The 1,046,195-nt window shown below is 42.1% G+C and overlaps 1 protein-coding gene and 1 non-coding gene across 6 annotated transcripts; one reads left to right on the forward strand and one right to left on the reverse strand.

Moving 5' to 3' along the window:
- Positions 1-61,049: 61,049 nt before the first annotated feature.
- On the reverse strand, positions 61,050-61,240 carry LOC130275197 (U2 spliceosomal RNA). The gene has a single exon (XR_008844692.1). It is a non-coding gene; the product is annotated as a U2 spliceosomal RNA (small nuclear RNA).
- Positions 61,241-322,125: 260,885 nt separating this feature from the next.
- On the forward strand, positions 322,126-969,322 carry SNTG1 (syntrophin gamma 1). Of its 5 annotated transcripts, none has more exons than XM_056521890.1 (19): positions 322,126-322,621; positions 551,152-551,193; positions 685,116-685,170; positions 748,148-748,282; positions 777,542-777,598; positions 806,388-806,445; positions 811,461-811,504; positions 811,587-811,628; positions 834,667-834,769; positions 846,103-846,185; positions 874,810-874,940; positions 903,777-903,906; positions 932,884-932,922; positions 951,018-951,134; positions 951,263-951,334; positions 954,200-954,352; positions 958,509-958,601; positions 965,195-965,305; positions 967,259-969,320. In XM_056521890.1, exons 3-19 carry the CDS (start codon positions 685,144-685,146, stop codon positions 967,427-967,429), a joined length of 1,566 nt encoding a protein of 521 aa, XP_056377865.1. In that variant the 5' UTR covers positions 322,126-322,621; positions 551,152-551,193; positions 685,116-685,143; the 3' UTR covers positions 967,430-969,320. The 5 variants fall into 5 exon arrangements, with proteins under 5 accessions (XP_056377865.1, XP_056377866.1, XP_056377864.1 ...); XM_056521891.1 differs by lacking the exon at positions 322,126-322,621 and adding an exon at positions 422,942-422,998; XM_056521889.1 differs by lacking the exons at positions 322,126-322,621; positions 551,152-551,193 and adding an exon at positions 658,890-659,064 and having other exon boundaries at positions 951,263-951,304; positions 967,259-969,322.
- Positions 969,323-1,046,195: the final 76,873 nt, after the last annotated feature.

Below are 1,046,195 nucleotides of genomic sequence, written 5' to 3' on the forward strand. Positions count from 1 at the left end.
CCCCACCTGCATCTTCCACCGTCTGCCATTTTCTACGAGTCCTTGCTAGCACTCTTAGGTTTAGACTACTTTTCTTGCAAAAAAGCGCAATTGCGCGAAAAAAAAAACCATCTACTTTTTTTTTGCGCAATTGATAAATACCAGTCCACTGGAGTAGGTGGTGTACGGTAGACCAAACTGGTGACAACTTTAGAAAACTGTCCACCCAAAAAAAACGCAGCTCTATGCAAAAAAAGCGCAATTGCGCAAAATTTGTAGACGTGAAAAATGGTCTAAATGCAATGATACATGTCCCCCTGAGTTAGGACACAAACTCTGTTTCACAACCTATGTGTCTCCAGCTGTTGCAAAACTGCAACACTCAGCATGCATTGACAGTCGAAGGGCATGCTGGGAGTTGTAGTTATGCAACAGCTGGATGCACACTTTTTCATAGAAAAAATGTGCCTTCAGCTGTTGCAAAACTACAACCCCCATCATGCCCTTTGGCTCAGGACCCCCCCAGGGTTTTGCATGGAATGCCTGCTGATAGATATCAGCAGTCACCCCAGTCCGGTCCCTTCCCTGTGCACGGCGGGACTGAAATTCCGAAGGGCGTACACCCTGGGTCCTTAAGTGTCAGGGCGTACCTGTATGCCCTGGGTCCCTAATTGGTTAAAAAAAATGATAAAAAAAAAAAACTCCCCCACAAGCCCTTGTTAACCATTATACTAATATTAAACAATAAAATGCTGGTCACCGTAGTCCGAAGTAGTCCATTGCATACACGGAACTGAAATGAGAAAAAAAAAAATCTAAAAAATGGGTTAGTACATTTAGGGGAAAAAAGTGTTACAAAGTGGTGTTCTGAAGTAATTTCTTGGTTTTTGCTTATGTATGCCAAATTTATCAATCCCCCTGTGATAGTATGATAAATGTGTCACACGTAAGAAACACTTACACCAATTAAAACAGTGTACGTAAGTCGTATACGTAAGCACAGCTTGATGAATTCCCCCCAATATGTCATAAGTCACACTGTCTCCAGGGGGTGTGGCTATGCTTCAGTGTGTGTGTGTGTAGGGGGGGTGGATAGATAGCATTACTTTAGTAAATATCGTCCATCCTGCTATCCACCCACCTACTGCAGCATAGCCACGCCATCTGGAGACCATGTGACTTATGAAATATTGGGCCTCATTTTCTAAAATTAGAGTGTAGTTTTCTTTGTGGGTTTTTATTTCAGACAGGTATTTTTCCATTGTATTTACTATTGTATTTGGCGATTTTCCATATGTTCTGCCTTTTTTACACCTGCTCTGAGCCGTCAAATTTTCCGGAGCTGAAATCCCGACATTTTTTATGGAAACATTAGTGAATGTGTATTTTTTTCTTTTTTTTTTTGAAAATGTAGGTTTTTTGGAGGCACGCCCCTTTTCCCTAATGGCATGGAATGCTGGAAAAGATCAGAGGCAACAGTTAAATAAAGACTTGCACTACAGCATTCTGGGACCCGTGCACAAAAAAAAAAAAAAAAAGATAAAATGCGCACAGAGGTAATAGTGTATTACACAGTATAATAACTTGGCATCATGTGCTTAAATTCTGAATACAAAAAAAAACTGTAATACCTCTTTAACTGAGAAACATACAATGTATCATGTGCTATAATATAGTCTTTGACTATAAAATATCTCTAAAGTATCTTTTGGTTGGTGTTTATTAAAGGGGTTATCCACCATAAGGTGATTTTAGCACTTTATATGCCAGACAGTAATGGACTGTCCTCAGCCTCACGGATCTAAGATCGCTCCATGTCTGATGACTCAGGATACAGGGGCTCTGCCCCCTCGTGACATCATGCCCCCTCCCATAGGCTTACATTGAGGGGCTGGGGCGTGACCCCAGCGATCAGACAACTTAAGATGTCTAGGGCCGGAATACCCCTTTAAGGACAGGCCAATTTTCATTTTTGTGTTTTCCTCCTCTCCATAACTCTTATTTTGTTACCTACAGACTAATATGGGGGCTTGTTTTTTGCGTGACCAATTGTACTTTCAAATGACATCTTTCATTTTACCATAAGATGTACCATGAAACCAAAAAATTCGTATTTGCGTCTGGAAATATGTAAGAAAACTGCAATTTTGCAACTTTTTAGCAGTGCACTTTTTCGTAAACATGATGCTATGGCCGACATTTATCATTGTCTTTAGACTGTTTTTTTGTGTCTAGAAAAGGTGCAAAAAAGGCGCAAGCACGGTTTATTTGTGCCTTTTTTGTGCCTTTTGGTTTACACATTTCTGCTGATTTTGAGTTGCACTCCACTGATTATGGCAATACACATGATATGGAAGGGTTTTATGAACTAAGCCTTTTTATGAAAAGGCGCAAAAAAGGTGCAAAGCCACTCAAAAGTCTCTAAAACTACACCAGCCCAGACTTAGCTTAGCTTTTTGGTGTATGTGAAGAGAGAAATTTCAGAAAATGTGACCGGCACAAAATTTATCAAATTCTCTGTGACAATTTAATAAATTTGGTGCTCCTACACATTACCAGCACACAAAACAAAGGGGTAGAATATGCTTCACTTACACCTACAATGATAAATGTCGGCCATTATCTTTATTCTGTAGGTCAATGCAATTGAAACGATACCCAATAATTTTTCTATTATTTTACTACTTTAAAAAAATGCTAACTTTTTTTATTTCTCCATGTACAGGGGTGTATGAGGGCTCAGTTTTTTGTACATCCAGCTCAAGAAGAAGAAAAGCGGCACACCGGGATAACTTGAATGTAAAATACAGGACTTTATTTAGTGTAGATTAATGCAGAAGGCAAATAGGATGGGCAACAATTGTTTTGCACAGGCAATGGCAGGGGCCAGTAGAAACACATTGCCTGTGCGAAACAATTATTGCCTGTCCTTATTGCCTTCTGCGTTTTTTTCCTCCTCCCACCATGTGTTAATCTACACCAAATAAAGTTCTGGATTTTACCTGTATCCCGGTGTGCCGCTTTTCTTCTTCTGGTGCTAGATCTACATGGACTGTTTTTTACAAGCCGTGCACCCGTGGATGTGAAAGGAAATCACCATGCTTATGACCAAGAGCAACGCCAAGCTCCTACTACAGGAACATATAAGTCCATTTACTACATAGTTGCTGTTACGCCGAGCGCTCCGGGTCCCCGCTCCTCCCCGGAGCGCTCGCAACATCCTCGCTACTGCAGCGCCCCGGTCAGATCCACTGACCGGGTGCGCTGCGATACCGCCTCCAGCCGGGATGCGATTCGCGATGCGGGTGGCGCCCGCTCGTGATGCGCACCCCGGCTCCCGTACCTGACTCGCTCTCCGTCGGTCCTGTCCCGGCGCGCGCGGCCCCACTCCCTAGGGCGCGCGCGCGCCGGGTCTCTGCGATTTAAAGGGCCACTGCGCCACTGATTGGCGCAGTTGTTCTAATTAGTGTGTTCACCTGTGCACTCCCTATGTATACCTCACTTCCCCTGCACTCCCTCGCCGGATCTTGTTGCCATTGTGCCAGTGAAAGCGTTTCCTAGTGTGTTCCTAGCCTGTGTTCCAGACCTCCTGCCGTTGCCCCTGACTACGATCCTTGCTGCCTGCCCCGACCTTCTGCTACGTCCGACCTTGCTCTTGTCTACTCCCTTGTACCGCGCCTATCTTCAGCAGTCAGAGAGGTTGAGCCGTTGCTAGTGGATACGACCTGGTTACTACCGCCGCTGCAAGACCATCCCGCTTTGCGGCGGGCTCTGGTGAATACCAGTAGTAACTTAGAACCGGTCCACTAGCACGGTCCACGCCAATCCCTCTCTGGCACAGAGGATCCACCTCCTGCCAGCCAAATCATGACAGTAGATCCGGCCATGGATCCCGCTGAAGTTCCACTGCCAGTTGTCGCCGACCTCACCACGGTGGTCGCCCAGCAGTCGCAACCAGCTGTCTCAACTGACCGTGATGCTACAGCAGCTACTACCACAGCTTCAGCAGTCATCTCCTCCGCCAGCTCCTGCACCTCCTCCGCAGCGAGTGGCCGCTTCCGGCCTACGACTATCCTTGCCGGATAAATTTGATGTGGACTCTAAGTTTTGCCGTGGCTTTCTTTCACAATGTTCCCTGCACTTGGAGATGATGTCGGACCAGTTTCCTACTGAAAGGTCTAAGGTGGCTTTCGTAGTCAGCCTTCTGTCTGGGAAAGCTCTGTCATGGGCCACACCGCTCTGGGACCGCAATGACCCCGTCACTGCCTCTGTACACTCCTTCTTCTCGGAAATTCGAAGTGTCTTTGAGGAACCTGCCCGAGCCTCTTCTGCTGAGACTGCCCTGCTGAACCTGGTCCAGGGTAATTCTTCCGTTGGCGAGTACGCCATCCAATTCCGTACTCTTGCTTCCGAATTATCCTGGAATAATGAGGCCCTCTGCGCGACCTTTAAAAAAGGCCTATCCAGCAACATTAAAGATGTTCTGGCCGCACGAGAAATTCCTGCTAACCTGCATGAACTCATTCATCTAGCCACTCGCATTGACATGCGTTTTTCCGAAAGGCGTCAGGAGCTCCGCCAGGATATGGACTTTGTTCGCACGAGGCGTTTTTTCTCCACGGCTCCTCTCTCCTCTGGTCCTCTGCAATCCGTTCCTGTGCCTCCCGCCGTGGAGGCTATGCAAGTTGACCGGTCTCGCTTGACACCTCAAGAGAGGACACGACGCCGCATGGAGAATCTTTGCCTGTACTGTGCCGGTACCGAACACTTCCTGAAGGATTGTCCTATCCGTCCTCCCCGCCTGGAAAGACGTACGCTGACTCCGCACAAGGGTGAGACAGTTCTTGATGTCAACTCTGCTTCTCCCCGCCTTACTGTGCCTGTGCGGATATCTGCCTCTACCTTCTCCTTCTCTACTATGGCCTTCTTGGATTCCGGATCTGCAGGAAATTTTATTTTGGCCTCTCTCATCAACAGGTTCAACATCCCGGTGACCAGTCTCGCCAGACCCCTCTACATCAATTGTATTAACAATGAAAGATTGGACTGTACCGTGCGTTACCGCACGGAGCCCCTCCTAATGTGCATCGGACCTCATCACGAAAAAATTGAGTTTTTGGTCCTCTCCAATTGCACTTCCGAAATTCTCCTTGGACTACCGTGGCTTCAACGCCATTCCCCAACCCTTGATTGGTCCACAGGAGAGATCAAGAGCTGGGGTACTTCTTGTTTCAAGGACTGTCTTAAACTGGTTCCCAGTACTCTCTGCCGTGACCCTGTGGTTCCCCCTGTAACCGGTCTCCCTAAGGCTTATATGGACTATGCTGACGTATTTTGCAAAAAACAAGCTGAGACTTTACCTCCTCACAGGCCTTATGACTGTCCTATTGACCTCCTCCCGGGCACTACTCCACCCCGGGACAGAATTTATCCTCTGTCCGCCCCAGAAACTCTTGCTATGTCTGAATACATCCAGGAAAATTTAAAAAAGGGGTTTATCCGCAAATCCTCCTCTCCTGCCGGAGCTGGATTTTTCTTTGTGTCCAAAAAAGATGGCTCCCTACGTCCTTGCATTGATTACCGCGGACTTAATAAAATCACGGTAAAGAACCGCTACCCCCTACCTCTTATCTCAGAACTCTTTGATCGTCTTCAAGGTGCCCACATCTTTACCAAACTGGACTTAAGAGGTGCTTATAATCTCATCCGCATCAGGGAGGGGGACGAATGGAAAACTGCATTTAACACTAGAGATGGACACTTTGAGTATCTGGTCATGCCCTTTGGCCTGTGCAACGCCCCTGCCGTCTTCCAAGACTTTGTTAATGAAATTTTTCGTGATCTCTTATATTCCTGTGTTGTTGTGTATCTGGACGATATTCTGATTTTTTCTGCCAACTTAGAGGAACACCGCCAGCATGTCCGCATGGTTCTTCAGAGACTTCGAGACAATCAACTTTATGCCAAAATGGAGAAATGTCTGTTTGAATGTCAATCTCTTCCTTTCCTAGGATACTTGGTCTCTGGCCAGGGACTACAAATGGACCCAGATAAACTCTCTGCCGTCTTAGATTGGCCACGCCCCTCCGGACTCCGTGCTATCCAACGTTTTTTGGGGTTCGCCAATTATTACAGACAATTTATTCCTCATTTTTCCACTATTGTGGCTCCTATCGTGGCTTTAACCAAGAAGAATGCCAATCCTAAGTCCTGGTCTCCTCAAGCGGAAGACGCATTTAAACGGCTCAAGTCGGCCTTTTCTTCTGCTCCCGTGCTTTCCAGACCTGACCCATCTAAACCCTTCCTATTGGAGGTAGATGCCTCCTCAGTGGGAGCTGGAGCTGTCCTCCTACAAAAAAATTCTTCCGGGCATGCTGTGACTTGTGGTTTTTTTTCTAGGACCTTCTCTCCGGCGGAGAGGAACTACTCCATCGGGGATCGAGAACTACTGGCCATTAAATTGGCACTTGAGGAATGGAGGCACCTGCTGGAGGGATCAAAATTTCCAGTTATCATTTACACCGACCACAAGAATCTCTCCTATCTCCAGTCTGCCCAACGGCTGAATCCTCGCCAGGCCAGGTGGTCTTTGTTCTTTGCCCGTTTTAACTTTGAAATTCATTTTCGCCCTGCCGACAAGAACATTAGGGCCGATGCTCTCTCTCGTTCCTCGGACGCCTCGGAAGTAGAGGTCTCTCCGCAACACATCATTCCTCCTGACTGTCTGATCTCCACTTCTCCAGCCTCCTTCAGGCAAACTCCTCCAGGGAAAACCTTCGTTTCTCCACGCCAACGTCTCGGGATTCTCAAATGGGGTCACTCCTCCCACCTCGCTGGCCATGCGGGCATCAAAAAGTCCTTGCAACTCATCTCTCGCTTCTATTGGTGGCCGACTCTGGAGACGGATGTTGTTGATTTTGTGCGGGCCTGTACTGTCTGTGCCCGGGATAAGACTCCTCGCCAGAAGCCTGCTGGTCTCCTTCATCCTCTGCCTGTCCCCGAACAGCCTTGGTCTCTGATTGGTATGGATTTTATTACAGACTTACCCCCATCCCGTGGCAACACTGTTGTTTGGGTGGTCGTTGATCGATTTTCCAAGATGGCACATTTTATTCCTCTTCCTGGTCTTCCTTCAGCGCCTCAGTTGGCAAAAAATTTTTTGTACACATTTTTCGTCTTCACGGTTTGCCCACGCAGATCACCTCGGATAGAGGCGTCCAATTCGTGTCAAAATTCTGGAGGGCTCTCTGTAAACAACTCAAGATTAAATTAAACTTCTCTTCTGCTTATCATCCTCAATCCAATGGGCAAGTAGAAAGAATTAACCAGGTCCTGGGTAACTATTTACGGCATTTTGTTTCCTCCCGCCAGGATGACTGGGCAGATCTTCTACCATGGGCCGAATTCTCGTACAACTTCAGAGTCTCTGAATCTTCTTCTAAATCCCCATTTTTCGTGGTGTACGGCCGTCACCCTCTTCCCCCCCTCCCTACTCCCTTGCCCTCTGGTTTGCCCGCTGTGGATGAAGTGACTCGTGATCTTTCCACCATATGGAAGGAGACCCAAAATTCTCTTTTACAGGCTTCATCTCGCATGAAAAAGTTTGCCGATAAGAAAAGAAGAGCTCCCCCCATTTTTTCTCCCGGAGACAAGGTATGGCTCTCCGCTAAATATGTCTGCTTCCGTGTCCCCAGCTACAAACTGGGACCACGCTATCTTGGTCCTTTCAAAATCTTGTGCCAAATTAATCCTGTCTCTTACAATTTTCTTCTTCCTCCTTCTCTTCGTATTCCTAATGCCTTTCATGTCTCTCTTCTTAAACCACTCATCATCAACCGTTTCTCTCCCAAACTTGTTTCTCCCACTCCTGTTTCCGGTTCTTCTGACATCTTCTCCGTGAAGGAGATACTGGCCTCCAAGACGGTCAGAGGGAAAAAAATTTTTGGGGTTGATTGGGAGGGCTGTGGTCCTGAAGAGAGATCCTGGGAACCTGAGGACAACATCCTAGACAAAAGTCTGGTCCTCAGGTTCTCAGGCTCCAAGAAGAGGGGGAGACCCAAGGGGGGGTACTGTTACGCCGAGCGCTCCGGGTCCCCGCTCCTCCCCGGAGAGCTCGCAACATCCTCGCTACTGCAGCGCCCCGGTCAGATCCACTGACCGGGTGCGCTGCGATACCGCCTCCAGCCGGGATGCGATTCGCGATGCTGGTGGCGCCCGCTCGCGATGCGCACCCCAGCTCCCGTACCTGACTCGCTCTCCGTCGGTCCTGTCCCGGCGCGCGCGGCCCCGCTCCCTAGGGCGCGCGCGCGCCGGGTCTCTGCGATTTAAAGGGCCACTGCGCCACTGATTGGCGCAGTTGTTCTAATTAGTGTGTTCACCTGTGCACTCCCTATGTATACCTCACTTCCCCTGCACTCCCTCGCCGGATCTTGTTGCCATTGTGCCAGTGAAAGCGTTTCCTAGTGTGTTCCTAGCCTGTGTTCCAGACCTCCTGCCGTTGCCCCTGACTACGATCCTTGCTGCCTGCCCCGACCTTCTGCTACGTTCGACCTTGCTCTTGTCTACTCCCTTGTACCGTGCCTATCTTCAGCAGTCAGAGAGGTTGAGCCGTTGCTAGTGGATACGACCTGGTTACTACCGCCGCTGCAAGACCATCCCGCTTTGCGGCGGGCTCTGGTGAATACCAGTAGTAACTTAGAACCGGTCCACTAGCACGGTCCACGCCAATCCCTCTCTGGCACAGAGGATCCACCTCCTGCCAGACGAATCGTGACAGTTGCCTTGTATGCTGTGCTGCATTCTGCTTTTTCTACATTCCTTGTATCAATTTTTTGTACTGTGATCTGTAGTTTTTATTTGGAAAAATAAGGGTAATTAAATGTTTTATTAGGGGAGGGGCTTTTATATCATTTTAGAAACTTTCATTTCATTTATAATTTTTTTTTACACTTTTTAGGTCCCCATAGGGGACTTTGATATGCAATCATTAGATTGCATTTACTGTATAATGCTATGCCTATGGCATAGCATTATACAGTGTGATTGGCGATCTACTGATGAAGCCTGGCCAAGCCAGGCTACATTAGTGATTCGGTGATCAGTGTCAGTAGGCAGGTAAGGGGACCCTTCTTCGCCATTTGAGCTCACAGAACCACTGTGATCACATTGCGAGGGTTTAGTGAGCCTCTCTGAGTTACCACAGATTTTTAACTTCAGATGCCATGATCGGCATTGATCAAGGGGTCTAAAAGGTGAATAAATGGGGTCTAAAGCTCCTGTGCTCGCTTCAAAGCCACCTAAGAAGTCAGGATGTACAGGTATGCACTTGGTCCTTAAGTACCAGGACGCAAGGATGTACCTGTACGCCTTTTGTCCTTAACAGATTAAACTAAAAATCCCATCATTCCTTGTTTGTAAATATGAGGTTATTTTTCTACCTCCCACACATGAGCCACACCACCCATTGAAGCTCAGCTGTGATCTCTTCAATACAATAGACCAGTGTTTGTTTTCTGAAAGGAGGAAAAAGAAAAACAGTAACTAAGACTGTCCAGGGGGCCTCCAGCAAAAACAGAATTAGCTTCCTCCCACCCACCGGTCGCTCCACCCATAGAAGCAAAGACAGGCTCCCTCTGAACACCTGACTAGTGATGTAATGTCTCAAACAGCAATAAAACCTGGGAAAACCTGTATGCTGTTAAAAAATAAACCCTGGGGCAAAAAAAGAAGAATTGCAAGACCATCATGAAACACAGGTACAAACACTATATTATGAACTACACTAACTTTATAGCCCCTGTACCATAGTCCAATTAAAAAAAAATCCCGGAATACAGCTTTAAGTCATTCTTGATTGGAGATCTAGGACATTAATCTTGTATAAATACAATGTCATTGCTGGATTAAGTTAAGTCTTCTTTGGAACTCTTCTAGCCACCATTTTTCTCTACTGAAAATGATTTCCTAGTGGATATTTTTATGCTTAGTTCTGCCTCTGTTCAGAAACATTTAGAGTCCCCTGGTTTAGTTTGACATATTTGCTATAATCTCTATGACCTTCTGTGCAATGGATGAAGATTTGCTTCTTATTACTTGTCCTTAATGTGTCATTCGTTTTTGGATATACCTATGATCATCAGTCCCAAAGTATGACATAAATTTACTCTTTTCACAATTCTTCTGTTCACTGCAGCAAAATAAAATAAATAAATAAAGTTTTTAATCATTCTTAAATAAGTAAGATTTTTGTTTTTGCTAAACATTGCAGATTAACTTTTATTAAACAGCAGGTTTAGATGCTTTTAGATTTTTGCTTCCATATTGTAGATCCTATTTTACCATCAGACATTTTAGTATTGACGGGTAAACATAACAAATGTTCAACACTAGTAGGCAGGCCATCCCCCTTTTACGTTATAAACGGCTTCTTACTGTCTATTAATTAAAAAATATTAGTTACGTTAAAGGGGCACTCCACTGGCCAGCATTCAGAAGTAAATGTTCCAAACACTGTTTTCTCGCTGCAGGGTTGGCCATGCCCCTTGTGACATCAAGGCCATGCCCCCTCAATGCAAGTCTATGGAAGGGGTGTGACCTATATCTATGGAAGGGGCATGGCCAACCCCCACAGCGCAAAAACAGCGTTCAGGACATTTACTTCCGAACGCTGGCCAGTGGAGTACCCCTTTAATGCTGATAAATTGTTAACCTCTTCTTGCATTCTGACCTATGTTTACGTGATGAATGCAGTGGGGTGATATGTTCTAGGAACCAGCTGTATGTTACAGCCAACACTAGTGGTCAGCTATTGTTTTGATTCTGACAGCAGCTCTAGTCCCTTCTGTTTAGCTTCACCCTTCACCATGATGATGCCTCTGTCAATAGGAGGCATGGACAACTGGCCAATTATGTCCAGCTTAAGCGTCCACACCCACATGTGCTGGTCTATATACAGTTTACTGGTCTCAGATGTTCTTGAGTGCAATAAAGGATCAATTCCTGTGTATCTTTTTTATACTCTGGCCTGTTTTCCTGACTGCTCTATTGCATTCCAATTTTGTACTGCAACACTCTTTTTTATTTATTTTATTGTTTTTTAATTTGGCTTGTTTAAATCTAATTTTGTATGTTTGTTTGTGCCCTGACCTTTTCATTGCTCCCATACTGTGTTGTATTCCTGACCAAGGCAGCCAGGGTCCATCTGAAGGCCTCGATGTCTGTAATGGTAGATTTGCTATTACAGCCTGTCATACAAAGGTTGTACTAGTACTGACAGCTCAATGCAATATACTGTATATGCATTTTATTGTTCATGTGAACAAAGCCTAAAGGGGCTAAAAAATATTAAAAAAAATCATGGTTGTAATAATTTGCTAAAAAGAAGTGTTAGTGCACATATTGTATAAAAAGACGTACATGCATTAAAAATAATGAGCCCGTTCATTGTTTATGGCTGTAAGTAAGAAAAAAAATGGTTGGAATTACACAATCTGACTGTGAAAATATGAGATAATTTCCAGCAATAACAATCTTAAAATTATTTTCCAGCAATTTCAACAACTGTGCTTGTTTAGAAAAATAACCACAATTGTGTACGGCTACAAATATGACCGAAAATACACTGGAACATAGCCTACTATATATATATATATATATATATATATATATATATATATATATATATATATATATATATATACAAAAGTTTAGGCACCACTGACAATTTCCGTGATTTTTATTTATAAATACGGTAATTGGTTGTTTTGATCAGCAATTTATTTTTTTCTATCAAATATCTGAAAGACACAGTAATATTTTACTAGTGAAATTAGGTTTATTGGATAAACAGAAAATGTACAATCTGCATAAAAACAAAAGTAGACATGTGCATAAATTTGGCACCCGAACAGAAATATCACATCAATATTTAGTTTCTACTCCTTAAGTAGAAATAGCAGCCTCTTGATGCTTCCTATAGCCTGTAATGAGTGTCAGCCCGCTTCCCATCACACCACAGATTTTTAATGATTTTCAGGTCTGGGACTGGGATGGGCTCAATTGCACTAGTTGTTCTGCATAAATGCCAGAGTAAATTTTGAGCAGTGTTTGGGGTCGTTGTTAAAATATCCAGCCATGGAGTAATTTCAACTTTGTGACTTATTCTTCTACATCATTCTCAAGTATCTGCTGATATTGAGTGGAATCCATGAAACCCTCAACTTTAACATGAACCTCCACCAAATTTTACTGTGGGTAGCAAGTGTTTGTCTTGGAATGCTGTGTTCTTTTGATGCCATGCATAACACCCCTTGTTATGACAAAATAACTCCAACTATGTTTCATCAGCCCACAGCACCTTATATCAAAATAAAGCTTGCGTGCGCAAAACCTCAAACGACTCTGTGGCATGTGTGCAGAAAAGACTTATTCCACATTACTCTCCCATACAGCGTGGCCTTGTGCAAAGTGTGATGAATTGTTGAACTATGACAGTGACACCATCTGCAGCAAGGTGATGTTGTAGGTCTTTGGAGATTATCTTTGGACTGTGTTTGACCGTTCTTACCATCCTTTTCTTTTGCCACTCACTGTTTTCCTTACAGTGGACACTGACCGCTTAAATCTCTGCGATAGCTTTTTAAAGTCTGCCTCTAAACCATAATGTTGAACAATCTTGGTTTTTAGGTAATTTGAGAGTTGTTTTGAGGCCCCTATGTTGCCATTCTTCAGAGAAGAGTCAAAGAAAACCACAACTTGCAGTTGACCATCTGAAATATCTTTTCTCATAATTTGATGCACCTGTCTGGTTCAAGGTTTAATGGTCCACATTTATCATTGCAGTGTAAGTGAAGCATTTTTTTTACTCTTTTTTGTGTGTGCTGGTAATGTGTAGGAGCACCAAATGTATTAAGTGGTCAAAGAGCATATGATAAATTTTGTGCAGGTCACATTTTCTGAAAATTCTCTCTTCACATGCACCAAAAAGCTACACCATGGCCGACATTTATCATTGTCTTTAGACTGTTTTTTGTGTCTAAAAAAGGGGCAAAAAAGGAGCAAGCAGGTTTTTTTGCGCCTTTTTTTGCCTCTCTTTGTTTACACATTTCTGCTGATTTTGAGTTGCAATCCACTGATTTTGGCAAGAGACATGATATGGAAGGGTTTTACCAACTGCGCCTTTTTGTGAAAAAAGAGCAATAAAGGCACAAAGCCACTGAAAAGTTTCTAAAACTACACCAGCCCAGACATGGTGTAGCTTTTCGGTGTATGTGAAATGAGAGAAATTTCAGAAAGTGTGACCTGCACAAAATTTATCATATGCTCTTTGACCATTTAATAAATTTGGTGCTCCTGCACATTACCAGCACCCACAAAAGGTGTAAAAAAAAAATTATCATTGCTCATGCTTCATTTACACTACCATGATAAATGTGGGCCCATGTCTGGGCTGGTGTAGTTTTAGAGACTTTTCAGTGACTTTGCGCCTTTTTTGCTCCTTTTCACAAAAAGGTGCAGTTGATAAAACCCTTCCATATCATGTCTATTGCCAAAATCAGTGGATTGCAACTCAAAATCAGCAGAAATGTGTAAACAAAAAGGGGGGAAAAGGCGCAAAAAACCCTGCTTGCTTCTTTTTTGCCCCTTTTTTAGACACAAAAAACAGTCTAAACACAATGATAAATGTGGGCCAAGGATCTCACCAAACCAATTGTGTGTTTCAATCAATCAGTGCTGGTAGTTACAGGTATTCAAATCTAAAAAATTACAAGACGCGTCCAAATTTAAGCACCGATCTTCTTTTGTTTCTGTTCCAAAAAACTGCAATATCTATATATGGACATCTCTGTCCATTTTTGCAACCGTGGATATTAGATGTATGCTAAGGGTAGCATGGTGGCTCAGAGGTTAGCGCTGCTGCCTTGCAGGGCAGGGGCCTTGTGTTCAAATCCCACTATGTGCTGCCTAAAGGGGGAATCTAACTATGTGATGCCTAAATGGGGGATCTAACTCTGCTGACATCTCTGTCCATTTTTGCAACGGTGGATATTAGATGTATGCTAAGGGTAGCATGGTGGCTCAGAGGTTAGCACTGCTGCCTTGCCGCGCTGGGTCCTTGTGTTCAAATCCCACTATGTGCTGCCTAAAGGGGGAATCTAACTATGTGATGCCTAAATGGGGGATCTAACTATGTGCTGCCTAAAGGGAGGCTCTAACTATGTGCTGCCTAATATGGGGGAATCTAACTATGTGATGCCTAAAGGCTAAAGCACGTTATTCCAAACCATTTAGGAATAATAGGTGATTTATGCCCTTTATGGATTAAAACCAGACTCTGCAGCAACTCTGTAATTTTCCATGGGAATTTTGCCATGGATCCCTCTCCAGCACGCCACAGTCCAGGTGTTAGTCCCCTTGAAACAACTTTTAAATCACTATTGTGGCCAGAAAGAGTCCCTGTGGGTTTTAAAATTTGCCTGCTCATTGAAGTCAATGGCGGTTCGCCCGGATGGCGAACTTTTGCGGACGTACGCGTTCGCGGTTCGCGAACCGAAAATTGTTTGTTCGCGACATCACTACTCATACGCTCATGGCATCGTTGGTGGTTCTCATGCCTATAAGCATCATTACTGTTTATACACTTGTGGTATTCACACTTGTCATACGCTCTCCCTGTGCATTAATTCATAGCTTTATGGCATTCGTGCGGTGCAGGCGCTTGTGGCATGCAAAGGTTCGCGCGCCTGCAGAGTTTGTGCTGTACATGCACCCGTGGCATTTGTGCAGTGCATACGCCACAGTATTTGAAACACAGTATTCGACATCCATGCTGGGCACATATTCATGTCATTCATACGGTACACATATTTGTAGCATCTTATAGAACACATGCTCATAGTTCTACACCATTCATGTATTTTTAGTAGTGTCCGGTACATACAATCAGCTCATACGATAGTTGCTCGCATCCTTTACATGGTATACTTGCTAGATATATTTACAGCACTTTCTTTATCGACACGTGTGCTCATTACGTTGCAGGGTACTCATGGTCATAGCTAGAGATGAGCGAATCGAAGTTTATGACCTCGAATTCGTTACGAATTTCATTAAACTCCATTTTACAGCATTCCAGGCTAATGGAGACCTAAGATGGCGGATCCACATGTGAGTACATGGGGCAGGGGATTATGGGAGGGTGGGAAACAGCGGCGGGAATGAAGGTAGGGTGGCTGACCCTGTATCACATGTGAGATGCAGCCTATCAGTAGTTCACTGACCCCTGTGATGTCACAGCCCCTATATAATCGGCGGCCATCTTGCCTCTCTTCATTTCATCTATGCACTCAGATGGAGAGGACGGGACTGTGTGCGTGTGAATAGCTCATACCACAGCGTTACACTGCAACTGCTAGTCACATCAGCATTAGGGAAAGACAGGAGTTCAGAGTGCTTTGCTGTTATACTGAGAAGGATCATTGATAGCTAAACCTCCTATTCACGTTATTGAGCATTGCAGCAGAGAGAGGCAGATAGCTGTCAGCTGCCTCATACAGATCTCCAAGCTGCCTGAACTTTCTGAAGCATCTCCTCATTTTTCAGCCCAATTGAGTTTATTTTTTTTGCTCCACAAATCTTCTGCTGCTCAGAATTGTGTGACAGAGTGCAATTTATGGTTTAACCCCTTAAGGACGCATGACGTAAATGTACGTTCTGGTGCGGTGGTACTTAACGCACCAGGACGTACATTTACGTCCTGTGCATAAACGCGGGCATCGGAGCGATGCCTGTGTCATGCGCGGCTGATCCCGGCTGCTGATCGCAGCCAGGGACCCGCCGGAATGACCTACGCTCTCGCGGGCGTCCGCCATTAACCCCTCAGGTGCCGGGATCAATACAGATCCCGGCATCTGCGGCAGTGCGCAATTTCAATGAATGATCGGATTGCCCGCAGCGCTGCTGCGGGGATCCGATCATTCAGAACGCCGCACGGAGGTCCCCTCACCTTCCTCCTTCCGGCTCCCGGCGTCTTCTGCTCTGGTCTGAGATCGAGCAGACCAGAGCAGAAGATGACCGATAACACTGATCTGTTCTATGTCCTATACATAGAACAGATCAGTATTAGCAATCATGGTATTGCTATGCTATTCAAGTGTAAAAAAAAAAATGTAAAAGTAAAAGTTTTTTACTTTTACTTTTACATTTTTTAAAATCTCCTCCCCCAATAAAAAGTAAAACATCCATTTTTTCCTATTTTACCCCCAAAAAGCGTAAAAAATAAATTTAATAGACATATTTGGTATCGCTGCGTGCGTCAATGTCCGAACTATTAAAATAAAATGTTAATGATCCAGTACGGTGAACGGCGTGAAAGTAAAAATAAAAAAAAGTCCAAAATTGCTACTTTTTTAATACATTTTATGAAAAAAATATATAAAAAATTTATTAAAAGTTTTTTATATGCAAATGTGGTATCAAAAAAAAGTACAGATCATGGCACAAAAAATGAGCCCTCATACCGCCGCCTATACGGAAAAATAAAAAAGTTAGAGGTCATCAAAATAAAGGGATTATAAACGTACTAATTTGGTTAAAAAGTTTGTGATTTTTTTTAAGCGCAACAATTATAGAAAAGTATGTAATAATGGGTATCATTTTAATCATATTGACCCTCAGAATAAAGAACACATGTCATTTTTACCGTAAATTGTACGGCGTGAAAACGAAACCTTCCAAAATTAGCATTTTTCTTTTTAATTTCCCGATAAAAATAGTGTTTTTTGGTTGCGCCATACATTTTATGATATAATGAGTTATGTCATTACAAAGGACAACTGGTCGCGCAAAAAACAAGCCCTCATACTAGTCTGTGGATGAAAATATAAAAGAGTTATGATTTTTAGAAGGCGAGGAGGAAAAAATTGTCTGAGTCCTTAAGGCCAAAATGGGCTGAGTCCTTAAGGGGTTATTCCCTGGATTTTTTTTTTTTTTGTCGTGCTGCACTGTTGGGTCCCGCTGCTGTTCAGAAATACGTGATTGTTCAGTGGACTGTAGAGCATTTGTACCATTTTGTACCTGTTAATCTGTCAAGGGGCTACATACTGTGCAAGTCCAAACAATAGATTTCACTTGCTGTTTTTTTTTTATAGTTTTTTCTGCGTATAGTTGCGCATATATAACTGCCCTCATCAGTGCATACCGCATAGGTATATCCAAGTGTTGTACCATTTAGTACCTGTTAAGCTGTCAAGGTGCTCCATACCGTCAAAGTCCAAACAATAGTATCCACCGGCTGGTGTTTTACAAAAATACAGAGTTTTTTCTGCGTATAGTTAGGCATATTACTGCCCTCATCAGTGCATACCGCATAGGTACATCCAAGTATTGTACCATTTAGTACCTGTTAAGCTGTCAAGGTGCTCCATACCGTCAAAGTCCAAACAATAATATCCACCGGCTGGTGTTTTACAAAAATACAGATTTTTTTCTACGTATAGTTAGGCATATTACTGCCCTCATCAGTGCATTCCGCATAGGTACATCCAAGTATTGTACCATTTAATACCTGTTAAGCTGTCAAGGTGCTCCATACCGTCAAAGTCCAAACAAGAGTATCCACCTCCTGGTGTTTTACAAAAATACAGATTTTTTCTGCTAATAGTTAGGCATATTACTGCCCTCATCAGTGCATACTGCATAGGTACATCCAAGTATTGTACCATTTAGTACCTGTTAAGCTGTCAAGGTGCTCCATACCGTCAAAGTCCAAGCAATAGCATTCAGCGGCTGGTGTTTTACAAAAATACAGAGTTTTTCCTGAGTATAGTTACGCTTATTACTGCCCTCATCAGTGCAGACCTCATAGGTACATCCAAGTATTGTACCATCTAGTACCTTTTAGTCTGTCAAGGGCGTACATACTGTGAAAGGACAGCTGTAAGTAATCACCTGCTGCTGTTCTAGACAAATACTGTTTAAAGAGTAGTGTAGCATATTGTAATACCCTCATAAACGCACTAAGTATGTCAGGCAGAGAAGTGCCAGGATGTGCACAGAGGAGTGGCAGAGGCCTAAATACTTCAGGCAGAGTTGGCAGCAGACTTGGGGCGAGTGGCAGCAGGAGTCGCAGCGAGAGGCCTGAGCTCCCGTTATCAGCCAGCGGTCGTGTCTCCACCAGCAACCCATCTGCCGTCATGGATTGGTTAACACGCTCATCCCCATCATCACAAGTGACATCTGACACCCCCAGTCAACAGTTGGTGGGTTTCTCAGACACAAACCTCAGTTGGAATGGCCCGGGAGCAGTTTCTGTCCTCCCATTGCCTTTGTCCTATGCTGTTCCCTCTCCTAGAGAAGTATCTTATGCTGTGGGTTCAGCTCCACTATTTACTGAGGACGATCTAATAGAGGACAGTCAGCAGCTACTGGACAGCCAAGAAGGGGAGGAGACATGCGCCGCTTGCTCCGCTAGGCGGCCAAGTAGTGATGCGGAGAGTGACATGGGAGCCGGTGTTGCAAGTGTTCAGGGTCCTGAAGCAGACACTGTTGGGGAACCTGAGGAGGACATCAGTGACGTGCACACAACTGTTGATGATGATGAAGCCGATCGCAATTGGGAGCCGAGTGCAGAAGGGGCTTCATCATCATCAGGAGAAGAGAGTTGCAGGTTGCCCTTGAGGTAGCAAGACGGTAGCACGGTTGGCAGTCAGCGTGGTGGCAGGAGTGGAAATTCAGGAGCCAAACGTGCCCGAGGGAGACCACCTGCTTCGCGGCAGCCTACCTTTCCGGGAGGTAGTGGAACAGTGGTTCCTGAAGACGGCGCCAGTAGCTGTCAATTGGTGCGGACTGCGGGTGGGGAAATCAGCTACTGGGCGGTGTGGAAGTTTTTCATAAGGCATCCGGAGGAGGTTCACGTAGCCACATGCAAGATCTGTCGGCAGAAGGTGAAGCGTGGCCAGGGTCCCAATGTCGGCACCATGGCCCTGCATCAACATATGCTTCGCCACCATAAAGCGGCCTGGGAGAACCGTGGCTCCGATGTAGTGGTCCAGCCTGCTGCATCAACCAGTGGCCATCCGCTCCCTCCTTCATCCAGCCAAGGCTCCACCACCTCAGCCGAAGGGAGCTGTGTGTCAAACCCTCCTTTTGTCACTCCTGCTTCTCCCGCTTTTAGTCAGCCATTCCGCCAACAATCCATCGGCGAAGCCATGTCCAAGAGACAACAGTATGCTCCCACTCATCCAACGGCGCAGAAGTTGAATGTGCTCTGGTCCAAGTTGCTGGTGTTGCACTCCCTCCCTTTTCAAGTGGTGGACTCTGCACCTTTCAGAGAATTGATGGCTTGTGCCGAGCCGAGGTGGAGAGTCCCAAGCAGTCATTTCTTTGCGAAGAAGGCAGTACCAGCCCTGCATAAGTTTGTACAAGAGAAGGTGGGCCAGTCCTTGAGCCTGTCGGTGTGTTCAAAAGTGCATGGCAGCACCGACGTGTGGAGCTGTAACTACGGTCTGGGACAATGCTTGTCTTTTACGGCCCACTGGGTAAATGTGGTTCCTGCACAGCCACATCAGCAACTTGGACAGGTCACACCGCTTCCTCCTCCATGCTCTCGCTCCCAGGCAGTTGGTCCTGTTACAGCATGCAACGACGCCGCCTCATCCTCCACCGTGTCCTCAGCCTCCACTGCACGTCCAAATCTCGGTGGCCCTTCATCGTACCATGTGTGTAGGGCACGGCGGTGTAAAGCTGTTCTTTACATGGTTTGCCTTGGCGAACGGAGTCACACACGGGGAGGAACTGCTAAAGTTCATTCGTAAAGAAATCCGAGTATGGCTTACTCCACGAAATCTGGAAATGGGAACCATGGTGACCGACAACGGGAAGAACATTGTGTCCGTGCTGCGACAAGCAAGTGTGAAAGATGGGCCCTGCATGGCACACGTGTTGAATCTGGTTGTCAAGCACTTCCTCAAGTCTTCACCCCATTTGCAAAACATCCTGAAAATGGCAAGGAAACTGTGCATGCACTTCAGCCACTCGTACACCGCCAAGCACACCTTCCTTGAGCTGCAGCGTCAGAACGGTATCCCACAACATAGTCTTATTTGTGATGTTGCCACACGTTGGAATTCCACCCTCCATATGTTGGACAGACTATACAAACATAGAAAATCCATTACCGATTTCTTGATGATCCAAGCAGATAGGAGTACTCCCCTGTGTAACTTCAATGTGAACCAGTGGCAGCTCATACGTGACACCTTCCGTTTGCTGAGGCCCTTTGAGGAAGCCACATTATTTTTGAGTCGCCTGGATTACGCCATGAACGACATAATTCCACTCCTACATTTCCTACAACAAATGATTGAAACCATGGCTTGTCACGGCAATGGAGACATTGCGCCTACATCTCAAGGCTACATGAGCCCTGTGGGGGCTGAACTGGAGGATTAGGATGATGAGGGGCAGAGCGGAGCACAGTTTAGGTTGGATGAGATGGCCGGTGTTTTTAGTCTTCGGACAGGAGAGGAGGAGCAGGAGCAGCCAGAGGAGCTGGAGGGTTATGAGGAAGTTGAGACAGAGGACCCAAACACACCGTGGCAGTATGCAATGGAGATGGAGGCAGGTAGTCCCTCCGAGTCACTGGCGCAAATGGCACGATGCATGCTCAGTTGCTTGCGTAGTGACCCTCGAATTGTCAAAATTTGTCAGCGGGATGACTTCTGGATCTCCACCTTATTAGACCCTCGCTACCTTCCCAAAATGGGGGCCTTTTTTACACTCACTGAGAGGGAGGACAAACTGACCTACTACATAGAGATTCTACGTAGTCAGGCCACATGGTCCATCCACTTGCTGGTCTGACTCGGGGGGCCCTCTGCGCTCACCTTCCACTGCCATGGCTGCTGGGGAGGGGAGGGGTGGTAGGAGCAGCACCAGCTCAATCAGCAGCAGCCTGAGTCTACAGTCGCTGATGAGTAGCTTTCTTCACCCGCATAGTGAAGCAACTCATCAGCAGCAGGTCGACATGGAGCAGGACCTGAACCAGCAGTTGGTGGCATACCTTGACATGGCCATGCCAACAACCATTGAAGATCCGCTGGAATTCTGGGCAGCCAAACTTGATTTATGGCCACAACTAGCAAAGTTTGCCCTGGAAAAGCTGTCCTTCCCGGCCAGTAGTGTGCCGTCAGAGCGGGTGTTTAGTGTGGCCAGGGCCATAGTCACCCCAAGGCGAACTCGTCTGTCCACTAAAAATGTGGAGAGACTGACGTTTGTCAAGATGAATCAGGGATGGATCAGCCAGGATTTCCAGCCACCAATGCCAGATGCCTCAGAGTAGATTGACCATGCTGCTACACCAACATTTCCCAATTATGGTTGGTTATGAAACCCTCTTGGGTTATCAATTAGGGTTATGAAACCCTCTTTAGTACTGCGATTGCCTGCTCCTGGCTCATCCTGTGTCTTCCAGGAACTACTTGCCTCACTGATGCTTCTGGCCTTGGGCCTTTCATTTTTGGATGTTTAGCAGTAGCTAAATATATGCTTAATGCAAATGTCAACATTGATCTTTAAATGTAAGGGGTTATGAGACCCTCTTGGGTACTGCGAATGCCTGCTCCTGACTCTTTCTGTGTCTTTCAGGAACTACTTGCCTCCCTGCCCTCAGGCCTTGGGCCTTCAATTTTTGGATCTTTAGCAGTAGCTAAATATATGCTTAATGCAAATGTCAACATTGATCTTTAAATGTAAGGGGTTATGAAACCCTCTTGGGTACTGCGAATTCCTGCTCCATACTCATTCTGTGTCTTTCAGGAACTACTTGCCTCCCTGCCCTCAGGCCTTGGGCCTTCAATTTTTGGATGTTTAGCAGTAGCTAAATACATGCTTAATGCAAATTTCAACATTCATTTGTAAATGTAAGGGGATGGTTATGAAACCCTCTTGGGTACTGCGAATGACTGCTCCTGACTCATTCTGTGTCTTTCGGGAACTACTTGCCTCCCCGATATCTCAGGCCTTGGGCCTTCAATTTTTGGATGTTTTGCAGTAGCTAAATACATGCTTAATGCACATTTCAACGTGGATCTTTAAATGTAAGGGGTTGGTTATGAAACCCTCTTGGGTACTGCTCCTGATTGCTCCTGACTCATTCTGTGTCTTTCAGGAAATAATTGCCTCCCTGATGCCTCAGGCCTTGGACCTTAAATTTTTGGAAGTTTAGAAGTAGCTAATACATGCTTAATACAAATTTCAACTATGATCTTTAAATTCTCGGCGCTCTGCTAGGGCCTTCTCCTACCCCGCTGAGGCCGATCCGAGGATCTCACTAAACCATCCAATCGGTAGTAGAGACATGCGGTGTGTACAAAGGGCAGGGACTTAATGAACCCAAGCTTATGACCCGCGCTTAGTTGTGAATCGTCTTTCCTGGCAAATAGTTGCAATCCCTGATCCCTATCGCGAACGGGGTTCAGCGGGTTACCTGTTACCTGTCAGTGAAAGATAGACACACGCTGGTTTGTTCTGTGTAGCGTGCATGCAGCCCCGGACATCTGAGGGCATAACACACCTGTTATTGCTCAATCTCGCGAGTGATCGTGCAATGTAAGGGGTTATTAAAGCCTCTTGGGTACTGCTGATGCCTACTCCTGAGTGCTCCTGTGTCTTTCAGGAACTACTTGATTTCATGATGCTTCTGGGCTTGGGCCTTTAATTTTAGGATTTTTGAAATACATACATACATGCTTAATTTAAATTTCAACATTTATGGTGCAATGTATGGGGTTAATAAACACTCTTGGATAGTGTTTTTTTTTTCTTCAAATTTTCTGATAATTATCACAGTAATAAACTTGAAATTTCCACAATAACAACTATTACACCATTGAATGATTGTTTCAGAAAAAAAATACGCAGAGGGATGAACTCTGCTTCTTTATTTCATTAAAAATTATTTTATAGAAGAATGTCTTTTGGTGGTCCCCCGTCCTGCATTATAGAGTCTTCTGGACTCTTGGATATGCGCTTGTTCTTAAACAAAGGTACAAAAACCAAAAATGGCCGGTCAGGGCTATGGAGACGTTGCGCCTACATCTTACGGCCACATGAGCCCTGTGGGTGCTTGTGAGATTAGGTCCTTTGTACCCACACGGCGGGGTCCGAGACACAAATTTTGATTAAAATTTCAAATAAAAAAATCACACATTTCAATGGTCTCCTCATGATGCAGCCAACTCCAGGCTGCATCATTCTGGTAATATATAGAGAGCACTCGCTGTCCTAAATTTTCGTTAACATTTTTCATCAAAAATGTTTGTCTTTTTTATTAGAGATTGTGAAGCTTTGGTGCGTACTCATGCATCAGCCAACTCCAGCCTGTGTCATTCAGGCAATATATGGTTTACTGATGGCGCTGCTGGGCCTGGGTCTGGGAATTTCAAATTTTCTCATAGGTAGCACCCGCTATCCAATGGTCTTCTTCATAAATTTCTACAATTGTTGTATTTTTTTGGAGGGATTGTGAAGCCCTAATGTGTACTCATGCATCAGCCAACTCCAGGCTGTGTCATTCAGGCAATATATATATATATAGGTAGCACCCGCTGTCCTAAATATTCTTAAAATTATTTTAAAAATGTTTGTTTTTTCTTTGGGATTGTGAAGCCCTGGTGTGTACTCAATGCTGCTTCCTGCTACACTCTGTCAGCTTGTGGTCCTGCGACAGTGTGCTACTCCACCTCCACATCCTCCACTGTGTCTTAAGCCTCCACTGCCCGGACAAGTCTCAGTGGCCCTTCAGCATACCATGTGTGCAGGTCACGGCGGTGTCACGTTGTTCTTCACATGGCTTGCCATGGCAATAAGTCTTGGAAACAATGGCCGGTCAGGGCAATGGAGACGTTGCGCCTAAATCTCACGGCCACATGAGCCCTGTGGGGGCTTGTTGGATTTGGTCCTTCGTACCCACACGCTAGGGTCCGAGACACGCAAAGGTTGTTTTAAATTTCAAATCAAAAAATGATGGCGCTGCTGGGCCTGGGTCTGGGAATTTCAAATTTTCTCATGGGTAGCATGGGTAAAATTGTGGTGTTTTTTGGGGGGGATTGTGAAGCCCTGGTGTGTACTCGTGCATCAGCCAACTCCAGGCTGTGTCATTCAGGCAATGTATGGGTTACTGATGCCGCTGTGGGGCCTGGGTCTGGTAATTTCAAATTTTCTCATAGGTAGCCCTCGCTATCCAAAATCGTTTCCAAAAATTTCTAAAATTGTGGTGTTTTTTGGGGGGGATTGTGAAGCCCTGGTGTGTACTCGTGCATCAGCCAACTCCAGGCTGTGTCACTCAGGTGATATATGGGTTACTGATGCCGCTGTTGGGCCTGGGTCTGGGAATTTCAAATTTTCTCATAGGTAGCACCCGTTTTCCAAAATCTTCGGTTTAAATTTCTTAATTCATCTTTTAATCTTAGGGATTGTGAAGGCCTAGTGCCTACTCATGCTGCTGGCAACTCCGGGCTGTGCCATTCATCCACTGTATGGTCTCCTCATGCTGCCAACACCTCCATGCTGTGTCATTCAGCCACTATATGGTCTCCTCATGCTGACAACATGTCCATGCTGTGTCATTCAGCCACTATATGGTGTCCTTATGCTGCCAACACCTCCTCGCTGTGCAATTCAGCCACTATATGGTCTCCTCATGCTGCCAACACCTCCACGCTGTGTCATTCAACCACTATATAGTGTCCTCATGCTGCCAACACCTTCCCGCTGTGCCATTCAGCCACTATATGGTCTCCTCATGCTGCCAACGCCTCCACGCTGTGTCATTCAGTCACTATATGGTCTCCTGATACTGATGCCACCACCAGGCTCCGTAATTGTGCTTCTGTGCGGCAGTGATTCTAAAAGCGATGCCGGTAATCTGCATGTTATTCTGAATAACAGTATTATTTCACTAACCTAGCACACTCCATATGCGTTATAGAACACAGCAAAGTGTTCTATACCCCTGTAGAGGCTGTATATAGGCTAGAAATAGCCTTTTTTAATATAGATTCTCTGCAAGAAAATTCGGATCGCAACAAACTTTATCAGAAAATTCGGTGAATCGGCCGAATCGAATTTTTTAAAAGTTTGCTCATCTCTAGTCATAGCATCCATGCTGGTCATGGGCCCACAATGTTTACGTTACATAAGTCACATAGCATTGATAAAGGTTATACATTTACAGGGTTCATACTGCCTTATTGGGAGCATTGATATATTTGTGTTCTTTCATACCGGGCAGTCATACATAACACTTAACCACATCAGCCGAACATACAGGACCAATTACTGGCATTGAATTTATATGCTTACTTTTATTAAGTTCATAACATCTATAGATTAGATTAAACTTCAGCCGTCATTCCATGTATGTGATAGACATATTGTCAGCATATGGAGCAATTTCTCATGGGCACGATCAGTGCATTCACTGTTACTGAATAGTCATTACAATATCAACATCATGACACCCAAACAGTTTTATACCTGGTATACCTGCCACGTCTGCAGGGAGATGCTCTGCGTAATTGTTGCTCCCGACATGTCCACAGAGCAATAACATGACATGCGGGTAATTGTATACTCATTGCCTGCCACATCTGCAGGGGGACAATATCAAGACACATAGGTGGTTGTATACCCTTATAGCTGCCACGTCTGCAGGGGGATGCACTGTGCGATTGTTGTTACTGACACGTCTTCAGAGCAACAACATCTCGATTCTTAGGCGGTTGTATACTCGTTATACTTGCCACATCTGCAGGGGGATGCACCGCACAATTGTTGTTACTGACACATATTCAGAGTAACCACATCTGCAGGGGGACAATATCAAAACACATAGGTGGTTGTATACCCTTATAGCTGCCACGTCTGCAGGGTGATGCACTGTGCAATTGTTGTTTACTGACACGTCTTCAGAGCAACAACATCACAATACATAGAGGTTATATATCCATCATTCCCACCCGCTGAGTTGTACTTTCATGACACAGGGCGGGTGTATATCACTCCCCCTGCTCTCACCTACGGGGTGTATGTGACGTTTGCAGGTAGATTAAACATTTAGCTCACATCCACGAGTGGAAGCCCTGAGTACAAATATATATATATATATATATATATATATATATATGTGTGTGTGTATCAACTGGCTCCAGAAAATGGAACAGATTTGTAAATTACTTCTATTAAAAAATCTTCCATTAATTATCAGCTGCTGAAGTTTAGTTGTTTTTTTTCTGTCTGGCAACAGTGCTCTCTGTTGACATCTCTGCTTGTCTCGGAAACTGCAGAGAGTAGAAGAGGTTTGCTGTGGGGATTTGCTTCTACTCTGGACAGTTCCTGAGACAGGTGTAATCAGAGAGCACTTAGACAGAAAAGAACAACTCAACTTCAGCAGCTCATAAGTACTGAAAGCATTAATATTTTTTTAATAGAAGTAATTTGCAAATCTGTTTAACTTTTTGGTGCCAGTTGATATATATAAAAAAGTTTTTTCCTGGATAACCCCTTTAATATTTAGTTGCACATCCTTTGGAAAAAATAACTGAAATCAGTTGCTTCCTATAACCATCAATAGGCATCTTACACCTCTCAGCCGGAATATTGGACCATTCTTCCTTTGCATACTGCTCCAGGTCTCTCTTATTGGAAGGGCGTCTTTTTCCAACAGCAGTTTTAAGATCTCTCCACAAGTGTTCAATGGGATTTAGATCTGGAATAATTGCTGGCCACTTCAAAACTCTCCAGCGCTTTGTTTCCATCCATTTCTGAATGCTTTTTGACATGTGTTTGGGGTCATTGTCCTGCTGGTAGACCCAAGATCTCGGAAGCAAACCCAGCTTTCTGATACTGGGCTGTACAGTGGGACGCAAAATCCATTGGTAATCCTCAGATTTCATGATGCCTTGCACACATTCAAGGTACCCAGTGCCAAAGGCAGCACAACAACCCAAAACATCATTGAACCTCCACCATATTTCACTGTAGCTACTGTGTTCTTTTCTTTTTTAGGCCTCATTCCGTGTTCGGTAAACAATAGAAGGATGTTCTTTACCAAAAAGCTCTATCTTGGTCTCATCTGTCTACAAGACTTTTTCCCAGAAGTATTTTGCTTACTCAAGTCCATTTTAGCAAAATGTAGTCTTGCTCTTTTATGTCTCTGTGTCAGCAATGGGGTCCTCCTGGGTCTCCTGCCATAGCGTTTAATTTAATTTAAATGTCAACAGATAGTTCACACTAACACTGATGCTCCCTGAGTCTGCAGGACAGCTTGAATATATTTGGAACTTGTTTGGGACTGCTTATCCACCATCCGGACTATCCTGCGTTGACACCTATCATCAATTTTTCTCTTCCATCCATGCCCAGGGAGATAAGCTCCAGTGCCATGGGTTGCAAACTTCTTGATAATGTTGCGCACTGTGGACAAAGGCAAAACTAGATCTCTGGAGATGGACTTGTAACCTTGAGATTGTTGATATTTTTCCACAATTTTGGTTCTCAAGTCCTCAGACAGTTCTCTTCTACTCTTGCTGTTGTCCATGCTTAGTGTGGGGACACACAGATACACAATACAAAGACCAGCATCATATCGCGTCGGTCCCGGCGCTCATCAATGGCGGGGACCTGCGGCTAATACCACAAATCGCCGATCGCGGCGATGTGCGGTATTAACCCTTTAGAAGCGGCGGTCAAAGCTGACCGCCGCTTCTAAAGTGAAAGTGAAAGTGACCCGGCTGCTCAGTCGGGCTGTTCGGGACCGTCGCGATTAAATCGAGGCATCCCGAACAGCTTACAGGACACTGGGAGGGCCCTTACCTGCCTCCTCGGTGTCCGATCGGCGAATGACTGCTCAGTGCCTGAGATCCAGGCAGGAGCAGTCAAGCGCCGATAACACTGAACACAGGCGTGTTAATACACGCCTGTGATCAGGATGAGAGATCAGTGTGTGCAGTGTTATAGGTCCCTATGGGACCTATAACACTGCAAAAAAAAGTAAAAAAAAAAGTGTTAATAAAGGTCATTTAACCCCTTCCCTAATAAAAGTTTGAATCACCCATAAAAAAAATAAAACAGTGTAAAAAAAAAAATATATAAACATATGTGGTATCGCCGTATCGTGTAAATGTCCGAACTATAAAAATATATCATTAATTAAACCGCACGGTCAATGGCGTACGAGCAAAAAAATTCCAAAGTCAAAAAAAGCGCATTTTTGGTCACTTTTTATACCATTAAAAAATGAATAAAAAGTGATCAAAAAGCCCGATCAAAACAAAAATCACACCGATAAAAACTTTAGATCACGGCGGAAAAAAAAATGAGTGCTCATACCGCCCTGTACGTGGAAAAATAAAAAAGTTATAGGGGTCAGAAGATTACATTTTTAAACTTATAAATTTTCCTGCATGTCGTTATGATTTTTTCCAGAAGTGCGACAAAATCAAACCTATATAAGTAGGGTATAATTTTAACCGTATGGACCTACAGAGTAATGATAAGGTCTAATTTTTACCGAAATATGCACTGCATAGAAACGGAAGCCCCGAAAAGTTACAAAATGGCGTTTTTTCTTCAATTTTGTCGCACAATGATTTTTTTTTTCCGTTTCGCCGTGAATTTTTGGGTAAAATGACTAATGTCACTGCAAAGTAGAATTGGCGACGCAAAATATAAGCCATAATATGGATTTTTAGGTGGAAAATTTAAAGGGTTATGATTTTTAAAAGGTAAGGAGGAAAAAACGAAAGTGCAAAAACTGAAAAATCCTGAGTCCTTAACCCCTTAAGGACCAAGGACGTACCGGTACGTCCTTGGTCCTGCTCTCCTGATATAACGCGGGGTTACACAGTAACCCAGCGTCATATCACGGCGGGCCCGGCGTCATAGTGAAGCCGGGACCCGCCTCTAATAGCGCGCAGCACCGATCGCGGCGCTATTAACCCTTTAGCCGCGCGCTCAGAGCTGAGCCGCGTCGCTAAAAGTGAAAGTGAAAGTTGCCGGCTAGCTCAGTCGGGCTGTTCGGGATAGCCGCGGCTAATCGCAGCATCCCGAACAGCTGACAGGACAGCGGGAGGGCCCCTACCTGCCTCCTCGCTGTCCGATCGCCGAATGACTGCTCAGTGCCTGAGATCCAGGCATGAGCAGTCATGCGGCAGAATCGTTGATCACTGGTTTCTTATGAGAAACCAGTGATCAATGATGAAGATCAGTGTGTGCAGTGTTATAGGTCGCTATGGGACTTATAACACTGCAAAAAAAAAATGAAAAAAAAAAGTGAATAAAGATCATTTAACTCCTCCCCTATTAAAAGTTTGAATCCCGCCCCTTTTCCAATAAAAAAAACACAGTGTAAATAAAAATAAATATAAACATATATGGTATCACCGCATGCGGAAATGTCCGAATTATAAAAATATATCATTAATTAAACCGCTCGGTCAATGGTGTGCGCGCAAAAAAATTCCAAAGTCCAAAATAGTGCATTTTTGGTCACTTTTTATATCATTTAAAAATAAATAAAAAGCGATCAATAAGTCCTATCAATGCAAAAATGGTACCGTTAAAAACTTCAGATAATCACGCAAAAACGTAGCCCTCATATCGCCCCAAACACGGAAAAATAAAAAAGTTATAGGGGTCAGAAGATGACAATTTTAAACGTATTAATTTTCCTGCATGTAGTTATGATTTTTTCCAGAAGTCAGACAAAATCAAACCTATATAAGTAGGGTATCATTTTAATCGTATGGATCTACAGAATAAAGATAAGGTATCATTTTTACCGAAAAATGTACTACGTAGAAACGGAAGCCCCCAAAGGTTACAAAACTGCGTTTTTTTTTTCAATTTTGTTGCACATTGATTTTTTTTTCCGTTTCACCGTAGATTTTTTAGCAAAATGACTGACGTCATTACAAAGTAGAATTGGTGGCACAAAAAAAAGCCATCATATGGATTTTTAAGTGGAAAATTGAAAGAGTTTCGATTTTTTAAAGGCAAGCAGCAAAAAACGAAAATGCAAAAATGGAAAAAAACCCGCTCCTTAAGGGGTTAAGGGGTTAAAGGAGCATCACATGCTTGAAACAATCTTATTTTTCCACAATTTTCAAAGGGTGCCAATAATTTTGTCCAGCCTATTTTTGGAGTTTGGTGTGATATTATGTCCAATTAGCTTTTTTCTTCCCCCTTTTTTGGATTAGTTCCAATACACACAAAGGAAATAAACATGTGTATAGCAAAATATGTGTTATTGCAATCCTTTTTTGTGAGAAATACTTCATTTTCTTGAAAAATTTCAGGGGTGAAAACATTTATATCCATGACTGTATATAATTTGTATATATATATATATATATATATATATATATATATATATATACACACCCTTGACTTTTTTCGTATTTTGGTGCCTCACAACCTGGAATTAACATGGATTATTTGAGGATTTAGATCATTTAATTTACAGAACATACCCACAACTTCGAAGATGTTTTTTTTATTGTGAAGCAAACAACAAATAGGACAAAATAACAGAAAAAAATCTATGTACTCCCCTAAATTCAATACTTTGTAGATCCTCCTTTTGCAGCAATCACAGTTCAAAGTCGCTTTGGATAAGTCTCTATGAGCTTGCCACATCTTACCACTGGGCTTTTTGCCTATTCCTCCCTACAAAACTGCTCCAGCTCCTTCAATTTGGATGGTTTGCACTTGTGAACAGTAATCTTTAAGTCTGACCACACATTTTCGATTGGGATGAGATCTAGGCTTTGACTAGGCCATTCCAACACATTTACATGTTTCCCCTTAAACCAATCAAGTGTTTCTTTAGCAGTGTGTTTGGGGCCATTGTTCTGCTGGAAGGTGAACCTCCATCCTAGCCTCAAATCATCCACAGAGTAGTACAGGTTTTCCTCAAGAATATCCCTGTATTAAGCACCATCCCTCTTTCCCTCAACTCTGACCGATTTCCCAGTCCCGGCTGCTAGGGATGAGTGAATGGAATCTGACGAATCCGAATTCGTTATGAATTTCAGGAAAAATATGATTTGTGACGAATACAAATATTGTCACGATTCAATTAATTAAACTAGATACTGTGTCCTAAAGTGTTCCCCCCATCTTCTAGACATCCTAACAATGGGAAGAAAACTTTGCATGCACTTCAGTCACTCGTACACCGCAAAGCACACCCTCCTTGACCTGCATCGTCAGAACGGCATCCCCCAAAAGTGGAGCACAGTTTAGGTTTCATGAGATGGGCATTTTTTCTAGTCATCTGACAGGAGAGGAGGAGCAGGAGCAGCTAGAGGGTTATGAGGAATGCGAGACAGAGGACCCAGACACACCGTGGCAGTATGCAGTGGAGATGGAGGGAGGGAGTCCCTCTGAGTCACTTGCACAAATGGCACGATGCATGCTCATTTGATTGCTTAGTGACCACCGAATTGTCACCATTCAGCAGCGGGATGACTTCTGGCTCTCCACCTTATTGGACCCTCGCTACCTGCACAAAAGGGGGGCCCTTTTTACACCCACTGAGAGGGAGGACAAACTGACCTACTACAAAGACATCCTACGTAGTTAGTTGGCCGATGCCTATCTGCGCCATCGTCCATCCTCTCGCAGATCTCACTCAGGGGGCCCTCTGTGCTCACATTCCACTGCCATGGCTGCTGGGGAGGGGTGGAGTGGCAGGAGCAATACCAGCTCCATCAGCAGCAGCCTGAGTCTACAGTCGCTGATGAGTAGCTTTCTTCACCCGCATAGTGAAGCAACTCATCAGCAGCAGGTAGACCTGGAGCAGGACCTGAACCAGTAGGTGGTACTATACCTATTTCGTAAACAACACCCCTCACGGAATGTAATAAGGGGTGAAGTGAGTATTTACACCCCACTGGCGTTTTACAGACTTTTGGAACAGTGGACTGTACAAATGAAAAAGAAATGTTTTCATTTTCATGGATCACTGTTCATTAAATCTGTCAGAAACCAGTGGGGTATAAATACTCACTGCACTCCTTATTACATTACGGGAGGGGTGTAGTTTCCAAAATGTGTGGGGGGGGGGGCGGGGTCCTGTTCGGGCACCATGGGGGCTTTGCAAATTGTATTTATATACTTAGAAGAAATGTTGTTACAAATTATGTGGGGCTTTTTTCCTATTATTACTCCTTGTGAAAATGAAAAATTTAACACCAGCATTTTAGTGAAAAAAAAAAAATAATAATTTCAAGTTCAACTTTAACAAAAATTCTTCAAACACCTGTGGGGTGGTAAGGCTCCCTATACCTCTTGTTACATTCCTTTAGGGGTTTAGTTTCCAAAATGGGGTCACATGTGGGTGTTTTTTTTTCCATTAATGTCAGAACCGCTGTAACGATCAGCCACCCCTGTGCAAATCACCTCAAATGTACATGGTGCGCACTCACTTATGAGCCTTGTTGTGCACCAGCAGAGCATTTTACATCCACATATGGGGTATTTCCGTACTCAGGAGAAATTGCATTAGAAATTTTGGGGGTCTTTTTTTCCTTTTACCTCTTGTGAAAATGAAAAGTATGGGGCAACACCAGCATGTTAGTGTAAAAAATAAATCATTTAACAATAACATGCTGGAGTAGACCCCAACTTTACCTTTTTATAAGGGGTAAAAGGAGAAAAAGCCCACCAACATTTGTTAGGCAACTTCTCACAAGTACGGAAATACCCAATATGAGGACCTAAACTGTTGCCGGATACAAGAATGACACTCTAATCCGATACTTAAAATTACCCTACGGCAGTGTTTCCCAAACAGGGTGCCTCCAGCTGTTTCAAAACTCCCAGCATGCCTGGACAGTGAATGGCTCTCCGGCAATACTGGGAGTTGTTGTTTTATAACATCTGGAGGCTCCATTTTGAAAACAGTGCCATACCAGACGTTCAACATTAGATGGTAATGCGTTCCAAACGAGCCATCGTTTGTCGAATCCATCGTATGTTGAGGGATTCGTGCAATGTAAAGTATAGGAAGCTGTACTCACCTGTCCCCGCCGCTCGCGATGGTGTCCCCGCCGCTCCCGATGGTGACCCCAGGCCTCCGCTGGGCTCTACGCTGTCTTCTCCGGTCCTCCGCTGTCTTCTCCGGTCCTGTGCTGTCTTCTCCGGTCCTGTGCTGTGTTCCACAAGGCCTTACTGGGCCTGCGTAGCGACGTCATTATGCCGCTGCGTACGCCATTCCTATTGGATGACGTGCGCAGCAGCGTATTGACGTCATCGGAGAGGGCCGAGAAGACACCGGAAGACCATCGCTGGACCCGGAGGGCACCCCGGAGCATCGTGGAGGGGTAAGTAATACTTACCGCACCACACGGGGAACATTAAGCTGCTATCCGGCAGCAGCTTAAGCATCTTGCGCTGCCGGATAGCACTTAATGCGATGGCCCCGACATAAAAAAGCATCGTATGTCGATGCTGACATCGACATGCGATGGCCTCTGAGAGGCCATCGTATGTCGATTTGATCATATGTCAGGGCCATCGTAGGTCGGGGGGTCACTGTATAGTGTTTTACTTTTTATTTTGTGTAGTGTATTGTTTTTAGGGTCCATTCACGCAGGCGGGGGTTCACAGCTAATTTCCCGCTGGGAGTTAGAGCTACAGCGGAAAATTTGCTGCATCTCAAACTTGCAGCGAGAAACTCGCTATAATCCCCTGCCCATGTGAATGTTCCCTGTACATTCTCTGGGGGGGGGGGGGGGGCAAGCCTCCAGCTGTTGCAATGCTACAACTCCCAGCATGCCCTTTGGCTGTCCGTGCATGCTTGGGGTTGGAGTTATGCAACAGCTAGAGGCACACTGGTTGCAAAATACTGAGAGTTTGTTACTTAACTCACTGTTTCGCGACCAGTGTGCCTCTAGCTGTTGTAAAACTACAACTACCAGCACCAGCATGTACAGTCTGTAGTTTGCAACAGCTGGAGGCACACTGGTTGCGAAACATTGAGTTAGGTAACAAACTCTCAGTGTTTTGCAACCAGTTTGCCTTCAGCTGTTGCAAAAACTACAACTCTCAGCATGCAGTGACAGCCAAAGTGCATGCTGGAACTTGTAGTTATGCAACAGCTGGAGGAATACTACTGCAACTCCGATCATTCCCTTTGGATGTCAGTGCATGCTGGGGGTTGTAGTTATGCAACAGCTGGAGGCACACTTTTTCATTAAAAAAATGTGCCTCCAGCTGTTGCATAACTACAACCCCCAGCATGCACAAACTACCAAAGGGCATGCTGGGAGTTGTAGTTGTGCCTTCTGCTGTTGCATAACAACAACTCCCAGCATGCCCTTTTGTGCATGCCGGGAGTTGTTGCCAGTCAAGAGTAGGAGGCACGACTTTACATCCTGCTGCTGCTCTGCTGTATCCTGCCTGAAGCCGCTGCCGCCGTCTCTGCTCCTGGGGCCCCGATCCCAATGCCGATGCCTGGTCCCAGGTCCAGACCCTTTATAATGTTCCATTCTGAAAACCATTAAAATTGTCCGTTCAACAAAATCCCATACCGCCATTACAAAATCCCATTATAGTCTATGGGATTTTTACATTATCTGTTTTAACCCGTCATAGCCCGTTATTAATAATGGTCCTTATTTTGTGACGGGAGAAAGAACGGAAGAAATAATGCATGCCCTATTTCTTCCGTTCTTTCTCCTATCACAAAATAATGTCTGTTATTAATAACGGGCTATAACGGGTTAAAACGGATCGTGTAAAAATCCCATAGACTATAATGGGATTTTGTAACAGCCGTGTGGGTTTTTGAAATGGACATTTAACAGAACATTTTGAGGGTTTTCAGAAGTGAACATTAAAACGAGTCTTTAAAACAGATGAATTTATAGTGTGAAAGGAGCCTAAGATCAATGTCAGCCCTGACACACATTTGTATAGAATAATTAAAGGAGACTGCAAGAAAACTACAGTAAAGGCTTTTGGAAGAGTTTACTCAGTAGAACACTTAAGATTAAAAATTAAGATTGAAATCAAGCCAAGAGTAACTGAGCCATCTTGCAGATTTATAATGGCAAATCTTTCAGAACAATCAAAGTCTAATTTTACTGCAGATTTCAGACGCAATAGTCTAAGCAAAGCACCATTGATGCCTTGTGATTCTGTGAATGGATTTCATTTCTGTATAAGGCTAAGTTTCCACTTGGTTTTTTTTCTGACGGTTTTTGGAAAACTGCCACTGCAGTTTTTGAGCCAAAGCCAGAAGTTGGATCCATTTGGGAGGAGAAGTAGAAGTCCTTCCTTTATATTTCCCATTCCTTTCAAATTTCAAATACACTTCTGGCTTTGGCTCAAAAACTGCAATGGCAGTTTTCCAAACACTGCCAGAAAAAAAACCAAGTGGAAACTTAGCCTTATACAGAAATGAAATCCATTCACAGAATCACAAGGCATCAATGGTGCTTTGCTTAGACTATTGCGTCAGAAATCTGCAGTAAAATTAGACTCTGAGCAGGAACCCGGGAGGGGGGGGGGGGGGGTAATATCTGTACAGCGCCATGTGAACCTAGTTCTATAAATTGGTTATGGTCATGGTCTCCACTAAACACTTAGACATGTCAGGATTTTCTTGCAGGTATGTTGGGTGGGAAAGATTCTATTTGCTTCTGAACAATTTTGTAAGACTTGTTGTACAATATTCACCTCCCCACAAGGGCCCTGTGAGAGGAGGTGTAGCATAATTTTAATATATGTAAGAATTTTTAAAAATATCATTTTTTCATCTTATAATTGAAGCACGGTTTCTCATCTATATCATATATCAGTAAATCTGATATTTGTCTAGAGGTTTATGGTTATTCTTGCTTTTTCTACAAATTTACTCAACACCTAAGGTGTAGGTCTTTAACCATAGTATACCTCGGTTAATTAATTGTGAGCTGCACTGATCCATATTTTTCTATTTTCAAAATCCCATTATAATCTATGTGAATTTTACATTATCTGTTTTAACCCGTCATAGTCCGTTAAACCCGCACTATGTCTAATACACTTCTAAAATATTAAGGAGGGATGGCAATTTTTGTAAGAAAATTGAAAACAAAGTACTTTAAATTCTTTTTGCATTATAAAACTATGCTTTTTTATTGTTGTTGTTATAAGTTGAAAGTCCAAATTTAAAAAGCAGTTTATATTAGTTTGTGGCTTAAACTGTACTTAAAAAGGTCACAAAGAATGATGTAAGCTGAACAAAAATTTTGACTTTTGTTGTCACTAACCAAACTAACATAAGAAAAGTGGGCCTGGTCTCCAAAAAGGGGCAGTGTTACTTTAAATCATCACACTTTTTTTGTCGGCTGTAAGCCACACAGTCGTGCAGAATACACATTAATATATATTACTTGTGATAGTTAAGAATAGATTGACTTAATGAAAACTAATGTTTATTGAACATTAACCTCAGTAATCCTGTGTTAGCCAAAATGTCTTTGCCCTAACAAAAAAAAAAAAAAAAAATATATATATATATATATATATATATATATATATATATATATATATATATATATATATAAATGTTTAAAAGGACTTGGTCAGTGGATATTTCACCTTAGTAACTTTATTTTATGACCTATGCGCTTCTTTAGATATTAGATACGAGCAATAGCAGATTTAACCACATCTCTACAAAGCTTATTTAGTTTAATGTGTAATGTTTATTTAATTACTGACAGTTTCTATCTACAACAATGTATAGAGCTTCCATAAAACCGTACTTCAATTGATTACAAAAAAATCTTTGATCTGTTTTTAATGGATAGTGGGAGAGACAGTTCATGAGCCCGCGTTAAGCTGGGTAATTACATTAAGTTTAGCAATTCTAAAAGGTATGTCGATTGTTGTGACCCTTTTTACCTTTCATCCAATCAGTACAATTGTTTTATTCCACCCGCTGATATTCTACTTAGTACAAGCTATTCTCCCATTACAGAACACATTTACCGCTGTTTTCAATTTTACTTTAATTAATTCATTTAAAAAGGTGTTTTTTCCATTTTAGAAGTGTATTCATTTTATATTGGCGCACCTTTTCTAATTAAAGTGCAGCATCTGAGAAGTTACCAACTGTTTTCTAACCTGTATTTCAAATTTATGTATCTATAATATGTGGTAAAGCCTAAAAACATCTGAATATGTAACATGTAGATGGTTTTCAATAGTACTTACTTCATCATTGCATAGTTCATAAGGTAAAAAAAAACAGTCTATCACGTTAAACCTAAAGTCCTACTTTGCTGATCAAGAGAAAAGCATAAAAAATGCCAATTGCCCCATAACTGAGAAAAAAGTCCTTCCAATATATCAGAATAAATCCCTTGATCAATGTTCTATCCACAGAGTATCCATAACTTGTAATAGTACATTTTTCCAGAAAAACGTCTAGGCCCCCCTTGAACTTGTTTAGTGAGTCAGACATCACAACATCATGTGGCAGAGAGTTCCATAGTCTCACTGCTCTTACAGTAAAGAATCTCCGTCTGTGATGGTAAAACCTTCTTTCCTCAAGACATATAGGATGCCCCCTTGTCATGGTTACCGGCGTAGGTATAAAAAGTTCCATAGAAAGATCTCTGTACTGTCCATTCATATATTTGTCCATTGTGATCAAATTGCCCCTAAGACGTCTTTTCTTTATCATAAATAAAAAACCCAAGCTTGATAACCTGTCTTAGTACTGTAATCCTCCCATACCATCAATTATCTTTGTTGCTCTCCTCTGCACCCACTCCAGTCCTGCCATGTCCTTCTTATATACAGGGGCCCAAAATTGGACACAATATTCCATATGTGGTCTGACTAATGATTTATACAGAGGCAAAACTGTGTCCTTGTCACGTGCCATCCCATAACTTTGTAAGCCTTGAAAGCTGCTGCCTGGGCCTGGTCACTAAAGTTGAGCTTACTGTCCACAAGTATCTTTTTGTTAGTAGCTCAACCTTATGTTTTATTATTTAGCACATAATTGTGCATTTAGTTTTTACAGCACAAGTGCATAACCTTACATTTACCCACATTAACCTGTTCAGGACCTAGGGCGTAATTTTACGCCCCGGCGCCCTGGTACTTAAGGACCCAGGGCGTAAACTTACGGCCTGGCGGTTTCCGGTCCCTGCCACGCGCCGGGCGGGGATCGGAAGCGGATGCCTGCTGAAATGCTTCAGCAGGCATCCAGGGCAAACGCCGAGGGGGGCCATGTAGGCCCCCCATGTCGGCGATCGCCGCAAATCGCAAGGGAAATCGCCCTTGCGATCTGCGGCGATACCGGGCTGATCAGGTCTCTGGGACCCGACCGCCTGGTAATTTTGCATGATCCCGGCTGTCACAGACAGCCAGGACCATGCTAAAGCATAGGAGCGAGGTGGCAAGCCTGCCACCTCCTCCGATCCCCTGCGATTCTTCAGGTAGTTAACCGACCAATCGCAGGGGGGGGGGGCGGTTACTTTCTCCCGCCCGGCCCCTGGAAGTCCGGAGAGGACGGGAGGAAGACCGGAGGACGCAGCGGGGGACGGGGGAGTGCTGGGGCCCGGCCTCGGTACTTACCTCGTCCCTGAAGACCCGGATCCCGGCGATGAAGACGGCGGCGGCGGCGACAGGTGAGTTGATCTTCAGCCGCGGTCGGGCCCTTTACAGCAATGCACATCGCCGTAAAGCGACATGCATTGCTGTAATGGGACCCTGTATACTACAACTCCCAGCATGCCCAGACAGCCCTTGGCGTCTGGGCACGCTGGGAGTGGCAGTTTTGCAACATCGGGAGGTCCACAGTTTGGAGACCACTGTGCCCTTCCAGATGTTGCAAAACTACACATTCTCAGCATGCCCTTACTGTCCAGGCATGCTGGGAGTTGTAGTTTTGTAACATCTGGCCCTTCAGATCTGGAAGGGCACAGATTGGAAACCACTGTATTAGTGGTCTGCAAACTATAGTCCTCCAGATGTTGCAAAACTACAACTCCAAGCATGCTGGGAGTTGTAGTTCAGCAACATCTGGCTCTAAAGATGTTGCCGAACTACTACTCCCAGCATGCCTGAGAATGTTTGGGAGTAGTGGTTTTGCAACAACTGGAGGCACACTGGTTGGGAAACATTGTCTGTTTCCTAACTCAGTGTTTCCCAACCTGTGTGCCTCCAGCTGTTGCAAAACTATAACTACCAGCATGCACTAATAGACTGTGCATGCTTGGAGTTTTAGTTTTGCAACAGCTGGAGGTCCCCCCTGTGAATGTACAGGGTACATTCACATGGGCAGGGGCTTACAGTGAGTATCAGGCTGCAAGTTTGCGATGCAGCAAATTTTGCGCGGCAGCTCAAACTCGCTGTAACCCCCGGCCCATGTGACTGTACCCTAAAAACACTACACTTCACTAACACAAAATTAAAAAAAAGGAAAAAACACTACATATACACATACCCCTACACAGCCCCCCCTCCCCTCCCCAATAAAAATGAAAAACGTCTGGTACGCCACTGTTTCCAAAATGGAGCCTCCAGCTGTTGCAAAACAACAACTCCCAGTATTGTCGGACAGCTGTTGACTGTCCAAGCATGCTGGGAGTTTTGCAACAGCTGGAGGCACCCTGTTTGGGAATCACTGGCGTAGAATACCCCTATGTCCACCCCTTTGCAAATCCCTAATTCTGGCCTCAAATGCGCATGGCGCTCTCACTTTGGAGCCCTGTTGTATTTCAAGGCAACAGTTTAGGGTCACATATGGGGTATCGCCGTACTCGGGAGAAATTGCCTAACAAATTTTGGGGGGCTTTTTCTCCTTTCACCCCTTATGAAAAGGTGAAGTTGGGGTCTACACCAGCATGTTAGTGTAAAAAAATATTTTTTTTACACTAACATACTGGTGTTTCCCTATACTTTTCATTTTGACAAGAGGTCAAAGGGAAAAAAGCCCCCCAAAATTTGTAAAGCAATTTCTCCCGACTACGGAGATACTCCATATGTGGGCATAAAGTCCTCTGGGGGCGCACAACAAGGCCCAGAAGGGAGAGCGCACCATGTACATTTGAGGTGATTTGCACAGGGGTGGCTGATTGTTACAGCGGTTTTGAAAAACGCAAAAAAAAAAAAAAAACACGTGACCCCATTTCGGAAACTACACCCCTCACGGAATGTAATGAGGGGTGCAGTGAGAATGTACACCCCACTGGTGTCTGACAGAGCTTTGAAATAGTGGGCTGTGCAAATAAAACATTTTGTACAGCCCACTGTTTCAAAGATCTGACAGACACCAGTGGGGGGTAAATTCTCACTTTATGCCTTGTCACGTTCCTCAAGGGGTCTAGTTTCCAAAATAGTATGCCATGGGGGGTTATTTTGCTGTCCTGGCACCATAGGGGCTTCCTAAATGCGACATGCCCCCGAGCAAAATTTGCTCACAAAAAGCCAAATATGACTCCTTCTCTTCTGAGCATTGTAGTTCGCCCGTAGTGCACTTCAGGTAAACTTATGGGGTATCTCCATACTCAGAAGAGATGGGGTTACAAATTTTGGGGGGAATTTTCTGCTATTAACCCTTGCAAAAATGTGAAATTCGGGGGGAAACACACATTTTAGTGAAAAAAATTATATATTTTTTTACATATGCAAAAGTCGTGAAACACCTGTGGGGTATTAAGGCTCACTTTATTCCTTGTTACGTTCCTCAAGGGGTCTAGTTTCCAAAATGGTATGCCATGTGGGGGGGTTTTGCTGTTCTGGCACCATAGGGGCTTCCTAAATGCAACATGCCCCCTAAAAACCATTTCAGAAAAACGTACTCTCCAAAATCCCCTTGTCGCTCCTTCGCTTCTGAGCCCTCTACTGCGCCCGCCGAACACTTTACATAGACATATGAGGTATGTGCTTACTCGAGAGAAATTGAGCTACAAAAATAACAATACATTTTCTCCTTTTACCCCTTGTAAAAATTAAAAAATTTGGTCTACAAGAACATGCGAGTGTAAAAAATTAAGATTGTGAATTTTTTCCTTCACTTTGCTGCTATTCCTGTGAAACACCTAAAGGGTTAAAATGCTGACTGATTGTAATTTTGAATACTTTGGGGGGTGCAGTTTTTATAATGGGGTCATTTGTGGGGTATTTCTAACATAAAGACCCTTCAAATCCACTTCAAATCTGAACTGGTCCCTGAAAAATTGTGATTTTGGAAATTTTGTGAAAAATTGGAAAATTGCTGCTGAACTTTGAAGCCCTCTGGTGTCTTCCAAAAGTAAAAACTCATCAATTTTATGATACAGTGGTGACAGTGGTCAGATGTGCACAAAATGGCCAGGTCCAAAGGTGTAAAATGGCTGGGTCCTTAAGGGGTTAAAGAGGTATTCCAGGCCAAAACTTTTTTTTATATATCAACTGGCTCCGGAAAGTTAAACAGATTTGTAAATTATTTCTATAAAAAAATCTTAATCCTTCCAATAGTTATTAGCTTCTGAAGTTGAGTTGTTGTTTTCTGTCTCTACTCTCTGATGACTCACGTCCCGGGAGCTGTGCAGTTCCTATGGGGATATTCTCCCATCATGCACAGCTCCCGGGACGTGGCATCATCATTGAGCAGTTAGACAGAAAACTTCAGAAGATAATAACTATTGGAAGGATTAAGATTTTTTAATTGAAGTAATTTACAAATCTGTTTAAGTTTCTGCAGCCAGTTGATATATATATATATATATATATATATATATATATATATATATATATATATATAAAAAGGTTTTGCCTGGAATACCCCTTTAATATTCATTTGCCATGCCTGTGCCCAAGCCTTCAGCTTCCCCAGATCCCTCTGTAATATTATGTTATCCTCCTCTGTGGTGATCACCTTACCCAGTTTAGTGTCATCTGCAAATATTGAAATTTTACTATGTAATCCCTCTACAAGGTCATTAACCCCTTAACCCCTTAAGGACCAAGAACGTACCGGTACGTCCTTGGACCTGCTCTTCTGATATAACGCGGGGTTACACAGTAACCCCGCGTCATATCACGGCGGGCCCGGCGTCATAGTGAAGCCGGGACCCGCCTCTTATAGTGCGCAGCGCCGATCGCGGCATGAGCAGTCATGCGCCAGAATCGTTGATCACTGGTTTCTTATGAGAAACCAGTGATCAGCATAGAAGATCAGTGTGTGCAGTGTTATAGGTCCCTATAAAAAAAGTGAAAAAAAAAGTGAATAAAGATCATTTAACTCCTCCCCTATTAAAAGTTTGAATCACCCCCCCTTTTCCAATAAAAAAAAACACAGTGTAAATAAAAATAAAAATAAACATATATGGCATCACCGCGTGCGGAAATGTCCGAATTATAAAAATATATCATTAATTAAACCGCTCGGTCAATGGCGTGCCAAAGTCCAAAGTCCAAGATAGTGCATTTTTGGTCACTTTTTATATCATTTAAAATAAGTCCTATCAATGCAAAAATGGTACCGTTAAAAACTTCAGATCACGGCGCAAAAAATTAGCCCTCATACCGCTCCATACACGGAAAAATAAAAAAGTTATAGGGGTCAGAAGATGACAATTTTAAACGTATTAATTTTCCTGCATGTAGCTATGATTTTTTCCAGAAGTCCGACAAAATCAAACCTATATAAGTAGGGTATCATTTTAATCGTATGGACCTACAGAATAAATATCAGGTGTCATTTTTACCGAAAAATTTACTACGTAGAAACGGAAGCCCCCAAAAGTTACAAAACAGCGTTTTTTTTTTTCAATTTTGTCGCACAATGATTTTTTTTCCCGTTTCACCGTAGATTTTTGGGCAAAATGACTGACGTCATTACAAAGTAGAATTGGTGACGCAAAAAATAAGCCATCATATGGATATTTAGGTGCAAAATTGAAAGAGTTATGATTTTTTAAAAGCAAGGAGCAAAAAACGAAAATTCAAAAACGGAAAAAAACCCGGTCCTTAAGGGGTTAAGGACGCAGGATTTTTCAGTTTTTGCACTTTTGTTTTTTCCTCCTTACCTTTTAAAAATCATAACCCTTTCAATTTTCCACCTAAAAATCCATATTATGGCTTATTTTTTGTGTCACCAATTCTACTTTGCAGTGACATTAGTCATTTTACCCCAAAATACACGGCAAAACGGGAAAAAACATAATTGTGCGGCAAAATCGAAGAAAAAACACAATTTTGTAACTTTTGGGGGCTTCCGTTTCTACGCAGTGCCTATTTCTGTAAAAATGACACGTTATCATTATTCTGTAGGTCCATATGGTTAAAATGTTACCCTACTTATATAGGTTGGATATTGTCGTACTTCGGAAAAAAATCATAACTATATGCAGGAAAATTTATAAGTGTAATGGCCCGGACAGGGGACTGGAGGTGGATCCACTGGACCAGGGGAATGATGGCATGGGCCGTACCCAGGGAACGGAATCTAAGGAGCTACTGGTCTTCACCAGAGCCCACCGCAAAGCGGGATGGTCTTGCTGCTGCAGGTAGCCCCCAGGTCATTCCACCAGATAGTGACTCAACCCCTCTGGTTGCTGAGATAGTGCGGTACAGGAGGAACAGGCAGAAGCATAGTCAGACGTAGCAAAGGTCAGGGCAGGCGGCGCAGGATCAGAAGCGGTAGTCACAAGCAACAGGTCTAGGCAGGCAGCATGAGTTCAGAGGCGGTGGTCACGGGCAAGGGTTGGCAACTGGCAGGGAACACTTTAATAACAGGGAACGCTTTCTCTTGGCACTAGGCACAAAGATCCAGCAAGGGCAGGAACCATTTATAGGGCACTTTGGGCCAGGCACCTAGAGAACGGGGCCGCGCGCCCCGGGACACAGAGGGGAGACGAGGAGCAGCAGAAGGTAGGGGACAGTGTCGGGATGCGGCGCGTGAGTGGGAACCTCCCGCCACGCTAACCGCATCCCCGTCGGGGATCACTATGCGCTCCTGGTCAGCGTGTCTGACCGGGACGCGCAGGGACTTAGTGGACCGGGACAGGGGCAGTGAGCGCTCTGGTCCAGAAGCGGGGCCCGGAGAGCACACTGTAATTAAAAAATTTACTATTTTGACCCCTATAACTTTTTAATTTTTCCATGTACAGGGTGGTATGAGGACTCATTTTATGCGCCGTGATTTGAAGATTTTATCGGTACCATTTTTGTTTTGATCATACTTTTTGATCACTTTTTATTCATTTTTTAATGGTATAAAAAGTGACCAAAAATAAGATTTTTTGGACTTTGGCTGTCCGGGCATGCTGGGAGTTGTAGTTTTGCAACAGCTGGAGGCACCCTGGTTGGGAAACACTGCGCTAGTGGGCACATGGATCCTGTTAGCAGTGATGGTAGCGATGGGAGGCATTCTTGTGACATGGGAGGCATTCTGGTGGCCGCAGCCTATGAGTACATGTGGTGAGGGTGGAGAGGGCTGATGAGCTGGGAGGGGGAGGATGGGAGGAGATAAACACAAGGGAAGGAACTGTGGGCGTCACTTTATTATAATTTATTATAATTTCCTGGGGGGGAGAGGAGGGGGAGAGAGCAGCAGCTAACAGGAAGCTGGCTCAGGGAGTCATGGGAAATGTAGTCTTTATGACATGGCTGCTTACTGCTACAGCTGGCAATTACAAGAGAATGACTGGGCCAAATTTGACAAATGAGGTATCGTTGGAAAGGTCTTTGAAAGAGTTATCAGATTAGGTAAACTTTTTTTTAAGTACCAGCACTCCGGAGTACTCCTTTAAGTGTAGTGGAAGATATTGTACTCCCCTCATAAGTACGTACCACGTACGTACATCTACGTGGTGTATGAGTTTGTTCCTGTAAAAGTCTTAAGGACCTAGTTACTGTGAAAGGATATCCAAAAGTACACACCTGCTGGTGTTGTAGACAAATACTGTTTGAAGTGTGGTGGAGCATATTGTACTCCCCTCATAAGTGCATACCACGTATGTAAATTTATGTGGTGTACCATTTTGTTCCTGTTAAAGTCTTAAGGGCATAGTTACTAGTGTTGGGCGTGAATATTTGCATTTAAAATTTCTATTGCGAATATCGCAAATTCGCAAATTCACGAATATTGCGAATATATTCGCTATGTATTCGAAATTGCGAATATTCAAAATGTTTTCCGCATATTCTCATATGTAAATATTAGCATATTCCTTCTTTTCACTTGTGGGCCAATTAGAATGATGCAAATACACTTGTCAGAGGTTATCAACAATAACTTCCATAGCAACCAATAGTAAAGTTGCCCACCCCCTCACTGTTTTCTTCCTCCAATACAAAATATGCGAATATTCATATATGAGAATATTTGCATATGCGAATATTCGCATATGCGAATATAATGAATACGCGAAATTCGCGAATATAGGACGAATATTCGTCTATATATTTGCAAAATATCGTGAATTCGAATATGGGCAATGCCGCTCATCACTAATAGTTACTGTGAAAGGCCAGCCAAAAGTACACACCTGCTGCTTTTCTAGACAAATACTGTTTTAAGTGTAGTGGATAGGGATGAGCAAATCAAATTTGACAAATCCAAATTCCTTAAAAATTTCAGGAAAAATTTGAATTGCAACGAATGCGAATATGGCCGTAGTTCGATTGCGCAAATTGCTTCATTAAACTCCATTTAATGCGGTCCAGGCTCCAGGGCATCTAAAATGGTGGAACCACATGTGAGGAAATTGGGTGAGGAATCCAGTGAAGGCGGGAATATGTTCTCTTCATGCTGCCGCCACCTCCAGGCTGTGTCATTCAGCCACTATATGCTGCCGCCACCTCCACGCTGTGCCAATCAGCCACTATATGGTCTCCTCATGCTGCCGCCAACTCCACGCTGTGTCATTCAGCTACTATATGGTCTCCTCATGCTGCCGTCACCTCCAAGCTGTGTCATTCAGCCACTTTATGTTCTCCTCATGCTTTCACCACCTCCAGGCTCTGTCATCCAGCCACTACATGCTGCCGCCATCTCAAGGCTGTGTCATTCAGGCACTATGTGGTCTCCTCATGCTGCCGCAAACTCCAGGCTGTGTCATTCAGCCACTATATGCTGCTGCCACCTCCATGTTGTGCCAATCAGCCACTATATGTTCTCCTCATGCTGCCGCCACCTCCAGGCTGTGTCAGTCAGCCACTATATGTTCTCCTTGTGCTGCCGCCACCTCCACACTGTGTCATTCAGACACTGTATGGTCTCCTCATGCTGCCGGCACCTCCACGCTGTGTTATTCAGCCACTATATGGTCTCCTCATGCTGACACAAACTCCAGGCTGTGTCATTCAGCCACTATATGCTGCCGCCATCTCCAGGCTGTGTCATTCAGGCACTATATGGTCTCCTCATACTGCCGCCACCTCCATGCTGTGTCATTCAGCCACTTTATGGTCTCATCATGCTGCTGGGACATTACCTAAAAAAAAATTTGGTAGCACTAGCTACCAAAAATCTTGCATTGCAATTTGAAAATGTATCTTTTAAGCTTTGGAATTATGAGGCCCTATAGTCTCCTAATGCTGCTTCCACCTCCAGGCTGTTTAATTGTGCCACCATATGGTCTACTTATGCTGTTGGCATCTTAGATTAAACTTGAACATTTTTCCTGTATCTAAAATCTTCAATTAAAATTTTACACAATATATTTAATCTTTTCTATTGTGAGGCCCTATGGTCTCATCGGCTGCTGCCACCTCTGGGTTCTGTCATTGTGCCGCCGTGTGACTCCTTTTTAGATTGGGTTTTGTGGTTATACAGTATTAGTTCAAAGTAAACGCCTGGACATTAAGCCTGGTAATCTAAGATATATCTTACATTTAAAAAAATCGATTTAATCTTTTCCAGACTGAGGCCCTGTGGTTGTTGACATCATATTTTACTTTTGGGATTATCACAAGAATCCAGTGATATTCGCACTTTCACAGTCAGTGGGACGCTTAGAGGCAGGGGCTGGAACAGGTGGTATCTCGCTCGATCAGCTGGTCAGGTTGATGCTCACCAGAATGGGTACTCAAAAAATTTTAATACATTCAAATGAAATAAAATAAAAATTACATAAGAAATCTCTTTATTCTCTTCAATTTTGATGCCATATGGCCTCCCTGCTGCCACGTCCAGACCTTCTGCGGCAGTGATTCTAATAGCGATGGCTGTAATCTGCATGTCGTACTGAATAACAGTATTATTTCACTAACACAGCCCACTCCCTATAAGTGTAAGGACAAGGCAAAGTGTTCTACACCACTATTGAGGCTATATGGTCTCCTCATGCTTCTGCCACCCCTAGGATGTGTCATTCAGCCACTATATGTTCTCCTCATGCTTCCTCCACGCTGTGTCGTTCAGCCACTATATGTCTATATGCTCTCCTCATGCTGCGGCAAATTCCAGGCTGTGTCATTCAGTCACTATATGCTGCTGCCAAATTCACGCTTTGTAATTCAGCCACTATGTGGTCTGCTCATGCTGCCACCACCTCCACGCTTTATTACTCAGCTACTATATGGTCTCCTCATGCTTTTGCCACCTCCAGGCTGTGTCATTCAGCCACAATATGGTCTCCTCATACTGATGCCACCTTCAGGCTCTGTCATTGTGCCGCTCTGCGACAGTAATTCTAATAGTGATGCCTCTGATCTGCATGTCATTCTGAATAACAGTATTCTTTCACTAACCCAGCACACACCCTATGTGTGTTACAACAAGGCAAAGTGTTCTACACCCCTATTGAGGATCTCTTTTGGCCAGAAACAGCCATTTTTAATAGCGATTCGCCGCGAATAACTACGGACTGAAACACATTTTTCCAAGGAAATTGGTCGAATCGGCCAAATCGGATTTTAAAAAAATTCCCTCATCTCTAGTAGACTTGGGGCGAAGGGGAAGCAGGAGTTGCAGCGAGAGGTCTGAGCTCCCAGTATCAGCTAGTGGTCATGTCTCATCCAGCTACCTATCTGCCCACATCAATTGGTTAACTTGGTCATCCACTTCATCACAAGTGACATCTGACACCCACAGTCAACAGTCGGTGGGTTCATCAGACACAACCCTTAGTTGGCATGGCCAACAAGCAGTCCCTGTTCCATTGCCTCTGTCCTATGTTGTTCCATCCCCCACAGAAGTATAATTTGCTGTAGGTTCAGCTTCACTATTTAGTGACGACGATCTACTAGATGACAGTCCGCAGCTACTGCCCACCCAAGAAGTGGAGGAGACATCCGCTGCTTCCTCCGCTAGGCGGGCAAGTAGTGATGAAGAGAGTGGCGTGGGAGGTGGTGTGCAAGCGATCAGGCTCCTGAAGCAGAAATTGTTGAGGAACCTGAGGAGGACATCAGTGACGTGCAGACACAACTCGATGATGTTGAAGCCGATCGCACTTGGTAACTGGGTGCGGAAGGGGCTTCATCATCATCAGGAGAAGAGGGTTGCAGGTTGCCCGTGATGCAGCAGCTAAGCCAGCAAGGTGGTAGCATGGTTGGCAGTCAGCATGGTGGCAGAAGTGGGAAGTCTGGAGCCAAACGTGCCTGGGGTAGACCACCTGCTTCGTGGAAGCCTACCTTCCCAGGAGGTACTGGAACAGGGGTTCCTGGAGTCGGCGGCAGTAGCAGTCAATCAGTGCGGACTATTGGGGGGGGAAATCAGCTACTCGGCAGTGTGGCAGATTTTCATCAAGCATCTGGAGGATGTTAAACTGGCCACATGCAAGATGTGTCGGCAGAAGGTGAAGCGTCGCCAGGGTCCCAATGTTGCCAACACGACACTGCGTCAACATATGCAGCATCCCCATAAAGCGGTCTGGGAGAACTGTGGCTCTGATGCGATGGTCCAGTCTGCTGCATTACCCAGTGGCACGCCACTCCCTCTTTCAGCCAGCCTAGGCTCCACCACCTCAGCTGAAGGGAGCTGTCTGTCATACCAATCCTCTGTCGCTCCAGATGCTCCTGCTTCTCCTACTTCGAGTCAGTCATTCTGCAAGCAATCCATTGGCGAAGCCATGTTCAAGAGACAACATGTCCAAGGGGTTTACATTGTTTCGCAAAGATAGAATGAACAGAAAAGGTGGTGGAGTCTGTCTGTATGTAAGAAGTTGTATGAAAGTCAGTGTGAATGATGCCATAGTGTTTGATGATTCTGAGGATGTGGAATCACTGTGGGTAGAATTACAAAAGGAGGGAAATACTGAAAAAATTATATTTGGTGTAATCTACAGATCCCCTAATATCACTGAAGAGATAGAAGGTCGGCTGCATAAACAAATAGAGAGGGCCGCCCGGGCAGGTACAGTGGTAATAATGGGAGATTTTAACTATCCAGATATAGATTGGGGTCCGGGGTTGGCTAAAAGTACAAAGGGGCGACAATTCCTAAATTTATTGCAGGATAATTTTATGGGCCAGTTTGGGGAGGACCCAACAAGAAGTGATGCCTTGTTGGATCTGATCATTTCCAACAACGCAGAGCTGGTTGGTAATGTAACTGTGCGGGAAAACCTTGGTAATAGCGTCCACAAGATAGTTACTTTTGACTTAAAATGTAAAAAAACAAAGACAGGCGGGGAAAGCCAAAACATATAACTTTAAAAAGGCAAACTTCCCTGGGCTGAGAGCTGCAGTACAGGACATAGACTGGTGGGAGGTGTTGTCAAATACTGATACAGAAGGTAAATGGGACATCATTAAATCAACTCTAAATAACTATACAGCTAAATATATACCAAAGGGGAACAAATAAAAACAATTAAAACTAAATCCTACATGGCTGACAAATTATGTTAAAAGAGCAATAAACAACAAAAAAATAGCCTTCAAAAAATTCAAATCTGATGGGTCAGCTATAACATTTAAAAAGGAGCTTAATAAAATCTTTAAAAAATGTAATAAAAACAGCAACAATTCAAAATGAGAGACAGGTGGCCAAAGAAAGCAAAACTAATCCTAAATATTTTTTTTAGAGATATAAATGCAAAAAAGACAAGGGCAGAGCATGTAGGACCCCTTAATAATGATAATGGGGAGGTTGTCACAGGCGATAAAGAGAAATCAGAGCTACTGAATGGGTTCTTTAGTTCTGTATATACTAAGGAAGAAGGAGCTGACATTGGACAAGTCAGTGCTGGTAACACATCATGTAATGTACTGAACTGGCTTAATGTAGAGATGGTACAAGGTAAGTTAAGTAAAGTAAATGTAAGCAAATCTCCAGGACCGGATGGACTACACCCAAGAGTTCTTAGAGAGGTAAGTTCAGTAATATCTGTACCCTTGTTCATGATATTTAGAGATTCTCTGGTGTCTGGTATTGTGCTGAGGGACTGGCGCAAGGCGAATGTGGTGCCAATCTACAAGAAGGGCTCTAGGTCTTCCCCAGGAAACTATAGACCCGCAAGTTTAACGTGCATTGTGGGTAAATTGTTTGAAGGACTTATAAGGGATTACATACAGGAATACATAGGGGATAATTGTGTTATAAGTGATAGCCAGCATGGGTTTACTAAGGATAGAACTTGTCAAACCAATCTAATTTGCTTTTATGAAGAGGTGAGTAGAAGCCTTGACAGAGGAATGGCTGTGGATAAAGTGTTTCTGGATTTTGCTAAAGCGTTTGATACTGTCCCTCATAGACGTCTGACAGGTAATTTAAGGTCTTTGGGTTTGAAAACTTTAGTTTGTAACTGGATTGAACACTGGCTCATGGATCGTACCCAGAGAGTGGTGGTCAATGATTCGTACTGTGATTGGTCCCCGGTAATTAGTGGTGTACCCCAAGGTTCAGTACTGGGCCCGCTGTTGTTTAATTTATTTATCAATGATATAGAAGATGGCATTAACAGCTCTGTTTCTATCTTTGCAGATGACACCAAGCTTTGTAGCATGGTACAGTCTATAGAGGATGTGTATAGGTTACAAGATGACTTGGATAGACTAAGTGTCTGGGCATCCACTTGGCAAATGAGGTTCAAAGTGGATAAATGTAAAGTTATGCATCTGGGTACTAATAACATGCATGGGTCATATGTCTTAGGGGGGATTAAACTGGCAGAGTCACTGGTAGAGAAGGATCTGGGTGTACTTGTAGAGCAAAGACTTCAGAATAGCATGCAATGTCAGGCTGCTGCTTCCAAGGCCGGCGGGATATTGTCATGTATAAAAAGAAGCATGGACTCGAGGGACAGGGACATAATGCTCTCCCTTTATAAAGCGTTGTTACGGCCTCACCTGGAATATGCTGTTCAGTTTTGGGCACCAGTCCATAAAAGGGACACTGTGGAGCTGGAAAGGGTGCAGAGACGCGCGACTAAACTAATATGGGGCATGGAACATCTTAGCTATGAGGAGCGATTAAAGGAGTTACAATTGTTTAATCTTGAGAAGAGAAGTTTAAGGGGAGATATGATAAATGTTTATAAGTATCCCCCCTATTAGCCGCGATCAAAAGCTTTTCCTCTTGTAGAAATTATAAATTAAACATGTTGAAATGCGAAGCCTTGAATATCACGCTTCCTCCTAATGTTGTACAATCTCTCAAATCCTCATACCCATTCAAATGGCAATCTACATCCATAACCTATCTAGGTGTACAGGTCCCATCTAACTTGTCTCACGCCTTCCGACTTAACTACCCTCCGCTTCTCCAGACGATCCGTGCAGATCTTGCGAAGTGGGAGAGGAAAGACTTCTCCAGGTTGGGCAGAATTAACATATATAAAATGAACATTCTCCCCAGGCTTCTTTACCTCTTTTCCTGCCTACCAGTGATTCTTCCTTGTCACTTTTCCAAGGTCCTCGCAGCCACTCAATCCAGCTTCATTTGGGTGCACAAACATCCCAGGATAACCAGGCACACATTGTTCAAACGGAAACACGAGTGTGGACTAGCGCTACCTGACTTACACTCCTATTATCTGGCGACCATCCTAACAGGGATCCTAGATTGCTATCATCACCCCACTGATAAACAATGGATAACGCTTGAGTCTGAAACAATAGGGTGTGACTTGAAAGCGTTCCTGTGGAGTCCTCGCGTTCCCATCCTGCAGACTTCCTTCCACCAGTCCTATCTTCAATATACCTCACCAGATCCCTATACACTTCCAGGCGAGCCTTTTTCACTCGAGATGGCCCACTCATGCCCCTCTTTAACAACCCTGTCTTCCCCCCGGCCCAATCTTGTTCATCTTTCCTAGGGTTACACAGTAGAGACGTTCCAATCCCTCCTCTCAGACATGGAACAGTCTGCCTCAGAAACTGGTCACAGCAGGAAAAATGTACAGCTTTAAAACAGGGTTAGATACATTGCTGGAACAAAATAACATTAATGCTTATGAAGAAATATAAAATCCCATCCCTTCCCCAATATCGCGCCACACCCCTACCCTTCAATTCCCTGGTTGAACTTGATGGACGTATGTCTTTTTTCAACCGTACTAACTATGTAACTATGTAACAGTATGCGCCCACTCATCCAAAGATGCAGAAGCTGAATGTGCTCCTGTCCATGTTGCTGGTGATGCAGTCCCTCCCTTTTCAAGTGGTAAACCAAAGCCGTCATTTCTTTGCGAAAAAGCCAATACCAGCCCTGCAGAATTTTGATGAACATAAGGTGGGTCAGTCCTTAAGCCTGTCAGTGTGTACCAAAGTGCACAGCAGCGCCGACGTGTCGAGCTGTTACTACGGTCAAGGACAATACATGTCCATTATGGCCCACTGGGTGAATGTGATTCCTGCACAGCCATAACAGCAACTTGGACAGGTCATGCTGCTTCTTCCTCCACGCTCTCATGCCGTTGGTCCTGTGACAGTGTGCGACTCTGCCTCCTCACCCTCCACTGTGTCCTCAGCCTCCACTGCACGGAAATGTCTCAGTGCCCCTCCAGCATACCATGTGTGCAGGGCACGGTGGTGTCAGGCTGTTCTTCACATGGTTTGCCTTGGCGAACATAGTGGGAGGAATTGCTAAAAGTCATTCCTCAAGAAATGGAATCATGGCTTACTCCACGAAAACTGGAAATGGGAACCATGGTGACCGACAACTGGAAGAACATCTTGTCTGCACTTCGACAAGGAAGCTTGAGCCATGCGTCCTACATGGCGCACGTGTCAAGTGCTTGTCAAGTGGTTCCTGAAGTGTTCCCCCCATGTGCAAGACATCCTAACAATGGGAAGGAAACTTTGCATGCAATTCAGCCACTCATACACCGCGAAGCACAGCCTCCTTGAGCTGCAGCGTCAGAACGGTATCACCCAACATATTCTGATTTGCAACGTTTCCACACGTTGGAATTCCACCCTCCATATGTATGGCCAACAATACGAACAGAGAAAAGCTATCAGCGATTTCTTGATGATCTAAGTGGACAGGGGGACTCCCCTGTGTAACTTCAATGTCAGCCAGTGGCAGCTCATACGTGATACCTGCCGTTTGCTCAGGCCCTTTGAGGAAGCCACATTATTAGTCAGTCGCCAGGATTATGGGATGAACGATGTCATTCCACTGCTTCATTTACTTCAACACGTGTTGGAAATGATCGCTGGTCACTGCACTGGAGATGTGGTGCCTACATCTCACGGCCACATGTGCCCTGTGGGGGCTGAACTGGAAGAGGAGGGGGATAGTGGAGCAAAGTTTAGGTTTCGCAAAATGGGCGGCTTTTATAGTCATCTGACAGGAGAGGAGGAGCAGGAACAGCCAGAGGAGCTAAAATGTTAAGAAGATGACAAGACAGAGGGCCCAGAAACACCGTGGCAGTATGCAGTGGAGATGGAGGCAGGGAGTCCCTCCAAGTCACTTGCACAAATGGCATGATGCATGCACCCTGGCTTGTACAGTGACCGCAGATTTGTCACCTTTCGGCAGCGGGATGAATTCCTGCTCTCCACCTTATTGGACCCTCGCTACCGACACAAAACAAGTGCCTTTTTTACACCCACTGAGAGGGAGGACAAACTGACCTACTACAGAGACATCATACGTAGTCAGTTGGCCGATGCCTATCTGCGCCATCATCCATCCACTCGCAGGCCTGACTCGGCTCTGCGCTCACCTTCCACTGCCATGTCTGCTGGGAAGGGGTGGGGTGGCAGAAGCAGTACCAGCTCCATCAGCAGCAGCCTGAGTCTACAGTTGCTGATGAGTAGCTTTCTTAACCCGCATAGTATAGTAAACCAACTCATCAGAAGCAGGTAGACCTGGAGCAGGACCTGATCCAGCAGGTGATGGCATATCTTGACATGACCCTGCCAACACACCTTAAAGATCTGCTGGACTTCTGGGCAGCCAAACTTGATTTGTGACCTAAACTACCCTGGAAAAGCTGTCCTGCCCAGCCAGTAGTGTGCCATCAGAGCGGGTGTTTAGTGTGGCGGGGGCCATAGTCCCCCCAAGAAGAATTCTTCTGTCCACGAAAAATGTGAAGATTGCCAACATGAAGAATGTGAACATTGTGAAGATGAATCAGGCATGGATCAGATACGATTTTCACCCACCAAATCCTCATGCATCAGAGTAGATTGACCATGGTGCCACACCAACACTTCACAAATATGGATAGTGCAAAGCATATTTAAGGTGCTGCTCCCCAGTTACAGAAATTCCACCACATCAGACCACAAGTAAGTATTGAGGATATGCATTAGCTAAAACTTCACTTTTCTTAGGATAGAATATATGGACCCCAATGTTTTTTTTTATATCTAAGAAAAGGAAAGGTGTGCAAAAAACACCAAGTTACACCTACACAACCAAGTATTGATGTGATGTGAAGAACTCTAAAAGGTGGAAGGGAACAACTTATGGTCCATTTTAACTGGTCGGGGTAAAAACTTCCCCTGCATACCCTACTCTTGCATTAATTCCCTTCTTGGCAAGTGTTACTCGCCCTAAAGAGGGCTGCCCCACACAGGAACCTCTCCCTATTTCCACCTACAAACACTGCCATTTCCCAGGGTTTTTAGGTGGAAATAGGGAGAGTTTCCTGTGTGGGGCCACCCTTTTTAGGGTGAGTAACACCTTCCAAGAAGAGAATTAATAGGGCCTTACAGGGGGAAGTTTTTACCCTCACCTGCTACAATGGACAATACTTTGTTCCTTTCCACCTTTTCAAGGAAAGCGTAGCGATGAGCGGCATAGCCCATATTTGAATTCACAATATTTCACTAATTTATGCTCGAATATTCGTCATATATTCGCTAAATTCGCATATTCATTATATTCACAACTTTTTTTCACGTAGGCGAAAATTCGCATATGTGAGAATATTATTCACATATGAGAAAATAAATTATTAATCATATATGCGCAAATATATTCTATTTATAGTCTAAACATATATTTGCGCATGAGAAAAACTTGCAAAACTACAACTCTCAGCATGCCCAGACAGCAAACAGCTGTCTGGGCTTGCTAGGAGTTGTAGTTTTTCAACACCTGGAGGGCCACAGTTTAGAGACCACTGATCAGTGGTCTCTAAACTGTAGCCCTCCAGCTGTTGCACAACTGCAAATCCCAGCATGCCCAAACAGCTGTCTCGGCATGCTGGGAGTTGTAGTTGCGCACCTCCAGCTGTTGCATAACTACATCTCCCAGTACAACAGCTGGAGGCACACTGGTTGGAAAATACTGAGTTAGGTAACAGAATCTAACTGAAGGTTTTCCAAGCAGTGTGCCTCCAGCTGTTGAAAAACTACAACTCCCAGCATGCATGGTCTGTCAGTGCATGCTAGGAGTTGTAGTTTTGCAACAGCTGGAGGTTTGCCCCCCCCCCCCCCCCATGTGAACATACAGGTTTTACAGTGAGTTTCTCTTTCAAGTTTGAGCTGCAGCAAATCTTCCTCCACAGCGCAAACTCCTGGCTGGAAACTCATAGTAAACCCGCCTGTGCGTATATAGCCTAAAAACACTACACAACACATAATGAAGGGTAAAACACTACACATACACCCTTTACACTGCCCCCCCCCCCCCAATAAAAATGAAAAACATATCATACGGCAGTGTTTCCAAAACGGAGCCTCCAGCTGTTGCAAAACATCAACTCCCAGCATTTCCGGTCAGCCACTGACTGTTCAGGCATGCTGGGAGTTTAGCAACAGCTTGAAGCACCCTGTTTTTGAATCACTGGCATAGAAAACCCCTATGTCCACCCTTATGCAATCCCAAATTTAGTCCTCAAATGCGCATGGTGCTCTTTCACTTCGAAGCCCTGTTGTATTTCAAGGACACAGTTTAGCGCCACATATGGGGTATTTCTGTACTCAGGAGAAATTGCATTACAAATTTTGGGGGGCTTTTTTCCTTTTACCCCTTATGAAAAGGAAAGTTGGGGTCTACACCAGCCTGTTAGTGTAAAAAAAAGAGACATTTTTCACTAACATGCTGGTGTTGCACCATACTTTTTATTTTCACAAGTAGTAAAGGGAAATCCCCAAAATTTTGAACGCAATTTCTCCTGAGTATGGAAATACCCCATATGTGGGCGAAATACGCTCTACGGGCGCACAACACGGCTCAGGAGTGAGAGCGCACCATGAACATTTGAGGCCTAAATTTTTTATTTCTGACATAAACGTAAAAAAAAAAAAGAAATACCCACGTGTGACCCCATTTTGGAAACTATACCCCTCAAGGAGTGTAACAAGGGGTATAGTGCTCCTAAACACTCCACAGGTGTTTGACAATTTTTCATTAAAGTTGGATGGGAAAATGAGAACAAAAATGTTATAAAAATACCACATATGTGGATGTAAAGTGCTCTGTGGGTGCACTACAATGCTCAGAAGAGAAGGAGCGCCATTGGGATTTTGGAGAGAGAATGTGTCTGGAATTGAAGGCTTGTGTGTTTACAAAGCCCCCATAGTGCCAGAACAATGGACCCCTCCCACATGTGACCCCATTTTGGAAACTACACCCTTCACATAATGTAATAAGGGGTGCAGTGAGCATTTACACCCCACAGGTGTCTGACAGTTTTCGGAACAGTTGTCCGTAAAAATGAAAAATGTAATTTTTAATTTGCACAGCCCACTGTTCCAAAGATCTGTCAAACGCCAGTGGGGTATAAATGCTAACTGCACCCATTATTAAATTCTGTGAGGGGTGTAGTTTCCAATATGGGGTCACATGTGGGGGGGTCCACTGCTCTGCACCATGGGGGCTTTGTAAACACATGTGGCCTTCAATTTCAGACACATTCTCTCTCCAAAATCCCAATGTAAACGCACAAGGCTCCCGACTTCCATTCCAAACAAATTCTCTCTTGAAAAGCTCAATGGCGCTCCTCCTCTCATGAGCCCTGTAGTGTGCCAGCAGAGCTCTTTACATCCACATATGGGGTATTTCCATACTCAGAAAAAATGGGGTTACAAATTTTGGGAATCTTTTTCTCCTATTACCGCTTGTGAAAATGAAAAGTATGGGGCAATACCAGCATGTTAGTGTAAAAAAATTTTTTTTTTACACTAACATGCTTGTGCAGACCCCAACTTTTCCTTTTCATAAGGGGTAAAAGCAGAAAAATCCCTCTAAAATTTGCAACACAATTTTTCCTGAGTACGGAAATACCCCATATGTGGCCCTAAACTGTTGCCTTGAAATACAACAAGGCTCTGAAGTGAGAGAGCGCCATGTGGATTTGAGGCCTAAATTAGGAATTAACAATAGGGACGGACCCCGATACAAGGATGGCGCTTGTCTCCACCAAAACCATATGGCAGTCTTTCCCAAACAGAGTGCCTCCAGCTGTTGCAAAACTCCCAGCCTGCCAGGACAGTCAATGGCTGTCCAGCAATACTGGGAGTTATTGTTTAGCAAAAGCTGGAGGCTCCGTTTATGAAACACTGCCGTATGAGATGTTTTTCATTTTCATTGGGGGGGGGGGGGGGGGGTGTAAGGGTGTGTATGTAGTGTTTTACTTTTTATTTTGTTTTAGTGTAGTGTAGTGTTTTTAGGGTACATTCACACAGGCGAAGGTTCACAGTGAGTAGAAGGAAACCCACTGTAAACCCGCCTGTGTGAATGTACCCTGTACATTCACATGGGGGGGGGGGGGGGGCGGGGGCAAACCTTCAGCTGTTGCCAGACTACATGTCCAAGAATGCACTGACAGACCAAGCATGCTGGGAGTTGTAGTTTTTCAACAGCTGTAGGCACACTGATGGGGAACCACTGAGTTATGAAACAGACTCTTGCTCAGTGATTCCGACCAGTGTGCCTCCAGCTGTTGCAAAACTACAACTCCCAGCATGTACAGTCTGTCAGTGCATTCTAGGAGTTGTAGTTATGCAACAGCTGGAGGCACACGGGTTGGAATCACTGAGCTAGGAAACAGACTCTAGTTCAGTGTATCCCAACCAGTGTGCCTACTGCTGTTGCAAAACTACAAATCTCAGTATGCACTGAAAGCCGAAAGGCATGCTAGGAGTTGTAGTTATGCAACAACTGGGGAAGAACAGTTTGAAGACCGCTAAGTAGTGGTCTCCAAACTGTGGTCCTCCAGGTATTGCAAAACTACAACTTTCAGCATGCACTGACTGCCTGGGTATGCTGGGAATTGTAGTTTTGCAACATCTGGAGGGCTACAGTTTGGAGACCACTGTATAGTCGACCGCGGTTTTAGGTCCGGTTGGAAAAGCGCATACGGGGCAAAAATGAGCCGACTGGAGGGAACATTTCGGCTCATTGAAATGAATTACCATACGGGCGCATATGGCCGAGATATGGGAGCGCACGGTTTTTGCTCCCCCCAGCCGTATGCGCTCCCATATGGGTAAAAACGTGGTGTGAACCCACCCATAGTGAAGGGTGAGATGCTTTTCTATTGGTTGCTGGGTATGTTGCTAATCTCCAACAACTGTATTTGCATCATTCTCATTGGCCCACAAGCTAAAAGAAAGGAGGGATCAATATTCGTGAATATTCGCGCGCCAGTCTCACACAGTAGTATTAGAGCCTTCTTTACACCACACAAGCAGGTAGCAGAGAGGGATGATCACTGTGATGTGTACTGTGAAAAAAAAAGGTGAATATTCCTAATTTCGAATATATAGTGTTATAATCGCGAATATGCGATATTTGCGAATAAAATTAGCATTGTGAATATTCGCAAGCAACACTAGGAAAGTGTTACTCATCTTAAAAAGGATGGCCTCTCACGGGTATCAATCCCTATTTCCAGCTAAAACCCCTGGGAAATGGCAGTGTTTGTAGGTGGAAATAGGGAGAGGTTCATGTGTGGGGCTGCCTTTTTTAAAGCGAGTAACATTTGCCAAGAAGGGAATTAATAGTGTGAGAGTACCCCCACCGGTTACACTAGACCAGCGATGGCGAACCTTTTTGAGCCCGAGTGCCCGAACCGTAATGCACGCCAACTTTTTTCCTCTCAAAGTGCCAGCACAGCAATTAAAACCAATACACATTAGGGTTGGCAGTATAGTTGCCCCACATTAGGGTTGGCAGTATAGTCCCCCCACATTAGGTGCAGTATAGTTCTCCACATTAGGTGCAGTATAGTTCCCCACATTAGGTTGGCAGTATAGTTCCCCCACATTAGGTGCAGTATAGTTCTCCACATTAGGTGCAGTATAGTTCCCCACATTAGGTTGGCAGTATAGATCCCCCACTTTGGGGTTGGCAGTATAGTTCCCCCACATTAGGGTTGGCAGTATAGTTCCCCACATTAGGGTTGGCAGTATAGTTCCCCCACATTAGGTTTGGCAGTATAGTTCCCCCACATTAGGGTTGGCAGTGTAGTTCCCCCACATGAGGGTTGGCAGTATAGTTCCCCCCACAAGGTTGGCAGTATACTTCCTCCCACAAGGTTGGCAGTATAATTCCCCCCACAAGGTTGGCAGTATAATTTCCCCCTACAAGGTTGGCAGTATAATTTCCCCCCACAAGGTTGGCAGTATAGTTCCCCCCACAAGGTTAGCAGTATAATTCCCCCCACAAGGTTGACAGTATATTTCCCCCCACAAGGTTGGCAGTATAATTCCCCCCACAAGGTTGGCAGTATAATTCCCCCCCCAAGGTTGGCAGTATTGTTCCCCCCACAAGGTTGGCAATATAGTTCCCCCTACAAGGTTGGCAGTATAGTTCCCCCCACAAGGGTGGCAGTAAAGTTCCCCCCACAATAGGCAGGCAGTGTTCCCCCACATTAGGCAGGCAGTGTTCCCCCACATTAGGCAGGCAGTGTTCCCCCACATTAGACAGGCAATGTTCCCCCACATTAGGCAGGCAGTGTTCCCCCACATTAGACAGGCAGTGTTTCCCCACATTAGGCAGGCAGTGTTCCCCCACATTAGGAAGGCAGTGTTCCCCCACATAAGACAGGCAGTGTTCCCCCACAGACATACAGCCTCCAGCCATATACAGTGTATGGCTGGAGGTTGTATGTCTGTGTCGGAACACCGAAGATATCGTCCTGCTGGTCATTTACCATGCGAGCGTCATCCTCGGTCCTCCCCGTTGCTCCGCTCTGCTTTACGTGCGCACGCACGGGACGTCAGTGACGTGACGTCCCTGCATGCTCTACCTCCGGGCGGTCCCTGCATTTTTAAAGCTAACGCGGGACCGCAGAGAGGTAACTGGGACATCCTTGTGTCCCGAAATGACCTTTCGGGACACAGGGATTTCCGGAATTTGATGGGGGCCTGTGGCCGCGTGCCCACAGAGGGGGCTCGGCGTGCCACCTGTGGCACGCGTGCCATAGGTTCGCCATCACTGCACTAGACCATACGTTGTTCCCTTCCACCTTTTAGAGGTATTTACATCACATCAGTACTTGATGTTGTAGGAGGCACATGGTGTATTTTTTGCACATCTTTCCTTTTGTTCAAATAAAAATTTACATTTTGGGTACATATATTTTAGCCTAAGAATATTATTAAAAGTTGAGTTTTACGTAATGCATATCCTCAATACTTCCTATTTCACACTAACACTTTTACAAAAGAGAACGTTTTCTTCTGCTTACCTGCCTCAGATATTATAAATAATTTTTTTTTTTTTTTGGTGCACTGTACCCGAAGATACTGCCATATCGGGTCAATGCATAGGGCAACGGAAGCAAGCTTCGAAATCGGCCCCCGTTTTCAAAAATCCATTTAATATATTGTCCCCAGATAGGTGACGTATTAGATATTAAACTGATAGGAACAGATACTACACTTGATCTTAGCCAAAAGGCCCAGAAGCGATCTCAGCTACTATTCTGATCCTGCCACCCGCCTGATGCCACACATCTGATGCCAAGTTCTCCTTTTTTTACCCACCTTCATCAACCGGTACTGGTTTTGCCACCCACCACACCACTCTGTCACCGGGTCACTTTCAGCACTGATGCTGCTGATGCCAGCTCCAGGCTGTCTCATACTGCCACCATATGGTGTCCTCATGCTTATGCCAGCTCCAGGCTCTCTCATTCTGCAACTATATGGTCTCCTCATGCTTCCGCCACCTCCAGGCTGTGTCATCCAGCCACTATATGGTCTCCTCATTCTGCCGCCACCACCACGATGTGTCATTAAGGCACTATACAGTCTCCTCATGCTGATGCCACCTCCAGGCTGTCTCATACTGCCACCATATGTTCTCCTCATGCTGATGTTAGCTCCAGGCTGTCTCATACTGCCACCATATGTTCTCCTCATACTGATGCCACCTCCAGGCTCTGTCTTTATGCCATTCTGCGACAATGATTCTACTAGTGACGCCTCTAATCTGCATTTCATACTAAATAACACTATTATTTCACTAACACAGCACACTCCCTATGCGTGTTAAGGCAAGGCAACATGTTCTACACCCTTATTGAGGCTCTCTATAGGACAGATATAGCCATTTTTAATAGCGATTCGCCGTGAATAAATTCAAACCGAATCAAAGTTTTTCAAAAATGTGCTCATCTCTAAACAGAAACACACTGGACACTCCACTCCACAAAAGGAGTAGACCGCAATAATAATTCCAGATAGACTTCTATCCAGCGGGCACACTCCACCGTGGGAACAGAATACTGGCCTAGAAGGAAACAGAAATAGAATACACGGAACAATAGCATAAACAGATTAAGTTCAGATGACACAGATCAGTGAGTAAATACAGAGGACACTATAGACCAATGGTAAAGCACAAAGGAAACACTAAATCATGAAGTCTATGATCAGTGCATGTACTAAACACCTAAGATCAGCTAAAATGAACTCTATGAAAATGGATCAAATAAAACCAAACTTCACAACGTGAAGCGACACAGGTCAGGATACACGACAGGATATATTCTAGGATACCAGACAGCATATATTCAAAACCAACTTTCACATGGGAAGGGACACAGGTCAGGATTCTCACAGTGTGAACAGAGACTGAGAAACAAGGTACAAGCAGAACGGACATACAATCCTAAAAACCACTATAACGAAAACCAATAATAAACAGGACTATTAACCATGGCTAAAACTCAGATAATATCACAAAATAAATACAAGGTGCATGATAAAACAGACTTGGAAGTTCAATCACCAGCAACCAGAGTGCAGCAAAGCTAGGGTTTAAATAGCCACACCAGAGTTGCAATTGGTTAAGAGAATTAACTCTTCCAAGTACAGGAAGAATTAGAACAGAAACTGCTCAGACAAAAATACCATTGCCTGAACAGACCCCAAGACATAAAAACACAAAAATACAAAAACAGACATTACAATATCCTATTGTAATGTCATTGTAAATATGCTACAAGGAGAGCCAACACAGTTTGGTATGTTAACAAGCAATAATTGGATTTGTAGTTTAAAGGAACAAACTCCAACAGGAAATAGCCAGTTCACAAAAAGATACCCTCAGCATTATGGTAATCTCACAATATAGTAATTTAGCCCCAAGCACAGATCCTTCCTGAGCATGTCTATTACTGTTTGGCAGGTACGTACTAAAATCATCTTGGTGGATAACCCCTTTAAGGACATTAGATGTAACTACGTCCTGATGCATAGGGACTTAGCAGTGCCAACATCATACACAGGAGGTCCTGGCTGCTATCAGCAGCCAGGGACCCGCCGGTAATGGCGGACATGGTGATGTCCACCATTAACCCCTCAAATGCCATGATCAATTTTATGGTAAAATGAGTGACGTCATTACAAGTGCAACTGGTCATGCAAAAAACAAGCCTTATATGCATCTGTGGATGGAAATATAAAATAGTTATGGTTAGGAGGAATAAAACTAAAACACAAAAATTAAATTGGCTGTGTCCTTAAGGCCAAAATGGGATGTGTCTCTAAGGCATTAAAGCAAGATTTCTGATTAAAAAGCAGAGTAACTTTTTCTTGTGCAGCTGACAGCTATCTTTCCCAGGTTTCCTACAAACATTTTGATCTAGGTGCATGCTTGGATGGGCTAACAAGGGGATAGGTGAATCCTAGGGGCCCCTGAGGTAGAGTGGGCCTCCTCTTCTAGTTTTAACAGAGACAAAGTTGCACTGTGTCTCCGTGACTGACTGACTGTTCCCCATCTAAACTAACAAGGACCAAAGAAGCACTCCCCTAACAGCCTGCAGCCTCTTTCTGCAGTTCTCTTTACACAAGTTTACCACAATATCTTAGTTCTACAATACATTATATAGTAAAGTAAAATATGCCATTCAGAAGTACAACCAGACCCACAGGAAAATCAAGCCTCCTTGTGACTCTGTTAATGGGTACCTCTCATCAAATAAACTTTTGATATATTTTAGATTAATGAATGTTGAATAACTTTCCAATAGCATGCTAATGAAAAATATGCTTCTTTCTATTGTATTTTTCCCGATCAGTCCTGTCAGCAAGCATTTCTGACTCATGCTGGAGTCCTAAACACTCAGAGCTGCCAGCCTGCTTTGTTCACAGCCAAACAGGCTGTGAACAAAGCAGGCTGGCAGCTCTGAGTGTTCTCCTTTGTGAACAAAGCAGACTGGCAGCTTGTAGTGTTTAGGACTCCAGCATGAGTCTGAAATGCTTGCTGCCAGGACTGGTAGGGAGACCCCTAGTGGTAATTTCTTCAAAGTGGAAAATTAAATAGAAAGAAGCATATTTTTTAATAACATGCAATTGTAAAGTTATTCTGCATACATTAATCTATAATATATCAAAAGTTCTTTTTGATGAGAGGTACCCTTTAACATGCCAAAAAAAAGGTGGCAAAAAGTGACTGCAACATTAAGAGTTAAGCCCTTACCACATCTTGGCATTAGACCGTAATCACACCACAACTTATTATTACTTTATGACGACCGCATGGTCTATTTGATCAACAATAGTAAAAGCATGTATTTATGTGCATAAGACCTAAAACTGTTCAGGTAGTATATTAATGTACAGTAACTGTGAGGTAGGCCCTTTGATTCAAATCTACTGGTGCGTACTTGACAGGCCAGTCCGACACTATCTAGGTGACCCGTTCAAATACCGTATTTATCGGCGTATAACACGCACTTTTTAGGCTAACATTTTTAGCCTAAAGTCTATGTGCGTGTTATACGCCGATACACCCCCAGGAAAGGCAGGGGGAGAGAGGCCATCGCTGCCTGCCTTTCCTGGGGTCTAGAGCCCTGCTGCCGGCCCTTCTCTCCCCCTGGCTATCGGCGCCGCTGCCCGTTCTGTCCCCCTGACTATCGGTGCCGGCGGCCCATTGCCGGCGCCGACAGCCAGGGGGAGAGAAGGGGCAGCGGCACCCATTGCCGGCGCCGCTGCCCCGTTGCCTCCCCCCATCCCCGGTGGCATAATTACCTGTTGACAGGGTCGGGTCCGCGCTGCTTCAGGCCTCCGGCATGCGTCCCCTGCGTCGTTGCTATGCGCTGCACGGTGCGGCGCATGACGTCAGTGCGCCGTGCAGTGCATAGCAACGACGCAGGGGACGCACGCCGGAGGCCTGAAGCAGCGCGGACCCGACCCCGGCAACAGGTAATTATGCCACCGGGGATGGGGGGAGGCAACGGGGCAGCGGCGCCGGCAATGGGTGCCGCTGCCCCTTCTCTCCCCCTGGCTGTCGGTGCCGCTTCTCTCCCCCTGGCTATCGGCGCCGGCAGTGGGGCGCTGGCACCGATAGTCAGGGGGACAGAACGGGCAGCGGCGCCGATAGCCAGGGGGAGAGAAGGGCCGGCAGGGGGACAGAAGCGGGCAGCGACGGCCTCTCTCCCCCTGCCTTTCCTGGGGGTGTATCGGGGTATACACGGGCACACACGCACCCTCATTTTACCATGGATATTTGGGTAAAAAACTTTTTTTACCCAAATTTCCTTGGTAAAATGAGGGTGCGTGTTATAGGCCGGTGTGTGGTTACCCCGATATATACGGTAATTTAAGTGAAACTAAAAAATCTAGGTGAGACATTCCTTGTAATAAATGCTCTAGTACCATCCATGTGTAACTATTGCTTCACTGAACAGTTCTTTAACATGTCTTGGCTCTGTGGAAATGTAAAAAATTCAAGTTAAAATATAATATTACTGCTTATGGATACTAGACTTATGTGGATAGAATGTTGATGTATGGTTACATGGTGACATTGCAGAAACATGGTCTGGAATGGAGCCAATGGTTGTCAAAGGAAACCATGCATAGTATCCAAAAAGCAAGACAGGAACACAGTCAGTAGCTAGAAGTCAGGACCAGGACTAGTACTAAAAGTCTCATTTACACTGCTAAAAAAAAGGGAACACTAAGATAAGACATCCTAGATCTGAATGAATGAACTAATCCAATGAAATGCTTTTGTCTTTACATAGTTGAATGTGCTGGCCACAAAATCACACAAAAATTATCAATGGAAATCAAATTTATCAACCTATGGAGGTCTGGATATGGAGTCACTCAAATAGAAAGTGGAAACCCACACTACAGGCTGATACAACTTTGATGTAATATCCTTAAAACAAGTCAAAATGAGGCTCAGTAGTGTGTGTGGCCTCCACGTGCCTGTATGACCTTCCTACAACACCTGGGCATGCTCCTGATGAGGTAGCAGATGGTCTCCTGAGGGATGTTTTCTCAGACCTGGACTAAAGTATACACCAACTCCTGGACAGTCTGTGGTGTAATGTAGCATTGGTGGATGGAGCGAGATATGGTGTCCTAGATGTGCTCAATCGGATTCAGGTCTGGGGAAAGGGCAGGCCAGTCCATAGCATCAATGCCTTACTCTTGCAGGAACTGCTGACACATTCCAGCCACATGAGGTCTAGCATTGTCTTGCATTAGGAGGAACCCAGGGCCAACCGCACCAACATATAGTCTCACAAGGGATCTGAGGATCTCATCTCAGTACCTAATGGCAGTCAGGCTACTTTTGGTACTTTTGGCAAGGACATGGAGGGCGGTGCGCCCCCCCCCCCCCAAGGAAATGTCACCCCACACCATTACTGCCCCACCACCAAACCGGTCATGCTGGAGGATGTTGCGAGCAGCAGAACGTTCTTCACAGCATCTCCAGACTGTCACGTCTGTCACATCTGTCACATGTTCCCAGTGTGAACCTGCTTTCATCTGTGAAGAGCACAGGGCACCAGTGGTGAATTTGCCAATCTTGGTGTTCTCTGGCACATGCCAAATGTCCTGCACGGTGCTGAGCTGTAAGCACAACCCCCACCTGTGGATGTCGGGCCTTCATACCACCCACATGGAACCTGTTTCTGACCATTTGAGTGGACACATGCACATCTGTGGCCTGCTGGAGGTCATTATGCAGTGTTCCTCCTGTTCCTCCTTGCACAAAGTCGAAGGTAACGGTCCTGCTGCTGGGTTGTTGCCCTCCAACGGCTTCCTCCACGTCTCCTGATGTACTGGCCTGTCTCCTGGTAGCAACTCCATGCTATGGACACTACGCTGACAGACACAGCAAACCTTCTTGCCACAGCTCGAATTGATGTGCCATCCTAGATAAGCTGCACTACCTTAGTGACTTGCGTGGGTTGTAGACTCCGTATCATGCTACCAATAGAGTGAAAGCACCGTCAGCATTCAAAAGTGACCAAAACATCAGCCAGGAAGCATAGAAACTGAGAAGTGGTCTGTGGTCACCACCTGCATAACCACTCCTTTATTGGGGGTGTCTTGCTATTTGCTTATAATTTCCACCTGTTGTCTTTTCCATTTGCACAACAGCATGTGAAATTGATTGTCAATCAGTGTTGCTTCCTGAGTGGACAGTGTGATTTCACAGAAGTGTCATTGACTTGGAGTTACATTGTGTTGTTTAAACATTCCCTTTATTTTTTTTGAGCAGTGTATATTATCTGATGGACAAGGCAGTAGCACAGAAAGGGCCATGGGTAGTACTACAAGTTCCAGATGGAGTAGGCTGAATTAAAGTCAATCAGGAAATTAATGTGAGCTCTAATGTGACACTCAGGCATTGAGGAAAATCCCTGGCTCGGTTTAAATAGATACACTTCATACATTTATCTGAAACAGCGAGGTAAACATTGTGCTGCATAGCAACATAGCTCAGGAACATAGTTCACTGATTCAGTCAGCGCTGGCCACACTGGGAAGCTCCTGACAGTTTTCCATCTGGAGCTTCTCAAGTATGCATTTGGGCATCATCACATGTATGCAGCAATTCAGCTCAGTCTCCCTCCAGTGCTGTAGAAAAGCACCATAGGGGACACTGACCATCGAAGGGATCTCATTCATTTTAATGGAATTGTTTAAATTTATCCACCGCACTAATTGGGATGCTGGATTGTCAGGCAAGCCGGAAGAGGGAGCACATTTTGGAACTTTTTTATAGTCACCGGACCATAGACAATTTATGCACTTTGCCATCAGGATGCTAACGTATGCGGTTGCAGCACGGTTTTTAAACTGGAGACAAAAACGTGGTCAACTACGGTTTTGACTCCGGTTTAAAAACCGTACTGCAATCGCATACGTTTTTTTTTTAACATTGACGTCAATGGGAAACGCACATGTAAACGGTTCCATACGGGAAACCGTATACGGTTTATACTTTGCACATGCACATTTGCATCCTAAGATCCCCACCCAACACCCCTCCCATTAAAAATGGACAAAATTATTAAAAACATATGTTTTTTTATATAAAAACTGACGGAACTGTATGCACTTTTAAAAACAGTATACAGTTTAAAAACGCATAAATTAAATTTTTCCCATACTGTTCCATCCGTTTTTTTGCCATACGGTTTTCTTTAGAAAAATGGATTGAAAACAGTATGGCAAAAATGTGATGTGAGCCCAGCCTAAGGCTGAGTTCACACTGCGTTTTCTCCCATACGGGAGCGCATACGGCAGGGGGAGCTAAAACCTTGCGCTCCCGTATGCCTTCGTATGCGCTCCCGTGTGTCATCCATTTCAAGTGAAACGTTCGGTCCGGTCGGCTCATTTTTGCGCCGTATGCGCTTTTACGACCGGACCTCAAACCGTGGTTGACCACAGTTTTAGGTCCGGGGGAAAAGCACATACGGCGCAAAAATGAGCCGACCGGACCGAACGTTTCACTCCTGCTCATTGAAATGAATGACACACGGGAGCGCATACGAAGGCATACGGGAGCGCGAGGTTTTAGCTCCCCCCTCCCGTATGCGCTCCCGTATGGGAGAAAACGTAGTGTGAACCCAGCCTAAGCCAGATCACTTCATATATGTGATGGCACCCTTAAAGGAATAGTCAGGTACAGACTATTCTTATTGTATCCTGCCCGGGCTGCAAAAAAAAGTGAAAATTAACTTTCAATTACCTTCCTACGTTTCACTGAAGCTCTGCTACAGCTGATTGGTTTGCCAGGCTGTCTTCCTACTTCCCTTAGCCCGGAACTTCACACAGCACTTCAGCCCATCACCGGCCAAAGCGGAACATCGCTGCTGCTAGGCTGAAGCTACATGGCTAAAGGAAGTAAGAAGAAGAAAGCCCGACCAACTGATCAACTGTAGCCTAGCTCCGGGGGAACGTTGGAAAGTAAGTGAAAGTTTGTTTTCACTTTTTTTGCAGCCCGGGCAGGAAAGAATAAGAATAGTCTGTACCGGACTATTTCTTTAAAGAACTGATTTCCTATGCTGAAAAAGCTTTTCTCAGATTTTTTGGACACACTTGTGATATCACTTATAACATATATAGAATTTTCTTGGAATTTTCTGAAAAGTCATTATATGTTCTAAATATTCAAAGACTTGAGCTGCCAAATTTCCTGGCTTGCTTTACGTATATGAGGTCAAAGTTCTTATTGATAATTGTCAGTTAATTGACATCTGCTGTCAAGGAAATAAATAACTTCCAGCTTTAGATGTTCACCACTCACAGAACATAACCATGTCTCACAATTTAAACGTGCACACCGAGTTCAATTCATAATTACTTTAGTTTAATTTGTTTTACATTACACCTTAATTTTGTACTAACTTATGATTTTTTCTATCATATATATATAGCTTTTAAATAAATTGAGCCGTTAGCGATTTCACTTTTAATGTCAACACACATTCTTTATTATGCTAAGCACTTATTTAATTGACCAGAAGCACTCTTTTCTTGAAGAAAGTGTAAAATTAAGATTATCTTAACACTGGACTTCTAACACTGAGCTTGCTTCTACTCTTAGAATTATAATTACTATTTTGCCTATTTCATGCCACCAATTTAAATGAAAAAAAAAATGTAATCTACATATTTCTTTGTACTGTATAAAAGTCGCCTTAGATGCTAAGTAAATGGAATGCTTTAGCAGCACAGAAAAAGTGTCATTCTGGGATGTGTGTGACCACTTGTAAAAAACATATTTAAAGGGAGATTTTACCATAAGTAACATGTGACAATGCATTATATATGGTAACATTGTCTTACTGATTATCCCGAGACATTCCTGCCTGTAGGGATGGTGAGGATATGAAGTTAGAAAGTGTCCCCTCCTAGCCCCCTGTAATCATGCCTCCTCAGCGTGATTAATATCCCAGGCACAGCCCTCTGCTCCATCTCCTTAGAGAGCAGAACGGTGACACAGGTTGCCAATCACACTGAGGAGGCATGATTACAGCCAGAGAAGATGGGACTAGGTAAGTATAGCTCTCCACCCAGGGGAATTCTTACAGGGATGGCAAGGAACACTTTCTAATTTCACAACTTCACCATCCCTGTGGGCAGGAATGTCTCTCCAGGGTATGATGAGAAATAAGATTTTACCATGTATAACACATATGTCACGATGCCGGCTGGCAGGTAGTGGATCCTCTGTGCCAGAGAGGGATTGGCGTGGACCGTGCTAGAGGATCGGTTCTAAGTCACTACTGGTTTTCACCAGAGCCCGCCGCAAAGCGGGATGGTCTTGCTGCGGCGGTAGTGACCAGGTCGTATCCCCTAGCAACGGCTCAACCTCTCTGGCTGCTGAAGATAGGCGCGGTACAAGGGAGTAGACAGAAGCAAGGTCGGACGTAGCAGAAGGTCGGGGCAGGCAGCAAGGATCGTAGTCAGGGGCAACGGCAGAAGGTCTGGAATCACAGGCAAGGAACACACAAGGAACGCTTTCACTGGCACTAGGGCAACAAGATCCGGCGAGGGAGTGAAGGGGAAGTGAGGTGATATAGGGAAGTGCACAGGTGTAAACACTAATTGGAACCACTGCACCAATCAGCGGTGCAGTGGCCCTTTAAATCGCAAAGACCCGGCGCGCGCGCGCCCTAGGGAGCGGGGCCGCGCGCGCCGGGACAGAACTGACGGGGAGCGAGTAAGGTACGGGAGCCGGGGTGCGCATCGCGAGCGGGCGCTACCCGCATCGCGAATCGCATCCCGGCCGGAGGTGGTAACGCAGCGCCCCGGGTCCGTGGAACCGACCGGGGCGCTGCAGTGAGGGAAGTGTAGCGAGCGCTCCGGGGAGGAGCGGGGACCCGGAGCGCTCGGCGTAACAGTACCCCCCCCCTTGGGTCTCCCCCTCTTCTTGGGGCCTGAGAACCTGAGGATCAGACTTTTGTCCAGGATATTGTCCTCAGGTTCCCAGGACCTCTCTTCTGGACCACAACCCTCCCAATCCACTAAAAAAAAAGTTCTTCCCCTGACCTTTTTAGAGGCCAAAATCTCTTTGACAGAGAAGATGTCCGAGGAGCCGGAAACAGGAGTGGGAGGAACAGATTTAGGAGAAAAACGGTTGAGGATGAGAGGTTTAAGAAGAGAGACGTGAAAGGCATTAGGGATACGAAGAGAAGGAGGAAGAAGAAGTTTGTAAGAGACAGGATTAATTTGACACAAAACTTTAAAAGGACCAAGATAGCGTGGTCCCAACTTATAGCTCGGGACACGGAAACGGACATATTTAGCGGAGAGCCATACCTTGTCTCCAGGGGAAAAAATGGGAGGAGCTCTTCTCTTCTTATCTGCGAATCTCTTCATGCGAGAAGAAGCCTGTAAGAGAGAATTTTGGGTCTCTTTCCATATGGTGGAAAGATCACGAGAAATTTCATCCACAGCGGGCAGACCAGAGGGCAAGGGGGTAGGGAGGGGGGGAAGAGGGTGACGGCCGTACACCACGAAAAACGGAGATTTGGAGGAAGATTCAGAGATTCTGAAATTATACGAGAATTCGGCCCAAGGTAGAAGATCTGCCCAGTCATCCTGGCGGGAGGAAACAAAATGTCGTAAATAGTCACCCAAGATCTGGTTAATTCTCTCTACTTGTCCATTGGATTGAGGATGGTATGCAGAAGAAAAATTTAATTTAATCTTGAGTTGTTTACAGAGAGCCCTCCAGAATTTAGACACAAATTGGACGCCTCTATCCGAGACGATCTGTGTAGGCAACCCGTGAAGACGAAAAATGTGTACAAAAAATTGTTTAGCCAACTGAGGCGCTGAAGGAAGACCAGGAAGAGGGATGAAATGTGCCATTTTGGAGAATCGATCAACGACCACCCAAATAACAGTGTTGCCATGGGATGGGGGTAAGTCAGTAATAAAATCCATACCAATCAGAGACCAAGGTTGTTCGGGGACAGGTAGAGGATGAAGAAAACCAGCGGGCTTCTGGCGAGGAGTCTTATCCCGGGCACAGATAGTGCAGGCTCGCACAAAGTCCACCACATCAGTCTCTAGAGTCGGCCACCAATAGAAGCGAGAGATGAGTTGCACAGATTTCTTGATGCCCGCATGACCTGCGAGATGGGAGGAGTGACCCCATTTGAGGATCCCAAGGCGTTGGCGTGGAGAAACAAAGGTCTTTCCTGGAGGAGTTTGCCTGATGGAGGCTGGAGAAGTGGAAATCAGGCAGTCAGGAGGAATGATGTGTTGAGGAGAGAGTTCAATTTCAGAGGCATCTGAGGAACGAGAGAGAGCATCGGCCCTAATGTTTTTATCAGCAGGCCGAAAGTGAATTTCAAAATTAAATCGGGCAAAGAACAGAGACCACCTGGCCTGACGAGGATTCAGCCGTTGGGCAGACTGGAGGTAGGAGAGGTTCTTGTGATCGGTGTAAATAATAACTGGAAATCTTGATCCCTCCAGCAGATGCCTCCATTCCTCAAGTGCTAATTTAATGGCTAGAAGCTCTCGATCCCCGATGGAGTAGTTCCTCTCCGCCGGAGAGAAGGTCCTGGAAAAAAAACCACAAGTAACAGCATGCCCGGAAGAGTTTTTTTGTAGAAGGACAGCTCCAGCTCCCACTGAGGAGGCATCAACCTCCAATAGGAAGGGTTTAGATGGGTCAGGTCTGGAGAGCACGGGAGCCGAAGAAAAGGCAGACTTGAGTCGTTTAAAGGCGTCTTCCGCTTGAGGAGGCCAAGACTTGGGATCGGCATTTTTTTTTGTTAAAGCCACAATAGGAGCCACAATGGTAGAAAAATGTGGAATAAATTGCCTGTAATAATTGGCGAACCCCAAAAAACGTTGGATGGCACGGAGTCCGGAGGGGCGTGGCCAATCTAAGACGGCAGAGAGTTTATCTGGGTCCATTTGTAGTCCCTGGCCAGAGACCAAGTATCCTAGAAAAGGAAGAGATTGGCATTCAAACAGACATTTCTCTATTTTGGCATAGAGTTGATTATCACGAAGTCTCTGAAGAACCATACGGACATGCTGGCGGTGTTCTTCAAGATTGGCAGAAAAAATCAGGATATCGTCCAGATATACAACAACACAGGAGTATAGTAGATCACGAAAAATTTCATTAACAAAGTCTTGGAAGACGGCAGGGGCGTTGCATAGACCAAAGGGCATGACCAGATACTCAAAGTGTCCATCTCTGGTGTTAAATGCCGTTTTCCATTCATCCCCCTCTCTGATGCGGATGAGATTATAAGCACCTCTTAAGTCCAGTTTGGTAAAAATATGGGCACCTTGGAGACGATCAAAGAGTTCAGAGATGAGGGGTAGGGGGTAGCGGTTCTTAACCGTGATTTTATTAAGACCGCGGTAGTCAATGCAAGGACGTAGAGAGCCATCTTTTTTGGACACAAAGAAAAATCCGGCTCCGGCAGGAGAGGAGGATTTACGGATAAAGCCCTTTTTTAAATTTTCTTGGACGTATTCAGACATGGCAAGAGTCTCTGGGACGGACAGAGGATAGATTCTGCCCCGGGGTGGAGTAGTGCCCGGGAGGAGGTCAATGGGACAATCATAAGGCCTGTGAGGAGGTAGAGTCTCAGCTTGTTTTTTGCAAAAAACGTCCGCAAAGTCCATATAGGCCTTAGGGAGACCGGTTACATGAGGAAGCACAGGGACACGGCAAGGTTTACTGGGAACCGGTTTTAAGCAGTCCTTGGAACAAGAGGGCCCCCAACTCTTGATCTCCCCAGTGGACCAATCCAGGATTGGGGAATGGAGTTGAAGCCAGGGAAGTCCAAGAAGGATTTCAGAAGTGCAATTGGGGAGGACCAACAGTTCAATCCTCTCGTGATGAGATCCGATGCACATTAGAAGGGGCTCCGTGCGGAAACGTATAGTACAGTCCAATCTTTCATTGTTTACACAATTGATGTAGAGGGGTCTGGCGAGACTGGTCACCGGGATGTTGAACCTGTTGACGAGAGAGGCTAAGATGAAATTTCCTGCAGATCCAGAGTCCAAGAAGGCCACAGCAGAGAAGGAGAAGGCAGAGGCAGACATCCGCACAGGCACAGTAAGACGTGGAGAAGCAGAGTAGACATCAAGGACTGTCTCACCCTTGTGCGGAGTCAGCGGACGTCTTTCCAGGCGGGGAGGACGGATAGGACAATCCCTCAGGAAGTGTTCGGTACTAGCACAGTACAGGCAGAGATTCTCCATGCGGCGTCGTGTCCTCTCTTGGGGTGTCAGGCGAGACCGGTCGACCTGCATAGCCTCCACGGCGGGAGGCACAGGAACAGATTGCAGGGGACCAGAGGAGAGAGGAGCCGGGGAGAAGAAACGCCTCGTGCGAACAGAGTCCATATCCTGGCGGAGCTCCTGACGCCGTTCGGAAAAACGCATGTCAATGCGAGTGGCAAGATGGATGAGTTCATGTAGGTTAGCAGGGATTTCTCGTGCGGCCAGAACATCTTTAATGTTGCTGGATAGGCCTTTTTTAAAGGTCGCGCAGAGTGCCTCATTATTCCAGGACAATTCTGAAGCAAGGGTACGGAACTGTACGGCATACTCGCCAACGGAAGAATTACCCTGGACCAGGTTCAACAGGGCAGTCTCAGCAGAAGAGGCTCGGGCAGGTTCCTCAAAGACACTTCGAATCTCCGAGAAGAAGGAGTGTACAGAGGCAGTGACGGGGTCATTGCGGTCCCAGAGCGGTGTGGCCCAAGCCAGGGCTTTTCCAGACAGCAGGCTGACTACGAAAGCCACCTTAGACCTTTCAGTGGGGAACTGGTCCGACATCATCTCCAAGTGTAATGAACATTGGGAAAGAAAGCCACGGCAAAACTTAGAGTCCCCATCAAATTTATCCGGCAAGGATAGTCGTATTCCAGAAGCGGCCACTCGCTGCGGAGGAGGTACAGGAGCTGGCGGAGGAGATGATTGCTGGAGCTGTGGTAGTAACTGTTGTAGCATAACAGTCAGTTGAGACAGCTGTTGGCCTTGTTGCGCAATCTGTTGTGACTGCTGGGCGACCACCGTGGTGAGGTCAGCGACAACTGGCAGAGGAACTTCAGCGGGATCCATGGCCGGATCTACTGTCACGATGCCGGCTGGCAGGTAGTGGATCCTCTGTGCCAGAGAGGGATTGGCGTGGACCGTGCTAGAGGATCGGTTCTAAGTCACTACTGGTTTTCACCAGAGCCCGCCGCAAAGCGGGATGGTCTTGCTGCGGCGGTAGTGACCAGGTCGTATCCCCTAGCAACGGCTCAACCTCTCTGGCTGCTGAAGATAGGCGCGGTACAAGGGAGTAGACAGAAGCAAGGTCGGACGTAGCAGAAGGTCGGGGCAGGCAGCAAGGATCGTAGTCAGGGGCAACGGCAGAAGGTCTGGAATCACAGGCAAGGAACACACAAGGAACGCTTTCACTGGCACTAGGGCAACAAGATCCGGCGAGGGAGTGAAGGGGAAGTGAGGTGATATAGGGAAGTGCACAGGTGTAAACACTAATTGGAACCACTGCACCAATCAGCGGTGCAGTGGCCCTTTAAATCGCAAAGACCCGGCGCGCGCGCGCCCTAGGGAGCGGGGCCGCGCGCGCCGGGACAGAACTGACGGGGAGCGAGTAAGGTACGGGAGCCGGGGTGCGCATCGCGAGCGGGCGCTACCCGCATCGCGAATCGCATCCCGGCCGGAGGTGGTAACGCAGCGCCCCGGGTCCGTGGAACCGACCGGGGCGCTGCAGTGAGGGAAGTGTAGCGAGCGCTCCGGGGAGGAGCGGGGACCCGGAGCGCTCGGCGTAACAACATAGCCATGCATTATATATGGCAACATCTGATGTCAAGGTTCCTTTAAAAAAATGAAATATCTTGAATTCCTGTTGGGTATCAGTGGGCATCCTCCCTGTAGAAAGTGACTGATGGAACGTCTGTGTCCTCAGTGCTACTGCAGACTGGTGGGTAAGAACAATGGTTGTACAAGCTTCAGTGTCCTTCTTGACTGGGATCAGACAATGTTCAAAGTATTTTACTTTTTATTTTTTAATTAAGAAATGTGTTGAATTCTAAAATTCTACCTGGAATTTTTCTTCCCCGTAGGATCACAGTGACATCCTCTTTCAGTAAATGTTCTTTTGTGTTTTTATTCCTTCTCACTTTGAACATTCATGGCTTCCCCTATTGTCGAGGCAATAAAATGATAGGGTATTTCAGTATATAAAACTTTAATCTCATTGAAAGTATTTTATGCAAAGTTAAAAATCCTTAATATTTAGTAATTCAATGTTTTCAATAGGTTCACATGTAATTACTTGCCACTTACGAACCTAAAACGTGGTGTTTATAGACTGTTGCCTTAGGTAGTGACCTGTAGTTCAACTTCAGATAGCTGGTCAAGCATGCTCAGTTGCAGCAAAAGATGTTTTGTAGGGCTAAAGCATCACTGGCTTTTAAATGGGTGCTAGCATTTAAAAAGTTTTTATTTATATATTGTAGAGACAGTCTGATCTAGCAAGAATCATAGAGGCCACTGTGCTCTTTGGAACTTTCAGTACAGCAGAAATATTGGTATCCTTCTTTGGATCTGTGCCTCCACACAATCCTGTCTCAGAGCTTTACATGCAGTCCTTTTAGTCTCATGGCTTGGTTTTTGCTCTAATATGCATAGTCAGGTGTGAGCCTCTATATAGACAGGACTGTATCTTTCTAAATCCTGTCCAGTCAACTGAATTTACCACAGGTGACTCGAACCAAGGTGTAGAAACATATCAGAGAGAATCAATAAAATCAAAATCTCAAGTATCATAGGAAAGGGTCTGAATTCTTATGCCCATGCATAATTTTTGTTTTTCCTTTTTAATAAATTTGCAAGAAAATCTAAAATTATGTTTTTATATTTTTATAATGATATATTAAATCCAGATTGATATATTTTTTTAATTATTTTAGCACACGGCTTCAACATAAAAAAAAAGTGAAAAAAAGGGTCTGAAGAATTTCTGAATGCATTGTACGTGACTCACAGCTGTACAGGGTTAAAGGGCCGGATTTTTTTTCCTTCAAAATAGTTTAAAACTTAAAGTTTAGAGACTTGAAATATGAAGTTTTTAAATTCATATTGTACATTGCATGTGGATTTTTGAACAAACATTAGTGAAATGATGCTTGGTTGGTCTGTATTTGCCAATTCCCTAATGTGCAATAAGTTCCACTTGAATATATACAAAGCAAATGTTCTGTAATGTAATTAAACACAGCAAGTGATAATTAGAGGCCAGTCTTACAATACATACTGAAGAGCAAAGAATAAGAATAGCGAAATCTGAACACATTACGTTCTCCCAAGTCTATATGCTCTAGCTTGTACAACTGCCTGGTACCCGAGTAGAAAAACACTATCCACTTTTAACATGGCAGTATTTTCGTCTATATTTTTAATCAGTATGTGCAATAAGTCAAAACAAAGAATGGGTCCAAAACAGAGGATCTGCAAATCTTTCCATTATACTTTTTCTGTGCATTTGATCCGATCCTGGTTTTGGCTTCCAAATACTAATACATAATACTGTATTGTTAAGGTGGCTGTCAGAACATATAGGGTTAAAAGGTTCTGACAGGTTCTTTGTTTTTGGTTGCCGGGTTATGCTTAGCTGTCTGGCTGGTCAACTGACCTTTTGATGAGAGCACTTGCGGTTTGCCTATTTAACGTGGCAGTTTGCTCTCTGTGAAAGAGTCCAACTCCAGAAGCTAGCTATTTACCCTGTTTATTCCTGTTTACCTGGCATCTGTGTTTTTTGGCTTATCTTCTCAACTTCTATCTGGTATTAGCGATTTTGTACTTTGACAGCTCCTGGTTTTGACGCGGATAGTGGACATTGACTTATTGTGTGAGTGTGTTAGTTTTGCTTCTGTTAATCTGTCTACTCCCTACTGTTACTTGACATGTGACTAAATTATTGTATTTTATTATTATGATAGTTACACCCCTCACTTGTCTAGGGAGGTACTATCACCTTGGTTAGGGACCCGTCACCTAGGGCGGGTACGTAAGTAGGCAGGGATTGGGGAATGGGCGAGATTAGTGTGCACTCCTTCTCTGCCCATACGTGAAATTTTCACAGGCCCACATACCTGCATTTGCTAAGATGGAAGCAATGACGGTTTTGGTTGAGCAAATGCAGGGATTAACACATTTAGTACAGTTCCTTACTGAAAGGGTTCAGGTTAAGGAAACAGCTAATGCTCAGCCAGTGGTCAGTCCTCCAGCTGTTTCGAGTGAACCAAAAATTCCTGTCTGCTTTTCTGGTCACCGAAAGAGATTTGTTGTGTTCAGGGAGCGTTGTAAGCTGTATTTTCACCTAAGACCACAGTTTACTAGCACAGAGGTTTAGAGAGTAGGACTTGTAATATCATTGCTGCAAGGGGATCCCCAGGGGTGGGCATTCTCTTTACCTTCCTCAGCTCCGGAATTAAGTTTTGTGGATGTTTTATTTTCTGCTTTGGGCCTTCTTTATGATGAGCCTGACCGAGCAGCCTTTGCAGAGTCTCGGCGGGTTTATCTAAAGCAGGGGCGAAGAACGGCTGAGGAGTACTGTGCTGATTTTCGGAAATGGTGTACTGGGTCTGGTTGGAATGATCCGGCCCTTAGATGTCAGTTCAGACTAGCATTATCTGACCCTATTAACCCCTTAAGGACCAAGCCCATTTTAGCCTTAAGGACCAGAGCGTTTTTTGCACATCTGACCACTGTCACTTTAAACATTAATAACTCTGGGATGCTTTTAGTTATCATTCTGATTCCGAGATTGTTTTTTCGTGACATATTCTACTTTAACATAGTGGTAAATTTTTGTGGTAACTTGCATCCTTTCTTGGTAAAAAATCCCAAAATTTTATGAAAAATTTGAAAATTTAGCATTTTTCGAACTTTGAAGCTTTCTGCTTGTAGGTAAAATGTATATTACAAATACATTTTTTTTATTCACATATACAATATAGTTACATAGTTACATAGTTAGTACGGTCGAAAAAAGACATATGTCCATCAAGTTCAACCAGGGAATTAAGGGGTAGGGGTGTGGCGCGATATTGGAAGGGATGAGATTTTATATTTCTTCATAAGCATTAATCTTATGTCTACTCACTCATTATATATGTCTACTTTATGTTTGCATCATAAAATTGATGAGTTTTTACTTTTGGAAGACATCAGAGGGCTTCAAAGTTCAGCAGCAATTTTCCAATTTTTCACAAAATTTTCAAACTCGCTATTTTTCAGGGACCCCTTCAGGTTTGAAGTGGATTTGAAGGGTCTTCATATTAAAAATACCCCACAAATGAACCCATTATAAAAACTGCACCCCCCAAAGTATTCAAAATGCCATTCAGTCAGCATTTTAACCCTTTAGGTGTTTCACAGGAATAGCAGCAAAGTGAAGAAGAAAATTCACAATCTTCATTTTTTACACTCGCATTTTCTTGTAGACCCAATTTTTGAATTTTTACAAGGGGTAAAAGGAAAAAACTTATACTTATATTTGTAGCCCAATTTCTCTCGAGTAAGCACATACCTCATATGTCTATGTAAATTGTTCGGCGGACGCAGTAGAGGGCTCAGAAGCGAAGGAGCGATAAGGGGATTTTGGAGAGTACGTTTTTCTGAAATGTTTTTTTGGCGGCATATTGCATTTAAGAAACCCTTATGGTGCCAGAACAGCAACAACCCCCCACATGGCATACCATTTTGGAAACTAGACCCCTTGAGGAACGTAACAAGGAATAAAGTGAGCCTAAATACCCCCCAGGTGTTTCACGACTTTTGCATATGTAAAAAAAAAATATTTTTTTCACTAAAATGTGTGTTTCCCCCCAAATTTCCCATTTTTGCAAGGGCTAATAGCAGAAAATACCCCCCCAAAATTTGTAACTCTGTCTCTTCTGAGTATTGAGTGAACAGGTATCTCCAAAATTGTCTTCTAAACTTTTGTTGCCAGTTCAAATATTTTTTCGTGAAAAAAAAAGTATTTGCTAAAGTGTTTGTTGATTCTGGTTCTGCTGCTAATTTTGTTGATCTGAATTTTATTAAGTCTTTGAATTTACCCTTGAAATTGTTGGAAAGTCCCATCCCCATTGCTGGAGTGGATTATAAACCCTTGTCAGGGGGTTGTGTCTGTTCTTCCACTCCAGAGGTGGGATTACTGGTGGGTTCTCAGCATTTTGAAAAAATCAAATTTTTTGTTCTGGAAAATGTGTTGGTAAATGTGATTGTAACGCCGAGCACTCCGGGTCCCGCATCCATCCCGGAGCGCTCATGGCGTATGTCCTCCTGCAGCGCCCCGGTCTGTCCCTCTGACCGGGAGCGCTGCTAAAGTGCCGCCAGCGGGGATGCGATCCGCGTGGTGGCACAAGTCCGCCCGCGGGTCGCATCCCGATCCACTTACCTCCCTCTGCCTTCTGTGTCCTCCCGGCGTGCGCGGCCCCGCTCTCTAGGGCGCGCGCTTGCCGACTCTCTTACATTTAAACGGCCAGTGCACCATTAATTGGTGCTTGGCCCAATTACTGTTTTACACATAAAAATCCACTCCCTCTTCCTGTCCTTGCCGGATCTTGTTGCCTAGTGCCTTGAGAAAGTGTTTCCCTGTGTGTCCATTGCCTGTGTTTCCAGAACCTTTGCTGTTGCCCCTGACTACGAACCCTGCCGCCTGCCCTGACCTTCTGCTACGCCTAACCTTGCCTTGTCTTTTTGTACCGCGCAATCTCAGCCGCCAGAGAGGTTGAGTTGCTACCGGGTGGAACGACCTGGCGGTTACCTGCCGCAGCAAGTCCATCCCGCTCTGCGGCGGGCTCTGGTGAAATCCAGTAACCCCTTAGACTCCGTTCTCCTGGTGCGGCCCATGCCATCACCTCTCTGGCCCAGAGGGTCCACCTCCAGTGTCCTCACCATCCGCCAGCCCGGATCCTGACAGTGATTTTGGGATTACCTTGGTTAAGAGAACATAATCCTGTCTTTGATTGGTCCTCTGGGGAACTCATCAAGTGGGGGTCTGACTGTATTAATAAATGCATTCTTGCATGCATTGCATCTCTCGGTGTGGTCCAAAGTAATCTACCGAATTTATTTCTGTTTTTTTTTTCTGAGGAGGCCTCCTTTGCTTTGCCCACACACCGATATTATGACTGTGCTATTAAACTTGTACCTGATGCCAAGTATCCTAAGGGGCAAATTCCAAATTTGTCTGCTCCTGAAAGAGAAGCTATGAAGGATTATATTCAGTCAAGTTTGCAAAAGGGTCATATTCGTCCTTCTGTATTTCCTACGGGAGCAGGGTTTTTCTTTGTTGCAAAGAAGGACGGAGGGTTAAGTCCTTGTATTGATTACCTGGGTCTGAACAAGATTACAGTCAAAAATCCAGATTTGTGAAATCAAATACAGGGGGCATGTTCGTTCTCTAAACTGAACCATCGAGGGGCTTATAACTTAATCAGAATAAAAGAGGGGGATGAATGGAAAACTTTTAATACCCCTGAGGGTCATTTTGAGTATCTGGTAATGCCTTTTGGTCTCAGTAATGCCCCAGCAGTTTTTCAGCATTTCAGCACGATATTTTTTGTGAATTTAGTTTATCTAGATGATATTCTCATTTTCTCTCAAGATTGGTCATCTCATGTTTACCATGCACATACTGTTCTTTAGGTACTGCATCAAAACAAATTGTTTGTTAACCCCTTAAGGACCCAGCCAATTTTCACTGTAGGACACGGCCATTTTTTGCACATCTGACCACTGTCACTTTAAACATTAATAACTCTGGGATGCTTTTACCTTTCATTCTGATTCCGAGATTCTTTTTTTGTGACATATTCTTCTTTATGTTTGTGGTAAATTTTTGTCGATACTTGCATCATTTCTTGGTGAAAAAATCCAAAATTTGATGAAAAAATTTAAACTTTTGGATTTTATTAACTTTGAAGCTCTCTGCTTATAAGGTAAATTAATATTCCAAATAAATTATATATTGATTCACATATACAATATGTCTACTTTATGTTTCCATCATAAAGTTGACATGTTTTTACTTTTGAAAGACATCAGAGGGCTTCAAAGTATAGCAGCAATTTTCCAATTTTTCACAACATTTTCAAAAGCTAAATTTTTCAGGGACCAGTTCTGTTTTGAAGTGGATTTGAAGGGCTTTCTTATTAGAAATACCCCACAAATTACCCCAATATAAAAACTGCACCCCTCAAAGTATTCAAAATGATATTCAAAAGGTTTGTTAACCCTTTAGGTGTTTCACAGGAATAGCAGCAAATTGAAGGAGAGAATTCAAAATCTTCATTTTTTACACTCGCATGTTCTTGTAGACCCAGTTATTGAATTTTTACAAGGGGTAAAAGGAGAGAAATCTTCCGAAAATGTGTAACCCAATTTCTCTCGAGTAAGAAAATACCTCATATGTGTATGTCAAGTGTTCGGCGGGTGCAGTAGAGGGCTCAAAAGGGAAGGAGCGACAGTGGGATTTTGGAGAGTGTTTTTTTGGTGGCATGTCACATTTTGGTGGCATGGTTTTTGGGTGGCACGTCACATTTCGGATGCCTCTATGGTGCCAGAACAGCAAAACAAAAACCCACATGGCATACTATTTTGGAAACTACACCCCTCAAGGCACGTAACAAGGGGTCCAGTGAGCCTTAACACCCCACAGGTGTTTGACGACTTTTTGTTAAAGTTGGATGTGAAAATTATTTTTTTTTTCACTAAACTGCTAGTTTTCCCTCAAATTTTTAATTTTTACAAGGGGTAATAGGACAAAATGCCCCCCAAAATTTGAAACCCCATCTCTTCTGAGTATGGAAATACCCCATGTGTGGACGTCAAGTGCTCTGCTGGCGCACTACAATGCTCAGTAGAGGAGCGCCATTGAGCTTTTGGGAAAAAAAATTGTTTGGAATGGAAGTCAGGGACCATGTGCGTTTACAAAGCCCCCCGTGGTGCCAGAACAGTGGACCCCCCCCACATGTGACCCTATTTTGGAAACTACACCCCTCACAGAATTTAATAAGGGGTGCAGTGAGTATTTACACCCCACTGGCATTTGACAGATCTTTGGAACAGTGGGCTGTGCAAATAAAAATTACATTTTTTATTTTCACGGACCACTGTTCCGAAAATCTGCCAGACCCCTGTGGGGCGAAAAATGCTCACTGTACCCCTTATTACATTACGTGAGGGGTGTAGTTTCCAAAATGGGGTCACATGTGGGTATTTATTTTTTTGCGTTTATGTCAGAACCGCTGTAAAATCGGCCACCCCTGTGCAAATCACCAATTTAGGCCTCAAATGTACATGGTGCACTCTCACTCCTGAGCCTTGTTGTGTGCCCGCAGAGCATTTTATACCCACATATGGGGTATTTCTGTACTCAGGAGACATTGCGTTACAAATTTTGGGGGTCTTTTTTTCCTTTTAACGCTTGTGAAAATAAAAAGTATGGGGCAACACCAGCATGTTAGTGTAATTTTTTACATTTTTTTACACTAACAAGTTGGTGTAGACCCCAACTTTTCCTTTCCATTAGGGATAAAAGGAGAAAAAGCCCCCCAAAATTTGTAGTGCAATTTCTCCTGAGTACGGAGATACCCCATATGTGGCCCTAAACTGTTTCCTTGTAATACGACAGGGCTCCAAAGTGAGAGAGCTCCATGCGCATTTGAGAACTAAATTAGGGATTGCATAGGGTTGGACATAGGGGTATTCTACACCAGTGATTCCCAAACAGGGTGCCTCCAGCTGTTGCTAAATTCCCAGCATGAATGGACAGTCAGTGGCTGTCCGGAAATGCTGGGAGTTGTTGTTTTGCAACAGCTGGAGGCTCCGTTTTGGAAAGACTGCCATACAATGGGGGGGGGGCAGTGTAAGGGGGCGTATATGTAGTGTTTTACCCTTTATTTTGTGTTAGTGCAGTGTAGTATTTTTAGGGTACATTCGCACTGGCGTGTTACGGTGAGTTTCCCGCTAGGAGTTTGCGCTGCAGTGAAAAATTTGCTGCAGCTCAAACTTCAACCAGGATACTTACTTTAAACCTGCCCATGTGAATGTACCCTGTACGTTCACATAGGGGGGCACACCTCCAGCTGTTTCAAAACTACAACTCCCAGCATGTACTGACAGACCGTGCATGCTGGGAGTTGTACTTTAGCAACAGCTGGAGACACACTGGTTGGAAAACCTTCAGTTAGGTTCTGTTACCTATCTCAGTATTTTCCAACCAGTCTGCCTCCAACTGTTGCAAAACTACAACTCCCAGCATGTACTGATCGCCGAAGGGCATGCTGGGAGATGTAGTTATGCAATAGCTGGAGGTACGCAACTACAACTCCCAGCATGCTGAGACAGCTGATTGTTGTTTGGACATGCTGGGATTTGCAGTTTTGCAACATCTGGAGGGCTACAGTTTTAGAGAACACTGCAAGGTGATCTCCAAACTGTGGTCCTCCAGCTGTTGCAAAACTACAAATTCCAGCATGCCCTGAAAGCAAACAGTTGTTTGGACATGCTAGGAGTTGTAGTTTTGCAAGATCTGGAGGGCTACAGTTTAGGGACCACTATATAGTGGTCTCAAACTGTAGCCCTCCAGCTGTTGCAAAACTACAACTCCCAGCATGCCCAAACAGCTGTCTGGGCATGCTGGGAGTTGTAGTTTTGCAACATCTGGAGGGCTATAGTTAGAGACCACTGTATAATGGTCTCAATCTATACCGTCCAGATGTTGCTAGGCAACTCACCGGCTTCCGTCGGATCCAGCCGCACGTCATCGCCGTCCGCCGATCTCCGTCACCCGCAGCCTCCGTCGCCCACCCTGATCGGTAAGTGGATCTTCGGCGCCGGTCCCCGTCGTTTCCCCATCCTGCCCCGCCTATTGTGGGTGATCAGGATGGGGAAAACGAAAGTTAACCCCCCGGCCCCCGATCTGCTATTGGTGGTCGCATCTAGGCCACCAATAGCAGGGATAGGAGGAGTGGCACCCCTGCCACCTCACTCCTATGCCTTCAGGGGGATCGTGGGTGTCTTAGACAACCGCGATCCCCCTTATATTCCGGGTCATCGGGTCACTATAGACCCGTAATGACCCGTAACTGCGCAAATCGCAAGTGTGAATTCACTTGCGATTTGCCCCGATCGGCGACATGGGGGGGGGGGGTCCCTGGGCGTTTGCACGAGATGCCTGCTGAATGATTTCAGCAGGCATCCCGGTCCGATCCCCGCCCGGTGCGAGGCGGGGGCCGGAATTCTCCATGATGTACGCGTACGTCATGGGTCCTTAAGTACCAGGGTGTCATGACGTACGTGTACGTCAAGGGTCGTTAAGGGGTTAAACAGGAGAAGTGTGTCTTTGGTGTCATAGAAGTAAAATTTTTGGGGGTACATCTTAACTCCAGGATATTTTAAAATGGATCCTGAGAAGGTTAAGGATGTTTCTGACTGGGTGCGCTCTACTTCTTTAAAGGCATTAAAAAGGTTTTATGTGCTTTGCAAACTACTACAGAAAATGTATTAAAAATGTTTCTATTGTCGCAAAACCATTGACTGATTTGATTCGTAAAGGGGCAGATTTGGTTAACTGGTCTCTCGAGGCAGCTTTTGAACATCTTAAGGGATACTTCATCTCCGCTCCGATTTTAGTTCAACTAAATTAGACCAAACATTTTATTATTGAAGTTGATGCTTCTGAAGTTGGTGCTGGAGCGATTTCTCAGGGAACTGCTTCATTGACTAAGTTACATCCTTGTGTCTTTTTCTCTCCTAAATTTTCCGCAGCTAAACAAAACTATGACATAGGAAATCAAGAACTTTTGGCAATCAAGTGGGCTTTTGAGGAATGGAGAGATTTTCTTGAGGGAGCAGTTCATCGGGTTACAGTTATCACTGACCAAAATAATGTAATCTTCCTTGAATCTGCCAAAGTCTCAATCCTCATCAAGCCTGGTGGGCCTTGTTCTTTACTCGGTTTGATTTTGTTATTACTTACCGACCGGGTACTAAGAATGTCAAGGCTGATGCCTTATCTCAGAGTTTCAGTGCTTCTCAGCCTATAGATTGTAATCCAGAGACTATTCTTCCAGAAGGTGTGGTTATTTCTGTAGTGTCTGCTGATTTAACTTTTGAGATATTGAATAAGGCTTCGTCCTTCCAGAGACTCATAGTGGCAAGATCTTTGTACCTTGTCAATTTTGCCTCCGTAATATTGAGGAGTCTCATTGTTCTCCATTAGCAGGTCACCCTGGCATTTGGGGTACAAGGAAATTGCTTCAAATGAAGTTCTGGTGACCAACTCTCAACAGGGATGTGGAGGCTTTTGTTGCTTCTTGTGAAATTTGTGCAAGAGCAAAAAATCTTTGGACACATCCTGCAGGAGAGTTTTGTCCATTGTCCATTCCTAAAAGGCCCTGGACTCATATTTCCATGGAATTTATGACCGATCTACCTCCATCTGAGGGAAAAACTGTTCTATGGATGTGGTGGACAGGTTCAGTAAACAGTGCCATCTCCATTCCTTTGAAAAATCTCCCTTTGACCAAAGTTCTTGCTGATTTATTTTTAAGACATGTTGTTAGGTACCATGGGGTTCTGGAAAATATTGTATCTGATTTAGGGGTACAATTTATTTCAAAATTTTGGCAATCTTTTTGTAAACAGTTGGGTGTTGAGTTGTCTATTTCATCCGCTTTTCATCTTCAATCTAACGGTCAAACAGAAAGAATGAATCAAAATGTTGAACAGTAGCTTAGATGTTATGTAGAACATAGTCAGGATGAATGGGTATCTTATATCACTGTTCTTTGATGTTTATGGATTTAATCCGCAGTTTTCTTCCTGTTCCAATACTGATAGTGATAACCCTGAAGTCGAGACTACCATGAATAAACTGTGCACAGTTTGGGGCCAGGTTCAGAAGAAATTTGAGAAATGCCCAAGAACTACAGAGAAAATCTGCCAACAAGATATGTACTTATGGCATAAAATTTTAAGTTGGGGATAAAGTGTGGTTATCTGCAAAAAATCTTTGTCTCAAGGTTTTATCTAAAAAGTTGGCTTCCAAGTTCATTGAACCTTATGAGGTAATTGAAGTTATTAATTATGTCTGTTACATATTAAAATTATCTTCTTTGTTTAACCTCTTAAGGACGACGCCCAGTCCCGGTGTTTAAAATGGGGTCACGCCGTGACCCTGCATCACACCGGGTCGGTCCCGGCTGCTATTCATATCCGGGACCCTGAGCTAAGCGCAACAGCACTGCAAGGCAGCAGTGCTAACCTCTGAGCCACCATGCTACCCTTAGCATACATCTAATATCCACGGTTGCTAAAATGGACAGAGATGTCAGCAGAGAGTACCAGAAAAATTAGGCATGAACAAATGCCTGAAAAATTTGGTATTGTTGCAGCCGCTTCTGTAGCAGCGGGCAGAAAAATTGCAGCACCAGAAAAAGTGCAGCAGCAGAGGCCAGAAAAATTAGGCATGTACACCTGGCTGGAAAATTTGGTAATGTTGCAGCTGTAGCAGCGGCCATAAAAATTGCAGCACCATAACAAGTGCAGCAGCAGAGGCCAGAAAAATTAGGCATGTACACATGAATGAAAAATTGGGTATTGTCGCAGCCGCAGCTGTAGCAGCGGCCATAAAAATTGCAGCACCATAACAAGTGCAGCAGCTGAGGCCCGAAAAATTAGGCATGTACACCTGGCTGGAAAGTTTGGTATTGTCGCAGCCGCTGCTGTAGCAGCGGCCAGAAAAATTTCAGTTTGAACCCTAGTTGGTGGCGGATAAGTCACGCAAGTCATCCGGCATTCAGAGTTCAAATACAGTGGCGTGTGGACCATTTTTAGCCCAAGGCAGCTCATCTGATCAGGCCTTGTTCAGTCAAATGTATCGCCCAGTGTCAGTCCCTTCGGGATCCATCCCTCGTTAATCTTAAGAAAGGTGAGGTTATCCAGACTTTTTTGACCAAGGCGACTCTTCTTCTCAGTAACAATACCTCCTGCTGCACTGAAGGTCCTTTCTGACAGGACACTTGAAGCGGGACAGGCCAGAAGTTCGAGCGCAAATTGGGATAGCTCAGGCCAAAGGTCAAGCCGACACACCCAGTAGTCAAGAGGTTAATCGCTCCTCAGAGTGTCGATATCTGCGGTTAAGGCCAGGTAGTCTGCTACCTGTCGGTCAAGTCATTCTCTGATGGTGGACCCCGAAGGGCTGTGGCGATGCGTAGGACTTAAAAAGCTCTGCATGTCCTCCATCAACAGCATGTCTGTACAGCATCCTGTCCTTGCTGACGTGTTCGTAGGAGGAGGAGGAGGATTACTTTCCCCTCTTCCCCTGTTAGATCCCTGTTGTGCTGTGACATGACCCTTATACACTGTGTACAGCATACTTCTTAATTTATTTTGGACCTGCTGAATCCTCTCCACCTTGCTGTAGTGGTAAAATGTCAGGCACTTTATGTTTATACCGGGGATCTAGTAGCGTGGACACCCAGTACAAGTCGTTCTCCTTCATCCTTTTTATACGAGTGTCCCTCAACAGGCACGACAGCATAAAAGACCCCATTTGCACAAGGACGGACGGCGAGCTACTCATGTTCCATTCCTCGTCCTCAGTGATGTCAGAGAAGGTATCATCTTCTTCCCCCCAGCCACGTACAACACCACGGGAACCAGATAGGTGACAAGGAGCACCCTGGGATGCCTGCTGTGGTTGGTCTTCCTCCTCCTCTTCAAAGCCACATTCCTCCTCTGACTCCTCTTCCTCACAATCCTCTTCCAGCGTTGCCGCAGGTCCAGCAAGCGATGCTGATAAGGCTGTTTCTGGTGGTGATGGTGTCCACAACTCTTCCTCTTCACGCTCATCTACTGTCTGATCCACCACTCTTAGCAGGGCACGCTCCAGGAAGAAAACAAACGGTATGATGTCACTGATGGTGCCTTCGGTGCAACTAACTAGGTTTGTCACCTCCTCAAAAGGACGCATGAGCCTACAGGCATTGCGCATGAGCCTCCAGTAACGTGGCAAAAAAATTCCCAGCTCCGCAGATGATGTCCTAGCACCCCGGTCATACACATATTCATTGACGGCTTTTTCTTGTTGGAGCAGGCGGTCGAACATTAGGAGTGTTGAATTCCAATGTGTCGGGCTGTCGCAAATCAAGCGCCTCACTGGCATGTTGCTTTGCTGCTGGATATCTGACAAGTGCGCCATGGCCGTTTAGGAACACCTGAAATGGCCACACACCTTCCTGGACTGCTTCAGGACATCCTGTAAGCCTGGGTACTTGAGCACAAAGCGTTGTACAATCAGATTACACACATGTGCCATGCACGGCACATGTGTCAACTTGCCCAACCTCAATGCCGCCAACAAATTTGTTCCGTTGTCACAAACCACCTTGCCGATCTCCAGTTGGTGCGGAGTCAGCCACTGGTCCACCTGTGCGTTCAGGGCCGACAGGAGCTCTGGTGCGGTGTGACTCTCCGCTTTGAGGCAAGTCAAGCCCAAGATGGCGTGACACTGCCGTATCCGGGATGTGGAATAGCACCTGGGGAGCTGGGGGGGGGGGGGTGCCGGTGATGTGGAGCAGTATTATGTATTATGTTATGGAAGAGTATGGAGTAGGAGGAGTAGAGGAGATGGCAGCAGGCCTGCCTGCAAGTCGTGGCGGTGTCACCAACTCCTCTGAAGAGCCACGCATTCCATGCTTGGCAGCCGTCACCAGGTTTACCCAATGCGCAGTGTAGGTGATATACCTGCCCTGATCATGCTTTGCAGACCAGGTATCAGTGGTCAGATGGACCCTTGCCCCTACACTGTGTGCCAGACATGCCATAATTTCCTTTTGCACAATGGAGTACAGGTTGGGGATTGCCTTTTGTGCAAAAACATTTTGGCCGGGTACCTTCCACTGCAGTGACCCAATGGCTACAAATTTTTTAAAGGCCTCAGACTCCACCAGCTTGTATGGTAAAGCTGGCGGGCTAGCAGTTCCGACAAGCCAGCTGTCAGATGCCGGGCTAGAGGGTGACTTTGAGACATTTTCTTCTTGCGCTCAAACATCTCCTTGACAGACAGCTGACTGTGGGCGGATGAGCAGGAACTGCTCAAGGTGAGAGACAGATGTCACGATGCCGGCTGGCAGGAGATGGATCCTCTGTGCCAGAGAGGGATTGGCGTGGACCGTGCTAGTGGACCGGTTCTAAGTTACTACTGGTGTTCACCAGAGCCCGCCGCAAAGCGGGATGGTCTTGCTGCGGCGGTAGTAACCAGGTCGTATCCACTAGCAACGGCTCAACCTCTCTGACTGCTGAAGATAGGCGCGGTACAAGGGAGTAGACAAAAGCAAGGTCGGACGTAGCAGAAGGTCGGGGCAGGCAGCAAGGATCGTAGTCAGGGGCAACGGCAGGAGGTCTGGAACACAGGCTAGGAACACACAAGGGAACGCTTTCACTATACACAAGGGCAACAAGATCCGGCGAGGGAGTGCAGGGGAAGTGAGGTATACATAGGGAGTGCACAGGTGAACACACTAATTGGAACCACTGTGCCAATCAGTGGCGCAGTGGCCCTTTAAATCGCAGAGACCCGGCGCGCGCGCGCCCTAGGGAGCGGGGCCGCGCGCGCCGGGACAGGACCGAGGGAGAGCGAGTCAGGTACGGAAGCCGGGGTGCGCATCGCGAGCGGGCGCCACCCGCATCGCGAATCGCATCCCGGCTGGAGGCGGTATCGCAGCGCACCCGGCCAGTGGATCTGACCGGGGCGCTGCCGTAGCGAGGATGTTGCGAGCGCTCCGGGGAGGAGCGGGGACCCGGAGCGCTCGGCGTAACAGTACCCCCCCCCTTGGGTCTCCCCCTCTTCTTGGAGCCTGAGAACCTGAGGACCAGACTTTTATCTAGGATATTGTCCTCAGGTTCCCAGGATCTCTCTTCAGGGCCACAGCCCTCCCAGTCAACCAAAAAAAAGGTTTTTCCTCTGACCTTTTTGGAGGCCAGTATCTCCTTTACAGGAAAGATGTCCGAAGAACCGGAGACAGGAGTGGGAGAAATAAGTTTAGGAGAGAAACGGTTGATGATGAGTGGTTTAAGAAGAGAGACATGAAAGGCATTAGGAATACGAAGAGAAGGAGGAAGAAGAAGTTTGTAAGAGACAGGATTAATTTGGCACAAGATTTTGAAAGGACCAAGATAGCGTGGTCCCAATTTGTAACTGGGAACACGGAAGCGGACATATTTAGCGGAGAGCCATACCTTGTCTCCGGGAGAAAAAATGGGGGGAGCTCTTCTTTTCTTATCGGCAAACTTTTTCATGCGCGATGAAGCCTGTAAGAGAGAATTTTGGGTCTCTTTCCATATCGTGGAAAGATCACGAGTTATTTCATCCACAGCGGGCAAACCAGAGGGCAAGGGAGTAGGGAGGGGGGGAAGAGGGTGACAGCCGTACACCACGAAAAATGGGGATTTGGAAGAAGATTCAGAGACTCTGAAGTTGTACGAGAATTCGGCCCATGGTAGAAGATCTGCCCAGTCATCCTGGCGGGAGGAAACAAAATGCCGTAAATAATCACCCAGGACCTGGTTAATTCTTTCTACTTGCCCATTGGATTGAGGATGATAAGCAGAAGAAAAGTTTAATTTAATCTTGAGTTGTTTACAGAGAGACCTCCAGAATTTTGACACGAATTGGACGCCTCTATCCGAGACGATCTGCGTGGGCAACCCGTGAAGACGAAAAATGTGTACAAAAAATTGTTTTGCCAACTGAGGCGCTGAAGGAAGTCCAGGAAGAGGAATAAAATGTGCCATCTTAGAAAATCGATCAACGACCACCCAAACAACAGTGTTGCCACGGGATGGGGGTAAGTCTGTAATAAAGTCCATACCAATCAGAGACCAAGGCTGTTCGGGGACAGGCAGAGGATGAAGGAGACCAGCAGGCTTCTGGCGAGGAGTCTTATCCCGGGCACAGATAGTGCAGGCCCGCACAAAATCAACAACATCCGTCTCCAGAGTCGGCCACCAATAGAAACGAGAGATGAGTTGCAAGGATTTCTTGATGCCCGCATGGCCTGCGAGATGGGAGGAGTGACCCCATTTGAGGATTCCGAGGCGTTGGCGTGGAGAGACGAAGGTCTTCCCTGGAGGAGTTTGCCTGATGGAGGCTGGAGAGGTGGAGATCAGGCAGTCAGGAGGAATGATGTGTTGCGGAGAGAGCTCTACTTCCGAGGCATCCGAGGAACGAGAGAGAGCATCGGCCCTAATGTTCTTGTCGGCAGGGCGAAAGTGAATTTCAAAATTAAACCGGGCAAAGAACAGAGACCACCTGGCCTGGCGAGGGTTCAGCCGTTGGGCAGACTGGAGATAGGAGAGATTCTTGTGATCAGTGTAAATAATAACTGGAAATTTTGATCCCTCCAGCAGATGCCGTTTTCCATTCGTCTCCCTCCCTGATGCGGATGAGATTATAAGCACCTCTTAAGTCCAGTTTGGTAAAGATGTGGGCACCTTGGAGGCGATCAAAGAGTTCAGAGATAAGAGGTAGAGGGTAGCGGTTCTTTACCGTGATTTTATTAAGTCCGCGGTAGTCAATGCAAGGACGCAGGGAGCCATCTTTTTTGGACACAAAGAAAAATCCAGCTCCGGCAGGAGAGGAGGATTTGCGGATAAACCCCTTTTTTAAATTTTCCTGGATGTACTCAGACATAGCAAGAGTCTCTGGGGCGGACAGAGGATAAATTCTGCCCCGGGGTGGAGTAGTACCCGGGAGGAGGTCAATAGGACAGTCATAAGGCCTGTGAGGAGGTAGAGTCTCAGCTTGTTTTTTGCAAAATACGTCAGCATAGTCCATATAGGCCTTAGGGAGACCGGTTACAGGGGGAACCACAGGGTCACGGCAGGGAGTATTGGGAACCGGTTTAAGGCAGTCTTTGAAACAAGAGGTACCCCAGCTCTTGATCTCTCCTGTGGACCAATCAAGGGTTGGGGAATGGCGTTGAAGCCATGGTAGTCCAAGGAGAATTTCGGAAGTGCAATTGGAGAGGACCAAAAACTCAATTTTTTCGTGATGAGGTCCGATGCACATTAGGAGGGGTTCCGTGCGGTAACGCACGGCACAGTCCAATCTTTCATTGTTAACGCAATTGATGTAGAGGGGTCTGGCGAGACTGGTCACTGGGATGTTGAACCTGTTGATGAGAGAGGCCAAAATAAAGTTTCCTGCAGATCCGGAATCCAAGAAGGCCTTAGTGGAGAAGGAGAAGGTAGAGGCAGATATCCGCACAGGCACAGTAAGACGTGGAGAAGCAGAGTTGACATCAAGGACTGTTTCACCTTTGTGCGGAGTCAGCGTACGTCTTTCCAGGCGGGGAGGACGGATAGGACAATCCTTCAGGAAGTGTTCGGTACCGGCACAGTACAGGCAGATATTCTCCATGCGGCGTCGTGTCCTCTCTTGAGGTGTCAGGCGAGACCGGTCAACTTGCATAGCCTCCACGGCGGGAGGCACAGGAACGGATTGCAGAGGACCAGAGGAGAGAGGAGCCGGGGAGAAAAAACGCCTCGTGCGAACAAAGTCCATATCCTGGCGGAGCTCCTGACGCCTTTCGGAAAAACGCATGTCAATGCGAGTGGCTAGATGAATGAGTTCATGTAGGTTAGCAGGAATTTCTCGTGCGGCCAGAACATCTTTAATGTTGCTGGATAGGCCTTTTTTAAAGGTCGCGCAGAGGGCCTCATCATTCCAGGACAATTCGGAAGCAAGAGTACGGAATTGTATGGCGTACTCGCCAACGGAAGAATTACCCTGGACCAGGTTCAGCAGGGCAGTCTCAGCAGAAGAGGCTCGGGCAGGTTCCTCAAAGACACTTCGAATTTCCGAGAAGAAGGAGTGTACAGAGGCAGTGACGGGGTCATTGCGGTCCCAGAGCGGTGTGGCCCATGACAGAGCTTTTCCAGACAGAAGGCTGACTACGAAAGCCACCTTAGACCTTTCAGTAGGAAACTGGTCCGACATCATCTCCAAGTGCAGGGAACATTGTGAAAGAAAGCCACGGCAAAACTTAGAGTCCCCATCAAATTTATCCGGCAAGGATAGTCGTAGGCTGGAAGCGGCCACTCGCTGCGGAGGAGGTGCAGGAGCTGGCGGAGGAGATGATTGCTGAAGCTGTGGTAGTAGCTGCTGAAGCATCACGGTCAGTTGAGACAGCTGATGGCCTTGTTGCGCTATCTGTTGTGACTGCTGGGCGACCACCGTGGTGAGGTCGGCGACAACTGGCAGAGGAACTTCAGCGGGATCCATGGCCGGATCTACTGTCACGATGCCGGCTGGCAGGAGGTGGATCCTCTGTGCCAGAGAGGGATTGGCGTGGACCGTGCTAGTGGACCGGTTCTAAGTTACTACTGGTGTTCACCAGAGCCCGCCGCAAAGTGGGATGGTCTTGCTGCGGCGGTAGTAACCAGGTCGTATCCACTAGCAACGGCTCAACCTCTCTGACTGCTGAAGATAGGCGCGGTACAAGGGAGTAGACAAAAGCAAGGTCGGACGTAGCAGAAGGTCGGGGCAGGCAGCAAGGATCGTAGTCAGGGGCAACGGCAGGAGGTCTGGAACACAGGCTAGGAACACACAAGGGAACGCTTTCACTAGGCACAAGGGCAACAAGATCCGGCGAGGGAGTGCAGGGGAAGTGAGGTATACATAGGCAGTGCACAGGTGAACACACTAATTGGAACCACTGCGCCAATCAGTGGCGCAGTGGCCCTTTAAATCGCAGAGACCTGGCGCGAGCGCGCCCTAGGGAGCGGGGCCGCGCGCCGGGACAGGACCGAGGGAGAGCGAGTCAGGTACGGAAGCCGGGGTGTGCATCGCGAGCGGGCGCCACCCGCATCGCATCCCGGCTGGAGGCGGTATCGCAGCGCACCCGGCCAGTGGATCTGACCGGGGCGCTGCCGTAGCGAGGATGTTGCGAGCGCTCCGGGGAGGAGCGGGGACCCGGAGCGCTCGGCGTAACAACAGAGAGGCGGATGGTTGAGAGGGGGCAGGGAGGGCAGCAGTGGTTGACCTGCCTGAAGATGCTGGACCAGGAGGAGGATGGCGGCTTTGACTTTGTGTGCTGCTTGTACTGACGTGTTGATCCCATAGGCGTTTGTGATGTGACATCATGTGCCTTCGCAAAGCAGTTGTGCCTAGGTGGGTGTTAGACTTCCCACCACTCAATTTCTTCTGGCACAGGTTGCAAATGGCATCGCTGTTGTCAGAGGCAGACACACAAAAAAATGCGATGACGGCATTCTGGTGGTGGCAACAGCATGCGTTGATTGGTGTCCCGTCTGGCTGACCCCGGGTGCCGATGCATGCTGTCTGACTGTGCCACTAGCTCCTTGCACGAACCTCCCCCTGCTTCCAACTCGTCTCCTCCTCCTCTATATCTCCCCATCTGAACTTTCCCCCTCTTCTTCTCTTCTAGCGGGCACCCACGTGGCATCCACGGACACATCCTCATCATCAACACCTTCACCGCTATCTGACACCTCAAGAAAGGAAGCAGCAGCGGGTACAACATCATCATCACACCGTAGGTCCATGTGTGTAATGCTGACTGACTGAGACATATCCCTGTTAACTACATCCTCTGGCAATAATGGTTGCGCATCACTCATGGCTTCAAACTGATGTGTAAATAACTCCTCTGACGGATCAAGTAAAGCTGCTGTGGTGCTAGTGTTGGTGGTGATGGCAGGCGGGAAAGTGGTAGCATGAGAGGTGCCCGAAGCTAAGCTAGAGGAGGAGAAGGATGGTGCGTCAAGGTTCCGAGCAGAAGCTGTAGTAGATTGGGTGCCTTGTGATAGCCAGTCAACTAAGTCCTCAGAACTTTGGGGGTTCAGGGTACGTGGCCTCTGAACACTGGCCATTCTAGGGCCAAAGGGAATCCCAGCACCACAACGGCCCCTGCGGGGTAGCCTTCCTCTGCCTGTCATTTGGTTAAATTTGCACAAGTATCACACCAAATGTGATTTGCATTAGGGTGACACAATTTGCCCTGCAGGCAAAAAAACTGGTAACTTTGACGTGAACTGACAGTGACGACTGGTTTTATTTAACAGCCAAAAAAGGTTTTTTTTTTTAAATTTGCACAACTGTCACACCTAATGTGATTTGCACTAGGGTGACACAATTTGCCCTGCAGGCAAAAAAAACTAGTAACTTTAATGTGAACTGACAATGATGACTGGTTTTATTTAACGGCCAAAAAGGGTATTTTTTTTTTTATTTTATTTTTTTTAAGGGTATTAATTTTTTAATTTGCACAACTGTCACACAAAATGTGATTTGCACTAGTGTGAAAATGAGCAAAAAAGCTTGCCAGCGGAGTTCCCTTTTTTTTTTATTCTTTATTTAAGTTATACACACATAAACACACATTATCTGCTGCTGTAAACACCACAATTAAACAAAAAAATCACATCCTATCTCTCGCCTCATTTCTCTGTATTCCTCCCGCCTCCCGCTACATTGTACTTGTAACAACTTCTTACTTTCACAGCATTAATCTAGTCAAGTAGCGGGAGAGAAAGCGTAGGACAGCAAATATAGATCATAAGAAAGAAAATACAGAAACTTATCCCTCCATAAACTCCATCCCCTTACTCTTCCCCATCTTCCCCTCCCCCCCTCTCTCCCAGATGTCCCATTACTCCCTCTCAATCCCCCTGTCTTTCTCAGTTCCCTCTCATAATCCTCTGAGTCTAGAAACTGTGCCCAGTTTCTCCAAGTGTTATAAAAATCGCTATCCCTCCTGTGTCTAGATGCTCTTAAATTTTCCATTAGCCATCTATCATTAATCTTAGAAAACCACAGTTCAATGTTTGGTTCCTTCTCCTGTCTCCATGAAAGAGGAATACAATTCCTCGCTGTCATTACAAGGAACCCCGGCAGGGAATTCCTATATACTTTTAAGGATAGCGTACTCAATTGAAGTAAATAGAATTCTGGGGTAAACGGAGGCTCAAAGTTCATAATTTTAAGAATGATTTCATGTACCCTACTCCAGTACTCTCTCACTTTACAACATGACCGAAAAATATGCAAAAGGTCTCCCTCTGCCTCCCCGCATCTCCAGCATCTCATTTCCTGCTCGGTACTTCTCCTGTCAGAACGCCTATACAGAACTCTATACCATCTTGTCAGCAATTTAAAATTTGCTTCTTTTAAACGTAAACTCACAGAGGCTGAATGTGTTAATGCAAGGACTCTTTCCCATTGTTCCTCTGTCAGTTGTAAGCCTAGATCTCTTTCCCATTTACTAACATAAGAAGGCACCTGTTCCTCTGTAGTGTTGCTCACGAATATTCGCAATTCGAATATTATTCGCGAATATCGCATATTCGCGAATTCGCGAATTTCGCGAATATAGCGCTATATATTCGTAATTACGAATATTCGTTTTTTTTTTTTTTTTTTTTCACAGTACACATCACAGTGATCATCCCTCTCTGCTTCCAGCTTGTGTGGTGTAAAGAAGGCTGTAATACTACTGTGTGAGACTGGCGTGCGCGAAAATTCGCATATACGAAAATTAGCATATGCGAATTTTCACATATGCGAATTTTCACATATGCGAATTTTCGCGTGTGCTAATTTTGAATATATTCTAATATTCACATATGTTAATTTTCGCATACGCGAATGTTCGCATATGCGAAAATAAAGCGAGAATATAACGAATATGCGAATATTCGCGAATATATGACGAATATTCGTCCATATATTCGCGAATATTCGCGAATTCGAATATGGCCTATGCCGCTCAACACTATTCCTCTGTACACAATAGCCAGATTTTGTAAATCTTAGAGACCAAATGCTGTACGGGTTCCTTAGTGCTGCATAGCTCTTCTAACTTTGTCCAGTCTTTCCTATAGTAAGCAGGTTTTGGCAGAGATCTAAGAAAACTTTTCAACTGCAGTCTCTGCCAAAAGCTTAGTGCCTCTACCTCTGATGTTTCTATTTCTATTTCCCATTCGTCACTTCCCTCCCTATTTCTCAAATGCTCCACTTTGAATCTGTCCTCCTTAACCCATTGCCGAAATTTGGGGTCTTTTGTCCCAGGAGTAAACGCCGGGATCCATATTAACGATGTAATTCTAGAGTTGAACGGTAATAGTTCCCTCCGGACCGAGGGGCCTCCGCACACTGTCAGTGTTGCCCTAATAAGAGGATGTTTTTTTTAGCTCCCTTACTTCATTTACTTGCACCCAGGGGATTACTTTTAGTGGGAAATCCGTAGATGCTTGTTCCACTACTACCCATTGTTTTATCGTGCGGTGACAGCACCAATCCACCCCTCTCAAGTCCGGAAGTCCCACCCCTCCTCTATATTTTAAATGGCACATTGTGGCTTTATTTAGTCTGGGTTTAGCACCCCCCCCCCCCAGATAAACCTACTTTGTATGGCTCCCAGTGATTTGAAAAAGGCTTTTGGTACTATTATTGGAACACACTGAAAAATAAACAAAATTCTTGCCAGTATAGAAATTTTGAAAACTGCACATCTCCCAAACCAAGAAAGCCCGCTCAAAGACCACTTCATGCATTGCATTTGGGTCTTTATCAGTAAAGGGGCATAATTCAATTTATAAAGCAAACCCAGATCCGCGGGAATCCATATTCCCAATACCTTTGTTGAGCCAATTTAAACCTAAACCCTTCTTTGAGGCTTTTCACTGTTCCGCTATCTAATGAGACATTCAACACCTCAGATTTTCCCCAGTTAATTTTGAAGTTAGAGAGCCTAGCATAAGTTTCAAATTCCTTCATTAATATGGGCATGGTTACCTGTGGTTTGGAGATGTAAAGCGTCATATCATCCGCATAAGCTGCAACTTGATGTGGTGTTCCATGTACCTCGAGCCCCTTAATGTCTTCATTTTTTCGAATCCTGCATAATAGAGATTCCAAGATCAGTGTAAATATCAAAGGAGACAGGGGGCATTCTTGTCTGGTTCCATTCCTGATCTCCACCTCTTCTGATAGTGTGCCATTTATCCTAACTTTCGCAGAAGGTGCCTGGTAGAGGCCCATAATCCACCCCAGGAAGTTATTCTTTAATCCTATATGCCTCAATGTTTCCTCCATGTAAATCCACTTTACCCGGTCGAACGCCTTCTCGGCATCTGTTGCCAAGAGCATTATAGGGATGTTATTCGACCGGGCAAACTGGATTAAATTCAAGGTACGTATAGTGTTGTCTCTTGCCTCTCTTCTTTCAATAAAACCAACCTGGTCATGGTGTATAATTTTGTTCATCAGTTTCGAGAGTCTTTTTGCTAAAATTTTGGCAAACAGCTTAAGATCGACATTCAATAATGAGATTGGTCTGTAGCTTGCGCACTGAAGTGCATCTTTCCCCTCCTTTAAAATCACTGCTATATGGGCTCTTGAGGTATCTTTCAGCACAGAATGACCTTTGGCTACCGCATTGAAGAATTAAAAAAAATGTGGGTTCAAAATCTCTTTAAAATGCTTATAGTAGCCTGAAGTCAATCCGTCTGGACCTGGAGATTTCCCTTCCTTAATTTCGCTCAAGGCTATATTTAATTCCTCCTCTGAAATCTCCCTCTCCCGCTCCTCGATATCCATCCCTTCTAATTTTGGAAGCCCTGATCCTGCGATATAATTCTGGACCCTTGTTCTGAACCCTGTCCCTAATGTCAGTGGATTATTAGCATCTGTATGGTATAGCTCTTCATAAAACCTTCTAAAATTTTCCGCTATCTCTGACGTTCTGTATACCACCCCTTGAGACTTATTTTGTATTTTCGCAATGTACGAGTTTGACCTTTGTGTTTTGATTGCCGCCACCAGGGTTTTACTTATTTTATTTCCATATTCATAAGAAATACTCCTGCATTTTACCATATCTTTTTACCATAGCTCCTCTCTTTTTTTTCCACCTTAATTTTAAGCTGCTGATCTGTCTTGCCCTTATGTTCTACCTCAATACTTTTAACTCCTGTGTAATCTTGAATATTTTTGTTGTCTTTTCTTTTTTTAAACGTGAGCCGTGTTTCATGAATATCCTCTTGCTACACATTTGTGTGCTTCCCAAACTATCCCCGGCGGGGTTTCTCCGAGGTAATTGTTGATGAAGTTTTCTTTTATTGTTGTTTTCAAGTCCGACAATGCTACTTCATCTTGTAGCAGAGCAGGATTCAGTTTCCAATCCCATTGTTTCGGGGTTACTCCTGACCACTCAAGCTTCATTTTAATCATAGCATGGTCGGAGAAGAAGATATTATCAATTGATGTTGCCTGGAGCAATTCTAAATCCCTTTGTTTCAAAAGAAAAAAGTCAATTCTAGAAAAGGAGTCATGGACATTCGAATAACATGTATAATCCCTTTCTTTTGGGTGAAGAATGCGCCAGGCGTCTACCAATTGAAGATCATATAGCAATTTGTTATACTGCCGTAGCACCGTCTTACTCATGTTGGTCAAACCTCTAGATGTGTCTATCAATGGTTCCAGGACAAAATTAAAATCCCCTCCCAAAATCAGAATCCCTTCAGCAAACACTTCTAATTTTTCCAGGATCTTTCGCAGCATTTGCCCTTGTTTAACATTTGGAAGGTATACTGATGCCAAAGTCACTTTCTGGGAACCAATTGTCCCTTTGACAAAGACATACCTCCCTTCATCCCCACAGTTCTCCATCCAGTCCCATGGAACCTTTTGTGATATTAGTATGCTTGTCCCTTTACTTTTGGGGTTATCTGTATAGCTGTAGTACGCAGTAGGATATTTCCTATTAGTAATTACAAATCTATGAGTGTTCAATTAGTTTGTTTCTTGCAAAAATACTATATCTAGTCCCTTAGAATTTATTAAATTACTCAGTATAGATCGTTTGCCCGCATTTTGTAACCCCCTAACTTTAAGGGAGCCCACCGTTAATCTTCCTGATCTTTCTTTCCCCATTCTGTTACACACTTAAACACTTAGTAGTTGAAAATGAAAAAGAAAAGAAAAATGAAGTTGGGTCTAATGAAATGAGATCGGGAGGGACTGAGGACTCAGAGACTTGAGGGCGAAGAAACCCAGGGGACCCCAAAAGAGAAGAAAAAAAAAACCCCGGCACTAGCCTCCTTCCAGCTCCCAGGTATAAAACCGGGCAGAAGTTATTCTACTGCTCACAAGATTAAAAAAAAAAAAAAAAAGGGTTAAAGTAATAAAATTTTACCTGGAGAGCTGAAAAAAAGAAAGAAAAACTTTTAAATAGGAAGTGTAGAAAATCACGTGTGTGGGCCAGCGTTCCCTGCGCCCGATCCTTTATTACTCTCTTACAACTAGCATTATTATTATTATTGTTATTGTTGGGGGGGGACAGTACCATTATCCTTTGATAGCAGGCGAGGGAGATGCCCCTCTCTCAGCCTAATCAAAAACCACTCTAACAAATCAGTAAACGTGTATGAATATCTCATTTTTATTCCATTTTATATATAGTTTTTCTATTCAGCTCACACCTCCCTCTAGACCCACCCGCCACCTAGTTCTATCTTACCCCCCCTTCTACCTTGCCGACTCCCCATAACCCTCTGCAATTAATTCAAATCCTCATTAATTGATATCAAGCAATATAAAGAGATGTCAAAAAACAGCCAAAAAAACAGAAACAGGGAGAGAGCAAAAAAGGAGATAAAAAGAAAAAAAGAATACAAACAGAAAAACACAACAATGAATTCTGTAGGTAATCCATACCCCTCTATACAAAAGAAAAAAAGGACCTTTTTCTCTTAAAAATACTGCACATAGCCATCAGGTGGCGTAGCCCTTTAATAGAGGTCTGCTTATGTCCATTTTTAACACCCAGTCTTTGAAGACCATTATATTCCCATTGTATCCTTTTATTCGTATTAAAGCTAAGGCGGGAGACCTCCCTCCTGCTCTCTTAGACGTTTTGCTAGGGGCTCCCATTCCAACCAATTTAATACTACTACTGGCTCACATTTCAAAAAACAAAACAAATCCGGTAGTTCCTCATATTTTGACAGTATGAAAGTCTCTGAATTCCGCTTTACAATTAGATGGAAAGGGTGGCCCACCTATATATCGCTCCAGCCTCTCTAATATTCCCTAAAACCGGATGAAGAATACGTCTCATCTGTAGTGTGCGGACCGAAAGGTCTGCAAATAAGCGTATCTGGGCCCCCTCAAATTCAATTACATCCTTCTGTCTTGCTGCCTGCATAATCATTTCTTTATCAGTAAAGTGGTGAAAACGGCAGATAACATCCCGGTGTCGCTGACTCTCTTTATTTCCAAAACGTGTCACTCTGTGAATACGGTCAATCAAGAAGGTTGCCTCCGGGGGGCGGCCAGTAACACAGTTAAAAATTTCCATGATTCTACTAGCGAGATCGTCCTGTTGGTAAAGCTCCGGAACACCTTTCAGCCTTATATTACACCTTGTCCTTCTGTTCTCCTGATCATCCAAGTGTAATGATAATTGTTGGATCTGTAATGCTGTTTCCCTATGCTTTTCTTCTAGTGATGTAACTTTTACTTTTAATTCCACTGTGTCTTTCTCCGTCACCTTAATACGGGTAGTTAATTGTTCCAGATCTGCTCTAATTTCTCTAACCGCTTGCTGTTGTGATTTCTCTATTTTCTCTACTGCACTCTCCAGATAGTTTTTAGAGTGTAAGGCTTGTTTTAAAGCCAGTATGATGTCAAGTTCTGACTGTGACCCTCTCAAACTATCTCTGGGCAGCCTCTCTCCTTCAGGCGTCCTCTCTCCTGCTTCTGCCCCATCTCTTACTCTGGTGCTGGGTTCATCTCTCTCTGTCCTTACACCCCCGCTTGCTTCCTCCTGGGGGATGTCCCCTTGCATCCCTGCTTTTACCGACTGTGTATTTCTCTCATGTCTCTCAGCAGTCATATTAATCAAAATAGCCCCATCCGTTACTACTCCCACACAGTTACCTGCGCCTTGCTCTACCATAGCCTCCTCCTCTGGAGCTCTGGGGGCGCAATCCTCCTCTCTGGGTCTTTCAGCCTGTTGTCCGCACTCCACACTCCGGTTCTCCGCATCCATCGATGAGACTCTCCCCGTCACCGGCCGCAGAAACTGCTCCAGCCCGCCTTGTCGCAGTGCTTCGCGTGTGATGTGCGCTTGTAACTTCTCCGCCCTCCGGTCAGCTGAGTCACCTGATCTCTCCGCTTCCTGGATTCCTCTTCGCTTGGAGGTCTCAGCTTGCTTCGTGCGTTGTGTACGTTGGGAGGACCGGTAAGGGTATTTGACAGGCGATTTTTTCCATGTGGTCATCCCGGGCATCCCAGGTAGGGAGCTGGAGGGAGATGGGGGTGTTCTATAATCTTCAATCCCGGGTACGGGGCATCTTTCTCCGATAGTCAAAAAAGCTGTAGTCGGTAACTAGCGCAGGGAACGCGGCATGGATGATCACCTCACTCCTCCATGACTAAGCCACACCTCTCCCTATGGAGTTCCCCTTTTAAACAGTGGTCCCCAACCAAGGTGCCTCCAGCTGTTGCAAAACACACGGACTGATATATTTCAGCCCTTTGAATACTGTAGTAGTTAGTTGCTTTAAAGAAAAAAAGCTTGCCAGCGGAGTTCCCCTTTTAAGCAGCGGTCCCCAACCAGGGTGCCTCCAGCTGTTGCAAAACACACGGACTGATATCTTTCAACCCTTTGAATACTGTAGTAGTTAGTTGCTTGAAGGAACTTAAGTTTTATACTGGAGTACCCCTTTTAACCAGCGGTTCCCTCCCAACCAGGGTGCCTCCAGCTGTTGCAAGACACACGGACTGATATCTTTCAGCCCTTTGAATACTGTAGTAGTTAACAACAACCTACAGGTGTGGAGAACCACACGACAAAATTGTGAATATACCCCAGTTAGGAATAACTTGTAACAAGTTTTTTTTATATATGTATTCTTATTCTTATACTACCTTTTATGAATTGAGTATGTGGTTATATATATATATATATATATATATATATATATATATATATATATATATGTATTTTTTAAATATATATTTCAACAAAATTATTTTTATATATGATTAAACTTGTTACAAGTTATTTATAACTGGGGTATATTCACAATTTTGTCATGTGGTTCTCCACACCTGTAGGTTGTTGTTTTAGTTGCTCTTTTAGTGAATATTTAACCCCCCCCCCTATCTATGAATTATTTTATTTGAGCCCTTGAGGAAAGTTTTTTTCGGTTACATACTGTAGTAGTTAGTTGCTTGAAGGAACTTAAGTTTGATTCTGGAGTACCCCTTTTAACCAGCGGTTCCCTCCCAACCAGGGTGCCTCCAGCCGTTGCAAAACACATGGACTGATATCTTTCAGCCCTAAAAAGGGCTTTTTTGGGAGCTGTCCTTAAAGCAGATGTTACACTAGTGCTTTAGGAGTAAACTGGACCCTAAAAACACCACCTAGCAGCAACCTAGCTATCGCTTTCCCTATACAGCAGGAGCAGCTTCTCTGACCTTCCACTTCCTAAGCCTGCAGCATGCTGAATGAGGGTAAAATGGTGTCCGTGCAAGAGGTAGGAGGGTATGGAAGGGAGGGACTGCTGCTGATTGGCTGTAATGTGTCTGCTGACTCTGACTCACAAGGTCAAAGTTTACTCCACTGTTAAAGTATGGGGGGCGGATCGAACTTCACATATGCGAACACGAACATACTAAATTCGCCGGGAACTGTTCGCCGGCGAACAATTCGCAACATCTCTAGTAATTTAACCCCTTCCATAATAAAAGTTTGAATCACCCACCTTTTCCCATAAAAAAGAACTGTGTAAATAAAAATAAACATATGTGGTATCTCCGCTTGTGGAAATGTACGAACTATAAAAATATATCTTTAATTAAATTGCACGGTCAATGGTGTACGCGCAAAAAAGTTCCAAATTCCAATATAGCGTATTTTTGGTAACTTTTTATATCATGAAAAAATGAATAAAAGCGATCAAAAAGTCTGATCAATACAGAAATGGTACCGATAAAAACTTAAGATACAGGCGCAAAAAATTAGTCCTCATACCGGCCCGTACGTGGAAAAATAAAAAAGTTATAGGGGTTAGAAGATGAGAATTTTTAACATATACATTTTCCTGCATGTAGTTGTGATTTTTTTCCGAAGTACGGCAATATCCAACCTATATAAGTAGGGTATAATTTTACCCGTATGGACCTACAGATTAAAAATAAGGTGTTATTTATTACCGAAAAATGCACTGCGTAGAAACGGAAGCCCCCAAAAGTTACAAAATGAAATTTTTTCTTCAATTTTGTCGCACAATGAATTTTTTTTCCATTTTGCCGTGGATTTTTGGGTACAATGACTAATATCACTGCAAAGTAGAATTGGTGGCACAAAAAATAAGCCATCATATGGAATTTTAGGTGAAAAATTGAAAGCGTTATGATTTTGAGAAGGTGATGAGAAAAAAATTAAAATGAAAATGCAAAAACGGAAAAACCCTGCGTCCTTAAGCGGTTAATGTTGTTACTGTGTTCCACTGCTCTTTGTTAAAACTCAGTCTTCAGTCTCTGTGCCACCTGCTCCAGTTGAGATTGACGGAAAATTGGAGTATGAGGTCTCCAAAATACTGGACAGTTGAAGGGTACAAAATTCTTTCCAGTATTTGGATCACTGGAAAAGCCATGGTCCGGAGGTGAGCTTGTGGGTTCCAGCCTCTTCTATTCATGCTTCCACTTTGGTAAAAAGGTTCCATGATTCTCATCCAGACAAACCTAAACCCAAATTTAAGGGTCCAGTGGCCCCTCTTAAGAGTGGTACTGTCAGAACCTATAGGGTTAAAAGGTTCTGACAGGTTCTTTTTTTTTTTTGTTGCTGGGTTACGCTTAGCTGTCTGGCTGGTCAGCTGGACTTTTGATGAGAGCACCTGTGGGGTTGCTTATTTAACCTGGCAGTTTGCTCTCATTTAATGCCTGTGAAAGGGTCCAACTCCAGTAGCTATATGTTGTTTATCTTTTTTTTTTTTTTTTTTTGCAGGAAGCACACAGATTTCTGCAAATTCTATTTGCATGAATGAGACATTTGCAGAAATTTCTGTATCGACTTTAGTTTATCCCCACTTTTTACTACTGTTATTGTTGTCCAAAATTGTAGGTGATAATAGATGGCAGGTGATTACTGGTGATAATATGATGTCAGGTGATAACTGGTGACAATGGATGTCAGGTGATAACTGATAATGATAGATATCTGTTGATAACTGGTGATAAAGATGTCAGGTGATAACTGGTGATAATGGATGTCAGGTGATAACTGGTGATAATAGATGTCAGGTGATAACTGGTAATAATGGGTATTAGGTGATAACTGGTGATAATGGATGTCAGGTGATAACTGGTAATAGATATCAGGTGATAACTGGTGATAATGGATATCAGGTGAAAACTAGTGATTATCGATGTCAGGTGATAACTACTGTTGAGTGCGAATATTTGAAATGCTAATTTTTACCGTGAATATCGGCACTTCACGATTTTGCGAATATTTTGAATATAGTGATACATATTCGTAATGACGAATATTGTTTATTTTATTTTATCTTCAATGCGAATATTTATGCAAATGTTTATGCAAATATTTATGTGAATATCGTCACTTCCAAACTAGACACTGATCCCTCCCTTCTTTTAGGTGAAAGATATAATTGCGCATGTGCACTATGCGAATTTCATTATGAATGTTCGCACGGGAAAAAAGAGAACAAACATAGCGAATATGTGAATTTCGCAAACTTAGGATGAATATTCGTTCATATATTCGCAAAATATCATGGGTTCGAATATGGCCCCTGCCGCTCATCACTAGTGAAAACTGGTGATAATAGATGTCAAGTGATAACTGGTGATAATGGATATCAGGTGATAACTGGTGATTATCGATGTCAGGTGATAACTGGTGATACTAGATGTCAGTTGATAACTGGAGATAAAAGATGTCAGGTGATAACTGGTGATAATGGATATCAGGTGATTACTGGTTATAATGAATATCAGGTGATAACTGGTGATTATCGATGTCAGTTGATAACTGGAGATAATAGATGTCAGGTGATAACTGGTGATAATGGATATCAGGTGATTACTGGTAATAATGAATATCAGGTGATAACTGGTGATTATCGATGTCAGTTGATAACTGGAGATAATAGATGTCAGGTGATAACTGGTGATAATAGATGTCAGGTGATACCTGGAGATTATTGATGTTAGGTGATAACTGGTGATAATAGATGTCAGGTGATAACTGGAGATAATAGATGTCAGTTGATACCTGGAGATTATCGATGTCAGGTGATAACTGGTGATAATAGATATCAGGATTCTATTTTTATCTGGGCCTTCACATTTTCTGGAAGAAGAAAAGCTGAGGACATTTGTCTTTAATGAAATCAATAGGACTATTAGCAAAGCAGAATGGAAGAGATTATTCAAAACCTGTGCAAAGGAAAAGTTCTCCAGTTGCCCATAGCAACCAGATTTCTTCTTTTTTTGTTTAGAGGTCTTTTAAAAAAATTAAATAAGCTATTTGATTGGTTGCTATGGGTAACTGGGAAACTTTCCTCTGCACGTGTTCCCCAATGTTTGCATGAGTCTTAAAAAAAAAAAAAAAAAAAAATAAAAAACATGAAATTGGGGGCCATGTATCAAGGCCAAAATCGGCCCATATTTATACTTAATGCCAGCATTATTGGCTATTTTCAACAGTGATTACAGCATGTGGATAGAGGGCAGGAAGTGTATGTGTTCATCCTGGTGTAATATTTACATCTGGATGTATTATGTATGATTTTTAAAAATGCTATAAAATTGCACATGAAGTCCAACATCCCATGCCAACTAGGACCTGGTATAAGTGTGCTGTATACAACAGTGCATAAGCACACAGCTGTATACTGCACCGGAGCCCTGTCACTCTAATTATGTAGGTCTGCCACTATGCAGTCAAGGGAACAGCTAGGCTGAGCAGAAGGTATACATTGTAGACCTCCTACTCAGTTCAGTCAAAAAAATAATAATTGAGGCGTGATGATCACTCCTTATCTCCTTAAGGACCATGGACGTACACGTACGTCTAAGCTCCCTGATAGCGTAAGGACCTGGTAGCATATGGTGACCTGGTGACCTGGAAAATAAGGGGGGTCTGGATTGTCCAAGACACCAATGATACCCCTGAAGGGATAGGAGTGAAGTGGCAGAGGTGCCACCCCTCCCATTCCTGCTATTGGTCGTCTATAAGCGATGACCAATAGCAAATCGGGGATGGGGGGATTAACTTTCGCTTTACCCGTTCTGTTCACCCACAATAGGCGGGGCAGAATGGGGAAACCGAAGGGGACCGGCGCCGAAGTCCACTTACCGCGGCGGAGGCGACGATCAGCGACGGGGATCCGTGGCAGCAGAGGACGGCGATGCGGCTCCATGGATCCTACAGAAGCCGGTGAGTTGCCTAGCAACATCTGGAGGGCTAAAGTTTGAGACCACTATACAGCGGTCTGTAAACTGTAGCCTTCCAGATGTTGCAAAACTACAACTCCCAGCATGACCAAACAGCAGTTTGCTTTCTGGGCATGCTGAGATTTGTAGTTTTGCAACATCTGGAGGGCCACAGTTTCGAGATCACTGTGCAGTGGTCTCTAAACTGTATCCCTCCAGATGTTGCAAAACTGCAAATCCCAGCATGCCCCAACAGCAAACAGCTGTCTCGGCATGCTGGGAGTTGTAGTTGCGTACCTCCATCTGTTGCATAACTACATCTCCCAGCATGCACGGTCTGTCAGTACATGCTGGGAGTTGTAGTTTTGAAACAGCTGGAGGTTTGCCACAGGGTACATTCACTCGGGCAAGTTCACAGTGAGTTTTCTGCTTCAAGTTTGAGCTGCGGCAAATTTTTTGCCGCAGCACAAACTCCTAGCGCGAAACTCACCGTAAACACCCGCCAGTGTGAATGCTCCCTAAAAACACTACACTAACACATAATAAAGGGTAAAGCACTACATGTACACCCCCTTAAACTGTTCCCCCCCCCAATAAAAATGAAAAACGTATTGTACGGCAGTGTTTCCAAAACGGAGCCTCCTGCTGTTGCAAAACAACAATTCCCAGCATTTCCAGACAGCCACTGACTGTCCAGGCATGCTGGGAGTTTAGCAACAGCTAGATGCATGCTGTTTGGGAATCACTGGTGTAGAATACCCCTATGTCCACCCCTATGCAATCCCTAATTTAGTCCTCAAATGCGCATGGCGCTCTCTCACTTTGGAGCCCTGTCGTATTTCAAGGAAACAGTTTAGGGCCACAAATGGGGTATTTCCGTACTCGGGAGCAATTGCACTACAAATTTTGCGGGGCTTTTTCTCCTTTTACCCCTTATAAAAAACAAAAGTTGGGGGCTACACCAGCCTGTTAGTGTAAAAAAAAAAAAAAAACACACTAACATGCTGGTGCTGCCCCATACTTTTTATTTTCACAAGCGGTAAAAGGAAAAAAAGACCCCCAAAATTTGTAACGCAATTTCTCCTGAGTATGGAAATATCCCATATGTGGTCGTAAAATGCTCTGCGGGTGCACAACAAGGCTCAGGAGGAAGAGCACCTTTGAGGCCTAAATTGGTGATTTGCACAGGGGTGGCTGATTTTACAGTGGTTCTGACATAAAAGCAAAAAAATAAATATCCACATGTGACCCCATTTTGAAAACTACACCCCACATGGAAAGTAACAAGGGGTATAGTGCACCTTAACACCCCACAGGTGTTTGACAAATTTTCGTTAAATTTGGATGGGAAAATGAAAAGAAAAACATTTTTCACTACAATGCTGGTGTTACCCTAAATTTTTCATTTTCACAAGGGAAAATAGGTAAAAAGCCCCCCAAAATTTGTAACCCCATTTCTTCTGAGTAAGGACATACCCTATATGTGGATGTAAAGTGCTCTGCAGGTGCACTACAATGCTCAGAAGAAAAGGAGCGCCATTGGGCTTTTGAAGAGAAAATTTGTCCGGAATTGAAGGCTTATGTGTTTACAAAGCCCCCATAGTGCCAGAACAATGGACCCCCCCCCCCCACATGTGACCCCATTTTGGAAACTACACCTCTCACGGAATGTAATAAGGGGTACAGTGAGCATTTACGCCCCATAGGTGTCTGACAGATTTTTGGAACAGTGGTCTGTGAAAATGAAAAAGAGGGGTCACAAATTTTGGGGGGCATTTTTTTCCATTACCCTTTGTAAAAATGGTAAATCTGGGAAAAAACAGCTTTTTCATTTACACATCTCCAAAATTCCATTGTCGCTCCTTCCCTTCTGAGCCCTCTACTGCGCTCGCCAAACACTTGACATGAGGTAGTTCCTTTTTCGAGAGAAATTGGGTAACAATTTTTTAGAGGATTTTTCTCCTTTTACCCCTTCAAACTGGGTCTACAAGAACATGTGAGTGTAAAAAATGAAGATTTAGAATTTTCTCCTAGGGTTAACACACATACTGAATGTCATTTTGAATACTTTGAGGGGTGCAGTTTTTATAACGGGGTCATTTGTGGGGTATTTATAATATGAAGGCCCTTCAAATCAACTTCAAAACTGAACTGGTCAATGAAAAATTCCATTTTTGAAAATGTTGTGAAAAATTGGAAAATTGCTGCTGAACTTTCAAGCCCTCTGATGTCTTCCAAAAGTAAAAACATGGCAACTTTATGATGCCAACATAAAGTGGACATATTGTATATGTGAATCAATATATAATTTATTTGGAATGTCTATTTTCCATATAAGCAGAAAGCTTCAAAGTTCGGAAAATGCAAAATTTAAAATTTTTTCATGAAATTTTGGAATTTTTCACCAAGAAATGATGCAAGTATCGACAAAATTTTACCACTAACATAAAGTAGAGTATGTCCCTGAAAAAAACAGTCTCGGAATCAGAATGAAAGGTAAAAGCATCCCATAGTTATTATTGCTTAAAGTGACAGTGGTCAGATGTGCAAAAAACGCTCTGGTCCAACAGTGAAAATTGAACAATCACTGAAATATGGACCACAAATCCAATTTAGCTCATTACTATCAAAAGACCAACCAAGAATAAGCTAAAATGTAACAACTTTTATTGAAAACAATTAAAACCTTTATTAATAATCACTATAAAATGAATACAGAGTCATGGGTCTGAATATAAGGAGACTCTACTCAGGGACAATCCCCTATAATTCACCCTTTTTACACCCGACGCGTTTCCCCGTAGATTAAATATGTCTACGGTTCATAAGGGGTTACAATTTTAGCCCAGGTAGTACGGTGGAGGAATCTGTATAATAACTTATTCCATTCTATATATGATGAACAATGAACAGACATATATCACATAGCAAGCAAAGTTGCTGTGAGCCCTGGATGCCGGACTAGAGTACACCAAAGATTGTCCATGCAAGATAACGTGGGCTAATGTATACAAAGATTTTCCTTCTCAACAATGGCCCCTATTTAGCTCCGTGTGCATGTCCAGATGATAATTATGAAAATGATGATACTATAACTACCACAGAAACCACACCTGAATATTAACATTCAATGTATGGGGGACTATATAACCACTAGTAATTCATAATACTCGTAAAAGCCAGGGGGAAAGTTGTTTGTTCCTTAACAATTCCCTGACCGCAATAAGTCCACAAAGATGAGTTTCCCTTGCTGCTATGTGCCTATCCTATCTCCACCGTAGTCCGGGCACGGATGATGACCATACCAGACTCCAATTCAGGCTGGCGGACTGCCTGTGCTCCGTGAATTCTCTAGGTACTCCCATAGAGAATGCATAAAAGAGATACTCCAATGAAAAACAGTTTTTTTTAATCAACTGGTGCCAGAAAGTTAAAGCAGATTTGTATATTACATATAAAAAAAAAAAAAAACAGACTAACCATTTTACTGAGAAAACCCGAAAAAGGGGCGTGGTGTCAGGAAAAGTTTGCACGGTCACCGAAAAGGGGGCGTGTCCCTGACTTTTCACAAAAGCCCAACATATTTACTAAGGTTTCCACAGAAAATGTGGTGGAATTTAGCTTAGGAAAACCCAACACCTCAGAGCATGTGTAAAAAAAAGCAAAATGTAGGGAAAAGTGCAAAATGTAGGGAAACCTTAGTAAATACAGTGGATAAAAAAAATGTAGGGAATTAAAACCCACAAACAAAACTACACAACACTCTTAGTAAATCAGGGACAATATGTTCTGACCTGTAATGAATGAATATAATTAGGTGACATCCATTGAGATATAAAAATAAGCAGAGAATGGAAACATATGAGGAGACGGAGACTGACAATTAGAATTTATTGATCTGTTTGAATGCAGTTTTACATTCTAGCCCCGCAGTAAATGAACTCGCACTAGAAGCTGCACATCTATTATTAAACAAAAGCTATACAATGGAGCCATAATTTCCTGATAGCATCTGTTTAAAAAAAAAAAAAAGCCTCTCGAGCCATCCCGTAGATCCTGATTGGAGACATCATCCCTTTATAACATGATTATTTGATTGTAGAAATAGTGATAAAGATAATGAACAAGCTACAGCAGCAGCGATACTTCACATCTCTGGCACAACGTATCTGCACCAGTATGCTGACACACTCTGGAATCGAAAAATGGGATAAACAACTTTTACCCAGATATCTTTACACAAGAAAGGCAAGTATTGTCTAGGGATAAAATACACATGGAAAAATGTTCTGCTATGACATAATAGAAATAGAGATGAGTGAATTTTTGAAAAATTTGAATCAGCCGATTCACAGAATTTTCCCAATTTACATAGACATATGAGGTATGTCCTTACTCGAGAGAAATTGGGCTACAAATAAGTATACATTTTCTCCTTTTACCCCTTATAAAAATTGGGTTTACAAGAACATGGAGTGTAAAAAATGAAGATTGTGAATTTTCTCCTTCACTTTGCTGCTATTCCTGTGAAACACCTAAAGGGTTAAAACACTTACTAAATGTCATTTTGAATACTTTGGGGGTGCAGTTTTTATAATGGGGTCATTTGTGGGGTATTTCTAATATGAAGACCCTTCAAATCCACTTCAAACCTGAACTGGTCCCTGAAAAATAGTGAGTTTGAAAATTTGGTGAAAAATTGGAAAATTGCTGCTGAACTTTTAAGCCCTCTGATGTCTTCCAAAAGTAAAAACACATCAATTTTATGATTCAAACATAAAGTAGACATATTGGAAATGTGAATAAAAAAAATCTTTTGAATATCCCTTTTCCTTACAAGCAGAGAGCTTCAAAGTTAGAAAAATGCTAAATTTTCAAATTTTTCATCAAATTTGGAGATTTTTCACCAAGAAAGGATGAAAATTACCACAAAATTTTACCACTATGTTAAAGTAGAATATGTCACGAAAAAACAATCTCGGAATCAGAATGATGACTAAAAGCATTCCAGAAATATTAATGTTTAAAGTAACAGTGGTCAGATGTGCAAAAAACGCTCTGGTCCAAAGGTGTAAAATGGCCTGGTCCTTAAGGGGTTAAAGGGGTATTCCAGGCAAAAACTTTTTTTTATATATCAACTGATATTAAACAGATTTGTAAATTACTTCTATTAAAAAATCTTAATCCTTCCAATAGTTATTAGCTTCTGAAGTTGAGTTGCTGTTTTCTGTCTAACTGCTTTCTGATGACTCACGTCCAGGGAGCTGTCCAGCTCCTATGGGGATATTTTCCCATCATGCAAGGGATATTCTCCCATCATGCACAGCTCCCGGGACGTGACATCATCATTAAGCAGTTAGACAGAAAACTTCAGAAGCTAATAACTATTGGAAGGATTAAGATTTTTTAATAGAAGTAATTTACAAATCTGTTTAACTTTCCGGAGCCAGTTGATATATAAAAAAACGTTTTTGCCTGGAATACTCCTTTAACTTATAGATGCAGGAAAACTAAATAGATTATAAATGTTATACTGACCACATAAAATGAACATGCTACTAATAGTAATCATAATAATAATGATAGATAATGCATCTACTACTATCTATCTACTAAGAATATAACATACAATGGTTTATATAAACACAGACAAAGGGATGTTTCACACTTGCAGACACCATGTGAAATTCTGGAATTTAACACTGAGAATCATCTTTACAAAACATGGAGTTTTTGGCTTGAACAATTAAAATGGACGCCACACAGTACGATTGTTTGAAATAATTCTGGCCCATATAGTCTGACAGTTATAAAATTGTTCAATAAAAATATTGGAGAAAAAAAACAGTAATTGTCTACAACACCAGCAGGTGTGTACTTTTGCTTGGCCTTTCACAGTATCTAGGCCCTTAAGACTTTAACAGGAACAAAATTGTACACCACTTAGATGTACGCACAGGTTACACTTAATAGAGGACAATATGCTTTTAGTGATGTGAATGGCTGCAAGATGGCTGCCGATTATATAGGGCTATGACATGACAGGGGTGGCTGACCGCCGACAGGCTGCATGCTGCATGTGATTCACAGTCAACCAGCCAACCCTTGTTCCCACGTTCCCAGGATTCCTTGCCCCATGTCCTCACATGTGGATCCACAATTTTAGATGCCTTGCCCCTGGACCGCACTAAATGGAGTTTAATAAAGCGATTTGTGTGATTGAATTGCGGCAAAATTCACATTTTTCACAAATCAAATTTTTCCTGAAATTCGTAACAAATTTGGATTCATCAGATTCAACTCACTCATCCCTAAAAGATAGATAGATATGAAAAAGATAGATTGGTCATAGATACAATAGATAGATAGATAGATAGATATGCTGCAGCATTCAGGTAGTAGTAGAAAAATGAATTAGCTTTATTCCATTCCAAACAATGCAATGTTTCTGCTGCCTATGCAGCCTTTCTCAAGCACAAATGCAAAGTGACCAAAGTGGGGAGATATATATCACACCAATTAGTAGAACAACATGTAAAAAATTGACATAGGTGACATAAAAATGTAGTACAATATAAATAGGCATAGTGTTCTCATAATAGTGTATAGTGACAGTTTCATTCATATATATATATATATATATATATATATATATATATATATATATATATATATATATAGACAGCTCATAAAACTGTACCTAGGTGCAACAGTGCATAATAATTGCAGGTGCGAATAATATAGGCATAGTAGGAAAGGGGAAGGCGAGGCGCCAATACACTCAATTGGCCAATACGCCAATACAGATCATAATAGTATACATGAGAATTGAGTGTGTTACTGCATATATATATATATATATATATATATATATCTATATATATATATATATACACACACACACACACACACACACACACACACACACACACACACACATATATATATATATATATATATATATATATACACAGTGGGTATCAAAAGTTTGGGCACCCCAGGTAAAAACTTGTATTAATGTGCATAAAGAAGCCAAGGAAAGATGGAAAAATCTCCAAAATGCATCAAATTACAGATTATACATTCTTATAATATGTCAACAAAAGTTAGATTTTATTTCCATCATTTACATTTTCTAAATAACAAAAAACTAAAAAGTGACGTCTGAAAAAGTTTGTGCACCATGCAGAGTTAATATCTTGTACTGCCCCCTTTGGCAAGTATCACAGCTTGTAAACACTTTTTGTAGCCAGCCAAGAGTCTTTCAATTCTTGTTTGAGGTATCTTTGCCCATTCTTCCTTACAAAAGTCTTCCAGTTCTTTGAGATTTCTGGGCTGTCTGTCACGCACTGCTCTTTTAAGATTTATCTATAGATTTTCAATTATGTTGAGGTCAGGAGATTGTGAAGGCCATGGCAAAACCTTCAGTTTACGCCTCTTGATTAGTGTTGCTCGCGAATATCGCATATTCGCGAATTCGCGAATATTCGCGAATATAGCGCTATATATTCGTAATTACGAATATTCGTTTTTTTTTTTTCACAGTACACATCACAGTGATCATCCCTCTCTGCTTCCAGCTTGTGTGGTGTAAAGAAGGCTCTAATACTACTGTGTGAGACTGGCGTGCGAATTTTCGTATATGCGAAAATTATCATATGCAAATTTTCGCATATGCGAATTTTCGCTTATGCTAATTTTGTATATGCTAATTTTCGTATATGTTAATTTTCGCATACGCGAATTTTCGCATATGCGAAAATAAAACGAGAATATTACGACTATGCGAATATTCGCGAATATATGACGAATATTCGTCCATATATTCGCGAATATTCGCGAATTCGAATATGGCCTATGCCGCTCAACACTACTCTTGATGTAATCCCCCGTGGATTTCGAGGTGTGTTTAGGATAATTATCCATTTGTAGAAGCCATCCACTCTTTAACTTCAGCTTTTTCACAGATGGCATCAAGTTAGCATCCAAAATTTGCTGAAATGTTATTGAATCAATTTTTCCTTCTACTCGTCAGATGTTCTCTGTGCCACTGGCTGCAATACAACCCCAAAGCATGATTGATCCACCCCCATGCTTAACAGTTGGACAGAGGTTCTTTTCATTAAATTCTGTTCCCCTTCTTTTCCAAACGTTCCTTTGCTCATTCCGGCCAAAAAGTTCAATTTTAACCTCATCGGTCCACAGAACTTGTTTCCAAAATGCATCAGGCTTGTCTATATGTTTAGTTGCAAAGTTCAAACACTGATTTTTGTGGTGAGAACCTAGAAGATTTTTTCTTCTGATGACTCTCCCATGAAGACCATATTTGTACAAGTATCTCTTTAAAGTGGAATAGTGTACCACAACTCCAGTGTCTGCCAGATCTTTCTGGAGGGATTGTGTAGTCAAACGTGGGTTTTGAATGGTTTTTCCCACAATCCTGTGAGCTGTCCTGTCTGATATTTTTCTTGGTCTTCCAGATCTTGCTTTAACTTCCACTGTTATTGATACATTCCGAACAGAGGATATTGACATCTGAAAACGTTTTGCTATCTTCTTATAGCCTTCTCCAGCTTTGTGAGCATCAACTATTTTCAGTTTCAGATTTCTAGACTACTGCTTAGAAGAACCCATGGTGCTGATTATTGGGGCAAGGTCAGATGAGTCTGGGCATTTAAAACCGTTGAGATTGACATCACCTGGTCTTCCCACATGATGATTGAGAACAATCCATGACACTGGCAGGTCTCACCTTTGCAAAGGGGGCAGTGCATGCTATAAATTCTGCAGGGGGCCCAAACTTTTGCATACGCCATTTTTTTTGTTTTCTGTTATTTTGAAAGTGTAAAAGATGTAAATAAAATCTAACTTTTGTTGACATATTATAAGAATGTCTCATCTGTAAATTCATGCCTTTTGGAGACTTCTTTATGCACATTCATGCCAATTTTTTCCTGGGGTGCCCAAACTTTTGATCCCCACTGTATATATTTCACTACTTTGGCCACTTTGCATTTGTGCTTGAGAAAAGCTGCATGGGCAGCATAAACGTTGCACTGTTTGAAATGGAATAAAGCTACTTCATTTTTCTACTACCACCTAAATGCTGCAGCATACATTGTTTGTATGGATCTTCACTGGCTCCAGACCAGAGCTCTACGGTCTCTGCACCAACCTGTTTATTGCCTGGCTGTGCTGCTCTCCTCCTGTGTTTTGTAGAGAGATAGATGAGAGAGAGCGAGAGAGAGAGAGAGAGAGAGAGAGAGAGAGAGAGAGAGAGAGAGAGAGAGAGAGAGAGAGAGAGAGAGAGAGAGACTGATGAGCAGAGACCAGTAATCCCATACTTGCACCATGCTGACCCAATGTTGCATTATGAAGTATCCTTCACTAGTTTTCTCATTTCCTTGGTGGATCACTTTTTAAAGAGTACCTGTCACCAAACTAAGCTTTTAATATATTGTTCCTTATGTAATTATAAGACACTTTGCTTTTTACTTGCTGTTAAAATTCTCAACCTTTATATGTTTTTAATGTGGTTGAAAAAAATGGCCCCTAGGTGGCTCTGTTCTGCTCCCTGCCACAAGTCAAACAGTTAGCTTGGTCTCCTCCCAGCCTGGCAAGAGACCAAATTTAGAAGTGCGTACAGCTCTCGCAGATTTCAGTGATGTGCTCCTGCTGGGGAACACCCACTTTCTCCTGACGGGAGCTCACTCAATGTGAGCACTTTAGAGCTCGGAAAGTTTTTTTTTTTTTAGGGCAGAAAGGGTGTTAGGAGTAGTATAAGAATATAATCTGAGTTAGTTTTGAAAATATGGTTTGATGACAGGCACTCTTTAACTATGGGAATACGTTACACATTGTGGGGGACTGATGGCTGGATCTTCCACAATTTAGGTTAGAGGTGCTGCAGCCTCTTTATATTGTTTGTCTGCAAATCTCTTTTCTTTCTTAGTTCTGGAATGACACAGCTGGTGTTCAGGATTTTTGATAGATCTTGGGCATCTGTAGTTGACAATACAATAAAGTCTTCAACAAAGCCAGACTCTTTATCCATTAAGCCCCACCCCTTTGTCTTGTGGGGACACAAAAATGTCTAAAAAGTGTTTGATACACATAATAAATGTGAAGGTGTCCTGCACCATTCTAAATGATTTGTATTTTGTGTTTATTAAAGGTAGTTTTATTGTTTTGGGCATGAATATACAATAAATAAAATAAACAATAAGAATATCTTTCCCTCCCACTCCAAAGTCAGTGTGTGTTATTTCTGGCATAACAATATTCCACCTACTCATTTACTGAAATATTTCGAAAAATAGTGCAATGAGAATTTAGAAACACCATGTACTATAGGAAGAGGTCTTCAAACTTATAGGAAGACATTACAGAGAGCCATTCATTAACATATTCCAGACAGTCTAACACAGGACTGAGAATAAAAACTTGGAAGAATCCAGTCCTGTATGAGGGTCAGGGGAGTCAGACCTGAGGAGTCCATCAATGGTGCCCACATGATCATTTTTCTTTGAGTTTTTTGTTTCCTATAAACAAATTTCTCAGGGTGAAGTTGTATATTCCATGCCTACATATTCCTGAAGTGTGGATGGGTTAAGGTCTTTCCAATGATATTCAGGTGAAACTCGAAAAATTAAAATATTGTGCAAAAGTTCACTTATTTCAGTAATGCAACTCGTCTGTGGAAGGAATCATGAAGTGCTCCAAACTCTCCTGGTAGATGGATGTGTTGACCCTGGACTTAATGAAGCACAGTGACCAACACCAGCAGATGACATGGCTCCCCAAATCATATTATATATTGGAGATTTGGGGTTTTCATGAGCTGTAAGCCATAATCATCACAATTATGACAAATCACAGCTTGTACTATATTGCTTTGCATGTAATGAGTCTGTCTCCTAAATTAGTTTCTCTTTTTAAGTTGCATTACTGAAAGAAATTAACTTTTGCTCGATATTCTAATTTATCGAGTTTCACCAGTAGAACTGCAGGCACTAATAGGTGGACAGCTGTCTATGTCCGGACCCAGCCACTTTGCAATATGCAGTGGTACAACCAGTATATCATTATAGGACTTATTGATATATTGCACTACAGCCCTAACTTGTTTCCACTTAGCTCCTCCAAAACATGTCTTTCGAAACATGTCTTCCAATAAAGGAGCATGTGAGATTCAGGTCAATCTGCTCCCTCCATAGCTAAAGAGAGCAGGAGGAAGCAGAGTGACGTGTGTGTCACATGCTCCTCCATAGGAACACATGTTACAGATGGGGGAGTGGAGCGGTAACAGAACGGCTGTAGTAAATCAGTAAATGTCAGGGGGTATGTTACAACCGATAGGGGACTATTAATATCTAAAGGGAGCTAATACTATCTACGGGAGGCTGTTACTAATTACAGGGGGGGCTATCACCACCTACAAGGATGGGCTGGTTACTGCTGCTATCTATAGATGATGCTGTTACTACTTACAGGGTGGGTTACTACTATCTACAGGGGGCTGATATATCTATGTGGGGGCTTATTCTATCTAGAAGGGAGCTGTTACCTTCAGTGGGGGCTGCTACTACCTACTGCTATGGGGGGCTATTGCTATTAATTAGAGTTGAGCAAACTTACAGTAAACTGGATCGTAGCGAACCTCGCGGCCATTGATTACTTTAGTCTGCATAAATTAGTTCAGCTTTCCAAGGGCTCTGGTTGCCTGGAAAAGTCTGGGATAACATTCTTATGTCTCCTAGGACTGAATTCTCCTTTTCCAGGCAACCCGAGCACTTGGATGCTGAACTAATTTATGCAGACTAAAGTAATCAACGGCCAAGCCACGAGTTTCGCTATCAGCCAATTTACTGTAAGTTCGCTCCACTCTACTATTTACTATCAACGAAGCGCTGCTACTATGAACAGGAGGGGCTGCTACAATCAACCAGGGTGGGCTGCTACTACCTACAGGTGGCTAAAACTATCCGCAGGGGGCTGCTACTACTTACAGGGGGCTGTAACTACCTAGAGGGAGAGCTGCTACCACCAAGTGCAGTGCATGCACTTCAGTAATGTAGATGTTTTACCAGTGAAATGCTCATTGTGATTGGTTGGGTGTTCCAGCCATTGACATGTTTTGCAGATCCTTTTCATTGTATGTGGAGTACGGTTTCAAATTACAATGGTCTGAAAAAGACGATTGCATGTTGAAAATATTGTAACCTGAGGCTATTGTTAATTGAGAAACCACTGTATAGTCATTGGGCTAACTGATATGTTAGGGGCATTCTCCATGTTATCCTGTTATTGCTTCTCTTTGATAGATTCCACATCTTTCTCACATTTAAATCTTAAATTGAGGGGATATTTATGGTAGGCCCATAAGAGACATATACAGTTCAGAGAAAAAAAAAAAAAAAAAAAAAAATATATATATATATATATATATATATATATATAAATATATATATATATATATATATATATATATATATAAATTTTTTTTTTTTTATTTTTTTTTTATTTTTTATTAATTTTTTATTTATTTTTTATTATTTTTTTTTTAAGATTGATATACTAATGAATGATAGCTGCCTTGATTGGTGTCTGTTGGTTTTGTGAGTTAACAACATGGTGGATTTTTGCAAATATTAAAAACTGGTCTGTGGTAGCCCAACTTCTTCTTTGATTTGTGAAAAGTTTTTAAATGTGTTTATTATTTAACATGCCCTCTGGCATTCCATATGCTGATTTGAAGCTTGTTAGCTATGCTACGAAAAAGAGATTTTTAACCTCTATATAGCAATTTAGCATTTCCTTTCCTATAAGTAATCTCCTTGAAATTCTTGAATGCCTAATTATATAAGAGCCGTAAAGACTTGGACTTAACTACATTTCCCAAAGCCTAAACAGTTCTAATCTTAAGTGCAATGAAAAGAGGTCAGACCCAAATTTGGAAGAATGCACCTACATGAACTGTTTAAATGCACTGTAAAACCACAGGCTGCATGATACTAGAACACTATGCATTATTCTGATACACTCAATTAGTTAATGTGCAAGAAAAGGAATAAACCATGGCACTCACTAACTGTAAATTTTTCCGATACTTTATTCCACAAAAATCAACACTGGCAACGGCAGAGTCAATGGGACAACGACCGTTTTGCAGCATCTTCTGCTTCGACTGGTCCCTACGTCACTCTGCAACTATCCACCCATAAGTACACTTACCAACAAAATATACGTCCACACACAAAATAACCCATTGTTGAAAAGGGAAGTCCAGGTATGTACAAGCAACACCCTGTTCACACTTGTGCATGGTTTACAAACGGAAATATGTGAACGTAGTAAATATCATAGACAAAACAAATTAAAAACCAAATACAAACCTACCTTGGGGTTTAGTATCTTGGGCACATATATAGTTTCCAACTACCTATATAGCATGCACATTATCACAGTAAATAGGGCCTAGTTAAACACTTTTACATCACTGTATTCTTTTAAACCTAAGGCTCTTTTTGAAAAAAGTGCATTTTTATCCTCACCTCCTCGAACTCCCTCAATTTGTAATACACCCATAAAGGACATATGTTTTGTATTGCCCTCTTTTATCTAACACATATGTTTTATCAGTTTGGGGGATCCTTTTCCAGTAGTTCGATCTCACATGTTCAGAGAAGTGGACATTCAGGGGTATAATGCTTTTTCCAACATAAAACATGCTGCATACAGTCAGTTAGTCACGGGGTAGTGTTCTGGCGGCTTCTCTCTGCCCCGCCAGTACTGAGTGACGCATCTCTATACACAGATGTGGAGAGGACTGAGGACGAAAAGCTGGATGGACTCACCCCCATGACTAGTTCCCAGAGTCCCGGCAACATTTATAAACTATGATTACTCTGAAACACTCAGGGGTCTCAGCATAGCACTACCTGCAACAGTTTTATGCTGCCTGAGGTTTGGACAGCATAAAATTGATGACAGTTTCCTTTTAAGTGTAATATGAATATTGGAACTCAAAAATCACATGGATACCTGGGTAAATTATGTGAAATCAAAAATTATTTATTAATGATAATAAATAAATAAAATACAAAAATAAAATAAAGGTGATATAATGATAGTGTTACAAGGTAAACCACAGGGCCCTTGTGTCAACCTCACACATATAGTCAATAGGAAGGTTTAACCACCTCAGATTAAATACTACCCTTGTAACCAGTATATAAAGAGTAGCAAATTCTTAAAATATCTAGACAAGAAAAATGTTCGCTTTGCATAAAAATATCATAGTCTATCCAATCCTTCATCGGCTTTTTGCTTATAGTTTATAATTGTTTCCATAAGCCAGGGAATATCCAACTGAAAAAAAAAGGTTACTGTCACATTGGGCAAGGATATGTGCAGCCCCGAGCTTACCTACAGCCACTTTCCCTGCCTACTTGTGTATCATGTATTGTGTTTCTTCGGTTCTTCCAGAGACTGTACATGGAGGGGGGTTGTTGAGCAACCCAAGAGCATTCTGTGCATGAGGAGAGCCAATGTTCTGAGTACAAATTGTTAGAACACTGGGGCGCTGAGCAGGAGATCATGCGGGTCCCAGCCCCAGACACTTATCCCCTATACGGTGAAAAGGGAATAAGAAGAAAAATATCAGTTTCCCTTTAAAGGGGAACTCCGGTGGAAACAAGTGGAAAACATTTTTTTTTTAAATCAAATGGGGCCAGAAAGTTAAACAGATTTGTAAATTACTTCCATTAAAAAATCATAACCCTTCCAGTACTTATCAGCCACTGTATACTACAGAGGAAATTGTGCACTTCTTTCCAGTCTGACAACAGTGCTCTCTGCTGACACCTCTGTCCGTGTTAGGAATTGTCCAGATCAGAAGCAAATCCCCATAGCAAACCTCTCCTGCTCTGGACAGTTCTTGACATGGACAGATATGTCAGCAGAGAGAACTGTGGTCAGACTGGAAAGAACTTCACAAATTTCTCGGTAGTATATCTGTATTATATAGCAGCTGATAAGTACTGGAAGGATTAAGATTTTTAAATAAAAGTAATTTACAAATTTGTTTACCTTTCTGGCACCAATTGATTTGAATTTTTTTCCCCCACCAGAGTACACCTTTAAGGCTGAAAAACAACCTAAATCTGTAACATGTATGATACAAAAAATATAAAATGCTACCTCCAAAAATGTGCAAGATGTGTTACTATGACAGAAGCACTTCTATCAGTTAGAAATGATCATGTTCTATAGAAATGGCTCATGTGGTATATATGTATAAAATATGTGGCATTTGAGTGAAGGAACAAAGGATATCCTGCCTGGATAGGTTTTCTTCCAAAAAAGGTTAATGTATGTGATGCCCTCATTCAACTGCAAAGTGCATTTTCCATTTTCATGAACATGTATATTCATCTCACATTTCTTATGTAACTCCAGCTATTATGGCCTGGGGCCAGTTTTGCATAAACCATTGTAAAATTATCATTCTCATCACCCTAAAATAAAAATATGGCATGAAAGGATTAAAAGAAACAATTTTCTTTTAAGCAGAGATCAATTATTCAGAAAACTCTTTCAGCATGAACTATAATTGTTTTAAAACTGTTCTAATTGCATCGATATAGCAGTATATACTGACAACTCACAGGCCACATGAAGACTGAATGACAATCATTCAGGAGGGGGTCTGTTATTCCATGTTGTAATATACTAAACCTCTGGGTTCTATTAAAACTATTCTATCTATAATTGAAAATATATTGTAGCACTTGTAGTATGCGGCTGTAACTTTTGTGTTTGACCTAGCTTAAGTGTCAGGAGATCAAGTTGTTGTGAAAGACATTTATTCTCATACCATGCATCACTGAATTAAAGGGGTACTCTGGTGGTAACCTTTTTTTTTTTTTTAATCAACTGGTGCCAGAAAGTTAAACAGATTTATAAATGACTTCTATTAAAAAATCTTAATCCTTCCAGTACTTATTAGCTGCTGAATACTACAGAGGAAATGTATTACTTTTTGGAACACAGAGCTCCCTGCTGACATCATGACCACAGTGTTCTCTGCTGACATCTCTGTCCATTTAAAGAACTGATCAGAGTAGTAAAATCCCCATAGTAAACATATGCTGCTCTCGGCAGTTCCTAAAATGGACAGAGATGTCAGCAGAGAGCACTGTGGTCATGATGTCAGCAGAGAGCTCTGTGTTCCAAAAAGTAAAGAATTTCCTCTGTAGTATTCAGCAGCTGATAAGTACTAAAAGGATTAAGATTTTTTAATAGAAGTCATTTACAAATCTGTTTAACTTTCTGGCACCAGTTTATAAAAATAAAAATAAAAAAAAGTTTTTCACCGGAGTACCCCTTTAAGTCTAGAGGGAGGTTAAGCATGGACACATATGTATACTGCTTTGGAGATTAAGGCTAATCATTTATTTGACCATTATATCATTATAATAAGTTCTACTTAATGCAGAAGTTTCAACTACATTATAAAAATTTGCCAAATGTTGCTCACAACAAATTCTCTAAATCCTGTTGTTCTTATTTTTTATTTTATTTTTAGTCGGCACAGTGTATTTACTAACAGTTAATTGTTATATTACCAATTATTAGCACAGCATCTGATCAAATAGTGTGTACTATCCCACAATGGTAAAGTGATGGTATTGGGATGGAGCCTGCACTATAGAGTCTGCCTCTCTTGTACTAGCAATGAGCCTACAATTTCTGGGCACGTAGGATCCAACTATTCTCTGCATTAAGGATTACTATCATGCAGGAAAATGTATCCCCTATCCAAAGGAAGAATATGGGAAGAACATGTGAACCTGGGAAACAGGAAAGGTGCCTGCTATAGATAGAGCCCAGTTCTGCTGTTAAGTGATTAGCTGGCATTGCTACATTTGACTTTTTAAAGGTTATTATTATGTAGCAACTTGGACTTCTAGACCCCTCCGACCTGCTTGAGGCTGCTGGTGGTGGTCACAAAGCTCTAAACAGCCAAGCACTTTCTTTACACAAATCATTTAACTCCCATTGATTTTAATAGGAATTGCATAAACATCATTGCTCACAGTGCTATGGGGTTTATTCATGTCCTATTAAAGTCAATGGGTATTACACCACTACTGACAGCTGCAAATAGACTGGAGGTGTCATGGAAAGCCCAAGTTGGGAATACCACTTTAATTAATGTATAAACACGAAAAGTGAGGACCGTATGGATAAGTTGAATAAATGGAGGAAGGAAAAATTGGCCCCTTGCCAGAGGGTGTTACGCTAAGATCACAACACCTTTGAAAGCGTATGGGTATGTTGCAATGGTCAGCAGCCTCGTGGCCCATCCGATTCTTCAGGTAGGAACATTGATGCAAACATAGAAACCACAGTAGGACTCCAACAGAAGGAAATTGGGACTTCAATTGCTGAGGCACTTCTCCAAGGAATGGATGGAACGGAGTGTTATCAAGTATACAGCTTTTATTTGGATAAAAGTGCAATGCATAAAAGAGTGTTTCAAGCCCGGACCGTGGTCGTTAGGTCGTATGTCTAACATAAAAAAAACGAAGTCAGACTGCCTTTTTATGTTAAACCTACTGCCTGACAAAGAGCATTATACTTGATAATACTTTGTTCCATTCATTCCTTGGAGAAGTGCCTTGGCAATTGAAGTCCCAATTTCCTCTTGTTGTATTTCTATGTTGTTTCCAGATTTAAAATGGAAATGCTATTTAAATGGGAAGGCCTTGGTCTGCTTTACCTCTTGTAAAGGTTTGGCAATCTACAATGGTTTTCTATACCCTTATTTTACATACCAGGGTAATGAAATGTTATCTTTCCTCTAGGATCTTAGTAGGAGTATTCATATTATCTTTACTGGAAACCATATGAAGCCTCCTGTTATTTGAATAGTGTCTAAGCTGAATTTCATCACCTGACGTCATGATAAGCACAAGGACATTATGCATGTGACTCATTCTACCAATGTTTTATTAGGATTTTAGAAAAGCTTAATATAAAAAAGACTCTGCAAATAGCTTGTCTGGAATCTTAGAATGAACAAATAATTATGGATGGAATTCTAATGTATTGCATGAATGATGGAAAGGATGTGAATTCAATTATAGCTGACATTTATCAGAATGAATTTGAGATGAGATCTTTATTAAAGGAGACCTGTCTGTAAGGTTATTTCTTATATTGTAAAAATGATAATAATAATAATAATAATAATAATATTTAATTGATATAAACTCTGAAATGTTTTAATTATACAATTTTATTAGGTGGCTTCCTAGGAAAAAGCATATATATATATATATATATATATATATATATATATATATATATGTGTGTGTGTGTGTGTGTGTGTGTGTGTACAAAAATAAACTGACCAATCGGGAACCTCTAAAATATAACTTTTATTTAGCAAAAAATAGATAAAAAATGAAAAAAATATATAAATGAAAAAATATCAATTTTTTTTATAAAAATAGCGCCAGCAGTTCACACATTCGTGTTGAAGCCGTACTAATAAAGTCCATTAAGCCACAGTTTCCTCTGCATTGGATACATTGATTTTATCATAGTTCTCATCTATATATATATATTTTTTTTATGCAAATCAGCTCATCATCACACCACCTTCACAGGTAGTGTGTCCTGCAAACAGCTCAGGCTCCAGTTAAGAAGTCTTGGAACTGATTGGTATTTATGCCGAGCCAGAACTCTCTCCAGAAGGAAAGAGGACCCATCTGCAATCTGCAGATGGGCCCTCTTTCCTTCTGGAGAGAGTTCTGGCTTGGCATACATCCCAATCAGTTCTGATACTTCTTAACTGGAGCCTAAGCTGTTTGCAGGACACACTATCTGTGAAGGTGGTGTGATGAGCTGATTTGCATATTTTTGTACCCAGGAGCCTACGGAGTGCTATATGGCCTATTTGAATCTCCGTTTTTCAGCAGAAGTGGTGTCCTCTCCCTGAGGAAAGTACTGACCTCATTTATATATTTTTTATATATTTATAAAAATGTGTTTACTTTTGGGTGAAAACTTATTGTCTTGTCCCTGTAGTTATTGCCTGTGTGTCTCTGTGTAGAGACAAAATACAGGAAGTGTGGGTTGTACAAGTAGGGCTCTGTGAAGGCTTCTGGCTTGTCAATCAGTCTGTAGTGTTAGCTGGGGGCATGTCACAGATATATATATATATATATATATATATATATATCATAAAATGTTGCAGTATCTTGTAATACCTTTTTTATTGGACTGACAGAATTTTGTAGAGACAAGCTTTCGGGATTCCTCCCTTTATCAAGTCCAAAGCAAATCTAAGCTCACAAGTAGAAGACACAGGTGACATCTCACAAATATGAAGGGGTTAAGACAATAGATGTGGAGAATTCACACTAAGATGGGCCATAAATTGTCCTGTTATGGGAACACAGACTAAATAGATAAGAATGAGAAAAAGGGGGAGGGAGGGGGGAGCAGGGGAGAGAATGTAATTAAGCAGGACAAAGTGAGATGCAAAAGAGAATCCAGTAAAGTACAGGTTATAAGAAATTTTGATAATGACATAAGAAGCTCAAATCCACATTGAGTCCCCTGTTTTTCAAGTAAAAAAACAGTATCATTTTGGCTTCGAATGTCTTTCTCTCTTGTGTGTTTTTGAAATTCCCTCTCAGTATCTTGATTGTAAGGTCATGTTTGGAGTGGCCTGTTTGGGTAAAATGGTGTCCAACTGGGGTGCAGTAGTCTTTTTCTTTATGGCGGTTGATGGAATGTCTGTGTAGATTCATCCTTTCGTTGAGTTTCCGGCTGGTTTCACCAATGTAGCATCCCATGTCACACTTGGTGCATTGTATCATGTAGACCACATTTGGGGATGTGCAGGAGTAGAGTCCCCTAATGTTATATGTCTTGTTGTTGTGAGTGGCTTCCATCTTGGTGCAGATATGTTGGCAGAGTTTACAGCGAGGTTTGGTGCAGGGTTTGGTCCCATTGTCTGTGTCTGTTATTTCTGTAGGTAATTTTCGGCTGACCAGCTTTTGTTTTAAATTGTGTGGTTGTCTGAAGGCCAAGATAGGAGGTTCAGGGAAGATTTCTTTTAGCATCTCATCTTCCGCCAATATCGGCTGTAGGTCCTTGATAATTTAGCATATTTCTTCAAGGGCCGGATTGTATGTGGCTACCAGTGGTACGGTTGTATCTCTCTGTATTGTAGAAGGTGTTCCAGTGGTGTTTGAAGGGCGGAGTGTATTTTCCTATTGATTGTCCTAGGTTTGTATCCTTTTTGTTTGAATTTCTCAGACAGTGTTTGTAGGTGCAGGTCTCTGTCATCAGGGTTGGAGCAGATGCAATGGTACCTGGTAGCTTGGCTGTAAATGATGCCTTTCTTTGTGTGTGATGGATGGAAACTGGATTTATGTAGATAGCTGGATCGGTCTGTGGGTTTTCATACGTTTGTAGTGTGTTCCTGTTTATTGTGACAGTAGTGTCCAGGAAGTTCACACTTTCTGTAGAGAAGTCCATTTTGAGTTTGATAGATGGATTGAATGTGTTAAAGGAATCATGAAACTTTCTGAGTTTTTCTTTTCCTTCTGTCCAAATGATGAAAATATCATCAATGTAACGGTAGTATCTGTAGGGTTTGTTGTTCGAAAGCTTGTCTCTACAAAATTATGTTAGTCCAATAAAAAAAGGTATTATAAGATACTGCAACATTTTATGATTTGCATCACTGGACTAATACGGCTACTCAAATTTACTATATATATATATATATATATATATATATATATATATATATCACTGTCAATTCACCTAGGACTTTTGAAATGGCTATGGGTAAAAGGATGGTACTTATTAATGTATTAATACATGTATGCCCTGGATGACTGGTACTTGGCGAACAAGGATGTACATGTTTGTCCTGAGTCTGCACTCGCTTTATAGATCAGCCCCTAATAGTAGACATAAGTGATCATGATCATGCCTGCCATTAACCCATCATATGATGTGATTAATTCTGACTTATCGTTCCACCCGCAATGTGATCGTGGGTGTGAGATGATTTAAGATGGCCATCGTAGTTCCCCTCACATGCTTCAGAGCCACTTCAGGGATCCTTTTTGGCTTCTGGTGGGCCACACAAGTAGATCGCTGATATCACTCATAATTGCTGTGCCTATGCAAAGCACTAAACAGTAAAAGCAATCAAAAGATTGTTACAAATAGTACCCTCTGGAGAATTAAAGAACATAAAAGTTCAAAATTGTAGATTTTTGGTCATAGCACATCAATAAAAAAAAAATATTGGGTGTCAGAATAGGGCAATTTTAAACATACTTATTTTGCTTAAAAAGTTTGGCTTTTTAAAAAATAAAAAGCTGTAGAATTATAGAAATGCATGCAAACATGGGTATCATTTAAGTTGTATTGACCAACAGAATAGAGAAAATATGTCAGTTTTACCAAGTGCACTATGTTAAAAGGAAACAACTCAAAAAATAGCAAAATTTTTTTTTTTTTTTTTAGTAGGTTAAGCCAAAACAAACTTCCTAAAGTTGGAGCTCATGTCAAACCAAACTTTTAGCAAAATTCAGGGTTTAGCCGGTTCAGTTCACTCATCTCTACTTGTGACAATCACCTATTCACTAGTGATAGGGTTGGCATAGGACAGTCTTTACTTTCACAAAAAGGACAAGTTCCCACTCTGCTCATATTCAATCTAGACAGGAACAGGATCAGGTCAAGCAGTTCTTCTGTATATCAGACAGCAAAAAGCATACCCGTTCCAAATGTGACAAGGCTATTTCATATTCTGACTACAAATACACCTGAAATTCAAGGCTTAAAGTAGAAACAGTCTTTGAATACATTTTCTCTGAACTGTTGACACTGATATCCAGTTTAATGATATGGAGAAGTTAGATAACTGGATATCAGTGTGAGCTTTGGTAAATTGAATTTACAGCGAGGTCCTGCTTCAGCTCAAATGAGCAAATGGAGGTTCTTTTGTATTTAATGAGGGGACAAATATGACATGGTCAACTTAATAGTGTCCTCTCTTTAGTCAGAAGCACATAGCAAGTGTAACAAATTGCTCCAAAATTCTGCACGGTCTCCAGCGCTGTGAACTCATAACTTCTAAGTCACTCTAGTTTTTAATTATAAAATTTCTCTCTTTTTTATCACATTTCAGTTACTGCTGTCTTTAGGCTTTTAGGCTCAACTGTTTCTCACTCATTTAAATGCACGCTGGAAGCGGTTTTAATGAGGGAATGTTTCAAAGACTTTAAAAGTAAATTACAGTACTACTGTATAAAATGAATTATACATTTTCATCTTTGGCAAATTACTGAAAAATGCTATCTCAACCACAAAATGAAAAGGTTTTCAAAGTAATTATGCATTATTTCTCTTGAAGATTTCACTATGATGATTCCACTTGATTATTTTGCTTGTGTGCTGTTCGCCCAAAACTGTCTAAATCTTTATCTTATCATTAAGGTGAATGTACTGTAAATGTTATCACTTTAAAACATATTTAGTTCGTGAAGAAATCACCAGTGAATATAAGTCCTTGAACTGGCTTACTTTGCCAAGTGGTTGTAAATTCTTCTGAGCCCTGAATTTGGTGTATATTAAAAAAAAAAAAATAATGAAATTACTGGAAAAGCTTGGGTGGCGAATCTGCCTTGTTATGGAGTAATAGAGAATATGTAACATTGGAAGATCTGACTTGCAGTAATCTAGGATAACTGTGGGAGCTGTAAGTATACAATATTAATTGTCTTCCAAGCTTTTTCTGAATTACAAACACAAATCCCTGATTTTACACAGAAAAAAGGGACATAAATCATAAAAAAAAAATCACTGAAAAAAGGCCACACTTACTGGTTAAAAATTACTAACACAAGGGCAGGCTAGGCTCCTATTCCCATTATGAAATAGATCAGCCAAGGTGCTATATAAGGGGAGGTCGAACAGGTGCAAAATACTAATGAACAACCACACATGCCTTCTATTCATGAGGGGGGTTGTTGCCAAGATTAAAAAATTGCACACAGTTAAAGGGGTACTCTGGTGAAAACCTTTTTTCTTTTAAATCAACTGGTGGCAGAAAGTTAAACATATTTGTAAATTACTTCTATTAAAAAATCTTAATTCTTCCAGTACTTATTAGCTGCAGAGGAAATTCCTTTCTTTTTGGAACACTGATGACATCACGAACACAGTGGCTCTGCTGACATCTCTGTCCATTTTAGCAACCATGCATAGCAGATATATGCTAAGGGCAGCATGGTGGCTCAGTGGTTAGCACTGCTGCCTTGCAGTGCTGGGGACTTGGGTTCAAATCCCACTAAGGACAACAATAAATAAAGCATTATTATTATTATAATAATGTCAGCAGAGAGAACTGTGGTCGTGATGTCAGCAGAGAGCATTCCAAAAAGAAAAGAATTTCCTCTGTAGTATTCAGTAGCTAATAAGTACAGGAAGTATTAAGATTTTTTGATAGAAATAATTTACAAATATGTTTAACTTTCTGCCCCTAGTTGATTTAAAAGAAAAAAAGTTTTCACCGGAGTACCCCTTTAACCCCTTAACCCCTTAAGGACCCGGGCTTTTTCCGTTTTTTCATTTTCAATTTTTCCTCCTTTCCTTTCCTCCTTAACTTTAAAAAATCATAACTCTTAAAAATTTTCACCTAAAATTATATATAATGGCTTAATTTTTGCGTCACTAATTCTACTTTGTAATGACATTAGTCATTTTACCCAAAAATCTACGGTGAAACGGGAAAAAAAATCAATGTGCGACAAAATTGATAAAAAAACTCTATTTTGTAAGTTTTGGGGGCTTCTATTTTTACACAGTGCATTTTTTGTCAAAAATGATACCTTATCTTTATTCTGTAGGTCCATACGGTTAAAATGATACCCTACTTGTATAGGTTTGAATTTGTATCACTTCCAAAAAAAATCATGAATACATGCAGGAAAATGTATACGTTTAAAATGGTCATCTTTTGACCCCTATAACTTTTTTATTTTTCTGCGTTCAGGGCGCTTTGAGGACTCATTTTTTGCGCCGTCATCTGAAGTTTTTAGCGGTACCATTTTTGTTCTGATCAGACTTTTTGATCACTTTTTATTCACTTTTTTGTGGTATAAAAAGTGATCAAAAATGGGCTATTTTGGAGTTTGTAATTTTTTTGCACGTACGCCATTGAACGAGCGGTTTAAAAAGCGGTATATTTTTATAAATCGGACATTTCCGCACGCGGCGATACCACATATGTTTATTTTTATTATTATTTACATAATGTTTTTTTATTTTTGGAAATGCCGGGTGATTTAAACTTTTATTAGGGGAAGGGATAATTGAAAGGGTTAATGATTTTTTTACACTTTTCTTATGCAACATTATAGCTCCCATAAGGGGCTATAACATTGCATGTACTGATCTTTTACACTGATTGATCCATCTCCATAGGAATGGATCAATCAGTGTTTTCGGCGATTGAATGCTCAAGCCTGGATCTCAGGCTTGAAGCATTCATTCGGCGATCGGACAGCACAGGAGAAGGTAAGAAGACCTCCTCCTGTGCTACAGCTGTTCGGGATGCCGCGATTATACCGCGGCGATCCCGAACAGCTCCCTGAGCTAGCCGGGCACTTTTACTTTCGTTTTTAGCCTCGTTTCGGCTCAGCTTTGAGCGCGTGGCTAAAGGGTTAATAGCGCGCGGCACAGCGATCAGTGCCGCGCGCTATTAGAGGCGGGTCCCGGCTTCACTATGACGCCGGGCCCGCCGCGATATGATGCGGGGTCACTGTGTGACCCCGCGTTATATCGCAGGACCGGGACCCATGACGTATGCATACGTCATGGGTCCTTAAGAGGTTAAGGACCGGGGGGGTTTCCGTTTTTGCATTTTCGTTTTTTGCTCCTTGCCTTTAAAAAATCATAACTCTTTCAATTTTGCACCTAAAAATCCATATGATGGGTTATTTTTTGCGCCACCAATTCTACTTTGTAATGATGTCAGTCATTTTGCCCAATAATCTATGGTGAAACGGAAAAAAAATCATTGTGCGACAAAATTGAAAAAAAAAACGCCGTTTTGGAACTTTTGGGGGCTTCCGTTTCTATGTAGTACATTTTTCGGTAAAAATGACACCTTATCTTTATTCTGTAGGTCCATACGATTAAAATGATACCCTACTTATATAGGTTTGATTTTGTCGGACTTCTGGAAAAAATCATAACTACATGCAGGAAAATTAATACGTTTAAAATTGTCATGTTCTGACCCCTATAACTTTTTTATTTTTCCGTGTATGGGGCGGAATGAGGGCTCATTTTTTGCGCCGTGATCTGAAGTTTTTAACAGTATAATTTTGCATTGATAGAACTTATTGATCACTTTTTATTCATTTTTAAATGATATAAAAAGTGACCAAAAATGCACAATTTTGGACTTTGGAATTTTTTTGCGCGCACGCCATTGACCGAGCGGTTTAATTAATGATATATTTTTATAATTCGGACATTTCCGCACGCGGTGATACTATATATGTTTATTTTTATTTTTATTTACACTGTGTTTTTTTTTTTTATTGGAAAAGGGGGGTGATTCAAACTTTTAATGGGGGAGGAGTTAAATGATCTTTATTCACTTTTTTTGTCCCTTTTTTTTTGCAGTGTTATAGGTCCCATAGGGACCTATAACACTGCACACACTGATCTTCTATGCTGATCACTGGTTTCTCATAAGAAATCAGTGATCAACGATTCTGCCGCAGGACTGCTCCGGCCTGGATCTCAGGCACTGAGCAGTCATTCGGCGATCGAACAGCGAGGAGGCAGGAAGGGGCCCTCCCGCTGTCCTGTCAGCTGTTCGGGATGCCGCGATTAGCCGCGGCTATCCCAAACAGCCCGACTGAGCTAGCCGGCCACTTTCGGTTTCACTTTTAGCCGCCCGGCTCAGCTCTGAGCGCGCGGCTAAAGGGTTAATAGCGCGCGGCGCCGCGATCGGTGCTGCCCGCTATTAGAGGCGGGTCCCGGCTTCACTATGACTCCGGGCCCGCCGTGATATGACACGGGGTTACTGTGTAACCCCGCGTTATATCAGGAGAGCAGGACCAAGGGCGTACCTGTACGCCCTTGGTCCTTAAGGGGTTAAGGCTTATTAAAGGGTGGCAGTGACATGACAGCGTGTACTGCACCATCCTGGCTTATAACCTATTAGTGACGTCCATACTATTCCATCAGTCGGGTTGCCCAGCATCTTTTATGTGCACCTCACAACGCACTGACACCCCGGGCTCCCCCAGCGTCACAAAGCCAGATCACCATACAAAAAATATATACTCCATATGATAAACATGAGGTATTAGTTGATATTTTCGCCAAAATACGCAGTCTCACAACCCACGTTAAGGATCCTCAGTCTCTTGTGAGTCCCTACACTAACATTATAGACAAAAAACAAAAAAAGGACCAAAATCCCTAAAAAAAAAATCACAGAAAAAAGGCCTTTACTGTTTAATTAGACAATTACTGGTTAAAAGTTACTGATACAAGGCAGGCTAGGCTCCTATTCCCAATATGATGCAGATCAGTCACAATGCTATATAAGGGGACGTTGCAAAGGTGCAAAATTCTGATGAATAACCACACACACACCTTTTATTCATGAGGGGGATAGTTGCCTAATATAAAAAAGAAATACTGTCCTTCCCAGTAAAATATACCCCTGTCCCCGTTTGTTCATTGTCAAGCAAGGAACTGGCTGGATTTCAGTGATTCAGCAGGTTCTAAGTCCCCTTCATTGCTTACACTGAACAATTACATTCCCAGTGGCCATGCATGGTATTACAGCTTCATCCCATTCATGTGAATAAGAATAATACCATGCAAAGCCACAATGTATGTGATGGGATTTTGCAGTATAAAGTAGAGGGAGCAATGAAGAGAACATTGTGTCCACCAGAGCACTATGGCCTCCTCAAACAGCCGATCGGCACAGAAGCCAAAAGTCTATTGATAGATTTCAATTTTAAATTACTGAAAACTCCTTTAATATTGATAAAATAAGAATGGATATATATATATATATATATATATATATATATATATATTAACATTTAAAGATTAATACATTTGTTAACTTTTTTGTCTTCTCTAATATGTTTCACATTTAGTGATAGCTTTTTGATGATGAAGGGATTTTATAGATAGGGGTCTGCTGCTTTCATAAAACAACCATGGTCTTTTCCCGGTATTCCTGCCTGATATACTTGCCTCGGACAGTATAGTAATGCCAGACACAGCCTATGGATAACAGTTGTTCTGTTTCTGAGGTCAAGAATATAGAATGAACCTGACAAACCTAATATAGTCATAAAACAGAAATACAAACATAGTGTTTTGCTTGAGTACAGTCTATTTGCTAAACCTAAATGCAGATTTAAATGTAAACTGATTTTTGAAGTGGCATAATGTATCCTTTTATCTTTAGGTAAAAAGCTTTCCACATAAGGACTTTTCATTTCAAGCAGTTCTCCTTGATGTCATTTTTCAAGTGTGAAAGCATGATTAAATAAGAATTGCTGTTATTGTAATATGACAAATGGTAGAATTTTTTCAGTGTTACAGTAAATGACATGTGCATAAATAATGCTTTATGGTGAGATCTATGTGACCAGAAAACACAAATGGTAGAATTATCCATTAAAACGTGATCTTGGCAATAATTACAGTCAATTGTCAAGTATAATTTATTGCAAGTAGAGATGAACAAATTTTCGAAAAATTTGATTTGGCCGATTCAATGAATTTACCCATAAAATTAGCTTTGTTCTGAATTTATTCTCGGTGAATCGCTATTAAAAACAGCTATTTCTGGTCTACAGAGAGCCTCAATACGGGTGTAGAACATTTTGCCTTGTCCTAACAAGCATAGGGAGTATGCTGTGTTAGTGAAATAACACTGTAATTCAGTATGACATGCAGATTACAGGCATTCTATTAGAATCACTGCCGCAGAGTGTCTGGATGTAGCAGCAGGGATACCATATGGCGTCAAAATGTAAGAGAATAAATAGATTAGTTTTTTTATTTTATTTGAATTCATTTACATTTTTTGAGTACCCATTCTGGTGAGCATCGAGCTGATGGTCGGCCACGAGGCGAGGTACCACCTGCTCCAGCCTGTGCCTCTCAGCGCATGTGCCCCCCCCCCCACTGTCTTACTCTTTGTGGAACTGCAAATATTTCATCTAATCAGTTATGGTGCATTGTTGTCGCTCCAACCTGTTTCATTGGATTCTTGTGGTAATTCCACAGCTAATATATGATGTCGACGATCATAGGGCCTCAGTCATGAAAAGATTACATCACAATTTGAAATTTAAATGTAAGATTTAGAATTTTCAATTTAATATAACACTCCCAAGTTTAATGTCCCGGGCCCCGGCGTTTACTTTAAATAAATAGTGTGGTTACAAAAGACCAAATCTAATGTCACATGGCGGCACAATGACAGAGCCTGGAGGTGGCATCAGTATGTGGAGACCATATAGTGGCTGAATGACAGAGCCTGGAGTTAGCGGCAGCATGAGGAGAACATATAGTGGCTGATTGACACAGCGCGGAGGTGGCAGCAGCATGAGGAGACCATGTAGTGGCTTAATGACACAGCTTGGAGGTGGCATTAGCATTAGGAGACCATATAGTGGCTGAATGACACAGCGTGGATGTGGCAGAAGCATGAGGAGACCATAGAGTAGCTAAATGACACAGCCTGGAGGTGGCAAAAGCATGAGGAGACCATATAGTTGCAGAATGAGACAGCCTGGAGATGGCATCAGCATGAGGAGAACATATGGTGGCAGAATGAGACAGCCTGGAGGTGGCAGCAGCAGCATCAGAAGTCCTGAAAGTGACTAGGTGACAGAATGGTGCGGTGGGTGGCAATATCAGTACACAGTGACGAAGGTGGCTGAAAAAAGGAGAACTCGGCATCAGATGTGTGGTACAGGCGGGTGGCAGGATCAGAATAGTAGCTGAGGCAGGTAGGTAGAAGAAAAGGGTCTCTTTTCCAAAAGTGTTAGTGTGCACAAGTGTGCAAAGTGGTGTGCACACGTAAAACGTAACTTTTAATAATTTGCTTAGGATAAAATACATGGCCCCAATTTTTTTTTTAAATCAAACAAAAGGAAAGGTTTTCAAAAACCACCATTTGCCACCTACACCACCAAGTATTGATGTGATGCAAAGACCTCTCAAAGGTGGAAGGGAACAACTTATGGTCCATTGTAACTGGTGGGGGTAAACACTTCCCCTGTAAGGTCCTACTCTCGCATTATTAATTCCCTTCTTGGCAAGTGTTACTCGCCCTAAAAAGGGTGGCCCCACTCAAGAACCTGTCCCTATTTCCACCTACAAACACTGCCATTTCCCGGGGTTTTTAGGTGAAAATAGGGATTGGTTCCTGTGTGGGGCCATCCTTTTTAAGAAGAGTAACACTTTCCTCGAAAAGGTGGAAGGGAACAATGTATTGTCCATTTTAGCAGGTGGGGGAAAAGTTCCTGTAAGGCCCTACTCTCGTCCTATTAATTCCCTTCTTGGCAAGTGGCCCCACACAGGAAACTCTCTCTATTTCCACCTAAAACTGTGGGAAATGGCAGTGTCTGTAAGGGGAAATAGGGAGAGGTTCCTGTGTGGGGCCACCCTTTTTAGGGCGAGTAACACTTGTGAGGAAGGGAATTGATAATGCGAGAGTAGGGCCTTACAGGGGAATTTTTTACCCCCACCGGTTACAATAGACTATTCCTGTTCCCTTCTGCATTTTAGAGTTCTTTGCATCACATCAATACTTGGTGGTGTAGGTGGTACATGGTGTTTTTTTGCATACCTTTCATTTTGTTTGATTTAAAAAAAAAAATGTTGTACTTACATATTTAATCCTAAGAAAATTTTAGTTTTAGCTAATGCATATCCTCAATACTTACTTGTGGTCTGATGGCGAGGAATGTCTATAACTGGGGAGCAGAACCTCAAACATGTTTCGCACTATCCATATTTGTGAAGTGTTGGTGTGGCACCATGGTCAATCTACTTTGATGCATCAGGCATTGGTCGGTGGAAATCCTGGCTGACCCATGCCTTATTCATCTTCACAAAGGTCAGTCTCTCCCCATTTTTTGTGGACAGACGAGTTCTCCTCGGGGTTACTATGGCCCCCGTCGCACTAAACACCCGCTCTGATGGCACACTACAGGACAGCTTTTCCAGGGCAAACTCTGCTAGTTGCGGCCACAAATCAAGTTTGGCTGCCCAGAAGTCCAGCAGATCTTCAAGGTGTGTTGGCATAGTCATGTCAACTGCTGGTTCAGGTCTTGCTCCAGGTCTACCTGCTGCTGATGATTTGCTTCACTATCCGGGTGAAGAAAGGTACTCATCAGCGACTGTTGACTAAGGCTGCTGCTGATGGAGCAGGTACTGCTCCTGCCACTCCACCCTTCCCCAGCAGCCAAGGCAGGGGAAGGTGAGCGCAGAGGGACCCGAGTCAGACCTGCGAGAGGATGGACGATGGTGCAGATAGGCATCGGCCAACTCACTACGTAGGATGTCTCTGTAGTAGGTCAGTTTGTCCTAACTCTCATTGGGTGTAAAAAAGTCCCCAATTTTCTGCCGGTAGCAAATGTCCAATAAGGTGGAGAGCCAGAAGTCATCCCGCTGCCGAATGGTGACAATTTGGTGGTCACTATGCAAACAAGTGAGCATGCATCATGCCATTTGTGCAAGTGACTCAGAGGGACTCCCTACCTCCATCTTCACTGCATACTGCAACAGTGTGTCTGGGTCCTCTGTCTCGCCTTCTTCATAACCCTTTAGCTTCTCCTGCTTCTCCTCTCTTGTCAGATTACTAGAAAAAATGCCCATTTGGGGAAATCTAGACTGTGCTCCACTGTGCCCCTCCCCCTCCTACTCCAGTTCAGGTGTCACGTATGAGATGCCACTAGTTGACACTGAAGTTACACAGGGGAATCCCCCTATCCCCTTGGATCATCAAGAAATTGGTGATGGCTTTTCTCTGTTTATATAGTCGGTCCAACATATGAAGGGTGGAATTTCATAGTGTGGGAATGTCACAAATCAGACTATGTTAGGGGGATGCCGTTCTGACGCTGCAGCTCAAGGAGGGTGTGCTTTGCGGTGTACGAGTGGCTGAAGAGCATGCATAGTTTCCTTCCCATTTTTAGGATGTCTTGCAGATGGAGGGAACACTTCAGGAACCGCTTGACAACCAGATTGAACATGTGTGCCATGCAGGGCACATGTCTCAGGCTTCCTTGTCGCAGCGCAGACAAGATAGTCTTCCCGTTGTCGGTCACATTGGTTCCCATTTCCAGCTTTTGTGGAGTAAGCCATGGTTTGATTTCTTGATGAATGACTTTTAGCAGTTCCTCCCCTGTGTGACTCAGTTCGCCAAGACAAATCATGTGAAGAACAGCTTGACACCGCCGTGCCCTGCACACATGGTATGCCGGAGGGGCACTTGTTTGTGCAGTGGAGGCTGAGGACATGGTGGAGGATATGGAAGCAGAGTCGCACACTATCACAGTACCAACCGCCTTAGAGCGTGGAGGCAGAAGCGGTGTGACCTGTCCAAGTTGCTGTTGTTGTGGCTGTGCAGGAACCACATTAACCCAGTGGTCTGTAAAGGACATGTATTGTCCCTTACCGTGGTTAGAGCTCCACACGTCGGCGCTACCACGCACTTTGGTACACACTGACAGGCTCAAGGAGTGGCCCACCTTCTGTTCTACAAAATTGTGCAGGGCTGGTACTGCCTTCTTTGCAAAGAAATGACGGCTTGGCACTCTCTATCTCAACTCGGCACAAGCCATCAGTTCTCTGAAAGGTGCAGAGTCCACCACTTTAAAATAGAGGGACTGCAGCACCAGCAACTTGGACAGGAGCTTCTGTGCCGTTGGATGAGTGGGCACATACTGCTGTCTTATGGACATGGCTTCGCCGATGGACGATGGATTGCTGGTGGAATGACTGGCTCGAAGTAGGAAGAGCAGGAGCATCTGGAGCAACAGAAGATGGGTATGACACACAGCTCCCTTTGGCTGAGGTGGTGGAGCCTTGGCTGGCTGAAACAGGGAGCGGCGTGCCACTGGGTGATGCAGCAGGCTGGACCACCACATCGGAGCCACAGTTCTCCCAGGCCGCTTTATGATGATGCTGCATATGTTGACGCAGTGCCGTGGTGCCAACATTGGGACCCTGGCCATGCTTCACCTTCTGCAGACACATCTTGTATGTGGCCAGGTTTACCTCCTCCGGATGCTTGATTAAAAACTGCCACACCGCCAAGTAATTGATTTTCCCACCAATAGTCCTCACTGATTGACTACTACTGCCGCCGACTCCAGGAACCCCCGTTCCACTACCTCCCGGGAAGGTAGGCTGCCACGAAGCAGGTGGTCTACCCCGGGCACGTTTGGCTCCAGTCTTTTCACTTCTGCCACCATGCTGACTGCCAACCATGCTACCACCTTGCTGGCTCAGCTGCTGCCTCATGGGCAACCTGCAACCCTCTTCTGATGATGATGAAGCCCCCTCTGCAGCTGGCTCCCAAGTGCGATCGGCTTCATAATCGTCGAGTTGGGTCAGCACGTCACTGATATCCTCTTCAGGTTCCTCAACAGTGTCTGGAGCCTGAACGTTTGCAACGCCACCTCCCACGCCACTCTCCTCATCACTACTTGCCCGCCTAGAGGAGGAAGCTGCAGATTTCTCCTCCACTTCTTGGACCAGCAGTAGCTTCTGACTGTTCTCTAGATCGTCCTCACTAAATAGTGTTGCTGAAACCACAGCATAAGATACTTCTGTGGGGGAGGGAACAGTAAAGGACAGAGGCAATGGGAGGACAGGGTTTGCTCCTGGGCCATGCCAACTGAGGGCTGAGCCTGAAGAACCCACCGACTGTTGACTGGGGGTGTGAGATGACACTTAGGATGAAGTGGATGACCGTGTTAACCAATTGATGATGGCAGATGGGTTAGTAGTCGAGACACGACCGCTAGCTGATATAGGGAGGTCAGGCCTGTTACGGTTTGCGCTATGGCTGCACGTGCTGGCCGTAAGCGCATTGCCCCGCACTCTTCTCCAGCCGGCGAGGTTGGTATTCACATTGCAGGACGTGCCCGCATGCAAGTCCAATCCCATCATTCCCCTCTGTCCTCTGTTGTCTCCACTAGTGTTGAGCGGCATAGGCCATATTCGAATTCGCGAATATATGGACGAATATTCGTCATATTCGCGAATATTCTCATATTCGTAATATTCTCGTTTTTGCGTGTGCGAAAATCAACATATGCAAACATTTGCATATACAAAAATTAGCATAAGCTAAAATGCGCATATGCGAAAATTAGCATATGCTAATTTCCGTATATGCGAAACTTAGCATATGCAAATTTTCGCATATGCGAAAATTCGCACACCAGTCTCACACAGTAGTATTAGAGCCTTCTTACACCACATAAGCTGGAAGCAGAGAGGGATGATCACTGTGATGTGTACTGTGAAAAAAAACTAAATAAAAAAAAAAAACGAATATTCGTAATTACGAATATATAGCGCTATATTCTCGAATATTCGCGAATTCGCGAATATGCGATATTCACGAATAAAATTCGAATTGCGAATATTCGCGAGCAACACTAGTCTCCACCCCTGCTTCTCAGCTCCGGCGAGCGTGACCCCATCTTCTAAGACGCGCGCGCCGGAGATATAAGATTTAAAGGGCCAGTGTGCCCGTAATTAAGTCTAACACCTGTGCCTCACTTATAAATTCCTGCACCTCCCACACATTCCTGCCAGATCTTTGTTGCCTTGTGCCATTGAGAAAGCGTTACTGAGTCTTGCCTTGCCGTGTTTCTGACCCCTTGTTCTGTGACTTGACCTTACACCTGTGCCGTCTGCCTACTAACCTCCTGCTACATTCCTGACTACGCACCTTTGCTGCCAGCCCTGACCTTCTGATATCCTGACTACGAGTTGCTGTACCTCTCCTGTGCCTAAAATCTCCTCAGCAACCTGTGTGGTTGAGTCATGCCAGGGGTAGTGACCTGGGTGCAACCTGCCGCAGGAAGACCATCCCCCTTTGCTGCGGGCTCTGGTGAAAACCAGCAGCATCTTAGACTCTGCCCCCTGGTACAGCTTGCATCATCTGCCACACAGGTCCAGCAAATCCACATCCTCCAGTGTTCCTGTCTTCTAACCGTGAGCTTTACAGTAAGATCCGTCCGTGGATCCCGCTAAGGTACCTCTGCCAGAAGTCGTGGATCTTCCTTCTGTTGTGGTTCGTCAGTTGCAGCAGTTCGCCCGAAAAGCCTAGCAACTTACTCAATTGTCTGCTATGATGCAACAGTTATTGACCATGCAGCAGCAACTGCAACCTGCTCCACTTCCTCCACTTGTTCCTGCAGTGTCTTCTGGGTCCAAGCAAAGTTTACCTTTACCCTCTAAGTGTGATGGTGATTACAATTTGTGTAGAGGCTTTGTTACATAGTATTCCATGCATTTGGAGATTATGTCGGACCAGTTCCCGACGGAACGAGCTAAGGTGGCCTTTTTCATCAGTCTCTTGTCCGGAAAAGCCCTGGCCTGGGCTACACATCTTTGGAACCGCGGTGACCCGGTGTCCTCTAACTTGATAGCTTTTCTTGCTGAATTTGGCAGCATCTTTGAGGAACCCGCTTGTGTATCTTCTGCTGAGACGGCTCTGCTGAATCTCTGCCAAGGCAATTCCTCTGTTGGTGACTACGTGTTTCAATTCTGCACTCTGGCCTCAGAACTGGCATGGAACGATGAGGCCTTGTGGGCAACTTTCAAAAAAGGATGGTCTAGCAGGATAAAAGATGCTCTCTCTGCACGAGATCCTCCGTCTTCCTTGACTGAACTTATTCACTTAGCTACACGTATTGATGTGCTTTTGCTGAGAGGCAGGAAGAACTTCGCTTGCAGAGAGAACCTGCCCGAACACGGCGTTATCCTCATCTGGCACCCGTGTTCCAATGTCCACCACTTCAGTCCCCTGTGCCTCTTGCCGAAGAGGCTATGCAAGTGGATCGTTCTCGCTTGTCTCAATAAGAAAGATCTTGACGACACAGTGAGAATTTGTGCCTGTATTGTGCTAACCCGGAGCACTTCTTCAAAGACTGTACTGTTGGTCCTCACCATCCGGGAAATGCTCACACCTAGGGCACGTGGGAGAGGCGTCCCCAGGTACTACCTCTGTTCGTTTGACCATTTCAGTACAAATCTACGCTTCAGTCAAGACTTCATTCATTGCTACTGCATTTTTTGGACTCTGGTCCCGCAGGCGACTTCATTGATGCTTCTTAAGTCCATAGATATCATCTTCCTGTTACTCAGCTTTCCAACCCTTTGTTCATCTCTTCTGTTAATGGACAAAATCTGGACTGTAAGGTGCTATGCCGTACTGAGCCTCTCGTCATGCAAGTGAATGTCTTGTATAAGGAAAAGATTGAATTCTATTTGCTACCTCACTGTACTTCAGAGCTTCTTCTTGGTCTTCTTTGGCTCCGATGTCATTCTCCACAAATTGATTGGAGAACTGGAGAAATTACTCGCTGGGGACAGTTCTGCTAAAATCTTTGTCTTAGGCCATTCCTGTCTAAAGTTTCTCATCTTCCTCCTTTGCCTGGTCTGCCTCTACCCTACCAAGATTTTTCAGATGTATTCTGCGAGAAGCAGGCCGAGACTCTTCGTCCACATCATCCTTACGATTGCCCCATTGATTTACAGCCTGGAACCACACCTCCTCGTGGAAGCTGTCGGTTCCTGAGACCCAAGCCATGGCTAAATATATCCAGGAGAACCCCCAAAAGGGATTTATCAGTAAGTCCTCTTCTCCTGCCAGAGCAGGTTTCTTTTTTGTGGGGAAGAAGTATTGCTCTCCATCCATATATTGACTACAGGGGACTTAACAAGATCACGATAAAAAATTGTTATCCACTTCCTCTGAATTCTGAATTTTTTACCATCGTCGGGGAGCCAAGGTCTTCTTCAAGTTGGAATTGCAAGGAGCATATAACCTTATTTGTATCCGCGAGGGAGATGAATTGAAAACTGCCTTCAATCCTCGTGATGGACATTTTGAGTATAATTAATAATTAAGTCTAATACCTGTTCCTCACCTGTTGCCATGTGCCATTGAAAAAGCATTACTGAGTCTTCCCTTGCCGTGTTTCTGACCCCTTGTTCTGTGACCTGACCTTGTACTGTGCCGCCTGCCTACTGACCTTCTGCTACATTCCTGACTACGCACCTGTCCTGCCAGCCCTGACCTTCTGCTATCCTGACTACGAGTTGCTGTATCCCTCCTGCGCCTCGAATCTCCTCAGCCGCTTGTATGGTCAAGTCATGCCAGGGATAGCAACCTGGGTGCCGCCTGCAGCAGCAAGACCATCCTGCTTTGCGGCGGGCTCTGGTGAAAACCAGCGGCACTTTAGACTCTGCTCCCTGGTACGGCCCGCGTCATCTGCCACACAGGTCCAGCGGATCCACTACGTCAAGTGTTCCTGTCTTCTAACCATGAGTGTTACAAGGTCTCTCTCTCTGCGACTCCTGCTGCCACTTGCCCCTAGTCTGCTGCGACCTCTGCCTGATGAATTTAGGCCTCTGCCACTCCTCTGTGCACATCATGGTAATTATCTGCCTGATATACTTAGTGCGTATGTGAGGGGAGTACAATACGCTCCACTACGCTCAAAAAGTAATTGTGTACAACACCAGCCGGTTAGTATTTTTGTCTGCTCTTTCACAGTACCCAGGCCCTTGAGACTTTAACAGGAACAAAATAGTACACTGCTTAGATGTACGTATGTTGCATGCACTTATGAGGGGAGGACAATGCGCTACAGTACACTTAAAAAAGTATTTGTGTACAACACCAGCCGGTGAGTACTTTTGCCTTGCCTTTCACAGTATCTAGGCCCTTGAGATTTTAACAGGAACAAAGTAGTCCAACACTTAGATGTACGTATGTGGTATGTACTTATGAGGGGAGGACAATGTGCTCCACTATGCTTAAAACAGTATTTGTTTACAACATCAGCCGTTGAGTACTTTTGCCTGGCCTTTCACATTATCTAGGCCCTTGAGACTTTAACAGGAACAAAATAGTACACCACTTAGAAGTAAGTATGTGGTATGCACTCATGAGGAGAGGACAATGCGCCACAGTACACTTAAAAAAGGATTTGTGCACAACATTAGCAGTACACACCAGTGCTGCAACCCACAGTTGCTGTGTACTACACCCAAAATTGCACTCTGTCTATCAATCTCACTCCCTTCCCTATTAGTGCTTCTAGGCAGGATTTGTGCTTGAGCTAAATCACTGCTGTTCTGTTCAACACACTGTGCAACACATTGCTCTCTGTCCCTCTCTGTAATAGAATGCTGTATACAGTGACTGGGAATGCTTTTCTGTGCAAAACACACTGCTCTCTGTCCCTCACTCTGTGCAACAGAATGCTGACTTGACTAGGAGGTGAATCGCTGCTGGAAAAAAGCTTTTCGGTACAACACACACCGCTGTCTGTCCCTATCTATCTCTCTGCAGTGAAAGGCTGAAGTGACTGGCCGCAATATGGCTGCTGATTATATGTGGCTGTGACATCACAGGGGTGACTGGCTGCTGATAGGCTGCATGCTGCATGTGATTCAGGGTCATCCCACCTACCCATGTTCCAACCTTCCCAGGATTCCTTGCCCCATGTCCTCACATGTGGATCCACCATTTTAGATGCTCTGAGGCCTGGACTGCACTAAATAGCGTTTAATGAAGCGATTCGCACAATAGAATTTTGGTTATATTAGCATTCATTGTGAATCAAATTTTTTTGAAATTCGTAACAAATTCGGATTCATAAGATTCGATTTGCTCATCCCTAACTGCAAGCATTAAAGTGTGTTTTTTTTTTGTTTTTTTTACAAAATATATTTTTTTTCATGTAATAACTGCAGAAAAAATGTATCATTACATAGTTATTAGGGAAGTCATTTTCACTTTATTTACACACTCTGCAGTCCGTACTGTATATCCTCTGAATATATCATGACGAGATCTTAACAAAGACTATACCAAGAAGAAAAGAAATACACCGTACAGTGCACAACCAATAGTATGTCATAGTCAAGAAATGTTTTATTACATAACTTCAAATCCAATACACATTAGACAAAACATTTAAAAACACATAAAAGGCACATAGGCCACCACACAACAGGGGGCTAGATACCCCTCTCAGGGCATCTGCTCTATCCCAGCATGTGAATTGCACTAACCCTGACAGCCTAACATATAAAGCAATAAATTATATATGAACTTCCCTCAGAACAATAGTAAATATACAACCTGAATGTTGTGCGGTGGCCTTTGAGCCTTTTAAATGTTTTGTCTAATGTGTTTTGGATTTGAAGTTATGTAATAAAATATTTTTTGATTATAACCTACTATTGGGTGTGTGCTGTATGGTGTATTTCTTTCCTTCTTGGAATAGTATATATGCATTGATACACCTAGTGGCACCCCAGGATAATAATTGTAGCTGAGCCCACTCTCTTTTTTGTATATGATGTCTTAACAAAGGACTTTGAATGGACTTTTAGAAGTTTAGTTTGGTTAAGAGAAACCTCAAGGCATACATGAGGAATGTACAGCCAGTGTACTTTTGTTCCCAGTGAGCACAGTTGTTGGATTACCTCCACACCATGCCAGCTGGTATTTATTCCTCTCCCCTGCCTTGTATCTGCTCCTCTGCTCCTACTTTATGTCTGCTGTCCCTGGCTCTGTCCTTAGGTTACTTGTGCACCCTCTTGTGTTTTTTTAAGAGAACTAGCAGACACAAATAACCCTGTCCCTGACCAATTTCTACAGGTTAGTCTCTATTCAAAGCAGAAAATATCAAAAGAAAGAAAAAGGGCATAGCACTCACCACTCATATCATGGATTAATATTGATCTTTTATAGCACAGATGGTTTGCTGGGACAGGCTGAGGTACAGATGCAGGGGCATGTATGAGAAAACAACTTGTTTCACATTGTAGGCAATGCTTCTTCTAAATATACCACAGTACTGTCCAACTGTAAGGGCGACATTCGGGATTTGGTCCCTACCTGAGGTTAGCAGGAAGGTGTTGCCGCTGGGTTGGGAGGATATGCCCCTGGAGGTACCTCAAACCTTAATCCCTAATAAGGACTTATCTAACTGGCTCCAATAGGGCATTAAAACCCTTGTGGATATCACAGATGATAGTGGATTCTTACCATTTACATTAATTTCTGATAAGTTTCAGTTATCTAAAAAGGAGTTTTATAAATATCTTCAGTTAAGACATTTTTTTTTACAACAATACAACTCCCAAAAACCCAGAGTAAATCATTATATACCCACTATGTTTCAAATATAAATCTGTACAGGGGAGGTTTATCAAGGGCATATCAATCTCTTCTCCCGGACACCTCTCTACCTGACTGCTGCCACAGGTTGGAAGAGGACTTGAATAAAACCTTCTCTAATGTCGAATGGACCTATTCTTTTACTTTGTGTAACACAACCTCACATAATGCCGCACATCTAGAAACAAATAAAAAAAATTTATGTAGATGGTACCCAACACCAGACAAACTAGCACAATTTACCCCTGCCCTTTCAAACTTATGTTTGCATTGCAACAAAGACACAGGTACCATGATCCATATATGGTGGCTCTGTAAAAAAAAATCCAACCTTTTTGGCAAAGAGTCTACATTACACTGTGTACAATAATGGGATATGCCTTTCCGTGGGGGCCAGAGGTGGCGCTACTTCACCTGGGTCTAGACAATAGCAACATTTCTGATGTGAGTATAGGAGTACACTTCTTGACAGTGGCAAAAACAGAAGTGGCAAAAAACTGGAAAAGTATAGAAGTGCCAAATATTCAATCCATAATTAACAAAACCCACTATAACTATACAATGGAATTACATATAGCCTCAACTAACAATCAATTATCAAGGTTTACTTCAACATAGGCAAAGTGGCTTGAATTTAGAACCTAATTAAAAAAACACTACTTTTTTCTTTTTTCTTTACGACCCCCCCTACCGCTGGCGGTTGCCAAAACTTGAAAACTTAAATTAATTTAACCCAGCTAATTTTCTTTTCTTTCCTTCTGTGTGTGTGATGAAGAGACTGTGTGTCGTGTATTATGAATTATAATATTGTAGTAAAAACTTTGAAATTAAAGAGTTAAAAAAAAGGGAGAGAAAAAAAGAACAGCATAGGATAGAAATTGTATTCGTTAATGTAAGAACGTTTATTTTCATTGTATACTTCTCTTTATCTTTATACTGCTTGATGTACAGTATGATTACTTATACAGCTTCAAGTTTAATAATGGGCCGCCAATAGTTTCCACCAATCCAGTGTAATCATGCATGAAGGACTTTCTGGGAAATTTGCTTATAATTTATAATGCATAATTCAATAAGTATTTCAATACATAAACCCAAGTAACTAGATAATTGGTTCTGTTGTTGCCTTTACTAATTTTATAGTATTTATGAACTTGTAAAACTCAGTGATCTGTGTCCTTGTAAGCAGATTAAAAGATGGTTACTTGCCACTTGCCTGCTGCATCCAGTTTTATCCATTATAGAAATCCTAAATGAAAATTGTTTGCGACTACGACTGAAAGTTACCATTATCACAATGCCTATTGACCAGCATAAAGGTAAATTATAATGTCAAACAAAAATTAAAGGCCAGTTAAAGGGTTATTACTGATGTGATGATCTCTGTACAATGCTTAAATATAGGTCAGAGCTATATACACTCCTCAGCATTGAAAGTGCAAAACCAAGAAGGACAAGTGAAAAGATTTGGTAAATCGAGCCAATAGTAGGTATCATGGAGATCTTCAAATTATTAAATTACCAAACCCCTATCTCCAATCTGTGACATGTGGGAGGGGCTTTATTGCTATAAAACTCAGATTGAAAGCCAATTCTTTTCAGCTAATTAATATCTTAGACATGAGATCAAGCTAAAGGGGTTATCCAAGATTAGAAAAACAGAGCTGCTTTCTATCAAAAAACGTTCCCTGTCTGTCTTTGGTTGGGAGTGGTTCTGCAGCTCAGTTCCATTGAAGTGAATGGAGCCAAGTTGGAGACAGGCGTGGAGCTTTTTTGGAAAGAATTTAGCTATGCTTTTCTATTCCTGGATAACCCCTTTAATAAGCTCTGAAATTTGAAGCACCAACAGCTAATTTAAAAATATTTCAAGCTTTATTAAATAACAAACATGATATAAAATTGATGAATTAAAAAAAATTGAAAAAAAAGCTTAAACATAGAGCAAAGTGCAATAAATAAACTGTGCCTAATTGACTATAGAAACAAGCAGATTTAGTTTTCTGTACCATCTGATGCTGATAATATAAAAGTACAACTATATACCTCTTCTTGTGACATCACCCTACACTTCTTTAACCCCTTAAGGACTCAGGGTTTTTCAGTTTTTGCACTTTCGTTTTTTCCTCCTTACCTTTTAAAAATCATAACCCTTTCAATTTTCCACCTAAAAATCCATATTATAGCTTATTTTTGGCATCACCAATTCTACTTTGCAGTGACATTAGTCATTTTACCCAAAAATTCACGGCAAAACGGAAAGAAAATCACTGTGCGACAAAATCGAAGAAAAAAAGCAATTTTTTAACTTTTGGGGACTTCCGTTTCTACGCAGTGCATAATTCGGTAAAAATTACACCTTAGCATTATTCTGTAGGTCCATACGGTTAAAATTATACCCTACTTATATAGGTTTGATTTTGTCGTACTTCTGGAAAAAATCATAACTACATGCAGGAAAATTTATTCCTTTAAAAATGTCATTTTCTGACCCCTATAACTTATTTATTTTTCCACGTACAGGGCGGTATGAGGACTAATTTTTTGCGCCGTGATCTGAAGTTTTTATCGGTATGATTTTTGTTTTGATCGGACTTTTTGATCACTTTCTATTCATTTTTCACTTTCACTTTCACTTTAGAAGCGGCGGTCAGCTTTGACCGTCGCTTCTAAAGGGTTATTACCGCACATCGCCGCGATTGGCGAGGTGTGGTATTAGCCGCGGGTCCCGGCCGTTGATGAGGACCGACGCGATATGATGCGGGATCGCGGCGCGATCCTGCTACATATCGCGCGAGCCGGTGCAGGACGTAAACATACGTCCTGCGTCGTTATGGGGTTAATACACCACTGGCTGTCTGCAGGTTCAAACATTATGTGATTCCTATATCTGGAATTAAAGCTTTTTAAAACCAAACTTTGATGTTTCAACTACTATAAAACTACTATAAAATCAAACCTTGGTAGGGTATCATTTTAATTGTATGGACCTACATAATAAAGTTAAGGGGTCATTTTTACCAAAAAATTTACTACGTAGAAACTGTAGATTTTTGGGTAAAATGACTGACATCATTACAAAGCAAAAAATAAGCCATCATATGGATTTTTAGGTACAAAATTGAAAGGGTTATGATTTTTAAAATGTAAGGAGGAAAAAACAAAAGTGCAAAAATTAAAAATCGCTAAAAAGGGAAGGGGTTAATTATATATTCTTATAGTTCCGACATTTACGCATGCAGTGATACCACATATGTTTATAATTATTTTCATAATTATTTTTTTAATGGGAAAAGGGGGTGATTCAAACTTTTATAAGGGAAGGGGTTAAATCACATTTATTAACTGTTTTGAAACTTTTTTTTGCAATGTTATAGCCCCCATTGGGGGCAATAACATGCAATACACTGATCTCTCACACTGATCAATGCTATGCCATAGCATTGCATTGATCAGTGTTATCGGTGGTCGATAGCTCAAGCCTGGATCTCAGGCTTGGAGCAATCAATCACCAATCGGACGTGGAGGAGGCAAGTTAGGGACTATCCTCCTGCATCCTAGCTGAGCATCCAGGAATTCTTTTTTTTTTTTTACTTTAGACGTGGTGATCAACTTTGATCGCCGTGTCTAAAGGGTTAATACCGGACATCACCACGATCGATGACGTCCAGTATTAGCCCTGGATCCCGGCTACCGTTAGCAGCTGGGACCAACCCGATATGACGTGTGACCGAATGTAATTCTTAAAGGGGTACTCCATTGGAACACATTTTTTTTTTAAATCAACTGGTGCCAGAAAGTTAAACAGATTTGTAAATTACTTCTATTAAAAAATCTTAATCCTTCCAGTAATTATCAGCTGCTGTTATCATCCACAGGAAGTTCTTTACTTTTTGAATTTCCTTTCTGCCTGACCACAGTGCTCTTTGCTGACACCTCTGTCCATTTTAGGAGATGTCCAGAGCAGGATAGGTTTTCCTTGGGGATTTGCTCCTAGTCTGGACAGATCCTAAAACAGAGGTATCAGCAGAGAGCACTGTGGTCAGGCAGAAACGAAATTCAAAAAGTAAAGAACTTCCAGTGGAGCATAACAGAGGCTGATAAGTACTGGAAGGATTAAGATTTTTTAATAGCAGTAATTTACAAATCTGCTTAACTTTCTGGCACCAGTTTATTTTATTTTTTTAAAGTTTTCCAGTGAAATACCCCTTTAAGAGGTTAAACAATCATCTTCTGACCCCTGTAACTTTTTTTTATTTTTCAGTGTATGGTGCTATATGAGGGCTCATTTTTGTGCGCTGTGGTCTGTTGTTTTTATTGGTTGGTTGGTTACCAGTTTTTTTTTGGATGGGACTTTTTGATTGCTTTTTATTATTTTCTATGGTATATGAAGTGACCACAAATGCACAATTTTGGACTTTGGTATCTTTCTACGTGTACACCATCAACCGTGCGGACATTTACGCACGTGGCGAGACCTCATATGTTTATGTTTATTTTTGATTACATTATTTTATTAAAAAAATGGGAAATGGGGTGTGATTCAAACTTTTATTAGGAGAGAGGCTTATTCACATTTATTAACTTTTTTAGTCCCAATAGGGGGCTATAACATACAATCTTTAGATTGCATACACTGATCAATGTTGCTCTTAACGCTGCATCTTAATGGTTAATGCCGGACATTAACCCTGGGTCCTTGATTCTGATAGCAGTTAGGACCCACCGTGTATGAAGCAAGCTTCGTGAGCATGCTTCAAACAGCGGTAACAGGTATGCCCGGCATCATTAACTGGTTAAACTAACATCTTCTATAAACCGAACATCTTACTCCCATTTCCAAGACTTTGCTAATGCTGCACTATTTCTCTGTGACAAAATACCCTGTTACAGGTGAGGGAAATTAGCCTTTAATTGTCATTTTAACCCATGTTTGTCACCTCATGTGTCTGCAACAAGGCTAACTATTCAAAGGTATGTACACTTTTGATCTGAGTTATTTTGGTGGTGTCTGTTATCATTATTATTTAAAAAATACCCAAACAACAATGTCATAGTATATGATCACTATAAAGTACAGTACGACATCCACCCGCTCCAGTGCTATAACGCGGGGTCACGTGCTGACCCCGCATCATACTGAGCTGGTCCCGGCACCTAGCAATGGCCGGGACCTGTGGCTGATGCCGGAAATCACAGATTGTGGTGATGCCTGATATTAACCCCATGATAAAAAATGCTTCCCAGCAGCTCAGTGGGGCTGATTAGGATCACTGTGGTAATACCGCAGTGTGCCATTTAACTGAGGACACGCGAGGAGGGTCCCTACCATCCTCCTCGGCATCCGATCGACGCTCGATTGCTCCATGCCTGAGATCCGGGCTGAAGCAATGGAGTGCCAATAACACTGATCAATGCTATACTATGGCATAGTATTGATCAGTAAATGCAATCAGAAGATGTGGTCTATACAAGTGTAAAAAAAAAAGTGAAAAAAATAAGTTAATAAATGTGATTTTACCCTTTCCCTAATAAAAGTTTGAATCACCACCCTTTTCCCTTTAAAAATGCAAACAAAAATAAATATAAACATATGTGGTATTGCCGCATGTGTAAATGTCCGAACTCTAAAAATATAATGTTAATTAAACTGCACGGTAAATGGCGTACACTTAAAAAAAAATCAAAATTCCAAAATTGCGTATTTTTGGTCACTTTATGTAACATAAAAGAAATTATAAAAAGAGATCAAAAAGTCCCATCAAAACAAAAATGGTACTGATAAAAATTTCAGATCATGGCGCAAACAATGAGCCCTCATAATGCCCTGTATGCAAAAAAAAAAAAAAAAAAGTTATAGGGGTCAGAAGAGAACATTTTTAAACATACAAATTTTTGTGCAAACAGTTATAATTTTCACCAGAAGTAAAACAAAATCAAACCTATATAAGTTTGGTATCATTTTAAACATATGGACCTACAGAATAAACATAAGGTGTAATTCTTTACCGAAAGGTGCACTGCATAGAAATGGAAGCCCTCAAAATTTTCTAAATGGTGTTTTTTTTTTTCAAATTTTGTCCCACAAATATTTTTTTAGTTTTTTTGTTTTGTCGTAGATTTTTTTTGTAAAATGATTGTCCTTAAGGGTTTCAATGATCAGTCATATTTTGTAAATCAATGCCAACATTTCACAATTTTGACACAATTGTATATAAAAAAAGTGATCTTATCTGACGCTCATTGTTGTGATAGAACGACTGAACAGATGATAGGAGGTTAAGGAAGGCTTAAGGACCCATTTTCATCTTATAGGGGTACTCCGGTTGAACTTTTTTTTTTTTTTTTTTAAATCAACTGGTGCAAGCAAGATAAGCAGATATGTAAATTACTTCTATTAAAAAACCTTTACCCTTCCAGTACTTTTTAGCAGCTGTATGCTACAGAGGAAATTATTTTCTTTTTTAATTTATTTTTTGTCTTTTCCACAGTGCTCTCTGCTGACACCTCTATCCATGTCAGGAAATGTCCATAGCAACATAGGTTGTAATCGGGATTTTCTTCTGCTCTGGACAGTTCCTGATACAGGCATCAGGTGTCAGCAGATCATAAAGCATTCAATTTTGCACCTACAAACCCTTATAAGGGCTTGTTTTTTGCATCACCAATTGTACTTTGTAATGACATCACTTATTTTATAACAATCTGTGGTGAAATGAAAAAAAAAATTGGGGGGGGGGGGGTAAATTAAAAGAAAAACACAGTTTTGCAACTTTCTAGAGCTTCCGTTTCTACGCAGTGCACTTTTTTGGTAAAAATGACACCTTATCTTTATTCTGTAGGTCTATATGGCTACAAGAATATCCTATTTATATAGTTTTTTTTAAAAAAATGATAACTACATGCACCAAAATTGGTATTTTTTAAATTGTCATCTTCTGACCCCTATAACTTTAATTTTTCTGCATACGGGGCTATATCAGAGCTCATTTTTTTGTGTCGTGGTCTGCAGTTTTTATTGGTAACTTTTTTGTTTTGATGGGACTTTTTTTATCACTTTCTATTAATATTTTTATGGTGTATGAAGTGGATATTCCACTTTGGACTTTGGTATTCTTTTTACGTGTACGCAATCGACCGTGTGGTTTAGCTTCCCTACCCTTATATTTAATTGTTCAGACATTTACGGAAGCAGCGGCACCACATCTGATTATTTCTATTTTTAATTACATAATTTTATTTAAAAAATAGGAAATGTGATGATTCTGACTTTTAATAGGACAGGGGCTTTTTCACATTTATTAACTTTTTTTTTTTTACACTTTTTACTATTTTTTTTAGCCCCCTTAGGGAACTATACCATGCAATCTTCTGATTGCATGTACTGATTAATGCTATGCCATAGCATAGCACTGAACAGTGTTATCGGTGCTCTCCTGCTCCAGCCTACCGAGCAGGCTCGGAGCTGTAGATTGCCGATCGGACGAGGAGGATTCAGGTGAGCACCCTCTCATCGTCCAGTAAGCTGATCGGGGCATCTCGATTTCATCGCGATAGTCCCGATCAACTCCGCTGAGGTGCCGGCATAGTTTTACTTTCATTTTAGACGTTATCATCTTTGATCGTGGTGTCTAAAAGGTTAATGCCTGGCATCGGCCCAATCGGTGATGTCCGGCATTAACCATATGTCCTGACTGCTGATAGCAGTCGGGACCCACGGGTTCGAATCGTTCAGGTATGCCCTGAGTCCTTAAGTACCAGGACACACCTGTACACCCTGCGTCCTTAATGTTTAAATCCAGTGTTTGTCACCAGTTGAAAATATTTTTATAGCATTTAATTATACGTTTGCCTATTAGTAACCCACTGTATCTCTAAAAGTTCTTCTAACGTTCTTAGCTTAGTTCTTCCATTTTCTCATTTGTGCATGGTGCATGTACATGGTAAAACATCATACTACCACTGACATTTTAACATCTAGTTAAGTGAATAAATTATGGTTTTAAAGATAATTAACCCTTTAGCCTATAAAGTGAATAATGTTCCCTGTAGGCAATCTAATGAATCTTACAAGCTTCTACAGTAATCTACATGCAGCTTATCTGAAGTGGATTTGTGGTGTAACCATAATTACATTTAGATGTTTTGTGGTTGGTTTCATTAGATCATGTAGAAGTTATCTCTTGCTTTAAATTGAAAATGGATTATAGCATAAATACGTTATCTGTATGAGTTATTTTAGTTAGTTAAGGCTAAATCATTTCAGTTGTAAGGTGTTATAGTTACTCACAGTGATGACATAGTATTTTATTTTATTTTATTATTTATATTTTTTTTAATTGTATCTATGATTGGTAAGCCATAAAATCAAAACCAACAACTAAAAATTGTTTGGAAAATACTGAGGCAGTAGAGAGGAGACAGGATGGCACTTCTGAGCGTCATATAATGCAACATGAAAATCCAATCTGAACAGTCACTGATAGGGAGTGCAGATACCGAGGAACAGGGGTAAACAATGTAGTGAAACAGACACACAAATAATCCACGATGAGGGCCAATGTGAAACTTCTATCTGTAAAAATGGTTTAGGTTGCCCTCATGCCACCATCTCACTCCTGTTGTAGGGGCTTTTACAGTGGTGAAAATGGATCTACATGGTCTGTAGCCATGCGGGTGGATATTCAGAAAGCTGTTATGCACTGTGTGTTCTGACATCTTTCTATGATAGCCAGCAATGACTTTGTCCACAAAATATGTCACAGTTGCTCCTCTTCAGGATGAGACCAGATAGGCTTGCCTTGACTCCCCACATGCATCATTGAGCCTTGGGCATCCGTGACTTTATTGCCAGTTTATCAATTGCCCTTCCTCCTACAACTTTACTACTAAGTAGACACTGTAACCTGTAAACAACTGGGTTGGGGAGAGATTTATCAGCAGCACTGACTTTATTGAGAGAGAGGTGTAATTAATCCAGTGCGTCTGAGGCTGCCCATGTGGCAGCCCGAGAAATATATGCCAGCTTGGTTCTTGCATATGTGGTGTCCCGGTGCCACATCTTATACGGTACCTATGTATGTGTGGGTCCCCATAGCCAGAGTCCCTAGGACGTAGGGATCCCTGTTGTGTAGCCTACCCTTTGTCGCCTCTATTTCAACTAATAGCCTAGTAATTTATGTAAGGGTAATGTAAATATAGTAATATATATGTAGATTAATGGTTAATTACCGGTTCCATAGGGTTGCAGGACCTGTGGGTCACGTGACTAGGTAAACTCTATGGTATTTTGCTTAAGGACCTTTGGAGGCTTGAAAAAGGCTGCACTGGCAGCTAAAACGTCGCTTGTTTGTATTACCATGGAATAAACCACAGTTTTTTTGCACCTGAACCCTTTTTGTGTGCTGCGGCATCCTTCCTATATGTCTATATATATATATATATATATATATATGTCTATATATATATATATATATATATATATATATATATATATATAGACATATATATCTGTAGTAAAATATGAATTGTTTATGCCCACACAGTATAATGAAATTACAACTTATCCAAGCAATGAAAGGGGGATGACATACTCTCAGAGACAGAGCATGTCCAAAACTACAACATTTAAGGGGGCACAGCTGGCTGCAGTATAACCTAACACCCGAATCCAAAGCAGCTAGTGATGCAAAGATTATTGACACCTAATATGAAACTGCAAAAAGCTGCACCGACACGGAGAGTTTTGCCCTCTCATGATTCCACAAGTAAATACCAAACCTCCGCCTGCAAATGATCCCCCCACCCTCCTGTAGGAGCTCTCTACTAGCTGATTAAGAGCCTAGGCCAGTGTTTCCCAACCAGTGTGCTTCCGGCTGTTGCAAAACTACAACCCCCTGCATGCCAGACAGCCAAAGCCAAAGAAATACAGCTATACCAGCCATCAACGCAGCTTGCTTATAACATAAAGCCTGCACACTGCCTGTAACCATGACCGCTGGGGACCCCCGTGATCTTGCACGCGGCACCCCGTTTGTAATCAGTCCCCGGAGCGTGTTCGCTCTGGGTCTGATTACCGGCGACCACAGGGCCGACGGCATGTGACGTCACGCCTCTGCCCCCGTGTGACATCAAGCTCCGCCCCTCAATGCAAGCCTATGGGAGGGGGTGTGACAGCTATCACACCCCCTCCCGTTGGCTTGCATTGAGGGGCGGAGCATGATGTCACACGGGGGCGGAGGCGTGACGTCACATGCCATCGGCCCTGTGGTCGCCGGTAATCAGACCCGGAGCGAACATGCTCTGGGGATTGATTACCAACGGGGTGCCGCATGCAATATCCCGGGGGTCCCCAGCGGCGGGGGTCCTCAGTGGCGGGACTCCCGCGATCAGGCATCTTATCCCCTATACTTTGGATAGGGGATAAGATGTCTAAGCACCGGAGTACCCCTTTAACCCCTCCAATGCAGTGATCAATACGGATCATGGCACCTGCAACAGTGTGGCACTTAAAATGGTTGATCGGATCACCCGCAGCGCTGTGATTGCAATAAATAGTCCCCTATGGGGACATAAAAAGTGTAAAAAAGAAAAGTAAAAAAAAAACGTTAAAAAGAAGAAAAATTTTAAAAGTCCCCTCCCCCAATAAAAATGTAAAATGTCCCCTTTTCCCATTTTACCCCCAAAAAGCGTAAAAAAATAAATAAACATATTTGGTAACACTGCATGCGTTAAATGTCCGAACTATCAAAATATAATGTTAATTATCCTGTTTGGTGAATGGCGAAAACTTTAAAAAAAAGTCCAAAATTGCTGCCTATTAGTGCACAATATTTTTACCAGGCTGCCGGTGGACTTTTGTAGTAGGTTTGGACTTCATCAGTCTCGACATCCTTCAGAATGCACAGTCATTGACTTCGGCCCCAGTTTCTGGGACTGGTCATGTGTCTTGTGGTAAATGAGACTTGTATGTTCCGGCTTGGTGCATGTATCTATGTGAATGTAGGGATATGGAACTTTTTTTAGAGCCTTTTTTTTTATTAGCGAATATGAGTTTATCTGAGAATAGAAGCAGGATACAGAGAGCACAATCTTGTACAGAAGTCCGAGTGTCACAATCAAGTACAACAGTTCTCAGTATAAATCAGTGGCTGTAGCTGGAGTGTGGTATGCTACCGATGGGGTGCCAAGCTAGTGAGGTATAAAGTACAGAAATCCAATATTGTAGATAGAAATATTAGCTTGCACTCACTGTCCTTGTAGCTAATCACGACATGAGCATTCTGTGCAGCAGTGAGACACAGCCGTGTGCTTCTTCCAGCCTCAATACACATCACTGCGCTCTTCCGTTAACAGGTGTGGTGCTGTCACCAAGGTAACATAAAAACAAAACCTTTATTCAATACATTTTGCTCATAAAAGGGAAAAAAGGATACCAAAAAGGCTAAAAACTATAAAGGAGGCAATCCAGGATGGGAAATCACTACAAAAATGGCATAAGATAAATCCTATCATTGAGACCTGTGGGACCTTGGGCATCTACTTGCAGGATGCAGCGTGCCTCTCACTCAAACAAGAGCTGTGCCGATCACCACTTTCGCCAATCCACTAAATCTCATGACATCTGTATTCTCACCATGTTAGTTTCTAATATATTCTATTACTCTTACAACACCAATGCCTGTTTTCACAGAATACATATGTTCTCTAAATCTTGTTGCTAGCTGCCGTTTTGTTTTCCCTATATAATATCTTTGACAGGGACACATAATAAAATAAACAACATATGTGGATTTACATGTGATGAGCTCACGGATTTCATGAAAATGCCCTCCTAACGTACAAGTGCTTTCATTAGTATTGTAACCTATTAGTATACAGTAAGATGTATTGAATAAAGTTTTTTTTTATGTTACCTTGGTGACAGCTCCACACCTTTAAAAACGTGTATTGAGGCCGGATAAAGCACATGGCTGTGTGCAAAAAAGGCTGTTAGCCTCTAAGCGCCTGCATCAGAATGTCTCCCTGCTGCACAGAATGCTTGTGTCATGATTAGCTGCAAGGACGGTGAGTGCAAGCTACTATTTCTATCTACAATATTGGATTTCTGTACTTTATACCTCCCTAGCTTTGCACCCCTTCGGTAGTGTACCACACTCCAGCTACAGCCACTGATTTATACTGAGAACTGTTGTACTTGATTGGGACACTGGGACTTATGTACAAGATTGTGCTCTCTGTATCCTGCTTCTCTTCTCAGATTTTAGTTCTTCTTTGATTTTTACTACAGATTGATCACATTACCAAGTGTGGAGTGTTTTTCTAGTTTTTTCCTCCAATTATGGATATGGAAGCACAGCCCAGTACTTCAGTGTTAGCTGCAGACGCAGGGAGACAAGATGCAGGTGCGTTTTTTTTTTTTGTCTTGCAATGAACAAGATGAGATACAAGTGCTTAGCACTAAATCTCTGAAGTAAAGGATTTTGATTTTATTAGATAAGGAAATTGGATCCTTTTGGACAGTAAACTCAAATCAAGCTTACAAAGATAGTGATAGAGTACCCAGGGGATTGAGAGGATATAAAACCCCCGCACAATTTTATGAAGAAAGCCCATCTGGTGCATGCAGTGGCTTTAAGGGATATCATATAAGAAAAAATCAGAAAGAGCACCTGAGGACAACGGAAGATTTATGCAAATCTAAGATTGAACTAAGAACGAGGCTAACGGAAGAGCAGGCCAATGTATTTTTTTTTTTTATTTGGAAAAGAAAATAGTGGTCATACAAGCAGAGGTAAAAGAGAAAAAAAAAAAGGGATAAATTCCTAAGGGATATAAAAGATAATGAGTCCGGTGCAATTTTTTCTTGGAAAGATAGTTTACCAGATAGATCTAATAATAGAGGAAGAAGAAAGATGCGGTATGATAAAAGAAGAAGTAACAACTACTGGACAAAATATTTAAATGTAAGTTTATCCGATAAGAAATAAGTTGTTATGAACAAACTAATGTGGAAGGATTTTTCCCTTTAGGCAAAAAACGCGTAGAAGAAAACGCAAAAGGAGAAGTCGAAAAAAACAAATACCAGAAACGCAAGAACGTTTCATGGAGATAAAAGAAAAACACAACGTAACAAATTTAACGGATGAGATTTTAACCCCTGAATGTATAAGTGCCCTTTTTAAAGGGGTATTCCAGGGAAAAAAAAATTTTTATATATCAACTGGTTCCATAAAGTTAAACAGATTTGTAAATTACTTCTATTAAAAAATCTTAATCCTTTCAGTACTTAAGAGCTTCTGAAGTTAAGTTTGTTCTTTTCTGTCTAAGTAATCTCTGATGACACGTGTCTCACGAAACACCCAGTTTAGAAGCAAATTCCCATAGCAAACCTCTTCTAAACTGGGCGGTTCCCAAGATATGTGTCATCAGAGATTACTTAGACAGAAAAGAACAACCTAAACTTCAGAAGCTCATAAGTACTGAAAGGATTAAGATTTTTTTTAATAGAAGTAATTTACAAATCTGTTTAACTTTCTGGAGCCAGTTGATATATATAAAAAAAAAAAAGTTTTTTCCTGGATAACCCCTTTAAAGGCTTCAATTTTGGAATTATGGAATCCATTGACTACACACAATTTGAGATAGATATGTTAAAATCTATGAAGAGAAATAATCTCTATAAATTTTTTCAAGAAAAAGACAGAAAGCCCAGAATTCATTAAAATATAACATTAACTAAAATAGGAGAAAGTCAGTGCAGCATAGGTCGTCTAGATTTGAGTGTTGTACAAGGCTTCAATACCCAGGATCTGGATAACATCACAGCTTTAGCCAGTCTAGCGGAAGAAAATAAGATTATAATATATTCAGAACAAAAAAAAAGTTGAAAAATTTCCTTCCAAATTTAACCCCCCCCCCCCCCCCCCCCGATTTCACAAGGAAATTCTCTAGATTTGTTTAACAGAGCAGTCCTGAAAGATTTAAAATGTCTTGTCTACCCAGCTGTCGAAAAAAATCTATCTGATTCAGAAATAAAAGCACTCAAATGGCTGGCGGAGCAAAAACATCTGCTGGTTAGTGCAGATAAAGGAGGAAGTATAGTAGTATGGTACACATCATAATATAAAATGGAGGCAGAACGTCAGTTCAGCGACTCTACTGTATATGAGAAAATTAAGAGTAATCCTACCAGCAAAGCTCTATCCCAACTCCGCACTTTTTTAAGAAGCAACATAGAAAAAAGGGGTTATCAGTGAAAAAACTGCAGAATGGCTTTTGCCTTCTCACCCTGCCAAACCAAAATGGTATCTGCTTCCCAAGGGGAATAAGTTGCAGAGCCAGCCCCCAGGCCGCCCTATTGAGGCTGGGGTTGGCTCTGCGACAGTATAATTATCAAAATATATAGATTGGATGCTTCGTCCTTTGTTAAAAATTATGCCATCTTATTTATAGGACACAGGTGATTTTTTTTTGAAAATTTCCCATAGCAAAATTCTTTCTCTCTTGCCCCCATTGATATTGAGAGCCTGTGCATCCGCATCCCTCATTTTTTGTTAAGGATCACAGTCAGACTTTGAAAACTTTGTGGAATATTTAAATAAAGACAATGGGGGAGATTTATCAAAACCTGTGCAGAGGAAGAGTGGTGCAGTTGCCCATAGCAACCAATCAGATTGCTTCTTTCATTTTCCACAGGCCTCTTAAGAGGCCTGTGGAAAATGAAAGAAGCAATCTGATTGGTTGCTATGGGCAACTGCACCACTCTTCCTCTGCACAGGTTTTGATAAATCTCCCCCAATAAAGTCAACAGGATTTTTACTTGCATTTATGGCAATAAAGATTTGGAGTTTCTTGACATCAAACTAGTAGCTGAAGATAAAATTCTAGAGATTCAAGGATTTAGAAAACAAATATAAAAAAAAAATCATTGTTAAATTATTCTTGCTCACACCCTCCTCATGTTCGGAATGGGATTCCATTTAGCCAATTCATTCATCTGAAAAAAAAAAAATTATACTAAGGCAGAGAACTATCAGATTCAGGCCAAGGATTTAAAAGAACGATTAGAGCAAAGAGTTATCCAGTGTCAATAATAGAAACCACATATGAGAAAGTTGAAAAAATGACTAGACATGAATTACTACAAGGATTTAAAAAAAAAAAAAACAGAGAAATGAAAAAAATATTTTTTTTTTCTTTCAGAAATACGCAAATGAATGCCTATGTGAATACAGCTGTAAGGAAGCACTGGTATATGATTGAGCAAGATTTAGAGTTAAAAGAAGTAGCCAAATGAAAACCAATTATCACCTATAGACGGAACAAGACAATCAAGGATTTTATAAATAAAAAACAAAATACTAAAATGGAGAATCAAAAAGAAAGTTGGTTAACAAAAGGGTTTCTGAAGGGAAATAAAAAATGTGGACATTGTAAATATTGCCTATATAATACTAATGAAAGCACCTGTATGTTAGGAGGGCATTTTCATGAAATCCGTGAGCTCATCACATGTAAATCCACATATGTTGTTTATTTTATTATGTGTCCCTGTCAAAGATATTATATAGCTGTATCCATACATTTAATTACTGCAGCTAAGTCATGCGACCAGAACCCAGAAAATGACATGGCTTTTGTGTCACAGAAAGTGGTCTGTCCTAGGTCAGCTGACCTCTTCTGAAGTACAGGACCACCTATTACATAGCTACTGCTAAATGAGAACAGGATATATAGTAGTACAGTAGATGAGTCAATACACTGTTTGCTAATCACACTGCTGCCTCTGCTGTATGTCCTGTTTGATGCATAGTGACATTGCTCTCCTGTGTGTAAGAACTGAAGAAACATGGAGAAAAAGAGACTGACTTAAAGGGGTTATCCACCATAAGGTGATTTTAGTACGTACCTGGCAGACAGTAATGGACATGCTTAGGAAGGATCTATGCTTGTCTTGGGGCTAAATGACTAAGTAATGAGATTAACATAATACTGTGGCTAGCTTTTTGTGAACTTGTATTTCCTGTTTGACTTATGTTTTTTTACTACAAATCCCACAATGCCATTTTCCTCCCTCTCACACTTCAGCCACCCCATCCATTCAAACAAAAGACCTGTGGTTTTCAATCAGGGTGCCTACAGCTGTTGCATTAGTAGCAGATTGATCCCTCCACCCATTGAAGCAGACAGGCTCCCTGTCATCAGCTGACTAGTGAGTCAGGTCTCGGCCGCATTGCAAGCTGGGAAAAATCCAAGACAGCAGTCTTTTTGTATGCTGGTAAAAATAAATAGTGGGGTGAAAATTACATAAGAATTGTGAGAAAACCGTCAAACACAGGTACAGACACTACATTGTGAACTACACTAATTTTACAGCCCCTGTAGCATAGTCAAATAAAAAAAGAATCCTGGAATACCCCTTTAACCCCTTAACGACGCAGGACGTATATTTACGTCCTGCGCCGGCTCCCGCGATATGAAGCGGGATCGCGCCGCGATCCCGCATCATATCGCGTCGGTCCCGGCGCTAATCAACGGCCGGGACCCGTGGCTAATACCACACATCGCCGATCGCGGCGATGTGCGGTATTAACCCTTTAGAAGCGGCGGTCAAAGCTGACCGCCGCTTCTAAAGTGAAAGTGAAAGTGACCCGGCTGCTCAGTCGGGCTGTTCGGGACCGCCGCGGTGAAATCGTGGCGTCCCGAACAGCTGATCGGACACCGGGAGGGCTCTTACCTGCCTCCCCGGTGTCCGATCGACGAATGACTGCTCCGTGCCTGAGATCCAGGCAGGAGCAGTCAAGCGCCGATAATGCTGATCACAGGCGTGTTAATGCACGCCAGTGATCAGCATTAGAGATCAGTGTGTGCAGTGTTATAGGTCCCTATGGGACCTATAACACTGCAAAAAAAATGTAAAAAAAAAGTGTTAATAAAGGTCATTTAACCCCTTCCTTAATAAAAGTTTGAATCACCCCCCTTTTCCCATAAAAAAAATAAAACAGTGTAAAAAAAATAAAAAATAAACATATGTGGTATCGCCGCGTGCGTAAATGTCCGAACTATAAAAATATATCATTAATTAAGCTGTACAGTCAATGGCGTACGCGCAAAAAAATTCCAAAGTCCAAAAAAGCGTATTTTGGTCACTTTTTATATCATTAAAAAATGAATAAAAAGTGATCAAAAAGTCCGATCAAAACAAAAATCATACCGATAAAAACTTCAGATCACGGCGCAAAAAATGAGTCCTCATACCGCCCTGTACGTGGAAAAATAAAAAAGTTATAGGGGTCGGAAGATGACATTTTTAAACATATAAATTTTCCTGCATGTAGTTATGATTTTTTCCAGAAGTGCGACAAAATCAAACCTATATAAGTAGGATATCATTTTAACCGTATGGACCTACAGAATAATGATAAGGTGTAATTTTTACCGAAATATGCACTGCGTAGAAACGAAAGCCCCCAAAAGTTACAAAATGGCGTTTTTTTTTCGATTTTGTCGCACAATTATTTTTTTTTCTGTTTCGCCGTGCATTTTTGGGTAAAATGACTAATGTCACTGCAAAGTAGAATTGGCGACGCAAAAAATAAGCCCTAATATGGATTTTTAGGTGGAAAATTGAAAGGGTTATGATTTTTAAAAGGTAAGGAGGAAAAAACGAAAGTGCAAAAACGGAAAAACCCTGAGTCCTTAAGGGGTTAAGCTGCATGTCATACAGTATAATACTCTATAGTGTAAGGGGACATAAATCAATCAGCTATTGCCCTTATATAGTACTCAGGGCAAGTTAAAGGGGTACTCCACTGGAATTGATTTATTTTTTTAATCAACTGGTGCCAGAAAGTTAAACATATTTGTCAATTACTTCTCTTAAAAAATCTTAATCCTTCCAGTACTTATCAGCTGCTGTTATGATCCATAGGAAATTCTTTTCTTTTTGAATTTTCTTTCTGCCTGATCACTGTGCTCTCTGCTGACACCTTTGTCCATTTTAGGAACTGTCCAGAGCAGAATAGGTTTTCTATGGGGATTTTCTCCTACTCTGGATAGTTCCTAAAATGGACAGAGGTATAAGCAGAGAGCACAATGGTCAGGCAGAAAGAAAATTCAAAAAGAAAAGAGCTTCCTGTGTATCATACAGCAGCTAATAAGTACTGGAAGGATTAATATTTTTTTTAATGGAAGTAGTTTACACATCTAAGGAGAAAAACGGGGTACCAAATGCCTCTAGACTAATACCATAGAATGGGACATGATGATGAAATTACAGAAAAATAAAGTCGGACTGTGCTTCACTTTAAATGATGTACAAATTTAATATAAAATATTACATAAAATGAATAATGCAAATCTAATACATATATGCGTCCTACCACAGGGCCCTTGTGGGGAGGTATGATATTGAAATACAAAAATTATTTTAAAAAAGTGTTTAAAAAATGGCATGTATATTATATTCTACCGCTATCCCAATATTTTGTAAACCGACATAGTATACTTTTATAAGGTACACACCGTTCTCATATGGTTTAGAACAGTTCGCAGAATGGTATAATTACCAACTCCTAAAGATGATTTTTGGCTGGACGTCCGAGAGGTATTGTAGAGGCTGTGTCCAACGCTAGTATGCGTTTACGGTGATGGGCCCGGATGCCACAGGTCAAGGAAAAATCACCGGTCACGGAATAATTCCGGAGATGGATGCAGGCTCGGAGACAGATGTCGTGGAGGCTGTGTCCAGCGCTGGCATGCGCTTACGGTGACGGGCCCGGTTGCCGCAGGCCGAGGAGAAGTCACCGGTCACGGAGTAGCTTCGGAGATGGAGGTACACTCGGAGATGGATGGATCTTACTCCGGAAACTAAGGAAAGCCTCGTGGAGGATCTCTCGGCATCTGGTGGAAACAGCAGATGACAAAGTTGTATCGGAGGTAAGTGATAGCGGTTTATGGATTGCGGTGGTCATGCAGTAAATATTTCTTTCTCTAGACGCGTTTCAGGGTACTTTATGTATGACCCTTTCCTCAGTAGAGATATCTTTAACAGTGAAGCTCAGAGTCCTTTTATACATGTTACCTGTCTAATTGTAAGAGTGTGTTTCTGTTTAGATCTTCCGCAAATAGCGGAATGGAACGGGAAACATAGAGTTGCTTCATCTTAATAGAACAATGTTCACATTTAGAATCGGTATATATGCGTTCTTACTTAAATAATATTATATATATTATAAATATTGAAATAGTACACAATAAGATAATTATGATGTACAGATAGAGTAAAAAGAAAATTGTACAAAAATAATAATGAAGTCTAAAAATATAAAAATAATAAAAAATAATAAAAAAACGAAAAATAAATAAAAAATAATAAAAATAAATATAAACATTCATAAAAGTAAAAGAGACTAAATAAGATAGAAATAAAATAGAAGATAATAAAAAGTAAAAAATTAAAAAATTAAAAAATATAAAGTAAAAATAGAAAAAAAGAGAAATATGAAAAAAAATAGAAAAAAAAATAATATATATAGAAAAATAATAAAATAATAATACAATAATATAATAAAATAATAATAAAAATAAATGAAAAAATAACATAAAATAAAATAATACAAATATAGGTATACATGAGAAAATACAGTCACTAAAAGCAGTTAATACACAGAAAGGTTAAAGGATGGCCTGTCACGCAGAACAAAGATAGAGTGGGTCCAGCTCCTCCATGGGGGCCCCTAAGGAGAAAAGGGGGCCTCCATGGGGAGAGCGGGACACACTCTACAAAAATCCAAAAAGTTCAAAATCCGAGTTCAAGCCATTCGGCTCTAAGGAGTTGAATTCATAAATCTTCTGACTTTCAGCCTTAGACATTTTAACAATGAAACTGCCTCCTCTCCAATCTTTCTTAATAGTTTGTAAGCCTGTGTAGAAGAAAGTAGTGATTTCTTTATTGTGAAATTTTGCAAAATGAGCTGATAGAGGGTGTTTTAAGTTTCCATTTTTTATGTTTGTTAAGTGTTCAGCAATTCTAGTCTTTAATGGTCTTTTTGTTCTCCCAATATATTGTTTCATGCATCCACACTGTATTAAATATAGTACTCCACTTGTGTGGCACGAGATGTGTTCTTTAATAATCCATTTAAAGTCCGTGGTGCATGATGAAATTTCTATCGTTTTTTTTAGGACCCTTCACCTTCACACAGTTAGGTTCCACATCTAAAAAAACCTTTTGTATTTAACCACGTCTCGGACATATTATGGGTTTTTATGGGTGGTTTTATACTTGGTGCAATCGTTATCCCCAAATTCGGGGCCTTTTTATATACAATAGGGGCTCGGTCTGGCAGCAATCCTCCTATGTCTTTATCTTGTTTAACCATATACCAGTGCTTGTTGATGATTTGTTCAATTTTTTTATATTCATAATTGTAAGGTAGAATTAATTTAATAGAATGTTCTGTGGATATAGTGTCATTATCTTTTGGTGTGAAAAACGTGGTCCTATCTAGGTGTTTAACATGATTAAGGGACTGGGTTAAAAGTGTGTCCGGATAATTTTTATCTTTGAAAAGAGAAATCATATCTTCTGCTTCTTCCAGAAAAGTATTGTTGGACGTACAATTACGTTTTAAACGACAAAACTGTCCTTTAGGGATATTTGTAAGCCAACTAAATAGATGGCAACTTGTATAATCAATATAGCTGTTTTTTGTAGTAGGTTTTTTATAGGTATTGCAATTTAGTCTAGTTTTATCCGGACTCACTTTAATCTCCAGGTCAAGAAAAGTGATGGATTGTGTGCTAATGTGTGAAGTAAAGTTGAGAAAGTGACTATTAGTGTTTAAATTGTCCATAAATAATTCTAAATCTGTGATAGACCCATCCCAAATTAAAATAATGTCATCGATATAACGTCTCCAGAGCACCAGATTTGCGCCAAGGTAAAATTATCCGGACACACTTTTAACCCAGTCCCTTAATCATATTAAACACCTAGATAGGACCACGTTTTTCACACCAAAAGATAATGACACTATATCCACAGAAAATTCTATTAAATTAATTCTACCTTACAATTATGAATATAAAAAAATTGAACAAATCATCAACAAGCACTGGTATATGGTTAAACAAGATAAAGACATAGGAGGATTGCTGCCAGACAGAGCCCCTATTGTATATAAAAAGGCCCCGAATTTGGGGATAATGATTGCACCAAGTATAAAACCACCCATAAAAACCCATAATATGTCCGAGACGTGGTTGAATACAAAAGTTTTTTTTAGATGTGGAATATGCCCTAACTGTGTGAAGGTGAAGGGTCCAAAAAAAACGATAGAAATTTCATCATGCACCACCGACTTTAAATGGATTATTAAAGAACACATCTCGTGCCACACAAGTGGAGTACTATATTTAATACAGTGTGGATGCATGAAACAATATATTGGGAGAAGAAAAAGACCATTAAAGACTAGAATTGCTGAACACTTAACAAACATAAAAAATGGAAACTTAAAACACCCTCTATCAGCTCATTTTGCAAAATTTCACAATAAAGAAATCACTACTTTCTTCTACACAGGCTTACAAACTATTAAGAAAGATTGGAGAGGAGGCAGTTTCATTGTTAAAATGTCTAAGGCTGGAAGTCAGAAGATTTATGAATTCAACTCCTTAGAGCCGAATGGCTTGAACTTGAATTTTGAACTTTTTGGATTTTTGTAGAGTGTGTCCCGCTCTCCCCATGGAGGCCCCCTTTTCTCCTTAGGGGCCCCCATGGAGGAGCTGGACCCACTCTATCTTTGTTCTGCGTGACAGGCCATCCTTTAACCTTTCTGTGTATTAACTGCTTTTAGTGACTGTATTTTCTCATGTATACCTATATTTGTATTATTTTATTTTATGTTATTTATTCATTTATTTTTATTATTATTTTATTATTTTATTATATTATTGTATTATTTTTTTATTATTTTTCTATATATATTATTTTTTTTTCTATTTTTTTTTCATATTTATCTTTTTTTCTATTTTTACTTTATATTTTTTAATTTTTTAATTTTTTACTTTTTATTATCTTCTATTTTATTTCTATCTTATTTAGTCTCTTTTACTTTTATGAATGTTTATATTTATTTTTATTATTTTTTATTTATTTTTCGTTTTTTATTATTTTTTATTATTTTTATACTTCATTATTATTTTTGTACAATTTTCTTTTTACTCTATCTGTACATCATAATTATCTTATTGTGTACTATTTCAATATTTATAATATATATAATATTATTTAAGTAAGAACGCATATATACCGATTCTAAATGTGAACATTGTTCTATTAAGATGAAACAACTCTATGTTTCCCGTTCCATTCCGCTATTTGCGGAAGATCTAAACAGAAACACACCTGTTACAATTAGACAGGTAACATGTATAAAAGGACTCTGAGCTTCACTGTTAAAGATATCTCTACTGAGGAAAGGGTCATACATAAAGTACCCTGAAACGCGTCTAGAGAAAGAAATATTTACTGCATGACCACCGCAATCCATAAACCGCTATCACTTACCTCCGATACAACTTTGTCATCTGCTGTTTCCACACCTGGCTGTACTCCATCCGCCATTCCACCAGACGCCGAGAGATCCTCCACGAGGCTTTCCTTCGTTTCCGGAGTAAGATCCATCCATCTCTGAGTGTACCTCCATCTCCGGAGCTACTCCGTGACCGGTGACTTCTCCTCGGCCTGTGGCATCCGGGCCCGTCACCGTAAACGCATACTAGCGTTGGACACAGCCTCTACAATACCTCTCGGACGTCCAGCCAAAAATCATCTTTAGGAGTTGGTAATTATACCATTCTGCGAACTGTTCTAAACCATACGAGAACGAAGGGGGACATGTATCATTGCATTTAGACCATTTTTCACGTCTACAAATTTTGCGCAATTGCGCTTTTTTTGCATAGAGCTGCGTTTTTTTGGGTGGACAGTTTTCTAAAGTTGTCACCAGTTTGGTCTACCGTACACCACCTAATCCAGTGGACTGGTATTTATCAATTGCGCAAAAAAAAAAGTAGATAGGTTTTTTTGCGCAATTGCGCCTTTTTTTGCAAGAAAAGTAGTCTAAACCTAAGAGTGCTAGCAAGGACTCGTAGAAAATGGCAGACGGTGGAAGATGCAGTTGGAGGATGCAGGTACTGTCTCTCAGCACTGCAGTACTACAACTACTCCCATCATGGGACAGAATCTGTCCCATAATGGGAGTAGTTGTAGTACTGCAGCGCTGAGAGACGCACATCCCCCGTCTGCGGGACTCTATTGTGACTGTTAGGACTATTACTCCAATCATGGACAGACTCTGTCCATGATGGGAGTTGTAGTCCTGGGGCTGAAGGACAGATCGCAGCAGGTCATTCTCCAGAGACCCGCTGCGATCTGCAGTTATTAACTTAAAAATCCGGCGGTACATGCGGCTCCACGGCTCTGTCGCCGGCTCCCATATGCAGATGTCACGATTCATAATCCCCGCCTCCGAGAGACAGGAGCTCTGATTGGTGGAAAGCTATTCACCACTATTAGCCAATCAGAGCTCCTGTCTTCTGGCGAGGATTATGAATTGTGACAGGTCTATACAGGGGAGCGAGTGGAGCCGCTTCTACAGTATATAATTGTTATGTGTATTTCCCCCCCCCAGACTAATACTGACCCCTTCTATAGTGAGCGTTGGGACCGCTGTGTGATTGACAGGTCCCCAGCGCAAGTGTCCGGTCCCACTGACCTTTACATGTTATAAATCTTTATGATACACACTGCCCGTCCTCCTCTTCGTTCTTCTGATGCCGGAAACGAGCAGCAGAAAGAGCGCCCCCTGCCGTTGTCTGGCCCCAGCCCCGTGCAGTGTAGAGGCAGGGAAGGGGCGCTCTGTCTATAGACTATGATACAGAAGCCGCTCGTCTCTGACATATAAAGGTCAGTGGGGCCGGACACTTGCGCTGGGGACCTGTCAATCACACAGCGGTCCCAGCGCTCACTATAGAAGGGGTCAGTATTAGTCTGCGGGGGGGGGGGGTACAGTACACATAACAATTATATACAGTACTGTAGAAGCGGCTCCACTCGCTCCCCTGTATAGACCTGTCACAATTCATAATCCCCGCCAGAAGACAGGAGCTCTGATTGGTGTATAGTGGTGAATAGCTTTCCACCAATCAGAGCTCCCCTCTCCCGGCGGCGGGGATTATGAATCGTGACATCTGTATACAGGAGGCGGTGGGGAGTGCAGTGTTGCCGCCGGCTTTTTAAGTTAATAAATGCAGATCGCAGCGGGTCTCTGGAGAATGACCTGCTGCGATCTGTCCTTCAGCCCGAGGACTACAACTCCCATCATGGACAGAGTCTGTCCATGATGGGAGTAGTAGTCCTAACAGTCACAATACAGTTTCACAGCTGGGGTTGTGTAAGAGCCATCCCTCAGCACTGCGGTACTACAACTACTCCCATCATGGGACACAAAATTTCCCATGATGGGAGTAGTAGTCCAAGGGCAGACTGACGGATCTCAGGGGTCTCACTCTTGAGACCCCTTGCAACTTCTCCGCCCCTGCCCCCTAGCGATGACATGATTAGGGGGCGGAGCTTCACAGTCCAGGCCTGAACCCAGGGTGGTAAGTATGGCTCTGTTCTCATTATGCGTTTTGCATAATGGGAACAGAGCCTTTTTGGCAGTGTGTTCCCAAACAGGGAGACTCCAGCTGTTGTTTACCTGCAGCCCCCATGATGGGAGTTGTAGTTTAGTAACAATTGGAGGCTCCCTCTTTAGGAACACACTGCATTATGTGCGCTCACCCCAGGGGAGAGTGCAAAAAATGTACTGACCCATTTTTTTGTGTTTTTATTTTCTTGTCATTTCAGATAAGTGAATGCAGAGGACTACCTGAGATTCGGTGGAGTGTGACGATGACTAGAATTTTTTTAATGTCAATAAAAGGGTTAACGAGGGCTGTGGGGGAGTGTTTTTTTAAATCCATTTTTTTTTCATGTGTTGTGTTTTTTATAATTGAAATTTCAGGCTTAGTAGTGGAAGCCGTCTTGTAGACGGAATCTATTACTAAGCTGGGCTTAGCGTTAGCCCCGAAAACAACTAGCGCTAACCCCCAATTATTACCCCGGTACTCACCGCCACAGGGGTGCCGGGAAGAGCCGGTACCAACAGGTCCGGAGCATCAAAAATGGCGCTCCTTGGCCTAGGCGATAACAGGCTGGGGTTATTTAGGCTGGGGAGGGCCAGTAACAATGGTCCTCGCCCATCCTGGTAATGTCAGGCTGTTGCTGATTGGTTGGTGTCTGATTGACACTGAAAATATGGGGAAGCCTATGTGTTGTTTTTTTTTGTAATAAAAAAAAGTGTGTGGTTCCCCATATTTTCAGTGTCAGTCAGATACCAACCAATCAGCAACAGCCTGACATTACCAGGGTGGGCGAGGACCATTGTTACTGGCTCTCCCCAACCTAAATAACCCCAGCCAGGAGCGCTATTTTTGACACTCCAGGCCTGTTGTTACTGGCTCTTCCCGGCAACCCTGTGGCGGTGGGTAACGGGGTAATAATTGGGGGTTAGCGCTAGCTGTTTTTGTGGCTAACGCTAAGCCCGGCATTGAAAAAAAAATGTATTTAAAAAAAAAAAAACACTCCCCACACAGCCCTCATTAAACCTTTTATTGACATTAAAAAAAGCTGGTCATCATCGCAATACACTGAATCTGACTTAGTCCTCCCCATTCACGTATCTGAAATGAGAAAAAAAAAAGTTTAGGACATCATTTGCGATCTCACCTGGGGAGTGCGCCCATACTGCAGTGTGTAACAGGGAGCCTCCAATTGTTCTTGTCTGCCTACTGTATCCTGTATATACAGTCATCTATAGATGGCTGTATATACAGGAGAGCGCACAAAGATTTAACTCAGAGCTGCAGTGTGGGTTATCTCTTTCCTTGCTGGGCTCCTGTATAGTATACATGGATACACTATGCCCCCTGTATACTATACAGCGGGCGGAGGTAAGTAGTGATGCTCTGCACCCTGTATATGTATATGCTATACATCACTCCTTACCTCCTTACACTCCGTGGGGCGGGCGCTCTGCACCCGACCCATGGAGTAGTACCTGCAGTGAAAAAAATGCCCACAGGGTACAAAAATGTTTGTTTCCGCACACCAGCAAAAATGCAAGAAAAAACACAAGGGGAGAGATTAATCAAAACCTATGTAGAGGAAGAGCGGTGCAGTTGCCCATAGCAACCTATCAGATTGCTCCTTTCATTTTTGTAAAGAAGCAATCTGATTGGTTGCCATGGGCAACTGCACTACTCTTCCTCTGTACAGTTTTTGATAAATCTCCCCAAGAAAAATTACCAAAATGCAGGAAAAGCTGGGACCGTTTTTCAGGCGTTTTTGCTGGTGGACAAAAAAAAACCTCAGTGGAATCCTGAAAAACAATAGAACAAAAGCCCAGCATCCAGGATACACCACTTTTCCTGTGAGGTGTAGAACAGGTCTTCAAATAGAACTTTGTGGAGATTTAGACCATTGCACAAAATTTATCATGGGGCTTGCACAAGTTTGATAAATTTGGAGAAATTGTCCAAATTTAGACCAACCAAAATGATCTACAAAAAACGTCTACCAATAACAACATTGATACATCTCCCCCGAAGTGTTCCTTATAAAAGTATATTATGTCGGTTTACAAAATATTGGAATAGCGGTAGAATATAATATACATGCCATTTTTTAAACACTTTTTTAAAATAATTTTTGTATTTCAATATCATACCTCCCCACAAGGGCCCTGTGGTAGGAGGCATATATGTATTAGATTTGCATTATTCATTTTATGTAATATTTTATATTAAATTTGTACATCATTTAAAGTGAAGCACAGCCCGACTTTATTTTTCTGTAATTTCATCATCATGTACCATTCTATGGTATTAGTCTAGAGGCATTTGGTACCCCCTTTTTCTCCTTATATATTATTTTATTACTGGTATTTTTTTTGGTGTAAATACTTTCCATTTAGCCTCGACTAATTTATATTGTGAGCTGAACATACCCCACTTTCTTTTTAATTTACAAATCTGTCTAACTTTCTAGCTAACTTCTAGCACCAGTTGATTTAAAATATTTTTTTTTTCCAGTGGAGTACCCCTTTAACTGATGAGACTCCTTCCTCCATCTATCTGTAAAGTCTAAGGCATCATAGAAATTGTAATCAATACTCAATTTTATGAAACCAATTAAAAAGGAATAATTCATTAAGCTCAACCCAAACACTTCACAGTAGTGCATGGACAGGTGTGGCCCAACATCATGTGCCAGAAAATAGAAGAAACCTTGTCCAGAGCAAAATAGAGAGTTCTTTAACAAAAATCCATTTATTGTACAAGTCTTGCAGGATGCATCCAAGATAAAAAGGAAAAAAAATGCAACCTGTTTAAAATGCTCTTGGCACTCTTAGTCATTTTAGTTGACTAAGGACGAAAAGAGAGCTTGAAATGCGTTACTTGTTTTCTTAAGGAAAACATGTCAATAGTTAAAAAAGGAATCTAGATTTCTGAAAAACATGCATGCTACATCAGCTAAAACAAGCAAACACAAGAACCTATCCATTATTCTGTAATAATAGCCTATGTTGTACTATATAAGAAAAAAAAAAAAAAACTCAAATGCTACTTTAACCCCTTAAGGACCAGGCCAATTTTATTTTTGCATTTTTGTTTTTTCCTCCTTACCTTCTAAAAATCATAACTCTTTTATAATTCCATTTACAGACCCATATGGGGCTTGGTTTTTGCGTCATCAATTTTACTTTGTAATGACATTACTAATTTTACCATAAAATGTACAGAGCAAAAAAAAAAAAAAAAAAAACATTATTTATGTGGGGAAATTGAAAAGAAAAAAGCAATTTATGAAATTTTGTAAGGTTTTGTTTTCACACTGTACACTTTATGATAAAAATAACATATTTTCTTTATTCTGTGGGGCAATATGATTAAAATGATACACATGTTATATGCTATTCTATTATTGTACTGCTTTAAAATAAGAGCACATTTTAACAAAATTAGCATGTTTAAAATTGCCCATTTTTAACCACCTAAAACTTTATCATTTTCAGTATATGGGGCAGTATGAGGGCTCATTTTTTGCACCATGATATGTCGCTTTTATTGGTACCACATTTGCTTTTATTTTACTTTTTAATAATTTTTTATTAAAGCAGCAATTTTTATTTTACGTTTATATCGTTCACCATATGATGTAACTAACATAACATTTTGGCAGTTCAGACATTTACGCATGCGGCAATACCAAATGTGTTTATTAATTATTATTTTTACGCTTTTTACTATTACTATTTAAATATTTTTATTGGGGCAGGGGATTCTTTAAATTTACTTTTTTTAAAACATTTTTTAACTTTTATTTTACACTTTTTATGTCCCCATAGGAGACTATGTATAGCAATCAGTTGATTGCTAATACTGTTCAGTGCATAGGGGCATAGCACTGATCAGTGTTATCGGTCATCTTCTGCTCTGGTATGCTTGACCAGAGCAGAAGACCCCAGGAGATGGCTGGAGCCAGGTGAGGGGACCTCCGGCCGCCATGCTGGATGATGAGATCCCTGAGACAGTACTGTGTGCGATCCGGTCATCCATTTTAAGTGCCACACTGCTGCTTTATTTTAAAGCAGTACAATTGATCACGGCATCTGAGGGGTTAATGGCAGACATCAGCATGATCGCTGATGTCCGCCATTTACCGGCGGGTCCCTGGCTGCTGACAGCAGCTGGAACCTGCTGTGCATGATGTGAGTCCGGTGCTCGCGGTCATCACTGAGTGTAAATGTACGTCATTGTGCGTTAAGTACGACGGCACCATGACGTACATTTACTTCCATTGTCATTAAGGGGTTAATATAGGAAGATATCCTGCTCAGGTCCCTAATTTCTCCTTAATATGTGTAATAACTAAAACATTTCCGGGTCCTTGACCAGATGCCGTAGCAAAGTCTGGCAATTTGAGGAAAAACTATTTTTTTACACATGATTTAGCATATTAAGCTTTTTGCTGTTCCATAGTAATCCTTCTAAATCTAGTTAATTGCTTTGCAAGCTCTTGTTAATAATAATAGTCTTTACTTATTGCACCTACTGTAAGGATATTGGCATTCTAAACACTAGACTATTCTACTATAGTGACATTTAAGAGAAACAATCAAGTTTATATGATTTTTAATTCAAGGGAATATAAACTGATACTGCTCATTCAGTATACATGTATTTTATTTTAACACTGATAAGATGTTGGATTAGAAATTTTCCCTCTAAATTTTCCTGTGCCTGAAAGGGGACCTTGTGATGTTTTTTTTGCAACAATCTCTTCATGTCATATAGTACACACGAGGTAAATGTTCATAGGGATCTCATTAAGGGTAAATGATAAGATGAAAATACCATCTATAAAAAGATTCCTATGAGCTTGGAGAAAGACATTTATATCATAATGAACATTTTGTAAAGTATTCCCTTAGCAACAAAAGGTATGTGTAAATATTTGTGACTTATTGGTCATTACTGATGCTTTAGAGCAGTGGTCTGCAAACTTGGCCCTCCAGATATTTCAACACTTTTAGAGCTTTAGAGCTATGGCATCCTGGGTTCAAATAAGGTCATCATCATGTTATATGTTCCAGATGTTTGCATGATTTTTTATTAGGTATTCAGGATTCCTCCCAAACTGTTTACATGGCATCTTTTTCTGTTTTATATTTATTCACCTGCTGGCAGCAGTTTTTATTTTTTTTATTTTTTGACAGAGAATTGCATCCATGCTGAGTTTTTGCTGTCTGACTGCTGACTGGAGTCAACAATCTGTCCTTACATAAGTCTTGGGGGTATCTGATTATTGAGAACCATTGAACCCAGGAAAGGTGACTGCTAAAGATGAAGCTTGGTTATGTAGGCTGGTGTCCTGTCAGCAGTGGAATGCAAATTTAAAAACATTCATAGAGATATAGGGATGGTTATCTTGACTGTGTTAACCTGGCAAAGCAAAATGTTGTGTCAGGATATCCTACTGTACCAAAAATCTGGGTAAATGCCAGGACTTGAGGAGTCATCTTAACCTGAGGTCTGTGTAAAGCCTTATGACATTTTACTGCACTCCTAAAGTTGGCATAAGATGCAATAACATTGAGATGAAGATAAGGCTTGATGCCTATAATGTTAATTTGTTTCCTATGATATTAGGTCTTATATGTGTCTCTGAGAATTAGATTAGAAGCCTCAAAGGAGTTAGTGACTGGTGTAAGTGATCGCAATAAGGCATCTGTATAGGCAGGGGTCAAGTCCTGTGAAAAATAGTGTGGGAACTCGCCCAAGATCTCCACTCAAGGGCTGGTCCTGCAGGACTCTTATGGGAATGGTGTTCTTGCTATGGAAAAAGTGCAGGAACTCAGTTCCCACATGTTCCTGTAGGAGTGAGCCCTGTGTATGGGATGCAGAGTGTGTTGATGATAAATACCCAAAATAAAAAAATAACTAAGATGATTGTATATTACTTATACCTGCCACCATTTTGTGAACATTTTCCATTAAGCTGGTAACTCTACAATCTCATTATTCATAGGCATGTAGTAAAGAATAAACCCCAGACTCTTTTGCCTCATTGCTGTTGTCATTGTGAAGGAGATCTTTATGCAAATGTATTTATATTGCAGAAAATAGGAGTTTGTTGAAGACAGAGGGAATCAAAACATTGACAGAATGCTGTAGAGGAATGAGGTCACTAGAATGGACTATGACAAGGGGCATGGACTTTTTAACTGGGCCTGCATTTAGAAATTTACATTTTTTTTAAGTATTATTTTTTACATTATTACAAAATAAATAACCCGAACTCATCACAACATAATAAATGTATTATAATCCAAAATCCACAGGATGGGAAAAATTACCTTTTATCTCCCTTTTTTTTTTTTTAACTGGACCATTTTCCCCAAATTGTAGTTTCCTTCTTGAACTTCTCCCCTCTATGATTTTTTGTCTTTAAATTTTCTCAACCAGGTTTACCTGTGTTTCAAAGCTTGGTTCTTTTTCTGAGAACCAATTTCTTAGGATGATAACTTTAGCGCACAAGAATAACTTGTTCAACAAGGTACCCACTGCTCCATAAAATTTTTCCGAACCCAGGATTTCTTCCTGGAATTTGAGTGAACCTGTTGCTATTATGATGCTTTTCCTCTCTAGCTCACAAAATATTTTCTCCCAATATTTCTGGATTATTTGACATGCCCATACCATATTGTAAAAGTTGGCATCCTCTTGGGCATTTAGAGTCATCCCTGCAATTAAACCTAAATAGCTTATTGGGCGTAAGATATAGATCATGTAAACACATATAATTAATTATTCTAAAATTTGTGTTGGTTGTAACCTTATTAATATTTTTAAACGCTTCTATACAGTGACCTGTTTCCAATTCTATTCCTACTCTTTCCCACTTCTTAACTCTATCGCTTCGGTCCTTACCCATTACTCCCTTAAGATATTTATAAATGTAAACCATGCACTTATCCACAGTTCCCCCCTTAATCAACCAATCTATAAAAGTGTTTTTAGTGACATGTATGTGCCAACTGTATCAACCACAAATTGAGCTCTATCCCTTATTTAAATTCCTTCTGCAAGTCTCTAAATTCTCTCATAACAGTGTCTCTATATAAAGTATTTATACAAATCAAACCCCTTCTTTTTCCAAAAACCTTCTTGACCAGTCTTATAAAACTCTTGCAAATTATAATTATGCCATATAGGTGTAAAGTGAAGTGAACTATCAACTCTGAATAAATGCTTTAACCACAACCATGCTTTACTAAAAATTTCCATATATGTAAATCCCTTGCAGTTAATCATATTTGTATGGCCTGACTCCAATTAGGAGAAAATATCTATATAATTATAATGTGTACATTTTAAACAATATTCTACTATCGGTGTCTGTTGGTGCTTCCTTATTAATGTGAGAATTATAGTAATAAAATACAACTCAAAGTTGGGTAAATTCAGCCCTCAATCTTTCTTGTGTAAACATAAAACTGTGTATTTAAGCCTTACCCTTTTCCATCCCCATACAAATTTCCTCAAGATGCGATCTAGTCTATTAAACCAGGAGTTAGTGATCCAAATAGGGGATGCGTTAAGAATTTATAATAACTGAGATAGAATGATTATTTTAATGAGAGAGATCCTGTCTCCCATTGAAAGGGAGAACTTCTCCCAGTTTAATAGGAAGGTTTTGACATTATCGGTGAAGAAAGTGGAAGGGATGGATAACATTTTAATACCTAAATATGTTATAGTGTCCCCTTTAGCTACTATCTTGAATAGGGACTCATCTAACCTGGGTTTGTAATTAAATGGAATTAAGAAGGACTTAGTCCAGTTTATTTGCAATCCAGATATACAACCAATTTTTTGAATGGTGGAAATAATTCTGGGTATCCCAGTTTAAGGGTTTTTGATATAAAGTAAAATATCATTGTCACGGCAAGCGCTCCGGTCCCGCACCAATACCGTGAGCGCCCGCCGTCTCCTGCTCCCGCTGGGACCACAATTCGCATCCGCTTCCTAGGATGCGCGTGGCACCTTCTCTAGATTTAAAGGGCCACAAATTGGTGACTAGTCCATCCCAAAATGTATTTATGCCAGCTCCTCCCCCACTTCCCTGCTGGATCTTTAGTGCCCCTAGACTGAGATTAAGCGTTCCTTTTGCCTGTTTGCCTCTTCCTGTGTATACAGACCTTCCTGCTATGTTATTTGACTATGCACCTTTGCCGCCTGCCCTGACCTCCTCCTAAGTTTGACTACCTTTCTGCCTCATCCTCTGGTACCTCGTCTTGCCCAGCTACCTGTGTGGTCGAGCCATGTCGGGGGTAGGGACCTCCCAGCAAGCCCATCCTGCCTTGCAGTAGGCTCTGGTGAAGACCAGTGGCACCTTAGACTCTGCTCCCCGATACGGTCCGAGTCATCACCACACAGGTTAGTAGGATCCACATCCAGCATCGTAACAGCAAGATCCGGCCATGGATCTCGCTGGGGTTCCTCTGCAAGAAAATCTGGATCTCGCTTCTTTCGTGGCACTCCAGTCACAGCAGTTGGCCCAGCAGGCACAGCAGTTGAGCCAGTTATCCGCCATGATGCAGCAGTTGCTAACTGCTCAACAACAGCCTCAGCCTCCTCCCACTCCAGTGCTGCCTCCTGCTGCCACAGTCTCTTCCAGAACGAAACTCTGCTTGTCTCTTCCAGAGAAATATGAGGGGGATCCCAAGTCCTGTCGTGGTTTCGTGACTCAGTGCTCCATAGACATTGAACTCCTGGTGGAACAGTTCCCTATGGAACGAGCAAAGGTGGCCTTCGTCATTCTCCTTACTGGAAGGGCTTTGGCCTGAGCAATTCTGCTTTGAGACCGCAGTAATGCTCGCACAACCAATCTCCAGGCTTTCCTGATGGAATTTTGGGGTGCCTTTGAAGAACCAGCCTGAGTCTTTCGCAGGGCAACTCCTCTGTGGGCGAGTACGCCATTCAATTTCGTACCCTGGCATCAGAATTAATTTGGAACAATAAAGCTCTATGTGCCACTTTCCAGAGAGGACTTTCTAGCCATATCAAGGATATCCTTGCCACCTGGGAATTGCCCGCTACCCTGAATGAACTCATTCAGTTGACATCTTGGATGGATTTCCATTTCTCTGAACGATGTGAGATACTTCGCCAAGAAAGGGAGTCTGCATGACCTCTGCGCTTTACTCGTCTTGCATCCGTCATCCAGCAATCAACCGCAACCTTCTCCAATGCTTCCCACTGTGGAGGCTATGCAGGTGGATCGGTCTAGCCTGACCCTGCAGGAAAGAACCCGCTGACAAGCTGAGAACCTCTGCCTATACTGCACCAGTACAGATCATTTCCTCAGAGATTGTCCTTTGCGTCCACAGTTACAGGGAAACGCTTGCACCTAGGGTTTGTAGGAGAGGCCTCCCTAGGTGTGAATACCTCCTCTCCACGCTTGATTTTGAAGGTCCAGCTGTCTCTACCCTCCAAAGAGACTATCTCTGTTCTTGCTTTCCTGGACTCTGTTACTGCGGGGAATTTTATGGATGCCTCTTAGTGCATAGGTATCGTCTGCCAGTAACCCGCCTTCTGAAGCCTTTGCACATCTCCTCGGTCAACAGAGAAAATCTGGACTGTACTATCTTATTCCACACAGTACCCTTGTCTATGCAAGTTGGAGTTCTGGATAAGGAACAATTGTCCTTCTATGTACTTCCACATTGTACCTCCACTCTTCTACTAGGCCTTCCCTGGTTACAACTTCATTCCCCGCATCTTGACTGGAAGACTGGAGAAGTACTTCCTTGGGGAACTTACTGTTATAACAACTGTTTCCATACCCTTCCTGTCCACAGGGTTAATGCCACCAGACTCTGCTACACCATTGCAACACCCCAGCACCACAAAAGATTTTATTAGAAAGTCATCCTCTCCTGCTGGGCCTATAATTTGATTTGCATCCATAAAGGGGATAAATGGAAGACTGGGTTCAATACTCGTGATGGACATTTCTAGTATCTTGTCATGCCATTCGGGCTTTGTAATGTTCCAGCAGTCTTCCAGGAGTTTGTCAATGACATTTTTCGTTACCTTCTTTATTCCTGTGTTGTCGGCGGCTACCTGGAAGACATACTCATCTATTCACCCAATGTCCTATCTCATCGCCTTCATCTCTGCCAAGTATTACAGCGTCTCTGAGAAAACCATCTCTATGCTAAACTTGAGAAGTGTACCTTTGAAAAAAAAAGCCATGGTCTTCAAACAGTCAAGTTCTTCAAATGTACCCCAACAAGTTGTCCGCAGTGCTGGATTGGCCACTCCTCACTGGTTTGAAACCTATTCAGCGTTCCCTAGGTTTTTCTAATTACTATCAGCAGTTTATTCCTCACTACTCCACCTTGGTTGCTCCCATCGTCTCCCTTACCAAGAAGACAAGAAAACTGCTAATCCTAGGGTCTGGACTCCAGAGGCTCCAAAGCCCGCCTTCACTTCTGCTCCTGTTTTATCTAGACAATATCCCAGCAAACCATTTATCTTAGAAGTAGATGCCTCTTCGGTTGGAGCAGGTGCAGTCTTAATGCAAAAATCTTCAAAAGGAAGAACTGTAACCTGTGCATTCTTCTTGAAGACCTTCTCCTCTCCGGAAAGAAATTATACTATCAAGATCGTGAGCTCTTGGCCATAAAGTTGGCCTTAGAAGAATGGCGTCACCTCTTGTAAGGCTCTGTACATCCGCTAACTATCTATTCAGACCACAAGAACTTGCTCTATCTCCAATCGTCCCCATCATCTCAACCCCTGACAGGCTCGTTGGTCTCTGTTCTTCTCCAGATTTGATTTCTTTATCCACTTTCGCTCTGCTGAGAAGAATCTTCGTTCTGATGCTCTGTCCAGATCCTCAGATGTACAAGTCCAGGAGTCCCATCCTCAACATATTTTTCCTCCTGACTGTCTTATCTCTGCAGCGCCAGCATAGTTACATAGTTAGTACGGTTGAAAAAAGACATACGTCCATCAAGTTCAACCAGGGAATTGAAGGGTAGGGGTGTGGCGCGATATTGGGGAAGGAATGGGATTTTATATTTCTTCATAAGCATTAATGTTATTTTGTTCCAGGAATGTATCTAACCCTGTTTTAAAGGTGTAAATTTTTTCTGTTGTGACCAGTTCCTGAGGTAGACTGTTCCATAAGTTCACAGTTCTGATGGTAAAGAAGGCGTGTCGCCCCTTGAGACTAAACCTTTTCTTCTCCAGACGGAGGGAGTGCCCCCTCGTCCTTTGGGGGGGTTTAACCTGGAACAGTTTTTCTCCATATTTTTTGTATGGGCCATTAACCCCTTCATGACCCAGCCCATTTTCACCTTCAGGACCTGGGCATTTTTTGAAAATCTGACCACTGTTACTTTAAACATTAATAACTCTGGGATGCTTTAACTTATCATTCTGATTCCGAAATAGTTTTTTCGTGACATATTCTACTTTATGTTATTGGTAAAATTTCACTGATATTTGCATCCTTTCTTGGTAAAAAATCTAAAAATTTCATGAAAATTTTTAAAATTTTGCATTTTTCTAACTTTGAAAGTCTCTGCTTGTAAGGAAAATGGATATTCCAAATAAATTACATATGGAAAGTTCCGCAGCAATTTTCAAATTTTTCTCAAGATTTTTAAAATCAAACTTTTTCTGGGACCAGTTCAGGTTGGAAGTGGATTTTAAGGATCTTCATATTAGAAATACCATATAAATTACCCCATTATAAAAACTGCAACCCCAAAAGTATTCAAAATGACATTCAGTAATTGTTTTAACCCTTTAGGTGTTTCACAGGAATAGCAGCAAAGTGAAGGAGAAAATTCTAAACCTTCATTTTTTACACTCGCATGTTCTTGTAGACCCAATTTTTGAATTTTTACAAGGGGTAAAAGGAGAGAAATCACCCTAAAATTTGTAACCCAATTTCTCTCGAGTAAGGAAATACCTCATATGTGTATGTCAAGTGTTCGGCGGGCACAGTAGAGGGCTCAGAAGCGAAGGAGCGACAATGGGATTTTGGAGAGTGAGTTTTTCTGAAAGGGTTTTTGGGGGGCATGTCCCATTTAGGAAGCCCCTATGGTGCCAGAATAGTGGACCCCCCCACATGTGACCCCATTTTGGAAACTACAGTGAGCATTTACACCCCCGCATTTAAGGGGTACAGTGAGCATTTACACTCCACTGGCGTTTGACAGATATTTGAAACAGTGGACTGTGCAAATGAAAAATTGTATTTTTCATTTTCACAGACCACTGTTCAAAAAATCTATCATACACCAGTGTGGTGTAAATGCTCACTGCACCCCTTATTAAATTCCATGAGGGGTTTAGTTTCCAAAATGGGGTCACATATGGATATTTATTGTTTTGCGTTTATGTCAGAACTGCTGTAGCAATCAGCCACCCCTGTGCAATTTACCTCAAATGTACATGGTGCACTCTCCCTTCTGGGCCTTGTTGTGCGCCCCCAGAGCACTTTGCGCCCACATATGGGGTATCTCCGTAGTCGGGAGACATTGCATTACAAATTTTGAGGGTCTTTTTTCCCTTTTACCTCTTGTGAAAATGAAAAGTATAGGGCAACACCAGCATGTCAGTGTAAAAAATTTAATTTTTATACACTAACATGCTGGTGTAGACCCCAACTTCACCTTTTCATAAGGGGTTAAAGAAGAAAAAGCCCCCCAAATTTCTCCCGAGTACGGAGATACCCCATATGTGACCCAAAACTGTTGCCCTGAAATACGACAGGGCTCCAAAGTGAGAGAGCGCCATGCGCATTTGAGGCCTAAATTAGGGATTTGCATAGGGGTGGACATGGGATATGCTATGCCAATGATTCCCAAACAGGGTGCCTCCAGCTGTTGCAAAACTCCCAGCATGCCTGGACAGTCAATGGCTGTCCGGCAATACTGGGAGTTGTTGTTTTGCAACAGCTGGAGGCTCCGTTTTGGAAACAGTAGCGTACCAGACGTTTTTCATTTTTTGGGGGAGGGGGGCTGTGTAGGGGTATATGTATATGTAGTGTTTTTTACTTTTTATTTTAGGTTAGTGTAAGTGTAGTGTAGTGTTTTTAGGGTACAGTCACATGGGCAGAGGTTCACAGCAAGTTTGCCGCTGGGAGTTTGAGCTGCAGCGCAAAATTTGTGCCATCTCAAACTTGCAGCACTCACTGTAAACCTCCGCCCATGTGAGTGTACCCTGTACATTCACATTGGGGGGAGGGGGCAAACATCCAGCTGTTGCAAACTCCGAGCATGCCCTTTGGTTGTCCGTGAATGCTGGGAGTTGTAGTTTTGCAACAGCTGGAGGCACACTGGTTTGGAAACACTAAGTTAAGTAATAAACTTTCAAGTGTTTTGCAACCAAACTTAGTGTTTCCAAACCAGTGTGCCTCCAGCTGTTGCAAAACTACAACTTCAGCATGCATGGTCTGTCAGTGCATGCTGGGAGTTATAGTTTTGCAACAATTGCAACAGCTGGAGGCACTGAGGTAGGAAACGGACAATGTTTCCCAACTAGTGTGCCTCCAGTTGTTGCAAAACTACAACTTCCAGCATGCCCAGACTGCCCAGGCATGCTGGAAGTTGTAGTTTGGCAATATCTGAAGGATCAGATGTTGCCAAACTACAACTTCCAGCATGCTTGGGCAGTCCGGTATGCTGGGAGTTGTAGTTTTGCAACATCTGGAGATCCACAGTTTGGAGACCACTGTATAATGGTCTCCAATCTGTGCTTTTCCAGATGTTTAAGAACTACAACTCCCAGCATGCCTGGACAGACTGAGCATGCTGAGATTTGTAGTTTTGCAACATCTGGAAGAGCACAGATTGGAGACCATTATACAGTGGTCTCCAAACTGTGGACCTCCAGATGTTGCAAAACTGCAACTCCCAGCATGCACAGAAAGCCAAAGGCTTTCTGGGCATGCTGGGAGTTGCAGTTATGAAACTCCCAGAGGCAGCAGTGACATCGCTTTACGGCGATCTCACTGCTGCTAATGAAGATGCCGCCCTGCTGCCGGAAACTCACGCCGCTCGCGCCGGGACTGCTCGGGACACCGCAAGGCCGGGTAAGTGACGCTGGGGGATGGGTAAGGGACACTTAGCAGAGCGGTGTGTGTCCCGATCCCGGTGATCGGGACTCACACACCGCACTGCTATGTTTTTTGATTTGACTAGCTGATAGCAGCGATCGCTGGGGGGGTGTGGGGGATGAAACCCCCCCGTGGTCGCATGGTAAGATGGCTGGCTATCAGTGATAGCTATCAGTGATAGCCACAAATCAGTAGCGGCAAAAATGTTGGGTCGGGAATACCTTCCCACTCATGACGTACAGGTATGTCATAGGTCGGGAAGGGGTTAATATACTTATATACATTTATCATATCCCCCCTTAAACGTCTCTTCTCAAGACTAAACAATTGTAACTCCTTTAATCGCTCCTCATAGCTAAGATGTTCCATGCCCCATATTAGTTTAGTCGCGCGTCTCTGCACCCTTTCCAGCTCCACAGTGTCCCTTTTATGGACTGATGCCCAAAACTGAACAGCATATTCCAGGTGAGGCCGTACCAATGCTTTATAAAGGGGGAGTATTATGTCCCTGTCCCTTAAGTCCATGCCTCTTTTTATACATGACAATATCCTGCCGGCCTTGGAAGCAGAAGCCTGACATTGCATGCTATTCTGTAGTCTGTGATCTACAAGTACACCCAGATCCTTCTCTACCAGTGACTCTGCCAGTTTAATCCCCCCTAAGACATACGATGCATGCAGGTTATTAGTACCCAGATGCATAACTTTACATTTATCCACATTGGACCTCATTTGCCAAGTGGATGGCCAGACACTTAGTTTATCCAAGTCATCTTGTAACCTATACACTTCCTCTATAGACTGTACCATGCTACAAAGCTTGGTGTCATCTGCAAAGATGGAAACAGAGCGGGCCCAGTACTGAACCTTGGGGTACACCACTAATTACCGGGGACCAATCACAGTACGAATCATTGACCACCACTCTCTCGGTACGATCCATGAGCCAGTGTTCAATCCAGTTACAAACTAAAGTTTCCAAACCCAAAGACCTTAACTTACCTGTCAGACGTCTCTAAGGGACAGTATCAAACGCTTTAGCAAATTCCAGAAACACTATATCCACAGCCATTCCTCTGTCAAGGCTTCTACTCACCTCTTCATAAAAGCAAATTAGATTGATTTGACAACTTCTATCCTTAGTAAACCCATGCTGGCTATCACTTATAATACAATTATCCCCTATGTATTCCTGTATGTAATCCCTTATAAGTCCTTCAAACAATTTACCCACAATGCATGTTAAACTTACCGGCCTATAGTTTCTTGGGGAAGACCTAGAGCCCCTTTTGAAGATTGGCACCACATTCGCCTTGCGCCAGTCCCTTGGCACAATACCAGACACCAGTGAATCTCTAAATATCATGAACAGGGGTACAGATATTACTGAACTTAGTTCTCTAGGAACTCTTGGGTGCAATCCATCTGGCCCTGGAGATTTGCTTACATTTATATTACTTAACTTACCTTGTACCATTTCTACATTAAGCCAGTTCAGTACATTACATGATGTGTTACCAGCACTGACCTGGGCAGAGTTCGCTCCTTCTTCCTTAGTATATACAGAACTAAAGAACCCATTCAGTACCTCTGCTTTCTCTTTATCGCCTGTGACAACCTCCCCATTATCATTATTAAGGGGTCCTACATGCTCTGTCCTTGTACCAACAGTACTGGTGGCCCACTTTAAAGCAGTATGTCGTTCATTTTGTCCATGCTTGCTCAATCTGCACCTATGACAAGACACCCGTTCCAAGCCTACTGGTCTACTACAGCCTTTGCCAGTGCCACAGCAGCCTTTGACCAATATTGCTATGGACTTCATTATAGACCTTCCTTCTTCTTGCGGCAATAAGGTCATTTGGGTTGTAGTGGACCAATTCTCTGAAATTGATCATTTTGTGCCTCTTCCAGATTTACCATCAGCACCGCAGCTTGCCAAGCTATTCCTTTGCCATATTTTCCGCCTTCATGGTTTTCCTTCCCATATTGTCTCCGACCGAGGTGTTCAATTCGTCTCCAAGTTCTGGAGAACTCTCTGCTCTCATCTCCAAGTTAAATTGGATTCCTCCTCAGCATACCATCCCCAATCCAATGGACAGGTCGAGAGGGTGAATTAGGTTTTAGGAGATTATCTCCGTCATTTCATTTCTTCTCGTCAAGAGGACTGGGTAGATCTATTTCCTTGGGCAGAGTTCTCATACAATCATAGGGACTCTGAATCCTCTGGGTCATCACCATTCTTTGTGGTTTATGGGTTTCATCTTCGTCCTCCTCTTCCCTTGTCCTCTTCCTCTGAAGTTCCTGTGGTTGATGAGCAAGTGCGGAGTTTCTCTACCATCTGGTAGAAGACTCGTCAATCTCTATTGTATGCCAATTCAAGTATGAAGTCTCAAGCGGACAAGAAAAGGCAATCTCCTGCCGAGTTCTCTTCTGGTGATAGAGTCTGGCTGTCTTCAAAATATATCCGCTTTAACCCCTTAATGACCACAGACATAAATGTACGTCCTGGTTTGGCGGTACTTCGCGGACCAGGACGTACATTTACATCCTGTGTATGACCGCGAGCATCAGAGCGTTGCTTGCGTCATACACTGCAGGTTCCGGCTGCTATCAGCAGCCGGGGACCCGCCAGTAATGGCCGACATCTGCGATCGGCGGACGGAGGTCCCCTCACCCAGTGGCGTCGCTAGGGGAAGGCCAGAGGGGGCCATGGCCCCCCTAGATCAGGCCGTGCCCCCCCTTGGGCCCCCCAATTTAAAATTAATAGGGATGTCCCGATACATTGATGGCTCCGCCCCCAGCACCGGAGAGGACGGGCCGAGAGCTGACAGGTCACACAGCAAAGCAGCCGCTTCATGTGAGGTGAGTGATGTCCCCGTGTCCTGCCTCTCCCCCCCCTGATCAGCAGTATAACCCGGGGCTAATGTGTATGGTAGCAGTCCAGAGGGGTCACTTTCCCTCCTCCAGTGTCCACAGGTCACCAACAGGCCACATTATCACAACAATTTTTGGGAAAAATTGCAGAAAAAATCGTGGCAAAAATTGCGCGCATTTACCGCAATTTTTCGTAAATTGCGGTAAAACAGCACAATTTTTGCCGCGATTTTTCCATAAATTGTTCTGGTAATGTGACCTGTTGGTGACCTGTGGACACTGGAGGAGGGAAAGTGACCCCTCTGGAAGGACAACATGTGAATACACTGCTAGTTTATTATTAACCCCTGAAGGGTACATTCACATGTACAGGATCTGCTGCATATTTTTGCTGCATATTTTGTGCAGCTGATTTTGCAACCCATTAGCTTCAATAGGTAGCAAAATCAGCTGCAGAAAATATACAGCAGATCCTGTACATGTGAACGTACCCTAAGGGCTCATTCAGGGGTGGATCCACAGTATATTTTATTCTGCAGATCCATCGACAATGGACCCTACAGTGCTGCCTCCATCTGTGCCTGCTCATAATGGCAATTCGCCACTACGAGCAGACACGCTTTGATGTGTATAATCGCGCACAACATGGCCGCTCCTGCTCTCTGAGCTAGGCTGAGAGCAGCCGCGATGTGTGCGAGTATACACATCAAAGCGTGTCTGCTCGTAGCGGAGGATTGCTGTTTTGAGCAGGCACAGATGGAGACAGCACTGTAGGGTCCATTGTCGGGGGATCGGCAGCGTAAAATATGCTGGGGATCCATCCGTGTAAATGAGACCTAAGGACACAAGGCGTATGTGTACGCAAAGTGCCTGCTCCCACTGTGTTGTATAAATCATTAGCTAGAACCCTCAGCTAATGCCAGACATCACCAATCAGGCTGATGTCCGACGTTAACCCTTTAGATGCCGCTATCAAAGTTGATGGTAGTGTCCAAAAGTTTTAACGCCTTAAGGACCGAGCGTTTTTCCGTTTTTGCACTTTTGTTTTTACCTCCTCACCTTTTAAAAATCATAACCCTTTCAATTTTGCACCTAAAAATCCATATGATGGCTTATTTTTTGCGCCACCAATTCTACTTTATAATGACATCAGTCATTTACCCAAAAATCTATGTCAAAAACGGAAAAAAGTAATTGCGTCAGTGACCCCCCCCCCCCCGACATATGATTAAATCGACATACGATGGCCTCTCAGAGGCCATCGCATGTCGATGTCAGCATCGACATACAATGCTTTTTTATGTCGGGGCCATCGCATTAAGTGCTATCCGGCAGCGCAAAATGCTTAAGCTGCTGCCGGATAGCAGCTTAATGTACCCCGTGTGGTGCGGTAAGTATTACTTACCCCTCCACGATGCTCCGGGGTGCCCTGCGGGTCCAGCGCTGGTCTTCCGTCGCTACGCAGGCCCAGTAAGGCCTTGCGGAAGACAGCAGAGGACCGGAGAAGACAGCGGAGGACCGGAGAAGACCAGGAGAGCCCAGCGGAGGCCCGGGGTCCCCATCGGGAGCAGCGGGGACACCATCGCGAACGGCGGGGACAGGTGATTACAGCTTCCTATACTTTACATTGCACGAATCCCTCAACATACGATGGATTCGACAAACGATGGCTCGTTTGGAACGAATTACCATTGTATGTTGAGGGACCACTGTATATATATATATATATATATATATATATATATATATACGCACGCACACACGTTTCAAAATTGCCCCCCCCCACTTTTGTCACTGGCCCCCCATGTGCCCCCTCTAAATATGAATGCTGGAGACGCCACTGCCCTCACCTGCCTCCGTCCGTCTCCCGGCATCTCCTGCTCTGGTCTGAGATCGAGCAGACCAGAGCAGGAGATAGCCGATAATCCTGATCAGTGCTATGTCCTATGCATAGCACTGAACAGTATTAGCAATCAAATGATTGCTATTATATGGGGATATAAAAAGTGTAAAAAAAAAGTTGAAATTTTTTTTAAAAAAGGAAAAAAAAATAGAAAAATCCCCTCCCCCAATAAAAATGAAAATTGCCTGTTTTTCCCATCTTACCCCAAAAATCGTAATTTTTTATTTATAAATATATTTGGTAAATGTCCAAACTATCAAAATATAATGTTAACGATCCCGTACGGTGAACGGCGTAAACGTAAACATTTTTTTTAAAGTCCACAAATGCTGCTTTTTTGGCACATTTTATTTAAAAAAAATAATAAAAAATTATACCGTATTTATCGGCGTATAACACGCACTTTTTAGGCTAAAATTTTTAGCCTAAAGTCTGTGTGCGTGTTATACGCCGATACACCCCCAGGAAAGGCAGGGGGAGAGAGGCCGTCGCTGCCCGCTTCTCTCCCCCTGCCTTTCCTGGGGTCTAGAGCGCTGCTGTCGGCCCTTTTCACCCCCTGGTTATCGGCGCCGCTACCCGTTCTGTCCCCCTGACTATCGGTGCCGGCGCCGATAGCCAGGGAGAGAGAAGCGGCACCGACAGCCAGGGGGAGAGAAGGGGCAGCGGCACCCATTGCCGGCGCCGCTGCCCCGTTGCCTCCCCCCATCCCCGGTGGCATAATTACCTGAGTCGCGTCCGCGCTGCTCCAGGCCTCCGTCGTGCGTCCCCGGCGTCGTTGCTATGCGCTGAACGGCGCGGCGCATGACGTCAGAGCGCCGCGCCGTGCATAGCAACGATGCTGGGGACGCACGACGGAGGCCTGGAGCAGCGCGGACCCGACTCAGGTAATTATGCCACCGGGGATGGGGGGAGGCAACGGGGCAGCGGAGCCGGCAATGGGTGCCGCTGCCCCTTCTCTCCCCCTGGCTGTCGGCGCCGCTTCTCTCCCCCTGGCTATCGGCGCCGGCACCGATAGTCAGGGGGACAGAACGGGCAGCGGCGCCGATAGCCAGGGGGTGAGAAGGGCCGACAGCAGCGCTCTAGACCCCAGGAAAGGCAGGGGGAGAGAAGCGGGCAGCGACGGCCTCTCTCCCCCTGCCTTTCCTGGGGGTATATCGGGGTATACACGCGCACACACGCACCCTCATTTTATCATGGATATTTGGGTAAAAAACTTTTTTTACCCAAATATCCTTGGTAAAATGAGGGTGCGTGTTATAGGCCGGTGCGTGGTATACCCCGATAAATACGGTAAATGTTTCATATATGCAAATGTGGTATCGATAAGAAGTACAAATGACGGTGCAAAAAATGAGCCCTCATACCGCCCTATATACAGAAAAATGAAAATGTTATCGGTGGTCAAAATAGGGCGATTTTAGATATTTTTTAAGCAGTAAAAAAATATTAAAGTATCTAGCCATGGGTATCATTTTAATTGCATTGACCCACACAAAAAAGAACACATGTTTTACCGTAAATTGTACAGTGTGAAAATAAAACCCTCCAAAATGTGCAAAAATTTGGTTTTCATTTAAATTTCCTCCCTAAAAATTTTTTTGGGGGGGTTCGCCGTACATTTTATGGTAAAATGAGAGGTTTCATTACAAAGTACAATTTGTTATGCAAAAAGAAAACAAGCCCTTATATGGGTCTGTAGATGAATATATAAAAGATTTATGGATTTTAGAAGGCGAGGAGGAAAAAACAAAAATGCAAAAATAAAATTTGCCTGGTCCTTAAGGTGAAAATAGGCTTGGTCCTTAAGGGGTTAAGGTACCCAGCTATAAACTGGGTCCTCGCTATTTGGGTCCCTATAAGATCAAGAAACGTCTAAACCCTGTTGCCGATTCTCTCCATCTGATGTCCTCACTCCGGATCCCGAATTTGTTCCATGTCTCCCTCTTTAAACCTGTCATCCACAACCGCTTTTCAAATAAAAACAACTCACCTACTCCCATTTCAGACACCTCTGATGTTTATGTTGTTAAAGAAATTTTGGACTCTAAGTTTATCAGAGGTAAATGCTTTTTTCCTAGTGGATTGAGAAGGATTTGGCCCGGAGGAAAGGTCTTGGAAGCAACAGGACAAAATTTTAGGCCGTGACCTTATCCACAAATTTTTGTCTTCAAAAAGGAGGGGGAGACCAAAGGGGGGGGGGGGTACTGTCACGGTGAGCACTCCGTTCCCGCACCCCGACCAACCAATTTGCATTGCGGCCCATGGCCCGTAGGGCGTGCGGCACCTTCTCTAGATTTAAAGGGCCAGTGCACCACTAATTACTGTCTTGTCCATCCCATATGTTATTTATGCCAGCTCCTCCCCCACTTCCTTGCCAGATCTTCAGTGCCCCTAGCCTGAGATTAAGCAAAGGATAGGGGATAAGATGCCTGATCGCGGGAGTCCCGCTGCTGGGGACCCCCGGGATCATGCACACGGCACCCCGTTTGTAATCAGTCCCCGGAGCGTGTTCGCTCCGGGACTGATTATCGGCGACTACAGGACAGGTGGCATGTGATGTCACGCCCCCGCCCCCGTGTGATGTCACGCTCCGCCCCTCAATGCAAGCCTACGGGAGGGGGCGTGACAGCTATCACGCCCCCTCCCATAGGGTTGCATTGAGGGGCGGAGCGTAACATCACACGGGGGTGGGGGCGTGACGTCACACGCTGCCCGCCCTGTAGTCGCTGGTAATTAGTCCCGGAGGACTGATTAGAAACGGGGTGCCGCGTGCATGATCCCGGGGGTCCCCAGTGGCGGGACTCCCACGATCGGGCATCTTATCCCCTATCCTTTGGATAGGGGATAAGATGTCTAAGCACCGGAGTACCCCTTTAAAGAAATTCACAAATTGCTGGCTGATATCTGTTGAGTCATTTACAAAGTGCCCATCTGGGCATTTAATTCTGTCAATATATATATATATATATATATATATATATATATATATATATATATATATATATTTTGTTTATATTTAATTATATGTGCTAATATTCTGTCCATGAAAGAAACTGGCACTGTGAGCCTTCTCGGCAATAAAGTCTGTCAACTCTTTCTGTACTTCGTTGAGATTTTTGTATGTGATGTTTATATATATATATATATATATATATATATATATATATATATATAAAACTCAAAGTGTGTATGTATGTATGTATGTGTGTATATTCCGGCATCACGTCCACGGGATAGGAGGTCAGAATAGGAGGCCGGGATAGGAGGTTGAGATAGGAGGACGTGATAGGAGGATGAGATAGGAGGACGGGATAGGGGGTCGGGATAGGAGGTCGAGATAGGAGGACGGGATAGGAGGTCGAGATAGGAGGTCAAAATAGGAGAACGGGAAAGGAGGACGGGATGGGAGGTCGAGATAGGAGGACGGGATAGGAGGACGGGATAGGAGGTCGGGATAGGAGGTCGAGATAGGAGGACGGGATAGGAGGACGGGATAGGAGGTCGGGTTAGGAGGATGGGATAGGGGGTTGGGATATGACAACAATATATGAGGACGGGATATGAAGTCAAAAGCTTCCTCCTTTGTTTATTTTCCCTCCCAACAAGGATTAGGAAGGAAAAACCGGGCAACGCCGGGTACTCAGCTAGTGTATATATATAAAACTCAACGTGTGTGTATGTATGTATGTATGTGTGTATGTTCCAGCATCATGTCCAAACAGCTAAAGATATTAACATGAAACTTGGCACACATGTTACTTATATGTCAACAACAAACATAGGAAAGGTGATTTAACCCTTACCTACCCCCATTTGCCAGGGGCGGGGTTTATGTTTAAAGTCCCATACAAGTCAATGGGAAATATATGTTACTGCATAACTTCCAAACGGCTTGAGATATTTCGATAATACTTGGTCACATGTTACTTATATGTCCACTTAAAAATAGGATAGTTAATTTAACCCTTAACTACCCCATTTGTGAGGTTCAGAGTTTTTGTTTAAAGTCCCATGCAAATCAATGGGAAATGTATGTTCCCACATAACTTCCGTACGGCTGGAGATATTTCAATAACTGGTACACATATTACGGGTCGACATAGGAGGTCGGGATAGGAGGACCGGGATAGGAGTACCGGGATAGGAGGTCGACATAGGAGGGACATAGGAGGTCGGGATAGGAGGACCGGATAGGAGGACGCGATAGGAGGACCGGGATAGAAGGACCGGGATAGGATGACCGGGATAGGAGGTCGGGATAGGAGGACGCGATGGGAGGATGCGATAGGAGGACGGGATAGGAGGACGGGATAGGAGGATGGGATAGGAGGTGAGGATAGGAGGTGGGGATAGGTGGTCGGGATAGGAGGACGGGATAGGAGGTCGAGATATGAGGACGGGATAGGAGGTCGAGATATGAGGACGGGATAGGAGGTCGTGATAGGAGGACGGGATAGGAGGTCGGGATAGGAGGTCGGGATATGACAACACTATATGAGGATGGGATATGAAGTCAAAAGCTTCCTCCTTTGTTTATTTTCCTCCCCAACAAGGATTAGGAAGGAAAAACCGGGCAACGCCGGGTACTCAGCTAGTATATATATAAAACTCAATGTGTGTATGTTCCAGCATCACGTCCAAACAGCTGAAGATATTAACATGAAACTTGGTACACATGTTACTCATCTGTCAACAACAAACATAGGATAGGTGATTTAACCCTTACTCACCCCCATTTGCCAGGGTTGGGGTTTTTGTTCAAAGTCCCATAAAAGTCTATGGGAAATATATGTTATTGCATAACTTCCAAATGGCTGGAGATATTTCGATAACCCTTAACTACTCCCATTTGTGAGGGTCAGGGTTTTTGCTTAATGTCCTGTGCAAATCAATGGGAAATGTATGTTCCCACGCAACTTCTGTACGGCTGGAGATATTTCAATACCTGGTACACATACTATGGGTCGGTATGTGGGGTCCGGATAGGAGGTCAGGATGGGAAGTCGAGATAGGAGGTCGAGATATGAGGACGGAAAAGGAGGACAGGATAGGAGGATGGGATATGAGGATGGGATATGAGGACGGGATAGGAGGTCGGGATAGGAGGTCAGGATGGGAAGTCGAGATAGGAGGTCGAGATATGAGGACGGAAAAGGAGGTCGGGATAGGAGGTCAAGATAGGAGGTCGAGAAAGGAGGTCAAGATATGAGGATGGGATATGAGGACGGGATAGGAGGACGGGATAGGAGGACAGGATAGGAAGTCGGGATAGTAGCTTGAGATAGAAGGACGGGATAGGAGGTCATAATAGGAGGTCGAGATAGGAGGTCGAGATAGGAGGTCGAGATAGGAGGAAGGGATAGGAGGACGGGATAGGAGGTCGGGATAGGAGGTCGGGATAGGAGGTCGGGATAGGAGGACGGGATAGGAGGACGGGATAGGAGGACGGGATAGGAGGACGGGATAGGAGGTCAGGATAGAAGGTCAGATAGGAGGTCAGGATAGAAGGTCAGGATATGCAGTATGGATATGACAACAATTTATGAGTCAAAAGCTTTCTCCTTTGTTTATTTTCCTCCCCAACAAGGATTAGGAAGGAAAAACCGGGCAACGCCGGGTACTCAGCTAGTCTTCTATATATATATAAAACTCAACGTGTGTGTATGTATGTATGTATGTGTGTATGTTCCAGAATCACATCCAAACGACTAAAGATATTAACAGGAAACTTGGCACACATGTTACTTATATGTCAACAACAAACATAGGATAGGTGATTTAACCCTTACCCACCCCGATTTGCCAGGGTTGGGGTTTACGTTTAAAGTCCCATACAAGTCAATGGGAAATATATGTGACTGCATAACTTCCAAACGGCTGGAGATATTTCCACAATACTTGGTCACATGTTACTTATATGTCCACTTAAAATATAGGATAGTAAATTTAACCCTTAACTACCCCCATTTGGGAGGGTCAGGGCTTTTGTTTAAAGTCCCATGCAAATCAATGGGAAATGTATGCTCCCACATAACTTCTGTACAGCTGGAGATATTTCAATACCTGGTACACATATTACGGGTCGGGATAGGTGGACGGGATAGGAGGTTGGGATAGGAGGACGGAATAGGAGGTCGGGATAGGAGGTCGGGATAGGAGGTCGTGATAGGAGGTCACGATAGGAAGATGGGATAGGAGGACGGGATAGGAGGACTGGATTGGAGGTTGGGATAGGAGGTCGAGATATGAGGCTGGGATAGATGGACTGGATAGGAGGACGGAATAGGAGATTGGGATAGGAGGTCAGGATAGGAGTTTGAGATAGGAGGTCGAGATAGAAGCAGGGGATATGAGGATGGGATAGGAGGTCGGGATAGGAGGTCGAGATAGGAGGTTGGGATTGATGGATTGGATAGGAGGACTGGATAGGAGGTAGGGATTGGAGGTCGGGATTGGAGTTTGGGAGAGGAGGTCTGGATAGGAGGTCTGGATAGGAGGTCGGGATAGGAGGTGGGGATAGGAGGTCGAGATAGGAGGTCGAGATAAGGATAGGAGGACGGGATAGGAGGTCGATATAAGGATAGGGGGACGGGATAGGAGGTCGAGATAGGATGACGGGATAGGAGGACAGGATAGGAGGACAGGATAGGAGGATGGGATAGGAGGACGGGATAGGAGGACGGGATAGGAGGTCAGTATAGGAGGTCAGGATAGGAGATCGAGATAGGAGGATGGGATAGGAGGACGGGATAGGAGGTCAAGATAGAAGGTCAAGATAGGATGTCAAAATAGGAGGATGGGATAGGAAATCAGGATAGGAGATCAGGATAGGAGGTCGAGATAGGAGGACAGGATAGGAGGTCGGGATAGAAGGTCGAGATAAGATGACAAGATAGGAGGACGGGATAGGACGGGATAGGAGGACGAGATAGGAGGTCGAGATAGGAGGACGGGATAGGAGAACGGGATAGGAGGTCGGGATAGGAGGACGGGATAGGAGGACGGGATAGGAGGACGGGATAGGAGGACGGGATAGGAGGACGGGATAGGAGGTCGGGATAGGAGGTCGGGATAGGAGGGCGGGATAGTTGGTTGGGATATAACAATATACCAGGACGGGATATGAAGTCCAAAGCTTCCTTCTTTGTTTATTTTCCTTCCCAACAAGGATTAGGAAGGAAAAAATGGGCAATGCCGGGTACTCAGCTAGTATATATATAAAACTCAATGTGTGTATGTGTGTATGTTCCAGCATCACGTTCAAATGGCTAAAGATATTAACATGAAACGTGGCACATATGTTACTTATATGTCAACAACAAACATAGGATAAGTGATTAAACCCTTACCCACCACCATTTGCAGGGTCAGGGTTTTTATTTAAAGTCCCATACAAGTCTATGGGAAATAAATGTTACTGCATAACTTCCAAACAGCTGGAGATATTTTGATAATACTTGGTCACATGTTACTTATATGTCCACTTAAAATATAGGATAGTTAATTTAACCCTTAACTACCCCCATTTGTGAGGGTCTGGGTTTTTGTTTAAAGTCCCATGCAAATCAATGGGAAATGTATGTTCCCACATAACTTCCGTACGGCTGGAGATATTTCAATAATACCTGGTACACACATTACTTATATGTCAAATAAAAATATATCATAGTTAAATTAACCCTTACCTACACCCTTACAAAAAAGATGTGTTTTTTTTTCAAGTTCCAATGCGAGTATATGGGACTTCCAGTACCTTACTCCACAAGCTCCATTCTGCATCTCCTGGTGAATGTGTCAATCCGGCTTGCAAGCCACACCCCATCTCACAAAGAGAGGAGGTCAGGATAGGAGGTCGAGATAGGAGGTCAAGATAGGAGGATGGTATATGAGGTCGGGATATGAGGACGGGATATGAGGTTAAGATAGTAGGACGGGATTGGAGGTCAGGATATGAGGACAGGATATGAGGACAGGATAGGAGGTCAGGATAGGAGGTCGGGATAGGAGTTCAGTATATGAGGACGAGATATGAGGACAGGATATGAGGACGTGATATGTGGACAGAATATCAGGTCGAGATATGAGGCCGGGATATGAGGTTGAGATACGAGGACAGAATGGGAGGACAGGATAGGAGAACAGGAGAGGAGGTTGGAATATGAGGTCGAGATATGAGGACTGCATAAGAGGATGGGATATGAGGACGGGACAGGAGGTCAAGATATGAGGTTGAGATATGAGGACGGCATAGGAGGTCGGGATATGAGGTCAAGATATGAGGTCGGGAAATTAGGTCAGGATATGAGGTCAAGCTATGAGGGCTGGATATGAGGATGGGATAGGAGGTCGAGATAGGAGGTTGGGATATGAGGTAAAGATATGAGGATTCGATATGAAGACGAGATATGAGGACAGGATTGGAGGTCGGGATATGAGGTCAGGATATGATATCAGAATATGAGGACGGGATATGAGGTTGAGATATGAGGATGGGATATGGGGTTGGGATATAACAACAATATATGAGGATGGGACATGAAGTCAAAAGCTTCCTCCTTTGATGATTTTCCTCCACAACAAGGATTAGGAAGGAAAAACCGGGCAACGCTGGGTACTCAGCTAGTTGTATTATAAAAAAAAAGTCAAACTTTTTTCATATCAAGAGCGTATAAATTTGCCCCTTTAACTTTTTTTTTTTTCCATATACAGGGCTGTATGAGGGCTCTTTTTTGTGTCATGGGCTTTTGTTTGTATATTTTTTAAACTTTTTGATAAATTTTTATTCATTTTTTACTGACATATAAAGGGACTAAAAATCAATGATTCATAGTAATTCATGCAGGATCATAAACATAGTATTTTAAAAGTTCAGACATTTATTCATGCAGCGATACAAAATATGTTGTTTATTTTTTTATTTTAATGGGAAAAGGGTTGATTACAATTTTTTAGGGAATGAGCTTTTATAAAAAAAATTAAAACTATTTTATACTTTTCAAATTCCCATAGGGGACTTTTATATTCAATGTACTGTTTAGTATTATATAAAACATAGTACTGATCAGTAAATCTTCTTGTACAGCCTGCTGAAGCAGATCAAACATCCTGCATATCGGAGGAAGATAGGAGTCCTCTGGCCACAATTTGTACTCATCAGACCCCCGGAGTTAAATTGCGGGTGTCCAATGAGCCCCCTTCCATCATGCCCACTGGCACTTCCATTTCAATGGCCTTGGTATTGACCATGGCATATAAAGGGTTAAAAGCACATGTCAGCATAATCGACAATGTTTACCATTGGCAGGGAGTGTCCAGCTCAAATTACCACGCTGTGTGCGAAGCAGCTCGCTGCAGGATCGAACATTTAAACTGCATGTCCATTGAAGGTTAATGGTTCACTATTTTAATCATATTTACTATATCTTTAGATAACAATTTTTGGTACTATAATTAATCCTTCTCATGACTATTAGATGAAATAAGGATACATCAATTTCTATAAAATTTTGCATCTTTATGCTTTTAAGGGTCATGTATTACAACACTGTGGGGACCAAAACCAAAAGATCCGATCAGCGCAAATAATATATTAACACAGCCAATCTTCTTTAAAGATTATAGTATAGTTATCATTTCTCAGTGGGACCAGGTTTTTGACAGGATATAGGATATTTTGAATAATATGGTCAGTCAGCTAAACTGTATTTATTAAAAGGGAAGTTAAAAAATGAAATGAAACCAATTGCACTATGCTATGAATATTGATAGTGCTCTGGAGTTTGTTGTCTACAATACCTCTTATACATAATTAACACTATTATTGTTCTCTAGGAGAACATCAGTATAAGCTTATTTTAATACTAGATACTCATGGTTAAGAATTTTTCAGCTACAAAGTCCCTTATGTTGTATTAAATCTTTTGTTTGAGAGCAGTAAGAGTTTATATGACAAATGTTTCAACTCACAAAGAGAGTGATAATAATAATGAAAACATTGCATTTGAATCATTACACTTTACGCTCTACATGTTATAAATGACAATGTCTTGTTTTAGATAAAATGCATTCTATTTACATCATAAATAATAAAAACATTTTATTCATAGAACTTTTTATTCATTTTAGAACCTGTTTTTCCAAACACAATATTCTTGTGAAATCACTTAATATAAAATCACTGCTCATATTTGAAAAGAGGCCACTGTGAAAGAGCATAATGTCTTGAAAGTTTAATATTCCTTTCTTTGTAAATTCTATTTGCGCGATAACTAAAGAGGAAACATTTAGTGGAACATTCTACGTGACATCATCTACTGACATTTTGGTTAAACAAATAGAAATATATTTTCTCATTATATATATATATATATATATATATATATATATATATATATATATATTTATTTAATTTAAAAGTCCAAGGAAAACAGTCAGCACTGATTCTTTGCAAGTGACCTACCAGCCTGCCTTGGCACTTTGAAACGTTGCACATGTACACTTGATGGTATATTAGAAATCTGAAGCCTTCACCATATCCGTATCTCTGATATTTCTTTTGCTGTGACCATCTGGCATTATATATATATATATATATATATATATATATATATATATATCCCTGATAGATGTAATTTTCTCATACAACATAATAAGGTTTACTCTATGAATCACATTAGCATAGCTCACTCTGAAGCATTTTTAATTTGTATCCATGTCCTAAGGACCAAGACAGCATCCCACCTCTCCTCAGCGCTGTGAACTGACAAAAAAGCTGGTAAAACAGATAAGGGGCTCCTTCAATTCATAATTTGCCAGTGTCACAATTGCAGGCCATTGATTTGATTTGGGATCTGGGGTCTAACAAAAGCCCCCCAGGCCTGCTATGACTATGTGTCTCTTAGGAAGTTTACCAAAGCATTATATAAGAAATCGGTCAATAAATCAAAATGTGAACTTCCCTAGTGAATCAAAAAATTTGTAACAATAAAGAATGATTGGGAGAGGAGGCTGACGAAAAGTACCCTTACGATAGGACGCTGCAGACTCTTTGATGGAAGAAGTGAAGTCCAAGTAATAGTTAAAAGTCCTCAGCAGGACCGTTTATTGACAGAAAATAATCAAATAAGTGATTACGTGTTTTGGGAGGAGCCCTCCCTTCCTCAGATCAGGGTACAGTAGTAGTGATATACAGAACTTATATAAGGCCCAAAATGAGTGCCAAGGTCAAGGGGAGTGGTTTGCAAACATCACACTCATCACATATACATAGACATTTATCAAAACACAATTTCATACATATTGTAAGGAACCATCCTCAGGGATTCACTCTGGGATCATCCTGGACTATGCCACAGGATGCGTTTCTTCTGAATAAACCAGCAAACAAATGTTTATAATGCAAACCTGGCACCTTGCCAGTTTTATTAGACAGGTTGCAGGGAAAAAAATAAACAAAAAGCAGCAACAAAACAAAATCCTAGACCGTCTGGTCACTGACTAAACAGATCAGCTTGTCCTGACTACCAATCGCTGAGCTTCCCTCAGCCGGGTAAACATATATCCCCTGCAACCTTCTACTCACAATTCATGTCACTCTTTGAGTCACTCATAGCTCGGGCTGTGTACTCCTCAGCAGGCTCTGTCTCTTCCCTACAGCCCACTTGCTGTCTCCTAGGAAGAGCCCAGATTAGACTGACTCTCCATCTTATATACACGCACCTCCCTTCCCCCCTGCCTCATTAATTCAGAAGCAGGAGATACTTCAGGGTGAGCAAAGAAAATACACCCTTTCCTTGCCAGCTCATCACAAAATAAATACATTGACATTTAGAAGGTAATAGGTTTTGCAGAGTTTTACTCCAAAATAAAACATGTTGAATAGCATCATATCAATGGACATATATTTATGGAGTACCGCGTCGGAACGGTAGTGGACCACCACGATATTTGTAAACATCCCACATGTAAATAGAATCGTAAGTGTTCATCACACTAGTATGAAGCAATGGCGCCTGTCAGTGAATTCAGTGTATCTCGGCTCTAGATAAACTGAATACCAAAACATTCTTCAAAAAAGTAGACCAATTTTACTAGTTCACAGTACAAAAAAATGGCTTATCAACGTGCCAGATCAAAGTTCTATTTTAAAGAAACATTTTAAAGCTAAAAAATACCCTAAGGCCATTGTGGAATCATCTTTTAAAAGGGCTAGTGCCCTGTCACAGTCTGAATGTCTAACCAAGAGTACGGCCATTGTTGACACTAAGAAGGATTGGTCTATGAACTTTATAATTACTTTTACCAGAGATTATCAATCCATCAAGAACATTTTATGTAAACACTGGCCAATAGTGTTGAATGATCCTTTCCTACGCAACACCTTCCCAAAAATACCAGTAGTCACTTTCAGAAGAGGTAGAACCCTCCGAAATATTATCGCCCCGAGCTGCCTTCAAACTCAAAAACCCATCTCTGAGAATTTTCTCTCTACGGCAGGTGCCTATAAATGTGGGCATACGAGAAGTAAATATTGCGCCAGCATTAACCACCGGGCTAAGACTTTCACCTCCAACACCACAGTTGATGTTGCTCAATTGTTCTATCCAATAACTAGTATACCTACTTGAATGTAGGTGTGGGATACAATACGTGGGGAGGGCCATTAGGTGTTTGCGTGAAAGGATCACAAAACATAGAAATAACTCTGCCAATGGTTTTCTATTACATAGTGTGTCTCAACATATCACTCAGCATCATAATAACAACTTTGATTGTATCTCTGTGACTCCCATTGAAAGTATATCTAGAGACAACCCAAAGAGGTTCAATACCCTCTGTCAACGAGAAAACTACTGGATATACAAATATACACTAGTCCCATCGGGTCTCAATGAAATGATTGAATGTTAGCTGTAATGTTTGTTTACTAGCTGGACCCTACCTAAGTATAGGACCGCTGCCATTCCTCTATATATATATATATATATATATATATATATACGTTGTAGTAGAAAGGACCGCAGCACACACGATGTATTCCAATGTAAAAAAGTGAATTTATTCCATAAAACAGCAAGCAAAAAGAAAGCTACGTTTCAGTAATCTCTCACCACCATCCTCAGGCATGGTGCATTGTGCAAACACAGGCTTTAAATAGCCACAAGTGACATCATGAGTTCAGATGCAATCAATCAAATACAAGTTACAATAAGTCACAACAATAATACAGAAAAGTGCATGTGCATATAATTAATAAAAATTACATCCTGTATAAAATAACCCAAAAATTGTGCAATCATAAAGTGTGCAATTACATATAGTGGTATCCAGAAATAAATGTGCAATATACTGTCCATATGTGTTATGGGATACCAACATGAGTGTAATAAAGTGACAGTGCAATTAAAATCAATATAGGAGGGGCATGAAGTGGGCGGAACACTCACCACTATTATAGTAGGTCAACGTGGGTCAGGATTAACTGCGCAGATGTAGGCAAAAGCCCGCGTCCGCACACCGGAGGGGAGGATCTGCCTCATATCTCAAAGGACTAGGCGCAACCAATCACAAAGAGGCATCGTGTCTCCTTAGAGATCGCAAGTGTGTATAACTGTGCATACGTACAACGCAGCTGAGCCGTGCGGCCCCATAGTGTGTATGGGCAAGTTTTACTAGAGTGAAGGGCAGAGCAGCGGGAGTGCAGCGCCCAATGAAATAATTGATTCCAAGTGCAATGCGCTGTAATGGGGACTCTGGCAGCGCTGATCAAGCACTACAGGAGCCCACCAATTCTGGCTGGTCAGCCCATCCGCCAGCACAACAGGGAATATTAAAGAGTATTACAGTTTTATTTAAAAAGCCATCACAGTAATAAACAGTGGTATGCAAAACTAGGAGACACACATGGTGTAAGCCTCAGAGCACATCACTCACTCTAGGCAGATCAACATCCCCGCCGATGGTAGTATATAAAAAATATAAATATAATATAGGGCATTTTGGTGAGGTGTTCTTTTCCCCTTTTCATGTCCAATCCTGAAAGAAACAAGAGAAATGTCATTAGTATAGTAGTTTAAAAGAAACACTTTTTAGTGTCTGTATTCTATATGTAATGGCACACAATATCAGCCGATGGCTGCCCGGGCTTGCTGGGAGTTGTAGTTTTGAAACCTCTGGAGGTCCGCAGGTTGAAAACCACTGAGGGCGGATGATGACAAGAGGATGATGAAGGGGGGGTGTGGGATGATGAAGGGGGTGGGGATGATTACAAGGGGATGATGAAGGGGGGGGGTGTGGGATGATTACAAGGGGATGATGAAGGGGGGTGGGGATGATGACAAGGGGATGATGAAGGGGGGGTGGGATGATTACAAGGGGATGATGAAGGGGGGTGGGGATGATGACAAGGGGATGATGAAGGGGGGTGTGGGATGATGACAAGGGGATGATGACAAGTGATGATGATGAGGGTCTGGATGATGACAGGCGGTGATGATGATGAGGATGTTAATGACGGGGGTCTGGATGATGACAGGGGGGGATGATGTATTTCCCACCCTAGGCTTATACTCGAGTCAATAACTTTTCCTGGGATTTTGGGTTGAAATTAGGGGCCTCGGCTTATACTCTGGTCCGCTTATACTCGAGTATACGGTACATATATCCATTATATAAGAAATATATATAAAAAATAGTCTATACAGATCGTCTGTTTGTACAAGCCCTACATAAAACATTAGTCAATAGTTTTTAATTTTTGTTTATCTAGTGAACATTTTGTTATTTGTTTTGAATTTATTTAATCCTCCCGGTTTTAGGGAGCCTAAGTTGAAAATCCATTGTAACTTGCGTTTTTTTTTAAAGATGGAGATTCTGTCTCCCCCACGTTTCAGGGGTGGGATATAGTCAATAATCATTGCCTTAAGATCCCGTTCCTGGTGTCCCTTCTCCACAAAGTGCTTGGTTACAGGTAAATCTAATCTTCTTTTTCTGATACTATATCTATGCTGGTTTAGGCGGGTTTTGAAATCATTAGTGGTTTCCTCCACATACATCAGACAACATGGGCACCACAGTACATAAATGATAAAGTCTGAGTGGCATGTAAGATAGAATTTGATTTTGTGAACCGAGCCATTCTGAGGATGTACAAAGTTGCTGCCCCTCTGTACATACTTGCAATTAACGCATGCACAGCATGGGAAGCATCCTTTGTTTTCAATAGTTAGAAATCTCTGTCTATTATCAGGTTTTACTGGTACATCTGTCCTGACTAGCCTATCTCTCAAGTTAGGAGCCCTTCGGTAAGAGATCAACGGTCGCTGTTGAAATTCTGGAATCAGGGGATATCCGTCGCAAATCAGATGCCAATGTTTATTCAGTATCTGAGCAATCTTACTGGACTTTTCATTCAACATGGAGATGAAGGGTACACGTGAGGTTGATGCAGAACCTCCCCGTGCACCCCCCTCACCATGCTCAACCCTAGATCTCTGTCGAGAAATCAATCTGGTAGGGTAGCCCCTAGCTTTAAACGCATTGGACATGATAGTTAAGGCAATGTTACATTTTTCTCCGTATCAGTAATGCGTTTTTTTTTTTTTTCAACGATGGAATTGTTTTTATGCATGGATTTATTTAGTATTATTATTGTTATTATTATACACTTTTACCATGTCATCTATATATAACATTTATGTTATATCATTTTTATATAATGTTTCATTTTTATGTTACATCCTTTTATGATATTTATCACCACATGTATTTATTATTATTACTATTCTTACTAATATATAGTAATATGCCCAACAACCTTATGTACTGAGATTGTGGACCTACACTACCAAATTATCCATCATTACACTGTATGCTATTCTTTTATTCTAGTAAGAATATTAATATTAATCTTGCTGTCCTTCTGCTGCAGCAGCAACCGGCTAAACACCTTTACTAGCTGTTCTGCATATCGGCTCCAACAGCAGACGCTTCCATATCATTTTCATTACTGCTGGCTTTACCTAAGATCTAAATTATATACATTACTACACTGTATACAGGGCTCCTTACCTCACCATTTTTGTCATGTACACTATTCTCTCCTTCTGCCGGGTTTGCAATCCTCCCGTACTGAGTGAGTCACTAGGGAGAAACACTCAGTGCTCATTGGTCCACCAACCCCACGTGACCGGCGTGCATAGCAACGCTTCCCCAGTTACCCAGCAGAGATTTGTTACATGCTTGACTATCCGGACATGCTCTGTCATGGCCTGTCAGTGAATTCTGACAGACGCGATCGCTTCATTCTAGCGCGATGAGCACTTATGACTATCCAGATGTGGGATATTTACAAATACCATGGCGGTCCACTTCCAGTCCACCGTGGTACTCCAGCGGTGCTAAATATATGCCTATTGATATTATGCTATTCAACAGGTTTTATTTTGGAGTAAAACTCTGCACAACCAATTACCTTCTAAATGCCAATGCATTTAGACTTATGAAATTGTGTTTTGATAAATGTCTATGTATATGTGATAAGTGTTTGCAAACCACTCCCCTTGACCTTGGCACTCATTTTGGACCTTATATAAGTTCTGTATGTCACTACTACTGTACCCTAATCTGTAGATGGGAGGGCTCCTCCCGAAACGCGTAATCACTCCATTTTAATGCTTTCTGTCAATAAACGATCCTGCTGAGGACTTTAACTATTACTTGGACTTCACTTCTTCCATCAAATAGTCTTCAGCACCATATCATAAGGGTCCTTTTTCTTCAGCCTCCTCTACTGATCCTCAGGTCGACCGTGGTCTGTTCCTGCAAACCAGAGGCTTGACAGTGACTCGCATCTGATGGTACCCCAGTATCACGGGGGTTATATGTCTTCTATTACCTACTTTGAGGTGAGAAGCCACCTATAAGCCCCGCGGGATATACCCCCCCCCCCCCCCCTATATATGTGCTATCATATCTCCTAGGGTAATACAGAAGGTACCACCCATCAGTCTTTCTCTTTTTTTCCACATCTACAAGAGTGATTGGGAGGAGGGCAAAGACAGTGCCACTACATTCTGCTTAGTGTAATGACTCATGTTTGACCAGAAGGGTTAGATTTCCTTGACTTCTGGCTGTGCTTGGTTGCTGTGGCTGTGCCCTAGCCAATCTGGCCTGAGGTCAGCTGACCATGCTGAGGTCTCACCTGTGTTGCTGGCTGTATAAGACCTGCTGTGGCATACCGCTTTTGCCAGTGAAAGAGTTTAACTTCTGCAGCTAGCATTCTGTTTGTGATTCAGCTTTTTGACTTTGATACTGTATCTCTGGCCTTTCCCCTTGCTTTCTGATTTGGTTTCTATTTGCTCCTTTCGGTTGAGACTTCGGCCTGTGGACTGTGATACAATATTTATTTGTCTGTCTCCCCTTGAATTGTTAGAGTTATTCTTCCTGTATTGTCAGAGTTATTTAGGTTGTGGATCGGTCATTTAGGACAGATACCCAATAGGAAGGGAAAGTGGATGTGGATGAGTTCAGGGCTTCACCTTCTCCCTGCCTAACATCACACTTAGGAGGAACTGGGACCACCCAATTAAAAAAAGCAACATATAAGAAAACGTAAGGACAAAGCATATGAACGCTGTGCCACAAGTTAAGGGACCAAGAGACTTGACTGGTTTCCTTTAATCTATACTCCTTCACTACATATTTTCCTCCATCATAAAGTCCATAAAGTCGTGCATGGTTTCCTCAGGATACTATTCTGGGGAAAAGCCAATGTTCTTAATTCCAAATATCATATGGAACACCAAAGATGGGATGGTGTACAGTCTTACAACACCTGTTTACCTTAAAAAGCTACGCCTGGACACAGTTAATACTTTTCTACAAGGTGGGAAAAGTTTAGTATATTTGTGACTAGGTCTGTCTAAACAATTTATAGTGCTATGATCTTTTATGTAAAGTTTTCATACTTTGAGGCATGACATCCTATATCATATGTAATTTGATAACTTTTATATAAATAATATATATTTTTTGTAATAACATTGGTCTTGCTTTACTAAGGGTGAAGTATAGTTTTCTTTGTGGGTTTTGATTTCCAACAGGCCTTTTTCTTCAGTATTTACTAATGTTATCCTACATTTTGCACTTTTCCACACATTTTGCTTTTTATTAAATTTTTTTTTTTAAATCTGCTCTGAGCTGTGGGGTAGTCCAGAGCTCAAAAACATGAAAATGTTAGGAACATGCCCCTGTTCAGTGGCCACACCCCCTTTCCCCAGTGACCACACACCCCTTTTCAGGTTTTTGCAAGTAAAATGGAGAGCTAATGCTGTTTTTTAAAATTTTTGGTTGCAAAACAGGTCAAATTTACAACATAAAATCAGAGGGATTGTATGCAATCAAAAATAAACATAGAAAATGTATCCGTAATTCTTTTATCAAGCTTCTACTCATATGTAAGAGCTGAGCCATAACTGCACCATGTGAACACAGCCTTCCTTTAATAACATTTATGTTGAACTTGCATTGGAAATAGAAAATAATGTAGATATTTTTGTCTTACCTCAAACTTTTTTGAAAATGTGAAAGCTTTGTTTATTTTTTGTCTTTTGTCACTTATTAAAGATCCATAATCCATACTTTGTATTACATCTGGGATGGTTAGACACATGAAGAGACTGTGGTGCAGCATGCATGGGTCATTCATCTATTATCATTTTTTAGTACTGCTTGCAACATTGTTATTCAGGCTGAACTATTTATGTGCTTCATTGAATTATTGACCTGATAAAACCTGTTTTACAAGAGTGAATTCTTGAGGAAAAGAAAAAAAAAAAAAAAAGATAATAATGACACTCAAGCAGAGCTGTAAAAAGAGGCATTTCCTATCCCATGCCTCACGTACATCATGTATGATTTAAAAGGAAATCTTGCATTTGACAAGCAAATACATTCTGCAGCTTTGTATTTTCTGAAAGAAAATGTTATCTCATCTTATGTATCTGGTATCTGCCATCTGAGCGCAGTTGGGAATAACATTTTTTATAATGAATATCTCTTCAAGGACATGGCTTACTCCTTCTTTATAAAATAAAGACATCTCTGATATACATAGTGAACAAATAAAGAAAACTTACATTATTTAATTCTTTCCTTTTATTATAGTATCTATAATATCAAAGTAATGATTTTTGCAAGTGATTAAAACATTTTAAATGACCATGTATTTGATAAAGAGTTATCTCATGAAGACAATCTCTTTTCATAGATTGCATTAGGGAATATGGAAGTCATACAAAGCTATTCCTTGTTCAAGAACTCCACAACTAAAGTAGATTTTTGTTATACGTTGGCATACTGGCAGAATGGTGTGCTAATGCATGCCACAATGGAAACGCCTCCCCCCTTCTCTAGCTTTGTTTTGTTTAATGGATCATACATACTCTTATAGTGTCCATTTCCAAGCCTACATAGTTTTTTGAGCTGTCAAAGGCAATTGCAGCGGTGCTTGTTCGGACTAAGTATAATACCTAGTATAAATTGGCCAAAATATACTCAAAAAGTAGCTATATAACTATAATGACACTTTATACACCAATGGGATTTTTGGATGTGCTACAGATATGCAACTCCTAACGTAAATCTGTTGCAGAAACAAATTTGATGGCTCTGTATACTGGTGCACTGGTTTCTTGACTTATATAATTATATTTCACAGTTAAAACCTCACCAATTAGAGATCAGTCCACACTATACAAGTTTGACTTGATATCTCACTACTTTACTTTAGTAAAAGAAATAAATCGGTGAATGCTAGTAATAACAACCTAATGGTCATGTCCAGTAGGATCAGTGCAGACTAGAGCTTGCCATGATGATCTGCTCTAAATGGTGGCCTACAACTGTGTGATAGTTCCCATATTTGGCTAAGAAGTCAGACAAGCCAGATCAGCAACACACTTGCAGATACATTATACATTTTTTTTTTCATTTTGCCAAGCCTTTATGCTGTTGTTTTGAGATTTAAGTGCACAGAAAAGCATTTTTCCCATTTTTATTTACATCACTTTCAGATCACCATAAATAATGTGTTCAATGGATAGTTCCGGTTGCTATGGTTACAGGGATACCAAATATATCTACTGTATGCTACTTACTCTTTTGTGATGCTTATTTTACTAACTAAATGAGCAGTTAAAATTTAACAATTTTGCTACGTTCTTCTATAGATTAACCATTGCATTTCATGTAAAAAAAAAGGCCTTTTTAATGCCTTTTTAAATTTGTCTTTACCTTCAATAATATTTGTATCTCTAAAGGAGATGCATATATTTGTTTTATCTTATTTTATTTTTTTAATTCTGTGAGGAAAAAGCCACAGTTACAGGGGGACACCCTGACACCAGGGTCTGCTAGGAGCTATCTGGGCCCTGATGATCAAATGATATAGGACATGAAGTAGGAAGGCTTATAGCACTTGCTGACCGGTATACACAGCACGTATTGAGCCCTGTGTATACAGTGCTCAGGAAGACAGGAATGGGAACAAACTGTCCCTGCTTTCTCTCTAAAGAGCTCAGCCAATATTGCAACTGAAATATATATTAACATTGCAGGTGGAAGAAGTATGACTTTGTATTTAACTTTATTTTTTAAAGGACAAATAGGCATATGGCATAAGTTAGTATATATTGTTTAAAGTTGTTTACATTTTTTATTATACACATTCTGGTACTTCTTCCATATATGAATACTCCCAATATGTGTGCTTTGTTCACTGATGGAGCATGTGAAAGGATCTGAATTGAACAGAACATATTGGCCATTATTGCTTCTGATTGTATAGCAGCATATTGTTTTCTGGGGGGGGGGGGGGGAGAAATTGAAGCACACAAAATATTACAGACATCCTATAACTGTCTTAGCACCCCTTAAAGTTTTCATTTAGGGGTTTGGCATCCAGATCAAGGCTTGAAATGTCTTGTATGGCACGTAAGGAAATAAATTGTGTCTATTTTTTGGCGAAGGGCAAACAAATCTATGTGGATTCTCAGACTTGGGACATTGTCTCATGTATGATGGTTTCAATAATTTTCTCTTTTGGGAAAATCAAGGTATGGACCTATGCCTTCTTTTTTCATTCAGGTAGATTGCTTCCTTTATCGGGTAAATAGCTACTTTCTTATACTAGTTTTTTTTGTATTTTTTTTGTATCCAAGTAAGAAAGTTCACTCATGACCATATGCCTAGTTAATTTGACCAATTTTGGCAGGTGCTAACCATCTCATACTTGAAACCCCCTACAAGGCATGATATTTTGGAGATGCTCTAAGTAGAGTTGAGGGACTTTTCAAAAATTCACTTCTGGAGGTTCGCCAAATATTATCAAAAGGTCTGGCTTTAGGCTCACAGGTTAGAGGACAAGCTGGAATTCAGTAATAACCCTAAAACTCCTATATAATACTGTTTAAAAGCCCTAAAGCTTTGAATAACACTGCTAGGTCAACCTAGTAAAGTGTTTACATATGTAGGCGTGCACTGGAGGAAAACTGATGCTAGAACTGATCCCACTCACTTGAATGAGACAGTTCACGATCATCCAGCGTCTCACTTTTGACACTGGATAGTTGGACACGCCAGAGGGCACCGGACAAGGGGAACAGAGCTTTCTATGTTCCCTTGTCCGCTGTCCATAAACAATGGACGCTGGATGCTATACAACTGATGACAACTTGTCTTCAGTTGTCACATCAGTTGCGTTGAGATCTAGGCTGAGTTCACCCATGCCAGATGCCATACATATGTGAACCCAGCCTTAGCATACAGCTCACCCCAATTTCCAGCTTTACCGAGGGCTTGGCAGGTTCCTCTTCCGTTCCATACTGTCATGGTTGTACATCATCATAGTCAACATCATTGTTGTCATCATCACTGCCAAGTTGTGTAGGTGCCTTGTTTACTATCCCTTCGACCAATTCCAATTCTTTCTCAGGTCCCCTTTTCCTTATCCTCATCCAACTCCACAACATCCATACTGCAGTGAGCTACATGTGAACCTTCTTCCACCCCATTCTCAATCATCAATGTGATTGTTTGCTCCAGAAGGAATATTTGCAGCATAATATTGTTTATTCCGCTGAGTGAACCCCATAAGTTGCTTACTGGCAATGGATTCAGATGGAAACGTAGCAACTGCATCAACAACAACTTGGTCAGGTGTGATGACTAGATCTGTGTCTAGATGACTAGTACTGCCCTGGATTCGAGACACATGTTAGGGATTGGGAGCTACAACAGTAGTAGAAAAGTTTTTTTTACTTTGTGGACTAATAATAACTATATAAGTAATAATGAACTGTATGGTAGTCTTACTATCCTGAGTAAGTTCTGCTTACTTATATGTTCTATGGTAATAGTAATGTGTGGTGGCTCAGTACAGGAGTTGCACCCCTGTACCTTTGCTGCCCTGTCCGGCACCTCCCTACAGTGTCACTTGGGCCCCCCTGCACCTGTCCCATTGTGTATTCATTCATATGTATGTTATCTAATGTATTATGCCTAAAATGTGTTATAGCTTTAACCCCTTAAGGACGCAGTGTTTTTCCGTTTTTGCATTTTCATTTTTTCCTCATCACCTTCTAAAAATCATAACGCTTTCAATTTTGCACCTAAAATCCATATGATGGCTTCTTTTTTGCGCCACCAATTCTACTTGGCAGTGACATTAGTCATTTTACCAAAAAACCATGGCGAAACGGAAAAAAAATCATTGTGCGACAAAATTGAAGAAAACATTTATTTTTGTAACTTTTGGGGGCTTCCGTTTCTACGCAGTGCATTTTTCGGTATAAATAACACCTTATCTTTATTCTGTAGGTCCATATGGTTAAAATGATACCCTACTTATATAGGTTGGATTTTGTCGTACTTTGGAAAAAAATCATAACTACATGCAGGAAAATTTATATGTTAAAAATTCTCATCTTCTAACCCCTATAACTTTTTTATTTTTCCATGTACGGGCTGGTATGAGGACTCATTTTTTGTGCCGTGTTCTGAAGTTTTTATCGGTTCAATTTTTGCATTGATCGGACTTTTTGATCGCTTTTTATAATTTTTTTCATGATATTAAAAGTGACCAAAAATACACTATTTTGGACTTTGGAATTTTTTTGTGCGCACGCCATTGACCAAACAATTTAATTAACAATATATTTTTATAGTTCGGACATTTTCCCACTCGACGATACCACATATGTTTAATTTTATTTTTATTTACACAGTTTTTTTTATGGGAAAAGGGGGGTGATTCAAACTTTTAATAGGGAAGGGGTTAAATAACCTTTGTTAACTTTTTTTGAAACTTTTTTTTTGCAGTGTTATACCTCCCATAGGGACCTATAACACTGCACACACTGATCTTCTATGCTGATCCCTGCAAAGCCATAGCTTTGCATGGATCAGTCAGATAGGGGCTCGATTGCTCAAGCCTGTAGCTCAGGCCTGGAGCAATCAATCCCCGATCGGACGCCGCGGAGAGAGGTAAGGAGACCTCCGTCTGCGTCCCAGCTGATCGGAACATCACGATTTTATCGCGATGTCCCGATCAGCCCGACTGAGCTTCCGGGAACCGTTTACTTTTGTTTTCAGATGCGACAATCAACTTTGATTGCCACGTCTGAAGGGTTAACAGCGCGTGGCACAATGATTGGTGCCGCACGCCGTTAGCCCAGGGTCTCGGCTATCGTTAGCAGCCGGGACCGACCCGGTGTGATGCAGCTGGGACCAACCCGGTGTTTTTCACACCGGGACCGGGCTTAGGGCGTACAGGTACGCCGTAAGTCCTTAAGAGGTTAAGAACAGTTGACATGTGATTAACCAGTGTGATTGTAACCAAATTAGTGACCATGTGACCTAAGGGTGACCAATGGGACCCCTATATAAGCCATGGGAGGAGCTAGTTCTCTCTCTAGAGTTCCAGTTGGGAGGTTTATCAATACCTGTCCAGAGGAAAAGTTGCTGAGTTGCCCATAGCAGCCAATCAGATTGCATCTTTCATTTTTGAAAAGACCTCTGAAAAATGAAAGAAGTGATCTGATTGGTTGCTATGGGCAACTCAGCAACTTTTCCTATGGACAGTTTTGATAAATCTCCCCCTAAGTCTTTGCTGAGGTCCAGTGCAGTCAAATCCTAAAAGTGTGTCTGAAGTCCAGAGGACCACACAGCCACAAGTCTACAAGTCCACTACCCCCAGGTCCCAGTCAGAGCCTAGTAAACTACAAACGGGGTATAGCCAGTCTCAGTCAAGTCAGTCAAAGTCAATCTGTCTTCAGTCAGCATGGCCTGCATCAAAATTGTCCCAGTCCACTACAAGTCCCAGCAAGCCCTAAGGTCTCTGAAGTCACTGGTCTCCTCCATGAGCCTGGCTAAGCTGTGTAAAATATTCCACTTGTCTAACTCAGTAAAGCTGCTGTTGTTCCATAACTTGGCGTCGGAGTCATTATTGCCCCCGTGCCTAGCCCAGGATCCAGCGGTATATCTTCGGGTGGTATTGAGGAAACGCCATGCCCTGGCATCAAAAACGCAAGGAATTAATCCCATCTGCCCTGCATCACACCCTCTACCACAAATGGTTCACTGTAAACATTGTATGAACCCTTAGAAGAGGGGAGAAATGTATTGTATAAAGATGGCAAGCAGGCTGTTGTTAAAGGGGTACTCCGCCCCTAGACATCCTTTGGATAGGGGATAAAATGTCAGAACGCTGCGGTCCCGCTGCTGGGGACCCCCGGGATCCCAGCTGCGGCACCCCGCTATCATTACAGCAGTTCGCTCTGTGCGTAATGACGGGCGATACAGGGGACGGAGCAGTGTGACATCATGGCTCCGCCCCTCGTGGCATCACGGCCCATCCCCTTAATGCAAGTCTATGGCAGGGGGTGTGACGACTGCCATGCCCTTTCCCATAGACTTGTATTGAAAGGGGCGGGCCGTGACATAATGAGGGGCGGAGCTGTGACGTAACGATGCTCCGGCCCCTATATTGCCCGTCATTACGTGCAGAGCGAACTCGCTCTGTGCTGTAATGATAGCGCAGTGCCGCAGCGGGGATCCCGGGGGTCCCCAGCAGCGGGACCGCGGCGATCTGACATCTTATCCCCTATCCTTTGGATAGGGGATAAGATGTCTAGGGGCGGAGTACCCCTTTAAGGATAACATTTAAATTGAGAATATAGATGCAGAACTGGTAAACTAATATTCATGGTGTACAATACACTATTAAATGTAAAAAAAATAAAAAAAAAATATTCAGAATATGAAAAAAAACAATGATCATCATATAATTACAACACTGCTGGTCTATGTTAGAAAAGGTAATTACCTTTTTGTATGCTTTCTTTTGTATACGTGAATCAGTGCCTGGACTCTGCCAAGCTCCACTTAGCACAATTGTTCACAGCTTCGTAAAATACAAATTTGGGAAATGAAAAAGTTGGAAATAATGATATGAAACGGTGATAAAATACAGAATATACAAAAAAGGGAAATGCTACCGACTGTATTACAAAAATGTCTCTTGTTTTATTAGAAAGATGCAAACATGAAATAGCCCAGTGCATGTAGTATGTATAGCGGATGAGATTTAGGGTAGGGTCACACAGATGAGCAGCGTATTTTATGCTGCGGATCCACTGGTGACCTGAACATATTGTGCCTCCTGCTGTTGGTGAAACCCCCTACCCCCTCTTCCCACCACTTGGCTTACTCGCACCGTCTGGCCTGCTCGCAATGGCAAACCACCATTCCGAGCAGGCACACTGGGGGCCTGTGAGTCGCCGAGTGCACTCAGACATTGCGGTGAAGCCTGTGACCCCCCCCCCCATGTGGCTGCTGGGAGAGGGGATTGCCACTGCGAGCAGGCCAGGGAGAGGGGCGAGGGGGCAGGGGGTTTCGGCAACAGCAGCAGGCACAATTTGGGCCGGGTCACCGGCAGATTTGCAGCGTAGAATACGTTGCGGATCCATTACATGGGACCCTACCATTAAAGAGGTCATTCAGGATTAGAGAAATAAAGCTGTTTTCTTCTTGAAAAATCTCCACCTTTGTCCTCAGTTTGTGTGTGGTATTATAACTCAATTTCAATCAGAGTTAATGTATCCCAATGTTCCAGCGTGCTCCAGCCCCCACCCTCACAGATGGGCTTCAGTGATGACTCGCTCTGCAAATCAACAGCTAAGCAAGGACTCCGAGGGTGTGGACCAGAGCGCGCCAAGGACAGTTGAGTAGCCACCCATCATAAAGGAGATCAAAGGGGCTCCAGTAGTTGATCCCCCCTCCCCCCCATGATTAGAAAAGTATCCCCTATCCTGTGGATAGGTTTTGATTCCCCAGAGTACCCCTTTAAGACTGTGGAGTCTATGAGACTCTTGCCTAAGGTCTATTTTCAGTGGAAAGTACATTGGACAAGACCCAGATTTACTATATATGCAACACAATTCTGGCCAAAAAAAACCCTGTTTTGCATGACGTATGCCACATTTAGCCTTTTTTTATGTACTTTCCCAACATGCACAAAGGAATTTGTCCCAGGAAGGGCCATATCTCCAGCAACGGGACATGGCTTAGGGTACACTATGATATGTAAAAAAATGTGTTGGTCTAAACAGAAACTAGACAGTCTAAGAATGTGACAAATGTATCAAACAGCCTGATACACTGGCATAAAGCTTAAACATTCTCACCAACCCTTCAAGTTCTACTTAATTGCTACAATAAAAAACTCAAAACCTATTCTCATATGAAGAAAGAATTTGTGTTCCAGTGCTTTTTTCCCAATTTTATCAGGATTGGCAAAGTTTAGGGATCTGGCAGTTTGACGGGTTCGCAGTGATACCTGTTACAAGATATCCACCCAATGGGGAGATTTATCTAAAGCTGTGTAGAGAAAGAGTAGTGCAGTTGCCTATAGCAACCAATTAGATTGCTTCTTTCATTTTTAAAGAAGCCTGTAAAAAATGTTTTAATAAAGAAATCTGATTGGTTGCTATGGGCAACTGCACCACTCTTCCTCTGCACAGGTTTTGATAAATCTCCTCCAGTGTGTTTGTCAGTTGGCTATAAAAACAGAACATGTAAAAGTAATTCAGCTCACATTAAAATGCTAATGTGCCAATTTTTCTATTTTGTTCACGTACAATGAGAGCTGGATTGTGACCGAAAATAAGCCTGGGCATAATCGGTCATGACTGACCGCAAAGTCCGGGTCGCAAAGAGGAAGGGGTATATGTTAAAAGGGTATTCGAGTAATTGTTTTTATTTAACTATGCTACAGGGGGCTGTAAAGTTAGTGTAGTTCATAATATAATGTCTGTACCTGTGTGTGATGATTTTCTCACAATTCTTATGTAATTTTCACTCTGGCAGTGTGAGCTGCAACTAGCAAATCCCCCTCAGATGGTGAAACAGGCTGCCTTTAAGGCCAACAAAAGGCGGCCTGGATTGTGGGGAATGACCCCCCACCCTGCACCTGGTCATTCCCAGTTATAGTCGTCCCGGATTGGCCTTCCAGCCATACTACGGCCACAGTCTCAGTCTGCATCTCAGCACAGACACTGAATAATACCAGCTCTTACTTCACCAAAGCCAGGAGCCTTGGGGACACATAGCGCCCATCCACCCCAATACCTTTCACCTTCTCACAATATATATATATATATATATATATATATATATATATATATATATATATATATATATATATATATATATATCGAGTGTGAACAGAGGCAGAGGCGGCTACTATTAGACAGGTGCACTTGCGCGGGGACCATACAATTGTTTAGTGGCTCAATGGAAAACCAATAATGATGGCTGGTGCAGCGGAGGTGCCAGGATAAACAGAAAATAGTAGCATCAATATACGGGGTAACTAGCAAAAGAAAACAATATCCTCACTCACCGCAAGGAATGCAACCAAAAGCTCCTACATGGAGATGCCGTGCGATCCGGAAGATCACTGCTGCATAGCATTCAGAAGGCGATCACCGGTAATTTTGCACACTTAGCGCTTCGTCCGGCCTCCTCTTATGTCATCACGCTAGGTATTTTATATGCTGGTGCACAGGTGCAGAGTCATGTGACTTGTAAAAAATGATAATGCAACGAAAAAAAGAAGAGGAAAAATAAATTCAATTCAAATCCATACAGTCAATATCTGAGGTTAAAAAGGAACAATTCAGACATTGCTACATTTCATCAGCAGGCTAAAGATCTATTCTCCCGACTTGTGAAAAGAGTATATCCCAACTCTATAGTGCAATCTTCTTCATCCAGCCCACACAGCGATTATGATTTTTTTCAGCTAGAACTCTCCGCAGAACCTGTCAAACAAACATTTTCGGCTCCGCACTTTTCCAGCACCTAAAGCTATCCAAACAGTAATAATAACCCCCTTGGTGTCTCAAACAGTAGAGTGGTTAGGTAGGTTTGGGAAGAGTAGCCACCCACCCTTCATTAGGTAGTTAAGTTGCTCCAGTAGGTAGACAGGTCCCTTCACACAGTTTTTACCATTACACAGGTGCCCCAAGTACATAGGTGCCACCTGTGGGTAGATAGGTAGTAGTAGTAGTACCATCCCCTTTAGATAGTAGGAGTAGCCCCTTTATGTTAAAATAGCAGCCCCCTTTATATTATAGTAGCTCTATTTAGGTAGTTGCAACTCCTATTGCTAGGATTTAATAAAAAAAAAATAATAACTCACCTGGCTCCCATGCAGTCCACAGCATAATCCCTGCTTTCCTCTTCTCCTCTTGTTTGTCTGTGCTCTGATACAGAATTATGACGTCACACATATGCTGGAGTGCAGAGGACGGGATGTCGTTGTGGCTGCCTGCATAATATGGGCGGCCACAAGGGTGATTAACAGAGCAAGGAGCCAATGGCTCTGTCAAACAGCCAAGTGCAGCATTCAACTATAGGCATCATTAAGATTTTGGATAAAAAATGTGTAAAACATGTGCACATGTAATGCAGAAAGAGTGTCCATACCAAACTCCAACTCCCATCATAACATCAATAGCATCTTCTCCTGCAAATCCTCTAATGTGGTTTATCTCATCATTTGTGCAAAATTCCCAACTGCTCTCTATGTGCGTGAAACAGGAAAACCAAGGTAAAAGGTTTAATTCACACATATACAAAATAAACTTTTTGCTAAATTGGACACAGTGTCAAAGATATTAGACACACTGTATGATTGGGACAAATACCATCTCTGACTGATTAAATAACTGTCCTACATTGGGTTGATCATATCTGTTTCCCATATGTAACCATGCCAGATAAGCCACTTTCATACTGCTGTTGCACCCCGTCAAGAACAGCCATTAAAGGGGTATTACAGGCAAAAACATCTTATCCCCTATCAAAAGGATAGGGGATAAGATGTCTGATCACGGGGGGCCTGCCGCTGGGACCCTCCGTGATCTCCCTGCAGCAGCCCGCATTCTATGCGTAGCTGCGTCTGAAGTTTCGGAAACCTCCGGGCTTCCGAGACAGGGACGCGATGCCACGCCCCCTCCATTCATGTCTTTTTTTTTTTAAATAAACATATATGGCCAAGATTTATCAAACTGTGTGAGAGAAAAAGTGGAGGGATTTTACCACAAAAACCAATCACAGCTCAGCTTTCACTTTACCAGAACTCGATAGCTGAGCTGTGATTGGTTTCTGTGGAAAAATCTCTCCACTTTTTCTGTCACACAGTTTGATAAATCTGGGCCATAGGATTATTCTACACAGTAATTAAATGTGTGTCCACTTGTACATATTAGACCCCCAAAAGAAGGCACAAGAAAACTTATCTTGGGACTGGTGGCATCCCAGAGCTAAGGCCCATTTGGGTCAGTTTACAGGCTGCTCATTAACAATACTGTTGGATTATAGTGTTCTGATGTGCTACATTTGCATTTCATTTAGCATTTCACTGCTTAATTTGCAGCTATGGAGAAATCCTTTGTATTAAAAGAGTTCTCTGGGCAAAATATTTTAATAAGTCCAGAGTGCCTGCATAAAAAAAAAATAAACCCAGGAAAAAGACCACGGCTTGGGCCCAATCTGTCATATTGCCACTTAGTCAATCACTAGCTGACACTGCTGAGGCTGGCAATTAACTGAGCTGCAATGTTGTGTGTTGGGCCCCAAAAGCAAAAAAAGAGGATCATAGCAGAGGCCATACTGGAGTCACCGGGGGAGCAGCAGGAGTTAAGTCCTGGTTTGTTTTTTTAAAACCAGCAATCTGGGTTTATTAATGGAAAAAAGATTTTGGTCAGAGTACCCCTTTAACATATTCTTAGTATGACATTTGCTGTGTCCTTTTAGTGATCCCTCTACAATATAGTACTAGTGCTATTTATGCATACTTTTATTTAAAAACATGTTGCATATATGTTGACAATTAAGTGTGGAGTGCCACATTTAGTTGTGAATTTTATATGTTTTTACAATGATTTATTGATCAATAAAGATTGAAATGTTAAGTACTCTGTGGAGTCAAGTTTATCTCTATTAGTGTTTATAGGTGGGTGAATTTCTCTTTAGAGCTGTGGTTCCCAACCTTTTTCTGCTCGGGGCACCTCTCACAAAAAATGTTTTTCACGGGGCACCCCTATCAAATAATATTCAACACCAAGAAAAAATTGCTGAAAAGAAGCAATACACATCACCCATATATCAGTTAGCCATGTACATTACAGTGCTGCTGTATGCAGGACTCACAGGCAATGTCTTCTCTGATCGGAGTCGTTCACTTATCTTTTCCATCTGGCCCAGACCGTCATGATGGTTTCTTCCAGTCACAACTCTTCACCACAGAACCTTTGAAAAAAAAAATGCCTCCAGCCACCCACCCATGTTGCTTCCAGCCTCCTTGTGCCATTTCCTTTATACCCCCCTGCCATTGCTACCATTTACCCCCCACCCCTGCTTTCACCACTGCTTCCATTCACCCGTCAGCAACCCACTGCTTCCATTCACCTTGCAGCCACCGTTCCACCCCTGCCACTGATTCCATTCACCCCCAGCTGCCCAACCACCCACCTCTGCTTCCATTCAAACCTTCTCTGCCCCTGCTTCCAATCAACCCCCCCTGATTCCATTCAAAACCCCTAGCTTCTGCCCCTGCTCACATTCAAACCCCTTCCCTTGTGCCCATTTTCATTAAAAATTCTGCTTCCATTCACCCCACCGTTCCTGCCCCTGCTTCCATTCACCCCCTGCTTCTGCCCCTGCTTTCATTCAACCCCCCTGCTTCTGCCCCTGCTTTCATTCAACCCCCCCTGCTTCTGTCCCTGCTTTCATTCAAACCCTCCTGCTGCTGCCCCTGCTTTCATTCAACCCCCCCTGCTTCTTTCTCTGCTTTCATTCAAACCCCCTGCTTCTGCCCCTGCTTTCATTCAAACCCCCTGCTTCTGCCCCTGCTTTCATTCAACCCCCCTGCTTCTGCACCTGCTTTCATTCAACTCCCTGCTTTTGCTCCTGCTTTCATTCAACCCCCCTACTTCTGTCCCTGCTTTCATTCAACCCCTCCTGCTTCTGCCCCTGCTTTCATTTAAAGCCCCCTGCTTTCATTAAAATCCCACCACTTCTGCCCCTGCTTTCATTCAAACCCCCTCCCTGCTTCTGTCCCTGCCCCTGCTTACAATTCAGTCCCCTTCCCTTGTGCTGTTTTCATAAAAAAATCCCCGCTCCCCAATCCATCACCTGTGCGCTGGACTGTGTGCTGTAAGGTACTTGGGATGCAGACGCAGGATCCTCTTGGGCGGAAACGTTCAGCGCATGAGGGAGGGAAATTCACATAAAAAAAGAAACAAGTTTTTCCCTCTGGAGCCCTGGGCACTGCCAAACGGCACCCCGATTGAGAATCACTGCTTCAGAGAAATAACCATATCTAGTTACTGTTACAGAAAATAATATCTATTTACAGTAGCTTATGATGTTTATATTAATTGGTTGTTTATTGTACACATTAGGTAGGCTTTCTGATGGTCAGGAGATTAAGGAAACACCAGGGGGTAACATAATAAGTATGTAACACCAATATCAGGACATATTTTTTATGATTTCAATTAAACAATATTGTGTCTTACCTGATGTAACAGATGAATGGAGTACTTTATTATGGAACAACTCCTTTAATTGAAATGACCTTGAACACATAGATATAATTGCAAATCAAGCAGGTCTAGTTAGGCAGGTCTCATACCGAGGAATCTCTAAGGGTGGCCATTGCCGAGTGAAAAGTCAGCAGCAGACGGCAATGTTTTCTGTGTAGATTCTGCAGAAAGAATGAGCAAGATTGTTCTTTGGGGGGGGAAAGTCTGCTGCTGAAATTCTAAAGTGCAAACTACGTAGCGGAATCCCATTTACAGCAATGGACGTCTGCTGCACAGGAATATCCAAGAGTAATTTCTAAGCAGAATTACGCTTGTAAATTCCTCAGTCTGAACATAGCCTAAAAGTGAATTTTCAGCAATGTGTAGTTGCTTAATAAGTATGCTGGGCACAAATGATCTAACCCGTACAAGAGCAATGATGAACTCAACATCATCTCAAATCAGGCAAATAGAAACCTAAAATAACTAAGATTTAGAATGTTTTAAATGACACCGTGAACTCCGCTCAATCTAAGGGAGATTTTGTTTGCTAACAGACAATCTGAAATTCCTCAACACTCAGAAGGTAATTTACCACATCATATAATAGAAGATATCACTGGTAATTCCCTCTTCAGATGTACTGAGAGCCTATTAAACCTACTTTCAGGATGTATTATTAAAATGGATCTTCAGACAATATATTCACATCATTCACAATTTCTCACATAGAAGCTAAAAAAAAAATCATATTTGTTCATAAATATACATTCTCATCACAAGATGTGCATCACATATTTAAAGGTGACCTAAAGGGGTTAACCAGTTGTATGTAAATGAAGCCTAAATGTATAGAATGAAAAATTAGGTTACTAATATACTTTAGTTTGTGCTTCAACATTTTACTGATCTCTATTTAGAGCTGGTGAACAAAAAGTGTGCTGATTTACCTGACCTAGTGCATGATGTATTAGGCTTAACCCCTTAAGGACACAGTTCATTTTCACCTTAAGGACGCAGCCCTTTTTTGTAATTCTGACCACCGTCACTTTAAGCATTAATAACTCTAAGATGCTTTTACCGATTATTCTGATGATGTTATTTCGTGACATATTCTACTTTATTTTGCTGGTAAATTTTCGTCGTTACTTGCATCCTTTCTTGGTGAAAAATCCCAAAATTTCATGAAAATTTTGAAAATTTTGCATTTTTCTAACTTTGAAGCTCTCTGCTTGTAAGGAAAATGGATATTCAAAATACATTTTATATTGATTCACAAATACAATGGGGGAGATTTATCAAAGGATTTAGACCGGTTTTTCTTGTCTAAATTTGTCGCACAGAAAGTCGCAGTCTAAATCTGTGCGACTTTTCTGCGACTTTTGCTCTAGAGGATTTTTAGAACATGATGCATGCAAGTCTATTTTAGACTGAAATGCATTGAAAAATGCATTGGTGCTGAATTTATCAAAAGCGACTTTTCAGCGACAAGTCGCATAGGCTGAAAGTACGCCGAAATGTCAGACCATGTTGGAGCAGGTTTAAATATAGACTAAAGCATAGATCATGCAGTCTGTGCACAGAATTTATCAAGAGCTGTGCGCCATTTGATAAATTAGGTGGACAATAGACCAGACTAACCCTCTGTAGTTTGGTCTATATTGATGCGGGACATAGACAACTTTGATAAATATCCCCCAATATGTCTACTTTATGTTGGAATCATAAAATGGACATATTTTTACTTTTTGAAAAAATTATAGGGCTTCAAAGTAGAGCAGCAATTTTCTAATTTTTCATGAAAATTGCAAAATCTGAAGGGACAGATGTTACAGAACTACAACTCCCAGCATGCCTGGGCAGTCTAGGCATGCTGAGAGTTGTAGTTTGGCAACACCTGGAGGGCCACCGTTTGGGCACCACTGTAATAGTGGTCTCCAAACTGTGACCATCCAGATGTTGCAAAACTACAACTCCCAGCATGCCCAGACAGCCTTTGGCTGCCAGGGCATGCTGTGAGTTGCAGTTTGGCAACCACTAGAAGGGCAGCAGTAAAGATCGCTTTACTGCCAACTTCATTCACCCCCCCCTCCCCCCCCCACGGTCGCCTCCCTACCTGCGCCTCTGATCTCCACAGTCTCCACAGATGATCAGCGGTCCCCACGACATCTTCTCTTCAGGTACCCGCCACCATCTTTTCCCCCAGTTCTGCCCAACATCCAGGGGTGGGCAGAGCGGGGGTTTCCATGGCAACCCCCTGTCATGCGCTGCCATTGGTCAGAATTCATTTCTGACTTATGGCAGGGGATAGGAGGGGATCACATCACTGCAATCTCCCTACTATCCCTCAGGATGATAGGGGCTGTCACTGACAGCTCTGATCATCCCTATATTCTTGGCTATTGGGCCGATTTCTGTGATCGCCGACATGGCAGGGTCTCAGGAACCCCCTTGGTGATGCGCGGTTTAATTAATGATATAATGTTATAGTTTGGACATTTACGCACGCGGCCCAACCACATATGTTAATTTTAATTTTTATTTACACAGTTTTTTTTAACCTTTTTTTTAAACTTTTTTTTTGCAGTGCTATAGCTCCCATAGGGAGCTATAGCACTGTACACACTGATCTCCTATGCGGATCCCTGCAAAGCCATAGCTTTGCATGGATCAGTCAGATAGGGGCTTGATTGCTCAAGCCTGTAGCTCATGCTTGGAGCAATCAATCGACGATCGGACGGCACGGAGATTAGTAAGGAGACCTCCGCCTGCGTCCCAGCTGATCGGAACATCACGATTTTATCGCGATGTCCCGATCAGCCCGACTGAGCTGCCGGGAAGCATTTACTTTCGTTTTCAGACGCGGCAGTCAACTTTGAGCGCCGCGTCTGAAGGGTTAACAGCGCGCGGCACAACGATCGGTGCCGCACGCTGTTAGCCCGGTGTGATGCGGGGTCATGGCGTGACCCCGTTTTTCACTCCGGGACCGGGCTCAGGGCGTACAGGTATGCCCTGAGTCCTTAAGAGGTTAAATCAACTGGTGCCAGAAAGTTAAACAGATTTGTACATTATTTCAATTTAAAAATCGTAATCCTTCCAGTACTTATCAGCTGCTGTATGCTCCACATATTTTTTTTCTGTCTGACCACACTGCTCTCTGCTGACACCTCTGTCCATGTCAGGAACTGTCCAAAGCAGGATAGGTTTGCTATGGGGATTTTCTCCTGCTCTGGACAGTTCCTGACATGGACAGAGGTGTCAGCAGAGAGCACTGTGGTCAGACTGAAAAGAAATTAAAAAATAAAATAACTTCCTCTGTAGTATACAGCAGTTGATAAGTACTGAAAGGATTAGGACTTTTAAATAGTGGTAATTTACAAATCTGTTTAACTTTCTGGCACCAGTTGATTTGAAAAAAAATAAAAAATTCCGGGGACCGGACCGGGATGCCTGCTGAAATCATTCATACATGTAGAGCTTCCCATGGTAGAAAATAGACTCAAATCTAGAAATGAAACCATATTAGGATGCACTTCATGTGTAAATTTTAGATTATACTGATTATCATTTAAGCACTAAATAGTACAGAAGATTGATCTCACCTCCAGATAAGGAGGAGATCATCTATGTAACTTTTGTACTAATGGACACTAAAGACTAAGGTCACATTTAAAACTGTGGATGTTCGGGTTGAGTCAGAGCATTTGGAGTATCACATTCTAGAGAACTGGTGCAGCATGAGCAAAGTCTTAGAGATGGGAGTTAGCGGTTCAGATTATAGAAGATTTTAGATCATTAGCAGAGCAGAAAGCACATGTAGGAAAGTGGATATAGATGAGGGAGGAGATATAGGGAGGTGCAGCCCTGTGGAGAGCTTTGTGGGTGAGACTGAGGATTTTGTACTCTATTCTGGACTGAATGGGCAACCAGTGTATTGACTGACACAGGAGGCATCGATGTAACAGCTACAGAGGAAGATGAGTCTGGCTGCGGCATTAAGGATGGACTGGATAGGGGAGAGTTTAGAGATGGAAAGCCCTATTAGTAAAGTGGTACAATAGTAAAGGCAGGACTGAATCAAAGCAACTATGAGAGTTTTAGCAGTTTCAAAATTAAGAGATGAGCTGATTCTGAAGATGTTTTATCTGACTTAAAATATATCAGACAATGTGGGACTATGCCTTTATCTCATCAGGAGGTTCCAAGAGAAATCAAGAGTTTGCAAATCTATTTTTGAGCTCATTTAGGATAATGAAAATGAGTCCAAAAGACTAAATATTTTTCTAATCATTCCCAATGTGATACGCGATAGATCTATTTTTACCTTCTGCTCAAAGCTACTGCAAGCAAAATTGGTATTTGTATAAATTTCACTTCTTAATAATATGTTATTACAAGTAGTTCCCTGAGCATTTCTCTTTATTATAAAAATGGATTCCAATCTAAATGTGTTAGAAAGTTATTTATTTTAAGCAGTAGCCGAACACTACAGCATTGCCAATGAAATTACCATAATGTAATAGGTTACACTAACCAAACCTTCTCATGACTAAAGAATTAATTGCTGAAACTTCTGAGAACAAGAGACAAAGCAATTTCACAAATAATTTACTGCAATCATTCGCGCCTGTAAGCTAAGGTGTAGACTAAGAATTGTCTCTGCTGAGGTTATGTGGCTTCTGTCTGCTGAGGAATGGCTAACATTTCTGTCATAATCCTGTATGATTAACACGTTACTGTACACACAGTGGGGGACATGTATCAAAGATTTTACCCCTGTTTTGTGTGTATTATTTTGCGCAAAATTTTGCGCAAGCCCTTTTTTTGCGCATTTTTTTGCGCATTTTTTGGTAGAGCATGTCCTCCAGATGTGGCTGAATCAGGGTACCTTGGAGTGACATCTATAGTACACATGGATTTATTACCTGCGTACTTTTCCTTTGCACCAAAAATTTTGACGCAAGTGCGTCTTTTTCCCCGCAAATATAAGCCAACTTTAACTGCACGTAGCAATCCTTTCTATTTCTGAAGGAAAGTTCTACTAAGGAACCACCAGAATGTTTTAACTCTCAATTCCTCATTTGGTTTGCTTTATATTGCTTTTTACTCCTTGGTTATTCCAAAGCACATAAAACAATTTGCATATAGAATATTTGTTTACAGTTCAGTTATTCATTAGATCACTTGTATATTGGTATTGTTATTTTATGATCCAACAATTTAATACATTTACATAGGAAATGTTTGATAACTTATCATTGAACAAGCTCTGTCACATTAAAAAAGCTTTGTAATCCACTTAACACTGTAGATCATTCTCCTTTTATTTTTAAAATTTAATGCTTTCCGTTATACTTTTCCCCAGCGCTCGGTAAGATGGTGGCTATCACTGATAGCCAGCCATCTTACCATGTGACCACGGTCACATGGCTTTCTGGGCATGCTGGGAGTTGTAGTTTTGCAACATCTGGAGGGCCACAGATTGGAGACCACTGTATAATGGTCTCCAATCTGTGCTCTTCCAGATGTTCCAAAATTACAAATCTCAGCATGCCCACTCTGTCGAGGCATGCTGGGTGTTGTAGTTCTGTAACATCTGGAAGACCACAGATTGGAGACCATTATACAGTGGTCTACAAACTGTGGATCTCCAGCTGTTGCAAAAATACAACTCCCAGCATGCCCAGACTGCCCAAGCATGCTGGGAGTTGTAGTTCGTCAACATCTGACCCTTCAGATATTGCCAAAATACAACTTCCAGCATGTCTGGCCATGCTGGGAATTATAGTTTTGCAACAGCTGGAGGCACACTAGTTGGGAAACATTGTTCGTTTCCTAACTCTTTTTCCCAACCCATGTGCCTCCAGCTGTGCCTCCAAACTATAACGCCCAGCATGCACTGACAGACCATGCATGCTGGGAATTGAAGTTGTGCAACAGCTGGAGGCACACTGGTTTGGAAACACTAAGTTAAGTAAAAAACTTTCAAGTGTTTTGCAACCAGTGTGCCTTCAGCTGTTGCATAACTACAACCCTCAGCATGCACGGACTGCCAAAGGGCATGCTGGGAGTTGTAGCTGTATGCCTCCAGCTGTTGCATAACTACAAGTTCCAGCATGCCCTTCTGCTGTCACTGCATGCTGAGATTTGAAGTTTTTGCAACAGCTGAAGGCACACTGGTTGCGAAACACTGAGTCTGTTTCCGTGTTTTGCAACCAGTATGCCTCCAGCTGTTGCAAAACTACAACTCCCAGCATGCACGGACAGCCAAAGGGCATGCTCGGAGTTGTAGTTTTGCAACAGCTGGATGTTTCCCCCCCCCCCCTTCCCCAAATGTGAATGGACAGGGTACACTCACATGGGCGGAGGTTTACAGGGAGTGCTGCAAGATTGAGATACAGCAAACTCGCTGACCCTAAAAACACTACACTACACTTAAATAAAATAAGTAAAAAACACTATATATACACATACCGCTACACAGCCCCCCTCCCCTCTCCAATAAATATGAACAACGTTTGGTACGGCACTGTTTCCAAAATGGAGCCTCCAGCTGTTGCAAAACAACAACTCCCAGTATTGCCGGACAGCCATTGACTGTCCAGGCATGTTGGGAGTTTTGCAACAGCTGGAGGCACCCTGTTTGGGAAACACTGGCATAGAATACCCCTATGTCCACCCCTATGCAAAACCCTAATTTTGGCCTCAAATGCGCATGGTGGTGTCTCACTTTGGAGCCCTGTCGTATTTCAAGGCAACATTTTAGGGTCACATATGGGGTATCGCCGTACTCGGGAGAAATTGCCTTACAGATTTTGGGGGGCTTTTTCTCCTTTTACCCATTATGAAAAGGAATAGTTGGAGTCTACACCAGTATGTTAGTGTATAAAAATAAAATTATTTACACTGACATGCAGGTGTTGCCGCATACTTTACATTTTCACAAGAGGTAAATGGGAAAAAAGATCCCCATTTTTTGGGACACATTTTAGCCGGAGTACGGAGATACCACATATGTGGGCGCAAAGTGCTCTGCGGGCGCACAACAAGGCCCAGAAGGTAGAGTGCACCATGTACATTTGAGGTGATTTGCACAGGGGTGTCACAGATGTTAAATGAAGAATAAGGACATTGGTATAATTGATGTGTTATAATTGGGTGCAAAAAGTGGTATTATTGTGAGATTAAAACTCTACATAATGAAGAAAAAAAATTCTAAACCTAATAACGAGGACACCCTTACTGTTTAGGTGCAGATACGCTGCAGACAAAGCTCCTACTAAATAGAGCTGCGGTGTAAATTTATGCTCTGAGGAGTATTCTAAATTTAAACGCAATTCAAGAAAGTAGCTGCACAAGAATGATAAATTTAACGCAGCTGCGCCAAATTTAGACAACAGGCAGAGGGGTAAAAAAACTTCTATTATACACTGGAAATGATACATGTCCCCCAGTGTGACTATCTTTTTTCAGCGGAGGTTATTATACAAGTAAAGATAATATGTTTGGGGTAACATAATCAATCGCACATGTAAAGCATATTGTGTGTTAAAGGGGTATTCCGGGCAAAAACCTCTTATCTGCTATGGAAAGGCTAGAGGAGAAGATGTCTGATCGCGGGTGGCATGCTATCACCCCCCCCCCCCCCCCCCCCCCCCCGCGCGATCTCCCTGCAGCAGCCCGCATTCTATGCGTAGCTGCGTCTGAAGTTTCGGAAACCTCCAGGATTCCGAGACGGGGACGTGATGTCACTCCACGCCCCCTCCATTCATGTCTACGGGAGGGGGCATTGTGGCCATTACACCCCCTCCCATAGAAATGAATGGAGGGGGCGTGGTGAGACGTCACGTCCCCATCTCGGAAGCCCGGAGGTTTCCGAAACTTCAGACGCAGCTACGCATAGAATGCGGGCTGCTGCAGGGAGATCAGACATCTTATTCCCTATCCTTTCGATAGGGGATGTTTTTGCCTGGAATACCAAAAGATAGCAAAAGATTTTTTAGGTCCCTGGATTACCCCTTTAAGTTCAGCACAACTTGGAGGGGCCTCCTGTGCAAAAACAGGATATAATCCTAGTTTAAGACCTTAGAAAGGCCATGTCATTGTTTAAGCATCTTGTTCAACTGCAACATCTGTGCCTTTCTGGTGAGAAGCTTTTACAGCTCTGCAGTGTGCATGCATCTTATAAAGCTTTTTTACAAGGATCTAATGAATATTATGAAAACAAAATGTTACTGATGAATGTCTCTCTCCGACGCATATATTACTTGGTTGCTTAGGTTAGTAGTGAGTCACGGTTTCTCTTCTTATCGTACGAACTGTGATGTCTTCAAACATTTGAGAAGACTTATAGCTGAAAAGAAAATGACTGGGGTTATCCAGGACCGGATCAAATAATAATACACACTGGTTTACTTGCTACAGAAAACGTTCAGTGGCGTGTAAAACAGAATTGAAAATGAAAACTCTTTTTTTTTTTGCATGCCTCCTCTGCTTATCTATCAGCTCTGCAGACACTGGTGAGAAGTATAGTGTAGGTATTGTAAATTACTTTCTGTTGTGATACCATATATATAGAAATATTGGAACAGAGAAAACAATGGTGCTATCTAAGTGTCGTGAATCATGGTCAAACGCTAGATGATTGTTGTTTGAGAGTAGAGATGAGCGAATCGGTGCTGACGAACCCAAATTCGTTACGAATTTCATGAAATATTCGATTTGCAATGAATGTGAATATCGCCACGATTCTATCGCACAAATCACTTAATTAAACTCCATTTACTGTGGTCCAGGCTCCAGGGCATCTAAAATGGCAGATCCACATGTCAATACATGGGACAAGGAACGCTGGAAAGGCGGGAAGAAAAGGCGGGAAAGGAAGTAGGTGGGATGGCTCTGAATGACATGCAGGATGCAGCCTATCAGCAGCCAGTCACCCCTGTGATGTCACAGCCCTATATATTCGGCAGCCATTTTGCGGCTCATCATATCATTCATTACACTGCATACAGATAGGATGGACATCGCTGTGTGGGTGTGTTACACCGAGAAGCTCATTCCAGCAGCGTTTCACATCAGTGTTCTGGTGGACAGAGAGCAATGTTGTTGTCACTGAAAAGGATTTTTACTGCAGCAATTCACCTCCCAGTTACTTTCTTCAGCATTGTATTACAGAGAAGCAGATAGCTGTTGGTTGCCTCATACATTTCAACAAGCTACTTCAACTTCATAAACCTTAGCAGAGGAGGCAGGAAGAATTTTTTAGTGCAATTCTTTATCTTTGTTCCACAACAAATCATCTGCTGGTTATACTAGTCTGTAGACGGTATAATGCCCAGCAGTCAATTTCTAATGGTCTTTGACAGAGTGAAATTTTGTGTTTAGTACACAGCTTTTTTGTGCTGCAGCATTGTTGTGTTCTGCTGCTGTTGTGCAAAGATCCTTTTTTTAAGCGTACTGCACCAAATTTTTCTGCCCTCAGAAGTGCATACCACATACATACATCTAAGCAGTGTTCTAAACAAAAAAAAAAAGTACAAAAGTAATCACCGGCTGGGGATTTACTCAAATAATTTTTGAAGCGTACAGTAGCGCATTTTTCTGGCATCATAAGTGCATACCACATACCTACAACTAAGTAGTGTACTATTTTGTACCTGTTAATCTGTCAAGGGCCTAGATACTGTGAAAGTCCAGGCAAAAGTAATCACCAGCTTATGTTTTGCTAAAATAAGTTTTTTTTTAAGCGTACTGTACCAGATTTTTCTGCCCTCATAAGTGCATACAACATACCTGCATCTAAGTAGTGTAATATTTTGTACCTGTTAATCTGACAAGGGCCTAGATACTTTGAAAGGACAGCCAAAAGTAATCACCGGCTCGTGTTTTACTCCAATAAGTTTATTAAGTGTACTATAGCGCATTTTTCTGCCCTTAGACTTGCAAACCACATACCTACATCTAAGTAGTGTGCTATTTTAAACCTGTTAATCTGTCAAGGGCCTAGATACTGGGAAAGTCCAGGCAAAACTACTCACTGGCTTGTGTTTTTACTCAGATACTTTTTTAAGTGTACTGAAGCGCATTTTTCTGCCCTCATAAGTGCATAGCACATACGAACATCCAAGTAGTGAACTATTTTGTATCTGTTAATCTGTCAAGGGCCTACATACTGTGAACGGACAGCCAAAAGTATTCACTGGCTCATGTTTTACTCCAATACGTTTATTAACTGTACTGTAGCACATTTTTCTGCCCTCAGAAGTGCATACCACATACCTACATCTAAGTAATGTACTATTTTGTACAAATTTATCTGTCAAGGGCTGTGAAAGTCCAGGAAAAAGTACACACCTGCTGCTGTTCTAGACAAAAACAGTTTTAACCCGTTAATGACCATGGACGCCTATGCTCGTCCATGTGCCTTTAACAGGGTATGATGAGGGCTCCCGTCTCAAGCCTGCATCATACCGGCTGGCCCCCAGCTGATTCCTGTAGCTGGGGGCCAGCGTTAATAGCCGACATGTGGCGATCGCCGTGGCCAGCTATTAACCCTTTAGATCGCCGCTGTCAAAGTTGACAGCGGTGTCTAAAGGTGCCTTTATCCTGTGGTCCAGTGGGGTGGATCGCCCCCCCGCAGCACAATCGCATGGGGGGTGTGATCCACTGTGGAGGCAGCCTGAGGGCTTACCTCTCCTGCTGCGGCGGCTCCTGCGCTCTGAATTACAAAGCCTGACAGGGCCAGGCTTTATCAATCGAGCGCAGAGCACACAGATCGATGGGAGTCTATGGAATCCCATTGAACTGTATGAGGAATCAATTGATTATTCCTAAAAGTCCCTTAAGGAGACAAAAAGTGTAAAAAAGTGTAAAAAAGTTTAAAAACACACACATTAACCCCTTCCTTCTTAAAAGTTTAAATCACCTCCTTTTCCCAAATTCCATATGAAAAATATATAAACATGATAAAAATTGACATATGTGGTATCGCCGCGTGCGTAAATGTCCGAACTATAAAAATATAATGTCAATTAAACCGCATGATCAATGGCGTACATGCAAAAAAATTCCAAAATAGAGTATTTTTGGTCACTTTTTATACCATAAAAAACAAATCAAAAGCAATCAAAAAGTCTGATCAAAACAAAAATTGTACCAATTAAAACTTCAGATCACGGCACAAAAACATGAGCCCTCATACTACCCAAGACGTGGAAAAAAAAGTTATAGGGGTCAGAAGAGGACCATTTTAAATGTATTAATTTTCGTGCATGTAGTTATGATTTTTTCCAAAAGTATGACAAAATCTAAACTATATAAATAGGGTATCATTTTAACCATATGGACCTACAGAATAAAGATAATGTGTAAGTTTTACCGAAAAATGTACGACATAGAAACAGAAGCCCCCAAAAATTGACAAAATGGTGTTTTTTCTTCAATTTTGTCACACAAAAATTTGTTTCCCGTTTCGCCATAGATTTATGGGTAAATGACTGATGTCATTACAAAGTAGTATTCGTGGCACAAAAAATAAGCCCTCATATGGATTTTTAGGTGCAAAATTGAAAGGGTTATGATTTTTAAGAGGTAAAAGGAAAAAAATAAAGTGCAAAAACAGAAAAACGCTTCGACCTTAAGGGGTTAAGCGTAGTGAAGCGTATTGTACTCCCCTCATATACGCACTAAGTATGTCACACAGAGGAGTGCCAGGATGTGCACAGAGGAGTGGCAGAGGCCCAAATTCATCAGACAGAGGTCACAGCTGACTAGGGGCGAGTGGCCTGAGCTCCAGGTATCAGCCAGCTAGGCCAGCAACCCATCTGCCGTCATTGATTGGTTAACACGGTCATCCACTTCATCACAAGTGACATCTCATACCCCCAGTCAAAAGTCGGTGGGTTCCTCAGACACAACCCTCAGTTGGCATGGCCCAGGAACAGTCCATGTCCTCCCATTGCATCTGTTCTATGGGGTTCCCTCCTCTACAAAATAATCTTATGCTGTGGGTTCAGCTCCACTATTCACTGAGGACGATCTAATAGAGGACAGTCAGCAGCTACTGCCCAGCCAAGAAATGGAGGAGACATCCGCTGATTCCTCCGCTAGGTGGGCAAGTAGTGATGAGGTGAATGACGTGGGAGGCGGTGTTGCCAGGGTTCAAGGTCCTGAAGCAACACTGTTGAGGAACCTGAGGAGGACATCAGTGACGTGCAGACACTTGTTGATGATAATGAAGCCGATCGCAATCGGGAGCCAGGTGCAGAAGGGGCTTCATCGTTAGTGTTGAGCAGCATAGGCCATATTCGAATTCGCGATATTTCGTGAATATATGGACGAATATTCGTCATATATTCGCTAAATTCGCTTATTCGTAATATTCGTGTTTTATTTTTGCATATGCAAAAATTAGCATATGCGAAAATTAGCATATGCAAAAATTAACATATGCGAAAATTTGCATATGCAGTCAGTCTCACACAGTAGTATTAGATCCTTTTTTACACCACACAAGCTGGAAGCAGAGAGGGATGATCACTGTGATGTGTACTGTGAAAAAAAAAAAAAGAATATTCGTAATTTCGAATATATAGTGCTATATTCGCGAATATTCGCAAATTCGTGAATATTCGCGAATTCATGAATATGCGATATTCGCGAATAAAATTCACAATGCGAATATTCGCGAGCAACACTATTCATCATCATCAGAAGAAGAGAGTTGCAGGTTTCCCATGAGGCAGCAGCTGAGCCAGCTAGGTGGAAGCATGGTTGCCAGTCAGCATGGTGGCAGAAGTGGAAATTCTGGAGCCAAACATGCCCGGGGGAGTCCACCTGCTTTGCAGCAACCAACCTACCTTCCTAGGGTTCCTGGAGATGGCGGCAGTAGCAGTCAATTAGTGCAGACTGTTGGTGGAAAAATCAGCTACTCAGCGGTGTTGCAGTTTTTCTACAAGCTTCCGGAGGAGGTTAACATAGCCACATGCAAGATATGTCGGTGAGAAGGTGAAGAGTGGCCAGGGTCCCAATGTTGGCACCACGGCCCTGCCTCAACATATGCTTCGCCACCATAAAGTGGCCAGGGAGAACTGTGGTTCGGATGTAGTGGTCTAGCCTGCTGTATCACCCAGTGGCACACCGCTCCCTCTTTCAGCCAGCCAAGGCTCCACCACCTCAGCCGTAGGGACCTGTGTGTCATAACCTCCTTCTGTCGCTCCAGATGCTCCTGCTCCCCCTACTTTTAGTTAGCCATTCCACCAACAATTCATCGGCGAAGCCATGTCCAAGAGACAACAGTATGCGCCCACTCATTCAATGGCGCAGAAGCTGAATTTGCTCCTGTCCAAGTTGCTGGTGCTGCAGTCCCTCCCTTTTTAAGTGTTGGACTCTACACCTTTCAGAGAACTGATGGTTTTTGCCAAGCCGAGGTGGAGAGTGCCAAGCCGACATTTCTTTGCGAAGAAGGCAGTACCAGCCCTGCACAATTTTGTGGAAGAGAAAGTAGTCCAGTCCTTGAGCCTGTCGGTGTGAACCAAAGTGCACGGCAGCGCCGATGTCTGGAGCTGTAACTATGGTCAGGGACAATACATGTCCTTTAGATGGCACACGTGTTCAATCTGGTTGTGAAGCCATTCCTGAAGTGTTCCCCCCATTTGAAAGACATCCTAACAATGGGAAGGAAACTTTGCATGCACTTCAGCCACTCCTTGAGCACACCCTCCTTGAGCTGAAGCGTCAGAACTTTATTCCCAACATTCTAATTTGTGACATTGACACACGCTGTAATTCCACCCTCCATATGTTGGACTGACTGTACGAACAAAATAGGGGCCTTTTTTTCACCCACTGAGATGGCATCCTATGTAGTCAGTTGGCCGATGCCTATCGGCCCCATCATCCTTCCTCTCGCATGTGTTCATCTTCCACTGCCATGGCTGCTGGGGAGGGGTGGGGTGGCAGGAGAGGTACCAGCTTGATCAGCAGCAGCCTGAGTCTACAGTCGCTGATGAGTAGCTTTCCTCATCTGCATAGTGAAGCAACTCATGAACAGCCGGTAGACCTGGAGCAGGACCTGAACCAGCAGGTGGTGGCGTACATTGACATGCCTATGCCAACACACCTTGAAGATCCTCTGGACAGACAAACTTGATTTGTGGCTGCAAATAGCAGAGTTTGCCCTGGAAAAGCTGTCCAACCCGGCCAATAGTGTGCCTTCAGAGCAGGTTTAGTGTGGCGGGGGCCATAGTCACCCCAAGGAGAACTCGTCTGTCCACAAAAAATGTAGAGAGACTGACCTTTGTGAAGATGAATCAGGCATGGATAAGCCAGGATTTCCAACCACCAATACCTGATGCATGAGAGTAGATTGACCATGGTGCCACACCAGCACTTCACAAATATGGATAGTGTCAAACAGATTTAAGGCGCTGCTCCCCAGTTACAAATATTCCTCCGCATCAGACCTTTTTTCACCCACCTTCGCCACTGGGTACTGGTTTCAAAATGTATATTTTACTCTTAGAGATTGTGAGGCCCTATTGTCTCCTCATCTGCCACCAACTCCAGGCTGTGCCATTCAGACACTATATGGTCTCTTCATGCTGCCACAAACTCCAGACTGTGCCATTCAGCCACAATATGGTCTCCTCATGCTTCATCCACCTCCAGGCTGTGCCATTCAGACACTATATGGTCTCCTCATGCCTCAGCTACCTCTAGGCTGTTCCATTCAGCCACAATATGGTCTTCTCATACTGATGCCACCTCCAGGCTCTGTTATTGTGCTGCCATGTGACATGTGACTCCTTGTTAGATTTGGTCCTTTGTACCCACACGCCGGGGCCCGGGACACTAACACTTGGGAGTTAAAATTTCAATTTCAAAGTCCTCAATTTCAATTTCAAAATTTTAAATAGCTATTTAAAAATCTTAAATTTCAATGGTCTCTTCATGCTTCTGCCAACTCCAGGCTGTGCCATTCAGGCAATATAGGGTTTACTGATGCTGCTGGGCCTGGGTCTGGGCCTAAAAATTTTTTATCGTAGCACTAGCTACCTTAAATCTTCAATTTAAATGTCAAAATTGATCTTTTAATCTTAGGGATTGTGAAGCCCTAGTGTCTACACATACTGCTGCCAACTCCAGGCTGTGCCATTCAGAGACTATATGGTCTCATCTCCTGATGCTTCAGCCAACTCCAAGCTGTGTCATTCAGCCAATATATGGTTTATTAATGCTGCTGGGCCTGAGTCTGGGTCTATTTTTTTTTATGGTAGCACTAGCTCCCCTAAATCTTCAATTTAAATTTGAAAATTCATCTTTTAATCTTAGTGATTGTGAAGCCCTAGTGTCTACTCATGCTGCTGCCAACTTCATTCTGTGCCCTTCAGACACTATATGGTCTCTTCATGCTTCAGCCACATCCAAGCTGTGTCATTCAGGCACTATATGGTCTCCTCATGCTGCCAACACCTCCACGCTGTGTCATTCAGCCACTATATGGTCTCCTCATGCTTCAGCCACATACAGGCTCTGTCATTGTGCCGCTCTGTGGCAGGGATTCTAAAAGTGATACTTGTAATCTGCATGTCATTCTGAATAACAGTATAATTTCACTACCCCAGCACACTCCATATCTGTGTTAGAACCAAGCAAAGTCTTCTACCCCCCTATTGAGGCTCTGTGTAGTCTAGAAATAGCCGTTTTTAATATAGATTTGCTGCAAATAAATTTGTAGCGAACAAAATTTTTACGAAAAATTCGGCGAATCAGCCGAATCAAATTTTTCAAAAGTTCTCACAATCTCTATTTGTGAGCTCCAATGGGAGGTGGAAAGGTGGTATCACACTCACCCACTCGTGTTGCGCTGAAGGCACAACACTGTTTTGAGCATGAATGGAGTGATATGATTGCTCTCAAGAGGTCCTCTGGCTGCCAGGCATCCGAACCCGATCATCAGCTGTATCAGTTGTGGCAATAGAAGAAAGTGCTCCCGGAGGAGGCTGCTCCAGCAGTTCCCAGGAGGTAAAACGATGGATGTTATCTATGGCGCCTTGAGGATGTATTGGGAAGATTCAAGTGGCCTAGGGTTTCTCGTGTTTTGTTTATATATAAAAATGATACAAAATAAATAAGATTAAATAAAATGGAATAAAAGTGAAGCTGAAATTTAAAAGAAGGAGCAATGCGTCTCGCAGGGTAACGCCCGCTTCATCAGGCTAGTATGATACAACCATGTACGGTATTTCTAGTATATATGGAGGCATTCTGTTTCCAGCTTTGTGGGTAAAACTGTCCGTGACGTCATTCCATGATGGAAGTGAGGTACACAGTGGTGCGTTCAGTGGTTGGCATGGTTGGCAGAAGATGTACATCGATGCGGTAATTCACAACTTTGAAATGTTAGTATTTCCGCAATTTACCTAAATACATTACAACATTATAACATTATAACATTAATGGTCCACATAGATGTTAATTACTGATGCGTTCATATTCATGTTAACTGGAAGCGCATCACGATCGAACATGTAGTGACCGAGTGCAGCACCTGGCTACTTGGTAACAGTGGCAGTATGTAGTCTATCTAATCAGTTACATTCTCACTCCGCTGAAACAAGTTCCACCTACCTGGCAATGCGCCAATGTAAATTACATAAGTATTAATGTAATATTTAGCTTGTGGTTGTACCGGCTGCTCGCAAAATATCATATCATAAAGAGGGGGGGACATGCACATAATATATGAAATGATAATAGTAAAAAAAATGTAAACGATTAAAAAAATGTATAAATAAAATAGAAGATTGGTATACAAAACACTCATTAGGTGGGAATTGATGTAAAAAATGATGTGTTAAAAATAATATATTAAAAAAACACTCATTATCATATGACATATGAGTTTGTAGTGGACCAGGTACAGTAAAAGTAATGCATTTATTGCCCAATGTTTGTTTGGTACTCGATTTAAATATAGATGGCATTTTATGTAGCTTTCTCTAGTAAACCTACTGGCTAGGGTTTCTCTACTTAATTATTTACCCCTGGGATGATTGGAAATAGTCACTATAGGGACTAGTGAAGTCCCTGCATGTGAATATATAAATATATAGTGATAGAGACGTATACATATGTTCGTATGGTGAGGTGTGTCATTTTGCTTGTTGGGTTTTGTTATTATTTTGGGAAGGTACATATAGGACAGATTTTAGGTTTGACAGATGAATGAATAGTGTGCTACAGGATTGTGGAGTTTGGCTGGACTGAGATTTACCGGATCAGCTCAGTGGCTTCACTCAGCCCTCCTGGTGACAGAGATCCCAAGCGATAAATCCAGTACATTTCGTGCTTGATTAATTCCTCCATACGATTTGCAATATGTCCATTGATTTGGTTGATTGGATAAATAGAAATTGATTCCTGTTTTGATAGACACAGCAGCACATTCTCATGATGTTAAAGGGGTACTCCGCCCCTAGACATCTTATCTAGTGATGAGCGAATCAAATCATACGAATCCGAATTTGTTATGAATTCCCTGAAAAATTTATTTTGTAACGAATCCGAATATCACTGCACAATAAAAGGAATTGCTTCATTAAACTCCATTTAGTGCGGTCCAGGGCATCTAAAATGGCGACGACACGTGTAAGGACATGGGGCAAGGAATTCTGGGAAGGTCTGTAGGAGGGATGACCCTGAATTACATGTGGTATGCAGCCTATCAGCAGCCAGCGACCCCCTGTGATGTCACAGCCCTATATAATTGGCAGCCATCGCTGCAGAAAGGCATTTGTGGGATTCTTAACGGAGTGAGCAGACAGTGTGTGTGTTTTAGAGAGAAAAAAAAGCTTTACAGCAGCGATTTGATTTACCTCAAGCTCAAATCACAGCAGCCAGGCAGGGACAGGAGTACAGACTGTTGCTGTACTTGGGTGTACTACAGTCTGTACTGCTGTACTGGGTTGTACTACTCTAAAGCTAATATGGGCTAGTTAGTGTGAGCACAGAAAACCTAGTCACCTGCTTTTAACGCCTAATTGAGGTTTAACCGTACTAGTGCGTATTGCCCTCACATAGGTGTAACCTATATGTACACTCAGGCTGTGTACTTTTTTTTCCTGTTAAACACATAAGGGCCAGTTAAAGGCCAGAAATACCTGCACACATGCTTTTAATGCCTAATTCAGGTTTTTACCGTACTAGGGCTTATTGTCCTCACATAGGTGTAACCTATATGTACACTCAGGCTGTGTACTTTTTTTTCTTGTTAAACTCATAAGGTCCAGTTACTGTTAAAGGGCAGCAATAACTGCACACCTGCTTTTAACACCTAATTGAGGTTTAACCATACTCGGGCTTATTGTCCTCACATAGGTGTAACCTATACATACACTTAGACTGTGTATGTTTTTTCCTGTTAAACTCATAAGGCCCAGTTACTGTTAAAGGCCATCAAGAACTACACACCTGCTTTTAACGCCTAATACAGGTGTAACCTTACTAGGGCATATTGTCCTCACATAGGTGTAAAATATACGTACACCCAGCCATTGTACGTTTTTTTTCCTGTGAAACTCATAAGGGCCAGTTACTGTTAAAGGCCAGTAATACCTACAAACCTGCTTTTAAATCCTAAATTCATCAGGCGCAGGCAGAGGTCGCAGCAGAGTAGGGGCGTGTGACAGAAGGAGTCATAACGAGAGGCCTGAGCTCCCGGTGGGTTCCTCAGACTCAACCCATGAGTTGGCATGGCCCTCATGCTACTACTGCCACTTCAAGGCTCTGTCATTGTGCCGCCATATGGTCTCCTCATGCTGATGCTGCCACCTCTAGGCTCTCTCATTGTGCCTCCATATGGTCTCCTCATGCTGATGCTGCCACTGGAGATGAGCAAATTTTTTAAAAATTTGATTCAGCTGATGCTCAGAATTTTCCCCAAAAATTGTTTTGTTACGAATTTATTCACAGTGAATCACTATTAAAAACAGCTATTAGGGTAATAGAACACTTTGCCTTGTCCTTACATGCATAGGGAGTGTGCTGTGTTAGTGAAATAATACTGTTATTCAGGATGACATGCAGATTACAGGCATTGCTATTAGAATCACTGCCATAGAGCATCTGGATGTGGCAGCAGGGAGACCATATAGCATCAAAATTGAAGAGAATAAATAGATTTTTTAATGTAATTTTTACTTAAATTAATTTGAATTTATTTACATTTTCTGAGTACCCATTCTGGTGAGCATCGAGCTGGAAGTCCGCCGCGAGGCGAGCTACCAGCCCATGCCTCTCAGTGCCTCCCCACCACCACCACTATCTTACTCTTTGTGGAACTGCAAATGTTTCACTTAATCAGTTATGGTTCATTTTTATCGCTCCAACCTGTTTCCTTGGATTCTTGTGGTAATTTCACAGCTAATATATGATGTCGACGACCATAGGGCCCCAGTCTTGAAAAGAATACAACGATTTTCTTAAATTAAAAGTTAAGATTTTGAAATGTAAATTTAGTATTATACTCCCAAGTTTAAAGTCCCGGGCCACAGCATTTAATTTGAATAAATAGTGTGGTTACAAAAGACCAAATCTAACAAGGAGTCACATGTCACATGGCAGCACAGTGACAGAGCCTGGAGGTGGCATTAGTATAAGGAGACCATATAGTGGCTGAATGACACAGCCTGGAGTTGGCGGCAGCATGAGGAGAACATATACTGGCTGAATGACACACTGTGGACGTGGCAGCAGCATGAGGAGACCACTTAGTGCCTGAATGACATAGCCTGGAGTTGGCGGCAGCATATGGAGACCATATAGTGGCTGAATGACACAGTCTGGAATTGGCGGCAGCATGAGGAGAACATCTAGTGGCTTAATGACACAGCGTGGAGGTGGCGGCAGCATTAGGAGACCATATAGTGGCTGAATGACACAGCGTGGAGGGGGCAACAGCATGAGGAGAACAACTAGTGGCTGAATGACACAGCGTGGAGGTGGCTGCAGCATGAGGAGACCATTTAGTGGCTCGATGACACAGCCTGGAGGTTGCAGCAGCATAAGGAGAACATATGGTGGCAGTATGAGACTGCTTAGAGCTGGCATCATCATGAGGAGAGCATATGGTGGCAGAATGAGACAGCCTCGAGGGGGCAGCAGTAGCATCAGGAGTCCTGAAAGTGACCCTGTGACAGAGTGGTGCGGTGGGTGATATTACCAGTACCCTGTTATGAAGGTGGGTGAAAAAAGGAGAACTTGGCATTAGATGTGTGGCATCAGGCGGGTGGCAGGATCAGAATAGTAGCTGAGGCAGGTAGTCAGATAAAAAGGGTCTCTTTTGTAAAAGCTTTAGTGTGCACAAGTAAGTATTAAGGATATGCATTATGTAAAACTTAACTTTTAATAATATGCTTGGGATAAAATATATGGCCCTAAATTAATATTATTTTTTAAATCAAACCAAAGGAAAGGTGTGCAAAAAACACCATGTGCCACCTACACCACCAAGTATTGATGTGATGCAAAGACCTCTAAAAGCTGGAAGGGAACAACGTATGGTCAATTGTAACCGGTGGGGGTAAACACTTCCCTGTAAGGCCCTATTCTCGCATTATTAATTCCCTTTTTGGCAAGTGTTATTTGTCCTAAAAAGGGCGGCCAACACAGGAGCTTCTCCCTATTTCCAAAGACCCTGGGAAATGGCAGTGTTTGTAGGGGGGAAATAGGGAGAGGTTACTGTACGGGGCTGCCCTTTTTAGGCCGAGTAAAACTTGCAAAGAAGGGAATTAATAATGCGAGAGTAGGACCTTACAGGGAAAGTTTTTACCCCCAACCGGTAACAATGGACCATACCTTGTTCCCTTCCACCTTTTAGAGGTCTTTGCATCACATCAATACTTGGTGGTGTAGGTGGCACATGGTGTTTTTTGCACACTTTTCCTTTTGTTTGATTTCAAAAGTTTTTGACTACATATATTTTTTCCTAAGAAAAGTAACGTTTTAGCTAATGCTTATCCTCAAAACTTATTTGTGGTCTAATGGCGAGGAATATCTGTAACTGGGGAGCAGCACCTTAAACATGTTTTGCACTATCCATATTTGTGAAGCGTTGATGTGGCACAATGGTCAATCTTCTCTGATGCATCAGGCATTGGTGGGTGGAAATTATGGCTGATCCATGCCTGATTCATCTTCACAAAGTTCAGTCTCTTCACATTTTTTGTGAACAGACGAGTTCTCCTTGGGGTTACTATGGCCCCCGTTGCACTAAACACCTGCTCTGATGGCACACTACTTGCCGGGCAGGACTGCTTTTCCAGGGCAAACTCTGCTAGTTGCGGCCACAAATCAAGTTTGTCTGTCCAGAGGACCTTCAAGGTGTGTTGGCATGGGCATGTCAATGTACGCCACCACCTGCTGGTTCAGGTCTAGCTGCTGCTGATGAGTTGCTTCACTATGCGGGGGAAGAAAGGTACTCATCAGGACTGAAGCTGCAGCTGATGGAGCTGGTACTGCTCCTGCCACCCCTCCCCAGCAACCACGGCAGTTGAATGTGAGCGCAGAGGGCCCCCGAGTCAGACCTGCGAGAGGATGCACGATGGCGCAGATAAGCATCGGCCAACTGACTACGTAGGATGTCTCTGTAGTAGGTCAGTTTGTCCTCCCTCTCAGTGGGTGTAAAAAAGGCCCCCATTTTGTGTCGGTAGCAAAGGGTCCAATAAGTTGGAGAGCCAGAAGTCATCCCGCTGCCGAATGGTGACAATTCGGCAGTCACTTCTCCCTGCCTCCATTTCCACTGCATACTGCCACGGTGTGTGTCAAAGCCCTCTGTCTCACCTTCCTCATAACCCTCTAGCTCCTTTACCTGCTCCTCCTCTCCTGTCAGAGGACTAGAAAAACCGCCCATCTTACGAAACTTAAACTGTGTTTCACTGTGCCCCTCCCCCACCTCCTCCTTCTCCAGTTCAGCCCCCACAGGGCTCCTGTGGTCATGAGATGTAGGCACCACGTCTCCAGTGCCCTGACCAGCCATCGTTTCCAACACGTGTTGTAGTAAATGAAGCAGTGGAATGACATTGTTCTTCCCGTAATCCTGGTGACTGACTAATAATGTGGCTTCCTCAAACCGCCTGAGCAAACGGCAGATGTCACGTATGAGCTGCTACTGGTTGACATTGAAGTTACACAAGGGGGTCCCCCTATCCCCTTGGATCATCAAGAAATCTGTGATGGTTTTTCTCTGTTCGTATAGTTGGTCCAACATATGGAGGGTGGAATTCCATTGTGTGGAAACGTCGCAAATCAGACTATGTTGGGGGATACCATTCTTTCCCCACAGCTCAAGGAGGGTGTGCCTTGCGTTGTACGAGTGGCTGAAGTGCATGCAAAGTTTCCTTTCCATTTTTAGGATGTCTTGCAGATGGGGGGAACACTTCAGGAACGGCTTGACAACCAGATTGAACACGTGTGCCATCCAGGGCGTATGTCTCAGGCTTCCTTGTGGCAGCGCAAACAAGATGTTCTTCCCATTGTCTGTCACCATGGTTCCCATATCCATTTTTTGTGGAGTAAGCTATGATTCAATTTCTTGATGAATGATTTAGCAGTTCCTCCCCTGTGTGACTCCATTCGACCAAGGCAAACCATGTGAATAACAGCGTGAGACTGCCGTGCCCTGCACACATGGTATGCTGGAGGAGCACTGAGACTTGTCTGGGCAGTGGAGGCTAAGGACGCGGTGGAGGAGGAGGAGGCAGAGTCGCACACTGTCACAGGACCAACGGGCTGAGAGCGTGAAGGCAGAAGCAGGGTGACCTGTCCAAGTTGCTGTTGTTGTGGCTGTTCAGGAATCACATTCACCCAGTGGGCTGTAAAGAACATGTATTGTCCCTGAGTGTAGTTACAGCTCCACACATTGACGCTGCCATGCACTGTGGTACACATCAACAGGCTCAAGGACTGGGCCACCTTATCTTCCCCAAAATTGTGTAGGACTAAATGATGGCTTGGCACTCTCCACCTCGGCTCGGCACAAGCCATCAGTACTTTGAAAGCACCAGCAACTTGGACAGGAGCACATACAGCTTCTGCGCCATTATTTGAGTGTGTGCATACTGTTCTCTCTTGTACATGGCTTCGCCGATGGATTGCTGGTGGAAGGACTGACTCGAGGTAGGATAAGCAGGAGTATCTGGAGCAACAGAAGATAGGTATGACACACAGCTCCCTTCAGCTGAGGTAGTAGAGCCTTGGCTGGCTGAAACAAGGAGTGGTGTGCCACTGGGTGAGGCAGCAGGCTGGACCACGACATCGGAGCTACGGTTTTCCCAGGCCGCTTTATGGTGATGTTGCATATGTTGATGCAGGGCTGTGGTGCCAACATTGGGACTCTGGCTACACTTCACCTTCTGCTGACACATCTTGCATTCAGCCAGGTTAACCTCCTCCGGCTGCTTTATGAAAAACTGGCACACCGCCGATTTGCTGATTTTCCCACCAACAGTCTGCACTGATTGACTGCTACTGCTTCCGACTTCAGGAACCCGTTTCACTACCTCCCGGGAATGTAGGTTGCTGCGAAGCAGGTGGTCTACCCTGGGCATGTTTGGCTCCAGACTTTCCACTTCTGCCACCATGCTGACTGCCAACCATGCTATCACCTTGCTGGCTCAGCTGCTGCCTCACGGGCAACCTGCAACTCTCTTTTCCTGATGATGATGAAGCCCCTTCTGCACCCAGCTCCCAAGTGTGATTGGCTTCATCATCATCAAGTGTCTGCATGTCACTGATGTCCTCCTCAGGTTCCTTAACAGTGTCTGCTTCAGGAGCCTGAATGCTCACACCACCTCCCATGCCACTTTACTCATCACTACTTGCCCGCCTTGCGTAGAAAGCGTTGGATGACTCCTCCAATTCTAGATCATCCTCACTAAATAGTGGAGCTGATACCACAGCACAAGATACTTCTGTGGGGGAAGGAACAGCATAGGACAGAGGGAGTGGGAGGACAGGGACTGCTCGCAGGCCATGCCAACTGAGGGATGTGTCTGAGGAATCCACTGACTGTTGACTGGAGGTGTCAGATGTCACTTGTGATGAAGTGCATGACCATATTAAGTAATTGATGACAGCAGATGGATTTCTGGTCAAAAAAAGACCACTAGCTGATACCGGGAGCTCAGGCCTCTTGCTGCGACTCCTGATGCCTCTCGCCCCTTGTCTGCTGCGACCTCTTCCTGATGAATTTAGGCCTCTGCTACCCCTCTGTGCACGTCCTGGCATTTCCCTGCCTGACATACTTAGTGCGTATATGAGGGGAGTACAATACGCTCCACTATGCTTAAAAAAGTATTTGTGTACCACACCAGCTGGTGAGTACTTTTACCTGGCCTTTCACAGTATCTAGGCCCTTGAGACTTTACCAGGAACAAAATAGTACACCACTTAGATGTACGTGTGTAATATGCAATTATGAGGGGAGGACAATGCGCTATCATACACTTGAAAAGGTATTAGTGTACAACACCAGCCGGTGCGTACTTTTGTCTTGCCTTTCACAGTATCTAGGCCCTTTAGATCTGGTATGCACTTATCAGGGGAGGACAATGCGCTACAGTATGCTTAAAAAAGTATTTTTGTACAACACCAGCTGGTGAGTTCTTATGCCTGGCTTTTCACAGTATCTAGGCCCTTGAGACTTTAACAGGTACAAAATAGTACACCACTTAGATGTACGTATTTGGTATGCACTTATGAGGAGAGGACAATGCGCTACAGTACACTTAAAAAAGTATTTGTGTGCAACACCAGCCAGTAAGTACTTTTTCCTGGCCTTTCACAGTATCTAGGCCCTTGAGACTTTAACAGGAAAAAAATTGAACACCACTTAGATGTATGTATGTATGTATGTATGTATGTGGTATGCACTTATGCGCTACATTATGCTTAAAAACAGTATGTGCATAACAACAGCAGTACACACCAGTGCTGCAGCACATAGTTACTGTGTACTACACCCAAAATACACTTTCTCTCTCAATCTCACTCCTTTCCTTATCAGTGCTTCTAGACAGGATTTGTGCTTGAGCTGAATCGCTGCTGTTCTGTGCAACACACTTCTCTATGTCCCTCTCTTATAGAACGCTGTAGACAGTGACTGGGAGGTGAATTGCTGCAGTCAGAATGCTTTTCTGTACAAAACACACTGCTCTCTGTCCCTCTTTCTGTGCAACAGAATGCTGACTTGACTAGGAGGTGAATTGCTGCTGGAAAAAAAGCCTTTTTTGTGCAACACACAACACTGTCTGTCCCCATCTGTCTCTCTGCAATGAAAGGATGAAGTGACTGGCTGCAATTTGGCTGCCTATTATATAGGGCTGTGACATCACAGGGGTGACTGGCTGCACACTACATGTGATTCAGGGTTATCCCGCCTAACCTTGTCCCCGCCTTCCCAGGATTCCTTGCCCCATGTCCTCACATGTGGATCTGCCATTTTAGATGCCCTGGAGCCTGGATTACACTAAATGGAGTTTAATGAAGCAATTCAAGCTATAGAATCGTTGCAATATTCACATTCTTTGCCAGGAGGCGGCAGCATCAGCATGAGGAGATCATATGGCGGCACAATGACAAAGCCTGGAGGTGGCAACTAGGGATGAGGGAATCAAATCTGACAAATCCAAATTCATTATGAATTTCAGGAAAAATTTTATTCGCTCATCCGTAGTTGCCACCTCCAGGCTGTGTCATTCTGCCGCCATTTGGTCTCCCCATGCTGCCGCCACCTTCAGGCTCTGTTATTTAGCCACTATATGGTCTCCTCATCCTGCCGCCACCTCCAGGCTGTGTCATTCAGCCACTATATGGTCTTCTCATGCTGCTGCCACCTCTAGGCTGTTTCATTCTACCGCCATGTGGTCTCCTCATGCTGCTGGCACATTAAATAAAAAATTTAATGTTCATCTATGTAAAATCTTCAATTTCTTTATAAAAATATGTCTTTAATCTTTTCAATTGTGAGGCCCTATGGTCTTGTCAGGCTGTCGCCACCTCTTGGCTCGGTCATTGTGCCGCCATGTGATCTCCTTGTTATTCTAATCTTGTAGTATTTTTTTTAAAGTAAATGCTTCGGGCACCCTGGACACTCAGTCATGAGCATGGGGGGGGGGGTCGCTGAGACGCAGGGGCTGGGACAGGCAGTAGCTGGCCTCGCAGCAGACCACCAGCTAAATTTGAAGATACACGTATGAGCTTTTTCTTGTTCAATAGTTTTTTATTAAACATATTTTCAGTATTTCACAAACAATACACCAAACAATAATGTCACGTGTTAAGGTATTAGCATGCAGGCAAAAAGAGGCATACTTTTAAGCAGTGTACAGCATGATGCATTTAGTACATATCTAGTATGTATCGCATACAAAGACGTGACGTTGGTAAGAACAACAACAAAACAATACACAAAATAAAAGCATAGAAAGTAGACTAAGCAGTGTAAATGCAGCCCTCATCACTCTTTGGAAGGCCAGTACAATCAAAGATAGGATAGAAATAAGCACTCATTATCCACTGATCTTGCCTAATGCAAATGGTCCATAAGTAGTGGTTAGACATGTACTCAAAATTTACCCATCATGTGACTATAAGCTATCGGGAGTTTAACGTACGTCAATAGTGGAGAATGGGGAAGATATCCAGTTGGCCAATCTCTTCTTAAACTTAGAAAAGGAGCCATTGCCCAATGCAATGGCTTTCTCGTATGTGCAAGTGATATTTATTTTGTTTATTACTTGTGCAATGGAGGGGATTGTCAGAGATTTCCATTCTTTGGTAAGTGTAAGTTTGAAAATAATACAGATAATGCAAGTAATGTCACGTAGAATATTTGGGATAGTGTGCATGTGTAATAGGAGAAGCACTAACTGAGGCGACCAAGAAGCTTCCATCCCTAATAATTTTTCTAATAGCACTCTGCATTCGGACCAGTATGGTGCAATAATAGGACAACCCCACAGAATGTGTATTAAAGTAAGCCCTCTGTCCACAATTACGCCAACACATAGTAGACGAATTGGCATATATGTGCGCTCATTTTCCAGGCGTATAATACCATTGCAGCGTGGTCTTATACAAAGATTCCACATGGGAGACACATTGTAGAGCTTTATGCTCCGTTTGAAATGCTCTTTTCCATTCCTGCTCATCTATCTTATTACCTATCCCAGGTTCGGAAGGGGTGAAAGTTATGAAATTTTGTAGATTGCATAAACGTGGAATAGAGTATGTCTAGACCCTTCAGATTACTGTCTAAAAAGGCCATAGTCGGCGTGTGAGGGTGAGTGTTCGAAGGAGTCAGGGCATTGAGGAAATGTCTAATCTGTAGATACATGTGGAAGTCCTGTTTGTGTACTTGGTATTTGGTTTGTATTTCTTGGAAAGTCAGTAAGCTACCTGAGTCATATAAGTGTCTTATATGAGAGATGCTGTGAATGTACCAATTCGATAGATCTAGTTGGGGTATGGAAGCTTGAATAAAGGTAAGTGGGAGGGAAGTTACAAATGCAACAGTGGCAGAGTTGATTGTTGTAAGGTAGCGGGACCATACATTGTAGGATGCGTTGACTATGGGGTTGGTTAGAGGTACCGGAGAGGTGTGCTCCCAGAAGGGGTGCCATAGAACATCTGAGATCCGGTAAGGGGACACGCATGTGTTTTCAATATGAACCCATGGAATGTCCATACACTCCCTCCTCCAGCTGCACAGAGTGCTAACTAACGTGGCTATGTAGTAACCATATATACTCGGCAGTCCCAGCCCTCCAGCTTCCCTGAGGCTGCTATTCTCATTTTTTTTGCTTGCTATACAAACTTAGATAAGCTCGCTTGAGCTGCTGAGAAGAATTTGAGTAATGAAAACATTTTAAACGTAGCCACCCTTCCTACCCATGATATCATAGCGTGCTAGTCTATTAAATTCTTCCTCAACAGTTTTTAGGAACGGTTCATAGTTATGTTGGTATAGAAGTTTATTGTTACGCCGAGCGCTCCGGGTCCCCGTTCCTCCCCGGAGCGCTCGCCTCATCCTCGTTGCTGCAGCGCCCCGGTCAGATCCACTGACCGGGTGCGCTGCGGTCCCGCCTCCAGCCGGGATGCGATTCGCGATGCGGGTGGCGCCCGCTCGCGATACGCACCCCGGTCCCCGTACCTGACTCGCTCTCCGTCGGTCCTGTCCCGGCGCGCGCGGCCCCGCTCCCTAGGGCGCGCGCGCGCCGGGTCTCTGCGATTTAAAGGGCCAGTGCACCTATGATGGTGCCTGGCCCAATCTTCCAATTAGCTTAATTAGTTTCCACCTGTGCACTTCCCTATATCACCTCACTTCCCCTGCACTCCCTGGCCGGATCTTGTTGCACTTGTGCCTAGTGAAAGCGTTCCCTTGTTTGTTCCTAGCCCGTGTTCCTGACCTCCTGCCGTTGCCCCTGACTACGATCCTTGCCGCCTGCCCCCGACCTTCTGCTACGTCCGACCTTGCTTCTGCCTACTCCCTTGTACCTCGCCTATCTTCAGCAGTCAGAGAGGTGAGCCGTTGCTAGTGGATACGACCTGGTCACTACCGCCGCAGCAAGACCATCCCGCTTTGCGGCGGGCTCTGGTGAAAACCAGTAGTGACTTAGAACCGGTCCACTAGCACGGTCCTCGCCATCCCTCTCTGGCACAGAGGATCCACCTCCTGCCAGCCGGCATCGTGACAGTAGATCCGGCCATGGATCCCGCTGAAGTTCCTCTGCCAGTTGTCGCCGACCTCACCACGGTGATTGCCCAGCAAGCCCAACAGATTGCCCAGCAAGCCCAACGGATTGCCCAGCGAAATCACCAGCTGGCATACTTGACCACCGTGACACTGCAACTTCAGTCACAGATACAGCAGCTGCTGCCACAGACACAGCAGCTACAACAACCATCTCCTCCGCCGGCTCCTGCAACTCCTCCGCAGCAACCGGCCGCTCCTAACCCCTGCTTGTCCCTGCCGGACAAATTTGATGGGGTCCGCAATGATCCTGCCACAGCCACAGTCCAGTCCTACTTCGCTGAGGTCCGTGGTGTCTTCGAGGAGCCTGCCCGAGCCTCTTCTGCCAAGACTGCCCTGCTGAACCTGGTCCAGGGTGTTTCTTCCGTTGGCGAGTACGCCATTCAGTTCCGTGCTCTTGCTTCCGAGTTGTCCTGCAATAGTGAGATTCTCTGCGCGACCTTTAAAAAAGGCCTATCCAGCAACATTAAAGATGTTCTGGCCGCACGAGAAACTCCTGCTAACCTGCATGAACTCATTCATCTTGCCACTCGCATTGACATGCGTTCTTCCGGATGGCGTCTGGAGCTCCGCCTGGATATGGACTTTGTTCGCACGAGGCGTTTTTTCTCCCCGGCTCCTCTCTCCTCTGGTCCTCTGCAATCCGTTCCTGTGCTTCTCGCCGCGGAGGCTATGCAAGTTGACCGGTCTCGCTTGACACCTCAAGAGAGGACACGACGCCGCATGGAGAATCTTTGCCTGTACTATGCCGGTACCGAACACTTCCTGAAGGATTGTCCTATCCGTCCTCCCCGCCTGGAAAGACGTACGCTGACTCCGCACAAAGGTGACACAGTTCTTGATGTCAACTCTGCTTCTCCACGCCTTACTGTGCCTGTGCGGATATCTGCCTCTACCTTCTCCTTCTCTACTATGGTCTTCTTGGATTCCGGATCTGCAGGAAAAATTTTTTTGGCCTCTCTTATCAACAGGTTCTACGTCCCTGTGACCAGTCTCGCCAGACCCCTCTACATCTATTGTATTAACAATAAAAGATTGGACTGTCTCATGCGTTTCCGCACAGAACCCCTCCTAATGTGCATCGGACCTCATCACGGAAAAATTGACTTTTTTTTCCTCAGGTTCTTTGGCCCCAAGAAGAGGGGGAGACCCAAGGGGGGGGGGTACTGTTACGCCGAGCGCTCCGGGTCCCCGTTCCTCCCCGGAGCGCTCGCCTCATCCTCGTTGCTGCAGCGCCCCGGTCAGATCCACTGACCGGGTGCGCTGCGGTCCCGCCTCCAGCCGGGATGCGATTCGCGATGCGGGTGGCACCCGCTCGCGATACGCACCCCGGTCCCCGTACCTGACTCGCTCTCCGTCGGTCCTGTCCCGGCGCGCGCGGCCCCGCTCCCTAGGGCGCGCGCGCGCCGGGTCTCTGCGATTTAAAGGGCCAGTGCACCTATGATGGTGCCTGGCCCAATCTTCCAATTAGCTTAATTAGTTTCCACCTGTGCACTTCCCTATATCACCTCACTTCCCCTGCACTCCCTGGCCGGATCTTGTTGCACTTGTTCCTAGTGAAAGCGTTCCCTTGTTTGTTCCTAGCCCGTGTTCCTGACCTCCTGCCGTTGCCCCTGACTACGATCCTTGCCACCTGCCCCCGACCTTCTGCTACGTCCGACCTTGCTTCTGCCTACTCCCTTGTACCTCGCCTATCTTCAGCAGTCAGAGAGGTGAGCCGTTGCTAGTGGATACGACCTGGTCACTACCGCCGCAGCAAGACCATCCCGCTTTGCGGCGGGCTCTGGTGAAAACCAGTAGTGACTTAGAACCGGTCCACTAGCACGGTCCTCGCCATCCCTCTCTGGCACAGAGGATCCACCTCCTGCCAGCCGGCATCGTGACATTTATGAGGCAAAGCTAATTTTATGCCCAAATATACTATATCGGGGGTACGCCAGTCAAATGGCTTAAAAGTACTTTTAAGAGACTGCAAGTCCTGTCCGTCTATGAACATAGGCAGTGCCTGTGTCTTAGAGGAGTTAAGGTGGTAATATGATAATAACCCAAATTGTTGAATCACCTCGAACACCAAGGGGGCAGAGAGTGTGGGCTGAGTGAGAGTAAGGATAATATCATCCGCATACAATGATATAAGGTGTTGTCTGTTTCCGATGGAGACTCCCTTAATCCCTGTGTGAGCTCGGAGAGCGTGTGCAAGGGGTTCTAAGCAGAGAATGAAAATAAGGGGGGAGAGTGGGCACCCCTGCCTGGTTCCATTTGTGATATTCAGAGGCTCAGAAAGTGCTCCATTGGCAAAAATTCTGGCTGAAGGACCAGCGTAGAGTGAGGTGATGGCACGCAATATTGAGTCACAAAAGCCCATACGTTGCAATACCTGAAAGGCATATGACCAGCGGAGCCGATCAAATGCTTTCTCAGCGTCGAGTGCGAGGACCGAGGCAAGGGTGCGTGTTTGCTCAATGTGGTGAAAAATGTTCAGCAGGTGTCTAGTGTTATCGGACGCCTGTTGGCCTGGTACAAACCCTGACTGGTCTGCGTTAATTAAGGAGGGCAAAACTATCGCTATTCTAGAGGCTATCAATTTGGTGAACATTTTCAGCTCCTGATTAAGAAGTGAGATTGGCCTATAATGTTGGGGGAGATCGGGAGACTTGCCGGGTTTAGGGAGGGTCACTATTAGTGCCTGTAAGTTTTCTTTTGGGAAGGCCCCCTTGGAAAGAGCTGCTTCACAAAAGTTCCTAATGTGTGGGGATGATATGTCACAGAAGGTTTTGTAGTAAAGACCAATAAAACCATCTGGGCCTTGTGCTTTAAGGGAGGGGAAAGATTTTATTATTTTCACTACTTCAGGTAGAGAGATAGGGTCATTTAGAGACTCCAATTGCTTGTCAGTGAGCTTCGGTAAGTTGAGACTAGAAAGGAAAGATTGAATAGAGTCATCCAGTGAGGGAGGAGCAGGAGATGTGTCGTTTAGGTTATATAAGGGGGAATAGAATGCCTGAAAACCCTCAGCTATATTTTCAGGTGTATATAAGGGTGTGCCAGTGTGAGGGTGGATAAGGTGGGCAATACGTGAGCGAGAGTGCCTTTACTTCAGTCGGGAAGCCAATAGCTTCCCTGCTTTATCGTTTTGAGAATAATACTGTGCTTTGCTTCTCCTGAGGTTTTTTTCATACTGAAAAAGGAGGAGACTCCTGAGGTCGTGCCGCAGAGTAATCAATTGAGTCGCTAGGTCAGGGATTGGACAAGACCTGTTTTGTGCTTCTAGATCCCTAAGTTTATTTAAGATGTCATGAAGCTGAGCTTCCCTCTTTTTCTTACTAATGGATCCGTAATTAATAAAAAAAAAAAACTCTGATGTAAGCCTTGTGACAGTTCCATATGGTAAAGGCGTCTACATCCGTGGAAGTGTTAGCTATGAAAAAATCTGTGAGGTCCTTTTGCAACCGCTGGACATGCTCCAGGTGTGACATTAGAAAAGGGCTCGCTCTCCAAAGATAAGTAGGGGAGCTGTTAGAGTTTTCCACTAAGGACAGAGATATGGTCGCATGGTCAGACCACTTTTCATTTCAATAGTTGAGGTTATTAGCTTAGGGAGTAGTGAGCATTACATGAACATGTGTCCAGACGGGAGTACGTCTTATGCTTCAAAGAGTGGTGGGTATACTCTCTTTCAGTGGGGTGTTGGATGCGCCATGTATCATACAGTTCCTCAGACCATAAAATATGAGCCAAGGAAGGGGGTGAAATACGTGCTGAGGACGTGGAGTCCACACTCGGGTCAACCACCAGATTGAAATCTCCACAGAGCACCAGTGGACCGCTTCTTTTACTTTTAAACAACTTCAGAACACTGCGGAGAAAGTGTTGACCCAAGTTTGGAGCATATAATGTCACTAAAGTGTATGGTAGATTATTAATAGTACAAGAAAGAATAAGATATCTCCCCTGGGGGTCACTAACTAGGTCCACCAAGCTAAATGCTACCGTGTTCCTAATTGCTATCATCACTCCTCTGGATTTAGTTTTATGGTGTGAATGGAAGATATGTGGAAAAGATAAATGTTTTAATCTAAAGGCGTCTTTTTCTAAAAGGTGTGTTTCCTGAGTACTCAGCACATCAGACTTTAGTGTTATAGCCCCCCTCCACAACTGAGTACGTTTGTAAGGGCTATTGAGACCATTTACATTTGTACTGATTAGCTTAATAACCATAAAGTAGTAAAAAAAAGCTTACGAATAACTGATAGTAGGACATATGGAATGGACCACAGACGCCTCCCAGCCAGCACGTCTGGGTCACGTGTAAGTGGACAATGACCTAAGAGCAAAAGGTTACTGCACTGTTTCGCAAAACACAAGAAAAACACATACAACAGTGCAAACCAATGAAGCATTAAACCGGTAAAGGATATGTCAAAGGTAGGCCGGGGCCTAACTTCTGGGTGGGGGATAATGTCCATGCCGAAGCCAGACTGAGGCTAGGAAGTCAGGTAACAATATTGTTACGCCGAGCGCTCCGGGTCCCTGCTCCTCCCCGGAGCGCTCACGGCATCTCTCTCTCTGCAGCGCCCCGGTCAGACCCGCTGACCGGGAGCGCTGCACTGACTTTGCCGGCGGGGATGCGATTCGCATAGCGGGACGCGCCCGCTCGCGAGTCACATCCCAAGTCACTTACCCGTCCCGGTCCCCGGCTGTCATGTGCTGGCGCGCGCGTCTCCGCTCTCTAGGGCGCGCGCGCGCCAGCTCTCTAAGATTTAAAGGGCCAGTGCACCAATGATTGGTGCCTGGCCCAATCAGCTTAATTAGCTTCCACCTGCTCCCTGGCTATAATACCTCACTTCCCCTGCACTCCCTTGCCGGATCTTGTTGCCTTGTGCCAATGAAAGTGTTTAGTGTTGTCCAAGCCTGTGTTTCCAGATCTTCTGCTATCCACATCGACTACGAACCTTGCCGCCTGCCCCAACCTTCTGCTACGTCTGACCTTGCCTCTGCTTAGTCCTTCTGTCCCACGCCTTCTCAGCAGTCAGCAAGGTTGAGCCGTTGCCGGTGGATACGACCTGGTTGCTACCGCCGCAGCAAGACCATCCCGCTCTGGTGAATACCAGTAGCATCTTAGAACCGGTCCACCGACACGGTCCACGCCAATCCCTCGCTGACGCAGAGGATCCACATCCAGCTAGCCGAATCGTGACAAATATCACTGACAGTTGGACACAATAGTGTCCTATAGCTATTTTCTAACAGAATAACACTAAACCATGTAGCTAAAAATTTACAATTTTATGAAATCCTCATTAAAAAACCCAATAACAATACTATAAATAACTAGTATCAATACAATTGAAAGAAGAAGTTCTCCTATGATGAACAACTGTATATCCCAACGCGTTTCCCCGTGTGTCTTATGATATACAACGGTTCATCAGAGGATGACAACAACAGTATAAAAATATATACCTAATAGGCACAGAGATATGGAGGAACAATATATATATAGATAGCGTGCAACACATGGACAAAAGCACAACTTAATGCACAGAAGATGGGAGGACAATTAGAACTATACATATTTATAATACATCAAAGCAAACATATATACAGTACAAAGCTCATGAATGCAGATAAACGATAGCAAGGCTTATTTGTGGCTTCATTTGAATATCCTCCGACTGATGTAGCGACCTGTAGCAAAAGGCAAAAAAGACAAGAAGGATAGAAAGAAGACACAACATACCACATAAAACATAACATTAGCTTTAGTAAACAGATATTCCATTGTACATATATTTGCAAGCCAAATAAAAAAGCAAGACAAAAAATAACAGAACATGCCAAAAGATATTGAGACATAAAGATGTGAAGAAATAGTATAGATAATGACTGTGTTAAAAGATAATAACAAAAGTAAATAAAAATATAAATAAATACTGTGTTATTAACAGACCAGGTGCCAAAAAGAAAAAAGGAAGATAGATAAAATCCTTAAGTTACACCAAATGTGGTCTCAAAAAAATACCCATTAAACAACCACAGAGACATATATTAATGTATCATTACCTCTAGGTAGTTGGATAGCAAAAAACGAGGTCACTGAAAGAATGAGGACCCTAAGATAAGGGCTCCTCCACAAAAAGAGAGAGAAAGGCTTAACAGATGGCCCCCTGAAGATAAAATGGCAAGAAAAAAGTCCTGATAAACCATACTTAATCTACCATTTATACATGGACCAATTCAATATTATTAGTCAAGCCTCTTCCTGGAAAAAAGACCTGATAATAGTTGCTTCTTTACTACAGATAGCTCCGGACCACAATTGTCCAATCACCAGGATCCTATATGACCCTCCAAATTTTTTAGATAAAGTATTCAGATAATAATACCACCTATACACAGAAGTGGAGGGGAAAAGGGGGGGGGGTGGAGGTGAATTAGTACATATGGTATATGAATATAGTCCAAAGTTTCAACCCCAACACCCTAGTCCTTACCTAGGTAAAAAAAGCAACCTCTATGATGTTCACATAACCACAGTTTGTCCAAAAGATGTCCAGCCATTATCCATGTGTAGTTACTGCAATAAACAACTAAACTGAATAACCTAATTCCTAACGCCAAGGTCCATCATGCACAGTCCAATGCTTACCCCCATATCAGAGTGCCATAAGCATGATACGTCCGTCTGCGGCTGGCGATCCACGTCGCAGATGGCTAAACATAACCCAGCCTCTATCTTAAATACCTCTACACTCGCGCGCATATCCGGGACGCCAAATGCGTCACTTGGTAACCAAATGGTAACTGCGCATCATGTGATCGCATCTCCAAGGATGCCGCAACCAAATTGGATCACATGATGTGTCATGTGACCCATTGCATCCGTCACTCCACTACACGTCCAGGATAGTTAATGAAGATAGGAGTGGGAGGAGAATTGGAAAGGAGGCTGGAAAGAGATAATACTGCATAACAGATAAAAGCAGCACAGGAGAACTTAAATAAGGTAATATATATATAAATATATATATATATATATATATATATATATATATATATTATATATATATATATATATATATATATATATATATATATATGTAGATAGACATAGAAAACCAAGAAAGGAATATGAAAAAATACATATATAGATATAAAGTAATAGAAAAAGAAAATATATTGTATAACCAAATAATATACAGATTACATATTTTATTACAAAATATAGGGAATCATAAATGCTTGAGAACAAATGATACATTCACATTATGCGTCAATTATGACTACATAAATAGTATGATAACTTTTAAAGCCTAACTGCTCAAAAGAGCCAATAGAGTTAGGGGCATTTCTCGCAGTTTCATATAGCTTTAAGGTCCATTTTATATTATCTCACCAAAAACAAGGTGACTACGAAATTATGGGTAATGTCTTTACTAGATGATGATAATTTAAAAAAGATATAAAAAGTAAACAAAAAAGAAATCCCGTAACAATCGGGACCTCTTCCAAAACAAAAGTTAATTAAGTTACAATGAGAGTTGGCAGAGAGTGACAATGTTGTAATATGCTACAAAAAGCAGCTATAAGTTAAACGTTTGTTTAGGCCAAGTGGTGATACAGATCGCATCCTTTTTGTAGGATGCGTCTGTCCCACTCTCCACCCCTAGGGGATTTCCGAATTACTTCCATAACACAGAAGGAGATACATTTAGTATCACCACCATGCTTTGCCCACATGTGTAGTTGCCCACATGTGGCGCGTCTCTTCGATTTTGAATGTCGCAGACATGTTCCCTAATTCTTTTCTTAAGGGACCTCTTAGTTTTGCCTATATACTGAAGGGGGCATGTATAGGTCCCTACATAAATCACCCCTTCAGTATCACAATTGGCAAAATCTCTGATTGTGTACTCCCTTCCAGTCACTACACTAGTGAAGGACTTGCATTGCTGGATGTTGCTACATGCCCTACATCGGCCACAACGAAAGGTGCCAAGTGGTTTCCTGTCCAGCCATGTCCCTTTCCTAGTCGGTTCGACGAAATTACTATGTACCAGCCTATCTCTTATAGACCTCCACCTCCGAAATGTAATCATGGGATAAGGAGAAACAATATCGTGAAGATCTTGATCACTTCGCAGGAGAAGCTAACATCTTTTCAATACATTTTTTACCCTTTCTGATTGGTTATCATAGGTACCAATTAATCTCACAGAGTTGTCCTCAATAGTCCTATTCTTCGGGGTTAGCAAATCCCTACGTTCTGATGTTAATGCGCTCCTGAAGGATGTAACCAGCGTTTCTGAGGGGTAGCCTCGTTCAATGAACCTATCCCTCAGGTCTCTTGCTTGGTTGTTGAAACCTTCCATCGACGAACAGTTCCTACGTATCCGCAGGAATTGTCCAGTGGGGATACCTCTTTTAAGGGGTACAGGATGGAAACTGTCCCATCTAAGTAGGCTGTTCGTCGATGTAGGTTTCCTAAAGGTACATGTCTCTAACAAACCATTCTCTCCTCTTTTAATTAATACATCCAGAAATATTAATTCGTCCCTATCAATCTCGAACGTAAACTTAAGACCAAGGGGGTTGTGATTTAAACCTTCTACAAATTCCTTAAAGAGATTTTCACTTCCGGACCAAATTACGAACACATCATCAATATATCTACCCCAATAAATTAAATGTGGGTTCCACTTACTCTCCTCCTCCCCAAAAACTATGGTTCTCTCCCACCAGCCCAGGGTAAGGTTTGCATATGAGGGGGCCACTGGACTCCCCATGGCAGTACCCCTGAGCTGGTGGTAGTACCGATAATCAAAAATAAAATAATTATGGGTTAGAAGAAATTCCAATAGTTGAATGACATATTCGCTATGGGTCCGGAAGTGAATGCCCCTAGTTTGTAGATAATACGAGACAGCCCTCAATCTATCTATATGCCGAATAGAGCTATAGAGGGCCTCTACATCTATCGATGCTAGAAGCATGTCCGAGTCAAGTTGTATACCATCAATTTTTTGTAGAAGGTCACTAGTGTCTCTTATATATGATGGTAAAGAGGACACAAATTCTCTCAATATCTGATCTAGGTATATACCTAGTTTTTGAGTAATTGAATTTACTCCCGAAACTATGGGTCGCCCCTTTAGGGGCGTAACCTCTTTATGTATTTTTGGAAGCGCATAAAAAGTGGGAATCTGGGGGTCAATCGGACACATGTACCTACATTCCTGATCAGAAATCAAATGGTCATCTAAGCCCCTAATAAGTAGTTCCTCAAGTTCCTCCTTAAAGGAGTTAGTGGGGTCTCTTGCAATAACACGATAAGATTCACGATCCTTCAATAGTGTTAGTGTCATTTCCTTATAACTACATGTGTCCATGACAACCAGATTCCCACCTTTATCCGATGGTTTAATTGTAATCCTAGAATCACGCTCTAGTTGTTTTAAGGCAGTCAACTCTCTATCCGAAAGGTTAGAGGGAATTTGTTCATTCCATGAGGGTATTCTTTCAATTTCTCTTGTTATCTTATCAAGGAATACATCCAAATTGGATGATTCTACAGGGGGGGGGGGGACATCCTTGTACTTTTGCACCTCAAATTGGTGAAGGGTCCTTGACCCATAACCCTCTCATTTTCACCCAAGAGACTTGTCATCTTTCTGACATAGGGTAAATCCTCATCAGCAATTCCCAATTGTTGGCTGGTTTCCCGGCCATTATTCTTAAAGAATTTTTTCCATTTAAGTTTTCTTCTAAAAAGATTTATATCCTTAACCCAGTTGAAAGCCTTAAATTGTGTGACTGGGACAAATCTCAAGCCTTTAGAAAGGACTGAGACCTTGGAAACAGACAAGTGTCTACTAGATAAATTAATTACTTGGTTTTCTGCTGGCTTTGTGGGTATGGTCTCTCCCGAAGGCCATAGGTCATTTCCCTCCCCTCTAAAAAAGAAGAAGAAGAGGAAGAGGAAGGAGCAGAAGAGGAAGAGCGAGAGGGGCCATAACCTCCCCCTCTTCTCCCTCTCCCTCCCCCCCTCCTGCCCCCCATCCTCCACCCCCCCCTCTCTGGCCTCTCACAGTCTTAGGCCTACCTTGTGGGGAGGGAAAAGGCCGCACAAAATCACCCCTTCTTTCAGAGTCAGATGATTCTAGATCCGATGTTGATGCCTCCGTTGGAGGATACTCCCCTATTGTCTTTTCCTGGAAAACAAAAGCTCTTTTCTCACGGAATTCAGAAAGATCACGTATAAACTGTTTATGTTTACAATTTTTCAATAAGGTATAGAATTTGTCAACTAGGCTCTCCAATACAGCTTCCCTACGAGCAAACTCCGGATCTGTCTTGAATTTCAAAATAGCGTCAATAGATTCTTTTAGACGCTTACTTGAATTTTCAAGAGCGATTCGTTCCTCATCCAGGACAATGTTCATAAAACAAAAGGAGCTTGCTAAAGCCTCTTGTTCCCACTTTTTGTTAACAAATTTTCAGTTCGTGATCTCTCAGCAGGTAAAATATTAACCCTTAACCCTTTTGGAACAACATTGTTTTTTAGATAGTGTTCTAGTGACTGTACTTCCCAGAATGATTTGAGATTATCTTTATATATTTCATACAACTCCCTAAATAAAGATTTTAAAGATACAGTATCATTTTTCACCCTTGTCACTCTCTTGTTCAGAAAAGACATCTGCAGCATCAGCCGACCATTTATGTAAATTTAAAGACCCTGCGAGATAGCCTTCCATAATATTATCAAAAAACAATATCACTGACAGTTGGACACAATAGTGTCCTATAGCTTCCTTTTTTCTTTTTGGCACCTGGTCTGTTAATAACACAGTATTTATTTATCTTTTTATTTACTTTTGTTATCTTTTAACACAGTCATTATCTATACTATTTCTTCACATCTTTATGTCTCAATATCTTTTGGCATGTTCTGTTATTTTTTGTCTTGCTTTTTTATTTGGCTTGCAAATATATGTATAATGGAATATCTGTTTACTAAAGCTAATGTTATGTTTTCTGTGGTATGTTGTTTCTATCCTTCTTGTCTTTTTTGCCTTTTGCTACAGGTCGCTACATCAGTCGGAGGATATTCAAATGAAGCCACAAATAAGCCTTGCTATCGTTTATCTGCATTCATGAGCTTTGTACTGTATACATGTTTGCTTTGATGTATTATAAATATGTATAGTTCTAATTGTCCTCCCATCTTCTGTGCATTAAGTTGTGCTTTTGTCCATGTGTTGCACGCTATCTATGTATATATATATATATATATTGTTCCTCCATATCTCTGTGCCTATTAGGTATATATTTTTATACTGTTGTTGTCATCCCCTGATGAACCGTTGTATATCATAAGATACACGGGGAAACGCGTTGGGATATACAGTTGTTCATCATAGGAGAACTTCTTCTTTCCTTTGTATTGATACTAATTATTTATAGTATTGTTATTGGGTTTTTTAATGAGGATTTAATAAAATTGTAAATTTTTAGCTACATGGTTTAGTGTTATTCTGTTAGGCAGCCAGGTAGCCCAACTGTAGATAAAAAGTCAACAAGACCACAGTCAGCGGTAGTAGACCAGTCCTCACGTATTTTACGTGGTGGGGAGCGTTGGGGACACTTGTCTGATTCTGGGGTCAAGTTCCATTCCTTTAAAAGAGCTTCTCCTTCTTTAGGTGAGCGGACCCCGTGAATGTCACCTTCATGTCGGATGAGAAGGCGCACCGGAAAGCCCCAGCGGTATTGTATCTTCGCAGATCTAAGCGCAGAAGTAACAGGTTGTAGATACCGGTGGAGCTGTAAAACCCTTGCTAGGACATCCCTCGGGACCGTTTCATCAAGATGTTTAGAACGGGGTACACGGTGCGCCCTATCGATTTCCAGCTCTTGATGTGTGCATGTAGGCAAAGCAGCTTGGATAAGGGAACAGACATAGGCTGGAATGTCCGCCGGTCCCACATTTTCTGGAATTCCACGTAGTTTGATGTTGTTACGTCTACTACGGTCCTCTAAATCCGCAACTTTTGCTTTCGACGCGGCAATGTCGTCTTCTGCAGCGTTTTGGGAGTCAATAACTTCATTGTGAGAGGCAGAAAATTCCCCAAATTTTGTCTTAATATGATCCACTCTAGATTCTAACTCCTCAACAGCAGAGCGTAAGGGGATAATCATGATGGACATGTCCTTTTTAAAGGATTTTTGCAGAGTAAGGAGCATATGCTTCATTTGTGTGTCAATCACTGCTGTATTGGACACAGAGAATAACTGCAGGTCATCCTCTTCATCAGAGGCTTGAATGTCAGATCCCCACGCAGCATGAGGTGGATATGCAGGTTCTAGTGGGTTTAGCTGTTGTTGCTGCGCCACAGGACTATGTGGAGGAGTTCCCCTGTGCTCCGAGATGGAGAAAGGCCTGGAGAAGGGGCGTCTGACTGTACCTGGAGACTGCTGCGTTGTGAGGCACATGGAGATGCTGGTGCCGAGCTCCCCTGTTCGGCAGCATATCTGGGGAGAGTACTGGAGCGCTCACGGTCCAGGTACCCAGGACACTCAATCAGGAGCATCGGGGCGGGTCTGGAATGGTTGGTAGCCAGCTCAATGCTCACCAGACTTGCCCTCCAGTGGGTCCTCAAAAAATTATTTTAAAAATAAAAAAATTGGGTCCTCAAAAAAGAATTTAAAGATGTAAAAAATTATATTAAATAAAAATGTAATTAGATTAAAATTCAATTAAAAAAATGTCTTTAATCTCTTTAATTTTGACGCCATAAAGTCTCCTGACCCTGTTGTTACATCCAGAAACTTTGCGTTAGTGATTCTAAAAGCGATGCCTGTAATCTGCTTGTCATCCGCATGTCATAATGAATAACAGTATTATTTCACTAACCCAGCACACACCCTATGCGTGTTACAGCAAGACAAAGTGTTCTACACCCCAATTCACCCCTATCTGTAGCCAGGAAGTAGCCGCTTTTAATAGTGGTGCCCTGCAAATAAATTCGGATCAAGACAATTTTTTTTCAAAAACTGTGCTCATCTCTATGTACGACCATGAAAGACGGCTCATAGAAAGTTATTTTGATTATTTAATTTTATTTTGGAGGGGTTTTGTAAAATTGTATTCCTGGGTGTAAATATGTTGTATGTATCAAAAGGAATCCGTCATTTGTGTAGATTAACAACAGATCCTAAAATCTTTCAGAAAGTAGGCCAATATCTGGTGTTTCATTCTAATTTTATGCGCAGATATGTATGTTCTACAGTGCAGAACATCCCATTACTCATGCAAGTTCTTTTGCTTGTGTTTGTATTTCACAGTTGTATACAACAGGGACTTTGTCACAGTAATAGCTTTCTATAACTTTACATATAAACTAATGTTCTGCACTACAGTCATTTGTTATCTTTGACAGGAATTTTGAAATAGCATCTTACTCAACAACGGCATGTAGAGTGACAATGTTGTCTTCATCATTCTTGTACGTATTTATGTATTTATAGTAGGTTGTATGTTTTTTTTTTTTTTAAACTACATATTTTCAGACTTTTAGGTCCAGTTCAGCAATGTGAATATAATACTCTTCTTGTTTTTATTTATTTATTTCTTATATTTATTTATTTTTTGGAAGAAAAACAGACATATCAAATTATACCCAGCAGGATTCTAGACACCTTTTCCATGACTTCACAGTGTTGCTTCCTAATCATTACAGCACAAAATATTTTAAATATTTCATGTATTCTCCTAATAGGAAACTGAAAAGAAAAAAAAAAAAAAAAGGAACATTCTCTGCCAGATATACTAGGATTAGAGATGAGCGAGCTGAATCTGGCAAACCCGTATTGGACCCGAACTTTAGGATTTTTCAAGTATTCAAATGGCACCTAAATACCTATAGGGCCTGTCAACACAGTAGTGAATATAACAGATTTCCACAAACACTTTCAGCATGCATTATGCTGTCATCCCTGCCACTCAAAAAGTTTGTTTAAGTAACATGTATCTAGACTGTAGTGTTATACGGTTCTGGTGCATTTAATATTGTTCTACAAACAACTTCAGTACTCATTGTGCTGTCATCCTTGCCAAGCAAAAAGTGTGTTAACGTTACATGCATCTAGCCTGTAGTATTATATAGTTCTGGTGAATTTAATATTGTTCCACAAACATCTTCAGTGCTCATTGTGCTGTCTTCTTTGCCCCCCAAAAAGTGTGTTTAAGTGATACATATCTAGCCTGTAGTGTTAGACGGTTCTGGTGCATTTAATATTGTTCTCCAAACACCTTCAGTACTCATTGTGCTGTCTCCTCTGCCACCCAAAATGCATGATGAAGTTACACGTATCTACCTTGTAGTATTATACAGTTCTGTTGCCTTTAATATTGTTCACAATCACCTTCAGTACTCATTATGCTGTCTTCTATGCCACCCAAAAGGTATGTTAAAGTTACACATATCTAGACTGTTGTGTTATACGGTTCTGATGCATTTAATATTTTTCCACAAACAAATTCAGTACTCATTGTCCTGTCATCCCTGCCACGCAAAACGAGTGTTAAAGTTACACATACCTACCTTGTAGTATTATACAGTTCTGGTGCCTTTAATATTCTTCACGATCACCTTCAGAACAAATTGTGCTGTAATCCCTGCCACTCAAAAAGTGTGTTAAAGTTACATATATCTAGCCTGTAGTGTTACACAGTTACATAGTTAGCATGGTTGAAAAAAGACATACGTCCATCAAGTCCAACCAGGGAATTGAAGTGAAGGGTGTAAGGGAATAAGGGAAAGGGATGTAGTTTTATAATTCTGCATAAGCATTAATGTTATTTGGTTCCAGGAATGTGTCTAACCCGGTTTTAAAGCTGTTAATTGTTCCTGCTGTGACCAGTTCCTGAGGTAGACCGTTCCATAAATTCACAGTCCTCATGGTAAAGAAGGCATGTCGCCCCTTTAGACTAAACCTTTTCTTCTCCAGACGGAGGGAGTGCCCCCTCGTCCTTTGGGGGGGTTTAACCTGGAACAGTTTTTCTCCATATTTTTTGTATGGGCCATTTATATACTTATATACGTTTATCATATCCCCCCTTAAACGTCTCTTCTCAAGACTAAACAATTGTAACTCCTTTAATCGCTCCTCATAGCTAAGATGTTCCATGCCCCATATTAGTTTAGTCACGCGTCTCTGCACCCTTTCCAACTTCGCAGTGTCCCTCTTATGAACAGGCGACCAAAACTGAATAGCATATTCCAGGTGAGGCCGTACCAATGCTTTATAAAGGGGGAGTATTATGTCCCTGTCCCTTGAGTCCATGCCTCTTTTTATACATGACAATATCCTGCCGGCTTTGGAAGCAGCAGCCTGACATTGCATGCTATTCTGTAGTCTGTGATCTACAAGTACACCCAGATCCTTCTCTACCAGTGACTCTGCCAGTTTAATCCCCCCTAAGACATACGATGCATGACTGTACCGTGCTACAAAGCTTGGTGTCATCTGCAAAGATAGAAAAAGAGCTGTTAATACCATCCTCTTATATCATTGATAAATAAATTAAACAACAGCGGGCCCAGTACTGAACCCTGGGGTACGCCACTAATTACCGGGGACCAATCAGAGTACGAATCATTGACCACCACTCTCTGGGTACGATCCATGAGCCAGTGTTCAATCCAGTTACAAACTAAAGTTTCCAAGCCCAAAGACCTTAACTTACCTGTCAGACGTCTGTGAGGGACAGTATCAAACGCTTTAGCAAAATCCAGAAACACTATATCCACAGCCATTCCTCTGTCAAGGCTTCTACTCACCTCTTCATAAAAGCAAATTAGATTGTTCTGGTGCATTTAATATTTTTTACAAGTAGCACCGCTGGCCACGGGCGCTTTCCCCGCCTGACTCCCCGCATGGATGGTTCTGTGCTTTGCATGATACGATGCGAAAGCACGCGGTCCGCTGCTTCTCACCTACCCCACCGTCTTCCTGCTTCCTCCATTCTCCCTGCTTGCCGGCACACACATACTCACCTCCTCGGGCGCGTGCCAGTTCTCAGTGATTTAAAGGGCCAGTGCACCATTGATTGGTGCTTGTCTGGAACTGACACTATTTAACCCCACACTTATTTTTGTTTCCTGCTGGATCTTTGTGCCCTTTCACCTTAGAGAAAGCGTTCCCTGTGTTATCTGCTATTCCATGTACCAGTTCTCTTGCTGTTTCCTGACCACAGTTCCTTGCCGCCAGCCCTGACCTACCTGCCTGTCCACAACTCTGAGTTTGTCTCTTCCTTCTGTGCCTCACATCTCTTCGGCTGCCTTTGTGGACGAGTTGTGCCAGGGGTAGCGACCTGGAAGCCACCTGCCGCAGCAAGTTCATCCCGCTTTGTGGCGGGCTCTGGTGAAAACCAACAGCTCCTTAGACTCCGCTCCCTGGTGCGGCTCGCGCCATCGTCTTCACAGTTACAGCAGACCCACACCACCAGCAGTTACAATATTGCTCAGCAAACACCTTTAGTACTCATTTTGCTTTCATCTCTACCATGCAGAAAGCATTTAAAGCGTTGAAAATTAGATTTGGCAAGTATGTTGGTGAAAAATCACCAAAAAAGGATAAAAGTAACCCCAAAAAAATAAGTCTAGAAAATAAGTTGGTGGACAGAGTAGAGGGCAGAAGACCCCCGCCATGTTCTCTGCCAGGTTTCACAGGATGATGCAGCTTTTCTGGAATATTTCTGTCATATGACTTTTGAGGAGGAAGACTCTTACAATATGATGGTGAGCCACCGGTCAGAGCATTCCTTCACGACTACACACACATGGGGAAGTGGAAAGGTCCATCCTTGACTCTGTGCTTCCTCATCTCTGGCTTTGCCTCTCCCTGCAGAGCACTAGCCACAAGGAGTAGTTGTGTGGGAACAGTTTAGCTTTGGAATATGTTGGCGAGTTGGTGGAGGTCGAATCAGTGGTAGGCGTGGTGGGGATACCTTAAGGCATTGAGGTGGCTGTGCAGAAGGGGAGCAAGAAGCCCAAGAAGTCCATGCAGAGAGGAGTGGTGTAGACGATGAGGAGTTTGATGTTGATGATGATGTCAGGGCATGAGCTGAAATGTTCATTGTAGGAGGGTAGTTGCAGTTTTAACAAAGAAAAGCGTAGCCAAGGTAGCGGGAAAAAAATCTTTGAAACATAACAGGCGTAGGGCTTCTGGTCTGATGAGCTCAGGTGATGGCGACGCTGTTACATGTTCAGGTTCCATTAAAAAAACATCCAGAGGAGGGACACAGACAGTCCCTGTCCGATATTCTCATGTGTGAAACTTCTTTTCCACCTTAGGCTGGGTTCACATTAAGTTTTTAGCAATACGGGACCATATATGGCTGGGGAGAGTGCAAACCGGGTGCTCCCGTATGCCAGCCTATCTGTATGTAATGCATTTCAATGAGCAGACCGGAGTCAAACACTGACTCCGATTGGTTCATTTTTGCCCTGTAAATGGTTTTCCCACCAGACATAAAACCGTGGTATACCACAGTTTTGGGTACAGTTAGAGAACCGTATACGGGGCAATAATGAGCCGACCAAAGTCAGCGTTCGACTCCGGTCGGCTCATTGAAATACATTACACATGGGCCGGATTGCTAAAAATGAAGTGTGGACCCAGCCTTACCTGATAAAGAGAACATGGCAATATGTTGTCTTTGCAAACAGAAAGTAAGCTGTGGCCATGGTCCTAGTTTAGGAACTACGTCTCTACATAGGCATATGGAGCATCATCACAAGGCTGGGTGGCATAGTCAAGAAGCCCCACTTCATGAGAAAAACACTACTGCTGCTACTGATGATCCTCCAGATCCTTCCCAACAGCCAGGCCTCTTCCACAGGCAGCACATTTTCAGAATTTGCCTCATCTGTGTCATATACTCCTCCCCGATCCCGTCAGTTCTCCATTGGGGAATCCATGCCCTCCAGACAACAATATTATCTTAGTCACCCTGTTGTAGTGCGCCTCAATTCGTACCTGACCAAGTTTTTGCTGGCGAAGGCCCTTCCATACCATCATGTTGACTCCATGGCCTTCAGGCAATTAATAGAGTGTGCCTAGCCCAGGTGGCGTGTCACCATTATTTTGCAAAGAAAGCTGTCCCCGCTTTGCATAATCATGTGGTAGAGACAGTGGACCACTCCATGAACTTATCTGTGTGCAGAACAGCGCATGCCATGGTTGATATGTGGAGAAGTAGCTACGACCAGGGGCAATACATGTCTTTTACTGGTCAACATCCTGCAGAATGAGGCTCCACCGCAATGAGGCTATGAATTTGTAGTGACAACTCCACGGCTGCGCTTATCCTCCTCCTTCACGGACATCTTACACCCGCGGGGAAGGATGTAGTTTATTCTCCTCCTCCCCCACTCTATTTTCATCAAGCGCTGCCATGCTGTGTTACACCTGCTGAGCCTAGGCAAGAAAAGCTACACAGCGAAGGAGCTGCTACCCTGTCTGCAACATGAGGTTTTACACTGGTTCACAGCTCTTGAGCTGACATTCAGACACGTTGTCGCCAATAACGGCACAAACCTGCTCAAAGTGATGCGTGTAGGTGGCATGACATGTTCTCCCTGTTTGGCACACTTACTAAACCTTGTGGTCAAACGTTTCTTGACAACTTGTCCAGGTGTCAAGCCAGTAGTGTCTACATGCAGGAAAATTTGCATTCGGTTTTGCCATTCGTATGGTTTTAAACATGACTTGCTTCCCCAACACTGCCTTATTTGCGATATTCCAACATGGTGGAACTCCACTGTACACATGTTGGACCGCCTCTACCAGCAGCGCAAATCGATGACTGACTTTTTCATGCAACGGCAAGACAATTTCTGGAGCCTGTGTGATTTACAGCTCAGGGATTGGCTAACCAGGGACACTTGTCCCGTGCTCGTGCCTGTTACGCCGAGCGCTCCGGGTCCCCGCTCCTCCCCGGAGCGCTCGCTACACTCTCCTCACTGCAGCGCTCCGGTCAGATCCACTGACCCGGGGCGCTGCGATACCACCTCCAGCCGGGATGCGATTCGCGATGCGGGTAGCGCCCGCTCGCGATGCGCACCCCGGCTCCCGTACCTGACTCGCTCTCCGTCGGTCCTGTCCCGGCGCGCGCGGCCCCGCTCCCTAGGGCGCGCGCGCGCCGGGTCTTTGCGATTTAAAGGGCCACTGCGCCGCTGATTGGCGCAGTGGTTCCAATTAGTGTTTTCACCTGTGCACTTCCCTATATCACCTCACTTCCCCTGCACTCCCTTGCCGGATCTTGTTGCCATCGTGCCAGTGAAAGCGTTTCCTTGTATGTTCCTAGCCTGTGTTCCAGACCTCCTGCCGTTGCCCCTGACTACGATCCTTGCTGCCTGCCCCGACCTTCTGCTACGTCCGACCTTGCTTCTGTCTACTCCCTTGTACCGCGCCTATCTTCAGCAGCCAGAGAGGTTGAGCCGTTGCTAGTGGATACGACCTGGTCACTACCGCCGCAGCAAGACCATCCCGCTTTGCGGCGGGCTCTGGTGAAAACCAGTAGTGACTTAGAACCGATCCACTAGCACGGTCCACGCCAATCCCTCTCTGGCACAGAGGATCCACTACCTGCCAGCCGGCATCGTGACAGTAGATCCGGCCATGGATCCCGCTGAAGTTCCTCTGCCAGTTGTCGCTGACCTCACCACGGTGGTCGCCCAGCAGTCACAACAGATAGCGCAACAAGGCCAACAGCTGTCTCAACTGACCGTGATGCTACAGCAGCTACTACCACAGCTTCAGCAATCATCTCCTCCGCCAGCTCCTGCACCTCCTCCGCAGCGAGTGGCCGCTTCTGGTCTAAGACTATCCTTGCCGGATAAATTTGATGGGGACTCTAAGTTTTGCCGTGGCTTTCTTTCCCAATGTTCCCTGCACTTGGAGATGATGTCGGACCAGTTTCCCACGGAAAGGTCTAAGGTGGCTTTCGTAGTCAGCCTTCTGTCTGGAAAAGCCCTGTCTTGGGCCACACCGCTCTGGGAACGCAATGACTCCGTCACTGCCTCTGTACACTCCTTCTTCTCGGAAATTCGAAGTGTCTTTGAGGAACCTGCCCGAGCCTCTTCTGCTGAGACTGCCCTGTTGAACCTGGTCCAGGGTAATTCTTCCGTTGGCGAGTATGCCGTACAATTCCGTACTCTTGCTTCAGAATTATCCTGGAATAATGAGGCCCTCTGCGCGACCTTTAAAAAAGGCCTATCCAGCAACATTAAAGATGTTCTGGCCGCACGAGAAATCCCTGCTAACCTACATGAACTCATTCACCTAGCCACCCGCATTGACATGCGTTTTTCCGAAAGGCGTCAGGAGCTCCGCCAGGATATGGACTCTGTTCGCACGAGGCGTTTCTTCTCCCCGGCTCCTCTCTCCTCTGGTCCCCTGCAATCTGTTCCTGTGCCCCCCGCCGTGGAGGCTATGCAGGTCGACCGGTCTCGCCTGACACCTCAAGAGAGGACACGACGCCGCATGGAGAATCTCTGCCTGTACTGTGCCAGTACCGAACACTTCCTGAAGGATTGTCCTATTCGTCCTCCCCGCCTGGAAAGACGTACGCTGACTCCGCACAAAGGTGAGACAGTCCTTGATGTCTACTCTGCTTCTCCACGTCTTACTGTGCCTGTGCGGATATCTGCCTCTGCCTTCTCCTTCTCTACTATGGCCTTCCTGGACTCCGGATCTGCAGGAAATTTTATTTTGGCCTCCCTCGTCAACAGGTTCAACATCCCGGTGACCAGTCTCGCCAGACCCCTCTACATCAATTGTGTAAACAATGAAAGATTGGACTGTTCCATACGTTTCCGCACGGAGCCCCTTCTAATGTGCATCGGATCTCATCACGAGAGGATTGAACTTTTGGTCCTCCCCAATTGCACTTCCGAAATTCTCCTTGGACTTCCCTGGCTTCAACTTCATTCCCCAACCCTGGATTGGTCCACTGGGGAGATCAAGAGTTGGGGGCCCTCTTGTTCCAAGGACTGCCTAAGACCGGTTCCCAGTAACCCTTGCCGTGACTCTGTGGTTCCTCTTGTAACCGGCCTCCCTAAGGCCTATGTTTTTTGCAAAAAACAAGCTGAGACTCTACCTCCTCACAGGCCTTATGATTGTCCTATCGACCTCCTCCCGGGCACTACTCCACCCCGGGGCAGAATTTATCCTCTGTCCGCCCCAGAGACTCTTGCCATGTCTGAATACGTCCAGGAAAATTTAAAAAAGGGCTTTATCCGTAAATCCTCCTCTCCTGCCGGAGCCGGATTTTTCTTTGTGTCCAAAAAAGATGGCTCTCTACGTCCTTGCATTGACTACCGCGGTCTTAATAAAATCACGGTTAAGAACCGCTACCCCCTACCCCTCATCTCTGAACTCTTTGATCGCCTCCAAGGTGCCCACATCTTTACCAAACTGGACTTAAGAGGTGCTTATAATCTCATCCGCATCAGAGAGGGGGATGAATGGAAAACGGCATTTAACACTAGAGATGGACACTTTGAGTATCTGGTCATGCCCTTTGGCCTGTGCAACGCCCCTGCCGTCTTCCAAGACTTTGTTAATGAAATTTTTCGTGATCTCTTATACTCCTGTGTTGTTGTATATCTGGACGATATCCTGATTTTTTCTGCCAATCTAGAAGAACACCGCCAGCATGTCCATATGGTTCTTCAGAGACTTCGTGATAATCAACTCTATGCCAAAATAGAGAAATGTCTGTTTGAATGCCAATCTCTTCCTTTCCTAGGATACTTGGTCTCTGGCCAGGGACTACAAATGGATCCAGACAAACTCTCTGCCGTTTTAGATTGGCCACGCCCCTCCGGACTCCGTGCTATCCAACGTTTTTTGGGGTTCGCCAATTATTACAGGCAATTTATTCCACATTTTTCTACCGTTTTGGCTCCTATCGTGGCTTTAACCAAAAAAAATGCCGATCCCAAGTCTTGGCCTCCTCAAGCGGAAGACGCCTTTAAACGGCTCAAGTCTGCCTTTTCTTCGGCTCCTGTGCTCTCCAGACCTGACCCATCTAAACCCTTCCTATTGGAGGTTGATGCCTCCTCAGTGGGAGCTGGAGCTGTCCTTCTACAAAAAAATTCTTCCGGGCATGCTGTTACTTGTGGTTTTTTTTCTAGGACCTTCTCTCCGGCGGAGAGGAACTACTCCATCGGGGATCGAGAGCTTCTAGCCATTAAATTAGCACTTGAGGAATGGAGGCATCTGCTGGAGGGATCAAGATTTCCAGTTATTATTTACACCGATCACAAGAACCTCTCCTACCTCCAGTCTGCCCAACGGCTGAATCCTCGCCAGGCCAGGTGGTCTCTGTTCTTTGCCCGATTTAATTTTGAAATCCACTTTCGGCCTGCCGATAAGAACATTAGGGCCGATGCTCTCTCTCGTTCCTCGGATGCTTCTGAAGTTGAACTCTCTCCGCAACACATCATTCCTCCTGACTGCCTGATTTCCACTTCTCCAGCCTCCATCAGGCAAACTCCTCCAGGAAAGACCTTCGTTTCTCCACGCCAACGCCTCGGAATCCTCAAATGGGGTCACTCCTCCCATCTCGCAGGACATGCGGGCATCAAGAAATCTGTGCAACTCATCTCTCGCTTCTATTGGTGGCCGACTCTGGAGACGGATGTTGTGGACTTTGTGCGAGCCTGCACTATCTGTGCCCGGGATAAGACTCCTCGCCAGAAGCCCGCTGGTTTTCTTCATCCTCTGCCTGTCCCCGAACAGCCTTGGTCTCTGATTGGTATGGATTTTATTACTGACTTACCCCCTTCCCGTGGCAACACTGTTATTTGGGTGGTCGTTGATCGATTCTCCAAAATGGCACATTTCATCCCTCTTCCTGGTCTTCCTTCAGCGCCTCAGTTGGCTAAACAATTTTTTGTACACATTTTTCGTCTTCACGGGTTGCCTACGCAGATCGTCTCGGATAGAGGCGTCCAATTCGTGTCTAAATTATGGAGGGCTCTCTGTAAACAACTCAAGATTAAATTAAATTTTTCTTCTGCATATCATCCTCAATCCAATGGACAAGTAGAAAGAATTAACCAGGTCTTGGGTGATTATTTACGACATTTTGTTTCCTCCCGCCAGGATGACTGGGCAGATCTTCTACCATGGGCCGAATTCTCGTATAACTTCAGAGTCTCTGAATCTTCCTCCAAATCCCCATTTTTCGTGGTGTACGGCCGTCACCCTCTTCCCCCCCTCCCTACCCCCTTGCCCTCTGGTCTGCCCGCTGTGGATGAAATTTCTCGTGATCTTTCCATCATATGGAGAGAGACCCAAAATTCTCTCTTACAGGCTTCATCACGCATGAAGAAGTTCGCGGATAAGAAAAGAAGAGCTCCTCCCATTTTTTCCCCTGGAGACAAGGTATGGCTCTCCGCTAAATATGTCCGCTTCTGTGTCCCTAGCTACAAGTTGGGACCACGCTATCTTGGTCCTTTCAAAATTTTGTGCCAGATTAATCCTGTCGCTTACAAACTTCTTCTTCCTCCTTCTCTTCGTATTCCTAATGCCTTTCACGTTTCTCTTCTTAAACCACTTATCATCAACCGTTTCTCTCCCAAATCTGTTTCCCCCACTCCTGTTTCCGGCTCCTCGGACATCTTCTCCGTCAAAGAGATTCTGGCATCTAAAAAGGTCAGAGGCAAAACCTTTTTTTTAGTTGATTGGGAGGGTTGTGGTCCAGAAGAGAGATCCTGGGAACCTGAGGACAATATCCTAGACAAAAGTCTGCTCCTCAGGTTCTCAGGCTCTAAGAAGAGGGGGAGACCCAAGGGGGGGGGTACTGTTACGCCGAGCGCTCCGGGTCCCCGCTCCTCCCCGGAGCGCTCGCTACACTCTCCTCACTGCAGCGCTCCGGTCAGATCCACTGACCCGGGGCGCTGCGATACCACCTCCAGCCGGGATGCGATTCGCGATGCGGGTAGCGCCCGCTCGCGATGCGCACCCCGGCTCCCGTACCTGACTCGCTCTCCGTCGGTCCTGTCCCGGCGCGCGCGGCCCCGCTCCCTAGGGCGCGCGCGCGCCGGGTCTTTGCGATTTAAAGGGCCACTGTGCCGCTGATTGGCGCAGTGGTTCCAATTAGTGTTTTCACCTGTGCACTTCCCTATATCACCTCACTTCCCCTGCACTCCCTTGCCGGATCTTGTTGCCATCGTGCCAGTGAAAGCGTTTCCTTGTATGTTCCTAGCCTGTGTTCCAGACCTCCTGCCGTTGCCCCTGACTACGATCCTTGCTGCCTGCCCCGACCTTCTGCTACGTCCGACCTTGCTTCTGTCTACTCCCTTGTACCGCGCCTATCTTCAGCAGCCAGAGAGGTTGAGCCGTTGCTAGTGGATACGACCTGGTCACTACCGCCGCAGCAAGACCATCCCGCTTTGCGGCGGGCTCTGGTGAAAACCAGTAGTGACTTAGAACCGATCCACTAGCACGGTCCACGCCAATCCCTCTCTGGCACAGAGGATCCACTACCTGCCAGCCGGCATCGTGACAGTGCCTTTTGAGGAGGCTACAAGATATGTCAGCAAGGAAAACAGTGGTACTGTTGATGTGATGCCTCTGAAATTCCTTTTGGAGCAGGCACTGATGGTGATGATGGAAGAAGGAGGGATGGAGGAGACTACATGTCTTGATGGCAGCAGTACAGATGTTCTGTACCTGAGGAGGAGGATATGAAGATGGACTTTATGGAAGAGAGAGGTGACGAGAACACTGGCAACACTGACAAGGACAAGGAGGAGCATGACAAACTTTGGCAGTATGGGAAAGAGGTGGAACAAGCTGGGCCCTCAGAAAAGATGTCAAGGATGGCTAGGTGTATGCATCTCTGCTTGCACAATAACAAGAGAAGAGTACTGGATAGCCACACTCTTAGACCCTCGGTATAAAACCAAAATGGGGGAATTTTTCTCACCTTCTGAGAAGGAGGTTAAATTGGATTTTTATAAGGAAAAGGTACGCAGTCAGCTTGCCACGACTTTCCAGCAACAAACACTTGCTAAACAGTGTCCGCTCTCGACAGAGTCAACACTCCACTACCTCTTCCAGCACTTCCCCAGCAAAAGGCAGGAGGATCAGCAGCAGCAGTGGTGGCATCTTGATGTTTGAGCACATGATGGCTAAGTTTCTGCATCCTGTATGCTCCCCTGTCATGAAAGGGAGTCATGAAAGGGATGTAAACCACCACCTCAACAACCAGGTTGAGGCCTACCTCAGCAGTGCACTTTCTCTGAAAGATACCATGAGCCTAGACCCCATGGACTTCTTACCAGATTAGACCAGTGTTCAGTGCAGCAACCTGCTAATAGGGAAGAAAAAGAGAGAGACTGTAGGGAGTGCCTCGTGCAATGCCGTTTGAATATTCAGAGCAATACGGGCAAGGGGCATGTAACCCCTAGGTAGTGGCTGCTCACCTTAGAGCAAGTTAAAAATTGCATATTAACCCACAATTGGGGTTACAGTTGAAGCTGGAACCGCTGCTAGGCCTGAGGTCGCAGGAGAGGGAGAACCAGTCCTGGATGAAGACTTGTAATAACATGAGAAAACATGAGAAAAGACCTTGAAGAGGCGCTGCTGATTCCGAATTGGATGTAACAAACCAAAACCAGAGATGCAGAAGTACAAAACACTGGATGGTTTATTTGAAGAAAACAAATAAAAAGAGATTATGGCCCACATTTATCATGGTAGGTGTAAGTGAAGCATTTTTATACACCTTTTTTTTGTGTGCAGGTAATGTGTAGGAGCACCAAATTTATTAAATGGTCGCAGAGCATGTGATAAATTTTGTGCAGGTACACATTTTCGGAGATTTCTCTCTATACATACACCAAAAAGCTACACTAGGTCTGGGCTGGTGTAGATTTGCACCTTTTTGGCCGACTTGCGCTTTTTTGCGCCTTTTTACAAAAAGGCGCCCTTCATAAAATCATGTTACAGACTCCTCAAAATATAAAAGAGTGTACAGATGGTTAAAAACATCTGGAAGAATCAAAAACGTCTAGCTACAAAAGGCGCAAATTTTTGAATGATGCGCCAAAATTGCGCCAAATTCACGGGAAAAAAAGGGTGTAAACACTATAGTAAATGTGGGCCTATATGTTTTGGGGGAGCCACCCCCTTCTTCTTCGTACATCCATTCGGAATCAGCAGCACCTCTTCAAGGTCTTTTCTCACTTTATTACAAGTCTTCAGCACAGCAGGTGGCGTGGTCACCCCAAAGCGAACAAGACTGTCAGCAAGTAGTGTGGAAAAACTGACTTTTACTAAAATGACTCAGTGGATCAGTGAGGAATTTAAACCTCCTGTTCAAGATGCCACTGATTAGGCAGTACAACCACCACCCCTGCTGGATGCTAGTGACATGTGTCCATCATCTCATGCTGTACGCTAGTGACATCTGTCCGCCATCTCATGCTGTAGGCTAGAGACATCAATCCGCCATCTTATGCTGTACGCTAGTCACATCCATCAGCCACCCCCTGCTGTATGCGGGCTACTAATAGAAACACCAATCCAACATCACCCTTCTTCCAGTCAGGCCTACATATACACAATCCATTATGCCCAGAAAAGGGGTCATTTATTCATCTTTTCATACAAGAGCTATTTCTTCTTCACTCTTCACTATTTTAGAATGCCAATTCTGTTGCTACTCCCAAAAAAGGAATAAGTTTTGGAATGCTTGGAAGAAACCATGCCGTCTTCTTCACTTGCTAGAATAAGAACCTCTTGCTACTCCCAAAAAAGGGATATTTTTGGAACACTTGGAAAAATCCATGACATCTTCTTCACTTGCTAGAATAAGAACCTCTTGCTACTTCCAGAAAAGGAAATCATTTTTGATACGCTGGGATAAAGACACTGCATCTTCCCATGCCTCCGTGTGCATATTAACAGTGGCAGGCATCTACCGACAACCAGGGATACTTTATGTTGCTTTTTTTGGTGTGAATAGGCCTAAAAATTATTGAGCTGTCATAGTTACCAGTGGTTACTGCATATCATCATAACTGAGCCTTAAAAACACTTTAAAACTACTTGAATGCATTCCTAACAGTGTAAGACAGGTGTTTATATGTATTAGGCAGTTTTATCAATTTGCTTAGGGGCTCATTTCATTGCCGGTTCAAGTCAAACCGAGCCAAGCCGAAAAGTTTGGCGAGTCCGGCGAACCAAACTTTTCAAAAGTTTGCTCAACTCTAACTGAGATGTGAAAAAAAATGTCTGCATTCACATAAAAGACTTCTTTGGGAGAGTCACCGCAAAATAATATCTGTAACTGTCATTTTTGGGGCCCCAACCCATTCATGTATTACAGGAATACCCATTCATTTGAGTGGCTAGCTTACCCCTTGCAGAGGCCACTGTCCTACATATTTCCTGCAAGAGCCATAATGTAGAGAAGTCCCTGCTCCTATTCAGTACTGTACACTAAGAGGCTGGGTCAGCTGCAGAGCAATGTACTCTAGTAGAAGTGAAGTTGTGATGCATACAGCATCACCGCTTAGCCCCCGATGCACAGTGTACCGAAGCAGGGAAGAAACAAATCATGAAAAGGTTCTAATATGTTTTTTTCTGAAATTTGGTCCAGATCTTATTTGTGCCTAATCTATTTGCTTATCTCTTTCCACAAGTAAAGCACAAAGAACATCACGAATATTTATTTTATACACAGTGTATAAGATGCCTGTTTCTTAAAAGACTAGGTTTTATAATAGTGGATGCCAGCTGCTTTAGATATGAAATGGCATCAGCTGACATTATGCCTATGCTTTGTATCATGCGTGCCTTTGGGTCAGTTTTGGAATGACCATTTATCCTATTTACATATATTTTAACACCAAATGCTTGACTAAAAGGACTGCTTGAGGGAGGGAGGGAGGGTGGTAGTTCCAGGATTGCAGCGGGTAAATATTTCCTTAGTATTTCAATACAAATACACATAGACATGTATACACGTTCAGAATACCTTTGAGGTGTCACCCCCCCCCCGTACATACAGTAAGTTATTAAGAAGGGTTTGAAAACCTGATACAGGACTTTCATGTCTTGCAATATTTTTTTTTTAAAGTAGCTGACTGGTTGAAGAGAAACAAAATAAGCCTTACTTACCTCCCTGAACTACCATTCTGCCACTGCTTGGGTCTCCACTGATCTATACTTTCTGGTACCTTTCCCTGACATAAAAAAAATGGCTGGGAAAACTTCCTCAGCCAATAACTGTGACCAATGATTGGTAGGCATTCCCTGTGTGTACAGTCCAGGTACCAAGCAACAGCATTGACCCAGTCAGTGTCAGAATGACAGCAACAGAGAAGCAGAGGGGTAAGTATATATTTTTCTTTAGACTGCTTCTTTTAACTTAAAAATAAATAGATAACTAAATAGATAAATTAATTAAAAAAAAATTAAAAAAAACATGGCCAGACAACTTTAACCTCTAGAAGACGCAGGACACATCATCTGCTTGTTATTTGGCGTACCAGGACATACATGTATATCCTGATTCTTATCATGACTATAAAGCATTCACAGGAGCTGCACTCATTTTATAGACCGTGGGTCCTGGCTGCAGAGCTGCTGCTAATGGGGACATCAGCGATCCCACTAATGCCCACTGTTAATATGGATCACGGGATCTGAAGAATAAGGGCTTTGAGAGACTCATTAGACAATCCGCGGCTCAATTGCAGGGGTCTGATGGATCAAAATAGCGTCCGGAGTGCCACTCAATGCCTCCTCGTCTTCTCCGGAGGTTTATAGTCTTCCTTCTGGCAGACCATGAAAGTAGATCACTGATTACACTGATCAGTGTTTTGCCTATGCATAGCACTGAACAGTATTAGCAATCAAATATTGCTATAAGTAGTCTCCTATAATGACTTAAAAGTTAAAGCGTACCTGTCAGATCCAACAAAAACATTTTTTTAAATATATCACTCAGTACCTAATCCTGACCAGGTACATCAAATTTTTATGTGTCTAGCACCTTTATTTTTTTATTACACTTTTAATTTAGCTCACTAGTCTGAATTCCTCTGAAAGGGAGGGGGCATGGCCTCACTGTGCAGGTCTCCACCCCCTCCCTCAGTATGCTGTCTGCTCACATCTCCCCTAGCATTAGCAAAACTACAACTCCCAGCTTGTCCTTACTGACAGTAACGGGTCACAAGCTGACAGTGGGTGGATTTTTCCTCCAGCTGTGAGCCCTGCACCCACAGCTGTCAATCAAGGAAGTGTGTCCATGACGTAGGTGATGATGCATGGACACAGCAGGACTAGTATGTGTCCAAGCCGGCAGGAGGGGCAGTTGTTTGACTGGCTTTTTCAGTATGAAATACTGAAAATTTTCTAATGAAAGCAGTTGCAAAACCTAGTGGTTTTGCATGCTTTACAACGTATCAAAAGTTTTTGTATCTGTTTTAATAAATGTGAATACGCCCTTTCTCTAAGAAATGTAATTATACAAATAAAAAAATAAAAAAATTAAAGTAAATCAATAAAATTGATATTGCCGCATGTGCAAATCTCCAAACTATTTAAATGTAATGTTAATGATCCTGTACGGTGAACAGTGAAAACGTAAAAAAAAAAATGTCATTGCAAATTTTTTGTTACATCACATGCCAGAAAAAAAAGAATAAAAAGTGATCCAAAAGTCACATATAAGTAAAAGTGGTACCAATAAAAACCTTAAGATCACGGTGCAGAAAAAAAAAAAAAATAAGTTATAGGTAATCAGAATAAGGCAATTTAAAAACATACTTATTTTGTTAAAAAAATGTTGACATTATTTGAAAGCAGTATAATAATAGAAAAACATGTAAACATAGTATCATTTTAATCCTATTGAGCCTCAGAATAAAGAGACTATCAGTTTTACTGTAAAGTCTACTGCGTAAAAAAAGAAAATCCCGACATTTCCTGCCACATTTAATATATTTTTTGGTTGCGCCGTAATTTAATGGTAAAATGAAAGGTGTCATTACATAGAAAAATTGGTTGTTCAAAAAACAAGTCCTAGTATGGGTCTATGGATGGAAAAAAATGAAAATTGGCTGTGTCCCCAAGGGGTTAAAAAGCAAATGTAACTAATAATAAATAAAATATAGTGATACGGAATCTTCATCATCTTTTAGTAGGAATATAGATTCTTGTATTTCAGCTTTGTCGATCATTTTATTTTTGCTCCGCAGTCCATTTCCACATACCGTAAATCTTTTGAAACAACCATTGGTTTCCCACAGGAATCAACGACCCCTATATCTTCCATTGCTCCATTTCTGTCTCAGATCTATTTGCTGCACAGAAAAAAAACACAATAAGCGGGCATCTACTACTCTTCTGTGTATTCTTCCCGAGAGGAGAAAATTAATACATTTATCCAACATATGCTTAAAGGTAACAAAAGATAATGTAATTTGTTTATGTGTATGAAAAGGTGTGTACACAATTAGTTATAACCTATATAGAACGATATTATGTGATCTTTTCTGGTATACTTAGATACTGTAATATGCTATATGTTGGTTGTTTTTGATTTGTGCTTCTAATGATGAGATAGCAGCCCACTTAATACAGCAATAGTATTTAATACAGAAATAGCTTTACATCGCTTAGAGCAGAGCGATGCACAAACCCCATTGTGCTGCATAGGCCGAACACACCATTGTATATCATTTAGTAGTCATAAATATCATCAGTCATAAATAGCAGTGCACTGTAGAAATTATAGTTATTCTTCATGATGAGGTTTAATAGCACATGTAGATCACAGCGAAAGCATTCAAAGGTTAAGTGATGTAGCAATTGCTTTTTATTTGTCATTAACCTTGACAGACAGGGAAGAGTTATTATGTTAGGTCTAACAATATATAGCAACAGTAACTGACTATAAGTTAAAAATCAATATGCTAATATAATGGGAGGCAAGTGTCCTTGAGTTAGTGCAGGGTACACACTATTATATACCGTAAATATCCGAAAACATCAAGAAACCAGTCGCTGGGGAAATTTATCTACAGAGGTATTAGCACTGATATGGATTATCTGATATATATATATATATATTTTTTTTTTTTTTTCTTATCATGACTCATCTTGATTTCACACGGTGACACACACTAGGGCTTTATGTTTAGTGTATTCAGCAAAGGGTTTTGCCAATGTATTTTCTGTAAGAAAAGATGAGTAATTCAATTTGGAACAAATCAGATTGGTTCCAAAGTTTAAAATATATTTGAATTAGTCTGGACAAGAGTTGAGCAAGCTGAGCCTCGCAAACCTGGATTCAATCCGAACTTTAGTCGGCTGAACCTAGCAATGTTTGGTCTAAATAGCTGAGAGCACAGCTCATGCTTTTCCCCTTTAATATAATGCCAGGGAAGCAGGCAGCATTGCAGGGATCTAAGTGCAATGACGCCCGCTTCCCAGGCCTTTCATTAGGGATTGCAGTGGGTCTCAGGCCCAGGTGCAGTCAAGTGCGATCCCGGTAATTTGGCTTAAATTGTGCAACACAATTTAACCATTTTATTGGCAGTTTGCTACAAACAGACTACTGAAAAGTTCAGCAGGCCTGGCGAGCCAAACTTTTGAAAAGCTCACTCATCTCTAGTCTGCATCAAATTTTCTTTTTGCAATTTATGCCAGACGAGTTAATACAGGAGCAGGGAAAAGTAGCATGGATTCTTGTCAGAGAAGAAGCAGAAACTTAATAAAGCATTACTGCTTAAGAGACATTAGTCAGTGATACATTAAGCATTGTCCCCTACTGTACAGGAGCAGAAGTGCTGTACAATAATAGTTAAAGGCACCACAGAAAGTTGAAGGAGCACGCCCACGCTGTCACGCCCCCTCCCATAGGCTTGCATTGAGGGGCGGAGCGTGATGTCACACGGGGCGGAGGCGTGACGTCACACGCCGTCGGCCCTGCGGTCACTGGTAATCAGACCCGGAGCAAACACGCTCCGGGGATTGATTATAAACGGGGTGCCGCGTGCAAGATCACGGGGATCCCCAGTGGCGGGAGTCCCACGATCAGGCATCTTATCCCCTATACTTTGGATAGGGGATAAGATGTCTAAGCACCGGAGAACCCCTTTAAGAGCCACTGGGTGCGGCTTGAAATGTGTAGACCTGCATAGCTCATAGGACAGTGATATTTTTTCTGCTCTTTTCTCATATGGTACAAATAAAGAAGATGTTTTAGGACTATATCAAGTGCTGGATATACCATCTCTCATATTATTGCTACATCTTGCCAGCATGATTTTCTCATTCCAGCACCTGCAGCACGAGGGAACACTAGATGCAATATCCTAAATGTTCAACTAAATGGGTGAGCTGTTTCCAATTACCTAATTTTTTATTCTTGGCTTTTGACAGGAGTCCCTTCTCCTGTTCGATGCACATCAAGTTTGACAGACGATTTGAGCAAATACTACTGAAATGAATTTCAGGAGGTTCTCTTATCTCTTGCCAAAAATAATCTCCAGACATGTAGCCAAACAAAAAAATCTGACCATGTTGCTCATAGCAGTCAGTGACAATTACACTTTTCAGGGACAGTTTTATCAGTTTTAATACACTTTTGGCTCCTAAACATTCATCTATAAATACTGTAAACCAACCAAGTTTTCTTTACCAGAGAAATTAGCACAGAAAAAAAATAAAGTATTGAATTGTTGGTTTTCTTGGTCTTTATAAGTAAAATACCCATTATGGTAGCCAGCTAACCAACTGCTTTCATATCTTTCATAAACCACAAGAGTAGTTGACTCAACTTTTCCTTTTTTTACACTACAAACACACACCCTCTCAAATCTGGCTATGGACAGCATTTTTTTTAAACGTTGCACATATTTTGTCTCATAGTCTCATAAAAAAGTCTCATAAAAGTCAGAGTAGAACCAAAGTGTAATTTCAGAAAAAGGTCTACATGATAGATAATGTCCGGTGATCATGCAGAGTGCTTAGGGATTGATACACTAGCAATTTATAATCGATCAGCCGTTGCCGCAAGGCTCGGGCCTAACTCACTGCGGGAGATAGCTGTACAGGTCCTTCCTCGTCAGGAGCACAGGAGCAAAGAGAAAGAGCAATGGCCACCGCTCCCTTATATGGGCAGGGCCGTTTTGGATTGGTCCCAGTAACTGTCACTCACAGTAACAAGGAGTGATGGGTAGGATACGTCACAGGGAGCTCCCAAGGTCCTAAAGCAAAAACCCTAGAGTCTCCCTGATCACGTGACCCGCAGGTCCTGCTACGCTGTATACAGGTAATTAACTATTTATAGACATTTATACAATCATATTTACATGCATCCTAAATAAACCATTAGCTCAATAACTATCTAGATGCGAGGTGACCAGGGATGAACTAGACAATGGGGACCCGACGTCCTAGGGACTCTGGCTAAGGGGACCCACATACGCAGGTATCGGATAGGATACGGTACAGGGACACCGCACATGTTACCAGCAGAAAAATTATAGATGTAGAAAAATTGTCCACCTACACCACCCTTGATAAATTCCCTTCGGGTTTCTGAGAGTCATGTTTCCTTTTATTAATCAGCTAAAGTAATTTTAGAAACTATACAGAATCCTGAATTACATTGAAAGTCAATTGGAATTTTGATTCTGATAAATTGAAAAGATACCTATTTTATTTTAAAGTGAAAAGAACAGCTATTTCACTGTCCAGCCACAAATTACTCACATGGCTGCAGTCAGGACTCCACTTTGCTGCTATGTTCTAACTTGCCTTTTTCTCAAATATATCTGACCCCAAGTCACAGACTATAACTTATTCACCCCTGTATGTTAGAAGCATAGAATGTGTTGGCAGATAAGAACCATTTGGCCCATCTACTCTGCCCAATAATCAGAATCCTATCAATAGTCCCTGGCCCTATCTTACACGAAGGTTAGCCTTATGCTTATCCTATGCATGTTTAAACTTCTTCACTGTATTTGCAGCGACCACTTCTAAAGGAAGGTTATTCCATGCATCCACTACTCTCTCAGTAAATACTTCCTGATGTTACTTTTAAACCTTTCCCCTCTAATTTAACCTTTTGGGGATGCAGGGTGTATGCATACGCCCTGCATCCCAGATCCTTAAGGACTCAGGGTGTACCTATGCGCCCTGGTCCAGGATAACGGGTTTAAACCGTTCTCACCGGTGGAAAACGGGTTAAACCCGGTGGGTCCCGGTTGCTACGGGCAGCCAGGACCCACAGCTAATTCTGGGCACAGCCGATCGGGCCAATGCCCGGCATTAACTCTTTAGACATTGAGATCAAAGTTGATTGCGGCATCTAAAACGAAAGTAAAAGAATCCCGGCAGCTCAGTGGAGTTGATCGGGACTATCTCGACAAAATCGCGATGTCCCGATCCGCTTACAGGACGACAGAAGGGTCCTCATCTGCCTCTCCATTGTCTGATCAGTGATCTACTGCTCCATGCCTGTGCAGCAGGCTAGAGGAGCAGATTGCCGGTTACAGTGATCAGTGCTTTGCAATGGCATAGCACTGATCAGTGTATGCAATCAGAAGATTGCATGTTTTAGCCTCCTATGGGGGAAAAAAAGTGTACATTTTTTTAAATAAAAGTTCATTAGCCCCTTCCCTATTAAAAGTTTAAATCACCCCCCTTTTCCCATTTTTTTAAATAAAATAATGTAATAAATAATAAAAATAATCATGTGTGATACCCCCGCATGCGTAGATGTCGGAACTATTAAAATATTAGGATAGTTAAACCACACGGTCGATGGCGTACATGTAAAAAAAATACCAAATTCCAAAATTGCATTTTTGGTCACTTCATACACCATAAAAATATTAATAAGAAGCGATCAAAAAGTCACATCAAAACAGCAATGGTACCAATAAAAACTACATTTGACGGCAAAACAAATGAGCCCTCATACAGCCCCATACACAGAAAAATAAGAAAGTTATAGGGGTCATAAGATGGCAATTTTAATCATGCTAATTTTGGTGCATGTAGTTTACAATTTTTAAGTATTAAAATAAAATATAACCTATATAAATTGGATATCCTTGTAACTGTATGGATCTACAGAATAAAGATAAGGTATAATTTTTACCAAATATTGCACTGCGTAGAAACGGGAGCCCCCAAATTTACAAAATGGTGTTTTTTTTTATTTCACCCTACAAATAGTATATATTTTTTTTTGTTTCAAAGCAGGTTATATTATAAAATAAGTGATTTCATTGAGAAGTACAATTGGTGACACAAAAAAACAAGCCCTTATATGGGTCTGTAGATGCAAAATTGAAAGCGTTATGATTTTTAGAAGGGAAGGAGGAAAAAGCAAAAATACAAAAATGAAAATTAACTGTGTCCTTAAGGTGAAAATAGGCTGAGTCCCCAAGGGGTTACAACTATGTCCTCTAGTGGTATTTTTTCTTCTTTTAAATATGTTCTCCTACTTTACCATGTTGATTCCCTTTATGTATTTAAAAGTCTCTATCATATCCCCTCTGTCTCTTCTTTGTTCCAAGCTATACATGTTAAGGTCCTTTAAAGGAAAACTGTCAGCTTGCTCTCTCCGCACTAACCAACAGTACTGGCTGATAGTGGGGGGGGGGGGGGGGGGGGCGCTGATCAGTTTGATACTTACTGTGCTGGATCCACCCGGCCCATATCTTTGTTTTTCCCTATATGCTAATTTAGTGCTAACTTTCACAGGCATAGTTAATTTGCACTCTGACAGCACCGCTACCGGCCGCATTGCAGCCCAGCTCATCAATATTCCTCCCCTCCCTCTGCCTCTCCCTCTTCTCCCCACTCTGTAATGAAGAAGGAGAGGTGGAGGGAGGGGAGGAATATTGATGAGCTGGGCGGCACTGTGGCCGGTGGCGGTGACGTCAGAGTGTCAGAGTGCCAAACTGATCAGCATCCCCCACCCTATCAGCCAGTACCGCTGGTTAGTGTGGGGGGAGCAAGCTAATTTTTCCTTTAACCTTTCCTGGTAAGTTTTATCCTGCAATTCATGTACTACTCTCTCTAGAGTATCTATATCCTTTTGGAGATAAGATCTCCAGTATTGCGCACAATGCTCCAAGTGAGGCCTCACTAGTGTTCTGTGCAGCGGCATGAGCACTTCCCTCAGATATTGAGGTCAGGACCGTGTCAAATATTCTATATTCTGCCCAAGGGTTTTTACACGCCAGGTGCATTATCTTGCACTTATCCACATTAAATTTCAGTTGCCAGAGTTCTGACCATTCTTCTAGTTTGCCTAAATCCTTTTCCATTTGGCGTATCCCTCCAGGAACATCAACCCTGTTACATATCTTTGTGTCATCAGCAAAAAGACATACCTTACCATCGGCACATTTTGCAATATCACTAATCAAGATATTAAATAAAATTGGTCCCAGTTCAGATCCCTGAGGTACCCCACTGGTAACAAGACCTTGCTCTGAATGTGCTCCATTGACTACAACCCTATATTGCTTCATTCATGTTGCCTTTTACCTGTATTAGAAATAAATTGCATTCTCACATTACAAAGTTGCCTCTGTTATGCTTTACAGTGTACATAGTGTATTCTCAATAAAAACTGTGTTGGTTTAAATAATGGAGGACATTATAGAGTAGTACTAAACAGTGAAATATAACACTTATTAGTGTTTTCAGTAGCATCTTATGTATATTTGCCTTTATCTCACTTTGTAACTAACTTCTTTTCCTCCTCTCTTCTTCATAGACTTTTGTGGACAGCATGTAACCTGATCTCTTGATGAGTTTATCCAACTGAAGTGGAGTTTAGTAATTTATAGGCCGATACAAGTGTCCGATACAAGTGTCCAGTACAAGTGTTCTGGAGTGTCCTGGATTCCCTAATTAGTATAAAGAATATAATGTGGGGGTGGAGTGGATTAGGTGGCTTGGTGGGATTAACCCTCCCCTATATCAGTGGCACACAGGGTGGACCACCTAGACTTCCTTTGATTAGTAGACCCTGACAAAACAAAATCAATTTATTCTACATTAAGTGTTTGGAAACAATATTAGATCATATAGATATAAAAAATACTTATTTCAACCTTATTAGATTTTTTAAGGAATCACTTTGGCTCCTATCTTCTATGTTGTTTAAGATGGACACACCTTTCTGTTTATTTGTGTTTTTCTTTATTTTTGCTGTTTTTATATTAATACCAGCATGTTTCTTGCCTTCACATAATGCACCAGAAGGGTGTGTTGCAAGCCTGTATATTTTTCTAATTTTCAATTTCTATGCTGGGATCTGGGATGGTTCATGTATATGTGTATCATTCAACTCATGATCTTACGAATATTTGTTTTCCAATATAAAACTTCAATAAAAGATGGAAACAAAAAAGAGTTGTGAATGAACCATATTGCCAATAGTTTTGCCACTTTCATAAATGTCAAATGACTTGCTATTGTGACAGAGATCATTCCAGTATATAGTATGTTTAAAGAGTACCAGTCACTTGCAAATATATTTTTTTTCATATTCATTGGTTACTCTCCCTATGATAACAATCACTCCTGCCTTGGTTTTTATTGGATGCTTTTTTGTAACCTACTTTTAGGCTTTTTGTCACTACTCATTGTCACTGATCTCAGCAGTATAGCAAGGGGTATTTTCCACAGGTGCAATGTCATTTGAAGCTCTGCTGAAGAATTCTTTACCCTCCTGCATCTATACAGTGCTGGCTCTCACGTGCTTAATAGACAGGCACAGAGCGCATGATAGACAGGCACATAGAGCTGATGAGGTCATGCCCACATTTCCAGATTTTTGTCTCCGCAAGGCCATTGCTGGAGACAATCCTGCTTGGGTGGAGGACTGTCATGTGGGCTGGACAGAAGGAGGACTAGTGGCAGGACAAGGAAGTTTTAAACATATATGGGGAGATTTATCAAAACCTGTGCAGAGGAAAAGTGGAGCAGTTGCCCCTAGCAATCAATAAGATTACTTCTTTAATTTTTAAGAAGGCCTCTGAAAATTACAGAAGCAATCTGATTAGTTGCCATGGGCAACTGGTCAACTTTTCCTCTTCACAGGGTTCGATAAATTTCCCCCATAACATTTGAAAATTTATTGATAAATTATGAACTTGCTTGATATAGACTTTTTTAATAACATATTACAAATTAATGCAAATGACAGATACCATTTAACCTCTTTATGACTGCGCCAATTTTTAATCCCTTCGGAACAAAGCCTGCTTTGACCTTAGGAACTAGGCCAATTGTTGTTTTTTTCCTCCTCTCGTACTAAAAATCGTAATGCTTTCAATATTCACCAAATGCACCTATAGACCTATAAAGGGCTTGATTGTTGTGCCACCAATTGTACTTTGTAAGAACATCACTTATTTTATAACATTATCTGCAGCAAAAAAAAAAGCACAATTTTGGACTTTGGTATTTTTATACGTGTACGTCATCGACTGTGCGGTTAAACTACCCTTATATTTTAATAGTTCGGACATTTACACACGCGGCAGTACCACATATTATAATTTTATATATATATATATATATATATATATATATATATATATATATATATATATATTATGTGTTTATTGACATTTCAGAAATAGGACATACAAACAATGAACTGCACTTGAATTCAGCGCATGTTATAAGGAAGTCACCCATAAAGGGAAATACAAGATACAGTAGGACATTATAATAGCATGTCAATAAAGTCAATCTATAGTAGGCAAAACAATGAAATCTTATTACAGTCTACGTACAAGACTACAATCTCTAATAAGGTAAGTACCTCAAGGTAACAAATAGGTGACAAAGTTGTTAACAACACAAAAGGATATTCAAACTTAAGAATATGAAGAAAATACTAGACAGAATATAGATAGGCATAAACGGAGAGTAAAAAAATGAAGAGCAGAGAAGAGAAGGAGGACAGAAGAAGGAAAAGCAAGGTGGGAAGGGTAAATGGTATTAAAGGAGAAAAAGAAAAGGAACATACCTCGTGACCGTAAAAAATCCTGGCGATCCGCGACGCTCAGGCGAGATACAACATGTACATGTATGTATGTAAGAGTGGAGTAGAAAAAGGGGAAAGAATGACCTGACTAGAAGTAATCAATCAGCTGAATGCAGACTCTCGTATTCTCTGGAGGATAAGAAAGTCATCGAAGAATACCAGATTCTGAAGTGTTTATTCATTTGGCGTCTAGAATCTGCCAAGAGTTCCTCCATTCTGCAGAGGTGGGAGACTTCTTGAAGCCAGTAGGATATAGTGGGCATAATCTAGAAATTACTGTTCTGGCCGCCAATAATAAAAAGGAAATTAAGCGTTTTGCTTCCCTGGACATGTTTGTAGGTAGAATCGAGAACAAGAGAGTTTCAGGAGTATTCTGGAGTAATATGTTTAATGATATTGAGGACTTGTGTCCAGTAGGGTTTGAGAGAGAAGCAAGTTAACCAGATATGAAGCATAGTGCCTTGACTGTCTTTGCATCTCCAACATACATCAGAGACTCCAGGATACATTACAGACAGAAGGACGGGGACTCTATACCACCTAGACAAAATCCTGAAGTTAATCTCTTGTGTTTTGCAAGATATAGACAAACGGTGGCATTGGGATAAGGCTTGGCATCAGTTAATATGAGGGATTGGACGACTCAATTGCTTCTCCCAGCCATACGTCAACAAATCAGCCGTTTTGGTTTCTCAAAGAAGAGAGTACTGACTGACTGCACGATGAATTGAGTCAGCAGATGTGCATAACAGCTCAAAATTAGTAAGGGGATGACGGAGTCAGTGGGTGGATTTGGCAAATTGATAAAAATGTTGTAGCTGAGTATATTGGAAGGTCTGAGCAGGGGTTTAAGTGCCGCCAGAGTGAAAAAAGTGAAAGAAATGCTACTCCCTCTTCTCATGAAGAGGACAGATAAGAACGGGAAGTGCATGCAAGTGGGAAGGCAGGGTTACCAAAGAGAGGTGTAAGGTGTCCATCAGGAAAGGAGAGCGATAGTCAGGATAAGTAGGAATGATGGGTCTCGGCTACGGAACGCAGTATTGGGGGTAGATCGCTAACAGCCCTAGGAGAAGAAACAAATAGGGGGAGCCAGAGTTTAAACTTAGGATCAGAACTAATCAATTGGCCCTCAAACTTAACCCACTGTCTGCATGACTGTGATAAAAACAATCTAACACTCTAGTCAGGACTGACGCAGAGTAGTATGAAAGATAATCAGGCAGAGCCAGGCCACCCGTCTCCTTACGTCTAATAAGGATACAATGTGTTATTCTAGGGTGTTTATGCGCCCAAACAAAACCAAACTGCAACGCAGAGAGTTGCCTGAAGAAGGTCCCAGGCATGTAAAGGGGAATACATGAGAACAGATAAATAAGGCGTGGGAGCACGTTCATTTTTATTATGTTAATTCTATTCAGCCTTGAGAAATCTCTGGCTGGATAGAATTAATCTAGTCAAGTCGGAGTGCAAAGTGTGTAGAAATGGAGGGAAATTAAGTCGGTAAGTATCTTTGATATCTGCCGGGACCTGAATCCCCAAGTAGTTAAGAGAACCTGTCTGCCATTTGAAAGGATATGAGGATTGTAGGAATTGTATTAATTGGAAAGGGAGAGTGGCATTGAGGGTCTCACACTTAGTTGGGTTCAATTTATAATTGCTAAGGTTGGAGAAGTGGCGAATAGTCAACATAAGGGAGGGAAGGGAAGTAAAGGGGGGAGAAGACAGGAAAAGAAGGAGCTCATTAGCAAAAGCGGAGCATTTATAATGGCACGGGGGACAGGGAGACCTGTGATATTCGGATTTTGACGTATCGCTATAAGAAGATGCTCCATACAGAGAACATATAGAAGGGGAGACAGAGGACAGCCCTGTCTCGTGCCATTATAAGGGCAAAAAGGGGCAGAAAGCTGACCATTTACTGGGATTTGGGCTTGAAGGCAAGAGTAGAGGGATAAGATGTGGGCCATCATTTCTGTTCCAAAACCTATGTGTTGTAATGTAGCTGTTAGAAAGGCCCAGTCGCCCAGTCAAAAGCCATTTCTACCTCTAAAGACAGCAGAAACAACAGAATTCTATGCCTACGGGCATAACATATCGTCGAGAATGCTCAGAGAGTATTGTCTCTGGCTTCTCTACCACAAATAAAGCCAATCTCCGTGAAAATACAGCATCCATATACCAGTGGATACCAGTACTATGGTACTACACAGGAAATATACTCCGTATAAGTGACTCACTATTCACGTCTTCTCTGATGGCCATGACAACTTCTTCCAAATTACACTCTTCTCTGCAGAGTATACTCCATTAGTGCCCCCACTCACTATATATATATATATATATATATATATATATATATATATTTGAATAATGCCATCTGTACCTTCTCATATTGAAATATGCCCCTTCGTGCCCTCTTATGTATAAGTAATGCCTATATAAAAAATACCCCCCCCCTCGTGTCTTACTGATATATATATTATGCCCCCCTTATCTTAATAATATAAACAATGACATAGCCGTAGGGCTGGGATTTCCTGGCCGGTGCATTGATGTTACATTGATGTCCTGCCAGGGGATCACACAGAGGCTGAAGAGCCTTCAGTCTATGGGACAATGAATAGCGGAGCAGGAAACTGACTGCCTGCTCTGTCATTCACTATATTCCATTTGTATCTGAAGGAGCCTGGGGTGACACCACCGTGGGATTATTTTCCCTGTAGGGTTGCCACCAGGCCGGTACTTTACCAACATATCCGGTATTTTAACCAGCCTGCTGGTATCTTTATACTAAAAATACTGGCCATGCAATGGCTGGCATTTTTTAAGACAGGGCCCAGAGCTACTCAGCAGCCACAGCTGGCCACAGTTCCAATGAGGCCATGGCCTGAGCTGTTGAACAGGCAACAGGTGCCATGGCCACTTAAAATCAATGATTAGTAGCAGTGTGACTGCCAAACTGCCTGTCCTATATTCCACGTCCTTAGCTCTGTCCCCTGACCTCAGGCATCCTTCTGCCACTCTGCACTGTAGGTGTTCAAATGAGTCTTTCCTCCAACATACTTAACTTCTCCCTCATACTGATGAAAAAATGTGAAGCCTAATATGTTTGTTGTCTGGCAGATTCTGCGGAAGAAAGCCATGGTTGTAAAAAGATTTCCTGATGGTCTGAGCATGACTCCAAGAAGACGTCCCCTATGAGTCAGTAAATGTAACCACTCTGTAATTAATTACACGATCTTCAGCACCTGTGTAGACCATGTTCACCACTATGTGGGCTTTGTATGGGGATATTGGTCTATGTTCAGTGGATTTATTTCAGTCACTATGTGGTGGTCAAGGTAGTGGTCATGGTGTGGTGGTATTATTCTCACTTTTATATTGGTGTTATTATAGGTAATATTGGTCACTGTGTAAAGGATTTGGTCGGTAACAGTATGGTGGTAATATGTATGGGGATAATTTTCCTCCTTGAATAATGATATTATTGCTAATATTGGTCGTAGTATACAGGGTTTGGTCAGTAACGGTAAGGTGGTAAATTGCATGGTGATTTTTTTGTCCTTCCTTTCTGTTTGACCTAAAGGGCTCTTGTTGTTCTTGTCCTATGTTAAAATTATTATTGCTTTTTTATAGATGATGGGCAAGATAGTGAGCAGGCCAGGCAGGAAAACTTGGTGGTGGGCCATGGTAGGGGGGCCCAGGCCTTGAGCTGTGTAAGGGGCCCTAAAATTTCTAATGCCAGCCCTGCCTGCCGGTATATTTATATAAAAAAATACCGGCCATGCAATGGGCGGTATTTTTCAGTGCCACTGGTCATTATTCTAAAGTTGGCTAAACAGGCAGCTGGCACAATGGCCACTTTATATCAGTGAGCTGCAACGACTGCCGGGAATCAGGACTGATAAGTGATGCTCCTGACATTACGCTGAGGAGCCACGCAGGAGAACGTCACTCATCAGTGTCGTCCAGGGCAGGGATAAGAAGGGGGAGATACAAGGGCACAGGGGGATAAGAAGGAGAGAATTAAAATGGCACACGGGGAATCAGAGGGAGGGGGTTATTGAAATGGCACAAGGGGAATCAGAGGGGGGGAATTAAAAAAAGCACAGGGGGGTCAGAGGAAAGAAGGTACTAAAAAGGCCCAGAGGGAATCAGAGGAAACAAGGTATTGAAATGGTATAGGGGGATAAGAGGGAGGGGAGTATTGAAATGCTATGGGGGGGGGGGTCAGAGGAAGGGGAGGTATTGAAATAGCAGAGGGGGATCAGAGGGGTGATAAGTAAACTGGCACACGGGGATCAAAGGGGATTGAAATGGCATATGGGGGTAGGCAAAATTGAAATGACACAGGGGAATTGAAATGGCACAGGGGGGATCAGAGGGGGGGGGGTGAATTAAAATTGCACAGGGGATTGAAATGGCACATGAGTCCTGTGCCGTTTCAATCCCCCCTCTGCCCTTTCAATCTCCCTCCTCTGATCCCCTCTGTGCCATTGTGAGGCCCAGAATTGTGGGGATGTAGGGATGATGGGAAAGCACAGTATTGTGGGGGTTGGTATGAGGATGACATGAGGCACAGTAATGGGGTGTTTGAGGGGTTAGCGATGCTTGGGATGCCTCGCCGTACATTTTTGGGTAAATTGAGTGATGCCATTGCAAAGTACAATTCATCCTGCAAAGAGCAAGCCTCATATAAGTCTGTAGGGGGGAAAGTAAAATAATTCTGGATTTTTAAAGGCGAGAAGGAAAAAAATAAAAAATGTCCCTGTTTATGTATTGTCTCACTTCCTGTCATGCATACATAATTACTTATGCAAGTTAACATAGCAGGTATTTTTTTTGCAAGAAAGGTGACAACCCTACTTGGGGGTGTCACCCGATGCAGTCTGCACCCCCTAGCACTACCACTGCACCTCTGCAACCCCTATAATTACATCAATGAACCAATCAAACACCAGCCTCATGACATACAGTAAATCTCCTAAATCCTATTGGAGGATTTCTGTTTCCCCTGCCTGAATGGATCATTTTAGGCTGTATTTATTAACATTTCTTCATCTGTTTCGGCAGAGTTCTAGGCGACACACTAAATAGGTAAGATAGAGCTTTTTTTTTATTTTTTTTATTTAGCTATTTATAACCCGGCAGATGCAAATGAAGCCAAGGATTTGAAAGACTGTGGAAAATTCATTGTATTAATAATAGTGCAGAGAAATGTTACAGATCAAAAGGAAAGAATGAAAATTCATCTGATGTGTGAACCAAGCCTTTATAATTCTCTTTCTATTTGTGAGCATGAAAACCTATGCTGCCTCTCTATAATGTCCATAGCAAAGGATAAATCTTACATTATATTTTTCAGCCTGTGTCTCAGCTGAAGAAGCAAAGCCCCGACTTGTGCAGCCAAATGACGCTATTATATGGGGCCGAGCATTTACATTTCGGCTCCAGTGATTATTTTAATAGAAGTAGAATCTCATCTCACCAGCCTTTAAACAAGAACAATAATTACACCCAGCATTGTTTTCCCCATAATAATCAACTGCTGGCAATCACATGGCGCTTTTTGTTCACTAGATTTATTGCTGTCCTAATAACTATTAACTGTACGATTGCTTTATCAGCCGGCAGTGGACAACGCGTTTTATAGATATGCAATTACAAGGCCGCAAAAACATTTTCTGCTCATGCTTTCTAATAAACAGCATTTTAGATTTTTAATTAAATGCCAAATGGGAATATTCAACATGAAGCTAGAAATTGAAACTGCACGACTGAGGCATGCGTTTATTTTCCATATAGATAATTTTTTTGGAGTAATGATTCGGCATTTTATTGTAGGGCACTTTATGTTACCTGCTATGGAAAAACCTTTTTTTTTTTTTACTCAATTCAGTAATACAATTCTCACATTGTCATGCCTTGGATAAAAAATGGGGTTTCAAAATCAAACTGTGTATCTGTTACTTGCAACTGAAACAATTTGTCTCATTTGTGTCTTTCTACATGAACATATTTAACAGGCAGAATGATGAGGGTTATGTTGGGTGTAATTATTTTACTTCAGTGTTGCTGAATTTTGTTGCCTTTATAAACTTTTAGCTCTTATATATGGTAAGTCTACATCTACACATATCTGTGTATAGATAAACAGCAACAGAAGAATGCAGCAGCACACTGCCAGCACAAAGATATAGGTGAAACATGAAGATGCAGTTAAAACATGGAGAGCTATACAGCTATGGTGTAATAGATGCAAATGTGAAACTATGAGATAGTGAGGCACTTAGCTCGCAAATTTGTCTCCGCCGGCGGTCAAATAGCTTGGACCGTCCCACCGCGATAAGGTGGCCTCATTGGGACGGACCCTACACTGTGAATATGCCTCTGTGTGAACAGTTCAGTAAGCATGGCAGGGTCTGGAACATCCAAGACACCTTATATACACACCTGATAGAGGTGGATGGGGTGCAAGGCCAACATGGAGGTAGCCACTCCCCCGTATGTGCAATACAGACAAAGAATAAGTTAGCCAGCACTTTAGTTGATACCAAACTATTATATGGACCTGGCCTACAGGTGCACGCTACTAGGCTAGATATACAGCAACAGAAGAATGCAGCACACTGCCAGCACAAAGATATAGGGGAAACATGAATGTGCAGTTAAAACATGGAGAGCTATACTGCTATGGTGTAATAGATGCAAATGTGAAACTATGAGATAGTGAGGCACTTAGCTCGCAAATTTGTCTCCGCCGGCGGTCAAATAGCTTGGACCGTCCCACTGTGCTGGCAGTGTGCTGCTGCATTCTTCTGTTGCTGTATATCTAGCCTAGTAGCGTGCACCTGTAGGCCAGGTCCATATAATAGTTTGGTATCAACTAAAGTGCTGGCTGACTTATTCTTTGTCTGTATTGCACATACGGGGGAGTGGCTACCTCCATGTTGGCCTTGCACCCCACACCCTCTATCAGGTGTGTATATAAGGTGTCTTGGATGTTCCAGACCCTGCCATGCTTACTGAACTGTTCACACAGAGGCATATTCACAGTGTAGGGTCCATCCCAAGGAGGCCACCTTATCGCGGTGGGACGGTCCAAGCTATTTGACCGCCGGCGGAGACAAATTTGCGAGCTAAGTGCCTCACTATTTCATAGTTTTACATTTGCATCTATTACACCATAGCTGTATAGCTCTCCATGTTTTAACTGCATATTCATGTTTCACCTATATCTTTGTGCTGGCAGTGTGCTGCTGCATTCTTCTGTTGCTGTATATCTAGCCTAGTAGCGTGCACCTGTAGGCCAGGTCCATATAATAGTTTGGTATCAACTAAAGTGCTGGCTGACTTATTCTTTGTGTGTATAGATAAAGCTATGTTTTTTAAAACACATTAAAGGGGTACTCCACCCCTAGACAACTTATCCCCCATCCAAAGGATAGGGGATAAAATGTTTGATCACAGGGTCCTGCTGCTCGGACCCCTGCAATCTCTGTGCAGCAATGGGTGTTCGTTACTTTAGTCTGTCATGGCCCCTCCTATAGACTTGCAAAGAGGGGGTGTGGTGTGGCCATGATGTCATGGCCCCGCCACCCACTCCAAGCTTTCGGAGCAAAATGTTCCGAATGCTGGGGCAGCGGAGTACCCCTTTAACACAACAATATGCTGTGTTGTGATAAAGTGAGGGTTCAGGGGTAAGCACTGCTGCCTTGTAGCACTTGGATGCTGTGTTTAACCAAAGCCACATCTGCATGGAGTTGTTGTGTTCTCCCTAGATTTCCTTCTGGTACTCTGGTTTCCTACAAAATATGACTGAATAGGGACAGGGACCAGTGTGAAGAAATAATTTCTATATGGAATGTGTTGGCTTGATATAATAATAATGGTAAATACACAATAGACACACTTTCTGTGTGTTTACCATGTAATAAATCAACACAGATTACAGTTACAGCTAAAAAGTTATTATTTAAAAAAATCTGAGATATATATATATATATATATATATATATATATATATATATATATACAATGGTCCCTCAACATATGATATTAATTGGTTACAGGAGATCCATCATATGTTGAAACCATCATATGTCGAGTACATATGTCTATGTAAAAATGGTAATTGGTTCTGGGGCCTCGGAACCATTGTATGTTGAATACATATCTCTATGGGAAACTGCTAATTGGTTCTGGGATGACCATTGTATGTGCAGGGTACCTCCAGCTGTTGCACAACTACAACTCCCAGCATGCATGTACAGCAATTGACTGTCTGGGCATGCTGGGAGTTATAGTTTTGCAACAGCTGGAGGCACACTGATAGGGAAACATTGATGTATGGGGTGTATAGTGTGTATATGTAATGTATGTGATGTGTGACATTGCATACAGTACTGTACAGTTCTTTAAATACCTTCAGGGGGGACAGAATGTCCTCCATTACGATCCTGCCGACTACAGCTCTATAGGAAAGGAAGGGGAGGGCAGTCAGCAGCTCATTGGATGCCTCCAGCAAGATGCTGCAGGCTATTGGCTATGGCGGCACTGGGGGGGGGGGGGGGGGGGGGGGGCTTACACAGAGCTCACAGTGGAAGCCTGTATGAGTTAGCAGGACAGCATGTGAGTAACAGGAGGCAGAACGGGGCACACGGGGCACATTATACAACTATCTGTCAGATGCTGAAGTTGTCAGTGCTGTCAGATAGCTGTTTGTATGATGGCCCCGACACACAGCAGCATCATATGTCGAGGCTGCCTTCAACATACGATGGGCTGTGAGAGGCCATCATATGTTGAAATGATCATATGTCGAGGCCATCATAAGTCGAGGGGTCACTGTATATGCATATATATAGATAGAGAGAGACATTTCCTGATTAAAATTAAACTTTACTGCAGATTTAACCCCTTAGGATTTTAATTTTTTTCCTCATCACCTTCTAAAAATCATAACGCTTTCAATTTTCCACATAAAATTCCATATGATGGTTTATTTTTTGCGCCACCAATTCTACTTTGCAGTGACATTAGTCATTTCACCCAAAAATCCACGGCGAAACGGAAAAAAAATTCATTGTGCGACAAAATTGAAGAAAAAATGTCATTTTGTAAATTTGTGGGCTTCCGTTTCTACGCAGTGCATTTTTTTAAATAAAAATTACACCTTATCTTTATTCTGTAAGTCCATACGGTTAAAATGTTACCCTACTTATAAAGGTTGGATATTGTCGTACTTCGAAAAAAAAATCATAACTACATGCAGTTTTTATAGTTCGGACATTTCCGCGCGCGGCGATACCACATATGTTTATTTTTATTTTTATTTACACATTTTTTTTTTTTTATGGGAAAAGGGGGGTGATTCAAACTTTTATTAGGGAAGGGGTTAAATGACCTTTGTTAACTTTTTTTTCACTTTTCTTTTGCAGTGCTATAGCTCCCATAGGGACCTATGGCACTGCACACACTGATCTCTTATGCTGATCCCTGCAAAGCCATAGCTTTGCACGGATCAGTGAGATAGGGGCTCAATTGCTCAAGCCTGTAGCTCAGGCTTGGAGCAATCAAAACCCGATCGGATGCCGTGGAGACAGGTAAGGAGACCTCCGCCTGCGTTCCAGCTGATCGGAACATTGCGATTTTATCGCGATGTCCTGATCAGCCCGACTGAGCTGCCGGAAAGCGTTTACTTTCACTTTCAGACGCGGCGGTCAACTTTGACGATCGGTGCCGCGCGCTGTTAGCCCAGGGTCCCGGCTATGAATAGCAGCCGGGACCGACTCTGTGTGATGTGGGGTCACGGCGTGACCCCGTTTTAAACACCAGGACCGGGCTCAGGGCGTACAGGTACGCCCTGAGTCCTTAAGGATCGGGGATGCAGGGCGTATGCATATGCCCTGCATCCCCAAGAGGTTAAAGATAAGCAGCACGTCAATTTATGTTGTGGATTTGTTGCATATTTTCTCTTCGAAATGGATGGGGAAGGTAAAATCCACTGCAAATCTGCAGAATGTCTACAACAAAACCACAATAAAATACGCATGCATTTTTGTGCATTTGTGCACAGATTTTTTTCCCACAAATAATCCATCTAATGTGCATCAACCCTTTTATTCCTCCCTCTATGAAAAAAAAGCTTTACAGAAAGTGCAAGAATTGTCTCAAGTGTTAAAATTGTGTGTCTCAAGGGTGATCTTAGGCATTGAAGGCAAAGCAATGATCATAGGGGGAGATTTATTAAAACCTGTTAAGAGGAAAAGTTGCCCAGTCACCCGTAGCAACCAATCAGATCGCTTCTTTAATTTAAAATTTTTCATTTTTTTAGTATGCCACAATTATTTGGTGACTATAGGGTGACCATAGCCCTTACTGCCTAAAAGTTTCACCTGGGAAATGGAGTCAGTATTATAAAACTTTATGAAATGATAAGGAGCCATGTTATAAATTTTTCTCAAGAATTTCAAGTTATGCCTTTTTTGCGGAAAACATTGTCAATGTGGCGGTTTCCTTGTGTTGTTAAATAAGAAACCTGCTTCATACATATGCAGGATATGAATGTGTCAATTGTTACTTTTACTGGAGAGTGTCATCCGCTAGCAGATGTCAAGCGCTGAATGAATTGTTTTTTTTCTGATAATAGATCGGAGATTCCCATTGCTTGGCTTCATATAGGATGCGCTCTGATACAGTCATGGCCGTAAATGTTGGCACCACTGAAATTTTTCAAGAAAATTAAGTCTTTTTCACAGAAATAGATTGCAGTAACACACAAATTACTATACACATTTTTATTCCCTTTGTGTGTATTGGAACTTATCAAAAAAAAAAAGGAGGGAAAAAAAGCAAATTGGACATAATGTCAAACCAAACTCCAAAAATGGGCTGGACAAAATTATTGGCACCCTTTCAAAATTGTGGAAAAATAAGATTGTTTCAAGCATGTGATGCTCCATTAAACTCACCTGGGGCAAGTAACAGGTGTTGGCAATATAAAAATCACACCTGAAAGCAGACAAAAAGGAGACAAGTTTACTTAGTCTTTGCATTGTGTGTCTGGGTGCGCCACACTAAGCATGGACAACAGAAAGAAGAGAAGACAACTGTCTATGGACTTGAGAACCAAAATTGTAGAAAAATATCAACAATCTCAAGGTTACAAGTCCATCTCCAGAGATCTAGATTTGCCTTTGTCCACAGTACGCAACATTATCAAGGAGTTTGCAACCCATGACACTGTAGCTAATCTCCCTGTACCTTTCAGCAATTTTTCTGTACGGAAGAGAAAAATTTATGAAAGGTTTAAACCCAGGATAGTCCAGATGGTGGATAAGCAGCCCCAAACAAGTTCCAAAGATATTCAAACTGTCCTGCAGGCTCAGGGAGCATAAGTGTCAGCGCGAACTATCCATCGACATTTAAATGAAATGAAATGCTATGGCAGGAGACCCAGGAGGACCCCACTGCTGACACAGAGACATAAAAAAAAGCAAGACTACATTTTGCCAAAAGGAACTTGAGTAAGCCAAAATCCTTCTGGAAAAACATCTTGTGGACAGATGAGACGAGGATAGAGCTTTCTGGTAAAGCGCATCATTCTACTGTTTACTGAAAACGGAATGAGGCCTACAAAGAAAAGAACACAGTGCCTACAGTGAAATATGGTGGAGGTTCAATTATGTTTTGGGATTGTTTTGCTGCCTCTGGCAATGGGTGCCTTGAATGTGTGCAAGGCATCATGAAATCTGAGGATTACCAACAGATTTTGGGTTGCACTATATAGCCCAGTATCAGAAAGCTGAGTCTTCCAGCAGGACAATGACCCCAAACATACATAAAAAAGCACCCAGAAATGGATGGCAACAAAGCGCTGGAGAGTTCTGTAGTGGCCACCAATGAGTCCAAATCTAAATCCCATTGAACACCTCTGGAGAGATCTTAAAATTTCTGTTGGGAAAAGGCGCCCTTCCAATAAGAGAGACCTGGAGCCGTTTGCAAAGGAAGAGTGGTCCAACATTCCGGCTAAGAGGTATAAGAAGCTTATTGATGGTTATAGGAAGCGACTGATTACAGGAATAAACATGTGTATAGCAAAACATGTGTTACTGCAATCGTGAGAAATTCTTAATTTTCTAGAAAAATTTCAGGGGTGCCAACATTTACATGACTGTAACTGTACTGTAAGCTTTATAAACCATGATTATCACACAACATGTTTTTATGTTTTTTTTTTTATCCACTAGAAGTGAAAGGGGAAGATAAAGGTTCCTATTGAATAACAGCAAGCAGAGGTCTTGAAAACTATGAGGTTAGGATACAGGAAAAATTTTATAACGTTTCATCATACATAGAATATGCTTCATTTAATCTAACTATATAAACATATTTTAAATGCTGGAAGTAGAAGGACGAAGACAGAATAATTAAAATTAAAATACTCTAGATCAACACAAATGTAGTTTGCGATCGAAATAAAAATAAGCCCAACCAGTCCATTTTAAATGTGGTGTAGATCTATTGTAGAAAATATTTCAGCATGTATTGCCTGCCTTGTTTGTGACGGCTTGGATACAAGCTTGCAGTCAGCCTGTCACATATCTGCTGTCACTGGCAAAATAAATTCCCAAACATGGAGAAATTGTTTTGGCAAAAACATCTCAACGGACAAGACAACAACAGAGATATGAGGGATAGGCATCTGGTTATCTCAAATTATTCTAGCTGTGTACGACTAGAATTCATTTTATTTTCTATGTCCACAAAAGTAAATTAGTAGTGAAGGTATAAAAGTGCAAAATCCCTTTATTATGAAGGATCTCTCTCTGTCATGCACACTCACCATCACTAGTCTACAGCACTTTTTTTTTTATTCCAGCACAGCTGCTTCTATATATTTCATTACTGTAACTTGGTCATGTGATTAACAATCTGACCCACAGAAAATCACAGTGCTTAAATTCTCAGAGGAAGTGGTCAGTCCTGGGTCAGCTGACTTCCTGTAAACTAAAGAATTACATCATTACCTACCAGGTTCTCCTGGCAGCCCCTAGTACTATTCCCTCCCCACCCCACCCAACTCTATATACTGCTGCTGCTATCTCTATAGGATAAATATATATATAGTAGTTGTACACCTCAGTTGTGCAAATTACTGTAACAACACATCATTTTTACAGTAATTTAGAAAATTGTAGCAAAAACATAACTAAATGTGGTGAAAACATGTCCGAAGTACAAAAAAACGCAACATGTGAACACAGCCTAAATCTTCATAAAACACCTCAGTTGTGATTAAAGGTCAAATCACTTTCTCCTCATGGCAATATATATATATATATATATATATATATATATATATATATATATATATGTATTTTTTTATTTTATTTATTATTTTTTTTTACACGTTTAGAATATGTAAATGCATCAACACTGTATGCAGCTGTTTAGGCTTCTGGTTACTAAAGTCTAGCCAGGTGACTAGGTTTGTCTCATTAGGTGAGTTGAACCACCTCCACTCTACGAAAAGTCTTAGGATTAATGGCAAATGTAGGCAGCATGAGAAACTAATTTCTGATCTGAAACAGAAAACAGGTAAGCACAAGGCATACACAAGAACCTCCTACATAATTCTCTAATAATAGCCTGTGCTACACCATATAAGCAATATATATATATATATATATATATATATATATATATATATATATATATATATTTATATATATATATATATATATATATATATATATATATTAAAAATTCCCAGAATGATTCTTTAATTGAAGTTTAGTTATATAATATGTTATACAGGATTCGTAGTCATGAACACAATAGGCGGATTTATAATTTTAATGAAAATTTTTCTGGTGCGGTTTCTGTGCCAAATCTGAGAAATTACGCATGCAACATTATAAATTTGGTAAAAATTTTTAAGGATGCACAATAGGGGAAAAAACATGCAACAACAAATGTCCTACAACCTACACAGATGATAAATGCAACAAATCTATCTGGGCACGGTAACATGCACCCGCTCCAAGTTCAAAAATATAAAAATTATATAGCAAGAGCAAACTGCAAAGAAGTGGTGCACCAACAGTTCAAAATAAGGTACACAGCCTTTGAAGCCTAAAAACCTCTCAAAACACTTAAAGGGGTATTCCAGGCAAAACCTTTTTTTTTTATATATCAACTGGCCTTGGAAAGTTAAACAGATTTGTAAATTACTTCTATTAAAAAATCTTAATTCTTCCAATAGTTATTAGCTTCTGAAGTTGAGTTGCTGTTTCCTGTCTAACTGCTTTCTGATGACTCACGTCCCAGGAGCTGTCCAGCTCCTATGGGGATATTCTCCCATCATGCAAGGGATATTCTCCCATCATTCACAGCTCCCGGGACGTGACATCATCATTGAGCAGTTAGACAGAAAACTTCAGAAGCTAATAACTATTGGAAGGATTAAGATTTTTTTATAGAAGTAATTTACAAATCTGTTTAACTTTCCGGAGCCAGTTGATATATATAAAAAAATTTTTGCCTGGAATACCCCTTTAAAAAAATGACATAAAAACAATGATAAATGCCTCCCATGTTTAAAAACATTAAATGTTATTTTATAGAGAACCTTCAAATTCTTTCTTTTCAGTAGATATCCTGCTCACTAACTAATCCGCTCATTGTAATAAAAATATATTATTTAATCTGCTCACTATAAATGTATTCCTTTAGTATTTTCAAATCAAACTACCTAAATTCATCCATAAGTAAAGTTGTGATTAGGAACACTGAATGTCTCATGGCTTTAAAGGGAACCTGTCACATTGAAAATGCAGTATAATCTGCAGACATCATCAAATAGAGCAGAAGGGCCTGAGCAAAAATATCCAGAACAACTTATTTATTCATGTAAATCTCTGCTCATTCTCGGCTAGGCAATCGCATGGGTGGTTGTCAATCACAGAGTAGAACCACCCACACGACTACTAAGCCCAGAATCAGCCGAGGGTTACATGAATAAATGACTAGTTATTCTGGAATTTTCCCACAAAACTAAATATCAATCTGCTTAGCTCCTCCTGCTCTATAACATGAAGCCGACATACAGGGGTGTAACTGTGGTCCCTAAACAGCTCAAAAGAAGACCCAAATGAGGGGTGGACTTAACTATAGTAATTGCAAAGCAACTTGGCCATAAAGACCGGGTAAAGATGTCCAATTTTTTTTACCACTCACTATAATGGTTAAAACTTAACTTTTATTCCAAACCAATAATTGTGAGCTAAAAAATGGGGTGAAGATTAAAAACCCAGCACTTTTATCCACCCCTCTATTATATCTTCATGGTCGCTTGTTAGCGTACCTTTTCACAGTTTTTCTTGAGCACACCTGCAGTATCTGCCCAAGGTCAGTGGTGTTAGTGCTGAACTTAAAAAATCAATCACAAAGCCCCCCTCAACATGTTTTGTCACTTGACGTCCTCAGAGGTCATGGGGCAATGATGTTCAGAGTGATGTTTTTTGCCATCTCACATGGCCATTATCAAGCAAGTGACATCATTACCTAAATTTTTATAATTACCATTTAGCAATATGGTGATATAACAAACATCAGTATTCAAAATGTGCTAAAAACTACTCATTCACTGTCCACTTTATTAGGTACACCTTGCTAGTGCCAAGTTGGATCCTCATTTCCTTTAGAACGTCCTTAATTCAGCGTGGCATACTTTCTACAAGGTGCTGAAAACATTCTGCAGAGATTTTGTTCATATGGATATGATGGCATCACATGATTGCTGCAGATTTGTCAGCTGTACTTCCATGATGTGACTGTGCCATTCCAGCATATCCCAAAGGTGATCTACTGAATTAGGATCTGGGGACTGTGGAGGCCACTAGAGTGCATTGAACTCATTGTCATGTTCAAGAAACCATTTTGAGATGATGTGATGTGACGCATCATCCTGCTGGAAGGAGCCATCAGAAGATACACTGTCGCTCGTCATAATGGACATGGTCAGTAAAACTACTCAGGTAGACTGTTGCAATTAAGAAATTCTCAATTGGTACTAAGGGGTCAAAAGTGTGCCAAAAAAATGTCCCTCATACCACAACATCACCATCACCAGCTCAAACCTTGATGTAAAGCAAGAAGGATCCATGTTTTTGTGTTGTTTACACCAAATTCAGACTCTGCCATTGGAATGTCACAGCTGAAATAGTCAGACCAGACTCATCAGACCAAGCAATGTTCTTCTAGTCTTCCATTGTCAAATTTTGGTGAGCCTCTACAAATTGTAGTCTCAGTTTCCTGTTCTTAGGAGTGGCAACTGGTGTGGTCTTCTACTGCTGTAGCCCATCTGCTTTAAGGTTTAACTTGTTGTACATCCAGAGATGGTTTTTGGCATACCTTGGTTATAATAAGTAATTATTTGTGTTGCAGTAGAGTTTCTGTCTTCTTTAATCAGTCTGCCCATTCTCCTCTGACATCTGCTAGTTCTCATGTGCATACCACCAAGTTGTCACAATACCTGTTACGCCGAGCGCTCCGGGTCCCTGCTCCTCCCCGAAGCGCTCGCGGCATTTCTCTCCCTGCAGCGCCCCGGTCAGACCCGCTGACCGGGAGCGCTGCACTGACATGGCCGGCGGGGATGCGATTCGCATAGCGGGACGCGCCCGCCCGCGAATCGCATCCCAGGTCACTTATCTGTCCCGGTCCCCGGCTGTCATGCTCTGGCGCGCGTGGCTCCGCTCTCTAGGGCGCGCGCGCGCCAGCGCTCTGAGATTTAAAGGGCCAGTGCACCAATGATGGTGCCTGGCCCAATCACCTTGATTAGCTGCACCTGTTCCTTGCCCTACTTATGCTCACTTCCCCTGCACTCCCTTGCCGGATCTTGTTGCCTTAGTGCCTTGAGAAAGCTATTACTGTGTTTGTCCATACTGTGTTCCTAACCTCCTGCTATTGCCATATTGACTACGAACCTTGCCGCCTGCCCCGACCTTCTGCTACGTCTGACCTTGTCTCTGCCTAGTCCTTCTGTCCCACGCCTTCTCAGCAGTCAGCGAGGTTGAGCCGTTGCTAGTGGATACGACCTGGTTGCTACCGTCGCAGCAAGACCATCCCGCTTTGCGGCGGGCTCTGGTGAATACCAGTAGCATCTTAGAACCGGTCCACCGGCACGGTCCACGCCAATCCCTCGCTGACACAGAGGATCCACAACCAGCTAGCCGAATCGTGACAATACCTAAATACAATAGTCATACAGTCACCAAATAACACTACTATACAAGGAGCAAATATTGCTATATATATATATATATATATATAGAGAGAGAGAGAGAGAGAGAGAGAGAGAGAGAGAGACAGAGACAAAGAATAAGTCAGCCAGCACTTCAGTTGATACCAAACTATTATATGGACCTGGCCTGCAGGTGCACGCTACTAGGCTAGATATACAGCCACAGAAGAATGCAGCAGCATTTTCGCGGTGAGACGGTCCAAGCTATTTGACCGCCGGTGGAGACAAATTTGTGAGCTAAGTGCCTCATTATTTCATAGTTTCACATTTGCATCTATTACACCATAGCTGTATAGCTCTCCATGTTTTATCTGGATGTTCATGTTTCAACTATATCCTTGTGCTGGCAGTGTGCTGCTGCATTCTTCTGTTGCTATATATATATATATATATATATATATATATATATATATATATATATATTAAGGCTAATTCATTAGCCTGCATATGTGGGAGGGGCAGGGATTCCCTATAAGGACCCGCGGCCTTACCTGTTCCTGACGCCACGGGTTCGTCACGTGACTGTAGATCAGCTGACGCTACGGGTAAGCTGACCGGATGCAGCTTCGGGCGGTGTCGCGTGGGTAAGTGGTCGGGGCTGGCCAGGGTTGCGGCGCTCATCGCCGCCCTCACTCTGGAGGTAAGCTGGAGTTCGGAGGGTACCCTGGCCAGCCCGGTCCCGGTTGCATGTAATGTAGGGACATGCGTCCCATGTTGTGCTTTTTCAGGCGCTCCCGTTTTCGGTGTGCGCTCCCATGCTCTGTGAACCAGCTCTGGCAGGGCACAGTGAGTCAGCCCCGGCAGCCAGACCCATGACAGGGACACGCCGGCAGTCGCACTCTTACTGGCCTGTCTGCAGCCCACCACAATATTTGGGCATATGGCAGTGTTATACTGGGCGAGCACTAACCCCAGGCTATATGATATGTAAACTGCGTGGGGCCAATATTAAACTGTATTTTACTATATGTGGCCACCAGTATTTCACGGGCTTGTCGTGCCTCATGCTAGTTAAATAAAAAATAAAAAAAATAAAAAATCAGTATAATCCAAAACATGTGGATTCAGATGATCTTGCTATGTTCATGTTATTTTCAGTTATTTATGCCGTAGCATCAATACTGTTCACACGCTCACAGCGTTTGCCCGCGCTTGTAGCGTTTGTGCTGTGCACACGGTCGCAGCGTGTGCGCACTCGCAGTGTCTGTGTGGTATACGCACTTGTAGCGTTTACGCTGTACACGCTTGCTGTAGCATTTATACTGTATGCACGCAGTATGTACACATGCTTGTAGCGTTTACACTGTACACGCTCGCAGCATGTACACACGCTTATAGTATCCATATTGTACACATGTTGGTAGCATTTATACTGTGCACACGCAGCATGTGCACATGCTTGTGGCGTTTATACTGTACATACGCTAGTGGTGTTAGTTCCGTGCATGCGCCCGTGGCTATTTTACCGTGCATGCGCTCGTAGAATTTGTTCTGTTCATGTGCCAATAGCATTGATACTGTTTATACGCACAGAAAAAATAAATTATATGCCAGCTCGCTCTCTGACTGCTCCGCTCTGCACATTACTGTAAGGGGTTAATTATATGCGTGTACGCTCTCTGACTGCTCCGCTCTGCTCATTACTGTAAGGGGTTAATTAGATGCTAGCACGCTCTCTGACTGCTTCGCTCTGCACTTTACAGTAGGGGTTTATTATATGCCAGCAAGCTCTCTGACTGCTCCGCTCTGTACATCACAGTAAGGGGTCAATTATATGCCAACACGCTCTCTGACTGCTCCGCTCTGTACATTACAGTAAGGGGTTAATTATATGCCAGCACGCTCTCTGACTGCTCCGCTCTGCACATTACTGTAAGGGGTTAATTAGATGCCAGCACGCTCTCTGCTTCGCTTTGCACTTTACTGTAGGGGTTGATTATATGCCATGCTCTCTCACTGCTCCGCTCTATACATCACAGTAAGGGGTCAATTATATGTCAGCACGCTCTGACTGCTCCGCTCTGCACATTACTGTAAGGGGTTAATTAGATGCCAGCACGCTCTCTGACTGCTCCACTCTGTACATTACAGTAAGGGGTTAATTATATGCCAGCACGCTCTCTGACTGCTCCGCTCTGTACATTACAGTAAGGGGTTAATTATATGCCAGCACGCTCTTTGACTGCTCCGCTCTGTACATTGCTGTAAGGGGTTATTTATATGCCAGCACGCTGTCTGACTGCTCCGCTCTGTACTTTACAGTAGGGGTTAATTATGTGCCATCACGTTCTCAGACCGCTCCGCATATTACAGTGGGAGTTAATTATGCCAGCACGCTCTGACTGCTCCACTCTGCATATTCAGTAGGGTTTAATCATATGCCAGCACGCTCTCTGACTGCTCCACTCTGCGTACTACAGTAGGGGTTATTTATATGCCAGCACGCTCTCTGACTGCTCCGCTCTGCATATTACAGTAGGGGTTAATTTATATGCTGGCACGCTCTTTGGCCGTTCCGCTCTGCACGTTACACTAAGGGGTTAATTATATGCCGTCACGCTCTCTGGCTGTTCCGCCCTGCACATTACACTAAGGGGTAATCATATGCCAGCGCGTTTTCTGGCTGCTCCGCTCTGTACATTACAAGTAAGGGTTTATTATATGCCAGCGCACTTTCTGGTTGCTCCGCTCTGCACATTACTTTAAGAGGTTAATTATATGCCGGCACGCTTCCTGGCTGCTCTGCTCTGCTCATACTCATTGCAGGGGCTTTGTTACATACATGCAGCGCATGCATAGCTACGTTATGAAAGTTTTGTGATATATGTGTTTTCTTTACAGGTATAAATAGAAATAAGAATTAAAAGATAAAGGGAAGGGTTTTCTTCTAGGTATCAGATAATCGATTATATATATATATATATATATATATATATATATATATAAAAATGGTGTCTAAGTGAAATGTAGATAAATTATTTTCTTTAGGTGCTACAGTCCCCATTTAGGTTTTTTTATGATCCTCCGTGACAAACACTTCGTCAGCTAGGTTGGTCCATGGTACATGGTAGTTGAAGGGTCACTCAAGGGAATGTGTAAATTGTCCTCACGCTCGCAGGATATATACTGTACACACGCTCGCAGGGTTTATACTGTACTCACGCTTGTGGGATTTGTACTGTTCTCTCGCTCGCAAGATTTATACGGCACACACGTTCATAGGTTTACAGCATACATGCTCGTAGGTTTTATATTGTACATATGCTCAGAGGGTTTATACTCTACACTCACTGGTAGTATTTATACTGTACACATGCTCGTAGGATTTATAATTATACATATGCTCAGGGTTTGTACGGTACACTCGCTGGTAGTATGCATACTTCACACATGCTCGTAGGGTTTTTTACAGTATACACGCTCATAGGAGTCATACAGTATACTCGCTCGTAAGGTTTATGCGGTACACACGCTCGCAGGTTTATACTGTACATACGCTCAGAGGGTTTATGCTGTACACTCGCTGGTAGTATTTATACTGCACACACGCTTGTAGGTTTCATGTCGTACATACGCCCATTGGAAGTATACTGTACATAACACTCTTCATACACACGCTCATAGATTCATGTTGTACTTATGCTTGTAATTTATTCATGCTGGTATTAATTACAGTATACCATTCTTACGCTTGTGTTATATGTTACATCGGCTTGTTACTTTGACACTGTGGATAAGTGTTTATTGCCATGGTAGTATTTTCAGTGGGTGTTCATTCATATCGTTCATTTGTATATACGCACACATAGTTCATTTGGTCTATACACTCAGGGTTTTTATGCTAATGTTAGTTTATTTAGTTCTCACACTTTACAGTGTTTACAGTGCACTTTTGTAAATTCATTGTAGCGTCCACAGTGCATATAGTTGTATAGCATTGGGGCTCATGCGTTCCTCACTTTAGTACTTAAACAGCTGTTGTGGTTGGGACATCATACCTACCATGTCAGCAGGGGGTGGTACTCAGTAGTTTTCTGACACATATTCAGCGTTACAGCCTCACCACCCATAGATGTTTTATACCTTTTATACCTGCCACGCCTGTAGGGAGATACATGGTGTAGTTGCTGCTATTGATGCGTTTTCAGAACAATATCACGACACATAGGCGGTGTATACCCATTATGCCTGCCATGTGTGCAGGGGGTACATTGCATAATTGTTGTTACTGTCACGCATTCAGAACAACAATATCACGACACATAGGCGGTGTATACCCATTATTCCTGCCATATCCGCAATTTTAAAAAAGGAAAAAAATTGCTTCAGATCAGTGCTTTCTAGTTATTGTTCAGTAGGACAGACATTGTATGTATAAATTCATGTGTTGTATCGTACATCAGTGCTTTATGCAATTATATAGTTGTGCTGGGCTTATGTGTGGAAAAGTTGCTCTGTGCATCTGCTCATATAGTTTGTTCAGTGGATATGCTCGCTCGTACAGTTTATTCTAGCCATACGTTCAGTTTGTTTGATGCATGCGCTTAATGTTTTGTACATATGCCTATATAGTTTGTCTGTGTATACGGTCGTGGGTTGTTTGTGCATGTGGTCATGGCGTTAGTGAGGTACATATGGCCTTGATGGTCATGCCAGGCCCTCGTTCATACTGTCATGGTCTGCATATGGGTCAAGGAGTCATGCTAGACATTCATTTAGATTGTTCATTTTCGGTACACATTCATAGGTTCATTAGGCACACACGCTTCATGATTTCTTACTGTGCTATGTTATGGTGTTTAGACTTTACACCCATGTCTTTGACACTGCGCAGGTTTTTATGGCATTGGGCGAATCTGTGCATGGATAATCCGGTGGGTCACCATTTTTGTAAACATTGAGTTGTGCATACGTGAATAGCTGGGGTTCGGTCTATTACATGCCAAGTCGCCAGGTCTAGCATGGTTATGACTTGTTTCAGCTTTAAGTTCGGCTAGACCAGTCACGTTTACAGGTCAGCCTGGATACAACCTGACACGACTTCAGGTTGGCGACAATGTCATCATATACGTTGTGTTATTCAGCTGTTGGGCTATGCACAGGGATTTAGCTTTACTTTTCCATTGTGAATTGACACGTATAGGCCAATCATGGTTACAACCTGTCTCGACTTAGGTTTATGTCAATACTAGTAGTCATACATGTTGGTCGAAGCTTTTAATTTGGCTAGACCAGTAACGTCTACAGGTCAGTCCGGATGCAACCTGACATGACTTCAGGTTGGCGATAACATCTTTGTATACGTTGTGTTTATTCTGCAGTTGGGTTAGGCCACAGGGATAGTTTATATATTCATTGTTAATAGGTCTGTCATGGTTACAACCTGTTTTAGTTCAGGTTGACGGTCATACTATTAGTTAAAGATTTGGTTGAACCTTTCATTTATTTCGGCCTGTCACGTTTACAGGTCGGTTCAGTTACAACCTGACACGACTTCAGGTTGGCTTCACGTTCTGGGTGGTTGGGTTTGTTCGTCTCGGCTTATATTGACAATGATAGTAATCACATGTTGGTTGAGTTTCATTGTCAAGTTTGCTGCCTAAGTGGTTTCATTGCCGGACACATCCACCTGTTGGTTATAGTGATAACCTCACACAGGTTTAGGTTGGCGATTAGGTAGTCATTTGTATACACATTGTTGTCACTTTAAGGTGTGCATACAGACATAGGGTTGTTCACCGAGTCTTTCCACGTCTACAACTCACAGTGAGCTTCCAACACGCAGCCTGGAATACTTACATGATATTTTAAATTAGAGACCCAGGGGATGTCTCACACGACATTTTCTTCCTATTTGCATTCATCAGGTTTTGCCACTTTTCTTTACATCTAGCATAATACTATCAAAGTGTATCTGTCAGGTATCCAGCTTAATATCACGTTGTCTTGCTCTGACAGGGCGTAATTGTTTGTGTCCCATGCCATTGAATCTGCTCTGAAGTGTGTGCAAAGAGGGAGGTTCGCAAGCCCTCTAGCCATCAGCTCTGGCAGCTGGCTTAGTTAGTTGGTTAGCTGGCCACACTGTTCTTGAGTTGCCACGCTGTTCTTGAGTTGTCGAGGTTTGCTAAGGTTCAAGGGAATTACATGTAGGTGCACGGCCGTATTTACATTAATTTCGTTAGGATGCAGGTTTTATGCATGGAAATTGTGTAGCAGAACAATATCATTGTCTGGTCAGGTTATCATCATACGGCATTTTCCAAGTCCCATGAGTGATGCTCAGCTCGAGTTGGCTATCTTTTGCTTCCGCATGTTTAGGAGCCATCGGGATCAGCCGCTGCTATTCCTTAGGGGGCGGTACTCACTACTACGTTGTTTGTCAAATACGTGCGTATTCTTATCAAATCCTTTTGTAGTGATTCGTCCATTATATCCAGTCATTCTCTAAGCATTGGGGCTGCTGCACCGACATCACATCATGGTGGCCAGCATAAGTGGTTAAGAAATCGGGGTGCTGGGAGTTCAGTGCTACGTGCTCTATACCCCTATTCCTTAGTCAGTATTGTGCGATGCATTTCAGTCTTTGGTCATGTGGTCATTACGCATAGTGATAACGCTTTGTTCTCATTATGAGTTTTGCCCTCTATTTTTCAGATGTACCCCTACGCGGCAGTATACGGCATAACTCTAATTGCCTAGATAGGTTACAGGATTTAGTAGGGAATAGGAGTTTAGTAAGAGGTTCAGTTAGGTAGGCTCGCTATACGATTGAGCACCGACCACAAGTATTAAGGCTAATTCATTAGCCTGCATTTGTGGGTGGGGCGGGGATTCCCTATAAGAACCCGCGGCCTTACCTGTTCCTGACACCACGGGTTCGTCACTTCCCACCCAAACCTCCCTCAATATCATTTTTCACTCCATGACTATCATTATACATCAGGGTATGCCCTCTATTTTTCAGGTGTACTCCTACGCAGCAGTATATGGCATAACTCTAACTGCCTAGATAGGTTACAGGATTTAGTAGGGAATATGAGTTTAGTAAGAGGTTCAGTTAGGTAGGCTCGCTATACGATTGAGCACCGACCACAAATATATATATATATATATATATATATATATATATATATATATGTATAAACTATTATAATGTAACTGAATTACCAATAATTCCCCTGTGCAGAAGATACATGATATTGCTACACCATAACCACTACCATTACACTGCATAGCAACTAGATTATTGAATAAAAAACACAAAGGGGGAGATTTATCAAAGCCTGTCCAGAGGAAAAGTTGCTGAGTTGCCCATAGCAACCAATCAGATCGCTTCTTTCATTTTTGAAAAGGTCTCTATTAAATGAAAGAAGCAATCTGATTGGTTGCTATGGGCAACTGGGCAACCTTTACTCTGCACAGGTTTTGATAAATCTCCCCCTATGAGGGAGATTAATGAAAACCTGTCCAGAGGAAAAGTTGCTGAGTTGCCCATACTAACCAATCAGATCGCTTCTTTCATTTAATAGAGACCTTTTAAAAAAATGAAAGAAGCAATCTGATTGGTTGCTATGGGCAACTCAGCAACTTTTCCTCTGGACAGGTTTCGATAAATCTCCTCCACTATTTAAACCAATATTCTCCCACACACTGGACATATAGAGAAAAATACCAACTTTACACAGGTGATCACATATAGTTACAAGTAGTAACTCATAGGTCATATCTACTCTGAATCAGTCACTTTCCCTTCTCTTGTCCCTCTCCCCGCTTCAAGACTTCTTTTGGCCACAACTAATCTATGTACAATCTTCCAGACAAACATTTTACGCTTCTCATTCCAGTACCCCCTCAGCTCTATACAAACTCTCCAGATATATCACACAACTCTTAAATAGCATTGGTTATGCTACTCTATACACCCATATAGTAGTTAGGCTCCTCTGTGCCACCTTATAGTAGTTAGCCCCCTCCTGTGCCCTCATATAGAAGTTAGGCACTCTCTGTGCCTGCATATAATAGTTAAGTTCTATATACCTTTATATAGTAGTTAGGCCCCTCTCTGCTCCCATGTAGTAGTTTGGTCCCCACACTGCCCATGTATTATTTATGTCTTGCACACTGCCCCGATATAGCATTAATATCCCCCCACACGGCCCCATTATAGTAATAATGGCTGACACACTGCTCTCATTTAGTAGTTAGACTCCCTCTATGCCCCCATATAGTAGAGAGGCTCCCACATTGCCCCCCTTTAGTAGTTAATTGTAACTGACTATTGCTATTTGAACACTATGATGTGGGCACAAACACTATGTTTGCTTTACTACTGCGAGATATTTATAGTTAGAATTGTGTGTTTTTGTAATTTTTAATTAGAATAGTGGATTGTCTATGCCCTTCATTCTTCAATTTACTTTTATGTGTTCTAATAACCTTTATAAATTATCTGCTATACTTCTTGACTTTCTTAACCTTTCTAATAAAAAGTATACTCATCATTAAACACAAGACATAAGTGGAAGGTATGCTGTCACCAGTGGGTGATACAGTGCCCAATGACATCACAATGTGCTATTCCCAGCACTTATCTTTTAAAAACTCAATTACTACTGCTCCTATTACACCATAGGGCGTTTGTCCCTTAACCCCTAAACAACCAATGCATAGTGTTTTTTGTGGTCATTTTAGGGATTTTCATGTGCCGTATTTGTATGGTCAGTTTATGCAGAAGATTTCAGTGCTATGAGGCTGTAAAGTCCTGATGCCCGGGCTATTAGCAATACCCTTGGGGATTAGTGCAATGAGCTCAAACCAATATACACTGCTCAAAAAAATATAGGGAACACTTAAACAACTCAATGTAACTGCAAGTCAATCACACTTCTCTGAAATCACACTGTCCACTCAGGAAGCAACACTGATTGACAATCAATTTCCCATGCTGTTGTGCAAATGGAACAGACAACAGGTGGAAATTATAGGCAAATAGCAAGACAACCCCAATAAAGGAGTGGTTCTGCAGGTGGTGACCACAGACCACTTCTCAGTTCCTATGCTTCCTGGCTGATGTTTTGGTCACTGTTGAATGCTGGCAGTGCACCCCACACAAGTGGCTCAGGTAGTGCAGCTCATCCAGTATGGTACATCAATGCAAGCTGTGGCAAGAAGGTTTGCTGTGTCTGTCAGTGTAGTATCCAGAGCATGGAGGTGCTACCAGGAGACAGGCCAGTACACCAGGAGACGTGGAGGAGGCCGTAGGAGGACAACATCCCAGCAGCAGGACCGCTACCTCTGCCTTTGTGCAAGGAGGAGCACTGCCAGAGCCCTGCAAAATGACCTGCAGCAGGCCACAAATGTGCATGTGTCCACTCAAACGGTCAGAAACAGACTCCATGAGGGTGGTATGAGGGCCCAACGTCCACAGGTGGGGGTTGTGCTTACAGCCCAACACCATGCAGGACGTTTGGAATTTGCAAGAAAACACGAAGATTGGCAAATTTGCCACTAGCGCCCTGTGCTCTTCACAGATGAAAGCAGGTTCACACTGAGCACATGTGACAGACGTGACAGAGTCTGGATACGCTGTGGAGAATGTTCTGCTGCCTGCAACATCCTCCAGCATGACTGGTTTGGCGGTGGATCAGTAATGGTTTGGGGTGTCATTTCTTTGGGGGGCCGCACAGCCCTCCATGTGTATGCCTGAGGTAGCCTGACTGCCATTAGGTACCAAGATGAGATCCTCAGACCCCTTGTGAGACCATATGCTGGTGTGGTTGGCCCTGGGTTCCTCCTAATGCAAGACAATGCTAGACCTCATGTAGCTGGAGTGTGTCAGCAGTTCCTGCAAGAGGAAGGCATTGATCCCCCCCCCCTGTTCCCCAGACCTGAATCCGATTGAGCGCATCTGGGACATCATGTCTCGCTCCATCCACCAATGCCACGTTGCACCACAGACTGTCCAGGAGTTGGCAGATGCTTTAGTCCAGGTCTGGGAGGACATCCCTCAGGAGACCATCCACCACCTCATCAGGAGAATGCCTAAGCATTGTAGGGAGGACTTACTGGCACATGGAGGTCATACACAATAATGAGCCTCATTTTGACTTGTTTTATGGATATTACATCAAAGTTGGATCAGCCTGTGGTGTGGTTTTCCACTTTGATTTTGAGTGTCACTCATTCATTCAGATCTAGGATGTATTATCTCAGTGTTCCCTTTATTTTTTTGAACAGTATACTAGATCTTCAATGAGTTCCCTTAAAGGTTGTGGTTGAAGGAGAAATCTGGTGGGAATAAAAAATGTTTTCAAATCAAAATGTGCTATAAAGGTAAACAGATTTGTACAATAGTTCATCCAAAATGAGGCCACCTCCATGTGGTGGATGGGGGGACACGTTTTGTTAAAAAAGTGTGCAAAGAGCCTCTATTTTTTGACCTAGTGTGCTGCTGCAACCTTCTTTTTTTGTATACTCTGTATTTGCCACAGCAGCATGCACCCGTGTATTAGGTAGTTGTGCTGGCTATTTTTGTTTTTGTTTTTTTTGTGTGCAACCTAGAGGGAATGGTACCCTCTGTAGCCGTGCACCCCTCCCCTTTTTCACAGGAGGTATTTTAAATGATTAATGGATCCAGCATGTCACCCAGTCAGAGGCTATATGCCCAGCAAAGGTGAGTCTTCTGAGTGTTAGGCTCAGAATGTGTGTTAGGCTCCCATCCGAAATGAGGCCACCTCCGTGTGGTGGATGGGGGGACACGTTTTGATCAAAAAGTGCGCTAAGAGCCTCCATATTTCGACCATGAGTGCTGCTGCAACCTTCTTTTTTTGTATACTCTGTATTTGCCACAGCAGCGTGTATTAGGTAGTTGTGCTGACTCTTTTTCTTTTTTCTTTTTGTTTAGACTTGTACAATACTTTCATTTAAAAAGCTTAAAGGGTTACTCCGCTACCCAGCATCTGGAACATTGAGTTCCGAACTCTGTGTGCGGGCTTACGTGTTCACGCCCGCCCCCTCGTGACATCACACCTCTTCATGTGACGTCATGTCCCCTCAATACAAGTCTATGGGAGGGGACATGACGGCCGTTGTGCCCCCTTCCCATAGACCTTCATTGAGGGGGCAGGCAGTGACGTCACGAGGGGGCAGACATGAACACGGAAGCCCACACACAGCGTTCGGAACTCAATGTTCCGGATGCTGAGGAGCGGAGTAACCTTTTAATCCTTCCAATACTGCTGTATGCTTCAGAGAAAGTTGTGTAGTCCTTTCCAGTCTGATCACAGTGCTCTCTTCTGCCACTTCTGCCCGTGTCAGAAACTGTCCAAAGCAGTGTTTCCCCACCAGGGTGCCTCCAGATGTTGCAAAACTACAACTCACAACATGCCTGGACAGCCTTTGACTGTCCAATCATTCTAGGAGTTGTAGTTTTGCAACACCTGGAGGCACCCTGATTGGGAAACACTGGTCCAGAGCATGAGCAAATACCCACAACAAACCTCTCCTGCTCTGGACAGTTCCTGACATGGTCAGAGATGGCAAAAGAAAGCACTGTGGTCAGACTGGAAAGAACTTGACAACTTCATCTGGAGCATACAGCAGCTGCTAAGTACTGGAAGGATTAATATTTTAACATAGAAGTAATTTAAAAATCTGAATAACTTTCTGGCACCAGTTTATTTGGAATGGAGTACCCCTATACTGACCCTAGCATTTGCACTATTTGACAAAAGGAAGGTGCTTTGACCCACACCATGACCACTACATTACCACCATGTAGTGATGGGAGAATACTGCTATACTGGTGCTAAATAACACCACTATACACAGGCCAGTATCTCCAATAACACCACTATACAAGGGTCAAATTATACTGCCACACCATGACTACACATTACCCCCACATAGTAACGGGAGAATACTCCCAAGCTGACACTGAATAAACCACTTTACACAGATGTTAGTGACCCTGACTCTACACAGGTTCTGAAGACTTTACAAGTGATTACATACAGTTACATCAGTCCCCTTTAGGTATCTACCACCTCCCTGCTCGACCCCCGACGTGTTATGATCTAAGAAGCTCTATGGTGAGTACTCCATTACTGACCGGGTGAGTGCTCCATTACTCTTTCTATGGTGAAGCTATTGGGCCTCATTTACTATTGCAAACCCGACATGTTTTGTTGGGTTGTGCGCCAGATTCTATTGCATTGTGCCAGAAATTCTTTCTGCGCCAGAATTTGTGCCAGAATTGAAAAAAACCCAGACTAACTCTCCATTTTGCTTAGAAAACTCCAAAAAAGGGGTGTGGCTGCTGGGGAAAGGGGGTATGGTCTCCAAAAAGAGGGCATGTTCCTGACATTTTCACAAAAACCCAACATATTTACTAAGGTTTCCACATAAAATGTGGGGGATTTGAGCTGAGTAAAACCTGACAGATCAGAGCATGTGTAAAAAAAAGCAAAGTGTAGGGAAAGTGGAAAATGTAGGGAAACCTTAGTAAATACCGTGGAAAATAAATTGTAGGGAATTAAAACCCACAAATGAAACCTACACAACACTCTTAGTAAATAAGGGCCATTATGTGCTCCATATTCTACACATGCAGCACCGCCAGCAGCCACTTTTTTGCACTCCTCCACACCTTATGCATCCTAATATAGGAAAGGGATCGCGCCATACACAGTGACAGCGCCAGACTCTGTACCCTATTGTGACGATATATGTGAGTGGTTTTATTTCCCAGTCTTCCTTTTTTATTACCTAAATCACTTGCACAGGAATTTGTATTAAGCAGTAAATATCCATTTGGGCATTGCTGCAAGAAGTAGAAAATATCATCAGGTAATGACACCACGTGCAAAAGCGAGTACATCACTGAATGGCTGCAATGAATGATAAATAGGACATCAAACCTTCAGTATAAGAACCTGCAGTAGTGACCATTGGACAGATCTCATCATAGAACAGGATCAGAATTTCCTTCCCTGCTACAGTCAGTAAAGTTGCTGTGTGCAGATGCAGGATTTCTTGTCACACTCCATGTCAGGTTTTGTGACATGTCACAAGGGGAGTGTCTGCCTGTAGATGGGGAGCAGAGGCAAAGAGGAGAACTGCAGCTGTGTGGAGTGGAGCTGGTGCTGATGTGGCTGCTGTGATGCTGCTCCTCAATCCTGGCCAGGCAGATGGCAATAGCAGGGCTGCACTTCTCATCTCCTTGCTGGGGCTGTCAGTGACCGGTGTCTGTTCTCTGCTGAATTGAGCAGCAACTTCCAAGAACAGTCTCTCATCTCTCAAGGAGAAAGGCAGTGTGGCTGAGAATGGATTTCCAGGGTAACCCAGGCAGTAAGAAGAATCCCACAGAATAAGCAGGATGAGGCTGAACACGTTTTGGAATTCCATTTCCCATCTATAGGAGTGGATGCTTTCCCCTGTTCTCCAGGATTGCTACCTTATCCCTGCATGCAACTGGCTGGTAAGTGCAAGTGATTGTAGTCATTTTCAGCTGGGGTTTCACTATTTTGTATTTTCCTACATGCAACAGGAAATCCTGCAGGGTCAGAGCAGTAAATCTAGCTTTGCCTTCCAATGTGATGTTTAGAAAACATGATGTAGATACACTGACTCCTCCAACAATAGTTACTGTTTTCTTTATACACTCCATCAACATTCTCCCATCCTACTACCATCCATCTGATTATATATGTACATGGAGTTGCTTTAATGCAGTGTTTGCCAACCAGGGTGCCTCCAGCTGTTGCAAAACTACAACCCCCAGCATGCTCGGACAGCCTTTGGCTGTCCGAGCATGCTGGGGGTTGGAGTTTTGCAACAGCTGGAGGCTACCCTGGTTGGCAAACACTGCTTTAATGTATGCAAAACATGTACCGAACACTTTTGCACACAGATGCATGATTGTGCAGCACTGGGTTAAAGCTCCAGATAAACTTCTTTATAATAAGGGTTTCCTAAATAAAATTTGTAAAAGGAACCTGCAGAAGAGAGGGATTGTCTCCTTCTATGTGCCTATTTATACATAAGTACTGTGTGTGTGCTGTGTTTATGCATCAAATACTCATTTCTGCTCATTGATATATATATATATATATATATATATATATATATATATATATACATATATATATATATATATATATATATATATATATATATATACTGTGTGTATGCTGTGTTTATGCATCAAATACTAATTTCTGCTCATTGGGATATATATATATATATATATATATATATATATATATATACACATATTCAGAGGAAAACATTAAGCTATGGCAAGTAAAGCAGTTATCTAGATTTATAGTGCACCAGTGACATTGTACTAAGAGCTTGATCAATTCCAATCATTTCTGTGTAGGAGGTGTGAGAAGGGGTTGGTGGTGCCTATGGGTTTTCTAAACTTGGAACATGATTTTTCTTACAGTATGTGACTGTATTGTAGCACATGATCTCTATCTATCTATCCATCTATCATGTACAATAGAGATCTATGTGGCAGCATTTCAATTGCTGGACAGTAGAACCCTAGTCTTTGGAGAAGTATCTGAAGAAGATTTCCTTCTCTCTGCACGGGTTACATTGAATGCCAGCCTTAGTACATTCAGAATCTAGAATTATTTTCTAGATCAGCTGAATCCAGAACTGTCCTCTGAAGCCTTGTCACAAGAAAAGGCTCTCAAACAAATCATCACAATATATGAATGGTCGGTCTGTTAGCTGAGAATTTCCTTGAGGCGCACCATAGACCCTAATGAAAATGTTTGCACACTGGAACTTGCTCTCCTATTTTACTGAGGGTCAGAAGGTGAAAAAAGAAGATGTAAATCTGTGACAAATGGAAATGAGGTCTGAAACTAGGCACATAAAAAAAAAAAAAAACAGGAGATCAGACTGCTGATTTAATAAATGGGAGTCCAGCGTGCTGCCTGCGTTATGCTGTGTCTAGTGAAATATTTAATGTGGCTAATATCTTTAAGCGATCCTGACACATCGTGTTCTCTTAGTCACGTTCTTCTTATATTAAGTGAAGTTATTTCTACGCAATTACAGAACTGTTTAATATACAGCCATACATGTTTACTTTTCCTGCATGCAGTAATCCATGGGGGCTACCGGTGTGCCAAGTGGCCTATTTCTCATGGAAAAACAATGACAGTATTAACTGTGGCTTCTATGCATTGAAGTAAAAAAAATTGGAATATATCTACCAGTTTACAGTCTTTTATGTACTCATCACATTTCTTCATATAAATTGATTTTTATGTCTTAATATTGAAAATCGTGTTCTATTTAATCTCATTTTACACATGTAAAGTCATAGAAAAAAAAAAAGGAGTCCAGGCTATGCTATTAATCATTTCAATAAATGAGATTGAATTTCTCCGTCTTGGCACATTAGGGTGCCCACCAATGCAAATGATGTATTTTATAGGGTGCATAAATCTTATTGTGTGTTACTGACACAAGTTCATGTGAATACTGTGTAATATGAATGTGCTTTTTTGACCTTAGACTGGTATAAAAGTGATTTTTTGATGTGAATTATTTTGGTCATAATTAGAGTGCAAGTGCATGCACGCAGCGTCTCCTACATCCATCTCACCTCCATCGAGCTTGTGCTCCATGTACTCCACAAATTATGTTATTGTAAAACATTCTTGCATGTGGACGGCTTGGATTGTAATGACATCACGTTCCCTCAAGTAAAGAAATAGATTGGTAACCAAGAGATGATTTTTCAATAACTGTCTTCAGTGGAAATGGAAAAAAGAATAATAGTGGTGAGATTAGCAAGCAGCACAACTACAAAGCATAACCACTTTATTACATCTCCAAAACTCATAATAAGTCCAGGAATGAATTAAAAAGAATGAATTTGCATTACTAATTTTGGTGCCGGAGATAAGAACATGGCCTTAAGACAAAGTGGAAATTAAAAAATTCTGATGACTGTACATATAAGCAATATTAACATCCATTGGCGAGCCTTTATTAGTGTCCCTAGCTGTAAGCAAGGAAAGGTTTATATTCATGATTTAACGTATATACGCGAGTATAAGCCGAGTTTTTAAGCACAATTTTTCGTGCTGAAAACGCCCCCCTTGGCTTATACTCGAGCGAACTCTCTGCCTGTCCGGCTGTCCGGGCATGCTGGGAGTTGTAGTTTTGAAACATCTGGAGGTTCGCGGGTTGAAGACCACTGCGGTCTTCGTTATCATCCAGACCCCCCTTAGTTTGTACTCACCTCCCCTCGGTGGGAAGGAAGGATGAGCTGGTCCGGGCCATCTATGCTGCAGGGACCGCCCGGTGGGGAGGGTTAGTCGTTCCGGGCTGTCCATTTTCACTGGGAAGCCCTCTTCTCCGCTCCGGCCCGGCCCCGGACTAGTGACGTTGCCTTGACGATGATGCACAGGGACGTTCATGCGCAGGGACGTCCCTGTGTGTCGTTGCCAAGGCAATGTCACTAGTCCAGAGCCTCCCTGCAGCATAGATTGCTTATACAATACCTAGGCTTATCTTTACTCCAATGACTTAAATTACATATCTGGTTGAACCTATTATTAATGATATTAATATACTGTATTTTATGAACTTTTGAGCTTTGTCTCTCACAATCTTATCTCATGAGGAGAACTGTTATCAAAATAAAGTTTTTGGTTCTGACAACAGTCTTTGAGTACAGTCTGGACCTCCCACTGCTGCTGGGAAATGGACTAGACTACACACCTTCGGTGCAGCTGAGCAAACAACTGATATTACAACTGGAATTTATTTCCGTAATGTTGGAACATAAATCTGTCTACCTGTATATGTCTGCTTTCTTTGCAATTTCATGCAGTATAGAATTCCCCTTTCTTGGCATATCTTTGTTTTTGTCAACCATGAGATTCTGGGTTTATTCATATATTCCTAAACAGTGCAGTAGGGGAGAGTAGGGGGTGTAATTGTATAACAATGAAGGTCTACTAGTACATGTTTAGATTCTCTTCAGTATTTTAACACTGTTGTGTCTTTTTCTTTTTTTATAGCAGTGTCAGAACTTTTTGTTAATGTCTCAGAATTATTTTTGTACTGATGATCCATCAAGGATTTCATGGGGGCGTTTGAAAAGAGAAGCACACATTGTTTGAAAGGTGCCAGATCTAGACTACATGGAAAATATTAGCTTGCTTGCTCTCATTTAAAAATTAAACCACATATACAGTATGTGAATAGTAAATATATGTTATAATCACAGCTTTTATTCTCAGTCCAGATTTGGAGTGGGTGTTAAGCTGTGAAACAGTGATTCCCAACCTGGGTGCCCTGGCACACTGGGGTGCTGTTCGGACATGCCCAGGGTGCCGCGGGGAACACTTTTTTTATTTTTATTTGAATTTCCCTCCTGGTGGAAGCATCAGTGTCATGTGCAGTGTCACCGGGTGGGGAAGCACCCACGTCACTGCAGCGACAGCGCTTCCCCGGCATCCCGCATACCTTACAGCGCACAGTCCAGTGCACAGTTGAGGGGTTGGGGAGTGGGGATTTTTGATAAAAATGGGTAGGGGAATGAATTGTAAGCAGGGGCAGGGACAGAAGCACGGAAGGGGTTTGAATGAAAGCAGGGACAAAATCAGGGGCAGAAGTAGGGGGGTTTGAATGAAAGCAGGGAGGGGTTAAATGAAAGCAAATTGGGGGAGGTTTGAATGAAAGCAGGGGAGGTTTAAATGAAAGCAGAGGCAGAAGCAGGGGGGTTGAATTAAAGCATGGGCAGACACAGGGGGTTGAATGAAAGCAAGGGCAGAAGCAGTGGGGGGTTTGAAAGAAAGCAGGGGCAGAAGCAGGGGGGTTGAATGAAAGCAGGGGCAGAAACAGGGGGTGGCTGAATGGAAGCAGGGGAAGAAGCAGGTAGGTGAATGGAAGCAGGGGCAGGAGAGGTGGGGTGAACGGAAGCAGGGGCAGGGGCGCTGGGGTAAATGGAAACAGGAGCGGTGGGGTGAATGGAAGCAGGGGCAGGAGTGGTGGGGTGAATGGAAGCAGGGGCGGGAGCAGGGGGGTGAATGGAAGCTGGCATAGAGGGCTGAATGGAAGGAGGGGCAGGAGCAGTGGGGAAGCAGGGGCAGGGGCGGTGGGGTGAATGGAAGCAGGGGCAAGAGCAGGGGGGTGAATGGAAGCAGGATTTTTAATGAAAATGGGCACAAGGGAAGGGGGGAAGGGGTTTGAATGTGAGCGGGGGCAGAAGTGGGGGGGGTGAATGTAAACAGGGGCATGGGCGGTGGGGGTTTGAATGTAAGCAGGGGGGCTTGAATGGAAGTAGGGGCAGAGGAGGTTTAAATGGAAGCAGGGGTGGGTGATTCGGTGGCTGCGGGTGAATGGAATCAGTGGCAGGGGTGGATGGGTGGCTGCAGGATGAATGGAGGCAGTGGGTCGCTGAGGGGTGAATGGAAGCTGTGGCAGGGTGGATGGGGGGTGAATTGAAGCAGGGGTGGGGGGTGAATGGAAGCAGTGGAGGGGGGTATGAAGGCAATGATGCTAGGATGCTGGAAGCAACGTGGGTGGGTGGCTAGAGGCATTTGGGTGGGAGGCTGTTGGAGGCACTATGTGTGTGTGAGGCTGCTGGGGACATTCTGTGCATGTGTGAGGCTGCTGTGGGCATTGTGTGCATGTGTCAGGCTGCTGAGGGCATTGTGTGCATGTGTCAGGCTGCTGGGGGCATTGTGTGCATGTGTGAGGCTGCTGGGGGCATTGTTTGCTCGTGTCAGGCTGCTGGGGGCATTGCGTGTGTTTGTGTGAGGCTGCTTGTGGCATTGTGTGTGTGTGTGTGTGTGGCTGCCGGGGGCATTGTGTGTGTGTGAGGCTGCTGGGGGCACTGTGTGTGTGTGTGTGTGTGTGAGGCTGCTGGGGGCACTGTGTGTGTGTGTGTGTGTGTGTGTGTGAGGCTGCTGGGGGCACTGTGTGTGTGTGATGCTGCTGGAGGCACTGTGTGTTTGTGTGAGACTGCTGGGTGCATTGTGTGTGTGAGGCTGCTGGAGGCACTGTGTGTGTGTGAGAGAGAGAGACTGCTGGGGGCACTGTGTGCTTGTGCGAGGCTGCTGGAGGCACTGTGTGTGTGCATGTGTGTGCATGTGTGTGTGTGTGAGGCTGCTGGGGGCATTGTGTGCATGTGTGAGGCTGCTGGGGACATTGTGTGCATGTGTGAGGCTGCTGTGGGGATTGTGTACATGTTTCAGGCTGATGGGGGTATTGTGTGCATGTGTGAGGCTGCTGGGGGCATTGTGTACATGTTTCAGGCTGATGGGGGTATTGTGTGCATGTGTGAGGCTGCTGGGGGCATTGTGTACATGTTTCAGGCTGATGGGGGTATTGTGTGCATGTGTGAGGCTGCTGGGGGCATTGTGTACATGTTTCAGGCTGATGGGGGTATTGTGTGCATGTGTGAGGCTGCTGGGGGCATTGTGTGCATGTGTGAGGCTGCTGGGGGCATTGTGTGCATGTTTCAGGCTGATGGGGGTATTGTGTGCATGTTTCAGGCTGATGGGGGTATTGTGTGCATGTGTGAGGCTGCTGGGGGCATTGTGTGCTTTTGTCAGGCTGCTGGGGGTATTGTGTGTATGTGTGTGTTTGTGTGAGGCTGCTGGGGGCATTGTGTGTGTGTGTGTGAGCCGGGTGGGGGCATTGTGTGTGTGTGAGAGAGGCTGCTGGGGGGCACTGTGTGAGTGTGTGAGGCTGTTGGGGGCACTGTGTGTGTGTGTGTGTGTGTGTGTGAAAGAGAGAGAGAGAGAGAGAGGCTGCTGGGGCCATTGTGTGCATGTGTGAGGCTGCTGGGGGCATTGTGTGTGTGTGTGACGCTGCTAAGGGCACTGTGTGTGAGACTGGAGGTATTTGTGGTAAAAAAGATAGGATGATGCTGGAAAAGTACAGAGCCTAATATGTTTTTTTGTTTTTTTAAAGGTTGTGTGGTGAAGAGTTGTGACTGGAAGAAACCATCATGACGGTCTGGACCAGATGGAAAAGATAAGTGAACGACTCCGATCAGAGAAGACATCACCTGTGAGTGCTGCATATAGCAGTACTGTAATCTACATCGCTAACGGATATATAGGTGATGTGTATTGCTTCTTTTTAGCCATTTTTTCTCATGTACTGAATATTATTCGGTAGGGGTGCCCTACACTCAATTACTACGCCTCAAGGGCTTTTTCCCTGGGGTTTGGTCATTTAACCAAAGGACAGAGAGGCAAAGGACAGGTACATAAGGGTCCACAAGTGAAAGAGGGGGGGGGAATTTAAAGGGGCAGAGTCACACAAATACAAACAGACTGAAGGATGAGATAAACTGAAGAGAGGTTAAGTGAATGGTCAGGATCTGTAAATTCCATTTCAAAACTGATTATATTATAAGAATTGTGGCTGCATTAGGAAAATGTAGTTTTATACTCCTGAATGAAGAAAAAAAAATTATATTCCTATATTCTAAATTCACTAACTCAAAATGTGTTTGCAGCTTGATGGGTTCAAGAAGTGCTGAATGGTGACTTGTATCACAGTCAATTAGGGACCCAACCCCCATCTCATGTTAATTGTAGTACAGCGATGACAGTGATGCAGTAAATACCAGTATCATACAAAAAAAATAGCTCAGCACTTGCAGGATGCTGCTCTTTTCTCAAATTTGGTATCTGACATCCATGACCAGTGTTTTAAGGCAAGATTTGTTTGCATAACAAAAACACTAGTAAATAAGCAGTTTTCATTACACTTTTTTTTGTAGCCTCTAGCTGCTCTGTCTCCTTAGGCTGCCTGGTATAGGCTGATAATGATTCTTTACTGAAGTTGTTACTGTATTAATACCAGACTGATAATGTCGTAAGAAACATTTCCGAAATAAGATAAATCAGTCCAATTTTTAAATCCTGACACATGTCCTCACGTCTGATGGTGCTGCCTTCTTTTACACTGTGTCTGAAGATAAATGACTCTTGTTCTATTCTTAAATTAATTCAATTCTTAACCTGAATTTCTTCTTTTTATGCTTTGAAACGTCCTTCACATTCTTGTTTTTTCTCTTTCCCTAAAGAGTTTCTAAATTACTTGAATGTTTGGTTTTTGTTACTGTTACGATTCGGCAGGCTGGATGTGGATCCTCTGTGTCAGCGAGGGATTGGTCTGGACCGTGCCGGTGGACCGGTTCTAGGGTTGCTACTGGTTTTCACCAGAGCCCGCCGCAAAGCGGGATGGTCTTGCTGCGGCGGTAGCAACCAGGTCGTATCCACCGGCAACGGCTCAACCTCGCTGACTGCTGAGAAGGCGTGGGACAGAAGGACTAGACAGAGGCAAGGTCAGATGTAGCAGAAGGTCGGGGCAGGCGGCAAGGTTCGTAGTCAATGAGGATAGCAGGAGATCTGGAACACAGGCTTGGACAACACTAAACGCTTTCACTGGCACAAGGCAACAAGATCCGGCAAGGGAGTGCAGGGGAAGTGATGTAATATGGACAGGGAGCAGGTGGAAGCTAATTAGGCTGATTGGGCCAGGCACCAATCATTGGTGCACTGGCCCTTTAAATCTTAGAAAGTTGGCGCACGCGTGCCCTAGAGAGCGGAGCCGCGCGTGCCAGAACATGACAGCCGGGGACCGGGACAGGTAAGTGACTTGGGATGCGATCCACGAGCGGGCGCGTCCCGCTATGCGAATCGCATCCCCGCCGGCAATGTCAGTGCAGCGCTCCCGGTCAGCGGGTCTGACCGGGGCGCTGCAGAGAGAGAGACGCCGCGAGCGCTCCGGGGAGGAGCAGGGACCCGGAGCGCTCGGCGTAACAGTTACCTTGTAACCACCATTTTCATACTTTGTAACATTTAAATAGACAAGTTGAGGACACCTAGGTGCCTGTTGTTTGTGGGATTATCCCATTAAAACTGTGATTATTAGCAAGTTTACTTTTTTATATTAATTCCTTCCAAAGGATAGGGGATAGGATGTCTGATCGCGGAGGCCCCACCGCTGGGACCCCCCACGATCTCCCTGCAGCACTCGCATATGTACAAAGCTGTGTCTCCAGTCTCGGACCGGGAGTTTTCGGGACTGGAGACGTGACGTAATGCCACGTACTCCCATCCCCCACCCCCGTGATGTCTAGTCTTCGTGTCTATGGGAGGGGGTGTATAGACATGAAGGGAGGGGGCATGACATGACATCACGAGGGGACGTGGTGTTACGTCACATCTCCAGTCCCAAAAACTTCCGGTTTCCGAGGCTGGAGATGCAGCTCCGCACATAATAAGGGTGATGCAGGAAGATCGTGGGGGGCCTGCCGCTGGAACCTCCCGCGATCTCCCTGCAGCACCCGCATCCTTTGGATTGGAGATAAAATGTATAAAGCCGGAATACTCCTTTAATGTCTAGTACTTTAGTAATCTATAGTATGGACAATTGCAGTACAGTGCAGAAAATTCCAGACATTTCACCAGCCCATGGGACTAGCCTTGAATACTTGATGTGCAGTTATTACAAACTTCATTAAACAAATGATTTAACCAATCAATCAATCTGCAAATAATGTACATAACCCTTTAATTTAATAACCAGGTTAGAACCTTTTTTTTATTGGCAACATCATCCATTTTGATCTGCACAGCATGTAGGATGCATTTTGGCTGAACAGTCTTCAAGGAGATTTAGGACAATATATAATAGATTTACCCTTTTATCTACTCTGTTGTTGGCCTCATTGGTTTTGATGCAAAGTATCAAATGCAAAGCATCATGTTCCCTGAGATTCAGGTCTTGATAGGCAGTCATCTGTCCTGCAAGTACATGCTTAGCTACTCTTAAAGTACAGACAATTATTATTATTACAATGATAATAATAAAAATAATAATATATTTTATTAAAGAGTTACACAAAAAGAGTAATTAGATTGTCAAATCTCACTTAGCATCACAATGCAGTGATAGAATGTAACAGGTAAGAAAAGAATTTTAAACATTTTAAGTAAGAAAAACACACACCAACCCTTCCCGTGAAGATAAAGTAAAAATTTGAAGTATTTTTAAGATGTGTTGACATGATTTATAAGTGAATAACTTTAATGGCTTGTGTATTAAAGGGGTACTCCCCTGGAAAACGTATTTTTTTAAATCAACTGGTGCCAAAAAGTTCAACAGATTTGTACATTACTTCTATTTAAAAATCCTTCCAGTACTTATCAGCTGCTATATGCTCCACAGGAAGTTCTTTTCTTTTTGAATTTCCTTTCTGTTTGACCACAGTGCTCTCTGCTGACACCTCTGTCCATTTTAGGAACTGTCCGGAGCAGGAGAGGTTTGCTATGGGGATTTGCTTCTACTCTGGACAGTTCCTAAAATGGACAGAGGTGTCAGCAGAGAGCACTGTGGCTAGACAGAAAGGAAATTCAAAAAGAAAAGAACTTCCTATGGAACATACAGCAGCTGATAAGTACTGGATGGATTAGGATTTTTAAATAGAAGTAATTTACAATTCTGTTTAAGGGGGTACTCCACCCTAGACAGCTTATCTCCTATCCAAAGGATAGGGGATAAGATGTCTCTCCTGTAGCCCCCGAGTCATCACTGTATGGAGCTAAGTTTGCTCCGTGCATTATGACTCACGAAACAGGGAGTATCGTGACATCACGGATCTACCCCCTCATGATGTCACGCTCCGCCCCCTCAATGCAAGCCTATGGTAGGGGCGTGGCAGCTGTAACTTAGCTCCATGCAGTGATGACTCGGGGGCTGCATGAGAGATTGCAGGGGTCCCCAGCAGCAGGACCCCTGTGATCAGACATCTTATGCCTATCCTTTGGATAGGGGAAAAGATGTCTAGGGCGGAGTACCTTTTAACTTTCTGGCACCAGTTGATTTAAAAAAAAAAATTGCATTTAAAAAAACGGCGGGGTCACCTTTAGCCTGATAAAATGTGTAAAAAGGTAATTAAAGTGGCAAAAATTCACAATAAAACATATCCCCCAAAAATCTTTACTTTTCCAGATGCAAAAAACTAACAAACAAAGTAATCTTGGACCCACCCACAAATAATGATAATGGGAAGTTGTTTGTTGGGGATTAAGAGAAGGCAGAGCTACTGAATGGGTTATTTAGCTCTGTATGTAGAAAGGAAGAGCTGAATGTAAGCAAAGCTTCAGGACCAGGTAGCTTACACCCAAAAGTTCTTAGATAATTCAGTATTTCTGTACTCTTGTTCATAATATTTGGAGGTTCTCAAGTGTCTGGTATTGTGTTGAGGGACTGACACAAAGCAAATCTGAAGCTGGTCTTAAAAAAGCGCCCTTGGTCTTTTTAAAGCAATTATAGACCAGTAAGCCTAACCTCCATTGTGAGCAAACTATTGGAAGGGCCCATAAGGGGCCATTTACAGGAATATGTAGTAATAATTGAATTACTGTATAAAGTAATTGATAGCCAGCATGGTTTAACAAAAAACTGAAGTTGTCAAAACAATCTAATTTGTTTTTATAAAGAGGTAAGTAGAAGCTTGAGTAGGGGATGGGGGGAGGGATTCTCTGTAAAAGTAAAAGCATTTCACACTGTCCCTTATAGAGGCCTGAAGGGTATTATTATTATTGACATAAATGATGGAATGGCACCAAGCTTTGTAACCCGATACAGTTACAAGATGACTGAGCATCCACTTGGCAAATGAGGTTTGATGTTGATAAATGTAAAGTTATGTATCTGGGTACTCATAACTAGTGTTGCTCGCGAATATTCGCAATTCGAATATTATTCGCGAATATCGCATATTCGCGAATTCGCGAATTTCGCGAATATAGCGCTATATATTCGTAATTACGAATATTCGTTATTTTTTTTTTGTTTTTTGTTTTTTTCACAGTACACATCACAGTGATCACCCCTCTCTGCTTCCAGCTTGTGTGGTGTAAAGAAGGCTCTAATACTACTGTGTGAGACTGGCGTGCGAAAATTCGCATATGCGGAAATTAGCATATGCGAATTTTCGCATATTCGCATTTTCGCGTATGCTAATTTTGTATATGCTAATTTTCACATATGTTAATTTTCGCATACGCGAATGTGCGCATATGCGAAAATAAAACGGGAATATAACGAATATGCGAATATTCGCGAATATATGACGAATATTCGTCCATATATTCGCGAATATTCGCGAATTCGAATATGGCCTATGCCGCTCAACACTACTCATAACATACATGGACCATATGAGGAAGTAAAACTGGAAGAGTAACTGGTAGAGAAGGTTTGGGTTTACTTGTGGATTGTAGATTAGCTTTGTAAGGCTACTAAGGCTAGAAACATATTGGTATTCATGGGCTCATGGAACAGAGACATAATTGTACCCCTTCATAGAACATTGATGCAGCCTGCCTGAAATATGTTGTTTTGTTCTGGAAACCTCTTCATAAAAATGATTTCCTGGAACAGAAAAGTAAAATAATTAGTTTTGTCTTGAAAAAGCAACATCAGAGGTAGGAAGGGATACGCTGTGCAATAAACTGCTGCAGAGCAAGGGAGGGGTATGCCATGCAATGAACTGCTGCTGCTGCTAAGATGAGAAGGCATTGATTTACCTTTCAGAGACAACAGGATCCTCCAGAAGAGGCAGACAGGCTCAAAGATTGTAGGTAACATAGCCTGCTTTCTCCTTCTCCTGCACAAAGCACTAGCTCAGCCCCAACCCACTTCCTGTGTTCCATCCTGGTATCTCTGTCACTAGAGATGGACTGAGCCTAACAACAAGCTGGGGACAGCAGATTTCAGAGAAATAAAACACCTAGTGGCCAAGATTTTAGGGCTTGTTTTCTGGGGTAAGGAGTCATTTTTGAGAAATAATGTGATATACAAATATAGGCTTCCAAGTGTTGTTTAAAACAACAGTGGCCATTTACAAGGATTTACTGGTCTGAGTGGAGGTTTAGGTAAAATCATTGTTAGATTACTGGTGATATCCCTGTGTATTAACTGTTTAATTACAAGAAGCAGTTCTGAAGGCTCCAGACTAATGACCTCCAGATTAAATGTCATCAGTGTACAGCAACGTTTCTGCTTTTGCCTTTTGGTTCTTTATGCTGATGATTTATATTCCCGCTGTCACTGGTCCTGATATATCAGAATATCTGCTAATAGATCAGAACACAGAGTACACCTTCCCTGTATTTAGCATCTCACCCTGTTTTCTTTGCCACAGTTGTGTTGCCCAGTGGTGACTCCCCCAATACTGTCCACAGATGCTTAGTAGTAAATACGACTCTTATCTTGATCAGACCTGTATAAAGAACCAAATGAAAATAGTTGGAAGTTGTTTTTAAAGTTTATGTAAATATTGTAGGGCCATCTGTTTTAGGTTCACTGTGATTTATTAACCTCTTATGGACACAGCCCATTTTGGCCTTGAGGGCCAATTGTACTTTATAGTGACACCTTTCATTTTACCATAAAATGTATAGCGCAACAGGAACACATTTTACTTGTGGGGGAAATTAAAAAGAAAACTGCAATTTTGCAACATTATGGGGTTGATTTTTTTGCGCAGTTCACTTTACCAAGCAGCCAGGGTGTACAGGTGGCATACCCTGAGTCCTTTAACCCCTTAAGGACCCATGACGCATGCATACGTCTCCGCACCCTGGGCTTTAAGGACCCATGACGTATGAGTACGTTATGGCGTTTTCCGGTCCCTGCCGCGCGCCGGGCAGAGATCGGAAGCGGATGCCTGCTGAAATGCTTCAGCAGGCATCCAGGGCAAATGCCGAGGGGGGCAATGTAGGCCCCCCATGTCGGCGATTGTCGCAAATCGCGAAGGAAATCGCCCCTGCGATCTGTGGCGATACCAGGCTAATCGGGTCTCTGGGACCCGACCGCCCGGTAATTTTGCATGATCCCGGTTGTCACAGACAGCCAGGACCATGCTGAAGTATAGGAGCGAGGTGGCAAGCCTGCCACCTCCTCCTATCCCCTGTGATTCCTCGGTTAGCTAACCGACCAATCGCAGGGGGGGGGGGTTACTATCTCCCACCCTGCCTGGCCCCTGGAAGTCCGGAGAGAACGGGAGGAAGACCGGAGGACACGGCGGGGGACGGGGAGTGCTGGGGCCCGGCCCCGGTACTTACCTCATCCCTGAAGACCCGGATCCCGGCAGTGGAGACGGCGGCGGTGGCGACAGGTGAGTGGATCTTTGGCGGCGTCGAGGGGCCTTTGCAGGAATCTAGACCGCCGTAAAGCGATCTGGACTGCTCCATCTGGTCCCCTTACACTACAACTCCCAGCATGCCCAGACAGCCCTTGGCTTTCGGGCATGCTGGGAGTTGCAGTTTTGCAACATCTGGAGGTCCGCAGTTTTGGGACCACTGTGCCCTTCCAGATGTTGCAAAACTACACATCCTCAGCATGCCCTTACTGTCCAGGTATGCTGGGAGTTGTAGTTCTGTAACATCTGGCCCTTCAGATGTTGCAGAACTACAACTCCCAGCATGCCTGGACAGTTTTGGCATACTGGGAGTTGTAGTTTTGCAACATCTGGAAGGGCACCAGATTAAGAACCACTGTATTAGTGGTCTGCAAACTGTAGTCCTCCAGATGTTGCAAAACTACAACTCCAAGCATGCTGGGAGTTGTAGTTCGGCAACATCTGGCTCTAAAGATGTTGCCGAACTACTACTTCCAGCATGCCTGAGAATGTTTGGGAGTAGTGGTTTTGCAACAACTGGAGGCACACTGGTTGGGAAACATTGTCTGTTTCCTAACTCAGTGTTTCCCAACCCGTGTGCCTCCAGCTGTTGCAAAACTATAACTACGAGCATGCACTGATAGACCGTGCATGCTGGGAGTTGTAGTTTTGCAACAGCTGTAGGTTCCCCCCCTCCCCCCTGTGAATGTACAGGGTACATTCACATGGGCAGGGGGCTTACAGTGAGTATCAGGCTGCAAGTTTGCGATGCAGCAAATTTTGCACGGCAGCTCAAACACGCAGCGGGAAACTCGCTGTAATCCCCCGCCCGTGTGACTGTACCCTAAAAACACTACACTAACACAAAATAAAATAAAAAGTAAAAAACACTACATATACACATACCCCTACACAGCCCCCTCCCCTCCCCAATAAAAATGAAAACGTCTGGTACGCCACTGTTTCCAAAATGGAGCCTCCAGCTGTTGCAAAACAACAACTCCCAGTATTGCCGGACAGCCGTTGACTGTCCAAGCATGCTGGGAGTTTTGCAACAGCTGAAGGTACCCTGTTTGGGAATCACCGGCATAGAATACCCCTATTTCCACCCCTATGCAAATCCCTAATTCAGGCCTCAAATGTGCATGGCGCTCTCTCACTTCGGAGCCCTGTCGTATTTCAAGGCAACAGTTTAGGGCCACATATGGGGTATCGCCGTACTAGGAAGAAATTGCCTAACAAATTTTGGGGGGCTTTTTCTCCTTTTACCCCTTATGAAAAGGTGAAGTTGGGGTCTACACCAGCATGTTAGTGTAAAAAAAAAAGATTTTTTACACTAACATGCTGGTGTTGCCCTATACTTTTCAATTTGACAAGAGGTAAAAGGGAAAAAAGCCCCCCAAAATTTGTAATGCAATTTCTCCCGACTACGGACATACCCCATATGTGGGCGCAAAGTCCTCTGGGGGCGCACAACAAGGCCAAGAAGGGAGAGTGCACCATGTACATTTGAGGTGATTTGCACAGGGGTGGCTGATTGTTACAGCGGTTTTGACAAACGCAAAAAAAAAAAACACATGTGACCCCATTTCGGAAATGACACCCCTCACAGAATGTAATGAGGGGTGCAGTGAGAATTTACACGCCACTGGTGTCTGACAGATCTTTGGAACAGTGGGCTGTGCAAATTAAAAATGTTGTACAGCCCACTGTTCCAAAGATCTGACAGACACCAGTGGGGGGTAAATGCTCACTGTACCCCTTGTTACGTTCCTCAAGGGGTCTAGTTTCAAAAATGGTATGCCATGTGGGGTTTTTCTTTGCTGTCCTGGCACCATAGGGGCTTCCTAAATGCAAAATGCCCCCCGAGCAAAATTTGCTCTCAAAAAGCCAAATATGACTCCTCTTCTGAGCATTGTAGTTCGCCCGTAGTGCACTTCAGGTCAACTTATGGGGTACCTCCATACTCAGAAGAGATGGGGTTACAAATTTTGGGGGGTAATTTCTGCTATTAACCCTTGCATAAATGTGAAATTTGGGGGGAAACACACATTTTAGTGAAATATTTTTTATTTTTTTACATATGCAAAAGTCGTGAAACACCTGTGAGGTATTAAGGCTCACTTTATTCCTTGTTACATTCCTCAAGGGGTCTAGTTTCCAAAATGGTATGCCGTTTTTTTTTTCTTTTGCTGTTCTGGCACCATAGGGGCTTCCTAAATGCAACATGCCCCCCAAAAACCATTTCAGAAAACCGTACTCTCCAAAATCCCCTTGTCGCTCCTTTGCTTCTGAGCCCTCTACTGCGCCCGCCGAACACTTTACATAGACATATGAGGTATGTGCTTACTCGAGAGAAATTGGGCTACAAATATAAGTATACATTTTCTCCTTTTACCCCTTGTAAAAATTCAAAAATTGGGTCTACAAGAACATGCGAGTGTAAAAAATGAAGATTGTGAATTTTCTCCTTCACTTTGCTGCTATTCCTGTGAAACACCTAAAGGGTTAAAACACTGACTGAATGTCATTTTGAATACTTTGGTGGGTGCAGTTTTTATAATGGGGTCATATGTGGGGTATTTCTAATATGAAGACCCTTCAAATCCCCTTCAAACCTGAACTGGTCCCTGAAAAATAGTGAGTATGGAAATTTTGTGAAAAATTGGAAAATTGCTGCTGAACTTTGAAGCCCTCTGATGTCTTCCCAAAGTAAAAACACGTCAATTTTATGATGCAAACATAAAGTGGACATATTGTTTATGTGAATAAAAAAAAATATTTGTAATATCCATTTCCCTTAAAAGCAGAGAGCTTCAAAGTTAGAAAAATGCAAAATTTTCTAATGTTTCATCAAATTTTGGGATTTTTCACCAAGAAAGGATGCAAGATACCACAAAATGTTACCACTATGTTTAAGTAGAATATGTCACGAAAAAACTATTTCGGAATCAGAATGATAACTAAAAGCATTCCAGAGTTATTAATGTTTAAAGTGACAGTGGTCAGATGTTCAAAAAATGGCTGGGTCCTAAGGTGTAAAATGGCTGGGTCCTTAAGGGGTTAAAGGGATAAATTCCAATGTAATAAAATTAAACATACAGTTATTTCTGCAGTAACACTGTGTTGACTCACTTAAGAAGCAATTCTGTCCTTGACTCTTTATTCTTCCTAGCTTTTATTTTTATAACAGAATCTTTGTGGTTGGTGGAACATGAAACAATCGTTCAGTATGCACACAGTGTTGATGGTTTCACTTGACTTCAAACAAAGCTATTGGATTTTTTTGTGTGTGTGAAGGCTATGAACAAGAATTTAAATTGAGAGGGCAAGAATTATATGAGGTCAGATGAGACCCATTTGTCACTTGCTAGGTCAATATACTTGTTTTTGTCAGAAGTAACCACAGCTCATTGTTGATGCGTGTCCGGTATTTTGTCCAGTTTGTCTCAGGCCACTGAATAGTCATGTGACCAAAGGGTCAAAGAGCAGCGTGTATGTTGTCATGTAAGCGCTTGTCAGAAAATATCTTACAATGTTGAAAAAAAGAAGAGAAACTATTTTCTCTGGCCTTGGTGAGCTGTTTCTGCTTCAGCACTAAATTGTTTTCTATTATCTATCACAGTCTTTTCAGATGTCACAAAGAATGTTTTATTCTGTATTAACACCAACCCCCCATAGCTCCTAAGAATGTATCAAGAATACATAAGAAAACAACTTTAATGTATTATGTTAACAGTTACAATGTGTAAATACTGATATGTATTTACAAAACATGCATAGTAGTCAGGTATTGTAGTGAGATGCAAAAATTAAGTTTAAGGCCCCTTTCATACTATAAATTCATCCGTTTTAAAGATCCGTTATAATGACCCGTTAACAAAACCATTAAAAATGGACATTTATCGTTACAAAATCCCATTATAGTCTATGGGATTTTTACATTTTCCGTTTAACCCGTCATAGCTCGTTATTAATAAGGTACGTTATTTTGTGACGGGAGAAAGAATGGAAGAAATAGTGCATGCATTATTTCTCCCGTTACTATCTTCCATCACAAAATAACGTCCGTTATTAATAACGGGCTATGATCGGTTAAAACTGATAATGTAAAAATCCCATAGACTATAATAGGATTTTGTAACGGCCGTTTAACCCCTTAACCCTTTAAGGACACAGCCCTTTTTCGCAATTCTGACCACCGTCGCTTTACGAATTAATAACGCAAAAACTCTTTTAACGAATATTCTGATTCTGAGATTGTTTTTTCGTGACATATTCTACTTTATTTTGGTGGTAAATTTCCGGCGTTACTTGCATCCTTTTTTGGTGAAAAATCCCCAAACTTCATGAAAATTTAGAAAATTTAGCTTTTTTCTAACTTTGAAGCTCTCTGCTTGTAAGGAAAATGGATATTCACAATACATTTTATTTTTATTCATAAATATAATGGGGGATATGGGGGAGTGTTTGGCTGGTCTATTGTGCGCCTAATTTATCAAAAGGCACACGGCTCTTGATAAATTCTGTGCACAGACTGCATGATCTATGCTTTAGACTATATTTAAACCTGCTCCAACATGGTCTGACATTTCGGCGTACTTTCAGCCTATGCGACTTGTCACTGAAAAGTCGCTTTTGATAAATTCAGCACCAATGCATTTTTTATGCATTTCAGTCTTTTTTATGCATTTCAGGGGTGAGCAGAATGTGGGGTTGCCATGGACACCCACTGTCCTGCTCTGCCATTGATCAGAATCAGTTCTGACCAATGGCAGGGGATAGGAGGAGATTGCAGCTCTGCGACCTCACTCCTAGCCCTTAAGATGATCGGGGCTGTCCCTGACAGCTCCGATTATTGCTATTTTCCGGGTGATCGGGTCACCAGAGACCTGATCAGCCCAGAATAGCAGAAAATCGCATGTCTGAATTGACATGCGATTTTCTGCGATCGCGATGTTCCGGGCATCCGGGCATCCGGGCAGCAGGCATTGCGGTCCGGTCCCCAACCGGTTAGCGGCGGGGACCGGAATTCCCACGGGCGTATGCATACGCCCCACGTCCTTAAGGATTCGGGATGCAGGGCATATGCATAGGCCCGGCGTCCTGAACAGATTAAGGATGTAGGGTTTTTCAGTTTTTGCACTTTCGTTTAATGGAAAAAAATTAATTGTGCGACAAAATCGAAGAAAAAACACCATTTTGTAAATTTTGGGGGCTTCCGTTTCTACCCAGTGCATATTTCGGTAAAAATGACACCTTATCATTATTCTGTAGGTCCATGCGGTTAAAATGGTACCCTACATATATAGGTTTCCTTTTGTCATACTTCTGGAAAAAATCATAACTACATGCAGGAAAATTTATACGTTTAAAAAATGTCCTCTTCTGACCCCTATAACTTTTTTATTTTTCCACGTACAGGGCGGTATGAGGACTCATTTTTTGCACCGTGATCTGAATGGTATAAAAAGTGAAGAAAAATATGCTCTTTTGGACTTTGGAAATTTTTTGCGCATACGCCATTGACCGTGCGGTTTAATTAACGATATATTTTTATAGTTTGGACATTTACGCACGCGGCGATACCACATATGTTTATTTTTATTTTTATTTACACTGTTTTATTTTTTTATGGGAAAATGGGGGTGATTCAAACTTTTATTAGGGAAGGAGTTAAATGACCTTTATTAACACTTTTCTAATAACTTTTTTTTGCAGTGTTATAGCTCCCATAGGGACCTATAACACTGCACACACTGATCTCTCATGCTGATCACTGGCGTGTATTAACACGCCTGTGATCAGTGTTATCGGTGCTTGACTGCTCCTGCCTGGACACCGAGGAGGCAGGTAAGGGCCCTCCTGGTGTCCTGTAAGCTGTTCGGGACGCTGCAATTTCACCGCGGCTATCCCGAAGAGCCCAACTGAGCAGCCGGGTTACTTTCACTTTCACTTCAGACGCGGCAATCAGCTTTGATCGCCGCGTCTGAAGGGTTAATACAGGGCATCACCGCGATCGGTGATGTCCTGTATTAGCCGTGGGCCCCGGCCATTGATAGCCGCCGGGACCGATCCGATATAACGCGGGGACAACGCGTGACCCCGTGGCATTTTGCGGGAGCCGGCGGAAGACGTAAATATATGTCCTTCGTCGTTAAGGGGTTATAGGGGTACTCCTGTGGAAAACTTTTTCTTTTTTAATCAACTGGTGCCAGAAAGTTAAACAGATTTGTAAATTACTTCTATTATACACCTTAACCTTCAAACAGACCCAAACAGGAAGGTATCACAGCTAATTAGTCTTTAGTTTTTATTGTAACAGTTCACATATAGCAGTAAGTTCAACTTGCATTCAACTTGCAATTTGGCCTTAAAGGGGTACTCCACCCCTGGACATCTTATCCCCTATCCAAAGGTGTAACCTATGCGTACATAGGTGGTGTAGTTTTTTTTATATTTTTCTGTCAAACTAATTTTGGCCTACTTACTGTGAAAGGCCAGCAAAAGCCACCCACTTGTTTTTGTAGCCTTATACAGTTTGTAGTGGAGTGCATAGTCCTCCTCTCATAAGTGTAAACTGTTCATACACTTACATGGTGTACATTTTTCTTTCCTTTCCTTTTCCTAGTTACTATGAAAGGCCAGCCAAAGCTACACACTTGTTTCTGTAGCCTTATAAAGTTTGTATCGGAGTGTCTAGTCCTTCTCCTCTCATAAGTGCAAACTGTATGTACACCTACGTGGTTTCCTTCATGTTTTTCCTGTTAAACTAATTTGGGCCTAGTTACTGTGAAAGTCCAGCCAAAACTACACACTTGTTTCTGTAGTCTAATACAGTTTTAAGCATAGTGGAGTGCAAAGTCCTCCTCTCATTAGTGTAACATATACGCACTCAGCTGGTATAAGTATGTCAGGCAGAGAAGTGCTAGGAAGTCCACAGAGGAGTGGCAGAGGATTTAATTCATCAGTTGCAGGCAGAGGTTGCAGCAAAGTAGAGACGTGTGGCAGCAGGAGTCGCAGCGAGAGGTCTCAGCTCCCGGTGTCAGCTAGCAGTCGTGTCTCGACCAGTAAGCCAGCAGCCATGATTGATTGGTTCACTCGGTCATCCACTTTATCCCAAGTGACATTCAACACCCCCAGTCAACAGTTGGTGGGTTTCTCAGACACAGCCCTCAGTTGGCATGGCCCTCATGCTGCTGCTGCCACCTCCAGGCTCTGTTATTGTGCCACCATATGGTCTCCTCATGCTGATGCTGCCACCTCCAGGCTCTGTCATTGTGCCACCATATGGTCTTCGCATGCTGATGCTGCCACCTCCAGGCTCTATCATTGTGCTGCCATATGGTCTCCTCATGCTGATGCTGCCACCTTCAGGCTCTCTCATTGTGCTGCCATATTGTCTCCTCACACTGATGCTGCCACCTCCAGGCTCTCATTACATTTATGTAATGCATATCCTCAATACTTACTTGTGCACACCAACACTTTGGCAAAAGAGACCATTTTCTTCTGCCTACCAGCCTCAGCTAATATTCTGATCATGTCGCCAGCCTGATGCCCCACATCTGATGCTAAGTTCTCCTTCTTTCACCCACGTTCGTCTTCGGGTACTTGTATTAACACCCACCACCCCACTCTACCAAAGTGTACCTAAGTGCACGACAGCACCGATAGTGGAGCTGTAACTAAGGTCAGGGAAAATGCATGTCCTTTACGGCCCACTGGGTGAATGTGGTTTCTGCACAGCCACAACAGCAACTTGGACAGGTTCACACCGCTTCCGCCTCCACTCTCTCAGACCATTGGTCCTGAGACAGTATGCGACTCCGTCTACTCATCCTCCACCGTGTCCTCAGCCTCTACTGCACAGACAAGTCTCAGCGCCCCTCCAGCAAACCATGTGTGCAGGGCACGACGGTTTCACATTGTTCGAATGGTTCACCTTGGCGAACAGAGTCAAACGGGGAGGAACTGCTAAAAGTCATTTATCAAGAAATTGAATCATGGCTTACTCCACAAAAACTGGAAATGGGAACCATGGTGACCGGCAACGGGAAAAAACCTCTTGTCTGTGCTGCGTCAAGGAAGCCTGAGCCATGCGCCTGCATGGCACACGTGTTCAATCTGGTTGTCAAGCAGTTCCTGAAGTGTTCCCCCCATCTGCAAGGCATCCTAACAATAAGAAGGAAACTTTGCATGCACTTCAGCCACTCGTACACCGCAGGTTTTGCGAAATGGGTGATTTTTATAGTCATCTGACAGGACAGGAGAAGGCTGTGGAGCTACAGGGTGATGTGGAAGATGATACAGAGGACCCAGACACCATGGCCAAATAGTCTCCTCATGCTGCTGATACATTAAATAAAACTTTTTATGTTAATCTCTTTGAAATCTTCAGTTAAAATTTTAAACAATATCGTTAATCTTTTCAATTGTGAGACCTTATGGTCTCGGTAGGCTGTTGCCACCTCCAGGCTGGGTCATTCTGCCACTTTATGGTCTACTCCTTCTGCTGCCATCTCCAGGCTGTCATTGTGCTGCCATGTGGTCTCCTCATGCTGCTGGCAAATTAAATGAAACTTTTTAGGTTCATCTATTTGAAATCTTCAATTTAAATTGAAAAAAACAACAACAATCTTTAATCTTTTCTATTGTGAAACCCTATGGTCTCGTCAGGCAGTTGCCACCTCCAGGTTGGTTCATTCTGCCACTATATGGTCTCCTCTTGCTGACACCAACTCCAGGCTGTGTCATTCTGCCACATTATGGTCTCCTCATACTGCTGCCACCTCCAGACTGTGTAATTGTGCCACCATGTGGTCTCCTCAGGCTGCTAGCACATTAAATGAAACTTTTTAGGTTCATCTATTTGAAATCTTCAATTTAAATAAAAAAAAAAAAAAAAATATATATATATATATATATATATATATATATATATATATATTAATCTTTTCAATTGTTAGGCCCTATGGTCTTGTCAGGCTGTTGCCACCTCCAAGCTGGGTCATTCGGCCACTATATGGTCTCCTCTTGCTGCCGCCAATTCCAGGCTGTGTCATTGTGCCACCATATGGTCTCCTCATGCTGTTGGCACATTAAATTAAACTTTTACATTTTCAATCTTTTTAAAATCTTCAATTAAAATATTTAAAAATACAGTGGGGATCAAAAGTTTGGGCATCCCAGGTAAACATTTGTATTAATGTGCATAAAGAAGCCAAGGAAAGATGGAAACATCTCCAAAAGGCATCAAATTACAGATTAGACATTCTTATAATATGTCAACAAAAGTTAGATTTTATTTCCATCATTTACACTTTCAAAATAACAGAAAACAAAAAAAATGGTGTCTGCAAATGTTTGGGCACCCTGCAGAGTTAATATCTTGTACTGCCCCCTTTGGCAAGTATCACAGCTGGTAAACGCTTTTTGTAGCCAGCCAAGAGTCTTTCAATTCTTGTTTGAGGTATCTTTGCCCATTCTTTCTTACAAAAGTCTTCCAGTTCTTTGAGATTTCTGGGCTGTCTGCTCTTTTTCAATTATGTTGACGCCAGGAGATTGTGAAGGCCATGGCAAAACCTTCAGTTTACGCATCTTGATGTAATCCCCCGTGGATTTCAAGGTGTGTTTAGGATCATCATCCATGTGTAGAAGCCACCCTCTCTTTAACTTCAGCTTTTTCACAGATGGCATCAAGTTAGCATCCGAAATTTGCTGAAATTTTATTGAATCCATTTTTCCTTCTACTCGTGAGATGTTCCCTGTTTCACTGGCTGCAATACAAACCCAAAGCATGATTGATCCACCCCCATGCTCAACAGTTGGACAGAGGTCATTTTCATTAAATTCTGTTCCCCTTCTTCTCCAAGCGTACCTTTGCTCATTCTGGCCAAAAAGTTAAATTTTAACCTCATCGGTCCACAGAACTTGTTTCCAAAATGCATCATGCTCGTCTATATGTTCATTTGCAAAGTTCAAACGCTGATTTTTTGGGTGAGGACATAGAAGAGGTTTTCTTCTGATGACTCTACCATGAAGACCATATTTGTACAAGTATCTCTTTATAGTGGAATAGTGTACACAACTCCAGTGTCTGCCAGATCTCTGTGGAGGGATTGTGCAGTCAAACATGGGTTTTGAATTGTTTTTCTCACAATCCTGTGAGCTGTTCTGTCTGATATTTTTCTTGGTCTTCCAGACCTTGCTTTAACTTCCACTGTTCCTGATGACTGCCATTTCTTAATAACATTCCGAACAGAGGACATTGACATCTGAAAACGTTTTGCTATCTTCTTATAGTTTTTTCCAGCTTTGTGAGTATCAACTATTTTCAGTTTCAGATTTCTAGACAACTGCTTAGTAGAACCCATGGTGCTGATTGTTGGGGCAAGGCCAGATGAGTCTGGGTATTTAAAACCTTTGAGATTGACATTACCTGGTCTTCCCAGATGATGATTGAGAACAATCCATGACACTGGCAGGTCTCAGCTTTGCAAAGAGGGCAGTGCGTGCTATAAATTCTGCAGGGTGCCCAAACTTTTGCAGACGCCATTTTTTTGTTTTCTGTTATTTTGAAAGTGTAAATGATGTAAATAAAATCCAACTTTTGTTGACATATTATAAGAATGTCTAATCTGTAATTTGATGCCGTTTGGAGATCTTTCCTTGGCTTCTTTATGCACAATAATACAAATTTTGATCCCCACTGTATGTGTAATTTCTTCTATTGTGAGGCCCTATGGTTTCGTCAGGCTGCTGCCACCTCTAGGCTCTGTCATTGTGCCTCCATGTGACTCCTTGTTATATTGGGTTTTGTGGTCATACAGTATTAGTTCAAAGTAAACACTTCGGGCACCCGGGACATTAAACTTATGAATCTAATCAAAATCTCCAATTTAAATTTTAAAAAAATCTCTCCATTCTTTTCAATTGTGAAGCCCTACCATCTTCGTATTTTACCTGTGGAATTACCACAAGAATCCACACAGAGTAAGACAGTGTCGGGGGGGGGGGGGTGCTGAGAGGCAGGTACTGGAACAGGTGGTAGCTCACCTCATGGCGGATCGCCAGCTCAATGCTCACCAGAATGGGTCCTCAAAAAAGGGTTTTAAACTAAAATAAACAAAAATTTAATTAAATAAAAATTACATTAAAAAATCTCTTTAATCTCTTAAATTGTCATGCCATATGGTCTCCCGACCATGCTGCCACATCCAGACACTCTGCGGCAGTGATTTTAATAGCAATGCCTGTAATCTGCATGTCATACTGAACAACAGTATTATTTCACTAAGATAGCACACTCCCTATGCATGTTACGACAAAGCAAAGTGTTCTACACCCCTATTGAGGCTCTCTGTAGACCAGAAATAGATGTTTTTAACGGCCGATTCAAATTTTCCCAAAAATTGGCTCATCTCTAAATGTAATATATACCCCGCCCCCCGTATTACATTACCCTTATAATAAAACTTACTTTTAACTTATTTATTGTTATCTCCAGTCCTAACCAATTTTGTTTTTCTTATATTATTTGAAGAAATCTCACTGCAATATTATTATGTCGGACTTGTGGGAAGACTTCTCTGTAGAGAGAATGACATTGACTATCAATGAGGGACAGTGGCAGATCACAAAGAGTGGAGATCTGCTATCACCATCTAGAGGGGCTGGATGTAATGACAAGAACTCCAACTCCTCTATTTTTTTTTTTTTTTTTTTTTGCCTTTGGAAGATAGGACCCTTTTTATACATAATACAGCTGAAATATGTCGAGGAATAAAAAAAAAACAGTTAAAGGAATACTCCGGGAGAAAACTTTTTTTTTTTTAATCAACTGGTGCCAGAAAGTTAAACAGATTTGTAAATTACTTCAATTTAAAAAATCTTAATCCTTCCAGTACTTATTAGCTGCTGAATACTACAGAGGAAATTCCTTTCTTTTTGGAACACAGTGCTCTCTGCTGACATCACTGGCACAGTGCTCTCTCTTTTGACATCTCTGTCCATTTTAGGAACTGTCCATATCAGCATATATTTGCTATGGGGATTTTCTCCCACTCTGGACAATTCTTAAAATGGACAGAAATGTCAGAAGAGAGCACTGTGCTCGTGATGTCAGCAGAGAGCTCTGTAGTGTTCAGCAGCTAATAAGTACTGGAAGGATTAAGATTTTTTTTAATTGAAGCAATTTACAAATCTGTTTAACTTTCTGGCATCAGTTGATTTAAAAAAATATAAAGTTTTCCAACGGAGTACCCCTTTAATTAGGAACAACATTCATATAAATTTTGTATCACTCTCCAACTTATCCAGATGATAATTCCTTGGTGCACGAGGTGGAAATCTACTATTAACTACACACAGATAATGTCTTGGGCCACTCTGCAACCTGGGAAAACCTGAGACGTAATTTTGTATGCTGTTAAAAGTAAACCTTGGGGCACAGATCACAGTAGAACTGCAAGACCACCTACATATACAGGTACAGATACTATATTATAAACTACACTAACTGTCCAGCCCCTGTAGCATAGTCAAATAAAAAAAAAAAAAAAAATCCTGGAATACCCCTTTGACTTCATTTTAATGCTCCTCAAACTAAGATTCATTGCACCAAGCTGTGTAGACAGGAGAATTTTCATCCGGGAAACAATGCCTGGAATATGGGATGTAGTTGGTCACTTAAAATATCTAAATACGTCTGGGCTGCTGTTTTGAGCATGACTATCAGAACCAGTATAATGAGATTGCACCCCAAACAGGAACACCCACCATGCTTGATAGTGGGTTTAAAGGGGTACTCCGCCCCTAGACATCTTATCCCTTATCCAAAGGATAGGGGATAAGATGTCTGATCGCGGGGGTCCTGCCGCTGGTAACCCCTGTGATCACCCCCTGCCATCTGGTGCACAGAGCTTTGCTTCATGCCTGATGACTGGCGATGCAGGGGCCGGATGATCATGATGTCACGGCCCCCGCCCCTCGTGACGTCACACCCTGCCCCCTAAATGCAAGTCTTTGGGAGTGGGCGTGACAACCACCACGCCCCCTCCCATAGACATTGTGGGAGTGGGGACGTGACGTCACAATCCTCCGGCCCCTGCATCACCAGTCATCAGGCACGGAGCGAAGCCCGTCCCATGCACCAGATGACAGGGGGCGCTGCAGTAGAGATTGCGGGGGTTCCCAGTGGCGTGACCCCCATGATCAGACATGTTATCCCCTATTCTTTGGATAGGGGATAAGATGTCTAGAGGCAGAGTATGCCTTTAAGGCAATATGTTTTTTAGGCTTTATCCAGGGATCTCCAGACATTCGCATGTCTAGAAGCAGGAAAAAGGGCAAACAGAACTCCTCATACCATATCACATGTGTCCATATCTCCAGTGTTTATCTTTTGTAGTCTTTACACCATTGAACATACAGTTTAAAGCTTTATATATTGCAGCTGTGCCAAAAATATTACCCTTATGCAGTGCATGCCTGATGGCTTTCACCGATACTGGTGCTTTACACTTGTGTTAAACTCTGCAGTAATTTAAGGGGCCATAGTTTTGTGTTTTAGCAACAATTTGCTCTTCTGTCTCACAAGTCAATCATTGACTTTCGATTGCAGCTACTTCTGTCTGCAGATGGTTTGCTGGTCATTGTATACTGAGATGGAAACAGTAGGCCTCTACACACAGATCTCAGAGAGCAATTCCGATAAACATTTTCAGGAGTTTTAACTTTGAAACTAAAATGTCCTCCACACGTTGAAGAGAGGACTCATGTGATGCAAAGTTTTGGCAAAAACATATTTAATCTTGTCCTTTATAGCAAGAATTTATATCCACTTTTAGATTTATGTGCGTCTAATTTAAAGCTGCCCAGGCCCTAGCCGGTCAGGTATTTAAAAAGCCTTTGTCATAATCATATTTTCTGATGTTACAGATATATGGCCAATGGCATTTCACCAACATATTTAGACTATTGATAATTCATTTAAGTTCCGTATTAATTAGAAATTGTGATGAATTATCTGCCAGCCACGTCAACTTAACATAAAACTTGCTAAACTTTGGATGATATTCTACTTTCTACATTTAGATCCATTTAAAAAGGAAAAATTATCTTTATATTGTCATAAGGACTTGCTCCCAGTTACATAAATTATTATAAATCTCATATTGAAATTGCGTGATCCATTAATTACCTAATAATTTGTTCTTTTTATCCTTGGGATGCCTGTGCTTGTTTTTAATCCAACTTTTGACACTCTAACTATGTTGATATTTCACTAGGGTTTCTCTCAGTTGCAAAACCTTAGTCTATATGCACTATACAGAGGAAAGTCATAGAGGGCATCCCTGCTTAGAATCCCCTTGCCACAAATGGAAGGCTACTGCCATAAGAACTCGGGTGAACTAAATACTTTACAGTCACTATTTCAATAGGCACCATGTAATACCATACAATTATTCTCCATTGCCAGAAGGAGTGTCCTTTTTTAGGACGTTTGAAGGATAAGTTCACACAACAGTATTTCCAAGTGTAAACTTGCAGTTCATTCCTTCTTATGATTCTGGAGGGCGAGACGGCTGTTTATTTCTGTACTGAATGAGGATGGATCTTCCACATGGACGTCCGCCTGGAATTCTGTGTAGAAGAAATGTCCGTATGTTGCGCAGAAAACAACCACCAACTTTTTGCACCATTGGTGCTTTATGGTTTTTCTTGTAGATCACTTGGTCTTCTGGAGACTAGTAGAGTTCCGGATCACTGCTGGAAGCTGAGGTATGGATTATTCTGGATGTTGTGAATCTGGAGCACCTAAGCTCGTAGTATGGCTATTCCAGGAGATATGTAATACCACTAGAGATGAGCGAATTTTTGAAAAATTTGATTCGGACGATTCGCCGAATTTTTCCCAAAAATTGTTTTTGGGCCGAATTTATTCGTGGCGAATTACTATTAAAAATGGCTATTTCTGACCTACAGAGAACCTCAATAGGGGTGTAGAACATTTTGCCTTGCACACAGGGTGTGTGCTGGGTTAGTTAAATAATACTGTTTTTCAGTATGACATGCAGATTCTTTTGGCAATGTCCTTCATACTTTGAGAATGTAGTGACAAGAGTTACCTTCCATTCTCGACTTCTTACCTGGCTTTTATGTATAGCAATTATTTATTTAAATTATATTAACCTCTTCAGGACATAGGGCGTATGGATACGCCCTGAATCCCGAGTCCTTAAGGACCGAGGGCGTATCCATACGCCCGTGGGAATTCCGGCCCCCACCGCTAGCCGGTTGGGGACCGGAGCCGGATGCCTGCTGAAATCGTTCAGCAGGCATCCCGGCATATCGCCCAGGGGGGTCATTATGCCCCCCCATGTCGGCGATCGCCGCAGATCGCTGGACAATTCAGTCCAGCGATCTGCGGCGATTCCGGGTCAATCGGGTCTCCGGTGACCCGGTGACCCGGAATTACTGGCTGTTCGGGGCCGTCTCTGACGACCCCGAACAGCCAGAGCCTGCAGGGGTGAGGTGGCACTGGTGCCACCTCACGATCGCCCTGATTCGTCGGCCGGATTACCGGCCGACCAATCAGGGCGCCTGCTGCGGGTGTCACTCCCGCACCCGCTCCGCCCCTCTTCTGGAGGACGTGAGCGGGTGCGGGAAGACGACCCCCGGTGCTGGGGACCCCGATCCCCGGCGCCCCTGTTGGGATCGGGGCCCCAGGAGCAGCTGCGGCGGCGGGACTGACCTGCAGCGTCTGGATCGTTGGAGGTGAGTGACAGCCTCCTGCTGTTGCTTAGCAACAGCTCCCAGCATGCAAAAAGGGCATGCTGGGAGCTGTAGTTATGCAACAGCAGGAGGCAGACCACCACAACTCCCAGCATTCCCTTATGGGCATGCTGGGACTTATGGTTTTGCAACAGCTGGAGGCACATTCTTTCTATGGAAAAGTGTACCTTCAGCTGTTGTATAACTACAACTCCCAGCTTGCACAAACAGCTAAAGTGCATGCTGGGAGTTGTAGTGGTGCATCTGCTGGTTGCATAACTACAACTCCCAGCATGCCCGTTGGCTGTCGGTGACTGCTGAGAGTTGTAGTTTTGCAAAAGCTGAAGGCACACTGGTTGTGAAACTCAGTTTTTTTTTACCTAACTCAGTGTTTCACGACCGGTGTGCCTCCAGCTGTTGCAAACTACAACTCTCAGCAGTCGCCGTACACCATGCACCGTACATGCTGGGAGTTGTAGTTTTGCAACAGCTGGAGGCACACTGGTTGTGAAACACTGAGTTAGGTCACAAACTCAGTGATACATAACCAGTGTGCCTACAGTTGTTACAAAACTGCAACTCTCAGCAGTCACCGACAGCCAACGGGCATGCTGGGAGTTGTAGTTATGCAACAGCTGGATGTCCCCCCCCCCAATGTGAACGTACAGGGTACACTCACATGGGCGGAGGCTTACAGTAAGTATCGGGCTGCAAATTTGAGCTGCCGCAAACTTTCTGCTGCAGCTCAAATTGCCAGCGAGAAACTACTGTGAACCCCCCGCCCGTGCGACTGTACCCTAAAAACACTACACTACACTAACACAAAAAATAAAATAAAAAGTAAAAACACTACATAAACACATACCCCTACACAGCCCCCCTCCCCTCCCCAATAAAAATGAAAAACGTCTGGTACACCACTGTTTCCAGAACGGAGCCTCCAGCTGTTGCAAAACAACTCCCAGTATTGTCGGACAGCCGTTGACTGTCCAGGCATGCTGGGAGTTTTGCAACAGCTGGAGGCACCCTGTTTGGGAATCACTGGCGTAGAATACCCCTATGTCCACCCCTATGCAAGTCCCTAATTTAGGCCTCAAATGCGCATGGCGCTCTCACTTTGGAGCCCTGTCGTATTTCAAGGCAACAGTTTAGGGTCACATATGGGGTATCGCCGTACTCGGGAGAAATTGTGTTACAAATTTTGGGGGGTATTTTCTGCTTTTACCCTTTTTAAAAATTTAAAATTTTTGGGAAAACAAGCATTTTAGGTAAAAAAAAAAATATTTTTTTACATATGCAAAAGTCGTGAAACACCTGTGGGGTATAAAGGTTCACTTAACCCCTTGTTACGTTCCCCAAGGGGTCTAGTTTCCAAAATGGTATGCCATGTGGGTTTTTTTTGCTATCCTGGCACCATAGGGGCTTCCTAAATGCGGCATGCCCCCAGAGCAAAATTTGCGTTCAAAAAGCCAAATGTGACTCCTTCTCTTCTGAGACCTGTAGTGCGCCAGCAGAGCACTTTTCACCCCCATATGGGGTGTTTTCTGAATCGGGAGAAATTGGGCTTCAAATTTTTAGGGGTATTTTCTGCTATTACCCTTTTTAAAAATAAAATTTTTGGGGGAAAACAAGCATTTTAGGTAAAAATTTTTATTTATTTTTTACATTTGCAAAAGTCGTGAAACACCTGTGGGGTATTAAGGTTCACTTTATCCCATGTTACATTCCCCGAGGGGTCTAGTTTCCAAAATGGTATGCCATGTGGGTTTTTTTTGCTGTTCTGGCACCATAAGGGCTTCCTAAAGGTAACATGCCCCCCAAAAACCATTTCAGAAAAACGTACTCTCCAAAATCCCCTTCCCTTCTGAGCCCTCTACTGCGCCCGCCGAACACTTTACATAGACATATGAGGTATGTGCTTACTCGAGAGAAATTGGGCTACAAATACAAGTAAAAATTTTGTCCTTTTACCCCTTGTAAAAATTCAGAAATTGGGTCTACAAGAACATGTGAGTGTAAAAAATGAAGATTGTGAATTTTCTCCTTCACTTTGCTGCTATTCGTGTGAAACACCTAAAGGGTTAAAACGCTGACTGAATGTCATTTTGAATACTTTGGGGGGTGTAGTTTTTATAATGGGGTCATTTATGGGGTATTTCTAATATGAAGACCCTTCAAATCCACTTCAAACCTGAACTGGTCCCTGAAAAATACTGAGTTTGAAAATTTTGTGAAAAATCGGAAAATTGCTGTTGACCGTTGAAGCCCTCTGGTGTCTTCCAAAAGTAAAAACTCTTTAATTTTATGATGCAAATATAAAATAGACATATTGTATATGTGAACCAAAAAAAAATGTATTCGTAATATCCATTTTCCTTACAAGCAGAAAGCTTCAAAGTTAGAAAAATGCTAAATTTTCAAATTTTTCATCAAATTTACGGATTTTTCACCAAAAAAGGATGCAAGTATCGACAAAAATTTACCACTATGTTAAAGTAGAATATGTCACGAAAAAACAATCTCGGAATCAGAATGATAACTAAAAGCATTCCAGAGTTATTAATGTTTAAAGTGACAGTGGTCAGATGTGCAAAAAACGCTCCGGTCCTTAAGGCCAAAATGGGCTCCGTCCTGAAGGGGTTAAATATTATTTAAAGTCAATAAAAGTCGCTTTTCATAAATTATAAAACATCTTTAAACAAAGTCTGCAAACTACAAGGCTCTTAAAACAGCGATCAGCTAAGTGCTAAACATTGTTGTTACATGATGTGCCTTACAGACAGAGTTGTAGCTAGCTCTTTTGACTCCTGAGGCGAGAACAGAAAATAACAGCAACCACCTAAGTGCTAAATATTGTTACATGATGTGCATTTCAGAATGAGCTGTAACTAGCTCTTTTTGCTTCTGAGGCAATAACAGAAAATAACAGTGATCAGCTAAGTGCTAAACATTGTTAAAAGATATGCATTACAGACAGAGCTGTAGCTAGCTCTTTTTGCTCCTGAGGCGAGAACAGAAAATAACAGCGCTCAGATAAGAGCTAAACATTTTTACATGATGTGTACTACAGACAGAGCTGTAGCTAGGTCTTTTTTCTCCTGAGACGAGAACAGAAAATGTTGCTCCCCCATTTTGGCTTGGGGCACCTCTTGGAAAAGAAAAACATTTGCAGGACACCCTTACCAAATAATCAGTCATTCTCTTATTTTTTATTTATTTTTCCCCATCTGGCACAGGAAATCATGGAACCTGCAACACAAACATATTAGTATTGGGTTGTGCACTTTTCCAGCACCATCCTACCCTTTTACCTAAAAATGACTCCAAATGACACAACGGGGTAGATTTATCAAAACTTGTGCAGAGGAAAAGTTGTCCAGTTGCCCAACCAATCAGCTTGCTTTTTTAATTTTTAACAAGGCCTTTGCAAAATGAAATAAGAAATTTGATTGCTTTCTATGGGCAACTGGGCAACTTTTCATTTGCAAAGGTTTTGAAAAATGTCCCCCAATTTCTCCAGCCTCATTCAAATGCCTCCAGCACCCCCCCCCCCACGCACACACACAAACAAGCACACACAAGCAGACACAATGCCTCCTGTATTACCCCACACAGTGACAGAGGCGTTTACATGAGTGACAGAGGAGAATACAGGGGTGACAGAGGGGTGTAGAGGGGTGACAGAGGGGTGTACAGGGTAACCGTGGGGTGTACAGGGGTGGCAGAGGGATTTAGAGGGGTGACAGAAGGGTGTATGGGATAATAGAGAGGTGTTCGGGGGTTACAGAGAGGTTATGAGGGGTGACAGAGAGATGTAGAGGAGTGAAAGAAGGGTGGGGGTGCACTACCTGGAGCTTAGTAGGCCTCTGTCAGCGCTGCCCCTGCTCCTTCCCTCCATCCACATCATTCTGCTGAGGGACCAGGGAGAATCCAGAGTCCAGAGCTGCTCCACAGGAAAGGAAGGATACACGACAATTGGTGCTGCAGCATCACACATCCCGACACTGCACACAGACTTCCCTCCCGCCTGGCCTGCACACCTGTGACTCACTGGTGCACAGGCTTGGGCAGAAAAATCAAAAAAATTTTAGCACCATATTTTCCACCTGGCACCCTGGTTGGGAATAGTGTTGGGCGCGAAAATTCACATTTCAAATTTTTATCGTGAATTTCGCGAATTCGTGAATATTGCGAATATATTTGCGATATATTTGAAACTACGAATATTCGCTTTTTTCGCATATGCGCATATTTGCATATTCGCATATTCCTTCTTTTAACTTGTGGGCCAATTAAAATTATGCAAATACACTTGTCAGAGGTTATAAACAACATCCCTAGCAACCAATAGTAAAGTTGCCCAACCCCTCACTGTTTTCTTCCTTGAATACGTGAATATAACGAATACGTGAAATTCGCGAATATAGGACAAATATTCGTTTATATATTCACGAAATATCGTGAATTCGGATATGGCCAATGCTGCTCATCACTAGTTGGGAATCAATGCCTCAGTGTAATGTGTGCTGGACCACCCTTGCAGTTTAGGAATTTCTGCAAAAGTCCGTTCCATAAACTTGAGTGAGGGGCACTCTGAGGACAATGCGCTCCAGTACGCTTAAAACAGTATTTGTCTACAACACCAGCTGGTGTGTACTTTTGGCTGGCCTTTCACAGCATCTAGGCCCTTGAGACTTTAACAGGAGCAAAATAGCACACCACTTAGATGTATGTATGTGGTATGCACTTATGAGGGAAGGACAATGGGCTCAGGTACGCTTAAAACAGTATTTGTGTACAACACTAGCAGTACACAACAGTACTGCAGCACACAGTCGCTGCAGTCACTTTCTCTCTCAATCTCACTTCCTTCCCTATCAGTGCTTCTAGGCAGGACTTGGGCTTGAGCTGAATCACTGCTGTTCTGTGCAACACACTGTGCAACACACTGCTCTCTGTCCCTCTCTGTAATAGACCACTGTAGTGACTGGGAGGTGAATCACTGCTGTAAAAATGCTTTTCTGTGCAACACACACTGCTGTATGTCCCTCTCCCTGTGCAACAGAATGCTGATGGGACTGTGAGGTGAATCGCTGCTGGAAAAATGCTTTTCTGTGCCCAACACACACAGCGCTGTCTGTCCCTCTCTATCTCTCTGCAATAAAAGGCTTAAGTGACTGGCCACAAGATAGCTGCTGATTATGTAGGGCTGTGACCTCACAAGGGTGGCTGGCTGCTTACAGGCTGCATCCTGCATGTGATTCAGGGTCGTCCCACCTACCCTTCTTCCCGCCTTCCCAGGATTCCTTGCTCCATGTCCTCACATGAGGATCTGCCATTTTAGATGCCCTGGAGCCTGGACCTCACTAAATGTAGTTTAACCCGATAACGACCATGGACGAGTATAGACGTCCAGGTTGGCGGCCGTTCCCGCACCTGGACGTCTATACTCGTCCATTATTCTCGTGGGTGCTGCCCAGTGCACCCACGAGATCGCGGCAGGGACTCGGTTGTATCACACAGCCGGGACCCTGCTGCACTGCCAGGACCGAAGTAAACTTTGGTCCCGGCAGTTTTAACCCTTACAGCCGCGGTCGGAAGTGACCGCGGCCTGTAAGTGTTATGACAGAGGGAGGGAGCGCCCTCTGTTTCCTCTGCAGCACCCCGCATCGCGATCGCGGGGTGCTATGTGTGGCCGCGGCTGTCCGGGGCCTGCCACACTGCCGGGAGTGAAGTTCACTTCACTCCCGACAGTTTAACCCTTACAGCCGCGGTCAGAAGTGACCGCGCGCTGTAAGGAGTTCTGACAGAGGGAGGGGGCTCCCTCTGTCTCCTCTGCAGCACCCCGCATCGCGATCGCGGTGTGCTGTGTGTGGCCGCACTGCCGGGAGTGAAGTTCACTTCACTCCTGACAGTTTAACCCCTACAGCCGCGGTCAGAAGTGACCGCGTGCTGTAAGGAGTTCTGACAGAGGGAGGGGGCTCCCTCTGTCTCTCCTGCAGCACCCCGGAGCATCGCGGGGTGCTGCTGCATACCTGGGTAGCCGGGGGTCCTACAAAGACCCCCAGGTCTGCCCTGGATATTGCCTGTAGGACGTGCCAGAGGCACGTCCTGATATGCTGCCTGCTAGTGAAAACTGGCAGGCAGCATATAACTGCAATGCTTTGGAATACTAAGTATTCCAAAGCATTAAAAAGTGTAAAAATAAATAAATAAAAGTGTAAAAATAAATAAAAATGTAATAAAAGTGTAAAAAAAAATATTAAAAATACATTTATTAAATGAATCTAATTAAAAAAAATGCATAATGTGTAGGATCGCATTGGCGGACATGGCGGAGCATGTAATATGCTGCGGATGTCCACCATGTGATCCTACACATTATGCAGCAGTCACGGTAATGAGCTCGCTGCTGTGGCTGGGTAGCTTTGTGTGTCCACTCATAGCGGCGGATTTCCCTCCAGCAGTCATGAGCAGACACACTGAGCTACCCAGCCGCAGCAGTGATGGATATATTTGCCATGAGCGGATGCTTATTCCCACAACATGGCGGATATATCCATCAGGAGCCTTAACTGTCACAGACAGACACGTTATACTGCCAGCCGACCAAGGACCAATCAGAGAGGTCCCTGGTCCAGCCAATAACTTGTAGGGGTGCAGTATATAAATGGGGTCACTTGTGGGGGTGGGGGTACTGTTCTGCCCTGAAAGCCAAATGGCGCTCCTCTCCTTCTGAGTCCTACCACGCGGCCAAGGAACCATATATGGCCAAAGCGGGGGTATTTCCGAACATGGGACAAGCAGATAAATAAAATATAGGGTGTATTTCTTTCAATATCAGAAGTGATGTACAAAAAATATGACCCCCAAATGATGCATTTGTGAAAAATTGCAAATTTCGAATTTTTAACACTGACTTTGTAATAATTCCTGCCAAAAAACGATGGTGCTAAAATACTCACTGTACCCCCTAGCGAATACCTTGAGGGGTCTAGTTGTTAAAATGGAGTCATTTGGTGGGGTGTTCCTATGTTCTACTACCTTTTAATTTCTGCAAACCTTGCATAGCACATGAAAAAAGATGTACTTTTCAAATTTTCAAAATTTTCAAAATTTCAAGTAAAATTGTTAGGGTTCTAACTAATTTAAAATGTTCATTAAAAACTAAAAAATGAAGTAAAAAATAAAGTAGACATCTGAAAGTATAAGTTTCATAAACTATTTGTTCAGCAAGTATAAATATATGCAACCTATTAGTGTTAAAATAGCCGAAAATCGTAATTTTTTGTAAAAATTTCATGATTTTTTGCATTGTAAAAAAAAACTACAAATGATATCGGCTTACTTTTACTATGTACATGAAGGACAACTTGTGACAAAAAAACAATGTCAGAATTATCGTGATTGGCAAAACGTTACCAGAGTTATTCTCTAATAAAGACAGACATCCCCGATTTGAAAAAACAGGCCTGGTCTTTCAGGGGCGTACAGGTTAATTTGTGTTGGTCCTTAAGGGGTTAATAAAGTGACTTGCGCGATCGAATCATGGTGATATTCGCATTCGTTGTGAATCAGATTTTTCCTGAAATTCATAACAAATTCAGATTTGTCAGATTTTATTCGCTCATCCCTAAATACCACCTAGGAGGGATTATGGCACAACAAAATCTTGAGGTACTGGCCTTAGCAATACAGATGGTATGCTATTAATGGATAGCATATCACTAAGATGTGCCATTACTTGATCAGTAAAGGTCCAACCTCTGGTTTAGCTCTGTGTTCACTTCTATGATTATCCTAAGCCAACACTGTATTCCCTAATTTTCAGGGTTGGTAGGAGTCCTAGAGGTTGGACCTTCACTATTTATAAAGGGATGGAATATCCTACCAATATTCCATCACTGTCATCCAGTGTCAAAATAAGTCTTTAGCAGCTGGAGTCCCAGAGGTTTTCTCATCATCCCTATGACCTGTTTTAGGAAGAAATTGTCTAGGAAGAATTAAGTGGCATCTTTTTTTTTTAACTATAGTTACTATCACAAAGCTTTGTGTCCAAGGGTGTATTCAGTTTCCAGTGCTCGGGTTATGTACAGGACATAAATGTACGTCCTTGTGCGTGAAGTACCAGCACATCAGAACGTGCATTTATGTCCATTGTCCTTAAGGGGTTAAACATCATACGCATGAGGTACTTTACATTAACAAAAAGCTCACAACTTCAGTCCCAAAGTCAGTCTTTTTGTTGCAGTATATCAGTATCTAACAAACAAGTGAATCTGCTTCAAAGCAACTTCTCTCTACTTGACCTTTGGGGCAAATTATTGTGTTACTACCTGGTACCATGAAACCGACCCTGCATAAGATCAATTCTCTCTCTGGATTACATTTTTCCAAGTTCTATAGCACAAGTTAAACAGGTATAACTTGGTATAAATTGTTCAGAATGAATTGAGTTAAGAGGCTGCCATATATAGGGGTATAGATGAGATGATAAATATATAACCCCTATCCCCCCTCCCCCGCAGCCACAGTCCAAAAATGATCAAACCTAGCATTATTTTAGCTTTATTTATTCAATGCCTGAAAATTCAGTTAAGTATTATATCTTGTAGTGAATAACACATTTTCCATCTTTCCTGTGACATTTTTAGTATTCATATTTAAATGTCCCATAACTTTAAATACATAGATGTGTAAGACATTTTTATGTTTTCTTTAAAACCTGTTACTGCAGCACCTTAAGACATTTAGCTGTGTTTGTAATTCAGCAGCACAGTATCAGTAAATCTACCTATTTATTTATTTATTTACTCTGAGCACATACTTCTGCCGATTCTTGAGGACTAATTTACCATGAACCGTAAGTATGCTTTATAGTCAGCTGCACAAATATTTTCTAAATCTACAGTACAAAATTACTTACTCTACATAAATTTTCTTTTAAACTAACATGACAAAACATTAGTTGGCAGGCTTTCACTATCGTCAAATGTATTGAACGGTATAAAAAATAAAACTTTTTTGCTGTTTAAAACAAAATATTAGAGATGAGAGAATCGATTCAACATGCATTCAATTCTGTCTAAAGTTTGCAAAAAAATGTATTAAAGGTAAGTGGCTGTTTACATTGCAGTATCATATACTACGTCAGTGATTCGGGTTACTCTACATCTGGCCCATCTGCTTAGTGCATTGTTGAGGAGCAGGGACACTTACCTCTGACAGAAGTCCCTGCTTCTGTACTTGCTTTATATAGGAAATTACAGGATAATCAGAGCAATTCCAAATCTAAAACAAAGCTGACATCTCAGGAGATTTGGTGATTTCTACTGATAATGTCTCATTAAGGTTAGGTTTCCACTTGTTTTTTTTTGCCAGTGTTTTTTGGACTAATAGAAACGCCTGGCTTTGTCTCAAAAACTGCAGTGGCAGTATTCCATAGGAAAAATACTAGAGATGAGCAGATTTTTGAAAAATTCGATTCAGCCGATTCGCTAAATAAAAAAAAAATTGATTTGATCCGAAAATATTATCAGCAAATTTTTATTAGTAATGTATTTTAATAATGTGTTTAATAAAGTGTGTGCATGTGTGTTTAACTTTTTTCCTTTATTTTTAATTATTTTTTAGGTAGTACTACTACTCCCAGCATGGAACAGTCTGTTCCATGCTGGGAGTAGTAGTACTACCTAAAAAAAATTAAAAATATAGAAAAAAAAGTGAAACACACATACAGACACTTTATTAAACACAATATTAAAATACATTACTTATAAAAAAAATAAGTATAAAAATATATATTTTTTTCATATTTAAATGGCCCCTTTCTACATTTTTATTATTGTCGGCTACATTTTTAGGTCCCTACCCGCCCACATAAATTGATGTGTGTTTAAAAATGAACATTCAAATATTTTTTTGTCTTTCAAGTTTTGGGAGCGGGCAGGGACCAGAAAATTCAGCGCTCAATATTATCCCCTTAAGGACACAGCGTTTTTCTGTTTTTGCACCCTTTCAGTTTTGCACCTAAAAATCCATATGATAGCTTATTTTTTGCACCACCAATTCTACTTTGCAATGACATCAGTCATTTTACCAAAAAAATCAACAGTGAAACGAAAAAAAAAATCATTGTGCGACAAAATGGAAGAAAAAACGACATTTTGGAACTTTTGGGGGCTTCTGTTTCTACACAGTAAATTTTTCGGTAAAAATGACACCTTATCTTTATTCTGTAGGTCCATACGGCTAAAATGATACCCTACTTATATAGGTTTGATTTTGTCGTGCTTCTGAAAAAAATCATAACTACAGGCAGGAAAATTTATATGTTTAAAATTGTCCTCTTCTGACCCCCTATAACTTTTAATTTTTCCATGTATGGGGTGGTATGAGGACTAATTATTTTGCACCGTGATCTGAAGTTTTTAGCGTTCCCATGATTGATTTGATCGGACTTTTTAATCGCTTTTTATTCCTTTTTTTATGGTGTAAAAAGTGACCAAAAATACGCTATTTTGGAGTTTGGAATTTTTTTGGGCGTACGCTATTGACTATACGGTTTCATTAATGAAATATTTTTATAGTTCGGACATTTACACACGCGGCGATACCACATATGTTTATTTTAATTTTTATTTACACAGTTTTTTTTTATGGGAAAAGGGGGGTGATTTAAACTTTTATTAGGGAAAGGGTTAAATGATCTTTATTAAAAAATAAAAAATAAACTTTTTTTTGCAATGTTAGGTCCCCATGCAGTACATTGATTCAATACACTGATCACTGCCATTACATTCAATGACAGGAATCAGTGTTATCGGCGGTTGATTGCTCAAGCCTGGATTTCAGGCCTGGAGCAATCAATCGACGATCAGACGCGCAGGAGACAGGTGAGGGGACCTCCTGCTGCGTCCTAGCTGATCGGGATATCGCGATTTTATCGCAATAGTTCCGATCAGCCCGACTGAGCAGCTGGGTTGGTTTTGCTTTAACTTTTAGACGCGGCAATCAACTTTGATTGCCGTGTCTAAAGAGTTAATGCTGGACATCAGTCCGATCGGCGATGTCCGGCATTTGTGTGGGTCCTGGTTGCTTAAAGCAACTAGGACCCACCGGGTATGATGCGCACTCACCTCGTGAGCACACATTATATATGGGGACGCGCGTATGGATGTTCATAAACGTCCATATGCGCTAAGGGTTAAAAATGGGGCTAAAAAGTAAAGTGAAAAAAAAATTATGAAATGCACTCCTCATTCATTTTTAATATTGATCGCTGAAGTTTCTTGTCCCTGCCCACTCTCGAAAGGCCAAAAAAAAGTTAATGTTCATTTTTAAAAGGGATCAATTTATGTGGGCAGGCAGGGATCTAAAAATGTAGCCGACAATAATAAAAAATGTAGCGTGTGTGTGTTTTTCATTTTTTTTCCTATATTTTTTAGGTAGTACTACTACTCCCAGCATGGAACACACTGTTTCATGATGGGAGTAGTAGTACTACCTAAAAAATATAAAAAATAAAGAAAAAAAAAATGAAAAACACACTCCTGACACCCGATGCAAACGTCCATAATATAGCAGAGATGCAGAGCGGCTCTCTACAGCCCTCGCATCTCTACACTATACTCCGGGCCGACCAGTGATGTGAATAGAAATTCACCTCACTCATTCATTTTTTCCGCCCAAAGTGGGGATTGGCCGGATGGTGGCAGCCAATCCCCGGTCTCAGCTGTAAATATGAATGGTGAGTTGCCTGCCGGAGTACAGAGCAGAAATGCGAGTGCAGGAGAAAGCCACTCTGCATCTCGGGGATGAAAGATGATCGTGATATGTGATATGTCCTTAACTGCAGGAACTACTGCTCCCAACATGGAGCACACTCTGCTCCATGCTGGGAGCTATAGTACCTGCATTAATAGACAGATCGCAGTGAGTGTCACTCCTGACACCCGCTGTGATCCTCCTGTATTATGTATAGATGCGGGCAGCCGCTCTTCTATGGTCCCTTGCACTGACGTTTATATACACCTATTCATATTTCCCACAGAGAGTTGTGATTGGCTGGAACATCTGGCCAATCACAGCTCTTTGCGGGAAATACAAATAGGTGTATATATACGGCAGTGCAGGGGACCATAGAAGAGCGGCCGGCCGCATCTATACATTATACAGGAGGATCGCAACGGGTGTCAGAAGTTACACGGGCGATCTGTCAATTAGTACAGGTACTACTACTCCCATCATGGAACAGTGTGTTCCATGCTGGGAGTAGTGTTACTACCTAAAATGTTTAAAAGAAACAAAGTGAAAAACACACACACACTACATTTTTATTAGACTTCTTTCATACTATAAATTATTCATCCATTATTAAACATCCGTTTTCTGTATTGTATAATTAAAAAACAGATTTATAATTACGGCTGAATAACGTCTGTCAAAGTAATGTGCATATTCCTCCGTTAAGACCCATTATAACATCCGTCATGTACGGTTATTTTATGTCCATTTTAACACCTCTACCTACAGAATCCCTCAGCAGGGACTACTACTACTCCCATCACTGGAACAGACTTGTTTCCATGATGGGAGTAGTAGTTCTCTGGCTGGGGGAGTCTGCCGGTAGATGGGGAGGCTACATTAGTGGTTGTACTACCCCAATCATGGAACAGAGTCTGTTCCATGATGAGGGTTGTAGTACAGGGGCTGAGGGATTGATCGCATCGGGTCTCACTTCTGAGACCAGATGCGATCAGAAGTTATTAAACCGGGGAGCGGGCGGCATGCTCCGCTCCCCTGTGATGTACGGTGTATTTTACCTTCATTTTTAAATTCCCTGCTGGGAGCCCTGAATTGCCAGTACGGAGGAGCCATTCAGGGCTCCCAGCGGGGTTTTTAAACTTACAGTGTGCCTAGTTACTGTATAATCACATTCCCCATGATCATACATTTACACATGTGGGGAATAAAATGAATGTACTTAAGTCAGGGGGAATGTGATTATACAGTAACTAGGCACACTGTAAGTTTAAAAACCCTGCTGGGAGCCTTGAATGGGTCATTTGTACCAGCCATTCAGGGCTCCCGACAGGGAATTTAAAAATGAAAGTAAAAAATACATTGTACATTGCAGGGGAGTGGAGCATGCCGCCTGCTCCCGCTTAATAACTTCTGATCGCATTGGGTCTCAGAAGTGAGACCTGGTGCGATCAATCCCTCAGCCCCTGTACTACAACTCCATCATGGAACAGAATATTTTCCATGTAGTAGTAGTACAAACACTAATGTAGCCTCCCCAGCTGCAGGCAGACTCCCGCAGACAGGGAACTACTACTCCCATCATGGTAAGAAGTCTGCTCCATGATGGGAGTACTAGTAGTCCCGGCCGTGGGAGTCTGTCGACGGCTGATACTAATGGATGAAAAACTGATGCAAATGGATGCCACTAAATGGCATCCCTTTGCATCAGTTTGCAACCATTATAGAATGGTCTGTTCAGGAGGCAATAACAGAGAAAATATGAACTTTAGTGATCCAAAAAAGTGATGGAGATACTTTTTTTAAATAAAATTTGTAGGGTACCAAAAAATGCTAATGCTATAATCAGCTAATGATCAGGCAACAGCCATGTCCCACCTAAGTCAGTGATAGACTGAGCAGCAGTGTGCTGTAACAGGCCCAAGCCTGGCCTTCTTTCTGGTGCCTGAACTCGTTATATCCCACTGCAGCTTAACAAATCACTGTCCAAGGGGGCATATAGCTGCTTTGGGCACCAAAAGTTGTAAGAAGATCGGGGCCAGAGATTTGGAGAACGATTTCAGTGGCACCAGGGGAGCAACGGAAGGTAAGTAAAGGTTTAATATTTTTATTCTGGCAGCCTGTGCATAAAGGAGAAATTAAACATTTTCACCAGATTTCTCCTTTAAGCAAGCAGCATTTTTATTTTATTTTCTCCACATTTAAAAGGGATACATTTTCTTTTATATTTTCATCAATGTAGCCATATGAGGGCTTGTTTACATATAATGCATAGAGAAACTTTCATTCTTTTCTTATGTATTTATTTACATGAACTATTTTGTGGGATCATCCACTAAAGCTTAAAGTAACGGCCAGTGCAAAATTAAAATAATTCTTCCTTCTTTATTGGACTCCATTAAAAAAAACTTACAAACTACAAACATCAATACTAATGTTACGCCGAGCTCTCCGGGTCTCTGCTCCTCCCCGGAGCGCTCGCGGCGTTCCTTTCTCTACAGTGCCCCGTTCAGACCCGCTGACCGGGAGCGCTGCACTGACTCTGCCGGCGGGGATGCGACTCGCATAGAGGGACGCGCCTGCTCGCGAATCGCATCCCAAGTCACTTACCCGTCCCGGTCCCCGGCTGTCATGTTCTGGCGCGTGCGGCTCCGCTCTCTAGGGCGCGCGCGCACCAACTCTCTAAGATTTAAAGGGCCAGTGCACCAATGATTGGTGCCTGGCCCAATCAGTCTAATTAGCCTCCACCTGCTCCCTGTCTATTTAACCTCCCTTCCCCCTCACTTCCTTGCCGGATCTTGTTGCCTTTATGCCAGAGAAAGCGTTACAGTGTTTGCCTTACCAGTGTACCTGACCTCTTGCTATTGCTATTGACTACGAACCTTGCCGCCTGCCCCGACCTTCTGCTACGTCTGACCTTGCCTCTGCCTAGTCCTTCTGTCCCACGCCTTCTCAGCAGTCAGCGAGGTTGAGCCATTGCCGGTGGATACGACCTGGTTGCTACCGCCGCAGCAAGACCATCCCGCTTTGCGGCGGGCTCTGGTGAATACCAGTAGCAACCCTAGAACCGGTCCACCGACACGGTCCACGCCTATCCCTCGCTGACACAGAGGATCCACATCCAGCTAGCCGAATCATAACAGTAGATCCGGCCATGGATCCCGCTGAGGTCCCGCTGCCAGTTGTCGCTGACCTTACCACGGTGGTCGCCCAGCAGTCTCAATAGATAGAGCAACTTGGACAACAGTTCGCCCAACAAGGACAGCAGCTGTCGCAGTTGACCGCCATGCTACAGCAACTTCTGCCACAGCTACAGCAGCAACCATCTCCTCTGCCAGCTTCTGCACCTCCGCAGCGAGTGCCCGCTCCTGGCCTCCGCTTGTCCCTGCCGGACAAATTTGATGGGGACTCTAGACTTTGCCGTGGTTTCCTGTCACAATGTTCCCTACATTTGGAGATGTTGTCGGACCAATTTCCTACAGAATGGTCGAAGGTGGCTTTCGTGGTCAGTCTCCTGTCTGGGAAGGCCCTGTCATGGGCCACACCGCTCTGGGACCGCAATGATCCTGTCACTGCCACTGTACAGTCCTTCTTCACTGAGGTTCGTAGTGTCTTCGAGGAACCAGCCCGAGCTTCTTCTGCCTAAACTGCCTTGCTGAACCTGGTCCAGGGAAATTCTTCTGTAGGCGAATACGCCATCCAATTTCGTACCATCGCCTCAGAACTATCTTGGAACAACGAGGCCCTCTGCGCGACCTTTAAAAAAGGCCTATCCAGTAACCTCAAAGATGTGCTGGCCGCACGAGAAATTCCTGCCAACCTGCATGATCTTATCCATTTGGCCACCCGCATTGACATGCGTTTTTCTGAAAGACACCAGGAGCTCCGCCAGGAAAAAGACCTTGATCTCTGGGCACCTCTCTCACAGTATCCTTTGCAATCTACCCCTGTGCCTCCCGCCGAGGAGGCTATGCAAGTGGATCGGTCTCGCCTGACCCATGAAGAGAGGACTCGCCGCAGAGATAAAAATGTATGTCTGTACTGCGCTAGTACCGAACATTTCTTGGTGGATTGCCCTATTTGTCCTCCACGTCTGGGAAACGCACGCACGCACCCAGCTCACGTGGAAGTGGCGTCTCTTGGTCTGAAGTCTGATTCTCCACGTCTCACTGTGCCCGTACGGATTTCTCCTTCTGACAACTCTTCCTTCTCAGCTATGGCCTTCTTGGACTCTGGTTCTGCGGGAAATTTTATTTTGGCCTCTTTTGTTAATAAGTTCAACATCCCTGTGACCCGTCTCGTCAAGCCGCTCTACATTTCCTCGGTCAACGGAGTTAAATTGGACTGCACCGTGCGTTACCGCACAGAGCCCCTGCTCATGAGCATTGGACTGCATCCCGAAAAAATTTAATTTTTTGTTTTGCCCAACTGCACCTCTGAAGTCCTCCTCGGTCTGCCATGGCTCCAACGCCACTCTCCTACCCATGACTGGACCACCGGGGAAATCAAGTGCTGGGGTACTTTTTGCCACAAAAAATGCCTCACGTCTGCTCCCAGTCCCGTCAGGCAAGCCTCAGTGCCTCCTCCTACACCTGGTCTCCCCAAGGCCTATCAGGACTATGCTTTGCCTCCTCATAGTCCCCGCTGGTAACTCTCTGCCCCATACCAAGCTTCCCCCTCTGCCCCCCCTCCCCATTCCCATTCCTTCTGAACTGCCTGCCGTTGATGACCATACCCAGAACTTCCCTGTCCTCCAGAAGGAGACTCTACAATCGCTCCCAAAGTCCCCGTCCCTGGTGGAGTGACAACCAGACAAAAAGAAGGGGAGACCTAAGGGGGGGTACTAATACGCCGAGCGCTCCGGGTCCCTGCTCCTCCCCGGAGCGCTCGCGGCGTTCCTCTCTCTGCAGCGCCCCGGTCAGACCCGCTGACCGGGAGCGCTGCACTGACTCTGCCGGCGGGGATGCGATTCGCATAGCGGGACGCGCCCGCTCACGAATCGCATCCCAAGTCACTCACCGGTCCCGGTCCCCGGCTGTCACGTCCTGGCGCGCGGCTCCGCTCCTTAGGGCGCGCGCGCCAGCTCTCTAAGATTTAAAGGGCCAGTGCACCAATGATTGGTGCCTGGCCCAATCAGTCTAATTAGCCTCCACCTGCTCCCTGTCTATTTAACCTCACTTCCCCCTCACTTCCTTGCCGGATCTTGTTGCCTTTGTGCCAGAGAAAGCGTTACAGTGTTTGCCTTACCAGTGTACCTGACCTCTTGCTATTGCTATTGACTACGAACCTTGCCGCCTGCCCCAACCTTCTGCTACGTCTGACCTTGCCTTTGCCTAGTCCTTCTGTCCCACGCCTTCTCAGCAGTCAGCGAGGTTTAGCCGTTGCCGGTGGATACGACCTGGTTGCTACCGCCGCAGCAAGACCATCCCGCTTTGCAGTGGGTTCTGGTGAATACCAGTAGCAACCCTAGAACCGGTCCACCGACACGGTCCACGCCAATCCCTCGCTGACACAGAGGATCCACATCCAGCAAGCCGAATCATAACAACTAATGGAAAATACCCATCATTTACGTTTCCTATAAAGGCTATTTATTTGTTGTGAACTCAGGACTGCATTATAACAATTTGACATCAAACAGCAATATAAAGATCACACCTGCTCAAAGTGCCATTCATGCTCTAAATGATGTGGACAATTGTTCTGAGTGTTTCAACCATTTGGTATATATATATATATATATATATATATATATACAACACTAAGCATGGAGAGGTGGAATCAAATTTCAATTTAAAAAAGACAAATGTAGGAACTAGAAAAATTTGTAATCCAAGAGCTAAAACCTGGTAAGATCTGATTATATAATTTTAAGGCATATATACTACTAAAAACAAATTCCCTTTACATTAAAAAAATAGGTTTTATTTACAATCTGTCATCAAGAAGATAATAAATGCAGTGTAGTGCGATGCAGCACTAAGAAGGAAAATGGTACAGTAAATAACATATGCTAACTTTGTAGCACTGGAGCCTAATAAACAGCACAAGACTAAATTATACATAATACATGATGCAACAGATTCTAATAAAGCTTACATTTCACACAAGCATAATGGGGCAGCTATAAGGCATAGGGGAGCTGGAAAGAGAGGACAATCATTGACCAGAAACTTTATCGGAAGACAGACAGACACCAGATTATGCTAATGCAGGAAAATTTGCAACATTGCAAAAATATCTGGAAAATGTCAGAGGTAGAAATGTGTCTCATAGGGGAGACTGCCACTCTGGTTTAGGGAGTCTTATAGATGGGGCAATGTTCCCTAGGAAACAGATATGCAAAAATAACTGGGTTGTAGAAAATGAAAACAAAACATCTTAAAATTGAAAACTTCAATCATTTGGTTAAAAAAATACAAGTTACAGGGTAATTTTACATGGCTACGAATAAATTGGGCAGGTGGGAAGAATGACTCCAAAATGGATATTAAGGAGGTCCAATTAAAAAAAAAAAAAAATACAAGAAAAAGGATATTGAGAAACAAGGAATATCCAGCGCAGCAGAAGCTCGAATGCATAGGTTTATTATCGATACAGCAACATACAGGAAGGAAGACAGCAGTGATGCGTTTCCATCGTCTAAGCGATCTTAGTCATAGACACAGTAGTCAAAGTGTTGAAAATCCTATATAGGGGAGGTGTCTCCAGCCACAGGTGTGGAGTTTATTATCGCACCAGGGAGGAGACACTCCCCATCAGGGAAAACCATTACAGACATGTACACAGGAATAAAAACAGGACATTCACTAATGTTATGACATTTATCACAGTGAATCCAAATGAAAAATAATTATTGCATAAAAACTTATATATGATCAAACAAGGTACAATATGAAAAACTGTAATAAATCATTTGCATAAATGGTATAAGATGGCGGCAACAGAAGTTCTGATAATATAATGTGTTATAGCAAAAATGTAATAATTTTCATCTAATATGCCAAAACCATCTGAGACAAGAAATGCAGAGCAAATTAAACTCTGAGGGTTGAGAACCAGGCTAAATATACGCGCCAAAGTAATGTTAAGGTGTGATAACAGACAGCAGAATTATGCACTAGAGGATGATATATAACACACTATGTCTATGTATCTGTACAAAGAGACATGGCAGGAAACGTATGTATCCAAAGTATGGAAAGGTGGGATGGAGAGGTGTGCATCTGGAGCACTTCAATAAAGCAATATTACATCCTGCCTTTTGTTGAGACCCATAGGGTATCTGCTATCCAGATGCATAATCCAGAACACTTCTCTATCAAGACGTTTCTGTCTATGGTTGCCCCTCTTATTGGGGTGACCACCCTCTCAATACCCTGGAGAATTAAACTTTTGCAGTTGCCATTGTGTTTTTCTGCACAGTGTTGGCTAATCATAGAGACATGTCGTGAGTTAAAATGTTTGACATCTGAAAGGTGCTTCCTAATTCTAGTTTTTAGAGGGCAAGTTACCAACATATTACACTCTCGACATGTCACTAGATATACTACAAATGTTGTGTGGCAGTTTATGTATTGTTTTATTTTGTGCACCTCATTTCTTGGAAAGGAGCAAAATTAATTTGATGTATACATAATGCTGCAACATATGCACCTACTACGGTGGACACATTTATAGGTACCCGTATTGCTAAGCCATGTAAGTGGTCTAGTAATATTGGTCAAAAAGAGGCTAGGGGAAACCACCTGACCTATGGTAGGTGCTTTTCTCAGTACACACCTTTATCCACCAGCCAGCACAAACTTATAGCTTGGATCCCTTCTGATAATCAGCATATATACTTGTCTATGATTTTTATGATCGATTTATAGTCCGCACTGTACTGGGTGACAAAGATGACTGGTTGCTGGATAATATCTAGTTGTTCAATGAGTGATTTTTTGTTTGTTAATAGGTCAAGTCTATTCTTAGATCTTACCACATGTTTGGCATGATCTATATGCCATTTTGGATACCATCTTTTTAGTAGGCATGCCCCCACCGCATTTGCTTCCTCCTCAAAATCAATATCGAGTGAGCAATTCTGTCTTGCCCATACCATCTGAGAGAAGACCTCGATGGCCTCTACAGTACCTTAACAAGAATGAGGCCAATGTGCGCTTTACTGTAGCTCTGATTACTGAGGAGTTTCCTTTCTTGGATTTGAGATTATTGGGGTGCCCTTCAACAGGTAAAATGATCACATGTTTCGTAAACATAGTGTGGCCCACACCATCCTTCATGCCACTTCATGCCATCCCCCCATGTAGCTAAAAATCTGCCCATTGGGAAGATGGTATGGGCAAGATGGAATTGCTCACTCGATATTGATTTTGAGGAGGAAGCAAATGTGGTGGTGGCATGCCTACTAAAAAGAGGGTATCAAAAATGACATGTAGATCATGCTAAACATGTGGCAAGATCTAAGAATAGACCTGACCTATGAACAAACAAAAAATCACACATTGAACAACTAGATATTATCCAGCAACTGGTCACCTTTGTCACCCAGTACAGCGCGGACTATAAATCGATCACAAAAATCATAGACAAATATATATGCCGACTATCAGCAGGGATCCCGGCTATAAGTCTGTGCTGGCTGTTGGATACAGGTGTGTACTGAGAAAAGTGCCTACCATAGGTCAGGTGGTTTCCCCTAGCCTCTTTGTGACCAATATTGCTAGACCGCTTACATGGCTTAGCAATACGGGTACCTATAAATGTGGCCACCGTAGTAGGTGCATATGTTGCAGCATTATGTATACATCAAATGAATGTTGCTCCTTTCCAAGAAATGAGGTGCACAAAATAAAACAATACATAAACTGCAACACACCCTTTGTAGTATATCTAGTGACATGTCGAGAGTGTAATATGTACGATGCACAACTTGCCCTCTAAAAACTAGAATTAGGAAGCACCTTTCAGATGTCAAACATTTTAACTCACGACATGTCTCTATGATTAGCCAACACTGTGCAGAAAAACACAATGGCAACTGCAATAGTTTAATTCTCCAGGGTATTGAGAGGGTGGTCACCCCAATAAGAGGGGGCAACCATAGACAGAAACGTCTCGATAAAGAAGTGTTCTGGATTATGCATCTGGATAGCAGATACCCTATGGGTCTCAACAAAAGGCAGGATGTAATATTGCTTTATTGAAGTGCTCCAGATGCACACCTCTCCATCCCACCTTTCCATACTAAGATACATACGTTTCCTGCCATGTCTTTTTGTACATACATAGACATAGTGTGTTATATATCATCTTCTAGTGCATAATTCTACTGTCTGTTATCACACCTTAACATTACTTTGGCGCGCATATTTTGCCTGGTTCTTAACCCTCAGAGTTTAATTTGCTCTGCATTTCTTGTCTCAGATGGTTTTGGCATATTAGATCAAAATTATTACATTTTCGCTATAACACATTATATTATCAGAACTTCTGTTGCCGCCATCTTATACCATTTATGCAAATGATTTATTACAGTTTTTTATATTGTACTTTGTTTGATCATATATATATATATATATATATATATATATATATATATATATACATACATTTTTATGCAATAATTATTTTTCATTGGGATTCACTTTGATATATGTCATAACATTAGTGAATGTTCTGTTTTTATGCCTGTGTACATGTCTGTAATGGTTTTCCCTGATGGGGAGTGTCTCCTCCCAGGAGTGATAATTATTTCTGCACCTGTGGCTGGAGACACCTCCCCTATATAGGATTTCCAACACTTTGACTACTGTGAAAGTATGACTAAGATCGCTTAGATGATCAAAACACGTCTTCCTTCCTGTATGTTGCTGTATCGATAATAAACCTATGCATTTGAGCTTCTGCTGGATATTCCTTGCTTCTCAATACGTTACTTACCAGCATTGTCCAGGCTGAATCTGTGATGAGGCTGGCGGCACTTGAGGTTTTAATACACACGACTTTAGGAAAAGGATAGAACTTAGAAAAATTCAGATTTTACTCCACAGATGTTTAGGGCTTAGAGAACTCTAAAACATTTGGAATGGAGGGTAAGTCTGATGAAAATCCACAGAAGTGGTAGATTAAAATAAATGAAAAAAATGTCAAGGAGGTGGAACAGAACAGACAATTATGTAAAAAATACTGGCAAATATTACCTTCAGTGAACCGGCAAGCAAGAGCAGAGCCTTAGCAAACATTGGATAAAATTAATATATTATCTCTAATATTATCTTTGCAATTGATTTCTATTATTGTGAGGATTGTGTGTTTCCCAGACAAATGACTTCATTGTTTATAAGACAATTACCAATGTAAAACCAATGTAAGATCATTAACAGTCAAATTACATTTCTTGGGTTTCAATATATATATATATATATATATATATATATATATATATATATATCCAAATCTCAGAACAATCAGCCTTAGGAACTGGAATGGATGAGCGATCGATATAATGACAACAATGCCAATACTATGTCAAGACTGCGTGGAATATAAAAATCTCCAAGAATTAAAATGTAAGATGGTTTGGTTCTACACAAAAGGATATAATCATATAAGGTAAAACATTTTCTTCTATTCTCTGTACACTGGCCAGTAATTCTGGATACATTTGAATAATTTATCTAACATGCTTTAGGGGACTTACATTGCTGTATAGATTGGAGACAAGTAAAAACCCTAATTCAGAGTGCCGAAGTATGCATAATCTAAAAAGAATAAAGAACTAATGGTACCATTTGCTGACAAGGACTGTTCACTTGTGTTATTTAATATTTTATACATATAGTCTAGATAAGAGATGTTAAAAGGTAATATTGAAAATTATAATTTGATCCTAATTGTCAAACATTAGTTTGTTATACTTTGTCTCACAAATATGACATACACACCAGCTATATGTAACAAAATACAGAAATTTCTTTGACAAATGCTTGGTTAAAAAATAAAATAAAAAGAATACAACTAATTTGTTTAGTCTAACTTTAACCACTTAAGGACCAAGCCCATTTTGACCTTAAGGACCAGACCAATTTTATTTTAGCATTTTCGTTTTTTCCTCCTCGTCTTCTAAAAACTATAACTCTTTTATTTTTTCATCCACAGACTAGTATGAGGGCTTGTTATTTGCGCGACCAGCTGTCCTGCACAATGAAATCACTCATTTTACCTTCAAATTTATGACGCAACCAAAAAAATACTATTTGAGTGGGGAAATTAAAAAGAAAAACGCAATTTAGCAAATTTTGGAAGGTTTTGTTTTCACGTCGTACAATTTACGGTAAAAATTACATGTGTTCATTATTCTGTGGGTCAATATGATTAAAATGATACCCATGATTATATACTCTTCTATTATTGTGCGCTTAAAAAAAATCGCAAACTTTTTAACCAAATTTTTATGTTTAAAATCCTTCTATTTTGATGAGCTATAACTTTTTATTTTTTCCGTATAAGCGGCGGTATGAGGGCTAATTTTTTGCACCATGATCTTTACTTTTTATTGATACTACATTTGTGTATATAAAACTTTAGTTGTTTTTTTATTATAATTTTTTTTACGTTCATGCAGTTCACCGTACGGGATCAATAACATTATATTTTAATAGTTCAGACATTTCCGCACGAGGCGATACCAAATATGTGTATTATTTTATTTTTTTTACACTTTATGGGAGTAAAATGGGAAAAAAAGGACATTTTACACTTCTATTGGGGGAGGGGTTTTTCAATTTTTTAAACTTTTTTTAAAAACTTTTTTAACTTTCATTTTGAAACTTTAATAGTCTCCATAGGGGACTATCTGTAGCAACCCTTTGATTGCTAATACTGTTCAGTACTATGCATAGGGCATAGCACAGATCAGTGTTATCGGTGATCTTCTGCTCTGGTCTGCTCAATCTCAGACCAGAGCAGAAGACCCCGGGAGATGGCCGGAGCCAGGTGAGGGGACCTCTGGCCGCCATGCTGGATGATCGGATCCCCGTGGCAGCGCTACGGGCGATCCGATCATCCATTCAAAGTACCGCACTGCCGCAGATGCCGTGATCTGTATAGCAGCCGGGACCTGCCGCGCATGATGCGAGCACCGGTCAGGTGCGCGGTCATGACGGAGCATAAATATATGCCAAGGTGCATTAAGTACCACGGCACCATGACGTCCATTTACGTCCATTGTTGTTTAGGGGTTAAACTATCATCCAAAATAATAACAAAGACTTTTTTTTTCAATAACCCTCTGCCCACTAGTTTAAATACAATAGTTTATTTTATTGCATTTGTCACAGTCATGCAAGACTTGTTTGTGGTCCGCTGAACCAGAAAAACTCATTTCATAGTGTAGTATACAATGTGAGTTTTATGAAATAAGAAAACCTATTTATTGGTAGTAGATTTTACAGTTTAAATGGGGAATCTGTGATCGCAATTCTAATGTGGAGCAACTTGTTCAATTTGTGGTATTATCTTGTTTGCCTTATAAACTACTATATAATTTGCTGGCGCTATGTTAATAATATTAATATTAATAATTAATATTATTATTATTATTATTATAATTTTGATGGTACAAATAAGAACTAATAGCAGACAGTACAATTGTTACACACTTAAAGGGGTACTCCGCTGCTTAGCATTTATACCAAACTGTTCTGAACGTTGGAGCCGGCGTCGGGAGCTCATGACATCATAGCCCCACCCCCTCAATGCAAGTCTATGATGTCACAAGCTCCTGGCGCCAGCTCAGGCGTTTAGTTCCAAATGCTGAACAGCGGAGTACCCTTTAATATTTTAGGAGTGAGGGCCCTACTCGGGAGTAGTGTTGGGCGCGGATATTCGAAATGCGAATATTAATCGCGAATATCGCTTATTCGTGAATTCGCGAATATAGCGCTAAATATTCGCAATTACTTTTTTTTCACAGTACAAATCACAGTGATCATCCCTCCCTGCTTCCAGCATGTGGTGTAAACAAGACTCCAATACTAGTTACTGTGTCAGACTGGCGGATGGCAGTATAAATGCACAACTGCATTTGAGGTTGAGCACCTCCAGCCATTTGAGACCACGTTTTTTGTTGTTGTTCGAAAATTTGCATATGCGAATATTCGCATATGCAAATTGTTGCGCATATTGATCCCTCCCTTCTTTTAGCACGCAATATTGTGCATGCAAATTTTATTGTGAATGCGCATGTGAATTTTATGGCGCATAGTAAAAAAAGGCCACAAATATTGCGAATATATATGAATTTTGTGAATATTTGACGAATATTCATCCATATATTCGCGAAATATCGCAAATTCGAATATGGCCTATGCCGCTCAACACTACTCGGGAGAGCTTACAATTTATTCATACTTTCCTTATGATAAAACTATTCTCTATGTGAGGACCCCATAAGACACTCACTTATATCTAAATTAACCACTTGAGGACTCAGGGTTTTTCAGTTTTCGCACTTTCGTTTTTTCCTCCTTACCTTTTAAAAATCATAATCCTTTCAATTTTCCACCAAAAAAAAACATATTATGGCTTATTTTTTGCTTCACCAATTCTAATTTGCAGAGATATTAGTCATTTTACCCAAAAATTCACGGCGAAACGGAAAAAAAAATAATTGTGTGACAAAATCGAAGAAAAAACGATATTTTGTAAATTTTGGGGGCTTCCGTTTCTACGCAGTGCATATTTCTGTAAAAATGACACCTTATCATTATTCTGTAGGTCCATACGGTTAAAATGATACCCTACTTATATAGGTTTGATTTTGTCGCACTTCTGGAAAAAATCGTAACTACATGCAGGAAAATGTATACGTTTAAAAATGTCATCTTCTGACCCCTATAACTTTTTTCCACGTACAGGGCGGTATGAGGGCTCAATTTTTGCGCCATGATCTGAAGTTTTTATCGGTACGATTTTTGTTTTGATCAGACTTTTTGATCACTTTTTATTCATTTTTTAATGGTATAAAAAGTGACCAAAAATACGCTTTATTGGACTTTGGAATTTTTTTGCGCGTACGCCATTGACCGTGCAGTTTAATTAATGATATATTTTTATAGTTCGGACATTTACGCACGCGGCAATACCACATATGTTTATTTTTTTATTTATTTACACTGTTTTTTTTATGGGAAAAGGGGGGGGGGTGATTCAAACTTTTATTAGGGAAGGGGTTAAATTACCTTTATTAACATTTTTTCTTTACTTTTTTTTTGCTGTGTTATAAGTCCCATAGGGACCTATAACACTGCACACACTGATCTCTTACACAGATCACAGGCGTGTATTAACACGCCTGTGATCAGTGTTATCGGCGCTTGATTGCTCCTGCCCGGATCTCAGGCACGGAGCAGTCATTCGTCGATCGCACACCGAGGAGGCAGGTAATAGCCCTCCTGGTGTCCTGTAAGCTGTTCGGGACACCACGGCGGTCCCGAACAGCCCAACTGAGCAGCCGGGATACTTTCACTTTCACTTTAGAAGCGGCGGTCAGCTTTGACCGCCGCTTCTAAAGGGTTAATACCGCACATTGCCACGATCGGCGATGTGTGGTATTAGCCGCGGGTCCCGGCCGTTGATGAGCGCCGGGACCGACGCGATGTGATGCTTCATATCGCGGGAGCCGGCGCAGAACGTAAGGGGTTAAAGGGGTATTCCAGGCCAAAACTTTTTTTTATATATCAACTGGCTCCGGAAAGTTAAACAGATTTGTAAATTACTTCTATTAAAAAATCTTAACCCTTCAAATATTTATTAGCTTCTGAAGTTGAGTTGTTGTTTTCTGTCTAACTGCTCTCTGATGACTCACGTCCCGGGAGCTGTGCAGTTCCTATGGGGATATTCCCCCATCATGCACAGCTCCCGGGACGTGACATCATCATTGAGCAGTTAGACAGAAAACTTCAGAAGCTAATAACTATTGGAAGGATTAAGATTGTTTAATAGAAGTAATTTACAAATCTGTTTAACTTTCCGGAACCAGTTGATATATATAAAAAAAAAGTTTTTGCCTGGAATACCCCTTTAACTTCCTTGAAGTGAAATGTCCTGCATTCACAGTAGAATCTCCATGTCTTGAGTGGAATAAGACATTAGCATCAACTGATTCTGTGTAACAAAATATGTGTCTGGAAATTAATAACCTATGTAATATTTAATATTTAAGTGCCAAAATGTCTCATATTCTTATATTTTTTCTAATTATTTAAACATGTAATGCTGTAGATAATGGGGCTTAGTTATTCATTATTTGATAGACCTTTTAGAATATAAATAGTAATTTACTGTAGTGCTTAGAGTCTATATATAGTTCACAGAAAAAGAGAAGGCCAGAAAAATATGAGATAATCTGATTTGTGTCACATGGTTTGTGCTGCTTTGTAGATATTTGTTAATATACCACAGGTAGATTTAAAGAATTCTGTTAGTCTTAATTACCCTACACATTCATATGAATTGTTTCATTGACAACTACAGTGTATTGACAAAGAATTTTTAAGTCTTGAGTCAGACATCAGGCATTTGATTTTTACATTTTACTCTCTTTAGTTAACCAGTTGTAGAATTTTAGTCAATGCTTATAAGTTTTTTTTATTTTCTTTTACCTTTGTGCTATATGTTATTTTATACCTAATAGGTTTTAAGCCTTTCAAAAATAATTCCTGTGATGCTTAACAACTTTAAGATTGGACTTGTTACCCTCTTCCAGACCAGACCAGCTATAAAGTTTCCTCTTAGATGGTTATTAAAATATTTGCTGCCATTTTTTCATAAAGTCATCACGTTTTATTTTGTTAAATCATTTTTATTTCAGTATATTTTTATTTTTGTGATACTGAGGAAAATGTAGAGAACAAAGCAGACATGAGTGCCTGTTTTTTTATTTTTTATTAATAGCACAAAATGCATTTTTATTTTATTATTAAATTTTATCCCCTTTCAGCTTAGGTTATTTTCATATAGGGGAGATGTCTAAAGGCGGGCCATCAGGCAACGGGAGAGGATGGTGAATTGGTGCAGAAGTGCAGTAAAGCGAGGCCAAGCACCTGGTTCTATATTGTTTTTGATTGATATTCTTATTATTACTGTTGTTAGTTTATGTACACATATAATACCTTCTTGGAGCGGCATTTAACTCTATAACACATTTTTTCATTGCTGATTATACATAGTGCTTATTAAGCACTGAGTATACAGTGATTGGGAGTGTGGGAGGAAACTGGAGTACAGGGAAAAAACCCACACAAACATGGAGAACATACAAACTCGTTACAGTTATGTTGTCCTTGGTACAATTTGAACCAAGGCAACAATGCTAACCACTGAGTCACCGAGCTTTTCTTTTAAAGGGAACCTATTACTCGAAAATGATCTATTAAGTTAGATATTAAACATATTTTGTTAAATCATTTTTGGATTTTTTTGTTTCTAATTACCATTTTACTATCTATATTTTGAAATAATCCTGAATCAGTTTCTATTCAGACAAATAAGCCTAAAACTAAGTTGAGACTTCCAATTCTGTACAAATCTCTTCCCAGCAGTTTCCTCATCACAGACAAGATAACATTGAAGGTGAAACCAGGGTATAGATAACCCAAGTATGCAAAATAGCTGCTGCTTACAGATCAGCCTCTACTTCCCTTTAAAAGGACCTTTGCAAAAGTCAAATGCAAAAGTATTCCTAGAAACCTTTCCCCTTCATATCAATGGGACAGCTTCAGTCTATTGTCACATATGTCCATGGGGCTTGCTGTAAAGAAAATCAGAAAATAGTTATGAAAAAAATAACATGTTTCAGTATTTTTATCAGTAAAACATGATCTAAGTGATACAATACTTTAAGTAAATTGTCTGGGAATATATATGTTATTTTAGCAAGACCACTTTTGTTTATTTACTGTGTTTGGCTTTGCAGTTCAGTCCCATTCACGTGTATGGGGCTATGCTACAATAAAAAATACAACCCATAGACAAGAATGGTGCTGTTTCAGAAAAATACTTACCGTTTTTTTTTTTCTAATTTTATACAAGTCAGTTAACTAAATGTTATTATCTGACTAAAAGCTTGTTATCTAATATCTTCAGCTTCTTTGTTATCAGGAGAACACATTTATACTGAACACTCAATATTATCTAAATGACTCGATGATGAGCCATGATTATTATCTGCCCTTTCCTATTCCTCTCTATCAGTATAATCTGAAATTGTGGAATGAATTTAAAAATAATCTTCTTATGAGTCATCTCATCAATATTATATCTATCTATATATCTATCTATCTATCTATCTATCTATCTATATATATATATATATATATATATATATATAAAGATATATATATATATATATATATATATATATATATATATATTAGATGCCTGAAAGTCTTAAAGGAGTACTCCGGGATAGGAAAATTGTCCATCAAATAAAGGGGTACATGGCCTCCGCCGCGATCCTCTTCCGGGTTGCCGGTGGTCGACGAGTCATACTGTTGAAAACGTCACACTGCCGCTCAGCCAATCGCCGGTTGAAGCAGGACTTCGCTGCGGCTGGAGATTGGCTGAGTGCGGAATGACTCGCTGAACACCGGCAACTAGGAACAGGATCGCGGCGGAGGCCGGAGTGGGTTACCGGAGGCACCAGGGGAGCGATAGAAGGTATGTACTTCTTTATTTTTTTACTGCCAGCATAATGACGGGCAATTTTCCCATCCCAGAGTACTCCTTTAAGGCAATGTATAAAGAACACGCAGATGCTCACCATGATACAATTATGGTCATGTGTATTAGATACATACATCTGCTATTAGAGCTTTTTCTTCATTGGTACTATATAATTATCATTCACAAGAGAAACTTTAATTAATAGCCAGAAATGTCAATATCAGGCATGAAGTGTATAAATAGAATGAGATGACTTTTATCTGAGAGCTTTGTGTTAGAAAGAAAAGGGGAATAGTCTCTTCAATGTGAAATCTAGACCTAACTGAGCAATATTCATTATATATTGTTTAATCAGTTTTATTGAAGTATTAAAGTATTATTAAGCTGAGCAGTCAGTTTTTTTATTTTGTAGAAAATATATTTATAAGCAAACAATAAGCATAAACATACATACAATGTACTGCAAGGCAGTGCAGGCCAAGCAGTCAGGCAGTTGGTATCCATCACCCAAGGGCCCTAAATACAAGGTACCCATAGGCTTTCCTTCTGACAGTGCAAAAGCTGCCAGTGGGGATTACTTTTCACATCAATGAGAGTGTTTTATACTTAAATGATCTCTCAGATATTGGCATCAACATGTCTGCAGGGGCATGGAAGATCACAATGTTGGTGTGGCAACAAATGACATGTCTTTCATTGTCTCTAATGTTAATAGCTCCACCGAGTACTAGTTACATTTAACCAGTATCAATCCCAAATACTATTAGCTTTGAGTGCAAAAAATAGAGAACATGGAGCGTGACACAGAAATTTAAGGGGTATTCTTTCTCCTTTAAAGTGCACCTGTCATTTGCAAACACGTTTTTATATAATGTAGATAATAACATTATAAGTATATTTGTAATATACATTGGTAAAAAAATATGTATATTTTTGGGTTAAAAAAAAGTCCTTGCATGTTCGTGCAGCTATTGCATGTGTGTCTCTGTGCAGAGACAAAATACAGGAAGTGTGGGCAGGACTAGCAGGGCTCTGTGCACTGAGGACAAGCAGGGTTCTGTACACTGAGGACAAGCAGGGTTCTGTGTTCTGAGACTCTGTGACATGCCCCTGGCTCACACATCAAGCTGACAAGCCAGGACCCTGCACAGAGCCCTGATTATCCTGCCCACACTTCCAGTATTTTGTCTCTGCACAGAGACACACAGGCCATAGCTGCATGGACAAGACAGCATTTTTTCACACATTTTTTTAACCAATGTATATTACAAATATACTGTACATATAATGGTATTATCTAAAGTTTTTGCAAAAGACAGGTACACTTTAAGAGAGTGCCATAAAGATGTGTGAAAACTCGTAGGCTGTTCATGCTCCACTAGGAATTCTGGTTAGAAGGATATGCATAGCAGCACTCTGTTGCCATCTTCTGGAGGTAGCATTTCCTCCAAGTTATAAGAAGCCTTAAAGGGGTTATCCAGGAAAAAACTTTTTTTTATATATCAACTGGCTCCAGAAAGTTAAACAGATTTGTAAATTACTCCTATTAAAAAATCTTAATCCTTTCAGTACTTGTGAGCTTCTGAAGTTAAGGTTGTTCTTTTCTGTCTTAGTGCTCTCTGATTACACGTGTCTCAGGAACCGCCAAGTTTAGAAGCAAATCCCCATAGCAAACCTCTTCTAAACTGGGCGGTTCCCGAGACACATGTCATCAGAGACAGAAAAGAACAACCTTACCTTCAGAAGCTCATAAGTACTGAAAGGAATAAGATTTTTTAATAGAAGTAATTTACAAATCTGTTTAACTTTCTGGAGCCAGTTGATATATATATATATATATATATATATATATATATATAAGTTTTTTCCTGCATAACCCCTTTAACAAAATGGGGTTTTTAATAAGTCAAGTAAGAAACTCCCCCAGAAAGTTTTTTTTTGATTAAAAATAACTTTATTAGCAATCAACTGTCTTGAACATACATATAGTGTAAGGCGATGCAGCAGACTAAGAATCAATAAAGTAATATAATTACCATGCATTGTGCAACAGTACAACATACAATGCAGAAGTCCCTATGCTATACATCATGCCACATGCTACACTAACATTCCTGCATCTATCTGTAGACAGCTTTTTCAGGCTTGTTTCCCCTCATCTGCAAAGGCATATTTTGTGGGCCAGAGTGGAAATGTTTCTCGCTGAGGAGAGGACCATGAAGTCATTATTGGTCATTTATGTTACACTGGGACTTTTAAGAAGAATATGCAAATCATCTCTCAAAAGTCAGCTTTGTACTGTAGAGGATCAATAATCTTTAAAGATCTGTCTACAGATTTAATCAATTTAAAGAATACCATGTACTCCCCCTGAAGTCTACCAGTTATAACACAGTACTGGTTTGGCTTAGAGTGTTTCAGTTAGTTTCCCGTTGATCTTCATCGTTATATTAGGGGGTGTAGTTTATTGTCCTGTAGCACTTAATATATCTAAATGACACAAGCATTGAAGTAAAAATGTGTCTATAAACAGAAAATAACATACAAATCAACAAACTAACAACAGCATCTTGTACAACAAATATTTTAAAAACAACTGATCCTTTATGATGTTTAAGGTATAGAGGGAACACGGGATAGGACTTTTCAGGTTTAAAATCCATTTTCTGTTAGAGTGCACTGGGGATACAACATCAATTATATTGACCACCATTTAGGTTTCCTGACCTTCATTATAGATTTTATCAGAATTATGATTCAGTCTTGTTATTTTAAGTCATACCCCTAAATGTTCACTGTGGTACTGACAGTCGGTTGCCATTGACATTACTTTTAATTTCTGTCAGTACATTTTCAATATTACATCAGCAATAAATGCTACATCTTGTAATAGATATACACCGATGATCCTCCTATCACTAATTCATGCGGTTTTTATAAATTTATAATACATAATCCCATTTAACTGCAGATATAAAATATGACGTTACAAAACGTTTCAATCTGCATTTGTTGAGGAGGTAGCTTTGTTGAGATGGGAATTGATAGCATCTTCCCACATCCCGACCACATGTAATTGCTTTTGCCGCTGTCATGTGTGTTAATGGCATATCACTGGTAGGGGGTCAAAGTATCAGAAGCAGATACTGCCGTGGTATCTACCAAGGCAGAATTGAACCAGTCAGGGAATTAAAGTCCTGTCTCTCCAACTTATGGTGCAAATAAATGAAGAAAGATGCTCAGACGAATGTCAAGGACTCATATCCTAAGGGTGCATTCACACGGAGTAAATCAAGAGTAAATCACGCCGAAAAATTTGCGGGCGGAAAAAAGATTGTGCACAGAATTGCACACGTAAATTGGCGAAAAAGAAGTGAAGGGTTTTTCAACCGGTTACGCGCAAATTCTGCGTGAATTCCGCGCGGATTGAGCGCAAATTCCGCACAAATTCCACGCAAATTCCGCGCGAAAAAGATGTTGGGCGGAATTTTTTTTACCATTGACTTCTATTGATTTCTGCTAGCGGATTCTGCTTGAAGAATGAACATGCTCATTCTTCAAGCGGAACGGAATTCAGCACCGGAATTCCGCTAGCAGAATTTCCGCAGTGTGAACAGGACAACGGAAAAAAACATTAAAGTCCATTAAAGTCAATGGGCAGAGGAGATGTGAATTAATTTGGAGTGGAGAATTCAAGAGGAATTACTCGAGTAAATTCCTCTTGAATTACTCCGTGTGAACGCACCCTAAGACTGAAGGTTAAGAGGTGTGAACCAGCATCTGTATGTGGAGTGAGGGTCCCATTGTGATTTTCACAATTGTCATCTTTAATAAATCATGCATAGAAAAATAAGGGAGAACACTATAAATCCATATATGTCAGTCAGTATAGAAATCCTTTTGTATTCCTCTAAGTCTGGTGGACTATATTTGACTCGCAAAGATCCGCTTATGGGGTGCACAGTAAGTAAACAAAGACCAATAAATTACAATAGATGAAGTGAAAGGTTGAATATGCGTTCACCAATATCGGTGAGTCAGACTTCTCCGCTACATAGAACAAGTCTGCTGGGAGGCATGTACAGTGGTGTAACTACAGTATCAGTATCCTTAAAAGTATCAGTATCCTTAAAAGTCCCAAAAAATATATCTACAACTTGAAGATGCTTTGCCCCAATGCAAAATCTGTACCAGAGCCCCAGCTATAATTCATAATTTATACTACTGTTCTCCTCCTATAGGAAAGGGAAAACTAATGGGCCTCTCAGGCTTGTGGGCCCAGGTGCAGCTGTGCCCTTGGCACCCCCTATAGTTGCACCTCTGTCTGCAATACATAAGGAGTCTGGTACTAAGCGGTGACCCTGTAGAGGTTCTCTACAGACTTTGCATGAGTGCCCAGGAGCTTCAAGTTAGTCCTCTACATGTATTATGAATAATTTTAATGGAATGTTCCTTAAATTAATCCTTTCTGCTCTGCAAAAGAACTTCAGATTAAATGCGACATGTAAAGTTGTGATTTATTTAGCCATAAACAGTCACCTTGATAAGTAACAAATGCTGACATGGAATATTTTATTTCTGTATGCTCTCTTAAATATTTATCAGTAAATATATTTTTCATGCATTATGTTTAGCTTATAGAACAATAGGATTAATACGAATTACTAAAGCTTTGTCACATTGCCTTTACCTACTATCCTCAGAGCAAAGAATTTCTATGCCTAGTCAAGCTTCCATTCCACATTTGGTGCCAATGACACAGAAAGAGAAAAGGACATGTTCAAGGGCACTGAGATCTGACATTGTTATTTCTGCTGAAGTCTTAAGATAATCTCTCAATGTCCATGTTACACGGTTTCAGGACCTACACTATAGAATTTTTTTTCCCTACATGACATGAGGTGAAGAAATAAAAAGTCTTATAAAGTTTTCTTTCTTTGAAATCAAAGTGGCTTTTCCAAAGTTAATGCCAAGTTATTATTCCTTTTATACACGTTAACTGGTAATCCTATGAACGCACAAACCTCAATAACGCTGCAAGCAGTATCTGAAACCACACAATCCCCTATCATTCCAATCTTTGATAGAAAACAAACATCTTTTGGAGGTTATTTAGAGAAATGTATTGGGACCAAAATCACACCCTAGCAGATTATCACATAGATTGGGTCTTAACTGAAGTACACCTATATCTCTGGTTATAGCCAAAGAATTAGAGATCAGCGGGAAGAGTAGAAGTCTATCATAGATAGGGATCCCAGAACATTAATGATAGACCATAGTTGTAATTCAGTAGAATCTGCATTTTTTTCCCATCAGGATAACCTCAGTTTGTGTATAGCCCTTTGTACAATTCTTTCACAAATGTTATTGTTTTTTTTTATTGAAAATTTTAAATCGTTTAAAAACAGATTAAAAGAAAATGAAAAAAAAAAAATTAGTTTTTCCAAACTCAACATGGCTATATCTATTGGAATACACTAGCCTAGTGGTCTATAACCTATCATAACTTGTCAAATATATTCTACTGCTTATGTATACTTTATATTGCCTGAATTGGAAAGTTTTTATTCAGTGCACATTGCATGTATTATCAAAGCTACAATATAGGCTAAAGGCTTTTAGCCTATATTCCCTACTGTAAGAATAAAGAGTACGACCCTTTCATACCAATAAGCCCATTAATGCTACTAAAAAGGGTTCCTAACTTTCAGGGAAAGGGAAATAATCACTTATATAGAGAAGTAATTATATACTTTACAGCTATTAATGTATGTAATTAATGCATGGAAATAATTTTCTTTGAGTCTAATACCGTATATAATATGGCAATGGCATTCTGCTATAATACAATGATGGCTAGAAATCTTGATTTCTACAATGGGGTAAATAAAGGATGCAATATATTTTATTTCCTTATATTACTTTATATTGGTTTTCTTACTCTTCAATTGGGGAGAAATAACTGTGTAATTATATAATATATTTATAATATACATTTGTATTCTTATCTACAATCAAAAGACTAAGAGTACACTAAAATAATATAAAAGTGTAAAACTGGCATTTCAATTCCACCAGTTGGCTGTGACTTTAAGTGGACATCACTTCATGTTTACCTTACGTGCCCGTGCTCCAGTCTATGCTTCCTCTCATCAACCTGTCACATCTCCTACTGCTTCTTAGGGTGCACATGTTCTTTATTATATATAAAAACTGGCCTGCCCTGCCCACCTTGCCTGAGAAACAAGGTTATTTTGTTTTTAGTGAGCATGTGTTGTATATCCTAATCCTGACCTGTGTATGACATGTTCCTGTTTCTTCTAACTCCTCTTTTGTCTGCTTCTCTGTCTGCCATACTAAACCTCCCATGTTTGAACTGGGCAGCTGACCGTGAACCTGTGCCACCTTCCCTAACCCTCTCGCCTGTACTTGAATTTACAATTTTGCTATCTACACATAACCTATGTCTGGACCTAACCCTATTTTTGTCTGCCACTTTGTTGCCATGCACTAGTGCTATCTGATTTGCTGAGCTGGTCCCTACCCACACAGGGTTCACTCTTGGGGAGAGATCTAGTACCTTCCAGCAGATAAATCCAGTTTCCACATCCTCACCAAAGTTGAGCAGGTAGAAGGTTGTATTTATTGTTGAGGTTTCCTGCTCTTAAATCCCCAGTGATATAACATTTATTGCTCCTAAAGTAGATAGGTCATAAACTTTTTTAGCCATTTCTCCTGGCAGTATACATCTATAAACAAAAGGAAGCAGAGCTCCTTATAGGGCAACACATCTGATAAACTGAGTAAAAACATGTAAGAAAAGGAAGACCCTCTGGGGGGTCTGATAACCTTTATTGGTTGTGCAACAGACATAACCACTATGCAGGCAGAGTATAAGTGGTGCAGTCTTACGGGTGATGGCACAGAAATCACACCTACTGTTGTGCAGTGGAGGGAAGCAAAAACGACTAAGCAACGCAATCCACTAGTCATATAGTGATAAATGAAACAAAGATGACGCATTTCTGGAAATAGAAGCGCCTCATCTGGTGTACTGGCGTGCATCATAGAACATAGTGGCAGAAGGGAGTGTTACCAGTTCTGCTACTCTGCTTTTCAGCTGCCTCTGAAAAAAAGTAGGAAAGTCAGACCCCCACAGACTGGACAGTGGTGTTCCAGAAATATATCATCTTTGAATTAAGAGTAAAAAATATTTAAATATTCAATAAATTATTTCATGCTGAATTATGTGCACAGTAAATTGTATATAACAGTAGACATCCAGTGTCAAATTTACAGACCCTGTCACTAGGTTTAGTCTGATCTAACTGAGGGCAGCATAAACTAGTGGTAATGATGCTGGACAATGAGGTACCATCGAACAACGCAGCTGCTCCTCTGATAACCTCTTTGATAACAAGGATATCAAGTGCGGGCAAGTAGTCCTTCCCATTATTGTGCACATTCGGTAGTCCTCAATATTCATGAGGATCCATTCTCTCCACACACCAGCCACATTAGAGACAGCTGTAAATCAAAGGTCAATGGGCAGGGGGGAAAAGATTGGCAGGTACTCATTCTTTGGTATTACAAAATTCAAGTGATACATCATTTTAATCGACATCTCAGTCACTAGCTTATTCTGCCCTCATATAGAGCAGCATAAACCTATTGACAGATTCCCTTTAACATTTGTAAAAAGTTTGTTGTAAATAAGTCCTCTGATGACATTTTAATTCATAACTCAAAACAACGTCTATTTCTATCCCATACTATTTATTCCCGATGCTTTGCCACTGGATAATAATAATTTTTTCAATAAAGCTGCATCTACTGTTCCCTATATGATTTGTAATGTATTCCATCTCTGGCTATCTGTGTTTTCACCTTGACAGTAGCAGTGTGTCCTCCACGTTATGGATCGCATATCTCTTCCGGCTTTGTTGCAACTTTAATTTTGATTTTGGAATGTATCCTCCACGAGGTTTCTCTCTAGAGCCATGACAGTTTTGCGACTTCTGCTAAGATAAATATTTTATGCAGATGGCGAGTGTATTTATTTTCTAGACATGCTCAACAATATTGCAGGACATTCCGCACTTGGCTTGTCTGTTGCATCTGCTTGATTCAAATAGCACACAACATATTAGTACCACCATTTCCCTGGACAGAATGATATACACATTGATTATTAGCAGTTCCCACTGGGTGTGCTATGGTTTATAACTATATAGAATATTATTTGTTTTCCTGTGTTTGCACAGTTTTAAGGGCTGAAGAAGCAAAACCTTTCAGTTTTTTTTCCTTTCTCATAACTAGTGGTTAATACACTAAATACATAGGGAAAAATAATATCAGGGAGGAAGGAATGAGTGACTATTTGGGGTTGTCAGAGCTAATTTATAAAAATAAAAATGCTGCCTGTCTGTCTCCAGGTTGTGTGCGTTGCATTACAACTTGGCGGGAGCGGTTTGTGAAAAAAAAGCCCTATTTTTCAATTCCTGGATAACCCTTTAACTCATGAGTTAAAGAGATTATCCAGGAATCAATAATTTTTTTTAATCAAGTATAAAATAATATCAAGGTATTTATAAGTTTTTTTTTTTTTTTTACTTTCCAGCAGTCTATGAGCTGTTTTTATTTTAAAGGGGTATTCTGGCTTTATACATTTTATCCCCTATCCAAAGGATAGAGGATACGATGCACGATCGCAGGGGTCCCGCCCATGGGACCCCCAAAATTTTGTGCAGCCCCTGCATTCTGTGCCAGGTGCTGACTTCGAGACGTGATGTCACGGCCATGCCCCCTTGTGACCATCATGTCACGCCCCCAACATTCGCGTCTATGGGAGGGAGCGTGATGGCCGTCACGCCCCTCCAATAGACAGGGCCAGATTAAGACTGCCTGGAAGATGGAGCACTTCATTATGATGCCCCCCCCGATAGTCCCCCTTCCCTTCCACTGAGACCTGTTGCGGGCCTGTCAAGTAAGGAACAGACTGAGACCAAAAATAGGCCTGGGTATGTTAGACTATATCCCCTTTTTTTTTTTTTGGGTGGGTGTCACAGGAGTCAGGCCCCAGTTAAAATAAAATGGGCTGCATGGTCTAAAATCACTTCAGTTCAAGTCACTCTTTCCAGCTGTTGCAAAGCTACAACACCCATTATGTCTGGAGATCTTCAGGCTTTATAGGAGTTGTAGTTTTGTAACAGCTGGAGCCTCAAATTGGGGAACAGTGTCATCCATTATTACTGCAAAACTTAGAAGTGACGAGAGATCTAATGGAACAGTCAGGAGAATACACAAACATAAAATGACTCACAGGAGACATCTTCTCTGTTGTCTTTCCTTTTCTTCTTCATCTGGTCCAGACGCCAGGTCTTCTTCCAGCTCCATCTTCCTCTGTAAAGTTTGACGCCTGGACATCATTGGTTCCTCACTCTGCCAGCCGCTCTTCATCCTCTGTTTAAAGACAACAATCATTAAAACCCTTCAAGAGACTGTGCTTCCTAAATATAATACTGCCAAACCCTGTGTACCCTGTATATTATACTGCCTAACATCATGCCCTCTAAAAATAATACTACCACACATTGTGTCTTCCGTAGTGTGCACAGAGCAGCAGCATCCCATTGAAAACAAGCGAAATTCTGCTGGCGGAAGTTTGTAGTGTGGACGAGCCCTAATCCCCCCAGACCCCTCTGCTCCCCCAGACCCCTAAGTCCTCCTCCAGACTTCTGCTCCCAGAGACCCCTAAGGCTAGGTTTCCCCCTTTTTTTTACCTGCAAAAACATAGAAAAACTGCTACTGCTTTTTCCTGTGTTATGGTAATTTGTTTGGCATTTTTTTCTTGTGCTTTTGCCTTCTCTGGAAACTTAGCCTTAGTCCTCCGCTGGTCCTTAAAGGGGTACTCCACCCCTAGACATCTTATCCCCTATCCAAAGGATAGGGGATAAGATGTCTAGGGGTGGAGTACCCCTTTATGTCCCCCCTTCAACACTCCTGGTCCTTCTCCACTATTCCACTTTTCTGCACCCCCTACACCCCCTCAGTCCCCTTCACACTCCTCTGCCCCCTTTACCAAACCCACACTTACCTTACCTCATCCCCCACCTCCCCCAAACAACCTCACTTCAGCCCCCCATGCCCTCCTGGTCCTTCTCCACTACACTTTTCTTCACCAACCCCACCCCCAGTTCCCCCACATTAGGTTGTAGCTCCCCCACAGTGGGTTGCAGTTCCCCTGCATTAGGTTGTAGTCCCCTCACATTACGTTGGCAGTGTCCCCCACAGACATACAGCCTCCAGTCATATACAGTGTATGGCTGGAGAACTGTATGTCTGTTTACTGCCCCATTTCAGTGCTCCGACCACCGCTCCTCTGGTCCGGGGTCATGATCTACTGCAATGGCCCAGGGGCCATAGCAACAGGTCCCGGGACCGGAGGAGCAGTGGTCAGAGCACTGAACTTACCATGCGTGCATCCTCGCTGCTCCACTCCTATGGGCGCACGCACGGGACGTCAGTGATGTCCCTGCGTGCGCTACCTCCCTGCGTTTTTAAAGTTATTGCGGGGCCACAGAAAGGTAACCGGGACATCCTTGTGTCCCGAAAAGATCTTTCAAGACACAGGGATGTCCTGCTGAATGTGAGGGGGGGGAGGGGGAATTACAGTATTTATCTGCGTATAACACACACTGGCATATAACACGTACCCTCATTTTCACAGGAAAATTTGAGGGGAAAAAATAAATGTAAAATAAATGACTTTAGCTCTGAACTATATGCCTCATCATCCCCCCAACTTTGATTCCCCTTGATCCTCAGTCCCCCCCTCCTTCTTCCCCCTTTTATCAGCCTCTGTGCCATATTTAACCCCCCCGTCTCCTTTCCCATGTTTTCCCCTGCTCATCATTCTCCCCCCCTCCTGCTCATCATCCCCCCTACTCATCATTCCCCGCCTGCTCATTATTCTCCCCCCTGCTCATCATTCTCCCCCCTATTCATCATTCTCCCCCCCTGCTCATCATTACCCCCCTGCTCATCATTATCCCCCCTGCTCATCATTATCCCCCCTGCTCATTATTACCCCCCCTGCTCATCATTACCCCCTCTGCTCATCATCCCCCCTGCTCATCACTACCCCCCCTGCTCATCATTCCCCCCATCATTGCTCCCCTCCTCTTCCTCCTTTTTCAATTTTTCATATCTCCTTACCTGGCCGTGCTCGGCAGGCTCAGGTGATGCGTCGGGTCTTGTGGGCTGTGAGAGTGACGTCTCCTGCGGCTCCTCTGCACAGCGTCAGGGACGTCACTCGTCATTTCCTGCAGCGCTGGGGTGTAATGAAGAAAACTGTGCCCTGCAGGAAATGATGAGTGATGCCCCTGACGCTGTGCAGAGGAATGGCAGGAGAAGTGACTCGTCACAGCCCACATGACCCGACGCATCACCTGAGCCTGCCGAGCGCGGCCAGGTAAGGAAATATGAAATATAGAAAAAGCAGGAGGAGTCCGGGGCGGGCCCACAGGAGCCGCCGCTGATCACTGTTTTAAAGTGGCCACGGTCGGGCTATCGGAGGGCCCCGATCCGCTACTGAGCAGCCCGCAGGCATGTCCCGAATGTGACGGGGCCCCCTGCGGGCCAGTGGCCCAGAGCAGGTGCTCCATGAGCGCCAATGATGATCCGGCCTTGCCAATAGATAAGAATGTAGGGGGCGTGGCGTGACGTCCCATCTCGGTATTGGAGGCAGCGCCTGGCACAGAATGTCGGGGGCTGCACTGAGATAGCGGGGGTCCCAGCTGCAGGACTCCTACGACTATACATCTTATCCCCTATCCTTTGGATAAGGGATACGATGTATAAAGCCAGAATACCCCTTTAAATTGTTACATTTATATTGACTTCACTAATTCATTTAAAGGAAACCAGTCTCCCCGCACTAACCTGGAATACAGGCTTGTAGTGTGGGTGAGGCTGCATTCACACTACATTTTTGCTATACGGTTCCCGTATACAGTTTTAGTGTCAAAACCGTATGGAACTGCATTGCAAACCATATGTATTGACATGTCATTGAAAACCGTATGCCAAATGTAGCAACTGTTGTGAATGTTTTGCATCATTTACAGTTTAATCTGTTTTTTTCCCGGACACAAAACAAAAGTATTCTGCAGTTTTATGTCCAGGTGAAAAAACTGACTTTTAAATGGTGGTCTATTGGAACCGTACAAAACCGTATGTGTGTCTGGTTTGCAACATCCGGTTTTTTACTTTGCACAGTTTTTTATCTTTGAATTTCAATCAAACAAGTGAAACTTTATTCATAATGGAAGGAAAAGTTAAATGGATGCAACCGGACATCATTTTTCAAACCGTATACGTTTTTTAACCGTATAAGGGTTAAAATTTGTACACACATTTTGATACAGTTTAATCCGGTCTTGAGAAATCCATTTTTCATCAAAAAACTGAAATGGAAACTGTATTGCTAAAACTTGGTGTGAATGCAGCCTGGTACTGATCAGAACGTAATCCCAAACAGTCCAGCCATTCCACCGCAATTCCTCATTTTCTGTATATTCAAATTAGGTCCTTGGGGCATGGGCGGAGCTACGAACCGAGCTTCAGCCACTCTGACGTAATCTTCGCTGGGGGGGGGGGGGGCGCTCAGCCCGGCTCATGCATATTCGTAATTCCCCTTCCTGCTAGAGCAGCCGTGTTACGGTATTGTGCAGGAGCCGCTTCTGGGTGTAACCAGGAAGCTGCACAGGAGCCATACAGTAACATGGCTGTGCTAGCAGGGAGGGGGATTATGAATATGCAAGAGCTGGCTGAGCGCCGCCTTCCAATGATTACGTCAGAGTGCCCGGAGCTCGGGTTTTAGCCCTGCCTATGCCCCAAGGACCTAATTTGTATATAGAGAAAATGAGGAATTATGGCGGAATGGCTGGACGGTTTGGGACGCCACGAGTATCGTTTTGATCAGTATCACCCACATTATGTATGTATGACAGGTTAGTTCGGGTGATACTAATGACAGATTTCCTTTAAATGACACCTCAGGAACTATTGATTATACTGGTAAAAAAAGGCCATAGAAACACACTCAGTATAATAAATCACAGCCAATTGGGGATCTTATACCATCCTACATTACACTAGAGATTGCATCTTCCATTGTACATGAATTATTGGAGCCTAGCCTCCCCCCCCCCCCAATGACAATAATCAGATAAGTGGTATACCATTATCATCCATTCACGTAAATAGGCATTTACTGAGACTGCTAGACACACTCTGAGGTGTCAATTTGCTATTTTGTGGCTACTGTACAAATCGTGGTAGAAATGCCCAGTATTTGCTGCTATGTTGGTCATTTGTGTTATAAACACAACCTGTGAGCACAGCCTCAGAATCATTGTAAGATATGCATATTACAAATACGACAGCAGCTACTGTGCAGAATACCATCTCAGCATTAGTTACCGCAGATTGCAAATCCTTGTTTGATTGGGAAACTCAAAAGTACAACACTGGTGTGAACTTACCATTACAACAAAGATGTATCCATAAGGTTGGACTGGTCACATCACCCTGGATATGTCTGATCTCGGAAGCTTAGTAGTGTTGGGCTCAGACAGTATTTTGATGGGAGACCTCCTAGAAATAACATATGTACCTTGATATAATAATACGCTACCTTTCTATTTTTAGGACTGGATCATTCTTATTTTTTAAAGTATTTTTAGGTTGTGTTTATTGTCATGTTTGTAGAGCATAGTAAAGTGTATAGTGTAGTAAAAGCAGTCACAGTGGTCAGCACCAAGCCCGCTATCTAGAAACAGTACACTTCACGCCACCACTAAGACAAGCACCGTTCCTGTTAAGCTAACTGGCTTATCGCACTGCTCAATCCCAGAGGTAGTGTTGAGCATGAATATTCGAACTGCAAGTTTTTACCGCAAATATTGGCACTATTTATAATATAGTGGTATATATTTTTGAATATGTGTGAATATGTGAATATATGCGAATATGCAAATATGCAAATATTCACAAATATTGGCACTTCCAGTCAGAGGAGACTGATCCCTCCCTTCTTTTAGGTGAAAGATATAATTGCGCATGTGCACTATGAAAATTTCATTGCGAATTTCCGCATGGAATAAAAAGGAGAACGAACATAGCGAATATGTGAATTTCACGAATATAGGATGACTATTAGTCCATATATTCATGAAATATCTCACATTCCAATATGGCCTATGCCGCTCATCACCACCCAGATGCTGAACCATAAGAACATAAAAGTCCAAATATCAAATCCAGTAAGAAGAAGGTGGCAGCACTCACCAGTACAGTGGAATGTATTCTTCTTTAATAAAGTGCAAAGACTTACAACGTGTGTAGCCGGGCTAGGACGCCAGCAGAATTCTGATGGTGTCCTAGCCCGGCTGCACAAGTTTTAAGCATGTGCTTGTGCATTTTCAGTTCTGATTTAATTGTATGTGGGTGATTTAATTACATATTGCGAAGATCCATCAACGTGGTAATATATGGAAACATATGCTGGCCTAGTTTTTATAGTCACAAGAAAGGAAATCTTCTGTTAGGTACATAAATAACTGTTTAACTTCTTGCCAACACCTAGTCAATGCATTATTAGGAGGATTTTTTCTAACTAAAACAACCTGGGATAATTATTAGGATTTAGGAGTTAAAAAAAAATTCAGCTTATAATTTACTATAAAGCTGGGTTCACACCACGTTTTGTGCTTACGGTTCCCGTATACGGCTGGGAGGAGGGGGGCTGGGCTTAATTGCGGCACCCGCACTCAGCCGTATAGGGGAACCGTATTTAATGCATGTCTATGAGCCGACCGGAGTGAACCGCAGCCTCCGGTCGGCTGCTTTTTCGGCCGTATGCGGTTTCCCGACCGTAGGCAAAAACGCGGTGGACCACGTTTTGCCTGCGGTCGGGAAACCGCATACGGCCGAAAACGCAGCCGACCGGAGGCTGCAGTTCACTCCGGTCGGCTCATAGACATGCATTAAATATGGTTCCCCTATACGGCTGAGTGCGGGCGCCGTGATTAAGCCCCGCCACCTCCTCCCAGCCATATACGGGAACCGTAAGTACACAAACATAGTGTGAACCCAGCCTAACTCTTATTCAAAAAATACTTTAAGAAAGTAAACTAAATTCTTCCAAATCAAATCAAATATTGAAATCTGTAAACAATACACACATTGGCCCAGATTTATTAATCTGGTGGTAACCAAAACTGTCCGGTGTTGCCATAACAACCAATAACAGCTCAGCTTTCATATCTTAACAAGCTCTTGCAAAATTAAAACAGCTGTGATTGGTTACTAAGGGAAAATCCAGATAGATTGATAAATCTAGGTGTCTTTATAAATAACTTGTAGCCTAGCAGGAAACATTGTGGAAAACACAAAACCTTTTTAGTCTCACAAAACTTTTATCTTCATTTGTATTTCTTTTGCATAGTCTGAAAATATGGAAAATAGAGATAAGCAAGCTTTTTAAAAAGTTTGGTTCAGCTGGTTCAATGAACTTCAGCATAACATTTGGGGGGGGGGGGGGGGGATTCATCAAGAATTGTGCAGAGGAAAAGTTGACCTAGTGCCTATAGCAACCAGTCAGATTGCTAATTTTTAACAAGGTTTCTGAAAAATGAAAGAAGCAATCTGACTGGTTGCTATAGTCACTTGATCAGCTTTTCCACTGCACAGCTTTTGATAAATCCCCCCCATAGTATATACTGAATAAGTTAGATCTGAACCCAAACCTCACCTATAGCCCTCAAACTCAATCACTGTCTAAGGGCCTCAAACCCCTTTATACCACTTTTAGGTCAATTAGTGCATCTATGTACTTTTGATCTGTTTTAAGGCAAAGTTATGTGTAAAAGTTACAGCAGCATGTATGGCTATAGGTAGACATATGGTTTAAAAGGGTACTCTGCCCCTAGACATCTTATCCCCTATCCAAAGGATAGGAAATAGGATGTCTGATCAAGGGGTTCCCGCCTCTGGGTCCCCCTGTTATCTTTGCTGAAGTACCAACTTTGCTCCGTGCTTGATGACTAGCTATGCCGTGCCCCCTTAAGACATCACGCCTCTCTTCTCAATGCAATTCTATTGGAGGGGGTTGATCGTGATGTCCCAAGGGGGCGTGGTTGTGACATCATGAGCCTCCGGTGCAGCAGCCGGCATTGTAAACCAATGCCAAGTGCTGCAGGGAGATTGCGAGGGGTCCCAGCGGCAGGCCCCCTGCGATCAGATATCTTATCCTATCCTTTGGATAAGGGATAAGATGTCTAGGTGCGAAATGCCCCTTTAAATGTAACTAGCAAATTTTTCAGCTTATTTTTAATTTAAAAAGCACATCTATATGCAATCACTTTATTAAAGGGATCCAAAAATTAACAATTTTACAGAGTAGTAACAGGTTTTACACTAGGAAATTAAAGGAGCAATGGCTTTTATCAAGCGATCAAAAATTATCCCATTTTGTGAAAAATCACGAGGATTGGAGTCGATGAAAGTGTGCAAAAGTGACGCACAACCCTCTATGCACTGCTTTTTTATAAAGAAAAAAACAACCCATTTAACATTATTATTATTTATTTATTTTTATGGAACACCCTTAAATATGATAAGGGGTTAAAATACATATAACAACCAATCGATCCGAAACAGTAAATTACAGACTCCCTATTGAGGGAGAGAGGGCTCTGCCCGCGAGGTCTTACAATCTATAGGCCACTTGCAATAAATAAGATTTTCAACAGAAAGAACAGATGCAGAACGCTCTCCACTGCTTTACTAAAATTATTACATATATACTAGCTGAGTACTGCATTGCCTGTATTTTCCTACCTAATCTTTGTGAAGGAGGAAAAGCAAAAAAAGGAGGAAGCTTTTGTCCCAATATTCTTCCTCATTTCCTGACCTCATATCCCCTCCTCATATCCCGACCCCATATCCCCTCCTCACATCCCAACCCCATATCCCCGTTCTCATATCCCAACCTCATAACCCAACCTCATATCCCATCCTCATATCCCGTCCTCATATCCTGACCTCATATCCTGTCCTCATATCCCAACCCAATATTCCCTCCTCATATTCCAACCTCATATCCCATCCTCATATTATGTCATCATATGCCTTTTTCATATCCTGATCTTATAACCCAACCTGTAACATGTGACCAAGTATTATCGAAATATCTCCAGCCGTTTGGAAGTAATGCAGTAACATATATTTCCCATAGACTTTAAGTCTTATTTGTTATTTCCATTAAATATCAACCCTGGCACATTATTGATTTGTGTTACCGGCATTTCACTTACACAGGCTACTGAGGCTGCCTGTATACTTGGATTGACAATCAGACAGCACAGAGGAGGGTAGTTGACCTTTGCTGTCATCCCAGCTAATCATGACCCCACAATTTCCCCACACTGTTCCCAATCAGCCCCCACAAACCCACCAACACCAGAAACACCTTAGATCCCGAAATGAACTTTGATCGCATGATCACTGCTGCCCGCCAATAGAGGTGAGTCCTAGCTGCCAGTTTTTCACCGTCTCTGAAGTCAGTACATCTCCCGTGCTCGCTTCAAAGATAAGTAGCACAAAATAATGTAAATGTCCATCATTTCATGTTAACATTACTCCCCATGATGTAACTATGCATCAAGTTAGATACAGCAATCAAATTTGATCGCCATGTCTAAGGGGTTAATGCTGGGCATCACCGCAATTAGTGATGTACGGCATTAGACATGGGTCCTGGCGGCTGACAGCCCGCGTCATAGCAAGGAAGCGGGCGCAGGGCATACAACCTGCGTCCTTAAGAGGTTAATAAACTTGCAACACTCTTGGCATTTGACATCCTGAATTAACTAAATGCGACTGACTTGTTCGGCTTTTGAGGCCCCACTTTAAATTTTTTCCAGGGCCACTTTAAGTCTAAAACCGGCCCTGTCTACATAAAGACTATAGACTACCATAATTGTTACTATGTATCCAGTTACCAGTAGGGAATTTGTATTCGAGAATTACCTGCATACAATGCTATCCCAAGGCTAAAGCTTTATATCTACTAGAATAATAATATGAAAAGTACTATTTCAAACATAACTTCTTGTAATAAAAAGAAGGAATATTATACACTGTGTTTGATTTCTTCTGTGCATTTTAAGTTAAAATTAGATGTAACGTTTATTGAAAATTCCTATATTCTTTCCTGTTTTTACTTTCTATTTCTATCAGGAAAATGTAATGCGAATCATTTATTCTCTGACAGTTCTAAACCGTAACGAAAAGTGATAATACGTATCTCACTACTCTTGGAGACCTACAGCCAACTGTGTTTTTAGAGATGGATTTGTTCACAGCAGGCGGTCTCTTAGAACTCAATAGTATCTTTGGAGAGCTAAAGATATTTATACAAAACTCTGGTTTACCCCTATCTGTGGAATTTAGGTAGTTAGAAGGGATTTCAACAGATTAACAAAGTTGCCTCTGTGTGGTTACATGCATTAAGCTATCAGTTTAGGTGGGGTCTAGATTATAAGTGGGAGTGAAATGTCATTGTATAACAATAAGATATATATTATAGATAAAACCATGTCTGCTGCTATTATGTTACAGTTTGGCATAATATTGTGATATGACATTATGTTATGTGCAGTTTTTTCGCTTTGAAGTCCTAAGACCTATACACTTACAAGTTATAATTCCCACCTAAGTATATAAAGTTCCAAAAGCTGTGTCCCACATGTTGTCAAAGTCCATTGAGGAAACACTTTGATTGTATTTTCATAGGTGAGCAGATGGCCCCTTATCATTCAGGAAGACATAGGATATCCAAGTTAAAACAATACTAATGAAGGGAGTGGACTAGATGTGTTTATCCTGGTCAACAGTGGCTTTATCTAGTAATACTGGTCCATGCACTGCTACCACCCTGGTACTTGGCCAATAGGCATCCTGACCACCTGAAGACCATTTTACACCAATGAAACCTTAAGAGTGAATCTGAGTCAGTAACCATGCTGCCTGAAAACCTGTGGTACTCCACTATTTTTCTAGGAGCCAGCACCATCTTACCTTAACCCCTTAACCCCTTAAGGACTCAGCCCATTTAGCCTTAAGGACTCAGACAATTTAATTTTTACGTTTTCGTTTTTTCCTCCTCGCCTTCTAAAAATCATAACTCTTTTATATTTTCATCCACAGACTAGTATGAGGGCTTGTTTTTTGCGCGAACAGTTGTCCTTTGTAATGACATAACTCATTATATCATAAAATGTATGGCGCAACCAAAAAACACTATTTTTGTGGGGAAATTAAAAAGAAAAACGCAATTTAGCTAATTTTGGAAGGTTTTGTTTTCACGCCGTACAATTTATGGTAAAAATGACATGTGTTCTTTATTTTGAGGGTCAATACAATTAAAATGATACCCATTATTACTTACTTTTCTATTATTGTTGTGCTTAAAAAAAATCACAAACTTTTTAACCAAATTGGTGAGTTTATAATCCCTTTATTTTGATGACCTCTAACTTTTTTATGTTTCCGTATAAGCGGCGGTATGAGGGCTCATTTTTTGCGCCATGATCTGTACTTTTTTTTATACCACATTTGCATATAAAAAACTTTTAATACATTTTTTATAATTTTTTTTAATAAAATGTATTAAAAAAGTAGCAATTTTGGATTTATTTTTTTTCGTTCACACCGTTCACCGTATGGGATCATTAACATTTTATTTTAATAGTTCAGACATTTACGCACGTGGCAAATATGTCTATAAAATTAATTTTTTACGCTTTTTGGGGGTAAAATAGGAAAAAACGGACGTTTTACTTTTTTATTGGGGGAGGGGATTTTTCACTTTTTTTACTTTTACATTTTTTTACATTTTTTTTACACTTGAATAGTCCCCATAGGAGACTATTCATAGCAATACCATGATTGCTAATACTGATCTGTTCTATGTATAGGACATAGAACAGATCAGTGTTATCGGCGATCTTCTGCTCTGGTCTGCTCAATCTCAGACCAGAGCAGGAGACGCCGGGAGCCGGAAGGAGGAAGGTGAGGGGACCTCCGCAGCAGCGCTGCGGGCGATCCGATCATTCATTGAAATTGCGCACTGCAGCAGATGCCGGGATCTGTATTGATCCCGGCACCTGAGGGGTTAATGGCGGACGCCTGCGAGATCGCGGGCGTCGGCCATTGCCGGCGGGTCCCTGGCTGCGATCAGCAGCCGGGATCAGCCGCGCATAACACGGGCATCGCTCCAATGCCCGCGGTTATGCACATGACGTAAATGTACGTCCTGGTGCGTTAAGTACCACCGCACCAGGACGTACATTTACGTCCTGCGTCCTTAAGGGTTTAAGGACACAGACACATTTTTAAACTCTTACCTGTGTCCCTTTATGCATTAATAGCTCTGGGATGCTTATACTTATCAGTCTGATTCCGAGATTTTTTTTTGTGTGACATATTCTACTTTAAGATATTAGTAAATTGTCATCAAAACGTGCATAATTTATTTGTGAAAAATTTCAAAATTTCATGAAATTTTTTTTAATTTAGCATTTTTTGAAATTTGAAATGCTCTGCTTGAAAGGAAAATGATCATGCCAAATAAATTACATATTGATTCACGTACAAAATATGTCTACTTTATCTTGGCATCATAAAATAGACATATTTTAACTTTTTGGAGACATTAGAGGGCTTCAAGGTTTAGGAGCAATCTTCAAATTTTTCACAAAATTACAAAATCTGAATTTTTCAAAGACCAGTACAGTTTGAAGTGGATTTGAGGGGACTCCATGTTAGAAATCCCCCATAATGGACCCCATTATAAAAAAATTGCACCCCTCAAAGTATTCAAAAGACATTCAGAAACTTTACTTCTTTAGGTGTTTCACAGGAATAGCAGCAAAGTAGAGGTGTAAAAGTCAAAAGGGGACATTTATCAAGGGATTTAGAGCTCTTTTTTTGCTTACAAAAGTCGCACAAAAAGTTGCATGTGCAACTTTTGGCTGTATGCAAAAAGCTACAAAAGAGCTTACGAAAGTTAATTTCATTTTTCACTTTGCAGTGGTCAGGGATTTATCAAGTGCGAAAGTCGCACAAAAAGTTGCAACCCCTCCAAAACAGCATAATTGTAAGCCCGGACTTGGCTTACAAAACGGCTTTGGAGAGCCATCAGGTAATATGATATTGCAACCCTATAACGGAGCCTTGGTTGGCATCACTCTACAGCCACCTGGGCTCTGTCATATTTTCTCCCCGCTACAAAGCAGGGGACACTGCTTTACATCCCCCCTTATCTCCCACCAACGCTGCACATCTCCCATCTGTCTGCTACCAATACTGCCAATACAGTGAGGGCATGCTGGAAGTTGTAGTCTTGCAGCAGGCAGGAGATGTGCATTGTGGGCGGGTGGGAGACAAGCGGGGAAGGGTGTAAAGCAGTGTCTCCATATTTAGAAGCGAGGGTAGCAGGGAGAAATTATGACAGAGCCCGGGTGGCTGCAGAGTGATGTCAGCACAGGGTTCTTTTAACATACCATAGCGCTGTGGAGATTTTCTATTCCCTACTATAATTTCAAAATTCTTGCAGGGTCCCGTGATTGGCCGCGACCAAGCAGCCAATCACGGGACCCGGCACGAACTTTATTATTACAGAAGGGGGTAAAAAAAAATTGCGGCAGTGTGGGATGACACTAATCATAGCTCTCCCCCTTTCTCCCCGGCTTTTCTCCTCCTTTCTCCCTGGCTTTTTTTACATTTTATTTTTCCTCACCTGGCCACGCTCCGGAAGGCTCAGGTTCAGGACTGCGGTGCCTGTAAAGCAGGGGTCTCAAACTCAAATTATCTGGGGGCCACTGGAGGTAGCAGCTGGGTGAGACTGGGCCGCATGCGTCCCTCAAATGCCCCCATCATGCGCCCCTCACATATAATGCCCCTATCATGTGCCCTTCATCATTCACCAGCAACACCCCCCATCAGCAGTAGCACCCCCATCATCCACCAGCAATATCCCCCCATTCCCCCTACCCTTCTGTGGTAATAGTATGAGCTGGCTGATGATGGGGGTGCTAATGTTGTGGGGAAGCATAAGTTAGGCAACAGTTTCCCCAAATTAGGAAGGTAGCAGTTTCCCCACATTAGATAACATAGTTACCCCACATTAGTTAGCCGTAGCACAGTTTCCCCACATTAGGTAGCCGTAGCACAGATTCCCCACAATAGGCAGCCGTAGCACAGATTCCCCACATTAGGTAGCCATAGCACAGATTCCCCACATTAGGTAGCCATAGCACAGATTCCCCACAATAGGCAGCCGTAGCACAGATTCCCCACATTAGGTAGCTGTAGCACAGATTCCCCACATTTGGTAGCCATAGCATAGATTCCCCACATTAGGTAGCCATAACGCAGATTCCCCCCCTGGACAGCGCTACTTACATCTGCCTGCAGGGACTTCCTGGTGGAAGTGCGCGCTATAAGTGACATCATTGCATGTGCTGCGCAGGACATTGGTGTCCCTGCGCGGCACTTGCGATGATGTCACTCACCGCGTGCACCTCCATCAGGCGTCCCTGCACAGCTCTTGCGATGACGTCACTCACCTGCCCGATGCACGGAACTGCATGTCTTGGGCGTCGGGCAATACAAATTCTGCAAGTTGGGACTGGGAGTTTGAGACCCCTGCTGTAAAGCATTGAAAGCATGCCGAGTGACGATCCCCTTCTGCGCGGCGTAAGTAACGTCATTCCCTGCAGCCGCAGTGGGTGAAAGTGGCCGTAGCGCCAGTGACATCCCTTACACTGTGCGGAAGAGGAGCCGGCAGGGATCGTCACTCAGCATGCTTTCAATGCTTTACAGGCACTGCAGTCCCAGAAGACCCGCAGCCTGAACCTGAGCCTGCCGGAGTGTGGCCAGGCGAGGTAAAATAAAATTTTGAAAAGCCAGGTAAAAGGGGGAGAAAAGCCGGAGAGAAAGTGGGGGGGTGGGGGTTAACTCTGCGGTGCTGTGATAATGAGCCAGGGCTGGCATAACTCTGAAGCCCCCCGGGACACCCACAGCCGTACCGGGAGATGTTCCCTGCTATCCCTCGGCTCTGTGGAGCGCATTACCACCCGCTTCCCTGGCATGCTTGTCACCCACTACGCTGCACCACTACACCTCCCAGCATGCCCTTACTGTGGAAGCTGTCTAATAGAAGGAGTCCATTACTAAGCTGGGCTTAGCGTTAGCCACAAAAACAGCTAGCGCTAATCCCAATTATTATCCCGGTACCCAACGCCACAGGGGTGCATGGAAGAGTAGGTAAAAAAAAAAAAAATGGTGCTCCTGGGCCTAGGTGGTAACAGGTTGGCGTTATTTAGGTTGGTGAGGGCCAGTAACTATGGTCTTAGCCACCCCTGGTAAAGTTAAGCTGTTGCTGCTTGGTTGATATTTGGCTGAGAATAAAAATGGGGGGGTACCCAAGCATTTTTTTAAAATAGTTAACTATTTTTATTCTCAGCCAAATACCAACCAAGCAACAACAGCCTGATGTTACAAGGTAGGCTAGGACCATTGTTACTGGCCTAAATAGCCTAAATAGCGCCAACCTGTTACCACCTAGGCCAAGGAGCACCATTTTTAATGTTCCAGGCCTGTTGGTACCGGCTCTTCCCGGCACCCCTGTGGAGGTGGGTACCTGGGTAATATTTGGGGGTTAGTGCTAGCTGTTTTTGTCAATAATGCTAAGCCCCGACTTAGTAATGGACTCCGTCTATAAGACGGCTTTCACTACTAAGCCTGTCAAGTAAATAAAAAAAGTGCAACACGTTAAAAAAATTATTCCAAAAAAACAATCCCCCACAAGCCCTCGTTAACTTTTTTTTATTAACATCAAACAAAAAAAAAAATTCTGGTCACTGTACTCCTCCTAATCTAAAGTAGTCCACAGGATACACGGATCTGAAATGAGTAGTTAAAAAAAAAAAAAAAAAAAAGGAAGAGTAAGTATATTTAGGGGGAAAAAGGTGGTAAAAAAATGTAATAAACACACACACATCTATATCTATAAAACTCAATGGCCCTCATTTACTATTGCAAACCCGACATGTTTTGTCAGGTTGTGCACCAGATTCTGTTGCATTGCGCCAGTTTCTGTTGCAGTGCGCCAGAATTTCTGTCTGTGCCAGATTTTGCGCCAGGATTGAAAAACCCCCGACTTACTCTCCATTTTGCTAAGAAAACCCGCCGGAAAAGGGGGCATGGCCTCCAAAAAGGGTTGTGTTCCCCACATTTTCACAAAAACCCAACAAATTTACTAAGGTTTCCACATAAAATGTGGTGAATTTGAGCTGAGGAAACCAGATAGATCAGAACATGTGTAAAAAAAAAAGCAAATTGTAGGGAAAGTTGAAAATGTTGGGAAACCTTAGTAAATACCGTGGAAAATAAATTGTAGGGAATTAAATCTGCAAAGAAACCTACACTCCACTCTAAGAAAATAAGGGCCATTGGCAAGGATCTGGGATTTTCAAGTATGTGAGCGAGAGGCCCACATTAATAAACTTTGGCCAAGAAATAAATAAATGCTAAATATACTATTATATACAGAGATAAAGCTCCACTAACCAAACAAAATGTAGCATGATGATTTTGATGTCATAACTAAGCCTCCCTTTTTTTGTCAGATGTAAAAACAATGTACTTCCGTGTAATAAACATAAACTCTTTGAGAACTCTCTGGGAACACTCCTGAGTTTCCTGCTGAGGAAAGAGATTTTATACCAACATTCTCTCTGGTGTGTATTCCTTGTGCCGACCCTCAGCAATATGCAGCAGCGGTCACTCACATTTTAATGCCTTACCTCAAGCCATCCTTGAAAAATTCATAAAAAATGATCACACAGAAAGAGCATATGCGAAAATTCGCACGCCAGTCTCACACAGTAGTATTAGAGCCTTCTTTACACACAATCTGGAAGCAGAGAGGGGATGATCACTGTGATGTGTACTGTGGAAAAAAAACAAAAAAAAAAAAATGAATATTCGTAATTACGAATATATAGTGCTATATTCGCGAATATTCACGAATTCGTGAATATGCTATATTCGCGAATAAAATTTGCATTGCGAATATTTGCGAGCAACACTAGTCCTTGATACTTGAGCTCTAAGCATGAGATAAAGCTGATAGATTCCTGTCTTATTTATTTAACAAAGGGCTTTGAAATATCATATATAGGACCATGAAAGCAGGGCTGGTTTCAGACAATGTGTGGCCCTAGGCATAATTAAAAGTGGGGCCCCAAATGGTAATATATTGTACCATCAATGCATTCACATTCAGGCAAAATAGGCAGGGTGGCATGTCGGGAATGTTGCTGGTGTCATAAACAATCAGGGGCACAAACCAGAAGGAATATGCATGGTTATCAAATAATACCAATACAATGGTGTAGAAGTTATATTGCCCGACGCCCGGGCCATGTAGTTCTGGGTAACCAGGCAGATTAATTTTTTTTGCTGCAGAGGCAGACAGGCAACCAGTGCCAGCTGTCAAACAAAATTACAGCTGTAGCTATCCCTGCGTGCCCCACCACAGAAGACAACTACTACCCCGGAGGGTGGGGAGTGATCTGCAGCAGGTGTAGGGCTAATTTGCTGCATATATCTTTAAGAAATGCAGGGGAATAGGGCATGACATCATGTACATCTAAGGTCTGATCCGTCCAGGCATCCCTGATATCTAGTAATGCGGAGAGCAGGGGGAGGAGTGCTGAATATGGGCTAGGCCTGACCAGAGCTGCAAAAGCAGGGTTAAGTCCCCTCTAGAGCTTCACCTTGTGTTAAGTTGCAGGCAATGGGACTCTGGGAGCTGCAAGTGGAATTCCAGTTGGAAATTCTGTAGTGTGACCCTAGCCTAACAGTGCGGTCATAACAAGAGCACATGCACCATCCCTTGCAGGTGCCAGCAGCATTAGGCTTCTTTCACAATACCATCATGTTCCTTCATTTTGAAAGCCGTTTTTCTGCTGAAAGAGGTCATGAAAAAATAGAGAAAATAACTGAACATAACGGATGATGACGGATGACCAACGTCTATAATTTTAACAGGTATTCTGTCAAAATAACGGACATGTTCCATTTGTTATCACCCATTATTTCATCCAATATTTTATGTCTGTTATTTTTTTTTCCATGTTCTGAGCACGCGCAGTACAAATAATGGATCACATTGGACATTAAAACAACAGGCACTAACAGATTGTCAATTGTGATCATCCGTCACCTAAAGACTTCAATTTTAAAATTTTAACGACCGTTATTCTACTGTTATTTTTTTGACGGGACAAAAATAAGCGCACACACCGTCTTTTGTGCCGTCAAAAATAACGTCCGTTAGTCAGAATGAGACATAACTGGTGCTGCAGGATGGTCAAAAAATCCCAGTGACATGAATGGGATATTTTGACTGCCGTATTAGGGACTTTTAGACGGGAGTTCATGACGGAATATTTTGAAGGGTGGCAACGGTAGTGTGAAAGGGGCCTAATACAGATGATGTCCTGCTCAAATGGGGTTGTGTAAATGGAAATATCAACATGACTGGCATTTACATTTGTTAATAATTTTTAGGGCATGCTCACGTAAGATTAGCCAAAAATGGTGGTATGATTTATCGCTGATCCTTTTATTAAATTTACATATACACACATATGTGTGCATCGTAATGATAATGGGCCTTGAAGGAAAACAGTCATCCTGTTCACCCACACTAAACCCAGTACAATAGGTTATACTGTGGGTAAACAGGAGTCTGATGAGGGGTCACTTACTAAAATACGTATCTTTGGTCCGAGATATGCCCCTCTGAATATCCTCTTCTATATTCACTAAATTGTGTTCTTGAGGCGGGCCCTGATGGCTCAATTTGCATATTCATTGTCGCTGGTTACGTGAACGCTCAGTTGGCAAATGTGGTCACTAAGATATAGAGTCACAATAAGTATGCAAATTTAGCTGGTGGGTCCGCCGCCTCCAGCGCGCAGTCAGAGAACATAGAAGCAGATCTTCGGTGTGACATACCTTGGACCTAAGGTACGTATTTTAGTCAATAACCCCTCATCAGTCTCCTGTTCACCCACAAGATAACCCAGGATTACCGTTTTTCTTTAAGGGTTGTGCAGTGCCGCTTTATTGGGTATGGAGTGGAGCTGCTGCGCTCCAGGTGGCAGAGCTGCTGCAGTACCTGTTTAACACCTGAAAAGTACTGGTCATGTGTCCTACTTTAATAGTGTGTGTGCACGATAACTGACTGCCATGCATCAGACGGTCACCTTGGCAGCGTTTTTTTAATGGAGATCCTTAATAAAAATACAATTTGAAAATACAACATTAACTATACACATACACATAAATATTCACACATAAACACACTGTACATGTTTATCAACAATACAGCATACAGGCGACTCATACACAATTTGCACATTGCAAACATATACACAATACATGGCCACACTACATAGGAATATACTTAAATTTTCTTTTAGAAAATAAGCTGTGTGCAGTGGGCTAGGAAGCCATATGATTTAGCAACTGTGGAGCTGTGAGCTTCATGAGGCTGTTTACTACCTCCAGTCCTCTTCGTCTCGACTGCTCAGCTGTATTACACCACCAGCAGCAGGAAGACAGACAACATCCCGGTGAGGAGAGGGGCCGGGGAAAGAGGAGTGGAGGGGGGTTCTTAAAGGAGCAGAGGACCGACAGCACATACTGCCCTGTGGAGTGAGCCTCTGCTGTTAGCAGTAATTAACTACAGCGTAGTGCGCTCCCAAATGCTGCAGGCTACTGCCGACGCACTCTCTGGACCCATGTGTATCAGGGAAGCTGCAGGGGGCCCTCTGGAGGATCTGGGCCCTGGGCAATTGCCCTGTTTGCCCCTCCCTAACACCATTCCTGCATGAAGGTATAGTAGGTGCAGACAGCAAAGAAAGTCAAGGGGCTGCAGAGAATGAGAAGAAACTGCTGCTGATGGTTGGGTAGCAGGAATCTTTATTAGCAGGAACTATAAGAGATCAGCTGGATGTTTGATCAAGGGCATTTGGCAGCATATATATTGCTAAAAGCTTTATCTGTCCCTATGTTGAAGAATAAGATTTGGGAGTCCCCGCTGAGTGGCATTACCCCCTTAACAACCATGGACGTGTATACACGTCCAATGGCCGTTACCGAGGCATGACGCGGGCTCCCGACTCGAGCCTCAAACCGGTCGGCCCCCAGCTGATTTTGTAGCTGAGGACCAGCGTTAATAGCCGACATGCGGCGATCGCAGCGGCCGGCTATTAACCCTTTAGATCGCCGCTGTCAAAGCTGACAGCGGCGTCTAAAGGTGCCTGTATCCAGTCCCTGGTGGTCCAGTGGGGTGGATCGCTCCCCTGCAGCGCGATCGCGGGGGAGCGGTCCACTACTGAGGTAGCCTGAGGGCTTACCTCTTCTCCTGTGTTGGTTCCGGATCTCTGAATGATACAGCCTGGTAGGGCCAGACTTTATCAATCGAGCGCAGAGCACACAGATGAATGGGATTGTATGTAACCCCATTCATCTGTAAGAGGAATCAAATGATTCCTCCTAAAATTCCCCTAAGGGGACTAAAAGTGCAAAAGAAAAAAAGGTAAAAAAAAATTTAACACACACATTAACCCCTTCCTTATTAAAAGTTTAAATCACCCCCCCTTTTCCCAAATTCCATATAATAAATATATAAGCATAATAAAAATAAACTCATGTGTTGCATGCGGAACTGTCCAAAATATAAAAATATATCATTATTTAAACAGCTCGGTCAATGGCGTACGCGCAAAAAAATTCCAAAGTCCAAAATAGCGTATTTTTGGTCACTTTTTATATCATGAAATATAAAAAGCGATCAAAAAGTCCGATCAATACAAAAATGGTACCAATAAAAACTTCAGATCCCCTCGCAATAAAATAAGCCCTCATACCGCCCCATATGCAGAAAAATAAAAAAAAGTTGTAGTGGTCAGAAAATGACAATTTTAAACGTATACATTTTCCTGCATGTAGTTAGGATTTTTTACAGAAGTACAACAAAATAAAACCTATATAAGTAGGATATCATTTTAACCATATGGACCTACAGAATAAAGAGAAGGTGTCATTTTTAAGGAAAAATGTACTGCATAGAAACGGAAGCCCATAAAAGTTACAAAATTGCATTTTTTCTTCAATTTTGTCGCACAATGATTTTTTTTTTCAGTTTTTCCGTCGATTTTTGGGTAAAATGACTGATCTCACTGCAAAGTAGAATTGGTGGCGCATAATTTTTAGGTGCAAAATTGAAAGGGTTATGATTTTTAAAAGGTGAGGAGGAAAAAGGAAAGTGCAAAAACGGAAAAACCCGTGGTCCTTAAGGGGTTAATGTTCTTTTGGTTGAATGAATATGGATCACTATATCCATGTACCTAAATGTGGAGATACTCCATGGCAGGTAGAAGCTGGTATAGCATCAAGAGGAGAGGGCAACCATGTTGTTCTGGAATGTAATGGGATTTTTCACTGTCCACGTATATTTATCTATTCAGTGTAAGAATTAAAATTGCATATCAAATGCATATACAACTAATCTTTGACTACTTTAATAACAATACCAAAGTTACTTAATAGACTTAAGAGTTGGCGCTTACACCATCAACATGTAGACAACACAGAAAGTCTTTCCTCCAGGTATCTCTTGGTGTATAAAATGAAAATACACTATTTGCTGATGTTAGTCTTTTCATGTTGCCCTTGTGTACCAAATTAATTCCTCTTAAATTAATAATGCAGATTCCTTCACAGAAAGGTACACACAACACCAACGTGGTTTATGTGGAGAATTTATGGTCTGTAATTCTATCCAACCACACGCTCAGCCCTTCCAGCCTCTCTACTTAAAGGGATTAATTTGAAATCAAAGAGCTGTGTGGAGACACGGGGGAAGATTACATGTCAGCCTGTTGTTTCCTCATATTCATGAACTAATAAGCAATACATTACATTCATCTCATCTACCAGGATTGCAAATGCATTGAACATAAAGTGAAATAGAAACATTTTGCTAACGAATGAGGAGGTCATATGGAAAAACTGTGGGGAAAGATACACAAGCTGCGGAAAACCATTCACGACACAAATTTTCTGAGCATTGTGCAGCTGCAACAGCTGGCCTCATTCATATGCTAATGACACTTTTATGTTCTTTCGTAGGTAGTATGGCAGTAACCTTTTATATTTACCACTTGCTCCATTCTTTAAAAATGCCTACCTAAAATTAAGGGTTCTTAGTCTTAATTATTAAAATGACATTAGAATGAGATTAACCTGTCGGTAACATTTAAGGTACAGATGTAGTAAAAGCAGTTCACAGTAATGGACTTCATTTGTCAAACTTTCAATGTCTGTAAGACTATAACAATTGTTCTGTTAAATGAGACTTCAATAAAACCAGGTCTTGTGTAGTGAATGACACCAAGGGTTTTGTCGTTTGGCTTTTCATTCCATTTTGTGATTGCAAATGTGCACAATTACATTTTACTTAGGCTAAATTCACACTTAAAGAGATACTTCGGCAAAAGTTTAAAGAAATTGCCCAGACTGCCTAAATATTTTTTTTTTTTAGGTGCAAATCCCCAGTGCGATCCCCTTCCTGGTGCCGATGGTTGATGTGTCACAGTGCAGCTCAGTGAATCGCTAGCCGCTGTGGTATCACACCTCTGTACACCAATGTAACGCATTTAGTCCTGGCACTGGGGCTCAATATATCCCATTGCTGCTAAGCCAATCATTGGTCAAGGCGTTACACCGACACGGCCAGTGATTCACTAAGCTGTACCTGATGTATCCTAACAACTACAACTTTTTACCCTGTTGGCATAATATTTTTTTGTCTTACCTTATTATTTAATTCCTCCATATTGATGTTTTTTTTAACACATGAGCTTATTTGCCAGTTACTGCTAACTATAATCGCACATGGGGCAATACATGTACAGCCACCTCCATTCCTCTACAGACAGTTATATGCCAGTCATGAGGCAGGTAAAGGATTACTGACTTAATTACTGTGCAACTAAAATATATCCTAAAATGTATCTAAAATACAAAAATACATCAAATACGCTAGCAACAGCAACAACCTGCCTGCAGGAAAGTACGTAAATGTATGATTTAGTATGAGTCATATTTTCTAAAATAAAACCATTGTGTTGTTTAGAATTCTCTGTATTCTCAGTCTGTACAAAGCAATGCCACCCACTTTGAAAGAGATCATCAAGGACGCTCGATGTCTTTGACGGGATAACTGATATGCTGTCATTTATTTATTTTTGATTTCTATTTGCCATACAAATAGCAACACACATAGGTAGCCTTCATATAGGTTGACATAATTTAAAGTGTACCTGTAATTTAGAAAAACTTTTGACATGTCACAGAGACATGTTAAAAGTTTATAGACCCCCCCCACCACCACCAATCAGGGAGAAGCTCATGGTATCATACTTCACTCCCCAGCTTAAGGCAATCTCCATCCAACTCCGCTGGACAGCCCCATATACAGTCATGGTCGAAAAATGTTGCCACCCCTGAAATTTTTCTAGAAAAGGAAGAATTTCTCACAGAAAAGGATTGCAGTAACACATGTTTTGCTATACACATGTTTATTCCTTTTGTGTGTATTGCAACTAAACCAAAAAAGGGAGAGAAAAAAATCAAATTAGACATAATGTCACACCAAACTCCAAAAATGGTCTGGAAAAAATGATTGGCACCCTTTCAAAATTGTGGAAAAATAAGATTGTTTCAAGCCTGTGATGCTCCTTTAATCTCACCTGGGGCATGTAACAGGTGTGGAAAATATAAAAATCACACCTGAAAGCAGATAAAAAGGAGAGACGTTCACTCAGTCTTTGCATTGTGTCTGTGTGTGCCACACTAAGCATGAACAACAGAAAGAGGAGAAGAGAACTGTCTGAGGACTTGAGAACCAAAATTGTGGAAAAATATCAACAATCTCAAGGTTAGAAGTCCATCTCCAGAGATCTAGATTTCCTTTGTCCACAGTGCGCAACATTATCAAGAAGTTTGCAACTCATGGCACTGTAGCTAATCTCCCTGGGCCTGGACGGAAGAGAAAAATTGATGAAAGGTGTCAATGCAGGATAGTCCGGATGGTGGATAAGCAGCCCCAAACGAGTTACAAAGATATTCAAGCTGCCCTTCAAGCTCAGGGAGCATCAGTGTCAGCGCAAACTATCTGTCGACATTTAAATGAAATGAAACGCTATGGCAGGAGACCCAGGAGGACCCCACTGCTGACACAGAGACATAAAAAAGCAAGACTACATTTTGCCAAAATGAACTTGAGCAAGCCAAAATCCTTCTGGAAAAACATCTTGTGGACAGATGAGACCAAGATAGAGCTTTTTGGTAAAGCAAATCATTCTACTGTTTACCAAAAATGGAATGAGGCCTACAAAAATAAGAACACAGTACCTACAGTGAAATATGGTGGAGGTTCAATGATGTTTTGGAGTTGTTTTGCTGCCTCTGGCACTGGGTGCCTTAAATGTGTGCAAGGCATCATGAAATCTGAGGATTACCAACAGATTTTTGGTCGCACTGTACAACCCAATGTCAGAAAGCTGGGTTTGCGTCCGAGATTTTGGGTCTTTCAGCAGGACAATGACCCACAAACATATGTCAAAAAGCACCCAGAAATGTATGGCAACAAAGCGCTGGAGAGTTCTGAAGTGGCAGCAATGAGTCCAGATCTAAATCCCATTGAACACCTGTGGAGAGATCTTAAAATTGTTGTTGGGAAAGGGTGCCCTTCCAATAAGAGAGACCTGGAGCAGTTTGCAAAGGAAGAGTGGTCCAACATACTGACTGAGAGGTGTAAGAAGCTTATTGATGGTTATAGGAAGCCACTGATTTAATTTATTTTTTCCAAAGGGTGTGCAATATTAAGTTAAAGGGGTACTCCGCCCCTGGCATCTTATCCCCTATCCAAAGGATAGGGGATAACATGTTAGATCGCCGCGGTCCCGCTGCTGGGGACCCCGGGGATCGCCGCTGCGGCACCCCGCCGTCATTACTGCACAGAGCGAGTTCGCTCTGTGCGTAATGACGGGCGATACAGGGGCCGAAGCAGCGTGACGTCATGGCTCCGCCCCTCATGACATCACGGCCCGTCCCCTTAATGCAAGTCTGTGGCAGGGGGCGTGACGTCCGCCACGCCCCCTTCCCATAGACTTGTATTGACAGGGGCAGGCCGTGACGTCACGAGGGGCGGAGCCATGATGTAACGATGCTCCGGCCCCTGTATTGCCATTCATTACATGCAGAGCGATCTCGCTCTGCGCAGTAATGATAGCGGGGTGCTGCAGCAGCGATCCCCGGGGTCCCCAGCAGCGGGACCCCGGTGATCTGACATCTTATCCCCTATCCTTTGGATAGGGGATAAGATGTCTAGGAGCGGAGTACCCCTTTAAGGGTGTCAGTAATTTGTCCAGCCCATTTTTGGAGTTTGGTGTGACATTATGTCCAATTTGCTTTATTTAACATGTTTATAGCCAAACATGTGTTACTGCAATCCTTTTCTGTGAGAAATACTTCATTTTCTTGTAAAATTTTAGGGGTGCCAACATTTACGGCCATGACTGTAGGTATAATGAGGTACAGGATAGAGATCACTGTGAGCTGATGAGTGAAGCAAACCACTGCACGCTTCTCCCCACTTGTTCTTATAATTTGTGATCCTGACCAATCAGAATTTTTGACATGCCTGGGACATGTCAAACATTGTTTTACATGGCAGGTACACATTAAATGTATCCGTTGACTTTCAATTTAACCATTTGAGAAACAAACGGAAAATACCATCTAAATATACTCTTTTTATCCTACCATGGTCCACTGAGTACAAAATTGCACCATCTTTCCTTTCTCCTTGACCCCTAAATTTGATAATTCAGCCTTTCCACTGACTGTGGATTCCCCACAATTATTGGGTATGCCATGCTCTAATGTCACCAGTATTAGGAATCTTACTGCAGATTCCAGTCTCTTTATCTGGCATGTTTTCCTGACAGAAGGATGTGGCTTCTTTTTTCCTTCAGGTTCTCTACTTACACAATTCATCTGGGTGCCTCTGGCTCTCTGTTCAGGGATTTTACCCCCTTTGAAAATATCTGTTTAATTTTTACTGAAAGGGAGAGAGCTGGCTACTCCAATGCCATTGATTCGGGCATAAGAGATAAATTGGGGGAGGCAGAAGAAAAAGTTAAAGCTTATTTTATGTTGGTAAAGCACTCTTGCTAAATGAAAGCAAATGTTTTCCCTTAATTTTCTGGAGGTGTGAGAAAGAGGAGGGTATCTCTATATATGGGGGGTATGAAAATGTATAACCCCTTTCTTGTCAAACCTCAACCATCTCTGTACTAAGGTTAGTGATGATAGAACTTGTTGGTCTCCATCAGTCACTTTCCTTTCTGTCATCCCCAGTGCAGTATATGTGCAGAAGAAAATTGTCCTTTTTTTTTCTTTCTGCAGGCGTCTAGACCAGTTATCCCCGTCTCTAGTCTAGACTAGTTTCCCTACAACTCCAGTGGAGGATGGAATGATGAGATTCTCCCCCTCCCCCCCCCCCCCCCCAACACACACAACCTTCTCCCCCTTCCCTAATTTGCTTGCATGCTTCTATTCTGCTCTTTCCTTCTTCTTTTTTTTGTCACTTTGTGTTCATATCCTAATATCTGAAAGCGATTTACCTGCTTCAGTTTTTCTCATTATTTCTTAAATGGTAGGATTATAACTCATATTTTCTTGCAAGGTCATTTTATTTTTTTGTTATCCTTGGATTAGGATAACTTTGAACCCTTGATTTATATTGCCATACAATTTGTTCTTTTCTTTTTGTCACCTCATAATATCTTATCTACAGTAATTCAACCAATTTTTTGGTCTAAAAGTAGACCAAAAAAAAATAAAAAAATGATCTGAACAGTTTGTACAATGTGACAGAACTGTGGTGCACATTGGACATATTTCTGGCACACAAACAGTTTTCTGGTTCAAGTTAGACAGCTCTCTGACATTTCTAATTGGAGAATAGGTCAGATTTATTAGGTGCCCTGCATCAGAATAATAAATATGTCTAAGATGAGTAGAGAGACAGTGTTAAAGAAGGACAGCGCACGTATAGCCAAAATTGATCAATTCCACCCTACGTATCTTCCCTCTTATCAATAAGATAATTCCTTTCACAGAGAAGAAATTGCCTCTAAATTGCTGCCATACTAAAGTCATTGAGCTTTACACCTACTGTGAAATATAAGAATATTAAAAAACCACACATACTATCAATATGCTAAGAAGAATAAGCAGAATTTAGTTAAAGGAAATATATGGATAGTGTTCTCTTTAATTGTTATAAATTGGGAATCAACTGTTGGGTGAGATTTATCATTTCTCTTTTTTATTGTGTCCTTTTGTTTTAGTCTTTCCTTTGTCTTCTTCTCGTTTCCCTCTTTCTTGGCAGGGCTTAGGGTCTGGAACCAACTGTAATGAATGTATATTGATGTACGATTTACAAATTTCAATAATGATTAAACACTGAAAAAATAGAAACCAGAGTAATTCTGTAATTCAAAGCAAATGACCAGAGTTCAGGTGCTTTTTAGCAGGTCAAGTAATGCTGAAGTGCAACATCACTTTTGAGTTAAATAGTTAAATCTAACCAGATAAAGGATACCTAGGAGAACATGACAATTACACTAAGCTTTGTGCTCTCTTTGTAAATGGACATGGAGCATCTTCAATTTCTTGTTCACATCACTATGGCTGAGATAAAATATATCTGTTATTTCCCTCAAAACCTTGTGATTCCTTTTTCTCGTTTTTATGTATTTTGAGTGTGCAATTTCCCAAAGTATTTTACAAGATTGAAACTCCTCAATGTGCTTTAGAGTCTTTTTTGAGTCCTCACACTTTTGAGTCCTCACACTTTTGCTTTAGCTGTTTGCTGTTTGGGCATGCTGGAATATGTAGTTTTGCTACAGCTGGAGGGCTGCAGTTTGAGACCACTATATAGTGGTCTCTAAACTGTATCCCTCCAAATCTTGCAAAACTACAACTCCTAGCATGCTCAAACAGCTCTTTGCTGTCTGGGCATGCTGGAATTTGTAGTTTTGCAACATCTGGAGGGTCACAGTTTGGAAATCACTGTGCAGTGGTCTATAAACTGAAGCCCTCCAGATGTTGCAAAACTGCAAATCCCAGCATGCTCAAACAGCAAACAGCTGTCTCACCATGCTGGGAGTTGTAGTTGCGTAACCTCCAGCTGTTGCATAACTACATCTCCCAGCATGCCCTTCGGCGATTAGTACATGCTGGGAGTTGTAGTTTTGCAACAGCTGGAGGCACACTGGTTGGAAAATTCTGAGTTAGGTAACAGAACCTAACTGAAGGTTTTCCAACCAGTGTGCCACCAGCTGTTGCAAAAGTACAACTCCCAGCATGCACGGTATGTCAGTACATGCTGGGAGTTGTAGTTTTGCAACAGCTGGAGGCACACTGGTTGGAAAATACTGTTAGGTAACAGAACCTAACTGAAGGTTTTCCAACCAGTGTGCCTCCAGCTGTTGCAAAACTACAACTCCCAGCATGCACTGTCAGTGCATGCTGGGAGTTGTGGTTTTGAAACAGCTGGAGGTTTGTCCCCCCATGTGAACGTACAGGGTACATTCACACGGGCAGGTTTACAGTAAGTTTCCTGCTTATAGTTTGGTCTGCGGCAAATTTTTTTCGCCGCAGCTCAAACTCCTAGCGGTAAACTCACCGTAACACATGAGTGCGAATGTACCCTAAAAACACTACACTCACACAAAAACACTACATACACCCCCTTACACTGTCCCCCCCAATAAAAATGAAAAACGTATTGTACGGCAGTGTTTCCAAAATGGAGCCTCCAGCTGTTGCAAAACAACAACTCCCAGCATACTGGACAGCCACTGACTGTCCAGGCATGCTAGGAGTTAAGCAACAGCTGGAGGCACCCTGTTTGGGAATCACTGGCGTAGAATACCCCTATGTCCACCCCTATACAATTCCTAATTTAGTCCTCAAATGCGCATGGCGCTCTCTCACTTCAGAGCCCTGTCGTATTTCAAGGAAACAGTTTAGGGCCACATCTGCGGTATTTCTGTAATCGGGAGAAATTGTGCTACAAATTTTGGGTTTTTTTTTTTCCTTTAACCCCTTATGAAAAGGAAAAGTTGGGGGTTACACCAGCCTTTTAGTGTAAAAAAAAAAATGTTTACACTAACATGCTGGTGTTGCCCCATACTTTTTATTTTCACAAGCAGTAAAAGGAAAAAAAGCCCCCCAAAATTAGTAACACAATTTCTCCTGAGTACGGAAATGCCCCATATGTGGGCGTAAAATGCTCTGCGAATGCACAACAAGGCTCAGGAGTGAGAGTGCACCATGTACATTTGAGGCCTAAATTGGTGATTTGCATAGGGGTGGCCGATTTTACAGTGGTTCTGACATAAACGCAAAAACATAAAGACCCACATGTGACCCCATTTTGGAAACTACACCTCCCACGGAACTTAACAAGGGGTATAGTGAGCCTGAACACCCCACAGGTGTTTGACGAATTTTCATTAAATTTAGATGGGAAAATGAGAAAAAAAATGTTTTCACTAAAATACTGGTGTTACCTTAAATTTTTCATTTTCACAAGGGAAAATAGGAAAAAAGCCCCCCAAAATTTGTAACTCCATTTCCTTTGAGTAAGAACATACCCCATATGTGGATGTAAAGTGCTCGGCGGGCGCACTACAATGCTCAGAAGAGAACGAGCGCCATTGGGATTTTGAAGAGAAAATGTGTCCGGAATTGAAGGCCACATGAGTTTACAAAGCCCCCATAGTGCCAGAACAATGGATCCCCCCCCACATGTGACCCCATTTTGGAAACTACACCCCTCGTTTAATGTAATAAGGGGTACAGTGAGCATTTACGCCCCACATGTGTCTGACAGATTTTTGGAACAGTGGTCCGTGAAAATGAAAAAATTTATTTTTCATTTGCACAGTCCACTGTTCCAAAGATCTGTCAAACGCCAGTGGGATGTAAATACTCACTGCACCCCTTATTAAATTCTGTGAGGGGTGTAGTTTCCAAAATGGGGTCACATGTGAGGGGGTCCACTGTTCTGGCACCACAGGGGGCTTTGTAAACGCACATGGCCCCTGACTACCATTCCAAACTAATTCTCTTTCCAAAAGCTCAATGGCGCTCCTCCTCTTCTGAGCATTGTATTTCACCCACAGAGCATTTTACGTCCTAACATGGGGTATTTCCATACTCAGAAGAGATGGGGTTAAACATTTTGGGGGGCATTCTCTCCCATAACCCCTTGTAAAAAAAATGCTAAATTTGGGGGGGGAAACTGCATTTTAGTGATTTTTTTTTCATTTACACATCCGATTTTAACAAAAAGTCGTCAAACACCTGCGTGGTGTTAAGGCTCACTGCACCCCTTGTTATGTGCCTTGAGGGGTGTAGTTTCTAAAATGGTATGCCATGTGGGGTTTTCTTCTGTTCTGGCACCATAGGGGCTTCCTAAATGTGACATGCCCCCCAAAAACCATTTCTGCAAAATTCACTCTCCAAAATCCCATTGTTGCTCTTTCCCTTCTGAGTCCTCTACTGCGCCCGCCGAACGCTTGACATACACACATGAGGTATTTCCTTACTCGAGAGAAATTGGGTTACACATTTTTGGAGGCTTTTTCTCCTATTACCACTTGTAAAAATTCAAAAACTGGGTCTACAAGAACATGCAAGTATAAGAAATGAAGATTTTGAATTTTCTCCTTCACTTTGTTGCTATTCCTGTGAAACACCTAAAGGGTTAACAAACTTACTGAATGTCATTTTGGATACTTTGAGGGGTGCAGTTATTATAATTTGGTCATTTGTGGGGTATTTCTAATAGGAAGGTCCTTCAAATCCACTTCAAACCTGAACTGGTCCCTGAAAAATTCAGATTTTGAAAATTTTGTGAAAAATTGGAAAATTGCTGCTGAACTTTGAAGCCCTCTGATGTCTTCCAAAAGTAAAAACATGTCAACTTAATGATGCAAATATAAAGTAGACATATTGTATTTGTGAATCAATATATAATTTATTTGGAATGTCTATTTTCCTTACAAGCAGAGAGCTTCAAAGTTAGAAAAATGCTAAATTTTCAAATTTTTCATCAAATTTTGGAATTTGTATCGACAAAAATTTACCACTACCATTAAGTAGAATATGTCACGAAAAAACAATCTCGGAATCAAAGTTATAAGTAAAAGAATCCCAGAGTTATTAATGCTTGAAGTGACAGTGGTCAGATTTGCAAAAAATGCTCCCGTCCTTAGGGTTATAATGGGCTCCGTCCCCAAGGGGTTAAACAGATGTTGAATTTGAATAAATGTATTGATTGGAATGGACGAAAATACAGATCAGGTGTTTACATATTACTTTGCAAAATATGCTCAGGGCGTTACCGGATGATGGGCAGTAGATCGCCCATCATCCGGTAAGCTGATCAGGACATCGCAATTTTGTCGCGATAGTCCCGATCAGGTCCGCTGAGCTGCTGGGATTCTTTTACTTTCGTTTTAGATGCCGCAATCAACTTTGATTGTGGCGTCTGAAGGGTTAATGCCAGGCATCGGCCCGATCGGCCATGCCCGGCAATAGCCGTGGGTCTTGGCTGCCCATAGCAACTGGGAGCCACCGGATTTAACCCGTTCTCTGCTGGTGAGAATGGTTTAAACCCTGTAAAAGGTACGCCCTGAGTCCTTAAGGACCGGGGACACAGGGCGTCTGCATACGCCCTGTGTCCCCAAGAGGTTAAAATGCTCTGTATCATACCTTTATTCTTGCTCACATAGTGCAATTTCCCAGCAGGAGAAAGTGGGCATTTCCCAGCAGGCATGACATCACTGAAGCCTGCTGGGACCACTTCTGCCCTCACATGGTTGCAGAGCTGTAATGAATAGAAGACCTAAAGGAGACCGGGAGAAGACCAAACTCACTGTATTAATTGTGTCAGGGAACAGAACAGAGCCACCTAGTGGCTGTTTTTTATATTACATTTTAAACATATTTCTGTTGATAATTTTAAAAGCCAGTGAATGGGAAAGTGTCTGCTAATTACAAAAGGAAAACAATATTAAAAGTTTTATTGGGTGACAGGTGATCTTTAACTTAAAAATACCCTAGTTTGTGAAATGTTTCTGAAAATGTGGAAAATTCAGGAGAATGGATAGTTTATATATGTAAACCCCCTGAACATTCCTTTTTTTTTTTTATTTATACTTAAAAGCAGGTCAATCACTGAATAGGACCACCTGCTGGACTACTAAATTCAGAATGAGTAGCCTAGAATAGCAACAATACAACAGCATAATATCAATGAACATCTCACTCTCTTTATCTGTTGTTGCAGGACAATGTACCACTTATGCTTGCTCTGCAAGCAGGGTTCACTTTTTCCAAGCTCCTTTGTAAACATGCCTCACTTTCCCTCTGACATTAGTACACACTGTGCGAACTACTGAGCCACTCTACACAGGTCCTCCCAGAATCACAATTGTCTCCTTATCATTTTAACAATGAGGCCTTTATGGTATTTGTGAGATTGCTAACAGTCCTTAGTAAAGTCTTATAAATTTGCCAAAGAGCACTTAAAGGGTTACTATCATTAAATAAAATGCTAGCTGAGTACACGACGTTGCCCGTTTTTTTCTACCTAATCCTTGTGGAAGAGGAAGAGCAACATAGGAGGAAGTACGTGTCCTCATATCCTGTCCTTATATCCCGACCTCATATCCCGTCCTCATATCCCGTCCTCATATCCTGACCTCATATCCCGACCTCATATCCCACCCTCATATCCCGGCGTCATATTCCGTCCTCATATCCTGTCCTTTAATCCCAAACCTCACATCCTGTCCTGATATCTCGTCTTCATATCCGGACCTCATATCCCATCCTCATATCCCGTCCTCATATCCCATCCTCATATCCCGACCTCATACCCTGACCTCATATCCTTACCTCTTATCCTAACCTCATATACTGTCCTCAGGTGAAGCTGAGTTGGAATGAAGAGATTGTAGGCCAAAAATAGAAGAAGACATGGTTTTGTGGAAGTGGGCATGACTTGCAAGCCGGACCAATGCACAAAAGGTTAGAAAATGAAAGGGGTGTGGCTTAAATGGTGGGTGTGTCTTTGTGAGTTGGGGTTTGGCATGCGGGAGGAATGTGGTTGGACTCACACACTCACCAGGAGATGTAGAGCAGAGCTTGGAGTAAGGTACTGGAAGTCCTATATACTTGCATGGAACTTAAGACAAAAAAAACATCCTTCATGTAAGGGGGTTAATTTAACTGTCATGTATTTTTATTTAACATAAAAGTAACATGTGACCAAGTTTCAACAAAATATCTCCAGCCATTTGGAAGTTATGCTGGAACATACATTTCCCCTAGACTTGTATGGAACTTTAAATAAAAACCCAGACTCGCCAATGGGGAGGGTAAGGGTGAAAATTCCTCTCCTATGTTTGTTGTTGACGTATAAGTAACGTGTACCATGTTCATGTTAAAGGGGTACTCCGTCCCTAGACATCTTATCCCCTATCCAAAGGAGATGAGATGTCTAGGGGCGGAGTACCCCTTTAATATCTTTAGCCATTTGTAAGTGATGCTGGAACATACACACATACACACACATACACATACACATTGAATTTTATATATATATATATATATATATATATATATATATATATATATTTGACATGTTTCAGTCGTGGAGTGTGTGAGATCACCACCAATCTCTAAATATAGTCTAGTAAATCGGGCAGCAGTAATAGGCTTCAGTGTATTGCTTGGTGCTCGGTCCATCTGATTGCAGGTTTTATACATAAACCAAATAGCTTATCTTTATAGTTACTATTGAGCTGTGATCTATAATAAAGTTGAGCTTTATTTTTGGGAAGTGTTGGGAAGAGTTATGAATACAGATTGAAGAAGCTTATTGTTTTCTTTTTGTTCTACTTGTTTACTTTAGATAAACCTTGCTGCAATTGCTTTTAAAATGACTGCGTAGGAAGCATCCAACTCTACATATGGCAAAACTTTATTTTGTGCCTTGCTTAATCTATTTTACATATACATTTTATATTTTTAAAAAGCCCATGCTTCTGTATAAGCTGCTGTCCTTTTGGAGAATCGTCTACTGTAAATAAATATCTCCTTTGTTATGATAAACCTGTTTGATGTCTAAATATTTAATGGGGTACTCCGGTGAAAAACTTTTTTTTTTTTTTAATCAATTGGTGCCAGAAAGTTAAACAGATTTGTAAATTACTTCTATTAAAAAATCTTAATCCTTCCTGTACTTATTAGCTGCTGAATACTACAGCGGGAATTCTTTTCTCTTTGAAACACAGAGCTGTCTGCTGACATCATGAGCACAGTGCTCTCTGCTGACATCTCTGATCATTTTAGGAACTGTCCAGAACAGCATGTTTGCTATGGGGATTTTCTTTTACTCTGGACAGTTCCTAAAATGGACAGAAATGTCAGCAGAGAGCACTGTGCTCATGATGTCAGCAGACAGCTCTGTGTTTCAAACAGAAAATAATTTCCCCTGTAGTATTCAAAGAAGTAATTTACAAATCTGTTTAACTTTCTGGCAGCAGTTGATTAAAAAAAAAAAAAAAAAGTTTTTCACCGGAGTACCCCTTTAAATGTGGCATTTATTTGTATTTTAAAGTGTTACTGTCATATGTAAAAACTTTTGACATGTCCTCAAGACATGTAAAGACTTTAGATTGCACTGGGTCTCTGTCATGAGCTCTGCTCTGTTTATGAGTAAAAGATGGGTAAATGTGATACAGTCTCATTTACTCCATAGACTAATGTAGTTAAAGAGTTGGATTTAATTGACAGCCGTGTAGTGAAGCATGCGTTGCAGTGCCCTTCACCCAGCTGTTACCCCTTATTACAATCGTAGCAGAACTGAGAACCAGCACAATCTTAAATATTGACAAGTCAGAATGACATTTCCAAATTTTTATCAAATAACAAAAACACTTTAAATTATATAAATAGGGATACTGTGAGGTAATATCTCCTCCTGCCTTTAAATGATTACTGTATTTTCAGCAAACTTAGCGTAAATTAGTAGTACAAGCAAACTTAAGAAAGTATGTAAAATACAAAATCAAAGAATTTTTTTTCCCCCTCTTCTTTTTTATGCTTCTTCCCCTGTCCCAAATCAGGTTACATGTTGCCTATACAAGTCTATGGAGGGAGGGACAATGAGGGAGTTGGGAGGGAGAGTGAGTTTGAACAGTAGAGGAAGACAAAAAGACACGAGAAATAGCAAAACAATTACACAAGGGGTAACTATAAGGGCTTGATTTATAACCAAGACTGTTTACTACTCTTCTATATTGTCCTCCATATGACTGCTTCTTAACCTCTTGGGGACGCAGGGTGTATGCATAGGCCCTGCATCACCGATCCTTAAGGACTCAAGGCGTACCTGTCCAGTTTAACAGGTTCAAACCATTCTCACTGATGGAGAATGGGTTAAAACCAGTGGGTCCAAGTTGTTACAAGCAGCCAGGGCGCACGCCTAATGCGGGGCATGGCCGATTGGGCCATGGATGCCCTGGTCCAGTTTAACAGGTATAAACCGTTCTCATCGATGGAGAACGGGTTAAACCCGGTAGATCCAGGTTGCTACGGGCAGCCAGGGCCCATGTCTAATGCCGGGAATGGCTGATCGGGCTGATGCCGGCATTAACCCATTAGATGCCGCAATCAAAGTTGATTACGGCATCTAAAGCGAAAGTAAAAGATTTCCGGCAGCTCAGCGGAGCTGATCGGGACTATCACGACAAAATCACAATGTCCTGATCAGCTTACCAGATGACGGGAAGGTTCTCACCTGCCTCTTTGTCGTCCGATCGGTGATCAACTGTTCCATGCTTGCACAGCAGGCTAGAGCAGCAGAGCGCAGGTTGCACTGATCAATGCTAAGCAATGGCATAGCATTGAACAGTGTCTGCAATCAGACGATTGAATGAAAAAAGTGTAAAAAAAAAGTGTAAAAAAATTTTAATAAAAGTTCATTAACCCCTTCCCTATTAAAAGTTTAAATCACTCCCCTTTTCCCATTTTTTTAAATACAATAATGTAATAAAGAATAAGAATAATCATATGTGGTACTGCCGCGTGTCCGTGTCCAAAAAAACAAGCCCTTATATGGATCTGTAGGTGCAAAATTTAAAGCGTTATAATTTAAAGGGAAGTAGGAAAAAACAAAAGTGCAAAAACAAAAATTTGCTGAGTCCCCAATGGGTTAAAGTGTGATTTAAAGATATAGAGATATTGTGTGTGCAGTGTATGGACACCATCATAGAGGCTAGGCTCCATTGCCTCTTAGCTGACTGAGAAGGAAAAATTACAAATGGAGGCTATAAAGCAGAAATAAAACAAGTTATGTAATGGCCAGAAATAGTTCCATTCCTTCAGCTTATCCTGAAAAGTGACCTGAAACAACTATCACTCTTTAAGCCTTTTTTGGTATTTTAAAATTACCAGAGGTACTCAAATGACACTTTCATGTAAAGCAAAATATTGTATATAACATAATTGATCTGATTTAGAAAGTCCCTGTAAGAGCCCATTATAACATTATTCAATAAATGTGATCCAAAAAAAGAAGGTCCAATAGTTTACCTAAAAAAAGATACAAAAAGGCTAACAAGGGAAGGCAAAGTACAAATATAAGGAAAGAGGAAGGATTTAGGAAGGTCGGATAGGGGAAATTGAAGTGCAAAAAAGGAAAATAACTTGTTTTCTGGTGCCAGCAATTGTAGTCAACTTAAAGGGGTACTCTGCCCCTGGACATCTCATCCCCTATCCAAAGGATAGAGGATAAGATGTCTGATCGCAGGTGTCCCGCTGCTTGGGACCCCCGCAATCTCGTCTGCGGCACCCCAGATGTCTGGTGCACGGAGCAAACTTTGCTCCACGCCGGATGACTGGCGATGCGGGGCTGAGGCTCGTGACATCATGGCCATGCACCCTCAATGCAAGTCAATGGGATGGGGCGTGATTGGCGTCACGCCCCTCCCGTAGACTTGCATTTAGGGGACATAGCCGTGAATTCAAAAGCAGGGCGCAGCCATGACGTCACAAACCTCTGACGCTCTAAACTAACACCGGGTGCAGCAGAGAGATCACAGGGATCTCCAACGGACGACATCTTATCCCCTATCCTTTGGATGTCTAGGGGCGGAGTACCCCTTTAACTATAAGTCATTACTTAATCGCACTATTTTAAAATGTGAAGCCTCTTTTTCACACGTGTCCCCTGTGAAAGCCATGTCGATGTACTGCAGAGTATACTACAGCTGTGTGTATACCTAGTTTCAGAAATTCCATTATAGATAGTCCATGTGAATGCAATGGCTTGTAATTGTAGCACAGAATGATGTCAACATGTCATTGACACCTCGGAATAGCTAAAATCTATGAACATGCAAAGTACTTAACTCATCAATCTATCTGCCTCCTTCTGACAACGGCAGCTTTTCTAACTTATTGTGTCTGCCCTTTAAAACAGAAAAAAAAATCAATAATTCAGATGGATTACATAATGCAGAATTAATTCAAAATGTATGCACTGTATCATGTAAAAATGATACAGCCATCTGACTAAATATTTTATTAGAGTAATCTGCATGATCTATCCTTTTGCATCATTATCACTGGCTCTACATTAAAATATACTGTTATACAGGACAAATAATTATTAATTAAATGTTATTTAATTCTTGTGCCCAGTTGTGCCAAAAATCAATAAACCTTCCAAAGCAATTATTAGCGGACAGACCGGTCATCTCCCATGTTCTACAACAGTCGCTTATTGTATTGTAAACTTTTATTTGTACGGTAGCTGAAGTCACCAACAATATTTCCAGTGATAAGTCTGACACAAAACTGCACAACTAATAGGATATATATATATATATATATATATATATATATATATATATATCCATCAGGGAAACAATTTGTTTTGCATATTTTTTTTTCTTTTATTATTTATTCATTTGTTAATTTATTTATTTTTGTAAAACTCATTAAACAAACAGCTTGACTGGTTTATTTGTTAGAAAAGGGGGATACAAACTGAGACTGACTATTACTAAAGACTATGAACAGTTTTAATCTTTTACTTGACGGTGACCGTACTTGACGGTGACTCTTTCTACTTGACTGTGAATTTTACTATTGCCACTTGACTTGCAAGCAACTTTCTTTTCTTTTCGTAATAAAGCTACGATGTATAAACTTTATATTCGAAAAGTTTACATGCAGTCTTGGAGTCATGGACTGGAAGCAGTCAGTGAAGTAGATAGCTTACCTTTTAATAAGCCATGTACCCTTTTGAAAAATGAGAAAACAAATATCCGTAGAACATAGTACAATTTATTAGTTGAAGAACACTCTAGTTATATCAGAGCGAATAAATGTTATGTCACATAAACCAATATAGATTTGATAAATCTAGAGTTTTTCTCAACTGGACCAGAAGTTTAATCTTCCTTTAACAAACTTTGTAGATGTTAGAGATATGTTATGAGTTACATTTATTAATATGTCTCTAATAGATTTAATATGCCTACAACAAACCATCTCTGTTTATGTGCCACATTTCTAACTAATGTAGGACTGGAGGATAATAACCTGCATGTTATAGTATCATTTAGCACAATTTCTATTTAGACACGTAACCCACCCTGTTCAATACCATTCCCATACCCCCTTTGTGAGAAATGCAAGGTATGCCTCCTTCTTAGTGCATTGGTCGAATGGTGCCCTAGCATAAGGTGCCATGCAAATATGCAGAGGAGAAGGGACTCCTGTCATTTTGACATGAGTCTTGGCTCCACTACAGTAAGAAATGGTATTATATGCTTTGCTGCATACTGTCTGGTCCAAAGAGATCTGTTTAGTACAATCCCTGGGCCAAAAAAGAGAAAAGAGGAAAGGCGCTCCCTGTGTAATAAAGCCAGCACGAGGGTAGAGAGGAGAATTAATGCAATATCCGTGCTCACCCTGCTAAGTTGTGTGAGGACATACACAACTATGCTGAATACATGTGATTTTTAAGGATCACAATCCTGTAGTCTGCAGCCTTCCTGGAGGATGTGTGGAATAAAACAAGACTTCATGGAGAAACCAGGATTTTCGGCGCTGACCAAAGAGAAGGTATCGGAGCCCAGGTAAAGGAAGGAGGTTTATTAGCAACGCGTTTCACGGCGCATGCGCGGCTTCATCAGGCTATCAGCCTGATGAAGCCGCGCAAGCGCCGTGAAACGCGTTGCTAATAAACCTCCTTTCTTTACCTGGGCTCCGATACCTTCTCTTTGGTCAGCGCCGAAAATCCTGGTTTCTCCCTGAAGTCTTGTTTTATTCCACAAATCCCTGGGCCAGGCACTCTGCACCTGGCCCAGTGGATGTAGGGCCAAATCTAAATTGGATATTGAATTCAATTTTTTTTTAATGACAGTTTCCCAGAACAATTTCCCAAAAAACATCAAAGTTCCAAAATAGGAGAAAATCATAATTTAAGAAGACTGAACTGCTCTATCATCTAACTTTCTTGCAGCAAAGCACAAGATGTTCTTTGAATTTTTCACAGATTCCTCATCCGTTTCTTGAGAATCTCAGGTTCTTTTTGGTGATCTTATTAACATTCGAAGGAGAGGCAATGACGTTTGAACAAAGATAACAGCTCTGGAATGGGTCCCAAAACCACAGCACCTAGGGTTGAGCCGGTCTTTCTCGTCTAGATGTCTTGTCTTCTAAAACCAAACATTATTTATAGCAATAAAAATAGCTTTGGGTTTTTGGATCAGATGAACCATTACTAGAGAAACTAAAATCATTTCTAAGCCAACTTGATATCTTTCCATACATCAATACATATTCTACCCTCTCAGAAATTCAATTGATGATAGATAAACAAGGGTAACATTTCATTTCCTGGAAAGAAAGAGGTAATGTGCCTCCTTGAAGAGACTGCCAAGATGGTATGTTGAGATTTATTGGCCATGTAATGCTCCATTGAAAAAAAAAATGTATATACATGTCGATAAGAAGGGGTGAGATGGAACTGCCAATATCTAATAGCCAAATGTCAAGATAAGGAGAGACAGGTAGAAGCTAAATAGTCGTTTGGTTAAATAATATTGAGTCTGCGGCGGTGCTAGGACGTATGAAGAAACAGGTTCAGTAAGAATTCTTAAATAAAGAATATAGAAAACTCCTGCACTCACCGTTCAGCTAGTGACTTGACACTCACATGGAAAACGCTTTGCACATATAAAACACACTTAGCAATGTCAGAAAATTTAAAGGTGTCAAAATACATTAAACATTTTTTTTTGTGAAAGCAGCGACGCCTCCAGGGCTGTGCAATACTATCCTGCGACATAGTTGTCATTGAGGGACCTTTACCCTCCATTGAGCCAGCATTGGACATGGCCACACAAGTTCAGGAAAGATAAGCAGGGGTCTCCATCCTGCGGACCTCCAGATGTTGCAAAACTACAACTCCCAGCAACGGCTGTCCGGGCATGCTGGGAATTGTAGTTTTGCAACATCTGGAGTTCCGCAGGTTGAAGACCACTGCACTAAAGTTAAAAAAAAAATAAACTACTCAAGTTGAAAATAAAATCCATTTCACATGGTGACTATAAACCCCACAAAAGAAAATAACTCATGTCGCTTGCTGATATACTGCAGGAGGGACTCCGAAATGGCTGCTCTACAGGGTAAAATACACCGTCCTCTGTGGGGGTAAGTTCTGTGTAAAAGGCGCTGTGAACGGCTGATTTCAACATTTGAGCCAAAATTACTAACAAATTGCACCAAATGATAAATTTGGTGCATGTCCACGAAAACCAAAGTGAAAAAAAAAGGCTAAAAAGAAACTGTCAACAGGCAAAATTGATAAATACCCCCCCCTCCGTGTACAGATTTTGTGCATAGTTATGCATAAGGCTTAAAGGGGTACTCCAGAGAAACTAAATGTTTTCAAAAGAGGTGGCAGCAGAGAGGACTGTGGTCAACTAGTATGAAATTCACAACTTCATGTGGAGAATACCGCAGCTGATAAGTACTGAAAGGATTAAGATTTTTAAAAATAAGTAATTTACAAATCTGTTTAACTATCTGGCACCATTTAATTTTAAAACATTTCTTTACTTTCAGAGAACCCCTTTAAAGGGAATCTGTTGGCTCTAGATCATGCCAAAGTGGCTGTGTGAGCTGAAGAATTCCTTTTCCCTCCCTGCCTTCATTATTGATGTACCAGGCTCAATGCTGGAAGAAGAGCCACAAACATCAATCAGGGAAGGTAGGGGTGGGGGAGGGTGGAGGTGTACATCCTGCATCTCAACATGGCCTCCTTGTCAGTTGAGTCCTGAGTTTAAAGGGGTACTCCGCACCCCTAGACATCTTATCCCCTATCCAATGGATAGGGGATAAGATGTCAGATCGCCGGGGTCCCGCTGCTGGGGGCCCCCGGGATCTCGGCTGCTGCACCCACCTGGATGGCTGTCAACCTCACACCGGCAATGCTGGAGGCTTCGGATCCCGACCACAATGGCGGATGAGCGTGACGTCACGACTCCGCCCCGTGTGATGTCACGCCCCGCCCCCTCAATGCAAGACTATGGGAGGTTCGTCACGCCCCCTCCCATAGATTGCATTGAAGGGCGGGGCGCGATGTCACACGGGGCGGAGTCATGACGTCACGCTCGTCCGCCATTGTGGTCGGGATCCGAAGCCTCCAGAGTTCCCGGTGTGAGGTGGCAGCTGTACAGATGGGTGCAGCAGCCGAAATCCCGGGCCCCCAGCAGCGGGACCCCAGCGATCTGACATCTTATCCCCTATCCTTTGGATAGGGGATAAGATGTCTAGGGGTGCGGAGTACCCCTTTAATCTCTAGCTGCCAGATTTCTTTTATGGTTTTCTCTATAGCTGCAGTTAGTCAGAGTTAATCTCAGAGGCAAACGTTTGCTAGAAACTAGATTACAAACAAATGTGAGCACTTTATTTATTTGCATAGACCATGTTTTTTTACATATAAACTATTTGATTTTGAACAGTGCATTAAATTAATCACTGTAAAGTTCCACCTCTATCCCAATTGACATTCCAACTAAACCAAGATATAGTTTTACTGTATAAGGAAAGGGCCGGTTCTGCCTATAGGCCCCCGCTCACCTGAAGCACCCACCTAGCCAGCACCCCCTGTGTCACTCCAGTAGTAAGGTAATTACATGAGGAGGAGATTTGTTACAAAGTGTCACCCTAGTAGTAAGGAGATTGTCACGATGCCGGCTGGCAGGAGGTGGATCCTCTGTGCCAGAGAGGGATTGGCGAGGACCGCGCTAGTGGACCGGTTCTAAGCCACTACAGGTTTTCACCAGAGCCCGCCGCAAAGCGGGATGGTCTTGCTGCGGCGGTAGTGACCAGGTCGTATCCACTAGCAACGGCTCACCTCTCTGACTGCTGAAGATACTGAAGATAGGCGAGGTACAAGGGAGTAGGCAGAAGCAAGGTCGGACGTAGCAGAAGGTCGAGGCAGGCAGCAAGGATCGTAGTCAGGGGCAACGGCAGGAGATCAGGAACACGGGCTAGGAACAGACTAGGGAACGCTTTCACTAGGCACTAAGGCAACAAGATCCGGCAAGGGAGTGCAAGGGAAGTGAGGTAATATAGGGAAGTGCACAGGTGAAAACCCTAATTGGAACCACTGCGCCAATCAGCGGCGCAGTGGCCCTTTAAATCGCAGAGACCCGGCGCGCGCGCGCCCTAGGGAGCGGGGCCGCGCGCGCCGGGACAGAACAGACGGGGAGCGAGTCAGGTAGGGGAGCCGGGGTGCGCATCGCGAGCGGGCGCTACCCGCATCGCGAATCGCATCCCGGCTGGCAGCGGGATCGCAGCGCCCCGGGTCAGAGGACGTGACCGGAGCGCTGCAGCGGAGGGAGTGAAGCGAGCGCTCCGGGGAGGAGCGGGGACCCGGAGCGCTCGGCGTAACAGTACCCCCCCCCTTGGGTCTCCCCCTCTTCTTGGGGCCAAAGAACCTGAGGAAAAAAAAGTCAATTTTTCCGTGATGAGGTCCGATGCACATTAGGAGGGGTTCTGTGCGGAAACGCATGAGACAGTCCAATCTTTCATTGTTAATACAATAGATGTAGAGGGGTCTGGCGAGACTGGTCACAGGGACGTAGAACCTGTTGATAAGAGAGGCCAAAAAAAATTTTCCTGCAGATCCGGAATCCAAGGAGACCATAGTAGAGAAGGAGAAGGTAGAGGCAGATATCCGCACAGGCACAGTAAGGCGTGGAGAAGCAGAGTTGAGATCAAGAACTGTGTCACCTTTGTGCGGAGTCAGCGTACGTCTTTCCAGGCGGGGAGGACGGATAGGACAATCCTTCAGGAAGTGTTCGGTACCGGCATAGTACAGGCAAAGATTCTCCATGCGGCGTCGTGTCCTCTCTTGAGGTGTCAAGCGAGACCGGTCAACTTGCATAGCCTCCGCGGCGGGAAGCACAGGAACGGATTGCAGAGGACCAGAGGAGAGAGGAGCCGGGGAGAAAAAACGCCTCGTGCGAACAAAGTCCATATCCAGGCGGAGCTCCAGACGCCATCCGGAAGAACGCATGTCAATGCGAGTGGCAAGATGAATGAGTTCATGCAGGTTAGCAGGAGTCTCTCGTGCGGCCAGAACATCTTTAATGTTGCTGGATAGGCCTTTTTTAAAGGTCGCGCAGAGAATCTCACTATTCCAGGACAACTCGGAAGCAAGAGCACGGAACTGAATGGCGTACTCGCCAACGGAAGAAACACCCTGGGCCAGGTTCAGCAGGGCAGTCTTGGCAGAAGAAGCTCGGGCAGGCTCCTCGAAGACACCACGGACCTCAGCGAAGAAGGACTGGACTGTGGCTGTGGCAGAATCATTGCGGTCCCCATCAAACTTGTCCGGCAGGGACAAGCAGGGGTTAAGAACGACCGGTTGCTGCGGAGGAGTTGCAGGAGCCGGCGGAGGAGATGGTTGTTGCAGCTGTAGCTGTGACTGAAGTTGCTGTATCTGCGGCAGCAGCTGCTGTGACTGAAGTTGCTGTATCTGCGGCAGCAGCTGCTGTAACTGTGACTGAAGACGCTGTGTCTCGGAGATCAAGTATGCCAGCTGTTGATCTCGTTGGGCGATCTTTACGCCAAATTTGTCCGGCAGGGACAAGCAGGGGTTAGGAAGGACCGGTTGCTGCGGGGGAGTTGCAGGAGCCGGCGGAGGAGATGGTAGTTGCAGCTGTAGCTGTTGCTGTATCTGCGGCTGCAGCTGCTGTATCTGTGACTGAATACGCAGTGCCTCGGAGGTCAAGTATGCCAGCTGTTGATCTCGTTGGGCAATCCGTTGGGCTTGCTGGGCAATCTGTTGGGCTTGCTGGGCAATCACCGTGGTGAGGTCGGCGACAACTGGCAGAGGAACTTCAGCGGAATCCATGGCCGGATCTACTGTCACGATGCCGGCTGGCAGGAGGTGGATCCTCTGTGCCAGAGAGGGATTGGCGAGGACCGCGCTAGTGGACCGGTTCTAAGCCACTACAGGTTTTCACCAGAGCCCGCCGCAAAGCGGGATGGTCTTGCTGCGGCGGTAGTGACCAGGTCGTATCCACTAGCAACGGCTCACCTCTCTGACTGCTGAAGATACTGAAGATAGGCGAGGTACAAGGGAGTAGGCAGAAGCAAGGTCGGACGTAGCAGAAGGTCGAGGCAGGCAGCAAGGATCGTAGTCAGGGGCAACGGCAGGAGATCAGGAACACGGGCTAGGAACAGACTAGGGAACGCTTTCACTAGGCACTAAGGCAACAAGATCCGGCAAGGGAGTGCAAGGGAAGTGAGGTAATATAGGGAAGTGCACAGGTGAAAACCCTAATTGGAACCACTGCGCCAATCAGCGGCGCAGTGGCCCTTTAAATCGCAGAGACCCGGCGCGCGCGCGCCCTAGGGAGCGGGGCCGCGCGCGCCGGGACAGAACAGACGGGGAGCGAGTCAGGTAGGGGAGCCGGGGTGCGCATCGCGAGCGGGCGCTACCCGCATCGCGAATCGCATCCCGGCTGGCAGCGGGATCGCAGCGCCCCGGGTCAGAGGACGTGACCGGAGCGCTGCAGCGGAGGGAGTGAAGCGAGCGCTCCGGGGAGGAGCGGGGACCCGGAGCGCTCGGCGTAACAGAGATTACATGAGGAGGAGGTTTGTTACAGTGTTTCATCCCAGTAGTAAGAAGATTACATGAGGAGGAGGTTTTTTACAGTGTGTCACCCCAGTAGTAAGAAGATTACATGAGGAGTTTTGTTACAGTGTGTCACAGCAGTAGTAAGGATATTACTAAAGGAGTGGGTTTATTGCAGTGTGTCCCCCTAGTAAGGTGATTACATGATGAGGAGGTTGGATACAAAGGGTGGAATCAATGGGTGGGGTCAAGTGGTGGAAAAATTAGCTTTCGCCTAGGGTGGCAAAAATCCTTGCACCAACCCTGTATAAGGAGATAAGGTAAATGTGACTTAGGGACTATGACCTATTTGGGTAAACTAGTCATCTCATTTCTAACAGAAATGTCATCATCCATTTATAAAAGCCTGACTAAAACAGTGTTCTCCCAGCTTTTTCTATACTAAATATTGCCCATTGCTGTCTCCATACATATCTAATAGCATACATATCAGTGACATATCACTGCACATTTCATTGCTATCTATATATGTAGCGGATAAACATACATATCAGTGACACATCATTGCACATCCCATTACTGTCTATTAGACATGTGCACAAGAAAAATTTTTGTTTTGTTTTGTTTTGTTTTTTTAATTTTGGGTAAAATTTTCGGTTCCGTAAATTTTTCGGGTTTGATTTTCGGATACATTAGGTATTCGGGGTTCGGGCTTGATCTTTTTCGGATACCTTCGGTATTCGGGTATATTCGGGTAAGTCTTTTTTAAGCATTTCGTAGGCATGTGCAAATTTTCAAAATTTCGTAGGCATGTACAAATCGTTTTGTTCGGATTTCGTATTCATTTGGATGTAAATATTTCGTACATTTGGATCAATCCGAATGTACGAAATATGAACAATTCGGACAAAAACCAATTACGTCCAAAACGAATTGCACATGTCTACTGTCTATATACATATCTGATAACATACATATCAGTGACACATCACTGCACATCCTAATACTGTCTCTATACATATCTGATAACATACATATCAGCGACACATCTCTGCATTTTCCATTGCTATTTCTATACATGATATATATATATATATATATATATCAGTGACACATTACTGTACATCCCTTTTGCTGTCTCTATACATATCTGATAATGTGAAGACCAGTTACCTATCACTCAGTTAACATTTACTCTACATCTGACCCAGTGAATGTAGTTAGAGCATGGTGATGCTAACTGCCTCATTGTTTCCCTTGGGGGGGGGGAAGTTTTATCTGAACTGTGAGGCATACCGGGTATTCTTCGCTGCTTGTTGTACAGGAGAAGGGACTACTGCCTTTTACAAGAGTCTCTGCTACTGTATGTACTTTCATTGGCCCCGCATAATATTGCTGATGGGTGCCATGGGATCCATCAAAAACAAATTCCAAAAGTTTCAGATTTGGATGAACCTCATTTTTTGGAAGGGGAAATTCATAGGGAAAACTATTTGTTCTGAATTTATCTACTAAATTTATAAACTAATTAAGCTCTGTTTAAGGTATTGATTTGGGCACTTTATATATTGTTCAGTTTTTATGTACTTCAGAACTCTATATCCTGTATGACATTATCTTTCTGTATACTGCATGAAGTACTTATGTGGACCCTGAATGATTATTGCTATTTACTTAAAGGGGTTATCCGGCCAAATAACAGCACCCACATTCTATGCAGGGCTATGTCTCCCATCTTGGAAAGCTCTTTGTTTCTGAGACTGGGGATGTGACATAATGCCACACCCCCTTGTGACGCCACTACCCCTCCATTCATGTCTTTGGGAGGGGGTGTGACGGCTATCCCGACCCCTCCCATAGACATGAATGGCGGGGGGGGGGGGGGGGTGCCTTGATGTCACAAGGGGGCATAGTGTGGCGTCACGATGGGGCATGGCGTGACATCACGTCCCCAGTCCCAGAAACAAAGAGCTTTCCAAGACTGGAGACGCATCCCCTCATAGAATGTAGATGCTGCACAGAGATCGCGGGGATCCCCTATCCTTTGGATAGGGGATAAGATGTCTTTGGCCGGATAACCCCTTTAATCACTACATGAATGCTTATTTGGACCATGTATGGAAGTAATGTTTTCTGCATTGTAGTTAAAAAGTGTCAAATATTTTTAAGTTTGCATTGTATGGCATTAGTGTTTGAACATTGTACTATGGTATTATGTGGTGTTACTGTATGACAATACAGTCTCTTTTTTCTTACAAAGTAGACACCAATGGTAAATATTATACATTATCTAAGGTCTGTAACACCCTTGGCACTTGCACAGTTTAAATAAAGGAAAGTAAGGAAAGTTATGTTATAAAGAATCACATACATAGTGCCTAAGTACATCTCTTAATTTTTGCGAAATGTTTTTTCAAAATTAGGCTACACTGCATTGGAATGTGTAAAATGCTCTTTTTCCCCCCTTTTATTACATATTTTCCTCATTTCCATGTGTTCTTGTATATGTAACCATCTACCAATGGCATACAAGATTTCTTAGATAATAGCTTCTATTTTTGCAGAACACAGTGAAGTTGATTTTTATAGTCTAGAAATCCTTGGACAATGCATTCATTACATACAGTCTAGTCTGTGCATTTCTAATAATGTCCCTGTAGCTTGTAGCTGTTATCTTTTAACCATTTATTTAGAATGGTGCGGGCTCATATATCTCCATAAAAGATTTCTGATATATACCTTGTTGAATTATTGATGCATATGTAAAAAAAAAAATTCTGTTCTTTACATTTGAGGATAATACAAGACCAAAGAAGTTTACAAGTAGCACAATTAGGTTCAAATATACTTGGCGGAGCTGTATTAGAAATTAGGGAACAGCTACTGACTGGACAATAACAGAACATAAGTAGACAATGAATTACAGATAATCACAAATTATGGTTGCATCAGTGTGGGAGGCACTTTGTGTATATGCACTAGCGGCACCTATATAGATTGGTGGGGGACTAGATTTGTTTTCGGCAGTGACTATTGCCCATCAATAATAATTATAGTACAACCTCAACAGCATTTTTTTTTTTATTTTGTTAAAAGTCTTTTCAATTCGGCTCATTGGTATACCTTGACTGCGGTTTGTTCCATGGAAATGTGACCTGTTGTCATGATCAGTTGAACCACATGGTAAGATCTTAATTGTGTTTACGGGTCTAAGGATTTGTAAGAAAACACATAGCTGCTGCCAAGATGATGCTTATGCTAACAGTATCGTGTGCCATAGAATATACAGTATATGTCAGCAGGGACTCCTCTCAAAGGCCAGACAGTGAATAACCGCTCATTTACACTTGCCTGGATGGTATTAGTGCCTCTTGACACTTGGCATTTTAGAGTCCCGGTACCACCATAACACAACACAATGATCTTAGGTAAGGTAGGGCTAACAATATACACAACCAGACAGCATCTGTAGTACATTGCACTGCTGGGACCTAATGGCTGCAGCTAAAATATTTAGCCCGAAAGGGAGACATAAGGTTAAATCTGTTAGCAGCAGACAATAGGTCCTAGTAGTGCAGCGTACTGCAGTCTTTGTCTGTAATCACCATTCTCAGTGGGGGCTATATGCACACATCAGTGGACAATAGCTGCATTTTTTATGCAATTTTTTGGAGCCATATGTGTTTTAAGATGTAAATAAGGGTGATTTTTATTGTTAGTTAAATTTTAGTAGAGGAATTTTGTCTGGTACCAGAATGTCACACTGCCATGTTCATGTTGGTGGTGACTATATATATGGTTATTTGTAACTTGCAGGTTGTATAGAGCCATAACACAGCAATGTGCATGAGGAATAACTTATTGAATGCACACATAGAAATGTCACCACAAAGAGCTTGAAAAGTAAATCTAAAAGGGGTACTCTGGTGGAAAATGTAGATATTTTTTAAATCATCTGGTGCCAGAAAGTTAAACAGATTTGTAAATTACTTCTATTTAAAAATCGTATTGTGGACTTTATGCTGTTACTTGCCATTGCTGCCATCCACTATTTTCAGGATTTTACAGTAGTGGGCCTAAGGTTCACCAGTTAGCACATCTGTCTGTTTACACAGATTATATCTCATACTTATGGTATCCTTCATTTGCTTATCAGCTGATGTATGCTCCATAGGAAGTTGTATTTCTTTCTGGAATTATTTTCAGTCTGACCACAGTGCTCTCTGCTGAGACCTCTGTCCATGTCAGGAACTGTCCAGAATACAAGCAAATCCCCATAGCAAACCTCTCCAGGTCTGGACAATTCCTAATACGCACAGAGGTGTCAGCAGAGAGCACTGTGGTCAGACAGAAAATAACTCCAGAAAGAAATACAACTTTCTCATATACAGCAGCTGATACGTACTGGAAGGATTAAGATTTTTAAATAGAAGTGATCTACAAATCTGTTTAACTTTGTGGCACCAGTTGATTTAAAAAAAAAATGTTTTCCACAGGAGTACTCCTTTACAGATTTAAATAAAGAGTTCTTCAGAGAAGGGTCTAAGAAGATAATTTTTAGACAGTCATCCTTGAGGAGGATATCATGTAGTTTTGTTGTACAGATGTGGCTTAACTTAGTTTATATATGAACTCAACATATTCTGAAATGTATAGTCTGTGAGTAACTGATTTTCACAACAACATGATTTGGTGAGACTGTCAGGAAATGTATATGCAGTGGTTGTCTATGTGTGGACACCTAGTGATTTATATGTAAATGAAACCTTTTGTGTGTTCTGAAAGCATGTTGTAATATTGTATTGAATTTGTCTCATAGGAAATAGGAGTCCTTACACGATTTAGAGATAAGGTAAGTGTAGAGACATCTGTAGTTTTCATTAGCACATCTAGTTGAGGATGGTGCTAGAGGTATATACTATTGTTTATTTTTAAAGGGGTTCTCCGCTGCCCTGCCTTCCGGAGCTCCGCTCGCAATATCCGTAAGTTTATTACTCCGAACGCTGTGTGCGGGCTTCCGTGTTCGAGGCCGCCTCCTCGAGACGTCACGCTCGCCCCCTCAACTAAAGTCTATGGGAAGGGGGTGCAACATCACGTCCCAAGGGGGCGGGCGTGACGTCACGAGGGGGCGGCCTCAAACACAGAAGCCCGCACACAGCATTCGGAGTAATAAACTTTGGGACGCTGCGAGTGGAGCTCCGGAAGGCAGGGCAGCGGAGAACCCCTTTAATTTTTTCCCTGTATTAGAGAAGTTGAAACATTTGTACTCTGGTGGCTTTGATAGTTTATCATCACTCTATGTTGCTATAATTGATTTTAAAATGATTTATTCTGTCTGTTTATCCTGTCTGTGGTCTGGGACATGTATTACTCTATCTGATGACCTTCTTGTAAATAATAGATGTTTAAATGTGTTTGAGATGGAAGTGGTCCTGTCTGAGGAATGTGGGCCAATAGGATTTCAGTTTAGGAATTTCTGTATTAAGTTTTTGGAATTATGAAGGTGGTACCAGAAAGTTATGTTCCATTTCTGAATAATTCAATGTCAAGTTTATGGTGGTATAAAATGAATTGAAAACTTAGTGTAGTTTTTTAATGCCAGATTATTAGGATATGATCAATGTACTGAAAGTAGGTCAAGGGTTAACTAGAGCCATGTACCAAGGAAAAGGATGACACCAGGATGCATATGGGCAAGCTGGCATTAAAAGTGTGATGCTCTGGACAAAGTGTTGCAGGAAAAACCTGGAATATGGATAGTTACATAGCTACATAGTATGGTTGAAAAAGACATATGGCCATCAAGTTCAACCAAGGAGTATGGGGTATAGTGGAAGGGAATTAAATTCTATATTTCAGCATATGAATTTATTTATTATTTATAATACAAATACTATGTATTTGAATATTGCTGTAAACTAAACTCTCCCCTTCATAGCACTAGGTGCGCTATCACACTGCAAAACTGTTCAGAAATGGTTTAAGGAACATGGAAAAGGTATTCACTTGGCCTCCATTTTCCCTATTTTAATCTAAAAAGGCATTTGTACATATAGAGGGAGATTTATCAAAACCTGTCCAGAGGAAAAGTTGTCCAGTTGCCCATAGCAACCAATCAGCTTGCTTCTTTCATTTTTAACAAGGCCTCTGCAAAATGAAAGAATTGATCTGATTGGTTGCTATGCGCTCCTCTGGACAGGTTTTGATAATTCTCCCCTATTGTTTTTAAAGTTTACCACCTTTTTGAGACTGTTTAAAAATTAAACAGAATATCCCTTTAGGGTATGTTCACATGTACGCAGATTTGATGTGCAGGATTTGATGCACAGGATTTTCTGCTGCAGATTTCAATGTAAACTAAATGACTGAGCACAGCTTCTAATCGGCAGGTACATATCGGCAGTAAAGTAAAAGAAAGTGTAATGACTGCTTTTGTGTTTTTGTGTTTTTAGGTCCTGGGGTCTGTTCAGACATTGGTTTTTATGTCTGAGCAGTTCATGTTTTAATTCTTCCTAGCCTTGAAAGAGTTAAGGTTCTCATTCTATTAGTTTTACCTTTGCTTTATTTGTTTGTCTGAGTTGTAGCCATGGTTGATTTCGGTTATGAAGTTTTTAGGATTATGTATGTCTGTTCTGCTTTAACCTTGTTATCTTAGTCTGTGTTCACACTGTGAGTCTTGCTTAAACCGTGCCCTGTATTTAGTATTCCTGTTTAGAGTCCTGATAGGATTCCTCCATGTGTTGGAGTTTGGTTATGTGGAGTCTATTCAGACTCATACGTTTCTCAGTCTAGTTTTCTGTGTATTATATTTCTGTTTCCTTCTAGGCCAGCATCCTGTTCACATGGTGGAGTGTGCCCGCTGGCTAGAAGTCTAACAGTGTTTTATGTTTCCTGATCTGTTTAGTGTTTTAGATTCAGTTCATCTGTTCATCACCTTCATCTTCTGGTTTCTGCTGTATGCTTGTTCCATATCTAGTCTTCTTCATTTATTCATTTGTGCCGTTTATCTTCATTCCAATTTCTGAATTGTATGTTAGTTCGCGATATCCTGCCCTGTTTGTATATTTATATTCTGTCTGGTTTATTTTTTATTTTTTTGATTGTTTTCCCAGAATTGTTTGTGTACCTTTACGCCCATTGCACTTTAATGCAGGGAGGGATTGGCATTGTGGTTGTCGATCCGCTGTTTAGGGCAAATGGGCAAGTAGACAGGGAGAGTGTTTCTAGAGACAGCTTAGGGATCACTCTCCCTGTTCACCCCCGGTAATTACAGAAAGACTATGGTCTTTATCAACAAGGTTCCGTTTTACTTCTAGATGAATAATTACCTTTATCCACATTGATTCTCATTTGCCAAGTGTGTTTAAAGTGTACTTGTCATTTAAAAAGAACCTTTGACATATCATAGAAACATGTCAAAAGTTTTGATCGGTCGCGGTCTCAGTGCTGAGCCTAACTCATCACAAGAATGAATGAAAAGAAGAGCATGGTAGTGTGTTTAAAACCTCATCTTCCAGCAATTTCAGTCCTGCTGCCTTATTATAAGTCTATGGGGCAGTCCAGAAGAGCTGGAAAGAGATTGCTGCAAGTTGGGTAGAGGAATGTGTTACCCTGCTCATTCTCTTGATCAGCCTTACTAACTCAACCAAATATATGAACTCTCAGAATGCTGTGGAATATATTGGTGATTTGTAAATAATAATTATTGTTATTATTATTACTTTTCCTATTAGATATCTGTAATAAACAGTGAAAAATGCCTTTGCAAAGTCCAAAGTACAAAATACACCTTACTATATAGTATGTATGTTTGACTGATGAAATGAGTGATTACAATCTGTGTATAGAGAAGTATTATATGTTTGCACTATAAAAGCAATGCAAAATCAATAAGCAATTTTATGTTAGCTCAGCAACACTAACTTGCAGGATTTGTAGTAGTTTTAAAGGGTTGACAAGGAGAAGACCTACACTATAAATTGCATGATGTGGTGTACAAGCTTAACTCCTTCCCTCTCAGGCTCATTTTTCATTTGTGCACTTTTTTCATCCTCACCTTCTAAAAATCATAACACTTTCAATTTTCCACCTACAGACACATATGAGGGCTTGTTTATTGCGCCACCAATTTTACTTTGTAATGACATCAAACACTTCACCACAAAATCTACAGCGAAACCTGAAAAAAAAATATATGTGGTGCAAAATTGAAAATAAATTGCCATTTTGTAAATTTTGTGGGCTTCCGTTTCTATGCAGTGCATTTTTCAGTACAAATGGCACCTCATCTTTATTCTGTAGTATATACAGTTACAAGGATACCTAATTTATGTAGGTTTTATTTTATTTTACTACTTGAAAAAAAAAATTATTACTACATCCACCAAAATTAGTATGTTTAAAATTGTCCACTTCTGACTAGTGTTTGGTGCGAATATTCACATTTTGAATTTGTATTGCGAATATCACAAATTTTCAAATTTGCAAATATTGCGAATATATTTGCTATATATTCCATATTACAAATATTCGCTTTTTTTCTGCATATGCACATATTCGCATATTCCTTTTTTTAACTTGTGGGCCAATTAGAATCATGCAAATACACTTGTCAGAGGTTATCAACAACATCCCTAGCAACCAATAGTAAAGTTGCAAACCCCCTCACGGTTTTCTTCCTCGAATACATGAATATACGAATATAACGAATATGCAAAATTCACGAATATAGGACAAATATTCGTCTATATATTTGCGAAATATCACAAATTCGAATATGGCCAATGCCGCTCATCACTACTTCTGACCCCTATAACTTTTTTTTATTTTTCCGTATATAGGGATGTATGAGGGCTCATTTTTTGCACATGATCTGAAGTTTTTATTGGGACCATTTTTATTTTGATGGCACCTTTTTATGAAGTGACCAACAAGACGCATTTCTGGACTTTGGAATTTTTTTACTCTTTGACCATGCAGTTTAGTTAACATTATATTTTAATAGTTTGGACATTTACGCGAACGGAAATACCACACATGTTTAGGTTTTGTAGTCCGGAAATGGTATAGTCAGTGATGATTGAATCAATTAGTCATGAATGCGGTCAGGTCCAAATCTAAGAAAACATTTGGATTTGTTAGAATCTGTACTTTTTGTACATCATTTTAGATATTTTGAATTTGTATGCATCCAACCTACCTGGCTCAGCAACTCAGTGTACTGTCAAGGAGCAGGAATTATTGCCATGAACAGAAGTTCATGCCCTAGTTTATATTTGGTTAGTTGCAGGGCAAAACAAAATCATATTCACTAATTTGTACCTGAAACAAAGTTTGGTTTATCCTTCTCTGAACAATATAATTTGTCAATGGAGAGTCACCTGATATAGATGCCCTAACCTGTCACAACCAGTAGGTTTGGCTGACTATAGTATAAGGTATATGGGCACCTTAACAAAATCTCTTGAAAGAAGTGAAGTTTTTCCAATCCCCCAGAGACCAAGGAGTAAGCCTTATCTATGTTACGTTTTTCTTTCATGTTTTATCTGGTCCAGTAGTATTATGGATGGATAATTTAAATAGGTGCTGTCATTTGAAAAACATTGCATAGGCCAATAGTACAAGCAAATATAAAAAGTTATGTAATGTAATGTAATGTATCTTATCAGACAAAAATGCTTCTTTCTTCTGTTATCAAGCTTCTTTCCTCTCCTATCAGAATGTTTTGCAGCTCAACTTGTCCTGTGTCTGCAAGACAATTAATACAAGTCTGTGGAAGGGGGAGAAGGGAACTCTACACATCAGTTCTGGGAGAACTGCAAATTAGAGATGAAGGCTGAAGAGCAGACATCTGCTAAAAAAATACCATATTCAAGTTATATTATGGGCAGAAATATTGCTTCTTCTCCTGTACACATATAGGGCTGCTTATCCTGAAAAGTCACCTGAAGTGACAGCAACGACTTAAAGGGGTACTCCGGTGGAAACTTTTTTGAACAGATTTGTTAATTACTTCTATTAAAAAAATCTTAATCCTTCCAGTACTTATTAGCGGCTGTATACTACAGAGGAAATTATTTTCTTTTGAGAACACCTCTGTCCATTTTGGGAACTGTCCAGAGCAGCATTTGTTTGCTATGGGGATTTACTCCTGTTCTGGACAGTTCCTGACATGGACAGAGGTGTCAGCAGAGAGCACTGTGGTCGTGACAGTAAATAAATCCCAAAAGAAAAGAACTTCCTCTGTAGTATAGAGCCGCTAATAAGTACTGGAAGGATTAATATTTTTTTAAAGAATTAATTTACAAATCTGTATAACTTTCTGATTTAAAAAAAAAAAAATGTTTTCCACCGGAGTACCCCTTTAACCCCTTGTCACAAATGGACATTAATTAACGTCCATCTGCGGCTCCTGAGGTATGACGCGCACTCAGCAGGTGAGCGTGCATCATACCTGCTGGGTCCCGGTTGCTATAAGCAACCAGGGCCCACGACTAATGCCAGAAATTGCCGATCGGGCTGATCCAGCATTAACCCTTTAGACGCGGCGATCAAACTTGATCACCACGTCTAAAACACAAGTAAACATTGCCGGTTAGCTCAGTGGTGCTGTTCGGGACCGCTGCGGTGAAATCGTGGGGTCCTGAACAGCATGCAGGACGCAATCCCTACCTGCCTCCTTGCTGTCCGATCACCGAAGGACTGCTCTGTGCCTGAGATCCAGGCCGGAGCAGTCAAGCAGCAGAAACACTGATCAATGCTATATGGCATAGCATTGAACAGTATAACAGATCAATGTAATGCATGTTATAGTCCCCTATGGGGGCTATAACATTGCAAAAAAAAAGTGGGAAAATAAAGTAAATAAAGATAATTTAAGCCCTTCCCTTATAAAAGTTTGAATCACCCCCCTTTTCCCATAAAAAATAAAAAAACTGTAAATAAAAATAAAAATGAACATATGTGGTATTGTCGCGTATGTAAATGTCCAAACTATAAAAATATAGAGTAAATTAAACTGCACGGTCAATGGCGTAAACGCAAATAAAATTCCAAAGTCCAAAATAGCGTATTTTTGGTCACTTTTTTATATCATGAAAAATGAATAAAAAGTGATCAAAAAGTCTTATCAATACAAAAATGATACCGCTAAAAACTTCAGATCACAGTGCAAAATATGAGCCCTCATTTGTCAGATGACTATTTTAAACATATTAATTTTCCTGCATGTAGTTATGATTTTTTCCAGAAGTAAAACAAAATCAAACCTATATAAATGGGTATCATTTTAATCATATGGACCTACAGAATAAAGATACAGTGTAATATTTACAGAAAAATGTACTGGTAGAAACGGAAGCCCCCAAAAGTTACAAAATGGAATTTTTTTCTTCAATTTTGTCGCACAATGATTTTTTTTTTTTTTGCTTTCACCATAGATTTTTTGGGTAAAATTACTGATGTCATTACAAAGTAGAATTGGTGACGCAAAAAATAAGCCATCATATGGATTTTTAGGTTCAAAATTGAAAGGGTTATGATTTTTTTAAAAGGTAAGGAGGAAAAAATTAAAATGCAAAAATGGAAAAACGCTCAGTCCTTAAGGGGTTAAAGTGAAGATGCTGGCAATGTGATGTAAGTTGCTAAATGCCCATTCTATACATGTGAGTGATAGATGTGTATGAGTAATATGTTTTTAGATATTATAGTTTGTAGACTTTGCTACATCAGCACAAGTTTGTCTGAAATCAAGCAGGCAGGGCCAAGAGATGAATCCAGGCAGATGACTCTATGACTCTGTGTAATGCTGCAATAACTTCAGGTACTTCATTTACATGCAATATGGGCAGCTAACAAAGTTTCATATCTAAAAACATATTACTCAGACTATATATATATATATATATATATATATATATATATATATATATTATGTTCACCTATAAAATGGGTATTAAATGACTCACACTGCCAGCTGCTGACAGGTAACCTTTAATTCCCTGCCCTCTATTTACCATTACCTGGTGGTATCACCCCTGATGAAATGGTTTACACCCAGAAACGCATTGTGTGAACTAAATAAAGTTGGATCTACTAATGTCTCCAACCGAACACAGAGCAGCGCGGACACTACTTCCCGATTTCACTCTCTCTTCCCGTTAATTAAATGGCTAGTTGGAATGGTGGGGTGCTGACATGCACTCTCACCGATCAGCTTGCGCAGTGAAACAGAGCTGGAAGCAGATAGCTATGTATGTTTAGTAATGGCTTATGTGGGTTATTACAGCTGAAGTGAATAAGATGAGCTGCAGTAACCCAAAACGGCCACTACACAATGTCAGGAGCCATCTGTTTTCTGCTCTGTTTCGCTGTTTAGGGTGGCACAGCAGCTCTGGGAAACAGCTGATTGGTGCTGAAAAAAACAGCTCAATTCTATCCTGAGTTTACAAAACAGATTATCAGTTCACTGAAAGGCCAGCTTACACACTGCCTTGAGAAGTCTATGAAGAGGGAAGAGGCAAGGAGAGAGATTACTTTTTAGGGGAGTGACAGGTCAGGTGGGATGGGCGTAAGTGTGAAGTATGAGGGCAAGTAATGAGTGCTGGGGGGGAAAATGGGGGACTTGTGATCAGGGACACCTACTTACCAGTCAAACTCCCTACCTACCAACCAAACTACCTTCCAGCCAAACTACCTACCTGTCAGACTAAAATATCACTGTACAACAGTATTAAAACATCTTTTTTAATAAATCTATTAAATTAATCACCCCTTTGTGTACTACAAAATAATCAATGACCAAAATCAATTAGTGAACCATCCACATGACCAGAAAAACATAAGCCCCAGATATATGAGCCAAAAATACCTCCAACATATATAGCTCCAGTTATACACAATATATATAACTATCAGATACCCAGAAGAAAAAGAAAGAAAAAAAAAAAAACAATAAATGTATGCTCATGATAATGTCAGTGTCATACACTTAAGTAATACAGGATGGGCCATTTATATGGATAAACCTTAATAAAATGGGAATGGTTGGTGAAATTTTGAAGTTGGCCATTTTTAATCCAACTTTTGTTTTTTCAATAGGAAGAGGGTCACGTGACACATCAAACTTATTGGGAATTTCACAAGAAAAACAATGGTGTGCTTGGTTTTAACGTAACTTTATTCTTTCATGAGTTTTTTACAAGTTTCTGACCACTTATAAAATGTGTTCAATGTGCTGCCCATTGTGTTGGATTGCCAATGCAACCCTCTCCTCCCACTCTTCACACACTGATAGCAACACCACAGTAGAAATGCTAGCACAGGCTTCCAGTATCCATAGTTTCAGGTGCTGCACATCTCGTATCTTCACAGCATAGACAATTGCCTTCAGATGACCCCAAAGATAAAAGTCTAAGGGGGTCAGATCGGGAGACCTTGGGGGCCATTCAACTGGCCCACGATGACCAATCCACTTGATGTGTTTCCCTCTTTATGCACTGAAGCGGGCACCTTCCCTGAGTTTTTCCAGCAAGATGGTGCACCACCACATTATGAGTGTCAGGTCCGAGCATTCCTAGATGAACAGTTTCCTGGAAAGTGGATTGGTCATCGTGGGCCAGTTGAATGGCCCCCAAGGTCTCCCGATCTGACCCCCTTAGACTTTTATCTTTGTCAGAAAGTGGTCAGAAACTTGTAAATAACTCATGAAAGAATAAAGTTACGTTAAAACCAAGCACATCCTTGTTTTTCTTGTGAAATTCCCAGTAAGTTTGATGTGTTACATGACCCTCTTCCTATTGAAAAAACAAACGTTGGATTCAAATGGCCGACTTCAAAATGGCCGCCATGGTCACCATCCATCTCCCCCCTCACATATACTAATGTGCCACAAATAGGAAGTTAATATCACCAACCATTCCCATTTTATTAAGGTGTATCCATATAAATGGCCCACCCTGTACAGTACATAAGTCCCAATGCCTTTCCCGCCGGAAGGTACTAGGATTATAAGGGGAAAACTTGGTACTAGCCCTGTGAGTATGGTTAGTCAATGTCACTTAAAACATATCCAGGACATTACAAACCAAAACACATGCATATATATGTAAATAGATATGAACAAAAAAAAAAAAACAGCAAAATATACTAGGTTCAATGGATCATATAGTCAAACCATAAATAAAAATGCAATAGCATAATATCCAGCAAAGGTCATAGTACTACATATGACGGCCCACAGTGGAGCCACTCACTGTCCCCCATAGATGGCAGATGTAATAGTAGGTCAGGATCGGTCAGGATCTGTCAGGAGGGGAGGGGGGGGGGCATATAGCAGCGCCAAGGAGACATTTTTTTTGTGTCCTTTCTCCCCAGTGTACTAAGTAATATAAAGGGGGGGGAAGTGTTGGAAGTGTCAGCACTAAACCCTACAGTGCCTAGGGTGGCATTGACAGGCCTAGTTAAAAGAATACCAATCTGCAGATGTAATGTCTGTTTATTTGTCTTTTGGTATTTTCTGTTTTGGGGCCTGTTCAGACATGCAGTTTATGTCCGAACAGTTTCTGTGTTTACTCTCTGGTAATGTGAGAGTTAATGCTTCCATCCCTTCAGGTACTGCTCTGGGATGGTAATTTTACCTGATACTCTGACCATATTTCTTTATGCACCTTTGTCTGTCTGAGCACATTTCCTGAGTTTGACCAGGGTTATCTGTTCTGTCTGCTATGTATTTGATAACTAGATATTAACCACCTGCTATTTTTGAAGTACTTGTCGGTTTTACACTTTTGCTTCATATATATTTAGTGTTCCTTGTCTAGACCCATGTTCAGATTGTATTTTGTTTTGCTTGTATTTGTGAATCTTAGTCCGTTTTCACATTATGCCTTTGTATCAGTCCTGTTTGACCTTGTTGGATCCTGGATCTCCCAGGATAGAATCCTGTTCCCAGTTTGTGCTAATCCGTCTATCTATGAGTATGTTGGAGTCTGTGCCCGTGTTTCATGTATTTTTATTTATGTTTCCTGCCTGGCTGGTATCCGTTCCACACTATTGAGTGTGTCACAAGAAAGGTGTCCATTTGGAGTTATCGCTGTGCCCTACTATTTTGGTATGGGGTGTCTTTTTGTCTAGTGGGAATTGTGCTCCTGTTATCCTGTCCTGTTTTAGTATGCTATATCCTGCCTTCTATGTATCTGTTTGATGCTTTGTAGTTTTCCTGTTATGTTCCTGACTTGTTCCCCAACATGTACTGTTCCGTTTGTTTTCTTTGACTTGACACCTATGCACTTTAGCACACTACAGGGACTGTCTTTGTGGTTGTGGATCCATTTCTTAGAGCAGATCGACAATAGGAAGGGTCAATGGTTTTAGGGACAGCTAGGGCTCACTAATTCCCTGCTGCCCCCATTGCAGAAGTTAAAAACCATTGAGAAATATATGTGTTTAAAACATTATTATTTATTTTATTACATACAATAACTGCTATTTACCAAGTTTTACATTAATAAAAAAAAATCTCTTTTTGCAGAAATTATAGCTTTGCAGATGTTTGAGAAATATTTAGAGGAAATTTCAGCCCACGATTTCTTTGACTCTTCTAAGAAGTGTTTGCCATCCACCCACAGTACTCAGCTACTTGTTTAGCCACCAAATTTTTTTTAGCAGTGCTTAAAAATATGCTTCAGATCATTGATTCGTGATTTGATAACATTTGCATAAAATTAGGTCAATAATTATTGTTGACCGTAGTGAAAGGCATGACAGTGTAAAATAGAACAGTAAACACTCACGGTCATTATTTCTCACACTCTAGTTTTCCAACCTCACCAGCATCAAAGCAGCCTCATACACATTTTGTATATCATGTTTGATAAAAGGCATCGAGCACTCTTTCAGCCTCCTTTCATTTCCTCCATGTTTCACATATTTTCTCATCTTTGATCCGAACAACTTAAACTTAGACTCATCCACCCATAATAATCTTTTACAGTTGTTTCTCGATGCGCCTTCTCCTTTGGAGCTCTTTCTGTAAGGTTCCCATTCCGGAGTTGTCTTATCGTTACAGATGACATTGGATTTTGTTGTAATATATTTAGTGAATCCATTTTAAGGCATCTGAAGACCTGTGAGCTGTCTGTTTCTTAAACAGATATACTTTCTTCTCTTGTGCAGTAGTGCATTTAAGCCTTCTGCTTTCTTTTCTTTCCTGGATAGATACTTTTTCTCTCCCAGTGTTGGATACCTTTGTAGGAAATTCTCAGTTTTTAGGCATTCTAACACATAAAGTGGTCTTAAATCAAAGTAACAATAAACTGATATCTACCTTGAGAAAGTCTTTTTTTTAAATAATTTTGAAGCCAGATGTGAACCTCAGAAATAAGAGAGCACTGCATACTTTGCAAGGAACCGTTACGTATCTACTTCATTTCCTTTTTTCCATTTAACAGAATACTTGGCATAATGCAATCTATGAACTTATTAAGGCTTGCCAAAATTTTAATATTTTAAACACAGTTAATTAACACTGAACTAAATGTATATTTATATGAAACTTTTTGTGGTAATTTTTCACCACTATTTTTGTACTTGCTGGAAAACTTCAGGATTTCTATTTTACTTCCTGTTGTGTCCACTACCAGCTTTTACTGTGCTAAAACAGAGCATACATAAGAAAACAGCATCAACTGCATGGACGAAAAATTCAGCCTAAAAAGTTTTCCTTAGGTATATAAAACTAGTTGTGGTGATAATAGGACTTAATGAATTATACAGGGTGGGCCATTTATATGGATACACCTAAATAAAATGGGAATGGTTGGTGATATTAACTTCCTGTTTGTGGCACATTAGTATATGTGAGGGAGGGGGGGACTTTTCAATATGGGTGGTGACCATGGAGGCCATTTTGAAGTCGGCCATTTTGAATCCAACTTTTGTTTTTTCAATAGGAAGAGGGTCATGTGACACATCAAACTTATTGGGAATTTCACAAGAAAAACAATGATGTGCTTGGTTTCAACATAACTTTATTCTTTCATGAGTTATTTACAAGTTTCTGACCACTTATAAAATGTGTTCAATGTGCTGCCCATTGTGTTGGATTGCCAATGCAACCCTCTTCTCCCACTCTTCACACACTGATAGCAACACCGCAGGAGAAATGCTAGCACAGGCTTCCAGTATCCGTAGTTTCAGGTGCTGCACATCTCCTATCTTCACAGCATTGGCAATTGCTTTCAAATGACCCCAAAGATAAAAGTCTAAGGGGGTCAGATCGGGAGACCTTGGGGGCCATTCAAATGGATATTCGAAATTGCTACATGATGATGTGTTTCCCTCTTTATGCACTGAAGCTGGCACGTTCCCTAAGTTTTTCCAGCAAGATGGTGCACCACCACATTATGGGTGTCAGGTCCGAGCATTCCTAGATGAACAGTTTCATGGAAAGTGGATTGGTCATCATGGGCCAGTTGAATGGCCCCCTTAGACTTTTATTTTGAGGTCATCTGAAGGCAATTGTCTATGCTGTGAAGATATGAGATGTGGAGCACCTGAAACTACAGATACTGGAAGCTTGTGCTAGCATTTCTCCTGCGGTGTTGCTATCAGTGTGTGAAGAGTGGGAGAAGAGGGTTGCATTGACAATCCAACACAATGGGCAGCACATTGAACACATTTTATAAGTGGTCAGAAACTTGTAAATAACTAATGAAAGAATAAAGTTTTGTTAAAACCAAGCACATTATTGTTTTTCTTGTGAAATTCCCAATACGTTTCATGTGTCACATGACCCTTTTCCTATTGAAAAAACAAAAGTTTGATTCAAAATGGCCCACTTCAAAATGGCTGCCATGGTCACCACCCATCTTGAAAAGTTCCCCCCTCACATATACTAATGTGCCACAAACAGGAAGTTAATATCACCAACCATTCCCAATTTATTAAGGTGTATCCATATAAATGGTCCACCTTGTACATTGTTTTAAACATTTCAACATTACATCCTTTGAAATTTTATATTTTTAGCTAAATATTTTAACTTCATAAATAAATGCCACCTCTGCCAAAAATGTTAGTTTGACTCACTTTATAATAAATAAATATATAATAGTTGACTAAATAGTATGGATTAGGAAAACATGCTTTCTCAGTGGCTAGCACTGTTGTCTTGCAGGAGTGATGGCCTAGCTTCTAATCTGTGAACATGTTTGAATGTCCATAGGCAATGGCCCTCATTTACTATTGCAAACCTGATATGTTTTGTCAGGTTGTGCGCCTCATTCTGTCGCAATGTGCCAGATTCTTTCGCATTGCATCAGAAATTCTGTTTGCACCAAGAAAACACAAAAAAAGGGGCATGGCCACTGGGAAAAGGGGGCATGGTCTCCAAAACGGGGCATGTTCCCGACATTTTCACAAAAAGCCAACATATTTACTAAGGTTTTCACATGAAATGTGGTGGATTTGAGCTGAGGAAAACCAGACAGATCAGAGCATGTGTAAAAAAAGCAAAATGTAGGGAAAGTGGAAAATGTAGGGAAACCTTAGTAAATACAGTGGAAAATAAATTGTAGGGAATTAAAACCCACAAATAAACCTACACAACACTCTTCGTAAATAAGGGCCAATATCTGCATGAAGTGTGTATGTTTTCCCTGTGTTTGTATGGACTATCTCCAGTTGGTCAGATTTACTCCTATACTTAAAAGACATACTGATAGGTTAACTACTTCCTATAAAATTGATAATAGTGTTTGTCTATGACAGGAAATCAAATACATACATGAAAGAAGGTATTTTATCAGACATACTGCTTCTATGAAAAAAAAGGATATTTCTCAAATATTTCTCAAAAGGAGCCAGTGCTGCAAGATTTAGCCTGCATCCCCCCCCCTTAGAGCCATTTTAGAGGTATGTTGTCTTTGAGTGCACCTTGACCTTTTCCTAATTACATTGTGGAGACCGAAACGTAGCATCATTCACATGATGGGTGAATAAATCACAGCTTTAGAAGCTAGTCTGGAGTGACGCTTCCTCTTTCATTGGACTTGATTTTCAAGGGATACAGAGTCTCATCCCAAGTAGCAGAGCACCCACCTGGACCTGGAGTCCTAATATATATATATATATATATATATACACATACATTTCCGTTTTTTTTTTTTTTTTATGTTTAGTCTGCTATAAGCTCATGAAGTTTCACAGGAGGTGACAGAAAGGTTATAGGTCCTTTTTAAATTCAGCCTATGGGCAGGAATATAATGTATAGTAACTTGAAGCCCCCTCTACAAGTAAAAGTCCTAATGGCCAATAAACCAACAAAGCTTTTTCTCTACTATGTGGAACTGCTGGCAGACTGGTCAGCTAAATTCTGTAATAATTTGCAATATGTTTTGTGTTCATAAAACGATATCCCATGATAACCTGCTAATTATTCCACTATGTTTTATGTTACAGTACATTGCTTCTCAATCTTGTTCTCTTCTGAGTTTACGACTGAATTGTGCTAGGTTTACTGTGAAACTGGTGAATGCAGAGTTTCATTATCTTTGTTATCGCAATTAATTTCCTGCATTTGCTGGAGTGAGAGAAAATCATTACAGAGATTAGCTAAATCATTTGAATATGGGATAAACCATATTATAGCAAAAACAAATATTTTCCAAATATTCACAATATTGAGAATGTGTGCTGTAATTCAAACACATTCTAACTCTATAATTGCCTATACAGTGGCAATTTTCCTTTATTACTTGAAATTGAAATTTCCTAATGAAAACATTAAAATATGGCCATCAACATTATATTAAAAGTAAAATGGATATACTGAGTTGAAATAACATTGACATTCATAGCAATATTTCCATGTATATAGTAGCTAGCATGCCTAAACAAGAATCCTTTGGCACTTCTTCACAAATATATTAATACAAATTAAATGCTAGCATGTACAGATATTGACTCCAACATAATTCACAGAGCAATTACATTGATACAAGGAAAACAGGACCCCCATTCTCAGGAATAACGGGGGTTCCAGTGATGGGGCATTGAGCTATCCTCTATAATAGGTGATGTTGTTAAAAAAGTTGGGTTTAAAGAAAACACACAAAGAAACACACAGATGTATCCTTTTGTTAACTTATTTCTGAACTCCACATATCCTGGGATTTACAGTAAGTTGTGAGATTATTAGTTTTTCACAACAACATGATTTTGCACCACTCCGTCACTACAAGTATTATAGTGGAACAGACTTTTCATTGTATTAATTTTTGTAAGCCATGTTTGCTATGCCGTTCACTATACAATCACTGAATGCAGAGCAGGCTTAGGAGCTGAGCACTAACTAGATGCTGTGGGTGCCAGATGTATATTAAAGCAATCACCTGCCTGCAACTACAAGCCTTGGACTTTCCTTTGGTCACGGTAGTTTAACTTCATGCCATCACCAATAGTGATTATGGCATTTAGAGAGTGAACTAACATAATTGTAGGATACCAGTTGAGGTGTCATGGTGGTGTATGGCCGTGAACTGTATAAAAAAATTTAAAGATTGCTTATAAAAGTCACCTTGGGTGATAAAATAAAAATATAGAATATATATATATATATATATATATATATATATATATATATATATACCGTATTTATCGGCGTAAAACAGTCACTTTTTAGGCTAAAATTTTTAGCCTAAAGTCTATGTGCGTGTTATACGCTGATACACCTCCAGGAAAGGCAGGGGGAGAGAGGCCGTCACTGCTCGCTTCTCTCCCCCTGCCTTTCCTGGGGTCTAGAGCCCTGCTGTTGGCCCTTCTCTCCCCCTGGCTATCGGCGCCGCTGCCCGTTCTGTCCCCCTGAATATCGGTGCTGGAGCCCCATTGCCGGCGCCGATAGCCAGGGGGAGAGAAGCGGCGCCGACAGCCAGGGGAAGAGAAGGGGCAGCGGCACCCATTGCTGGTGCCGCTGCCCCGTTGCCTCCCCCCATCCCCGGTTGCATAATTACCTGTTGCCGGGGTCGGGTCCGCGCTGCTTCCGGCCTCCGGTGTGCGTCCCCTGCGTCGTTGCTATGCGCTGCACGGCGCGGTGCATGACGTCAGTGCGCCGCATCGTGCAGTGCATAGCAACGACGCAGGGGACGCACACAGGAGGCCTGAAGCAGCGCGGATCGGGGCATCGGGGTATACACGCACACACACGCACCCTCATTTTACCATGGATATTTGGGTAAAAAAACTTTTTTTACCCAAATATCCTTGGTAAAATGAGGGTGCGTGTTATAGGCCGGCGCGTGGTATACCCTGATAAATACGGTATATATATATATATATATTTTTTTTTTTTTATAATACAAATTTAGAAGATTATCAAATCTTTTTCCAATTAAAGAGTAATAATAATAATAATAATAATAATAAACATGCTTGGCATTACCATGTCCGAACTATTAAAATATGTTCTTCATGCCACATGGTGAACAGTATAAACAAAGAAAAGATACCTAATGCAAGAATTATTCCTTTTTTGGTCACATCAGAACCCAGAAACATGTCATAAAAAGGGATCAAAAAGTCCTGTTGAAACTAAATAGGTACTTCTGATAGCATGACTTGCTATTGTGCTCAATCTGTATCATGAGAAATTGCAATCTTTAAAAGAAAGCAAAGATAAAGCTGTTCGTATCTGTATACTCAGCTACATGACTAATATCAGAATATTAGAAGGAAATAATTTGTAGATATAAAACCTTTGGGATTGGACTGGATGTTCATGATCAGAAACTTGTCAGTTCTTCTGAGAATACTGTTACAATCTGTGCTCCGGCCAGACATGCTGGCCATGAGCGCATTCCACATCTCTCGTCCCCAGCCCGCGGGGCTTGGATTCGCATTGTGGGAGGCGCCCGTATGTGAATCTCAGCCTGTCACCTCTATCCTCTGCTGCTTTTTCTGTCTCTCAGATCAGACACGCGTGCCCCGGCATCCTAGGGCGCGCGTGTGCCAGAGCTCTAAGATTTAAAGGACCAGTGCGTCCATAATTATGGTTTACACCTGTTCCACTGTTTTAAGGTCCTGTACCTCCCACACATCCATGCCAGATCTTTGTTGTCCTAATGCCTGAGAGAAAGTGTTATTTAGTCTTGCCTTACCGTGTTTCTGACCTCTGTTCCGGGACTTTGCTCCTGTGCCACCTGCCTACTGCCTACTGACCTCCTGCTTCGATCCTGACTATGCACCTGTATTGCCTGCCCTGACCTTCTGCTATCCTGGCCACGAGTTGCCATATCCTTCCTGTGCCTCGAAACTCCTCCTGTGTGGTCAAGTCATACCAGGGTAGTGATCTGGGTGCCACCTGCCGCAGCAAGACCATCCTGCTTTGTGGCAGGCTCTGGTGAAAACCAGTGGCACCTTAGACTCTGCTCCCTGGCACGGCCCACATCATCAGCCACACAGGTCACACAGGTCCTGCGGATTTACTACCTCCTGCATTCCAGTCTACTAACCGTGAGTCTTACAAATATGTTATAAGGGTAGGGTCACACGTTCCATATTTTACTACATATTTGCTGCTGCATATTTTCCTACCCACTGAAGCAAATATGCAGAAAAATACGCAACATGTGACCCCACCCTAAGAGTAGGGTCACACATAGTGTATATGAAGCGTATTTCACATTGCAAAAAATCTGCTGTGCAGAGGGAAATATGCTGCATATTCACCTATGAGCATACACACAGGGCTACCCCATGGCAGCCCTGTGTGTGTGTGTGTAGTGAGGTTTAGAGGTGGCCCTGAAGTCACAGTCACATTGGAGTGTAAACCTCACTGCATACACAGGCTGCCACCAGGTAGCCCTGTGTGTCTGCCCATAAGAGAATACACAGCATATTTCCCACTGAACAGCAGATTTAGCAACAGTATATATGACCCTATCCTAAAGTTATAATCTGTAAATAACCCTCCCAGAGACTTGCATTGGGGCTACGGGCGTGACGTCACACGGGGTGGAGTCCTGACGTCACGGACTTCCGTTCTCGTAGTTGCTCCTCAGACCCTCCAGCGGTTCTGGTGAAAAAACAGGTGGGTGCCGCATGCAATAATGCGGGGGTCCCCAGCGGCGCGACCCCCGCGATCAGACATCTTATCCCCTATCCTTTGGATAGGGGATAAGATGTCTAGGGAGGGAGTACCCCTTTAAGGCCCAACTTGTTCTGTATTCTTTACAGGTAAATAAACATTTGTGATGAATCATGTCCATATTGACAGTAAATGACAAATTTGAAGATTTGTAAAACAGCATGCTAGGTTACAGTCCATAAATAAGGATATGGTGCATGTGCTTGTTGTTTTCAACAAATGCTGCATATTTTTAAGAGGATTTTTAAGTGTTTAGTGCATCTAATTTAATTTTAGACTTTTTGAAAAAAAGGACAGTCACGAAGAATAATTGTATTCCAATATGTTCTCCTTGTTAGTGAGACTTAGTGTGAATTAATTGGACATTTCAATGATTAGATTCTTGTTGAAGTGGATTTTTATGTTATTGGCTTTGTGCTACCAAACTTGAAATTAAAATGAGCACATCCAGCAAACATATTTTATATGTAAAGAACAAACCCCACTTTTAATGAGAAAATTAACACATGTCGTTCTCAAATATTAACTGTGGAGATTCGGGCGATCACATTGTTTTTACTAATATATAGTCTATAGAAGGCAAACGCTTCTCAAACAAATTGCATTGCATCAGATGTAACCTTTTTACAGTACTGAAAATAATTGCATAATATTACTATGCAGGGAATAGTAGTAATTAACTGAAGGAGTAATTGAGCGAATATGATTGACCTATAGTAGGAATAAATTAAACAACAATGTTATCTCTATAAGAGAATTTATAAAATTAGATTCACAAATCAGAAAAAAAAACATGAGCAAACAAAAGATAATAATAACACATTTGTTGGTTTCGAATCATATAACAATTTGCCGATGTTTGAAACTATATCAATGCTGGTGGGTTGGCGTCACCTATAGCAGCCACCTTTCTGGGGTCTAAATAATAGCTCCCTGGTCATGCCCCTAAATTGTGCATTAAATAACCTTGGGGAGGCACAAGCCACAGCAACAGCCAGATACAGCTAAAATCTGGCATTGATCCATTTCTCCAGCTAAATGCTAAAGAGTGACATAGTGACCTGCCACGTGAAACAACTGTATACTTGTACAGTTGCATATATCTCCCAAAGACTGCCATAGCAATATAATACAACATGTTATATGTTTTTATGGTTTCCATATTTATTAACATACAACTACAATTTTCAATGCAGTTTAGCCTTAAGGGTCACAGTATATCCTAACCAAGCGCATGCCAACTCAAGTCTGTGAACATATTAACATATATATTGGAAGAGTTTTCTGACATATATTCCAACATTATATCCCAAATGCGGTGGGAATTTAGCCTTACACTTAAATGGCGAATATTTAGAAAACACAGTTGTAATATCTAGGTTTATATATTTAAATGTCAAGCACAGTTTATAATCTTAGTGTGCTCTTATGTGAAAAGGGGTTTTTAGTTCTCCCTGAAGCTCCAGGGTATGGGTGGAATACCATACCTCTGCGCACCCTATAGTTATACTCCTGTATCCATTACAAAATCATATCTGGTCAATATGTCTAGTTATCTCATTGGCCAAAAAGTACACTAAAAAACATTTGCCTATCTCAGTAGTGATGAATCCATATAACCACAGCATATAACCCGAAGCTGACAGTGTGATATCACATGGTCCCCTTTGTGTTCCACTACTTCCGAGACTGACTTGTCTTAGCAATGACTTGTCTTAGCAATGGCAGACTGGATGACGTTTCACCACAAGCAGAAGGAGACCAAAGTAGGTGGTGTGTTTTTTATGCCTCCCCATCCGAATATTAGCTTTTTTTGGTCCTATATAACCCTTTTAACGCTACGTTAAGCCTTTTCTTTGCTTCATATTGACATTGCAAATGGGATATTGTGTAAAGAAAGTTTTGAACCCCTACACATTTCTTAAATCTACAGATAATTATAAGATATTGACCCTGAGCAGATCCTGTATTTTATTTATCTTGTCTTCCTAGTTTGGTGCTATGATTGGGGGATTGATTTTCTTGTCCCTATTGTGCTAGAGACTGCTTGATTGAGTACACATAACTCCTGTTATGTTTTTCTATTCATGACTTATTTTTTTATCCTTGTTCTCTTTATATTGAACCTTTTATAACAAAATATACAGTTAGAAACAAATATGATATATGTTTTGGTAAATACTGTATCTTGGGAATCACATATATGAAATGTCATGTAAAATAAATAATGGTGAAATTCTGCCTAATTGGGGTCATATCTGGATCCACACTTAACCCTTACATTCTATCACTAGTTTTAATTCTGTTGGCAATGAGTGCACTACCTGATTAAAAAATAAATAAAGAATACTACATTTGTATACTTTACTATACAAATAATGTATTATCCTAGTCAGAAGATTTTATTATTAAACTCCTTAGCTCTAGACCACCACATATATAATCAGAAACCCTTTTACTGCCACAGTCCATACAGATTGTAACCTTAAACCCCTTCTCTGCCAAGACCATCATAGATGTTACCATTTATCCCTTCAATGTCCTAGTATACCAAGGATGTAATCTTAAACTTCTTCCATGCCTTAGACCCACCACATATGTTAACATTTACACCATCCACTGCCCTAGATCACCAAGGATGTTACCACTCATCTTTTCATTGGCCTAAAACACTAGAAATGTTATTCTTTGTCCCTTCTTTTCCCTAGGGAACCATGGAAGTACCCATAAATACCTTCAAAAACTGAGACCACCAGGGTTGTTATATTTCCATGTTACTCTTCACTATCATAGTCTCTGTTTTTGAATGATGTTTCCAGCAACCCCTTTACAGTCCAATATCCCAAGGGATGTGACTATCTTTCTATTGGTCTTGGGTAATTAGGAATGCTGCCATTAACTAATATAATGAGTCAAATTTCTCCTTATACAAATTCAATATAATATCACAACAGGCTCGCAAAGGTCACATCACAACCTCTGGGTTGACCTACACATTCACAGATCTGGTATATAGGTGTCCTGACATATTATCATAAAGTATTTTTTTCCTAAGGTGGTCATTTTGTGACACACATGTTGAGGTAAGTCGTACTATGAGAAAAGGTAAGGATAGACACATCCATATTATAATTTTGGCATAAAATCGATCCACTTGAATCTTACTTAATATTTAAAATAATTCTAAGCTTTCATTGCTGCAACATATTTGCCTCAGTATATATGTGATAGACCTTTTAGTCTTTTTTACCCTTGGTATATTTGTGGTATACTTAGTGTATATTATAATCAATCTATCTTTGCTAAATATCTTCCACATGCACTGCCTCCCTTGCTACCTTATTCTTTTTGCTCATAAATGATAGTCAATCTGAATACGCAACTCATCGGTGTAAACGCATGAAGGCATAAAACAAACACAAATAAATCAAACTGTTAAACAGCTGTTGCTCAATGTCAGCATTGACACATCGATTGTCTTGGAGGAAGAAACCTAAAAAAATTGTATTGTATAAATGTACATGCAAAACACAGTTAGTAGATAGTTGTACACTCTGCCCATTCCTACTTTTTCTTGATTTCATCTAAAAAAGAAAGAAAAATTGTATCTGGTTTTCTACTTCTTCCTTAGATATTCTCTAACATCATGAATTTTACCCTAAAGCTACAAGAATCATATCAAGTGTACGTTCTGATCTCAGACATTAGGGATTTCTGAAACTTAGGACAATAGGTTAAACATCGCACAGATCTGTTGTTGGTGTAATACTGCTCTTTAATGTCATGATACAGATTCTTTTTTGTTTATTATACAGCATGTACAATTCCATTTGGATTCTGGTATGTTGCAAAGAGAAACTCCACTGCTCAATATGCTCTTTACAACAGACACCTGGAACTAGTGAATATTCTTTTCATCATATATGTAGACAATTTTAGACTAGGAATATAAGGGTGTAAAAAATGTATTCCCATTGCTGAAAAAAAAATGGCATTAGATATGTCACTGATAGCAGGTGATAGGGATGACATCCTACATAGGGCTTTGGGGTCTCTAAGTGTGTAAAATTGCAGGAAAGCTTATAAGGCTTATCCAAAACTAATAGATGCTGGAGATGTAATTCTTGGAAGGAAGTGTATTTTATCAGCAGCAAAAATGCTAATACCTTGTATTGGCAAAAGACACAGGCCCCTACTTAAAAAAAACAATCGCTTGATAAAGTGGCACTAATGTGCAGAGGAATTATCAAGCTGGGAACACACTCTTGTTCTAAATTGGGCTGCTTGGCAACAATATAGGAATAAATAGTTATAATTTAACAGACTCAGCATGGCTTCATTACTTTTTACTCATATTTGTTTCCCTTTTTTTTAGTTTTACATTTTTTCTCCTTTTCTCCCCCCCTCCCAATTTTGTTTAATCTGACTTCTTTCAATTTCTTTTATATGTTTTCGTTTCTACTTTTTTCCACATTATGGTCATTATTTAAGACAGATCAAATGCATATGGCAACTGAATGCAATATAAAAGATTAAATATTTCTTTCCTCAATTGTTTATTTTAACAACATTTATCAAATAAATTCAGCAAAAATGCCTGGTATGCAACAGCCATAACAAACCTTTCAATAAAGTTATAATATGATAGTCTTAAAAGAGAAATAGGTCGGCACTTCTGGAACCAAATAACGCCACACCTGTCTACCTGGGAATCTGTCGAGCCAATCAGATGCAGCCACTTTTTCCCAGCTGTCTGGTGCTCAGTGGATATAGAGCTAGTGAGACGACTGGTGTAGGGGTATACAGACACGTGGAGAGGGGAGGACAGGCCAACGACCGTTTTGCTGCAAACTGCAGCTTCAACTGGACCGTTTCACTGCAAACTGTGGCTTGAACTGGACCTAGGTCCAGTTGAAGCTGCAGTTCGCGGCAAAACGGTTGTTGGCTCGTGCTCCCATCTCTGCTCCCGGTGTCCGTATACTCCTATGTTACAATAAAGGAGCACGAGTGTTCCAGCATACCGAGTGCCATGGTTTTTCGTCCTTCCAGCCAATACAAAAGTTATAATATGTGTGATCTGCCATCTGTGTAAACAAGGAAACAGAATGATCTACAATTTACAAATTCCCTATAATGAAGAGGTGTTCCAGGATTTTTTTTTTTTACAAACAATACTGTACTTATATATGGGTTAAGACTAGTATTGTAGCTCAGCTCTATTGAAACCAGGTGTAGCACTGATTTTAGAGGGAATCAGACTTGTTTTTCTAACCCTGCACAACCTCAGTATTTTCAAAAGCCTTTTAGTGGTTTATGTAACATGTCAACCAATTTATTTAAGTTTTCTTATTTTTAATAACTTTACAGTTGTAATTCTTCACAATATTATGGCACACAATAGCTTTTATATTATAATTTTTTCCCAATAAAATTAGATCTCATTGAAACCAGTTGTTAAATCATTTTTTTTTAAATATAATCTCTAATATAATTTTAACTACAAACAATACCCCGAGAGGGGTCATGGTCAGTATTGTCAACACACCTTTAACCAAGGGACAAGCCCTGGGTCACCCTTATTTATTCCCACCCCCTAAGACTTAGCTTTTATTAAGCATCCATAAAATGTTTAGTAAGAAGCTATTGTTAAAATCACAACCTCCTAGTGTGTTATTAGTGTATTAAGTGGTTCACTGATAACAATTCGCTTTTCAGGTAGGTAGCAATGAACAACCAGTGGTCTGCACTGTGCAGCACCACAGATTTGTAATACACACTAAAGGAGATCACTATTAAAACGCTGAAAATTTCCCCTCTACATGTTGTGTAGCATCAGCAATGTCTTCAGGAGGGAAACAGGCATCAAACAGTGTTGCCGACTGACTCGCTATTTATAACCTGTATGCTCTCATTGGCGCCACCCCCAATCCGCCAACTGTCCAATCTATGATCTGGTCTCAGACCACAACATCTCACATACTTTGAATACCCTATTATCTCCATTGTTTTCCCCGTCCATTCATTAGTGTCAGTCAATCATTCAGTGTCCTCCCGACACCTCATCAGTGAGCACCGCATGACTAGCTTCCCCATTCATTGCTGATCAACCTTTCTTCTTTACGCAAGCGCGCTATTCCTGGCCAGGCTTCTATGTTCGCGCATGTGCATTTAATCATAATCGGCAATTAGTTTCTGACAGTAAGTTTTGTGCTAAAGGTAGTGCATGCATATCAGATTGCTCTGAATAACATGGAGTTGTTGGAATTTATTAAAGTGTATCTATATACAACACATTGGATAAGATATGTGATATTGGACTATAGGATATAAATCTACAGATAATACTATACTACAGATACTTTTTGATATAGAGAATCAGATTATATCTGTAAATTAGAGGCTTTTTATTGGAGAATTTCTACAATGACCCTTATAAGTGGTATTGATTAATATTAGCCTGTCACATTATGTCATTCTAGATTACATTATAGGGATTACTAAATCACTAGAATAAATCTGTATGTGGTGTCAATTGTTCTATATTATATGTGACACTACATTAACCCTTTAAGGACCCAGCCAAATTTCACTTTAGGACCCGGCAATTTTTTGCACATCTGACCACTGTCATTTTAAGCCTTAATAACTCTGGGATGCTTTTACCTTTCAATCTGATTCTGAGATAGTTTTTTCATGACATATTCTACTTTATATTAGTGGTAAAATGTTGTCGATACTTGCATCATTTCTTGGTGAAAAATTCCAAAATTTGATGAAGATGCATTTTTTTCTGCTTATAAGGAAAATGGATATTCCAAAAAAATGATATATAAAATATGTCTACTTTATATTTGCATCATAAAGTTAACATGTTTTTACTTTTGGAAGACATCAGAGGGCTTCAAAGTATAGCAGCAATTTTTCACAAAATTTTCTGAATCAAAATTTTTCAGGAACCAGTTCAGTTTTGAAGTGGATTTGAAGGGCCATCTTATTAGAAATACCCCATAAATTAACGCATTATAAAAAAAATCTTAATTTTTTACACTGGCATGTTCTTACAGACTCAGTTTTTTTTATTTTTGCAAGGGGTAATAGGAGAAAAAGCCCCACAAAATTTGTAACCCAATTTCTCTAAAGTAAGGAAATACCTCATATGTGTTCGACGGGCGCAGTAGAGGGCTCAGAAGGGAAGAAGCGACAATGGGATTTTGGAGAGTGAATTCTGCTGAAATGGTTTTTGGGGGGCATGTCGCATTTAGGAAGCCCTTATGGTGCCAGAACAGCACAAAACACCCCCACATGGCTTACCATTTTGGAAACAACACCCCTCAAGGCACATAACAAGGGGTCCAGTGAGCCTTAAAACCTCACAGGTGTTTGATGACTTTCTGTTAAAGTCAGATCAGTAAATGAAAAAAAATAATTCACTGAAATGCTTTTTTACCCCAAATTTACCATTTTTACAAAAGGTAATGGGAGAAAATGCCCCCCAAAATGTGTAACCCCATCTCTTCTGAGTATGGAAATACCCCATGTTAGGAAGTAAAATGCTCTGCAGGTGAACTACAATGCTCAGAAGAGAAGGAGTCACATTTGGCTTTTGGAAATCAAATTTTGCTGAAATGGTTTTTGGTGGGCATGTCGCATTTAGGAAGCCCCTCTGGTGCCAGCACAGCAAAAAAAAAAAAAAAAACACATGGCATACTATTTTGGAAACTACACCCCTCAAGGGAACGTAACAAAGGGTACAGGGAGCCTTAACACCCCACAGGTGTTTCAAGACTTTTTGTTAAAGTTGGATGTGTAAATGAAAAAAAAAATTCACTAAAATGCTGGTTTTTCCCCAAATTTAGCATTTTTTACAAGGGGTAATAGGAGAAAATGACCCCCAAAATTTGTAACCCCATTTCTTCTGAGTATTTAAATACCCCATGTGTGTATGTCAAGTGCTCTGCTGGTGCACTACAATGCTCAGAAGGAGCACCATTGAGCTTTTGGATAGTGAATTTGTTTAGAATGGAAGTCCTGGCCATGTGCGTTTACAAAGCCCCATGTGGTGCCAGAACAGTGGACCCCCACATGTGATCCTACTTTGGAAACTACACCCCTCTCTGAATTTAATAAGGGGTGCAGTGAGTATTTACACCCCACTGGCGATTGACAGATCTTTGGAACAGTGGGCTGTGCAAATGAAAAATTTCATTTTTCATTTTCATGGACCACTGTTCTAAAAATCTGCCAGACACCTGTGGGGCATAAATGCTCACTGTGCCCCTTTTTACATTACATGAGGGGTGTAGTTTCCAAAATGGGGTCACATGTGGGGGGTGCAATTTTCTGGCACTATGGGGGCTTTGTAAACACACATGGCCTTCAATTCCTGACAAATTTTCACATTATCTCCAAACCTTGTGCTATATGTGACATCAGTTTAGTGTCACAATAGCTTGTCAAGAGCACTCTGCTTACTGCATCACATGTATAGATAAGCATCCTTACTCATCATCTCTGGTTAAGATTTTTCTGGTACCGTATATAGCATGATATCCAATTTATGGTATTGGATATCATGCTATTTACAGTACCAGAAACATCTTAACCGGAGATGATGGATAAGGATGCTTATCTATACATGTGAGGCAGTGAGCGAAGTGCTCTTGACAAGATATTGTGACATTAAATTGTTGTCACATATAGTAGGAAGAGCATTTTAAAGGAGGAGAGCATTTTTAAAAGAAGAAAAACTACCACAAGAGGACACAGTTTTAAATTAGAGGGGCAAAAGTTTAAAAGTAATATCAGCAAGTATTACTTTACTGAGAGAGTAGTGGATGCATGGAATAGCCTTCCTGCAGAAGTGGTCACTGCAAATACAGTAAAGGAGTTTAAACATTCATGGGATAAGCAGAAGGCTATCCTTCATATAAGATAGGGCCAGGGACTATTGATAGGATTCAGATTATTGGGCAGACTAGATTGGCCAAATGGTTCTTATCTGCCGACACATTCTATGTTTCTATCGCATGAGGTTTGGAGATAATGTGATAGCCGTATAGTATCCATAATAGCATCCATAATGTCACCTAGAATGCAATGTATTTTGACAATATAATGTCACCTTATACCACCTGAGGTGCCAATTAAAGGCTTACTCTGTATTCCCCCGATAGGTTAGACCAAAATCAATGGATAAGTAAGCCAATTTACCTGTGTGACCTAGCATGTAGAGTACTCTTGATCAAAACCTGTAATATTATATGTAGTGTCACATATAATATAAAACAATTGACACCACGTACAGATTTATTCTAGTGATTTAGTAATCCCTGTAATGTAATCTACTGTAGAAGGACATAATGGGACAGGCAAATATTAATCAATACCACATATAAGGGTTATTGTAGAAATTCTCCAATAAAAGCCTCTTATTTAGAGATATAGTCTGATACTCTATATCAAAAGGTATCTGTAGTATAGTATTATCTGTAGATTTATATTCTATAGTCCAATATCACATGTTATTCAATGTGTTGTATATAGATACACTTTAATAAACTCCAACAACTCCAGGTTATTCAGGGTGTCATCTGGAACCTCAAGATGGGAGCGATTTGATGCGGTTGCGCTACCTTTAGCACAAAACTTGCCATCAGAGACTAAGTGCCGATTATGATTAAATGCGCATGCGCGAACATAGAACCCTGGCCGTGAATAACGCATGTGCGCAAAGAAGAAAGGGTTATCTGCAATGAATGGGGAAGCTCATCTTGCGGTGCTCACTGATGAGGTGGTGGGAGGACACTGAATGATTGGCTGACACTAATGGATGGATGGAGAGAACAACGGAGATGATAGGGTATTCAAGGTATGTGAGATGTTATGGTCTGCGACTGGATCATAGATTGGACAGTTGGCAGATTGAGAGTGGCGCCGATGAGCGCATACAGCCCATAAATAGTGAGTCAGTCGGCAACACTAGTTGATGCCCGTTTCACTCCTGAAGACGTTGCTGATGCAACAAAACATGTAGAGGGGGCATTATCAGCGTTTTAATAGCGATCTCCTTTAGTGTGTATTACAAATCTGTGGTGTTGCAGACCACTGGTTGATTATTGCTACCTACCTGAAAAGCGTACCACTTAATACACTAATAACACGCTAGGAGGTTGGGGTTTTAACAATCACTACTGCTAAACATTTTATGGATGCTTAATAAAATCTAAATTTTAGTAGATGGGAATAAATAAGGGTATTAGTGACCCACTGCTTGTCCCTTGGTCAAAGGTGTGTTGAGAATCTAATTTTAAAATCTTTAAAAAGTTGATTTAATATAACCATCTGATTCAAACTATATGTTGTTTTCTCATGGCTTAGTCCCTTTAAGGTCAATAATGCCCATTGCAGCTCTTCTTGTAATTACTTTTATATCAGTGTCCTTTTTTTAACCACTTCATATTGTTGATTTTCAGCTTGAAGGACTGGCACAGCTATACACTAACAGAACTTGTATCATTTATTTAGCTACCCATCTGGTGTGCGGCGCCTAGGGTCGTTTCACGCGACATGGTCAGCATTTGGATGCATCCATCTGTTCAGTATAAATATAATATCTTCATCCATTATTCAGGTCAAGAAAATATGATTTTTAAGGTCCTTCCTTTGTTTTTAAATGTGTTGGATGCACCATTGCTTGCAAAACTTACTGGGCAGGTCAACATTTAATGCAGCTCAATTGCAGCTAAAAAAAAGGGGGATATTTGTTCATTTTTTGCTTTGTCTTAATATAAATAAATAAATGACAAAACTGCACCAAGATTACACTAATCGAACAAGTACATAAAAGAGGGCATAATGACAACCTCCATCTTAAAATTATTCATTTTACTGTGCTGAAAATGTATGGTTACATATTTGAGATGAGTAAAGCGGTTGAATTAAGTTAATTAAACATTTTAAAAATTGCATTACTTAGAATCTGAACTTGTTTTGTCTCTGTTTCCAAGAAAAAAGCTAAGATTAACTGCAGGGCAAAAACAATGTTGTTAGGAATAAAGAGAGGTGCACAGGCAGTAAGAGCACATTGCAATTATTCCATGGAAGAGAGACAAAAATGAAAATAACACAAAAATGAGGTAAAAGAGAAACTTTGTAGAGCAAACAGGCAATGTGAGATGTTTATGCAAACATGGTATTATAAGGACAGGAAACAATATAGATATTCATATGTTAGGCACATGAAGGTGTACACATTAGAGGGGATGGTATAAAGGGCAACTAGGTAAGAGTAAAGGGGTATGTCCTATAAGGTATCCATAATTTGAGGGTGGAGGGTAGTGTTCTGCTGTTAGGCCCACCATATGGTAGGGGCATGGCATAATAATAATTATTATGACAATTATTTTTTATTATTTTTGGATTTGTTTCACCCCTGCTCCTGTACACTGAGTAGACTGCAAGTAAGCGGAGATGTTGTATGCATTGCAGCCTCCACTTACCACATTCTCTGGGCCAGGTGCTTCACACTCAGTCCAGACACTCAGTGCTGCACAAGAGTTGGAACTTCGGCCTTTTTAAGGATTTACTTCTAAACATACTTAAAGTGCACCTGTCCTAGCAACATATTTAAAGGTCAGGGTTTGAGTGTTCAGACCCCATCCTGTTATCAGAACGAGCAGGGAGAAGAGTGTGGCTGATCATTACAATCCCATAGACTTACATTGTAAGTTTGTCTCGCTTAGCGCGCTCTTCTCCCAGCTAGTTTAATCTATTGGTTTCAGTTTGAACACTAAGACTGCGGCTGATCAAAACCCTTGACATGTCTCTAAACAAAGCTTTTTAAGTGACAGTGCCAATTTACCAAGGGCAACCTCGGGCTATCTGGACACTGCCAAATTCTAATCGAGATGAATATGTAAAATGAATCGGTCGATTCACCTCTCTATTAGCTTTGTTCCAACTGTTATCATGAGTCTTTCTAAAACCTGCCCAATTTTGGTTAATGGATTTATTTGTCCCCTAGATTTGTGTCTGAAACCAGTGAAAGGTGTTTGCTGATCACAAGTGTCCTCAGGTTGTTGATGTCATATGAAGAGTGCAGCAAGGGGTTAGAAGCAGTAAAGGGGCAGATGCTGTGTGTGCTGTTTGCCCTATCAGAAGTGGTGATTGATGGAAGAGGGATTAGTGGCTCATCTTTTTTCGTGTCACGGCATCCAAAGACAATTTATTTTTTATTTATTTTTATAAAATGTAATGCTTAGGGTTTGTGAACACTTTCTAAACAGTTTCTTAACCTTTGAAAGGTTCATATTAAATAAAAGAAATTCATAACAAAAGTGTATCTTCCAATATTCTCTTAACTAGCATTTTAAGTGCCGAATTCCAATAACTATTTGCCTTGTTCCTGAGAATGTCATTTTATGTGCTTTATGTGCACACTGTGGTTTACACTTTAATGGTGTGGTTTAACACTTCAGGCAGTTAAAGAGCGGCTGTGTGCTTTAAAGCTTGAAAATCTTTACTCTGGGAATGATAAATAAACTTTATTGGTAATTGCTGTTATGCATTCACACAACCCTTTCCATGACAAAGGTGAATAGTGTTTTAAAATCTTCAATATTTAAAAATAAAAATCACAACAATATCCTATTTTGTAACTTCCTGTAGCTTCTGTAGAGGTTTTTATCAGATCTATGGAGTGATGTTTTCATGGATTCTTTCTGTAATAAACTCAGTACTTCTACATGTTTTTTTTTACTTCCTGTTGCTTATATGTGGTAGCACTAAAATATTTTGTAGCATCATACACTGATTTTATTCACCAAAACCACTCCCAGTCCTCAATGGGACTTACAATCTCATATCATTGTCTGTTTAATGCCACAATTGGGATTATTTTAGATCTGTCTTTAACAATGAGGATAGTCTTAAACAGTTACAGTGGGGCAAAAAAGTATTTAGTCAGCCACCAATTAAAAATATGAGAGAGGCCTGTAATTTTCATCACAGGTATACTTCAACTTTGAGAGACATAATGAGAAAAAAAATCCATAAAATCACATTGTCTGATGTTTAAAGAATTTATTTGCAAATTATGGTGGAAAATAAGTATTTGGTCAATAACAATAACAAAAGTTCATCTCAAACGTTTTCTGTAAGTCTTCGCAAGGTTTTCACACATTGTTGCTGGTATTTTGGCACATTCCTCCACGCAGATCTCCTCAAGAGCAGTGATGTTTTGGGGTTGGCGCTGGGCAACACGGACTTTAACCTCCTTTCAAAGGTTTTCTATGGGGTTGAGATCTGGAGACTGGCTAGGCCACTCCAGGACCTTGAAACACTTCATATGAAGCCACTCCTTTGTTGGCTGGGTGGTGTGTTTGGGATTATTGTCATGCTGAAAGACCCAGCCATGTTTCATCTTCAATGCCCTTGTTGATGGAAGGAGGTTTTCACTCAAAATCTCATGATACATGGCCCCCTTCATTCATTCTTTCTTTCATTTATTCATTCATTCATTCTTTCCTTTATCAGTTGTCCTGGTTCCTTTTGCTGAAAAACAGCCCCAAAGCATGATGTTTCCCCTCCCATGCTTTACAGTAGGTATGGTGTTCTTTGGATGCAACTCAGCATTCTTTCTCCTTCAAACACAACAAGTTGAGTTTTTAGCAAAACGTTCTACTTTGGTTTCATCTTACCATATGACATTCTCCCAATACTCTTCTGGATCATCCAAATGCCCTCTAGCAAACTTCAGATGGGCCCGGACATGTACTGGCTTAAGCATGGGGACATGTCTGGCAGTGCATGATTTTAGTCCCTGTCGGTGTAGTGTGTTACTCTGTAACTTTGTTATTTTGGTCCCAGCTCTCCGCAGGTCATTCACTAGTTCCCCCTTTGTGGTTCTGGTATTTTTGCTCACCGTTCTTGTGATCACTTTGTCACCACGGTGTGAGATCTTGCATGGAGCCCAGAATCGAGGGAGATTATCAGTGGTCTTGTATGTCTTCCATTTTCTAATAATTGCTCTCACAGTTGATTTCTACCCACCAAGCTGCTACAATTTTGTTTATGGTGTCCTTCGACAGCTCTTTGGTCTTGGCCATAGTGGAGTTTGGATTGTGACTGTTTGAGGTTGTGGACAGGTGTCTTTTATACTGATAACAAGTTCAAACAGATGCCATTAACACAGATAACGAGTGGAGGACAGAGGAGACTCTTAAAGTTACAAGTCTGTGAGAGCCAGAAATCTTGATTGTTTGTAGATGACCAAATACTTATTCTCCACCATAATTTGCAAATAAATTCTTTAAAAATCAGACAATGTGATTTGATGGATTTTTTTCTCATTATGTCTCTCATAGTTGAGGTATACCTATGATGAAAATTATAGGCCTCTCCCATCTTTTTAAGTGGGAGTACTTGCAAAATTGGTGGCTGACTAAATACTTTGTTGCTACACTGTACATGTCCAGCCTTACGTTGGAAAGTACTTTGAGTTGTATACTCTGTTAATGTTCCACAGTGATGAAATGTTAAACAGAATAGAAATGATCATACCATGTCTAAAGGTATACCCAACCTACAGAACTTCTGAGCATTTTGCATTCAAACTGTAGAAATGCAAATTACAGACTCTGCCAAAAAATGCCCATGTTTGTTCTTTTATCAGAATTCACTCGGAAATGCATTGATGTCTAGGGATGTGACACAAGTCCGAGCAGTTCCACTGCTGAAGGATTCAGTTGATGCCTAATGTACATCTGCCTGGAATTTCTCTGTAGGTGAATGTGCCCTTGTCACGATGCCGGCTGGCAGGTAGTGGATCCTCTGTGCCAGAGAGGGATTGGCGTGGACCGTGCTAGAGGATCGGTTCTAAGTCACTACTGGTTTTCACCAGAGCCCGCCGCAAAGCGGGATGGTCTTGCTGCGGCGGTAGTGACCAGGTCGTATCCCCTAGCAACGGCTCAACCTCTCTGGCTGCTGAAGATAGGCGCGGTACAAGGGAGTAGACAGAAGCAAGGTCGGACGTAGCAGAAGGTCGGGGCAGGCAGCAAGGATCGTAGTCAGGGGCAACGGCAGGAGGTCTGGAACACAGGCTAGGAACACACAAGGAAACGCTTTCACTGGCACTAAGGCAACAAGATCCGGCGAGGGAGTGAAGGGGAAGTGAGGTGATATAGGGAAGTGCACAGGTGTAAACACTAATTGGAACCACTGCGCCAATCAGCGGCGCAGTGGCCCTTTAAATCGCAAAGACCCGGCGCGCGCGCGCCCTAGGGAGCGGGGCCGCGCGCGCCGGGACAGAACTGACGGAGAGCGAGTCAGGTACGGGAGCCGGGGTGCGCATCGCGAGCGGGCGCTACCCGCATCGCGAATCGCATCCCGGCCAGAGGCGGTATCGCAGCGCCCCGGGTCCGTGGAACCGACCGGAGCGCTGCAGTGAGAGGAGTGTAGCGAGCGCTCCGGGGAGGAGCGGGGACCCGGAGCGCTCGGCGTAACAGTACCCCCCCCCTTGGGTCTCCCCCTCTTCTTGGAGCCTGAGAACCTGAGGACCAGACTTTTGTCCAGGATATTGTCCTCAGGTTCCCAGGACCTCTCTTCTGGACCACAACCCTCCCAATCCACTAAAAAGAAGGTTTTCCCTCTGACCTTTTTCGATGCTAAAATCTCTCTGACGGAGAAGATGTCCGAGGAGCCGGAGACAGGAGTTGGGGGAACAGATTTGGGAGAGAAACGGTTAATGATAAGTGGTTTAAGAAGAGAAACATGAAAGGCATTAGGAATACGAAGAGAAGGAGGAAGAAGAAGTTTGTAAGAGACAGGATTAATCTGGCGCAAAATCTTGAAAGGACCAAGATAGCGTGGTCCCAACTTATAGCTAGGGACACGGAAGCGGACATATTTGGCGGAGAGCCATACCTTGTCTCCAGGGGAAAAGATGGGAGGAGCTCTTCTTTTCTTATCCGCGAATCTCTTCATGCGTGAAGAAGCCTGTAAGAGAGAATTTTGGGTCTCTCTCCATATGATGGAAAGATCACGAGAAATTTCATCCACAGCGGGCAGACCAGAGGGCAAGGGGGTAGGGAGGGGGGGAAGAGGGTGACGGCCGTACACCACGAAAAACGGGGATTTGGAGGAAGATTCAGAGATTCTGAAATTATACGAGAATTCGGCCCAAGGTAGAAGATCTGCCCAGTCATCCTGGCGGGAGGAAACAAAATGTCGTAAATAGTCACCCAAGATCTGGTTAATTCTTTCTACTTGTCCATTGGATTGAGGATGGTATGCAGAAGAAAAATTTAATTTAATCTTGAGTTGTTTACAGAGAGCCCTCCAGAATTTAGACACAAATTGGACGCCTCTATCCGAGACGATCTGCGTAGGCAACCCGTGAAGACGAAAAATGTGTACAAAAAATTGTTTAGCCAACTGAGGCGCTGAAGGAAGACCAGGAAGAGGGATGAAATGTGCCATTTTGGAGAATCGATCAACGACCACCCAAATAACAGTGTTGCCATGGGATGGGGGTAAGTCAGTAATAAAATCCATACCAATCAGAGACCAAGGTTGTTCGGGAACAGGCAGAGGAAGAAGAAAACCAGCGGGCTTCTGGCGAGGAGTCTTATCCCGGGCACAGATAGTGCAGGCTCGCACAAAGTCCACCACATCAGTCTCTAGAGTCGGCCACCAATAGAAGCGAGAGATGAGTTGCACAGATTTCTTGATGCCCGCATGACCTGCGAGATGGGAGGAGTGACCCCATTTGAGGATTCCGAGGCGTTGGCGTGGAGAAACAAAGGTTTTTCCTGGAGGAGTTTGCCTGATGGAGGCTGGAGAAGTGGAAATCAGGCAGTCAGGAGGAATGATGTGTTGAGGAGAGAGTTCAATTTCAGAAGCATCTGAGGAACGAGAGAGAGCATCGGCCCTAATGTTCTTATCAGCAGGCCGAAAGTGAATTTCAAAATTAAATCGGGCAAAGAACAGAGACCACCTGGCCTGACGAGGATTCAACCGCTGGGCAGACTCGAGGTATGAGAGGTTCTTGTGATCGGTGTAAATAATAACTGGAAATCTTGATCCCTCCAGCAGATGCCTCCATTCCTCAAGTGCTAATTTAATGGCTAGAAGCTCTCGATCCCCGATGGAGTAGTTCCTCTCCGCCGGAGAGAAGGTCCTAGAAAAAAACCCACAAGTAACAGTATGCCCGGAAGAGTTTTTTTGTAGAAGGACAGCTCCAGCTCCCACTGAGGAGGCATCAACCTCCAATAGGAAGGGTTTAGATGGGTCAGGTCTGGAGAGCACGGGAGCCGAAGAGAAGGCAGACTTGAGTCGTTTAAAGGCGTCTTCCGCTTGAGGAGGCCAAGACTTGGGATCGGCATTTTTTTTGGTTAAAGCCACAATAGGAGCCACAATGGTAGAAAAATGTGGAATAAATTGCCTGTAATAATTGGCGAACCCCAAAAAGCGTTGGATGGCACGGAGTCCGGAGGGGCGTGGCCAATCTAAGACGGCAGAGAGTTTATCTGGATCCATTTGTAGTCCCTGGCCAGAGACCAAGTATCCTAGAAAAGGAAGAGATTGGCATTCAAACAGACATTTCTCAATTTTAGCATAGAGTTGATTGTCACGAAGTCTCTGAAGAACCATACGGACATGCTGGCGGTGTTCTTCTAGATTGGCCGAAAAAATTAGGATATCATCAAGATATACAACAACACAGGAGTATAACAGATCACGAAAAATTTCATTAACAAAGTCTTGGAAGACAGCAGGGGCGTTGCACAGGCCAAAGGGCATGACCAGATACTCAAAGTGTCCATCTCTGGTGTTAAATGCTGTTTTCCACTCATCCCCCTCTCTGATGCGGATGAGGTTATAGGCGCCTCTTAAGTCCAATTTAGTAAAGATGTGGGCACCTTGGAGGCGATCAAAGAGTTCAGAGATGAGGGGTAAGGGGTAGCGGTTCTTAACCGTGATTTTATTAAGTCCGCGGTAGTCAATGCAAGGACGTAGAGAGCCATCTTTTTTGGACACAAAGAAAAATCCGGCTCCGGCAGGAGAGGAGGATTTACGGATAAAGCCCTTTTTTAGATTCTCCTGGACGTATTCAGACATGGCAAGAGTCTCTGGGACAGAGAGAGGATAAATTCTGCCCCGGGGTGGAGTAGTGCCCGGGAGGAGGTCGATAGGACAATCATAAGGCCTGTGAGGAGGTAGAGTCTCCGCTTGTTTTTTGCAGAAAACATCCGCGAAGTCCATATAGGCCTTAGGGAGACCGGTTACTGGAGGAAGCACAGAGTTACGGCAAGGGTTACTGGGAACCGGTTTTAGACAGTCCTTGGAACAAGAGGGCCCCCAACTCTTGATCTCCCCAGTGGACCAATCCAGGGTTGGGGAATGAAGTTGAAGCCAGGGAAGTCCAAGGAGAATCTCCGAGGTGCAATTGGGGAGGACCAAAAGTTCAATCCTCTCGTGATGAGATCCGATGCTCATTAGAAGGGGCTCCGTGCGGAAACGTATGGAACAGTCCAATCTTTCATTGTTTATACAATTGATGTAAAGGGGTCTGGTGAGACTGGTCACTGGGATGTTGAACCTGTTGACGAGAGAGGCCAAAATAAAATTTCCTGCAGATCCAGAGTCCAAGAAGGCCACAGAAGAGAAGGAGAAGGCAGAGGCAGACATCCGCACAGGCACAGTAAGACGTGGAGAAGCAGAGTGGACATCAAGGATTGTCTCACCTTTGTGCGGAGTCAGGGTACGTCTTTCCAGGCGGGGAGGGCGGATAGGACAATCCCTCAGGAAGTGTTCGGTACTAGCACAGTACAGGCAGAGGTTCTCCATGCGGCGTCGTGTCCTCTCTTGAGATGTCAGGCGAGACCGGTCGACCTGCATAGCCTCCACGGCGGGAGGCACAGGAACAGATTGCAGGGAACCAGAGGAGAGAGGAGCCGAGGAGAAGAAACGCCTCGTGCGAACAGAGTCCATATCTTGGCGGAGCTCCTGACGCCTTTCGGAAAAACGCATGTCAATGCGAGTGGCTAGGTGAATAAGTTCATGAAGATTAGCAGGCATTTCTCGTGCGGCCAGAACATCTTTAATGTTGCTGGATAGGCCTTTTTTAAAGGTCGCGCAGAGGGCCTCATTGTTCCAGGATAATTCAGAAGCAAGAGTACGGAATACTCGCCAACGGAAGAATTACCCTGGACCAGGTTCAACAGGGCAGTCTCAGCAGAAGAGGCTCGGGCTGGTTCCTCAAAGACACTTCGAATTTCCGAGAAGAAGGAGTGTACAGAGGCAGTGACGGGGTCATTGCGGTCCCAGAGCGGTGTGGCCCAAGCCAGGGCTTTTCCAGACAGCAGGCTGACTACGAAAGCCACCTTAGACCTTTCAGTGGGGAACTGGTCCGACATCATCTCCAAGTGTAATGAACATTGGGAAAGGAAGCCACGGCAAAACTTAGAGTCCCCATCAAATTTATCCGGCAAGGATAGTCGTAGTCCAGAAGCGGCCACTCGCTGCGGAGGAGGTACAGGAGCTGGCGGAGGAGATGGTTGCTGGAGCTGTGGTAGTAACTGTTGTAGCATAACAGTCAGTTGAGACAGCTGTTGGCCTTGTTGCGCAATCTGTTGTGACTGCTGGGCGACCACCGTGGTGAGGTCAGCGACAACTGGCAGAGGAACTTCAGCGGGATCCATGGCCGGATCTACTGTCACGATGCCGGCTGGCAGGTAGTGGATCCTCTGTGCCAGAGAGGGATTGGCGTGGACCGTGCTAGAGGATCGGTTCTAAGTCACTACTGGTTTTCACCAGAGCCCGCCGCAAAGCGGGATGGTCTTGCTGCGGCGGTAGTGACCAGGTCGTATCCCCTAGCAACGGCTCAACCTCTCTGGCTGCTGAAGATAGGCGCGGTACAAGGGAGTAGACAGAAGCAAGGTCGGACGTAGCAGAAGGTCGGGGCAGGCAGCAAGGATCGTAGTCAGGGGCAACGGCAGGAGGTCTGGAACACAGGCTAGGAACACACAAGGAAACGCTTTCACTGGCACTAAGGCAACAAGATCCGGCGAGGGAGTGAAGGGGAAGTGAGGTGATATAGGGAAGTGCACAGGTGTAAACACTAATTGGAACCACTGCGCCAATCAGCGGCGCAGTGGCCCTTTAAATCGCAAAGACCCGGCGCGCGCGCGCCCTAGGGAGCGGGGCCGCGCGCGCCGGGACAGAACTGACGGAGAGCGAGTCAGGTACGGGAGCCGGGGTGCGCATCGCGAGCGGGCGCTACCCGCATCGCGAATCGCATCCCGGCCAGAGGCGGTATCGCAGCGCCCCGGGTCCGTGGAACCGACCGGAGCGCTGCAGTGAGAGGAGTGTAGCGAGCGCTCCGGGGAGGAGCGGGGACCCGGAGCGCTCGGCGTAACAGCCCTAATTGGTAGCATGACATACGATGCATGCCAAATAATAGTTACTTAGCTTTGCTACAAAACACTGGTCAAAGATTACTTCAATGAGGTTAACTAAATCAATATGTTGTACATTGCCGCCTGCACCATACACTGAAAAAAATATTATAGTGTGCAGTAGCACTCTCACACACAGAACGTTGGCAATGCCCAGCTCCAGAGGAACATATGTTGTTTTAGTGAGCCCACACAAACTGCACACACCTAAAGCTGGTTCTAATGGCTCTTAATATAAAGGTCCCATTTGGCAAGATGTTATCGATGTCTAAATGTGGCATAACTCACATACCCGCTAGGGCTAATTTTGTAGAATGCAAATTAAATTCAGCATGTTTTAGTAATGTGTAATGTGGGAGCCGTAATAATGTCACGAAAGCTACAAAAGTGTGAGAAGAAAAGGAAAATGCCTTTTGGATTTTCCCTCATTTTGCCTTTGCCAAAACCAGAAATTTTATGTTAGAAGGCAGCTGTGACATCCACTCGGCCATTATGCAATATCTATTTGTCATAGGCATTTGCTCTAGAACAAGTAAGACCATTAAACATTTAAATTTATATCTTGAATGGTTTGTCTTTTAGGGTACATTAATGCTGGAAATTTCATGAACTCTTGAGAATTTTTCTATATTTCTGCAGACATTGGATCTAAAACTACACCAGATTAAGAGAACCAAATTAAGCATATGTATCAAATATGTAAGACTTGGTCATTCATTTAGGAAATTATTAAATATCAAAGATGACTGTTTAACTGTAGATATTCTATCTGTATTCAGGCATGCTTTGCTTAAGCTGGAACAGGGTTTCCCAGTAAATCCATTTGCAGTTTTCTTTAGCTATCTCCAGAGTTATATAGAAGTCAGCTATTAGTATGTGTAGAATCTAAATGGTGGCTGGAAGGTGGCCGGAAGAAGCGTCGGCTAACGCGAAACTAGTTGCCACCCACCTGTGTACCCCTGCGTCTCGAGAGCGGCTGCTCTCACTCCCCGCTTTATGAAGTTTTTTCTTCTGTAATATGCTGCTATTACAATCAGTGCAATAAAGGATCGGTTTCTTTGGGACATCTCACTGGTGAGTGCGATTCATTCCTTATCCTCCTCTTCATCATTGATACCTCAAACAAGAATTGAAAGACTCTTGGCTGGCTACAAAAAGCGTTTACAAGCTGTGATACTTGCCAAAGGGAGCAGTACAAGATATTAACTCTGCAGGGTGCTCAAACTTTTGATGACGCCATTTTTTTCTGTTTTCTGTTATTTTGAAAGTGTAAATGATGTAAATAAAATCTAACTTTTGTTGACATATTAAAAGAATGTCTAATCTGTAAATTGATGCCTTTTGGGGATTGTTCCATCTTTCCTTGGCTTCTTTATGCACATTAATACAAATTTTTATCTAGGGTGCCCAAACTTTTGATCCCCACTGTAGGATATTACATTACTAATATTCTACATTAAAAAAGAACACAAGGACAGCATAGGACAGCAGGACAACAGACTCATGCTTTTAGGCTTCTTTCACACTGCCATTAGTACACAGCAGTGAGACGGCTGCTGAAGGAAGGAATAGTGGGAGAAAAAATACTGCTTGCGCCATCCTTTTCTCCCGCTACTCCCGCTCCAAAAAACGTCGCCTGACGGACCCCATTATAGCAAATGGGATCCATTGGGACCCGTTATTGTCCATTGTGCCCTGTCCCAATAACGGCCATTAAAGGTTGAAGAGAAAAAAAAAAGGTTAACAGCCGTTTAAGGAGAAGGCACAACAGCAGTGTGAAAGTAGCCTTACATATCAAGATATATTCTAAACCATTGACAGGGCTCCTCCGGTACTCAGTTTGGTGCACTCAGTATTTTGCTGTCTCTATACATCTAGGAAACCATACATTGATATAACTATTTATTAGCACTCACTAGCCTATACAAATTGTCAGACAGCAAAGGTCTCCGCTAGGAGAGAAAATTGTGTAGTAGCTCATTCCACACACAACTACCAGCTCATTACAAAGTGCACCCTTAACTTAACAAATAGTATTGTTCTGGGTGTTTTAATTCTCCATGATCAGACTTTATTTTTCCTTTGAATAGTTTTTTATTTTCTCTATTCTGTGCTGATAATCTCCATGGCTCCTCTGTAATGTATACCATCATTGCTGCCCTGTTAAGTGACAGTTTTTTTTCTTTAATTACATATTTCATTTAAAATTACATTCCAAATATTTCATTTGGTGTAATGATGTATGCCTTCTTAATGTGTTCTGAATGTATGCCATTGACCTGTCATATTCTGGATTACACTTCCCATGCAGAATGACATTTCTTAGAGAATAAAATCACCAGCCGTTAAGAGCGATATGACGCGAGGCTATGTATAGGAAATTTAAATTTAAATTACATGGGGAAAATGTCCCTGTCTGAACTAATACCAGTCAATTTGCTCTTTTTCTTGGTTACATGTGATTTATGTCTAAATAGCTCTAAAAATATTTTCAGTTGGAAACTGCTGCAGGTATTTTTTCAGTTAGGACACACAAAAATAGTCTACGTCAATTTCTCTGCTGTTATCTTACTGAATGACATACAAATAACAACAATTCTAGTTGAGTTGTGCCGTGGCAACAGATTTCAGCATATAGAATGACCTTTGTGAAAGAGATCCAGCCTTTTAAGGTCTTTATACAAAACATTCAGAGTTGCAACAAATGTTTAGAAGAGGACACCTGGTATATTAAATGGAGTCAATGTTAAAAAAGAAGCTAAATGACTTTCATATTAACTGCTTATGAACGCAGTAGAACTTTGCCTGCCAATGAAAGCGACATAAATGATCAATAATGACAATCTTTCATCCATGGTTTTCAGAAGAACTACAAGGAAACTTACCAGCTTAACCCCTTAAGGACTTAGCCCTTTTTCACCTTAAGGACTCAGACGTTTTTTGCAATTCTGACCACTGTCACTTTAAACATTAATAACTCTGGAATGCTTTTAGTTATCATTCTGATTCCGAGATTGTTTTTTCGTGACATATTCTACTTTAACTTAGTGGTAACATTTTGTGGTAACTTGCATCCTTTCTTGGTGAAAAATCCGAAAATTTGATGAAAAATTTGAAAATTTTGCATTTTTCTAACTTTGAAGCTCTCTGCTTGTAAGGAAAATGGATATTCCAAATATTTTTTTAATTCACATTTCCAATATGTCTACTTTATGTTTGCATAATAAAATTGACGTGTTTTTACTTTTGGAAGACACCAGAGGGCTTCAAAGTTCAGCAGCAATTTTCCAATTTTTCACAACATTTTGAAACTCGCTTTTTTTCAGGGACCAGTTCAGGTTTGAAGTGGATTTGAAGGGTCTTCATATTAGAAATACCCCACAAATTACCCCATTATAAAAACTACACCCCCAAAGTATTCAAAATGACATTCAGTCAGCGTTTTAACCCTTTAGGTGTTTCACAGGAATAGCAGCCAAGTGAAGGAGAAAATTCACAATCTTCATTTTTTACACTCGCATGTTCTTGTAGACCCCGTTTTTTAATTTTTACAAGGGGTAAAATGATAAAATGTATACTTATATTTGTAGCCCAATTTCTCTCGAGAAAGGATATACCTCATATGTCTATGTAAAGTGTTCGGCGGGCGCAGTAGAGGGCTCAGAAGCGAAGGAGCGACAAGGGGATTTTGGAGAGTACGTTTTTCTGAAATGGTTTTTGGGGGGCATGTTGCATTTAGGAAGCCTCTATGGAGCCAGAACAGCAAAAAAAAACCACATGGCATACCATTTTGGAAACTAGACCCCTTGAGGAACGTAACAAGGAATAAAGTGAGCCTTAATACCTCACAGGTGTTTCACGACTTTTGCATACGTAAAAAAATAAATAAAACATTTTCACAAAAATGTGTTTCCCCCCAAATTTCAAATTTTTACAAGGGTTAATAGCAGAAAATACCCCCCAAAATTTGTAACCACATCTTTTCTGAGTATGGAGGTACCCTATAAGTTGGCCTGAAGTGCACTATGGGCGAACTACAATGCTCAGAAGATAATGAGTCATATTTGGCTTTTTGAGACCAAATTTTGCTTGGGGGGCATGTCGCATTTAGGAAGCCCCTATGGTGCCAGGACAGCAAAAAAAAAACACATGGCATACCATTTTGGAAACTATACCCCTCGGTGAACGTAACAAGGGGTTAAGTGAACCTTTATACCCCACAGGTGTTTCACGACTTATTTTTTTTACCTAAAATACTTGTTTTCCCAAAAATTTAACATTTTTAAAAAGGGTAAAAGCAGAAAATACCCCCCAAAATTTGTAACACAATTTCTCCCGAGTACGGCGATACCCCACATGTGACCCTAAACTGTTGCCTTGAAATACGACAGGGCTCTAAAGTGAGAGCGCCATGCCCATTTGAGGCCTAAATTAAGGATTGTATAGGGGTGGACATGGGGGTATTCTACGCCAGTGATTCCCAAACAGGGTGCCTCCAGCTGTTGTAAAACTCTCAGCATGCTTGGACAGTCAACGGCTGTCCGGCAATACTTGGAGTAGTTGTTCTGCAACAGCTGGAGGCTCCATTTTGGAAACAGTGGCGTACCAGATGTTTTTAATTTTTATTGGGGAGGGGAGGGGGGCTGTGTAGGGGTATGTGTATATGTAGTGTTTTTATTTTGTGGTAGTGTAGTGTAGTGTTTTTCGGGTACAGTCGCACGGGCGGGGGTTCACAGTAGTTTCTCGCTGGCAGTTTGAGCTGCGGCAGAAAATTTGCCGCAGCTCAAACTTGCAGCCAGATACTTACTGTAAACCTCCGCCCATGTGAGTGCACCCTGTACATTCACATTGGGGGGGAGGGGAACATCCAGCTGTTGCAAAACTACAACTCCCAGCATGCGCTAATAGACTGTACATGCTGAGAGTTTTATTTTTGCAACAGCTGTAGGCACACTGGTTATGTATCACTGAGTTTGTGACCTTACTCAGTGTTTCACAACCAGTGTGCCTCCAGCTGTTGCAAAAATACAACTCCCAGAATATACGGTGCATGCTGGGAGTTGTAGTTTGCAACAGCTGGAGGCACACCGGTCGTGAAACACTGAGTTAGGTAAAAAAAAACTCTGAGTTTCACAACCAGTGTGCCTTCAGCTGTTGCAAAACTACAACTCTCAGCAGTCACCGACAGCCAATGGGCATGCTGGGAGTTGTAGTTATGCAACCAGCAGATGCACCACTAGAACTCCCAGCATGCACTTTAGCTGTTTGTGCAAGCTGGGAGTTGTAGTTATACAACAGCTGAAGGTACACTTTTCCATAGAAAAAATGTGCCTCCAGCTGTTGCAAAATTATAAGTCCCAGCATGCCCATAAGGGAATGCTGGGAGTTGTGGTGGTCTGCCTCCTGCTGTTGCATAACTACAGCTCCCAGCATGCCCTTTTTGCATGCTGGGAGCCGTTGCTAAGCAACAGCAGGAGGCTGTCACTCACCTCCTACTGCTGCTCCACTGCAGGTCAGTCCCTCGCCGCCGTCGCTCCTGGGGCCCCGATCCCAACAGGGACACCGGGGATCGGGGTTCCCAGCACCCGGGGTCTTCTTCCCGCACCCGCTCACGTCCTCTGGAAGAAGGGCGGAGCGGGTTGCGGGAGTGACACCCGCAGCAGGTGCCCTGATTGGTTGGCCGGTAAACCGGCCGACGAATCAGGGCGATCGTGAGGTGGCACCAGTGCCACCTCACCCCTGCAGCCAGTAATTCCGGGCCACCGGGTCACTGGAGACCTGATTGACCCGGAATCGCCGCAGATCGCTGGACTGCCGACATCGCCGACATGGGGGGGGGGGGGGGGGGGGGCATAATGACCCCCCTGGGCGATATGCCGGGATGCCTGCTGAACGATTTCAGCAGGCATCCGGCTCCGGTCCCCAACCGGCTAGCGGTGGGGACCGGAATTCCCACGGGCGTATGGATACGCCCTGCGTCCTTAAGGACTCGGAATGCAGGGCGTATCCATACGCCCTGCGTCCTGAAGAGGTTAAAGGAGTAGTCCAGTATTCATAAACGTATCCCCTATCCCAAGGATAGGGGATAAGTTTCAGATCGCCGGGGGTCCTGCAAAGCGGCAACCGACACACCCCCTCAATACAGGCAGCGCTCCAGCTCTCCCATAGAGATGCATTGAGGGGCGTGTCAGCTGCCTCTTCATGCAGTGGGACTGCCAGGGCCACATACGGGAGATCGTGGGGTTCCTTAAAATAGGGGATACATTTTTCCATATTGGAGATCTCCTTTAGCCAATATAGTATTATAATGGAAACAGGCTACTCATTTATCACTATGTTCAATAAGTCCAAGGCACCAGAGTAGAGAAAATTCCATATTTATTCCTTATCCATATTAAAATCTGTACAATACAAGCAATGTTTCAGGCAAAACATGGACTTTGTCAAGCCAAATTACAAACACATTTTTACAAAATGGCATAACCCCCCCCCCCCCCCTCCAGAAGGTTTATAAAGTGGTGGGATATGTCCTTTTGTAAACATGTCTATGTAACTTGGCTTGACAAAGACCATTTTTTGGCCAAACCATTACTTTAGCACAGATGTTTCCAAGTGGTATATGGGATTGTACCACTTTCTTGAAACATTTAACACTGCTATGTCTTTACCTGTCTATAGCACACATTTGTTGAAAACTGTATTTCATAATTTTGGTTTATGCACATAAACATTTTAAATGTGTGCTATTGACATCAGAGTAGTCTAAAGTTTCACACCTACAGTACACTGATACACGGTACAATTTGATATAAATAAATCACAGAAAAAAATGGTTATTGGTACAAGAACAGTTTAGACAAATAGTCTCACCATTATGTAGACTAGTCACATGTTATATGGGGGAGGTTGCACAAGTGTAAAATACTGATGAGCGGCTACTCACACACTTAGTATTCATGAGGGGGTAGCTGCTTAGTACAACTGCTAATAGAAAAGGCATACTAAGATGTCTAATCTAGTCCAACCAAAAGTCCTTCAAGAAGCAGAGGTAAGGAGGTTGGCATTGAAGATCTACTTGTGGGCTGACGGACCTCCATTGACTATAATGGGGTCCAGCGGGACCTGCTGTTGCCCATTGCACCCTGTCAAAATGACGACCCTTAAACTAAAAAAGAAAAGAGAGAGTTTGACTGCTGTTCATGACGGGGCACAACAGTAGTGTGAATGTAGCCTTAGACTAATAAAGTGCACCAGAAAGACATCTTATGGGTGAATGGCACTTGTTTATACCATTGTGGATTTCAACTAGTCTAACTATCTACAAAGATTCTTGGCTTGCATTTCCACAAGAGTGGTAGCAGATAGTAAAATTGTTCCTCATTTTTCCAAGATGTGTTTGATCCTGGGATGCCTAATGATGCCAGATGCAACTATGCATGATTCCTTTTGGGGCACAATAGCTATTATGTCTCATTATAGTTATTTAAACTGACTTAAATATATGTAAAATGTCTGTATCCCATTTTATTAACTTTTACAGTAAAGCTGATTTTTTTTTTTTACTATGTCAAGGACCCTCCTCATACTATTTAGTAGTCTTTCCCCCTTTAAAGGAAAACTGTCAGCCAGTTCACCCACACTAAACCTTATACACTGGGTTATAGTGTGGGTGAACAGGAGTCCAACAAGGGGTCACTTACTTAAATATGTCCAGTAGGTCCTGAGATATGTCCCCCAGAAGATCCACTGCTGAATTCAGTGAATTGCGCAGTGGGGGGGGGGGGGGGGGGGCTTCAGAGGGGCAGGGCATAGTGACTCGACTTCACTTGGATGTGGAGTCACAGACAATGGATATGTAAATGAAGCCAATGAAGCTCCACCCCCTTCAAAGCCCCACCCCCACTGAATTCAGCAGTGGATCTTCTGGGCGACATCTCATCTCAGGACCTACTGGACATATTGGAGTAAGTGACTCCTCGTTGGACTCTGTTCATCCACACTATAACCAAGTGTATAAGGTTTAGTGTAGATGAACGGGCTGACAGATTTTCTTAAAATACATTAAAAAGCAAATTCACTATGGGGGACATTTATCAAAACCTGTGTAGAGGAAATTTTACCCATAGCAACCAATCAGATCGCTTCTTTCATTTTTAACAAGGCCTCTGCATGAAAGAAGCAATCTGATTGGTTGCTATGGGCAACTGGGAAACATTTCCCCTGCACAGGTTTTGATAAATCTCCAATGTGTTTCCAAGCATGTACTGTATACAGTAGATGGATTAGATATACTAAGTTGCTTGTATAACAGCACAAAAATTATACAGTATATGAGTCAAATAAGATGAAGAAACAGAAGGTTCAAGAGAAAGCACTAGGGAATTTGTACCATTATATGTAATTACTGAGCTTAACATTCACATTTTTGCTTGGAACATTCTCCAAACAACAAACAGAGTGCATGGTTAAGCATAAATAATATACCTCTAAAACTCACAGAGTAAATGGCCTGAAAAGCAAACACAAGAACAGCCTAATGCAGCAATCAACCAGCTGAATTACATGCCCCCTATGTTCCTGTAAGTCATGAGCCAGTAAAAGAAAACAGCTGAAACCCTGCTAGAAATATGTTACAATAAACAGGAACTTTGTCCTGACAGCATGCCTATTATAGCAAGGGGGCAATCTAATTTAATGCAGTATTGAGAAACAGGGTACAACATTTTGTTATATTTATTTAAAGTGTAGCTCCCACCATCCTATTTTTTTTTCTGTCCCTGCCTATTGCCAATCTATCCCTAACCCCCTCCCTGCTTTTAATTTAAATTTTTACTATATTAAAAATGCTTTTTGTCTGCCTGGCAGTGTGCTCACTAACAGGCAGACTTCCCCAGCAGGCACCACGTCACTGATGCCTGCTGGGGGGGGGACTTCCGCCCTTAGTTCATCTACACAGGGTGCCTCCAGCTGTTTCATCACTACAACTCCCAGCTTGCTCTGACATCTATTGGCTGTCAGGGCATGCTGGGAGTTGTAGTATTGAAACAGCTGGAGGCACCCTGTGTAGATAAACTATTAGTTACATGCGGCGCTAGCCTGTCCCCTCCGTCCCGCCCCCCCCCCCCCGCCATACCCCGTTCCCTCCATCACAACACCCCCCCCCTCCCCAATTACACTTACTGCAGAGTCCGGCAGCGGCCGTGCAGGGACAGAGGCGGCGGCGACGAGGCGGAGGCGGTGACGAGATGGCGGCGGTGGAGGCGGCGGCGGCGATGTACGGGAGGAGTGGGAGGCCAGTGGCCGGGGAGCCAATGCGCTGCTCCCTGCCACTAGCTGGGAGCGAGCGCAGGCTGAATGAAAAAGGACCGATGCCCAGCCGCATCGGTCCTTTTTCAGGCGGGACGTCACGCCAGGCTGCAGCCAGCCACTAGGAGGGAGACCCCTAGTCGCCGGTTTTCAGACGAAAATTAAACAATTTTAATAAAAATTTAAATAATAAAAGTATATTAGAGATATGTTGTAGTACATAAGTACTCTAACATATCCAAAAATAAAGTTGGTGACAGTGCCCATTTAAAATATATATAAAATAAATAAATATATATATACGTGAATATTAAATATAGGTCAATAGTAATCGATAATAATGCCTATATACACTCACTGTTTATTAGGTACCCCTTGCTAGTACCTGGTGTGACCACCTTTTACCTTTTGCCTTTCTTCTTCATAGCATACTTTATACAAGATGCAGGAAACATTTCTCAGAGACTTATGGACATGATGGAAATGTACACTTGAGATGATGTGATGTGACATGGGGATTATCCTGCTGGAAGTAGCCATCAGAAGATACATTGGGGTCAGCATCAATAGGCAGGTTGTTGCATTTTTAGCAATGTTCTATTACACCTCTACCACCAACCTGAACTGTTGTATCAAGGCAGAATGAATCCATGCTTTCATGTTGTTTATTCCAAATTCTGACCATGCTATTTGTATGTCACAGTTGGAATCGAGACTTCTTGTTTCATCTTTTAAAGACATGTACAATTTTTATTTATTTATTCTCATTTTCATTATTATATTGTGCATATCCAGGTTAAATCTGTGTCTACTGTGCTTTTAAGATTGTACATATTATATGTGAAATGGCAATTGATTTCTATATAGTGTATTGCGGGGATGATTGATTGTTTTTCCTCTGCACACCATGCCTACTCCTAACAGTGGAAATCCTTTGACATCATTATGCTATTGCAGATTTCTACTCCAGTCGGCTCCCACATTAATGACTATAAGTAGAGATGAGCGAAACTTTGAAAAATTTTATTCGGCCGAAAAAAATAGTTTCGGACTGAATTTATTTGCGGCAAATCGCTATCAGAAATGGGTATTTCTGACCTACAGAGAGTCTCAATAGGGGTGTAGAGCACTTTGCCTTGTCCTAACACACATAGGGAGTGTGGTGTGTCAGTGAAATAATACTGTTATTCAGTATGACATGCAGATTACAGGCATTGCTATTAGGATCACTGCTGCAGAGCGTTGATCTGGCAGCAGGGTGATTATATGGTGTCAAAATTGAAGAGAATAAAGAGATGTTTTAATGTAATCTAAATTTAATTTAATTTGAATAAAATTTTAATTCTGGTGAGCATCGAGCTGTCCGTACTCTGCCAGACGAGATACCACCTGTTCCAGCCCCTGCCTCTCAGCACCCCCCTGACTATGAAAGTGCAATTGTTTTATTTAATCAGTTATCTCTCCAAGCTGCTTCAGTCTTGAAAAGAATACTTTTTTAAATTTTAATTTAAGATTTATATTAGATTCCCAAGTGTAATGTCCTAGTTTTTACTTTGAACTAATACTGTATGACCACAAAACCCAATCTAACAAGGAGTCACATGACAGCACAATGACAGAGCTAGAGGTGGCAGCAGCATAAGGAGACCATAATCTGGCAGAATGACACAGCCTGGAATTGGTGGCAGCAAGAGGAGACCATATAGTGGCAGAACAACTCAGTCTGGAGGTGGCAACAGCCTGACAAGACCATAGGGACTCACAATAGAGAAGATTAATTATATTTATGAAATTTTATATTGAAGAATTTGAATATATAAAAATTTTTAAAGTTAAATTGAAGGTGCCAACGGCGTAAGGAGACCATATGGTGGCACAATGACACAGCCTGGAGCTGGTGGCAGCATGAGTAGACAATAGGGCTTCACAATCCCTAAGATTAAAAGATGACTTTTAAAATTGAAATTGAAGATTTATGGTAGCTAGTGCTACCATAAAATATTTTTTGGTAATATCCCAGGACCAGCAGCATCAGTAAACCATATAGTGGCTGAATGGCAGCATCAGGAGTCCTGGAGTTTGTGGCAGCATGAAGAGACCATATAGTGTCTAAATGGCACAGCCTGGAGGTGGTGAAGCATGAGGAGACCATATAGTGTCTGAATGGCACAGCAGTCCGTAGGGGGCTGAAGCATGAGGAGACCATATAGTGGCTTAATGGCACAGCCTAGAGGTGGTGAAACTTGAGGAGACCATATAGTGTCTGAATGGCACAGCCTGGAGTTGGCTGAAGCATGAGGAGACCGTATAGTGGCTGAAGGGCACAGCCTGCGGTTGGCTGAAGCATGAGGAGACCATGTAGTGGCTGAATGGCACAGCCTGGTGTTTGTGGCAGCATGAGGAGACCATATCGTGTCTTAACGGCACAGCCTGGAGGGGGCTGTAGCATGAGGAGACCATACAGTGGCTGAATAGCACAGGCTGGAGTTGGATGAAGCATGAGAAGACCATATAGTGTCTGAATGGCACAACCTGGAGTTGGCTGAAGCATGAGGAGACCATATAGTGGCTTGAATGGCACAGCCTGGAGGTGGTGAAGCATGAGGAGACCATATAGTGGGCAAATGGCACAGCCTGGAGTTGGCTGAAGCATGAGAAGACGATATAGGGGCTGAATGAGACAGCCTGGAGGTGGCAGCATCAGGAGTCCTAAAAATAACCCGGTGACAGAGTGGTGCGATGGGTGGCAATAAGAATACCCGGTGATGAAGATGGGTGAAAAAAGGTCTGATGCGGAGGAATGTTTGTAACTGGGGAGCAGCGGCTTAAATCTGCTTGGCACTATCCATATTTGTTAATTGTTGGTGTGGCACTATGGTCCATCTACTCTGATGCATCAGGCATTGGTGGGTGGAAATCCTGGCTGAACCATGCCTGAGCAAACGGCAGGTGTCAAGTATGAGCTGCCAGTTGTTGACATTGAAGTTACACATTGGAGTACCCCTATTCGCTTGGATCATCAAGAAATCGGTGAGGAGGCGGAGTCGCACACTGTCACAGGACCAACAACCTGAGAGCTTGGAGTAGGAAGCGGCGTGACCTGTCCAAGTTTGTGTTGTGGCTGTGCAGGAACCACATTCACCCAGTGAGCCGGGACCTGCCGCGCAAGACGTGAGCATTGCTCCGATGCTCGCAGTTATGCATAGGACGTAAATTAAATAAAAAAAAAGTGTTAAGTACCAGCTCACCAGGACAAACATTTAAGTCCTGCATCGTTAAGGGGTTAAACAAAAAAAAAAACAATGATACCATTGATGTTTATAAGACATTAGGAGTCATCTACACTGAATACATGTATTAATTAGTGCCTGTGAGCTATATTTTCATTAACTTGGAAAAAAATTGTTAACTTTTTTTTCTCAAAATTTCTAATTATGAAAACAATGACCTATTTTCTTCCCTCCAAGGATCTCACCGTGACTCAGAAACTCCTCATTAATCATAAATGTAACTTTATGGTGAACTGGTTTGAAATATATTCTGTCATAACATCATAATTAGTTTGCAACTGGCTATTTTCAATTTACACTTTGTTCTTTTTTTCTACACACTGTAGTATAACAGTTAACCTATGTGACTTATTATTTAAACTGAAAAATGCACATGCAAACCAATTTATTGTAGATGTGTTCACTTGGTATGTCACCATTCCGTATAAAAAAAACTTTCTAAAGGTCTTTAAAACTTTCTTGAAGTCAATGAGTATCAAAATCAGCTGCACAAAATATGCAGCAAAAATATGCAACAGATACATGGACGGTAAGTGTCAGCTACTACTTTGTGTGGGGATCAATACACTTCCCTACTAGGGACTGCCTGGGTGCCGTGCAGGAGATTGTGGGGGTCCCAGCGTTTTGGACTTCCCCGCCATCAGACTCTTATCCCCTGTCCTTTGGATAGGGGATAACTGTTACTGCACTGGAGTTTTCTTTTAATGACAATGTTAGAAGTGAATGGCCATATAAATGTTTCAGCAATTGTTGACTCCAAATAGTTGGGTTCTGTAAAGGATGCAATATGTCTGTGGAACATCTTCTCCATAGCCTGCATTTGGCACTGGGAGAGAATATTCTCTGGTAGCTATGGCCAATCAGCACTGCTGGATGCCCAAAAGTGGTGAGGCAGCCTATTTAGAATATTGCCTTTGGTAGATGTCTGTGATTTTTTTTAATCAATTGGCTCTGTACCCAGCATTCTTTTGTATTAGTGGCTCTTCTGGCTTCTGACCTAACTGGATTGTATCTGGTAGATGTTAACTTGCGGCTTGACGCTTGGACAGTTTACTGCTGATGCAATGTCTACTGATTCTACATATATTGTAACTTTCTGGCTATTAGATCTCTGGACTGTTAAGTGTTCATTCTCTTCCCAGTTGATTCTGTCTACACAAGCCCACCTGTTACTGACCTGGATAGACTACTAGTGTTGAGTGTGAATATTGGAAATGCTAATTTTTACTGTGAATATCGCCACTTTACGATTTCGCAAATATTTAGAATTTAGTTATATATATATATATATATATATATATATATATATGTATTTTTTTTTCTTCACAGTACACATCACAACAATGATGTGTACTGTGTAAAAAACAAGGTAATCATCCCTTATTTCTTCCAGCTTGTGGTCCAAAGAAGACTCCAATCTTATTTACTGTGTGAGTCGGTGTGGAGCGCAAATATTTCGTATTTGCGAATATGCAAATATTCACAAATATCAGCACTTCCAGAGGACACTGATGCCTCCTTTCTTTTAGCTTGTGGGCCAATGAGAAGGAGGCAAATACAGTTATCAGAGGTTAGCAACATCCCTAACAACCAATAGGAAAATTGCCCACTGCTTCACTATATAAGATTCTTCCCAGCAGCATTTTTTTTGCAGTTTCATGTGGCTGTGCTGTGCTTTTTTAAAAGTAAATCAAATCCCAGTCATGGCCATAAATGTTGGCACCCCTGAAATTTTTCAAGAAAATTTAATATTTCTCACAGAAAAGGATTGCAATAACACATGTTTTGCTATACACATCCCATTTGTCTGTATTGGAACTAAACCAAAAAAGTGAAATAAAAAAAGCAAATTGGACATAATGTCACACCAAACTCCAAGAATGGGCTGGACAAAATTATTGACACCCTTAACTTAATATTTGGTTGCACACCCTTTGGAAAAAATAACTGAAATCAGTCGCTTCCTATAACCATCAATAAGCTTTGTACACCTCTCAGCCGGAATGTTGGATTACTCTTCCTTTGAAAACTGCTCCAGGTCTCTTATTGGAAGGGCGCCTTTTCCCAACAGCAATTTCAAGATCTCTCCACAGGCATTCAATGGGATTTAGATCTGGATTCATTGCTGGCCACTTCAGAACTCTCCAGCGCTTTGTTGCCATCCAATTCTGGGTGCTTTTATGACTTATGTTTGGGGTCCATTGTCCTGCTGGAAGACCCAAGCTCTCAGATGCAAACCCAGCTTTCTGACACTAAGCTGTACTATGCGAACCAAAATCCATTGGTAATCCTCAGATTTCATGATGCCTTGCACACATTCATGGCACCTAGTGCTAGAGGCAAGCAAAGCAACCCCCAAAACATCATTGAACCTCCACCATATTTCACTGTAGGTATTGTGTTCTTTTCTTTGTAGGCCTTTTTCCGTTTTTGGTAAACACTAGAATGATATGCTTTACCAAAAAGCTCTATCTTGGTCTCTTCTGTCCCCTAGACATTTTCCCAGAAGGATTTTGGCTTGTTGATTTTGGCAAAATGAAGTCTTGCTTTTTTATGTCTCTGTGTCAGCAGTGGGGTCCTCCTGGGTCTCCTGCCGTAGTGTTTCATTTAATTTAAATGTCGACGGATAGTTCACGCTAACACTGATGCTCCCATAGCCTGCAGGACAGCTTGAATATCTTTGGAACTTGTTTGGGGCTGCTTACTCACCATCTGGACTATCCTGCGTTGACACTTTTCATCAATTTTTCTCTTTTCTTTCCATGCCCAGGGAGATTAGCTACAGTGCCATGGGTTGCAAACTTTTTGATATTGTTGCACACTGTGGACAAAGGCAAATCTAGATCTCTGGAGACTTGTGGAATGAAATTTTTCCATTATTTTGGTTCTCAAGTCCTCAGACAGTTCTCTTCACCTCTTTCTGTTGTCCATGCTTAGTGTGGCACACACAGACACACAATGCAGAGATTAAGTGAACTGCTCTCCTTTTTATGTGATTTCAGGTGTGATTTTATATTGCCCACACCTGTTACTTGCCCCAAGTGAGTTAAAAGGAGCATAATATTCTTGAAACAATCTTATTTATCCACAATTTTTCCAGTCCATTTTTGGAGTTTGGTGTGACATTATGTCCAATTAGCTTTTCTTTTTTGGTTTAGTTCCCATACACACAAAGGAAAGGAACATGTGTATAGCAAAATATGTTTTACTGCAATCCTTTTCTTTGAGAAATACTTAATTTTCTTGAAAAAATTAAGCGGTGCCAACATTTACGGCCATGACTGTATATAGTGAATTTATAGTTAGTGTTAGATAGGGTAGGTTAGTTTAGCAGATAGGTTCTAGTGTAGGGTATAGTGTTGGTTAGTTGAAAGATATCATCGTGCATGCGCACTATATGAATTTCATTAAGATTTTCGCATTTAAAAAAAGTTAATGAACATGCGAATTTCGTGAACATAGGATGAATATTCATCAATATATTCATGAAATATCGCGAATTTGAATATGGCCCCTGCTGTTTATCACGATAGACTACCATGTTTACCCCTCTTGGGGCTCCTGTGATAGATTGCAGACTCTTAACCAGTGTCATTACTTCATCAAAGTGTTCTGCAGTCTCATTCAGGGTGCGTTCACACGGGCGTATTTGTCAGCGGATCCGCAGCTGCAGATCTGCTGACAAAGGCCCCTAAAGTGCTGCCCTCTTTGTGCCTGCTAATAGCGGCAATCCGCCGCTACCAGCAGACACACTGCGATGTGCGAGTTACCCTGCAGTGTACTCGCACACATCGCGGCCGCTCTCTGTGTCGCTCAGGGAGCCGGGGGAGCGTCCGCGATGTGCGTGATGTGCGGATATACTGCGACTCGCACTTCACAGTGTATCTGCTGGTAGCGGCGGATTGCCGCTATTAGCAGGCACAAAGAGGGCAGCACTTTAGGGGCCTTTGTCAGCGGATCCGCAGCTGCGGATCTGCTGACAAATACCCCCCGTGTGAACGCACCCTCAGCCAGGCTCTGGATCTCAGTCAGCCAAATTTGCCAACCTCGCAGGAGGCTCCAGTGAAGTGACAGAAATAGCTCAAGACTCCACCTAGAGTCACATGGAGTTTTAGCCGCTAGTTTTTGCTCTAAAACTAACATTTAAGATCAGACCATCACACTATAATTAAGGATAAAAAATAAAATAAATAAAACAAGTTGCATATAGTTGTTCTGCCCTCGCTTTGCCCAGTGCAATACACTAGAGAAATCAATTGCCTTAAGAACATTTTCAAATATAATATGTAAAATAGTATACACAAATGTACTCTAGATATAAAAAAAAATATGAAAATGAGAATAAATAAATAAAAATGTAGCTGCCTTTAAAAATAATCAACAAACACTTGAAATAAACACAAACCCTGGTTCTTCATTAAATTACAAAAAGACATAATAATAGCATCACAGTCACATGGACTGTGTAAAAAGACCATTGGAACCCATTGTACAGTAAAGCTATTTTGGTTCATAATAATTATATTATAATATACTCTGTAGGTTTAAGATTGGGAACCAATCAGGCCAATTATTTTGTGTGTGTGTGTGGGGGGGGGGGGGGGATTTAACCAGCAAAGAAGATTTACGTATCATTACAATAATTTCTGATTGTGTACTTCACAGATCTAGTGGTTGTCTATTTTTACAAAAACATAATACAAAATCCTAGCTAGACCAGGGGTCAAGCCATAACTGAAACATAATCTGTAGATCACAAGACACATACATTTGTTTAAAGTCCAACATATGGAGCATTGGTAAGAGACATTTTTATACTCTTTAGTAGTAATACAATTCATAAGCATTAACTTCTATTTTTATCAGCAGAAACTTTCCATCTGCATGAGGATTAAAGTGTGTGCCCCAAAATAACCTTGCTTTGACAGAGAAAGCAAACAATGTGAAGCAGTCTTGTGAAGTGCGTAGACTGGAATATATTTTATTATTTTCAAAAGCATTTAGGGAAAAAAAGACAATGTTTCTGTTGTTTTTGTTGAACAATCAAAAGAAAATAGAAAACTAAAATTAGAAAGAGGTGAAAATGAGGTTTGATAAAATAAAACAATATAAAAACAAAGAAGAGGAAACATAAAGATGACAAATAAAGAGTAATAACTAAGGTGGTAAAATGTATGAATTTTTTCAATTTCCGCCTACAAAAGAAATGTAATCTGCAATTACCCCATAAACGCAAGAAAAGGCACAAGTCATCCTAATATGCAAAGTTAAACAGATTTGTAAATTACTTCTATTAAAAAGACATAATCCTTTCAGTACTTATGAGCTGCTGAAGTTGAGTTGTTCTTTTCTGTCTAAGTGCTTTCTGATGACACCTGTCTTGGGAACTGTCCAGAGTAGAAGCAAATCCCCATAGCAAACCTCTTCTACTCTGGTCAGCACTGTTGCCAGACAGAAAAGAACAACTAAACTTCAGCAGCTGATAATTATTGGAAGGATTAATATTTTTTAATAGAAGTGATTTACAAATCTTTTTAACTTTCTGGAGCCAGTTGATATAAAAAAAAGTTATTTCCTGGAATACCCCTTTAACTGTAATGTCCTTTTACATCCCCACACTTTAATTTAATTTTAGTAGCAGTGGAGAGTAAAAGCAACATCAAGATCATGTTGATATTGAGTTTTGCATGTAATATAGTTACAGTCTGCCTAAGAAATTGGGGAGAAAGAACTTTTGTTTCTTCCAAGTACATTTATGGCATTGTCCCTGTCAGTAAGTAATGCAATGTTCCCACAAACAAATAAAGGGGCAATTGAGTCAAAATTATTACTATGATGGTCAGTAGAATTACCTTATGACTGACTTTCAGAATTAAATAATATTCTAGGCCAGAATTTGGATTAAAACTCCCCCATCCTCCCCAGTCCTGCATTGCTTATGAATAGGGTTTGGCTTCAAGAACTAAGCTTATACATCATTCGTGTGGGAGTGGGATGAAGAGCTCTATTGCACCTCAGTTCGGCCTCCATGACACTTGAGCTTAGAAGAAAAACATGATGTTTTAACTTTGAAAATAGCCATCAGATAAGAAACAGGAATTATTTGTTTTATCTCCATATCAGCTATCTGCAAGCTTGTCGGTAGTTCTGAGTATAACATAGAGCTGATAGATTTAATTTATTGATAGGGGCCAACCAGCCTCAAACACTATTTCCAGAACAAACAAACAAACACAAAAGGGTCCCAACATAGACCAAAAACTTGGGATAACAGATAAAAACACTGGCTAGGCAATGTATTGCTTCTCCCTACATGGGAAGCTAAGGTTGGTTCCTGGAGAACTGAAGAGCATTTTCTTTTGTGTCAATCTGGTCATCTTTAGTGGCATTTCTTATTGTGAAAAAAAAGATCTTGGCTGAAACAATAGTGGGAATTATTGTTCAGTTTTTTTCAAATTTTATTGTTTTTTTTTAGTTGCATGATGTGGTGTAATTTTTTTCTTTTAATTTCGAAAAAGAAAAACCTTTTCAAGTAAGTATTAAAAGGAACCTCTCATCAGATTTTACCATATATATAATGTGTGACAACACGTTATACATGGGCATAGCTATGGAGGGTGCAGAAGAAGCAGTCGCATCAGGGTCCTGCTGTCTAAGGAGGCTCCAAAGTACATATGCCTCATAAGAGACCAGCATTATAATTGACAAATGAGGTCCTCTTGTAGATTTTGTATGGGGGCCCAGAAGCTACAAGTTACTCCTTTGACATTTTATATGATAAAATGTTCTATTTCACCATTTCAGGATGATCTTCCTACCTTCAGGAATGGTGAAGACATGATGTTCTAAAGTGTCCCCTGGGCGGGAGCTATACTTACCTAGTCCGGTCTTCTCCAGCTGTAATCACGTCCCTTTAATGTAATTGACATCCCAGCCACAGCCTGTGTCATCACTCTACTTCGTCTGCTTAGGAACAAGAGTGGTAACGTGGGCTGTCAATCATGCTGAGGGGGGTATGATTACAGCACAGCAGATGGACTGGGTGAGTATAGCTCTTCATCCAGGCTGGTGGGGAACACTTTCACATTATATCCTCACATCCTTGTGGGCAGGAACGTAACCGGGGGATGGTGAGGAAGAAGATTTTACCATATATAGCACGTTGGCAATCATTATATATGGTAATTGGATGACAGGTTTCCTTCACACAACAATGTTATCCCTAAGTAGGAATACTCATGTCATGTTTGCTAATAATATTTCAACAAAGGTTCTAGAATCACAGGAAGGATACTACTATTGTATTGTACATGCATTAACTGTGAAAACCTAGATATAATAGTTAAATTAGTTCTGATATTCTAATAACAGATGTGACTATGGCTAAATAAAATCTTACTTGGAAATATTATTTTTATAATATGTATTGTTCTAATATCAAAGCAATGTGTTAACTATAAATGTGTAAAATTGGAAAATTTAAATATCTGGTTTTCAATAAATGCTTTATTATCAGTAAAGATGAGCAAACTTTTGAAAAATTCAATTTGGCCGATTTGCAGAATTTTTTCGAAAAAATTGGGTTCCATACAAATTTATTAGTGGTGAATCTATATTAAAAAAGGCTATTTCTGGCCCACAGAGAGCCTCAATAGGGGTGTAGAACACTTTGCTTTGTTCTAACATGTATATGGAGTGTGCTGGGGTAGTGAAATAATACTGTAATTCAGTATGACATGCAGATTACAGGCATTGCTTTTAGAATCACTGCCGCAGAGCGGCACAATGACAAAACCTTGGGGTGGCATCAGCATGAGGAGACCATATAGTGGCTGAATGACAAAATTTGGATGTGGCTGAAGCATGAGGAGACCATATAGTGGCTGAATGACACAGCCTGGATGTGTTGGCAGCATGAAGAGACCATATAGTGGCTGAAAGACACAGTGTGGAGGTGTTGGCAGCATAAGGGGACCATATAGTGGCTTAATGACACAGCTTGGAAGTGGCTGAAGCATGAGGAGACCATATAGTGGCTGAATGACACAGCGTGGAGGTGTTGGCAGCATGAGGAGACCATATAGTGGCTGAATGACACAGCGTGGACGTGTTGGCAGCATGAGGAGACCATATAGTGGCTGAATGACATAGCCTGGAGCTGGCAGCAGCATGAGTAGACACTAGGGTGTCACAATCCCTAAGATTAAAAGATGAATTTTTAAATTTAAATTAAAGATTTATGGTAGGACCAGCAGCATCAGTAAACCATATATTGGCTGAATGGCACATCCTGGAGGGAGGTGGTTGAAGCATGAGGAGACCATATAGTGGCTGAATGACACAGCCTGGAGTTGACTGAAGTAGAAGGAGACCATATAGTGTCTGAATGGCACAGCCTGGAGTTGGCAGAAGCATGAGGAGACCATTGAAATGTAAGATTTTTAAATAGAAATGTAAGATTTTGAAATTGATATTGAGGATTTTGAAATTGAAAATTTAACTTCCAGGTTTTAGTGTCCCAGGCGTGTGGGTACAAAAGCCGAAGCTAACAAGGAGTCAGATGTCACATGGCAGCCCAATGACAGAGCGGGGAGGTGGCATCAGTCAGAGGAGACCATATAGTGGCTAAATGACACAGCTTGGAGCTGGCAGCAGCATGAGTAGACACTAGGGCTTCACAATCCCTAAGATTAAAAGATGAATTTTGAAATTTAAATTGCAGATTTATGGTAGCTAGTGCTACCATAAAAAAAAAATGTAGGCCCAGGCCCAGCAGCATGAGTAAACCATATATTGGTTGAATGACATAGCCTGGAGGTGGCTGAAGCATGAGGAGACCATATAGTGGTTGAATGACACAGCCTGGAGGTAGCTGAAGCATGAGGAGACCATATAGTGTCTGAATGGCACAGTCTCGAGTATGTGGCAACATGAATAGACCATATAGTGCCTGAATGGCACAGCCTGGAGTTGGCAGCAGATGAGGAGACAACAGGTCCTAAAAGATGAATTTTGAAATTTCCATTAAAGATGTATGGTACCTAGTGCTACCATAAACATATATAGGTAATGTCCTAGTTCCAGCAGCATCACTAAAGCATGTAGTTGCTGAATGACACAGACCGGAGCTGGCTGAAGCCTCAGCAAACCATATATTGGAAGAATGGCACAGCCTGGAGGTGGCTGAGGCATCAGTTAAACATATATTGGATGAATGACACAGCCTGGAGGTGGCTGAAGCATCTATAAACCATATATTAGATGAATGACACAGCGTGGAGGTGTTGGCAGCATGAGGAGAATATATAGTGGCTGAATGACACAGTGTGGAGGTGTTGGCAGCATGAGGAGACCACATAGTGGCTAAATGACACAGCGTGGAGCTGTTGGCAGCATGAGGAGACCATATAGTTACTGAATGGCACAGCCTGGAGCTGGCAGCAGCATGAGTAGACACTAGGGCTTCACAATCCCTAAGATTAAAATTTAGAAATTTGAAATTTAAATTGAAGATTTATGGTAGCTAGTGCTACCATGACATTCTTTAGGCCCAGGCCCAGCAACATCAGTAAACCATTTATTGGCTGAATGACACAGCCTGGAGGTGGCTGAAGCATGAGAAGAGACCATATAGTGGATGAACAAGACAGCCTGGCAGTGGAAGCAGCAGCATCAGGAGTCCTGAATTTGACAGAGTGGTGCGGTAGGTGGCAATACCAGTACCCAGTGACCAAGGTGGGTGAAAAAAGGTCTGATGCGGAGGAATGTTTGTAACTGGGGAGCAGTGCCGTAAATCTGTTTGGCACTCTCCATATTTGTGAAGTGTTGGTGTGGCACCATGGTCAATCTACTCTCATGCATCAGGCATTGGTTGTTGCAAATCCTGGCTGATTCATGCCTGATTCATCTTCACAAAGGTCAGTCTCTCCACATTTTTCATGGACAGACGAGTTCTCCTAGAGGTGACTATGCCCCCCCCCCCCCCCCCGCCGCTCTAAACACTCTGCTAGTTGTGGCCACAAATCAAACCTAAACTGTGCTCCACTGTGCCCCTCCCCCTCCTCCTCCAGTTCAGCCCCCACAGGTCTCATGTGGCCATGAGATGTAGGCGCCACGTTTCCAACACATGTTGTAAGAAAGGAAGCTTAATTCTGGTGATTTACTAATAATGTGACTTCCTCAAAGGTCCTGAGCAAACGGCAGGTGTCACGTATGAGCTGCCACTGGTTCATATTGAAGTTACACAGGGGAGTACCCCTATCCGCTTGGATCATCAAGAAATCTGTGATGGCTTTTCTCTGTTCGTACAGTCGGTCCAACATAAGGAGGATGGAATTCCAACGTGTGGCAATGTCACAAATAAGACTTTGTTGGGGGATACCGTTCTGACGTTGCAGCTCAAGGGAGGTGTGCTTTACGGTGTACGAGTGGCTGAAGTGCATGCAAAGTTTCCTTCCCATTGTTGTGATGTCTCGCAAATGGGGGTACACTTCAGGAACTGCTTCACAACCAGATTGAACACATGTGCCATGCAGGACGCATAGCTCAGCTTTCCCAGTCGCACCACATGCAAGATTTTCTTCCCGTTGTCAGTCATCATGGTTCCCATTTCCAGTTTTTGTGGAGTAAGCCATGCTCCGATTTCTTTATGAATGACTTTTAGCAGTTCATCCCCTGTGTGACTCTGTTCGCCAAGGAAAACCATGTGAAGAACAGCGTGACGCCGCCGTGCCCTGCACACATGGTATGCTGAAGGGCCACTGAGACTTGTCTGGGCAGTGGAGGCTGAGGACACGGTGGAGGAGATGGAGTCGCACACCATTACAGGACCAACGACTTGAGAGCGTGGAGGAGGAATCTGCGTGACCTGTCAAAGTTGGTGTTGTGACTGTGCAGGAACCACATTCACCCAGTGAGCCATAAAGGACATGTATTGTCCCTGACCATAGTTACAGCTCCAGATGTCAGTGCTGCATTGCACTTTGGTACACACCGACAGGCTCAAGGACTGGCCCACCTTCTCTTCATCAAATTGTGCAGGGCCTGTACTGCCTTCTTCCCAAAGAAATTACGGCTTGGCACTCTCCACCTCGGCTCGGCACAAGACATCAGTTCTTTGAAAGGTGAAGAGTCCACCACTTGAAAAGGGAGGGACTGCAGCATCAGCAACTTGGACATGAGCTCATTCAGCTTCTGCAGTATTGGATTAGTGGGTGCATACTGTCTCTTGGACATGGTTTCGCCTATTGATTGTTGGCGGAATGGATGACTAAAAGTAGGAGGAGCAAGAGCATCTGGAGCGACAGAAGGAGGGTATGACTCACAGATCCCTTCGGCTGAGGTGGGGGAGCCTTAGCTGGCTGAAAGAGGGAGTTGCGTGTCACTGGGTGATGCAGCAGGCTGGACCACTACTTGGGAGCCACGGTTCTCCCAGGCCGCTTTATGGTGGCGAAGCATATGTTGACGCAGGACCGTGGTTCCAACATTGGGAACCTGGCCATGCTTCACCTTCTACCTACATATCTTGCTTGTGGCTATGTGAACCTCCTCCGGATGCTTGATGAATAACTGCCACTCCACCGAGTAGCTGATTTTCTCACCAACAGTCCGCACTAATTGACTGCTATTGTCACCGTCTCCAGGAACCCCTGTTCCACTACCTCCCGGGAAGGTAGGTTGCCGCGAAGCAGGTGGTCTCCCCAGGCACGTTTGGCTGCAGAATTTCCACTTCTGATACCATGCTGACTGCCAACCATGCTACCACCTTGTTGCCTCATGGCAACCTGCAACTCTCTTCTGATGATGATGATGAAGCCCCTTCTGCACCTGGCTCCCAATTGCGATCGGCTTCATCATCATAAACAAGTGTCTGCATGTCACTGATGTCCTCCACAGGTTCCTCAACAGTGTCTGCTTCAGGACCCTGAACCCTGGAAACACCACCTCCCATGTCACTCTCCTCATCAGTACTTGCCCACCTAGCGGAGAAAGCGTCAGATGTCTCCACTTCTTGGCTGGGCAGTAGCTGCTGACTGTCCTCTATTAGATCGTCCTCATTGAATAGTATAGCTGAACTCACAGCATAAGATACTTCTTTATGGGACGGAACAGCATAGTACAGAGGCAATGGGAGGACAGGGACTGCTCCTGGGCTATGCCAACTGAGGGTTGTGTCTGAGGAACCCACCAACTGGGGGTATCAGATATCACTTGGGATGAAGTGTTAACCATTCGATGACGGAAGATGGGTTGCTGGTCGAGAAACGACCGCTAGCTGATACCGGGAGCTCAGACCCCTTGCTGCGACTCTTGCTGTCACTTGCCGCTAGTCTGCAGCGACCTCTGCCTCATGAATTTAGGCCTCTGCCACTTCTCTGTGCATGTACTGGCATTTCTCTGCCTGACATACTTAGTGCGTATCTGAGGGGAGTACAATACGCTTCACTATGCTTAAAGCAGTATTTGTCCATAACAGCAGCAGGTGTGTACTTTTGACTGTCATTTCACAGTATCTAGGCCCTTGACAGGTTAACAGGTACAAAATAGTACACTACTTAGATGTAGCACTTATGAGAGCAGAAAAATGTGGTACATTACACTTAAAAAAAACTTATTTTAGTTAAACACCAGCTGGTGATTACTTTTTCCTGGACTTTCACAGTAACTAGGCCCTTGACAGATTAAAGGGGTCTTCCACCTCCAAGTCATTTTAATATGTACCTGGCAGGCAGTAATGGACATGCTTAGGAAGGATCTGCGCTTGTCTTGGGGCTAAATGGCTATGTCATGAGATTAACATAACACTGTGGATAGCTTTTTGTGAACGTGTACTTCCTGTGTGACTTTTCTTTTTTTGTCAACAAAACCTACAATTCCATTTTACTCCCTCCCACACATCAGCCATCCCACCCATAGAAACATAAATGAGCTGCATCCATCAAAATACCTGTGGTTTTCAATCAGGGTACTGTTACTCCGAGCGCTCCGGGTCCCTGCTCCTCCCCGGAGCGCTCACGGCGTTTCTCTCCCTGCAGCGCCCCGGTCAGACCCGCTGATCGGGAGCGCTGCACTGACATTGTCGGCGGGGATGCGATTCGCATAGCGGGACGCGCCCGCTCGGAAATCGCATCCCAAGTCACTTACCCGTCCCGGTCCCCGGCTGTCATGTGCTGGCGCGCGCGGCTCCGCTCTCAAGGGCGCGCGCGCGCGCCAGCTCTCTGAGACTTAAAGGGCCAGTGCACCAATGATTGGTGCCTGGCCCAATTAGCCTGATTAGCTTCCACCTGCTCCTGGCTATAATACCTCACTTCCCCTGCACTCCCTTGCCGGATCTTGTTCCCTTGTGCCAGTGAAATCGTTTAGTGTTGTCCAAGCCTGTGTTACCTGATCTCCTGCTATCCATTTTGACTACGAACCTTGCCGCCTGCCCCGACCTTCTGCTACGTCTGACCTTGCCTCTGCCTAGTCCTTCTGTCCCACGCCTTCTCAGCAGTCAGCGAGGTTGAGCCGTTGCTAGTGGATACGACCTGGTTGCTACCGCTGCAGCAAGACCATCCCGCTTTGCGGCGGGCTCTGGTGAACACCAGTAGCCACTTAGAGCCGGTCCACCGGCACGGTCCACGCCAATCCCTCGCTGACACAGTGGATCCACAACCTGTAAGCCGAATCGTGACAGGTACCTACAGCTGTTGCATTAGCTGCAGATTGATCTCTCTCCCACCAAGCGATCGCTCCACCCATTGAATCAGACAGGCTCCCTGTCATCAGCTGACTAGTGATACAGGTCTCGGATTAGCAGGTTTAAAATAGTACACTGCTTAGATGTTGGTATGTGGTATGCACGTATGAGGGCAGAATAATGCGATACAGTACGCTTGATAAACGCATTGGAGTAATACACCAGTTGATGACTACTTTTGGCTGTCCTTTCACAGTATGTAGGCCCTTGAAAGATTAACAGGTACAAAATAGTGCACTACTTAGATGTAGGTATGTGGTATGCACTTATGTGGGCAGAAAAATGCGCTACTGTACGCTTCAAAAATCATTTCAGTAAAACACCAGCCGATGATTACTTTTAGCTGTCCTTTCACAGTATTTAGGCCCTTGACAGATTAATAGGCACAAAATAGTATACCACTTAGATGTAGGTATGAGGTATGCACTTATGAGGGCAGAAAAATGCACTACAGTACACTTAAAAATGTCATATTTTTGTAAAACACCAGCCGGTGATTATTTTTGCCTGGACTTTCACAGTATCTAGGCTCTTAACAGATTAACAGGTACAAAATAGTACACTATGAGGGCAGAAAAATCCGGTATAGTACACTTAAAAAAAACATATTTTTGCACAACACCAGCAGTACACAACAGTGCTGCAGCACAAAAAAGCTGTGTACTAAACACAAAATCGCACTCAGTCAAAGACTGTTGGGTATTATACCATCTACAGAGTAGTATAACCAGCAGATGAGTTGTTCTGGAACAAAGAAACAGAATTGTGCAGAAAAAATATTCCTGCCTCCTCTGCTAAGGTTTATGAAGTTGAGGCAGCTTGTTGACATTTTTGAGGCAACACACTGCTATCTGCCCCTCTCTGTAATACAATGCTGAAGAAAGTAACTGGGAGGTTAATGGCTGCAGTAAAAATCTTTTTCAGTGAAAAACACTGCTCTCTGTCCACCAGAACACTGATGTGAAACGCTGCTGGAAAAAGCTTTTCTGTGTAACACACACACACACACAGCAATGTCCGTCCTATCTCTATGCAATGTAATGAATGATGTGACAAGCCATAAAATGGCTACCAAATATATAGGGCTGTATCATCACAGGGGTGACTGGCTGCTGATAGGCTGCATCCTGCATGTGATTCAGGATCATCCCGCCTACTTCCCTTCCTGCCTTGCCTTCCCAGCGTTCCTTGCCCTATGTACTAACATGTGGATCCACCATTTTAGATTCCCTGGAGCCTGGACCACAGTAAATGGAGTTTAAAGAATTGCGGTGATATTCGCATTAGTTGCAAATCGAATATTTCATGAAATTTGTAATGAATTCGGGTTCGTCAGCTTCGATTTGCTCATCTCTAATTATCAGCATACAAAGAAATGATTGAATGTGTTTGTGCTTATATACTGGGTGACAGTAATATTCATACGCAGCTAAAGAATAACATTGCTATCTAATTCTGCTCTAGTTATGGCAGGTGCAGTAAATAAATTCAGCCTAATTTGTCAGTACAGTGACTGAATGAGCTCACAGCAGGTGATACTTCTTTTTACCATATATCCTTTACAGGTCACATTAAGTATGTACATCAGCAGCAAGGGATCCTAGGCATGACGGTAAAGATTTTATTACATCAATACTACATACAATTTGTGGTATATCATGATTTATTATATACATTCAACTGCAACAATTTAGCTACAAGCACATGTTTAAAGGGGTTATCCAGGATTGGAAAAACAGCATTTTTTTTTTTTTTTTCAAACAGCACCTCAGTTCCATTAAAATAAAGGGAGCCAAGTTGTAAGGACAGGTTTGGTGCTGATTTTGGAAGACCTTACCTCTTTTTTTTATATTCCTGGACAACCCATTTATTTTCCCATGTTATGAAATATAATTCTTACATCTCAGGAATTGACTATATAGGTTCTTTGCCAGTATTTTTCTCTGCCTAGTTTTCTGCTCTGATCCACTAGTAGGACATTTAATTTAAAGGCTCTACTAGCCTTCATTGATAGAGTTCTCCTTGTTTGGCTATAGAGAGCGATCTATCAGTTCAGATTGTAAGGATGTGAAGAAGTCCCGATGAATCATGAAAATAATGACAGGCTCCTTTTCACAATCATAGCTGTTTTTTTTTTTTTTTTTTTTAATCTCTCAGGGATAAGTGTGGCCCTGAACTTACTCACGTCCTCTAAACCTACTTTTTGAGGTGCCTATATCCATAATAGAGTGGCCCCAACTATGGTTCCAGTCCCTACACTACTAAGATGCAGGGTGTAGCGAAGTTGAAGTGACAAACAACACTGTAAGGAAGTCAGTGAAAAAATCAGGACACAAAAGGGTTACCAAACAACAGAATAGTAATAGGACCACAATCAGGAAATTCATAATCAAATGTACAAGCAGGGTCAGACAAGCCTAGTGGGTAGCAAAGAGAAAGAGAGATGCGGCACAGAATCAGAAAATAAGAAAGCAATAGAGTAGTCAGGAAACAGGCCAACACTATACATATGATACACAGAAGAATAACAAACCAGAGACAGAGAAAAGGAAAGCTCCTTTATCACATCACAGCTTAAATAAACAAGCTCAGGAGGGTGTGGACATTTAGGCCGCACATGATTGACCAGTCATCCACGCTTCCTAAATGATTTTGACATTGTCACAGCAACAGGGGACATTAAATTGAACAGTTGAATGAGGGCTGCTCATGGTCATTATTTCAATAAGGTGTTCAGTGGTGTTGTGCTCACAGCGCAACATCTATGGATGAGTGAAATACCTCACCTAGGAGGTAATGGCACATTAAGCATCTATTTTTTACTCATTTAAAGATTTATTAAGTTTTCAAAAAACAGGGTAAAGGGATACAAAAGAAAATAAGCACCTATTTTTGTTCTTTTTTTTCTCTGCACCATTACATGAAATTAAATACTAGATACATCTGAAGAAAAAAACAAGATGCTGTCTATTTGTTTTTAAAAATTCTATTCCAGTGTCCCAAAAAACTTCATAGAATGATCGGCCTGTAAAAAAAAGAAGAAAACAATACCTCCCAACCTTCAGTTATCCATCAGCTATCATTGCCATTCCTGTTGCGGCTCCTTTTGGTCATTCGTTGCTCCTCTCTTCTGCCTGCTTCTGAAATGAGAGTTTGCAGTAGGACCCCATGACATAGCCAATCACTGACTGCAGTGAGGTCCTGTTCAGTCAGTGATTGGCTGAGCCGACAAGTCCTCTTGCAACCTCTTATCTTAGAAACAGGAAGAAAAGACTAGCAACGAAGGACCAGAAGTAGCCAAAACAAAAGCTTCAGTCAGAGCTGAGGGGGGACTGGGGTAGGGATTTATTTTTTATTTTTGTTCCCACAGACAACATTATGTGAAGTTTTTAAGGGCTCTAGAAAACCATCTTAAAGGACCCAGTCTTTTTTTTCTTATTTTATTAAATACATTTTAAATCATATTGGTCTTTCGAGATCGGTAGGACATTACAGCGGAGAGGGTAGAGGGATTGACAAAGCCTTATAGTGGAGGATATACGGCCTCCATTACTGCTGTCACTTTAGACCCAAACAGGGAGGAAGAAAAAAAACATGCAATACAACCATCCATTGGATCCATATAACACAAGAGGTTAACCCAGATTAACAAGAACAAACCAGGGAAGTGGAGGGGTGAGGGGAAGAGGGTTGGGTACCCGGAGGAGTATGAGCCAAAATGTACACCATAAGGGGCAAGTACTGTCAGTCAGATTTTTCACCTCACTTTTATTCATTAGTGCAAGTTTAATCTTATGTAACATCTTTGATTTTCCAAAATGTTTTAATGGGGATTAGAAATTAGCTCTATCTGCATGGACTACAAATCACCTGGCTGTATAAATCTTGCATATGCAGATGCCATGGATAGTAAGCTGCAGGTAATGTCGGTGATATAAAATTCAGATAAGAGTTCAGATGAGGCCAATACTCCATTTCTTATCTCTGTAGCATCCTTGTCAGTATGTTCGTCCTGAGGTTTTACCTAGTCTGCAATATTACTGCAGTATTACTCTGAACTCAATTATTGCATTATTTAACATTTTGTTCACTTTTCAGTCAAGCTATTCTGTTTCCATTAACAAAAATAGGCTTAGACCCTTGCAAAAGAAAAAGCTGCACCACCATCTGCTCGATTTAAATGCATATTGAGTGTTGTATCTCAGGGCACCATAATAAATGAAAAAAGGAACCTTAGAGGATAATTTTCTGAAAGAATATATCGTGTAGTGTTAAAAAAAGGCAACACTTTAAGCTTCTTGACCGTGATACGCAATCTGTAATAGATTCCTCAACTATCACATGTCAATTATAGCAATCTTGTTCTCAAATGTGGCTGTTTTACTCCCTCAGGCACCAAAACCTAGGTGCGACTACAACCTTTGTACTACCACTAGCCTAAGTCATGCTAAGTGAAAATCAATTTGACTTGTTTTAGAACCATAAATATATTTTAAACTTGGTGAGAAAATCTTTATATCTCTGATCTATATTACTTGGACAGTTAGTACTTTCAATTTGAAGTGTATGACATACCTCACAGTGGTATAAAGACCAGAAGTAATCTAACAATCACTAGAGTTTAAGGGGGAGATTTATGAAAGGATTTAGACTGGTTTTTCTTGTCTAAATTTGTCGCACAGAAAGTCGCAGTCTAAATATGTGCGACTTTTCTGCGACTTTTGCGCTAGAGGATTTTTAGAACATGATGCATGCAAGTCTATTTTAGACTGAAATGCATTGAAAAATGCATTGGTGCTGAATTTATCAAAAGCGACTTTTCAGCGACAAGTCGCATAGGCTGAAAGTACGCCGAAATGTCAGACCATGTTGGAGCAGGTTTAAATATAGACTAAAGCAAAGATCATGCAGTCTGTGCACAGAATTTATCAAGAGCTGTGCGCCATTTGATAAATTAGGTGCACAATAGACCAGACTAACCCTCTGTAGTTTGGTCTATATTGATGCGGGACATAGACAACTTTGATAAATATCCCCCTAAGAGTCTAAATTTCCCCAACATTTGTAGGTAACTCAAGCTGGTCAATACACAAACAAAACTTATGGCGTGTCTATCAAATCACTGAAAAATATAATGCATACATATGTTATTCGCTAGGTCATTCATAAGCTTTGCATGCCTTTTTTATGTGTGTAGGTTCTGTGTTGGGCTTACAAATCTCTTTGTTCTGCTGCACACTCATTCTGGCATCCACTGCTCAAGTAGGGGCATGTCCGAAGCAAGCACTTTACACTAACCTGTTGGTACAGGCTGGTAGCGCGAGTGACACTGATGAAAATATTTACCATGGCCAATCTGTGGCCCTGTTTGCCTGCTAGCCTCCTTATTAGGGCAGCATGCCTAGTGCAGGAGATTCAGGAGCATGCTGATGTCATGCTTGCTGCTTTTTCAAGCCTGCTCACAGCCAACCTGAGTGAGGACACAGCAGTGGTGACAATAGCATGCTTCTGGAGTGTTGTCCAACAACTTTTAATTTTAATGCCAACAGTACCAATTTAAACAGCCTTAATTTGTTTACCTTACTACCTCTTTACTGCTCTTCAAAAAATAATAACTGTTCTTTCACCAAGACAAAATGGAGTTGCTGATGATTAGCAGCATTGCTATGATGATCTCAGGATTGCTAAGACTAGATGACAAATTGACCATTTATGGGAAAGAAAATTGCAAGCGACATTGTAACTAGAGATGAGCGAATCGAATTGGACGAAGTTGAGTTCGTTCTGAACTTCATGAAAAATGGGAATCGGACCGAATTCGGACTTCGATTCGATTCGAAATATCAAATTTCTTCATTAGCGACACCCCTGTGATCGTCCAGTATAATGTATAGATGCGAGCGGCTATCTCCTGAGCTCGCATCTCTGCAACAGATAGGATGATCGCAGCGGGTGTCAGGAGTGACATTTGCTGTGATCTGTCCTCAACTGCAGGTACCACTGCTCCCAACATGGAGCACACTCGGCTCCATGCTGGGAGGTGTAGTATCTGCATTAATAGACAGATCGCAGCGTGAGTTACTTCTGACACCCCTGCGATCATCCTGTATAATGTATAGATGCGGGCGGGCGGCTGCTCTTCTCTGGTCCCACTGTAGTATGAGTATATGCCGTATATATCCCTATTATTCATATTTCCTGCAGAGAGCTGTGAGTGGCTGGAACCATCTGGCCAATCACAGCTCTCTTCTTGAAATATGAATAAGTGATGTGAATTCTATTCACATTACTGGCAGGCCAGAGTATAGTGCAGACACAACTAATAAAAAAAATATATTAGAAAATGAATTATAAAAAATATATTATTTTTACATTTAAATGGGCCCTTTCAAAATTTTTAAAAAATGAATTATAAAAAATATATTATTTTTACATTTAAATGGGCCCTTTCAAAATTTTTAAAAAATGAATTATAAAAAATATATTATTTTTACATTTAAATGGGCCCTTTCAAAATGTTTATTATTGTCGGCTACATTTTTAGGTCCCCGCCCACCCAGGTCCCTACTGTAAGTATTTAAAATTCACCAGCAAAGATAGTGAATGCTTCTCTAACCTCAGAATACTTCAGATAACCTAATCTGAATATAGTTTTTAAGGTTTTTTACTATTTTTTCTTGATTTATGACACATTATGCTATTTTTATACTATCATAATAAAAGTTAAGTTTTAAGGGTCTCTGTACAGTCCCTATTTTTCTAATCCTTTTTCTGGTAGACTTAGTTTACCTTACTAGTAATATCAGTGCCCTGTATTAGTACAGGTACTACATCTCCTATCATGGAACAGTCTGTTCCATGCTGGGAGTAGTAGTACTACCTAAAAAAATGTAAAAAATTAAATTAAATAAAAAAAAAAGAGAGAAAAAAAAGTGAAACACATACACACACTTTATTAAACACAATATTAAAGTATGAATTCGGTTAGAAAAACAGACATGGTGCACATCTACAATCTTGTATAATGATCTGATTGCTTCTCAGCATAATATCAAAAACTAACAGGTTGTTAGTATACATTTTTGATCAAAAAGTACAAGCCCACTCGCCACGTCAAGGCCACCTATTTAGAGTGGGTCCCTAACGTCCCTAGCATAAAATGGCGCAGCACCGGGCGGCGACCACCACCGCCGCGACACCAATGCCCACAGGGGGGAACGACCCACCGGCAGAGCGGCCCCAATGCCACTCAAACCAGTCTATGGGCCGCACCCCCCCGCAGACACGGCGCCACGGCAGTAACGGACACCGCACAGCACCACGCCAGAGTGAACAAGGTGTGATGGCTCACTTACCATGCTCTCCCAGTCAGACTGGGAGGCTGCTAGGAAAGAAATGACCCATGTGTAGCTAAGTACTACTTATATAGGGTTGGGCTGAGTACATTACTAATAAAAACAATAACAAAATTAATAATAAAAAATATATTATTTTTACATTTAAATGGCCCCTTTCTACATTTTTATAATTGTTTGCTACATTCATCGCTAAATGATAAAAATGAATGAGGAGTGCATTTCATAATTTATTTTCTAGTTTTTTTTCTAAATCATCATTTTTTAGCCCCATTATTATCATCGAGTGCTGAATTTTCTGGTCCCCGCCCGATCCCGAAAATTAAGACAAAAAAATTAAAATAAAATGTTAATGTAAATTTTTAAACAGGGATTAATTTTTGTGGGAGGGCAGGGACCTAAAAATGTAGCTGAAAATAATACAAATTTAGAAAGGGGAGATTTAGGTGCCGGGACCTACCGGAGGAGCAGTGGTCGGAGCACTGAAGTGGGGGTAGTACACAGGCATACAAGCTCCAGCCATACACTGTATATGGCTGAAGGCTGTATGTCTGTGGGGGAGCTATACTGCACCTAATGTGGGGAACTATACTGAACCTAATGTGGGAAAACTATACTGCACCTAATGTGGGGGAACTATACTGCACCTAATGTGGGGGAACTATACTGCACCTAATGGGGGGGAACTATACTGCACCTAATGTGGGGGAACTATACTGCCAACCTAATGTGCGGGAACTATACTGACAACATAATGTGGGGGAACTATACCGACAACATAATGTGGGAGGAACTGTACTGCCAACCTAATGTGGGGGGAACTATACTGCCAACCTAATGTGGGAAACTATATTGACAACCTAATGTGGGGGAACTATACTGCCAACCTAATGTGGGGGGAACTATACTGCCAACCTAATGTTGGGGAACTACAACCTAATGTGGGGGAACAATACTGCCTACCTAATGTGGGGGAACTATGCTGACAACCTAATGTGGGGGGAACTATACTGCCAACCTACTGTGGGGGGAACCTATACTGCCAACCTAGTGTGGGGAAACTATACTGCCAACCTAATGTGGGGGAACTATGCTGCCAACCTAATGTGGGGGAACTATAAAAAAAATATAAAATTGTACTATTCTGATCCCTATAACTCTTTTATTTTTCCGCTTTGGTGCACTTGAGTCATGCTTCTCCTATTTTCTCTCTACTGAATTTGCTAAGATGCGCACACCTCCTAAAAATCCAACAGCTCTGTGACTGCCCATGGACCTGTTGCAAAAATATATGCCAGCCATGAGCATATTTTTGCAACTTCAAGTGTTGCAGGTTGGCCCTAAAGAATCCAAGGTATTCACAGCACTGGTAAAACATCCATTTATTTAATTCATTAAAATCTACATGAAACAAAGTAAGATGCAATCCAACATGTTCAAGGTCAGAAACCTTCCCCTCTGATGCGTTTATGCCCTACTGGGCCTTATTCATAGTATTCACAAGTATTTAAAACAGTTAGCTCCGCCTATACTGGGCGTAGAAATACCATACATATCAAAAACACAGCAAATACAAAAAGCTATCAATAACTCATAACCAAATCTAACCTATGATTCATCCCCTTCGGGTACGAGGTATTAAACATGAGAATCGAGAAACCTTCACGGATCAGCAATTTTGTCCTTCTGTCTCCTCCTCGTAATGGTTTAGTAACACTTTCAATTCCAGTGATCACAAGGGCACTAACATCACCTGAGTGAGAATTTGCAAAATGCTTGGAGGCATTGAAAGAAACTGCTCATAGGTTAGATTTAGTTATGAGTTATTGATAGTTTTTAGTATTTTTGTATTTGCTGTGTTTTTAATATGTATGGAATTTCTATGCCCAGTATAGGCGTAGCTAACTGTTTTAAATACCTGTAAAAACTAACCCCTGTATCTATGATTAAGGCCCGGTATGGCGGAAACACGTCAGAGGGGAAGGTTTCTGACCTCGAGCATGATGGATTGCAACTTACTTTGTTTCATGTGGATTTTAATGGATTAAATAAATGGATGTTTTACCAGTGCTGTGAGTACTTTGGATCCTTTATCTTGAAGACAGTGGAGGAGGACTGTGCACATGTGCACGGAGGAGGTGAATGCTATCCATATCATTTTTTCTTATTTTCTACTTAGGTTGGCCCTAAAGTCGCATTGAGGAGAGTGCACCCCTGGCCCCCTCTATGCCAGGCCAAGCCTCCTTCCAGCCCCCTTTACTCCCTCTTGGTGCGGGGTTGTAAATGCTCAAATAGTTGTACATTTAATCAGAAATGGCACAATAGTACTGTTCATAGGTCATAGCAGATCTAGGAGGGAAGACATTTCATGATATGACTTGTTGCATTGATAGAATCCTATTACAGTTCAGTGCTGAGATTCCGTAAACTTTTTATACCAACCAATAATTTCCCAAATATTTGTAAAGGCAGACCTCATAGTTAGGAAACAGCAAAAAGTTAATGTTGATTTAGGCCACCTGGGCTTTGTAGTTCACATCATTGAAAAATAGAAACAAGTTCTGGAAAAACACACTTAAAGTGATCTGCTGAGATTCGCAATGCATCAGAGCACTTTAGGAGCATTTTTCCAGCACTCATTTCTAGTTTTTTATGTTTTAGACATTGCCACCCCGTTACTAAGGATTTTTAATATGCTTTAATAAAAAAAGAAAGGATTTTTATTGTTGCTGCTCCAGCCATCTGTCTTGTCCTTGCATAGTTTGGGCTGGAATTTATGTACCTGTGGCAATGGGACTGAATTTGGTTATGAAGACAAGAAGGATGCCCGTATTCCTTTGTCCATATCCTGTATTTGAAATACTGTACCAAGCAGAGTAAAATGATATTTATTTACTTTCTTCATCCATGAAATATTGTTCAATGTCCAGTTATAAATTTTACTTGGTTTTCCTGTACTGCATTTAAACATTGCCTCATTTGCCCAGTACATAGTTTTGTATTAGGTTTATTTTGTTGATTACATAAACTTTTCTTTAAAAAATGTATAATTGATTTTATTCCTTTTTGGACTAAGGGAGGCTGTACTGAGAACACAGAGTGGGTATTATGGATATTTTCTTCTACAATCTTTTCAAGAAAGTATGAAGGAACTAAATAATTTAGTCATTATGCAGTAGTTTCAGGAGATGTTTAGATCCTTTTAGCTTTTCCAGTACACAGGCCTGAGCACTCACCAAATACTTTAGGACTTTGTCCTCATAATAGGGTCAGTCGGCTGTAGCAGGGCATAACTAAGAGAAGGTTTTCTTCCATAAATAATTAGCTTTTGAGCGTTATTTCAATTTAGCTTTTCTCAGTCTGCTTCTACTACTTCATGCCAGCATCAACGTCCAGGTCACCTTACTTCCTTCATGTGCAATGATCCCATGCTAACAGTGTAATATCTATAGTTTAACATGGTGAGCTAGTTATAGCCTACATAATCTACTTTGATTTATAAAAAATTGTCTCAATACTGGCGGTTCTTCTTTGTTACTGAACAATTCTATGATCGGTTGGTAGAGCAAATTATCAATGCTTGGCTCAAAATGATTGGGGGGTTAAGGGTTATTCCAGGCTAAAAACAGTCTTACAGTATAAAAATTGTAAAAAAATAAAAAAATAAAAAAGTAAAAGAAAAAATTAATTATAATTGCAAATATTGGGGCAAAAGGTCTATTCATCAAACAGCAAGTTTATACTTAAAGGGGTACTCCGGTGAAAAACTTTAAATCAACTGGTGCCAGAAAGTTAAAGAGATTTGTAAATTACTTCTATTAAAAAAAATCTTAATCCTTCCTGTACTTATTAGCTGCTGAATACTACAGAGGAAATTGTTTTCTTTTTGGAACACAGTGCTCTCTGCTGACATCACAAGCACAGTGCTCTCTGCTGACATCTCTGTCCATTTTAGGAACTGTCAAGAGCAGCATATGTTTGCTATGGGGATTTTCTCCTACTCTTAAGTTCTTAAAATGGACAGAGATGTCAGCAGAGAGCACTGTGCTCATGATTCAGCAGAGAGCTCTGTGTTCCAAAAAGAAAATAATTTCCTCTGTAGTATTCAGCAGCTGATAAGTACTGGAAGGATTAAGATTTTTTAATAGAAGTAATTTACAAATCTCTTTAACTTTCTGGCACCAGTTGATTAAAAAAAAAAAGTTTTCCACTGGAGTACCCCTTTAACAAGTTATTTATAACTGAAAAGCCAAATAGGTACAAAAATGCCAAAGTTAGATTCCCTGTGAAAGTTAACAGCTGAAATTCAGTTTATGGAACATGCCTCTCCATGTGAACACAGCCTTCTCATCATTTTATGCATTGTCCCATTGTACACTAGGTGAATGCAGTGCAGCGTATTGCAGCTTTGTTTCATTCTCTGCCATTGCATGAGTATGAATGCGTCTTGTACATGTGTTTCAGGTCTTATCTCTTGGATGCTGTAAACTTGTTAGTGGCTGTACACGGTATTGCAGCCTTGTACCAATGGGACAAAACAGCAGTACAATACGTAGCAGCTGCCTAGGGTTCAGAATGCAGTGGTTTGGGCTGGTGTATGCGTGCATCTCATGACCCCTAAAACTTACTTATTGGCAGGGATGCTAAGAGTTAGCTATTTACAATCTGATATTTATGGTCTATTCTGAGAATAGGCCATCAATATTATTATGTTACTATCAATATTATTCCCTTTAGCCAATTATCATTATTGTTAGAAAGCCTGCAAAAACAATATGTTTTGCTATTGCTTTCATTCGCTAATTTTCAGTATTTCATACTGAAATCACCAGTTAAAAACTGGCCACTAGGGGTCCCCATGCCTCCTGGGACACCAACGAGTCCCAAGGCTGCATTGTATCATGGACAAGGGTCATGGACAAGCCATGATTGATGCACAAGGCTACAGGTGAGACCAGCGCTGCTGTGCTTGCTCTTGGCCCCTCACTCTGTCTGTGTGAGCATGCGGCTGCCAGGAGTAAGAACGTGCACAGGCCTCTGGATGCTTTCAGCCTCAGGAGTTGTAATTTTAGAATGGCTAGAGAGTGACTGTTTGAGGGTGGTTGAAATAAAACTACAACTCCCATCATGCCCTGACAGCCTGCATACCTGCTAGAGAGTAACAGGTTTTGAATCACTGATATGCAGGCTGTCAGGGTATGATAGGAGTTGTAGTTTCATAATGGCTAGAGAGTGACTGTGTGTGTACGGCAAGAAACCAGAGAGGAAATGGTTACAGAGCAGAGTGCAGTGATTGGCTGACTGCCAGGCTCACTCCCAAAACCAGAGTCAGAGCAGAGTGAGGGAGGGGGAGGAGTCTTTACAGTGAGGGAAAGAGAGGAACATGCCTCCTCCCTCTGAAGGAAAAGAAAAGACAGTGAGCAAGTAAATAAAGGTAATTCTGAGAGAAATATAGGTTGTAGACACATAAAAAATATATGCACATGATCAGGATGAGGTACTGAGTAGCATAACAGTATTTTTATTTTTTTTTGTGGGATTTGACAGGAGCGCTTTAAGGCTGGGTTGACATTTAGCATTTTGGTCAGTATTTGGATCAGTATTTTGGTCAGCAATTTTAGCCAAAATTAAAAGTGGGTCCAAGTGACAGAAAATGCTGGAACCCCACAACCACAAAAACACAGAGGAGAATAACTCGAAACCAATGTGGCAATGCATTCTGAGACGAAGTACCAATGAAGTTAAACCATTCACTTAGCTTCCACTAGTGCTATATTGATAGAAACATTAGCAGACCATTCTAGCATGACTTACCACTCCCTCACAGAGAAAGACTTTGAAATGTCCAATAAATAACTGAGAGAGTATGGTGGCCAAATGTAGAACACATAGGGGGAGATTTATCAAAACCTGTCCAGAGGAAAAGCAGCCCAGTTGCAGAGGTCTTTTCAAAAATGAAAGAAGCAATCTGATTGGTTGCTATGGGCAACTCTGCAACTTTTCCTATGGACAGGTTTTGATAAATCTCCCTCATAGTATTAAAAAAAATTAGAAACCATGATATCTGGGCCACCATTTTTTAGGGTAGCGAAAGGTTGGTAATTTTATTAAACTGGAAACACTCTGAATTTGGCATGTGATGAACAGTCCAAAAAAAAAAATAAACTCACTCTAGTGAATCCCCAATCTACAATGAGAGTTTACATCACTGGAAAGCATGGGAATAAAGCTCCAGAGAAAAAGCTGGATTGGAAAACACCTGTAGCCATGTGAGGGGAAACCAAACAATGAGTAGGATTCAGTCTATCCCACAAAACCAGGGTAGAAGGGAAAAGGGGGCATAAAATAAAATCGGTCTCTTTTTCTGTGGGATCTAAGGTAGAAGGTCAATGGGCATAGACAGGCAAGCTGTCTAATAGCGATACCACTGAGGAGGACATTTTCTCTGCAAGACCTTCTATTCAAACCCTCTATTTTAGCATGGGCCTCATTCAACTGAGGGTACAACTCATCCATACAGGAGGAATGTAGATTTACGTGAGAAATAGTTGTATCCAGATAAGATTTAATAGCCTTAATAAACACACCCAGGGCTTGCATATGAGATCACAGGTCAGAGGTGATTGTGATATATGTGTTATCCAGTTCAGGCTGCAACAACTGGGAGAACCATGCTATAAAAACATTGGCCCTGATTTACTATTGTAAACTTGACCTGTTTTGTGAGGTTGTGCTCCAGAATTTGAAAATGTAAAAACTCGACCAACTCTCCATTTTACTCAGAAAACCTGAAAAGGGGGCGTGGCTACAAGGAAAAGGGAAGTGTCCCCAACATTTTCAGAAAATCACAACATATTTTATAAGGTTTTCACAGAAAATATAGTGGATTTGAGATGAGGAAACCCCCTAATGATCAGTCCATTTGTTAAAAATATAATTAAATAAACTAAAAAAAAAAAAAAAAAAAGCAAACTTTAGGGAAAAGTGCAAAATGTAGGGAAACATTTGTAAATGCCGTGGAAAAATACTTGTAGGAAATTAAAACCCACAGAGAATAACTACACTCCACTCCAGAATACAATGTTGCTGCATTCACACCATCCCCCTCAGGGGTATCATCATCATGTACGGGCAATTCTGGGCTAGACTGACTGAACGCTACTTTAGCCATATTTATTCCTATAGAAGAAGCCTAAGAGTCAGCCATGTTCATAAAGAGATCCAAAGCTGAGCTTGGATGAGTGCAGACATGGAGAGCCTATACCTGGAAGCTTCTGGAGGCCAGTAAGGTCTGAAATGTGGGCGACACCATAGCTGCTGCTAGAGAGTGCCATGCAGACTGTGAGCACAGGTCTGTACATCAAGTGGCTGCAACCTGCATCAGGACTTTGCTCTACCTTTTCCTACAAGACATAGAAGGGCCTCAAGATGCCCTGAATGGCCCCAGAGTATTGGGGATGAATGCTATTTATAGCTGGGGTAGAAGAAGGCGAAAGTGTGGATCCCAGGGGAAGCAGTCTGCCATAAACACCACATGCAAAACATTTAAAAAAGTAAAATGTTGCACTCACCACAGACACGGTACGTGATATTCAAAGGATATAGACAGACATTTATCAAGGGTTTAGTCAGGTTTTCTTTACTATAATTGTCGCAAAATTGTCACAACTGCGACTACGTGTATTTTCGTGCAACAATTTGCGTGAAGAACAAGAAAAGCAAGAAAATTCTAACTTGCTTACGTAGTAAATTTTTCAAAATGGATTTGCTTTAGTCAGGTATTTATTAACTGCGACAGTCGCAGCTGCGCAATAAAATGTCGCAAGGCCCGTAAAAATTGACTATATTTACTCCAGCTCCAACATGGAGCAGGAAAAGCTACTGCCGCCCGGGCTCTGACATACTTCCTCCCCGCTACCCTCACTTTGCTACAGGGACACTGCAGTGATTTACATCCCCCCCTCTCACCTGCCAGTGCCCCACAACTCCCATCTGTCTGCTAACTGTTGCAAGACTACAAGTCCCAGCATACCCTTACAGTGAGGACATGCTGGGAGTTGTAGTCCTGTAGCAGCGGGAGCTGAGCGGTGCGGGTGGGAGACAAGGAGGGATGTATATCAGTGTCCCCATCATTATTAAGTGAGGGTAGCGGGGAGGCAGTATGAGGAGCCCGGGCGGCTGCACTGTAATGTCAGCCCGGGCTCCTTATAACATATACCGGCGCCGCAGACTCCAAAATCCCCGGCTGTCATTTCACATTTCCCACTGGGTCCTGTGATTGGCCAGGACCAGCAGCCAATCACAGGGCCCGACCGGAACAGTGACATGATTAGGGGATATAGGAGTCTGTCGGGGGGAGGGGTCCGTCAGCACCCTCCACTGGCCTTCACCTGCGCTGTGCCCGTCCGTAACCCCCCCCCCCCCGGCCTTCACCTGCACTGTTCCCGGCCTCCGCCCCCACCAGCACCCCTCTACTCCCCCCAGCCCCCCGGCCTTCACCTGCCCTGTGCCCGGCCTCCGCTCCCGCGTCTATGGTTTCGCCGGCCTGACGTCCCTCCGTCAGTGACGTCACTCGTAGGGCGCCCGGAGAGAAGGATCGCTGCGCTGGATGGGTAAGTGTGTGTGTCTGTCTCTATCTCTGTGTGTGACTGTGTGTGACTCTGTGTGTGTGTGACTGTGTGTGTGTGACTGTGTGTGACTCTGTGTGTGTGTGCCTGGGCTTCCTTTGCAGAACTACAACTCCCAGCATGCTCTTACTGTAAGGACATGCTCGGAGTTGTAGTTGTGCAGTGCAGGCGAATGACAAGCTTGTCCCCTGCCCCCAGCAGCAGGATTACAACTCCCAGCATGCCCTTACTGTAAGGGCATGCTGGGAGTTGTAGTCCTGCAGCTGGGGGCAGGGGACAAGCATGTCCTTACTGTAAGGGCATGCTGGGAGTTGTAGTCGTGCGGGGCGGGAGATGTGCGAGCAGGTGATAATAAATGTACTAGCCCATTTTTATTTTTTTCTTCTCATTTCAGATCCGTGTATTCTGTGGACTCCTTCGGATTCGGTGGACTACTTCGATGACCAGAGTTTTTCTTTGTTTGATTTTAATAAAATGGTTAATGAGGGCTTGTGGGGGAGTGTTTTTTTTAATACATTTTTTTTAAACCTGTTGTGTTTTTTCCTTACTTTACTTGACAGGCTTAGTAGTGGAAGCTGTCTTATAGACGGAGTCCATTACTAAGCTGAGCTTAGCGTTAGCCACAAAAAAAGCTAGCGCAACCCCCTATTATTACCCCGGTACCCAATGCCACAGGGGTGCCGGGAAGAGCCGGTACCAACTGGCCCGGAGCATCAAAAATGGTGCTCCTGGGCCTAGGTCGTAACAGGCTGGCGTTATTTAGGCTGGGGAGGGCCAGTAACAATGGTCCTCGCCCACCCTGGTAACGTCAGGCTGTTACTGTTTGGTTGGTATTTGGCTGAGAATAAAAATAGGGGGGACCGTATGCGTATTTTTTAAAATAAGTAATTAAATATTAAAACAAAAAACACATAGGGTCCCCCCTATTTTTATTCTCAGCCAAATACCAACCAAACAGTAACAGCCTGACGTTACCAGGATGGGCGAGGACCATTGTTACTGGCCCTCCCCAGCCTAAATAACGCCAGCCTGTTACCGCCTAGGCCCAGTAGCGCCATTTTTGATGCTCCAGGCCTGTTGGTACCGGCTCTTGTTCCGGCCCTGTGGTGTTGGGTACTGGGGTAATAATTGGAGGTTAGCGCTAGCTGTTTTTGTGGCTAACGCTAAGCCCGGCTTAGTAATGGACTCCGTCTGTAAGACAGCTTCCACTACTAAGCCTGTCCAGTAAGTAAAAAAAACAAAAAAACACAACAGGTTTAAAAAAAAAAAATTATTACAAAAAAACACTCCCCCACAAGCCCTCGTTAACCATTTTATTAACATCAAGCAAAGAAAAATGCTGGTCGTCAAAGTAGTCCACCGAATCCGAAGTCCACAGGATATATGGATCTGTAGAAGAAGTAACAAAAAAAAAAATGAGTAAGTACATTTAGGGAGAAAAAACAGTGTTAAAAAAATTTTATAAACACACACACATAATATATATGTATATATATATATATATATATATATATATATATATATATATATATATACATACACTAAAGCAAGAGGAGCACTGTGCCAAGGATTCCAGATCCAGCTGGGTGCTCAGCTCCAGGAACAGACCAATTCCCAAGAAAACTTCCAATAAGGTAGAAGCGGCACTCCAAAGTTGATAGAATCACAGTTGTGGTTTATTCACACATCTATGCAAAAACAGCGACGTTTCGGCTTAACAATAATGCTTGATAAAGGCTTTATTGTTAAGCCGAAACATCGCTGTTTTTGCACAGATGAGTGAATAAAGCACAACTTTGATTATATCAACTTTGGAGTGCTGCTTCTACCTTATTGGGTATATATGTATATATATATATATATATATATATATATATATATATACACACATTTTTTTTTCAAAGCTGCATAGTGGTGTTCTGTAGTCATTATTTGGTTTTTGCTTATGTGTGCTAAAGCAAAAATGGTGTTTAAAAGTGATTTCTTGGTTTTTGCTCATGTAAGCCAAATTTATCAACCCCTGTGATATTATGATAAATATGTCATACATAAGCAAAAAAATAGCAAGAAAAAAATGACTACAGAACTTGCTTACCAAAGCAACGATGATAAATGTCCCCGATAGTCTTTATTGTCACTTTCGGTAATGTTACAAGTCCAGAGTACGGGAGAGGGAAGGGGTGGAGGCAGACATCAGCTCCGAGGAGCTGACCAGAAGCGACGAATCGTTTCGTAGTGAATACTGCTTGTTCACGCCACATGCATATCCACTCAAAATTGCAATGTCTGGTATCATTTTCATACTAATTAGAAAACTAAAAAAAAACCTAAGAAAACACAAATTCAGCTTTGAATGATAATTTTAAATACTAAAATGTTGTCCAACATCTATATCACCCTTATAAAAAGCTTTTCACACTGTTTAGGAGACAATCTATCCAGTTTTTTTCAACACTACACTTATTGAGGATTCTGAGTATGAAGATTGGGATTATTTTGGCAGTGTTATCATTTTATACACAGGTAAAATTGTACTGGCACTACACCATTAAGCGAAGAATTCCTCACCATTAAAAATACTGGCCCAAATTTACTATTGCAAATGCATCAGAATTCTGGCTTACATGACATGCACTACATTTATTTAGACAGTTTTAGAACACTTATTCGAGCGGATTTTGTTTTATCGGGAAAAAGTGTGACCTGCAAAGTTTGGCGCACCATTTTGGCAGAAAGTGGCCAATTTAGTTAGGCTTTAGCTGGCTAAAATTACAGTAAAAAATCTTTACATACCGTATTTTTCGCCGTATAAGACGCACTTTTTCTTCCTCAAAACTGGGGGGGGGAAAGTTGGTGCGTCTTATATGGCGAATACACCCCTATTGCGGCGGTCTCTGTGGCCACCAACAGCCGAGACCCGCGGCTAATACAGGACATCACCGATCGTGGTGATGCCCTCTATTAACCCTTCAGATGTGGCGATCAAAGCTGACTGCCGCGTCTGAAGGGAAAGTGACACTAACCCGGCTGTTCAGTCAGGCTGTTCGGGACCGCCGCGATTTCACCGCGGCGGTCCCGAACAGCCCGACTGAATAGCCGGGTTAGTGCTTACAGGACACCGGGAGGGACCTTACCTGCCTCCTCGGTGTCTTCTCCGTTCAGGGATGGCCTGCGCTCTCCTTCCTCGTCATCACGTTGTCGCGTACGTGCGTCGGCGTGCGTAACGACCTGATGGCGGCGACGGAGAGTGAGGATACCCGGCCGGCAGCAGAGAGGCGTTCCAAGGCGACGGGCACACGGCGACAGCAATGGAGCGACATCCAGGGCAGCGGCGACGGGTCCGGAGCGGCGGGGACACGTGAGTATTACCTCCTATGCAGTGGTCTTCAATCTGCGGACCTCCAGATGTTGCAAAACTACAACTCCCAGCATGCCCGGACAGCCAACGGCTGTCTGGGCATGCTTGGAGTTGTAGTTTTACAACATCTGGAGGTCCGCAGGTTGAAGACCACTATTGGGTTCAAAATCTTTATTTTTTTAGATTTTGCACCTATAAATTGGGTGCGTCTTATATGCCGGTGCATGCTATAGAGCGAAAAATACGGTACTCCAAATTTATTATTACAAACCATTATGATAATTCTGGTAAATTTTTACTAAGCTTACACTGTCTTAGTATTAAAGGTAAAGACTCCAAACTGAATTCTCCAGGTGATAGTTGGGATAATCAGGCGCTATACAACTCTGCCTGCGATCTCTGCACCCTTCAGTTGGGGAAGGCTGCAATCTACATGCATTTTGTATTATACGCTGTCCAAAGTTGTGCTTGTTTGTGTGGCGTGCGGGGGTGCAATGTAGGGCAGATGTTGTAACCCTGGGGGCAGATGATATTAACCACTTCATGTTGGGTGTGGTTTAGAATTAACCACCCAAAGGTAATACCGCTGATCCTGGGCTAGGCACGGGGGCAATGAAGACACTGACACCCAGTCATGGACAACGGTAGCTTTACTGAGGGTAAACAGATGATACAGTCTATGCAGTACAGTCAATATCCCAAGGAGGTGACCAGTGACTAAGAGGGACCTCGCAGGCTTTCTGGGACTTGCAGTATGTAGAGACATTTTAGTGCAGGCAACGGTTACTATATAGAAGACTTGACTTGACTGACTTGACAATTGACATGAAGATAACTTTGAGCTTACTTGAGCTGACTTGTGGCTGCAGACTTTAGGCTTAAGGCCTCCAAAGCTCTGGACATACACACTGAGATGACTGTACTGGACCTCAGCAGGAGCAAGAATGCTGGAAGAAGAGAGATTGTAGCTCCAACCCTGGTTTTATAGGGGTGTCTAGCAAAGAGCCCATAAGTCACTTGAGGGGTCACCTGATCACTAGTGCCTCCTGGGTAATAAGCACATGGTCACAGTAATTACAGAAACATTACACTTTTAACATATAACATATGTACATAGGGGATAACACTGCAGTGGGCCCTGGGGACATAAAGGGACTCTGCCTAACAGGGCAGGAGAAGGGTATAGGGAAACACCATCCCACACTGGGCCACCCAATTTGCACAGCCTTCTTTGGTAAGTGATATACATTCATGCGCTTCATTTAGCAGTATCACACAAAGGAGTGCTGTGCTTCCTTTCTGTATTAAAGGGGTACTCTGATAGAAAACAAATGTTTTTAAAAGAACTGGCGCTAGAAAGTTCCTAATCCTTCCACTACTTATCAGCTGCTTTATGCTCCAGAGGAAGTTGTGTAGTTCTTTCCAGTCTGACCGCATTGCTCCCTGCTGACACATCTGTCCATGTCAGGAACTGTCCAGTGTAGGAGCAAATTACCATAGCAAACCTCTCCTGCTCTGGACAGTTCCTGACACAGACTAAGGTGGAAGCAGCCGAGAGCAGTGGTCAGACTGGAAAGAAATACACAACTCCCTCTGTAGCACACTGCAGCTAATAAGTACTGGAAGGATTAAGATTATTTAAAAAAAAAAGTAATTTATAAATCTGCCACCAGTTGATTTGAATTTTTTTTCTCCACCAAAGTACCCCTTTAAACAGCATCAAACATTTTGCTCCCAAAATGTATTCCCAGTATTTACATTGGACAATAAGTGGAATTTAAAAAGGACACACATAGTTTTCCTAAACTATGTTGAACCCAGTATTTCCATGTCTTTGTGTATACAGGATAAATATACATGCGGGGAGAAACATACAGATATATATATATATATATATATATATATATATATATATATATAGTATATATAAGTTTTTTATATGATTTGGAAAATGGACACAAGCTGCAGCAAAGATGATCTGACTTCAGCTTTATCTCAGTAGAAATAATCCTAAAAACTGCTTTCGAACTGCAGAGGTCTTACTGACATATGTGTTATGAGAGGTGTCAGATTCTGTCTTCTTCAGTCATGTAAAGCAGCCATCAAGCTTTCATTTCTCACACTTATGTGTTAAGATGTATACTGTATACACTTGTCAAAAAGTAAATTGCTTCTGGCTTTCGAAATCCTACTATTCAGGGGAACGTCAAGAAGTCAGCTGGAAGAATGTGAAACATTTGCAGTTTAGTCCGTAGGTTTGGGCTCGAAAATGCTGTTCTACTTGTAGACGACATATTAGCAGAAAGTGTATAGTGAGAACCAGGCATCGCTTGTACATTTCTGATACAGAATTATGCTGTACCAGTCAAGACCAGACAATACTTGCACTACCCATCTTACAAGTGGTACTATAGTCATGAGTTGTGAAATTAAAGCGTACCTGTCATAGTACAAAAAAAGTTACTCAGTACCTAATCCCGATCATGTACATATCATTTTTATGTGTATAGAACCTATATATCCCTTAAAAATAGCCTTTATGGGGGACATTTATCAATTTTTGCTTATGTATTCCTTTTTTTAGTTCTTTTTTTTTTTTTTTTACAATTTTTTTTGTTTTTTTTGCTTATGTGCGACCAATTTATCAACTGGTTTTAGCCTGTTGATACATTTCTTTCATGTAAGCTATTTTTTTTTGCTGGAGTAAATTTTATAGGTTTTTTTTTATGCGATGAAACTTTTTTGCAACTTTCACATTTGATAAATCTCTGACCATTGCAAGTCAAAATTCACTTTGAGCAAGTTTCTTTTTTATTTATTTAATTTTTTTGCTTAGGGCACTGCACAATCAAAAAGTCGCACAGAATATAGAGTAGTCGCACATCTGCTCTGAGTCTGGGAGCAGCCTGGCAGTCTGCATATCACTGCACAGTAGTTTTTATGCATACATTTTCTATCTGATCCTAGTAAAGCTGGATGCTAATCAACATCTTTCACAGCTTTCACAGACTCCTGAATGTCTAATCAGCTTCTTTGTCATTCAGAAGTCAGAGTAAGCTTTGGCTGTACAAGCATGATTGGGAGTTGTAGTTTTACAACAGCTGGAGCTGCAGAGTTTGTAAAGCACTGTGTTAGAGCAGTGTTGCCTTTTAGCTGTTGCAAAACTACAACTCCCAGCATGCCCACACATCCTTTGTCTGTAGTCTAGCAAGAGCTGGAGGCACACAGCTGAAGAATACACAACTCTAAAAAGAGTTTTACAAAGATTAAACTACAACTCCCATTATGGGAGTTGTAGTTTATGAACAGCTGAAGGCTGTAGTGATGCAATGGTGATCCCCTATACTGGATACCAACACACTTTACGGCCGGTATCCAGTACGCTGCAAAATACAGAGTAGTCTGTCTGCATAAAGACAGTGTCGGCTATTTTCATTTTTTAGTAAAAATTACATTTTTTAAATAAATGTATATTTTAAAAAGTCATCTTATCAGTAGTACTAGAAAAAAAAATCACAATGACAGTGCCTCTTTAAACAAAATATTAACTCATTGGTGAGCACAGTCAGGCTACATAGTCCAGGGAAGAGATTGTAGTCACCTTGTTTAAGATTGGCTCAGATTTTGCATGTTCTTTCTATGTTTCTTTTCACACTATAAAAATGTTATGTCTATTGGCTCCTTGTGAAATTGGACTGTTTATTGTATGAGTATAAATATTGTTAAATTCATTAAGGAGAGGATCCTATATAAGGGAAATATTTGACTTTGCTGTATAAATAACATTCATTAACTCTTTTTATCTATATGGTCATTTAATACTTTTTTTTACTACCTTATGTTAACCCAAGCTTCTTTTATTGCTCAGACAATACAAACAGTAAATAAATCTTCCTGTACTTTTAGTTATTGTAAAAGTATGCCCAAACAATCGTAGAGGGAAATGAAGGGGGGGGGGGGGTGTTTGTTCTTGGGTTAGTGTCTGGGGCCTTAACTACTTCATCATGGGTGGGGGAGGGGCAGGTTCGTCTTTAATTTTGATTGGACCCTGGGCAAGCAAATATTTTGTTGTCCCCCCCCCCCCCAGACACACACACACACACACACACCCAATTGCACAGTCAATCTCAATACCTTATTACTGCATTAGGTAGACAGCAAAGTTCCCCCACATTAGGTAGACAGCAGTGTTCCCCAACATCTGGTAGATAGCATAGTTTCCCCTCAATAGGTAGACAGCATAGTTCCCTCACTTTGGGTATGCAGCAGTGTTCCCCCACATTAGGTAGACAGCATAGTTTCCCCACATAAGGTAGACAGCATAGTTTCCTGACATTATGTACACAGCATAGTTCCCCCACATTAGGTAGACAGCATAGTTTCCTTACATTACAGCATAGTTTTCTCACATAAGGTTAGACAGCACACTACCCCCGCCTGACCGACCGACACACACAGACATACGCTTACAGACATACACTACAGACATGTACATTTACAGACACACACTACAGACAGATACACTTACAGACCCACAATAAAGACAAAAATATACAGACACACACTACAGACATAAATATACAGACACACACTACAGACATACACTCACAGAAAAACACTACAGACATACACTTACAGACACACACTATAGACATACATTTACAGACACAGACTACAGACAAATACACTTACAGACACACTCACATGGCCGTCCTTGGTTTCTTCCTTTCTGCACGGCGCTGTGGAGGAATGTCACTTGCACGACGTCCCCGTCAGTCCCAGCCGCAGGCTCACTGTTATAAAGGCTGCGGAGCCACTTTAGAACATTGAGTCGCAGCACAGTCCACCACAAATTCAAAAAGTAAAATGGCACAACACTCCTTTATAGTGAAAAATGTCACAAATGTTTGAAAAAGGTTCTATGTGAAAATACTGCATACTGAGAGCAATATTACTGTCAGGATCCGGGTACTGTGAGGACACTGGTGGTGGATCCTCTGTGTCAGTGGGTTGATGACGTGGGCCGTACCAGGGGAACTGAGTCTAAGGGGTTACTGGTATTCACCAGAGCCCACCGCAAAGCGGGATGTACTTGCTGCGGCAGGTAACCCCCAGGTCGTTCCACTCGATAGCGACTCAACCCCGACTGACGGCTGAGATAGGCGCGGTACAAGGGATTAGGCAAGAGCAAGGTCGGACGTAGCAGAAGGTCAGGGCAGGCAGCAAGGATCGTAGTCAGGGGCAACGGCAGAAGGTCTGGAACACTGGCTCGGGACATACAAGGAACGCTTTCACTGGCACAATGGCAACAAAATCCGGCAATACTGGGAAGGGGAATTGAGGTAATATAGGCTGAGGCACAGGTGAAGTTACTAATTGGGCCAGGTGCCAATCAGCGGCGCACTGGCCCTTTAATTTGCAGAGAGCCGGCACGCGCGTGCCCTAGGGAGCATGGCCGCGCGTGCCGGGACCGGACAAACGGGGAACAGGTCGGGTAAGCAGGTTGGGATGCGAACCGCGAGCGGGCGCGTCCCGCATCGCGGGTCACATCCCAGCCAGAGACACTAGCGCAGCGCTCCCGGTCAGCGGGTCAGACCGGGACGCTGCGACAAGGTAAACGCTGCGAGCGCTCCGGGGGGGAGCGGGGACGCGGAGCGCTCGGCGTAACAATTACTAATAATAACAGTTTACAGGGAGGATTATTATCACTATACATATTACCAGCATACTGTTACTGACCAAATCCTGTATTCTGAGATGAACATTACCAATAATACCTGTATAAAAGGAGGAATATCACAATAGATATTACCATCATACTGTTACTGACCAAATCAGGTATACTGAGATCGAAATTATCAGTAATACCAGTATACAAGTGACATATAATACCACCACACCATGACCATTATCACCACAGAATGACTAATATCCCCACACTGCTACTTAAAAAAAATCCACTATGCAAAGACCAAGGTTAACCCCATATAGTGATCATGCACAGGTAGATATCAACACTACACTGGCGCTGCAGATCATATAAGTGCTTACAGTTACGTCCATAGAATCACAGGTGACGTCTTCTTTGATCGGAGTTGTTCAATTTTGCTTTTCTTCTCATCTGTCCAGGGCATCAGGAAGATTTCTCCCAGCCAAGAATTGTCACCACAGAATTTGCCAGACAAACATATTAAGCTTCAGCACCATCCACATTACTACACAATCTTGCCATCAATATTGCCTCACATAGTAATAGTGCCCCCATTTAGCAGTTAGACCTCCTCTGTGCCCCCATACAGTAGATAGGTCTTCTTCTGTGCCACCATATAGCAGTTACAACAGGTAGATTTCTCCCTTCTTTATACTAGGTAGGTAGGCTTCTTTCCACCCCTCTCTCCCTCCATAATTGCTATTCACTCCCCTCCACCCTGATATTAGGTAGGTAGGTAGATAGATTTCCCCCCACACCTTTATTTTAGATATGTAAGCAGGGTTCCCCTTGGCCTTTCCTCTCAGGCAGGTAAGTAGACAGGCAGGCAGGTTTCACCTACCCCCTTCCCAGCCTCCATAGATAGATATCCCCCCTTTAGGCAAGCAGGCAGGAAGGCAAGTAGACATGTAGGCGTCACCCATCCCCCTTTCCAGCCTCCATAGATAGATATCCCCCCTTTAGGTAGGCAGGCAGGAAGGCAAGTAGACAGGCAGGCTTCAACCTACCCCCCTTACCACCCTCCATAGATAAATAGATCTCCCCCCTGTAGGCATCCCCTCCCTCCAACTTGCTGCACACTTTAAAAACAACAAAATAAAACTTACCTTCCACCGCACCCGTGCAGAGCCGTTCTATCCCGCCATAAATGTCCACGTCATCGCGTAGACGGCGTGATGATGTCATATAATTGCGTCACCCTTGCCATGATGCGGACGTCCTGTACAGCCTCACAGTCGGTGAATGGATTGAGTTTCAGAGCTGGGAGCTTATAGCTCTCTGCTCTGCCACTCTGCGGCCGCATGCAAGTGTGAGGTAGCGGATGGCCCATGCTGCTGCTGCATTTGGCAGCCAAGCACGGGCCGGCCGCTGCCTGCCAACCGGGAATTTTCCCGGTGTCCCAGTGTGCCAGTCTGGCCCTGCTGGACTGGTGGTAGCGGCTAACTGCTTTAGTGTGGGGCTAAAGGGCTAGCTACTTTGGGGCCCCAGGAATGACAGGGCCCAGGGCAGTTGCCCCTTTTGCCCCATGTTAAAGATGGGGAGGGATTAGAGGGAGTTTAGGTTGCTTCTTGGGCTCCCAACAATCTTGAGAATGAGGAGCAGAGTATCCTATTAGAATGGAGTGGCAGGGCATGCATAGACTTCCACAACTCTCATAGAGAATGAAGGGGGCCACAACATACATGTGTGTCCTGCCGCTTGTTTTAATGGAAGACTAGGCTCCCCATTTTTTGGGATTGTTGGGGGGTCCAGCCATCAGATCCCCCATGATAATATATTTATCCCCTATCCTGTGGATAAACTGGGAAAATTATTTTAAGACAGATTTGATATAAAAATATCTGAAAAGGTACTATTCATCTGAATGTGTCTTGCAGAAATCCATGTGCTTGTTGCAGAAACAACCTCATTCAGGAGCTGACTTTCATTTGGAGAAATTTGCCTCATGTTGTGCTCCTTATGAAGATCCAATACTATTGTGCAAGTTTCTCATGTTTCTTATTGTATGAGTAGAAAGGACATAGAACGACTCTGCTAAGGATGGAAAAACATTTCATTTCTTTAACAGATGGATCTGCTTGTGACAGCTTCAGGATATCCATTTATATGTTAGAGTTTAGCCTTTGAGGAAAACAGTATTTCTATCATTGAGGCTGCCTGATAACACTGCCAAATAAACAGTTACAATTGTGCATATCGGTAGAATAATATAACAGGAAGATCAGGCATTACAGTAATTCATTGTACTAATAACTTAAAAGAAAGAAAAATCCAAATTTCATGTGATTGTCAAGCAACAGATGCAGATATACCTTCTTCAACCAACAAAGATAATAATATATTAGTAAACATATACAGAGATCCCTCAACTTACAATGGCCTGAACATACAATATTTTCAACATACAATGGTCTTTTATGAAACATTGTAACTTGAAACCATACACAAGGGACAGTCCAGATCTGCAAAACCTATCAATATCCGGAATAATCATTCGGAATGGGCATTTTACTGGTAAAACCCCTGTATTCCTGTAGTGCAAACATTGACTGGCTGTCTGGTATCGCCCCCTACAGTACAGGGAGGTACTACATGTTCTGCACTACTCTTTACCTGTGCCAGGGATAGCTGCTCCAGGTGAGGGTGGCTCAATGTTACTCTTTTTTTAGGATGTTGCATGTACTGTACAAGAAGACCCTGAACATGTCTAAATGTTTCATGTATTGTTCCCTTTTACAATGGCCATATATTTTTAATAATTGTCGGCTGAAAGTTCATTTAGTCGTCAGTTATCCTTCCCATAGACATGAACTTTCTGCACAGTCAAATTTATCTGCCGGTAGAGAGTCCATACACCGTAGACCAGTGTTTTCCCAACAGTTTGCCTCCAAACTGTTTCAAAACTACAACTCCCAGTATACCTGGACAGCCTTAAGTTGTCCGGGCATGCTGTAAGTTGTAGCTTTGCAACAGCTGGAGGCAAACACCGGTTGGGCAACACTTCCATAGACAGTTGGTGAAATGCTCCGTCGGTCACAAAAAAACTGTATTTGTCTGTGTTTATCGTACATTGTCACAAACTATACAATGAACTGTTTTCTGATACATGTCTACTGCAGATGGAGTTACATGCAATAAACATGTGAAAAACAATAAATAAATATATATATATATATATATATATATATATATTTATTAATTTTTTTCTTACAGAAAGGTTATTATACCGAGCCTTTCTCCTTTTATAATGTAAAAAATAGGACCATATAATAACTGACAGCTGAATGGTCTATAATTGGAACTACAGAATATGTTGTTGGTGCTGGTTATATAATCATTGCTCTTGTACAGCAGCTTGACACTAATGTACAGAGCACAAGAAAGGCTTAAGAACCTGTTGGGAAAGAAACCCTTGTAATGTTAAACTAATTATAATACGGAGACTAGAAGGGCCCAGAATGCAATATCACAAAAAAAAAAAAATTCAATTATAATTTCATAAAAACTGAAATGAGACACGTTTCTGGGTCTTGCGGATAAAATGCTTTTGTCCATGTGTTTTATTTCTATTAATTTCCGGTTAGGTGTCCGGATCTTTTATAGATACTATCAGGGATGTAGTCCAAAGAAAAAAGTGGCAATTGCCAAAGGTCCAGGGTTTGAGAAGTCATAGGCAGAGCTAACAAAGGTCCAGATATCCACTTATAATATATTTAAAAATATTTTGATATATCATATAGTGGTAAATACCAGTCTAATATAAGCAGATCTTCGAAGTACATACAGACATGCAGAGATTCTCTTTGGTTTTCAAAATTCATCTAGCCCCTATGGCAACTGCAGAGATATTATTAGCCCCTTTATAGCAACTCCAATAAATTCAGACTCCAGACCAGACACTTGAAATAAAGGGGTATTCTGCCCCTAGATATCTTATCCCTTATCCGCTGCTGGGGACCCCTGCGATCTCGACTACGGCACCCCAGACATCCACTGCACAGAGTGAACTTGCCGGATGACTGTTTATGCGGGGCGGAGGCTCGTGACTTCATGGCCATGCCCCGCTCGTGACATCACGGCAATGCCCCCTCAATGCAAGTTTATGGGAAGGGGCGTGTCATCACGAGTCTCCGGCGCTCCAGCTCTGCACCCGGCACTCTAAATGAATGGTGGGTGCAGCAGGGAGATCACGGTGGGACCCCTGCGATTAGACATCTTATACCCTATGCTTTGGATAGGGGATAAGATGTTTAGGGGTGGACTACCCCTTTAAGTCAATTTCCAGACCAGACCGCCCTAAGCTCACCAAATACATTGTCAGTCATTGTCAGTCATTTCCATTTCCATAAATACTGGCATGCTGGCAATGCAGGCAATGACTCAATGCCGTAAACTGGACAAAATCATACTATAAACACCAAATTAAGGACCAGCTACAAAAGGTTAATACAAACACTTGAACATAATCTATTAAATATCAAAAACAATTGTTTGACAAAAAAAAAACAAAAAAAAGGAGAGGAAATTAGACACTTTGGATAATTACGCAGAAGATGCTGGTGGTAGCAATGTGGTGACCCAGTACAGAATCACATGTTTTTCTGTACTCCTGCCCATCCTGTGTGGCAGATGCTGCTTCAATGTCCGTCTTGGGCCCACTCTCCTAAGGACTCTCTAAAATGAACAGTATAATGTAATGTTATGCAATGGTTAATGTATTGTTATTTTCTATGCACCTGTTACTTTAAAGGGGTATTTCAGGAATTTATTTTATTTCACTATGCTACAGGGGCTGTAAAGTTAGTGTGGTTCATAATATAGTGTCTGTACCTGTGTGTGACGGTTTTCTCACAATTCTTTTGTGATTTTCACCCCACTATTTATTTTTAACAGCATACAAAATGACTGTTGTCTCAGATTATTCCCACCTTGCTATGCGGCCAAGACCTGACTCACTAGTCAGCTGATGACAGGGAGCCTGTCTGCTTCAATGGGTGGAAGGATCGCTTGGTGGGAGAGAGATCAATCTGTCATTGTTGTGGTGTCAGGTGAGGGTAATGTGTAATTAACCTTTTCGTGACGCCAGGGTGTGGTTCACCTATACACCACCCGAGGTTGACCAGCTTCTCCTGTGCTAGGAACGGGCCAAATAATCACTCTGACACAAGGTTACTGAAAACTGGTTTGCTTTACTGAGGTTGGAAAGATGGTATAATCCATTACAGCTCAGATTAGCATGAAGGAGATACAGGGTGAACTTTGGGAAGCTTATCTGCTTGCTGAGACTTATAGTTGATTGTGCTGTATATGACTGACTTGACTTGTAAGCAACCCACACTAGACTGTAGTTACTTGGACTTGACTAACTTGACTTTAATTGATCCCTGGATTAGTGTTTACTGCAAGGCTTTAACTTTCACCTGGGTACTGAGGTTAACTGGTAGTAGATGTGTGGTTGCTGGACTAGGCCTTAGGTCTCCTTCAGAATCACCTCACAGACAGACTTCACACTTCTCTCAACTGTACCTAAGCATAAAACTGAACTCTACACTGCTCAAAAACATAAAGGGAACACTTAAACAACACAATGTAACTCCAAGTCAATCACACTTCTGTGAGATCCCATTGTCCACTAAGGAAGCAACACTGATTTACAATTAATTTCACATGCTGTTGTGCAAATGGAACAGACAACAGGGGCAAATTATAGGCAATTAGTAAGACACCCCCCAATAAAGGAGTGGTTCTGCAGGTGGTGACCACAGACCACTTCTCAGTTCCCATGCTTCCTGGCTGATTTTTTGGTCACTTTTGAATGCTGGTGGTGTTTTCACTCTAGTGGTAGCATGAGACAGAGTCTACAACCCACACAAGTGGCTCAGGTAGTGCAATCCAGGATGGCACATCAATGCGAGCTGTGGCAAGAAGGTTTGCTGTGTCTGTCAGCATAGTGTCCAGAGCATGGAGGCGCTACCAGGAGACAGACCAGTACATCAGGAGATGTGGAGGAGGCTGTAGGAGGGCAACAACCCTGCAGCAGGACCACTACCTCAGCCTTTGTGCAAGGAGGAACAGGAGGAGCACAAAATGACCTCCAGCAGGCCACAAATGTGCATGTGTCCACTCAAACGGTCAGAAAAAGACTCCATGAGGGTGGTATGAAGGCCTAACATTCACAGGTGGGGGTTGTGCTTACAGCCAAACACCGTGCGGCACCCTCAAAGAAATGCCACCCCACACCATTACTGACCCACTGCCAAACTGGTCATGCTGGAGGATGTTGCAGGCAGGAAAAAGTTCTCCACGGCGTCTCCAGACTCTGTCACATCTGTCACATGTGCTCAGCGTGAACCTGCTTTCATCTGGGAAGAGCACAGGGCACCAGTGGCAAATTCTCTGGCAAATGGCAAATGTCCTGCACAGTGTTGGGCTGTAAGCACAACCCCTACCTGTGAATGTTAGGCCTTCATACCACCCTCATGGAGTCTTTTTCTGACCGTTTGAGTGGACACATGCACATTTGTGGCCTGCTGGAGGTCATTTTGTGCTCCTCCTGTTCCTCCTTGCACAAAGGCTGAGGTAGTGGTCCTGCTGCAGGGTTGTTGCCCTCCTACAGCCTCCTCCACATCTCCTGATATACTGGTCTGTCTCCTGGTAGCGCCTCCATGCTCTGGACACTACGCTGACAGACACAGCAAACCTTCTTGCCACAGCTCGCATTGATGTGCCATCCTGGATTGCACTACCTGAGCCACTTGTGTGGGTTGTAGACTCTGTCTCATCCTAACACTAGAGTGAAAACACCACCAGCATTCAAAAGTGACCAAAACATCAGCCAGGAAGCATGGGAACTGAGAAGTGGTCTGTGGTCACCACTTGCAGAACCTCTCCTTTATTGGGGGGTGTCTTGCTAATTGCCTATAATTTCCACCTGTTGTCTGTTCCCTTTGCACAACAGCATGTGAAATTAATTGTAAATCAGTGTTGCTTCCTTAGTGGACAGTGGGATCTCACAGAAGTGTGATTGACTTGGAGTTACATTGTGTTGTTTAAGTGTTCCCTTTATGTTTTTGAGCAGTGTAGTTTGACCAGAGTTCAGAGTTCAGTTTTATGCTTAGGTACAGTTGAGAGAAGTGTGAAGTCTATCTGTGAGGTGATTCTGAAGGAGACCTAAGGCCTAGTCCAGCAACCACACATCTACTACCAGTTAACCTCAGTACCCAGGTGAAAGTTAAAGCCTTGCAGTAAACACTAATCCAGGGATCAATTAAAGTCAAGCTAGTCAAGTCCAAGTAACTACAGTCTAGTGTGGGTTGCTTACAAGTCAAGTCAGTTATATACAGCACAATCAACTATAAGTCCCAGCAAGCAGATAAGCTTCCCAAAGTTCACCCTGTATCTCCTTCATGCTAATCTGAGCTGTAATGGATTAAACCATCTTTCCAACCTCAGTAAAGCAAACCAGTTTTCAGTAACCTTGTGTCAGAGTGATTATTTGCCCCTTTCCTAGCACAGGAGAAGCTGGTCAACCTAGGGTGGTGTATTGGTCAACCACACCCTGGCATCACGAAAAGGTTAATTACACATTACCCTCACCCGACACCACAACAATGACAGATGCTTAATGGTATACAGGTTAAGTCACAGAAATATAAAATATTAGTAACACAGCATAAAACAGAAAAGGATGCAACGCAAATGCTACAATGATATAAGGGTATCTGACATACAATAAAACATCACAGACGCCAAAGTCATAGACATGGATGCCAGAATTCATGCTTATGGCATCCGTGTCTATGACTTAGTGTCTTGATCACGTGACTGATTGTAAAAAAAACTGGACTGACAGTGTCCATTCCAGGTTCTGTGAGGTTCAAAAGCGCACAACTTATTATTATTATTTTTGTTATTATTATGAAATGTATTTACCTTGTACCCCGTCATCTCCTGGCTGCCATATAACATACTAGGCAGCATTCTGGGAGCCCTGTCTCAATATAACCTATACCCCATAACCTACAGGAATAATGAGTGGCCAACTTTTTTGCCAATTGCACTGGCCCTTACCAGACATTCTTTTGAGCATTATCATTGGGCTTTGCCTTTTTTTGTCTGCAGACAATAATAATAATAATAATCATGTCAATGTAATTTTCAAACTGTATGGATATAACCATGACATACAATCCTCTTTGCATAAGAGCAAAATATATAAAAGGCTACTGAAGCAATTTTGCTACATAAAATAGTTATTGTAGATTATCTGACACATAAACTCTTTGATCAAAATTCCACCACACTCCTCATAAGAAATTGAAGAGTCCATAGGGCAAAAAGCAGGTTTAAGCTAAGGCAGTAAAAACAGGTGCAGAACATAACTTACAGACAGTGATAGCTGTTTATTTATTTGTTTCTTATTTATTTTCCATAGCTATTCATCGTTAATATATGACCAATATGGATTCAAAAGCAAGTTTTACAATACCGGAGTCAATGCTAATACATGTGCAGCCACTGCATTGTCCTGATGCTCTGTTTTGGGGACACAACACGTTATTTAGTGGCATGAGTAAAGGGGTGTGCCCCAAAAGGTAATATCACAACTATATTACTGTAACTTATTTGTATTAACTTTGGCTCTAGCATTGTAACACTTGCTTTTGTAATCATATTGGTTATGTATTGAAGATGAAGACTTTTGAAAAAACAAGAGATGGTAAAACATCTATCATGGTCTCTGAGGCTGCATTCACATCTGGTTTTTACATCCGGCTGGGGGAAGGGCAAACCGGGCTCTCCCGTACCCCAGTCGAACCAGCGCTGAACTCCATTCACTTTAATGAGCCGTCCGGAGTCAAACGGTGACTCCGGTCGGCTCATTTTTGACCCGTATGCGGTTTCCTGACCGGACCTAAAACCGTAGTATACTACGGTTTTAGGTCCAGTCACAAAACTGGATACGGGTCAAAAATGAGCCGACCGGAGTCACCGTTTGACTCCGGTCGGCTCATTAAAGTTAATGGAGTTCAGAGCTGGTTCGGCTGGGGTACGGGAGAACCCGGTTTGCCCTTCCCCCAGCTGGATCTGGCAACCGTAGTGTAAAAACGAGATGTGAATGCAGCCTGAGTTATGTTCTGCACCTTTTCCTACTGCCTTAGCTCAAAATGGTACACCGGTGGAAAACAATTGTTTTTCATATTAACTGTCTCTAGAAAGTTAAACAGATTTGTAAATTACTTTTATTAAAAAAATCTTAATCCTTCCAGTACTAATCAGCTGCTGTATACTACAGAGAAAGTTGAGTTGTTCTTTCCAGTCTGACCACAGTGCTCTCTGCTGACACTTCTGTCCATGTCAGGAACTGTCCAGAGTAGGAGCAAATCCCCATATCAAACCTGTCTTGATCTGGACAGTTCCTGACATGGACAGAGGTGTCAGCAGAGAGCATTGTGGTCAGACAGAAAAGAACAACTCAACTTCCTCTGTTGAGTTGTTCTTTTCTGTCTGACCACAATGCAGCTGATAAGTACTGGAAGAATTAAGTGGAAGAAGTGATTTAGAAATCTTTTTAACTTTCTGGCACCAGTTGATTTGACCTTTTTCTTTCCACTGGAGTACCCCTTTAAGCTTTTTGTTTTATGTACTTGGTCAGATTTAGACACAAGTAGAAGTAGCAAATAAAGAAACCAATTAAATGGAAGTAATATGTTATAACCTGTATATGATAACTATACTGTAAAGAAAGTGCTATAATTAATATAACCTAAATCCCAACATTTAAAAAAGTAAAATAATACCTTACTGCCATCTCACTCATGTACCCTTTATAGAAAGTGATAATAATGTAATATCTATCGATAGATAGAAAGAGAGCTAGATAGATAGATAGATAGATAGATAGATAGATAGATAGATAGATACAGCAAACAATTGGAACTCCAAACATGGTGAAAAATGCTGTGGTCTTTATTCACACAAACATGAAAGGTGACATTTTGGCTCGCCCAGCCATTTTCAAGGCATGTGAATGACTAGATGAGACAGCCAAAACCTCACCATTCGTGTTGGTGTGAGAATAAAGACCACAGATTTTTTTCACCTTATTTAGAGTGCCATTGCCTATTCCTTTGCCGTATGTATGGCAGATGCATGACCTGGATGTGCTGCTCTCCTTTGGAATTGTAGGTAGATAGATAAATAGATAAATGTATCCATCTATAAAATAAAAATATAATTGAAAAATTATTTGTTAAAAATAAAGATTGAGTTTTCATTTGTTTATGATTTCCTTGGCACATATTGCATATGTGTAATATTTATTAGAGCATTTTTAAATATGTATCTGGATCCATTGCTACTTTTTTTTATGTCATATTATCCCCTGACATTGTTTCTTATGCTTCATTAAGTAATTTTATCAAGAAGTTCAAGTGTACATGGTTGACAGCCTGTGCTTTAATTAATGAATACCTGTCTGCGGGGCTAGGGAGGACATGCACAGTGCTGGCATATTGCCACGAGTTTCTTAAAATCACCCACTTGGAAAGGGACATGTGGTGCTGTAAAACGCTGCACAGAAGGATCAAACAAATTTAGCAAAATTGGACTTAATGTAGCCAGTTATTTCATTATTTTTAGGATACATTATACAGATTGAAATGACTTAAGGAGTATGTGAATCTCATGAAGAAATTATAGCAGAATAAATAAATAATTGAAAATATTTTAGCATTTAGTTATATAAAATATTAGTAATGAAATCCATCTCCTTATTGTTCCTAACACTTACTATTGTATGTATTATCATAGGAGATCTCTAATATTTCTTAAAACCCTCATAAGAAGTTAAAACAGGGAGAAATTTGCTGGTTCACAGACACATTCTAAATGTCATGTAGCATCAATTAGATCCTTTATTCAAAGCAACAGACATGTTTCAAAGCCTGGTTTAGCTTCTTCATCGGGTAGAGCTACTTGGACAAATCTGAAGCAATCTTACACTGTCTAATATACACTTTCCAAGAATTACACAGTTTTAGTAAAACCTATGTCTCTATATTAAAAATTTAGAAACTTATACATTAAATGGGCAGACTATTCTAAACACCTTTGCACTGTAATACCATGACTTGCCACCTTTTACTGATCCACATATCTGGCACTTGTACTGTACAATTAGAGTACTGTCTATCGCGTATACTATCTGTTATATGAAGCACTTATTCAGTGAGTTTGGCTGTTCACATCAAATAACCTTCCTCCTACCTTCAGTATCTAGTAGTCATTTACCATCACATTGTCGAAGTTTTCATATTCCCTCAAAATTGTGATAATACATCCTGATGTGCATTAATAGGACAGATCAATTTTTCCCATGGGCAGGGCTGTAATAAGTCTCCATGGAACTCACAAGCAAAACCAACAGGGGTTGTTCAGCCCTAAAAAAATACCATTTTCTAAGGGTTACATAAAAACTAAAATAAAGGCATATTCACTTTCTCCAATCCTTCACAAGTGCCGATCAGAAGTCTTCTGGTCCCAGCTGCTCAATGCTATTTACTAGTTCCTGTAAAACATCAACCCCACAGGACCTTCCCATACAGACAATCTTTGTCCGAGACATGACTTCTTTTTTTTGTTGTTATGTCACCCTGAGACAAAATAAATTATTGGGGGGCTGGACAAACCCCTATAAATGTAGCTCTACCCATCAGTGCAATTATTCAGAAGCCACCATTCTGTCTTTTGTGTCTTGTCCTCTTATTCTTAGACTCCTAATTCTCAGATTTTCAGTTAAATGGGCACTGTCCAAAAAGAAAAAAACTTTTGAATGAGCCAGGAAAATGCATGCTTAAAGGGGTACTCCGCTGCTCATATTTTGAAACAAACTGTTCCGAACGCTGGAGCGGCACTGGGAGCTCGTGATATCACAGTCCTGCCCCCTCATTACATCACACCCGCCCCCTCATTGCAAGTCTATGGAAGGGGGCATGATAAACATCATGCCCCCCATAGACTTGCATTGAGGGGGCAGGGCCTGATGTCATGAGGGGAAGGGGCTATCATGTCATGAGCTCCAAACGCTGAGCAGCGGAGTACCCCTTTAAACCCTTATCTCCCGGCTTTGTGTCACCGGAACACCGGAACAGACATACAATGTTAGTCTATGGGGCTGTTCAGGTCTTATAGACACAGAGCAGGGAGAGGAGAGTGTATCAGTACACTTCTATCGACTCTTTTTCTCGTCATTGGCCAGGGGCTGAACACTCACATTACACATTACAACAATATAGTACAAAAAAAATTTAGTGTGAAAAATTTGCATTAATAAGGGACATCTTGAAGGGTGTAAATGCTCACTTCAACACTAGTTTTAGAAAGCTTTTTAATGTGCAAAAGCTTTTAAAGCTATTAGAATGTTTAATTGAATTAAGCATTAACACATGAATGAAGAAACAAGCAGTTCTAAAATAATCACATTTATCACCACTTTTAACACTCCACTATATTTACATAGTCCATACATTATTAATAGCAGTTTCAAATCAATAAAGACATATCTGCAATTCTTATTTGTATTAGTATTGAAGAAATAAAACCATTTTTAAGTATGAAGGACATAATGATTCAATGTGATATCAGCAAATCTGCAGCATATTTATGTACATGTTGCTGGACAATTTATAAATATGTTGCAACCTAGGAAAAATCTGTGCAGCTGATGTAGGCTGTCGTACACACTATCATGTGGGTAGAAAATAAAGTGATTGGTTAGGTGTAACGGTGTTGTCAGGTCTGTGGGCATATGAAGTAAAAAATGAGGAGACATGTTATCAAAGAGTAATATCTATTTTTTCCATATGTGCAAATTCTACAATCCTTAAAGTGTACTTGTCATTTCACAGGAAAAAAAAAAGTATGCTTTTATACGTTACTACCTAGGTCATGCAGTTTCTTTACATGTCACTTGTTTATGTGTCTAGCTTCTGTATTTGACTCACAGATCCATGCTTTCTGCTGCTCAATAATTCTGACATCCACTACTCAGGAAGGGGCATGTCCGAAGCAAGCATTGAGCCTACCCTCAATCACCATATATTCACTTTCTCCCTGAGTCTGCTGTGCAGTGCTGCCTCTCTATATCCAATCACTGCAGGCTGCTCTTTAATCCCTTTCTCTCTGTATTCATTCTACAGTCTGATAGGACAGGAGTGAGCACAGAGGAGGGCTAGGCCCCTCCTCACTGGACTTTATCCCTGCCTGTACTTCAGCTGGGACAAAGACGATGCTGCAGCCAGACAGGGTTATGTTCTAGATGGTATGGGATTCCTAGTGGTGTTTTTTCTAAGAGAAAATGTTCTTAGAAAGCCTAATGTTTTGCCAAGATGTACAACATATAAAAACTTTTTGAATTTGATAGTTTACATTTTAACAATGTCCAGACTAGCACGTTTCAGTACCATACATTATAGAACCTATCTGAATAATGTCGCAAGGCTGTAAAATGCACCGCTCCATCAAATTCATCCATAGTGTTAATGTAGAGGAAGCCTAAAACTCCTATTAAGCATTTACAAGTTGCTTTTTTTTTAAGGGATATGTAATGACAAATGGCGGTCTGGTCATAAATAATTGCGAACAAGTCCTATATCGTAGTCAACACTCCACTCAACTCATCAGATATTTAATGGCGGCCCCCAGACCTCTATACATTTTTTTCTCCTCTGTAGTTTGGTAGAGTCCCACCTGCCATATTTTTCTGCATATGTTGCTACATATTTTCCTATCCAATCAGTAGGTAGAAAAATCAGCTGCAGCAAATACACAGCAAAATAAAGCACATGTGGCCTTACCCTTAAAGTATAGAGGTCTTTCTCCATCCTGTATTAGACTTACATTTAAATGTTTTTCTTGGTTAACAAAAATTTGAAAAAAGAGAAAGAATGTATGGGAACCATAACAGATAGAATATTTTTTGGGATTAGAGATACACAGCGACTTTGGCCATGTGACATTAAGATCACAATGTCACTCTGTTCAATCACAACTTACTAAAGTATATATAGAAAAGATGTGATCTGCAACTATTACACAATGGTCATTGGGCCATCTCTCTCCAAGGGACCCACAGCAGCCGCATGGTCTACTGTATGGTACAGACACCCTTGCTTCACACATTTAGCAAGTTCAAGTTATCATACAGTTACTAATCTCTTTTTTTTGTAGGAATGAACAAGAAATCATTAAAAATTCTATAATCCTTCAGAGACTCAAGTAATTTACAGCACAAGTAACTTTTCCCATTTTCTATTACAATTCTAATAATAATAATTAAAAGATAGGGAACTGCTATATAGTAACTGACATTTGTTTAAGTAAAGAGAATTATTCTTTTTCTGTTTTTCAATTAAGGTATGCATATGATTTGGTAAAACCCATTATGGGAAGATAAAGATTTTAAAGCGGTAAATTTCTTAGAAATGGTGCAAGGAAAAGGGAAGCAGTATATTTTTCTGTACAGCATGCTGGAGGGGGGTTATTTTTTTTACCCTGGGATGATTTGTTTTTATCGGTGATGATTGGTTTTAATCAGACTTTATGATCACTTTATACACCATTTTTCTGGGATGTGATCAAAAAACACAATTATGAGGTTTGTGGTTCTTTTATGTTAAAGCCTTTCACCATGTGATAAATACACGTTATTTATCATACAATAGCAAGGAGCCTCTAGAACCCTCTCGGGGCCACCTCTAGCCTAGATGCAAGATGAGATATGATTGGTCATGTAGACATGACATCCTGTGGACATGATGTTGTAGCAGCCCTGTAGCTCCTGCACAGTAATACATTTCTGTAGCTGGCTCACCTATAATGCCATTGGTGATAAATCTGGTACCAGGCAGGTCAATGAAGTGTTACAATTAATAGGAAGCCATTGTGGTGTGTGCAGGTGAGCATTATCATTCTATCATGCTATGGAAGGTAACACATGTGGCAGCAGGATGTCCTGCAGAAATCTCAGAGCTGTTCTTATTCCTCATATAAATCACTGAGCTGTTAGAGTCATTCATATCATTACAAGGGGTGACTGACTGTCGTATGCAATGGCTCCCCAGATTATCACATCAGCAGTCGGGGCAGTGTTTCACACAACAGCAAAGGTGGGATTAAACCAGCTACCATGAGGCCTCTATACTCCATCCCGACTGTTGTTGGATCCCAAACAAACCCTGTATTTGTCGCTAAAGATTATAGGATTCTGGTCTGTAGCAGTCCAGGTTTCTTGCCTACTATACCACTGCAAATTGAGGCAACGATAACTTGCTGTCAAAGGCAGGGCATGCAGTGGATGCCATGACACCAAATTTCCTTCTGCTAAGCACCTGGAATTTGTCTGGGCAGAGACAGGGGTGTGTAATGCAGGTGCCACATCTGTCTGCATAGTAAACAAGGAAACAATGGAAGCTGGTTATGCTTGTTAGTGGATCAAAAGATCCGCTCTACTGGTGGTCTGTCTGGCCATCTGGAGCCTGCTTTCTGTTTGTGCCCTCACATATTCATTGCTCCCAACACCTCCTTGAACAGAACTGGGCAGAATGTATTTGAGTATGCTGTAGAGGCATGTTTTGCAGTCATTGATCTCTTATCAAGAGGTACACTGCCCAAAGGTAGCATCTGAGAACCTTTTTATATAAGTCAGTGGGGGAAGCACAAGTATGCCTTCTTGTGGCAAGACTCAGTGTATAGTTAGACCACACCTGTAATTAATTATATATTTGCCTGACATATAACTGCTTGCTGAGTTTTGGCAATAAGTGTATAAAAGTAAAAGTAAAAAAAAAAAGGGAAATACAAATGTAGCAGCTGTTTACTAGAGGACGAAGGGCATAAATGTAATCCCTGTGCCCACCCCCAGTATATGGAGCGCACTTAACTTTGATCATGGTGTCAAAAGGCTTAATGGATATGTCTGGCATTAAGCCTTTCGATGCAGTGATTAAAGTTAAGTCTAAGGCTAAGTTTCCACTTGTTTTTTTTCTGGCAGTTTTTGGAAAACTGCCACTGCAGTTTTTTAACGAAAGCCAGAAGTGTATTCAAAAGGAATAGGACTTATAAAGGAAGACCTTACACTTCGCCATTAAGGATCCACTTCTAACTTTGGCTCAGAAACTGCAGTGATAGTTTTCCAAAATCTGCCAGAAAAAAAAACAAGTGGAAACTTAGCCTAAAAGTGCTGAAAATCACTTGTTGGTAGCTTAGGGAAGCTGGTCGGGACCACTCAGTAATAGTACTCTTATGGAGGCTAAAAAATTGTTTAAAAAAATGTGGCATTGCCACATGGGATAATGTCTGTCACATCATATACAGAAAAAAATAATAGAAAGTAAAAAATGAGCCCTCATTTATCCCTGTATTTGGAAAAATTAAATAGTTTTAGGGGTCAGAAGAGGAGAATTTTTTAGTAAAAGTAGTAAATAAAGCAAAACCTATGTAAATTGGATATTATTGTAATCTTATAGGCTACACGATAAAGATTATGGCCCTCATTTACTAAGAGTGTTGTGTAGGTTTCTTTGTGGGTTTTAATTCCCTACAATTTATTTTCCTTTGTATTTACTAAGGTTTCCCTACATTTTCCACTTTCCCTACACTTTGCTTTTTTTCACATGCTCTGATCTGTAGGGTTTTCCTCAGCTGAAATCCACCACATTTTCTGTGGAAACCTTAGTAAATATGTTGGGTTTTTGTAAAAATGTTGGGAGCATGCCCCTTTTCGGAGACTACACCCCTTTCCGAGCGGCCACGCCCCTTTTCCAGATTTTCTTGGCAAAATGGAGAGTTAGTCTGTTTTTTTTCAATTCTGGAGCAAATTCAAAACATGTCGGGTTTGCAATAGTAAATGAGGGCCTATGTGTCATTTTTACTGAAAATTCTCTGTCTATAAATGGAAGCCCCCAAAACGGCAGTTTTGTTTTTTCAATTTTGCCCCACAATTTTTATTTTTGTTTCCCTGTATATTTTTTGATAAAATTAGATCTAATGACAAAAAAAAGCCCATTTTGTTCTGTAGGTGGAAAATTGAAAACGTTTGGTCTGTGAGAAGGCAAGGAGGGAAAAACATAAGTGCAAAAAAAAAAATAAAAAAATCCCTGTGTCCTTAAAGGGTTAAAATCATATTAATTAAAACAAGCTTACCTCTTTAAAAAAGACCATGTGGGAGATTTATCAAAACCTGTCCAGAGGAAAGTGGTGCAGTTGCCCATAGCAACCAATCAGATTACTTCTTTCATTTTTTCCAGGCCATTTTAAAAATGATAGAAGCGATCTGATTGGTTGCTATGGGCAACTGGGCAACTTTTCCCCTGGACAGGCCAGACTTTATCCAGACCAGATTTTTTTAATGACAATTTTTTTAGAAGACCACCCACGCAGAAGACCACTGTAATTTTGGGTGGTCACTTCAAAAAGGTTTAATTCTAAATAAGCCACAGAATTTTTGAGATTCTGTTCCATGCAGCAATAAAACAAACTGGAAATTTTGGGTCTAAAGATTTGGGTCTTTGTAGTTCTTTCCTGTCTGACCACAGTGCTCTCTGCTGACACCTCTGTTTGTATCAGGAACTGTCCAAAGCAGAAGAAAATCCCCATAGCAAACCTCTCCTGCTTTGGACAGTTCCTGACACCGACAGAGATGGCAACAAAGAGCACTGTGGTCAGACTAGAAACAACCACGCAACTTCCCCAGCTGATAAGTACTGGAAGGATAAAGATTATTTAATATAAATAATTTACAAATCTGTTTAACTTTCTGCCACCAGTTGATTTAAAAATATTTGGTTTTCTCCGGATTACCCTTTTAATATTCATTGATACATAAGTGCTGGGCGGCTGTACCACTGGCATCCTAAACAGACAGAGAGGTCAGACTGGCATCCTCTTTCCATCAACCCTAACTGCACACAGGGAAAATGTCACCCCAGCTACACCCCTGAGAAAAAAAGCTTGTACTATCTGATGCCATATAATAAGGATACAGTACTATGTTATGTGTGAAATTTGTTATACCTAAAATGTGTGTCATATTTGACTAAATCCTGGAATGAAATGGCATTTGCATAGAACAATAAAAAAATAACATATTGTAATGATTTAATTTAATTTACTTAATAAATTCCACAAAATCATACTTGCACATTTTTTAGGACATCCTAGTTACATGTTCTTTGATCATGTTTCAGGCATAATATTTGATCATAATACATATGGCTTTAATTTTGGGTTATCATTGTGACAGTAATAGCTTCAGAAATAAGAGTATACTCTGTACATATTCTTCACATGTATCCTCTGCCTGCTGCACCATTCATCAAACCAAACTTTACATCTGTCTTTATCTTAACTGTGCCTCTTATCGAAAAAAGAGATTCTCAGTGTAGTGTCTGAGGTGTTCACTATGTTCCCTAGCCATGAGCTTATCTACACCCCGAAATTTACTTCTGACAGGTCACTTTTTGCTCACAGGTCATTTTTTAAAATATTTAATATATAACCTTTACTTTTCCAATTATTTTATACAGTGGAGTTTGGTAATAGAACATATTCTATACAAAAACATACAGGCATAGTCGTAAATGTTGGCACCCCGAAAATTTTTCAAGAAAATTAAGTATTTATCGCAGAAAAGGATTGCAGTAACACATGTTTTGCTATACACATGTTTATTCCCTTTGTGTGTATCGGAACTAAACCAAAAAAGGGAGGAAAGAAAAAGCAAATTGGACATAATGTCACCAAACTCCAAAAATGGGCTGGACAAAATTATTGGCACCCTTTCAAAATCGTGGATAAATAAGATTGTTTCAAGCATGTGATGCACCTTTAAACTCACCTGGGGCAAGTAACAAGTGTGAGCAATATAAAAACCACACCTGAAAGCAGGTAAAAAGGAGAGACATTCACTTAGTCTTTGCATTTTGTGTCTGTGTGTGCCACACTAAGCATGGACAACAGAAAGAGGAGAAGAGAACTGTCTGAGGACTTGAGAAACAAAACTGTGGAAAAATATTAACAATCTCAAGGTTACAAGTCCATCTCCAGAGATCTAGATTTGCCTTTGTTCACAGTGTGCAACATTATCAAGAAGTTTGCAACCCATGACACTGTAGCTAATCTCCCTGGGCGTGGACGGAAGAGGAAAATTGATTAAAGGTGTCAATGCAGGATAGTCCGGATGGTAGATAAGCAGCCCCAAACAAGTTCCAAAGATATTCAGGCTGTGCTACAGGCTCAGGGAGCATCAGTTTCAGCGCAAACTATCCGTCGACATTTAAATGAAATGAAACGCTATGGCAGGAGACCCAGGAGGATCCCACTGCTGACACAGATACATAAAAAAGCAAGACTTCATTTTGCCAAAATGAACTTAAGTAAGTCAAAATCCTTCTGGGACAAAATCTTGTGGACAGATTAGACCAAAATAAAGCTTTTTGGTAAAGCACATCATTCTACTGTTTACCGAAAACGGAATGAGGCCTACAAAGAAAAGAACACAGTACCTACAATGAAATATGGTGGAGGTTCAATTATGTTTTGGGGTTGTTTTGCTGCCTCTGGCACTGGATGCCTTGAATGTGTGCAAGGCATCATGAAATCTGAGGATTACCAACGGATATTGGTCGCACTGTAGAGCCCAGTGTCAGATAGCTGGGTTTGCATCTGAGATCTTAGGAATTCCAGCAGGACAATGACCCCAAACATACGTCAAAAAGTACCCAGAAATGGATGGCAACAAAGTGCTGGAATGTTCTGAAGTGGCCAGCAATGAGTCTAGATCTAAATCCCATTGAACACCTGTGGAGAGATCTTAAAATTGCTGTTGGGAAAAGGCGCCTTCCAATAAGAGAGACCTGGAGCTGTTTTCAAAGGAAGAGTGGTCCAACATTCCGGCTGAGAGGTGTAAGAAGCTCATTGATGTTTATGGGAAGCGACTGATTTCAGTTATTTTTTCCAAAGGGTGTGCAACCAAATATTAAGTAAAGGGTGCCAATAATTTTGTCCAGCCCATTTTTGGAGTTTGGTGTGACATTATGTCCAATTTGCTTTTTTCCCTCCCTTTTTTGGTTTAGTTCCAATACACACAAATGAATAAACATGTGTATAGCAAAACATGTGTTACCGCAATCCTTTTCTGTGAGAAATACTTCATTTTCTTGAAAAACGTCAGGGGTGCAAACATTTATGGCCATGACTGTAGCAACACATTTCTTAAAGAATGTCTTATTTTACCCTTTAAAATCTGGAATTATTTCATATGTCAATGACCAAATAGTTTTCAGCTTATTCATGCAAGTGCATATATATACATATATATATATATATATATATATATATATATATATATATATATATATATAGAGCCCCTTTGTTATATTATAACTTCCTAAAAGCTTGATCTGTACAAATATGTGATAGGTCACCGAGAAATGTATAGCCCTATAGATTGCTTATTTAAAAATATAAAACATTACAATAATAAACAACAACAGAACAATAATACAAACAACATACACCTGTATAGTATGTACAACAAATTGTCCATATTAGTCTATAAATGTCCATCAAAATATAAGGGCTGTAATATACCTCTGTGTGCCTTCAGTTTCACATTTTCAGATTTTCTTTTCTTTCTGTTCTGAATTCTTACATGGAATACAACAGAAGTAAAATATAAGCTGTATTATAAATGTATTCTTGCCTAGAAGCAGTTGCTTTAGGGAAAATATTTCTGTAATATGGTGATGTACAGTGGTACCATTTGGCAGCACACTGAGGATTCTGGGATGATTTTCTGGCTGTTGTAATTTTATTTGAATTGAATAGTTGAATATGATAAGTTTATTACAACATTGTGTCCTGTTATTTACTGCCTATGTAGCACAGAAACAATACATTTAATGACATTATTGGTTCATTTTAAGATTTTGTTATAAATCTTCAATGAGAATTTTCTTTCTTTTTTCAGATGATCCAGATTCAGACATTAAGTATTCATCTGATACGAAAGGTAAGTAATACTATAAGATGTTATATGTAGATTGCAGCTGCTCTTTTCTGTGGTTGACAATAGTGACATTATCTGGTCTTCATAAAAAGTGTATGGAGCTTATGGAAAAGAGTATGGTTTCATACAAAGCTTCTCTTGTATTAACAACCAGAACATGAAGAGTCACATTAGTGGTTGAAGCAAATTCTTAAAAAAAAAAAAAAATATAATAATAATAATAATAATAATAATAATATATATATATATATATATATATATATATATATATATATATACATATACATACAGCCTGTGTAAATTGAAATACTGGCAACAAAATCGGTCTACTACACTTTTGAGAAAAGACGGTTCACAAGTGCCACTTTTTGCTTCAGATTTGGTGCAGCAGATTTTGCTGCCCTTGACGTCAATGGATAGAAAAATCTGCTACAGCAGTTCTGCAGCAGAAAATATGCACATGTGAACTGACCCGAAGGCTAGGTTTACAGCTGCATTAGTTGCTCAGTTTCCAACCACCATCGCAGAATCCATTCAAATTGCGGAAGTAAAAAAAAAAAACTTTGCATGCAGTATTTATCTGTCGTGCGAGACTTGTGCAAAATGATGAGCACAAATGAAAAACCAGATGGACCCCATAACAGTCAACAGGGTCGGTTGGGCTCCCATCATCTTCATTGTGAAGTGGTCCAGCCTGGTGCCAAAAAGAGTCTGCGATGGATGCCCTGAATGGAGCTTCTGACACAGATGTGAGCCCAGCTTTAGTGTATGTTCACACGTACTGTGCATGCTGCAGATTTTATGCAAGCTGATTGGTTGCTATGGGCAACTGGGAAATTTTGCCTCTTTACAGGTTTTGATAAATCTCCCCCAATGTATTTTACTTTCTCACTTATGTTTTCTTTAGAAATGGTACAAAAAGTATCAGTACTCCAAGGGTGTGCAAACTTTTGGGCACAATTGGAGAGGCTTAAAGGACATTTGCACTCACTGCTTATAGGTATTAGAGTCTGCCACAAATTGCACATTTTTTCTGCAAAATACAAAAAGATGCCTGTGGCTCCCTCTGAGCATGGTATGTCTGTGTGCCTGGCTCTGTCCCATCCCCCCCTCCACACACACACAGTCAGCCATGTGGCGGCCGCTATGGCTGCTGCAGCAGTAGTTCTGCACCTGAACATGACGTATACCAATGGCACTATGCTGTTTTCTGATATGACCATAATTTTTGCCCTGAAGCTAGAATAACATTAAAAAAGGCACAACAGGAATCAAGTATGCTTCTAAACAACTCGAGAGCACTGCAACAGGATGTCACAAGAATGGGGAAGATTATAGAGGAACTGTTTTCACTGAATTCCTATACCACGAAACAGCTGCTACAATATTCTGGAATATTCTTTCTCAAGGTTCTGTTTGCATCAGAATTTCAGAACAGGGATCCTGTCCTCTATGACTCTCACATGCTTAGGCTACTTGGACTGCTGTCATAAGATGCATTTTTTATGCATTGTTGCTTCTTTAAAGGGGTACTCTGGTGAAAAACTTTTTTTTTTCTTAATCTACTGGTGCCAGAAAGTTAAACAGATATGTAAATTACTTCTGTTAAAAATCTAAATCCTTCCTGTACTTATTAGCTGCTGAATACTGCAGCGGAAATTCTTTTCTTTTTGAAACACAGAGCTGTCTGCTGACATCATGACCACAGTGCTCTCTGTTGACATCTCTGTCCATTTTAGGAACTGTCCAGAACAGCATATGTTTGCTATGGGGATTTCCTTTTACGCTGGCAGTTCCTAAAATGGACAGAGATGTCAGCAGAGAGCACTGTGCTCATGATGTCATCAGACAGCTCTGTGTTTCAAACAGAAAAGAATTTCCACTGTAGTATTCAGCAGTTCATAAGTACAGGAAGGATTAAGATTTTTTTTAATAGAAGTAATTTACAAATCTGTTTAACTTTCTGGCACCAGATGATTTAAAAAAAAATAAAAAAAGTTTTTCACCAGAGTACCCCTTTAAGTAAAAGAGGAAGACATTTAAGCATTTAAAAGCAACATTCAACAAGGAAATATTTAGGGGACTAACTCATCTCATTGTACCACGTGGCTTATCTTATGGACTTTATTTAGACTTTTTAAATTGTCTTAATGTGCTTTTACTAGGTATTGTTTTGATATATATATATATATATATATATATATATATATATATATATATATTACTTAATTGTTCCATAAAGTACTTCATATTTAGTTTTTGATTTAATTAAGTAATTCATTAATTAATTAATTTATTTATTTATCCTTTATGTTCGCTTTTCAGCACTTGCCGAGTAAATAAGTGATATATCTAATATAACACTATTATTTTACTTGACTTATATATTTTGTATGTGTTGAATCTGCATTAAAAAATATCAATGAAAACTATTAAACCAGAAATTTTCATTGTGCAAAAAGAAGTGAAAGGTAGTTCAGCAGCACAATTCTTGTAATCCATGTAAAAATCCATCATCTTTATTAAGTCATAAAAATATGTATATCAATTCCACACAACATAAAAACACTATACATAAGGCCTGACGCGTTTTGGTACTACAACCTTAACCATGGGTCTATGATTAAGGTTGTAAGACCGAAACACCTCAGGCCTAATGAGTAGTATTTTAATGTGGTACGGATTTGATTTAAATATATTTATGACTTCACTTAATAAACAAGATAGATTTTTACCTGGAATGATGGTGCCTACCTTTAACTTCTATTGGACATTGACTCTGGCAAGTGCTCGTGGCCTATTCATGCAGACGGTTACTGTAGAAGTGGTGAGAGATGGTTTATATCTTCCTTAGAAATATTTAGTGGAAAAAATTAGAGCTCCGACAAATATATCTGCCCCCAACCAAGCACAGAGACAACTGACTAGGTCTAAAAAAAAAATATCTAATATGTAAAATGCTACCTGTGATATATAAAGTTCAATAAATAATACAATATCCTTATGCTATGCCAGTGATGCAGCAGGTAAAAGGAATACAAATTTTCGACATTTTTAAATGCCAATGACCTCTTTGTCAGGATTCTCAGGAAGACTCCATTTTCAGCTAAGCTGGTAGAACATTAAATAAAAGCAGAAATTAGTAGGAAATGAGACGTAGAATGTAAGAAAAGAATGGCTGACTCTTACCCAAATGAGGACAGAGGGATCATTGCATTAGCCTGGTAAAAGCCTTTGTGGTATATGATACCGAGTTCTGTTTTTGAAAGAAAAGAATCAATTTGCTCTTCATATTAAGTTATTTTCTGTAATATGGGTGAATTCAGAGTAGAGATATGTATGCGGAATGTAAGTGGTTATTCTTCAGATATCACCATTTACCTCTGTTTCCGAAAATACAAGTTTACAAGAAGAGCTTGAATCTTCCTTTTTTCTTTTTATTCTATAAAAATTAGTGCAGACATAGAATTTACCGTATTTTTCGCCGTATAAGACGCACTTTTTCTTCCCCAAAACTGGAGGGAAAATGTTGGTGCGTCTTATACGGCGAATACACCCCTATCGCGGTGGTCCCTGCGGCCATCAACGGCAGGGACCCGCGGCTAATACAGGACATCACCGATCGCGGTGATGCCCTGTATTAACCCTTCAGATGCGGCGATCAAAGCTGACCACCGCGTCTGAAGGGAAAGTGACACTAACCCGGCTGTTCAGTGGGGCTGTTCGGGACCGCCTCGATTTCACCGCGGCGGTCCCGAACAGCCCGACTGAATAGCCGGGTTAGTGCTTACAGGACACCGGAAGGGACCTTACCTGCCTCCTCAGTGTCTTCTCCTTTCAGGGATCCCCTGTATGCCGGCACTCTCCTTCCTCGTCATCACGTCGTCGCGTCGTACGACGTGATGACGGCGATGGAGAGCGAGGATACCTGGCCGGCAGCAGAGACGTTCCGGAGCGACGGGAACACGGCGACAGCGATGGAGCAACATCCAGGGCAGCGGTGATGGGTCGGGAGCGGCGGGGACACGTGAGTATTACCTCCTATGCAGTGGTTTTCAATCTGCGGACCTCCAGATGTTGCAAAACTACAACTCCCAGCATGCCCGGACAGCCGTTGGCTGTCCGGGCATGCTGGGAGTTGTAGTTTTGCAACATCTGGAGGTCCGCAGGTTGAAGACCACTATTAGGTTCATAATCTTTATTTTTTTAGGTTTTGCACCTATAAATTGGGTGCGTCTTATACGCCGGTGCGTCCTATAGGGCGAAAAATATGGTAATTGCCAATGGCAACACTGCCATGTAAGAAGTATCTATTATTATAAATGGCCCATGGTGTGTTCAGCCCTGTTATAAGTCCTTTGTTTTGGCCCAAGAGCTTCACTTTAGGCCTGTCATTACTGTAGACCAGTGTTTCCTTACCAAAGGCTGTTGGGGCATGCTGAGCTTTGTAGTTATGCCACAGCTGGACGCACACTGGATGTGAAACATTGCTATAGAGACATCAATATTTTTGATTGGTTGGGTCAGAGTGCTTAGTAGAATTAGTAGAGAGAGGAGGGTAACTGCGTGACTGCATATATCCTATAAGGTTGTGTTCACATATGTCCGACATCCGGCATAGGTGAACTCAGCCTAAATCTGGATGCAACTGATGCCACAACTGATGATAAGTTGTCATCAGTTGTATGGCATCCGGCGTCCATTGTTTCTGGAAGCTGGACAGCTTGCTGCGTTTCCCCGTCCGGTGCTGTCCGACTTGTCCAACCATTCGGCGTCAAAATTGAGACGCTGGATGATTGTGAACTGTCCCATTGAAAGGAATGGGATAAGTTCTAGCATCAGTTTCCCTCCACTGCATGCCAGAGCAAAACTATGCCAGACGCCTGATATATGGGAACCCAGCTTAACTCACAATACATCTGGTCTTGTAGCACAGAGCTGTTCTCATGGAATGTCCACACGGAATTCTGCATGAAAATGTTGCAGTAAATTCTTCAGAAATGAATTGCCTATTCACTTCAATGGGATTCCGCTCTTTCATTCACACATCAGAATTTCCACTGCAGAATTTCAGCGGCAGAAATTCAGCCTTCTGCAAAAATATAAGTCTTGTCTTAAAAGTTTGTGGAATTCTGCAGAGGAATCCTATGGAAGTCAATGAGGTTTGAATTTCTGCGTAAAGTGCGGAATTCGCACAGAATGTGCGCTGAATTTGTGCGGCATTGGCACAGAATTTGCATGTTACTAATATTATGTCCCCACATTTATAGCTGTACTGAAAAATCCTGCAGAATTCTAATGGAAACTCTGCAGAAGATGCTGCATAAATTCTACAAATGCAGAAAAAAATGCAGAATTCAGCTAAATGAATGCGGACACGGAATACCCTTATTCTATCGGTCAGTTGGACTCTGAGCACCATGACCCCGACTAATCAAAACTTTTGACATGTTTCTATGACAAAGCAATAGTTTTTAGTGACAGTGCCCATTTACAAGGTTAAGTGGCTGAGAATCGTGTTATCTCACTATTTACTTCCTAATTTAATATTAAAGAATATAGAAAAAAACATGATTTTCTACTTCTGGACACATTCTGGTTTCATACCAGTGCAGTAGACCCTACAAAAAATGGTATAGCCCACAGATTAGTTGACTTGTACCATAGTCTAACATGTCGTCAGGTCATGTCACACACATCCTCACATTCAGACTTCTAGCATTCGAATATTGTCCAGGTATTGAGCAGGTGAGGAACATAAGTAGTAGTTTACTGAGAAGCTGTATTACTACCTGACTCAGCATTATGTCTGTCACTGTCAGTATAAAGAGAAAGGAAAAGAAAAAATAGAGAGGGCAGCACCTTGTGTAACTCCTCGGGTATCTATAATGGAGAGGTCTGAGGTACAGCATAGATGAAGATGTAGCCCGTCAGTGTCTGGAACCGATACCCTCAGCGGGAACCTGTTATTGTAGATTTTGGATAAAAGTTAAAAATGTACACTGGAAATGACACTGCATCTGTATATATATATATATATATATATATATATATATATATATATATATATTGAAAACAAGTATCAATGTATTTCTTAGCATATAAAAGCAATAAAATACATATGGTGGCAAGGACGCGTTTTGGGAAATAATTCCCTTCCTCATACTGTAAGTGCAACTGCCAGTATAAAAGCAGTGTTTTCTTTTTCCTCTCCTTTCTATAACTTTTTTTAAATGTATTTGTTTATTTTTTTGCTTGTTCACAAAATGTGACAAGAGTGTCTACAGACAGGCACCAATGTTATCAACCACTTTATATAGGCAGGGTAGAGGGGCGTGGTGTTACCTCACTAGGGGGTGTAGCCATGATGTCACGTCCCCATCTCGGAGGCAGCACCGAATGCTGGGGGCTGAACTGAGATCATGGGGGTCCCCAGCAGCGGGACCCCTGCGATCACTCATCTTATCTGTTGTATGCATAAAGCCGGAATACCCCTTTAACCATGCAATTGTTATTATTTCACCATTATTCCTATTCAGGTGGCCCATGGATAGATGAATGCCAGGGGGTCACATGATGTGTGTGTGTGTGTGAAAGGAGGAGGGTTAAATGACCGATGCAATGTTTAGTGTTAGTCAGATAGTCTATGGATGTATTACACAGTACTAACTTATAAGCTATACCCTTCTAATATCCAGATACAGCGGCTACTGTACTGGTATGAGAAAGATATGTGAGCAGAATTTTAAACACATGCATATTAGATAGTAACACATTTTATGATGTCATACTTTATAGAGAAATAAATAAAAATAAAAAAATCTAATACATTTTCTTCTTAAACCAGAACATTTTACAGTGTTTACTTTTAAAACCAATGATGAAAATATCAATAAGCATTTTTTTTTAGAAAATCCTGGGTAAACCAGATCAAACAGTTTAAACTTATGAATGGTTATTGTCTACACAGAGCAATAAATAATCTACAGGTGGCTTTTTAGCGGAGAAATATAGAAAAGACGTAGATGCGCTAATGAGTTCCCAGAGGTTGAATCACAGAAGGTAGTCAAAAGATGAATTTGTTACATGCTGACTTATTCAGCAGGTGGTAAAACCAAGATCTTACATGGTTGAGTTTCACAGCGATGCCTCAGGGAAGCAGTCACTCAGCTCAGACAACTGGAGGAAAGTTAACTTGGAAAAGGAAAGGAAATTTGGATCAGTATTAATTTTGAACTGAAAAACTTGGAACCGATAATTTAAAATATATACCGTATATACTCGAGTATAAGCCGAGTTTTTCAGCACGATTTTTCGTGCTGAAAACACCCCCCTCGGCTTATACTCGAGTGAACTCTCCGCCCTCAGTGGTCTTCAGCCTGCGGACCTCCAGATGTTTCAAAACTACAACTCCCAGCAAGCCCGGGCAGCCATCGGCTGTCCGGGCTTGCTGGGAGTTGTAGTTTTGAAACCTCTGGAGGTCCGCAGGTTGAAGACCACTGTGGCCTTCGACATCATCCAGCCCCCCCCTCTCACCCCCTTTAGTTTTGTACTCACCTCCGCTCGGCGGGACGTTAGGGTGCGCTGGTCCGGTGCTGCAGGACTGTCCGGTGGGGAGGTCGTCCGGTGGGATAGTGGTTCCGGGCTGCCATCTTCACCTCTTCTCCGCACTTCGGGCCCGGCCCCGGAATAGTCACGTTGCCTTGACAACGACGCAGAGGGACGTTCATTACCAACGTCCCTCTGCTTCGTCGTCAAAGCAACGCCTCTATTCCGGGCCCGAAGCGCGGAGAAGAGGCCCCCCGGTGAAGATGGCAGCTCGGAACCACTATCCCACCGGACGACCTCCCCACCGGACAGTCCTGCAGCACCGGACCAGCGCACTCTAACGTCCCGCCGAGTGGAGGTGAGTACAAAACTAAAGGGGGTGAGAGGGGGGGGGGGGCTGGATGATGTCGAAGGCCGCAGTGGTCTTCAACCTGCAGACCTCCAGAGGTTTCAAAACTACAACTCCCAGCAAGCCCAGACAGCCGATGGCTGCCCGGGCTTGCTGGGAGTTGTAGTTTTGAAACATTTGGAGGTCCGCAGGTTGAAGACCACTGTATCAGACATTGACAAGCGGTGATGATGAAGGGGGGGGGGGACTGATGACATGTGGTGATGATGACAAGGGGATGATGAAGGGGGGGTGTGGGATGATGACAAGGGGATGATGAAGAGGGGGTGTGGGATGATGACTAGTGTTGAGCGGCATAGGCCATATTCGAATTCGCGAATATTCGCGAATATATGGACGAATATTCGTCATATATTCGCGAATATTCGCATATTCGTTATATTCTCGTTTTATTTTCGCATATGCGAAATTTTGCGTAGACGAAAATTAACATATGCGAAAATTAGCATATAGGAAATTCGCATACTCGAAAATTCGCATATGCGAAAATTAGCATACACTAATTTTCGCATATGCGAATTTACGCACGCCAGTCTCACACAGTAGTATTAGAGCCTTTTTTACACCACACAAGCTGGAAGCAGAGAGGGGTGATCACTGTGATGTGTACTGTGAAGAAAAAAAAAATGAAAATTCGTAATTACGAATATATAGCGCTATATTCGCGAAATTCGCGAATTCGCGAATATGCGATATTCGCGAATAATATTCGAATTGCGAATATTCGCGAGCAACACTAATGATGACAAGGGGATGATGAAGGGGGGGTGTGGGATGATGACAAGGGGATGATGAAGGGGGGTGTTGGATGAGGACAAGGGGATGATGAAGGGGGGTGTGGGATGATGACAAGGGGATGATGAAGGGGGTGTGTGGGATGATGACAAGGGGATGATGACAAGGGGATGATGAAGGAGGGGGTGTGGGATGATGACAAGGGGATGATGACAAGGGGATGATGAAGGGGGGGTGGGATGATGACAAGGGGATGATGAAGGGGGTGTGGGATGATGACAAGGGGATGATGAAAGGAGGGGTGTGGGATGATGACAAGGGGATGATGAAGGGGGATGTGGGATGATGACAAGGGGATGATGAAGGGAGGGTGTGGGATGATGACAAGGGGATGATGAAGGGGGGTGTGGGATGATGACAAGGGGATGATGAAGGGGGGGGTGTGGGATGATGACAAGGGGATGATGACAAGGGGATGATGAAGGAGGGCATGTGGGATGATGACAAGGGGATGATGACAAGGGGATGATGAAGGGGGGGTGGGATTATGACAAGGGGATGATGAAGGGGGGTGTGGGATGATGACAAGGGGATGATGAAGGGGGTGTGGGATGATGACAAGGGGATGATGACAGGCGGTGATGATGAAGGGGGGATGATGACAGGGTGATGATGATGAGGGTGTTAATGACAGGGGTCTGGATGATGACAGGGGGGATTATATATTTCCCACCCTAGGCTTATACTCGAGTCAATAACTTTTCCTGGGATTTTGGGGTGAAATTAGGGGCCTCGGCTTATATTCGGGTCGGCTTATACTCGAGTAAATCTGGTAATTTATAAATTCCAGCAGATGTTAATCCAAGATTCCAGATAGAGTGGACACTTTATGGTCCTCATTTACTAAGAGTGGAATGTAGTTTTCTTTGTGGGATTTTGTTTTCGACAGGTATTTTTCCATGGTATTTACTATTGTATCCGGCAATAGGGCAATTTTCCCTACATTTTGCTCATTTAAACCTGCTCAGAACTGTCGGGTTCAAATCCACCACATTTTATGTGGATTTATTTGTCAATTTGTAGGTTTCTCTCGAAAATGTAATTTTTTTGGAGGCACATCCCTTTTCCCTGATGACCACACCCCTTTGTAGAGTTTTCTAAGTAAAGTGGAGAATTAGTAGGCTTTTTTGGATTTTTTAATGAAAATTCTGGTACAAGAAACATGGAACAGAAAAAACCCTACAAAATCTTCTTGGCATAGCCTTAGGAAATGAGGCCCTATATCTTTCTATTGTGGATTATTTAAGAGCTTACATTAATACATGCATATTGGTACATTTTCAGATACAGTATATGAGTTCTTTGTGCCAAGGATGTTACTGGGAAAAGTCCTGTTAAAGGAGTCAAAAGCATGTTTTCGAGTTTACTGGTTCCAGGAAGTTAAACAGATTTGTAAATAATAAACTTAAAAGAGGAATGGACTAGAAATCAGAGCACACACCTGGAGATCCTGCTGCAGCACTTCATTCTTTGTTCATTGTAGGAACATTAATCATGCTGTACCCCGTGTCACGAGCAGAGGTAGGACGGCAGGAGCGTACTCATGGACGACAGCCGCTGTTTCACGCCGTAAGGCGTTACATCAGGCCCCGGAGGAATTACTTCTATTTAAAAAATCTTAATCCTTCCAGTACTTATCAGCTGCTGTATGCTCCAGGGGAAGTTGTGTAGTTATCTCCAGTCTGACCACAGTGCTCTCTACTGCCACCTCTGCCAATGTCAGAAACTGTCCAGAGCAGAAAAGGTTTGCAGTGGGCATTTGCTCCTGCTCTGGACAGTTTTCAACATTTCTATTACAAACAGCATCTAAGGCTGGGTTCACACTGCATAAAATTCCTGGAAAATTAGGCCATAATATTTTTTATTACAGCTATGGAAAAAACTATTCTAATTTGTAAAATAAAATGCAAACAGAAAAATGTACATTGTGTGGACCGAGCCCAATTGTAAAATGATGGATTTGATCTACATTACATCTGGTTATACATATATCCCATTGATTTTTTTTGCAATGTTAGAGAATATCATGAATTCACAATCTATTTTGTCTCCATGGATAATTATTATTTCTCTTTTTGATGAATTTACTAATCATCAGTTATTTGTCACCCAAATCCATTAATCTGCTTAAAATGAAATGTAATACATTCTTGTACAAGTTTTGTTGTTAGCAGTTCTCATTCTCACTATATTACAATACATCTATCTGCATGTGAATGAATACCCTCCAGCTCCAGATTTCCTCATAGATTTCATTGCAGTTCTACTTGTCTCATTTTTCTGGCACCGGATAAATATTCCATGCCCACTCTGAACCATTGCTAATATTGCTATCTAGAACATAAAAACATGATTCATTTTACATTATCAGTGATCGGCGGCGTGCAATCCTCTACAAGCGGCGGCGATCATGCAGCTGAGCAGTGAGTTGTTGTCTAGCAACATTTGGAGGGCCACAGTTTGGAGACCACTATACAGTGGTCTCTAAACTGTAACCCTCCAGATGTTGCAAAACTACACATTCCATTATGAGCAGACAGCAAACTGCTGTGTGGGCATGCTGGGATTTGTAGTTTTGCAACATCTGGAAGGCTAAAATTTAGAGACCACTGTATAGTGTTCTCTTAACTGTGGCTCTCTAGATCTTGCAAAGCTACAACTCCAAGCATGCTCACACAGCAGTTTGCTGTCTGCGCATGCTGGGATTTGTAGTTTTGCAACATCTGGAGGGTTACAGTTTAGAGATCACTGTGCGGTGGTCTCTAAACTGTGGTCCTCCAAATGTTGCATAACTACAACTCCCAGCATGCACAAACAGCAAACGGCTGTCTCGGCATGCTGGGATTTGAAGTTGCTTGCCTCCAGCTGTTGCATAACTACAAATCACAGCATGCCCTTCTACGATCAGTACATGCTGGGAGTTGTAGTTTTGCAACAGCTGGAGGCACACTGTTTGGAAAATACAGAGTAAAATACAGAACCTAACTGAAGGTTTTCCAACCAGTCTGTCAGTGCATGTTGGGAGTTTTAGTTTTGCAACAGCTGGAGGTTCCCCCCCCCCCCCATGTGAATGTACAGGGTACAATTTCACGGGTGGGGGTGTTAACAGTTAGTTTCCTGCTTCAAGTTTGAGCTGCAGCAAATTTTCCACCACAGCTCAAACTCCTAGCGGGAAACTCACCGTAAACCCCCGCCTTTCTGAATGTATCGTAAAAACACTACACTTCACAAAATGAAGGGTGAAACACTACATATACACCCCCTTACACTGTCCCCCCCCCCCAATAAAAATGATGAACGTATCATACGGCAGTGTTTCCAAAACAGAGCCTCCAACTGTTGCAAAACAACAACTCCCAGCATTGCCAGAGAGCCACTGACTGTCCAGGCAGGCTGGGAGTTTAGCAACAGCTGGAGGTACCCTGTATGGGAATCACTGGCGTAGAATATTTTTGGTAGCGGAGGCAATTGTAACGCTTGCATCCGAGGGTCTCTCTCACTTCAGAGCCCTATCGTATTTCAAAGGAAACTGTTTAGGACCACATATGGGGTATTTCCATACCCCATTTTGGAAACTACACCCTTCACGAAACGTAACAAGGGATATAGTGAGCCTGAACACCTCACAGGTGTTTGACTCATTTCCGTTAAAGTTGGATGTGAAAATTGAAAAAAAAAAATTTCACTAAACTGCTACTAAACCCTACATTTTTCATTTTCACAAGGAAAATAGGAAAAAATCCCCCAAAATTTGTGACCTTATTTCTTCTGAGTATGAAAATACCCCATATGTGGATGTAAAGTGCTTTACGGGTGCACTACAATACTCAGAAGAGAAGGAGCGCCATTGGGCTTTTGGAGAGGAATTTGTCCAGAATTGATGGCATGTGTGTTTACAAAGCCCACATGGTGCCAAAACAGTGGACCCCCATCCACACCCCACCCCCACACACACACATTTGACACCATTTTGGAAACTGCACCCCTCACGGAATGTAATAAGGAATGCAGTGAGCATTTACACCTCACAGGTGTCTGACAGATTTTTGGAACAGGTGTCCGTGAAAATGAGAAATTTTATTTTTCATTTGCACAGCCCACTGTTCCAAAGATCTGTCAAACACCAGTGGGGTATAAATGCTCACTGCATTCCTTATTATATTAAGTGAGGGTTGCAGTTTCCAAAATGGGGTCACATGTTTGGGGCATCCAGTGTTCTGGCATCATGGGGGCTTTGTAAACGCACATGGCCTCTGACTACCATTCCAAACAAATTCTCTCTCCAAAAGCTCAATGGTGCTCCTTCTCCTCTGAGCATTGTAGTTCACAGAGAACTTTACATCCACATATGGGTTATTTCCATACGGGTTATTTCCTTACAGAAATGGTGTTCTAAATTTTGGAGGGCATTTTCTTCTATTACCCCTTGTGAAAATGAAAACACCAGCATTTTAGTGAAAAAATCTAATTTTTAATTTTCACGTCCTACTTCAGCTAAAATACGTCAAACACCTGTAAGGTGTTAAGGCTCACTGTACCCCTTGTCATGTTCCTTGAGGGGAATAGTTTCCAAAATAATATGCCATGTGTTTTTTTTCCCTCTGTTCTGGCACCATAGGGGCTTCCTAAATGTGACATGCCCCCCAAAAAACATTTCAGCAAAATTTTCTTTCAAAATTCCAAGTGAGACTTCTTCTCTTCTGAGCATTGTAGTGCGCCAGCAGAGCACTTGACGTCCACACATCGAGTATTTCCATACTCGAGAGAAATTGGGTTACAAATTTTGGGGGGATTTCTCTCCATATATCCCTTGTAAAAATAAAAAATTGGGGGAAAAACCAGCATTTTAGTGAAAAATAAATTTTTCATTTACACATCCGACTTTAACGAAAATTCGTCAAAAACCTGTTGGGTGTTAAGGCTCACTGTACCCCTTGTTACATTCCCTGAGGGGTGTAATTTCCAAAATAGTATGCCATGTGTTTTTTTTTTCTTTGCTGTTCTGGCACGATAGGGGCTTCCTAAATGTGACATGCCCTCAAAAACCATTTCAGAAAAACTCATTCTCCAAAATCCCATTGTCGTTCCTTCTCTTCTGAGCCCTCTAGTGCGTTCGCAGAGCACTTTACATCCACATATGAGGTATTTTCTTATTCGAGAGAAATTGAGTTACAAATTTTGGGGGGATTTCTCTCCTTTTACCCCTTGTAAAAATGTTAAAAAAAATGGCTCCACAAGAACATGTGTAAAAACAAATCTTAAATTTTCTCCTTCACTTTGCTGCTATTCTTATAAAACACCTAAAGGGTTAACAAACTTTCTGAATGTCATTTTGAATACATTGAGGGGTGCAGTTTCTATAATGGGATCATTTATGGGGTATTTTTCACAGAAAGGCAAATCCACTTCAAACTTAGCTGGTCCCTGAAAAATTCAGATTTTTAAATTTTTCGTTAAAATTTAGAAAATTGCTGCTATACTTTGAAGCCCTCTAATTTCTTCAAAAAGTAAAAACATGTCAACTTTATGATGACAACATAAAGTAGACATATTGTATTTGTGAATCAATATATAATTTAATTGGAATGTCCATTTTCCTTACAAGCAGAAATTTTCATGAAATTTTAGGATTTTTCACCAAGAAAGGATGCAAGTAACAACGAAAATTTACTACTATGTTCAAGTAGAATATGTCACGAAAAAATAATCTCGGAATCAGAATAAAAGGTAAAGGTGCATTAAGTGACACTGGTCAGAATTGCAAAAAAGTCCTTAAGGTGAAAATGGACAGAGTCCCTTAAGGGTTAATGTCTAAATCTTGGCAACAAATCTGAATACACCTTTATGTGGAAAAGTCCAAATTGGGCCAAAAGTGTCAATATTTTGTGTGGCGATCATTTACACAAACACAGTGAGGGTAACTTTCTACAAATGATGCACCACATTTTTCTCCTCTCGAGCACCAAAGTTTGGTGCACGGCAAGTACACCCATTAACGGGGTACTCCGTTGGAAAACAAATTTTTTTTCAAATCAACTAGTGCAAGAAAGTAAGACAGATTTGTAAATTACTTCTGTTTAAAAATCTTAATCCTTCCAGTACTTATCAGCTGCTCTATGCTCCACACAAAGTTGTATTTCTTTCTGGAATTATCTTCTGTCTGACCACAGTGCTCTCTACTGACACCTCTGTCCATGTCAGGAACTGTACAGAGTACAAGCAATTCCCCATAACAAACATATCCTGCTCTGGACAGTTCCTGACACGGACAGAGGTGTCAGCAAAGAGCACTGTAGTCAGACTGAAAAGAACTAGAGAAAAAAAAATATTCATTTACAAATCTGTTCAACTTTCTAGGACCAGTTGATTAAAAAAAAATATTTTTCACCTGAGTACCCCTTTAACTAATTTTGTAGACTGTTTGGTTAACACTTTTTTCAACATGTTCATGTGCAGAGATTTAGATCCTGAAATGAAGGTGAAAGTGATGTATGTTTGCTTGATGAATTTCCAAAAGAAAAAGGCAGAATTTTTGGCCAGAAAAATCAGATGTGTAAATTACAGCAGTGGCGTTGCGACCCGGGTGCGGGGGGTGCAGCCCGCACCGGGTGACACCAACCTAATGGGGTGACACCAAGACGCTCCGCAGCACCCACACCCCCTCCCCAGCTACACTGACACCCCCCTATGTGCCCGACCGGCCTCCCATCCGTCAGCACCCCCCCGCCTGTGCTGTGTGTGCGGTGCGCCCGTCCGTTAGCACCCCCCCCCCCCTTTCAGTGCGCCCGTCCGTCGTCACGCCCCCCCCCCTCACCTTCACCAGTACTGTGCCCGGCCTCCGCTCCCACGTCTGCGCCGGCCTGACGTCACACCGCATGGCCGCGCAGGGGGACGTCAGTTACGTCACTCGCATTGCGCCCGGTGAGAAGGATCGCTGCGCTGGATGGGTGAGTGTGTGTGTCTGTCTCTATCTATGTTTGTGTGTGTGACTCTGTGTGTGTGTGTGTGACTGTGTGTTTGTGTGACTCTGTGTGTGTGTGACTGTGTGTTTGTGTGACTCTGTGTGTGTGTGTGACTCTGTGTGTGACTCTGTGTGTGTGTGACTGTGTGACTCTGTGTGTCTGTCTGTGAGTGTGTGTCTCTCTGACTGTGTGTGTTTGTGTGTGTGTCTCTCTGTGTTGTATGTGTTTTTTTTTTGTGTGTGTGTGTGTGTGTGTGGGGAGACTTTGACGCATTGTGGGGAACCTGCAAGGGAACGTGCGGCCTAATGTGGGGAGTCTATGCTACCTAATGTGGGGAGTCTATGCTACCTAATGTGGGGAGTCTATGCTACCTAATGTGCGGAGTCTATGCTACCTAATGTGCGGAGTCTATGCTACCTAATGTGCGGAGTCTATGCTACCTAATGTGCGGAGTCTATGCTACCTAATGTGCGGAGTCTATGCTAGCTAATGTGGGGAATCTGCTACCGAATGTGGGGAAACTGCTACCTAATGTGGGGAAATTGCTACCTAATGTGGGGTAACTGGTACCTACCTAATGTGGGGAAACTGGTACCAAATGTGGGGAATCTATGCTGCCTAATGTGGGGAAAAGATGCTACCTAATGTGGGGAAACTGCTACCTACCTAATGTGGGGGAACTGCTGCCTACCTAATGCTCCCCCCCTGGCAGTAACACCCTCATCATCTGCCAGCAACTACCCCCCCCCCCCCCCCCAGCAGCAGCACCTCCATCAGCAGATCCTGATGGTGGATGATGGCGGTGCTCCTGCCAGGAGGATGATCCTGCCGATGGATGATGGGGGTGATACTGCCAGGGGGGATGGCCAGTAGCACCCTCATCATCCTTCAGCAACACCCTCCCCCAGTAGTAGCACCCCGATCATCCACTAGCAACACCACCAATACCCCCCCTCCCATGGTAATAGCATCAGCTAACGGATGTTGAGGGGTGTTACTGTGGTTGTGGTATTATATTCAGAGGGTGCACTGTATGGCAACGTTATATTCAGAGGGCGCAGTTTGTGGTAGTATTATATTCAGAGGGCACAGTGGGTGGTAGTATTATATTCAGAGGGCGCAGTTTGTGGTAGTATTATTAGAGATGAGCGAACTTACAGTAAATTCGATTCGTCACGAACTTCTCGGCTCAGCAGTTGATGACTTGCGTAAATTAGTTCAGCCTTCAGGTGCTCCGGTGGGCTGGAAAAGGTGGATACATTCATAGGAAAGATTCTCCTAGGACAATATCCACCTTTTCCAGCCCACGGGAGCACCTGAAAGCTGAACTAACTTATGCAGGAAAAGACATCAACTGCCGAGCCGAGAAGTTTGTGACGAGTTGAATTTACTGTAGTTTGCTCATCTCTAAGTATTATATTCAGAGGGCGCAGTGGGTGGTAGTAATATATTCAGAGTGTACAGTATGTGATAGTATTATATTCAGAGGGTACAGTATGTGATAGTATTATATTCAGAGGGTACAGTATGTGGCAGATTTATATTCAGAGGGTACAGTATGTACAGTGTGTGGTATTATTATATTCAGTGGGTATGGTGTATGGAAGGTTTATAATCAAAGAGTATAGTGTATAGTAGTATTATATTTAGAGGATACAGTGTCTGGCAGGTTTATAATAATAATTGTTTTCATATAGAGGATGAGAATGCGCTGACATAGTGAGGAGACATCTGGGCGTCACATTCTACAGACAGAAGTTTTAGCTGGACCAGGCGGTATGTACCATCTGAATTAGATAAGGGAAGACTATAGAGAAGACGTCACCTGTAGTCACTGATATTATTGTGTATTCTCCTCACTATAGAGAAGACGTCACCTGTAATCACTGATATCATTGTGTATTCTCCTCACTATAGAGAAGGCGTCACCTGTAGTCACTGATATCATTGTACATTCTCCTCACTATAGAGAAGACGTTACCTGTAGTCACTGATATAATTCTGTATTCTCCTCACTATAGAGAAGACGTCACCTGTAGTCACTGATATCATTGTGTATTCTCCTCACTATAGAGAAGATGTCACCTGTAGTCGCTGATATCATTGTGTATTCCCCTCACTATAGAGAAGACGTCACCTGTAGTCACTGATATCATTGTGTATTCTTCTCACTATAGAGAAGACGTCACCTGTAGTCACTGATATAATTCTGTATTCTCCTCACTATAGAGAAGACGTCACCTGTAGTCACTGATATCATTGTGTATTCTTCTCACTATAGAGAAGACGTCACCTGTAATCACTGATATCATTGTGTATTGTCCTCACTATAGAGAAGACGTCACCTGTAGTCACTGATATCATTGTACATTCTCCTCACTATAGATAAGACGTCACCTGTAGTCACTGATATCATTGTGTATTCTCCTCACTATAGAGAAGACGTCACCTGTAGTCACATATATCATTGTACATTCTCCTCACTATAGAGAAGATGTCACCTGTAGTCACTGATATCATTGTGTATTCTCCTCATTATAGAGAAGACGTCACATGTAGTCACATATATCATTGTGTATTCTCCTCACTATAGAGAAGACGTCACCTGTAATCACTGATATCATTGTACATTCTCCTCACTATAGAGAAGACGTCACCTGTAGTCACTGATATCATTGTGTATTCTCCTCACTATAGAGAAGACGTCACCTGTAGTCACTGATATCATTGTGTATTCTCCTCACTATAGAGAAGATGTCACCTGTAGTCACTGATATCATTGTACATTCTCCTCACTATGTCCTATCAGAGCTGTAGTCACTTGTCAGTTCTACAGTTATGGTGAGTGAAACTACAACTCCCAGCATAACCTCACCACTGCTCAAAGGGGTACTCTACTGGAAAACATTTTTTTTTAATCAACTGGTGCTACAAAGTTAAACAGATTTGTAAATTACTTCTATTTAAAAATCTTAATCCTTCCAGTACTTATTAGCTGCTGTATAAGCGATTCACAGGAAGTTATTTTCTTTTTTAATTTATTTTCTGTCTGACCACAGTGCTCTGTGCTGACACCTCTGTCCATGTCAAGAACTGTCCATAGTAGGAGCAAATCCCCATAGCAAACCTATCCTGCTCTGGACAGTTCCTGACATGGACAGAGGTGTCAGCAAATAGCACTGTGGTCAGATTGGAAAGAACTACACAACTTCCTGTGGAGCATACACCAGCTTATAAGTACTGTAAGTATTAAGATTTTAAATAGAAGTAATTTAAAAATCTGTTTAACTTTCTGGCACCAGTTGATATAAAAGTAAATGTTTTCCAGTGGAGTACCCCTTTAAGTAATTCTGGGAGCTGTATATTTAAATGGTGAAAACTTCTTTAACACTTTCCCATTCTGTGGCAACTGGTATATCTGATTATTATACTGGAATTTCTCACAATGCGCCACAACAGTGGTGTCTGTCACAACAGGCTAAAAACTTACTGAGGGGGAGGGGGGAGGTATGGGGGTGACACCATTTTCTACCGCACCGGGTGACACCAACCCTAGCAACGCCACTGAATTACAGATATGTTGCATCAGCTGGACAAGGATTTACTAACTTTTGTGCACAAAGCTGTTGTTCGTGCAGTTTTTGTACAAAATTCTGAGAAATGTGCATGCATTTTCATACATATTTCTGCAATATGTCACCCTTTTACCTTTGGGTTGAGTGTTTACAGTGTATATATAAATTGTGCGTACATCTGTGAATAATTTTGTGCAACATTTTAAATTTGTACACAATGGTGGACATTTATGAAAGCATTTAGTAGGGTTTTTTTTTTTTGCTTAAAATTGTCGCAAAAAAGTTGCATGTGCGGCTACTCTATTTTTTGTGAGACTTTTTGATTATACAGTGCCCTAAACAAAAACAAAAAAAGACTTGCTAATCGAAGCAAAAAGTGAATTTTTACTTGCAGTGGTCAGAGATTTATCAAGTGCGAAAGTTGCAAAAAAGTCCCATTGCATGAAAAAAACTACAAAATTTACTCCAGCTCAGACATGGAGCAGAAAAAGCCACTACCAAAACAACAACAACAAAATTGCTAACGTACAACAAATTGTAAGGAAAAAATAACTAAAAAAAAGGAATACATAAGCAAACATTGATAAATGTCCCCCAATGACCCTCATTTACTAAGAGTGGAGTGTTGGTTTGTGTTAAATTTTTGCATTTCCGACCTTTTTTTCTCTTGGTATTTACTAATCTGTTGCACTTTTCCCAATCTTTTTAGTTGCAGGGAAAAAATCTGTTGCACGGTAATTTCTGTCGCAAAGAGAGGAGAGAGATAGAGAAAGAGAGATATCTAGATATGAATACATTTGATAAAATAGTCTATCTATCTACACTGCTCAAAAAAAAAAATAAAGGGAACACTTAAACAACACAATTTAACTTAAAGTCAATCACACTTCTGTGAGATCCCACTGTCCACTCAGGAAGCAACACTGATTGACAATCAATTTCACATGCTGTTGTGCAAATGGAACAGACAACAGGGGCAAATTATAAGCAATTAGCAAGACACCCCCAATAAAGGAGTGGTTCTGCAGGTGGTGACCACAGACCACTTCTCAGTTCCTATGCTTCCTGGCTGATGTTTTGGTCACTTTTGAATGCTGGCGGTGCTTTCACTCTAGTGGTAGTATAAAACGGAGTATACAACCCACACATGTGGCTCAGGTAGTGCAGCTCATCCAGGATGGCACATCAATGCGAATTGTGGCAAGAAGGTTTGCTGTGTCTGTCAACATAGTGTCCAGAGCACGGACACAGGCCAGTACATCAGGAGACTTAGAGGAAGCCATAGGAGGGCAACAACCCAGCAGCAGCACCGCTACCTCTGCCTTTGTGCAAGGAGGAGCAAGAGGAGCACTGCCAGAGCCCTGCAAAACGACCTCCATTATGTGTCCACTCAAACGGTCAGAAACAGACTCCATGAGGGTGATATGAGACGCCATGGAGAAAGTTCTGCTGCCTGCAACATCCTCCGGCATGATCGGTTTGGCGGTGGGTCAGTAATGGTGTGGGGTGGCATTTCTTTGGGGGACCACACAGGCTTCCATGTGCATGCCAAGGTAGCCTGACTGCCATTATATACTGATATGAGATCCTCAGACCCCTTGTGAGACCATATTCTGGTGCAGTTGGCCCTGGATTCCTCCTAATGAAAGACAATGCTAGACATCATGTGGCTGGAGTGTGTCAGCAGTTCCAGTAAAAGAAAGGCATTGATGCTATGGCCCAAAAGTTTGGGCACCCCAGGTAAACATTTGTATTAATGTGCATAAAGAAGCCAAGGAAAGATGGAAAAATCTCCAAAAGGCATCAAATCACAGATTAGACATTCTTATAATATGTCAACAAAAGTTAGATTTTATTTCCATCATTTACACTTTCAAAATAACAGAAAACAAAAAAAATGGCATCTGCAAAAGTTTGGGCACCCTGCAGAATTTAAAGCATGCACTGCCCCCTTTGCAAAGCTGAGACCTGCCAGTGTCATGGATTGTTCTCAATCATCATCTGGGAAGATCTTTTCAGGACACAAGGATGTCTCTGTTACCTTTCTGCATCAACTTTAAAAACACAGGGGCTACCGGGAGGTAGCGCATGCAGGGACGTCACTGATGTCCCGTGCGTGCGCCCATAGTAACGGAGGAGCGGAGCATCGAGGAGGACGCGTTCCGGACAGCATGGTAAGTCACCAGTACCAGCTGGCATCACGTCATCTTCGGTGCTCCAACCACCGCTCCTCCGGTCCCTGGACCTACTGCTATGGTCTATAGGCCATAGCAGTAGATCATGATCCCGGACCGGAGGACCGGTGGTCGGAACACTAAAGTGGTGCCGTAAACAGACATACAGCCTCCAGCCATACACTCTATGTGGCTGAAGGCTGTATGTCTGTGGGGGAACTATACTGCACCTAATGTGGAGAACTATACTGCACCTAATGTGGGGAGCTAATAGCTCCCCACATTAGGTGCAGTATATTTCCCCACATTAGGTGCAGTATAGTTCTCCACATTACGTGTAGTATAGCTCCGAGCTATACTGCACCTAATGTGGAGAACTATACTGCACCTAATGTGGGGGAACTATACTGCACCTAATGTGGGGGAACTATACTGTACCTAATGTGGGAGAACTATACAGCACCTACTGTGGGGAACTATACTGCACCTAACGTGAGGGAACTATACTGCATCTAATATGGGGGGAACTATACTGCACCTAATGTGGGGGAACTATACTGCACCTAATGTGGAGAGAACTATACTGCACCTAATGTGGGGAGCTATACTGCACCTCATGTGGGGAACTATACTGCACCTAATGTGGGGAATTATACTACACCTAATGTGAGGGAACTGTACTACACCTAATGTGGGGGAACTATACTGCACCTAGTGTGGGGGAACTATACTGCACCTAATGTGGGGGAATTATACTGCACCTAATGTGGGGAGCTATACTGCACCTAATGTGGAGAACTATACTGCAGCTAATGTGGGGGAACTATACTGCACCTAATGTGGGGGAACTTTACTGCACATAATGTGGGGGAACTATACTGCATCTAATGTGGGGGAACTGTACTGCACCTATTGTGGAGGAACTGTACTGCACCTAAGCCCAGCTTAGTAATGGACTCCGTCTATTAGACAGCTTCCACTACTAAGCCTGTCAAGAAAGCAAAACAAAAAAAAAAAAAAAAACACACACACTTTAAAAAAACTTTAAAAACACACACTTTAAAAAAATGTATTAAAAAAAAACTCTCCCCCACAAGTCCTCATTAACCATTTTATTATTAGTACATTTACGGGAAAGAATTGGTAAAAAAAATATATACATTTTTACATATATATCACACATTTTTGTCACACATGCGGCTTTAGAGCAAAAAAGTCACAGAGGAGAAGAGGTGGTGTTACAAAGTGGTGTTCTGAAGTCATTTCTTGGTTTTTGCTTATGTATGCTAAAAATATGTTTTTGCTAATGTATGTCATATTTATCAACCTCCCTGTGATAGTATGATAAATATGTTATATGTAAGAAACACTTAAAAGGAGATTTATCATTCTTTTCAAACGTATGGCTTTGATATGACAATTTTTTTTTTTACTTACTTTTGCTTACATGCGACCTATTTATCAAATAATCACACGACCTTGATAAATAAATGACACATAACCAAAACCAGGGGAAACCCACTTACAAAAGCATTTTTTAAACAATGTTAATAGCCGAAGTTCTTTATCTACCCTTTATTACCAGAAGTGTTGCTAGAGAGTGACAGGGAGGGGTACATACTGCATCGGGGGACACCCTGACTGGCCTGCCTGGCACTAAATAGCTGCACTCCAACTATCCTGCAAAAACCCATCCACCCTCCTCAGAAATTAAAAAATATTAAAAACATACTATGACGCACCATGAATATCCTTACTCTGGAGGCTTTTTTATTTGATTTTGAGCCCGCAATTTGTGACGTTAATGGGACGAGTCTTGCGTCGCTGCACTGAGGTCGGAGTTTACGTCAGGAAGGAAGACAGTGCAGCACCAAAAGGCATATAAACCACAGTGAATCCCCAGTACGTTGCCCACCCCAAAATGTGCATGAAGCTGTGTTACTATGGATGTTTCTTATTTTTAAGAAAAAATTTTGTGCCAGATATGGGTTATTTACAAGGTCTGTAAAAATTCTTACACAATTATTTTGTGCCTTATTCTATTTTAACACAACATTAACTTTAAAATTTAGTGGGTACGCCAGCATGTACGTGTCCTAAAATCAACAAGGTGTGCAGTGTGTATTTTCAACCTTAAAATAATAGGGTTATTAGTTATATAATTCACTTTTTCTACAATTAACATTATTGTAGTAGTTTTGGCAGAGTTTTTTTGTAGGATTTATACAGTATAGTATGGTATGGTATGATATAGTACGGTACAATATAGTATGATTTAGTGTGGTACAGTATAGTATGGTACAGTACGGTATGATTTAGTGTAGTTTGGTACAGCTATGTTACAGTATGATATAGTATGGTACAATATAGTACAATATGGTATGATTTAGTGTGGTACAGTATAGTATGGTACAGTATGGTATGATTTAGTGTACTTTGGTACAGCTATGGTACAGTATGAAATAGCATGGTACAATATAGTACAATATAGTAAGATTTAGTGTGGTACAGTATAGTATGGTACAGTACGGTATGATTTAGTGTAGTTTGGTACAGCTATGTTACAGTATGATATAGTATGGTACAATATAGTACAATATAGTATGATTTAGTGTGGTACCGTATAGTATGGTACAGTACGGTATGATTTAGTGTAGTTTGGTACAGCTATGGTACAGTATGATATAGTATGGTACAATATAGTACAATATAGTATGATTTAGTGTGGTACAGTATAGTATGGTACAGTACGGTATGATTTAGTGTAGTTTGGTACAGCTATGGTACAGTATGATATAGTATGGTACAATATAGTACAATATAGTATGATTTAGTGTGGTACAGTATAATATGGTACAGTACGGTATGATTTAGTGTAGTTTGGTACAGCTATGGTACAGTATGATATAGTATGGTACAATATAGTACAATATAGTATGATTTAGTGTGGTACAGTATAAAATGGTACAGTACGGTATGATTTATTGTAGTTTGGTACAGCTATGGTACAGTATGATATAGTATGGTACAATATAGTACAGTGGTCTTCAAACTGTGGCCCTCCAGATGTTGCAAAACTACAATTCCCAGCATGCCCGGACAGCATGCCCGTTGGCTGTCGGGGCATGCTGGGAGTTGTAGTTTTGCAACATCTGGAGGGCCACAGTTTGAAGACCGCTGATATAGTAGAATATAGTATGATTACGTGAGGTACAGTATAGGATGGTACAGTACGGTATGATATAGTATGTTACAATATAGTTCAGTGGTCTTCAAACTGTGGCCCTCCAGATGTTGCAAAACTACAATTCCCAGCATGCCCGGACAGCATGCCCGTTGGCTGTCGGGGCATGCTGGGAGTTGTAGTTTTGCAACATCTGGAGGGCCACAGTTTGAAGACCGCTGACATAGTACAATATAGTATGATTACGTGAGGTACAGTATAGGATGGTACAGTACGGTATGATTTACTATAGTTTGGTACAGCTATGGTACAGTACGATATGATATGGTATGGCACAGTGCAGTGTGCTACTGTACAGAATGGTATATATTGTCATGCCATATTTTATTGACTCTGCATTGCTCTGTTTTTAAGACTTAGGTTAAGTTTCCTATCATCACAAAACCTGTTTCTGTGAAATTCTAATCTATTCCTCCTTCTTTTTCCTGTTCAGTTGAGGGCTGAAAAAAGTACAACACAGAAAATGAGTTTCCACAACCTATAGCTATTATGGTTTAATTTCCTATAACTATTATAGTTCATGCGCCGGGTTGATGTCCCGACTACAATGTTTTATATTTATCCCTTTCATTAACTTCCTCACCAAACAGAAACTTTTATTCTTCTGAGAGAACGCTGGTAGCATATTTTCCAGAACATTGCTGATTCAATGTTTAGTTCCAGTAAGGCGAGTGCCACCTCTCTCATTGTGCTGCGGCAGATATCACTACACTCTATCATTTTAATTTCATTTCCTCAACATATTGAACCTGTGGTAAAAAGTGATGGATTATCGTAAAAGTATTATTTAGGTTAATGAGAGCGCGGCTGAAAGCCGAATAATAAATGCAGCACTAACTGTAAACTGCAAGAGGCATAAAAACAAGTGGAATTTCCATTACTAGGTAATTCGAACTTAAAGTGCCCATATCTTCTCATCGGATGGAGCCATACCACACTGCTCTTATTTACTGCTCCACTATCTTTAGCTGGGCACATAAATACCATTAGTATCATGTAACAATTTAGCTTGTTGCTGAGGTCAGCTAATCTATAGGACCATGCTACATTTCCATCTAGTGTTTATTGGGAAAGAGGTCTTAAACGTGATGGAAATTAAATATAGTATTAGCCGTAAGACATGTTTATAACTCACAATCCCCATCCCAGGATGCATTGCCTTGCTAATATATCCCCTGCAATGTATATTTCATTACCTTCTGCAGATTCACGGCGTCCGGTCTGGAAGGTCAAAGTCATTGTGTTCTATAGGAAGTTATTGGTCGATGCAGTTCATTCATTAGTATTTCAGGATTTGATGAAGAGACAATCTTACAGGATAGTTCAATTTGTAAGGGTAAATGATAACTTGATCTATGCTCTGGGTATTATTTGTAGACCTTGTGTATGATAGATAAATGGGTGAAATTTTTTTCCATCAATTTTAAATATGTGGCTGGATTATTAAAGCCTTTGTGAATCTGAGGTACAGTATATTTGCTCTCTTTTTGAATTGTGTTAGTGGTTACATGTAAGACCCTCAAGTCCATTTTGATTGTCTAGACCAGTTTTTCTCAACAGGGTGCCTCCAGCTGTTGCAAAACTACAACTCCCAGTATGCCCGGATGCCTATTTTGCAACAGCTGGGACACACAGTTTAGGAAACACAGGTCTAGACTAAACTTGAAGTGGTTATCCACAGGACAGGGGTTAAGTGTCTGATCGCGGGGGGGTCCAGATGCTGTGACCCCCGCTATCTACTGAACGGGACCCCCTCTCTTTGACAAGAGCAGAGACAGCCATGCAGGAGAAGACGTGCGCTCCATATAATTCTATGTGAGCGCCAAAGAGACATAAGTACAACACTCAGGTCTCTTTGGCGCTCCCATAGAACTTAATGGAGTGCATGCAGTCTTCTGCATGGGCAGTCTCTGCTCCTGTCAAAGAGCAGGGGGGCTCTATTCATGAGATCACGGGGGTTGGGTCACAGCGGCCGGTAGCGGTAGACCCTACTGAATTTTTGAGATCCCTATGTCAGAACATCTACAAACCAAAGGAAACATTACTACTTTAGTGGACTATTCTGAACATGTATATATTGACAGATTTGTGTTAATGTGCAATTTTCTAATGAATTTCTTTTACTTGAATTTCTACTATTACAGGCTTCAATTCTGGCACCTGCCCTCCTCACCACATGAGCTGGATACTGAAACAATTTCTAGTGATTTGTATATTTTGACCAGAAGGAGGAACTATCTGAGCTTTTCTCCTCTTTTAATTCCACAGAATACATACACTAATGCTGCTAATAGACACAAGTTTACAGGGCCGGCTTTGCCTATAGGCAAAATAGGCAGCCGCCTAGAGCGCCCTCTTGATGGAGGCACCACTCTGCCTGTCACAAGAAAGTTAGACAACCAGCATCCGAACCTTTTGCTCAGCCAGCAGCATGAGAAGGTTTGTTACAATATGTCACCCCAGTAGTAAGGTGGGGCATGTCAAAGGGCAGGCCAATGGGTGGAGTCAAGGGGACGGCAAAATTAGCTTTTGCCTAAGGTAGCAATAATCCTTGCACCAGCCCTGCAAGTGTACATACCATACAAACAGCCCATGTAGGTACAAATGGACCAACATAGAGATAAGACTAAGCCCAGGTTGGCTCCATTTCTTTTTTAAGGGTAGTTATAACCTGTAAGCATGCCTTCTTCAAATGCCCTACCAAACAAGTGATAGGAAACGTACCCATTGATTCTGGAACAGAAGTAGTAGAACCAATTAAAAAGCCCCCTGTCACACGTTGTTAGGAATGTAAGGGATGTAATATCCAATATATTTTCTGCTGTGGGCTCCTTGACCTTTATAAATGGCCCTGCAAAATGATACTGGAGGGCAACTATGGGAATAAGTAGTGTATAAGGGAATTGCTTAAACTGTAATTTCCTAACAGATTAGTCAAATAGAAGATAATAAATTTGATCCATACATCTTTCTTGTGTTAAACTAACTTGAGCTAAGGACTTAATTAAATTACATAACATTTTTTATGTCCTTGTTGTTTGACCTTTGTTTTTAATGAAACAGTGTTCTAACCTTCAAGCCATATGTGAAAATTGTATTTGCAATGTTCTCCCATTTTATGCCTATGTACCACAATATCAAGGCTTTAACATCTTTGGATCATAAGTTGCCCTTTCATTATGTAATTACTTTAGTAAATAAGACATTAACATAGGAAAACTAACCTTCAGTGCCTGATTCCACAGGGTAATGAATCTACTCCTGGATATTTGCATATGGAGGATTTGCATACCGTTCTATTGCATGTCTTACATGCACAATGACTGTCATAAACAAGTCTTTTATCATTGGTAATACATGGGAGAAAGACTGCTTGGATACATAAGTAGCAAAGTATATCCGTGTCTCAAAAGGTTAATGGAATAGAAGCAGCTGCTCAATTTAATTTTTCTTACGTTAAAATGTACCTAACCACCAAATTATAGAAAATTATTCAGCAACAACTGATGTATATAAATATGCAAAACTTTATTGAGAATTCATCACATAAAACATTTAAAAAAATTATAAGAAATGAGCACAGTGCACATGGCTGGATAGACAGCAAGAGATGCCGGCTATACCATTAGTATACTGAGTACAAAATGACATGCATAAATAACATTTATCAGTGCAGAGATAGAATAGGGACATGAACAACCTACAAAATAGCTCAAAATGCTGAAAACACATGAAAAAGGAACAATAAAGTGACCAATGCAGAGTCATACACCACTCTGGATCAGATTGCGATTGAAATTGATACAGCCACAAAACAACTTTATGACCTGTTGACCCAGGCAGATATTGAGATGTTCCAAAGTGAGATGGATGAAGCATACAAGATTTGGGAAAAACAAAAAACTAGGAAATTTCAGAGAGATACCCAGGACTTTCAAAATAATAGAGTTTACAAGTGGAAATTTGGAGGCATGGCATCCCGCTCCAGATCGCAATCCATTTCTTCAATGACATCGGCTGATGTGGAATCATATGCATCATCAGTATCCACTAGAAGTTCGAGAAACCAGTCTTACAAGAGGAAAAAGGATCACATGGGAGGACCATCAAGTAGAAGGAGAAATGATAGAGCCAACACCATTGATGTCCAATGCCCTAACCTGAAGGTAATTAACCTATCTGATAAAGTCCTGAAATGTGCACAGTCCGATACTCTTAATCTGGACCCAACTTTTTCTCCTTCATCTAGCATTAATTTATTTGACACGATTAAGGATTTGCACTTATTTGCACCGAAATTGATATTCCGGGAATGATTCCCCCAAAACACTCACTTCAAAATCACGTAAGTGCCCTCTGTATCATTATTTTCCAATATCTATTTGTTTGTTCAACTCGCAACGAAAGAAATTAAAAAAAATATTAGGGGAGAACTTATCCATCACTACTTGGCCGCCTTGCGGAGCAAGCAACGCATGTCTCCTCACATTCTTGGCTGCCCATTAGCTGCTGACTGTCCTCTATTACCTCGTCCTCACTAAATAGTGGAGCTGAACCCAAAGCATGAGATACTTCTTTGGTAGAGGGAACAGCATAGGACAAAGGCAATGGGATTACGGGGACTGCTCCCGGGCCATGCCAACTGAGGGTTGTGTCTGAGGAACCCACCGACTCTTGACTGGGGTTGTCAGATGTCGCTTGTGATGATGGGGATGAGTGTGCAAATCAATTGACGAGGAGAGATGGGTCGACGACACGACCGCTGGGTGTTAACGGGAGCTCAGGCCTATTGCTGCGACTCCTGCTGCCACTCGCCCCAAGTCTTCTGCCAACTCTGCCTGATGTATGTAGGCCTCTGCCCCTTCTCTGTGCACGTCCTGGCACTTCCCTGCCTGACATACTTATTGCGTTTATGAGGGTATTACAATACGCCACACTACTCTTTAAACTGTATTTGTCTAGAACAGCAGCAGGCGATTACTTACGGCTGTCCTTTCACAGTATGTAGGCCCTAGACAGAATAACAGTTACTAAATGAAGAAATGTCCAGCACCAGGAAGGTAAAACTTTTCTTTATTGTGGCATCAATAAAAGTAGGGTACACAGAACAAGTAGCTTACGCGTTTCGGGCTGTAGTGCCCTTAATCTTGGCATAAAAACATATAGCAACACCATTGTATTTATACACATAGATGGTAGATCACATGGGTGTTGCTAATTACACAAAGCTAAAAAATGCGGTATGGATCTCATCTGGAATGGGTTCTGGATGTTATAAGACATGGATAGAAATATTAAAACATACAATATGCAAACCTGTTTAATACAAAGAAAAACTGTGGCTTCATATAAGGAAAAATATATAAATTATAACTAATATGTTAGAATAAGATCTTGCCTTAAATTTAAACCACTTGGCTCCCTACTTTCTTACAGAAACATCCAAAAGGATTCCCTGTTTAGAAGTAATCTCCTCATGTCACCTCCCCGGATAGGCCTACGGATTTTCTCTATACCTTTCACTTGTAGAGTGCTAGTGTCACCGGCATGAATGTCCCTAAAATGTTTAGAAAGGGCAGATATATTGTGGTTGAAATTCAATGCATTTTAGGAATCTGAAATATGTCTACGTATTCTAACTTTCAGACTATTTGAGGTGCAACCTACATATTGTTTGTAGCATGTTGTGCAGGAGGCCAAATATATCAAATATTGGGAATTACAATTCATATAATCCCGAATTTTAAAGCACTTTCCATTAGGATAAGATTGAAATTGCTTTGTAACTTGCATGTAGTTGCATGTGGTACAAATTTTATGTCCACATTTCCAATTTCCAGCATGTTGTAACCATGTAGATCCAGTAGATGGCCTATCTCTGGATCTGTTACTATACATGCTGGGAGAAAGAATAGAACCCAATGACGGTCCCTTTCTAGAAGCCATTTTAAATTTATCACAAAACAGGTAACCAATAATAGGATCCTGTTGTAAAACAGGTAAATATTTTCTCATAATATTGCCTATCTTATGATATTGTTTACTGTATTGAGTGACAAAAAATGGGGGATTTTTATTTTCTGTTGTTTGTTTGATTCTTTTTGTATTTCTGGTGCTACATTGTGTAATATATAATTTATATATTTTTCCTTATATGAAGCCACAGTTTTTCTTTGTAGTAAACAGGTTTGCATATTGAATGTTTTAATCCTTCTATCCATGTCTTATAACATCCAGAACCCCTTCCAGTTGAGATCCATACCACATTTTTTTTAGCTTTGTATAATTAGCAACACCCATGTGATCTACCATCTATGCAAATAAATACAATGGTGTTGCTATAAGTTTTTATGCCATGATTAAGGGCACTACAGCCCCGAAACGCATTGGCTATTTTTTCTGTGTACCCTACTTTTATTGATGCCACAATAAAGAAAAGTTTTACCTGCCTTCCTGGTGCTGGATATTTCTTAATTTTGCTGATTACCTACGGGTGGGAACGCCACCCACCAGTCCGAGCACGGAAACCAGAGGAGAGGGATGGAGCTGATACAACAGTCTTCCAACAGTTACTAAATAGTACACTCCTTTGTTGTATGTATGCCCTTTGCAATGATGAGCGCACTGGTATGCGTATTTCTACGCAGAAAAAACACTTTTTTTGTTGTATACACCAGCAGGTGTATACTAATGTGTGGAATAGCACTGAATTTAGCACAGAGACAGAAATACAGGTACTAAATATACACTACTTGGTTGTATGTAGGCCCTTTACAATGATGAGCGCACTGTTAAGCGTATTTATACGCAGAAAAAAAATTTTTTTTTTGTTTTTGTTTCATACACCAGCAGGTGTATACTGTATGGAATAGCACTGAATTTAGCACAGAGACAGAAAAACAGGTAGTAAATAGTACACTACTTTGTTGTATGTAGGCCCTTTGCAATGATGAGGGCACTGTTAAGCGTATTTATATGCAGAAAAAAACTTTTTTTTTTCTTTCATACACCAGCAGGTGTATAACGTGTGGTATAACACTGAATTTAGCACAGAGACAGAAAAAAATGGTAGTATATGGTACGCTATTTGTTTGTATTTAGGCCCTTTGCAATGATAAGGCCACTGTTAAGCGAATTTGTACTCAGGAAAAACTTTTTTTTTTCTTTCATACACCAGCAGTGGTATAACGTGTGGTATAACACTGAATTTAGCACAGAGACAGATTAACAGGTGAAAAATGGTAAAAAGGCACTAAAGTCCACACTAATATGACTTATTTCTGAACAGCAGCAGGACCCAACTGGGCAGCACCACAGATTTTTTTTTTTTACTGGGATTAAACCCTAAATTGCTTTGGGGATTTTCCTCTAAACTGGGCGGTTTCCAAGACACGTGTCATCAGAGAGCACTTAGACAGAAAAGAACAACCTTAACTTCAGAAGCTCATAAGTACTGAAAGGATTAAGATTTTTTAATAGACATAATTTACAAATCTGGTTAACTTTCTGGAGCCAGTTGATATATAAAAAAACGTTTTTTTTTTTCCTGGATAACCCCTTTAATCCTGTCCTGTCTATCAGACTGCATCATGAAAACAGAGAGGAAGTGTTTACAGAGCTTCCTGCAGTGATTGGATGAAAAGACCCAGCACAGCGGACTCAGGGAGGAAGTGAATACATGGTGAGTAAGGGTGGCCTCAGTGCTCGTCTCAGACATGCCCCTTCATGAGCAGTGGATGTCAGAATGAGAGAGCAAAAGAACAGAGGGATTTATGAGCCAAACACAGAAGCTAGACACGTCGTAAAAAAAACATGGAAAGATGTGCAATCTGGATGACCTAATGTGTAACATGTATAAGCATAATTTTTTTTCTTTGATATGACAGGTACACTTTAACTTGTCACCAAGTGAAACAAAGTAGAAGTGTGTTGCTGAAAGCCCATATACATAACCACCAAATTATAGAAAATTATTCAGCAACAACTGACGTATATAAATATGCAAAACTTTATTGAGAATCCATCACATAAAACATTTTAAAAAATGATAAGAAATGAGCACAGTGCACATGGCTGGATAGACAGCAAGAGATGCCGGCTATACCATTGGTATACTGAGTACAAAATGACATGCATAAATAACATCTATCAGAGTAGACATAGAATAGGGATGTGAACAACCTACAAAATAGCTCAAAATGTTGAAAACACATGAAAAAGGAACAAGAAAGTGACCAACGCAGGGTATACACCACCTGCACTTACCCCAACGTACGTTTCGCATCAATGCGCTTCATCAGGTGGCGTGACTATTCCAGAGTCTGGGTGCTCTATAAATAGTTTGTGCAGCAATGTGCGTGTGTGTGCATATGGGGTGAATGTTAGACTTGTGATAGGGGGTGAATGTGATAGGTTTTCTAAACATATTGATGCAATGGGCTATAGAAGGGGATGTGAATCGACTGATGGGAATGGAAATGGTATGCACGTGGTGGGCATGTGAAAGAGAGTGTGTATGTAAGTACAGGAAATGTGTGGAATGATGAAGTTCAAGTGTATAAAGGATGGTGCATGTGCATGTAACACCTGTTTAACTTTCTGGAGCCAGTTGATATAAATAAAAAAAAAAAAAGTTTTATCCTGGATAACTCCTTTAAGTACAGAGGAGTGCAAGTCCTGTCCTCACTTCCTGGTTTTTGTCACAGTCTGTGCTTCAGCTGGGACAAAGATGATACTGCAGCCATACAGTATATATTTTTTTCTATACACCATGATTTCTATAAATAGAAGATACTTTTTATGAAGTATATTAAAAAGGTTAATGTTTTAGCCAAGATGTGTAACATATATATAAAAAAAAAAAAAAGGTTTTGATTCTGACTGTACCCATTTTAAGGGGTACTCCTCCCCTAGATATCTTATCCCCTGTCTGGCACGGTATCCGAGTCATCTGGTGCCGGGGGCAAACTCCACTTCATGCCAGATGAGGGGCAACCACAGCCATCACACCTCCTCCCATAGACATGAATTGAGGGGGTATGGCATTTCAAACATTGCGGCCCCTGTCTGGAACCAGACCCCCACAATCAGACATTTTATCCCCTATCCTAGCAGCAATCCCCTTTATATATTTTGTTCTGCTTAGGCCCCTGGCTGCAGCAGCGCCAGTGCTGTCTTGTATATGAAGCCCCAGTCTGATCAAGTAATGTTATTAGAAATTGAATGTTGTGCCATATTATTAAATACTAAACAAATGTGTTAATAATGAAGTACAATAGATGTAAAATATTTCAACACCTTGGATAACAGGTTTATATTCAGCTGACTGCACTGACTGAATGACTGGCAGCACCAGAACTTCACATACAGGCAAGAGGACGACAGGACTGTGCCCAAATATACACAGCCTTGAAAAAGTAACTATTTGTTTACCTCACTGCAGGACTGACACAGCATTTGTAACATTTTTCCTATGTTAAATATTCTCTTTGTACATCAAATGCTTCTGATCTCCACTCATGGTCAAACTACTGACATGACAGTCAACCAGCCATGTAAATATAAGGAACGCACGGCTCCTACAAAATCTGTTCTGTCTTCTAAATTCATTTGAACACCATCAAATAAATCAGTCTTTGCGGTGCATTGTGGCTCAACCTGACCCCTTTCAAACAACGCATCATACCTGTTTGAAAGGAATCACGTTAAGCCAAAACACATCAAGGAGAATAATTTCTTTGATGCTGTTGAAATAAATCTTTAACACTGAGCAGATTTTGTGAGCAATGATCCCACTTCTATTTATTAATACAGGTACGTCATCCCAAGACACATGTACCATGCAACATGGTGAAATGACAACTGGACTTTTGTATATATTGTGATCCAAACGTGAAGCAATGTATGAACAGCAATATTTTGATCCAGACCTTAGAATAAATAAATAAAAATCTCAAAAATTAATAGAAACATACTGAAGATTGTGTAGTCCCTGGTGCTATCTTTTATGAAGGATCTCTTCATGCCTATCCCAAGCATGTGTAAAGGGATGTACCACCCTTATCCTGAGGATAGGGGATAAGATGTCTGATTGCTGCTATCTGCTGCTGGGACCCTCCGTGATCTCCGTGAGGCACTCGGCACAGAATGCTAGATGCCACTCCAGTCACAGAAACACTGCCTTTCTGAGATGAAGAAGTGATGTCATGCCATGCCCCCTCCATTCATGAATAACATGACGTCACGTCTCCATCTCGGGAACCCAGTGTTTCAGGGACTGGAGCAGCACCCGGCACAGAATGCCGGGTGCTTTACAGAGATTGCAGGGGGTTTCAGTGGCAGGACCCCCACGATCAGACATCTTATCCCCTATCCTCTGGATAGGGGATAAGATGTCTAAGGTCAGAATACCCCTTTAAACTCCTTTACTGAATTTGACGCTACCACATCTGCAGGAAAGCTACCGTATATACTCGAGTATAAGCCGACTCTAGTATAAGCAGAGGCCCCTAATTTCAACCCAAAATCCCAGGAAAAGTTATTGACTCGAGTATAAGCCTAGGGTGGGAAATACATCATCCCCCCTGACATCATCCAGACCCCCCGTCATTAACATCCTCATCATCATCACCCTGTCATCATCCAGACCCTCATCATCATCACCTGTCATCATCCCCTTGTCATCATCCCCACCCCCTTCATCATCCCCTTGTCATCATCCCACACACCCCCCTTCATCATCCCCTTGTCATCATCCCCACCCCCCTTCATCATCCCCTTGTCATCATCCCACACCCCCCTTCATCATCCCCTTGTCATCATCCCCACCCCCCTTCATCATCCCCTTGTCATCATCCCACACCCCCCCTTCATCATCCTCTTGTCATCATCCGCCCTCAGTGGTCTTCAACCTGCGGACCTCCAGAGGTTTCAAAACTACAACTCCCAGCAAGCCCGGGCAGCCATCAGCTGTCCGGGCTTGCTGGGAGTTGTAGTTTTGAAACCTCTGGAGGTCCGCAGGTTGAAGACCACTGCGGCCTTCGACATCATCCAGCCCCCTCTCACCCCCTTTAGTTCTGTACAGTACTCGCCTCCGCTCGGCGCTGGTCCGGTGTTGCAGGACTGTCCGGTGAGGAGGTCATCCGGTGGGATAGTGGTTCCGGGCTGCTATCTTCACCGGGGGCGCCTCTTCTCCGCGCTTCGGGCCCAGAATAGAGGCGTTGCCTTGACGATAACGCAGAAGTACGTTGGTAATGAACGTACCTCTGCGTCGTCGTCAAGGCAACGTGACTATTCTGGGGCCGGGCCTGAAGCGCTTAGAAGAGGCCTCCCCGGTGAAGATAGCAGCCCGTAACCACTATCCCACCGGACGACCTCCTCTCCGGACAGTCCTGCAGCACCGGACCAGCGCCGAGCGGAGGTGAGTACTGTACAGAACTAAAGGTGTTGAGAGGGGGCTGGATGATGTCGAAGGCCGCAGTGGTCTTCAACCTGCGGACCTCCAGAGGTTTCAAAACTACAACTCCCAGCAAGCCCCGACAGCCGATGGCTGCCCGGGCTTGCTGGGAGTTGTAGTTTTGAAACCTCTGGAGGTCCGCAGGTTGAAGACCACTGCGGGTGGAGAGTTCACTCGAGTATAAGCGGAGGGGGGTGTTTTCAGCACGAAAAATCGTGCTGAAAAACTCGGCTTATACGCGAGTATATACGGTATTTGATTTCATACTAATACTTCCTGATATTACTGCATAAACTTCTACCCCTTTAATATAAAATTATGTCCTCTTGTGGTAGTTTTTCTTCTTTCAAATATACTATCCTCTTTTCCTCCTTTATCGTGTGTATATATAGATTGTGTGTTTATCGTCTATATACATAGAAAAACAATAGTGCGGCACTCCAAAATTAAAAAAAATAAGTGCATTTATTGTCTCACATCATAGTAGCAATGTTTCAGTCCCACACTGGAACCTTTTTCAAGCAAGTGGCTTGAAAAAAGGTTCCAGTGTGGGACTGAAATGTTGCTGCTATGATGAGAGACAATAAATGCACTTATTTTTTACATTTTGGACTACCAAATTTTTCTATCTGAATTGGACTGTGGTAAGGTCTGGAGTGCGGGCACCGGGCATTTGGAATTAAGGTAGTGCTGCAAAAGTTTTTTTGAATATATATATATATATATATATATATATATATATATATATATATTCTTTTTTTCCAAAAAATGTAAGGGTCCTTAACCTTTCATGGTAAGTTTTATCCTGCAATTCACAAGATCCCGTAATAATTGTAGAGTACTAAGGAGAGTTTGCTTTAGGATGGTTAGTAGTCATTTATCTTTTTCTTTATTATTGAGGGATTAAGAGCTTTATGATTGACATAATATATTCAGTTGAGATTTTCAGCCCCGTTATATTCCATTTCAAGTACAAATCAAAGACTTTGGACAAGAGTAAAAGAGTGTATATTTTGTTCTACAATCTACGAGGAAAGACAGAATGTTGGATGACATTGTTAGTCAATCCATATAGGGTATATGCATACCTTACTATAGTATACTACTAAATATATACTTACTTCAAAATATATCCTGATTGGTCACAATGTCCGGCTTTTTGTCTCAACCATTGAATGCAGAGCTAGCCAAAGAGGCAACACAGGTCTTTTCCACAGCAAATTACCCCTAAATAAAAACAATATTCAGCAAGCTTTCAAAACCTTGAGCAAAACATATAAACAATATGTGCAATCCTGGTGGGAGGTGACTAGCTTGGAAACATATAGTCAACAACGACTAGTGTATAGAGGCCTAAGATCACCCCTGATTCCTAACACCCACATAGAGGACGAGGACTTTAAACGTGGCTGGTAGAGGCTAAAGACAGAAAATTCTTTACGATTTACAGAAAATAACCAAAATAGTCCAAAATACAACAAATTCAGAATTTCAATAATAGCCCAGAGTTTCAATAATTGGAACAAAAATTGCAAAAAAATCGAGAATCATACAAAGCGAACTTATACAGACTTTTCCACTGGAAGAGTATTTACATATAAGGAAAAACAACCAAGGAATCAAGGAAAGGTCTTTCAGAATAGGCAGTCTGCCTCAGAAACAGAGAAACAGAGACATCAGGAGCTGAGGATTTTAATAGGTATATATAGGTATAGGTATATAACAAGGAGACCAACATATAAAAAACATCAGACTCACGTCCCAACCCCAATACTTCAAAATGCATCCCACAATATGGACAGCAATATGCGCAATCCTCTGGGCAGTTAGTTCAAGGACAACAAACACAAAAGATTAGATTTTCAACCAATGCAATGGGAAATACAAATATCCCGTTGATGATGCCATATATTGGAACCAACGTTACTACCGACTTACCGTCAAGACCAACAATCCAAACAGGTCCCATAATGACACAGTAATGTTTAACACAATCTATAATACCTGCTCCTCTTTTTTTATTATCCAACATATGAGACCCCAGATAGAGAATGCAACTTCGTCGGCGAATGTGACAATGAAATCACTGTCATAAATGATAAAGATAGACAACTAATGGCTTTGAGCCAAAATGCAGGGGATAAACTGGATAACATGGAAATTTTCTACTTTTCCTCACACACTCTAACTGAAGCCGAGAGATCGCTATTAGGGATGAGCAAATTGAATCTGACAAATCTGAATTAGTTACGAACTTCAGGAAAAATTTGCTTTGCAACAAATCGAAATATTGACGCAATTTGATTGCACAAATCGCTTAATTAAACTCCATTTAATGCATTCCAGGCTCCAGGGCATCTAAAATGGCAGATCCACATGTGAGGACATGGGGCAAGGAACTCTGGGAAGGCGGGTAGGCTGGATACCCCTGAATCACATGCAGCATGCAGCCTACCAGCAGCCAGCCACCCCTGTGATGTCACAGCCCTATATAATCAGCAGCCATATTGTGGCCAGGCATTCAGTCGTTTTATTTCAGAGAGACCCTTTCATTGCAGAGACAGATAGAGCATTGTGTGTGTTGCACAGAAAAACAGCTTGGCAGTAGCGATTCAGCACAAGCCAAAATCACTGCAGAAAAGCACTGACAGGAAAGGGAGAGAGAAAGTACACTTTTGGGTGTAATACACAGTGACTCTACTGCTGCAGTGGGGGTGTACAGCAATTCTAAAGCTTTTAGGGGCCAGTTAGGCAGACCAGTAAAAGCCATTGTCACCTGCTGTTAGTGACTTATAATACTGTACTGGGCTCTACTACACAATGATTCTGTACTGCTGCAGTGGTGCACAACAACTCTAAAGTTTATAGGGGCCAGTTAGGCTGAGCACTAAAAGCCATTGTCACCTGCTATTAGTGCCTAATGATACTGTACTGGGCTCTACTACACAGCGATACTGTCCTGCTGCAGCGGTGTACAACAACTCTAAAATATATAGAGGCCAGTTAGGCTAAAACTAAAAGCCATTGTCACCTGTTATTAGTGCCAAATAAGACTGTACTGGGCTCTACTACACAGTGATTCTGTACTGCTGCAGTGGGGTGTACAGCAACTCTAAAGTTTATAGGGTCCAGTTAGGGTGAGCACTAAAAGCCATTGTCACCTGCTATTAATGCCTAATAATAATGTACTGTGCTCTACTACACAGCGATCCTGTAAGGCTGCAGTTGGGTGTACAACAACTGTAAAGCTAACAGGGGCCAGTTAGAGTGAGCACAAAAAGCCATAGTCACCTGATTACAGTGCCTAATACAGGTTGCGATGCGGAGCTTATTGTCCTCTCATAAGTGTAACCTGTGCGTACATAGGCGGTGTAGGTTTTTTTTTTCCTGTAAAACTAATTTGGGCCTTGTTACTGTGAAAGGACAGCCAAAGCTACACACTTATTTGTGTAGCCTAATACAGTTTTAAGTGGAGCGTATTGTCCACTTCTGATGCGTGGTGTACTTTTTTTTCCCTGAAAAACTAATTTTGGCCTAGTTACTTTGAAAGGCCAGCCAAAGCTACCCACTTTTTTCTGTAGCCTAATACAGTTTGTAATGGAGCGCATAGTCCTCCTCTCTAAGTTTACAGTGTACGTACACCTACATGGTGTCCTTTATATTGTTACGCCTAGCGCTCCGGGTCCCCGCTCCTCCCCGGAGCGCTCACGGCGTCTTTCTCCCTGCAGCTCCCCGGTCAGTCCCGCTGACCGGGAGCGCTGCACTGTCATGGCCGTTGGGGATGCGATTCGCACAGCGGGACGCGCCCGCTCGCGAATCGCATCCCAGGTCACTTACCCGTTCCCGTCCCCTGCTGTCATGTGCTGGCGCACGCGGCTCCGCTCTCTAGGGCGCGCGCGCGCCAGCTCCCTGAGACTTAAAGGGCCAGTGCACCAATGATTGGTGCCTGGCCCAATTAGCTTAATTGGCTTCCACCTGCTCCCTGGCTATATCTGGTCTCCTCCCTTGCACTCCCTTGCCGGATCTTGTTGCCCTTGTGCCTAGTGAAAGCGTTTTGTGTGTCTAAAGCCTGTGTACCAGAACTTCTGCTATCCACCCTGACTACGAACCTTGCCGCCTGCCCCCGACCTTCTGCTACGTCCGACCTTGCTTCTGTCTACTCCCTTGTACCTCGCCTATCATCAGCAGTCAGAGAGGTGAGCCGTTGCTAGTGGATACGACCTGGTCACTACCGCCGCAGCAAGACCATCCCGCTTTGCGGCGGGCTCTGGTGAAAACCACTAGTGACTTAGAACCGGTCCACTAGCGCGGTCCTTGCCAATCCCTCTCTGGCACAGAGGATCCACTACCTGCCAGCCGGCATCGTGACAGTAGATCCGGCCATGGATCCCGCTGAGGTCCCTCTGCCTTATATCTCTGATATCACCACGGTGGTCGCCCAGCAATCCCGACAGATCGCCCATCTAACCCACCAGCTGTCGGAAATGTCCACCATTGTGCACCAACTTCAGTCGCAACTTCAGCAGCAATCATCTCCTCCGCCAGCTCCTGCACCCCTTCCGCAGCGAGTGGCCACTCCTAGCCTCCGCCTGTCCTTGCCGGACAAATTTAATGGGGACTCTAAGTTTTGCTGTGGCTTTCTTTCGCAATGTTCCCTGCACATGGAGATGATGTCGGACCAGTTTCCTACTGAAAGGTCTAAGGTGGCTTTCGTAGTCAGCCTTCTGTCTGGAAAAGCCCTGTCATGGGCCACACCGCTCTGGGACCGCAATGACCCCGTCACTGCCTCTGTACACTCCTTTTTCTCGGAAATTCGAAGTGTCTTTGAGGAACCTGCCCGAGCCTCTTCTGCTGAGACAACTCCTGCTAACCTGCATGAACTCATTCATCTAGCCACTCGCATTGACATGCGTTTTTCTGAGAGACATCAAGAGCTCCGCCAGGAAAAAGACTTAGATCTCTGGACACCTCTCCCACAGTCTCCACTGCAATCTGCGCCTAGGCCTCCCGCCGAGGAAGCCATGCAAGTGGATCGGTCTCGCCTGACCCTGGAAGAGAGGAATCGCCGTAAGGAAGAGAATCTTTGTCTGTACTGTGCCAGTACCGAACATTTTTTGGTGGATTGCCCTATCCGTCCTCCACGTCTGGGAAACGCACGCTCGCACCCAGCTCTCGTGGGTGTGGCGTCTCTTGATGCTAAGTCGGCTTCTCCACGTCTCACGGTGCCTGTACGGATTTCTACTTCAGCCAGCTCTTCCCTCTCAGCCGCGGCCTGCCTGGATTCTGGTGCCTCTGGGAATTTTATTCGGGAGTCCTTGGTGAATAAATTCCGCATTCCGGTGACCCGTCTTGTCAAGCCACTCCACATTTCCGCGGTCAACGGAGCCAGGTTGGATTGCACCGTGCGTTTCCGCACGGAGCCCCTCCTAATGTGCATCGGACCTCATCACGAGAAAATTGAATTTTTGGTCCTTCCCAATTGCACTTCCGAAATTCTCCTTGGACTACCCTGGCTTCTACACCATTCCCCAACCCTGGACTGGTCCACTGGGGAGATCAAGAGTTGGGGTCCCTCTTGTTCCAAGGACTGCCTTAAACCGGTTCCCAGTACTCCCTGCCGTGACCCTGTGGTTCCTCCTGTATCCGGTCCCCCTAAGGTCGTTAGGGACTCTGCCTGCCACAGAAAATGCCTCTCCCCCCCTCCCAGTCCCTTCAGGCAAGCCTCTGTGTCCCCTCATGGCTCCCGTCCTTGTGCCTCCCTGCCCCGTGCCAAGCTTCACCCTCTGCCCTCTCTCCCCATTCCTACTCCTGCTGTACTGCCTGCCATTGAGGAAACCATCCATTCCTTCCCGGTGTCCTCATCCCAGGGGAGGCAGTCACCGGACAAAAAAAAGGGGAGACCCCGGAGCGCTCACGGCGTCTTTCTCCCTGCAGCTCCCCGGTCAGTCCCGCTGACCGGGAGCGCTGCACTGTCATGGCCGTTGGGGATGCGATTCGCACAGCGGGACGCGCCCGCTCGCGAATCGCATCCCAGGTTACTTACCCGTTCCCGTCCCCTGCTGTCATGTGCTGGCGCGCGCGGCTCCGCTCTCTAGAGCGCGCGCGCGCCAGCTCCCTGAGACTTAAAGGGCCAGTGCACCAATGATTGGTGCCTGGCCCAATTAGCTTAATTGGCTTCCACCTGCTCCCTGGCTATATCTGGTCTCCTCCCTTGCACTCCCTTGCCGGATCTTGTTGCCCTTGTGCCTAGTGAAAGCGTTTTGTGTGTCTAAAGCCTGTGTACCAGAACTTCTGCTATCCACCCTGACTACGAACCTTGCCGCCTGCCCCCGACCTTCTGCTACGTCCGACCTTGCTTCTGTCTACTCCCTTGTACCTCGCCTATCATCAGCAGTCAGAGAGGTGAGCCGTTGCTAGTGGATACGACCTGGTCACTACCGCCGCAGTAAGACCATCCCGCTTTGCGGCGGGCTCTGGTGAAAACCAGTAGTGACTTAGAACCGGTCCACTAGCGCGGTCCTTGCCAATCCCTCTCTGGCACAGAGGATCCACTACCTGCCAGCCGGCATCGTGACATATATATTTTCCTGTTAAACTAATTTGGGCCTAGTTACTGTGAAAGGCCAGCCAAAGTTTCTGTAGCCTTACAAAGTTTGAAGCATAACGTATTTTCCACCTCTCATAAGTGTAAATTGTATGTACACCTAAGTGGTGTAGGTTTCTTTTTCCTGAAAAACAAATTTTGGCCTAGTTACTGTGAAAGGCCAACCAAAGCTACACATTTGTTTCTGTAGCCTTATACAGTTTGTAGTAGAGCGCACAGTCCTTCTCTCTTAAGTTTAAACTGTACGTACACCTACGTGGTGTCCTTTATATATTTTCCTGTTAAACTAACTTGGGCCTAGTTACTGTGAAAGGTCAGCCAAAGCTACCCACTTGTTTCTGTAGTCTAATACAGTTTTAAGCATAGTGGAGCAAATAGTCCTCTTCTCATAAGCGAGAACTGTACACACACCTACGTGGTGTTCTTTATTTTTTTTCCTGTTATACTAATTTGGGCCTAGTTACTGTGAAAGGCAAGCCAAAGCTACACACGTGTTTCTGTAGTCTAATAAAGTTTTAAGGGTAGTGGAGCGTATTGTCCCTCCTCTCAAAAGTGTAACATATACACACTTAGCTGTTGTATGTTAGGCAGAGAAGTGCCCTGACATGCACAGAGGAGTGGCAGAGGCCTAAATTCATCAGGCAGATGTTGAAGCAGACTAGAGGCGAGTGGCAGCAGGAGTCGCAGCGAGAGGCCTGATCTTCCGCTATCAGCTAGCGGTCATGTCTCGACCAGCAACCCATCTGCCCTCATCGATTGGTTAATTCGGTCATCCACTTCATCACAAGTGACATCCGACACCCACATTCAACAGTCTGTGGGTTCCTCAGACACCCCTCAGTTGACATGGCCCAGGAGCAGTCCCTGTCCTCCCATTTCCTCTATCCTATGCTGTTCCCTCCCCCACAGAAGTATTGTATGCTGTTTGTTCAGCTCCACTATTTAGTGAGGACGATCTACTAGAGGACAGTCAGCAGCTACTGCCCAGCCAAGAAGTGGAGGACACATTTAGGCGGGCAAGTAGTGATGAGGAGAGTGGTGTAGTAGTGATGAGGAGGTGGTGTTGCGAGCGTTGGGCTCCTGAATCAGACACTGTTGAGGAACCTGAGGAGGATATCAGTGACGTGCAGACACAACTCGATGATGATTGCACTTGGGAGCTGGGTGCAGAAGGGGCTTCATCATTATCATCAGGGGAAGAGGGTTGCAGGTTGCCTGTGAGGCAGCAGCTGAGCCAGCAAGGTGGTAGCATGATTGGCAGTCAGCATGGTGGCAGAAGTGGAAAGTCTGGAGCCAAACGTGCCCGAGGGAAGGCCATTCACGGCAGCCTACCTTCCCAAGGGGTAGTGGAACAGAGGTTGACGGCAGTAGCGATCAATCAGTGGGGACTGTTGAGGGGAAAATCAGCTACTCGGTGGTGTGGCCATTTTATCATCAAGCATCCGGAGGAGGTTAACCTGGCCACATGCAAGATGTGTCGGCAGAAGGTGAAGCGTGGCCAGGGTCCCAATGTTAGCACCACGGCCCTGTGCCAACATATGCAGCGTCACTATAAAGCGGGCTGGGAGAATAGTGGTTCTAACGTGGTGGTCCAGCCTGCTGCACCTCAGCCAAAGGGAGCTGACTGTTATACCCATCTTCTGTCGCTCCAGATGCTCCTGCTCCTACTTCGAGTCAGTCATTCCGCCAGCAATCCATCAGTGAAGCCATGTCCAAGAGACAACAGTATGCGTCCACTCATCCAACGGCTCAGAAGCTGAATGTGCTCCTGTCCAAGTTGCTGGTGCTGTTTTGTGGGCCAGTCCTTGAGCCTTTTGGTGTTTACCCTTGCACAGCAGCGCCGATGTGTGGAGCTGTAACTAGGCTTAGGGAAAATAAATGTCCTTTACGGCCCACTGGGTGATTGTGGTTCCTGCACAGCCACAACAATAACTTGGACAGGTCACACCGCTTCCGCCTCCATGCTCTCAGGCCATTGGTCCTGTGGCAGTGTGCGACTCCGCCTTCTCATCCTCCACCGTGTCCTGAGCCTCAACTGCACGGACAAGTCTCAGTGCCCCTCCAGCATACTATGTGTGCAGGGCACGGCGGTGTCACGCTGTTCTTCACATGGTTTGCCTTGGCGAACGTAGTCACACAGGTAAGGAACTGCTGAAAGTCTTTTGTGAAGAAATTGAATCATGGCTTACTCCACGAAAACTGGAAATGGGAACCAGGGTGACCGACAACGGAAGAACATCTTGTCTGTGCTGCGTCAAGGAAGCCTGAGCCACCCTCCATATGTTGGACCAACTATACGAACAGAGAAAAGCCATCACTGATTTCTTGATGATCCAAGTGGATAGGGGGACTCCCCTGTGTATCTTCAATGTAAACCAGTGGGAGCTCATATGTGACACCTGCCATTTGCTCAGGCCCTTTGAGGAAGCCACATTATTAGTCAGTTGCCAGGATTACTGTATTAACAGCGTCATTTCACTGCTTCATTTCCTGTAGCATGTGTTGGAAATGATGGCTGGTTAGGGCACTGGAGATGTGGCACCTAAATCTCATGGCCACATGAGCCCAGTGGGGGCTGAATTGGAAGAGCAGGAGGAGGGGGTGAGTGGAGCACAGTTTAACCCCTTAAGGACCCGGGGTTTTTCCGTTTTTGCATTTTTATTTTTTCCTCCTTACATTTAAAAAATCATAACTCTTAAAATTTTTCACCTAAAAATCCATATAATGGCTTATTTTTTGCATCACCAATTTTACTTTGTAATGACATCAGTCATTTTACCCAAAAATCTACGGTGAAGTGGAAAAAAAATCATTGTGAGACAAAATTGGAAAAAAAAAACGCCATTTTGTAACTTTTGGGGGCTTCCGTTTCTACACAGTACATTTTTCGGTAAAAAGGACACCTTCTCTTTATTCTGTAGGTCCATATGGTTAAAATGATACCCTACTTATGTAGGTTTGATTTTGTCATACTTCTGGAAAAAATCAAAACTACATTCAGGAAAATTTATACGTTTAAAATTGTCATCTTCTGATCCCTATAACTTTTTTATTTTTCCGCATATGGGGCGGAATGAGGGCTCATTTTTTGCGCCGTGATCTGAAGTTTTTAGCGGTATCATTTTTGCATTGATAGGACTTATTGCTTTTTCCATTATAAAAAGTAACCAAAAATGCACTATTTTGGAATTTGGAATTTGGCTCAAAAGTGTGATCGGCTTCATCATCATCGAGTTGTGTCTGCACGTCACTGATTTCCTTCTCAGGTTCCTCAACAGTGTCTGGTTCAGGAGCCTGAATGCTCCACTCTCCTCATCACAACTTGCCCGCCTAATGGAGGAAGCGGCGGATGTCTCCTCCACTTCTTGGCTGGGCAGTAGCTGCTTACTGTCCTCTAGTAGAATCTACAGCATGAGATAATTCTGTGGGGGAGGGAACAGCATAGGACAGAGGCAATGGGAGGACAGGGACTGCTCCTGGGCTATGCCAACTGAGGGATGTGTCTGAGGAACCCACCAACTGTTGATTGTGGGTGTCAGATGTCACTTGTGGTGAAGTGGGTGACCGTGTCAACCAATCGATGACTGCTGATGGGTTGCTGGTCGAGACATGACCGCTAGCTGATACCGGGAGCTCAGGGCTCTTGCTGTGACTCCTGCTGCCACTCGCCGCTAGTCTGCTGCAACCTCTGCCTGATGAATTTAGGCCTCTGCCACTCCTCTGTGCAAGTCCTGGCCCTTCTCTGGGTGGCATACTTGAGGGGGGTACAATACACTCCACAATGCTTAAAACAGTTTTTGTCTACAACACCAGCAGGTGTGTACTTTTGCCTGGCCTTTCATAGTATCTAGGCCCTTAAGACTTTAACTGTAACAAAATAGTACACCACTTACATGTACATATGTTGTATGCACTTATGAGGGGAGGACAATGCGCTCCAGTACGCTTAAAACAGTATTTGTCTATAACATCAGCAGGTGTTTACTTTTGCCATGCCTTTCACAGTATATATGCCCTTAAGACTTTAACTGGAACAAAATAGTACACTACTTAGATGTACGTATGTGGCGTGCACTTATGAGGGGAGGACAATGCGCTTCAGTACACTTAAAATAGTATTTGTCTACAACACCAGCAGGTGTGTACTTTTGCCTGGCCTTTCACAGAATCTAGGCCCTTAAGACTTTAACAGGAATAAAATGGTACATCACTTAGATGTACGGACAGTTTACACTTAGTAGAGGACAATGTTTTTAGTTCTCTGCTCACCCTAACTGGTTGGCTACTATTAGCTTTTCAGTTGTTGTACACACCAGTGCTGCAGCACACAGTCGCTGTGTACTACACCCAAAATTGTACTTTCTCTCTCAATCTCTCTCCCTTCCCTATCAGTGCTTCTCATCTGGATTTGGGCTTGAGGTGAATCACTGCAGAAAAGCTTTTTTACAGCAGCATTTTTACAGCAGCGTTCTATTGCGGAGAGAGAGAGGGACAGAAAGCAATGTGTGTTGCACAGAAAACATTTTTACAGCAGCGATTCATCTCCCAGTCACATCAGCGTTCTATTGCAGAGAGTGACAGAGAGCAGTGTGCTCATCCCAACCTGCATTTGATTCAGGGTCATCCCAGCTACCCTTGTTCCTGCCTTTCCAGGATTCCTTGCCCCCTGGCCTCACATGGGGATCCACCATTTTAGATGCCCTGGATCCTGGACGGCACTAATTGGAGTTTAATGAAGCGATTTGTGCGATCGAATCGCAGCGATATTCGCATTCGTTGCAAATCTAATTTTTCCTGAAATTTGTAACATATTTGGATTTGTCAGATTCAATTTGCTCATCCCTAGTTGTTGTATTTGCCAAGCTCTGCTTTAAGAAGTATTACAAATCTTTGATACGATAAATATTTGTGTGTGATAATCACTCAATTTTGTGATGCCAGGGCACCATTATTCTATAAACGCTCCGAGGTTTGAGGCAGTTTCTCCTGGGCCAGACACAGTGAGTAAAGGAACACACCAACATCAGGTTACGGATAACTGTCTTTACTGAGCAGGGTGCAGATGGTATTACACAGACAGTCTGCTGCAGAGTGAGAGGATGCAGCGTAACCCCTTGGGAGTGCTGCTGCCCTGCTGGGACTTGTGGTGCTTTCATCCAATGAATTGATATTAACTTGGGAGAATTGAAGATTGATCCAGGTTGCTAGGGTTCTGTCAAGGTCCTGTAGCTTTCTTCCACCATGCAGGTGAGCCTTGCAGAATGACTGAAAAAGATAGGTTTGATCTGGAGCTTCTCCACACACCTCACAACTTTACCACACTGGTGCTCAGGAACTACTGTTTTCAACTGTGGTAACTCCTCCCCCACTACACTATATGGGAAATAATTTAGGGATTGCCATTGGCAGGCAGGGTCACATGGGATGCACTGCTCCTTTCTTAAAGGTACCATACCACTCATGAATAACATGGAATAACAACAAAATAAATATAGTAAATAATTATTAACTCTTGGTAAAGTGCTGAGCCATAACAAACACATCTGCTGTCCACTGCCTGTTGTATGGGGAAACCTGTCTCTTGTAACAGACAAAGCAGTACAAATAAAAGGAAGTCCTCAACATGTGCTATGTAAAGGGGAAGGGGAGAAAGCCATAGAAAGTCTGTGCTGTTTACTTGCAAACTTAGCCAGTCTGCCTGCAGAAGACAATCCTCACTTCTCAGAGATACATAACTGCATCCTTCTATTCTCTCACCACCTATTGAGATTTGGCCAGCTGTCTTGTATGTAAATACTAGTGTATCTATTGTAGTATGTCCTTACTACTGCAGTGTGATTTCCCCCTTCATCTATTTTTTAATTTTCTCAGCAACAGATGTAGCAATTCAGTGTTTAGTGTAACCTTTTCCTTGTTGCTCTTCTGCTGTTTATTTTCTTTCTGTTCACATAGCACCCTGCAAATCCAGTGCATCAGTTATCCCTTTAAGTCCCACATACCATCTATTATAGTATACTCTGTAAATCATCAGCCAAACACAGAGACAGCCTGTTCACTTCAGGGTACTTTCAACAGAACTACTATCAGATAAATTGGATAAAAATATGTTTCTGAAATGCAGAACATTTTATATCACCAATTTCATCACTAAATCACTCAAGTGGTCCTTTAAATCTTCCAGCTCCCTTCTCCATTTCAAAGTACAAACAGTTATTACTGACCTCAGTCTGGTGACCTTGCCTCATTTTTGCATATAATATTGACATCCATCAAAATATTCTATAAATATCTATAGCAGCAATGTTGCTCTTTCTGTTCCTTCTCGATTCTTGATCCCAACCCCTAACATAGATGTCTCTGAATTTCTGATCTTCCTTATCACAGCCTCCTATTTACCCTCTTCCTACATTCTCACTCTCATTATGCAGCTAATATCTCTCATTTAAGTATAAACTCAATCTTCAGTCTTGTTTATAATTACCTTTTTCAAAACATGTACAGTTACCCGCTGTCTTAAAGAAAGCTTTTCATTTTGTCTATGCCTGAAGTGTATTCTGCAGGCAGCATCTTGTAGAACAGAAAGAGTTCATCATATTAAGAAATTTATGTAAATGTTGTTTTTGTTTTAGGGATTTTTTTTTTCTGTTCATTCAAATGTCTGTTTATTGTGGGTGCTTAGTCTATTGTGTATTAGTCAACAAATCCATTGATTGACAGGTACAGATGTAGCCACTGATAACATGATTGGTGGCAGGCTAATCCTTCTTACCTATTCTGTCGATGCAATGCACCATGGAATGCAGATAAAGGTTCCTGTCAAACTCCCGGCTTCTATGCACAGTACTGTATTCCTTGCAACTGAGTTAAAAGGTAACTCCAGTACAGAACATCTTATCCCCATCCACAGTCCACCAAAGCCACTGCTTCGTGTTTTGGTCAACAGTAGTCTGTGTACGAGGTGCACACTGGGGTGACCAGTGGTCGGACCCCCGTAGTCAGACACTTATCCCCTATTCTGTGGGGATACTGGATTTTCCTTTAACATTTCCAGGACCAGGTGTTCTAGCACCTGGCTGGATAAATGTACACTACATTCATCTTACAATTGTTTAACACGTACGCAGAGACAGGTGCAAGAGTGCATCACTGGTTACTGTACATAAATCGGGGAGAACACCCCATTCGCTGAATGTAGTAAGTGGCAATGCACATGGTATAGAGTATGCCCCATTTTCCCTGTGCAGGTTAAATAGTTGTATAATTTGTAGTATAGATCTTTATAAAGAAGGTAATACCAGTTAGGTGTAGTTTTGTTTTTGTTTATGAATATGATATCCAGACACCTTCACTTAGTTGACAGAATAACAATATAAAACATACTTTTTTATGTAAATTATGATTTTCTCCCTGGGCTAAAGTATGGGACTGAGCTACCACAGCATTTTACAGGATTTGAAAACAGCATTTTTAACCCTGTGTTATAATCAACAAGGGCAGGGAGGGGAGGGGAGCAACTGCCAGGAAGCAAGCTATGCTGCAGTTCTAGGCCCTGCCTCCTAGACTATTGAGCCAGGGAGATAATCATCATTTTATAAGTTGTGGCAAACTCGTCAACACCAAGAAATTGGTTCTGCCATTTTTTGAGGTGACAGATTCTTTATGAACATTTTCAACTTTTTTTGCATTAAAATTTATTTTCACTGTTGCCACTGTGTTTGTGAAAAAGGCCTACTATTGGGTTCTCTGAATTTCCCATATTTTAGACTGCTATTTTTTTTTTCCATTTGTTTATTTCTGACATTCTGGCATGGGCTTTAAACTCATCTGTCTTCATAGTTTCCTACTTTTTAAATAAAGGAACAAGTATTAGCCTCAGAAGGCAAAAATGTAAACCAGCCTTGGAACCTTTGATTCTACCTTATTACCAAGTAAATAACTAATGTGATTACCAATGTATTATTCATATAATTAATATTTTTTATGTATTCTGATGTCTTCCTTTATACAGTACAACTGGTAATTTTTATGAATGTATTCAATTGGAGGTATTATTGTATAGATAGGTCATACACTTTTGTGGTAAGTTCAATCCTTTGAGTACCCGATAGCTGCCTTATGATCAAAAATTTGTTATTAATAAATTGATGTTGTAGGTTGCTAGATACTTCTTCCTTGATGTGAAAAGTAGTCATCTATCAGTATCTTTTATGAATATGTCTCTGGAAATGTGACATTTGGTATGCTATGACAAAGGGCTTGAAGTTATCTGGAGTCACTTATATAAAGAAAAGCAATTTTCTGCAGTCCCGGATTAGTAAAAAAAAATTGGGATGGATTGTGATCCTGGAGCTTCCCCTGTGGTGCCATTATTACAGTACATTTGTGAATAAAACATGTTCATCTTGAAGTAAATGATGTGCAATAAATGCATATGTTACTTTTACGAAGACATTCAATTAAGCTGCTCTTCCTGTTGGCGGATAAATAATTAAACCCCATGCTTATCATTTCTGTTCTTCAAATTAATTTGCCAAAGACATGAAAAATTCAATGTGATTAGTAGAATTTCCATGTAAAACAAACAAAACTCAGTTCACTTGAGTAATTGCTCCTCCTCTGTTCTTAAAGGCAATGTGTCATCAGAAAAAATTCTATTGCTAAAATCAAGTATTAATGTTAAAAAATTTTTGTGGGTGTTTTTCTAATTCTCTATTTTACTATCTATATTTTAAAATAATCATGACATCTTACAGCTTTCATTACGACCACTAAGCCCTCTAAAAAGCTGGTGTTTCCTGTTCTGTATAGATAACTTTTAAGCAGATTCCTACTTAAAGGAAATCTGTCACCAGTGACACTTGCACTAAGCTGTCGGTACCTTGCCCTATTCAGTGCAGGGGATCTCTGGTAATCTTGTCCGTTAGCTTAAGCTCCGAGCCCTGCTTGGGGCACGGGCGGAGCTTAAAGGGGTAATCCATTGGAAAACTTTTTTTTTTTTAAATGAACTGGTGCCAGAAAGTTAAACAGATTTGTAAATTACTTCTATTAAAAATGTTTTAATCCTTTTAGTACTTTTTAGCAACTGTATACTGCAGAGGAAATTATTTACTTTTTGAATTCCTTTTTTTGTGTTGTCCACAATGCTCTCTGCTGACACCTCTGTCCGTATCAGGAACTGTCCAGAGTACCATGGGTTTGCTATGGGGATTTTCTCCTGCTCTAAACAGTTCCTGATATGGGCATCAGGTGTCAGCAGAGAGCACTGTGAACAACACAAAAAAGAAATTAAAAAAATTAAGATTTTCCTCTGTAGCAAACAGCTGCTAAAAAGTACTGAAAGGATTAAGATTTTTTAATAGAAGTAATTTACAAATCTGTTTAACTTTCTGGCTCCAATTCATTTAAAAAAAAAGTTTTCCACAGGAGTACCCCTTTAATGACATCACAGCTGCTATTCTGTAGCAGGAGGACATAGCAGGGAGAAGCAGTGGTGACGTCACTAATCTCCACCCATGCCCCAAGTCGCTGCAGCTCCCTGCTGGATCCTGCTGCTAGACAACAGCAGCAGTGACATCACTAAGCTCCACCCGTGCCCCAAGCCAGCCTGGCTTGGGGCATGGGTGGAGCTTAGTGATGTCACTGCTGCTGTTGTCTAGCAGCAGGATCCAGCAGGGAGCTGCAGCGGCTTGGGGCATGGGTGGAGAACTGAAGCTAATGGACAAGATTACCAAAGATCCCCTGCACGGAATGGGACAAGGTAAGTACTGTTGTCATCAGTGTCATCTGCACTACCTGTCTGTAATGACACATTAGTGCAGATGATACTGGTGACAGATTTCCTTTAACATCCCAGACAGGATTACAGTGAAAGGTGATCACATTATATAGATAACATAGGATCAGGTCAGTCACAACATGTAATGGCCACCATTCACCTCCTCCTACCTGCACAATGATCTCTCTACAGGTTCACAGAAAAGGCAACAGGGTGCCTTCTAGTCTATTGTTCCATTGTCCATGGCACTTGCTGTAAATGCTGTTGAAGTCAGTTCAGGCAAGATGGCTGCCCCTATATGTTTACTTTAAAGCAAGCAAAAAAAGGCAAGATTTCCATAGGATTCTTATACCATTATTGACAAAAAAAAAAAAAAAATACATTAAAAAAGACCTTATAGTATTTAAAGCTAGACGTTTTTTTTTTTTTTTACTTATTTTTTTTTTTACCCTGTTTGCATGATTCTAACACTTTTCAGCCATAACATGACATGGCTCAGCACACAGAAAAATAACCAATTAAATAGCTCAATGATTAAGCAAATAACAAATCCACCACAAAATAAGGATGATTTGATACTTTTTATTTACAGTTGTTTATGTTACAGTATACAACTGTTTCATTTCAGTATGTATTTTTATTTTTTTATTGAGGTTTTTTTTTATTGACCTTTTATTGAGGTACTGTGGTCAGATTTTACTCTTGTTGGAGACAAATACTTAAAAAAGATTTTCATAGGTTGAACATTGATGACACATTCTTAGCTTATTAGCCTTTTTTAATCTTTTTTTTTTTTTTTTGGGGGGGGGGGGGGGGGGATTTATGTTTAAAACCAAACCACCATTGTCTATGCTGCACTGTTAGTAGATTGAAGTTGCAGGGACATTTGGTTTCTATTGTGAATCACATTTGCATGTGAACAGCCCAAGGCCTTTCAAAGTCCTGTTAAGGCGATAATTCCTGTTCAGTCATATAGCGTTAAATACATCCTAACAGATGTCTCAAAGTATGACAAATATTCCAGTACTTTAAAGTGAAAATATGTAGAATTGAATGTCACACTATAGTTAGGCTGACCAGAATGAGACAAGAAGGGAAAACTGGGATAGCAAAAATGGAAAATGGTCATGTAATGTGCCACATATAGTTGTAGGCCTTTATACTGCATACTGCCCCCATATATAGTTATAGGCCCTCTCCATGCCCCAAATATAGTTGTTGACTCCGCTCTCCTCTGAGCCCCTATATATATTGTTGTAGGTAGACGGCCCCCACAGACATACTGCCCCCAATGGCCTAATCATCTGCCCTGCTGCTTTGGTGCTCCACTTACTGGATGGAGAAGCAGCGGAGCACTGAAGCTGACACACACTGTAGTTAAGTTACCATCCCAATGCCTACTTGTGGTCTATGCTGTGGTCAAGGCTCGTGCTCTACTGACATCCTCCTGCTCCACTTCTCCAGGCGTAATGTCAAGGACGTCACTTGTCACAAGTCCTGGCAACCACTGCTTACTGACTTAAAGTGGCTGTGGTACTGACAGGTTAGTGCAGGTGACACTGGTGACAGATTTCCTTTAAGCAAAATTTATTTTTCTTATAGAATTTGTCTTACTTACTTCTTTTAAGATATGTTAGCAGGATCAAGCCCGGGAGATCATGTTTTTTTTCCTGTAACATCTATTTCTTAAAGAAGTTCTCAAATTTTGTTTTTATATAGTGTATCATAGGCTATTATAGATTATTATTATTAGATAATAATGTAGAGGTTCTTGTGTATGCCTTGTGCTTACCTATTTAGCTGATGAAGCAGGCATGATATTGGCTCCATGTTGTTTCCTGCCTTCATTTTCCATGAATTATCTGGCTTTTTGGTGTAGCGTTTGATCACTGCATCTGGTTATTCTGACATGTGTAAATGAAAAAAACAAGAAAACAAATAAGCAGCCCATCAGCAGGATGGGAACCTAATATAGACAGGGAGACAGAGATTTCTCACATTTTACTGCATGTATGGCTTTTTATTTTGCTGCAGTGTTCCAACATTTTTCATAATTATGGTAAAATATCACTACTTTCACAACAATGTTGGCAAAATCATAACAAAAACAGAAAAACTCAGCAAAAATGCAATCTGTGAATGCCTCAGGGGAGTTGTTTGACTACTATATATTCTGATCTCATAAAAATAGCAGTAGCATACAGATCTATGAGGGGAGGGGTCTGGAAGTTAACAAGGGGTATTTGGTAGGTGATGATGTAAACTTGTAGTTCACATTAAGTCAGCAGACCCAGGACTGACATCCTTTGACACACATTAAAGGGGTACTTCACCCCCAGACATCTTATCCCCTATCTGATCGTGGGGGTCCCGCCACTGTGGACCCCAGCGATCTCCCTGCTGCACCCAGCGTTCATTTAGAGCATTGGGTGCAGCTTGTGATGTCACGGTCACGCCCCCTCAATGCAAGTCTAAGGAAGGCGGCGTCACACCCCCTCCCATAGACTTGCATTGAGGGGGCATGGCCGTGACGTCACGAGCCTCCGCATCGCCAGTCATTCTGCTGTCTGGGATGCCACAGCCGAGATCGTGGGGGTCCCCAGCGGCGGACCAGACAGTGATCAGACATTTTATCCCCTATCCTTTGGATGATGCAGCTGTGCTGGAATAAAAGAAATGGTGCTTTTTGACAAGGAATGGTAAGTGTCCATGATATGGATAAAAAAAAAAAACAATCTGGAGTGCTTCTTTAAAATATACATATTTTCTTATACTTTTTGAATATGTGTGGTATTTAGACATAGTGAATATTTACCATTAGTAGTGTAAACTACTAATAAAGTAAATTAAAGCATACAGGGCCTGCGTGTTAAGATGAGATAAACACTGAATGGCAGGTCAATCAGGTTTGGTCTCTGCACATTGTAAAGGTGACATGTTGATTTCACAAGGGACAAGAAAGATCAAATAATCTGACATTATGCATCGATGCGCAAATCGTTGTCTGGTCCCCAGAGATTGTTCCAAATGAAAAAACAAGAAAACAAATAAGCAGGATGGAAAACTAATATTGACAGGGAGAGAGCGAGATACACAACCTTTATAATACATTATACAAGCATTATAAAGACAAATTAAAAAGAGAGTTAATCTAATATAATAGCTTTGTGCCTTATACACTTCCTCAAATGAAGGTGGACACTGCTATTATATAGTGGGTTTATCACGCCAGCCATACCATTGTTTAAAGGTCTATGTGGAAGCAAACTTGCAATCCTATAATTTACATACAGTATGTTGCAGTAGACTTATTTCACTGAAGAACACCAGAGATTGACTTCAATAAAGAACCAAACTTGGAATCTCACTTTAGTTTTATAAATTATCCAGATTATTTATGTATGACTGAAGTTTTTTTTGGAATTGGTTACCATGGACAAATAGCACATGGAAGCCTGAAATATGCTATGCCAAGTATTGCAAGTGTTGGTGGCAACAGTGCAATACGAACCACCCCTGAACCCTGGGGCGGTAGAAGGATATTCTTGGGAATGTGAACAATGCTACCATGCTTCACCATCTGGCAGGTTGATCGATGTGTTCACGTTTGGCAGTAGTCAGGAATATGCTTCCAGAAGCCACAGTGAATAGAGAAAGTTGCCAATATTTGGCAAAAAAGAGATTGGGGTCCTTAGGTCTGGTGAAAGCAAATCTTCAAGAAGCAATCTGGGCTAAACTGAAACACTTAAGACTAGTATAGGTAGTACTTGACACAAAGATTCCCACTTTGGTGTTCATTGATTCCTTTGTCAAGCATTGCCACTCAGACCAACGCTAAGCATTACACAGTGTATGATATACTATACATTGCTAATCTCCAAATTGTGTATCTTTACAATAAGTCAAGTAGAGTGCAAAGTAGCTATTTATTTAATAACTGGGAATAATCATATTATTATTATTGTGATTATTATTACTACTATCACTACTACTAATAATAATAATACTTAATATGAATACAGTTCATTAAATCTTCAAGGCAATGGAAGGAGGACAGTAAATGAGGGCAGTGGCAGATCCTATCACAGTGCAGTAGCGAAGGGTAACAGTAGGTTGTAAGCTTTTCTGAAGAGATAGCTTTTCATGTTGCATCCTAGAAAGTATCTGTCACCAAATAAACTGTTCTAAACTACCACAGGCTATGTTCCCTAACTGCTCCTAATATCCCTCCAGCATTTTAAAAAATTTTAAGAGCTTTAAATAGCTCTGTAACTTTTCTTCATTCTTGCTCACATTGTGCAATTTCCCAGCAGGAGAAAGTGGGCGTTTCCCAGCAGGCATGACATCACTGAAGCCTGCTGGGGGACAACTTCTGCCCTCACATGGTTGTAGTGCTGTGATGAATAGAAGACCTCAGAATCTGTGCATATTTCAGTCTGTGTTGCTATCAGTGAGGCTCTCCTGCAGGTTTCAGTCTGTGCAGCTTTCTGTGAGAATCTGTGGAGCTTCCACTTTCTGTGCAGCTGTCAATCAAGCTCAGTGCAGAGAAGCACTTCCTGAGTTTGGACTCCTGCCAGGCCGGGAGGAGACCAAACTCACTGTATTAATAGTGGCAGGGAACAGAACAGAGACACTTAGTGGCCATTTTTTCCATTACATTTTAAACATATTTATGTTGATAATTTTAAAAGCAAATGAATGGGAAAGTGTCTGCTAATTACACAAGGAGCACTATATTAAAATCTTTATATGGTGATAGGTACTCTTTAAGGGTTCAAAGGTGGAGGAGAGTCTGAGTTGTTGGAGTAGTGAGTTCCAGAGTCTGGGGATGCAAAGTTAAAATCTAAGGATAAATGAACAATAGATTACACTATGAGATCGCTGAGAGTATTTTTTTTTTCCAAAGTACAATTTATTCATCATATGAATCAGGATTTAATAAAAGCTTAATGTGTACATCAACTTCCATATAGTCTTTGCTTAAAATGCTCCTTAAGCATTTCTATTAATGTTTGTCATATACTATGTTAGGAAATTCTACTTGCTTATGGCCAAATTGGTCCCCATAAGCTACTGCCATGTTCCAGAGGCAGGTTCCTCCCTGTTGCTATACACTGTTGTCAGGGATGATATGTACACTCAGGTAGGGCTGAGACCACTGAGAGACAGAACTGCTACTATAAATAAGATTAGCCTCTCTTTACTGCACCTTCAGTAGACTCCAAAGTTGATAGCTGGGTCATTGAGCAGGCATTACAAGTCAATGACAGATGACTTGTCATATTATTTGAAAGGGAAAAATGGTGGTGAATACATTGTATGTGCATACCAAGGATGGCCTACCAGGATACTGGGAAAATTCACTGTAGGCCGCCTGCCCTGTGGGCCGCCGCCTCACGCTAGCATACAAGGTCCTGACACTTATATCAGGACCCTGTATGCAGCGGCCACAGAGAGGCGGAACTGAGAGCTATGAGCTCCCAGCCCCGCCACTTATTCCATTCATCGACTCGGGGAGGTTGTCCAGGACATCTGCATCACGGCTCAGGAGGTACAATGATATGATGTTATCAAGCCACCTATGCAATGACACGGACGTGATTGTGACGGACAGAACGGCTTTGCTTCTGTGCGGTGGAAGGTAAGTTGTTGTTTTGTTTGTTTTTATTGTTATTTTTTACAAATACTGCAGCAAAAGGGGGGCTACCCTGCTAATATGGTGGGGGTGAAGCCTGCCTAAAAATAAATACCGCCCCGTCCACCGAAAAATAAAAAAGTTACAGGGGTTAGAAGATGACAATTTTAAACGTAGAAATTATCCAGCATGTAGTTATGATTTTTTCCAGAAGTACCACAAAATCAAACCTGTATAAGTAGGGTATCAGTTTAATCGTATGAACCTACAGAATAATGAAAATGTGTCATTTTTACCAAAAAATGTACTGCATAGAAACGAAGCCCCCAAAAATTACAAAATGGCGTTTTTTCTTCAATTTTGTGGCACAATGATTTTATTTTCCGTTTTGCCATAGATTTTTGGGTAAAATGACATTACAAAGTAGAATTGGTGGTGCAAAAAAATAAGCCATCATATGGATTATTAGGTGCAAAATTGAAAGGGTTATGATTTTTAAAAGGTAAGGAGGAAAAAACGAAAGTGCAAAAACGGAAAAACCCTCCGTTGCACATGAACATGAACTGTGTGGACTCCAAACAATCTTCATATAGATGATGAAAAAATCTTCATATTGAGCCTTTCAAGTCTGAGACCACACAAGAAAATGTTAGGTGTAGTAGGTGTAGGTGTAGTTAGGTGTAGAGGAATTTCCACGAGTAATCTGCTAGCTTTTTCCTCTCCAAATCATTCAGCAGTGAAAACCCCCATAGAGTTGTACAGAATTTCTGCCCCTCAGTTCACACTGAGGAATTTCCTCAAGCAGAATTCTGACGAGGAAGTCTGTTCCGGTTGAAGAAAGAACATGTTCTTTCTTTCAGGCGGAATCAGCGTCCTTCTCCCATAGAGATCAATGTTATTTTTTTTTTTTTAGTCATAAGTATTTCCACACGGAATTCGCATAGAATTCACGCAGAATTTCCGCATGAAAAAAAAAATGTTATGAATAGAAATACTTGATACTCCTCCGCATGAAACCTGCATTTCCGTGCGGAATTCCGCGCCAATTCCGCACGAAATTCCGCGCAAAATCTCTGTGAGTTCTTGTGGAAAAGTAACAATATTTTGAGGCAGAAAATTTCTGCTTGATTTCCGCCCCAATTCCTCAGTGTGAACATACCCTTACAGTGTTGTGGTTTAACTTTACTTTCCTGGAAAAGCTGCTGAGTTACCCATTGCAACCAACCAAATCGCTTCTTTCATTTTTCACAAGGCCTCTGCAAAAAGAAAGAAGCAATCGGATTGGTTGCTATGGGCAACTGCACAACCCTTCCTCTACACTGGTATTCCGCATATGCGCATATTCACGAATATTGAGCCCTCCCTTCTTTAATGGTATAGAGAACTATGACTGGTGCATTTTTTGCCCCTTGAAACCAATAGGCCCATTGTGGTCTATGGGGATCTCACGGAATGTAAAACAGTAAGCTAAGCAGGACTGTCTCAGCAGCACAGGGGATGGGAGACCACCACGGGTTCAAGTCCCGGGGTGGGACAGAGTTTTACAGTGTTGTGGTTTAACTTTACTTTCCTCGAAAAGTCGCCCATAGCAACCAATCAGATTGCTTCTTTCATTTTTCACAAGGCCTCTGCAAAACGAAGGAAGCGATCTGATTGGTTGCTATGGGCAACTCAGAAACTTTTCCTCTGGACAGGTTTTGATAAATCTCCCTCTATGGGGGAGATTCATCAAAACCAGTGTAGAGGAAGAGTCGTGCAGTTGCCCATAGCAACCAATCAGATCGCTTCCTTCATTTTTGAAAAGGCCTCTGAAAAATGAAGGACGGGATCTGGTTGCTATGGGCAACTCAGAAACTTCCAGGAAAGCTGCTGATATGCCCATAGCAACCAATCAGATCGCTTCTTTCATTTTGCAGAGGCCTTGTGAAAAATGAAAGAAGCAATCTGATTGGTTGCTATGGGCAACTCAGCAGCTTTTCCAGGAAAGTAAAGTTAAACCACAACACTGTAAAACTCTGTCCCACCCTGGTACTCGAACCCATGGTGATCTCCCATCCACTGTGCTGCCAAGTCAGTCCTGCTTAGCTTACTGTTCTACATGCCTTGAGATCCCCATACACCACAATGGGCCTATTGAGTTCATTGGGCAAAAATCACAGAGTTAATGCACTAGTCACAGTTCCCTATACCATTAAATAAGGGAGGACTCAATATTCGCAAATATGCGCATATATTTTCGCATATACGCATACAATTTTGCATATGCGAAAAAAAACAAATATTCATAATTACGAATATATAGTGCTATATTCACAAAATTCGCGAATTCGCGAATATGCGATATTCGCAAATAAAATTTGAATTGCGAATATTTGCGAGCAACATTAATTGTAAACAAATCAGATTGTACAGATGTAAATAAAGGGATTCTGACTCTCTCCTGATATGTTCAGACAGGTAGATTTGTCTTGAATACAATTAGTCTGAAGTCATTATTATATCATTAAATTGCATTGTGATGTTTGCAAATATTATTTATTAAATTATTATTTTGTTATTACATTTTTTTCAGTGATACACAAACAAAGGAAGAGATTTAATTCACCTAGAATCCATTTTTTTTCAAGGGTGCTCTAGTAACACCCTTCATCATTGAAGCATGTCTATCTAAAGCACCTTTTAAAAATATGAATCCAATTTACAAAGTGTGTGTTTGTTTAATGACGGATTTTGCGTGACAATACCTGTAGTCCTTGTTGAAACAGAAAAAGAAATGAACTGCAGATTAGTGATCCTTAAATGGCGTTTGGCCTCTTGGGCATGAGGTATTTTTAATATACTCTGTAATTACGACTAAATCCTAGGGTTGATAAACAGGCTTCAATAATCCTTAGAGAAACTATTCATTTTGTTTTCAGCTGTGTCACAATGAATAGAAATTGTAACAGTTTGGGAAAGACCTCTGTGTGTTTGCATTACACATTATGCAGCTGTGTATTTGTAGCATCTGATGCCAAAAATTATTTAAGTACCATCATTTAGTTAATAAATTACTGTTTTTGAAAAGACTTTTCATATAAAATAAAATCATTAGCATGACAATGAGATAGCAATCATCAGCATGGGTCTATCGACCCCAATATGCAACAACATTAATCACAATGGGTACTAAACTATGTATTGCAAATGCATAACACAGTGCCAGTAATGGCAAATGAAATGAAAATGAAATGAATATAACTTTTTTTTGTCACAGGCAACCTACAAATGCAGAAGTCCATATCTGAACTCAAGCACTAACAAATATTACATTGTACATTTTATAATGTTATGTGGTATGTTTTTCATCTCCCATATATTGTCCTTCTTTCCCGTTCTGTACAGTAACTTATACATACAACACTCTACAACACTACCATAAAAGTCAATATATTGTTTAATAACTACGTTTTCTCATGCTGTCAAATGTCAGAGCAGTAGTTATATAACAAAGTTTTTGTAGAAGATTTTCATTTAGTTTTTTTTAATCAAACATAAGAGTAGATACAAAGGAGAGGGACATTGTCAGTCTTTCTTGTATGATAGACCCACTATTATATTTAGACCAGAAAACTGTATCAAAAATTTCCAAAAAATCTGATTTAATATTTATTCATATATAATTTTTTAAACCTCACTTTGAGTGTGTGAACATAGCCTAAACTCTTAGAGGAAGCAGTGTTTTCAATTTTTAGATTGCAAATACTATTCAGTGCCGTGCCATACCATAAAACTGATCAATGTTATCGGTGCTCCGCTTCTTTAGCAGAATCCTGCAAACAATCTGCAGAGGTCCTTATCAGCATCACAAAGGACTGGCAATGCATTTTTACCTGTTTAAGTTGCAGCAATCAACTTTGATCACAGCTTCTGAAGGTTTAATGCCAAACATCAGTAAGTTCACCTATGCCCGGTATTAGTGGTATGTCCCAGCTGCTGACAGCCAGGTCCTCAGCTTGTGAATACGTTTCATACACCCTGACCTGACCGCGACTATTTTTTTTATTTTTATTCCAAGCAGCCAATTAGACTAATAAAGTTGTCACCCAAGTTTTAACTGCCTCAGGTTACAATATTTTTTACCATACAATGGGCTTTCCTGGACCACCAGAACCTAAAAACCACATTCAGGATACAATGTTACAGATGGCATGTTAATGTGATTGGCTGTGGGATCTGGTAAGTTAGCTTGGTTATTTCAATGGTGAAACAGCTGCACTTATGTAGTATCCCTCATCTTGAGCATGGTGACACAGCATGATGGCACTGCAGTGTGTCAACATGCTTCGGCCCCTTCCACCCACAAGGGGCTTGTCAACTACAGGCAGGTGAATCTTCATTCCTTACATTCACCAGTCTGTGCACTCAAATGTGTTTGGTGGCAACTAAACCTGGGCATCTGAAATACATGCACTGTGTATGTCTAGTAGGGTTTTTTTATTTATTTTTTGTTTTTACAATATGGAAAAGTACTCCATATATTGTACTGCTCTTTACTTGTGCAAGGATGAGATGTCCCTCTGGACATCAGGTGCAGGTGGATCCAGTTTAGAATTTTAGTACACAGTGTGTACTGTACAGGACCCTAAGTAACCGATCTTCTATCTTCAACATAACAGGTAATTTGCAGCGATTTCCTCCAGTGTTTTATATATACAGTCTTACTTAATATGTACACTGCTCAAAAAAAATAAAAAAGATGTACGGCAAACTTCGAGGAGGATAGGAATTCCGGCGCTGACCAAGGAGGAGACAATGAAGCCAGGTGTGTAACGAACAGATTTAATCCAATGCGACGCGTTTCACCACGCTTGCGCGGTTTCATGCCTGATGCCTGATTCTTACCACAGCTTGCATTGATGTGCCATCCTGGAGGAGCTGAACTACCTTAGCCACTTGTGTGGGTTGCAGACTCCATCTCATGCTACCACTAGAGTGAAAGCACCGCCAAGAAGCATAGGAACTGAGATGTGGTCTGTGGTCACCAACTGCAGAACCACTCCTATATTGGGGTTGTCTTGCTAATTGCCTATCATTTCCACCTGTAGTCTGTTCCATTTGCACAACAGCATGTGCAATTGTTTGTCAATCAGTGTTGCTTCCTGAGTGGACAGTGTGATTTCACAGAAGTGTGATTGACTTGGAGTTACATTGTGTTGTTTAAGTGTTCCATATATTTTGTTGAGCAGTGTATTAACTATCTAAGTACTTTTCTTTAAAGAAGAACTGTCATCCTGTTGACCCACGCAAAACCCAATGCACTGGGTTATAGTGTGGGTGAAAAGGAGTCCATTGAGGGGTTGCTTACTTGGAACATACGTACCTTAAGTCTGGAGTCATGTCCCACCGAAGATCCTCTTCTATCTTCACTGAATTGCACGCAATTCAGTGAAGATAAAAGATAATCTTTGGTGAGAAATAACTCTGGATCTTAAATACGTATGTTAGTAAGTGACCCCTCAATGGACTCCGGTTTACCCACACTATAACCCATTGTATTGAGTTTAGTGTGGGTCAACAGGATGACAGTTTTCCTTTAAATTAATCGTTTAATTCTTCCTTATTTTGTGCTGACATCTTAAGGACTGTCGTACAAAAGACTAGTCTTCTATAGAGCCTGCAGTATGCCGTTTTATTTTAAAGAAATCTTAGTTTCTGGGGGGGGGGCTCAATTTGCCTCTTTTCTATGAAAAGATTTATAGAGTTGGATAAATCTACGCATGTAGAAAATGATTCAAGAATTCTAATAATTGTCCCGTTGGAGTGGTGTTCTCGATTTAGTCATTGTAAATATATTCTGTGGCCAAATGCTTTATTGACTATTTGAAAGAACATTTCAAAAATGAAATTGCCTCCCAGTTGATATTGTTCATTATGTGTATGGTATTATGTACTTCCCAAGGTATTTTCTTCCATGCATGCTGAGAATGATACACTTAATTATATCAAGTCTTTCTTTTCAACTGCAATTTAGCATTAGTGATGTTTCTAAGGTAGGAGCTATAAAGTTTAATGGATCATATCTATCCAATTTTCAATGGTCTTAGAATAATTGAATTGTTACAATTGCAATAGGAAGCAGAAGATAACTTTCTTTGGGGTGAGGGTGGGGGGTTGTAGAAGATACATTTAAGGTTAAATGGCAAACAAAAAAGATGTTATGTTCAAGCATATGTGTATCAAATAAAGATTTTTTTCGTGTGTGTGGATTTTTACTACACATATTCATGGTATCTTTTCAGGAGATTTTCTAGTGAAATTATTCATTGTCTAGTGGACATGTTGCATTAACTTCAATGGGAACTTAGCTGTAGTAAACCAGGATGACCAAGTCTGCTCTTTTCACTGTGTAGTATGGATACTGCCACTTTGCAGACATGCTGATTGGCAAGGGGCCGTGTGTTGGCACTCCATCGACCAGATAATCATAATTTATCTTGAGCATAGCCCCTCAATATGTTTTTACTGGGAAACCTGTTTAACGTGAAAGACAATTTATCCTCTGTCCACAAGATAGAGGATATATGTCCGTTGGGGGGGGGGGGGGGGTATCCCGTGATCTAGTGAACAGGTCCCCAGCTTTCTGAGCAGAGTACATTCTGCAGACGACATGCGTTCAATTCATTTCTATGGGAATGCCAAAGTGACCCGATTGCTGTATTGGAAATCTCAGGCACTACCATAGAAATGAATGGAGCATGTGTCATCTGCAGCACTGGCTCCTATCAGAGAACTGGGGTTCTGTTCAGTAGATAATGGGGGGGGGGGGATAGTCTAGGGTTTAAACCTCCCTTGATCAGAAACTCATTCCCTATGGATTGGGAATGAGTTGTCTTTCAATGGACAACCCCTTTAAGTTAAATCATAGCCATAGGTACTTTGGCTATGCTTGTGTATAATACATGCTTCTGGTGGGGTAAAAAAAAAACTCCTTTAAACAATATCTAGTTAAAATTCGTATGAATAAAACAAAGAGCACTGCATAACTCCATATGAATTTCAACCCCTAGAGAGAGTCATTGTGTCCTCATAGATTTTTTATTATAGCTACAATGCACCATATATATGTGTATGTAAATAATGCTTACATTTGTACATTAATGTTTAAACTTCTTATTATAGGATTCTGAGACTTATTCTGATTCTGAGGGGGATTTGATATTGAGTTTACATCACTTATATGATATAGAAAAGTCTCAGATTGTGGTGTAGAAATATTTGTGTTATAATTTCCAACATTTCTCACCTTTTTTCTAAAGTGGTGAGAAAAGTGGATAGGAATTAGCAGGACATGGTAGGGCCAGGAAGCCAAAAAAAAAAATGGCCTGAATCTACGCCTACTTCATTTTCTGGCTTAACCTCTTCAGGACACAGGGCATATGGATACGCCCTGCATTCCGAGTCCTTAATGACCGAGGGCGTATCCATACGCCCGTGGGAAATCCGGTCCCCACCGCTAGCTGGTTGGGGACCGGAGCCGGATGCCTGCTGAAATCATTCAGCAGGCACCCTGGCACATCGCCCAGGGGGGTCCTGAGACCCCCCCATGTCGGCGATCGGAGAAAATCGCATGTCAATTCAGACATGCGATTTTCTCCAATTCCGGGCTGAATTGGAAAATAGGGCTGATCGGAGTTGTCAGCAACAGCCCCGATCAACCTAAAGGATAGGAGTGAGGTCGCAAAGCTGTGATCTACTCCTATCCCCTGGCATTAGTCAGAACGGAGTTCTGACCAATGGCAGCGCAGGACAGGGGGTTGCCATGGCAACCCCCCGTTCTGCCCGCCCCTGGATGTTGAGGGGCTCTGGAAAGAACATGGAGGCCGTACCTGCAGGAGAAGATGCCTGGGGACCTGGGATCTTCGCTGGAGCCTGCAGGATCCTGATCAGGTAGGGAATCGACAGTGGGGGGGGGGGGGGGGAATTGAAAGTGAAAGAAAATCGATCTTTACTGTGGCAACCACTAGGGGGGCCAAACTGCAACTCCCAGCATGCCCAGAGAGCCAAAGGCTGTCTGGGCATGCTGGGAGTTATAGTTTTGCAACATCTGGAGGGTCACAGATTGGAGACCACTGTTACAGTGGTGCCCAAACAGTAGCCCTCCAGATGTTGCCAAACTACAACTCTCAGCATGCCTCGACTGCCCAGGCATGCTGGGAGTTGTAGTTCTGTAACATCTGTCCCTTCAGATTTAGCAATTTTCATGACATTTTCGAAAATTGCTGCTCTACTTTGAAGCCCTCTAATTTTTTCAAAAAGCAAAAGTATGTCCATTTTATGATGCCAACATAAAGTGGACATATTGTGTTTGTGAAGAAAAATAAAATTTATTTGGAATATCCATTTTCCTTACAATTAGAGAGCTTCAAAGTTAGAAAAATGCAAAATTTTCTAAATTTTCATGAAATTTGGGGATTTTTCACCAATAAAGGAAGCAATTAACGCCAAAAATTTACCACCAAAATAAAGGAGAATATGTCACGAAAAAACAAACTCAGAATCAGAATATTCGGTAAAAGCGTTTTCGCGTTATTAATTTATAAAGTGACGGTGGTCATAATTGCGAAAAAGGGCTCAGTCCTTAAGGGGAAAAAGGGCTACGTCCTTAAGGGGTTAAAGACAGCAGTCCAAGATGCCCAAATGTTATCAAGAAAATATGACTTTTAATAAACTTGACACATTTTATGCCAACATAACATTTTTAATCAATCTGCCTTTATGCCTTTAAATGGCCTGATCTGCCCCACTGCACTGAAGAGGGGTGGTGAATTCCCACACATATTAGGGTGATATCCTCATTTGTTCTTTCATTAGGTTTTATTCGCTGGTAAGATGAAGCTCAGCTTTCACGTAATCCATTGATTTCCCTTATGTACAATTATTTTCACAAGGCATTAAGTTCACTGTGCTTAGAAGCAAGATGTCTTGATGGGTCTTGGCATATCTGTTTGTTCATTTTAGTTAAGACGACAGGTTGCAATAAGATGATTATAAATATGTGATTGCTTGTGCTTAACATTTATGAAATAATGAACAAATGTTTCTTTATATTTTACCGCATCTTAGCTGTTATGTCTCGTGGAATAAGTGTTCTAGTGTTATTTTTTTTCCTTCTTTGTATTTTCATGAATAGCCCCTTAAGGACGCAGGGTTTTTCGGTATTTGCATTTTCATTTTTTCCCCATCACCTTCTAAAAATCATAACGCTTTCAATTTTGCACATAAAATTCCATATGATGGCTTTTTGATCGCTTTTTATTCATTTTTTCATGATATAAAAAGTGACCAAAAAGACACAATTTTGGACTTTGGAATTATTTGCGCGCACACCATTGACCATGCAATTTAATTTACGATATATATTCATAGTTCGGACATTTATGCACGCGGCGATACCACATATGTTTATTTTTATTTACACATTTTTTTTTATGGGAAAAGGGGGGTGATTCAAACTTTTATTAGGGAAGGGGTTAAATGACCTTTGTTAACTTTTTTTTCACTTTTTTTTTGCAGTGTTATAGCTCCCATAGGGACCTATAACACTGCACACACTGATCTCCTATGCTGATCCCTGCAAAGCCATAGCTTTGCACGGATCAGTCAGATAGGGGCTCGATTGCTCAAGCCTGTAGCTCAGGCTTGGAGCAATCAATCGACGATAGGACGCCACGGAGGCAGGTAAGGAGACCTCTGCCTGCGTCCCAGCTGATCGGAACATCGCGATTTTATTGCGATGTCCCGATCAGCCCGACTGAGCTGCCGGGAAGTATTTACTTTCACTTTCAGACGCGGTGGTCAACTTTGATCGCCGCGTCTGAAGGGTTAACAGAGCGCGGCACAATGATCAATGCCGCGCGCTGTAAGCCCAGGGTCCCGGCTATGATTAGCAGTCGGGACTGACCCGGTGTGATGCGGGGTCACGGCGTGACCACGTTTTAAACACCGGGACCAGGAGTAGGGCGTACAGGTACGCCCTACGTCCATAAGGAGATAGGCAACTACTTGTTAAAGGGAATTGGCATGCTTTTCAATGTTATTTTCGGGTTTACAGGTAAAAAAAAAACAAGACTTTTTTCGCCAAAGATGTAAAGCCAAAATCTGTACTGCAAAACCATGGTTCTTTACTGTAAAACAGGTTACTATATTTTCACTATAACTTTCAAAAACAACAGTTTCATATATCTATCTTATTTATTCAAATAAATGGTTTTCCTATTAAAGAGGTAGTCCGCCCTAAACTATCTTGCCCCCGATCCAAAGGATAGGGGATAAGATGTCTGATTGTGGGGGTCCAGATGCTGGAACCCCCCTCCCCCTGTGATTTCTGGGCCTGCACCACGGCATTCTGAATACAGAAGCTTGGAGCTTCCATGTTCATGAAGCCACAATATGCCCCCTCGTTTCATGCCTATGGGAGGGGGCGTGATGGCTAGTACATAGCTGTCAGGATTCGGCAGGCTGGAGGTGGATCCTCTGTGCCAGAGAGGGATTGGCGTGGACCGTGTCGGTGGACCGGTTCTAAGTTGCTACTGGTTTTCACCAGAGCCCGCCGCAAAGCGAGATAGTCTTGCAGCGGCGGTAGCAACCAGGTCATATCCACCGGCGACGGCTCAACCTCTCTGACTGCTGAGATAGGCGCGGTACAAGGGAGTAGACAAGAGCAGGGTCGGACGTAGCAGAAGGTCAGGGCATGCAGCAAGGATTGTAGTCAGGGGCAACGGCAGGAGGTCTGGAACACAGGCTAGGAACACAAAAGGAAACGCTTTCACTGGCACAATGGCAACAAGATCCGGCAAGGAAGTGCAGGGGAAGTGAGGTATTAATAGGGAAGTGCACAGGTGAAGATACTGATTAAAACCCATGCGCCAATCAGTGGCGCATCGGCCCTTTAAATCGCAAAGACCCTAGGGAGCGGGGCCGCGCGCGCCGAGACAGCACAGACGGGGAACGAGTCTGGTAAGTGGGTCGGGATTCGCATCGCGAGCGGGCGCGTCCCGCATCGCGAATTGCATCCCAGCTGGGGACATTATCGCAGCACACCCGGTCAGCAGGTCTGACCGGGGCGCTGCGAACAGGAGAACGCTGTGAGCGCTCCGGGGAGGAGCGGGGACCAGGAGCGCTCGGCATAACAGTACCCCCCCTTGGGTCTCCCCCTCTTTTTAGAACCTGAGAATTTGTGGATAAGGTCCTTGTCAAGGATGTTGTCCTCGGGTTCCCATGACCTCTCCTCTGGGCCGCAATTCTCCCAATATACAAGAATTTTTTTTTTACCTCTGACCGTCTTGGATGCCAGAATTTCTTTAACCGAGAAGATGTCAGAGGACCCGGAAACAGGAGTAGGAGCAACAACCTTAGGAGAGAAGCGGTTAAGGATGAGTGGTTTAAGGAGAGAGACATGAAAAGCATTAGAAATACGGAGAGAAGGAGGAAGAAGGAGTTTGTAGGAGACAGGATTGATTTGGCATTTGATTTTAAAAGGACCAAGATAGCGTGGTCCCAGTTTATAACTGGGGACATGAAAGCGGACATACTTGGCGGAGAGCCACACTTTGTCTCCGGGAGAAAAGACAGGAGGAGTTCTTCTTTTTTTGTCAGCATATTTCTTCATCCGGGATGTGACCTGTAGGAGAGATTTTTGAGTCTCTTTCCAGATGGTGGAGAAGTCCCGAGTCACCTCATCAACAGCAGGCAAACCAGAAGGCATGGGAGTGGGAAGGGGGGGAAGAGGGTGACGGCTGTACACCACAAAAAATGGGGATTTACTGGAAGACTCAGAGACTCTGAAATTGTACGAGAATTCGGCCCATGGTAGAAGATCGGCCCAGTCATCCTGGCGGCAGGAAACAAAATGTCGCAAATAGTCACCAAGAACCTGATTAACTCTTTCCACTTGCCCATTGGATTGGGGATGATAAGAAGACGAGAAGTTTAATTTGATTTTAAGCTGATTACAGAGGGCCCTCCAGAATTTCGACACAAATTGAACGCCTCTATCCGAGACGATATGCGTAGGAAGCCCGTGAAGGCGAAAAATTTGCACAAAAAATCGTTTCGCCAACTGAGGCGCAGAAGGAAGACCTGGAAGAGGGATAAAATGTGCCATCTTGGAGAACCGATCAACGACCACCCAAATAACTGTGTTGCCATGGGATAAAGGTAAGTCTGTAATAAAGTCCATACCAATCTGAGACCATGGTCGCTCAAGAACAGGCAGAGGATGGAGGAGACCGGCAGGCTTCTGGCGAGGGGTCTTGTCCCGGGCACAGACTGTACAAGCCTGAACAAAATCAGCAACATCAGCTTCCAGGGTAGACCACCAATAAAAATGAGAGATGAGCTGGACGAATTTTTTTATGCCAGCATGGCCTGCGAGGTGTGAGGAGTGTCCCCAACTGAGAATCCTGAGGCGCTGGCGTGGAGAGACGAAGGTCTTTCCTGGAGGAGTTTGTCTGATGGAAGCTGGAGAAGTGGAGATCAGACAGTCCGGAGGAATAATGTGTTGCGGGGAAGCTTTCATTTCAGAGGCATCCGATGAACGAGAGAGAGCGTCAGCCCTAATGTTCTTGTCAACGGGGCAAAAATGAATTTCAAAGTTAAAACGGGCAAAGAACAACGACCACCTAGCCTGGCGAGGGTTCAGCCGTTGGGCAGACTGAAGATAAGAGAGATTCTTGTGATCAGTGTATATAACAACTGGGTATTTGGATCCCTCCAGCAGGTGCCTCCATTCCTCGAGAGCCAGTTTTATGGCCAGTAGTTCTCGATCACCAATGGATTAGTTTTTCTCCGCCGGAGAGAAGATCCTAGAAAAGAAACCACAAGTAACAGCATGTCCGGAAGAATTTTTCTGTAGGAGTACAGCTCCAGCTTCCACCGAGGAGACGTCTACCTCCAGTGAGAAGGGTTTAGATGGATCAGGTCTGGAGAGTACGGGAGCAGAAGAAAAGGCAGTTTTTGTGGCATGTAGTACCCCAGTTCTTGATCTCCCCGGTGATCCAATCGAGGGTTGGGGAATGGCGTTGAAGCCAAGGTAGTCCAAGAAGAATTTCAGAAGTGCAGTTAGAGAGGACCAGAAATTCAATCTTTTCATGATAGGGTCCAATGCACATTAAGAGGGGTTCCGTGCGGTAACGCACAGTACAATCCAATCTTTCATCATTAACAGAGGCGATGTAGAGGGGTCTGGCGAGACTGGTCACCAGGATGTTGAACCTGTTAACGAAAGAGGCCAAAATAAAATTTCCTGCAGATCCGGAATCCAAGAAGGCCACAGCTGAGAAGGAGAAGGTAGAAGAAGAAATCCGCAAAGGCACACTAAGACGTGGAGAAGCAGAGTTCACACCTAGAGCTGTCTCACCTTTGTGCGGAGTCGGAGTGCGTCTTTCCTGACGTGGAGGTCGGATAGGACAATCCTTCAAGAAGTGTTCGGTACTGGCACAGTACAGGCAAAGGTTCTCAATGCGGCGGCATGTCCTCTCTTGAGGTGTCAGGCGAGACCGGTCAACTTGCATGGCCTCCATGGCGGAAGGCACAGGAACGGATTGCAGCGGACCAGAGAAGAGAGGAGCCGGGGAGAGAAACCGCCTCGTGCGAACAAAGTCCATATCCTGGCGGAGCTCCTGACGCCTTTTGGAAAAACGCATGTCAATGCGGGTGGCCAGATGAATAAGTTCATGCAGGTTAGCAGGGATTTCTCGTGCGGCCAGCACATCTTTGATGTTACTGGATAGTCCTTTTTTGAAGGTCGCGCAGAGGGCCTCATTATTCCAGGACAATTCGGAGGCGAGAGTACGGAATTGGATGGCGTACTCGCCAACAGAAGAATTACCCTGGACCAGGTTCAGCAGGGCAGTCTCGACAGAAGAGGCTCGGGCTAGTTCCTCGAAGACACTTCGAATCTCGGTGAAGAAAGAGTGTACAGAGGCAGTGATAGGATCATTGCGGTCCCAGAGCGGTGTGGCCCATGACAGGGCTTTCCCAGACAGAAGGCTGACCACGAAAGCCACCTTTGACCTTTCAGTTGGAAATTGGTCCGACATCATCTCCAAATGCAGGGAACATTGTGAGAGAAAACCACGGCAAAACTTAGGGTCCCCATCAAATTTGTCCGGCAATGATAAACGGAGGCTGGATGCGGCCACTCGCTGCGGAGGAGGTGCAGGAGCTGGCGGAGGAGATGGTTGCTGAAGCTGTGGTAGAAGCTGCTGTAGCATCATGGTCAGTTGAGACAGCTGGTGGCCTTGTTGCGACTGCTGGGCGACCACCGTGGTGAGGTCAGCAACAACTGGCAGCGGGACCTCAGCGGAATCCATGGCCGGATCTACTGTCAGGATTCGGCAGGCTGGAGGTGGATCCTCTGTGCCAGAGAGGGATTGGCATGGACCGTGTCGGTGGACCGGTTCTAAGTTGCTACTGGTTTTCACCATAGCCCGCCGCAAAGCGGGATTGTCTTGCAGCGGCGGTAGCGACCAGGTCGTATCCACCGGCAACAGCTCAACCTCTCTGACCGCTGAGATAGGCGCGGTACAAGGAAGTAGACAAGAGCAGGGTCGGACGTAGCAGAAGGTCAGGGCAGGCAGCAAGGATCATAGTCAGGGGAAACGGCAGGAGGTCTGGAACACAGGCTAGGAACACACAAGGAAACGCTTTCACTGGCACAATGGCAACAAGATCTGGCAAGGAAGTGCAGGGGAAGTGAGGTATTAATAGGGAAGTGCACAGGTGAAGATACTGATTAAAACCCATGCGCCAATCAGTGGCGCACCGGCCCTTTAAATCGTAAAGACCCGGCGCGCGCGCGCCCTAGGGACAGCACAGACGGGGAACGAGTCTGGTAAGCGGGTTGGGATGCGAATCGCATCCCGGCTGGGGACATTATCGCAGCGCACCCGGTCAGCAGGTCTGACCGGGGCGCTGCGAACAGGAGAACGCTGTGAGCACTCCGGGGAAGAGCGGGGACCCAGAGCGCTCGGCGTAACAATAGCCATCACTCCTCCTCCCATAGACCTGAATAGAGGGGGCGTGAAGACTGTGGTCATCCATCATTAGTGTTGCTCGCGAATATTCACAATGCAAATTTTATTCGCAAATATCGCATATTGGCAAATTCGTGAATATTCGCGTATATAGCACTATATATTCGCAATTACGAATATTTTTTTTTTATTATTATTATTATTTATTTATTTTTTCACAGTACACATCACAGTGATCATCCCTCTCTGCTTCCAGCTTGTGCGGTGTAAAGAAGGCTCTAATACTACTGTGTGAGGCTGGCGTACGAATTTTCGCATATGTGAAAATTTGCATATGTTAATTTTCGCATTTGCGAATTTTTGTTTATGCTTATTTTCGCATATGCGCAAATAAAATGTGAATATTACGAATATGCAAATTTAGCGAATATATGACAAATATTCGGCCATATATTCGCGAAATATCGCAAATTCGAATATGGCCTATGCCGCTCAACACTTTCCATCATCCAGTACGGAGCAGAGTTTGCTCTGTCCACCGGATGACTGGGGTGTTGCGCTGGAGATCAACGCTATGTTATGTAACCACCTTTGTCTGAGGGTTTAACTGTAAGCATGATATCTATATCCAAAGATCTTAATGGAAACATTTCCCTTTTTCTGCAATTGCTCCAGGGCTGGAGACTGTAGGTGAAATGTATCTATACTGTTAGATTTGCAATTGGTGTTAGTTATGGACATATTTTTTCTGTAGGTGCATGTTCCTTAGTTAATTTGTCCCATCAGCTTTGCACTAAAATTTGTCCCGATGCATGCTAAAATCTGTTCATACCAAGTGTATTTTAGTGAATTATGTGCCATAAAATACATTATAAATAGCCAATTAAAATAGAAAAAATGCATATAATAAATACAGTTTTGATTTAATAAAATATAAAAATTCTAAAAAGTATCCTCTTAAAATTTACAATATTAATTTTAAAATGTAAAAAAAACACACAAAAACAACTAGCTAAAAAAAACTTTAGGACAACATTTGTGTTTCTAAGGAGTTAAGATGACACTATGTGAGTTAGCATATAATACAAATATATCTCTAAGATTACACTTTTACAAACAATTACACTAAGTTCTTATGATAAATGTGTAATGTGCCCCTTTAAAGGGATTTGAATTTCAAAATGGTTCTAACCTTCTTCTACTTATGATGTTTGATTTGCTGTACTCGACAGATAGTGGCATTTCAGTTTTCCCATTTTAAGTTACATCATGAATTTAAATGATAAAAACAACACAAAAGTTCAACACAATGCTAATGATAATCTGTTATGCAGCTAAATGCTGTAAAAACAATCTACCCAAAGGACATATGAGGATAAAGAATACACTTTGGTGTAATATGAAAAATGTTAAACATTTTCAGGATCTACGAATGAAATTTAAACTGTATGAATATGTATGACCATCATACTCTGCTGGAATGACAATCTCAGTAAAATGGCAAAGTAATATGAAAAATGAAAAACAATGAAATTCTACTGTCTACAATATGGTATCATTTTAAAATGTAAATCATGACTGCGTGCCAGTGAGCTCTAGTGTTACCAAACCATACACTACTACTTTTTCAAATGATCAAATTAGGATAATGCACAAATTATACAAAGTGCACTGCTTGAAAGTATAATTTTGATGATTTTTTTAAGCGGCTTCCCAAAGTCAGTTACTGACTAGTTAGGAGACAAGTTATCTTCCACTAGTCTACCCCTTCAAGGTCATGATTTAGTTTTCTACCCAGACCTGTATCTGAATGTTAAAAAAAAAAAAAAAAAAAAAGTGAGTTGGTAATGCCCTTTCTCACCCCGGCACCCAGGGCAAATGCAATCTCCCTCCAGCTTTTGTTCCTTCAATAACAATTCTGAAATGTGTTAAATAAATGCTTTGCAGCAATTTGCTAGTTATTATCATACCAGTCTTTAATATGAAGGTATTTCTGGACATACTAAGTTAACCGCTTATGTTCAGTGGCTATATCAATAGCATGAGGAAGCTTCCAAAAGGGTTTTCTATATTTATTGTAAACACAAACATTGGGAGAAATAAATTGAAAAAGTGAAAACAGTGAAAGTTCCCCTCCAATTCAGGGCAGTTAAAAGTGTGAGCTTTCTAATGAACCTTACAGCTGTGACAGCAATTTTAACCCCTTAAGGACACATGACGTACTGGAACGTCATGTGTCCACTCCCGATCTATAACGCGGGGCCACGGCGTGGCCCCGCGTCATAGCGGTTCGGGCCCGGCCTCTAACAACGGCCGGGACCCGTGGCTAATAGCGCGCGGCATTGATCGCTGTGCCGCGCGCTATTAACCCTTTAGACGCGGCGTTCAAAGTTGAACGCCGCGTCTAAAGTGAAACCGAAAGCATGCCGGCTAGCTCAGTGGGCTGTTCGGGATAGCCGCGGTGAAATCGCGGCATCCCGAACAGCTGACAGGACAGCGGGAGGGCCCCTACCTGCCTCCTCGCTGTCCGATCGCCGAATGACTGCTCAGTGCCTGAGATCCAGGCATGAGCAGTCATCCGGCAGAATCGTTGATCACTGGTTTCTTATGAGAAACCAGTGATCAACATAGAAGATCAGTGTGTGCAGTGTTATAGGTCCCTATGGGACCTATAACACTGCAAAAAAAAGTGAAAAAAAAAAGTGAATAAAGATCATTTAACTCCTCCCCTATTAAAAGTTTGAATCACCCCCCTTTTCCAATAAAAAAAAAAACACAGTGTAAATAAAAATAAAAATAAACATATGTGGTATCACCGCGTGCGGAAATGTCCGAATTATAAAAATATATCATTAATTAAACCGCTCGGTCAATGGCGTGCGCGCAAAAAAATTCCAAAGTCCAAAATAGTGCATTTTTGGTCACTTTTTATATCATTTAAAAATGAATAAAAAGTGATCAATAAGTCCTATCAATGCAAAAATGGTACCGTTAAAAACTTCAGATCATGGCTCAAAAAATGAGCCCTCATACCGCCCCATACACGGAAAAATAAAAAAGTTATAGGGGTCAGAAGATGACAATTTTAAACGTATTAATTTTTCTGCATGTAGTTATGATTTTTTCCAGAAGTCCGACAAAATCAAACCTATATAAGTAGGATATCATTTTAATCGTATGGACCTACAGAATACATATCAGGTGTCATTTTTACCGAAAAATGTACTACGTAGAAACGGAAGCCCCCAAAAGTTACAAAACAGCGTTTTTTTTTTTCAATTTTGTCGCACAATGATTTTTTTTCCCGCTTCACCATAGATTTTTGGGCAAAATGACTGACGTCATTATAAAGTAGAATTGGTGGCGCAAAAAATAAGCCATCATATGGATTTTTAGGTGTAAATTTGAAAGAGTTATGATTTTTTAAAGGCAAGGAGCAAAAAACGAAAATGCAAAAACGGAAAAACCTCCGGTCCTTAAGGGGTTAAGGAAGATGTGCTCTATTTACAAAGGGTTTTAAGTAGATTTGTGCACTAGAAACATTTTCGTTTCGTTTTTTCGTTTTGGAAAAAAATTTCGGTTCGGGGATATATTCTGGTTTTATACATTCGGTATTCGGGTACGTTCGGTAAATCTTTTTATTTCTTTTTGGACTTTAGCGATCCTAAAACATTATAAAGATACCTTTTTTATTAAAATTTCGTAGGGTACCATAAAAAAATAATAATAAAAAAGATACAGTAGTGATGGAAAAAATTGTACCTAACAAAATGTATCTTTTTTATTATGAAATGTTTATTACTTTTTAAACAGGGATCAATTTATGTGAGCGGGTAAAGAACTAAAAATGCCGACAATAATAAAAAAAAAAAGTACTACTACTCCCAGCATGGAACACATTGTTCCATGATGGTAGTAGTAGTTACCTGTACTAATTGACAGATCGCCGGGGTCCCTTGCGATCGATCCTCTTGTATAATGTATAGATGCGGTGGCCGCTCTTCTATGGTCCCCAGCACTCACGTATACATACACATATTCATATTTCCTGCAGAGCTGTGATTGGCTAGATGGTTCCAGCCAATCACAGCTCTCTGTGAGAAATAGGAATATGTGTATATATACGGCCGTGCAGGGGACCATAGGAGAGCGGCCACTGCATCCATATATTATACAGGAGCATCACAGAGAGCGTCAGGAGTGATACCCGCAGTGATCTTTCCTTTTCTACAAGTACTACTACTCTCAACATGGAGTACACTCTGCTCCATGCTGGGAGCTGTAGTACCTGCATTAATAGACAGATCGCAGTGGGTGTCAGAAGTTACACTCACTGTGATATGTCTATTAATGCAGGTACTTCAACTCCTAGCATGGAGCAGAGTGTGCTCCATGTTGGGAGTATTAGTACCTGCAGTAAGGGACAGATCCCAATGGATGTCACTCCTCCTGACACCCGCTGCAATTGTCCTTATGTGAATGTCGGGATCAGCTGTTCTCAGGGCTACAGAGTTGATACTGAGCCGTAGGTATACATCGTATATCTACTGCCCAGCTCCGGGCCTGTTGGTACCGGCTCTTCCCAGCACCCCTGTGGCGGTGGATACCAGGGTAATAATTGGGGGTTAGTGCTAGCTGTTTTTGGGGACTAATGCTAAGCCCTGGCTTAGTAATGGATTCAGTCAATAAGACCAGCTTCCACTACTAAGCCTGAAATTTCAATAAAAAAAAACCTCAACACATTGGAAAAATTATTTTATTTAAAAAACACTCCCCCACAGCCCTCGTTAATCATTTTATTAAAAGAAAGAAAAAATAATCCGCCGTAATCCATCGAATCCGCAGTAATCCTCTGCATACATGGATCTGAAACGAGAAGAAAAAAAACACTAAAAATTTGTTATGACATTTTTGTCGCTGTCCGCTGGGGAGAGCACCCATGATGCAATGTCTACCCAAACAGGGAGCCACCAATTGGTGCAAAACTACAACTCCCCGCATGACCAGACTGCCTTTGGCTGTCTGGGCATGCTGGGAGTTGTAGTTTAGCAACAGCTGGAGTCTCCCTGTCTGGGTAGACACTGCCAGAGGGGTCTGTTCACATTATACAAAACGGACAATGTGAACAGAGCTTCAGATTAACTAGCCTAGTTCCCTTCTGTAGCTCCGGCCCCTAATGACGTCATCACTAGGGGCGGAGCTACACAGACCTGCCCGGTACTCGAGGGAAGTAAGCGGACTTCGTCTTCTGTATGCACTATATACAGCTATCTATAGATAGCTGTATATAGTGTATACCACACAAAGGGTTAACCTACATTGTCCAGCGGTGTAAGTTAACTCTTTCCTTACTGGGCTTTCGCATAGCGCCCAGCTCAGCAAGGGGTTAAGTGAGCCAGCAATGTGTATACTGTATACACATTGCAGGCTCACTGTAAGTTCTTGCTGGGCAGTAGATATACGATGTATACCTACGGCTCAGCATCAGCTGTTCTCCCGGCTCTGTAGCCCTGAGAACAGCTGATCCCAACATTCACATAAGGACAATCGCAGCGGGTGTCAGTGACATCCGCTGGGATCTGTCCCTTACTGCAGGTACTAATACTCCCAACATGGAGCATACTCTGCTCCATGCTGGGAGCTGTAGTACCTGCATTAATAGACATATCGCAGCGAGTGTCTATTAATGCAGGTAATACAGCTCCCAGCATGGAGCAGACTGTACTCCATGTTGGGAGTAGTAGTACTTGTAGTAAAGGAAAGATCACTGCGGGTATCACTCCTGACACCCGCTTTGATGCTCCTGTATAATGTATGGATGCGGCAGCCACTCTCCTATGGTCCCCTGCACGGCCGTATATATATATATATATATATATATATATATATATATATATATATACACATATTCCTATTTCCCACAGATAGCTGTGATTGGCTGGAACCATCTGACCAATTACAGCTCTGCGGGAAGTGGAGAAGCTACAATATACGGTTACGGGTTAGATGGTCAAGGATTACCACTGTATTGCTCATGGAAATGTTTTTGTCTTTATGACAAAAACGATAATGATAGATGATGCCAATTTTAGTGGAAAGCCTGTGCTTCAGACTGAAACTCTTGGCATGCAAGTTTGCTGAAGACCCCGTCTAACCCAGAAGACGGGGTCTTTAGTGATTCCAGGAGCTAGTTCACCACAAAATTGTCACATCATAAAATCTATAAAAATTTGCCCATAAGAGATTCCTTTTTTTAAATTAATGTCTTTACAGCAACAAGATGATTGACATGACTTTGTATTTATAGTACATAGTGGCTCTGGTTAATGGAGTAGGACTTATGGAATGGCAGAAGACACGCATGTCACTATTAGATACCCCCTTTAAATGTACATGTCAATGTACAATTCATATTTTTTATTGTGAGAAAAAGTTAACATTGTGTTTATAAAATGCATCTTGGCTGAACTACAAAGAATTTGAAGACAGTATACAAAACCAGTATCACAAACATTAAATATATTGGATGGCTGTATAGAGTGTTAAAAGATAAGGCCAGTGCTGTTTAATCTACCTTTGAAATATATTAAAGCAGGAAAGCAAAGATTCAGCTTTTCTGACTTGTAAGAAATAAGTTATTATTGTGGGGGAAAAAAACATTCACTGCCTTGCATTTCGATTCTGTCCCAGTAAATCATATCATACATTATGGTTGATAAGGAAAATGCATTGTGGTGCTTTTTATATTTGTAAAAAAGAAAACCGTAAATTATTGAAATGAAAAGGGGTTTGTGTTATCCAGTCAATACTCTGCAAGGAGTGGGGAAAAATTGTATAGTCATGTGTGTCTAAGTTTCTGTCAGACCTCTGGTATAATGAAAGCCTGATTCCTGGCAAAAGTTCAAGTTACCATTTTTACTTAAAAAGGTATACTTGTACAATAAAAATGTTAAGATTTTGCTAGGGGGGGGCTTAAAAAAAAAAAAAAAACTGTTGATACTTTCCTACCCTGTACCCCACATCTCCATTTTATTGCTGCTCACCATTTCTCTATGCTTTCAACATAAGGAGTCAGAACAGGACTTAGCCGCTTCCCTGTTGATTTTGTATACTGAATAATTCAGATGTTCATTTGCAAACTTTAGACAAGTCTGTACATGTGCTTTCTTGGTCTGGGGGACCTTGCAGGCACTGCATGATTTAAGTCCTTCACTGCATAATGTGTTACCAACTGTTTTCTTGGCGACTGTGGTCCCAGGTGCCTTGAGATCCCATATAGTTCTGGGCTGACACCATATTATTCTCATTATCATAGAAACTCCACGACTTGCATGGAGCCCCCGACTGAGGGAGATTGACAATTAGTTTTTTGTTTTTTATTTCCATTTGTGAATAATCGCACCAAGTGTTGAAAACTTCTCATCAAGATGCTTGCCGATGGTCTTGTAGCCCATTCTAGCCTTGTGTAGGTCTACAGTCTTGTCAGTCTACAGACATCCTTGGGCAGCTCTTTGGTCTTGGCCATGGTGGAGAGTTTGGAAGCTGATTGAGTTTGAGTATTTAACCCATTTTTATTTTTACATTTTCGTTTTTTCCTCCTCGCCTTCAAAAAATCATTACTCTCTTATATTTCCATCCACAGACTACTATGAGGGCTTGTTTATTGTGCAACCAGTTGTCCATTGTAATGCCATCACTCACTTTACCATAAAATGTATGGCACAACCCAAAAAATACTATTTGTGTGGGGAAATTAAAAAGAAAACCGCAATTTTGCAAATTTTGGAAGGTTTTGTTTTCACGCCGTGCAATTTACGGTAAAAATGACATGTGTTCTTTATTCTTTGGGTCAATAGGATTAAAATGATACCCATGATAACATACTTTTCTAAAATCCTAAAATTTTAAAATTCTAACATAAAGAAGACCCATAACTTTTTCATTTTTCTGTATAAGTGGCGGTATGAGGGCTATTTTTTTGTGTCGGGATCTGTACTTTTTATTGATACCATATTTGCTTACATCAAACTTTTAATACTTTTTTTATACATTTTTTGGCAATACAATTTTATAAAAAAGCAAAATGGGCCAATTTACGTTTTTATTGGGGGAGGGGGGTTTTCAAAAATGTTGTTACTTTATTTTTTTTTACTTTTTTTACTTTTATTTTTACACTTTAATAGTCCCCATAGGGGACTATTTATAGCAATCATTCGATTGCTAATACTATTCAGTGCTATGCATAGGACATAGCACTGATCAGTATTATCGGTCATCTTCTGCTCTGGTCTGCTCGATCGCAGACCAGAGCAGAAGACCCATGGAAGGCAGCGGAGGCAGGGGAGGGGACCTCTAGCTGCCATGCTGGATGATCGGATTGCCGCAGCAGCGCAGCGGGCGATCCGATCATCCATTTTAGTGACCACGATTGATCACGGCATCTGAGGGGTTAATGGCAAACATCTGGGCGATCGCAGATGTCCGCCATTACGGGCGGGTCCCTGGCTGCTATCAACCGCCGGGACCTGCCGCGCATGATGCAAGCATCGCTCCGATGCTCGCGGTTATGCATGGGACGTAAATGTACGTCCTGGTGCGTTAAGTACCAGCTCACTAGGACGTACATTTATGTCCTGCGTCCTTAAGGGGTTGATATCTTTAACTGTATTGAACTGTTTTACTGTATTGAAAAATCTAGTCTCCCTGTCAGTGAGATATAATGATATGAATACCAACAATCGTTTACCCCTGCAGAATGTATTGATATAATACAAGCCAGACAATGAAGGCTGTGGAGTCCGCTCTTACTGAACATCCAGGTAGCTCACCTGTGCTCGGGACCGGCCGCTACCGCCCTCGGCCAAAAGTCCAATCAACAAAAGAAGAAGGTCCGGCATGTTAGGTAGAGGATAAAATAAGCTTTCCTTTATTCACAAATCTTGACACGATTCACATACAGAAAAAGGTCTGACGCGTTTCACCTACGTTGAGGCTTAATCGTAGACTAGCAAACATATAACAAACAGTGCTAAAATACTAGATCAAAGGGTCACATGACCTCTTACATCATTAAAACCAAACAGACTTGTGAAAGACCCGGTATGGATGAAAATCACCTTTTCATTTGCTTGTCGCCCATTCAGACTTGTCCAAATGGGTGAAATAGGTTTTTTAATTTTTTTGCTTTTTGTGCAAAAACGGGTTTAACCCCTTCATGACCCAGCCCATTTTCACCTTCATGACCTAGGCATTTTTTGCAATTCTGACCACTGTCACTTTAAACATTAATAACTCTGGAATGCTTTTACTTATCATTCTGATTCCGAGATTGTTTTTTCATGACATATTCTACTTTATGTTATTGGTAAAATTTCACTGATATTTGTATCCTTTCTTGGTAAAAAATCTAAAAATTTCATGAAAATGTTGAAAATTTAGCATTTTTCTAACTTTGAAAGTCTCTGCTTGAAAGGAAAATGGATATTCCAAATAAATTACATATTGATTCACATATACAATATGTCTACTTTGTGTTTGCATAAAAAAATTGACATGTTTTTACTTTTGGAGGGCACCAGAGGGCTTCAAAGTTTTGCAGCAATTTTCCAATTTTTCTCAAGATTTTCAAAATCGTAATTTTTCAGGGCCCAGTTCAGGTTGGAAGTGGATTTTAAGGGTCTTCATGTTAGAAATACCCCATAAATGACCCCATTATATAAACTGCACCCCCCAAAGTATTCAAAATGACATTCAGTAAGTGTTTTAACCCTTTAGGTGTTTCACAGGAATAGCAGCAAAGTGAAGGAGAAAATTCTAAATCTTCATTTTTTACACTCGCATTTTCTTGTAGACCCAATTTTTGAATTTTTACAAGGGGTAAAAGGAGAGAAATCACCCTAAAATTTGTAACCCAATTTCTCTCGAGTAAGGAAATACCTCATATGCGTGTGTAAAGTGTTCGGCGGGCGCAGTAGAGGGCTCAGAAGGGAAGGAGCGACAATGTGATTTTGGAGAGTGAGTTTTTCTGAAAGGGTTTTTGGGGGGCATGTCCCATTTAGGAAGCCCCTATGGTGCCAGAACAGTGGACCCCCCCCACATGTGACCCCATTTTGGAAACTATACCCCTCATGGAATTTAATAAGGGGTGCAGTGAGCATTTACACCCCACTGGCGTTTGACAGATATTTGAAACAGTGGAATGTGCAAATCAAAAATTTTATTTTTAATTTTCACAGACCACTGTTCCAAAAATCTGTCATACGCCAGTGGGGTGTAAATTCTCACTGCACCCCTTATTACATTCCGTGAGGGGTGTAGTTTCCAAAATGGGGTCACATATGGATATTTATTGTTTTGCGTTTGTCAGAACTGCTGTAACAATCAGCCACCCCTGTGCAAATCGCCTCAAATGTACATGGTGCACTCTCCCTTCTGGGCCTTGTTGTGCGCCCCCAGAGCACTTTGCGCCCACATATGGGGTATCTCCGTACTCAAGAGAAATTGCGTTACAAATTTAGAGGGTCTTTTTTCCCTTTTACCTCTTGTGAAAATGAAAAGTATAGGGCAACACCAGCATGTCAGTGTAAAAAATTTATTTTTTTACACTAACATGCTGGTGTAGACCCCAACTTCACCTTTTCATAAGAGGTTAAAGAAGAAAAAGCCCCCCAAAATTTGTAAGGCAATTTCTCCCGAGTACGGCGATACCCCATATGTGTCCCAAAACTGTTGCCCTGAAATACGACAGGGCTCCAAAGTAAGAGAGCGCCATGCGCATTTGAGGCCTGAATTAGGGATTTGCATAGGGGTGGACATAGGGGTATTCTATGCCAATGATTCCCAAACAGGGTTCCTCCAGCTGTTGCAAAACTCCCAGCATGCCTGGACAGTCAATGGCTGTCCGGCAATACTGGGAGTTATTATTTTGCAACAGCTGGAGGCTCCGTTTTGGAAACAGTAACGTACCAGACGTTTTTCATTTTTTTGGGGAGGGGGGCTGTGTAGGGGTATGTGTATATGTAGTGTTTTTTACTTTTTATTTTAGGTTAGTATAAGTGTAGTGTAGTGTTTTTAGGGTACAGTCACATGGGCAGAGGTTCACAGCAAGTTTGCCGCTGGGGGTTTGAGCTGCAGCGCAAAATTTGCGCCATCTCAAACTTGCAGCACTCACTGTAAACCTCCGCCCATGTGAGTGTACCCTGTACATTCACATTGGGGGGAGGGGGCAAACATCCAGCTGTTGCAAACTCCGAGCATGCCCTTTGGCTGTCCGTGCATGCTGGGAGTTGTAGTTTTGCAACAGCTGGAACAACACTGGTTTGGAAACACTAAGTTAAGTAGTAAACTTTCAAGTGTTTTGCAACCAAACTTAGTGTTTCCAAACCAGTGTGCCTCCAGCTGTTGCAAAACTACAACTCCCAGCATGCATGGTCTGTCAGTGCATGCTGGGAGTTATAGTTTTGCAACAATTGCAACAGCTGGAGGCACTGAGGTAGGAAACGGACAATGTTTCCCAACTAGTGTGCCTCCAGTTGTTGCAAAACTACAACTCCCAGCATGCCCAGACTGCCCAGGCATGCTGGAAGTTGTAGTTCGGCAATATCTGAAGGATCAGATGTTGCCGAACTACAACTTCCAGCATGCTTGGGCAGTCTGGGCATGCTGGGAGTTGTAGTTTTGCAACATCTGGAGGTCCACAGTTGGGAGACCACTGTATAATGGTCTCCAATCTGTGCTCTTCCAGATGTTAGAGAACTACAACTCCCAGCATGCCTGGACAGACTGAGCATGCTGGGAGTTTTAGTTTTGCAACATCTGGAAGAGCACAGATTGGAGACCATTATACAGTGGTCTCCAAACTGTGGGCCTCCAGATGTTGCAAAACTACAACTCCCAGCATGCCCAGAAAGCCAAAGGCTGTCTGGGCATGCAGGGAGTTGCAGTTTTGAAACTCCCAGAGGCAGCAGTGAGATCGCTTTACGGCGATCTCACTGCTGCCAATGAAGATGCCGCACTGCTGCCGGAAACTCACCTCCGGGACGCAGCGCCGCCGGGACCGCATGGAGGACGCCGGGACCGCCGGGACCGCTTGGGACACCGCTCGGACGGGTAAGTGACGCCGGGGGACGGGTCAGGGACACTTAGCAGAGCGGTGTGTGTTCCGATCCCCGTGATCGGGACTCACACACCGCGCTGCTAAGTATTTTCATAGCGAAACGCTGCTATCAGCTAGTCAGATTTGACCAGCTGATAGCAGCGATCGCTGGGGGGGGTGGGGGATGAAACCCCCTGTGGTCGCACGGTAAGATGGCTGGCTATCAGTGATAGCCACCATCTTTCCGGGCGCTGCGGGATGCCGCGAGTAGCGGCAGTAATGTTCATGACGTACCTGTATGTCATGGGTCGGGAACACCTTGCCAACCATGACGTACAGGTATGTCATAGGTCGGGAAGGGGTTAAGTTATTGCATATACAAACTGTGTAATATCAATATCCAATTGTAATATTCTGAAAACCCTGCATAATTAGCATGTTCAACCATTATTATTATTTATAGTTTATGCACACCATACAATAGTTATTAATTTATCCAAAGTGCTAATTCTACATGTTATTATCATTTTCTCTATTTATTATGCCCTATTAATTTGCATAGGGAAACTAGGAGTCAGATGTTACACAGTTCATATCATATACAGAGAATATATATGTATCCCCCCTAACTGCCCCTACCTTATTAAGCCTTAAAATAATTTTTTATTATTTTATTATTTTACCAAACTTTAATCCTATACTAATATAGTTAAGGGCAGTTTACAATGAGGTCAATTCTTTTATTCAAACCCTGTGGGTGTCTTGTTTCTAGTAGAAACATCCAATATGTTTCTCTATTATAAAGACGTCTTTTCAAATCACCCCCTCTGGGACCTAACTTGACTTTTTCCACACCTGTGACTCGCAATGTGTCTCCTGCGTGAATGTCTCTGAAATGTTTGGATAGCATGGACACATTAGTTACATTGCTTTTTGCATCTGACACATGCTTTCTAAACCGCATCTTTAGTGAGTTGCTGGTGCAGCCCATATATTGGATATTACAGGACACACATTTTGCTACATATATAGCTGATTTTGTATTACAATTTAAATAATCTCTAATATTGTATCTTCTCCCTGTGTGACATGATACTATTCATTTGGTTTGTTCAATATAGCTGCATGTCACACATATGGTGTGTCCGCACCTCCAACAACCCGCTGCACCTAGCCAATTTATATTGTTTTTCTCTTTTCTTTCCCATGATAGAACCTATCATGGGACCCCTTCTTGATACTGTCATAACACCGTCCTCCACTATACTTTTTAGTAGAGGATCAGTTTCCAACACAGGAACATATTTATTGATAATCTCTCTAATTTGATCAAACTGTAAACTATAAGCTGTTACAAAATATGGTTTCCTTTTCTTATTATTTCCTTTATTATTATTTTGTTTGTGTATTTTTTTGGAATACGTTATTAAATCTTTCCTTTCAATTTTATTGATCTTATTAACAGAATCTTTTAATAATTTGTCTTTGTACCCCCTTTTTTTAAAACTACTGACTACTTCTTCTGTAGCTGTTTGTAAGTGTGTTTCGTCTGAACAATTTCTTTTAGTTCTACATAATTCCCCAAAGGGGATGTTGTTTATAACGGGTCTGGGGTGACATGACGACGCCAGCAATACAGAATTAGTGGATGTTTCCTTTCTATATGGAAGGATAATTATTTTCTCTTCCATATTACTACTTGTTAGCGTAACATCAAGAAAGTTCACCGACGACCTGCTGTAATATGATGTAAATTTAAAATTTAGGTCATTATCACTAATATATTGTACAAATTCACCAAATTCCATTTCATCACCTTTCCAGATTATCAGCAGGTCGTCAATGAACCTTCCAACCCAGTGTATTTTATCATAGAAGGGGCTATCCATATTAAAAATGAACATGTAGATATTAGCGAATGAGGGCGAATATTTCGCCCCCATTGACGCCCCCCTGGCCTGAAGAAATAAATCACCATCGAACATAAAGTAATTGTGTTTCAACAAAAACTCTGTTGCGATGGTGATAAATTCCCTCAGGCCAGGGGGGTTGTTACTATAATGTTCCAAGTGATATGTCAGAGCTACTAGTCATTTATTCCAAGGTATTGACGGATAGAGCCCTATCACGTCACAGGTGGCCCAAGAGAAGGTATTCTCCCACTTAACCTCATGTGGAGTGTTAATAACGTGTTTCGTATCCTGCAGAAAGGTAGGAGTGATTTTTGTCAACGGTTGCAGATAATAGTCCACCCACTCTCCCAAACGCTCCACAAGGAACCCAATCCCCGCCACTATGGGTCTTAGTGGGGGTGGGAAAATCCCCTTGTGGAGTTTTGGGAGAGTGGAAGATGGGGATTATAGGATCAGATACAAATAACGACTCCTCTAAGTTGGTATTAATGGCACCCAGGATAACACCTTCTCTTAACAATTTTTTAAGTACATCCTGAAATATTTAAGTAGGGTCTGTTTGTAATCTCCTATATGTATCCCTTTCTGCCAATATTTCACAATTGAGTTATTTATACAGTCCCGAGTCTAGGATAACGATATCCCCTCCCCCCCCCCCCCCCCTTATCTGCATTTTTTATAGTAATATGGCCATTTTCACTTAATTCCTTTAATGCATTTCTTTCCTTTTTATTTAAATGATCATACATTTTTTTGGAATGAATTCTTTCATGCACTTTAATTAGATCCCGCTCTACCAACTCCTGGAATCTATCCAGGGCCTCCGAACGGAAGGCCACAGGATAGAATCCAGGGTTGGCAGAGCGGTAAGGGGTAACATAACACCATCCACATTATTATTTTCCCTCTGTAGGTTCCTTAAATGCAAAATGTTAGTTTGATCACAAAAATCCTTGCACAGGACTATTTCTTCATATTCGTCACAATTAGACATAGAGTCCTGCTGTAAATCCTCGTCTGCAACCCTCTCCCTCATTGCTAGAAAATGTCTCTGCAGGGTTAAACCCCTAGCCAGCTTATTAACGTCTAATATTGTGTTAAATAAATTGAACTTACAGTTTGGCACAAAGTTAAGTCCTTTGCTGAGTACCATAATATGTTCTTGGGAGAGGGTGCATGCTGATATGTTGGTGACTCGGTTTATCGCGGAGTGAGTAGCAAACTAAGTGGATACCTTCCTTCTCCTATGGCTACGGCCCGCTCTTCTTGTTCTTTTTCTTTTTTTCCTCTGCTGTGCAGGTCGGTTTTTTGGAATTGCTCCCAAGTTTTGGGGCAAATTACTAGTTGAACTATTTTCTGCAACCGCTGAAGATTCATCTTCCTGAGAGCTCTCAACATCCGAAAAACTTACTTTTCTTGGAGTTTTTTTTTATAATTTTCATTTTTGTAGTTTTGTTTTTTCTTGTTGTTATATTTCGAAACTGGTGTACGTAAGATGGATTTTGGAGTATCCTTGTTTTCGCTGCTGTTATGGAACCATGTAAATATTTGATTTTTATTATAATCCATTGTATCTCGCCGGAATTTTGATTTCTTTGTTTCCATAATATGATTTTCGACAGAGTGCAATTTTTCAAGCACTGTCTGTTCCAGTACAAAAAAAAAATCATGTTCCTTGAAGGTACCTAAGTTAATTTTGAGGTCCTCCAATTCTTTTTGCATAGATAGCAATTCCTCCTCCTCTTCCTCCACAATGAAGACATTAGCTTTGCAGAACATTCTAAAAGCGCCTTGTCCCACTTGGTAGTAAATTTATCAGACTATACCTTAATAGGTCTTTTTTTAATCCGTAGACCTCTTGGTATCATTACAAGTCAGACATAATAAATAAAAGAGGAGAATATTAAGAAACAGAATACTAAATTATAAAAATCTAACTGATTTTCCTCTATTCATGCCCCTGCTGAGTACACACAAGGTAGCAGATTTATTTTCATTGTAATGTTTGAAAGAAATCAGAGAATTATTGGATAATGGTTTGTTTGTTTGTCTGTTTTTTTCATTTAATATTTGTGAGCACAATAACAAGTATATTTTTAGAAAATAAGTCTAGACTGTACGTTTATATCTTTTGAAGCTATTTTTTACATTTATTTCCTTTTCGTGTAACCCTTTTGCCTCCAAGCCTACTGCTTAAGCTAATTTCCCTTTATATTACAGTTTTCTTCATCTGTCATTTTCAGTTTTTTTTTTTTTTTTTGCTATGGTCTTACATGGCAGATTGATGAATTGATTCATACCCCAGTAAAGGTGCCTGTTACATGGCCAATTATTAGTTTTATGAACATTCACAGAAACATTTGTTCCCAATAATGGACCCATGTAACAAGGTCACCAATCCACCGACAATGATCGGATTGTTTATGCAGGCCTAAAAATCACCTTTAGTCAGTTACACATCATCCTGAGTAAACAGGGGATGAAGTCCGACAATAACGAATGTGGATGGCTACATAAATGATCCAGTAATTGTCTGCATGGCCTTGCCTACATGATGATTAAGCCAAGTAAAAGGCTCAATAAACGAGCATCAAAATTGGTTGGACCAGCTAAAAGGGTCCTAAGAAATTTATACATCAAGGCTGTGCTTTAAACCCAGTGAACTACATGTTTTAATAAAGGACTCCAGTTTTAAACATAATTGCTATGAAAGTATGACTGCATGTGCCCTCATTGGTTACAAGGGTGCTCCTATAAAGCAAAATTGGTTAAATCAGATGTGTATCACATACACAAATACATGGGAAGGAATACAAATGTCCTGTTTTTTTTTTGTTTTTTTTTAGGTAAAATGACCAACATCACTGTATTTTTTTTTATTTTATTTTTTATCTCCCATGGATCACTTCCTGGTTCCCTTTCTGACCTGTGATCCTGCAGTTGCCAAGTTACAAAGCACAATACTTCTACCTTGTATATACTGCATAGACTAAGAAGCAATAATTAGTTCAACTGAGCATGCCTGATCGTTTCAGCATATTCCGTAAACTGGTTTTAACTAATGGCAGCGGTAAAAAAAATAAGCAGGCACATGGAGAATTTGTAAGTATAGCATCTGACATAAGTGAGTAAACCCCTCACATTTTTTGTAAACATTTTATTAAATGTTTTTTGTGACAATTTTGAAGAAATTATGCTCTGCTACAATGTAAAGTAGTGAGTGCACAGCCTGTATAACAATGTCTAACGTTGTGTCCCCTCAAAATGACTCAACACACTACCATTAATGTCTAAATCTTGGCAACAAAAGTGAGTACACCCCTAAGTCAAATTAGGCCCAATTAACAATTTTTCCTTCCAGATGTCATGTGACTTGTTAGTGTTACAAGGTCTCTGGTGTGAATGGGGAGTAGGTATCCTAAATTTGGTGTGATCACTGTCATTCTCTCTAATACTGCTCAGTGAAAGTTCACCATGGCACCTCATGGCAAAAAACTTATTTGGTTGACCATAGCAAGAATGAGCCTTACTGTGATCAACCAAAGAAGTAAAGTGCACATGCTCAGTGTCATATCCAGAGGTTATCTTTGAAAATAGACATATGAATGCTACCAGCCTTACTGCAGAGGTTTAAGGGGTGAGAGGTCAGCGTGTCAATGCACAGACCATACACCACACACTGCATCAAATTGGTCTGCATGGCTGTCAGCCTACAAGGAAGTCTCTTCTATAGTTGATGCATAAGCACAAGAAACATTGCAAACAGTTTTCTAAAGGCAAGCTGACTTAGGATTGCGAAATTGTCATGGAGAATGGAAAGGGACTCCAGTGAAACCTGTAAATATCTGGTACACTTCTTGCCCAAAAGACTTAAAGAAGTACTCCGGTGCATACACCTTCCTACGTTCCCTCATTGCGCTGATATCGATGTCCTGTTCTCCGGTCTCAGACTTCTTTCGCTTCCTGTAAGTCAAAGAGTCATGTGACACTCAGCGTATCACCGACCGCAGGGGGACACAGAGGGTTAAAAAAATGCACTGGAGTATTTCTTTAACCCCTTAATGACACAGGTCGTAAATGTATGTCCTGGTGAGGTGTTACTTAATGCACCAGGACATACATTTACTTCCTATGCAGAACCGCGAGCATGCGGGTCATGCGCGACAGGTCCCGGCTGCTAATAGCAGCCGGGACCTGCCGGTAATGGCGGACATCCGCAATTGTTTGGATGTTCACCATTAACCCCTCAGATACAGTGATCAATACAGATCACGGCATCTGCAGAAGTCCGGCACTCAATGTGGACGATCGGATCGCCTGCAGTGCTGCCATGGTGATCCGATCATCTCTAATGGCGGACAGAGGTCCCCTTACCTGCCTCCATCCATCTCCCGGCATCTTCTGCCCTGGTGTGTGATCGAACAGGCCAGAGCAGAAGATAGCCGATAACACAGATCAGTGCTATGTCCTATGCATAGCACTGAACAGTATTAGCAATCAAATGATTGCTATAAATAGTCCTCTATGGGGACTATTAAAGTGTAATAATAAAAGTAAAAAAAGTAAAAAATAAAAGTAAAAAAATTGGAAAAATTCCCTCTCCCAATAAAAATTTAGATTGTCAGTTTTCCCCATTTTACCCCCAAAAAGTGTGGAACCTTTTTTTTATAATCATATTTGGTATCGCCGCATGCGTAAATATCTGAACTATTAAAATATAATGTTAATTATCCCATACTGTGAAAAATTGCTGCTTTTTTATAACATTTTATTCCCCAAAAAACTGATAAAAATGTATTAAAAGTTTTATATATATGCAAATGTGGTATCAAAAAAAATGTAAGATCACGGCGCAAAAATTAGCCCTCATACCGCCGCTTATACAGAAAAATGAAAAAGTTATAGGTCAGCAAAATAAAGGGGTTTTAAATGCACTAATTTGGCTAAAAAGTTAGCGATTTTTTTTAAGCGGTATAATAATAGAACATTACGTAATCATGGGTATCATTTTAATTGTATTGACCCACAGCATAAAGAAAACATGTCTATTTTACTGTAAAGTGTACACCATGAAAAGGAAACCTTCCAAAATTTGCTAAATTGCGGGTTTTTTTAATCAATTACCCCACAAAAATAGTATTTTTTGGTTGCGCCATGCATTTCATGGTAAATGAGTGATGTCATTACAAAGGAAAACTGGTTGCGCAAAAAACAAGCCCTCATACTAGTCTGTGGATGAAAATATAAAAGAGTTATGATTTTTAGAAGGCCAGGAGGAAAAAACAAAAACGTAAGAATAAAATTCTTAAGGCCCAAATGGGCTGAGTCCTTAAAGGGGTATTCCAGGCAAAAACTTTTTTTACATATATCAACTGGCTCTGGAAAGTTAAACAGATTTGTAAATTACTTCTATTAAAAAATCTTAATCCTTCCAATAGTTATTAGCTTCTGAAGTTTTCTGTCTAACTGCTCAATGATGATGTCACGTCCCGGGAGCTGTGCATGATGGGAGAATATCCCCATAGGAGCTGGACAGCTCCCGGGACATGAGTCATCAGAAAGCAGTTAGACAGAAAACAACAACTCAACTTCAGAAGCTAATAACTATTGGAAGGATTAAGATTTTTTAATAGAAGTAATTTACAAATCTGTTTAACTTTCCGGAGCCAGTTGATATGTAAAAAAAAGTTTTGGCCTGGAATACCCCTTTAAGGGGTTAAGGCAGTGCTGGAAATGAATGGTGGCCAAACAAAATATTGACCTTTTGGACCAAATTTGGACATGTCCACTTTTGTTTCCAAGATTTAGTCATTAATGCAGTGTGTTAAGTTATTTTGAGGGGACACAACATTACACACTGATATACAGGCTTTGCATTCATTACTTTACATTGGAGCAGAGTGTAATTTCTTCAGTGTTGTCACATGAAAAGATATAATAAAATATTTACAAAAATGTGAGGGGTGGAATCTTTTATGTGAGATACAGTACATTTTCATTAATGCTTCCACATTTGTAATATGTTTAAATTCATATATTGCATCTGTTTAGATCTATTTATCTTGTTGATTTTAAAGGGGTTGTGCGCTGCCCTGAAGTTCGGAGCTCCGCTCACAGCGTCCGGAAGTTCATTACTCCAAACGCTGTGTGCGGGCTTCCGTGTTCGCGGCCGCCGGGCGTGATGTCATGCCCGGCCCCTCATGACATCTTACCCGCCCCCTCGTAATGTCACGCCCGCCCCCTCTACCAAAGTCTGACAGCGGCCGTGCCCCCTTCCCATAGACTTTCATTGAGGGGGCGGGCGAGATGTCACAAGGAGGTGGGCGAGACGTCACGAGGGACCGGGCGTGATGTCACGCCCTGAGCCCGCGAACACGGAAGCCCGCACACATCGTTCGGAGTAATGAACTTTCGGACGCTGTGAGCGGAGCTCCGAAAGTCAGGGCAGCGCACAACCCCTTTAAATTTCCCACCAACAGACCCATATGGGAGCTTGTTTATGTGCCACAAATTGCACTTTGTAATGACATCAATCATTTCATAACAAAATCTATGGCAAAACTCCCAAAAAAAATGTGTGGACTGAAATTAAAACAAAATTCTTAGTTTGTAACCTTTGGGGTATTCTGTTTCTATGCAGTGCACTTCTCGGTAAAAATGACACCTTATTTTTATTCTGTAGGCCCATATGGTTGCTTAAAAAAAAATATAACTACATGCAGCAAAATTAGTATGCTTCAAATGGTTCTATTCTGATGCCTATAACTTTTCTATTTTTCTGCATATGGGGCTATATGAGGGCTGATTTTTTGCACTGTGACCTTTAATTTTTCTTGGTATCATTTTTGTTTTGATTAGACTTTTTGATCACTCTTTACTTATTTTTTATGGTATATGAAGTAACGAAAAATGCGCAATTTGGTATTTTGGTATTTTTTTTATGTGTACGCCACCGACTGTGCAATTTAATTAACATGTAATTTTAATAATTCGGACAGTTACACATGCGGTTGTACTACATATGTTTATGTTTGTTTTTGTTTACAATATTTTATTTTAAAAAAATGGGAAAAGGGGGTGATTCAGGCTTTTATTAGGGGAGGAGCTTATTCACATTTATTAACTATTTTTGTTACACCTTTTACTTTTTTGTCCCGATAGGGAGCTGTAACATGCAAACTTGCAATTGCATACACTGTTCAATGCTGTGCTTTAGCTCAGCATTGATCAGTGTTATTGGCACTCTGATGCTTTATCCTGGAGAGGATGGCTGGAGCATGCGTCCACCGATCGGACGGTAAGGGCCCTCCTACCATTCATGCTGATCGGGACTCTGCAATTTCGTCGTGGATGTCTCGATCAGCTTTCTGAGTTAACCAGCAACATTAAATCCTGCATTTAGATGCTGTAATCAACTTTTATTGTGGTGTCTAAATGGTTATTGCTAAGCATCAGCCCAATCGGTGATGTCCGGCATTACCCGTGGGTCCTGGCTGCTAGTAGCAACTGGGACCCACTGGGTGTGAAGCATGCTCAGCTCGTGAGCGCATTTCAAGTTTCAAAAGCAGCACAAGGGCATACAGGTACACCATTGGTGCATAAAGGGGTACTCCGGTGAAAAACTATATTTTTATTAAATCATCTGGTGCCAGAACGTTAACGCCTTAAGGACCAAGCTCCTTTTTACCTTAGGAACCGGAGCATTTTTTTTGCACATCTGACCACTGTCAATTTAAGCATTAATAACTCTGGGATGCTTTTACTCATGGATTTGATTCCAAGATTATTTTTTCATGACATATTCTATTTTATCATAGTGGCTCATTTTGGTCGATACTTACATAATTTTTTGGTGAAAAATTCCCAAATTGAAAAATGAACATTTTTAAAAATTTAGCATTTTTCTAACTTTGAAGCTCTCTGCTTGTAAGGGAAATAGATAAAACCAAGTAAATTATATATTGATTCACATAAAAAAATATGTCTACTTTATATTGGCATCATAAAGTTGACATGTTTTTACTTTTGGAAGACATCAGAGGGCTTCAAAGTTAAGCAGCAATTTTCCAATTTTTCACAATATTTTCCAAATTGGAATTTTTCAGGGACAAGTTCAGGTTTTAAGAGGATTTGAAGGGCCTTCATATTAGAAATACCCCCAAAATGACCTCGTTATAAAAACTGCACCCCTCAAATTATACTTCCATTGGACAGCAATACAGTTTTTGGGAGGCCTTTAAATCTTTCCGTAATCTAGGATTTGTTATTCCTTCCTGCACTCCATGGGACTTCACCAAGTGCATGTTCATTGCGGTGGGATTAGGGAACACTTTACCGCATCCATTTACAGTACACAGTATGCTTGTAAGGACCTCCCGGGAAATCTCACTCACTGACGGTTTCACGATCTCCCAGTGCTCGCAGGAGTATAGAGCCCGTACCCTGGGCCCTCCATGGGCCACCATGGTACCGTAACAATGGCACCGTACACACTGCCAGCATGCACCCTACCCCACCCCCCAGGCCTGGTACGCCGCCAGTTCTCCTGGTACATTCAGAAAGTTTGTTAAATTTAAAATCTCCATTTTTTACACTAACATGTTGTAGACCCAATTTTTTAAATTTTACAAGGGGTAAAAGGAGAAAAAGCCTCGTAAAATGTTTAACCCAATTTCTCTCAAGTAAGAAAATTCCTCAAATGTGAACGATAAGTGCTCTGTGGGAGCACCATAAGGCTCAGAAGTGAAGGGGCGACAATGGGATTATGGAGAGTGAATTTTGCTGAAATGGTTTTTGTGGGGCATGTCACATTTAGGAAGCCCCTATGGTGCCATGACAGCAAAAAAAAAAAACAACACATGGCACACTATTTTGGAAACTATACCCCTCATGGCACATAACCAAGGGGTATAGTGAGCCTTAGCACCCCACAGGCGTTTGACAACTTTTCCTTACAGTTGGATGTTTAAATTACATTTTTTTCTCACTAAAATGCAGTTTTTCCCCCAAAATTTTCCAGTATTGAAAGAGGTAAGAGAGGAAAATGCCCCTCGAAATACCCCCTGTGTGGAAGTAAAGTGCTCTGCTGGTGCACTACAATGCTCAGAAGAGGAGGAGCCACACTTGGCCTCTTGAAAGCAAATTTTGATGAAATTGTTTTTGTCGCATTTAGGAAGCCCATATGGTGCCAGAACAGAAAAAAAAGCCCCACATAGCCCACTATTTGGGAAACAGCACTTCTCAAGGAACGTAACAAGGGGTACAGGGAGATTTTACACCCGACAGGTGTTTGACAAATTTCCGCTAAAGTTGGACGTGAAAATCAAAATCTATATTTTTTTTTCACTAAAATGCTGGTGTTACCTCAAATTTTCATTTTCACAAGGGGTAACAGGAGAAAAAGCCTCCCAAAATGTTTAACCCCATTTCTTCTGAGTATGGAAATACCCCATATGTGCGTGTAAAGGGCTCTGTGGGCGAACTACAATGCTCAGAAGAGAAGGAGCGCCATTGGGCTTTTGGAGAGAAAATTAGCTTGAATGGAAGTCGGGGGCCATGTGCGCTTACAAAGTCCTCATGTTGCCACTGTACACCTTATTACATTCCGTTAGGGTTGTAGTTTCCAAAATGGGGTCACATGTGGGGGGTGGGGGATCCACTGTTCTGGCACCATGGCGGGCTTTGCAAACACACATAGCCTTCAATTCCAGACACATTCTCTCTCCAAAAGCCTAATGGCGCTCCGAGCCCTGTAGTGCACCCGCAGAGCACTTCATATCCACACATGGGGTATTAGAAATGGGGTTACTAATTTTGGGGGCTTTTTCCTATTACCCATTGTGAAAAAAAATGTGGGATAACACCAGCTTTTTAGTGAAAAAATAAAAAAAATCATTTTCACATCCAACTTTAATGAAAATTCTTCAAACACCTGTTGGATGTTAAGGCTCACTATACCTCTTGTTACATTCCGTGAGGGGTGTCGTTTCTAAAATGGGGTCACATGTGGGTGTATTTTTTTTGCATTTATGTTAGAACCGCTGTAACAATCAGCCGCCTCTGTGCAAATCACCTCAAATGTATACGGTGCCCTCACTCCTGAGCCTTGTTGTGAGCCCGCAGAACATTTTACGTCCACATATGGGGTATTTCCGTACTCAGGAGTAATTGTGTTACAAATTTTGTGGGTCTTTTTTTCCTTTTAACTCTTGTGAAAATGAAAAGTATGGGGCAACACCAGCATGTTAGTGGAAAAAATAAAAATGTTTGCAATAACATGCTGGAGTCGACCTCAACCTTACCATTTCATAAGGGATGAAAGGAGAAAAAAACCACAAAAATTTCTCTGGAGTACGGAAATACCCCATATGTGACCCTAAACTGTTGCCTTGAAATACTACAGGGCTCCGAAGTGAAAGAGCGCCATGTGCATTTGAGGCCTAAATTAGGGATATGCATAGGGACAGACCCGTATGCAAGAATTACACTTGCCTCCGATTCCAAAATCGTGTTTCCCAAACAGGGTGCCTCCAGCTGTTGCAAAACTCCCAGCATGCCTGGACAGTTAATGTCTGTCTGAAAATACTGGGAGTTGTTGTTGTGCAACAGCTGGAGGCTTCAGGAAACAGTGCAGTACCAGATGTTTTTTATTTTTATTGGTGGGAGGAGGGGTGTAACTGTGTAAGGGTATATGTATATGTAGTGTTTTACTTTTTATTTTGCGCAGTGTAGTGTAGTGTAGTGTTTTTATGGTACATTCACATAGGCAGGGGTTTACATCGAGATTCCCGCTGGGAGTCTGAACTGCAGTGGAAAATTTGCTGCATCTCAAACTTGCAGCGAGCAACTCACTGTAAACCCCCACCCGTGTGAATGTACCCTGTACATTCACATATGGGGGGGGGGCAAACCTCCAGCCGTTGCAAAACTACAACTCCCAGCATGCCCTTTAGCTCTCTGTGCATACTGGGGGTTGTAGTTATGCAACAGCTGGAGGCACACTGGTTTCAAAACACTAAGAGTTTGTTACTTAACTCAGTGTTTTGCAACCAGTGTGCCATCAGCTGTTGCAAAACTACAACTCCCAGCATTTATAGTCTATCAGTGCATGATGGGTGTTGTAGTTTGCCACAGCTGGAGGCACACTGGTTGCAAAACACTAAGTTAGGTAACTCAGTGTTTCGTAACCAGTGTGCTTTCAGCTGTTGCAAAACTACAACTCTCAGCATGCACTTACAACCGAAGGGCATGCTGGGACCTGTAATTATGCAACAGCTGGAAGCACACTACTGCAACTCCCTGCATGCCCTTTGGTAGTTTATGCATGCTGAGGGTTGTAGCTATGCAATTGCCGGAGGCACACTTTTTCATGCCCACCTAGACTGAGTAGTAAAGCTGACAGTCTTGAATTATTTTGGATAATATATGGCAATTATTTTTAGTCACAAGGTATCACTATACTTTCCCAAACAATAATCTTTTCTCTTCTCTGAGAAGTTTTATGCCAAGCCATATTGTATATCGACAGAACAATTAGGCGACTGAATGGCAATAACTTGGTATTTAGGAGCTACTGAAAGATAATATCTGTTGCTCATATATTGTCACTTCAGTTAACAAGGTTGGTAAGTCTAAAACATTCATGAAAGCTGTTATGGAAGTTTAAGCACTACTGACCACTAGTTACAAGCACATTCACTCAATGAGATATCCATGATGACTTCTAGTCTTAAGACTAAGCACACATTCTCAGTGACGTCTTCACTGGTCCTCTAATGAGTATCATTACAATCTACAGCTCAGTAAGTGGTGAGTATTGCTCACAGTCTAGCACCTTAAAATCACTGGTTAATCTTTTTCCAATAAAAGGAAAGATAATAACAATTTCCCAAATTGGGGTGTCTAATTATTGTCACCTGATGACAAAACCATTACTTTACATGTCTAAGTACGATTGTTCAAGACTGCTACTGACTACAGCAAACTTCAATTTCTTTTGAGATCCATTTAATCACATGGTTGTTGAGCACAAAACAACTATTTAAATATATATATACCAGCTGCAACATCCATAGTTAAGATTCTTCCTGTGTTATTAACCAATACACCCATTATTGTGTACACAGAAAAATACTGAAGGGCTGGGATTAGGTATTAAAGAATGATATCTTTTAAGAATGATAATTAGTTAAATAGAAAATGTATACTTTTAATAACTGTGGTAGCCAAAGTGCATCTCTGTAGCCACATTCACATCAAGTCCTCTTTTGTGTACCTCCAGAAGGCCCGATTCTACGATAAACAAGGTGCTGAATTCATGTTATTGTCTCAGAATGACACAGGAGATTACAGACATGTTCTTTTTTAACTTATCTCTACGAGTATTTATTTAGCATTAGTATTAATAGTATGGTTTGAGATGACTAGCCTTTCAGACACGGGACAAAAACACTAGACAATAACAGAAAACACTAGATAAACACTAAACTATCTAGAAACACCAGATAAACACTGTGGGAGAGAAGAATTTCAAAAAAGTCTTGAAAATTCTCTAGGCATGCTGAATTTTCAAGAGGTGTACGCCGCTAAATACATCCCAGTGCATCTCAGTCTTTCTCAAGCATGCTTAAAAAAGGCTGCATAGGCAGCTGAAACGTTGCACCTGTTTTTGGTATGCAATAAAGCGACCTGATTTTTTTTGCATTTTGGAGTGCTGCAGTCATCTTTATTTTTCTGAAGTCCAAGAGAAAAAGAAAAAGTGGCACCAAAGAACAAGTATCCCTGTACAACAATGGAATCCTGAGGCAATACAATCAGGGCTATCCAGCAGACTTGAAGCACTGCAATACCTGGGGGTGCAGATGTGATATCAAATGTCCATAAATCAAAATCGGAGAGAGGAAAGTATAAAGACCGCACTCACCCACTGTATTCGCTAGTGGCTCGTAGATTTATTCAGAATGTAAGATACAATTCCATATGGTGGAGGACGTGGCGGGGAAAAGAAGCCAAAAGGACTAGTTTCGCGCCAGCCGGCGCTTTCTCTGACTGGGCTACATCAGCTGGCAGGAAGGGGAGGAAATTTCAAATGCCAGAACTGATGACGTAGGGGTATGCAAAAAAATTATAGTTAAATAAGCACCTAAGCATACATTCAAATTATTACAAAAAATGAGTAAGAAAAAAAAATAAGGAAAAAATAACAAGATCGGACTAGAAAAAATGATGTGAATTATAAAAAACGCTGAGGTCTTGCCGGTCATTCAGTCCCATTCCTTCTAATGCTCTAGAGCGCATGATCCAGCGTTCTTCGCAATGGAGTAGAGTCCTGTGTCGGTCTATTCCAGGTGAGTTCATCTTAACCCTTTCAATGCCAAAAAATCGCATGGTGTCTGCTTCTCCTTTATGAACTGATCTCATATGTACGATTAACCTGGCACAGCCGTGTCCCGTGTGAATGGATCTGAGGTGTTCACGAAATCGGATCCTTAAGGGTCTAATGGTAGATCCTGTATAGAAGCACATACACGGGCAGACGATGGCATAAACTACATGATCCGTACGACAGCACATAAAATCCTTTATTCTGACATCTGTGCTTCCTAAGGTGAAACATTTTCCTGGCAAAAGATATTTACAGTGCGGGCAGTTACCACATTTATGGTTGCCCAGGGGAACGGTGGAGGATAACCAGTCATTTTCTTTCCGAGCTGGAGGTAAAGCGCTGCGTACTAGTAAATTATTAATACGTTTACTTTTTCGGAAGGAGACAAGAGGTTTTTTAACTGCTGCATCCTTAAAGACTTGATCATTTTCGATAAGAAACCAATTGATTTTTATTACTTGTTTTAGAGTTTCAGCTAACATGTTGTACTTAAAAGAAAAAACAAAACGTGGACGGTCAGGGATGGTAGCAGATTTTTTCTTTTTTTCTATATGTTTTTTTCACTAGATCCAGTCTGGGGATGGCAGTGGCTTTTGTCAGAACTTTATCAAGATCATGAGGGGGTAGCCTCTTTTTAAGAATCTATTATACAGTTCTCTTGCTTGTGTTAGAAAATCCTCATCTCTTTTATTGATTTTGCGCAGTCTCAAAAACTGGCTATACGGGAGGGCTTGTTTAGTGTGAGCGGGTGAAAACTGTTATAATGTAACAGGTTGCTGGAGGCAGTGGGTTTTCGATAACCTAGTATAAAAAAATTTCCATTTTCCACTGTGAGCATGACATCTAAAAATTCCATAGAGGATTCGCTGAATTTTTTGGTGAATTTCATGTTCATTTTATTATTACTTATATGAAGAAAATACCATTTGGGATTAATTGGATGCATGGGTAATAGCTTTTCGGCATCACGTTTTTTGAGAAAGCCATTTTCAGTATATTTTCTCAGAAGATTTTTGATTTTATTACTGATTTTAGGTGTAGGGTCAGACTTTAACAAGGTGTATGTTGCAGTATCTTGTAATTGTCTATGAGCTTCATACAAGTAGTACTCTTTGGACATGATAACCACATTGTGGCCTTTATCGGCCTTTTTAATAACTAGATCTCTTTTTTGGAAGTTTTTAAGAGCTAGAATTTCTTCTGCAGGTAAATTCGGAACTGATTTTGGGTAAATTAATGCTCTCATTTGTTTTAACACTTGTTTTGAAAATATTTCAAGGCTGCTGCCGTATTGGATAGGTGGGTTAAACACTGATTTTACTCCTCCTGAAAAAAATTATTTTTTAGGTTCTTCATGCGGTTCACCCTCATCTTCTTCTGTTACGCTCATTAGCAAAGCCACTCCCTCCCAGTCTATATCCATGGGAGTGTTTTGTGCATAGAATCCCAATTTACCAATTTTTTCTTTAACTACCACAGGGGTAGTTTTTTTAGGCATAGGCTGAACGGGGGTTGCATCTTTTTTGAAAAAACGAAAAAGATTCATTTTTCTTATGTTTTTATAGAGATCAATTTTAAATTCGACTGGATTGAAATCAGATGGAATGCAGAAGTTTAGTCCTTTTGTCAGAGCACTTAAAGTAGCTTCATCTAAATTTTCCTGAGTTAAGTTTATGACTGAATAGGTCTCTAGTTCTGGGGGAACCACTTCACCTGCTTGTTGCGCTTTCTGACTGCCCGGGTAGTTGCGGTTTCGTCCTCCTCTTCCTCTCCTTGTTCTTCTTCTAAAGGGCCAGTTGTTTTTCCTGAAGCCGTGTCAGAAGCTGTGTCAGAAGTGGTAACTGCCCCCACTGTAAATATCTTTTGCCAGGAAAATGTTTCACCTTAGGAAACACAGATATCAGAATAAAGGATTTTATGTGCTATCGTACGGATCATGTATTTATGCCATCGTCTGCCCGTGTATGTGCTTCTATACAGGATCTACCATTAGACCCTTAAGGATCTGATTTCGTGAACACCTCAGATCCATTCATATGGGACACGGCTGTGCCAGGTTAATCGTACATATGAGATCAGTTCATAAAGGAGAAGCAGACACCATGCGATTTTTTGGCATTGAAAGGGTTACGATGAACTCACCTGGAATAGACCGACTCCGTTGCGAAGAACGCTGGATCATGCGCTCTAGAGCATTAGAAGGAATGGGACTGAATGACCGGCAAGACCTCAGCGTTTTTTTATAATTTGCATCATTTTCTCTAGTCCGATCTTGTTATTTTTTCCTTATTTTCTTTTTCTTTCTCATTTTTTGTAATAATTTGAATGTATGCTTAGGTGCTTATTTAACTATCATTTTTTTGCATACCCCTACATCATCAGTTCTGGCGTTTGAAATTTCCTCCCCTTACTGCCAGCTGATGTAGCCCAGTCAGAGAAAGCGCCGGCTGGCGCGAAACTAGTCCTTTTGGCTTCTTTTCCCCTCCACGTCCTCCACCATATGGAATTGTATCTTACATTCTGAATAAATCTACGATCCACTAGCGATTACACTGGGTGAGTGCGGTCTTTATACTTTCCTCTCTCCGATTTTTATCTTTATTTTTCTGCCTGGATTTTTGAACCCAAATCAGGGCCAACAGGCTGCTTGCACCAATTTATCTAATTATTTTTTTGAATGTGCTGCTCTTTCATTATCTATCTATCTCCTATCTATCTACCTATTTATATATCTATCTATATACCGTATTTATCGGCGTATAACACGCACTTTTTAGGCTAAAATTTTTAGCCTAAAGTCTGTGTGCGTGTTATACGCCGATACCCCCCCAGGAAAGGCAGGGGGAGAGAGGCCGTCGCTGCCCGCTTCTCTCCCCCTGCCTTTCCTGGGGTCTAGAGCGCTGCTGTCGGCCCTTTTCACCCCCTGGTTATCGGCGCCACTGCCCGTTCTGTCCCCCTGACTATCGGTGCCGGCGCCGATAGCCAGGGGGAGAGAAGCGGTGCCGACAGCCAGGAGGAGAGAAGGGGCAGCGGCACCCATTGCCGGCGCCGCTGCCCCGTTGCCTCCCCCCATCCCCGGTGGCATAATTACCTGAGTCGGGTCCGCGCTGCTCCAGGCCTCCGTCGTTGCTATGCGCTAAACGGCGCGGCGCATGACGTCAGAGCGCCGCGCCGTGCATAGAAACGACGCTGGTCCCCAGCATCGTTGCTATGCACGGCGCGGCGCTCTGAAGTCATGCGCCGCGCCGTTCAGCGCATAGCAACGACGGAGGCTTGGAGCAGCGGAGCAGCGCGGACCCGACTCAGGTAATTATGCCACCGGGGATGGGGGGAGGCAACGGGGCAGCGGCGCCGGCAATGGGTGCCGCTGCCCCTTCTCTCCCCCTGGCTATCGGCGCCGGCACCGATAGTCAGGGGGACAGAACGGGCAGTGGCGCCGATAACCAGGGGGGGAAAAGGGCCGACAGCAGCGCTCTAGACCCCAGGAAAGGCAGGGGGAGGGAAGCTGGCAGCGACGGCCTCTCTCCCCCTGCCTTTCCTGGGGGTATATCGGGGTATACACGCGCACACACGCACCCTCATTTTATCATGGATATTTGGGTAAAAAACTTTTTTTACCCAAATATCCTTGGTAAAATGAGGGTGCGTGTTATAGGCCGGTGCGTGGTATATCCCGATAAATACGGTATCTCCTATCTATCTATCTGTGCTCTTTCATTATCTAAATATCTCATATCTATCTATCTATTTATCTATCTATATATCTCCTATCTATCTATCTATCTAGCTATCTATCTGTGATCTATCTATATATCTCATATCTATCGATCTATTTATCTCCTATCTATCTACCTATCTATTATGTTTATCTATCTATCTATCTGTCTGTCTATCTATCTATCTATCTATTATTTCTATCTATCTATTATTATATCTATCCATATCTCTGTCTAGCTATCTCATATCTTTCTATCTATCTATTTATCTATAAACAGGAGAATACAGCAGCACACTGCTAGCACAAAGATACAGATACAACATGAAATGTTATATAGCTATAATGCAAAAAATGAAAAAGTGAGGTATCTATTTATCTAGCTATGTATTATTTTCTCTATCTCTGTCTATCTGCCTATCTATCTCCTATCTATCTATCTATCTATCTATCTATCTATCTATCTATCTGTGATCTATCTGTGATCTATCTACCTCATATCTATCAATCTATTTATCTCCTATATATCTATTTATCTCCTATCTATCTATCTATCTATCTATCTATATCTATCTATCTGTCTAGCAACAGAAGAATGCAGCAGCACACTGCCAGCACAAAGATATAGGTGCAACATGAATATGCAGTTAAAACATGGAGAGCTATACAGCTATGGTGTAATAGATGCAAATGTGAAACTATGAAATAGTGAGGCACTTAGCTCGCAAATTTGTCTCCGCCGGCGGTCAAATAGCTTGGACCGTCCCACCGCGATAAGGTGGCCTCCTTGGGACGGACCCAACACTGTGAATATGCCTCTGTGTGAACAGTTCAGTAAGCTTGGCAGGGTCTGGAACATCCAAGACACCTTATATACACACCTGATAGAGGTGGGTGGGGTGCAAGGCCAACATGGAGGTAGCCACTCCCTTGTATGTGCAATACAGACAAAGAATAAGTCAGCCAGCACTTTAGTTGATACCAAACTATTATATGGACCTGGCCTACAGGTGCACGCTACTAGGCTAGATATACAGCAACAGAAGAATGCAGCAGCACACTGCCAGCACAAGGATATAGGTAAAACATGAACATCCAGTTAAAACATGGAGAGCTATACAGCTATGGTGTAATAGATGCAAATGTGAAACTATGAAATAGTGAGGCACTTAGCTCGCAAATTTGTGTCCGCCGGCGGTCAAATAGCTTGGACCGTCCCACCGCGATAAGGTGGCCTCCTTGGGACGGACCCTACACTGTGAATATGCCTCTGTGTGAACAGTTCAGTAAGCATGGCAGGGTCTGGAACATCCAAGACACCTTATTTACACACCTGATAGAGGTGGGTGGGGTTCAAGACCAACATGGAGCTAAGTGCCTCACTATTTCATAGTTTCACATTTGCATCTATTACACCATAGCTGTATAGCTCTCCATGTTTTAACTGCATATTCATGTTGCACCTATATCTTTGTGCTGGCAGTGTGCTGCTGCATTCTTTTGTTGCTGTATATTTAGCCTAGTAGCGTGCACCTGCAGGCCAGGTCCATATAATAGTTTGGTATCAACTAAAGTGCTGGCTGACTTATTCTTTGTCTGTATTACACATACGGGGGAGTGGCTACCTCCATATTGGCCTTGCACCCCACCCACCTCTATCAGGTGTGTATATAAGGTGTCTTGGATGTTCCAGATCCTGCCATGCTTACTGAACTGTTCACACAGAGGCATATTCCCAGTGTAGGGTCCGTCCCAAGGAGGCCACCTTATCGCGGTGGGACGGTCCAAGCTATTTGACCGCCGGCGGAGACAAATTTGCGAGCTAAGTGCCTCACTATTTCATAGTTTCACATTTGCATCTATTACACCATAGCTGTATAGCTCTCCATGTTTTAACTGCATATTCATGTTGCACCTATATCTTTGTGCTGGCAGTGTGCTGCTGCATTCTTCTGTTGCTGTATAGCCTAGTAGCGTGCACCTGTAGGCCAGGTCCATATAATAGTTTGGTATCAACTAAAGTGCTGGCTGACTTATTCTTTGTCTGTATCTATCTATCTATCTATCTATCTATCTATCTATCTATCTATCTCCTATCTATCTATATCTATCTATCTCATATCTATCTATCTATTTATCTAGCTATCTATTATTTTCTCTGTCTCTATGTATGTATCTATCTATCTATCTGCCTATCTATCTATCTATCTATCTATCTATCTTTGTATATCTCTGCACAAAGAAGCAACAAAATAGGCTATGGCAAATACTAGTAAAATAAAGACAGATCATTTTAAAGTATCTCTATCTTCGACTCTCCAGCAGTAGCTCAGCATGATAGAAAAATACATCTGCCAGGAAAGACGTATTCCATAACTGGTCTGCTTATGTTAGCAGCTTTAACAAAAACATGAAAACATATTATTATAACAAAACAGATGTCTAAAATACATCTCAAAAAGGCTTTAAAAAGAACATAATCCATAATCACACAAAAACAGAAGTGTGGGATTGTGCAGAGATAAGTATTAACAATAATAATAGACTATTCTCTTGTATAAATATGTTATATACTATTGTTTATGTTGTCCTGAAATCATTTTTTCCTGTGGGTAATGTCATTGTCATATTGTATACAATAATCTGCAATAATCTAAATAAACTCTGTACTTCTATAGATAACTCAATATGTAAATTGAATGTGGAAATAGGAAATTATCTAGAGCAGTGTTTTCTAACCAGGGTTCCTCCAGATGTTGCAAAACTACAACTCCCAGCATACCAGGACAGCCTTTATCCGGGCATGCCGGTAGTTGTAGTTTTGCAACAGCTGGGGGCACTCAGCTAAGCTTAATCTGGGCTGGTGTAGCTTAGAGACTTATCTGTGGTTTTGCGCCTTTTCACAAAAAGTTGATACATTCATTACCACTGCATAAGACAAACGTTAACAGCTGGTCTGTACACACTTTAAATAAAAAAAAGTGTAAACCAAAAAGGCGCAAAAAATAGCCTGAGGTGCAGAGCTGCGCCAAATGTGAGACAAATCTACACACAAAAACAGCTCTAAAGAAAATGGTAAATGCCGCCCATAATCTGTAATTTACACCAGGTATGAGAGTAAATTATAATAAATGTTGCAGGCCATGGTGGTCCCACTTCCTTTTACAGTGAAGTCCCACCCACTGTGGTTGGGGAGATGGAACAGAGTCATGATGGGTGGAGATTTATCAAAACCTGTCCAGAGGAAAAGTCCAGTTACCCATGGCAACCAATCAGCTCACGTCTTTCATTTTTAACAAGGCCTCTGGAAAATGAAAGAAGCAATCTGATTGGTTGCTATGGGCAACTGGGCAACTTTTCCTCTGCACAGGTATTGATAAGTCTCCCACATGAAGTCACAAGTGTCCAAAGAAGCACTGCACAAAAAATTGCAATATTTGTACACCCAACACTGGAGTATTTACAATAATAAATCCCACCTTAGGCTATCATCACATACTGCTTTTTAAACTTTATTTTCAACCATATTTTCAGCCTTTTATGTACATAGCAACCATTCAGAAGCAATCGAATAGGTCTGTGCCACTCTTTACACAGGATTCGATGAATCTCCCCCATAGTAATTTTTGTCAGGGTTTTGCTTCTGGTCCTTTCTTTCAATATAATATCCAACTAAGAAAAAACAGTGTGAACATAGCATTTACCTGATATCAGCATTTCTGTTGCAGTTTTATCTGGAAAAGAAAATTGGATGTAAGTACTGTATATACTCGAGTATAAGCCGAATTTTTCAGCACAATTTTTCGTTATACTCGAGTGAACTCTCCGTCTGTCAATCTCTTCATCAGTGGTCTTCAACCTGCGGACCTCCAGATGTTGCAAAACTACAACCCGCAGCATGCCCAGACAGCCATCGGCTGTCCAGGCAGCTGGGTGTTGTAGTTTTGAAACTTCTGGAGGTCTGCAGGTTGAAAACCACTGTGGCCTTCGTCATCATCCAGCCCCCCCCCCTTTTGTTTGTACTCACCTCCCCTCTGCGGGAAGTTAGGGTGAGCTGGTCCGGGCCATCTATGCTGCAGGGACCGTCCGGTGGGGATGGTTAGTCATTGCGGGCTGTCCATTTTCACCGGGGGGGAAGGGCCTCTTCTCCGCGCTTCGGGCCCGGCCCCGGACTAGTGATTTTGCCTTGACGACGACGCACAGGGACGTTCATGCGCAACATCCCTGTGCATCGTCGTCAAGGCAACGTCACTAGTCCAGGCCTGAAACGTGGAGAATAGGCCCTCCCAGTGAAAATGGACAGCACGTAACGACTAACCATCTCCACTGGACGGTGCCTGCAGCATAGATGGCCTGGACCAGCTCACCCTAACTGCCTGCCGAGGGGAGGTGAGTACAAAACGAAAGGGGGGGGGGCTGGATGATGACGAAGGCCACAGTGGTATTCAACCTACGGACCTCCAGAGGTTGCTGGGAGTTGTAGTTTTGCAACATCTGGAGGTCCGCAGGTTGAAGAACACTGATGAAGGGATTGACAGGCGGTGATGATGAAGGGGGGGGGATGATGACGAAGGCTGCAGTGGTCTTCAACCTGCGGACCTCCAGAGGTTTCAAAACTACAACTTCCAGCATGCCTGGACAGACAATGGCTGTCCGGGCATGCTGGGAGTTGTAGTTTTGCAACATCTGGAGGTCCGCAGGTTGAAGACCACTGTTGAAGGGATTGACAGGCGGTGATGATTAAGGGGGGGATGATGAGGGGGGCCTGGATGATTACATGGGGGGGATGATGTAATTCCCACCCTAGGCTTATAGTTGAGTCAATAACTTCTTCCTGGGTTTTTGGGGGTAAAATTAGGGGCCTCGACTTATATTCGGGTCGGCTTATACTCGAGTATATATATATATATATATATATATATATATATATATATATATATATATATATATATATATATATATATAATTATTTTTTTTTTTCCTTAGGATTGTGTTCCATGCTGTTTTACAAATTTTTTGGCTGTCTTTTTTTTAATGATATATGGGACTGTAACAAACTCTATAGCCCCAAAAATTTGCAAATTGGACATATTTGGCCCACTTACAGCCCAAAATATGTGTCACAATACATCAAATTATAAATTGGCTAAAAAAAAAAAAAAAAAGGCCATTATCTTAATTTTGCAGCTGGCTTTTTTTTAGGCCTGTGTTAACAGATTATTTTTCTGGACTGCACAAAATTTTATAGCCCAAATGGGACATATTTGGGTCACTAAGGCTGGGTTCACATATGTCCAGCATCCGGCATAAGTGAACTCAATGGCCTAAATCTCAATGCAACTGATGACAATGTGCATCAGTTGTCATCAGTTGTATGGCATCTGGCGTCCATTGTTTCTGGCACCGGACAGGGGAACGCAGCAAGCTGTGTTCCTCTGTCTGATGCTGTCCGGCGTGTCCAACCATCTGGTGTCAAAATTAGGATGCTGGATGATTGTGAACTATCCCATTCAAATGAATAGGATCAGTTCTGGCATTAATTTCCCTATGGTGCACGCTGGAGGGAAATTATGCTGGACGCCTGATATATATGTGAATCCAGCCTTACAGTCCAAAATATATGTCAAGATATGGCCGTAGTTATGGCAGCATTTGAACCATAATTGGCTACAAAAGGCTCTAATCTTAAAGGGGTAGTCCAGTGGTGAAAAACTTATCCCCTATCCTAAGGATAGGGGATAAGTTTGAGATCGCGGGGGTCCAACCGCTGGGGCCCCCTGCGATCTCTCTGTACAGGGCCCCGGCTCTCCGCCGAGATAGCGGGTGTCGACCCCCGCACGAGGCGGCGGCCGACACGCCCCCTCAATACATCTCTATGGCAGAGCCGGAGATTGCCGAAGGCAGCGCTTCGGCTCTGCCATAGAGTTGTATTGAGGGGGCGTGTCGGCCGCCGCCTCGTGCGGAGGTCGACCGCCCCCTTCCAGCGGGCTGTCGGGGCTCCGTACAGGAGATCGCGGGGGGCCCCAGGGGTCGGACCCCCCGCGATCTGCAACTTATCCCCTATCCTTAGGATAGGGGATAAGTTGCTCACCACTGAATCACCACTGGACTACTCCTTTAACTTTGCTTTGTGGCTGTTATTTTGCCTGATTATTGAGGTATAGAAAGGCCAATAAATAGCCTGGATAGCATAATTGTGTGGTAACATGGCCCAAGTCGTAAAGGATTTTATTTTTATTTTTATGTATTGTGTAGAGTTAAACATATTTCCAATGTACAAGCATTACTGAAAATGTACTGTTTGATAGATATATACTTACTGACCCCCATATGCCTTCTTTGTTTTGCCCTGTTGCCCTTAGTTCCAACTATCTTAAGGCATATACTGAGATGGTCAAGTATGCTCTTAGTTTAACGGTAAAGAAAAAAAAAAGAAAAAAAAAAAATATTTTTTTTTTGGGTCCTTTGTCACTGATAGAACATCTGATCTGCCTGTAGCGATATATGTTTACTGTTGTTGACCTGAGAAGGAACTTTCTGGCCTGAAGAGGATCGGTATATATTGACTTGAATAGTATGCTATGAAGATAAAAATGCATACGCTGTAAATGGTAGTAAAAGAAGTCAGGTTAGAACACAAAACCCCAAAAACAACTATGTCCACTTCACGTATAGGTACTGCAGTGTATGACCCCAACATTTTCTTATTTCATGGAAATCTTATTATCTGTGTCATTCTGTTAAGAGACAACAATGTAACCACTTCCTTTTCATGCTGCCAGTAACAATTTTATGTCCCTTTAATTACTAACAATTTCCTGATAAAATGGTAGCGTAATAGTTTGGATGTTCCCTTTTCATCCTGAAACTGCTGAAGATAAAGATACAGGTTGTAAGCACTATCCAGGCAATTTGCCAGCAGAAAAAGAAAAAACCCTAGACGTTAGTGCAGCGCCTCATTAAAGTCTCACAACATTTGAAATAGACAAGTAAATGGAACGTCTCTTAAATCTGAGGGGGGCACAGCACACTATGGATGATAGAATCATCAAATGAATGCTTAACGTCAAGTTTAATTATTGTTACTGATTACCTCTATTTGAGAATTCACAAAGCACTTTGCATGTTGAGTAGCTATTCAGCATGCCATTTCTTTCTCAATAATTACAATCCCAGACACAATTTATTCCCTCTTTTCCAAATATTCTCCATTGTTTCTAACTTAGTCCTATTGTTTTTAGAATGAGCTCCGTTCAGGTCATTCAACAGAATACATTACTCAAATCATTTCCTGCTTTTTTTCCCCTCTTTCTCTCTCATTTAGGCATATTTTCCATGTAGATTTTTGGTTGATTGCTTTTTTTCCCCTCATCAACAGATGTCTTTCATTTTCTTTTTCCCAATCTAATAGAAAAGAAATTCAAAACCTAGATTTTTTTGTATAGATGTTTGGATGGAATTGTGATTGCCTGTTCTGATAAATCAGCTATGCTTCATGAGCAAGTAGTAGGTTCATATGTTTTCTATTTTTAGGGAATTATTACTGACTAATGTCACTTCTTATTTAAAAATGTGGTTTCTGGATTTCAAGAAAACATCTTTGTGAGAGTTTAATGTTATCCTTCAAAACCAGAATACAAAAGTGTTGTCATTGATTCAGATAATGTTCTTTAAAAGTGATACAAGGTACAGTAATAATGTTTTACTGTGTAATCTCTAAGAAACTATAACTAAGGTGCTGTATTGAAGAACATTAAAGACTTTAACCTTTGGGTCAGATCATGGTCACACAAGAATAAAAAGGGCAAATGTGATCTGAGAAATTGTTCTTTTTAAGACGTGCTGTCTATTCGCTGTTTCTAGGTGGTGAACAACTAACATTGGAATGACTTTTCCTTATTTAGTCAATCCCAACAAGTGGACCATATGTTTCTTAAAATCTTCTGACTTCTCACTATCCTCTTTCTTATTTGGCTATGTTAAGATAATGTTGTGGACCCCTTTTGGCTACTGTTTCATTGAAAAGACTTTTAACTGCACTCTTAAACCTAACTGCTCAAGGATGCTATTTGCCTTTAAGCCATTTATTAGATGGCCTATCCCATGCTGTTGCTAATGAAAGCAATCTTGCTTCCTATTTTGAGCTTGTTCTTACATATTAAGACTCTTAGTCTCATTCCCTTGAGAACTGTCTGTGACAGTATTTCTTGCTTTGCTGGATTTTACCCTATTGTGAATCCACCCATAATATAATTATTCTTAAGTTTCCCCAATTCTACACCATAATCTATTAACTTCCTTCAGTCCATTAAAACTATGATTATGCTTTTGGCACATTAGGCTGTAGCTTTGGCAGGTCCTCATGAAACTTGATAATCAACTTGATGACCTGGAATTCTTTCCAGCATCCAGAAACCAAGTCTAGTGATACTAACTAGTTATGCAAAAGCCACACCATGGATTTATGTCAGGGCAAGCAATGCTAGGCTAGTGCTATGCAAAAAATGTAGTTCTACCTGATCCCATAATAGCAACTCTTACTTATCTGGTCCAGCAAACTTTTACAGTCTTTGAAATTTAGAATTACCATGGACCAGAAGCTTAATGTAAATCGATAGTGTACAAAAGCATAAAAGAGCATTAGAGGGGTACTCTGCTGCCTAGTGCTTATTTCACCAACTTTTTACCTCTTACTTGATGACTTCAAATAACACCCCTGTACTGTATGCGCCTTATCCATTAGCGTTGTCGTTCCCTGAGTAGGCGTTCTGTCTGGCTCACGTTGTTGCTTATTTCCTGTTGTTCGGTCCGTGAAAGCTACCATTCCTCTAATACTTTGCGGCCTGATTATACGCTTAGGTGCCACCTATTTTTCCTTGTTATTCTGGCCATCCTTTTTCTTGTTCACGCCTATGTGCATGCCCCCTTTTTTTTGTTTCCGCCCATAGGTGTCCTAGCTTCCGCCCCTTATTTCTTCTTTCCACGCCCATTATGTTCCATCGTTCAGTAGAGAAATGTGCGCCTGCGCATCCCTACGCTGCCAGTGTAGTGCTAATGTAGCACACGTTAGTAGCGTAGCCATGCGCATGCGCAGTTGTCGTTACAGCTCACGGCTACGCTACTAACGTAAGCCCTTATCTGTAAGGACTACTGCGCATGCGCAGGGCTAGCTACTGACGTAGCCGACGTTAGCACTACGCTTACAGCTGAGAACGTGATTCACAAAATGACCAGACATGCGCACTACGCACCGAAGACGACTCTCAAAATATGCATGATGCATGCGCCTGGCGCAAAGGACGATTAGACCAGTCTAGGACGCTCACACAAAAGAGCGGCAAAGAAAGTGAAAAACGTCATTCCCACACAATTTCAAAAAATGAATATTCAAGAAGTGGGCCGGATTCACTACGGACACGGAAGGAGGGAAATGTGGACGTCAATGCCCACACTGCAGGGCGGGCTGACAACAACATGGCCGCAAACGTTGTCAGCAGTCACAAAGCACCAAAAAACTACACTACTTCCTGCACATAGGAACAGTAATATGCATTATTGACACAGCAAGCATATTAGAGAGTTAAACAACTTTACACAATGGGCAAATGTATTGATAAAGTCATAGCAGCGGAGTACCCCTTTAAGGATTTGGGGAAAGCCAATTCTTCTATTGTGGCAAATTTGACCATTTGCTCATCCATTATTTAAGTTGACTTCAAAAGAACTTGGAAGGTAAAGCAGAGTAAAATCTTACTGATGAAAATGCATGTCTTCTGAACAATTGGCTCAGAGGTTGTCATTTGCTCACTCTTTTTGTGTTATACCATCAAGTTACAGATTGATTTTCAGAAAATATCTACCTTTGCCATGGTGGACTGTGGAGCACATGGCAATCTTATTGAATTTTCTTTTTATAATAAACATGGGGGGTAAAATTGTAAGGGAGATTGTTGCCTATTCTTCCAGAAAGAGTGGATAGACCACCACTAAACGTATGAAAAAGTTGTTGGGGCTACTAAATTGTTACCTGTATATGAAAATGTGCTGATATTTGTGACAAGGAAGCTGGCAATTATTTTACACAATCACATTAGAATTGCTCAATTAAACTGTTGTCTGAAGCAGCTACATCTTCTGAGCATTTAAGGTATACGTATTTGTTTGTTTACCCCATTTCAATATTAGGCTACATTCACACTGCCAGCTGTCTCCGGCAGTGTGTAGCCCGTTATTTTAGGATCGAGAAAAACGGGAGAAAAAATAGTGCTTGCACAGTCTTTTTCTCCCGCTACGCTCTCTGAAAATAGCAGCACCCGACGGACCCCATTGACTATCATGGGGTCCATCGGGACCCATTCTTGGCCGTTATGACCTATCAAAATAATGTCCGTCAAATTCCCCCCAAAAAAGAGTTTAACAGCCGGAGCTGTAATTGACAGGGCCTTATTAAGATGAGAAGAAAGGCCACTCTACGTGCACAGAGATCATCAAGCAAAGTTTTTTTTTTTTTACCAGATTGCAGGATTATAGGATGAATTGGATGGATGGATGTCTTTTTTCAACTTTGCAAACTATGTTACTATTTGAAAAATGAGACCTTCGAGGTGGATATAATTTGGTTCACATTATGAATTATAAATATCTAGTCATGTCTTTTGGACTTTGCAATGCCCCTGCAGCTTTCCACCATTGTAATAATGACATTTGCTAGATCAGTTTGTGGTCTGGATGATATATTAATCTTTCTAATGCTGCAAAAGATTTTCAGAATCATGTTAGTACCACGGTATGTTGAAGTGTCTTAAAGCACATGAATTTTATTTTGAATCAAAGAAATTTCATCAAACAGAAGCCTTCAGTTTTATAATATAATCTCTAGGGTTATTCACATGGTGGCTAGATTCATGCAATTACCAGCTGGACTGCTCCATAAAATATATATATTTTTTAGATGTTAAAGGGTACAGCCATTTGCTGTGTTTGCACTGCGGATTTTGCATCTTGATCATTTTCAGAAAAAATCTAATTGCATATTTTAAATCCACAGTATGTCTATATACACTCACTAGCCACTAAGTGTTATTGTTAACAGCAGAAGAGAAGTGCAAACCAGCTCAGATAGTAAAGAAAGGGCAGAGAAACCAAGGTGAAAAACAAGCAGTCTGGAAAGAATAGAGAGAATAGAGCTCATAAAGCACATTGTACAGGCTGTACAAGCAAAAGTAAGCAAACGTTTAATGACATATGGAATTTTTTTTTTTCGTCATACTAAGTACAAATCAAAAATAAAAAATTTAGCTTTTCATGTATCCATGGTCTTTAAAGGGGTACTCCAGTGGAATTTTGTTTTTTAAATCTACTGGTGCCAGAAAGTTAAACAGATTTGTAAATTAATACAAGGAAGAAAACATATGTGCACTCACCGCTCAGCGGAGACAATTCGGTGTAGGGGTCCGGTTAACGGGTAGCTGCATCACAACATCAACGCAGGTATAATGGCGCTCGGAGGCTACGCCGGCAGTTTCACGCATGAATGCGTGCTTCTTCCGGCCAGAGTGAGTGCACGTATGTTTTCTTCCTTGTATTTTATTTGATACTTCACTTCTCGTATGTGCACCCCGCAGGAGACGACTATTTAGGTTGCCGATACCGTGCTGCACCAAAATTAAGGGGAAGTAACCTCTTTGTGCGCCCTCTCCTTTCCCGTCTTACTACTATTTAGATTTGTAAATTACTACTATTTAAAAATTGTAATCCCTTCAGTACTTATCAGCTGCTGTACTCCACAGGAAGTTCTTTTCTTTTTGAATTTATTTTCTGTCTGACCACAGTGCTCTCTGCTGGCACCTCTGTCAATGTCAGGAACTGTACAGAGCAGGAGCAAATCCCAATAGCAAACCTCTCCTGCTCTAGACTGTTCCTGACATGGACAGAGATGTCAGCGGAGAGCACTGTGGTCAGACAGAAAAGAAATTGCAGCAGCTGATAAGTACTGGAAGGTCTAAGCTTTTTTAATAAAAGTAATTTCCAAATATGTTTAACTTTCTGGCACCAGTTGATTACATTTTTTTTTTCCAATAGAGTACCCCTTTACAATCTCTCTAGGATAGCAAAAAACAGTACAAATTCTCACATAGATTATATAATCCTGAAAAAATGACAATAAAATGGGCCTTCCACATACTGACACACACATCAAATTTTAATCATCAAACAAATCACTTTAATACACGGGTCCTCCTAAATTCAGTAGATGGAATAAAGAAGTTTTAAGTTTTGCACAAATATCTACAAGATATTGACTTGACCCCCCCCCCCTCTATTGTTTTCCCCATGGCTCAGGTGAATTTATGGATTTCCTCCTACCCACAGATTGCATCTGAACAAAGCTGCCCAATATACCTTCATAAAAGACTTTTTGAACACCAGATATTTCTGACCTCAAAGAACCGTTCCTAGTGCTCTTTAAGGAAACCAACAACCTTCTACACACTGCAAGATGAGAGTTCCTAAATCACAAGATATTTTAGAAATGTATATTTTCCCCCTAACTTAGCTAGACCACACAATTCTTCACTACTACTAAACTCTTCTTTAACCCCTTAAGGACCAAGCCCATTTTGGCCTTCACCTCTTCAGGACGCAAGGCGTATCCATACGCCCGTGGGAAATCCGGTCCCCAATGCTAGCCGGTTGGGAACCGGAGCCGGATGCCCGCTGAAATCGTTCAGCTTTAGATTTAGGTAGGGACAGATAAGGGTTAAAAAAAAAAAGTAAAAAAAAAAGTTTTTGGCGTACCTCAGTGGGTGTCCGTGGGTCCGTAGCACCTTTAGCTGCGTGACTCCGGCCCTGCTGGGTCGCTGCGGTCTGCCGCCAGCCTTTTTTTTGGCGCAGATTTTTTTTCCCCTAAGCGTGTTTGCGGACCCTCTTAGTTATAAAAGAGCGGTCTGCCACCGTTTGTTAAAGCCCACCCGCCGCTGATCAGTCACGTAGTACTGATCAGCATTTTTTTTTTGTGGTGCCGGCACTTTTTTCGCATTTTCTAGTAATTTTTTGCACCCATAGGTGGTCCGTGCCACCAGTAGCAGGCATGTACTGTGTGGCCGGACCTTACCTGTGTGTGTGCGGCGTGCCTCACCGCTGTCAGTGATTTATCACTGATCAGCGTTTTTTTTTTTTTTGTGGTAAAGGCACTTTTTTCGGTTAACGTATATTTTGTTTTTGCACCCATAGGCGGTCCGTGCCACCAGTAGCAGGCGTGTACTGTGTGGACGGACCGTACCTGTGTGTGCAGCCTGTCCCACCGCTGTCAGTGATTTATCACTGATCAGCGTTTTTTTGGGGTTCAGGCGGGTGCATTTTTTCGGGGTTAAGCGTTTTTTTATTTTATTTTTCGGGTTTTTTGTGTGGGGGGGTCTGTGTACAAGCCACCAGCCACTGTTCTGGACTGAGTGGCCGGAGCCCCCACTGACTTCTGCGCCCCCTGCCGCCACAAGCGCTAATCAGTGCGCACACCACTGATTAGATAAACGCTTTTTTTTGGCGCAGGGCTTTTTTGCGCTAGAAGTCCCTTTAAAAAAATAAAAAATAAAAAGGCCCCTTTTTATTTTGTTTCTGTTAGGGCGGGTTAGTTTAGTTAGGTTAGGTTAGGGAGGGTTAGGGCGGGTTAGGGAGGTAGTCTCGCACCACACCACACACAGCACATACACCAATAAAGTTTCCCCCCCCCCACCACCCACACACCCATATCCCCATTAGAGTAGGGAAATGGCCCGCAGAGCGTTTTCGGCGAAGGAGGCATATGCCATAATTGCCTCCGACACCGAGAGCGGCTCAGAGGATGATGAAGACCCCACCTTACTTATTTTATCGTCCTCCTCATCATCTAGTTCTGATGATGAGCCACCAAGGCGGCGGAGACGCTGCCGTGCGGCGCCCCAAACCTCCTCTGTCCTTGACCCTGTGCCCTATGCTAGTATGAGTCCCCCTGGCGCTCATACTAGTGAAGCCCACCTGCCAAGGTCACTGGTACCTCGTACCGGAGAACTTGTCTGGGCTGAGCCAGCGGACCACGAGCCCATGATTCCTGAGTTTGTTGGCGACTCAGGAATAAAGATTAACATCGCCGGGTTCACTGAAAAGGACTTTTTCGGTCATTTTTTCAGTGACGACTTTCTTAATCTAATGGTTACACAGAATAATCTGTATGCCCAACAGTTCTTCGCCGCTAACCCGGGCTCACTTTTAGCTAGACCCGGCGGCTGAACTCCAGTCGATGCAGCCGAAATGAGGACCTTTTGGGGCCTTGCGCTGCATATGGGTCTAGTTAAAAAACCCAGTGTCAGGCAATGTTGGAGTGGGGACATTTTCTACCACACCCCGGTCTACAATATGGCCATGACACGTCCCCGGTTCGAGGCCATTCGGAGATGTTTGCATTATGCTGATAATCCGGCATGTCCCCCCGAACTGATCCCGCGTATGACCGCCTGTATAAAATCAGGCCGGTCATCAATCACTTTGGGGCCAGATTTTGGGAGGCCTATGTCCCTGGAAGGGAGGTCACTATTGATGAGTCTCTCATCACCTTTAAGGGGAGACTCAGCTTCCGGCAATACATCCCTACCAAGCGAGCGCGGTATGGAGTGAAGATGTATACACTTTGCGAGAGTACCTCCGGGTGTATGAGGAACGAGATTCCCGCATTGAACCCCCAGATTGTTCCCCCACTCTGGTTGTTAGCGGGAAAATCATTTGGGGCCTTTTGCACCCATTGCTAGATAAAGGTTACCACCTTTACGTGGATAACTTTTATACTAGTATCCCTTTCTTCACATCCCTCGCCACCAGATCCACGGTCGCTTGTGGGACAGTCCGGAAGCATCAAAGAGGCCTTCCTTCCTATCCCCTGCAGACTCCTATCCCCCGGGGTGAGTCCCGTGCCTTTTCCCATGAGAACCTGATTTTGGTCCGGTATAAGGACAAGAGGGATGTCCTTATGCTCACCACTATTCATGGGAACGGCAGCACCCCTGTCCCTGTGCGAGGTACCGTGGGACCTGTCCTCAAGCCCTATTGTATTCTGGACTACAATCGGTATATGGGGGGGAGTTGATCTTTCTGATCAAGTCCTCAAGCCATATAACGCCATGCGGAAAACAAAGGTATGGTACAAAAAAGTAGCGGTCTACATGGTACAGGTTGCCGTGTACAACGCTTTTGTACTGTACAAGTACGCTGGCAACACAAGGACATACCTGCAGTTCCAAGAGGAAGTTCTAAAGGCCCTCATCTATGGTGACCGCATAAGAGCGGGTCAGAGCACCTCTGGAATTGTGGGCGCCCGGATCGTCCCTGGCCAACACTTTCCAGAGTGTGTCGCAAGAGGGGGATTCGGAAGGACACCACCACTCAATGCGACACTTGCCCCGATCATCCGGGCCTCTGCATAGGCTGCTTCAGGGAGTATCACACTTTCAAGGAGTACTCAATTTTCCATCCTTTGTCCTAATTTTCATTCCCCAAATTTCGACTCCAATGTACCAGTCCAGAGTACATTGTCTTCCAAATTTTATACCAACCCCCCCCCCCCCAAAAAACAAACAAACAAAAAAAAAAAACCTTTTTCCCAATACCCTCAATATCTTTTTTATTTCTTCCTCCTAAAAAATGGGTCATGGACACAGAGTCAACAGCATTGGAGGTTTGCAGTTGCCTCAAATGCGCAACGCTCTCTCCCCACCTGAGCGGGTTGCGCACTTGAGGTAACAGAATAGGGACGGTCCCACACATCACCTTCCCAGAATGATGATTCAGAGTATAGGGTTTGGGGCAGGCATCATTTTTACTTTTGGCTATACTCTGGGTCATCATTCTGGGAAAATAATTGGCATATCAGTACTAAAATTGCAATTTTCTTCCCCCCATAGTACACTTCATCCATTCCTGGAAAATAAATGAAGGGAACACCCGTCTGTTCCAAATCTCCACTTCACCCTATACACCTTCCCTAGGGGGTGTAGTTTGTAATAGGTTCACATGTGGGTGTTCCTTTCTTGTATTTTCCTCTGAATGTATGTAACTGTTATGTCCGTAACAAACATCTGCCTCAAATGCGAAAAGTTCTCGTTGAGCTCTGCCGAATTTCCAGGCGACAATTCAGAGTCCCATGCTAGTTGTTTCCAGAAATATGAAGCAGAGCATAGGTTGAAAATGACAATTTTCAAAAGCTACCCTTCATCCATTCCTGGAAAATAAATTTAGGAAACACCTGTGCGTTCAAAATGTCCTCTTTACTCCTATACCCATTCCTCAGGGTGGGTACTTTCTGTAATGGTGTCACATGTGGGTGTTTCATTTTTGTATTTTCCTCGGAATGTATGTAACCATCAGCTACTGATGTGCCATAGGCCACAAATACAAAGTGACCTCTATGACTTCTGAGCCTTGTTGTGCGCCCGCCCAGCATGTTACCCCATATGTTGATGTATTTTTATAGTCAGGGGGAAAAGCCCTCCAAAATTTGTAACCCAATTCCTCATATTACCCCTTGTGAAAATGTTAAAAATCGGGTAACCCCAGCATTTTACTGTAAAAAAATCTAATTTTTCAATTTATGGCCCACTTTTAAAAAAACCTGTGAGGTGTTATTTCTCAGTGTACCCCTTGTTACGTTGATTGAGGGGTGTAGTTTCAAAAATGGTGTCACATGTGTTTTTTTTTTTTTTTGCTGTTGGGGGCTTTATAAATGCACATGACCCCCGACTTCAATTTCAACTAAATTTTCACTCCTTCTATTCTGAGCATTGAAGTGCGTACACAGAGCAATTTACATCCCCATATGGGGTATTTTTTTGTAGTAACACTGTCAATATAGTGCAAAAAAATCAAAATGTTCACTTTTATGGCCCACTGTTCAAAAAACCTGCGAGGTGTAAGTACTCACTGTAACACTGTTACGTTCCCCGAGGGGTCTAGTTTCCAAAATGGTATGCCATGTGTTTTTTTTTTTTTTTTTTGCTGTCCTGGCACCGTAGGGGCTTCCTAAATGCGGCATGCCCCCAGAGCAAAATTTGCTTCCAAAAAGCCAAATGGGACTCCTTCTCTTCTGAGACATGTAGTGCGCCAGCAGAGCACTTTTCACCCCCATATGGGGTGTTTTCTGAATCGAGAGAAATTGGGCTTCAAATTTTGGGGGGTATTTTCTGCTTTAACCCGTTGTAAAAATGTAAAATTTTTGGAAACCAAGCATTTTAGGTAATTTTTGTTTTGTTTTTTTACATATGCAAAAGTCGTGAAACCCCTGTGGGGTATTAAGGTTCACTTTACCCCTTGTTACGTTCCCCGAGTGGTCTAGTTTCCAAAATGGTATGCCATGTGTTTTTTTTTTTTGCTCTCCTGGCACCATAGTGGCTTCCTAAATGCGGCATGCCCCCAGAGCAAAATTTGCTTCCAAAAAGCCAAATGGGACTCCTTCTCTTCTGAGACATGTAGTGCGCCAGCAGAGCACTTTTCACCCCCATATGGGGTGTTTTCTGAATCGAGAGAAATTGGGCTTCAAATTTTGGGGGGTATTTTCTGCTTTAACCCTTTGTAAAAATGTAAAATTTTTGGAAACCAAGCATTTTAGGTAATTTTTGTTTTGTTTTTTTACATATGCAAAAGTCGTGAAACCCCTGTGGGGTATTAAGGTTCACTTTACCCCTTGTTACGTTCCCCGAGTGGTCTAGTTTCCAAAATGGTATGCCATGTGTTTTTTTTTTTGCTCTCCTGGCACCATAGTGGCTTCCTAAATGCAGCATGCCCCCTGAGCAAAATTTGCTTCCAAAAAGCCAAATGTGACTCCCTCTCTTCTGAGACCTGTAGTGCGCCAGCAGAGCACTTTTCACCCCCATGCCGGGTGTTTTCTGAATCGGGAGGAATTGGGCTTCAAATTTTGTGGGGTATTTTCTGCTTTAGTCCTTTGTAAAAATGTAAAATTTTTGAGAAACCAAGCATTTTAGGTAAAAAAATATATATATATTTTTTTTTACATATGCAAAAGTCGTGAAACCCCTGTGGGGTACTAAGGTTCACTTTACCCCTTGTTAAATTCCCCAAGGGGTCTAGTTTCCAAAATGTAATGCTATGTGGAGTTATTTTTTGCTGTCCTGGCACCATAGGGGCTCCTAAATGCGGCATGCCCCCAGAGCAAAATTTGCTTACAAAAAGCCAAATGTGACTCCTTCTCTTCTGAGACCTGTAGTGCGCCAACAGAGCACTTTTCACCCCCATATGGGGTGTTTTCTGAATCGGGAGAAATTGGGCTTCAAATTTTGGGGGGTATTTTCTGCTATTACCTTTTTTAAAAATGTAAATTTTTTGTGAAACCAAGCATTTTAGGTAAAATACTTTTTTTTTACATATGCAAAAGTCGTGAAACCCCTGTGGGGTATTAAGGTTCACTTTACCCCTTGTAACGTTCCCCAAGGGGTCTAGTTTCCAAAATGGTATGCCATGTGTTTTTTTTTTTTTTTTTGCTGTCCTGGCACCATAGGGGCTTTCTAAATGCGGCATACCCCCAGAGCAAAATTTGCTTCCAAAACGCCGAATGTGACTACTCCTCTTCTGAGACCTGTAGTGCGCCAGCAGAGCACTTTTCACCCCCATATGGGGTGTTTCCTGAATCGTGAGTAATTGGGCTTCAAATTTTAGGGGTTATTTTCTGCTATTACCCTTTTTAAAAATGTAAAATTTTTGGGAAGACAAGCATTTTAGGTAAAAAAAAAATTTTTTTTTACATTTGCAAAAGTCATGAAACACCTGTGGGGTATTAAGGCTCACTTTATCGCATATTACATTCCCAGAGGAGTCTACTTTCCAAAATGGTATGCCATGTGTTTTTATTTTGCAGTTTTGACACCCTAGGGGCTTCCTAAAGATGACATGCCCCCCAAAAACCATTTCAGAAAAATTTTCTCTCCAAAATCCCCTTGTCGCTCCTTCCCTTCTGAGCCCTCTACTGCGCCCGCCGAACAATTTACATAGACATATGAGGTATGTGCTTACTCGAGAGAAATTGGGCTACAAATATAAGTATACATTTTCTCCTTTTACCCCTTGCAAAAATAAAAAAATTGGGTCTACAAGAACTTGCGAGTGTAAAAAATGTAGATTTTGAATTTTCTCCTTTACTTTGCTGCTATTCCTGTGAAACACCTAAAGGGTTAAAACGCTGACTGAATGTCATTTTCAATACTTTGGGGGGTGTAGTTTTTATAATGGGGTCATTTGTGGGGTATTTCTAATAAGAAGACCCTTCAAATCCACTTCAAAACTGAACTGGTCCCTGAAAAATATCGAGTTTGAAAATTTTGGGAAAAATCGGAAAATTGCTGCTGAACTTTGAAGCCCTCTGGTGTCTTCTAAAAGTAAAAACACGTCAATTTTATGATGCAAACATAAAGTAGACATATTGTATATGTGATCCAAAAAATATATATATTTTGAATATTTATTTTCCTTACAAGCAGAGAGCTTCAAAGTTAGAAAAATGCAAAATTTCCATTTTTCTCATCAAATTTGGGAATTTTTCAGCAAGAAAGGATGCAAGTTACCACTAAATTTTACCACTATGTTAAAGTAGAATATGTCACGAAAAAACAATATCAGAATCAGAATGATAAGTAAAAGCATTCCAGAGTTATTAATGTTTAAAGTGACAGTGGTCAGAATTGCAAAAAAAGGCTCAGTCCTTAAGGTGAAAAAGGGCTCAGTCCTTAAGGGGTTAAGGACCAGGCCAATAATTTTTGCATTTTCATTTTTTCCTCCTCTCCTTCTAAAAATCATAACTCTTCTATATTTTCATCCACAGACCCATATGAGGGCTTGTTTTTTGCATAATCAAATTTACTTTGTAATGACATCCCTAATTTTACCATAAAATGTATGGCGCAACGAAAAAAAATATTATTTATGTGGGGATATTGGAAAGTAAACTTTAGTAAATTTTTGAAGGTTTTGTTTTCACGCTGTATATTTTACTGTAAAAATATGGGTCAATATGATAAAAATTATACCCATGTTATATGTTATTCTATAAGAGCATATACCGTATTTTTCGCCGTATAAGATGCACTTTTTCTTCCCCAAAACGGGGGGGAGTTGGTGCATCTTATACGGCGAATATACGCCCGAGGCTGCTGCGGGCAAGAGCGGGAAGTCAGCGGTAAGTACAGAGGCAGCAGCAGCCTTATGACCGCCGGTGATTTGTTTACCTCACACTGGCTATGTTTATTGCCCTACGTCTGGAGCATACAGTTCCGGGCGCCGGGCAGGTGAATTACTAATAACTGTATACTAAAAACCAGGGTGCCTCCAGCTGTTGTGAAACTACAACTCCCAGCATGCCCGGACCGGCAAAGGCTGTCCGGGCATGATGGTAGTTGTAGTTTCACAACAGCTGGAGGCCCCCTGGTTTTTAGTATACATGAATTAGTTTTTACCTGCTCTGGCCGGCCCTCGCCTGCAGCCGCACACAGGAGCCGGCCCGGGCAGATAACCATAGGTTTTCCTATGCCGGACATCACCTGTGTCCCGAAAAATCCTTTCTGGACATAAGGATGTCCGCGGCTCATTAACCATTCCCCGGCCGATGCGCGTCCTCCTCCGGTCCTCCTGCTGTCTTCCTGCGATCCTCCGCAATCTCTATGGTTGTACGCACGGGACCTCAGTGACGTCCCGTGCGTACAACCATAGAGGCGCAGGAGGACCAGAGGAAGACGTGCGCTGGCCGAGGCCTGGTGAGTGACTGGCGGCGCATAATCTTCAGTGTTCCGGTCACCGCTCCTCCGGTCCCGGCACCTACTGCTATGGTCCATAGGCCATAGAAGTAGATTGTGACACCGGGCCAGAGGAGCGGTGACCGGAACACTGTGGGGGCAGCACACAGACATACAGCCTCCAGCCGTACACTGTATATGGTTGGAAGCTGTATGTCTTAGGGGGGGAGCTGCCTACTAATGTGGGGGAACTATACTGCCAACTATTGTGGGGGGGAGCTGCCTATCATTGTGGGGGAACTATACTGCCAACTATTGTGGGGGAACTATACTGCCAACCATTGTGGAGGGGAGCTGCCTACCATTGTGGGGGAACTATACTGCCAACTATTGTGGGGGAACTATACTGCCAACCATTGTGGGGGGGACTGCCTACCATTGTGGGGGAACTATACTGCCAACTATTGTGGGGGAACTATACTGCCAACCATTGTGGGGGGGAGCTGCCTACCATTGTGGGGGAACTATACTGCCAACTATTGTGGGGGAACTATACTGCCAACTATTGTGGGGGAACTATACTGATCTAAAATATTTTACTACAGTATTTGGTTCATAATCTTTTTTTTTTCTAGATTTTCCTCTTTTAAAATTGGGTGTGTCTTATATGCCGGAGCGTCTCATATGGCGAAAAATACAGTAATCTCAAACTATTTTAACAAAATGAGTATGTTTGAAATTGCCCTATTTTGACCACCTATAACATTCAAAGTTTTTCGTATATGGAGCAGCATGAGGTCTTATTTTTTGTGTCGTGATCTGTCATTTTTATTGGTACAACTTTTGCTTATATTTCATGTTTTGATCATTTTTTATTATTTTCTTTTTTAATCAAATGTGAGAAAAAATCAGCAATTTTGAACTTTTTTTTTTTTTTATTACATTTACGCCGTTCACCATACTGGATAATTAACATTATATATTTTTTAGCTCGGATTCGACGCACGCAGCGATAGCAAATATGTTTATACATTTTTTTTTTAACACTTTTTGGGGGGGAAATGGGAAAAAGGAACGATTTACAATTTTATTGGGGGAGGTGATTTTTCTCATTTTAATTTTTTTTTTAACACTTTTTATGTCCCCATAGGGGGCTATTTACTGGAAACAGTTGATTGCTAATACTGTTCAGTGCTATGCATAGGGCATAGCACTGATAAGTGTTGTCGGTGATCCTCCTCTCTGGTCTGCTCGATCTCAGACCAGAGCAGAAGACCCCTGAAGATGGCTGGAGGCCAGTAAGGGGTCCTCTGGCCACCAAGTTGAACTATTGGATCCCCGCGATCATCCATTTTAAGTGCCGCACTACCGCAGAAGCGTGATCTGTATTGATCACATCATCTGAGGGGTTACTGGCGGACATCAGCGCGTGATTGGTTATGTGTGCCATTACCGGCAGGTCCCTGACTGCTGATAGCAGTCAGGACCTGCTGTGCATGATGCGAGCACCGTTTCGGTGCTCACGGTCATGTACATGACTTAATGTACGTCATGGTGCGTTAATTCCCACTGCTTCATGACGTACATTTACGTCTATTGTCGTTAAGGGGTTAAACTCTTCTTATACAACAGAATCCTAGTTTCATTGTGGCATGAGAATGGAAGCTCTGCCACAAATGTGACTTTAATAGTGTTCCATAGTGTTCTCCTTCTCTCAAATCCTCAAGTGGCATTCAGATTCTATGATACCTTTTCCTGGAGATCTGGCAGAGACATTACCGTACTCTTACATATCTGGCATGATTTCCCTTTTATTGAAACCTTCTGGAATGATGTCTCTGCACTAATAAAGCAAATCTATGGAAAAAACAAACAAAACCAAAACAATTGTCTTGACAGCTTTCATGATCCTGATCTGCATCCCTACCCCCACTTACAGACTTTACAAAGAGTGACCTCGTCCAACACAGGGGTCAAACTTTTAATACCTCTAAATGAGAAATCTAAAGATGTCACCATACAGATGGGGTGCAACAAAATAGATTTTTGCTTTAGAATAGAGAAAAAAGCCATCTGGGAGAACAGAAACCGCACCAAAGTCTTTTGGGATCTGTGGAGGTTTGCTCAGAGGAAGAGCGCTAAACTCTACTCAATAATGTTGAGCAGGAATATTTGCAATGTGAATTTGAATCGCGAAAATTGGCACTTCGCGATATTGCATATATTTCTAATATAGTGCTATATATTCGCAATGACGAATATTCGTGTTTTTTTTTCTTTGCATGCTAATTTGTATTCAAATTTTTATGCAAATTTTCCATGCAAATTTTTGTAGTTTTTTTCACATGCAAATTTTTATGCGTGAAAAAAGTGAATGAACATAGCGAATATGCAAATTTTACTAACATTTGCGAAATATCATGAGTTTGAATATGGCCCCTGCTGCTCATCACTAATACTCAACTGCTAAAGGAGGAAATGGGGCCAACTTATTGCCACTCATGCTGATGTTGCCCTCCTTCCTTATCCACCCAACTTCTGCCCGTGTTTCTCCCCGCTCATTCTACAGTGCAGATGAGGTCTTGGCACTCAAAACTCTGTGACATGGCAAAGGTTTTTTTGAAATTACAGGGAAGTTTTAACTTGATCCTGACCCCTGATCCCTGGCTTGGTCTATTGTATTGTTTTCATAATCTATTACAAAGTATCTACAAAACTGCTGACTTGCTTCTGTCCTGTTTGTTGCTAACCAGGATTGCAGTGGATAAAATAGTCTATTAATTTACTGTCTATACCCACATTGTCTGTTTTGGCTCCAAACTCATGTATAAAGCTTTGTTTATTCATGGGGGTCTTCTGGGAATCTCATGTAAACAAATAATGAAAGGCTGTTTGATTGTAATTTCATGAATTACTTTATTCACTGTATTTCCTCCATTTTCTCTTTGATAATAATTCACTGGCAAAGGTGATGAACTGTACTCTGAAGCCATTACAGCAGTTGGCTCCCGTTCCTCAGCCAGAACTTGGCTCTGCCATTTCAATTGCAACAACAGTGACTGTGCATGCGCCATTACTTATTATAGACAGAGCTATTATAATGTGAAATGTCTACATAAAGCGGTAGCTTTATGCATTATATATGATATGGCCAGACAATGTGATATTCAATAATCCAACAGTTGCAAGGATCATGCAAAATGCATTTTAACTTTGGCACATTCATAACGTTTGGAATTTTCATGTTTATAAAAAACAATGTCACCCACGAGAATGAAGGCATAAAGTGAATAGATCTTTTACCTGAATGCAGGCAGTGTCAGCCCAATTTTGATGTATTTATCCCAGAATGCAAGGTGGACTGAGCATCCTAGGACATAAAATGATGCGCAAGGAAATGTCACATGCTGGGATTTTAGTCTATAGTCTATTTTAAAATAAACAGTTTTTGTCTTTAGAAAGATAGAAGAGAATGAAATGACTATTGTATTGCTTTGCTTTTAACATAAAAAAAACTCACTGCCAGATTTTCCCAAATCAAATTTAAACTGGGGTTGTACAGAGTTTTAATATCAGATGAGAACATTGAAGATGACATCTTTGACATTCAGTTTATAGAGCATCTGCTTTGGAGACACGTCACCTTGTGATTTTTGTGTCAGATTACTGGGTAAACATATTTGTCAGATTTTTTGTTTACTTGTATTCATGTATCCATCACAGTTGTCACCATAATGACATGCCTTTACATTACCTATTATCTTCTTCCGCTATTTGTAGGTATTTGATTTCATTTTTTTTAGATTTCTGTAGCTCAATTCAGTCTGCATATTCATTCATTTTAGTTTTATGGATTTCTTTAAAGGATTTATTTTTAATATATTAAAGGACATCTGCAGAGTAACAAACACTTATCCCCTATCCTCAAGATAGGGGATAAGTGTTTGATCGCGGGGGTCCAAACGCTGGGGCCCCCGGCGATCTCCTGTACGGGGCCCGCGGCTCTCCCGTGCAGGGGGCGTGCCAGCCGCAGCATGACGTTGCGGCCGGCACGCCTCCTCCATACATCTCTATGAGAGAGGTGGGGAGGCAGCATTCGTGCCTTCCCCCATCCCCCATAGAACTGTATGGGGACGGGGAGGAGACAGGGCATCACCGTCGACCTCTAGGTCGACGCTACGCGCCTTAGCGCTCACCATGAGCGCTTATGGCGGCTCCCCGTTAGGGAGATCGGGGGGGGGGTCAAACCCCCCCGCGATCAAACACTTATCCCCTATCCTGTGGATAGGGGATAAGTGTAATGCCACTGCAGTTGTCCTTTAACTTCATTTTCAAATAGTTGTAGCAAAAATTAGCTTGTCAGTGCATCTAAGGTGGTATTCTTAGGACAGGGTCACGTGTGGTGCATCCGCAGCATATTTCATGTTGCGGGTGCGCTGACAGCAGTCACAGAGGGACTGTAGAGTGTTCTCCCAACTGTGGTCGGTGAGCTCTTTGTGTCTGCTCGTAGCAGCAGATTTCCAGCTTTTGAAATCCACCGCAAAAAGCAGACACACAGCACTACATGGCTGGTGCTGGGAGCTTGCTCTAAAGTCCCTCTGTGACTGCCGTTAGCACATCCGCAGCATGAAATACACTACAGAGGTGCCCTGTGTGACCCTACTCTCAAAATAAAATTATATTTTTTGTTTTTTTCTAAAGGACAGCACAAAAACAAAGTGACAAATATTTTGTAATACCTCATTCACATCTCATTTTTGGGATAGCCTGTTGGTATATGTTGGTGTAAGAGCAAAAGGACAAAAACATGTTCTTTTTCTTGTGGGGGGCTCAAAGCCCTAAGAAGGGTATACTACTTGGTTGTACTAGTTGGCACTGTAGAGTTTTGTAGCACTCCGTAACACTTTTACTCTTGGGCCTATCTTTCTTTACCTCTACCTTCTTTTTGGACAACAGCAGCATCACACCTTCCACCAATATGGTTGAATTAATGTTTTTTGTTCACCATCCTTCCCTAGAGGACTAAAGACTTAAATGTACATCATGGTTCCCTTATACTAAGCACAGCATGATGTACATTCACATCATGAATGCGAAGCCAGCTTAGTACCCCTTTAGATGCCATTAACCCTTTAGATGCTGGAATCCATACTGACCTTTAGAAGTTTTTAAAAATATAAATAAGCCCCTCCCCTAATAAAAATGTAATCCCCCCCTTTTCGCATTTTACAAATATAAAATGTTTAATAAACAAACATATTTGGTATTTTTGTGGGCACATATGTTTGAACTATCAGAATATAATGTTAATGATCCCGTTCGGTGTCCTCAAAGGGTTAAGTATAAACCTTTCATTGTGGCATGGGTCTGTACTGCAGAACAATGTAAAGTATGAATATGCATTACATAGAATACACTACATAGAAGAACGAATCATGTACAATAGTACCTTCATGCCCCTACATATTACTTGTTTGTAAAACCAAGGGTGGGAGTACAGTCTATCCTTGGAAATTAGTAAATATTTTTCCTATCTTTCACACAAATAAATATGCATGGAGTCATAATATGGCCAAGTGCATGAGATGTGAAAAAAAATGGAAACATTTGTGAAAACTGCAAGAGATGTTTTGTATTATATTACATTTACATGATACCGCATATTATATTTGCAAACTTTGTAGTAATGTTTAACAAAGTTGGAGTTTCCTGTGAACTCATTGAGTTATCACGGCGCGTAAAATGAATTAAAGGAAAAAATGAGCTGTACGTTACACCTGTAATTACACATTTAGCACAGCTAATCTTGGGATATAATTAGAATGCATTAACACATACTGGTGCTTTACATTTTGGCAGCTGCTTCTTCTTCATGTGACATTGTAGTAATTGAGAATAAAACAGAAACCCTGGCTCACTGTTACTGAAAATTATTGGTTTATTATGCCATGAGTTCTTTCAATATCTGTATGTCTTGTTTGAAGAAATATAGTCATATGCATTCATTTTTAGGGCCAGTTCACATATGGCAGTTTGAAGCACAATATTTTTGACTCCATTGAAAATGGAATTGCATGAGCAAGGATACAGAGTTTACATTCCATAGCTGGTAGATGTGGAGTGGTGATAGGATTAATAAATTACTGTGGTAATATAAAGAAGCTATGGAGTTGATAAAGTTGCCCATGTGTGGCCTAGGTGCACACAAGTTGTCTCTATATTAGGTGTCTGAAGGTGGGTATCCTGTGGGCAGAATGGGAGCAGGGGAAAGATAATGATTACATGTACTTATTGCACAGGGCCCAAAGGGACACATATTTTTTATATTTAGAACTGTTTCAGTTTATGATGTGCAATCTGAAGGATTTTTGCACTCCTTTCCTATTGTAGGCAGCTCTCCAGAGTACCAATGAAGGGATATAAATAATTGTGTTACTGTAGTAATGATAGGGAGAGATGTGAAGCCCTAAACTTTTCCTGAACCTCTTTCCCTGCCTCTTGGGTCACCTACTCCTATAAAGACAACCCCAACTATAAAGTTAGTCCCTTCATGTGTTAGAGTAACAGAGGGAAAGGGATTAAATGGGGAAGTAAATGTAGTCATATCAGTACAACAAGATCATGTAACAACAGAATCAGCAGAGTATAAAAACAGGGACAGCCCAGGGGTTTTATTGCCAGGGGTTTAGAACAATGTAGAATCCACAGCCCAAAGGTTAAACAATAATTTAGGCAGAGGGTGAGAAACATAGGAGGTAAAAATGCAGAAACAAAAGTTAGTGTAGTCTGTAGAAGAAACAATTATGGGCACCTGGTATAGACAGGAGCCTGGTTAAAATAGCCCACATTTTAGAAGCAAACAATGATGAAACTGGCCCTGATAAGCTTGGTGTCCAGGTGTTGTGATTGGCTAGCCAACTTCGCTGGCAGGGAGGCCAGTAGCCATTGTGCCAGCACAATACCTCCCCTCAGTGTGCCAGAAGCAGTAGGGAGTGACAAAGGTGATCAGTGACGTTAGAGGTCAGAGTGGTAAGTATGTAACAATACTGCCTTTTTAGAAAGGACCACCAGACCCTTAAGTAGAGTTCCTAACGGATGGAAACTGTCTGGGAAATCTGCTATAACAATAGTATGCACTGACTTGGTAGGCACACAAGATCTCTTCTCAGGACCAATTCCTTTCCAGTGGGTGATACTGAAGAGAGGGTCTCCTGAGATTCAGCTTCACACCCACCCTCCATTTACAATGAGCTTTTATAATTCTGTATACCTTCACACTTGCCTATATCTAAATGCACATTCATTTGTTATTTTGAAGCAGAGTTTTGGAGAAAATGGATATTGAATAATTGACAACTTACCGTATATACTCGAGTATAAGCCGACCCGAGTATAAGCCGAGACCCCTAATTTCAACCCAAAATCCCAGGAAAAGTTATTGACTCGAGTATAAGCCTAGGGTGGGAAATACATCATCCCCCCCTGTCATCATCCAGACCCGTCATTAACATCCTCATCATCATCCCCTTATCATCCCACACATCCCCCCTTCATTATCCCCTTGTCATCATCCCACACCTTCCCCCCTTCATCATCCCCTTATCATCCCGCACATCCCCCCTTCATCATCCCCTTGTCATCATCCCACACATCCCCCCTTCATCATCCCCTTATCATCCCGCACATCCCCCCTTCATCATCATCCCACACATCCCCCCTTCATCATCCTCTTGTCATCATCCCACACCCCCCCCCTTCATCATCCTCTTCTCATCATTCGCCCTCAGTGGTCTTCAACCTGCGGACCTCCAGAGGTTTCAAAACTACAACTCCCAGCAAGCCCGGGCAGCCATCGGCTGTCCGGGCTTGCTGGGAGTTGTAGTTTTGAAACCTCCGGAGGTCCGCAGGTTGAAGACCACTGCGGCCTTCGACATCATCCAGCCCCCTCTCACCCCCTTTAGTTCTGAGTACTCACCTCCGCTCGGCGCTGGTCCGGTCCTGCAGGGCTGTCCGGAGAGGAGGTGGTCCGGTGGGATAGTGGTTCCGGGCTGCTATCTTCACCGGGGGCGCCTCTTCTCTGCGCTTCCGGCCCGGAATAGAGGCGTTGCCTTGACAATGACGCAGAAGTACGTTGGCAATGAACGCACCTCTGCGTCGTTGTCAAGGCAACGTGACTATTCTGAGGCCGGGCCCGAAGCGCTTAGAAGAGGCCTCCCCGGTGAAGATAGCAGCCCGGAACCACTATCCCACCGGACCACCTCCTCACCGGACAGTCCTGCAGGACCGGACCAGCGCCGAGCGGGGGTGAGTACTGTACAGAACTAAAGGGGGGTGAGAGGGGGCTGGATGATGTCGAAGGCCGCAGTGGTCTTCAACCTGCGGACCTCCGGAGGTTTCAAAACTACAACTCCCAGCAAGCCCGGACAGCCGATGGCTGCCCGGGCTTGCTGGGAGTTGTAGTTTTGAAACCTCTGGAGGTCTGCAGGTTGAAGACCACTGCGGGTGGGGGAGTTCACTCGAGTATAAGCCGAGGGGGGTGTTTTCAGCACGAAAAATCGTGCTGAAAAACTCGGCTTATACTCGAGTATATACGGTAGTATTAAAAAGAATGTAACCAATAACTACGTTTTCAATTTAAAAATTCTAAATAAAATAAAGTAGGTGTCTTGTAATATTTATCAGCGTGATCTCTGTTCTTTGAGTCATGAAAAATGAGTTTTACACTTACATATTTACTCTTACATGCCTTACCTACTTGTGTCTCTCCTTTCATCTTGAATTCTGATGTATCTGAGAAAATGAACTTGAATGGGGACGCTTAAAAAAGTAAAAATATGTAATGGTATTTTTATTTTTATTCTTTTAAGACAAATATCACTATCTGTGCTACGGCATATGGATTTCCGGACGACATGTGATGAGGTGAGCAGTAACTTTTTACCCTTTACAAAAAAGGATAGGTTTTTTTGTATAACTTTATATTTTATGTTAAAAACATGCATGCGTTCATGAGTTATCAGTAATTAAAGCAGTAAACCTATTTATTTCATATTGAGTGAGGGATGTAAAAATGTTTTTGCATACCATTACTATAAGAGCTATTGTAGTGCAGTATATTCTTCTGTGCTTTACAAAGAATGTATTCATTTGTTAAACATATGTACAGAAAGACAATATAATGAAATATATTTGTCTTATTGGCCATTTCTAAAATGTTTGAAGAACTACAAAGTCAACTGACAACTTTCAGGAGAGTGAAACGTGATTTATTTAAACTGTCTAAAGTGTCTAAAAAGGATAAGGATAATCTGGCATTTTCAGAAAGGGAGGCTTTGGGACACAGAGAAGTTGGACGGCATTGTCGTCCACCAAGCGAACAAGGGATGTGTCGTTCTCAACAAGGGCCTGTATGGAAAACTGAATTTGGCAATATTGTCAGATGTTTCTACATACAGACCCTTCCAGAGATAACCGACTGTTGCGTTTAAATGTGAGCTCCAAAATCTTGTGAATTGGGGTGGCTAATAGTGATGAGCGGCAGGGGCCACATTCGAATTCACAATATTTTGCGAATATATGGACGAATATTCGTCCTATGTTTGTGAAATTTGCATATTCACTATGTTCATTCTCTTTTTTCCATGCAAAAATTCATAATGAAATTCGCATAGTGCGCATGCACAATTATATATTTCACCTAAAAGAAGGGAGGGATCAGTGTCCAATCTGGAAGTGCCAATATTCACATAAATATTTGCATACATTTGCATCAATTCGCATAAAAAAGAAAAACGAATATTCATCATTCTGAATATATATCACTATATTCTAAATATTCGCAAAATCACAAAGTGCCGATATTCACAGTAAAATATTGAATATTCCCGCTCAACACTAGTGGGTAATGGTATTTTTAGTAAAAAAAATTAGGTGACTATTTAATGGTTCGATATCCAGTTATACCCATTTTTTACTCCCTCCCCAAGGTTCACAAGAATATGTTTCCTCCCCCTATGCGACCTATTGTAGCCAGTAGGGATGAGCGAATTGAATCTGATGAATCCAAATTCATTACAAATATCAGGAAAAATTTGATTTGTAATGAATGCGAATATTGCTGTGATTCGTTCACGCAAATCGCTTCATTTAGTGCAGTCCAAGCTCCAGGGGCCGGGCATCTAAAATGGCAGATCCATATGTGAGGACATGGGGCAAGGAATCCTGGGAAAGCGGGATGACCCTGAATCGCATGCAGCATGCAACCTAACAGCAGCAAGCCCCCCCCCCTGTGATGCTACAGCCCTATATAATCAGCAGCCATCTTGCAGCCAGTCGCATCAGCATTCTATTACAGAGAAAGGACAGACAGCAGTGTGTGTTGCACAGAAAAGCATTTTTACAGCAGCAATTCACCGCCCAGTCACATCAGTGTTCTATTGCAGAGAGAGAGGGAAAGAGTGCAGTGTGTGTTGCACAGAAAAGCATTTTTACAGCAGTGATTCACCTCCCAGTCACATCAGCTTTCTATTACAGAGAGGGACAGAGAGCAGTGTGTTGCACAGAAAAGTCTTTGTACAGCAGTAATTCACCTCAAGCCCAAATCTAGCTTAGAAACACTGATAGGGAAGGGAGTGAGATTGAGAGAGTAAGTGCAATTTTGAAAGTTGTACACAGCGACTGTGTGCTGCAGCACTGGTGTGTACAACAACTGAAAAGCTAATAGTAGCCAGCCAGTTAGGGTGAGCAGAGCAATAAAAGTGTATTGTCCTCTATTAAGTGTAACCTGTGCGTACATCTAGGTGGTGTACCATTTTGTTCCTGTTAGAGTCTTAAGGGCCTAGATACTTTAAAAGGCCAGCCAAAAGTACACACCTGCTGGTGTTGTAGACAAGTACTGTTTTAAGCGTACTGGAAATACCAGTTCACAAAAAGCTAGCCACAGTGTTATGGTAATCTCATAACACAGCCATTTAGCCCCAAGACAAGGGCAGATCCTTCCTAAGCATGTCCATTACTACCTGCCAGGTAGGTACTAAAATCACCTTATGGTGGATAACCCCTTTAAGGGCCTAGATTCTGAGAAAGACCAGCCAAAAGTACACACCTGCTGGTGTTGTAGACAAATACTGTTTTAAGCGTACTGGAGCGCATTGTCTTCCACTCATAAGTGCATACCACATACGTACATCTAAGTGGTGTACCATTTTGTTCCTGTTAAAGTCTTAAGGGCCTAGATACTGTGAAAGGCCAGCAAAAAGGAAACATCTGCTGGTGTTCTAGACAAATACTGTTTTAAGTGTGCTGGAGCGTGTTATACTCCCCTCATATATGCACTAAGTATGTCAGGCAGAGAAGTGCCAGGACGTGCACAGAGGAGTGGCAGTGGCCTAAATTCATCAGGCAGACTAAGGGCAAGTGGCAGCAGGAGTCACAGTGAGAGGACTGGGCTCCCGGTATCAGCTAGCAGTCAAGTCACGACCAGCAACCTTTCTGCCGTCATCCATTGGTTAACACGGTCATTCACTTCATCAAAAGTGACATCTGACTCCCCCAGTCAAATGTGCCCGGGGTAGACCACCACCTTCGCAGCAGCTTACCTTCCCGGGAGGTAGTGAAACAGGTGTTCCTGGAGTCAGCGGCAGTAGCAGTCAATAATCCATAAACGTAGAAAGTGTATGTGGTCCTATATGAGCCACTAGATATTACCAATAGCATCCAGCATAAATCAAATACAAGAAAGCAGAGAAGTGCTCCGGATTTTCTATAAAACTTAACATTTACTAGTAATTATTAAAATGATCAAATTCAAGGTGATGGAATGATTATGACACCCAATGGCGAAATTATGCGCACGCTAACCAGGTGTGGCTGGGCCCAGCCAACCCAGTCACACACATTATTTTGCTGATAGAAATGAAGCAACAATATCGCTAGTAACACCAACGTGTTTCTACCACCAGTCTTGGTGGCATCATCAGGGAGGTAAAGTATAAATGCAGGTTGTCTCACGTCTCTCTCTGTGAATCTACAGAATCGTGAGTAACATAGACCTGTCACCGCACAGATCCATAGGCAGACTTCTCTTCACAGGACATTATTGTTAGTGGAATTTTCTCTGTTTTCTCTTTTAGGTGGACTTTATCTTATGTGGCTTCTGAACCATAGCTTTGGGACATATATACTTTTCTCCCTACAGGACCTTTTGCAATACATGTCCTTACAAGCCAAAAAACTGATATTCTATATTGTGCATGGGCATTCTTTTTTGCAGGTCCATTGGCTATTTATGGCATAGCAACTTTTGGAGATTGTGTGTTCTTTCTCTTTCATAGGTTCCATGCATTATTTGTCCATTTCAATACATCTATATGAAATTTAGGGTTGGTCCTTTTGGGTTGCTTTGATTTATTTATATCTGCTAACTGCACTAAGCAGGGAGCCGGAGGGTGCCAGCTCACTCGCGGGCTCCAGCTAAGAAGTAGCGTCTGATTTCACATCCGCTAGAGGCCGCGGTTAAAAGAGCGCTTAGCCCGCCTCCAATTAGACTCAATTACGGGGGGCATGTGTGATACTGTATGCGTAGGCGAGCGCAGAATACTGTTGCGGTGTACAGCGTGATGATTTTAGACAAGGTTTTAAAGTGACAGGTGAGTATTAAGCTTGGAGCAAACAAACAATTAAGCCACAGTATGCTGTTTGATACTGAACTGTAGTATTGATAATACAATACTGTACATGATAGTAAACCACTTGGAACGAGCTCTCAAACTACCATGCAGGCACAGACTTGGTGGTATGAAAATAAACATAAATCATTAAATATTATATATTAAATGGGACCCATATGTATATGTCAGTACAATGAGACACATCCGGCAAGAGCCAAAGGAGGTATGCACCCCAGGGGGAAAAGAAGATTATATTAGTAAATGATGGTATGGGTTGGACCACATGTGAGGGTCCACAAAAATAAGAGTGAGAAAAGGGGGGGCAAAGGGGTGGAGACCCCATGCAGCCACGCACCAGAGGAGGGGGAAGAATTGGCTAATTAAGGTGGTGGAGGGTAAAATAGCGTGGCACTAAAGGGTGCTGCCCTCACCCTAGTTGTCCCTGTCACATGGCCCTAAAACCTAGGCGGGGTGGCCACCCTAAAAAGGGAGGTCCTGCACAGGAACCTCCTATTCTCACACTAAAGAAGGCCTAGATAATGTAGATGACCACTGTATCCTCTCGGCTGACTACAGCCGTCCCTAACTGCCTGTCCTGTCATCTAGGTGCAAGGCCACATGGGGACCCACCCAGTTATAGGAAGCATCCAAATTGTTAATGTGGTTGGCCACAGATGTGTCACGACGGTTCCTGATGTCACCAATATGTTCCAGCATCCTTTTCTTAAATTCCCTGCTTGTTTCTCCCACATAAAACAGTGGACATCAACAGACTGCAAGATAAATTACTGCCTTGGTAGAGCAATTAATAAAATGTTTGATGGAAATGGATTCTATTTGATGAGGTAGCATATTGGTTCTGGTGACATACTGGCATGCCCGACAGTGTCCACACTTTTAACAACCCCTAGTTGGTGCAAAACTGCCCGACCAGGTCTGAGTAGTGGAATGATTCTGTCAAAGATGGCTTTGGACCAGCATGTCACCTAGACTGCGGTCTTGTCTGTAAGTGATTTGAGGGGAACTACCGATAATATCCTGCAAGTCAGGGTCAATTTTAAGGATATCCCAATGTTTTGTGATTATATTACGTATGGGAATAGAGCATTTATCATAAGTGCCAATAATTCTTGCTAATGGCGAATTTACAGTGGTATTTGTATCATGCTTGGGAGTTAGGAGCTCCTTCCGTGGTTTTGCAGATGCCTCTCTAAAGGCTCTATTAAGTATATAACAAGGGTAGCCTCTCTCATGGAAGTGTTGTGTCATATTTTGCGCTTCTCTTCTGTAGTACTTTGGGCGAGAGCAATTCCTCTTGAGGCAGAGGAACTGCCCCTTCGGGATCCCCCTTTTTTTAACTTCCAGGGAGGTAGTGGAACAGGGGTTCCTGGAGACGGCGGCAGTAGCAGTCAATCAGTACGGACTGGTGGTGGGAATATCAGCTACTCGGCGGTGTGGCAGTTTTTCACCAAGCATCCGGAGGATGTTAACCTGGCCACATGCAATATGTGTCGGCAATAGGTGAAGCATGGCCAGGGTCCCAAAGTCGGCACCACGGCTCTGCGTCAACATGTGCAGCGTCACCATAAAGCGGCCTGAGAGAACTGTGGCTCCAATGTGGCGGTCCAGCCTGCTGCATCACCCAGTGGCACGCCACTCCCTCTTTCAGCCAGCCAAGGCTCCAAAGGGAGCTGTGTGTCATACCCATCTTCTGTCACTCCAGATGCTCATGCTCCTCCTACTTCGAGACAGTCATTCCGCCAGCAATCCATCGACGAAGCCATGTCCAAGAGACAACAGTATGTGTCCACTCATCCAACGGCACAGAAGCTGAATGTGCTCCTGTCCAAGTTGCTGGTGCTGCAGTCCCTCCCTTTTCAAGTGGTGGACTCTGCACCTTTCAGTGAACTGATGGCTTGTGCCGAGCCAAAGTGGAGAGTCCCAAGCCATCATTTCTTTGCGAAGAAGGGAGTTCCAGCCCTGCACAATTTTGGGGAACAGAAGGAGGGCCAGTCCTTGAGCCTGTCGGTGTGTACCAAAGTGCACAGCAGCGCCGACGTGTGGAGCTGTAACTACGATCAGAGACAATACATGTAGTGTTGAGCGGCATAGGCCATATTCGAATTCGCGAATATTCGCGAATATATGGACGAATATTCGTTATATATTCGCGAATATTCGCATATTCGTAATATTCTCGTTTTATTTCCGCATATGCGAAAACTTCGCGTATGCGAAAATTAACATATGCGACAATTTCGCATGTGCGAAAATTTGCATATGCAAATTTTCGCATGTGCGAAAAAACGCACACCTGTCTCACACAGTAGTATTAGAGCCTTCTTTGTACCACACAAGCTAGAAGCAGAGAGGGATGATCACTGTGATGTGTACTGTAAAAAAAAAAAAAAAAAAAACGAATATTCGTAATTACGAATATATAGCGCTATATTCGCGAATTCGCGAATATGCGATATTCGCTAATAATATTCGCATTGCGAATATTCGCGAGCAACACTAAATACATGTCCTTTACGTCCTACTGGGTAAATGTGGTTCCGGCACAGCCACAAAAACAACGTGAACAGGTCATGCCGCTTCCGCCTCCACGCTCTCAGGCCTTTGGTCCTGTGACAGTGTGCGACTCCGCCTCCTTATCCTCCACCATGTCCTCAGCCTTCACTGCAAGGACAAGTCTCAGTGCCCCTCCAGCATACCATGTGTGCAGTAACTACCATCAGCTTTGCTGCTCCACTGCGCCTGCAGACCGGGGACCTACTGCTATGAGCTATAGCTAAAGATCCCCAGACCAGAGGAGCAACAAAGCGGGACAGTGTGGTAGCCTACAACTATATATGGGGGGCAGTTTGGGGGCCTACAGCTAAGTTTGGGGGCACAGAGGGGGCCTAAAAATGTTATGGGGATGCAAAGCGGGTACTATTACTGTGTGTGACAATAAACATGGGGAGTTTGTTAATAGGTGGGTATTGTACTGCAGAAAGGAGCCTAAAATGTTTGTTTGGCTGGTTCTGTGGAGAAGTCTTGTATGGGAGAAATCTTAATTGCGGTCTAGGCCGGATAGTGAAGAAAAGTAAATAACGCCAGTTAGAGAAGACATTACCTGTAAATCGGAGGACTGGGGAGATAGGGAGAGGAACAAGGGGGCCTGTTATAGAGGAAAGTAAAGCATATGAATTATATTATAATCATTACAAAATGTCTCTAATATGGGGTACAATTTTTTGGGAATGGGCTGTAAAGGGGTACTCAGGCAAAAAAGCTTGAGAACCACTGATTTAGAGGTCTTTGCATTACATCATTCTTGGTGGTGTAGGTGGCACATGGTGTTTTTTGCACACCTTTCCTTTTGTTTGATTTAAAAAAAATCATGGGTACAAATATTTTATCCTAAGAATATTATTAAAAGTTAAGTTTTATGTAATGCTTATCCTTAATACTTACTTGTGCACACTAACACTTTTACAAACGAGACCGTTTTCTTCTGCCTACCTGCCTCAGCTGCTATTCTGATCCTGCCACCCACCTGATGCCACACATCTGATGCCAAGTTCTCCTTTTTTCACCCACCTTCTTCACTGGGTACTGGTATTAGCCCCCCACCGCCCCACTATGTCACCGGGTCACTTTCATGACTCCTGATGCTGCTGATGCCACCTCCTGGCTGTCTCATACTGCCACCCTATGTTCTCCTAATGCTGATGCCAGCTCCAGGAGGTCTCATTCTGCCACTATATGTTCTCCTCTGCTGCTGCCACCTCCAGGCTGTTTCATTCAGCCATTATATTGTCTGCTCTTGCTGACGCCAACTACAGGCTGTGTCATTCAGCCACTATATGGTCTCCCCATGCTTCTGCCACCTCCAGGCTGTGTCACTGTACAGCCATGTTGTCTCCTCATGCTGCTGCCACCTTATATTCATCTAGGTTCATCTATTTGAAATCTTCAATTTAAATGTTAAAAAATATCTTTAATCTTTTCAATTGTGAGGCCCTATGGTCTCGTGCCACCTCCAGGCTGGGTCATTCAGCCACTATATGGTCTCCTCATACTGATGCCATTTCCAGGCTCTGTCATTGCGCCGCTCTGTGAAAGTGATTCTAATAGCGACACCTCTAATCTGCATGTCATACTGAATAACAGAATTATTTCACTAACCCAGCACACACCCTAGGCGTGTTACAGCAAGACAAAGTGTTCTACACCCCTATTGAGGCTCTCTGTAGGCCAGAAATAGCTGTTTTTAATACAGATTTGCCGCAAATAAATTTTGACCATACAACTGCCAAAATGCCAGATATTACAGAAACAGTAGAAAGCTAGCTAGGAGTACAAACTGAGCACTTTAGCAGGCAAAGACTGGGAGTAGACTGCCAGCTTAAATAGGTCCAGACCAGGTATTCAATCAAGGTCAGCTGACCAGTCTCAGCAGATAGGCGTAACCAAAGCAACATGACCAAACAAAAGCTCTCATTGCAACTTAACACTCAGGTTCCTTACAGATAGGTTTGCTATGGGGATTTGCCCCTACTCTAGACAGTTCCTAAAATGGACAGAGGTGTCAACAGAGAGCACTGTGGTCAGACCGAAAGGAAATTAAGAAAAAAAAAATTCCTCTGGAACATAAAACAGCCGATAAGTACTGGAAGGATTAAGATTTTTAAACAGAAGTAATCCCCTAATGGGGATATGGGAATAAATGGAGACCGGAAACCAATGGCTAATGTCTTTGAGAAAGGAAGTCGTCACTTCCGAAACGCGTCAGACACTCTGACACTCGCAGGTACCTGGAGAGACGTCACTTACATTGCTGAAAGGCCTCATCCTGGTTTGTTCCCTATCCCACCCGCGCACGCTGGTAGTAGACGTCGCCGGCCGGGGCGTCTCCTAGCGCAACTCCATCTTTAGAAGCAGGTCTGGAAGATCGTATCACAGCCGGTACCCACACGGAGGATACAAGGTACAAAATATTGCCCACTATCCGCATCAAGCCATTACCCACACGATTGCATACAACTATTTAGAACAAGCAGGACTCAATCAGCCGTCTAATACAGGCTTTTACATCCTCATAAGAATACAAAACCACAAGGTAATAACAGCTGTTTTGTCTCTTTTTTTATATAGATACTAATGGTTATAATTATCCATTCATTCATACTTACTTAGAAGCGCTCGCAACCCCTAGTTTATTTTTAGTTTCCAAATCAATTTGATGGTATATCAGAGAGCCATCTAGGGTTGTACTTCAGCAGCTACAATAATCCATAAGCGCCGGTGTTGAAGATAATTAAACACATTTGACACTGTTCTCTGGTCAACACGTGGCTGCATAATGGACCTTTGGGAGGATCGTAAAAATAGAATCACACACATACAACATTTTTTTCAGTACACTAAGGACAAACAACCAACAACACAAGAAAATAAGAATATAAAACTACATAATGCTATTATGGACATAAAGAAATTAGAATGCCTACTCATTATAGAAATGAGAGATCTGTGGGAAATAGCGACTTTAGAAAAATATCTTTATTGGGATATAGTTCCAAAAGGTCTGACAGTACATAAAAGTCTGTCGGGAGACCTGGGAAATCCCACCATTTTGGAGGAATGGGACGCAATGTTCCACAATTTTTCGAAACAAGCAGTCAAATTTATTATAGAAAAAAGGAAAATTAATTTACTAAAAGCTAAAAATGAAATTAGCGAAATTTTTAAAAACTTACAACCATACAAGCAATGTCAAGAAATAATACATTTATCCTCAAGTATTAAACAAAGAATAACAATTAAAGAAGAGGAGATTATCAATAAAAAAAATAAAAAAAAATTTGAAAGGGATTTAGTTCCGAATTAACAATTATTGAGAGACACCTCATGTAATGGGGAATCTATTAACACACAAGTATTGAGGGATGCCTCATACAATGGGGAACTATGTAAAATTGATGAAATAGAAGAATCGGCAGGAATACCTTTTTCCATTCAAAGCACACCTTCTTCCCTTATATATGATTCATCAAATCCTAATCCCAGTAAAGCAAACAGTATTAATGAAACCCTTCAAGGCGCAGCTGCCCTATCTACACCAATTCCCACAAAAAAGAATACAGTACAAAATCCAAATCAGGGAACAGATGAGGAATACACAATACCCATTAGCAACAATTTTTCACTTCTAAATTCGTTAAATGATTTAATAGAGACCCCACCTTCGACACTTGCCAATCAACAAGTAACAAGAGTTAGACATTCTGAAAACCAACAAGTGGTTAGACCAAAGACTACTTATAAAGTTAAATATAATACTAATACCAATAAAGGATTACAATGTACAGCTAATAAGAAGAAACCAATAAATCAGGATTTTTTTCAAAAACGAGACCCAAGAGGCACAAGAGAGGCAAGATAGTTGGGAAACTCGCCAAGAAAAAGGCAACACTATTATCAAAATTAACAATAAATTCAGAGGATACTAATAAGGAAATAGAGGAGCAGAAGATTTATAATCTAAGCAAACATAATCTCACTAATCAGGAAACCACATTACTCCAAAAAGGACTTCAATTTGCTTCAACCAGCAAATTTAATAAGTTCGATGCATACATTGGGTTAAAACGTTTTAAGAGAAATCTATCTTTGAAAAAATATTTCGCAAAGAATACAGTTATTAACACAAAACCGTTGGAATCCACTCATCATACTACGCTCAGAAAAAAGTCTACTTTCTACCCCAGCAACGAATACTGTGATGCTTTCAAAACATTCGAAAATATGGTTACTAGGGATATAAAACAATTGAAAGTAAACACAAAATACCAGAAATATAATCTGTCAAAACAGGAAAGAACAGCAATTAAAAACCTTCAAGACAATAAAGAAATCATTATAAGACCGGCAAATTAGGAAGGTAGTATAGTAGTATTAAACATAGAAGACTACCATAAAGAATCAGCGCATCTGCTGAATGATGGTAAAACCTATAAATTACTAAAGCAAAATCCTACTATTATTTACCAAAAAGAACTGAATGAACTGGTACAAAAAGGTATAAATATGGGTATTTTAAATCAACAGGAGGCCGACTACATTAATATTAAATGTCCACAATTAGCGGCTTTCTATCAAATTCCGAAAATCCATAAAAATGATAAACAACCCCTGGGAAGACCAATAATATCGGGTGTGAATTGCCTAACAGCTAATTTATCAAAATACGTGGATAATTTTTTGCAAAAAATTGTCATACACCTACTAGCATACTTAAAGGACACTAAACACATATTACAAATATTGGAAGATATACAATGGGAGCAGGATTATATCATAGTAACCTTAGACGTTACATCCCTCTACACTATAATAAACCACGAAAAAGGAAGGACTGCTGCTGACCCGGATCTGTCTCCAGAACACATTAAGTTCATAGGAGAAAGCATTATGTTTATCCTTACACAAAATTTTTTTAGGTATGAGGATAACTTTTACCTACAACAATGGGGTACGGCGATGGGTGCGAAATTCGCACCTAGTTATTCGAATCTTTATATGGGACATTGGGAAAAATAAGTTATTTTTAAGGAAGAAACCCTCGCTCCAGGTCTTTTAATATGGAAGCGCTTTATAGATGATATTGTTTTTATCTGGAAGGGCTCAGAAGAAACCCTTCAGTCTTTTATCAATGATCTAAATAAAAATGAATTTTATTTAAATTTTACTCCGGTTTTTAGCAAAACTGAAATACATTTTTTAGATCTAACTATTTTTATAAAGGAAGGAAAACTCTGCACCAAATCTTATTCAAAACTGACTGATAGTAATAGTTTTATTAACATGGACAGCTGCCATTTGCACACCTGGTTAAATAATATACCTAGGAGCCAGTTTGTTAGGATCAAAAGAAATTGCATGGAGCCACAGGATTATAAGGAGGAAGCAAAGAAACTACAAACAAGATTTGAAAGAAAGGGGTACGACTAAATATCCTTGGAAAAAACAGCTAAGGAAGTATCCCTGATTGAGAGAAAGGAATTGTTAAAAGAAAAGGAAAAAAAGAATGGAAACCATAGATGATACACAAAAGGAAATAAAAATCCCCCTCATTACTACATTTAACACCCAGAGCTTCCTATTCAAGAAAATAATCAATAAACACTGGGACATCTTACGGAGCGATAAAACTATAGGAAATAAAATACCACCATTCCCATCATTCATTTTCAGGAAGTCATCTAATTTGGGAAATAAAGTAGCTCCCACAGTGATAAATCCAAAAGATGCATGCATGCCCTTTTTCCATAAACCCGGTTTTTACCTGTGCAAAGGATGCAAAGGTTGCATCATTACAAAAGAAAGAAATGCAACCACAGAAATAAAAAATGGAAACAGAGAAATAATAAAAATAAGATCACATATCACCTGTAAAAATAAAGGAATTGTATATTGTATAAAGTGCCCCTGCTCCAAGCTTTATGTCGGACGCACAAAGAGAATGCTAAAAGAAAGGATAATGGAACAAATCTACAATATAGACCATAAATTCACAGGTCATCCTTTATCCAAGCATTATCTGGAACACCATCAAAACACATTCAAGGGATCTAGTTTCTGTGGACTAGAACAAATACATAAACACTGGCGAGGAGGAGATTATATCACGCAATTATCGCGGTCAGAAAGCAAATGGATTTTTGATCTGGACAGTACGACCCCACAGGGGCTCAATACTGAATTTGAACTGTTTGCATTTCTTCAATAAATATTTACATGTTTCTTTTACAACATATACATTCAGGCAAACCAGATTATTCCATCATTATTACTAAAAACTTGACAATTGAATCCATCACTAATAAACCCCGAACTTATACGGACGTTACTCTAAAACAATAACGGACACTTCAGTTTTTACGCACGTACAACTAATCAACAATTACCTTGTTGGAAGTAGCTATCACCTTGATACGGGCCTGATGGGGATATGGGAATAAATGTCTTTGAGAAAGGAAGTTGTCACTTCCGAAACGCGTCAGACACTCTGACACTCGCAGGTACCTGGAGAGACGTCACTTACATTGCCGAAAGGCCTCATCCTGGTTTGTTCCCTATCCCACCTGCGCACGCTGGTAGTAGACGCCGCCGGCCGGGGCGTCTCCTAGCGCAACTCCATTTTTAGAAGCAGGTCTGGAAGATCGTATCACAGCCGGTACCCACACGGAGGATACAAGGTACAAAATATCACCCACTATCCCCATCAAGCCACTACCCACAAGATTGGATACAACTATTTAGAACAAGCAGGACTCAATCAGCCGTCTAATACAGACTTTTACATCCTCATCAGAATACACAACCACAAGGTAATAACAGCTGTTTTGTCTCTATTTTTATATAGATACTAGTGGTAATAATTATCCCTTCATTCATACTCACTTAGAAGCGCTCACAACCCCTAGTTTATTTTTAATTTACAAATCTGTTTAACTTTTTGGCTCCAGTTGATTAAAAAAAAATGTTTTCCAGTGGAATACCCCTTTAAGTGCCCCAGGTGAAACTCTGATTCACCTGTGGTGGGAGGTCCTTCTCCTTTAGTGGAGACAGATTGGAGTAACAGATTAATATGATCTACCAGTTGAACCGTGTCATTCTGTTATCAGTGCCATGTGAATCTGTGTCGTTTTTAAAATAAAGCAAGACTTCTGATTTAAAGCTGCTGTGCTGGTCAATCTGTTTGTATTTTCCTGAACTACAAAGTTGGCACAGTTGTTGTCATAGTGTAATATGAACCCAAGTGCTGTAAAACAACAGTATTAGCTACTGAAACACTACCTGTGTACACTTAGCCTTTGGATACCTCCATGAATCCAAGACTTTGTCATATAGCCTGTGACTAATAAGACCAAGCAAGAGTAATTTATTTGTGTGTGGATGGCATTATTGACCTTATAAGTGTCTGAAGAGCAAAACAGAAGTGCACGTAAAAGAGAATATGTGTAACATTAAGCCTTTAACAATACTCTCTAGCTTGGGCCTTAAGGATGCACTGGTATTTCTATGTTTTGTGCATTATTAACTCTATATTCTGCTAGTAGAGAAAGAAAGACAGAGCTTTCCATAGAGTAGTATATTAAATATGGTTTGGATGCAACGGTAAGCAATAAGTTGCGCTTGCTTACCTTATTGGGTTGTGTGTGGCACACAACAACCTAGATCAGCGTTTAGGCAATTACAGAACTGTGCAGCCATCCGGTACTTCGATTCGGGGGCCTCCCTCCTCGATTGTGAAATGTTCAATGAAAAAAAGAAAAAAATTCTGGAGCATCGGCGCTAGCAGTTTGCATAAATAAAATCCACAGTGATCATGTGGTAAAAGAAGGTTCTTTATTAGCCACGTCAGATGTGTTTCGAGGGGTAAATACCTCTTTTTCAATGACCTTGGCAATATACAACCATTGCCAAGGTCATTGAAAAAGAGGTATTTACACCTCGAAACGCGTCTGACGTGGCTAATAAAGAACCTTCTTTTACCACATGATCCCAGTGGATTTTATTTCTGCAAACTGCTAGTGCCGATGCTCCGGAATTTTTTTCTTTTTTTCTTTGAACAGAACTCTATATTCTGAAATTACGATTTTTTTTCAAATGATAAAAACTTATAATGAGTTTTACTTTCTAATGGCACAATTTTGCAAGATAAATAATATGGGTAATTATATATATGGTAATACCAAGTATGTGTATTTAGAACAGAAAACTTTTATATTGAATTTTTTTTTTATGTACGTTCATAATTGTTTCACAATGTTTTTATTGAATTTTATAAACATAAGAAATGTAGCATATAACATATTATGACTAGTGATGAGCGGCATAGGCCATATTCGAATTCGCGATATTTCATGAATATAAGGACAAATATTCGTCATATATTCGCTAAATTCGCATATTCGTAATATTCGCGTTTTATTTTCGCATTTGCGAATATTCGCGTATGCAAAAATTAGCATATGCGAAAATTGACATATAAAAAAATTAGCATAAGCGAAAATTTGCAAATGCGAAAATTTGCATATACAAATGTTCGCATATGCGAAAATTCGCGCACCAGTCTCACACAGTAGTATTAGAGCCTTCTTTACACCACACAAGCTGGAAGCAGAGAGGGATGATCACTGTGATGTGTACTGGAAAAAAAATAAAAATAAAAATAAAAACAATATTCGTCATTACGAATATATAGTGCTATATTCACGAATATTCGCGAACTCGCGAATATGCGATATTCGCGAATAAAATTTGCATTGCGAATATTCGCGAGCAACACTAATTATGACATCAGATGTCAGAGTTTACATATGAACATGCATAATAACCTTGACTGGTGGAGCATAATCGTTCATCCAAACAGTGTTACGCATATTCACAAAGGATCTATTAGGTCCAAAGGGACCTTAATTGAAATTTGAGAGCAAGATAATAACAATAGGTAGGAAAACAATAAAACAATAAAATAGTGAGTCTCCATAACTGTTACGCCGAGCGCTTCGGGTCCCCGCTCCTCCCCGGAGCGCTCGCAACATCCTCGCTACTGCAGCGCCCCGGTCAGATCCACTGACCGGGTGCGCTGCGATACCGCCTCCAGCCGGGATGCGATTCGCGATGCGGGTGGCGCCCGCTCGCGATGCGCACCCCGGCTCCGGTACCTGACTCGCTCTCCGTCGGTCCTGTCCCGGCGCGCGCAGCCCCGCTCCCTAGGGCGCGCGCGCCGGGTCTCTGCGATTTAAAGGGCCACTGCGCCACTGATTGGCGCAGTTGTTCTAATTAGTGTGTTCACCTGTGCACTCCCTATGTATACCTCACTTCCCCTGCACTCCCTCGCCGGATCTTGTTGCCATTGTGCCAGTGAAAGCGTTTCCTTGTGTGTTCCTAGCCTGTGTTCCAGACCTCCTGCCGTTGCCCCTGACTACGATCCTTGCTGCCTGCCCCGACCTTCTGCTACGTCCGACCTTGCTCTTGTCTACTCCCTTGTACCGCGCCTATCTTCAGCAGTCAGAGAGGTTGAGCCGTTGCTAGTGGATACGACCTGGTTACTACCGCCGCTGCAAGACCATCCCGCTTTGCGGCGGGCTCTGGTGAATACCAGTAGTAACTTAGAACCGGTCCACTAGCACGGTCCACGCCAATCCCTCTCTGGCACAGAGGATCCACCTCCTGCCAGCCGAATCGTGACAGTAGATCCGGCCATGGATCCCGCTGAAGTTCCACTGCCAGTTGTCGCCGACCTCACCACGGTGGTCGCCCAGCAGTCGCAACAGATAGCGCAACAAGGCCACCAGCTGTCTCAACTGACCGTGATGCTACAGCAGCTACTACCACAGCTTCAGCAATCATCTCCTCCGCCAGCTCCTGCACCTCCTCCGCAGCGAGTGGCCGCTTCCGGCCTACGACTATCCTTGCCGGATAAATTTGATGGGGACTCTAAGTTTTGCCGTGGCTTTCTTTCACAATGTTCCCTGCACTTGGAGATGATGTCGGACCAGTTTCCTACTGAAAGGTCTAAGGTGGCTTTCATAGTCAGCCTTCTGTCTGGGAAAGCTCTGTCATGGGCCACACCGCTCTGGGACCGCAATGACCCCGTCACTGCCTCTGTACACTCCTTCTTCTCGGAAATTCGAAGTGTCTTTGAGGAACCTGCCCGAGCCTCTTCTGCTGAGACTGCCCTGCTGAACCTGGTCCAGGGTAATTCTTCCGTTGGCGAGTACGCATTCCAATTCCGTACTCTTGCTTCCGAATTATCCTGGAATAATGAGGCCCTCTGCGCGACCTTTAAAAAAGGCCTATCCAGCAACATTAAAGATGTTCTGGCCGCACGAGAAATTCCTGCTAACCTGCATGAACTCATTCATCTAGCCACTCGCATTGACATGCGTTTTTCCGAAAGGCGTCAGGAGCTCCGCCAGGATATGGACTTTGTTCGCACGAGGCGTTTTTTCTCCTCGGCTCCTCTCTCCTCTGGTCCTCTGCAATCCGTTCCTGTGCCTCCCGCCGTGGAGGCTATGCAAGTTGACCGGTCTCGCTTGACACCTCAAGAGAGGACACGGCGCCGCATGGAGAATCTTTGCCTGTACTGTGCCGGTACCGAACACTTCCTGAAGGATTGTCCTATCCGTCCTCCCCGCCTGGAAAGACGTACGCTGACTCCGCACAAAGGCGAGACAGTTCTTGATGTCAACTCTGCTTCTCCACGCCTTACTGTGCCTGTGCGAATATCTGCCTCTACCTTCTCCTTCTCTACTATGGCCTTCTTGGATTCCGGATCTGCAGGAAATTTTATTTTGGCCTCTCTCATCAACAGGTTCAACATCCCGGTGACCAGTCTCGCCAGACCCCTCTACATCAATTGTGTTAACAATGAAAGATTGGACTGTACCGTACGTTACCGCACGGAGCCCCTCCTAATGTGCATCGGACCTCATCACGAAAAAATTGAGTTTTTGGTCCTCTCCAATTGCACTTCCGAAATTCTCCTTGGACTACCGTGGCTTCAACGCCATTCCCCAACCCTTGATTGGTCCACAGGAGAGATCAAGAGCTGGGGTACTTCTTGTTTTAAGGACTGTCTTAAACCGGTTCCCAGTACTCCCTGCCGTGACCCTGTGGTTCCCCCTGTAACCGGTCTCCCTAAGGCTTATATGGACTATGCTGACGTATTTTGCAAAAAACAAGCTGAGACTTTACCTCCTCACAGGCCTTATGACTGTCCTATTGACCTCCTCCCGGGCACTACTCCACCCCGGGGCAGAATTTATCCTCTGTCCGCCCCAGAGACTCTTGCTATGTCTGAATACATCCAGGAAAATTTAAAAAAGGGGTTTATCCGCAAATCCTCCTCTCCTGCCGGAGCTGGATTTTTCTTTGTGTCCAAAAAAGATGGCTCCCTACGTCCTTGCATTGATTACCGCGGACTTAATAAAATCACGGTAAAGAACCGCTACCCCCTACCTCTTATCTCAGAACTCTTTGATCGCCTTCAAGGTGCCCACATCTTTACCAAACTGGACATAAGAGGTGCTTATAATCTCATCCGCATCAGGGAGGGGGACGAATGGAAAACTGCATTTAACACTAGAGATGGACACTTTGAGTATCTGGTCATGCCCTTTGGCCTGTGCAACGCCCCTGCCGTCTTCCAAGACTTTGTTAATGAAATTTTTCGTGATCTCTTATATTCCTGTGTTGTTGTGTATCTGGACGATATTCTGATTTTTTCTGCCAACTTAGAGAACACTGCCAGCATGTCCGCATGGTTCTTCAGAGACTTCGAGACAATCAACTTTATGCCAAAATGGAGAAATGTCTGTTTGAATGTCAATCTCTTCCTTTCCTAGGATACTTGGTTTCTGGCCAGGGACTACAAATGGACCCAGATAAACTCTCTGCCGTCTTAGATTGGCCACGCCCCTCCGGACTCCGTGCTATCCAACGTTTTTTGGGGTTCGCCAATTATTACAGACAATTTATTCCTCATTTTTCTACTATTGTGGCTCCTATCGTGGCTTTAACCAAGAAGAATGCCAATCCTAAGTCCTGGCCTCCTCAAGCGGAAGACGCATTTAAACGGCTCAAGTCTGCCTTTTCTTCTGCTCCCGTGCTCTCCAGACCTGACCCATCTAAACCCTTCCTATTGGAGGTTGATGCCTCCTCAGTGGGAGCTGGAGCAGTCCTTCTACAAAAAAATTCTTCCGGGCATGCTGTTACTTGTGGTTTTTTTTCTAGGACCTTCTCTCCGGCGGAGAGGAACTACTCCATCGGGGATCGAGAACTACTGGCCATTAAATTGGCACTTGAGGAATGGAGGCATCTGCTGGAGGGATCAAAATTTCCAGTTATCATTTACACCGACCACAAGAATCTCTCCTATCTCCAGTCTGCCCAACGGCTGAATCCTCGCCAGGCCAGGTGGTCTTTGTTCTTTGCCCGTTTTAACTTTGAAATTCATTTTCGCCCTGCCGACAAGAACATTAGGGCCGATGCTCTCTCTCGTTCCTCGGATGCTTCGGAAGTAGAGGTCTCTCCGCAACACATCATTCCTCCTGACTGTCTGATCTCCACTTCTCCAGCCTCCATCAGGCAAACTCCTCCAGGGAAGACCTTCGTTTCTCCACGCCAACGTCTCGGGATTCTCAAATGGGGTCACTTCTCCCACCTCGCTGGCCATGCGGGCATCAAAAAGTCCTTGCAACTCATCTCTCGCTTCTATTGGTGGCCGACTCTGGAGACGGATGTTGTTGATTTTGTACGGGCCTGTACTGTCTGTGCCTGGGATAAGACTCCTCGCCAGAAGCCTGCTGGTCTCCTTCATCCTCTGCCTGTCCCCGAACAGCCTTGGTCTCTGATTGGTATGGACTTTATTACAGACTTACCCCCATCCCGTGGCAACACTGTCGTTTGGGTGGTCGTTGATCGATTTTCCAAGATGGCACATTTTATTCTTCTTCCTGGTCTTCCTTCAGCGCCTCAGCTGGCAAAACAATTTTTTGTACACATTTTTCGTCTTCACGGTTTGCCCACGCAGATCGTCTCGGATAGAGGCGTCCAATTCGTGTCTAAATTCTGGAGGGCTCTCTGTAAACAACTCAAGATTAAATTAAACTTCTCTTCTGCTTATCATCCTCAATCCAATGGGCAAGTAGAAAGAATTAACCAGGTCCTGGGTGACTATTTACGGCATTTTGTTTCCTCCCGCCAGGATGACTGGGCAGATCTTCTACCATGGGCCGAATTCTCGTACAACTTCAGAGTCTCTGAATCTTCTTCTAAATCCCCATTTTTCGTGGTGTACGGCCGTCACCCTCTTCCCCCCCTCCCTACTCCCTTGCCCTCTGGTTTGCCCGCTGTGGATGAAGTGACTCGTGATCTTTCCACCATATGGAAAGAGACCCAAAATTCTCTTTTACAGGCTTCATCTCGCATGAAAAAGTTTGCCGATAAGAAAAGAAGAGCTCCTCCCATTTTTTCTCCCGGAGACAAGGTATGGCTCTCCGCTAAATATGTCCGCTTCCGTGTCCCCAGCTACAAACTGGGACTACGCTATCTTGGTCCTTTCAAAATCTTGTGCCAAATTAATCCTGTCTCTTACAAACTTCTTCTTCCTCCTTCTCTTCGTATTCCTAATGCCTTTCATGTCTCTCTTCTTAAACCACTCATCATCAACCGTTTCTCTCCCAAACTTGTTTCTCCCACTCCTGTTTCCGGTTCCTCTGACATCTTCTCCGTAAAGGAGATACTGGCCTCCAAGACGGTCAGAGGGAAAAAAAAAATTTGGGTTGATTGGGAGGGCTGTGGTCCTGAAGAGAGATCCTGGGAACCTGAGGACAACATCCTAGACAAAAGTCTGGTCCTCAGGTTCTCAGGCTCCAAGAAGAGGGGGAGACCCAAGTGGGGGGTACTGTTACGCCGAGCGCTCCGGGTCCCCGCTCCTCCCCGGAGCGCTCGCAACATCCTCGCTACTGCAGCGCCCCGGTCAGATCCACTGACCGGGTGCGCTGCGATACCGCCTCCAGCCGGGATGCGATTCGCGATGCGGGTGGCGCCCGCTCGTGATGCGCACCCCGGCTCCCATACCTGACTCGCTCTCCGTCGGTCCTGTCCCGGCGCGCGCGGCCCCGCTCCCTAGGGCGCGCGCGCGCCGGGTCTCTGCGATTTAAAGGGCCACTGCCCCACTGATTGGCGCAGTTGTTCTAATTAGTGTGTTCACCTGTGCACTCCCTATGTATACCTCACTTCCCCTGCACTCCCTCGCCGGATCTTGTTGCCATTGTGCCAGTGAAAGCGTTTCCTTGTGTGTTCCTAGCCTGTGTTCCAGACCTCCTGCCGTTGCCCCTGACTACGATCCTTGCTGCCTGCCCCGACCTTCTGCTACGTCCGACCTTGCTCTTGTCTACTCCCTTGTACCGCGCCTATCTTCAGCAGTCAGAGAGGTTGAGCCGTTGCTAGTGGATACGACCTGGTTACTACCGCCGCTGCAAGACCATCCCGCTTTGCAGCGGGCTCTGGTGAATACCAGTAGTAACTTAGAACCGGTCCACTAGCACGGTCCACGCCAATCCCTCTCTGGCACAGAGGATCCACCTCCTGCCAGCCGAATCGTGACAATAACTTCTACAAAATCAATCAAAATTGCTGCATCAGACAGTTGTCTGGTATTTGGTAGAATTCAGAATCAAGGTCTCAAAGGGTCAGCCGTCTTATACACTAGAAGAACCGCTCATTTGTGTGTAGTAAGCTAAATTGTATCATTACTTAGTTTAGATAGTAAGGGTCTATGGGGGTTTATAAAGCTTAATCCAGGATTCTCATGAGGCTGTACACTCATCTCTTTTTCCCGTTTGACCAAAAAGTATTAACACATAGTTATAATGAGATAGCAGTGTATTTATTAATTTGGAGAATTTGGGCATTAAATACATCTCTGATGTACAAAGGAATAACAAAATGCTATCATTTGATGAAATACAGTCAAACTACATAATACCCGAATCCGATAAAAAATATAACAACATTCTACAGAAGCACTTGCAAAAATTCCCTGAATCCTATTCTACGCTCCCAAAAAGCCTCCATACTTGGTTCCTTGATCCTGTAAAGGAGAAAGAAAAAGGACTTAAAAACTTTTATTCCTATTTTAATGAAGACAAATGGTTAAACAAAAATTCAGGGATGGTACGATGGGAATCCGACTTGGGACAATCATTCTCTAAATCCAAATGGCTGAATACATCCTTAAAGATAAAAAAGCAACAGTATGTGCTAATTTATGGGAACATCATTGCAAGTTTGTCAATAGATGGTACTACACACCTAAAAAAATATCTTAGATTTTTCCTCACCTGTCGCCACTATGTTGGAGGGATTGTGGGGAACAAGGCTCCCTAAAACATATCTTCCTCACTTGCCCAGCCATACTTACCTTTGTTTCAGAAGTAAAAAGTATGATTTTTAAATTGATCCCTCATTGCTCACAACCTAAAGATGAATTACTTCTATTACTTCTGGGTCTGGAAGATCTCCCAAAAAACATACAAACTCCGGTTGTACACATATGTTTGTCATATAAAATGTTACTAGCCTCCAAATGGAAATCAAAAGAGATTTATAATTGTTAAACTTAGCTTTGGCAATCAGAGAAACACAAAACAAAAGGTCTTAATAGTATTCAAAAATGTCCCTGTATCTATTTAATATCATTATAAATTATAGCCATTTTACCAGTAGTCCTTCCACCAATGTCTGGCTCATTTAGATCACTTTAGATTACTTGCCATTGCTATATCTAATGGTATAGCCAAGACTTGACTACATTTACTATAACTAATCCCAATTCCAAGATGGAAAGGAATTCTAGCTTGTGTATGCTTCAGGAAAAAGCTAATTTTATGTGTTAAACTTTATACTTTTAAGACATTTAGACCAAACAACGTTTTCTCTGTCTGATCTATGTGTAATAAAATTACTGTTCAGTCTGGTCAAAAAGGTAGCAGGAACAGATTTAGTAGAGTGGAGGTTTCAGCTCTGAAGCTAAATACAGGGAAGCCTGATTGAAAGTTAATGACCCATCTACGTAAGGAAGATTGTTTTTCAGGTATTATCCCCTCAGAACAGACACCATGATACTGAACTAATCCGTGATTACAATTGGTGACGGCACTTGCAGTTGGTTAAATCTACTATATTTGATGTCCTGCATGAGGTCCAACAAGAGAAGAACATTAAGGGAAAGCGAGGCTTTGTACAACTTGGAGAAATGATTAGCTCTGCAGCCAACTTGTGATGAGGACGTATTTGTTTCATAAGGGGGATTGTGCAGTAATTGTTAGACATCATACTTATAGGCGAGATAGATAATTTGATAATGGGATTCAGAGAGAATGTTCTATATCTGATTAAACTGCCAGCTTCTGCATTTTGATTTATTTAGATGTAATCAAAGTTTGTCACACAAGGAGAAAATGACTGAAAATAGAACTTCAGATGACCTTTCACCAGATGTCTACTCTGCATTAATCTGTATATTATGCTTCCCCCTATTAAACTCTAATTAGGACCCCTGATCTATTATTCCTGCAGAACAGGTCACATCAGGTAGATATCTCACTGCCTCATGTAATACTTTATCCCAGTTGCTGAGTTCCATGCCTTTAGACATTTAACACAATAAATTACTTGAATAAGAGAAAAGGACATCAGAACCACTTAAAACAGATTCCCTTAATAATACTTGCAGAGTAGTAGATATTCTTTGCATTACTTGATAAAACATGCTTCTAATATTCATTGGAAAGACAAAGAACTGTATAAAAATAAAAGATTTAATTTACTAGTTCTAATCCCGTTTTTATTGCCTTAGGCCATGTTCACACGACTACACGGTACACACGGCAGAATTTCCATGGCAAAACCTCAGAAAACATCAGAAAATCCTGATTCTAGCACCCACAAACAATAGATAGTTATTCCCTATGAAAGTGTAGACAGGCATGACACTAATAAATGGTCCTTTATAGGATAAACCACTCTTTAGTCAGAATCATGAATGAGACTCGTATTTGAGACTTAGGACCTTTTTAGACTTAATAAGATGAGCAATTAGCCAGAAAGTGCCAATTATAAGACATTGTGCTGCTTCCGATTGACCAATAGGGCCCACATTCCTTCCTACTTAGAACATAGGCATGCATTAGCATCTTGATGCCTTTGGTTTAGTGGTTGCATAGGAGGTAACATATAGTCCTCCTAGTGCTTCTGATAGACCCATATTGTTTAGGCTGTGGTTATTTAGTATAGCATGCCTGAACTTCGACACTTCCCTTTTACTAGCTGAAGAATTGGAAGTAAACTTTGAGTTGAAATGTTGAACCATCTTGCTACAGAAAACGACCTCAAGCTTAACAACCTGAGATCCAGGACTCCTAGTTTACAGTAAATGCACTGTAGTTTCATGGTACATATGCCAGTCATATTTTCCAAAAGATATGTACGGTCAAATACATTTTAGGCATATACAGTCATGTCATGACATACAGAAAAGGATTGCAATAACACATGTTCTGCTATACACATGTTTATTCCCTTTGTGTGTATTGGAACTAAACCAAAAAAGGGAGAAAAAAAGAAAATTAGACATAATGTCATACCAAACTCCAAAAATGGGCAGGACAAAATTATTGGCACCCTTAACTTAATATTTGGTTGTACACCCTTTGGTAAAAATAACTGAAATCAGTCGCTTCCTATAACCATCAATAAGCTTCTTACACCTCTCAGACGGATGTATGACAACTCTTCCTTTGCAAACTGCTCCAGGTCTCTCCTATTGGAAGGGCGTCTTTTCCCAACAGCAATTTTAAGATCTCTCCACAGGTGTTCAATGGAATTTAGATCTGAATTCATTGCTGGCCACTTCAGAACTCTCCAGCACTTTGTTGCCATCCATTTCTGGGTGCTTTTTGACATATGTTTGGGGTCATTGTTCTGCTGGAAGACACAAGATCTTGGATGCAAACCCAGCTTTCTGACACTGGGCTGTACGGTGCGACCCAAAATCCCTTGGTAATCCTCAGATTTCATGATGCCTTGCACACATTCAAGGCACCCAGTGCCAGAGGCAGCAAAACCGCCCAAAAACATCATTGAACCTCCACCATATTTCACTGTAGGTACTGTGTTCTTTTCTTTGTAGGCCTCATTCGGTAAACAGCAGAATAATATGCTTTACCAAAAAGCTCTATCTTGGTCTCATCTGTCCACAAGATGTTTCCCCAGAAGGATTTTGGCTTACTCAGGTTCCTTTTGGCAAAATGTAGTCTTGCTTTTTCATGTCACTGTGTCAGCAGTGGGGTTCTCCATAGCGTTTCATTTCATTTAAATGGATAGTTCCTGCTGACATTGATGCTCCCTGAGCCTGCAGGACAGCTTTAATATCTTTGGAACTTGTTTGGAGCTCCTTATCCACCATCCAGACAATCCTGCATTGACACCTTTCATAAATTTTTCTCTTCTGTCCATGCCCAGGGAGATTAGCTACAGTGTCATGGGTTGCAAACTTCTTGATGATGTTATGCACTGTGGACAAAGGGAAATCTAGATCTCAGGAGATGGACTTGTAACCTTGAGATTGTTGATAGCTTTCCACAATTTTGGTTCTCAAGTCCTCAGACAGTTCTCTTCTCCTCTTTCTGTTGTCCATGTTTAGTCTAGCACACACAGACACACAATGCAAATACTAAGTGAACTTATCTCCTTTTTATTTGCTTTCAGGTGTGATTTTTATATCACCCACACCTGTTGCTTGCCCCAGGTGAGTTTATTCATCAACAATTTTGAAAGGGTGCCAATAATTTTGTCCAGTCCATTTTGGAGTTTCCTCCCTTTTTGGGTTTAGTTCCAATACACAAAAAGGGAATAAACATGTGTATAGCAAAACATGCCTTACTGCAATCCTATTCTGTGTGAAATACTTAAATTTCCTGAAAAATTTCAGGGGTGCCAACATATGCGGCCATGACTGTATATAAATATATATGGGCGCATATTCAAAACTTAGTGTGATTTTCATATCACTTTTCGCTGAATTTGATAAGTATCACAAAAAGGATACAAAATGACACTACTTTTTAAAGTAGTTTATTGATGCACTCCAGTTTTGCAAAAGTAGGCATGGTGTCAAATTTTGTCCAGATTACAAGATTAGACTAAAGGCTCCTACTTGCTCATACTTATGTTAGAATTAAAATGCTGGCACAAACTTTATATTACCTTCTTTACTATTTACAATAAGTGAAAATGATGAGAAAATGTAGAAAAAAATATTTATTTTTATTTATTTATTTTCCAGTGTTGCATTTTAAAAATTGACATTGCAAAATGCTACTATAAGTATTTACAAACAGAAGTTATTAAGTTATTTACCTTTACATGGGGTCCAAACATATTGGGCCTCATTTACTAAGCTGAAACCGACCAGTTTTTGTCTGGTTATTTTGTCTGAGACATGTCTGCGCCAGTGTGCGACAGTGTGCGCCTGAAAAATCCGACAAACCCGAAAAGGGGGGCGTGGTCGACCAAAAAGGGGCATGGTTTCACAACCCGACCGATTTACTATGGAATTCACAGAAAATCCTATGGGTAAATGGCTGGAAATATCGACCTAGAAAAAGCTGGTCAGAAAATTTTCCAGACTTTTCCCAATAGTGAATAGAGAGGAATCCTGCATGTCTGAAACAACTTTTTCCACTAGTAAAAACCCGAAACTCTTAGTAAATGAGGCCCATTATCTGATGTGGCTTACTTTGAACTTGAGGCATGTTTGCCTTTGCTACTTGCGGTATATTGGCAAATTACAAACATTTTTGTACTGAGGCACATGACTGAAATAGCTGCAAAAAAAACTTTAAAAAGTTTACATTTTCATTAAAAATGCTAAACAATTGTGGGAAATAAGAAAAAAAGTGGTGCAAAACCCAAACCCCACATATTTTCAAAGCAACACAAATGTAAATGTTGTGAGAAAAAGTCATGATTAGAATTACTGTAACAACAATCTCACCGGTTTGTGAATATGTCCCCCATTATGTTGCATTGTGTCATTTTCTGGGCCTTTTATGTGAAAATATAAAGAAATCCTCAAAAAATCTATGTGTGCGCTGTTGTATGTGTGCTATTAACTTGAAATTGAGAATCTGCTATATGAAAAAAATACTAAATCAAAAGAATGCAAGAATATGCTCTAGTTCTAATTACCTGGAGTATTACTTGGTTTAAAAGAGATGTTTTCAGATTTTCTGCTGCGCCTGACATTTATGTGAAATACTTATTATTTCAAATACAAACTGTGCATAAATAATATATTGGAGAAGAAGCTCTAATTCTGTCTTTATTGGGGTTTGTTGATATTTACAAAGCAGAATGTGACAGTAATTTGCCAATTTATAGGGCTCTTACATAACAACTGTGAAGGCTCATGTGCTTAAAATGCAAAGAAACTCTTTTAAAAATGAATCCTCTCCCTGTCAGCTTCTTCTTTCTACCTTTAGGAGAAAAAGCCACATAAAGATTTAATTACCTTATTAGTTTGGACTCCTTCAATTGAATTATCATGGAGAACATAGGATTTGCACAATGATTTATAGGTCGATTGCTCTTCTAAAATGTCATTGTTTGCAATTATAAAGGGCAGACATAAGAAAAGAATTATAAACAATAGAATATTTAAATAAAAAAAAACATTCTGTTTTAGAAGATAAAAAGAAAACAATGGAAATTTTATTTTGAAAAAAAATAAATGACTAAAACGAAGCAAGAATTCCCCCTATAAAAGGAATATACAACCCATTATATCCACATTTTTCTACCAAAAAATGTAATGGTTCTATGAAATCGTTATTGTATGAAGAAGCTGGAGTCTGGTGCTTGGCATTAATATTGGAAATCACGGTTACCAGTCTTTTTATGACAGATTGTGTTGTGTGATATCATTAAACTGTACCTGCTGCCAGCATACTGTTCAAGAAGCAAAAGGGCCATCTGCCCTAAATTTTTTGGGATAGTCCCAAGTTTTGAAGAATTGTCTTTGGAATGGTTCATATTTTTTAGAACTTTAGTGAAATGTAATTTTCAAGGCTGTTAAAAGCAATTCTTAATATTTTATTTCTTCTTTTTACAATGAGCTCTTAATAATAATACATAATAACTTTAAATACATTCATCGTATTTCCACTACTTGCATCTAGGTTATGGGTGAGATCATAGGTTCAGGATCAATTAAAGAACTCTTTGCAGATATAACTTGGAGATACTCCTAAGGTTCTACCTGAGCCTGTTAGATATTGCCCAACCTTAGGTGACCTTGTGGATCCTTGCTTCAGCCTGCCCTACCTCTATGCCACTTTCAGGTCTATACTAGGCACTTAGTATTGCTGTTGGTCTGCACCTTTGGCCTCATAGCCCCTATGCCACTACTTTTCAAGGATGCCTGACCACCCACAAGAGTGATCATGTCACACAATCCTCTGTACACACAAGAGTGAGGTCCCACAGTAGTCAACACAGTAACAGTTCCAGTCTTTGGACCATCTGTTAGAACAACTTTACTTATCTTGTAATAGCAACCAATATAAGAACAGCTTTTTATATCCAATGTTTTCTACTTATAAAAATAATTCTATATGTCCACTATATTACACATGAAGAGGTTCTCCATTCTTTAACTGTACCTTGCTATGTAGGGAGAGGGATGTGTCATGTTTATACACAGTTTACATACAATTTTACACATGACTAGTGGCTGTCCCTTTTAGCTTCATCAGTCAATGTACTCTGTCAGACTTAAATAGATAGGCCTCTTTACTGGCCTCAAGGCATCCAATCTTTTACTGTCACTCAGTGCTTGTGCACCCACTAACCAAACAATGGCTCTAAAAGTCTCTCAGCCTCTCACTAGCTCTTCAACTTCTCTCATGGTGGCTACATCATGCCTTGTTTTTTTAGCACTATTTAGGCTTCACAGGTCTCCCAGCCACTGGCTTCAGCATACTGTCTTCCTCTTCCATCTGATACAGAGCTTTACACAGACTTTTCATGTTATTCCACCTTTGCACTCTTAGCAGGCTTCTCTGGCAGTAGATGTGGTTACTTTCCACAGGACATAGCTGAATTAAAGTGGGTGCCGAGGAGGGTGATCAAGACAAATAATGGAATGGGGCATTAGAGACCAAAACAGGTTATCAAGCTTGGGGTTACTTAGTTTGGAGAAAATATGTCTTGGGGTGATTTGATCACAATGTCCAAGCATATGAATGGACAGTACAGAGATCTTTTTAGTGATTTTTTATACCTAGGTCAGTAACTATGGCACGGAGGCATCCTCTACGTCTAGAGGACAGAAGGTTTCACCATCTTCACCAACGGAGATTATTTACTGTAAGGCCAGTGAGATTATGGAACTCTCTGCCACAGGATGTTGTGACGTCTGACTCATTAAAGTTCAAGGGGGGCCTGGATTTTTTTTTTTATATAATATTACAAGTTATAGAAGCTAGATTTATAGAGATAAAAATTTGGGATTTATTTTGATTTCTTTAGGAGAAGGATTTTTTCCCCTTTTTTAGGGCAATTTCCATCTTTCTCGTAAGGTTTTTTTTTTCCTTCTTCTTGATCAACTCAGTCACTTTATAGGTTGAACTTGATAATCTCTTGTCTTTTTGCAATCTATGAATTATATAATTATCTAGTAAATGCACACATGAGGTATCACAGCAGCACATTCAGATACTGGTTAAAGTGTGGCTTTATTCAACACCAGTATGCCGTGGCAACGTTTTGCCCATCCTGCATGGTCATTGTCAATCTCGACAATGGCCATGCGAGATGGCCAAAACATTGCCACAGCATTCTGATGTTAAATAAAGCCACACTTTAACCGTTATCTTGATGTGCTGCTGTGATATTTCATGCAGATATTACAGAGACTGTTGGACCAAGCCTTTCCATACTCGGCAACCTAACTGGACTTATTTGGTTATGCTGCTTCTCTTTGTTTTTTTTTGTTTTTTAATGTAATAAATGGATATAAGCAACTAAACCATTTGTACTCACGCTCTCTATTCACTTTGTCAGCATGGGATGTAAATTGCTACTTTACACTCACATTCTGCAGCCAAACCACTTAAATCTTTAACTTACTCTGGAATTTTTCATCCCTGACATCCATTTGATGAACTGGCACACTCCAGACATTGAACACTTAGAAGACCTCCCTAAAGGCCTCATTTCAATGACAATCCAAATTATTTCTCCCCAAACAAAACTTTTAAAGTACTTGAAAATACACCACTTTTTTTGTGCTCTCTCACCCCAGTCAGGTTGCTCACCTCAATACTGGATAATATGATTAAACAAAGGTTTAATACACTACTAAATATTGGAATTGCAACACCAAGGAGGACGCAAAGTAGCAAGTGTTGCTAAGATCTGTAAAACATAGAGCACCTAGCTCCAATCTGTGGTATGTGGGACAAGCTTTATTTGTATAAAAGCCAGATTGAAAGCAAACAGTTTAAGCCACATAAAACCTTAGAAAATGGATTAAGTTATTACAGTATGGCTGTGAGATGCCTCCTGTTTGTTAACACGACAATTATGGCTTCTTGACACACAGGGAATCCCGACTGGCATGGCAGTATAACTGAAGACAATAATATAATCTCTCAAAAAATGAAGACCGGGGCACTCACCAGGACTTGTGGTTCACTTAATTCACATCGGTGTGTTCACATCAGTGCTCTGACAGGAGGAAAGAAGACAAACAGATGCAGGGAGTTCTCTTTTTCGGGCAGAAGTGCCATTGCATGCTTACATAGCGCTTCGAATGGCCCACCAAACATATTATTTAACCATCCTGAGGATCGTCCATCAGCTGTAAAACCTTTGGAGTAAAATATGTATAGAGAGGGTGGGGGGGGGGGCTAAATAAATATTCAGCTTCAAGACATAAAAAAGCATAAAAAATCATAACAAAGCATAAAAATTCCTACAAAGTTGTAGACAAACTTGTGCTTGCCTGAGGCACAGGGCAAACACACAGGAGGTTACAAAAGAACCTAAGACTTGTAAATTGCCAGAGCCAGATTAAAGTGGTACTCTTTTCTGTCTGACCACAGTGCTCTTTGCTGACATCTCTGTCTGCCTAAGGAACAGTCAAGAGCACAAGCAAATCCCCATAGCAAACCTATCCTGCTCTTGACAGTTCATCAGACAGACAGAGGTGTCAGCAGAGATCACTGTGGTCAAAAAGAAAATACATTTAAAAAGAAAAGAACTTACTCTGTAGCATACAGCAGCTGATAAGTACTAGAAGGGTTAAGATTTTTAAACAGGAGTAATTTACAATTCTTTTTTCTGGCACCAGTTGATTTAAAAATAATAGTTTTTCACCAAAAAAACACTTTAAGAGTTTCTAGGCATTGACATTCTGCACAGAGATTCCGCTGCAACAGAGTCATGTTGAATATAATGGGATTTGCTGCACTGTGCACATGGAGGAATTTACGTGTCAGATGTTTCCGGCGCCCACAGTCTGTGGAATGAATGTGTGAACATAGCGTAACTCTTAATGTCAGGTAACATATTCCCCACAAAGCAAAAAATAAAAAGATTTGCGTAAGATTGTTGGAGATTGTTCTCTTATCCTCTTCAGAATTCACTCATATTTACCCTAGAACCATCATCATTCTAACTATCCAGTGTGGGTTTGTCTTTAGTAAAGCTATTTCTTATTAATGTTCTCAGCCCATGAATGTTTTTACCGCATTCTCTTATTGAATTATTTGAGATAAAATACCAATTGAAAGCTTGTTATGAAGCTCCATAACTGCTCTGCAAGGAGTGTGATTGTTCCTTTCAAAGGATGACAGATTCTTTTGTAAACAGTGCAAGAGCCAGAAGGGATTTTTGACTACACTGCACTGTATATTTAAACTTTATTATACAAGTAAAACTAAGAAATATCACTTGTTCCATTCTGGAAAATAGCATTGTAGCATAAATTATTTTGCAACAAGGACTCTAATAGAGGCTTATTCGCTATAAAAATGTTTACAATTCACCACAATGCTTCTGCAGTATACCATTTCCAAGTAACAGAGAATTAAATAGCTGCAGGTTGCAAGGTGCTAATTGTGACAATGTGAAGATGCGGAGCCTGGTAAGATGTGCATGTCATTCCCTTCTGATCCTAAATAAGTTACATATATATACATTTATACAGCCATGGCCATAAATGTTCGCACCCCTGAAATTTTTCAAGAAAATTAAGTATTTCTCACAGGAAAGGATTGCAGTATCACATGTTTTGCCATACACATGTTTATTCCCTTTGTGTGTATTGGAACTAAACCAAAGAAGGGAGGAAAAATAGTAAATTGGACATCATGTCACACCAAACTCCAAAAATGGCCTAACAAAATTATTGGCACCCTTAACTTAATATTTGGTTCCACACCCTTTGGAAAAAATATATGAAATCAGTTTCTTCCTATAACCATCAATAAGCTTCTCACACCACTCAGACGGAATGTTGGACCACTCTTCCCTTGCAAACTGCTCCAGGTCTCTCTTATTGGAAGGGTGCCTTTTCCCAACAGTAATTTTAAGATCTCTCCACAGGTGTTCAATGGAATTTAGATGCGGACCACTTCAGAGCTCTCCAGCGCTTTGTTGCCATCCATTTCTGGGTGCTTTTTGACGTATGTTTGGCTCATTGTCCTGCTGGAAGACACAAGATCTCAGACGCAAACCCAAGTTTCTGACACTGGGCTGTACAGTGCAACCCAAAATCCATTGGTAATCCTCAGATTTCATGATGCCTTACACACATCCAAGGCGCCCAGTGCAAGAGGCAGCAAAACAACCCCAAAACATCATTGAACCTCCACCATATTTCATTGTAGGTACTAAGTTCTTTTCTTTGCAGGCCTCATTCCATTTTCAGTAAACAGTAGAATGATGTCCACAAGACGTTTTCACAGAAGGATTTTGGCTTACTCAAGTTCATTTTAAATGTCGACAGTTCATGCTGACACTGATGCTCCCTGAGCCTGTAGGACAGCTTGAATATCTTTGGAACTTGTTTGGGGCTGCTTATCCACCATCTGGACTATCCTGCATTGACACCTTTCATAAAAAAAAAAAATCCGTCCACGCCCAGGGAGATTAGCTACAGTGCCATGGGTTGCAAACTTCTTGCTAATGTTGCACACTGTGGACAAAGGCAAATCTAATTCTCTGGAGATGGACTTGTAACCTTGAGATTGTTGATAGTTTTCCACAATTTTGGTTCTCAAGTCCTCAGACAGTTCTATTCTCCTCTTTCTGTTGTCCATGCTTAGTGTGGCACATACAGACACACAATGCAAAGACTAAGTGAACTTCTCTCCTTTTTATCTGCTTATGGTTAAAAGGGATATGGATTTTTAGGTGCAAAATTGAAAGAGTTATGATTTTTTAAAGGCAAGGAGCAAAAAACGAAAATGCAAAAATGGAAAAAACCCCGGTCCTTAAGGGGTTAAAAATACACCAATATCGCCCTATGTAAAAGAGCCAGCTATCAGTCGATGAATGAGCAAATCCTTGTTTATCAGCTTATTGCATCAATTTAACATGCTAAAATAAAAAAAATTGTTTATAAGCCACATATCTTCCCATGTAATAGGGGATTTTTGGCTAATAAAAAAAATGCAAGGAAAAAGCTGCACAAAGGCAATGGCAAATGTTTGTGTGGTCCTGCCTGCATTATGGTTGCGAGGTAGAAGGATCATTAAACGAGAGCCAATCTAGTTATCAAGACCTTCCTTGCCAAACTTAAAGAGATTTTCTTATCTCAAAAAGTGATATGCCACCATTTTAGGATTGGTGGGAGTCTGACCTCTGGGACACCATTTATTCTGCTCTTTCATAGTCTTTCTCTATATAGTGGCTTGTCACCTACCCTGCTGGGCAGAGGATCTACAGCACAGCTCTCTTCATACTCAGAGATAACTGCAGTTCCTTACACAGATAATGTCTTGAGCCTGTTGTGCAGACTACAGCAGCTGGCTCTCTTGTGCTGCAGCTCCTTCATTCACAGTATCACTTAGGATCCAAGATGGCAGACAACATTGATCATAAAGTGCTTGTGTATCCAATTAGCAATTTGTCTCTACTTTATTAAATGGCAATACCCCTTTTTGTAGCCCTTAAATTTAGAACATACAACAAATGAACCTCCGAAGAAAGGGCTGGATCACTAGGAGAATTACACATTCATTACCCACAATGCAACACATTTTGCTGTAGTACCACTTCATCAGGCATATTGGGAACGCAGAAGCTACATATATAGCAGTACAAATTAACCCTATACATACAGAGCAAAAGTGAATATATATATATATATATATATATATATATATATATATAAAAGCAACAAATATATATGAAAAAGAAAAAACAAAAATAAATTATTGCATGCATATAAACATAGTTACACATTTATAAAAAAAAACACTACTTAATTCATAGTATAAAAAATGTATACATAAAGAAAAAATAGACCATCTCACCGCCCTGTAGAAGTAGCCACTGGAAGGGTAGTTGGTGGAGGAGCACGGATGCAGGTCAAGCCGTGTAGCCAGTTACAATGGAATCCAAGAAGGAAAAGGAAATCCAGCTCCCCTGAAAAATATGGAATAACGGTATAAAAATTCAAAAAATGTATTTCATCCTTTAAATATCAATGAGATGGTGAGAATTAAAAGCATAGAGGAAATGCCGACGCGATTCGAACCATATGGTTCGAAACACGTCGGCGTTTCATCTATGCTTTTACTTCTCACCATCTCATTAATTTTTAAAGGATTAAATAAATGTTTTGTGTTTTTATACCATTATTCCATATTTTTCGGGGGAGCTGGATTTCCTTTTCCTTCTTGGATTCCATAAAAAATTAATCTTTCCTATAAAAAAACTTTTCAACATAAAAACATACATGAAAAATGGCCACTTTTCATCTTCAATGCCCTTGCTGGTGGAAGGTTTTTTTTTACTCAAAATCTCATAATACATGGGCCCCATTCATTCTTTCCTTTACATGGATGAGTTGTCCTGGTCCCTTAGCAGAAAAACAGCCCCAAAGCATGATGTTTCCACCCTCATGCTGCACAGTAGGTATGGTGTTCTTTGGATGCAATTGAGCATTCTTTCTACTCCAAACATGACGAGTTGAGTTTTTACCAAAAAGTTCTACTTTGGATTCATCCGATCATATGACATTCTCTCAATATTCTTCTGGATCATCCAAATGCTCTATAGCAAACTTCAGATGGGCCCAGACATGTATTGGTTTAAGCAGGGGGATACGTTTGGCACTGCATGATTTGAGTTACTGGTGGCGTAGTGTTGCTCCAACTGTTAATTTCTTCACACCAAGCTGCTTGCCTATTGCAGATTCAGTCTTCCCAGCTTGGTGCAGGTCAACAATTTTGTTTCTGGTGTCCTTCGACAGCTCTTTGGTCTAAGAGATAGTGGAGTTTGGAGTTTGACTGTTTAACCCTTTAACGATGTGCGGTATTAACCCTTTAGAAGCGGCGGTCAAATCTGACCGCCGCTTCGAAAGTGAAAGTATCCCGGCTAGTCAGTCGGGCTGTTCGGGACCGCCGCGGTGAAATCGCGGCATCACGAACAGCTTGCAGGACACCGGGAGGGCCCTTACCTGCCTCCTCGGTGTCCGATCGACGAATGACTGCTCCGTGCCTGAGATCCAGGCAGGAGCAGTCAAGCGCCGATAACGCTGATCACAGGCGTGTTAATATACGCCAGTGATCAGCATAGGAGATCAGTGTGTGCAGTGTTATAGGTCCCTATGGGACCTATAATACTGCAAAAAAAAAAAGAAAAAAAAAGTGTTAATAAAGGTCATTTAACCCCTTCCCTAATAAAAGTTTGAATCACCCCCCTTTTCCCATAAAAAAAAATAAAACAGTGTAAATAAAAATAAAAATAAACATATGTGGTATCACCGCGTGCGTAAATGTCCGAACTATAAAAATATATTGTTAAGTAAACTACACAATAAATGGCGTACGTGCAAAAAAATTCCAAATTCCAAAAAAGCGTATTTTGGTCACTTTTTATACCATTAGAAAATGAATAAAAAGTGATCAAAAATTCTGATCAAAACTAAAATTGTACCCATAAAAACTTCAGATCACGGAGCAAAAAATGAGTCCTCATACCGTCCTGTACGTGGAAAAATAAAAAAGTTATAGGGGTCAGAAGAGGACATTTTTAAACGTATACATTTTCCTGCATGTAGTTAGGATTTTTTCCAGAAGTACGACATAATCAAACCTATATAAGTAGGGTATCATTTTAACCGTATGGACCTACAGAATAATGATAAGGTGTCATTTTTACCGAAATATGCACTGCGTAGAAACGGAAGCCCCCAAAATTAACAAAATGGCGTTTTTTCTTCGATTTTGTCGCACAATGATTTTTTTTTCGTTTCGTCGTGAATTTTTGGGTTAAATGACTGATGTCACTGCAAAGTAAAATTGGTGATGCAACAAATAAGCCATAATATGGATTTTTAGGTGGAAAATTGAAAGGCTTATTATTTTTAAAAGGTAAGGAGGAAAAAACGAAAGTGCAAAAACGGAAAAACCCTGAGTCCTTAAGGGGTTAAGGTTGTGGATTTTTTCTTCTTTTATACTGATAAGTTCTAACATGTGCAATTAATATAGGTAATGAGTGAAGGACAGAGGAGACTCTTAAAGAAGAAGTTACAGGTCTGTGAGAGCCAGAAATCTTGCTTGTTAGTAGGTGACCAAATACTTATTTTCCACCATAATTTGCAAATAAATTCTTTAAAAATCATATCTATGATGAAAATGACAGGCCTCTCTCATCTAAGTGGGAGAACTTGCACAATTGGTGTCGGACTAAATACTTTTTTGCCTCACTGCATGTATTGTCAAACTATGTGGTCATATGTACAGTGATGTCCATGCTTAGTGGTTCCCAACTGGGATGCCACATCACACTGTGGTGCTGTGAGAATCCACATGGGGTGCAGTGGCAGTCTGGGTTGCAAGAAGCCAACTGAATGTGCTGAGATACCTATGGTTTAGTAATGGCACAGATGTGCTAGTATGACCCAAGCTTTAACCTCTTCTAGGCCACAGGCATGACATCGCAGTCACTAGAGACTGGAAACATCTTTTTTTCTGGGACATGCACAATCAGTGAGGCTAAAGTAAGGTACAGATGTTCCTGGTCTCTAGTGGCTTCAGGAAGATGCCTATAAGAGGGAGCAGAAGATGGAGGTGACTGCGGGGGAGCCGATAAGGTGACAAAAGTTTTTATTTGTTTTTTTTGTGGGATCCTATCTACAGAGAACAAGCTATCTTCGGGGTTGTCCCACCTTCAGTGGGGCAAACTACAATACAAGGGGTCCTACATACAGGGGGGGAAACTGTCTTTAGGGGGTCCTAAATACAGGTGGGCAAACTACCTTGGGGAGGGGGGGGCTACATACAGGAGGAAAACTGCCAACAGGAAGTTCAAGTTGGCATGAAGGTAAATAAAATCATATTTTTCTGCGGCGCTGGACCAAAAGGACGAGGAGAGATCAAATCTCTTGATGGTGAACAAACTAGAATTTATTAAAGCGCACAGCACCTTGTCCTGAGGAAGGGCCCATTACGGGCTTGAAACACGTTGTATGTGCTTTAATACATGCTAGTTTGTTCATCATCAAGAGCTTGGTCTCTCCTGCGCCGCAGAAAAATATCCATTTTTTTAACCTTGATGCAAACCATACTACCGATGACTGACCCCAGTGACCGGGAGGATAGCGAGCTGCAGGACTATTGATACCCACTTTACATGCGAAAAGAGGTGTTGTGCTCCCAGCGTAACACAATATGGTGAGTGGGATTCTTATATTCTATCTGGAATAATACTGTCAAACTGTACTTCACTAGGGGTGTGTGTGCTTTTTTTCCCCTTTTTTTTCCCTTTCTATATAACAGGGAGTTCTAGGTAGAGGAGGGAAATCTACCTTGATAGGGACCTACCTACAGGGTTGCGAGCTACCATTAGAGTGGTCCTTCCAGTGGGTGGGAGGGGCTACTTTCATGGCCATCCTAACTACAGAGGGACAAAATACCTTCAGGAGATCCTACCTTCAGGGCAAACTTTCTACAAGGGGGCCTACCTTGGGGGTAACAGCTAGAGAGGCAAACTACATACGGGAGGGGCAAATTACATACAGGGGGGAAATTACCTGTAAGGGAGGAAAACTACCAAAAATAGTGTGGCTTAGGCTTAGGTGTTTTAGGCCGATCTTCAAAGATTACTATTTTTAGGCAGATAAAAGTAGTGCATTATAAGATAGCATTGGAGTAAAAACATTTAGACACTTAAAGGTTTTGGTGCATGTCAGGCATCTGCCAAACTTAATAGATACCATGTACCAAAACCATAAATCTATACACAATGTTAGCCTAACTAAAAGATAGATTTGCTCCAGCCCCCTCCCCTCATGTGCTTTTCAAATATATATACCACAAATGAAAGTTCTGAAGTCTTCTATTATAATAGAAATGGGTGATCAGTGAGGCTAAAGTAAGGTACAGATGTTCCTGGTCTCTAGTGGATTCAGGAAGATGCCTATAAGAGGGAGCAGAAGATGGAGGTGACTGCGGGGGAGCCTATAAGGTGACAAAAGTTTTTATTTGTTTTTTTTAGTGGGATCATTATCTACAGAGGACAAGCTATCTTCGGGGTTGTCCCACCTTCAGTAGGGCAATCTACAATACAAGGGGTCCTACATACAGTGCATTATAAGATAGCATTGGAGTAAAAACATTTAGACACTTAAAGGTTTTGGTGCATGTCAGGCATCTGCCAAACTTAATAGATACCATGTACCAAAACCATAAATCCATACACAATGTTAGCCTAACTAAAAGATAGATTCCCCCCCCCCCTCCCCTCATGTGCTTTTCAAATATATATATATATCACAAATGAAAGTTCTGAAGTCTTCTATTATAATAGGGATGGGGCAGGGCACTGCAATGACAGGTTGCTTGATATAAATATGAGAAAGGTTAGTATTAGGTTGAAAATATCTTAAAATGTTGGCAAAGAAGTTGATATTTTTCTTGACAAGGGGCAGGAAATAAATGCATAAAAGAACATTGATCTCAATGGAATAGCTGCTTGTACACATTGGCACCAGGAAAGACAAATGTTTAATGGAGAGAAAATAGACCACTGTCAAGCTTTCTTCCATCCTACCTTGACATCTGTCTCTGTTAGATCCTCATTGCACAGGCACTATGTTCAGAGAGATAAATTAGCTTTATGAGAATATCCATCTTCTGTTTATTCCCCTGTCCAAACAGAACTGAGCAGTGACAGAAAATGATCATGTGCCTTGAACCTATACATGCAGAAACTTCTTTAGTAAATATAGATCAAGGTATTTAGACAAATCAATTACAATTATGCTGTAATAAATAATTTCCATATCTGCTCATTAATTTGATGCATAATAATAATAATAATAATAATAATAATAATAAATATATATATATATATATATATATATATATATATATATATATATATATATGTATATATATATATATACTCTATGGGGGACATGTGTCATTGCCTTTAGACTACTTTTCATGTCTATAAATTTTGCGCAATTGCGCTATTTTTGCATTTGTGCTGCGTTTTTTTTGATGGGTGATTTTCTAAAGTTGTCACCAGTTTGGTGTACCTTAGACAACTTAATCCAGTGGACTGGTATGTATCATTTGCGCAAATTAAATTTAGATGTTTTTTTTGCGCAATTGCGCTTTTTTTTTTGCAAAAATTTACTAGAAATCTATGAGTGGTAGCAAGGACACGTAGAAAGTGTCTGATGCTACACTGTTTTAAGCCAAGCAAGCATGGGTGTTGAAATAGTGATTTAATTTCTTATTTATTTTTGCAAGTGTTTATAGAATATGTGATGTAATTGGCCAGTGCTTTCCGTTATTTTCGTTTCCAATAAAAACCTTTTTTTTTTTTTTTTGGAACATCAAAAAATACAAACATATTATAAATTAAATACATTGTTAGGTCACAATGTTGTCACCATCCTTTTTTTTTTTTACATTTATCAACATATAATTTTAGGATTTTGAATATTTTCTCCAAAAAAACATAAAGATATGTGAATATGTTGGTCGTCTTCAGAACACGATTTGAGTGTCTGCTCAACAGAAGCGATTTCATAATCTCTAAGCAGCTGAAATGGAATCTATGCAGGAACATGCACTTACCCATTAGTGGACTGCCGACCTGATTGTAGTTTTCTAGGGCCTACAATATGGGAATTTTAAAATCATGCCTGATTTTTCATACGGACAAAAAATCATGGTCTGGTACGATTTAAAGTCTGTGTAAAACATCTCACATGCTGACAAAATTTTTGGGAACATCAAAAAATACAAACATATTATAAATTAAATACATTGTTAGGTCACAATGTTGTCACCATCCTTTTTTTTTTTTACATTTATCAACATATAATTTTAGGATTTTGAATATTTTCTCCAAAAAAACATAAAGATATGTGAATATGTTGGTCGTCTTCAGAACACGATTTGAGTGTCTGCTCAACAGAAGCGATTTCATAATCTCTAAGCAGCTGAAATGGAATCTATGCAGGAACATGCACTTACCCATTAGTGGACTGCCGACCTGATTGTAGTTTTCTAGGGCCTACAATATGGGAATTTTAAAATCATGCCTGATTTTTCATACGGACAAAAAATCATGGTCTGGTACGATTTAAAGTCTGTGTAAAACATCTCACATGCTGACAAAATTAACAGAACGGACTGGGACATTATCTAAATGTAAAAGGAAAATGCACAAATGACAGCCATACTATGAATTAAATTGCAAAACAGAGAGAGCAAAAAACATTTATTTTTGTTGCCTTTGGAACAGCAGACTTGTAACATTGAATAGACCAACATACCTTGATGCAGGATAGAACGTTTTTCCAGGTAACTTCCACTCTTGTCCACCTTGGATCATTTGTGACTTTTCAGTCCAATTTATCAAGGGGCTTGCGCTAAAATGGTAAATTTGGCAGAATTGCGCAAAATTTGCACCACCTGAAAACGTTTACATTTCAGTCTATTATACACCAACATTGATGCATGTCCCCCTAAGTGTGCTGTGAAATAGATTGTGTCTATTTTGTATTGATTATAATGCTGTCTGTATAAAAGAAGTCAGCTTTTTCTGTTATTTTACCACTAAGGGCTTGTTTACACTAGTGTTGCTCACAAATATTCGCAATTCGAATTTTACTCGAATTGTTCGCGAATTTGCAAATATTGCGAATATAGAACTATATATTCGCATTTACGAATATTCGCTTTTTTTTGTTCACAGTACACATCACAGTGATCACTGATCATCCTTCTCTGCTCTTCGCATATGCGCATATTTGCGAATATTGAGCCCTCCCTTCTTTAATGGTATGGGGAACTAATGGGCTAGTCTAGTACATTAACTCTGTGATTTTTTGCCTGTTGAAACCTATAGGTCCATTGTGATCTATGGGGATCTCACAGGATGTAAAACTGTAAGATAAACAGCAGGTTCTTGGCAGTACTGTGGATGGGAGACCATGCAGTGGGTTGAGTCCCGGGGTGTTACAGTGTTGTGGTTTAACTTTTTTACTCGTGATTGACAAATGTAGGTCAATTGATAATTAAGAAAGCATTTGAACCGTGAGAATTAGGTCAATTGGCAGTTAAGTGAGTGTTTGAACCATGGGAACTAGGTTAATGGGGTACCAAATATGGGTATCGGGGTTCATTGAAACTGGATGTAATGTGTAAGGCTGGGTATGAATGAATAAATGGGAGGTTAGATTTATCAAACCTATCCAGAGGAAAAGTTTCTGAGTTCCCCATAGCAACCAATCAGATTGCTTCCTTCATGTTTCAGAGGCCTTTTCAAAAATGAAAGAAGCGATCTGATTGGTTGCTATGGGCAACTCAGCAACTTTTCCTCTGGACAGGTTTATCAAAACCTGTGCAAAGGAAAAGTTGTCCAGTTGCCCATAGCAACCAATCAGATCGCTTCTTTCATTTTGCAGAGGCCTTGTGAAAATTTAAAGAAGTGATCTGATTGGTTGCTATGGGCAACTCAGCAGCTTTTCCAGGAAAGTAAAATTTAACCACAACATTGTAACACTCTGTCCCACCCCAGGACTCAAACAATTGCACGATCTCCCATCTACTGTACTGCAAAGACCCTCCTGCTTATCTTACAGTTTTACATAACATGAGATACCCATAGACCACAAAGGGCCTATTGGTTTCAAAGGGCAAAAAATTACAAAGTTAATGCACTAGCCCATTAGTTCCCTATATCATTAAAGAGAGGGCTCAAAATTCGCGAATATTCGCATATGCGCATCAATTTTCGTATATGCGCATACATTTTCGAAATTGCGCATAGAAAAAAAAAATATAATGAATATGCAAATTTCTTGAATATATAACGAATATTCATCCATATATTCGCTAAATATCGCAAATTTGGCCTATGCTGCTCATCACTAGTTTACACAAAAAATCTCTGCCCAGAGATATTCCGGGTGGAGATTCCGTCTGGAGAAGCCAGCGCTAGGACCACTCAGAAATGTGTTTTCTCAGTAGATAGCAGTGCATTTCTGAGTGGGTTCCGCTGAAAGAATGAACATGCCCATTCTTTTTACAAAGTCTGGTGTCCAAAATTTCAGCGCAAATTCCATAGTGTAAATGGTGCAGCAGAACCCCGCTGAGAACAATGAAGGCCGCTGCACTGTATTTTCCAAGAGGAGTTGTCTGGTTAGTACAGTGTGGCAAAAAAGTGTTTAGTCAGCCACCAATTGTGCAAGTTCTCCCACTTTAACCCCTTCAGGACGGAGCCCATTTTGGCCTTAAGGACCGGAGAGTTTTTTGCACATCTGACCACTGTCACTTTAAACATTAATAACTCTGGAATGCTTTTAGTTATCATTCTGATTCCGAGATTGTTTTTTCGTGACATATTCTACTTTAACATAGTGGTAAATTTTTGTCGATACTTGCATCCTTTCTTGGTGAAAAATCCATAAATTTGATGAAAAATTTGAAAATTTTGCATTTTTCTAACTTTGAAGCTCTCTGCTTGTAAGGAAAATGGATATTACGAATACATTTTTTTTGGTTCACATATACAATATGTCTACTTTATGTTTGCATCATAAAATTGATGAGTTTTTACTTTTGGAAGACACCAGAGGGCTTCAACGGTCAGCAGCAATTTTCCGATTTTTCACAAAATTTTCAAACTCAGTATTTTTCAGGGACCAGTTCAGGTTTGAAGTGGATTTGAAGGGTCTTCATATTAGAAATACCCCATAAATGACCCCATTATAAAAACTACACCCCCCAAAGTATTCAAAATGACATTCAGTCAGCGTTTTAACCCTTTAGGTGTTTCACACGAATAGCAGCAAAGTGAAGGAGAAAATTCACAATCTTCATTTTTTACACTTACATGTTCTTGTACCCAATTTTTGAATTTTTACAAGGGGTAAAAGGACAAAATTTTTACTTGTATTTTTAGCCCAATTTCTCTCGAGTAAGCACATACCTCATATGTCTATGTAAAGTGTTCAGCGGGCGCAGTAGAGGGCTCAGAAGGGAAGGAGCGACAAGGGGATTTTGGAGAGTACGTTTTTCTGAAATGGTTTTTGGGGGGCATGACACCTTTAGGAAGCCCTTATGGTTCCAGAACAGCAAAAGAAAACCACATGGCATACCATTTTGGAAACTAGACCCCTCGGGGAATGTAACATGGGATAAAGTGAACCTTAATACCCCACAGGTGTTTCACGACTTTTGCAAATGTAAAAAAAAAAAAAAAAAATTACCTAAAATGCTTGTTTTCCCAAAATTTTTTAATTTTTAAAAAGGGTAATAGCAGAAAATTCCCCTAAAAATTTGAAGCCCAATTTCTCCCGATACAGAAAACACCCCATATGGGGGTGAAAAGTGCTCTGCTGGCGCACTACAGGTCTCAGAAGAGAAGGAGTCACATTTGGCTTTTTGAAAGCAAATTTTGCTCTGGGGGCATGCCGCATTTAGGAAGCCCCTATGGTGCCAGGACAGCAAAAAAAAAAAACACATGGCATATCATTTTGGAAACTAGACCCCTCGGGGAACGTAACAAGGGGTTAAGTGAACCTTTATACCCCACAGGTGTTTCATGACTTTTGCATATGTAAAAAATAAAATAAAATTTTACCTAAAATGCTTGTTTTCCCAAAAATTTTACATTTTTAAAAAGGGTAAAAGCAGAAAATACCCCCCAAAATTTGTAACACAATTTCTCCCGAGTGTGGCGATACCCCATATGTGGCCCTAAACTGTTGCCTTGAAATACGTCAGGGCTCCAAAGTGAGAGCGCCATGTGCATTTGAGGCCTAAATTAGGGACTTGCATAGGGGTGGACATAGGGGTATTCTACGCCAGTGATTCCCAAACAGGGTGCCTCCAGCTGTTGCAAAACTCCCAGCATGCCTGGACAGTAAACGGCTGTCCGACAATACTGGGAGTTGTTTTGCAACAGCGGGAGGCTCCGTTCTGGAAACAGTGGCGTACCAGACGTTTTTCATTTTTATTGGGGAGGGGAGGGGGGCTGTGTAGGGGTATGTGTATACGTAGTGTTTTTTACTTTTTATTTTATTTTTTGTGTTATTTTAGTGTAGTGTTTTTAGGGTACAGTCGCACGGGCGGGGTTCACAGTAGTTTCTCGCTGGCAGTTTGAGCTGCAGCAGAAAGTTTGCGGCAGCTCAAAACTACAACTCTCAGCAGTCACCGACAGCCAACGGGCATGCTGGGAGTTGTAGTTATGCAACCAGCAGATGCACCACTACAACTCCCAGCATGCACTTTAGCTGTTTGTGCAAGCTGGGAGTTGTAGTTATACAACAGCTGAAGGTACACTTTTCCATAGAAAAAATGTGCCTCCAGCTGTTGCAAAACCATAAGTCCCAGCATGCCCATAAGGGAATGCTGGGAGTTGTGGTGGTCTGCCTCCTGCTGTTGCATAACTACAGCTCCCAGCATGCCCTTTTTGCATGCTGGGAGCTGTTGCTAAGCAACAGCAGGAGGCTGTCACTCACCTCCAACGATTCACGCCGGAGAGTCAGTCCCTCGTCATCGCCGCCGCCGCCTCTGCTCCTGGGGCCCAGATCCCAACATTGACGCCGGGGATCGGGGTCCCCAGCACCCGGGGTGCACGTCCCGCACCCGCTCACGCCCTCCGGAAGAGGGGCGGAGCGGGTGCGGGAGTGACACCCTCAGCAGGCGCCCTGATTGGTCGGCCGGTAATCCGGCCGACGAATCAGGGCGATCGTGAGGTGGCACCAGTGCCACTTCACCCCTGCAGGCTCTGGCTGTTCGGGGCCATCAGAGACGGCCCCGAACAGCCAGTAATTCCGGGTCACCGGGTCACTGGAGACCCGATTGACCCGAAATCGCCGCAGATCGCTGGACTGAATTGTCCAGCGATCTGCGGCGATCGCCGACATGGGGGGGGCATAATGACCCCCCTGGGCGATATGCCGGGATGCCTGCTGAACGATTTCAGCAGGCATCCGGCTCCGGTCCCCAACCGGCTAGCGGTGGGGGCCGGAATTCCCACGGGCGTATGGATACGCCCTCGGTCCTTAAGGACTCGGGATGCAGGGTGTATCCATACGCCCCATGTCCTGAAGAGGTTAAAAGAGGCCTTTAATTTTCATCATAGGTACACCTCAACAATGAGAGACAGAATGGGGGGAAAGAATACAGGAAATCACATTGTAGGATTTCTAATGAATTAATTGGTAAATTCCTCAGTAAAATAAGTATTTGGTCACCTACAAACAAGCACGATTTCTGGCTCTTACAGACCTGTAACTTCTTCTTAAAGAGTCTCCTCTGTCCTCCACTTGTTACCTGTATTAATGGCACCTGTTTGAACTTGTTATCAGTATTAAAAGACACCTGTCCACAATCTCAAACAGTCACACTCCAAACTCCACTATGGCCAAGACCAAAAAGCGGTGGAAGGACACCAGAAGCAAAAGTGTAGACCTGCACCAGGCTGGGAAGACTGAATGTGCAATAGGCAAGCAGCTTGGTGTGAAGAAATCAACTGTGGAAGATGTTATTAGAAAATGGAAGACATACAAGACCACTGATAATCTCCCTCGATCTGGGGCTCAACACAAGATCTCAACCCATAGTGTCAAAATTATCACAAGAACAGTGAGCAAAAATCCCAGAACCACACATGGGGACCTAGTGAATGACCTGCAGAGAGCAAGGGACTTAAATCATGCAGTGCCAAACCTGTCCCCTTGCTTAAGCCAGTACATGTCCGGGCCTGTCTGAAGTTTGCAAGAGAGCATTTAGATGATCCAGAAAAGGATTGGGAGAATGTCATATGGTCAGATGAAACCAAAGTAGAACTTTTTGGTAAAAACTCGTCGTATTTGAAGGAGAAAGAATGCTGAGTTGCATCCAAAGAACACCATACCTACTGTGCAGCATGGGGGTGGAAACATCATGCTTTGGGGCTATTTTTCAGCAAAGGGACCAGGATGACTGATCAGTGTAAAGGAAAAAATGCATGGGGCCATGTATCGTGAGATTTTGAGTGAAAACCTCCTTCCATCAGCAAGTAGGTCATATACAACTAGTGGAGATCTCCCCTAGTTATATATGACATAATTTATGCATATATTACAGAAACTTTATTGTATATTATATGTCCTGTACATGCTATTATTGCAGCATTATGTGCTCAAATATTGGAATGTTTCCTTTTAACAACCCATTGATGTAATATAGTCTGAAACTCCAGCTTTTTTGTCCGCATGGTCAGCATGTGTGCTACTGTATTTAATTCATATGCTGATATACAGGTTATAACTAAAGTTAATAGGTATTTAAAGCATATGCCATCATTAGGGATGAGGAAATTGAATATGAGGAATCCAAATTTGTTAAAAATGTCAGGAAAAATTTGATTTGCAACGAATGTAAATATTGCCACAATTCTTTTGTGCGAATCCCTTCATTAAACTCCATTTAGTGCGGTACAGGCTCCAAGGCATCTAAAATGGTGGATCCACATCCTGGGAAGACAGGAACAAGGGTAGTGGGGATGACCGGTAACCAGTCACCCCTGTGATGTCACAGCCGTATATAATGGGCAGCCGTATTGCGGCCAGTCACTTCAGCCTTTCGCTTCAGAGAGATAGATAAGGACAGACAGCACTGTGTGTTGCACAGAAAAGCTTTTTCCAGCAGCGATTCACCTCCTAGTCAAGTCAGCGTTCTGTTGCACAGAGAGAGGAACAGAGAACAGTGTGTGTTTAACAGAAAAGCATTCTTACTGCAGCGATTTACCTCCCAGTCACTGTCTACAGTGTTCTATTACAGAGAGCAGTGTGTTGCACAGAAGAACAGCAGCGATTCAGCTCAAGCAAAAATCCTGCCTAGAAGCACTGATAGGGAAGGGAGTGAGATTGAGAGAGAAAGTGATATTTTGGGTGTAGTACACAGCGACTGTGTGCTGCAGCACTAGTGTGTACTGCTGGTGTTGTGCACAAATACTTTTTAAAGCGTACTGTAGCACATTCTTCTGCCTTCATAAGTGCATACCACATACATACATCTAAGTGGTTTACTATTTTGTTCCTGTTAAAGTCTCAAGGGCCGAGATACTGTGAAAGGCCAGGGAAAGGTTCTCACCGGCTGGTGTTGGACACAAATACATTTTTAAGCGTACTGTAGCACATTTTTCTGCCCTCATAACTGCATACCACATACATACAACTAAGTGGTGTTCTATTTTGTTCCTGTTAAAGTCTCAAGGGCCTAGATTCTGTGAAAGGCTAGGTAAAATTACTCATCAGCTGGTGTAATGCACGAATACTTTTTTGAGCATTTTGTAGCGCATTTTTCTCCCCTCATAAGTGCAGAGCACATACGTACATCTAAGTGGTGTATTATTTTGTTCCTGTTAAAGTCTCAAGGGCCTAGATTCTGTGAAAGGTGAGGCAAAAGTACTCACAACTGGTGTTATACACAAATACTTTTTAAGCATACTGTAGCAAATTTTCTGCCCTCATAAGTGCATACCACATACATACATCTAAGTGGTGTACTATTTTGTTCCTGTTAAAATCTCAAGGGCCTAGATACTGTGAAAGGCCAGGCAAAGTACTCACCGGCTGGTGTTGGACACAAATACTGTTTTAAGCAGTCAGTAATGCATTTTTCTCCCCTCATAAGTGCATAGCACATACGTACATTTAATGGTGTACTATTTTGTTCCTGTTAAAGTCTCAAGGGCCTAGATACCGTGAAAGGACAGCCAAAGTACTCACCGACTGGTGTTGTACACAAATACTTTTCTAAGCATTCTGTAGAGCATTTTTCTGCCCTCATAATTGCATACAACATACGAACATCTAAGTGGTATACTATGTTTTTCCTATTAAAGTCTCAAGGGCCTAGATACTGTGAATGGACAGCCAGAAGTACACACCTGCTGCTGTTCTAGACAAATACTGCTAAGCATAGTGGATCGCATTCTACTGCCCTCATAAGTGCATACCACAGACGTACATCTAAGTGTTGTACCATTTTTTAGCCGATAAAGTCTGAAAGGGGTACTCCGCCCCTAGACATCTTATCCCTATCCAAGCATAGGGGATAAGAAGTCTGATCACAGGGGTCCCGCTGCTGGGGACCTCCGTGATCTCTACTGCAGCCCCCCAAGTCATCAGCAATCAGGAGCTAAGTTTGCTCAGTGGCTGATTACTCACGATACAGGGATCGGCTGTTCGTGATGTCATGGTCCCGCCCCCTTAATGCAAGTCTATGGGAAGGGGCGTAACTGATACCACGCCCTCTCCCATAGACTTTCATTAAAGGGGTGGGGCGTGATGTCATGAGGGGCAGGGCCTAGATGTCATGAACCGCCGGCCCCTGTCATCAGCCACGGAGAAAACTTAGCTCCGGAGAGCTGAGGACTTGGAGGGCTGCAGGAGAGATCATGGAGGTCCCCAGCAGTGGTACCCCTGTGATCAGACATCTTATCCCCTATCCTTCTGCTGCTGTTCTAGACAAATACTGTTTTAATCATAGTGTACTATTGTACTCCCCTCATATACGCCAGGCATACAGAGAAGTGCCAGGCAGAGAAGTGCCAGGACATGCAGAGAGGAGTGGCAGAGGCCTAAATTCCTCAGGCGCAGGCAAATGTCGCATCCGACGAGGGGCGAGTGGCAGAAGGAGTCACAGCGAGAGGCCTGATCTGATATCAGCTAGTGGTCATGTCTCGACCAGCAACCCATCTGCCGTCATGGATTGGTTAACACGGTCATCCACGTCATCACAGGGGACATCTGATACCCACAGTCAACAGTTGGTGGGTTCCTCAGACACAACCCTCAGTTTGCATGGCCCAGGAGCAGTCCCTGTTCTCCCATTGCCTCTGTCCTATGCTGTTCCCTCCCTTAACCCCTTCAGGACCAAGCCCATTTTGGCCTTAAGGACCAGAGCGTTTTTTGCACATCTGACCACTGTCACTTTAAACATTAATAACTCTGGAATGCTTTTAGTTATCATTCTGATTCCGAGATTGTTTTTTCGTGACATATTCTACTTTAACGTAGTGGTAACATTTTTTGGTAACTTGCATCCTTTCCTTGATGCATTCCTGAAAATTTTGCATTTTTCTAACTTTGAAGCTCTCTGCTTGTAAGGAAAATGTATATTACAAATAAAAAAAAAATTATTCACATATACAATATGTCTACTTTATGTTTGCATCATAAAAGTGACGAGTTTTTACTTTTGGAAGACATCAGAGGGCTTCAAAGTTCAGCAGCAATTTTCCAATTTTTCACAAAATTTTCAAACTCACTATTTTTCAGGGACCAGTTCAGGTTTGAAGTGGATTTGAAGGGTCTTCTTATTAGAAATACCCCACAAAAGACCCCATTATAAAAACTGCACCCCCCAAAGTATTCAAAATGACATTCAGTCATCATTTTAACCCTTTAGGTGTTTCACAGGAATAGAAGCAAAGTGAAGGAGAAAATTCACAATCTTCATTTTTTACACTTGCATGTTCTTGTAGACCCAATTTTTAAATTTTTACAAGGGGTAAAAGGACAAAATGTATACTTATATTTGTAGCCTGATTTCTCTCGAGTAAGCACATACCTCATATGTCTATGTTAAGTGTTCGGCGGGCGCAGTAGAGGGCTCAGAAGGGAAAGAGCGATAAGGGGATTTTGGAGAGTACGTTTTTCTGAAATGGTTTTTGGGGGGCATGTTGCATTTAGGAAGCCCCTATGGTGCCAGAACAGCAAAAAACCCTCACATGGCATACCATTTTGGAAACTAGACCCCTTGAGGAACATAACAAGGAATAAAGTGAGCCTTAATACCCCACAGGTGTTTCACGACTTTTGCATATGTAAAAAAAAAATATTTTTTTTCACTAAAATGTGTGTTTCCCCCCAAATTTCACATTTTTCCAAGGGTTAATAGCAGGAAATACCCCCCAATATTTGTAACCCCTTCTCTTCTGAGTATGGAGGTACCCCATAAGTTGACCTGAAGTGCACTATGGGCGAACTACAATGCTCAGAAGAGAAGGAGTCATATTTGGCTTTTTGAGAGCAAATTTTGCTCGGGGGGCATGTCGCATTTAGGAAGCCCCTATGGTGCCAGAACAGCAAAAAATACCCACATGGCATACCATTTTGGAAACTAGACCCCTTGAGGAATGTAATAAGGAATAAAGTGAGCCTTATTACCCCACAGGTGTTTCACGACTTTTGCATATGTAAAAAAAAAAATAATAAATTTCCACTAAAATGTGTGTTTCCCCCCTAATTTCACCTTTTTGCAAGGGTTAATTGCAGAAAATACCCCCCAAAATTTGTAACCCCATCTCTTCTGAGTATGGAGGTACCCCATAAGTTGACCTGAAGTGCACTATGGGCGAACTACAATGCTCAGAAGAGAAGGAGTCATATTTGGCTTTTTGAGAGCAAATTTTGCTCGGGGAGCATGTCGCATTTAGGAAGCCCCTAAGGTGTCAGAACAGCAAAAAAAAAAACACACATGGCATACCATTTTGGAAACTAGACCCCTTGAGGAACGTAACAAGGGGTACAGTGAGCATTTGCCCCCCACTGGTGTCTGACAGATCTTTGGAACAGTGGGCTGTACAAGTTTTCATTTTCATGGACCACTGTTCCAAAGATCCGTCAGACACCTGTGGGGGGTAAATTCTCACTGCACCCCTCATTACATTCCGTGAGGGGTGTCGTTTCCGAAATGGGGTCACATGTGGGGTTTTTTTTTTTTTTTGCGTTTGTCAAAACCGCTGTAACAATCAGCCACCCCTGTGCAAATCACCTCAAATGTACATGGTGCGCTCTCCCTTCTGGGCCTTGTTGTGCGCCCCCAGAGCACTTTGCGCTCACATATGGGGTATCTCTGTAGTCGGGAGAAATTGCGTTACAAATTTTGGGGGGCTTTTTTCCCTTTTACCTCTTGTGAAAATGTAAAGTATAGGGCAACATCAGCATGTTAGTGTAAAAAATAAAAAATTTTTACACTAACATTCTGGTGTAGACCCCAACATTTCCTTTTCATGAAGGGTTAAAGAAGAAAAAGCCCCCCAAACCTTGTAACGCAATTTCTCCCGAGTACGGCGATACCCCATATGTGACCCTAAACTGTTGCCCTGAAATACGACAGGGCTCCAAAGTGAGAGCGCCATGTGCATTTGAGGCCTAAATTAGGGATTTGCATAGGGGTGGACATAGGGGTATTCTACGCCAGTGATTCCCAAACAGGGTGCCTCCAGCTGTTGCAAAACTCCCAGCATGCCTGGACAGTCAACGGCTGTCCGACAATACTGGGAGTTGTTGTTTTTCAACAGCTGGAGGCTCTGCTTTGGAAACAGTGGTGTACCGGACGTTCTTATTGGGGGAGGGGGGCTGTTTAGGGGTATGTGTATATGTAGTGTTTTTAACTTTTTATTTTATTTTGTGTTCGTGTAGTGTAGTGTTTTTAGGGTACAGTCACATGGGCGGGGGGTTACAGCGAGTTTCCCAGCGCAAAATTTGCTGCATCTCAAGATGCGAGAAACCCACTGTAAAAGCCTCGCCCATGTGAATGTACCCTGTACATTCACGGGGGTGGCGGGGCGGGGGGGGCTTGCATCAGCTGTTGCAAAACCACAACTCCCAGCATGCATGGTCTGTCAGTGCATGCTGGAAGTCATAGTTTTGCAACAGCTGGAGGCACACAGGTTAGGAAACACTGAGTTAGAAACAGACAATGTTTCCCAACCAGTGTGTCTCCAGTTGTTGCAAAACTACAACTCCCAGCATGCCCAGACAGCTGAAGGGCATGCTGGGAGTTGTAGTTCGGCAACATCTGAAGGGCCAGATGTTGCTGAACTAAAACTCCCAGCATGCCTGGACAGTCAGTGCATACTGGGAGTTGTAGTTTTGCAACAGCTGGAAGAGCACAGATTGGAGACCATTATACAATGGTCTCCAAACTGGGGCCCTCCAGATGTTGCAAAACTACAACTCCCAGCATGCATGGTCTTTTAGTGCATGCTGGGAGTTATAGTTTTGCAACAGCTGGAGGCACACAGGTTAGGAAACACTGAGTTAGAAACAATGTTTCCCAACCAGTGTGTCTCCAGCTGTTGCAAAACTACAAATCCCAGCATGCCCAGACAGCTGAAGGGCATGCTGGGAGTTGTAGTTCGGCAACATCTGAAGGGCCAGATGTTGCTTAACTAAAACTCCCAGCATGCCTGGACAGTCAGTGCATGCTGGGAGTTGTAGTTTTGCAACAGCTGGAAGAGCACAGATTGGAGACCATTATACAATGGTCTCCAAACTGGGGCCCTCCAGATGTTGCAAAACTACAACTCCCAGCATGCCCAGACAGCCAAAGGCTGTCTAGGCATGCTGGGAGTTGTAGTTTTCAGACTCCTAGAAGCAGCAGTGAAGATCTTCACTGCTGCCTCTGAGGACTACATACTTACCCGTCGCTGCTCGTCCACGTGGCCGGTCCCGCGCTGCTCCTCGGTCCCGCCGCTGGATCAGGTAAGTCCGCCGGTCCCCACGTGTTCCCCCCGAATGCCGCAGGTCCCCGCGAGCCCCCGCAGCTATCGTCCCCCGTTCTGCCCGACTTCCAGGGGCGGGCAGTGCGGGGGATCTGAACTTTCACCCCAGATCACTGTGATTGGTCCACAGGGACCAATCACAGTGATCGCTGACCAGGACCATCAATTGATGGTCCTGGGGGTGAAGCAGAAGTTGTCCCCTGCTGGAAACAGCGGGACTTCTGCTGGTTAACCCGTGCGATGCTGCGCATCGCCGGGTTAACTGCATGTCATTTATAAACGCCGGGATGCGCGAACGCACTGCACAACCCGGCGTTTATATATGACATTCTGCGGGAAGGGGTTAAAGAAGTATCTCATGCTGTGGGTTCAGCTCCACTATTCAGTGAGGACGATCTAATAGAGGACAGTCAGCAGCTACTGCCCAGCCAAGAAGTGAAGGAGACATTTGCTGCTTCCTCTGCACGGCGGGCAAGTAGTGATGAGGATAGTGATGTGGGAGGTGGTATTGCCAGCATTCAGGGTCCTGAAGCAGACACTGTTGAAGAACCTGAGAAGAACATCAGTAACGTGCAGACACTTGTTGATGATGATGAAGCCGATTGCAATTGGGAGTCGGGTGCAGAAGGAGAAGAGGGTTGTAGGTTGATTGTGAGGCAGCAGCTGAGCCAGCAAGTTGGTAGCATGGCTGGCAGTCAGCATGGTGACAGAAGGGGAAATTCTGGTGCCAAACGTACCCAGGGTAGACCACCAGCTTTGTGGCTTCGTCTCCACCAGCTTTGTGGCCTTCATCTCCAGGAACCAGGGGTTCCTGGAGATGAAGGCAATAGCAGTCAATTAGTGTGGACTGTTGGTGGGAAAAATCAGTTACTTGACGATGTGGCACTTTTTCATCAAGCATCTGGAGGAGGTTAACATGCAAGATGTGTCACCATGGCCCTGCATCAACATATGCTGTGCCACCATAAAGCTGCCTGGGAGAACCGTGGCTCCGATGTGGTGGTCCAGCCTTCTGCATCACACAGTGGAACGCTGCTCCCTTTTTCAGCCAGCCAAGGCTCCACCACCTCAGCCGAAGGGAGCTGTGTGTCATACCCTCCTTCTGTTGCTCCAGATGCTCCTGCTCCTCCAACTTTGAGTTAGTCATTCCACCAACAATCCATCAGCGAAGCCATGTCAAAGAGACAACAGTATGCACCCACACATCCTATGGTGCAGAAGCTGAATGTGCTCCTGTCCAAGTTGCTGGTGCTGCAGTAACTCTGCACCTTTTAGAGAACTGACAGCTTGTGCCGAGCCGAGTTGGAGAGTCCCAAGCTGTCATTTCTTTTCGAAGAAGACAGTACCAGCCCCGCACAATTTTGTGGAAGAGAAGGTGGGCCAGTCCTTGAGCCTGTCGGTATGTACCAAAGTGCACAGCAGCGCCGACGTCTGGAGCTGTAACTATGGTCAGGGACAATACATGTCCTTATGGCCCATCGTGTCCTCAGCCTCCACTGCACAGACAAGTCTTAGTGACCCTTCAGCATACCATGTGTGCAGGGCACAGTGGTGTCATGCTGTTCTTCACATGGTTTGCCTTGGCGAACAGAGTCACACAGGGGAGGAACTGCTAAAACTCATTCATGAAGAAATCGAAGGATAGCTTATTTCACGAAAACTGGAAATGGGAACCATGGTGACTTTCAATGGGAAGAACATCTTGTCTGCACTGGGGCAAGAAAGGCTGAGCCATGCGCCCTGCATGGCACACGTGTTCAATCTGATTGTCAAGCGGTTCCTGAAGTTTTTCCCATTTGCAAGAAATCTTAACAATGGGAAGGAAATGTTGCATGCACTTCAGTCTCTCATGCACCGCAAAACACACCCTCCTTGAGCTGCAGCATCAGAACGGTATCCCCCAACATAGTCTTCTTTGCGACGTTGTCACACGTTGCAATTCCACCCTCAATATGTTGGACCGACTATACAAACAGAGAAAAGCCATTGAATTCTTAATGACCCAAGCAGATAGGGGAACTCCCCTGTGTAACTTCAATGTCAACCAGTGGCAGCTCATACATGACACCTGCAGTTTGCTCAGGCCCTTTTAGGAAGCTAAATTATTAGTCAGTTGCCAGAATTACAGGATGAACAATGTCATTCCACTGCGTCATCTCCTGCAACATGTGTTGGAAACGATGACTGGTCAGGACACTGGAGACATGTCGCCTACATCTCATGGCCACATGAGCCCTGTGGGGGCTTAACTGGAGGAGGAGGAGGGGAGGGGCACAGTGGAGCACAGTTTAGGTTTTGCAAAATGGGCGGTTTTTCTAGCTATGGGACAGGAGAGGAGGAGCAGGAGCAGCAAGAGGAGCTAGACGGTTAGGAGGACCCAGACACAGACACATCTTGACAGTATGCAGTGGAGATGGAGGCATGAAGTCCCTCCCAGTCACTTGCACAAATGGCACGATGCATGCTCAGTTGCTTGCGTAATAACCGCCGAATTGTCACCATTTGGCAGAGGGATAACTTCTGGCTCTCAATCTTATTGGACCCTTGCTTCCGGCACAAAATGAGGGCCTTTTTTTACACCCTGAGTGGGAGGACAAACTGATCTACTGCAGAGATATCCTACGTAGTCAGTTAGCTGCTGCCTATCGGCACCATTGTTCCCCCTCTCGCAGGTCTGACTCGGGGGGCCCTCTGCACTCACCTTCCACTGCCATGGCTGCTGGGTAGGGGTGGGGTGGCAGGAGCAGTACCAGCTCCATCAGCAGCAGCCTGAGTCTACAGTCACTGATGAGTAGCTTTCTTCACCTGAATAGTGAAGCAACTTAACAGCAGCAGGTAGACCTGGAGCAGGAGATGAACCAGCAGGTGGTGGCATACCTTGACATGGCCATGCCAACAACCATTGAAGATCCGCTGGACTTCTGGGCAGCCAAATTTGATTTATGGCCGCAGCTAGCAGAGTTTGCCCTGGAAAAGCTGTCTTGCCCGGCCAGTAGTGTGCCATCAGAGTGGGTGTTTAGTGCGGCCAGGGCCATAGTCACCCCAAGGCGAACATGTATGTCCACTAAAAATGTGGAGAGACTGACGTTTGTCAAGATGAATCAGGGATGGATCAGCCAGGATTTCCAGCCACCAGTGCCAGATGCCTCAGAGTAGATTAACCATGCTGCTACACTAACATTTCCCAATTATGGTTGGTTATGAAACCCTCTTGGGTTATCAATTAGGGTTATGAAACCCTCTTTGGTACTGCCATTGCCTGCTCCTGGTTCATCCTGTTTCTTTCAGGAACTACTTTCCTCACTGATGCTTCTGGCCTTGGGCCTTTAATTTTTGGAAGTTTAGCAGTAGCTAAATACAAGCTTAATGCAAATGTCAACATTGATCTTTAAATGTAAGGGGTTATGAAACCCTCTTGGGTACTGTGAATGCCTGCTCCTGACTCATCCTGTGTCTTTCAGGAACTACTTGCCTCACTGACGCTTCTGGCCTTGGGCCTTTAATTTTTGGAAGTTTAGCAGTAGCTAATACATACTTAATGCAAATTTCAACAATGATCTTTAAATTCTCGGCGCCAGGGCTTTCTCCTACCCCGCCGGGGCCGATCCGAGGACCTCAATAAACCATCCAATCGGTAGTAGAGACATAGGGTGTGCACAAAGGGCAGGGACTTAATGATCCCGAGCTTATGACCCGCACTTAGTTGTAATTCATCTTTCCTGGCAAATAATTGCAATCCCTGATCCCTATCGCAAACTGGGTTCAGCGGGTTACCCGCACCTGTCGGTGAAAGATGGACACACGCTGGTCCGTTCAGTGTTTTGCGCGTGCAGCCCATGACATCTGAGGGCATAACACACGTGTTATTGCTAGATCTCTCAATTGATCGTGCATTGTAAGGGGTTATTGAAGCCTCTTGGGTACTGCTGATGCCTACTCCTGACTGCTCCTGTGTCTTTCTGGAACTACTTGACTTCATGATGCTTCTGGGCTTGGGCTTTTAATTTTAGTATTTTTGAAATACATACATACATGCTTAATTAAAATTTCAACATTTATGGTGCAATGTATGGGGTTATTAAACACTCTTGGGTAGTGTTTTTTTCAAATTTTATGATAATTATCCTGCCCGGCCAGTAGTGTGCCATCAGAGCAGCTGTTTAGTTCGTCGGGGGCTATAGTCACCCCAAGGAGAACTCGTCTGTCCACAAAAAATGTGGAAAGACTGACCATTATGTAGATGAATCAGGCATGGATCAGCCAGGATTTCCATCCACAAATACCTGATGCGTCAGAGTAGATTGACCATGGTGCCACACCAACACTTCCCAAATATGGATAGTGCAAAACAGATTTAACCCCTTAAGGACTCAGGGTTTTTCCGTTTTTGCACTTTCGTTTTTTCCTCCTTACCTTTTAAAAATCATAACCCTTTTAATTTACCACCTAAAAATCCATATTATGGCTTATTTTTTGCATCGCCAATTCTACTTTGCAGTGACATTAGTCATTTTATCCAAAAAACAGAAAAAAAATCATTGCGCGACAAAATCGAAAAAAAAAACGCCATTTTGTAACTTTTGGGGGCTTCCGTTTCTACACAGTGCATATTTTGGTAAAAAGTACACCTTATCATTATTCTGTAGGTCCATACGGTTAAAATGATACCCTACTTATATAGGTTTGATTTTGTCGCACTCACAGGAAAATTTATACGTTTAAAAATGTCATCTTCTGACCCCTATAACTTTTTTATTTTTCCTCGTACAGGGCGTTATGAGGACTCATTTTTTGCGCTGTGATCTGAAGTTTTTATCGGTATGATTTTTGTTTTGATCGGACTTTTTGATCACTTTTTATTCATTTTTTTAATGGTATAAAAAGTGACCAAAATACGCTTTTTTGGACTTTGGAATTTTTTTGCGCGTACACCATTGACCGTGCGGTTTAATTAATGATATATTTTTATAGTTCGGACATATACGGACGTGGCAATACCACATATGTTTATTTTTTATTTTTTTTACACTGTTTTATTTTTTTTATGGGAAAAGGGGGGTGATTCAAACTTTTATTAGGGAAGGGGTTAAATGACCTTTATTAACACTTTTATACATTTTTTTTGCAGTGTTATAGGTCCCATAGGGACCTATAACACTGCACACACTGATCTCCTATGCTGATCACTGGCGTGTATTAACACGCCTGTGATCAGCATTATCGGCGCTTGACTGCTCCTGCCTGGATCTCAGGCACGGAGCAGTCATTCGTCGATCGGACACCGAGGAGGCAGGTAAGGGCCCTCCCGGTGTCCGATCAGCTGTTCGGGACGCCGTGATTTCACCGCGGCGGTCCCGAACAGCCCGACTGAGCAGCCGGGATACTTTCAGTTTCACTTTAGAAGCGGCGGTCAGCTTTGACCGCCGCTTCTAACGGGTTAATACCGCACATCGCCGCTATTGGCCATGTGTGGTATTAGCCGCGGGTCCCGGCCGTTGATGAGCGCCGGGACCGAAGCGATATGATGCAGGATGGCGGCGCGATCCCGCTTCATATCGCGGGAGCCGGCGCAGGACGTAAATATACGTCTTGCGTCGTTAAGGGGTTAAAGGGTTACTTCGGTGAAAACCTTTTTTCTTTTAAATCAACTGGTGACAGAAAGTTAAACATATTTGTAAATTACTTCTATTAAAAAATCTTAATCCTTCAAGTACTTATTAGCTGCTGAATGCTACAGAGGTAATTTCTTTCTTTTTGGAACACTGATGACATCACGAGCACAGTTCTCTCTGCTGACATTTCTGTCCAGTTTAGCAACCATGCATAGCAGATGTACGCTAAGGGCAGCATGGTGGCTCAGTGGTTAGCACTGCTGCCTTGCAGTGCTGGGGACTTGGGTTCAAATCCCACTAAGGACAACAATAAATAAAGCGTTGTTATTATTATTATAATAACGTCAGCAGAGAGAACTGTGCTCGTGATGTCATCAGAGAGCATTCCAAAAAGAAAAGAATTTTCTCTGTAGTATTCAGCAGCTAATAAGTACAGGAAGGATTAAGATTTTTTAATAGAAGTAATTTACAAATATGTTTAACTTTCTGCCACCAGTTGATTTAAAAGAAAAAAGGTTTTCACCGGAGTACCCCTTTAAGGCACTGATCCCCAGTTACAAACATTCCTCCACATCAGACCTTTTTTCACCCTCATTTGTCACTGGGTACTGATATTGCCACCCAACGCATCACTTTCAGGACTCCTGATGTTTCCGCCACCTCCAGTCTGTCTCATTCTGCCACCATATGTCCTCCTCAAGCTGTCGCCCCTCCAGGCTGTGTCATTCAGCTCCCATATGTTCTCCTCATGCTGCTGTCAACTCCAGACTGTGTCATTAAGCCACTAGGTCATCTCCTCATGCTGCCGCCAACTCCAGGCTGTGTCATTCAGCCATTATATGGTCTCCTCTTGCTGCCGCCAACTCCAGGCTATGCCATTCAGCCACTATATGGTCTACTCATACTTCCGCCACCTCCAAGCAGTGTCATCCAGCCTTCATGTGGTCTCCTCATGCTGCTGCTAACTCCAGGCTGTGTCCTTCAGCCACCATGTGTTCTCCTCATGCTGCCGCCACATTCGAGCTGTGCCATTCAGCCACTATATGATCTCCTCTTGCTGCTGCCAACTCCAGGCTGTGCCATTCAGCCACTATATGGTCTAATGCTTCAGCAACCTCCAGGCTGTGTCATTCAGCTACTATATGTTCTCCTCATGCTGCCACCACCTCCACTCTGTGTCTTTCAGCCACTATATGGCCTCCTCATGCTGCTGCAAACTCCAGGCTGTGCCATTCAGCCGCTATATGGTCTCCTCTTGCTGCCGACAACTCCAGGCTGTGTCATTCAGCCACTGTATGGTCTTCTCATGCTGCTTGTACATTACTTAAACATTTTTAAAGGTAGCGCTAGCTACCATAAAACTTCAATGTAAAATTGAACCTTCATCTTTTAATCTTAGGGGTTGTGAGGCCCTATGGTCTCCTCATGCTTCCGCCAATTCCAGGCTGTGTCATTCAGCCACTATGCTGCAGTCAATTCCAGGCTGTGTCATTCTGCCAGATTATGGTCTCCTCATGCTGCTGCCACCTCTAGGCTCTGTCATTGTGCCGCCATGTGACATGTGACTCCTTGTTGGATTTGATCTTTTATAACGACACATTTTATTATTAAATCCTAAATAAAAAAACAATGACCCATAACTGATTAACCTCTTAAAGGGGCACTCCGGCGCTTAGACATCTTACCCCCTATCCAAAGGATAGGGGATAAGATGCCTGATCGCAGGAGTCCCGCCGCTGGGGACCCCCGTGATCTTGCACACCGCACCCCGTTTATAATCCGTCCCCGGATCGTGTTCGCTCCGGGTCTGATTACTGGCGACCATAGGTCCGGCAACGTGTGATGTCACGCCTCCGCCCCAGTGTGACGTCACGCTCTGCCCCCCTTAATGTAAGCCTATGGTAGGGGGCGTGATAGCTGGATAGGGGATAAGATGTCTAAGAGCCGTGACCCCGCATCACACCTGGTTGGTCCCGGCTGCTAATGATAGCCGGGACCCTGGGCTAATAGCCTGCGTCACAAATCAATGCTCTGAGTGCTATTAACCCTTCGGACACGGCGATCAAAGTTGATCGCCACTTCCAAAACAAAAGTAAAAGCTTCCTGGCAGCTCAGTCGGGCTGATCGCGATAAAATTGCGCTGTCCCGATCAGCTAGATAGTGAGCGGAGGTCCCCTCACCTGTCTCCGTCGAGTCCGATCGGCGTTTGATTGCTCCAAGCCTGAGCTACAGGATTGAGCAATCGAGCCCCTAGAACGCTAATCCATGCAAAACTATGGCTTTGCAGGGATCAGGGTAAAAGATCAGTGTGTGCAGTGTTATGGCCTCCTATGGGAGCTATTACACTGCAAAAAAAAAGTGAAAAGAAAGTTAATAAAGGTCATTTAACCCCTTCCCTAATAAAAGTTTGAATCACCTCGCTTTTCCCATAAAAAAAACTGTGTAAATAAAATAAACAAATGTGCGTGCGTAAATGTCCAAACTATAAAAATATATCATTAAGTAAACTGCAAGGTCAATGGCGTAGGCGCAAAAAAATTCCAAAGTCCAAAATAGTGTATTTTTGGTCACTTTTTACATCATAAAAAAATTAATAAAAAGCGATTAAAAAGTCCGATCAATACAAAATTGGTACAAATAAAAACTTCAGAACATGGTGCAAAAAATTAGCCCTCATACCGGCCCGTAAGCGAAAAAATAAAAAAGTTATAAGGGTCAGAAGATGAGAATTTTAAACGTATACATTTTCCTGCATGAAGTTATGATTTTTTTCAGAAGTACAACAACATCAAACCTATATATGTAGGGTATAATTGTAACCGTATGGACCTACAGAATAAAGATAAGGTGTCATTTTTACTGAAAAATCCACTGCACAGAAACGGAAGCCCCCAAAAGTGACAAAATGACATTTTTTCTTCAATTTTGTCGCACAATGAATTTTTTTTCTGTTTCGCTGTGTATTTTTGGGTAAAATGACTAATGTCACTGCAAAGTAGAATTAGTGTCGCAAAAAATAAGCCAACATATGGAATTTTATGTGCAAAATTGAAAGCGTTAGGATTTTTAGAATGTGATGAGGAAAAAATGAAAATACAAAAACGGAAAAACTCTGAGTCCTTAAGGGGTTAAATTAAACGTCCGCACTTTCACAGACAGGGGGGCTCTGAGAGGCAGGGGCTGGAACAGGGAGTATTTCGCCTGGCAGAGGACCACCGGGTCGATTTTAAGATACAAGTGCGAGCATTTTTACTGCAGCCACTTTTAGCTTTATGCGTCCACTTATCCAATGGCACAGAAGCTGAATGTGCTCCTGTATTAGTTGCTGGTACTGCAGTCCCTCCCTTTTCAAGTGGACACTCAAAGTAGGCGGGTGCGCTGAGAGTTGGGGCTGGAACAGGTGGTAGCTCACCTCGCGGCAGACTGCCAGCTCGATACTCACCAGAATGGGTAATCAAAAATTTTTTATAAATTCAAATTAAATTAAATAAAAATTACATAGAAAATCTGCCACATCCAGACACTCTGTGGCAGTGATTCTAATAGCGATGCCTGTAATCTGCATGTCATACTGAATAACAGTATTATTTCACTAACACAGCACATTCCCTATGGATGTTAGGACAAGGCAAAGTGTTCTACACCCCTATTGAGCCTCTCTGTAGGCCAGAAATAGCCATTTTTAACAGTCATTCACCACAAATAAATTCAGACCGAACCAAATTTTTACGGAAAATTCAGCGGATCGGCCAAATCGAATTTTTCAAAAATTCGCTCATCTCTAGTCATCATATTATATGTATATACAACAAATCTCTGTGATTAACTAAAAAATTATTTCTATGCTTTCTATATTTTATCCTGCAGCTGAACACCAGGTGTAGAGTGCATGACACGATATCTATGTGCAGCTATTGCCAAACAGTACAGACACTGACTATTTATATCTATATAACTGTATGCTTCTGCTTACTCTGTGTCCATACGAATGTTCACCTTCAGTGTGTGTATGTCCACACGGGCTGTTGGGACTCTTTGCTTTTTCAACTGGCCATGTCCTGTTCCTAAGCAATGTTGCTATGGGCTACTGCAGCCCTGCCTACCTAGCTGCGGCACTGTTATCCATACCAGGTTTTGCATGTGCTGCAGCTAGGAATGACCGGATCTGTTGTCACATGCTGATTCTGCTGTTCAGCACCTCGTGGGTATTCACGTGTCAATCTCTTCACTTTACCTATGAGTATATATAAACCTTCACTGCATTGTGTTACCTTGCCATGACTAAGAGTTTGCTCTAAGCTCAAAAGGCATCGGCGTGCTGTTTTTAACGGTGTTTGTTTTTGTTTTCCATGTTTTTAACGTAAGCTATGTTTTAACAGCAATTCATCTGAGAGCTGGGCCCCCTTCTCCTTTCACCTTATATACCAAGTCCTTCTGTCTTGGTTGGTAAAACCAACCCAAAATACATTTTATGTAAAGCATTGCAGAATACTTAGATGCTATATATGTTATAATAATAGTATAATAGTAATAATAATAATTAGTATAAATAAAATGTATTATTAATATTAGTATTAATAAAAAGTATTATTATCATCATCATCATTATTATTATTGTCATTATTATTATTATTATTGATGTTTTCATGATGATTATTATTATCATTAGTATTACCAGTATTGTATAATTATGTGTTTCTTTTTTTTACCTACCTTAAGGCAAAGACAGGAATTTGTTTGCTGCAAGATGGTAGTCAAGAGCCTTTCAAAGTTCGACTCCACTTAGCCAAAGACTTATTGATGATTCAAGAACAGGATGTTATTTGTGTGTCTGGTGAACCTTTCTACTCCGGAGTAAGTAAATCATTTTGAGAATCTTAATAACATGATATTTACTCATCAGAACCATGTTGTTTTTTTTTTTTCATCATTGCCTTTACCAAACTAACTTACTGTCACCACATACTGTCCTTATATAAAAAGTTGGCTATCACTTTAAATGGCCATTTGGCATCCAAGAGACTGCCCAGTGATTTTTTGTTGTATTGTGAAAATTCCCCCAAAGGATATGCAATGATTAAAATTTTGGGACCCCATCTATCTCTAGAACCCCCCCCCCCCTTCTAACCCTGTTGGCCTAGATGCGGCAAATGGAAAAAGCTGGTATTACATAAATAGCATGCGCTGTTCTAAGATAATAATATAGCTCCCATAGAAGTAAAGGTTAAGGGGTGACCAAATAACTAGGGACAGTACAGAGATCTCTCCCCCATGATCTATTCATACCCAGGACCGTATTTATAACAAGGGGTCATAATTTATGTCTAGAGGAAAGAAGGTTTCTACACCAGCACAGATGGGGGTTCTTTACTGTAAGAGCAATGAGACTATGGAACTCTCTGCCAGAGGAAATGGTCATAGTGATCTCCATAAAAGAGCTCAAAAGAGGTCTGAATGCATTTCTGGAGAGTAATAACATTACAGGTTATGGATATTAGATCTATAGGGCCATAACATTGATCTAGGAATTTATTGTGATTACCATATTTGGAGTCAGGGTGGTATTTTTTTTTTTACCTTGGTATGAGGCAATTGGCATAATCTTCATAAGGGTTTTTGCATTCTTCTGGATCAACACAGTAGAGACAAAATAGGGTTATAGGTTGAACTTGATGGACCCCTGTCTTTTTTTTAACCTTTAAGGGGTACTCCGGTGGAAACATTTTTTTAAATCAACTGGTGCCAGAAAGTTAAACAAATTTGTAAATTACTTTATTTAAAAATCGTTTACTATTTAAAAATCGTAATCCTTCCAGTACTTATCAGCTGCTGTATACATTTCTTTCTGTCTGACCACAGTGCTCTCTGCTGACACCTCTGTCTGTGTCAGCAACTGTCCAGAGCAGGAGAGGTGTGCTATGGGGATTTGCTCCTACTCTAGACTGTTCCTGACATTGGTAGAGGTGTCAAAAGAGAACGCAGTGGTCAGATAGAAAAGAAATTCAAAAAGAAAAGAACTTCCTCTGGAGCATATAGCAGCTGATAAGTACTGGATTTTTTTTTTTTTATTACAAATCTGTTTAACTTTCTGGTACCAGTTCATTTAAACAAAAAAGTTTTCCACTGGAGTACCCCTTTACGAATTATGCCAACCAATGCTCCTTGTGCTTATATGCTAAATACTTAGCACAATATAACAATGATGTTTTATTTTTTATTTTGGGGGAGTAAAAATTAACTAGTCTAACATATAGCAGAATCACAGAGTGGTGGCTGAGCTTATTTTGTGGGTTAAAAGGCTAAGTTTATTTTTGGAGGGTATGTGGCTGAATATTTTTTTTTAAGATGTGTCAGGAACCACAAAATCAATGGAGAAGTGCAGTACAAATCACACAAAAAAACACAAAATAACAAACAATGGAGGAATCCAGGGGCTTGGTCAAACACACAGCTAGGAGTTTGGAGCCAAAGCGAGTATTCAGGAACAGCTGAAGCCAGGATACAGAAAGCAGTCAGAAGTAAGAACCAGGATCAGAACCCAGGGTGGATGTTAGGCAGGCCAGCCTCATACAGGGAACAACACTCAGATACACTCTTGGAGGTCAGAGACCACACAAGACCAGAGGTAGACTGAACTGTTGCAGTTTAACTAGCCAGGGCCCAGCAGGAAAGGGGCTGGCTGATCAACAGTTAACTTCAGAAACAAGTAGCTGAAATTTGCTAAGAAGCAAGTTTTGGTTTAGAGAAGGGATAAGAACCCTGACAGCATGTGGCTAAGCTGTTTCTTGGAGGCAAAGTGACTGAACTCTTTTTTGTGGGCATGTGGCTGAGCATATGTTCTAAGGCATGTAGATGCACTATAGTTGGGAATAATATTACATCATTTCTAGTTGACGTAAAACTTCAACATTGAGTGTATAGTAATGTATGTAATGTGTATCCCTCTTATTAGGTAAAGGGAAGCATGTCATAATGCCCCCATTATGTAGTAGGATGTTCACAAATGCATAGGATGTAGCATAGACCCCATAAATAACATGACAAGTGATATTGGGATGATCCATTTTAAACAGCATACATGGAAAATGGCGGGACAAAAGAGAAAAATGTGACACAAATGTATTTTAGTGATTATTATTAGTATTATTATTATTATTAATAATAATAATATTAGTATTATTATTTTAACTGTGGAGCTGTTTCTAAATTTTACATTTTTTTCCTAATCTCAGACATCTCATTTAACTTACATTATACATATTTCATTTATAGACAAAGACAGAATATGCTATAAAACTGTCTTTCATGGTTTTCTGCACAAGGTTGTATTTTCCCATTTCAATAGAAAATAAACAGTGATTTATATGATACATTTATTTTTTATTTTTGCAAGAGATAAATCTGGAAACCTCGGAAGACTATCATTTGTTGGCATTTACTTTCAAGATCAATCAACGGGAAGTATATGCTGTGTAGCCTTAGGCTTAGTCTCCACAGTACTTACAGAAGATCAAATTATAAAATTAATAAGTAACCATATAATAAAGTACAGTTTCTGTACTCAATCGTAAATCAAATTTAAAATCTATACGTTTCAAGTGAACAGCAAAATTAGCTTTTCAACACATCATTACCATGATCTTTAATATAAATATTGAGGTGTTGTAAATGTCTGGTACAAAAGGAAAATATATGTAGGGTCAATGAACTGCTCTTCAGGAAGTGATAAAGTATTTGCTGATTTGCAAATAATGTAATGTGAGTAGGGGATGAAATGTACAGTCTAATTTATACACAGAAGGCATATATTTCAGTTTCCTTTGATACAATTTAGGTATTGTGTTTTAAATTGGTCATTTGGAATTTCTGAATGAAAGAGATTGGCTGATTTGGATAAAACATTTTCAAATAGCATATATATATATATATATATATATATATATATATATATATACTCGATAAATGCAAAAAAAGAAGGCGAGTTTATTCCCACATGTCCAGAAAAACAAGCAACGTTTCAGCTCCTCAATGGAGCTTTTTTCAATGCTTGAAAAAAGCTCCAATGAGGAGGTGAAACGTCGCTTGTTTTTTCTGGACATGTGGGAATAAACTCACCTTCGTTTTTTCATTTATCGAGTGCTGCGCCAATTTTCTTCTATTTCGGGACTGTGATCTGGACAGGGCGCTGGCAACGGGAGTCTTTGGTGAAGTAGTGCTGCATTGAACTTGTTGAATTATATTTGTGGTCGGATCTTATCGTGAGACGAACGTCCCTACCTATTCTTATCCTACCTAACCACCTCGTATCTAACTATGCAGTCTGATGTGTGCCATTACTGCTGCGTGCAGAGTACACCTGTATAAAAGAGGGCATACCCTATAAGAGAAATAGATGTAAATATAAATATAAAGGGAGGGTGGGTGGGAGCAAAGAACCCGCGGCGCACACTGGTATCCGGCCACGGGCTCTTATGGGTCCTTCCAGCTCCTCCCACAAATACAGGCTAACTTGTTAGCCTTTACACTTGTGGTCGGATCTTATCGTGAGACAAACGTCCCTACCTATTCTTATCCTACCTAACCACCTCGTATCTAACTATGCAGTCTGATGTGTGCCATTACTGCTGCGTGCAGAGTACACCTGTATAAAAGAGGGCAAAACTCATTAATATAACCAAAATTCTTTATTAACAATCACAGTTCACATCACTAGAGACTGGAATGCCTCCGCCATTTCTCTGCGAGGATTAGGAATGTAACGCGTGAAACTGCCAGATTTCCAGCGACCTAACTTCTTTATAATGTGCGCAGGTACCCCATTGCGTGACGCGGCAGTGGCAGCACCAATACGAAATGAATGACCAGAAATCGCAGCCGGATCACCACCTACGGACCTAACCAGAATGCGTAAATGTTTTATGAACACTGAAGTCGTTAATGGGGAATTTTTAAACAATAATAGAGGAGCATCAGGCTGACTGTAATGACCTAGGGCCAATAATGAATCCAATACTTTAACTGGACACCACTTATGAGTCGTGGCGAAATACCGAATGGCTACTACATGCCCCGGTAACGTGGTCTTAGTGCTGTTCAACAACAACTCAAAATAATCTGACTTGCGTTCTAATTGACCCACCTTAAGAAACAAGCTGCGACTGTTACTACTGGTGAACTCTCCTGGTCTGAGAAAACCATAGTATCCAAGATACATAGCCGCCTTTACGACGTGACTGTCATGCTGACCGAATGGGGCACCATCTAATGCATCCGAAAGCTGCCGGAACAGCTGTCCTGAAATCGGCTGCCTGACGGCTACTTTGGGTGGCTCTGTTTTAGCAATGCCTTTCAGCGCTGCTTTGACCATGCGGGATGAAAACACAGAGTCTCTGTCAGGCTCAGTCAAGGAAAAGTAATGGTGGATTCCTGATAAATATAGTTTTATTGTATTGTGTGCTAACTGTAAATTAGTATGGCAAAACCCGATAAAAGCTAGAATAAATTCTACAGATTTCACATCTCCTTCTGGAAAATCTAGACAGAATCTCTGAAACACTTTCCATGCAGCATCATAAATCTTCTGAGTATTAGGAGATAAAGAATTAACCACAAGCTGTTTAGCTGTCAGCCAATGCTTTACTAGTCTAGGATCAGTGAATGCCACGGCGGGATCTGGGCCCCTTCTGGCTCTGCTTCTGGCATTACCTGTGAAAAAAGCGAAAAGTTCCTTCTAGAAAGAGCATCGGCTGCTATGTTTTCAACACCATTTATGTGCGCACAGGAGAAATTGAATTTATGATACAATGATAACCATACTAGTTTCCTAGCGAAGGACATGATGTGGGGGCTTCTGGACCTACCCTTCATGAGTACTTCTACTATAGCTGCATTATCTGATACAAAGAGTACAGTAGACTTCTCCCAGTAACGACCCCAAACCTGGGCTGCTGCTACTATAGGGTATAATTCGAACAGGGCAGAATTACGCTGGAAACCAGGCATCTGGCCTACTTCGGGAGGCCACGGACTCGCCAGCCATCTCTTACCCCAAATAGCAGCATAACCCAAGATGGCGGACGCATCTGAAAACACTATGGGGGATTGATCAGAAATTTCAGGGATGAAGAAGGAAATCCCATTCCAGTTAAGAAAAAACAGTTCCCACATCCTCAAATCGGCTACCGCTTGCTGATTTAGCTGAATGATGCTGTTTTGTTCAGGGGCCGTGGGAAGAAGTTCAAGCAACCTGGAAATAAACGTGCGACCTTGTGGAATTATGCGCATCGCAAAATTCAACATACCTAGAATTGATTGTAGCTCGACTTTGAGTATATGAGGACTGTTTTTTAGCTTGACAATTGCTTCTCTGACTCTCTGTAACTTGTCTGCTGGTAATCTTGCCTCCATTTTTTGTGAATCGAGCACAACTCCAAGAAAAGTGATAACTTGTGTGGGGCCCTCTACTTTATTGGGTGCCACAGGTACCGCTAGTTGCTCAAAAGCTGCCAACAGGATTGCTAAGTCCCTAGGCGTCTTATGAGGAGGCTCGATAAGCAAAAAGTCATCAAGATAATGGATGACATGATGGGATGAAAATCTATTTTCCAGAATCCAATGTAGAGCATCGGCAAACTTGTTAAACAGCCACGGGCTACTCCTAGCTCCGAATGTCAATTTGGTAGCAAAATAATACCTGTCCAACCACTTAATGCCATGCCATGCCATTTCCACAGTTGAGGAAGTATGGGCAGGAGCTTGAATGCATCGGAAATATCAGCTTTGCTAAGCCACGCTCCCTGCCCCTCACTAAGGATAATGGCGATGGCACTGTCGATGGAGGCATATTTTAAGGAAAACTCTTCTGCTGGTACGAGAGAGTTAAGACTAGGTATATGCGAAGAATATGGGGCGGACAAATCGTAAATCAATCTCTTTTTATTGGAGAACTTCCCGGTGACTAAACCAATAGGGTTCACTCTCCAGATGTCAAACGGAGGTTGCCGGAATGGTCCAATAATGAAACCCTTCTCCAACTCGACTTGGACAAGGGAAGATACTGTGCATGGATCTGCCAATGCCGACAGTAGATTCCTGCACTCATGTGTGACCTCGGGAAGAGACACTAAACCTGTGTGAAACCCACTGAGGAAACCGTTAACCAAAAACTCAACAAAACGCTGATCAGGATGATCTGCCAAGAACAGGTTCAAGAATTTTAAATTGACCACGCTTAGTCACGCCTTTTCGTTTTTCTGGGTACAAGCTGTTTTCGGATGAGCCCTGAAACAGATTGTGCATATGTGCAGCAACCTGCATTGCCCATAGTTGCACGAGGTGTAATTGTAGTTGTTGCATACTTGCGATTTACCCAGGTAACGAATAGGACGTCCCAGCTTATCAACCAGCCCGGACACCTTCTGGCTTCTCGGCTGGTTGGCCCCTGACGTGCTTGGCTGATTGTCTGCAGATCCTGAACTAACTAAATTGCACCACTCAGTAACATGTGTGCTGGACTGACACCTAGCGCATACCGCTGCCTTAAGACCCGCGAAATGGTTGCAATATATCTCTGTATCAACAGTAGCCCAGTTGACAACGTAATTAAACTGACTGAGTGCTGCTGCTGCTTTCGCTGCAAATGATTTGTGATAATCATAGAAATGATAACCGCCATACTTATGGTAAAATTCTGTTAGCTTGTACAGGTACTGGTCTAGTTCTTCTCTTCTGTGCGGTTTGACTGTGCATATAACATCCCTGTATATACTGAAGGCCATGATAAATTCAGACAAAGTCAGCTTCCTATTAAGCCTAGCATCTTTTGATTTCAGTACTACCGAAACGTCACCGCAGGCTATAGTCTTGTTTTCGGCAACATCATGCGTGGCTATCAATAATGAAGCTAAATTCACGTCTTTCCCTTCTAGAATATCACTCTTAATGTGTGCAGGGATGAAATGTGCTGGAGCTATATTGGGCACCGTGGACACTGTACCTGATTGACTAGCTTGCGGTACCGGAGGTGGTGGCATGACCGACGGTATGAGTGCCACTGGTGGTGCAGACCCTGCGGAAGGAGTGGTTGGAGTGACATCCCTGTTTTCTAAAGCCTCCACTCTACTTTGCATGTCAGACATATTAGTAGCCATATTATTAATAAGTGTATGTAACTGAGTAATCGACGTGTGTAGTGTATCCATGGACACTACTTCGTTGGAATTACTCGCTGTGTCTGACACCAATAGCCGGTAAAGTTCCGCTTTTCTGGCTGTCGCAGAAAAGGGGATTCCTTTCTTGGCCAATTCAGCCATAATCTTGGGGATGGTCCAGGTCCTGTATGACATCACACTACCCCGATCTGAAGACCTGGCTGGATTGTCCACGAGAGAGGCTGACTCCTCTATGTCTGAGACATGCGACATTCTGAAAAAGAACCCCAAAAAAACCCCCCCAGCACAATGAGACTCAGCTTACTCTAGCTAGCTGAGGTGAATGTACAATAGCGTGACTGTCACCAACCAATATTCCTTCCTGAACTTTACTCACCTGCCGACTGTAACCATAACTACAACGATAACTTATCTGAAGACATAATGGATACCACCAGAAAACCGCTGAGATGGGTAACGTACCCTGTGTAGTAACCGTGAAAAGTGAATCATCTACCCATGACCTGTACCAGAATTGCACCCTATGTCCTGGACATGTGACGACTACCGTGATTAATAGTGCACCGAATCCACGAGATAGTCGCAACCCAAAGGCGTGTCGGGTTCATGAGGCGACTATCTAGGATAAACAAAAGGATACCTTACCCGAACTGATGACGAATCACACCACCTAAAGCTGAACAATTAACCTTATTATAATTATTCACCATTTACATCCACAACATTCGACTGAACTAACGGTGCCCCTAACAAGTAGCTGAACACGTACCCAGAAACGACCGAAACTTGAGGATTACTGCACGACAGCGAATGTTCACTGATGACACCCCTGTGCGACTAACCGGATGTAGAGAGTCTCCTTGTCGTGAGGAATATGCCTAGTCTAACTACGTCCAGCCCGAACAAAGTCGTGAAGATAATCTAAATTATCAAAAACATCCTATTACATGACAACCTGTCACCACGTGATCACTAACTAACAATGCACTATACCTGATTGATTCCTGCTCATACGGTGATAGCTACTGAAGACTGGCAGATGACTCAAAAGACCGACCAATTTTACCCCGGACCTAAAAAGGAATAATTCGTAACTGATCATATACACACTAATTGCAACAATATTGGTTATCCTTCTGACAAAGCGCATGTAGTTGCATATCTTTAACTGTGGGAACCGATCGCTTGTGACAATGCTGCACGATGTGATTCATTATATATTCTATCTTGCTTCGACTGAGCTAATAACCTCGTAAGCTTCCCTATGCCACATAATCTATCGTACCTAAGTATGGCCATGACTTGAAAAACTACTATTGCGCTACTGGCTATAACCCATGACGCTACATACCATCCGTATTGCAAGATGACCGAACAGCACGTGACGTAAATATGATGAATACTCACAATTTCAGGCTGTAACTAAAGATGAATATATGAGGACCTAATGACCACACAACCACCATGACTGTGATACAGTTGCCAACATAAACATAACATCTAAAGCCAACCTGGACCATCCATTGCCGACTATATACACACATACACGTATATATACATACACAAACACTTATATATATATATACTCACACCGACGGTGGCAACCTGAACCAATAACTATACGATAAAGAAATGTGTATGTAACCCAAATTATGCAGAATGCTTAACCCTGAGACCGTACTGTGGCTGCAAAAGACTCGGGATAATAAATGAATCACTCAGCCAACCTGCCGCTCGTGGACAAGCTGCAACTTGATCGTGTTAATGAAGCCTCTGCACATAACATTGACAGGCTGTGGCTGGGTCGAGCAATGTGATCAGGTATATGGATAATATAACTGAAGAAACGTGTTCAGTAGTTATTGCGTAACCAGAGTCAGTCACGACTGATCTCTTAAATAATGCGACCTGGGCCAGTACTGCCCCCTGTACATGGTTAGTGACAGTGATACCCTTTACTGTGTGTACTTTGTAGTAGCGTAACCTGAGCCAGCCTTGCTGAGCTGAGCCAGCGCGGTCTCCTGTGAATATGCATTTGAATAGATAACCGACCCAGTCCCCCTATAACCTGATCTGTGGTAATGACTTGCTAACCTACCCCCCCCGTATTTAGCGTTACGTAGCGTGGCCAGTCCGGCGCTGACCCCTGTAAATATAACTGTGAAATGAATCCGGCATTGCTCCCCCCGCATGCAGCGCAACTAATCAGCCTGCCTAGTGTCAGCGCTGTGTAGCGTGGCCAAGCAACGCTGACATTTAAAACAACAACCCGGTCCTGTCCCCCTAGTAAAATAACCCCCTGCAACAACTTGTAATGGTACAGCCCCGTGTCTGTGCTGTGTAGCGTGGCCGAGCCGGCACTGCCCTCTGAGCCGGTGCTGCTGCCCACTGAAAAGCCCGAGTGTCATGCCTGTGCCAGCACTGACACCGGGACCGTAGCGTGACCGAGCCTGCATGAACGAGCGTCCCACATTGTAGCATGGCCCGAGCGGGCTGAAATTAAATCAACCTAGGGTCGGGCTGACCGGGGATCCCTTCCATCTACGGCTCACCTCCGTAGTGGAAGCAACAACAAGACCCCGCTCAGCCCCGACCGCTTACCTGAACTTGCGCCGAACTGCTGCGTGTCAACTTCCGGTCAGCTGACTACGGCAAGTCAGCTGATCAGGGGAAGCAAAGAACCCGCGGCGCACACTGGTATCCGGCCACGGGCTCTTATGGGTCCTTCCAGCTCCTCCCACAAATACAGGCTAACTTGTTAGCCTTTACACATATATATATATATATATATATATATATATATATATATATATATATAGATAGATAGATAGATACATATTACTGCTGTGCAAGGTAGGATTTTTGGCACCAGTATAGTATGGAACATGATGTACAATACATGAGATGTTTGACGGCAAGTTTTCTAGAAGCAGCTATCATTCCAAAAGAGTTTTTTTTTTTTCTAAATCAAGGTCAGAATAAGACAATTTCTACCTGGACATGCAAACTTTTGATCGCCACTCTATGTCTAACTACTGTGCATTTTACATTAACACCTCTATGTTCTTGTGAGCTATTATTAGATTCCAGGCACATCGCAATATTTAATGTGTAAATGGACTATTTCTAAGCCGCACTAAGTGGTATTCAGTGGTGACATGTCTCCTAAACTCTCCATTTGCTTCCAAGCCATTTCAATTTCTTCATCTTGACACCTCCACCTCTCAAGACATTTTAGATGGTTCGCAGCAAAATGCAAAGGTCACTTCTCTATTATAATCCTTCATCGCTGAGGCTTTTAACACTGATCAACAACCTGACAATTTAAAGTCATATCCTGTAACTAGTACACAGGTTTAATATTGATTGTTTTTATTTTTATGTAGAAAAATCTAGTATCCAGTTCATGACATTTGGAAATGGTCATGTAATCATCCTCTTTCGTACCGTTTCCAAAAGGGAAGTGGATTGAAAGTAGAAACAGTTGAACTGGAAAATGATGGAGACGGAAACTTGGTGACAGAGGAGGATAGCAAGCAGCATGGCCTCCTGTTTGTGAATAGAAAAAGAGAGGGGGAGATATATTTAAACCATTTTACTAAGTATTCAGGCTATTACTGTGTTAGAATGTGCAAAGATGGCTGTACATTTTTTATTTTTATTATGGGTCTCCTTCTATATACTGTGCATGTGTATATATATATATATATATATATATATATAGAGAGAGAGAGAGAGAGAGAGAGAGAGAGAGAGAGAGAGAGAGAGAGAGAAGAGAGAGAGAGAGAGAGATGAGCGAACTTTTGAAAAAGAATTCAAAAATTGGGTTTGATACAAATTTATTCATGGCAAATCTATATTAAAACAGCTATTTATGGAATACAGAGAGCCTCAATAGGGGTGTAGAACACTTTGCTTTGTTCTAACATGCATATGGAGTGTGCTGGGGTGTTGGCAGAATTAGGAGACTATATAGTGGCTGAATGATACAGCATGGAGGTGTTGGCAGCATGAGGAGACCATATAGTGGCTGAATGACACAGCCTGGAGCTGGCAGCAGCATGAGTAAACACTAGGGCTTCACAATCCCTAAGATTAAAAGATGAATTTTGAAATTTAAATTGAAGATTTATGGTAGCTAGTGCTACCATAAAAAATGTTTAGGCCCAGGCCCAGCAGCATCGTTAAACCATATATTGGCTGAATGACACAGCCTGGAGGTGGCTGAAGCATGAGGAGACCATATAGTGTCTGAATGGCAAAGCCTGGAGGTGGCTGAAGCATGAGGAGACCATATACTGGCTGAAGGGCACAGTCTGGAGTTTGTGGCAGCATGAAGAGACCATATAGTGGCTGAATGGCACAGCCTGGAGGTGGCTGAAGCATGAGGAGACCATATAGTGTTTGTATGGCAAAGCCTGGAGGTGGTGGCAGATGAGGAGAAAATAGGGCTTCACAATCTCTAAGAATAAAAGATGAAATTTGAAATTTCCATTGAAGATGTAAGGTACCTAGTGCTACCATAAATATATATAGGTAATGTACAATACAGGAATATGGGTGCACTACTGTGGTAGATGTATACAATGACATTGGCTATCCCTCAACACTGATGTTAAAATTGAGACATTCGCCAGTGTATCCTTATATGAAGGACACACCAGAGCCCGCACACCAACGCCAAGGTTTCTCAAGATGGTGCGAGACCTACGCTAATCCTACATGTGCTTGATAAGCAAAACAGGGGCCAGTGGGCAATTACGGCAGCATTCGGTCGACTCACAACTTCCTCCCAGATACCCTCCAGCGTGACTGAGCACACATGCAATGGGAGGAGGGAGGCAAGCTGCAAGCCCCACCTGAGTTGGCTAATATGGGTGCCTGGCCTCACAGGTGCTACCATAATGCTGCCTTGAAGATATTCAAGGCGCATTAATTTTGGAGTTTACACACCTCCAAGTATAAAATTTAAACAAACAACAAGAAACGTGGTCTCAAATGGCTGGAGGTGCTCAACCCCAAATGCGGTTGTGCATTTATACTGGGGGAGCAGATCATGCCCTTGTAGTCCGTTGCTAAGGGCGATCCCCAGCATAAAAATGCATACAATGGAGGATGCCTGCAGCGGACTACAAGTGCCACAATAGAATCCTACACCAGATAAACGGTGTGGATGTGTAACAATTAGAATACAATGCAGGAATATGGGTGCACTACTGTGGTAGATGTATACAATGACATTGGCTATCCCTCAACACTGATGTTAAAATTGAGACATTCGCCAGTGTATCCTTATATGAAGGACACACCAGAGCCCGCACACAAACGCCAAGGTTTCTCAAGATGGTGCGAGACCTACACTAATCCTACCTGTGCTTGATAAGCAAAACAGGGGCCAGTGGGCAATTACGGCAGCATTCGGTCGACTCATAACTTCCTCCCAGATACCCTCCAGCGTGACTGAGCACACATGCAATGGGAGGAGGGAGGCAAGCTGCAAGCCCCACCTGAGTTGGCTAATATGGGTGCCTGGCCTCACAGGTGCTACCTTAATGCTGCCTTGAAGATATTCAAGGCGCATTAATTTTGGAGTTTACACACCTCCAAGTATAAAATTTAGACCACGTTTCTTGTTGTTTGTTTAAATTATATACTTGGAGGTGTGTAAACTCCAAAATTAATGCGCCTTGAATATCTTCAAGGCAACATTAAGGTAGCACCTGTGAGGCCAGGCACCCATATTAGCCAACTCAGGTGGGGCTTGCAGCTTGCCTCCCTCCTCCCATTGCATGTGTGCTCAGTCACGCTGGAGGGTATCTGGGAGGAAGTTGTGAGTTGACCGAATGCTGCTGTAATTGCCCACTGGCCCCTGTTTTGCTTATCAAGCACAGGTAGGATTAGCGTAGGTCTCGCACCATCTTGAGAAACCTTGGCGTTGGTGTGCGGGCTCTGGTGTGTCCTTCATATAAGGATACACTAGCGAATGTCTCAATTTTAACATCAGTGTTGAGGGATAGCCAATGTCATTGTATATAGGTAATGTCCTAGGCCTAGCAGCATCACTAAAGCATGTAGTTGCTGAATGACACAGACTAGAGCTGCCAGCAGCATGAGTACACAAGAGGGCTTCACAACCCCTAAGATTAAATGATGAATTTTGAAATTTCCATTGAAGATGTATGGTACCTAGTGCTACCATAAAAATATATAGGCAATTTCCTGGGCCCAGCAGCATCACTAAACCATGTAGTTTCTGAAAAGAGATGTCGCGAATTGTTCGCAGGCGAACAGTTGCCGGCGAACTTAGCATGTTTGCGTTTGCATCGCCGGGCGAACATATGTGAAGTTCGATTCACCCTCTATACTTTAACATTGCGGTAAACTTTGACCCTGTGAGTCAGAGTCAGCAGACACATTACAGCCAATCATCAGCAGACCCTCCTACCTCCTGCACGGACGCCATTTTACCTTTATTCGGCATGCTGCAGGCTTAGAAAGTGGAGGGACAGAGAAGCTGCTCCTGCAGTAATAGGGAAAGCGATAGCTAGGTTGCTGCTAGGTGGTGTATTCAGGGTCCCCTTTACTCCTAAAGCACTAGTCTAACATCTGCTTTAAGGACAGCACCCAGAAAAAGCCCTTTTTAGGGCTCAAATATCAGTCCGTGTGTCTTGCAACAGCTGGAGGCACCCTGGTTGGGAGGGAACCGCTGGTCAAAAGGGGTACTTCAGTGTAAAACTTAAGTTCCTTCAAGCAACTAACTACAGTATTAAAAGGGCTATAAGTTCAGTCCGTGTGTCTTGCAACCACTGGAGGCACCCTGGTTGGGGACTCTGCTTAAAAGGGGAACTCCGCTGGCAACCTTTTTTGCTCATTGACACACTAGTGCAAATCCCATTTGGTGTGACAGTTGTTCAAATAAAAAATAAAAAACCTTTTTTGGCTGTGAAATAAAACCAGTGCTGCCTAAAGGGGGGCTCTAACTATTTGCTGCCTAATATGGGGGAATCTACGTGCTGCCTAAAGTGGGGCTCTATGTGCTGCCTAAAGGGGGCTCTAACTATGTGCTGCCTAACATGGGCGAATCTATGTGCTGCCTAAAGGGGGGATCTAACTATGTGATGCCTAAAGGGGGGGGATCTAACTATGTGCTGCCTAAAGGGGGCTCTATGTGCTGCATAAAGGGAGGCTCTAACTATGTGCTGCCTAATATGGGGGAATCTATGTGTTGCCTAAAGGGGGGATCTAACTATGTGGTGCCTAAAGGGGGCTAAAGCACGTTATTCCAAAGAATTTAGGAATAATAGGTGATTTATGCCATTTACGGATTAAAACCAGACTCTGCATCAACTGTGTAATTTTCCATGGGAGTTTTGCCATGGATCCCCCTCCAGCACGCCACAGTCCAGGTATTAGTCCCCTTGAAACAACTTTTAAATCACTATTGTGGCCAGAAAGAGTCCCTGTGGGTTTTAAATTTCGCCTGCCCATTGAAGTCAATGGCGGTTCGCCCGGTTCGCGGTTCGTGAATTCGCAAATTTGTGATATTCACAACAAAAAATTTAAATGCAAATATTCGTGCCCAACACTACAAACCATATATTGGATGAATGGCACAGTCTGGAGGTGGATGAAACATCAGTTAAACATATATATTGGATGAATGGCACAGCCTGGAGGTGGCTGCAGCATCTGTATACCATATATTCAATGAATGGCACAGCCTAGAGGTTGCTGAAGCATCTGTAAACCATATATTGAATGAATGGCACAGCCTAGAGGTGGCTGAAGCATCAGTAAACCATATATTGGATGAATGACCCAGCCTGGAGGTGTTGGCAGCATGAGGACACCATATAGTGTAATGACACAATGTGGATTTGTTGGCAGCTTGAGGAGACCATATAGTGGCTAAATGACACAGTGAGGAGTTGTTGGCAGCATAAGGAGACCATACAGTTGCTGAATGACACAGCCTGGAGCTGGTAGCAAAATGATTAGACACTAGGGCTTCACAAGATTAATTTTGAAATTTTATTGGAGATTTATGGTAGCTAGTGCTACCATAAAAACATTGAAGATTTATGGTAGCTAGTGCTACCATAAAACATTTCAGGCCCAGGCCCAACAGCATCAGTAGACCATATATATTGGCTGAATGACACAGCCTGGAGGCCATATAGTGGCTGAATGACACAGCCTGGAGATGGCTGCAGCATGAGAAGAGACCATATAGTGGCTGAATGAGACAGCCTCGAGGTGGCAGCAGCAGCAGCATCAGGAGTCCTGAAAGTGACCCGGTGACAGAGAGGTGCAGTGGGAGGCAATACCAGTACCCGGTGACGAAGGTGGGTGAAAAAAGATCTGATGCGGAGGAATGTTTGTAACTGGGAAGCAGCGCCTTAAATCTGTTTGGCACTCTCCATATTTGTGAAGTGTTGGTGTGGCACCATGGTCAATCTACTCTCATGCATCAGGCATTGGTGGTTGGAAATCCTGGCGGATCCATGCCTGATTCATCTTCACAAAGGTCAGTCTCTCCACATTTATCGTTGACAGACGAGTTCTCCTTGGCGTGACCATGGCCCCCGCCGCGCTTAACACCCGCTCTGATGGCACACTACTGGCTGGGCAGGACAGCTTTTCCAGGGCAAACTCTGCTAGTTGCAGCCACAAATCAAGTTTGGCAGTCCAGAAGTCCAGCGGATCTTTAAGTTGTGTTGGCATGGGCATGTCAAGGTGTGACACTACCTGCTGGTTCAGGTCCTGCTCCAGGTCTACCTGCTGCTGATTAGTTGCTTCACTATGCGGGTAAAGAAAGCTACTCATCAGCAACATTAGACTCAGGCTGCTGCTGCTGATGGAGCTGGTACTGCCCCTGCCACCCCATCCCTCCCCAGCAGCCATGGCAGTGGAAGGTGAGCGCAGGGGGCCCCCCGATTCAGACCTACAAGATGAAGGACGACGGCGCCGATAGGCATCGGCCAACTGACTACATAGGAAGCCTCTGTAGTAGGTCACTGTGTCCTCCCTCTCAGTAGGTGTAAAAAAGGCCCCAATTTTGTGGCGGTAGCAAGGGTCCAATAAGGTGGAGATCAAGAAGTCATCCCGCTGCCAAATGGTGACAATTTGGCTGTCGCTACGCAAGATAGTGAGCATGCATTGTGCCATTTGTCCATTTGTGCAAGTGACTCAGAGGGACTCCCTGCCTCCATCTCCACTACATGCTGCTACGGTGTGTCTGGGTCCTCTGTCTAGCCTTCCTCATAACCCTCTAGCTCCTCTGGCTGCTCCTGCTCCTCCTCTAATGTCAGATTACTAAAAAAAAACGCCAATTTGGCAAAACCGAAACTGTGCTCCACTGTGCCCCTCCCCCTCCTCCAGTTCAGCCACCACAAGGCTCATGTGGCCGTGAGATATAGGCGCCACGTCTCCAGTGCCCTGACCAGCCATCATTTCCAACATGTGTTGTAAGAAATGAAGCAGTGGAATGATGTTGATCATCCTGTAATCCTGGCGACTTCCTAATAATGTGGCTTCCTCAAAGGGCCTGAGCAAACGGCAGGTGTCACATATGAGCTGCCAATGGTTCATATTGAAATTACACAGGGGAGTACCCCTATCCGCTTGGATCATCAAGCAATCGGTGATGGCTTTTCTCTGTTCGTACAGTCGCTCCAAGATATGGAGGGTAGAATTCCAACATGTGTCAATGTCCCAAGTCAGACTATGTTGGGGGATACCGTGCTTTGCGGTGTACGAGTGGCTGAAGTGCATGAAAAATGTCCTTCCCATTCTTAGGATGTCTTGCAAATGGGGGGACTACTTCAGGAACTGTTTCAAAACAGATTGAACACTTGTGCCATGCAGGGCGCATGGCTCAGCCTTACCAGTCGCAGGGCATGCAAGATGTTCTTCCCTTTTTCAGTCACCATGGTTCCCATTTCCAATTTTTGTGGAGTAAGCCATGCTCCGATTTCTTTACGGATCGCTTTTAGCAGTTCCTCCCCTGTGTGACTCTTTTTGTCAATCAAACCATGTAAAGAACAGTGTGACACCGCCGTGCCCTGCACACATGGTATGCTGAAGGGCAAATGAGACTTGTCTGGGAAGTGCAGGCTGAGGACACCGTGGAGGATGAGGAGGCAGAGTCGTACACTGTCACAGGACCAACCGCCTGAGACCATGGAGGAGGAAGCGGCATGACTTGTCCAAGTTGGTGTTGTGGAGGAACCTCATTCACCCAGTGACCCGTAAAGGACATGTATTGTCCCTGACCATAGTTACAGCTCCAGACATGCTGTGCACTTTGGTAAACACCGACAGTCTCAAGGATTGGCCCATCTTCTCTTCCACAAAATTGTGCAGGGCTGGTACTGCCTTATTTGCAAAGAAATGATGGCTTGGCAACCTCTACCTCGGCTCAGCACAAGCCATCAGTTCTCTGAAAGGTGCAGAGTCCACCACTTAAAAAGGGACGGACTGCAGCACCAGCATCTTGGACAGGAGCACATTCAGCTTCTGCGCCATTGGATGAGTGGGCGCATGCGCTTCACCTTCTGCCGACATATCTTGCATGTGGCTATGTGAACCTCCTCTGGATGCTTGATGAAAAACTGCCACACCGCCAAGTAGCTGATTTTCCCACCAACAGTCCACACTAATTTACTGCTACTGCCGCTGTCTCCAGGAACCCCTGTTCCACTACCTCCTGGGAAAGTAGGCTGCCGTGAGGCAGGTGGTCTCCCCCAGGCAAGTTTGGCTCCAGAATTTCCACTTCTGCACCATGCTGACTGCTAACCATGCTACCACCTTGTTGGCTCAGCTGCTGCCTCACGGGCAACCTGCAACTCTCTTCTCCTGATGATGATGAAGCCCCTTCTGCACCCGGCTCCCAATTGCGATCAGCTTCATCATCTTCAAGTGTCTGCACGTCCCTGATGTCCTCCTCAGGTTCCTCAACAGTGTCTGCTTCAGGACCCTGAACGCTGGCAACACCGCCTCCCACGTCACTCTCCTCATCACTACTTGCCCACCTAGCAGGGGGAAGCGGCGGATTAACAGGTATAAAATAGTACACTATTTAGATGTACGTATGTGGTATGCACTTTTGAGGGCAGAAAAATGCACTACAGTACGCTTAACCCCTTAACGACCAAGGCCGTATATTTACATCCTTGTCCTGCTCCCACGATATAACGTGGGGTCACACGGTGACCCCGTGTCATCTCAGAGCTTCCCGGCTGCTCAGTGGGGCTGATCGGGACCACCGCAGTGAAAATGTGGTGTCCCGATCAGCTAAGACGCAAGCGAAGGTCCTCTTACCTTCCTCCGGCGAGTCCGTTTGGCGATTGATTGCTCCAAGCCTGAGATGTAGGTTTGAGCAATCGACCGCCGATAACACTGATCAATGCAAAGTGATTTTGCAGTGATCAGAGTAAAAGATCAGTGTGTGCAGTGTTATAGCCCCCTATAGAAGCTATAACACTGCAAAAAACAAAAAGTTAATAAATGTGATTTAACCCTTTCCCTAACAAAAGTCCAAATCACCCCCCTTTTCCCATTAAAAAAAAAACCATGTAAATAAAAATAAATAGAAACATATGTGGTATCACCACGTGCGTAAATGTTCAAACTATAAAAATTTATCATTAATTAAACCAAACTGTCAATGGCGCACGCGCAAGAAAAATCCAAAGTCCAAAATAATGTATTTTGGTCACTTTATATCATGAAAAAAATGAATAAAAAGCGATCAAAAAGTCAGATCAAATTTAAAATGGAACTGCTAAAAACTTCAGATCACAGCGCAAAAAAAATTAGCCCTCATACTGCCCCATACGCGGTAAAATAAAAAAAAGTTATAGGATTCCAAAGATGATAATTTTAAACATATAAATTTTCCAGCATGTAGTTGTGATTTTTTCCAGAAGTACGACAAAATCAAACCTGTATAATTAGGGTATCATTTTAATTATATGGACCTACAGAATAAAGATAAGGTGTCATTTTTACCGAAAAATTTTCTGTGTAGAAACGGAAGCCCCCAAAATTTACAAAAGGGCGATTTTTCTTCAATTTCATCGCACAATGATTTTTTTTCCATTTCACAGTAGATTTTTGGGTAAAATTACTAATGTCACTGCAAAGCAGAATTGGTGGCACAAAAATAAGCCATCATATGGATTTTTAGGTGCAAAATTGAAAGGTTTCTGATTTTCAAAAGGTTAGGAGGAAAAAAAAAATGAAAGTGCAAAAATGGAAAAACCTGTGGTCCTTAGGGGGTTAATAAACATATTGGAGGAAAACTTTTGGCTGTCCTTTCACAGTATGTAGGCCCTTGACAGGTTAACATGTACAAAATAGTACACTACTTAGGTGTACGTATGTGGTATGCACTTATGAGGGCAAAAAATGCACTACAGTACACTTATAAAAGTATCTGAGTTTAAAAAAAAAAAAAAAAGTCGGTGAGTACTTTTGCCTGGACTTTCACGGTATCTAGGCCCTTGACAGATTAACAGGTTTAAAATAGTACACTATTTAGATGTAGGTATGCACTTATGAGGGCAGAAAAATGGGGTACAGTACGCTTAAAAAACGTATTGGAGTACAACACCGGCCAGTGATTACTTTTGGCTGTCCTTTCACAGTATCTAGGCCCTTGACAGATTAACAGGTACAAAATAGTACACTACTTAGATGTACGTATGTGGTATGCACTTATGAGGGCTTCAGAAATTATTAGAGTAAAACACCAGCCGGTGATTACTTTTGGCTGTCCTTTCACAGTATATAGGCCCTTGACAGATTAACAGGCACAAAACAGTACACTACTTAGATGTTCGTATTTGCTATGCACTTATGAGGACAGAAAAATGCGGTACAGTATGCTTAAAAAACGTATTTTAGAAAAACACCAGCTGGTGATTCATTTTGCCTGGACATTCACAGTATCTAGGCCCTTGACAGATTCACAGACACAAAAAAGTACACCACTTAGATGTAGCTATGTGGTATGCACTTATGAGGGCAGAAAAATGCACATTCACAGTATCTAGGCCCTTGACAGATTAGCAGGTACAAAGTAGTACACTGCTTAGATGTACACATTTCTTATGCACTTATGAGAGCAGAAAATGTGATACAGTATGCTTAAAAAAACTTATTTTAGTAGAACACCAGCCGGTGATTACTTTTGCCTGGACTTTCACAGTATTTAGGCCCTTTACAGATTAGCAGGTAGAAAATAGTATACTACTTAGATGTATGTATGTGGTGTGCAGTTATGCACTTATGAGGGAAGAAAAATGTGCTACTCTACGCTTAAAAAAACATATTTTAGTAAAACACCAGCCAGTGATTACTTTTGCCTGGACCTTCACAGTATCTAGGCCCTTGACAGATTAACAGGTACAAAATAGTACACTACCTAGATGTACGTATGCTGTATGCCCTTATGAGGGCAGAAAAATGTGCTACAGTATGCTTAAAAAAACATATTTTTGCACAACACCAGCAGTACACAACAGTGCTGCAGCACAAAAAAGCTGTGTACTAAACACAAAATTGCACTCTTAGGAACTATGGGACTATTAGGAATGGACTGCTGGGTATTATACCGTCTACAGACTCGTATAACCAGCAGATGATTTGTTGTGGAATAAAGACACAGGATTGCGCTGAAAAATTCTTCCTGCCTCCTCTGCTAAGGTTTATGAAGTTGAGGCAGCTTGTTGAAATGTATGAGGCAACACACAGCTATCTGCCCCTCTCTGTAATACAATGCTGAAGAAAGTGACTGGGAGGTTAATAGCTGCAGTAAAAAAATAAAACACTGCTCTGTGTCCACCAGAACACTGATGTGACTAGGATGTGAAAAGCTGCTGGAATGAGCTTTTCTGTGTAACACACACACCGCAATGTCTGTCCTATCTCCTTGCAGTGTAATGAATGATATGACAAGCCGCAAAATTGCTGACAAATATATAGAGCTGTGACATCACAGGGGTGACTGGCTGCTGATAGGCTGTATCCTGCATGTGATTCAGGGTCATCCCATCTACTTCCCTTCCCGCCTTGCTGTCCCACCTTCCCAGCGTTCCCTGCCCCATGTACTGACATGTGGATCCACCATTTTAGATGCACTGGAGCCTGGACAGCAGGAAATTGAGTTTAATTAAGAGAATTGCGTGCTAGAATCACTTCACTATTTGCATTTGTTGCAAATCGAATATTTAATGAAATTTGTAACAAATGCGTTCGTCATCTCTCTCTCAATTCGCATCTCTCTCTCTCTCTCTCTCTCTCTCTCTATATAAAATATAAAATATTTTATATTTATAAGCATACAAAAATCCAGATTGAGCAGCACATCAATATGGCAGGATGTTGATGCAAGCTGCAAAAGCTCAGGTTAGGAGCTCACAGATATCCACAGACGTAGAAAAGCTGCTGCAGCACACAGAAGTAGTGAATTCAAGTAGTTTTATTCCATTCTTTAGCAATGTTTCAGCCACCCCTGTGGCCTTTCTCAAGCTCCTTGAAAAGGCTGCATGGGCGGCTGAAACATTGCTTTAGAATGGAATAAAACTACTTGAATTACTACTCTTGCATGCTGCAGCAGCTTTTCTATTTTTGTGGATATATATCTTCTCTGTTGCACATTTATGACTGCTTAATGTAACTCATTGCCCACATACACAATGGCCCTGATTTACTAAGAGTGGAGTGCAGGTTTCTTTGTGGGTTTTAATTCCCTACAATTTTTTTCCCTACATTTTGCACTTTTCCCTACAATTTGCTTCTTTTATACATGCTCTGATCTGTAGGGTTTTCCTCAGCTCAAATCCACCACATTTTCTGTGGAAACCTAAGTAAATATGTAGGGTTTTTGTGAAAATCTCAGGAACACTCCCTTTTTCTGTGACCACGTCCCCTTTTCCCGACAGTCACACCCCTTTTTCAGTTTTTTTCAGTAAAATGGAGAGTTGGTCGGGTTTTTTCATTTCTGGCGCAGACAGAATTCTGGCGCAGACAGAATTCTGGATCAATAAGACAGAATTCTGGCGCAAATTCTGGCGCCAGATTCTGGCGCTCAACCCGAAAAAATATGTTGGGTTTACAATAGTAAATCAGGGCCAATGTAACGTATTCAATGTCTTGATTCATGTCTATAAAACAATTGTAAGACAATAATTGACCATGTAAATCTCTGCAATACATGCCATAAGGCATATACATAAGGTACAACAAAACACATGTGCATATTAACAAGGGACCTTTCTTCAAGTATTTTCATCTTCATGATGCCATAAATCAACTGGTGCCAGAAAGTTAAACAAATTTGTAAATTACTTCTATCAAAAAATCATAAATCCTTTCAGTACTTAGCTGCTGTATGATCCACAGGAAGTTCTTTTATTTTTGAATTTCCTTTCTGTCTGACCACAGTGCTCTCTGGTGACACCTAAGTCTATGTCAGGAACTGCCCAGAGCAGGAGAGGTTTGCTATGGGGATTTGCTTCTACTCTGGACAGTTCCTAAAATGGATAGAGGTGTCAGCAGAGAGCACAGTGGTCAGACAGAAAGGGAATTCAAAAAGACGAGAACTTCCTGTGGAACATACGGCAGCTGATAGGTACTGGAAGGATTAAGATTTTTTTTAATAGAAGTCATTTACAAAGTTGTTCAACTTTCTGGCACCAGTTGATTTAAAAAAAAAAAATGTTCATCCTCTGCAGCCCCGTCTCTTGGGATGATGTCACGAGGGAACAAAGCTACACAAAAAGAGGCCCGGACTAGCAGCTAGATGATAAGTAACATGCTCTTCAGTGTACACATTATACAGCCATGTGGAAGGCTGTATAATGCATACACCGCTCCCCCCCTCCCCAAGGATTGCATGATTATATGAGTAGTGAGAGGAGAATAAGCAGTTGCCAGACTATTCACTGCATCACTGCTAAGGAGGAGGTATAGTAACATCCAACATGTCCATGTAGGCACTGTCATTTGAACAAACTTTTCATAGATCAATAGTACAAGTGATTATGAAAACTTCATATTGATAGACAAAAACATTTCTTTCTTCTGTTATCCAACTTTTCCCTCTCCCCCACCTTCCGAGGCTGCTTTAATCTTCTTCTCTAAAATTACTATGATTTTTGTCTTGTGCCTGCAAGACAAACAATGCACACCTATGGAGAGGAGAGGAGGGTGCTTCACTCACCATTGCGGGGATCTGCAAATTATAGATGAAGCCTGTATAGCAGAAATCATGTGACAAATACCATATACAAGTTATATAATGGACAGAAATGTGCATAATCCGGGCAGCTTATCCTGAAAAGTCATGTACGCTTTAAATCTTCGGATCAGATTTTTTATGCTCATTTATTAAAACCTGTGTAGAGGAAAAGTTGATGAGTTACCAATAGCAACCAATCATTTTGCTTCTTTCATTTTTAAAAGGGCATCTGAAAAGTGAAAGAAGCGATCTGATTGGTTGCTATGGGCAACTGGTCAACTTTTCCTCTACACAAGTTTTGTAACAAGGTCCAATAAAGCACACAATAACTATGAATTCACGGGGAAGTAAAAAAAATTAAAAAAAATTGGGGCATCAATCTGTTTATATAATTCATATGATATGTTTGTCTCAATCTCCTGTTTTGTGAATTTTATAAGATTATTATTTGACTGAAATTATTAAACTTACCTAAGGGTATGGTCATACTGAACTGATCTTCAGCGTATTTTCACTGCGGATCCGCTGATTACGGACCCTACAGTTTGCCTCCTGCTGTGCCTGCTCGTAGCGGCCATCTGCAAGTCGCTGCGTGCATGTGCAGTGTACTTGCACATATGGCGGCTGCTATCAGCCTAGCTTAGGTAGCAGGGGGAGCGGCCTTCGAGTGCACTGCCCATGTGCACGGCGACTCGCAGATGGCTGTGTGTCTGCTCGTAGCACCAGATTGATGCCACAAGCAGGCAGACACAGCTGGGGGCACGCTGTAGGGTCCGTCATCGGCGAATCTGCAGTGTAAAATACACTGTGGATCCGTTCCATGTGCCCCTTCACTAAATCTAAATGTTTCTATATCTATTGTATTGCCATTGTCCCTGGAGTACTGAATAGAGGTTAGCTATGTAAAGCATTGGGTTATAGTTCTTCTCTCTTAAAGAATACCATAACATTTGAAATATGTTTCAGTTATATGATGTAAAATACTCCGGATCTAATCTTGCTTTGTTAAACTTAGATGTTTTCAATGAAGGAAACCATTAAGAAGGAGATTTATCATTCTTTTCAAACCTATGGCTTTTATATGACAATTTTTATTACTTACTTTTGCTTACGTGCAACCTTTTAATCAAATAGTCGCACGACCTTGATCAATAAATTACATGTAAGCAAAACCCAGGAAACTCACTTACAAAAGCATTTTTTAAAGCAGAAAAGTTTTCTCTTATGTTTATAACCAAAGTTTATTTATTGTCAGTAGTGTTGATAGCGAGTCGCAGGGAGGGGGGGGGGGCGTACCGCATCGGGTGACACCCTGAATGGCCTACCTGGCACTAAATAGATACACTCCAACTATCCCGCAACAACCCATCCAAACTCCTCAGAAATATAAAAAAAATATTAAAAACATACTATGCCGCACCATGAATATCCGTACTCTGGAGGATTTTTTGTTTAATTTTGAGCCCGCATTTTGTGACGTTGGTGGGCGGAGTCTTGCGTTGCTGTGCTGAGGCAGGAGTTTATATCAGGAAGGAAGACAGCGCAGCACCAACGGGCACATAAACAATAGTGAAGCCACAAAAAAAAAAAATGGCTCGGTAGGTTACCCACCCCAATATGTGCATGAAGCTGTATTACTATGGATGTTTCTTTTTTTAAGGAAAAATTTTAGTGCCACATATGGGTAATTTACGTAGTCTGTAAAAATTCTTACACAATTATTTTGTTCCTTATTCTATTTTAACACAACATTAATTTTAAAATTTAGTGTACGTGTCCTAAAATAAACAAGGTGTGCAGTGTGTATTTTCAACCTTAAAATTGATAGTTATTAGTTATGTAATTACTATTATTTTTTATAATTAACATTAATGTAGTAGCTTTGTTTCATGATGCAGAACAAAAACAGTTGTTAAAGTGGGTGTTAATGTTCTTTTCTGCGGACGTATGCACTTTCTGTAAGCCAGGTTGGACCTGGAATTCATATGCAACTTTTAAATGGAGATGCAACTTTTTTCTTCATAAATAGCGACTATCGCATTTGATAAATACATGACCACTGCAAAGTAAAAAATAAAAAATGACTACTTGAGCAGATTTCAGAAATGTGCTTTGGAATACACAAAAATCAAAAAGTCGCAGCACATATACAAAGGTCGCATGTGCGACTTTTACGCAAAAAAAAAATCTACTACAGAGCTTGATAAATCTCCTTCTAAGTGATAACCACAAGGAAAAGGAACAAGTTTCAATATACACTGCAGTTAACCTTTCATATTTAAACGGGCACTTTCATTAAAACTGACTATGATTTATTTGTGTTTAAAAAAGCTGCCACTAGGTGTCTCACTACTTGTCCAGAGCACATTTCCCCCTATCTCTTGCACAAATGTTGGACTCCTGCTGGCCTGGCAGAAGTCCAAAATCAGGAAATGCAGTCTGGAGTGGTGGTGGTGGGGGGGGGTGAAGCCTTAGCCAATCATTCTCACACACTGAACTGATCTTGGCTGTGTGTAGCAGAGTGAGGGAGGAAGTTCTCCCCTGCATGGCTTCAGATGATGTCACGCCTGATGGTGTCACGCCAGATGGTAACACCCCTTTCCAGTCTGTGAATCTGACTGAGCAGAAAATACAGGGCAATATCATGGTAGAAAGCTTAAAAAAATAATAAAAATAAAGGCAGAGGGTGATTTATCATGATAGGGCCAGTGAACTGGGAGGATTATAAAATTTAACAAGATCATGAGAGGTACTCATATTTACTGTACCTTCTGCCAAGATTCAAATGTTTGAGTTTCCAAAAATCTAGTGGTCTCTCCAATTAAAGAATTAGTGGCCTAGTTACTGAGATAATTAAACTAACCATGATATATGCTTATTGCAGCCAAGTACAGATACATATATATTTTTTTTTACTAAAGGGGTATTCCAGTTTTTGATATCTTATCCCCTATCCAAAGGAAAGAGGATAAGATGTCTGATTGCAGGAGCTCCGCCGCTGGAACCCCCTGCGATCTCCGTGCAGCACCCGGCATTCTGTGCCAAGTGCTTCTCCAGTCTTGGAAACGCTGATTTTCCGAGAAGGAGACATGACATCACACCACGCCCTTTTGTGACGTCACTCCATGCCATGTGGCCATACCAAATATGTTTATTTTGATTGTGTTTACATGTTTTTTAATATGGAAATGGGAAAAGGGGGTGAGTTGAACTTTTATTATGAAAGGAGTTTTTAAACCTTTATCAAACTTTTGTTTATACTTTATTGGTCCCCTTAGAGGAATTTTAGGAGGAAACATTAGATTCCTCATACAGATTAATACAGTGCATTTCTATTGAACTACTTTGATCTATATAATCTGGGCTTCATTGGCAGAATCTACTTAAGGGAGGCTCTATCAATGGCAGAGCTTGGACCATGCGAAGAGGTAGAGAAAAAAAGGACCAAAGATTTCCAGGCGCTGCTAGCTCAAAAACACCGGAGGCACGAGTTATAGATGAAAGATCCTAGCAGGGATCATATTTATAAAAAAAAAAAAAAAGTACAGATGACGCGTTTCGAGGGTAACCCCCTCTTCCTCAGACGGTTGATCTGAGGAAGAGGGGGTTACCCTCGAAACGTGCCATCTGTACTTTTTTTTTTTTTTTTTTTTTTTATAAATATGATCCCTGCTAGGATCTTTCATCTATAACTCGTGCCTCCGGTGTTTTTGAGCTAGCAGCGCCTGGAAATCTTTGGTCCTTTTTTTCTCTACCTCTTCGCTTGCTTCAACAGGACAGGTTTACCTGACCCCTGCGGACCCTCTGGCTGAACAGCCTGCTCCACCAATATACCTCTTATTGAGGTGATATGCACTATTTCTTCTCCTCCAAGGTGAGCAGCCACTTTTAAGGGGCTTTACTACTCCACATCTACTCTAAGGGTAATACACGAGGCGCCGTTTGCGGTCTTTTTCTTTTTTCTATATTACCACAGAGCTGGGACCAGGACAGGAGGAGAGGTAAGCCACCTATACAGTGGATCTTATTCCATGACCACCCCCGTGCTATTTTGCTGCAGGAACCTGGTCACCTTGTCTGAGATGCGGTTAACAGTATTCCGAGATTTAAGGAGATGACTCTCTGGCTTCTATAGGATAGTGTTTTAGGTTCTATCACCTCTGCAGAAGTGACCCTTGTGCAGGGAGAGGGGAATGGTGAGCCATCAACAATTTTCAAAGATATATATATATATATATATATATATATATATATATATATATGTTACCTTTCATTGTAATCTTGAATGTTATGAATGTTATTATGTTTTCTGAGCTAGGGATATGTCATCAAGAGGCAGTTCCATCTACAGTTCTAAAAATATAGGCTAGGGATGCCTTAACCTTCTAAGAATACAGATGCCTCACATCAAGGCAGAATTACATCTTGAAAAGTATAAACCATAATAGTAAAATAGATTGTTGGTGTCAACTGAGTTACAGCATAAAAATCCACATATGTCAAACACGTGTAGGTTAGATTCACTATGTTGCTCAGAGTGAGGCAGGCAGGCCAATAGTGTTTCAATTTTATCACCTAATTCAAAAATGGCGGCATCTTTAGATTGTGACCTTTGAATTGTTTTATTTTGACCAGGACCAATAGATCTCTTTGAGCTTGGTCCCAAAGGCATGTTTTGGCGTGCCTGCCCCCACGGTCCTACCAGCAGACTACCACGGCCTGTACAGGAGATTGTGGGGGGCCCCAGCGCTCGGACCCCCCCCGCGATCTAGAACTTATCCCCTATCCCTCGGATAGGGGATTAGTTATAAGCAATACAGATCTCCTTTAGTAAAAATGTATATAACTGTAGCTTTATAGGTATCTTAACTAACCACAGCCACAATATGAGCTACATTATATTCTGCTGGAGGAGGACACATCCGCTTGTAAAGGGTTAACATGTTAGAGAAGGATACACCTTCATTTAAGGGGTTAATATGAGCCTTTAATGCATACACACAGCCCAGCCACACTGACATCTGTGACAGATTTTCCCTCTGTTTCTGCTTCTTCTTCTAGCCTCTTCCTCCTGCTCCCTAATAAACAGTACTCCTTCCTACATTGCTGCCTAGATGATAATTTTAGCATGAAGTTAGAGAATGGCGTGAATCTTTCCTCTGTTTATATATAAAGTACGCATAGCAATTCATTTTCTTACCATATTATTAAAAGCACAATAAAACCTATATTAAAAATGGCTTGTGTAGAAATCACCTCTGGTATATAGATAACTTTGAAGCTTGTTTTAACCTCGATGTTATTTTATATTGTATGAAATAATTTAATAATTAAAATATTCCAACAATTTGGTAAAATTGACAAGGCTGCACTGATTTTATCCTCGAATAAAACTTGAGGTAAATTTAAGTACCCATTCACACAACATAATTTCTTAGGGGAAATCCAACATTAGAATTCTGCTCTGCAATTTTACTGTAACAGCCTACCAGTGTTTTCAATGGGATTCCATTGCACTGTGCGCACACAACAGAAAATCTGCAGCAAAATATGCACATGTGAAAGTACCCTGAATTTGGAACAAGATGCATAAATAAACAGATAGATAGCAAAAAAAAAAATTGATGTGTTTTTAAATTATATTATTGCTGTTATTACAAACTTATTAATAGAACATATTCCAAATTCTAATTCTAGGAAAGAACTGTAGCAATACGAAGACAAACTGTAGGGGGATTTGGACTCAGCATAAAGGTACAGTATACATCTTTTAAACAATTTCTTAGTGTAAAAGATGTAATCCAAACATTAAACATTATCATCTATCCAAAGAATAGGTGTTAAAGGGAACCAATCATCAGATTTTACCCTATACAGTATAACATTTGACAAAGCGTTATATAGGGTAAAATCTTTATCCTCACCATCCCCGGGGACTCTCCTGCCCCCATGGATGGTGAAGATATGAAGTTATAAACTAGTCCCCGCCAACCCCACAAGTAGTCCCCTGGGCGGGGAGCTCCTCTTACCAGGTCCCGTCACTTCGTTCGGCAGCGACGCCCATTCAGCTTGATTGACAGGCCACATCATCGCACTGCTCCATCTGTTCAGTGAACAGAGCGATGACACGGACCTTCAATCAAGCTGAGGGGGCGTCGCTGCCGGCCAAAGTAAAGGGACCTGTTAAGAGGAGCTCCCCGCCCAGAGGACTACTTGTGGGGCCAGTGGGGACTAGTTTATAACTTTATATCTTCACCATCCCTGGGGGCAGGAGCCCGGGGTTGGTGAGGATAAAGATTTTACCCTATATAACGCTTTTCCAAGCATTATATAGGGTAAAATCTGATGATTGGTTACCTTTTCTAGCTGATTGATGCCAGTCTGGAACACTAGGAACACCACCGATCATCAGAATGGAGGTTGCTTGTTCTCCAGGGGAATGAAACAGCAGCATGCATGCTTGGCATTTGCTCCCTTCACTCTTTCTGGGACTTCTGAGTTAAGGCAAAGTCTGTACTCAACTATCATCAAAAATTCTATAGAAAGTAAATGGTGTAGTGCTTGAGCATATACACTGCCACCTCCGTTCTCATGACCAATGGGGGTCTCAGTGGCCAGAACCTAATCAATCAGCTAGTTATCACCAATTCCTTTGGATAAGGAATCATTTTTATTCCTGGAACAATCCCTTTAAGATATAAATGTAAAAATATAGCTTAATTATTATTATTATTATTATTATTATTATTATTATTATTATTTCTAATAATAATAATAGTAATAATGTTATTATTATATTTATAGATTCATGATGCATATCTTGAAGTCAGAGTTGCCATAATATTCCTTAGCAGACAGTTACCTAACCTAATTAGCTAATTTAGTATAAGGCATGCCAAGATGTTATTCCTGTTACTTCTATCAGAAGAAGCAATGTAAATTTATTTTATCATAATGCTGCCCTGGTGCTCCACATCAATCATATTTCATTATAATAGGTACAAATAAGATATTTAAAGAATCACATTTTCAATGTTCCATGTTAATTAAAGGGGTACCAAAGTATAGGGGATAAGATGTCTGATCCTGGGGGTCCCCTGCAATCTTGGCTGCAGCACCCCAGACATCCGGTGCACGGAGCGAACTTTGCTCTGTGCCAAATGACTGGCGATGCGGAGGCTTGTGACATCAGGGTCATGGCCCGCTCATGACATAATGGCCATGCCCCCTCAATGCAAGTCTATGGGAGGGGGCGTGACGTCCACCACGTCCCTTCTCATAGACTTGGATTAAGAGGGCGTGGCCGTGACATCACGAGCCTAAGGTGCAGCACCCGATCGTCTAAACGAACACCGGGTGCAGCAGGGAGATTGTGGGGGGCACCAGCGGTGGGATGCCCACGATCTGACATCTTATCCCCTATCCTTTGAATGGGGGAAAAGATGTGTAGGGGCAGAATACACATACAATCACTAATGGTCGACAGCTGGTAAATTACACCTTAGGGGTGGAGTACCCCTTTAAAGATCTGGTACAAAGACTTTTCATGGTACTGGTATAATCTCTTGAAAATTAAGTCAGGCCTAAAAAGAAATTTTGGACAAATGAACTGGATTAAATCAAGCCTTTTGTCGTGTTATCTCTATGAGTATGTGTCCAGGTGGAGGTGCCATTCCCAAAATGCTGTGTGTTTAACTTTTACTCATTGCAGTTATACATTTATTCCTGGATTTCTTGATATGTATTTTATTTTTATTTTTTTCAGATTTAGATATTGTATTTTCTTTACTTGGTTATTTTATTACCTGTAATCAAACTAGAAATCACATGTAATTTACACTTTGGACTAATTTGCTGTGAACAGGGGAAATGATCCTTGGTTCTTAATTTTACTATAATTTTAACCAGCAGACACATTTTTCCCATGTCATTAGGCCTCTTCATTAACATCCACCTTTGCTTTCACTAATATATGCAGACAATGGATCCGTATGAAACATCTTTGATCAAAGAAGGGAAATTACATGTCTACTAATTAGCAATTTTGTTATCAAGCCCACACTGTTCCTATCTATGCCGCGTAGCTATAATGAGAACATGTATTTTACATTCATTTTACCTAAAAATTATTCATATGTGCCTGCATAGCAATTTCGTTTTTTTTTTTTTTTTACATAAATAGAACACTCTTACAGTAGTTCGGGAAAGTTTATATAATTTAGCATGTACTTTTATTTTCGGCCATGGTTAAAAAAAGAATGGGTAAACTATTAATCAACAAGTGCTCAATATATACCCAGTGACTCAGGCATACCTATTACATAGTATGTGTGATCTCTTAATTTACCAATATTAAGGGTAATGTATCACCTAGATTATTTTTTTCTGACTACAGACAGATACTAAAACATCTTCTATTTTTTTATAATCATTTTTTTATTTTCTGATTGTTTACTTTTTTATGGGTGCTGCCATCTTGCCTTAGCTGTTTTTAACAGCATATAGTGATATGCTTTACAGCCCCATCCTATCCCATTCATACATTGAAGGTGTTACTGTGCATTCTCTGTGACCTTTTCAGAGGTCTTTCTACAGGTAGGGGGACACTAATCTCTGCTGTGAATGGTGTGGTTTTTATGGATTTTATTTTTTTTGTATTTATTTATATATTTTTTTATTAGTATTTTTTTTTTTTTTTTGAGTGAACCCTTTCACTGTCCTCCTGTCCTCCTGCTCCTGCTGTGAAGAAAGGCATTAATGGAAAATGATCTGTACAGGACAGGAAGACTTAGCTTTTTTTTCGGACCTAGTGGTCAGAATGGAAACTGCAAGATTGCATGATTATTATAAAAAATAGACTGCACCGTAGAAAACTAGAAAGATGTGTCACCAAAAATTCTTTAAAAATATGATTAACATAGAAACATATAATGTGATAGCATATAAGAATGATTTGTCCCATGTAGTCTGCCCCTATGAATAGTCACTGGTCTTACCTTATATGAAGCATAGCCTAATGCCCATCCCATGCATGTTTAAACTCCTTCATTGTATTTGCAGCTATTACTTCTGCAAGAAGGCTTTTTAATGCACCCACTGGTTAACATGAAAAAATAATTGACACAATGAGCCATTTTATAATGCTACATTCCTTTAAAAGGGATATTCCATTGATTAAAATGTATCACCTGTCCACATGATAGAGGATAAGACTATGTTCACATGTCGGAATTTTGCACAGAGATTTCACAGCAGCAGAGACCCATTGTACTCAATGGGATTCTGCTGCGCTGTGCACACGGCAGAATTTCCACACCAGAAACATGCTCTCCACAGATAGAATAAACCCGTCAATTCTTTCTGTGGAATCTGCACGTAATGCATTGCCGTCTATGAGACTGCACATTCCCGTTTGGGTCATGCCGGCACCCGCAGTCTGCGGAATGTCTAGATGGAGATTTTCCATGCAGACATTCCGACGTGTGAACATAGCCTTACTGTGTGATTACAGGTGGTATGTCCTTTGTGACCTCCCATAAAAATTGGACAGAGCCTTTTTCCACTAAACAAAGCAGTCGGCATGCCAATTCATTCATTATAGAGTCATCAAAGATAGCCAAGTCCAGCATTCAGCTATCTCTGTGGCTCCATAGAGAAAATATTGAGGGGTTGGGTGCATGTGCTGACTCACTGCTCCATTCAGTGGGAAGAGTCAGGGACCCAATCTCATGGTCACGGAATACATTTTCATTGCTGTAACACATCTCAGCAATCTCTTTCTTGTTGTAAGGTCCCTTTTACATTTACATTTTAATCTTCCTTTGCAAAGACAACAGATTTGCAATTTTACCATTGCAATGTTGTATGTCCACATCCTTTATTTTACAATAATCATTTATAAAATTGTTTTAAAAGCAGTACTCTAGATCAATATTCTAGATATTGATTTAGATCCTCTCAATTTATAAGGCATGAAATGCTATAATTAAGAATAATAATAATAATTATTATTATTATTATTAATAAACAGTTGTATAGTTTATTTATTTATTTATGCTTTTGACTGAATACAAACTGGGTGTGAAAGAGTAAAAGTGAAACAACAAAACAAACACAAGTGTGTAGAATTCCGTTATAATGCTTCTATCAAATGGAAAAGCAGTGCAAAAAAAAAAAAAAGCAGGATCATTATGAAAATATAGGTTGGAAAATTGGCACAACATTGATCCCAAGGCTGCAGTTACCCTATTCAAAGATGCATTCAGTTTTCCTTTCACAGACAGTAAGGCAATACATGTGTGAAATATGTGTTAAAAACAATAATAAACTACACGTACCACAAACACCTAAGGTTACTAGGTGCCACAGTCTTTAATAATAATGCCCTTAAAGTAGAGTGGGTATAAATTAAAAAATGAATAAAACATCAGGTCGGTATGATTAGTAGTTCCACATTCTGTATAGTAACCTGCAATGTAACATACCGTATTTCTCGCCGTATAAGACGCACTTTTTCTTCCCCAAAACCGGGGGGGAAGTTGGTGCGTCTTATAAGGAGAATACACACCAATTGCGGCGGTCCCTGCGGCCATCAACGGCCGGGACCCGCGGCTAATACAGGACATCACCAATCGCGGTGATGCCCTGTATTAACCCTTCAGATGCAGCGATCAAAGCTGAACGCCGCGTCTGAAGCGAAAATAACACTAACCCAGCTGTTCAGTCGAGCTGTTCAGGACAGCCGTGGTGAAATCGCGGCGTCCCGAACAGCTTACAGGACACCGGGAGGGACCTTACCTGCCTCCTCGGTGTCTGCTCCGTGTCGGGATCCCCTGCATGGCCGGCGCTCTTCTTCGTCGTCATCACGTCGTCGCGCACACCGTCCCGTCATCCAATAGGAGCGGCGTGCGTATTGGTGTGCATATCGGCGTGCATAGCAACGTCATGGCAGCGACGGAGAGCGAGGATACCAGGCAGCAGAGATGTTCCGGAGCGACAGGGACATCCCGGGGACACGGCAACAGCGATGGAGGGTGACATCCAGGGCAGCAGTGACGAGCGGTGACTGGTCCGGAGCGGTGGGGACACGTGAGTACTACCTCCTATACCAGTGGTCTTCAACCTGTGAACCCCCAGATGTTGCAAAACTACTACTCCCAGCATGCCCAGACAGTCAACGGCTTTCCGGTCTTGCTGGGAGTTGTAGTTTTGCAACATCTGAAGGTCCACAGGTTGAAGATCACTGTCCTATACTTTACATTGTATTTGGTTCAGAATCTTTATTTTCTAGATTTTTATCCTATAAAATTGGGTGCATCTTATATGCCGGAGCGTCTTATATGACGAAAAATAGGATACATAAAATTCTGTGTATCATAGAACCTGAAAATATTTAGTATTAATTCTAGACTACAGTCTATGGGAATTTAATAGTGAGAATACTGGTCAGTTTCAGCAACAACTTGTTCCGGCTGTTGTTTACAGATGAACCAAATATTGTTAGGATTTGTTTTTCTTATATACGATTGTACAAGAAAAATATGGAGGGCTACCCAAACAAATCTCGGTCTTGTATATAAAAAAAGAACAGTATCAGCTGCATATCACTGCAGCAAATAGTCACTTACTCTCGCCAACCAAATCAAGTATTTTGTGATCCCCCTCTGGTCTCTTTTTAAGGGCTTAGCATATGCTGCAACAAATAATACTTCAAAAAGGCAATTTGTTATACTCACAGAAAAGAAGGAAAGAAAATGGAAATGCTGTTATTACTCGACATCAAAATTACCCTCATTTATTTTCAGAGCACACTGCTCTGTGTTAATGTTGAATGTTAATATTCCTTAACTTTACTGAGCATAAAACACTGTTCCCATGTGAAAGATAGGAAAAAAAAAAAAAGATTGCTGCTTTTATAGTGCAACAAAATATACTTTATGTTTAGTCTGAGCATTGTGTTTTAAGGAGAAGAAAAACGAAAAACTAGGAATGCTGCTTGTAACATTAGTTTGCAAGAATTTAAAACCGTGTTTGTGTGCACTTAGTTATACAAAACATTATATTGAGAGATTGTTGCTACATGTCTGTTGTTAATATTAGGGTTGAGCGGCATAGGCCATATTCGAATTCGCAAATATTCGCGAATATATGGACGAATATTCGTCATATATTCGCGAATATTCGCATATTCGTATTGTTCTCGTTTTATTTTCGCATATGCGAAACTTCGTCTATGCGAAAATTAATATATGCGAAAATTAGCACATTCAAAATTAACATATGCGAACAATTCGCATATGCGAAAATTTGCATATACTAATTTTCGCATATGCGAATTTCCGCATGCCAATCTCACACAGTAGTATTAGAGCCTTCTTTACATCACACAAGCTGGAAGCAGAGAGGGATGATCACTGTGATGTGTACTGTGAAAAAAAAAAAAAAATAAAAACGAATATTCGTAATTACTAATATATAGCGCTATATTCGCGAAATTCGCGAATTCGCGAATATGCGATATTCGCGAATAATATTCGAATTGCGAATATTCGCGAGCAACACTAGTTAATATATGTAAAGATAACATCTATTTTGTTGTCCTGCATTATCATAATGAATCAATAGAGTTTATATTTGTTGTTCTAAATCACAGCCTTTGGAGGTTATACTGCAATAGTAGAATTGCCTATTATTTTATATTTCTAAACGATAAAACATTGTAATGCCACAATAGTACCTGGTATTAGCTTATTTTAGGGATTTGTTCTATGATGATGATGATGATGCCATGATGTTGGTATTTATTGGCTTAACATAATGATACACCCCCAGATGGCACAATTGACCTATTGGATACTAGGGCGGCTTGTTTTTCGACTTTTTTCTCTAATTGAAACCCAGTATTAGAGCAATTTATGTGAAAAATGTAGTTCTGATTAGACAATATCATCTGTCTCCACTTCGAGCTTCATGCTTTCCATGGGAAATGTGCTTTACATTTGTCAAGGACATGAAAATGACATACATTTTATTTGCTATATTTGTGATCCTAGACCAAGAATGCCACATGGGTTTAGACAAAGGAAAGATGGAGTCTCTTACTTGGGGTCTACTAGTCATGTTCAAAGGGGGCCAATAGGTGGGCTTTCGTAACATTAGACAAAGACCACCTGTGGGTGGGCTAAGGGGCGGAGAAAACATAATAAAGCCCATTGAAAAGGGGCCAAGCTCTCTCTTTTCTCTTCCTGGGCTGCATACCAACACAACTTTCCATTCAATTTCCTGGTGGGACACTTTCCATTCAACTTCCTATTTGGTCCTTATCCTGAGACAAAGGACTGCAGCCTTTTCCATGCATGGCTTGGTTAATCATACTTGCTGTAAAGGTTTAAAGTAAAGTGTTTCGGTATTATATTCTTTGTGTGTTTTACGTATATATATATATATATATATATATATATATATATATATATATATGTGTATATTTTAAGGAAAATCCACCCATATAGCCAATTATAGGGTTTATACTATAATTGTTGTATATGTGTTTCCTTATACTGCAGATTTAAGTTTCTAGCTATTTATAAAATATTTTTCTCTTTTCTCTCTTTTAGTTAGAGGGTGTTTTAGTTAGTTGTGTATTAAAACATCTTTATTTCTGCCAGTATTTGGATGTGTAGTGTTAATTTGTGCATTGAATATTAGGATATAACTCCAAAATTCCTAAAATTGGTTGGTCTGTGGGGTGTTTATGATTGCACTTGGTGTCCAGTAATACTGCTAAGTTAAGTTTATGCACCTGGTCTGTGAATATATTGTATTCACTACACCACACGGTGGCAGCCATTTTGGTCGGACATTTTGTGTCCCAGATGCATGGTCTGCAGATTTTAACTGGTCATGTGACCTTTGAAGCCAAAACCAATTCGAGCCCAAAGCCACGAACCACAACAAATGGCGATGAGGATGGGATGGATAAGTATATTGATTGTATCATTTCTACACTAAATATTCATGTATCACTTGGGTAGATTCATGCTAGTTTGCTAAACATAGGGTATGTACTATTGTATGTTTTATTTGGTTGAGCTAATTAATGTTTTATTAAATTTTATCAACTTTGCTGGTTACCGAGTGATTGTTAATTTGGTGGGTATACACTGCTGGTACAAGACATTTCTGCCAAAATACCTTGTACAATTATTTTATAGTTGTACAAAACAATCAGTAAATTTAGCCTGAACTTCCCGTTTCCGTTTTCATTTAGTTGGTGGTCTAACAAAAAAAGCACATGGTCGGGGAAGGGGAATGTTTGTTTTACTCTTATTCTAAAATTACAATTGGTGTAGTATGCAGGATTTTCCACAATAAGGGGAGCTGCAGACAGCATTATCACCCTAGAACCACAACAAATGGCATAGTCGGCAGGATTTTCCACAATAAGTGGAGCTGCAGACAGGATTATCACCCTAGAACTGCAACATCACTGTATTTCCTGTCTCGCCTTCAGGAAGGGCCCTGCAAAGTTATTGTTACTGACATGTCTTCAGAGCAATAATTAATAATCAGTCAGTGGAGTGTTTTGCCAGACAAGACCTTGGGTTCTTCACAACCGAATTATAAAAAGAAAAAAAAAAGAAAAAAAAACTCGCCATCGCAATGATTTACGTTTTATACACATAGGTAGAGATTATTGTTTGATACCAATACGTCTTTGGTAAGGTCGCTATATGGTTATTGTTTCTGGCACGTGGTTTCAGAGCAATAACATCGCTAACACATAGGTAGTTGGTCACCATATGCCGGTGAGGCCACTGCATTTTCAAGTTGTGGCCGACTTGTGGCAATACAACAACAACGCTTTCATTCAGCATGTTTATGTTCAGTCACGTTGAGACATTGCACGTTTATTGTCATCACTGTGATGGGGGCATCTGCCTGAGTAATTTCACTGGTTGATTTAGGGGATTGGTGTAGCTGGTGTTGTACAGGCAGAGGTTGGTGCACAGATATTAATTTCTTGCTTTGTCGGTAGGTCACAGTGACCAGTTTTCTGTTGGTGCTTAGTCCAGGTTAGTTGAGCGGTTAAAGAGAGGTTATTTAGTTTCTAGAAGTCTGTATGTAATGAACAATTTGTTTTTATTTCCGGCACCCTTAAATGGCTCAGACAGGTCTGATTGGGAACATGTCGCATGCATCTTACACTGAAGAACAAATGTCCATACCTGAGTCGCCGGCCAGAGCTTCTGACCATGGTAGCATTACCTACCATACTTGGACTGTGACCAAATTAATGTGCAGAAAAGGCTGAACTATACAGACTGCTCATGGCTGAACATACTCCAGGGGAAATCATGAGGCGATGTTTTCTCAGTCCATTCCACCTCCTTGGGGAAGTTACATGCAATGATGACCACTATGATGGGTTACATAGTTATATAGTTAGTATGGTTGAAAAAAGACATACGTCCATCAAGTCCAACCAGGGAATTGAAGTGAAGGGTGTTAGGGGATAAGGGAAAGGGATGTAGTTTTATAATTCTGCATAAACATTAATGTTATTTTGTTCCAGGAATGTATCTAACTCTGTTTTAAAGCTTTTAAATTTTCCTACTGTGACCAGTTCCTGAGGTAGACCGTTCCATAAATTCACAGTCCTCATGGTAAAGAAGGCGTGTCGCCCCTTTAGACTAAACCTTTTCTTCTCCAGACGGAGGGAGTGCCCGCTCGTCCTTTGGGGGGGTTTAACCTGGAACAGTTTTACTCCATATTTTTTGTATGGGCCATTTATATACTTATATACATTTATCATATCCCCCCTTAAACGTCTCTTCTCAAGACTAAACAATTGTAACTCCTTTAATCGCTCCTCATAGCTAAGATGTTCCATGCCCCATATTAGTTTAGTCGCGGGTCTCTGCACCCTTTCCAACTCCACAGTGTCCCTTTTATGAACAGGCGACCAAAACTGAACAGCACATTCCAGGTGAGGCCGTACCAATGCTTTATAAAGGGGGAGTATTATGTCCCTGTCCCTTGAGTCCATGCCTCTTTTTATACATGACAATATCCTGCCGGCTTTGGAAGCAGCAGCCTGACATTGCATGCTATTCTGTAGTCTGTGATCTACAAGTACACCCAGATCCTTCTCTACCAGTGACTCTGCCAGTTTTATCCCCCCTAAGACATACGATGCATGCATGTTATTAGTACCCAGATGCATAACTTTACATTTATCCACATTGAACCTCATTTGCCAAGTGGATGCCCAGACACTTAGTCTATCCAAGTCATCTTGTAACTTATGCACATCCTCTATAGACTGTACCGTGCTACAAAGCTTGGTGTCATCTGCAAAGATAGAAATAGAGCTGTTAATACCATCCTCTATATCATTGATAAATAAATTAAACAACAGCGGGCCCAGTACTGAACCTTGGGGTACACCACTAATTACCGGGGACCAATCAGAGTACGAATCATTGACCACCACTCTCTGGATACGATCCATGAGCCAGTGTTCAATCCAGTTACAAACTAAAGTTTCCAAGCCCAAAGACCTTAACTTACCTGTCAGACGTCTGTGAGGGACAGTATCAAAGGATTTGGCAAAATCCAGAAACACTATATCCGCAGCCATTCCTCTGTCAAGGCTTCTACGCACCTCTTCATAAAAGCAAATTAGATTGGTTTGACAACTTCTATCCTTAGTAAACCCGTGCGGGCTATCACTTATAATACAATTATTCCTGTATGTAATCCCTTATAAGTTCTTCAAACAATTTACACACAATGCACTTTAGACTTACCGGTCTATAATTGCCTGGCGAAGACTAGAGCCCTTCTTGAAGATTGGTACCACATTAGCCTTGCGCCAGTCCCTTGGCACAATACCAGACACCAGAGAATCTCTAAATATCATGAACAAGGGTACAGATATTACTGAACTTACCTCTCTAAGAACTCTTGGGTGTAGTCCATCCAGCCCTGGAGATTTGCTTACATTTACTTTACTTTACTTACCTTGTACATTCTCTACATTAAGCCAGTTCAGTACATTACATGATGTGTTACCAGCACTGACCTGGCCAATGTCAGCTCCTTTTTCGGTAAAAATTTGTCGGTAAAAATGACAGTTTATCTTTATGCTGTAGGTCCATATGATTAAAATGATACCCTACTTATATAGGTTTAATTTTGTCGTACTTTTGGAAAAAATCATAACTACATGCATGAAAATTATTACATTTAATATTGTCCTTTTCTGACCCCTACAACTTTTTTATTTTTAACGCGTATGGCTGGGGATCAGGGCTCATTTTTTGTTTTGATCACACTTTTTGATCGCTTTTTATTCCTTTTTTCGTGGTTTAAAAAGTGACCAAAAATACTCCCTTTTGGACTTTAGAATTTTTTAGTGTGTATGCCATTGACCGTGCGATTTAATTAACAATATATTTTTATAGTTCGTACATTTACGCACGTGGTGATACCATATATGCTTATTTTTTATTATGTTTATATATTTTTTATATGGAATTTTGGGAAAGGGGGGTGATTTAAACTTTTAATAATACAAAGGGGTTAATGTGTGTGTTTTTAAACTTTTTTTTAACCTTTTTCTTTTACACTTTTAGTCCCCTTAGGGGATTTATAAGGAGGAATGATTTGATTCTTCATACAGATCAATGTGGTTCTATGGAACCACATTGATCTGTGTGCTCTGCACTCGATTGATAAATCCTGGCCCTGCCAGGCTTTATCATTCTGAGTGCCGGAGCCGGAACAGGAGGAGAGGTAAGCCCTCCAACTAACTCAGCAGTGAAGCGCCCCCCCCCCCCCCCCGGGTTTTGGTCAATAATGCACCATCAAGCGTGACATGATTGCCGTTAACAGGGGACATGTTCAGAGCTATGTCCTCCCTCCTAGATTCTCACCCGTTTGGCTTGGTTGACAGCCTGGTAGTCAAGGCTGCCATCTATCTGGCCTTCTATTGCTTCCTCTGCCCAGGGGAATTCACGTGTAGGTCTTTGTATGCTCCTTTCCTCACCAACAGCAACTACAATTAGTCAGTGGGGCTTTTGAATTGTCCCTATCTTCTACAAAGACGTCAAGAGGTGGGGCTGTGGTTACTTACTTTCAGACTGATAATCAGTGGTGTCCTGTGCTAGTTTTTCAGCAGCTGTTGGCAGCCCTGGCTGACAAACCAGCTTCGAGCCTGTTACTCCTGGTGGCTGGTCACCCGTTGATTACTGCTAAGTTTGTGCAACTTGTCCCTACTTTGTTGAGGGTGCTAGGACATGATGCTTGCTGTTTCCCGGGTCACTCTTTCCGTATTGGGGCAGTGTCTGCCGCATCTAAGCACAATGTTCCGACACATGTAATCAAGAACTTGTGTAGGTGGCAGTTTTGATGTTACCAATTGTACATACCTGACCCACGTGTTGAAATGGCTAATGTGTTTAAATACTTGGTGATGTAATAGATCTTAATAAATTCTGTTTTTTGGCCCTCAATAGTCTTGCCCTCGTTCGCGGTTTTGTGCACCTTTCTAACCGCTGTATAAATATGGTAATGTTATTATCTTTCAGTTCCTATGGAAGGTAAGTTATGCAGGCTAGTCCTAGTCAGAGGACATAATCAGTGGGTGTATAGGTAAGTAGGGAATGTTATAGGCGGGGGCATTTGTGTATCAAACTTTATGACGTTTGAAGCCATGACCATAAAGGATAAAACACTGAAGTAACTGCATATGGTTTTAAAAAAAAAATTCTTTTTTTTTGTATTTTCTCACGGTAGCATGCAAAAAACAATCCCATTGTAGTCTGGTCCCACAGTCTTGAATTTCATCTTTCTCCTAATTCTTTCTAAGCATCCATATTTCTATAAACATAACATAGAAGACAGATAAAGTGGAGTATGACTGCGGGATGAGATTACACAGCCTTTGTTGGTAGTCTGTTATGAAAGTAGTTGTTAATGAATATTGACCTTCCCTGTAAATAGTCACTCGGATCTGTAGCTTAGCAAGTATGCCTAACATTCTACAGTAGCGTAGAATAAATGTAATGTATGTTTTAGGAAAAGAAGGATAAGAGGTATGTATATTATTTACATTTAGATTATGTATAGGAGCTTTAAAATAATTTTGCCCTTGACTTTTAGTAAGTAGAAATTTCGTAGTAATTTCAGCTTGTATAATTCTTTAAATAGGCACTGTCAGATATAAAAACTTTTGATATGTTGTAAAGCATGCAAAAACAATAGGTTTTGCAATTGCTTTCATTAAAAAAATTTCTGTATTTCATACTGAAAAAGACAGTCAAAGAACTGCCCCCTCTGCCTCCTGGAATGCATTCAGTGCTTCTGTGAACACTGCTTCATCCTGGACTCCGGAACGTTTTGGAGGGGGGAAGGGCTGTACACACTGCAGAGACTCATGTGAAGAGAAGGGGAGGGGGAGGGGCAGGAAGACTGCTGCCGACCCTCACACAGCACACATCAATGAGAGAGGCAGAAACATGCATTGCAGATGAAAAAGTAAGTGTCCAAGCATGTGTGTGTGTGTGTGTGTGTATATATATGTGTATGTGTGTATATCAGTGTGTCTCTCTAATGTGTATGTGTAAGAATATATGAACCCAGTGTGTGTGTGTGTGTGTGTGTGTGTGTGTGTAATAAAGGGGGACTACAATTATATCCTCATGCTGTTTCAAAACTAAAACTCCCAGCATGCCTGCACAGCCAAATACAAAGACACATACAAAGTACATGTTCATGATCAGGATGAGATACTGAGCAACATATAACAGTTTTTTTTTTTTTTTTGAGTGATCTGACGGGTACGCTTTAAGCGTACCCGTCAGATCAAACAAAAAAACTTTTTTTTTAATACACCACTCAGTACCTAATCCTGACCATGTACATCTAATTTGTATGTGTCTAGCACCTTTATATATTTATTACACTTTTAATTTAGCTCACTAGTCTGAATTCCTCTCAAAGGTAGGGGGCGTGGCCTCACTGTACAGGTCTCCACCCCCTCCCTCAGTATGCTGTCTGCTCACATCTCCCCTAGCATTAGCAAAACTACAACTCCCAGCTTGTCCTCACTGACAGTAGCGGGACACAAGCTGACAGTGGGAGGATTTTTCCTCCAGCTATGAGCCCTGCACTCACAGCTGTCAATCAAGGAAGTGTGTCCATGACATAGGTGATGACGCATGGACACAGCAGGACTAGTATGTGTCCAAGCAGGCAGCGGGGCAGTTGTTTAACTGACTTTTTCAGTATGAAATAGTGAAAATTTTCTAGTGAGAGCAATTGCAAAACCTATTGGTTTTGCATGCTTTACAAAATATCAAAAGTTTTTGTATCTGACAGTGCCCATTTAAGTATTTTAAGGGCCAAGTTCATTGACAAAATAACTTTCCATTAAAAAAAGTTATATATTTAGTTTTTGTGATGTTTTAAGAAAGTGTCTTAAAAGGTCATCCTTGTTAGGATGGGTTCACATATATCAGGCGTCTGGTACAGTTTCCCTCCAGGGTGCACTGGAGGGAAACTAATGCTAGAACTGATGCCATTAATTTGAATGGGACAGTTTACAATCATCCAGCATCTCAATTTTGACACCAGATAGTTGGACACGCTGAAAAGCATCGGACAGGGGAACAATGGATGCCAGATGCCATGCAACTGTTGATTACTTGTCATCAGTTGTAGCATCAGTTGTGCCCAGATGAAGGCTGAGTTCACCTATGCCAGATGCCAGACATATGTGAATTCCTTTCTGACAAAGCACAGTTACATTTTTTCTAGCACATACTGATTGAAAGCTGGTTTGTTTTTTCTTGCTTTGGTATTCAAATCATTTTATTTTAGTTATTTTTTGTGTTGTCACCTATGTGAAAAAGTTGATATCATTTTGTGAAAAACCGTTGGAGGCTATTTCACACTGTAATGCTGCTTTTTTATTTTAATTTTAATGCTGGTTTATTTATTTATGATAATACAGCCTCCTGACACTCTCTTCAGAGCTGATCTGGATCTGCTTAGACTCAGAAGAACATTGCAGATACCCGACACTGGTGATCAGCTGATCACTAGGCTGGACAGAAAGCCATATTGCTTCCTGCTGAGCTTGTATACCCTGCGTTCCTCGAGTCAATTATAACTCTATAATAACTCAATTATAATAGCTCAATTATAACTCTATAAATCTGAGGTTCAAATAAAAAAAAAAAAAAATTAAATAAAAAAATTAAAAATAAAATTTCATTTGAAATGGACCCAACAATCACTCATGTGCAGAGGTCATTGTGAAAGATAGTAGGTGAGCTGCTACATTACTTATTGTCATTGGTGGATGTTGTGTTATCTACTCCCAGCTGTATAACAGAGATGTTACCTTGACTGGAATCCTGTCTATGATGATAATAGGAACACTACAGAAAAGTGTTCTCTTCAGAACAAGAAATGTCAGCCTATTAAGAATCTCTGTTTTAATTGGTGAGGTTAAATGTGATAGTTTTTTTTAAACGTGCATAGAGGGTTTTGTGTGACTTTTGTACACTTTCTAGGACACAAATCCTGTTGCTACACCCCAAAATAGGAATAATTTTCCTAGATTATAAAAAGCCATTGCTTCATTACTTTCCAGGCACAAAACCTGTTGTTACTCCCAGGAATAATTTTTTGGACCATTTTGAAAAAAAAATAAAAATAAAATAAACATTGCTTTTTTTTCGATACCTCAGTGTGCTTATAAATATCAACAGGCATCTGTTTTCAAAAAGAGATACTTTTTGGACATACATTTTCAAAAGCATTAACCATACATGTTGCCATCATTTTAAATGAAATTGGCCTCAAAAACAGCTCAGAAGTACAAAGATACACTCTCAGGTGACCTAACACCGTTATACAGGGTGTATGGGGCTCTTAGACTGTGTTAAACAAATGTTTTGGGGTAATTGGTGAAGTACAGGTTCAGACGGGTCTAGTTTAAAAAGTTTGCTCGCTTATGGCAATGCAACTGCTATAAAAATGAGGAGCAGTCCATTATAACTGAATCACAGCACACTTGGGGGACGAAGGGATAAAGACAGGATAATGAATGGACATAAGCTCCAATCTTCCCAGTCATAATCACAAAGTACAATACACTCTATTATTACTCCACAAGAATAAAACAATAATTACAAAATAAATGGTGTTTATAGAAGTCTTCACAAAAAAAAAAAGGTTTTTAGTTATAATATGTAATTTTCTTCTACATTACCTTAATGTTTACTTTATATTCAATTTGCAAACTGACTTGGTTATGACAGTGCATCTGATTATTACTCTTATATATCTGTCTTAACACTATTTAGTACTGTACTTGACCTAGATATTCCTAACAGTAACGGGTTTTCCTATTAATTCGTACATAAGACATTGTCAGACAACTTATTTTGTTATCCAGACTGTTTCTGTATGGTCAATTTTCTTATCACTTTACCGCTTTGTACTTGTACATTATTACTTTTCCATTATTGTTTTTCTTTAAATCATGCTCTTGAGGATTTTAATCTCCGCTTTGACTGCCTAAAAAGCACTGAAGCATTCACTGCCAGTTACAAACAATTTGAAGTTACAGTACATATTGTTTTTCTTATTTATTTATTTTGTTTATCTGTTGTTTCTTTTTTTATCTTATTTATTAAAGTGAGGAAATATATTCATACTTAAAGAAAATAATTGCATATACAGTAGTTTTATCAGTGAAAGCTCTATACATTATAAATATAGGTTAAAGGGTTTGTGGTCATCTCAACTTTGTTTCCAACTGAAATTGAATCATCAACCCTAGGCTTTTGCATAGGTCATTGTTTGGAAAGGAGGAGGAGAGGAGCTGAGACATTACTATTCATCAGTGGCCTGTGCCATCCAGTTGTATAATAGAGATATTATTACTTTCCATTGTAATCCTGCCTTCGGTTATAATGGAAAGGATACTAAAACTGATCCCCACAGTACAAGATGTGTCAGCCTGTTATCATGCCCAATGGCCAGAGTGAAAACTGCAGGATTATATTATTATAGTGAAATAGAAAAAAAATCTTAAAGATATTTGGCATTTGATTTAAACAATAGGTCATTTTCGGATGACAAATTCCCTTTAGGGACATATGGATATCATAGAGCACAGGTCCCCTGTCCTGGAACTGCTTGGCTGCACAGTGCAAAGCAGGGTTTTTTACATTCTTAGAAGATAAAAAAAAATATTAAAGAATATTGTCTTTTAACATGCAATACATATATTTGTTAAATACACATAAGTTGTGCATTTTCTCTTAATCTCTTAAGGACTCAGCATTTTTCATTTTTTTCCCCCTCATTACCTTTCATAGCCTTTCAAATTTCCAGCTAAAAATCCATATGATGGCTTGTTTTTTGTGCCACCAATTCCACGTTGTAATGACATCAGCCATTTTACCCAAAAATCTACAGCAAAACAAAAAAATAAATAAATAAAAATCATTGTGTGGAGAAATTGGAAAAAAGGCCATTTTGTAGCTTTTGGGGGCTTCCGTTTCTAAGCAGTGCATTTTTCGATAAAAATTACACCTTTTTTTATTCTGTAGTTCCAAATGATTAAAATTATAGTTTTTTTTTTTTTTTTTTTTTTAAATGGGAAAAGGAGGGTGATTGTGACTTTTATTATGGAAGGGGTTAAATCACATTTATTAAAACTTTATTTTCACTTAGGGGGCTATAACATTGCACACACTGATTTCCTACACTGATCACTGCCATGCATTAACATGGCATTGATCAGTGTTATCACCGCTCAACTGCTCCTGCCTTGATCTCAGGCGCGGAGCAGTCATTCGGCAATCGGACACGCAGGAGGAGGTAGGGATCCTTCTCGTGTCCTGCAAGCTGTTCGGGATGCCGCAGTTTCACCCCGGCGGTCCCGAACAGCCCGACTGAGCTGCCGGGATGGTTTTGGTTTCACTTCAGACACGGTGATCAACTTTGATCGCCGAGTCTGAAGGGTTCATACCGGACATGTCTGGTATTGGCCACGGGTCCCAGCCGTCGATGGCCAACGGGACCAACCCGTTATATCGCGGGAGCCAGCACAGGACATAAATATACATCCTGCATCATTAAGGGGTTAACCCCATAAGGGCCGGGCCATTTTTCATTTTTGCACTTTAGTTTTTTTCCTTTTCAGCTTCTAAAAATCCTAACGTTTTACATTTTCCAACTACAGACCCATATGAGGGATTGTTTTTTGTGCTACCAATTTACCTTTGTAATGACATCAATCATTTCATCACAAAATCTACGGCGAAACCAGAAAAAAATATATTTGTGGGGCAGATTATTATTTATTTTTTTAAACACCGTTTTGATACTTTTGTGGGCTTCTGATTCTACACAGTGCACTTTTCGGTTAAAATGACATATTCTCTTTATTCTGTAGGTCCATACAGTTACAGGATACCTAATTTATATGAGTTTTATTAAATTTTACTACCTATACATTTTTTAAACTAGGGATGAGCGAATCGAATCTGCCGAATCGGAATTTGTTACGAATTTCAGGAAAAATTTGCTTTGCAACGAATCTGAGTATTGCCCGGATTCGATTAAACAAATCGCTTCATTAAACTCCATTTAGTGCGGTCCAGGCTCCAGGGCATCTAAAATGGTGGATCCACATGTGAGGACATGAGGGTAAGAACTCTGGGTAGGCGGGATGACCCTGAATCAGCAGCCAGCCAGCCCTGTGATGTCACAGCCCTATATATTCAGAAGCCATCTTGCGGACAGAGAAAGAGAGAGAAAGTACTCCCTTGAGTGTACTACACTGCAGCTCTGTACTGCTGCAGTGTGATGTACTACAACTCTAAACTAAAGCTAACAGGGGCTAGTTAGGGTGAGCTCTAAAAGCCATTGTCACCTGCTATTAGTGCATAATAATGCTGTACTACACAGCAAATCTGTGCTGCAGCACTAGTGTGTACCACAACTCTAAAGCTAAAAGGGGCAAGTTCGGGTGAGCATGAAAAGCCATAGTCACCTGATTTCAATGCCTAATACAGGTTGCATAGTGGAACGTGTTGTCCTCTCACAAGTGTAGCCTGTGCGTAGATAGGTGGTGTACGTTTTTTTTTTCTGTTAAACTAATTTGGGCCTAGTTACTGTGAAAGGCCAGCCAAAGCTACACACTTGTTTTTCTAGCCTTATACAGTTTGTAGCAGAGTCTACAGTCCTCCTCTCATAAGTGTAAACTGTACGTACATCTACGTGGTGTCCTTTATATTTTTCCTGTTAAAATAACTTGGGCCTAGTTACTGTGAAAGGCCAGCCAAAGCAACACACTTGTTTCTGTAGTTTTAAACAGTTTTAAGCGTAGTGGAGCTCAATAGTCCCCTCTCATAAGTATATACTGTACGAACACCTATGTGGTTTACGATTTTGTTCCTGATAAAGTCATAAGGGCATAGTTATTCTGAAAAACCAGCCAAAACTACACACCTTCTTTTGTAGCTAAATACAGTTTTAACCGTAGTGGAGCGTATTGTCCTCCTCTCATAAGTGTAACATATACGCACTCAGCTGGTGTATTGGTATGTCCGGCAGAGAAGTGCCAGGACGTGCATATAGGAGTGGCAAAGGAATAAATTCATCAGGCACAGGCAGAGGTTGCAGCAGAGTAGGGGCGTGCGGCAGCAGGAGTCGCAGTGAGAGGTCTGAGCTCTCAGTGTCAGCTAGCAGTCGTGTCTTGACCAGCAACCTTGATTGATTGGTTCACTCGGTCATCCACTTCATCCCATGTGACATCCGACACCCCCAGTCAACAGTCGGTGGGTTACTCACACTCAACCCTGAGTTGGCATGGCCCTCATGTTGCTGCCACCTCCGGGCTATGCTATTGGGCCCCCATATGGTCTCCTCATACTGATGCTGCCACCTCCAGACTCTGTCATTGTGCCACCATATGGTCTCCTAATGCTGATGCTGCCATCTCCAGGCTCTGTCATTATGCTGCCATAGGGTTTCCTCATGCTGATGCTGCCACCTCCAGGCACTCTCATTGTGCTACCATGGATACTGGCAAACGTAATTAAGGTGCTGCTCCCCAGTTAAAGAAATTCCTCAGTATCAGACCACAAGTAAGTATTGAGGATATGCATTAGCTAAAACTTAACTTTTCTTAGTGTAATATATATGGACCCAATTTAAAAAAAATCTAACAAAAGGAAAGGTGTGCAAAAAAAAACATGTGCCACCGACACCAACAAGTATTGATAAGATGCAAAGACCTCTAAAAGGTGGAAGGGAACAACGTATGGTCCATTGCAACAGGTGGGGGTAAAAACTTCCCCTGTAAGGCCCTACTCTCACAATATTAATTCCCTTCTTTGCAAGTGTTACTCATCCTAAAAAGGGCGGCCCCACACAGGGACCTCTCCCTATTTCCACCTAAAAACACTGCCATTTCCCAGGGTGTGGGGCCACCCTTTTTAAGGCGAGTAACACTTGCCAAGAAGGAAATTAATAGTGCGAGGGTAGGGCCTTACAAGGGAAGATTTTACCCCCACCTGTTACAATAGGCCATACGTTGTTCCCTTCCACCTTTAAGAGACCTTTGCATTGCATCAATACTTGGTGGTGTAGGTGGCACATGGTGTTTTTTGCACACCTTTCCTTTTGTTAGATGGAAAAAAAAATTGGGTACATATATTTTATCCTAAGAATAATATTAAAAGTTAAGTTTTCCATAATACATATTCTCAATACTTACTTGTGCACCTCGACACTTTGATAAGAGAGACCGTTTTCTTCTGCCTACCTACCTCAGATTCTATTCTGATCCTGCTGCCTGATAGCACACATCTGATGCCAATTTCTCCTTCTTTCACCCACCTTTGTCACTGGCTACTGGTATTAACACCCACCACCCCACTCTGTCATTGGGTCACTTGCAGGACTCCTGATGCTGCTGATGCCACCTCCAGGCTGTGTCATTGTACTGCCATATGGTCTCCTCATACTGCTGAGACATCCAGGCTCTATCATAGTGGAGCCCTATGGTCTCGTCATGTTGCTGCCACATCTAGGCTCTGTCATTGTGCCGCCATGTGATATCCTTGTTATATTGATCTTGTAGTTATTTTTTCAAAGAAAATGCTTCGGGCTCCCGGAAAGCCCAGTCATAAGCATTGGGGGGGTTAAAGGTAGGGGCTGTGTGGTCATTCTAGGGTGATAATCCTGTCTGCAGCTCCACATATTGTGGCAAATCCTGCTAACTACACCAATTGTGGTTTTTAGGATAAGAGTACTACAAAACTTGCCCCTCCCCCTACCATGTGCTTTCTTTGTTAGAGTCCCCAAAATGGCCACCAACTATATGAAACGGAAGCAAGAAGTACAGGCTAAATTTATAAGGCCTAAATATGTTTGTAAACACCAAGAAACACTGATTAGCTTTTGTACAACTATACAAGATATTTTGGCAGAAATGTCTTGTACCAGCGGTGTATCCCACCAAATTAACAATCACTCGGTAACCAGCAAAGTTGATAACATTTAATAAAACATTAGTTAGCTAAACCAAATAAGACATACATACAAGCATTAATACAATAGTAAATAATCTATGTTTAGCAAACTAGCATGGATCTACCCGAGTGATACATGAATATTTAGTGTAGAAATGATACAGTAATATACTTGTCCATCCCAGGCTATGATGTTGAGGAGCAGATGCTCCCCTCTTGCAGAAAATTCCAAGAGACCAAAAAGAGCCCTTTCAAGACTTTTATCCCCTAATGCCCCACCTTGTGGCTTATGCTCCACCTACTTTACTCACAGAAGGCAGAAAAACTGGTTCGTTGGCCACACCTCCTGTATCTGTGTTAGAAACTATTCTTTAGACTATGGGGAGAGGGAAAAGTATGCTAAATGGTATATCATCGATGTAAAAATAAAACTTTTATGTCCATAACAGGCTGGGACAGGCAGTAGCTGGCCTTGTGGCGGACTGCCAGCTTGATTTTCAGACACAAGTATAAGCTTTTTCACTGCTGCAACGTATAGCAGTATGCGCCCACCCATCCAATGGCGCAAAAGCTGAATGTACTCCTTTCCAAGTTGCTGCTGCTGCAGTCCCTCCCTTTTCAAGTAGTGGGCTCTGCACCTTTCAGAGAACTGATGGTTTGTGCCAAGCCGAGGTGGAGACTCCCAAGCCATCAGTTCTTTGTGAAAAAGGCAGTACCAGCCCTGCACAATTTTGTGGAACAGAAGGTGAGCCCGTCCTTGAGCCTGTCAGTGTGTACCAAAGTGCAGGGCACCGCCAACGTGTGGAGCTGTAACTACGGTCAGGGACAATACATGTACTTTACGGGCCACTGGGTGAATGTGGTTCATTCAGCAACAGCAACTTGGACAGGTCATGCCGCTTCCGCCTCCACGCTATCAGGCCATTGGTCCTGTGACAGTGTGTGACTCCACCTTCTCATCCTCCACTGTATCCTCAGCCTCCACTGCACAGACAAGTCTCAATGGTCCTCCAGCTTACCATGTGTGCAGGGCACGGCGGTGTCACGCTATTCTTCACATGGTTTGCCTTGGCGAACTGAGTCACACAGGGGAGGAACTCCTAAAAGTAATTCAACAAGAAATCGAATTATCGCTTACTCCACAAAAACTGGAAATGGGAACCATGATGACCGAAAACGGGAAGAACATCTTGTCTGCGCTGCGTCAAGGAAGCCTGAGCCATGTGCCCTACATGGCACACATGTTCAATCTGGTTGACAAGCAGTTCCTGAAGTGTTCCCCCCCCCATCTGAATAGACATCCTAACATTGGGAAGGAAACTTTGCATGCACTTCAGCCACTCGTACAAAGCAAAGCACACACAGGCAAACCACAGTAGTTTATGCAAGTACGGCCCCTTGCCAGCTTTATTAGACAGGTTGCAGGATAAATAAAAATATAACACAGGAACAAATAAAACCCTAGAACGTCTAGTCACTAACTAAACAATGCATCGTGCCCTGACTATGAACTGTTTGGCTTTTTCCGGCCAGTTAAACTTATGCCTCCTGCAACCTTCTACTCACTGTTCACACTCAGCGTTTGTAACATCTTGCTGAGTGTCTCGTCCACCCTTGGGGCCACTCACAGCTTGGGCTGTGTGTTCCTCACCAGGACCCCTGCCTCCTCCCACAGCCACCTTGCTCTCTTCTGGGGAGAGCCCCAACTATTCTGTCTGACTTTCTTGTAAACACACTTCCCCTTTCTGCTACCTCATTAATTAGGCCACAGGTGGAGGTTTCTCCAGGGTTAGCTAGGAAACTATACCCTTCCCTTGCCACAGTGTCACACTTGTTAATTTAATCAAAATCTTCAATTTAAATTTAAAGAGTACCTGTCATCAACAAAAACGTTTAATATGTTGTTCATAATAATTAATGAAGACATATTGTAATATATCTTCATTAAAAAATATTAATATTTATACCAGTTTTTTCATTTTATACTTTTGGCCACTAGGGGTCTCTCTTCTATGCCTGCAGGCAGCTTCCCATGCTTTTCATAGTAATTGTACAGCTTTTAGGACTAATGCTGAAAGGGATCTGGTCCTTCCACAAAGTTCTGTACTCTCAGCTCAGGACTCGCTCCCAGCCTGGAGCAACACTGTGAGCTACAAGCCTGCACATGCCTCTCATATAACAGAGGCCAATCACCTCTCCCTGCCCCTCACCACACGTTATTTTATACATTGCATTATCTCACTGCACTCCCTGCTCTGTGCCCCCCCCCTCCCACATTCATCTTAATTACTGCCTCTGTAATTGCTCCCACCGCCCCTGGTTCTCAGCATTGACTTTCTAGTGCAGAGAGACACAGGAGAGAGAGAGAGAGAGAGAGAGAGAGAGACAGAGGCTGCCGTCCCTCCCCTGTACTTAGTCTGTATGTACACTGCAGAGCAGTGTTTCCCAACCAGGGTGCCTCCAGCTGTTGCAAAACTACAACTCCCAGCATGCCCGGACAGCTGTTGGCTGCAACAGCTGGAGGTACCCTGGTTGGGAAACACTGCTGCAGAGGGAGAGCAGTATACAGGAAGACTGGCAGAAACAGAGTCCCGGCCAGGCTTCATGTGACATCATGCCTGCCCGGACCCGCCTCCTTCCACCCCTCAAAAAGACAGTGCTCCTGAGCTAATGAAGAGGGATAAAAAAAGGTATTTCCACAGCATTTTAAACCTCAATAAACACAAGGATGGGCATAGTTATAGTAAGGGACAGATGGAGAGGGGGATCAGGGTAAGTTTAGTTGATGACGGGTACTCTTTAAAAAAATCTCTTCAATCTTTTAAATTGTGAGGCCCTATGATCATCGTTATATATTATTACTGAGAGGCAGTGGCTGTAACAGGTGATAGGTCACCTCATGGATGACCACCAGCTCAATTTTAAGATACAAGTACAAGCTTTTTCACTTCAGCAACTTCTAGCAGTATGCACCCACTTATCCAACAGCACAGAAGCTGAAGGTGCTCCTGACCAAGTTGCTGGTACTGCAGTCCCTCCCTTTTAAAGTGGACACTCCAAGCATGGGGGGTGCACTGAGAGGCAGGGGCTGGGACAGGCGTTAGCTCACCTCACAGCAGACTGCCAGCTCGATGCTCACCAGAATGGGTCCTCAAAAAAGGATTTAAAAAAATAATTTAAAAAAAATGAAATTAAAATTTTTAAATCTCTTTAATCTCTTCCCTTGTGACGCCATATGGTCTCCCGACCCTGCTGCCACATCCAGACGCTCTGCGGCAGTGATTCTAATAGCGATGCCTGCACTCTGCATGTCATACTAGATAACAGCATTATTTCACTAACACAGCACACTCCCTATGCGTGTTACGATAAGGCAAAGTGTTCTACACCCCTATTGAGGCTTTCTGTTTTAATAGCAATTTGCCCCGAATAAATTCGGACCAAACCAAATTTTTTCGGGAAATTCAGCAAATCGGCTAAATCAAATTTTCCCAAAAATGTGCTATTCTCTAATTATAACTATATGCACCAAAATAAATATGCTTAAAATTTTCATTTTCTGACCCCTATACCTTTTTTTATTTTTCCGTATATGGGGAAGTATAAGGGCTCTTTTTTCTATTTTATTTTATTTTTTTTTTAGGGCACACAAAGTGATCAAAAATGTGCAATTTTGGACTTTTGAATTTTTTTATGTAAACACCATTGAACGTTCAGTTTAATTAATGTTATATTTTTATAGTTCGGACATTTGCGCTTGCGCACATGGTGATACCACATCTTTATTTTTATTATGTTTACATATTTTTAATATGGAATTTGGGAAAAGGGGGGGATTCAAACTTTTAATATGGAAGGGATTAATGGGTGTTTTTTTTAAACTTTCATTCAGCTTTTTTAGTTTTTTTTTCTTTATTGGTCCCTTAGGGGACTTTTAGGAGGAATCATTAGATTCCTCATACAGATCAATGCAATTCCATAGAACTACATACATTTTTAATTTGTGTGCTCTGCGCTCGATTGAAAAAGCCTTGTCCTGCCAGGCAGCAGCCACAGACGCAAAGGTAAACCCTCTGACTACCCCAGAAGTGGATTGCTCCCCTGCCCCTGCCACTGGACCACCAGGGACTGGTTAAAGGTCCCTTTAGATGCCACTGTCAGCTTTGACAGCTGCGATCTAAAAGGTTAATAGCCACCTGCGGCATGTTGGCTATTAACGCTGGCCCTCAACTACAGGAATCAGCCTGGCCGGTATGGCACTGGCTTGAGTCGGGAGCCCTACACTGGTTGCTGTCTCAGGACGAGCCTGCTCATCCTTAGACAGCAACCGGTTAATGGTTTTATAAGTTAATATAGTCATATAGAAGGAGATTTAGCAAGCTCCATAGTAGATTTTTTTGGCGTAAAAAAGTTGCACGTACTTGCGCATGTAGTAATTTTTTACTTTGCAGTGGTCATGTATTTATCAAATGCGATAGTTGCTACTTATGAAGAAAAATTTTGGCATCTCCATTTAAAAGTCGCATATGTATTCCAGGTCCAACCTGGGTTACAGAAAGTACATACGTCTGCAGAAAAGGACATTAACACCCACTTTAACAACTGTTCTTGTTCTGCATCATGAAACAAAGCTACTACATTAATGTTAATTATAGAAAATAATAATTATATAACTAATAACTCTGTTAATTTTAAGGTTTAAAATACACACTGCACACTTTGTTTATTTTTGGACATGTACATGCTGGCGTACCCACAAAATTTTAATTTAAAATTTGTGTTGTGTTAAAATAGAATAAAGCACAAAATAATTGTGTAAGAATTTTTACAGACTACGCAAATAATCCATATGTGGTACTTTAACCCCTTAAGGACCAAGGACGTACCGGTACGTCCTTGGTCCTGCTCTTCTGATATAACGCGGGGTTACACAGTAACCCCGCGTCATATCATGGTGGGCCTGGCGTCATAGTGAAGCCGGGACCCGCCTCTAATAGAGCGCAGCGCCGATCGCGGCGCCGCGCGCTATTAACCCTTTAGCCGCGCGCTCAAAGCTGTGCCGCGCGGCTAAAAGTGAAAGTGAAAGTTCCCGGCTAGCTCAGTCGGGCTGTTCGGGATAGCCGCGGCTAATCGCGGCATCCCGAACAGCTGACAGGACAGCGGGAGGGCCCCTTCCTGCCTCCTCGCTGTCCGATCGCCGAATGACTGCTCAGTGTCTGAGATCCAGGCATGAGCAGTCATCCGGCAGAATCGTTGATCACTGGTTTCTTATGAGAAACCAGTGATCAACATAGAAGATCAGTGTGTGCAGTGTTATAGGTCCCTATGGGACCTATAACACTGCAAAAAAAAAGTGAAAAAAAAGTGAATAAAGATCATTTAACTCCTCCCCTATTAAAAGTTTGAATCACCCCCCTTTTCCAATAAAAAAAAAAACACAGTGTAAATAAAAATAAAAATAAACATATGTGGTATCACCGCGTGCGGAAATGTCCGAATTATAAAAATATATCATTAATTAAACCGCTCGGTCAATGGCGTGCGCGCAAAAAAATTCCAAAGTCCAAAATAGTGCATTTTTGGTCACTTTTTATATCATTTAAAAATGAATAAAAAGTGATCAATAAGTCCTATCAATGCAAAAATGGTACCGTTAAAAACTTCAGATCACGGCGCAAAAAATGAGCCCTCATACCGCCCCATACACGGAAAAATAAAAAAGTTATAGGGGTCAGAAGATGACAATTTTAAACGTATTAATTTTCCTGCATGTAGTTATGATTTTTTCCAGAAGTCCGACAAAATCAAACCTATATAAGTAGGGTATCATTTTAATCGTATGGACCTACAGAATACATATCAGGTGTCATTTTTACCGAAAAATGTACTACGTAGAAACGGAAGCCCCCAAAAGTTACAAAACTGCGTTTTTTTTTCAATTTTGTCGCACAATGATTTTTTTTCCCGCTTCACCATAGATTTTTGGGCAAAATGACTGACGTCATTACAAAGTAGAATTGGTGGCGCAAAAAATAAGCCATCATATGGATTTTTAGGTGTAAATTTGAAAGAGTTATGATTTTTTAAAGGCAAGGAGCAAAAAACGAAAATGCAAAAACGGAAAAACCTCCGGTCCTTAAGGGGTTAAATTTCCCCCCCAAAAAAAGAAACATCCATAGTATTACAGCTTTTTGCACATTTTGGGGTGGGTAACATACTGAGCCATTTTTCCTTTATTTGTTTTTTTGTGGCTTCACTATGGTTTATGGGGGAGATTTATCAAAACCTGTGCAGAAGAAAAGTTGTCCAGTTGCCCATAGCAAAAGCCCATAGAAAATCCCTAACTTACGTTAGTAAATCCCATTATAGTCTATGGGATTGTTCTAATACACGTTTTAACCCGTTCTCGCCCGTCATTCATAACCCCCCCTTTTTTTTGGGACGGGAGATAGTAGCGGGAGAAATAGTGAATGCACTATTAAAATGTGTATTAAAACAATCCCATATACTATAATGGGATTTACTAACGTAAGTTAGGGCTTTTCTAATGGCCATTTTACCCCGCGATCGCCCGCGATTTTATAACGGGTGTTATACAACGGGTCCTTTTCATAGTGTGAAAGGAGCCTTAGGGATATGGCACAGAATATATATTGCAACATATTATTGCTCTGTCCACTGGTTTGCCTTTTTGCTGTGGAGAAAACATTTATATATTTAATTAAGTGTTTTTTTTTCGATTTTGCATTGAAAGTTACATTTTATTTTACTATTATTATTTCCACTGTTTCTATGATTTGTGTATATATTTATAGTGTTATATAGCTTTCCTATACACAGTCTGGTTTATCATTTGTTTCAGTTTGATCTAGTCATTATTTGTTTTGCTATGATTTCTTATTTGTTTTAATTTAATCCAGTGATCATTTGTTCACTTTTTATCTTCTTCTATAAATAGATGCAATTTCTATGTGTTTTAGGGAGGATCTGAACATAATATTCCAGTTGTTATATCCAAGATATCCAAAGAGCAAAGAGGTACAGTATGTTCATATACTTATGGCAGACATTCACTCTATGATGGTAAATGTTGGCATGTTAAATGAGCATCAGTTTAAGAGGTTTGCTAAGAATTTTGGAAGGAACTAGGAAAAAAATGGAGCAAAGAAGTTTTTATCCTTAGCACAGGACGAGGATTTTACCTGTCATTTTGTTGAATTGTAGTAAGAATCATGGTTCACGACCTTTTTCAGAGTTATCTTGAGTTATCTTGATTCAGGTTTGTTTTACAGTAAAATGAAAATATTATTTATACAGTAATTGCTACAAAAAGAAAAAAAAAATCTCCCAAAGAGCAATAGCGGAATTGTTGTTTTTCCTACAATTATGTGTATCTTTGGTACATGAAATTCAACTAGTATGATTAAAGGTGTGAAAAAGTTTTCTCCTCTTCTTACAAAAAAATAAAGTGATAATACATATGTTATAAGAAGAAAGCTAAGATAAAAAAAACATGTGTGAAAAGCTAAGTAAATCAGTAGCTTATAGCGTCACCTTTAGCACTAAGCAATAACTTAAAATAATCATACTCTGTATGACATTTTTGTTTCCCACATCATTTTAGAACATTGATTTTGTTAATTGAAGTTTGGAGGCACTTTTTTTTTATGAACAGCACTTGAAAATGGGTTTTCCACAATTATAAATGATCCCCTATTCTCAGTATATATGAGAATTATCTGATTGTGATCCTACTGGTAGGAATGGGAACAGAGTCTCCCCAGTGTTCAGCTTTAGTTATCTTTGTTTGCTCCCAAAGAGAATGAATGGAGCAGTGGTGCACATTTTCGTGAGAGATTTGGTTCACTGTTCTTAAGATTGTGGGAGTTCCAGTAGTTAGACCCTTGCAACCAGATAAAACTAGAGGATAGTCTATGGAGCCATTTCCTGTAATGAGCGCCAATTTAGGGAGTAAAGTGCATCTAGGGATAGGTGGGGGTGTCAGCACTGACACCCCAACTAATCAGAACTTTTGACGTCTATATGACATGTCAAAAGAGTTTAGAAATTACCGTTTAAAATGCCACCGCAGCATTTCTATTGGGTCGAGGTCTATACTTTACTGGGCCATTACAACACATTGCTTCTTTTCTTTTTCAGCCATTTACAAGTAGATTTGCTGGTGAGCTTGGGATCACTGTACTGTCGCATAACCCAAATTCTGTCAAGCTTTAGCTGTTGGATAAATGGCCCCAAATTTGAAAATTAAGAGCATTTTTGCTGAAAGCACAAAAGTTGGTCAGGGTGGAGGTGATTTAAAAAAAAATCCACTTTTACCTCTCAGGCTCCCCCCCACTTCTGCCACTATCAAGGAGCTCCTGTACCTGCCATGCATGGCTTCTGAATTCGATGACTAAATATCTAAATATCACATGTTCAATCAATGGCCACAGTCATGTCCTGCCCCATCCACTGATTGACTGAACAGGACTGTGACATTACGTCCTCAAACCCAGAAACACTGGACAGCGATGAGCATAGCTCCAGTATACCAAAGGCACATTTTTCTCATCTGTTTATTGAGTACTTCAAATTGAATCAATCTGCAAAAGGTGCCATAATGGCCCTCATTTACAAAGACTGGAGTGTCAGTTAGGTTTTTTTTTCAGTGTACTCGTCTTTTTTTTCCTTGTGAATTACTAATCTGTCGCCCAATTTCCCTTTCTTTCTGTCGCAGTTTTTTTTTCTGTCGCACAAAATGTATTCTGTGCGACAGAAAAAAGTATCTGCAAATTCTGACTACATTAGTGCTTGTACTACTAACCCCATGATGGAACAGGGTCTGTTCCATGTTGGGGGTAGTAGTACAGGGGCTGAGGGATTGATCGCACCGGGTCTCACTTCTGAGACCCGATCCGATCAGTTGTTATTAAGCAGGGGAGCGGGCGGCATGTTCTGATCCCCTTCAATGTACTGTAAACTTTAATTTTTAAATTCCCCACCAGTCCACCAGGAGCCCTGAATGGCCGGGACCGAGGAGCCAATTAGGGCTCCTGGCAGAGTTTTAATATAGAAGCGCTGTGGTGGGCAAAGATGTATAGAATCGCTGGGGGGGGGTATATATCTGGCCCCTCCAGCGTTTCTATATATCTTTTCCCCTGCTGCGCTATATTAAACTTAGTGCCCGCTGCACTTGAATAAATGTACTGCCCCCCCAGCGCTATTATATATCTATACTGACCCCCACTGCGCATATACTGACCCCCGCTGCGCATATTTATATATATACTGCCCCCCCCAAGCTGCGCACATTAATCTTCATGTTCTCCCTCCCCTGGCTGCCAATGAATGAAAACTCTATTAGCGGGGGAGCGGAGGGCTGCGGCCCGCTCTCGCTGGTAAGAGTTTGTCATTCATAGCGGGCAGCAGCTGCATATCATGCTGTGGGGGTCAGACATATGGATATATGTCTGACCCTCGCGGCATACATATACAAATGCCGGCTCACCGCTATAAAGGACAAGTAAGCTATTGGCAGCAGCAGCGATCCTCCGCTCCCTGCACTGCTTTACTTGTCATTCATAGCGGGGAGCCGACACCTGTATATATAGATGCGCAGTAGGGGTCAGACATATGGATATATGTCTGACCCTCACAGAATTTATATATACAGGTGCCGGCTCACTGCTATGGATGACAAGTAAAGCAGTGCAGGGAGCGGAGGCTCGCTGCTGCTGCCAATAGCTTACTTGTCATTCATAGCGGTGAGCCGGCATTTGTATATGTATGCTGCGAGGGTCAGACATATATCCATATGTCTGACCCCCACAGCATGATATGCAGCTGCTGCCCGCTATGAATGACAAACTCTTAGCAGCGAGAGCGGGCAGCAGCCCTCCGCTCCCCCGCTAATAGAGTTTTCATTCATTGGCAGCCAGGGGAGGGAGAACATGAAAATTAATATGCGCAGCTTGGGGGGGGGGCAGTATGTATATATATATATATATATATATATATATAAATATGCGCAACGGGGGTCACTATAGATATATAATAGCGCTGGGGGGGCAGTACATTTATTCAAGCGCAGCGGGCACTAAGTTTGATATAGCGCAGCAGGGGGAAAGATATATAGAAACGCTGGAGGGGCCAGATATATACCCCCCCCCAGCGATTCTATACATCTTTGCCCACCACAGCGCTTCTATATTAAAAATCTGCCAGGAGCCCTGATTGGCTCCTCGGTCCCGGCCATTCAAGGCTTCTGGTGGGGAATTTAAAAATGAAAGTTTACAGTACATTGCAGGGGATCGGAACATGCCCCCCGCTCCCCTGCTTAATAACTTTTGATCGGATCGGGTCTCAGAAGTGAGACCCGGTGCGATCAATCCCTCAGCCCCTGTACTACTACCCCAACATGGAACAGATCCTGTTCCATGCTGCGGGTAGCAGGATTTACTCCGTTTTGAGTAATTTCCCGACAGCTCTGAGCTGTCGGGTTTCTGTGAAGCAAAACTCACAGGTTTTCCTGTGAGTTTTCTTCCCACTCGGAGGGTTTTTTCTCTTTTCGTCAGGAACACGCCCCTTTTGCCGGGAAAAACACCCCTTTTGTATTTTATTTTTTTTTCACTCTGAGTGATTTTGATTTTGTCGGGTTGTGCGCCAGACAGAATTCTGGCGCAATACCCGACAAAAAGTTAGTAAATGAGGGCCAATGTGTTTGGAAAATAAGCTATAGCCACATCCACCTCGGGGGCACTTACCAGAGGGGCTGAGCCTTAAACTCAACAGATATTAGTGTTGTGAGGGGGTTTAGTAATTTAAGAGGCCCTTGGCTCTCTAGAGTCAGAGACATGTTCATTCCCGGGGGCAGCCTACAAGTCCTCGACAAAGTTGCCTTGATGAGATGAGAGGTGTAGAAACTCCCCCATATGTTGTGCTGCTGACAAGATGTAGGGCAACCTTAGATTTTTTCAAGATAGTAGTTTTTATTATCAGTTTTTTATATTAACCAAATCATTGCATATTTTAAGATGACTGAAAAATAGAACATAATTATAAAATGAAGGAACAATAGCTCTAAAAATATAATATAACAATGATGGATGGATGGATTCATCCCACTATTTTAATTCATATATTTTGCACTGTTTACAGATTGTTTATAGTATTCCAAAATTTGATGTAGTGGCAATTATGTGGAATTCTCATGTTTATCTTCTGTGAGGATATTCATGCTAAGTCTCTTCAGTGGCTTCTTAGATGTCTTTCACATCAATGGTGTGTAGTAGCCAGATGAGTAAAATTCAGATTTTTAGCCTCTTGTTCTAATATGTTTATTTGGTTCATTGATATATAGTATATCAGATTGTTATCTGGCTAGAATGCTCCACATAAACTTCTTCCCCATAATAACTGAATGTATAAAGCCAAAAAGAGTAAAGAAAAGGAAAATATATTGCGATGGATTACAATTGGCATTCCTAGAGAGCAGGAAATCTACAAATATGTAAATAAACCACATGCAATGATCCATTCATTTATATAAGAAATTATATTTCCATGTGGTTTTTTTTGCCTTGGTACTCAAAGTACACACGGTTCTTCCAAAAGTCTGGGAGTCATTGCAATGCTTTACAATCTCTGTGTGATGACTGGATGATGAAAAAATAAATTATTACTTAGGGAAGAATTAGAGGCAAATTGAATTATACCACTGTGGCAGATAGATGCATCCTTCTCATTCCTAATCAAGAAAATGCAATGTCTGAAATACCAAAATTACCAAGTCTGTAACTTCTACAACTGCCCATAGGAGATTTAAGAGGATTAATGTTTCTTCCCAGGCTCTCTACTTTTGGCAGCCTGGAAAATTAGTTTTCTGTCTCTCATATTGGGAAGAACCAGCATGGAAAATGCTTTCAAGCACAGTGTTAGATGGAAGAAACAGATTTTGTTGTTGTTTTTATCAATATACTATTCAAGATTATAGTATTTATGTATTTGTTTATGTTGGTTATTCATCAGGTGTTTTTTTCTTCTCATGATTACAGCTGAGCTTTCTGGTCTTCTGTTCATCGGAGATGCTATTCTGCAAGTAAGGGCATTGCTTGAGCTATATTTCCAATAGTCATACAATATGGCAGCCATCAATATCTGTGCATATGTTTTGTTTTCAGATTAATGGCATTAATGTGAGAAAGTGCAAGCATGAAGAAGTGGTAAGTTTATCATTTACAAATATAAATTTTCTAAAAATAACAATAATCATAAACATATTTTAAAAAAACATCAAAACACAGAACTTTTTATATTAAAATGAAAGAAAAAAATATTAGGTGCTACCATTTAAACATAAAGATGAACAAAACACTTACAATTGTATCCAGCTGCATATATCTGCTATAGGCTACCATAGAAAGAAATGTATTCCAATACAATTGGAGATGTGGGATTCCAACTTCTCCTTGTGAAGCATATGCTAATCGACTGGCCAAAATTTTTCCTGTTTAATCCCCTTTGGATTTCTAACTGTGGTGTCATGTGTTAAAGGGGTTATTCAGGAATTGAAAAATAGAGTTACTTTCTATCAAAAACTGCTCCCAAAGCTGCCCGGCTGCTCAGCGGGGCTGATCGGGACTACCGCAGTGAAAATGTGGTGTCCCGATCAGCTGGGACACGAGCAGAGGTCCTCTTACCTGCCTCAGGCTTGAGCAATCGACCACCGATAACCCTGATCACTGCAAAGCTATGGCTTTGCAGTGAACAGGGTATAAGATCAGTGTGTGCAATGTTATAGCTCCCTATGGGAGCTATAACACTGGAAAAAAAAGTGTAAAAAAAAAGTTAATAAATGTTACTTAACCCTTTCTTTAATAAAAGTTCAAATCACCCCCCTTTTCCCATAAAAAACACCATGTAAATAAAAATAAATATAAACATATGTGGTATCGTCGCGCGCGTAAATGTCCGAACTATAAAAATATATCATTAATTTAACCGCAAGGTCAATGGCGTATGCGCAAAAAAATTCCAAAGTCCAAAATAACGTATTTTGGGTCGTTTTTTATATCATGAAGAAATGAATAAAAAGCGATCAAAAAGTCTGATCAATACAAAAATGGTACTGCTAAAAACTTCAGATCACGGCACAAAAAATGAGCCCTCATACCGCCCCATATGGGGAAAAATAAAAAAGTTATAGGGGTCAGAAGATGACAATTTTAAAAGTATACATTTTTCTGCATGTAGTTATGATTTTTTACAGAAGTACGACAAACTCAAACCTATATAAGTTGGGTATCATTTTAATCGTACGGACCTACAGATTAAAGATTAGGTGTCATTTGTACCGAAAAATGTACTGCGTAGAAACGGAAGCCCCCAAAAGTGACAACATGGCATTTTTTCTTCAATTTCGTCGCACAATGATTTTTTTTTCCGTTTTGCTGTAAATTTTTGGGTAAAATGACTGATGTCACTGCAAAGTAGAATTGGTGGCGCAAAAAATAATCCATCATATGGATTTTTAGGTGCAAAATTGAAAGGGTTATGATTTTTAAAAGGTGAAGAGGAAAAAGGAAAGTGCAAAAACGGAAAAACCCGTGGTCCATAAGGGGTTAAAAATCATAACCCTCTCAAATTTGCACCAAAAAATCCAAATCTAGCTTATCTTTTGCGCCACCAATTCTATTTTGTAATGACATCAGTAATTTTACCCAAAAATCTACGGTGAAACCCAAAAAAAAAAAAAAAAAATTTAAGAAAAACACCATTTTGTAAATTTAGGGGACTTCCGTTTCTACGTAGTAAATTTTTTGGTAAGAATTACACCTTCTCTTTATTTCTTGGTTCCATACGATTAAAATGATACTCTACTTATGTAGGTTTGATTTTGTCCTACTCCTTGAAAAAAATCATAATCATGCACAAAAATTTATACGTTTAAAATTGTCATCTTCTGACCCCTGTAACTTTTTTATTTATGTACGGGGCGGTATGACAGCTCATTTTTTGCGCCATGATCTGAAGTTCTTAGTGGTGCCATTTTTGTATTGGTCGGACTTTTTTATCACTTTATATTCATTTTTTCATGATATAAATAGTGACCAAAAAATATGCTATTTTGGACTTTGGAATTTTTTGCGCTTACACCATTGACCATGTAGTTTAATTAACTTTACATTATTATAGTTTGGACATTTATGCACGTGGCCATACGACATATGTTTATGTTTATTAAGGTTACATATTTTTTTATACGGAATTTGGGAAAAGGGGGGTGATTTAAACCTTTAAGGAAGAGGTTAATGGGTGTTTTTTTTTAAACTTTTTATTCAACTTTTATTTTATTTTTTATACTTGTTGTCTCCTTAGGGGACATTTGGGAGGAATCATTAGATTCCTCATACAGATCCATGGGGTTTCATAGAACCACATTGATCTGTGTGCTCTGCGCTGCCAGGCTTTATCATTCACAGTGCAAAAGCCAACAAATAATGAGAGGTAGTGGATAGCCCCCCTCCCCCCTGATCATGCTGGGGGGGTGACCCACCCCACTGGACCACCAGAGATGGTTTAAAGTTCCCTTTAGACGCTGCTATCAACTTTGACAGCGGCGATCTAAAGGGTTAATAGCCGCCCGTGGCAATCACCGCCTGTCGGCTATTGACGCTGGCCCTCAGCTACAGGAATCAGCTGGGGGACGGCCAGTATGATGCAGGCTCAAGTAGGGAGCCCGCGTCATACAATGGTTGCCGTCCCAGGACGAACCGGATCGTCCTTAGACGGCAACCGGTTAAGCTTCGGGTAGGCAGAGACTACCTTAATAATATAGACTGGGACTCCAATATCAATATGAAGTGTTTTTAAGATTCTGAATTGAACTTGTGAACGACACATTTCCTACAGGAATTAACGTGTTAAAAATAGGAGGAAACAACATACATTACATAGCACATTAAGGTATTAACTTAGTGTGCCACGAAATGTACGTACAGGAGCAGAGATTCTTCTTTACCCCTGGACACCCTTCTCCCGTACAATACTCATTGATGATGTGTAAATTTAACACATCGCCAATCTCTGTACAATGTGCTTGACCAACCCAACCTTCCTTGGATTATGCTTAAAATCTGTATGATGCCTAGATGGCTATTATTCTGTCATCATGATGTTTCCTACATTGAAAAAAATAGCCTTCTTTTATACAGTTGGGCATGTTGTTTAGCAATATTTTTTTCCCCAAGAAAAATGTATATGTACTTACCTAAACACAATACGTTGATGCAAATATATGGCATACTTAATACTGTATGCATATGTCCACTTTTTATTTTATTTCTGCAAAGTAATTATTTTTGCTTTATTGAATAGATCAGCAAACTGTGATAGAGAAAAATAAGTCCAAAATAAATTGCTGATATGAGTACCCTCGAGTCTAAAATATCAAAAATGAAGATGCCGATAAGCTGTTTTAAGTCTCTATCATGGATTCTTGTTGTACTGTAATGCTACATTTACCAAAGAAGATATAATGATTCAGAGATTCTTTCATTTATTCTTGAGTAGAAGTGTGATGTATTCTTTTATTTCAGGATAACTGACAATATCTAGTTAAGGATCGTGTTATAAGAATTCATTTAAGTCTTTACATATATAGTCATAACAGATAACTCTATTTGTATGTGATCAAGTCATTTTGATGCCGTAAATATCTGATAGTCTTAGGCCTCGTTCACACCACGATTTGTGCATCTGAGGCACGGATAGGTTGGGGAAATGTCAATATGACATGCCGACATATCTATGCCTGAACAAGCATTCATTTTAAAAGCCTGAGCGCAGTCAGCTAGTGACTACATTTGTGTAATTTCAGAAGCGTTTGCAAGTTTTGGCTCGGATTGAGAAATGTGGCCTACACAAACTTAATCACTAGCTGACCACGCTATACTCTGGCCATTAAAAGAATATAATCTGTTATTGTTCGAGCACAGAAACCTTTGCATGTCATTTTGACATTTTCCTGACGTTTCGGCGCCTTGAAGGCACAAATTGTTGTGTGAACCTAGCCTTAGGGTACTGAGATTCTAAGATGATTTCTCTGATTAGATTTACGATTAAATTGTAAGGAAGGTTATCTATACTTGTTAGCTGACATACAGAAAGATTTAGCGGGAGGGACTAATACTAAGTAGGCTGATGGCCTATTTCAGCTAGAAAAGATATCTAGTAAATCCATGGACTGCATTTGGATGTGACTTTATTTATGTGTATGCATTTTTTTCTGGCATTTTAAATCTCTAAAGAATAGCTTATGTTAAAATCTGTAAGCACATACTACTACTACTACTAATATTACTGCTTGAAAAAAATGCTATTGACCCTAACACACAACCAAATGGCAAACACAAAAATGCTGTGTGTGTGTGTGTGTGTGTGTGTGTGTAGACTATACAATATTTTACTGGGTTAGACTAAATTCAAGAGAAAGTGTTTCCACTGGACCTTATTTCTGCTCAATGAAGGCCCCATTTTCTTATCCCATCTTTAAAAACCTAACATGAAAAGCTAAAATATCAAAAGGAATACAGCAGCAAGGTAAGAGGAAGATGGTGCTGATCAGGAATGCATCTTTGCTGCTACTGCATCTTATAGGTCGAACACCCTAACTATTAGGGTCTATTCACACGGCGGAATTCGCACTCCCATTGACACATCAGAAATCCCGCTATTCAGCAAGCAGCATTTCCAAAGTGTCAACGGGAGTGCGGAATCCCATAGAAGTGTATAGCTATCACGCCCCCTCCCGTAGGCTTGCATTGAGGGGCAGAGCGTGACGTCACACGGGGGCGGGGGCGTGAGGTCACGCGCCGCCGGCCCTGCGGTCGACCGTTATCAGACCCGGAGTGAACACGCTCCGGGGACTGATTGCAAACGGGGTGCCGCGTGCATGATCGCAGGCATCCCCAGCTGCAGGACTCCCGCGATCAGGCATCTTATCCCCTATCCTTTGAATAGGGGTTAAGATGTGTAAGCACCGGAGTACCCCTTTAATAAATGTTATGTCAACAAAAGAACTCATCAACCTAATGACAAAAACAAAGAAATAATATATTACAAATATTAAAAAAGGATCTGGATGAATTAAGGAGGGTGCTGATTACTTCTGAGAAGAACTCATACAAAAATAATTTCTTCTAATATTGGGACAATAACACAGTCTGGTCATGCCCCGGTATCACATCACTGCTTTCACATCACCTTCAATTCAGCAAGAGTTCAAATTCTAGTTTGAACAAATTGGTTTATTTTTTTTTCCATATAGAAGAACTTCTAAAAGATTACTTTAGCATAAACAAACTAGAAGACACTTTGATATTAAATACATGGTGTAGTCATAAAGCAGTCCTAAGAGGTATGTTTATCAAAGCACCTATTATTAACAATAATTAATTAATAATGAATAATAATAATTAAAAAAAAATAATAATAATAGACAACTATTAACAAATCAATATTTTCTACACAAGCTTTTACTGAAAAAAGTTATTTGTAACAAATAAAAATGTACTGTACTAAATCCAATCTCATAAGAAACTTGCAATCTCCATTTACATGTTGAGAAACAGAAGAAGCAATACACTAACAAATTTATAAGTGAGTTTGCTGACTTTAAAATTCCTTCTTTCCTAAGGTAACAAAGTAAAAAAAATAAAAAAAAACTGAATGCACGAACAACAGTTAGTATGTTTGGAGAAAAGTATACCCAGTTATACAGTCTTAAAGATACCCACACAAAAGCACACTGTTACCTTTTTAGCAATGTTTTAGAATACAACTCACCCAAAGAACTAGATCAATAAAACTATCCATTATCAAACACCAAAAGGATTATAGGATTGTAGGATGCATATTATTCCAAATTTAGTCAAACACCAGCCTCCTTGCTTAGGGTTCTGTTAGACTGTCCAATGCATGCTATAAACAAGTACTGATCTCGTAGGTTTGAGCATCCTACAGGGAGGGATGCATGAACAACATCAGTATTCGGCTGCATAAGTACTATTAATGGGGAGATGTGCGGTTGATGAACAGTGATTTTTTGATAAGTCACAGCCAATTAATCTGCCAAAAAGCAAGTTTTTTCTTGTTAGTCGTCTGATCTATGACCCTATTGCATAGAACGATATTGGCCTGTTCAACTGTTAATTGCCCAGTGTAATAGGACCTTTACGCTACAAATGTATGCAAATATACTGCCAAGTAAACTGAAATATATAGGGGGAGATGTTAAAAAAAAAAAACCTTGCTAAATTTGACTTAGTCTAGGCAGTCTGAGCTTGTGGCATTTTTTAGACATTACTTCCATAATCCCATGGGGACACAGGCCATTTTCTTTCCCCCCCCCTCACCTTCTAAGAAATATACCGCTTTTTATTTTTTCAGCTACAGACCCATAGGAGGGCTTGTTTTCTGTGCCACCAATTGTTCTTTGTAATAACATCTTGTATTTTACCATAAAATCTACGGCGCAACCAAAAAATGGTTGTTTATGGTGAGAAATTGGTAAGAAACCTGCAATGTTGCAACTTTTGGAGGTTTTTGTTTTTACAATATGCGCTTTATGGTAAAACTGACATGTTCTCTTTATTCAATAATTGGGTCAATAATGTAATAATGGCACTAATATGATTCCCATGTTTACATGTTTTGCTATTATTGTACTGCTTTAAAAAAGAAAACTGTAATTTTTTAACAAAGCTAGTGTGTCTAAAATTGACCTCTTTTTTTTTTTATATTTTTCCGTATACGAGGATGTGTGAGGGCTTCTTTTTTGCGTTGTGATCTGTAGTTTTCATCGGTACCAGGTTTGCGTATACTGTATGTGACTTTTTGATCACTCTTCAAATTGAGTCAGCAGAGCATTGGTGACTTTTATGCCCTGTGCGGTCAGCACTCAGTTACACTTGGTTATACACTTTTTAATAATATCACTCACAGTTGATCATGGAAAATCTATCAGGCAAGAAATTTCAGGAACAGACTTGTTGCATCGGTGGCATACTATGTCCTATGTGCCATGTTTGTAATGGTGACTGCCTTAGTAGATGTTGGATTTTATACAACTGTAGCAATAGAACTGAATGAAACACCTGGATTTAATTATTCAAAAGTCAAGTGGGGATCCTAAAGGGAGGAAATTTATTACAAAAGGATTTATTCTACTATCAACCTAAAAGCTCTGCACACTTTCAGTAGCACCAAGAATTACTTAAAGGGGTACTCCGCCCCAAGACATAAGGGGATAAGATGTCTGATCACAGGGGTCCTGCTGCTTGGGACCCCTGCGATCTCCCTGCTGCACCTGGCATTAATTTAGAGCACTGGAGGCACGTAACATCACAGCCACACCCCGCTCATGATGTCACGACCATGCCCCCTCAATGCAAATCTATGGGAGAGGGTGTGATGTTACAAGCGGGGCATGGTTTTGATGTCATGAGTCTCCTTCTCGCATTGTCAGGGTGCACAGCCTTTTGGATTGGGGATAAGATGTCTAAGGGTGGAGTATCCCTTTAACATAGGTATAGGGAACTGTGTGTGCTGCTCAATGATGCTTTCAATGGCACAAGATTCTCCCCAATTGTACCGGGGGGGGGGGGGGGGAGGATGGGTGGAATAGCTTTGTCATACAACATTTTAATATTTTATAGATTCTTTTGCTTGAATGGTACAGCATGGAGGAACAGAATGGGATCATACATTTCTATTGGATGCAGTGTTACATATTCATGTATCATGGATCTATATTATAGTATGAGAGGCAGATTTGTTTTTCCAGATGCCCTGCCTACGAGCCACAGCTGTAGGTGCCAGACAGCGAGTCCCTGGTAACAAGGGGAACATGTGGAGAACTTCATTAAACCAGCTTAGACTATTAAGAAGCATTGAGGACTTTAGTGTAAGTTGGCCATAAACTTCATTTTTTTTCCTTTTGTGACAAATGGATTCTGTTTAACAATTTTGCAAATACCGAGGCAATAGACAGTTTATTGCACTTTCCCTTTATGATTTTTAGTTGACAAATGCTTTGTTTAATGTGTTGCAGTGCCATTTCTATTGTCTGGATTTGCTTAGAGGACAGATCTGCAAATCACGTTTTATTGTCTTGTGCTCGGCTTCTAGTAATTAAAATGGCTCTGACAGTTGATTCAGCTGTGATTTTAGGTGTCTCACAAATGGCTCTCAGACTGCAGCAGGAGCGGCTAGCCATCTGTGGATGTGCTCTGACAACTGTTTGCATTTTAGAAATAATATATATTCCCTGTGCTGCGTTTGTACATCTTGTTTTCATTTATTCAATTATTGTGTAAGAGATTTCACTGCAAAATAAACATTACATGTACGGTTAAAAGAGAATTCATCAGCTCTTCAGACATGTCTATTTTAGTAAATATTTACATTTGTTTTGTCTGCCCATTACCCTCCTGATGATGTTGTGGACACAACGAAACATGTAGAGTGGGAAAGTTGTCATTGTTTTTAGTTATATGTAACACATATTGGTTACAGTATATTGAGCACTGCAGGCTCTAAGCATTGTAACTAACCATCTAGGGATTGATACCCAGTGGAGATAGTGACAATAACCAGTGTCTACCTTTAATTTTAAAGTTGCAATTCACAGAGTGTTTTATAAAGTAATAAAAGTAAAATTTTAGGAGTGGGAATCCTCACATTATGGGCTTTTTACCCCAGGCTTTCGCCCAAAGCGTTTGGCCATTTATGAGACCCCAAGTTGAGGCAAATTTGGCACTCCAGGGACTTTAGATCCATACCAAAACCCTCATAAGTCATAATATTTCAGAAGAAAAGAAAAGCTTTTGTTTCTCAAACAGGTATTGCTCCAACTTGGCATACCAATTTTCATGAAGCCATAGCAACATCAATAAGACACATAATGGATGGGTTTAAGGTCTTTGGAGTAGACAAATATATATATATATAAAGTTATACACCCAACTGCCCCTCAAGTTATATACCCAACTGTATCCTCAAGCAAAAGATCTATGAGGGTGGGAGGCAGTTTACATCCAAACAGCAGCTCCGGGAGGCTATTCTGACAACATGCAAACAAATTCAAGCAGAAACTGTCCAAAAATTCTGTTCTATTGTTAATTTTATCCAATCTATGGTAGCCAAAACTAAACCTCAAGCATCCAGCTTTCTTTTCACCAAAAAATGGATGCAGCAACATAGGTAAAGAGTATTTGATTGTCAAGAACTAAGGGAAGATTGCAACCTGTCGATTCAGGATAGATGTGCCCTGAAAAATCTTTATAGAAGGTCAGCAAAAAAAACTTTAATTTTCCATTCCAATGCAGAAACCAACCTACGGAATTTGATAGCATACTGACTGACCATGAAGACTCTTTTTTAAGGCACTCAATGGGAGATTTATCAAAACCTGTCGAGAGGAAAAATTGCCCATAGTAACCAATCAGATCGCTCCTTTCATTTTGCAGAGGCCTTGTTAATAAGGAAAGAAGCAATCTGATTGATTGCTATGGGCAATTCAGCAACCTTTCCTCTGGACAGGTTTTGATAAATTTCCCCCTCTGTTTTTGCACATTTTCAGCATGTGATTTTTCAAATTTAATAAAGAGGTTTTAAAAAAAAAATAAAAAAAAACACACCAAAGTTTCACGACATATCGATACCTGATACCCATTCATGAGGGGAAAATAAATACAATTTTACTATGAAAAGGCCTTACAACAATTAAAATATTCCATGAATTCTTATAAATCTAGATTATTTTCTCTGGTGATAATATTTTGACAATTGTTATGGTAGAAAGGAATGTATTACTGTATTAGTATAGTTGAGTAAATAAGTAACAATGTATTTCATAAACAGGTCCTATCATAAAAAGTGCCACAGTGCCTCTACACCCTGTTCCAAATTATTACGCAAATTATATATGTGTCACAAAGATTAAATATTTTGTTTTTCAGTTTAACTCATGGATGGCATTGTGTCTCAGGGCTCTTTTGATCACTAATAACAATCTTGGACACCTCTGATAATTAGATTGCCAGGTGAGCCCAATTTATGGAAAAACCACTGAAGGTGGGTGCTCCATATTATTAAACAGAGCACCATTTTCAAGCAGTATGAGGAAGAAAAAGGATCTCTCTGCTGCCGAAAAGATTAAAATAGATCAATGCCTTGGAAGAGGTATGAAAACATTACATATTTCATGAAAACTTAAGCATAATCATCGCACTATTAAGAGATTTGTGGCTGATTCAGAGCACAGCGGGGTTTGTGCAGATAAAGGCACATTGAGGAAGGATGGTCCAGATGGATGGAGTAGTAGATGGGTGGTGGTCGGCCACCTTGTTACAACAAGTCTGCAACGTCAGCAAGGCGGAGGTGGAGTCATGTTATGGGCTGGAATCATGGGAAGAGAGCTGGTCGGCCCCTTTAGGGTCCCCAAAGGTGTAAAGATGACCTCTGCAAAGTATGTAGAGTTTCTGACTGACCACCTTCTTCCCTGGTAAAGAAGGAAGAACTATGCTTTCCATGCATGACAATGCACCATCTCATGCTGCAAAGAATACCTCTGCATCAATGGCTGCTATAGGGATAAAAGGAGAGAAAGTGCTGGTGTGGCCTCCATCCTCCCCTGACCTCAATCCTATTGAGAACCTTTAGAGCATCCTCAAGCAAAAGATCTATGAAGGTGGGAGTCAGTTTACATCCAAACAGCAGCTCTGGGAGGCTGTTCTAAAATCTTGCAAACAAATTCGATCAGAAACTGTCCAAAAACTCACAAGTTCAATGGATGCAAGACTTGTGAAACTGCTATCAAATTAGGGGTCATATGTTAAAATGTAACATGACCTGTTAAAATGTTTTATTGAAATAGCTTTTGATTTTAGTAAATATGCTGCAAACACAACAAATGACAATTGTCAGCTCTTTACAACCTATAAAGTGTTTTGAAACTTATTGTGCGTAATAATTTGGAACAGTGCATTGTAAGTTTTCATTAGGAGGTTTGTTCAATAAAATTTCATTTTATTCTTAATAGTTGATAACATGAGAATAATGCTGACTGTTATTTACATCAATTATTTAGGTAAATTAGAAATCTAAAAAATCTACAAAATTCTGTTAGTCCAATAAAAAAGGTATTATAAGATACTGCAACATTTTTTGATTTGCATCGGTAAATTAGAAAATATATAATTTGCATAATAATTTGGAACAGGGTATATATTCTATTATTCAGTTATAGGTCACAATTTCAATCTCAATCTTAGTATATGCTTAATAGAGATGTCGCAAATTGTTCGCCGGCGAACAGTTCCCAGCGAATTTCGCATGTTCGCATCGCCGGGTGAACATATGTGAAGTTCGATCCGCCCCCCTATACTTTAACATTGCAGTAAACTTTGACCCTGTGAGTCAGAGTCAGCAGACACATTACAGCCAATCAGCATCAGTCCCTCCCTTCCAGACCCTCCTACCTCTTGCACGGATGCCATTTTAGCCTCATTCAGCATGTTGCAGTCTTAGGAAGTGGAGGGTTAGAGAAGCTGCTCCTGCTGTATAGGGAAAGCGATAGCTAGGTTGCTGCTAGGTGGTGTATTCAGGGTCCAGTTTACTCCTAAAGCACTAGTGTAACATCTGCTTTAAGGACAGCACCCAAAAAAGCCCTTTTTAGGTCTGAAAGATATCAGTCCTGGTTGGGAGGGAACCGCTGGTTTAAAGGGGTACTCCAGAATCAAACTTAAGTTCCTTCAAGCAACTATCTACTACAGTATTCAAAGGGCTGAAAGATATCAGTCTGTTAGTCTTGCAACAGCTGGAGGCACCCTGGTTGGGAGGGAACCACTGGTTAAAAGGGGTACTCCAGAATCAAACTTAAGTTCCTTCAAGCAACTAACTACTACAGTATTCAAAGGGCTGAAAGATATCAGTCCGTGTGTTTTGCAACAGCTGTAGGTACCCTGGTTGGGGACCACTGCTTAAAAGGGGAACTCCGCTGGCAAGCTTTTTTTTCTTTAAAGCAACTAACTACTACAGTATTCAAAGGGCTGAAATATATCAGTCCGTGTGTTTTGCAACAGCTGGAGGCACCCTGGTTGGGGACCACTGCATAAAAGTTTTTTTGCTCATTGTCACACTAGTGCAAATCACATTAGGTGTGACAGTTGTGCAAATTTAAAAAAAAAACCTTTTTTGGCTGTTAAATAAAATCAGCCGTCACTGTTAGTTCACGTCACAGTTGCCATTTTTCCTGCCTGCAGGGCAAATTGTGTCACCCTAGTGCAAATCACATTAGGTGTGACAGCTGCGCAAATTAAAAAAAAATACCTTTTTTGGCTGTTAAATAAAATCAGCCGTCAATGTTAGTTCACATCACAGTTGCCATTTTTCTTGCCTGCAGGGCAAATTGTGTCACCCTAGTGCAAATCACATTAGGTGTGACAGTTGCGCAAATTAAAAAAAAATACCTTTTTTGGCTGTTAAATAAAATCAGCCATCACTGTTAGTTCACATCACAGTTGCCATTTTTCTTGCCTGCAGGGCAAATTGTGTCACCCTAGTGCAAATCACATTAGGTGTGAAACTTGTGTAAATTTAACCAAAGAAATGACAGGCAGAGGAAGGCCACCCCGCAGGGGCCGCCGTGGTGCTGGGATTCCCTTTGGCCCTAGAATGGCCAGTGTTCAGAGGCCACGTACCCTGAACCCCCAAAGTTCTGAGGACTTAGTTGACTGGCTATCACAAGACACCCAATCTACTACTAAAGCTTCCGCTCGGAACCTTGACGCACCATCCTTCTCCTCCTCTAGCTTAGCTTTGGGCACCTCTCATGCTACCACTTGCCCGCCTGCCGCCACCACCAACACTAGCACCACAGCAGCTTTACTTGATCCGTCAGAGGAGTTATTTACACATCAGTTTGAAGACATGAGTGATGCACAACCATTATTGCCAGAGGATGTAGTTAACAGGGATATGTCTCAGTCAGGCAGCATTACACACATGGACGTACGGTGTGTCATTGCAGAGCTCAGCAGTGTGGCATTTTTTTGTGTGTGTCTGCCTCTGACAACAGCGAGGCCATTTGCAACCTGTGCCAGAAGAAACTGAGTCGTGGGAAGTCCAACACCCACCTAGGCACAACTGCTTTGCGAAGGCACATGATGTCACATCACAAACACCTATGGGATCAACACGTCAGTACAAGCAGCACACAAAGTCAAAGCCGCCATCCTCCTCCTGGTCCAGCATCTTCAGCCAGATCAACCACTGCTGCCCTCCTTGCCCCTTCTCAACCATCCGCCTCTCCGTCTCTCGCCTTGAGCAGTTCCTGCTCATCTGCCCACAGTCAGGTGCCTGTCAAGGAGATGTTTGAGTGCAAGAAGACAATGTCTCAAAGTCACCCCCTAGCCCGACGTCTGACAGCTGGCTTGTCGGAACTGCTAGCCCACCAGCTTTTACCATATAAGCTGGTGGAGTCTGAGGCCTTTAAAAAATTTGTAGCCATTGGGACACCGCAGTGGAAGGTACCCGGATGAAAATTTTTTGCACAAAAGGCAATCCCCAACCTTTACTCCATTGTGCAAAAGGAAATTATGGCATGTCTGGCACACAGTGTAGGGGCAAGGGTCCATCTGACCACTGATACCTGGTCTGCAAAGCATTGTCAGGGCAGTTATATCACCTACACTGCTCATTGGTTAAACCTGGTGACGGTTGCCCAGCATGGAATGCGTGGCTCTGCAGAGGAGTTGGTGACACCGCCACGACTTGCAGGCAGGCCTGCTGCCACCTTCTCTACTCATCCTACTCCATCCTCTTCCATACCATCCTTGGCCGAGTCCTCTTCCACTGCTGCGTCTTGCTCCACATCACCGGCACCCCCCCAGCTCCCCAGGTGCTATTCCACATCCCGGATACGGCAGTGTCACGCCATCTTGGGGTTGACTTGCCTCAAAGCGGAGAGTCACACCGCACCAGCGCTCCTGTCGGCCCTGAACACACAGGTGGACCACTGACTGACTCCGCACCAACTGGAGATCGGCAAGGTGGTTTGTGACAACGGAACAAATTTGTTGGCGGCATTGAGGTTGGGCAAGTTGACACATGTGCCGTGCATGGCACATGTGTGTAATCTGATTGTACAACGCTTTGTGCTCAAGTACCCAGGCTTACAGGATGTCCTGAATCAGTCCAGGAAGGTGTGTGGCCATTTCAAGCATTCCTACACGGCCATGGCGCACTTGTCAGATATCCAGCGGCGAAACAACATGCCAGTGAGGCACTTGATTTGCGACAGCCCGACATGTTGGAATTCAACACTCCTAATGTTCGACCGCCTGCTCCAACAAGAAAAAGCCGTCAATTAATATTTGTATGACCGGGGTGCTAGGACATCATCTGCGGAGCTGGGAATTTTTTTGCCACGTTACTGGAGGCTCATGCGCAATGCCTGTAGGCTCATGCGTCCTTTTGAGGAGGTGAAAAACCTGGTCAGTCGCGTCTAAGACACCATCAGCGACATCATACCGTTTGTTTTCTTCCTGGAGCGTGCCCTGCGAAGAGTGCTGGATCAGGCAGTAGATGAGCGTGAAGAGGAAGACTTGTGGATACCATCACCACCAGAAACAGCCTTATCAGCATCGCTTGCTGGACCTGCGGCAACGCTGGAAAAGGATTGTGAGGAAGAGGAGTCAGAGGAGGAATGTGGCTTTGAAGAGGAGGAGGAAGACCAACCACAGCAGGCATCCCAGGGTGCTCCTTGTCACCTATCTGGTTCCTGTGATGTTGTACGTGGCTGGGGGGAAGAAGATTATACCTTTCCCGACATCACTGAGGACGAGGAACAGGACATGAGTAGCTCAGCATCCGTTCTTGTGCAAATGGGGTCTTTCATGCTGTCGTGCCTGTTGAAGGACCCTTGTACAAAAAGGATGAAGGAGAACGACCTGTACTGGGTGTCCACGCTACTAGACCCCCGGTATAAACATAAAGTGCCTGACATGTTACCACATTACAGCAAGGCGGAAAGGATTCAGCAGGTCCAAAATAAATTAAGAAGTATGCTGTACACAGCGTATAAGGGTCATGTCACAGCACAACAGGGATCTAACAGGGGAAGAGGTGAAAGTAATCCTCCTCCTCCTCCCACGAACACGCCGGCAAGGACAGGAAGCTGTACAGACATGCTGTTGATGGAGGACATGCGGAGCTTTTTAAGTCCTACTCATCGCTACAGCCCTTCAGGGTCCACCATCAGAGAATGACTTGACCAACAGGTAGCAGACTACCTGGCCTTAACCGCAGATATCGACACTCTGAGGAGCAATGAACCCCTTGACTACTGGGTGTGCCGGCTTGACCTGTGGCCTGAGCTATCCCAATTTGCGCTCGAACTTCTGGCCTGTCCCGCTTCAAGTGTCCTGTCAGAAAGGACCTTCAGTGCAGCAGGAGGTATTGTCACTGAGAAGAGGAGTCGCCTTGGTCAAAAAAGTCTGGATTTCTTCACCTTTCTTAAGATGAAAGAGGGATGGGTGCCGAAGGGACTGACACTGGGCAATACATTTGACTGAACAAAGCCTGATCAGATGAGCTGCCTTGGCCTAAAAGTGGTCCACATGCTGCTGTATTTGAACTCTGAATGCCGGATGACTTGCGTGACTTATCCGCCACCAACTAGGGTTGAAGCCACAATGTTTTAGCGGCTGCGACAATATCGAATTTTCCTGCCAGGTGTACATGCCTAATTTTTCTGGCCTCTGCTGCTGCACTTGTTATGGTGCTGCAATTTTTATGGCCGCTGCTACAGCTGCGACAATACCACATTTTCCAGTCAGGTGTACATGCCTAATTTTTCTGGCCTCTGCTACTCCACTTTTTTCTGGTGCTGCAATTTTTCTGGCTGCTGCTACAGATGCGGCTGCGACAATCCCCAATTTTTCATCCATGTGTACATGCCTAATTTTTCAGGCCACTGCTGCTGCAATTGTTATGGTGCTGCAATTTTTATGGCCACTGCTACAGAAGCGGCTGCAACAATACCAAATTTTTCAGGCATGTGTACATGCCTAATTTTTCAGGTACTCTCTGCTGACATCTGCTTTGCAGCGCTGGGGCCTTGTGTTCAAATCCCACTATGTGCTGCCTCAAGGGGGGCTCTAACTATGTGCTGCCTAATATGGGGAAATCTTATGTGCTGCCTAAAGGGGGAATCTAACTATGTGCTGCCTAAAGGGAGGCTCTAACTATGTGCTGCCTAATATGGGGGAATCTATGTGCTGTTTAAAGGGGGGAATCTAACTATGTGATGCCTAAAGGGGGGCTCTATGTGCTGCCTAAAGGGGACTAAAGCATGTTATTCCAAACCATTTAGGAATAATAGGTGATTTATGCCCTTTATGGATTAAAACCAGACTCTGCATCAATTATGTAATTTTCCATGGCAGTTTTGCCATGGATCCCACTCCGGCACGCCACAGTCTAGGTGTTAGTCCCCTTGAAACAACTTTTACATCACTATTGTGGCCAGAAAGTGTCCCTGTGGGTTTTAAAATTCGCCTGCCCATTGAAGTCAATGGCGGTTCGCCCGGTTCGCGAACTTTTGCGGATGTTCCCGGTTCGCAAACATAAAAATTTTATGTTCGCGACATCACTAATGCTTAAGACATCGTAAAAGAAATTTTTACAACTTCACTCATCTCTATAGGCTTGAGTGTAATTTACAATAGATTTACAATTCATTGTCAAGCACATATGATGGAAAGTGACACCATTGGAATTTTTCCAGAAATTTGCTGATTTTGACAGCTTGTAAGGTGACAAATGGAGGACCTATGGCACCATACTACAGAGCCAATATATATTTGTTTGTGTATTGAGGTATGTTGCGAGGTACTGTGATACAGAGGTATTCTTTCCTAGAAGACGTGACTTTAGAGGAAATTAAGAAAGGAAGGTCCAGCACTTGAAGTCCAGAATAAAATGTACCATTTATTCAGTACAAAATATAAAAAACATCAAATCCAGTATTGAGGTGCAAAAACATGGAGATTGGAAAATATATAATCTGCATGTGGCAGACCTACATGTTTTAAGCCTGGAGATGTTCTAGGGTCTTGTGCACAAGCACAGGTGAACCGTACACTCCTCATGTGACTTTAGGAGAGATTGTTTCCATTATTGTATAGAAAATGCCGCCTTCCTAATCAGATTGTATACAAATTCAGTGGGAGAAAAAAATAATATATATATATTTATATATATATATATAAATATATATATATATATATATATATATATATATATATATATATATTTGTATGACTCTATATGAAACTGAAAACATACATTGATGGCTCCCTAGGTTTCTATGGTTGCCATATAACAGGTCCATATAATTGGAAGCCTGGATAGAATAGTTATACAACCACTAATTATGTGATATATTTTTTTCTGTAATATTTTCAAATAATTACCATGACTAAGTATAATATAACTAGAATTTTTTCTAGATAATGTGATAGTTTTTTGTAGACTGTACAATTACGGGTCTTTGTCTAACTCAGTATATAACACATTCTAGCATTGTCAAACCTGTCATTTAAAATTGGACAGGTATAAAATACACATGCTGCTCTATGACTGCATTGCAGTTACACTACTTCAGTACATGGTGTTCAACCTTATGATGACAGCTAAAGTTAATGCATCATTCACCTGAATGATTCACTGTGAAGCCAAGTACATTATGTTGTGTATTACATGACTACAATTGTAATTATAAATTTAATAATTATATCATATATAATTATTGCTCTAGTTTTAGGATAAATTGAACTGGTATAAACACGTAGTTGTTTACCCTTTTTAGGGTAAAGTATAACACCTTTTTTTTTATATTTCCCCTTCCAGTTGGATCCATTTCTACTTTTGGTACATTTTCTGCTGCAGAAAATCTGCAGCATATCTGCAAAGTGTGCCCCTACTCTGAGGCTTTGTTTACATGGAAACTTTCTGCCATTCCATTCAAATCCAACACAATAAAAGCAGGAATTACAGCGAAATTTCTGTGTGCTCAAAACATAATTTTGCCGTATGAACATAGCCCTAAAGCTTTAAAGAGAGCTCTCAGTGTGCTGCAGCCGGAACACGCTTCATTCATTTCTATGGGAGTGCCGAAATGACCCGAGTACAGCTCTCGGGCATCATCGGCGCTCCCATAAAAATGAATGGAGCGCATGCCGTCTACCAGTATGGGAGCTCCGATGATGCCAGAGCTGTACTCTCTGGCATCAATTAATGGAGAGCGTGCCAGCTTTAGCACATGCTCCTGTCACGTACCGGCAGGACTGGTAGTGGATCCTCTGGACCTGAGAGGCGATGACGCGGGTTGTACCAGAGGACCGGTTCTAAGTGGGTACTGGTTTTCACCAGAGCCCGCCGCAAGGCGGGATGGTCTTGCTGCGGCGGTAACCACCAGGTCGTATCCTCCAGTAGCAACTCAACCTCTCAGGCAGCTGATATGGCGTGGTACACAGGGAGCAGGCAGGAGCGAAGTCGGACGTAGCAGAGGTCAGGGCAGGCGGCAAGGGTTCACAGGCGAGTAGGCGGTAGCAACGGGTTCGGCAAACAGGCAAGGCAATACACACTAAAGGAACGCTTTCTCAGAGGCACTAGGGCACAAAGATCCGGCAAGGGCAGGAAGGGGCAGGAGGTTTTTATTAGGGAAGGCAGGGAGAGTGAGGGACCAGCGCACCAATTACCGGTGCGCTGGCCCTTTAAATTTACTGAAGGCGGCACGCACGCCCTAGAGAGCCGGGCCGTGCGCGCCGAGAAGCAGGGAAGGGCGGCGCAGGGAGCGGGGAGACTGGTGAGTGGAGCTGGGACGCGGCGCGTTAACGGGGGCCAGCCGTCACGGCAGCCACGTCCCAGACACAAGGGAACCCGGGCTCCCGGTCAGTGTGACCGGGAGATGCCGGGAACATGGGGCAAAGGATCGGGGAGGCGGGCGCTCCGGTCCGGGGACGGGGACCGGAGCGCACGCCTTAACAGTACCCCCCCCCCCCCTTAGGTCTCCCCCTCTTCTTGGTGCCCAGAAAAGAGAGAATGAGACTGCGGTCTAAGATATTCTCATCAGGCTCCCAAGACCTCTCCTCAAGGCCGCTACCCTCCCAATCCACCAGAAAAAATCTTTTCCCCCAAGAGATCTTGGTCGCCAAGATCTCCTTAACAGAAAAAATATCGGAGGTACCGGCAACAGGGGTGGGAGAAAAAAGCTTGGGGGAGAAACGGTTGAAGACAGCAGGTTTAAGAAGGAAGACATGGAAAGAGTTATGGATTCGGAGGGAGGGAGGAAGATGGAGCTGGTAGGAGACCTGATTAATCCGACTCTTGATTTTGTAGGGTCCCAAGTAGCAAGGACCCAACTTGTAGCTAGGAACCTTGAATCGGATATATTTCGAGGAGAGCCAAACCTTGTCACCTGGGCGGAATTCCGGAGGGGCTCTGCGTCTCTTGTCGGTCTGAACCTTCATACGAGCAGATGCCCTGAGGAGAGCCGTTTGGGTATCATGCCAGATGGTGGAAAAATCCTGCACTAGATTGTCAACAGCAGGTACAGAAGAAGGAGAGGAAGACTGCGGCAGAGGTGGAAGAGGATGTTGGCCAAAAACTACAAAAAAAGGAGATTTGTTAGTAGCAGAGGTTTGTTTGTAATTGTAAGAAATTTCCGCCCAGGGAAGGAGGTCCACCCAATTATCATGACGGGAGGATACAAAGTGGCGCAGATAGTCGCCCAAAATTTGATTCACCCGTTCTACTTGGCCGTTGGACTGAGGGTGGTAGGAAGAAGAGAAGTCCAATTTGATCCCCAAATTGCCCACAAAGGGCCCTCCAGAACTTGGAGACAAATTGTACCCCACTATCCGAGACGATATTTTCGGGGAGGCCATGGAGACGGAAGATGTGTTGGAAGAATAGTTTGGCTAACATGGGTGCAGAAGGTCGACTGGAGAGAGGTACGAAGTGAGCCATTTTGGAGAAGCGATCAACCACAACCCAGATCACAGTCAAGCCATGGGAGGAGGGAAGGTCAGTAACAAAGTCCATGGCAATGTGAGACCAGGGCCTTGTGGGAACGGGCAGAGGCAAGAGAAGGCCTGCTGGTTTCTGGCAGGGCGATTTTTCCCGGGCACAAATCACACAGGCGTGGACAAAGTCTGAGACATCCTTCTCCAGAGATGGCCACCAGTATCTTTTGGAGATCAGCTGAAGGGATTTTTGCATCCCCGGATGCCCAGCAAAAAGAGAAGAGTGGCCCCACTTGAGCACCTGCAACCGCTGACGTGGAGGTACATAAGATTTGCCGGGAGGAAGAAGACTCAGGTCCACGGGAGCTATGGCAATCAGCCGTTCAGGTGGGATAATATGTTGAGGAATTAGTTCATCGCCCACTACATCAGAAGAGCGAGACAGAGCATCTGCTCTAATGTTCTTGCCTGCAGGACGGAAATGGATTTCGAAATTAAAGCGGGCGAAGAACAAGGACCATCGTGCTTGGCGGGGATTTAGTCGCTGGGCGGACTGGAGATAAGCCAAGTTCTTGTGATCAGTGAAGATGTTCACAGGATGTGGGGCACCCTCGAGTAAATGCCTCCATTCCTCCAGTGCCAATTTAATGGCCAGCAGTTCTCTGTCTCCTATAGAATAGTTTCTCTCTGCGGGGGAGAATGTTTTAGAATAGAAGCCACAAGTTACTGTTTTGCCCCCAGGAGACTTCTGGGTAAGAACAGCTCCAGCACCCACCAAGGAGGCATCCACTTCGAGAGAGAAAGGCTTGGTGGAATCTGGCCTAGAGAGAACCGGTGCAAAGGCAAAGGCAGCTTTCAGTGACTGAAAGGCTTCTTCGGCTTGAGAAGGCCAGGATTTGGGGTTGGCTCCTTTCTTAGTTAAAGCCACGATAGGGGCCACGAGATGTGGAATACTGCGGAATAAACTGTCTGTAGTAATTAGCAAAGCCCAGAAATCTTTGTATGGATCGGAGTCCAGAGGGGCGTGGCCAATCCAGTACCGCAGAGAGCTTGTCTGGATCCATTTGAAGTCCTTGGGCTGAGATAATGTATCCCAGGAAAGGTAGGGAGGACCGTTCAAAAAGGCATTTCTCAATTTTGGCGTATAGGCGATTGCTCCTAAGGCAGGTGAGAACTTGATGCACATGGACCCGATGTTGAATCAAATTGGGGGAGAAGATTAGGATGTCATCCAAGTATACGACCACGCAGGTATAGAGTAGTTCTCTGAAGATGTCGTTGACAAATTCTTGGAAGACGGCAGGTGCATTACAAAGGCCGAAGGGCATCACCAGGTACTCAAAGTGCCCCTCCCTTGTGTTGAAGGCGGTCTTCCACTGGTCCCCCTCTCGGATGCGGATCAAATTATAGGCCCCTCGTAGGTCCAATTTGGTGAAAATCTTTGCCCCTCGGAGGCGATCAAACAGTTCCGAGATCAGGGGCAGAGGATAACGGTTCTTGACGGTGATCTTATTAAGTCCTCTGTAGTCAATGCAGGGACGGAGAGAACCGTCCTTCTTAGTCACAAAGAAAAATCCGGCTCCAGCAGGAGAGGAAGACTTTCTAATAAATCCTCTCTCTAGATTCTCACGAATATAGTCAGACATGACAAGAGTCTCAGGAGGAGAGAGAGGATAGATCCTGTCCTGAGGTGGGGTCGAACCGGGCACCAGGTCAATAGGACAGTCATAAGGTCTGTGAGGATGAAGAACCTCAGCTTGCTTCTTGCAAAAGACATCCGCAAAAGAATGGTATGGCTTGGGCAGACCAGGAGGCGGAGCGACTTGCGGGACCTGTTTGACAGGGGAAGGCTTGAGACAACGGCCAGAACAAGAGGAGCCCCAACGCAGGATTTCACCGGAGGTCCAATTCAGGACGGGACAATGTCATTGCAGCCACGGCAGACCCAGGAGGAGTTCGGAGGAGCAGAATGGGAGGACGAAGAACTCTAAGGTTTCGGTATGGAATATTCCTATGTCCATCTGCAGAGGCTGGGTACGGAACTGCACCGTTGTAGAGAGTCTCTCACCGTTAACTGTAGAAATGAGGAACGGCTTAGGAAGACGGGTTACAGGAATATGGTACTTGTCAACCAGGGAGGCATGAATGAAATTGCCAGCTGAACCGGAATCCAAGAAGGCGGAAGCGGAGAAAGAGGACTTGGAAGAGATGAACAACTGCATGGATATGATGAGTCGTGGAGAGGAGTAACTGTCCATTTTCCTGACTAGATGACCTTTATGGGCATCCATTAATATTGGGGAGCACAATAAAGAATCCCCACTATTTTTCTGCAGTCCCTCTTGGGATCCCAGTTTGTCCTATTCTGACCCCTCTAATTTTTTTTATTTCTCCTTAAACGGGCCTGTATGAGGGCCATCTGTAATTTTTAACAGTACCATTTTTGTTTTGATGTGACTTTTTGATCGCAGTTAGTTATCAGGCCCCCTCCCGTAGGCTTGCATTGCGGGGCAGAGCGTGACATCACACGCCGGCGCAGACGTGACGTCACACGCCGCCCGCCCTGTAGTCGCCGGTAATCAGTCCCGGAGCGAACACGCTCCGTGGACTGATTACTAACGGGGTGCCGCGTGCCAAGCGGCGGGACTCCCGCGATCAGGCTTCTTATCCCCTATCCTTTGGATAGGAGATAAGATGTTAAAGCACCAGAGAACCCCTTTAAGCATTCTTTACCTGGCTGTATCTAGATATTATTGGAGTTTGTTTATTTTTTAAATAATAACAGTAACTGTTTAAGTAGTAAAGTCCGTCGTCGTCCCCTGCCCCCCCCCAAAAAAAATAAAAAATAATAGTAATTAAAGAGATTTTCATCAGCCAAAACAGAAATGAGTCTATATGTAGCTAACATCCGAATGAAATAGTAGTCCTTTTCTTTAAAAAAAAAAAAAACATGGTCCAAACTCTGTTGGGATTAGTTCTCGCCCGGCTCGAACAGTCCTGACTCCTAATAAACAGATCTCAACACACTTCTTTCACTGCCAAGAACTTTTGTGTGCTTTGGTTTATATAAGTTTCATAGTTAAAATGTAATGTTTGAATCAAATATGTAAAATTCTGCAATAAACCCTGATAGAATATTACTAAAATATTTCTTTTCTTTCCTTTATAGGTGCAAGTTTTGCGGAATGCCGGAGAGGAGGTTACATTAACCGTTTCATTTTTAAAAAGGGCACCTGCTTTCCTTAAATTACTATTGAATGAAGATTGTACTTGTAAGTGCCTTTAACAGTCTCATCTTCTGACATCTATTAAAACAGTATATAAATGCTTTGCAACCTTTCACCAGGTGCAAATCTGGCTCCCATCATGCAAATTATGTGAAAAGATACTGCAGATTTGTTAGTGAATCTGAACGGTTGACATGTGCAGTGAGAGGATATGAGGCGAGTCAGAAAATTACAGGAGAAAGACATAAAGAAGGGAAATAATTAACAAGAGTAAGAGACGGCGGCGCACAGGGGATTTATGGGGAGGTAGCTAAATGTAAAAGACATGTTCAAGATGAAGGAAAGAGCAATGCGAGGAAAGACTCAGTGAAGGAACACAGCAGCTCATGTCACTAGGGCTAGTATGTTAAAGCTGCCATTAATTTAGAAATTTCCTGTCACATATTCTTGCATGGCTAATGGTTAAACCTAAACCCTAAGATGCAGGTTTGGAATGGCGCAGAATAATATCTGCCGGATACTGATATCCCATTAAAGCAGAACTTAAAGGGGTATTCCGGGCAAAAACATCTTATCCCCTATCGAAAGGATAGGGGATAAGATGTCTGATTGCGGGGGGCCCACTGGGCCCCCCCCCCCCCCCCCCGCGATCTCCCTGCAGCAGCCTGCATTCTATGCGTAGCTGTGTCTGAAGTTTCAGATTCCGAGACGGGGACGTGACGTGACGGCACGTCCCCTTAATTCATGTCTTTGGGAGAGGGCGTTGCGGCCGTTACGCCCCCTCCCATAGACATGAATGGAGGGGGCGTGGCGTGTCGTCACGTCCCCGTCTCGGAAGCCCGGGCTGCTGCAGGGAAATCGCGGGGGGTCCCAGCGACGGGCCCCCCGCGATCAGACATCTTTTCCCCTATCCATTCCGGAATACCCCTTTAAAACTTTATTTATTACACAGACTCAAGCATAAGGTTGGGATCAACATTAAACAGCCATATGGTCTGTGCATATGGTATGTACGCCATTGGTTCACAGAATCTTAGTTATATACATGAACAAGGTTACGTTTGTGATTGTTAAAACTAACAGTCTCTTGAATTTGTTACTTCTCATGCAGCCTTTTATTCAGGTCATGAAATGTCACTTGTGGTGCTTGGAAGCTCCCTTGCACCCATTCTGTTCACTGTCCACCACAGGTCTTACTAGCACAGCACTGTTTTTGCTCCTTGTATCCTGCGGTGTTTGTGAAGTCCAATAAACACTTTAGCTAAAGAATATTTGCAATATGTGCAGCAGGACTACTTACAGTCCTAACTACAGTCCATGTACTAATTCTACCCTGATGAAAGTGAATGTCACGATTCGGCTTACGGGTTGTGGATCCGCTGTGTCAGCGAGGGATTGGCGTGGACCGTGCTAGTGGACCGGTTCTAAGAGGCTACTGGTTTTCACCAGAGCCCGCCGCAAAGCGGGATGGTCTTGCTGCAGCAGTAGCAACCAGGTCGTATCCACTAGCAACGGCTCAACCTCACTGACTGCTGAGAAGGCGTGGGACAGAAGGACAAGGCAGAGGCAAGGTCAGACGTAGCAGAAGGTCGGGGGCAGGCGGCAAGGTTCGTAGTCAGGATGGATAGCAGAAGTTCAGGTACACAGGCTTTGGACACACTAAACGCTTTCACTGGCACAAGGCAACAAGATCCGGCCAGGGAGTGCATGGGAGGAGATCAGATATAGCCAGGGAGCAGGTGGAAGCCAATTAAGCTAATTGGGCCAGGCACCAATCATTGGTGCACTGGCCCTTTAAGTCTCAGAGAGCTGGCGCGCGCGCGCCCTAGAGACCGGAGCCACGCGCGCCAGCACATGACAGCAGGGGACCGGGACGGGTAAGTGACCTGGGATGCGACTCGCGAGCGGGCGCGTCCCGCTGTGCGAATCGCATCCCCAACGGCCATGACAGTGCAGCGCTCCCGGTCAGCGGGACTGACCGGGGCGCTGCAGGGAGAAAGACGCCGTGAGCGCTCCGGGGAGGAGCGGGGACCCGGAGCGCTAGGCGTAACAGTACCCCCCCCTCTTAGGTCTCCCCTTTTTTTTGTCCGGTGGCTGCCTCCCCTGGGATGAGGACACCGGGAAAGAATGGATGGTTTCCTCAATGGCAGGCAGTACAGCAGGAGTAGGAATGGGGAGGGAGGGCAGAGGGTGAAGCTTGGCATGGGGCAGGGAGACACAAGGACGGGAGCCATGAGGAGGCACAGAGGCTTGCCTGACGGGACTGGGAGGGGGGGAGAGGCACTTCCTGTGGCAGGCAGAGTCCCAGTACTTGATCTCCCCGGTGGTCCAATCAAGGGTGGGCGAATGAAGCCGGAGCCATGGCAGACCGAGGAGGACCTCAGAGGTACAGCCGGGGAGAACGAAGAGCTCAATCCTCTCGAGGTGGGGTCCAATAGACATGAGGAGGGGTTCTGTGCGGTAACGCACGGTGCAGTCCAATCTGGCTCCGTTGACCGCGGAAATGTAGAGCGGCTTGACGAGACGGGTCACCGGGATGCTGAATTTATTCACAAAGGACTCCAATATAAAATTTCCAGAGGCACCAGAGTCCAAGCAGGCCACGGCTGAGAGGGAGGAGTTGGCTGAAGAAGAGATCCGCACGGGCACCGTGAGACGTGGAGGAGCAGACTTAGAGCCAAGAGACGCCACACCCACGTGAGCTGGGTGCGTGCGTGCGTTTCCCAGGCGTGGAGGACGGATAGGGCAATCCACCAAGAAATGCTCGGTACTGGCACAGTACAGACAGAGATTTTCTTCTCTACGGCGATTCCTTTCTTCCTGGGTCAGGCGAGACCGATCCACTTGCATGGCCTCCTCGGCGGGAGGCCCAGGCGTAGACTGCAAAGGATGCTGTGGGAGAGGTGCCCAGAGATCTAAGTCTTTTTCCTGGCGGAGCTCTTGGTGTCGCTCAGAAAAACGCATGTCAATGCGGGTAGCCAAATGGATGAGTTCTTGGAGGTTGGCAGGAATCTCTCGTGCGGCCAGCACATCCTTGATGCGACTGGATAGGCCTTTTTTAAAGGTCGCGCAGAGAGCCTCGTTATTCCATGATAACTCGGAAGCAAGAGTACGAAATTGGATGGCGTACTCGCCCACTGAAGAATTACCCTGGACCAGGTTCAACAGGGCAGTCTCGGCAGAAGAAGCTCGGGCTGGCTCCTCGAAGACACTCCGGAGTTCAGCGAAGAAGGCCTGGACTGTGGCTGTGGCAGGATCATTGCGGTCCCAGAGCGGTGTGGCCCAAGACAAGGCCTTTCCTGAAAGAAGGCTTACTACGAACGCCACCTTAGACCGTTCTGAAGGAAACAAGTCCGACAACATCTCCATATGCAGGGAACACTGAGACAAAAATCCACGGCAGAGTTTAGAGTCCCCATCAAATTTGTCCGGCAGGGACAAGCGGAGGTTAGGAGCGGCCACTCGCTGCGGAGGAGGTGCAGGAGCTGGCGGAGGAGATGGTTGCTGCTGTAGCAGAGGCAGAAGTTGCTGTAACATGGCGGTCAACTGCGACAGCTGCTGTCCTTGTTGGGCAATCTCCTGCGATTGCTGAGCGACCACCGTGGGAAGATCAGCGAGACTTGGCAGCGGCACCTCAGCGGGATCCATGGCCGGATCTACTGTCACGATTCGGCTTACGGGTTGTGGATCCGCTGTGTCAGCGAGGGATTGGCGTGGACCGTGCTAGTGGACCGGTTCTAAGAGGCTACTGGTTTTCACCAGAGCCCGCCGCAAAGCGGGATGGTCTTGCTGCGGCAGTAGCAACCAGGTCGTATCCACTAGCAACGGCTCAACCTCACTGACTGCTGAGAAGGCGTGGGACAGAAGGACAAGGCAGAGGCAAGGTCAGACGTAGCAGAAGGTCGGGGGCAGGCGGCAAGGTTCGTAGTCAGGATGGATAGCAGAAGTTCAGGTACACAGGCTTTGGACACACTAAACGCTTTCACTGGCACAAGGCAACAAGATCCGGCCAGGGAGTGCATGGGAGGAGATCAGATATAGCCAGGGAGCAGGTGGAAGCCAATTAAGCTAATTGGGCCAGGCACCAATCATTGGTGCACTGGCCCTTTAAGTCTCAGAGAGCTGGCGCGCGCGCGCCCTAGAGAGCGGAGCCGCGCGCGCCAGCACATGACAGCAGGGGACCGGGACGGGTAAGTGACCTGGGATGCGACTCGCGAGCGGGCGCGTCCCGCTGTGCGAATCGCATCCCCAACGGCCATGACAGTGCAGCGCTCCCGGTCAGCGGGACTGACCGGGGCGCTGCAGGGAGAAAGACGCCGTGAGCGCTCCGGGGAGGAGCGGGGACCCGGAGCGCTAGGCGTAACAGTGAATTTGTGGCAAAGACTAGGGTCTACCTCACAGCCTCCTGGAGGAGAAGTTAAACAGATCAGGGCAAGGGCTCTATAAAACATGGCACTATCATGGTCTATCCACATGACCGAGCGAATACTTTCTTTAAAGCCCTCAGCCTCTCCTCCTAGGCTCAATGGCCCTTAAGTGGAGTACACAACACTAGACACCATAACTCAACACACAGCCATTAAAGTCTAAACCTTGGCAACAAAAGTTATTACACCTCTAAGTGGAAATGTCCAAACTGGGACAAATTAGCCATTTTCCCAAGCATTTCTCCAGACCTAAAGCATATTGAGCATTTGTAGGCATCCTCTAACAGGAGGTGGGGGAGTGCACGGTCTCTAGCATTCAGCGGCTCTGTGACATCCTCATAAAGGAGTGGGAGAGGACTCTGGTGGCAACCTGTAAAGCTCTGCTAAAATCCATTCCCAAGAGGCTTAAGGCAGTGCTGGAAACTACATATGGTGGCAACACAAAATGTTGACACTATGGGCTCAGTTTGAACATTTCCATTTAGAAGTATACTTACTTTTGTTGCTTAATGGTTGTGTGTTGAGTTATTTTGAGGGGACAGAACCTTAAACACTTATATACAGGCTGTTCGCTCACTGCTTTACATTGTAGCAGAGTGCAATTTCTTACTTTAAAAAAATTTAAGAGTACAGATGAACTGGACCACGGATCAGGAGTAGGTAAGTATTGTTATAATTAGTCTCACCCGCACTACCTGCAAGTACCAACAGGTTAGTGCGGTCATAATGACAGATTCCTTTCAAGTACTGTAAGTATTTCATAAATTGCTCTGAAAAATATGGCTCATGTCAGCTGCTGCTGTTATTGGGCCAGACTGACATGTTTTCTGTCATCTGTTAATAATGTTGTGTGGTGTCCCAGTACCACATTCTATACGGTACTTATTTCTTTATGGCTCCCCATAGCCAGAGTCCCTAGGACGAAGGGATCCCTGTAATCTAGTCTACCCCTAGTCGCCTCTATTCTAATGTATAATCAGTAATTTATGCATAGGTTAATGTAAATAGCATAGTATATGTAGATAAATGGTTAATTACTTGTTTCCATTAGCGTTGCAGGACCTGCGGGTCATGTGACAAGGTGAACTCTATGGTATTTGGCTTAAGGACCTTAGGAGGCCCTGTGACGTAAGCAATCCCATCACACCATGTAAGGTGAATGGCAGACGTTCGGACCAATCAGATTCGCCACGCCCCTGCCCATATAAGGGAGCGGCGGCCATGTTTCTCTCTCTTACCTTGTGGGCTGTCAAGCAAGCAAGACCTGTACAGCAGTAATCGCAGTGAGTTAGGCCCGAGCCTTGCGGCAACGGCTGAACAATTATAATTATAGAGTGTATCACTAGTGTTGAGCGGCATAGGCCATATTCGAATTTGCGAATATTCGTGAATATATGGACGAATATTCGTCATATATTCGCGAATATTCGCATATTTGTTATATTCTCGTTTTATTTTCGCATATGCGAAAATTCGCGTATGCGAAAATTAACATATGTGAAAATTAGCATATACAAAATTAACATACGCGAATATTCGCATATGTGAAAATTAGCATATGCTAATTTTCACATATGCGAATTTTCGCACGCCAGTCTCACACAGTAGTATTAGAGCCTTCTTTACACCACACAAGCTGGAAGCAGAGAGGGATGATCACTGTGATGTGTACTGTGAAGAAAAAAAAAATATGAATATTCGTAATTACGAATATATAGCGCTATATTCGCGAAATTCGCGAATTCGCGAATATGCGATATTCGCGAATAATATTCGAATTGCGAATATTCGCGAGCAACACTATGTATCACCTCCCAAACACTCTGCAGCATCTCCCGACCTAATACCTCCCCTAAATCCAGACGGATCTGCAAATCTCTTCCTAAATTACGAGACTTATTGTCTAGCTCAAGGTCCGCAACTACTTCCAGTCGCTAAGTAACCAAAGGACTGTTTGTACGAGACTGTTACTGTGCCGTGAATATTCCAAGCACTTCAGTAAACGTTATTCAAGTTCAAATCTCCTTGAGGACCTTCAGTTATTTTATGCACCTATCGTTACTGGGAAGGGCGGCGATAGGCCGGAACACTGATTCAGCATACCAGCCCTCAGCCTGGCATCACAAACTCTTCTAGGGTTAACATTAACCCCTTATATACCTATACCATACCACCACTACCATACACCCCCCAAGGGCTACCACAGTTGATTCTGAGATCCTCATTACTATTGCAATGTGTGTAGTTCACTTGCATTTCTGAAAATGACAAAAATAAAACAGCTTTCTCAAAAAAAAAAAATACCTTAGCCTATTCTAAAGGCTAATCAGAATGCCAAGAGATTGCAGATTTCATGCAAACGTGTCCTTTGCTGTCCATTAAGTAGATGTAAACAGGATAATAACAAAGGCTAAAGGTTTAGATGCCATGAGACAGAGGATAAATACATTAGAGCTTGTAGTTTATTAAGCAAACAACTTACAGGCCCTTAGATTGCTTACATACTGTAGTACATACACAATAGAAGGGTCAATGCAACAGTGATAACACAAATCTGGGATTCAAAAAATTCTAAGATAGAAAAAAGACATTGCAAACCTGGAATGTAGAAAGTCATTGTGAGGCTATGTTCACACAGTGTATTTTCTAGCATATTTCATTTAAAAGATGTATCTGTGAAATTATTCAAAATTTGCCTCTGTTTTATCAAAATTAATGTGCTCCATGTAAATCTATGGGAAAGTGGTTGTGCACACAGTATATTAGAAAATGGCAGTATGTTTTGCATTCGTAAAAAATAAGTGACTTGTCACTTATTTTTAAAGATGTAAAAACTATATCCATTTATCTGGAGTGTAGAATATATGTTATAATTGTTACTACTTTGCAGTATATTAGAAAAAAAAAGTAATGGCATAGGGCTGTTGTAGTGATGATAGGATAGGGGTATATGTATAAAGTATAAGAAAGTATAAGAAAGTTACCATTTCATGTGGTCACCACTTTATGCAGATATCATCATATAGCAGGACAGTGATGTGAAAATACTTCAAAGCAATCCTAAAGTTATCTGCTGAAGTAACTAAGTAGAAGTACAGTCTTTAATGGAATTAAGGGAACAGTGTACAGATTTTAACCTGATTGAGTTTCTTTAGGGTGAGCTTTACCAGGGGAAAAGTCCCTACAAAAATGTAAAGCACCTGTCATATCCCACAAAAAAAACTAAAAAAGTTATATGTTACTCAGTACCTAATCCTTATCATGTACATATAACCTTTATGTGTCTAGCTTCTGCATTTCTTTTAAAATGATCTTATATCATTTGCTCACTGGATTTTCATCTTCTCAAAGGTATCCCTCTTGCCCTCACTGTACATGACTAAGCTTCCTCCCTCACTGTGTGTCATTGAGCTGTCAGCAACTCACTGCACTCTGCTCTGTAACTCTTTCCTCTCTGTACAGTAACCCAATCATTGCAGGCTGCTCTGTAACCCTTTCCTCTCTGCTTTTATGCTGCACATGTTACACAGAGAGAAAGAAGGATTACTGGAGTTTGCCTGCTTTCTGACTTATACACTATGTAGTAAAGCTAAATGACAAGCATTATGGCTATCAACATGTACGTTATCCAGCTTTTACAGGCTTACTACTGGGGTGACACTGTAACAAACCTCCTCCTCATGTAATAACCTTACTACTGGGGTGACACACTGTAACAACTCTCCTCCTCATGCCATCTCCTTACTACTGGGGGTGCACACTGTAACAAACCCCCTCCTCATGCCATCTTCCTACTGGGGTTCATGTTGCTGTATAAGGTAGAGCATGTAGTGTCACACTTGCTTGTGCTCCTTCTTCTGCTCTATGCTGGGGGCGGAGCTGTGCGCTGAAGCAATCTCTCTCCTTCTCTCTCCCTCGGAGCTGCTGAGAGCTGGGGAGGTGTGTGTGGGCATGGCCTCCTCTCAGCCAATCACAACAGCTTATACACTGCCCTGCTCTCCCCTGCTCCCTGTGTGTTCGGAGATCTTCACATCTTCACACAGGGAGCATATACAAAGCCCCACCCCCTGACCTCCCCCTCCCCCCCTCACTTCCTGTATTCTGATGGAGTAGCAGTTGCTACAGTCAATTAGGCCATAGTACAACAAGAATTGCACTCGTACAACAAAGTTCATGTTCATAATGGGGGAGATTTATCAAGAACTGTGGAGAGAAAAAGTTGACCAGTTGCCCATAGCAACCAATCAGATCGCTTCTTTCATTTTTAAAAAGGCCTCTGGAAAATGAAAGAAGCGATCTGATTGGTTGCTATGGGCAACTGGTCAACTTTTCCTCAGCACAGGTTTTGATAAATCTCCCCCAATATGAATACTTTACTTCATCCGTATGTTCTCCTTCAAATACTTTAAAATACGGGAGAAGTATAATAGAACACGTTATATTCACCCAAGTGCTCGTCGCTGATAGGGGTTGCGGCATTAAATCAAAGTCTTTTGTTCTTGCCGGAGCTTCTCTTGCCGAAGCTTCCATGCTTGCCGTTAACCCAGTTTTCCTTGCAGACAGACAGCGAAAAAAGCTTACACACTTGCCAGTAGCGCTCACAAGTGTGTGAGCTTTTTTTGCGGTCTGTCTGCTAGGAAAGCTGGGTGAATGGCAAGCATTGAAGCTTTGGAATGAGAAGCTCCAGCAGGAGCAAAAGACTTTGATTTAGTGCCGCAACCCTGATCAGCGACGAGCACTTGGGTGAATATAACGTGTTCTATTATACTGCTCCCGTATTTTAAAGTTTTTGTATGAGAACATACGGATGAAGTAAAGTATTCATATTATGAACTTTGTTGTATGAGTGCAATTCTTGTTGGATTAAGTTGTACTGAGGATCGGTGGAGGCTCAGGTGCACTACTTTACACCCAGGTGTAAAATTTCACCCTACGCATATGTTTCGTTTAGGCCATAGTGACAGGCATGGGACATTTAATGAGGACCCCTAGTGGCCACTTTGGTAGGAGTAGTTTTCTAAGTGAAACTTTGGAAACAATAATGAAATAATATTACAGATATACCGTATATACTCGAGTATAAGCCGACCCGAGTATAAGCCAAGACCTCTAATTTCAACCCAAAATCCCAGGAAAAGTTATTGACTCGAGTATAAGCCTAGGGTGGGAAATACATCATCCCCCCCTGTCATCATCCAGACCCGTCATTAACATCTTCATCATCATCACCGCCTGTCATCATCCAGACCCTCATCATCATCACCTGTCATCATCCCCTTGTCATCATCCCACACATCCCCCCTTCATCATCCCCTTGTCATCATCCCACACATCCCCCCTTCATCATCCCCTTGTCATCATCCCCACCCCCCTTCATCATCCCCTTGTCATCATCCCACACACCCCCCTTCATCATGCCACACACCCCCCTTCATCATCCCACCCCCCTTCATCATCCTCTTGTCATCATCCCACACCCCCCCCTTCATCATCCTCTTCTCATCATCCGCCCTCAGTGGTCTTTAACCTGCGGACCTCCAGAGGTTTCAAAACTACAACTCCCAGCAAGCCCGGGCAGCCATCGGCTGTCCGGGCTTGCTGGGAGTTGTAGTTTTGAAACCTCCGGAGGTCCGCAGGTTGAAGACCACTGCGGCCTTCAACATCATCCAGCCCCCTCTCACCCCCTTTAGTTCTGAGTACTCACCTCCGCTCGGCGCTGGTCCGGTCCTGCAGGGCTGTCCGGTGAGGAGGTGGTCCGGTGGGATAGTGGTTCCGGGCTGCTATCTTAATCGGGGGCGCCTCTTCTCCGCGCTTCCGGCCCGGAATAGAGGCGTTGCCTTGACAACGACGCAGAAGTACGTTGGCAATGAACGCACCTCTGCGTCGTTGTCAAGGCAACGTGACTATTCTGAGGCCGGGCCCGAAGCGCTTAGAAGAGGCCTCCCCGGTAAAGATAGCAGCCCGGAACCACTATCCCACCGGACGACCTCCTCTCCGGACAGCCCTGCAGGACCAGACCAGCGCCGAGCGGAGGTAAGTACTGTACAGAACTAAAGGGGGGTGAGAGGGGGCTGGATGATGTCGAAGGCCGCAGTGGTCTTCAACCTGCGGACCTCCGGAGGTTTCAAAACTACAACTCCCAGCAAGCCCGGACAGCCGATGGCTGCCCGGGCTTGCTGGGAGTTGTAGTTTTGAAACCTCTGGAGGTCCGCAGGTTGAAGACCACTGCGGGTGGAGAGTTCACTCGAGTATAAGCCGAGGGGGGTGTTTTCAGCACGAAAAATCGTGCTGAAAAACTCGGCTTATACTCGAGTATATATGGTACTTATATTACATGTCTCTATTGTTTCTAAAAATATATGTTTGGTGACAGTGGCCATTTAAACCAAGCACTTTTCTTAGAAGGATTGCAGATGTTGTTGGATTACAACTTTTTACGGAACATCATGGAAAACAGTAATGTAAATAGTGATGGATAGAATAATTCAATAAAAGAAATATTTATAACATTGTCAATACATTGAATATCATTTACAATGTATCTTGTTTCAAAGTTAATCTGTTTGCTGTTTTTATTTTCCCAAAGCAGCTGAAGGCAACCTGTCATCACTTTTATGCTGCTCAAACTACGAGTCATCTGGGGGCCCCTCACAGCTTCTTTCAGGCTCACCAGTCTTGATTGATAGATCTCTCCTAGTTTAGGTGCCGAGTAGGGCCGGCAGAGGCCGCCATGTACTACTTGATGACTTGTGGGTAATCCAGCATAGAAGCAGTGACTGGTTTCCTTAGAGTAAAAGGTTACCAAAAGCTTTTTTTTTTTTTTTCTGGGGCAGATGTCTAACCACAATGATTCTTTCCCCCTAATTTTGAGTATATAAATTATATTGCATTTTCATGTTACTATAGTAATATTTTATACAGGTTATAATTTTAATTATCAACTTTTAATAGGTGCACCCAGTGACCAAAGCAGTGGCACATCATCTCCCTTGTGTGACAGTGGCTTGCATCTAAACTATCATCCAAACAACACGGTATGATTTTTCACAGTTTTACTACATATTTGTATGTTGCATTTAGCATGCAATCTTGGACTGTAAATATGTTTTCTCACTTTATATTCTATGTAATAATTTAGTTTTTTTATTTCATGTTTACTCAGGATATTTCAGGATTTTTTTCTTCAACCTTTGAGCCCATGATGCAAAGTTAATATAGTGTGTAATATGATTCTATTACCTCTATGTGCTGCTTTGTCTCATTTTTATTTCAGGGACGCACACCCGGAAGTACTGTATTGCAGGTCTTTTTATAATACTGCTGCCTCTGACCCTAACAAGCATTCCATGCGGCCAGAGACAATATGTCATAAGTCACATAATCTCCATGGGACTTGGCTATGTTGCAGTGGGTGCATGGATAGTAGGCTGCAAGGGATCTAAAGTAATGCTATCCACCCATTAGCTGCAGCATAGCCACACTTTTGTCTCTGGCCACATGTAATGCACAGAAATGTCAGAGGCAACGGTATAAAAAAAACTTTCACTTCAGTACTTCTGGGTGTGGGTCCCATTCATGAAAATGGGATATAGTGGTGCACAGAAGTTTTAGAAGCATATTACACAGAATAATACTATAACTTGATATCAAAGGCTCAAACAAATAAGAAGAAAAATACTTCTTTAACGATATCTTTTCACTTCAACTTATTTCATGAAGCAGTTACATCTATCTAATGTGGTTCTTTCGCATATATGTTTTAGGTCCCATTTAGTTAAGACTATACAATTATTATTAGTATGTGTAATTTTTCCACCATGCATGCCCTTTCTTGAATTAAATGCTTACAGTACTGTGCACAGTGAGAAGTGATGCCTACAGTACTGTTTGCATCACCATTCACCTCTCACTACTCGCAAAGTGAATTACAGTCTTGCAACTGTGCTAATGAGATGAAGCACTGTGCTGCTAAAGACCTACATCTGTAAATAAGTTGACTTTTAGTTGACCGCTGTCACGCCCCCTTCCCATAGACTTTGGTAGAGGGGGCGGGCGTGACGTCACGAGGGGGCGGGCGAGATGTCATGAGGGGCCGGGCGTGATGTCACACCCGGCGTCCGCGAACACAGAAGCCCACACACAGCGTTCGGAGTAATGAGCCTCCGGACGCTGTGAGCGGAGCTCCGAAAGTCAGGGCAGCGCACAACCTCTTTAAGGACTCAGGGCATACCTGTACGCCCTGAGTCCACTCCATTTCTATAATGTCGGGTTACGTCATGACCCCACGTCATAGCAGGTCAGGCCCGGCCTAACAACGGCCAGGACCCGTGGCTAATAGCAAGCATCACCAATCGCGGTGACGCGCACTATTAACTGTTCAGACGCAGCATTCAAAGAAGAGACGCCACATCTAAAGTTGAGAAAAAGAACTCCCGGCTGCTCAGTCAGGCTAATCGGGAGCATCGCAGTGAAACTGTTATGTCCCGATCAGCTAGGACGCATCAGGAGGGTTTCCTACCGGCCTCTTGCGCGTCCAATTGCTGAATGACTGCTCCGTGCCTGAGACCCAGGCAGGAGCAGTCAAGCGGCAGAATCACTGATTAATGTTATCCTACGGAATAACAATGATCAGTGTAAAAGATCAGTGTGTGCAGTGGTATATGGGGGCTATAACACTGCATAAAAAAATTTGACAAAAAAGTTAATAAAGATCATTTAACCCCTCCCCTAATAAAAATTTTAATCACCCTCCTTTTCCCATAAAAAAACAAAACTTGTAAATAAAAATAAAAACAAACATATGTGGTATCGCCGCATGTGGAAATGTCTGAACTATAAAAATATTTCATTAATTAAAGTCAATGGCGTACGCGCAAAAAAATTCCAAAGTCCAAAATAGCGTATTTTTGGTCACTTTTTATATCATAAAAAATGAATAAAAAGCGATCAAAACGTCTGATCAAAACAATAATGGAACCGATAAAAACTTCAGATCACGGCACAAAAAATGAGCCCTCATACCACCCCGTATGCGGAAAAATAAAAAAGTTATAGGGGTCAGAAGACAACAATTTTAAACGTATACATTTTCCTGCATGTAGTTATGATTTTTTCCAGAAGTACGACAAAATCAAACCTATATAAGTAGGGTATCATTTTAACCGTATGGACCTACAGAATAAAGATAAGGTGTAATTTTTACCGATAAATGTACTGCGTAGAAACGGAAGCCGCCAAAATTACAAAACTTTTTTCTTTAATTTTGCTGCACAATAATTTTTTCTTTTCCGTTTCGCGGAAAGATTTTTGGGTAGAATGACTGATGTCCTTACAAAGTAGAATTGGTGGCACAAAAACTAAGCCATCACATGGCTTTTTAGGTGCAAAATTTAAAGGGTTATGATTTTTAAAAGGTAAGAAGGAAAAAACTACAGTGCTAAAACTGAAAAATGCTAGGTCCTTAAGGGGTTAAGGGTAGGGTCACACGGAACTGATCAGCAGTGTATTTTACAGTGTTCCTCCAGCTGTGCCTGCTAGTAGCGGCAATGCAGCTGCCTAGCTCAGGGAGAAGGAGGAGCGGCTGCAATGTCTGCGAGTACACTGCGCATGCACATGGCCCTTGCAGATCGCTGTGTGTCTGCTCGTAGCTACAAGCAGGCAGGCACAGCTGGAGGCACAATGTAGGGTCCGTCATCGGTGGATCCGCAGCATAAAATGCTCTGCAAATCCATTCCGTGTGACCCTACCATAAATAAGCACTGTTATGTCATAAAAAAAAAAAAACTTTTGTTATGTTGTAAAGACATGTCAAAAGTTTTGATCGGTAGCTAGAACTAGCTGGCAGAAGATCATGCTGAGCAAGACTAGCTTACAATGTAAGTCAATGGCAATGTCTTGGTCAGCTTGCATTTGTTTGTTTTTTTACATATTTTGTTATTTTTATGTATCAATATTTTATGCAGAAACTCGTTGCTTGTTCCGTTTGAAGTGTCAACACTTGAATAAAATCTATTTTATTTCTTTTGTCAGTGTATAATAAACATCCTTGGTTAGTGAACAAGCCATGCCTCAATGGTGTTTTTGTTGCCATGGAGACATGAAAAATATTTTTTAAACTATGTTTTCTCTCTTATAAAATGTTATATCAATAGTCTTTATCTGCATCATGCACAAATCTATCAGTTGTTTGTCTATACATTATTTATGTGGACTTTCTCCTGCAAATACTATTAATATTGATCTACAGTATGTTGTTTTAGTCAAGGTAAAATTGTTTTATAGTAGAAAAACAAACTGCAAGAATAAATACTGTTGGCTCACAGTTTACTTCACAATAGTTTACTTGATAAAGCAACATGATACAAAACAAAATACAAAAAAAGCAAATAGTCAATACACAATTTGGGGAGTTGGCTGTTGTTTAACAACACCCATAGTTGAAAGCAGTGAAAGTGTGAACACTTGCACAGTTCCAAGTGGCCTCATCTTTGTTTAAAAATAAAAAACTGTAATCATAGTGATACAGTCATGGCCGTAAATGTTGGCACCCCTGAAATTTCTCAAGAAAATGAAGTATTTCTCACAGAAAAAGATTGCAGTAACACATGTTTTGCTGTACACATGTTTATTCCCTATGTGTGTATTGGAACTAAACCAAAAAAGGGAGGGAAAAAAGCAAATTGGACACAATGTCACACCAAACTCCCAAAGTGAGCTGGACAAAATTATTGGCACCCTTAACTTAATATTTGGTTGTACACCCTTTGGAAAAAACCAACTGAAATCAGTTGCTTCCTATAACCATCAATAAGCTTCTTACACCTCTCAGTGTTGGACCACTCTTCCTTTGCAAACATCTCCAGGTATCTCTTATTGGAAGGGAGCCTTTTCCCAACAGCAAATTTAAGATCTCTCCACAGGTGTTCAATAATATTTAGATCAGGACTCTTTGCTGGTCACTTCAGAACTCTCCAGCGCTTTGTTGCCATCCACTTCTGGATGCTTTTTGACGTATGTTTGGGGTCATTGTCCTGCTGTACAGTGCGACCAAAAATCTGTTGGTAATCCTCAGATTTCATGATGCCTTGCACACATTCAAGGCATCCAGTGCCAGAGGCAGCAAAATAACCCCAAAACATCATTGAACTTCCACCATATTTCACTGTAGGTACTCTGTTCTTTTCTTTGTAGGCCTCATTCTGTTTTCAGTAAACAGTAGAATGATGTTCTTTACCAAAAAGCTCTATCTTGATCTTATCTGTCCACAAGACATTTTCCCAGAAGGATTTTGGCTTACTCAAGTTCATTTTGGCAAAATGTAGTCTTGCTTTTTTATGTCTCTGTGTCAGCAGTGGGGTCCTCCTGGGTCTCCTGCCATAGCGTTTCATTTCGTTTAAATGTCGACGGATAGTTTGCGCTGACTCTGTTGCTCCCTGAGCCTGCAGGACAGCTTAAATATCTTTGGAACTTGTTTGTGGCTGCTTATCCACCATCCGGACTATCCTGCGTTGATACCTTTCATCTACTTTTCACTTCCGTCCACGCCCAGGGAGATTAGCTACAGTGCCATGGGTTCTGAACTTCTTGATAATGTTGCGCACTGTGGACAAAGGCAAATCTGTATCTCTGGAGATGGACTTGTAACCTTGAGATTGTTGATATTTTTCCACAATTTTGGTTCTCAATTCCTCAGACAGTTCTCTTCTCTTCTTTCTGTTGTCCATGCTTAGTGTGGTACACACAGACACACAATGCAAAGACTAAGTGAACGTCTCTCCTTTTTATCTGCTTTCAGGTGTAATTTTTATATTGCCCACACCTGTTACTTGCCCCAGGTGAGTTTAAAGGAGCATCACATGCTTGAAACAATTTTATTTATCCACAATTTTGAAAGGGTGACAATCATTTTTGGAGTTTGGTTTGACATTATGTCCAATTTGCTTTTTTTCTTCCCTTTTTTGCTTAAGTACTAATACACAGAATGGGAATAAACATGTGTGTAGCAAAACATGTGTTACTGCAATCCTTTTCTGTGAGAAATACTTAATTTTCTTGAAAAAATTCATGGGTGCCAGCATTTACGGCCACGACTGTATGTCCACTTTAACAACTAATTATTTTATGAATTAATGCCCAGAGATCGTGGAGGTCCCAGCAGCCAGATCCCTCCCCCCCAATCAGACATCTTATCCCCTATCTTTGGATAGGGGGATTAGATGTCCAGGGGGGGGGAGTACTCCTTTAAAAACTGGGATGCTGGTATAGTAGTTAGGTGGTAACCTTAGTCTAGCAGCAGGGGCATGAAATCTTACACTATTTTCCCACTTACTGTACTTCCCGGAAGGGGCATCTTCTGAGGATTAAGGGGAAGATTTATCAATACCTGTGCTGAGGAAAAGTTGCCCAGTTGCCCACAGCAACCAATCAGATTGCTTCTTTCATTTTGCAGAGGCCTTGTTAAAAATGAAAGAAGAAATCTGATTGGTTGCCATGGGCAACTTTTCCTCAGCACAGGTTTGATAAATCTCCCCCTAAATCCTGGAGTTCTTACTTTCATAAATCCTAAACCTGAGACTAAAATGCACAGCTTACCCATTTTTTCAAAAAAAGGTACCACATGTGTTTAAAAAGGTGAAAAATAAATCTAAAATAACTAAAGAAATTGAATTAAAAAAAAATCCTCACTAGCTTGTGTGGTATAATGTCTTGCAAGCAGATAAATTTAAGTTTAAAAATAGAGACCTAATTCCAAAGTATGATACATTTTTGTATATTCACAAATAAACACAGTAAACAAATGAATTTGTCTCATCAAAAAACAGTCTCATCACTTGGATGAGTAAAAGCATTGCAAAGCCATTCCCACATACAATAAAGTGATACTAGTCAGACTTGTCAAAACTATCTGCAGTGACAAGTGGTTAAGGTAATGATTGGTGCAAAAATATATATCCAAAATAAAAAAAAATGCTCATTATTCCTATATTAAAAATTATACAAAATAAAAACACAAAGCATTACAGCCCCAATAAAGAAATGAATAATAAAAACTCTAAACTTAAATCATTCTTACAGTCCCTAAAATAGACCTATTGTTAAAATAAATAAGTACATTGTAACATGATAGAAAGTTAATATAGTTAAAGGGGAACTCCGGTGGAAACAAGTAGAAAACAAATGTTTCAAAATCAACTGGTGCCTGAAAGTTAAACATATTTGTAAATTACTTAATCCTTCCAATACTTATTAGCTGCTGTATAAAACAAAGACATTTATGAATTTATTTTCCATCTGACAACAGTGCTCTCTGCTGACACCTCTGTCCGTGTCAGGAACTGTCCAGATTAGAATCATATTTCCATTGAAAACCTCTACTGCTCTGGACAGTTACTGACACAGACAGAGGTGTCAGTAGAGAGCACTGTTGTCAGACAGAAAAGAACTCAAACTTCTCAGTAGTATATCTGTAGTATACAGCATCTGATAAGTACTAGAAGGGTTAAGATTTTTTAATTGAAGTGATTTACAAATCGGTTCAACTTTCTTGCACCAGTTGATTTGAAAACATTTTTTTTTCCACCGGAGTTCCCCTTTAAGAACCCAGGTACTAAAACCACAAGCTCCTAAAATATGTTTGAAAGTTTTATCTGTATGATGTATTTTATGGTACTAACTTGTATGAAAGAGCATTTTTTGTTGTGTGGGTGTTTTATGTAGAAATTACATATCTTTGTATGCTGTTGAAAACCATGCGTGGTGAAGCAAAATAAAGATGAGAAATTACAGAGATTAGGCGAGTGTTCACCTAGTATACCCTGTACCAGACCCATGAAAGTCATTGAAGCACTGGATATTTGATTTTAACTTCTTTCAATCATTTCATGACAATACTAAGTTATACTGTAGTGTTCAATACAGGCTCTTGAGCACCTAGTGAATACCAGGAGAACATTTCCACATAATAAAGAGTGGTCAATGACTTCTGCCTTAATCAATATGATGCAGAAGGAGATAGATAAGACATCTTTTCTACATGACTTGATACTGCAGTATTGAAGTAGTCACTATGGTATTGCAGTAGTCATTAACAAGGAAATACAATTCAGCACATCCCTCCAGACAACTTAACTAAATCAGAAAAAACATTACTTTCATTTTTGCAACAATAAGAATAGTAACATAAGCTCAATGGTTTCAAAACATACAATGGGCATACCGCTAATGGTTATAAACACACAGAGTGGTGCTCTAACATTGCTAGAACTTTCTGAACAGAACTTTTAAACTACACTTTTCAGCTACTATTGCTCCACAGAGACACAATGAGCAAAGGACTAACAGCCAAGACCTTGGAGAGAGTGCCTGTTTGGCACTGCCCCCAAATGGTGTTAACTCACAATTATGAAACTTGTTGCAACTTACACCCAAACAGATGAATGGCTGCCACCCAACTCATGTCAGCTCTTCAGGCTCTAATACTTAACCCCTCATACTATTTTTGTTTGCCCTACACATTCTGCAGCAGACCAGCTATGTTTCTCTCAAGCCAATGGATGTTTACCTTCTTAAACTAGTTAGCTACCAACTTTTGGGCCCTTGCAGGGATCTCCATCAAGTTTAAAACTAGCATTCCCCTAACCTGGATGTATGGCCTACAGCCCAACACCTTATTCAACCCAACAGATTTTTCCAGAACTTACCTCTCCTAGGGCTCTGCTTATATTGCCTCTGTGAAAACTCACAACAGCATTTGTTAGTTCTCCTTATTTTATAGCTAAGACTATGTCAATAACCACTTCAAAACAAGCAATCCCTACCACAGTCCTCTCAATTCAGGTAAGCCACTTCATTCTGCTTCTACCCTCTCAAGAGTCGGAGAGGCTCAGGCCCATGTCTGTGCAGGCCTATCTAAGGCTCAATTGACTTACAATGGAGGCTAATAGCACACTCCCAGTAGAAGCAAAAACTGCTGTTCTTATATTGTTATTCAGTGTCTAGGTGTTGTAATGTATAACTCTACATCAGTGTCAAGCCCCTTCCAAGCAATTGGCATCCCCAATATCAATAACAACCCCCCCCCAATCAGTTGAGTATTTTGCTATTGTTAAATAGAATCATGGCCCACCAGTCCCAAAAACCCCGAACAGAAGAATGCCATCTCACAGGAACAACCACACGCAGCATAATGTTTGATTACAAGCAAGAAAGGTGGGGGTGTATGCTGTTCACCCCTACTACACTCGCCTTACTATAGCTTCCTCTGATTCTTATTGCAATATTGAGTTATACAGAAAACAAGCCTAGAAGGAAGGGGACTAAGTGAGAGAAGCTGCAGTTACTCTATCTACCTGTAAAACTGCATGCCATCAAAGTGAAGAGGAGAAGAATTGGCCCAGTGTTTGAACCAAACTAGGAAATCCTGCCTACTTAGAAGACACGTATGTCCAAAATATATCCAGAGGGAGGGACAAAAGTCTAAAATGAAGTAATGAGGCTAGATGTTCTTGTATTATTACCGCTTGGTATAAACAATCTAATCCAATACTTTAGCTTGTATGGTGTAAAACAAGATGACCTAATGCCTTCCATGTTTCTTTAGCTCTTGCTCCCTTACAGCCTATATAACCTCCCAGTTCTAAATGCAGGGCCTCATGCCTCATTTAATATTTGCCTAGTGTGAAGGTCTACTGGAGGTTTATACTATAAGTACGTTTTCTATAATATAATAAAAGTAGTGAAAAATAGTTGACATGTACTATTCAAAAAATATTATTATTATGAAATGCATTTGTGGTTCACAGATTTTCTATCACTGATTGGAAGGGATATTCCAGAATTTTTTTTATTTGACTATGCTACAGGGGTTGTAAAGTTAGTGTAGTTCATAATATAGTGTCTGTACCTGTGTGTGGTCTTGCAATTCTTCTGTGATTTTCACCCCAATATTTATTCATTTTTCAACAGAATAGAAAATCACTCAGGTCTCGGGTTTTCCCAGGTTGCAGTGCATCGAGACATGACAACACTAGTTAGGTGTGCAAAGGGAGCCTGTCCTGCTTCAATGGGTGGAATGACCACTGGGTGGGAGAGAGTTCATTTTGCAACAGCTGGAAGCACTCTAGTTATAACACACTTTCTTTTTTTAATGGAATGCAGCTCATTTGTGTTTCAATGGGTGGGGTGGCTGATGTGTTGGAGGGAGAAAGTTACTTCATACTTACAAACAAGGAATTATGGGATGTGTAGTTTAAGAGAATGAACTTCAACAGGAATTACCAAGTTCACAAAAAGATAGCCACAACATTATGGTTATCTCACAACATAGCCATTTAGCCCCAAGACAAGCACTGATCCATCCTAAGCATGTCCATTACTGTCTGGCAGGTACATACTAAAATCACCTTATGTTGGATAACCCCTTTAATATACATATGTCAGATATCTGTACAATATTCCAGACAATATGCTCCCCTCTAGGACTTATGATTATTGTAGAAGGTAGTCAAGTTGTAAAACACCAGCTGTTCTCAAACCAAAACTTAGTTTAACCCCTTTACTCAATAGCCTGTTTTGACCTAAATGACCAAGGCAAATTTTCAAAATCTGACATGCGTCCACTTATTTGGTAATAACTTTGGAACACTTTTACTTCTGAAAGTGATTCTGAGATAGTTTTTTGTGACATATTGTACTTTACATTAGTGGTAAATTTTGATTGATATATTTAGCAGTTTTTGTAAAAAAAAAAAAAAATTGCGCAATTTTTTTTCTAGGTTTCATATTTTCTGCTTGTACAACAAATAGCCATGCTGCACCAAATTAATGATTAAAGGGGCAATCCAGGAAAGAACTTTTTTTTATATATATCAACTGGCGCCAGAAAGTTAAACAGATTTGTAAATTACTTTAATTAAAAAATCCTTTCAGTACTTATGAGCTGCTGGAGATGAGTTGTTCTTTTCTGTCTAAATGCTCTCTGATGACACGTGTCTCGGGAACTGTCCAGAGTAACAGCAAATCCCCATAGCAAATCTCTTCTACTCTGTGCAGTTCCTGAGACAGGCAGAGATGTCAGCAGAGAGCACTGTTGCCAGACAGAAAAGAATAACTCAACTTCAGCAGCTGGTAATTATTGGAAGGATTAAGTTTTTTTAATAGAAATAATTTACAAATCTGTTTAACTTTCTGGAAGCAGTTGATATAAAAAAAAGTTTTTTCCTGGAATATCCCTTTAATTTATTCAATATTTCTACAATATGTCTACTTTATGTTCCCATTATTTGATAAACATTCTTTTACTTTTTTAGAATGTTAGAGGGTTTATAAGTGTAGTAGCAATTTTTCAGATTTTCAAGAAAATTATAAAATCTGATTTTTCAGGGACCAGTTCAGTTCTGAAGGGGAATTGAGGGGTCTGTATATTAGACAACCCCATAAATCACCCCATTTTATAAACTGCACCCCTTAAAGTAGTATGAATGACTTTAAAGAAGTTTATTAACCCCTTAGGTGTTCCACAGAAATAAAAGCAAAGAGGAGGTGGAATTTTAAAATGTTATTTTTTTGTAAATTTTTCATTTTAATCCATTTTTTTCTGTAACACAGTTGTTGACAAAGAAGTAAAACTTAAGATTTATTCATCAAATTCTGACACACTTAGAAATTTACCATATGTGTCCTTTGTGCACTACGTGTCTCTTACAAGGCATGCTGTGGATATTTTGTTGGCATCATATAAAATTACAGGGGCCTTGGGTGCAAAAATATTTTTGGGAGACAAGTTGATGCTTTAATTGGTACCATTTACCTCATTTTTTATGAGGTGGTATACATAAAAAAATATCTATTCTGATGTTGTTTTATATTTTTATTTTTTAGGTCGTTCATCATGCGGTATAAATGACATGTTAACGTTACACTGCAGGTTGATACGATTACGGCAATACTACATTTATATACTTTTTTTTATATTTTAGTTCATTTATGGCATAAAAACTTTGTTATGTTACATGTTTGTAAGTAGCCTCATTCTGTGAGCTGTAACTTTTTTATTTTTTCACTGACACATTTGTGTGAGGACTCTTTTTTTACGGGACATGTTGATGTATTTGGGGGGACTACTTTTGGGGGTGTATTATACACATATATAATTTATTTTATTATTTTTCATATTTTTTCACTTTTGTTTTCTTTTATTTTTCACATATTTGAATTTTTTACATTTTTTCACTTTTTTTATTTTCACACTTTTATTTTACATCCTTTTTACTTATTTTTCACACTTAAAGGGGTACTCCAGCGCTAAGACATCTTATCCCCTATCCAAAGGATGGGGGATAGATGCCTGATTGTGGGAGTCCCTCCGCTGGGGACCCCCGTGATCTTTCATGCAGCATCCCGTTACAATCAGTCCCTGGAGCATGTTCTCTCCGGGTCTGATTTCTAACGATCATGGGGCCAGAGCATTGAGATGTCATGGCCCCGCCCCCGTGTGACATCACACTCCGCCCCCTCAATGCAAGTCTATGGGAGGGGGCATGGCAGCTGGCACGCTTCCTCCCATAGGCTTGCATTGAGGGGGCGGAGTGTGATGTCACACGGGGGCGGGGGGCATGATGTCACAATGCTCCGGCCTTGTGATCGCCAGTAATCAGACCCGGAGCGAACATTCTTCGGGGACTGATTGTAACGGGGTGCTGCGTGCAAGATCACGGGGGTCCTCAGTGGCGGGACCCCCATGATCAGGCATCTTATCCCCTATCCTTTGGATAGGAGATGAGTTGTCTTAGCACCGGAGTACCCCTTTAAGTTTTTTTTTACTATTATACACATAATTCAATGGAGTACACATCTGTACTCCATTGAATTATGCCCATGTCTGTAGGGACTGATTGCTCATGTTGCCATGACAACCGAGGCCAGTGGAAGGCCTATGGTTGCCATGGCAACCATCAGCGCTCTGCTTTCACTTTGCAGAGCGCCGATTAGTAAAAGAGGGAGCTCCCTCCCCCTGTTACTCTAATAGACACTGCGGTCTCAGTGACCGCAGTGTCTACAGGGTTCACCCAGGATCCGATCTGATGGGGCCCCCTCACCACCAATCGCCTCCGAAGTGAAGTGACGGAGGAGAGGGAGAAGGAGGAGACCCGCACCAGATCCCTGCTATTGGTCCGTCTGTACTGACGGACAAATAGCAGCGATCGCGGGCTGGGGAACACTGCGATTGGTCCCTGGCCAGCTTCAGGGAGGCTCGACTGTGCAGCACAGCTGAGCTCAATAAACTGTCACAGCACCGCGTCTAAAGTGAAATTAAACTACCCCCTGGCTAGCTCAGGGGTCTGTTCGGGACTGCCGTGGTGAAAACGCGGAATCCCGAACAGCTGTGGGACACGTGAAGGGTCCCCTTACCTGCCTCCTGGTGTCCGATCGCCGAATGACTGCTCAGTGCCTGAGATCCAGGCATGAGCAGTCAAGCAGCAGAATCATCGATCAATGGTTTCCTATGCTGAATCAATGTAAATGATCAGTATGTGCAGTGTTATAGCCCCCTATGGGAGCTACAACATTGCAAAAAAAAGTTTAAAAAAATAATCATTTAACCCCTTCCCTAATAAAAGTTTGAATCACCCCCCCTTTTCCCATTTAAAAAAAAACAGTGTAAATAAAAATAAACATATGTGGTATCGCCGCGTCCGTAATGTCCGAATTATAAAAATATATTGTTAATTACATACGCGCAAAAGTATTCCAAAGTCCAAAATAGCTTATTTTTGGTCACTTTTTATATCATGAAAAAATTTATAAAAAGCGATTAAAAAAAATTCAATCAATACAAAAATTGTACCGCTAAAAACTTCAGATCACGGGGCAAAAAATTAGCCCTCATACCGCCCAGTACGTGAAAAAATAAAAAGTTAAAGGGTCAGAAGATGACAATTTTAAACATATAAATTTTCCTGCATGTAGTTATGATTTTTTCCAGAAGTACGACAAAATCAAACCTATATAAGTAGGGTATCATTTTAATCGTATGGACCTACAGAAAAAAGATAAAGTGTTTTTTTCTTCAATTTTCTAGCACAATGATTTTTTTTTCCCTTTCGTCGTAGATTTTTGGGTAAAATGACTGATGTCATTACAAAGTAGAATTGGTTGCACAAACAATAAGCTATCGTATGGATTTTTAGGTGCAAAATTGAAAGAGTTATGATTTTTTTAAGGAAATAAGGAAAAAATAAAAGGGCAAAATGGAAAAAACCCTGGTCCTTAACCCCTTAAGGACGCAGGACGTAAATGTACGTCCTGGTGAGGTGATACTTAACGCACTAGGACGTACATTTACGTCCTGTGCATAACCGCGGGCATCGGAGCGATGCCCGTGTCATGCGCGGCTGATCCCGGCTGCTGATCGCAGCCAGGGACCTGCCGGCAATGGCCGACGCCCGCGATCTCGCGGGCGTCCGACATTAACCCCTCAGGTGCCGGGATCAATACAGATCCCGGCATCTGCGGCAGTGCGCGATTTGAATGCGGGGATCCGATCATTCATAACGCCGCACGGAGGTCCCCTCTCCTGCCTCCATCCGACTCCCGGCGTCTCCTGCTCTGGTCTGTGATCGAGCAGACCAGAGCAGAAGATCACCGATAATACTGATCTGTTCTATGTCCTATACATAGAACAGATCAGTATTAGCAATCATGGTATTGCTATGAATAGTCCCCTATGGGGACTATTCAAGTGTAAAAAAAATGTAAAAAAATGTAAAAGTAAAAGTAAAAAAAAAGTGAAAAATCCACTCCCCCAATAAAAAAGTAAAACGTCCGTTTTTTCCTATTTTACCCCCAAAAAGCGTAAAAAACATTTTTTATAGACATATTTGGTATCGCCGCGTGCGTAAATGTCCGAACTATTAAAATAAAATGTTAATGATCCTGTTCGGTGAACGGCGTGAATGAAAAAAAAAAAAAGTCCAAAATTCCTACTTTTTTAATACATTTTATAAAAAAAAATATATAAAAAATGTATTAAAAGTTTTTTATATGCAAATGTGGTCTAAAAAAAAAGTACAGATCATGTCGCAAAATATGAGCCCCCATACCGCCGCTTATACGGAAAAATAAAAAAGTTAGAGGTCATCAAAATAAAGGGATTATAAACGTACTAATTTGGTTAAAAAGTTTGTGATTTTTTTTAAGCGCAACAATAATATAAAAGTATATATTAATGGGTATCATTTTAATCGTATTGACCCTCAGAATAAATAACACATGTCATTTTTACCATAAATTGTACAGCGTGAAAACGAAACCTTCCAAAATTAGCAAAATTGCGTTTTTCGTTTTAATTTCCCAATAAAAATAGTGTTTTTTGGTTGCGCCATACATTTTATGATATAATGAGTGATGTCATTACAAAGGACAACTGGTCGCACAAAAAACAAGCCCTCATACTAGTCTGTGGATGAAAATATAAGAGTTATGATTTTTAGAAGGCGAGGAGGAAAAAATGAAAACGTAAAAATTCAATTGTCTGAGTCCTTAAGGCCAAAATGGGCTGAGTCCTTAAGGGGTTAAGGGGTTAAGGAATAAGCTTTGGGAATCTTTTTATTCTTTAACTATATGAGGCACAAAAGCTCTGCCCAGAGAACATGAATATTTAAATAAGACTAACACAATGCATTCGACTACTAGAACGTGTGCTAACACTTTCTAAACACTTTCATCAGTTTACTCATGAAACTGACATATTTTATTAAATTAGTATTTATTTATTAGGTTAATCCTCCATGTTATCATAGGGTTCAGGGCTCTGCAAATCTATCTCTTAGCTCATTCTACAGGAATAGCCTTCCTGCAGAAGTGGTAGTGCAAGTACAGTGAAAGACTTAGCCTGTTCCAGTCGGCACCTGTAAAAGAGCTATTGTCATCTTTTGAAATAATCCTATAAATAATGTCCAATTTAAAAGATAAAACATTGGCAGTGACCATTGTTACATCTAAGACTTAGTAGCTAGTGAGTGGGACAGTAAGGGCAGGGTTCGGTGCTATGATTTCTGCCTAGACAAGCAAAGCTCCATTTTGTCGCCCCCCCCCACCACACACACACCCACACACACACACCAGCCTCAGTATCCTGTATACTGACCAATATTACCAATAGAGCCAGTATACAAGGAGAAATTGTATTACGATACATATTACCATCATACTGTTACTGACCAAATCCTGTATACTGAGACCAATATAACCAATAATACCAGTATACAAGGAGGAATACTTTCACCATATATGTTACCATCATACTGTTTAGTCAGTGCAGTCAGTGTATAGCAGCAATGCCCTGAGCTTCACACCATTCTACAACAAAGTTACTGTTCTGTCTAATAGTGGTACCTCTAAATCTGTGCTCGTGGCAGTCTCTCTCGTCTTCCTTGTTATGTCAGTGGCAGTTCTGGCAGGCAACGTTCAGTGGAGCAGATTGTAACAGCAAAGCAGACCACAGTGTAGCACATCTACCCAGTGTCTTCTCCAGCAGAATAATGGGTGCAGCTCTGGAGTATAATACATGATATAACTCAGGATCAGTACAGGATAATTAATATAATGTATGTACACAGTGACCCCACCAGCAGAATACTGAGTACAGCTCTGGAGTATAATACAGGATATAACTCATGATCAGTACAGGATAAGTAATGTACGTACACAGTTACCCCACCAGCAGAGTAGTGAGTACAGCTCTGGAGTGCTGACCAATTAGTTGCGGGTGTGGTCGTGCTTCAGCTGTGCTGTGTGTGTCTGCTGTGTCTCCTGAGCTCCAGGGAATTACCATCTGTTCCACCTGGGGCCTGCTTCCTCCTCCCCAGGGAGGGAGTGGGTTTCCAGGCATGAGTGAGGGAGGCGAGGCCCAGGCTTCTGCTCCTCGGACTAGGCCGCAGGGGAGCAGTAGAAGCCAGCAAGCGGCCTGTACATCGGAGGATTTGGGGGTGAGGCGTTCTACTAGGAGTCGCAGCAATGCTGCTCCAACTCCCCCCACAGAGGTGAGAAGCTGCAAGGCTGGATCCTCCTCGGAAAAGCTGGGTGCAGCCAGCGGAAAGCTGGGTTTGTCTGGAAGAAGGCAGAGTGCTCACGGAGGTGAAGCCGACCTCAGTGAGGAAGGCTGGGGAGTGCTGAGGACCCGGGAGTCTATTTCCACCTATACCTCCCGGGTAAAAAGTCACCTCCGTGAGTATGAAGACGCCTGTAAGGCCATCAGGAGGCTCCGAGAGGAACAGCGGTGTGCCCGTGCCAAGGCCAAGATTACTCCAAAAAGGAAAAAGACAGAGATCCAGGGGCAAATAAAGACACTAATGTCTGAAATACAAGTTTTGGAGGAGAGGAGAGCCGAATTATTGGAGAAGAGTGGTCCATTTAAAGAGAAACTGGAAAATGAGGAGCGCTTCAGGGTGAAAGAAGAAGATAAAAATAAAAGGTTGATGGGGCTGCAACCTGAGAGCCAGGTGGATGATGCGGAGGAGATGGAGGAAGAACAACAGCCAGATCCACCTGGTGGCCTGCGGCAACAGCAGCAGGCCCCGTACAGTGGGCCCCCTGCACAGCAACCAGCAGTATCACCTGCCGACTCAGGGGAGGACAGTGACAGCAGCTACCAGGGAGGGGCGCTAATGGCCCAGATCCGCATGCTGGAATCCCCAGTGTGTCCTCAGAACCTGGTGTTTGGAGATGAGCTCCCAAATGAGGCACCTGGGGGTAAGAAGAAAAAGAAGACCAAGCCAAAGCAGCAAGAAGTGGTGAGTTACATCTACACCCCCCTCCCTGTAAATCCTGAGTCGGCCGCAGGGTCAGCTCATTGTGCAAGCCCCGTTACCCAGCCCAGCCCGTGTTCTGTGGTGGACTCGGTGCAAAGGTGCGGGGAGAGTACAGATACTAAAAGGGCGCAGAACTCCATGCCTGTTTGCAGTAGCAGGGATGGAGCAGAGAAGGCATCGGCCGAAAGGCCGTACAGTGAGGGCGGCCCAGCGGTGGGCAGAGAGGCAGACTCCGGTGCTGTAGTTCGCTCCCCTGTGGGAGAGGGGGGTGACTCAGTGCCGGAGGTAGTAAAGGGCATAACGGACACTCCCAAAAGTGAAGAAAAACGTTTGTTTTGTATTGGTGCCGCTGATCCCATTGATCAGCGGCGCCATGAAAAGACTGGAGATGATGCTGATGAGGCGGAGGGCACTAATAAGAACAGGGCTGGGGCCTCCTCTAGACCGGGCAAGCATGCTGCCCGGTCCCTTAAAGGGCCAGCGGAGGTTGTCCCAGCCCTAGTGCCCCGTGATGCTGAGGCAAAACGGGAAAAAATGTCATCATCGTCATCGTTTGCCGGATTATCTGTTTCTGGTCCAGCCAGTGTGAATGAGAAGGTAAATGGGGGTACGGGGTGTATGACTGGGGAGCGGATGGAGGTTAATGTTATTGGAGAAGGTGATTTTGCTGTTGCTGAAATTAGGGGTGGTGATGGGACTACAGATGAGGCTATTGGAAACAATGTTGTTGGGGGAAGTGCTAATGTTGTTATTGAGGGTGGTGGGGATGTTGTCATAAGAAGTGGTGTAGGTGTAGGGTCTGGTCCGGTTGCCCCCCCAGTGGTGACAGATCATAGGAGTTATGCCAATGTCACTGCTGGGGGAAGTAGAATACTTTCCTCGTCTCCTGACTCTAGGGACGGTTTATTGCAGCGACGTCTCCTGGAAGCTCTGAAAAAGGGGGAAAGGTCGATTAATGTAGAGGGTAGAGCAGTTGATCTGTCCTTCTGGATAGAGAGACACGGTCTCTCTGCCTTCCGAGAGGAAAGAGGGGGCGATACTGTGTGGTCCCTCCCAACAGCCGGGGCAGGTAGTAACCGTAGGAATGTGGTCCGTCTTCGGTGGCAGGGCGAAGATATGTGTCCTTCAAGGACCAAAGTGGTTGAGCTCTTGCTAAAGATGGGCTTCAAGGCAGTTGATATCTTTGCCTTGATACATCCCTACGGTGCTCCTGAATTCGATATCAGTTTTGTTCGGCCAGAGGGGCTTGAGCTTTTCTGGTCGAATTATGAATTGGTAAAGAATGAGCCCGGCTGGCGAGACTTTGCCGTACAGGCATTGTCTCGTCAAAACGAAATCAAGAGAGTGACCGTTTTGACCCGTAACGAATCACTCTCTTGTGTTGACATCATCACCTGGTTAGGACGGTATGGCGAGGTAATGGGGGTCCCGCAGAAGAACAGGGACGAGTTTGGCATCTGGTCAGGAGCCTGGACGTTTTTGGTAAAACTTAAACGTTCAGGAAATACAGTTACCCATATTCCATCCTCTGCGTTTCTCGGCAGGGATCGTATCCAGATTTTCTACCGGGGTCAGCCGAAGCTCTGTCACAGATGTGGTGACCCCACACACTTCAGTGCAAACTGTACGGTGCAGAAATGTGCCTTGTGTGGGGGTGTAGGCCATCTTGCCGCATCTTGTGCAGAGATTAGGTGTCACCTGTGTGGTGACTTAGGTCACCCATTCAGTCGTTGCCCTCGTTCTTTCGCTAATGCAGTCTTGTCCCCAGCGGGTGAAGATCACGAGCCGGAATCTGCTGGGGAGGGGACTAGCAGGGGTGGAGGAACTGAGGGGTCAGTGAGGAACAGCAAGAGAAAGACACCAGCCCAACTAAGACGTCTTGATAAACGCCAAAGGGATAGGGTGATGGGGAAAGCCCGGGTTACTGGGACGACCTCTCATTCTGTCCCAGAGGCCAACCTTGCTGCTGAGACCCTGAGGGATGGCGAGCTGAATGAGGAGGTCAGGAGGATCCAGAATGAGGAAGGTGCCATCTCCTCAGATAGCGTGGAGGAGGATGATGTGGGATGGCAGAAGGAGACACGAAAGCGGGGTACAAGTAAAAAAAAAAAGGGAGATTTGAGATCTTCTCCCACCCTGGTCCAGGTGCCAAAGGAAGGCAAAACTGACTCCCCTCTGGTTGGCCTTTCCAATCGATTCCGACCCCTCAGGGACATCTCCTCCTCTTCTTCGGAAGGGGAGGATGAGGGGGAGGTGGCAGAGGGGCTTCCAGGGGGCGCCGAGTCCTCTTCCCCTGGGGAGGTTATGTCCTCGGGGGAAGGGACTGGCCTAGAATCCGGAGACGAGGAAAGTAAAACGACGTCTGGTGAGATGGACACTTCAATTTCTCTAAAGAGGGTGAAGAGTTCTTCTGATGTGGAGGGTGAGAAGGGGAGTGGGAAAAAGAAAGCTGTCTAACTCAATCACCCTTGATGGCGGCACCCTCTCCGTTGACTCTGGCATCCATTAACCTAGTCAGATACAGCTCGATTTGCGGCCTATGATTTTTTTGCCCATATTAATGCTGATATTTTATTTTTGCAGGAGACCAGGCTAACAGATATGTCATCTATCTACAAGGCTAAAAGAGAGTGGAGGAATGGGCCCTCCTACTGGTCTCTTGGGGCCGAGCCGTATAGCGGAGTGGCGGTCCTTTTTACCGCAGCGGTAGAATGCCGACGGGTTATCGAGTTAGAAATGGGGAGGTGCCTGATCTTAGATGTCCTCATGAGGGGACAAGAACTTCGCCTTATTAACATCTACGGCCCACAGTCTAAGTGGGACCGGAAGTGCCTCTTTATGAGGATCAAGCCCTATCTTTTTACAAGTCGGCAGGTGGTCTTTGGAGGGGACTTTAATGCTGTCACGAGGCCCCAAGACAGGGGAGGTGCCAGAGACAAGCTGACTTATGATAGCGTCGCCCTTAATAGCATAGCGAGTGAGGCTCGCCTGGTGGATGTCCACATCCGGCACACCCCAGGCCACGCGGGATTCACCTATCATAGGGGTAGTTGTAGGTCTAGGATAGACAGGTTTTATTTAAAGGAGGAAGCCGTCTCTTCAGCAGTGTCTGTTGTTGAGGTGGAGTTCTCCGATCACTGTTTAATTTTGTTTTCTCTGAATGTCACAGAGACCCCCCGGATGGGCAGAGGCTATTGGAAGCTGAATTCGTCTCTCTTGGAAGAAGCGGAGATAAGACAGTCCTTTGAGGATTTTCTTCAGAGCCAGGTACCATTGCTGGGCCTTTGTAACAGTAAGTCAGAGTGGTGGGAGATCTTCAAGGAAAGGGTTGCGAGATTCTTCCGCCAGCTCTCGGGCCTCAGAAGCCTAAATAGGTACCGCTTGTACCAGGGCCTGAGGAAGAAACTTGAGAAACTTGTCTCGACTGGAGGTAGCCGAGAGGATATCTCCAGAGTGAAGACCTTGCTGATGAAGTGCCAGTACGATAGGCACGCATCTTTGGTTTTTGAGAGGGATTACGGGAAGTATCGCTCGCCCGACCCTTACAGAAACTGCAAGATGTCAGTGAATAGTAAAATAGTCTCAGGACTGATTGATAGTACGGGATCCTTGAAAAGGTCCAGATCAGGGATCCTGGAGTTCGTCAGATCCTTCTACTCGCACCTCTTGGGAAGGAAGGATCTAGATCGAGATAAGGTATCAGCTTTCTTGGCTGAAACCATCCCTGAACCAGGAGTAGACCCCTCTCTTGACGTTTTGACAGAGATGATCCGGGAAGAGGAAGTCAGGATGGCTATTGATGGGCTTGCCCTCAAGAAGTCACCCGGTCCGGATGGCTTAACATCTGAGTTCTATAAGACCTTTAAGGACACTTTGGTTCCCCTCTTGGCTGCGGTTTTTAATGAGTGTCTATCCTCGGGCACTCTGCCAAAGTCAATGAGGAGGTCAGCGCTGATCATCCTGTCAAAGGGTAAAGACCCGTCCCACATTGAGAATTGGCGTCCCATAGCACTTCTCAATGCGGACAGAAAGATTCTGGCAAAAGTGCTGTTTAACCGGCTGGTGGAGTTTGCACCCCGACTCCTTTCGAGGGCTCAGCATTGCTCTGTTCCGGGCCGCAGTACATTCAGTGCTGTGCTCAGTGTCCGAGAGGCTGTGGAGCAGGGTAGGGCTAGCCACTGGAAGGGGTACTTGCTGTCCTTGGATCAGGCAAAAGCGTTTGATCGGGTTAACCATGAGTACCTCTGGTCTGTCCTTCTGAGGTATGGCCTGCCAGGGGGTTTTGTTGATTGGCTTAAGACCTTGTATGTAGGGGCAGAGAGTTTCCCGCTTGTGAATGGTTGGATTGGCCGCTCTTTTGAGGTTGGGTCTGGTGTCCGTCAGGGTTGTCCTTTGAGCCCTTTGCTGTACGTGTTTGCAATCGATCCTTTCCTTAGAAGGATTGGTTGTGGACCGTTGGCGGGGGTGAGAATGGACCTGGCGGTGCCGGATTCGGCTCTGAGGGTGGTAGCGTACGCTGATGATATCACCGTGTTTGTCTCCTCACAAGAGGAGGGCAGATGGGTGATGTCAGAGGTGGACCGCTACTCGGAGGTATCCGGGTCCAAGATCAATCAGGATAAGTGTGAGAGTCTCTGGCTGGGAGGGGGAGATCCTGATTTTAATCTCCCGGACGCCCTTCCGGAGCCCCAGGAATCCGCAAAAGTCCTCGGCATCGAATTTGGTCAAGGGGATTACCCCAAACAAAACTGGGACAGCAGGCTTAAGATCGCCGCTCAGAAGGTGGATCAGTGGAAGGGTTGGTCTTTGACCCTCCGGGAAAGGGTTAACCTGATGAAAACTTTCCTGCTCCCTTTGCTGATATATCTGGGCAGTGTATGCATGTTGCCAGAACCTCTTTGGACCCGGGTCTACAGTGTGTTCTTCCAAATGTTATGGGGGAATAGACTGAACCTAGTGAAGAGGGAGGTTACTTACCGTATGAGGAGACTAGGGGGGTTGTGGATTGTCAACCCCGTGGTATTCCTAGTGAATACCTTTCTTAAGACCAATATAGCAAACCTCTGGTCAGAGAGGGCTCCTCCGTGGGTATCCTCCTGTAGGGGATGGTTTTGGCCTTTCTTCCAGGAATGGGAGACAGGAGGGCAAGTGAAGGATCTTCGCACACCACACGGGCATCTCCCGGCTTATGCTACCCCGGCTCTGAAGGTTATTCGTCGGTGGGGTCTGGGGATGTGGGAGATTAGGACTCTGTCGAGGAAATTCCTTGACAAGAGGGTCCTGTCTTCTCATTTCCAGAGGCCATTGGCGCTCAAGGACTGCCCAAGTCGGGATCTGGAGGTGGGTTTAGAGCTTTTGAATTCTATCAGGATCCCCTTGAAGTTTTGGGACTTGACTTGGCGCTGCTTCCATGGGAAACTGTGTGTGAGAGACAATCTGAAGTGCAGGAGCTCTGATGACCGGGGATGTCCCCGCGAAGAGTGTGGAGGCATGCTGGAAAGCATGGAGCATTTTCTGCTTCATTGTCCCTTTAACACAGAGGTTTACAACAGGGTGGGCGCTTCCATTGGTTGGCCTCGGCTTGCCAGTCTCTCCTATGCCGAATGGGCCTATGGGGCATTCAGAAACCTTGGAGGCTGGGACCAGTGCACTTTATTCCTAGTCAGCTCAGTGGTCAGGTATTACACGTGGAACGCACGGTGTTTAGTGTCGACGCAGCGTAAAATCCTCCCTGTGGGTGAGGTGGTTAGGAACATTCTTGGTGACCTGGTGAAGGTGCGTTCTCTGGAGTACGAGAGGCTGGGTGCTGGCAGGGCCTCTCGTCTGTGGAGGGGCTCTGCCTTTAAAGTGCCTTAGCCTGTTGTCTCCCCCTGGTGGTGGGCTGATGCTGGCACATTAGTCTTTTTGTTTTGTGCTGTAGATATATGGTAATATAGGGCTTGCAGGCACTGAACTTGAGCTTTAGGGGTTTGTGTGATTGAAAAGCCTTATTGTTGCTTGTTGTTTGGTTTGTATAGTTTGTATTATTTTGTATATATTTGTTTTGTTTGTACATTTATGTATATGTGTATATATGTATATATATTGTTTTTTTTCTAGGGGTTGTGTTGTGTTGGGGTTTAGTGTTAGGTTGGGTGGTGGGTAGATGGGGGGAGGGGGGTTTCTGTGTGGGACCTTTTATTTAAAAAAAAATAATAAAATCCTGGACTGGTTCATGGACGTCTGTTATCATGTACTGGGGGCATGGGATGCGGGACCAGCTCAGGGCCAAAACAAAAACAAAAAAAAAAAAACATTGTATATTCTGTTTTTCTGTTTGCGGTGTTTGTTGGTGGTTTGACACATATTTATTATATTTATTATTTTGGGTGGGGAAATGCAACCGGACCAGTTTTTAGTTATTATTGTTGTTATTATTATTACTGTAAGTATTATTATTATTGTAGAGTGTTTAGCAGTAGTTGTTATTATAGCGGTGTGTTTGGTGAGAATGAGGCTGGACCAGAAGATACTTGGTTGGACATTTTTGGACTAATATGGACTCATTTTTGTATATATTATACAGGTGTATGTTGTTTGTATTATTGTTATGGTGATGTTCGTTCTTTTTGTAATGTTTTATATTTTTTAATAAAAGATCTACAGGATATAAGGGGAGATGGGGGTTTCTATGGGACTCTATATATACAAAAAATCCTGGACTGGTTCATGGACGTCAGCTATCATGTACTGGGGGCATGGGATGCGGGACCAGCTCAGAGCCATAAAATGTGTGGTGTTTTGGTGGTTTGTGACACAAATTTATTATTTATTTATTTATTTATTTATTTATTTTTATTCATAATTTATTTCTCATTATTTATTATATTGTTTATTAATTATTCATATAATAATTTTTATCAATTGTTATTCTCATTATCATTTTTAATATCATAGTCTAATATATATTTTTTCACAAGTTTACATTTACTCACCTACATTCATTTGTATTTATTATTCATCATCTCCATGTATTATCACCTTTTTTATGCACAATGAATCATCTTCACTTTAGAGATGTGATTTTCCCCAAATATCTTGTTTTTCTACATATATATTTCTAACATCTAATATCCGGCCATTTGGCTCTATGTATTTCTCTGTGTAGTCCATGGAGACTAAGTCCTTCTTTCTCTTATGTGCGCATGCGCCGATCTCCGGCGCTGTGGTCTCCGAGTGCCGCGTCTTCCCAAACGCCGGTCACGTGACCTGTCATGTGATTCCGACGTCTGACGCGACACCCGGAAGCGCCGCGGCATCCGGAAGCTCGGGCGCTATGCGCCGATTCAGGAGGAGGAATAGACTTAGTACTCAGGTGTGTTTTGTAATAAGAATTATCTGATTGGCTACTTTGTGTATTTATACCATTATGCACTGTTAGGACGCCACCCCCAGGATGAAGGTATCGCCGAAACGATCGTTGGGGTGGCGTCACTCCTGCTTGGGTCTGCTGCTGCATTGTTTTTCTATAGTTTCTTGGTATGTATGCTGGTTTTCAGACATGATTATGCACTCTATGGAAGCTGTAATAGCCCCTATTCTGCACCTTACATTTGTCTACCAGTGATGCACTTTATATCTTTGTGTCAATGTATTATGCGCAAGCAGGTAGTGTCGCCCCTTTTGTCTAGTCTCCCCCAGTAGTTGTAATCTTCCCCTTCCCCCATGTTTTATGAATTATATGAAGCCGCAGTCACTTTAGTGCCATTACTTTTTAGAGATCTATGATATCCTAATTATATAGCATAGGCACTATTGTTTGCATGCTGCTGATTGCATTTATACAGTATACAAGGAGGAATACTTTCACCATATATGTTACCATCATACTGTTTAGTCAGTGCAGTCAGTGTATAGCAGCAATGTCCTGAGCTTCACACCATTCTACAACAAAGTTACTGTTCTGTCTAATAGTGGTACCTCTAAATCTGTGCTCGTGGCAGTCTCTCTCACCTTCCTTGTTATGTCAGTGGCAGCTCTGGCAGGCAACGTTCAGTGGAGCAGATTGTAACAGCAAAGCAGACCACAGTGTAGCACATCTACCCAGTGTCTTCTCCAGCAGAATAATGGGTGCAGCTCTGGAGTATAATACAAGATATAACTCTGGATCAGTACATGATAATTAATATAATGTATGTACACAGTGACCCCACCAGCAGAATACTGAGTACAGCTCTGGAGTATAATACAGGATATAACTCATGCTCAGTACAGGATAAGTAATGTACGTACACAGTTACCCCACCAGCAGAATAGTGAGTACAGCTCTGGAGTATAATACAGGATATAAGGGGAGATGGGGGTTTCTATGGGACTCTATATATACAAAAAATCCTGGACTGGTTCATGGACGTCAGCTATCATGTACTGGGGGCATGGGATGCGGGACCAGCTCAGAGCCAAAAAAATGTTTGGTGTTTTGGTGGTTTGTGACACAAATTTATTATTTATTATTTATTTTGGGTGAAAAAAAATGAAACCGGGCCAAGGGTTTTTAGTTTAATTATTAGGATAAAGGTTATCATTTTTATGATTATTGTTAAGTAGTGTTTAGTAATTAACATTTGTGGGGTTGTTATTATAGTGGTGTGTTTGGTGAGAATGTGGCTGGACCAGGAAATACTTTGATGGACATTTAAGGACCTAAATGGACTTGTATATATTGTATGTTGTTTGCATTATTGTTATGATGTCATTTATAATTGTTGTAATGTGTTATATTTTTAAATAAAAGATCTACAGGATATAACACAGGATCAGTACAGGATAAGTAATGTAATGCATGTACACAGTGAGGGTATGTTCAGATGGCAATATGACTGTGCAGAATTCTGGCAGCAGAGTGCCACTGATTTCAATGGGATTCTGTTGCACTGTGCACATGATGGAAATTCTGCGGCAGATGTTTCTGCCATGGAAATTCTGATTCCAGCATCTGTAGGCTTGTCTATTCTTTCTACTGATTTTGCTTGGAAAAAGTAGACTCTTAAACACAAAAGCACAGTAAATACAAGCAAAATATTCTATCCTGCATTGACTTTCTATAAAACAAATGACTTTGATTCTGTGTAACAATGAATGCCTGATATTATGTACATTGTTAGTTTATATTCAAAGTTGCTCTAGGTTGACCGGCAATATATTTTTACTTAAAAGAAGCACACACCAATGCAAAAATTATAAAAAAAAAAAAAATGTTTATTATCTTATTATTCTCTTGTTACTATTAGCCTTTTTGGCTGCATTTTTATGTAATATAAATACAATGCAATCTGAATGCAGTTTTTAGGATTTTATGAATATAAAATGTTATTAAACCAAGTTTAATTTTATAAACCAAGTACATTATTTTTATACTCTGGAGTGAAAAAGTTAAAATGCCAAACTCTGTAAACTGTAGAATTGCATTAAAACAAACTTTTTATTTTATGGATTGAATTTCATGACAAATCAACCATGTGAAACCTTGAAAATATACAATTCATCTGACAATTTCATCTCATTAGCACTAATTAAAACTGGAGACTCTGGTAAAAAGTTGTAGTTCTAACCAAGCTACTTCTGTTTGAAATTAAAGCAATGACTTTTTTCAAGTGGTGATCAAAAAATATCCCTTTTTAGGAGTAGCAACAGGTTTTGTGCCTGGAAAGTGAAGACGCAATGGCTTTTTACAAGCTGTAAAAATGATTCCTATTTTGGGGCATAAACTACAGAAAATGACACAGACCCCCTCTATCTGTGGGTTCTTCATAATTAGGTCATACAAGAAAAAATTGTCACACTTAACTTACCATTAAAACCTATTTTGCCTTGACAGAACAGATGTAGAATATGCATCACATCAATATTTGGTTGTTTAGGTGGCACATGGTGTTTTTTGCACACCTTTCCTTTTGTTTGATTAAAAAAACAAAAAATTGGGTCCATATATTTTATCCTAAGCATATTATTAAAAGTTAAGTTTTACGTAATGCATATCCTCAATACTTTTACAAAAGAGACCAATTTCTTCTGCCTACCTGCCTCACCTACTATTCTGATACTGCCACCCACCGGATGCCACACATCTGATGCCAAATTCTCCTTTTTTTTTTACCCACCTTCGTCACCAGGTACTGGTATTGCCACCCACCGCACCACTCTGTCACTGGGTCACTTTCAGGACTCCTGATGCTGCCATTGCCACCTTCAGGCTATCTCATTCTGCCACCATATGTTCTTCTCGTGCTGATGCCACCTTCAGACTGTCTCATTCTACCACCATATTCTCTCCTCATGCTGACGCCAGCTCCAAGCTGTCTCATACTGCCACCATATGTTCTCCTCATGCTGCCACCACCTTCAGACTGTGTCATTCAGCCACTATAATGTCTCCTCATGCTCCCGCAAACTCCAGGCTGTGTCATTCAGCCACTATATGGTCTCCTCATGCTCCCGCCACCTTCAGACTGTGTCATTCAGCCATGATAATGTCTCCTCATGCTCCCGCAAACTCCAGACTGTGTCATTCAGCCACTGTATGCTGCCATCAACTCCAGGCTGTGTGGTTCAGCCAATATGTGGTCTCCTCATGCTCCTGCCATCTCCAGGCTGTGCCATTCGGCCCCTATATGTTTTCTTCATGCTGCTGAAAACTCCAGACTCCAAAGTTTGGCAAATCGGCCGAATCAAATTTTTCAAAAAATTTGCTCATCTCTATACACATGTAATAGAGTCTCTTGCTCCAATACTAATTTCTTGCTCCAATATTAATTGAATTAGTTTAAAACACAAGGAAATGTACATAAAAACATTGAAATCAGTTGTTCTCAATGATAGCTTATATGAATTTTTTTCTAGTGGAGTATATAGATAAGCAAAAAACACACCAATTCAAAAAAGGTCTCCCTGTTAACCCATGTACAAACATGAAACTCCTCTTAATGGTAATTAATTAATTTTGGCTCCTGCTATGTTCACACACTGGGTTAATTTTATCATACCTTGTGTGGAGGAGGAGTCAAACAGTTGCCCATAGCAACCAATAGGATTCCAGCTTTAATTTTTTTTTAATAAAAGCTGAAATATGATTGGTTTGTTATGGGCAACTGCTCCACTGTTCAGTTGCACAAGACTTGATAACTCCACAGTTTTCTGGGCCAATTTCAACTGATTTTAAAACAACTGTGAAACAATTCTGCCACTTTTTTACTTCAGTATGTGATTGGTTAATCTACCAGGACCAGAGATTTTTTTTGCTCCTGGTAGGTACAACAGGAGCCTAGCCTTCCTGCTGACAGCCATGCTGCCATGATCCCTGCACAGAAGAGCCGCTCTTCCTTATTCAGGCCATGGTGGTAAAATACAACAGACTAGAATAAGTGCTCTTAAAGGGGTACTCCGCACCCCTAGACATCTTATCCCCTGTCCAAAGGATAGGGGATAAGATGTCAGATTGCCGGGCCTCCCATAGACGGACCTCCCATAGACTTGCATTGAGGGGGCGGGGCGTAACGTCACACGGGACAGAGTCGTGATGTCACGCTTGTCCACCATTGTGGTCGGGATCCGAAGCCTCCAGCATTGCCGGTGTGAGGTGGAAGCCGTACAGGTGGGTGCTGCAGTCGGGATCCCAGGATCCCTTTGGATAGGGGATAAGATGTCTAGGGGTGTGGAGTACCCCTTTAATGACTAGAAGGGTCTGTTCACACAACTATGCCAAGACATTTTTATTATCAATGTAGATGGATACAGCGTGGCAACTCTATTATGAAGACACAGAAAGATTTTTTAATAAGTTAAACATTATTGCTCTTTTACATTTTCTTTGCAGGATACTTTATCGTGTTCTTCATGGCCGGCATCACCTGGCCTCCGATGGGAGAAACGGTGGTGTGATCTACGACTAATCCCTCTGCTGCATTCTAGACTATCACAGCATATTACAGGAACAGATTTATGCAGGTAAAAAGAAAAAAAACTTAGTTCTTCAACTCTATTTAAGCGTATGAACTCGCTATGATATTGTGATTTTGTCTTGAGAATATAATTATGTGTTTATAGTTTACAATAGCAAAACTAATTTCAAAACTGTCAAGGGATCATTTGGATTTTTATGGATGAGCCGTAGTACAATTAAACTCATAAAAGAAAAAAATGTCATACCTGGTTAGATTTCACTCTAAGCCCAAAGGGTTGGTGAATTCATTAAAATAATTACATATTTTATTTAAATGTGCTGCCTGATATATCCTCCCAAGTTGTAGTTAGAAAGTACAACATTCAGCATATTGTTTAGTTTTTTTCTTGTACAATTTCATTGGGGGAGATTTATCAAAACCTGTGCAAAGGAAAAGTTGCCCAGTTTCCCATAGCAACCAATCAGATTGCTTCTTTCATTTTGCAGAGGCCTTGTTAAAAATGAAAGAAGTAATCTGATTGGTTGCTATGGGCAACTGGGCAACTTTTCTTCTGCACCGGTTTTGATAAATCTCCCCCATTGTCTCCAGAGGATAGTACACTGAGGATTATTTGCATTTTATCCACTTATATTCCCTGACTCAAAAAATGTGACCTGGGTATTGTGACCATGCACCATTTTTGTTGTATTTTACAGTTTCTGAAGTATTATTACATTTGCCTCAGGTAGTTATTCTTCCGAGAATAACTCCATAATACGTGCAGCATGTCACATTTTAAACTATAACTATAATTCTACTATATATAGTAGAAGTGTCATTGGTAATTTTATTGCAACCTTTAAAGTGTCACTGTCTAAAAATAAATAAATAAAAAAAAAACGTCACAGAGACTGCCAATGTTTAATCGATCAGGGTCTAGGTGTTTTTTTCCCCTTATCGATTCATTGAACGAACCAGAAGAAGTGCATGGTAAAGCGTTTCTCTCCCTGGCTCACTGCTTTTTCCATGAGACAAATTATATGGTAAACTATGGAGCCGGCTTCTTGTAGCGAGATAGAGAGAGAGCAGTATGCTGGGGCAAAAAGTGCTCAGTCATGCAATTGTCATGGCTCAATGACATGATCGGTGGGGGGGGGTCTCACCCTGACCAACCAGTACATTTGATATGACTGTGACATACAGTATCATTTTTTTTTTGTTTTGTTTTTTTATGGCAGGGGCCAATTATTAAACTTACATAGATCACCATTGGGGATCACAAATCTTCAATATATTGAGTAAAAAAGACATACATGTGATAGAGAAAACACCAACAGTACCACCAACTCTGTTAATCTGACCTCCACCTAATGACAGGAATCACACAAAAAGATACATTAACAGGGAAAAACGGCTGGCTCTTTGGGGAACCCACTTGCTTAACAAGGTGGCCACAACCATGGTGGCGGTGCCTTTCTTGGCAAGTGATAACACAAAAATACAAGGAGGGAAGTGAGGGAAAAGGATTGTATAGCCTTATTGTGCTTCTTTGTAGTTAGTGGTACAGATAAAGTAGGAAAACAATCTGCACTAATGCAATATGATCGAAACTGTTCAGATCTGTTTCCCCTACCTAATATCATCAGGTTTATCTGGGAAACCACAATTAATGGCAAAGTTATTCCCAAATTGAGATGGATATTCATAAAATGCATTCCACAAACTAAGGTGAACATAAAGAATAATGTCACCAGCTTCCAATTAAAAGTGTCAGAAATGTATTAGAAAACCATTAAAAATATAATGAAAAAATACATAGATAAAACCTACAGTGAAAAGCATTGTAAACTATATATATAATTCTTAATCATGTCTATGTTAAAGGTAAAAAACATGCGTTAAGGGGTATTCCGCCCCTAGACAACTTATCCCCCATCCAAAGGATAGGGGATAAGATGTCTGATTGCAGTGGTCCTGCCACTGTGGACCCCTGCGATCTCCCTGCTGCACCCGACGTTCGTTTAAAGCATTGGGTGCAGCGCCGGAGGCTCGTGATGTCATAGCCATGCCCCTTAATGCAAGTCTATGGGAGGGGGTGTGATGGACATGTCTTGCATTGAGGGGGCTTTGCTGTAATGTCACAAGCCTCTGCCCCGCGTTTTTGCTATGTGCACCAGATGTCTGGGGTGCCGCAGCTGAGATTGTAGGGGTCCCCAGCAGTAGGACCCTCGCGATCAGACATCTTATCCCCTATCCTTTGGATAGGGGATAAGATGTCTAGGGGCGGAGTACACCTTTAAGAACAGGAGAGTGTACATGGTTTTAACATTAATCTTCATGTGTATCAGCAACTTAAAGGGGTACTCCGGTGGAAAACTTTTTTTTTTTTTTTTTTTATCAACAGGTGCCAGAAAGTTAAACAGATTTATATATTACTTCTATTAAAAAATCTTAATCCTTCCAGTACTTATTAGCTGCTGAATACTACAGAGGACATTCTTTTATTTTTGGAACACAGTGCTCTCTGCTGAATCACGAGCACAGTGCTCTCTGCTGACATCTCTGTCCATTTTAGGAACTGACCAGAGCAGCATATGTTTGCTATGGGGATTTTCTCCTACTCTGGACAGTTCTTAAAATGGACAGAGATGTCAGCAGAGAGCACTGTGTTTGTAATGTCAGCAGAGAGCTCTGCGTTCCAAAAAAAAAAAAGAATTTCTTCTGTAGTATTAAGCAGCTAATAAGTACTGGAAGGATTAAGATTTTTTTAATAGAAGAAATTTACAAATCTGTTTAACTTTCTGGCACCAGTTGATTTAAAAAAAAAAAAAAGTTTTCCATCGGAATACCCCTTTTAGTCTACTTTAGCAGCCTTAAATACAAAAGAAAAGTAACTGGGGTCCTCTTAAACATTTTTAAATTAGAGAGCAGATATAGCCTAGATATTTCATGAAATATTTGTCATGCAAGACCGGTTTGATTTTCTTCTATATTCACTGTGACTTTACTGTCTTCTCTCAGTTGGGATAGGTGATTACAGGAAGAGTTGTAGGAGCAGCATAATGTGCATTCAGTAATGCTAGAGAAGGTAAAAGATAAGCCAGCATGATTCCAGCATAATTCTCTACAGACACATAACTGTAAGGCGATTATTTGTTCAGGACTATTGATTGACAGGAAACTTTCAAAACTACTGAGAGCAAACATGTTTATTTACTTTAGGATTGTTTTCTATACAAATATTGAGACCTTTTTGAGATGCAGTGTTTCAAAAAAAATTGGGGGACATGAGATGGGCCAAGTTGTAAATAATTAAAAGAAAAACAAATAGTAACATCTACATGAACCTGTTTATTGTTTTGAGTAAATACACCTACATTTCGTCTTGGAGAATGAAAAGAGAATTCATATTAATTCACTTATCTTCGCTCCTTTGGTGCCACTATGTACAAAATATTATAAAATCCTTCATTCAGTAACAAGGCTGATCAGTCTAGAGAAGAGAAATATTCATCTCTAACTGGCTACACATGGCTGATCTTTTTATGATGCTTTCATTTATGATTCCATCAGGCTTTGTCTTTCTTCCCACAATTCTTATCAGTGCACAATGCGATGTGAAGAAAGAGATAGTGTGTGGAAGGGAAAATAATTCCATTAATAAGCTGTGTTGATCATGTTGGCAGGCTGCTCTAATTATACTTCATGGCTTCTATGTACAAACTTCTTTAAACTTATTGCCTAATACTAATGGGTCATCCTTAAAGGGATGGTGTCTAAAAATACTTTTCTAAAGTTGAAATCAAGTTTTATCTAAAACATATTTTTAAGATTTTTTTTTAACTGTCACTTCACTACACATAAAAAAAAATAAAAATCTGAAATCTGCAATCTGAACAGTAAGCCTAATAATAGAGATCCCTTTTCGGCTATCATGGCAATATGAAACATACTACCAGAATATAAAGAACACAGGACCACACCATTCACAAAGCTCACTTCCTCCTTCTTGCTGCACAGTGACCTATTCATACCATATTTTCCGGTGTATAAGACGACTTTTCAACCATGGAAAATGTTCCCAAAAGTCGGGGGTCGTCATATATACCTGTGGTCGTCTTATACGCTGGGGGCTGCAGTCAGCCGGGACTGCTGACTGCAGCACCCGCCCTGTTGCCCCCCCAACCCCGTCACATTCGGGACATCCCTGTGTCCCGAAAGATCATACTCGGCAGACAAGGATGTCCCGGTTACCTTTCTGCAGCCCCTCATTAACTTTAAAAATGCAGGGGCCACCAGAAGGTAGGGCACACAGGGTCGTCACTGACGCGTGTGCGCCCATGGAAACAGCAGAGCGGAGCAGCGAGGACGTGCGGGTATGGTATGTTACCAGCACGTCATCTTTGGTGCTCCGACCTCCGATCCTCCGGTCCTGGGACCTATAGGCCATAGCAGTAGATCATGACCCAGGACTGGAGGAGCGGTGGTCGGAGCACTGAAGTGGGGCATTACAGACATACAGCCTCCAGCCGTACACTGTATATGGCTGAAGGCTGTATGTCTGTGGGGACAACTGCCTATCAAATGTGGGGGGAACTATACTGTCAACCTAATGTGGGGGAACTATACTGCCAACCTAATGTGGGGGAACTATACTGTCAATCTAATGTTGGGGGACTATACTGCCAACCTAATGATAGCCGGGACCCTTTTCGTTGTGCCACGTGCTATTAACCCCTCAGAAGCGGCGATCAAAACGAAAGTAAAAGCTTCCTGGCAGCTCAGTCGGGCTGATTGGGACTATAGTGATAAAATCATGATGTCCCGATCAGCTAGGACGCGAGTGGAGGCCGCCTTACCTTGCTCCGTCGCTTCCTATCGGTGTTTGATTGCTCCAAGCCTGAGCTACAGGCTTAAGCAATCGAGCCCCTAGAACGCTGATCCATGCAAAGCTATGGCTTTGCAGGGATCAGGGTAAAAGATCAGTGTGTGCAGTGTTTTAGCCCCTATGGGACCTATAACACTGCAAAAAAAAGTTAAAAAAATAGTTAATAAAGGTCATTTAACCCCTTCCCTAATAAAAGTTTGAATCACCCCCCTTTTCCCATAAAAATAAACTGTGTTAATAAAAATAAACATATGTGGTACTGCCACGTGCGTAAATCTCCGAACTATTAAAAATATATTGTTAATTAAACCGTACGGTCAATGGCATACGCGCAAAAAAAGATCCAAAGTCCAAAATAGCGTATTTTTGGTCACTTTTTATATCATGAAAAAATTAATAAAAAGCAATCAAAAAGTCCGATCAGTACAAAAATAGTAGCGATAAAAACTTCAGAATACGTCGCAAAAAATTACCCCTCATACCGGCCTGTATGCGGAAAAATAAAAAAGTTATAGGGGTCAGAAGTTGAGAAGTTTTAACGTACGTGTATTTTTATTCTCTGCTCAACTCCTCTATAATACACTTAAGGCTGGGTTCACCTATGTCTGGCATAGGTGAACTTAGCTTAAATCTTGACACAACTGATGCCGCAACTGATAACAACATGCATCAGTTGTAATCAGTTGTATGCATCCAGTGTCCATTGTTTCTGGCACCGGGCAGGGGAATGCAGCTTGCACGGTGCTGTCCGGCATGTCCAACCATCCGGTGTCAATATGGGAATGCTGGATGATTGTGAACTGTCCCATTCAATGGGATCAGTTCTAGCATCCCTTGCCAGACAACTGATATATGTAAACTCAGCCTAAGAGACCTTACTTAACTCAATGGAAACCGTCGGGAACCCAGCGGGACACAGCAGTCTTCGTAGTGCAAAGGGTCCATTCAGCTTCCTTCTTAGGCACCAAACAGATCCCAAACTGAACGAAGCGAAGCAGGAACGCAGTGGCAGTGTGAACGAGTCCTTACCTTTTATTTTCCCCTACATCCTGGCCCATCCTCAACTTTTGCAAACATTTCAGCTTGTGCTAGGAAGTGTAGAATTATAGGATCCTTGGTAACACAAGCCTACTATGTTTTAATTAAATAAGAAATAAACTTCTTAGTATAAAATAAATCACATTTCACTTTGCCAGGCAGCACTCCAGAAGTGCATATATAGAATTTTTTTGTTCACCCATAAATGTACAAAATACATAACTTTTTAAACCAACAATAAGTTCTTTTTCAAGCAATGCATTAGTGTGTGAAACATATTTAAAAATGGTGAAATCACTGTAATAACAAATTTGCATAATTAGTAAACAGTACAAAATATCATATTATATACAGATCAACATGGTGTTATATACACAGCAGTGCTTGTACACACATAAGCAAAATAATACAAAAATACATTGTGCCAGTGCCATGATAATTAACCCCTCAGAGTATAAATAACTATAGAGAATAATGGGTATGGATAATAAATATAATTGTAGGCTAGCTGTATAGATTATCTATACAACTAGCCTACAATTATATTTATTATCCATATCCATTATCCTCTATACAACTAACATATGTTTATTCATTTTTGCATTTATTTTTCATTCTATCTAGATATTGCCATATCTAGACACATCAATCAAGTTCATGGGGGTGATGCCAAGCAACTGCGTTTCTATGGGGTAGAGCAGATTAGACCATCTGTCCGAGGTGGGGATTTGGACAAGTCCCTATTACAACGGGAGGCACGTTGGACATATATGCTAGATACGGTCATACCAAATGGGTTGAAAGACATTCTCTGTTTCACCAGCTTTATTGGGGCGTGATGACGGGGGATACCCTGGGGGTGAATGCCAGGTAGCCAGTGGGGGTTCTAGTCAACCCATGAGGAAGTACACCCCCACTAATATAGGGAATGCTAGGGCATTACAGGTTAGGTTCCAGAGCGGGACGGCCCTTTTTAGGGTGGCCACCCTGCCTGGGAATACAATAGACCTTTGACAGGGGCGAGTCTAGGTTCCCTAGACCCCTGCTATTGCCCTACCACCAACATTATGATGGCTAGGAGGTGACCCACCCCTAATTAATCCCCCATCATTCACGTACCTATTTGTGATCCTATTGTAGCCCTTATAGGATTTTTTAAACCCCCCCTCCCTCCCCTCTCTCCACCCCTGTAGGTCCTCCGTCTTGCCTGACTCTGTGCTCAGATTTTTTTCATTTTTATATACAATTTACTTTCATCTGGATATACATTGTTTATTTTTATGTTTATCTATTGGTCTGCACTAGTACCAAAACCATTATCAGGCTCTCCAGGTTGAGATATGATATCTCCCTCGGAGCCTCGTTGTCTGTAATGAGCAATAATCACTTGCTCTTTAAGATGCGGAGTCTCCACTATTTTCTACGAGTCACTTACTCATGATCGGGTGTGCTGATGCACGGCCTGTTAAACCGTTCAAACCAAGCCAACTCTTGCTAGAGCTTTGTAGCTCTGAGTACACTTGTCCGTGCCGGACCCGGAGGGGTTAACAGATGTGCTGTGATTCAGTCTCGGTATGGAGAGGATATGACGCTGTCTCCTATGCGCGGCGTTGTTAGGGAGATGCGTCTGTCTTCCAGCACCGCCCCCCCGGCTTCGGCACCGGATATGAGGTCGCACGCCGCAATCTTTCTCCATGTGCGCTGAGTAGCCGGCGTGATAGCATGGCTCCCCGCTACTGCAGGTCGCACAGGAGAATACTGAATCGCCTAAACCGGCAGGATATAGCCTCATGGCACGCATATATATATTTCTCTTACAGGGCTGACCAGACCCGGAGTTGGTCCTAGGACTATTGGACCACTATGCTGAAAGGGGACAGATTCTGTATCCTCCATCCCTTTCCTTGCAAATTGCTTATATTGATAAATCTGTCTCTATACTGACACCACTGTGCTTTACCCCAATCTGTCCCTGATGAGCCCACAGATTGTGGACGAAACGCGTCGGAATTTTGGGATGGTTGTCTTGATTTATGAGACATAGCATGTTTATATCATTTAACAGTTATGTACTATTTGTGATTTGAAGGCTTACATTAGCCCCTTGTAAGATATCAGCACTATATTCTATATATCTTTTAAGAGGATTTATTAAAAGTGATGTTTTAATTCACTCCCCCACTTACCTTTAAAAATAGATTGGGGAAAGATCTGTATCACTTGAAATAGGCAGCAGACAGTTTTTTTACAGACATGTTGATAGGAATACTGTTGAAAAATCTGAGGGCATTATATGAGGACAAATGTGTGAATTAAATGGAAATACTTTATTCAAATGTGAAAATTAAATCTGTCAGTTTTTAAAGAGCCCAGGTTTACCTTGAGTTTTCCAACATGCCCTCTTCATTTAACCACCCATATTGTTTGGCATTCATTTGTAATATTTGGTTTTCCATACACTGGTATTATCAAATTATTAACGTATATACTCGAGTATAAGCCGAGTTTTTCAACATGATTTTTCGTGCTGAAAACACCCCCCCTTGGCTTATACTCGAGTGAACTCTCTGCCTGTCAATCCCTTCATCAGTAGTCTTCAACCTGCGGACCTCCAGATTTTGCAAAATTACAACTCCCAGCAAGCTGGGTGTTGTGGTTTTGAAACCTCTGGAGGTCCGCAGGTTGAAGACCTTTGTTTTGTACTCACCTCCCCTCGGCGGGAAGTTAGGGTGAGCTGGTCCGGGCTATCTATGCTGCCGGGACCATCCGGTGGGGATGGTTAGTCATTGCGGGCTGTCCATCTTCACCGGGGGGGCCCGGCCCAGGACTAGTGATGTTGCCTTGACGACGACGCACAGGGACGTTGCGCATGAACGTCCCTATGCATCATCGTCAAGGCAACGTCACTAGTCGGGGGCAGGCCCGAAGCGTGGAGAAGAGGGGCCCCCCGGTGAAAATGGACAGCCCGCAACGACTAACCATCCCCACCGGACGGTCCCTGCAGCATAGATGGCCCGGACCAGCTCACCCTAACTTCACGCCAAGGGGAGGTGAGTACAAAACAAAAGGGGAGGGTGGGGGGGCTGGATGATGACGAAGGCCGCAGTGGTTTTCAACCTGCGGATCTCTAGAGGTTTCAAAACTACAACTCCCAGCATGCCCGGACAGCCGATGGCTGTCCGGGCATGCTGGGAGTTGTAGTTTTGCAACATCTGGAGGTCCGCAGGTTGAACACCACTGATGAAGGGATTGACAGGCGGTGATGATGAAGGAGGGGGGATGATGACGGGGGTCTGGATGATGATGGGGGTCTGGATGATTACATGGGGGGATTATCTATTTCCCACCCTAGGCTTATAGTCGAGTCAATAACTTTTCCTGGGTTTTTGGGGTGAAATTAGGGGCCTCGGCTTATATTCGGGTCGGCTTATACTCAAGTATATACGGTATTAATATTACTGTTTTAACTGTCATAACTGTCATCTACTAGACTAGACTTGCAAGAATATGGATTTCACAGCATTCGTGAATTGAACCATAATAATTGTTATATCAGAAAATAGAAAAAAAAACTCATATTACAGAAAAGGAAGGTTACAAATCGACCATATGTTGCGTATTAATTATCACACAGTCCCTTGATAAAAAGCCTAAAACAGGAACACCTGGATACATTACTTAGAATTCTACAGACATTAATAACAAAAGAGGCCACACACGATCTAGCATAAATATGAAGGAGTCATTAAATTCAAATTAGCATATTGTTAAGCAATAAACCAGCAAGAACATTATGTCAGCCTCAGCAGAAAAGTCTTATGATTTACAACAGTGACATTCATTTAGCAGTCATGTAAAAGATTTTATATACAAATTGTACAATAAACAAAACTCCTCCCTGAGGTATTGCCTTGGGGTAAGATTTTTTTTGTCTACATTTTAACAGAATTCTCTTTAAGATCTTTTTTTTATTTTTTTTTTTATTTTTTTCTTCACAATTCTACATGATGCAGTTTAGATATCTTACTTTAAGTGAAAATAAAGTAATAGTTTAACCCCTTGAGGACTCAGGGTTTTTCCATTTTTGCATTTTTGTTTTTTCCTCCTTACCTTAAAAAAATCATAATTCTTTCAGTTTTGCACCTAAAAATCCATATGATTGCTTATTTATTTCGCCACCAATTCTACATCAGTCCTTTTACCCAAAAATCTACGGTGAAATGAAAAAATCATTATTGAAGAAAAAAAGCCATTTTGTAAGTTTTGGGGGTTTCCATTTCTATGCAGTACATTTTTCAGTAAAAATGACACCTTATCTTTATTTTGTAGGTCCATATGATTAAAATGATACCCTACTTATTTAGGTTTGATTTTGTCATACTTCTGGAAAAAATCATAACTACATGCAGGAAAATGAATTTGTTTAAAATTGTCATCTTCTAACCCCTATAACTTTTTTATTTTTCTGCATACTCTGTGGTTTGAGGGCTCATTTTTTGCGCCGTGACCTGTTTTTAGCGGTACCATTTTTTTATTGATCAGAATTTTTGATCGCTTTTTATTCATTTTTTCATTATATAAAAAGTGACCAAAAATACGCTATTTTGGACTTTGGAATTTTTCAATTGACCGTGCGGTTTAATTAAGGATAGATTTTTTATCATTTGGACATTTCCGCACGTAGCGATACCACATATGTTCATTTTTATTTACAGTTTGTTTTTTTAAATGGGAAAAGGGGGGTGATTCAAATTTTTATTAGGGAAGAGGTTAAATGATCTTTAATAATTTTTTTCCCCACTTTTTTTTGCAATGTTATAGCTCCCATAGGGGACTATAACACTGCACACACTGATCTTTTACATTTACATTCTCATAGGAAACCATTCAATGATTCAGCCGCTTGACTGCTCATGCCTGGATATCAGGCACTGAGCAGTCATTCAGCGATCGGACACCAGGAGGCAGGTAAGGGGATACTCCTGCTGTCCTACAGGATCCCAACCTACCCCCTGAGCTAACCGGCAACGTTTTACTTTCACTTTGTGTTCAACTTTGAACGCCACATCTAAAGGGTTAATAGTGCGCACCACCGCGATCAGTGCCGTGCGCTATTAGCCACGGGTCCCGGCCATTGTTAGAGGCACACTGGTGCCCCGCGTTATAGAACGGGAGCGGACTCAGGACGTGCAGGTACGCCCTGAGTCCTTAAGGGGTTAAAAAAACACAACTCAATAGATGATCTCTCTTTTTAAAGTGTTTAAATCCTGGTTTTCATTATTTTATTGCACCTAAATTATCATGTTTATGTTGCTCATACTGCATGCAGATCACTGAGGAGGGGACATTCCCACATAAGATATAACTTGTCCTTACATCTCATGTGGGACCTTCTTCCCTTACACTTCAGAACTTACAATTTACTGCTCTGAACACTTTGGCTCTGTGACATGCCCCCGGCTCACATAGCTTGTCCTGCCCACTCTTCCTGTATTTTGTCTCGGTACAGAGATACACAGGCAATAGCTGCTGGGAAAGACAGTGTTCTGGACAGTTGAGGTTCCCCTAATGGTAAGAAATATAGAGTATTTTTTTTACCCCCCCAAAAAATACATATTTTTTAACCAATGCATATTAAAAGAGTGTTGGGTTTTTACTAGGGTGAAATGTTGTTTCAGACTTGCAGGATTCCACCCTATTTACTGTGGGGATTCACAGATTGACAAGTCGGGAACATTTTCTGACCAGAAATTTCCAGCAATTTATTCACAAGATTTTCTGTGAATTCAAATAGTAAATAGGTTGGGTTATAAAACCACGCCCCTTTTTTGAGCCAACAATGCCCCCTTTGTGACAGGACATGCCCTTTTGGCTTTTCACAATACAATGTCAGATTTTCCTTGCGCACATAATAGCACACTGGTGCAGACATGCCATAGACACTATGGCCGAGATTTATCAAACCCTGTTAGAGAAAAAGTAGAGTGATTTTCCCACAGCAACCAATCACAGCTCAGCTTTTACTTTACCAGAACACATTAGCTGAGCTGTGATTGGTTGCGGTGTATAAATCTCTCCACATTTTCTATCACACAGTTTGATAAATCTGGGCCTATGCGCTAAAATAACTTGGAATAACCGGACAAAAACTAGTCCGTTTTAGCTTAGGAAATGAGGGCCATCAAGTTATTTTATACATAATATAAATGATTTTTGCAAATTGCATTGCCCATTTAAGTACTGGTGTTCCATTCGCCTAAACAGTAGCTACCGATCTGTGCCTTATATTGTTTAGTCTTCCAAATTACTGCTGTAGCAATGTGGAAGAGATTTTTATTGTATTTGTAAAGCAGAGTTTACTACTACATTTGCAAAAAGTTCCTAACAGATATATACATACACTGCTCAAAAAAAATAAAGGGAACACTTAAACAACACAATGTAACTCCAAGTCAATCACACTCCTGTGAAATCCCACTGTCCGCTCAGGAAGCAACACTGATTGACAATCAATTTCACATGCTGTTGTGTAAATGGAACAGACAACAGGTGGAAATGATAGGCAATTAGCACGACACCCCCAATAAAGGAGTGGTTCTGCAGGGGTGACCACAGACCACTTCTCAGTTCCTATGCTTTCTGGCTGATGTTTTGGTCACTTTTGAATGCTGACGGTGTTTTCATTCTAGTGGTAGCATGAGACAGAGTCTACAACCCACACAAGTGGCTCAGGTAGTGCAGCCATCCAGGATGGCACATCAATGCAAGCTGGGGCAAGAAGGTTTGCTGTGTCTGTCAGCGTAGTGTCCAGAGCATGGAGGCGCTATCAGGAAACATGCCAGTACATCAGGAGATGTGGAGGAGGCCGTAGGAGGGCAACAACACAGCAGAAGGACCGCTACCTCCGCCTTTCTGCACGGAGTAGCAGGAGGAGCACTGCCAGAGCCCTGCAAAATGACCTCCATCAGGCTACAAATGTGCATGTGTCCACTCAAATGATCAGAAACAGACTCCATGGTTTGGCGGTGGGTCAGTAATGGTGTGGGGTGGCATTTCTTTGGGGGGTGCACAACCCTCCATGTGCTTGCTAGAGGTAGCCTGACTGCCATTAGGTACCGAGATAAGATCCAGAGACCCCTTGTGATACCATATGCTGGTGCGGTTGGCCCTGGGTTCCTCCTAATGCAAGAAAATGCTGGACCTCATGTGGCTGGAATGTGTCAGCAGTTCCTGCAAGAGGAAGGCATTGATGCTATGGACTGGCCCGCCCATGCCCCAGACCTAAATCCAATTGAGCACATCTGGGACATCATGCCTCGCTCCATCCACCAAAGCCAATTTGCACCACAGACTGTCCAGGAGTTGGTGGATGCTTTAGTCCAGGTCTGGAAGGACATCCCTCAGGAGACCATCCACCACCTCATCAGGAGCATGCCCAGGCATTTTACAGAAGTCATACGGGCACATGGAGGCCACACACACTACAGAGCTTCATGTTGACTTGTTTAACCCCTTCCCGCTATTGGACGTATGCATACGTCCAGGCGAATTACACGTTCGCGCAAATGGACGTATGCATACGTCCAAGCGATCTCCTGCTCTGCCGCGGGCAGCGCAGGAGATCGCGGGTGGGACTCAGCTGTCAATCACAGCCGGAGTCCCACCGCAGCTGCCGGGGCCGCGATCGCGCCGGTCCCAGCAGCATTAACCCCATAGATGCCGTGATCAGTCTGATCACGGCATCTATGGTGTTTGCAGGGGGAGCGCTCTCCCCCTGCCCATCAACGGCGGCTCTGCGATAAAATAAGGGGGATCGGGGGTGTCCAAGACACCCTCGACTCCCCTTGAAGAGATAGGAGTGAGGTGGCAGGGTTGCCACCCCTCCTATCCCTGTATGCCCGCCCATCGGTGTCCGGGCACAGCGGGGGGAACCGTGTAGTAGTGGCGGCGGCGTCAGCGGCGGTCACTTACCCGGCGGCGGAGCTCCAGATGACGGCGGCGGCGATCATGGCGGCGGTGGAGGTAAGTATGACGCCGCGTGTCCAGGAGTCTGTTGCCTAGCAACATCTGCAGGGCGACAGTTTAGAGAGTGGTCTCTAAACTGTCGCCCTCCAGATGTTGCAAAACTACAACTCCCAGCATGCCTTGACAGCTGTTTGCTGTGTTGGCATGCTGGGAGTTGTAGTTTTGCAAGATTTAGAGGGGTTCAGGCTGGAGATCACTGACAGTGGTCTCTAAACTGTAGCCCTCCAGATATTACAAAACTACAACTCCCAGCATGCTCAGACAGCAGTTTGCTGTCTTAGCATGCTGAGATTTGTAGTTTTGCAACATCTGGAGGGCCACAGTTTAGAGACCACTGTCAGTGATCTCCAGCCTGAACCCCTCTAAATCTTGCAAAACTACAACTCCCAGCATTCAGGAACAGCAAATGGCTGTCTCGGCATGCTGGGAGTTGTACTTGCGTGCCTCCAGCTGTTGCATTACTACATCTCCCAGCATTCCCTTTGGCAATCAGTACATGCTGAGAGTTGTAGTTCTGTAGCAGCTGGAGGCACACTGGTTAGGAAATACCGAGTTAGGTAATAGGTTCTATTACCTAACTCAGTATTTTCCAACCAGTGTGCCTCCAGCTGTTGCAAAACTACAACTCCCAGCATGCACGTTCTGTCAGTGCATGCTGGGAGTTGTAGTTTTGCCCCCCCCCCCTCCCATGTGAATGTACAGGTTACATTCACACTGGCGGCGGATTACAGTGAATTCCCTGCTTCAGGTTTGAGCTGCAGCAGCCGCAGCTCAAACTCCTAGCGGGAGACTCAGTGTAATCCGCCGTCAGTGTGAATGTAACCTAAAAACACTACACTACACTAACATAAAATAAAGAGTAAAACACTACATATACACACGTACACTGCCCCCCCCCCACCACCACCCCTTCCCCCCCAATAAAAATGAAAAACGTATCCTACAGCAGTGTTTCCAAAACGGAGCCTCCAGCTGTTGCAAAACAAAAACTCCCAGCATTTCCGGACAGCCATTGACTGTTCAAGCATGCTGGGAGTTTAGCAACAGCTGGAGGCACCCTGTTTGAGAATCACTGGTGTAAAATACCCCTATGTCCACCCCTATGCAAATCCCTAATTTAGGCCTCAAATGCGCATGGCGCTCTCACTTTGGAGCCCTGTCGTATTTCAAGGCAACAGTTTAGGGCCACATATGGGGTATCGCCGTACTCGGGAGAAATTGCCTAACAAATTTTGGGGGGCTTTTTCTCCTTTTACCCCTTATGAAAAGGTAAAGTTGGGGTCTACACCAGCATGTTAGTGTAAAAAAAAACATTTTTGTACACTAACATACTGGTGTTGCCCCATACTTTAAAATTTCACAAGCGGTAAAAGAAAAAAAGCCTCCAAAATTTGTAACGCAATTTCTCCTGAGGACGGTGATACCCCATATGTGCGCGCAAAGTGTTCTGGGGGCGCACAACAAGGCTCAGAAGGGAGAGTGCACCATGTAAATTTGAGGTCTAAATTGGTGATTTGCACAGGGGTGGCTGATTTTACAGCGGTTCTGACATAAGTGCAAAACAATAAATACCCACATGTGACCCCATTTTGGAAACTACACCCCTCACGGAATGTAACAAGGGGTACAGTGAGCATTTACGCCCCACAGGTGTCTGACAGATCTTTGAAACAGGGGTCTGTGAAAATGAAAAATAAAATTTTTAATTTGCACAGCCCACTGTTCCAAAGATCCGTCAAATGCCAGTGGGGTGTAAATTCTCCCTGCACCCCTTATTACCTTCCGTGAGGGGTGTAGTTTTAAAAATGGGGTCACATGTGGGGGGTCCACTGTTCTGGCACCACGGGGGGCTTTGGAAATGCACATGGCCAAATTCTCTCTCCAAAAGCTCAATGATGCTCCTTCTCTTCTGAGCATTGTAGTTCGCCCCCAGTGCACTTCACGTCCACTTATTGGGTATTTCCATACTCAGAAGAGATGGGGTTACAGATTTTGGGGGGTATTTTCTGCTATTATCCCTTGTAAAATTGTAAAATTTGGGGGAAAACAAGCATTTTAGTGTAAAAAAATATTATTTTTTTTACATATGCAAAAGTCGTGAAACACCTGTGGGGTATTAAGGTTCACTTTACCCCTTGTTACATTCCCCGAGGGGTCTAGTTTCCAAAATGGTATGCCATGTGGGTTTTTTTTCTGTCCTGGCACCATAGGGGCTTCCTAAATGCGGCATGCCCCCAGAGCAAAATTTGCTTCCAAAAAGCCAAATGTGACTCCTTCTCTTCTGAGACCTGTAGTGCGCCAGCAGAGCACTTTTCATCCCCATATTGGGTGTCTTCTGAATCGGGAGAAATTGGGCTTCAAATGTTGGGGGGTATTTTCTGCTATTACCTTTTTTAAAAATGTAAAATTTTTGCTAAACCGAGCATTTTTGGTAAAAAAAAAAAATCTTTTTTTTTACATATGCAAAAGTCGTGAAACACCTGTGGGGTATTAAGGTTCACTTTATCCCTTGTTACATTCCTCAAGGAGTCTAGTTTCCAAAATGGTATGCCATGTCGTTTTTTTTTGCTGTCCTGGCACCATAGGGGCTTCCTAAATGCGACATGCCCCCCGAGCAAAATTTGCTCTCAAAAAGCCAAATATGACTCCTTCTCTTCTGAGCATTGTAGTTCGCCCGTAATGCACTTCAGGTCAACTTATGGGGTACCTCCATACTCAGAAGAGATGGGGTTACAAATTTTGGGGGGTATTTTCTGCTATTAACCCTTGAAAAAATGTGAAATTTTGGGGGAAACACACATTTTAGTGAAAATTATTATTATTTTTTTTACACATGCAAAAGTCATGAAACACCTGTGGGGTATTAAGGCTCACTTAATTCATTTTTACGTTCCTCAAGGGGTCTAGTTTCCAAAATGGTATGCCATGTTTTTTTTATTTGCTGTTTTGGCACCATAGGGGCTTCCTAAATGCAACATGCCCCCAAAAAAACATTTCAGAAAAACGTACTCTCCAAAATCCCCTTGTCGCTCCTTCGCTTCTGAGCCCTCTACTGCGCCCGCCGAAGAATTTACATAGACATATGAGGTATGTGCTTACTCGAGAGAAATTGGGCTACAAATTCAAGTATAAATTTTATCCTTTTACCCCTTGTAAAAATTCAAAAATTGGGTCTACAAGAACATGCAAGTGTAAAAAATGAAGATTTTGAATTTTCTCCTTCACTTTGCTGCTTTTCCTGTGAAACACCTAAAGGGTTAAAACACTTACTGAATGTCATTTTGAATACTTTGGGGGGTGCAGTTTTTGTAATGGGGTCATTTATGGGGTATTTCTAATATGAAGACCCTTCAAATCCACTTCAAACCTGAACTGGTCCATGAAAAATAGCGAGTTTGAAAATTTTGTGAAAAATTGTAAAATTGCTGCTGAACTTTGAAGCCCTCTGGTGTCTTCCAAAAGTAAACACTTGTCAATTTTATGATGAAAATATAAAGTAGACATATTGTATATGTGAATCCAAAAAAAATAATATTTGGAATATCCATTTTCCTTACAAACAGGGAGCTTCAAAGTTAGAAAAATGCAAAATTTTCAATTTTTTCATCAAATTTTGGGATTTTTCACCAAGAAAGGATGCAAGTTACCACAAAAATTTACCACTATGTTAAAGTAGAATATATCATGAAAAAACAATCTCGGAATCAGATTGATAGGTAAAAGCATTCCAGAGTTATTAATGTTTAAAGTGACAGTGGTCAGATGTGCAAAAAAGGGCTGCGTCCTAGAGGTGAAAATGGGCTGTGTCCTTAAGGGGTTAAAGGACATTTAGTTGTATTGATAAGGTTATGCTTACTAGTGAGGAGCGGCATAGGCCATATTGGAATTTGCGATATTTTGCGAATATATGGACAAATATTTGTCCTATATTCGCTAATTTTGCATATTCGGTCACTGTTTTTTTCCATGAGAAATTCGTAATGAAATTTGCAAACTGTGCATGCGCAATTATTTCTTTCAACTAGCAACTTTTTTATTGCTAGGGATGTTGCTAACCTCTAACAACTGTATTTGCATCCTTCTCATTGGCCCACAAGCTAAAAAAATCAATGTCAATGTCAATGTCCTCTGGAAGTGCCGATATTCGCAAATTTTTGCATATTTGCCTTCTTTGGACCACAAGCTGAAAGCCGAACATTTGTGATAACAAATATATTTAGCTATATTCTTAATATTCGCAACATCGCAAAGAGCTGATATTCGCGATAACAATTAGCTATTCGAATATTCACGCTCAACACTAGTGCTTACAAACAGGCATCTATATAAAACCTATGTTTTCACACCAAGCAAGAAAGACTGACCTAGGGCTTTACCACACTGGCTTTTTCTGGGGGACCTTGTACCACCGTTAAACCCTATTCTTAAAAACCCTATAGTATAACATAAATATTTTTTTTGATTTTTTTAACAGATGGAACATTATTTTCAAACTATGATATAAAAACTTCACAAACAGTACAATTCAGCTGGATTTTTCACATTATTCCTCTATACCTCCTTTGTTAATAAGTTGTACCTTTTCTGCTGGAATCAATTGCTGTTTGAATTTAAAGGGAAACAGCTACAAAAAGAAAGTAGTCCTTAACCATCAGGTGCTACAGGCTGAAGGAAATCAATATCATTCCATTGAGAGTTTTACTATACAATATAGATGAGTAAATATTTGAAAGTTCTATTATCCATTGAATTATTCTGTTTCAATGGAAATGTCAAACTTGGCAAATAAAATTTACAATTTCTTTATGCCTAAATAGATTGTTGAAAAGTAAGATACAAAAATGCAAGTATGTAGAGTAGTGGCAACAATTAGGGATGAGCGACTCGAATCTGACGAATCCGAATTTTTTACAAATTTCAGGAAAAATTCGATTTGCAAAGAATGCAAATATCACCTCGATTCAATCTCTTCATTAAACTCCATTTAGTGTGGTCCAGGTTCCGGCGCATCTAAAATGGTGGATCCACATGTGAGGACATGGGGCAAGGAATCCTGGGAAGGCGGGAACAAGGGTCAGCGGGATGATCCTGAAACACATGCAGTAGCCAGCCTATCAGCAGCCAGCCACCCCTGTGATGTCACAGCCCTATATAATCGGCAGCCATCTTGCAGCCAGTCACATCAGCATTCTATTACGGAGAGAGAGGGACAGACATCACATACGTACATCTAAATAGTATACCATTTTGTTCCTGTTAAAGTCTTAATGGCCTAGATACTATGAAAGGCCAGGCAAAAGTTCACACCTGCTGGTGTTTTAGACAAATACTGTTTTAAGCATACTGGTGCGCATTGTCCTCCCCTCATAAGTTCATACTGCATACATACATCTAAGTGGTGTACCATTTTGTTCCTGTTAAAGTCTTAAGGGCCTAAATACTGTGAAAGGCCAGCCAAAAGTACACAACTGCTGGTGTTTTTTTTTTTAATCAAAGAAAAGGAAAGGTGTGCAAAAAACACCATGTGCAACCTACACTACCAAGTATTGATGTGATGCTAAGACCTCTAAAAGGTCAAAGGGAACAATATATGGTCCATTGTAACCGGTGGGGGTAAAAACTTCCACTGTAAGGCCCTATTCTCGCCTTATTAATTCCTTTCTTGGCAAGTGCCTTCAAAATGGGCAGCCCCACACAGAAACCTCTCCCTATTTCCCCATACAAACACTGCCATTTCCTAGGGATTTTAGGTGGAAATACAGAGAGAGTTTCCTGTGTGGGGCCGCCCTTTATCAGGTGAGTAACACTGGCCAAGAAGGGAATTAATAGGGGAAGTTTTTACCCCTACCTGCTACAATGGACAATACGTTGTTCCCTTCCACCTTTTTGAGGAAAGTGTTACTAATCTTAAAAAGGGTGGGCCCACACAGGAACCTCTCCCTATTTCCACCTAAAAACCCTGGGAAATGACAGTGTTTGTAGGTGGAAATAGGGAGAGGTTCCTGTGTGGGGCCGCCCTTTTAGGGCGAGTAACACCTGCCAAGAAGGGAATTAATAATGCTAGAGTAGGGCCTTACAGGGGAAGTTTTTACTCCCACTGGTTACAATGGACCATACATTGTTCCCTTCCACCTTTTAGAGGTCTTTGCATCACATCAATACTTTTTTGCACACCTTTCCTTTTGTTTGATTAAAAAAAAAAAAAAAACATAGGGTCTATATATTTTATCCTAAGCATATTACTAAAAGTTTAGTTTTACGTAATGCATATTCTCAATACCTGTGCTCACGATCACTTTTACAAAAGAGATCATTTTCTTCTGCCTACCTGCCTCAGCTACTTTTCTGATCCTGCCATCCGCCTGATTCCACACATCTGATGCCAAGTACTCCTTTTTTCACCCACCTTCATCACTGGGTACTGTTATTGCCCCCCCCCCCCCCCCCCCCACCGCACCACTCTGTCACCGGGTCACTTTCAAGACTCCTGCCACCTCCAGGCTGTCTAATTCTGCCACCATATGTTCTCCTCATGCTAATGCCAGCTTCAAGCTGTCTCATACTGCCACCATATGTTCTCGTCATGCTGCTGTCACCTCCAGGCTGTATCATTCAGCCACTATATGTTCTCCTCATGCTGCCGCCTACTCTTTAAGGATGAGGGCAATAGTCATTTTTGGGTTTTTGATTTTTCCTGCTCACCTTTTAAATAGCATTTCTCTTTGTTCCACCTACAGAGCCATATGAGGACTTGTGCTAAATAAATTATTAAGGAACTTAGCAATAAGTTTGCATTTGAGTAGCATTAAAGGGATAAAATTACTTATCTCCTAACAACAGGATAAGGGACAGAATGAATTCGGGTAGAAAAACAGACATGGTGCACATCTACAATCTTGTATAATGATCTGATTGCTTCTCAGACCCCCCCCCCCCCCCCCCCCACACACACACACACACACACACAATCTGACACAACTCGGAATACTCCTTTAAAGTGTACCTGTTATTAACAAAAAATGTCATATAATGTAGACAATATTATTAAATGTATATTTGTAATACACATTGATTAAAAAATCTGTATATTTTTGGGAGAATTTTTTTTGTCCCTTCAGCTATTGCCTGTGCATCTCTATGAGGAGTCCAAATACAGGAAGTGAGGGCAGGACAAGCAGGGCTCTGTGCAGGCTTCTGGCTTGTCAATCATCCTAATGCCCTGCTTGTCCTCAGTGGGCAGAGCCCTGCTTGTCCTCAGTGGGCAGAGCCCTGCTTGTCCTCAGGGTACAGAGCCCTGCTTGTCCTGCCCTCATTTCCTGTATTTGGACTCCTCATAGAAAAACACAGGCAATAGCTGCAGTGACAAAAATGTACCCATTTTTTAACCAATGTATATTACAAATATACCTATGATTGTATTATCTACAGGGTGGGCCATTTATATGGATACACCTAAATAAAATGGGAATGGTTGGTGATATAAATTTTCTGTTTATGGCACATTAGTATATGTGAGGGGGGAAACTTTTCAAGATGAGTGGTGACCATGGCGGCCATTTTGAAGTCGGCCATTTTGAAACCTTTTTTGAATTTTTTTAATAGGAAGAGGGTCATATGACACATCAAACTTATTGGGAATTTAACAAGAAAAACAATTATGTGCTTGGTTTTAACGTTACTATATTATTTCATGAGTTATTTACAAGTTTCTGACCACTTATACAATGTGTTTAATGTGCTGCCCATTGTGTTGGATTGTCAATGCAACCCTCTTCTCCCACCCTTCACTGACTGATAGTAACACCGCAGGAGAAATGCTAGCACAGACTTCCAGTATCCATAGTTTCAGTGATGGATTTCATGCATCCACATTTTGGCAAATCCAACACTGAAGCAGTTTGCTAACTTTAGCATGGGAGATGGGTGGTCTCATAGGGTGTCTTGCATTGAAATCTGCTGCAATGACCCAGTTACTGCGTTCACCAGACATCAACACAATTTCTATCCGCTCCTCACGTATTAACCTTGACGACATGTCAATGGCTGTAAACAAAGAGAAACTTGTAAATAACTCATGAAAGAATAAAGTTACGTTAAAACCAAGCACACCAGTATTTTTCTTGTGAAATTCCAAATAAGTTTTATGTGTAAAAGGACCCTCTTCCTATTGAAAAAACAAACGTTGGATTAAAAATGTCCGACTTCAAAATGGCCGCCATGGTCACCACCCATCTTGAAAAGTTCCCCCCCTCACACATACTAAAGTGCCACAAACAGGAAGTTAATATCCCCAACCATTCCCATTTTATTCAAGTGTATCCATATAAATGCCCCCCCCCTGTACATTATATAAAAAGTTTTTGTTAACAACAGGTACAATTTGAGCTTAAAAGGAAAGCTGTGTCAAAACTAGAGCATGCAAGTAACATCTTATCACTAGATGTTGTTCACAAATAATAGTTAATAAGAAAACAAAGGATGTCACAATATGCACAATAAATAACCATCATTAAATAAAGGCGGGATACAAAATACTTCTACTCTAGTCACTGTGACGTGAACAGTTCATTAAGCAGCATCATTTACATAGACCATGGCCCTGTGTCTACATGGTTTGCATTCTTATGAACACATAATTTCCATATGAAATCAGGCTAAAAAATCAAGTTTTAAATATTGCTCCTTGCCAATTTTTTTTTATTTCATTCATTGGTAGCTGATTTATATAAATTACTAGAGTAATGCGTTTTCATTTATGATTTTTACTGCAACCGTGCTGGAAGCACAAAGAATATTAATGAAAACCATAATAATAAGGGAAGATACAGTATATCCCCCATATGAAATAGCTGAATTCGTAATGGCACCTAAATCCTAAATATTTCACTCTTGGTTGGGTGCTTATGATACACATACAAAATAAAAGCAGAATAAGATCATGACAAGTTCCTTAACATGTTTTTATAATAATTAAAAAAAAAGTAAAATTGATATTGATATACCATCGGTTACTTAGCAATGGGAGTCTGACAGTCAGGACCCTCATGAAGCGTAGAGTTTTTTGACTTATTGACAGAGTATATTTTTGCAGGGAAAAATATACCATGCAGTCTGTGACAGACATTCCAAGGGTGGCCTCCAAATTCTGTCACATAATTCAATAGAAATGAGTTGGGTTGCAGTTCCTTACACAATGGGTGGCTGGAAGCGATGTGTTGTTGTTTTTTTTAGTTCAACCTTTTAGTTTTCACATTAGCAGCAGTTTCAAAGGCTGGATCTCCACTGATCATAATGTGTTGTCATATCATAGTGATATGTAGTTTTTTTTTTTTTTTGTGTGTGTGTAAAATACAATAGCAGCACTACTCAATCCAACATTATAATCCACAGAATAACAGATCACAAACATATTACTTTAGGAGCCCCAATGTACATTTCACTGTTGACCAGCTTTGTCCTGATGAAGTTGGTCAACAGTGAGATGTATGTTGGGGCTCGTGTGTACCTAGCTTGGTAATGTATATTACATCTACCAGATTAGCTTTCACACAATGTTTATTATTATGTTTGGAATGCTAATTTATTTCTTATTGTGTCATTGGCTGTGTATATTTTTTAGGATACATACATGGTTAAAGCAATCTGTTTGTATTTCATTGTGTATTTACCTCCTAGGACACAGTTTTCATGGGTTTAGTTCATTGTGACATCTTGCATGTTTTTTTTTTATATTTGTATATGATGTGTCAATAAAGGGACTGCATATTTCTATCACATTTTTGACTGTGCTCCTTTTTGAGTTTTTATATTGTTTGTGAGTGACCTAAATTTAAGCTTTTTTTTTTTTTTTTTTTTTTTTTTCTCGGTGGTGTAATTTATCCCCAGTAGACACATTATTTTACATATCAAAAAACACCTTCAACATATTTTGGTTAATGTGTGCTAACTTTGTCCCAAAAATAGCTCCACACACATTGTCCTCAGGTTGTGTGTATTGTTACAACTTGGCTTCATTTACTTTAATGAACTTAACTTTTTTTTCAAATCCTGGATAACCTCTTTAATAAGGAACTTAAGGTTCACCTTTATTCTAGAGTTCATTTGTTTTATTCGATGTCAAACAACTTATCAAATTTTCTCCTTGGTGGTTTGTTTGCTCATTTATTACTTATTTTTTGTTTCCTTGCTATAAAGGAAATCAACTCAATGCTGGGTTCAGGGCAGTGGAGTGGTAGGTATTTCTACTCAGCAGCCAATACAAATAAACTAACATAAAGTATAAGGGATACAGTATAGCGGCCTAAGCCCCTGTGGGATTCCCACTCAATCATGATAACAGTATGCCCATGTTCCCTGTTTGAATGGAGTGGTGTGCACCTGGGTGACAGCTTCTTCATTTACCGTCTAAAGTGACAGAGATAGACATGTGTTCTTCTTAGCTATCGCCATAGCCAAGAAATTCAGTGACTTTCATGCAATCGAGGACGGCTGCTCTCATTAAGAGCATTGCTCTTTTTCAGGCTAGGTGTACAGAATTTTTTGTTTTTCTAGGTTTTTTAGGTTTTTCTACGAAGTAGAGGTTGCCAGTACCATGCCCATAGCCGATTCGTCATAGACCTGCTCCGGTTCACCCTCACCAAGAATTATTTTCTATTTGACAGACGTACCTTCCACCAGCTCAGAGGGACCGCAATGGGGAGCCCTTGTGCCCCCACATATGCTAATCTCTATCTGGGCTGGTGGGAGGAAACGTTAGTCTTTGGTGAGGAATCGGTGCATTTTACGGAGCAGGTCGGGCTGTGGGCACGGTATATTGACGACATTTTCGTCATATGGAATGGCACCCGTGATGACTTCATATCCTTCATTGATGCTTTAAACAACAATGCAATAGGCCTTAAGTTTACCTTCGAATTGTCATCTGATGAATTACCGTTCCTGGATGTCCTCATCAAGAAGGATGATAGGGGGAATTTACAGACAACTGTGTACCGTAAGGCCACTGCAACAAATTCTCTATTGGAATGGACTAGCTTCCATCCGGTACCGTTAAAGCGAGGCATCCCGAAAGGCCAATACTTGAGGATGAAGAGAAATTGTTCATCCCAAGTAGAGTTCAGGAAACAAGCCAATGATTTGAGGCAGCGTTTCCTGGACAGGGGGTATCTGGATTGGGTTCTGTGAAAAGCGTACCGAGACATGAGGGAGGTTGAAAGAGCAGGCTTGCTTGTGCCTAAAACCCGGGAGGTGAGCTCAGACAACCTCATTAGACTAGTGGCTACTTATAATGGGGGAACACAGGATGTCAAACGCATTCTTAGCAAACATTGGGAGATACTGGGGATGGAACCCGACCTTAAAGATGTTGTGGGATCTCACCCCCAGATCTCCTTCAGAAAGGGCAAGAGCCTGAAGGACAGGTTGGTGAAGAGTCACTATGCGCCACCTCAGGCACAAGGAACTTGGCTAGACAGGCAAATTAAAGGATGTTTCCGTTGCAGTGGGTGCATAGCATGTAGGCACATTGAAGTGGCCAAAACCTTTTCTAGCACCAACACGGGACAAATCTACTCCATACGCGACTTCATTAACTGTCGGAGCAGAGGGGTGGTGTATAAAGCGACCTGTAGTTGCGGTATGCAATACGTTGGCAAGACATTTAGAGAGTTCAGAAGGAGAATAGGGGAGCATTTGAGAGACATAAGTAATCTGGCAGACAAGCCGATAGCTCGACATATCAATAGCCAACACGGTGGGGATGCCCAAAATCTGAGATTTGTGGGAACAGAGCTGGTGAGACCTCCCACCAGGGGAGGAGATTGGGATAAACTGATCCTCCAAAAAGAGACCTGGTGGATTTTCACCTTACAGACCCAGGCTCCCCGTGGTCTTAATGAAGCATTGAGTTACGCCTGCTTTTTAGAATAAGCTATTGTCTATGTCTCATGCTCTCCATATTGTTATCCTTGAACTCTCTGTGTTTTCTTTGCCACACATTAAACATCTTGGTTAATTATACCCCTGATACCCCCCCCCTTCCTCATCGCCTCGTCCGGCTTTCTTTCTATTACCAACCCCCCCCCCCCCCCATTATGTACATTGCAATCATCCATCCATTATTCCTATGCACAAATGCTTTATTTTTTATATAGGCATAGGTCATTACATAGAGTTCGCTTAGAAGTTCTATTCTTGCTTTTCACAGGATGTTTCTAATACTTCTCACCCCGCACCTTTATATTCATATTTATTATGGTCCGTTTTACCTCTAGATCCGGCTAAATACTGTGATGCTTTCAGTTGCTGGCAGCGCTATTGGTATTTACCTGGCGCTGCCTAGCAACGAGCGACGCTCGGCGCTGGGATATGCGTCACCGGAGGTGAGACGTCACCACCGGAAGTGACGCACGGCGGCCTGGGATGCGCGCGTGATTTCCTTTTAGACACGCATAAGTATAGCGTGGGTGTCCGCGGCAGGTTAGCCAGGACACCGATCGGCTGAGTGCGCTGCCCACCATTGTGGGAGTGCACCTGGGGATACCGCCACTGCGGCAACCCGTGTTAACCGTGAGTAGCCATCTGCTGGCATTTTCTGCCAGTAGACAACAGATACTATTAGCACCATTATTGCCTAAACTGGATAGGTGCTCAACTGTAGGTATACTCATGGCATTGCTTAAACTGTAAATACTTTTGTAATTTCTATTTGGTGACAGCCCTTACTTTGATAATTTTTGATATTATTGTAACTGTATATTGGGAATATTGATTCTTTGTAAGTTGCCTGGTTAACCCCTGAGGAACCCACCGATGTGGTAGAAACGCGTCGGGTATACCAGAGCAAGGGCATGTTTTATATTGCCAGGTATTTATAGGGCGCAGTCCAAGGGATATATCGGGGCAGGGGTCGCTCTTTTTAGGGCGAGTGCCCCGACAGTCCCTGTGGGAGCAGGGGTAGTCTACACTACATCTCCCCGATAGGGTATTTTAGGGTGAATCATGCACTCTGTGCACCACTGCTCTCCTCACTATCCCCTATATAGACACACCTCCATCTAGTGTGGTCTATACACTTTAGATCTGGTGTCAACTCAAATTACTGGCTTTTGTTGTGGGGCCTGTGCTAATGATTGGTTTTAGACGTGTCTGATTAAAAGTTATATTTTAAAGTGTGTACCCCTCTGTGAACTATTGTACTTCCTGGTACTTTTTAGTTTTTCCCTTAAGTGGATCTAACTGTGAATTATAGGTGTACAGAATGATGGGGGTCTCAGTATTTTTATATATGTTAATATATATATATATATATATATATATATATATATATATATATATATATATAGTATTTGTTTTTATATATTTATTTTTAAGCGATAGTAACACTTTAACCCCTTAAGAATTCAGCGTTTTTCCGTTTTTGCATTTTCATTTTTTCCTCATCACCTTCCAAAAATCAAAACACTTTCAATTTTGCACCTAAAAATTCATATTATGGCTTATTTTTTGCACCACCAATTCTAATTTGCAGTGACATTAGTCATTTTACCAAAAAATCCACGGCAAAATGGGGAAAAAAAATCATTGTGTGATAAAATTGAAGAAAAAATGTAATTTTGTAACTTTTGGGGGCTTCTGTTTCTACGCAGTGCCTTTTTCGGTAAAAATAACATCTGATCTTTATTCTGTAGGTCCATACGGTTAAAATGATACCCTACTTGTATAGGTTGGATATTGTCGTACTTTGGAAAAAAATCATAACTACATGCAGGAAAATTTATATGTTAAAAATTCTCTTCTAACCCCTATAACTTTTTTTTTTCCGCGTACGGGCCGGTATGAGGACTCATTTTTTGCGCCGTGTTCTGAAGTTTTTATCGGTACCATTTTTGTATTGATCGGACTTTTTGATCGCTTTTTATTCATTTTTTCATTATATAAAAAGTGACCAAAAATACACTATTTTGGACTCTGGAATTTTTTTGCGCACACGCCATTGACCGTGCAATTTAATTAACAATATATTTTTATAGTTCGGACATTTTCGCACGCGGCGATACCACATATGTTTATTTTTATTTACACTGTTTTTTTATGGGAAAAGGGGGGTGATTCAAACTTTTAATAGGGAAGGGGTTAAATGACCTTTGTTAACTTTTTTTTCCCAGTGTTATAGCTCCCATAGGGACCTATAACACTGCACACACTGATCTCCAATGCTGATCCCTGCAAAGCCATAGCTTTGCAGGGATCAGTCAGATAGGCGGTCGATTGCTGAAGCCTGTAGCTCAGGCTTTGAGCAATCAATCGACGATCGGACGCCGCGGAGAGAGGTAAGGAGACCTCCGCCTGCTTCCCAGATGATCGGAACATCGCAATTTTATCGCGATGTCCCGATCAGCCCGACTGAGCTGCCGGGAACGGTTTACTTTAGTTTTCAGACGCGGCGATCAACTTTGATCGCCGCATCTGAAGGGTTAATAGCACGCTGCACTGCGATCAGTGCCGCGCGCTATTAGCCACGGGTCCCGGCTGTTGTTAGAGGCCGGGCCCCGCGTTATAGATCGGGAGCGGACTCATGACATAGCGGTACGTCATGAGTCCTTAAGGGGTTAAGCTGAAGGTAGTGGAAAACCCCTAAAATATGCCACAAGCCCATTGGGAGAACTAGTTATTGACAGCCTATTTATCAGTCACTCCTTGTCTCATAAACACATTCTTGAACATTCTCATGGTCAGAATCAGAACAGTGTTAAACCCTACACTGATCTGTACCCTAAATCTTAGACAAGCCCCATTTTCATTCACATTTTCTAAATAAACATGATTATTTAAATTTGGCTAATGCACATTTTTTTTCAGTTAAATTTTTTTTAAAGAAATATTTGTTCTATTGCACCTGTGTTATCTACCAAACAATGGCTATGTTTTAAATCACTGCTGTATTTACAGGCAGAATGCATTTCAAATCACTGCGGTAGATGGGGTTTGCAGTGGAATAATACAGTGCTTATCGGCGGAGGACTGCATAGAGTGGTTACAATCTATATCTACTAATATTTCCAATCTCACAAAGCACAACGTAAGTAAAAATGTTCTTTTGACTTGTTTAAAAGGGTTTGCTTCTAATCCTTTTGTTGTTAAAGCCTGACAGACACCACCTTGTCTTATCTTTAGATAAGTAAAACTTGGGGCATCTCATGAGAGATGAACATAATACTATGACTAAATCAACTATAAAACATTCATGAAAAATGAGATTCTGCCCGAGGTTTTTTTTTATTTTATTTTATTTCTATTATCAAGATTTAGATACCTGCTTTATTTCTCAGTTACTCTGGACAAAAAAGGTAATATGCTTGGTGAATACCAATGTTATTAGAATCAATTACTGCCAATAGGTAAACATATTACATTAAATTAAATCAAAATAATGTAATTAATATTAAACCAATCTGTAATTATATTGCATCATTATGTATACATGTTAGTTTTTCTTTATTATATTTTAGGAATTAAATTTACCATACAACCATTTTTTATCAGAGTTAGTTTTTTTTGTTACACAATGTTGTATTGTATATTTAGCCTATCCAAAGAAGGAACCACTGCACAAGGGGACCAAAATGGAAAATCAATATATTTTATGTATTATAGCAAATTTAAGACAAATACAGAAAAGATGAAAAAGGTTAAAAACACACAAGTGGCATGGACACAGACAAATAGGTGGGGGACTGGGGATAGGGGGGAGAAAATAGCAGCAGCATAGGTCCAGTGCAAATTCAACAATAAAGTGCTAACACAAAGAAAAAAATATAATATATGTAGAAAATTCATGCAACAAAGGTATATAGGTAAGTAGATAAAGACATACGTGTATATTCACATAATGTGCAGGAATCTCTAGCAGCAAAAGTGTGTAGCAGCACAAGTGTGCAAAGATGCTGTAATATATTGAAAATGTTTAGCAATGTGAAATGCTGAACTGCTGATGCAGATAAGTAAAAGGTAAGTTTAAGAAGAAGGGTCAAAGCTGGCCATTATGGGCCATGAAGTGGACCTGCTGATAAATAAAGTAAAATGTAGGATCCCCCCTGTAAGTTCCCCAGTCACCCACCACACCTATGATGCGTTTTTCCCGAGCAGAGCATTATCCAGGAGACTTTCTTACCACACTTTGTGCCCTGGTATAACACAGAGATGTTTCTCCTTCCTAAAATGGATTTATCATTTGAAGATACATTTGTAAGACATCAGAGCAGATCCAAGGTTTTCACATTCTTATCTTTACCAGTAGAGACCTCAGGTATGTACTGTGAAAGAACTATCCTCTGGGTACCATTAGTAAAAGATGGCAAAAATCTTAGTAAACCCTTATCAGACAGAACATAGTGTGAGGTTCTCTAGCCGAGAGGCCTGTAGGTCTCCCACTCTTTTGGCAGAAGTTACAGCTCCTGAAAAGACAACCTTAATAGGTTGTTTATGCTCCTGGAAGAAGCTTGTTTCTCAAGAGGCTCAAACATAGAGGAGCACACAGTTGCTTTACCGCACAGATAAACCCAAGGCCTCCGGCCTTCTAAACTGTAGTCCCATCACGACATTTAGAAAATTCTTTATCTCTGGGATTTGGAAATGCTATCTGCAAAAAATGCAAAAGATCTAGCAGCCGGCTGTACTTTATTGTACTTGGAGAAAGGCCCTTATCAGCCATCGTGTAGAAACTTCTGTATTTAAGGAACAGAATGTGAAGATAAATCAATCAATCTTCCTGTCAGAACATCAGAAGGGAAAAATCCTTATAACTCTGTACATGTCTTATTGATGGCCTCACTCCTAGAGTGGGAAAACATATTCCATATTCAGTCTGAAAAAACCCTTGGCTTTAAATCTGGACCTATCAATCTCCAAGCTGTCAGTTTGAGAGACATTGTAGCAGAGCTGTGTGCCTAAAGACACCGGGTTCTGCTGTACAGGAAGCCTCCAATACATCCCCCGGCTCATCAACATGGGCTGAGAGATCTATGACCTCTTGGGCCAAAATGGAATCACCGCAATGACTGTGGCTAGATCCTGCTTAATCTTCATTAATACCCTTGGTATTATTGAAGTTAGTGAATAAATATTTGCTAGTTGGAATGTCTTAGGTATGGACATTGCGTATACTACAAAAGGGTAATCCACTAAATAAAGGGAGCAGAAGTTCTCTAGTTTCTTTAAGTGAGCGTCCATAAGATCTATTTCCGGTACTTCCCAGTGGAGTATGATCTGGCAGAAGATCTGTGGATTCAAGGACCATTCTCTTGGAATTGTCACATTCTTGCTCCAACGATCGACTAGAACATTCTGCACTCCCTGACATGAACAGGAGATAACCTCCTTATCCTTTATTCTACCCAACCAAAGATTTTCCCCACCTCCAGGAGGGGGACTTAAGATCTGGTGCCTCCTTGTTTATTTATGTAAGACATGGAGACCATATTGTCTGGACTTACCTGTATTATTCTCCCTAGAAGGAGAGGGGAGAATGGCTTCAGAGCGTAAAAGATTGCTCTGAGTTCATTGTGGTTGGAGGAAAGGAAAAGTTCTTTTGAATTCCGGACTCCAGAGGCTGTTCTGTCTTGTAGGTGAGCTCTTCACCCCGAGCCTAAAGCATCCATTGTGAGAATCATCAATAGTGGTTCTTCTAAACGATCCTGTAAGTCCACCACCAACTTACTGGTCTTCTTGTGTTGGTGGACAGCACTAGTGTTGCTCGCGAATATTCGCAATTCGAATTTTATTCGCGAATATCGCATATTCGCGAATTCGCAAATATTTGCGAATATAGCGCTATATATTCGTAATTACGAATATTCGTAATTTATTTTTTTTTTCACAGTACACATCACCGTGATCATCCCTCTCTGCTTCCAGCTTATGTGGTGTAAGAAGGCTCTAATACTACTGTGTGAGACCGGTGTGCGAATTTTCGCATATGCGAAAACTTGCATATGCTAATTTTCGCATATGCGAATTTACGCTTATGTTAATTTTGTACATGCAAATTTTCGTATATGTTAATTTACGCACACGCGAATATTCGCATATGCGAAAATAAAACGAGAATATTACGAATATGCGAATATTCGCGAATATGACGAATATTCACCCATATATTCGCGAATATTCGCGAATTCGAATATGGCCTATGCCGCTCAACACTAGACAGCACATGAAGGGTCTATATCAGACAATCTTCTGTTCCATCTGTGAAGGATCTCCTACTGAAGCGGGCGAATATGCAAATGGATAAAGAGAAAAAGCCTAGAAAACTCAGAATTCTGAGGAACACTGCGCAAGGGATTCAAAGAAACCAAGACCACTTTAATGTCTTTCCTGGATGGTGAGAAATGAAGAATCATAGACTGAGAGTCTATTCTGAGTTCTAGAGATTGCTGGATGTATTCGAGGTTAAATCTGATATGTCCAGATTGATAATCCAGCATAGATCTGAAAGGAGGTAATTCTGACAACTGTAGAGAGCTGGAAAAGATCTGCCAGAGGTCATGTATAGGATAACTCTTATTTTCAGTCACCTGACAATCACCACCATAGCAGTAATGACCAGTCAGTGGTCAGGTATGGTATAACTCTTATCACCAGTCACCTGACAATCAGCACCATAGGGGCAATAACTTTGGCAAATGGGATTGATGTTATGCCAAAGGGAAGTCTTCTGAATTGAAGGTGATGCAGAATTCCTTGAATTCGTACTGAAATCCGAAGAAAACTTCTGTGCACTGGCTTTTTCCCACATAAAGGCCCTAGGCCCATAGAAGTGGATAGTACCTCCCACAAACAGCAGTCTGACCCTTGGTCTGCAATAGCTGAATGAATGTTAAGCCCCCTCGGACAACTTAGCAATTGCCATATCGACTTTAGGAGACCACCAGACCTTTTCAGGCTTTTTAAACTTAGCCATATAAGACTGGTGAGGCTTTCTACCCACATAAAGGCCCTAGGCCCATAGAAGTGGATGGAGCCTCCCACAAACAGCAGTCTGACCCTCGGTCTGCACTTGCTGAATATATTTTTCAAGTATTTCCAGAAGGAAATATCTTTCTTAACTCTGGGGAATCATAGTCGTTAGAAGAGATGAGACAAAAATAGAGCCTTTGACCCAAATATACATGTCCCTAATAGTTGTCTCTTCAGGGGTTGGAAGGATAGGTCGGTATGATAGACAAGTTGTGTAGTCGCTATCATCAGGCAGTGGATTGTCACCATTTTGCACACTAGGTGTCTTCATTTAATAGAGGCATTGCTCCCAGATCTCTGTGAATCCACAGAGGAAAAAATTAATTCTGAATCTACTAAAAATCCTGAAGAAAAATAAATGGTAAGATAAAGGATAAAGCCACATTGTACAGCAACAAACACTGTGAAATGAAAATAGTGCAGCACAGAAACAGACTAGCAGTACCAGTAATAATAAGCTCCAGGAGACTGAGATCAATCCAGCCTCCTTATATAGAGGCCAGGAGGAACAGACATAAGCCTCTCCTGAGAGGCTAATAAATAATAATGTACTATACATATAATATACATGATATATCTATAGTCTGAACCAACCTCCTTATGTAGAGGCCAGGAGGAACAGATATAAGTCTCTCCTGAGAAAGACTAATAATAATAATAATAATAATAATAATGCAGTATAACATGCATTACATATCTATAGTCTGAATGCCTCCTTATATAGAGGCCAGGAGGAAGCAGATATAAGCCTCTCCTGGCAGAGGCTAATAATAATAATAATAATAATAATGCAATATACATATAATATACATGACATATCTATAGACTGAACCAGCCTCCTTATATAGAGGCCAGGAGGAAGCAGATATAAGCCTCTCCTGACAGAGACTAATAATAATAATAATAATAATAATAATAATAATTATTATTATTATTATTATGCAATATACATATAATATGCATGACATATTTGACAGGACAGAAAGAACTCTGGGGGAATGGTTACAGGGAGCCTTGTATCCCCCTTGTGGGGGGGGAGGGGCTCTAGTTACGACAGGGAAATATATATATGTATAGTGTTTTTATAGTGCAAAACAACTTATAAGAAATACCCATTGTGCATTTTATTAACCCATTAATGATGCAGCTCATTTTCACCTTAAGGATGCAACCCTTTTTTGCAAATCTAACCACTGTCACTTTAAGCATTAATAACTCTGAGATGCTTTTATTTTTCATTCTGATTCTGAGATTGGTTTTTATGACATAATCTACTTTATGCTAGTGTTAAAATTTCGATACTTGCGTCATTTCTAGGGGAAAATTTTCAAAATTTGATGAAAAATTTCAAAATTTAGCAATTTTTTCTTTGAAACACTCTGCTTATAAGGAAAATGGACATCCCAAATAAATTATATATTTATTTCCATATAGAATATGTCTACTTTATGATTCCATCATAAAGTTGACATGTTTTTACTTTTGGAAGACATCAGATGGCTTCAAAGTTCAGCAGCAATTTTCCAATTTTTCACAAAATGTTCAAAATCAGAATTTTTCAGGGACCAGTTCAGTTTTGAAGTGGATTTGAGGAGCCTTCATATTAGAATTACCCCACAAATGATCCCATTTATAAAAAATGCACCCATCAAAGTATTCAAATTGACATTCAGTAACACCCTTTAGGTGTTTCACAGGAAGAGCAGCAAAATGAAGGAGAAAAATCAAAATCTTCATTTTTTACACTCGCATGTTCTTGTAGACCCAGATTTGAATTTTTACAAGGAGTAACAGGAGAAAAATCTTCCTAAAATGTATTACCCAATTTCTCTCAAGTAAGGACATATCTCATATGTGTATTTGAATAGTGTTGCTCGCGAATATTCGCAATTCGAATATTATTTGCGAATATCGCATATTCGCGAATTCGCGAATTTCGCGAATATAGCGCTATATATTCGTAATTACGAATATTCTTTTTTTTTTTTTTTTTTTTTTTTTTTTTCTTCACAGTACACATCACAGTGATCATCCCTCTCTGCTTCCAGCTTGTGTGGTGTAAGAAGGCTCTAATACTACTGTGTGAGACTGGCGAGCGTAAATTCGCATATGCGAAAATTAGCATATGTGAATTTTCGTATATGCGAATTTTACCTTATGCCAATTTTGTATATGCTAATTTTCACATCTGTAAAGTTTCGCATACGCGAATTTTTGCATATGCGAAAATAAGCGAGGATATAACGAATATGCGAATATTCGCGAATATATGACGAATACTCGTCCATATATTCGCGAATATTCGCGAATTCGAATATGGCCTATGCCGCTCAACACTATATTTGAAGTGCTCTGTGGGTGCACTAGAGGGCTCAGAATGGAAGGAGCGACAATGGGATTTTGGAGGGTGAGTTTTTCTGAAATGGTTTTTGAGGGGGCATGTCACATTTAGGAAGCCCCTATGGTGCCAGAACAGCAAGAAACCCCCACATGGCATTCTATTTTGGAAACTACACTCCTCAGGGAACGTAACAAGGGGTCCAGTGAGCTTAAACACCCCACAGGTGTTTGACAACTTTTTGTTAAAGTTGGATGGGTAAATTAATTTTTTTTTTCACTAAAATAAATTTTTTCCCCAAAATTTTAAATTTTTACAAGGAGTAATAGAAGAAAATGTCCCCCAAAATATGTAACCCCCCATTTCTTCTGAGTATGGAAATACTAGTACTGAGTATGGAAGTAGCGAAGGAGTCACATTTAGCTTTTGGAAAGCAAATTTTTCTGAAATGGTTTTTGGGGGACATGTCACATTTCGTAAGCCCCTATGGTACCAGCACAGCAAAAAAAAAACACATGGCATACTATTTTGGAAACTACACCCCTCAAGGAACGTAACAAGGGGTACAGTGAGCCTTAACACCCCACAGGTGTTTGATGACTTTTCGTTAGTCGGATGTTCACAAAAATTATGGTTTTTGCCCAAATTTGACATTTTTACAAGGGATAATAGGAGAAAATGCCCACCAGAATTTGTAACCCCATTTCTTCTGAGTATGGAAATACCCCATATGTGTATGTAAAGTGTTCTGCTGGCAAACTACAATGCTCAGAACAGAAGGAGCGCCATTGAGCTTTTGGAGAGAGAATTTGGTTGGAATAGAAGTTGGGGGCCTTGTGCATTTACAAAGCCCCCCGTGGTGCCAGAACAGTGGACCCCCCCCCCCCCAATTTGACCCCATTTTGGAAAATACACCCCTCACAGAATTTTATAATGGGTGCAGTGAGTATTTACACCCCACTGGCATTTGACAGATCTTTGGATTTTTCATTTTCACGGACCACTGTTCCAAAAATCTGTCAGACACCTGTGGGACGTAAATGCTCACTGTATCCCTTATAACATTCCGTGAGGGGTGTAGTTTCCAAAATGGGGTCACATGTGGGGGGGTCTGGCACTATTGGGGTCACATGTGGGTATTTTTTTTTTGTTGTGTTTATGTCAGAACTGCTGTAAAATCAGCCACCCCTGTGCAAATCACCAATTTAGGCCTCACATGTACATAGTGCACTCTGACTCCTGAGCCTTGTTGTGCGCCCGCAGAGCATTTTACGCAAACATATGGAGTATTTCTGTACACTAGAAAAATTGCGTTACAAATTTTGGGGGTCTTTTTTTCCTTTTACCTCTTGTGAAAATAAAAAGTATAGGGCAACACCAGCATGTTAGTGTAATTTATATTTTTTTTTTACACTAACAGGCTGGTGTAGACCCAAATTTTTCCTTTTCATAAGGGGTAAAAAGAGAAAAAGCCCCCCAAAAATTGTAACACAATTTCTCTCGAGTACGGGAATACCCCATAAGTGGCCCTTAACTGTTCCCTTGAAATACGACAGGGCTCCGAAGTGAGAGAGAGCCATACGCATTTGAGGACTAAATTAGGGTTTGCGTAGGGGTGTACGTAGGGGTATTCTACACCAGTGATTCCCAAACAGGGTGCCTCCAGCTGTTGCTAAACTCCCAGCATGCCTGGACAGTCAATGGCTGTCTGGAAATGCTGGGAGTTGTTGTTTTGCAACATCTGGAGGCTTCATTTTGGAAACACTGCTGTGTGATATGTTTTTTATTGGGGGGGGGGGGCATGTAAGGGGCTGTTTATGTAGTGTTTTAGCCTTCATTATGTGTTAGTGTAGTGTAGTTTTTTTAGGGTACATTCACACTGGCGGGGGTTTACGGTGAGTTTCCTGCTAGGAGTTTGTGCTGCGGCGGAAAATTTGCCACAGCTCGAACTTGAAACAGGAAACTTACTGTAAACCCACCCGTGTGAATGTACCCTGTACATTCACATGGGGGGGGGGGACCTCCAGCTGTTGCAAAACTACAACTCTCAACATTCACTGACAGACCTTGCATTCTGGGAGTTGCACTTTTGCAACAGCTGGAGGCACACTGGTTGGAAAACCTTCAGTTAAGTTCTGTTATGTAACTCAGTAGTTTCTACCCAGTGTGCCTCCAGCTCTTGTAAAAGTGCAACTCACAGCATGTACTGATTGCCGAAGGGCATGCTGGGAGATGTCATTATACAATAGCTGGAGGTACGCAACTACAACTCCCAGCATGGCGAGATAGCCGTTTGCTGTTCATACATGCTGGGAGTTGTAGTTCTGTAAGATTTAGAGGGCCATGTTTTAGAAACCACTGCACAGTGATCTCCAAACTGTGGCCCTCCAGATGTTGGAAAATTACAAATTCCAGCATGCCCAGACAGCAAACTGCAGTGTGGGCATGCTGGGAGTTGAAGTGTTGCAAGATCTAGAGGGCCACAGTTTAGAGACTAATGTATAGTGGTCTCCAAACTGTAGCCCTCCAGATGTTGCTGGGCAACTCACCGGCTTCCGTAGTCTTCACCAGGGAGCAAGCCGCACGTCATCGCTGCCCGCTGCCGCCGATGGTAAGTGACCTTCGGCGCCGCTCTTCCGCAGTTCCCCCATTCTGCCCGGACTACTGTGGGTGGGCAGAATGGGGGAACTGAACTTTACCCCCCCGGCCCTGATCTGCTGTTGGTCGGTCGCTTCTGACCGACCAATAGCAGGGATAGGAGGGGTGGCACTCCTGCCACATCACTCCTATCCCTTCAGGGGGATCGGTGGTGTCTTGGACACTCCCGATCCCCCTTATTTTCTGGGTCACCGGAGACCCGTATAGCCCAGAATTGCCGCAAATTGCCAGTCTCAGGATCCCCCTGGGCATTTGCACGGGATGCTTTCTAATAGATATCAGTAGTCATCTCGATCCAGGCCCATCCCGGTGCGCAGCGGGGATCGAAATTCCCCTGGGTGTACAGGTACGCCCTGGGTCCTTAAGTTCCAGGGAGCCAGGGGGTACCCATATGCCCTGGGTCCTTAAGGGGTTAAAGTAACTCCAACAATTTCCTCTTCTTTTCTGCAGCTCACATATAAGATTTTCTATGTAGACTGTAACTAGATGGGGGATAATGTCACATCCACTGTGCGGCCAGAGGCATAGTTGAGGGCGGATGGCAAAAATATACACACAGATAAAGTTCTTCCTTGTAACAGCCTGTTTTTTGGGGGAGGGCGTGAGGCTTCTATATCCCTTTCTAGAGACTATAGTGGTCAATGACTTTTCTCTGTTAATATGTTTTCATCCATAAATTTCATACACCTTCTACATTGTCTTGTATAGACAATTAATTAATATAGGGTATATTTCAAGTTGAATTACCTCAAGGAAAGTCTTAAATGGGCACTATCTGATCCCCAAGCATTTTATAAAGAAGAAAAAAGAAAACTGCTCCTAAAAATACCACCACCAGGGGTCTCGATACCTACTGGGACACTGCTTGCAGCAGCATCTGGCTTGTCCATGAGTTATGGACAAGAGATGACTCATGGACAAGGCCACATGAACAGACAGAAAGGAAACAATGTCCAGTGTGGTATGTTGAGTAAAATCAGGAACTATTTATTCACGGAACAATGGATACATACAGAAATAATACACCATCACGTTTCGGATTGAGCTGTATCCTTAATCATAGCATAACAAATATATACATGTAGAAGCGTATACATATAGTTGCCATCACAAAGTTAAAAGCAGCATACAAAAAGTGGAAAATGCAAATAGCATATAAGACCCGGAGTCCTGATTCAGTATTAAGTATTATATCAAATGATACATAATGGAATGGATAGAAAAATATACAAAAATTTAAGATGGCATCAGTTTCGTAGTCAGTTTGGCGATGCCTATCTGCGCTATCGTCCATTCACTTGCAGGTCTGCCTAGGCTGCTGGGGAGGGGTGTCAGGAGCAGTACCAGCTCCATCAGCAGCAGCCTGAGTCTACAGTGGCTGATGAGTAGCTTTCTTCACCCGCATAGTGAAGCAACTCATCAGCAGCAGGTAGACCTGGAGCAGGACCTGAACCAGCAGGCGGTGGCATACCTTGACATGACCATGCCAACACACCTTGAAGATCCTCTGGACTTCTAGGCAGCCAAACTTGATTTGTGGCTGCAACTAGCAGAGTTTGCCCTGCCCGACCAGTAGCGTGCCATCAGAGCGGGTGTTTAGTGCGGCGGGGGCCATAGTCTCCCCAAGGAGAACTTGTCTCTCCAGGAAAAATTTGGAGATACTGACCTTTGTGAAGATGAATCAAGAATGGATCAGCCAGGATTTCCAACAACCAATGCCTGATGCATCAGAGTAGATTGACCATGGTGCCACAAATATGGATAGTGCCAAACAGATTTAACCCCTTCCCTCTTTGGCAATTTTTCATTTTTGCACTTTTGTTTTTTCCTCCTCACCTTCTAAAAATCATAACACTTTCAATTTTCCACCTAAAAATCCATATGAGGGCTTGTTCTTTGTGCCAACAATTTTACTTTGTAATATCATTAACAATTTCACTACAAAATCTACGGCAAAACCAGACAAACATTATTTATGGGGCAAAATTGAAAAAATAAAACCATTTTGTAATTTTTAGCGGCTTCTGTTTCTACGCAGTGCAGTGGAAAAAATGCACCTGATATTTATTCTGTAGGTCCATATGGTCGCAAGGATACCCAATTTATATAGGTTTGATATTCTTTTGCTACAAAAAAAAATCTGTATACACAGATAGTCCCATAGGGGACTATAACATTGCACACACTGATCAGTGATCAGTGTTATTGCCGCTCGACTGCTCATGGCTTGATATCAGACATGGAGCAGTCATTCGGCGATCGGACAGCAAGGTGGTAGGTAAGGATCCTCCTCCTGTCCTGCAAGCTGTCAGGACTCCACAATTTAACCGCTTTGGTCCCAAACAGCACCACTGAGCCAACCGGCAATGTTTACTTTAGTTTTAGATGTGGCGATCAATTTGCTCGCCGCATCTAAAGGGTTAATGCTGGACATGAGCCCGATCGGCAATGTCACGCATTAGCCGTGGGTCCTGGTTGCCTATAGCAACCAGGACCCACCTGGTTTGATGCGCGCTCACCTGCTGAGTGCGCGTCATACCTCGGAAGCTGAAGATTGACGTTAATGAACGTCCATTTGTGGCAAGGGGTTAAGGTGCTTCTTCCCAGTTACAAAAATTCCTCTGCATCAGACCTTTTTTCACCCACCTTTGTCACCGGGTACTGGGATTGCTACCACACCACTCTGTCACCGGGTCACTTTCCGGACTCCTGATGCTGCCACCTCCAGGCTGTCTCATTCTGCCACCATATGGTCTCCACATGCTTCCGCCACCTCCAGGCTGTGTCATTCAGCCACTATATGGTCTCTTCATGCTGCCGCCACCTCTAGGATGTGCCATTCAGCCACTATATGGTCTCCACATCTGCCGCCAACTCCAGGCTCTGCCATTCAACCACTATATGTTCTACTCATGCTGCCGCCAACTCCAGGCTGTGCCATTCAGCCACTATATGTTCTACTCATGCTGCCGCCAACTCCAGGCTGTGCCATTCAGCCACTATATGTGCTGCTCATGCAGCCACCAACTCCAGGCTGTGTCATTCTGCCAGTTTATGGTCTCCTCATGCTGCCTCCACCTCTAGGCTCTGTTATTGTGCCGCTGCCTCTAGGCTCTGTCATTGTGCCGTCATGTGACTCCTTGTTAGATTGGGTTTTGTGGTCATACAGTATTTGTTCAAAGTAAACGCTGGCACATTAAACTTGTGAATCTAATATAAATCTTAAATTAAAATAAAAAAAAAATCTGTTTAATCTTTTCAAGACTAAGGCCCTATGGTCGACGATGTCATAGTACCTGTAGAATTATCACAAGAATCCAATGAAACATCTTGGAGCGATAACAATGAACCATAACTGATTAAATGAAACATTCACACTTTCACAGTCGGGGGGGGCTGAGATGCACAGGCTAAAACAGGTGGTATCTCGCCTGGCAGAGGACCGCCAGCTCGATGCTCACCATAATGGGTAATCAAAAAATGTTAATAAATGAAAATTAAATTAATAAAAAATTACATAAAAAACTGCCCCATCCAGACACTCTGCGGCAGTGATTCTAATAGTGATGCCTGTAATCTGCATATCATACTGAATAACAGTATTATTTCACTGACACAGCACACACCCTGTGCGTGTTAGGACAAGGCAAAGTGTTCTACACCCCTATTGAGCCTCTCTGTAGGCCAGAAATAGCCATTTTTAATAGCGATTTGCTGCAAAGAAATTCGGTCCAAACCAAATTTTTTCGGAGAATTCAGCGAAACGGTCAAGTCGAATTTTTCAGAAATTCGCTCATCTCTATCTGTGATCTCCATAGTAAATAAGGTGGAATCCTGCAAGTCTGAAACAACATTTCCCAGTAGTAAAAACCTGACACAATATATAATTTATTTGGAATATCCATTTTCCTTACAAGCAAAAAGTTTCAAAGTTTGAAAAATGCAAATTTTTCAAAATTTTCATGAAATTTGGGGATTTTTCACCAAGAAAGGATGCAAGTAATGATGAAAAATTACCATTATGTTAAAGTAGAATATGTCACGAAAAAACACTCTCAGAATTAGAATCAAAGGTTAAAGCATCTCAGAGTTAATGCATAAAGTGACAGTGGTCAGAATTGCAAAAAAGGTAAGGGAAAATGTATATTTTTGCTTGATTCAGAGGAAATTGAAAATATTTTAGGGCCTAGACAGATGGGCACGTGATATTTGGACCCACCATAGTTCTACTGAGCAGAATTTGGACCTTCCTAACACATTTGATTAAATTTGATTAATTAGTATATTGCTTCCCAATTGCCCTTGGTAACTACTTATGTCTTGTTCTTATATTCCTATATTATTTCTTGCATGCTTAGACCTTCGCTTGGTACATAATGTTTGTGTGTTTGTTCTACAGTCTATGGCCATCTGACTTAAAGTTTACACTTTAACCAACATTATTGTATAAAGAACATACTTGAGTTCCTTGTGATTCTGGTTTAAAAATTTTATATTGGATTTTTTTGAGAAATTTACAACAAAGTAAAGATTGGCCAAAGAAAACAACATGGCCAAGGAACAATACATAACAAATACAAGACACAGTTATATAAATGTTACTAAAGCAATCACTCAGCTGTATGTAGAAATATTAATTTGCAGAATCATGTCTTTGGATGTTGCGGATATTATAGACATATCCGGTAGATCATTATAGGTCATCTTGAAAAATAAAAACGTCACATAAGCAGTTTCAAAGTATTTTATAGTCATACCTATAACTCTGCAGTGAAGAATAGGATTTTTCATGACTAGATCCCGTAGTCCTCCTGTCTCTCGTCACAGGAAGATTCACCAGAAATATGTGCAAAGTGTGACACACAGTAATCATAAGTAATGGGTAGTTAGAGTAGTACCATTTAATAATATAGGATGAACATAATTCAATGGAATGGATCCCAAAACAGCATGAAATCTAATAAAACCGTGATAGAAGTGATGCGCATGGTTAATTAGCAACACCTAGGCCAGTGGATAGTGCTTCGTCCAGGTCTTCCCTCTTGACTCGCAGGTCCGTCTGTTGTTTAGCTTCCAAGCGTATCCTTGTGATTCTGAAAAGATGACCCTGACATTTTAATATTGCAATGTCTGTGCATGTTGTCAAAGGAAAATGACATTTATTGTGGTCACTTGAGGATAATTTGTCTAGGGAATCAGTAATTATACAACAAAAAAATATTTTACTAGGAGGGTGAGGGGGTAATCAAGCAGCATAGGAAACCACATAGCAGAAAGAGTTTAAAGGATGAACAACTTTACATAACATGTTCCAAACTGTATTCCTCACTGAAAATGGCATAAGACCCAATGCTACATATTTGGTTGAATTTTCACTGGTTGAATATGTGCCATTATTTCTCAATTTAATACACATAATCAATGTACCTTTTGTGGTATAATCTCATGACCCAATATGCAATATGTTACATTATGCATGTAATGTAAGGCTTGTTTTCTTGCATAGTTCCCCTTATGAAGTAAATAATAACACATAAATCTAATGCAAACAGATACATTTTACTTAACCCCTTAAGGACTCAGGGTTTTTCCGTTTTTGCACTTTCGTTTTTTCCTCCTTACCTTTTAAAAATCATAACCCTTTCAATTTTCCACCTAAAAATCAATATTATGGCTTATTTTTTGCGTTGCCAATACTACTTTGCAGTGACATTAGTCATTTTACCCAAAAATGCACGGCGAAACGGAAAAAAAAATCATTGTGCGACAAAATCGGAAAAAAAAACGCTGTTTTGTAACTTTTGGGGGCTTCCGTTTCTACTCAGTGCATAATTCGGTAAAAATTACACCTTATCATTATTCTGTAGGTCCATACGGTTACAATGATACCCTACTTATATAGGTTTGATTTTGTCGCACTTCTGGAAAAAATCATAACTACATGCAGGAAAATTTATACGTTTAAAAATGTCATCTTCTGATCCCTATAAGTTTTTTATTTTTCCATGTACAGGGCGGTATGGGGACTCATTTTTTGCGCCGTGATCTGAAGTTTTTATCGGTATGATTTTTGTTTTGATCGGACTTTTTGATCACTTTTTATTCATTTTTTTAATGGTATAAAAAGTGACCAAAATACGCTTTTTTGGACTTTGGAATTTTTTTGCGCGTACGCCATTAACCATGCGGTTTAATTAATGATATATTTTTATAGTTTGGACATTTACGCACGCGGCGATACCACATATGTTTATTTATTTATTTTTTACAGTTTTATTTTTTTTATGGGAAAAGGGGGGTGATTCAAACTTTTATTAGGGAAGGGGTTAAATGACCTTTATTAACACTTTAAAAAAAAATTGCAGTGTTATAGGTCCCATAGGGACCTATAACACTGCACACACTGATCTCCTATGCTGATCACTGGCGTGCATTAACACGCCTGTGATCAGCATTGTCGGCGCTTGACTGCTCCTGCCTGGATCTCAGGCACGGAGCAGTCATTCGTCGATCGGACACCGAGGAGGCAGGTAAGGGCCCTCCTGGTGTCCAATCAGCTTTTCGGGACGCCGCAATTTCACCGCGGCGGTCCCAAACAGCCCGACTGAGCAGCCGGGATACTTTCAGTTTCACTTTAGAAGCGACGGTCTAAACGGTTAATACCGCACATCGCCGCGATCGGCGATGTGTGGTATTAGCCGCGGGTCCCGGCTGTTGATGAGCGCCGGGACCGAAGCGATATGATGCAGGATCGCGGCGCGATCCCGCTTCATATCGCGGGAGCCGGCGCAGGATGTAAATATACGTACTGCGTCATTAAGGGGTTAAAGGAGTACTCCCCTGGAAAAAAAAAATCAATCAACAGAAAGTTAAACAGATGTAAATGATTTCTATTTAAAAATATTAATCCTTCCAGTACTTATGAGCTGCTATATGCTCCACAGGAAGTTCTTTTCTTTTTGAATTTCCTTTCTGTCTGACCACAGTGCTCTCTGCTGACACCTCTGTCCATTTTAGGTACTGTCCGGAGAAGGAGAGGTTTGCTATGGGGATTTGCTCCTACTCTGGATAGTTCCTACAATGGACAGAGGTGTCAGCAGAGAGCACTGTGGTCAGACAGAAAGTAAATTCAAAAAGAAAAGAACTTCCTCTTGAACATACACTAGCTGCTAAGTACTGGAAGGGTAAGGAGTTTTAAATTGAAGTAATTTACAAAAATTGTTTAACTTTCTTGCACCAGTTGATTTAAAAAAAGTTTTCCAGTGGAGTACCCCTTTAACGCTTCTTCACATACAGCAGCACTGCAATCTTAGTACAGGTACAGAAGCTTAATGGTTACATTAACAAAAGGTAACAGTGTCACTTGAATATTAAAAAACAAAACATTTATATCAGGAAAATAACATTAGAGGAAAGAAGGTTTTACAGACATCACACACAGGGATTCTTTACTGTAAGAGCAGTGAGACTACAGAACTCTGTCACATGATGTTGTTATGGCTGATTCATTAAGTTCAAGGGAGGGCTTTCTTGAAAAAATATATACAGTACATATTACAAGTTATGGGCACTAGATTTCTGAAGGTGGGGCATAGTCCTAGGGATTTATTCTGATTGCGATCTTGAAATCGGGAAGGATTTTTTTCTTTTTTCCCAACTTTTGTCATATTCAGCAGTTTCAGATCCTGTTGACTCCACAGGATCCTCTCCCTTCACAAAGGTCCCCATTAGTTATAGTTCCTACTGATGACTGCCACTCTCTCTCTTGGGCCCTGCCTTTCACTGAGTCTTCCTTCAATGTCACCATACCCTCAGGTACTGCCTAGCGGACTATTCCCTCACTGTTGCCCCTAGAAGGCAAAAAAATAAAATAAAATAAAAAAAACAAGATCTGCACGGTTAAGAATACTTGTTCCCAAAGACCTCACTTTTAGGGACCCAACCCGTCCTTCTCTTCTTTTTTTGGTTCTAGCTCACTGCTTTTCTGACTGCCTCAACCAAGTAAAATCCCAGTCCTACTATCTGGCCACACTTCAAGCCTAACTATCCAGGCAAAATAATACAATCCTTCTGCTGTTATCTATCATTCATGAGGGCAATGGAGGCTAAGTATTTTAATTGCAAACTCCTAGGGATGTCAGACCCAGACCACTATACAGAGATAACTGGCTTTGGCACTGTTTGTCTTTTCGAAGAGAGGTCAAAAATCACCTTTGCAGAAAGTTTCCTGTCCAGTTTTCCTGAACACTGATAGACTGACATGTAGATCTTGCTCTAATATGAAATAGGTTGTCTCATCAAGACAACCCATTTCCATTAGCCCCATTAGAGAATATTTACATCATAGGAGAGGTACCGTATTTTTCGCCCTATAGGACGCACCAGCATATAAGACGCACCCAATTTTAAATGTGCAAAATCTAGAAAAAAAAGATTCTGAACCCAACAGTGATCTTCAACCTGCAGACCTCCAGATGTTGCAAAACTACAATTCCCTGCATGCCCGGACAGCCGTCGGCTGTCCGGGCATGCTGGGAGTTGTAGTTTTGCAACATCTGGAGGTCCGCAGGTTGAAGACCACTGGTATAGGAGGTAATACTCACGTGTCCCCACCGCTCGTCACCGCTGCCCTGGATGTCGCTCCATCACTGTCGCCGCGTCCCTGTGGTGTCCCCGACGCTCCGGACGTGTTCTTCCCCAGGATCCACGCTCTCCGTCGCCGTCATCACGTCGCTACGCACGCCGCTCCTATTGGATGACGGGACGGCGTGCGTGACGACGTGATGCCGTCGAAGGAGAGCGCTGGCCATGCAGGGGATCCCGGCATGGAGCAGACACCGAGGAGGCAGGTAAGGTCCCTCCCAGTGTCCTGTAAGCTGTTCGGGACACCGCGGTTTCACCACGGCGGTCCCAAACAGCCCGACTGAACAGCCGGGTTAGTGTCCCTTTCCCTTCAGACACGGCGGTCAGCTTTGATCGCCACGTCTGAAGGATTAATACAGGGCATCACAGCGATCGGTGATGTCCTGTATTAGCCGCGGGTCCCGGCCGTTGATGGCCGCAGGGACCGTCGGGGTAGGTGTGGTATTCTCTGTATAAGACGCACTAACTTTTTCCCCCCAGTTTTGGGGAATAAAAAGCGCGTCTTATACGGTGAAAACTATGGTACTTGAATGGCCAAAAAGAGTGATCAACTGCAGCGTCCCCCAGTAATAGCAGTTATTTACCGCAAATTCCAGGAGCTGAACCAGCTGAACCTGCATAAGCCAAGATGTCTAAAAGAGGTATTTAGCTGCCCCATTGTGTATTGTACAACTAGGTGTCCCCGTTGCTGCAGAATACCGTAAAGCATAACTCATAGCTACTACAAAGATTAGGGTGCATCATATATATCTGTTAATGGAGGACAGTGAATTTCCCCTTTCATTTCAAATAAAGCTTCTTTCCTTCAGAAGCTGAGTCGTGTGTTATCGAGAATAATGAACTTCCTACTACACATTATAAGAGTCATCTGGAACTCCCATAACCTAAATAAATGCACTTGGCATACAGCCTTCTGCTTTTATATGGTCACTGAACCCTAAAATGACTTCTTATATCTTTATCATTTACAGTGAAGGGGAAGCATTATACCATATACCCATATATTTCGTTTTGAATGAATTAATGTACAGCATATGGCAGTATTTTAAACAGCAACAGACTTTGTAGATAATTCTAAAGGTTCACTTATATAATGTGCTTTTTTATTGCAGAATACAAAGTAAAGAGAATTTATTAGAGAAATGATTTGCTGAGTACAGCTCTCTAGAAATATGAGTATCAAAGGTTTTACTGATAACCTTTTATTTGAGAATTTATATTTTAAGACACACTTTATCGGGATCATCATTTAACCCCAGTTCTAGAAGTACAAATTCAAAGGCTTTATTGAAAACTCAGATATTGATCTGCAAAATGACTGAGAATGTTTTAGAGGAAGAAAGGGAAGGTAAACCAATATAAAGTTAACACAGAAGAGTACAATGCAAAGGTAATATAGCTGAGAGATCTACCCATATATTTAGCTTTTTCATATATTTGGATACATTTCACATTTTAATCAAAAAAGTCCTGAGCAAAGCAAAATGCTTCTTACTTCTATAATTATTGGAATTGCTTTGGAAAAATACAAAAATAACATGCAACATTCCTTATCTCGCATAAAAAGGTTAGAAAAAAAATCTATTTACAGTAGCAAGAGCAGAATTTTGTAATGCAGGGAATCCAAGTGAGTTCATGCCCATGGCCAAGATGGCAGAATGGCCACTTTAAATACTAACTCTCTGTAACACTCACGTTTCAGTAGACAGGAACACTGGTGGTAGTGGATCCGCTGGACCTGTGTGGCAGATGACACGGACCGTACCAGGAAGCGGAGTCTAAGGTGACGCTGGTTTTCACCAGAGCCTGCCTGCCGCAAAGCGGGATGGACTTGCTGCGGCAGGCGGTACCCCAGGCACTTTTTTTTTTTTACTGCAAGTCAGCACAATGGGACTGAGTAAAAAGGTCCACTTGTCATCCCTCACTGCAATTTTGTAAAACATAACTTTTATTATGGTAAATAGTATTAGTGCGCAGAATTAAAAACCCAGCATCATCCGCACTGGATCATTATTTGTATACTGTCGTCACACAGAACAATCACTATGAAATCAGTGCAGCACATCTGCAGTGTGCCGATGACAGTGCTGATGCTGTTATTAAAACTCTTCACAGAGCCCCCACTAACATGTTTTGTCACAGGTGTGAAGTCCTCAGAACCTCTCATTATTACTATTTACTATAATAAAAGTAAAATTTAACAAAACCACAGTGAGGGATAACAAGTGGACCTTTTTACTCAGTCCCATTGGGCTGAGTTGCAGTAAGAATAACATATGTTAAGTCCACCCCTCACTTAGGTCATTGATCCTTGGGATCCTTTATGTGAGCTACCCCTGTCACGGTTCAACCACACAGGCGACTGAGGAAATTGAAGGCACAGGCAGTAAACGGCAACGCGTGGCCAGGATAGCAGAAGGTCAGGGCAGGTGGCACAGTAGTGTAGTCAGGAACATATCAAGTGGTCAGTAGGCAGAAGGCAAAGGAGCAAGGCGAGGTCACAGAACAAAGGGTACGATACACGGCATGGTCTTTCACTCAGGCACTAGGGCAACAAACAACTGTTAGGGAAGTGTGGGAGGTGGAGGAACTTATGAAACTGAGCCACAGGTGTTCACTTAATTATTGAGCATACTGGCCCTTTAAATCTCCCAGCTCCAGCGCGCGCCCTAGGGGACTGGACTGGGACACGCGAGCCGGAGCAGAGAAGGAGAGGAGGCAGGAGAAGCACTAGGTAAGTGACGGGCTGGGATTCGCATGCGGGCGCGTCCTGTGATGTGAATCCCAGCCCGATGGCATCAGGAGGTGACGGGGCCATGCACTCACGGCCAGCGTGTGCAGCCGGAGCACTGAACATAACACTCTCACATACTTACATAGGGGTTAGTGATTGTATTTATATAAATATGTAGATTGCAGGTGTATATTGTATTCATCTAAAGGTGCCCATATACCTTATACAAAAGTCAGCTGACCCCACTGCCACAGGCAGCTTTGACTGACTGTGTAAGGTATATGGTGACCTCTTGACTCTGTACTGACTGATGATACTGGTGGAGAAAAGGGTTGGACATGATGAATTTTCACTGCCTAACTCTTTTGTTTTCTGAGGGTTTAAGCGGTACTCTGATGAAAACCTTTTTTCTTTTAAATCAACTGGTGGAAGAAAGTTAAACATATTTGTAAATTACTTCTATTAAAAAATCTTAATCCTTCCAGTACTTATTAGCTGCTGAATGCTACAGAGGAAATTCCTTTCTTTTTGGAACACTGATGACATCACGAACACAGTGCTCTCTGCTGACATCTCTGTCCATTTTAGCAACCATGCATAGCAGATGCATAGCAGATGTATGCTAAGGGCAGCATGGTGGCTCAGTGGTTAGCACTGCTGCCTTGCAGTGCTGGGGACTTGGGTTCAAATCCCACTAAGGACAACAATAAATAAAGCATTATTGTTATTATAATAACGTCAGCAGAGAGAACTGTGCTTGTGATGTCATCAGAGAGCATTCCAAAAAGAAAAGAATTTCCTCTGTAGTATTCAGCAGCTAATAAGTACAGGAAGGATTAGGATTTTTTAATAGAAGTAATTTACAAATATGTCAATTCAGGTAGAGGACAGACATGGTGCACATCTACAATCTTGCACAATGATCTATTTGCTTCTTAGCATAATTTCAAAAACTAACAGGTTGTTAGTATATACGTTTTGATCAAAAAGTACAAAGCCCACTCGCCACGTCAAGGCCACCTATTTAGAGTGGGTCTCTAACGTCCCTAGCATAAAATGGCGTAGCACTGGGCGGCGACCACCGCAACACCAGTGCCCACAGGGGGAACGACCCACTGGCAGAGCGGCCCCAATGCCACTCAAACCAGTCCATGGGTCGCATCTCCCCGCAGACACGGCGCCACGGCAGCAACAGACGCCGCACAGCACCACACCAGTGTGAACAGGATGCTACAGCTCACTTACCATGCTCTCCCAGTCAGACTGGGAGGCTGCCAGGAAAGAAAAGGCCCATGTGTAGCTAACTACTACTTATATAGGGTTGGGCTGAGGGGGTGGGGAAGAGTGCAAACAACATGTTCAAAAAAAAAAAAAAAAGAGGGGATAGAAAAAACAATGTGAATTCAGGTAGAAGACAGACATGGTGCACATCTACAATCTTGCACAATGATCTAATTGCTTCTCAGCATAATTTCAAAAACTATCAGGTTGTTAGTATATATGTTTTGATCAAAAAGTACAAAGCCCACTCACCACGTCAAGGCCACCTATTTAGAGTGGGTCCCTAATGTCCCTAGCATAAAATGGCGTAGCACTGGGCGGCGACCACCACCGCCGCGACACCAGTGCCCACAGGGGGAACGACCCACTGGCAGAGCGGCCCCAATGCCACTCAAAACAGTCCATGGGTCGCACCTCTCCGCAGACACGGCGCCACGGCAGCAACAGACACCGCACAGCACCACACCAGTGTGAACAGGATGCTACAGCTCCCCGCAGCATAAAATGGCGTAGCACTGGGCGGCGACCACCACCGCCGCGACACCAGTGCCCACAGGGGGAACGACCCACTGGCAGAGCGGCCCCAATGCCACTCAAACCAGTCCATGGATCGCACCTCCCCGCAGACACGGCGCCACGGCAGCAACAGACGCCGCACAGCACCACACCAGTGTGAACAGGATGCTACAGCTCACTTACCATGCTCTCCCAGTCAGACTGGGAGGCTGCCAGGAAAGAAAAGGCCCATGTGTAGCTAACTACTACTTATATAGGGTTGGGCTGAGGGGGTGGGCAGACAACATGTTCAAAAAAAAAAAAAAGAGGGGATAGAAAACACAATGTGAATTCAGGTAGAAGACAGACATGGTGCACATCTACAATCTTGCACAATGATCTAATTGCTTCTCAGTATAATTTCAAAAACTAACAGGTTGTTAGTATATACGTGTTGATCCAAAAGTACAAAGCCCACTCGCCACGTCAAGGCCACCTATTTAGAGTGGGTCCCTAACGTCCCTAGCATAAAATGGTGTAGCACTGGGCGGCGACCACCATCGCCGCGACACCAGTGCCCACAGGGGGAATGACCCACTGGCAGAGCGGCCCCAATGCCACTCAAACCAGTCCATGAGTCGCACCTCCCCACACCTCACCTTTTTTCTAGGGACGTTAGGGACCCACTCTAAATAGGTGGCCTTGACGTGGCGAGTGGGCTTTGTACTTTTTGATCAAAACATATATACTAACAACCTGTTAGTTTTTGAAATTATGCTGAGAAGCAATTAGATCATTGTGCAAGATTGTAGATGTGCACCATGTCTGTTTTCTACCTGAATTCTAATTTACAAATATGTTTAACTTTCTGCCACCAGTTGATTTAAAAGAAAAAAGGTTTTCACCGGAGTACCCCTTTAAGCTAGTGTCAGAGCTGTCTGGCTGTGGCCTACCCCTTCTCATAGAGAACACATAACTATTCAGCCATGCCTAACATTCATCTGTATAAGGAGGCCAAGTGAGAAAACTGTCAGCTGAATGAGCATTCATCCGACAGTTATTGAAAATGTATAGATACATTTTGGAAGTGGAGTTAACATGGTGGCCTGGGACAAACAATGTACCTTTTATTTAATAATTGATTAAATGAAGCTACTCCATGAAGGAGATCCCTGCATACTGTAAATGTACCTATGATATGCTGTATTTAGTCTGTATAAGAACTACACTTATTTATAACTCGTTTTGTGCTTTTTAACCTCATTTGAGTTATGTACTACATCCATACATACAAACAGAATGGAGGAGCCATTCTGCCTCAGTGCTGTATTCCCTACTGAGATAAAGCTGTAGCCACAGTACATGAGATGTTACCCACAGAGACCTGATTGATTAATATGCTGCACAGCAGGACCCTTTGGCTCTGTAATTATAAACTCTATCTGTACTGTACACTATTAGTTCTGGATGAAGAGATAGCTGAGGGGACACAAAGCAGTGATTTACATGGCACTGTCAACCATCCTAAAATGAGAAATATACCCATTTGTGCACTTGAGAAGTGATGCTTTTATAATTTTAGGCAGTATCTCAGATATTCACCAGTGGTTTTGCAAATGAGTTACATGGTTGTTATCACTAGAAATAACAACTCTGGAGAAGCTTTTCTTCAAACATTCTAACAGTCCTCTTTTATACCCCCTGGAAATGTGCAAGGAAAGTAGAAATATAGCCAAGTGTCTATATATTTGTCTATATATAAAGTGTCTATATATTTAACTTTAACCCCTTAATGACGCAGTACGTAAATGTACGTCCTGGTGATGTGGTACTTAACGCACCAGGACGTACATTTACGTCCTGAGCATAACCGCGGGAATCAGAGCGATGCCGGCATCATGCGCGGCAGGTCCCGGCTGTGGATCGCAGCCAGGGACCCACCGGTAATGGCGGACACCCACGATCCCGCGGATGTCCGCCATTAACCCCTCAGATGCCGTGATCAATACAGATCACGGCATCTGCAGCATCGCGATCACTTAACAGGATGATCGCATCGCTGCCGCGGCGATCCGATCATCCTGCACGGCAGACGGAGGTCCTCTCAGCTGCCTCCGCTGTCTTCCGGGAGTCTTCTGCTCTGATCTGCCTTCCCGCAGAACAGAGCAGAAGATGACCGATAACCCTGATCAGTGCTATGTCCTATACATAGCACTGAACAGGATTAGCAATCGAATGGTTGCTATAAATAGTCCCCTATGGGGACTATAAGAGTGTAAAAATAAAAGTAAAAAAAAGTAAAAAATAAAAGTAAAAAAAAATTGAAAAACCCCCTCCCCCAATAAAAATGTAAATTGTCCTATTTTACCCCCAAAAAGTGTAAAAAAAATATTTTATATACATATTTGATATCGCCACGTGCGTAAATATCCGTAGTATTAAAATAAAATGTAAATGATCCCATACGGTGAACGGCGTGAACGTAAAAAAAAAAAAAGTCCAAACTAGCTGCTTTTTTATAACATTTTATTCCAAAAAAAATTTATAAAAAATGTAATAAAAGTTTTGTATAAGCAAATATGGTATTAATAAAAAGTACAGATCACGGTGCAAAAAATGAGCCCTCATACCACCGCTTATACGGAAAAATGAAAAAGTTATAGGTCTTCAAAATAGGGGGATTTTAAACGTACTAATTTGGTTAACAAGTTAGCGATTTTTTTTAAGCGCAACAGTAATAGAAAAGTATGTTATCATGGGTATCATTTTAATTGTATTGACCCAGAGAATCAAAAACACATGTCATTTTTTTACCATAAATTGTACGGCGTGAAAACAAAACGTTCCAAAATTTGCAAAATTGCGGTTTACTTTTCAATTTCCCCACACAAATAGTATTTTTTTGGTTGCGCCATAAACTTTATGGTAAAGCGAGTGATGGCATTACAACGGACAACTGGTCGCGCAAAAAACAAGCCCTCATACTAGTCTGTGGATGAAAATATAAAAGAGTTATGATTTTTTGAAGGGGATGAGGAAAAAATGAAAGCGTAAAAATAAAGGTCCAAATGGGCTGAGTCCTTAAGGGGTTAAACAACTGTTTATAAGGTAACAGGAGAAAATGCTGGTGTGGAGCCATCTACAGTGATGCTAGAGTGGAGAGGAGCTGATAATACAATGGCGTTTTGCACCATGGGGCTCAGTGAGGATAGTGGTGCTGTGTCAAGTAAATGTAAGGTTGGTGAACTGAAGGCCAGAGTGGGTATGTTCACTGTGGAGAAGTCGGTGGGCTGAAGGCCTGGAAGAAAAATAATGTAGGGCCTGTGCAGGCTCTGCATATCACTTAACCTAGTATGCTCTTGGTGAGCCTATTAAAGTAAATAGGACTTGTCATCTGGACATTACAGCAGTTCTGGAATATCGGCTGAAGCCAAGGCCAAAACTCATAGCTGGGGAGGGTAAAAAATTTGTCAGGAGGGACTGTTTGAGATATCAGCCTGTATAGAAATTCTAAACAGTGTGTAGCAGTTGGGGCCTGTGACAGGGCCTAATTTTTCTGTTCCTGTGGCATGGTGCACTGGAAATACTTTTTTGTTTGCATACAGCAAATTGTGTGGAAAAGTTGACTTGTAAGTCTTTCATTAATGGGGTTGATCAGCTTATTCAGAATTTTTGATGTATGACTTGGATTGTTCTAGAATAACAAAAAGACAATAGCTACCTGGCTCCTGTATATCCACATCTCTGCTACAGCCAATCACAGGTCTCAACTCTGTATGACATAAAACTACTGTGTATTTTTCTGTATCTGGCTTGAGGTATTACCTCAGACTATAAATATGAGAAACATTTAATGGCCTTTGGATACTGAGTATATTGTTTGTTTGTTTTTTGTTTTTTTGCTGATGGCATGTGTTCTGTGCTTCTTCATCTGTCCTATCTGGAAAGTTTCTCTGGCGAATTGCAGAGTTTTGGCCTATAAGGTTTTTTAGTCCTACTGTTGTTAGATTATTGCCCTGAGACAAAGTTGTTTATTTTGCAAGACTACTACTTCAATCTGTTTCAGTCATCTTATGGTGAGTTGCTGTTTACCATATCTCTTCCATAAATACATGCTTGGATGAATATCTCATGTGACTGCTGGCTGGATGCCCTATTATTTTATACCATAATTGCTGGGAGTAGCTGAGTACTAAGAGCTATTGTTAGAACTAAGGAAAGGCAAGTGCAAAAAGTGTGAGCTGGTTCTCCAGTCTAATGACCCATTGTTACAAGTTGTTGGGTATATGGACAGATCATTGCTGCTCAAATGTAAACAAGTTGGCAAGGAGGACAGCCACCATAGCACTGGATGTAGTGGGAATTAAAAAAAGACAGTATAGCTTTTATTTATTTTTATTTTATATTAGCACAGTCCTAAACTGTAGGGAAATGTTTTAATAAATTGGACAACCTCTTTAATTATGACAAGTTCTAGAAGATTATGTGGAATTATCAAACGTGGAGATCTGTTAGAAATTAACATTGTTCTGGGGTCAATGAGAAGTCAACAGCGACCTAAAAAGGAGTTAGATATTTAAGCGACAAAAACTTTTCCCTCATCCAGGATACTGTATGTATCTGATTGTGGGGAGTACGACCTCTAATAGGAACCTGAATCACCACACTGAATGACAAGGTAGGTCAGCATACCCTCCATTCATTATTTTTGGAGCCTCCAAAGATGAGAACAGCACTCGGCTAACTCTGACAACTCCATAGAGAATGAATGGAAGGCATGCCTATCTGGCTCCCCAATCAGCAAGGCGAGTCTGATCCCTGTTCTCCTGATCATGAAGGGTCTCAAAGGTGAGAAATCTCTGATCTGGCACTTATCCCCTATCCTGTGTATAGTTTGTATTGCTGGCATAAGATTTTAGCTTGTTGTGTTTGAAAATCTGTTTAAGTTTCTTCAGTAACATATAAATGCCCCTAATATTACTGCAACCATCATGCTTCTGTGCCCTGTAAAATATTTCCTACCATCAAGCATTTTCAGCTGTCATATGAAAAAAGAAAGAGTAAAGCATATTTATAGATATATATCTTGCACTGATCTGTGAATAGCACAGTATAGATCCATGTGTAGCTTCTCACCTTAATTTAACAAGCACTGAAGTAGTGAGATTATAAAACTTGACTTTTATTCGGTCATTTAAAAATAGTAGAAAACTCGTGAAAAAATGTGAAAAAAAAGTTTGACAGAAAATACTTTAACAGGCCGCCATCAATATATACAAAAAATACTCACATCCAACATACTACTCAAAGGTATATTTGTATGTAGATATAGGAGTCCACACATATAGTGTCATGAAGCATACTCCAAAATAAAGTCCAGCAATAAATGATTCTCAATACAGTATATCATATTATCTGTAGAGACACCGTAACTTTAAAAGCATATTTGTCATCCATGCATATTCCTCATATATCGGGTGCAGTGCTCACAATGACTTCTAGGTGTGTCACTTGATGGTTAATGCTCTTGCACACCTGCATATGTCCAGATAGCATAAATATCACCATATAATTCTTGTAAGGGCCAATACACACGGTGTGTAGTTGCGGTATTTGCATACAGTTATGTATTAGGTATGTATGTGGATTATTACAACTGTGGTCTAATTAGACAATGCATGTGGGCATAAGAGGGCATGAAAGGCTCTCAGAGGCTACTTTGGGTAGTGTAGGTGAATGATCGTTGACTACTAGACATTCCTCTACGTTGTTCTTGAAGACATTTTGCTCAGTTGACAGGCTTTAAGAGAGAGTAAAAGGAGAATGAAGGAGAATGATTATTTTGAAGAATTGCTCACCATATAAGCTGTTCTGACCAAGCTGTTAGGAGATGTTAGGAGCAGTGGTTACATGAGGGCATGCACACATGGTAGACAGGCTCTGGTCAGCCCAGACAGACCACAAGGAGAGAGGACTGCTTGATCCTTCATTAAAGGACAACAGCAGCATTAACACACTTATCCCCTATCCACAGGACCCAGCACGGGGTCCCCTGCACAGGGCCCACGCATTAGCGCACAGAGTGAGCACTAATGCTTGTAGCATCGACAGGGACCTATAAGGGTAACATCTGTGGGCAAATGTGCTTCAGGATGGCATATGGAACATTTATGCCTTCATGCCCAAGTGTATCTCATCTCATATTCAGGCTAGAGGTGGCCCAACCGAGTACTAGAGAACTTTACTTATAGTGTTTTCCCCAATTAACTTGTCCTTTCACTCTAATATTGTAATCACTTACACATATCATCATACCATTCACATATATAAAGTTTTATTTAATTCCAACATCTCCTTCTGGGTGCATTATTATTTGTCAATGAGTATATATTTGTTTGTGTGTGTATATATATATATATATATATATATATATATATATATATATGAATATATATATATATATATATATATATATATATATATATAGATGCAAATCAAAACATGTTGCAATATCTTGTAATACCTTTTTTATTGGACTAACAGAAATTTGTAGAGACAAGCTTTCGGGATTCCTCACTTTCTCAAGTCCAAAGCAAATCTTTGGACTTGATAAAGGGAGAAATCCCGAAAGCAAAATTCTGTTAGTCCAATAAAAAAAGGTATTACAAGGTACTGCAAAATTTTTTGATTTGCATCTGCATTACTGGACTAATACGGCTACTCAAATTTAATATATATATATATATATATTTATATATATATATATATATATATATATATATATATATATATATATATATATATATATATATATATATCTCCTTTGTTGACTGCAAAGCATTACACTGCACTGCCGGGCATAGCATTTATGTTTTTTTTTTTTTTTACAGATAAAAAAAATTAACAGGAACTTTCCAGTGAATCAGCAGGTATGTTATGTAATAATGAATTGTTATTGTGTTTTCAAAGAGTAGTCATATTAAAATATGTCATGCACACACCTTTTAAGCTGCTGAAAGACTTGTGAGAGACATTAGTGTCCTCTTCCCCCCATAATAGAGATGTTAAAGGTCTTCCACACACCAATAAGTGTTCTTATTATTTCTAATTACTGTAATGATAAATATATACTGCAGGATGTTTCTTCAGGCTAGACTGTTAGTCTATTAACCCCTTAAGGACTCAGCGTTTTTCCGTTTTTACATTTTCGTTTTTCCCTCCTTACCTTTAAAAAATCAAAAGTATTTCAATTTTGCATAATTTTTTGCACCACCAATTCTACTTTGTAATTACATCAGTCTTTTTACCCAAAAATCTATGGCAAAACGGAAAAAAAAAATCATTGTAAGACAAAATTGAAAAAAACCCGGCCATTTTGTTACTTTTGGGGGCTTCCGTTTCTACACATTCGGTAAAAATGACACCTTATCTTTATTCTGTAGGTCTATACGATTAAAATGATACCCTACTTATATAGGTTTGATTTTGTTGCACTTCTGGAAAAAATCATAACTACATGCAGGAAAATGTATATGTTTAAAATTGTCTTCTTCTGACCCCTATAACTTTTTTATTTTTCTGCGTATGGGGCGGTATGAGGGCTCATTTTTTGCGCCGCTATCTGAAGCTTTTAGCGGTACCATTTTTGCATTGATCGGACGTTTTGATTGCTTTTTTATTCATTTTTCGTTGATTTAAAAAGTGACCAAAAATGCACTATTTTGGACTTTGGAATTTTTTTGCGCTCACGTCATTGACCGTGCGATTTAATCAACAATATATTTTTATAATTCGGACATTTACGCACGCGGCAATACCACATATGTTTATTTTTATTTTTATTTATGGGAAAAGGGGGGTGATTCAAACTTTTAAAAGGGAAGGGGTTAAATGATCTTTATTCACTTTTTTTCACTTTTTTTTGCAGTGTTATAGCTCCCATAGGGACCTATAACACTGCAAACACTGATCTTTTACATTGATCACTGGTTTCTCATAGGAAACCAGTGATCGATGATTCTGCCGCTTGACTGCTCATGCCTGGATCTCAGGCACTGAGCAGTCATTCGGTGATCGGACAGCGAGGAGGCAGGTAGGGACCCTCCTGCTGTCCTGTAAGCTGTTCGGGATGCCGCGATTTAACCGCGGCTATCCTGAACAGCCCACTGAGCTAACCGGCATGTGTTCACTTTCACTTTAGACGCGGCGTTCAACTTTGATTGCTGCATCTAAAGGGTTAATAGTGCGCGGCAGCGCGATCATTGCAGCGTGCTATTAGCCACGGGTCGCGGCCGTTGTTAGAATCCGGGAGCGGACTCATGACGTAGCGGTACGTCATGAGTCCTTAAGGCGTTAAACAGGCACTATTTCTAACTCTAAAGCACAGTAAGGTGTAAAATGAAATGTAAATATGTCAAAAATGTACTCTTTCTAGCCATGTTTATATTTCATTTGAACACTATTATATCTATATAAAAATACAATGTACTCTCTGGGCATTCTTTGGTATAACTATTGCCTATAGCGAAAAAAAAAAAAAAAAGCTGATTGGTTGCTATTGGCAATTGCTCCATGTTTTCTCTGAACAGGTTTTAATAAATCTTCCTCATAACAATTTGCCTAATTTATTATTGGTGCACTATTATTTTGGTGCTTAATATTAATGTAACATATGCAAATCATTAACACATTCTATTAAAAAATCTTAATCCTTTCAGTACTTATGAGCTTCTGAAGTTAAGGTTGTTCTTTTCTGTCTAAGTGCTCTCTGATGACACTTGTCTCGGGAACCACCCAGTTTAGAAGAGGTTTGCTATGGGGATTTTCTTCTAAACTGGGCATTTCCCGAGACAGGTGTCATCAGAGAGGACTTAGACAGAAAAGTACAACCTTAACTTCAGAAGCTCATAAGTACTGAAATGATTAAGATTTTTTTTTAATAGAAGTAATTTACAAATCTGTTTAACTTTCTTTAGCCAGTTGATATATAAAAAAAAGTTTTTTCCTGGATAACCCCTTTAACCCCTTAAGGACCAAGGACGTACCGGTACGTCCTTGGTCCTGCTCTCCTGATATAACGCGGGGTTACACAGTAACCCCGCGTCATATCACGGCGGGACCGGCGTCATAGTGAAGCCGGGACCCGCCTCTAATAGCGTGCAGCGCCAATCGCGGCGCCGCGCGCTATTAACCCTTTAGTGAAAAGTGAAAGTTGTCGGCTAGCTCAGTCGGGCTGTTCGGGATAGCCGCGGCTAATCGCGGCATCCTGAACAGCTGACAAGACATCGAGAGGGCCCCTACCTGCCTCCTCGCTGTTCGATCGCCGAATGACTGCTCAGTGCCTGAGATCCAGGCATGAGCAGTCATGCGGCAGAATCGTTGATCACTGGTTTCTTATGAGAAACCAGTGATCAGCATAGGAGATCAGTGTGTGCAGTGTTATAGGTCCCTATGGGACCTATAACACTGCAAAAAAAAGTGAATAAAGATCATTTAACCCCTCCCCTAGTAAAAGTTTGAATCACCCCCCTTTTCCAATAAAAGAAAAAACACAGTGTAAATAAAAATAAACATATATGGTATCACCGCGTGTGGAAATGTCTGAATTATAAAAATATATCATTAACTTAACCGCTCGGTCAATGGCGTGCGCGCCAAAAAATTCCAAAGTCCAAAATAGTAGATTTTTGGTCACTTTTTATATAATTTAAAAATGAATAAGTCCTATCAATGCAAAAATGGTACCGTTAAAAACTTCAGATCACGGCGCAAAAATGAGCCCTCATACCGCCCCATACATGGAAAAATAAAAAAGTTATAGGGGTCAGAAGATGACAATTTTAAACGTATTAATTTTCCTGCATGTAGTTATGATTTTTTCCAGAAGTCTGACAAAATCAAACCTATATAAGTAGGGTATCATTTTAATCGTATGGACCTACAGAATAAAGATAATGTGTCATTTTTACCGAAAAATTTACTACGTAGAAACGGAAGCCCCCAAAATTTACAAAACGGCGTTTTTTTTTTTTTCAATTTTGTCGCACAATGATTTTTTTTCCGTTTCACCGTAGATTTTTGGGCAAAATGACTGACGTCATTACAAAGAAAAATTGGTGGCGCCAAAAATAAGCCATCATATGGATTTTTAGGTGCAAAATTTAAAGAGTTATGATTTTTTAAAGGCAAGGAGCAAAAAACGAAAATGCAAAAATGGAAAAACTCCCGGTCCTTAAGGGGTTAATCATGGCATGATTAAGGGTCCAGTTTGATCCAAAATGTGTGGGCTATTGTTCCTGTGTATATCCATGTGATTTGAAATAAAGATTTCCTGTTTTATCCTACTTACTGCGCTGGAGATCTCTTCTTGTCGTTCTTCAGTACACTCCCTCCTCTCTCTCTATAGATATATTTTTAGCATGAATTGAGGGTAAATTATGAGTACAGGAGGCAGAGGAACAGGGGTAGAAGAAATGCCTCATAAGTGGAAAACAAATGATTTTCTATAAAAAGATGTGTAACAAGATTTTATATACTCACTTCACTCTTCATTTAGGCAAAGTTAGTTGAAGCAATAGTGACCATTTCACATATACACAGCATAGTTCTGCTATGATGTATTACACCTGAATGCATTAAAAGCGTACAGCTATAAATAGATTTTTTAAATGCAGCTTCCAATGTGGATGAAACATATAAGAATATAGGATGTGATGTAATTTTAGTGCAGTATAAGTAAAGCAAAGTATCTGAAAAGCAAAGATTCCAAACATTGCACTTAGATTTATTATATAAAAACATGTTGCAAATTCAAGCTTGGCTTAAAAATCCTGTAGGGAATTGCTTTAGACATCAAGGATCAGTAAATAGAGGTCAAGTGCTAGAAATGTATCTTAAAGAGGCACTGTCGTTATGAAAAACTTTTTATATTTTCCAGTACTACTGATAAGATTTTTAAATATACATTTATTTAAAAAATTTTTAATTTTACAAAAAAATCTAAAAGGAAAATAGCTGCCACTAGAGGTCATCTGTCTTTATGCAGACAGACCACTCTGTATTTGGCAGCATACTGGATACATGCCGTAAAATGTGTTGGTATCCAATATAGGAGATCACCACTGCGCCACTGCAGCCTTCAACTGTTCCTAAACTACAACTCCTATGGTGAGAGTTGTAGTTTTGCAACTGCTGGGGTACAGAGTTTTTACAGAGTTTTACAAAGTGCCTCTAGCTCTTGCAAAACTACAAACAAAGGATGTGTGGGCATACTGGGAGTTGTAGTTTTTCAATAGCTAAAGGCAAAACTGCTCTAACACAGTGCTTTATAAACACTGCAGCTCCAGCTGTTGCAATGCAAAATTACAACTCCCAGCATGCTTGAACAGCCAAAGCTTTCTCTGACTCCTGAATGACAAATAAGCTGATCAGACATTCAGGAGTCTGTGAAAACTGAATGACACACATAGTGACAGGTATGTTGATTAGCATCCAGCTTCACTAGGAACAGATAAAAAATTTATCCATAAAAACTACTGTGCAGTGATTGTCAGACTGCCAGTCTACAACCAGACTCAGAGCAGCTGAGTCATCCACAGTAAAGAAAGAGATGTACACGCCCCCTCCATAAGGCAAGAACAAAAAGCAAGTGAGCAACATATAAATGCTATTTGTTAGGGATATATAGGTCCTAGACACATAAAAATGATATAAACATGATCAGGATTAGGTACTGAGTAACATATCACTTTTTTTTTGCACTATGACAGGTACGCTTTAAATAACATGTAAAACAATACTGTGGCAATCACATCATAACAAACACTTTGCATTTTGCTTATAATGTTGAATATCAAGCACTTTGCATATGGGTTAGTAGGTGAACAGAAGGCCAGCTGTCAGAACATTCAACAAAGAAAAGTCTATTCTTTTCTAAATCACTTTATAGCATGTTATGCGTAGAGATTTCTAAAGATGTTACTTGTTTTGTGCAGAAATGATGTCTTCCTCTGCAATTATCTCCTTTCTCTTGGACCAAGCATTGTATTTTAGAGCTTTTGTTGCTTTATGCTGCATGAATTATCAAGTAAAAACAGGTTGCTAAGCGATAATATCTATACAGTTTTACCTTGGTTAAGTGCAAAATAAAATGGTTAAATGCAATGAACTTTGAATTATATATGTTACGCCTAGCGCTCCGGGTCCCCGCTCCTCCCCGGAGCGCTCACGGCGCCCTTCTCCCTGCAGCTCCCCGGTCAGCGCTGACCGGGAGCGCTGCTCTGCCATGGCCGTTGGGGATGCGATTCGCACAGCGGGACGCGCCCGCTTGCGAGTCGCATCCCAGGTCACTTACCCGTTCCCGTCTCCTGCGGTCATGTGCTGGCGCGCGCGGCTCCGCTCTCTAGGGCGCGCGCGCGCCAGCTCCCTGAGACTTAAAGGGCCAGTGCACCAATGATTGGTGCCTGGCCCAATTAGCTTAATTGGTTCCCACCTGTTCCCTGCTTATATCTAGTCTCCTCCCTTGCACTCCCTTGCCGGATCTTGTTGCCTTAGTGCCAGTGAAAGCGTTCTTTGTGTGTTTATACCCTGTGTACCAGAACTATTGCTATTTCCCCTGACTACGAACCTTGCCGCCTGCCCCCGACCTTCTGCTACGTCCGACTTTGCTTCTGCCTACTCCCTTGTACCTCGCCTATCTTCAGCAGCCAGAGAGGTGCCGTTGCTAGTGGATACGACCTGGTCACTACCGCCGCAGCAAGACCATCCCGCTTTGCGGCGGGCTCTGGTGAAAACCAGTAGTGTCTTAGAACCGGTCCACTAGCACGGTCCTCGCCATCCCTCTCTGGCACAGAGGATCCACCTCCTGCCTGCCGGCATCGTGACAGTAGATCCGGCCATGGATCCCGCTGAAGTTCCTCTGCCTGTTGTCGCCGACCTCCCCACACTGGTCGCCCAGCAAGCCCGACAGATTGCCCAACAAGATCACCAGCTGTCGTACCTGACCACCATGACTCAGCAACTCCAGTCGCAGCTACAGCAGATTCAGTCTCAGCTACAGCAGCAGCAACCATCTCCTCCGCCAGCTCCTGCATCTCTTCCGCAGCGAGTGGCCACTCCTAGCCTCCGCCTGTCTTTGCCGGACAAATTTAATGGGGACTCTAAGTTTTGCCGTGGCTTCCTTTCCCAATGTTCCCTGCATCTGGAGATGATGTCGGATCAGTTTCCTACTGAAAGGTCTAAGGTGGCTTTCGTAGTCAGCCTTCTGTCTGGAAAAGCCCTGTCATGGGCCACACCGCTCTGGGACCGCGATGACCCTGTCACTGCCTCTGTACACTCCTTCTTCTCGGAAATTCGAAGTGTCTTTGAGGAACCTGCCCGAGCCTCTTCTGCTGAGACTGCCCTGCTGAACCTGGTCCAGGGTAATTCCTCCGTTGGCGAGTACGCCATACAATTCCGTACTCTTGCTTCTGAACTATCCTGGAATAATGAGGCTCTCTGCGCGACCTTTAAAAAAGGCCTATCCAGCAACATTAAGGATGTTCTGGCCGCACGAGAGACTCCTGCTAACCTGCATGAACTCATTCATCTAGCCACTCGCATTGACATGCGTTTTTCTGAGAGGCATCAAGAGCTCCGCCAGGAAAAGGACTTAGATCTCTGGACACCTCTCCCACAGTCTCCACTGCAATCTGCGCCTAGGCCTCCCGCCGAGGAGGCCATGCAAGTGGATCGGTCTCGCCTGACCCTGGAAGAGAGGAATCGCCGTATGGAAGAGAATCTTTGTTTGTACTGTGCCAGTACTGAACATTTTCTGGTGGATTGCCCAATCCGTCCTCCACGTCTGGGAAACGCACGCTCGCACTCAGCTCTCGTGGGTGTGGCGTCTCTTGATGCCAAGTCGGCTTCTCCACGTCTCACGGTACCTGTTCGGATTTCCACTTCAGCCAGCTCTCCCCTCTCAGCCGTGGCCTGCCTGGACTCTGGAGCTTCTGGGAATTTTATTCGGGACTCCTTTGTGAATAAATTCCGGATTCCGGTGACCCGTCTTGTCAAGCCACTCCACATTTCCGCGGTCAACGGAGCCAGGGTGGACTGTACCATACGTTTCCGCACGGAGCCCCTTCTTATGAGCATCGGATCTCACCACGAGAGGATTGAACTTTTGGTCCTCCCCAATTGCACCTCGGAAATTCTCCTTGGACTTCCCTGGCTTCAACTTCATTCCCCAACCCTGGATTGGTCCACTGGGGAGATCAAGAGTTGGGGGTCCTCTTGTTCCAAGAACTGTCTAAAACCGGTTCCCAGTAACCCTTGCCGTAACTCTGTGGTTCCTCCTGTATCTGGTCCCCCTAAGGTCATTAAGGACTCTGCCTGCCACAGGAAATGCCCCTCCCCCCCTCCCAGTTCCATCAGGCAAGCTTCTGTGTCCCCTCATGGCCCTCGTCCTGGTGTCACACTGCCCCGTGCCAGGTCCCGCCCTCTGCCCTCTCTCCCCATTCCTACTCCTGCGGTTCTGCCTGCCGTTGAGGAATCCCTCCATCCTTTCCCGGTGTCCTCATCCCAGGGGAGGCAGTTACCCGATAAAGAGAAGGGGAGACCTAAGGGGGGGGGTACTGTTACGCCTAGCGCTCCGGGTCCCCGCTCCTCCCCGGAGCGCTCACGGCGCCCTTCTCCCTGCAGCTCCCCGGTCAGCGCTGACCGGGAGCGCTGCTCTGCCATGGCCGTTGGGGATGCGATTCGCACAGCGGGACGCGCCCGCTTGCGAGTCGCATCCCAGGTCACTTACCCGTTCCCGTCTCCTGCGGTCATGTGCTGGCGCGCGCGGCTCCGCTCTCTAGGGCGCGCGCGCGCCAGCTCCCTGAGACTTAAAGGGCCAGTGCACCAATGATTGGTGCCTGGCCCAATTAGCTTAATTGGTTCCCACCTGTTCCCTGCTTATATCTAGTCTCCTCCCTTGCACTCCCTTGCCGGATCTTGTTGCCTTAGTGCCAGTGAAAGCGTTCTTTGTGTGTTTATACCCTGTGTACCAGAACTATTGCTATTTCCCCTGACTACGAACCTTGCCGCCTGCCCCCGACCTTCTGCTACGTCCGACTTTGCTTCTGCCTACTCCCTTGTACCTCGCCTATCTTCAGCAGCCAGAGAGGTGCCGTTGCTAGTGGATACGACCTGGTCACTACCGCCGCAGCAAGACCATCCCGCTTTGCGGCGGGCTCTGGTGAAAACCAGTAGTGTCTTAGAACCGGTCCACTAGCACGGTCCTCGCCATCCCTCTCTGGCACAGAGGATCCACCTCCTGCCTGCCGGCATCGTGACAATATATCTTGAATATCCTAATATAAAGGGATGACATTTGTGAAATGTCTTCCTTTACACCCTTGACACATCATTTTGCACCATATGTAAGTTAAATACTGTCATTAACCACTTAAGGACCAAGCCTATTTTGACCTTAACCCCTTGGGGATAGAGGGTTTTCCAGTTTTTGCACTTTCGTTTTTTTCCTCCTTACCTTTTAAAAGTCATAACCCTTTCAATTTTGCAGCAAAAAATCCATATGATGGCTTATTTTTTGGCACCACCAATTCTACTTTGTAATGTCATCAGTTTTTTTACCCAAGAATCTACGGCAAAACGGGGAAAAAAAATAATTGTGCGACAAAATTGAAGAAAAAAATGCCATTTTGTAACTTTTGGGGGCTTCCCTTTCTACGCAGTGCATTTTTCGATGAAAATGACAACTTATCTTTATTCTGTAGGTCCATACGATTAAAATGATACCCTACTTATATAGGTTTGATTTTGCCCTTCTGGAAAAAATCATAACTACATGCAGGAAAATTTATATGTTTTAAATTATCACATTCTGACCCCTATAACTTTTTTATTTTTCTGCCAACTGGGCGATATGAGGGCTCATTTTTTGCACCGTGATCTGATCTTTTTAGTGGTACAATTTATGTATTGATCTGACTTTTTGATCACTTTTTATTCTTTTTTTTATGATATAAAAAGTGACCAAAAATACGCTATTTTGGACTTTGGAACTTTTTGGCGCGTACGCCATTTACCGAGCGGTTTAATTAACTATATATTTTTATAACTCAGACATTTCTGCATACAGCAATACCACATATGTTTATTTTTATTTACACAGTTTGTTTTTTTATTTGGAAAAAGGGGGTGATTCAAACTTTTATTAGGGAAGGGATTAAATGATCTTTATTCACTTTAAAAAACATTTTTTTGCAGTGTTATAGCTCCCATAGGGGGCTATAACACTGCACACACTGATCTTTTACATTGTTCAAGGGTTTCTCATAGGTAATCATTGATCAATGATTCTGCCGCTTGACTGCTCATGCCTGGATCTCAGGCACTGAGCAGTCATTCAGCGATCGGACAGCGAGGAGGCAAGTAGGGACCCTCCGGCTGTCCTGTAAGCTGTTCGGGATGCCGCGATTTCACCACAGCAATCACTTTAGACATTCAAAGTTGAACGCTCCGTCTAAAGGGTTAATAGCGCGCGACACCGTGATCAATGGTGCGTGCTATTAGCCATGGGTCCCGGTCGTTGTTAGAGGCCGGGCCCGACCCGCTATAATGCGGAGCCACCGTGTGGCCCCGCGTTATAGGCAGGGAGTGGGCTGAGGGCATATAGGTATGCCCACCTTCCCCATGGAGTTAAAGGGGTACTCCAGTGGAAAACTTTTTTTTTTAAATCAACTGGTGCCAGAAAGTTAAACAGATTTGTAAATTAATTCTATTTAAAAAATCTTAATCCTTCCAGTACTTATTAGCTGCTGAATACTATAGAGGAAATTATTTTCTTTTTGGAACACAAAGCTCTCTGCTGACATCATGAGCACAGTGCTCTCTGCTGACACCTCTGTCCATTTTAAGAACTGAGAAACAAAAAACCTTGGGGATGCAACTCCCCTCAGGGTAAACCCTGAATAAAGACCCTCTCTAGTCTAAAACTTAACTTTTAATTGTTCAAATAATAATCTGTATTAACGTGCTCAAAGTTGCCCACTAGGTGGCAGTGTGAGATTAAAATTACAATCCTGTGTTCATTTATTTTAGTTTTATGGCATATTTATGCTTGGATGTATCTGACCAGGGGGCTCTGTATGCAGTGCTCTGCTTCAATGCCGTCTACTGACTTAGCATCTCAGAGCTCCGTGGTACATCCATATATTGCTGCCGGGATTGAGCTAGCTCAATCCCGGCAGCAATATATGGATGCACCACGGAGCTCTGAGATGCTAAGTCAGTAGACCGCTAAGAAGCAGAGCACTGCATACAGAGCCCCCTGGTCAGATACATCCAAGCATAAATATGCCATAAAACTAAAATAAATGAACACGGGATTGTAATTTTAATCTCACACTGCCACCTAGTGGGCAACTTTGAGCACGTTAATACAGATTATTATTTGAACAATTAAAAGTTAAGTTTTAGACTAGAGAGGGTCTTTATTCAGGGTTTACCCTGAGGGGAGTTGCATCCCCAAGGTTTTTTGTTTCTGATTTAAGTGCCCGTAGACCCTTTAGGAGGTATTTTGGATATACATTTTAAGAACTGTCCAGAGTAGGAGAAAATCCCCATAGCAAACATATGCTGCTTTGGACAGTTCCTAAAATGGACAGAGATGTCAGCAGAGAGCATTGTGCTCGTGATGTCAGCAGAGAGCACTGTGTTCAAAAAGAAGAGAATGGTCTCTGTAGTATTCAGCAGCTAATAAGTACTGAAAGGATTAAGATTTTTTAATAGAAGTAATTTTTTAATCTGTTTAACTTTCTGGCACCTGTTGATTTAAAAAAAATAAAAATAAATAAAAAGTTTTTTTTACTGGAGTACACCTGGACCAGACCAATTTTATTTTTGCATTTTCATTTCTTCCTCCTTGCCTTCTAAAAATCCTAACTATTATATAGTATAAGGGCTTGTCTTTTGCGCAACCAAATAATACTATTTGTGTGTCGAAATTCAAGAGAAAAACAGAATTTTGCTAATTTTGGAAGGTTTCGTTTTAACGCCGAACAATTTACGGTAAAAATGTAATGTTTTCTCTATTCTGTGGGTCAATAGGATTAAAATGATATCCAGAATTATATACTTTTATATTATTGTACCTCTTTAAAAAAAATCTCAAACTTTTTAACCAAATTAGTATGTTTAAAATCCCTCTATTTTGACAACCTATATTTTTTTTATTTTTTTGCGTAAGTGGTGGTATGAGGGCAAATTTTTTGCGCCACGATCTGTAATTTTTTTTGACACCACATTTGCGTATATAAAACTTTTAATACATTTTTTACATTTTTTGGGGGGGGGAATATGATGTGACAAAAAAGCAGGAACTTCAGACTTTTTTTTAACGTTTATGCTGTTCACCATATGGGATACTTAACTGTATATTTTAATAGTTTGGACATTTACACACATGGTGATACCAAATAGGTTTATAAAAAAAAAAGGATGCTTTTTGGGAGCAAAATGGGAAAAACTGACATTTAACTTTTTTATTGGGTGAGGGGATTTTTCATTTTTTTTCCTTTTTTTCCCCTTTTTTCACACTTTAATAGTCCCCACAGGGGACCACTTATAGCAATCACTTGATTGCAGATAGTGAACAGTACTATGCATAGGGCATAGCACTGATCAGCATAATCAGCTATCTATTGCTCTGGTCTGCTCGATCTCAGACCAGAGCAGAAGACCCAAGGAGATGGCCAGAGGCAGGTGAGGGGATGTCTGGCAGCCATTACAGATGATCGGATATCCGCATTACAGATGATCAGATATTAAGTGCTGCACGGCCGCAGATGCCGTGATCTGTATTGATCACAGCATCTGAGGGGTTAATGGCGGATATCGGCGCAATCACTGATGTCTGCCATTACCGACGGGTCCCTAGCTGCTGATAGTACCGGTGCTCGCGGTCACCAGTGCTCGCGGTCACATTCATGACGTAAATGAACGTCATGGTGCGTTAAGTACCACCGCACCATGACCTACATTTATGTCTGATGTTGTTAAGGGGTTAAAGTTCTTTTCACATAAGGCTCTTGTCTGAAATGAGAAAACCAAAAATGACAATGATGACTTTTACACAGACATTCATGTTTTCTTTTCGGTCACCTTCAAAGTCAAATTATTATAGAATATGATGAGACTGTGCACTTAATATTCTAAAGGTGTAAAAGCAATAGCAAATCCTTCCATAATGGAAATTAACTTAATTCTGTAGGATTACAGCCAAGGCTCAATTCCTGCAGGAACATGTGGGAACTGAGTTACTGCACTTTTTCACAGCAGGAACACCGTTCCCATTAGCAGGAGTCCTGCAGGACCAGCCATTGAGTGGAGGTAGTGGGTGAGTTCCCACACTTTCACAGGACTTGACCCCTGATTACAGCAATACAAAACTTCCACATCAGTTTTTTTTTTTTTTTTTGTGTGAGCCCATTCCATTCATGTGACCCATAAAAGCATTATGTATGAGATGTATGCAGGAAGGTCTATAACTTTCTTACATACCTGTATTATGTTGTGAACAAAGACTGCTTCATGTCAAAAAGATGTTGGTGTTCTTCAGGCTAGAGATGTAACCTATTTTACTGGATCTACAATAAGGCTCAAAAATGTTAATAACTGCTGGAAGATCCTTCTTCTGTTTGGATGTCTGAAGCCCACCTGCTGGTGTGTAAGAAAAAACACCTCATATACTTGGACTGGTCAGGGCTGTGTTGATTGAGACATTTAATTGCATGTTATTAAAGCTGGTGAGGGCAAGATAGATAGCTGTTAGGGCAAGGAGACACATGGTACATTTCATATATCTGTCTGTGCTTTCATACCATAGAAAAAATGTCTCTATTCTCTTGTGCAAAGTGTCAATAGGCATCCCAAAGCCCCTGTAGTGTGAAAGGAAGGAAAGAAAGGAAAAAAAACACAGGGGCACTCCCTAGTGTATTACATAGGGCAGTGTTTCTCAATTCCAGTCCTCAGGACCCCCTAACAGGCCTTGTTTTCAGGATTTCCCAGGATTTGTTTTCAAGTCTTTCACAGGTGACATAATTATGGTCAGTGAATCAGGCATCACCACAATTATATCACCAGTGAAAGACTAAGGAAATCCTGAAAACATGACCTGTTAGGGGGCCCTGAGGACTGGAATTGAGAAACACTGACATAGGGGAACAATGAACCCGTCACCACACCTAATGTGCTGAACTAACCTTATTGAGTTGTGTTATAGAAGAGGCACAACTCTATGTAGAGCATAGGTTCAATAAGTACACAATATGCTCCTCAAGGACCCAATCCGCACATGTTCTGCTGAGAGCAGGACACCAGAAATTAAAGGGGTATTCCAGGGTCTTATTTGACTATGCTACAGGGGCTGAAAATTAGTGTAGTTAATGATTTAGTGTCTGTACCTGCGTGTGACGGTTTTCTCACAATTCTTCTGTGATTATCGCCCCAATATTTATTTTTAACAGCATACAAAATTACTCATGTCTCGGGATTTCCCAGGTTGCAGTGCGTGGAGACCTGACATCACTAGACAGGTGATCAGAGGTAGTGTATCCTGCTTCAACTTTGCAACAGCTGTAGGCCCCCTGGTTAGAAAAAAAAATGTGTTTCAATGGGTGTGGTGGCTGATGCGTGGGAGGAAGGAAAGTAACCTAAAACTTTCAAGCATGGAACTGTGGGATGTGTAGTTTAGAGAACAAAATGCAACAGGAAATGCCCAGTTCTCGCAGGTAAGTACTAAAATCACCCAATGGTGGATAACCCCATTAAGTGTTTTTGGACCTGAGGAAGGTGCAAGTGAGCACCGAAATGCGGTGTCCATTTTTATACATATTGAATAAGCCTATGCTTATTGCAACTGTGGTGACTTAAGAATCGATTTGTGAGAATCATACAGCAGCATTCATCCAGGACTCATTTTTTGTTCCATTCTTACCATCTCATAGAGGGCATTCCCTTTAACATGACAAGTTAAGAGAGTTGTCCAAAACGTTTAGAGAAGAGGTCATTGTTTTGCAGAAACAAGGAAAAGAATCAAAGAAAATGGCTGAATGTCTTTAGAGATACAGATAGAAGCATAGTTTGTAAGTTCAAAATTAAAGGAGCAATGGCTACAATATCTGGACATGCAAAAAGAGGAAACTATTGCAAGCTACAACCAAATTCCGGAGAAGGCAAGTGGTTGAAAGCTAGGGCTACTTGGCAACATTGGTCACATGACACAAAGATCATGTAATACTGCACATAATATTAGTGAATGGCGTTGGCTGTTACATGCACCATAGCACGATTGTGATGTGACAGCCACCAAAAATGTGTCTTTGAAGAATTTATGGTCACAAGTCACATACAAATTCCCCACCATTGATGGCATGGGACACCATTTACATTAAGTGCAGCACTGCATGGAAATTGCACGAGAATGCAACTTGCTTGTGACTTCTCTGCAATTTGGCTTTTTTCTTACAGTCAAGTTGCAACTGTAAGTCACATACAAGTTTTGCTAAATATTTTGGTTACACAACTTGGATGAGATTTGCTTGTGACATGTGTCACCATGTATCCCTAGCATTAACCTCTATGTTTGCTGTCACAAACTGTTTTTTTTTTTTGCAGTCACTCAATGGGTTAATGCAAGGGTCACATGGTGACACATGCCCCAAGCAAGTCTCATTCAAGTTGTGTAACCAAAATGATTTGCACAGTAAGGCTATGTTCACATGGCAGAATTTATGCACAACATTTTGCATGAACATTCTGCAGAGATTGCCCATTCACCTGAATGAAATTCCTGCAACGGAAATTCTGCTGTGGGAAGTGAACAGCGTAAGTGTATTGGCAATAAATTAATGCAGAATTTTCATGCAGAAATCCATGAAGAAATTCTGGCATGTGAACATAACCTAAGGCTTATACCAAACACTAAAATTATTTTTCCCCAAGTTCCAATATCTACACTTCAACTGACCCAAAAGCACAAGATCAGTGGTATTTCCGGAGCAAGGAGAATGGAGCATTCACTGAAAAGGACACAGTGCCTACAGTGTGGCATGGCAGTACCTTGGTAATGTTCTGAAACTACCTTGCTTACTCTGACAATGGAAACTTGCAATGTGTGGAGGTCAAGATAGATTCAATCAAAAATCAGGAAATCTCAGGAGAAAATATCATGCCTTCTGTGAGAAAGATGATGCTTGGGCATCATTGAGCCTGCCAACAGGAAACTGCATACATCAGGTCCCATAAAGGCTTTGTTTGAAATTAAACATGGCGGGATATAGAAAAGGCAGTTGCAGTACACAAACAAAAGAATATTAGTATTCTGGAGGCAATTGCCCATTAGGATTCCTGAGGAATACTACCAGAATCTGGTGTTTGGCTTAACATTGAATTTTCAGCAGATCATAACAACCACATGGTGCTATACTAAGTACTTAATAAGTGCTAGAGAGGTTGAATCATTTTAAGACTGCAGTAATCATCAAAATGTGTATTTTACTTTGGATTTGGTAAACAAAAACCTCTTGTTTTATAAGTTGCATTAACGATTTCACTTGTTCTTGTTTGATTGGTGTCACGATTCGGCTGGCTGGAGGTGGATCCTCTGTGCCAGAGAGGGATTGGCGTGGACCGTGTTGGTGGACCGGTTCTAAGTTGCTACTGGTATTCACCAGAGCCCGCCGCAAAGCGGGATGGTCTTGCAGCGGCGGTAGCAACCAGGTCGTAACCACCAGCAACGGCTCAACCTCTCTGACTGCTGAAGATAGGCGCGGTACAAGGGAGTAGACAAGAGCAAGGTCGGACGTAGCAGAAGGTCAGGGCAGGCAGCAAGGATCGTAGTCAGGGGCAACGGCAGGAGGTCTGGAACACAGGCTAGGAACACACAAGGAAACGCTTTCACTGGCACAATGGCAACGAGATCCGGCGAGGGAGTGCAGGGGAAGTGAGGTATAAATAGGGAGTGCACAGGTGAACACACTAATTAAGCCAGCTGCGCCAATCAGTGGCACAGTGGCCCTTTAAATTGCAGAGACCCGGCGCGCGCGCGCCCTAAGGAGCGGGGCCGCGCGCGCCGGGACAAGACCGATGGAGAGCGAGTCAGGTACGGGAGCCGGGATGCGCATCGCGAGCGGGCGCCTCCCGCATCGCGAATCGCATCCCGGCTGAGAGAGGTATTGCAGCGCACCCGGTCAGCAGGTCTGACCGAGGCGCTGCAAATGCGAGGATGTTGCGAGCGCTCCGGGGAGGAGCGGGGACCCGGAGCGCTCGTCGTAACAATTGGTCTTTTGCAAACAGCTGCAAATAAACTTAATTTACAATGAGGTGAAATCATTTTGCTTATACTTGTATATAATGGGGGACCCAGTGAAATGTTTGTCCTGTAGCCTCCACTAAGCTTCATTCAAGCACTGTTTTTGCCTGCCTATTAGATGACTTGAACCATTTTCTGTATAGTTTAAAAATGTCTTTCGTGTGAGGGATGTTGGCTGGTGTCTCCACTGTAGGGCATGAGTACATATAAACTAAATAGGATTGAGGTACGTACTGGCTAAACAACAGAGATTACATCTTATTCTTGCAAAGACTGATGCAAAATACTGACTGAAATGCAACTAAATACAACCTTACTATTTTTGATGATTAAGCTACGCACAAGAGGCTTTAGCAGCGGTCATGTTGTGGGGGGGGGGGGGGGGGGAAGGCTGGGAACTCACCCAAGACTTCCACAAGGACTCATCCTACAGTACTCCTGCTAATGGGAATGTGTCCCTGCTGTAGAAAAAGTGCAAGAACTCAGTTCCCATGCATTCCTCCAGGACTTGAGCCCTGGGCTTTAGATAACTGTGTTCTTTAATTCAGCCTTGACCTGTTCACTGGGACCATACAGAATGTAAATGACGTTAAAACATGTTTGCCTGTCCATACCTCCTGTCTGTATTGCACAAATACTCTTGATGGGCAACCATATTTTTGAGATTTCTCTAGTAAATGAATGAGAGAGGATAGAATACATACTGGTCGTGTTGATAAGTGATGCTTGTAAAAGCATAATATGAGTTGTACTGAAAATATTATACAATGAAGTTTTCACCAACATCTTGAAAAACATGCTTACAAAAAAGTATGCATACAACATTGAAGCATATGCAATGTCATATAATCATATTACTAGCTTAACCCCTTAACGACATAGGACGTAAATGTACGTCCTGGTGCAGTGGTGCTTAAAGGGGTACTCCGGTGGAAACCAATAAAAAAAATAATAATAAAACATATGTGGTATTCGCCGCATGCGTAAATATCCAAACTATTAAAATATAATGTTAATGATACCGTACGGTGAACGACGTGAATGTAAAACGTGAACGATTTCTAGTAAAAAAAATTATATATGCAAATATGGTATCAATAAAAAAAGTACAGATCACGGTGCAAAAAATGAGCCCTCATACCACCACTTATACAGAAAAGTAAAAAAGTTATAGGTCTTCAAAATAGAGGGATTTTAAATGTACTAATTTGGTTAAAAAGTTAGTGATTTTTAATAGAAAAGTATGTAATCATGGGTATCACTTTAATTATATTGACCCAAATAATAAAGAACACATGTCATTTTTACTGTAAATTGTACGGCGTGAAAACGAAACCTTCCAAAATTAGCAAAATTGTGGTTTTCTTTTAAATTTACCCCAAAAAATTGTATTTTTTTTGGGTTGCGCAATACATTTTATGGTAAAGTGAGTGATGGCATTACAATGGAGAACTGGTTGCACAAAAAACAAGCCCATATACTAGTCTGTGGATGAAAATATAAAAGAGTTATGATTTTTTGAAGGCGAGGAGGAAAAAACGCAAATGTAAAAATAAAATTGTCTGAGTTCTTAAGGCCAAAATGGTCTGAGTCCTTAAGGGGTTAATCTGTTAAATATATTACAGTCAACTCCAATTAAACAACTATTTCATTTTTTATTACGGACAGATAATACACATGGGCTGGGTTGAGGAACGGGAACAAGATAATCTTCAAGAACATATGTACACACCAAAGTTTCTGTCCCTTAGAGGACCATCACTTTATAAATTCAATTCACCACCAGTAAGTACCGCATTTTAAAAATGTTTACATACAGTATGCATTATTTTTAAAACTCATAGAATTAAATATATTATTTTTATACACATGACTGCGTTACTTACTCAGTTATGTTTCTTTTTGTACCTAAGGTAACAACATGGGACTGGATGCGGGCAGAAAAAAAGTTTACAGTATATGAAATAATGTTTAAAATTTTTAAGGTAAAGAGAATGTTTTTATGCAGTTTGTTTGCCCAATAGGGCTTTAACCTTGCAGGATGCATTCAGCCAATCTATTTCTAACACTATAAAAACTGGTATACCAACACAGTTAAATATCACTGGATAAACTCCTACCACATCACAAGTTCATCAGTGACCCTTTCCCATATAAATACACACACAAGTAGAGGTTCTCTCCATATTGTCTGTTACAAAAAAATATTTAAGATGAAAAAAAGAATGAGAGCACTCACACAAAACATGTCTGTCTTCTTCATGGATTTATTATTGGAATAACAAAAATTATCCAATGTGCAAAGCAGGGCTCACAGGAATGTCTTACCAGGACGACGGCTGCCATTTTTACGCACAATGGCATTTCATCAGGCCCCTAGTTCAAAAAAGCAAAATTAAATTCTGCAAGTGCACTTTTTCCTTGTTAAGTTATGCAAGGATAGATTCAACTGGAACACAAGTATGTTATTAGGTATATCGACCGCTGCTCTTTGTGGAGTCATCCATGACACATTCCCTCTGGATGAAAGGATCACCAGAACCAAAGTGGAAGATAGATTCGCCTGATTAAAATTAGCCCAATAGATCTTCTAAAGAAAGGCTCAATTAAACTCCATACAAGAAGGCTTACTCTGGTTGGGTGGTTAAGTGTCTCTATGTACATATAAATGCCCACCAACAATTGGCAGGTTCTATCATGAGACAGCAACATTAAAATATAATTATATCTCCATAGAACATTATCCCACATTAAAATAATTAAATGGGCACTGTCAGACCCAAAAACGTTTTATATGTTGTTACTCATGGGCAAGAGATGACTAATAGGCAAGGCTGCATAAGCAGACACACCAATCACCTCCCAGCACCACAAGGGAGGGACATGCCCCCTTCCCCAGAGAGGATTTCTAACACTGTGAGCTAATGAAAAGCAGAATTTTTTTTATAATAAATATAGGTGATAGAGGCATAAAAATTAGATGTACATGGTCAGAATTAGGTACTGAGTAACATATTATTTATCTGACTTCAAACATTAGAACTATATATCTTATGGGCTCTGATGGGTTGTTAACATACTGTATATAGTTTTGATATTAGTATGTGGGATTGTGTTTTATAGAGATATGCGTTGATGGATGGCATCCTCCAGTTTTAGGCATTTATATGTGTATACAGACATTTGTTTATGTCATCTTTTTATGCCTGATAAAGGCTCTATGTCCCAGAGGAGAAACACGTTTTAGTTTTTCAACGATGATGAGGAGGTAATTCAGACGACCCAAAGATAGCCTTCTTATGTGAAGCTCAAATGAGTTGTTTGTTCAAAAGATCTATCCCAGCCAGCATTAGGGAAACTTAATTACAGGTATCACACCAGTATGGAAGTTATTTTTCTATTGCACATACAGCAAGGATCTAACTTCACTCCTCTTCTCTGACATACTCCATGCAACTAAAGTTCTCGAATGTTGCAGTTTTATGTAGGTTTTATTTATTATTATGAAGCCATTATATCTGCTAGGTTTTAACCACACACCAGAGATATATAACTTAAAATAAATATTTTTTTATCAATAGTGTTTGAGTCCTATTTCACTCTAGGTAACACACACATTGTCTTTGTCACAATAGAGCTCTGTGTTCAGTTGACTGAACAAAAAAGAATTCAAGACTGTCCTTGCCCTTTTAAATGCAATAAAAATAGGCATGTCTGGAAAGTGCCCATGTCCTTTTTTTAAAGCTTATAACATTGAAGGGATTATACCAAGATTTAAAGTTATTTTAAATCCACATGAGAGGAGATAGATAACTAGCCGAACAGTGAGACCCCCTTGTCCACCAAATGAATGAAGGAGTCACTGCTTCTGTCACTTTCTATGCAACTTTTGGATATAGTTATGCACTGTGATTGGTAGGGGTTCAGGTGGTTTTACCCTCACAAACCAGCAAGGTATTGCTTAACTTGTGGATAGGTGATAACTTTTAATACTGGGGTAACACCTTTAAAGGGAATCTTTCAGCTCTAGATCATGCTCAAGTGTCAAGGAGGCTGTGTGAGCCACAGTATGGATACCTCCTTCATTTCCCACCCCTCCTTGCCTTAATTGAAAGACACACAGGGGTTAGCTTTCAACACTGAGTCCAACACTATATCAATCAGTCAAGGCAGGGAGGGGTGGGGGAGGGAGGAGTCATGCACGCAGTGGCTCACACAGTATCCTGACATCCTCCCTTTAATGTTGTCACATAAGGCAGTGCCGATATCCTACTTAATTTCTCAATGTATTTGTACAGTAATCATATTTATCTATATAATATTAATTCATACAATTCTAATATGTTCTGTGGCTCTCTACAGACTGTAACCATGGAAGTTTGTCTCGCATCTAATCTTGTTATATTAGATATACCTTACAACTAGAGCTGGTTCATAAGAAGGTAGCAAAAAGTATGCTTCTTAGAAGAAGAAACCAGGATACTGACATTTTCCAATAATATTTTGCCAACCCCATGAGCTAAGACTACAAGAAAGTAGTGTTAACTTATGAAAACCATGTCACCTATATAATATTATTATTCTTTACCACAGAAAAGTCCTTACAGATACAAACCTACTTTAGTTCCCTAATATTAGTCAAACCCATTCATTCCTCAAGTTTCACTAGATGTTCATAATATGTATTTATATAGTAATTATAATAAATCACCATTAATATCCAAGCATTACCTTTTTATACTGAGATTGTACATTATTTATGGTCAGGGCTTGCAAATCAAGTAAAGTAATGGAATGTAAGAAATATTACTTGATGTATGCCAGATTGTATAACTTCAGGTTTTCATCAGGACAGTGAACTTCTGGACCGCCGAAAACAGTGCTTTGGTGTTCAGTCAGAATCTGGCGAAGACCTATACTTTTCTGCAGAGCTGGAGAATGAACTTATACATTGGGAGAAAGCCTTCCAGACAGCAACTTTTCTAGAAGTTGAAAGGATCCAGGCAAGAAACTCTTTTTATAATTAATTAACTAGTGCCTCAAAAACAATTCTATAAGCAAAACATAAATGTTCTAATATATTATACACTCCTCAACATTGAAATTGCTGCACTAGGAGGGAAAAGTGATAGAATTATGGAAAACACAGGATTAATAGACAAGAAGCCCCAGATGTACTTGATAGGACACAAGTCTGGAAACACTGCAGGGTACAGTAGTATATTTAGGCCATTTAGGCTGCTCACAGTGGCACAAGCGAGATGTGGTCTGGCATTGACATGTTGAAAAACGCCACCTAGGACATATCAGAGAAATGTCCATATCACTGTTTCTATGACCAAATCAATCCTAGCTGTAAGTGCATCTAGAATGAAGACTAGAGGGGTCAGACTATCATACATTGTGTCACCCGACACTATAATTCAGGGAGCAGGACCAGTGTGATTTTGCCTTGTTAAAAACTGGTTTGTAGCCCAGTGTAATGCAAGTGCCTTCTGATGGTTTGTGTAGAAAGTGTTCAACACCCTAGTCTTGGAATTCGATGTCTAATTTTGCTGGCAGTACAGAAAGGATCACTACATGCCATTCTTTTAATGTGACGATTGGTCAAGGAGATATTCTTTGCACCTCTTGCTGTCCTTCCAGTCCGTCATTAGTCTCCCAACCAATGGGACTGGCAGCGTTGATCATTGCTGACATTTCAGCCTATGTGTGTGGCGATCTTCTGGAGTGATAAGCCAAGATCTCTCAAGGATTCTGTTCTTCTCCTCAGTTGGTGACAAGTGGCAAATGACTGGCATGTTACCAGGCATAGCAGAATCTTACTGTACTATACTGACTTGATCCGATTTCTGAGGTTTTTTGTTGCTGAAAAAATTTGCTTTCGATCTGGCTTTTATATAAATGAAGCCTCTCACACATACAACAAATATGCTAGGGGCTTAAGAACTTGATAATTTACTGATTTTAGTGACACCTGCTACTTCTTCAGTTTGCATGACCTTACAGCTTCCTCCTTCTTGATGTTGCAATTTAAATTTTTAGAAGTGTATTTCTATACAATGCTAACCATGAATCCTAGAAGCTAGTTTGAGTACATAATCCTATCGCAAGTGGTTATAGAAAGAGTCTCTCTGTATATGAATTGGAGAACATCATAACCATATCTAGGTACATATGACCCTACAGACAACAGTGGATGCTGTTTTACAGTCATGTACAACTTGGCGGTTACATGAGGCCATGATACTAGACTGGAAGTTATGTAAAACAGCCGACTCAGCTGGTTTTGGCTTCAAGATCACCTTCTACACTCATAGAGACCATAGAGGACTGGTGTGTGTGTGTGTGGGGGGGGGGGGGGTTTGATCTTGAAAATAAATATGGGTCCTAGAGGTGGGATAGCTATCTATTAGACATGACATGAGTGATCTGATAGAAATATTCCTCCAAAGTTTGACAAATGAAATGGTCATGGTTTAATGATGGACAAACTTGGTTCCCAATATGGTGCCCATACTATTTTATGTGCTTAAAGGGGTTCTCCGGTACTTAGACATCTTATCCCCTATCCAAAGGATAGGGGATAAGATGCCAGATCGCGGGAGTCCCGCCGCTGGGGACCCCCGGGATCTTGCACGCGGCAACCCGATTGTTCGCCGCCGGCCTTGTGGTCGTCCGTAATCAGACCCGGAACGAACACGCTCCAGGGACTGATTACAAATGGGGTGCTGCGTGCGAGATCCCGGGGGTCCCCAGCGGTGGGACTCCCGCGTCAGGCATCTTATCCCCTATCCAAAGGATAGGGGATAAGATGTCTAAGCACCGGAGAACCCCTTTAAAGGGGTACTCCGGTGGGGGAAAAAATTATGTTTAAATCAACTGGTACTAGAAAGTTAAAAAGATTTGTAAACTATTTCTATTTAAAAACCTTAATCCTTCCAGTACTTATCAGCTGCTCTGTGCTCCAGAGGAAGTTGTGTAGTTCTTTCCAGTCTGACCACAGTGTTCTCTGTTGATACCGCTGTCCATGTCAGGAACTGTCCAGAGCAGGGGAGGTTTTCTATGGGAATTTGCTCCCCCTTTGGACAGTTTCTGACACAGACAAAGGTGTCAGCAGAGAGCTCTGTGGTCAGACAGAAAAGAACTAAACAACTTCCTCTGTAGTATAAAGCAGCTGATAGGTACTGGAAGGATTCAGATTTTTTAATAGAAGAAATTTGCAAATCTGTATAACTTTCTGGAGCCAGTTGATATGAAAAAAAAAAATAGATTTCCACTAGAGTACCCCTTTAAACGCCCAGTGTTCAATTCTCTGTCAACAATGGGGCCAAGAAACTGCATAAAGATCATATAATCTTTTTTCAGTTTCTTTGTCCCATCATATATTTCGTATACAATATACCAGACTTACTGAAATTCAGATGTCCACCAGATTCGTTCAATGGGGAACAGTATGTAGTTCAATGGACATAGAAGGGAGTTAAGGAACCCTGACCATTTGCCTTTATAAACACCAGATGCCCAGATGTTTAAGATTGTGACCCTAATGGTTGATAGGGAGCAAGCTTTAGTCCTACAAAAGAAAAATGGTTACAGAAACAAAATGTAAGACTATTCTTGTCAGGTTATGTCCAGTAATATGTACGGAAATTATTCTAATTTTAATTTTTAGCATTATCGGAGAACTCCCACAAGCAGTTTAATTAGATTGTAAGGGCCCCTGCTTAATTTTGATGGTAGCATAAAAAATAATAAGTATTTATCACTGTCAGCCTTCCTGTTATAGGATAGGGTTTAATGAAAGGAACAGCTGGTATGCATATGGAAAAAATAGGCTCACAGTATGTCAAGATACTAAAATTTAAAATTTTAGTCTAGATAATTATATCACATGCTGCTTTTTCTATGGAGAGCAATGCGTAACGAGAGTTCAAGAGTACAAATACAATAAATATAACCATGTCCATGCAACTAAAAATAAACATACCAAAATTACATTTTCAAGCTGAGATTCCGCTGACTCTGACAAAAAAAAAAAAAAAAGGAAAGAGAAGTCGCTTCAATCATATCTTTGTATTTTTATGGCCTGTTATTTCTTGAAAAGAAAAATAGGGCAATTTTTGTGCACAAAACAGCAATTTGCCACTCAGCTTTGTGCATTAGATGAGTGGGCATCCTGTGTCTCTTCAGTCATTACTAAATTCCAGTTATCAGCATGATACACCATTGTATGTGTGACAGGTCCTGTACATGGCTCTAACACCTTCAAAGTTAATCCTGACTCATGACATACTGGAAACATCAATGAACTGAAATATAACACATTTTTGATTGGGGTTTAAAAGTTTTCTATTACAAATAATGTAATGCCCTAAAAGAACGACATATAACCCAAAGTCCTATCAAATAAGCATATTTGGGGGTTTATTAGTCTCTTAGTTTAAAAATATGATGCTATTCGACTTATCTGGCATGTCATTTTAATACAGTACTACAAGATAAGCTGACATTTTACAAGATCAATTAGTATAAATATTGAAAGTCATCTACTCAATCTGGAAATCAAACACTATGTTACTATTTGTTATAATTTTTTATCTAGAAGTTGTCTACTTTCTTGAGTAAAGATTCTATACTTTTCTATGCTAGTCTAATCGGGAATTTTATTTTTGGGGGTCATTCTACTTAATAGGAGATTAATGGTTTAAAATCATAATGCAAAAAAACTTTTTTTTAAACAAAACTTTTTAAATTTTGCTTACTTTTACATCAACTGCCTTTGCAGCTTACTGTTAACTCTCCTTCAAGATGTCCCTTTCTCTTTTCTATTGTCTAAGCTGGTGTGTAACTCATTCTCCCTGCTGCCACCTATAACACTGAGACACGAGAAAGTTCACAGACTTATTGTATCTTTGCCTAAGTAGCAGCTAAATGGTAGAAAGTTTTTAATAAATACTAAGAAGTTTTTTATTTTGTATTCAGGAAATAACAATACATAATTCAGAGAAAAGGTGTCCATGGCCTGTTTATAGTTATTGATTATGTCACAGTGGTATATTTCTCTATTTCAGAATATTATAGGAATAGGTCTTCTGTACTATTATTGAAGTGAGTGCAACATTTTTAATTGACTAATGGTGTATTATCCACTTTTAGTGCAAAACATATGCATGTGTAATTGAAAGCCATCTAATGGGCCTCACCATTGACTTTGGCATGGGATTCATCTGCTTTGATGCTGCAACAAAGGTAATACAATTGTATTATTAGGAATAATGGGGTGGGTATTTATGAAGCATTTTACCCTTGTTTTCTTGGGTAAAATTGTCTCAATATTTTGGCGCAGTGTGTTTTTTGCGACTTTTCAGATACGCGCATTCCTGTGTTTGGCTGTGGTATGCATATTTTGAGAAGAGTTTTTGCAGTGGTCAGGAATATATGAAAATTAATCTTTTTTTTTAAAAGGTGCAAAATTTGGCGTAACCCCTTTAAAATGGCACAAATCAACATCATAAAAAGTGGCATAAAAAACACACATTACAAAAATTTGTTGAAATTACTCATTAAAACAGGCAGATCACCTTGTTATTTGAAATATATATATATATATATATATATATATATATATATATATATATATGTATATATATATATATATATATATATATATATATATATATATATATATACAGTACAGACCAAAAGTTTGGAAACACCTTCTCATTCAGAGTTTTCTTTATTTTCATGACTATGAAAATTGTAGCTTCACACTGAAGGCATCAAAACTATGAATTAACACATGTGGAATTATATACATAACAAAAAAGTTTGTAAATGCCCCCCAAAGTTATATATGAAGGAATATATAGCAATGATCCTAATGATGATGATAATGATAGTAGTAGTAGTATTAGTAGTAGTAGTAGTAACAATAATAATAATAATAAAACAATAAGAGAAATTGTCAATTTTCCCCTATTCCTATTTAAGGATGGCGATGGCAAGTTTTAAACATGTAGTTGATCTATATGGAGCAGAACAAGGGATTTATACAAATGTTCATGTAAGTTACAATTGGTGATTTGGTTTCTTGACCTCCAGCAGATAGAAAAATACATAAGATGGTACAGTTTTTTAATTTTTCAAAAAAGCTTTAGCTAAAAAAAAATGCTGAACAATGATTTTGTATATATACATATATATGTAACCTCTTAATGATGCAAGGCATACCTGTATGCACTGCTCCCACTCCCCTGCTATGTCGCGGGCTCACAAGCCTACCGCGCATCATAGCTGGGTGGTTCCGGAGCTATCAGCCACCAGGACCCGTGTCAAATGCCAGACATCACCGATCATGGTGTTTCCCGGCATTAACCCCTTAGACGCTGTGATCAAAGTTGAGTTGTGATCAAAGGTCTAAAGTGAAAGTAAACCGTTCCTGGCAGCAGGACGGGGGAGGTTCCCTACCTGCCTCCTTGCAGTCCGATCGGTGATCTGCTGCTCCATGCCTGCTCATCAGGCTGGAGCAGCAGAGCACCGATAACACTGATCAATGCTATGCTATGGCATGGCATTGAACAGTGTATGCAGTCAGAAGATTGCATGTAATAGTCCCTTATGAAGACTAAAAAAATATGTAAAAATTGTAATTAACCTCCTCCCTAATAAAAGTCTGGATCAACCCCTTTTCCCATTAAAAAAAATGTAAACAAAACTAAACATAAACATGTGGTATTGCCATGTGCATAAATGTCCAAACTATAAAATATAATGTTAATTAAAGTGCACGCAAAGTCCAAAATTGCATATTTTTGGTAATTTTGTATACCCTAAAAAAATGTGCCAAAAGCGATCAAAAAATGCCATCATAATAAAAATGGTACAGATGAAAACTACAGACCATGACGCAAAAAAATGAGCCCTCACACATCCCCATATATAAAAAAGTTATAGGGGTCAGAAGATGGCAATTTTAAACATACTACTTTTGGTGCATGTAGTTATATATATAATAATATAATAAAAATAAAACCTACATAAATTGGGTATAATGTGTCATTTTTACCAAAAAGTGCACTGCCATTGATTATGTGGTGAAATTACTAATGTCAGTACAAAGTAAAATTGGTAGTGCATAAAACAAGCCCCCCTATAGGTCTGCTGGTGGAAAACTGAAAGCATTCTGATTTTTAGAAGGTGAGGAGTAAAAAATGTAAGTGCAAAAACCAAAAAATGCTGACTCCTGAAAGGGTTAACACAGTGTTTTATTGGCCAGTCACAAAGCTCCTTCTATTTTACTCTATTTTACATAAATATTATTTGATAATCCCTATTTTTCATTTAAAGTGCCATATTTTTGTGACCATAAGACAGTTGGAAGAACTTAAAATAAACTTGGTGACAAAAATAAACTATAGGGGACATTTATCATTGTTTGCTTTAGTAAGCAAGTTCTGGAAAAAAAAATTTTGTTTTAATTTTGCTTATGTGGGACAAATTTCTTATACTATCAAAGGGGGTGATACATTTGGAGCACATAATCAAAACAAAAAGTCTCAGCTGAGGCTTTTGTAAGACTTTTTTTGCTACTTTTTAAATATGCTCATGTGCAGGAGTTTTGTACTTTAGGTCAGACCTGGAGTAGACTTGAGACTTTTTGTAAGGGGTTTGAAACTTTTTTTTTGCCTACGTGCAATTTTCATGACCACTGTAAAGTGAAAACTGAAATTTTGTTTTCGGCCGTATGCGGTTTCCCGACCGCAGGCAAAAACGTGGTCGACCACGTTTTTGCCTGCGGTCGGGAAACAGCATACGGCCGAAAATGAAGCCGACCGGAGGCTGCGGTTCACTCCGGTCGGCTCATAGACATACATTAAATACGGTTCCCGAATACGGCTGAGTGCGGGCGCCCCAATTAAGCCCCGCCCCCCTCCTCCCAACCGTATACGGGAGCCGTAGTTAAGAAAACGTGGTGTGAACCCAGCCTAAGGCTGTTTACAACTTTTGCTTACCCACAAAAGTTGCCTAAAAAAATGCTTAGGCGCACGTGTAACTTTTTTTTGCGCCCAGAGTAAGCAAAAAAATAAAAAAAAGCTTTAAGTACCTTCATAAATGTCACCCTAGATGACAAATAAGATCCAAGAGTAGGAGCCCTGCATGCCGAAAGTATAATATGTTAATACAAGATAGGTGAACAACCCTGATCTTGCTGTAAAATGGGTATATCCTTTTTTATGATCCTAAATATTCCTAAAATTCCTAAGAAAATCTTGTAGAAAAGACCACAGGCTGATCTTTACATTCTTCTGCCTATTCATTTTCTTTCATTAACTTTCAGCTATCTGGCTGGTTGCCAAAAATAGGACAGAGTTACCGACACAAAATAAGCAGGTAGAAGAATGTTAAAAACAACCTGTGGTCTTTACAACATACTTAAAGGGGTACTCCACTGCTCAGCATTTGGAACAGACTGTTCCGAACGCTGGACCCGGCGCCGGGAGCTTTTGACGTCATAGCCCCGCCCCACATGATGTCACACCCCGCCCCTCAATGCAAGTCTATGGCTGGCACGCCCCCTCCCATAGACTTGCATTGAGGGGGCGGGTGTGATGTCATGAGGGAGTATGGCTATGACATCACAAGCTCCCGGCAACGGCTCCAGCGTTCGGAACAGTTTGTACCGAACGCTAAGCAGCAAAGTACCCCTTTAATTACATGTATACTTACTGTTCTTTTAAATAATTGTGACACTGTCTTGTTGTTTGATTGGTTCAATGTGCTTATTTATATGTTTGAGTATGTTCTAAGGATAGCCATGACTGAGGGTATATACTGCCTAAATGTGTTGGTTTTACCCTGCATGCATGTATAATCTGTGTCCGATGATGTGAATGGAACTTAAGAAAAGCCTAGATCTTTCTTCTTGTTCCTGTATTTACATTAATTAAACTGCAGCTTATTCTATGACTTTGGAAAACTTTAATTTGGTAAAATAATTTTAACATCAATATAATTCATTTAAAAGTCACCCATTCTATAATTATCATGTCTTGACCATCTGAGGCTTTTTATCGGATTAACTATGTACCGTATTTATCAAGGTATACCATGCACTGGCCTATAACACGCACCCTCATTTTACCAAGGATATTTGGGTGTGTGCATGCATATACCCCGATACTTCCCCAGGAAAGGCAGGGAGAGAGGGGCCGTTGCTGCCCGCTTCTCTCCCCCTGCCTTTCCTGTGGTCTAGAGCCCTGCTGCCGCCGCTTCTCTCCCCCTGGCTATCGGTGCCGCTGCCGGTTCTCTCCCCCTGACTATCGGTGCAATGGGACAGCGGCGCCGATAGCCAGGGGGAGAGAAGCGGCAGCGGCACCCATTGCCGGCGCCACTGCACCGTTGCCTCCCCCATCCCTGGTTGTATAATTACCTGTTGCCGGGGTCGGGTCCGCGCTGCTTCAGGCCTCCGGTGTGCGTCCCATGCATCATTGCTATGCACTGCACGGCGCGGCGCAATGACGAGTGATGTCATTGCGTCTCGCAGCGCATAGCAGCGACGCATGGGATGCACACTGGAGGCCTGAAGCAGCGCAGACCCGACCCAGGCAACAGGTAATTATACAACGGGAGGCAACGGGGCAGCAACACCGGTAATGGGTGCCGCTGCCCCTTCTCTCCCACTGTCTGTCGGCGCCGCTGCCCCATTGCCGATGCCACTTCTCTCCCCCTGGCTATCGGCGCCGGCAATGGAGCGCCGGAACGATAGCCAGGGGGAGAGAACGGGCAGGAGCACCGATAGCAAGGGGGAGAGAACGGGCAGCGGCACCGATAGCCAGGGGAAGAGAAGGGCCGGCAGCAGGGCTCTAGACCCCAGGACAGGCAGGGGCAGAGAAGCCAGCAGCGGTGGCGGTCTCTGCACCTGCAAAGCCGCTGCAGTTAATTGATTAAAGCGCCCGCTTTAAATCATTGAACTGCAGCGGCTTATCGGCGTATAACACGCAGGTAGACTTTAGGCTAAAAATTTTAGCCTAAAAAGTGCGTGTTATACGCCAATAAACACGGTAGGTCTTTATGTGCAGAAAACATTTTTAATTTGTGATGGATTTGTTTAATCTAAAGCTTAAGTACATTTGTATCTCAGACTCCTTGAGTCCAAAATAATTTGTGGTTCCAAATAGGGAAGGTTTGTGCTGTAATGCTATATTATAGGAACAACATAGTTTCCCCAAGCTAACTTACTATTACAGCAGTGTAATGACGCAGGATCATGAGCTGTACCTACACCTTTCACTACGTTCAGGTACTCTGATCTTTACCATGTAAACACTTTGATTCCACAGTTCAAGGTGCAATCTAAGGAGTGATTATTTGTTTAGAAAAAAACACTTGCCTTGGTTTTTAAACAGAAAGAAAAAACTCACATAATTAGTATGTTTGCAATTATTTACAGTATAAAGTTAACACATAAACCCACCATTTAACCACCCTGTTGAATACCAAAAATAAATGTTTGTCCACTTCTCCCTTAAAAATAATTAAAGACAAAAAGTCTTATATCTCCTCAAATGGTACCAATTAAAACTATAGTTTGCCAAACCCCTCTATCAACAGAAAAATAAAAATGTAATCGTCTTTGAGGCAATACTTTTTTTTTGTTTTACAGAAATATGTAGCAAACCACAAAAAAAGCAATTTGGTGTTTCTGTAATCATAATGACCAACAATGGTTGAATTGCTGCTTCTTCCAATACCCTCCCAGAAAATGTTAATAAAAGTTAATTAGTAACTGTACCCCCAAGATAGTACCACAGAAAAATGCATCTAATCCTGCAAAAAAACAAGCCCTCATGCAGCTAATAGTATGCAGGAAGTGCTTAAAGGGGTACGCCGGAGCTAAGACATCTTATCCCCTATCCAAAGGATAGGGGATAAGATGCCTGACCGGGGGGGGGGTCACGTGACGCTCTGCCCCATCAATGCAAGCCTATGAAGGGGGCGTGACAGCTGTCACGCCCCCTCTATAGGCTTGCATTGAGGGGGCAAAACCGTGTCGTCACACGGGGGTGGAGACGTGACGTCACTATGCTCCGTCCCTGTGATCACTAGTAATCAGACCCGGAGCGAGCACGCGTGGAAGATCATGGGGGTCCCCAGCGGCGGGACCCCCGCGGTCATGCATCTTATCCCCTATCCTTTGGATAGGGGATAAGATGTCTTAGCGCCGGAGTACCCCTTTAAGCTTGTACTTATGTTGGCTACAGTCAACCAACATAGAATTTAACTGTATGTCTACTTAAGGCATTTGAAAGCCCAAAAAATGAATGAAGCTGTGACCCCTATAAAGATATGTGAATACTTGACTCAAAGATGAGATGTTGTTTAAAGTTGTGAACCTTGAGAGAGATATAACTCATATTTGAAATGTTTTTTCAATGCATCTACATTATCTAGACACATAGATAAATTCTCAAGAAAGAAGGGTCTTCTAGATTTTTCCTTTCTCAGTACACTACAAAATGTAAGAAAGGGTTTTAAGGCCACAAAATAAACAATAACTTTTAAAACCTAAGACTTGCTAGCAGATAGTCTTCAAGGTTTTCAATTGCATTTGTATGTAAATAGCAAATTTTTTACTAGCATCAAGAATTCAATAATATACTGTGACAGACGGCTTCTAAATGGATTATAAGACAATTTAATTTTAATGTTTAATCATACATTTTATGAGTTTTTGTGTATATGTGCACATAAGGGTGAGAACATTCGGCTCTGATGAGATGTATAACAGCATAGTACTGATTTTAACAGCTAAGTTCCTTTCATTTTTGTATTTTATTTCCAAGGCTATACTATGGAGGTATAAGTTTTCTCAGCTGAAAGGATCTTCGGATGATGGAAAAAGTAAAATAAAGTTTTTGTTCCAGAATCAAGATACAAAACAAATTGAAGCTAAGGTAAATCATTTCACTTTGGTTTTAGTGGGATGGACATTGCAACATTTAAATAAAAAATACTGTAGATTGTAGAATCTAACCAGTTATAAATAAGGTCTGCTTATTTTGTTTAGAAGGTACCTGTCATGACCGACGGAGTGGACAGGGAGAGTGAGCCCTAAGCTGTCACTAGAAACACTCTCCCTGCTTACTTGCCCATCTGCCCAAAATGGCGGATCGACAACCACGGTGCCGGTCCTTCCCTGCACTAAAGTGCAATGGGTGTAAAGGTACACGAATAATACTGAACATAGTCTGGGACAGGTCAGAAACATAACGGGAAAACAACCAAACAACCAGATAAACCAGACAGGATATAAACCAAACAGGATATAGTGTACCAACATACAGTTCAGAAACCGGAATAAAGACAAATGGCAGATATGAATAAATGAACAAGACTAGATATTGAATAAGTATACAACAGAAACCAGAAGATGTGGGGGATGAACTGAATGTAAGAAACTAAACAGGTCAGGAAATATAAAACACTGTTCACACAGGACACTGAACAAAGAACAAACTGGACTCCCCACTCCAAACATGGAGGGTCATTAATACAAATGCCAAATAAACTTCTAGCCAGCAGACACACTCCACCGTGTGATCACGATACTGGCCTAGAAGGAAACAGAAATATAATACACAGAATACTAGACTGAGAACAGGATGAGTCTGAACAGACTCCACAAAAGCCAAACTCCAAAACATGGAGGAATACAGGTCAGGATACTAAAAAGGAAGTATTACAAAACCAAACTCCATAACATGGAGGAATACGGGTCAGGGTACTAAACACAGAACACAGGTACAAGCAAGATTGACAGTGTGGACATAGACTAAGATATAACAAGTTACTAAAAGCTGACAGATGTACTTAAAACCAAGCAGACTAAAATATATATAATAACAGGAATCAAACCATGGTTAATACTCAGATATTAACAGACAGGCTAAAACAGTCATAGTAGAATAAATACTAATAACCAGCACAGAGATCAACAAAGCTCGGGTTTAAATAGCCCCACCCAAGTTCTCAATGGCTAATATCATTAACTATTCCCTAGCCAGGTAGAAAAGCAAAAAAAAACAGATAATACATAAAAGCAAAGTCTGAACAGGGCAGAAATGTGTCATAAAGTGAAGCTATGAAAAACTAATTCAGAGTCAACTAGTTTAGCATTTTGCTCATACATAGATCCAATGTATAAGGGGCTTTTGTTCATATTGAGACTGTGCCAGTTCTGCTATGACAGATTCCATTGGTGCCTAACAGACCATTTGGCCTAATGATGGGTTTCATTGTGGATCTGCTGTATTTTTTATTGTCTTGGGGACAAGAAAAAAAAATGCACGCTAGACTTTTCTTTCTGTGAAATGTAATAGAACTTCAGTTGGTTGCAGCAAAAAGGATCTGTGACAACAGTTTTGGCAGAGCCTAAAAGGAGCTAACTAGAGAAACTAATGGACCACCAAGTTTTAATTTTTTTGGCTTGACCTATACCCTTCAATCCCTGGTTGAACTTGATGGACGTATGTCTTTTTTCAATCGTACTAACTATGTAACTATGTAAGTATAGGTAACTGCTTTGATTTTCATCAATATTTGTTTAAGGTCATACTCCTTCATTTTACTGCCCTAAGTCTAATACTAATTGGTATGCTCTCTTTTTTGGCTGATTACAGTAAAAAAATGGCAGAAAAATGCCTGATTTTTTACCAGTAGTTTTTGCATAAAAAAAATAATAATTTATGGTTGTCGTAGACATTAACTGAACATGGCTTCAGTGGAAAATTTTGGTAAATTAAATTTTTACATTTTTTTTTTAAATATGTGGCTGTTTACTTTTAATACATGACTAAATTTAAACAATTCACATACAATGTTATTGTTTTTCTATTCTTTATTTTCAGGAACTGGAGTTTTCTAATCTATTTGCGGTTCTTCACTGTATCCATTCATTTTTTGCCACTAAAGTGGCTTGTTTGGACCCTCTTTTTGTTGACAGCCAGGGGGCTGCTTCTGCCTCTGCATCAGCTGCTTCCACCACAGCAGGTGTTTGTAAAATGAAGTATTCAACTTGATACGTCCTAAAGAAATGTACTTATCTTCTGAGGATGCTCAAACTGTGAATGAATATTTATTGAATGCAGGAAAGCCTGACATTTTGGAACTGGGATACAGAGACAAATTAAATGGTTACTGATTTATTTTTTTAAGCAGAAGAAGTGTTAAGGGTCCATATAATCTGCTGTACAGTCCCCAATATATCACATCGAAGCATTTGCTGAAACAAAGAGGACATTCAAAACAATAGCACTGGCAACAATGACTCTTTTTTATTTCAAAAGTTTTAACATTTGTGTTCACAAAAAACCATGAAAACATGAAATCAGCACTTATTTCCTGAAGCTTCAAAAAGTGCCATAACGGAAATATGTCCGGGATGGGGGGAGTGTGATTTATGTTCTTAACAAAATATGAAGAAACAATGTTCAACCAACTATAATGGTAACTGTCTAAAAGACTTTTGGACAAAATGTCACCATTGAAATCTAGGCAGTGGCACCTATGTAATTTTCCCTTTGGTTTGCTTTTGTGGAAATTTGCACATAAAATCATATCAAATGATGCCATGTTTTTAGGGTCAGGATAACAGCTTTCTGTAAGTACCGAATCTGACCTCATTACAGTTAATGCCATGCATTATGTTGCAGCATTTATTCTTTTTGCACTCCTTTTTACTTCAATGGTACTTGAGACTTAAAAGCCATACAAGCATTAAATAAAGTGCAGAATGTTCAATTGGTTTACACAAAAATGGAACATATGTTCAGTGATTCTCAAATGAAGTACTTATTTACTTGGTAAGCTGCTTACAAAACCCTTCATAATTGAACTTGCATGGATTAACCAAAGGATGAGTAATACTGATTGATCCATGCATGTTCTTTTGAAATCCTGCATTCTAAACAAATTCTCAATTTTTATTTATTGTTTTGCCTTTATTGTTTGTTCAAACATAGAAGCCTAGTGGTTTACCTTTATGCAGCTTAATCCCCTAAAATATACACAGGTAATCTTTTGGAGAGACTTGGTATGGATGACAAAAAGTATTTTATATTATTACTATTATTAGCTTCTAGATATTAAAAACAAATCTGGCCCCCAAGGATGCTAAGATGTAGATTTGACAAAGTATACAGTGTCAGCACAATTGTTCATGAGCATCTGTCCATAATTTACAAGTTTTCAGTGATATATACTACATACGGTTATACTTAACCTTTGTTAAGAGATGTAAGTATGTCAGTTGACTATAATAATCTTGAAGAAGAACTAAAAGTTTTAACTTAAGTCATTTAAAAAAAAATGTAAATGACCTTCCTTTACAGTACTACCACCATGGAGAAATAGGTTTATCCTAAGGCTAGGTTCATACATGCTTTTTCAGATGTCTGTCATTTGTAAAAATGCCCCCTGGTGACTACACGCCCCGTCCTTTCAATGCAAGTCTATGGGAGAGGGTGTGGCAGCCGTCATGCCTACTCCCATAGACTTGCATTGAAGGGGCAGGGCATGATGTCACAAGGGGCTGGGGCCATAATGTCATGATAATCTGGCCCCTGTGTGGCCCATCATCAGGCATGGAGCGAAGTACGCTCTGTGCAGCAGATGACCCGGGGTGCTGCAGGAGAAATTGTGGGGTTCCCATCGGTGGGCCCCCACGATCGGGGATAAGATTTCTAGGAGCGGAGTACCCCTTTATTGTTCCCTATGTTTGTGTAAGTCTTTTGGAAAATGGTTGACGGTGCACATAATACGTATGTCACTTATTTACGCGGCTGTAAAAAATGAAATTTTTCCATATTTTAAGTCGCATTTTTCCATATTGTATGCACAACTGTCACGATGCCGGCTGGCAGGTAGTGGACCCTCTGTGCCAGAGAGGGATTGGCGTGGACCGTGCTAGTGGACCGGTTCTAAGCCACTACTGGTTTTCACCAGAGCCCGCCGCAAAGCGGGATGGTCTTGCTGCGGCGGTAGTGACCAGGTCGTATCCACTAGCAACGGCTCACCTCTCTGGCTGCTGAAGATAGGCGCGGTACAAGGGAGTAGGCAGAAGCAAGGTCGGACGTAGCAGAAGGTCGGGGCAGGCAGCAAGGATCGTAGTCAGGGGCAACGGCAGAAGGTCTGGAAACACAGGCAAGGAACACACAAGGAACGCTTTCACTGGCACTAAGGCAACAAGATCCGGCAAGGGAGTGCAAGGGAAGTGAGGTAATATAGGGAAGTGCACAGGTGAAAACCCTAATTGGAACCACTGCGCCAATCAGCGGCGCAGTGGCCCTTTAAATCGCAGAGACCCGGCGCGCGCGCGCCCTAGGGAGCGGGGCCGCGCGCGCCGGGACAGAACAGACGGGGAGCGAGTCAGGTAGGGGAGCCGGGGTGCGCATCGCGAGCGGGCGCTACCCGCATCGCGAATCGCATCCCGGCTGGCAGCGGGATCGCAGCGCCCCGGGTCAGAGGACGTGACCGGAGCGCTGCAGCGGAGGGAGTGAAGCGAGCGCTCCGGGGAGGAGCGGGGACCCGGAGCGCTCGGCGTAACAGTACCCCCCCCCTTGGGTCTCCCCCTCTTCTTGGAGCCTGAGAACCTGAGGAGCAGACTTTTGTCAAGGATGTTGTCCTCAGGTTCCCAGGATCTCTCTTCAGGACCACAACCCTCCCAGTCTACTAAAAAAAAATTTTTCCCTCTGACCTTTTTGGCAGCCAAAATTTCCTTGACCGAGAAGACGTCCGAGGAGCCGGAAACAGGAGTGGGAGGAACAGATTTGGGAGAAAAACGGTTGAGGATGAGTGGTTTGAGAAGAGAGACGTGAAAGGCATTAGGGATACGAAGAGAAGGAGGAAGAAGAAGTTTATAAGAGACAGGATTAATTTGACACAAAATTTTGAAAGGACCAAGATAGCGTGGTCCCAACTTGTAGCTAGGGACACGGAAGCGGACATATTTAGCGGAGAGCCATACCTTGTCTCCAGGGGAAAAAACGGGGGGAGCTCTTCTTTTCTTATCCGCGAACCTCTTCATGCGTGAAGAAGCCTGTAAGAGAGAATTTTGGGTCTCTCTCCATATAATGGAAAGGTCACGAGAAATTTCATCCACAGCGGGCAGACCAGAGGGCAAGGGGGTAGGGAGGGGGGGAAGAGGGTGACGGCCGTACACCACGAAAAATGGGGATTTGGAGGAAGATTCAGAGACCCTGAAGTTATACGAGAATTCGGCCCATGGAAGGAGATCTGCCCAGTCATCCTGGCGGGAGGAAACAAAATGTCGCAAATAATCACCCAGGATCTGGTTAATTCTTTCTACTTGTCCATTGGACTGGGGATGATATGCAGAGGAAAAATTTAATTTAATCTTGAGTTGTTTACAGAGAGCCCTCCAGAATTTAGACACGAATTGGACCCCTCTATCCGAGACAATCTGCGTAGGCAACCCGTGAAGACGAAAAATGTGTACAAAAAATTGTTTAGCCAACTGAGGCGCAGAAGGAAGACCAGGAAGAGGGATGAAATGTGCCATTTTGGAGAATCGATCAACGACCACCCAAATAACGGTGTTGCCACGGGAAGGGGGTAAATCAGTAATAAAATCCATACCAATCAGAGACCAAGGCTGTTCGGGGACAGGCAGAGGATGAAGAAAACCAGCGGGCTTCTGGCGAGGAGTCTTATCCCGGGCACAGATAGTGCAGGCACGCACAAAGTCCCCAACATCCGTCTCCAGAGTCGGCCACCAATAGAAGCGGGAGATGAGTTGCACAGATTTCTTGATGCCCGCATGACCTGCGAGATGGGAGGAGTGACCCCATTTGAGGATTCCGAGGCGTTGGCGTGGAGAAACAAAGGTCTTTCCTGGAGGAGTCTGCCTGATGGAGGCAGGAGAAGTGGAGATCAGGCAGTCAGGTGGAATGATGTGTTGCGGAGGGAGATCAACTTCTGAGGCATCCGAGGAACGAGAGAGAGCATCGGCCCTAATGTTCTTATCGGCAGGACGAAAGTGAATCTCAAAATTAAATCGGGCAAAGAACAGAGACCACCGGGCCTGGCGAGGATTCAGCCGTTGGGCAGACTGGAGGTAGGAGAGGTTCTTGTGGTCGGTGTAGATAATAACAGGAAATCTTGATCCCTCCAGCAGATGCCTCCATTCCTCAAGTGCTAATTTAATGGCTAGAAGCTCTCGATCCCCGATGGAGTAGTTCCTCTCCGCTGGAGAGAAGGTCCTAGAGAAAAAACCACAAGTGACAGCATGCCCGGAAGAATTTTTTTGTAGAAGAACAGCTCCAGCTCCCACTGAGGAGGCATCAACCTCCAATAGGAAGGGTTTGGAAGGGTCAGGTCTGGAGAGCACGGGAGCCGAAGAAAAGGCAGACTTGAGTCGTTTAAAGGAGTCTTCTGCTTGAGGAGGCCAGGACTTGGGATCAGCATTTTTTTTGGTTAAAGCCACGATAGGAGCCACAATGGTAGAAAAATGTGGAATAAATTGCCTGTAATAATTGGCGAACCCCAAAAAGCGTTGGATAGCACGGAGTCCGGAGGGGCGTGGCCAATCTAAGACGGCAGAGAGTTTGTCTGGATCCATCTGTAGTCCCTGGCCAGAGACCAAATATCCTAGAAAAGGAAGAGATTGGCATTCAAACAGACATTTCTCAATTTTGGCATAGAGTTGGTTGTCACGAAGTCTCTGAAGAACCATACGGACATGCTGGCGGTGTTCTTCTAGATTGGCAGAAAAAATTAGGATATCGTCCAGATATACAACAACACAGGAGTATAACAGATCACGAAAAATTTCATTGACAAAGTCTTGGAAGACGGCAGGGGCATTGCACAGTCCAAAGGGCATGACCAGATACTCAAAGTGTCCATCTCTGGTGTTAAATGCCGTTTTCCACTCGTCCCCCTCTCTGATGCGGATGAGGTTATAGGCGCCTCTTAAGTCCAATTTAGTGAAGATGTGGGCACCTTGGAGGCGATCAAAGAGTTCAGAGATGAGGGGTAAGGGGTAGCGGTTCTTAACCGTGATTTTATTAAGACCGCGGTAGTCAATGCAAGGACGTAGGGAGCCATCTTTTTTGGACACAAAGAAAAATCCGGCTCCGGCAGGAGAGGAGGATTTACGGATAAAGCCCTTTTTTAGATTCTCCTGGACGTATTCGGACATGGCAAGAGTCTCTGGGGCAGAGAGAGGATAAATTCTGCCCCGGGGTGGAGTAGTACCCGGGAGGAGGTCGATAGGGCAATCATAAGGCCTGTGAGGAGGTAGAGTCTCAGCTTGTTTTTTGCAGAAAACATCCGCGAAGTCCATATAGGCCTTAGGGAGACCGGTTACTGGAGGAACCACAGAGTTACGGCAAGGGTTACTGGGAACCGGTTTTAGACAGTTCTTGGAACAAGAGGACCCCCAACTCTTGATCTCCCCAGTGGACCAATCCAGGGTTGGGGAATGAAGTTGAAGCCAGGGAAGTCCAAGGAGAATCTCCGAGGTGCAATTGGGGAGGACCAAAAGTTCAATCCTCTCATGATGAGATCCGATGCTCATAAGAAGGGGCTCCGTGCGGAAACGTATGGTACAGTCCAATCTTTCATTATTTACACAATTGATGTAGAGGGGTCTGGCGAGACTGGTCACCGGGATGTTGAACCTGTTGACGAGAGAGGCCAAAATAAAATTTCCTGCAGATCCAGAGTCCAAGAAGGCCACTGTAGAGAAGGAGAAGGCAGAGGCAGACATCCGCACTGGCACAGTAAGACGTGGAGAAGCAGAGTAGACATCAAGGACTGTCTCACCTTTGTGCGGAGTCAGCGTACGTCTTTCCAGGCGGGGAGGACGGATAGGACAATCCCTCAGGAAGTGTTCGGTACTAGCACAGTACAGGCAGAGGTTCTCCATACGGCGTCGTGTCCTCTCTTGAGGTGTCAGGCGAGACCGGTCGACCTGCATAGCCTCCACGGCGGGAGGCACAGGAACAGATTGCAGGGAACCAGAGGAGAGAGGAGCCGAGGAGACGAAACGCCTCGTGCGAACAGAGTCCATATCTTGGCGGAGTTCCTGACGCCTTTCAGAAAAACGCATGTCAATGCGAGTGGCTAGGTGAATAAGTTCATGTAGATTAGCAGGAATTTCTCGTGCGGCCAGAACATCTTTAATGTTGCTGGATAGGCCTTTTTTGAAGGTCGCGCAGAGGGCCTCATTATTCCAGGACAATTCTGAAGCAAGTGTACGGAATTGTACGGCATACTCGCCAACGGAAGAATTACCCTGGACCAGGTTCAACAGGGCAGTCTCAGCAGAAGAGGCTCGGGCAGGTTCCTCAAAGACACTTCGGATTTCCGAGAAGAAGGAGTGTACAGAGGCAGTGACGGGGTCATTGCGGTCCCAGAGCGGTGTGGCCCATGACAGGGCTTTTCCGGACAGAAGACTGACTACGAAAGCCACCTTAGACCTTTCAGTGGGAAACAGGTCCGACATCATCTCCAGATGCAGGGAACATTGGGAAAGAAAGCCACGGCAAAACTTAGAGTCCCCATCAAATTTATCCGGCAAGGATAAGCGTATCCCAGGAGCGGCCACTCGCTGCGGAGGAGGTGCAGGAGCTGGCGGAGGAGATGACTGCTGAAGCTGTGGTAGCAACTGTTGTAGCATAACGGTCAGTTGAGACAGCTGTTGGCCTTGTTGCGCTATCTGTTGTGACTGCTGGGCGACCACCGTGGTGAGGTCAGCGACAACTGGCAGAGGAACTTCAGCGGGATCCATGGCCGGATCTACTGTCACGATGCCGGCTGGCAGGTAGTGGACCCTCTGTGCCAGAGAGGGATTGGCGTGGACCGTGCTAGTGGACCGGTTCTAAGCCACTACTGGTTTTCACCAGAGCCCGCCGCAAAGCGGGATGGTCTTGCTGCGGCGGTAGTGACCAGGTCGTATCCACTAGCAACGGCTCACCTCTCTGGCTGCTGAAGATAGGCGCGGTACAAGGGAGTAGGCAGAAGCAAGGTCGGACGTAGCAGAAGGTCGGGGCAGGCAGCAAGGATCGTAGTCAGGGGCAACGGCAGAAGGTCTGGAAACACAGGCAAGGAACACACAAGGAACGCTTTCACTGGCACTAAGGCAACAAGATCCGGCAAGGGAGTGCAAGGGAAGTGAGGTAATATAGGGAAGTGCACAGGTGAAAACCCTAATTGGAACCACTGCGCCAATCAGCGGCGCAGTGGCCCTTTAAATCGCAGAGACCCGGCGCGCGCGCGCCCTAGGGAGCGGGGCCGCGCGCGCCGGGACAGAACAGACGGGGAGCGAGTCAGGTAGGGGAGCCGGGGTGCGCATCGCGAGCGGGCGCTACCCGCATCGCGAATCGCATCCCGGCTGGCAGCGGGATCGCAGCGCCCCGGGTCAGAGGACGTGACCGGAGCGCTGCAGCGGAGGGAGTGAAGCGAGCGCTCCGGGGAGGAGCGGGGACCCGGAGCGCTCGGCGTAACAACAACCACTTTCCCATAGACTTACAAAGAGAACATTAATGTTAAAAATGTGGATGCAATTTTACAAATAAAATACTACTTTTTTTTAACTAACCTAAGGTTAAAAATACAGAAGATCAAATTATGCATGGTATTCTTCAATTTGATATTGAACTCATATGAGGCAACAGCTAGAAGCGCTGTTTTTTGAGAGTGAGGAGTACCTTCCTGACTCCAGTATGACAATCAAAATACATCAAACATGGATCAATGTTAAGTAGTCTACTATAAAATGTGTTATATAATAATTTATTTTTGGAAGAATCACCCATACTTTTATTAAAGCTCTTCAGCAAATAAACCACAGCAGAATATTTCATATTTTCACTGCTCTTCCAGTAAAGAAAGTGGCCTATGATGTTGTAGAATCCTTCTTTTTTTTGTAGATGTACAAAATACCCTGAGTTAATTATCAATAATTAATTATCCTAAGAAATCAGTGAGAGGAATTCAGTAAGACTTGAGTTTCACTGGTCTTACGTAAACCCCCACCAGTATACGATCACACTGGGTGGGTTTGTCATTAGTCACAATGCCTCTTAATAAATCCAGGTACACTTGGGGCTGCCTGTGTGTTCGGGTGTCTACTTCCAATTATGACAAAGCCAAATCCTCTCATTTGGCAAGAGGGTTTGGCTTTGTCAGAAATGGAAGTACACACCCGTGCATGCCAAATTTACAACAATTTGTGCCTACAAATTGTAGTGGAAATCTCTGCCTTCTTGGAGCTTCTCGGAGTCCAAAAGTTAGTAAATCTTAGTGCAAATTCACAATTTTGCCCTGATCTGAGCGAGGTGTAGACCTTAATAAATTCCCCACATTATGTAGATCACTATATCCACCATTGATTTACATTATTTAAACAAAGGTCATAGATAAGGTGATAAAGTCATTCCTATTTTTTCTAAATTAAATATTGCCGAGTTTAATCATCTTTGCTGGTGCTTAAAGCCATTTATTCTCTTTATTACTCTGTTCACCCTCCAATGAACCTGCTCCAAATAAGCTTTGTTTCTTTCAGACAGATGCCAAATACTGTATTCAATATCCCTTACATGGTCTGAAATGTGATTTAAGACACAATAAAGACCTTAAAGCATAGTAAATCTTTATAAAGTTTTCCTTTTAAACTTCTGTGCCCCTACCAACATAAGCATGGCACTGATTTTGTCATCTAAGGATGGTTGTCCTGGAATTTTTGGTAGGTAAAAAAACCACATTGAGTAACCCCAAAGAGCCCTCTATTAGATTTTTTTTTTTATGAAGACGATGCAGAAAAGTGTCCATATTATGCTTCTGTGGAACCAGCTCAAGCCCATTGGTGTTTTTTACCTGGTCATGTGATGTGATATTGCAATTTTGTGGTTGATTCCTTCAGATCCTGACACTTAAACCACATTACCATGATCTTTTTGATCCTTATATATAAATACTGCTACACATTACTACTTTAAGCAAAGTTTTATCTTACAGGGGTATTCCGGGCTGAACTAACTTTTAACTATCCTGTCCATTATGAAGAATTATGCTAGTTCTACATTTACTTGCTATACGGCTCTTCCGTGGATCGCCTACTTTTTCTTCTTTATATGGTCTCTCAGGTTTTGCGTTTCCGTTCAGGTCTTGATGATGTTTGTCTCAAGCCTATTTCACAATCCTTTGCGGATTGAGGCGGCAGCTGGTATCATGGGGCTTGGCTATTTTCTTGTATTTCCTCACAAGTCAGCTCCCTGATGACATTCCATCTGTACGTCCTGACATGCCGGCGCCCCGTGATCTTGGCAATCTGCAGAATGGAGGAATGCAGGGAACGCTGGCACAACAGGATGTACAGATGGACAGCAAACATCATCATGGGTCTGGCTTGTGAGGAAATACAAGAAAATAGCCAAGCCACCTGTCACCAGCTGCCGCCTCGAGCTGCAAAGGATTGTGAAATAGGCTTGAGACGAACGTTATCAAGACCTGAACGGAAACACTGAACCCCGGGGGACCATATAAAGAAGAAAAAGTAGACGATCCACGGCAGAGCCGTATAGCAAGTAAATTTAGGACTAGCATAATTCTTGATAATGGGCAGGATAGTTAAAAGTTAAGCCTGGAATACCCCTTTAAGACATAACTTTGCTTAAAGTAGTAATACGTAGCAGTATTTATAAATGAGGATCAAAAAGATCATGGTAATGTGGTGTAAGTGTCAGGATCTGAAGGAAGCAAGCACAATATGCAATATCACATGGGCAGACTTTAGCTCATATTTCAAATAGTTTACTGTTTTCACCCAGGTTATAACTTCATAAATCAGGATTTTGGGCAAAACACTAAATTCACATTCAATACCATATAAATGTTTAAAATGGTGATTACATATTAATATCCAAACCTGAAAAACACTACAAACAACTTTTCAAGCCATATGGGATCTAATGTGGCTGTTGTTTTAATGTATAAGTGTAAGTATTGGAAGATATTCTAATCCCTGACAATTTTTGTAACCATTAATTGAGTTGGGTCTTTCTTCTGTTTTTCTTTATTTTTTATACTATGCATGTTTATCATCACAATTGTTTACTTCTTGAAGGACATTAAATGCATTGTTCACCTGTCTGTTATACAATAAGGTTTTCTTTGACAGTTGTGTGGGGGGGTTGTGACATACCACTAGTATTTTTTTTTTTAAACTGAAACTTGATTTTAGTATTGATATGATTGCTCAGGTACATGTTACCAAAAATGTAATGTTTGGCACTAAAACTAATACAGTTTCATCACAAAGAAAAAGTCATAGCAACCTGAAATACATGTATACTCTAAATCCAATACAAGCCCATTTAATGTTTTCAACTATTAAGAGGTTATTACTAGAATAAGATTTCCTCTTTGGTTCCACTCTATGTTTTCTCTTCCGATAATTTACATAAAGTGAATGGTGTCTTCATATAAACACCAATTTCTAAAGCAATTTTTCTGTTTACCCTGTTATAATGTCTTATTGTGTTCCTTCATTACAAGTAGATACAGTACTACAAAAGAATCTCAAAATGTTAATGTGGCATATATTAAATATATGGCATATGGGAAATCAGAAGTCAGAGTAGTGGTCAGCATTTGGTAACTATTTTTTTAAATTGCAGAAATATTTTTCTATTCAGTTGTATCAGACATTTTTAAAAGTGAAAAAGGCAGCCATATTGGTTGTCACTTTTGAATGAGCTTCTTAAATATGGGGCCAAACTTCAGATTTTCTAGCATGTAAATTATCATTTTTTTAAAATAGCATATTAACAGTGTTCACTGTCTTTTCCATCTTGTCCCTCTCTTGCCTACACTGTGATTACTCCTCCCACTCCCTCACTCTTCTGACTTACTGCTCTTGGGAGCCTGGCAGCCCTGCCCTGTTACCCTTTCCTCTCTGGATTTATGCTGTACACACACATACACATACACACACACATACACACACACACATACACACATACATACACACAATCATTTTTGGAGATTGCCTGTACTCTACCACCAAAGACAATATGGGGAGTGTTTAACTTGCATCTCCCTGTCATTTATGTGTATTATCATCAGGCAGTTCTGTAATGCTGAGACTTGTAGTTTTGGAATAGTTGGAGGTACACTGTTTGGAAAACTCTTTTTTTACAGCAGTGTTGCTGTAGGCTGTGTTCCTTCTGCAGCCTTGTCAATCAGCCATCTTGTGTCCATGAACCTTGGACATGCTCATGCTGCTGTGGGACTCAGTGTCCCAGGAGGTATGGGGACCCCTAGTGGTGGCATTTTCAATGGCCATTTTCTTTAGTAAAATGTGAAAATGTTTTTAAAAAGTATACTAGAAAAACTATTGTTTTGCCAAGATGTACAACATATAAAACATTTTTATATTTGTCAGTGCCCATTTAAAAAATACAAAATAACCAGTGACAACCAATATGGCTGCTTTTTATGTTTTTGTTAATGATTGACACCTAAAAAGAGACAAAGTGTCAATATCTTTATAAGATAAATAAACACCTAACAGTGGCTTTCATCACCAATAGTCCATAATTGCATCCATTTAACCAATACATCATGGAAAAAGCTCACAATGTATTGTTTAGTTGATCGCAAAACAGACAAATGCCAATGCTACCCAATGTGAACGCAGCCTTAGCTGTACTTCAGGAATATATTAATTAATTTAAAAACTTTCTTTTAAATCATCTTTCGTGTTTTCTCTATACCCTTGCCTCAGAGTTAATTGAAAATGGTACAGATTGTGCAAGGAAGCTAACACATTTGCAGATAATACATTTCTTTGACTACATGCACTTGATAAGCCTTGACTACACAAAGGAATTCCAAAATCTACTGAAAAGTCCCTAATGTGAAGATCCATTTGTGTCACAATAGATTCAGGGGTAATTAATAACGTATCCAATTATCTTGTGTCTAATTATTGTAATGGATATAAATTGCTCTGTTTTTGCTTTGACAATATTTTTCTGTTTATCATAATTTATAAATTGCCCAAGCAGGGAGGGGGATACTTTTTATATGCATTTTTTTTTTTTTTTAAAGGTTGCTATTCTTCCAATTTCATGTAGTGTCTAAATTACGGTAACAATTAAATCCTATCACTCATAGACTTATATGTAAACATCAAAATCCATATTTTATTTCATTATAATTTTAACTTTAAGACACATACAATTTAGCTGTGGCTACTTAACAAACGTGATGACAACTGACAACTTAAATGGATGTACATTAGGAATATTAGATGGCCGTTATCTGAATGACATGTCAATCATGGTCAAGCTGTGAAGCTTGTCTTGGATGTCAATGCTATAGGCTAAAACGTCAACTCATTGATTGATTTTTGCCTTGAATGGTGGGCTTCCTTTAATGGAATGCAAATGTGATACTCAGTATAATGAAAAGACTATAGTAACATAAGCGGGGATATTTATATAGACCAGAATCCCTCAGTGAAATCTATGGAAGCTCCAAGCTACAATTTACAGCTGTTTGCAGGTGTAAAAAGTAATGGATTTGTAACATGTGTAATGTCATGCCACGCCACTTCACATTCTGCCACACTCACTTTGATCATACCACGTTCACTTGGTAAGTGCAGTGCAAAGTGTCAAAAAGTTGATAAGTTTTTGTGCAAAACAGATGTTTGTGAAACAGACTGCAACAAATATGCTACCCCTCCCCCCCCCCTTTGTATATGAAATGTTGCTTCTAGGAGAGAATGCCTACACACAGAATCCATTGTGAAAAAGGAAAATTTTTCAGTTGAATTTCTACAGAATACACCATATTAAAATATTGAGGTGTTTATAGAGCTCCATGGTAGTACTATTATAGTTCAGTGAATGCATAGCCAAAATCCAATGTACATTCATGGAGGTTTTTGACCCTTCTAGTAAGTAAAAAATACAGATTGATTTTAGTTCCTTTTATTTAACTATACTTCACCCTCATTTGACATGCACAATATAACAATTTTTGATCCATATTTACATATTAACAATATATAATATCTCATCGCAGAGCATCAGCGATAATTTCCCAACACAAACATTGTTTGTAACCTAAGATACTACAATAGATTTTCCTCTCCTTTTTACTCTTATACAGTGCATAGTGAAAGTACTCGGCCCCCTTGAACTTTTCAACCTTTTGCCACATTTCAGGCTTCAAACATAAAGATATAAAACTGTAATTTTTTTGTGAAAAATCAACTACAAGGGGGACACAGTCCTGAAGTGGAATGAAATTTATTGGATATTTAAAACTTTTAAGAAAAAAAAAAAACTGAAAAATTGGGCATGCTAAATTATTCAGTCCCCTTAAGTTAATACTTTGTAAGGCCACCTTTTGCTGTGATTACAGCTGTAAGTCGCTTGGGGTATGTCTCTATCAGTTTTGCACATCGAGAGACTGAAATTTTTGTCCATTCCTCCTTGCAAAACAGCTTGCTCTCAGTGAGGTTGGATGGAGATCGTTTGTGAACAGCAGTTTTCAGTTTTTTCCACAGATTCTCGATTGGATTCAGGTCTGGACTTTGACTTGCCCATTCTAACATCTGGACATGTTTATTTGTGAACCATTCCATTCTAGATTTTGCTTTATGTTTTGGATCATTGTCTTGTTGGAAGACAAATCTCCATCCCAGTCTCAGGTCTTTTGCAGACTCCATCAGGTTTTCTTCCAGAATGGTCCTGTATTTGGCTCCATCCATCTTCCCATCAATTTTAACCATCTTCCCTGTCCCTGCTGATGAAAAGCAGGCCCAAACCATGATGCTGCCACCACCATGTTTGACAGTGGGTATGGTATGTTCAGGGTGATGAACTGTGTTGCTCTCACGCCAAACATAACCTTTTGCCTTATTGCCAAAAAGTTTGATTTTGGTTTCATCTGACCAGAGCACCTTCTTCCACATGTTTGGTGTGTCTCCCAGGTGGCTTGTGGCAAACTTTAAACAACACTTTTTATGGATATCTTTAAGAAATGGCTTTCTTCTTGCCACTCTTCCATAAAGGCCAGATTTGTGCAGTATACGACTGATTGTTGTCCCATGGACAGAGTCTCCCACCTCAGCTGTAGATCTCTGCAGTTCATCCAGAGTGATCATGGGCCTCTTGGCTGCATCTCTGATCAGTCTTCTCCTTGTATGAGCCGAAAGTTTAGAGGGACAGCCAGGTCTTCATAGATTTGCATTGGTCTGATACTCCTTCCATTTCAATATTATCGCTTGAACAGTGCTCCTTGGGATGTTTAAAGCTTGGGAAATCTTTTTGTAGCCAAATCCAGCTTTAAACTTATCCACAACAGTATCTCGGACCTGCCTGGTGTGTTCCTTGTTCTTCATGATGCTCTCTGCACTTTAAACGGACCTCTGAGACTATCACAGTGCAGGTGCATTTATACGGAGACTTGATTACACAAAGGTGGATTCTATTTATCATCATTAGTCATTTAGGTCAACATTGGATCATTCAGAAATCCTCACTGAACTTCTGGAGAGAGTTTGCTGCACTGAAAGTAAAGGGGCTGAATAATTTTGCACGCCCAATTTTTCAGATTTTTATTTGTTAACAAAGTTTGAAATAGGCAATAAATTTAGTTCCACTTCATGATTGTGTCCCACTTGTTGTTTATTCTTCACAAAAAATTACAGTTTTATATCTTTATGTTTGAAGCCTGAAATGTGGCAAAAGGTCGAAAAGTTCAAGGGGGGCGAATACTTTCACTATGCACTGTAGATTGTGCGTTCTCAGGAACACAACCCTTTCCATAACTTGTATAAGTTTTCTGTACATAACTGTATATTTATTGTTTCCCAACTGTACAGACAGACTGACATAGTATGTTTGTGCTTTATAAATATTATAAATGATGGGTGTAAAGTAAAGGGGTGATATATTTCCAAAGAAAATATGTAAATACTATTCTTAACATCTTAATATTAATAGAACTAATACAACATTTTACTGGTACAGTCTGGAGCAGTAACCTGAACTGAAGAATAAAGCAATATTGAGAGTAACAATCATTATGGAGTTGATATCACTATATTTCACTGTTATATTTGATGAGGTTGAAGAAATGCTTCGAAAGTGAATTGACCCAATGTAAATGGGCTCCATTTTTATTTTTTTAAATTACTATGTGATAGAAATATTTTAAAATGGTTTGTGGAAATGTACAGACCATCGAATGTTCCACCCAATTAGGATATATACAGAGCTTATTCATGTACTTGATTTTACACTGAGAAATGGTTGTTCATTACTGTGTAACGTATAAGAGAGAATAAAATATTTTTCGCTGATGTGTCTTTTCTTCAATAAGCCAAAAATCTTTGTTTTCATCTCAACTAGAGATTACGGTAGAAGCCTTAAGGTCATCAAAAGAAAAATGCATATTGATTTAATATTAAGAGAGACAAAGGAATTATAGGGCATGTTAATAGGGCATGGTAAGTATAAAAAATAAATGATACCTACTACTTCCCCCATTTATCACCACTTGTTGATACTTTCGAGATAAGTCTGGTAGCAGCATCTCCCCATTCAGCCAATTACTGGCCGCAGTGGTGTCCCACCTCAATAAGTGATTGGCTGAGTAGGCAGGTCCTGTTGAGAAGACTTGCCTTAGAAGTAGCAACAAGTAGTGATGAGCTAGGAATGGAAACTTTGGGAGGTAGGTGAGTATCTGGAATACCCCTTTAAAGGGGTATTCCAGGCCAAAACTTTTTTTTAAATATCAAATGGCTCTGGAAAGTTAAACAGATTTGTAAATTACTTCTATTAAAAAAGCTTAATCCTTCCAATAGTTATTAGCTTCTGAAGTTGAGTTGTTGTTTTCTGTCTAACTGCTCTCTGATGACTCACATCCCGGGAGCTGTGCAGTTCCTATGGGTATATTCTCCCATCATGCACAGCTCCCGGGACGTGACATCAGCATTGAGCAGTTAGACAGAAAACTTCAGAAGCTAATAACTATTGGAAGGATTAAGATTTTTTAATAGAAGTAATTTATAAATCTGTTTAACTTTCCGGAGCCAGTTGATATATAAAAAAAAGTTTTGGCCTGGAATACCCCTTTAACTCCTTGGGGACGGAGCCCATTATAACCCTAAGGACGGAAGCATTTTTTGCTATTCTGACCACTGTCACTTTAAGCATTAATAACTCTGGGATGCTTTTACTTTTCATTCTGATTCCGAGATTGTTTTTTGGTGACATATTCTACTTTATGTTAGTGGTAAATTTTTGTCGATACTTGCATCATTTCTTGGTGAAAAATTCCAAAATTTTATGAAAAAATAGAATTTTTTTTATTTTTCTAACTTTGAAGCTCTCTGCTTGTAAGGAAAATAAACATTCTAAATAAATAATATTTTGATTCACATATATAATATGTGTACTTTATGTTTGCATCATAAAGTTTACATGTTTTTACTTTTGGAAGACATCAGAGGGCTTCAAAGTTCAGAAGCAATTTTCAAATTTTTCACAAAATTTTCAAAATCGGAATTTTTTAGGGGCCAGTTCAGTTTTGAAGTGGATTTGAAGGGTCTTCATATTAGAAATACTCCATAAATTACCCAATTATAAAAACTGCACCCCTCAAAGTATTCAAAATGATATTCAGTAAGTTTGTTAACCCTTTAGGTGTTTCAAAATCTTAATTTTTTTACACTCGCATGTTCTTGCAGACCCAGTTTTTGAAATTTTACAAGGGGTAAAAGGAGAAAAAGCCCCCCAAAATTTGTAACCCAATTTCTCTCGAGTAAGGAAATACCTCATATGTGTATGTCAAGTGTTCGGCGGGCGCAGTAGAGGGCTCAGAAGGGAAGGAGCGACAATGGGATTTTGGAGAGTGAGTTTTGCTGAAATGGTTTTTGGGGGCATGTCGCATTTAGGAAGCCCCTATGGTGCCAGAAAAGCAAAAAAAAACACATGGCATACTATTTTGGAAACTAGACCCCTTGAGGAACGTAACAAGGGGTCCGGTGAGCCTTAACACCCCACAGGTGTTTGACCACTTTTCGTTAAATTCGGATGTGTAAATGAAGAAAAAAATTTCACTAAAGTGCAGGTTTTTCCCCCAAATTTACCATTTCTACAAAGGGTAATGGGAGAAAAATCCCCCCAAAATTTGTAACGCAATTTCTCCCGAGTACGAAGATACCCCATATGTGGCCCTAAACTGTTGCCTTGAAATACGACAGGGCTCTGAAGTGAGAGAGCGCCATGCGCATTTGAGGCCTGAATAAGGAATTTGCAGTAGGGGTGGACCCGGTTACAAGGATGGGGCTTGTCTCCACCAAAGCCCTACAGCAGTGTCTCCCACAGGGTTCCTCCAGCTGTTGCAAGACTCCCAGCCTGCCAGGACAGTCTATGGCTGTCCGGAAACACTGGGAGTTGTGGTTTTGCCACAGCTGGAGGCGCCATTTAGGAAACACTGCCGTATGAGACGTTTTTTCATTTTTACTGGGGGCGACGTGTAAGGGGGTGTATATGTAGTGTTTTACTTTTTATTATTTGCTAGTGTAGTGTGGTGTTTTTAGGGTACATTCACACAGGCGGGGGTTCACAGTAAGTTTCCTTGAAGGAAACCCACTGTAAACCCGCCCGTGTGAATGTACCCTGTAACCTTCAGCTGTGGCAAAATGACAACTCCCAGAATGCACTGACAGACCGTACATGCTGGGAGTTGTAGTATTACAACAGCTGTAGGCACACTGGTGGGGAACCACTGAGTTAGAAAACAGACTCTAGCTCAGTGATTCCAACCCATGTGCCTCCAGCTGTTGCAAGACTACAACTCCCAGCATGTACGGTCTGTCAGTGCACTCTGGGAGTTGTAGTTTTGCAACAGCTGGAGGCACACGGGTTGGAATCACTGAGTTAGGAAACAGACTCTAGCTCAGTGTTTCCCAACCAGTGTGCCTACAGCTGTTGCAAAACTACAATTCCCAGCATGCCCGTACAGTCAGGGATGCTGGGCGTGTAGTTCTGCAATATCTGGCCCTTCAGATGTTGCCGAACTACAACTCCCAGCATGCTTGGACAGTCTGGGCATGCTAGGAGTTGTAGTTATGCAACAACTGGGGAAGAACAGTGGTCTCCAAACTGCAGCCCTCCAGATGTTGCAAAACTACAACTCCAAGCATGCCCAGACTGTCCAGGTATGCTGGGAGTTGTAGTTCTGCAACATCTGAAGGGCCAGATATTGCAGAACTACACGCCCAGCATCCCTGACTGTCTGGGCATGCTGGGAGTTGTAGTTTTGCAACATCTGGATGGCTACAGTTTGGAGACCACCATATAGTGGTCTCCAAACTGTGCCACTTCAGATGTTGCAAAACTACAACTCCCAGCATGCCCAGACAGTCAGTGCATGCTGGGAGTTGTAGTTTTGCAACATCTGGAGGACCACAGTTTAGAGACCACTACACAGTGGTCTCCAAACTGTGACCCTCCAGATGTTGCAAAACTACAACTCCCAGCATGCCCAGACAGCCTTTGGCTGTGTGGGCATGCTGGGAGATGTAGTTTTTCTGCTTTTAGAAGGCCACAGTGAAGATCACTTATCGCAATCTTCACTGCAGCCTTCTCCGCCGCATTTTCCGGCCGTCGCTCTTCCGCCTGCCGCCGCTGCTCCAGGATGCCGCCGCCGCAGGTCCGGGTAAGCCGGGCCATGTCCCCCCACTCGCCGCCCGTGTTCCCCCCGCTCTGTACCAACTTTGATCAGTGCGCAGAGCGGGGGGAAATGAACTCTAACCCCCCGCCCCCCTCCTGCCATTGGTGGTCAGCCTGACCGACCAATGACCCGATTTGCCCGGATCGCGGCAAATCGCAGGTCTGAATTGACCTGCGATTTGCTGCGATCGCCGATATGGGTGGGTCTCAGGACCCCCCTAGGCATTGCCACGGGATGCCTGCTGATAGATATCAGCAGTCATCCCGGTCCGATCACCTCCCGGCAAGCGGCAGTGATCAGAAATGTCGAGGGCGTATGGGTACGCCCTCCGTCCTTAAGTGACGGACGCAAGGGCGTATGCATACTCCCTTTGTCCCCAAGGAGTTAAATACTTCAAAATGTTATTATTCCTTTGGTAATAAGAAATTTGACTTAAACAAGACTCCAATCATAGCCCCCATAGCCTTGTAATGCACTGAATAGAGCCAGGAGGAAGAAGTGGGATAAAAGTTTTTGTCTGCCCCATAGAGAAGCCTGCATGATGATGAAGCTACTACATGCAATGCAATGTGTTTGCACATGGCTATAATCACCATCAGTGGCGTAATGTTGAAAGCTCACTGTATTGGTTATTATGGTTCCCACGCGTAGAATATCCAGAAGGCAACTAAAAAAATGATAGGAGCAGAACAGTATGCTGCAAAAAGATATGAAATGCTCATACAATATCATTCCTGTAATCAATCATTGTGGGATATAGATTGTAGGAATGTACAATGAGCGAAGGTTAAAGAAGCAACACCACCACTAATCCTACACTGCCATTTTCATCCAAGTGGTCTGCCCATGTTCAGAAGACTTTCTGAGAACTACAGAATTACATTTTTACCTATCAGATCCCTCTAGGCAGCTTTCGCACCCCAGCCCTCCCAGATCTATCTGTATGCTGCTGCTGTTATCTCTATTGGATCAGGCTATATATTAGTTACACCCCTCCTCTGAGGTTGTGTTCACACTGTGCATTTTATTTTTGCTTTTGCCATGATTTTCAACAAATTGTGTAAAAAATTGTGCTAATTTCGAAAATTTCTGCAAAAAAGTTGCCAAAATACAGTAACATCTCAATAGTGGTAATAGGTCAAATCACTTTCTCCCAATGGAAACATTGCTCTAAAAAAAAGTCTAGCCAGGTGATTAGATAGATTACCAGGTGATCTCATTAGGGAAACTGCAGTGATGAGACTCCGCCCCCTCTCTACGCAAATCCAGAGAATGTAGGCAGCAATAATTTCAGTGTGGAAATACAAATCAGTATTGCTGCAAATCAATGCCTGCAAATAAATGAATACATTAATCGCGACCACTGTAACGGAAGTCTGTGATGTCACGCCCCATCCCCTCAATGCAAGTCTATGGGAGGGGGCGTGATGGCCGTCACGCCCCCTCCCATAGACTTGCATTGAGTGGACTGGGCGTGATATCACACGGGGACAGAGTCCTGACCCCTTTGGATAGGGGATAAGATGTCTAGGGTGGGAGTGCCCCTTTAAGGACCAGGTCAATTTTATTTTTCGTTTTTTCCTCCTTGCCTTTTAAAAATCATAACTCTTGTTTTTTGCGTCACCAATTTTACTTTGTAATTACACCTCTGATTTTACCATGAAATGTACGACGCAACCCAAAAATATTATTTATGTGGGAAAATTGTAAGAAAACTGCAATTTACCAAATTTTGTAAGGTTTTGTTTTCACACTGTACACTTTACGGTAAAAATGACAAGTTTTCTTCATTCTGAGGGTCAATATGATTAAAATGATACCCATGTTATATGCTTTTCTATAATTGTACCGCTTAAAAAAAATCTCAGACTATTTTAACAAAATTAGTATGTTTGAAATTGCCCTATTTTGACCACCTATAACTTTCTCATTTTTACGTATACGGGGCAGTATGATGGCTCATTTTTTGCACCGTGATCTGTAGTTTTTATATAGGCACCACTTTTGCTTATATTTAACTTTTTGTTATTTTTTTATACATTTTTTTGGAATAATATGTGACAAAAAAGCAGCAATTTTTGACTTTTTTTTTAACGTTTACACCGTTCACTGTACAGTATATTTTCATAGTTTGGACTTTTACGCACGCGGTGATACTAAATATTTTAATTAATTTGTTTACACTTTTTTGGGGGTAAAATGGGAAAAAGAGACAATTTACAATTTTTATTGGGGGAGGGGATTTTTCACATTTTTTTTCCTTTTTTTTATTTTTATTTTTATTTTTTTACACTTTTTATGTCCCCATAGGGGACTATTTATAGCAATAATTTGATTGCTAATACTGTTCATTGCTATGCATAGTAATACTGTTCAGTGCTATGCATAGGGCATAGCACTGATCAGTGCTATCTGTGATCTTCTGCTCTGGTCTGCTCGATCTCAGACCAGAGCAGAAGACCAGTGGAGACAGATGGAGGCAGGTGAGAGGACCTCCGGCCGCCATGCTGGATAATCGGATCCCCGGGGCAGCACTGCGGGCGATCCGATCATTGATTTTAAGTGCCTCACTGCCGCAGATGCCGTGATCTGTATTGATCACGGCATCTGAGGCGTTAATGGTGGACATCAGCGCGATCGCTCATGTCAACCATTACTGGCGGGTGCCTGGCTGCTAATAGCAGCCGGGACCTGGCGCACATGACCGGTGCTCGGGGTCATGTCCATGATGTAAATGTACGTCATGGTGCATTAAGTACCCCAGCACCATGGCATACATTTACATTAACCCCTTAAGGACCATGCCCATTTTGGCCTTAAGGACCAGACCAATTTTATTTTTGCATTTTCGTTTTTTCCTCCTCGTCTTCAAAAAATCATAACTCTCCTATATTTCTATCCACAGACCCATATGAGGGCTTGTTTTGTACTTTGTAATTACTTCACTTATTTTACCATAAAATGTACGGCGCAACCAAATAAATATTATTTATGTGGGAAAATTGAAAAGAAAACCGCAATTTAGCAAATTTTTGAAGGTTTTGTTTTCACGCTGTACACTTTCCGGTAAAAATGACAAGTTTTATTTATTCTCTGGGTCAATACGATTAAAATGATACCCATGTTATATGCTTTTCTATAATTGTAACCGCTTACATCAAGCCATTTTAACAAAATTAGTATGTTTGAAATTGCCCTATTTTGACCACCTATGACTTTATCATTTTTCCGTATATGGGGCGATATGAGGGCTCATTTTTTGTGCCATGATCTGTAGTTTTTATCATTACCACTTTTGCTTAGGTTTTACTTTTTATGAATTTTTTATTAATTTTTTTTTGGAATAAAATGTGACAAAAAAGCTGCAATTTTTAACTTTTTTTTTTTTTTTTTTTTTTTTTTACGTTTACCGAATATGTGTATTAATAATTTTTTTCACTCTTTTTGGGGGTAAAATGGGAAAAATGGACGTTTAACTTTTTTATTGGGGATTTTTCACATTTTTAACTTTTTTATTTTACATTTTTAAATTTTTTTTCCACTTTTTATGTCCCCATAGGGGACAATTCATAGCAATCATTTGATTGCTAATACTGTTCAGTGCTATGCATAGGACATAGCACTGATCAGTATTATCGGTGATGTTCTGCTCTGGTCTGCTCGATCTCAGACCACAGCAGAAGACCCCGGGAGACGGCCAGAGCCAGGTGAGGGGCCTTCCGGCCGCAATGCTGGATGATCGGATTGCCGCGGCAGCGCTGCGGGCAATCAGATCATCCATTCAAAGTACCGCACTGCCGCCGATGCCGTGATCTGTATTGATCACGGCATCTGAGGGGTTAATGGCAGACATCCGCGCGATCGCGGATGTCCACCATTACCGGCAGATCCCAGGCTGCTGATAGCAGCCGGGACCTGCCGGGCATGACGCGAGCACCGCTCCGGTGCTCGCTATCATGGCGTCGCGTAAATGTACGTAATGGTGTGCTAAGTACCACGTCACCATGATGTACATTTACGTCCATTGTCGTTAAGGGGTTAAAGGCGTACTCCACTGGAAAACATTTTCTTTTAAATCAACTGGTGTCAGAAAGTTAAACACATTTGTAAATTACTTCCATTAAAAAATTCTAATCCTTCCAGTACTTATCAGCTGCTATATGCTCCACAGGAAGTTCTTTTCTTTTTTTATTTACTTTCTGCCTGACCACAGTGCTCTCTTCTGACACCTCTGTCAATTTTAGGAACTGTCCAGAGTAGGAGCAAATCCCCATAGCAAACCTCTCTGGTTCTGGACAGTTCCTGACATGACAGAGGTGTCAGCAGAGAGCACAGTGGTAAGACAGAGAGGAAATGCAAAAAGAAAATAACTTTCTCTGTAGTATACCACAGCTGATAAGTACAGGAAGGATTAAGATTTTTTTAATAGAAGTAATTTACAAATCTGTTTAACTTTCTGGCACCAGTTGATTTAAAAGAAAATATTTTCCTAATCCTAATCCTTCCAGTAATTTTTATGGGCTGTATACTAAAGAGAAATCAAAAAAAGAAATGCATTTCCTCTGATGTCATGACCACAGTGCTCTCTGCTGACCTCTGCTGTCCATTTTAGGAGCTGTCCACAGCAGGAGATAATCCCCATAGAAAACATATGCTGCTCTGGACAGTTCCTAAAATGGACAGCAGAGGTCAGCAGATAGCACTGTGGTCATGACATCAGAGGAAATGCATTTATTTTTTTGATTTCTCTTTAGTATACAGCCCCTAAACAGTACTGGAAGGATTAAGATTTTTTAAAAGAAGTGATTTACAAATTTGTTTATCTGTTTAGTCCATGAAAAAAGAGTCAGCACCAACTCCTTCTGGCTCCTGCCGGTGACCAACAGCTTGAGGAAAAATATGAATTGGGTGGCTGCTCACTAATACAGTATAAATACGTTGAGTCTAGACCAAGGTACTGAGTTGCGCTATACCCAAAAGTGCAGAAACAGAGGGGATTCAGACCTCAAGGTGTAAACTTATAACTTTCTAAAATGTAACATTCCAATTATGGAAATGCATAGAAAGAAAATGTAGCTGGTTTAAATAAAACATGTGATTTATTAAATAAATATCAATAATATTCACTTAGACTGGTATCTGTGCAGGGCCCTTGCTACAGATCCAGTAAAATTTGTTAAATGATGATGCAAAAGTTATAGTATAATTGCACACTGTTCCGTTATTGGGACGTGGCCTTTAGCGGAGGGTATTCGATACAGGTTGGCACGGGTTGCGCCCGGCCTGTATTTACAGAGTACCTGTTTCCAGATGCAGATCGTCGCTAGAAGTGTTTTTATGGTGCACTGGCTCCACAAACTGCAGGGGACTTCTCCTGCAGCTAGGTTGCACGGCACTGTGTCAGGCTTATTGTAACTGGCAAGCAGGAGTGGTGAGTGCAGACCTTGTCAGCGGCATCCTCGTGTGGCAGTTGGAGGCTTTCAAGGGTGTAGTAAACCTTGCAGTGGTCTCCAGATGAGGGGACACCATAGCTTGCAAGGGATTAGAGTGCAAATGTGTAATAGTTATATGCAATAGTGATTTGGTGGCAGTACTGGACTGTGTGCTGTGATGGGGAGGCCAGACGCATTTCCCTTTCTCAATGGCTTAATATGCATGTCCTTGGCATTGTGGGCTTTTATAATGTGCCTTGATAATTGGTAACTAGTTCAAGGTTGTTGCAAAATGTGGTTGCAAAATGTGGTAAGAGTCCTGTTAAAACAGATTAGGGATCGCATAATATTCAAAATGGCAGTGATTATACTAAATAAACTGTCGCAATGCTGGACATGACAATGAAAGTATGATAGAATAAAGTAACAGAATGTATTGAAATAATAGTGTATGGGTATCAACCAACTAAAACTTATAAGTCTCTAGAATAAAGCTATAAGAGAGCAAAATTTGGATGCATTTGTCAATGTCTTCTGAGAGGAAATTCAAAATATGTTCTGAACTTTATGTGAATAGAAGTGGAATTCTACAATAAATGCTAGTAAATGCAAGAAAAAAATTATAAATGAAAGTTATAAAAAAAATGAAAAAGAAATAAAGATCATTGTGGAATTATATTGAAAAATAAATGGGAAAAATTTGAAAATGTAAATCTCAAAAGCAAAAAATGTAATGGTCCATGATTGCTTATTCTATTACTTCTGTTGGACTTGTTGGAAAACCTTCCCTGTGGGCTAGGGCCCGGACTCTGTCCAAGTGCTGGGTAAGCAGCCTGGCATTTGGCTGAGAACGGGTCAGAGCCCATCAGGGGCCCTATAGGAATCCAAAGATCTCAAACTCTAAATTGAGGCCTTTAGGATTTATTGTCTCAGATTCATAGACCTTCCTCGATTCTACTCTTGATATTTTTGCTATAAAATTGCCTCCTCTCCAGTCTCTCTTTACAATCTGAATGCCAAAAAACTTTAATTGTGATGGGTCCTGTTTGTGAAATGTGAGGAAGTGTGCGGAGGGTGGGTGTTTGTCATTGACTTTTCTGATATTATAGATGTGTTCGGAAATTCTTGTGTAGGATCACAGTGTAGAGCAGTGGTTCTTAACCTGGTTGGAGGTACTGAACCCCTCCAGTTTCATATACGCATTCACCGAACCCTTCTTAATTGGAAAAATAAAATATGATTTTTTTCAGATTCAAAACATAGGTATATAGTAGAATGTGCAGTAGAATCTACTGTAGAAACTACTGATGTGATAAAGGCAGTGGTGATTCAAATAACAAGGGCTAAAGACAGAGGTAGCTAGGTAGGGATAGGGTTAAAAAAGATTATAGGCACAGATAAACAAATATTGTATACAGGCAGTGGTGATTCAGTGTAAGGATAGGGTTAACAAGGAACTAGACACAGTTAGCCAGGCATTGAGTGAAGGCAGTGGTGGTTCAGTGTGCCTACCTGTTCCCGCGGCATCCGTGCGTCCAGGCTGTCCGCTTGTCAGAAGGACGGTCTGGCTGAGCCTGTTTAAGACGCCGCAGGACCAGAAGTGCGTCATGGGAGGCCATGCTGGAAGTGATGCGTTCCAGCTGGGACGCATGCAGGCGATCGCGTAGGAGCGGAGCCACAAAGCATAGGAGGCTTCCTTTACAGTAGGGTAAAACAGTACTCTGAGATCTGTTAGGTGGGACATGATCACCTGCAGCCAATGATGCACAAGCGGGGCATGTCATCACGAATCATATGAGTTGGGTGTATATCTTGACCTCCGCCGAACCCACAAGACTGACTCACTGAACCCCTCGGGTTCGATCGAACCCAGGTTAAGAACCACTGGTGTAGAGGGAACTATAATTTAAAGCGGCTAACCCCAGTGGAACCCCAGTTATTTGTTAGCCACTTTAGATGTTAGTTCCCTCTACACTATGATTCCACACAATTTAGGTATTGAAGCAGTCCCCAAACATCTTTCCAAAGGCAATTTACCACTTCCACAGATTCAATTAATCTTAGACATATTATTTATTCTGACCCATAATTATTTCAACTTTAATGGAGCATTTTATTTACAGAAGAATGGCACCGCCATGGGTACTACATTTGTGCCTAGTTCTGCCAACCTCTTCATGTTGGCATGGGAAGAGTCTACCATCACTCCCCACCTAGGCGCAGGTCTGCTCCTATGGCGACGCTATATAGATTACATCATTTTACCCACGGAACTGTCTTCTTTTATACATAATCTCAACTCCAACAATTGTAATAAAAAATTTACGGCATCCACTAACCCATCAACAATAAAATTTCTGGAGCACATCATCACTAGCACATGAGGGAAACCAGTTTGTAGTACATATTACAAGCCCACTTCCACCAACAGCGTCATTCTCTTTTACAGTTGTCATTTACCTAGATGGCTCCTCAATATACCAGCAAGTCAATTTAGAAGAAAATTAAAAGAAACTGTACGGACAATACTCAAGCTGAAAAAGAAGCACGTTCATGAACGTGGTTATCCACGTAAGATACTTCAGACCGCACAAGCAAAAATATCACATCAAGATAGATCCACTTATTTTGAACAAACCATCAAAAAACAAGGAACACACTGACAACGAGATACGTTTAATCCTACCCTACAAAACTGAACATAGAAAAGTTGAGACAATCATCTGCAAAAAATGGCATATTTTACAACAAGACAGACCACTACACTTTATCATTCCATCTGCTCCTAAAATTATATATACAAAAGCCCCAAATCTAGGTCTCACAATAGCCCCAACCATCCAGAATGCACAAACAGAAAGAAACCGTACATGGCTAGATATTAAAGGGTTTCACCGCTGTGGAACCTGTTCCAACTGCAAATTAACTAATTTTTCCAAGACAACAACTACAATACAATCCACAACAAACAGCTTTAAATGGGACATCAAAGAACCAAACAAGTTATCTATATCATCCAATGTACATGCAATGTGTGTGTGTATACATATATATATATATATATATATATATATATATATATATACATGTATATATATATATATATATATATATATATATATATGTATATATATACACACACACATAGATTCACTTGCTCACACACACACACACACACACACACACATATATATATATATATATATATATATATATATATATAATGTGAGCAAGTGAATGTATGTATATGTGTGTGCATTTATCTGTGAATGAATGTCTGTATGTACCTGTATGTATGATGTGCCTGTTGGCTATATCTTTTAGTATATATTCCATGTTGTACGTATGTGTCAAAGTGTCTCTTTGTATGTGTGTATATTTCTTATGTACTGTATGTGTCTTTATGTTATGTTCTTGTATGTATTGTATGAAGCACATTATTAGGGAATTAATAGAGGAATGTAAGCACATTATATAGAGAATTTATGAAAGCACAGAATATATTTTATTTATATTGGAACATTATATTTTTATGTATTCTGGCACTGTGTATAGATCCTTAATGGTGGCACAGTATAGTTAAATAATAGTGGCACAGTATATAGTTACAAAGGAGGAAGGAGGAAGCTTTTGACTTCATATCCTGACCTCCTATCCCGACCTCCTATCCCGTCATCATATCCTGTCCTCCTATCCCGTCCTCCTATCACGTCCTCCTATCCCGTCCTCCTATCCCGACCTCCTTTCCCCAACCTCCTATCTCGACCTCCCTTCCTGTCCTTCTATACCGTCCTCCTTTTCCGCCCTCCTTTCCTGTCCTCCTTTCCCGTCCTCATATCGCAACCTCCTATCACGACCTCCTATCCCGTCCTCCTATCTTGACCTCCTATCCCGTCCTCCTATCTCGACCTCCTATCCAGTCCTCCTATCTCGACCTCCTATCCCGTCCTCCTATCTCAACCTCCTATACCGTCCTCCTATCCCGTCCTCCTATCCCGTCCTCCTATCGCGTCCTCCTATCCCGGTCCTCCTATCCCGGTCCTCCTATCCCGTCCTCCTATCACGTCCTCCTATCCCAACCTCCTATCCCGACCTCCTAACTCGACCTCCTATCCCGACCATCCCGTCCTCCTATCTATCTTGACCTCTCATCCCGTCCTCATATTCGGACCTGTAATATGTAGTGTTGCTTGCGAATATTCGCAATGCAAATTTTATTCGCGAATATCGCATATTTGCGAATTCGCGAATATTCGTGAATATAGCACTGTATATTCGTAATTACGAATATTGTTTTTTTTTTTTTTTCCACAGTAAACATCACAGTGATCACCCCTCTCTGCTCCCAGCTTGTGTGGTGTAAATAAGGCTCTAATACTACTGTGTGAGACTGGCGTGCGAATTTTCGCATAGGCAAAAATTTGCATATGCTAATTTTCGCATATGCGAATTTTCATTTATGCTAATTTTGGTTTATGCTAATGTTCTCATACTCGAATTTTCGCGTATGCGAAAATAAAACGCAAATATTACGAATATGCGAATTTAGAGAATTTATGACGAATATTCGTCCATATATTCGCAAAATATCGCGAATTCGAATATGGCCTATGCCGCTCAACACTAGTAATATGTGACCAGGTATTGAAATATCTCCAGCCGTACAGAAGTTATGTGGGAACATACATTTCCCATTGATTTGCATGAGACTTTAAACAAAAACCCCAACCCTCACAAATGGGGGTAGTTAAGGGTTAAATTAACTATCCTATATTTTAAGTGGATATATCAGGAACATGTGACCAAGTATTATCGAAATATCTCCAGCCGTTTGGAAGTTATGCAGTAATATATATATTTCCCATTGACTTGTATAGGACTTTAAACATAAACCCCGGCCCTGGCAAATTGGGGTGAGTAAGGGTTAAATCACCTATCCTATGTTTGTTGTTGACATATAAGTAACATGTGTGCCAAGTTTCATGTTAATATCTTTAGCCGTTTGGACGTGATGCTGGAACATACATACATACACACGTTGAGTTATATATATATATATATATATATATATATATATATATATATATAGATTAATGGAAGCACAGTATATAGGGAATTAATAGATGAATGGTGGCACAGTGTATAGTTAATTAATGGAAGCACAGTATATAGATCATTAAGGGGGGTAAGGTATATAATTAAAGAGAAACTGACAGGCTGTTTACTCGCACTAAACCCAGTACACTAGGTTGCAGTGCAAGTGAACAGGAGAAAGATAATGTTATACTTACTAAATGTGGACCAGCCGTTTTCTAGGTATTGCCCCACATTGCTAGTATGCAAATTCAGTCTTGTGCGCAATGGAGGTGGAACTTTCCTGCCTCCATCCTGTATGCTGTGCTATGCTTGGCCGTCTTTGCATATTTATAATTCTTTTTTTGCCAACTTGTATATTGCAGCATGTAAGCATATATTAGTGTGGTGTCCATCTCTTCAGTGTAAGAACCAGGGCTGTGTGGAGATTCCTGCATAAGGTGGGTGCTGGGTGATTGGTGCTGGGTGATTGGTGCTGGGTGATTGGGGATGGGTGATGGGTGATTGGGGATGGGTGCTGGGTGATGGGTGCTGGGCGATGGGTGCTGGGTGATTGGGGATGGGTGCTGGGTGATGGGTAATTGGGGATGGGTACTGGGTGCTGGGTGATGGGTGCTGGGTGATTGGTGATGGGTGATTGGGGATGGGTGCAGGGTGATGGGTGCTGGGTGATTGGGGATGGGTGCTGGGTGATTGGTGATTGGTGCTGGATGAGGCCAGATACAGTGCACGTTCTGTCATATAGAAGTCAGACCGGGGCATATAGGGGGAGATTTATTAAAACCTTTGCAGAGGAAAATCCTTCTGCAAAATGAAAGCAGCGATCTGATTGGTTGTTATGGGCAACTGCACCGCTCTTTCTCTGCACAGGTTTTGATGAATCTTCTCTATAATACAGTATATTATAGGGCAGCTGTCACATGTTTTCTGTAAATAAGACTGGTAGCACAGCCAAAGTGTATATACACATGGCAGACCTTCATAGAAACTGTTCTTGACTTTATTTTTACAAAAGCACCAACTTTTATGGGGAAAGGAATGTCAAGGAGGCCTGGCGGGAGGTCCACTGTGTCCCTGGGCCGCAGCCCATTAAGTCTTGCAGACATTTTTTAAATGATGAGAAGTGCCCTCTTTTTTTACTTGAGCCCCTGCCCTCCAAAATGTCCACGTCCCTGGTGTGCTCGTATCCTCTGCGCTTGGGCCAACACATCAGCGCATCACAAAGGAATATCGGCTGCTCAACTGTACAGATAAGCCCACACCTTATTGTAAATGACAAACTATTACATTCAGAATAGGGGTGAGGCAGAGGAACAGTGCACCTTACTTGTACTTTATAGTAACATCTTTAATACTAGACTTCTACGACTATGGATGCTGATGTGAATAGTCCTTCTTCTTCTTTTGACAATATTCATGAAGTACAGTGACAGCATCTGTTGAAATAAATAAATAATAATATATATATATATATATATATATATATATATATATATATATATTTATATCACCAGTTATAAAATACTTCTAGTTAAAATCAAACCGATCCTGCACTAATGATGATTATTAAGGTGTATATACAGGAACATGGTGAAGAAAAAGGGAAACAAAATAGAAAAAAAGGGGAATGGGAAAGGAAAAAGCTGTGCGTACATCGACCATTAAAGTCCCTGCTATACCATGCCTGAAGAAGAGACCAATGTTGTATTAAAAGCTTTCTATTTATCATCATCCTTTTATTTCACTATTAAAAAGTATCAATGACTTATACCTCCAAGATCTTTTCTACAGACCCAAAGGAACTCTGTAGACCATATGGTGCCTCCAAATAGACAAGGAACACAGAGAGGTGCTATATGGGCCATTTACCACTTCGAGCACTATAATAAAATATGGTATACGTTATGCTCACTTTGGGTGATGCACTATGAGCACATCAGAATGCACCTTATAAGTACTAATTGTATCCAGGAGCTGCCTGCATCTGACCATAGCCCAGGTCCTGACAAAGAAAGGGGTTGTCAATTCAAAATGTGTTGTCTCTTCTAGCTTTAACAAACCATTTTTAGTTTGATAATTTTGTCCAAAACTGGCCTTCCAAATAGAGCACTGAAAATGTTTTTGGTATGAAATCTGAGGTATACAGAGGTGCAGAATGCCCCATTAAAAGACTATGGGAAGTATACATCTTTGAGGTTGTGCAGGGCTGTAATACGCTCATAGGTATGAAACAATTCTGACTACAATGCTGTTTTCTGGCAAAAACAGTGTCACATCTGTCAATAGATTGTGTGCTATTGTACCTCACCCCAATTCACTTCAATGGAGCTGAGGTGCAATGCATGGGGAAATGTGGTGCTTTTTTAATAATTTTAATAATTTCTTATCCTGGGGAACCCATTAATGCATCTTTATAGTTTTATAAATATTAAATGCTTTCCACTACAGCACTGACTATCCACGTGCTGACTGTACCACCTTTCACAAGGAATTGAATAATTGTCCCTCTTTTCCTTTTATTAAAACGTTACATTTCTTCCCTCTATATTTGTCATTTTGCTCCTGACATCAGTCATAAATAAGCCAATAGACTTGGTTACTGGCCTGTGACTACCATGATTAACCTCTTCAGTGATCATGGCACTGTCATTTTCCTGCCTACAATAGAATTTGAATTGCTGGGTCTAATGTTTAAGGTGGACAGCCAGGACTCAACAAATCCCTCCAAGGCATATCCTGTATAATGTTATGTATTGCATGATGAAGAGACCTTAAGGCCTGAGCGTTTTTCCTTTTTTGCACTTTCGTTTTTTTCGTCCTTAATTTAAGAAAATCATAACCCTTTCAATTTTGCACCTAAAAAACCATATGATGGCTTATTTTTTGCACCACCAATTCTACTTTGTAATGATATCAGTCATTTTACCCAAACGTCTACGGCAAAACGGAAAAAAAATCATTGTGCGACAAAATTGAAGAAAAAACACCATTTTGAAATTTTTGGGGACTTCCGTTTCTATGCAGTACATTTTTTTCTTTAAAAATGACACCTTCTCTTTATTCTGTAGGTCCATACGATTAAAATGATATTCTACTTATATAGGTTTGATTTTGTCGTACTTCTGGAAAAAATCATAACTACATGCTGGATAATTTATACGTTTAAAATTGTCATCTTCTGACCCCTATAACCTATTTATTTTTCTGCGTACAGGATGGTATTACAGCTCATTTTTTGCGCCGTGATCTGAGGTTTTTTCTGTACCATTTTTGTATCAATCGTATTTTTGGGATCGCTTTTTATAAATTTTTTCATGATATAAAAAGTGACCAAAAATACGCTATTTTGGACTTTGGAATTTTTTTGCGTGCACGCCATTGACCGTGTGCTTTAATTAACAATATATTTTTATCATTTGGAAATTTCTGCATGTGCGGCCATACCACATATGTTTATTTTTTTTAACACAGTTTTTTTTTCTAATGGGAAGAGGGGGGTGATTCAAACTTTTATTAGGGAAGGGGTTAAATGATCTTTATTAATTTTTTTTTATCTTTTTTTTTTTTTTGCTATGTTATAGCTCCCATAGGGGGCTATAACACTGCACACACTGATCTTTTATATTGATACATATATTTTCCTATAAGAAACCATTGATCAATGATTCTGCTGCTTGACTCCTCATGCCTGGATCTCAGGCACTGAGCAGTCATTCGGCGATCGGACACCAGGTGGCAGGTAAGAAGACCCTTCTGCTGTCCTTCAGCTGTTCGGGATGCAGCGATTTTGCCTTGGCGATCCCAAACAGCCCCCTGAGCTAACCGGCAACATTTTACTTTCACTTTAGACTCGGCATTCAACTTTGACTGACGCTTCTAAAGGGTTAATAGCGCTCGGCACCGCGATGAGTGCTGTGTGCTATTAGCCACGGGTCCCGGCCATTGGCCAGGCCCAACCTGCTATGATGGGTCAGGACGTACATAAGTTCCTTTATTTTGTGAACCATTAAAAGGTTTACTATTTTGTGTCTGTCACTTATGACATACCTACAGTATCTAACTAATAGATATTAGTCCATTGGATCTGTGTAGTCAGTAATATAGCACCATAAAAAAGGTACCATATAAAGTTACATTATAATAAAAAAAGACATTTAAAAAATAAAAGTAACCTCAAGGGATTTTGAAAAAAGTCAATGTTTGTTAATAAAAAATAAAATTGAATAAGAGTTAGAAAAGAAGGTAGGTAAAATATTTCTGTAAATGCATACATTTAGCAAATGTGTCACTTTCTCCAGATATTCCTCCTCCTTTCCTTTGATTGTTAACAGCTCCTTGCCTAGGTTACCGACTATAACTTCAGTCTAGAAAGACTGGTGCATATACAATTAATAAATTGTAAAAAGAAGAATAGTTAATTGCGTTAAAGCAAATATTTGTTTTCAGTAGGGAAAAGTTGTGAAATTTTCCCCTGCAACTTATACTAAAATATCTACTTGTCCAACATAAAAAATTTAAATAAAAAAGACCGCAAATAGCAAAACAAAAGTGTGAAAAATAGAAAAGTTGTTGCTGAGAGACTACAGAAGTAGGAAAGTAAAAATAATTTGGTCCTTAAAGGGGTACTCTGCTACACATATCTTATCCCCTATCAGAAGGATAAAATGTTAGATCGCAAGGGTCCCGGCCGCTGGGAACCCCCATAATCTCCGGCACGGCACCCCTGTCATTCGGGTCATGGCGCGAACTCCGCTCTGTGCCCAATGACTGGTGATGCAGTCCACCACGCCCCTCCATTCAAGTCTATGGGAGGAGGCAAGACGGCTCTGTACTAGTCATCACTCCCCCTCCATAGACTTAAGTGGAGGAGTATGGCGTGACGTCATGAACGCGGAAGCTCAAGCTTCCGTGTTCCAGACGCCACAGCTGCCGGCCCAGAGATAGGGACGCCGCTGGGGACCCCACAATCTAACATCTTATCCCCTATCATTTGGATAGGGGATAAGATGTATGCAGCGGAGTACCCGTTTAAGTCCAAATTTGGCTTAGTCCTTAAGAGGTTAAACATGCATAAGTGTTCCTGTGAAGAGTTCTTATCATGCATAACTTATCATAAATTGTACTTTCTCTATTATATATTCTTATCATGTTCTTTCATTATTTTTACTGAGAACTATATTTTTCAATTTGTATTCACCGCCGCACTCGCTACTATAATTAGATATTCATACATCAATGAGTTACGTAGTATCCTGTCCTGATGTTACTAATGTTCACATTAAACAAATCAATTCTTTTATCCGGACAAGAGCATTTGTCATGACTGCACCATAATTGTCCTCATTATACTAAGTACATATGCACATCTCTAATGCATACTGTGTGTTCAGTATTACTTTTCCATTATTAATATGAAGTAACTTTGTAAAGTTTCATGATAAGTTTTTATTTTATCCTACAACTTCCTTTAAACAGTTTATTTAGTGTCTAGATTGGTGTTTCCTAATGAGGGGGCTCTAGCTGTTGCAAAACCACAACTCCCAGTATGTTGGAAGTTGTAGTTATGCAACAGCTGGCAGCACCCTGGTTGTAAAACACTGGTCTAGATGAAAGAGTATATCAATTCACTACATGCTGTTGGTTCATGTAAAGGCAATTAGGTATGTCCATATGTCATTGTCTAGGTGAAGAATTCATCCATCATATGTTGATAGTATTAATAACGAACTAATATTTACTATTGAATGGCTCAAAGATAAATGAAAAATAAAAAGGAGTAGCGTACGGGCAATCCTGCGTGCACTCTTGTTAGTGGAAAATTAATAATGCATTACAGAACCTAAAGCTGTACAGTATGTGCTCCTGTGAACCAGATCATGTTTTATTCCTCAGCTACCTGCTACTCTCGATTGCTTCTCTGAATTCCATTAGGCTTGTGAGTTATATGCTTAATGATTTCCAATCAATACTAACTTGTTTATTGGTTGGATTTAATGAAACTTTGAGTATAGGATATGTCTACCTTCACTGTACTGTTTGATTTCGGGGCTATACCTATTATCAAGCATTAGTAGCCCAAGTATCCAAAGACCTACCTTTTCATTCCCACATACTTTTTAATCTGTCAAATTCTACTACATATATGTGTGTATGTTTTAAATTTAGAAAAGTCATTGAAAATACATTAGATTTATATTTCAGTGGGCATAGGTTGGCGCTTACTATACAATGGGCACCTACTATACAGTGGGCACAAATTGGCACCGTAGACTTGGCACATTAAGATAGCCTCACCTTAAAACAGTATTACAGTATTTTAAAACAAATTGCTACAGTGCAGGGATTATAGAAAAAATAAATAAAAAAATAATAATAATAATAATACTTACCTACCTCCAGTTACTCCACAGGTCCCAGTGTAGCTCTTGTTTGATATGCTCCCGGTTATCTGCTGCTTCTATATTTTACCTACTTCTGAGACCAGAGCTTGGAGAAGGACATGTGCACTTACATGCCAATCACAGGCCTCAGCAGTGCCTTGTTTTGGCCAGTGATTGGCTTGGCAGGCAGGCCCTGCTCCAAGCTCTAGTCTCGGAATCAGGCTGGAGACAAGAGTAGTGGAGGACCGGAAGCAGATGACATGGAAGCAGCAATGGAACCTGCTGAAGACCAGGGTATGAAAGCCTCCGTTTTGCATTGAAGCAGTGTATAGCACTTAACATAAGCGATGGTATAGGGCCTAAAACAAACATTAAAAGGAACAAAAGAACCCCATAAACCAGACGGAGGCCATCATTCGTCATTTTGGCTTCCGAAGAGGATGTAAACATTGGAATCTGCTGAATGGAAGAGCTTGGACCTCGATGCTATTCTATTAGGCTGGATGCAACAAAGAGATGTGTGCTGCATTGTATATGTACTTTGACTATGGGACCTTGCAAATTACAAATGCCTGGCATTCATCCTAAATAAACATAAGGCATGAACATCAAAGATTTTTCTCCAAGTGTATGTCCGCTACTTCCCCTCCCTGAGTGGACAATGCTCATTACCTCAGCAGTGTGAATGCCTTGTTAAAGAATATACAGTTATACGTTACAGATAAAGATACATTACAAATATGCACTGTTCAGCTTTTTAATTTGTAAAGTTTACTTTTAGCAGGCATCTGTCCTCCAGTGTTACTTATAGGCACAGAACTACTATGCCTAGTTCTCATTCTGAAACAGATTAGTCATTACAGTTTAAGAGAACCTGTCAAATTGAAAATACAGTCCAATCTGCAGGCATCATGTTATAGAGAAGGAGGAGTGAGCAGATTGATATATAGTTTTATTGAGAAAACTTCAAGACAATACTTCAATACAAGACGATTCATTCACTGCTCAGTCTAAGCTTAGTAGGCAAGTGTGCGGTCATGCACAGTGACTGATGCCTAAAACATGGCAGGCTGTCAGTCTCTGAGTATGATCATTCCCTGACTACTTAGCCCAGCATGAGCATTTAAGATTTCAATGACAAGTTACACTGGAATGTATCAAGTTATACTGGAATGTATCTAACAAAACTATATAACATGTTCTACTTTAATTGTACTGATTCTGATTAGTGTTGCTCGCGAATATTCGCAATTCGAATATTATTCGCGAATATCGCATATTCGCGAATTTGCGAATTTCGCGAATATAGCGCTATATATTCGTAATTACGAATATTCGTTTTTTTTGTTTTGTTTTTTTTCTTCACAGTACACATCACAGTGATCACCCCTCTCTGCTTCCAGCTTGTGTGGTGTAAAGAAGGCTGTAATACTACTGTGTGAGACTGGCTCGCGAAAATTCGCATATGCGAAGATTAGCACATGCAAATTTTCGCATATGCGAAGTTTTGCGCATGCTAATTTTAAGTATGCTAATATTCACATATGTTAATTTTCGCATACGTGAATGTTCGCATATGCGAAAATAAAACGGGAATATAACGAATATGCGAATATTCGCGAATATATGACGAATATTCGTCCATATATTCGCGAATATTCGCGAATTCGAATATGGCCTATGCCGCTCAACACTAATTCTGATCATCCTTACTATCATAGTTTTCTGTATAAAGTATGTTACTCAAGTACAAATTCTTTTAGCTAAAAGTTCGACTTTTTAGTGCTGCTGGCAGACATGATACCCTCTACAGCTCTCTTAAATATAGCTTTGTTTTAGAGCAGTGGTCTTCAGTGGTCCGGGCATGCTGGGAGCTGTAGTTTTGCAACATGTGGAGGTCCGCAGGTTGAAGCTCACTGTTTTAGAGGAAAAAATAAGATTTTAAAGGGGTACTCCGGTGAAAACCTTTTTTCTTTTAAATCAACTGGTGCCAGAAAGTTAAACATATTTGTAAATTATGAATTCGAGTAGAATACAGACATAGCGCACATCTACAATCTTGTATAATGATCTGATTGCTTCTCAGCACAATATCAAAAACTAACAGGTTGTTAGTATACATTTTTGATCAAAAAGTACAAGCCCACTCGCCACGTCAAGGCCACCTATCCAGAGTGGGTCCCTAACGTCCCTAGCATAAAATGGCGTAGCACCAGGCGGCGACCACCACCGCCGCGACACAGGTGCCCACGGGGGGGGGGGGGGAGCGACCCACTGGCAGAGCGGCCCCAATGCCTCTCAAACCAGTCTATAGGCCGCACCCGCCCGCAGACACAACGCCACGGCAGCAACAGACGCCGCCCCGCACCACACCAGTGTGAACAAGGTGTAATGGCTCACTTACCTTGCTCTCCCAGTCAGACTGGGAGGCAGCTAGGAGTGAAATGGCCCTAGTGTGGCTAATTACCACCTATATAGGTTTGGGCTGAGGGGGTGGGGAAGAGTGCAGCACATGTTCAAAATGTTTACATGTTTGTAAATTACTTCTATTAAAAAATCTTAATCCTTCCTGTACTTAGTAGCTGCTGAATACTACAGAGGAAATTCTTTTCTTTTTTGAATGCTCTCTGATGACATCACAACCACAGTTCTCTCTGCTGATGTTATTATAATAATAATAATAACACTTTATTTATTGTTGTCCTTAGTGGGATTCAAACCCAAGTCCCCAGCACTGCAAGGCAGCAGTGCTAACCACTGAGCCACCATACTGCTATGCATGGTTGCTAAAATGGACAGAGATGTCAGCAGAGAGCACTGTGCTCGTGATGTCATCAGTGTTCCAAAAAGAAAGAAATTTCCTCTGTAGCATTCAGCAGCTAATAAGTACTGGAAGGATTAAGATTTTTTAATAGAAGTAATTTACAAATATGTTTAACTTTCTGCCACCAGTTGATTTAAAAGAAAAAAGTTTTTCACCGGAGTACCCCTTTAAACCTATGGGAAAATATGCCCTCCACTTACCAAAGGTAAAACAAAATCTGAGGTTATAATGACAGTCAAAGAAATTCATTATTGTATTACTGTAGAACAAAACCCTCAAATCCCAACTATAAAGACAATTAAAAGTATTCACCACTTCTCAATTGATACAGTAAAACCTTTACTTCCACTAAATCAATGTTTCCCTCAAATTTATACTTCAAATATTGCGCTAGATGAAGCAAGGTGACTTTATCATTTGAGAATTTAAAAAAACAAGACAAATCCTCCCTGGTTTAACCCCTTAACCCCTTAAGGACCGGGGGGTTTTCCGTTTTTGCATTTTCGTTTTTTGCTCCTTGCCTTTAAAAAATCATAACTCTTTCAATTTTGCACAATTTTGCACCTAAAAATCCGTCAGTCATTTTGCCCAAAAATCTATGGTGAAACGGAAAAAAAAAGCATTGTGCGACAAAATGTAAAAAAAAAAAACGCCGTTTTGTAACTTTTGGGGGCTTCCGTTTCTACGTAGTACATTTTTCGGTAAAAATGACACCTTATCTTTATTCTTTAGGTCCATACGATTAAAATGATAAAATTTGATTTTGTCGGACTTCTGGAAAAAATCATAACTACATGCAGGAAAATGAATACGTTTAAAATTGTCATCTTCTGACCCCTATAACTTTTTTATTTTTCCGTGTATGGGGCGGTATGAGGGCTCATTTTTTGCGCCGTGATCTGAAGTTTTTAACGGTACCATTTTTGCATTGATAGGAATTATTTTTAAATGATATAAAAAGTGACCAAAAATGCACTATTTTGGACTTCGGAATTTTTTTGCGCGCACGCCATTGACCAAACGGTTTAATTAATGATATATTTTTATAATTCGGACATTTGCACACGCGGTAATACCATATATGTTTATTTTTATTTTTATTTACACTGTGTTTTTTTTTTTTTTGGAAAAGGGGGGTGATTCAAACTTTTAATAGGGGAGGAGTTAAATGATCTTTATTCCCTTTTTTTTTCACTTTTTTTTTGCAGTGTTATAGGTCCCATAGGGACCTATAACACTGCACAAACTGATCTTCATCATTGATTACTGGTTTCTCATAGGAAACCAGTGATCGACGATTCTGCCGCATGACTGCTCATGCCTGGATCTCAGGCACTGAGCAGTCATTCGGCGATCGGACAGCGAGGAGGCAAGTAGGGGCCCTCCCGCTGTCCTGTAAGCTGTTCGGGATGCCGCGATTAGCCGCGGCTATCCCGAACAGCCCGACTGAGCTAGCCGGCAACTTTCACTTTCGCTTTTAGCCGCGCGGCTCAGCTCTGAGTCGCGCGGCTAAAGGGTTAATAGTGCGCGGCGCCGCGATTAGAGGCGGGTCCCGGCTTCACTATGACGCCGGGCCCGCCGTGATATGATGTGGGGTTACTGTGTAACCCCGCGTTATATCAGCAGAGCAGGACCAAGGACGTACCGGTACGTCCTTGGTCCTTAAGGGGTTAAGGACACAGGGCGTACCTGTACAGGGCGTAGCCCTATGTCATAGCGGGTCGTGCCTGGCTTCTAACAACGGCCGCAATCAGTGCCGCGCGCTATTAATTATTATTAACCCTTTAGATGCGGCGTTCAAAGTTGATTGCCACATCTAAAGTGAAGCTAAATTTCCCACCGCTAGCTCAGTGGGCTGTTCGGGACCGCCACGGTGAAATCACCGCAGCATCCCGAACAGCTGTAGGACACGACTCCTGCCTCCTGGTGTCCATTCGCCGAATGACTGCTCCTGCTCAGTGCCTGAGATCCAGGCATGAGCAGTCAAGCGGCAGAATCATAGATCTATTTTATCCTATGGGATAATAAAGATCAATGTAAAAGATCATTATTTTTGCCAGTGTTATATCTCCCTAAATCAAAATAAACATATGTGGCATTGCTGCGTGCGTGAAATGTCAGAATTCTAAAATGATATCTTTAATTAAACCGCATGGTAAATGGCGGACGCACAAAAAATTCTACATTACAAAATAGCGTATTTTTGGTAATTTTTTATATAAAAAATGAATAAAAAGCGATCAAACAGTCTGATCAATACAAAAATTGTACCGCAAAAAAACTTCAGATTACAGCGTAAAAAATTTGCCCTCATACTGCCCTGTAAGCGGAAAAATAGGACAAAATCAAACTTATAAAAGTAGGGTATCATTTTAATTTTAATTGTATTGACCTACAGAATAAAGAAAAGGTGTCTTTTTTTACTGAAAAATTTGGATCGGGGCCCCAGGAGCGACGGCCACGGTGAGGGACTGACCTGCAGCAGAGCAGCAGCAGGAGGTGAGTGACAGCCTCCTGCTGTTGCTTAGCAACAGCTCCCAGCATGCAAAAAGGGCATGCTGGGAGCTGTAGTTATGCAACAGCAGGAAGCAGACAACCACAACTCCCAGCATTCTCTTATAGGCATGCTGGGACTTTTAGTTTTGCATCAGCTGGAGGCACATTTTTTCTATGGAAAAGTGTACCTTCAGCTGTTGTATAACTACAACTCCCAGCTTGCACAAACAGCTAAAGTGCATGGTGGGAGTTGTAGTGGTGCATCTGCTGGTTGCATAACTACAACTCCCAGCATGCCCATTGGCTGTCAGTGACTGCTGAGAGTTGTACTTTTGCAACAGCTGAAGGCACACTGGTTGTGAAACTCATAGTTTTTTTTTTACCTAACTCAGTGTTTCACTACCGGTGTGCCTCCAGCTGTTGCAAACTACAACTCCCAGCATGTACCGTATATGCTGGGAGTTGTATTTTTGCAACAGCTGGAGGCACACTGGTTGTGAAACACTGAGTAAGGTCACAAACTCAGTGATACATAACCAGTGTGCCTACAGCTGTTGCAAAACTAAAACTCTCAGCATGTACAGTCTGTCAGCGCATGCTGGGAGTTGTAGTTTTGCAACAGCTGGATGTTTCTCTCCCCCCAATGTGAATGTACAGGGTACACTCACATGGGCGGAGGTTTACAGCAAGTATCCGGCTGCAAGTTTGAGTTGTGGCAAATTTTCTGCCGCAGCTCAAACTGCCAGCGAGAAACTACTGTGAACCCCCGCCCGTGTGACTGTACCCTAAAAACATTACACTACACTACCACAAAATAAAATAAAAAGTAAAAAACACTACATATACACATACCCCTACACAGCCCCCCTCCCCAATAAAAATGACAAACGTCTGGTACGCCACTGTTTCCAAAATGGAGCCTCCAGCTGTTGCAAAACAACTACTCCCAGTATTGCCGGACAGACGTTGACTGTCCAAGCATGCTGGGAGTTTTACAACAGCTGTAGGCACCCTGTTTGGGAATCACTGGCGTAGAATACCCCTATGTCCACCCCTTTGCAATCCCTAATTTAGGCCTCAAATGCGCATTGCGCTCTCACTTTGGAGCCCTGTCGTATTTCAAGGCAACAGTTTAGGGTCACATATGGGGTATCGCCGTACTTGGGAGAAATTGTGTTACAAATTTTGGGGGGTATTTTCTGCTTTTACCCTTTTTAAAAATGTAAAATTTTTGGGAAAACACACATTTTTTTTTCCACATATGCAATAGTCGTGAAACACCTGTGGGGTATAGAGGTTCACTTAACCCCTTGTTACGTTCACCGAGGGGTCTAGTTTCCAAAATGGTATGCCATGTGTTTTTTTTTTTGCTGTCCTGGCACCATAGGGGCTTCCTAAATGCGACATGCCCCCCGAGCAAAATTTGGTTTCAAAAAGCCAAATATGACTCCTTCTCTTCTGAGCATTGTAGTTCGCCCGTAGTGCACTTCAGGCCAACTTATGGGGTACCTCCATACTCAGAAGAGATAGGGTAACTATTTTTGGAGGGTATTTTCTGCTATTAACCCTTGCAAAAATGTGAAATTTGGGGGGAAACACATTTTTGTGAAATTTTTTTATTTATTTTTTTACGTATGCAAAAGTCGTGAAACACCTGTGGGGTATTAAGGCTCACTTTTTCCTTGTTACGTTTCTCAAGGGGTCTAGTTTCCAAAATGGTATGCCATGTGTTTTTTTTGCTGTTCTGGCACCATAGGGGCTTTCTAAATGCAACATGCCCCCCAAAAACCATTTCAGAAAATGGTACTCTCCAAAATCCCGTTGTCGCTCCTTCGCTTCTGAGCCCTCTACTGCGCCCGCCGAGCACTTTACATAGACATATGAGGTGTGTCCCTACTCGAGAGAAATTGGGCAACAAATATAAGTATAAATTTTCTCCTTTTACCCCTTGTAAAAATTCAAAAATTGGGTCTACAAGAACATGCGAGTGTAAAAAATGAAGATTGTGAATTTTCTCCTTCACTTTGCTGCTATTCCTGTGAAACACCTAAAGGGTTAAAACGCTGACTGAATGTCATTTTGAATAATTTGGGGGGTATAGTTTTTATAATGAGGTCATTTGTGGGGTATTTCTTATATGAAGACCCTTCAAATCCACTTCAAACCTGAACTGGTCCCTGAAAAAAAGAGAGTTTCAAAATTTTGTGAAAAATTGGAAAATTGCTGCTGAACTTTGAAGCCCTCTGATGTCTTCCAAAAGTAAAAACAAGTCAATTTTATGATGTAAACATAAAGTAGACATATTGGAAATGTGAATAAAAAAAAAATATTTGGAATATCCATTTTCCTTACAAGCAGAGAGCTTCGAAGTTAGAAAAATGCTAAATTTTCAAATTTTTCATTAAATTTGGGGATTTTTCACCAAGAAAGGATGCAAGTTACCACAAAATGTTACCACTAAGTTAAAGTAGAATATGTCTCGAAAAAACAGTCTCGGAATCAGAATGATAACTAAAAGCATTCCAGAGTTATTAATGATAAAAGTGACAGTGGTCAGAATTGCAAAAAACGTCCGAGTCCTTAAGGTGAAAAAGGGGTTAAAGAAGAAGTATCATGCATAAAAACACATCCACTATCTGCAGGATTTCAGGGGGGGCGGGCGGGTTGTCCGATCGCTGGGACCCCCATAATCTCCTGCATGGGCCCCCTGCTCTCCCTGTGAACGAAGCATCACAACACCCCCACGCGTGAAGTGGTGGTCAGCGTGCCCCTCCATATATCTCTATGGGAGATAGATAGCTGAACAGTTCTCCAATAGAGATATATGGATATATGGAGAGGGGGTGTTGGCTACCGCTTCTTGTGGGGGGTCATGATTCTTTGTTCACTGGGAGAGCGGCGGGCCGGTGCAGGAGATTTTATGCATGACTATCTCCTAAACAAATAGTATAGTATGAACTACACCTAAATTGGAAATTATTTTCCATTATAAGAATATGTTTACACAGCAGATATTGTTTCAAAAATCTGATTCTATACTGACAATACATTCAAGACATGCAAATCCTTTTTTTGCAGCATGTGCAGGGATATTTTCCAACCTTGCTCAAATGTATAGAAGTCATAGAAACTTGTCCACGTTACTGTGGTGCTTGGACCAAGAAAACGACCTAGGCCTCCTTCACATACATGTTTTTTCAGTGTTTTTTTCTTTTGTTAAAAACAACTTTTGTTATTCCAAATTAAATTTTTTAGGGGCTTTTTTTTTTTTTTTTAAAGAAATTAATAGGATTGTTTGCCTCAGGAAACTTCACAACTTTTCCTCGGCAAAACTTTTAAATAAACAAATAAATAAAGGAGAAAAATGCTACACCTAGAGCAGACCTAGAGTTCCTTTGGGCCTCTAAATTGGCCATATGTTTAAAGGGGTACTCCGGCGCTTAGACATCTTATCCCCTATCCAAAGGATAGGGGATAAGATGCCTGATCGCGGGGGTCCCGCCGCTGAGGACCCCTGTGATCTTGCATGCCGCACCCCATTTAAAATCAGTCCCCGGAGCCTGTTTGCTCCGGGTCTGATTACTGTCAATCACGGGCCCAGAGCGTTGTGATGTCAAGGCTCCGCCACATGTGATGTCATGCTCCGCCCCTCAATGCAAGCCTATGGGAGGGAGCGTGGCAGCTGGCCCCATGATCGACAGTAATCAGACCCGGAGCGAACACACTCCAGGGACTGATTTTAAAGGGGTGCGGCGTGCAAGATCATGGGGGTCCCCAGCGGCAGGACCCCCGCGATCAGGCATCTTATCCCCTATCCTTTGGATAGGGGATAAGATGTTTAAGCGCCGGAGTACCCCTTTAACCATCCAGTTTTATTGTGTACAAATCTGTGTCACTGATAAAAGGGAGATATATTGTGGAGTTTACTAATGCAAACCACTGGCTGAGAACTCCTTTCTAGAAATGTGATCACTGATCATTCTACTGAGATTGCCCATAATCTATCACCCTATGAATTGTATTGTATTGTATTCTATCTATGCTTGCATTCAGAGCTGTATTCAGTATACTGGGATCACAAAATATAGAGAATAGTTGAATTACAAAAACAAGGCAACTACTCATAGGAGATCAGGCAGCATGATTGCTTTCCTACTGTAACCTGGGTCTGATATACACGGAACTTTTTTACTTCAGATTTCTTTTCATGCACATCCCCATTCTATATACACATAATGAAAGTACATATTGGATTGAGCGGCGCTGCAATAACAATAGTCCTTAATGACAGCAGCTGGATGGGCAGATTGACCAGCTATGTGTATGGCATCATTTTGTTTTGCTGTAGACAATGTCTTGCACCAAATGCACACAGAACAACTGTCATTTCTGTAGATATTCTTATGCACCATCTGCTGTATAGAACACTGAGATTTTTAATGTTAGTAAAAGAATTCTTGAGGAACAAATCAGTGCGGCTGTTGTAATCTGTGCTATAATACCCTTCATAAGGAACAGTGTATAGTTATTTGACATAACAGATATGACTTAAATTATATCATGTTGAAGACATATGGAAGGCTCACAATTAACCCTATATGTCTATTTGTATACATAATAAAGACAACATTTTACAGCAAAAGAACTAATACTAAATAGATCATTGAAGCATTGTAAAAACTTCTGCCATTGTAATTCATGTGAAGTGACTGATTCACAGATTCTGGCGTTTGGACGTAACGGGGGGAGGGGAGGAAAAGCAGAAACATTTTTTGAGGGGAGCCTCATTAAGCTTCATACAGGGTTTGCTGGTATTGGATTACATTGTTGCCGCACACCCCAACCAAGAGGAGGACCAGGACAACTGCGTCTGGTGGTTGAAGCCCAGACAGCCCCAAGTGGATCCGTTGGAATTGCACCGGGTCTGCTGTTTTTTTTAGGGGGAGCACTGTGACGGATCCTAGAGTCACCCTACCTACTTGGATGGACTTTAGGACATCACTATTTGTACCCCTCAGTTGATGTTGTCCAGTGACATGGGGCTCAGAGTTGAAATACTTTTATTTGCTGTTTTCATACACTTTCTGCACACGGTCCACTTTCTGTGCATAATACACCTTTTTGCACATGGTCTACCTTTTGCACAATGTCGACCTTTTGCACGCTTTCCACTTCCTTTGCACGGTACACCTTTTGCACATGGTTCACATTTTGCACATGGTCCACTTTTTGCGCGCAGTTCACCTTTTGTACAGTACACTAGTTCTACACATGCTTCTCCTTTTTGCACACAGTCCGACTTCTGCACACCTCCAACTTTTGCACTCAGGGCACTGTATGGGGAGAGCTGATCACCTTTTTTGGATTATCTCCCAGACTCACTGTCACCTGTATTGTCTTTACTGACCCTTTCCCCCTGTGATGTCCTTCCTATAAAAGAAGACACTTGTTCCACAATAAAGAGTTCTGATTTTATACCTGAAGACTGGTGTTGCCTGGTTCTTTGGGTACAAGGATGCAATAATCTCTAGTTCTGCCTGGGGATATTGCCTGTAATATGCTGGGGCTTGTCATTGGGAAGGAGAAGTCACTTTTGGCAGAGTCAGTCCATCACATCCCCATTTACCAGTTTTTGGTTACATAATTTTTAGTGCCAGATATGCTACTGAGATCTAGGGGGGGTGTCACTACTGCTCAGGTGTTCAGCAGTGACTTCCCATGAATCAGAAAAGCTGATTTTTTTAAGGCACTAACAGTATCTTATATTAGACTCATCATCTCCTTGAGAGTTCTTTACCATATCCCCATACAGTAGGCATCAAAAATTGTATATTCATATATTCAATGTCCTGAACTATGTATCTTCTGTAGAATGACTCCCATAAGGTAAAGTTTGGTTTTCACTTAGCTCCCTCAAAATCATAATATAATCAGACCTAGAGTAGTACCTAGGAAACTTAGGGTCGGCCAGAGAGGTAACATGTTGCATGAAACAAATTTGTGTTTTTAATTATTTTATACTTTGTGAGTACAGTGGTTAACTTCTTAAGGACTCAGCATTTTTCCATTTTTGAACTTTCGTTTTTTCCTTACCTTTAAAAAATCATAACCCTTTCAATTTTGCAGCTAAAAATCTATATGATGGCTTACTTTTTGCACCAAGAATTCTACTTTGTAATGACATCAGTTATTTTACCCAAAAATTTACGGCGAAACAGAAAAAAAAAACATTGTGCGACAAAATTGAAGAAAAAACACAGTTTTGTAAATTTTGGGGCTTCTGTTTCTATGCAGTACATTTTTCAGTAAAAATAACACCTTATCTTTATTCTGTAGGTCCATACGGTTAAAATGATACCCTACTTATATAGTTTTGATTTTGTTGTACTTCTGGAAAAAAAAAACTACATGCAGGAAAATGTATACGTTTAAAATTGTCATCTTCTGACCCCTATAACTTTTTTGTTTTACCGCATATGGGATGGTATGAGGGCTCATTTTTTGCGCCGTGATCTGAAGTTTTTAGCGGTACCATTTTTTTATTGATTGGACTTTTTGATAGCTTTTTATTCATTTTTTCAGGATTGAAAAAGTGATTTTGGACTTTGGAATTTTTTTGCGCGCACGCCATTGACTGTGTGGTTTAATTAATTATATATTTTTATAATTCAGACATTTCCACACGTGGCAATACCACATATGTTTATTTTTATCTTTATTTACACAGTTTTTTTTTTTATGGAAAAAGGGGGGTGATTTAAACTTTTATTAGGGAAGGGGTTAAATTTTAAACTTTTTTTCACTTTTTTTTTTGCAGTTTTATAGCCCCCTCTAGTGGCTATAAAACTGCATGCCCTGATCTCTAACATTGTTCAATGGTTTCTCATAGGAAATTGCCGCTTGACTGCTCATGCCTGGATCTCAGGCACTGAGCATTCATTCGGTGATCGGACACCAGAAGGCAAGATAGCAGACACGCCACGTCTAAAGGGTTAATCACCATGATCAGTGCCGCGAGCTATTAACCACGGGTCCCGGCCGTTGTTAGAGGCCGGGCCCAACCCGCTACGACGGGGGGCCACGCTGTGGCCCCGCATTATAGAACGGGAGCAGTCTCAGGCACACACTGAGTCCTTAAGGGGTTAAGTTACAATGTCCTCAGGTTACAATATTTTCAATATACACTGGTCTTTCCTGGTCTATGAGCAGGCTACATAGGCTGGCCAAAAAGCACTCACTATGAGGCCTCCATACTGGAACCTGACAATTGTCGTATCTCAAGGAGAATTTAGATTTGTCACACAAAAATAAAATACAGTGCCCCTCCAAAGCAGTCAAGATTTCTCAATGATGTAATGATGGACTGTCCAGGCCTCCAGTCATCAGAAAATAACCACGTACACAATTTTTTATATGCAAAATAGTTATTGGACAGACTGGATGGGCCAAATGGTTCTTATCTGGCAACACATTCTATGCTTCTATGCTTCTATCTTCACTTTTGTCTAGGACTCATTCAAATATACAAGAATCGATTCATATAGTAATAATTTTTCTGGGCCTCCTGCAGTCTCTTCACTGTGTGCCCTCATATAACCATTGCACCTAACACCTACTAACAGCTTGACCAGAATGGCCCTAATGGCAATTCTGTGAAGTGAGTAAAATGTTTTAGTAGTAGAATAATGTCTAGCAATCAACGATCTCTCATCAAAAAGGTACACTATCCAAAAGTCGCCTCTGACATGTCACTTATTTACTTGGATGTTTTTTTTTTTTTTTATTTGTGTGCACAGACAACCTCTTTCCCATAGACTTACATAGAAAACATTAATGGTAAATTTTTTTCATGAGATTTTAAGGCCGCATTTTTTACCATGAAATATGTCTGAAAATACACAGTGTGAACCTAGCCTTACAGCGAATGGGTGAAATATGGATATTCTGCAATGAAAATTGGCATAACTTTTTACCAGAACTCCAGCATATATAGATTTAATACTGCCCCAAAATATGACATGCACGGGGCCTTAACTAAAAACGCAGAATATTAATTTTCTTTTTTCAAAGTTCACCATGATCCTAAGCACTGTGTGTAATTACAGCCGGAATTCAGTTCTTCATTAGCATTGTCACACAACATTTGCACCTCTTTAAATGAAGGGTGAAAATTATGTCATTAGTAAGTCTAAGTGGCAAAACAAGAAAAGTAGAGTAAAACAAATTATCATATGTTAAAAAGAGGTACCCTTTAGTACATGATGAAATTGCCAAGGGAAAAGTAGAGGGAAAAATGATGTAGCCATCTAATGTTGGGGGGGGGGGGGGGATATGGAATTGCCTTGTAATTTGAGTTGCTAAAATAAATAGTGACACATCTGCAGGTAAAAGGTAAAGAGCTTACAGACCTTACCAGGCTATGTAAGTAAAAATGGAAAGAAAACATAGACCCAACAAGAGGATAAACAAAATATAAAGGATTGTAAATGGGCATTGTCAGATATAAAAACTTTGTATATGTTGTACACCTTGGCAAAACAATAGTGTCAGGGAATGACCAGGGGGACAGGGAGAGTGAGCCCCAAACTGACCATAAAACACGTGCCTACTTGCCCATCCATCCTAAACGATGGATCGACAACTGGATGCCGGTCCCCTTCCTGCGCTAAAGGGCAGTGGCGTAAAAATACATAATATACATAGTCAGAAACAGGCCAGAACAGGAACAGAAAACTACTAGACAACCAGATAAACCAGACAGAATACAAATACTAACAGGGCAGAATATAAACTCACAAACAGAGCAGAATATAGTGAATAAACAGTTCATAAACCGGATATCAGATAAACATCAGACATGATAAAATGAACAAGACAAGGCATGATTTGAGTATACAGCAGGATCCAGGAGATGAAGGGGATAAACAGAAGAACTGAGAGACAAAACACTAAACTGAACAGGTAACATAGAACACTGTACTTGTACCTGTTTGTGAACAAAGGACAAAGATCAGATCAACCAAACAGGATATAAAGATAGGACACTGTTCACACTGGGACACAGAACATACAAACTGGACTACCCACTCCACTATAGGAGTAGTCATTAATAATAAAACCAAATAGGCTACTGGCCAGCGGACACACTCCACCATGTGGACAAAATGCTGACCCAGTAGGAAAGAGAAATATAATACATGAAACACTTTAAAAAAATACAAAAACAAATAAATGGACATTACAAATAGTTTTTCTAACATACTTCAGAAAACTGCCTTTAAAAATTCCACCACTAGGGGTCCCCATACCTCCTGGGACACTGATGAGTCCCACAGCATCATTAGTGTATCCAAGGGTTATGGACACGAGATGGATGACTGACAAGGCTGCAGGAGGAGCACAGCTTGCAGCTACACTGCTGTAACACAGTTTTTCCAAACATGTGCCTCCAGCTGTTGCAAAAAAATATGTCCATCATGCCTGGAGAGTCAAAAGATGTCTGGACATGCTGAGAGTTGTAGTTTTGCAAAAGCTGTTGGTAGAGTGAGGAAAGAGAAGGAGTCCTCCCCGTTCTGGCAAGAGATGGGCACGCCTCCTCCCTCTGACAAGATGGAAAAGACATTGTGCAGCTGTAAAATGCTATTTTTTTTTTGTGAAGTATGGGTGAGAGACATAAAAATTACATGTACATGATCAGAATGAGGTACTGAGTAACATATAACAGTTTTTTTGTGGGATCTGAGAGGTATGCTTCAAAATTCTAAAGCAGATTATCATAAAAAGATGTTGGTTGTTTCTCATCATCATCAATAATTAATTGAAATCTACTAGTTCGGGAAGGATTAGAAAGCCTTTCCACAGTATGCCATTGTCTACAATTGAAGAAAACTGTGGAAACCCTTCCAAGGAGTGGCCAGTCTAACAAAATTTCACTATGAGTACATCAACAACTCATCCAGGAGGTAGCAAAAAACCCAGACAAACATCTAAAGAACCAGAGGCCTCACTTGCCCTAGTTAAAAGGGTATTTATATTCAAACATATAAAGCAAGGCATATCTGCAGTATTTGTGTAAATCAGGGAAACAGCAGAGTGTGCTGTTTATGTAACTAATGTAGAGGTTATTTGGAAGTATGCAAACAGGGCAGCTTTAAAGGCTACCACATTTCTACAATAGTAATATCATATCAACAAACAGCAGGGTTAATGTGATGGTCTGAGGCTGCTTTGCAGGACCTATAGGGCTTGTCATACTCAAAGGGGTACTCCAATGTAAAACATGTTTTTCATCAACTGGTGCCAGGAAATTAAACATATTTGTAGATTACTTCTATTTAAAAAATATCAATTCTTCCAGTACTTTTTAGCTGCTGTATACTAAAGAGGAAGTTCTTTTCTTTTTGGATTTCTTTTTTGTCTGACCACAGTGCTCTCTGCTAACACTGTCAGCAGAGAGCACTGTCTAGAGCAGGAACAAATCCCCATAGCAAACCTCTCTCGCTCGAGACAGTTTCTGACATGGATAGAGATGTCAGCAGAGAGCACTGTGGTCAGACTGAAAATAACTATACAACTTAATGTGGAGCATAAAGCAGCTGAAAAGTACTGGAAGGATTAAGATTTTTAAGTAAAAGTAATTTACAAATGTATATAAATTTCTGGCCCCAGTTGATAAAAAAAAAAATTGTTTTCCACAGGAGTACCCTTTTAATCAGTTAAGGATACAGGGCATACAGGTATGCCCCCATTCCCGAGTCCTTAACCCCTTAAGGACCAGGGGGTTTTCCGTTTTTGTACTTTCATTTTTTCCTCCTTACCTTAAAAAAATCATAACTCTTTCAATTTTGCACCTAAAAATCCCTATGATGGCTTTTTTTTTTGCGCCACCAATTCTAGTTTGTAATGATATCAGTCATTTTACCCAAAAATCTATGGCGAAACTGAAAAAAAAAACATTGTGAGACAAAATTGAAAAAAAAAAAACGCCATTTTGTAACTTTTGGGGGCTTCTGTTTCTACGCCGTACAATTTTGGGTAAACATGACACATTCTCTTTATTCTGTAGGTCAATACGATTAAAATGATACCCTACTTTTATAAGTTTGATTTTGTCGTAATTCAAAAAAAAAATCATAACTACATGAAGGAAAATTTATACGTTTAAAGTTGTCATCTTCTGACCCCTATAACTTTTTTATTTTCATGCGTATGGGGCAGTATGAGGGCTCATTTTTTGCGCCGTGATCTGAAGTTTTTAGATTTTTTGTATTGATCAGACTTATTGATCGCTTTTTATTCATTTTTCATTATATAAAAAGTGACCAAAAATACACTATTTTGGACTTTGGAATTTTTTTGCGCATATGCCATTGACTGTGTGGTTTAATTAATTATATATTTTTATAATTCGGACATTTCCGCACACGGCAATACCACATATGTTTATTTTTATTTACACCGTTTATTTTTATTTTTTTAATGGGAAAAGGGGGGTGATTCTAACTTTTATTAGAGGAGGGGATAAATGATCTTTATTCACTTTTTTTTCACTTTTTTTTTTGCAATGTTATAGCTCCCATATGGGGCTATAACATTGCACACACTGATCGTTTACATTGATCACTGGTTTCTCATAGGAAACCAGTGATCGATGATTCTGCTGCTTGATTGCTCATGCCTGGATCTCAGGCACTGAGCAGTCATTGGGCGATTGGACACCAGGAGGCAAGGTATGAGACCCTCCTCGTGTTCCACAGCTGTTCGTGATGCCGCAATTTCGCCGCGGACATCCCAAACAGCCCCCTGAGCTAACTGTCACTGATTTACTTTCACTTTAGACGTGGCATTCAACTTTGAATGCTGCATCTAAAGGGCTTAATAGCGCGTGGCACCGCGATCATTGCGCGCTATTAGCCACGGGTCCCGGCCGTTGTTAGAGGCCAGGCCCGACACGGTGTAGAAAGGGAAAGGACTCAGAACGTACCGGTACGTCTTTGGTCCTTAAGGTGTTAAGGACTCAGGGCATATCTGTACGTCCTGAGTCCCGTTACTGCTGTTTAAAGCGTTCTCAGAGAACGCTTCAAACCCTGTGGGTCCCAACTGCTATCAGCAGCCAGGACCCAGTGTTAATGCTGTACACCACTAATCGGGCCGATGCCTGGAATTAACCCTTTAAACGCCGCAATCAAAGGCGATCGGGGCATCTAAATTGGAAGTAAAACTATCCCGGCAGCTCGGCGGAGCTGATCGGGACTATTGTGACAGAATCGATATGTCCCGATCAGCTTACTGGATGACAGGAGGGTCATCAGCTGCCTCCTGGTCATCTGATCAGTGATCTACTGCTCCAAGCCTGCTCAGGCTGGAGCAGCAGAGTGCTGATGACACTGATCAATGCTATGCTATGGCGTAGCATTGATCAGCATATGCAATCAAATAATTGCATGGTATATAAAAAAAAGGGTAAAAAAAGAGAGAATACATGGGAATAAGCTCACTCCCCCCCCAAAAAAAATGTAATCACCCCTTTTTCCTATTTTTTTAAAATAAAATAATGTAATAAAAAAATCATATGTGGTACCACCGCGTGCATAAATATCCAGACTATTAAAATATAAGGTTAGCTAAACCAAACGGCCGATGGTGTACATGTAAATAAACACCAAATTTGTGAATTTGTCCAAAATTTTTATTTTTTGGTCACTTTATATACCATAAAAATATTAATAAAAATTGATCAAAAAGTCCAATCAATACAATCTTGATACCAATAAAAACTACAGACCACGGTGCAAAAAATGAGCCCTCGTGTAGCTCTGTACGCAGAAAAATAAAACAGTTATAGGGGTCAGAAGATGACAATTTTAAAACTAACTTTGGTGCATGTTATAATTTTTTTAAAGTAGTAAAATAAATAAAACCTACATAATTTTGGTATCCCTGTAACCATATGGACCTACAGAATTAAGATAAGGTGTCAATTATACAAAAAGTGCACTGTGTAGAAACGGAAGCCCTAACAAATCGCAAAATGGCATTTTTTTTTTCATTTCACCCCACAAATATTTTTTTTTTTTTAATGAGTAATGCCATTGCAAAGTACAATTGGTGACACACAAAAAGCAAGCCCTTATATGGGTCTCTAAGTGCAAAACTGAACACGTTATGATTTTTAGAAGGTGAGGAGTAAAAAATGAAAGTGCAAAAACGAAAATAGTTTTGAGTCCTTAAAGGGGGGTGCTCCGGTGGAAAACTTTTTTTTAAATCAACTGGTGCCAGAAAGTTAACAGATTTGTAAATTACTTCTATTAAAAAATCTTAATCCTTCCAGTACTTATTAGCTGCTAAATACTACAGAGGAAATTATTTTCTTTTTGGAACACCAAGCTCTCTGCTGACATCACGAGTACAGTGCTCTCTGCTGACATCTCTGTCCATTTTAAGAACTGTCCAGAGTAGGAGAAAATCCCCGTAGCAAACATATGCTGCTCTGGACAGTTCCTAAAATGGACAGAGATGTCAGCAGAGAGCACTGTGCTTGTGATGTCAGCAGAGAGCACTGTGTTCCAAAAAGAAAATAATTTCCTCTGTAGTATTCAGCAGCTAATTAGTACTGGAAGGATTAAGATTTTTTTTAATAGAAGTAATTTACAAATCTGTTTAACTTTCTGGCACCTGTTGATTAAAAAAAAAAAAAAAAAGTTTTCCACCGGAGTACGCCTTCAAAGTGAAAATGAGTCCTTAAGGGGTTAATGGAGCCATAGATTCTGATCCCTACCAAAATGGTCACCTGTCAGTTTATGACCTAATGTTCACAGATGAGTTATGCAGCAGGATAATATTTTGAAGCACACAAGTGACTCTACCTGAAAATAATAATAATTTGCCTAGTAAAAGAAGGCAAATGGCAACTGCCTCATAAGAGCTTTTTCCTTCCTCTGGATTAAAGGGATACTCCGATGGAAAACTTTTTTTTTTTTTTTTTTTAAATCAACTGGTGCCAGAAAGTTAAACAGATTTGTAAATTATTTCTATTAAAACAATCTTAATCCTTCCTGTACTTATTAGCTGAATAATACAGTGGAAATTATTTTGAAACACAGTGCTCTCTGCTGACATCACTGTCCATTTTAGGAACTGTCCAGAGTAAAAGGAAATCCCCATAGCAAACATATGCTGTTCTGTACAGTTCCTAAAATGGACAGAGATGTCAGCAGAGAGCACTGTGTTTCAAAAAGAAAAGAATTTCCGCTGTAGTATTCAACAGCTAATAAGTACAGGAAGGATTGAAATTTTTTAATAGAAGTGATTTACAAATCTAGTATAAGGAGAAGATGAAAAAAGTCGGCAGACTCACCAGTACTTCTTTTTCAGGGTTGCTTCTTTATTGTATACTCACATATAAAACATTGTGCAGAGTGGGAGGAAGGATCACAGTGGGGGGTATTCACTGTATTCACAAAGTCTGTTTCACTCGGTATTCGAGCTTCTTCTGACTTCTATTTCTGCCTAATTTACAAATCTGTTTAACTTTCTGGCACCAGTTGATTTAAAAAAAGAGAAAGTTTTTCACCGGAGTACCCCTTTAACACACTAGGGTTCTTTAGACTTGTGGGACCTTGGTCTTTTTTAACTTTATTAACTATGTATCCATTTAGAACACACCCAGGTTCAGATTTTAAATTTTTTTTTATATTTATGTTTTTAAAGATATTTGTGTATATACCTGTGTATATACCGTATATACTCGAGTATAAGCCGACCCGAGTATAAGCCGAGACCCCTAATTTCAACCCAAAATCCCAGGAAAAGTTATTGACTCGAGTATAAGCCTAGGGTGGGAAATACATCATCCCCCCCTGTCATCATCCAGACCCGTCATTAACATCCTCATCATCATCCCCTTGTCATCATCCCACACATCCCCCCTTCATCATCCCCTTATCATCCCACATATCCCCCCTTCATCATCCCCTTATCATCCCGCACATCCCCCCTTCATCATCCCCTTGTCATCATCCCACACATCCCCCCTTCATCATCCCCTTGTCATCATCCCACACATACCCCCTTCATCATCCCCTTATCATCATCCCACACATCCCCCCTTCATCATCCCCCCCCCCCTTTATCATCCTCTTGTCATCATCCCACACACCCCCCCCCCCTTCATCATCCTCTTCCCATCATTCGCCCTCAGTGGTCTTCAACCTGCGGACCTCCAGAGGTTTCAAAACTACAACTCCCAGCAAGCCCGGGCAGCCATCGGCTGTCCGGGCTTGCTGGGAGTTGTAGTTTTGAAACCTCCGGAGGTCCGCCGGTTGAAGACCACTGCGGCCTTCGACATCATCCAGCCCCCTCTCACCCCCTTTAGTTCTGAGTACTCACCTCCACTCGGCGCTGGTCCGGTCCTGCAGGGCTGTCCGGAGAGGAGGTGGTCCAGTGGGATAGTGGTTCCGGGCTGCTATCTTTACCGGGGGCGCCTCTTCTCCGCGCTTCCGGCCCGGAATAGAGGCGTTGCCTTGACAATGACGCAGAAGTACGTTGGCAATGAACGCACCTCTGCGTCGTTGTCAAGGCAACGTGACTATTCTGAGGCCGGGCCCGAAGCGCTTAGAAGAGGCCTCCCCGGTGAAGATAGCAGCCCGGAACCACTACCCACCGGACCACCTCCTCTCCGGACAGCCCTACAGGACCGGACCAGCGACGAGCGGAGGTGAGTACTGTACAGAACTTAAGGGGGTGAGAGGGGGCTGGATGATGTCGAAGGCCGCAGTGGTCTTCAACCTGCGGACCTCCGGAGGTTTCAAAACTACAACTCCCAGCAAGCCCGGACAGCCGATGGCTGCCCGGGCTTGCTGGGAGTTGTAGTTTTGAAACCTCTGGAGGTCCGCAGGTTGAAGACCACTGCGGGTGGGGGAGTTCACTCGAGTATAAGCCGAGGGGGGTGTTTTCAGCGCGAAAAATCGTGCTGAAAAACTCAGCTTATACTCGAGTATATACGGTAGATGATTGAATGATTCTTGCATTTATGTTAAAAGTGTGGTTTCATCACATTTGTTTGCAAAGCGAGACTTTATTATGCAAAAGTAAACTGAAAAAAGATGAAAGACTAAAGATGGAACATTGACTGATTTATTGTTCCCTTTTTTCCTTTTTTAGAAATGAAGGGAACTTGAGCACTCTATGTCCTTTAGAGTACTGAAAGCAGGATCAAAATGTATGTAGGCATTTTGTTTACCCATTAAACACTCAAACATAAAGCGTGAAAGGTACTGAAGATCTCACATGTTCATGGTACATTATGCCATAGATAAAACAAATCTACTATGTAAAAAAATCTATAAAACAAAAAATTCTCAATGATAAAATATGGAGCAGATTGTATGGAATATATAAAGCTCTGTAGGTCACTTAAAAAGTCACTTTTATATATTTTTTTTTTTTTGCGCAATCTATGTCAATGTAAAAATTTGTGACTTTTAAGAATTTTTGAAATCACACCAGCTAGTATGGATTTCATTGTAGGCACAGTCAAATTTGCACCAAATTTATAAAGAGGCTTACACTTCTTAATAAATTTGAAGCTTCTTGCCTTAGGACACTTTATATTTAGAATGGTAAATACATCTCCCCGAATATTTTATTTGGATGGTTTTTAAAGGAAATGTATAAAAGAAATAGTCAGTAAGTAAGGTAAGCAATTTAAATAAAAAAATTCATTAAAAACATATATATATATATATTGCAGGGTTTTATTTTTTGGCTACATAAAAATAAAAAATAAAATAAAAATGATTACAATTTCCACACTAACTACTGGGGCACACACAACAGTATTGGTAGGGTCAGCAAAGTTCTTTACATTTTATCGTATCACTATAAGCATAATGACAGATGATACTGTAGCCTGGTTGTACTGCTGAAAATATAATAAAGTGTAGCAACTATACAAAAATATAGGGCTCTGTATGCAGCTTTATATCACAACAGTTGACGTGATTTAAGTGACCATCGAGAAGCCCTTGCATCTTAAAATAATTCATAATTTAATACATATACCAGAGCTCTCCATTAAAGGAAATATTGCAGTCTAATTAGGGACATTTACATGCTAACTAGCTGAGTACACAGCGTTTCCCAGTTTTTCCTTCCCAATCCTTGTTGGGGAGGAAAATCAACAAAGGAGGAGGATTTTGACTTCATATCCCGTCCTCATATATTGTTGTCATATCCCAACTCCATATCCCGTCCTCATATCCCATCCTCATATCTCAACCTCACATCCCGTCATCATATCCCATCCTCATATCCCGACCTCCTATCCCGTCCTCATATCCCGTCTTCCTATCCCATCCTCATATCTCAACCTCACATCCCGTCATCATATCTCAACCTCAAATCCCGACCTCCTCTCTCTCCGGCGAAGGAAACGTTGCACTGGTCTGATGGAATAAAATACTCATCTTTTTTTCACTTACTACGGAGTGCTGCAGAATCTTTTTCCATATATATATATATATATATATATATATATATATATATATATATCCTTCCTGATCCTTGCTGGGGAGGAAAATAAACAAAGGAGGAAGCTTTTGACTTCATATTCCGTCCTCATATATTGTTGTCATACACCATATCCGGTCTCCCGTCCTCCTATCCTGACCTATCTCGACCTCCTATCTCGACCTCCTATTCTGACCTCCTATCCCGACCTCCTTTCCCGTCCTCCTATCCCTTTCTCACATCCCGACCTCCTATCCCAACTGCCTATCCAAACCGCCTATCCCATCCTCCTATCTCAACCTCCTATCTCGACCTCGTATCCTGACCTCCTATCCCGACCTCCTATCCCAACTGCCTATCCAGACCGCCTATCCCATCCTCCTATCTCAACCTCCTATCTCGACCTCCTATCCCGACCTCCTATCCCGACCTCCTATCCCGTCCTCCTATCCCGTCCTCCTATCCCGACCTCCTATCCTGACCTCCTATCCCAACCTCCTTTCCCGTCCTCCTATCCCTTCCTCATATCCCGACCTCCTATCCCGACCTCCTATCTCGACCTCCTATCCCGACTGCCTATCCAGACCGCATATCCCGTCCTCCTATCTTGACCTCCTATCTCAATCTCCTATCCTGACTTCCTATCCCGACCTCCTTTCCCGTCCTCCTATCCCTTCCTCATATCCCGACCTCCTATCCCGATCTCCTATCCCGACATCCTGTCCTCCTATCCCGACCTCCTATCCCGACCTCCTATCCCAACCTCCTATCTCGACCTCCTATCTTGACCTCCTATCTCGACCTCCTATCCCGACCTCCTTTCCCGTCCTCTGATTTCGACCTCTTATCTCAACCTTCTATCCCGACTGCCTATCCAGACCGCCTATCCCATCCTCCTATCTCGACCTCCTATCTCGACCTCCTATCCCGACCTCCTATCCCGACCTTCTATCCCGAACTCCTATCCCGTCCTCATATCCCGTCCTCCTATCCCGTCCTCCTATCCCGACCTCCTATCTTGACCTCCTATCCCGACCTCCTATCCCGACCTCCTATCTCAACCTCCTATCCCAACCTCCTATCCCGACCTCCTATCCTGTCCTCCTATGCCATCCTCCTATCCTGTCCTCCTATCCCGTCCTCCTATCCCCACCACCTATCCTGACCTCCTTTCCCGACCCATAATATGTGTACCAGGTATTGAAATATCTCCAGCCGTATGGATGTTATGTGGGAACATACATTTCCCATTGATTTGCATGGGGCTTTAAACAAAAACCCCGACCCTCATGAATGGGGGTAGTTAAGGGTTAAATCAATTATCCTATATTTTAAGTGGACATATAAGTAACATGTGACCAAGTATCATCGAAATATCTCCAGCCATTTGGAAGTTATGCAGTAACATATATTTCCCATAGACTTGTATGTAACAAAAACCCCGATCCTGGCAAATGGGGGTGAGTAAGGGTTAAATTACCTATCCTATGTTTGTTATTGACATATAAGTAACATGTTTGCCAAGTTTGATGTTAATATCTTTAGCCGTTTGGACGTGATGCTGGAACATACACACATTCATGTTCCAGCATCACGTTGCCCGGTTTTTCCTTCCTAATTCTTGTTGGGGAGGAAAATAAACAAAGGAGGAAGCTTTTGACTTCATATCCCGTCCTCATATATTGTTGTCATATCCCAACCTCCTATGCCGTCATCATATCCCGTCATCTTATCCCGTCCTCCTATCCCGTCCTCCTATCCCTTCCACCTTTCCTGTCCTCCTTTCCCGTCTTCCTATCTTAGCCTCCTTTGCCGTCCTCCTATCTCGACCTCCTTTCCCGTCCTCCTTTCCCATCCTCCTTTCCCGTCCTCCTATCCCGTCCTCCTTTCCCGTCCTCCTTTCCCATCCTCCTATCCCGTCCTCCTATCCCGCCCTCCTATCCCGTCCTCCTATCCCGTCCTCCTATCCCGTCCTCCTTTCCCATCCTCCTATCCCGTCCTCCTATCCAGTCCATTTATCCCGTCCTCCTATCCCGTCCTCCTATCACGACCTCCTATCCCGTCCTCATATCTCGACCTCCTATCCCGTCCTCCTATCCCGACCTTCTATCCCGACCTCCTATCCTGACCTCCTATCCCGTCCTCCTATCCCGTCCTCCTATCCCGTCCTCCTATCCCGACCTCCTATGTCGACCTCCTATCCCGACCCGTAATATGTGTACCAGTTATTGAAATATCTCCAGCCGTACGGAAGTTATGTGGGAACATACATTTCCCTTTGATTTGCATGGGACTTTAAACAAAAAACCCGACCCTCACAAATGGGGGTAGATCGGGTTAAATTAACTATCCTATATTTTAAGTGGACATATAAGTAACATGTGACCAAGTATTATTGAAATATCTCAAGCCGTTTGTAAGTTATGCAGTAACATATATTTCCCATTGACTTGTATGGGACTTTAAACATAAACCCCGCCCCTGGCAAATGGGGTGAGTAAGGGTTAAATCACCTATCCTATGTTTGTTGTTGACATATAAGTAACATGTGTGCCAAGTTTCATGATAATATCTTTAGCCGTTTGGGCGTGATGCTGGAACATACACACATACATGCATACACACACACGTTGAGTTTTATATATATATATATATATATATATATATATATATATATATATATATATAGATAGATAGATATAGGGGGGCATGGCTTGGCGTTGGCCAGGTATGGCTGCTTAGACCGAGAGTTCCGTGCATCAGCGACTCATTAAGGCGACTTGTGGACTCTCTACAGCTGTGATTTTGATATCAGCCTGAACCTAAAGAGTTGCGATGTCCTCCACTAAACTCCATAAGCTCATGGACTTTTACCTGTCTGTGGACCCGCTAGACTCCCAAGATGGTGCCGGCCCTTCCTCCCTGGCCGCCTCGGATTCCTCACCTTCGCGCCACAGTGCGGTCCGGCACACATCACCCTTACATTATGCTCGCAGAAGCTCCTAGATTCCTCCGGTCTTCCTGCTAGCGGACCCCGCAACCCAGCAGAAATGTCCGCCACCTGGTAGTTACAGCCCGCGGCATGGTGCACATAGGGCTGTGGCTTCGGCCCCGGCCTCCCCTCCTTCCGGGAACCCGGCAAAACAACGCCAGCGTCTACAGGGAGCGGAGGACGAAGAAGAATGCATGGGGGTGAGTCACTCTTCCCTACCCTCAGTTGCAGACTGTCTAGCTAGCCACCCCACTACTGAGGGCCCTGTGATGGAGCTTACGCTTAAGAATATGCTTGTGGCCCTTCAGCAGTCCATCCATATAGATGTAGCTTCCATGCTCCAACGTGTGCAAGCTGACATCAAAGAGGTCAAGAAAAGGTTACATGCAGAAATGAAAATGGGGGAATATGCAGCATCCCATAATGAGCTTATTGACACACACTACGACCTAGAATCCGAAGTTGCGGCAATAAAGGTAAAGATGGTGGACCTAGAGGATAGGTTCCGCCGAAATAATGTTACATTTCGGGGGATACCCGAATCCGTACCCCCTTCCGCCCTTAAATAATTTCTGCAAGATTTCATCCATAAGGTGCTGCCCAACTGCAACCTGTTGGACCTCACCATAGACAGGGCACACCAGGTACCTAAACCCAGTCACCTAGCAGACAACATTCCAAGGGATGTACTCGCTCGAGTGCACTATTTTCACATAAAGGATGAGCTTATGGCGGTATCTAGAAAGCTTCCTCCCATGCAAGGAGATTACGGAAAGATTGCTCTTTTTACTCATCTTTCTGCGGCAACCCTGCAACAGAGGCACACGTTCTCTCCTATCACATCCATCCTAAGGAGTAACAAGATTTCATACCAGTGGGGATTCCCAGTACGTCTCCTAGTGCAAAGAGACAATATTCTCCATGTTATCAGGGCTATTGAAGAAGGCCATAAATTGTTGGTTAAGTGAAGTCTGGCTGGAGAGGAGGCTTCACCACATCACCCTCCGCCCTCCCGGGTGGATTCAGGCTGGAAAAGAGCTGGCTTGGTGAAATTAGTCCACTACACGGGCTTTAGATGAGGCTCGGTCTGACTGGTTGCACCGGCACAAGTCAACTATGCTCATATCCAAGAGTTCTACAGCTGCAGATCTCTGCAGAACCTTCCGATCTGTTACTAACCATGTGTTCTCTACATTGTTTTGTTTTTCGTTATATTTCCTTTTCTTTCATTTAGGTGGATCCTCTACTCATATCTCCTGAAAGTGGTCGTGGTATGCCTATTCATATATGGCTCATTGTTTCTTCTGCACTGTTTCAAGTGATATTATGCTTTTGACACTCATATCTTTAAAGGTCAACGGGCTTAATAGCCCTTACAAGAGAGCGTTACTATGGTCTACCATGCAGCAAATGGCGAGGGACAAATTATGCATACAAGAAACACACCTCCTTCAACAAGACGCACCTAGAATTAAACATGCACATTTTTCAAACATATTTCAGGCACATGCCTCATCTAATGTGAGGGGTGTATTGATTGCTGTTCGCAACACTATTGCTTTTACCTTGAAGAATGCTATTGCTGACCCACAAGGCCGATTCCTTATTATCATTACTTATACTATTGTTAGGGTATATGCCCCCAACAGGAGCCAGGGGCAATTTCTACATAAAATTCTTAAGAAAGTGGATAAATAGAAGGAGGGTAAACTACTTATCTGTGGAGATTTTGACTTGGTGATAGATGGTGATTGGGATTGTACAGCAGGCTTTCATTCGGGTTCCCCTGACTTTATCAAGATGCTACATTCCTCTGAGCTGTATGATGTATGGAGGGCACAACACAATGGTGAGAGAGATTATACCTTTCTCTCACCAGCCCACAATAGTTACTCCAGACTTGACTTTTTCCTATTGGATAAGTCTTTATTACTAGATACGATTTATTCTGCTGTAGGCCAAATTACATGGTCTAACCACGCCCCATTTTCCCTCACTATTAACGAAAGCTCCAATTTTCCCTTGACTTATCTTTGGCGCACAAACCAATTTCTCCTAAATCACCCTATTCATTCACAAGTATTGGAATCTGATTTGCGTGAGTATTTCACTATTCATGAAACGGCAAATAATGCTCCCTCCACAATTTGGAATGCCCACAAAGCTTTTGTTAGGGGCACCTTTATCAGATTAGGGGCCAAACTAAAGGCTGCTAGATTAGCTGACAACAAGTTGCTACACGATATTAGTGATACAGAATTCCTTAATAAGTCGCATCAAACAGCGAGCCACAGGGAGCGTTTACAGGAGTTGAGGATGACTTTACGAGAACGGCTGTTTGTGGACCATGAACGGAGGTTGAGGAAAACAAAAGCACTTTATTATACTTGCTCAAACAAAGTCGGTAAGCTCTTGGCCTCCCGCACTAAACAGAGACATGCTAAAACTAGGATCCCCTTCTTATGGAGTGCGGATATCTCTAGTAAATTAACTTATCCAATGGAGATTGTCAACCGCTTTAAATATTATTACAAGTCCTTATACAACCTAAAGAATGACAGTGACACTAATCAGCCATCCATAGAGCATATCAACAACTTTCTCTTATCAGTACAGCTGCCATCCTTGACACCTGACCATCTCTCCTCCCTAAACTCCCCCATCACCGATGAGGAAATTCAAAAGTGTATAAAATCCATACCTATTGGCAAATCGCCTGGCCCTGATGGGTTGACCAATGAGTACTTTAAAGGATTTTCTATAGTCCTCACTAATCCCCTAAAGAGCTTTTTCAACACACTGTAAACTCAGGCCTTATGCCCTTGGAAAATCAGCAGGCTTTGGTCGTCACTATACCGAAACCGGGGAAAGAACCCGATTCCCCCAAAAATTACCGTCCGATTTTGTTTCTAAACTGTGACGTAAAAATTTACGCTAAACTCCTGGTCTCTAGACTAGCACAGGTCCTTCCATTTCTAATTTAAGAAGACCAGATGGGCTTTATAGAGAACCGCCAGTCCTCTGATAATTCCCATAGAGCACTTAATCTCATACACCACATTAACAGATTTAAGGTGCCGACCCTTATGGTGGCCCTCGATGCCAAAAAGGCATTTGCCCGCCTCCATTGGTCTTACGCTTTCAAAGTCTTGGAAATTATGGATTTTACTGGCCCAATAATTTTGGCAATTTGAGCTCTGTATTCAAACCCCACTGCCCGTGTCTTTACAAATGGTACTCTATCTGACCCGTTCTGCCTGTCCAATGGGACCCTTCAGGGGTGCCCTTTGTCACCTCTCTTATTTGTACTCTCTCTAGAGCCACTGGCTCAGGCAGTGCGGTCAGCTGGAGATATCCAGGGAATACAAATTGACCACTAATGCCACGTCATTTCCCTGTACGCTGACGATATTCTCTTAACACTATCGCACCCACTTACTTCTCTTCCTGCTGCCCTTTCTAACTGAATTTGGACACATATCCTATTATAAACTAAATCAACAAAAATCTCTCCCATTTTTTGTTTGCTACCCTCAAAACCCGTTTCCCATTAGATTGGCAACCTATTGGTATTAAATATTTAGGGATCACTCTGACTTCTACTTTCTCTGACCTATTCTCCATTAACTATCTTCCTTTTCTCTCCTCACTACAAACTGAACTCTGCTTACTAAGCAAAGCTGAAATATCCTGGCTAGGAAGGGTGGCAGCCTTCAAAATATCTATACTACCCAAACTACTTTAGCTCTTTCGCACTCTTCCTATTTCTCTTCCTCACTCATTCTTTTCTCGAGTCAGAACCATGCTATCCACATACATTTGGGCAGGCTCTAGTCCCTGTGTCCCATATTCCACGGTCACTAAACATAGATCAGTTGGTGGACTGGGAATTCCTGATGTTCACAGGTACTACCTATCCACTCTAGTATCTCTGCTCCGTCCCCTATGGAGTAATGCTACCACCACTCCATGGGTTGCCATCGAGACTTCTTATGCTAAGTGTGCCCCCCCCCCCAGAGCTCTATTGTATATATATGCGTGGGATATTTTGATACCTCCCACGCTATCACCTCTTTCTTTAGCGGGTATAAAATGTTGGGCAGAGTGCCACTTGATGAGTTTTGCCAACTCTCTCACACACAAGTTCTAAGCACCCTTAACTATATTGTTGCTGGCCATATCGGACCTGGATCTCTCCCCCTGGTTAGCACACAATATCACTACGATAAAGCTGTTATATGATAGAAATGGTATTCTTCCATTCACTACACTACAGCAGAACTTTAGCCTTCCTTCTAGACTACTATTTTCCTATTTAAGGATTAAACAATTCCTATTAAGCTGCAACCCTCCATTCCTGAATGCACTTCTTTTCACTCCACCTACCTGATTTATGGACCATATATTCCGAACTAGCCTCTCAGTGTAAACTAACTGAGACGTCAGCAATGAGAGCGTGGGAATTGGACCTAAATATTACTATACCTCTCTCAGAGTGGGCTACCGCATAGAAATACATTTACAAATCGTTACAAAATGTTTCTCATATTGAAGTAGTGCTTAAAACCCATCTCCGGTGGTACTACACCCCATCAACGCTTCATAGGATGTTTCCCACTAGCCCAGAACTATGTTGGAGGGGTTGCCGTTTGAGGGGGTACCTACTACATATCCTATGGTTGCCCACTTTTGTTGCACTATTGGCAGGCTGTGAGAGACTTGATAAACTCAGTTACTACCTTAAATTTAACATTAACTCCGAAATTAGCACTCCTTTTAATAGGTTTGGAACATCTACCCCTAGAGGCTAGGCTCCTAGTCTGAAAAATTCTAACTCTAGCTAAACTAGTAGTAACTAGACATTGGAAGACACCAACTAGCCTGACCATTGACAAATTACGCACAACTGTTAATCACATATACGCACTGGAAGAGTTGTGGGCAATTGGGAAAGGTCGAGTTAAACAATTTACAGCTCTGTGAGGGTATTGGAAGGTTTATTGGGATGCCTTGCATTCTATTACTACTTTGCCTGTCTACTCTGTATTAGAATAGCCTTGCTACTTCTTCCTTAATTCTTTCATCTCCCTGAGATCCACCCCTGTTCTCCTTATTTTTTTCAGTTTTTATAGTTTATTCTTATTGTTCCTTTATTTGGGATAAACATTGCCCTCTCTATGATGTCTGCTCCAGCTACACCTGGCAATTGTATGTTTTAGCGTTGGGCAAAACATGTTTATGAAGCAAATTGTGTGACTGATAATGCCTAATTATAATTTAGCAGAAGTACATGTTTCTATGTCCAGGAGTAAACGTGAAAGAGACCTATGTATTTTTTGTAGTCTAAAACATTTCATTGGGATAAGAAATTAAGAACAATTAAAAAACATTACAGCTACTTCATTGCATTCCCATTTTCAGCACTATAGACAATTAATGTAAAGCTCGCACATGAAAATGTCAAAATGTGAACAAAGTCTTTTTAAAATGATGATAAAATATTGTATTACCTATTAAATTTGATTTATATGTATTTTAATTGTGCAGATTAAATAACATTTTATTATGTTCACATACCTTTTAGAGCACCATGGTAATTGAAAAATGCAGATGTTTCAGGAGGTATTGCCATTATAAAATGATTAATGCAGATTAATATGGTCTAAACATATGGTTTGGAATTGATATATCTTTTAATTACTATTTTACATTTGCACTCATTAATGGGGTACTCCGGTAGAAAAGTAATTTTTTTTAAATCAACTGGTGCCACAAAGTTCAACAAATTTGTTAATTACTTTTATTTAAAAATCTTAATCCTTCCAGTACTTATCAGCTGCTGTGCGCTTCAGAGGAAGTTGTATTTCTTTTTGGAGTTCTTCTCAGTCTGACCACAGTGCTCTTTGCTGAAACCTCTGTCCGTATCAGAAACTGTCCAGAGCAGGAGAGGTTTGCTATGGGTATTTGCTTGTACTCTGGACATAGAAACAGAGAATCTGCCAGCAGATAAGAACCATTTAGCCCATCTAGTCTGCCCAATAATCTGAATCCTATCAACAGTCCCTGGCCCTATCTTATATGAAGGATAGCCTTATGCTTATCCCACGCATGCTTAAACTCCTTCACTGTATTTGCAGCTACCACTTCTGCAGGAAGGCCATTCCATGTATCCACTACTCTCTCAGTAAAATAACACTTCCTGATATTACTTTTAAACTTTTGCCCCTCTAATTTAAAACTATGCCCTCTCGTGGTAGTTATTCTTCTTTTAACCCCTTAAGGACTCAGCCCATTTGGGCCTTCAGGACTCAGCCAATTTTATTTTTACATTTTTTTTTTTTCCTCCTCGCCTTCAAAAAATCATAACTCTTTTATATTTTCATCCACAGACTAGTATGAGGGCTTGTTTTTTGCACAACAGTTATCTGTTGTAATGCCATCACTCACTTTACCATAATATGTATGGCGCAACCAAAAAAATACTATTTGTGTGGGTCAATATGATTAAAATGATACCCATGATAACATACTTTTCTCTTACTGTTGCGCTTAAAAAAATCGCAAACTTTTTAATCAAATTACTACATTTAAAATCCCCCTATTTTGAAGACCTATAACTTTTTCATTTTTCGGTATAAGCGGCGGTATGAGGGCTCATTTTTTGCACCGTGATCTGTACTTTCTATTGATACCATATTTGCTTATATAAAACTTAATACATTTTTTATAAATTTTTTTGGGAATAAAATGTTATAAAAAACAGCTATTTTGGACTTTATTTTTTTACGGTCATACTGTTCACCGTACGGTATCAATAACATTTTATTTTAATAGTTCGGATATTTATGCACGCGGCGATATCAAATACCGTATTTATCGGGTTATACCACGCACCGGCCTATAACACGCACCCTCATTTTACCAAGGATATTTGGGTAAAAAAAGTTTTTCACCCAAATATCCATGGTAAAATGAGGGTGCGTGTGTCCGCGTGTATACCCCGATACACCCCCAGGAAAGGCAGGGGGAGAGAGGCCGTCGCTGCCCGCTTCTCTCCCCCTGCCTTTCCTGGGGTCTAGAGCCCTGCTGCCGGCCATTCTCTCCCCCTGGCTATCGGCGCCGCTGCCCGTTCTGTCCCCCTGACTATCGGTGCCGGCGCCAACAGCCAGGGGGAGAGAAGGGGCAGCAGCACCCATTGCCGGCGCCGCTGCCCCGTTGCCTCCCCCAATCCCCAGTGGCATAATTACCTGGGTCGGGTCCGCGCTGCTGCAGGCCTCCGGCGCGCGTCCCCTGCGTCGTTGCTATGCACGGCGCGGCGCACTGACGTCATGCGCCGCGCCGTGCAGCGCATAGCAACGACGCCGGGGACGCATGCCGGAGGCCTGCAGCAGCGCGAACCCGACCCAGGTAATTATGCCACCGGGGATGCGGGGAGGCAACGGGGCAGCGGCGCCGGCAATGGGTGCCGCTGCCCTTTCTCTCCCCCTGGCTGTCAGTTGCCAAAGTTCTGACCATTCTTCTAGTTTGCCTAAATCCTTTTCCATTTAGCATATCTCCGGGATCATCAACCCTGTTACGTATCTTTGTGTTATCAGCAAAAAGAAATACCTTACTGTAAAGATCTTACCATAAAGGCTGAGTAGTTGTAGTGGATCCGCTGTCCTGTGTGGACTATGACTGAACCGTACCAGGGAGCGGAGTCTAAGGTGCTGCTGGTTTTCACCAGAGCCTGGCGCAAAGTGGGATGGACTTGCTGCAGCAGGTGGCACCCAGGTCGCTACCCCTGGCACAATCCATCTACACAGGTTTCCCAGGTGATGCTTGGCACAGAAGAAGGTGAAGTCAGATGAAGCACTGGTCAGAAGGCAGGCAGCAAGTTAGTGTAGTCAGGTCACAGGCACAAGGTCAGGAGGCAGGCGACAAAGAAGCAAGGTCAGGTCACAAGCAAGAGGTCCGGAATATTATATGGAACACACAAAAGTAACGCGTTCTCTTGCACAAAGACCCGGCACCACACTAGGGAGGTGAAGGGTCCACCCAGCAGGGCACCAATTAAAGGCATACTGGCCCTTTAAAGTGTACCTCTCATGAAACAAACGTTTTATATATTAAAGATAAAGCCCTACTGAATAACATTTTAATTGCTTTCATTAAAAAAAAATTCCTCCTTTCATGTTATTTTTTTTTACTTTAAAAACTTCTCCACTAGGGGTCTCTCTAGCAATCCTGTCAGCAAGCCTTTCGGACTCAGTGAGTGAGTCTGAAATCTGCTCTGTGCAGCTCCCAGCCCTCAGTCAGAGAGGCAGGGGGGAGGGGGGTGGGCACTCAGCTCATACACAAGCAGGGAGCGAACAGAGAGGATACATTCCCTCTTCTCTTTTTCTCAGTTCCTCTCTCCTCTATCCACTTTCCACATGGCTAATTATATATGCACTGCTTATCTGCTCTCTCCATGGACTTGCATTGCTATGACAATCTCCTTAGCATTGTGCATTGAATTGAGCTACTGGAGAGCATAGAAAAAAGGTATTTTTAGGGGGTTTTAAAGCAAAATAAATGCAGGGATAGAGTTAGTCAGGGTCAGGGACAGATGGGGAGGGGGATTAGGGAAAGTTTAGATGGTGATAGGTACTCTTTAAATTTAGCAACGCCGGCGCGCCCTAAGGACAGGGGATGCGTGTGCCAGCGAGGCAAGACAGAAGAGAGGCCGGGGACGGAGGAAGGTAATGAGATGCCCGGGGCTTACATGTGGGAGCACTCCGCATAGCGAGTCCCGGAGCCGACAATACAGGCACAGCCGGAGTGTTGCCCCTAGTAATGCTAGTAATGCTAGTAATGGGTGGAGTGGAGTGCTGGCCATGGTGGATGTGCGGCTATGTTTCTCTATTTTTGTTGTACATAACGGTTTTCATGGCAAGAATCTCTTTCACCTAAAAAATGTCCGAAGAACCAGAGACAACTTTTTGAGAAAATCGATTAATGACTAGGGGTTTGAGCAAAGAGACATGAAAAGAATTTGGAATGCGAAGGGAGGAGGGTAAACGTAATTTGTAAGAGACAGGAATGATTTTTTGATGAACCACAAATGGACCCAGGTAACGAGGCCCCAACTTATAACTGGGAACCTTAAAGCGTTTATACTTAGAGGAAAGCCAGACTTTGTCACCAGGAGAAAAGGATGGTGGAGGTCTTCTTTTCTTGTCCGCTTGAGACTTCATTTGGGAGGAGGCGGACAATAATGAGTGCCAAGTCTTTTCCCAGAGGGAGACATAATTTCTGATTAGTGAATCAACGGCCGGCACTCCAGAGGAATCTGGTAGAGAAAGAGGTGGACGAGGATGAAGACCGTAAACAACAAAAAAAGGAAAAGTCTTGATTGAGTCTCCCAAGGCAGAAGATCAAACCAATTGTTGTGCTGAGCAGAAACAAAATGTTGCAAGTAGTCTTCCAGGACCTGATTGACTCTCCCCAGTTGCCCATTGGATTGAGGGTGGTAGGCTGAAGAAAATTCCAGATTCATTTTTAAACAAGAACAAACAGCACGCCAGAATTTAGAGACAAATTGCACCCCACGATCTGAGACAATGTGGAAAGGGAGGCCATGTAGAAAAAAAATTTGTTGGATGAAATGTTTAGCCAACTGAGGAGCAGAAGGAAGTCCGGACAAAGGAATAAAATGTGCCATCTTGGAGAACTGATCAATGACCATCCAGATGACGATATTGTTACTGGAAGAAGGAAGATTGGTGATGAAATCCAATGCTATATTAGTCCAAGGAGTATCCGGGATAGGCAAGGGCAGTAGGAGTCCAGCTTGTTTTAACCGGGGAGTCTTGTCTCGAGCACAGATGGTACAAGAACTGACAAAGTCTGTGACGTCCTGTTTGAGATGTGGCCACCAATAGTGTTGCTCACGAATATTCGCAATTCGAATATTATTCGCGAATATCGCATATTCGCGAATTCGCGAATTTCGCGAATATAGCGCTATATATTCGTAATTACGAATATTCGTTTAGTTTTTTTGTTTTTTTTTCACAGTACACATCACAGTGATCATCCCTCTCTGCTTCCAGCTTGTGTGGTGTAAAGAAGGCTGTAATACTACTGTGTGAGACTGACGTGCGAAAATTCGCATACGCGAAAATTAGCATATGCGAATTTTCGCATATGCGAATTTTGTATATGCTAATATTAACATATGTTGATTTTCGCATACGCAAATTTACGCATATGCGAAAATAAAACGAGAATATGCGAATATTCGCGAATATATGACGAATATTCGTCCATACATTCGCGAATATTCGCGAATTCGAATATGGCCTATGCCGCTCAACACTAGCCACCAAGAGATTAACAGAAAATACTTCTTGATCCCAGAGGGACCACCTAGAAAAAGAACGGTTTTCCAGGATCAGGTCTAGAGAGAAGAGGTGAAGAAGAGAAAGCTGACTTTAACCGAGAGAAAGCTTCCTCAGCCTCTGGAGACCAATTTTTGCTCTTACTATTCTTTTTGGTAAGGGCTACTATTGTGGCTACTAAGGAAATAAAATTAGGAATGAATTCATGGTAGTAGTTGGCAAACCCCAAGAATCGTTGAATATCAGAAGAGCAGTAGGAGAAGGCTAGTCCAGGACAGCTGAAAGCTTAGCAGGATCCATCTGTAGTCTTTGATGGGAAACAATGAAACCGAGAAAAGGAAGACTTGTTCTCTCACAGAGACATTTTTCCAACTTGGCAAATAAAGGATTCTCCTGGAGACGATGCCGGACTTGGCAGACATGAACACAATGAAGTTTTAAATTGGGAGAAAGAAGATCAGGATATCGCCCAGGTAGACTACCACGCAGATATACAAAAGATCACAAAAGATGTCATTAACAAATTCCTGGAAGACTGTGGGAGCATTGCAAAGACCAAATGGCATGACTAGATACTAAAAATGGCCGTCTCGGGTGTTAAAAGCCGTTTTCCATTCATCGCCTTCTCAAATGCAAATTAAATTGTATGCTCTACAGAGATCTAATTTAGTGAAGATTATGGCTCCAAGTAGACGATCAAAGAGTTCTGAGATCAAAGGCAAAGGATAGGGATTTTTGATGATGAATTTTAGAGATGAGCAAATCGAAGCTGACGAACCCTAATTTGTTACGAATTTCATGAAATATTCGATTTGCAACAAATGCGAATATCGCCGCGATTCGATCGCACGAATCGCTTAATTAAACTTCATTTTACAGCGTTCCAGGCTATTGGAGACCTAAAATGGCGGATCCACGTGTGAGTACATGGGGCAGGGGATTATGGGAGGCCGGGAAACAGCAGCGGGAATGAAGGTAGGTGGGATGACCCTGAATCAAACGTGAGATGCAGCCTATCAGCATTCATTGACCCCTGTGATGTCAAAGGCCTTTCTAATTGGCAGCCATCTTTCCTCTCTTCATTTCATCTATGCACTCAGAGATAGAGAGAACTGGACTGCCTGTGTCTGACTAGCTTATGCCACAGCATTACACTGCAACTGCTAGTCACATCAGCATTGGGGAAAGACAGGAGTGCAGAGTGCTTTACTGTTGTCACTGAGAAGGATCTTTGATAGTTAAACCTCCTATTCACGTTATTGAGTAGAGATGAGCGAATCAAAGTTGACGAACCCGAATTCGTTACGAATTTCATGAAAAATTTGATTTGCATCGAATATGAATATCGCCGCAATTCTATTGCGCGAATCGCTTCATTAAACTCCATTTTACAACGTTCCAGGCTATTGGAGAGCTAAGATGGCGGATCCACATGTGAGTACATGCGGCAGGGGATTATGGGAGGGCGGGAAACAGCAGCGGGAATGAAGGTAGGTGGGATGACCCTGAATCAAACGTGAGAGTCAGCCTATCAGCATTCATTGACCCCTGTGATGTCAAAGCCCTATCTAATTGGCAGCCATCTTTCCTCTCTTCATTTCATCTATGCACTCAGAGATAGAGAGAACTGGACTGCCTGTGTCTGACTAGCTTATGCCACAGCATTACACTGCAACTGCTAGTCACATCAGCATTGGGGAAAGACAGGAGTGCAGAGTGCTTTACTGTTGTCACTGAGAAGGATCTTTGATAGTTAAACCTCCTATTCACGTTATTGAGTAGAGATGAGCGAATCGAAGTTGACGAACCCGAATTCGTTACGAATTTCATGAAAAATTTGATTTGCATCGAATATGAATATCGCCGCAATTCTATTGCGCGAATCGCTTCATTAAACTCCATTTTACAACGTTCCAGGCTATTGGAGAGCTAAGATGGCGGATCCACATGTGAGTACATGGGGCAGGGGATTATGGGAGGGTGGGAAACAGCGGCGGGAATGAAGGTAGGCGGGCTGACCCTGAATCACATGTGAGATGCAGCTTATCAATGTTCACTGACCCCTGTGATGTCACAGGCCCTATATAATCGTCGGCCATCTTGCCTCTCTTCATTTCATCTATGCAGTCAGATAGAGAGGACGGGACTGTGTGTGTGTGAATAGCTCATACCACAGCGTTACACCGCAACTGCTAGCCAGTGCTGGTCACATCAGCATTAGGGAAAGGGAGTGCTTCCTGTTACACTGAGAAGAAGGATCATTGATAGCTAAACCTCCTATTCACGTTATTGAGCATTGCAGCAGAGCGGGGCAGATAGCTGTCAGTGGCCTCATACAGATCTCCAAGCTGCCTGAACTTTCTGAAGCATCTTATCATGTCCTCATTTTTCAGCACAATTGAGTTTATTTTTATTTGCTCCACAAATCTTCCACGCTGTGTCATTCAGCCACTATATGGTTTCCTCATGCTGCCAACACCTCCACGCTGTGTCATTCAGCCACTATATGGTCTCCTCATGCTGACAAGCTGTCCATACTGTGTCATTCAGCCACTATATGGTGTCCTCATGCTTCAGCTTCATCCAAGCTGTGTCAATCAGCCACTATATGGTGTCCTCATGCTGCCAACACCTCCACGCTGTGTCATTCAGCCACTATATGGTGTCCTCATGCTGCCAACACCTCCACGCTGTGTCATTCAGCCACTATATGGTGTCCTCATGCTGCCAACACCTCCATGCTGTGCCATTCAGCCACTTTATGTTCTCCTCATGCTGCCAACACATCCACGCTGTGTCATTCAGCCACTGTATGGTCTCCTCATGCTGACAAGCTGTCCATACTGTGTCATTCAGCCACTATATGGTGTCCTCATGCTTCAGCTTCATCCAAGCTGTGCCATTCAGCCACTATATGGTGTCCTCAAGCTGCCAATACCTCCACGCTGTGTCATTCAGTCACTATATGGTCTCCTGACACTAATGCCACCACCAGGCTCTGTAATTGTGCTGCTGTGCGGCAGTGATTCTAAAAGCGAGGCCGGTAATCTGCATGTTATTCTGAATAACAGTATTATTTCACTAACCCAGCACACTCCATATGCGTTTTAGAACACAGCTAAATGTTCTATACTCCTATAGAGGCTGTATGTAGGCTAGAAATAGACTTTTTTTTAATAGTGATTTGCCGCGAAAAAATTTGAAACAAAACAAACTTTTCGGAAAATTCGGCAAATCGGCCGAATCAAATTTTTGAAAAGTTCGCTCATCTCTATTATTGAGCATTGCAGCAGAGAGGGGCAGATGGCTGTTAGCTGCCTCATACAGATCAACAAACTGCCTGAACTTTATCAACCATCTTACCACCTAATTTTTCTGCACAATTCAGATTTTTTTTTGCTCCAAAATAGTTTAGGAGGTATAGTTTAAAAATAGTTTAGGAGGTATAGTTATAAAACCCAGTGTCAGGCAATATTGGAGTTGGGACGTCTTTTACCAGACACCCCTCTATAGTATGGCCATGGCACGTTCCCGGTTCGAGGCCATTCGGAGATGTTTGCATTATGCTGATAATGCGGCATGTCCCCCCTGAACTGATCCTGCGTATGACCGCCTGTATAAAATCAGGCCGTCATCAATCACTTCGGGGCCAGATTTTGGGAGGCCTATGTCCCGGAGCGGGAGGTCTCTATTGATGAGTCTCTCATCAGATTTAAGGGGAGACTCAACTTCCGGCAATACATCCCTACCAAGCGAGCGCGGTATGGCGTGAAGATATATAAACTTTGCGAGAGTACACTTGCAAGTTTATTGTGCATGAGGGCCAAAATCCCCGTTTTGAACCCCCAGAATGTCCCCCCACTCTGGATGTTAGCAGGAAAATCTTTGGTGCCTTTTGCACCCATTGCTAGATAAAGGTTACCACCTTTACGTGGATAAATTTTATACTAGTATCCCTCTCTTCACATCCCTCGCCGCCAGATCCACGGTCACTTGTGGGACAGTCCAGAAGAATAAAGAGGCCTTTCGCCCCATCCCCTACATGCTCCTATTCCCCTGGGTGAGTCCCGTGCCTATTCCCATGAAAACCTGTTGTTGGTCTGGCATAAGGACAAGAGGGATGTCCTTATGCTCACCACTATTCATGGGAACATCAGCACCCCTGTCCTTGCGGTCTACATGGTACAGGTTGCCATGTACAACTCTTTTATACTGTACAAGTATGCTGGCAACACAGGGACATACCTGAAGTTTCAAGAGGTAGTTCTAAAGGCCCTCATCTATGGTGACCGCCAAAGAGCGTGTCAGAGCACCTCTGGAACTTCAGGTCCCCGGATCGTCCCCGGCCAACACTTTCCAGGTGTGATCCCCAACACTGGAAGCACGGGACGAACCCAGAAGAAATGCAGAGTGTGTCACAGGAAGGGGAGACGGAAGGACACCACGAACCAATGTGACACTTGCCCCGATCATCCGGGCTTCTGCGTAGGTTGCTTCAGGGAGTATCACACTTCCATGGAGTACTAAATTTTCCATCCTTTGCCCTAATTTTCATTCCTCCGAATTTGGCTCCAATGTACCAATCCAGGGTACATTGACTTCCAAATTTTAAACCAAACCCCCCCACCCCCCCCCCCCCCCCCAAAAAAAAAAAATAAATAAATAAATAAAAATGTCAGCATTGGAGGTTTGCAGTTGCCTCAAATGCGCAACGCTCTCTCTCTCTCCACCTGAGCGGGTTGTGCATTTGAGGTAACAGAATAGGGATGGCCCCACACATCCCCTTCGCAGAATGATGATTCAGAGTATAGGGTTTGGGGCGGGCATCATTTTTACTTTTGGCTGTACTCTGGGTCATCATTCTGGGAAAATAATTGGCATATCAGTACTAAAATTGCAATTTTCTTCTACCCATAGTACACTTCATCCATTCCTGGAAAATAAATGAAGGGAACACCCGTCTGTTCCAAATCTCCACTTCACCCGATACACCTTCCCTAGGGGGTGTACTGTTTGTAATAGTTTACATGTGGGTGTTCCTTTCTTGTATTTTCCTCTGAATGTATGTAACTGTTAGGTCCGTAACAAACATCCGCCTCAAATGCGAAGTTCTCGCTGAACTCTGTCGTATTTCCAGGCGACAATTCGGAGTCACATGTTAGTTGTTCCCAGAAAAGTGAAGCAGAGCATAGGTTGAAAATTGCAATTTTCAAAAAGCTACCCTTCATCCATTCCTGGAAAATACATTTAGGAAACACATGTGCGTTCAAAATGTCCTCTTTACCCTTATACCCATTCCTCAGGGTGGGTACTTTCTGTAATGGTGTCACATGTGGGTGTTTAATTTTTGTATTTTCCTCGGAATGTATGTAGCCGGAATCTGTAGGCGCAATATAAATAAATAAATTATTATTATTATTATTATAACCGTCAGCTACTGTTATGCCATAGGCCACAAATACAAACTGACCTCTATGACTTCTGAGCCTTGTTGTGCGCCCGTCCAGCATGTTACCCCATATGTGGATGTATTTTTATAGTCAGGGGAAAAAGCCCTCCAAAATTTGTAACCCAATTACTCATATTACCCCTTGTGAAAATGTAAAAAATTGGGTAACCCCAGCATTTTTGTGATAAAAAATCTAATTTTTCAATTTATGGCCCACTTTTAAAAAAAACTGTGAGGTGTTATTTCCCACTGTACCCCTTGTTACGTTCATTTAGGGGTGTAGTTTCTAAAATGGTGTCATATTTTTTATTTATTTTTTGTTTTTTTTTTGCTGTTGGGGGCTTTATGACCCCTGACTTCATTTTCAACAAAATTTTCACTCCTTCCATTCTGAGCATTGCAGTGCGTCCACATAGCAATTTACATCCACATATGGGGTATTTTTTTTCTCAGACAAAATTGTTCTAATAATTTTGGGGGCCTTTTTCCCTATTACCCAGTGTGAAAATAAAACATTTGGGGTAACACTATCAATATAGTGCAAAAAAAATCTATTTTTTAACTTTTACGACCCACTGTTCAAAAAAACCTGTGAGGTATAAGTACTCACTGTAACACTGTTACGTTACCGGAGGGGTCTAGATTCCAAAATGTAATGCCATGTGTTTTATTTATTTATTTATTTTTCTGTCCTGGCACCATAGGGGCTTCCTAAATGCGTCATACCCCCAGAGCAAAATTTGCTTCCAAAAAGCCAAAATGTGACTCCTTCTCTTCTGAGACCTGTAGTGCACCAGCAGATGGGGTGTTTTCTGAATCATGAGAAATTTGGCTACAAATTTTGGGGGGTATTTTCTGCTTTAACTCTTTGTAAAAATGTAAAATTTTTGGGAAACCTTAGCATTTTAGGTAAAATGTATTATTTTTTTTTTTACATATGCCAAAGTCGTGAAACCCCTGTGGGGTATTAAGGTTCACTTTACCCCTTGTTACGTTCCCCAAGGGGTCTAGTTTCCAAAATGGTATGCCATGTGTTTTTTTTTTTTTTTTTTTGCTGCCCTGGCACCATAGGGGCTTCCTAAATGTGGCATGCCCCCAGAGCAAAATTTGCTTCAAAAAAGCCAAATGTGACTCCTTCTCTTCTGAGACCTGTAGTGTGCCAGCAGAGTACTTTTCACCCCCATATGGGGTGTTTTCTGAATCGGGAGAAATTGGGCTTCAAATTTTGGATTATTTTTTTTTTTTTTACATGAACCACCTGTGGGGTATTAAGGCTCACTTAATTCCTTGTTACGTTCCTCAAGGGGTCTAGTTTAAAAATGGTATGCCATGTGTTTTTGTTGCTGTTTTGGCGCCCTAGGGGATTCCTAAAGGTGACATGCCCCCCAAAAACCATTTCAGAAAAATGTTCTCTCCAAAATCCCCTTGTCGCTCCTTCGCTTCTGAGCCCTGTACTGCACCCGTCGAACACTTTACATAGACATATGAGGTATGTGCTTACTCGAGAGAAATTGGGCTACA

This window comes from Hyla sarda, chromosome 5, assembly GCF_029499605.1.
Source record: "Hyla sarda isolate aHylSar1 chromosome 5, aHylSar1.hap1, whole genome shotgun sequence".
Taxonomy (NCBI): Eukaryota; Metazoa; Chordata; class Amphibia; order Anura; family Hylidae; genus Hyla; species Hyla sarda.

Coding starts and splice junctions, on each gene's coding strand:
- SNTG1 (XM_056521888.1), top strand. CDS start 659,030: ATGTACATAGCAACCATTCAGAAGCAATCGAATAG. Junction 811,505..811,586: donor TCGGAGATGCTATTCTGCAA/GTAAGGGCATTG, acceptor TTTTGTTTTCAG/ATTAATGGCATTAATGTGAG. Junction 951,135..951,262: donor ATAAATTCAATTCACCACCA/GTAAGTACCGCA, acceptor TTTGTACCTAAG/GTAACAACATGGGACTGGAT.